This window comes from Crocodylus siamensis, chromosome 7, assembly GCF_052110815.1.
Source record: "Crocodylus siamensis isolate JL-2025a chromosome 7, ASM5211081v1, whole genome shotgun sequence".
Lineage (NCBI taxonomy): Eukaryota > Metazoa > Chordata > Crocodylia > Crocodylidae > Crocodylus > Crocodylus siamensis.
Window position 1 is genome coordinate 47,992,026 of NC_143401.1, and position 1,153,433 is coordinate 49,145,458.

At 44.7% G+C, this 1,153,433-nt stretch overlaps 6 protein-coding genes, 2 long non-coding RNA genes, 1 other non-coding gene and 2 pseudogenes across 23 annotated transcripts; 5 read left to right on the top strand and 6 right to left on the bottom strand.

Moving 5' to 3' along the window:
• Positions 1-143,788: 143,788 nt before the first annotated feature.
• On the bottom strand, positions 143,789-261,329 carry LOC149859765 (uncharacterized). The gene is made up of 3 exons (XR_016443579.1): positions 260,553-261,329; positions 158,158-158,301; positions 143,789-145,817 (listed from the first exon to the last, which is right to left on the bottom strand). It is a non-coding gene; the product is annotated as an uncharacterized LOC149859765 (long non-coding RNA).
• An 18,001-nt stretch (positions 261,330-279,330) lies between these two features.
• ADO (2-aminoethanethiol dioxygenase) lies at positions 279,331-283,786 on the top strand. Its single transcript, XM_090058108.1, has one exon. It carries the CDS (start codon positions 279,991-279,993, stop codon positions 280,717-280,719), a length of 729 nt encoding a protein of 242 aa, XP_089914234.1. The 5' UTR covers positions 279,331-279,990; the 3' UTR covers positions 280,720-283,786.
• A 2,691-nt stretch (positions 283,787-286,477) lies between these two features.
• On the bottom strand, positions 286,478-289,083 carry EGR2 (early growth response 2). The gene is made up of 2 exons (XM_090058294.1): positions 288,541-289,083; positions 286,478-288,156 (listed from the first exon to the last, which is right to left on the bottom strand). Exons 1-2 carry the CDS (start codon positions 288,716-288,718, stop codon positions 287,003-287,005), a joined length of 1,332 nt encoding a protein of 443 aa, XP_089914420.1. The 5' UTR covers positions 288,719-289,083; the 3' UTR covers positions 286,478-287,002.
• Positions 289,084-442,804: 153,721 nt separating this feature from the next.
• Positions 442,805-471,684, top strand: NRBF2 (nuclear receptor binding factor 2). 5 transcript variants are annotated; one of them, XR_016443613.1, is made up of 5 exons: positions 443,299-443,431; positions 455,727-455,811; positions 457,671-457,711; positions 458,815-464,391; positions 471,167-471,684. XR_016443613.1 is itself a non-coding variant. In XM_090058310.1 (4 exons), exons 1-4 carry the CDS (start codon positions 443,188-443,190, stop codon positions 459,532-459,534), a joined length of 876 nt encoding a protein of 291 aa, XP_089914436.1. In that variant the 5' UTR covers positions 442,805-443,187; the 3' UTR covers positions 459,535-471,684. The 5 variants fall into 5 exon arrangements, 3 of the variants coding, with proteins under 3 accessions (XP_089914436.1, XP_089914435.1, XP_089914437.1); XR_016443614.1 differs by having other exon boundaries at positions 458,815-461,703; positions 464,110-471,684; XM_090058310.1 differs by lacking the exon at positions 443,299-443,431 and adding an exon at positions 442,805-443,217 and having other exon boundaries at positions 458,815-471,684.
• On the bottom strand, positions 471,226-727,015 carry JMJD1C (jumonji domain containing 1C). Of its 3 annotated transcripts, XM_090058297.1 has the most exons (26): positions 726,453-726,998; positions 631,627-631,791; positions 559,135-559,248; positions 530,131-530,236; positions 520,411-520,535; positions 518,403-518,546; positions 518,092-518,284; positions 516,311-518,001; positions 512,842-513,014; positions 510,174-512,374; positions 506,216-506,417; positions 503,752-503,966; positions 503,107-503,259; positions 495,826-495,915; positions 492,213-492,340; positions 491,776-491,989; positions 491,070-491,284; positions 490,339-490,617; positions 488,403-488,571; positions 487,869-487,959; positions 487,641-487,771; positions 486,202-486,324; positions 484,523-484,662; positions 481,462-481,638; positions 472,810-472,941; positions 471,226-472,490 (listed from the first exon to the last, which is right to left on the bottom strand). In XM_090058297.1, exons 1-26 carry the CDS (start codon positions 726,606-726,608, stop codon positions 472,401-472,403), a joined length of 7,617 nt encoding a protein of 2,538 aa, XP_089914423.1. In that variant the 5' UTR covers positions 726,609-726,998; the 3' UTR covers positions 471,226-472,400. The 3 variants fall into 3 exon arrangements, with proteins under 3 accessions (XP_089914423.1, XP_089914425.1, XP_089914424.1); XM_090058299.1 differs by lacking the exons at positions 631,627-631,791; positions 726,453-726,998 and adding an exon at positions 566,101-566,620 and having other exon boundaries at positions 471,231-472,490; XM_090058298.1 differs by lacking the exons at positions 471,226-472,490; positions 472,810-472,941; positions 484,523-484,662 and having other exon boundaries at positions 726,453-727,015.
• LOC149859770 (U2 spliceosomal RNA) lies at positions 527,088-527,217 on the bottom strand (annotated as a pseudogene).
• On the bottom strand, positions 618,875-628,205 carry LOC149859771 (uncharacterized). The gene is made up of 2 exons (XR_016443615.1): positions 621,302-628,205; positions 618,875-619,298 (listed from the first exon to the last, which is right to left on the bottom strand). It is a non-coding gene; the product is annotated as an uncharacterized LOC149859771 (long non-coding RNA).
• Positions 727,016-727,187: 172 nt separating the features above from the next.
• On the top strand, positions 727,188-856,949 carry REEP3 (receptor accessory protein 3). Of its 5 annotated transcripts, XM_090058303.1 has the most exons (9): positions 775,808-775,859; positions 776,047-776,178; positions 817,465-817,537; positions 828,800-828,876; positions 829,290-829,410; positions 829,563-829,676; positions 845,848-845,995; positions 849,984-850,135; positions 851,449-856,949. In XM_090058303.1, the coding sequence occupies exons 1-9, from the start codon at positions 775,828-775,830 to the stop codon at positions 851,503-851,505; spliced, it is 906 nt and encodes a 301-aa protein (XP_089914429.1). In that variant the 5' UTR covers positions 775,808-775,827; the 3' UTR covers positions 851,506-856,949. The 5 variants fall into 5 exon arrangements, with proteins under 5 accessions (XP_089914432.1, XP_089914430.1, XP_089914429.1 ...); XM_090058306.1 differs by lacking the exons at positions 775,808-775,859; positions 776,047-776,178 and adding an exon at positions 727,188-727,680; XM_090058304.1 differs by lacking the exon at positions 776,047-776,178 and having other exon boundaries at positions 775,741-775,859.
• A 4,720-nt stretch (positions 856,950-861,669) lies between these two features.
• LOC149859773 (solute carrier family 22 member 15-like) lies at positions 861,670-914,354 on the top strand. 5 transcript variants are annotated; one of them, XR_016443612.1, is made up of 12 exons: positions 861,670-862,183; positions 866,505-866,651; positions 870,680-870,812; positions 873,799-873,963; positions 876,232-876,361; positions 884,148-884,369; positions 890,415-890,555; positions 892,958-893,043; positions 896,173-896,281; positions 898,021-898,177; positions 910,995-911,067; positions 912,293-912,340. XR_016443612.1 is itself a non-coding variant. In XM_090058301.1 (12 exons), the coding sequence occupies exons 1-12, from the start codon at positions 862,100-862,102 to the stop codon at positions 913,647-913,649; spliced, it is 1,458 nt and encodes a 485-aa protein (XP_089914427.1). In that variant the 5' UTR covers positions 861,674-862,099; the 3' UTR covers positions 913,650-914,354. The 5 variants fall into 5 exon arrangements, 3 of the variants coding, with proteins under 3 accessions (XP_089914427.1, XP_089914426.1, XP_089914428.1); XR_016443611.1 differs by lacking the exon at positions 898,021-898,177 and adding an exon at positions 913,646-914,354 and having other exon boundaries at positions 861,672-862,183; positions 912,293-912,518; XM_090058301.1 differs by lacking the exon at positions 898,021-898,177 and adding an exon at positions 913,646-914,354 and having other exon boundaries at positions 861,674-862,183; positions 912,293-912,456.
• TRNAG-UCC (transfer RNA glycine (anticodon UCC)) lies at positions 904,986-905,057 on the top strand. Its single transcript has one exon. It is a non-coding gene; the product is annotated as a tRNA-Gly (tRNA).
• Positions 914,355-1,146,442: 232,088 nt separating the features above from the next.
• Positions 1,146,443-1,151,421, bottom strand: LOC149859775 (uncharacterized; annotated as a pseudogene).
• Positions 1,151,422-1,153,433: the final 2,012 nt, after the last annotated feature.

The window sequence follows — 1,153,433 nt, forward strand, 5'->3', positions numbered from 1 at the left end:
TAAAGCACTGAGGCCAGGCAGAGCAGCCATTTATGGGGCTAGGAGAGTGGATGGGGGATGGAGATTCATGGCAGTGGGAAGAAGCGGGGATTACCCCTTCACCTGACAGGAGCTGGTGAGGGGCTTTTTTTTTTCTTTATTTTTTTCAAAGAGCCAGGCCACTGGGGCCAGGAGCAGCCATTGATGGGACTGGGAGAGCAGGCAGGGGATGGGGCCTGGCAGGGGTCCCCCTGCCCCCTACTACTGGCATGGAGTCAAGGTCCTAATGAATCTCCTAATCTTTCTCTGAATCTTTTCTGAATTGATTCAGGGGCTTGGAACCAATTTGAACCTTTTTATTGGTCTCCCAATTCCATTTGGATTTGAAGATTTGGCTACTGAATTGGGCCAAAACTCTTCCGAATAGAATCAGCACACAAAGCTTCACTTAACCCTACCTGCAGCCAGCTGCAGGACACTGCATTACACAGCAGAGGCCCCAAGTCAGTCACAGCAGCCTGCCCAGGCCCCAGCACTGGTCCTTGGCTCTGTGGGGCTATGTGGCTACCAGACCTGCACTGTCGCACTGTACTGGGTGCTGCAGGTATCCACCAGGCCTGGAAGCACCCAAGGTCACCAATAGCCAGCCTCTGACCACTGGGTCCCACTCCAGCTGGCCCCAGGACAGCCACAGCAGCCACCCAGACCCCATCACTGATACCCAGGACACCCTTGCACCTGCCTGTCTCATGCCATGCCCCTGCACTGAGTGCTCTAGGCACCTGCCCAGGCCTGCCAGCACTAGGCCTGCCATGCAGAGCCCCAGTGATCCATCAACAGAGCCACATTGATGTCTTCCCCAAAGCCACACACCACCTTCTGGTCCTAGGAGGAGACTGTGAACCTCATTGCACTGTGGGACAAGCCTGAACTCCTCACCCAGTTTGTGTGGAGTGGGCACTCCAACACGTACATCTATGAAAGCCTGTCAGGCTGAATATGAGACAACAGGGACAACTGGTTGGCACACCAGTGCTGCATAAAGGTCAAGGCTTTGCAGGCACAATGAGTTATTGTCACCAACCATGACTGCTGACTGCTGTCCTGTATGTGACAACTGGACAACATCCTCATATCCCAGGACTCTACCCTGAGCCATGCTATCTACTCCAGCATGGGCAGCCTGCCCAAGCTTCTGCTGCGGCCTGGCATCTGTGGTGATGCCTCACTGGGGAAGGTCCCCTCAGCTCACTGGGAGCCCATCCTGCTGAGCTCCCTAGCCCTGGCCTCATCCGGCAGCTTTTGGAGCCCAGGTCAGTGCCTGCCCCACCAGCTCCACATGCTCAGCCCTATCCATGAGGCCAGGCTGGCCATGGCACCACTGACTACCAGCAGCTCCAGCTTCTCATCAGAGGGGACCCCTGTCCAGGCAGCTGAACACAGTGCCACTGCACCCCAGGACACCGCCGGGAGCTACACATCCTCACAGCCAGTGGAGTCTGACTCAGGCCACCAGGCATGCCTGCCACACCCACTTTTTAAGCCCCACCCTGGCAGGAGGACCCTCCCTGCACTGGAGGGAGGGCCCTTCCCACCACTGGCCCAGCACCTGCCATGGTCCCAGCCCCTGACCCCCTTTTCTGCCCAGCCTACGTGTGCTTCCCCTGGTCCCCTGAATTCCCCCTGCCACAGCACACAGGGAGGTCTACATACACAGGAACTTGGCACTAAAGTTAGTGCCAAGTCCCTGAAGCCCAGCCATGTTCCCCCAGTTTCATAGCTTCATAGTTCATAGGGTCAGAATGGACCTGAGCAGATCATCAAGTCCAACCCCCTGCCATAGACAGGAAAGAATGCTGGGATCAAAAGATCCCAGCTAGGTGATTATCTAGCCTCCTTTTGAAGACCCCCAGGGTAGGAGCAAGCACCACTTCCCTTGGAAGTTGGTTTCAGATCCTAACTGCCCTGACTGTGAAGTAGTGCTTCCTGATATCTAGCCTGAATCTACTCTCAGTCAACTTATGGCTGTTATTCCTTGTTACTCCCAGTAGTGCTCAGGGGAACAGGGACTCTCACAAAGCCTGCTGGTCCCCCTTGGCCAGTTTATAGATGGCCACCAAATCCCCTCTCAGCCTTCTCTTGTGGAAGCTGAACAGGTTCAGGCTCCACAGCCTTCCCTTGTAGGGTCTGCCTTGCTGCCCCCTAATCATGAAAGTGGCCCTCCTCTGGACCCTCTTGAAGTTGGCCACATCCTTCCTGAAGTGCAGTGCCCAGAACTGGACACAGTACTCCAACTGTGGCCTGACCAGTGTCGCAGAGGGGGAGAATCACCTCCTTGGACCTGCTCGTGAGGTACAGTTAGGCTTCCTGACCTCATCCTCACATTGGCAGCCCATGTTCATCTTGCAGTCAATAATGACTCCAAGATCCTTTTCTGCCTCTGTGCTGATGAGAAGGGAGTTCCCCAGCCTGTAGGCATGCTGTTGGTTCTTCCTCCCCAGGTGCAATACCTTGCACTTGTCCATATTGAAACCCATCCTGTTCTCATCCGCCCACCTCTGTAAACTGTCCAGATGTAGTTGCAGCCTGTCCCTCTCCTCTAACATGCCAACTTTTCCCCACATCTTAGTGTTATCTGCAAATTTGAACAAGATGCTTTTCACCCCCTTGTCTATGTCACTGATGATGTTAAACAGTGTGGGCCCAAGGACCAAGCCCTGGGGAACCCAACTGCCCACATCCCTCCAGGTCAAAAATGACCCATCCACCACCCCTCTCTGGGTGCAGTCCTCCAGCCAATTTGAGACCCATCTGACTGTATTGGCATCAACATCACAGTTGCATAATTTTTTAATGAGAATGGGGCGAGAGACCATGTTGAAGGCCTTCCTGAAGTCCATAAAGACTATGTCCACTGTGATACCTGCATCCAGGAGTTTTGTGACCTGGTCGTAGAAGGCCACCAGGTTGGTCTGACAGCACCTGCCTCTAATGAACCCATGTTGGTTGCCCCTAAGCATAATCTCCCCTGATGGTCCCTTGCAGATGTGCTCCTGGATAATTTTCTCAAAGAGCTTCCCCAGGACTGAGGTAAGACTAATGGGCCTATAGTTTCCTGGGTCCTCCTTCCTCCCTTTTTTGAGACTGGGGACACACTGGCACTTTTCCAGTCCTCTGGCACCTTACCAGAGCACCGTGAGTGCTTGTAAAAGTGTGCCAGAGGTCCCGCAATGACCTCTGCTAATTCCCTTAGCACTGTGGGGTGGAGATCATCAGGGCCTGCTGATTTGAATACAATTAGTCTCACCAGAAATTCCCTGACTAGGTCCTCACTGACCCTAGGCCTGGCTGCACCTCCCCTGGGTCTATCGGGGATCCCAGTGAGGGGGAATGACCTGGTCCCTGCTCAGAAAAATGGAAGCAAAGAAATTGTTAAAGAGGTTAGCTTTGCTATCTGGTGCGACCACCAGATTTCCATGCTTGTACTGCAGAGGCCCATGTTACCCGGTACCTTCTTTTTACCCACTATGTATTTAAAAAAGGACTTCTTGTTATCTCTGATCTGGGTTACTAGTCCCAGGTCCATCTCTACCTTAGCCTTCCTAACAGCTGTCCTATAATGTCAAGCAATGGAGGTATAATCCTCCTTGGTGATGGCCCCTCCCTTCTATTGGGTGTACACCTCCTTTTTAGCTTTGAGATGTTCCTGGATGCTTTTGGTGAGCCATGGGGGTTTTTGATCACTCTTGCCCCCATTGATCCACATTGGGATTGTCACCCTTTGGGCTTGAAGGATCGTTTCCTTAAGGAACGACCACTCTTCCTGGACTCCCAACTCCCCTCTGCTCCGGGATCTCAGTGCCACCCCAACTAGACTCCTTACCTCATTGAAATCCACCCTCCTGAAGTCCAGGGCTGCTGCCTTGCTGCAGGCCTTTGACACCCTGTGCTGGGTAGTGAATTCCAGTAGGAGATGATTACTATCACCTAGGCTGGGCAGACCTGGCACTAAAGTTAGAGACTCATGGGTGACTGGTGCCTTCACAATCTCATATGTTAATCCATTTGCAGGTATCAAATTTAGGTGTGATTAGCCTAATTTCACTCTCGTAATGCTCATTAAATTAAGCTAATGCAGATTAATGTGTCTTGTGTTGGCACACCCTATTGTAGTAATGTTGTACTAATGCTTTTGTATTAAATTGTGTCAGCTCCAAGGTACACATGCATCTTGATCAAACTGTTGCCCATTATATGTGTGCTTTTCTCTTCAAGAACAATGTACTATACATTTTCTTTTGTTTTTCAGCTTTCATTAATTGAAGTTTAGCAATTTTAGCTGCCCCAGTGCAGGTTTGCCATTTGACCAATTATGGTATGGCATGATGTGATGTGGCTAAATTCCTGTTTTCAGGTAAACTGCACAAAGTCTCTGCAAATTAACTGAGGTCCAGTGCCTGAAAATTTGGGATACTGTTCCTGCTGAAAAGTTCCATTGCTTTGTCTTGGATGGTCACTATGGGAATGCCTAACAGGTGGTTTAGTTCCCAGAAGTTTGAATAATAGTCTACAGTAATGAGGTTATGTGTATATTTTGCATCAAAAGGATTTATTCTTACTTTGCTCCTGTTTCTTTTGGGAATAAAAAGTGTTCTTATTACCTCTTTTTTGTCCATAGTCTGATTCCCCCTTTACACAACTGATTACAACTGGCATCTCTGGCTTTCTGGATATGGTTTTTATACTAAAATGGCTCTAGTATATTCCAGAGAGAGTTTCTTTTTTCCAGTAACATAGGTATTCTAATTCTGTTGCCTTATATACAATGTTATATTGTGTGTTCAGTTTGTTTTGACAAATTTAGTACTCTTGAGAGGAAGGTGGGGTTTCTTCCTCAATTTCTGGCTATTCTAGAAGAAAGATGGATGTGAACACTTGTAAATCTTGACTTGTATACACTGTTTGCAAATGATTTTCAGCTCATCCCATGAAATTGACGCATACCTAGCTTGGTTCATGCTTTCCATGTCTTTCAGCAATTTCCATATTTCTGCAAGGTATAGGATCTCCTCTCCTTGTGCAGGGACCATATTGTTATGCTAAGACTCTAGATAAATCAGCTTTGTGCATCTCAGCTCCATTCATGTAGGGTACATCCAAAGCTACAGCACTGCAGTTTCACCAGTCTTCACTAAAGACATTTTGTTGCCATTAGCCATTCCTTTAAAAAGCAGTTTGTAGTAGTTTATGTCCTTTTTCTATGACTGGTTACTCATCCTTGCACATGCTGGATGATTTTTTCCAACATAAACATAATTGAGAGATATTCTTTTTCAGTATGGATGCATATTTATCCTGTTGATGATAACTAATCTCAGTGCAAAAGCTACAGTTTGCCCCTTTCAAACAAGTGATGCCCCAAACTCCTGTTCTTCAAACCCCATGAAAGGTCTCCTCCCAACTGCTGAAGTGTTCCTTCCAGAATCTTAGTGCAGGTTCAGGGCATCAACAGACACAACTGACATAATCTTCACATCTCATTAGCTGCAGGAAAAATGGCAGAAACAACATAAAGCTATACAACCTTCTTTGACCATACAGAAGCCTTCAACATTGTCAACCAAGAAGCTCTATGGAGGATCTTTCTGAGGTACTGATAGCCACAGAAATTCATCACCATTTTTCACCTGCTCCACAACAGTATGTGAGCAGTGGGTCGCAGTAACAGATCTATCACAGATCCCTTTGGCCTCAAGACTGGAGTTAAGTAAGGCTGCATCATCACTCCAACATTCTTTTCAATATTCCTTACTGGGCATTTAAGTGAGCATTTAAGTGTGACTAAATTTCATGGGCATTAAGTTAATGCACAGTAAGTGATTTTTGGCAGGTGTCTACATGAGCAGGGACCTGGGACTAAAGTTAGTCCCAAGTCTCTGGACTTAGCACTAAAGTTAGTCCTGAGTCCCTGTAGCCCTGCCATGTGTCCCTGAGGCCACTGGGGGGGAGCTCCAGCCTTTGGCCACATGACTGCCAGCACTTGGCAGCCATGTTGAAGCCAGAGCCAGCTGCTGGCAACTGGAACTCATCTGGGAAAATCTGATCCCTGGCCAGCCTCTTCCCTGCCCAGGAGCCGTGTCCCCAGCAACAGCTCCCTCCTTACCCACCCTGCCTTGCCACACCAGGGCTGCTCCACACCCAGCTGGCCCCTGCCAACAATGCCCAGAGCCCTGCTGTGCCAACCTGACCCCTGCCAATGATGATAAGCACCTTGTGCTTCTGCTGGCCATGGTGCTGGCCTTGCTGGCCCCAGCTGGCTCCCCCCAACCTAGACACTAGGGCAGCCACACACCCAGCAGCGGGGACCAGGGCACTGGTTGCAGAAGGCCTGCCCAAACCCCTCCTCCTACACTCCCTGCTTCATCCCACATGCCCCAGTGCCCACACACCTTCTACCCCCTGCTGACCCCCAGCACCATTCTCAGGACATGCACATAGGTGAAATGAAAAAACTTCAGTAACCTCGCAACACTCATCCCCATCCCTCTCCCCTCAACAAACAGACCCCTACTCCCCTCCCCCCTCAACCAACAGAGCCCCTCCGCCACCCTCCCCATCCCCAACAATAAAAAACCCGCTTACAAATAGGAAACTATATACAAGAGGAAAACAACTTACAATATTTTGGGTCTTCAAGCCCAAAGTGGAGGGCCATGAGAGGGGGTCTAAGGGGCAGGTCCTCAAGGCAGGTGCCCGGCACCCCAACCCCTGGATGTTCTAGGGGCTGAGCTCAGGCCAGATCCCTGGTGGTAGGGCAGGCCCAGCGCTAAAGTTAGTGCCAGGTTGCATCTGCACATGTGTTAATGCACATTAACTAATTGCGCCTAAATGTGATACCTGCATTTGCAGGTATCAAATTTAGGCATGATTACCCTAAGTTAATGTACATTAAGGGCACACATGTATACATGCACACCCATAATGCACATTAACTTAGGCAAATGCACATTAATGCATCTCATGTAGACACTCCCACTGTGGTGCTACATGTGAACACCAACAAGCTTCCAGTAGGAGTTGAGCTGAACTACTGAATGGATGGTTAAGCTGTTTAATCACAACCAACTCTGAGCCAAAACTAAGAACACCATGTCCTCAGTCATCAATCTCCAATATATTGATGATGCTGTAGTGTGTGCTTACTTGTAAGCAGACCTTCAGGCAACTATCAATGTTTTTACTGAGGCATACAAGAAAATGGGACTGGTGCTTAACATTCAGAAGACTACGGTCCTCCATCAACAAACCCTTAATGAGCAGTCCCCAGCTCCAGCAAATCAGATTCACAATGAGACTTTGGAGAACACTGAGTGTTCCCCATGCCTCAGAAGCCATCTCTTGCAGAAGGCTGACATCAATAAAGAAATCCACTGTTGCCTCAAATGTGCAAGTGCAGCCTTCAGATACCTGAGGAAAAGGGTGTGTGGAGAATAGGGCTGTGCAAAATGTCACCGCCCATTTTGTGTCAACGCTGTTTCAACCTTGAAACAGCAAAGTCAAAACAAAACAGGCAGCCTCGAAACAGGGTTGAAATAAAACAGGGCAGGTTGAATTTCAACTGGGTTTCAACTGGGATGCTGAGACTTGCCTTCAGTGGCTTGCCTGCAGGGAAAGAGAAAGTAAAGTAAGGGGAGGGAGGGGAAGAGGGGGGAAGGTGCGGAGGGAGGAGCTGGCCAGTGACTGTCACCCTTCCCTGAGGTCCCTTCCAACCCCAGTGCTCTGGGGGAGAGACAGAAAAACTTCATAAAAGCCACCATTTTTTGAAATGCTGTGCTTTATGCTCTGGGGTAACTTACTGAGCTGTCTGTTCTACCAGCGCACTGTCAAACTACTACGGCTAGCAGCACTGATTTTCTAAAGGATTCCCCACTTGCTACGCTAACAAGAGAGATTTCAGAATACATTTTTCTGGTAGGTGCTTTTATTTTATTACTACATTCATTGAATTATTCTTTTGAATTTTATACTTACATTGGATAGGATTACTATAGAATGTAATTTATATAGGAATTTACTATATATATATTTGTTTTTATCTTATATATTTTATCTATATATATTTGTTTTTCTTCTTCATGTTCATTCTTTGCACCAAACCTATGCTATTGAATTTACATGCAGAGACAGTTGTCTATCGCTTTCATAAATTTCTTGACTGCACCACACCTACACCTAGATTTCTGAATTTATGTACAAAGGCAGATCTATTTCCATTGCTTTCATAAATGTCTTGACTGTACCACACATATGCCACATACCTGATGCTCAACAGACTGGTGGAGCAACAGATGACCATCCATGAGATGGTCTTCCTCAGGGAGATTGGGATCAATGGCCCCCTGAAGAGAGCTGAGTGGGATACCATCTCCCAGATCCTGGTGGTCCTCAAGCCCTTCCTCAAGGCCACCAAGAGCCTCCTTGTTGTTGATGCCCTCCTTAGCCAGGTGATCCCCATAGTAAGGCAACTTCAAAGCCAAATGGAGAGCTTCCAGGGGATCAGTCTTCCAGGGTGGGGCAGGCCACTGTCACCAGATGTGCAGGCACTGGTGAGGCAGCTGAAGGAAGGCATCAGGAAATGGCTTGATCCCTTGCAGTCCAGTATAGTCCATGTGCTGGCCACTATGTGTGACCCAAGGGTGAAGGACACCGTATGCAGCAGCCAAATGCTGAATCAGTTCACAGAGGCACTGGTAAAGAAAGTCAGGGAGGCAGAATGGTGGAGGTGGGGGGACATGAAACAGGGGGATCCACTGTCTCATGATAGCAAGCTATCCATGAGCCAGTATTGTCCTCCACCACAGGCGCTGCCAATATGGGCCAAGGGCATGGCTTCCATGGTGGGGTCCAGACCCACCAGACCCCAGCATCAGGCAGGTAGCGCTCACACCTTGGTGGCTGCCTATCTTGCCGAGGATGTGGAGCTGCTGCTGTGTGACCCCTTGGCCTACTGGGCAAGCCGCATCCAGGTGTGACCAGATCTAGCCACAGTTGCCCGGGAACACCTGTCCTGTCCACCTACCGGTGTTCTGAGTGACAGGGTGTTCAACATCACTGAGGATGTAGTGACACCCCACCACACCTGCTTGGATGATGGTTTGGTGGAGCAGCTGGTGTTCCTGAAGGTGAACCTCCTGAAGTGGGAACCACTGTTGGGGTTCACCTGAGCTCCAGGTGCAGAGAGACTGAATGCCACCCTCCTCACACTGTCCACATTTATTTTCTTTTTTACTTTTTTAAAAAACCAGGTAATGCCCCACTCTCAGCTGGAGGGGCCACTAACTACATCACCAGCCATCAGGGGAAGAATATGTCCCTCCTGAGCTCATTCTCCTGCTAGGATGAACTCAGGGATATGGACTGAGGCTATGGAGAAGGAGCCACATAACCACTAAAATTGCACCTTGACAGGGTAAGAAGGCCTGGTGAGACTGCTGGCAGTGTGGCAGCCCTGTAAATGCCAGCACCAATGGTCCCCTGGTGAAAGGCGGGTATGAGGCACCATAACCTCCATCTAATGCATGCATGCACATGGTCCTGGCTGGAGAAAGCCCAGACCTGTCACATCTTTGACAGGCCTGACACATGCTGGCTGCAGTGCAGTTGTGAGGCTCCTGGATAGAAGGAATAGTAAAGAAGCCAGAGGCTGGCCTGGCATGCAATGCAGGCAAGAAAGCCAGTCAGTGAAAATGGAAATGGAGGCATCAGGGGGTGAGGGACTGGCTGGGGTGGGGGTGGGTGGGGAAGGCGGATGTAGCAGTGTAGGCAAAAGTGCAGAGGTACTTGGAAAGTGGTGAAAAGTGGTTTGTAATTTGTTCCCTTTCAGGATCAGGCCTGAGAAACTGGAGACAGAGTGGGGGTTTTTTGGTGAGGAATGTGCCTCCACTGGTAGTTGAGTTTTGTTGTCTTTGACAGATTCTGGTGTGCAGTTTGTTGGCATACTGGAGATAGTTGGCAGGTTTTGTGTTTTGAGCTATAGGAAGTTGGCTTCAGTTCTGGTGATGAGGTTAGGTGCTTGCTTGAATGTACAAACCACTTTTCAGAGCTGGGCCTGTGGCAGGCAAGTAGGGGGTGCTCCTGCATTGAGCCACCCACCTCACTGTGCCCGACCATCTTCCAGCCTCCAAGTGCCTCTCTGGGGGTACCTCACGTCTGGCTGGCCCCCTTCCTGGAGCACATCCATTAGCCTGGGGGTAGAGCTGCCACCACCCAGGGACAGGCTTGATTCTGGCTCTGTGCCCCCTGGGAAACACAGACCAGTAGCCCTCAAGACAACTTGATTCACTTCAAGAACTTGGGGTGCTTCCCTCAGTCAGAAGCACAAGTAGTGGGCTCCCTTAGTCAGCAGAACCAAGGGGACCCCAAGATATAATCTAGACCCACTGCCAATAAGTGTTCCACACTAGGTACAAAGGAGAATTGTATTGGTTACAAGGAGAAGGGTTGTACTGGGTACAGAGTAGAGTAGTATCAGAGAAATCCCATAAAGCAAACAAGGTGACTGAAGTAGCCTTTGATCACACATCTGAGTTACTGCAAGCTATATATCTAATTAGATCTCAGGTAGCTTACTCACAAGTATCATCCAGAGGCAGGTGGAGATTTCCTCTGGAGGCAGACAGTTCCTTGCTCATGAGTTTTGAGAGAGAGAACAAGTTTCAGATGGTCCAGCCCTTCTCTCTCTCTGAGTTTCCCTCATGGCTCCTGCCTCCTCCTCCTGGGCAGTCTTAACTTATATAGCCCTTATGACCTCATTTACCTGGTCCAATGGAAGCCAGCACCTGTTGGTTGTCAGCCAGTCCCTTAGGCAGAGGGAGCAGGTCCCCCGCCCAGGAATGTATCTAGCTCAGGTTACCTAAAGAGATAGGGTAACGTGTGTATCCTCTGCTGGGCTCATCCTAACCAAATTGTCACAAAGCAGAATTTTTGGGGAGAAACAGAGGAGGTCTTCTCCCACGGGGCCTATGAACTGCATTTCATCAGCCTCATAGGTAGTAGGTACAGAAACTCATGGACTCAATATACACAGTGGAATTCTGGCACACTGCAACCTGCAAGAAATTTGACTTCCCAGGTACCTCTGCACTTTTACCTGCACTGTTACATTCTCCTTTCCCCACGCCCTCCCCACCCCAGCCTTTCCCTCACCCCCTGATGCCTCTATTTCCATTTTCACTGACTGACTTTCTTACCTGCATTTTATGCCAGGTCAGCCTCTGTCTTCTTTACTATGCCATCCATCCAGGACCAGGAGACACACCAACTGCAGGTAGTTCCTCAGCCTGACAAAGGGTTTTTCAATCTGAAAGCTTCCTAAGATATGTTTCTCTAACTATTCCAATTTTTTTCACAATTAACATATAAACATAAAAACACAAGATAAGCCATCACAGACCCCACAAGTAACATATATCCAACACAACATCTTTACTTCTTGCTGTCAATTCCTTTATAACAAGAAAGGTTCTGTGACAGTTCTGTTTGGCTACCTTTGATGCTGCTGGTACTATTGGTGTTTTCACACCCCCTGTGCCCTAAGACAGATACAGCTGGCAGGCTTCATGCCCACAACAGGGCCTAGCAGCCAGGCCTGCAGTAGTTTCCTCCCTGCCCCCCCCCCCAAGACAGACACAGTTGCACAAGCACCCATGTCATGAGTTTTGCCTGTCAACAGCCAGAGGTGCTTTCACCCTGCTGTGCCTTAATACACACAGTGTCACCCATGTCACAAGTTTTGATTGTCCACAGCTTGAGATGCAGTTTCCCTGAGCTGCCTGCACCTGTCTCCTTGAAACTTGACAGGCTTTGTGGCCTCAGCAGGGGTAGCAGGCCTGCAGTTTTGACCCCACCGTGGCTTAACATATGTAAATGACAGAAGCTTTGCTCTCAAGATTTTGGGGTGCAATGTCCCTGAACTCCCTGCACCTATCTCCTTGAAACTTGGCAGGTTTCATGCCCTCAAAATGGGCTACCTCTCCTGCAATTTGCATCAAAATCAGGCCAGAAATGACAAAGTTATAGCCTGTTTTGACCTTCCCCATTATATCCTATGGGCAAAATGCTGAAACAGGCTTGAGACACGAAACTGTTTCGACGGAACAATATGGAACAGTCGTTTCGACTCGAAACAAAATTCAAAATGGAATGCTGTTCCGTTGAACCATCAAAATCCTGGTTGAAATGGAATGCTTCTGTTTTGCACAGCCCTACTGGAGAAGTATCATCAATACAGCCTGTGGAAGATCCTTTGAATCCAGTGGGAATACAGACACAGCAATATTAGTGTTCTCTTACAAGGAAACACCATAAGCATCAAAGCGATGATTGTCCAACATCAACTTTGCTAATCCGACCATGTCATCTGGATGTCCATCTCCAGACTCCCAAAGCCAGTTTTATTCTCCCAGCTCAGTCAAGGTGTATGCTCAAAAGGAGGGAAGATAAAGTGTTTCAAGGACCTGATCAAGGCCAACTTGAAAAAAACGCAATATCAACATTAACTCGTAGGACCACCCCAAATTGAGGAAGAGTCTGCTGCAAGAATCTCTGTACTTTGAAATATTACAAGGACAACAGGAGATGGAAAAGTGGGACTAGCAAAACAGCGTGTCATAGATTGCACCACTAAATGAGAGCCACCCACTCTGCATGGAAACATGGCCTTGTCAGCCAACTTCAGTCCCACAGATAAATCAATTGTGGAAGACAATCATCCTTGACTATAAGTGGTTGCCAATTATTCTTCTAACATGATGATGTATAGCTGCTGCCTCATTTATTTTTAAGGATGGAAACATTAATCACTAGGCTCCTAGATGCGTGTAATGGCTGTGACTTGTTGAGATAGCCATGCGCATATTGCTGCTTTGCCCAATTGCCATTTCAGGGGAATGCACGTCTGAGAAGCTGCAAACAAAATTTTGTCCAACTGTTTTTAAATCCTAACTGTTCCCAAATTGATTTAACATCTTAGGTTTGGGCATCTGCTACACTGATATTTTCTTTTGGAGGTTAGATCATAGCTGTTGGGAGGTCAGAAAAGGCCCCATGCTATTGATTACTGCAGTCAATTGCAGTTTATTTTCTGCATATCCTGCTGGTATGCCTTGCTGGAGGCATTGATATTCTCCAGCTGCAGGCTTGATCTCAATAGTATTGATGTCAAACATCCATACCCATAATGTAATGAGATAATGTCTTTCTTACCCAGTTACAGGGGTATAGGTTGTAGCTGTGTTGGTCTAAGGACATAGGCAGACAAGGTTCTTTGGGTGAATCTGCTATCTTTTATTAGACCAACTTAAATAATTGGAAAAAAAATATTAAGCAAGCTTTCAGGTTCAAAAACACTTCGTCAGGCTAAGGAAGTTTCAGCAGTTGGTGTGTGCTCTCCCTGGATGGAATGAAAAGTAAAGAAGCCAGATTGGGCTGGTATGCATACAAGACAGGTAGTCAGTGAAAATGTAGACTAAGGAGTCAATGGGTGAGAGACAGGCGGGGGGGTGGGGAAGACAGAAGGGGAATGAATAGTTGAGAGATACCTGTGTCATAAATCCCATGTCTATATTTAGTCCATGATTTTTAATATCCAGGAGGTTGATGAAGTGGAGTTCATCCCTGGGAAGTGTTTTGTAAGTTTCCTTTGAGGATTGGGACTGAGAGATTGGAGAGTGGTTTTCCTGTGAGAAAGAAAAGCACTCACATTATAACCTACCTGACATCTGACTCTCCAGGTATCTCTGCACTATTCATCCCCCTTCTCCCCTCCCCCCACCCCCAGCCTGTCTCTCACCCATTGACTCCTCAATCTACATTTTCACTGACTACCTGTCTTGCATGCATACCAGTCCAGCCTCTGGCTTCTTTACTTTTTATTCCGTCCAGGAAGAGCACACACGAACTGCTAAAACTTGCTTAGCCTGATGATGGGTTTTTGAACCCGAAAGCTTGCTTAATAATTTTTTTCAGACTATTTAAGTTGGTCTAATAAAAGATATCAGATTCACCCAAAGAACCTTGTCTTTCTTACCCAGTAGCATTTTCCAGTATAAGCCTTTGGTGTAAAGCACTGAGAATATTTTTGCTTGGCCAAGTCAGGTAACATTTCTATAACTGTAGGCAATGGACTCACTAAGATGCTTTATTACAACACCTTAGATTTCTGCCACTGTTGAATTTTGATTAATTTTGTTTGGTTACAACTTTGCTTTCTTCTCTTGCATGATGTTGAGGAAACCTGGGGTCCCTTCCAGTCCTGTATTTCTGTAAGTTTTTGTACATTCAGTACTGTTTGGCTGTCTATTTGGTATTCAGATTCTTGTTTGTGTGCTGCTTCTTTGGGTTTTTTTTTTGGTTTCTCTGAGTTTACATACTACACTTTTTTCTCTCTCTTTTTCACTATATTACTTTCAAATCCTTAAAATAACTCATCCTGAGTCAGTGCTTGCTTTCTCGATGGGCTGCATTTTTTTCTTTGCTTTTCCTTGCATGTGCAAACGCTGCAATGATGCTTTCTCTTTCTATAATTATTCTATATGCACCTATATGCAGGGCATTTCCTTGTTTTTCACTACTCCACACACAAGATCTGCCTTTCATTTTGCTTACCTTGTTTTCTTTGTATGTATACAGTTGCTCTTGGTACAAATTTAGGTGTTTTTTCCTTGTATTTTCATACCTTCCCTAAGCTATTTGGTGAGGTACCTGTCTGCTCCACTTATCCTCCACATTTATATGTAGGCTTGTTCACATACTTTACGCATGTCTAGTTGTTGGCAGAGTTAGAGTTCTTTCTCTGAATATTCTAAAGCCTTCACATCTTTCATTCCTATTACTGGTTTACTACATATTAAGATTTAAGATTTGATAGTCACAAGCCAACAATTTTACACTTTGTAAACCTACTGATGGAATGTTTCTTGATTTTTAACTTCACTTGCTGGAGATGAATATGCTTCTAGGCAGTTTCTAGGATTTTTCCACACTCTCATCTACTGGTATGAAAACAATGTAAACTGTGACTTGGCGTGAGAATTATATCTGCCAAGATCCCACTTGTTCTGAAAAATGGATTCCTAGAGTGTGACTTACAGAGACTGGAAGCATTTCACATAGCTTGACAATAATGCTTCCTTGATATAACATGGTATGGTTTTGTATGTAAAGTCAAACACTCCACAGGGCTTCAGGATATTGAAGTATTGATCAGACATAAATGACTCACAGGCATTAGATATATTACATGCTTGAAAAAATTGCCCTTTAATACAAAGCCTTAAGGCTTGCCATTACCATCCGATCAAGCAGGCAACCCTCACTGACCTGTATGCCATACAGTTTTGTGTTTTCTCCAGTGTTGCATTTGATCCTCTCCTTGAATAATACATTTCCTGAAGACACCTTGAACTCTCCATACACTGTCCCTCATTTCCTTTTTTGCTGGTAATGGGAACAAGTATGCTTGCTCTTCTACTTTGTGGTTGCACTATCTGTTCAGCATTCCAACATATTATAAAATTAAAGAACAATAAAATGCAGGACTAGCAAGGACCTCAGCAGGTCATCCAGTCTAGCCCTCTGCTATAAGTAGGATAATGCCTTTCTAAACCAGTCCAGAGAAGTGTCCGTCTCTTAAAAACGTCCAAGGATGGAGATTCTGCAACCTCTCTTGGTAGCCTGTTCTAACACTCAACCACCTCATAGTGAGACGCTTTCTCCTAATATCCAAACTAAATTTCCTTTGTTGCTTTTACTCCCCAGTCCTACCCAGTTCAACTGCAGAGAATAGTTTATCATCATCCTCTTAAATGCTGCTTCTCCATTATTTGAACATTGTTACCCAATGCCCTGTCAATCTTTTCTTTTCTAAACAAAATAATCTCAGTTCTTTCTCCATTCCACATAAGCGAGGTTTCCTAGAGTTCTAATAATGTTTGTTTCATTCCCCTAGACCCTTTCTAATTTGCCCACATCTTTCTTGAACTTTAGAAGCACCCAGTCTCTGTCATTTTGCAGCCTATTCCGTTGCACTGCTTAAAGGCCCAGGACAAGTATTTAGAATGGAATCTCTATATTTATTGGAGTTTTTGTTGCAAGAATAAGCCTTTTATGGAGACCTGTATTTAGAAACTTCTTGCAAGCCAAGATCTCTCTGATGAAACAGGCCAAGGTCTGGCAAAATTCCAGATGCTTTTGAAAATTCTAGAGGCAGAACCACGGAGTGCAAATAGCTTTGGCTAATACTGTTATATTGCACTATAGCTATGGGGAAGAAAAAGACATAAAGAAAAAGGACGAAAATCAATTAATGAAAAATGAATAACAGAATTAATAGAAGTGAAGGTGATCCTAACTGGACTATGTGTTTATAAAACTAAGGAGATCTGTCTGATAGAGACTGGTAAAATTCATGAGCAATGGCTGCCATATCTAACTTGGTAACAGCTATGCTTCCTTAACCTTTTGTTCCTTCTAGCCAAAGGCACTTGCTCAATTATCAGACTACTTTATAACCCACTTCAATATGAAAATAAACTGTGCGAATTCAAATATCTTGATGCTCATATATACAATTATATGATTGGAGGGTATCAAAGAAAACCCAAATACATCTTCTTTGGCTCTTTAGAAAAGAAGTGCTTGTGACTGTATGAAACCTATGATCAAGAGGCTACTAAACTTCTGGTATGCTGCTATCTTACCCATTGCTATTTTTTTCTCATCGCTATATTACAGATGGAAGAATACTTACTGAATTTTTCTCCTTCTGCCACCATATTTTGCTTAGTAGAGGTTTATACAATATCACAAGACAAATTTTCACACAAATTGCTTTGTTCTTTTTAATGCTGAGAGGATTCTGAATTGCATCATGTGAAGGACTTTTTACTTTGGCTTACATATCATATTTTGAAAAGTTTAATAAATGTAACAGATATGGATTTTTTGTTCATTACTGTCCCTGTTTTATACATAGTTTGTCATAAACATAGCTATTAGCTTTTAGCCATTAGTCTCATTTCCAGTAGGAAAAAAAAGAGGGGGGGGCAGGAGAGAGAGATCTCCACTGCTTGCTTTCTAATCCATCTGATTTCAGGTATATGACTAATGAATAATATCCTGTTCCAAAATGCCAAAGAATGCAATAATTTCACATATTAAAGATTAGTGATGCTGTGGGCTGCAGGATTGCTAAGCAGCGATTCAACAGCATCCTATTGAAGTAGAAGCATGATGCTATTCGCTACTGTTTCCGACTCCTACTGATGATGATAACTATCCTCCTACAAGGTGCACCATTAAATGAAATGTTAAAAGAATGCTAAAACAGTACTCTTTGCAATGCAGAGTTTAGTGCCTGCCTACTACTGATCATTCAATAAAGAGGCCATCTGAAAAGGAAAGGGTATGGCTATTATCTTAAACATGTCAGCCTCCAATGATACAACAGTCATCACTAATGGGTTAGATTTTTGAATATATGTATGAAAACTGCATTTGTTTGCCTAACTTTTTTCATTATGTTGTATAGGACTAACTTCCTTTAATCTTAAAACTGTCTATTGGAATCCCTTGGATTTGGAGACAAATCAATTTCCACTTTTTGAGGTAAACCGAACAAAATCACATAATAAAATGTTAAAAATGTTTATTGGCTGCCTCATTTTGGAGTGGCACCTACAATAAATGATATCATCAGCAATAATACTGTTTGGAGTAGCCATGATATACTTCATATTTTAGTCATACCAGATCCTGTTGTAGTATATCTGATGATGTTTGATATACTCATATTTCATTACCCATTTACAACAGCTCAGCCATCCAGTGACTGAGTCAAATCAGCTCTTTTAGAGATTCCAACTGATTGTAAGTTCCCATGTGTAATAACAGACTAAATATCCAGATTTATGGACCATTACAAAGGAGTTACATTAATACGTAAACATAGATTTCATAGATTTCATAGACATTAGGGCTGGAAGGGACCTCAGAAGATCATCGAGTCCAGCCCCCTGCCCCAGGGGCAGGAAGTCAGCTGGGGTCACAGGATCCCAGCAAGATAAACATCCAGATTTCTCTTGAAGGCGTTCAAAGTAGGTGCTTGAACCACCTCCAATGGCAGGCTATTCCAGACCTTGGGGGCTCAGACAGTAAAGAAATTCTTCCTTATGTCCAGCCTGAAACGGTCTTGGAGGAGTTTATAATGTTCAACCTTGCCATCCCTTGGGGTGCTCTGGTGAACAAATGTTCCCCCAGATCCTGGTGAGTACCCCTTATAGACTTATATGTGGCCATCAGATTGCCCCTGAGCCTGCGCTTTTCCAGGCTGAAGAGTCCCATAGCTTTCAGCCTGTCATCATATGGCCTGTTTTCCTGACCTCTGATCATGCGCATGGCTCTTCTCTGGACTCTCTCAAGCTTCTCCACATCCTTTTTGAATTGTGGAGACCAAAACTGGACGCAGTACTCCAACTGCGGCCTCACCAAGGCCGAGTACAAGGGGAGAATGACATCCTGAGATTTGCTTGAGAAGCATCTATGGATGCAAGCCAGCGTTTTGCTCGCTTTATTAGCAGCCGCATCATGTTGAAGGCTCATGTTCATCTTGTGGTCAACCACAACCCCCAAGTCCCTTTCCTCCATAGTGCTGGCCAGTGTAGCACTGCTGAGCCTGTAAGCATGCTGCAGGTTTTTCTTCCCAAGGTGGAGAACCTTGCATTTTTCGGTGTTAAACACTATCAGGTTCTTGTCCGCTTATTTCCTGAGCCTGTCAAGGTCATCCTGGATCACCCCCCTGTCCTCAGGTGTGGATGCTTTACCCCAAAGTTTGGTATCATTGGTGAACTAGACCAGCCCACTTCTGATACAAATGTCTACATTCTTAATGAAGATGTTGATCAAAATACGTCCAAGGACAGAGCCTTGAGGGACCCCACTGGTCATGGAGCACCACATATTTAGGATTGTAATTTCATTATCCAATTTGCTCTATCCTCTCTCAGTTTAAACCTATGCCTTTTCATCCTTTTTCAGTGAAACCCCCAGAAGAAGGAAGTTAATAAATAAATAAATAATGTAAATAATATTCATCTCCAAACTGAGTTAGGTAAAAGTCTCATTACTGTAACTCTGCACTTCCTCCCGTGCTCTAACCATACAGTGAGTGTAACTATTTGTTTACTTCTGCTCCCATCACACCCCATAGAAACTCTCCCCACTAAGTTGCCACAGTTCAGCCTTCAGCTACCGTAGCCTAACTGCAGGAACCAGAAAAGTTATCATGAAGCAACTGAGGTGCAGTGAGTTCCTGGGCCCTGCTCACTTCAGCAACAGCAGACTCTCTCTAGGCCTGAAGAAGGGTGTTTGTGCCTGAAAGCTTTCAAAGAACAATTTTTTCCAACTATTAATTGGTCTAATAAAAGATATCACATTAACCCAAAGAACTTTGTCTGCCTATGTCCTTAGAGTAACATGGCTACAAACAACAAACTGCTCACTTCAAGCACTTTTGCATGCACACATATAAGAGGGAACTGGAACTTATACACCTCAACGACTGGGTAATAATTGTCCCCGTACCTAAGGTTACCTTATCTTACAGCGGGCGCATCTATACATGCAATTAATTCAAAACAAGAAACTCTGGTGTATAATGTGCCAGAGTTTATTGCTCCTGGGTGCTGCATTTGAACAAACATCCAGGAACACAGCATGTTGAGCTATGTCAGAGAAACCCTACCAGGTCAGCCTGCCATCCCAGCACTGCTCCAACATGGCTCAATGTGCTGCGGAGGGGCTGGCTGGGGCACAAGGGGACTCCAGTGCAGGACTAGCCAGTAGGCAGACTCCACACAGAAGCACCCTTGTGCCCCTGCCAGTCCTGTCAGCATCTACACATGTATTGTGGTACACAAAATAATGCTCCCACAGGATACAAAGCATTTATTAGTTTACCATGGTGTAATAGAGCCACCTGTGTAGATGCTGAGACTTTACTGTGGATCTAATTAGTCAGCTTTGTGGTAAATGGCTCACGTAGACATCAGACACAGCTGGTGAATTCAGACTGGTGGAGTGGCACATGGGAATGGGGGGGGGAGCAGGGGCTTGCAGCCAGCCGGGGGGGTTGCAGCCTCCCCACTCCTGGCTGGAGTGCCCAGCCAGCTGCAAACCAGTCCCCTCACCCCGCCCTGCTCCCAGCTGGCTGCAACCCCCCCCATCACCTGCTCCTGAGTGACTCTGCACCTGCCCCATCAGTATGAGTTCACCAGCCACACTCGGTGGACATGACCAGTGAGAGCTAAAGCAGGGAGTTTACCCCTTACTGAAATAGGGCTGAAGTTATCAGCTTAGATTTCAGGGTACCTGAACACAGTTAACTGCCGTTCATGTAAATCAACTCTAGTCCCCCAGATTCCCAAAGTGAAATCCTATCTAAAATACATTTTTTTTCTCTTCCCACTAGCATAACACCAGGTCCTGGAGGCCCCCATAATATCCTGCTCCCATTGGAGGGTTCTGCCTCACATCTGCTCATTTACCTCACTCTGGCTTCTGAGGCAAAAATTTTATTTAGCTTTGTTCATTAGAGGTCCTGAACATGTATTTGGGCATACTGGAAGTAACCACTTAACTTAGAACACTGCAGAAAACACTTCAACAAATAACTGTTCAAACTCCAAAGCAAATCTTGAGTCCACATTATCTGAGCTGCTTCAAACTAGACTCACAAGGCTAACTTGAGTGTTGCAAAGTTCAGCACCCTCTTAGGTATTTACTTTTAGGTGCTCTGTAAACTAATGGAATTCATAACCCAAATGTAAGTGTACAGGGGAAGATAAAGGCTCCAAAATACAGGATTCAGAGACACCTACACCTAAGCAAGCTAATAGGATAGGTTGAAGAGAGTAATACACCTTATGTTCTGCCCCCCTGAGATATAACTTAACTCCTAGCTCTGAGATTCACAGACTTCTAGAGTTAGATACTGTAGTGGGTTGGAAATTGTTCAGCTCAAATAGTCTTTAAAGCTCAGCATAGTTCTTTATTTTCCTCTACCTGAGAAGATCTGAACCCCCATCTTCCACTTTTCAAGAAAAACCCTTAACCAATGGGCTACTGAGTATTCTGGAGTTAGTTGTGGTTTGAGCATATTAGTGGACTTGGCTGTGTGAGTGGTATAGGCAAAGTAATGCCTATTTTGTGAATCTAGTATAAATGTAAGGATGGGATAGGTATCTGGACTTAGGGTGCTTCTACACATGATGCCATTAACATGTACAGGTGATGAAAACGTCACTTTGTGTGACTTAATGGTATCACAATGTACATGCGCAAGATTTTGGGGGGTTTTAAATGACTTTGTAATTTAGTTTGCAATGTTGCAAATTGATGATGTGGCTGTCAGCTCACACCCCAGCCATGGGAGAGGTGGGCAGGGTCCACAGAAAAAAAGGATTGAGTCCCTCACTACTGCCTTCAGCAGGTGCCTGATCCTTGTTGGGTTTGAGCATGGCTGTGCACCCCCTATGAAAAGGCACTGCTGACACTGTTGGTGGTGCCTGAAGGCAATGTTCCTTCTAAAGAGTAGCAGTCTGTGAGCATGCCGCTTCGGTCCATGAGTGCACCTCCTTGGTCCGGCATGGGACACTTACCGAAGGGGGCTGAGGGCTGGGGCCTGGGGGCTGGAGCCAGAGGCTGCTGCTGGAGGCTGGGGCCAGGGCCTGGAGGCTGGGGCGGGCTCTGCCAGCTCTGGGGAACTGCTCCACTCCCCTCGCTTCACCTTGAGGAGAGAGGAGGCACATGGCATCAGGGCAGGGGAGTGGAGCTCTTCCCCTGAGCCAGTGGAACCTGCACCAGTCCCCAGCCTCAGCCTCCATCCCTGCCTTGCCACTGCCATGCCAAAGGAGCCACTGCCTGCCCCAAGTGAGGCTGCACCGGCTTCAGGGAACTGCTCCACTCCCTGGCCCTGATGCCACATGCCTTCTTGCTCCCCGAGGTGATGCGGGGGAGTGGAGCAGTTCCTCAGAGCCAGCAGAGCCCACACCAGGCCCTTGCCCCCGCCCTGCCTTGGAGCTTACCTTAAGCTCCTCTCCTGGTGCGCAGCCTTGCAAAGGCTGTGCACAGCCAGACTTTTAGTTGTGCATGGCCATGCATGCGCATACCTTAGAGGGAACATTGCATGCAGGTGATCGCCACTCACCACCCCCTCCCCACTCGCCGCCAAAGGCAGAAGCAGCGATGGGCCTGATCCTTTTTTTTGTTTGTTTGGTTTTTTGGTGGAGCCTACTCATGGCTTGGGGGTAAGCTGCCAGCAGGCTGAGTTGACCCTGAGCTGCGTGGGTCCCCGGTCCTTCCCTCCACGGTGGCAGCACCCCACGGGGCCACCTGGCAGGCTGCTAGTGGGCCAAGTGCTACCACAGCTCAGAGGCAGCACATGGCTAGATTCAACTGTTTCCTGAGCCCACCTGCCAGAAGCCTGCTGCATGCTGCTTCCAGTAGGATTGGGCTGGGTGCTGCCTCCAAGCTGAGGCAGCACCTAGCCTGATAGCCGCCAACCCCATCATCCCTGGGGGATGCTGCCACTGCAGAGGAAAGGACCAGGGGCCCCTGCAGCTCAGGGGCCACTCAGTCTGCTGGCAGCTCACCATCTCCCTCCTAACCCTCCCCCCCCAAGCCATGGGCAGGCTCTGGCTCTGAAAAAAAAAGGGGGGGGGGAAGGGGAAAAAAGGCCCCTCACTGTAACATGATGGAAAAAATTGAAACAGTTTCATTCTCAGGGTTTTATTTTATGCCCCACCATTTCATCTTATAGTGCATAGAATAAAACCCTGGGGATTAAACCCCCATCATGTGTACAAGTGCCCTTAGTGACTAATGAAGCGTGTAGAAACTCAAGTGCTCCTAGTGAATATACCCCTCCAGAACTTCTTTATAAATAAAAAATTTGTTAGGAAGGCACATGCTCATATTTTTCCTTTGTGGGTCATCTTTATCATATGCCTTTGTTTTATAAATATATAGCCCATTATAGATTGCAAAATTATCTGCAACATGAAAGCTGCTGCATTTACATTTCTATAACTTTATTAAGAAACTGAATGAAATTTAGTAAGTTGATTAAAAAGTTAATTGCATGTAATAGAAATCCATTGACTTCAGTGGGCTTTAGATAAGACTAGTAACCCAGAAAGTATTTTTCTCATATCAAGCATTTTGTTTCAGGTTAAAGAATATCTAAAAACACCATTCTTTTTTTTTCACACTCTACAGTTTCAGTTTACAAGCAGTATTTCAAATACATAACCCCTTACTTCTTTAATGGAGCAAAGCAGATTTTTTTCAGTTCAGTTATAGTATTTTAACTGCAATCGTGACATTTTCAAATCTATCCATTCATTTACACAGGTGATCAGATTATTTTAGTGCCAGACTGAGAAAAAAGTGCATCAAGTCAGCCAACTTCTGCCTGAGTTGTTGTTAATTTAATTTTCTTGAATGTAAAAATACAATGTATTTTTTGCAATGATTCTGTATAATGATTATAGTAGTTTAGCATTTTTTCTAGCTTATGATTCCAGACTATGAATATGTCCATATTTGTCTTAATAATGAAACTATATTTATTTTACCTGTGAATCTATAATATTGTTGTGTATGTAGCAGGGCACTAAGGTGCCTGCTACTTGGAAAGCCGGAGTAGTGACTCAGGTACCGGTTGCAACTGGACAGAGCTAAGGACACTCACTAGGAGCATCCGGGAATGTCTCCTTGCTAAAAGGGAGGCATACACCCAATGGAGGGATGGGGTCATCACCAAGAAGGACTATGTTACAGTCGCCCGAGGATGTAGGGGGGCAGTCAGGAAGGCCAAGGCAGAGATGGAGATAGGACTAGCTTCCCGGATTAAGGACAATAAGAAGTCCTTCTTCAAATACATAGGGGGTAAAAAGAGGGTCCCGGGTAATGTGGGGCCCCTGCAGGACATGATGGGCAACTTAGTCGTCATGCCAGATGACAAAGCTAACATATTTAACGATTTCTTTGCCTCTGTCTTCCTAAGTAGGGACCAGTTCAGCCACCTCCCTGCTGGGCCCCCCTCGGGCCCCGGGAGAGACACGCCTGGGCCAGGGGTTAGCGAGGAGTTAGTTAGGGTACTTCTGGAGAGGCTGGACGTGTTCAAGTCCGCTGGTCCGGACGATCTTCACCCTAGGGTTCTACAGGAACTGGCCGAGGTCATTGCGGGACCCCTGGCGCGGCTCTATGAGCACTCGTGGTGCTCTGGTGAGGTGCCGGAGGACTGGAAGAGGGCCAATGTGGTCCCTATCTTCAAAAAGGGAAAAAAAGAGGACCCGGGAAATTACAGGCCAGTTAGTCTTACCTCAATCCCGGGTAAGCTCTTTGAAAAAATTATCCTGGCACACATCCAGGAGGGCCTTGCGGGGGAATGCATGCTCAGGGGCAACCAACATGGGTTCATCAGTGGCAGGTCTTGTCAGACCAACCTGGTGGCCTTTTACGATCAGGTCACCAAATCATTAGATGCAGGGGTTGCTGTGGATGTAGTCTTTCTGGACTTCCGGAAGGCTTTCGACACTGTCTCTCACCCTATCCTCATCAAAAAGCTGGGAGACTGCGGTGTCGATGCCCACACGGTCAAATGGGTCGCCAACTGGTTAGAGGGCCGCACCCAGAGGGTGGTAGTGGATGGATTCTTCTCGACCTGGAAGGACGTGGGCAGTGGGGTTCCGCAGGGCTCGGTCCTCGGGCCCGCACTGTTCAACATCTTCATCAGTGACTTGGATGACGGGGTAGAAAGCACCCTGTTCAAGTTTGCTGATGACACTAAGATGTGGGGGGATGTGGGTGCACTAGAAGGGTGCAATAGGCTACAAGCTGACCTTGACAGGTTGCAACGGTGGGCGGATGAGAATAGGATGGGGTTTAACACTGATAAGTGCAAGGTGTTGCACATGGGGAGGAAGAACCGGCACCACACTTACAGGTTGGGGAACTCCCCTCTTGCCAGCACGGAGACGGAAAAGGATCTTGGAGTCGTCATTGACTCCACGATGAACATGGGCCGGCAGTGTGGGGAGGCAGTCAAGAAGGCCAACCGTACCCTGTCATGCATCCACAGATGCATCTCGAGCAGGTCCAGGGAGGTGATCCTCCCCCTCTATGCGGCACTAGTCAGGCCGCAGCTGGAGTACTGCGTCCAGTTCTGGGCGCCACACTTCAAGAGGGACGTGGACGATATGGAAAGAGTCCAGAGGAGGGCCACTCGTATGATCAGGGGTCAGCAGGGCAGGCCTTATGAGGAGAGGCTACGGGACCTGAACCTGTTTAGCCTCCACAAGAGAAGGTTAAGGGGGGACCTTGTGGCCTGCTACAAACTGGTCAGGGGGGATCAGCAGGTATTGGGGGAGTCCCTGTTCCCCCGTGTGCTGCCAGGAGTGACCAGGAATAACGGTCACAAGCTGGCGGAGGGTAGGTTTAGATTAGATATTAGGAGGCGCTACTTCACAGTCAGGGCGGCTAGGGCCTAGAACCGGCTTCCAGGGGAAGTGGTGCAGGCTCCTAGCCTGGGGATTTTTAAAAGGAAGTTAGATGAGCACCTTGCCGGGGTCATCTGACCCCGGTGCTCTTTCCTGCCAAGGCAGGGGGTCGGACTAGATGATCTTCCTAGGTCCCTTCCGACTCTAGCTACTATGAAACTATGAAACTATGACACACACCTGTTTGGTCAGCTGAATGAAAGGGGCAGGGTCTGGCTCAGACATAAATCGCAGGTCAATGCCCAGAGAGGGGGAGCAGCCCGTGGCCAAGGAGGAAGAAGCTTGGCCCTGAACGTGCAAAGGGAAAAGGCCTGGATGTGCGAGCAGCTAGTGACATGGGTGAGAGATGGAACACCTGTGATGTGGTTTGGAGGACATTTTAGCCATGAGGCATAGATTTGTGTTATAGCGGAGGGGCTTGTGTTTTGGTTGTTGTTTCACTGGAGGTTCGGGCAAGGCTATAAGGGGATGAAGGAGGCCTCATAGGGGAACCACATTAGAGTGTCGACCCCAGCCCCAGAGAGAGGGGGCAGCACTGCTGAGAAGCCCCAGAGAGAGGGGCAGTGACCATGAAGCCAAAAAGGGTGCAGCAGAGGGAGTGTGCCTCCCAGACTGCCAGAAAGGACAGTGCAGGGAGGGCGTTGACCCAGAGCATCCACCAGGGCTCAGCAGAGGGTGAGGTGTCATCCCCGAGTGCCAAGGCAAGGGTGCAGTATTGGGAGAGGGCTGACCCCGAGTACCCCGGAAGGCAGAACAAACAAGGTCGTGGAGAACCTGAGTGCCAGTGGGGCGCGGGGTGAGTGAGAAGCCCAGAGAGAGAGGGCCAGCAACTGCCGTTGAGCACCATGAGGTACAGAGTGAGGCAGGGCTCTACAGAGCCCAAGCAGGACAAGACTGGGAAGGGACAGAGAGTTGACAGGGCATGGAGCGAGTCAGGTCTGTAGGACACCCAAGTGCCAGGGAGACCAAGGCAGGGCCGGCACCTAGCAGGAAAGCCATAGCCAAGGGAATGAAGGGCAGCCTCCCTACAATAAAATACATATCAAAGACGTGGCGGCTGAGACTCCAAGGGTGCTTAGAGAATGCTTGGTACAGTACAGAAGGTAGTCCCTAGGGGAGTGCACGGTGACCCTAGGGTCCCATCCTGCTACAGTGTAAAAAATATGTTATTTTTAAACTTTCCTTGTTTGTTGTCTGTTCATGTATAGGGGAGAACACTTACAGGTATAACATCACAGAAAAGAACATATACACCATGTCCAGACAACTTTGGCCATGAACACTGTATAGAGATCCCAGGGTCAAAAAACCCAGTGCAGAAAGAAAGCAGGGTGCTGCTGCTACTTGTCCCTGGGGAACCAAACATCTGTGCTTGTCTGGACATGGCCATATAGTCTATTCAATATGGGCCAACTTTTTTGGTATGAGTTCCACAAATTAACCCTGCATCCTCCCCAAGTGCTACCCTGATCTCCTCCCCCAGCCCAATCTGCTGTTTTCTGCTTCCTGCCCAATCCACCACTGTGCTGCCTGCTTGTACATGCCAGTACAACCATTGCATCTTCAAGCTGTGACCTTGGCCATCTCTAGAAACAATCACAAATGCCTCAAAAGCTTCCCCAAAGTCTTTAGGAGCACACAGATGAGTTTGCATGCACATTAGGTGAGAATGTTTTTGAGGAGCACATCCATTGTGACTTGCTTTTTTCTGTGCATTACATTTGAATCATTTGGAAAAATAGAAAGTCTCTGAATTCTAGGTCATGAAGAGTCCATTCCTTCAGTGCTTACTCAAGGAAAACTCACATTTTAGACAATGGACATTTGTTAGAGTAAGGTCACAAGATCAGTACTAAACTAAAGAAAGTAAGAAATAGCAAGCAGCATGCATTTCATGTATCTTTTCATACCATAAGAAACAATAGTTTAACTCTCTTCATGCTTGTATATTTTTCTCCTTCTACGGCATTGTGCCAATTCAAAGTTACTGACTGGATCATCTCCTTCATTTACTGTCTTTTTTCTTCCTGCAAATTTGTAAAGACAACATGTTTAGCAGCACTGTGCTACTTTATAGATCATTTTAAAAAAACTTAGTTTACTTCTTTTTTTATCAGGTACTTGAGCCTTCTTCTCTTTCTAATGAGAACGTTGGAACATTGCACTTTTTGCTTCCCACTTTCTTTATTTTCCTTCCTTCTTGCTGCCTTTATCACAGGCCTTTCTCTACCTCACCACCTTCTCTTTCCCATTTCACACACAACTGTCTGGAATATGAATGCCAAAACAAACATATTAGATACACAAACTTTTCTCAGAACATTACTGTGTTTATTTTAATAGATGACTTATGTATATGTGGTAAAGTTGTGTGGGGGAAATATAAAGAATTTTCACACTTTCAGGAATCTTTATATAATGTTGATATTTCTAGGAATCCAAATGATATGTTTAAGCACACTGCTTTACAGTATAACTTCTACATTTGTTTGAATTTTACTTGTCTGTTTTTCAGTAATAATACCAAAAGCTACTATAAATGTTAGTCACATGGCAGGATGTGAAAAAAAATCCAAAATTCATCTATACAGTACAGTACTCATGAATATGTAAGGGGTTTGTATTTCCACTAATGTAAAGGAAAAGTTTATTGCAGTTGATGTACATGACAAGTTATCGGTTGCAAATTTAAGTTGGCTTAAAAGGTGTTTTGTTCATAGAATACATTATTTGGATACAGTAGCCAAATGAAGAGCCAATGCTGACTACAAAGACAGCATTGCACAGTTAAAGGAGGTAAGTTTACAAGTGTAATTTCAGACAAAGCAATGGCAATAGGGAAGAAAAGGGGGGGAAACAAGCTTTAATTTTGCAAACTATTTTCAGCAGAAAGGATTTCCTTCTATTTTCTGAATAAAATATTACAGATGGAAGAGACATGGCCCGGAAAATATTAATAGAATTGTGATTTGGGCTTGTTATGATACAGCAATATGAACGGATGATTTTCTGAAGCTCAGGCATTCATGTCCACTTGTCAAACTACCATCCCAATTGCATGATCAGTAAATCTAGTTCCTGCCATTTGTAATTACTGTAGTTCAACTGCCAAAACCATAGTTTCTAACGTTCTTTATTTCCAAGGAGCCTTTTATCACCTCCTTCCCCCCATAACACACTAGGTGGCTGAAAACAAGAATATTGCAGCAAAATCATCTGTGCCTTTTGCCACATGAAACCCACAGATGGAGCTCAATTATTCTCAAAAGCAAAAAAGAAAAGAAAGGTCACATCTCTTAAGAATATGAAAAAAGAGAAATCACAGTCAGCATTATCCTGCCCTGTAAAACATATTTGTGGTATGAACTGAAAGGTTTTAATGTCATACCGGTAGGATAGTTTTAAAGGTGGGAGAAATAATTTCTAAAGGTGGGATAATTTTTAGATGTGATATAGGGAATATTTCTATATGCAGATACAGTAGTGGGAAAGGCTAACATTCTACATTTTTTCATGAAGAGAGGTAAGCAAGCAGTACCCTATTTCTAGTACCTCTGAATATATGATGGGCAGCTAGCAGGAAAACAAGAAGAATAGCATCTCTGTCCTGCAAACATTTATACATGGGCTCAACTTTATTTATGCAAGTTTTCCCATTCTTGAATGTGCATAAGTGTTTGCAGAATCAGGGCTCTAGTAATTTTAAAAATCATATCCCAACACAGATCAAAAGCCCCCATGGCTCACCAAAAGCATCCAGGAAGGTCTCCTAGCTAAAAGGGAGGCATACACTGAGGGATGTGGACAACATGGAGAGGGTCCAGAGGAGGGCCACTCGTATGATCAGGGGTCAGCAGGGCAGGCCCTATGAGGAGAGGCTGAGGGACCTGAACCTGTTCAGCCTCCACAAGAGAAGGCTGAGGGGGGATCTAGTGGCCTGTTACAAACTAGTCAGAGGGGACCAGCAGGCACTTGGGGAGTCCCTGTGCCCCCGAGCGCTACCAGGGGTGACTAGAAATAATGGTCACAAGCTGGCAGAGGGTAGATTCAGACTAGACATAAGGAGGCGCTACTTCACTGTTAGGGTGGCTAGGATCTGCAACCAACTTCCAAGAGAAGTGCTGCTGCCTCCTACCCTGGAGGTCTTTAAGACAAGGCTAGATGAACACCTTGCTGGGGTCATTTGACCCCAGTACTTTTTCCTGCCAAGGCAGGGGGTCGGACTTGACCCCCTGGCAAACCCAGGGGGTTTACTGAAAGACCTTTTGAACAAATGGGACCACCCTACTGTGATGGTGGAATTGGCAGGAAAAATACTGAGGGCTACCTTAGACACAGGATGTGCACAGACCCTGGTAAGAGTGGGTTTGCCTTTTTCCTGCCAAGGCAGGGGGTCAGACTTGACTTACTGGGAGTGGCTCTAGATTATGCCTTGCGGTCCCTTTGGTTCTGCTGACTAAGGGAGACCACTATTTGTGCTTCAGACTGAGGGAAGCACCCCAAGTTCTTGGAGTGGGTCGAGTACCCTCAAGGACTACTAGGCCTGTGTTTTCCAGGGTCACAGTGCCAGGATCAGTCCAGACCCTGGGTGGTAGTGGCATTACCCCCAGGCTAGCAGTTGTGCTCCAGAAAGGGGGTCGGCCAGACGTGAGGCGCCCCCAGGGAGGCACTCAGACACTGGAAGGTGGTCAGACACAGTGAGGTGATGGCTTAACACAGAAGCACCCCCTACTGGCCCGCCACAAGGTGTATCAGTGTCCCCATGCAGAAAAATGGTGGTGGGGGCACTTTAACTAAAGGTCATTGAACGAGCTTTAGTTAAAGGACCCCTACTGCCAGGTTTTAGCACAAAGGTGCTGATACATATGATGCTGGAGTCTGCTGAAGCACATAATTACCACACTCCAGCAAACTTGATTGATTGCTGTAATTACCGTGCATCAGAGCAGCCTTGATAAGTATGTATAGGTGCCCTATGTTTGTCTGTTAATCTGGATCTTGATGCATGTATGAGTTATCCCACTAGATCTAAAAGGTCTCTACAATTAATTTTGATTATTACATTTTTGGATATTACAGCTTCTTCAAGTTACTTGACTGTGATCCTTCATCGATCGGAGCTTACTCCGGAGCATTACCACTGACTTTTCAGAGCAAAAAAAAGAGAAGGAAGACAAAAGACTGAGAACACTCCTACAGTTACTGAAAGACCTTTTGAACAAATGGGGACCACCCTACCGTGATGGTGGAATTGGCAGGAAAAACACTGAGGGCTACCTTAAACACAGGATGTGCACAGACCCTAGTAAGAGTGGGTTTGATACCCAAGCACATCATAGAATGGTGTAAACCAGTGTGCATGAGATTTATACACAGAGTGGTGGAGTTTTATTAGAGAGGATATATTACAATGTGGGTTGGCAACCAAAGGGGGAAGTTAAAGGTCGGGTTTGCACTGAACCTTGATGCTGACATGATTATAGGAAGAGATTGGGCCCCATTGGATGAGGTACTCAGAGAGGTTAAAAAGGCAGAGCAAGCCCAAAAGGGGTGGCCCCAAGTTGAGGGCTGGGTAGCTAGCAAGGGTGATACCTCATCATCAGAAGAAGACCCAGAAATACAGGTGAATGCTGAGGCACCTGGACCTTGGTTAAAGTTAGCCTAAGAGGAGGAACAGGAATTTGACAAGGTATGAGAGGGAAAGTTAGCCCAAGTGGATGAGTGGATTACACAGCCAGCATTAATCGTAAGTAACCCACACTTTAAAATGCAGAATGGGTTATTGTACAGGGTCAGTCAAGCCACCAGGAAAAAGGGGTGGACTCACCAATTCTTGGTGCCCCCACATACTGAAAGGCCCTTTGGGACCAGGCGCATGCCTCCCTATGAGTGGATACTTTGGGAGGGACCTAAATATAGTGACCCAAATATCACAATGGTTCTTGGGGCCTGGAATGAAGGAGGAGGTATCTTGATGGTGTGAGGCTTGTGAGGAATGTCAGAAGGCACAGGAGAGAAGGCCCCTAAGGTGCTGTTGCAGAGTATGCCAATTTATTGGTACCCCCTTTGAGAGGGTTACACTAGATGTAGTCAGGCCATTGCCGAAGAGTGGGTTGGGGAATCAATATGTGTTATTATTGATAGATTATGCTACACATTACCTGGATGTGATACCCCTGAGGGCAGTTACAGCCCATCATATTTCAGACGAGTTATTAAAATGGATATCTCAGGTGAGAGTTCCCTGGGAAATCCTAACTGACCAGGGATCTAACTTTATGGCTGGGGTAATGAGAGCCACCTGTCAGGTGCTCAGGGTTAAGCAACTTAGAACCATGATGTATCACTCCCAAGCCAATGGCTTAGTAGAGCACTTGAATGGGACCATCAAATGTATTTTGCATCACTGAACTCAGGTAGAACCAAGAAGGTGGGATCTACTACTTACACCTTTGATGTTTGTGCTGCAGGATACACCGCTAGCATCAACCGGTTTTTCACCTTTTGAATTTGTATTTGGCCACTGCCATGAGGATTGTTACAGAGCTTGAGAGACGAATGGGAAGAAACAGGGGAAAGGAGTGTAAGTGCACCAAAACATAGACAAGACCTAGTTCGCATGTTAGGACAGGCCATGCAAGTGGCACGGGAAAACCTGAAATGAGTACAGGAAAAGCAGAAAACAGAATATGACAAAAAGACCCAAGAACGTAGGTTTCAAGTTGGGGAAAAGGTGCTGATGTTGCTCTTCAGCTCTACCAGTAAGCTGCTTACCAAACGGCAAGGACCCTTCAAGGTTGTATGGCAGGCAGGGCCTGTGGACTATGAAGGCCACTGACCAAGTCACAAGAAAGAAAAGCAAATCTATGATGTGAACCTATTAAGAAAATGGCAAGGTCCTGAAGGGTGGATGTTGAGTCCCAAAGAAAGGCAGGAAGATTTGGGGCCATAAATGGGGGAAGGTCTCAGAGAGGCAGCAAATAAGAGACCCATAAAAGTTGCGGATAATTTAAGTTCAGAACAACAAGCAGACATACAGCAGCTGATAGGGAGGTATCAAGAGGCATTTAGTGAAAAACCTGGCAAGGCCAGAGGTATTGAACATAGGATAGATACGCCAAAGCAGGTGGTGGTAAGAGAGAAGTGGAGGTCCATTTCACACCACCTACAAGATGCAGTTAAACTAGAGGTGGAGAAAATGTGGGAGCAAGGAATTATTGCTCCTTCATGTAGTCTGTGAAGCAGCCCTATAGTGGTGGTACCCAAGAAAGATGGGTCCCTCAGACTCTGTATAGACTTCCTCAAAGTCAACAATACAGCCATTTTTGACACATTCCCCATGCCGCACATTGAGGAGCTCCTGCAGAGAACTGGGCGAATGCAGTTTATCGCCACCATTGATCATGCCAAAGGCTACTGGAAGATCACAATGGCAACAAGAGATCAACCTAAAATGGCCTTTAGAATGCCATGGGGTCTGTTAGAGTTTAAATGCATACCATTTGGGCTTCATGAGGCAGCAGCCACATTTCAACGCCTGACAGATGACCTCCTGGCAACGCATGTGGCCTACGCTGCATCCTATATAGATGATATCATAATAGTCCCACACAGTGGTCTTTGGCAGTGCAATTGTTTACATTTTCTATTAACCAGAGGCCCAATAGGACCAACAAGGTGGCGGAACTTTTTATCTCAGTGTGCATAGCCAGCACAGAGAGATACAAGGAGAACATGGAAAATACCACCACATGGAAACTTTGGCAGGGAGATGTGTGGCAGCAGGGCTCAATTAGCCATGGTCGCAGCCAGGCCAAGGCTCCCTGACGGCAACCCAGAAGTACATCAGGCACATCCAGGGATGCTGGCCCCAGGTCAAGCCCAGCTGATAAGGACCCACCAGAAGTAGGAGTTTTGGTCCCCTAAACAGCATGCATCTCAGGATATGAGATCTATTGACATAAAGGCTCTTTACTCCCTAGTCCTTATCTGACACTCTCCAGCTTGGTTCATGTGAAGTTACTAGCTTAATTCAGGTGAAGTTCCACAGATATTTCTCTGTTTAAGTCCTTGGACACTACAACGGTGAGGTGTAGGACAAATGGCAGAGAGGAAGTGTAGGCCTTATTTAGCATAAGCCATGGGTAAGTTATTGCCAGGCTTAGCCATTTTCAAGAGGTTCAAGCCAAAGCTCTGGAAGTGTAGCTAAAGCAGAAGGCCTCAAAAGCCTGTATCTAAGTGACCATAGTTTGAAACTGCAAATGTAGCAACTAGCTTGGTTAGCAAAGCAAAGGAAACTATGCACATGTTTAATTAAACAGAGCTCAAAGCCTAAAAGAAAAGATTATAAAAAAAAACCATACATCAAATAATCCAAATACTCCATACCATAGCTTATTATTAAATTAATTAAAAATAAAAATGAATGTAACTGTGATGAAGCAGTTTCAGTGCTCCATCACTTTAAGGAAGGGAGCAGTCAGCTGCCAGGTGTCTGACAAAGGTGGCCATTTTGGAGAGCTCTGGTGTAAGAGCAGAGCAGTCTGTGTTGAGCAACCAAGGAGGCAACACTGGGCTGAGCTGCTCCTGGAACACCTCGGACATAAGGGTGAGGCTATGGGGAAGGAGGAGGCCTCACCTGAAACTGTACCCTGCTGGGATAGGGAGGCCTGGTGGTCCTGCCCATGGTGGGGCAGGGCCACTTAAATGTTAGGTTCAAGGACCATCCCAGTATAAGGTGGTTGGGGCACCTTAACCCCTGCCCCCACCTTTGGGTGGGCTTTGAAGGTAGTTCAGGGCCAGGCATACAGAGTAACTGCGCCTGAGCCATGTGGGAAGGTAGACCCTGGAGGTGGGCCAGGCACAGCAGGAGAGTGCTACCTGAGCTTGGAGAGGTGTTTTACCTCGAGCCTTAAGTGAGGCAAGTGGGGTGCCACCTGAGCCTATAGGAGTGGTCAACCCTGAGCCTGAATGATAGGGCAGAGTAGCATTGCCCTGAGAGAGGGTGGAGTAGTGAGGCCCAGAGTTTGGGGCAGTGTTGTGAGAGGCAGCTGAGTTGTGGGGTGCAGTTATGAGACCCCAGAGGTGAGGAGGCAGTTAAGCAGCTTGAGTAGGAGGGGAGAGTTATGAGGGGTACAGTTGTGAGGCCCTGGGGTAGAGGAGGTAGTTGACAAGGCCCAGTGCGAGCCACTTGACTAGGGGCTGGGTGCTAGACTGGATATGGAAGGCTTGCTGTGTACACCAGTAGGGAGACCAGGTGGTAGGCCTGGAAACATTTGCAAGGGCACTGGGACTTTGAACTCTGGTGGGGAGTGAGAGTCCCACGTGAGACTCTGGAGCTGAAGTCCCAGTACTGCTTAGCTGGAGGAAACATCTGCAAGGCATGGGATACATGTAGACGTGGTTGAAACGTATACATCAGGCCCTTGTCATCAGGGAGGATTGAAGGGCAGCCTCCACCTACTAACATCAAAACAATAGGTATCAAGGTGTGGGAGAAGAAAGAGGTGGGCAATTTGCCCAAGGACATAAGAACATCTCTCAACTGGGCCGTGGGTTGTCTCCTTTTGTCACAGTAACCAAATGTATTAAATGTTCTTTTGCTATAATAAATACATTTTTGCCAAAATGCTTAAATAAGCATTAAAACAAAGTAGCCCTATCAGACCATAAACTAAGGTAGTATTAAAACAGTGTTAACAGCATTCCACAATGAGAAGGGAAATAAAATAAGAAAGCTTCCCTTTGTTCCCTTTGCTTTCTCAATATAAATCCCAACTGTAGGGGAAGGAATACAAATAACTAATAACAAATGCTGAGTTAGCAATGCAAGATTACAACTGGAGTCACAAGTCTAAGTGTCCAAACATTGCAAAAGCCAGCTGAACTAGCTCAAGATGGATACAGACAGGTAAGATAGATATCTTGGTGGTTAAAGATTCCCTATTTTATTAGGAAATAGTATACAAAGAGGAACTCTGGACCACAGGATAACCTATGGGTGACCCCACCCAGGAAAGCACCTGTGCAACAGTGAAACCAAGACTATATACATGCATAATGATATGATAACAATAGTTACCACTAATTATAATAGGCAAAACAATAACAAAGGTGGAGCAACGATATTCAGCAAAGGAAATGGTGATTGGCCAAGACATAGGCAAAACAAGGGGAACAAATTAAAATATGTGGCAAGGTATATAGTTTATATGTTACTTCGCACTAAGCTCTGTGCCTGCACCCCTCCTGCCCAGGTCAAGACAGCTGTCCTGGGTATTGGAGGTGATTCTCCTGTACTCTCATTAAAGAGAATGTTTCCATGTGTAAATCCACCTCTGTGTTCTGTGCAGTCGGGACCCCGAACACCAACTAATTAACATCTTTCAGGTCTGCAAGAAATCGGAATCTGCAAGAAATCAGAATCTGGTTTAATCCAGTTTCAAAAGTTTCAGTGAAACAAACAAACAAAAATTAAATAAAACCAATCAAGATCATTCATTAAAATATTTAAACCAGCCGCCTATAAATATTGGGCATAGGCTGAAGGAAAATTTGAACTTCTACACTTATAAACTCTTACTTTTGGGCTTCTAAGTTTGAACTTCTCTGGAGCTCAGCAAACCAACTCAGGTCCCCAGGGGAACCAAAAACCTTGGCCAGGAGATCCTTTTCTTCCCTAAATCCGAAAATACATAAACATTGTCTTTATTTATCCAAATAAGTCTTTGCTATTGCATATCTGAAATTATCCCACTGGTCAATCAATCTCTTCTCACCCACAGAAGTCCAGTTTTGGGGCCCCAACTACAGAAAGGGTGTGGACAGATTGGAGCTGGTCCAGTGGAGGGCAATGAAAATGACTTCTGAAGTGTTAAGTATGCGGGGGCCTGAGGGCCCTGGCTCCCCTCAGGAAGAGGGCTGTTAGGGCCCAAACCTGAGGAAAATTATGTAGTATTTCTATATTGTTTTACATTGTAAAAGATGGATTCAGTTATGTTAAGTGTGTTGGATGTAAGATAACATGCTTAGGAACGATGACTGAGGCCGAGCTTTAGTACCAGGCATCTGGGTTTTCTGTTCACTGGAAAAATGCGTATTTTCTCCTTTAACATAGAAAAATGCAGGAAACCATGGGTTTCTCCTTGCAGGCTGGCAGAATTCCAACCTGCAAGGGGCTGCTTGGGTCTGAAGGGAATGGGGAGGGTGATCAGAGGCAGGGGACACCACGTGCCTGTGCATGCACGCATGCATGTGGCAGTCAAGCAGCTGTGGAGAGCAGCTCCCGCAGCTCCCTCAAGGTAAGTCTATGGGGATATGGGGGAGGGTGCACAGGCAATGCTTCTTGTAGGTAGGGGAAGACAGGCAACACATTGGCATGGGTGGGGGCAGGGAACAGCCGATGCAGTGGGAGAGCCAAAGTGATGTGGCAGGGGAGGCATATACCCCCCAAGATATCTGCATCCCCAGCAGGGCACAGGGCTGCAGCCGGACCTGACCAGCTCTGGACTGGAGATGCCTCCATGGCCCAGTGGTCAGGATGCAGTGCAGGAGGGAGTGCCGTGCTGCCATGGCCACAGAGTTGTGCTCCTGCTGCTGCCAGGTGGGCAGAGGGTGCCTCACTGTGGGCAGCCGTGGTGGCACGGCACTCCCTTCTACATTAAGTCATGCCTCCTGAGCCATGGAGTTGGCTTCTACCTGGAGCTGGTCATGGCACAGAAACCTTGGGGGACATTTGCCCCACACCCCCCTGCCATGTCATCTGTGCCACCTCTCATGTCCCTACACATCTCCTGTGCCCTCATGCCCCCTTCCATACAAACTTACCATATTCCCCACACACTGCTAAAATTGTACTGTTCATTTTGTTCAACCCCATGCTTTTCTGAAAAACATCTGGTGTCGTTGGTAAATACATCTGATGTTGTCAGTAAGGGACAACAAACTGAATGGGTCACCAAAATCAATTTTTCTAAGTGGGTTACTGTTTTTTAAGTCATCCTGGGTTTCAGTTAAACCAAAACCCACAGCAGTTTTCATTTTTATCAAACTTAGAGTAATAATTGTCATCTTTTGCCTGGCTTGACATGTTTAAAAAGTTTTCAGTATCTCTTACTGCCCCTTCAGAGACACCTTCATTTTCACTTAAATAAAAATCCTTAACATTTTCACTTCAATCCAAATCTGAGCATTCATTATTTTTCCACTGCTTGGTTCTGTGTCTCATGATTAGACCTAAACTGTTGTTCTACTGCTGGAGAAATCAATTTATAAAAATTATTTGCAAGTATTTTGTTCTTTTTGTGCTTCCTGCAGCATTTTTCTTTTCACATCCAACTTTTTTTTGGACCCCATGTCAAAAACAAAATTTATTTCCTGTCAGCAATTAAAAATGTAGTAAATCTGCTATACATTTTTAATTTGTTGTGTATCCCAGTGATTTGACAAAATATTTATTTTGCAATATAAAAAATTACAATTTGCTTATCAATAGTAAAATAGCATGAAATGTAATAACTTTAATCAAGCACATGGAACATGTACAGTTATTTGTTAGATAAGTACAATATTGTTTCACTGGCTCTCACAACAACAACAACAACAACTATTAGCTACATCCATGTTAATGGAGTGCCGTCAATATTGAAATGGAAAAAATTGCTACTGAACCTTCAAAATTCTACTTTGCCATTGATCATTAAATTTCACAATAAGCAGCATACAGAAGTAGGTAAGTGTCCTATGCCTCTGTGCAGTGTGGGTGACACTGGACTTTTGGGTTCAGTTTCAGTGTGATGCTGCAGCTAGTAAAGCGAACAAAACACTGGCTTGCATATATAGATGCTTCTTAAGCAGATCCCAGGACATCATTCTCCCGCTGTACTCGGCCTTGGTGACACCCAGTTGGAGTACTGTGTCCAGTTTTGGGCTCCACAATTCAAAAAGGATGTGGAGAAGCTTGAGAGGGTGCAGAGGAGAGCCACGTGCATGATCAGAGGTCAGGAAAACAGACCTTATGATGAGAGGCTGAGAGCAATGGGGCTATTCAGCCTGAAAAAGTGCAGGCTCAGGGGTGATCTGGTCTGTTCACCAGAGCCCCCCAACGGATGACAAGATCGAACGGTCACAAACTCCACTGTGATCAATTCAGGCTGGACATAAGAAAGAACTTCTTCGCTGTCCAAGCCCCCAAGGTTTGGAATAGACTGCCACCGGAAGCAGTTCAAGCACCCACTTTGAATGCCTTCAAGACACATATGGATGCTTATCTTGCTGGGATCCTATGATCCTATGATCCCTGCTGACTTCCTGCCCCTGGGGCAGGGGGCTGGACTCAATTATCCTCCAGGGTCCCTTCCAGCCCAAATGTCTAAAAATGTCTATGAAATAAATGTGAGACAGACATAACACAAAGCAATTCTAAAAGAAATTAGAAAAGTGAACAGAAGTTTGCTTGTCTTTGGACATAGATAATAATAAAACTGCATATAGCCTAACCATTTGAGGAAACTGAATACAGGCAAACTGCAATGCTAAATGAGACAGGAACATCAATTATGTGCAACAGACCTCTTATTATATGGCATTCTGATTACCTTAAATTATATTTTTAACAGACATCCGTTTTTATTTTTGCCTCTAAAACAGGTGAAGTTTCTTTCAAGTATTGACGTCAGTTAGCCTAATCAATTGTTCCTTTAATAGCTCAACTGCCACTACAGCCACAAATGCTATAAAAGCAAAGTACTCAATACATAATGGGGATTCAGTTTTTGTCATTGCTGCAGCATATATGCATGGACTATGTCTCTTATTGAAAGGTAATTAATATTGATTTTGTGCAGTTGAGGTCCCTCCCTCCCATTCACCAGGATTTATTTTAAAAAGGAAGATGAAGACCTTATGATCCACATGGAAAATACATCTTTTTTTCTCTTTTCTAAAATTTGCAGTGAATCCGAGTACTCACAACACGTGCTGGATTAAAAGCTGTGACGCAGACAGCAAAAAAGCAGGCTTCTTCATACTGCCCTGCCATTGCTCCTCGATTATAACTTAAAGGAACCATCCAAAAAAACAAACAAAGTCCTTTAGTTTTAATTTCTATTAGGTCCTCCTTATGCCTACTGAGACTACCAACCATAGTGCCAAGCAGTGCCAGTAGTGGTTCATTATAAACAGCTTCCCACTAGAGACAGGATGGAGGACACCAGCCCATTTATCATAGACCATGTAACAGTCATCATTGCCCCTTAACCACATCAAAATTTTCTCCATTGATTATCCTTTGTTCTATGCACCTTTGTCCTAGCTCTCACAGGAATTCTGGATTCAAGGGCTTTTTAGTTTTAAAAAGTATCCATAACTTGGAGTTTGTGTGGGTGGATGCAAATGTGTATAACTGGTAACAATGTCATGGAAAACCTTGAGTACTGCCAAACTAAACAATCAACTGCATGAGTAACTAATAGAAAGAAAAAAACAAAGAAAGACTTTGACTTTTAAGAAACACTTATTCCAGGGAGGATGACAAATGGGGGGCAGTAGAGATTATGTACAGGTTGGCCCAAAAATCTAAACCACGAGGACAAGGCCTGGGCTCATGCATGCAAGGCCTGCCTGCACACTCTAGACAAAAAAAACCCAAAAAACTCAAAGAACAAAAGTATGTACATATATACATATATATAGTTCTGCCAGGGGGTCCTCAGGTCCTGGCCCCCTTCAGTGGTGGGCAGGTAAAGGGCAGCTCACGGGAGCCAGTGGTGTCCATCCCAGAGGAAGTCTACTAGGAGGCATTGTAGTCTCTTGAGTAGCTCCGGTGCAGGGTCCAGCACAGCACAGAGGTGCCACAGGGTCGCTGCTGCCAGGTTGTGGGTGATGAGGACCCGGCCACAGCTAAAGAAAGATTCCAATACTCTATAACAGGATATATAAGTAATGAAGGACCACAGTAGGAGAAGGCGGGCAAGTGCCAGCGCAGCAGGCAGGACTCCACTCTCTCTGCCAGGTCCTCCCAGTTGCAGGTTGCAAAGGCCGGTGGCCCTAGGAACACTCCCAGGGCTTTGAGGCCCACCGGTACCAGGTGAGGCCCCTGGCAGGTCCAGAAGTGGTTTGCCAGCCCACATCCTCAGCAGGAGTGTATCACTCTTGCTCCAGTTGATGCAGGCTGAGTCAGAGAGCTCGTAGATGCATTGGCAGTCCACCAGGGCCTGCACATCCTCCTGGCTGCCCAGGAAGACTGTCACATCATCCGTGTATGCTGTCAGCTGGATCGGGGGGCCAGTGGTCAGGCCTAGTGCTGGTGGCAAGGCTAAGCCGGTCAGGCGACATCACAGAGTGTGCAGCAGTGGTTCGATGGCCAAGGTGTACAGCACACCCGAGAGGGGCAGCCCTGGCTCATGCCGTGATGCACTGGGAACTGGGAGCACAGCACACTGTTCATCTTGAGCAGGCTGGAGGCATCATGGTACAGGACCCGGAGTGCCATGATGTAAAGAGGCCCAAAGCCGAAAGCCGCGAGGGTGCCAAGCAGGTACTGGTGGTCGATGCGATCAAAGGCCTTCTCCTGGTCTAGAGAGACCAAGCCGATATCCAGGCAAAAACGCTCTGCAGCCATGAGCAAGTCACGCAGCAGAAACAGCAGTCTTGGATGGTCCTGCCTGGCACACAGTAGCTCTGCTCAGGCCCAATGATGGAGGCCATGACAGTGCGGAGACGGTTCACCAGTGCCTTCACCAGGATCTTATAGTCGGCGTACAGAAGGGAGACGGGCCACCAAATCTTAAAGCAGCCAAGGTCCCCCTTCTTGGGCAGCAAGGTGAGCACTGCCCGGAGGCAGCTGGTTGGCAGGGTCCCATTGGCAAGGCTCTCGCAGAAGTCACAGAGGAGGATGGGCCCAAGGAGGGGCCAGAAGACTTTTTAAAATTCCATGGGCAGTCCATCAAGGCCCAGGGCCCTAACCGAGGCAAGGTCCACCACAGCACCCTCAAGCTCTGCCAGGGAGAGATCGCAATCCAGAGCCTTGACCTGCAAAGCGCAGAGGCACAGCAGGCCCTTATGCAGCTGCTGAGCAGCCTCCAGGCAAATGGGGTCAGCTGCAAACAAGTGCTGACAGAAGGCAAAGGCATGCCCCTGTGTAGAAAAAGCAGGGGCGAAAACTGTTTGCTTTTACGCTTAGTCATTCCACAAGAGCATATCTGGAGAAGCATCAGCAACTTGTTTCTCTTACCCTGCCATATCTTAAGATGCATCCACTAACTTGTTTCTCTTACCTCGCCATATCTTAAGAGGCATCCGCTACTTGTTTCTCTCCCGCCCTGCTAACTCACAGTTAGAAAGTCCCAAGTCTCGTAACTATGTTGGCCTAAAGTACGCACGCACTAAAGAAAGATTCCAGTACTCTGTAACAGGATATATAAGTAATGAAGAACCAGCACTAGGGTTCGGCTTTGATCTGAGTCTCATGACTCCAGGCCAACCTGCTTGCAAGCAATAAAGGCTTTATCTCTATGGCTCGTGGTGTGACTCACTTCTGGGGACCAAATTGGAACTTAGCCTCCAGGAGCTCGAACGGCCCCTTGTGCAACAATTCTGGTGAGCCAGGCAGGAGCGCTCTTGGACCCCGGGACCGGACAACAAGACTGCCGTACGTACTCGTGGAGTGCACACCAAGCCATAATTTGGGCTTGCCACAAGGCCAAAAGCGTGAGTCAGGGGCACCCGGGCGGTTAAAGGCACTCCATTTCCATTTGAGTCACCCCAGGTGTGGACTCTGAGGATGAGGTACCTGGGCGTGTTTTGGAGTGAGTATACTAATTCCCTGTCTCATTTTGTTAGTATTGTTATTTGTTGGTCCGTCAGGACATTGGTCTGGGAGTTCTTTGTCCCAGAGTTTGGAAAGAGACATAATGGGTACGGGTCGCTCCCGAGTTGAAAACTCCAGCACCCCATTGGGTTGTATACTGAGAAATTTCGATAAGTTTGTCATGGGGATTATGGGGTAAAAATGATTAAGGGTAAAATTTCAAAGCTCTGCCAATTAGAATGGCCTACCTTTGGGGTAGGCTGGCCTGGAATGGGATCCTTTGATGTTGACCAGGTCACAAGGGTGCATAACGTAGTAGTTCGTGACTGACATTGGGACGAGTTCCCTTACATTGACTGTTGGTTGGGCATGGCCCAGGACCAACCATCTTGGATCAGGAAATGTGCAACAAGTATAACTGTCAGCATATTCTTTTGCATTGTGTCAAGCTGCTGTCTCCTCACCTATTGTGTACAGTGGTGTTTGCAGGCAGACTGTCAGAGTTTGGATTTTCAGGCAGACTGTCATAATTTGGATTTGCTTCTGCTTTTTTTTCTGGCTTGCATGCTTAGGGTGTGTTCAGATGTGCAGGCATGTGGGCTTTGTGGTGTCACAAACTGCACTCATTGAATGTTAAACCATGCTTGGCACTGCTAATTTGCAGTGTGGGATTTTCAGGCAGCACAAATAAACCCCAGGAAAAAAAAAAAAAAGCATGCGAAAATAGCATGTGCTGGGACAAACTTGGAAATGTGGGAGCAGGCAGCATACGGCGGCTTGCTCCCCCATCTCTGCGCCCTTACTCCAGTTTATTGAAAAGGTAGATATGTTCTGTACTTCAGACAGATTTATAGGGTGGTGGGGCAGTGGAAGGGGTGATCTTTTAAAGGTGAAGGTATAGAAACCATTTCATTTGAAGCTGTAATGTTCCAGTTATGCTTAGAATTGGTAATCTGTTTTGGAATAATGCATGCATTTAGTTTGGAGGTATCCTAAGAAGAAAACAGAACTTTTTCCTGAAGTTTTAGTTTTGGAATTTTCAATCCATCTGCATATGCCTGAGTGCCTTGATACCTTATTGACTGGTTTCAAGACTATTGGATTTACTTGGGTATTTGGGGGTTTCGTGTCACAGGGAGCAGGACGTGTCGAGGCGGATACATGTGCCTATTGTAAAAAAAAAAAAGGACATTGGAAATGGGAGTGCCCCCAACTAAGGGAGAAGAGAGGGGAACACTCTAAGGCACAAATGAGAGCTGGGCTCTCCGGAGAAGAGTCCGATTGATGGGGACCGGGATCCAAGACCACCACCCTGCGGGCGGAGTCCCAGAAGGATCCTATGGTAACAATAAGGGTCGGTGGTTACAAAGCACTGGTAGACACCAGGGCTACGTTTTCAATGCTCCTGAGAAACCCGCATCTGGAGAAGGAAATGGAAAATATGTAACCGTAGAGGGAACTGAGGGTAAGCAGAGTAAATTACCCATATGCAGACCTCTCCTCACCACATTCGGCAATAACTTGCTTGACCACTCCTTTGTTTATTCCCCCGCCTGTCTGGTTGCCCTGTTGGGATGAGATATCTTTACTAAACTCCAAGCTGAGATTTTCTTTCGAGGAAACCAGATGGTGGTGCAGTTACCGGTGAAACAAGGATCCAACCATCAGATGGCCCTCCTGAAGGGCAAAAGCTCAGCGGTGGGAATCAAGGGCTTGGAAGACGTACATCCACAGGTATGGGCCGACGGAACCCCCGCAAGGGCCAAGTTCGTGACGGTAAGAGTGCGCCTCAAAGAAGGGGAGGGGCACATTCGCGTAAAGCAATATGCCCTCAACAGACAAACTAGAAGAGGACTAAAACCCCTCATAGAAAAATTCAAAGGATATGGATGGCTAGTAGAGGGTTCATCTCCATTCAATACCCCCATACTCGGAGTACCCAAAGCCGATGGGACTTCATACCGTCTAGTACAAGATTTATGAGCTGTGAACCAGAAGGTCCTAGCAGATTACCCGGTCGTCCCAAACCCTCACACCATCTTAACTCAGGTCCCACCGAATGCAAAAATCTTCTCGGTGCTTGATTTAAAAGACGCCTTCTTTTCCATCCCTCTTCATGAGGATAGCCAGAAGCTTTTTGCCTTTGAATGGGAGGACCCAGACACTCACCATAAGTCTCAGCTTATGTGGACAGTGTTGCCCCAAGGATTTGTATCTGCCCCACATATATTTGGCATCTCTCTCCAAAAAGATTTAGAGGACTGGAAACAGGTACACCCTGATGTTACCCTAATTCAATATGTTGACGACTTCTTGATAGCCAGCTCAAGCCTAACCAAGGGCGCGTGCTGAAGGAGATGGGCGCACAGGTGGTTTTCTCTTCTATCCTGCCAGTGAGTGGACGAGGCAGACGGCAAGAAACGTGCATCGCTGAGACCAACTGGCGGCTACAGGAATGGTGCTTCAAGGAGGGCTTTGGCTTCCTCAGCCACGACTGGCACATCACGACGAGAGACATGCTGGGGTGGGACGGGCTCCACCTTTCCCCTAAAGGTAAGCATGTTTTCTCTTCTAGGTTGGTGGACCTCCTCTGGTGGGCTTTAAACTACGCTCATCAGGGGAAGGGGAAGATGAGGGCGGAGGAAATAGCACACTGCCAGACCAAACAGCACCCACAACTACAGCCCAGCCCAGACCGACGAGAGAAGCAATCAAACACGTAAGAGAGAGGGGCCAGGGTAACGTTGGGACTAGGGGGTCAGTACACACACCCACAGGAGGCCTCAAATGCCTCTACACAAATGCTCATAGTATGGGCAACAAGCAGGAGGAACTCACCCTCCTGCTGGCTGACACCAGCCCGGACATAGTGGGGATTACGGAAATGTGGTGGGAGGAAACGCATGATTGGGCGGTCAATGTCAAGGGCTATAGGCTGTACAGGAGGGACAGGATAGGAAAGAGGAGTGGTGGCGTGGTACTCTATATTAAGGAGGAATACACATCCTCATTAATTAGCAAGGAGCCAGGGGAGGGGCACTCTGAAGTGCTTTGGGTTAGAGTACAAGGCAGTCGAGGGGAAAGGGACTTAATGATGGGAGTCTACTACAGACCTCCCAACCAGGGAGAGGAACTTGACCAGGAATTCTTGGGTCAGCTCACAGAGGTAGTGAAGGCTAAGGATGTGGTTGTCATGGGGGACCTGAATTTCCCGGACATCTGCTGGGAAGAGCAGTCAGCCAGGTCTGAACGCTCACGTAGGTTCTTGGCCAGAGTGCAGGACCTCCATCTAACCCAGGAGGTGCACAGCCCCACCAGGGGGGACGCCTTGTTGGACCTAGTGCTGGCCACGGGTGATGACCTGGTGAGGGGGCTGCGAGTGCTCGACCACCTGGGCGACAGCGATCATCGCCTGCTGGAATTCACCATCCAGCGCAAGGTGGCAAAGGCATGCAGTAAGGCAGCGGCCCTAGATTTTAGGAGGGCTGACTTCAATGAGCTAAGAAGGATAGTTGGAGAAGCGCTGAGGTCCCGGAGGGGAGGGGAGCCAGGTGTCCAAGGAGAGTGGTCGCTCCTTAAGGAGATGATCCTCCAAGCCCAAAGGAAGGTAATTCCACGAGGATCAAAGGGAGCAGGAGAGCACACAAGCCTCTGTGGCTCACCAAAAGAATCCGGGAATGTCTCCTTGCTAAAAAGGAGGCTTATACCCAATGGAAAGAAGGGGTCATCACCAGGGAGGACTATTCTGTAGTTGCTCGGGGATGTAGGGGGGCAGTTAGGAAGGCCAAGGCAGAGATGGAACTGGGACTGGCTTCCCAGATTAAGGACAATAAGAAGTCTTTTTTTAAATATGTAGGGGGTAAAAAGAGGTCCCGGGTAATGTGGGGCCCTTGCAGGACGACATGGGTAACTTGGTCGTCACACCAGACGGCAAAGCTAACATGTTTAACGATTTCTTTGCCTCCGTCTTCCTAAGTAGAGACCAGAACAGCCACCTCCCTGCTGGGCCCCCCTCGGGCCCCGGGGGAGGCACACCTGGGCCACAGGTTAGTGAGGATTTAGTTAGGGAGCTTCTGGAGGGGTTGGACGTATTCAAGTCAGCTGGCCTGGATGATCTCCACCCTAGAGTTCTAAAGGAACTGGCCGAGGTCATTGCAAGTCCCCTGGCACGGCTTTACGAGCACTCATGGTGCTCTGGTGAGGTGCGGACTGGAAGAGGGCCAACGTGGTCCCCATCTTCAAAAAAGGCAGGAAAGAGGACCCAGGAAACTATAGGCCGGTTAGTCTCACCTTGATCCTAGGCAAGCTGTTCAAGAAAATTATGCTAGCACACAGCCAGAAGGGGCCAGCAGGAGACTGCATGCTTAGGGGCAACCAACATGGGTTCATCAGTGGATGGTCCTGTCAGACCCACCTGGTGGCCTTTTACGATCAGATCACCAGATCATTAGACGCAGGGGTAGCAGTGGATATAATCTTCCTGGACTTCCGGAAGGCTTTTGACACTGTCTCTGACCCTGTTCTCATCAAGAAACTGGGGGGCTGTGGTGTAGACACCCACACAGTCAAATGGGTCGCCAACTGGCTGGAGAGCCGCACCCAGAGGGTGGTAGTAGATGGGTCCTTCTCAACCTGGAAGGATGTGGGCAGTGGGGTTCCGCAGGGCTCGGTCCTCGGGCCTGCACTGTTCAACATCTTCATCAGCGATTTGGACGACGGGGTAAAAAGCACCCTGTTCAAATTTGCTGATGACCCTAAGATGTGGGGGGACGTGGGAACATTGGAAGGATGCAACAGGCTACAACCTGACCTAGACAGGTTACAGGGGTGGGCGGACGAGAATAGGAAGGGTTTCAACACAGACAAGTGCAAGGTGATGCACCTGGGGAGGAACAACCGGCGCCATGCCTACAGGTTAGGGAACTCCCCTCTTGTCAGCACGGAGGCAGAAAGGGATCTGGGGGTCATCATTGACTCCAAGATGAACATGGGCCGGCAGTGTGGGGAGGCAGTAAGGAAGGCCAACCGCACCTTGTCATGTATCCACAGATGCATCTCAAGCAGGTCCAAGGAGGTGATCCTCCCCCTCTATGTGGCACTGGTCAGGTCGCAGCTGGAGTATTGCGTCCAATTCTGGGCGCCGCACTTCAAGAGGGATGTCGACAGCATGGAGAGGATCCAGAGGAGGGCCACTCATATGATCAGGGGACAACAGGGCAGGCCCTATGAGGACAGGCTGCGGGACCTGAACCTGTTCAGCCTCCAAAAGAGAAGGCTGAGGGGGGATCTTGTGGCCTGTTATAAACTAGTCAGGGGGGATCAGCAGGGATTGGGGAAGTCACTGTTTCCCCGAGCACCGCCAGGAGTGACCAGGAATAACAGTCACAAGCTGGCAGAGGGTAGGTTTAGGTTAGATATCAGGAGGCGCTACTTCACAGTCAGGGCGGCTAGGGTCTGGAACCAGCTTCCAAGAGAAGTGGTGCAGGCTCCTACCTTGGGGATGTTTAAGAGGAGGTTAGATGGACATCTTGCTGGGGTCATTTGACCCCAGTATTCTTTCCTGACATGGCAGGGGGTCGGACTAGATGATCTGCTCAGGTCCCTTTTGACCCTACAAACTATGAAGGGGAAGGAAGCAACTGAATCACTACTAAACACCCTAGGAGAAAGGGGATATAAGATGTCTCGCGAAAAAGCCCAGATATGCAAGTCCAAAGTAACCTTTCTGGGTTATGAGATATCAAAGGGAGCCCGAGCACTAAGTCATGACCGGATTTTAGCTATTCAAAACATCCCAGCCCCTGCATCACCTAGGGAGCTCCGAGCCTTCCTGGGCCTCACAGGATTCTGCCGATTATGGATACCTGATTATGGAGGGAAGGCTAAAGCCCTGTATGACTCCTTAACCAAGGAGGGCCTGGCAGATTGGAAATGGACAAAAGGGAAGCAACACTCCTTTGAATTGTTAAAAGCCACGTTGGTACAACCCCCGGCCTTAATGATTCCAGATGGCCATAAACCTTATAGACTTTATGTACACGAGAATAAGGGGGTGGCATTGGGGGTCCTAACTCAGCTCGTAGGACCCACCTGGAAGCCAGTAGGCTACTATTCAAAAGTACTAGACCCCGTAGCCCGAGGATGGCCTGCATGCCTGCGAGCAGTGGCTGCTACGGCCAACATAGTAGAGGAAGCCCAAAAGATTGTCATGGGAACTGACATGGAGGTACACACAGATCTTAGGAGGAGAAGGTAGGAAATTCCTTAATCCATCTCGACAGTCCCGGTATGAAATCTTTTTGTTGTCTAACCCTGGGCTCACCTTTAGACATACCACCGCCTTAAACCCAGCCACCCTGCTGCCCGAGCCCAGCTGACCGAATCATGACTGCCTAGAAGTATTAACCCAAGCCATCCTCTTTCAACCTGATTTGACAGACGATCCAATGGAGAACCCAGATGAAGAGCTCTTTGTGGACAGGTCTAGCACCGTGGTAGACGGTAAGAGGCATACTGGTTGTGCAGTAGTCACCCTGGAGGCAGTCGTTTGGAAGGAAACCCTCCCCTCTCACTGGTCTGCACAGGCCGCTGAGTTGGTGGCCCTTACATGGGCTTTGGAACTAGGAGAAGGGAAACAAGTAAACATATATACAGACTCCCGATATGCATTCACCACGGTACGTGCACACGGGGTTTTGTGGAAGGAGAGAGGATTTGTTACTGCTTCTGGTCAAAAGATCGCCAATGAAGTGCAAATCACCCGGCTACTCGAGGCTCTAAAGCTACCTAGGGAGGTAGCAGTGGTCCATGTAAGACCCCATGGTAAGGCTTCCAACGAACAGCAGAGGCGGGGAAATGCAAAAGCCGATGTTGCTGCCAGGGAAGCAGCCCTGATGGGCAGAGAAGCATACACCCAAGCCTTATCCCATCTCACGACACCTTTATTCGAAGACCCGACACCGCACTACTCCTTGGAAGAAGAAAGGATGGCCAAGGATGGATTAGCAACTAAAAACTTGGAGGGATGGTGGATTGTGCCGGGGGGAAAGGTCATCATACCTCGACCCCTACTTCGGGAACTTCTTATGCAACTACATGCCGTGACCCACATGGGGGGCCTGGCTATGGGCGATTTACTCGTATGGCAAATAGTATCCCCCGGACTTTATCTAGAATCTCAACGCGTAGCTTCCCAATGTTTAACCTGCCAAAAAGTAAACCCCAAGCCAGTGGGACCCCCTACCCCAATGGGAGGAAGACAATGGGCTCACTATCCAGGACAGGCTTGGCAAATCGACTTTGCTGAACTCCCCAAGTCTGGACGACATCAATACCTCCTGGTGATGGTAGACCAGTTAACAGGATGGATAGAAGCTTTCCCAACTCGGACAGCGACGGCATCAGTGGTGGCACGCACTTTGCTGAATGAAATCGTGCCCCGATACTCCCTTCCAGAATCCATAGAGTCCGATCAGGGGGGACACTTTGTTGGGAAAGTAACACAGGAGGTAGCTAAGGCCCTAGGAATTTGATGGAAGCTCCATACCCCCTGGAGACCTCAGAGTTCAGGCCAGGTGGAATGCATGAACAGAACCCTAAAAACAATGTTAACAAAGATTTGTATAGAAACCCACCTAAAATGGCCTCAGGCGCTCCCACTGGCCTTAACTCGTATCCGTAAAACACCACAAAGAGGTATTAAATTATTCCCTTATGAGATAATGTTTGGTATGCCACCCCAAGTCCTGCCACCTGGGGTCCAGGAACCGATCACCTTTGAATTAGGTAATGCTGAACTTAGAGCATATGTTATTGCCTTGCAGTCTGTCTTAACCTCTCTCCACAGGTACACTGCCTCCTTCCAGCGACTTCCCCAGTCCATAACTTCCAACCCGGAGACCAGGTGTTGGTGCAGCAGTGGAAGCGAGAGCCACTCTCGGAGAAGTGGGAAGGTCCCTACCAGGTGCTGTTAACCACCCACTCCACGGTAAAGCTTGAAAATCACGACCGGTGGATCCATCACACCAGGATTAAGCGATACTCGGGCAGGGAAGCGAACAGCAGCTCCCCGGGTGAGCCCGCACCGGAAGCTGGGCCGCCCCCGGAACAAGAATCCGACACCTGGACCAGTGAACCAGTAGGGGATCTCACACTTTGGCTCAAACGATCAGCTAAGACCTAGGAGTATGGCAAGGCAGTTGTTCTGTTTGGTTTTTCTCTTACCTCTTTCGGCAACCCCATCTCCCTTTCCCGAAGGAGTATTAACCTCCTCCTACCAGCTTGCTAACCGCACAGCTCATAGCTTAAATCTTTCTGCCTGTTGGCTTTGTGTGTCCCAGCGAAGCTGGGGAACTGCTATCCCAGCCCCACCATCCCTGTGGGGTACTCTACAGGCTAGTAATTCTCAATGGACGGAAATGCACCCTAAATCAGACCAGGGTCAGTCTCTGAGGGGAGGGGAGCAAGCGCTTAAATCAGTATGGAAATTTAGAGATCAGCCCTTTACAGCAAAAAGCCCAGCATCCGGGTCCATATTTGGATATATTACTAATCATGCTGAGAATTTATACCCCATTTGCTTGCAGAGTAATTATACCAGTCATAAAGACTCTGTTTACCTGGGCAGCATAAGGCCCTGGCAGTGTAATGTTACCTTTTCAATCCAACCCCCAAAATTTACTAAAGGAGGTTTCAATTATTCTGTATTCTCCCCCTCACAACTTAAAACTCTTCAAGACCCAGGCAGTACAACTACTCAGACTACACCTGGAGTAGACCCACAAACTCGCACCCAGCTCTGACAAAGGGAAGGCCAAATGCGATCATATTGTATCAATCATTGCAGCCTCAGGGATAGGTCTTTTCTGATAGTAGCCGAGGGTCGATCTTCTTTGGCCCCATGAACGACACCTCCTACAAAGAACCTTCCCTAGATCCTTTGCTTTCAGCTACCAGGGCTGCTCAAGCATTGCAGGCCTTTGTCGCAAAAGAAACTAGGAAAGGAAGGGAGGTCGACCTTAACCCTCAGCACTTATATGCATCCGCCGTCTTCAGCAGCGTCCTATCCCCCGCATCGGGAGCCTACTGGATATGTGGCAATCGGGCCTACTGGGTCTTACCCTCCGGTTGGCAAGGGACCTGCTCCCTAGGGTTCGTATTGCCACAGATCGAGGTAGCCCCCTCTGGAACACCACTCCCCTTCCAACTACAAGCAGTAGGTAAATTAACCAAACAGGCGGCCCCACTGCTACCCCTAATGGCAGTAGTAGCAGCAGTAGCCGGAGCAACCGGAATGGCCACAGGGGGAACTGCACTAGGATTGCAGCAGGAATTATCCCAAGAAACAGCTAAAGCACTCGAGAAAACAGGTGAAACCCTGACCTTGCTTCAACAGCAACTTGACTCACTTGCGGGAGTGGTACTCCAGAATAGGAGGGCCCTGGATCTCCTAACATCAGGACAAGGGGGGACATGTCTATTTCTCCAAGAGGAATGTTGCTTTTATGTAAATCAATCAGGACAGGTACAAGAAAACATAAATGAGATATTACAGCATGCTAGTAACAACAAGTCAGTGGGATGGGGAGGCTGGTCAGGAGGACCGATACAATGGCTACTATCTCTCCTATTACCCCTCATACCAGTCTTAATCATTGGCTTAGTTATCCTAATGTGTGCACCTCACATAATACAGGCATTAAATTGATTTATTTCTGCCAGAATGAAAACTGCCACACAGTTACAGCTTGTAATGCTTCATAAGAGACGAAGTGAGGAATTAAAAAAGAAGGCATCTTGAGGGGGGATAATTGTAGAAAAAGCAGGGGCGAAAACTGTTTGCTTTTACGCTTAGTCATTCCACAAGAGCATATCTGGAGAAGCATCGGCAACTTGTTTCTCTTACCTCGCCATATCTTAAGAGGCATCCGCTACTTGTTTCTCTCCCGCCCTGCTAACTCACAGTTAGAAAGTCCCAAGTCTCGTAACTATGTTGGCCTAAAGTACGCACGCACTAAAGAAAGATTCCAGTACTCTGTAACAGGATATATAAGTAATGAAGAACCAGCACTAGGGTTCGGCTTTGATCTGAGTCTCATGACTCCAGGCCAACCTGCTTGCAAGCAATAAAGGCTTTATCTCTATGGCTCGTGGTGTGACTCACTTCTGGGGACCAAATTGGAACTTAGCCTCCAGGAGCTCGAACGGCCCCTTGTGCAACACCTGTACTTCACCAGGGTCCATGAACAGCTGTCCCTCTGGGGTCCTGAGTTGGCCCAATGCTTTGCCACAGCCCACCACCTCTCCAGGCTGAAGAAGCAGCCGGTTGGGGCATCAGCCTCTGCTAGCTCCTAGCAGCAGGCACGTACCCACACACCCTCTGCCGGCTCCCGCAGGCATTTCTTGCAGGACCAGAGGCTCTCGAGGAGTGCTGAGTTATTGCCCACGTGGAGCAAGGCTGCCTCAAGCTCTGCCATGTCCTCCTCCAGCTCCTGGGTGCGGCAGTGGATCTTGCTTGCCGCCAGCTAGGAAAACTGCTGGCAGGATGCCCTAATCTGGACCTTCCCCATGTCCCACCACAGCCACAAGGACGAGTAGACTGCTTGTGCAGCCTCCCAGCTCCTCCAGAGGTGGGCGAAGCAGTCCCTGAAATGGGTGCTCTGCAGCAGGCTGATGTTGAGGCACCAGTAAGGGGCCCGCGTGTGTGCTCTGCCAGGCAGGCTCAGTTTGCAGCAGACCAGGGCGTGGTCCAAGAGGCCCAATGGGATGCAGCTGCTGCGCAGTAGCGGCAGATGGTGCTGGGCAATGGTGGTTGAGGTTGCCCAGGTGTATTGGCATGCATCAGCATAGAGGACCCGCCAGACATCAAAGAGATCCACCACCTCCAGCACAGTCCGCATCTTGTGGGCCAAAGGCAGGTTTTGCTCCTTTCTCATCCGGCCTCACAGTGCATTGACGGTGCAGTTGAAATCCCCACCCACAAGGAGCAGGTCATAGTTGTCACGGGCATCATGCATCCTTTTGAAGCTCCTTTTTGCCTCTTGCTCTTAGCTTTCTTGGGAGCATTTGCCATCGCCCCCAAAGATGGTTGGGCCAAGCTGCTTGTGGTTCACCACCTCTGGGTCCACCACCTCAGCTGAGACAGGGTTGGAGGGAGGTGGAGGGGAGGTCTCAGTTGCTCCACCCAACGGGGTCCCAGTGCCTAAGACACCAGCCACCCTGGGCAAAACTGGTATAGGGAGGGACTGGATATCCCAGCCCCTCCACCAGGTGAAACCCTCATACTAGGGGGGCAGCCCCATCAGGCAGAGGGGAGCGGGGAGGGAGTCTGAGAGGGAGCCACGCCTGGTTGGGCACTAGTGCTCAGGGCACCAGCTGTCCCATAGGGGACCGGGGCAGGAAGGGGCTGGGAGGACCTCCCAGCCCCTCCACTGGGCAGGGCATCAGCCACGACAGGGGCGGGAGAAACGTGGGAGGACATCCCAGGCCCCCCCCCCCCCCGGGTGGCATGCCAACACCAGAGGGGTCGATCCCCCCGGATGGAGCAGGGGCGGAGGGGGGCTTGGAGGAGCTCCCAACCCCACCCTTTGATGCGCCATCCCCCTGTGCGGGTGCAGCAGCTGGTGCCCTGGCTGACTGCCCCAGTGGGCACTGGGCAGTCAGTTGGGAGCTGCCACCACAGTGACGGCATAAATTCCCTGGGAAAAGTACACCACGTAGGGCCTCCCATCCAACACAAAGGTCATGGAGAGAGGCAGGGTCTGCGTGCCACCCACGAGGAGCATGAAGCCTGCCTCCGAAAGGACAGGACGTGCCTGAGCCTGGGGTCCCTGCTCCCCATGGTCAGCCTATGCCAGGGACTGGTGAGGACACCATAATGCTCGAGCGCTTTGGTGAGGTCTCAGTCTGGCAGGTGAGGGGGGATGTTGGAGGCCAGGGTCTCCAGGGGCATAACCAAGTGCGGACCCCCGAGATCTCCAGCCCCACGGCACGCAGCTCCCTCACCAGGCTGGGAAAGCTCAAATATACGATGGGCACTGAGTTTATCCTGGAGGCGTACCAGACACTTCAGCTTCCCAGCAGGTCCACCAGAGCTCCGGCGCAGTCCTCCACCCTGACGTGGAGAGCGGCGTGCACCCACAGGCCGTGGCTGAGGGGAAGGTCAGCAGAGACATCCCCATGCCATGTGCCCTGGCTGCTGGCAGCCATCCCAGGCAGGAGAGGGTTAACTCTCCCACAGAGGGGAAAAAAACAGAAAAAAAAAAGCCTCAAACTGAAGCTGGGGACTGGGAGGGGGCTGAAACAGCCCCAAAATCAGCCCCATGGGGGGGTGGGCAGAGCAACCCTGCAGAGGCTGTAAGCAAGCCTTAAGGCAGGAGGAGATGGCAGAGACCAAGGTAAGGGGCTCTGCAGGAGGGAGGCAACAGGAATCAAAGGGAGAGCAGAGGCGGAGGTGGGAGAGGGGCACAGGCAAATGAGGCTCCCAGAGCCCAGGGGAAAATGCTCAGAAAGCGGGGGAAAGGGGCAGAGAGGGGGTCCCCAAGCACATGCTGGGGAGAGGCAATGTTGTGGGGGGAGAGGAACGGGGGGGCAGGGAGTGGGGGGAACGCGCAGAAGGGACCTGAACTGGAGGAGCTCAGAAGGTGAAGACCTGTTGGTGGCCATCTTGAAAGAAAGAAAGAAAGAAAAAAGCATCTTTTACAGAGTACTCACAGAAGTCCCTAAAGGGAAATCTGTCACAAATGTTGGAGTTACACTGAAAGCTTCTCTGCTTATTATGAAACAAGTTCAGTTTTGTTTTTTGTTTTCAAGTGCTAAGAATGTTTCTACTAGGATCAGTTTCATTTTCTAGTATTGTAAAAACACTAGAGGCTAGGAATAACCTTGCAGCTAAGAGAATTTCCACCAGGTCATTGTGTCATGTGCTCGCCAATATATTCTACTTTTCCATGAGTTTGTAGGGCTGTGTAAAATAATTCTAAGTTGGGGATAGATGTGGCTGAGTTTTAACCACATTTCTTGACCTGCTGCAGGCACTTTAAATGTGTTCCATTTTTAACAAAACATCTTAAATAGCTCTAGAAATCATGTTATTTTTAACACATTCTAAAAGTTCTATTTATCAGTCAGGATGAGTAAGTTGTATATGCAATGCATATCTGGCTCAACCAAGCAATGGGCAAACAGCAAACTGAACACCTACATCTTATTCAAACATTTCACACACAAGCAGTGGTTTGAAAAATCACATGGAAATGGGCTCTCTCCAGTAAAGTTTGTCTGAGTCTGGGCTACAACTATTACAAGAACAATTCAGTATTTTGATATTTCTATTTACATGACAATTAGGGAGAAGTAAAAAGAAATATGAAATTTAAAACTCATTCAAAAGTCACTTTTTTACCTTTTTAAAATGTCCAAAATCACAAAACCTTCAACTTTAGAGATTTTCGTCTCATTCTGACCAAAGGTTGGCTTTCTGGCTTTCAGTCATGTTCCTGGTCAGAGCATTGACATTCACTTTGATGCTATTTTTAACTGAATCTAAAGCAAATGTTCTAGCATTTGTGCCTATGAAATTGCAATGCCTTTTCACTCTTACGTAATTTTCCTGTACATTTCTGTAACTTCTATGTACACAGTTCTGCACAGCTGCTACACAGGAAACACTTGCTTGACCTTATTCACCCCCATACCATAGGCAGTCATAATACACAAAAGGGTAACGTTAGGATAGAGAGGGTTCTAGTCTGATAGCATTTTACACCCAATATGTTCTGATTACACATTTTTTTTACAACACAAAAGGCAGAATTACATGGAAATGAGGCCCACTGAGTTTTCTTATGACCTGAGTTTGAAATCATGATGATAGTTAACCCTTACCTAAGTCAACTCAATCTTTTGCCTAGACATACCCAAGCTGTTACTCTTTCTTTTTGTTTTCCTTAAACTGAAATAAAAATCACATTTATTTAAAAGCAGGGGTGTCAAACTCATCTCGCCCTGTAGGCCAGACTAGGCCCACACAGAACACCTTCCTACTCTCCACCCTTTCCCCCCCACCATCCATGTGCTTGATCACATGCAAGTAACGTGCACCTGGGCAGGTCCAGGATGTCAGCTTGAGCAGCCCAGGACTGGCCCCAGCAAAAGCCATGGGTGGTGCATATCCCAGGTACTGAACATGGGGATAGTCTGGGGATAGCACCAGGGGCCAGATTCTGGGGCTCTATGGGCTAGATGTGACTCAAGGACCATATGTTTGATACCTCTGATTTAAAGTATATGGAAATATAACCTGGCTTCTAGTAATATTGATGCCATACAGGACACTGGATTTCATGGTGACTTCTTCATAAAATGAAAAAGGTAAGAGAAATTTCATTTCCTCCAAACAAATATTCTACAAGCTGTGTAAACCTTCCTTAGTATAAAAAAAAAATTATAAATAAAGAAGTTAGAGGGTTTTTTCCCTTTGAAATATTTAGACAAAAAATATAAATGTTATTTTGCTTTCTAAGAGTCTTGCCCTACATAGAGTAGATTTTGCTTTTTTTCATTATCTTTAGTAGTACGTTGCATGTAAGGCAGAGTAGTGAGAGAGCCCATCTCACTATTCTGCATTATAAACTCATGCAGCACATAATCCTGAATAAAATAGAAAACATTGATCCCTAGCTCCCAAAAGAATAAGCTAGCTTTCAGGAAAAGTAATGTATCATTGACCAAGTTACATTACTTACATCTGACACAGAAAACAGATTTGAAATGAGGCAGAAAACAGGCATGGTCTTTATTGACCATACAGCCACCTCCTACAACACTGTATGGCACCAAGGCCTCAAAAATAAACCACACTCCATGATACCTGATTGCAACCTATGTGCTTTCATCATGAGCATAATCTCCAGCAGATCATTCAAACTCTCTACCAGCTAAAGAGAAAAAAAACAGTGTGACAGGGGGGCTAACACGCCCTGCCACCAGAACAAAAAAGAGAAACAAAGAGAAACTTACAGGGCAGATCCCAGACAGGGAAGGGAAGCACAACAAACCTGAGCAGGAGAAACGCCAAACCAGCAGCAATTAGCACTATCAGCTGGAGGGGCGGCTAACTGCAAAAAAATGGCTAAGGGTAAAGTGCCATGCAGCTGATCAGCGTGGGGAATTTAAAGGATGCTTACAAGGCGGTTGGTGTCAATCCCAAAGAAAGAAACCCAAGGAGGAGATGGGGAGAGCATGGAGAGTAACCACCAGAGATCAACCCCAGGACTCAGGAAGAGTCCCAGCAGCCTACTAACATGCGGAGATCAGGTAACAAAGTGACAATGATGTCCCAGTCAGTGAGTCCGATCCTGGAGGGAGCGGTGAACCACTCTAGGAACCTAGAAGAAAAGAAAAGCAAAGAAGGCATTATAGTAAATCAGGAAGGAATCTCCAGGCCCAGCCCTAAGAGTCTAGGGTGGGACTCAAACTGGGGAGCAGCTGGCTTGGGATCCATGCGGGGAAGAATGGGGCAAGTGGCGAGGATGAGGGGAGGACGTGTAGAACTAGGACTAGATAACCGGAGAAACAGAGCTCCCAGAGACGAAGACTGCAATCAAAGTCGAGGCAGGAGAGCTCTAAGAGAACACTTGATCCTAGTCTGAGACAATGATTTGACTCCAGGAAAACTCAGCATCAACTCTCACACAGAGTATGAACTCTAAAGAATGGAGTCCCCGCAGGGTCAGTGCTAGCTCTAGCAGCCAAGAGCATGTTGAATATCAAAGCAAGCAACTGCATCCTTTCCCATGAGCATACCTTAACCTACCTAGGAGTGACATTTGACTGAGTTCCCTCAGTTGACACACAGATGTACTCCCTGTACTCTTAAGCTTTAGTCCAAGTGATGTAAGAAAACAGATCCTAGCTGTGGCAGGGCACTGGGATGTGTCTGCCCCTTTAAGTGTACAAGCAGCCAGAGAGGTGGCTTGCAGGTGGCAGAGAGAGATGATTGGAGAGTTGCCTAACTAGTAGAGGGCCGGGCTGGAGCTACATAAGCCCAAGGCCCCAGCTGACCAGGCAGTTCAGCCCTGGGAGCCATGCAATGAGGAGCTCCTGGCAGCAGGAGCTCCTGAACTTGCAGTGAATGGACTAAGCCACTCTGCAATCCTGGGAGCCAGCAAGCTTACCTGGACAGTCAAAGACTGAGTTTTTACAGGTAAGAGGCCTTTATTTTGTTACGCAACTCAGAGAGAGTTGGGGTGTTTGCTATAGTGGTGAAACGCTTTTTAGTGCACTGGTGTTTTAACCTGGAGTCCTGCTGGGGTTGGTTGCAGGCTTACCCTGAGAACTGGTATCCCAGAAGGGGTTGAGAACCTGGCTTAGCAGAGAATGGGGCACAGTAGGAGTCCCATGAGTATACTGAAAGGCTAAGACTTGGACTAGTGGGTTCACAAGCTCAGAGAAGGGCTGATAGTTGGACCATGAGTCAAAGTGGGGCTGCAAGCTAGACCAGAGAATCCAAGAGCCCAGAAGAGGGTTAGAAGTCAGACTATAGGACCCCCAAGACCCCAGAGAGGGCCTGCATGTGGGACCAGGGGTTCTGTGACCCCTGAGAAAGGACTGAGCATAAGACCAGAAAGCCTGAGAGCCCAGGAAGTGACTATGTGTGTGATCAAAGGGTCCTGGAGCCTAGAGACACGTTTTGCAGGTGACGGGGGGATCTGAGAGCCAGAGAGAGGGACTGAAAGTAGTGAGGAGCCCAGAAAAGGAGCTAAGTAGAAGGAACATTAAATGATAACACCTGTGAGGATTGGGGTATGGTGTAGGGGTGGAACAGCCACGCAATTAAGGCTACAGGTGCCCTGCAGGGGCATGGGCAGGTCAAGGAGGCCTATTGAGCTTGAGGGCTGAGTTGAGACAGGTGGGGATCCAAGAGAGACCTGGTGGTGATTTGTACTGATGCTGGCTCATTCTAAGGCCTGTGGGCAGCCTCCTTTAGCTAATCTTTAAATAAGAACAATCATTGCAAGTGAGTGATTAAGGGAGGTTTACCATAAGGACAGAGCTGAGCAGGGACCACATAACCACTGGGGGCATCACGGCCACCCCTGTGGCATGGATCTGTCACGCTAACATCATTACTGGCAATAGAGGCAAGAAATGATGAAAACACCTGTTCCATCAACTTTGCAAACAGATGGAGGCTTAAGAGGCATGAAAGTTGTAAATCATTTATACATAAAGCCCACAAGCTCCTGGAAGAGATTGGGTATGCTGAACCAAACCTATGGGCAGCGACAGAGTGAATTGACCACTGGGAAAGTTCAGACCCATTCCCACATAGTTTTATACCAAAACCAAACGAGTCCCCCATTGGGCTCAAACTTGACAAAGAAGCATAGGTCAAGCTAAACTGACTCAGATCTGGATATGGATGCTTCAAAGCAACACTTCAGAAGATGAACATCATCGACAGCCTCCTGTGTGAATGTGGTATCCAACAAACAGTTCAGCACTTAATTGAAAGCTGCAGTCTTTACAAAAGCCCAAACGAGGCAGATGGAGTCCACACATTGAGTGATAATACCAGACAGTGGCCATAGATTTGGAAGTTGATATCTGACTCCACACATGAGAGAGCAGTACATTTTCTCATGTTCTCAGATACCACTGTTTACATAAATATAAATATACTTGCAAAGAAACAGGCTTGCAAGCTCGGATATTACGATGGAGTCCAGAGTGTCTAAAACAGACTGTCACTAACAGAAAATGATTAACACAACAATTTCCTGTCACAAATAGGCTACTCTTTATGAAACCAATATGTGTGCCCATTACAGTACTGTGATACACTCCCTACTAACACCCATTTTAAACCCTTAACACTAGAGATCAAAATTCAGTTGTAAAATGCACGCAGCTATCCCTTGGCAGACGAGGAAATCTCACCCTAACTTGCATGGATTTGTTTTGTTAAATTTCAAAATAACATTTTGAGTCAAAGAATTGCTGTTGAAAAGCCACACTGTTATCCTTTTAAAGTATTTAATAATGCTGATTAACATTGTCAAAGGTGCCTAATTCTCAGTACATTTCTAAGTCACATAAGGCAATTTTACAAGTGCTCCAGGTTTGGTGAGAGTGGTGCTTTAATTGTGTCTTGTGTATTAGCATCTCCACACTTCAAAATGGTGATGAGCTTTAGTTCAAGCATGCCTGCTGCCATTTTGAAGTGCAGGGATGCTGATACATGAAACATAGGACTTCTGGCGCATGCCAGTTACCCAGGCTCCAGTAGCCTCGATTAACCAGAATTCCAGAACACAAGAGAAGCCTCCACACTCATGTATAGGCACCAATAGGTATTTTGAAAATTTTATCTACTAGTACATCTTTTCCTTCATTGCATTATTTGATAACATTACATTATAAATAGTTTATATCTACGTGGAATAGTGTTGCCATGAACTGGAACCATACTTTTATAATGTATTAATGCCATGCATATTTAAAAAAAAAAAGTCAAATAAATAGCTATTATCCGTACCTCCATTATAAGCCAAGATCTCCATGGTTAAATGCAGTTTATATAATACACACACATACACATATGTACATACACACAGAGAGACATATACATATATGCAAAAGGAGCAGTGGTTTATTCTAAATGACATCATTCAGATTAAGGGACAAAAGAAAAATAATCAATGTTTCTATCAAGTAGTACATTATTTGTTCCTCCCTCTGTAGGCAACTGTATCTTTAAGACCTGCTGCAAGAGCCAGCTGGAACCAGCTGTTTTGCTGTCAGAAAGCTCATATTACATGACCTTGGCTGGTCAGAACTTAAACATTGTGAATGAAGGAGACCTCTGCCAGACCTCTGAGCTCCAAATGCTTACTGAACACCATGTGGTACTAGGAGGAAAACAAACAAAAAAACTGTCCTGAGTGGAAGGATGGATCAGTTAAAAGCTCTTCCAATGCTGACATTTTCCTGAAATTAAGCAGACAAATGGAGAAGGACACAGTCATTTTGTATGTGCAGGCATTGGGTACTAGCAAGAAGGAAGACAGTTGGAAAGTCGCCTTATTTCTCATAATGGCTGGATCTAAAACACTTGATGACTTCAGTAGTTCTCAGTTCCCTCAGCAGTAAAGGCTAACTACTAAACTGTATTACAGAAATTTGAGAAGTACAGCACTGCATGTAAAAATGATGCAAAAAAGCTTTTCAGTATGTTTTTAATACAATACAAAAGGAAGACAAAAGCATAAATTAGTTTGACTGATCTAAGGTTAAAAGGCCAATCATGCAATTTTGGCTCACTAAGGGCCCCTGCTACACATTGCATTTATGCTGCAACTAACATGTTAATCACAGCATAAATGGCAAGGGTGCTATACATGCACCCAATTCGAGGCACTATAAAATGGCAAACCAGCCATTAAAACAGTCCACATATAACATAAACTGTTCCTATGACTGGTTTGAATGGCACTTTAAATTGAATATATGGCATGTCTGGGGAGGCCACAGAGCCAAGTGGTGTCTAACTTTCAATTTGCTTGTGCAAGGGAAAGCCCAGGATCATAAGGCAAGCAAAAAGTGTATGATTTGGATCTGATCCCTGATCCCAGAATTGAGCCTGCCGCTATCTATGCACATGTGACATGGCAGGAGGCACAATTGTTGGAATCGGGCACCCCACAGTGCCTTTAGATGTATATGTGCAGGGGCCCGAGTCCCAAAGAAAAGACCAGAATCAAGACTGCAATCTGAGATAAAACTTTCAGAGAGAAACTACTGGAAGAAACCGTAATACTCGACTACCATCTCACTTCCCTGAAATGGAAGGTACTCCAGCTAAACAGGTGAATATGCATGTCAAAACAATTTTTATTAAGGTAAGATACATATGCCATAGTGATAGACATAGACAAAGATCTAAGAATGGACCATAATTTAATGGGTATGACTTCAAGCAGACTGCAGTGAAGTACATGTTTAGACACACAACTGCAATTCCCATTGGTCCAAACCTAATGGCTTGGAGAAAGACAGTATCAAAATAAAGCATCTACTGAAAAAAGCTGAGGAATAAGACTGATCAATATTTAGAACTGCTGAATTCGAGAATGGCATCAATATATGATATATGATATCAATATCATCACCTACTGATGTTTTATTCAACAGAAAATGGAAAATAAGAATTGAAACAGCTGTCATAGTTGCTGAGACCTTGCAGAGATAAAAATAGACAAAAGACAAAACAAAAAAACTCACGATTCGGAGTCCCACAAGCTGCCAACATTTCATGAAAATGACATTGTGCAAATCTAGGTTGGAAAATAATTGCAGCAAACAGCAGTGGTATCAGAAATCGTATGTAGTCCTACCATTATATGGAGTTGTCTCCCAAGACAGACACAGTGTGAAGGAAATCCAGAGGAAACTGAGCTGGCCATCTTATCTAAAAAGGTCCTAGAGAGGTAACAAGACCAACATGGACTCTGGACCAAAACCAGGATATGACACAACCAGTACTGGTGGACTTATCAGTCCCTCACTTCAAAGACCCACAAATCCACATGATCACACCCAACATCTAAGATTCCAGTGGAACATTATTAATTGCTAGGTTGCTTAAATGTATTTGACATTCTGTAATATGTTACTATTGACTGTAAACTGCTGTTATGCTATACTCAGCTAAGGAAAGGTGCAAGGACTTGCAACTCGAGACCCATGAAATAGCCAGTTGGAACTGACTGTTGTTTAGTGTAATAACTGATATTTCACAATCCTGATCAATTAACCCAGGTACTGAATGAAGTGGATCTATGTCCACCCCTTGGTTGCAAGTAATTACACAGCAACAGAATCTCAGCAACTCTGTCAATCAGCATGAATTCTGTCTACAGTGAGTAGAGGCCTTAGAGATGTAAAAGTGCAATACGGAGAAAATGGGTATGTAGCTGTATACATGACAGATAATCCTACATTTTTTCTATAAATCCTTTCCTCACGTGGCCTTAAAAATTTACTTTGTGTTAAATCACATTGTAAAATCGAAAGAATAAATTAATTTATTTAAGTTTAGGGAACATGGATTTGCCCTTTTACATGTTAACATAACATGATTTTTCATAGTTGTATGAAATATTATCCTTCATTTCATTGTACTGTTTTACTGAAAACTGGAAATAAACTATTACTAATAGTTTATATAAGCAATGAGCATTTGTTTTGGAAAACCATATTTGATAAGCAATCATTCAAACATAACAGGTTTCTAGAATAAAAATGAAAGCTTTTTAAAGAGCTAAGCTATTGCACTTTGACAAAGCACTATTATGTACATATAATATAAAAAGTCAAGTCAAGTAAAATATTGCATGTTCTTATTATTAGAAAGTGATGGTTACTTACTAAGAAAAAAAGAAAAATAACTAAATGCCTTTGAAAATTAAAAAAAGAAAAGAATTTGGGGGCCAGTAAGGAAAAATAAAGTGCATAGATTATCTAAGAGGGAACTGCAGCCCACCTGTGAAGAACTAAGTACATATATTGGCAAAAGGTGACAGAAGACAAGCATGTTAAGGCTGTTGAAAGACTTTCAAATCTCATTCTGAGCTCCAGGTTCTAAGTAACCACAAACCAAAAAAGCAATTGCACCTGAAACCACTGTTTTGCACTGCATCCACATAAAATCAGAAATTTGCATAATTCCCTATTTCATTTAGCTTGCCAAAAGGGTTGTGAATCTCAATATACATGGAATGTTGCTGGTTTGGGGGTGGGGTCTTCTTGGGAAAGTTTTCGTAAACTAAAGTCATCATACATCGACTATACCAGCAGCATTATATTGAAACTTGTGAAATTAGAATTCTCACATTGTGATAACTAAGCACTGTGTGGTGGACTCAGAAGTGGACCAGAAGTACCTATGGTCTACTTCTGGGTCTGCTGCTGAGTGTATGGGGGGAGCCCTCCCCTCCCCGTGTTCCCGAGAGATGCTCCATCCACCCCACCATCTCAGCATTCATGAGCCATGCCTGGTACCTCGAGGTATGTAGAAAAAACATACAAAGCTGTGTCTATGAACAAATCATCAAATCTCTCCGAATCAAATCAGAGGCTTCTGATTTAATTCAGAGAAATTAATGGGTCTCTGAATCGGGCTGAATCTCCTCTGAATCGAATCAGCAACCGAAGCTTCACACAGCCCTAACAGACAGTCAAAAAGGCTGAGGCTGAATCTATTCAGTCTTTGCAGGTTAGTCCAAACTGCGCAGATTAAATTGAAACAGAAGTGAACAGACATTTACCTTTGATTCAGGAAATACAGCCACATGCCTGCAGTGGCTCAGACCAGAGCTGGGGGAAGGGAGAGAGGCACTAGAGCATGGCTCTCTTGCTGTGTGTTCACTTCTTCTTCCTGCTGCTCCCAAGGTCTCTGGGATTTGAAGTCCAGAATTACAGTACCATGACTCTGCAGGGTGCAAATCAGTTAAGTCCTATACTACATTCAACCAGGTTTATCTTAAACCAGTTTCGGCCATTTTGCAACTGGTTTATGTGCACTGAGTTTCTGTTCTGTTAGTTTTAAACCAGTTTCTGATCACTTAAACCAGTTTATGTGTAACTTCTGTCCCTCCCCCAAGAGACACCAGTCATTCTAGACCACAAATTCATCATGTCTGGCGCCAGTGTCTCAAAGATGCTAAGTTGCTCCTTACTGCCTTTGAAATCCACAGTAGGGTAGCCACTTCTGCCCAGCACTGCAGGTGGGTTAATTAACAAGGGGCAGGCTAACTTGCATCAGCACTAAGCCAGGTACAGTAAGTCTGTGGTCTATACACAGCTCCAAGTACCTATTAGAGAGATATCCTTGGCACTTTTGCCACCAGTAGGCTACATGGGAAAGGCAACCTGCTGACTGAAGAAGCTGGGCCCTAATCAGAATTTACAGCTTTCAGCCAAATGGCCAATCCAGGGCTTTAGAAGAAAAAAGAATTGCTACTGGCCAAATGCCAGCATGTATCAAATTGCCTTAAATATTCAATTCCAAATACATATACTGTATGGCACAAAACAAACTATATATATAAGGAAATGAATGAAGTCTATTTTTGAAGGTACTGTTTCAGGTACGTTAAGAAATCTAACATACATGTTACTTAGCTTTTCAGAGTGCTTGTGTTTCAACATCTAGTGTAATTGAATCAGCCTCTTGATTCAAGCCTCTTTCTGGCTTTCCTGCTACTTTAATTTGTTTTCCTCTGCAGTCATATATTTAGGCATCTCTTGTGCTTATGCTGATTGTTGAAATACTGGAAACACATCATACTGAAGTATTTTAGTGAGTCACCAGTGGCTCCTGGTTGCAGCTTTTACTTGCATGGTAAATGCCAAATCAATGTTTAGTACCATTTGTTTTAATGATTTCATGTTTCTAAGCTAGCAATTGCTTAGTACAGAAATAGCAGAAACTGAGAATTTCTGCTGCTAAAAGCAACCATTTGATAGCTTTTCAGAAAACCTCTGACATAGACCTTTGGCACTGAAGATAGCTCACAAAGAAGGCAAAGAAGTGTTGTCTGGAAAATAATACAAGAAACTGAATATAAAACTAGCTGCTAGATAAGAACCAGTGAGTCATTACCAGGAGTGTTGAAACAAAATGGTGAGAGGTATCCCAATGTGATCTGCACTGGGGCAAGAATTATTCTGCCTCTTTATCAGTGGCATTATTTATTCCATATGGGTTATCAGGGAAATATACAAATTGGCAATCATATGTGAATGGCAAGGAGCTAAAAGGTATATCCTACCTATCACACAGAACACATATAAGTAAGGGTGGCTTTTCTAGACCCTCTATATCCTGTCTGAAGTTGGAGGAACTGTCACAAAAAAATAAGAGGCACCATCCACTTAAATGCCTTCAGAGTTCTGAACACCAGCATTGAAAGAGATATTAAAACTTAACTGCTGCCGGGAACTAGTGTGTGTAAAACAGAGGAATAAGATATACCTGCACTGTAGTGTAGTACAGAGAAACCAATGCTAGCTTTCACTGTGCTATCTTGAGTATCAGAAACAGGGCACATCCCCATGAGACATTACTGAGGAGCTGCCTAATTAGCTCTACAGTAAAGCATCTGCACATGCCAACCTATTAGGCCACAGTACATTAATTAACTCCACCGTAGGTTAGTACTTGTAAACACAAGTACTCTCTAATGGCAGTATTCTTCAGTGCACAGCAATGCACATGTAGATGCTGACAGGGCTGACTGGGGCATGAGGGTGCTTCAGTGTGGGGGCTGCCTGCTAGCTAGCCCCACACTGGAGCACCCTCAGCAGCATGTTGAGCCACACTGGAGCAGCTCCAGGATGGCAGACTGACTTCCCCTGGGACCCCGCCAGCTGACGCTGCTCTGACCCAGCTCAATGTACTGCAGTCCCAGGTGCACATGGAAATATGGCTTCCAGGAGCAATACACTCTAGTGTGACATGTGCTGGAGTTTATTGTGTCACATTAATTTCACATGTAGATGCCCCCACAGAATATATAATAGTACAGTTCTGCATGGGATTCTGCATGCTCAGACATTGATGCCAAGCAGGGCACAGAGATCTCAGAGACATCTCTGTCTTTGTTCTAGAGAAAGATAACTGTACAGGGAAGTAACTGCTGGTATGAGAATGACAGTGAGCCAACTGAAGGGGACAAACCTGAAGGTGAACTGGGCAAGCAAGCCATTCAAGCCACTGCAACATGCTGACTCAGAAAAGGGGAATCAAAGCTGCTGAAAGAAGGACTGTGAAAAAGAGGTTAGAAAAAATAAGGAGCTGTCCCTCACACCTCTGTTCTGTTCTAGAAGCAAACATAAACTAAAACTTTTTTAACAGTTCAGGAATGTTGTTATTTTTCATTTGCCTCTAAACATTGGGCTTTTATACACGTGCTCTGGGAGATGAAGGGGCAGTGCTTTAATTAAAGCACCTGGAATATCACATATATCAGCATTCCCACACTGAAAAATGGCAGTGGGAGTGCTTTAACTAAAGCTCATCAAGAGAGCTTTAGTTAAAGCACCCCCACTGTCATTTTCAGTGCGTGGGCCTAAAACACATGATGCTGGAGACTGCTAGAGAGCAGTAATTACCACGCTTCAACAGACTCAGTTAACTGAGTATGATCGGATGCACTGTAATTACAGCATGGTGAAGCAGCCTTGATGCATGTGTATATAGGCTTCCGTTGGGTCCAACTAAAATGTTATCTTGCAGGTGCTATCTGTAATACCACAGATATAGGTCTGAGAACTGGTAAAGTATTTGCTGCAGGGATACTGTAATGGAGGAAATAATTTTGTCGACATTTATAATGGTTTTTTATCCACGGGTCATGGGAGCTGCACAATACTCGGTCTTCACAGTCTGAGAAACCAAATTACTTAATTTTGAGGAAGTAATACCTGAAAACAATAAGCCTTTAACTTTACTCAAGTGAGTAGCTTAAATGATGTCACATGCATTAAATTACACAGACACAAGCTTTTACAAAACTGGGGCCTTAATTTTAACCTCGAAGCATTGCTTTCTTTGTTTTCAACAGTGGCAAGCATAGCACAACTGTAAATATCACTTTAAAACAGCCACTTAGAAAATCACATGAAATAAGTTTTTTAGTGACTTCAAGGAATAGGGAAATACGATAAGCTTGGAGTGCTCTAATTTAAAACATTTGTTTTAATTTTACTTCCAGTAACATACAATAGTTAACCAGAAGTCTGAATACATTTAGTAAAACAGAAGCACATTTTAAAATCTCTTAAGATGCCATGATTTACTGTAAAGTTATAACCATTAAGCTCACTTACATCTGGTTGCTTGTTTCAAGTCTGTTTTCCCAGTTTACAATATCAGGTCAACAGACTCTTAAATGAATGAGTAATATGTCTGGATTTTTTCCTTACAACATTAAACCTTAGAATGGGAGCAGTCAGAAGGACATGCGGATTAGAGGACAGAAGGCCAATTTCAGCTCTACTTTTTTAATCCTTTCCCACAGCCCAGTTTATGCTTTCCCTCCAAAACTTGTGCTTCCCCTTCCCTGATCCAGCAACTACCACAGTTCTCAAACACTACCTCTATTTAAAAGAATGCTTTTTCTTGATGTCCAGCATATTAAAATATTGCTGTGATTCAGATCTCCTTTTCAACAGTGACCTCAACAGTGTTAAGACAAAATTATTTCTCAACTTCATGGAATGTGCATATGAGGTCACTTCTGGGATTTTTTTTTTAAGAGAGTAAGTTGATGAAGTGGGAGTATGTAATGTATTGCTTTTTAGCATATGCTGGAACCGTAAGTAGAACACTGGAGTCTTACTGAGTTGTAGGCAGCATGAAGGTAGAAAGGAATGCACAGAAATGTTTCCCTTATTCTGTGTTTTTCAGGGTTTGGATGAATGGGGCATATAAGCATCCTGCTACTAAGCAAAACATTTTGCATTCTATTTGCCAGCAAAACCTAAGGATAATACAGCAATTAATCAAGCATGAAAAATAAAGCTAGTTCTAAGTATTTTGTATGGTCTTGTTCAATAAAAATAGACAACGACAACCAGAGAAGTATAGCCATTATTAGGATCAGCAGAGTCAAACAAAACTGATTATTTTCTGTCTGAACGGGAGCATCTACACATGTGCCCAACTGTGCAGTTGTTGCATGGTCTCAGCAGTGCATGCGTCATTTCCAACCCTACTGGGCAGTAGCTTGTTGCTACTAAACAGTAGCATTGGCATGATGGTTCATGCCCACCAGTGCTACAGTGATGTAGCATCTTATGTTGACACTCCCAATGTCACACATTGTACCACTATGGAGTACAATATAAATGTCATATGTGGACGTGGAAAGATAATTGGTGAATCATTATGAAAAGCACAGAGAACAGAACTATCTTTTTGTAAATTCTAGATAAGATATTTTTCTTTGTGTTGAACATCTTTGAAATTGCTCCAATGTATATATTTCACATCATAATATCAAGACAAAGCAAATAGCTCCTCAAATGTCTCTTCAGAGATGTACTGATCCCTTTATCCCTCAGGTTTATTACTTGTTTACCTCTTCCAGCACTGCCTCCTCTCCTCTCCCTTCCTTGTCTTTTGTATTCATATCACTAATTGATACACTGCTCTGTGCATGTGTTTTCATAACCTATGATTAGGGATGGGTACAAACATTCAGTTTCTACTGAGAGAATTGCTGTTCTTCCAGTAGAAACCTGAAGAAGGGAGATCTTCAGGCTTCTTCTCCCAGAGAAAAAAATGGCTGTTCCAGGAGAAATTTAACCTGGGAACAAGTGGGGTTAATTTTTTCCCAGGAGAGTTTTTCCTAGAAGACAGAATGTCTGTACTCTTTCCCCCAGCTTAGGTTTTTCTGCAGACCAAGAGAAACCAGAGGGGCTGGGAGCTGGGCATGCAGAGATTTTCCCCTATCTGGCTTGTGGTTGGACTTCCCCTTGCTGCCTGCACCACCCAGGTGGCCTGGAGCAGTGTAGAACAAGGCAGGCTACTGTGCAACAGCAGCAAAGCTCAGGAGCTTTGCTCCCATCATGAAGTGCCCCTGCCTCACCCCACACTGCTATGGGTCAGCCCAGCACAGCAGGGGACAAGACAGACTACTGTGCCCCTGCCACAAGGCTCCTGGAGAATTGTTACAGTGGTTGAATGCTTTCCTCTCCCCCTGCACTTCTCCAGGTCAGCCCAGGGTGCAAAGAATGCTGCTACTCTCCTGCCGGGGAGAACTGGGAGGGTTTCCAGCATAAGATAATACCCCCACTCCTGCCAATCAGCTGATTAGCAGGATGGGCAGGGGAGCATTCTCCCAGGACTGGAGAGAATGCAGAGTACTGTTTTGCTTGTTTAGTTGTTTTTGAACAACTAAATCTTTAATAGTTGTAAATTATGTGTGTGGAAGCAACATGAACTGAAAATTGTATTCCCTCAGGGTTGAATCATTGCAATGTTTCCTATTTGGGATACCCTGGAATCCACCTGGAATCATCAGTTAGAGCAGAATGCATTGGGCCTGTCTGTGATTAAGTCAAGTGAGTCAGCAGAAGGACTACAAATGTGAACAATAGCTTCTTGTATGCTGTCAGCTGCTGTTCATTCTATAGGCTTTCATCTAGAAATCCCTATATGTTGAGCACCTAGATATCTATGATCCCACCTATCTGAATATCTCTATTTAAAAGAAAACCTAAGGACTAAGTCGTCTTTTGAATAAGCCTGGTTGAAAAATTTCAAATGGGAACTTTTCTTTGAAAGTTGTTCAACTAAAGAGAATTGTAGAAAGTCACTACTTCCTGTGGAGACATTCTTTATTTTATTTTTAGAAACTAAGTCAAATGGATTTTTTTGTGATTTTTTTTTTTTTTTTTCTTCTTCTTACGAAGGCAAGTGTCTGTGGAGCAGAACTCCAATTTCTGTTCAGTTGTACTATTGAGATCAATGGAGGGATTTTGTTGGGAACTAAGATCATATGTTTTATTAGATGGTCCCCTGCTATTGAACTCCTCTTGGCTTTTTTACTTTAGCATGAGTTGACTTGTTGTGGACAAGTATTATTTGTAATGAATAGTATGACCAATTCTATGTACAAAGAGAAGGAGAAGGATATGTAGCCTATCACGGGACTCTTGGTCAGAAGGGTATGGAACTGAGGAGCTCTCTACCATGTGCTGTGTCTCTGAAGGGCTGTGATCTGATAGGCAAGTACCTAATGATCATAGAAGAGAACTGAATTTAGGGAAACAATAATGACAGAAGCATTGTTATTCAGAGTAACAGAGATTGACTAAACAATCATTTCCAAGTGCGTCTTCCCCCTAATGAAGCATTTATCTTCATTCAATGGAATGACAAGTACAGGACAACGACAAGGAGTTGGTTTTCTACACATACCCTCTTTTGGCAGACTAGCTACTTGCACGGTCAACCTGTAATATTCCATATATTTGCCTAAAGTTAATACATAGTTATTAACACTCCCAAAAAGAACACACACATGAGAAAAATAAGTTCACAAAACAACTAGAAACATTAATATCCTACCTAGCTGTTGTAATTATTCAGGACGTAACTGATGAGGCTTTTTAAGATTTATCAGTTGAAATAATTGGCAAATTGGTAATGCACCTAATTGTCAGAGTTCACAGTTTTCTGCACAAAGCCAAAAAAAAATGTAGCTATTTTTCCTAGTGGAGCAGATATGACACGTGCACTGGAGTAATTTTCTCAGAGTATATTTATTCCTTACTTCTTCAAAAGCAGATTTGCATCCTATAACTACTTTTTCCTCTAGAGTAAATGCTGTGTATCATACATTTTCTTCCAGAGCAGAGGTATAACAATTGAGTACCCAGGGCAGGGGGAGGCACAGGGGGACAGGATGGAGGTGAGTGGAAGGGAAGGCTTACCTCCCTGAGCTACTGCTTCTGTTGTAAATTCAGTTCCACTCAGGCAGACTCCCTGGGAGCTGACCCTGGTTCCCCATTTGCTCCCTCGACATCCCCTCTCCCCCGGTACAAACATATTGGGTGCAGGGCTGCCCTGTTGTGTCAAAGACTCCCAGGGGGCAATTCTGGCACCCCTCCTTTGCTCCCTCAGTCAGTACCCAGAGCTGATGCCCCACTCATCATGCCCTAGTTACATCGCTGATCCAGAATAAATTGAGATGACTCCATAGAAAGTATCCTGTGTGTCACACCCTTAGGAATAATTTTCTTTATTGATAAAACATTGCTTACTATCCTTTGAGTTGTCAACTGAGGTTGCATGGTTTCAGGAAGTACCCAAACAAGAGACCATGGCTATTTTGCCTTTCCATATAGCTAACCAGGAAGTAGTATTTGTTAGATGGGAAAATGTGCCATGTGCAAAATGTAATGAGGAGAAATCCCAGTGTACAAAAGATTGAAAAAAACTTATCTAATTCATTTTTTGCAAACTAGTAACTCAGAAACAGGCATTTCTTTTTAGGACTAGCATTAATCAGTTCCACTTAGAAGTGTAATAGACCTCCTATTACAGAATATTTCTGGTAATATTCAGCTTTATAAATTAAACCATAAAACAAGTGTTCTCAAATAAATTATTGGCTGATATTATTTAGGAATAGAACAACAGGAATAACATCCTTTCACATATGTCACCTAGCATGTCCTCCCATCGTGTGATCTAACACATGATGTTTTGAACTACCGGGCTTTAAGTAGTCTCAACATTCAGATTTTTACCGTTTCTGCCCCCTCCCCCCCCCCACCAAAAAAATAAATAATCCACAGTCCTTTCCAAACCACTCCGTCAGTATGGAGGCTGTGTCTTCAAGCATGAACTGTCTGCTAGCCTCTGAGTCAGCTATGTCCAAGGAGCCACAGCTGTCTTGGCACCAACCCAGAAACTTTTCCCCTAGGTTTAATTGTACATTGTGATCTAAATAGCCAGCCCAACCTGATGCATTGCCTACAATGGTTTAAGGAAACTGTATTTCTCTCCATGAGATCTTCAGTTAGGGAAACATCTTAAGGTCAGTATCCAAAACCATTCAGACAGTAATACAAATAAACACCAATTGAAAAAAGAGACATGTAGTCAGAAAAAAAACCTTTTTGTGACTAGACTATCACTTTCAGTAGCATCATGCCCTGGAATTTAAAGTTTGACTATATTCTTAAAAAAAAATATGAAAGAGCTAACATATAATCAGAGAATGAATTCTTATTCTTCTTTGTAACATTTTCCTATTACTCAAAGCATTATTTTAACAAAACTGGTGAAAAGCAGATTCAAGTGAAATTGTGAGTTGAGAGACTACACAAGACACTAACTGCACAGTAGTCAAGTAATACTATGCAGTAGTGCATCCCAGCACCAACAATGCTAATATATTACTGCAGGGTATTATTAGGCTACTGAGCAGTAGCATCACTAAAAAGGAGTGCTATTGCAGAGTAACTCCAGTTACTGTGCATTTATCTAGTACTTGATCATACAATTACTAAATAAATGTGCAGCAACATCTTGTGTAGATGCACCCAAGAAGCCTCTTTCTTACATTTAAATGCAGTAAAGTATTTGGAAATCAGCTATATTAATGATAATACAAAGTAACAGTTTAATCCACTGTTTTATTTCTAGTTCATCAAATCAATACAATAATTGTTGTACCTTTTGTTCTTTTCAGGAAAATAACAACCATGGTATGACATATACTATCTATGCAAAAAACTGTACATGTACTGCTCTTCCAAAGAAAAAAGCAAATCTTGAGCACTCTAGCTCTGTAAAGGGAAACAATGTAGTGCAATAATCTGATTTGCAGAACTGTTACTATATTCTTATATTGCAATACAATTGGCAGTATTCACCACATTTTGAAAAAAACAGACAATTACTACATTGTCATCAAAACTGCCAAATATTAAGACTGAGGAAAATTTGGGCAGATGACAAAGATGATAAAATAGCAAGCATATTTACATTTGTCATCCAAAATACTTCCATATGCAAAATGTAAAAAAATGCACTATACTAAACTCTCTTGTTTTACATCTAAAAAAGAATAAAAGACATGGGATGTATCCCATCCTCTGTGTAACATATACAGTTTATGTGATAGATGCTCTGACCTTACAAACCAAAACTGAACACCCATTAGTAAGACACTGTAATATTAGCCTCACACAATGACTTCTGAGGATGCAAATATGATGCTGTCTGTACTAGAATAATGAAGTGAAGCCCTCTCCTATCCTTGTTCTTTCAGTTAAGGGACCAGGGCCCTGACTACATTGCACTATACTGGTTACAGGTTTTTTGCCCTAAGTCTGGAATGATTAGCTCTAGAACGGGGTGGGGTGCAGGGGACAAAATATGGCCAGTGGGCTGGATCCAGCCTGCCAACTGATCATATCCGGCCCATGGGTTGGGAGTCACAAAGTCATAGGATCCAGCCTGTGGGAAGCTGGTGGTTCCAGCTACTGCATTGTTCTGGGCAGGCAGGCACATCCCAACACTGTCCACATCTTACACCAGCTCCCACCCTGCATGCTGGAAACAGCACTGGGCAAGCACTGGCATCAGCTGTGGACACTGCCTGCAGGCTCCCACTGGTGATTGGGGAAACTGCCAAGAACCACAGCTGAGACACTGATGCAGCAACATCACCTGCAGAGCTGGGGGGGTGCCCTGATTCCAGGCAGGAACCTGCAGGCAGCGTCCACAGCTGATGCCAATGCCAACCCAGTGCTGCTTCCAGCGTGTGGGCTGGGAGCTGGTGTAAGCTGCAGGAATGTGCTGTAGGTGTGGGGCAGATGGGGACAAAAAGGAAGAGAGGGATGGGAAGACTGAGAGACAGAAAGAGGTGGCCCTGCCTACGATGAGCAGCAGCAGCCAGTGCTGTGCATCAGGCAAAAGCAGGACACAGAGGTAGGCACACTCACTGCTGTCTGGACCCTTGTGGCTGCAGCTGCCCAGAGCCTATGCTGGGGCTTCTCTGTGGCCCCTTCCTGCTGCCACCACCCTGCAGGCCTGGTGTGACTCAGAAGTGGGATGGTATGGTGGTGGCAGTGAGGAGGAGATACAAGGCAGCCCTGGCACAGGCTCTGTGTGGCTGCTGCCAAAGGGGACCCAGCAGTGGTGAGTGAACCTACTGTCACATCCTGCTTTTGCTTGGCACTCAGCACTGGCTACTGCTGCTCATCATGGTCAGGGCCACCTCTCTGTCTTCCCCTCCCTCTCTTCCTTTCCTCTTCCCCTGCCGAACTGTCCCACACCTATAGCACGTCCCCACAGCTTACACCAGCTCCCAGCGTGGGTGCTGGAAGCATCACTGAGTGGGTGCTGGAATCAGCTGTGGATGCAGCTGGCAGGTTCCTGCTGGGGATCAGGGCATCTGCCTGAGCCTCTTCTTGGTGTAGACGGGAGGGCCAGAGGCTGAACTTGCTGAATATGCCATCCATGCCAGCTGCCAGCTCTTCCCCGCACCCACCCACATATTGAGATTGGGTGAGCTGTTGCGTGGGGGTGCTGACCCAGCCTGTGATGGCTCCCCAAAACTCCCTAAGTGACCCATGGGCCCAAATAATTGCCCACCCCTGCTCTAGGAGGATATCTGGGGTAAAAGAGACTATATCTAGGGTAAAAGCCCTATTGTGGCATTGAGCTGGAATTATATCCCTTATAAAATCCCTCTGATGCCAGAATAAAGAACATGACTGTGTAACATGACTTTGTAATAATCCTTTCACAACTGGCAGCCAACACAATTTAGAGAAGCCTTCAAACTTCCTTTAGGTATACCTTGGCACCATCTCCATACATAGACAGGTGTATATATGTAGGACAGAACCAGTATGCACCATTTCCATGTACTCTCTAGCCATTAACTTATTTCCAGGATCTCCTGACCTGAAAGAGTAGGCAATGTTAAAGTAATGAGACAAGACTATAATGAGAGGAATAATGAGACAAGGCTATTCTGGATCTAAGGATGAAACTCATTCCTGGGGTAGCTTGATTTAGATTATATCAGAGATGAAGAAATTTGACTCTGAGAGCTAAAACCCAGGATTTCTATTTAAACAGTTTTACTACTGCTAAGGAAAAAGAATTAAGATTCAACAGGAAATCAATCTACATGAAGCCTCAAATAAAACAGATTCCACAGCAGGGTGGAGAGCAGGTTTTCAGGCTGGCTGGCCCTCATTTATTTGTTTAAAGACTGTCCTGACAGTAAGGTCTGTGAGAAATCTTTTCCTGTGCAACAGTCTGTTGTTAGGAGACTCTGCCAGATTACAAAGGTGTGCAATAGAGTAGCAAATATTTTCTGTTCGTTTTATCCAAAAATATTTGCGATACATATGTTCACCCAGTAGCAAATGGCAAGATCTTTCATATCTTAAATCGGTAGTTAAAATGGAAGCCCTTTTGTGGGTATAGCTGTAAACAGATTTCCATGCAGGTTGGCAGTAAATGGAAAAGAGACACTTGAAAGATTTCATAGATTTCATAGACATTTGGGCTGGAAGGGACCCCGAAGAATCACTTAGTCCAGCCCCCTGCCCCAGGGGCAGGAAGTCAGCAGGGATCATATGATCCCAGCAAGATAAGCATCCAAATGCGTCTCGAAGGCATTCAAAGTGGGTGCTTGAACCACCTCTGGTGGTAATCTGTTCCAAACCTTGGGGGCTCAGACAGTGAAGAAGTTCTTTTTTATGTCCAGCCTGATTTGGTCACAGGGGAGTTTGTGACCATTCGATCTTGTCATCCCTTGGGGGGCTCTGGTGAACAGATGTTCCCCCAGATCCAGATGAGCACCCCTGATAAACTTATAGGTGGCTACCAGATCACCCCTGAGCCTGAGCTTTTCCAGGCTGAATAGCCCCACTGCTCTCAGCTTCTCATCATAAGGTCTGTTTTCCTGACCTCTGATCATGCATATGGCTCTCCTCTGCACCCTCTCAAGCTTCTCCACATCCTTTTTGAATTGTGGAGCCCAAAACTGGGTGCAGTACTCCAGCTGCGACCTCACCAAGGCTGAGTACAGCAGAAGAATGATGTCCCAGGATCTGCTTGAGAAGCATCTATGGATGCAAGCCAGTGTTTTGCTCGCTGTACTAGCCGCAGCATCACACTGAAGGCTCATGTTCATCTTGTGGTCAACCATGACCTCCAAGACCCTTTCATCTGTAGTGCTAACCAGCTAACCACTATCGAGCCTATAAGCATGGTGCAGGTTTTTCCTCCCAAGGTGGAGAACCTTACATTTTTTGGTGTTGAACACAATCAGGTTCTCATCCACCCGTTTCATGAGTCTGTCCAGATCCACCTGGATCACCCTCCTATCCTCAGGTGTGGATGCTTTACCCCAGAGGTTGGTGTCATCAGCGAACTTAGCCAGTCCACTTCTGACACCAGTGTCCACATCATTGATGAAGATGTTAAACAGTATAGGCCCTAGGACAGAGCCCTGCGGGACCCCACTAGTCACAGCGCACCAAGGTGATTAGCTCCCATCGACCACCAACCTCTGGGTTCTACCATGGAGCCAATTCCCCAGCCAGCAGATTGTGGTGACATCAAGGCTGCAGTTAGCCAGTTTAGCCAAGAGTTGATAGTGGGATACCAGATCAAAGGCTTCTTTAAAGTCGAGGTATACGACGTCGATCTCTTCCCCCTTGTCCAGGTGATAGGTCACCTGGTCATAAAAGGAAATGAGATTGGTCAGGCAAGACCTACCCACAACAAACCCATGCTGGGTATCCCTCAGGATATTGCCTTCAACTAGTCTGTTAAGGGTGGCCTCCTTGATAACCTTTTCCAAGACCTTCCCCAAGATAGAGGTCAGGCTGATGGCCCTGTAGTTTGCTGGATCTACTTTCCTCCCTTTCTTGAAGATAGGCATGACATTGGCCCTCTTCCAATCATTGGGCACTTCACCAGAGCGCCAAGAACTCTCAAAGATCCGTGCCAGGGGCTGAACTATGATGCTTGCCAGCTCCCTGAGTACCCTTGAGTGTAACCCATCAGGGCCGGCTGACTTGAAGGTATCCAGCCTGTCGAGCTGTTCCTTCACAAGGTCAGCTTCAATGGAGGGCAAGGAATCTCCCTCGCCTGGGCCTCCCTGCCCCATAGTGGGCAGGGCCGTCCCATGGAACTGGTGAAAAACTGATGCAAAGTACCCATTTAGCAAGTTTGTTTTTTCCTGGGCATCAGTTATCAGCTACGCCATCTGGTTTAGCAGGGGTCCAATGTTGCCCTTGCCTTTCCTCTGGCTCCTCACATATCTAATAAAGGAGTTTTTATTTTCCTTAATATTTGTATGTATTTATGTAGCTAGCTGGAGTTCCATCACAGCCTTGGCTTTCCTGATTTGCTCTCTGCAAGTCCGGACTAAAGCAGAATATTCCTCCTTCGTGGCAGTTCCAGTCCTCCATCCTTTGTAGGTCTTCCTTTTAAGACGCAGGAGGTCTGCCAGTTCCCTGGAGAGACAAGGGGGCTGCTGTGCCCTTTTGCTGCCTTTCCTCGGAGATAGGATGGACTTTGCTTGCGCATCCAGGATTGCTCCCTTGAGGAGCAACCACTCGTCCTGAACTGCCCTCTCCATTGGGTTGTGGCCTTTTAGGGCCTCACTGACAAGCCTCCTTAGCTTGTCAAAGACAGATTTCCTGAAGTCGAGGACTTCTGTATTACTGACTGACTTGCCAGCTTTATGGCAGATGGTGATGGTGATCAGTTCATGATCACAGTTACCCAGCTTCCCTTTGATTGTTAGGTTGCCAATTAGGTTATCCCTGGTAACCAGTATGAGGTCGAGCAGTCCTTTACCTCTTGTCAGCCTGTAGACTTCTTGCATCAGATAGAGGTCATCCACATGAGAGAAAGCTTTGCAACCACTTGGATTTGGCCGAGCACTCCTCCCATGAGACGTGTGGGTAGTTAAAGTCTCCCATGACAACCATACACCAGGATTGTGCAGCCTCAGCCAATTCCCTAGTGAACCCCTGGTCAAGGTCTTGACTCTGGATAGGGGGTCTGTAGTAGACCCCCACCATAGTATCCCCTGCCCTGTGTTCTCCATGGATTTTAACCCAGAGGGTCTCATGTCATCCACTGTGGGTGCCAATGTCAGTTTGCAGGGACGCGTAGCTTTCCTTAACATAGAGAGCTATGCCCCCACCCCTTTTGTCCACTCCATCCCTCCTGTACAGGGTATAGCCATCTATACCCATGGTCCAGTCATGGGTGGAGTCCTACCAGGTCTCCGTTATCCCAATGACATCGTAGTTATTTTCATTTAGCAGGAGAACAAGTTCCTCCTGTTTATTCCCCAGGCTCCTGGCATTCCTGTATAGACACACACGTGTCCCCTTAGGGGCCTTTGCCTTGCCTACATTTTGTTCCAGGGCTGGGGCTGGGGTGGGATCCCTCATGTGCCTTGGCCTGCTGGCTTTGCAAGGGCCACTCAGTGGGCCAGCAGTAGCAGTAGTCCCCCCATCCCCCGGCAGGCTTAGTTTAAAGCCCAGTGGAGTAGGTCAGCCAGTCTAGCTGAGAAGAGCCTCCTCCCCAGCGGAGAGAGGTGGAGGCCATCCCTTCCCAACAGCTCACTACCTTTCTCTCCAAAGAACAGACTGTGGTCATGGAAGCCAAAGCCTTCTCAATGACACCAGTGCTGCAGTCTTTGATTGACTACCTGGATCCTCCTCTCCCTCCTCAGCCCATAGCCTGAGACTGGGAGGATCAAAGAAAACACCACCTGTGTCCCCAGACCCTTAGTCCCACACCCAAATCCCTGAAGCGCCTCATGACCCGGCTAGGAGCACTCCGAGCCATGTCATTGGTGCCCACATGGATGAGAAGCATGGGATAGTGGTCTGTGGGCTGGAAGAGTTTAGGGATCTTAAGGTCTTGAAGAGAGAGGCTAATTTGCCTTCCCTTAAACTAAAGCAGTTTTGAGTTACAACCACTGGGACAGCCACATGCCTGGTTGTACATTGTTCAAATGTGGTGCGTATTGCAAAAGTAAAAGCTTGAACATGGTAAAAATGAAATACAAAACCTTTATTGTCTCTTTCTCACTAGTCCTGCTGGATCATAGTAAAATAAATGTAAAAGCAGTGAAGAAAGCTTTGAACAGAACTGCCGTGTATTATTGAGGCTCAACATTAAGTCCATAGAAATGAAAGGACACCTGAAGCCTGATGGTAAGGTAGTAAGTATAGTCTTAATTACTACTGCCTACCACAGGGTGTAGCAGAAAACAAAATACGGGTATAAAAAGCCATCAGGTTTCAGGTATCCTTTCATTCCTGTAGACTTAATGTTGAACCTGGATAATACACAGCAGTCCTATTCAAAGTTTTCTTCATTGTTTTTAACTCTTATGGGTGCAAGGTGATTTCTACTGCTTCAGTATAGTCCACTAAGGGTATGTGCAGAGATTACACTTAGATCAAGGGTGGGCAAAATATGGGCCATGGGCTGGATTTTCAGTCCTGACTCGTTCAGGCATGGGGAGCAGCCTGGGCCATGGCGCATGTGGCCAGTCCCACCATCCCCAGGTGCCCAGTACATGGCAGCCGGACTCACTTCCCAACAGCCTCTGCAGTGGCAGTTCCCTCCAGTACTGCTTCCAGTCTCCACCACCACCACTGAACATAGCCCCACTGCCTGGACACCCCAACCCATCTTTGTCCATACTACTCCATGGTCCTTATCCATGTGGGCATAAATGATGTGGTCAGGAGCAGTCTGCACCACATCATGAGTAATTACAGGGCTCTGGGAGCCAGGCTTAGTAAATCGGAGGCATAGGTGGTCTTCCCGTCCATCATTCCGGTCAGCAGTCACCATCAGCATCAAAATGCCTGCATCAGGGAAATCAACTTGCAGCTCTGGACTTGGTGCCATCATGTAGGTTTTAGCTTCTACAACCACGATCCACATTACCATGAGAGAGGCATCCTGGGATGAGATGGTCTTCATCTGTCTTCTAAAGGTACTGTAAGAGTCTGTTCTCTTACAGGTTGGCTGATCTCCTCCAAAGGGCTTTAAAGTAGGTTCACTGGGGGACAGTGAAGCAGAGAATAAGGAGAACCTAGGATCAGCAAGCCACAAACAATACACTGGATCAGTCCAGGTAAGCACTAAGGGGCTCAACAGACATCAGGACAGGGGGGTACCAGTGGCACCCATCAGGGGGCTAAATGTGTCTACACTAATGATAGGAGCATGAGGAACAAGCAGGAAGAACTTGCACTCCTGCTTGCAAGCAACAATTTCAACCTGGTTGGACTAACTGAAATCTAGTGGGACCCTACTCATGATTGGGCAGTAGGCATTGAGGGTTACAGGTTGTACAGATGGGATAGAGTGGGGAAAAAGGGGTGGGGTTGTACTGATGGGATAGAGTGGGGAAAAAGGTGGGGGGTGTTGCTATTTATATTAAGGAACAATATACATCCTCTATACTCAAGATGGGATCAGAGGAGGGCCAAACTGAGGTGTACTTTGAGTCAGGATACATGGGAATCAGGGGGAAAGGGACTTAGTAGTGTTGGTCTACTATAGACTGCCACACCAGGAGGATGAGCTAGACTTGGAATTCTCCATACAGTTCTCAGAGGCCATATGGTCAAGAGATATGGTTGTCATGGGTGACCTAAACTACCCTGACATCTGCTGGGAGAAGTAGTCAGCCAAATCTAACAACTCACATAGGTTCTTAACCTGCATACAGGACCTCCACCTAATGCAGGAGATATATGATCCCACTAGGCAAAACGCCTTGCTGGACTTGGTGTTAGCTACAGGGACTCTGCAGGCACAAGGCAACCTAGGGGATAGTGACCACTGATAGATTGAATTCACTATCCAGTGAATGGTAGGTAAACTAACCAGCAGGGCTGAAGAGCTAGACTTTGGAAAGGCTAACTTCAGTGTGCTCAGAAGATTAGTTAGCAAGACATTAAAGCTCAAGAGCATTGGCGAAATGGGGGTCCAGGAAGAGTGGGTGTTCCTTAAGGCAATGATCCTACGGGTGCAGGAGACAATCCCAATGCACATAAAAGGGGGCAGAGGGGCCAAGAAGCCCTCTTAGTTGAATAGGTAAGTCCAGGAAAGTCTAAGGGCAAAGAAAGAGGTATGCAGGCTGTGGAAACAGGGGGTAGCTACCAAGGAGGAGTATACCTCCCTGGCTTGCATTTGCAGGGAATCAGCAAGGACAAAGCAGGATTAGAACTTAGGCTGGCAACAAAAAATAAGGACAACAAAAAGTCCTCCTTCAGGCATATAGGGGGCAAAAAGAAGGTGCAGGGTAGCATAGGACTCCTACAGGCCAAACTAGAGCAATTGGTGACAGAGAGGGGGACAAAGCTGAGCTCTTCAGTGAGTTCTTTGCATCTGTATTCCTAGACACGGACCAAGACAGATCTTCCAATTGGATCATAGACACAGGAGGAACACCAGCCCACCAACTGTTAGCACAGACTTAGTGAAGGGGCATTTGGAGAGGCTAGATATGATCAAATCAGTGGGCCCAGATGAACTTCATCTAAGGGTGCTGAAGGAATTAGCCAGTGCCAAAGCAGAGCTGTTGGCATGACTGTTTGAGCACTCATGGTACTCCAGTCAGGTCCCAGAGAACTGGAAAAGGGCCAGTGTGGTCCCTATTTTCAAGACAGAGGGGAGGGAGGAACAGGGAAATATAGACCAGTTAGTCTCATCTCTATCCTTGGGAAAACTCTGGAAAAAATCATTAAGGATCACATTTGTGGGAGCCCAGCAGGGAAAATAATGGTGAAAGGAAATCAGCATGGATTCATTGTAGGTAGATACTGGCTGACTAACCTTGTTTCTTTTTATGACCAGGTCACAAAATGCTTAGACACAGGAATTGAGGTAGATGTCACCTACCTAGACTTTAAAAAGGCCTTCGATGAGGTATCGCATTCCGTTCTCATTAATAAACTGACAGGCTGTGATGTAGATGTTTACATAGTCAGGTGGGTGGCAAATCAGCTTAGGGGTTGCTCGCAGACAGCGTGTCCAGACGAGTGCACATGTGTCTCTTGCCCCATCTCAAACCCCTCTGAGATGGGGCAAGAGCCATGTGCGGGAAGGAAAAATGTTCTCCGCACTGCAAACCTGAATATCCAGGGGTCAAAAAAAAGTAGAGTTTAAAAAAGTGGGGCAGGGCACAATCCTGGACCATGCCCTGAGGCAACCAAAGGCTGGGTCCTCCACAGAGATGCTCTGGCGGCCCCTTGCCTTGGTGCTGAAATGAGCGGCCTGCCAGACAGCGTGTTCAGCACCAGGGCTCCAGTGCCTGTAAGTAAGGGGTCAAGGGGGATGGAGGAGGGGGGATGGGACCATGGGAGGGACCTCTGCCAGCCCCACCCACTTCTCCAGCCGGCCTGACCATTGCTCTGCCAGCCCCACCCCCCCACCTGCCCCCCCAACCCTGCCTGGGCCCTCCCCCCTCCTGCCCCATCAATTCCCTGACCAGCCCCAGCTCCTGCCTACCCCCCTGAGGCCCCCAATCACTGCCCTCCCCAGCATCCCCATAGTTTAAAAAAAATAGATAACCCAGCACTTACCAGCAGTCTGGCTGCCATCTGTGTCACTGGGGCCCCTTCCACACAGTGCAGGGCAGAAAGACAGCCAGAGCAGCCCCAGCCTGAGCCCCCCTGCCCGCCACTACCCTGTGCTGCCGGGGGGGGCTCTGCCAGGAGGCTCCAGAGCCCCTCCAGCCCCTACTTCTAGGGTAAGTAGAAGCTTTATTTCCATTTTTTTTCCTTTTTTTTCTTTAAAGTGATAGTGCCTGGAGTTGGGGGAGCAGCCATGAGGCCCTGGGGTGCGAGGGGGGGCTGGGGCTGGGCAGGGCAGCCATTGGGAGGTCTGGGAGAGCAGGGAGTGGGGCTGGGTGGGGCAGCCATCGGGGGGGCTGCAGCAGCTGGTGGGCAATGGCACGAGGTGGGGCAGCAATCGGGCTGGGGTGGGGCATGTGGGCCTATCAGGGGGTGTGGTAGCCCCTGCAGGCCTGTAGGCCCTGTTAAGGGGCCATAACACCTGTGTGGGGGCTGTGACCCCTGTTGAGGGGCCTTAACCCCTGTTGGGGGGCCATATCCCCTGTGTGGGGGCTGACACCCTGTTGGGGGGCTGTAGCCCCTGTGTGGAAGCCATAACCCCTGTTGGGGAGCCGTAGCTCCTGTGTGTGGGCCGTATTCCCTGTTGGGGGGCCATAACCCCTGTGTGGAGACTGAACCCACTGTTGGGGGGCCATAACCTCTGTTGGGGGGCTGTAACCCCTGTTGGGGGGCCATAGCCCTTGTGTGGGGGCTGAATCCCACTGGAAGGCTGTAACCCCTGTGTGGGGGCCATATCCCCTGTGGGAGGGCAGCAAACTGTATATTCATGTATTCATGAAACATTTATTTAGAGTTCACTTTATTGTTATGATTAGAGACATGCTTTACCACTATAGATATATCAATAAAACATTGTCCAACTGATCGCTGTCTCTGTCTTGTTCTCTCACTCTTGTTATAGTGGTCTTTTGTTTTACTTGTGGAGGATTTCTGGGTATTTTACAGAGTGACTTTGGAATTTTTTTATCAGGAATTTTTCATTATTCCAGTAGGGAACACCAGAATTCCTGCTACGGAGGCCAGTGGCAGGACTCTGCCTGCTCAGAGCTGGCACCTTGGACCCAGCTGGCTGTGGCTGACCTCGTGGCCAAGTGGGGCCAGGAGGACATGTTTTGACAGCTCAAAGCAGGCCACCACACCTGGAACATCTTCTAGGTGATAGCTGCCCAGACGGACGGGCGGGAGGCACACGTGGCAGTAGTGCCACACAAAAGGCCAACTCTGCAGCCACAGCCCACTGGCAGCTGGCCCAGAGGGGAAAGATACCTCTACTGGCTGTGCAGTTCCCATCTGGGTGTGTGTGCAGGTGTGCAGCAGGTCACAGCTAGGCAGCAGCCCCCATTGTCAAACTGCTGCAGTGGGTAAAAGGTGCAGGGAACTCTCAGGGCTGCTTCAGCAGTCCAGCTGGCACAAGGAGTAGTGTCCCCAGGTACCAATTGGCTGGGCTGCAAAAGCTCCTGAGAGCTAGTATCTCTGAGCTACTTGCCAGGGCAGCTTTTTATACTGCTGGGGACAGCACAGGTGCTGGCCCTGGGCTCTAGCCCCTCCTGGCTGCAGATCTGGGAGGAGCCAGGCAGGGTTATTTTGCCCCAAGTGGCACAATTTGCTCCTCAACAAAGCACATGTCTGAGCATGTGCACTGAGGCAAAAAGCCCCAGCTCAAGTTTGCACCACTTCTATTTGAGCTGCTGCAAGCGCACGTGCTTGCATGTGTGGACGTGCCCAGACAGTGGTGGTGGATGGGTTGATATCAGCCTGGAAAGATGTGGGCAGTGGAGTCCCACAAGGCTCGGTTCTTGGACCGGTAACATTCAGTGTCTTTATCAGTGACTTGGACGAGGGCATACAGAGCACCCTGTCCAAGTTCACAGATGATACCAAATTATGGGGCAAAGTTAACACACCAGAGGGTAGGGAATGGATCCAGGCAGATCTGGACAGGTTGAAAAAATGGGCAGAATGAAATAGGTGCAGTTCAACAAAGAAAAGTGCAAAGTGCTGCACCTTGGCAAAAAGAACCACCAACACACTTACAGACTAGGGGATGACCTTCTCAGCAGCACAGCAGCAGAAAGGGATCTTGAAGTCATAGTTGACTCAAAGACGGACATTGGTTGTCAATGTGATGAAGTGATCAACAAGGCTAACTGCACTTTATAATGCATTAGCAGATGCATGACAAACAGGTTCAGGGAGGTGATGCTTCCCCTCTGTGCAGCACTGGTCAGTGCAGCTGGAGTACTGCATCCAGTTTTGGGCGCTGCACTTCAAGAGGGATGCAGAGAATCTTGAGAGGGTTCAGAGGAGGACTACTTGTATGGTCAGAGTCCTGCAGGCAAAGCCCTATGAGGAGAGTGAGGGACCTAGATGTCTTCAGCCTTTGCAAAAAAAGGCTGACAAGTGATCTTGTGGCTGCCTATAAATTCACCAGGGGAGGGCAACAGGGAATAGGAGATGCTCTATTTACTAGGGCACCCTCTATTAACTAGGAACAATGGCCACAAATTGACAGAAAGCAGATTTAGATATTGGATATTAGAAAGAACTTCTTCACAGTAAGGGTTGCCACAATCTGGAATGGGCTTCCAAGGTAGGTGGTGATCTCTCCTACTGTCTGGGGGTCTTCAAGAGGAGGCTGGACAAGCACCTAGCTGGGGTCATCTGACCCCAGCACTCTTTCCTGCCCAGGGCAGGGGGTCAGACTCAATGACCTACTGAGGTTCCTTCCAACCCTAACATCTATGAATCTGTGAATCTGTCTACCCCACTCCCATTGCTGGAGATGCCAGATACAACAGGTGGGCAGGGTCTCCCTGGAGACTAGCCCAGGACCCACACAGGCAGGACACACTCAGCCAAGTATGCTCGGCCAGGCAGATAGGATGGGGCTATGGGGGGCAGGCAGGCAGGGCCAGGATCAAGATTGCAGGGTAGTTACAGTGTGGGGCCAGGGCCCGGGTTAGAAGCGCAATCCACTCCCCACATGCCCCAGCTCATAACACTGGTACCCATTGCAGGGGTTTGCAGGGAACAGATTTATTTTCCCTGGCTTAAAAGCCTGGTTTCTTTTCTTTAAAAAGAAATAATGTAAAATATTCTCTGGTGAATCAATCTGTTCCTGTATACTTGAAACGTGTTTTTTCAACATGAAGAGGTAAAAGATATGAGTACTTTTGTAAAAGTACCTTTTGTTTGAGTGCGTGACATGTTTAATGGCAGGGTATAAAAGTAGCCTTTGTCTATGACAATGGATCAAGCTCGCAGCTAGTGTAAATCAGTTCTACTAGTTTATACTACTCAACAATCTGATCAAAGATTTTCAGAGAGAGAAAAAGTAGGTTTATTTTTCTATGGAGTGTTCTCAGTAAATGCAGAAGTAGACTTTTTGTTCTCTCCATCATATTAGAACTGAGTGAAGAGTATTTTGAATTAGTGTGGGATGGGAAAAATTAAGAACCTTTTTGGAATGGCATATCCTGAGTTCCCCAAAGCTGTCTAGGTCAGCCCAAAGTCTAGCCAGATTGTGTGCTCATCCCTAGTATTTACACTGACAGAGGAAGCAGGACTGAAACAGCTGCAAATGATTATGCTTGTGACCCTTTCAGAGTGAAGCTCTGTAATCAAGGATGCTTTAGTTCATGCTGTACAGTGCAATGGGTAATGTTCACTTCTGCTTAAAAACAGCCACATGAAACTTATTTCATTATGACTAATATATATTAAATTAAATTAATTTTAAAAGGGTCCTTGGAAATCTCTCTCCTCTGAATGCTTCCTCTGCCAGAAGGATATGTGTCTTATATGCACAGTGGTTTTCATTTTACCTGATGCACCTATAGTGGATGACATAGGAAAAGGTAGAATCAGTCTGAACACAATGGATGAGGCCCTAGACTTTCCCAGTGTTTCTCCTAAAACTGTAGGGCTGTGTGAAGAAGCTAAGAACCAGCTCTTATGGATTCCCTCGGCCTGAATGAATCCCAGGTGGATGTAGATATGGCTTTATGCCAACCTCATCCAGCAGTGCTGGAGCAAGGGGTATGTTAAGGATGTTTTAGCAACAGAAACGTGAGAGGCCAGAGCACAATTAGCCAGCATTCCCCAGCTGGCACAGCAGAAAGAAGCTAGCCACAGATTTTTTCACTTTCATGCAAACTACTGTATTTTATAGAGATAACAATATGACTGATATTGAAAAAAAGATCAAATTTTATTTCTTTCAATCCTTGGGAATAATGGAAAGAATTAATGGAACAGAATATTGCTGGAGCACAATAGTTTCTGCTGTTTCAATTTTTTTTCTCTCTTTATGGACTTGTTAACATCGTTTAGAGCTAAATCCAGGATCCACAGAACAAAGCTTGGAACAGAAGTGGTTTGTTCTGTGTAAAAAAAGTTTAATAGGTCTGTTACTGAATTCAAGATAAAAGAAGGGTGGACAATGTTCTCATTCCAGACCTTTTTCACCGACTTAGAAGAACAAACACTTAAACAATATCACGTAATTATTACAATATTATGGATATGTACTTTAATAAGGAAAATGGAAATTATACATAAGTTAACTCCAGTTACTCTGATTATTGAAGTTAAAAGTTTTCCTCAAGGGGATTTAATAATTGAGAAAGCAGACTGGTAGAAAATGGCATAAAATATTATAGTACTCTTTGAGAATAGAGTATGTACTATACTGAATAATAAAAAATGGGAAGAGACTTTTTAAAATTTGCCTTTATACGTTTATTAACAGTTATTTAGGTATGCCACAAGAAAAATATAAAGGCAAATAAGTCATAGAGTAAGTGATTTAGAGACCATTTTATTACCAGAGTCTCAGTGGAAAGGTGGAATCTAAAAAACACTTACAGTGTTTGAAAAATTAATAGAATAAATTACAAAAATGAGTTGGGAAAAGCTTTCACCTCCCAAATGGAAAGGGAAGAATAAAATGGAATAATAATGTATATTAGAAAGTTCATCTCCAATTGCTTACAATCTGATGGAAACTCATTATGAATTGATACTTCCCTTCAATATTGAAGCGCACAGAATTACAGGGACTTTCACACTGCTAGTGTAGGTGCTTAGAGCCCCATATCCTGCATAGACTCATATGCCATATCTTTATAGAACATGTATAGTAGGGGTGTGCAAGTGGTCCCTATTCGATTCGGATTCGGCCTGAATCAGGGACAGTGATTCTATTTGTTGATTCGGATCACTGTCCCCGATTCAATTCAGTCAAATCTGAAATGTTGGTGTTGATTCAGAGAATCTGCGATTCAGACACAGACACAGCTTTAAAAGTGTTTTTGACATACCTTGAAGTAGCAGGCATGGCTCATGATTGCTGTGATGCTGGGATACATGGAGTGCAAGGGGCCCCCCGCACCCCTCCAGCTCAGTGATCAGCCCAGAGGGACCCCAGGTGCCCCCCAGACCCAGGAGGCAGCAGTCACTGAGCCAGGGGGACACAAGGGCACCCCCCCAGCACACTCCCTGGTGGACCCAGAAGTAGACTGTCAGTGTTTCTGATCCACTTCTTGGTCTGCTGCCAAGTGCACTGTAGAGCCCCCCATGCTTCTGTGGGATGCTCCATGCACCCCAGCATTGCAGCACCAACAAGCCCCTGCTGCCTAGATGTATGTAGAAAAAACATTTAAGCTGTCTCTATGTCCAAATTTCTGAATATTTCTGAATCTCTCCAAATCGATTCAGAGGGTTCTGATTTGATTCAGAGAGATTAAAGCGTCCTCTGATTCAAGTCAGATTTGGATATTCAACCACCAAATTGGGCCAAATGGCTGCCGTATTGAATCAGCACAGCCCTAATGTATAGCCCTCCTTCATCTTTGCAGGATTGGAGCCATAGTTTGGTATTGTTCAAAAGCAGAGACTATTTGTCCAAATGTTATATATGCTACCAAATTATCAATGAAATGAAGAATGGTATGGCTCCACCAAAGCAGTTCAGAGTATACAGTACCAAAATAGCAGATGCTGAGCCTCAAAAAACTAACAAAATGCCTATTTACCAGTGAAAAGTATTGTCATAGGATTTAGACGTTTCAGTCACCCTCAAGGTTTTTAACACTTAATGCTAGTCTGAAGAGTTACTCACTAATACCAATGGAAGCAGCATCAAACCATAATGACTGGCTATGCAGTATATGGCATGTGGCAGAAATGGAATGTTGGAATTTAGGCATTCTAGTACGCACTGAAAAACTTTAAAGCTGTGCAGAAGACTAGTATAAGTTTCATAGCAAACTCCTCTAACCCTGCAGGAAAAAAGATTATAGTGAAATGGACTGATAAACAATATTAAAAAAAGCTGTATAAATTTAATTTAATCTGTTTAAAAGAATGAGGGTGCATCTACATGTGCAATTAGGGCAAATAAATAAACTCCAGTGCAGTTCACGCTGGAGTTTATTTCTCCTAGGCATAGTATTTAAATGTGCACTCAGCACCTCAGCACATTGAGCCAAGGTAGAGCAGCCCAGGCCTGGCAAGGGAGCCAGGGGGTCAGCCCTGGGCTGCGGGCAGCAGTGTTAGGAGGCAGAGAGGTTGGCTGGGGCAAGCGGGTACTACAGTGCAGGGCAAGCCAGCAGTCAGCTCCTGCATTGTAGCACCCTTGTGCACCAGCTAGTCCCAGTCACTGTCTACATGTGCACTGCAGTGGCATAAATTACTCTGCCATAGGAAAGTACTTGTCCCAGACAGCACCATCCTATGGCAGAGTTAATTAATTTACTGCACCCTAATGTAGTTGCAGGTAGAGACGGTAATGTTTTATTGTGGAGCTAATTAGTCAATTCCACAAAATGCATGCATATAGATGCACCCTGAATGAATGTCACATCTGCAGAATGTTCTTTTAACTGCACATTTGAATCATAGACTATGTAAGCAGTTTGGTGTTGATAATGTTGATTATAGAATTGTTATGTCATTTATTAATGTCTGTGCTGCATCATTTGGAACTGTGGTTGTCTATTTCAGTTCCATTTGGAGAAAACACGAAAGGGCTGTTATTAAAAAAAAAAAAAACCTCTACAAAAATGCACAAGTTGAATTTAACTTGGCAAAGTCATTTGATTTTTTTTGGACAAAAGAAAATGACAAATTATATGCTTTACACAGAGTTGCAGAGCTATGAAATAGGATTACAGACCAAAACAGGCAGACTGTGTATCTTGGCTAGTAAATCCTGCATCTATGCAGGGAGTTGGACTCAATGGCCCCTGAAGTCCTTTTCCAACTCTATGATCCTATGCCTATGACTAGAAGACATCAACAAATAACAAGCAGCAGCTTGTCCCACCTCTTACACAGGGCATCTGATCAATGGATATTCATGGGGTACAGATCCACAACTCAACAGAACTCAGCATACCTATGAGTGCTGTATCCCTTCAATTCCCTGCACAGACCATTTCTGAACATTATAGTAATTATTATCCACACTGATTGTTTTGTTTGCTACCACATTAAACAAATCTATGGAATCTACTTAAACAAGTCTATTGAATCACTGATGTACAGTTACCTTACCATACAGACCCATATATTTCTATTCTTTCCTGGAATGCCCACAATATCAGTACTCTAGTCCTAATCACAATTTCATCCTGTCTGTGTAATCTCCATAATATCCTGGTGTACGACCTGCACCACCAAGTACTAGTTCTTCTGTGTTGCTGCCCAAGCTCCTAGCAATAATATACAAACATCTGAGTTGTTTCTCCCTGACCTCATCCAATTTCTTAGCTTCATTATGTGGATTCCTTTTATTAAGTGTAATGCTTTCATCAGAATTAGTATTTTCTTCTTGTTTTCCATACCTCTGCACTTTGGGGTCCTTTTATCCATCAGCATAACCTTATTTGCCTACTTTTTCCTCTTTCTCTGTATTCAAACAGGCATGGAGATTACACTGAAGATCTTCACGGGGAGTCCATCTATCACACAGAGTCCTATTTCCATGAATGCCTTCTGGGGCGCATCCAGATGAATGCACACATGCAGTATGCAGCACCACAGGCTCATCTCTGGCTCCGCACACTGCACGAGAAGGATTCCCTACACTCTTAATTAGCAGTGCAGGGATTTTTTTTTTTTGACGAAGGGAGATCCTGATGTCAAAAAAACCTGTGCTAGAAAAAAGTAGGGTGGTGCACATGGAGGCAGAATGAGCCATCCAAAACCAGAGCCTGGCCAGCCAGAGCCATGTTCCAGCTGCTGGCCAGGCTCCCTGCTGCCAGATCACCACTGCTAGAGCCCCAGGAGGTCCCCAGTACTCCAGGTAAGCCTGCTGAGGCCAGACCAGGTGCTGGCCCCAGCCACCCCTAACCCACCCAGGGCAACTTGCTGTGTACCAGAGTACGTGTGCACAGGCATTCCCTGGGGACAAGGAGCAGTAGCATAACTATGTGCTACTGGTATTTATCCCCAGAAAAACATACATGCATGTTCATCTGGATGTGCCCCTGGGGGTTAGACATCCTCAAACTTTCCATGGCACCAGTCTCTGAACTATCTGTTGACCTTCTTAGATCATCTTGGGTCAAATATGTGTTGATTTTCTTGTCATGTCTTTGCCTTTCTTCTCCTAGAAATAGAAAAATTGTACTGAAGATCACCTGAGACTTTGTGCCTCAGAATATCTTCCGAACTTGGTACAGTCATTCCTGATTAGTTCTGATGGGGATCTGGCCATGTCATCTATCCTGACATTTCATAGATTTCATAGACATTAGGGCTGGAAGGGACCTCGGGAGATCATCGAGTCCAGCCCCCTGCCCAAAGGGCAGGAAGTCAGCTGGGGTCATAGGATCCCAGCAAGATAAGCATCCAATTTACTCTTGAAGTTGTTCAATGTAGGTGCTTGAACCACCTCCAATGGCAGACTGTTCCAGACCTTGGGGGCTCGGACAGTAAAGAAATTCTTCCTTATGTCCAGCCTGAAACGGTCTTGCAGGAGTTTGTGACCGTTTGACCTCATCATCCCTTGGGGCGCTCTGGTGAACAGATGTTCCCCCAGATCCTGGTGGTCACCCCTGATAAACTTATAGGTGGCCATCAGATCACACCTGAGCCTGCGCTTTTCCAGGCTAAAGAGTCCCATGGCTCTCAGCCTGTCATCATAAGATCTGTTTTCCTGACCTCTGATCATGCGCGTGGCTCTCCTCTGGACTCTCTCAAGCTTCTCCACATCCTTTTTGAATTGTGGAGCCCAAAACTGGACGCAGTACTCCAGCTGCGGCCTCACCAAGGCCGAGTACAAGGGGAGAATGACGTCCCGGGATTTGCTCGAGAAGCATCTATGGATGCACGCCAGCATTTTGGTCGCTTTACTAGCCGCAGCATCGCGTTGGAGGCTCATGTTCATCTTGTGGTCAATGATGACCCCCAAGTCTTTTTCTTCTGTAGTGCTAACCAACGTAGCACTGCCGAGCCTATAAGGGTGCTGCAGGTTTTTCCTCCCAAGGTGGAGAACCTTGCATTTTTCGGTGTTAAACACCATGAGGTTCTCGTCTGCCCATTTGCTGAGCTTGTCCAGGTCAGCCTGGATCACCCGCCTACCTTCTGGCGTGGATGCTTTGCCCCAAAGTTTGGTGTCATCGGCGAACTTGGCCAGTCCACTCCTAACTCCAATGTCCACATCTTTAATGAAGATGTTGAACAGTATGGGTCCCAGGACAGAGCCTTGAGGGACCCCACTGGTCACAGGGCACCACGATGAGTGACTGCCATCAATCACAACCCTCTGGGTCCAACCACGAAGCCAATTTCCTAGCCAGCGGATCGTGGTGGAGCCAAGGCCACAACTGGCCAGTTTGGCCAAGAGGTGATCATGGGATACCAGATCAAAAGCTTTTCTGAAGTCAAGATATATGACATCAATCTCTTCTCCCTTGTCCAGGTGATAGGTCACCTGGTCATAGAAGGAAATGAGATTGGTCAAACAAGACCTACCCGCAACAAACCCATGCTGGCTGTCCCTTAGAATGTTAGCCTGGGCCAGTCCCTCAAGGATGGCCTCCTTAATAAACTTTTCTAAGATCTTCCCCAGGATAGAAGTCAGGCTGATGGGCCTGTAGTTAGCCGGATCCACTCTCCTCCCTTTCTTGAAGATCGGCACCACATTGGCCTTCTTCCAGTCTTCGGGCACTACACCAGAGTGCCAGGAGTTTTCAAAGACCCATGCCAGGGGCTGGGCTATGACGCTCGCCAGCTCCTTGAGTATCCTGGGGTGCAGGTTGTCAGGGCCAGCTGACTTGAAGGTATCCAGCTTCTCAAGGTGTTCCTTCACGAGGTCAGCATTGATGGAGGGTAGGGGATCCCCCTCACCCAGATTTCCCTGTCCCATAGCAGGCATGGGCATCCCGTGTGACTGATGAAAGACTGACGCAAAGTACCTATTTAATAGGTTGGCTTTTTCCTGGGCGTCAGTTGTCAGTTGCCCCATCTGGTTTAGCAGGGGTCCAACATTGCCCTTGCTTTTCCTCTGGCTCCCCACATACCTGAAAAAGGACTTTTTGTTGTCCTTGATGCCTGAAGCTAGTTGGAGTTCAGTTGCAGCCTTGGCTTTCCTGGTTTGCTCCCTGCAGGACCGGACCAGCACGGAGTAATCCTCCTTGGAGGTGAATCCCATCCTCCATCCTTTGTAGGCTTTCCTTTTTAGCCCCAGTAGGTCTGCTAGGTCTCTGGAGAGCCAGGGGGGCTGCTGTGCCTTCTTGCTGCCTTTCCTCCGTGTTGGAGTAGATTTAGCTTGTGCACTGAGGATCGCTTCCTTGAGAAGCAACCACTCTTCTTGAACTCCCATCTCCCTGGGGTCATGGTCCCTGAGGGCCTGACCGACTAGCCTCTTGAGCTTGTCAAAGTCGGCTTTTCTGAAGTCAAGGACTTCTGTGTTGCTGACTGACTTGCCAGCTTTACGGCAGATGGTGAAGGTGATCAGCTCGTGGTCGCTGTCACCCAACTTCCCATCGATCACTAGGTCGCCGATTAGGTCATCCCCCATAGCCAGTACCAGGTCAAGCAGCGCTTTGCCTCTCGTTGGCCCATAGACCTCTTGGGTCAGGTAGAGGTCATCCACGCATGAGAGAAAGCTTTGCGCCCGCTCAGATTTAGCTGAGTGATCTTCCCACGAGATGTCCGGGTAATTGAAGTCACCCATGACAACCAAGGTCCTGGAGCAAGCGGCCTCAGTCAGTTCCCGGGCGAACTCCTGGTCAAGCTCGGGACTTTGAGTGGGAGGTCTGTAGTAGACTCCCACCGTTGTGTCCCCTGTGCCGAATTCCCCACAAATTTTTACCCAGAGGGTCTCTAGCTGTCCATGCCGGTCGCCAACATCAGCTTGCAGGGACATGTAGCTTTCCTTCACATAGAGAGCTACACCCCCGCCCCTTTTGTCAACACGATCCCTCCTGTACAGGGTATAGCCCTCTATACCCGTGGTCCAGTCATGGGTGGAGTCCCACCAGGTCTCCGTTATCCCAATGACGTCATATTTCTTTGCACTGAGCAGGAGGACGAGCTCATCCTGCTTGTTGCCCAGGCTCCTGGCATTAGTGTACAGGCAGGCAAGTGTGCCCTTGGGGGCTCTTGCCTTGCCCACAGATTGTGCCAGGGCTGGGGCAGGGGTGAGCTCCCTTAAGTGCCCCTTTAAGTGCCTTGGTTCACTGGCTTTGCAAGGGCCATTCAGCGGGCCAGCAGGGGCAGTAGTCCCCCCATCCCCCAGCGGGCTTAGTTTAAAGCCCGGTGGAGCAGGTCAGCCAGCCTGGCTGAGAAGAGCCTCCTCCCCATGGGAGAGAGGTGGAGGCCATCTCTTCCCAGCAGCTCGCTGCCTCTCTCTCCAAAGAGCGGGCTGTGGTCATGGAAGCCAAAGCCTTCCTGATAACACCAGCGCCGCAGTCTTTGGTTCACCGCGTGGATCCTCCTCTCCCTCCTCAGCCCATAGCCTGAGACTGGGAGGATCAAGGAAAACACCACCTGAGCTCCCAGACCCCTAAGCCCCGCTCCCAACTCCCTGTAGCGCCTCATGACCTGGCTGGGGGTGCTCCGAGCCATGTCATTGGTGCCCACGTGAATAAGGAGCATGGGGTAATGGTCTGTGGGCTGGAGGAGCTGCGGGATCCTCTCCGCAATGTCTCGGATGCGGGCCCCCGGGAAGCAGCAGACTTCCCGGGCTAAGGGGTCGGGGCGGCAGATTGCCCCCTCAGTGCCCCGCAGGATGGAGTCTCCCACAACAAACACCTTACGCTTTGTCTTGGGGAGAGCGGGGCCAGTAGCTGCGGTCGAGCCTGGGTTGCCTGCGGGAGCTGGCAACTGCGTGGGCTCTGCTGGGGCTGCAAGAGGTGTGAACCTGTTGCTAAGCTCCGGTGGGGCAGCGGCCTTGGTGCGGCGGGCCTTGGGGCCCTTGACCACCTTGGTCCATGCCCCTGACTGGGCAGAGTGGGAGGTCCCAGAGTCCTCCTTAGTCGCGGAGGAAGACGGAGCTCTCCCCTGCGGCTCCCGGGGGAGAAGGGCCTGGCAGTAGGAGTCTATCTCCTGCTCACAGTCCCTGATGGCACGCAGTCTCTGGACTGTGGCCTGGAGCTCCTCCAGCTGGCGCGCCAGAGACCCCAGTAGGGAGCAGACCCCGCAGAGACCCCAGTAGGGAGCAGACATGAAGGACAGTCAACAGAGATTACTACTGCTCACATCAGGATCCTTTTCAACCTAAAGCACACATCTTGTACTTGTAGCCTTACTCTTGACCCATACCTAGGGCCCTACTGGATTAATGGTGGAAGTGGGTTGCTCTGTGGCTCCTTTAACCTTGCAGGTTCCCCCATGCACCCGCTACTACTGACTGGTGGAGGGGCCCCACTTGTGGCTTGCTGTTTTTGCCTCCTTGCCAGTCAGCAGCAAGCAATGGCGAGGATTCACAAACAGTGCCATGTTGAAAATGGTGGTTTTGGCTTCCCTGCCATTCAGAAGGAAACTGCAAGAGACGCCCTTCCACCAGTCAGTAGCAGGGGGGATGTGGGAGAACCTGCAAAATTAAAGGAGCCACAGAGCAGCCACTCCCACCATGAATCTGGTAGGTCCTACACATAGCACACACTTCTGGTGACAAGCTTCTAGCTTTTTTAGTACGGGGTCTCCAAGAATATAGATCTGCCTCTTTTAGTATTGATATAACTCAGGATCTCACTGCCCTCAATTGGCAAATAGCATATGAAAACATTTTTTTTCTGCGTTTCATTTTTCAAGAGCAATATTTTGTGTTCATATGATAGGTACAGGAACCGTTGGGCTACAGAATATTAACATGACGTTGAAAAGAGATCATTTAACTTTCTGAATTAGAAAATAAGAAGTGCCATACTGGGTCAGACCAATGTTTCATTTAGTTCAGTATTCTGTATCTGACAGTGGCAGGAATGGATGTTATCAAGGGAAAGCATTAAAATGCATATCTCTAAAGTGATCTAATCCCCTATCCAATATCTACCCTCACATATATCATTATTGGTTTAGAGATGTCAGAGGCAAAATCTCCAACAATTCTGTTCAATAGCCATTAATAGATTTATCATCCATTAATTTATCCAATCTCTTTTTGAACCTGGCTATGCTATCTGCCTAAACCACCTCCTGTGGCAATGAATTCCACAAGTTAAAAATACGTTGCACAAAAAAGGACTTTTTCTTGTTAGTTTTAAACCTGTCACCTACTAAAATCAGTGTGTGTTCCCTAGTTTTACTATTCTGGGACTTGCCAAAAAACAGTCCCCTGCTCACTTGGCCAGCACCTTTCATTATTTTATAGAACTTGATCAGCCTTCTCCTTTCCAAACTGACAAGTCCTAGCTTTTTTAGTCTCTCCTGATATGGCAACTGCTCCACACTCCTGATCATTTTGGTTGCCCTTCTCTGTACCTTTGCTAACTCTACTACATCCTTTTAGAGATGTGGGGACCAGATCTGTACACAATTACTTTTCATCTGTGCATTAGCACAGAAGCAATGCAGGATAGTCCCAAGAAACGTTGGCCAGAGTTTGTCTGCAAGGATACAAGTTTACGTGATTTTGGGGTTGGGAGTGGTGTGGGAGATTAACAGTTGATAGTTTTCCAAAACTGTCTATTTTTTCAAAGCACAATTATGCGTAACATGCATCTTATTTGTCAGAAGCATGAATACATTCCAGTTTTCATTCATATTTACTTCAGTAACATTTGTTTTATGAATCATTTGCATAATTCCCTTAGTAGAGAGTATCTCTAAGTAACAACAAAAACAGTGATTGTGGTAAATTCATTATCTTGTATTAACTCCATTTACTTTAGTAATCTCCACATTACCCTGGCAATAGTAGAAGCCGAATCACAACCTCTTCTGGTATTGTTATTAACACACTACATTTTTTTTCATAAGCACTTGGTTTTCTGTACAATGAATTCAGAAAATTAAAGCATGTTGAACTATGTCTCTACACCAAGCCTAGGTGAGAGGTGAGCACAAGTTCAAGAACAGTAAACACTTATGGGTCCTTCTGCTTTGCATCCAATTTATGGGTTCTATCCTAGATACATGCCTGCCTTTAAGCTGCTTTATAGCTTCTCAAATGTTCAGTGCACAGGGAAAGACCTCAGATGTCTCTGTGAGCTTGACTCACCAGTACACTATGGTGGCTTTGCACCACTTCAGTAACACAGGCTGGCTTTATACACTGTTAATTCAGATTTACAGCTACTTTGCATCACCAAATAGTTAAAAACAGCCAGAAACTATGGGCAACTCTTGTCCATCTGGTTTGTTAATTTAGCTTGAATCTTCTGTAATAGTTTAGCCTATAGTCCACGTACTCTTGGCTTTACATCTTTATTTTTTAAAAGCACAAATGGCTCTGATTTTAAAAAGCAAAAAAATAATATAATGAAAGCTGCATTAATACAGGAATGAGTTTGCATCTGTACTTGACATTGAATGGATATTGGCATTAATGTTCAGTTTGTGCTAGAATACTATGGTGATGGGCCCAGAAAAATTACTTTAAAATAGATAAAATGCATGCAAGAAGTGATAATAAGCATAGAATGTTTTCTATACTATGAAATACTGCATGAAAGCATTTCATTCAGTGCAGTGTAGGATCTTTAGATTAGTGCAACAAGTCAACCAGTTCTATACAGAATAATTGCAAAGATTAAGAAATTCTGATAAATATATTTTAAAATAGGTAAACTACTAATTGAAAATTAATGGACAACCTGTTCCATGTGAGTAGGCTTGGGAGAATTTGATTTTTATTTTTTAATGTTTGACAGCTAAAAATAATGCTCATTTTTAGGGTTGTTGGTTGTAGCCATGTTGATCTAAGGACATAGGCAGGCCAGGTTCTTTAGGTAGATGTGGGCAGACAAGGTTCTTTGGGTGAATCTGATATCTTTCATTAGACCAACTTAAATAGTTGGAAAAAATGTTCTTTGCAAGCTTTCAGGCACAAATGCCCTTAATCGAGTATAGGAAGACTCTGCTGGTGTTATGTGTTCTTCAAGGTAGAAAAAAAAGCTAATTTCCATCATGCATATCTACACAGAACCAGCAATCGCCCTACACACATCAAAAAAGCTGTAATATACAGCCAAGCTCTCCAATACCACCAAATTTGCATTGAGGAGAATACCTGCAATCATCACCTCACACTGGGCTTTCACCTAAAGGGTTTTCACCCAACAAAGACACTTGTCCAGAGAGATACACTGTACTTTTGAAAGAGTCACCCAGATACTATGTGAAGAATTACTGCAGTACAAAAAGAAAATCTCCATGAATCGCACACCATTATTGCGCATACCATCCTTCCCTGGAACCTATACGTAAAATTCTCAAACATTGCAACCCATACTAAAAGAAGACCCAATTCTTAAAGAGAACTTTCTAGAACCACCCATCCTAGCCTTTAAACAAGCACCAAACCTCGCTAACCTCATCACCAGAAGCAAACTTCCTATGGCACAAACCACACCAAATGGATACAGAGTATGCCAGGACAAGAAATGTAACAACAACAAATCTGCCAACACATCTCCACCAGTCCCACAATAACTACACCCCTGGAGCTTACATCCGCACCTACAGAAATGTAATATATCTCATCCAGTGTACCAAGTGCCCTGATAGAAAATATGTAGAAGTAACCAAACAACTGCATATCAGAATGAATGCACACTGAAAATCCATCAAAGACAAATATCTAATTACCTGTGGGTGCATACTTTTCAAAAGATAATCACTCCCTCTCTGATCTCTCCATTCTGATCTGCAAAGGGAATTTACAAAACACCTTTCATAGATGGGCCTACAAACTTCAGTTCATAAATCTACTGGATATGAAATAATCATGAACTGAATATAGATATTGGATTTATGGCACATTACATCCTGCTTGCCATCTGATAACCTGCCTGCAGCTGACCAGCTACATTCTTTCACACTTCCTTCCTTTCCCCAACCTCCTCTCCTATCTCTACCCATTGTCACCCAAACTACCACTCACATTTTCACAGACCTGCACTTTGAAAATTAGCTTCTTTTCTACCTTGAAGAACACATAACACCAGCAGTCTCCCTATGCCTGAAGAAGGATGTTTGTGCCTGAAAGCTTACAAAGAACATTTTTTTTCAAACTATTTAGTTGGTCTAATAAATTGCATGCTTATTTTAAAGCATTTGTTTAACTTTTTATCAACTTAAATTTTCAGGATTGCACAAAATTAGAGGGTGGGGCAGGTGCATGCATAAGCACACACATATGTGCACATGAGCTCCCTTCCTCTCCTCCCTCCCAGCACACAGCAGGTAAGGGGAAAGTTGCTCTGCTGCTAGGTTGTCAGCTTGCTGCTCAGCCCCTGACTAATTGAGTCTGCTCCAATGTACTGTAATTACAGCATGTCGGAGCCACCTCAATGCACATGTATAGGCACCCCTTGAGTGCATGGTGGAAATCTGTGTAAGTTGTGCAGTCTTTTATGAGTTTTTACACACTGTTAAGTAGTTTCAAGCTTTTTAGCATGACAACTTCTGAAATATATACAAGCACAATATTCTGCTGGGGCATATACCATTGCAAGTGCAGTAGTTCTGAGCACTTTGAAGTTGGCACAATGTGGCAGCTACCCATGCAGGTCATTCTATCTGGCCCACAGGGCCCCTAAAAAATTTTTAAAATTAATATTTAGCTGCCCCTGGCTGCCTGTAAAAGGTGCTAGGACACAGGGGCAATAGGACCCAGGAGAAGCCACCAGCAGGACCAAGCCACTGCAGAAGCAAGGCTGGCCTGACTCTGCACCTCCCCCAGCTCCAGCCCCTACCAACCCCCAGCCAGAAGAGCCTGCCTGACAGAGGCTTTTGACCTGGGGCTGTTCCAGCCTCCCTCTGCTGAGGAAAATTCAGATAAGAATGGGGGAGGGGGGAGGGGAGGGAACAGCAGTGGCAGACATGGGCAGGAAAGCTGAGAAGTGGCTGCAGCAGGTGGGGGGGGGGGGAAGGGGCAAGCAGATGTGTGAAGCACAGCAGCAGCCAGGCAGGAGCACAGGGCCCACACTGATGCACCAGGGCCTGGGCCAGCAGAGGCTGAAAGCATGGTGGCAGGAGTGCAGGGCCCAGGCTGCCCCTCCCTGCTGGTGCAGCCTGGCCCAGCTCCATAGCATCCCTACCGGCCAGTGCCTGTTACTGCACTCCGTGTACCTACTCACATCCTAGACATGCAGCAAGGCTAGGGCAGCTCCACAGTGGGAATACCTTTCTAGGCAACCTAGGATATGCCAGTTCCTTTGCTGCCACTGTTGTCACTGACTCCAGCTCTTCATTACAGGCAGGGACCAGCACATGCACCCCCAAAATCACACATCCCGTGCCAGCTCCAGGCTGCCCATCTGGGCTCAGCAGCAGCAGTGCTGGACAAACTGCTGCTCAGCATGGACGGAAAAGCAGCCCCTCCCACTCCCCCTCACTGGCACTGCCTAATTCAGATGCCCAGAGCCCACACAGGGCCTGCCCTCCATCTCCACCCCCTCTGAGCTGCTTTGTGTGGCAGCAGTGACAGCATGGAGCAGCCACCGGCCAGCCAAGAGGTGGCAGTGATGGAGCTGCACTGCAGCCTGGCATGGGCTCTGGGTAGCCACACCAAAAACTGCCTGGCAGCTGCAAGGGAGTGGAGCTGCTTTTCCCCAAGCTGAACAACAGTTTTTCCCTGGCACCACCACTGGTGCTGCTGCTGCTCAGCCCAGATGGGTGAGCCCAGAGCTAGCAGAGAGTGTGCAGGGTCAGGGCTATGAGCTCTGGTCCCCACTGCTACTGTGGGGTTGGGGGCAGCAGCAGCAACCAGAAGAAGCTGCCCCAGGTCTGCTGCATGCCCAGGGGCAGCAGGACACACCATGGCTGGGCAGCCAAAGTGTAACCAACAGTCATAACTGTGAGTTTTCACTGGTGCAATCACTGCCGTACCCTTTCTCACAGCAACTACCATTGAGCCTTGCTGAAGTTAAGGCTTAGCAGGAACATTAAAACTTCCCCCTAGCAAACCCTGCCCCTAACTCCCTCCCTCTGTCCCTCTCCTCCTGAAGGACCAGAGAAACCAGAGAAATCTGGGCCCAGATCCTTGGATTCCCAGGCATCCCAGCTCCCACAGCAGGGAGATGGAACCCAAGTCCCCATGTCCAGGTATTCCTAGCTGGGAGGTGGAATGCAGGCATTCCATGGCATGGCCACTGCTGGGTTGTGAGCAGCCGTGCAGCTTCTGGCACCAGGCAAGGGAAAGTGTCCAAACAGGGGAGTCACCATAGGTGCCTCGGTGTCTCCCTTATTTGCATACTCTGCAGTTGTGCATGGGAGGCCCAGTCATGGAACCCAAGATCCAGGATGGTCAGCCAGACAACTGCAGGGCTCAGGGGACATGTTTATAGACAACACCAGCAAATGCAGATCAAGTGGGACTCCTCAATGGACAGGTTGGCAAGTGGTTGCCTCCGCACTGCCACAGCACTTGAACAAGGCCCAGCATCCAGGCCCAGCAATGGATTGTGAAGGTCCAAGAATGAGGTCTATAGATGTCCAGCCACACTCTGAGGGAGGACACCCTCATGGCTATAGAGCTGAGTGTTGCATCGCTAAGATAAGAAGTTATTGCAGAGGGTCAAAGACCTATTGGGATCCAGCTATGACACCCCTGAGTGGCATCAGTGCCACCTCCTGTGGGGAGATCATTGCCCTCCCAGGCAGTAGTGGTGGGGCAGACTGGTGTTCACCTCCCCTCTCCCAAAATGGAAAGTCCTGCTCCAGGGAACTCCTCCCTGGGATGACATGCCTGAGAGTCCCAAGTGGGAAGAGTCCTAGATAGCAGCTATGAGGAAATGCTCCACACCACACATTGATTGGTAGATGCTACAGTAGGGGGAGCCCTGGAACAGGAGATTTGCTGCATGGGAGACCCTGTCTCATGGTTCAAGAAGCCAGAAAGGCACCTGGTGTGGCCTACTCCAGGAAGTAGTAGTGCATGAAGGGAGAGGGACTAGGCTGCCTGAGACCCAATGTCAGGGCTGGCATTGATTCTGTCTGCCTTCCAGGACAAATTTGCTACTCCCAGACTCTGGCCAGCCCTGGAAGGATGCAGAATCACTCAGAAGGGCAGGGTGTATACTCCCGGCCTGGAGCTTGCTGTGGAGAACTGTGAAGCCTCTGTGAGGATAGGCAGCCCAGGGCAGCCCCCTGGGCTTGAGTCCAAGGTCTGGAGTGGGCAGTGTTTCAGTTTTCCTTTATCATGCACACAAAAAAGTATGGCAGCTGCAACATTTAATTAAACCAGGGGCATCAGGGACATTGCTCCTATTGTCCCAAGTTTCACATTTAAATTGAGCTCCGATGGTTTTCCACCTTCTCTCCTCCCCACCTCAACATCATAACCACCTGGTGTGGCCAGGGTCTTTTTTCAGTCTCTCAGTGTTACCTGAGAAGATGGTTTCAAGTTCCAGAACAGTCAATGTTCCACAGTTTTGTTTAATAAAGACACTAAAAGTTTGGCAGCTTCAACATTTGATTAAAATGAGGCAAGTACCTCCCTTGGACTGCATTCCCCTGCAGCCTGGTGTGTGCCCCTGACAAGGGCTGGGGAGGGAGAGGAAGGGGGACGGTGCCCAGCCACCCTGGAAGAAGAGCTCAGGGCTGGAGACCCATGGCCTAGTAGCAGGTTGGGGGCACTGGAAGGCCTCATACTCATCTGGGGAAGACTACTCCCGGTCCACATTGTTGAGGAATTAGTTGGCCATGGCTTCATGGATCCTGATAGCCTGCCGCTGTGCACAGCCAGGGCCACCAGCATTGGTTGGGGGAGGGCACAAAAATATAGGCATCCAAGATGTGGACCCAGGCATCCACGATGCACCCCCACACACAGAACTCAGGCATCTGGAACACAGGCACAACCCCCCCACACCCAGACATCCAGGACAGATATACACATACACAGAACCCAGACATCCAGGACACACACAGAGAAGCCAGGTGTCCAGGATGCATGTGTGATTGCACAGACACACACAGAACCCAAAAGTCTGGGGCACATGTGCACACATACACCCTCACACACAGAACCTAGGAGTCCAGGATACACACACACAGACAAACACAAACACTCACAGAACCCAGGCATCTGGGGCCCATGTGCGCACGTGCACACACACACACACATACACAGAACCCAGGCTCAGCTGTTCATCTCTGCTTGAGACAACAGCCTGGGGAGCCTGCAGGGTGCACTGGGAGATGTGCATGAGCCCCCCCACCTGCTGGGCTTGGGCCAATGTTCTGCAATGCAGGCAGTCTCTGAGCCCCCCACAATGCCACAAGGGCTAACGTGTGTTCTCCTTCCTTCTGACCTCACCTTGAGTACTTAGAGTAAATCTTGAAAGCTAGAGCAGTTTTGCCTGAGTCTTCTTGAATGCCTGTACTTACCCACAGTGCCCAGGCTGCCCTACCACCTCTAGCCACTGCTCAGCAGGAGCCCACCCAAGCACTGCAACCTCAGCCTATTCTTACATCCTCTTTCTATAAATGTTGATTGTTAATGATGGAAATGTTTTTTTGCTGGTCCATGAGTGTGAGAAGAACTCAACGTTGAGTCAACATTTACTGATAAAAAACAAATCCTGCCAAGTGAGTGAATGTACTTCAGACGAAGTATAACATTGCCAGAACAGAATGGCCTTTTGCTGCTAAGGCAAAAATACTAAAAGATGCTGAAAGTTTTATAGACATTTATCTACCATATAGCAACTTCCCTCTTGGGACCAATTTTTGTTCCAATAGAAATCAATGCTAATCTGTGGCAGTGCAGAATTGAGCAATTGGTGGTGACAATATGAATCAAATTATCAAATAAAACCCGTTTCTCATGCTAATACAAACAATTCAGTTCCATTGATTCAACTGAACTGTTTCTGCCCATAAAAATAGGTGTATGAAGAGTGTTTGCAGCTCTGAGGTCAGAAGAATGCAGTTTACCACACTCTAAATGACAACTGGTAAACAATCTTACCAGGAGACCACGACAACAAAGGGATATAGAAGGTTCAAAATACAACTGCCACTTGCTGACACATTTAAGGCCCTTCCTACTGAAAAATGTCCACATACATGCAACTTGTTTATAAAATTAATATCCCTGTAGGGCCACTTTGTAACTGTAATGAAATACTCCAACATATGTGTCATTTGGTACACAAACTTCACATTCCAACCAATCACTGTTTTAGGTAACTCACTGTGACACAAGTCTCTGGTTCTTTGTCCACCTGTTGTTCTGGTTAATATTAATCATCTTTAGAGACCAGGGCTAGAGACAAAAGTTACACATAAACTAGTTTAAGTAGTCAGAAACTGGTTTAAAGCTGTAACAGAACAGACACTCAGTGCACATAAAGCAGCTTCAAACTGCCTGAAACTGGTTTAATATAAACCTGGTTGAATGTAGTATCAAACTTAACCGATTTGAATCAAACAGGTTTATGAAATTTCTGTCCCAGAGCCCTTCCTGGTTCAAGTTAAATCACACTCCCCCAGCATCCCAGCATGCTTTGCAGCACTGGGCTGGGCTGTGCTGTCTGCTCCAGAAACTGCTTTCTGCGGCTGGCCCTGCCCCTCTGTTCCCTAGCTGGAGCAGTGAGGGCTGGCTGACAAGGGATGGGGGGGATGCCCAACTGGGAATGCAGCCCAGTCTGCAGGGGAGGGGAGAGGGGGGATTGCCCCCCCAGGCAAACCCTGGCTGGGGTTTGGGGCCATGGAGGAAATTAAACACTGCTGCCCCCACTCAAACTTACTGCAATTGGGGACTACAAATCCAGAGGCACCTGGAAGCAGGAAGAAGTAGTGATGAACAACAATGCAGAGTCCTGCTGTTATAATTCTGGGCTGTAAATCCCAGAGACCTCAAGGGCAGCAGGACTAGGAAGTGAACACACAGCCAGAGAGCACCTTCTGACTGCTGGTCTCTGTCACTGCAGGCATGTGGCTTCATTTCCTGAATCAAAGATAAATGTCTATTCAATTCTGTTTCAATGTAATCTGTGCATCTTAGACTAATCTGCAAGGACTGAATAGATTCAGCTTTGGACTTTCTGACTATCTGTACCTAGCCCATATGTAAGTAGCATACTAAGGTTTCATGCACATATTCACTTCATTCAGGAAAACTCTCTAGGTTTGTTTTCTTAAGAAGAAAACTGACCTGTACAGAAGTTCAAAGAGCCTGCAGCATGGATGCTGGGAAACCAGAGGACCTTAGAGGCACAGACAGAAATTACATTTGTCATGCAATTGGCTCCTTGAAAGTACTCTACAGCCATGCCCTAACAGAAAAGCATTCTTGCAGAGTGCTCTGAGCATGCGGCAAGTTAACCCTCATTATATGAGGGTTCAAATGAAGGCGCTCCAAAGTGGAACACCCTCTTTAACTTCTGTTTGCTTGGGTGGCTGTGCTGATGCACCCCAGCCCTGCCCCCAGTGATGTTTGCACATACACAGGGAGCTGCACATTTATCAGTGCCCTAGAGAATGTGCAGCCCAAAAGAGAATTTACAGGGGGTTTTTTAAGTGACTGTAGGCTGGGATCCTCAGGATCAGGGAAGATGGGACTGGAGTCTGTGCCATGCACAGAAGAGTCCTCCAGTCTTTCCTCCCCCATACTGTGTTCCAACCCAGCTACAGCTGAGCAGGGAGTCTTCTTGTATGATTCCCTGCACCCAAGTGCTGCAGTGTGATTCAGTAAGGGAACAAGCCAGGAGCAGAACCCACCCCCCACCACCTGCTTCAGCACCAGGTTCTTCCAAACCAAAGCATTCAGGGGGCATGCTTTGCTGCCTGTTTGCCTGGGACTAATAAACACTGTCCCTTCTTGGTGGAGAGGAGAACCAGCAAAGCACACTAGGATTTCAGAGCAAGGCTCTGCATCTGCTGCCTGTATAAATGTTCTGTCTTCCAAGATATTTTCTGGGGATCCACTTCACTCATGTTGTTCCCAAGTTATTTTTTCCCCTGAGTGGTCACTTTTATGTTGGGAGAAAAATCAGAAACTTCTGTACACTCGTGGTCTCTCCAGAGAGAGCAGGAACTCCCCCTGAAGAAACTGAACTGCTGTCCACACCCTTACAATAAATCATCTTTGCTAATCCATGACTTTAAAGTCACCTAATCAGGAGTGTGTACTTCAACAATGTGCATCTTTTACAGGAAAAATGATCCTATAAGAAATGAAAAATCTCTTGCTATAACTCAAAATGTGAAATTGTACTTAAGACTGAATTAAAACAAAAGGAATTTCAAGAGCATAGTTACTTAAGCAGAGGTCCTAGGGCCACATGCTGTTCTTTGATGTCCCGTAAGTGGCTCCTGTAGCTTTCACAAGGCTAATCAGAACCCTCAGGCTCTGCCTGATTTCATGAAGATCAAATGGAGCCTCAGTCTCAGGCAGGCATTCTCCCCATATTTCTTGGGGCACAGGAACAATACAAGCAACTGCTTTATAGCTAACAGCATTCCTCTTCAGTTCTTCAAACATCTAGGCATCAGTAGGCATGCTTACATGAGATGTTTAACTGTGCATTAGCATAGTTTACTGTGAAGTGTGCATGTGCATCTACATGTGCACATACTTATTACGCAGTAAACCTCTCTAAACTTGAGTAAATTTGCTACCTACAAAAGCAACTAGCAAATTTACTCAAGATTAGTAATGGCACAGTAGCACTCCTGTAAACACCTAACCGGATGCAAAATCTGCTCCTGGTCAACCATCCACCAGGGGGTGGGAGATAGCTCAGGAGTAGTAAAAAAATCTACCTGCTACAGGCTATGTCTACATGAAATACTTTACTCACAGCATCACTATCTACACATGCAGCCACTTAGTGTGCAGTAAATTAGTCTACTGTTCAGTAAATTTACTACCTGCATGTGAAAGCAGAAAATTTACTGAGCAGTATATAGCACAGTAAAGCCAAATAGCACTAATTGCATGTGTAGACGTACCAACAGAAATCTAGAACCTGAGCCACCAGTCAGGTTCCAAGCTCAAGCTTCAGCTCAGGCATGCTTCATACATCATTTGTTTTGTGAATCCTAACAGCTTGCTGAATGATTATTGAAGGCAGCTCTTCAAGGTTAGATGTCACAGCTCTGGCAGTAAGTCATCTGGAAACCATACATAAACCTGCCTAACACATTCAGCAGAACAGATGTTGAACTTTTTAACAAATGTCTGAGGAAATGATGGCACTAGTGTTTTGAAGCACATCTGGTGGAGGTATGTTCAAAAGTCCAGCAATTTTTGGAATCTCCATGTGTGAGATGATATGAAATATGCAAAGCCTGTTAACTTTTGAGAGCCAATTCAGAAACAGACAAAAATAGTACAGGCTTTTATTTTTATTTGTAACTACATTTTATAACAACATAGAGATCTAGCTGTAAAGTCTATTACTAGGTGACATACAGCAAGTGTACCAGTTCTATCAAACTATATTGAGTTGGTCTTTTGATATTCACAAGAATAGCACGCTTCACTAGAAATTCAACTTGGACTACCAGATCTGTATATCCCATTTATGCTCTAGGAGAACTATAAGGCAATTGGAGCCCTAGCACAAGCAGAATGGTGCCTCTCCTTCAGAAGATCATAAAGAAAGAGAAATCTGCTAAAGATCTGCTGGCTGAGGACTCAGCAGCCCCAGCTCCATCTGTTTATTTGAAAAGATGAAGAAAAGATTACTTCTATTCTGTTTAGAGGTGATTTTCTTCCAAGTTGATCTCTATTTTCTGCCAGTCTCAGACTAGCAGGCTATGAAGAACTGGTACATAAAGCAAAAATTGGCCCTATTGACCAAATGAAGAATATAGTTTGGAAAATTAATACTCCTCAAAACAGAAGAGGGACAGAAGTAGCCTACATTCTTTTTTCTTTTTTTTTTTAGTATGGAGACACCCAGATCATTTTCACACTGCCAGGAAAGTGACCCTTCATTTAATATCTTATCAGCAAGAATCTTGGCTTTGTTTAAAAATCCCAAATTCTCTGATTAAAAAAACAAAAATTCACTATTTAAAAAACCCCAAATCTTTGTTTTTCCATGATTAAAATGAAACACCACTGACTTAAAGGCCTATTATATCTTTAAAGAACTGTTGAAAGACAAGGCAGTCCACCATCTCCCCTGTGTTGGGGTCTGCTGGGATCTGCATAGGTGTGGTATAGTGTTGAACAGCTTACTCCCAAGCTACTGTATTTGGAATTTCTTTAAAGCTAGAGGCAGCCTTAGCTAGCTAGTTTAACCAACTTTACAGCCCCTTCATTTCACTGAAGCTATAGATGGGGCTATACTTGGAACTAAATAAACTATTCAGAAAATAATAATATAATATATTATAAGAAACTTAAGAAATGAAGAAAAGGATAGTGTTTTAGTTTATATTTCATCTGTGAATCTCAACTATAATGAAAGGCTGTATATAATGAAAGTAAACTCTATTATTACTGATCACTTCACTGAACCCTAAAATCTCTCTTTGCAGTTTTATTAAAGTCACTATGTGTAAAAAAATGATACTTGTTAAAATATCTTCCAAAGATTAAATCAAGAGTTTGTCATAATGGATCAGACAACAGATTATCATGCACCAACTTCTGCCTCTGGAATTCAGCCTCTTAAACTGGAATGTACTTGCCATACAGATAACTGAATTTTATTAAAACAAATATTTTATTAAAACAAAAGGTCTGAAGCTCTTTTGTTTTAACAAAGAGCTTCAGACCTTTTGTTTTACAAGCTACGATTTGACTTGAAGGTTCTATATCTGCCCACACTTAATGCAATACAAAGGAATAAGATGGGTTATTTTTCGTGTTCCCTAAATGATCATGCACTGCATAGTGAATCAACAGGAGGATCCAAGAATGGCCTTTTTATGGCTGCAGGCCAGATAGAGACATTCTAGCAGGGCCCATTTCTGCAATATTTCTGTCACAAAATAATTCCTCCTGCCTCTCAGTTGTGACTAGAAGTCACTTTTGTAATGTGCATACTAGTGATCTGGACAACCTGGTTCTGTGCATAATGGATGGAGTTTTATTTTATCTAGTGAACTACTGAAATGCAGCTTACAGCCAACTCTGAGTTACCTGACTACAGAATAGGAGTGATTCTATTACCTGCCCTCTACCCCACCCCGCAAAAGTATGTAAATACCCCTCTTAAGGAATCTGATCACCCTGCAGATATGTGCAGATGTTTCCCTATTCCTATAATGGGGGCACAATTGCAGCTGGCCACCAAACTCCTTCAAGCTCCTCTGAAAATCAGGAGTTACCTCCAATTCTGACTCCTTTTGTAAATCTAGGCTAGTTACTTAAGGCTACATTTTCAGAAGTCAGAGTTCCTGAATGGAGGGATCTAAATTAGTGGGCCCTCTAGCACTCTGCTTCTTCGTGTACAAAAGAAGATAAAACTTACGCTTCCTATTGAGTTGTTGTGAAATTCAGTTAGGAAATAATCCTGCTCCAGCTGAACTTCATGGGAGTTTTGTCACAGGCTTAAATGGGAACAGATTCAAGCTCTGATTGTTTGTAAAGTATATGAAGCTGAAAGGAACAGATATTATTATATTTTTATAGTAGATTATACAAATACAGAGTTCATGGGACAAGTGGACAGACAGAGTAAACAAGATAGCTACTAATAATGACAAGCCTGTTCTATATTTCTAAAGACTGAACAAGGCACCTTTATAGAAAAAAGTCACATCCAGAAAGAACTAAACTGTGTATCATGTCCTTATTTGATCTGGACAGTCTATATCAGTGTAGACTCTAAAATGTATATTACTTAAAATTGCCATTCTGTCGCTTTGGAGTTGGATGGACAATGCTCAAATGAATTACCTGAAGAGACTAGAAAAGAAAAGGAAAGGAAGACCAGCTCTGAAAAGCATTAATAATTGATCTCCTGTCTGTAATCTTTTATTTATTGATTTATTTTTTAAAGGGCAGTAATTTTTATTTAGATTCTATAGGAATAAACACTGCTTATTCCCAGCCTGAATTTACAATTACATTTGTATGCTCCTAGGTAGTTGTTAGTTTTTTAGTTTACCAAAAGAGGGTGCTGTTTCCTTAAATGTTTTACACAGTACAACCTACAGCTTACATTATAGCCCAGGGCTCAGCACAAAGCTTTCTTAAGGGTTGAAGTTCAAACAGAAGGTGCAAGAGCAACAGATTTGTTGAACAACGTTATTAATAAATCATATTTGTCATAAAAGTAACCCACTTGTTTGGTTAAGCATTTGTGGGCAGACTAGCAACAGGAACAAAAGAAATGACCTCTGCCTTCCTGCATATTTAAAATTATCCCTAGAAGCTTCAGTTTCTCATAGTTTTCATGCCTTATGCTTACAATATCTAAAGACTTCTGTGGCCTGAAACAAAGAAGAAATTGTTAACAAACAGTTGTTAACTTTCCTTCTCAATATTGTGATGTTGAGTAAAATCTCATGGACAAAGGGCAGATCTGTTTACAGAGGATCCAAAAAATTCTAAACTTTTAAACCTTCACACAAATTTAACCCTTTATGTCTTCATTGAGCTCAAAAAAGACCTCTAATGTGTGGATCCTTTTCTAAACTTTGCAGTTAGCAGGTAAGTGGATTAGCATGAAATATACTGTTAATGTACTGATCAACTCTTTACCAGCACATGGACACAACTTCATGGCCCTAAGCAATAAGCATATTTATGCATTTAAAATAGAAGCTGCTATAGGCAATCCTGTGAACTATCCTTTGTAAATAGCAAAGGGGCATACTTCAGTCTGTAGCCCAGCCTTCGATGCAACTCAAACAGGACCCTTAACTTCCATCAGATAGTATTAATGACTGTCAGTTCCACGTAAAATGTCTCAGAATTTGTTTTTATTTGCTGGTTAAACAGCATACATTTTATCAATCAAAAAATCAGGAATCCAGAAGTAGCTCCCAAGTATATCAAATCAAAGACTAAGAGGATTCACAACTCACTTCGTTTACTCTTCAACCAGTCACTTGGTTTGCTTCCCTCTCAAATCACATGTGATATCACATTGTGCCATTGTGATATAATATCACTGGAAAGAGAAATTAATAAAAGCAAACCACAGTGTGGGAGGTGGGAACAGAACCAGCAGTCATGTACTTGAATCCAACTTGTTTTCTCCCAGTATAAGAGATGTCTGAGGTCAGGCGTATTTAAGTTTCACATTTCTAAAGCGAAAAATGTAATTTATGTGTGTATGGTTATGTTTACAATATCTAAAGACTTCTGTGGCCTGAAACAAAGAAGTGTGCTGCCTGGAGCCGAGCTGTCTCCCTATAGATGGTAGTGTTTCATCTTTCGAGAAATCTTCTACCACGCCTTTGATGTTATGGGAGATGGATATTGGAACACTCTTGGGGAAACAAAGGGTTAGTGAGGGATCACAGCATCAGCATCAGCAGGTCTCCACCATCCTCATACCCTGCCCTAACTACTCCAGATGTTCCGGGTGCATTGGTACTGGCCTCTGATGTTGGTACTCTAGTCTCGGTCTTAAGAACCGTTGATAGGAATCTCCCTCCTCCTCTGGCTGCTTGGTCCGTTCTTCCCTGCACAGGTCCCAAGCCAGCCACTCTTTCTTCTAGTCCCACCCTTACATTCAGGGTCAGAACAGACTCACTCCTCCTTGGGGAGGAACCTTGTCCATGTCTTCACTCCCTCCAAAGCTCCCAGAGTGGTTAACTTCACCTCCTGGAGCAAGACTCATGGCTGAGCAGCTTCCTCCATTCCTGCACCGCCTGTCCACTGCCGGGCAGACCCTTCGCTGGATCCCTCCAGGTAAGTCAAGGAATAGGGGCTTTCCTTGGAGCTCCGGGGTCAGTCCTCTATCTCAGTCTATCCTGCCTTCTCCCTCTCCTCTTCTTTTCTTCTTTCCTGCCACCCCCAGAATACCTTCTTGGCATCCCTGAAATTTTCCTCTTACTCAGCTGGGTCCACCATGGCAGCCTTCCATTCACTGCCTGCCTGACCTAGCTGTTTTCCCTCTCCTCCCCCAGTGTGGTTTTTCTCTCTCCTTTTTCCTGCATTGCTCTCCCCATCTTGGGCTCGAGCCCCCAGCAGCTGGATTTGCCATGGCAGATTTGATCTGCTGCGGCCCTAGCTGGTTCCTTCAATTGCTTGGGTTGCAGCATTTCTCCCACCTGGGCTCGCCACGCTTTTCACTGCCTCCCTAGGTAAGTTTGTATTTCTCTGTTATTCCCGTGCCAGGGTGACTGAGGCATCCTGTCACAATATGGAAACAGCTAAGGATAGGAAAGTGGACATTTGAGAGTTTTATTCCATTTGTATAAATGTATATTTATACAGGTTTCCTTCGCCTTATACTGTACATGCGTTCCTGGAAAACCGTGCATAACTCACATTTACATAAAGGAAACCCACTTCACAATGTACAAATAGGGATACATTCCAAGACCTGGACTGTACTGACCCCCCAGACCCATTTCTACCACTTTTACAAGACAATTTTGGTACAAGACAGTACACACAAGCACAGGACACTATCATAACAGGGATGGCAACTACAGAAACACGTGTCACAGACAACAAGGGAAGAGCACAGACCCACACAGGAGACTATATTTTGGTTTGTGTCACTCCCACGATGTACCACACAAACCAGCTGACTGCAGACTTCCATCACACTGATCACATAAGAGTGAATTTACCTCGCATATAACGAATTTTGGTATAAGAAAGGTCATCGCATAAGACCAAATTCACACATACAGAACCCACATAAAGTGAGGGAAAACTGCACACAAAAGCATTTTGAAGCTTTGAAGGACACTATTCTCACAGGAAATTGCAAGCATTGTAATTAAAAAACTAAGTAAACATACATGATGCATAGAAAAATGCAGTTTTTATAACTAAATAGATTACAATTTGTTTCCCATTGGTATGGACATACAGGAAATATTTTGGAGAATCTTCTTCCTCATTTGGTTTTTCCAGTTTCCTGGAATTGAAAACTTCTTTGTCTAATTCTGCCTTCCCCCATCTGCTCTCAGTTTCTTCCTTGTACTAGGGAAAACATCAGAAAACAGAGACAAGAGCAGTACCAGGGTGGATCCAGGATTTGGCAAAGTGTGGTAAAAGAGACACAAGCTGCACTCCAGGGGTAACTGTATCCCTACTCCCAGACTCCTTCCCCCAATAACTGGTGTGAACAAGTCACAATATGGGCACATCTATATCAGATGTTACATTGCCATAGCAACGAGTGATGGCAACATAGCATCAGCAGGCATGAACCATGACAATCTACTGCACAGAAGGGTGGGAAATTATCCATGCACTGCTGGGACTGTGCAGTAACAGTGGACAGAACTTGCTAACTGCACAGAAAGCAAGTACTAAATGAATGCGCAGTAACACCTGTGCAGTCAGTCACATGTAGATGTGCCCTATGGGAGCCTCCAGGGACATTTTAAAGTCCCCAAGCACATAAGAATCCCCACTTCCCACTCAGGGTCAAGTCCTGTCTCCAGGACATCAGGGAAAGTAGCAGCAGCAGCTAGGGGAGGAGGGGAAGGAGAGGGGAGGATCTATCACTGAGAACAGAAGAGAAGGGCAAATCTTCACATGTATTGGGGACTTCAAAAAGTTTCCAGAGGCTCCTGCAGTATGGTCCATTATGAAAGGCAGGTGCAGCTGTGCCACTGTCCACTCCTCTCCCCAGATCTGCCCCCAAGTATTGGTGCTGGCATTGGATAATCCAGGAAATCGACTTCTACCTAATACATTGTTTCAGTGCAGTCATTTCCAAACTGTTCTTTTCATATTAGATAACTTTAAGATGAAGAAAAAGGGGAATACTTCAACCTGTTATTCTCCTAGGGAGAATGTCTGGAACCTTCAGCGTTACCTTCCTTTAGAAATGGCCTCTGAACCCACATAACATATTTTGGGATATTATGTTGTTCATGCTTTGCCTTTATTAACCATAGGTGTTCACAGACTACATGAAAGGCAGGCGTGTGCAAAACGGGCCATATTCGATTTGGATTTGGCCTGAAACAGGAACAGTGATTCGAGTAGTTGATTCAGATCACTGTCCCCGATTCAATACAGCCAAATTCAAATCTGAACACTTGATGCTGACTCAGAGAATCAGCGATTCGGCCATAGGCACAGCTTTAAATATTTTTTCTACATACCTCAAGGTACTAGGTGCGGCTCGTGAATGTTGCGATGGTGGGGTGGATGAAGCATCCCACAGGAGTGCAGGGGAGCCCCCCCACCCCCGCATGCTCAGTGGAGAATCCGGAAATGGATCGGGAGTAGTTCTGGTCCACTTCCAGGTCCACCAGGGAGTGCATGGGAGGTCCCCCTTGCCCCCCTGGCTCAGTGATCAGCTGTGAGGGGACCCTAGGTATCCCCCCCCAGACCCAGGAGGCACCAGTTGCTGAGCCGGGGGGGAGGTTATGGGGGGGGGCCCCCTCGGCCAGCTCCCCAGGGGACCCGGAAGTGGACCAGAAGTGCTTCTGGTCCACTTCAAGTCTGCTGCCAAGCACGCTGGAGAGCCCCCCCACACTTCTGTGGGACACTCCATCCACCCCAGCATCACAGCATTCATGAGCCACCTGGTACCTTGAAGTATATATAAAAAAAATTAAAGATGTGTCTATGTCCGAATTGCCAAATCTTTCCAAATCTCTCTGAATCGATTCAGAGGGTTCTGATTCAATTCAGAGAAATTAAAGGGTCTCCTAATTCAATTTGGATTTGGAGATTCAGCCACTAAATTGGGCCAGATCTCCACTGAATTGAATCAGGGACCAAAGCTTTGCACAGCCCTAATGAATGGTTGTCCATTAATAGGCTAGTGACATTTGGATTAATCTGTTTGGTTCAAAGAGATTTCATGGCGGCAAAACACTCTTGCACTTTGAAAATATTTAAACAGGTGCAGTCTTTTTTGGACAGGGACAAATATTATGGCCAGTTTTGCAAGAAGCAATGTTTCTTTGGTAACGTATTTTATTGGAACCACTCTACAATTGGGGGAGAGGTTAGATAAGCTACTGGGCACACAGTATCCTTCTTTGGGTCTAGAAAAACCCCCAATATGGATATTTTTTTCAATACTACATTTTAAAATGAATCCATGAAGAAGATGACAAAAAATTTCAGTATACCTTCATGTAACAGAGCACATGGTGCTCTGTTACTTGCAGGGGATTAAGCAGCAGCAGCAAAACAGTCTGCAGCTGCTTGCAGCTCCATTTAGGCAGGGCTGCCTGATGGGGGATCAGAGCCCAGCTGTAGTATATAAGGGCCAGGCCCTGAACAACAGAGCAGCAGTCTACTGCCAGGAGCAGGAGAGGAACCACTGGCTGAGCTGCTTCTCAGCAGGGCTGTGTGAAGCTTTGCCAGCTGTTTCATTTTGACACTGTTTGAACTCATTTCGAGCTCAAAATAGCAAAATAGAAACAAAACATTAGGCTTTAAAACAGCCTCAAAATGAAATGAGGACAGTCGAAACATTTCGATGTAAAAGAGACACAAACTGCACTTTGAGACTGGAGACAAAGTGTTTTTTTGGTGAGAAATGTGCCTCCACTGGTAATTGGGTATTGTTGTCTTTGATAGAGTCTGGTGTACAGTTTGTGGGGGTACTGGAGATTGTTGGCAGGTTTTGTGTTTTTAGCTGTAGGAAGCTGGCTTCAGTTCTAGTGATGAGGTTAGCTTAACAAGGTTCCGTGCTTGCTGGAATTTACAAATCACTTTTCAGAGCTCGGCCTATGAACTTCACTTCATTGGCCTCCTAGGTAGTAGGCACAGGAACTCATGGGCTCAAAATAGACACTGACAGTGGAATTCTGACACACCACAGCCTGCCAGACATCTGACTCCCCAGGTACCTCTCCACTTTTATCTGTGCTGCTACATCCCCCTCCCTCCACCCCGCCCACTTCAGCCTGTCCCTCATCCTGTGACACCTCCATTTCCATTTTCACTGACTGGCTTTCTTGCCTGCATTGCATGCCGGCCTCTGGCTTCTTTACTATTCCTTCCATCCAGGAACAGCACACAGATGCATCAACTGCAGGTGCTTACTCAGCCTGACAAAGGGTTTTTCAACTCAAAAGCTTGCTAAGATATACTTCTCTAAATATTCAGGTGGGTTTTTTAATAATTAACATATAAGCATAAAAACACAACATAACCCATCACACATCAAAAGTAACACATCATTTATATATCAAACAAAACATCTGTACTTCTTCCATTCAATTCTTTTATAAAAAGAAAGACCCTGTGACAGTTTGATTGACTGAGATGCTGCTGGTGCTACTGTGCTGCTGCTCACTAAGTTATTATTTTACCTGTTGTCATTTAAAGTAGTGGACTGGACTGAGGCTATAGGAGAGGATGAGGCCTCATTGGGGCAAACTACCATGTTGTGTAGATGTCCCAGCGTCAGTGAGGGCACACCTTAACACAGACACAGTGTCACCCACCCATGTCATGAGTCTTACCTGTCAGCAGCCTGAGGTGCAGTTTCCCAAAAACCCCTTCACTTATCTCCTTGAAACTTGGCAGGCTTTGTGGCTGCAGAATGGGCTACCATTCCTGCAAGTTTCATCCAAATAAGGCAAGAAATGTCAAAGTTATAGGCAGTTTTGTGCTTCCCCACTATAGCCTATGGGTGAAACGTCAAAACAGCATTGAAACAGCAAAACAGTTTCAACTAAACGAAACGGAACAGCGGTTTTGAAACAAAATAGAACTCAAAACAAAACACTGTCCCATCAAGACATCAAAATGGAAGTCAAAATGGAACAGTGCCATTTCGCACAGCCCTACTGCTCAGTACAACTCAGAAGTTTGGGAGGAGCTATGGGGGTAGCAGGAGGCTCCTGGTCCTGGGCATGACTGGAAACTGCACCCTGCCAGGAAAGGGTGATCTGCTGTGACTGTCCATGGTGGGACAGCCCCCCAGAAATGCCAGACCAGTTACCTCCCTGGTGAAAGGCAGGTAGAGGCGTCTGATAACCCCAGCCCCCACATCCCTGGTGGGTAGTGCGATCTGGACAAGGGGAGCAGAGGCTCACCGTGAGCACTGAGGCAGGGCCCAAGACGATGTGCAGGGTCCTGTGGCAGCGCCCAGGCTCACAGATGAGCCTGAGATTGCAATGGAGCCGAGAGTAAGGCTCCAGAGGGGTGGGGCCCTGACCCTTGAGGAGCAATGAGGGGAGCTCCCAGGTGAGGGGATAAGGATTTAACTTAGAGAGGAGCCCTAGTCCCATAGTCAGGGGCTTGGAGCCTGGTGCAAGGAGCCTGGGGCCTAGAGAGAGTGGCTTGGAGCCCAAGAATGGGGCTTGGAGCCAGAAAGAGGCTTGGATCCTGGGGATGGGTCTTGGAGCCCCAGCACAGGGTTCAGAGCCTGGAGATGGGGCTAGTAGGCCCAGAAATGGGGTCTGGGACCCAGTGTGGGGCCTGGGGGTCCTGAGTGTGTGTGTATTGAGTTGTGATAAGGCCAGGTGTTAGGCCATGGAACATCTGTGGGGCATGGGACATGATAAGGGGCTGTCAGAGTCATGTACAGGTCTTGTCACCTGGGAAGATAAATGGCAGCCTCCCACCTCAGTAACATCTTTGTAATTATTAACATCAAGGCAGGGCAGATGAAGAGATGGGGCAGTTTGCCCAAAGAGAAGTGGGCAGGCCTACATTTGAGACCAGCCCTGGGATGTCCAATTGTTACACTTAAACACTTCATGTTCATGTTTTTCCTTTCCTGAGGGACTGGAAAGAAAGATATCAGCAGAGGAAGAGTATGGAAACCAATCTGTGTAGAAGGGAAGAACAATATAAAGATGGAAGAGGTGGGAAAGGGAGAAGCTAGGAAATGAATTCAGATAATATTTCAGACACCTGTCACTGTGTTATCTTTGTGGCTAGCAGTATCTGGAGCAGTGGGAAGAAAAGTAGCACTAGCAGCAGAGGGCCCAGGATGTTAGTGTTAGAAAAGAAGGTTTGAGAAAGGGGAGTTGATAGATATGGGGACTGGTTGGAAAGGTAACCACAGAGATGGACTGATTAGCCAAATTCAAGTGGAGCAAGGAGAAGGCTAAATGCAAGGATTGTGTCTGTCACCTAATTCCCTCCACCCACTCACAAAAGCTCCGAGAGACTTGCAGAAAAAGTAACTCTTACTGGTATGAGTGTTCTACTCACTGAGTCATGCAGGAAACTACTGATATTAGTAAACTAACATTAAGTCAGAAACTTTGAGTTCAAACCTCACTACTTGGCAAAAGAACAAATATTCACCTCTGGGGATTCTGTCTGCTGTTATTGTGAAACTTTTTCATTCATACTGTGTGTCTAGCAGCCTTGCCACAAATGTTTTTTGTTTCAAGTGCATTTCAGGTGAATCTCCTATATCCCACTCCTCTCCTTTCAAGACACCTGTGTTTTTGTTGCCTCATTATTGCAGCACAGCCTCCTCCTCGTGTCTAGAGAGAGTTAAATCTCTGCTGGACAATTAACAGACAAAGAGAGTCTAAGTTTTCCTAGGGTGTCAATAGGCATTTGGATTTGGAGCTTGTTCAGCAACTAACAGAAAAGTAGGAACCAGAGAAATACCTGCAAGAACTTAATTCATTGTTTTCAACCTCTCAGTTGTGATTCCAACCAGTCATTCTGGAACCCTGTGCCTCTGGTTCAAAAGTAGTCCAAGTCAGATTCTCTGGTGTAGCAGAGAGCCAGCGGATGAGATTTGAAAAATCCCTTCCAATTCCAGTTCCTACTCAACAATAGAAGGGGAGAAGGAAGAACAGGAGGCATATTTGCCACTTAAGTAAAATGCTATAGAGTGAAGATTGCTTGGCTGAGTCTTGTTCCCAGTGGGCTTCCCAGGCATGTTAGATGCACTCAAGCATCAAAAGTCTAAACTGGCCCAGACTTATTCAAACCAACCTAAACTGGTCCAAACCAGCCCACACCAGAGTTTATCTGATTGGCAAAAGCACTGAGGAAATTTATACACATGCTCTGGGAGTGGAGGGGAGGGGCACTTTATAATTAAGGTGCCCAAATGGTCACGTGCATCAGTGTCCATATACTGAAAAATAATGGTGGAGGCACTTTAACTAAAGCCCATCAAACAAGCTTTCTTTAAAGTGCTCCCGCTGCCATTTTTCAGTGCAGGGATGCACATGATTCTGGAGTCTGCTGGAGCTCGGTAAGTACCACGCACCAGCAGACTCGATTAATCAAATTTGCTTCAACACACTGTAATTATAGCATGTCAGAGTGGAACTCTATGCACATGTATAAGTGCTCTAAATAACCAATTGCCATAGCCTGGGTTCTGGGGCCCTAACACTACCATGTGCAGCAGACTAAAGCAGTATAGACAAAACCAGTTTGGGCCAATTTAGACTGGTTCAATCTAGTCCAAACAGGCTTATCTGGACCAAATTAGTCCAAAGCAGACCAAACTGGAGCTGGCAATGCTTTTCTGATTGGCACAGGCAATAGATGTCCAATTGCCTTAAACCAGGCTTACAGACCCTGTTGCAGCCACATAGGGCAGACCATGTTCAAACTCATCTAATCAGCTCTAAACTGCTTCAAACTAATCTAAACTCAAAACAGTTCAAACCAAGTTGACCATAGGAACTGACTTGTATTTTTGCTTGGTACATGGGGGTCCTAAGATGACTGACATGTGGAAAATGTTATGCATTTCAGGTGACAGCCCTCTTCCCAAGGGGAGCCGGGGCTCTTGAGCCACCACACACTTGGCACCTCTGAGTTAGACCCAGTTCAGCCCAATCTAAACTTCTTCACACTTGTCCAAACTAGATCTGACAATGCTTTTCTGACTGAAATGTGCACTAGATGCCCAATTGACATAATGCAGGTTCTAGGGCCCTGATATCACCCTGTGGGGCAGACCTTGGCAGTTTAGACCAAATTAGTCCAAACCAGTCCACACAGGTCCAAACTGGACTACAACGGTTCACAATGGAACTGACAATACTTTTGTGATTAGATGCCCAATTACCAACCCAACTGCATGATTCTGAAGTAGTGAAATTGGGAAGCTCACCTGAGAGAGAGATATGAGTTCTGGTTTGTGATCTCAAGTCTATGTAGATATTTCACCTGAAACAGTCACTGCAGAAGGGGCATAAACACTTTAATGCTGACACCAGAAGCTCCAACCTCCTCATGCATTTCAGTCTTACTGGGGGGCGGGAAAATTGAAGAGAGTCCAGCAGAGGGCAATGAAAATGGCTAGGGTGCTGGGGCACATGGCTTATGAGAACCAGACTCAGAAGAGTAGACTGAGGGGGTATTTAATAGCAGCCTTCAGCTACCTGAAGTGTGGTTTGAAAGAGGACAGAACAAAACTGTTCTCAGTGGTGGCAGATGACAGAACAAGGGGCAACAAGGGAAGTTTAGGTTAGATATTAGGGCATACACTCTCATGGGGAGGGTAATAAAACACTGGAACAGGTTACCAAAATAAGTTGTGGAATCTCCATCCTTGGAGGTTTTTATGACCCAGCTACAGAAGTCGGGATGATCTAGTTGGGGATGATCCTGCTTTGAGCAGGGGGTTGAACTAGATGACATTCTGAGGTCCCTTCCTTCCCTAATTTTCTGTGATTCTGTGACCCCAGTACCTAGTGATGTGGCAGCAAAATGGGGCAATAGGTAGTGATGCAATTGATTTAAGCTAAATAAGACAGTAATTTAACCTTGCTACAGAAAGCACCAAGCCTGTTTGCTCTCTGTGGTCTGCGCCATGTATCTGCTTAGGAAATAATGCAAACCCATAGTATCTCCATCTCCTCCTGCCCTGGGTCTCACTTGGTTCCCTGCCCCCTCTTCCCCACTCCCCAATCCTAGAGCACCTCGCTTCTGAGCTGCAGCCAGTTCTATGTCCCTGTAGCTGGAGGTAAAGAGACCTCCTGGGACATCAAATCTAGTCCCCTTTATTGGCAGGCAACCATTTACCTAATCCCCAACATTATTTCTTCACACCCTCAAACATGCAAGGCCATGCAGTTCCCGGACCCAGATCTCTGCAATGTCTTAGTAGATGCTCCAAGCTATATAACTCCATGCTATCCCATCTCTGGGCTCCTCACCCCACAGCTGTGTCTAGACATATCTACCAGAGCACTGCTACCACAATAAATGCCACAGTGGGCAAAGAAGAATAAACTCTCATCCAACCTTGTGATTCCAGCTTACTGGGGGTCTGGTTGGTATATACACCTTGCTGATCTCTTCTGCTTACACTTTACTGCTGCATTAGCCTATTGGTCAAACGACTTTCCACCACAGGTCACACTGAACACAAATATAAGCTGCTTTCTATGAGCTCTGAAGGTCTATGTGGTTCAAGTGAATCACAGAAGCATGTTCCCTTCCACTTTTGCTGCTGCTCAGACCAGCATCATTAGACTACAGTTCATCAGAAGGACACATTCTTAAGAACTGTACAACATCTGTAATGCCTGCCAAATCAAGGAAGCTGGTCATACTAAGGAACAACACTTGTGACCCTGTCCCTCTTCCTGAACTAGATAGCCAGGACTTGCATTGTGTACTACATATCAGGAACAAATAAGAACTTCCCTAGTTGTAACCCAGTGATGCCTGGAAGTTTCAAAACTATGAGAATGGAGAACAAATATGCTGCTAATTCTCTAAACTTAAGGTTTAAAAACTGATAGTGATATAAAAATTATGTGCCCTGGGGAAAAATAAACATTGGCAACTAGTGGTGAAAAAAGAACTAAAGAATCATCTTTATTTGATATGCTAAACTCCTTCAGATTTTCATGAAAGATGTTAGGGCTGCTTAATATATTTGCAATAATTAAAAAATTGTGACAAGCCTGTCTTTATGTAAACAAATCAGGCACTATACTCAATGCACTCACTGCAACGTATTCCTGGCTGACTTGCTGAAAACCGTTCCTACAATAGTTTCACAGATTCATAGATGTTAGGGTCAGAAGGGACCTCAATAGATCATCCAGTCCGACCCCCTGCATAGGCAGGAAAGTGTGCTGGGTTCAGATGACCCCAGCCAGATCCTATCTAACCTCCTCTTGAAGACCGCCAGGGTAGGGGAGAACACCACCTCCCTTGGGAGCCCATTCCAGATTTTGGCCACTCTAACTATGAAGAAGTTCTTCCTAATATACAGTCTAAATCTGCTCTCTGCTAACTTATGGCCATTATTTCTTGTAACTCCCAGGGGTTCCTTGGTGAGTTGAGCCTCACCAATTCCCTTCTGTGCACCCATGATGAATTTATAGGCAGCCACAAGGCCACCTTTCAACCTTCTCCTGCGGAAGCTGAAGAGGTCCAGGTGCCCTAGTCTCTCCTCGTAGGGCTTGGCCTGCAAGCCCTTAACCATATGAGTGGCCCTTCTCTGGACCCTCTCCAGGTTATCCACATCTCTTTTCAGTGGTGCCCAAAACTGGATGCAGTATTCCAACTGCGGTCTAACTAGTGCCCAATAGAGGGGAAGTATCACCTCCTTGGTCCTGTTTGTCATGCATCTGCTGAAGCATGATAAAGTGCAGTTAGTTTTGCTGATGACTTCATTACAATGATGACTCATGTTCATCTTGGAGTCCGCTATGACTCCGAGATCCCTTTCCGATCCCATGCTGCCGAGCAGGTCATTTCCTAGGCAGTAGCTGTGCTGGACATTTTTTCTCCTTAAGTGCAGCACTTTGCATTTCTCCTTGTTAAATTGCATTCTATTGTTTTTTGCCCATTTTTCCAACTTGTCCAGGTCTGCCTGTAGTTGTTCCCTGCCCTCCAATGTGTCTACTTCTCCCCACGGTTTTGTATCATCCGCAAACTTGGACAGAGTACACTTCACTCCCTCGTCCAAGTCACTGATGAAGACACTGAAGAGTATCGGTCCAAGGACGGAGCCCTGCGGGACCCCACTGCCCACGTCCTTCCAGGTTGATACCCACCCGTTCACCACCACTCTCTGGGTATGACCCTCTAGCCAATTTGCCACCCACCAGACTGTGTAATCATCCAAGTCACAGCCTCTTAATTTGTTCACCAATATGGGGTGGGATACCATATCGAAGGTCTTCCTGAAGTCTAAGTAAACAACATCTACCCCTACTCCTGCGTCCAGGTGTTTTGTAACTTGGTCATAAAAAGAGACTAGATTACTCAAGCATGATCTACCTCCTACAAACCCGTGCTGGTTTCCCTTCAGCATAATTCTTCCTGCTGGGCTCTCACAAATATGAGCCTTAATAATTTTTTCAAAAAATTACCAAGGATGGAGGTAAGACTGCCTGGCCTGTAGTTGCTTGGATCCTTCTTCCTCTCCTTCTTGAAAATAGGGACCACATTGGCCCTTTTCCAGTCCTCCAGGACCTGGCCCGTGAGCCACGAGGACTCAAATATTCTTGCCAGTGGCTGTGCAATGACATCAGCCAGTGCCTTCAGTACCCTCGGATGGATCAGTATCCAAGAGAAAACTGCTCCCTTCTCTTCCATTAAAAAATAAAGTGATGATCATTTCTAATTCAGAGAGTCCTGCAGGGTATGAAAGATGAGATGGAAGGGGAGGAAGATGGTGATGGTTATTTCTCACTGGAATGCAATGTATGTTTTTCAGCTTCCAGACCAAAACTTGCTGAGGAAAAAAAAAGGGTGAAGAATACAATGATTCACTGTCATCGGGTAGGGACTAACCAACCAAAGTTCTGGATCAGCCAAGAATCTTTGGCAAGGGGAGGATTTTATGACCAGAGATACTGCCTTGTCCCCTGGGTTGATCAATTTTGGAGTTTTCCATCAAGCAAGTACTGCCTGGCTGGACCACAGGCACACACAAACTGAAAACCTGTATACTGCATCCTGTTACTGATTACTGCCAGTAGTAGGTTCATGTAGGCTGGGAAGAAAAGTCTTAAAGAAACCTTAAGCCTCATGTACAGTTAAAATATGTTTTATCAGTCAGTGGTTTGATGAGTTATTTCAAGGTAATGACAAAGGGCAATGAAAATACCGAAAATAGAAGAATGACAAAATTCCTTTACTCAGTTTAAAAATAAAGCAGAAGGGCATTTCAGGAATCACTTCCTTTGAGTACAGGATAACACCATGCTCCTATGGTTCCATACAAGCCAAGAAAAGAAAATACCTGGCCTTTTACTTGCTTAAAACATCATAAAAATCTTTATCTAATAATTAATCTTTGCAATGACCCTGTGAGAGTTGTATTTACTCTATATTAAACACACACACACAAACCCCAACAACACTTGAGCATTCAGATTCCAGAATGATGAGAGAATTATAAAGAGCTTAGGTAGAGAGGTCACTCCACCTTACAATTAGCTAATTGATTTTCCCATGTATATACTGTGAATCAATTGCAAAGCTAGGACATGGGCTGAAGTCACTCAACTCTTCTTCCCAGTCTTAATCCTCTCCACCACATTGTCTGTCAGGTGGTTTTGTTTGGAGAAATTGTTTAGCTAAGCTCATTTAGTCTTCAAGCCAAAAACATGCATAAATCAGTCAATGCCAGATGTATACCAATTTACATTAAGAGAGGTTAAAACAGCTATAATTTCCTGGTAGTTTTGCAAGGAAGACAAAAGCCTATGGGTGTATGAATTTCAAACGTTTTGTTTGAAATGACACTATTCTGGTTTTTCCTCCTTCCAGACTTTTTTTCTTAATCCACTTCAAAATTGTTACTTTCAGGTTTGGGCTGGTGTAGGTCTGCATTTGATCCTTTGCTCCTGCTGACATTCCTGGCACTTGAGTTAAGTAAAGCAATAGGGATAGGAGTGATTTGCCTGGGAGCAGAGAAAAGATCAACATGGGATTGTTCAGAGCCCTTATTAGCCATGTCTACACGTACTGATTTAAGGCACATTAGCCATTTTAATGGCACTTTAAGGGCACAGGTCTACACTGTACATTAAGTTTAGGTGCATGTAAAAGCATGTGTAGATGTGCCTATTGCCTCCATACCAGCTTGACTAGCCTTAAAAATCTGTCAGGCCTGGGCCATGCTTCTACAAGCAACAATGATGATCTATTGCTCTCCACAGGATCTGGGACCTCATTCAAAGCCAACAGTAAACTAAGAACTGTCCAAAGAAGCTGAGAATCTAAACATGAACAGGAATTTGGATACAAAGCACTAAGGATGTTGCCTCATTTAATTTTTTTTAACAGAGGGAAAGGATGACCCTACAATGCTACCCTAAACTTGCTACATTCTGGCTACAATGCTACCCTTAACTCAGTAAACCTGGCTTCAGCTTCTTACTCAGCTCAAACATATCATATGACTGTAGGCAAAGCACCTAATATAATACCGAGATGCAGAGTAAATTGGTCTACTGAGTTCCACACCACTGCCACTAGACTGCTACTGGTACCCAAGCAAGCTCAGGAATCTAATGCAACACTGAAGTCATTATTGTGGCTTCAAAATAGGCATTCCCTTGGTTTAGAGAATCCCTGTGCCTTACGGAAATGCAGTTATCTTCCTTTTATATATGGGGAACTATCTCATCATAAGCATACATTCATTCAAGACTGTGAAATATGCAGGGACCATGTTTTTTTGGGCTAAGAAAGTACTAGAGAAGGAGTCTGTCAATGAATATGGGAAAGAATTTGCACTTTATAATCTTTCAAAATATTTTAACAGTGCCATTATTTTGTGTCTAGTACTTTGACAACTAAATCTGATCAAGGCCACCCAGTCAATCCAGGATCAGTTTTAAATTATATAATGAATGTATTACAATTATGAGAGATCATAACACTTCCTCATCCATCTCTATAGTCATTTCAGCATTTCTTTATGCCTCCAAACTTTTCAAAATTATGGCATCCTAGACATCACTCTCATAGACAACAGATTAAATGATTTTCCATTTCTTTTGTTTCTTTTCTTTTGCTTCTTCCTGAACTGTATGTACTTCACATGCTCTGGGATTTGAATGCCAGGTCTTGACAATGACCAGCAAGATAATATCAACCAAGAGAGCAATGACACATCCTTGCAGTTCCACTTATAAAAGGTCATGATCATATGAGACACTAGTCAATCATATCATCAGATAAAAAACCCCAATGCTGGGACCTGGTGATAAACATTTGTTTCCAAACAATATAGTTTATTACATGACTAATGTTCATGTGATCTCAAAATAAGTAACATAATATTAATAACAACAACAATTTTTATCACAGTATTAGGAATATTGCATTAAGGAGAAAGATGTATACTAAAGTTGCTCACAGCATTTAGACTGCTCTTTCTGTTATATCTAACCAGAAATGGTGTATAAAATAGTAATTTAATTTTTATACACAGGTAATGGATCATTTAAGACAAGTTTATAAAGTGTGCTTTTCCAGTATAAGGGCAAAGCCCATTTCAGGACTATATGCCAACTCCGTAGACAAGCAAGCTGGGATTGTGTAGTTCATCTCATGCTTTTGACATTTTTACTTTATGGAATAGCATAATTTTAAAGGTAAGTGAGCTAACAGTTCAAACTATTTTCACACTGATACTTACAGCTGCAGTGTTGTGAATGTCAGTCTCACCACGATACTGAGATAGAAGTAATGGCACAAATTTTGTTCAAGAAAAAGAAACCAGCCCACTAAGGACTGCAGCCTTGTGACACATAGGATACTTGTTACAAGGCAAAAAGGTAGTCCACACTCAAAAAATGTTGTGTTGTATAAGTATTTTCTAACCTGTCTTCTCTCCACCATACTTAGACTACATAAAAACTGGAGGAGAAAATACAGGCAGGATGATGAATTTTTTTGGTGCATGGCCTGCAACTCAGGAAACTTGGAGCCAGTTCCCAGATTCAGCTGCCACAGACTTCCTGTGTTGCCTTTGTCAAATCTTTCAGTCTCTCTATGCCTCAGTTCCTTATCTGCAAAAATGGGGTAATGACATTTCCTTGCTTCAAAAAGGGGGAAGGGGACAGAGTGAAGTGACTTGACATCTCTGTGAGGCTATAATATGGAGGTTCATAGATTCATAGATGTTAGGGGCTGGAAAGGACCTTACAAGATCATCAGGGTCCAACCCCCTGCACTTGGGCAGGAAAGACTGCTGGGGTCAGAGAACCCCAGGAAGTTGTTCATACCCAGTTAAATGAAATAAATAATTATATATACAGTAGAATAAAGACTATAACAAGTTCATACCCTCCAAACAAGACCATTCACAAAAAGCAGGCATCCGGACACGTTTAAAAGACTGACAGGTCCACAAAGAGGAACACAAGGGCACACCCACTCCTTGGAGATGTTGCATTTAGTTCTTTGATTTAGCTGAAATACATGCACAAATGTATGTGGCTTATTCTATCATTTTGGTAAGTGGAGGGAGAAACAGATTGTGTGAATGATGATCACTCCCCTCCCAGGATATTCTTGGAGACTGGCACTCTGGAGTTCTTTAAAAACATTAAAGGGGAAACCAGCATGACCTATGGAGGCATCAGTCCTGCTTCTCAGAAAGAAGGGAGAAGGTTAATTGGTCACTTCCCAAAATTAGTGCCTAAACTGACTAGGTAACGTACTTTGTTCCCTGAAGATATTAAGACCAGATGGAGAATCTGGTCTCCCCCAAGAGAAAGCCACAATGCTGGAGGGGATAGGTATTCAGAAAAGTGATCCTGGCAGAAAGATGCATTCCTCTGCCCAAAGTCCTGCATGGATTTATCTAAGCTGCTCACCCATGTTAACTGCTTACCCTTAATCGTCTTTAACTACAGTGAACATATTACTCTAAAATTTCATTTCATTCTATTACAAGCTGCAATAGGACTAAAGTCATCCAAAGTACTCCCCTGACTAAGTCTGCCTTGTCTTAGAAGTGTACTCAGTGAAAATACACTGGGATCTGTGGCTTCTAAGGTCCAATGGAAGAACAAGTTCTCAAAACTAAACTCTGTCCCCCCAAAAATAAATGATGGATTGTAGAAAGAAACATGACACACATCTGTCCATCTGTTTGTAGTCCCATTTTGTCATGAGTCCATCTCACTTGGAGCAGCTGCAGCGTTTCTTTACAGCTGGCCCCTTCCATGAAATAAAATGCAGGGGAAAAATATTATATACAAGCCAGTACTATTATGAGAAAGGTTCCAGTCAGTTATGAGAAAGGTTCCAGAAAGGGTCATTTTACCAGTGCTGCAGAATCTATGAACAGATAAAAGTTACATCAGCCCTAAACTGAAGAATACATATAAAAGGAGACCTCCCAGAAAGATGGCAGAAAGCTCAAACTAGAGCAAAAAGAGGAAAGGCAGAAATGGAGACTCAAGCAAATACTGCTTTAAAGCAGAGCTGTTTTCCAGCACATCCTCCATGCTGTATATTTGCCAACATGCCATCTTGGCAACCAAACATCTTGTTTTGTGACACCCTTCACCATCTGGTTTAAAGAACTTCTAAGCCTGATCAGTGACTGGCAACAAGAACCCCAGTGAAGTGTGATATAAAAAAGGATCCTTCCTGAAACATGCGAGCCTCTTCCCTTTCTCATTTTAAATGTGTAAGAGGGAAGGTCTCTGGTTACAAACCTAATTGCAGAAGCATACTGTTTTAAACTGAAGAGGGATTTCTCCACTGAATCAGTCATTTTATTTCTAACTAAAAAATGTTGGCTACTTCAGAAAATGCACAGCAGGAACATTAATGTAGAAACTAACATCACACAATGAAAGTCACACAAAACAAATGCATGTAAAAATGCATGTGCATACGAGGACCATGGGCAAAGGCTATGATTTTGCTGAAATACATGCGTAGTTACAAATTTCTAATTTCAGTTTACTCCATTACTCTGCATAAGAAAAAGAGCAAGATACTTTGTAGGCCGTATAGGCCTGATCACAGTGCAAGAATCACCCATGATGAACTCCTACATTTTGAGGGCCTATACATCTTTTCTCATTGCTTTCATGATGACTTTTGCTCCATCCTGGCAACCCCAGAAGGGTGTTTCTTTGACACAGCACCTACCCAATACACAGAAACAAAGTTTAACAAGTCTCTCCCTGATCACATATACCACATACATTCTCCCTTTCCCCCTCCTGCACCCAAAGCCTCAAGTGTTAGAGGCTGCAAGTCTGCTTTAGCCTCTGGCAAGCCCTCTGAAATGAATATTTTCAGAGAATCCATAAAAAAGCAAAAATGATGAGCTTTGACCAGCCTCTTCAAATATATACATTTGTTTTAGTCATATCCATTAAATACATGTATAATAGAAGATGTAACAACATGATAAGCATTTCCTAGTAAAGTATTTTATAAAATACTGTAAATAAATGCAATTAGAATACTAAAATTATTTTTTCCTATTAGAAATTATCTTAGAGTACATATTCTGTATGCATTTAGTACAGAAATTCTAAAAGCACAGAGGGATTTGGATGTTTACCAGGTTTGTTTACTAGGGAAGTTGCTGCAAAATTATGCTGTAGAACCAAGCTATTATTAAAAGAGGGAGAGGGGAAAAGAGAGCTGCCTGCCCTTATGGTTGCAAACATGTGAACCAAGTATAAATCTGCAGAAAGGAAATAGTTGCGAAGAGATATAAACTAATCTCCTTCATCTTAAATGGAAAAATTTTTGAAAACCAAAGATAAATTTAAACATCAGTTTTTCACTGTTAATTATTTTAAGGGAGACACTTAGTTAATGTGCTTGTTCAGAGCCAATTATTATGAATTCTCCAAGTGAATTCTCAAAGAACTGAACTATTTTTTTTCATCCCCAGAATGGGCATGTGAGACATACAGTGCATTTGTAAAGATTATTCTGTAAAGAATGCTTAATCAAACTCAGCAACAGCAATGAGAAATGCACTTTTTATTATCAACACATAGGATATGCAAAGGCTTCAGGTGATCTATACAGCAAAAAGTATTATTTGAATGTCATAAATAAACATATAAAGCACCCCTAAGTGGTCCTGGCTGTAGTTGGTCTGTTTTGACAACAGAAATAACAAGTCTAGTTGAATGATTGAAGAACCAGTGGTATCATGGATTCACAAGGCCTACCACCTCAGCAGTGCACTGAGATGTTCATTGGAAGCCTCCTGCTTGGTGTCATCTGCAAATTTGCTGAGGGTGCATTCAATGTCATCTTCCAGGTCATTGATGAAAATATTGAACAAAACTGTATCCAGGTCCGACCCCTGGGACCCTCCACTGCCAACTAGACACTGAGCCATTGATTACTACCCTTTGAGCCCAATGCTCCAGCCAGTTTTCTATCCACCTTGCATTCCATTAATCCGGTCCATACTACCTTAACTTGCCTGCAAGAATGTTGTGGGAGACAATATCAAAAGCCTTGCTAAAATCAAGGTATACCACATCCCTCACCATAAAGCCAGTTAACTCATCATAGAAGGCAGTCAGGTTGGTCAGGCATGACTTGTCCTTGGTGAATCCATGCTGACTGTTCCTAATCACCATCTTTATCTCCAAGTGATTAGAAATGGATTCCTCGAGGACCTGCTCCATGATTTTTCTAGGGACTAAGGTGAAGTTGACTGGCCTATAGTTTCCTGGATCCTCCATTTTCCCTTTCCTAAATATGAGCACTATATTTGCCCTTTTCCAAACATCCAGGGGTTCTCCTAATTGCCATGCGTTTTCTAAGATGATGGCCAATGGCTCTGCAATCACATCAGCCAACTCTCTCAGTAACCTTGGGTGTATCCCTAACTGGCCCCATGGACTTGTACATGTCCAACTTTTCTAAATAGTCCCTAACCTGTTCTTTCACCACTGTTGGCTGCTCACCTCCTCCCCAAACTGTGCTGCCAGGTGCAGTAGTCTGGGACCTGACCTTGCCTGTGAAGAGTAAGGTGAAAAAGACATGGAGTACTTCAGCCTTTTCTGCATCCTCTGTAACTAGGTTGCTTCCCCATTCAGTAAGGGACCCACCCTACATGCTGTGTCTTCTTTTCCTGCTTTCTTTACTTGAAAAAGTACCAGAATCTGGCTGTTTGTCTATGCTACAAACAGCATTAGATTACAAAAACAATTTTAAAATGCAAGCCAGGCTATTTATACTGCATGTCCCTCCCCTAAAAGAGATTTAGCCAATTAACATGATAGGGGTGGAGCTATATTATACATTAAGTGTGGGTGTTAGTATTGCACGTAGCCTTATGCAGTCATTCTGTGTAATCTCTTGGGTGCAATGAGTGAGACAGGGTTTAACAGAAATCTGACTCATTCAGTCATCAAGTTCACAGTGAGAGTCAAAGGCTATTAAGGAATACTTCTCATGCACTGTTCACTGACCATTCTGTTTGCTAAATGAGGCAAGGGTCCTCCAAATAGGTTCAAAGTCTTATTTATTTAGATTGCATCATCACTACTATTATTACTAAAGTACCTTGAAGCCCTGTGTTAGGCACTGCACACAAAAATGACAATCCTAGCCCCAAAGAGTTTACAGTCTTAAGATGAAAGGGAACAGTTTAATAGAGACAGCAGGGAAAGTACAAGGAGCAAGTGTGAATGGAGGGGGACTAAGCATATACAGACAACTTTAACTGTGGCTTTGTCATGGCCTGACTTGGGGGTCAGGCTAGATGATCTGTTCAGGTCCCTCCTGACCCTAGCTACTATGAAACTATGACTTCCAAGTGCTTCAGTGTGCATTCTTGATGTTCTTTAACAGTTTCCTGTCCATGGACTAATTCAGTAGCAAGCATGTGAAGTTACGTATGCTGATGGAGGAATAATAAAAAGTACAAAAGTTTGATCTAGTCCAGGGGTGGGCAAAATATGACCCGCAGGAAAGGAGGCGATTCTATCGGCCTGCGGGGCCCCTAAAAAAATGTAGACAAGTAATATTCATCTGCCCTTGGTTCCTGTCAAAAATTACAGGAATCAAAGGCAGTAGGACCCAGGGAAGCCCAGTGGGCTCCCACAACAGCAGAACCCTCCCAGCCCTGCCCCCAGTCAGAAGCCCCTGCTGGGGCTTCTAGCCTGGGAGCACAATGGCTGCCCTGCACCAGAAGCGTGGGGCACTGGGCATGGGGTGGGTAGGGGCTGCTTCCCCCCCCCGGCAGCGCTCAGCACCACCCTGTAACCTGGCCCTGCTGCTAGCCTGGGCTCCGCACTGGCTCCAGGCTCACCCGTTGGGGCTGTGCATGGTGACAGCAGCTGCAGTCCCCCCACTTACCACACTGGGCAGTGTTTGCCACCACCACCTGTGAGCTGCCCAGCATGTGAGCTCCAGGGTATGTTACAAGCTGGTGCTGAGTGCAGGGAAGAGCGGCCCCTCCCTGCCTCAGACCCGGCGTCCCATGCAGCAACCACTCACAGCCCACATGGGGCTGCTCCAGACAGCCCTGTATGGCCTGCAAGCACTGGAGCAGGGAGCACCAGCCATGGGACAGACGAGGTGCCACTTTTCCCCATGCTCAGCCTCAGCTTTTTCCCTGCCAGCAAGCAGGGGATTGGGGAGGGGAGGCACTGGGACTAAGTGGGCAGGAAGCCAGCAGGAGCATGGGGCCCACACCAGTGTCCCAGGGCCAGTGCTGGTGGGGCCCAGAGCAGGGTGGCAGGAGTACAGGGTCTCAGCTGGCAAGGGCTCTGTGGAGCCGGGCCAGCTCCCCCCTCTCCCTGCTGGTGCAGCTCAGCCTGGCTCCACAGACCCCTGCCAGTCTGCACTCTGCTTTGGGCCCCACCAGTGCTGGCCCTGGGACATTGGTCCCAAGATGGTGGCCAGGGGGCAGGGCACCTGTCAAGGGGCAAGGCTACCCATGCAGAGCTCGACACCCTGCCAAAACTGGGTAAGCGGCCCTTTGCCCAAAATACTTGACTGCCCCTAATCTAGTCCCATATGGAATACCTTCTTGAACCGCTTCAGTGTGGAAACAGAGCTCAGGTACATCAGAGAAAAATAGTTTTGCAAAAAACTTCCAGAAGTGTTTTGTTTAAAAAGAGTTCACAGTAGATTCTCTTTGCTTGCTGTTATTTTCTTCAAATATTTGTTTTTATTAAAACACTTTCATTCAATTAAAACTAGGTTTTTGCTTAATGAAAAGTTGCAATACACGATTTTGTTGTTCTGTAGAAATTTTGAAAAAGTCTGTTTAAAAAGCTGATGAAAGTGTGGGAAAGAGGAGCTGGAGGAAATATAGGGCCTTGGTACCTGGAGGGGGAGAAAACATAACGGCCTCTTTCCACATGCAAGAAGATTTGCTTCTTGTTATCTCACTCAACCCAAGTCACCCCAGCTAGGATTTAAACCCAGATCTCCCAGGTGGTAGGCAGGAACACTGCCACACAGCCACCACTGGTAGCACTGCTCCAGCCTGCTGGGGCCCTGACCTTCCTGGAGCCCCAGCCTCACATTGAGCTGCTTAGCCTCTGATTGGAGGAGCTGGAGGCAGGGCTGGGAACCCCTCAGATCCTTCCTGGGGTGGGGAGGAGCCTCTCCTGCTGGCTGCAGCCTCTCCTTGGAGATCCTGGAGCCCAGTGTGGAGCCTCTCCTGCTGGCCCCATGCCACGCTGCTGAGCGTCCAACTGCTGCCTACAGTTCCTGCTCTTTCAGGCTCTTTTGGGGCATGGCTCCTGCCCCGCTGGCTCAGCTCTAACCAGCTCTGTGAAGCTCCTTCCTTGTTGTCCCTCACTGGTCTCTCCTCTGAGTCAGCCCACGCTGCCCCTTTTATCCCCCTCCAGGTGACCCAAGGGACCAATCGGGACATGGGGGGTGAGTCTCTGGGGCCTGATTGGTGAGGAAAAGGAATCCCAAATCCTCCCATTATCTTTTACCCCTTCAAAACCCCTGGGCCAAATCATTACCAGATTGGTGAGGAAAGGGAATCCCAAGTCCTCCAATCATCTTTTGCCCTTTCAGAACCCTTGGGCCAGGTCACTGCCAGCCAGCCCGTCACATCTTGAAAAAAATTCAGCCAGCTCTAGCCTGCTCCACATGAGCAAGAGATGCAGGGGTTTGTGTTTGTTTGTTTTGTTTTTTTCTAAATTCTGAATTGTGCATAAATGCAATGATATTTAACATAGGCTCCTGCAACAGGGCCCTGCCCTATTACTAGGGGTTTGGAGGAGTCTGAACAGCCCCAGACCCCAGGAGCACCTCTGCACACCCACCCCAGACCTGAGAGAACTCACCAGAGGCTGGGGAACCAGGTCCTGGGATGTAGTGAGTCCCTAAGCAAGGGAGCTGACTCAGGTCCAGGGAGTAAGAGAGAATTACCCATGTGAGCCCAGAGTAGGAAGGATAAAAGACCCTGCCCAGCTGCCCCCTGATCATGCGAGTGGCCCTCCTCTGGACATTCTCCATGCTGTCCACATCCCTCCTGAAGTGCGGTGCCCAGAACTGGACGCAGTACTCCAGCTGCGGCCTGACCAGTATCGCATAGAGGGGGAGGATCACCTCCTTGGACCTGCACAAGATGCATCTGTGGATGTATGCCAAGGTACAGTTAGCCTTCCCGACTGCGTCCCCACACTGTTGGCCCATGTTCATTTTGGCATCAATAATGACTCCAAGATCCTTTTCTGGCTCTGCACTGATGAGAGGGAGTTCCCCAGCCTGTAGGTATGCTGCTGGTTCTTCCCTCCCCCCCCCAGGTGCAGCACCTTGGACTTGTCAGTGTTGAAACTCATCCTTGAAACCCAATTTGCTGTACCATGTGTGGAAAAGCATCCTCTAATTGGCTTGCCTACCCTTAGTGCCACTTTAGAGTAGAACAATGAGCCATGGTAGCTGCTGGAGGCAAACAACTCTCTATCCTCTCTTGAGTAACCAGATTCAAATACCACTGGAAAAGTAGGAGAGAAGTAGAAAGAGCCCAGCAGTTCAGACCAGCTTTGCTCTCTCCTCACTTCCTGTGAGCAAATGGATAGCTGCTCCACTCTTTCTCCTTCCCTGAATCACCCTGGGAGGTGGCCTGGGGTATATCCAAGGATGGAAATAGTAGAAGGGGCCCTTCTGCAACTGCCTCTCCAAGACTCAGAGATGGAGAAAAGGTTCAGAAAGAGCAAAAATGATGTTGGCAGGGAGAAAGTATATGACTGGACAGATGTGAGGCTGTATAGACAGAATGGATGGAGTTGATGAAAGCAAAAAGGGCCAAACTTAATTTGTGGGCTCCGGTGGAATTAATTACTTATCAGCAAGGATCCTGTTTTTTTCTGATATAAAAATAAAAAATTCTCTGATATAAAACCCCAAATCTGTAATTACAATTAAGGCCCCCCCCCAACAGCTCCCCTGGTGCTGCTGGTGCCCCTCACTCCCCCCCACAGCTTCCTCAACCCTCCTGATGCCCCTCACTCCCCCAACAGCCCCCCAGCCCTACATACACAGGTACAGACATGCAGACACAGACATGCAGACACACACACATGCACAGTCACTGACATCTACCTCAGCAGGTAAGTTGGGGGGGGGGAGGAGCAGGGCAGGGCATATCAGGAAGGGGGTGGGAAGCATGTTTGTACTCATTCCAAGGAGCAGGGCAGGGGGTGAGGGCATACACGAGGCCATACACTTGCTGCCCAGCCTGACAGGGGGGTTGCACACAACAGCCACCACTGCAACTCTGCCACTGTGCCCCACACTGCTGCTGCTGGCTGCACAGTTTCATGGACAAGTGGCAGGGGACGCAGCAGCAGTGATGCAATGACAGCTGCTGCGTGCAAGCTGTACATGTGCCACCCGGCCAGCTGGCTGAGGGTGAGGGAGGCAGAGGTCGCATGCAGCAGCCGCCACTGCACCACCACTTTTTCTCATAGCTGGCCACATGGCTCAGTGGTGGTGCAGAGTGGTGGCTGTGGCAGTTGTGTGCAAGCTGGGGGCCAGGGAAGGGCTCACACACAGTGGCTGCTACTGCTGCTGCTTGCCTATGAGCTGTGCTTATGTGGACATGGCCATCACGCAAGAGCCCCCTGTCCGCGGGCATGGCTCTGCAGACAAGTGGCAGCAGTGGTGCCAGGTGGTGGCGCCTTCCATTTGCAACCCCCCGCCCCCCGGCCAGCCGGCACATAGCCACCACTACCACCACAATCCTGCACCGCTACTGCAGCTTGTCTAAGGAGCTGTGCCCACAGACGGGGAGGCTTGCAAGTAGTGGCTGTGGCCACCACACCACCATTGCCACCCTATGGCCAGCTGCACAGCTCTGCAGGCACAGCTCCATAGGCAAGAGACAGTGGTGGCAGCCACTACATGCAAGCCCCCCCAGCTGGCACACAGCCACCACAGCCATCACCCCTCATCACTACAGAGCCATGGCCATGGAGCCATGCAGCTGGTTGCAGGGCAGCAGCAGCAAAGCAATAGCAGCCATTGCATGAGAGCCATCCCCCACCCACCAGTCAGCTGGCCAGGTGGCACATGTGCAGCTCTCACACAGCGGCCACCACCACTGCCGTGCCCCATGCTGCTAGTCTGTAGAGCCATGTGGCCAGCTACAAAAAAGCAACATAGGGTGCAATGGTGGCATCTACCATGTGCGAACCCACCCAACCAGTCAGCATGTGTGAGACCTGCAGACGGGCACCCCTGTCCTCACCCCTGGCCCTGTTCCTGGTAGCAGGCTGAGGTGGGGGGCAGGGAAGCACTGTGGTGGGCTGCCTGGGGCCAGCAGTGGCTCCCACTCCCTCAGCCACCTTCCCCCACAGCCCTACCCCACAACCCCCAAGCCCCACTTACCTCCAGGGGCACAGGGTGAGTATGAGCCTGAGCCAAGCCAAGCCTTGGATGACTCAGAGCCTCAGGCCCCACCCTTTCCCTCTCCCTCTCCCTCCAGGCAGAGCTGGGGGTTTCCAACTGTGCCAGCATGCAAGAGCTCTTTGCAAAAGTGGAAAATCCATGGATTTCTTTGCTAAAGGGGGAAATCCATGTTTTCTCCAATTAAAAACAGGGAATCCATGGTTTTCTCCATTTTTCCATGGAAAGTGGAACACCTGGATCCCTGCTTATCAAAGGGACAGGTGGAGGTAGGCAGACCACTTTAGGCATAGCAGGAGATAGATAGGAATAGGAGAGGAGACCAAAGGAAATAGGAGAGTTTGAGATTTAGGTAACAAGTAGATTATTCTGATTTATTCTAAGAGAACTACATGACACACTGAAAAATTCCTTTACCACTGCATATATGCTCTGAATACAGGGTTTAAATTTGAAAATATAACAAGCAGTAGAAGCTTCACTGTTTTGTTACTACTGATTTGAATACCTAGACACCTGTGCTGTTTGGATTTTACTGGTGATAAGGGAATTAGATATTGGTACCAGAAAATCAGAATTCTAAGTCACTTATAAGGACTAGGGAAATAATAATGGAGCCGGCTGAGGACTGAACACCCAATTTATTGAAAGTGTTCAAAATTTCAGTCCTGCTTTTGTTTTGAACTATTTGACTCTCTCATTTTCTGTGATTTTTCTTCCAACTTCAAATTATTGCAATTGCTACTGTAAGGTCACTTACTGAAATGTTGTTCTTTGTTAAATGGGACTTTTATTATTATTTTTATGTGTCAATGAAAATATTGCAAAAATATTAAGTTGCAATTTAGCAAAAAGAATATTATTCAGTAGTATAGACTTAGAAAATTTTTCATGGAAAAAACATTTTTAAGAAAATATTTTCTGACAAGAGAGCCTTAGTTCAGAATATTTTGAACATAGATTCATAGATGTAGGGTTGGAAGGGACCTAAGTAGATCTTCAAGTCTGACCCCCTGCCCTGGGCAAGAGAGAATACTGGGCTTATATGACCCCAGCTAGGTAATTATCAAGCCTCCTCTTAAAGACTCCCAAAGTAGGAGCCTGCACCACTTCCGTTGGAAGTTGGTTCCAGATCCTAGCCGCCTTGACTGTGAAGTAGTGCCTTCTAATGTCCAGCCTGAACCTACTCTGAAACAACTTATGGCCATTATTCCTTGCTACTCCGGGCGGTGCTTGGGGGAACAGGGTCTCTCCCATTCCCTGCTAGCCCCCCCTGCTAAGTTTATAGATGGCCACCAGGTCCGCTCTCAGCCTTCTCTTCTGAAGGCTAAACAGGTTCAGGTGCCATAGCCTCTCCTCGTAGAGTCTGCCCTGCTGTCCCCAGATCATGCAAGTGGCCCTCCTCTGGACCCTCTTGATGCTGGCCACATCCCTCCTAAAGTGTGGTGCCCACAACTGGATGCAGTACTCCAACTGTGGCCTGACCAGTGTTGCATAAAGGGGCAGGATCACCTCCTTGGCCCTGCTTGTGATGCATCTGTGAATGCATGACAAAGTGCTGTTAGCCTTATTGACCTCACATTAGCAGCCCATGTTCATTTTAGAATCAATAATGACTACAAGGTCTCTTTCTGCCACTGTGCTTTCGAGAAGGGAGTTCCTTAGCCTATAGGTATGCTGTTGATTCTTCCTGCCCAAGTGCAGTACCCTGCTTTGTAGGGGGCCACAACTGTCTTGGGAGTAGGAGGGAGGCACATGCACTCTCAGGAGGCCTCAAGTGCCTCTACAGTGTCTACACTAATGCTCATAGTATGAGGAGTAAGCAGGAGGAACCGAGCCTCCTGATTGTGATTAAAAACCCAGATTTAGTAGGGTTCACAGAAACCTGGTGGGACCCTACCTATGACTGGGCAGTGAGCATTCGGGGATATACCCTTTATAGAAGAGACAGGACAGAGAGGATAGGTGCAGGGGTTGTGCTCTATGTCAAAGAGCACCTCACATCATCGAGGATTAGCTTCGAGTTAGAGGAGGGTCGGGCAGAGACGCTGTGGGTCAAACTACAAGGAGGGCATGGCAAAAGGGACCTTATGGTGGGTGTCTACTACAGGCCACCCAACCAGGGGGAAGAGCTGGACCAAGACTTCTCCAATCAGCTTATGGAGGTGATTAGGTCAAGGGATGTTATCGTCATGGGTGACCTAAACTACCCAGACATTTGCTGGAAGGATGAGACAGCCATGTCTGACCGCTCGCGTAGGTTCCTGGCTGTATCACCTTATCCAGAAAGTGCACAGCCCCATTGGGGTAACTCCTTGCTGGACCTGGTCCTGGCCACAGGGGATGACCTGGTGAGGGGACTGCAGGTCCTTGACCACCTGGGCAATAGCAATCATCACCTGCTGGATTTCGCTATCCAACACAGGGTGTCAAGGGCTCACACCAAGGCTAAAGCCCTTGACTTCAGAATGGCCAACTTCAATGAGCTTAGGAGACTAGTGGGGGAGGCACTGAGGGCCCAGAAGGTAGAGGAGATAAGAGTCCACAAGGGATGGTTGTACCTTAAGGGGGCGATCCTCCAGGCCCAAAGGATAACAGTCCCTGAGAGATGCAAGGTGCGTAAGAGTGCTCAGAAACTCCCTTGGCTCAGCAAGGGCATTCAGCAATGCCTGAGGACCAAAGGTGGGGTGTACAACCAGTGGAAGGGGGGAGCTATCACCAAGGAGGAGTACTCCTCCTCGGCCCGTGAGTGTAGGAGGGCTATTAGGAAGGCCAAGGCAGAGATGGAACTCAGGCTGGTGTCCAGGATTAAGGACAACAAAAAGTCCTTTTTCAAGTACATTGGGAGCAAGAAGAGGGCACCAGGCAATGTAGGGCTCCTGCAAGATGCAAACGGTAATCTTGTGGCTACGCCAGACAAGAAAGCTGATATTTTTAACAGTTTCTTTGCCTCTCTGGGATAGCTCTGTCAGGCCTTCAGTTAGTGCAGATGTAGTTAGGGATCTTCTGGAAGGGCTAGACATTTTTAAATCTGCAGGTCCCAATGCCCTCCACCCAAGGGTGTTGAGGGAGCTGGCAGGGGTCATAGCGGAGCCATTGGCCTGACTATATGAGCATTTGTGGTCATCTGGCCAGGTGCCAGGGGATTGGAAACTGGCTAACATGGTCCCAATTTTCAAGAAAGGGAGGAAGGAGGACCCAAGTAACTATAAGCCTGTAAGCCTCACCCCAGTCCTCGGGAAGACCTTGGAGAGAATCAACAAGGAGCACATCTGTGGGGGGCCAGCTGGGGAGATCATGCTCAGGGGCAATAAGCTTGGGTTCATCAAAGGCAGGTCCTGCCTGATCAACCTGATTGCCTTTTATGACAGAGAAACTAAATCCTTGGATGACGGTGTCGCCATGGACGTAGTCTTTCTAGACTTTAAGAAGGCCTTTGACACTGTCTCTCACCCCATCCTCATCAATAAATTAAGTGACTGTAGCATTGATGCCTACACAGTTGGATGGGTAAAAAATTGGCTGAAGGGGCACACCCAGAGAATGGTGGTGGATGGGTTGTACTCAACCTAGTCAGATGTGAGCAGTGGGGTATCCCAGGGCTCAGTCCTCGGGCCTGCACTGTTTAACATCTTCATCAGCGACTTGGACGAGGGGGTGGAAAGCATGCCATCCAAGTTTGCTGATGACACTAAGATGTGGGGCAAGATGGACACACTTGAAGGGAGAGAGTGGCTGCACATAGATTTAGACAGACTACAAAAGTGGGCAGAGGAGACTAGGATGGGGTTCAACGTAGATAAATGCAGGGTGCTGCACTTTGGGAGAAGGAATCCACAGCATACATACAGTCTGTGGAGTTCCCCACTTGAAAGCACAGAGGCAGAATGGGATCTTGGAGTCATTATTGACTCCAAGATGAACATGAACCGCCAATGCCAGATTGCAGCCAGCAAGGCCAGGCATACCGTGTCATGAATCCAAAGATGCATCTCAAGCCAGTCCAGAGAGGTGATACTCCTCCTCTATATAACTTTGGTCAGGCTGCAATTGGAGTACTGCATCCACTATTGGGCACTGAACTTTAAAAAGGATGTGGCCAGCCCGAAGAGGGTTCAGAGGAGGGCCACCCACTTGGTGAGAGGACAGCAGGACCTATGAGGAGAGACTGAGGGACCTGAACCTGTTCAGCCTCAGCAAAAGGAGGCTGAGGGGGGACCTGGTGGCTGCCTATAATCTCATTGGGGAGGTCAACATCAATTAGGTAGAGCCCTTTTCTCCCCAGCACCACCTGGGGTGACAAGGAACAATGGTAATAAGCTGATGGAGAATAGATTTAGGTTAGAGATCAGAAGGCAATATTTTACAGTTAGGGTAGCCAAAATCTGAAACCAACTTCCCAGGGAAGTGGTCCTTGCCCCTACACCTTGGGCAAATTAAGGGGAGAAGGTTGGATGATCACCTGCCTGGGGTCTTGTGAACCCAGCATTCATTCCTGCCTGTGGCAGAGGGTCAGGCTAGATGATCTGTTCAGGTCCCTCCTGACCCTAGCTACTATGAAACACCTACGTCTCTCCCCCCACCCCCCCAAAAAAAAAGCAGGGCAGAGCATGGTCCAGGACCATACCCTGAGGCAACCAGAGGCTCTGATCCTCCAAAGAGATGTTCTGGTAGCCAGCCAGAGGGTGTCTATACCTGCCCCTTGCCCCAAGGCTGCAGCACACTGCCTGCCCGTGCAAGGCAAACAGTGATGCAGGCTTCAGCGACCTGGACCTGGGCTCTGTTCCAGGTAAATAGTGGGTGGGGTGTTGTGAGGGTGCACAGGACCATAGGGGGGCAGTTCAGGAGTAGTGGGTATGTGGGCCCATCACCCCCAGGGCCCACATGCCCCCATGTATGGCCCCAGCCTCCCTGCGTGGCTCACATCTCACCGGCAGCAGCCATCAGGGCACTCAGGGGGCCTCCTGGCACAGTATCCCCCCCCAGCACAGTGCATGATGCTGCCTGTGTCATAATGTGCAGGCCCGGCCCAGCCCAGCTCAGCATGGTACTGTGCACCTTTGGGCAGCTCTGAGCCACTCAGGATGTCACCCGACGCCCCGCACTGATCACAGGAACCACCTGTTGCGCTGGGCCGGGTCCTGCATGCATGGAATTGGCCTGGCCCGATGGCACACAAGGCCCATGCATGTAGAACCCAGCCTGGCACAACAGGCAGTCTCTGCAAGTGGTGTGGGGCCCTGGGTGACAACATCCAAAGCCGTGCTGTGCACACAGGGGACTGTGCCAGGAAGCCCCAAGCACCCCGATGGCACTGCTGATGAGCTGTGGGTTCTGTGGAGAGGCAGGGGACCCATCCCTCCTAAGCAGCCCCCCCCCACACCCAGTCCCCCCACAATCCCTCATACCCACCCACATTGCCCCCACAATCCCTCCACACACCCCATGCCTCCCCACCCCTCCACACTAACCCACATTCCCCCATGCCCCTTCCCACCCACCTCCTGCAAACCCCACATCCCCCCAGCACACAGCCATTCTGCCCAGCTGCCAGACAAGATGAAATCTGCTGGCAGAAGTTGTGGCTGCCAGGTCAACTGTCCCAACATCCTAGTTAGTGAAGGGATCAGGGGAAGCTCTAACTGTTCTATGATAAGAAAACCAAAAGCAAACATCAAAACATACAGATATTTAGAATGTATTTTATTATGGTGATAGAAATGCTGGTAGGCTTCCAAATTGTTTTAATGTTGTAAATATATCAGTAAAACACTGCCCAAAGGATCTCTGTCTCTCACTTTATATATATAAGTGGCCTTTTGTTTTAATTGTGGAAGAACATGGATTTTGGGGTATTTTAAAGAGTGAATTTCGGATTTTTTTTATGAGAGATTTTGCAGTTTTTAAATATGGACCACCAGGATTCCTGTTAATGCGGCAACTGGTATGACCAGGCAAAGAAGCCTGCTCAGAGCTGGCACCCAGGACCCAGCTGGAGGTGGCTGACTTCCTGGCCACCTGGGCCCAGGAAGACATGCTTTGACAGTTCAAAGTAGGTCACCATACTAAGAAGATCTTCTGGGCAATAGCTGCCCAGACGGCAGGGCGGCAGCACATATAGCAGTAGTGCTGCACAAAGGCCAACTGTGCAGCCACAGCCCACTAGCAGCTGGTCCAGAGGTGCAGATGCCTCTGCTGTGGCCATGTAGACCCCATCTGGGTCTGGCAGGCACGCAGCCCTGGGGCCACATGCTGTCACAGGTGGCAACAGGTCATAGCCAGGCAGCAGCCCCCACTGCCAGATCACTGCAGTGGATAGAGGGTGCACAGAATTGTCAGTTAAGGCTGTTTCAGCAGTCCAGATGGCACAAGGGGCTTAGAGTCCAATTTTTTTCCTTGCCTTGAGTTGGTGAAATTGCAGAAACTTCTTTAGCCTAACAAAGGGTTTTTGAATCCAAAAGCTTGCTTAATAATTGTTTTCCAACTATTTCAGTTGGTCTAAAAGATATCAGATTCACCCAAAGAACCTTGTCTGCCTATGTCCTTAGACAAACATGGCTACAACCTACACCCCCATTTGCAACAGTTCATTTTATGCAGATGAGGCTCAGAGAAAAGTTGGAATAGTCTGTTTACCTCAAAGTTGTTTGGTGGCAAGCAGGATGTAGAGTCAAATTTCCTTCTGGTTATGATAGACATTTCTATCATAAAAAATAGAAGTAGTTATTTCCTGGGATCTTCAAAACTGCCTGGATGTGTGACTTCTATTGAAAACATCAGGAGTTAGGTGCCTCAAATGCCTGTCTGCATTTTTAAGAACCTAAATGCTTTTGAAATTCTGGGCCTCAGTCCTTTTAACACAAGCAATAGGTTGTGTCTACAAAGCGCAATGCAGTGCTGGGCAGAAATACCTAAACTAGCTCTGAATGAGTGAACTCAGATACCACCAGTAGCACTATGTGTTGACACTGGAGCTAATTAGTCATGCTGGGAAGCAGGATTGACTAATTAGGGAGCATTGCAGAGGGAGCTAGACTATTTCTAGGGCCTATGCTTGCTAGAAATACTGGTAGGAACTCATGCAGTTTGATCTGGTAGTCCCACTTTAGCTCCTAATCATAATCAAGATGGCCATCACACATGCACAGCCATTCCCATCTCAGTGAACATGTGATGTGTTAATATTTACATTAGGGTCATGCCCAGAGACACTGCTTAGAAGCTGGAACCTGTTATGGGAAGCGATATAAGACACTATCCTGGAGAATATGTAATATAGGAAGATAATGCATGAACTTGGAGGCAAACAAAGATAACTCAGTATGCTATGTGCTTTTCATTTTGTAATTCATAAACGAATATCAGCTTTCCAACTGCCACTCAACCTAGAGGTTAAATGTTGCCTGTTTTCTTGCTAATGCTATTCTTTTATAACAACAAGCTGTTCCCAAAGCCTCATATTTACAGATTAAGATAACCAGAGTACTGTATATGGTTTTCCACAACACTCATTCAGTAATTGCAATTAAAATAGGACAATTCAAACACTTGTGCATTTCCCCACAAAATGACAAAACTGCAGTTGTTACTATTAATATATACAACCTACATGAAAGAGTTAATACAACCACTTTGTTTTCTTCACTGTAGTAAAGTGGTTTTCTTATCCCTTGCTGTAGAGGTCCTGGCAGTTCCAATATTTCTTTCAGATCCTGTTTCTCCAGACACTCACACTCCAATTCATCTGTACAATAAAAATGGAATTCAGTGGGCTCAATTCATTCACTAGGCTTATACCAGGAAGGAAATGATATTGAGATTTAGGGGTTGTTTTTATCAAGTTGTGGGATGGGAAGGATTTGAAACATCTGCAGGAGAATGGATCTCCGTTCTCACAGGTGGTAGTCACATTCCTATTTTTGTTCTAAATAAATACTGTAGTTAGGATATCAACTGAAAACTGGTGCCTTAGTTACTCAATAGTGCCAAGATCTAAATGTTCAATTTAACACAATATCAAAGGTTTAGCACAGCTCTAGCACCTTCTTCACAATTTTATATTTTTACAGGTGTTCTTTAATTATACCCTAATGTTATATCCATTTTGCAAATGAGGAACTATAATATAAAAGAAATGAAACCTCAGATGGTGGAAAGCTGATGTAGGCATCTTACACTCTCTCTTCCTGGACCCCAGCTTGCCTAGAAAGCTGTTGGAGTTGTACCAGAGTTCGGAGCTTGACCAAATACACAGTATTTCCAGTTCTTTCTAACATAATAACACCTTGGAGGACAATGCAACTTAGCACACATTTGAGCAGCCTCAGGGCTGCTTAAGCTTGCATCAAAAGATTGGTTCAAACCTCAGCATGAAAACGATTTAAATGGTGCATAGCCTGCTTCCCCCTGCCCATCTCTCCATTTGCTGCATTAAAAACTGATCAGATCTGAAAAGTTAACCCTTATGACAACAGGCTTCTTTGTCATGTTGTTCAGAAACAAGGTTGAGGATACTACTCAGATCTTCCAATTTTTATTCCTCTGTTTTGACCACTAGAAGCCAGTTTCAGTCAGACATTTCAGTAATTATCTGCTTTCAAATAGAAGTTTTCCCACGTTTAAATGTTATTTCTATCCATATAGGGGTGTAGGTTGTAGCCGTGTTGGTCTAAGGACATAAGCAAACACGGTTCTTTGGGTGAATATGTTAGATTTTATTAGACCAAATTAAATAGTTGGAATTTATGCTTTTAAGCAAGCTTTTTGGGTTTAAAAACCCCTCATCAGGCTGAGGAAGTCTCTGCAGTTGGTATGTACTCTTCCTGGATGGAATGAATAGTAAAGAAGCCAGAGCCTGGGCTGGTATGCATGCAAGACAGGCAGTCAGTGAAGATGAAAACCGAGTCGTTAGTGGGTGAGAGACAGACTGGGTGGGAGGGGAAGGGGGATGAATGTAGCAGGTAAATAGCAGAGCAGGCACCTGGGGAGTCAGATGTCAGGTAGGTTATGTGTCATAAAACCAATGTCTGTATTTAGTCCATGATTTTTTGCATCCAGGAGGTTGATGAAGTGAAGTGAAGTTCATAGGCTCATCTGTGGGTTTTGTAAGCTCCCTTTGAGGATTAGAACCGAGGAACTGGAGAGAAGATCAACCCCCCAAAAACCCTCCAAAATCAGACTGGACACCTCACAGTGGACAAAACTCTAACCTTGACCACACTGACTGCTTCAAGAAAAGCATGAACAATGAAATAATGAACAACACATGCCACCATAACAACCTCTCTCTACCAGAAAGAAAGGTCATAGAATCTCTAAGATCTAACCACCAAGTAGTAATAAAACCAGCAGATAAAGGAGAAGCCATAGTCATCCTAAACCATGAAGATGACATAAAGGAAGCCAACAGACAACTCCCTGACAGCACCTACTACAACGAACTACAAGAAGATCCTACTCCCCTTTTCACCATGAAATTCAAAAATACCATCAAATCATTTCCATCAGAAATGCAAGAAAAACTGGAGACCTTGATTCCCCACTACCCAACCCAGGGACTTTTTACATGCTCCCTAAAATCTACAAACAAGGGAACCCTGGCAGACCTATCATATCCAACCATGGAACCCTAACAGGAAATATCAGGTATCATGAAAACAATCCTAAAACCTCTTGTCACCCAAAGAGCAAGTTTTGTCCAAGACACTACAGACCAACATACATATCTGCACAGAACCAGCAATCACCCTAAACACACCAAGAAAGATGTGCTTATACAACCAAGCCCTCAGATACCACCGAATTTACACAGAGGCTGAATACCCGGGATTGTCACCTCACCAATCTTAAAAAGGCTTGCACTCAACAAGGACACTCCTCCAGAGAGAAAGATCGCACACTGGAAAGAGCCACCCAGATAACACGTGAAGAATTACTTCAGTACAGAAGAAAACCCCCCACAAATTGCACACTTCCGGTTATGACAGGGGTGGGTAAAATGTGGCCCGTGGGCTGGATGCGGCCTGCCAGACCATTCTATCTGGCCCGCAGGACCCCTCAAAAATTTAGAAAATTAATATTTATCTGCCCCTGGCTGCCTGTCATGCAGCCCTTGATAGCTTGCCAAAACTCAGTAAGTGGCTCTCTGCCCAAAATAATTGCCCGCCCCTGGGTTATGACATATCACCCCTCCCTCAAACCCATACGGAAAATCCTCAAACAATTGCAACCCATACTAGAAATAGACCCTATTCTTAAAGAGATCTTCCCAGAGCCACCCATCCTAGCCTTCAAACAAGCACTGAACCTCACTAACCTCATTACCAGAAGCAAACTTCCTAAGGCCCAGAACACACTGAATGGATCCAGACCATGCTATGACAAGAAATGCAAAACCTGCCAATGCCTCTCCACCACCCCCACAATTACTACACCCCACAACAGAGTCATCAGCATTCCTGCATCTTACAGCTGCACCTCCAGAAAAGTTATACATCACATCCAGTGCACCAGATGCCCTGATGGAAAATACATAGGAGAGACCAAACAACAACTGTGCACCATAATGAATGCACACTGGAAATCTATCAAGGACAAATATACCCAATTACCTGTTGGGGCACATTTCTCACAAGAAAACCACTTTCTCGCCACGTTCTCAGTTCTAGTCCTCAAGGGAGCTTACAAAACCCATCTCACAGATGAGCCTATGAACTTCACTTCATCAACCTCCTGGATGCAAAAAATCATGGACTGAATATAGACATTGGTTTTATGACACATTATAACCTGCCTGACTCCCCAGGTGCCTCCTCCACTATTTACTTGCTACATTCATCCCTCTTCTCTCTTCCCCGCCTTCCCTTCCCCCTCCCCCTCCCACCCAGCCTCTCTCTCACCCACTAATGATTCAATTTACATCTTCACTGACTGTCTGTCTTGCATGTATACCAGCTCAGCCTCTGGATTCTTTACTATTCATTCCATCCAGGAAGAGCACATACCAACTGCAGAGGCTTTCTCAGCCTGAAAAAGGGGTTTTAAACCCAAAAGCTTGTTTTAAAAAAACTCCAACTATTTAATTTGGTCTGATAAAAGATATCACTTTCACCCAAAGAAAGTTTTTATTTCTATCCATAACACTTGATGATCATTTGCCTCTGACATAATTTCACTAGTCCAATATCAGCAAAATCGCTGATATTAATCTTTTTAGGCACTTGCACTTTGGGGTCTATAATGCTCCTAAATACATGGGCCTCCCTATAAAGTCAAGATTCTATTATACCAAGAAAGCTAAAAAGTCTAATAATCTTCTTTATCTACTTTGACAGACACCACTAGTTGGTCTCAAACAATCATGAATCAGAAAAATCTTAGGCATTCCTGCATCCGGTGCTTTTCAATACGTTTCCCATCAGCAGCCTGTATATCTTCTACCAATAACACTTAACCAAAAAAAGATACAGGTTTTATAAATTCATTTCTCGTGCTTACTGGTGCTTTATTCTTTTGTTCAGTTTTAGGTATACCATACTGGAGTCTCATTATAAAATAGGATTTGTTATTACCACGGATCCCAGTTTTCTCTGATTAAAAACTGCAAATTCTCTGATTAAAAACCCAAAATCCGTGATAAAAATTAAAGGCCCCCCACAGCTCCTCCCAGTGCTGCTGATGCCCTGCACTCCCCCCTCAACAGTCTGAACTGCCATCCTGATGCCCATCACAACAGCCACCCAGACATGCAGACAGACATTGACACCCACCCCAGCAGGTAAGTGTGTGTGGGGGGAAGAAGCAGGGCAGGGAGGGGGAAAGGGAAGGTGCTGGGGAGTGAGGGCAGCGGTGCTGGGGGGTGAGGGCAGGGGTGCCACTCTGTGGGCCACACATATACCAGCCAGCATGACAGGAGGTTCACACACGGAGGCTGCCACCGCAACTCTGCCACTGCGTCCTGCACTACCATCCCACGGCCACCTAAATGGCTTTGTGGGCAAGTGGTGCAGGGCACGACAGCATCAGTTCGGTGGAAACCATCGTGTACAGGCCACATACGTGCTGCTTGGCTGGGGGGTGAAACAGGGGGGCTTGCATTCAGCAGCATGTCCTGCAACCAGCTGCATGGCTCTGTGGTGCTGTCTGCATGCAGGGTGGGGGGGGCTTTGTGGGCAAGCACTGCCACCAGGGAGCCATGCCCTTCATTCCTAGATCCTAGAGGTAAATGGGGTTTGGGGACTGTGGGGCAGGGCTGGGAAAGATGGTTGGGGGCTGAGGAAGTGGCAGGAGGTTTTGTATGCAGTGGCCGTCACCACTGGCATGGGCAGCCCCACAGGCAAGCAGCACCCATGTCAGTGGTGATTGCCTCTGCCTCCAAAACCTCCTGCTGCCACCGTGGACCCATGCTCGGAGCTGCGTGGCTGGAGGCAGCGGTGCAGCGTGGGGTGGTGGTGGGGATGGCTGTGTGCCGCCCGGTCACCACCATGCTGCCACTGCTGCCCGGCAGCTGGCCGCACAGCTCCAGGCAAGGCTCTACAGTGGCAGCGAGGGGTTTTGGAGGCAGTGGCCATCACCGCCATAACAGGCCTCCAGGTAAGCAGCAGCACCGAGGGCACGCCCAAGCCCCACCCCCGCCCCCATCCCTCACCATGGCTGTAGAGCCAGCCAAAGAGCTGTGCTCTCCCCACATGCCAGCCTCCCTCTCCCCCTCCCCTGGGCAGCCGGCTGGGCAGCATGTGTGCGACCTGCACATGGCGGGCACCACCATACTGCACCCTGCATCGCTCACTCGCAAAGCCTCCTGCAGAGGGGCACCCCTGCCCTCACCCCCTGGCCCTGCTCCCAGCTGCAATGTGCCGCCTGAGACCAGCAGCACCCCCTGCTCCCTCAGCCCCCCAAACCATCTTCCCCAGCCCTGCCCCACAGCCCCACTAACCTCCATGCTCTGGGGAGAGGGCCAGTGTGAGCCTGAGCCTGGCCTTGGCTGCCTCAGAGGCTCAGGCTCTGCCCTCCCCCACCCTCCCTCCCCCTCTGGCCAGGGCTGGGAGTTTCCTGCCCTTTTTGCAATTGGCTCTTGGAGGCTGGATCTGTGACAGCCTGCAAGAGCTCTTTGCAAAAGTGGAGAATCCATGGATTTCTCTGTTGAAAAGAGAAATCCACATTTTCTCCAATAAAAACAGGGAATCCATGGTTTTCTCAAGTTTTCTGTGGGAAATAGAAAACCCGGATCCCTGGTTATTACCTTTCTGTACTATAAATTGTATGCCTGGTTTGTTTCACATAGAATCCTTTCCTGTTTCCTTAACTAGTCATTTTCTTGAAGCAATTTGAAAGACACTGATCTCCTTTGAATGAGTAGTAAATTTCTCGAACTGGCAAAGAATATGAAGTTAACTCCAACCAGCGTGTATGCTAGTCACATGTTTCTCTTTGACTCTGTATTAATGAAGTCCTGTAACCACCACCACCCCCAGACAGGTGCATGTGGGAGCAAGCCCTCTGGTTCAGGGTATGAACGCAATGACAGTCTACAAATGCAGAATGAAAAAGGATTACTGCCCCTGGCCTCTGCAAAAGTAGCAGTGACGATAAGGATGTAGTATACACCACTATTTCTGTACATTAGCAGAAGATTATGCTAAAGAAAGCAGATACCGCACCCTTCATGAAGGCAGACAGTATGCCTATGAAAGACACTACAGCTGTGCTAAGCTTCAGTTGCTGAGTCAATTCAGAGGAGATTTGGCCAGATTCAGCGGCCGAATCTCTGAATCCAAATTGAATCAGGAGACCTATTAATCTCTCCAAATCGAATCCAAAGCCTCCAATTTGATTTGGAGAGATTCAACGATTTGGCCATAGGCACAGCTTTATATGTTTGTTCTACATACCTCAAGGTACCATGCATGAACGCTGAGATGGTGGGGTGGATGGAGTGTCCCATGAGAGCGCTGGAGAGGCAGTCCCCCGTACACTCGGCAGTTGACCCGCATGTGGATCGAAAATACTTCTGGTCCATTTCTGGATCCTCCGTGGAGCATGCGGGGGACCCCTTCTCCCACCCTCCCAGCTCAGCCCCCCCGCCCCCAACGTGCTTGGTGGTGGACCTGGAAGTATTTCCAGTCCACTTCCAGGTCCACCACCAAGTATGCAGAGAGACCCCCTGAGCTCCTGTGGGATGCTCCATCCACCCCACTATCTCAGCATTCAAGAGCTGTGCCTCGTACCTCATGGTATGTAGAAAAAACATATAAAGCTATGAATCACTGTCCCCCAAATCAGGCTGAATTCAAATCCATATCGAATATGGCACGCTACGCCCACCCCTACAAGACACACAGTCTTCCTCATCTCCAATCTTGATATCTCTAAGCTATCCTGACTAGAAACTGTATAGCAATTAGCTCAATACTACTTCCTATGTTTAATTTAGTATTTCACCTTTACTTTGGGTAGGCTTTATTTTCTACCTGTTGCATGGGTAGGTAGCAAACCACCATTTTCGTGACTGACATTCACTTTCTATAACAAGGGAAGGAAGAAGAACTGAAGAGTCCTTGAAGTTCACTAAGAATTTCACTATTCAATTTAACTTACTGAGACAGTAGTCACCATAAAGTGTACTACAATATATACTCTAAGATAAATAAAGTAGTAACAAAATTTCGCCAGCTAGTAAAACAAAACATCTTGAACCAGCTAGTTTTATTTATAATGAATAATGTGACACTTTCCCTCACAAATACAAATTACAAGAGCAGAAAAATAAGAGGTATAAGAGTGAGTGTATGATGACATAGACCTTACAGCTGGGAAGGCAAACATTCAGGTTGCTGAATGAGTTGTGCAAGTTTTGTGGTTTGGTCCTGAAGGCTGTGGCCAGGCCCCTGGTTCCAGTTCCCCACCACAAACTACCAATAACTTCTCATAAGGCAAACAATATTAAATAACATTAAAACAAGGGCTCACAGACAAACACCCAGCCCCAGCATGGTTCTTCAAACAAAGCAGCATATATATGGCAAACAACAGAACCATGGAAGGCTTAAGAGAACAGAGTTCTCTCTAACACCCTTCCCTTCCCATAGCTTGCTCTGTCTCATTATTCTCTTTACTAGGAATACAGTTCAGTTGCCTTCCTGCCCCAAAGATATAGGCTACTTATTAATATTTGAAATACTGTACCATCCAGGAGCCTCATTCTGACTAGAAACCCACTGTGCTCAGTGCTATACAAACAGAGAACAAGAGATGGTCTTTGCTCCAAGTAATTTACAAGCAAATTGTAAAGGTAGACAAATACAGACAGACACATGGGATAATATGAGGAAATATTGAAATAATATTGGCCAGTGCAGTAGGCAGTGATATTAGCATACTGGTCATATTGTCTTTAAAAAACTCTGAGCTACAAAAGGAACTCCTTCATGTCCTAGATGTCCCGGAAGTCTCCTGTCCCAATATCTAAATCGATGCTGTTTCCTTTTGAAAGGGAAACTTGAGCCAGTGTGCTTCATAACTCTAATGCTCCACTTTGGGGCTGTAGCATGTATGACTCACCCATCAACTCCTTAGAGCATAGTCCATTTGGAAAATGGTATCAAGTTACTCCACAAGTAACATTGACTAAGAGTGTACATTCAGGGACTTAGTATGAAGTAGTCAGTGCACCCTCAGTTCACACATTACGCTACTGCACGAGTAACTTTTCCACATGGATAAGACAACAGAATCATTACCATATTCAGTATATACATGGAAGGTGCTGACATCCCTCAACAATCTTGCACTTTGTTTCTACACACAGAAATTCTCTCAAGGTCCTATTTGGCCCAGTACTTCAGCCCGTACTTAAGTGAACAGTCCCACTGAAATCAATGGCTATTCACATCAAAAAGGAGTGATGGATTTAGTTCAATGTTCCATAACTTCTAGAATATGGGGAGATAAATAGGAAGCTTACAACTTTTTCTCTCCATCACTGGCACTCTTAATGCCATGATCAACATATTATCTGGACTCCAACAGACCAAAACATTCTGGCTAGGGATAGACATTCAAGAAGTCTGAGCCTGAATTGATTCAACCTTTGCAGATTAGTCTAACCTGGGTAGGCTGAACTGGTTTCCAACCATCTCTCTGGCCTGAGAAAATTCAGGCACATGCCTGCAGTGGCTCAGGCTAGAAGCTGGGGAATGCTAGAGCAGGCCTGCCTTACCTTCCAGTGGTGAGCTGAGAGAGGCATGGCCAGGGCCCAGCAGGAGGCTCTGATTAGGGAGGGGTAAACCCCCACCCTGCCTGCACCATGGCAGGCTTTTCCCTGCTTCCTGCTCAAGGGGCAGGAGTGTTGCCAGCCTGCAGCACTGGGCTAACACTCTGAGGCAAGAGGGAGGTGCAGTAAGGGAAGGGGGAGATGGGAGGGGGAGGGAGATGGGGGCTGCTCAGACTGAGCTGGAGGTGGGGGCGGGGAGTGGATTGGAGGTCCCCCTCCCAGGCAGAGAGTTCCAATCCATCTACCCCCCTTCCCCTTCCAGGTCAGGCTAAGCAAACCCCATCCCACAGCTCCTTCCCCCTCTGTTCCTACAGACAGCACCAGAGATGGAACGGGGGGGGGAGGGGGCACAGAGGAGAGAGGCTGCAGACAGGCAGCTCCTCCTGAATCAGCTCTAAAGTGGAGCTTGATTCCTCCCCACCCCACAACTCCCCTAACCAAACAGTGAGTGTCAGTACCCTTAAGAACCACGAGAGCCAAAGGAACTGCAGCTACTGAGAAGGTATGCCTACTGCAATCAGTGGCATGCTGGCAGCACATGTGGACATACTCCAACTAGCTTTAATCTACTAAGTTTAGATACCAAGCACTGTAATCAAGGCAGCCTGGACTTCAGCCATTAAAAGCCAGTACTTGGGGTACCAGATCAACTTTTGAAGTCTAGACTGAAGCCCAGCCTCTTGCAAATCACACTGCTGTCAGTGTCTGAACTAGACAGACATACGGATGCGAATTCAGGCTCAGGCTATCCGTAAGCCTGTGACTGCTAGGAACTGGGAGGGCACGACAGGGGATGGATCTCTCTACACATGACATACATATTTACTCTTCCTTAAAAGTTCTGCTACTTGCCTCTATGACAGATAGACTCCTGGGCTAGATGGACCTTTGGTCGGACTCCAGTCCAGCAGACCTTATATACATAGTTTCTAGGGTCGGAAGGGACCTGAGCAGATCATGGAGTCCGACCCCCTGCCATGGCAGGAAAGAGTACTGGGGTCAAATGACCCCAGCAAGGTGTACATCTAGCCTCCTCTTAAAGACCCCCAGGGTAGGAGCCAGCACCACTTCTCTTGGAAGTTGGTTCCAGATCCTAGCTGCCCTGACCGTGAAGTAGCACCTCCTGATATCTAGCCTAAATCTACCCTCTGCCAGCTTGTGACCATTATTCCTGGTCACTCCTGGTAGTGCACAGGGGAACAGGGACTTCCCCAGTGCCTCCTGTCCCCTCTGACTAGTTTGTAACAGGCAACTAGATCCCCCCTCAGCCTTCTCTTGTGGAGGCTGAATAGGTTCAGGTCCCGTAGCCTCTCCTCATAGGGCCTGCCCTGCTGCCCCCTGATCATGCGAGTCGTCCTCCTCTGGACCTTCTCCATGTTGTCCACATCCCTCTTGAAGTGCGGTGCCCAGAACTGGATGCAGTACTCCAGCTGTGGCCTGACCAGTGCCGCATAAAGGGGAAGGATCACCTCCTTGAGATGCATCTGTGGATGCATGACAAGGTACGGTTGGCCTTCCTTATTGAATCCCCACACTGCCGGCCCATGTTCATCATGGAATCAATGACGACTCCAAGATCCTTTTCTGACTCTGTACTGACAAAAAGGGAGTTCCCCAACCTGCAGGTATGGTGCCAGTTGTTCCTCCCCAGGTGCATCACTTTGCACTTGTCGGTGTTGAATCCCATCCTATTCTCATCCACCCACCCCTATAACCTGTCTAGGTCCAATTGCAGCCTATTCCTCCCTTCTAGTGTGCCCACATCCCCCCCACATCTTAGTGTCATCAGCAAATTTGAACAAGGTGCTATTTACCCCCTCGTCCAAGTCACTGATGAAGATGTTGAACAGTGCGGGCCCGAGGACCGAGCCCTGCGGAACCCCACTGCCCACGTCCCTCCAAGTTGAAAATCACCCATCCACTACCACTCTCTGGGTGCAGCCCTCCAGCCAGTTAGCGACCCATTTGACTGTCTGGGTGTCGGCACCACAGTCCCCCAGTTTCTTAATGAGAACGGGGTGAGAGACAGTGTCGAAGGCCTTCCGAAAGTCCAGGAAGACTATGTCCACTGCTATCCCTGCATCTAAGGATTTGGTGATCTGGTCATAGAAGGCCACCAGGTTGGTCTGACAGGACCTGCCGCTAATGAACCCGTGTTGGTTGCCCCTAAGCATAATCTCCCCTGCTGGCCCCTCATGGATATGCGCCAGAATAATTCTCTCAAAAAGCTTGCCCAGGATCGAGGTAAGACTAACTGGCCTATAATTTCCTGGGTCCTCCTTCCTTCCCTTTTTGAAGATGGGAACCACATTAGCCCTCTTCCAGTCCTCTGGCACCACACCAGAGCACCATGAGTACTTGTAAAGCCGTGCCAGGGGTCCCACAATGACCTCAGCCAATTCCCTCAGTACTCTAGGGTGGAGATCATCCGGACCAGCTGATTTGAATACATCCTGTCCCTCCAGAAGTTCCCTAACTAGTTCCTCACTAACCCCTGGCCTAGGTGCACCTCCCCTAGGATCTAAGGGGGGCCCAGAGGAGGGGGGTGACTGTTCTGGTCCCTGTTCAGGAAAATGGAGGCAAAGAAATCGTTAAATATGTTGGCTTTGTCATCTGGTGTGACAACCAAATTTCCTAGCGTGTCCTGCAGAGGCCCCACATTACTGCCCGGAACCTTCTTTTTGCCCCCTATGTATTTTAAAAAGGACTTCTTGTCGTCCTTGATCCGGGAAGCTAGTCCCAGTTCCATCTCTGCCTTGGCCTTCCTGACTGCCCCCCTGCATTCCCAAGCAACTGCAGCATAGTCCTCCCTGGTGATGTCCCCTGCCTTCCATTGGGTGTACGCCTCCCTTTTAGCTAGAAGACATTCCCAGATGCTTTTGGTGAGCCATGGGGGCTTATATGCCCTCCAGCTCCCTTTGATCCGTGTTGGGATTACCTCCCTTTGGACTTGGAGGATCGTCTCCTTAAGGAGCGACCACTTTCCTTGGACACCTGGCTCCCCTCCCCTCCAGGACCTCAGTGCTTCCCCGACGATTCTCCTTAGCTCATTGAAGTTTGCCCTCCTGAAATCTAGGGCTGCTGCCTTGCTGTAGGCCTTTGCCACCTTGCGCTGGATGGTGAATTCCAGCAGGCGATGATCGCTGTCGGCCAGGTGGTCGAGCACCTGCAGCCCCCTCACCAGGTCGTCACTCGTGGCCAGCACCAGGTCCAACAAGGCGTCTCCCCTGGTGGGGCTGTGCACCTCCTGGGTTAGATGGAGGTCCTGCATTCTGGCTAGGAACTTACTTGAGCGGTCAGACCTGGCTGACTGCTCTTCCCAGCAGATGTCTGGAAAGTTCAGGTCCCCCATGATGACCACATCCTTTGACTTAACTACCTCCATGAGCTGACTTAAGAATTCCTGGTCTAGCTCTTCCCCTTGGTTGGGAGGTCTGTAGTAGACCCCCACCGTTAAGTCTCTTTCCCCTCGACTGCCTTGTATTCTAACCCAAAGTGCCCCTCCTCTGATTCTTTGCTAATTGACAAGGATGTGTATTCCTCCTTAATGTAGTGCCACATCCCCACCTTTCCTTCCTATCCTGGCCCTCCTGTACAGCCTATAGCCCTTGACATTCACCGCCCAGTCATGCGTTGGGTCCCACCACGTTTCAGTGATCCCCACTATGTCCAGGTTGGTGTCAGCTAGCAGGAGGGTGAGTTCCTCCTGCTTGTTTCCCATACTACAAACATTTGTGTAGAGGCATTTGAAGCCTTCTGTGGATGTGTGTATTGGCCCCCTAATCACAACATTGCCCTGGCCCCTGTTGCTTACCTGTGTCTATGTTCCGCTCGTTGACCTAGGCTGGGCTGTAGTTGTGGGTGTTGCTTGGTCTGGCAGTCCGATGTTTCCTCCGCCCTTGTCTTCCCCTTCCCCCAACAAGCCTAGTTTAAAGCCCGCCAGAGGAGATCCGCCAACCTAGAAGAGAACACACGCTTACGTTTAGGGGAAAAGGTGGAGCCCGTCCCATCCGAGCATGTCTCTCGTTGTGACGTCCCGGTCATTGTCGAGGAAGCCAAAGCCTGCCCTGAGACACCATTCCCGAAGCCGCCAGTTGGTCTCTGCGATGCACTTTGCATGCCGTCTCCCACATCCATTCACTGGTAGGATAGAAGAGAAAACCACCTGTGCGCCTATCTCCTTTAGCACACACCCCAGAGCATGGTAGTCCACCATCAGGTGATCAGGGCTTTTCCTGGCTGCATTAGTACCCACATGGATTAGGACCATGGGGTAGTAATTGGTGAGCTGGATCACGGCTTGGATCATCCCCTTCACATCCTGAATCTTTCCTCCAGGTAGGCAGTAGACCTCGCATGTTGAGGGGTCCTGGCAACAGATGGGGCCCTCTGTACCTCTCAGGATAGAGTCGCCTATGATGATCACTCGACGCTTTTTCCTCCTTGCCTGCTTAGCTCCTTCGGCCTGCTCAGAAGGTGGAGAGCATGGAGTTGCCTCCTCTCCGGTTTCCTCCTCTCCTTCCTTCTCCTCCAGAGTTGCCAGGGCCTCGTACTTGTATTACATATTACAGCATGTAAACATACACCTATGTGTGGTGCAGTGTAGACATATCCAGAAAGGACAGAGTTGAGACAGCATGAAGTCTAGAGACAGGGAGTTATATACATGCCTGAAATCACTTTAAAGTGCTTTACAAATCAGTTCAATCAGTGTGGGTTACCCTATAGTTCAGAGTAAATTATTAACTTTTCAGAAGGAGTGAAGAAACTACCACTTCACTTTTAAATAATGAAAATGCTAAAAAACCTACACTTAACAGCTCTAAAACTGCAGCAACTCACCCACCAACACCCACTCTTCTTGTCAGCAGGCTTTTTTCAGCTTTGCCTATTATTTGCGTTGAACCAGAGATGTTTAATGTTTGCTAGATTTATCTGTTCAATTGATTCTGTAACTGCTTTAAGAAGCACCATGTGTTACAACATGTACATGTGCCACTGACCTCTTTACCAGCACTATTTTGATCTAAAAAAGGAAGAACACACCTTGGAGATTTCAGACTGCTTTTGTTTCACCACTTCTACATGTATAGCTGTATGTCTGCTTTAAGATTGACATCAGCTTTTATTCATGTCTGAGTCTTCACCATGGCATATGTTTATTTTTCTAAAAATCTAACAGTAAGGTCCAAGTTCTGCAGGAATTTAAGGAGTCAGGGCATAATGCAAGAAAAATATGTTTTCTAAACTGTGCTGCAAACACTTTGGGTGGTGAATTTTTAAAGGGCTGAAGCTAAAACAATCTACTTGTGGGTGCAATTTGTGCTTACAATTTTGCACCCACCGAGTCATGGAGGTGAATTGGACTATTTCTACCTCTTGACTATCAGTTTCGTACCCACAATCAGACTGCTGTAGGTGCAAAAAAAATTGCAAAAGCAAACTTCATGGCTGCAAATTATAGTGGGGGTTCTTTGCAATTCTGCACGAGGAGTTTTGAACCAGCTGTTTTTCCATTTCTTACACAAGAATCTGGTATTTTACAAATACATATTTTAAAATCAGATAATTTATAATAAGCATCAGGTATTTCAATTAATTGTTTTGAAATCAATATGTATGAAAACTCTCCTTTCTGAAATTGGCAAAACAAGGATAGATTTAAGGCCATTTAAAAAAAAATTAACAGAATGAGAAAAGTGTCTTTAAATAGTGCCTTTGCTATCTGTCAGTTAGCACTGTTGCATTGCTGTCAGCTCACACTTCCTTTAGTTCCAGCTTTTCTCCATCCTACATAGATCCATACAAATCAATTGTCTTTTCCAAACATGTGGTAACCACTGAAAAGTGAAATTAATAAAGCACTAGAAAAGCTGATTCATAAAGCTGACACTCCTGTAGCACTCTGGGTTTTCTCCCCTCTAGCTAGTCATTTGAGATGGGAAAGCAGGGTATAAGATTATCTAGTTGCAGCTGTCATTCCTGACAACATGCATCTCAATGCTGAAAGGAATTTTAGGTTTAAACTGAAATGCCACCACAAAGGGTTCCTTGGCTCCTGTCAATATGTGCACCTTGGATGGAAAGCAACCACTGAGGGCAGTGTGTCCAACATGCAGAACCTGCCACAAAATGAAGTCCTTCATAAGAAAACTCATCTCATTCTCAATAACAAGGAGACAAGATGAGACCATCAGTCTCAATTGTGAAGACAGTGTTTTCCTCCCATATTATTCTGTCTGTCATGTATCCTTCAGGTTCCAAAGGAATCCCTGTCTCATACATCATTATTCTCCACAAAGGCTGAAAGCCTTCAGGGGGTTCCTTCCTGCCTAGTGTACTACCCTTGATGTTTGAGTATCTTCAGTGACAGAAGCCACTCCCTGCTACAAGGAGGTTATCTGCATACTAATTAAACCTCCAAGCACTGAAGACTTAAAAAAAAGTCCTGCAAGTAAATATGAGCCAAGTTCTAATTAATGCCTTAAGCCCTGATTCAGCAAAGTACTTAAGTACTGAGTTAACTTTAAGTACAAGGGTAGTTTCACTAAAGCCAAATGTAGCATCTAAAAGGCAAAGTATATTGGCCCAATATAATACTCTTTGAAGTTCGCCATAACATTCACAATCAAAATTGTCCTTAGTTTGCTTCATGCAGTATTTCTCAATTACAAATGATAAAAAAATGTTTACTTGTTCAATCCAGGCTCAGTTCAGCAATGGCCTAAGTACTGTATCTGTGTTCAGTACCAGTCTCAGCACCTCTCGTGACCTCACCACGGCAGGATTGAGCTCACAGAAAAGGGCCACTATACTGAAAAGCTTTCTGTTGACATTACTGCAAGAACTGACACAGAAAGCAGCACCCCTAACTGAACCTCAGACCTACTGCAGCTGCAAAAGGCCCAAATTCTTTCAAAATGGAGATTGACAGGGTAAGGATGTAACTGTGAATGTCTGATAAAGAGCAGTACAGTACTAAACCAACACTTCCTGACTGAGGTTTGCTGTAAAAATTGTCATGTCGGTTCAATAGTGCCAACTACTGAGCATTCTCAACTCCCACTGACTTCATAGAAGTTCTGTGCGCTTAACACCTCCAGAAGTCAGCATATAAAGAAAGAAGTTGGCATATGTTAGCTAATATGAGTCTTCTGGCTAGGATTTGCAAAACAGTAAAACCACATAAAAGTTAGCTGAAGTATCATTAAGGTTGCATATGAAAAGCAAGGAAATTTAGAAAAGGATAAAATCCTAGCTGACAGTACATCTTTATCTTATCCACTATAAATAAGAAACCCCACAAAACAAATGACAGTGCCATGACTGTAAGACTCAGTACCAGATTTCTAGATTAACTCAATGCCCTTGCTTTCATTGGTTTAAGAGGCCGATTGTTGCTCTCATATTTTTCTAATTGTGGATATAAAAAAAATCTTTATCTTTCATAGTCCTTGAAGTCTGTTATATAAATACATAATTATGGCTTCTTTCAACTGGGTATAATTTACTGGATAGTTTATAACAGCTGCACTGGAACTATTAGAGTTTATCATTTAAAACCTAATTAAGGGCTTCTTAATTAGCAGATCCTTCAGTCACTAGATTGTAAAAGATCCTTGGCAGCCACTGCATGATACAAATCTGCATGAAATGTCTCCCTAAAAACAGGATATGTACAAATCAGCTGTCATTCAGAGCCTCCAAAAGTACATTCATTGTCCCCATGGGTAAACCTTTTTGCAATTCCTAGAATTTAAATCTGCAGAATAATTTTTGTATGCATATACAGTCTCCTGAACAAATGCAACCTTCTCTTTGCAAGCATGTCACAGAACTTGCATACATATTTGCAGACCATTTAGCAATTTGGACTTTTGGCCAAACTCAAAAGCAAATGTCAACAGCGGTACAAGTTCCATGTTGAAAGATTCAAGGGGGGCACCCAACAAGGAAGAAGCTATTTGAGATGGAGGGGAGAGAGACACTTTTTTGTGTCAGCCCTTCACTCTGCACGCCACAAACATAATTTGCATTACTCTGGTGCTTAAAAGCTCAGTTCATGAGCCAAGACACCATTGGGCTAGACAAGGTACAAATGCTGAACAAGGAGATAATTAAGTATAAGACAAGAGACAAAAAGATAGATACAGGCATGTGGGGGAACAGAACAGAACAATGAGACAGTACTGATCACCATGACAGGTACTGGTCTCAGTGCATTAACAGCCTAACCACTGGCAATTTTATAGGAATCAGGGCAGAGGGGAGTTTTCAGGAGAATAATGCTGTAGCTCATAGGTGTTTATGAGTTCTTTCTTGCAAACATGAGAGGTATTTTGGGAGAAAATATACAGGTACTTGTTAGAAAACAGTATTTGGGCAAGGGAGAGTGGCATTCTGAGCCAGCAGATGGCAGAAGTAAATATCTTGGTGGTGAATTGAATTGTTGGGGCTTGAGTCTGGAGTGGACACATGTGCCTCCAGCACATGTATGCCCCCTGTACTCACCAGCAGAGGCAGAGGTGGTGGCGGCGGATCCTTGAAAGATAAGTGGGGCAGGGAAGCCAGCAATAGCTGTAGAGGATCCAGAGGGGGAGCCCCCTGCATCCCTCTTAACTGAGCCAGCAGGGAGCCATGCTCCCAAGCTGTGTGCAAACAGAGTGCAATTTGTAAGGGCACGCCGGCATTTGCACTGGCATTCACGCAAGGCAGGCATGCAGCAGTAACCCGGAAGGAGCCTCCAGCAAGAGAAAGAGGAAGACTCACAGCTCCACAGACATGGTAAGGACATGGAGTGCAGCTGCTAGGGGTCCTGCCCCAGTGGCACCACCCACCCTGGGCTTCTCTGAGGCCTCCATCCAGATGGAGCTGATGGGGGGGTCAGCAGCCCTCTGCCCCCATCTGTAGGGGTGGCCTGGTGGGGAGCCGGGGGCCAGTGGTGGGAGAGGGGTCTCATGGCTCCCTCAGCTGCCCCTCCTGTGCCCAACTTCAGGCCCTGGAGAAGCAGATGGGGGAGCTCCGGGCTGAGGTAAGCAGGCTACAGGGGATCAGGGCTATAGAGGATGAGATTGACACCTACTTCCATTCACTGTAGGACCAGTGTTCCTGCCTACAGACCCCCCAGGAGAGATGCACAACAGAGGAGTAGCAGAAGGTGCCCACCAGAATCAGGGCTGCTTGGGCTAGCATGGTGGAGGCTCCCCAGGTACAACTTGGGAACAGATACAAGGCCCTGGCAGCCTTGGAGAAGGATAAAGGTATCTCCAGGGGGGACGGTGCCACTACACGCATGACACAGACTGCACAGAGAAGGAGCACCAGGAGGAAGAAATGCCAAGTCCTTGTCATCTTCCAGACTCCATCCTGAGGGGAACAGAGGGTCCCATCTGCTGACCTGACCCCATGGCACGGGAGATCTGCTACCTGCCTGGGGCTTGGATTCAGGACATCACAGAGAGGATCCTAGCCTTCATTCAACCCTTGGACCAGTACCCCACGGTCCTAATCCACATGGGAACAAATGACACAGCTAGGAGCAATCCAGACCACATTATGAAGGACTACAAGGCCTTGGGGGCCAAGCTCAAGGAGATGGGGGCACAGCTGGTATTCTCCTCTATTTTCCCAGTAAGTAGACACAGATGACAACACGAGGCTTGCAACAGTGAGGTTAACCAGTGGCTTCAGAGTTGGTGCTACCAGGCAGGCCGCCTGGGGTTCCTGGACAACGACCCACATTTTCACGCAGGCAACATGCTCAGGTGGGATGGGCTTCACCAATCCCCTAAAGGCAAGCATGTCTTTTCTTCCAGGTGGGCTGATCTCGTATGGCATGCTTTAAACTAGCTTTGCTGGGGGAAGGGGCCACAGGAGGACACCTCCCAGACAAGACAGGTGACAGGCACAAGAAGTACCCAGGTAAGTGACAAGGGTCCAGATGGTCCTAGGAACCCGGGGGGGGGTTGCACCGATAGGAGGCCTTAAATGCCTTTATACTAATGCTCAAAGTATGGGCAATAAGCAGAAGGAATTTGCCCTCCGGATACCTAGTACAAACCCAGACATAGTAGGGCTCACTGAAACCTGGTGGGATTCAACCCATGATTGGGCAGTAAACATTAGGGGCTACAGAATATACAGGCAGGACAGAATGGAGAGGAAAAGTAGGGGTGTGGTGCTCTACATCAAAGAGCAATACATGCCCTCAACTAACAGGATAGGGTCAGAGGAGGGGCAGACTGAAGTGCTCTGAGTCAAAATACAAGGGGGTCATGGGGAAAGGGACTTAACAGTGGGGGTCTACTACAGACCACCCAACCAGGGGGAAGAGATGGACCGGGAATTCTTGGGTCAGCTCGTGGAGACAGTTAAGTCAAAGGATGTGGCCAACATGGGTGATCTAAACTACCCAGACATTTGCGAGGAGAAGCAGTCAGCCAGGTCTGACTGCTCGTGTAGGTTCCTTGCTGAGATATAAGACTTCCACCTAATGCAGGAGGTGCACAGTTCCACCAGGGGGAATGCCCTTCTGGACCTGGTCCTGGCCACAGGCAACAACCTGGTGAGGGGACTCCAGGTTCTTGACCACCTGGGCAATAGTGATCATTGTCTACTAGAATTCCCTATCCAACGCATGGTGTCAAGGGCCTGCAGCAAGGCAGTAGCCCTTGACTTCAGGATGGCCAGCTTCAATGAGTTGAGCACATTGATAGGACAGGAACTGTGGTCCTGGAGAGTAGGGGGAACTAGGTGTTCAAGATTCCTTAAAGAGACTATCCTCTGAGCCCAAGGTATGATGGTCCCAATGTAAGTCAAAGGGGGCAAGAGTACTCAAAAGCCCCCTTGGCTCACCAAAGGCATCTGGGAACACCTGAGAGCCAAAAAGGAGGTGTGCATCCAGTGGAAGGGAGGGAATATTACCAAAGAGGATTATAACTCCATCACTCGACTCTGTAGGGAGGCTGTTAGGAAGGCTAAAGCAGAGATGGAACTAAGGCTAGCAACAAGGATCAAGGACAACAAAAAATCCTTTTTTTAAATACATAGGGAGTAAAAAGAAAGCACCAGGCAATGTGGGGCCCCTGCAGAATATGCTTGGCAATCTGGTGGTTGCACCAGATGAAAAAGCAGACTTTTAAAACAAATTCTTTACCTCCATTTTTCTGAGCAGAGACCTGGACATCTCCCCCATCAGGATTCAGGACAGACTCAGGAGAGACTCCACCAGGCCTAGGGTCAGGGAGAACCAAGTTAGGGAACTTTTGGAGGGGCTGGATATGTTCAAATCAGCAGGTCCAGATGCTCTCCACCCCAGGGTGCTGACGGAATTGGCAGGGGTCATCGCGGGGCCCCTGGCATGGCTTTACGAGCACTCATCGTGCTCTGGCCAGGTGCCAGAAAACTGGAAGAAGGCCAATGTGGTTCCCATTTTCAAAAAAAGGGAGGGGGGAGGACACAGGCAACTATAGACCCGTTAGTTTTACTTCAGTCCTGGGGAACCTCTTTGAGAAAATTATCCAGGAGCATATCTGTGAGGGACAAGCCGGGGTGATGATGCTCAAGAGGTGATGATGCAGTGTGGGTTCATTAGGGGCAGATCCTGTCAGACCAACCTGATTGCCTTCTACGATTAGGTCACAAAATCCTTGGGTGCAAGTCTCACGGTGGATGCAGTTTTTCTGGACTTCAGGAAGGCCTTTGACACTGTCTCCCACCCCATTCTCATTAAAAAGCTAGGCAACTATGGCATTGATGCCTACACAGTCAGATGGGTCACAAATTGGCTAGGGGGCTGCACCCAGAGAGTGGTGGTGGGCAGGTCATATTCCATCTGGAGGGATGTGGGCAGTGAAGTCCGCCAGGGCTTGGTCCTCAGGTTTAATTTCTTTATTAGCGACTTTGATGAGGGGGGAGAAAAGCACCCTGTTCAAATTTATCGATGACACCAAGATTTGGGGCATGGTGGGCACACTGGAAAGGAGGGACAGGATACAATTGGACAGGTTACAGGGTTGGGCGAACCCTAGGGTGAATGCTAGTAGGATGGGATTCAATACTGACAAGTGCAGGGTACTGAACTTGGGCAGAAAGAACCAGCAGCATACCTATAGGCTGGGGAACTCCCTTCTCGAAAGCACAGTAGCAGAAAGAGATCTTGGAGTCTTTGTTGATTCTAAAATGAACATGGGCTGCCAATGTGAGGATGTGGTCAGTAAGGCTAACCGCACCTTCTCATGTATCCACAGATGCATCACAAGCAGGTCCTAGGAGGTGGTCCTCCCCCTCTATGCAACACTGGTCAGGCCACAGTTGGATTACCGCCTCCGGTTCTTGGTGCTGCACTTCAGGAGGAATGTGGCCAGTGTCAAGAATGTCTAAAGAAGGGCCACTTACATGATCAGGGGATAACAGAGCAGACTCTATAAGGAGAGGCTATGGGACCTGAACCTGTTCAGCCTTCACAAGAAAAGGCTGAGAGGGGATCTAGTGGCCATTCTATAAACTTACCAGGGGGAAACAGAGGGGAATGGGTGAGACCCTGTTCCCCCAAGCAACGCCCAGAGTAACAAGGAATAACGGCCACAAGTTGATTGAGAGTAGGTTCAGGCTAGACATCAGGAGGCACTACTTCATAGTCAGGGCAGCCAGGATCTAGAACCAGTTTCCAAGGGAAGTGGTGCTGGCTCCTAACTTAGGGGTCTTTAAAAGGACACTTGATAATTACCTAGCTGGGATCATATGAGCTTAAACTCACCAGGGATTATATGAACCCAGTATTCATCCCTGCCCAGGGCAGGGGGTCAGGCTTGATGATCTGCTCAGGACCCTTCTGCTCCTACATCTATGAATGAGAGATGGGATATCTCCCAAGGAGGACTGTACAACAGCCCACACTTGTAGGGAGCAGATTAGAAAAGCTGAAGTAGCAAGTGAATTTAAATTAGCAATGGAAATCAAGGACAACAAGAAGTTCTTCTTTAGGTATATAGGGAACAGAAGGAAAACATACAGGAATGTGGGGCCATTAGTCAACAACTCAGGACAGCTGGTTACCAACACTCACAAGAAAACTGAACTCCTGAATGACTACTTTGCTTTGGTATTTCATTGGGCCAAGGGGAAAATCACTCCAGATAGGGCACAGAATAGGCGTGGTGGGAATGATCGCCTTCCTACTACTGATGTTGAACTGGGGCATAATCAATTACAAAAATTAGACATATATAAGTCAGCAGGACCAGACGAAATTCATCCAAGAGTGCTGAAAGAGCTGCCTAAAGTCATCACAGAAATCCTAGTGAAACTTGTCCAAAACTCATGGCACTCCAGGGAGGTCCCTGAGGACTGGAAGACGGCCAATGTTGTGCCTATATTCAAGAATGGGAGGAGACAGGACGTGGGTTACTATAAGCCAATTAGCTTAACTTCTATCCCAGGGAAAATCCTGGAAAAATTCATTAAGGAGTCTATGTATCATAGGCTTGCAGAAGGTAGGATTCTGAATGACATCCAGCATGGCTTTCTTGCAGGCAGGTCTTGCTTTATCAATTTCATTTTCTTCTACAACCAGGTGACTCACCACCTAGATAAGAGAGAGGAGGTTGATACTGTATACCTTAACTTCCAAAAGACATTTGATCTGGTATCCCACAATGATCTCACAGGAAAATTGGAGGATTGCGGGCTTAACTGCATGACAGTTAGATGGGTAGGAACATGGCTGCGGAGTAGGACCCGGAGAGTTCCAATGCACGGATCTGTGTTGTCCTGGCAAGAAGTGGCCGGTGGTTTCCCCCAGGGGTTGGTGCTTGGTCCAGGTCTTTTCAATATCTTCATCAATGATTTGGATGTAGGGGTGACAAGCTCACTGGGCAAGTTCACAGACAACACCAAGTTATGTGGGAGCATGGTCATGCTCGGAGAGGCTGCAGATACAGGACCTAGACAGGCTGGCAAGTTGGACGGATCAGAACCAGATGAAATTCAACAATGAGAAATGCAAAGTGCTCTACCTGGGGACAAACAATCCCCAACATACCTACAGGCTCAGCAGTGCCAAACTGACCAGTACCATAACTGAAAGGGACCTAGGGGTAATAATAGACCACAGTATGAATATGAGCTGTCAGTGCAATGCTGTAGCCAGCAGAGCAAATAATACTCTGACATGCATCAATCGATGCATCTCAAGCAAAACCAAGGAAGTTATTCTTCCGCTTTACTCAGCATTGGTGAGACTGCAGCTGGAGTACTACATCCAGTTCTTGGCACCGCACTTCAGCAAGGATGTGGCAAAGCTTGAGAGAGTCCAGAGAAGGGCCACCCATACGATCAGAGACTTGCACTGCAAGCCATACGATGAAAGGCTGATGGACCTGGGAATCTTCAGCCTAAAAAAGAGAAGGCTGAGAGGGAACTTGGTAGCAGCTTACCTCTACATCAGGGGCTCAGCAAACAACTGTTCACCAGGGCGCCCTCGGGGAAAAACCAGGAGTAATGCCCACAAACTCCTGGAAGACTGTTTTAGGCTTAACAGTAGGAAAAACTTCACCATTAGCATGTCCAGACTGTGAAACAGGCTTCCTCCAGAGGTGATGCAATTACCTACCCTAGAAATCTTCAAGAGGAGACTTGACAGTCACCTTGCTGGGGTCACTTGACCCCCAGTTATCTTTCCTACCTAGTGCAAGTGGGGTTGGACTGAATGATTTTGTGAGGTCCCTTCCAGCCCTTACAATCTATGAGTCTATGCTATGGATAGGCCATAAAGGCCATTGAGAATGAAGATAGAAATGGAGATCCAGTAAAAGGATATAAAGAGAAGAATGATGTGAAAAGGATGGACTACGGCAGTAGTACTGAACTTTTTTAGCCCAAGCTTACTTGAATGGTGCAGGGTTGCTCAGCAGGCTGGATTGGACCAGGACTGGGGCTCCATGACACCTCAACCCAGCCCCATGTACCAGGATCAGGTCCCACATTACCTTCATATCAAATTTAGCATGCAGTGCCACAGTCTGTGGGGATCCCCACAGTCATAGGGAGCTCTGTGGGCTGGAGGAACCAGTGCCAGGGGCCAGATCTGGGCAGCGCAAGCCCAGCACAGGGACAGCATGCAGCAGCACTCTCCTCACTGCCTCTGCCTCCCCATGGTATGGCTGCTCTAGCCCCTGCACCTGGCATAGACGACCAGTGCCCTGGGCTCCTGCTGGCTGCTGCACTGGCCCTGCTGGCCTACTGCACCAACTGCCACCTGGCACACAGCCATCTCACCTCTCCTGGTTCCCTCACACACAGTGACTGCCTGACGCATGCTACCCCAGGACTACTGCTATGCACCTGCCACCTCCACCCCATCTACCTGACCAGACCCACCAGGGATACTGACAATGGGCTCCAAGATGCCACCACCTAAGGCCACCCTCACCTTCCTGGGCCTCAACCCCGCTGCCTCGGGGCCCGCTGAGCCAACCAGTACTAGTGGTGGCACATCATCCAGCATACCTGGGATGATGAGCAGTGGGTAGAGGCCTTCTGAATGACCTGGACCACCTTCTGGGATCTCCTGGAGCAGCTCTGGACCCAACTAAAGCAGCAGAACACCAGCATGCAGCTGCCCCTGCCTGCAGACACCCGCCTGGCCCTCACCCTGCTCAAGGTGGTTACACCTATCAGCTTGCGATATGTCAGCCACCTATTTGGCGTGGGCAAGGCCACTGCCATGAAGGCCATTCTGGAGGTGCTCAGCACCCTCCAGGACATGCTGGAGAACATCATGTTCTGCATGCATGAGTCCCCCACCTCCCCCTCCAGGTAGTGGCAGAGTTCCATGCCCTGGGATTCCCCCAGTGCATTGGGGCCTGGATGCATGCCTCCCTGTCATCTGCCCACTCCATGCAGACCATCCCTACTACAGCCACTTACTACACAGTAAACTATGCTACTGCACAGTTAATTGTCTCATATAGACACGTCCAACATGTGTTCACATTTGCTCCTTTTCCATGCCAGTTCCCAAGAAGTACATTAGCAGATCAGGAGATAGGCAGAGTAACTAGAACATGTGTTTGCAGCCAGGGCAACTGAAGAACCACAGCCCTACAGCTCCTGAATTATTCACATTCATCATCTTAGATTTTCAATATAATTGCTGCCCATAGAGTAGGATTCTAGTGGTTTTACCCCTCATGTCTAGACTAGATGGTGTACAGAGCACTAGAGTAACTGTGCTTAGACAGTGAGGGAGGGAATGCCTTGGATCACTCCCTAGTGTCATCTCTAAGTACAAGGCCAGAGAAACATCTAAGTCAATAGGTTTCTACCTTTTCAAGATTTGAGGCACCCCTCAACATATTGGAGGTACCTCTTGAAAATGCCAGAACTTAGTTTTTACTTGTTTTTTACTACAATTATTTTATTGCAACATACTCAGAAAGACCACAACAGGTCAGGATGTTTAACATAACAGATTCATAGTTGAAATCTCTGGTTTATAGATTTCATAGGCATTAGGGCTGGAAGGGACCTCAGAAGATCGAGTCCAGCCCCCCACCCAAAGGGCAGGAAGTCAGCTGGAGTCATAGGATCCCAGCAAGATAAGCATCCAATTTACTCTTGAAAGTGTTCATTGTAGGTGCTTGAACCACCTCCGCTGGCAGGCTGTTCCAGAACTTAGGGGCTTGGACAGTAAAGAAATTCTTCCTTATGTCCAGCCTGAAACGGTCTTGTAGTAGTTTATTACTGTTCAACCCCATCATCCCTTGGGGCACTCTGGTGAACAAACGTTCCTCCAGATCCTGGTGGTCACCCCTGACAAATTTGTAGGTGGCCATCAGATCACCCCTGAACCTGCGCTTTTCCAGGCTAAAGAACCCCATAGTTCTCAGCCTGTCGTCGTAAGGTCTGTTTTCTTGACCTCTGATCATGCGCATGGCTCTTCTCTGGATTCTCTCAGGCTTCTCCACATCCTTTTTGAATTGTGGAGTCCAAAACTGGATGCAGTACTCCACCAGCGGCCTCACCAAGGCCGAGTACAGGGGGAGAATGACGTCCCAGGATTTGCTCGAGAAGCATCTCTGGATGCAAGCCAGCATTTTGCTCGCTTTACTAGCCGTAGCATCGCATTGCAGGCTTATGCTCATCTTATGGTTAACGATGACCCCCAAGACTCTTTCTTCCGTAGTGCTAGCCAGCGTAGCACTGCTCAGCCTATAAGGATGCTGCAGGTTTTTCTTCCCAAGGTGGAGAGCCTTGCATCAGAAGGTTAAACACCATCAGAAATCACAGAAGTAGAGTTGGAAAGGACCTTGTAGATCTTCAAGTCCGACCCCCTGCCTGGGTGGGAGAAAAACTGGACTCAAATGAGTCCAGCCAGGTAGGCATCAAGCCTCTTCTTAAAGATCCCCAGGGTAGGAGCCAGCACCACTTCCCTAGGAACTTGGTTCCAGCTCCAAGCCGCCCTAACTGTGAAATAGTTCTTGCGAATGTCTAATCTAAATCTACTTTCTAATAATTTGTGTCCATTGTTCCTTGTCATGCCAGGGGGCGCTAGGGGAAACAGTGTTTCCCCTAAACCCTTCTGGTTCCCCCAGTGAGTTTATAGACAGTCACCAGGTCCCCCCTCAGCCTTCTCTTGTGAAGGCTGAACAGGTTTAGGTCCCTCAGTCTTTCAATGTAGGGTCTACCCCGTTGTCCCCGGATCATGCGGGTGGCCCTCCTCTGGACCCTTTCAATGTTGTCCACATCCCTCCTGAAATGGGGCGCACAGAACTGAACGCAGTACTCCAGCTGTGGCCTGACCAGCGTTGCATAGAGGGGGAGGATCACCTCCCTGGCTCTACTTGAGATGCACCTGTGGATGCACAACAAGGTCCGGTTAGCCCTGCCAAACATGACCTCGCATTGTTGGCCCATGTTCATCTTGGAGTCAATAATGACTCCAAGATCCCTTTCTGCCTCCATGCTCTCAAGAAGGGAGTTTCCGATTCTATAAGTGTGCTGCTGGTTTCTACTGCCTAAGTGCAGCACCCTGCACTTGTCAGTACTGAAATGCATCCTGTTTATGTTAGCCAACTTCTGTAACCTATCCAGATCTTGCTGCAGTCTCTCTCTCCCTACTAGCATGCTCACCTCACCCCAAATTTTGGTATCATCGGCAAATTTAAACAGGTTGCATTTCACCCTGTCATCCAAATCGCTGAAGAAGAAATTGAACAGCACAGGCCCAAGGACCAAGCCCTGGGGGACTCCACTGCTCACTTCCCCCCCGCCCCCATGTCGAATATGACCCATCCACCACCAGCCTCTTGAGTACGATCCTTTAGCCAATCTGCAATCCATCTGACTGTGTAGGCATCAATGCCACAGTCGCCTAGTTTTTTAAATGAGGATGGGGTGGGAGACGGTGTCAAAGGCCTTGCTGAAGTCTAGAAAGACTAAGTCCACGGCGACACCTGCATTCAATGCCTTCATGACCTGATCATAAAAGGCAATCACGTTGGTCTGACATGACCTGCCCCTAATGAAACCGTGCTGGTTGCCCTTGAACATCATCCCTGAAGCCGGCCCATCACAGATGTGCTCCTTGAGGATCTTCTCAAAGAGTTTCCCAAGGATAGAGGTAAGACTGACGGGCCTATAATCCCTGGCACGGATCTTTGAAAACTCCTCGCACTCTGGTGTAGTGCCCGAAGACTGGAAGAAGGCCAATGTGGTGCCGATCTTCAAGAAAGGGAGGAGAGTGGATCCGGCTAACTACAGGCCCATTAGCCTGACTTCTATCCTGGGGAAGATCTTAGAAAAGTTTATTAAGGAGGCCATCCTTGATGGACTGGCCCAGGCTAACATTCTAAGGGACAGCCAGCACGGGTTTGTTGCGGGTAGGTCTTGTTTGACCAATCTCATTTCCTTCTATGACCAGGTGACCTATCACCTGGACAAGGGAGAAGAGATTGATGTCATATATCTTGACTTCAGAAAAGCTTTTGATCTGGTATCCCATGATCACCTCTTGGCCAAACTGGCCAGTTGTGGTCTTGGCTCCACCACGATCCGCTGGCTGGGAAATTGGCTTCGTGGTCGGACCCAGAGGGTTATGATTGATGGCAGTCACTCATCATGGTGCCCTGTGACCAGTGGGGTCCCTCAAGGCTCTGTCCTGGGACCCATACTGTTCAACATCTTCATTAATGATGTGGACATTGGAGTCAGGAGTGGACTGGCCAAGTTCGCCGATGACACCAAACTTTGGGGCAAAGCATCCACGCCAGAAGATAGGCGGGTGATCCAGGCTGACCTGGACAAGCTCAGCAAATGGGCAGACGAGAACCTCATGGTGTTTAACACCGATAAATGCAAGGTTCTCCACCTTGGAGGAAAAACCTGCAGCACCCTTATAGGCTCGGCAGTGCTACGTTGGTTAGCACTACAGAAGAAAGAGACTGGGGGGTCATCATTGACCACAAGATGAACATGAGCCTCCAATGCGATGCTGCGGCTAGTAAAGCGACCAAAATGCTGGTGTGCATCCATAGATGCTTCTCGAGCAAATCCCGGGACATCATTCTCCCCTTGTACTCGGCCTTGGTGAGGCCGCAGCTGGAGTACTGCGTCCAGTTTTGGGCTCCACAATTCAAAAAGGATGTGGAGAAGCTTGAGAGAGTCCAGAGGAGAGCCACACGCATGATCAGAGGTCAGGAAAACAGATCTTACGATGATAGGCTGAGAGCCATGGGACTCTTTAGCCTGGAAAAGCGCAGGCTCAGGGGTGATCTGATGGCCACCTATAAGTTTATGAGGGGTGACCACCAGGATCTGGGGGAACGTCTGTTCACCAGAGCACCCCAAGGGATGACGAGGTCGAACGGTCACAAACTCCTGAAAGACCGGTTTCAGGCTGGACATAAGGAAGAATTTCTTTACTGTCTGAGCCCCCAAGGTCTGGAACAGTCTGCCAGCGGAGGTGGTTCAAGCACCTACATTGAACACCTTCAAGAGTAAATTGGATGCTTATCTTGCTGGGATCCTATGACCCCAGCTGACTTCCTGCCCTTTGGGCAGGGGGCTGGACTCGATGATCTCCCGAGGTCCCTTCCAGCCCTAATGTCTATGAAATCTATGAAAAAAATCTATAGTTGCCCGGGTCCTCTCTCTTCCCTTTTTTGAAGATGGGGACCACGTTAGCTATCTTCCAGTCATTCAGCACCTGGCCTGAGCGCCATGAGGGCTCGTAAAGCCGTGCCAAGGGCCCTGCAATAACCCCAGCTAGCTCCCTCAACACCTCAACATCAGGTTCTTGTTCACCCATTTGCCGAGCCTGTCCAGGTCAGCCTGGATCACTCTTCTGGTGTGGATGCTTTGCCCCAAAGTTTGGTATCATCATGCAAATCATTGCTGCACACCTAACAGTGCTAACATTGTGTGGCACCGCATGACACCTTTGAAAAGATTCCAAGACACCCGAGGGTACCAGGTCTCCCTAGATGACAATCCCTAGCCTAAATCTCAGGTTTAAAGATTAACACTTTTTCATTAGATGTTCACCTGATAGCAACTACATTACAACAGGTCAAATTTGGTGCCTGTCAGCCTTGATGGCATTGCTTTAAATATTGTGGTGACAAAATAGTAAGTTTTATTTACTGCAAGACAATATAAATCAGCTATTGAAAACCAGCATCATTAATGCTATTGCTTTCCAGTGGTAGATGGCTGCAATAATGGATTAACCTCGCCATCTCATCCTCCCACTGGAAAACAACATATACAGTGCCGATCAATAATCTGATCCAAGTTACTTATAAGGTGTCAGATGTAAGTAAGTATCTCCTTCTCCAAGAGGTTTAGGGACACGATATTTTGCAAAATTTAGGTCAGACATTTAGTCATCTTATATAAATTAGTATAGTCCAGGGCAGCATAACAAGATCCAGTCACATATACTTATAAGGAATATTTAAATACACAATTAGACAGCCTTCTTCAACACACATCATTTTGCTAGATCATTTGTTTAAAATATTTCATTTATCAAGTACAATTTTCTTTAGAAAAGAAGAAAAAATGGAAAAGGCACGTTTTACCTCATACTTAAAAATGGCCACTAACTGGTACTTCATGCTGAGATCTACTTGCCCAGATGCTACCGAATTATTTTAAATTTCTTATAATCATTTTATGGAAGCCATTTGAACAATTCCATTCCTCTGTTATTTCCCAAGCATCTCAGCCCATCCGGAAGAACAGAAAATGCAAAAGTTAATGGCAATAAAAATCAAAACTAAACGCTACACAAAGAAAAGCAAATTCCTAAATGAAAAATTGATTACTCAGTACCTGTCTACTGCCAACTTCTTCATTGTAAGGAAAATTAGCTCTATCTTTAAGTACTCGGATCAGCCTGTACATAATCAGTTTATAATGCAGCAAGCAAGAAAATTAGTAAGTAAAGAAATAATAAAACCCTGGTGCTGCTGTCAGAGCTGTCTCCTGGGACCAAAACACTTGAGTCAATGAAGTTATGCCAGGGGTTATTTGCTTCCTAATACTTTGTAGCTCTCCCAGAAAATCCTAGCATTATGGCAGGTAATCATCACTGGGGACTAGTCATTTTTTTGTAAAAACTTCTGAGGGATTTAAAACTTGGTCCTTATTATCTGCTTCAAGTTAATACTTGACATAAAAAAATACTCCTGCCCCCCTGCCCCCAAAATCATGGAGCTAAATTTGATTAGAATTGGTTTATTTTTGTATTGTTCAAAGCAGGTGTTTGGCAGGCATTTCAGATGTTTTACTGCATTCTCTTTAGGTCTGTTTATTATTTCAATCTAAATATTGTATAGTATTAGCATACACCAAAGATCAGTGGATGTAGCTAGAAGTTTTGGCACTCTGGGCAGAGATGCCCAAGAACCAGGGGCTGGAAGCAGACCAAGTGCTGGAGAACACCAAAGTATCTGTGACAGGGGGCTTTCCTGGGGCTAGATCTTGAGTTAGCCCACCCACCTGCCTAGGGTGCCCTGACTAGCCTGCTATGACTTGAATGGGCAGTATCCTGCTTAATATGTCATCATGCCTTTCATTGCCCTGATGCCATGGGGCACTATCCATGGCTCTGTACCTCCCATACACCATGGCCCATGCCTCGCAGATGGCATCCAGATTATTACTGCTCCCCAGTCTGAGGCCATAGCAAACTCAGTCCTTTGTTGGCCTTATTCACCCACACTCACTCATGCTGCCCCCCTCTCACAGGAGCTTCTTGCACTCTGCCCAGTACTGGGCCACTCTCTATTGCCCTTGCTCCCTTTGGGTCATCAGGCTTTACTACTCACACTCCGGCACTACCATGCAGCAACTTCAGATCCTGCTAGTTCACCTACTCTACGTGGTGTCACCTTGTACCTCTGTCCCAAGCCCCTCATTGGGCAACTAGTTTCTACTCACACACTTGGGGTTGGCCCATGTACCAGCCTTGAAGCCTGCCCCTTTGGCCCTACTCAGTACGCCCCTGGTACAGCCCTTCAAGCCAGCCTCTGTAGCACTACTCTGTACCCCACTGGCACAGTCCTTCAGGTGCCCCAGTTGCACCCTACTCTGCATGGGCCCACACAAAAAACTACTCGCTCTCAGGCCTCCAAGGTCTTACACCCCTGTTGGGCTCAGGTGCTTCTTCATCAGCATGCCTGCCCCCTACTACAACTCTCTACACTACCCACCAGATGGTGGGGGCCAGGATTAAGGTGTCCCTGCCCACCTTTCACTGGGGGGGTACCTGGTTTGGTATTTCTTGGGGGGTGTCCCACCACAGACAGTCCCACCAGACTCCCCTTCACCAGCAGGCTAGTTTCAGATCATGCAAAGGACCAGGAACCTCCAGCCATCCCCGTAGTTCCTGCCCTTACCTCCAAGTTGTTCCAGGAGCAGTAGCTCAGCCAGCTAATGTACTTCCTCAGCTGCTAGCAGCAGACTGCTGCCCTAGCCTGTGTGTGCTGGGTCCTAAAATGGCTACCCTAATCAAGCACCTGCTGGCTGCCTGCCTCCAGCCCTTAAAGTGGCAAGCACTCAAAGATGCATTGCCACACAATCTTATAGCACATAAGCAACACATTCTGCTGCCACCACAGCACAGACTCCCCAAAGCAACCATTTTGGCACCTTCTTTGTATCAGTGCCCAGGGCTAGTTTCCAACTCGCCTGAATCTAGTTACATTAATGCCAAAGATGACTATGTTATAATAGATTTTAAAAAAATCACTACTATATTATAATAGATAAAAAAATAGATTATATATAAAAGCAAACCAAAAAAAAATCACTACTTTATTATAGGTTATGGTTCCATATGTGGATCTGGATACCTTCACATTCTTGAATAAGTCTCGTGATCTCTATGTTCCATTTTTATCCACTTATAAAAGCAGAAATATTTTATTCATTGGCTATTCGTAGGACCTACTCAGGTGATCAGTTTAGGAGAAAGTCAATTCCAGGGTAGTTTGGAGATAGCAGGTGCTGACACATCTGAGCCCCAACTGAAGACCATTCGGTTTTGGGGTTTTTTTAGAATATTACTTTTTTTAACAATCCATGTGGTGATTTATCAACATTCTCTTAAAATCATTGGGTTAGAATTTTGTTTTTGGATTGGTTTTGTTTTTGGTTTTTTACTGAGTCCCAAATATAACAGATACAGAAAGTCTCAAATAATTTAGAGTATAATCCTGGCTCCAAGAAACTCAAAGCTGCTATTGAGCACACCCCCACAACCATGCACATGCTGTTTGCAGCATCTCAAAGCAGTTTGAGGCACCACAAACCACACACAGAATATATGCACCATTAATTAGCAGCGTGGCTGGGGGGGGGTGGAGTTGACACCAGGAGAGCCCAGTATCAAAAACACCAAAGCACACTGGCTGAAAAAAGTGGTGCAGCATGAGCAGCAGCAGCATGCACCACAGAAAGGGAGCCTGGCTGGCCAGAGCCATGCTCTGGCTGCTGGCCAGGCTCCAAGCAGCTGGACTGCAGCTGGTGCTGCTCCGGGAAGCCCCCAGGACCTCAGGTAAGGCTGCTTGTGCCACCACAGGTGCTGACCCCTGCGGTGGGCCAATAGGGGGTGCTCCTGCATGAGCCACTTACCTCACTGCAACCAACCATCTTCCAGGCTCTGAGTACCTCCCAGGGGGCACCTCATGTCTAGCAAACCCCCTTCCTGGAGCACGCCTGCTAGCCTGGGGGTAGTGCTGCCACCACCCAGGGTTGGGTCTGATCCTGGCATTGTGCCCCCTGGGAAACACAGACCTAGTAGTCTTTGAGGGTGCTCAACCCACTTCAAGAACTTGGGGTGTTTCCCTCAGTCTGAAGCACAAACAATGGTCTCCCTCAATTAGCCGAGCCAAAGGAACCCCAAGGCATAATCTAGACCCACTCCCAATAAGTCTCCCACAATAGGTACAAAGGACAACTTCACTGGCTACAAGGAGTAGGTTTGCAATAAGGTACAGGGTTGAGCAGTATCAGATAAATCCAATAGAGCAAATAGGGTGGCTGAGGTAGCCTTTGATCGCACATCTGAGTTACTGCAAGCTATATATCTAGTTAGATTTCAGGTAGCTTACTCACAAGTATCAGCCAGAGGCAGGTGGAGATTCCCTCTGGAGGCAGGCAGTTCATTGATCATGAGTTTAAAGAGAAAGGAAGTTTCAGATGGTCCATCTCTTATCTCTCTGAGTTTTCATCATGGCTACTCCCCTCTTCCTGGGCAGTGCTGCCCTTTTGACCTCATTTACCTGGTCCAATGGAGGCCAGCACCTGTTGGCTGTCAGCCAACCAATTTGAAATGCATCACCAGTTGCTGGGCAGACTCACAGGGTCTCTAGAACAACAGGGATCCTAAGCCCCTCACCCTGGTATGTGATGTCAGTCATATAGGCAGAGGGAGCAGGTTTCCCCCCTCCCTCAGGAATGTATCCTACTAAGGGTACCTAAAGAGATCAGATGTTTGCCATCTGCAGGGCACATGTTAACTAATTTGTCACAAAGAAGAGTTTTTGGGGAGAGACAGAGGTGGCATTCTGCCACAGCCCCAGCTTCCGCTACCCGACCCGGGACATTTTGCCACATGTGCGGGGGTAACCCCATGCCAACACCACATGCAGGGGCACATGCCACTGCTATTTTTGCCATGGCAACCGCATGCCCTTTCATGTGGGGATGCACTTGCTGACTTCAAAGTAACCAGGATTTTACCTTTGTCATCCTAATGAAAGAGCTTGACATGGTGAAACACTAAAGCCAAAATCTTGTTTCTGTACCTCACAAACTGTACTCCAGAATGGATGTGTTTATTATCCCTCAGGCAGTGAAATCCAATATTCTGCTTCCCACAGTTCACTTTTGTCTTATTGATACAATCAGTTCCTAGACTTTTTACCAAGACATGCCAGTAAAAAACCACCACCACCTCAACACAGACAAACTAAGTCCTGAACTGAAATACCCATACAAAAATATTACAGCTACTTACAACCTTTCAATATATAATAATCACATTATACAATTTTGTATATCTGCCTACTATTGATGAACATTACACCAAACAGACAGATACTCATAGTTTATGTAAGAGCATTTCTCCACAAATCTTAAGCCACCTATTTATGTACATATCCATGTACATTCTAATGATACTATGCTGATATCCATGTAAACATAGACAAATAATATCCAAATACCAAATATATGTTTTAATACACATTACTTTTTTTGCCAACTGTATTTAACTTCATACCATTATTACTCCTTATATGGGTATGCTTCCTTGTATGGCCACCAACATTCTATAGGACATGCTTAAGTATGTATCTGCCTAAACGTACACATTTAGGAACATGCTTAGGTTAAATATTTATAGAGAACATTCATAAAATGTTAAAATATATCATCATTACAGAACTATGCTACATCCCTGCAACACAGACACACCATCAACAATACTAGAACTAGCTGAGGGCAAGAACAACTTGTTCGATGATTCTTTGCCATTTCAGAAAATGCCATGATGGTTCATTGAGTGTTACTCTAAGGAATCAAAACATGGGGAACGCACTCATCCCCATACCAGCAGATCTCTTGCCACGGAAGTGTTATTGGCAGTTTTAAAGAAAACAGCAACCTGTTTATCTCAGCTGATCTGCACACAAGTGTCTTCAGTTATGCCACCATACTGTAATGGTTTGTTCTTTGTCTGGGGTTATGCTGAAATCTATGGCAAAAAAGAAAATTAGTTCTGTCCTTTGAACTTCAGTGCCCATGTTTACATCAAATTACTTCAGTGCAAGAAGGCATTCTTGCACTAAAAACTGCAGTAAATATATATCTAAAATGTCCAGAATAACCACAACCACTTTAATAGAAGGCTGCAAATGTACCTCATACAAATCAAATTCCATATCATCATCACCACCTAACACACAGTGTGCCAGCTCCCCTTCTAAAAATAACACCCTATTAATAATAATTGCATATAACTAGCAGCATAGCAGGGATCTCTATATCTCCCTTTGCTGAAGTGTGCATCACCAGAGCTAGAGATTCAGTGAGACAGCTACATTTCATTTGCAAAGCTTTTACCATGATTCCTCTCCTTTCCTTCCATTTGATGTGTTACCCGGGCGGTACACCAAGATGTACTGCCTCTCCAATTGAAGGGATCAGAGCAGGTAAACTAGCACTGTGGGAGGTGTAGAGACCCTCCTCCCCCTCTAGAGCAGAGCCAGATCACTAATGTGGACTTAACCATATACCTTTTAATGAGAGAACAGTAGTGGAAATATAACAGGTATAAACCAGGGGGTACAAGGAGACACTACAACACCCCAAGGGGACAGGATTCAATAAAGGTTAGACACTTACAATCAGAACAAAATATAAAACACAAACAACAGAACAAACAATACTGGTTGGCGAAATATAAAAGGCACAAAATATAAAACGTCAAATAACAAGAAATCCTCCCTCCACCCACCACAACACTTACCAGCTGGAGGCAGCTGTGCCCAGCATGGTCAAGGACTGCTGCCTATTTAACTCTATGGCCAAATCTCTTCAAATCTATTCAGAGGCTTCTGATTTCATTCAGGCTTTAATGAGTGTCCTGATTCAACTGGAATTTGGAGATTCAGCCACCAAATTGGGCTGAATCTCCTCCAAATTGAATTGGCTACTGAAGCTTTGCACAGCCCTAATCAACACCACTTTAATTTTTGGAAGGCAGTCTGATGATGACTGTCTAGCCTTAGTCACAGATTTCTCAAGGGAAGAATTGCATGTACTTAAGCTGCACTGGACTTGTTGGCTAAGGATGCTTGCTACACAAGATCCTGCAGTCCAGAGCCGGGTCTCAGAGTGGGAGAACTGCAGAATCCATCCTTGTATAGATTAAGGGATGAGACCCAGCACCAGAGGGCTGCTCTCAGAAAGACTGGAGATGGGGCAGAGCTGCAACCACCTCCTGTAACTATGACACTGAGTACCTGCAGTGACAGCTGCAGATGCTCAGAACTACTTAAAGAGTTGGTTTCTAGGAAAATAAATTATTTGGCTTTATCACATCTGTGAGTTTCTTGGTTACAGAATGGGACACGCCCACATCCTGACGGGAGGCTGCTTATAAGGCACCACTGGTATTTGGTAGGGTTGTGCAAAGCTTCAGTCCCTGATTCGATTCCACCTGACTCAGTGGCTGAATCTCTGAATCTCATTCAAATCAAGAGACCCTTTAATCTCTCCAAATTGAACTGGAACCCTCCAAATCGATTTGGAGAGATTCAGAAAGATTCAGCAGTTCAGACATAGACACTGCTTTAAATGTTTTTTCTACATTCTTCAAGGTACCGGACAGCTCATGAATGCTGTAATGCTGGGGCAGATGGAACATCCCACTTCTGGTCCACTTCTGGGTCCACCAAGGAGCATGCTGGGGGGGGCCCCCATACCCTCCTAGCTTGGCAACTGGTGCCTCCTGGGTCTGGGGGGGGCACCCCGAGTTCGCCGACAGCTGATCACTGAGCCGGGGGACCCCCCAGCAACACTCCCCAGTGAACCCAAAAGTAGACTGGAAGTACTTCCAGTTCACTTCCGGGTCACCATGGGCCTACCCCCCCCACACATTCCTGTGGGACTCTCCATCCACCCCATCATAGTATTCACAAACTGCGCCTGGTACTTTGAATATGTAGAAAAAACATTTAAAGCTGTGTCTATGGTCGAATCGCTGATTCTCTGAATCAGCATTGAATCTTCAGATTTGGATTCAGCTGAATCAAATTAGGGACAGTGATCTAAATCAATGAATTAAATCACTGTCCCCGCTTTGGGCCGAATCTGAATTGAATATGGCCCATTTCGCACACCCCTAGTATTTGGGGCTTGTAGGTGCTCCTGTATGAAATATTGTATTTTTAGTGATACACACACACACACAATTAATTATTATTACATTATTATATATCTCACAGGAATAGAAAAACCCAAGGGGCAAGACTGATTTTCAGTGTATTCCCAATATTTTCACAGAACTCATCTGGACTGCCAATTATGGACATTTCTTCCAAGGACCCCTCCAAAGCAGCTTCAGATTAAATACAGAATCCATTGATCTATGGACCAAAGACCCTAACTGGGAAGAGACTCTAGACCATGCAAAATTTAGTCCTTTTCAAAACAAGGAGAGAAGGGGGAAGGGGAGATTACTGAAAGATTGGATAGTCCACAGTTAATCAGAAGAGCATGCTAAATTCAAGTGCTGGAAGCAACAAATGGCAGGAGGACAGTAACTCTTGCAGCTCCAACTTGACACAGCTATGCCTTTTGAAAAAAAAATAGCATGAAACCGCAGAAGCAAGTCTTCTGAGAAGGGATAACAGCCTGTTTTGTCCTCCTGGGCTCAATGGTGCTGGTAGAACATACGAAAGTAGTGCTGGAATGGACATCATAAGGTCATCTAATCCAGCCCCCTGCTCAAGGCAGGATCACCTCTGACTACATCAACCCAGCCAAGCATCTGTCTAACCTGCTTTTGAAAGTTTCCAAACATGGAGAATCAACAGCTTCTCCAAGAAGCCTGTTCCAATGCTTAACTGCCCTCATAGTCAGAAACTTCCTCTTAATTTCTAGTCTAAATTCATCTGCTGCAGCTTGAGGTCATTGTTTCTAGCCCTGTCTGCTGCAGCCACAGAGAAAAACCTATCTCCAACCCATCTACAAATCACACTTCAAGTATTTAAGACTGTGATGTTATTATACTAATGCAGACCAAGTGCAGACAGTGTTGGAGACATTAGAACCACTGCTACATATTGATAACTATCAGGATGCAAGTCTCTGGTATTATACTGATTTGTAAGTAAATAACCTGCTTATGAATTAGATATGACATGATGAAAAGGGTAATTGTATATTCTACAACCAATATTGGTTACTTAGGTGGTGTTTCACACTTACAAGGTTTTTCTGGCCAATTTTAAAACCCATAGCTTTAAGTACTTCCCAAACTGAAAATAATGTGAGCATGCAATGGTAGTAACAGCTGTGGTGATATAGGGCACGCTCTGGAAAATAATGAGCAAATTCAAATAAGAGAGATCTTTCCAGCATTATGGCTGCACAGAGCAGGGACAGAGTCTAGTCTTGAGGTGACTCACCCTCCTTTCCTGATTTAGGCTAACAGGAGCAGCTAGCACATAGTAAAATTACCTATAAAGGCGTGGGCTTGATTAGTGGAACATCAAGACTATTAAAAAGGAAAGACAATCATCAACACCTGTGGTGTGATAAACAACAAGATCATAGGAAAGTAGGGCTAGAAAGGATATCAGAAGGCCATCTAGTCGAGCCCTCTGCTCAAGACAGGATTATCCCTGACTAAACTATCTTAGCCAAGTGTCTGTCCAACTTGCTCTTGAAAACTTCCAAGGATGGAGATTCTACAATTTTTCTAGGCAGCTTGTTCTATTGCTTGATCACTCACATAGCCAGAAAGTTCCTCCTTATTGCCAACTTTAATTTCCTCTGCTGCAGCTTAAGGCCAGTGCTCCTAGTCCCATGGTCTGCAGCCACAGAAAAAGCTCATTTCCATCCTTTCTTAATTGACCTTGAGGTATTTGAAGACTGGTATCAAATCCCCCCTCAGTCTTCTCTCCTCAAGGCTAAATAACCCTAGTTCTTTCAGCCTTTCTTCTTAAGTCATACTTCCCCAAAACATTTTTGTTGCCCTTTCCAAACTGTCCACATCTTTCTTGAAGTGTGGAGCCCAGAACTAGACACAGTATGCCAAGCGAAGCCTCACAAGTGAGGAAGACAGAAGAAGAATCACATTTGTAAGTGGCACTCCTGTTAATACAACCCAATATAGCATTGCCTTTTTTTTTTCTTGGCAAAAGTTGGCCTTTTTTGCAAAATCGATGCCTCATGTTCAGTGTATGGTCCACTGTAAGCCCCTGGTCCTCCTCTGCAGTGCTGCAGTCTAGCCAATTATTCCCGGACTGTATTTGTGCATGCAATTACTCCATCCCAAGTGCAGGACTCTACATTTGAACTTGTTGAATCTCATATGATTGTGGACTGGTTTTTCAGTCAAATTCAGGATGTTCTGGATGCTAGTCTTACCCTTCAAAGCTTGGGTACACCCAACATGGCATCTGTAATGGGTTGCCACCTCAGGGCCTCATCTACCAGACTTTGCTTCCAAAGCTTCTCTCAGAAAGCCTCAATAATAACAAATAAATCCAGTAAACAAACAAAGAAACAAAAAGAGATTATTGTCCCAGACACTGGGAAAGGTCCACTGTGGCTCTAGCCATCCTACAGGCTTGCCCTCCTCACAGCCCAGACATCTATCTTTGGCGCTTCTTCTCCGCACCACACTCCAGTTCCCTCAATAGCTGCTCCCTCTGTAGCTTTCAACAGCTACAGCTCCTCAGCCAAGCTGGTTGTCTCCTCTTAATTACAGTGTCAGCTGAAAGTTTGCTAAACATGCAACTCAATCCCATCATCCAAATCATGTATTGCTTTAGATTCTTAATGAAAATATCATGACAGACCATGTTAAAAGCCTTTGCTAAAGTCCAGGTTTAATGCATCCACTCCCCTCTCCCCATCCACAAAGCCTTGTCATAGAAGGAAATCAGATTGGCCAGGCATGACTTGTTCCTGGTGAAGCCATGGCTGGCTCTTCCTGATCACCTTGTTCTCCTCTATGTGCTTCACAAGAGATTCACTGAGGAACTGCTCTATGATCTTTCCAGATCAGGCTGACTTGTCTGTAATTCCCTGAATCCTCCATTTTTTTCTTTTTTAAATATGGGCACTTTATTTGCCTTCTTCCAAGCATCCAGGACCTCACCAGACTCCCATGAATTCACAAAAAGGATAGTTAATGGCTCTGAAATTACCTCAGTCAATTCCTTCACTTTCCTAGGTGCATTCCATCCAGCCCTGCTGACTTGAAAGCATCTAGTTTCTCTAAGTATTCCCTAAACTGTTCTTCTGCTAACATAAGCTGCTTGTCTCCTTCTCCACCTTTGCCTCCAACTGCATGTGTCACCTGATACCTAATCATATTTGTGAGACTGGAGTAAAAAGGGATTAAGGCTTCTCTGCCTCATTTGTAACTAGATTACCTTCCACACTCCTAAGGGATCTCTGGTTTCTTTGTCTTCTTCCTCTTGAACTTCTTGCAGAATTTTTTTGCCTTTTATGTCCTTTACCAGATGCATCTAAAATTCCTTATTTTTGTCTGTGCATGCCAATACAATACCCTTATGTTCTTCCCTAGTACTATGATCAAGTTTCCAATTTCTGAAGGATTCCCTTTTGAGTTTCAACTGTTTGAAGAGATTGCTGTCTTGCCCAGCTGGCCTTCTGCTGCACTTACCATTCTTCTATTGCATCAACATAATTTACACCTTTAAAAGGGCCTCCTTAAAATACAGCCAGCTATCCTACACTTCTTTTTCCCTTAAATTTGCTTCCAGAAGATCCTGTCCACCAGTGCCCTAAGTTTGTTAATGGGCTATTAAGTCATAGTAATGCTGCTGTACTGTGAAGCAGAAATCAAAGAAGGGTACTTCTATACAGGCAGAAAATCAGCTTCCCTGCTTAATGCAACATTCCCCATTTTTGTGGAGGAAAATATGCACTGTATGTAATAAAATACTAGGGTGGGGCGCTGTGTGCATGCACATACCTACCTCTAGCCCCAAATATAATTTTAGTGATCTGCTCAGTGAATTAAGAAAAGATTAACTGTCCAAAAGGGTCTACGCTCACAAACTACATCATGATCACCAATTAAAGATCGAATCCACACAACCTTTTGTCATTTTTTTTCTTTTTACAAGAGTAATAATACATGCAGAAACGATTGACTGATTTTGTATAAAAAACATCAGCTGCATCATTGGCTATCAACTCCTCATAGGTAGTCATTGATTAATCTCTGGAAAGTCCTCTGCATTTCTTAAAAACATGGGGTTGGACAGGACCTTAAGAGCACATTTAATGCACCAAGATGGGATCATCCACAGTTGACGTTTCTCTAATACATTCTTAAAAACCTCCAACTTCAACAAGAAGAAATGCAAAACTCTAGAACTCTTGGTTCAGAGATGATACGTTTTATTAGACCAACTAAGAAATCACAGAAAAATATAAAAAATTTTTCTGTGATTTCTTAGTTGGTCTAATAAAAGGTATCATGTCTGAACCAAGAGTTCTAGCTTTTTGCATTTCTTTTTGTCTAAGATCAACACAGCTACCAAATACATCCCTCCAATTTCAACAGGAATGCTAAAAGGTCCTGCTCTGCAAAGTACTGAGAGCCTCCTACAAGGAATGCAACCACCCTCTTATCACCCATTAAACTTCTAGAGACTTATGGATGCTCAGTGTCACAGAAGTTCAAAACTCATGGGAATTAAATTTACAACCAATTCTAAGTAAGCATCATTTTGAGTTACGTAAAACAAATGTTTGGCCAGTGTGTACAGAACTTCCAGGAGATGGCAAATCCTGTCTGTCCATCCTGCTTTTTATAACAATTGGATTTCCCTGTCTGTATTGTCTCAGAGCAGAAGGGGTGTTCCAGTTGCTTGCATCACACTGGTTCTTTTTCATCTTCCCTTTTGCCTGCTATTGCAGTAGCAGGCCTTTCACAGAAGTGGTGAGGGGGTACATGTACAAGGTCAATGCTTCAAGAAAGTTTCCTTGTTTGCTGAATATTTATAACTCTCTGAAGCCTCACCAAAATGGACTAAATTATCTGGCAAGCAAGTTACCGGGGGCAGGGGTGGGGGCGGTTCTTTAAAGGAAACTATTTTTTTGGTGGTTAAAGAAGGTGGGTGGATTGTAGGATTCAGAGTACATGCATGACTGCACATTTTGAAGGGAAGAGAAAAAAAGCAATTAGTGCATGTGAGCCATAATCATGAGCACTACTTGCCCATGTACTCTGGAATAAACTGGGATTGAAGTCTGAAGCAAGATTTCTTGATTTCTATGGCGCTCCACAACTGCACACTGAAAATTCTGCAACCATCTTAATTTATTTTCAAATTATCTTCTGATATTTTAGCATTGAATGTGAATATGAAAAACAATTTGCAAAGCAACCTCGATGTTAATCTGTTTGCCATCATATTCAGGCTTGACACTGTCCTCATCTTCTGAGTTCTCTTGTATTTCAAATTTGTATACTGAAAATGCCTACCTGTACTATGAGTCGGGAGGACACAGAGAAAGTTTGGACAGTCAGGCAGGGGGGTAACTGGGGTTTTTGATAAGATGTAAAAAGCTGTTCAAGAACATGGGATAAGAACAATACCTAGCTGTTCTAAAATGAGCAATGGTGAAACAGTTAACATTTTGACAATTGTCATTTTCTCTGCTTCAGGAAGACAACTGCCCTTGTGCAGATGACACCTTTCAAAGCTTTTGTTCCAGCTTGTGTGAAGATTCTGAAAACAACAGTGCCTTGGCTTATATGTAGGCAAGTTCCTTTGGGTAAATCTGATATCTTTTATTAGACCAACTCAAATAGTTGGAAAAAATCTTCTTTGCAAGCTTTCGGGCACAAACATCCTTTTGTCAGGCTGAGGAAGCATCTGCAGCCAACTGTAAATGCTTCCTCAGCCTGATGAAGGGTGTTTGTGCCTCAAAGCTTGCAAAGAAGAATTTTGATTAGAGTTGGTCTAATAAAAGATATCAGATGTAAGAAATAACTTTGTTTGCCTGTCCTCAGACCAACATGGCTAAAACCTATACCTTTGGCTTATATGTAATATTTTTAAGGTTTTCTTTGCAACTGCTGTGGGATTTTTGAGTCTAAACCTTTTTTTTTATTTTAAAAATATTAGCAAGGGGTGAATTCCTGCAAATCCTACAGCTTCAGAATGCATCCATCTCATCTGTCCATGTGAGTATTCAATGCCCCCATCCCCACAGACTCTGCACATCCATCCCAACCTTAATGTTTATAAATGCCATTCTTTCAGCATCCCTCTGTCAATGATAGTAATAAAAAAAAACATTTTTGTGAGAACAAAGGTAAGGACAGGGTTACTAGAGGTCCAGCTTTTGCTATGTTGAACAAAACATAAGGGAATCACCTATGGTAAAATGGGTTTTGCCCACAACCCTAAATATTTTCACCTGATAGCTAATCATGTATTGTATGAGCAGTGAATTAACTAAGATTTTAACCTGGGCAACCAAGAACTAGTGGCAAATTTTTGAACAGAAGAATTTTGTTTGTTAGTGACCACAACTGATAACATAGCTGGTGCTGTGGCCATCCTTTCTAATTTCAGGGACCTTTTAAATAAAGTTCCACTCCAGAAACCAAGCATGAAAGGATGGGAATGAAAAGTCTTTGATAGATAAGATATTACAAGAGACTGTCAGCATCTTGGTAGGAGAATGAAATAACACTCTGGATACTGTCATTGAAAACAATAATGAAAGAGTACACCATTTTCTTTACTGAAGCACTATCAAATCTATGGTACTGCCACACAACATATTTTTTCGTCCAAAGGTGCCAATTTCAAGCTATGACTATTGATCTCTATCTAACACTCAAAATTAACTGCACCACAGAGGAAAAGTGGCACCAAATCGTTTGAGAACATCAAACAGTAAAAATCCAATGGGGTCAAATCAAGGTCAGGGTTTGATGAGTAGGGTGTCATAAATTTAATCCATTTTGTCTAACATAACATATAGAATCGGGATTGGGTTTTTTTCCTAATGCATTTTTTTAAACTAACTTCACTCTAAAGTATTACAAAGCCAGACTTCAACTTTTTCATTAATGTTTTCCCATGACTGGAGAGATTAGTTGAAATGGACTGAAATGCAGATGGCAACTATGTCTGTGTTTATTTCCTACTGAGTCATAGGATTCTTTTTTGCTTTCCTTCACATCATTTTGGAATATAAAACATTTATCTTGAGGGAGGCTTGAGAAACCAAAATTCACTGTTAAAAGCCCCATTCCAGCAATAAACTTAAGCACATACAAATCTTCAATCATGAAAGAAGTCTCATTGACTTAAACTCAAATTCAGTCATGACTGGTAAATCATTACCATGAATTTGTAAATCTGCAGCCTACATGGAATTAGATTTTTCAAAAGCAATTACATGGTGTAGGAGCCTATGTCTCATTTTCAAAAGTGACACATACACTTAGGGTGGGACGCAATAAAAGGCTTAGGTAGAATTGAGCACCTAAATCCAAAATTAGAAAACTAAAAAAAACCCACTCAGCTGCTGGTTAACCCTGACTGTGCCTAAACTCACTAGTCACTCTCCCGTTTGTCTTTAAGCTCCCCAAGTGTAGAGTTCTACTTCTGCACAGCCCCAAAATTGCTCCAGGTCAAGCAACTTGGCCTAACTCACAAAAGAAGCACAATCTGAATGTAAAAACTAGGCATTTCTTGGCCTAAGTTTTCTAAAGGATCTAAGCAAGTAGGATCTGAGCCCAACTACCACATGCTGTGAGGATTAAGTTTCTAACAGAATACAGTTTTGACCACTTTTATTTAAAACCATGAGAAAGAGATAGGGTGTCATGATCATTAAAACAGACTAATGGTTAGAAAACTCATGCAGGAAGTAGGAACGCTAGTTTCAAAGCAGAAGGACTTTATGAGGCTACTCTTGGTCTCAATAGATTGACTATTACTTTGAGAACACCCACAGACCAGGTAAGGTCCTGGGAGAAAACTGGAAAAGGGAAACTATTGTACCTATCTTAAAAAAAAAAAAGAAGAAGAAAACAAGGAAGATCCAAGGAATTACAGACTACTCAGTCTAACTTCAATACCTGAATGAAGCATATCTTAAAACAATAGATTTGTAAGCACTTAGGCCACATCCACACAAGCTAGCACATGTCTTTTGCAGCGTCTCAAAGCAGTTTGAGATGCCACAGGAGGCATGCCATGAATCAAAACAAAATGTTCCCCACACTAGTATTCACAGCATGGATTCTAAGTTTGGTACTGGGGAATCCCAGTATCAAAAGAAAATGTGCTGGCAAAACTGGAGGCTGGGTCCTCCAAAGAGACACTAGCACCCGGCCAGAGCATCTCTATGCTTGCCGCATGCCCCTGCTGCTCCAGCATGCTGCCTTAGAATGCGTGAGAAAATAGAAGTGGGGCATAGCTAGCAGCAGTGGCTCAGAGCTGGCTGGGACGCAGGCTAGGTTGCTCCAGGGCCTCCTTGGCACCCAGGGTCTGCACTGGGCCCAGGCACAGCAGGAGGACCAGGCAGGCTGCCTTGCAGCTATGCAGGGGGGCCAGCTGCACCCATGTCCTGGTGTCCCATTCTCAGCTCCAGACCAGCAGTGGAGTCAGGAGGACCCGGAGGCTACAGCAGGGACCATGGTTGATCCAGGTAAAACGGACATTGGGGTGAGGGACCGTGTGCTGTGTGGGTGGGGAACTGTGTGGGAGGGGTGGGTCCCTGGCCTGCCTACCCAACACCCCCATGGCACACAGTCCCTGCTGCCAGGGGCAGCAATCAACAGCAAGCCCTTGGGGTGCTCATGGCCCACTGCAGGCAGAGTCCCAAGACAAGGCTACACATGGTGCATGGAGCCTGCCTGGCCTGCTGGAACATGCCTTGAAGCAGAACCAGACTGTCTCCTGCCACCACCCGGGGCTCCTGGTATTGCAGGCAAGAGCTGCATGCCACCAAGCCAAGCCAGCTCCTGCCTCCACTTGGTGGGCACATGGAAGCAAAAGCAACCCTGGCCCCATGGCACATGGTTCCTGCCAGAGGCCCCAGGTGACAGCAGGAACTGGCTCAGTCCTGCTTGGATGCATGTGTCAGTGGGCCAGGCCAGCTCCAGGCACCATGTATATGCCTTGGAACTCGAGCAGTGCCACACATCTCTGCCTGCAGTGGGCCATGAGGGCCTCCAGGGCCCACTGCTGGCTGCTGCCACCAGCAGCAGAGCTTGTGCACCATAGGCAGGGGACAGGTGGGTGTGGTGTGGCCCTCCCCACAAACACTCCCAACTTGCCTCCACAGTCTACCCACAAACCCCCCACCCCCCAAAGACTCCTCCCACAAATCCCACATGCACAAATCCTCACACAACCCCCCACACCCCTCCACAAACTCCCACAAACCCCACTCACAGACTCTCCCATGAACCCATCCTCCCCCACAAATCTCACACCCTGCATACCAGCCACCAAATTGGACAGGACCTGCTGACATGTGCCACAGCTGCAGGGGCAACTGCCACACTGCAGTCCTGCCCAATGTCTACACTGATGCTGGGACCCCCCCAGGCCAGGGGGTGCCCCTCATGCCCCTCTACCCCCCGGCCTGGGGGGGAGGATCCTCCTGGTTCCAGGAACCACTGGGGGGGGGGTGATGGGTTAGGGGGAGGGGTGGAGGTGGCAACAGGGGTGGGTGATGGGCAGGGGGGAATTGAGGTGGCAGTAGTGTCTACATGCTTCAAGGCATGTTCCAGCAGGCCAGGCAGGCTCCATGCACCATGTGGCAGCAGGGGTGTTGGAGAAAGAAATGGGGAGGAGTGGGGGAGCACTCTTGGAAGGAAGAGTCACCAGAGCCAGGCTTGGAGCTCCCCTGCCTGCCCCTAGAGCAGCCTGTGCTAGGGGAGGCCAGCCTGGAAGGGAAGAGGCTTACTCAGCCTAGTTCCTGAGCCCCAGTCAAGGGCTTCCCATGAATGATGTAGGGATCACTGGGGCCTCAGCACAGGTACAGGGAGCAGAACAGCAAGGGCTGGCACTACTCAGAGCCACAAAGCAGCAGGTGGGACAGCTGCAGCTGGTATGTCCTGGTTCTAGGAGGGAGCTGCTGCACATCAGGAGTGAGGGGCACTGGCAGGGCTGTGGGTTGGTAGTGAGGAGCAGGGGCAAGCCCCCAGCATATGACTGCTGCTCAGTGCCACAAAGCAACTGTGGGTCTAGTTGCAGCTGTCCCCACATCCTGGTAAGTGAATGGGCAGAGTGACCTCTGATTTTTCTATGATAAAAAAAACCAAAAACAAATGCCAACGTGTGTAGCTATTTAGAATCGGGGGAGGGGGGGAGTATTAATAACGATGCAGGCACTCTTAGGCTTCCAAACTGCTTTAAAATTGTAAATATATCAAGAAAACATTGTTCAACTGATCTCGCTCTCTATATATAGTGGTGTTTCATTTTAATCACGGAAAAACAGATTTGGGGTATTTTCATGAGAGAATTTGGGGGGGGGTTAATCAGAGCATTTGCTATGTTTAAACAGGGAACACCAGGATCCCTGCTGGTGAGACAAGCAGCAGCACTCACGCAGAGGAGCCTGCCCAGAGCTGGCACTGGGGACCCAGCTGAAGGGCAGATGAGGTGGCTGACTTCCTGGCCATTTGGGGTCAGGAGAACACACTTTGACAGTTCAAAGCAAGCCACTGCAATGAGCACATCTTCTGGGTGACAGCTGCCCAGATGGCAGAGCAGGGGCACAGAAAAACATGACAGCAATGCTGCCTGAAGGCCAGCTGTGCAGCCACAGCCCATTGGCAGCTGGCCCAGTGGTGCAGGAGGCTCTACTGTAGTTATAGGCAGAGGAAGAAAATATAATTTGGCGGGACTGAGTGCATGTCTCAGCACAAGAACTACAACTCCCATTGTGCTCTGTGCGGTACAATGCATGCACAGTTAGCCTCTTCTTCAGCTGCGCAGAGCTGAGTGAGCATGGGAAACTGACCTGGCTGCACACTGAGCAGCACCATGGTGCTGTTGCCACAAAATTTGTTTGGGGGGCCTAAACCCACACAAGCCCTGAGCTTCCTCCACCTATAGCTGCAGTGCCCGTACCACAGCCCAAGTGGCCACGCAGTCCCCATCTGGGTCTGGCAGGCATGCAGCCATGGAGCCACAAGTCCAAGGGGACAGACGCTGTCACAGGTGGCAGCAGCCCTCACTACCAAACTGCTCCAGTGGGTAGAGGGTCCAGGGACCACTTTAGGTTAGGGCTGATTCAGCAGTCCAGCTGGCTCCTGTCTATTTGTATCTTCCACAGATTTGGGGCCCTAAGGCCCACCTAGTTAACCAATAGGCCCCACTGTGTGGGGTCAAAGTCTGAAAGATACAACTATTATTTTTTTCTTGTGGGACAACTAAGGAAGAAACAGGATAGGAGGAATGTGGGGGGTCAAAGGTTCAAAAAGTGAAAAGAAGTTCTCTGGAGGGGGACATGGAGCAGAGCCACCCAGGTCACACCCACCAGTCCTCAAAGGCATCCAAGGAGCCACTGGATGCCACCCACTGATGCTACTCCTAGAAACATGCAGTGTCTGGACACCTTCCTGGCCAGACTAAGCTGTCTGTGAAGCTCACCACTTACACACCTGTGATGAGGGCTCCGTGGAGGAGCCACCAGTTGAGGCCCCCAGTGGCTTGTGGGATGAGGGTGGAGTACAGACTCAGCCACTGGGGTGCCCCAGCCACACCCTTGCCGAGCAGGTCCCACCACTTGCTTTATAGGCAGGATGACGGAGGATCGTGTGGCACATGAGCGTATAGAGGTGGTAGCGATGAACAACAGAAAAGCAGACTGGTCTGGTGTCCTCCAACCAGCTCAGCTGGTGGCACAGGGAGTGCTGCAAGGCCAGACAAGTCACTGATCTCACAATAAACTCTGGTGGGCTGGAGGACATTGGGGGGGGGGGGGGGGCAGGCAGGGACCGCCACAGCACAGGACCTGGTCAACAAGAGCAAGGGCATTGAGAGGTACGTCAGATTTCACTTCCTAGACCAGACAGCAGGTTGCATGTGTTGTGGGTAGACCCATGAGCCAGGCCAGCACAGCAGGGTCCACCCATTCCTGCCTATGGTAGTCCAGGAGGTCTCCGACATGTGTGACACTAGCCAGCACCAACCTCTGTCACAATCAGGGCACCTCTGCCACTGGCCGCCCCAGCTGGCAGTTCCAGAGGGGCTCAACAAGCAGGTTAGCACCCTGGGAGAGTGTTGCAGGGGACCTGGAGGTGGAGACCAGCCTCCAGGCCCGGAGGAGGTTCTGGTAGAACTCTGGCAGCCCTCAAAGGTCCTGCAGGAAGAAGCCCCACAGGCCAAGGAGCTGCCAGTCATATTGGAACCCCCAGAAGTGGCTCCATGCCACATGGCTACTGACACCATATAGCAGTTGCTGCAGAGCCCAAAGGCAGAACATCAGGACCTTGCTACACAGGCAAACCAGGCCCTGGCTGCTCTCCTGTAAGGGGAGGCTTAAGATATCTGCAGCAACCCAGTGCCATCCTGTCCAGAAAAACTCTAGCAACAATCTCTGGAGCCCTGCCAGGAACTCAGGGGGCACAGAGCATGGTCAGGACCAGCTGGTTCTGCACCAGCACTCTCCCACACTGGAAGAGACACCTCAGGAGCCCTGCCCATGTCTGGAGCCGTTCCACCACCCTTGCCTCTGGCTGGTGCCAGTTCTCTGATGGGGGTCTACCTGCCCCACCACACACTCCTACCCAAGTACAGCAGTGAGCCCACACTCCAGCTGATCCCATGGAGCCCAGGTGGGAGTTAGCCCACCTGCCACCCATCACACACTGCCAGGCCAAAACTCTTGACCCAGTTGACCCAGGCAAAGGAAGATGCTGATACCACACTTGACAGTCCTCCACCTGCACCAGGTCACCCGAGTCCTGGACCGTGAGGAGTATGTTGAAGTACGCTAACAGGACCAGCCGCACCGCTGGCTCCTGAAGCATCACCTCTGCTACCCGCCTCTGCGGGAGGACAAAGAAGGGTTCCAGGGCCAAGGCATACAGCTGGCCTGACAGTGGGCAGCCTTGAAGCCCATTCCATTCAGGAGAGGGATGCGTCATCAGGGTCCAGTTGAGCTTGATCAAACACTCTGCAGAGATGTACAGCACCTGGAGAGTCTGCACAAAGTGGGAACCAAAGCCAAAGGCCTGCAGCATGCCTGTGAGGTACTCATGATCTACTCTGTCAAATGCCTTCTCCTGGTCCAGAGATAGGAGGGTGAAAGACAGGCCCTCCCAGTGCACTAGCTCCAGGAGGTCCTGAACCAGGTACAGGTTGTTGAAGATGGAACATTCAGACACTGTGTTGTACATCTGGTCAGGATGGATCACATCCATCAGCACGGACCCCAGGCAGAGCGAGACAGCCTTCGCTGCCACCTTGTAGCCTGTGCTACAAGGAGGGACGTGGGACACCAGTTCCTTAGGTCAGGGGGAGCCCCCTTCTTCAGGAAGAGGGTCAGCACAGCCCTCCAGCAGGACAGGGGGAGTTCCCAGCTTCCCTCAGATTCAGCCCAGGCTGTGGCAAAGTGCAGAATGAGGACATCCCAGAAGGCCTGGTAGAACTCCACCTTCTTGCCAGACATCATGCCGAAGGTGACTGAAAACTCAGCCAGGGTGAAAGGATCCTCTAGCCGGTCACGGTCACCTGCGCTTCAGCATCGGTTAGATCCAGGGAGAAAAGCTCTTCATAGAAGGCTCACATGCACTGGCACATCTCACCTGGACCAACAAGGGGGTACTGTCAACCTGCCAGAAGGCAGGCGATGTATTTCTTGGCCCCCCACCTCCTCCCTCCTGGGCACAGAAGAAGTGGGAGCCATGGTCCATCTCTCGAAGGAGCTGGACCAGGACTAGCCCCATTTCAGAACCAGCCCCTGCACTTGGACCTGGAGGTGCAGTCCAAGGTGAGCTGTACATTGCTGGCAGACTGAGTGTACTCACAGTCGAGAAATGCAAGTAGCTTATCCCTGGGGGCCACCAGGAATGAGAGGTCCACAGGTGCCATTGAGCTTGCTGGTTCTCAGACATCCTCCTCCGGGTCCTGGGGCCCAGAAGACTCCTTAGGCACCACCTGAACCCTTAGTCCGCTAAGACCCCAGACTCTGGTTGGGATTGTGAGAGCTCTGCAATCCCTTGGGACAGGGGTGGAGCTCCTTCACAAGATGGTAGGGTACAGCTGGAGCCCAGGGGGCAGTCTGCACAGAGTCCCCAACAAGATTAGGGGACACCACTCTGAGCCCCTCTGGTGCAGAACCATAGGGCAGGCTGGAAGTGAGGTTTTTCTGGGAGTAGAGACCCATCAGGCACAGGGGTGGCTTTGGTGTCTGCTTCAGGGTCCTGGAAAAGGGGATCTCCCTCAGGACTCACCAGGATGAGCCCCAGGGCCCCTTTCTCCCCCAGATAATCAGAGGGGGAGGGCTCCGCTGTCAGACCTTCCTTTGGGTTGGCCAAGGCTTCAGCCTCAGTGCCTGTGGTTTCAGGCAGCAGGCCCCTAGACCTCTTCCATGGGGATCACTTGTTTGACCTTTTCCAAAAGTGGGGTGTCAGGCACAGCTGGGAAGGGCCCTGGAAGCTGCTCCTTCCCCATGGGTTGTGGTCTTTGACATGGAGGACTCCTCCCCAACTCCCAAGGGCTTCAGCTGTGACCAGGCCTTCCTCTTGGCTTTGGACATGGAGGGGACCTGCACCCACTTGACCATGGGGTGGTCCTCAAATGGAAGGTGAAGATTGGGCTGTTACAGCAGGGGCATAACTAGAGGAATGGGGACCCCACTCCCTCTCTCCCCTTGGCTGCTGCTGCTTTCTCCAGGACCCTGCCAAACTTGGGGGCTCGATGATGTGGCCAGGGTGCCAGGGGGGCCTGAGGGGGAAGGGTTACCAGTGGTAGGGGCACCCCTCTCACCAGTGGGACCTGTGGATGCCCTCTCCTCCTGGCCCATGGGACAGTCATGACCCAAAGTGCCCTGCAGCACAGCACTGGAAGCATCGCAGGTCCCCCAGCATATAGAAAACCCTCACCAGGGCCCCCTGAAAAGGAATCATGAGGCATCCCTCAGCCTCCAACTGCGTTCTCCCAGCCAGCTGGATCATAACCTGGAGACAGAAAGAGCGCATATGGCAGAGGCCAAGGTCTTGGCACCCCAGCAAGAGGGCCACCACCAGGGAGATAACTCTCCCCAGGATTTGGGGCTGGGGAGCAGGGCCTAATTAGGGATATAAGGAGAGACAGAGCTGAGGACCACCAGCTCCTGTAGGGGCCCGAGGGGGACATACTAGCCCTCCAGCACGAGCCCCCTCTCCATCACCTTTTGTGCAGCAGCCCCTGAGGCAAGAAAAAAAGACCCCCCTGCCATGAAAGCAGGAAGCTGCCATGATCTTGGGGGCCCGCTCTACCTGAGCCAGGGCCTACACCCAGGTCTCAAGTGCAGATTCTCCCACTTCGGTAGTTGGCAATTCACCCCATGCCTGTGGGTGAGTGCCAGAAAGGGGGCTCTACCACCCAAGCTGGAAGGATCAGTGGTGGAGGGTCCAAGTCCCACACCTTTGGGTCCCTCTGCAGCTGCCTGTGCATACCTGTGGTTCCCCTGCTGGGAGGCCACATTGGTGGGGCCAGCGCTAGGGCTAGGGCCAGGGCCAGGGCCAGGCTGAGTATGCCAACTGACGTAGTGTACTTGGTCCCCCAGGCACCAGTGGTGTAGCTTGGGGGTGGGGCCCTTGCCCTTTCCACCCCAGTTGTGGAGAAGGCTGAAGAGGAGCCCTTCCCACTGCCCTTGGTCCCTGATGGCAGGGGAGGGGACTTGGGAACCCCTTCAGGATGGGTGCCTGGCAAGGAGAGACCACCTGGCCCTGTTCGCTTCCTGCCAGAGTCCCGCCTGCCCCTGCAGTGGAGGTTGCAGGCTTCTCTACCCCTGGAGGTTGGTTGGATTCTGCCTTCGGGGTGGGAGTAGCAGGGGCACGCATTCCCTTGAGAGCTTGGCTGGGATCTGCCCCCATAATGTGGGGCTGCAGGAAGTTCTGTGGGGGCATCTGCCTCCCCAGAAGGTTCCTGCCCTGCCATTGCTTCACATGAGGGAGGAGAAAACAATAAACAAAACCAAAATATACAGTAGGGCTAGCAAATCTAATAGGGGTAGGCTGGGGTTGTAGGGAAAATTGGGCAGGGGATGCTGAAGCTTACTGAGCTACAGCCCCAGAGGAAAAAAGAAACCTGGGAGGGCTATGCTTGGGGAATGTGGCAGAGGGGGAACGCACACAGGCTGGGGAGACTTCAGCTGGCTTACTCAGCCACACAACAGACACAACAGGCAGGGAGAGTGGACCACAAGACTTACCACATACAGGCAAAAACACACATACATGGAAGGCTGCTGAGGCAGATGTAAAAGATGGTTGAAGTGGCAGAGGGGCTTTGTTGAAAATCAGTCCAGAAGCCTCTCATGCCTCCAACCAGGCACTGAGCTGCAGAGCAATAGGCAGGAAAACAAAGCAGGATCAGATGTAGTGAGGTAGCTGTGGAGAAAGGCAGGAGCAATCAGTCAATCAGTCCAGCAGAGGTGTGGTGGTGAGTGATGCAAGGTGGTACAGCAAGGAATCTCCCGCTCTCCTGAAAGGGGGCAGCAGCAGCAGCGGTGGTAGCAGCTGTCCAGTTCAGCCACTCAGGGTGTGCTTCAGGTGAAAGTGGAAGTAAAGGCAGGGGTGGTCTGTCAAGGCAGCTGGGACAGGCAAGATCCCTCTAGGCTCCAGGAGTGATGGTGGGGGAGGGGCCCACAGGCAGTGCAGGCTGCCTTCCCAGTCTGTGCCCTGACCACAGCCTAGTGATGGGCTGGGCAGCATGCTGGAACAAGCATGCAGAAGCTGGTGTGCAGTGCGGCACAATGCAGTGGGCCCCTCCCCGAGCGGAGGGGCAGCAGCAGCCACTGCATTTGCAGCCCAAGGCAGGAAGGGGTGCAGCCAACATACCCTCAAAAGCTCTGAGACCAAGCCAGCAGTTAGCAATAGCCAGAGACAGAAAAGGACCTAGCCATCTTCTCCCCAGAAGCTCTTGAGACCAAGCTTGCAACAACCAGCAGCAGCAACCTGGCACAGGAAGGGGCATAGCCAGCTTCTTCCCAGAGGCTCCTCCCCCAGAAGCTCCTGGGGGCAAGTACCCTTAAGGTGCTTGCCAGGGCAGCTTTTTATGGTGCTGGCCCCACTCTCTAGCTTCCCCAGGCTGAAGATCCAGGAGGAGCTGGGCAGAGTCATTTTGCCCCAAGTGGCATATTTTGCCCCACACCCAAGTACATGTTCAGACACAGGCGCTGAGGCACAAATCTCCAGCACAAATTTGTACTGCTACTACTTGAACTGCTGCAAGTGCATGTGCCTGCACGTATGGATAACAGAGGCTACATAACAGCCAACATGGACTGGTCAAAAACAAATCATGCCTAATCAACCTAATTGATTTTTCTGATGCTCCTTAGGGACAGTCTCCCATTAAATTCTCAGAAGCAAATATGTGAGGAAATACGAGGTAGATGAAAGAACTATAGCTATGATAAACAAGGCTTGTCCATCTGCTCCCACTCCACCAAGAAGCAAGCATGGGAATTAGGCAGGATAGATGCATGGAGGGGATGGGACACAGTCCAGATTGAGCCCCATGTGGCAGGCCAGTAGGGGATGCTCTTCCACTAAGCCACCCACCTCACTGTGCCCAACCACCTTCCAGGCTCTGAGTGCATCCCTGCGGGTACCTCATGTCTGGCTGAGCCCCTACCTAGGGGACACCTACTAGCCTGGGGGTAGAGCTGCCACCACCCAGGGATGGGCTTGATTCTGGCACTGTCCCCTGGGAAATACAGGCCTAGTAGTCCTTGAGGATGCTTCCCTCAGTCAGAAGCACAAGTAGTGGTCTCCCTTAACCAAACCAAGGAGACCCCAAGGCATAGTCTAGACCGGGGGTGGGCAAAATGCAGCATGGGGGCCAGATGCAGCCCACCAGGCCATTTTATCTGGCCTGTGGGGCCTCTAAAAAATTTAGAAAATTAATATTTATCTGCCCCTGGCTGCCTGTCACGTGGCCCTCAATAGCTTGCCAAAACTCAGTAAGTGGCCCTCCGTCCAAAATAATTGCCCACCCCTGATCTAGACCCACTCCCAATAAGTCTCCCATGCTAGGTACAAAGGAGAACTTTATTGGTTACAAGTAGTAGGGTTGGCGTAGGGTACAGGTTGAGTAGTATCAGTGGAATCCCATAAAGCAAACAGGGTGGCTGGAGTAGCCTTTGATCATGCATCTGAGTAACCACAGGCTATATATCTAGTTAGATCTCAGGTAGTTTACTCATAAGTATCATCCAGAGGCAGGTAGAGGTTCCCTCTGGAGGCAGGCAATTCATTGATCATGAGTTTCAAGAGAGAAAGTTTCAGATGGTCCAGTCCTTCTCTCTCTGTCTGTTTTCATCATGGCTGTTGACTCTGCTCCTAGGCAGTCCTTAACTTACATAGCCCTTATGACCTCATTTACCTGGTCCAATGGAAACCAGCACCTGTTGGCTGCCAGCCAATTTGAAATGCATCACCGGTTGCTGGGGAAGGTTTCTAGAACTATAGGGAACCCAAGCCCCTCACCCAGTAAGTGATGCCAGTCACGTAGGTCGAGGGTGCAGGTTTCCCCTGTCCCTCAGGAATGTATCCAGCTCAGGTTACCTAACGAGATAGGGTAAGGTGTGTACACTCTGCAGAGCCCATCCTAACCAAATCATCACAGAGCAGAGTTTTTGGGGCAAAACAGAGGTGGCCTTCTGCAACACCCCACATGCCCAAATCAGACCCTGGGCCCAGCACTGCCTCCTCCCACACTGTGCGCTGAGATTGGGCCCTGGAGGCCAGATGCTGCCCCCTCTCTCTGGGATTGGTCCCTGGAGGCCTGGCACCTCCCCTCCAACCCCAGCACACTGGGATTGGTTCCCAGGGACCTGGTGCCACCCCATCCCAGCTCCCCACCACTGTCCCTACCCAGCCCTACACACTGGGATCAGGAGCCCAATTCAGCATGTAGAGCCTGGAGCTCACCATGGGTCTAGAAATGGGGAAGCAGTGCAGCTGCTCTACTGCCAAATTTCTGAACCCATAGGAAGCCCCACAGGCTTGGTGATGCAGAACCCCATTCTGGATCTTGTCCACAGGCCAGGGGGTTAAGCATCCCTGGTTTAGAGGGTCCTAACCACATATCCAAACATTGTTCTCATGTTCTCTCCCTCAACAGGAAAGCATACAGAATCATATAGTGTATAGTTTGAACCACTTCTCTTGTAGTATAAATCACAGACAGTAGACATTTACAAGGCTGCTAAATGGAGAACCTTGATCTACTGTTGCCTGTACTTTTTAAGCACTAAAAAAAATCAAATTTACCTTTAAAGTAGCAGGAAATTAAAAATGCACAGTATACTAATGGGATGCTAAAGGCTAGATTATAATAAGTACTGTACATGGTGGGAGGCAAAGAAGGAACCTTCCATTTGCATCTTCAAATAGTAACTGATCAAAAGATGCTACAGCTGTAATCCCTGTAGGACAGCAATGCTCAAAGATGGCATTACCAGCAACAGTAGAGGTGGGAGGGGCAGGGCAAAGGCAGTGTATTGTATGTGTGAGGATAGCTGATGATGTGCTTTGGTGGACTGGCCTAAAAAGAGGACATGCTACTGATATAGTCAGTAAAAATAGGCCTTATTTCACCCAAATATTAAAGATCTGGGTGTAGGAGCCAAAGAATTAGGATTTATAAGCCTCATTTACAAGTTGTGCACCATTTGGATAGTAACTGGGTTTATTAGAACAAGATAACATGACTTGTCACCTAAAAATGCATATAAAAACTGTGAAGACCATCTTGGAACCATGAAGATCTTATGTATTCACAAAGAAGTGTCTCCTTTCCATAGACATTTTTGCTTTTCTTTGAAAAACAAAACAGGATTTAATATGAAAAATAACAAATCCTCAGTGCCCAAAGACAGATGTAGTTCAGATGCCTCACTTCCATTATCTTCTATAAGCCCTGATCTCCAACTACTGTGATGCATACCAGCTTACAAAGGAAAACCAAGATTAAATCACAGAAGATGTAGTCTAGCCCTACCTAAAATAATCTGGAAAAAAATGCATTTCTGAATCAAAGTTTTAATTTTTCTTCTGACCTCATCATTCCCCTTCCAATTTGAAACTTTTTACAGGCAGGAAAAATATTCTCATTTGGTTCAACTTAAAAAAGAATTACATTTGTTAAGTGCCACAGCACCAACCTACAGTACAGATCACAATGATTTCAAGGTTACAAAAGAAACATTTTCAGAAGCCAGTAAGCACTTCTTTATTTTTAAGGAAGCCACATTGTAAACCTTAAGTTTCTCCTCTGTTTGTGTGACAAATGTCAGGTGCAGAAGAGTCTTAATGAAACCTTCCAGGAAGAAAACCCTTGTGGTAACAAATTAAAAAATTATCTAGTACGCACAGTAAAATGGATTGGCTTTAGATGCAATTTTAAGCCCGGTGAACAATCAAATAAATAGAACCAGTCATCTGTAAATTAATTAAAAGAGCAACAATTCTTTGATTAGAAAGTAGGTAAATTATTTTATTTATTTTTTAAGCGTTCTAATATGGCTTGTTTGTAAACTCAAAAAATTCTAATGAAACTATAATTAAAAAAAAAAACAAAAAACAAAAAACACACATTAGTTTGTCTTTAGGAACTGTTTTTTTAAAAACAAGAACCCAGAGTTAGGCTCCTAAATTAGTGACCTAATTTTTAAAAGGAGCAAATAAATATACAGCAGCTCCAATTCACTACAGGAAGAGATCGGTCAGGTACTGAACAAATCTGACAGATATGTAAATCTGGCCGCTGGTTTAAGACCCTAACATTACAGTCCAATTTAAAAAAAAAAAAAAAAGCCTGAGTACCTTGTGATATAGGAGATCACTGATTAAACCTAAGAATTTACCACAGAAACAAGAGAACTAGCCTTTGGAATAACAAAGGAAAAATGTGAGTAGCAATTTAAATCACATCATATCCACTAGGGCTGCTCAAGAAGGGTTTCGTTTTCATTCATTTCAAATGAAACATTTTGTTCTTCCTCTCCCCCATCTCCATGGTATAAGTCTTGCAAAGGCCCAAATACCATCAGTTGTATACAAGATGCAAAGGTTTCTACAGAAAGTTACTATAAAATGCTCTGTATTTCAATCATGTCAACTCCTACATTGATTTCCATATCAAGATACTTAGTTCTTGATAAGCAATAGCCTAGCCTATCAGAAAGCTGTAGGCGAACAAGCTACTGGTTTGAGTAAACAATTTAAAGGTCATTTCCGATGTTAGCTTTGACACCAAAAGTTCAATAGCCACCCACAGGTGTCACCATTAAATTCAAGGTAATATACTGTATTCAATTAAAAAAAAAAAAAAAAAAAAAAAGGTATTTCAATGGGTCTAATGGCCATTCCCACAAAGCAATTTATCAGAGGGCATTTGTAGTGGGGCAAGAAAAGTTTCCTGAGGTCCTTCACACAGAGTTTATAGTGCTGTTGGAAGAAGAAGGAAGAGTTAGCAGCAGAAGTAGCAATGACTCTAGCCCGCAAACACTGCAACCTTCCCCTCTGATGTCTGGTCAGATCATGGGAATGCCACTGGACATTAAGTTAATCTACTTTGATTTCCTGTACTTCCCTGAGTGCCTGGGACTGTCCCCTAAAGGGATTTTTCATAGCAGAGAGGGAGAATGCAGAAGGGACCTTGGCCAGATCAGTAACAGATTTTTCCAGCATTGCTATGTAGGCTGAAGTGTGAAAAGGTATATTCCCTGACAGATATAGTTATACCAGCAAAAAACCCTCATATGAATGAACATTGCCAAAAACCCCACTGTATTTTCACAGATATAGCTTGTTCTGCTCCACTGAATTAGCCCCGCTAACCTACTACAAGGTGTGGTCTTGCCAGTATGGTGGTGCCCACACTAGGGGCTCATTGCCAATAAAGCGTACCAATACTCCTGCTCTGGTAAAGCAGCCATGCTGTAGATATAACTCCTACACACTAACTGGGCACATCTACACATGCCACCAATATGTAATAATAAACTCTCGAGCTTATTACCTTGAAGTTTATTGCTCCCAGGAAGCTTTCAAGTACACCATTTACATGTGTGCCTGGACCACAGAACATTGAGCCAGGTCAGAGCAGCCTCAGCTAGCAGGAGCCCCAGAGGGTCAGCCTACCAGCCCAGGACTGTTCCAGCCAGGCTTGATGTGCTGTGGAAGGCCTGGGTGAGGCATGAAGGTGCTTCAATGTTAACTGGCAGGCAGCCCCTTCACTGAAGCACCCTTATGCCCAAGCCAGCCAGGTCAGCATCTACATGTGCACTGCTGCACACAAAATAATTCTGCAGCAGGACAGTACTTGCAAATACACATACTACCTTGCTGCAAAGTTGATTAGTTTCCTCTGCCCTAATAAGAAGTTTATTAGCCAGCTCTGCAAAAACATCTGTGTTGATGCATCCACTGTTCTTCAGGCTGGAGAACAGGGAGCCAGACAAATGCTGGATCAATGTTCTTTTTGCATTTTCTCTTACTGAGACACTTGTCTGTTACCTACAGAGGGTCACTACACCATGGATGCAGCACCTACCTTCCCTACCCCATACTTTCCTGTATCTTATGGAGGAATCCATGAAATCAGGCTTAACTATACTATCATATTGTCACAAAGCTTTTGCATTACTGAATGTTCAAGATCAAACCAGTGAACCTGGGCAGCAAACAGGGCAAGCAGTTTGCAGGCAGTTCACTAGCCATTTTGCAGGTCAGTCTGCCCCCCTCTCCTCCTTTGAGGGGAAAGCTTTTCAGCTTGGTGTGAGGAAGCAGGAAAAAAGGAACCCTTTGGGGCCTAGGAACAGTAAACAGGCCAGCTTTCAGGTGAGTTTGCTACGGAAGGTGTGCTTGGAAGAAGGGCAGTAAGAGAAAAGAGGCAGATCACGAGACCCAGGAAAAGTAACTGAAGAACACTGCAATGCCAGAGCCACTGCCTCTGCTTGCACCAGTGAGGTTTCTGTTTAAGGTAGGACTGCTCACATTGAAGCCTCCATCTAGGTCTAGGTTTGGCGCTGTAGGGACTGCAGATTTCAGGTTCCTTCTGGTGACATCCAGATGGGGGAGTGCCAGCTGTATGAGCAGTGCCTCCTGGTACTGTCTCTCAGGGAACAGGCAAGAGAGCTACAGGAGGAGGTGGTGAGGCTCTGAAGCATCCTCCACCATAAGGAGTTCATCGACTGGATGCTGGAGGAGACCTTCGGGACTGCACAGAAAGAACTGCCAGAGGCAGAGCTAGAGAAGGGAGAGGACATAGACACAAAGTAGAAGCTGGAAGCTTGTGACCCCCGGCAGCAAGCAGAAATCTTCATCTCTACCTAAAGTACCTGGAGAACAGATATGGAGCCTGGGCAAGAGGGCAAGGAGCATGTTCCGCTGGTGGAACGTTCCATAAGCCAAGCCTCCCCAAGGTGGGAAGGATCAAGATCACTGCCACCAAGAGGAAGTGATGGATGGCAGTAGTTAGAGACTCTCTTCTGAGGAGGACAGAGGGAGCCATCTGCTGGCCTGATGTCTCAGGAAGTCTGCTGCTTACCCAGAGCCAAGATATCCCAGAGGGTTTATCAAGCCTTACCCAGCCCTCTATGCTGCTCATCCATGTGGGTACCAATGATACTGCAGGGGAGACTCCGAGAAGATCAAAAGTGACTACAGGGTTCTGGGTGCAAGGCTAAAGGGGATGGGAGGAGGGGAGGGTTGAGGTGGTGTTCCCAATAGGTTGGGGGTTAGGGGCAGGACTTCCAGTCCCAATATGGCAACTGGGGGTAGGGCACCTGTCAAGGGGCAGGCCTACTCATGTGGCCCTTGACATCTCCCCAAAATTCAGTAAGTGTCCCTCCACCCAAAATAATTGGCCACCCCTGCATTAAGGAGATTAAAGAGCAACTTCACACACAGGCTTCCTAACCTAGTGAGAAGGACTTTAAAACTAGGTTTGCTAGGGGACAGAGATCAAAGCCCTGAGGTAAGTGGGGAAGTGGGTGACCTGGAAAGAGAAAGCAGGAGGGGACAACAGGGAAGTTATTCTCATTTTTCCTGAGAAAATCAGGGCAATCAACTGTACACAAATGCACAGAGCCTGGGAAACGAACAGAAAGAATTAGAAGCTCTTGCATAGTTGTGGAACTATGGCATGACTGGAATAACAGACTTGGTGGGATAGCTCCCATGACTGGAGCACTGTCATGCATGGGTACAAACTGTTCAGGAAGGATGGGCAAAGGAAAAGAGAAAGAAGGAGTTGCACCTTATGTAAAAGAGCTATATGATTGCTCAGAGCTCCGGTATGAAACTGGACAAAGGCCTGTTGAGAGTCTCTGGGTTAGGGTCCAACAGGAGAGCAACAAGGGTGATGTTGTAGTGGGGTCTGCTACAGACTGCCAAATGAGGAGGTAGTGGTTTGGCAGTGGATGAGGCTTTCTTCAAACAGCTAGTGGAAGTTTCCCAATCACAGACCCTGGTTCTCATGGGGTATTTCAATCAGCTTGACATTTGCTGGGAGGGCAATACAACCGTGCACAGGCAATCCAGAAAGTTTTTGGAGAGTGTTGGGGACAACTTCCTTGTGCAAGTGCTGGAGAGGCCAACTAAGGGCCATGCTCTTCTTGACCTGCTGCTCACAAACAGGGAAGAACTGGTGTTGAATGTACTAGTAGATGGCAACTTGGGCAGCAGTGACCACAAGATGACTGAGTTCAGGATCCTCAGGAAAGGAAGGATGGAAAGCAGCAGAGTAAGGACTCTGGACTTCAGAAAAGCAGACTTCAGCTAATTCAGATAACTCATGGGCAGGATCCCCTGGGAAGTCAGTCTCGGGGGAAGAAAAGTCCAGGATAGCTGGCTGTACCTTGAAGCAGACTTATTGAGCGCAGGAACAAACCACCCCACTGTGCAGGAAGACTAGCAAGTGTGGGATAAGACCAGCTTGGCTTAGTAGGGAATTCTCCAGTAAATTTAAATCACAAAAAGGAGGCTTATAAGAAGTGTAAACTTGGACAACAAATTAGGGAGAAGTATAAAAGTATTGCTCAGGCATGCAGGGATGAAATCAGGAATGCCAAAGTACAATTGAAGTTGCAGCTAGCAAGGGATGTGAAGAGCAACAAGAAGGGTTTCTACAAGTATGTCAGTAACAAGAGGAAAAAAATCAGGGAAAGTGTGGGTCCTTTACTGAATGGGGGAGGAAAATTAGTGACAGAGGATGCAAAAAAGGCAGAAGTGCTCAATGCCTTTTTCACCTTACTCTTCACAGGCAAGGTCAGCTCCCAGACTACTGCCCCTGGCAGCACAGTTTGGGGAGGAGGTGAGTAGCCAACCGTGGTGACAGAACAGGTTAGGGACTATTTAGAAAAGCTGCACATATACACATCCACGTGGCAGGAGGGGATGCACCCAAGGGTGGTGAGGGAGTTGACCGATGCGATTGCAGAGCCACTGGACATCATCTTTGAAAACTCATGGAGATCAAGAGTGGTCCCAGATGACTGGAAAAGGGCAAACATAATGCTCATATTTAAGAAAGGGAAAAAGGAGGATCCAGGGAACTACAGACTGATCAGCCTCACCTCAGTCCCTGAAAAAATCATGGAGCAGATCCTCAAGAAATCCATTTCTAAGTACTTGGAGAAGGTGATCATGAATGGTCAGCATGGATTCACCAAGGGCAAGTCATACCTGACCAACCTGATTGCTTTCTATGATGAGATGACTGGCTCTGTGGATGCAGGGAGACCAATGGATGCGGTATACCTTGATTTTAACAAGGCTTTTGATACCATCTCCCATAACCTTCTCAGGCAAGCTAAGGAAGTACAGGCTGGATGAATGGACTGTAAAGTAGATAAAAAACTGGCTGAAACATCAGGCTCGGAGGATAATAGTCAATGAGTGGATGCCTCTCTCGCAGCCAGTATCAAGTGGAGTGCCACAGGGGTCAGTCCTGGGGCTGGTTTTTTTCAATATCTTCATCAATGACCTAGAAGATGACAGAGTGCACCCTCAGCAACTTTGCAGATGACACCAAGCTGGGAGGAGTAGTAGATATCCTGGAGGCTAGAGCTAGAATTCAGAGACCTAGACAAATTGGAGGATTGGGCCAAAAGAAATCCCATGAGATTCAACAAGGACAAGTGCAAATTCCTACATTGAGAACAGAACCATCCCATGTACAAGCTAGAGGCTGACTGGCTAAGCAACAGCTCTACAGAATAGGATCTGGGAGTTACAGTGTACAGTAAGCTGAATGAGCCAACAATGTGCTTTTGTTGCCAAGAGGGCTAAACCAATACTGGGCTGCATTGGTAGCAGTGTTGCTAGCAAGTCAAGGAAAGTGATTATTCTCCTCTGTTCAGCAATGGTGAGGCCATATCTGAAATACCATGTTCAGTTTTGGGCTCCCCACTATAAAAAGGTTGTGGACAAATTGGAGACAGTCCAGTGGAAGGCAATGAAAATGGTGAAGGGGCTAGGGCAGATGACTTCTGAAGACAGGCTGAAGGAACTGCGCTTATTTATCATATTTCATGGTGTATAAGTCAACCCCATTTTCTGATCCAAAAAGTTAGGTCAACTTATACAATGGATCTACAAAATTCCTAACTTTTTGGTTCAGAAAAATGTGGTCAATTTATACCAGCCCCTGTGCACCCTTCACTGTGGGCTAGGCACCCAGAGGGTGGACATGTGCTATGACTGGTGTTTGGCTGGCACAGCTGGGCTCGGCACTCAGCAGCACTGCACACAGCAGATGGGACTAGGCTTGGTACTTGGCTGGCACAGCCCAGGCAATGCTGGTTGCAGGGGAGAGGGCCATGCCAGACAAGCACCAAGCCCAGCACCGCTCACACGGGACAGGGATGGGCTCAGTGCTCAGTTGGTGTGGCCCCATCCCCTGCAAGAAGTGCTGCCTAGACCTCACCAGCAGAGCAGCGAGCCCAGCCCCATCCACTGCAAGCAGCACTGCTGTGCATTGAGCCCAATGCACCAGCCAAGCCCAGCACCACTTGCAGGGGACAGGGCTGGGCTTGGCATTTGGCAGCGCCACTCACAGCAGTTAGAGCAAGGCTTGGTGCTAGGCTGGCGTGGCCCTATCCCTTGCGAGCAGCGCCAGGCTTGGTGCTTGGCTGGTGTGGCCCAGGCTGCACCACTTGCAGGGGATGGGGCCACCCCAGCCAAGTCCAGAGCCTAGCCCTATCCCCTGCAAGCAGCACTGCAGCATGTGTCAACCCCCTGGGTGCCCAGCCTTAAGTGAGGGCATGCAGGAGCTGATATAAGTCAAGCACCAAGCCCAGCACTACTCACAGGGGACAATAATATAGCGCATAAGTCGAGGTTGAATTTTAAAGAGTTAAAAATTGTGCTTCAAAGCTGGACTTCTACACCATGAGATATGGTAGCCTAGAGAAGAGAAGACAGAGGAGATTTAATAGCAGCCTTTAACTACCTGAAGGGTGGTTCCAAAGAGGATGGAGCTAGACTGTTCTCAGTGGTGGCAGATGACAGAACAAGGAGCAATGTTCTCAAGTTGCAGCAAGGGAAGTCTAGGTTAGATATTAGGAAGGACTCTCTCACTAGGAGGGTAGTAAAACACTGGAACAGGTTACCCAGAGAGGTTGCGGACTCTCCATCCTCAGAGGTTTTTAAAACCTAGCTAGACAAAGCCTTAGCTGGGATGATCTAGTTGGGGATGGTCCTGCTCTGAGCAGGGGGTTGGACTAGATGACCTCCTAATTTTTTGAATCTATGAAATTCACTACTTGACAAAAGGGTAACTCTAATGAATAAGCAATCATAGACCAAGCAGTGGCAGCACTAGCAGGATGTGGTGAAGTGAGACATGGCAATGCTTTCCCTGCTGAAAAGCCACATATATCCTTTGACGATGCCGTGACATGGTGAATACAGGTTACCACTGAAATAAGCCTGCCCAGCCCCCAGCTGCGGGGCTACAAGTCCTCAGTGGTAGAGCAGGCAGAATATGATGTTAGAATCTCAGTGGCTGCAAAGGCAGATGAAGGCTGCAACGGAACAAGATCCCTAGTTATCTTAGTCTCCTTGCCATTGGATCAAGGTACCACTCTGTCAAGAGCTGTATGGAAGCCGACATACAGCAGCTTCTACAAGATGCAAGAAGTCATGCACAGGCATCTTCAATAAAAACAGCTTTTCCAATCAAGACTGTTGTTGATGAGAGTGTTCTCAACTCCATCCTCAACACCCAGTCAGAGATGATCTTGCAATCCCCTCCAATCCTTGAGGCGGCGAGGAAAGTCATCAAGACAAGGCATCTGGAGCAGATGGAATTCCCACAGAAATCTTCAGTCCGGAGAGAGGAGCTCACATCACAGTTTCATGCCCTCATTTTAAGTATCTGGAATGAGGAGGAAATATCAGATGACCTCAGGGGTACCATGACTGTGACAATCTTCAAAAAAGGAGATAAGTCTGACTGCAGAAAATAGAGAGGGATTGCCTTGCTGTCCACCACAGGAAAGATCATTGCAAGAACCCTCCTGAACTATCTTTGTCTGCTTGCTAAAGGGCTCCTCCCAGAATCTCAGTGTGGGTTTAGGACATCAAGAGGCACAACTGACATGATCTTCATAGCTCACCAGCTGCAGAAGAAATGCCAGAAACAACATAAAAACCTCTCTACATGACCTTCTTTGATCTCATGAAAGTTTTTGACTGTCAGCCAAGAGGTGTTGTTGAGAATCCTTCTGAAGTACAGATGTCCACCAGAAATGGTCACCATTCTCTGCCTGCTCCATGATGACATATGAGAGGTGGTTCTCCAGAATTAATCCATCGTAGATCCCTTTGAGGTTAAAACAGAAAATGAGCAAAGCTGCATCATTGCTCCAACACTTCTCAATAGTCTTTGCCACGATGCAACATCTGACCAACGACAACTTTCAGCCAGAGTGGAGCTAAACTACTGAATGGATGGTAAACTGTTTGATCTCAGCTGACTTCAAGAAAAAACTATGACCACCCCAACCTCAACCACTGAGCTCCAATAAAGGCTGACATCGATTAAGAAAATCAAACTTCACCTCAAAACGTGAAAGTGCAGCCTTTGGATGAGTGAAGAAACAGGTGTTCAAAGATTAGGACATCAGATACAAAACCAAGCTCATAGTTAGTCAAGCAGTTGTTATTCCCACCTTGCTGTACAGAGCTGAGACATGAACAACATACAGAAAATATCTAAAGTTACTAAAGAAGTACCATCAATGCTGCCTGCAGAAAATCTTCCAAATCCAGTGGGAAGACAGATGCCTGCAAGTATCACAAGTATGGAGGCAATGATCATCCAACATCAACTTTGTTGGGCTGGCCATGTCATCTGGATGTCCAACTCCAGACTCCCAAAGCAAGTATTATTCTCCCAACTCAGACAAGGTGTACCTCAAGAGGAGGGCAAAGAAAGAGCTTCTGAGATGTCCTCAAGGCCAACTTAAAAAAAAAAAAAAAAATGCAACAGTGTCAATCCATGGAAGACCACCCCAAATGAAGGAAGAGTCTGCTGCAGGGATCTCAGCATTTTGAAACCTTACAGCAACAGGAGATGGAAAAGCAGGAGCAACAGAAACAGCGCATTGCAGACCAAATCAAGAATCTAGCGCCACCCACCTCACACAGAAAACACATGTCCAAGCTGTAGTAGAGTCTGTCAATCCCAGATAGGCCTCAATCATCTTCAGACACACAGACAAGACAGTCATGGAAGACAATCATCCTTGACTGCGAGGGATTGCCAAATAAGACAATACAAACTATAACAAGATCCCTGGTACAAATCTTTTGAAAAAAATTCTCATAAATAAAAGCCTATTTTCAATAAAAAAAAAAAATAGGTACCTAACTTTAGGCTTATAGCCCATACTTGAGTATGAACATTTCAAAAGCACTTAAGTGACTTAGGAACAAAAGTCCCATTGGAATTCTGTGCACAGACTGATGGCACTTCAAGCCTCAAAGATTCTACATTTACCAAGTTAGCCCTTCATAATATGGAGCAATGTACCAGACAGCAGCTCTAGACACACAACCCACTCTTCAGCAAACAAATGCCATGTTTCTTCTCTCTTGCTTTTGTGAGGTAAGGGAATACCACAGCACTCCCAGGTAATGATAATATTATCATAGATGAGCTTTCATGGTTTTCAAAGGGGTAGTGACATCACAGCCTCCTTCCACAATAGAAAAAGGCAAAGGGATTCCATTCCTCATTATGATTATTTCCTACTGGTCTCAGATGGATCCATGCATATCTGGTTCTAGAGTCATGCAGATAAGTTCCCTCCATTTGCCATTGGAAAAGCAGTAGATCCAGAGCTTAATTTCAGTATTTAAGACCATTTAGTACCAGAATGCTGTTATCCATATTAGAGATGCATCAAATGTTAGTGGGGATTTACTGAGAAGGCAATCAATCTGTTCTCTCTGACCAAACCCAGCGGTTATCAAAGCTAACTACCCTACTCAGCAGGGATTCACTATGCTGAGCATCCATATGAAGATGCCTCTGGTAGACAGTAAGATAACATGAATTCAAGTGTCAGTAAGTAGGACTTTCATCATCATTTCACAGCTATCTGTATGCATCTCTCAAACACCACAGGATCTTGAGGAAGAGCAACTGAGAGAGACTGACAAATAATTACAGGTTTCAAAAGTCCCGTCTTCCCTGTAACAGTACCCTCTGTTGGAAACATTTGCCTACAGTTTCCACATCCTCCTAGACTCCACGTCACTTCAACACAAATAGCACTGCATACAGAAAATTCTCTCTTCTACCTTCACCTTACTGGGTAGGATTCTGAGGTAATTACCATAGTGCATTGACAATCTTCAGTCTATTACACTGAACACAGAAATTAAACCTATGATTTTCAGAAAGCTTTAGTTAATTCAGAATATAGTGACTCATGTAAGCAGTGCAATGAACCACAGAGTCTATCACACTGGTGCTCACCTTCCTTCACAGAAAACAGAGATCACAATCAAAGGTTCAGTCATGATTTCCCAAGTCCTCTGCAGAAGCTGCCACATCTACTAATGAACTACCTCCTTTGATCCTATAAAGATATTTATGTACAGCAGTGATGAAGCACAGTATAAAAATACCTAGATCACCAACTCTCTCCCGCTTGCATTGTGTTTAAAGATATAATCCTCACACTGTTCTAAGTAAAATATATGCAGGTTGGATACAATTCAAAAGTCACTCTTTTTCTGCAGTGGCAATGCTTGGAGGGTGCACGTGTACCCCCTGAGATTGCTGATGCACACCCTGATACCAATGTTCCTCACTGAGGCAATGGGCAGCGGGGGCAGACGAGAGTGCCGGTACCTCCCCCCCATAAGAGCGTCAGCTGGGAAGACGGGGTGTCAAGAGAAGTGATACCTACGATCCCCCTGTGGCCAAATCATACCAGTCCGGGAGTGCCAGCAGCAAGTTCTGCATCAGTGCAGTTGGCCGTGGGGGGATTCCCCTGGGTCGGCATGATCAGCCACAGAGGGATGCCCCCCTCCCCCCCCAACAAAGGAGGCACCAGTCATCCATGCTTTGGCTTTACCACCAGTCATTCATAAAATAATCACAAAACCCAGTATAAGATTTTTCATCAAGTAAGGCCCTTCCTAGGCTTTTTTTTTCTAATAAGCGCCCGTGTCCCACACTCTAGTTCAGATGGTGCCCCAATTGCTCCATTGTATCTACTGGCAGGATTTAAGATCCACCTGCTAGTATGACTCAGTTGTAACTTCATGAATGGATCAGTCTTACAGCTATTACACAGACAGTGGACATTAGGCACAAAATTCCTGCAATCTTACACATGGAATGTAAATAGCCTGGCCAGGACCTGTCTCTAAGTTGGATTCTTACCCTGCTGTATTTTTCTAGTCATCCCAATGCAAGGGAAACATTGACTTTACTTATAAGCAATAAAACTTTGGGGGAATTTCCTAGCAACAAGTATTTGAAGGAATGATTTTTGTATTAATGCCAGCCAGTTAATAATTGCTATGAAACATCTTAAAATGTTCTTTTGTAGTGTACCTTTTAATATGATGCACAATGAAATGCATGCTTTCATATTGCCATGGGTATGATATTGTGTTTACAGATCTAATCATTTCTGGGAGTTAGAGGCCAGCACAGCAACAAAAAGGAGGGCAACATTTATGATAACTGCAAAATGTTTTCTATTCAAAAACTTTTGATTTTACTTGATTTTCTGTAGCTGGTCCTGTAGCTCCTGCTCACATGAACAGGCAATGTGGGTACCTTTAAGAATGTTATTATGTACAAGTTGTTACAATTAGCCCAGGGACTGCAGGATGGAACAGCAGAACTGTAAGCTCTCCATAAAAAGAAAAACAGAATATTCATCCTTCTATAAGCTTAACTCTTTGGTCTTTTGAGAACAACAGAACCAGAAGTGAGATGCAAAGAAAAAAAAAAGCATCTCAGAATTCCAGAGGAGTTAAATGCAGCATAAAACTGGAAGAAATTTAAGCAGAGCTTCACCATATATGATGGCCAGTGGAGCTACAAAGAATAATATAATAGCCTACAACTGTCAGAAGCAGAAAAGAAAAGCTATGGCACAGTAATAAAAGTTTGAGGAATACTGTATACCCAAACAAAATAAAACCTTTGAATAGTATAGGTTTCCACACGAGACAGCAGAAAGAATGAGACACAACAGACGAGTTTGTCAAAGACCTCAGATTAAGCCAGACATCCAACTTTGGAGGCCAAGAGACCATGATCAGAGACCAAATAGTATTGGGTATAAGGGATACAAGCCTGAGGAAAATACTGCTTGAGGATCCTGAGCTTAAGTTGAAACAGGCAGTTAGAATGTTCTAAGAGAGAACAAATACCAGGCTGCAGAAGCTGGAGGAAAAAACAGAACAAACGGAACTAGACTGGATTACAAGACTGCAAAACAGGCAACACACAAACAATACAGAAAAGGAGGACTTCACTATGAAGCAGACAAGCAGAACCCACAGAGAACTGCTTGAAGCAGCAATGGTCAGCTGCAGATGCTATGGGGATTACCGCAAACACATGCAAAGGCCTTCATTTGGTAAGTGCTACAAAAATGCAAAAGATTCAATCACTTTGTAAGAGTCTACAGAAAGGAGCAGGATGAACCACACAAGGGTAATATAGTAAAAATTCAGTTTGTAACAATCATGAAAGCAACCACACAAGAAACAGCAGGTGTATGCTCTATGCAGCAAGGAAAAAAGAAGAATGGCACAATGCAAGAAGTTTACTCTTCTGAGGATTGGACAATCATCCTGGACACCATTGGTACCTTTTAAATTAGATACAGGGGAACATGACTGCAATCAATTATTGGGTTGTGAATGTGTAAAACTCTAGGTTTGATTAAGAGAACAGATGCCACTGAAGGAATAGAATGGATGAACATAGAAGAGTTTCGTGATGTTTCAAGCGTAGGGACACTGTCAACTGAGTGCTAGATAGAACTGAGAACCAAATATTCCCACTATGCATGCTGTAAGAAATGTCTCCCTTGTACTAAGGGAGAAACTGAAAAAGGAATTAGATAAAGTAACATGAGCATAATAGAAAAAATGTAATGCAACCAACTGCTTAGGTTCATTCACTGATCATAATAGGAAAAAAAAAAAGATGGATCCTAAGCAAATGAACAGGTACATCAAAAGGAAGCATTTCCCCATTCTTACCAGGGAAGAGGTTTTTGGCAACTTGGCAGGAGCTAAATATTTCCCCACTTTGGATACCTCTGTAGCAAGTCTATGGCCACAGGGCAGCTATAACCATGTGGCCCCTGCCTGGCTCAGGCTTAGCTACACACCTTCCCTTGAATCTTTCCTGCCATGCCTTGATCTTAGTAAAGATTATAAAAGGGAGGCTGCCTGTGATCTCTACATAAGCCTGAACCCGTGTTGATCCTATTGGCAACACATAGGGGGTGCCATGCCCCCCCCCCCAAGCCTCTGGGGGCACACATCACTGATGGTTGATCCTCATCGGGCTCCCAGAGTCCTCTTAGTAAGTCATGATCCCCAGATCAGCAGGCCCTCTCAGCCTGTATGTGCCCCTGCTGGGCACTAGCACCTTAGGGGAGCCCTGTGTGGCTCCTCAACCTCTCCTATACCATGACCCAAGCCTCATGGGTGTTACCATCTGATATCTGGCCCTTCTGGGCAGTGGGCCTCTGGCCTCCTGTCTGGCCCCTGTGGCCATATACTCAGCTTGACAGCTGCTCAGGCCTTGAGCCTGTAGCTGGCAGGGCTCAGAGGTATTGTGTGTACGGTGGCCATCATAGAGGACAGTCTGGTTGTCCTCTACTGATATGAAACCGGATGCCTTTATGTCCTCTTTTATCTTCAAGAGGTTCTATTTATGTCCTTCAAGAGAAAAAGAGAGGACATAAAGGCATCCAGTTTTGTATCAATACAGGACAGAGTACCAAAAAACCAGAATGTCCTCCATGATTGCCACCCTAATTGTGTGCCCTCTCCCAACCTCCTGGAGGCACTAGTGGTACCTCCTTAACCACAGCAACATAAGCATAAGACCCTGGGCTATAACATAACAATAAGAATGGAAACAGCCCTGTCCCTTTAAGAGGGCAAACCTTTATGCCCTAGTACAACATGCCTTCTAGCCTGGGTACCTTGTGAGCTCCCTGATCCTCACTATTGCTGTAGGCAGCGAAGTTGGTAGTCACACTGCCTGGGTGACACTCTGGGGCAGGAACTCCTTCCCCTATAGCTGCCAGGGAGAGAACCCCACAACTGGCTCAGACTCTAGGCTTATACATCTCCAGCCTGAGATCTCTTCTGGTCATGTGCCTCATTAGTTCTCTTTCCCACCAGCAAACAGCCTCACAGGCTGCAAGCCCCCTTAAAGGAGCAGGCACACCCAGTGCACTGCTACAGCCTCTTCTGTGTTTTGAGAAGTTTCCCTAGAAAAGAATAGCAGTAGCTTATGCACCTTCAATACGCCCTTCGGAAGGTATTGCTTTTGTAGGCTTCCTTTTGGACTCTGTTCTGTATCTGAAGTATTTCATAAAAAGTTGAAAAATTTTTTGAAGGTCTTAGGGACCTATGGTTTATATTGATGATGTATTAGTTTGGGGAAATACTAAGGAAGAACATGACTTGAGATTAAGAAAGCCACTAGAAAGAGCTTGCAGAGGAGGTTTCAAAATGGAACAAACAAAACTGCAAATTCAGGGTCAAAGAAATAACATTTTTGGGATAACATTAATAATGACATGGAAGATGTTGAAAAGGCTTGTACAAATGTGCCTAAAGTACAGATCAGAGCAAAGAAAAAAAGTCCACAATGGTCATGGAAGTGCCCATAGCTCCATGGTATAAAGTTGGCATTGAGTTATTCATACATGCAGAAAAAAAATTATGTATTAGTGCTGATTATTCTCACTCTCCTGAAATTGCATTGCTTGAAAGCATTACAGCAAACTGTCATAACTTGCATCAAATCAATTTTTGCTAGACATGGGATTCTACAAATTGTGAGACTAAAAACTCAAGAGAGTTTAATTGAGGTCCGTTGTGTAAAGAGTTTGCAAACAAATATGGATTCCATCACAACCCTTCAGGTCCTAAATACCCACAATCCAATGGTCTGGGGGAAAATGGAGTACAAATAGTGAAGAAACTATTGAAAAAAAGCTACAAATTCACACACCATTGTTTACCTGTCACTCCTAAATTAGAGGACAACACTCATAAAACATGGATTGTTCCCAGCAGAAACACTGTTTAACAGGAAACTCAAAGCCAGCTGCCAAATCTTGTGGATGATGCTCATCAGAATGAAAAGCAAAACACGAATACATTTTTAAAAATTCTACAAACTGAAAAAAATGGTACTAAGACAGGGGTTCCAAGGAGTTATCATAAATGCGCAACAAAGATATGGTGCTCATTTCATATGGATAAACATGGAAACAAAAAGCACTAGTTCCCCATCAAGTAGTTCCCAGATCCTATAAAGTAGTCACAGCGGAAGGACAGGTGTTAAGAAGGAATAGACAACACTTGCAGCTCGTAAAGTAGAAAAAAAAAGAAACCGCATCATGAGATTCACCAAAGGAAATAGAGCTAACATCAAAGCAACAGAGGAGATTGAAAATGACACAGAAGCAGAGACATCTGAACAAGGAAGCCAACCAAGAACTGAACCAATAAAAGTTTAAAATTCAGAGAAACTGAGACGATCACTTAGAGCTAAAAATCCAACAAGATTAAGGAGACCTGTTAAAATGTGCTTTAACTATAGGCTGAACTAAATTGCTAATGTTAGTATTATGCTACAAGTAGAGGGGGAAGATGTGTGGATACCTTTTAGAAGTGTTATGTACAAGTTGTCACATTTGCTCAGGGATTGCAGGAGGGAACAGCAGAACTGTAGGCAAGGTACCGCTCTCTAAAAAGCCAAAAAACCCACTTTTTTGTTCTATAAGCTTAACTTCTTGGTCTTTTGAGAACAACACAGGCAAAACTTTTTTTGCCATTTCTATTAGGTTTATAACCAGAGATCCTGGTTTCCCCTGATAAAAACCCCCAAATCTGCAATTAAAATAAAAAGCCACTACATATATAGATGTTAGTTGAAAACAATGTTTTCTTGATATATTTACAATTTTAAAGCAATTTGGAAGCCTACCAGTGCCTCAATCACTATAATAAAATACATTCTAAATACCTATACATTTTGGTATTTGATTTTGGATTTATCATGGAAAAAAATCAGTGCTCCACCTGCCCCCTTAGCTCACTAGGATGCAGGCCCAGATCCCTCACTCCCCATCCACAGCCCCCTGGTCCTGCTGGTGCCCCTCATTCCCCCCCTACCCCCGCCCATAACCCCCTGGCCCTGCTGGTGCTACTCACTCCCCACCTCAGCCATCCCAGCCCCGCTGGTAACCCTTACCCCCCCACCCACAGCCCAAAGTCCCCCCTGCCAAAAGGGGGCCCCCAGCTGCCAGAGCTAGGGGGCCAAGGATACAGGTCTTCAGCCTGCTGCAGGCTTGGGTGGGGGTGGGGCTGACTCCCTGGCAACGCATGCATTCCTGGACATCCATGCATGGGATGGGGGCAGGTATGCGCTGCCTGCTATAAAAACTCAGGCTGCCCTCCCTTAGGGCCTCTGTAGCCCAGTAGGTATGACCCAGCATGCCAGGGAACAGCAGAGCTGCATTGGGGAAGCTTGTTGCCACTGCAAGCACCATGTTGCCCTGGCAAAGTGCCCACTGCCTGTGCCTCTGCAGCAAGGGGCAGTGGCTTGGGATTGCGCCCTTTGCTACTGCCACATGGGCATGGGATGCCTTGCTACATAGGCAGGGGAGCAATGAGCTACCTGCATAGCCCTGCTGCTCCCTGCAGTGCCAGGTCACACCCGCTGGGCTGCAGGTCCCTCCTGCCCCCTCCAATACTGTGCGCAACTCCAGGGAGCCAGACCTATTCCTCCCACCCCCTGGATGAGCTGCCTGCAGCCCCATCCCACTCCCAACAGGGGCCCTGTGGCCATGCATTGCAACCCTGGGCCCCCAAAACCCACACCCCTTCTGGCTGGCAGCAGCCCCAGCCCTGCCCAACTTCCTCCCTCCCTCTCTATGGGGGCCTCTTTCCTCCCCCCACTTAGTTGCTGGGGCTGCTCTCCAGGCTGCCTGGTGGCCACATACCTATACATGTACATGGCACCCCTTGTCTGACCACCCTCCTGCCACTCCCCACCAGCCCCTTGCAGGTTGGAACTCTGCCAGCCAGCAGAGAGCTCTTTGCATAACTGTAAAATCTGTGGGTTTCTTCATTAAAGTGATAAATCCATGTTTGCCTCAGGTAAAGGGGGAAATCCACATTTTTCTCTGGTTTTCCATGGGAAATGGAAAACCCAGATCCATTTATAACTACAAAATGCTTTTCTATTAAAAAGCTTTTGATTTGACTTGATTTTCTGTAGTCAGTCCTGTACCTCCTGCCCATAAAACAGGCTATCCAAAATCAATGGGACTACTCATGCAAGTAAAGGCTGTGTGATCACACTGTCCAACGGTGGGCTTTCACCCCAGAAGTCTGGCTCCTATATGTGGTAAAAGCTTGTCTTCATCAATCTAGGTGTCATCAATCCCTGGAGCTCATCACCTGTCTGAGCAGCTTTTAATTTTTCTTCCTTTCTTACTCCATCTTCTACACCGAGACAGCTTTAGCACCTTGGCTAACAAGCCAAAGTCCACCGCAACATCCCTCCTACACATCTGCAATCTCGCCTGCCAAAACTTGTTCTTACAGGAGAAAATAGAATGCCAGGGCATGTGGGTCTTGACGCTTTGGCTCTTGCAATTTGTCTTGGTGTAGCGAGAGCTCCACCAACCCCCACACCCTTGCCCATTCCACCAGGTGGTAATTCAGTTGTCTCCACAATCTACCTTTGAGCAGTACAAAAAAATGCTCCTTGGGTCCCTAGGTCTGGCCAATCAATATCCCCAATGGGCCCGGTTGCACTTCACCCAGCTGGAACCTGGCACAGACCTGCCAGAAATCCTAGCCAGTCTTTTTCCTGGCTTAGTACGTTTACAACTATCAGGACAATATCTGGGGGTGACTTTCTTCTCACCCTAATGAAAAGGAGAAGAAAAAACAAACAAACTGGCAGTCCCAACTTTGCGCTACCCTTTTTTTCAGCCCTGCTATTAGGGTCTTTACAGTACCTTCTAACTGCCTTGCCCTTTCTCTGTGGGCCTTTCCGTCAGGGTTCTCTCTCCTGACAGCTCCCTCCACAGAGTTGCTTACCTTAAGCCCCGTCTCCCTTGCTTCCTCAGTGCCTCCGGCTCTCCCTGCCATCTCACTGCTCGAGTCAGTTACTTTTGGTTTTCTGTGTCCCTCTTTTGCCTGCCCCACATTTCCTTTTATCCTGGAGTTCCGGCTGACTCCCGCTCCCCTCCTGAAACACCGGATGAAGGAGGAGCCATGCAGAGTTCTTTGCAATACAGGTGGGGCCATTTTACTCCTCTGTGGCTCTTCTCTTTCCTCACACATACCATAAAATACATGTAGAAAAGTTAGAGTAACTGACATCAAGAACTTTTCGCATGGAAAACATGCTTTAATCCTGTCAGAAGTCAATAGGCCCACTTCTAACAAAAGTACAGATTTAGAGGCAGACCTCATTCTTCTACCAAGAGTTAAAACACAAGCACAATGATCTTGGATTTTTGACAGCACTTTAGAAAAAGTAGAAATTCCATTTGATGCAGCCCCATTTCTTAAATCCTTATAGGCAAATCTGCCTATAAAAGGTGCCAAGATGCATTTCATATCAAACTTTCAAACTAACTATATTAAAAAAGGCTACTAAGACGAAAATCCAGTTGTTAGAAAGATGGGTGCTATTTATTTAGAGCACCAAATCTAAATATTTTTTTCACATCCAGGCCCAAAATTTATTACTCTAATAAAAATATAGCCTGTGATCCTGCTCCTGTTGAAAACAATAGAAGGAACCCTCATTATCTTCAGTGGATCCATATTTTATCCTTCCAGTTTTACATTAATATGCCCAAAGGAGTAACTATTCAAATCCATAGCATTTGCAGAACTATGTTATAATGAAATCATTAAATTGGCCAGAGTGATTGTTTGTAGACCTTGCTATGCTCTAAAAATTAGGTTCCACTGATTTGATAAATGTATTACACTGCAATGTTGTCCCTCCCAATCACACAGACTGAAAGGTATATTTATGTCAATATAACCTCTTATATTTAAAGTTCAATACTTAATTCAAGCATCATATACATATCTGTACACGCCAACTTGAGTTTTTGAAGTGGGTGGAGAATATACTGCCCACTTCCTGCACTGAAGCTTACAACAGAATTACCCTTTATTTATACTCATAAACATATCTTTAGTACTTCTGCTATACTAAAAAAAAAAATTCACCTCATTGTGCAATGACACCACAGACAAAGACCATGTTTCTCCTACACAATCAAAATGACTCAGACAAAAACTGTACTATATTTAGGGGTCTGATATTCTGTGCATTACGCTGATGTTCACACAAGTACCCCTTAGAATGCCAAACACTCAGTGCCTCTGTACTAGATCTGCCACCAGTACAGAATTATAATAAAGGTGGACTGAGGTAGTGGTGTTTAAATCCTGATCCACTTTGAGTACAGCCAAGTTAGAGACTAAATCACAGTAGAGGTTTATGTTCATCTTCAGAAATATCTAGTGACTTGTTACTGTGATATTTCAATTCCAAACACTAGAAATTTGGTGAGATTAACTGCTCTTGTGCAAGTCCTCAGACCCCTGACATCAATAGGACTATTTAGAAGAGATTTAAAGGTAACACAATCAAGCCCCTTCCATGCTTCTCTGAAGGGAAGAACAGAGGTAAATAAAAAGAAAGGCTACTAGACTAGATTCTTAAATAGATTATCTCCATTAAAGTCAATGACAAATAGAGTTATGACCATCCACATGGGCTGTGGATGAAGTCTGTTACTATCAAACTTTACTCCTTGAAAACAACATATTAGTTTTAATAAATGTTCATATATGCTGGATGGAGTTCTCAAAAGTATTCAGCATTGGTCAAATACTGCTGTCACGAAAGTCAGCGGTCTCACTCCCAATGACTCTTGAGGACAGCAGTTAGGCAATTTTGAGTACTTTTGCAAATCATTCCTTAGTAGAGGCCATTTCTGCTTTTTCCATGTACTCTATGGGAACTTGAAGTAAGGCAGTATCAGTAGAATCAGGCCCAAACTCTTTTTTGGAGCAGCTCAGCTTCTACTGAGGACAGAGTTGTTCCACCAGTGTACTGGAGGGGTGTCATTACTTAGAAGTAATGACTCATTGATCAAATGAACTTTGCTGCTTCTCCCTTTTGCCAGTTGCCTCAGAAAAGGTCATTGTGTTTTTAAAAACATTTTCTTTGCTGAATAATCATCACTAACATAGCTCATGATCTGTTGTCCATTCACAAACATTTCATTACCAACAGAAATGGAAGCTGTTTTCAGTGGTCACATGGCCCGTTTCTGATACTCGCATCATAAGAATAACTCTTAAAAATTAGGTTTCTGTAAATAATGTCCACACATAAGTTCTCTATTCAGTTAAAAGTATTGTACTGGTCTATTTCATCTTATATCCATTTAAATTGTGCATAACTGGAAACACTTAGGCTCAAGTTTTTGCAACAAAAAAGGATGCTTTTTCCAGGTCCACTATCTTGTAGTCATATATTTCTGTCCCAAGGGAAATTCCAAAAGTCAGATATTTGTTTTAGCCCTGAATTGGATCAAAAAATTAAAAAGTTAGTTTTGTCATGGACTGTAAAATTCCTAAAAATATTTTTCAGTCTTATAGCAATAACATCCTGACAGAGACCTCATAAAATTATTTACTTCAACCCTCTGTACCAACACAGGAGCGAATATGCCTTAACAATTCCTATCCGATATTTCTTTAATCTGTTCTGAAAACCCATACTGAAGATTCTATGACTTTTCTACATAGCCAGCACCAGTGCTTCACTACCCTTATAGTTAGAAAGTTCCTTGTGTGACATCCAACCCAAATTTTCTTTGCTGCAAATTAAACTGATTTCTTCTAGTGCTGTTCACACTGGAGAAAAATTGATCACCAGTTCTGTTGCATTCTGGTAAACTGTTGACATGATTTGCCTCAGGCTTCTCTTTTCTGGATTAAACAAACTCAGTTCCTTCAACCTCTCTCATGTCTTCTAAACACCTCATTAATCTTGTTGCTGTCTGCTGGACTTCTCCAGTTTGTTTCCATCTTTTAAAGTGTGGTTCCCAAAACATTGGCCTCTTATTTGGTCTTGACAAATCTACATGGGCTGTTACATATCACTTTATAATTTTGAGACTAAGTAAATCAAATTATTAAATAATCAGTTTGTAAGCACTTGGAGAATAATAAACTGCAATTCCCCAGATTCTTCTTTTTCATCTTTTTATACAATAAGTACCAAGTGCTTCAGCTGAGTTCAGTAGTATCGAACAGTGTGGAATAATAAATCACCTCCATGTCTTTTAACTATTCACATTAAACTACACCAAACACATGCCAGAATAAGAAATTTTTGAGCATCAGCATCACCTTATTGGTCTATATTCAGTTTTTGATCCATTGTAACATCACATCATTTTCTGATATCCTGCTAATTATTCCCAGTTGTATCTGTGTGTTTTATTGCCCTCTCTTTAGCACGTTCTACTAGCATTTGTTGAATTTCATCTGGTTGATTATTGATCAACATGATCACTTCTCCAATTTATCAAGATGATTTTGAATTCTCATCCTATGTTCCAGAGCAACCCCTCACAAATTTATAATCGTGTAAGGATCTTATTTATTCCAAGATCCAAGTTATAAATGAAAACATCGTATAGAATCAAGCCCAGGACAAACTCCTGCAAGACCTACTCAAAATGCCTCCAGTTTGACAGTGAACCACTGAAAACTACTTGCCAAATATGGTTTGCCAACCAGTTGTGTATCCTCCTCCTGGCAATTTCATCTAGGCTGTATCTTCTTGAGTTTTTTTAGTGAGAATGTCATGTGAGGTAACCTTAAAAGCCTTACTTATCACATTTACCGATTCCCTCACATCCACTAGATCAGTTAACCTGTCAAAATAGAAAATTAGATTGGCCTCTTATTATTTGGTCTCGACAAATCCACACGGGTTGTTACATAGCACTTTATTAATCTCCAAGTGCTTACAAATTGATTGTTTAATAATTTGATTTACTCAGTCTCAAAATTATAAACTGCAATTCCCAGATTCTTCTTTTTCATCTTTTTATGCAATAGTACCACATTTGTCCTTTTCCAGTCTTCTGGGATCACTACCATTCTCCACTGAGTTCTCAAAGATGGTGGTAATTGTTCAGAGACTACTCAGACTAGCTCTTTAAGCACTCTAGGATGACTTTCATCTGTTCTCACCAACCCAAATACATCTAACTTATCTCCATATTTTCAATCTGTTCTTTCCTATTCCAGCCTGCAAGCATCTGATCACCAGAACCATTTTTTTGAAGACTCAGTTAGTTGAATACTTCAGGCTTCTGTGTCATGTTTGCCATCCTTTCCTCTTAAGTAATGGTCCAGCACTTTCTTTTGTCTTCCTTTCACTTCTTGTGTAGTTACAGAAAACAATTTTGCTGTCTTCATGTTCTTTGCTAGATGTAACTAATTGATCTAGCCCTTCTGATGTTGCGCTTACATGCTCGTGCTATTCCTTTATATTCCTCTGTTGTAGGTCCTCATTTCCAATTTTCATACAACTCCTTTCTAATTTTCAGGTCCTGTAAGAATTTCAAATGCAGCCATAATCGTCTCTTACTAAACTTCCCATCTTTCCATCGTGCAGTGTTTTTTTTTCAGGTGAACTTTTAACATACTCTTTCCGAAAATACCAGCTTTCTTACACTCTTATCCTCAAGATTTTCTTCCCAAGAGAAACTCTCTACTTTTTTAACACAATAATATTTATTCTGCTGTCTTGCTTTTTCCTTTTATGTGAATAGTGGACTATATAAGTGGATCACTTTCAATCAAATTATGTTTCATAGTCAAATTTTCTATCAGTTTCTCCCTGTTAAGTCCAAATCAAATCTAATAGGCGATTCCCTAGTAACTTCCTCCACCTTCTGAAATACTTGTTCCAGACGCTTTCCAAGAATTTGAAGGACTGTCTGTTCATATTGCTTTTCCAACAGTTATCACGGCAATTGAAGTCCCCATTATGATCTTGCACTGTTCTTTAGTTTAGAGGCTTCCACCGGTTGCTCAAAAACCTTCAACAACCTCTTATTCCTGATTATGTGGTAATAAAAACCCCTACCATGACACCACTTTCCCCATTTCTACCTTCACTCAGGGGCATTCAACAAGCCCAAATCTCTATGAGCTCAATGAAATCAGAGTTGTGTACTAAACTGTGAATATATATTAAGACTTAAAGCTTTTCTGGTGTATTACATCTCAGATGGTCAGCAGGTTAGCTTGTTAGTCTCCTTATGACCCAATAGCAAATCTCCCTTTTTTCTTAGATTCCAGTCCCATAACCAAAAGCATTTTGACAAAAAAGGACTCCCAGGCTTTCATCACTGGCCCACAGGACTGTAGTGTCAGATGTTTGCACTTTGTGCAAAGTTCAATTCCCTACACAGGTTGGATACATAGGAGTATCATATATGGCATGCTCCCTAGCAGCAGGGCAGCCTCCTCTCCACAGAGCTAATTAGCTCAGCTATAGTGAGCATGCTTAGAACATGGACTGGACTTAGACATACTGCATTCAACTCCACAAGCACTAGTTTCTGGACTGGAAACAGCATAAACATTGTTTTGAGTCCGTTTAATAAGACTCTGTCTGCCTATCGTGCATCATGCTGTCATTCTTTCCATTTATAGGCTCCCTGGGCAAAACATGTCTCCCATGGTATACCATAAACATTAGTCCAAGGGACACTGCAATACACCCTAATTGATAGAGCCTTATAAAAAGAGCCTGGAATGAAAGAAGGAAGGCATGACACACTAGAACTACAACACCTGTAAGACACCCTTCCAACTCAAGCACATGCAGTTTTATATCAAACTTCCTTATAAAAGAAAAAAGTCAGTTGAAAATAGTGTTTTTAAATAGAGTAAATTGAACTAGAGCAAAAAAATGAGTTAAATAAAATATATTTTTCCTACAAAATATTTCAATTTTTACAAACTGCTCTTTTTGTCAAAAATACTTTTCAACCCAGAACTTCTAACCAAATCTACAATGAATGAACATCATTCAAATTTAAATTTAATATCCTCTCTTTTTACTATGAATGTATAAGCACAGATCGAGAGAGATGAATATATATATCATAATGGCATCTAGAAAGAACAGTGGTGACAAAAAAATGTTACTCTGTAGTAAAGTGTTTGCTACAAGTATTTTGGTTAACACACATTATTCAAAATGGTTGACAAATTTAGAAATAAAATTAGTCATTGTGACCTACTGCATGAAAAGATCAACATACTGATTCACATGCACTTAAGATATATTGCCTAAGTAATTCAGTTCTTTTATGCCCAATTCATAGAACAAATCACTACACACAAGCACAGTATTTGTCTTCTGGTAGTTCATGGTTTGCACATGACAGGAAGTGATTCTATAATTAGGATCACTGTCAGAACATTCTCTTGAGCCAATTGGATAGCACCTGGTCACAATGACATTAGTCATCTACTCCAGCACCTGAGGAGAAAGAACCAAGACTACTGTGCATCTATTCCTGAGGATATGATAGGAACAGACAGAAGTGTGTACCATTTCCCATTATAATCATCATCATCATACAGAGTGATGCAAACTCCCATTTTCTGTTCTTGTTAAAAGAAAGGAGATGGTTAATTGCTTTGTACAAGCTACCAAAACAGACACAATGTACCAGTGGTATCCTTCAAAATTTTGGTACATCGGTCAAGAGAGGGTACTGCTGAGCCCTTCTCTCTTTGCAGGGGAGCTTCTAGAGCTGCAGCAGTGGCATGAGCTACTGCTGCCTTGATGCGAGCTCTCAGAAGATGGACCACTACACTACAGCAGCACAGTCTGCTGTACCATGTAGAGGGGATATACCCCAGAGTCTGAGCCACAGTGACCAACATATCAATCAAGAATAGCTCCTCCAGCTTTTTTGGTCACTGTTTCCTAAAAAAGGGAATTCCTCAGATTGAAACAGACCCTCCAAACCACCACATTTAAGGCCAGAATAACTGAAGCAAATGCACAGAAATAAGTCTTTGGCTGAAAAAGCAGAACTCCTCAACATAAAAACACTCCTGGTGCAGCTTCAGAGCCTGAGGCAGATATTAATAGGTAAAAATAGTCAGTTTCAATAACCGCTTGTACTGGTATCCTCCTTACTTAATGATACAATTGTTATATCCAACTGTACCCTTAGATAACAATATCCCACACTCTAAAAGAGTAGTTCTCCTGGAACCACCCAAGGCAGCTGAAATTGGAGACTCACCAGGCTGATGAAACAGAATCTCACATATAGAACCTACTCTAAGTACAGGCAAAGTCTGGAGTGGTTGCACCCCGCCCCCCCACATTAGCTTTACTTCTGTAGGCCCCCACAGTGAGGGAGGGAGTGGGGCTGGGGCTGCCCAGCTGGAGTGGAGTGCAGGAGAGATCATAGCTACCTCTCCCTCACAGGGCACTGGTGCAATCAGTCAGGCCATTGGTGGGCTTTCCTTCAAGTGGAGGTGATGGATCAGTCCCACACAGCAAGGTAGATAATAGTGATCTCCGCATAGTGAGGGGTGGCTCACTGGGCAGGGCGAGCTCACCGACAATGGGGCCAATATGGTCAAGGCGGTGCATGATGCCAGACACTTTGATGGCATCTACAGTGTGGCACAAAATTTCCACCTTGGAGTCAGGGACACCTTGGAGAGGGGCGGGGCTGCTGGTGATGGCGCCGTCATGACCGGCCAGCTCATTTCCAGATGCAGGAAGGTGGCAAGCTACTTCCACCAGAGAGAACATCATGGGGGGCAAGATGCTGCAAGACAGACAGAGCTGAGCATCCCACAGCACAAAATCATGCAGGATGTGAAGACTCGGTGGAACTCCACATACTTGATGTTCAACAGGCTGGTAGAGCAACAAAAGGCCATCAATGAGATGGCCTTGCTCAGGGAGACTGGAATCAGCAGCCCCCTTAACAAAGCAAAGTGGGATACCATCTCCCAGATCTTGGTGGTCCTGAAGCCATTCCTCAAGGCCAAGACCCTCAGTGCTGGTGATGCCCTCCTTAGCCAGGTGATCCCTGTAGTGAGGGAGCTTGAGAACCAAATGGAGACATTCCGGGGGGGGAAATCAACGTTCCTGGCTGGTTGCAAGCCACTGTCACTGGTGAAGTGGCTAAAAGAGCACATCAGAAAAATGGCTAGATCTGCTATGGGCCAGCATGGTCTGTGTGCCGGCAGCCACGTGCGATCTGAGGGTGAAGGGGAGCATGTGCCCCAGCAAAACCCTTGGTCACTGGACAGAGGTGCTGGTGAACAGTGTCAAGGAGGCAGAACGAGAGAGGTGGGGGGACGTGGAAGAGGGGGATCCACTTTCCCGCTCCAATACTCCCAGCACCAGCCATTCTCCTCCATTCTAGCTGCTGCCAATGAGAGCCAAGGGCATGGCTTCAAGGTAGGGTCCAGAGGCACCAAACCCTAGCCTTGGGCAGGTAGCACAGAGGCTTTGGTGGCTACCTCTCTCACCAAGGACATGAATCCACTGGACTGTGACCCCTTGGCCTATTGGGCAACCCACTTCTCACAGGCAAGCCTATGAGCTTCACTTCATCAACCTCCTGGATACAAAAACCTCATGGACTCAATATAGACATTCGATTTATGACACACTATAATCTGCCTGACATCCGACTCCCCAGGTACCTCTCCACTTTTACGTGCTACATCCCCCATCATCCCCTACCCCCAAGCCTGTCCCCTCACCCCTGACACCTCAATTTACATTTTCACTGACTGGCTTTCTTGCCTGAATTGCATGCCAACTTCTGGCTTCTTCCCTATTCATTCCATCCAGGAAGAGCACACACACAGCAACTAGATGTTTCCTCAGTCTGATGAAGGATTTTTAAACCTGAAAGTGTGGCAAGAAAAATTTCTCCAACTATTCAGTTGCAGTTAGGTTGTTCTTGACCAATCTTATCTCCTTCTATGACCAGGTGATAAGAGATTGACGTCATACATCGCACTTTAAAAAAGCTTTTGATCTGGTGTCCCATGATCTCCTCATGGAAAAATTGGCCAACTGTGGCCTTGGCTTCAGCACAGTCCGATGGCTAGATAATTGGCTCCAAGGTCGGACCCAGAGAGTGGTGGTCGATGGTAGCGAATCATCATGGCACTCCGCAACCAGTGACACCCCCCATGGCTCTGTCCTTCGACCAGTTCTTTTTAACATCTTTATCAATGATGTGGACATTGGTGTCAGAAGTGCAGTGGCTAAGTTCACTGATGACACTAAACATTGGGGCATAGAGTCCACACTGGAAGACAGGCTAGTGATCCAGGCTGACCTGGATAAAATTAGTAAATGGGCGGATACAAACCTGATTACTTTCAATATAGATAAGTGGTGGGGAGGAAAAAAACCCACAGCATGCTTATAAGGCTCAGCAGTACTACACTTGCTGGCATCAGGGCTGAAAGAGATTTGGGGGTCATGACTGACCACAAGATGACCATGAGCCACCAATGCGATGTTACAGCTGGCAAAGCAAACAATACTCTGGCTTGCATCCATAGATGCTTCTCAGGTAAATCTCAGGATGTCATCCTCCTGCTGTACTCGGCCTTGGTGAGACCACAGCTGGAGTACTGCATCCAATTCTGGGCTCCACAATTCAAGAAGAATGTCAAGAAGCTTGAGAGTCCAGAGGAGAGCCACGCACATAATCAGAGGGCAAGAGAACAGGCCTTATGAAGACAGGCTAAAAGCCATGGGACTCTTCAGCCTGGAAAAGCACAGGCTCAGGGGGGACCTGGTGGCTGCCTATAAGTATATAAGAGGTGTACATCAGGATCTGGGAAGACATCTATCTGTTCACCAGAGCACCCCAAGGAAAAATAAGGACCAACAGGCATAAACGCCTCCAAGACAGTTTTAGACTAGACATGAGGAAAAATTTCTTTACCGTCTGAGCCCCCAAGACACGGAATAGACTCCCTCCAGAGGTGGTACTCTGGACTCATTCAAGAAGCGTTTGGACGCTTATCTTGCTGGGATCCTTCGACCCCAACCAAACTTCCTGCCCCTGGGGCAGGGGGCTGGACTTGATGATCTTCAAGGTCCCTTCCAACCCTAATGTCTATGAAATCTATAATAAAAGATATCAGAGGTACCCTTAACTGGCTTGTGCTGAGGCCAGGATCAGAACCTAAAGGGAGGTCAAAGGGCCACGGGTGCACCACGAGGAATGCCCAGAGACAGAGGCTCAGGATTCCAACTGGCCTGAAGGTGGGACCAGGGCCTAAAAGGGGAGCCAAAGCTCCCAGAGAGGGGACCACAGCTGGAGGGGGTGGAGGATGCAATGTGCAAGGCATGGGCCACAGTGTTAGGGGAGGTACAGAGCTACAAAATGGATGTCATCCCAAGACACCTAAATAAGCAGCCTCCTGCCTGGGAAATATCTGAATCAGTTTTCTATCAAGGCATGGCAGGAAAAGACAGGTAGGCAGCTGACACAGAAACAGGTGGACAGGCAGAGTTCTAACCAGCACCAGAAAGACCCCTGTTACAGGCCACCATCCCTGCTGTTTTCATACCGCTCTGCCTTAACACGCACAGAAAGTCACATGTCACAAGTGTTGCTTTGAACAGTTTGAGGTGCAACTTCCCAGAAACCCCTACACCTATCTCCTAGAAACTCATTGGGCTTCATCCCTGTGGTTTTCATCCAAATCTACCTAAAAATTGACAGTTATAGGTATTTCAGTGATTTCCCATTATAGGCTATGGCTGAATAACCAAATCTCTCTGAATCAGCACCAAATCTTTCTAAGCCAATTTGGCCGAATCGATTTGGGACGGTGACCTGAATCAATAGAATCACAGAATCAAAAATCGCTGTCCTCCGAATCAAATACTTCCCTATTCACACAGGCCTAATAATTATGTAACATTGCAGCGCACCTTACATCATCTCTAGAAAAGGAATTTGAGCTTATTAAATTAAATGACATATATGTAGACATAGATGACTGTCCAGGCACCCCACACACCTCACGGTTCGCCAGTCCTGCTCCAAGCGCCAGCCTGTGCCCTGTGCTCCTGGGGACCCTCGTCCTGATGCTGCATTGCTCCTCAGGATCCCAGTGCCTTGCCTGCTGCTGTCCTGCTTCCCCAGGGAAGGTAAGAGGTTTCCTCAACTCACCAGCCAGCTTCCTGCTCTGGATAAGGTGCTGCCTGCACTCCTGGCCAGTGCTTCTTCTCCGCAGTGGAGTGGGGGAGCCGACTGCCACACCTAGCCTCTGGGATGTCCAGCACACTGCAATGGGGTCTTGGGGCACCAACTCTCTGCCCCAAGCCCTGGCTGCTGCTCCCTCTCTGCTGCAGGGCTGGAGGCACAAACAACTGCGGCTGCCTTCTTCTCCCAGGGCCTTCAAGGCTTTTCAGAGGGGTCTCTCTGCTCCCTCTGCTGGGTCAGCTCACCTCAGCTCTTCTTAGGCCTCCTTCATCGTTCTCTGGAGTCAGTCAGCAGCCCCTTTCCAGTTCGGCTGCTGCTTTTATCAGTTCGGCAGTCCCTCCCTGGCTTGCAAACCAGCCAACCAGGGTTCAGGGTGGTGGGCCCCCCACTCCAGCCATCCCCCTTCCATGCGAATGAGGGGACTGAAAACCCCTTCTTTGGATTGGCTTCTCATTTTCCACAGGGCAGGGCTCCTCTGCTCCACCCTTGGGGTTGCTCAGAGTTCACCAACACTGTTTCTAGCCCAGGGTAAGTATCTCAAGCCAATCTGGTGAGCACACATTGGAAGTCTGTTACATATATAATCAGTTAAAGTATGCCTGAATTTTGATAAATCTGATCATTCAACATATTTGATAGAAGTACAAGGAACAGACTCAAATGGAATAGTAAAGCCCCAGTCAACGATAAGTTCATAAACACTACTCTTCTGTTTACAGTTGAATTGAAGCTAGATTTATTTTCTTCAAAAAAGATGAACATCAGGGAATTGGAGATGGCCTTTCAAATCTTCATTAGAAATAACTTAGCCTAGACAGGACATTACTCAGATCAGATACTTTTATCTTTAGGAGAGGCATTTGTACTAAAGACCCCTTTCATTATTCTGACAGTATAAAGAGGTCTTCAAGTGAAGGTTAATACCACTTTAATTATACAGATAAAATTAAAGCAAGCTAAAACCCTACAGTGAATGCAGGTACACTGATACATAGGTGTTCTATATTGATATGGCTATTCCCAGGCAGAAAGGGGGAACAGATATACCAGTATAAAGCACTTGCATGCTGATACTGCTGCATCCGCGCTTATAAATTATATGGGTATCATTGTTTCAGTAAAAACAAACAAACAGAAAACCTGAAAAAAATCATGCCTGTAGTTACTTAGATGGTAAGGTTTCTTTGGCAAGTACCTTTTCTCACGTGTGTCTGAAGGCTAGCACAAAGGACACATGATTCCCGATTGTGGCTTCCAGACACTATTATAATAATAATCTGACCTAGAAATATCATGGTCACTAAGCTATTAAGTCCAACTTTCATAGCTGGCAGTAGAAGTTGTACATAAAAAAAACTAAGGGTAGACTATGCCCCAATTAATTTTAAGGGGAAAATCACATGTGTGCAGTGGGGGCCATGCATTTCAATTATGCACATTTAGGCGCACACATGCATGGAGTATTGCTGCGATCTAAGCAAGCTGTGAACCACCAGATGCAAGTAATCCAGGTTTTGTATTTCTCCCCCTCATAAAGAGAGGTAGCTTTCTTCATTATTAACATAATGAAGTGTGTACACAACTACCAATGAGAGATGGAACAAAGCTGTCAGCCAATCCTTGAAACTGCTGTTGTTCTCTGGAATGTATACAGGAGATATAGTTCTTAATTTATGGCTGCCTGGTGGATATGTGAATTATTCTCCTTCAGAAAGAATTCTAATTATTCTCTTGAAAATATATTTGGGTTAGATTAAACATGAGCATTTTAAATACTTATTTGTCTTGTGTAATTTACTTTGACTGCACTGAAATACTATTCTTACTAGGCTTGTAACTGTACTGTGGCATGGGTAGAACTGTAAATGTTTATTATGAAGTTGGGAAAAAGTTCAGTTCCAGTCCAAGTTGAGCATTTCAGTCAGTGCTTGGCATTTACCCTGCACCACCATTCTAACGATGTCATCCAAGTTGTAGAAAATGTCATTACTGGTACAGCATTTAAAAGGGAATTAGTTACTTTAAAACTGTGCCACTGAGTGAAACATGCTGGTTATATAATACTAGTGAACTGCCCCTCAAGAATGATGTGGGGGTTGAGGATGGAGGAGGGTGGAGCTTGCTAACCCTAACCATACCCCGCCCCGCCCCACACACACACACACACACACACACTGCTGCCACCTCCCAGCAGTCGGTTGGGGAAGGTGGGAAGCTTGCTCCACCATCGCCCTCTGCCAGCACCTTGCACCAACACCACCTCCAAGGAGCAGGGCCAGGGGAGGGGGGGCCTGGCTAGCAGCACTAGCCTTGCTTCCCCGCTCCATCCCCTCCATCCCTGTTGTCATGGCTGCACTCCACCGCACCAGCACCACTGCCTCCTGTCCATAATGTTTTCGGAACATTTTGACTGCTTGTTTCAGTACCCAGAGTGCTCCAAGAGCGTTACAGACAGACAGACAGACAGATGGACTAAGCTTTTATTATATTCAAATTATTCTAGGTAGAGCTGGTAGTGCCCCCTCTCATTACAGTCGCCTGCCACTTCTGGTTATACCATCTGTTTTCATTTGCTTATAACTTTGCCAAGCTCACTGTTTTGAGTTAGTTTTGTATGCATACAGCACTAGCATCTGAATGCCCCCACCTGGATAAGGGCCCCATTGTGCTAGATGTTGTTAAAACTCACAGTGTCCATTCTGAAAATATCTAAGACAAAAAGCAATATGGGAAGGGTTAAAAAAGTATCCAAAGTATATGCAATGTGTGTGACAGTTCTAGGTACATATAAATGTGTATTTGGCCCAAATTTCTTGCATACCACATGCCCCTAGTGAGACCCCCCCCCAACCTTGTTTTTGGGAAGGCAAAATGTAGAAAAATCTTTTTTCTTGAGTTATGGCTGCATACAGCCAGGGCAGAACCTAATCTTCAGCTCACTCACCCTCCACTTCCTGCTCAGGCAAAAGCTACAGTTTTAACAATTTTCACAGCTGAACTGTCAGAAGATCTTAACTGCTCAACCACAAGCTGAAGCTGCAGCTGCTGCTGAAGACTGGATTACATGGACAGATGGAGGATTTTGAAAAAAAAGGAAAAATAATCTGCAGGCCTGTGAAATAAGAGAAGAGCAACCAGGCATTGCTAAATTGCAAATTCTTTAGCACAATTGCCAAAGAACACAGACTGATTAATGGAAAGTCAGAACCATTAAAAGGGAGACTCAGGCATTAATACCTGTTGAGTGGAAAGCAATTACCAGGAAACAAATAAGTAGATTCTAATGAGCCATGAAATAAGTCGACCCTCCCCCCCTCCCCAACCTAACCACAATGTTCCCCGAATAGAAACACTACTGCTGCTATTCTGGGCAGAAACTCCGTTTCCTTACTTAAAACACACCCCAATTTTAGAAGGTTAATTTTGGGAGAAAGGTGATTGTGGTATGCTAGTAAATATGGTATGACCCTATCAAGTTCCTTTCAGTAGCAGAAAATGCAACATATGAAAGTAAAGCTTAGAATCTGATGTTACCTTTCAAGTCAAAATGTTTCAGTTGATAACCTTCCCCAGCCATCTAAACTGAACCAAACCAAACCATAATACTGAACTGTATTGATATGTATGTGTATACGTATGTATACAAATACAACACACACCAATTTTTTCCACATCCTGTACCATTTATACATAATAAGAAAGGCATGGAAAAGGAACATTAGCATATTTGAGATGCATATTTTTAGATATTGTTAACATGTCAAATTTAACCACACAGCCGGGACTGTGAAGCTAGTTAAATGGCTTTTAATTCCATTTTATATTTTATTTGTTTCTGAACTTAGTAAATAGGGGATTTTTGTTTGTAATAAGAGGAAACCAAGCAAATACAATACTAAAAACTTTCCATAGAACAGAGAAGCATAAAGTTGCCCAAGATACCACAGAACATGTTTAAGCAAAATGTATACTCACTAGTTAAGAAATGGGCAGAAACTAGTTTAAGTTTCTTTAAAAATCAGGTTCTGCAATATCAGGCAATATCCCTCCCCAGTCAACCCAGTTGGAAATAGATACCTTCAGACTAGAGTCAAAAGCAGCTGGACTCATTTGAGTTACATCAGTACTGTATGTACTGTTGGCTGTAGCAACTGGCATGTCTTGATAACATTATCCTCATGGCTTGGGCAGCCATTTTTTTCTTTTTTGCTTATTCAGCAACTTAAAGCTACATTTTGCCTTTATACTGAAGAGCAGCCATGGTAAACAAAGGAGATGTTCAGCAACAACACAATACAGAATTTTCATATCTGTCAATATGACTGAATTCTTACTGTTGTGTACAGAATATTGTATTTTAAGAGTTCTGTTAAATATCCAGGAATTATATATGTAACATTGATTAGCTTACAACCAAGTTTTTTAAAATTGTAACATCTATTAGTACTATTGTTGGCCATATGAAAGAAATCTTAACCCTTCGTATGTGGCTTAGATACATAAATTATCCTGTACAAGCAAGAGGCAAAGCAGGGTGACACCTTAAAGAGTGCCTGTACACATGTGGGATACCTGCTCCAACATGTTCTAAATAGAATGCATTGGAGCAGACTCACTCCAGCAACCTCACTGTCACATGTATTCAGCGTCACTGCAATTCAAAATGGCAACAGAGGTGCTTTGGTTAAAACCACTGTTTTAAAACATGGATGTTGAATACACAAGACACTCCAGGTGCATTAATTGGAGCAGCTCCCGAGAGCTGCTCTACATAAAATGTCCCCCACCCTAGAGCACGTATATACGACACCCTTAGAAACCAAGTGATTAAAAAAAGGGGCATGAGCTTTTGTAGGCAGGAGCCTGCCTTGAATGGACTAATAGAAAAAGTTATATAGAAGGGAAGAAGACAGGGGGAGGGCACACTGCTAACAGAGTGCTCCTGCTTTATCTTGTACAGAAAGAAAAACTAATTCAAAAATAACAGCAATAAATAATAAAAGAAGCCAGCAGGGTAGGGTTCACCCAGGATTTTCTGGATATTCCCTTTGACCACTAGGCTAAAGTCTGCTGTCAAAAAACACATGGGCAATTCTCACTGACTTCTAAAAAAGGAAACAGTAGCAGCAGAGATGCATCGGTATCCTGTTAAGAAAGAGGTAACTAGACAATGTGCTGGATTGACACAGTGGTACTGCTTAACAGAGTGAAGAACCTACCTTATGTCACTGGTAACAAGGCATTTCACTATAAATCTTCCCAGACATTTACTTTAACAAGGATTTTTTTTTTCCTGGTATAAAGAGCTTGAATGGAATTTCACCACTGACAATAGGCCAAAATGAAACCAGATGCAAATGCATGCATCTCTCCACTCTTGTCAGTTGATTCCCCCCTCAGTACAGAAGTAAGCTGAAATGGTTTTACTTCAGCTGGTTCTTTCTGGAGGAAAAAAAAAAAAAGGACCAATGCAGAAAAGTAAATTACTGGGTTTGGTTGGGTGAAGGTATGTTGGGTTTACTGATGCGATGTTTTCCCCAAGGTCCTAAGGCTATATTTCAACTCTGGCTGACCGAACTAAGATAATGGATTAAGACACATTACCTTGTTGATAGACTATTCCAAACTGGTATAGCTGCCTTCCTTAAACTTACCTCAAGGACTTTGAGGATTTGTTTTCTTATAGGTTTTTAGTGGACCTCAGGTGATGAGGATTTGTACTGTTTGCTTTGGTAATCTCTAATGCAGAGATTCTGTTGTTTCCTTTATTAGTTACATGACTAAGTGGGCTAAAGATTGAAGAAAAATTAAATCACACAAAAAGAAAACTAGGAAATAGAATTTCTTCTTTTTCCTGCACAGAATATTACAAAACTGGGTATAAAAAAAAATCCAGTTTTAGAATCAGGCTGGTTCAGAAAATAATTACTGAAACCCCAGTGGTAGAGAGTTCATTTCCTTCTCCTTTCATGTCAAAGAGGAAACTTTCTATGAGTTTACTGTAATGCAGTGTTTGTCTGTAGCAGCAGCAGACTGACCTTATCCAGCCATAAACAGAAATGTAGGCAGCCCACTCAATCACTAGTTCACTATTAGGAAATTACATAGGAGAAAAGACACAACAAAAAATTCAAAGGGAAAAAGAAAGACATCAGAAATGGTGGGAGTGAGTGTGCATGCTTAAATATGAAGCTAGTACAGAAGAACATGCACCCATACCAATGGATATGCAAATTCTCAGCAGGCTTAAGTTAGCATAACTCTCACCTCAACTGGGCCACATCAATTTACATTAATTGAGAACACAAAAGAAGTTAAGACCAATGGTTACAGAAGCATTCACTCATTTTGAATGCCCAGTTTATCTTCAAATATAGTGTGAAGTAGCAGTGAGCTGCCAATTCACACTTAACCTTACTTCACTTTAACATCTCCAAGCAGACAAACTCTAAACAGGCTTCTAAAGGTAAAAGCATCCTAAATGAGACTATTTAAAACCAGTCTCTTCAGAAAATTCTTTCTATGTTGCATGAGTGTGCAAGAAGCACAGGCTGAGCCCATAGGCAATGTTCTGTGGGTATATGTGATCATCTTTCATGATGCTAACTAAATAGTTGGAAAAATTGTTCTTTGCAAGCTTTCAGGCATAAACACCCTTCAGGCTGAGCTCATGGCACCTACTGGGGCTCCCTGCATTCCTCCATTCATTCCATCTAGCTCCCTGTATGCTGCTTTTTTATGTGCCCCCACTACCTTAAGCAAATAAGTGCAACTATGATTTCTCTCCATTTGCTTGTGTTCCCACCTCCTGTATCTTAGTAACTCCCAGGTTTGGAAAAACACATCTCAAGACATTACACTCTGTAGAGACGTTGGGCTGTGTTGGATGGGAAGCAAAGTTAAGCCAGAAGGTGTTCCTAGCAGTGTTGATGTGTAGATGATTCTACACCTGGTCAAAGCTGCTAGGTCTGCTTACCAGATGCAAGGGGCTATTTTTCTCATTCCAGTTTTCCAGTGTTCACCAAACATCAATTGGTACGTGCCCATGCGTGCCGAAATTGTTTCTTAAAATTTGGAAATCTGATTGGCTGTAGTGTTCACAAGTCGGTGCATCATACCAAAGCAAGCAAATGGCACTGGGCAAAGTAAGACATTGCTTCAACACATGGGGGGGGGGGGGGGCAAAGGGGGGCCATGTGCCCTCCCAAGACTGACTACCACCAAAGCCGACTGCCTGCTCATCACCCACCATTTGCCACCCCCTCCCCCACACACACCACCAACGTCACCACGATCACCTGCAGGCAGTCCCCACTCACTGCGGTCATGCCCCCACCGCCAACACCACTGCCTGTGGGTGGCCGCTGTGTGCTCCGCCCCGCCTGAGGAGGCACATCTCCTTCATGCATTGTTTGCTCGGTCAGAAAGGGTTCCTCAGTATATATGAATGGGGCACCCTTCAGTAGGAGGCTGACATTGCATGTACATGCTAAAGGCCTAACCTCACCCTTGGATCCATAGGGAACTTATGGGCACATCAGTTGCAATCAGCAAACTGCAGAAGTATACATTGTGACAGAAGGCCACCTTTGTTTCTCCCCATAAACTCTGCTCTATGACAATTTGGTTAGGATGAGCCCAGCAGAGGATACACACCTTACCCTATCTCTTTAGGTAATCTTAGCTGGATACATTCCTAAGGGAGGGGGGACACCTGCTCCCACTTGCCTACGTGACTGGCATCACATACCTGGGTGAGGGGCTTGCTCCCTGGGGTGCTAGGAACTGCCAGTTTGCCCAGCAACTAGTGATGCATTTCAAATTGGTTGGCTGACAGCCAACAGGTGCTGGCCTCCGTTGGACCAGGTAAATGAGGTCACAAGGGCTACACAAGTTAAGGACTGCCCAGGAGGAGGGGTAGTAGCCATGAGGAAGACTCAGAGAGAGAAGAGCTGGACCATCTGAAACTTGTTCTCACTCTCAAAACTCATGATCAAGGAACTGCCTGCCTCCAGAGGGAATCTCCAATAGCCTCTGGATGATACTTGTAAGATACCCGAGATCGAACTATATATATAGCTCAGATACATGATCAAAAGCTACCCAGCCATGCCAGTTTGCTCTATGGGATTTCTTTGATATTGCTCTAACTTGTACCCCATTCCAACCCTACTCCTTGTAACCAATAAAGTTATCCTTTGTACCTAGCACGGGAGACTTATTGGGTGTGGGTCTAGATTATGCCTTGGGGCCCCCTTGGTTTGGCTGACTAAGGGAGACCACTACTTGTGCTTCTGACTGAGGGAAGCATCCTAAGTTCTTGAAGTGAATCAAGTACCCTCAAGGGCTACTAGGCCTGTGTTTCCCAGGGTGCACATAGCCAGAGTCAAGCCCATCCCTGGGTGGTAACAGCGAAACCCCCAGGCTAGCAGGTGTGCATTAGGAAGGGGGTCGGCCAGACATGAGGCACCCTGAGAGGCACTCAGAGCCTGGAAGGTGGTCGGGTGCAGTGAGGTGGGTGGCTCAATGCAGGAGCACCCCCTACTGGCCTGCCATACACATTATTCCCATTTGGAGCCACAGGAAAGGCTGCAGTTCAGCAAAGCACTTTTAGGTAGTGGAAGCATGCACATGAGCATTCTCTGTCACTTCCATGGGACATACTTAAAAATTCTACCAAATCTGGGATCTTAACTTGCATAGGGCTCCCTCAACCTCCTGAGCAACTCTGCTCTATGCAGAACAGGAAGGCTCAGAGACCCCTGTATCATGAACCACCATGACTTAAGGACAGAATTTCCCACCCCACCCACCCCATGTTTTTTCATTACATGTAACAATCTACCACAGTACTAACTTTTATGTAACTGATTTATGCTAACCTGAACTCCTGTGAACATTGTCTTTAAAATACTTAGACTGTGAAAAGTGGGGAAAAAGAAATCCAGTTCCTCTGCACTTTTAATGAATTAGCTTAAGTCATCTTTCTCCCCTTTCTGTTTACATTATCTACAAACTTTTGTACAGTTGATTGTATCGGCAGGAATATCTGAAGAAAGCAAAACTGAAAGCTGCACACAAGACTTGTCAGAGTTTATGTTTGCTCATGAATGTATGTGCTGGAAGTCTCTGTGCTTTAATCCAAACAGGAAATAGAAACAATACCATATGGTCTATCTGACCACTAAGAACCTTACAAGCTAACCATGTTAATACTGATGGCTTACAGAAGATGGTTCAATCAATCCACAAAATGACTGACTAGTTTTGAATACTAATAGATGTTGGAAAATTGTGATATGTTCACAGATATACCACAAACTTGCTTCATGGGAAAATTTATTCATGGTGAATTATTCACTCAGCTCATATAATTACTCTTTCCTTTTCATCTCACCCTATTGAGAAATGGGAGAGAAAGTTTATATAAAGAAAGAAAGTATGTAACATTGAGCAAGAAGTGTACTAAAGATGCAAGTTTCAGAGATTGATTGTTCAGTTTGAGATTACTCAGAAATCTCTTGAACAGTTTGCAAAAATAAGCAAACATCTCATGTAAGCTGCTGGAGTATGGAGAATTGTACAAAAATCAATGCCCGTATTTTGTAACTACAGAAGTTGGACATGAGATGCGAGAGAGAAAGATATGCCTTTTATATAGCTTATCCTGAATGACTAGAGTAAAATTCTCATTGACAGCAAGGCCCCTTTATACCATCTCTGACAGTATAAAAGGTCCTTATACTTGGTGTAAATGTAATTTTCTTCAGCTAGGTAAGGGGAAATGAGAACTGGATACATACAGTGCATCTGTCCAGGATAATTAGACCCTAGCAAACAAAATTAAGGAAAAAATGCACCCTGGAAAATCTGATCATATAGGACAGTTTGGGAATTTGGCTTTCATTTATCTGAGAAGAGCCTAAGGGTACACAATAAGTTTGGAAAGGACTCATTTTCAAAACACAAATTAAAATAAAAATCAAGTTAGTGCCTAAGTCAAATGTCAGACTGCACCATCCAGGAAAAAAAATAAAAGACAATAAAAATTGGGTGTCAGCTACATTCTGAAGATGTGAAATTCTGAAGTGACCCACATGATCTGTCATCTATATGGACTGTTATCTTACTGAAGTGTCATGACTGCCATCCTACTGTCATCTACATAATGTTTCTTACCTCTACATGTGCAGGTCAAGGTGCAATGGAGTCTAGCATGTGATCCATACAATCATGCCTCCTGACATGCCACATGTTCATGGCAGGAGGAGTGATTGTGTGAATTGCACAGTAGATACCATCACATCATCTTGTCGGTGCAGGGGGAGCCAGATCCCTGCTGTGGAGTGATTGGGGCACCTTGAAGCTGGGAGCCCTGTCAATTGATGCGACTCAGCTGCAGGGTATGCACTACTGCAGCTGAGAGCCAATGTCAGCTGTGAGTTCCCAGGCTCAGACATGCATAGGGCCCCCCACAGCTGGGAACTCTGATCAGTTGACAGGAGACACAGGCCACACATGCAAATTAAGACTGGATAGAAACTAGCTACAAAGTTATTACACATTTTCCAGCAATAACTTTATGGCTTGTTGGGCCTTTTTGAGGTGCCACAGTTAATTTGCATACCTAGCCAGTCTAAATTAATTGTGCCATTAACAAGGTAATTATAGAATACATGTTACATGTACAGGGGACCCGAGTAAACTCTCCTTATTAACTGGAAGATAGCTAACGTGGTCCCCATCTTCAAAAAAGGGAAGAGAGAGGACCCAGGCAACTATAGGCCCATTAGTCTTATCTCTATCCTTGGGAAACTCTTTGAGAAGATCCTCAAGGAGCACATCTGTGATGAGCCGGCTTCAGGGTTGATGCTCAAGGGCAACCAGCACAGTTTCATTAGGGGCAGGTCATGTCAGACCAACCTGATTGCCTTTTATGATCAGGCACAAAGGTAACGGATGCAGGTGTCGCTGTGGACATAGTCTTTCTAGACTTCAGCAAGGCCTTTGACACCGTCTCCCACCCCATCCTCATTAATAAACTAGGCAACTGTGGCATTGATGCCTACACAGTCAGATGGATTGCAGATTGGCTCAAGGGTCGTACTCAGAGGGTGGTGGTGGACGGGTCATATTCAACCGGGGGGGGGAGTGGGCAGCGGAGTCCCCCAGGGCTTGGTCCTTGGGCCAGCACTGTTCAATTTCTTCATCAGCGATTTGGACAATGGGGTGAAATGCAACCTGGTTAAATTCGCTGATGATACCAAAATTTGGGGCGAGGTGAGCACGCTAGTAGGGAGGGAAAGACTGCAGCAAGATCTGGATAGGTTACAGGAGTGGGCTAACATAAACTGGATGCATTTCAGTACTGACAAGTGCAGGGTGCTGCACTTAGGCAGTAGAAACCAGCAGCACACTTATAAAATGGGAAACTCTCTTCTTGAGAGCACGGAGGCAGAAAGGGATCTTGGAGTCATTACTGACTCCAAGATGAACACGGGCCGACAACGCGAGGTCATGGTCGGCAGGGCTAACTGGACCTTGTCGTGCATCCACAGGTGCATGTCAAGTAGAGCCAAGGAGGTGATCCTCCCCCTCTACACGACGCTGGTCAGGCCACAGATGGAGTACTGCGTCCAGTTCTGTGCACCCCATTTCAGGAGGAATGTGGACAACACTGAGAGGGTTCAGAGGAGGGCCACCCACATGATCCAGGGACAACAGGGCAGACCCTACACTGAAAGACTGCGGGACCTAAACCTGTTCAGCCTTCACAAGAGAAGGCTGAGGGGGGACCTGGTGCCTGTCTATAAACTCACTAGGGGGGACCAGAAGGGTTTAGGGAGACACTGTTTCCCCTAGCACCCCCTGGCATGACAAGGAACAATGGATGCAAATTATTGGAGAGTAGGTTTAGATTAGACATCCGCAAGAGCTACTTCACAGTTAGGGTGGCTAGGAGCTGGAACCAATTTCCAAGGGAAGTGGTGCTGGCTCCTGCCCTGGGGATCTTTAAGAAGAGGCTTGATGCCTACCTGGCTGGACTCATTTGAGTCCAGTTTCTTCTCCCGCCCAGGCGGGGGGGGGGGGGGGGTCACACTTGAAGATCTACATGGTCCTTTCCAACCCTACTTCTATGATTCTATGATTCCAAAGACACTGCAATAATAAAAAAAAAAAAAAAAACTCACCAGTGCCTTGTAACAAGGCTGGGGTCCCAGGGATGGCCATGCTGCCCCTGGTGGCTCCATTTCTAGGCCCCACTCTGCCCCTACAGCACCTTCCCATCTCACCTGCCATGCCTTGATGATATTATAATAAATATGATGGCTGCCCACAGATTTTTGCAATGCCTCAGTCCAACTGGACCCCACCAGCCTGCACCTGTTGCCAGGCTCCTCACCAGGCTTCACTAGTCCTTAGGCCCATCACTGGGCCTTACTCCTTAACTGTGCCACTGGAGGGCACCTCAAACCTTAAAAGCTAGTTGTAAGGCTCAAAATCTTCTTGTACACCATGCTCCATGCCTCGCAGGTGTTCCCGTCATCACTGCTGGGGCTTCAGCCTCCACCCCTTTACTTTAGCTCAGTCTTCTAGCCTGGGCACACTGAGGTACTAGCTCCAATTCCTCCTTTCCATTTACTAGGTCCCCAGGCCTCTGTCTGCCAGACCCCTGGCCCCCATGTGCTCATGCCCCTCTCGAGTGTTGGGCCCCAGGCCCCTACTTGCTGGTGCCCCTCTTGGGCACCAGGCCCCCAACCTCCTTTTGCTCTGTGCCTCACACTATGCCAGTTCTGGGCTCAATACTCACTAGGGCCTTGGCATGGCAGACAAGGAAGTCCTGGCAGGGCTAAAGACATGTGTGCCCCTCAGGCACTAATGGGACCTCTGTTTATCTCCCCCCTTACAGTCCCAACCTAAAACCTCCAGTGTAGACACAACATACATGCAAGCCCCCCTCCCCACAGGCTATAACAAATAACAGCAGAAATGGCCCTTTGCCCCTTTAAGAGGGCAAACTTTCTTTCACCCCTTGTGCCAGTGTACCTCCCAGCACAGGCTCCTTGTGAGCTCCACAAACCTCAGTGTTCCTGCAGGCAGCAAGACCTGCCATGTAGTGTCCCTGGGTTGCTGGAGCTCCTGGGCAGGAGCTCCTGACTCTGCCACTGACAGAGCGAAACTGGCTTGCAAACCCAAACCCAAGGTTTGTATACACCCAGGACTCTGCCTGTGTCTGGCCAGCAGGCCATTTGCAGGTGCCTGCTAATCGCCTAGTGGCCTGTTGCCTCAGCAACCTGCAACTACTGTGCTCTATCTAGCCTGCAGCGCTCCCTAGATGGACTGCCTTAATCTTAAAAAGTAACAGGGAGCCCCAGGCTCTCTGTTACTTGTCTCTAGATGCTTTATAGTCAGTTCACAGAGTACAGGGCAACCTGTACACCAACCATAGATTCATTTTCACCTTGCCTCAGGATTCACATAAGATCTGAGCACTCTGCCCTCAGTAAAGTTTAGAAGTGGGAGATGTTCTGAACTTTAAGGACCAGGCACAAGGAAAGACTTAATGGGTATGTCTACATGTGCAAATAATCTGGGAGCAGTTTACTCTTGAGGTAAAACAACTGGACAGTAAACTCTCCCAGGTATGCATCCACATGTGTAGGGATGCAGAAGCAGATTTCCTGCTCCTAGCAACAGACCGCTTCTGCTCCCTGCAATGGGCCCGTCCAGCAGCCAGAGCTCTAGGCTCTTCCTGGGTGCTAGCCCAGGAGACAGCTGTCCCTTGGCAGGGGCTGGAACATTGTCCCTGCCTAGGCTCCAATGGTAGAGCCTGGCCCAGCACCAGGCAGCAATGTCTCCCTGCCCTTGCAGCAGGGAGCTCCCAGCCCCTGCTCCACAACTGTGAGGCCTGAGCTAAGATATCCTCATCTCCCAGAGCCAGCTCTGCAGTTGCAGGACCAGCACTGGGAGATTAGTTTCCCAGCCCTGGGCCAGTAATCAGAGCGGGAGCAGGGAATTCCCTGCTGCTGAGGCAGGAAGACATTGTTCCCTGCCCCCATGAGCTGCTAGCTGCCGGGGCGGGCTCTGCCATTGGAGCCTGGATGGAGACAATCTCCCACCCCTTGCTGCCCAGAAGAACATTAGCTCCCAGTCATACATCTACACATGCACTACTGTGCAGTAAGTAATTTCAAATAAAATCTACTACATGCATTTACAGGTAGCAAATTTACTCACAATTAGAACCAATTACAGTGCAGTAAGTGTCTGCATGTGTAGTTCCAGATGCTTACTGTGTGATAATTAGCTCTACTGCACAGTAAAGCTAATTGTGTAGATGTACCTAGTTCCCTCCAAGTTAGTTATCAGAGTGCCTAACTTTTAGGCAACTGCCCCCTTGCATGGAATCTAAAAAACTCAAAGTTGCACTGGATATTGAGTCTAGATGTGTATCAGAAGAGTTAGGTACCTTAGAAAGAGGATGCAAAAAACCTGCACACTGAGCGGGGGCAACCTAAGCTAACCAACAGAAAAACCTTAAGCACAGTCTGGATATTTTTACACATGCAAGCAGTGTTGAGTGCTTTGAGAAGTGCCCAGTGCTGCATCCCTTGTAGTTGTGTAAGTGACAAAATGCTCATCAGCGCTGAGAAATGGCGGTGGCATTTCACAAAGCACATCAGAGGTGCTTTAGTTCAGTGCACAGAAAATGGCAGCAATGTGCTTTTGATGTGCATTTTGCCACTTACAAAACAGCACACAGCGCAGCACAGTTTGCCACAGCTCATGTGTGGAGCAGACTCAATTAACCAAGTCTGCTCCAAAACAGCAGATTCCAGTGCACCATGGGACAGAAAAGTATGTGTATAAATACCCAGGGAAACTTCACCCCCTTGGGATTTAGAGCTTGGAATCCATTTCTCAGGGCAGATGCCTACACGTATTCTTTCAAAGGGCAGGACTCACTCCTTTTAAAACACAGATGGAGAAAGATGAAGAAAATATGGTGGTGCTACTTGCATCTGCCTTTTAAAGAATAACCTACTAATTAAAAAGTATATATCCAGCAAGGACAAGACTTGGGTTCAGTTCCTTCCTCAGGCTTACAAGATTCAAACTCACATTTCTACTCCCCCTTCCTTCAGCAGAAGTGCCTTAACCACAAGACCCTAGGCTAAGCTGAGTATGTGCAGAGACTACTCCTTTCAAAGCTGAGCCACTGTACAGCAAGGCATGCAAAAATCCTAGGATCCAGCCCCTGCTCCCTGGACTGTTTCTACATTTTATGTCAAACAATCATTAGATAAAGACAGAAATAATCTCAGTTTATGTTTCTGAATCGGTGATTGTGCTTGCTATGCACTGTGCTGAATTCAACACTGTCAGTGCATGTTACACATGCTACATCTACTGGATCAGGTTCCTCAGTGGACATAAGATTCAGAAATTGTTAGGGGCTGGAAGAGACCTTGCAGATAACCAGGTCCAGCCTCCCCACCCCCCAGTTCTAGGCAGGAAGACAACTGGGGTTAAGTGACCCCAGCAAGGTGACTGTTCAGTCTCCTTTAAAAGCCTCCAGGGTAGGTGACTACACCACCTCTGGAGGGAGTTTATTCCACAGTCTGGACACTGACTGTGAAGGAGTTTTTCCTGGTATAAAGCCTGAAGCGGCCTTCCAGGAGTTTGTATCCATTGGTCCTAGTCTTCCCCTGGGGGTGCCCTAGTGAACAGCTGTTCACCAAGCTCCTGGTGCACCCCTCTGATATAGCAGTAAGCTGCTATCAAGCCCCTCTCAACCTTCTGTTCTTTAGGCTAAGAGGCCCAGGTCCATCAGCTTTTCCTCATATGGCTTGCCTTGCAAGTCCCTGATCATACGGGTGGCTCTTTTCTGGACCCTCTCAAGTTTTTCCATGTCCTTATTGAAGTGTGGTGCCCAGAACTGGACACAGTACTCCAACTGCAGTCTTGCCAGTGCCGAGTACAGCGGGAATATCACTTCCTTAGTTTTACACAAGATGCACCAGTTGATGCATGCCAGTGTGTTGTGTGCCCTTCTGACCACTGCCTCACACCAACAGCTCATATTCACGCAATGCTTAATCAATACCAGGAAAAACTCCTTCACAGCCAGGGTGTCCAGACTGTGGAATAGCCTTCCTCCAGTGGTGGTGCAGTCACCTACCCTGGAGGCTTTCAAGAGGAGACTGGACAGTCACCTTGCTGGGGTCACTTAACCTCAGTTGTCTTCCTGCCTAGAGTGGGGGGGAGCTGGACCTGAGAATCTGCAAGGTCCCTTCCCTACGGTCCCTTTCAGCCATGGTGCAAGTCAAGCTGTCACTACTCAGCCTGTATGTATGCTGAGGGTTGTTTGCCCGGATGAAGCACCTTACACTTGGAAGTGTTAAACTTCATCTGGTTCTGGTTTGCCCAACTCTTGAGCCTGTGCAGGTCTGCCTGTATCTGCAACCTATCTTCTGACATGATCACACTGCCCCATAACTTGATGTCATCCGCAAACTTGGCCAGCAAGCCTTTCATTCCACCATCCAAATCATTGATAAAGATGTTGAAAAGCACCAGTCCAAGCACGGACCCCTGAGAGATGCAACTCGCTACTTCGCGCCAGGATGACACAGATCCGTTCATGAGAACTCTGGGTCCTACCCTGTAACACATTTCCCACCCACTTAACCGTCAAGCAGCTGAGCCCACATTCTCCCAGTTTTCCCACAAGGATATCATGGGATACTAGATCAAAAGCTTTTTGGAAGTCTAGGTATATAATGTCTACCTCATCTCCCATGTCCAGGTGGTGAGAGACCTGATCACAGAAGGAGATGAGATTGGCAAGACAAGACCTACCCATGACAAAGCCATGCTAGCTGTCATTCAGAATCTTACCTTCTGGGAGCATATTGCACGTAGATTCTTTAATGAGCTTTTCCAGGATTCTCCCTGGGATAGAAGTGAGGCTGACTGGCCTACAGGTGCCCAGGTCCTCCCTCTTCCCCTCCTTGAAGATGGGCACAACGTTGGCCCTCTTCCAATCTTCAGGGATTTCTCCTGTGTGCCATGAATTCTGAAAGTTTTGCCCGGGGTTCTACGATGACCTCAGCCACCTCGTTCAGCACTCTTGGATGAAGTCCATCCGGTCCTGCTGACTTATAAATGTCTAGCTTTTCTAGTTGGTATTACACCCACTCAGCATCCACAGTGGGGAGGCTGTCATTCCTGACATGCCCCTTATGAGCCTTTCCTCGCTTGTTTTCCCCCTTGGTCCAGTGAAATACTGAAGCAAAGTACACATAGCTGCTGCCCTGCCTATTTTCGGGATCCCAGTGACCAGGACAGTTGTTTGCTTGTGCAGAAGGAAAACTACAGATGTCTATAGAGCTTTCATGTCAAATGTTGCTTTAGTCTGCAGGGTTTCTGGTTTTTCATCTTGGACTTAAGATAGCATTTAGGCAGGCTAAGTGCCTAAGTCCATGTTTGGATCTGGTTGCAAAGAGCTATGGCTGCACCAACTGACTACCAGTGCCTCTACAATTTATGCTGCAGGTCTGTCCTGTAAAAGAAAATATTAGTGATTATGTCATTAAAAAATTATCATAAATCTAGACACAAAATGAGGCTAAACTAATGTTGTATCAACATTGAGGTTTTTTCCTGCTTCGCAACTTCTGAGCAATAAACTTTGCAATCTGAACATTATTAACCCTTTTGTAATGCAATTTATTATATACAATTCATTCCCAGTCAGGCTAATAATTTTGTTTTAAATATCAAACCAAGTATATAGCAAAATACTTAGTTCACTTAGATGTGACTGTTTGGGGGATAGATCCAAGTAAACATTTGGATTCTTTATTGCCAATAGCAGCATTTATGCTTGTAACTTTCAGTGTTGAATAAAACTTAACATTTTTTGACAGGAGCAGACCACAGTAGTGAATCTGAAATAAGGATGATCCTCTTTAACAACTATCCCCTCTGAAAATAATTAAAACAAAAGAGATTAAGCCATAGGAAGATGGTTTTCCCAGTTTCGTCTCTAAAGGGGCCACTCAATCAGAAAGGTGAGCCTGGTCAGCAAGTTGCCTGACAAAACGTTTTGAAATATTAATAATGAGCAAAATCTGGGGCTGCCCCTGCACTCTCAGGCCACGTACACACAAGAGTGGACATTTGGTTCCCTGGGGACAACTAGCAGCAACGCACCTTGTGCCGCTGCTAGTTATCTCCAGGGAATGCCTGTGCCACATGCCCTCTGGTGCGTAGCAGGTTACCCTGGATGTGGTACAGGAGGCTGAGGCCAGCCCTACCTGGGGTCCTGGGAGCACCCTGGAACTGCAGTGGTGATCCTTTTGCTCAAAGCCTGGCTGGAGCGTGGCTTTGGCCAGCCAGGCTCTGGTTTTGAGTAGCATGCACTGCCCCACTTCTTTTTGCACAGGTTATGACCCCTTGCTGCTGCTCCCTTTCAGTGTGGAGAACAGCTGAACGTGCAGTGTCTGCAGCACCACATACTGCATGGCCACACTAGTCTGGATGTGGCCTTAGGGATAAAACATAAGGGGATAGGGATGTGCGAAGGGCCCCATTCAATTCAGATTCATTCCAAACCAGGGACAGTGATTCGATTCATTGATTTAGATTTGGCTGAATCTAATTAGGGACAGTGATCCGAATCTGAAGATTCGATGCAGATTCGGAGAATCAGCAATTCAGACATGTCACAGGCATCTCTCTCTCCAGATGAATGGCCAGGCCGCACCGAAATGGCAGAATGCTAGGCCATAACACGGGCCTCTGGACAGGTGACCCATCACACTCACGAGGCGGGGAAGTCAACAGCATCAAACTGCTAATGAAGCAGGAAGGAAATTGCAACATAACTAGCTAAGCAGAAAACAATGAGGGGACTGCGGTGAGGAAGGGGCTATTGATGAGTAAAAACAGAATGCTGGCAGGAAGGTAACACAATTGGCCAGTAAAGATAAGTAAAAAAGAGTGAGGGTATAAAAAGGTAGAGCCACAAGGCCCTGACAGGGGAAGTTCGAACCGTAACTTCAAGCGCCAAAGGGCCCACGGACTGATCACCCACAGGGTCGCCCCGCCCCCCCAAGCGCCGCCTCGGGTTGTTCTTGAGGCCTCTGCAAAGAGACTAACGTTCCCAGACACGAAGCTGCTCCTTTTGTTTGCTGTAGTGGTAAGCGTGCATGTAAGACTGTAGCCATTTATGTTTGTATTTGTCTGTCTGTCCTGTAAGAGACATGAGCTGTTGACCAAGTCTGGATCTAGGGTCTTGGCTAGCCACATCAAGGTTGTCCGTGATCTTGAAAGCAAGGGGCCTCGACCTGAACTCCGTTACTCAACGGACATAATTTCCCATTTAATTGTTTGTAGTTATTTTGATTGATTATATTTTGATTGTTAAATGACCTTTTAAGAAATATGAGCTGTTGATCAGGTCTGAGACTAGGGCCCTGGCCAGCCGCACCAAAACCACTCATGGTTTTGAAAGCAAGGGGCCTTGACCCGAACCTCGTGACCCAACAGACATCAGCTTTGATTGTTCAATTGTATGTTGTCATAAATTAGTATTATATAGGAAATCATTTGCTTGAGTTGTCAATATTTTATAGGTTAAAGCCAAATAAATATTGCATATTAATCATAAACTGAGTCCTCATTGGCGTCAGCCCACCAACCTAGCCACAACTGGGCATTTTCAACCTAGTGCAACAAGACGTAGACACAGATTTAAAAGTTTTCCTACACACCTTGGAGGTAGCAGGCACAGCTTGTGATCGCTGGAATGCTGTGGTGCATGGAGCACCCCACAAGAGTATAGGGAGGCCCTCCACATGCTCGGTAGCGAACTCGCACCCCCCCAGCTTGACAATCAGCCACAGGTACCCCCCCAAACCCATACCCAGGAAGCACCAGTTGCTGAGCCAGAGGTAGGAAGGGGGGGGGGGGGGACAGTACGCTCCCCAGCAGACCCATAAGTGCCTCTCATCCACTTCTGGGTCTACTGCCGAGCACACTGGGGAGGCCCCCATGCTCCTGTGGGATGCTCCATGGGCCTCAGCATCACAGCACTGACAAGCCCCCGCTATCTAGAGGTATGCCAAAAAAACATTTAAAGCTGTCTCTATGTCTGAATTGATTTGGAGGGTTCCGATTTGACTCAGAGATGAAAGGGTCCTCTGCTTAGATTCAGATTCAGCCATGAATTGAGCTGAATCTCCACCAAATCGAATCAGGGACTGAAGCTTCGCACAGCCCTAATAGGGGGCACCAATATACATGCCCTAAACCTGCTACTTGATTAATCATCTAATTAGCATGCTCTAGCAGCCTTGACATGTCCCCATTCAGTATTCAGTGTCCCCATGTTTCAAAATGGCGGTGGAGGGTGTTTTAGCTAAAGCTCATTGAATAAGCTTCAGTTAAAGTGCCCCCACGCCATTTTGAAACATGGGGTGCTGACTATACAAGATGCTTTGGGTGCTTTAATTAGAGTAAGTCCCAAGAGCAGCTATAATTTAAGCACCGCCACACCAAAGCATGTGTAAAGATGCCCAAGGTAACCATATAAGATAATATAAAGCCTAGGACACTGCCCATCCTCCTGCCTCCACCACTGCTGTAGGGAGTCAATGGCCATTAAGGACCCATTGTTCTTCACTTCTCAGGTGTTAACAATCACCTATGAGTAACAATTAGTATTAACCATCATTCCACTAATCAAACTAACTTATTTTAAGGCAATTTTGCTGTCTGCTAGGGCTTCCTATTTCACAGCTCCTGTCACTCTGCCTCCATGCCCCACCCAGGGTGCTCATTTTAATTTTCACTGGCCAGCAGGGACTGGCCTCCAAAATCCAGGACTGTCCCAACCAAACTTGGACACATGGTCACCCTACCAAAACATCACTAGGAAGCAGAAGGAAGAGTGGAGGAGGGGACTACCAACTTGATTCAGCCAACATAGTGTTCCTTTCAACCAATAAAACAGCTAAGTAACATACAACTCTGATGACCAAGCATAAACACTAAGAAGGGCAGTTAATTCACATTATATATAAAAATAGTCATTTCCACAAAAAGCAATGAATCCACAGAATATGCGACTGAGCATATGGCTCACCTAGGAACAGGGTAATTGGTAGCTTGGTCCCTAAAAAGGTCATCATGGAACATTCAGTCCAGTATAAAATGATAGTATCAGTCAAAAAAGAGTCAGCAGGAAACCTTTTACAACTTTTGTATTCTTTTTTAAGTTGTAACAGTCTGTGAAACATGGGGCACTTTTCTTTGAGTCAGCTAACCAGCTTATTACTGCTGTTTTAAGTAACCACAGAAAGCCATTATACACTTATGTTTCTGTAGGAGGGTAGGAGATGTTGCCCTCAAGTTTGTCAGGGGAGGACTCGTCTGCCACGACTTATGATGGGAGAAAAATAAAATTAATACCTTCCCCAATGAAGAACCCAATACAATGCAGTTAATTTTTGGCCAGTTACAAAGATTCCTTTTTATTGAACAATTCCCTCAGATACATAGACCAAAATAGGTGCCTGTCTTTTTAAGCAGCTCTCTGCCACTTTTCTTGCATCCCGGAGCCAGCTCCTGAACCCTGCTCTTTACTCCTCCACATTTCCTACTCCCACTCCCCCGTCGGTGTCCCAGCAAATACCTTCTCCCCTGTAAGTAAGGATTCCTTTCTCACTATCAGGAGGGGAGGAGGGAATCCAGCTGTGCCTTGCTCACCAGGCCATGTCCTCTTTGCCTGACTGGGCATCCCGTTTTGGTTGTGGCTCATTCTGGGTTGTGCTGCCCAATCCTCCACACAGCCTCTCTTGTCTCCATACCCCTGGGGGCAGCTACTCATTCTGAGAAGTTTCCTTTTATGCCCCCCTCCCCCTCCCCTTGCTTTGCAGGTTTGCCTGTGAAAATTTAAGTAATTAATAGCTGGTGTCAGCTTTTCCTCAGCCACATTATGATTTCTTTTTTCCCCTTCTGTTATTTATAATAAAAGATCTCCTTAAGTTCTACTCTTTGCCTCCCTGGTTTCAAACTATTTATATATATGGACAAAAGATTGTTAGGAATACCTTATCTTATACTGAATTAATCATTATTCTCCCTCTCTCAGGCTTATAACCACATTACCTGAAGACTTTCGCCTCCACCTGTCTTGTATAATCTCCTTCTACCTTGTTGCATCTTCACCTATCCCTTCCAGATCAGTTTTTATGTTATCTTCCCATTGTAGCCTTGGTCTACCTCCAGATTTGATACCCCCCACCTCAGCTTCCAATCTACCTCACATGCTTTCTCTCATCAGTTTTCATGATATGCCCTGCCCATTTTATTCTCTGTGCTCTTATCTTGCTTCAGACACTGGATCTTTTGTAAAAGTCCACAAGCTCTTGACTACGTCTTCTCCATATTCCATTTTCTTGTGCTACACCAAATAATTTTCCTTAGCACTTAGTTTTCATATACTTCCAGTCTTTTTCCATTTGCCTGTGCCTCTCCAAAGACATTCCCACTTTGATTTAATGAAGTGGCTAGCATGTCTCTATAACCCCAAGAGCTAAAGTCAATGATAGCATGGCATAGCTACCAGCCTGGCCTCCCATGCCAAACAGATTGAAGGGTAGAGCCCAAACTAAGAGGAATACCCTAGTCCTCCAGAATGGGGTTTGAGCATGAGGCCAACCACCTCACCCCATTAAAAAACCCCTAAAATTATGAAACCCAAACTAAAGTCTTGGACACTTCTACATCAGATTATTATTGTATTATACAACGATGCCCAACTCTCATAGATCAACTTTCTGCTGACCCTCACTCGTATGATCTCTATAGCTGTTATCAGCAGGCTTGGCACAATTTGATTTTTTAATCAATAAAATAGATAAACTTAGATTTCACACCACACTCACAGACTACTGGAAAAACATTTCTATCAGTAATAATCAACATTTATAAAAAAGGGACTGTAACAGGGAACCCTGGCCCCTGTCACTAGACAATAAAGACAGACAGACAGAGGGATAGAGGGGTTGAAGAGGAAAACAGTGGGTGACCTAATGACTTGTCAATTAAGCAATTAGCTGCTCATTCACAGGTGCTGAAAGCAGCTAGAGATAACAGGCCTGTAGCCTCCCATGTCACTCTTGCTCTTTCTGGCCTTTCAGACACCCCTGGTCCCCTTTCTGGTCAACAGCTTGTCATCCGGGCAAATGCCATGGAGTTCCCCCAGGGTTCTCATCTGCCACATCTTGTTGCTATAGATTATTATTGGGAAGATGTTTTTAAGTCCTGCCTCCTCTGGTTCCCTCCTCCAGTCTTACCATCCAGTTTCCTGTTTTGGGGCTCCACCTCCCCTACACCCCACCTTACGCCAACCACAGATATTAATTCCAGGCCACGACTAAGAAAAAGTCCACTCATCATGGTAAAAGCTTTAGCCCTCTTAGGTTCAGAAGTCCAGTTCAGATTATGTGGGGAGGCACCTCACATTAGCCAAACCTGCAATTTACCCATCCCTGGTTACCTTGCTGCCAGGTACGCTCCCTTCTCTCTCTGGGTTGGACTCACAGTAGACTAAGATTCTTCTTCTCTCTCTCTCTCCCCAGGCTCACTGCTGTTCCACTCCTGGCTGGCTGCGTCCAGGATCCAGGGCTCCGTCCCAGGTAAAGACTTAGGCTCGGCTGAGCCTATGTTGTCTTAGCACGTCCCCTCCTGGGACTGCCACCACACACTTTTGTTGGGGCTATAGATAGATCCTGGCTTCTCTCGGCCTTCCAAAGGGCCAACTTCCAGTGCTCCCCTATCATCTTCCAGTGGAGTTTTCACTCCCCTCCCAGGGGGCTGGCTGGCGAACTGGCATCGGCACGCCACCATAAAGCAGGTCCACACCAGTGCGAGTGCCCACACCGGCTCTCCCACAGCCCACTGTGGCTTTTCTCCTTTTGGTCCTGGCACAGCATGTTCTTTTGCAGCAGCCCTTCTCTCGCCATGTTTCTGGTGCCCAGCGGCATCCCGACAGTTCCACACTTCTCTCAACTCCCATCTCTCAGGTAAGTTTTCACTTGTGGCAATATCCCCACCACAAAGCTACTTCCCAAAGCCCAGACAGAGGATGAGGAAGGAGTATTGGAAGTTCCAGCCTGGTAGCAGCAGGGTCTTGCCTAGGTCAGGCTACGCTGGCTAAGCACAGGGAGACTGAGGGTAGCTACCACCTCTCCCTATGTTTCCAGAGCTCTGGGAGTGCTTCTGCTCTCCTCTTATGGTCCCTAGCCGCCAAGCTTTTTCCTTAGGAATAAACAAAATGATTTAAAGCAGGTATGATTTACTGATTTATGGATATTTACTTCTTATATTTTGACATTTGATTTTATAATGTTTTTAACAGTATATTGTCAATACTAAATTGTCTGCTCCCTGCACACTTAATTTTGTGCAATCCTGAAAATTTAAAAATCAATACAAATCAAAATAAATGCTTAAAAATAAACATTGATTTTTTTTTAATTTTTTACTGTGCCTTCATTACACTACAAACACTAAATCTTCCTGGCTCCATTATAATTACCTACTACAAATCATATATGCTTAACCATTCAACTGCTTCACTCTAGTGGCAGGTATTGCATTGAAAGCTATTCATAACAAACTGAACAAGCAATAATATCTTTATAATCCACATATCTAAATACATCTATAATCCATACACATAAAAGGCCTAGTTTTCTATATGGCTCCAACTTCTAGGATATTCTTTTAAAACTATGATCAGTCATCTGTGGAGTAAACTGTGAACTTGAGAAGCTTGAATTATGCAGCCAAACACCAAAGCATATCCATGTGCTCCTTGATTCAAAAGAAAAATATTGTGAAAACAGCATTTCAAGGACTAGGACATGTTGCATGCTTCTCAATAATCCTGAGACTTTACAACGGGCTGTCACCCTCAATGGGATTGCATAGGCTATATCAGGATAGAATCTGGCGTTAAATGTTCAGTTACGATTACATTTTACCAAATATTAAACCTCTCTTAGGAAGATACAAACACTACATATTTCCAGCCAGCTGAACCAGTTAACCACTTGTTAGACTACTGAAAAAAGCTACTGACCTAAATACAACCAGAAAACCATTTTTCCCTATATTTTAGCTCTGCAAGTACCAACTCTACTTCTTGTATCTGTGAACATGCTACCCCAGAACAGCTGTATGTTCTCAAAACATCACTGAAAACCTTACTTATAGCCACTAGTTTTCAGGCATCCAAATAACCCAGTCATCACCCACTCTGTGCTAGTTAGTACCAACATTGAAACCCTGCTGTTTTTTTCTCTTCATAAATCACAGAGTTGCATAACAGATATTCTTTAAAACAACTCATTACACAGCTCAGGAAAAGCCATATCACTTGCTTTTTCTCTTAGCCAAAGCCAACATCAGACTTTCTTTATACAACTTCCTCTTGCAGCCTTTTTGGCTGTATATTCCTTTAAAGCAATGTTTCTCTACCCATGGGTTGTGACCCAAAAGTGGGTTGCATGAATATATGACAGGGTCAAGAACTTTAAAAATGGATTCTCCTTTAAAGGAAGAATGTGGGGAAACCGTGGGTTTTCCTTTGCAGGCTGGCAGAGTTCCAGCCTGAGAGGGACTGGTTGCTTCCCCTCCCCACATTCCCAAACACACCCCACCCTTCCCCACACACTGGGAGGCTGGAGTCTGGGGGTGGGGAAATCAGTGCGTCAGGACTGGCCATTGATATTGACAAATGGGTATCAACACAAAAAAGATTCAGAACCACTGCTTTAGATTTACACTTCTCTCATCCTAAGTGCTAGGAGCACCTTTAGTATGGACTAAGAAAATATAAGTGCCTTCTGCATTCTAGTCTTTCCATGCCACTGGCTTCTGAGAGGGCTAAACGGTTGCTCTGCTTTAAAGAAAAACATACTGAATCTACCTGATTCAGCACAACCCGAGAGCTCATCTAGGGAGAAGCACTTCTTACCACATACAGGCTGAAAACTGTATATCTAAGACTAAATATCCACTCTGAATCCCCATCAGTCACCACCTTGCCAAAGGGATTACACACACGTGCTACAATCTCTTTTTAATAGAAAGAACTTTCCTTTCAACCCAGTTTGAAAACCAGCTTTAAGTCTCTTATTCTGGGCACCCATACTCTGTGTCACTTTACATTTTGAATATGTAAGCTATTATTTATTGAATTTCTTAATAGTCATTCGGGTCCCCCATCCACATTCTCATCTTTCTTTCTGTTTCTCTTCTCTCTCCACTCTATTGCTTCTTTTTTTTTTTTTCGGTTTACTTAATTTAGCAATTCAAGCCATAAATAAAATTTAAGGCTCACAGTTGCAAAAAAAAAAAAAAAAAAGATACACATGAAGTAAGTTCATTGACTTCTGCAAGTTACTCTGGATTTATACAGGTATGAGAAACACCGGAATTTGGAACTTACAGTTTATTAAAAATAAATAGTTATTTCTGTGTTCAGTAGCAATAAGCTTACTTTTTCTTGTCGGCCTAGCCCAATACCCACAGAAGTCAATGGAATGACTCCCATGAAACACTAGTTTAGTCCCCAAATCTGCTAATCAAGTTCTTCAAGCACTGATACTATTCACGTTACATTTTAAGCTTCATAATTGTATGGCATTCACTATTAACTATATAAGCACCATTTTTACAATCATAGGGTTTTCATTTACACAACATGAAAAAAAAAATACTGGTTTTGTTTTAATGTAATCGAAAGAATCAACTTTAAATACAAGGCCTTTAGAAAGAGACCCACCTTTAAATGCAAAGAACAAATATTTGCATTACCTATTTATACTAAAATATGCAGAAATTTCTAATGTATTCGGCCAACTTATAAAAATTTATGACTTCTTCAAATTGTTAACATTTTTTTAACACACAGCATTATTTCAGCTTTGTGAAGAGCTCAATAACAATCTTTCTGGTCTGGAAAAAGGGAAAGAACATTATAATAAAGAATGCAGAATAAATAAAAACAAAACAGTACAAGCCGTACATCCATGTATACAAAGACAACTTTCATGGTGAGTTATAAACAATTATAACAACACAATGTGCTGCATGTTGATTTCACCAGTGAAAAGAAAAGAATTTCTCTAGTTATTGAAGACTTTCCTGGCAGAGTTTCAGAAAAAAAAAATCTGACATTCTCCCAATCTGACTTCTGTGCAATGCAAGTCATGCACATTTTAAACACCAATGAATAATGCTGCCATTCTTCTATGAACTGTTAACAGCTGTAGAAACTATTATAGCCTGCTTAAAAACATGTCTCTGTAGTCAATACTCTCCAGACACTTAGCAATACTAAAGCTATTCCTGGGGCTGAACTAGAATTACTATGTGAATACAAAGTTTAATTTATGTTGAAATGAAACAACAAAACATCTGATCTTTCCTTTTTTTAAATAGCCATTCATATAAACACAAGCATCAGTGGCATAACTAGAAAGTGATGTACTAAATTTACAGACATTTGACAAAAAGGAGACCACCCACCTTCAAGAAGAAAAGATTTGCCAGGGATTGCAAGATCTCTGGAGAGAATGCCTGGTACTTTCCTGCCTAACTTCCTCCTCAGTCCCATGAGGCAAATGTCTCAAATGTTTCAAGTTCTCTGAAAGACAGAAAAGTGATCATCAATCTAACACTGTATCTTGGCACTGTTCACTGCCAGCTGCTCAAAGATTCAGTGGATTGTCCAATAATTGCTTCAGATTCATCCAATCACATGCATGTTCCCCCACATATTGAAGCATGTGTAGGAACAGGAGAGATGCTGGAGCTTTCTTTGACAACTCTTGAAGGATGACTTGGAAAAGATGGAAAAAAGACATAGGTAAGGCAGGCAGAAAAAGACAAATATGAAAATCCTTGTATGTTCTATACATTTACATACATCATTAAATTTGTGTAGTAGCTTGGCATACTTAGAACCCAGTCATAGCTTGTCATGCAGCTGAGTCCCCCATTGTTCTACCCTCCCTGGTCAACTCCTGAAATTCAAAAAATATAAACAAGTAAATCAGATCTGTAATTCCCATCATATCTGGGGAAAAAAAAAAGATTACTTTGAATAGTAATGATAACTAACAAACCAAACTATATCATTTTCTAAAGGAAAACTGCATACCACACACAAATGTTATTTATCTTGAAGTCTGCTCAGTGCTTTTGTCCATGCAAATGATGTGTGTACCTCACAAGCATCAGCCCAGAATCATTTTAACCAATAGTGTCTGTTAGAACTGTGCATGACACTTACACACCCTTCTGCTCCCTAGAGTGAGGGCATAAAAAAGGTACAGCAGCCATACTTCCTATTCAGTCCCTCTACTCAGATAAGGCCTCCAAAAAAGGATTCCAAATCAGTGTGGAAGGAGGGTGGGTGGTAGATAGGACCCATGTAGACATATGCATCCTGAAGAACGTTGGTTACTATAAGTAACCTCTTTTTCAACCCATTTCCTGTAGATATCCCACTGTAGGTGAGCAACCAGCAGATATGCTTTAAAGAAGCTGAAAATAGGCAGTCTTTGTGTCTAAATAAGAACTGGAAAAGAGGCCTGCTAAATGGCATCTGATATAGAAGCTGTGACAATGTAGCAATGTAAGTTATAAATAAAATAACCCTCTAGAAATAAGCCACAGAATGTGACAAAGACCCAAGAGTAGTGTGTCCTGACATAGAAAAGGCAATTTGTTTATAAAACATGAAAACTTAGCGCATGCACCACTTAAATATTCCAAGGGCGGGCTAGTTTTTAATCAAACTGCAGTTAGGCAATAGGTCCTTCACTGGTAGATGCATCTGAACTAGAACCTCACAGAATTTAGATATTAGTTGAATGACTGGGCAGATGTTATACAGCAGCCAAATTAACTTCAACAGCCCACTTGCTTTAAAGACAGTAGGAACAATAGTGAACACCAAGAGTTGAATACAAGTCTAAACCAACCATAAAGAAAAATACTTCCATAGCATTTGATACGTCCTTCTGATACAGCTCTGTGCAAAAGATTTTGATATGCATCAGAAAGTCCTGTATCCCCCCTGTCCCAGAACTCAGCAAGCTGGTCTCTGAGCTGCTAAATAGATGTAGAGGCTCTGGATCTGGATGTAGCACTAGGCCTCAGTTCTATGCAAGTCATTTTGTAATCTTATAATTCAGAGATGGCTCAATTACTAGGTACATTAGGGTGGCACATCAGAACTGACAGTGATGGCTGATACCATCATTTTCACCTGAGCTTTTTCCTGGCATATCTTCTTAAATGGAATGGAAGAAAAGGGCTTGAACTGGGTTCTCTCTCAAAAAAAATAAAGTGCATATGCTCCAAATAACACATTTATTCCTCTAATTTTCACAATAAACCTTTTAAACTAGGTAATAGCTACAAGGATGTCCAAGGACACCCTGGGCTCTGCCTTGCTGCTATAGATGACAAGAAGGAACTGAGTGGCAGCTGGGACTGTTTTGTCATTTGTGTCTTCATTGTACAGGGTCTGAGGGTGTATAGGCACAGGAGCAGCCCAGTGAATGCTGCTGGCTAAAACATTCTGTGCTCACATGTACATGACACATGCAGCTACATGGACAAATGCTCAAAGGAAAAAACAAATAGTTAAGACTGAGTTTCAATGAGAAATGAACATCTACAGCTCCTTTTGACTGCTCAGTACTGCTGAGCCGAGAAAGAACCAGATCACTGGCAAGTCAATGAATAGGTACTCAGAAGCTCTAGGTTCAGTTCTCAGTGTTGCCCCAATTTGTTTGCAACCTCAACCAACCCATCAAGTCTCCCTCTTTTATAAATGGGCGTAACAATGCCTTTCTTCTACCCATTGTTCATTTATATGGGTCTTTAGATCAAAGCTCTTCAATGTCAGAAATATCTATTACAGTGGGTTTGTGCAGTGCCTACAGAAGGTAGCCCTTGATCTCAGTTGGGTGCAACTGCAATACAAATAGACTGCAATGAAAATTATGAAAATCAGGCTCTTTCATTTACACAAAATTCCTAGCACACTAGGGCACTACAAAATGGTCAGTCCAAATCCTTCTGAAGCAGGGGCTGCAGCCCAGCTTTCTCCTGCCACATTTAGGGTAGCTCCACTTAGCAAAGAAATATAATTTAAAGGTCCCAATTCAGAAATCTGGTTATTCCCTTACTTAAATACATCCCTTGTCAGGAATTGACTTGAACACAGATGCTTTCCTAAAGCAAAGCCATAGTGAGTCTCTATGCGGGACATACAGAGTTCCTGTATTTTAGTTTTAATATTAATACATATCTATATCCATCTATATGAGCAAGAGTGCGAGCAGACCCAAGCAGCTGTATGTTTGTTTATCTTTCAGAATCGAAGGATTGGTCCTTAACATACTCCCAGGCAAAACAGACTGGAAAGAGACTTTTAATGCATCTCATACTACTCAGCAGCTAATTGTTTTTCTTTCAAATGTTCCGTTTTTATTTCAACATTTATGTTGGAATAGTTTCTGAATTAACAGAGGTTATCCACATCTGAGTTTATCATATCTGCGATATCATATCATGATACCAGTAAACAGATTCACAAATCAACAAGCATTATGTATATGTATTTATACATCATTTGTCATTGTAGTAGGAGTTTATTTACAGCTTTTGCCAAAACAATAAATGTAATAAAATAAGATTTATAATTTATATTTTTTGCTAAAAACATACAGTAGGATTATACATTCTACCTGTTTACCGTAAAAAAGAACATCGTTTGTCATTATAGCAGAGGGTTATGCATATCTGCATATATATTTACACATGGCTAACACCACCACTAATACTGTACAGATTGACTAGTAACACCATGTTGCTATCACACTCAGTCTGTCGGTAGCCACTACTTTTTGTAACAAGCTGCAATAATCCTGGTGGCAGTAATCTATGAAGCTCTTACTACATAGATAATGTGACAGTGGCTATCATCTGCAAGAAACAGTCATTATAAAAGTTTGAGCTTTAAAATTATGTTGTAAAATGATATATTAACTAATTTAAATAATAATCATGCATATTTTACAGAAATTCCTTTGAAGACAAGACACGAGGATCAAAACAAAAAAAATCATACAAAACATACAAGAAAGGGGTGTACGAGACATGAAGTACTTGTGTTGTGCTGAAACGGGTATCTCTTTATTCTTGAGAAGGAAAATGAGCTGGAACCTCTGCCAGGATCAGAGTATGCCTCATGCAACTGAGAAAGAGTGGGCAAAGAAATCACTAAGCTTTCTCTGTCATATTGCATCTGTGCTGGCCAGAAGCCACTACAGCCCCTGAGATCATTTAGAGCAGCCTCAGGTTTTTCCTATCCTGCACTATGTTGCCCAGGGCCCCAGGAGATCACATTGGCTCTGGTCATCATCTCTGCATAAAAATATCCTGGTTGCATACTGCCCTTTTCTTCTAGGATAAGAAAAGAGATGTCAGTTCATTACACCATCTTTATGCCCTCTGGGGTCTTCCCCTACATAACAGAAATCCTGAGGAAGCCAGTTCAACCAGCTTGTCTATCCACGGAGAAGTTTCAGCAACTAAGCTGTGAAAGTTTATGGGACAGTGAAAGGTGTATGATACCCTTAACTAATCCTTTTCTTACTACTAAGTGCTTGAGGTTTCTGAGTTGCATGAAAGAACAATCCCTTTATTGTCTCTCTGAAATATTAGCAGGTCCTTAATATGATGATTTTTGGTACTGGAACGTGTATTAAGACCACTGTAGCTAGAATCAGAGCAATATTTCATAAACACCAGAGGTGATGCATCATACCCAGTTAGGAAGTGATGTCACGCAGGGTGAATCTACATAAGAATGGTAGAAGCCATTCTCTCTCTGGAAAGTATCATTTTGTATGTCATTTTCATCTCCAAGAGAAAATATTAGATTACAGATGGTCATTACAAGCTGAAAGGCTGTTTTTCAGTGCAATGGATAAGTGAATTAGACTCAGAGAATCCATGGAAGATCTGATCAGATTGGACGTGTTCATAAGCAGCAGGGGAAGAATCTCAAGATAACCATACAAATCTGAAATAATTCCCAAAAAGTCTGGTACTTATTACAAACATTTCTTCCAGTCAAATTCTTTTTTTTAGTATTTCTATCTCGCTGAACTCAATTCATGATTACTTTTCTATTTTCCTCCAACTACAATCAGCAGTCTCCCATGATCCTATCAATGACACCCATTGTGTATATTGATCTGGGTCTCAGCAATACACACCCTCTCTTTCCCACTGCAACTCTCTCTTCTCCCTCATCTACCATATTGTTTCATCACCCTAAAACAGGTTTTCCAGATATTGTGGGCCATCAGGTTCTTAAACAGAACTGGAAATCTTTGTGGCCTAGGATATCTATTGTATTCATGTGTACTCCAGTGCTTTGCAAATCACCAAAGCACATGGGATTTGTATACTAAAGTTAATATTAAAGATTAAATGAAAGAAGCAAAACATGTGTGCACCCAAGTGTGTAAGAGACAGACACACACAAAGAGATATTAGGTTTCAGCATGAATATCAAATGCTGTCTTCAAGGCCAACATACTGGATAACAGTTTCTTTCCAGTTCTTAAAGCCATATCCAACATTGGATGCTGCCAGTAGTTTTTGCAGTCATCCTAGGTGATATGGTTTTAAAGGTGATGACAGTATGATAAGTATACTGCAGTTTTCCAGGCTTTGTATTTTGCTCTCTGCAAAGAAAACAGCTATAAATTCGCAACTGAATAGCTACTATGCCAACAAAAACAGGCCCACACTGACCAGAGCGACTAAGTTTTTTTTCTGTAATATCTATCCACTCTCCAAAGCTTCTGGGTGTCTACTTCTCTCTCTCTAATCACATATGTTGAGATGCTATGGTAATGGCAAACCTATTATCCTACAGGTTCATTTTACAATACACTGGCTCACAGTTTCCTCAGGAAATCAACTCTTCCATGTATACTTCGATGAGCAATAACCCAAGCTTTCCTCCATGGCCCCTTGTGCCAATTCTAAGGCAGAAAAAATGAGGGAGGGACAGGATTTGGGGTGTCCTCACAACAGGTAAGCATCCTCCCTTGTACCATGGATCTCTGCAAAATCTCCGTGTACTGTTGTGCAGGACTAGGGAGCCAGGCAGAAGCACAGGAGAGGCAGGATAAAAAAACTGGCAAAAACTGCTACATACTTCCACCAGCCACTGCTGTCAAACTCTTGAGGCATAAGCAGCAGAGGCTATTATTGAAGGAAGGCTGCAGCAGGGGATAGACAGCAGCAGTCCCCACTAAACATTCTGGTAAAACAAACCAGTAAGAGAAAGCTCATGACCAGGGACCTAAGGCAGGTTAAAGCCTATCTTTTCACCCCTATTATGAATTGAGCAAGAATCTACACCACTCGATCTTGTATTTGGATTCCCCGAAAGCACTAGGTGATTTAGAATTGCAAAAAGCAGACCAGAAGCTAATCAATACAGAATTGGTACGCAAGTAAGTTTCTCATGTGTCTGAGCATATCACCCGTTGGCAGATTCAGAGAACTGGGATTTCTCATAAGCTCTGTTCATTTAATCTACTTTACCTTGTGACTAAATTTGCTGGACTAGGTGTTGTCTCAGCTTAGCTCATGAATTCTGATCCACAGAACAATCAGTAATTGTAACTATTTAAATTATAGTAGTGCCTGATGACCCAGTTGTGCTGGGTCTGTACAAACAGACAGTAAGAGACAGACTGTTTCCCAAACAGCCTAAAATGTAAAGAGATAAAAGAGATAAAGAGTGGAAGAAAGTGCTATTATCCTCCTACGCTCAGCTGGGGATCTGAGACACAAACTGACTTTCTTGAAGTGATTTCTTCAAAGTCACAGAGGAAAGTTTTTTATGACAGCACCAGGAACTAAGTCATTTCTCTGAAACCAACCTCCAGTATCTTAATCACAGACCATCATTTTCCCTCAACTGGACAAGAACATTATCTTGAACAACATCACTATGAAATCAAGAAGGAACTCAAAGTGGAAAGGGAAATTGCTAAAAGGACATTTCATCCTGATGAAACTACTACCCAGTGGATGCATCTACATGAGATGTTTACTGCTGAGCTGCCTAATTAGCTTGGCAGTAAAATCTCAGAGTCTACACATGTGGCCCTATTAGGCTGCAGTAAACTAATAGACACTGCCATAGGATAGATAGTACTTGTAAACACAAGAACTGTCCTGGGTGGCGTTTAGTGCGCCATAATGCACCTGTAGATGACACTGACAGGGCTGGCTGGGACCAAGGTGCTTCAAATAAGGAGGCTGCCTGCTGGCTAGCCCCACACTAAAGAACCATCATGCCCCAGCTAGCCCCTCTGCAGCACACTGAGATGGTTCAGAGCTACCCTGGGTTGGCAGGCTGATGCCCTGGGGCTCCCTGCCATCCAGGGCTGCTTCAGTCCACCTCAACATGCTACGGTCCTAGGTGCACATACAAACATGGTGCCCAGGAGCAACAGGCTCCAGAGCAAGCTGTGCCAGAGTCTATTGCATCACACTAATATCACATGTAGACTCTCCCAGTATTTCTAAGTTATTCCCAATTTAATATCTAATATGTATTATGCTAGTTTGGTTCGTCTAATGACAACAATTGCATTTGGATTTTTAAAAATCTGCACAAAATGTGGAGGAGGAGGCCTGTGCACTTACCAAGAGTATGCACTTTGTTTAAACAAAGCTCATTATTTAAAACTATATTATTACTGCTGTAGCATAAGCAGCGACAAAGCTGGTTAGCTCTTCTCATTATCAAGGTTTCTAATAGTCATTTTTGAGGCCAAAATGAGAAGCCTTCAGAAAAAAAAAAAAAAGAGGGGAGAGAGTTATTTTCAGAGCTGATACCACACCACTAATGGCACTCGGTATTTAACAAATATTGATTACATTGTCAGCCCAACCCCATTTTCAAGGCTTCTAATAATAACCCTTGACAGCTACTTCCCCTTCACTGTTTCTTGCTTTAAAGGGAGTATACAATTACAAACTAGACCTTTACAGTTACAGAGACTATGCAGTTAACCAAAATACAATTAACTTATAAAGCAGTCAATGAAGCACTTAACCAACAAACATCAATTATCTGTATATCAGTATTCCTCCTGGATAGTTGATACTAACTTTGTTTACTTAGGTAAGTGACTACTTCAGTTCTCCTGTGAAATATGAATTTTCATTTCTACCTAGGAGAACTTTTACAATCTCTACTCTCACCTATGCTTGATGAAGGATGAGCGTGCACAAAAGCTTGCAAAGAAATAAAATAATTTGTTTGCAAATATCTAGTTGGTCTAATAAGAGATATCACCTCTTCCACACATTTTGATTCAGTTACTTTACACACTATGCAACCTAGGTCCCAAAGGAACAGAAATGCAAAAGCCACATTCTACTACTTTAATTCTGTATGTGCAATGATGTCAACAGGACTTCTATTTCTGGCTTTTGGCCAGGATATGCCCTTCAAGACAGGTATTTTACAACATACACTGTTACTCTCAGACTCTTGCTTGTACAAGCAAAACTCTGTATCCATCTACACTAAGAAAATGTGTCTAACTACCAATTTTGTATGGGGGGGCGGGGAAAATGGGATTTGCAAAAGTAAAAACGTGCCTTTGCCAAGTCATGGAAAGAAATTTTAAAGAGTCAAAGCTTTTCTGAAAATTTGGTGTTAAACTGAATTCTTCCATAAATTAACTTCTGTCCTCAAAAGATTTAAAATAAGGAATGAATCTCTCTCCAAGTGTCCACTAAATAGATAAACCATTTTTCTTCTGATGAGTGGCATAATGCTATGCTTCTCATTTTTCATGAGATATTATGTGGCTAAGCTTCTTATGAGTTTTTTAGTTTCTTCCCATAAATTCTAGTCAACTGTATAATTTTAGTGGCATTAAAATATTTTTTTAAATAAATAATCAATTAAAAATTTTTAAAAAATAATAATCAGTTAAATACTCAATTTTTCTCTCTCTCTTTTTTTTTTTTTTTAAAAATCAAATCCATTCTCATTTGCAGTTATAAACCATCCTTTTCCAGTAAAACAACAGGAATTTACACACTGATATTGAAATAAGATAATGGAAATAAAGAGTAACAAATCAAAAATGTTTGATTCATATAAAATAAAATTTAGTGAGTACTAAGTAAGGCAATGGACCAAGGCTGTTCTAACGTACACCAGAAGGTTTGACAGACTGAAGAACTAGTACAAGGGGCTTCCTCACTACCACTGTTCTCCTTAATGACACACCAAGCACAGTTTAGACAGGCTGCAGGATCTGTGCCATATCTATATAATCTATAAAAACAATTAATAACAGATTCACCTTTTGTAAATCATCTGGTGTTATTATACAAACACACATGTGCACACACACCTCCCTCTCATTTCGCATATGTGCATCTTTTCATGATGCCAATAGGGTTTCTGCTTCTGACTTTAGGCCACCGGAAGCTAAGCCAGGGAAGCTTTTTCAATCCCACCCTGTCAGTTTTAGTCTCAAATTTCCAAGCGTCTGTGTAACAAATGATGCATTCTATTGACCTATATAATGGTGCTTCATGACAGCCCCGAATACAGAGGGCACAGTTCTCAGTGGATCAGATTCTGATTTCATTTTTACTGGTGTAAATCTGCAGCGATCCCACTAATGTCAGCAGAGTTGCTCTGGATTCACACCTGCACGACCAAGAACCGAATCTAGCTTGGTAACTATTTCACTGAAGCAAATGGTGTCAGCAGCTATTGGGGCTGTCAATAACAAGCATGGATAGGAGGGTTTGCATGTTGATATGTTGCCAGCTCCACTCACATATATGTTATCACTCTTTTGGTCAAAATGGGAATTTTATTAGGGCTGTGCAAAGCTTCGGTCCCCGATTCGGCAGAGATTCCACCCAATTTGGTGGCTGAATCTCCAAATGAGAATTGAATCAGAGGACACTTTAACCTCTCCAAATAGAATCAGAACCTTCTGAATCAATTCAACAATTCAGACATAGACACAGCTTCAAATGTTTTTTCAACATACCTCTAGGTAGCAGGCGGCTCGTGAATGCTGTGATGCTGGGGCACATGGAGTGTCCCAGAGAAGCGCACAGGGGGCTCCCCAGCACGTTCAGCAGCAGACCCGGAAGCGGACCAGAAGCACTTCCAGTCTACTTCCGGGTCTGCCAGACAGCGCACTAGGCTCCCCTGTTCCCTTCTGGCTCGGCAACTGGTGCCTCCTGGGTCTGAGGGGGGGCTGCTCCTGTGGGATGCTCCTTCTGCCCCAACATTGCAGCGTTCACAAGCCGTGCTGGCACCTCGAGGTACATAGAAAAAACAAACAAACAAACAAACAAACAGACACAGTTTTAAATGTATGTTTATGTCTGAATAGCATCGAATCTTCAGATTTGGATTCGGCTGAACTGAGTCAGGGACAGTGATCCGAATCAAATCACTGTCCTCGATTTGGGCTGAATCCAAATAGAGTAGGACCAGCTTTGCACACCACTAAATTCTATGGTATCCCTCCAATGCCTTCATTTTTAATGGACGTTGTTTCAGAGATGGATCAAAGCAAGTTATTTATCCCTTTTAATTAAGGTACATTCCAGTTTAGCCACAAGTCCCAAATTTTGAAGACTGGTCCTGGCCAGTTGGTGAGAATTAAAACAAGAGTCCCAGAATTGCAAGGCACAGTCCAGCAGGGAAGCAGAGTGGCATGACACATCAGGCAGCTCCATCTACACACTGGAATGTGCCTGCAACCCTGCCTGCCAGCCTTTGCCACTGCCTGCAGCGGCACCACTGACTTGGAGGAGGGCAGTGTCCCAGATTTCCTTATGGTCACCCTACTCTTAATATATTTAATTTATAAGCAACATGCAAAGTGGAGAGCAGCAAGTGAGAGAGAAATTTTTATCAGAAGTTACATATAAAAAAGACTAGCCAGACCAAAAAAAAAAAAAGTTCAAAATGTGCTATATTTTGGCATTAAATAAAACCAGAAGAGCCTTCCTTTCTTTAATTATTCTTATACATGCATACTTGTATCATAAGTAACCCACTGCTTCCAGCAATTATTTAGGTGTCAAAGGTTCTAGACAAGTTCACTCTACAATCATTCGCTCAGCGGACCTCAAAGTAGCTGTGAGATCCACAGTGCTCTATCCCAGTTTACTCGGAGCTCTTCGTGACAAAGCCAAAATGGAACCTTCCAGTCACAGTGACAAACCAACTGACCAAGTTAATTCAACATCAGCTACCTCTCCATTCCAGAATTCATAAAGCAGGTATGACTTCAAACTAGGAGTTTCTATGGAGACTCTTGAAATCACATCTGCAACTAAAGTGTAGTCTTACCCTGTTACGTGACCAAGGTATTGCAATACTGTCTCAGGTCAGATGACCAATGGTAGAAAATGAAGAATCCCTAACCAGCACTCCTAGCTATCACTCAAATAGTATGAACATAATGATCATCAGTTCATTACTGGGCATTCTTGTTACCTTCCAGTGCAACATCTAGCCAATAAAGGTCTCCACAATTTTCAGTGCTCAAGAAAAGAAGGGCTTCATAAGTCCAGAGACCAGATCCAGAAACAAATTGGAGCTGTGCCCAAGAGCTGGAAGGGAAAGGGTCAGAACCGTGTTTTCTATTGCAGCATCAGGATCCAGGGTGCATGAAACACTTAATATCCCTGTTCTGTATTATCCACAATGCCAGGTTAGGAACTAGTGTTTGCATCACTAATTGTATTTATGCCTAATGTACTCATAACTTCTATTTCTGCTACCTCTAATACGCCAGCTCCTAGTTAGGAAGAGAGTGTGATGGTGTGCGAGTATACCAAGAGCTATAACCAGAAAAGCTGAATGTCTGGAGTACCTACAGCACTCACCACCAAGTACCTCATACAACCAATACATTGTTAAAAACTTAGGAGAAGACTGGAGGACTGCAATGCTTGCAGCCACACACTGCATTAGGATTGGATGCAAGTTTCTGATACTTTATGTTCTACTGTCTTGATCTGGTACAAATAAGACTACGGAAAGTGGAAGCAAAACTTTACCACACATTGTACAATGTAAGTTACACATGACTGCACAAATATAAGACAGTGAAGAACTGACACCCTCAAAGCTGTAGAGAAACCAGTTCTAACAAAAAAGTGCTGAATTTAACTAGTCTCCACCGAGTAGTAACTTATTCTGGGAGAAAGACCGGCCATATTCCAATGCAGTGGTTGCTCATGAGAATGCACACCTTTCCTTTTTCCTTATAGAATTTGTGCCTGTATATCCCCAAGAAGGAGATACTCTTTCTGCTATGGGACATATTTTTCAAATAAGCCATGTATCTGTCAGATATTGCATCTTAATAAGAGTCAGGTCTACAGAATAAAAAGGGGCCTGATTCTTTTCTGGTGCAAATCAAAAGTAACTAGACTGAAATATAAATATCTACACTGGTGTACATTTGGCAGAATATAGAAGAGAACCAGATTATTATTTCTAAAGCAAGATATCCTCACCTCAACCAATCGGTAACAAGAGTCCATGATTTAAATATTATGATTTGCATAGAGAAGCCTTGTTTGTATATATAAAATGTTGGCAAGCACTACAAATTTTGAAAAGGGGCATAGGAGTCAGCAAGCATATACCCCTCTCAAATAATGCAACAACACCAAACCTCACTGTTTTTATGTTACCATTTGTACATTCATATAAAAACTTCATACATAGCAAAAATATTATTATTAATAATAATAATAATAATAATAATAATACTATTCCAAAATGTAGAAATGGTGGGGAAACCACAGTCGAATATTACTGTTTGCATTTAGTTTTAACAAGGTAGATATACATACATAAATTAAACATTGAAAAATAATTATATTTAAGGAGACTTTTACATCATACAAATTTAGTTCATGTTCATAGATGTTTCAGGGTTTAGAGTCCTATTTGAATTCTATAATGGTTAAATAGTTTTATTATGTGCATAAAATACAAATAGTTTCAAACCTGCAATGAGCTGCACTGTGACTAGCTATTGAAATCAATAAGGCTCACGGTTTGTGCCCACATGCCAAGTCTGTGCCCATACAGAGCACTCTGCAGGATTGGGTCTGTTTGCTAGAATAAACATGTAAATGAAAGGAGGAGTACATCTATGCCAACTTCTGAGAAAGGAAAACAAGTAGTTTTCCTGCTGGTAAAGCACCAACTCCTGAGAAGGAAAAAAACATCCCTCATCCTATTGTAAAACAAACACACAAAAAATATTCCGTCTAAGAATGAGAGAGAGAAAATCCCTATCATGAGTGGATGTTTGCCATATTTTAACCTGGAGTATCTCTCACACATCCTCTATTACTCATGATTATAAAATCACTCCCCTGGGTCATAAAGAGCTCTTTGGGCAGTCCCAGTCTGGGGAAAAAAAACACATTAAGGAGCTCTTTTGCTACCTTTGCAACAGTCACAACCTAATGGGGTCCATTCTGGGTACCTTGTGGCATAGTCCAGTATAACCAACACGTACTATTATCCCCCACTACTTTTGGGCAAAGACCCCATGATGCCAGCAGTGACTCTCCCAAAAGGTGTTTCAATTAGTGGAAGGGAAACTAGTGGGGCTATCTGGCATGCAGGACACAGTCTACGATAGTCTGCAACCCCATAGCACACTCCAGGTTAAGAGAATCTTTCCAGTAACGTGACCTCTGTTTTATCGCACTGAAGAGGCCCCCCCACATAAGAAGCTCATGGGCTATTCTTAATAGGGCCCTCCTACACAGCCTTGGGACTAGGAGTTGCTAAACTTCAGTCACTCAGACTAGAGCCAGAGCAGGGCCAGGCCCTATCTGCCATGGCTTCAGGCCCTCAGTTTCCACCCCCCTCATCAAGCCCCTGGCCTTCAAAGGGTTAGAAATGAAGTGTGCTCCAGGGCACTCAGCTATATGGCCTCCAAACCACCTCTGTAAGCAATGCCCAGACATCTAGCATCTACAGATTATTAACAGAAAAACAACCCCACTGGGTGAAACAAAACAAACACTAACCAAAACCTTTAACTCATCTGGGTACACACCACCAGGGATAGGCTCCACTACCCCTCCTCTCCTTATGGACCTCAGTGCCTGATATTCCATAGGAGAGATCCTCTCCCTCCAACACTCAGGACAAGAGTACCCATTCACCCTGAAAGCAAGTGTATGTACTAGCCAGCCCCACCCCTGCTGGTTTCCTGATTCTTGCGTCTCAGCCCTAGCACAGGGGTTTCTCATTATCCAATCTATAGCCTCATTTGCCTTTGGACTAATCCACAAGGACTTGAGCAGACTCCTGGGTCAGTTGCTTCTCATTAAGCAGTTTAATCTCTTAGTTTACTCCTGGTCTAGGGCTCAATCTGCAAAGCCTATCTCTAGGCAGCTAATTACCCACAGAAGCAGACAGCCCTGCTCCTCTAGTTTCTGACCGTTTACCGCTGCATGCATTCCTCTTTTCTTCCCTTGCAGCCTCCACTGATCAAAGACTTTTTTCTCTACTGGGCTTTGATGAGGTGGAGCCCCCTGCCCTGCTCTGACGCCAAGCGCAAAACAAGTCCTTTCCCTTCCAGACCTTGTGGATTCTTCCCTCACCCTTCAGCCCTTCCCTCACAGGGAACTGGAGCCCTGTTACAGGGAAGTATCACCTTCTTCAGAGGTACAGGACCTCTGCCCCAACTATAGGTGACAGTTCAGCTGAGGTGCACTAGAAATTCTCCTGTACCTGGGTTTTGTTCATAAACCATGGTCCAACCAATCAAAATGCTAGGGCCAGGAATGATTTTTTTTTCCCCATAAATTAGATTAGCAAGTTCCATTTGAGTTATTTGCAGAAGCCTGCAGCATAGTTCCCTTCTAAGGTCATGTGAACATATTTTAATTTCATTCCATACTATTCTAGTGGCAGGACACTGACTGTGTCCTTGTCTTCCCTCTCCCTTACCTGCAGCACAGTGTTGGGTTTTTGTTTTAGAGGATGCTTTGTGGCTCTGGTATGCAAGAGGGGCCAGAGCAGATGATCTTGTGGACAGGGGGCTAAATTTGATGGGAGTCTAGCAGAGGGCTAGACTTCATGGCCAAAAGACCCCCTTCCAGTCCTGCATTTCAACCTTAAAGGTCATCTAATCTAACATCCTGCAGATATGGCTGCTTCTCCTAAACCATCCAAGTCACCTCTCCAGTCTCTCCTTAAAACCCTCCCAAGGAAGAGACACCACAGCTTCCCTAAGCAGCTCATTTCATTGCCATATTATTCTTACAGTAAATAATTTCTTCCTGACATTTAAACTAAATGTGTACTCCTGAAGTTTGAACTCATAGCCTTGTGTCCTGCCCTCTGGCAATGAGCACAACTTTTCTCTGCCTTCTTCATGGAAGCCTTTCAATACTCTATATTTGTATTTACAGATTTAAAATAAAAGGATGAATCTCTTATTTCACACCAAAGTGGCCAACCTCCAGAATACATGCCACAAGTGGCAAAAGGTAGCCCCTGTATGTGGTACACCACACATGGGGGAGGGAGCAGGAAACACAGTGACAGATACAGCAGGGTATAGAAAGCAGAGCAACAAATCAGACAAAGCAGAGCAGCAGGTCAGGCAGGGAGCACAGGACAGGGGAGCAGAAAGCAGAGCAACAGATTGGGTAATGGAAGGGAGCAGAGCAGCACTGGCAGCTTATTTTGTGACACACCTTCCAAAAAGATTGGCCCCAGTTTTCACACCAAAACATTTTACAGCATTGTTTAGGTACACCAGGCTTGTCCAACATACAGCTCGCAGGCCGCCATGCAACCCGCCAAGTCATTTTCTCTGGCCTGATGCTGCAACGGGAACTCCTTGTCCCTCCTCCAGCCCCTCAGCAGCTTCCTAATGGCTGCTGAAGGGCTAATGAAGGGACAAGGTTCCCACACACACCACGTCAGCTTAACATTGCCAACAGGGTGCAGCTCCTCCCCTCCCCCGCTCATTTCACTGTGTCCCTTCCTTGCCCCACCCCTCCCTTCCTCATTTGCATGCCAGCTCCTCCCCTCTCCCACATTGCAGGTTTCTGTTCCTAGCCCTGCCCCTCCCTTCCTCATTTGCACGCCAGCCCCGCCCTGCACCGGGCCCCACCAGCCCTGTGGGCTGAAGCAGGTCACTGCAGCAGGTGGGCACAGGGGGATGCTGCAGCCGGGCCCACACGAAATACTACTGTGGCTGTCAGGGCAGGAAGCTGGCGCCGCTCCCGCCTCCCCCCGCACCCACAGACATCACGCTGGGGGTGGTGAGTTACAGGCCTTGGGGAGGGAGGGAGACAGGGAGGGACCCCTATCGCTTGGGCTTGGGCTCCCCCAGGAGAGAGGGAGCAGGGAAGTGTCCCTGCACATCCCGCACCCCCCTGTAGAGTCCCCACATGTCCCCCTGGCTGCTAAGCCCAGATGCACAGGTGTGGGAGCATCCTCAAGGCCGCCCAGGTGGCAGGGAGAATACGGGGGGGGGGGGGACTATCCTGAAGATAGATTAACATATCTACTTTTGTAACATACTGTCACCTTATCTGTAAAAAGCACCAACACACCCCTTTTGCACTACTGTTTTTCAGGGACTCAAGCAAGGTAGAACAGAATCTCACTTAGGCACCTAAACCTACCTATATGCCTATAAGCTGGAACAGGATCTGGTCCTTCATGTTCATTATCAAGTTGTACAATAGAATCAGAATGACTTTTTTAAAGTTTGAACAAAAAAGGTGATATTAACACTAGGGGTGCACTGATAAAAACATTTTTGACTGATACCAATGGCTGATTATTAACCAGCCATATTGGCTGATACCAATCAGATAGCTCAGGGGTTTTTAACAGGGGGTATGCATTCCCCTGGGGGTACTTCGTAAGGTCCCAGGAGGTACGTAGTAGCAGCGCAGAGAGAAGTCGGCAGCACTTCTGGTGTTGCTTGTGGCACTCTCAGCTTTGCTGCCGTGCGGGAGACCCTCCACTCGTTGATTGGCTGCCAGGGGACCCCCCTCCCCCCTCACTCACTGACTGGCTGACAGGGGACTCTCCACTTGTCGACCAGCCGCTTGGGGTACCCCCACCAAAAAAGGTTGAAAACCCCTGCAATACCTGATATGCAGCCTGGCAGCTTGGAGAGCAGCATCCGGCCAATAAGTCTGTGATGGGGGAAGGAGCATGGGGTTGGGCAGATTGAGAACTCCACATTGAGGGGCAGGCACTCCCCAGGGTGGAGCAGGGCACAGGACAGAGCCACAGGTGAGTCATCCAGAGAACACGGGATGGTGGTGGGGGCAGCTCCCCGCTGCTGCACGCACCCCAGGAGGGGGCAGGGGGATCATGTGCACCCTGGATTTGTGCGCAAGACAAGGAGGGCTGCCTGCTGTGGGCTCAGGGCTGTGCCAGCCTCTTCCTGGCTTGGGGGCTGGGCCAGAGCTGAGATTGGGGCAGGCAATGGCACTGGAAGGGGGAGCTATGAGGTGGGCTACAGCCACCCCAAAATTAGCTATAGCTACCCCTCCCAGCACTGCCGTTACCCACCCCATCAGGAAGAGGAGAGCGCAGCCCCCAGGAGGCTGCCCATCCCATACAGAAATCCAGGGGGGGAACACATGCCCCCCATGCCTTCTCCAGGGTTGCACATAGCAGCAGGGAAACTGCCCCCCTTCCCTGCCCCCATGGCCAAGCTGCCCGTGGCTCAGTCCCATGTCCCACGCCACCCCAGTTGGGCAGCTCTTGCCCCTGCCCCACTCCTTCCCTCACCATGGGGGCCTTGCTCTGCCCCCCACCTTCCCACTCACAGACATACCAGCCAGATGCTGGTCTCCAAGCACCAAGCTACATTCCTGACCATGTGCATGCTGCGGCTGCATGTCAGTAAATGCTCAAAAGATCCCAGGTAGAGGACCATGCCCCACTACCGGAAGGCAATCAGTGACATTATAGGCTATACTGTCTAAAAAAGCCAACTGCCAACAATGTCAATTTTCCTTTTAACAGTGCTGATTCAATATGGACCGATACACTGGCGCACCTCTAACACAGGAGTTGTCCCTTGTCTGACCAGACAAAATGGGTACAGTAAAATTAGGATTAGTTTTGTATAAGATTATAGGACAATGCCCCTTGTGCTGCACTAGTTTAGGGGTGAGCCAAAAGTCTGCCTCCCTTTCAGCAACACACAGACACTCAAGAAGTCAGCATTTGGAATCCATGTACTTGTTTACTGATTAGCTGCTGTTACAGAGAAGCAAAAAGTTCAGCTAGCATAACACAAGTGTCAGAGACTTTATTAAAGGAAAAGAAAACTAAGTGCTTCATGTACTGAGTAGACAATCCGATACCCTGGTGGGGAGATAAACATGTTAAAAAAGGAAGTAATAAACTACAGTCCTTTTGCTATAAATGTGATAAACTCAGTAAAATAGATGTGATATAACAGGCCATGAGGGAAAAATAACAAGCCATGTATCTTGCACTGTACAGATCCAGGGCCACTTAAAGCTGCCATCCAGAAAGGGCTAAATTAGGAAAAATTGGATGAAGAGGTAGTTCAAGGGGAGTGCTGCCTTCTGAGCCCCTTTCAGCTTTTTCTAGGGTTACAATCACAGACTCAGAGAGAACCAGGGCTGCAACGCTTGAGGTCACTTAATCCAACCCCCAGCCTGAGCTAGGATCATCCCTATCCAAACCATCCTACTCAATCCATAATCTAAACTGTACATAAGTGTCCCATCAACCCTAACACAACACAGACATAACACCCTAACCTGCCAAAGGTAAAGCAGAAGAACCATGGCAGCCAACCTCCTGCTTCTATGAAATGTTGTCAGTAAATGTTCAAAAGATCCCAGGTAGAAGACCACACCCCACTAAAGGAAGGCAAAAACCCCCACAGCCCATACCGATCCAGCCTGGGCCAACTGCCCCAGATATGACTGCGTGGCCATCAGTCTGACCCTGTGGCTTTGGCCCCAGGAGAAGCACTGGCACATTCCAGGCAAAACCCCCCAGCCTTGGCTGCAGTCAATGCCCGCTGTCTCTGAGGGAGTCTTAAGAACACACTGACACCTGTAGCAGAAAAGGGCACGGGATGAAAAGGGCAACCAGCATAGGCTAGAAACACGGGAAATACCAAAGTAGGCAGAGCTGGACCCGAATCATCCCTGGCCAGCGGCTACCCATCGTCTTCTTGAACACCTCATTGGTGGAGGATGCACAGCTTCCCGGGGCGGCCTGCGCCACCCCGCGCTGCTCTCACAGCGCAGCAGCCACTCGGAAAGCCCAAACTAAGCCCGCGAGGATGCAGGGCCCGGCCTGGGTCTGAGCGGCGAGACAGACACACACACAGGTGGCGGTTTCCCTTTCGCCCTTCTTCGCGGCAGCCGGTCGGGACTGTGGAGACTGCGGCCGCGTCGCGCGGAGCAGACACCCGCCTCCAGCTGCCCGCAGCTGGAAGCGAAGAGGACGCAGCCCGCCCCCACACACGAGGTGCCTGCACTCCGCAATGCAAACAGGCCTGGGGCGCCGGCTGCTCCCGCGGCGCAGCCAGAGGGCAAGCCCAGGGGAAAGCGCCCGCGGCACCTCGGGCCTCAGCCACAGCGTGGGAGATGCGACGGGACAGCGCCAACATGTCCGTCCCGGGGCCGCTGGAAGCTGTAGTCCCCCCTCAGCCCCGCCCTGCCCTCCCGCCGCGGTGGGGGCAGAACTACGATCCCCAGGAGGCCGCGCGCACCATGCGCATGCGCAGGGCGGCCGAGCCGAGCCGAGCCGGTAGCGCCGGGGCGCGGCGGAACAGCGGCAGCGGCAATGCCCCGGGACAACATGGCCTCGCTAATCCAGCGAGTGGCGCGGCAGGCCCGCCTCACTTTCCGCGGCCCGGCGCCGGGGCCCGGCTTCGGCGAGAACCTGCACCGGCTGCAGCAGCTGCTGAACGAAGTGCGGGCCGAGGACCTGCGCCTGGCGCCGCGCGGGCCGGCAGCCATGCCGATGCCGGGGGCGGCCGGGGCGGCGGGTACGGCGCCGCCAGTCAGCTACATGCACATCTGCGAGACCGAGAGCTTCAGCATGGGCGTGTTCCTGCTGCGGAGCGGGGCCTGCATCCCGCTGCACGACCACCCGGGCATGAACGGCATGCTGAAGGTACTGTACGGGACCCTGCGCATCGCCTGCCTCGACCCGTTGCCGCCCCCGGCCGCGCCGCCGCCCCCCGGCCCGGCCGGGCCTCGCCGCCGCGCCCTGCTCCGTTCGCGCCAGCTCTACACGCCGGCGTCGCCGCCCTGCCTGCTCACGCCGCACTCCGACAACCTGCACCAGATCGACGCCGTGGACGGGCCTGCTGCCTTCCTCGACATCCTGGCGCCACCCTACGACCCCGAGCACGGCCGGGACTGCCACTACTACCGCCTGCTCGAGGCGCTGCCCCCGGGCGCCGACCCGCCCGCACTGCCTCGCGAGGTGTGGCTGCTGGAGACCCCGCAAGCCGCGGATTTCTGGTGCGGCGGGGAGCCCTACCCCGGGCCCAAGGTCTCCCCTTGAAGCTGGTGCTGCCCCCAGTGTGCGTCTGCTCTGGCTGCCACCCCCCACTCGGGGACCGGGCATCTCTCCTATCCCTCAGCAGCCAGAACAGCAGCAGGAGGCTGGCAGAAGATTCACTGGGGAGGCCTGGCAGAGAATCTGGCTCCTGCCCTGGATCTCTGGCTGTCCGAAAGCCATAGTGACCAGTCCCCATCCGCCTTTGAAGTAATAATAGCCACAAGGCCAGGCCCTGCTCCCAGAGTGCAGAAAGCCACGTCCAGCCCCTACCCCAAGACAGGCCGATGTGTTGGGAGATATGTTTGCATGCGCTTTTCAGTTTCATTTCATCTGTTCAGCTCTCTGGCCCCAAACATGAAGTGTCTGTCAGGTGGGGAGGATGAGCAGCATTTTCAGCCTCTGTGACAAATGCATAATTGCAGCAGAAACAGCTTCCCATACGTGACCCCTGCCCTGGTGGAGTGGAATCACCAAGGCTGGAAATCTCTTTCTTTTTTTCTGCAACTGACACGTGCAGACACATATCAAGGAGAGCAGTTTCTGGGGCAGATTATGGCACCTTTTCCCCAGCTAGGTCATCAGAAGTCTACCAGCGAATCAATGCTCGACTCCGGGAACCAGGATGGATGAGATGCACTACATGATCTCCTGTGCTTGCTCAGGGCCATAAGAGAGACAGTGCTGCTTTGGTGGTAGCTCTGTGTCTCACTCTCCCAGCTAATGAATAAGCGATATCCAGCCAGTACTACCCCTGTGAACAGATTTACACATAGGAGACTCTTTACCTCTGAGCACTTGCCTAGCTTCTGGAGTGGAGGCCAATAAAGTGATCAAGTGTATTTATTTGCTGTTGACAGATGTGGTGATATGGAAGAGGCTCTCTCTAAACTTACACACAACTGAATGTTAAAAAAAAATACCAGTATCCTGTCTCACTACTTAGAGCTACATTTCTGCAGGGGAAAAGGGTCATAAAGTTGCGAGAATAGATGCAATAAGAAACATTTCATTTTTCTATAAGGCATGTTAATAGTAAAGTGCCCTGAAAACTAAGTGATATTTCTGGCCTCTAATATCGCTGACAATATTTTCTCAAACACTGTTTACTCTGTAGGTAGTAACAGGGAGTTTGTGCTGCTGCCTCACCTTATGACACTAATGGGCAAGGGACGGGGGGCAGGGGACTCTTCTGTCCTGGGTCTGTTGGGGATTGTGTCTCTGAAATGAGTTTCAAGAGCTGTATGGAATTGGCAAGAAACGAAACAACCCGAGCCAGGAAATGCTACTAGAACAATAACTAACCATTTCTGGGGTTACAGTTAGTGAAATTAAGGTCTGCCATTCTGCTGAGACATGGCTGGGTTAAGAATTACTTTTAAAAGATTTCTTAACACATTAATCTTTTGCTGTTGAAGCTGAAAATTCCTAAATGTCTTTGCTATTTCTGGTTGCATATCTTTTTTCAGTTTGGATAAAAAGAATAGATTAGTCAGCTTCTAATCAAGTTCATTTTGAAGTTCTCATGCAGCAGTGTTTTGGGTGTAAGCTGTGGGAGAATGTTTTTGTTAATTTTTCATTGCACATATGTCTCATGGAAATTCTTCTGGGATGTTGGGTTCTAAAAAATACACAATCCCTAAATTTGAGGTTTGAATTTGACCGATATCATCTCTTTACGTAAGGCCTGCAGTTTTATACATATGACACCTTAGGCTTTTTAAGCCTTGTGGTTTCCCTCTTTCTACTGTTTATAAAAAATACTTTTTCATAAGTGTTTTAATAAATATAGTATAGAAAAGATGCAGTGAATTTTGCCTTGCTATAGCGTATATAGTCTTAAGGTGTAGTTTGCCCATGGTGTTGGGGATATGACCTTTCTTGCAAGGGAGATATGTTTTCTACTATTGAAATATTCTGTTTATACTGCAAGAAAAGGTTTTGTAATGTGCCTGCATATCTTAATGCACACTGTGTACCAGAGACCCAAATTTGGGTAGCCTTGACTCTTCTGGTTTTGAAGCAGTGACTTGAAGAGAAAAAATATTGACTTACCAACCACATAAATGATGTACCAACCTGATCCAGAAATCTTTCCATCACACTTTTTATTTCTTCTTTGCTTTTTGCATTTGTAAAAGCAGATTTTGTTTTTCCCTGTATAGCTGCTTATACGTGAGAATTTTAAACATCCTGATGCTGCTTTATTCTTCAAGGGTTATTTTCCATTGTCTGCAAAAGATTGGATGTGAAGTAAGCATTATATATGCAAATATTTAATTATTTTTAGAACATAAGGTGAAAATTATTTTATGCGGTTCACACTTATTTTTCTGGCACTTCAAAGTGTCAGATATTTCTACAGCTGCATTGCCTACTTTCCCTGGAATTCCACTGCAGTTTACAGTTGTGCAGTGGGCTCCAGCATTCCTCATTTTATTACTTAACTGTAGTATAGTTCTTTAGCACATTACTGCATGTGATTCAAACTCTCTACTCTTTAATACTAACGAAGACCTTAATGGTTTTTCAGACTTCAATATGTGAAATAGTAGTGCAAGCACCTCTACTGGAAAAACAAACTGCTACAAAAAGCATTTTTATCTAACCCATTTTAACTTCCTAGGTGTCTCAATTATTTGAATTTGAAGCTAGCCAGCATGTTAAATAGGATGTGACTTTAATGCATCTTTAGTATAGAGGACAGCAGCAGTCCCCCATCCTCACAGGATGATGTACGAATGATCACAGCAAAACATTTACTATATCAGGGTTAAAAGGACCAGTATTAAAATAGATCACAGTGCCAGGAAGAAACCAAATACAACCTAAGATGCATTAAAGAAAAGTCTTTTTACAACTTTTTGTCCAAACCTTTGTATATTTAAAAATTAATCATAAATTTGGAAGGGACCTCAAGGGTCAAAACTTATTTCAGATGTTTTTGATATCTGTAAACAGAAGGTTTAAGTCAGCATTATTGTTCTTTCTCTCTGCAGTCTGGTTGTTGTGTTTTCATAACAGCAAAATGATTGTTACTGTTCAGCTATAGAATAAATGCAGGATATCTTGACATTGGCTTATGCTTTTTTGCCTTCACAGTTGTGATAGAGTTGGGAACTCAGTAAGATTAAAAGAATCATTTGCTTTTGTCTATTTTTACACATGGTATAATTGCCTTTTAAAAGTGACCTTTAAGTCAACTTATGCACAATTTGTATATTAGTTTGAGCCTCTCATGTTGGCACCATGAATGCTATGCCAGTATGAAATTGTCCTGCCATGTCCTGGTTTGTAAGATTTTCATGTGGTCCTGTACTCAAGATTCTGTCCAGCCAGATCCAAAACTAAGTCAAATGTGCTTTAAAATTGGTTTGACAGCAGCAGCCTGTAAGATAGTGCACTGATATAGATGCAGTGAGCTGTGTGGTACATTTAAGATGCTCTAACCACTGCTATAGCTGCAGTCATTTAAGGCAAGCTGCCCTGCTCTAGATGCAATCTACTGGACTTTTTGGAACTTAAGTCCATTGAAAAAACAAGATCACTGACAGTTTCTAATACAGTAAGTTATGGATGCGAACAAGGAAACCATGTTTCCTAATCTGCACTATTCTGAGCGTCTATGTTAAATCTGGCATTAAAAGTTCACCTGTGTCTTGGAAACCAAATGTATATGGCATGAGATGACACTGCTGAAGTGCTCTAAGAAATTAAAAATTATGAAAAATTCCTCCTCTGGACATACATCATGGAAGTTACCGTAAATGCAGGTACTTATATTTTCACAGCTCTGTAGCAAAGACTGCCCTAATTGCTGTATAAATTTAGGTAAACATGCAATTACCTTTATTTACAGTAAAATTGACCCAGTATTTCAGGTGAATAACAGGTGCTCCAAAGGAATAGGAGCAGGGTAACATCTAAAAAAAACACACTACCCATTCTAATGAAGCTCTTTAGCCTTTTTGTTTTCTGAGGGGTTGAACAGCCAGAAGCTGCACCCAATAGAAGAGTGCATACAAACAATCTTTCCTTTTAGCAAGGTTTTCTTTTTAAAGAAAGTTGCATCCAGCCTTCCTATTTCACAGCCATGCCCTGAAGCTTTGGCCCCATTTCTGCCTGAATTTTAAAAGCTTTACTAAGCTTTAAGCTAGGAAGGAAAGATTTGTAGACACTGCTTTAACCTGTTCTAAGCCACTTCAGGTCACACTTAACTTTGCAGAACTATTGACAGCTCTGAGTCTACATTCTTTTGCAGCCAGTAAAATACATAACAGCAAAACATTGAATATGAACAGAGATGTAAAATTCCACGTTGCCTTAGTTCACTTGAACCCAGTGAAGGCAGGGTAACCAATTCGACACTATGCATTGAAGCTAAAATAAGGGTTTAGGCAGTGAAAAGTGCCTACTACTTTATGGGGTCAGAGTTTATACTAGCAAGACTTAACTCCTGCTAGGTTGGTACCAAATGGATAGAGGAGACATTTGCATAAATATTTCCTTCAGGGAAATTAAACATGGCTATCAATGGGAGCTGTGGGTTCTCAGTGCTTCTTAGGTTCAGCTTTAAGCAGGTCTGTACAACACAAAAAAAACACCATGACTATTCTTAAATGTGGTTTTTTTTTTCTGCAAAGGTCCAGCTCAAGACTGTTCATTATTTGCAAGAATACTACTGCATAGTGAAGACCTGCTTCCACACTTACTCTGCAACTGTAAACAAAGAGCTCAGGTCTCCCTTGAACAATAAGGGCTTGCTTCATTTAATTAAAACAGGTGCTAGAGAGGTTCTTACCTTCTGGAAAGAAAGTGCATGCACACCAGGACAATATATTATGTGCCATTTCATAAGAGGGGTTTCCACATGCATGTACCAGGTGTTAGGTGTTGCATTTTATAGAAGTGAATGTGCCACAACAGCTCTACATTTTCTGAACAAGCCACAAAGCCATTCCTTAACACAGGAATTAGGTGTATTCCCTGGCTGAAATTAAGTGCAAGTCCAGGGAGACATTTGCTTGCTACAGCTGCTAAAGCACCTGGGCTTTAATATTTTTGTTTTGTTTTGTTTTGAGGCTTCTGATCCTATAAGACTTTGTGCTCTTTGCTTTTATCCAGGTGACTGGGGGGAAGGTCACATTAGGATCTGGAGAGTTAAGGCAAGCAGGTGCTGGAAGGAAAAAGCATGGAATGGGGTGGGCCCTTCCTTGCCTACAGCTGCCCCAACTCCACCGGTGAAGTTGCCAATGCACCAGGGACAGAGGTCTAATGAGTGTCCCCACAGGTGCTAGGCAGACCAGGTTCTTAGGGTAAATCTGATATCTTTTATTAGTCCAACTAAAATAGTTGGAAAAATTCTTTGCAAACTTTAGGGTACAAACACCCTGCCTAAGTCCTTACACAACCAACACCCCACAGGTGCTGGGTTCCAGTGTCGCCTCTGAAAAGCAGCCACTGGAGCCGCCTCTGGCAGAACGGCCTCAGCTCAGCGCTAGGCGATATTCCTGCCTTCAAGGAGGCTCCCCCAGGAAGAACCTGGTGAGGGCTTCACCAGCAGGCATGCCCCTGCCCTGCCCATGCCCTCTCCAGCCACTGTCCCCTCCCTTCCTGCCAGCCCTGGGGCTTCGCCCTCCACAAATCACGGTGTGTCCCAGCCTGGTTGGGAGGCTGCCTGGGGAAATCCCTGCGGCCCAGAGGCTGTTCCTGTGCTGGGCAGCAGTTCTCTCGATGTGCCCTGCCTCCCCGCCCCCACCCCATCCCAGGGATCCCTGTCTCCCAAGCCGCTGTGGCAGACGGGCTGGGAGCGAGCAGAGAAACGCTGCAAGGCCCGGGCCTCCGAGTGAAAAGTGTTTATTTACAGGCTGTGGAGAACAAGCCCGGCCTCCCTCCGCGGGCTCCTGGTCGGGGCGAACGGGCGCGGCGGCCGCCGCCACGTCCCGTCCGTGTTGTCGGGGAGGAGCCCGAGCGCGGTACAAAAATAGAGCGTCTAAAACCCGAGTGTGAACAGCAGGGACGTGCGGGCCGCGCATGTACATGCGGACACGGGCCCGTGGTCCCCAGGGACGTGGACACCAGGCATGCACCGCGTCTATGTACAACCGCGACCCGGCCCGGCCCGGCCCGGCCCTCCCCGCGGGCAAGGCCGGGAGCATCTGCGCTGGACTCAGCGGGCGCCGCCACATGGCGCTGCCCGGGCAAAGCCGTCCTGGCTGGTCTCCGCAGGCCGCGGGGCTATAAAGTGCACAGCGCCTCTTTCCCGGCCCCCGCTCCGCCCGCGGGGCCGTCAGGGAGTCCGGGTCCTGGAGGCGCAGGGGGGCAAGCTGGCCGGGCCGGGCGGCGGGGGTGCGGGGGCCGGCCCGGGGCCCGAGGCGGCCGCCCCCTTCCTCTCCTTCTGGCGCAGGTGGATCTTGGTGTGGCGTTTCCTCTCGTCGCTGCGCGCGAACTTCCTGCCGCAGAAGTCGCAGGCGAAGGGCTTCTCGCCCGTGTGCGTGCGGATGTGCGTGGTGAGGTGGTCGCTGCGGCTGAAGTTGCGCATGCAGATGCGGCACTGGAAGGGCTTGTGGCCCGTGTGGATGCGGATGTGCCGCGTCAGCTCGTCCGAGCGCGAGAAGCGGCGGTCGCAGCCCTCGGCAGGGCACGGATAGGGCCGCTCGTGCACCGGCGTCTTGCTGGGCCGGTTTGGGTACTTGCGGGGCCGCAGGATGGGCCTCAGCGGCAGGTGGTGAGGGCTGTAGGCGCTGGCGGGCAGCCGCGCGCCCTCCCCGCCGCCGCCCGCGCCCGCCGCGCCGCCCTGGGGCGCCCCCATCGTGAAGTTACGGATGGTGGAGAGTGGCGTGAGCGGCGGCGGGACGCGAAGGGAGTCGAGCGGGCAGGGGAAGGGCTTGCGCTCGGGCGCCGCGTGCAGTTCGCGCTGGCACTGCGCGGGCGGGAAGAAGCCCGCGTAGTCCGGCAGCACCGTGAAGAGACCCGCGTCCGCCGCCGCCGCCTTCGGGGACGGGTAGGACGGCGGCGGCGGGAAGGGCAGCGCAGCCGCGGACGAGGCGGGTAGGAAGGCGGACGGGTCCTGCTGGTACAGCTCCCCGCAGGCCGAATAGGGCGGCGGAGGCGGCGAGTAGAGGTGCTCCAAGTCAGCGGGCTGCCCCTGCGCCATGGGGCAGCCGAGGGCGCCGCCGGGCGGCAGCGGGTTGGGCGAGGCCGAGGAGGCGGCGGAGGACGAGGAGGACGAGGGCGCGCTGACCCCCTGCAGGATGCCGGCGCTCACGATGTTGATGATGCCCTCGGGGTAGCAGCCGGCGCCGGGGTACTGTGGGTCGATGGAGAACTTGCCCATGTAAGTGAAAGTTTGATTGCGGGAGGCAGAGACCGTCGGGGCGAAGCTGCTGGCGTAGGGCAGGTCCAGAGCCCGCTTCTCGCTCATGTCCACGTTGATCATGCCATCTGAGGGGGACAGAAAAGTCCGTCAGCGCCCGCCACCCTCCGCTCGACCGGAGCCCCCGAGGGGCCGGGGCTGAGCCCTGCGGGGCCCGGCGCCACATGCCGCCCCGGCCTCGGGGCTCCGCGCTTGATCTGAGCAACTGCTTGGTTCCTTACAGCGTTCCCGGGCAGAGGAGCCTCGGGGCGCCCGCGAGCCACCCGGGCACGGCAGAGCCGGAGGCTGCCTTCTGCCCCCGAGATTTCCCGGGGGCCCGCGCCGCCCCGAGCCAGCGACTTCTCGTCTAGTTCTCGCCTAGTTTTCTGTCCGCTTCACCTAAAGCAGCTCCCGAGCCCCGCGCGACAAGCCCGAGGCGGCACATGCGGAACGGGAAGGGGGCTGGTGCTTACCTCCCGGCGCCCCGCTCATCTGCTCGAACGGTCCTCCCAAGTCCGCATTGGGGAAGATCGTGACCGAGGCTGGCAGGGTGGCGGCCAGGTCATCCACAGGGTAAATGTTTTCGGAGAGCTGATGCACAAACCCACTGAGAGTTACAGGGATTTTGTCTACAGTCTTGGCCGTCATCATTTGCTCAGGAGGCGCGCGCAGAGCAGCTCTCCCTGCCCGTGGTACCAACGCTGCCGGGGTGAGGGCTGCTTTTTCCCTCCACTGGAAAAAAAAACAAAAACCCAAATCGGCTTATGTTACGGAACGGCCGGTGCCGCCGCCGCGGGCACTGCCCTGTGCGGCCCTGGGACGCACTGTGATGTTGTGGGCACAGCCGGGGGCCCGCGTCGCGCTCGTAATCAATTGCAGCCCACGGGAAGCGTGGCGGGAAGTATTTATGGGGCGGCCCTGAATGCCCGGGACGTCACTGCCCATATAAGGACTGAGGAACGGGGCCGGGCGGAATCACTGGGAGGCGCGCGGGGCCCCTCTGCAGGCGGCGCGGGGCTGGGCTGGGCTGGGCTAGGCTGGGCGGCGGCGGCAGCAGCATCGCTTTTATCCAGGGGGTAACAAGCGCAGTCAACGGAACTCGGAAAAGCCCGTGGGAGGTGCCGGCGTGTTCCGGTCGCGGGCCCTGCCCGAATAAGGCGCGGATCCGGCGCGGCGCCCCGCCCCCCGCCTTTTTAGGCCTCGTTCCGGAAAATCAAACTTCGGAAAGAGCCAAGCTGCTCAGCTCAGAGCCGGCTGCCCCAACCGCTTCTTGGCAGCCGCGACCGCAAGGCGGCTGAGCAGAAAATAGCCGCGTTCACGGAATCGCACTTCTGTTTTCTGAATTACGGGTGGAAAGAGGCCGCGGGGCTGCCACTGCTGTTGGAAAGTGTCTGATCTATATATACATATATTATATATGTGTGTGTACGTGTGTGTACACACACGGAGCTGCAGCGAGGGGAAGGAGCGAGGCTGGGCGGACCCCCCTGAGCTGCAGCACCCCGCAGACCCGCGCCCGGGCCCTGTGTGTCTGGGAATGCAGATGCGGGTGCAGGCACCCCCGCACCCTGCCCCCTCCTCACGCTACGCGGGCCAGAAGCCACGTTTCCCAGGCTCGGACGTTTCCGCGGTGACCCGCTGCTGCACTGGTGTTTGGCCAACGGGACCGGCCAGGGCTGCGCCCCTGGGCAGTGCCCGGCGCAGCAGGGAGCCGGGCGCCTTTCCGCTCGCGGGCCGGGCCTCAGGGATCTGTGACCGCCAGAAGACCCGGGCCCAGGCTCCTCGCGAGGCGCCGTTGCGCTGCCACCTGCAACCCGGGTTCGCCTCGAAGCCTCTCCTGCCTCGGCTCCAGCGCCGCGCTGTGGAGACGGCGTCAACTGCGGGGCTGAGCTGGGGCGGCGACCGCTCTCCGCGCGCTGCCCAGCCCGCGGGAGGGACGTACCGGGACCTGGCGCCAGTCCGCGGAGCTCCCTCGTGGGTGGCAAACGCGGCGCGAGGGCGTCGGGCGGGAGCAGGTGCAAAGGCGACGTGGGACTTTGACAGCCGAGTTCCCACCGGGGCGGATCCGGTGTCTGCCTCCTCCCGCCGGGGCTCCTCGTTGCACCCGGGCAGAGCTGTGCGGGGAGAGGCGTCTTCCCAAGCCCGAGCGGCTGCAGGCGTTGCGCCGAGGAAGCGCAGCTCCGGGGGCCAGTAGCTGCCCCCAGGCCCGAGGGCTGCCGCGTGGGACTGGAGGCAAGTCCCTGCTTGCGTCCCGGAGGCGACCGTCCCATTACGCAGAAGCCGCCTGGCGCTGCAGGGCTCCGGTTCCGCCGGTCCAGCCCGCGTACCACAGCCACGGGCTAGCGCGGGAACCCGGAGGGACGGGAGCTGCCGGCGGAAGGCTGGAGGCCGCCGCGAAGTCTTTCCTCACCCCCGGTGACCAGCCGCGGCCACCTCGCCGCTCCGTGCCCTCAGAGCCGCCCCTGGTCAGTGGGCAGAGGCGCCCGCAGGGGCTTGGCGTCCTCTGGCGCGGGGGACTCCGAGGGGCCCGGCCCTGCCGCGGCCCCGGGCGGCCCCTGAGGACTGAAGGACTAAAGGGCTCTCGGTTCCTAAGGCGGAGCAGGGGTGGTGGAGGGCGGGGAGCTTTCCCGCCGCTTTCTCGTCTCAGATCCTTGGCGTTCCCGACCCCGGTTCCGAGCCGGGGCCTGCTGCTGCAGCTGTCACCTCGAGGTGGAAAGAAGAAAGCTAGGCAGGCAGAAGGACACGAGCTCCCGAGGGCTGGGCTCCAACGGCAGGTCTAGGTTCTTCCCCATGCCTGGGAATTTCATACCACAATTAGAAATCCAGGCCCAGGCCTTTGACTACAGCTGGGCAGTTAGAGATTTCCCACTACCCTCATCTCTTCCCCTGGGAAAGGCACCATATTGTCTCTTGCAGCAGTTCTAATTCTTCTACCTGCTTCCCCCCATAGAGTCTTCTAGCTGCTCAGCCCAACATTAACTCTCTCCTCCACCTTGTTCTGGGAGGAGGTTATTCTCAGTGCAACAACACCCCTTCCTCATCTGTCTCTTACACCTCTAACCTCACTGATTAGACCATTTATAGCAGCAGCTTGATCCATGTTTCCCAAGTTCACTCTGGATGCTGTCCAATTCAGTCTTCACTCTCCAACTGAAACTGCTCTGAATCACACTTCTAACAACCGTCTCTGGCTCTCACAGGCCCAACTCTATTTTCACTCTTCAGTGCCTATTGTATGCTTCTTGAGACATCATGCACAGCTTTAACAAATTTTGTCTTTTCCTAGTTTTCACTGATCATTCCTTCAGGATTCACTTAGCTGGGTCCTCTTCTTTCTCCTACACTTTCTTGGGTTAGGGGTCCATTCAGCTTCTCTCTTTTTACCTAGCCCCCCATGCCCTCAGTTCCTTTGGTTTCTTAGGGTCCATTCTCTATCAACTCTTTTACATAAAGGTGATTAAAACTGAGCTTGTTTATATTCCAGTGCTTCTGATTGTACTAAAATAACCTTGCTTGCGGGTTTAGTACCTTATTTTACATTCCAGCTGATCATCCACACATTACTCCCAAGCACTGTGCCAGGCCTTATGTCCTACCTCTACATCCTTCTACAGAGGAGGGTTCAGTATTATATTATTTCTGAGAGTATGTTACCATACTATGGTCTGGGCACTTATGTTACTTTTATCATTTTTTGTTACATGATTCATTTCTTTCTTCTCCTACAAAAGCAACACTTTTGCTAGTCTCTATAGTCTATGAGGCTCTCTAATGTTCTGTATAATAAAACACCGAAAACCAAAACAGGAAAGGATTTATCTACTGGGAGAGGAGAGAGACATCATGAGAGAATAGTCGTCTCTCAAAGTAGCCTTAAAAAACTTAAAGATGGACAAATCACTATCCTACTCCATCTAACTTTTCATTCCTATTTGACTATCACCCAACTTTCAGTGTGCACAGACTTTTACTACATTACCATGTGTATCAAAGTCACTGATTCTACAACTCATGGAACTCAAACTCCTTGTTTCTTGTAGTATCACAAAATGACTCCACTTAACTAACATCCTCATGTCATTAGGACTTTTGTTTCCAAGCCACTTTTTTCCGAAGTTTGATTTTCCAGAACGAGACCTAAAGTTCTTCATGGATAAAGACAGACGAGGTTCTTTGGGTGAATCTGATATCTTTTATTAGACCAACTTAAAGAGTTGGAAAACAATTTTTAAGTAAGCCTGCGGGTTCAAAAACCCTTAGTCAGGCTAAGGAAATTTTAGCAGTCGGTGTGTGCTCTTCCTGGATGGAATGAATAGTAAAGAAGCCAGAGGCTGGGCTGGTATGCATGCAAGAGATATCAGATTCACCCAAAGAACCTCGTCTGCCTAAGTCCTTAGACCAACACAGCTACAACCTACACCCCTGTAACATGGATAAAGATGCTCTCAGAATTTATCAGCTCTCATCTCATTGTGTTACATTTTTAAAGTCAGGATTTTACTACTTTTCCAGTCACTATAGTCTCTAAGCTAGACAAGATTTTAATTAAAAATGTAAATCCATTGTGGCATTTGTTACACAAAGAAAAACAAAGTAGGGTATAATCTGTTTGCAGATCATCTTGAAAGTATGTTTAACAATTTGTCTGTATACATGTAGTGTTCAGTGGGCTTTGAAATAAGTTTAGATTTAACTATCCGTTTTGTAGGGGAAATAACTGATCAGAATTCTGTATGTTTCTTTTCAGCTCTCTCATGTAAAACTGCTTGCCATGTTATGTTTAAAGATTTCAGCTTAGTTTAAAAGCTAAATTGTAACATTTATTTCAGAGATATGTGTTTTTAGAATTTTGAATGAGAAGCAGCCATTTTATACCCTTCTCAGTTAAAAACATATAATAAAATGAACTACAAGTAGAATGATATGCCAATGCTAACTGCCAGATAGAGAAATATATTACTATGTACTGGGTATGCCTAGTATTGTTTGGGAAAAGTCATGTTGAATGAATCTTAAAAATAATAGGTTACTATCTCCTTTGAGTGACATCCACCGTTACTGTCACGTGCCACAAACATACGTCTTAGGTTCCAGTGATACTAAATGTTTCTCTAAAATGTATTTGCATAATTTAATAGAAATGTGTGAACAGTAATAAATTATTATATTGTCAAATTAATTAAACCAAATTATAATGCAAGTTCACAAGGGGGAAAAAAAGGTGACATTCCACATGGAACTTCACTGTTTCCTGATCCCAGCTGGCAAATCAACTTTGTGACTTTAGTATTTTAAAGAGGGTTTTTTGTTCAAAAGATTAACATTATCAAACTGAAACTATCTGGTGTCTAACAACTTACAAAAATGGATATTACTTGACTACAGGTTAATATAAATAGTCATCTTAAAGGGAGTACATTATTTTAGACTTTCAGCCCTTATACAGACAGGTGACTCTCAATGGTAGTTTTGCCTGAAAAGGGAATCCAGGTTCCAACGCAAGGAAAGCTGTGTTCAGGAAGACTTTGATAAATGCATCCCAATAATTATTTCATGCCACTGCCATTCTTGCTGTATACATTTTATACAATGTATTTCAACCTTTTGATCCCTGTTTTGCTAAGTTCTCAGGTGCAGATACTCAGATGGTGTAAATTGCAATAATTCCATTTACATGAAGAGAAGCTCTGCTTCTCCGCAGGGTGATGCATATGCAACAGTATAGTTTGTTTACGGTAGTCTATTACTTTCATGACTCCACTATTGGGTCATTTAACTGCCATATTTTCCTTGCATACAAACACACCTCAGAATATGATGCACACCTTGTGCACAGAATGAAGAAAAACAATATCTTTAATTGGAGTGAGTGAGTGAGAAGCAGCAGCAGCAGCAGCTAAGAAGGCAAGCCAAGCCCTCTCTGTTTCTTTTTTTTTTTTTTGCTTCCTGAGGATTGCTGCAGATTTTACTTGCAAGTTTTATCAGTAAGCATCCAAACCTGCTCTTACCATATTTCTCATATATAATGTGAACTCCAATTACCAAAAATTGGGTTTTTTTGAGGAAAAAGATGCATCATATGTGAGAATACATAGTATGCAAGACCCACAGCCTGATCCCAAACCCACCGAAATCAATTGAGCTGTTCCACTAAATTTAACTGGCCTTCAGGTTAGATCCACAAAGAACAGCAAGCATTCACTTTATTTATTTATATATATCACACACACAGGCCACTCTAGCACTATTAACTTTCCACAATTATGGAAGATTAAAAATCCTTCGTTCTAAGGAAAATCAAGACTAGAAGAGTGCACCACTAAATGAGTGGGCAAAGAATCAGAAAGATTACTACCACCCGTGTATTTATTCTACTTCTATTTCCAATTTCTTTCCCTTTTTTGAAACTGGGCCTTTCAATTGTTCATTTACTACTTCAGGAAAGCACTAATGTTATAGTAGATTTCTTTGTGTAATTCTATAATGTCACAAGTACTTAAGTCAGAAGATATGGAAATTTGATTGTTCTCATCTCCACAACTGTATTTAAGAGCAACTGAAGAAGAAAGGCAATTCATTTTCAGGAAATGGCAGCATTGTTCGGCTAGCTGTGTCTCTCAGAAAACAGATTATTAAAATTGTAGGTGGTAAGTTTATCACACCATTAGGTGGTAAAACACAAGGATTTCTGCTATTAGGGCATTAGATTGGCCTGCTTGTGCTGCTTTAGCAGCACAGGGGCCCCTGAAGCATTGTTCAATCAAAAGGATGTGCCCAAAATCCTCTCTTGGCTTCTTGATATCAAGTAAGCTACACTGTCAACAGAGGCATGTCTGTATGTGCATATTAATATGCTTATAACTCTGGAGTTTATTGATCTTGGGCTCATCTTTATGTGCCCAGGACCACAGCATGTTGAGCCTCAGCTCCGGCTAGCAAGGGGGCTGGGGGACGAGGCGGGGGTCGGGGAGGGGCAGCCAGCATGCTAGTCCAGGGTTGTTGCCCCCCGCTCAATGTGCTGCAGATGAGCTGGCTGGGGCACAAGGGTTCTTTAGTGCAGGGCTAGCCAGGAGGCATCCCCCTGCATTGAAACACCCTTGTAACCCAGCCTGCTGCCTTGGCTTTTACATGTATGTTGCTGTGGAGTTTACTTGTGTGTATGAGTACGATTCTGCTGTGGAGTAAATTAGTTTACTCCACCTTAATAAGGGTGTATGTGTAAACATGTGACATTTACTGCATAGCTGATCAGTCAACTGCACAGTAAATGTCTCCCAGGGAGAACCAGTAAAGCTTGTCATAAGGTTAGACAAGATCCTTTGAATCATTTTCCTTTAGAAAGAAAAGTCTGCCTTTCAGACAAATTTTAGGATTTCACCAAATCAGGGTAGAGGAGAGGTTTGGTATCAACTAACTTAAGGGGGGGAAAAAACAGTTTAGTAGTGCCTCCTGTTTTATGCCTGCCCTCTAAGGACATTCTGGCTGTGATGCCTTGCTTTGATAACTGGTAAAGGAGTAAGCTTCTCAGAGTGGATAACGTGCCCTTCCCTATGCTCCCAATATACGGTTTTAACTTTTTATTTACAGAGCTGAGTATGTGCTGTTGATGCTGTGAATACATAACTTTCAACTGCTTTTAAAGGAAAGAAGGAATTGCTGCTTAGGAGCAGGTATTTGCTCTCAGGATGTAACTGGTACATCTGTCTACTACTGCCCTATAAGTGAAGCAAATCTCTGTAACTTTATCCCTTGATGAAACAGGGTTACCTTTACAACAGTTCTGCTCCACACAGACTACTATAGGACCACGTAGTTGTAACAGTTATATCAGAAGAGCTTATACTGGTCTCATTTGATACCAGTCTAACTGTTAGGTCAGTTTAAGTCCTGATACACCAATACTCATCTAAAGTAGACTTGACATGTATTTGAACCTGAAAAAAATATGATTTAAAAAAACTGTTCACATGCTAAGGGAAATTATATGGTTAAATAATGAAGGGGAGGGTGTCACATTTTACTCTTAATTATGGTACCTTAAAACCGTACTGTGTTTTTCATCTGAAGCTGCATGTTGTCTTAGGATGAATGCCTCTAAATCTGAGGTAAATAAATGACATTATTGTACAAATTTGACTCAGAAGAGTATTAATGGCATCCTGTGGGGTTATTTAAATGTCAATAATCTTTTATAATTCAGGCTATAGAAATTAAACAACCCTTTGTGCAATCAAGAAGTTACTAGTTTAAAGTTGTATAATTATACACAAGTATAATGAAAAGAGAATTCAGTAAAATAAAGGAAATAAAAACATATAACTTGCATTAAATTTAAAGTTTCATTAGACAATACATTCTCTCCTTATTATAACATATAACACTTCCTTGATGTTATAGTACACTATTTCTACCAATAATATTAAATTTGAAAACCATACTTTTTCTTAGCCACAGGAAAATACATTATTCTACGTAATACATGTGGAATATTATCCACTGCAAAGAACTGATTAGTCTGTATGTATACCATTGCCCTCTGCTGGACAGAGTCAGAGCTGTACCATAGAATGGCACAGTCAAAATGTTGTTTGTTCATTAAGAGGATCCCTTTGAGTCTCAAATGAATGGGTTTTTTTTAGAAACTCAAAGGAAGTCTGAAGTTCTGAACAGTTGTTCCATAGGGTTGGAAAGTGCCTTGAGGTTCATTCAGTCCAACTCCCTGGACAAATGCAGGATTCCCACCCCCACTTCCCCTTGATAAGTGTCTATCCAATCTGTTCTTGAAGACCACCAAGGAAGAAGATTCCACAACTTCCCCAGGCAGCTTGTTATAATTTTCTACTCTTCTTACAGTTAAGGAGATTTCCCTGATACTGGATCCAAATCTTTACTGAAGTTTAAATCCATTCACTGCCTCATGTTTTGTCCTCTATGGCAAAAGAAGAACAGTGTTTCTCCTTAAGGAAGCCTTTCACATATTTGAAAACCGCTATTATGACCCTTTTGATTGCCTTTTCTCCAAAAGAAGAGCATCTGATTTACCCAACTTTTCCCAATACAGCTTGCATCTTTTGCCTCTGGATCCTCTCCAGTTCCTCCACATCCTTTTAAAACGAACAAACAAAAAACAAACACAAAGTCCCCAAAACTGGACACAATACTCAAGCTAAGGTCTAGCCAGTAGATATATCCTGTGTTTTATGTATATTACTTCTCTCTCCCTACCCTTCTCCCATCTTCATTTTCCCTACCCCACCTCTTCCTCTCCCTGCAAATCCCTTCTTCCCCCCCAACCCTTATCTTTGCCACTCCTACCAACTATCTATAATTTGGAAGTGTGGGAACAAGCTGTTCCTGTGACTTTTCTTTGAAAAGAAACTCTCTCAGACAGTTTTTCTTCAGCAAGTACACATCAATAAGAAGGTAGACCAGAAAAGCCAAACGGCATTATTCAGGAAATAACCTGTTTTACATGCACCTTATTTTACATCTTCAGTTTATGTTAACCCAGACAAGCCACCACAGGTTGCTGGGTTGTGACATCTCTAAACTGTACCTTTAACTATATTTAGTTGTCAAAATGTTCATTATCAGAAAGTTAGAGCTTTCTTACAAGTATGTATCAAACTGTGCAACTTGCAGCAAATCTCATTACTCTGAATATTTAAACTATAGTGGACAAAAGTGCTAGTAAGTGAACTGGAGGAACCAATTTTACATTGGCAGAAAGGTAGACTAAAGTGAACTACAAGGATTTTCCACCCTTTCTTTCCATGAGTGTATATGATTAACTTTCTCCTTGCAAACCAGCTAAAAATGATCAAAGGGGAAGGATGTCATCATAGCCCTGCACTTTTTTGCACCTGCTAGCAGAAGAACCAAACTTACCTGCCTGGTTGAATGTAAAAAAAAAAAAATCCTATTTCTGTGTGCAATTATTAAATATTGTTTTATTAAAATTATACACAGAAAGATATAGAAGACTTATAGTTGCTATGCCAAAGACAGCATAAAGCAGTGAGACTGTTACAGAAAAATAGTGCTACTATATGGCAAATAGACAATAAGGATCCTAAACAGTGCTGTAACATGGATAACAGCATTCAGTTTTATAAACTAGGTGTCAGAAAGAGCCAACATTCCATTCCTTACCTGTCTCTGCAGCATCTGTCTACATATTGCTCTGCAAAGGCAAAACCTCACATTTGTAAACATAGAAAAAACAAAGTCTTAAAATCAGCAATTCACAAAATTAGGGGTCATGGATTTCACTAACATTCAGTTACCCTGAAGAGGTTCAGAGGAATCACAAAATGCTAAGTAGAGTTGGGATCCAAAACAGTTGGGAGCTGCTGCACTAGAATATCTGCCAAATATTCCTGTGGACTGCTTCCTTTTATTTCTGGGCTCAAGACTGCTGGTGGCAATGTTGTGCATTCTGTAAAAATAAATACATTTACATTTCATAGTGAATTTAATGTGGGAAAATAGATGAACTTATGACTTCATATGCGGCCACTTTAAACCACCACAAAACAAGACTATGACAAAAGACCTATATTTTATTTTGAAGCATCCTTAAATATTGGATAGGCATGTGCAAATCAGGATATTTCCACATGCATGTAAAATACTGATGCACGTGCAGAGCCTTGACTTGTGGTTTGATATCGGAATACTAACTAAAGAGCTTGCAAAGCTGTTGAAAATCTGGGCCAGAACATCAAAGATTCACACAGGCATAAATAAAAGTTCTGAGTTTTTTTTAAGCTTTTTCCCCCCCCATGACTAGTACTTTCTGTGCTCTTTAAACACTCTTAAATGTCTCCTTTTCACTACTAATTTTACTTTTACAGACCTAAACACAAAGACAGTTCAGGGGTCTAACATCTGCTTTATTTACAGATGTGCAAAATTTAGTTATCTAAGCATATAAATTTATACCCTGGGGCATGTACAGAACTTCCCAAAGCTCTCTCACTTAAAGTTCCAGTATGATCAAAAAACTAGGCATTTCCCCTCCTATCTCACAGCAGGACCTGATAAGGTCAGGGGAGACTATAGAGAGGTACTGCAATGGCAAGGTTGCACCCTCCTTTCAGACTGGACCATACCACAGGAACCTCTGGGATGTTATTAAAGCCCCAAAGTACATAAAAATTCCCTCCCTGCTTCACCTCTGTGTTCAGAGGCATCAACTCTCCCCTTCTCTTCTCCCACTATCCCACCTAGCACTGCTGCTTTCCCCACTGTTCCAGGAGGGAAGCTGCAAAGCCTCTCCTGCCGGGTCTAGTTGGGTTGTATAAGAGCAGTGATGGGCGTGGGGGTTCCCCTTCCCTGCACCTGCTTCAGCAGCCTGGGCAGGGTGGGGGAACCGACCACCCCACTTATGGCTGCTGCTGGAGCTGTGCCCAACCCCCACACAGCCCAGCTGGAGCAGGCAGAAGGAGCTTTGAATGTCACCCCACTGGGACAACAAGGAAAGCAGCAGCAGCAGGTGGGGGAGCTGGGAAGGGGAGGGTAGAGGATGTGTCTCTGAGCACAGAGGGGAAGGGCAAGGTGGGTTTCTTACTTGCCTTGGGGACTTTTTAAGTGCCCAGAAGTCCCTATGGTGCAGTCCATCCACAGAGGTGGGTTGGGGCTGAGGAGGAAGGAGGCTGGGAGTAGGGGGTACAGCCAGCCCTACAGCACAGGGGCTGCTCCTGCATCCCACTTCGCCAAAACCTGGATCTGCCCCTGGATAGGGTAGCATGTTATGAGCATGTCTAAGCCCAAATAAAGCAGAGGGCAAAGTGGATCTCTTCTTTAACTCAGTAAGCTGTTGTTGGAGTACTCTCCTGAAGTATGGGTTCAAATATTTTCTCTACAGGTTTGGATTTCATACCAGCTCCCTCACCTTTTAGGGCAGGGATCTAGCAAGTGGGGTACAGTGTGTGTGAGTGAGTGAGTGAGTGAGTGAGTGAGTGAATGAACACACACACACACACACTTGCTATATATCTATGTGAAAAGAAGTAGTTCTTCATTTCTCCTGTAAGTTTTCCAATATATTCTTTGGGCTGGTGAGAGACTCCATAGTCCAGCGCAAGCATATTCACCTCAGATATATGCAAGTCAGTTTCAGATCCCCAATTACTATAAGCAACATTAGTTGAGAATAGTGCCAATGTTAGATTCATTCTGGATGTTCAAGAAAGGACAGTCACTGCCCTGATAACCTCACAGTCAAAGAGCATAGACAAGTAGGTGGAGGTTAGAGAAGGAAGAACAGTACAGGTGGGTTTCATTTAGTATGCTAGAAAAACTATGAGACTAATTGTTGAACATAAATTTATCTTCTGCAGTCTTAAGGACCTTTTTGAAACATTAACTTAAGCAACTGTTGCATCATAGAAATCTGTTGGCTGATTCAAATTAATCAAAATACTGAAGCTTGTACTGTCATATGCTTCTTTTCACCAGTGAAAATGCAGAAGATACAGAATGGCAAGTCAAGTTGACCAGTGTTTAGAAATATCAACTCTTAAAGTGTTTCTGATCAGTACACCCTTTACAATATACTTTAAAGTTGACAACACATTATAAAAAACACTTAATGTTGCAGAACGATTGAAATGCTACTTCCTCCTGCCAGCCTCATTACAGGGTGGAAGCATATAAATGTATGGAGAATAATACTTTAGCATCTAAGGAGTTTTTTCTGGTTTCTAAATCTAGTAAAGAGTCATTGTGTATTTTGACAGAAGAATAAATCAAAATTTAAAAAAAGTGAATGCAAAATTATATTGCTGTCAATAATTTAATTTACACAAAATAGCATTGTGACAAGGTAATTGTTATATATGATGCAGCATTCAGTATAATATTTGGAAATGCATTATAGAAAGTCAACATTTAACTACTAAAATCAACTTATGTAATCAAAGCTGTCAGAGAATTCTTACAGTTTTACTTTAATTTGAATTTAATTTACTATAGAGGTGTCATTCTTACAGCAGCTTACAATAGTTAATCATTACTGCATTCCCATTATAAAATACTATTTTCAAAGATTTAACTTGACCTTAAGAACTCACAGCCCTGAAGCATATTTTGTTTTTATTTAAAACCCTACTTTTTTAACTTTTCTTCTTGTGCAAACAACATAGTTCCTCTTCAGTGCTCATTTTAAGGCATTACTAGTAGGGACCATGTGACTTTAGTGAAAGAATGGACTTTTTTTAGTAAATTCACCATGGTAGCAGGAAACTTCATTTTAGTAAACCGCCAATTTTTATGCCAACTGCACTTATCTCCATTTCCATTTCTATTCTGTTCTCTCTATGTTCTCAGACTATCCCCATCACTGAAGTAACTAAATACATTGCACTACTATGATACGAGTATCTTCTGTCATATGTGGCTTATTTTCACTCAGCCTCTCACCAGGGAGAGAACTCTGCACATAAATGTAGTATTTTGTTTTGGTAGGGTTTTGTTGTGGGTCTTGAAGTTTTCTTTTACTTTATTCAATGTACATGCTGCTCTGCAGTTATGATGGGGAAAGCAAACAATGCTGCCTTGCACAGAGCAAGCGGGGCACCTATACTGCTCCTACGCGTTGTAATTACAGCAGATTGGAGCAGAATCAAGTCCACTGGATTGTGTTAATTACCATGCTCCAGCAGTCTCCAGCATTGTGTATCAGTTTCCCCACGCTTAAAAATGGCAGTGGGAACCTTTTAACTCAAGCTCATATGACAAGTTTTAGGTAAAACACCCCCACCACTATGTTTATCAGCCGCCCTGTGTTTAAAAAAGATGCTCTGGCAGCTTTAATTAGAGCAGCTCTCCAAAAGAGGCAAACCAAAAATTCAAAATTATTCTGGTTAGAAGAAACTTGTGATGGAGGGAAGTGTCTTTGGTGCAATTATTTTATTTATATGAAAGTAAAACTCCTACTTTCCCTGAACACAGGAGGAACCAACCCACCAGGAGACAGTTGCCTTGCTCATAGCCTAACACTCTTCCAGTCAGCTCCTACTCAAAAGGTCATTGTACTGGTCCATCATGACATACACCATGCTTGTTCATACTATTAAGCTTTGTCTCCTCCTCTGTGCTGTTATCTCTTATTTTTAACCCAAGCATGTGTACACTCATTTACTTTCACACACAGAGTTACAGGATGGCCAACTGCTTCATGTTAAGTAAATTTGGTCCACTGTCTTTGAGAGTCTACAACTGCTTCACAGATGGATCTGATTAGGAAGGTGGAATAGCCTCAGATAAATGAATAGAAAAAGAAGCTGCAGACTGGGATAGCTGGGATCTGATTGGAAGTGTCTGGCGAGAGCTGTAGGCATTTCTTGAGGAAAGCTGAAAAGGCAGGAGAGCAGCAGAAGGGTTGCTAATTATAGAATCATAGAAAGGTAGGGCTGGAGGGGACCTACAGAGACCATTTAGTCCAACCTCTTTCTCAAGATAGGAATAATATGCAAGTTGAAGAGGGCTAACAGCAAGGAGAGTATGTACCGATGTTTGCCTAAAGAATTCTTCAAGCTGGGATGGCCTGAAGTCCTGGGGAGAAGTGAGTGGCTTCCCCACTCATCTAAGCCAGGAAGCTCGAGAAGATTAAGCAGGAGTTTCTTACTGCCAGAGGCACAGAACAGTGAAAGAAGAATGATGGATGAACTACTCAATACAGAAACCAGAGACCTCCTGCTGGGAAGAGTAGCAAAGAACTCTAGGAGGAAAGGTTGGGTGGACTGTCAGACAAGAGGGAATGAAGAAGAGCAAAGGAAATGGCAAAAGATGCCAAAACTGGAGAATCCATGACAACAGTTCTTGGGTTTTATACGAACTATGTAGGCTGTGTGGATGAATGTGTTGGGTTTTAAGAGTTGTTATACTGTGTGTGAGAATAAGCTGCCTCAGATACAGGAAATGGTAGGCCCAAGAAAAAGTATCTGATTAAATCCTTGACAGCCAGAGGAAAGAAAACAGATGGCATTCCACTAACATTTCAACTGCCACAAGAAAGAACTTGACAAAGATAGAAGTCACATATTTCACAATTCCCAAAGCTTTTCTGCTTGTATAGTTCAATAGCTCTGTGCAGCTGCTTCCCAGCCCCAGGGGCATTGAGCAGGGGTTTCCCCGCTATCCCCAACCAGGTCCTCTGGGGACTGCGGTGAGATGATGCCCAGAGATTTATCCAGCTGAGTCTGAAAACCATGGGGCTTAGTGTCCAGGCTGCATGGGCCTGGCTGCTGTCACAGCTGTGGCAGGTAGGAGGAGGAAGGATTGGCACAGACTCACATAGGCCTCTGTATTGAGTGGAGATATATGTCTGTGTTTTGGGTTTGTCACTGAAATTACAGCAGTTTCCATAAAACAATCTAATGACTTCTTATAACTCTCAAATGCAGAGCAGCAATTACAAAACATGAGTCTCAGTTGGTTTTGTGCTTCTCGTACTAAGAGCTGCTCTACCAACATTTCTTACTTCAGTCTTCCTTACTCATCCCCCTTCTCATGCTCTTGTCTCACATCTTAGCTCCACATTCTGTCACCCACACACTCTTTCATCTCATCCTCTCCAGCTCCTAGCTTTCACAGAGATCTGGATCCCTTTGTCTGCCCTCTCTTCTGGAGATATCTCCTTCTCCTACGCTTCCCACAGTAGATAAGTCCTTGTTGGGCTTCTCTTGAACATCACTCATCAGCACCCAGGCCTTATCATCTGACTTCGAGATTCCCACTTCATCAACACTGATGGATCTCTCACTGGCTAAATTTTTCCTTCCCTGCCCTTTTTTCTATTCCATGCCCCATTTCATCTTTGAATCTTGAACCCCATTTTTCCTTTCACAAAGTCCCTCCTACTAACCTCAATCCCTACTTCACCCCACTTATCCACTTCCTCTGCTCCTCCTCTTCCCTTGCAGTGATCCTGACAGACATTCTATGAGAAAGCAGACATCCTCTAACAAATCTGTTCTCTCCTCTTTTAGTTCAGCAAGCTTTCTAGCCAAATGACTATTTCTCCAACTTGCTTGAATCTCATGTCCAGAGCCCAAGTCACCTTTCACTGGCTCGGATTCTCTCCTCAACTCTGACTTCTCTCTACACAGGATCTCACCAATTTCTTCAAAGCCAAAAACAGATATAATATGATGTGACTTACCCACTTCTGTGGGTTCACGTTCTCCTCCCTCAATAATTCCCATGTCCCTCATGCCCCCTCTTATGCTATCTCTTAAATTTTCTCCTCACTTTCTTTTGGCTTTTAAAATATGCTGTAGGTCTCAATCATCCGGGGGTGGGGGGGGGGAGGGGAGGCAGAGAGAGGGGAAAACAAACAAACCCCGCAAAACACCTAACGTTCTTGATCCCGCTGTCCTCTCCAGCTACTGTCTCTACTCTCTTTCATCTCTCCACTCACTGAATGTACCGTCTACTGTCACTGTCTGGTGTTCTATTGCCTTCCTAAACCCTCCCTAGTCTGGCTTTTACTTCTTGTACTCAATTGAAATCTGTCTCAAAGTTTCACATGTCCTCTCTGGACAAATCAGTAATCCACTCTTTCACACTGACCTGTCAGTTACCTTTCATGAAGAGCATAGTCCATTATATCAAATCTTGTCCTCCGTTGGCTTCCATTACTATTCTCTCCTAGTTCTCCTCTCTGATCACTTCTTCAGCATGTACTTCAAAAGATCCTCCTTTCCTTCATATAAAACTAGTGAGGAGTTTTGCAGGTCTTGGCACTTTTCTTCTACATGCCTGTACCAGCTAAACTAATCTGGAAACTATCATCTCAGTGGTGACTATTCATAGCTATAAAACATCTACTCCAAATGCATTTCTTCCAGTCCAAACTAAAATCTCCGCTTGTCCCTCTGGATACTAAGCCATGTTGAGTCTAGGACACGTTAGACAAACCAACCCCCAAAAACAAAACACATACCACTCTTAACTACCCACTCACCATGTCTTCGTTGCTTCCCTCTTTTCCTATCACTGTGGCCAATGCCAGTCAGGCCCACAATCTGGGCATCAACCTCAATTTATGCCTCTTGAGGCCTTTACAACCCATTCTTAATCTATCTGGTTCTTTCTGTACAAGTATGAAAGATATGACTCTTCCTATCCATCCACACAGCTAATACTATCGTCCATGCTTTCATCATCTTGCACCTGACTGTAACGTCCTTTTCTTTGGCCTTGACAAATGGAATCTTGCCATTCATAATGATGCTGCAAAAATAAATTTTCTTAGCCCATTGCTTTGACCATGCTCTCTCTCCCTTTGCAAGTTACCACTACCTTCCCCTTCTGAATTACAACAGTTAGTTGTCCTCAAGGCCACTCTCTCTCTTCCAATATCATAAAAATTGACTCATGCCTTAAAACAGTTCATGACACCAGTCACTATCACCCACTTTTAGCATGATTTTGCTGTCTGCTAGCTGCTTCTGGTCTTTTTAATTCAAAGCCTCTTTAGCACAATTTTTTTAGGTATTGAAAATTAAATCCACCCATAGATATCAGTGAAGGAACAGCTAAGGATTCTGCAGAAAAGGGAGGGCAAGTTAGCTGAAGTCAGGTTCTGTCCTTGTTCTTTGCAACCATGTCTCTAGGAAAATCTTTTCCCTTCATTCTGCCTTTCAAAAACAAGGTGCATATTATATTTGGGAGCATGTTGTACGCAAGAAAACTATAGAAATATAAAAATCAATAAACAATGACTAAAGTAATATCCATTTTCAACTGGTAAACGATGAAGTGATCCATCTTTTCCAGTGTCAGTCTTACACTGGATCAAAACAACATGACTTAAATTTTGACTACCTCAGAAGAACAACTCCTAATTCCTTCCTAATAAGTATCTTAGATCATTCTTCTGTTCTTGAGCACAGTGTACCGCACTACATTGAAAAAAATCCAGTAAAGTCTGAAAACTCACCACCCTGTTTCCATCATTTTCCAGACTCACTGGTTCACATTTTGCAGCTGCAGTTACCAGACAAGTAAAGAACCAATCCTGACTTGGACCCATCAGAACTCAGCAACTCAGACTCTTGGCCTCGAAACAGATTTCTAATAATCCCTATATTTATTTTGCTGAAAAGCTACTATGGTATGTAGCTATTATATGACTTTTGTTTCTGCATGCAGGATACTTTGTTCAATGCAAACCAATTACATATAAAAGTATTTATTTAATGGGCCACATCTTTACAGAAAATGTCTATGCCCTGAATATGTAAGGCAACTATGTAGGCAGTGCCAGGAAAAGTATTAGCCATAATGAAATCCAAACCATTTATATACCATGTCACCTTCTCAATTGTCTTGCTCAAATTCCAGGAGCTCAATTTTTCTTATTTTGGACAGATGCACTTTCTTCACTCAGCATGTCCATTTGAAATCATGTAGATGCTTTGGTTTGGGATTTCCTACACTTTAGTCTTTAATGTGCCTGATCCAACAGCTTTCTCTGGTCTAATATCCATTTGAGCCATTCCTACACATTTCAAGATCCTATTATATATCCAATAGCCAAACTCCCATTATAATTGTTTTAGCTCATCCTTGCTTCTCCAAGCTTGGTCCGCTCAGAGTGGTCCTCTTCATTTCCTGCACTGAGAGATATGCCTTCCCTAAACTCTTGTAATGCTCCATCTTAGACAACCTTATATATTTCTAACAGTCCTCCTTTTTATGGCCAGCTTTTTCCAAGCACTTAACCAAACCATTCTATTACTTCTTGCATTATTGCTAATTTCCCTTGTTTTACAGATTTAAAAAAAAAAAAATCACTTTTTCTAGTTGTTCAATAATAATAATATAAAAGAGGGTTCTAATTTGGTATAAGTCATGCTTCTTGGACAGCAAGGTGTGTTTTTGGAAAAATAAGGTTGCCACCTATGATATGAGACTTTTGGAAATAGAAAAGACAAAAAATCTATTTTGAAGGAATCCACAAGGAAGTATAAGGTTCTGATGATACAGTTTATTTAAGAAAAAGTAATTACATGTAGGTCGAATAGAATCTGATGATAGACAGACTCCACAATATCGGATCCATGGCATGGATCGAGACAGACAACATTAAGACGACTTGGCTGAACCTCTGAGGGAATCTTCAGAAGTCTCCTTTTTCCTTCATGAGTGTATTCATCTGAATACAAACAAGACTGATACTTGAATAAGTGGAACATTTAATATACCTTGATCACATGCATCTTTATTATTATTACAGCCACTGTCTTTTTCTTTTCCAAAAACAAAAGTAGACTCCAATATGAAACTTTCAAGCTGTTACTATTTAGCTCATCTGGATAAATTGTGTGCGTAAAAGAGGACAGACAAGTAGAAGATGAAGATATAAAGCCATTCAAAACAAAATTAGATTATGCATATCTTCTATCCATTAGTGATTGTGATGTGTGTCGGGCAACCAACTTTTTAATATTTTCTTTTGTAATGGGAGTCAGTTCTATCACTTTGCCCTTTCGTAGAAAAATCAGTGAAGCCCATTTCTCTCTATGCAATATTTCCTTGCATGTATCTCACCTGACAAGTTTTTCCTTTCACCTAGGTAACTGAATAGTTTTCCTGACTTCACACCCACTTCATTCAACAGCACTCCAAGTGTTACAGTGATGTCAGTGGCTCTCTCTACTGGCTCACAGCCAGCATCCCACACATTTCCTCTGCAGCAAAAATGCCTTAGTTCTTACCCATTGCCTTTCAAGTAGATAGTAAAAGAGTAAGTCACAAAGAGCTTTGTTTTTAAATTTTAATGCCCCTTCAAAAACATTTGAAACAAATAGGAACTCATTTTTAAGGGTCCACTAGTAGCAATGAACAAAGGAGTGAGACCTCATAGTTCTTGGTTCTGTAAAAAAGGGGTGGGGGGGAACTGAAAGCCTTCAGACACGTGCAGTTACATATCCACGAACAGAAATTTTGCATGTGTTATAACCATATAGTAGGTACATCACTATTTCTTCAACTCATTCAGCCAAGCACTTCTAAAGGGGCTCTGCACTTAACTTTCTTTGAATTATTTAATCTGTCACATTTCTAAAGCATTGCATTTTTCAGCAAGCACGTTGAGGCAAAAATCAGGAAGGATGACAAAAAGCAAAACAAAACAACCCCCCCCCTTTTGAATCCTGGATAAAGTTTTTAAAATCTTTAAAACAGCCAAACATAACACCAAAAGCACCATGCAACACTTACTGGTATCTTACTGCTACTTGATATGCAGGTCTGGGCATTCCATCCCCCACATTATGTAAGACTGCAGACTTTGACACCTGATACAGGTATAGGGACTGATTCCACCACCTTAATTTACTAAGCAATAAGCATAAACATTCACACCCTCAAAACCCAAGTGCTGGTAAATTACACAAGTAACAATATATCATACATGACAGAATGGACCAAATCTACCTACTTCATAACTACATCCGACCCTAGAGGAGTTACACCACAAATTAATAATCGTTTATTTGTTAGCGGAACTAAATGGGGGGGCGGGGAGGATAGGGGAAGAGAAGTAAAAGTCATAATGCATAAGGAACCTGGGAGAACAAGAACTAGTATTTGAAATACTAAAGCATTAGGGATCATGGATATGACAGGAGAAAAAGATCTTGATATTAGCGCTTGAAAAGAATCAGGCAGCCATTTATATCAGTATTTCTTCCCCTGGATCAGGGGTGGGCAAAATACAGCCTGTGGGCCAGATCTGACCCACCAGCCCGTTCTGTCTGGCCTGCGTGGCCTCAAAAATTAATTTTCTAAAATTTTTAATTTGCCCCGGCTGCTCAGCCATGAGGAGCAGGACAGGCTTCAGGGAGCAGCACGGCAGCAGGGGAGGCTGTGGGGAGCAGCGCAGGATGTGGTGGCAGCCGAGGTCAGTGACAGGGGCTGTGGGAAGAGGTGGGCAAGCATGCAGGAGGGAATGCAGAGAAACAGCAGCGGCAGGCGGGAACACAGAGCCTATGCAGGTGCCCTGACACCAGCAGGGACCCAGGGTGGGGCAACAGGGGCACAGAGCCTGGGCATGGGGTCTGCCTGGCTACATCACATGAGGCTTGCATACTACAGCCGCATGAAATGGAGCCAGCAATCTGGCCCCTTCTCTCTCCCCCACCCCACCCACCATAACCCCACACCCTCCCATAGCCCCCACCCCAACCACATACCCCACTACACACATTCCCCAAGCACACTCCACCACACACATTCCCCAAGCATACCCCACCAAATACACTTCCTTACTGTTCACACACAACACACAGTAGAACTGTATTTTGAGCCAGTATGTAGTCACCTTTAGATAGACTTTGTAAACACAAATCAGTGCAGAAATAAAATAAAATAATTAAAATAAGTTATAGTAGATGTGGGAGGGGGATTGTATATAATTTGGGTTTTTTTCTGGTTTCAAGATTGCAGCACCCTTCCTCCCAAAAGGAGTACTTCCAGGGTAAGTCAGGGTTGGGGGCAAGACTTCCAGTCCCAATATGGTGACCAGGGACAGGGCAACTGTCAAGGGGTAGGGCTATCCATGCAACCCTCGACAGCTCCCCAAAACTCAGTAAGTGGCCCTCCACCTGAAATTATTGCCCTCTGGTCTAGATGTTGACATTGGTATTAAAGAAGAATGAATCTTCCTCTGAATTAACAAATGAAGGAGACAAAAAAAGAATAATTTCAAAGAGCACAGTGAATAGGTCAAAGAACAGAATTAAGTCCAAGATGCAGAGAAAGGGAAACCCCATAAGTTATTAAAGATCCAGAAAGGTTTCATGTTGAATTTAGAAATAATTGGCAAACCAGCAAAGACCACTGGTGGAAGGAACAGAAGATGGTCTCCTGGTATAGGTGAAGAGATGATCCACTTCAGTTTAAAAAACAGAGACAAAACATAATGTCTTGAAAGTCTAAATGACTATGGTAGTGATATTGAAAACAAAGGGAGAAAATAGCACAGCAAAGAAATCCCACAGAGTAATGGTTAATATTGGACTTGTGCATGTGATTTTTCAGAGAAGGTAGTACATTTGTCTGTTGCATTTTCCAGATTGATAGGAAGTGAAAAGAGAGTGTGGGAACCTGACAACAGAGATAAAAGTGAGATATGGAAGGAGACTGGATGCAACTGACAGTGTTTGGGCTCACTGATCTTATTAATGTTATAAGGAAATCACTACAGAGGCACTGAGTTAAATAGAATAATGAGAATATATAGAAGAGTTTAAGGAAGACATAATATGAATAAAGGCCATAACAGTGAAGAAGCCATAGATTTAGCTTCACAGAAGCAAGACTCAAAATTATTTCAGAGAGGATGGATGAGACAGAGGAGATGCTGGAGCCCATCAACACTAGTGACATCTTTGTCAAATCTTAGTTCCAGATGCAAACCCAGTTTGGGAAAAGGCTGGAAACAGAATTCTCCTGATGCAGAAAAAGGCTTCTCTCTCATCAGTTCCTTGGGGAAGCAGCATTTTTAAAGGAGCTGCCAATCATTGCAAACAAACTAAAAAGCTAGACAATTTTCTAAAACATCCACCTTCCTCAGAGAAAGGTTTAAGTTGGCTGTGTACAATCCAGCTGCTGCTTTTAATCTTTCAGCAATAATAAATGGTTGCTTTATTACTTTGAAAGTCATTTTGAGCCAATGAATAGTACCCATAGTCTTTGTAAAACAGAAGTTTTCTTTTGATCTACAATTTTCTAAAGTTTAGTAATGGCCAAAGGATTTTTCTGGTATATTTGATAATATACTCGCTAGAGTTTAGGCTTAAAGCCAATGTGAAACCAGTGAGCTACTCATTTAGACAAATCTGAGCATTACATTTTGATGGTTATGGGCTGTTAGAGAAAAAAAAAAATCTATTTATAAGGACAAAAACTTGAAACAGAAAATAAAGTGAAAATTTATTCTTAAAAATCACATAAAATAACCTAGAGGTTATATTAGCAATACCACTTTTATATTTTGACACGTATACAATATGAACCATCAAGTAGGAAGTGTGGATGAAGAGATACGTTGTCTGTACTGATGCCTGAACTTTAGATACAAAAAGTACTTCAGAGACAGTTTTTTCAGTAATAAATAAAAACTAAGAAAAAGTTTGACAGGCAGGGAAGAAAATTTTCACATATAAAGGATTGTTTTTCCTTGTTCCACAAATATGGAGTTACTAGTTTTGTTTTCCTCAAACACGGCATGTACTGCAAGATAAAATATACACCTTACAGATGGAAATGAATCTACTCCGCAATATTTTGCATTAGTTGGAACAAATTTTAAAGAGTTTAACTTTACTAGTAATAGCTACCATTTCCACACTTAGCAAGTGGTCCTTACAAACCTCAAAAATGGTTTTCAGGTTATTTTAGGATGAGATTAAGGCGCACTGTCTATATTGTTGCCTTGCTGAACCCAGAACTGCCATTGAGAAACAAGCTCTATCACTCACTCCTTCTCCACATGTACCCAAGTCTGGCAATTAGTCAACTTAGAGGGGTCCTGGCAGGCATAAGAGACCACGTGGGAATAGTGCTGGACCTCTCTAAAACTGTGCTCACTGTCTAGTTTTTAGGCTTGGATACAGTTTTCCAGACCTAGATATCTTCTTCTACTCAGTGGTGATCCGAGACAGGGAAGCGGTATAGACAAAGGCCATTTATTAAAACAAGTAAAATGTATATGTGCAGGCTCATGAGCATATCTAAGGTTTGTTTCCTTAAAACATTTGAAAATTCTAAATAAAAACATAAAAGGTTGGTTTTACTTCTACCATCAGTATCTACAAGTTTCCTGAAAACTTTCCTGGATACCTCTCAGTCACATTTTATGTCCAATATGTCTTGCCTCTTGCAAGTTTACACATACATGACAAACTTTAGAAACGGTATTTTAAGATTAAAACGATATAACAGCAGAGTGCTTTAATTATCTTGCTGTGGTTCTAGGAGTACAAGTTCAGGTCTCACTCCTGATTCACACCAAAGGTCACCCATTAATAGCTGCAAGAAATTGAGTATCTGGTCATTCAAACCAGGATGTCAAAGGTGACTGGATATGATGTTAGCCACATCACTCCCTTGCGAGTGATTAGCTACAGAAACCACTGGAAGCTCAATGAGACATTTAGGCCCAGGCAGAATTTTATAGTTTCATAGTTTCTAGGGTCAGAAGGGACCTGAGCAGATCATCTAGTCCGACCCCCTGCCATGGCAGGAAAGAATACTGGGGGTCAAATGACCCCAGCAAGGTGTTCATCTAGCCTCCTCTTAAAAACACCCAGGGTAGGAGCCTGCAACACTTCTCTTGGAAGTTGGTTCCAAACCCTAGCAGCCCTGACAGTGAACTAGCACCTCCTGATATCTAACCTAAACCTACCCTCTGCCAGCTTGTGACCGTTATTCCTGGTCACTCCTGGCAGTGCTCGGGGGAACAGTGACTCCCCCAATGCCTGCTGATCCCTCCCTGACTAGTTTCTAACAGGCCACAAGATCCCCCCTCAGCCTTCTCTTTTGGAGGCTGAACAGGTTCAGGTCCCATAGCCTCTCCTCATAGGGCCTGCCCTGCTGTCCCCTGATCATATGAGTGGCCCTCCTCTGGACCCTCTCCATGCTGTCCACATCCCTCTTGAAGTGTGGCGCCCAGAACTGGACTCAGTACTCCAACTGCGGCCTGACCAGTGCAGCAGAGGGGGAGGATCACCTCCTTGGACCTGCTCGTGATGCATCTGTGGATGCATGACAAGATACGGTTGGCCTTCCTGACTGCCTCCCCACACTGCTGGCCCATGTTCATCCTGGAGTCAATGATGACCCCAAGGTCCTTTTCCACCTCCGTGCTGACAAGAGGAGAGTTCCCTAACCTGTAGGTATGGTGCCGGTTGTTCCTCCTGAGGTGCATCACCGTGCACTTGTCTGTAAGGTAAAATACCCATTTTTGTTTTACAGGCATACTTACAGCAAAAACAGAAATGTTAAACAACTATCATAAAAGAAATCTCCCATAGCCAAAGAGCTAAAACTGAGCTTGGTATCACTGAGGCAGGTAGGCTGTTATTCACATTTCTCACTCTAGTTTACCATTTCCCCAAGAAAGAAAATAAGAAAATTCAGTTCCTGGAAAACAAAAAACAAAACAAAAATAAAGAATTTCCTGTCCTTCTCCTAGACTTTGGATACCAGATCTCCCTTCTATTGGCATTCTTGTCGTTTAAGTGATAACCCAGAGATTTACATTTCAGTTCCTGCAACTGTTGTCTAATCAAAATCCAGAGCTCTTCTTTATTAGAGCATTGACTACTTAGTACAGGTGTGTGAAACGGGCCATATTCAATTGCAGATTCAGATTCAGCCCAAATCAGAATCAATTAATCGAATCACTATCCCAAATCGATTCAGCAGAATCTGAATCTTAAGAGTTGATGCTGATTCAGAGAATCAGCAATTCAACCATAGACACAGCTTTAAAAGTTTTTTCTACATACCTCGAGGTACCAGGTGTGGGTATGCTGCAATGGTGGGGCAGATGGAGAGTCCCACAGGAGCAGGCCCCCCCCCCCACATGCTCAGCAGCGAACCCAGAAATAGACCAGAAATAGTTCCGGTTCACTTCTGGGTCCACCACTGAGTACATGGGGGACCCCCCTCCCACACCCCCTGACTCGGTAATCAGCTGTGGGGGGACACTGGGTACCTCCCCCAGTCCCAGAAGGCACCAGTTGCTAAGCTGGGGGGCAGAGGAGGGTTCCCCTATTCACTCCCGGACAGATCCGCAAGTGCTTCTGGTCCACCTCTGGGTCTACTGCCAAGCGCACTGGGGACCCCCCTGCGCTCCTGTGGGATGCTCCATCCACCCCAGCATCTCAGCATTCACAAGCTGCTTGGTACCTTGAGGTATGTAGAAAAAACATTTAAAGCTGCATCTGTGTCAACATCATCAAAGCTTTCTAAATCTCTCCGAATCGATTCGGAGGGTTCCGAGTCAATTCAGAGAGATTAAAGGGTCTCCTGATTCGATTCGGATTCAGAGATTCAGCTGCCAAATCTCCTCTGAATCAAATCAGTGACCAAAGCTTTGCATAGCCCTATTATTTAGGTTGTTCCAGTTTTATCAAGTGAAAGAGAGCTTCTCCATTCTTATTACCATCATATTAAGCACCTATTATTCCCAACAATGGTAATAATTACAATTCTCAATAAAGCAAACCCAATAAATATTTCCCTACGTACATATAACTGTAAAAGTGCCTTAGTACAGGAGACAGACATGAGAGGCACATCTACACATGCAGGCAGCAGCTCAAATAGCAGTGGCACAAATTTATCCCAGAGATTTGTGCCTCAGCACGTGTGCTTGAATAGTGACCACACACTTTGGTGTGAGGCAAGTTGTGCCACTTGGGGCAAACTGACCTTTCCCTGCTCCTCCCAGATCTGCTGCCAGGTGAAGCTAGAAGCTGGGGCCAGCACCTATGCTGTCCCCTGCTGTATAAAAGCCTGCCCTGGAGAACAGCTCAAGCCTACTTGCCCTCTGGAGTTTCTGAGGCCCAGCCAGTTAGTATCTGGGGACACTACCCCCTGGACTGCTGAAGCAACCCTAACCTAGAGTGGCCCCTGCACCCTCTACCCACTGAAGCAGTCTGGCAGTGGGGGCTGCTTCCTGCCTGTGACCTGCTGCCACCTGTGACAGTATCTGCTCCCTTGCACTTGCAGCCCCAAAGCTGCATGCCTGCCAGACCCAGGTGGGGACCGCACAGCCACCTGGGCTGTGATATAGGTACTGCAGCAGAGCTTCCTGCACTACTGGGCCAGCTGCCAGTGAACCATGGCTGCACAGTTGGCCTTTGGGTGGCAGTGCTGCCATGTCTTCTGGTGCCCCCATTCTGCCATCTGGACAGCTATTGCCCAGAAGATGTGCTCCTTGCAATGGCCCACTTTGAACTGTCAATGCATGTCCTCCTGGCCCCAAATGGCCAGGAGGTTAGCTACCTCATCAACCCTCCAACTGGTGCTGGCCCTGGGCAGGCTCTTCTGCCTGGGCCCTGCCACTTGCCTCACTAGCAGAGATGCTGGTGTTCCCAGTTTAAAAATTGCAAATTCTTGGCTTAAAAACCCAAGTTCTCTCATTAAAATAATGGAAATCCATGTTCTTTCACAATTAAAATGAAACACCATTATACGTAGCGAGATCAGTTGGGCAATGTTTTATTGACATATTTACAATTTTAAATTAATTTGAAAGCCTACCAGTGCCTCTATCATCATTTTAAAAATCAAATTCCATACATCTTTACACTTTGGCATTTGTTTGGGTTTTTTTTTTTTAATCCTAGAAAAATCAGAGCTGCCCCTACCCCCCTTTGCTCAATAAGATATGAGCAGCACTGATATGCCAGTGCCCTGCCCCTACCCTTGCTCCTCACTCCCAACTCAGAGCCCCGCCAGTGCCCCTCACTCCTGACCCACAGTCCCTGCCTGTCCCCACTTCTGGCCACAGTTCCATCCCAGCACCAGGACATGAGTCCAGTTGCAGCTGCTTTGTGGCTCTGAGTAGTGTCAACCCTTACTGTTCTTCTCCCTGCACCTGGCTTCAGTGATCCCCATGCCATTCTTGAGAAGCACTCAACTGGGGCTCAGGGACTGAGCTGGGCAAGCCCCTCTGCAATGGTGTCATTGTGGAGCCTTTGGCACGGCTGTTCGAGGACTCCTGGTGCTCGGGCCAAGTCCCTGAGGACTGGAAAAGGGCCAATGTGGTCCCTATTTTCAAGAAGGGGAGGAAGGAAGAGCCTGGTAACTACAGGCCGGTCAGCCTTGCTTCTATCCTGGGGAAGGTCTTTGAAAAAATTATCAAGGGCCACATTAGTGAGAGCCCTGCAGGGGAAGTGAGGTTGAGGGGTAACCAGCATGGGTTCGTGCAAGGCCGATCCTGCCTGACTAACCTGGTCCCTTTCTACAACCAGGTAACAAAGAGCTTAGATGGGAAGGAAGAAGTCAATGTCATCTTCTTGAACTTCCAGAAGGTCTTCGATACAGTGTCCCACCCAATTCTGGTAGGCAAGCTGAGGGACTGTGGTATTGACAAATGCACGGTCACATAGGTGGCAAACTGGCTCCAGAGGCAAACCCAGAGAGTGGTGGTGGATGGGTCGAAGTCGACCTGGGAGGGTGTGGGCAGCGGAGTCCCCCAGGGCTCGGTCCTTGGGCCAGTGCTGTTCAACATCTTCATTAGCAACCTGGACAAGGGTGTGGAGAGCACCCTGTTCAAGTTCGCTGATGACACCAAGCTGTGCGGTAAAGTGAATACACCGGCAGGCAGGGACCACATCCAGGCAGACCTGGATAGGTTAGAGAAGTGGGTGGATCTGAACAGGATGCGGTTCAACAAGGACAAGTGCGGGGTGCTGCACCTGGGGAGAGGGAACCAGCATTATGGTTATAGGTTAGGGGCTGACCCTCTCAGCAGCACAGAGGCAGAGAGGGATCTTGGAGTCAGGATTGACTCCAGAATGAATATGAGTTGCCAATGTGATGAAGCAATAGGCAGAGCCAACCGCACCCTGTTATGCATCAACAGGAGCATCACTAACAGGTCCAGAGAGGTCTTGCTCCCCCTCTATGCGGCGCTGGTCAGGCCACAGTTGGAGTACTGTGTCCAGTTCTGGGCGCTGCACTTCAAGAAGGATGTGGAGAACCTGGAGAGGGTCCAGAGGAGGGCCACTTGTATAGTTGGGGACCTCCGTGGCCAGCCCTCTGAGGAGAGGCTGAGGGACCTGAATCTCTTCAGTCTCTACAAGAGGAGACTGGGGGGGGGGGGGGGGGGGGGGGGGAAATCTTGTGGCTGCCTACAACTTTATCAGGGGCCACCAGCAGGGACTCGGGGAAAGTCTGTTCACCAGGGCCCCCCTTGGAGTCACCAGGAACAATGGCCACAAGCTGAGGGAGGATAGGTTTAGGTTAAATATTAGGAAGAACTACTTCATGGTAAGGGTGGCCAGAGCCTGGAATAGGCTTCCCAGAGAGGTGGTGCTCTCACCTTCCCTGGAGATCTTCAAGAGGAGACTGGATAGGTACCTGGCTGGGGTCTTATGACCCCTGCCACCCCCAGTGCTCCTTCCGGCCCATGGTAGGGGGTCAGATTAGATGATCTGTCTAGGTCCCTTCCGGCTCATTAATTCTATGATTCTTCCCTTCCAGGCCAGCCTCCCCCTTCACAAACTGCTCTAAAGGCAGCAGGCAGGCTCAAAGCCCAGCTCTGGTGGTCTTTCCTACCTGAAACACTCCCTCATCCCCGACCCCTCTCTCTCACACACATACACCCCTGCTGCCCTCTCACCATGCTTTCTGGGACCAGGATTGTCCCCAGGCTGGAGCTGCATGTCCGAGCACCAGTGCAGGCACAGGGCAGGACTGCAGTGTGGCAGTTGCCCCTGCAGCCATGGCTCCTGCCAGCAGGTCCCATCCTGTTTGGTGGCTGGGCATGCAGGGTATGAGATTTTGGTGGGCTGTGGGGATGTGGAGGTTTGTGGATGTGGAAGAACTGTATGGTGGGGGGACTGCTTGGGAGGGGTGGGTCCCCAGCTCAACTGCACATGGTGCATAGCCCCCGCCCCCCATAGCAGCAGTGGCTGTCAGGGCACTGTTGGCAGAGACCCCCAGCAGCATGGCGCTGCCTCAGACCCAGAGCTGCACATGGTGCTGGCCCAGCCACCGGCACACACCCTCAAGCAGGACTGGGCCACTCTTGCTGTCACCCATGGCTCCCAGCACCACATGCAGGAGCCACATGCCCTCAGGCCAGGCTGGGTCCTGCCTCCCTGTGACCCATGTGCATGTGGCTCCTGGATGTGGTGCTGGGAGCCACAGGTGACAGCAAGAGTGGCCCAGTCCTGCTTGAGGGTGTGTGCCGGTGGCTGGGCCAGCACCATGTGCAGCTCTGGGTCTGAGGCAGCGTCGTCCTATCAGGGGTCTCTGCTTGCAGTGGGCCATGAGTGCCATGACAGCCATTTCTGCTGTGGGAGGTCTGTGCACCATGCGGAGGATGGATAGGGGACCCATCCCTCCTGAGCAATCCCTCCCACTCCAACGTCCCTGCTTACCTGGGACAGCATCTGGGTTCAAACTACTGCTGCAGCCTTGCCCCATTCCTATTTGCCCCAGTACGCTGAGGCAGTGTGCTGGAGCAGCAGGGGCACAGGGCAGCCAAAGACACTCTGGCCAGGTGCAAGAGCATCTCCTTGGAGGACCCAGCCTCTATGCCACTTTTCTCTGGTGTAATTTTTTTATTTTATTTTATTTTATGTATTGATACCAGGATTTCCTGGTATCAAATTTAGAGTTCACACTGCAAATATACAACACAGAGAACTTTTTTTGTTCCTAGCGTGCCTCTTGTGGCGTCTCAAACTGCTTTGAGATGCCACAACAGGCACATGCTCGCTTGTCTGGACACAGTCGACACGATCAGTCTCCTTACTCAGAATCAAAGAGAAACAGGGCTGGAAGGGACTTCCAGAGGTTATCTGGTCCAGCTCCCTGCCTATTCAAATCATCCCATACAACCATTATCTAAAATCTCTACATAAGATTACCCTCAACCCTGACACAACATAGACCTAACACACTAACCTGCCACAGGTAAAGCAGGAGAACCACGTCATCCAATATCTTGCTTCTATAAAAGGTTGTCAATATAGGCTCAAGAGGTTTTAAAAATCACCATGAAAAAATCATAGCAGTTTCAAGTAATGTATATGCCCAATGTATATGCCCAAACTCTGTAAAAGTAAGATTTCTAGGGAGGTATTTATTCTTCATTTTATGTCTCTCTACAGACAAAGGGTGCTTATAGATGTGCCAGAAGGCTGCTCCAACACACTGCAATTACAGAGCATTTCATATATTATAGAGTCAGAAGGGACCCAATGGATCATCGTGTTCAACCCCTGGGCCTGGCAGAAAAGAGGACCGAGGTCAGATGACCCCATCCAGGTGATTGTCTAGCCTCCCCTTGAAGACTTCTAAGACAGGTGATAGCACCACCTCTCTTGGAAGCCCATTCCAGACTCTGGCCACCCTTACTGTAAAAAATTTCTTCCTAATGTCTAACCTAAATCTCCTCCCACTAGTTTGCACCCATTATGCCTAGTTACTCCCTGGGCTGCGCTAGTAAACAGCACATCCCCAATTCCCTGCTGTCCTCCCCTGATAAATTTATAGGTGGCTACAAGGTCACCCCTCAGCCCTCTTTTGTATAGGCTGAAGAGATCCAGATCTCCCAACTTCTCCTCACAGGGTCTTTCACAGAGACCACTAATCATGCAAGTGGCCCTCCTCTGAATCCTCTCCAGATCCTCCGTGTCCCTCTCGAAGTGCGGCACCCAAAACTGGACACAGTACTCCAACTGTGGCCTAACTAACACCACAGAGAGGGGGAGCAACACCTCCCTTGATCTGCTGGTCATGCATCTGTTAATACACGACAAGGTGCAATTGGTTTTGTTGACAGCCTCATTACACTGCCGGCTCATATTCATCTTGGAGTGAACTATGACTCCAAGATCTCTCTCAGCCTCTGAGTTGCTGAGGAGGAACATCCCTAAACCTATAGGTGTGCTGGGGATTCTTCCTTCCTAGGTGGAGTACCTTACATTTATCTTTGTTGAATTACATCCTATTACGTTCTGCCCATTGATCTAACCTGTCCAGGTCAGCCTGTATCTGGTCCCTGCCCTCTGGTGTATTAACTTTGCCCCATAATTTGGTATCATCCGCAAACTTGGAGAGGGTGCTCACCACACCCTCATCCAAATCGCTGATGAAGATATTAAATAACACCACCCCAAGGACCAAACCCTGCAAGACCCCACTGCACACCTCCTTCCTGGCTGAGAATGACCTGTCAACCACCACTCTCTAGGTGCAGTCCCTAAGCCAGTTTGCCACCCACCTGACAATGTAGGCATCTACTCCACAGCTTGTTAGCTTCCCCATGAGAATAGCATGCAATACTGTGTCGAAGGCCTTCCTAAAATCCAGGTAGATGATATCGGCCTCAGCTCCTGTGTCAAAGCAGTGTGTGACCTGGTCATTTAATAGTTTCATAGTTGGTAGGGTCAGAAAGGACCTGAGCAGATTATCAAGTCCGACCCCCTGCCATGGCAGGAAAGAGTACCGGGGTCAAATAGCAATTGTACCACCTCTGGAGGGAGCTTATTCCAGTCTGGGCACCCTAGTTGTGAAGTAGTTTTTCATAATGTTGAACCTGAAATGGTCTTCCAGGAGTTTGTGACCATTACTCCTAGTTTTCCCTGAGGGTTTCATAGTTGGTAGGGTCAGAAGGGACCTGAGCAGATCATCAAGTCCGACCCCTTGCCATGGGCAGGAAAGAAAGCTGGGGTCAAACAACCCCAGCTAGGTGATTATTCAGCCTCCTCTTAAAGAACCCCAGGGTAAGAGCCAGCACCACTTCTCTTGGAAGTTGGTTCCAGATCCTAGCTGCCCTGACAGTGAAGTAGCACCTCCTGATGTCTAGCCTGAATCCACCCTCTGCCAGCTTGTGACCGTTATTTCTAGTCACTCCTGGTAGTGCTCGGGGGAACACGGACTCCCCCAATGCCTGCTGGTCCCCCCCCGACTACTTTGTAACAGGCCACTAGATCCCCCCTCAGTCTTCTCTCGTGGATGCTGAACAGATTCAGGTCCCTTAGCCTCTCCCCGTAGGGCCTGCCCTGTTGACTCCTGCTCATGCGGGTGGCCTTCCTCTGGAACTTCTCCATGTTGTCCACATCCCTCCTGAAGTGTGGCGCCTAGAACTGGACACAGTACTCCAACTGCGGCCTGACCAGTGTCACACAGATTGGGAGGATCACCTCCTTGGACCTGCTTGAGATGCATCTGTGGATGCATGACAAAGTATGGTTGGACTTCCTGACTGCATCCCCACACTGTCGGCCCATGTTCATTTTGGCATTGATAGTGACTCCAAGATCCTTTTCTGCCTCTGCACTGACAAGAAGGAAGTTCCTCAGCCTGTGGGTATGCTGCTGGTTCTTCCTCCCCAGGTGCAGTACTTTGCACTTGTCAGTGTTGAAACCCATCCCATTCCCATCTGCCCACCCCTGTAACCAGTCTAGGTCTGATTGCAGCCTATTCCTCCCTTTTAGCTTGCTTTCTTCTCCCCACATCTTAGTGTCATCTGCAAATTTGAACAAGGTGTTTTTTTAAACCCCCATCCAAGTCACTGATGAAGATGTTGAACATGCAGGCCTGAGGACCAAGCCCTGCAGAACCCCACTGCCCACATCCCTCCAAGTCGAATAAGACCTGTCCACCACCACTCTCTGGGTGCAGCCTTCCAGCCAACTAGTGACCCATTTGACTGTGTAGGTGTTGACGCCACAGTCTCCTAGTTTTTTTTAATGAGAATGGGTGAAAGAATGTCAAAGGCCTTCTTAAAGTCCAGAAAGACTACGCCCACTGCTACACCTGCGTCTAAGGATTTTGTGACCTGGTCATAGAAGGCCACCAAGTTGGTCCGACAGGATCTGCCTCTAATAAACCTGTGTTGGTTGCCCCTAAGCATAATCTCCCCTGCTGGCCCCTTGTGGACATGTGCCAGGATAATTCTCTCAAAAACCTTACCCAGGATTGAGGTAAGACTGACTGGCCTATATAGTTTCCTGGGTCCTCCTTCCTCCCTCTTTTGAAAATGGGAACCACATTGGCCCTTTTCCAGTCCTCTGGCACCACGCCAGAGCACCACGAGCGCTCATAAAACTATGCCAGGGGTCCCACAATGACCTCAGCTAATTTCCTCAGCACTCTGGGGTGGAGATCATCAGAACCTGCTGATTTAAATACATCCAGTCCCTCCAGAAGTTCCTCACTGACTCTAGGCCTGGGTGCACCTCCCCTGGGTCTTATAGGGGTCCCAGTGGGGGGTTGACCTGGTCCCTGCTCAGAAAAATGGAGGCAAAAAAGTTGTTAAATAGGTTAGCTTTGCTGTCTGGTGCAACGACCAGATTTACTAGCATGTCCTACAGAGGCACCATGTTACCCGGTACCTTCTTTTTACCCTCTATGTATTTAAAAAAGGACTTCTTGTTGTCCTTGATCTGGGTAGCTAGTCCCAGTTCCATCTCCGCCTTGGCCTTCCTGACCGCCCCCCTACAGTGCCGAGCAACCAAGGAATAGTCCTCCCTGGTGATGGCCCCTCCCTTCTATTAAGTGTACGCCTCTTTTTTAGCTAGGAGACTTTCCCATATGCTTTTGGTGAGCCAGGGGGTCTTTTGCATCCTCTTGCCCCCTTTGATCTGTGTTGGGATTACCTCCCTTTGGGCTTGGAGGATCGTCTCCTTAAGGAATGACCACTCTTCTTGGACACCTGACTCCCCTCCGCTCTGGGACCACATTGCCTCCCCAACTATTCTCCTCACCTCATTAACATCCACCCTCCTGAAGTCCAGGGCTGCTGCCTTGCTGCAGGCCTTTGCCACCTTGCACTGGATGGTGAATTCCAGCAGGCAATGATCACTGTCACCTAGGGGGTCGAGCACCTGCAGACCCCTCACCAGGTTGTCGCCCATGGCCAGGACCAGATCTAACAAGGTGTCTCCCCTGGTGGGACTGTGCACCTCTTGGGTTAGATGGAGGTCCTGTATCTTGGCTAGGAACCTACATGAGTCATCAGACCTGACTGACTGTTCTTGCCAGCAGATGTCTGGAAAGTTCAGGTCACCCATGATGACCACGTCCTTTAACCCAACTACTTCCGTGAGCTGACTTCGGGAATTCCCGGTCTAGCTCTTCCCCTTGGTTGGGTGGTCTGTAGTAGACCCCCACCGTTAAGTCCCTTTCCCCCTGACTTCCTTGTATTCTAACCCAGACCACTTCAGTGTGCCCCTCCTCTGACCCAATGCTACTCATTGAGGATGTGTATTTTTCCTTGCCATAGAGCACCACACCCCTACCTTTCCTCCCGGTCCTATCCCTCCTGTATAGCCTACAGCCCTTGATATTCACCACCCAGTCATGCGTTGGGTCTCACCATGTTTCGGTGAGTCCCACTATGTCTGGGTTGGTGTTAGCTAGCAGGAAGGTAAGTTCCTCCTGCTTGTTCCCCATACTACAAGCATTAGTATAGAGGCATTTGGTCTCTTTGGCCAGACCAGGCCTCCACCTGGGTCTTCTGCCCCCTCCCCATGCTTCCCCCTTTAAAAAGGGAGAGCTCCAGTAGATTTCTGATGGTTTATCAGGGCTTCAGTTGTCACAGCATAGGCCCCTTTTCTCTCCAACTGCATCCTCCACCTTGGTCTTCTGATTAAGACCTCAGCTCCCAAGTCTCAGCCCTGCCTTGATGGTAGCCTGTCCCGGGGGTTCAGTCTCACTATGCCAGCCTCTGCCTCTCATCTTAGGACTAACTTCTGGCCCTTACAGCAGGAGTGCACCCCAACACCTGTGTTTGTGGCATCCTCCTCCCCTGTGGCCACAATCCAGTCCTCAAGTCTTAAGTCTTAAAATGCAACAACAATAACAACATAAGCCAACCACTTCTTAACAGAAACAGTTTTCCTCCCTTGGGGTAAGTGTTGCCTATAGGCCCTACTTTCATCAGAGCCTTCTCACCTCCAGCTCCCCTGTACAGCTTGGGTGCCTGCTTGCTCACCACCAGCACTTCCTCTCCTTAATGCAAGCAGGGCCTGCTTCCCTACGTACCCAGAGACTGGGCTTATGCTCCCCAGCCCATCCTACCTTTAGCCATGTGACTGGATCTTCTCCCCACCAGGTGCCACTAACTGCATCAGTCACCACCTGGCCTTTTTAGTGCCTGACTCAGTCCACCTATGTCCCCGCTCTTTTGCTACCCTTCCTGGTAACAGGGGCATGGGCACCCTGTTACAATGGCACTCTGGGAGTTTGAAGCTTGCTATTTAAGACAAATATTGAAAAGTATAGGAGAAAAATCTCTGCGTTTGATGGTAACAACTGAAATCAACAGAATTAAACAGATGTAATATTGGTTTAAGAATGGATTCAGGCTCACTAGTATATAAAAATCTTGGTGCCCTTTTCTCTATACCACCATTATTCTAGCTATTAGTGCTAGTCAAGGCAATGCAGCATATAACCAGTGCCCCTTTTTTAGAGACTCTAAATCCTCTTGTTCACAGCCTTCCCTCCACACCCACAAAATCATAGGATTTCTATGTTCCTGAGGATGAGGAGGAACTCACAACTAACTGCTTTCCCTGGTAACTGCCACAATATTTATAAAGGGAAGGGATGCAGCACCTCAGGAAACTAGGTCATTAATGTCTGCAAGTGTAGACAGAACTCCTTGGATTGTAACCTTGCCAGTTGAAATTCTTTATCTAGACATACTACCTTTGAGCAAACCCTAGCCTTAGGGAGCATAAGCAGGCTTCTGCTAAGAGCAGACATTAGCTTGCATATGATACTGACAAAGAACTCTGAATCCTCACTTGCAAAAATAAAACTGCCATAATATTAGAGTATCTATCTATAGTTATTCCTTATTTCTAAGCCTCCTACTAACATACTTGAAATGTTATAACCAATTGCTAACTAGTAGTAATAAAGGGTCTGTAAAAATTTTGCCTAATTTTCAATCAATAATTCTAAAAGTAAACAGATTTTTGTATGCCTGAAAAACCTCAAAACTAAAAAAATACAACTATTGGGAATAAATGCTAGAAGCCCTTTAGCTAGGGATACATTTTTTGTTAATTAAACTTAATGTTTCTAGGTTGGTTTGATTTTTTTTTTTAAATAATTAAACTGTGAAGATCATTACAAAACTAACATGAAAGCTCGTCTCCTGGAATTTTTAACCTGCAAGTTTGTCACAATTCATTTAAATTTCATGTCACAATATCTTCAGGAAATAAGGCTTTCAAAGACTGAAAAGGGGATTGGACTAGATCACCCCCTGAGGTCTTTTCTAACCTTAACTTCCTACGATTCTATGAGTCCACATCCAGAGTGTGGATTGCAAAAGTAGCCTATATTTAGTATTCTTCTTTTAAAGAAGGAATACCTCAGTAAATAGTCCTTGTGGCCATTGTAATATATGTGTCTGCCAGTACAAGCTCCATTTTTCACACTAATGGTACAAGCTAGAATAAATATTATCTCCATGTGTGTGACAGTCCTTTGACAAAGCAGAATTGGCCTGGTTGATTAGGAATACGTGTCAGACACAGATAATGGGGGAATCCCTTTCAACAATGACACATAACTTTAGCAGCCATAATGAAACCAATTTAATGAGCCTCCTATTTTACAAGTGATATTAATTGCAGTTCTGTCACATAAGGCGTAAAGTCAAGATAAAATAGGTAAGACGTTGGGAAATTGGATTTTGTTCCATTTTTGTCCCCAATTACACATTTGCTTGCAAGATCATGAATCTGCTTATTTCAGCTTTCCATGCTAGCTTAGAAGAATATGTATTGTTATGTAGCCATCTGAACACTAGGAGAATTTCAGTATTTTTACAACTTGACACAGACATTCTGATTTTCATTTTGTGTCACAATACTCTCTCACTAACATTTGGGTTTAGTAAAATGCAAAGAGAACTGCCAAAAAGGTAGACTGCATTCCAATTCATGTTTTCTTCAAATGTACAGTTTCATGAGCTCTTAACCAGTAATGTTATTATTGTACAGTTGTTCATGCAAAATGTTGACTTTATACTGTACTTCACTGGGACTATTTCCACACTTACAGTTAATACTGCTGGCTCCAAATTTGCACAGAAGACTCCTCGGGCAAAGACTGTTCTTTATAATACAGAATATGTTCTTGCTCACTCTTTCACATTTATTTACTAACCCTGCCAGAAAGGATTATTTTCTATCAATTTAAGAATGATAAAATAATTTTGGAAATCATCCTTTTGCGTTTTTTACTATGATCATATAGTAACAAAGTTTACATTAAATGGAAATGAATCTAGTAACCTGCTTCTAGCTTTGATCTTCAGTACAATGGTAGGAGAATTGAAAACAAAGTGGCATTTAGTATGTTCCCCATTTGTCAAGATGCAACAAAAAGTCCTTTTTCAGATATGTTGGGAGCCGGAGGAAAAGCAAGGGCAACGTTGGACCCCTGCTAAACCAGATGGGGCAACTGACAACTGACGCCCAGGAAAAAGCCCACCTATTAAATAGGTACTTTGCGTCAGTCTTTCAGCAGTCACACAGGATGCCCATGCCTGCTATGGGACAGGGAAATCTGGGTGAGGGGGATCCCCTACCCTCCATCAATGTTGACCTCGTGAAGGAACACCTTGAGAAGCTGGATACCTTCAAGTCAGCTGGCCCTGACAATCTGCACCCCAGGGTACTCAAGGAGCTGGCAAGCGTCATAGCCCAGCCCCTGGCACGGATCTTTGAAAACTCCTGGCGCTCTGGTGTAGTGCCCGAAGACTGGAAGAAGGCCAATGTGGTGCCGATCTTCAAGAAAGGGAGGAGAGTGGATCCGGCTAACTACAGGCCCATTAGCCTGACTTCTATCCTGGGGAAGATCTTAGAAAAGTTTAAGGAGGCCATCCTTGAGGGACTGGCCCAGGCTAGCATTCTAAGGGACAGCCAGCACGGGTTTGTTGCGGGTAGGTCTTGTTTGACCAATCTCATTTCCTTCTATGACCAGGTGACCTATCACCTGGACAAGGGAGAAGAGGTTGATGTCATATATCTTGACTTCAAAAAAGCCTTTGATCTGGTATCCCATGATCACCTCTTGGCCAAACTGCCCAGTTGTGGCCTTGGCTCCACCACGATCCGCTGGCTGGGAAATTGGCTTCGTGGTCAGACCCAGAGGGTTGTGATTGATGGCAGTCAATCATCGTGGTGCCCTGTGACCAGTGGGGTCCCTAAGGCTCTGTCCTGGGACCCATACTGTTCAACATCTTCATTAACGATGCGGACATTGGAGTCAGGAGTGGACTGGCCAAGTTCGCCAATGACACCAAACTTTGGGGCAAAGCATCCACGCCAGAAGGTAGGCGGGTGATCCAGGCTGACCTGGACAAGCTCAGCAAATGGGCAGACGAGAACCTCATGGTGTTTAACACCGAAAAATGCAAGGTTCTCCACCTTGGGAGGAAAAACCTGCAGCACCCTTATAGGCTCGGCAGTTCTACGTTGGTTAGCACTACAGAAGAAAAAGACTTGGGGGTCATCATTGACCACAAGATGAACATGAGCCTGCAATGCGATGCTGCGGCTAGTAAAGCAACCCAAATGCTGGCGTGCATCCATAGATGCTTCTCGAGCAAATCCCGGGACGTCATTCTCCCCTTGTACTCGGCCTTGGTGAGGCCGCAGCTGGAGTACTGCGTCCAGTTTTGGGGTCCACAATTCAAAAAGGATGTGGAGAAGCTTGAGAGAGAGTCCAGAGGAGAGCCACACACATGATCAGAGGTCAGGAAAACAGATCTTATGATGACAGGCTGAGAGCCATGGGACTCTTTAGCCTGGAAAAGCACAGGCTCAGGGGTGATCTGATGGCCACCTATAAGTTTATCAGGGGTGACTACCAGGATCTGGGGGAACGTCTGTTCACCAGAGCACCCCAAGGGATGACGAGGTCGAACGGTCACAAACTCCTGCAAGACCGTTTCAGGCTGGACAGAAGGAAGAATTTCTTTACTGTCCGAGCCCCCAAGGTCTGGAACAGTCTGCCAGCGGAGGTGCTTGAACCACCTCCATTGAACACCTTCAAGAGCAAATTGGATGCTTATCTTGCTGGGATCCTATGACTCCAGCTGACTTCCTGCCCTTTGGGCAGGGGGCTGGACTCGATGATCTCCCGAGGTCCCTTCCAGCCCTAATGTCTATGAAATCTATGAAATGGGAGAAATATCCAGTTGAGATAATATTTTTCCTTTCCAGGTTACTGAAAACCAAGAATCCAGCCCTTCACACAAATTTTCATAGCAAACTTTTTTCCTAAGATCCACAGCTAAATGCTACAAGATGCTTCAAACAGTTGGATGCATGTATATTGCTTTCCTAACATATCCAAAGTGCCATGAGATAACATAAAATCAGATATTCTATGAACTTCTCATTTTACTCAGGCTGAGTAATAATTATAATCATCTTGTAAACATTTTAGAATTCTAGGAACAGCATCCTAGAAGCAAGATTCTGTCTACCAAGCAAGGTGGATTAAAAAACAAAAACCAATGCTTTTTTTTTTAAATAAAAAAAAAAAATCTGATTTTTAATTTTTTTTTTTTAAGTACCAATAAAATACTAAATTCCTCTCTCACTTAAAAAATAACAGTTACAATTAAATCTCATACACTTAGTCTCATAAAAATGAATTAATGGCTCTGTCACACTTGCACACAATCATCTACCAATCAAACATGAGCATTCATTTCAGTTTTTCATCTCATGAAAATGGCTCTAGTTTGTCTGCCCAGCCTAACTAGCAGCTCTTGCTTCTTGAAAGTTCTGGACTGTCAGTTGGTTTCTCAGCAGACTAAAAAGACACAGGCTGGATAGGATTGTTGTTGTTCTGTGCTTATGTGGTGGTGGAGCTGGGCCAACCAAGGGAGAGGAGTTAGTTAAGACACTTACTTAAAGACAGAGAGACAGTGTAGGAAAGGACGGAGGCAGGGTAGAAAGGAACAGTGGAGTGGACTGGAAAGAAAAAGGGAAGACATTATTCAATAGTACACACAGCTTCCTATATCCCCTCACACTTTTGCCACAGAAAAACCTGTCATGGCTTCTGGACATAAGAGAGACCGTGTCTAAGAATATTTTAAAGAAATTCCTTCCCCATGTGTCACAGGGAGAAACCAAAGGGGGGCCCCAAAATACTAGGGGGAAGCCCCAGGGTAAGGAACCTTCAGAGGGGCTGGAAAGAGAAAGAAAAGGAGAAAGGAGATATTTACCTGCAGCATGACCAGTGGCAAAGACAGAACCGAGAGAGGAAGCCGCTCGGCTCGTCAGCCGTGCCTTTATACAGTTGCAGCCAGCTGGTGATATCAGCCACAATTGCTGGCTGGTGGAAGTAAAGCAAGCTGCAGGCAAGAAGGAAGAGGGCAGCAGAGTGATACCGGCAGGAACACTGGCAGGAGGTGCCTTCCTGAAGCTCCTGCAGGAGCCATAGGAGCCAGGAGCTGTGTTCCCTGGCTGGAAGGAACACGCTGGCATGCGCTGCGAGCCCAAGGCTGCTGGCAGCGGCGAAAGGAGCCGGGAGCTGAAGGTGGCTCCTCAACACTGGGAACCCGGACAAAAAGGCAGAGGGATGCAGGAAGACCCCAATGTCAGAGACCTCAGCAGAGGAGCTGAAGAGGCCAGTGCAGCTCCTGGCACCAGACCAGGTGGGACCGTTGAGGGCACTGGGAGAGCTGGGAGGAGATGGGGGACAGACATCTGTTGGAGGACCACAGCGTGGCTGATGAAACTGAAGGAGAGGCAACGAGAGCTGAGGCTCAGGGTGCAAGCTGCAAGGTACCCCAGCCATGTATAGGGCCAAACCTAGACCCCTAAGGTCAAGAGGGAGTTGTTAGTAACTCGGCCAAGGGGGCTGACAAAGGGGATAGTTGGGTTCCCCAGAGGATATCAGCAGTTCTTCTGTGTTGTTGTAAAATTTGCGTTTCCCACTTTCAGAGGGGTTGAGGGTTAGAGTTTGGGGAGCCGGTTGGTACATAGGCCACAGGGTGGTTGTTGCCCTTTAGGCCACCCACTGTTTCCATTTGAGGCAGGGTGGCTCACCCTTCCCTGAGAAAGTACTTGGGAGAAGCAGTCGGGAGGCTGGCCAAGAAGACAACAGTGACCTGCCAAGGCTGGGTGTAAGGGTGAAGTAGAAGGGAGGTGGAGCCTCGCAGAGACCACCAGACAGATGTCCCACCACTGAGAGATCCTGAGTGGCTCGACCCTCCACTGAAGTAAGATTCAAAGTCATGGCAGGAGGGACTGGGGAAGACCACACCAGAGGTGAACACCTACTTGGCGGACCACCAGGGACAGTAAAACGGACATCATCGAACATCCGGAATACAGCTGCACGTAACCAGATGTTCAAGGCCAGGTGGGCACATGGTGTAAAAAAGGAAAATGTGTCAAGCGTAAGCAGTGCAAGAAGGAGATGCAGGGCCTAGGTGCAAGAATAAAACATCATAACGAAAACTGCTTATTAGGAGAAAATGATGTGAATGAAAACGTGGATATGTCTGAAGAACCATGTGGATCAACTGGTTAGTAAATTAAACAATTCACTTTGCAATGCATCATTCTTCAAGACTCTCTCTATGCCTTGTAGTACAAGTGTGATTTAACAAGTAAATTCCCAAGCTATTTGCTATGGAACAAACAAACAAACAAACAAACAAACATGGAACAACATCATGGCCCCAGACCATAATGGTGATGCCGTAAGACTATTCCCTATTTTACTTCAGCATAACTCAGCTTTCCCAAGGGAACCCCATCCTATACTTGTTTTCCCAAAAAACAGAAGTGCCGGTGAGTTCAATGGGGCTTGCTCCCAAATTAAGTGCACTGTAAGAGCAGTCAGTCTTAGCTTTTTTGGTAATTTGGAATTGGATCTGCATCCTTGCTGGAAAAAAAAAAATGTAAAATGATTAACTGAATAATAGAGAGTGAGAAGAATTGAGAACAATGACTATTCAAAAATCATTTTTGTTTCAGCATCCCATTTAAACATAAGAGACTTCGACTGTCTATCTGCAACAACTTCAGAGTCATCCGTAGGTACTTTTAGCAGCAGTGCTGCAACTAAATGTATTTCAGACAACAAAGTATCAGTAGCAAGCAGAACATTTCAAACATCCAGTAAAACCACCACCATGGATGGGTTTGTAGTAAGGACCAGCAAGAACCAACAACCACCACAGGTGACAAGATTGCTTTGTTCATTTATGCCACAAATTCTCCTTTTCACATTGTTAACAACAAACACTTCATTGACATGGTTGAGTCCTTACGACCAGGCTGCACTCCATCTGGTAGAGCAGACATTGGTGAAAGGTTGCTAGATACAGTGTATGAGAAATAACTTGAACAGTGTGCGAGCAATACTGAGGGGAAAATTTGCCAGTTTAAGCCTTGATGGGTGGAGCAATGTACACAATGATCCAGTAATATCTACCTGTGTGACAACAGAAGATGGGGTTGCATGTCTTTCAGAAACAATAGATACATTGGGAAATGCCCACACAACAGAATATTTAAAAGAAGTGGCAGTGAAAGCTGTAATAAACTGTGAACAAAAACTCAAGTGTCACGTGCGCTGTTTTGTCACAAACAATGCTGCAAACGTGGCAAAGATGAGAAGATACTTAGAAGAAGAAACGGAAGGATGCTCCTTAATAACATGCGACTGCAGTGCTCATTTAATGTATCTTTTAGCCAATGACTTAAGTACTTCCCCAGGAATAAAAGAAAATGCTGAAGTTGCAAAATACTTTCATAACAACCATTTTGCTTCAGCTTGACTGAAGGGAGCAGGAGGATCTAAACTAATTCTCCCTCAAGATGTTCAATGGAATTCTGTGGTTGAGTGTTTTGAACAATGTATTAAGAACCGGTCTGTTCTCATACAAATTTGTGAAGAAAACCATGATAAAATAGATGGGAGTCTCTCATCCAAAGATACATTGGATTAAAAGAGGAATGTAGAGCATATGTTCAGTATACTGAAGCCTATATACATAGCCTTAAACAACTTCAGAGAGATGGTTGCTGCATTGCTGATGCTGTCAAAATTTGGAAGGCACTTCAAGAGATGTTGAAGAAAGAAATACCTAACCAGAAAGTTAAACTGCAGGCAATAAAGAAGCGACTGGATCAAGCACTAATGCTACCTCATTTTCTTGCGAACACTCTCAACCCCAGATACAAAGGTAGATGCCTAACTTCTGAAGATGATGATGCCGCCATGGCATGGGCAACTCAAAATCACTCCTCAGTTACGCCAGTCATAACAAATTTCAGGGCTGGAGGGGAGCCATTTAAATAGTACATGTTTACTGATGATGTTTTGAACAGAGTCATTCCCCTGAATTGGTAGAAATCATTAGCCAGGTACCTTGAAACAGCGTTCCTTCAGTTGCTAAGTCAATTTTTCACAGCAGTAGCTTCCTCTGCAGGCACAGAGAGAATATTTTCATCATTTGGTATTATTCACTCAAAGCTAAGAAATCAACTGGAGTTGAAAAAAAAAAAAAAAAAAAAAAGGAAACCTTGTATTTCTGTTTCAGTCTATGAATAAAAATGACAATGAGAGTGGGGGAAATGAGATCTAGTTGTAGAAGTTTTAAAGACAGCATACGTTTAGTGTTGTAATGACTTGTCTGTTAGAGTTAATAACATCTGAAAATCAAAAAAAAAAAAGTTTAAAGGACAGATGTTGTAAAATGCTGTATTAAGTTGCAAATTAACGTTTTAGTGATCAGATTTGTGCCATTGTTTAAGAATGTGTATCAGTGGGAAACTGGATTTAAAGCAATTATTTAAATCAGGGTTTTTGCTTGGTGATTTAAATCAAGGTCATTTAAATCACTGATTTAAATCAGTCCATCCTGCTACCAAGAAAGAAATCCATTCTTTAATTTATGAGCCACAAACCTTTTGTAAGTGTCCCAAGTCCATGTTTGGTCCTAATCCATCATTTCTTAGTAAAGTTAATGGTAAATCTGTCTAGGTAAGACTGCAGGACCTTTGCCTTGGATGCAAGATTTTAAATTAGTATAAAAATTGTGCAAAAGATATTGCCAACTACCCCACTGTTAGTTAATCTTGGAGGAATCTGAATGTTATTCCAGATTAAACCAGAATAATTTGTAGTTATGAAATTCAAAATAATGATATAGCACTGTATGTATTGACCTCTCTCATCATCAGTTCATAAACAGCTGTACCAATTCCACAGTGATCTTATGTACTAAATAACAATAGAACATTACAACACTACAAAGACTTGTCCTGTCTATTTAACCAGCATGTCACATAGAAACAAAACATAATACAATCCTGTCAAAGGTCCACCCACAAACTCCATTCATACTATAGAAATAGGCATTTCAGTTCTGTGTGTTCCTGCTTCCAAGCTAGTTCACATGAAAACAACTCAAATATTTCAAAGATTGTTGGATCCAATTCTCTAAGAAGTTACTGTTTAAAATAAACAAAACACTTTCCAACACCAGGATTTTTCATTCTTGTTAGAAATTAATACAAAATTAATACAAAAAGGTGTTCTACTTGGCACAAAACGTAGGTTAATACTAAATAATAAAGACGAATCCCCCTTGAGGACAAAATTATGGGTCTTGAACCTTCCGAATTTTAGAAGTAAATGTAAAACTGAAGCACGTTCATTTCCACAACCACAACAGCTGTTTGTTAATAAACCCCTCAAAGCTTTTGGAATTGTACTTTTGAAGTTTAATACTATCCATCTTCTCAGTTTATCCTTCATGACTGCATTTGTAATGCATGGAGAACACACACACATGCACACTAACCTTAAGAGTTGGCAGGGCATCCATGAAACTTGTGTAAAAGTAGAAGGCAAAATAACAACTAAAATGAATGATAATTTTTATATCATGATCTCTTCAAACCTCTTATTTGAATGAAAATGTTATATTTCTATTTTGGTATATGAAGTGCAAGGCAGGAGCCTTCCAGAAATAGAAAAAAAGGAGGGAGCATTGAGTAATTCTTAAAACTATTAATTTAAGAGGGATTTTTTTTCCCCCCAGACAGAATAAATAAAAAATAGAGGAATAACATTGAGCAAGAAAATGTTCCTGAAACAAAGTCCCACATTATAAATAATTGAATTTTTCCTATTTGGTCTAATTCAAGTTCCAGAAGTCCCAAAATATCTATTTTAAAGTGCTTAATTTAATAATTGAGCTCACTCCACACTGGCAAACATGACAAACTTGGAACAGTTTTCTTAAATAAAAAGAATTTAGTTGACAGCTGAGTTTTTCCAAATCCACTCATCTTTAGCCTGCTTGAGAATTCATAGACAAATTATCACACATTCCTATCTTGGAATTACAAATTCCAATTGAATTAGAACTTAAAAATGGTATCTAGCTACAAAACTGGGGAAAGTAAATTGTTTTAAGATAAAATTATGTACAAATAGTACCTTTAAAAAGGGACTGATCCCGTTATATACTGAACAACTTAAGCCCTCAATTAAGTTAATGGTAACTGTAAGTGCATAGCAGCTCACAGGAGGTCCTATCTGTTTTGTAGGATCAACCTCTAAGAACAGGACCAAGAAGGCTAGTTCTAAAGTCTTTGGGAGTTATGCTTAGATCAATTAGAAGGGAACTAGCTTAAATACATCAATTACAAACAAAAAGCATCAAACATTAATATTTTTCACCACCAGTCTAACAAAAGTTAGCTTGTGCCTGACCCTGCAATCTTTGTTCTAGCCCAGATTCTGTCACCTTTATTAAAAGGTAAAGGTAAGCTTGCTTTCAGAATAAAGGGCCTCTAACTGTACGTAAAGGCACTTGTTCTTTTAGTTCCAAAGTAGTTTTTGCCAGAGTAATGTCTACAGGTCCACAGGTTGTGACCAAACATGTCTATGAGGTTTGACCAAAAGTACCAGCTTTTAGCTATAAAGAAAAGTCACTTTCAGGTTTTTACAACTAAATAACAGTATTTATTTAATGACTACTCTGGGATATCTGTGTGAGCACACTGTGGTCTTTAGAAATACATCCTACAAAACTACTGTTTAAATGCAGGATTTAGAACAGGACCAGAGATTATCTAGTGAGCACAGTCAAACCCTTTCTGCCAACAAAACAGTTAAGAAAACCTGTAATGTTAGATTCAGGTGACTATCCTCTAGTTACAATTATAGACTTACTTAGCAGTACTGAAGAAAGAAGAAAACTTATCCAAAACTTGCTGAAAAAGTAGTACTGAAGCAAGAAAAAAAAGCTTACCCAGAACCTGCTGAAAAGCCAAGGCAAAGGATTTTGATAGTAGCCATAAAATACAATGGTTGTTGCAGATTTACAAACCCTTTTATTAAAAACAAACCCACATCGCAGACAGCACATAGGAATCTTTTTCTCAAGTTTGTATGATCCACAGAGATCAAGAGGGGAGGATAATTCTCTGCATCTATGCTGTTAAGAAACTACCAATAAGATCTCTTCCTTTTTATTATAATGGGTCTTGACATTGACATTGTCATGTTAATCAGCCAAATTCAAGCCTCGTATTTGCTTGAACTGGTTTAGTGAAGAAATGTTAAAATTCAGGACAAGAGAACTCTATCACAGGCAAAAGCTATTCTAAAAAGTAACCAGGGGATAATTCTCTGAATCAGATCAGTTGTGATTGCCACACGTCAATTATTAAAGTATTCCTCCCCATTCAGAAAAAACTAATTATTGGAATTGGTAAAAAATGCAGACAATTTAAATAATGGTACTAGCATTTTCTTTGGAAAAAGGATTTTAAAAGAAATTTGAAAAGAATCACAGGACATGGTAATTTGAAAGATCAAGACCTTCAAAGTTATGAAGGAAGAAATTCAATTATTTGATTACAGCTGCAAAAAGCTGGCCAAGGTTTCAAATATTACAAACAAATCCATCAAAAACAAGGCAGGGCAGAGTGGCACCTTACAGACTAATTCAGAGAGGCATAAGCTTTTGTAAATAACAGCTTGCTTTATCAGATGCTATGAAAGTAAGCTCTTGCTTACAAAAGCTTATGCCTCTGAATTAGTCTATAAAGTACCACTGTGCTCTGCCTATCATAGCATCTAAGCAAGCTGTTGATTACAAAAGCTGGTGTCTGTGAATTGGTCCATAACAACAATTCTCAACCAGGATGCCAGAACACCCTGGGATGCCTTGCGATTCTTTCAAGTATGCTATGGGGTGCCACACAATGTTAGCACTCTAAAGTGTGAAAACATGATTCACAAGATAGCACTTTGGATTCAAGTTTGAAATCTCTCATTTTAAAAACATTCTGTCCTGCTATGGTCTGAGTTCTTTGCAACAGAAGACTTGCTCTATCATTTTTTCTGTAGTCAAAAGAAAACAAACAAACCAGACTGCTGACAGAGGTTCATTCAAAGGTGCAATGGGATCTGAACCCTGATCTCAACAATCACAACTGTATGACAGGACCCACAATTCTGGCATTGGAGATCAGATCCCAGTAGCACCCTACTTGCCTGTGCAGGGTGGGCCTGGGAACATGACCCCAGGCTCCCTCTGCACCAGCAAGTTGAAAGCCAGGTGCACACTGATTATGGCTAGCTCTTGGGCCCTCACTGGAGCTATCTGGAGCCCTGGTGCAATCCTGAAGCCAGCCAACAAACAGCTGATTGATGGCTGACAAAAACCACACCAAGGCCAGTTAGAGCCTTGCAGTGGTCCTGAATCCAGCTCACATCCAGCTGATTACTGGCCAGCAGGGACCAGGCTGGGGCCAGTTGGAGACCCCAGTGCAGTCGTAACCCTGCCACACATACAGTTTCAGGCATGATGGGAACCAGCAATAAAAATATTACACATTTTTGTGTAATATTTTTGTAGCTGGTTTCTCTTTTTTGATCCTATTAATTCCCTGAATGTGTGTAGCTTAATATTTAATGTAACACCTGCCAGAAGCCTAAGAGCTGGCATTTTCTGAGGGATGCCTTTAGTTCAATAAGGTATCTTGAGTTTAAGAAGGTTGAAAACCACCTGTCTATAAAGATGCCACTCCATCCTGATCATCATAGCATCTGACAAAGTAAGTTGCTGCTTATAAAATCTTACAGCACTGAATTATTTAGTCTGTAAGGTGCCACTCTATCCTGTATTCTTCCTTATTTCAGACTAACATAGTTAAATAGATCCCTCAAAGTTTGTAAGGTTCAGTTTGAAAGTCAAACTGTTACCCCTTCCACAGTCCAACTTTTTACAGCTCAAATCGAGCAAAACACCTGAGATAATGCCTTACTTCAAGCATATGAAGATTCTTACTAAAGTCTGGCATGTGTTTAAAGTTATTCATGGGCTAAAGTGCTTGGTGGGCCAGGGACACAAGCATTTGTAAATGGTGTTATGAACATTTGGAATAAAGGCTTTTATATAGAAGCCAACTTGTGCAGATGCTCCTGACGTTGCACATCTCTTACATACAGAGAGATGCATGAAGGTAGATTCTAAGTTGATAAAACAGGGAAACATATGTCAAATCAACGATGAATTAATGAAGAATTATTTCCCTCAAAGAGGCAAGGCCCAGCACTTTTTGAAAATATTGGACCAGACCAAATAGTAGTTAGAGGGCTTTCATTAATCTCTTCACTCTTTTTTATAGTGTCCCCATCATATTAATATGAGCATATCTTAATGTATTCTGAGAAACTACTATGCTCATAATATATCAAGCTAGAGCAGATAGTCACCTCTAAGGCTACATTGTTTACATGATAGCTAGCTGCAATTACAGTATGTTATCTTTGAGCATTTTGGATAGGATGGAATATAAATCTAATAAATAAACAAACAGATTGATTTCAAGATAAACATGCATCTGAAAGCAGACTTGAGCTTCACCAATGCATAGAGAAAATTAAGCATAAAATATAATAGAAGGATATAGACAGACTTTTAGCTTTTGGATTCAAATGCTGGCTTGTGTTAGTCCTTACATTATATTTAATATTGCATGCTGTGCTCTGATGTATATCAGTACAACTCATGATGGTGGCCTTCAACAGGAAACCCTCACTATTCACGGGTTCAGCATTCAGTTTCAAATATTTGCGAATGCTAAACCGGCTTCTTAAATACACTTAAAGGAGCTCCTTTGGAGCTCCATGCTTGCTGCTGCAGCGCTCCTGCCATTCATGAACGCAGTACCTTATTCACAGATTTCACCATTCACAAGGGATATGAGAACATACCCCCCACAAATGACAAGGGTCACCTGTATGACCTACCATATGCCATCAGCAAATCCAGACTGTTTTTTCAGAAATAATTTTGCTTTTCACATCCCTTTCAGAGAGAAGTTACTTCTTCATTATATGTAATTACTAAGTGTGTAAAAGCTAAACAATACACACATTACATATTGTATACAGCATAATTCAAAGCTTAGCTTAATTAAAAGCACCAACTATTAAAAGAAAACAGATGGGAACCAAGTGGCTGAAAAACAGGTTGATGCTAACTAATCCAGTAGAATGTAGCATCACCTGGCTTCTGCATATTTTGACAAATAGATGCCTCTAGAAGGTAACAAATGATATCCCTAGTACTGAAAGCATCATGAACAGCATGACTTAAGTGGAGAAAACCTAAATGTAACCTGTAAAGGGAATGTCACATTTTGTTTATGTCTTACAAGGTCACTGATATGCTACCACAGACCTTAGAGAAATATAATGCTGCACAGCTGATGTAAAAGAGCTCTCTTAATCTCTTCTTTCACATGTATAAGTAACTCACACTGCATGTAAATGTCATATCTCCAGCAAACAGATCATTTAAAATCATTTATGGACAGCACAATGTATTTTAATGGTATTTTTTAAAGGTCAGAAAAAGGAAGGGTAAAGAGGTAAAAAGGAGACCAATAGCTCATCTAAATGGTATTGGTGTATTCAAATAATTTAAAAGTAGCTTAATAACACAACTCAGTTAAAAATTAATGCCTTGCTGGCAAGAAAGGAAACTGTAAGCAATCTGACAAGTATGTCATATTTTGTTTTTTCTCTCAACTTCTTCCCTGGGGCAAAGTGTATACAGGGTAGTCTCACATTTTGGAAGGGTTTTAGGGTTTTTTCCCCTTCAAAATTCTTTTGACTCTGCAAAGAAGTATAACTGTATGATAAATACATTTGTGTTACAATTAATATTAATCACAAAGCATGTCTGTGCTGAGTCTCCCTATCAAGTCTCTTAATATAAAGGGGACCTCTATTTGACACTTTAAGAAGAATCTGGAAGCAACAGTGGAGCAGAAACAGGTGTATCTAAGGCAGGGGTGGGCAATTATTTTGGGCAGAGGGCCCCTTACTGAGTTTTGGGAAGCCATCAAGGGCCACATGACAAGTAGCCCAGGGCAGATAAATATTTATTTTTTAAATATTTTAGGGGACCCACGGGCCAGATAGAATGACCTGGCCAGCCACATCCAGCCCCTGGGCTGCATTTTGCCCACCCCTGATCTAAGGGAATTGTTAGGCCTGTGTGAAGCAGCAAGTATTTGATTCGGATTCGGCTGATTCAAGGGACAGTGATTCAATTCAGTGATTTGAACCACTGTCCTGATTCGATTTGGTGATTCAGCCACCAGATTGGCTCCTGAAGCCGTTCCCAGGGCTGCACCGTGCTCCGCCTGTCCACCCATGCCTACGCTCTGCCTGTCCCCACTCACCCCAGCTCCTGGGCTGCACCTTGCTATGGTGCAGGCAGCTGGTGTCAGCTGTTCCCCGGGCCACTGCAGTAGGGGCTGGGGGAGTGGCAGCAAGCAGAGTCCTGGGTGGCGCGGGATGCAGCGCAGCTTGTCTGCACTCACCCTAGCCTCTGTTGCAGTGGCAGCAGGAGTGACCGGCACCAGCTGCAATGGGAACTGTCAGTGGGTGTGGTGGGGTGCAGAGCGTGCCTTTTGCTGCTCCATGCAGGAGGGCTGTGGGCTGGGGGGCTATGTTGGGCTCTTCTCGGGGATATCTGTCCCCAGATCTGCACGTGGGATGACAGTAGGCTGCTGCTGCAGGATAGGGCCAGTGGCGGCACCAGGCTGATTCTTCCTGGCGCTTGGGGTAGGCGCTCTAAGTGCCAGGAACAGCCCAGTGTCCCTGGATCTGGATGCGAGATGACAGCAGGCTGCCACTGCAGGTTGAGGCTGGTGGCAGCACTGGGCTGTTCCCAGTGCTCACAGTGGGCACACCAAGTGCCAGGAAGAGTCAACCTGGTGCAGCCTGCCTCAGGCTGCAGCGGCAGCCTACTGTCATCCTGTGTCCAAATCCAAGGGTACTGGGCTGTTTCCTATGACTCTTTACAATCTCCCACGGCAATGCATTCTGAGTTAACTATATGCTGTGTATAAGAGTACTTCCTCTTTTTTGCTTTAAACCTGCCTCCTGTTTATTTCAGAGAGTGATCCTAGTTCTTCTATAATGGGACTTGATGAGTAACAGTTCCCTACTCGCTTTATCCCCACCTTATGATTTTATAAATCGCTATCATTGTTGTTAGAGAGCAGGTTTAGATAAGACATCCATAAGAACTACTTCACAGTTAGGGTGGCTAGGATCTGGAACCAGCTTCCAAGGGAAGTGGTGCTGGCTCCTGCCCTGAGGGGTCTTTAAGAGGAGGCTTGATGCCTACCTAGCTGGGATCATTTGAGCCCAGTTTTTTCTCCTGCCTAGGCAGGGGGTCGGACTTGAAGATCTACAAGGTCCCTTCTGACCCTACTTCTATGATTCTATGATCATGTATCCTCCTTCAGCCTTCTCTTTTCCAAACTGAAGAATCCTAGCCTTTCCAGTCTCTCCTGGTATAGCAGCAGCTCCATACTCCCAATCATCTTTGTTACCCATCTATGTAACTTTTCTAATTCCACTAGTGCTAGATCAGAATTCAGTATTGCATACATACAGGATCATAGGAAAGCAGGGTTGAAAGGGACCTCATAGGATCATCTAGTCTAGCATTCTGCTCAAGGCAGGATCATTCCCAACTAAACTGTCCCAGTCAAGTGTCTGTCCACTCTTGAAAATTTCCAAGAATGAAGATTCCATAGTTTCTCTAGGTACCCTGTTCCAATGCTTGAACACTCACATCTCCAACCTAAATTTCCTCTGCTGCAGCTTCAAGCTATTGCTCCTAGTCTTGGTCCCCTACAGTCACAGAGAAAAGTCAATCTTCATTTTCTTTGTAATCATCCTTCAGGTATTTGGAGCTCAGACCTAAACTTAGCCATTGCTGCCTGCCACTGGAAAACATGGTCAAACTGTTGATTTCATATCGTCTGTGAACTTGGCAATGTCACTCTGGACTCCTTATTTCAGATAATTTATGAAAACATTGAACCAACTGGCCACAGCAACAGATCCCTGGGGGACCCTACTGTTGACCTTCCTTTATCCTGGAATATAACCATTTAACTTTACTGTTTGTCTTGTCTTTTATTCAGCTTTCAATCCATAAAAGACCTTTCCTCCAATCCCATGGCAATTCAATTTTTTTCAAGAGCCTTTGGTGAAGATGTTGCCAACAATTTTGAAAATCTAAATACATTACATCAACTATCCCTCTGCCCCTTGATCACATGCTTGCTAACATAGTAAAAAAAATTCCAGCAGATTGCCAAGACAGAATTTCCCATTACAAAAGCCATGTTGACTTTTCTCTGGCATATCATATTTATCTTTATTCTTTTTTTACAGATTCTACCAATTTGCCAGAGAAAGATGTGAAATTCACTGGCCTATAATTCCTGAGATCACCTCTGGAGACTTTACAAAGATGAGTATAATGTTGGCAACCCACTAGTTCTCTAGCACAGAGGCTGTTTGTAATGACAAGTTACGTCCTATTGCCAACTGTTCAACCATTTCACATTTGAGTTCCTTCAAACTCTCAGGTGAATACCATCTCCTAATTACTGGCTACTGTTAAATTTAACAATTTGCTCTCTACTGTTACCTCCATCTGATCTAACTCTTCAGTTTTATCCACTAAGAGGAATTGATTTGGTGTGGGAATCTCCTGAATATTCTCTGTAGTGCAGAGAAATGTGAAGAACTTATTTAGCTTTTCTGCTTAGGCCTTGTCTTCCCTGTGTACACTGTTTATGCCTTCATCATCTAATGGTCTCATCAACTCTTTGGGTTATTATTAATTTCAGTGTCTTTTGCAAGATGCTTCTTAAATTCCTTTCTGGCATACTGTCGCAGAGCACTTAAGCGCCCTGCGCCTAAAATGGAAGCAACCCGTGAGAAGGGGGAGGCTCAGCTGCCAGTCACCAGGATAGCACAGGTGTGGGTTGCTGAGACAACCAGTTTGGGCAGCTGACTGGAAGGGGGCAGGGCCTGGCCTATATAAACAAGCCAGGCTGAGGCTGGAGGTCAGGTCCTCTCGGGCAGTAGAGGAAGGTGGAGCTCGGTTGGAGCAAGCTGAGTAGAGAAGCCTAATGGCCTGAGAATCTTCTGCAGGATGATACAGGGTGGAGGAAACCCTGGTAGGGAGATGAATGAGGGATAGCCAGTCAGCGTGGAATTTATGTTGTAGCCCAGGAGTGGGAGTTTTCTGTTTTGTTGTTGTATAAGACCGGAGGACCGGGTGAGGCTGTAGGGGTTGGAGGAGGCCTCACAGGGGCTCCACAGTAGTGTGGAGATCCAGCGCCGGAGAGGGTGCTGCATTTTGGGGTGTATCGACCCCAGCCCCAGTGTGGGCAGTATCGTGGGGAAAGCTCCAGTGTGGGTGCAGGTGAGAAGCCTCAGTGGGGCACAAGACCCAGAAAGGGGGTCTGGAGGCCAGGCACGGCTGCAGCCACCTGAGCCTTGATTGTGAGGAGCCCAGTGTGGGCACAGGCGAGGAGCCCCAGTGGGGCGCAGGACCTGAGAAAGTGGTCTGGGGGTCAGGCACGGCTATGGCCACCTGAGCCTCGATTGCAGGAATCATGAGGCAAGGCCCCAGTGCAGGTGTGAGCACGGAGACAGGCCCCAGTGCGGGCTATGAGAGCACAGGGAAGAGGCCATAGTGCGGGCTACAAGGGCGCAGAGCCCCGGTGCGGGCAAGAGCCACGAGGGAAGTTGTGGGGGGTGTCCGAGCAGGCACAGGCAGATAGGGACATGAGCCGGAGAGCATCCATGTGGGCACGGGTAACGGAGATGAGGCAGAGGACCCATGAGGGCAAGGATGATTGTAGGACCCATGCGTGGCCCTGAAGCTTTAGTTGCAGCGTTATCGAAGGCAGAGCACCATGCCAAAGAGGGTAAGAAGGCAGCCTCCCTTTAACAATATTTACCATCAAAGGTGTGGTGGGCAAGATGAAGAGGGTGCATTTGGAACCAATTTGGCATGGTGGGGGGGCACTAGGGGAGTTCACAGCACCCCTAGGTCATGCCCTACCACACATACCTTATGATATTTTTACATTTGACATGCCAGAGTTTGTGCACATTCCAAGTTTTATGACCTTCCCCACTAAGGGGTTGATCAGTCCAAAACATTTGCTCTTCTGCACTTGTGACCTTTTCCCAGTTTCTGTCCCTTACAAAGAATAAAATGGTGCAGTAGTATGTTTTTATTGTATATCTGTTGGACTTCCAAACAATGTTGAAAAAGAATATTTCCTTAATCTAATTTGTAGGAAACAATATCTGACATTGGGGTGCACCAATAAAGATTTTGGGGGGCGATACCGATAGCCAATATTTAAGGAGGCATATCAGCTGATACCAATCTGATTTCCGATACAGCTGCGTGCAGCTGGTAAATCTGTTGTGGTGGAAGGGGAGGGGTGGGAGGGAGGAGGGTTGGGGGGCAAATCAATGCCTGCCGCAGGGAGGGGTGGAGCATGGGATGGAGCCACAGCTTGTGTGGTGGCAGCTCCTGCTGCTGCTTGCACCCCAGGAGGGCACAGGTGGGGCGTGTGTCTGGATCTGCATGGGGCAGGGCAGGTGGACTGCAGCTGTGGGCTGCAGCTGGGGTTGCACCAGACTCTTCTCAGTGGGAGCTGGCCTCAGGAAGGGGGCTATAGAGGGGGCTGCAGCCACCCCAAATTTTGCCATAGCCCTGCTCCCAGTGCCACCATGCATCTGGTGTAGCCCTAGCTCTTCCAAGCATGTGGCTGGAGGCAGGGCATTGAGCCAGGGCTGTGCTGGACATGCAGTATCAGTGGTGCCAGGAGTGGGGCTACAGCAAAATTTGGGGTGGCTGCAGCTCCCTCTGCAGCCCCCTTCCCAAGCCCAGTGCAGCCCCATCTCCAGCCCGCATCTGCAGGCCTCCTGCCCACCCCACACAGATCCAGGGGCACACACCCCACCCCATGCCCTCCCAGGGTACAAGCAGCGGCAGGAGGCACACCACCTCTCAACAAGCCACGGCTCCGTCCCATGCCCTGCCACACCCTGGCTGGGCAATGTCTGCCCCTGTCCCCTCCCTCACCATGAGGGTTGTTCTGCCCCCCACACCCCTCTCTTTCCCCCTTCCCCTTCCACCACACCAGACTTACCAGCTGCACTCAGCTCTCCACACTGACCGGCTCTATTTCTCACTGCTTGAGTTCTGTGCTACATGCACGCATGAACATTTATTAGCCAAATTGTTGGCTGCATCAGGCTGGCTTCCGATATAGCCAACTTTCTTTATATCGGTACCAATCTGATATCGGACCAAAGTATCAGTGCGCTTCTATCTGATATACTTTAGAAAAAACTACATACACCACATACATAATCACATATCCCTGATCTTGCAAATGCCTACACACAAGTAACTTTACTTACCTGAGAAGTAACTTTGGACACATCTTTCATGTACACAAAATTACTTATTTGCATGTTTCTGAATCAGGATCATAATAGGGATGAAGATCCTACAAAGATTTACATAGAAACATGGAAAAGTAGAGCTGGAAGAGACCTCCAAAGATCATCTTGTTCAACACCCTACTTAAGGCAGGATCATTCCTATCCAAATCCCAATAAAAGTCTTTGACTAACCTGGGGTGGCCAACCTGTGGCATCACCTGGCCTTGACATGCAAAATATAGAGGCTGAAGCAGGAAGCAGAGCAGCAGATGGGGAGGTTGCAGAAACCAGAATACAAGATCGAGCAAGGGGCACAAAGCAGGGAAAATGAAGCAGAACAGCAGTTCAGCCAGGGAGGAGGACTGGAGCAGAACTTCGGGAAAGTGTAGGGCTTTATTTGTGGCACACTTGCCAAAAAGGTTGGCCTCCACTGGTCTAATCTCTTATTAAAACTACATGATCAACCCCATCACACAGCTAATAGGTAAGTTGTCCAAAGACACTGAAAGCACCCTAACCTGCCACATGTATAGTAAGAGAATGAGGGCCGTCAGTGCCCCAGAACTAAGAAAGTTGTTAAAATACATCTGAGAGTTTCAAAGAAAACGGCCACACTCCCTGCAACAGAGAAAGGCAAAACTTCTCACAGTCTGTACCAATCTGACCATGGGATAAAATTTCTTTCTGATTCCAAATGTGGTAATCAATCTAACTGTGAACAGAGGGGCAAGATCCTCTAGCAACAATCTCTGGGTTTTAGTCCAAACAGGAGCATTGGCACACCCCAGTCAAAATCCCCGGCTTTGGCTGCAGCCAACACTCAGTGCTTCTGAGGAAGGTGAAAAAACCCCAACGTCACCTGTAGCAGCAAATGGGGAAAAAATTCCTTCCTGGCCCCACATAGCAACCAAAAAAACCCCCAGAAGCATGGGGGAAAAACAAAAATACTCCCTTCTGTTCTGCAACTTCGGAAAAGCAAACATAACTCCATATATAACATCCTCTAACTCGACTCCTATAACTCTTCTTTCTGTAACCCCTCCATAAACATCTCAAATGCAATAATCTTTCATCACTAAGCCAATTATGGAGCTGTGCTTCATTCTCCTGCTGTTGAGCATGGTCCTCTCAAATATTCACCTACTCTAGGCTGCAGAACTCTTCTCAATACCTCCCCGTGATCTGGTAGGGGGAGGGGAAGAGAAGACTCCTAGGCTTCCAAAATACACAAGTAATCATGGAGACTACTTGCATGGGTAAGATTTATCATATGCCTAAGTCTTAAAACTAATACAATTATCTTTAAAAAGATCATATAAAATCACAAAAACCTTTTCTTTAGGCCTGTGCAAAGTGGCTAGTATTCACTTTGGATTCGGAGTCAGCCAATTTTGGGGACAGTGATTCCATTCAGTGATTTGAATCACTGTCCCAAATTGATTTGGCCAAATCTGATTTGAAGATTCAGCCACAGCCAAATCAGCCAAATCTCCGAATCGGCCCTATCCCTGACCTGCTCTCAATTGCTGCCCCGCCCGCTCTCCCAGCTCCTAGCTCTTAGAAAAAAAAAGCCCACGCTCACCAGCTGCTGCCAGGTGGGGGGGAGGGGTGATCCCTGCTGCTCCCCCTCGCTGCTCTACGCTGCATGTGGGGCTTTGCCACGAGTCTCCCAACCCTCACCCACTCTCCTAGCCCCCCCCCATTGGCTGCCACACCTGTCCCAGCTCCTGGCCTTTAAAAATAAAGAGCCCCAACTCACCAGCTCCAGTGGGGGGGGGCAATCCCCACTGCCCCACAATGCTGTGCACTGCATGGGGAGCTCTGCCATGAGCCCCCAGAAGCCCCAAGGCCACTACAGCAGCCAGGGGGGGGTTTGTTGTTTTTTTTAAAGGGCCAGGAGCTGGGGTGGGCAGGGCAGCCATGGGGGGGCTGGAAGAGTGGGTGGGGGTCAGGGGTTCATGGCAGAGCCCTCCACACAGCATGGGGAAGCAGGGGGCAGTGGGGATTGCCCCCATGCCTGGAAGCCTAGGTGAGTAAGGGCTTTTCTTTTTTTTAAAGAGCTGGGAGCTGGGGCCAGGCAGGGGTCAGAGCCTGACAGGGGTCCCCCCATGATCCCCTCCCCACTCCTCTAGCCCCGCCCTCCCCTGCCTCCTACTTACCAGCCTGGAGTCTGGGTCCAGCTCCCTGATACAGCCAGCAGGGACTGCCCAAATCACCGAAGCTCTCCAAATATTCCAAATCTATTCAGAGAGCTTCAAATCAATTCAGATCTTTTAATTGGTCTCCTGAATTGATTCAGATTCAGAGATTCGGACACCAAATCTCCTCCAAATTGAATCAGCACCTGAAGCTTCACACAGCCTTAATCTTCATTTGTAGCTTCTTTTATAAATCCTATTTTTTGGTAAGCACTAATATTACAGGTCATTTTTTATCCAAAATGTTATCCAGCCCTACAGTCTTTATACAACTTTCCTTCTTTGTTCTCTCATCTTTCGGAATTAAAAGGAAAAAAAATTAAAACAAAAGCTGATTTGTAAACACACATCGTGAAATATGAAGAACCATGGGACCAACTGACCACTCCAGTGATTATGAAAATTGTAAACTATTTAAAGAGAGTATTTTTCACTGCTCTTCATTAGAGTCTGATTACCTCAGCCATTAACATTTGGCTCTTATTATGATGATTGTGAAATACCATTCACACTAATGGACAAAAAAAGTTGACATGGTTATCTTGATTAACTCATCAATAATCATTTGAAATAATTTTTCTTCATTCACTGAGTGAATCACTCACATGTCCTTTAATAATTCATATTGTGGTATAGTAAATTATCATTAATATTATCTACCTTTGGGAGCTTGAATTTACTTCAGAGCATTGCTCAAAGAGATTTCCAGTATGAACTCTACATATAAAAAGTGATATTAGAAAACAATGACTTCTTTGTAACTCTGTAAAATGCACTATAACAAATAATCTGGACATTATACAAGCAAGCTCAACAATCTTTAAGCCATTTGGTGTTAATGAACATGTAGAACATTGTTCCCAAAATATTTTTTAATTTTCTGCAAGATAAATGCAATGAAATTCTTTTTCTTAAAAAAAAAAAAAAAGATGCAACAAGCAAAGGGAAATTCAGTAAAGAATAAAACCAAATGTATCCCTGTGTGCAAGCTGGACTGAAACAAAACAAATAAAAAAAAAGAAATATCTTTTAAAAAGTTGTTTATGGATCTGATCCTGGGATACCTCATATGAACAAACGGGTCCATAATCATCAAAAGTTAAGTCTTACCTCTATACAGTAAGGCCCCCTCCCGCCCCACCAAAGACAGGCTATGCACCATGCCACCCTGTCTCCACCCTCTTCCTTTGCCATATCACTCCTTGGTCTCTATTGCAGGTCACAGCCTGAAATAGTTTTTTGCAGTCTACTGAGCATTGAATATTTAATAGATTATTTTTCACTAAGGTCTCTCATACAGGCATTTAATTTCTCTTGGGAAATTCACTGTTTTGCCAGGAGAAAGCATGAGTGTATAGATGGTAAGGCTTTTCTCTCCCAGAGTAAAAATGGCTGCTCCAGGAAAAAAATAACCTGAGCATAACCAGGGTTAAATCACTTCCAAGAAAGTTTCTCCTAAGAGAATGGATATCTATATATGCTAACAGCACAGGCTGATCATGAGCATTATGGGTCACCCAATCAGGGCTGTTCTATGCACTGCTGTAATCTATTGCCATGCAGACTAAGGGAGCCTATAGAGCAGAGGCAGGCAAAATATGGCCCATGGGCCACATCTGGCCTGCCAAACAATTTCATCTGGGCTCAGGAGCCCACCAACTAATTGTACCCTGCCCAGCCCACACTCCTCACTCCCACCGTCATGGGAAGAAGGGCCTGGCCCAACCAGCATGCAGCTTCTGGATGGGGCCACCGCCGCCAGTGCGGCAGCTGCTGGGGGACCTACTTAGATTCCCTGGTGTCATGCTTGCTCCAGGCACCAGGTAGGAAAGCAACAAGGCCAGGACTAGCGGGGAGCTGCAACTGGGCAGGAGCATAGCATGGGGCTGAGGCTGAGGCTGGCAGAAGCACAGAGCCTGTGTCCATGGGGGTAGCGGGAGTTTGGAGCTTGGGTGGACGTGTGTGTGTGTGTGTGTGTGTGTGTGTGTGTGTGTGTGTGTGTGTGTGTGTGTGTGTGTGTGTGTGTGTGTGTGTGTGTGTGTGTGTGTGTGAGAGAGAGAGAGAGAGAGAGAGAGAGAGAGAGAGAGAGAGAGAGAGGGTGGGGGGTTGTGAGGACCCCCTCACATGCTCCTCCCCACATGGCACACAGCCTCTGCTATTGGCACCAGCAGCAGCAGAAGATGGGGGTGCTTGGAGCACTTGGGGTCCAAGCCACCCAATGACACACAGCTCCAGCCAGCACTGGACATGGTAGCAAGAAGCACAGCCCAGCCAGCTTGCCTCTATCATGCAGGACTCTGTGCAATGTATATGCAGCTTCTGTACTCACACATGACTGGGGGAAGCCCTGCACTGGAGCCAGCTGCCTTCACCACTTCCTGCTGTGGAGGTCCCAGGACTCCACTGGGAAGCAGAGGGTGGGGCTCTCCTCCACTCCCAGCAGAGTCTCAGGACCTGCACATCAGGAGGTGGCAAAAGCAGCCAGCTCCAGTGCGGGGCTTCCCCTGGTGGCATGCGAGTGCGGGAGCTGCATGTGTGCTGCATGAAGCCCCGCAAGATAGAGATGGGCTAGCCATGCTGCACTCCTTGCCGCCACATGCAGCACTGGCCAGAGCCATGTGCTGCTGGGCTTCAGCACCTGCATTGGCCACAAGTGCCCCTGCCTGCTACTCCTGCCAGCATTGGCAGGGGCTGTGCATCATGGAGGGGAGTGTGGGGCGGTCCTCACCCTCCCCACTCTCCCTCACATCCTACAACTGCCAAACATCCACACCTCACCCCGACAATTCCCCACATATACACACACACCCATATCATATTGCACCCCTACACATGCAGCCACACCTCCTCATGAACCCCCTACATACACCCCACTACACACACACACACACACAACCACACCCCACAACTCCCATACACAATATACAACAGTAAGACTTTATTTTTTAGTTATTATGCAATCACCTCTATACACTACACAAACACAAATCCAGACAAAAATTAAAATATGTTATAGTAGGTGTTTGACTTAGCATATGATTTGGTTTTTTTTCTGGTTCCAAGATGGCAACCCTCCCCTCCCAAGAGGAGTACTTCTGGGAAGCAGGCAGAAGGACTTATGGTGGCAAAAGTCAGATGCTAGGGGTGGGACTTCCAGTACCAATATGGCGACCAGGGGATGGCGCTCCTGTCAAGGGGTGGAGCTACCCTTGTGGTCCTCGATGGCAAACCAAAACTCCTTAAGTGGCCCTCCAGCCAAAATAATTGCCCAACCCTGCTATAGAGCATACTGAGATGCATACCCAGCCCCTACCCTCCTCCAACTGCACAATGTTGGCACTGCAAACTCTCCACTCTTCAGGGACTCCATATTCAAATGTCTGTATATGTGGCTCTGGGTAAGTTTTTCTACCACAAGGACAAACCTGAGAGAATTCTCCCAGATTATTTGAATATGTGTACACAGCCTAAGGCACAGATGCGGGCCTCTGTAGCACACTCCCACAGGTTCTGCTTTCAGCCTTGAAATCAATATCACTACTCCAACCTTACATGACTGTAACAGAGACCCAGGGTGGATTTATTTTAAATCAAATCTATTTAAATCATGATTTAAATCTCTGGTCAGGAAGCTTTGATCAAAAAGTGCCTTCTTACTGTTTTGATATAACCTTAATACATATTATTCAAAACTCAGAGACAGATGTAGGTTTCAGTTTTTAGAAGGAATACCCTACACATTTTAAAGCAATGATTTATTTTTTATACTTCTGCAGTTTAATTTTGCATCTACTTCAGAAAACTGAATTATGACATTAAATCATTTTAATCGTCTAAAACAAGCTTATGTATTTTGGATATTTTTCTTCAACAACAAACACATACAATTATTTTAACAATAGAAGCATATGTATTTTTGAATTTTTAACTATATTAGATATGTGAAATGTGTTTTTAACAAAAAAATCAAATAGATTATTGCAGCCAAGTCAACATGAGAAAATTAAAATACTGTGTTATGCAGCAAACTCAGTCTTTACCTTTCTCTTCCTGTTTATTCATAAACTGGAAAAGAAAGACAAGCTTTCCTGCTTTTTCAGTTCCCAAGCAATTTCTCAGTTTAGAATGAATTAGCCCAAAGGAACAAAATATTATTTCTACACATGCAGAAGAAGCTACTACGGTTAAAAACTGGATTATCACTTCAATAATCTCTGATGAATTCAGGTGCTTAAGTGATTTCTACCAGGTCACTGGTGTGATTTTCTCCTAAAATTATTAGCAAACAACATTTATTGTAGTTGGCCATCCAGCAATCTTCCCTCCATAATACCATGTCATACATAGCCAACTCCTCTTCTTCAGCAGTTAAGGACTGACCCCAGTACTGAGTATTGAGAATACTGGCAAGAAAATGAGCTGGAGGTAGTGCTTGATTCATTTTATTTATTTATTTATTTATTTTTTTAATACCTCTAATTTAACTCTGTGTGACAGGACGCTCTCTAGGAGCGCCGTGACCTCCCCTAGCGCCCCCTTGCTACCGTGCCAAGTTGGGTCTTGAATGCACCCTCTGTCCCACCACGTCTTGTTGGTATATCATTAATGGGAGGCTGCCTTCCTGCCCTCCTTGGCATAGGGTCTTACTGTACCCGAGCTACGCCCTCACAGGTGCCCCCTCATTTCTCCCATGGCCCTCGCCGCACCGGGGCCTATCTCCTGTGTTCTCATAATCCGCGCCAGGGCCTTGCCTTTCTACCGCCGCCCACTCTGGGCCTTGCCTCTATACGCACGCCCCTTCCCAGGGCCTGCTCAATAGGCCCGCGCTTCTCGCGCCCTCCGCCCGCGCTTCTCGCGCCCTCCGCCCGCGCTGGGGCCTTGCTCACGCCTCCCGCGCTTGCCCACACTGGGGACTTGTATGCCTGACTCGGGCTTCCCTGGATTGGGGCTCAGGCGGCCTTAGCTTTACCTGGCCCCCAGACCCACCTCTTTGGGCCTATGCCCCACTGGGGCTTCTGCCTATGCACCAAGCTCTTCCCGAAGCTGCCCACACTGAGCTGGGGTCAGGACACCCCCAAAACACAGCACCCGCTGTGGTGTCAGGAACACCCCCACTTTACTGGGGAGCTCCTAATGAGGCCTCCTCCACCCCTACAGCCTCGCCCGGTCCTCCGGTGTAATAATCACAACAACCAACCAAAACAGAAACACAAAGCCCCTAGGCCATAACACAAATCTTAGGCCAACCTGGCTATCCTTCTCTCATCCCCATCAGGGTCCTCTCCACCCTGTATCCTCACGCTGGTGCCCAACACTGCCCTGCTCACTCTAGCAACACTCTTACTCCTTAGGCTGCCAAGGGAGAACTGCTCTGGCCTCAGCCTTCTCTGTTTATGAAGGCCAGGCCCTGCCCCCTGGCGGTCAGCTGACCCAATTAGTTGCTTTGGCAACTCACAGCTGTGCTGCCCTATTGAGTGGCAGCTAAGCCTATATCACCATTATCAGTAGCAGGCTCCTTAGTGCCCTGCTACACACCATTATCTAGTAGCAGGCACCCTGGTGCCCTGCTACACTCTATCAATGTGTATTTTTCTTTTCAAGGTCTCACTCAGTTCCTTCCAAATATCGAGAGTATCAGCAATAAAACAGCGATTTCCCTGCACTTTGTTCAAGGCTACAGAAATGGGCTTCAGGATAGTCAGCATACATTCTACATTTCTCTTTAATCCAACATTGAGAACTTTGTCTATGATAGTTCCATCTATTTTGTCATGATTTTGTTCACAAATTGTCATTAGATTAGGCCAATTCACTCAATATATTGCTCAAAACAGTCCACTACAGAGTTCCATCACACATCTTGTGGGAGTGTTTGTTTGGCTCCTCTTGCTTTCTTCAGAACAGCTGCTGCAAATGGTTATTACAGAAGTATTTTGCAATTTCAACATTAGCCTTTATTTCTGGAGCACTGAAATCTTTGGCTAAGAGGTGTATCAAATGAGTGCTGCAGCCATATGTTATCAGCTTAGCACTTTTTCTAGATTTCTTCTCATCTTTAATACATTTGCAGCATTGTCTGTGACAGCTGCATATTGGACATTTGAATTTTTTTCACAGTTTGTTATAGCTTTTACTGCTACTTCTTGTACCTATCCTGCTATGTGTGCATTTCCTGATGTATCAATTTCTGTTGTCACACGAGCACATATTACTGACTCATTGTGGACATTACTCCACCCATCAAGACTCAGGTTAACAATTTTCCCCTCTAGACTTTTCACACACTGTTCAATTTCTCTCATACACTTTATCCAGCAATATTGTTTCAAATAGTATATAATTAGAAGTTATAATCCCTATTCCATGATAATATCTTTGAGCTTTAACATATCTTTAATTAAAGCTATCTTTATAAAGGTTTATTTTTAAAGCATCTTAACAAAAAATAAAAGTATGATTAAATAAAAACATCTGATTTAAATTTTTAAAAATCTGATTATTTTAATTTTTTTTAAACCATGATTTTTTTACCCACCCTTCAGACAACCACAGTACATCTGGTCTAGAAATGTCAAACTTGCCTTTTCTTTTTCAAGAAGGACAGCACAGAAATCCAAAATTGGGTCAGTGCTTTGAATTATTTAATTAATGTTTAGATGTATCAAGTATCCTTATTTTTTGTGGGGGTAGATGTGATATTTTTTATTAGGCCAACTAAATAGTTGGAATAATTGTTCTTTGCAAGCTTTCAGGTACAGACACCCTTCTCCAAACATAGGGAGAGTCTGCTGTCTTATATTTTTTTGTAATTTGAGAGTATTCAGGCATGTGTGCTAAAACATTTTAACTCAAATGAATATGATTTAAAATATTGTTGGCACAGTGAATCACCCCAGTGTTAGTTCACTGAGTATACGAGATGAAGCCCAGAGGAAACAAGTGATGTACATACTATTTGGGTTGGTGAGGCCACAGCTGGAGTACTGCGTCCAGTTCTGGGCACCACACTTCAAGAAGGATGTGGACAAGCTTGAAAGGGTGCAGCACAGGGCCACCCGCGTGATCGAAGGCCTGGGGGACAGGCCCTATAAGGAGAGACTTCGGGATTTAGGACTGTTCAGCCTGAGGAAAAGAAGACTGAGGGGCAACTTGATAGCCGCCTACAAATATGTCAAGGGAGAACACCAGGTCCTAGGTGAATATCTTTTCAGAACACCCACCACGGGAAGACACAGAACAATGGACACAAACTAGTCGAGGAAAGTTGCAGCTGGACATAAGGAAAAATTTATTTTCTGTTAAGGGTAACTAGAATCTGGAACACACTCCCAGCAGAGGTGCTACAATCGCCATCTCTGGTGGTCTTTAAGAGGAGGCTAGACAAATACCTAACTTACTAAGCTTGTTTGAGCCCAATTACCTCCTGCCCATGGCAAGGGACTGGACTTGATCTTATAGGTCCCTTCTGGTCCTTCTTTCTATGAATTTTAGCAAGAGTATCCTTGGAGTTTTCCATCTCAGCTCTACATGTGATGTTACCTAATGAAATACTCTATTCTCCTTCCTCCCCCTCTCCTCTCAAAATCTGTCCACCAGTTACTTAACATCAGTCCTTCTGCCCATTCTTTCTGATCAGTTATTTCCACGTCCACCCTTTTCCACCACCTGAAAGGAAGCTCCCTACCTCATACTTATTCCCTCAAACTCCAGGGAGTACAGCGGTTGTGTCTGGGTGGTCTGCAAGGGCACAAAAGTAGTTTTGTGATAAAAAGAAGTTGAGAGAATCCATCCCTCTCCCTCCTCATACACACACCAACAGAATGGCTGATTTCTATCTGGCACCAAAACCATTTTGTCTGTCAACTGTAACAGGGTCCCATCCCAGAGGTGGTCCTGAGACCCCTGGAGCCCTCCCTCCCCCCACCCCCTTATCCCTTATCACCACTACTTTCTTTAGGTAATCTCACCTTCAACTTGCCAGCCACATCTTGATGCAATTATGCCTTTTAGGAAAAGGGAGGTTGCCCCAGGGCTCTCCAAGCAATTATGGACATAGGTATCACTGCTCATCACTTTAAGGTCTAATTACATAGCCTCCTTATCTTCCCTTTTAGCCAAGCCCAAGCCCTGCAGATGTTACTGATCCTTGGATGTTAAGCATCCTTATCCCATCCAGTCAATTTCTCACACATGGGGCTTCAGCCCCAGGGACAACTCCAGTTAGTGCAGGCCCCTAAACCTGGAATGGTCTTCACCACTGTTGGAGCCTCCAGCCCTGATGCCTTTAAGTATCCCAGCCCCTCCTGGGCTTGAGCCTCTGTACATCAGACAATTTCAATCCCTCTTGGGCTTGGGCCTGCATTCTCTGCCTGACCTGGGCTCAGGCCTCATTACCTCCACCAGATTCCACCCTTTGTGGGCTATGGGCTCCTGCTCATACTTGTCCTTGCCCCCTGCAGCCACATGCCCCTGCCCCTACTTGCCTTTGCAGGCTACCCTGGCCCTGCACATTCTCATTACTCTGCACCTGTGGCCCTGCTCCTTGGCCCTGGTCCCTGGCTCCACTCCCCTGGGCCAGCTGAGACCTCCACTGCTCCTATTGTCTCAATCCCTAAACCACCAGTCTTATATACCCTAGCTCAGGTGTCAGCCAGGAGCCTTGCTGCAACTGTTCTGCTCAGGAACTATTCTCTCCATGGCTTCCAGGTCAGGCTGTGCCCAGCTCAGGCCCTGGGCTTATACCAGAGGCAGGCAAAATACAGCCCATGAGTTGGATCCAGCCTGCTAAGTCATTCTATCTGGCCCACAGGGCCCCTAAAAATTTAGAAAATTATTATTTATCTACCTCTGGCTGCCTGGCAAAGATGACAAGGCACAGCAGCAGTAGGACTGAGGGGGACTTGGCAGCAGGACCCAACAGCCACATCAGCAAGGCCTGCCTGGCCCTACCCCAGCTCACCCCCACCCTCCACACTCCCCAGCTTCTGACCTGGGACCCTGGGGCTGTTCCTGCCTCCCTCCACTGAAAAGGGAAATTCAGCTAAGAAAGGTGGAGTGGGGAGGCAGGGGAGGACTGCAGGTGATCACCCCAGTCCTCAGGGCCAGGCTGGGATGGCTCCTGCAGTCCTGCTGCTGTAGCTGGGAACCATGTGGTACCAGAGCAGCACGCCTGGGGGTGAAGTGGAGAGGAACAGCGGTGATGGGCAGGAAAGCAGGGAAATGGCAGAAGTAGACAGCAGGGGTATGACAGCGAGCGGGCATGTGGGAGTGCAGTGACACCTGGATGGGAGCCGGTGCGCCGCGGCAAGCACCGGTGGGGGCCCAAAGTGGGGCAGCAGAAGCATGGGTGCAGGCTGGCAGGGATTCTATGAAACTGAGCTGAGCTGCACCAGCAGGGAGAGGTGGGAGCCAGATTGGCCCCACAGAGTCCTTGCCAGCCCATGCTCCTGCTGCCCCACTCTGGGCCCTCACTGGTGCTGCCATTTCCCTGCTTTCCTGCCCACTGCCTGTGGTCTCGGCTATCCAGCTGTGACATAGTGCCAAAGTGGTGAGGGGATGAGTGGGTGGGGAAGTGGCAGGAGAAGGGCAGTGGTGGCAGATGGCGGGGGGGGGGGGGGGAGTGGCAACAAGTGGGAACACAGGGCCCCAGGGCCAGGAGTGGCAAGAGCACAGAGCCTGGAATTAGAGGCACACTGGTTGGGGCTCTGCCTGCCATGGGCAAACCCTAGCCCTTCACACATTCCACAACCCTTCCCAGCCACCCTTCCCTCACAACTCCTCACAAACCCCATACCCACCCAACCCCACATACACACACATACACACACGCTCACATGCTCCCCCATCCCACATACACACACTCAAACCCCCATGCCTATCCACACCCCCATAAACCCCACACACACACCCTCCCCCTTAAAATGAAAGACTTCATTTTAAGCTATTATACCATTACCTCTAGATACACTACACAAACACATGTAAATCAGGGCAAAAAATATTTTTGCAAATGAAATTAATAAATGTTGTAGTAGATGTTTGAGTCTTAGAATATAATTTGGTATTTTTTTGGTTCCAAGATGGCAAACTCCCTTCCTGAAAGGAGCATTTCCAGGTCGCATAGGGAGGCACTTCTGGTAGCAAAGGTCAGAGGTTAGGGGGTGGGACTTCCAGTCCCAAGATGGCGACCAGGGGTGGGGAATCTGTCAAGGGGTGGGACTACCCTTGTGGCTCTCAACAGCTTGCCAAAACTCAGTAAGCAGCCCTCCACCCAAAATAATTGCCCACTGTCTGGTGGGAAGGGATGGGGGTCAGGAGTGACCCACCCCTATAAGAAAAGCCCTGGAACCAAGGCAAACTCACCAATTTCAGGCCAGGGAGTGCAGGGTGAGCGTCACTAGGAGGAGATGCCTGCGCGGTTCTTAAGCCATGACTATTTCTGGTTGGAGCTGGCTCAGGCGGGTGACATCATTGCAGAATGCCCCCTGGCTGGGATAAAAGCCAGCACTGGGAGAGACAGCAGGAGAGTGGAGGAGATGGCCAGCGGGGAAGGTGCTCTCCATACCAAGCACAGGCAGTGCCGGCGTGCAACTGAGGATCTGGCTTCAAGGGAGAGAGAGAAGTCCTCAGCAGGGGAGAGGACCTGGAGCGGCATAGGGGGACAGCTCAAGCGCCAGGGACTGGGGCTGTGAGGGAGGAGGGGATGCTAGCCTACTCTCTTGGCCTTTTCTTTTTCCCCCTTTTTTTTTTTTTAAGTGCTGGGGTTCCTTTCTTTTTTCCCCTGTTTTTTTCTTTTTCTTTTTGGCCGGGGCATGGGCAACATTCCAGGAAGACAAGAGCAGCCTCAGACCCATGGCAAGCAGCCAGCTGGCTGTGAAGAAGCACCAGGAGGTCAGAGCAATCCATCCACCCCTGGGGCACAGTGACAGGGAAGAGCCAGTTCACATTCCACATGGTATGAAGGGCAAGGATTGATGTGACCAGAGGGCAAGCCTCATGAAGAACAAGTGGCTTATCCTGGAGGCTGGTGTATGGAAGAGGTGTAGGGGAGGCAGAAACCTATGGATGCCCATCAAGAGGCACAACACCGGGCGCACATGCTAAGGTGGCACGCAAGCACATATTTGAGACCAGGTAGGCACACCCACCCCTGGCTTATACCCTTCAAGCCCAACTTCTTTTGGGTCATGTGATTTCCTTGATTTATCTCTCTCACCTGCATCCTACCTTCTCTTAAAGTAGCAGGAGCACCAAGCTCCGTGCTATAGCAACTACTGCATTTACTCTTTTTGTCAAACATTGTTCCTTCAATAATATAATTCTCAGAAGTGGCATATAATATTCTCATTACCAAAAAATACCCCAAACTCTAAGAGTTCCCCAATTCATTAACATATCCATATAAAATATTTAATAGAGGGCATCATTGAGAATATAGAAAGGAAAGAACATTTGGCTGATAGTAAGGATTAATTGTAAAGTAAATGGCAATATGGACACTTGTGGATAAATAAAGAACATAATGAAATATTTGGACATTTTTCTATCTTTGTGTGCAGCAAGTAATCCATGTAAACCCCCACTCATAGGTACTGTAATATATACAACATAAATATTAAATACTATTTTCTAGTTACTGTGGGGAACAAATCTTCCTGCATTTTACAGCTTAAACCATTTATTTACTCTTTTCTCCCTCTTATGGAGCAACTACAAGTATGAAAAATCATGATTACTTAGTGGGGAAGCTGATTTTTTGGCAGGTGGAATAATGGAGCTACAACAGCTCCATTGAGAATGTTCCCACTTGCAGAAGTTACTGATACAAATATTGGAAGTCACCAGTAAAACTCATACCATTCACACTTAATTCATATACCTATCAGATGACAGGACTTGTATTATGCAAGTTTGTCCCATCCACCTTGAGTGATGTCACATGCTGTAGATAAAATGACAATTCTCAAAGCACAGGGAGGATGAAAACAGAAAAAAGGCTTTATATAGTCATCATAGATGTATTTTATAATATGAAGGGACAGCAGCACCCATACTCCAGTACTTCCATGAAGTAGTCTTTATTGATTCATGAAGTTCCCTTGATTAAGGCCAAGGGCACATCCAGAGGGGTGGAATGGTGATGAATAGAAAGTTAGTATTTAGTACCTATATCCTTAGGGTTTCTGCACACCTTACCTTTCTTTATACTGCACAGAGAAGAAAACAGATTTCAACATGAGTTTATAGTTATAGTTATACTATCTGTAATACTAATAAAATGTAAATGTGGGCAAGTCAAGTTTTTGCATTCCTGTGTTGCAGTTCTGATTAATACTGTATTTTTAATAATATCAAGGGCACCCATTAGCTGATCCAAGGCTCACTGAAATACATGGCTGTCTTTTCATTGACTTCAATGGGCTTGATATCATGTCCTTAAAGATACAAAAAGGTGTTCTTTTTCTACCCTTGTATATGTTCTAATAAAACATATTAATTACTATATATTGCTTACATGTAATATTGAAAATATTTTAAACATATTTTTAAAATTCATCCTCTTTTGGCTTTACATTTTAAATGTAATTGGTTGCTAATTATTTTACTTGTTATGTATCCTCTTCTAACCCCTTGTAATGAGCCAGTGCTGAGATAATGAAGCCGCACCCCCTCCATCCTCCTCAGCCACTGCTCAAGCCCCCACTTTGTTGCCCTCTTTGGCCTCTCAGCGTCCCACCTTGTTATCTCATCTGCCACACCTGGATGTTACCAACTGACAGGCAAAAAGTGTTCTGGATGGTAGGCTTTCCCCCCAGCTGTGTCCCACTTTACTCTGGCTGAGTTCCTCAGTCTGGAGTCCACTGTCCCAGGACTGCAAGTTCCTGTGCCCCAGCTCTGACCACACCCTTGCAGTTTTAGGGCCCCTGCTCAGCTCCTCATGGGCTCTGAGCCCCTCAGCCCCTGGTTCATCCTCTGTGGGCTCTCAGCTTGCACCCTCAGTCTCTACTGTGCCTTGCCTCTTGTGGGCTCTGCACTGGTGCCACCAGTCATTGCAGTCTGTCACCAAAGTCCTCCTGCCAACAACAACGCCTAGGATCTAGGGTGTTCCTGGGCACCTTTTTCAATGGCCTTCTCCATCCACCCCAATAGCCACAATCCGTTCCTCTAGTATAAATGAAAACCAAAACATAAGCACCCACTCCAAAACCAAGGGTTCCTTTCCTGAGGTTTATCTTGCCCTGTGGAACCCCTTGCCCAGTGGGCTTGAGGTACTTATCTGTTCCTGGTTCGGGGTGAAAGGTTTCCTCCAGCACCACAACAGCTCAAAGTCACCTGGCCTGACTCTTTTCCTGGAGCTCTGCCCTCTGCAGCTTTTACAGCCAGACTGCCTCCACTGGCTTAGGCCTGAAGCTTATAAGTCTCTTCCTGGGTCATCTGATCTCCCACTTCCTCCCCAGGTCTGCCAGTCACTGCTTACACTTGGGATGGGTGGCCATTTTGCTTCAGGTCTCTCTGCCCATGTTAGCTAGTTCCGGGGGTTGGAGAGGGCCAACCTGGCCCCTGGGCTCCCTCTCACCTTTAGTAATGGGATAGGAGCCCTGTTATACCCCTATCCTTTCTTTCCTAACAAAACATGCTGCAAAATGCAGACGTCTAGAATGTCAGTCAATTACTTTGCAGCAACATCATTTCTGGACCGCAGCATTTTTCAGATGCCTCCATAGACTTAGTCCTTGAACACTGCAAATTCTCCAGACTTTTAAACTAAACTTGCTTCTTTTTTACATTAAGCTCATATGTAAACTTTCTTATTTACAAATTTTATAGGTTTTTATTTTAAATTTTCCCTTTGTCCCTAATAAACTATTACTCTGCATTTAAAAAGCAAAGGACTTACTCTATATCCAGGCCCTCCTTAAAAATTCATGTGTTCTAAAGGAAGTGCTTGATTTTCATGATTATTTTATGTGAAGAACTAGAGAGTACCCTTTCACTCATCACCCAAGAGTAGGTAATGGCACTGATGATCGAGAGTGTGTACAACATTAACTTTTAAGACATAAGACATTTGACCATCAGAATGAACAGAGGCTGCTGATATAGCTCTCCTTCCCTTTTCCATCACACAAGTATGTTCTTGTGTATTGCAAGTAGATGGGAGCTATTTATGTATTGATGAACTGAAGATAATGAGCCAACTTGAGGATTTCAACAGTTACGTTATATGGTCATAAAATGTGCTGGAAGCCATGCTAATAACTACATAAAATAACTACATAAAAAAAGATACAGGACTGGAGTGCATGTAAAAGACATGCATGATACAGGACTGGACTGCATGTAAAAGAGTGCATGTAAAAGACATGTCGCCAGGACCCTTCAGTATGAGAGGTCTACTGCCTGCCTGGAGCTAAGATTTGGGATGTGACGGAGGTAATCCAGGCCAGGATCAAGCCCACCGATTACTACCCCATGGTCCTTGTCCATGTGGGTACTAATGATGCGGCCAGGAGAACCCCCGATCACCTGATGGCGGACTACCAGGCTCTGGGCGGCGTCCTGAGGGAATTCGGTGCACAGGTGGTATTCTCTTCCATCCTACCAGTGAATGGACGCGGCAGATGGCATGAGAACTGCATCCGAGAGACCAACTGGTGGCTTCAGCAGTGGTGTCTCGAGGCAGGCTTCGGCTTCCTGGACAATGACCCACACATTACAATGAGGGACATGCTCAGCTGGGATGGGCTTCACTTGTCCCCCAAAGGTAAGCGTGTGTTTTGTTACAGGTTGGCAGATCTCCTCCAGCGGGCTTTAAACTAGGCTCGTCGGGGGGAGGGGAAGATGAGGGCGGGGGAAGCTGTGGACCACCAAACCAGGTGGCACCAACAAGGACAGCCCAGCCTGAAGAAAGAGAGCTTTGGGAACATGAAAGACAGGGGGTGGACAGCAATACGGCACAGGTAAGGAACGAGAAGGTAAGAGACAAAGAGCCCTTTGGGACTTGGAGCGGGGGGGCAGCAAAGGCACCAGTCGCAGGGCTCAAGTGCCTATATACTAATGCTAGGAGCATGGGGAACAAGCAGGATGAACTAGCGCTCCTGGTTGCACTAAATGCCTATGACTTAGTGGGGCTGACGGAAACCTGGTGGGATTCATCCCATGACTGGGCGGTACATATCGAGGGCTATAGATTGTACAGAAAGGACAGGGTGGGGAAAAAGGGGGGAGGGGTTGCACTCTATGTTAAGGAGCAATATACATCAACCCTCATCAAGACAGAATCAAAGGATGAGGAAGTAGAAGGACTGTGGGTTAGGCTAAATGGGGGGCAAGGAGAAAAGGATTTGGTGGTAGGGGTCTGCTACAGACCCCCACATCAAGGGGAAGAAATAGATTTGGGGCTCCTGAGGCAACTCTCGGAGACCATAAAAGCTAAAGAGGCGATGGTCATGGGGGACCTAAACTACCCGGACATCTGTTGGGAGACACAGACAGCAAAGTCCCACCGCTCACGCAGGTTTCTAACCTGTGTACAGGACCTCCACCTGACACAGGAGGTACATGGTCCCACTAGGGGGAATGCCTTACTGGATCTGGTATTGGCAACGGGGGATGACATAGTAGGGGACCTACAGATCGGTAGCCATCTGGGGGACAGTGATCACCTAAAAATACAATTCAACATAAGGCGTCGTGTGGGTAAGGTAACTAGTAGGGTGAACGTGCTGGACTTTAGGAAAGCTGATTTCAGTGAACTCAGGTGATTAGTGAAGGACGCACTACAGAGTAGTAGTTTTGAAATGATGGGAGCCCAAGAAGGGTGGCTGTGCCTTAAGGAAACTATCCTTCGAGCACAAAGCGAGACGATCCCTGTGAGAGGTAAAAGAGGGAAAGGGGCCAGGAGGCTTCCCTGGCTGACCAGAGAAATCCAGGGCAGACTAAGGGCCAAAAGGGGAGCACATAAAAAGTGGAAACAGGGAGAGATCACCAAAGAGGAATATACCTCTTCTGCTCGTGCTTGTAGGGAGGCAGTTAGACAGGCCAAAGCTACCATGGAGCTGAGGATGGCAACCCAAGTAAAAGACAATAAGAAATTGTTTTTTAGATATATAGGGAGTAAAAGGAAGGCCCAGGGAGGAATAGGACCTCTGCTAAATGGGCAGAAACAATTGGTGATGGACAGAGGGGACAAGGCTGAACTCCTCAACGAGTTCTTCGCCTCAGTGTTCCTAAGCGAGAGGCATGACAAGTCTCTCACTGGGAGTGTAGGGAGGCAGCAGCAAGGCACCAGACTTCCATGCGTGGACCCTGAGGTGGTGCAGGGTCACTTGGAAGAACTGGATGCCTTTAAGTCGGCAGGCCCGGATGAGCTCCATCCAAGGGTACTGAAGGCACTGGCCGACATCATTGCAGAGCCACTGGCGGGAATATTTGAACGCTCGTAGTGCACGGGTCAAGTCCCGGAGGACTGGAAAAGGGCCAATGTGGTTCCCATTTTCAAGAAGGGGAGGAAGGAGGACCCGGGCAACTATAGGCCAGTTAGTCTCACCTCCATCCTTGGCAAAGTCTTTGAAAAAATTATCAAGGCTCACATTTGTGAGAGCCCGGCAGGGCAAGTTATGCTGAGGGGAAACCAGCACGGGTTCGTGGCAGGCAGATCGTGCCTGACCAATCTAGTCTCTTTTTATGACCAGGTTACAAAACGCCTCGACGCAGGAGGAGGGGTGGATGTCGTATACTTGGACTTCAGGAAGGCCTTTGATACGGTATCCCACCCCATACTGGTGAACAAGTTAAGGGGCTGTGACTTGGATGACTGCACAGGCCGGTGGGTGGAGAATTGGCTGGAGGGTCGCACCCAGAGAGTCATGGTGGATGGGTCGGTTTCGACCTGGAAGGGTGTGGGCAGTGGGGTCCCGCAGGGCTCGGTCCTTGGACCGATACTCTTTAATGTCTTCATCAGCGACTTGGATGAGGGAGTGAAATGTACTCTGTCCAAGTTTGCAGATGACACTAAGCTATGGGGCGAAGTGGACACGCCGGAGGGCAGGGAGCAGCTGCAAGCAGACCTGGACAGGTTAGACAAGTGGGCAGAAAACAACAGAATGCAGTTCAACAAGGAGAAATGCAAAGTGCTGCATCTAGGGAGGAAAAATGTCCAGCACACCTACAGCCTAGGAAATGACCTGCTGGGTGGCACGGAAGTGGAAAGGGATCTTGGAGTCCTAGTGGACTCCAAGATGAACATGAGTCGGCAGTGTGACGAAACCATCAGAAAAGCCAATGGCACTTTATCGTGCATCAGCAGATGCATGACAAATAGGTCCAAGGAGGTGATACTTCCCCTCTATCGGGCGCTGGTCAGACCGCAGCTGGAGTACTGCGTGCAATTCTGGGCGCCGCACTTCATGAAGGATGCGGATAATCTGGAGAGGGTCCAGAGAAGGGCCACTCGTATGGTTAAGGGCCTGCAGGCCAAGCCCTACGAGGAGAGACTAGAGAAACTGGACCTTTTCAGCCTCCGCAAGAGAAGGTTGAGAGGCGACCTGGTGGCTGCCTATAAGTTCATCAGGGGGGCACAGAAGGGAATTGGTGAGTATTTATTCACCAAGGCCCCCCTGGGGGTTACAAGAAATAATGGCCACAAGCTAGAAGAGAGCAGATTTAGATTGGATATTAGGAGGAACTTCTTCACAGTTCGAGTGGCCAAGGTCTGGAACGGGCTCCCAAGGGAGGTGGTGCTCTCCCCTACCCTGGGGGTCTTCAAGCGAAGGCTAGATGTGTATCTAGCTGGGGTAATGTAGGCCCAGCACTCTTTCCTGCTTATGCAGAGGGTCGGACTCGATGATCTATTGAGGTCCCTTCCGACCCTAGCATCTATGAATCTATGAATCTATGAATCTATGAATCTATGACTGTAAAAATACTGAGCTATGTAGCTACAATAAATCAGCATAGAACCAATGGAGATAGTGGAGCTATGCTGATTTATGCCATTTGAGGATCCAGTCACCATACAGAACCACATATCATCACTAAACCAATTATTAAAAAAATCCTTCTCCCCAAATTCCCCTGGATGTGCACTCTCTTTCTGGCATCCTCATAATTTGATGTTTAATGTAATCATAGAATCAGAGAACATAGATTTCATAGATTTCATAGACATCAGGGCTGGAAGGGACCTCGAGAGATCATTGAGTCCACCCCCTGCCCAAAGGGCAGGAAGTCAGCTGGGGTCATAGGATCCCAGCAAGATAAGCATCCAATTTACTCTTGAAGGTGCTCAATGTAGGTGCTTGAACCACCTCCGCTGGCAGACTGTTCCAGACCTTGGGGGCTTGGACAGTAAAGAAATTCTTCCTTATGTCCAGCCTGAAGCGGTCTTGCAGGAGTTTGTGACCGTTTGACCTAGTCATCCCTTGGGGCGCTCTGGTGAACAGATGTTCCCCCAGATCCTGGTGGTCACCCCTGATAAACTTATAGGTGGCCATCAGATCACCCCTGAGCCTGCGCTTTTCCAGGCTAAAGAGTCCCATGGCTCTCAGCCTATCATCGTAAGATCTGTTTTCCTGACCTCTGATCATGCGCGTGGCTCTCCTCTGGACTCTCTTAAGCTTCTCCACATCCTTTTTGAATTGTGGAGCCCAAAACTGGATGCAGTACTCCAGCTGCGGCCTCACCAAGGCCGAGTACAAGGGGAGAATGACGTCCCGGGATTTGCTCGAGAAGCATCTATGGATGCACGCCAGCATTTGGGTTGCTTTACTAGCCGCAGCATCGCATTGCAGGCTCATGTTCATCTTGTGGTCAATGATGACCCCCAAGTCTCTTTCTTCTGTAGTGCTATCTAACGTAGCACTGCCGAGCCTATAAGGGTGCTGCAGGTTTTTCCTCCCAAGGTGGAGAACCTTGCATTTTTCGGTGTTAAACACCATGAGGTTCTCGTCTGCCCATTTGCTGAGCTTGTCCAGGTCAGCCTGGATCACCCGCCTATCTTCTGGCGTGGATGCTTTGCCCCAAAGTTTGGTGTCATTGGCGAACTTGGCCAGTCCACTCCTGACTTCAATGTCCACATCATTAATGAAGATGTTGAACAGTATGGGTCCCAGGACAGAGCCTTGAGGGACCCCACTGGTCACAGGGCACCACGATGAGTGACTGCCATCAATTACAGCCCTCTGGGTCCGACCACGAAGCCAATTTCCCAGCCAGCGGATCGTGGTGGAGCCAAGGCCACAACTGGGCAGTTTGGCCAAGAGGTGATCATGGGATACCAGATCAAAGGCTTTTTTGAAGTCAAGATATATGACATCAACCTCTTCTCCCTCGTTCAGGTGATAGGTCACCTGGTCATAGAAGGAAATGAGATTGGTCAAACAAGACCTACCTGCAACAAACCCATGCTGGCTATCCCTTAGAATGTTAGCCTGGGCCAGTCCCTCAAGGATGGCCTCCTTAATAAACTTTTCTAAGTTCTTCCCCAGGATATAAGTCAGGCTAATGGGCCTGTAGTTAGCCGGATCCACTCTCCTCCCTTTCTTGAAGATCGGCACCACATTGGCCTTCTTCCAGTCTTCGGGCACTACACCAGAGCGCCAGGAGTTTTCAAAGATCCGTGCCAGGGGCTGGGCTATGACGCTCGCCAGCTCCTTGAGTACCCTGGGGTGCAGATTGTCAGGGCCGGCTGACTTGAAGGTATCCAGCTTCTCAAGGTGTTCCTTCACGAGGTCAGCATTTATGGAGGGTAGGGGATCCCCAACACCCAGATCTCCCTGTCCCATAGCAGGCATGGGCGTCCCATGTGACTGATGAAAGACTGACGCAAAGTACCTATTTAATAGGTTGGCTTTTTCCTGGGCGTCAGTTGTCAGTTGCCCCATCTGGCTCAGCAGGGGTCCAATGTTGCCCTTGCCTTTCCTCCGGCTCCCCACACATCTGAAAAAGGACTTTTTATTGTCCTTGATGCTTGAAGCTAGTTTGAGTTCAGTTGCAGCCTTGGCTTCCTGGTTTGGTCCCTGCAGGACCGGACCAGCGCGGAGTAATCCTCCTTGGAGGTGAATCCCATCCTCCATCCTTTGTAGGCTTTCCTTTTTAGCCGCAGGAGGTCCGTTAGGTCCCTGGAGAGCCAGGAGGGCTGCTGTGCCTTCTTGCTGCCTTTCCTCCGTGTTGGAATAGATTTGGTTTGTGCATTGAGGATTGCTTCCTTGAGAAGCAACCACTCTTCTTGAACTCCCATCTCCCTGGGGTCATGGTCCCTAAGGGCCTGATTGACAAGCCTCTTGAGCTTGTCAAAGTCGGCTTTTCTGAAGTCAAGGACTTCTGTGTTGCTGACTGACTTGCCAGCTTTATGGCGGATGGTGAAGGTGATCAGCTCGTGGTCACTGTCACCCAGCTTCCCATCGATCACTAGGTCGCCGATTAGGTCGCCCCCCCGTAGCCAGTACCAGGTCGAGCAGCGCTTTGCCTCTCGTTGGCCCATAGACTTCTTGAGTCAGGTAGAGGTCATCCACGCATGAGAGAAAGCTTTGCGACTGCTCGGATTTTGCTGAGTGATCTTCCCACGAGATGTCCGGGTAATTGAAGTCACCCATGACAACCAAGGTCCTGGAGCAAGCGGCCTCAGTCAGTTCCCGGGTGAACTCCTGGTCAAGCTCAGGACTTTGAGTGGGAGGTCTGTAGTAGACTCCCACCGTTGTGTCCCCTGTGCCGAATTCCCCACAAATTTTTACCCAGTGGGTCTCTAGCTGTCCATGCCGGTCGCCAACATCAGCTTGCAGGGACATGTAGCTTTCCTTCACATAGAGAGCTACACCCCCGCCCCTTTTGTCAACACGATCCTTCCTGTACAGGGTATAGGCCTCTATACCTGTGGTCCAGTCATGTGTGGAGTCCCACCAGGTCTCCATTATCCCAATGACGTCATAAATCTTTGCACTGAGCAGAAGGACGAGCTCCTCCTGCTTGTTGCCCAGGCTCCTGGCATTAGTGTACAGGCAGGCAAGTGTGCCCTTGGGGGCTCTTGCCTTGCCCACAGATTGTGCCAGGGCTGGGGCAGGGGTGGGCTCCCTTAAGTGCCTTGGTCTTCTGGCTTTGCAAGGGTTGCTCAGTGAGCCAGCAGTGGCAGTAGTCCCCCCATCCCCCAGCGGGCTTAGTTTAAAGCCCGGTGGAGCAGGTCAGCCAGCCTGGCTGAGAAGAGCCTCCTCCCCAGCAGGGAGAGGTGGAGGCCATCTCTTCCCAGCAGCTCACTGCCTCTCTCACCAAAGAGCAGGCTGTGGTCATGAAAGCCAAAGCCTTCCCAATGACACCAGCTCCGCAGTCTTTGGTTCACCGCATGGATCCTCCTCTCCCTCCTCAGCCCATAACCCGAGACTGGGAGGATTGACGAAAATACCACCTGAGCTCCCAGACCCCTAAGCCCTGCTCCCAATTCCCTGTAGCGCCTCATGACCTGGCTGGGGGTGCTCCGAGCCATGTCATTGGTGCCCACGTGAATAAGGAGCATGGGGTAGTGGTCTGTGGGGCGGAGGAGCTGTGGGATCCTCTCCACAATGTCTCAGATGCGGGCCCCCGGGAAGCAGCAGACTTCCTGGGCTAAGGGGTCAGGCCGGCAGATTGCCCCCTCAGTGCCCTGCACGATGGAGTCTCCCACAACAAACACCTTTCGTTTTGTCTTGGGGAGAGCAGGGGCAGTAGCTGTGGTTGAGCCTGGGTTGCCTGCAGAAGCTGGCAACTGAGCAGGCTCTGCTGGGGCTGCAAGAGGTGCGAACCTGTTGCTAAGCTCCAGCGAGGGAGGGGCCTTAGGGCCCTTGACCACCTTGGTCCATGCCCCTGACTGGGCAGAGCAGGAGGTCCCAGAGTCCTCCTTAGGGATGACCCAAGAAGTCATCAAGTCCATTTCCCTCGTTCAAGGCAGGATCAACTATACATGTGAGAATTAATATTTGTTATATTCTAAATTAATGTTTGGTGCCAATAGTCAACCTGCTCACTCTCCCTTTCTCTGCAGTGTTATTTTAATACAGGGCTGTCCAACTGGCAGCATGCAGCCCGCAAGGGGTTGACATGCAGCCTCCCAGCTTCCACCTAGACACCACACCTGCTGCTGCAGTGGCTAGGGTTTCCAGGCTCTTCCTCCCTATGCTGCTGGGAGGCAAAGCATGGTGGTGGGAGAGGAGCATGAGCAGCCTATGCTGTGTGTAGGGGCAGGGGACAGGGGGTATCTTAGTTGCCTGAGCTGGGGGAGTGGGGGACTAGGCTGGGTGTGTGGCCAGGAGAGGAGCCAGCCTGCCTGGATCTCAATTTTAATTTAAATTGTAATTATTTTAAATATGTAATTACAAAAAACTCCAGACTTATTTTTAACTCTAAGTCTTCCATTGGTGAAATTGGAGTGGGGGCAAATTTAACAGAGTTTAACTCTGAGCATGGGCTTCCAACCCAGGCTGTGCCACCACTGTCTGGAGCTGGAGCCAGAGCTAAAGTGCCACTGCTCTTCCCTGCCACCCTGGTAAGACCCCTGGCTGCAAAAATGCCACCAAAACACTGCAGTAGCCCCCCAGATCCATGGGAAGGATAAAATGGCTATTCATAAACTGCTCATAATTGGTTGTCAACCCCCGCCCTAAATAACACCTGACAGTACAGGAGGGTTTCAGATGCTGATTATCTGGTATAATGACTCCCAAGACATACTAGTTAGACAGATTTTCAGATCCAATCTCCAATTCTGAAAATACAATTGATTTTGCCAATATAAGTAAAAGGTTCCCATTTACATTTGCAAGCAACCACTGTTGCATGTAATTTTAGCAGCTAGAAGCCACGCTCTCATACACATGAGCATATGTGGGGTTTGCACATGCAAGATGCCTGCATGCTGATTTTGGGTACAATTTGTAGTTTGACCAACTTTTGCCATTTTGAATAAAGGTCTTGCACTTTTTGATGTTTTTCCCAATATCAAAGTCATAATTACATGTAAATCCTTTTCATTTTTTAAAGTAGCTGCCTTTATGAGGAATGTTTGAAAAGGGATAGCCAAGAAACTGAAATACCAGAAGGAAAATAAAAAGATTCCCAAGCATCCTACCTCTTGACTTTTAAACCAAATTCCCATTATTTGAAGGGTGGATGTTTGATTTTTGAACAAATGGGATTAGTAATACTTAGCCAGCTGATATTTAAAAAGCTACAGATGGCATTTTTGCCATAAGATGACCTTGCCTCGCCATTTGACATAGACATGACCATAGCCTGCTGCCCTGTCCGATCTTATCACCCATGGAGTATCTAACTTTACATGTCACTTGTAGTCAGTAGGACCAGTAACAGCGAAATATTGGCTTTTGGTGAGCGGATGGGGTAGAACAGAATGTTAGTAGATACTTCAGGGGTGGGCAGAATACAGTCCGTGGGTCAGATCCAGCCCGTGAAGCCATTCTATCTGGCCCACAGGGCCCCTAAAAAATTTAGAAAATTAATATTGATCTGTCCTTGGTTCCTGTCAAAAAAGACAGAAACCAGAGGCAATAGGACCCAAGGGAAGCCTGGCAGGCTCCCGCAACAGCAGGGCATGCCTGGCCCCACCCCCCCCAGCCGGAAGCCCCAGCAGGGGCTTCTCGCCTGGGACCATGTGAGCGCACCATGCCGGAAACTCAGGTAAGAGGAGGGGGACCCCAGGCAGGGAAGGAGCACAGGGAAAAGCAGCCCCTTCCCTGTCCCATGGCCAGCAACCGCTCGCAGCCTACATGAGGCTGCCTGTGCCTGCTCAGGACAGCCCCGCACAGGCTGCAAACGGCTGCAGCAGGGAGCACGGGCCATGGGGTGGGGGAGGGGCTTCTTTTCCCCACACTCAGCACCAAGTTGTTACCTGCCAGTGAGCATGGGGTTGGGGCTGCACGCTGCCTGCCGCCTGTACCACGGGGCTGGGGGGGCACTGGGAGTGAATGCGTGCACAGGGCCCACACTGGTGTCCTGGAGCCAGCACCCACGGGGCCCAGAGCAGAGTGGCAGGAGAACAGGGTCCTGGCCGGCAGGGGTTCTATGGAGCCGGGCAAGATCCCCGCTCTCCCTGCTGGTGCAGGCCAGCCTGGCTCCACAGACCCCTGCCAGCCTGCACCCCACTCTGGGCCCCACCAGTGTTGGCCCTGTGACATTGATCTCAAGACATTGGGACATTGGTCCCAAGATGGTGACCAGGGGGCAAGGTACCTGTCAAGGTGTGGGGCACCTGTCAAGGGGTAGGCTACCCATGTGGCCCTCGACAGCTTGCCAAAACTGGGTAAGCGGACCTCTGCCAGAAATAATTGCCTGCCCCTGAGATATTTTGAATACTGGTTCATTATCATGCGATAGTGCAAAGTCAGCAGATGTCACTGATTCAAGAGGCAGAAAGCATTACTATATAGGCTACTAGTTTACTTTGAAAGTCACAAATGTGCCTTCTCACTTCCCCCAAATACCTCAGTAGTTGCTATTATTATTTTAGTGTAGGTTAAGTACCAAAATAACTCACGTGTCCTGCTAAACTTCTTTTAAGCTATATCACATGCCACATCTATTTTTCTATCCTGGAATGATTGTCTTTCATTGTCATCCCTGTTATGTTTCTGTATGCATGAGGCAGCTGAGAAGGCACATTGGGCCTTGAGAGGGAGAACAGAATAGTGATGGCATGTTTCTTAGTGTAACTGTAGGTAATTATTTATAGAGAATTGTCTTTGAGTACCTAGCACCTCTTCTGTTTTTTTAGGATTTCAGGCAGTCTTGTTGTGTTATCCATCTGGCTATTTTGGTGCCACAATACCCACATCTATATAGGTTTTTCTGTCCTATCTTTATATATATATATATATATAAAGTACATAATAAGCCAGCATGCAATACAAGTGTCTTTCCACAATGTTATTCAGAGTCACTATCTATACAAGAACCTTAGCTGTCACATTTTCAAGTCTGCTTGTCAGGATACAGCTGGTACAAGTCTACGTGAGTGTATTGAGCTTGTCATTTAATGGCTGCTGGGACTGTGAATTGCAAATAATTTAAGTATCACCCTAAAATCATAGCACAGTGACAGCTGTCCTGTGGGAGGGGCTGTAAACCCAGGACAACCCATAGCCACAGTAAACAGCAGGATGTCTGAAGTGACCACTGCTTCATCCTCCCACACATCTTATTCAGCTACCCTTCTTTTGATTACATTAAATACTACTGCAACATAATGAAAAATGTTGATCCAGAAGAGAAATATGACACTCAATATATTATTTAAAGCAAAATAAAGTCCTAAAAAGTTGTTTTTCAAACAACTTTCTAAATGGAAAGAAATATATCTGTTGGTTGTTAGGTACACCGAGAAATCTAGAGAGAGAGAGACAATCTGCAAAATTTCTAAGGTTCTTCATAATATTCAAAGAAGTGTAAACTACCTTATTAGGCAACAAATCTGTTTTATTTCCTTGTTCATCTAGCATCACTTTACCTAATTATATTCAGCAAAGGGAGACACTAAAGCAACTGCATTTAAGTAACACAGCAAATACTATTCCCAATGCTATTGGCTTAGTTTAGAAAAAGGAGTTAAAGGAAACAAACAACCAGATAGCACAGAATTAAATATCAACATTGTGCATCTGGAAGACCTTTGGAAGTGCTGTTGTATGACTTCAGTGGATAATATATACACAGAATTCAGAATCTGAACGCCATTATTTTTTAGGTAACTTTTTTCCAGCTACATGAAAATCAACATCCAGTTAATATTTCTGAATAAACAGAACTCCTGCTGCTAAACTTCAAGCAAAGTCAGTGTATGAATATGTCAGGTTTTTTCCCTTTTATGAAAACACCCCAAAAATCTTTTTAAAAGAGCCGATTCTGCTGTTAGACCCATGTAATTTCACTGACTTCAGTGAGGTTAATTTCTAATTTACATAAGTGTGAGATTGGAATCAGGACCACACTTAAAAATCCAGTTAAATGCTGGAAAGGAAAAAAGCCACTGCAATCTTCAGAAGAAATGCAAACAAAGCCTCAGCAGCAGGCCTTTATTACTTTGACTAATCAGAGAGAAACCACCTGCAGGAATAGCCCTTTTTCTGTTTACTCCCAGCAGAACCTTCCAAATGATGATTAATCACTGAATAAACTGAAGAACTGACAACAACATAATGACAAAGAGAAAACAGAGATGGGTCTAAGCAGTGGGTGCATGTGGTCCAAGCATGGGTGGGTGGAATGGCCAAAGAAGATGGATGACCCTGTAAATGCTTGACACTTAAGTGTCTTATATTTAACAGAAAGATTGCTATACTAGAGCTACTGCCAAATTCAAGCAAATAATGCTACACTTGTCAAGTTGACGCAATTTCTTCAGTTGTCAAAAACAAGGTAGAGGAGAAACATCCTAAGAAACTAACTAATGAGTCTTTTAATTGGAATGCTATGCCCATATGATAGCAGAAATAAAGAATACTGTGAATGACAGGCTAATCCATTAAAGTGGAAGGCATTGTGAATGTTTTACTGATTATAGCCACAGATTATCCTACCTATGTCCCCACTAATTTGAAAAATGATGAATCATAGGGTTCAAACAGGGCTCAGATGAGTCAATTATACTAAGCAGGGATATCAAAAGCTCATATTTTCTACACTAAGGAATCAAGCATGCAACAAACAAAAATGAGCTGCATTACGCATTCTCGGTTGACCAAGTCATTAGCAACGTGGAAGAATATCTCTCCAAGTTTTCAGTATTTTTAGGTTGTTCTTGTCTCCATGGAATCCCTTCTGGTAGATGTTTATTAGCAGGGAAAAAACATTTGTAGGGAATGATATATTGTTTTGCAGCAGTCTGCCGATTTTGGTTCTAATTTTGTCAGTTTAGGGTAACATTAAATGCTTACAATTAATACTAGCAGAACAAGACAATTCTAGCTATTTTCCAAATTTTTCCAAATTTTCATTAAACACTTCTAAATAAACAACAATTCTTCCAAAGGTTTCAGAGAAAAAAGCCAACTCAAATACGAGGAACTGAAATAATAATTTTTTCTTTGTTCAGTGTCTGAGTCTGAATTTCTTATTTTATTTTCTTCCTTTGTTTCCCTGTAACCAGAAACAAAGCAAAACAAAACAAAAACTAAAAATCAAAAAGGAAAGAAGAAATAAAACAACTTTTAATTTAATCCAGTTAGAACATTTTCATTTAGAATGACTTAAAGATAGGCAAATTTCAATTGGCAAAACTGTTTGTGAAAATGTGCATGTTCATAAGGCATTCTTGCGTATGAGGAAAAAAAAATCACAACGATTCTTCAACTAACCTACAATATAGTAAGTTAGACTTAGTCTACTTCCCATGGTGCTGATTGGTATTTTGCCATTGACTACAAAGGTAAAGATCAGGACACTGTAAAGAGGACTATTATACTGGTGCCTTTACGCTTAAAACTGTCAGTACACATATACCATATTTCTACTGCCAATGGTTTATGACTCAGCTGTGACCTATTATTTACTATATTCCTGTGTGTAATAGGTTTTAGCTAGAAAGTACAGTTTATTATTTTTAATATTTGGATTTTCCAGCTTTTTTAAATAAACAGATATAGATGTTTTGTAGCTCAATGTTCTTTTAAAAACCCCAGTTTAACTCTTTGGGATAGGGACAATCAATCATCGTGTTAGACAGGATTTACCAGAATGAAACCCCAAAATTTAAACAAGTGGCCTTCCTCAAGTGTTCTTCTTTAGTCAGCAATGCATTCAACATTTTCTGTGGAAAATACTCCCTTCTCTCCAACCTATATATCAGTTCGATACCTTCCCCACAACATCTATCAAACCTTCAAGTCCTATTTCTCCTTCCCCAACTTTACATGCTGTCTCTATAGTTAACTCTTCTATCTGGCAGATTTTCTTCATGGCAATCATGTTTATAGCAGATTAGTAATCCTGGAGGTTCTTTTGGCAATGGGGTTAAAGATGGGTTAGCCTGAGACCTTGGCTGTGGATGGGGTTTAGGGCCACCTCACAGATATTCCACAGGGAATTAGCCAGCCTCTGGTTCCTGAAAAAAATTTTATGGATTGCTGGTAGTCTCATTTAATTGGTGTAGGGAGAGAAAGTTCAGATGAAGGAAAGAGGGTTGTTGGTTGTAGCTGTGTTGTTCTAAGGACACAGGCAGGCAAGGTTCTTTGGGTAAATGTGACATCTTTTATTAAACCAACTAAATACTTGGAAAATTGTTCTTTGCAAGTTTTCAGGTACAAATGCCCTTCATCAGGCATAGGAGTGGACTTGTCTTGACTGGCATAGCTTCCTAGGAAAGGGCATGGCTTTCTTTTCATTGGTGAAAACAGGACTCCTTCCTAACTCTGGGCTGGATATCACTCATTGCAGTAGCAATAGTTTGGCCCCATCTTCCCTTTATAAATCATCACTTTTAACATATAGTTACTTAGTATATATTGTCAAGTGTTTGGACTAAGGGACTACAGTTGTATTGTATATGTATAAGCCCTCTCTGGAGTTTGACACCAAGCAAGGAGGAGTCTGATTTTGTAGCCTATTGGTCCTGAAACTCAGCTGGGAGAGAGAAAACTGAGGTCTAGCCATGGTTTATCCATTTTACATTAGACAGTTTATTTATTTTACATTAAATATTTATAGGATAAAAAGCAGAAGTAATTCTGAGGATTTGAATTGAAACCCAGGATTTCACATCCAGATGAGTAACCAACACTAAGCTACAAAACTCTTCATTGTTCTCCTTTGGGCCTCAAGACATGAGTTTATTTTGCCCAAGCTTTCACAGTAGGTGCAGAAGGTACTTCTACCCAGACTATTCTATACTATGAGTGTTAGGATATTTTCTTGCAAGGTGGGGATGTCTGAATCTCCTCACAATGAGTAAGGCCAAGAACCCACATGTCTCCCACTTCCTGGAGAAATGCTCCAGCCACTAGACTATTATACAAAATATGGTAGGCAAAGGTGATACCACCACCATGTTTTCACTGGAAATAGGGTATACTTTACTGGTTAGACATCTGCCCTCAGAAGAGGAATCCATGCCCTGGATTCCACATGGACAGAGGGGCCTGATGGACAGTTGTGACTCAGGCACCAAAGCCCTTTAGTACAGACACTTGACAATGCTATGTTTCTGTAGCAGTTCCCTGCTCTCTGAACCACTCTTAAGAGCTCCCTAATATTGGGTGCCATTATTATCTCTTTCCCCGGATATTAGCAATCAGATAATATTTGCTTACTAATTGGTCTCCTCACTAAGGATTGAGGACATTATTCCATTATGGCATCAACTTCTTTATGAATTTGGCCGCTGATAATCTTCTATAAAGAGATACATCTTCTAATATTATACTGCTACCTTCTACATGCTTGTCTTCATCTTCTCCTAAATAGCTCCCACTTACAACTGCACTCTTTAATCTTCTTTTTGACCTCCTTTTCCAATGCTTCCAAATCTGTATTATGTTAAGAATGGCTCTTTTGCACCGCAGAAAAAAACACCAGGAGAAAATCCGTACTACTTCACAGAACTAGAGTTGGGTGGACTAGAGTTCATAACACTAGAGTTTACAAGAAAAATGTTTTTTCCAATTTCTGCTTATATCCCACTTAAAAAAAAGTCTAATGACATCAATTTTTTTTTTAATTTGATTGTTTTGGTTCTATATACTTTCTGGTTCCAAATAGAACAAAGCCTGACATCTAAAGCTTTTCTCCCTCTATTTATTTCTATATTGTTCAGTACCATAGTTTTATAACTGAAAATTTTAAGGAAGTTGTAGTGGCACAGAGAAGTAATTTCATTTTAAACTGATTGGAAATAGAGAGGCAATGCATCTTGTGAGTGGGGTAGACAGAAGGGAGTGTCTTACTGTATTATTACTACCTTCATTTTCTTTGGAAACTCCTTTAAGGACTGTTCTGAAAACAAACATCCCAAGCAGTGAGAAAGTAGAAGCTCAGATGTTGAAAAATACAGACAGTGGATTTTACCTTACGTGTTTAAAACATCTTGCACTGTTTGTTTGTTACAATGGATTGAAGATTGATGTCTTTTTAGGATAATACTTCAAGGAACTACATATACAAAAAATACCAGTTTCTTTTCAGTTACTTCTCTGCGTGTGCCAGGATATTGGTGAAAAATCAGCAAATTTGGAGTGTTAATGTTCAACCAGGTACAGTAAAGGATGTAAAGCACTGGGAGATAGATCAGCTTGACAGTCCCACTCCTCCAGCTTATTTAGCCATGTATGTATGTTCCTTGTAAGTTGCCTTGTCTAATTAGCTGCTGAGGTGTTCCATCTTCAACCCTAGATGTATCACTGCTGATGGTAAGTAGAAGAAATCACTGCTGTGGACTATGACAGAGCAATGCTTGATTGTACTACAAGATGCCCCATGGATGGGGACCAGACAATTTTAACTAATAATTAACTTTCTAGCTCTTAGCATCAGTTCTTCTCTTTCAGTGATGTTAAGACAGAGACTTGGTAAGATCTGAAACTTCATGAAAAAGAAAATGGATTGCCTTGTTTGTTTTAAAAAGGGCTGATTACAGCAGGCACCACCACTAGAGCAACTGTATAACTCAGAAAAATGAATGAAGATGGGATTCCTCTTAACCAGATTTTTAAAAGGCTCAGATTTTTAAAAGGCCATAGCGCACACTTTTTAAAAAATAATTCACAAATAAAGTTTTTCTCAATCAGCAAAATCTATCACTCCATATGCAGCCTAGATTTACAGTTTAATTCATGTACCATAGAGTTACTCATGAAAAGGGCAGCAATGATCCTGTGAAAAAAGAGAGGTAGTGGATGGAACTCACAGAAGACTGCAGAAATAAACCTGAAATATGATGACCATATACTAAACACATATGTCTGGTGTGCTCTCCTCACTGTAAACGACTTGAGTACACTCAATGAGTCCTTGAAATGGTGTCAAAGTTTAATACTCAGATGTGCAATGATTTATTGGAGTTCCACTGCAATTCTGCCATCTTTTTTCTGAATATCTAGAACCCCTCTTAACAGTAACTGCATGTGCCAATTTCATAGTTAAAATTAATAAACTCATTATCTTGACATTAGTTATCTTCTTGATCCTTCCTCTCTTAATTTTCCCTTTGAGAAAATATTATTAAGCAGATCATGGTGAATCTTCTCTGAAGTTCTCAGATTTCCAGAATGTATTTCAGTTTGTTTTTAGACTCATCACTGGTACAGAAAAAGTGCTGGTTTCATTAGTCAGTAATCTGCTTTTACTAATAGACATTGATCAAGGGCCTGACTCAGATCCCATTATGCTGATTTAATACTTCAGTGTGATTGACGTCAATAGAAGTAATTCTGACATATACTAATCAAAGGGAGGTTATAATAGTCTCAAGTATCTATGCTGAAGCCTGTATAGCTATCTTTTTACCACTGACTACTGTCACTAGTATGACTTTTAGATCAGGGAGAAGTAGATGAAGTGTCTCTTGAAGGGTTCCACTCTCTTCTCACAGAGAAATCAAACGGTAGTTCACCCTACCACTCAGGTGGTTTACTTATCCCATGACTCTAGTCTATCAACATCACTGTTCAGAAAGTACTGTTATGAGACCATGGGGCTATTAGTGAAGTAATCTGTGCTGAACTACTATCAATACAATTTTTAACTTTTCATGTCTTTTCATTATTTCTAGACAGGGAAATCTCAATGCTCTCTTGTCTGGAGCTTTGATGAGGAGCAGCTGTCTAAGGGTTAAGCTGGGAAAAATAAAAGTAATTACAGAACAAAAAACTTTGTTAAGAGACCATTATTAAAATTACAAAGCAAAACTTTTCAAAATTAGGAAATGCCAAAATTATTTGCCTGTGCAATTTTAACTCCGCCTTTTTTGCATATTCATTAGGTTACATTTTTTTAGTAATAAGATCACATTTTTTTTCCACAGGTCCCCTGCCTCATTCAGTACATAGAAGAGATACTGCATGGTTAAATAGGAGCTATTCACTACAGTATTTTCTCATCATTATTCAATGTGTAGTCCTTGGCCTTGTTTATTATATACTACTTTAAACCCTCTTCTGAAAACATAATAACTAATTTCCTCATGGCTCATCACAACATTATCAGAGTGCTTCACAAACAATTAAATTTATCTTCAAGTATACAGTGAGGATATTAACCTTCTTCTACAGATACAGATCTGAGACACACAGGGAAATAAAAACATCTGTTAATTTTGGGTGCCCAATTTGAGTTGACCAGGATTGATTTTTCAGCATGTTTAGTTTTATGTAGCACTTCATATGTACAAAGGACTGTTCCAACTTATTGCAATTGCAGTTCTGAGTGCTCTGCACTTCTGCAAATCAAACAAAGGTCTCACCTTGGATACCCAAAAACTAAGGCATACATAATTCACTACCTCCATGAAACGTTTGGTTTAAGCAATTGACATAGTATCATTCAAGAACTCTGTGATAAAGGCAAAGACAGATTCCAGTTCTACCTTAACCATAAAACTATCCTTTCTCTTATTGTCACACCTGGCAAGTTCAGCAACAAATGAAGTAAGGACCTGAGAGAGAACTTTCTTCTTTACTACACAATTCTAATTCACCCCCACAGCCAGTCCACACACACACACACTTATATGTGCAGGTCCATATATATATGTGTGTGCGTGCGCGCGTGCGTGCGTGCGTGTGTGTGTGTGTGTGTGCGCGCGCATGTGTGTGCATGTATATGTATATACATATACAAACTTGCAGCATGGGGAGAAAATTAGACCCCTAAATATCCAGGGGTCTAAAAAAATCGAAGTTTAAAAAAGTGAAGCAGGGCATGGTCCCGGACTGTGCCCTGAGGCAACTGGAGGCTGGCTGCCAGAGTGTCTGTATGGTTGGCCCTCGCCCTGGTGCTGAAACACACAGCAAGCCAAGCCATGTGTTTCAGCACCAGGGCTCCAGTGCTGGTGAGTAAGGGGGCTGGAGGAGGGGGGAGGGGACCATGGGGAGACCCCCAACAGCCCCGTCCACTCCCCAGCCCCCAAACCCTGCTGGGCCTGGCCCCTCCCCCCACCAATCCTCCCAAGGCCCTCAACGCCTACCGGGGCTGGACCCTCCCTCCGCCAGCCCCCTGAGACCCCCAACCCCTACCCTGGCCAGCCCCTCCCCCACGCCAGTGCCCCTGAGCCGCCAACCCCTGCTGGGCCCGGCCCCTCCTCCTGCCAGCCCCTCCGAGACTCCTGACCCCTGCCAGGCCTGGCCCCTCCCCCTGGCAGGCCCCCTCGCCAGGTCCTCGACCCCTGCTCCCAACCCCTGCTGGGCCCGGCCACTCCCCTCACCAGCCCCACTGAGGCCCCCAAACCCTGCCCTGCCTGGCCCCATCCTCCAAGCCCCCCTGATCCCTGCCCCCCCCACCCTACAGCTTAGAAACAAAAACCAAAACCTGGCACTTACGTGCAGTTAAGCTGCCATCTGGCTGACTGGGACCCTGCCCCCACAGTGTGGGGCAGGCTGACAGCCCCAGCAGCCGCAGCCCGGGCCCTGCTGCCCCCACCGCTGCCCTGTACTGCCTCAGGGGGCTCTGCCAGGAGGCCCTGGAACCCCCCCCCCCCCCACTTCAAAGGTAAGCAGAGGCTTTTTTTTTCCATCTTTTTTCTGTTTTTTTTCTGGGTTTTGTGATGATGCCTGAGGTTGTGAGGTTTAGGCATGGGGACTTGGGGGTGCAAGTTGGGGGGTGATGCTGGGTGGGGAAGCCATTGGGGGGTCTGGGGGAGTGGGGGGGTGGGGCTGGGTGGGGCAGCCATTGGGGGGGCTGCAGCAACTGGTGGAGGATGGGGCCAGAAGGCAGCAGTTGGGGGGGCATGTGGGCCTTGCAGCAGGGTGGTAGCCCCTGTGGGGGCCATATGGCCCCTATTGGGGGGTATACCCCTTGTGTGGGGGCTGAATCCCCTCTTAAGGGGCTGAACCCCTTGTTTGGGAGTTGAACCCCCTATTCGGGGGTCAAACACCTTGTTTGGGGGCTGTACCCCTTGTTTGGGGGTTGAACCCTATGTTGGGGGGCTGGACCCTTGTTTGGGGGTTATACCCCTTGTTTGGGGGTTGAACCCCATGTTGGGGCTGAACCCCTTGTTGAGCCAAACCCTTTGTGTGGGGGCCATCTCCTTGTGGGAGTGTAGCAATACATGTATTCATGAATTCATGAAACATGTATTTAGAGTTCACGTTATTATTATGATAAGAGACTTGCTTTACCACTGTAGATATATCAATAAAACACTGTCCAACTGATCACTGTCTCTGTCTTTCTCTCATTATAGTGGCCTTTTGTTCTACTTGTGGAGGAACATGGATTTGGGAGTATTTTACAGAGTGACTTGGATTTTTTTTTATCAGGGATTTTTCAGTTTTCCAATAGGGAACACCAGAATTCCTGCTAGGGAGGCCAGTGGCAGGACTCTGCCTGCTCAGAGCTGGTACCTTGGACCCAGCTGGCTGTGGCTGACCTCCTGGCCAAATGGGGCCAGGAGGACATGCTTTGACAGGTCAAAGCAGGCCACCGCACCCAGAACATCTTCTGGGTGATAGCTACCCAGATGGCTGGGCAGGGGGCACACATGGCAGTAGTGCCGTACAGAGGCTAACCCTGCAACCACAGTTCACTAGCAGCTGATACAGACGGGCAAATGCCTCTACTGCATGTGCACAGCAGGTCATGCTGTCAGACCCCTGCAGTGGGTAGAGGGTGCAGGGAACTCTCAGGGCTGCTCCAGCAGTCCAGCTGGCACAATCCCCAGGTACCAATTGGCTGGGCCCCAGAAGCTCCTGAGAGCTAGTAGCCCTGAGCTACTTGCCAGGGTGGCTTTTTATACTGCTGGAGCCAGGACAGGGTACTGCTGGGGACAGCACAGGTGTTGGGCCCAGGCTCTAGTTCCCCCCCCGGCTGCAGATCCAGGAGGAGCCAGCTAGGGTTATTTTGCCCCAAGTGGCACAATTTGCTTCACACCAAAGTGCATGTCCGAGCATGTGCGCTGAAGCAAAAAGCCCCGGCTCAAATTTGCACCACTTCTGTTTGAGCTGCTGCAAGCGCACATGCTTGCATGTGTGGATGCGCCCTTGGGGTCCAAGGTTACCTTATAAACCATTTATTTCACCCCAACAACTGTTTCAGTTGACACTTCAACTTCTATCAGTTCCCAGATATAAGCATATAAAGAGCAGATGTTGAGACTTCCCAGTGAGGAGAACTTAACCCTGGAACTCACTTCCCATTTTGGTCAGATGAAGCCCAAGTGTATTGATTCTCAATTTACCTATAAAAGTCCATTTATTACACAAGATTTTCATTGTGACAGTGTTTCATAGGAGTTCTTAAGACTTTTTGCCAGGTGGAGTTATTTTTACCTTTTTTCAAATTAATCCTTTAATTGACACTGAGAAAAAGTTGTGGTGTAATTTGCATGTAGATGTGCTTTGTGGGCACTGGAATAGCGATGTATAACTGGATCACTTACTTTTTATTTCCATCATTCCTTTAGACATACATTTCAATTTCAGGAAACTTTCCATTTTAAGAGGTGAAATTCCATCACAGTATACTAGAAAAACCATTAGCTGTCAAAATAAAACAGACTTCATATTCACAGGACAACTAGATCAACCAAATGCAAGAGACATAAGACTGCAGCACATTTTTACTTTTTGGTAGTTAGTGGAGTATTTCTGTATTAAATTTAATAGGGATTCTATAGAGGATGCCAGATATTTTTGGTTTCTGCAGATAAGGTCCCTTCCCATGGGGAAAAAAAACAAATCTAGCATTCCTGTTGCTTGTATAAGGAAATCATTGAGGAACATGACTGAACTGCAGCCCTACACTAGTAATGACTAGGTAGTCATCATTTTTAAAAACAATGCCACAAAAGCTATTTCAACGCTGTCACTCTTAAGAATAATTAGTTTCCATCAAAGCAACAGATTATCTGTTCATGTTGTCCACTGGGTCATTACAATGAGCAACCAATACAGATAAATGGTATCTAATCTTTTCTGCTCTTCTATTGGACTGATTGATGGTTATAACATCTCCAATATTATAAGGCAGAAAAATTATGCTGACATTTAGAAGCAAAAGCACAGAAAGATAAAACTAAGTACAAAGCACGTCCAACACCATATAAAAGAAAGAAAAAAGAAATAGCTGAAGACAAATAGAACAGAAAACAGAATGGCAATTAGGCCCAAGGAGAATTATAGAAGGGAAAAGCTATACCTTGTGGGTGGCAAGCAGTTCAATTAATAATATTACAAGAAGGGAACTCCAGGCATTTCTAGGAGACATTATTAAAAGCCATATTGACATAACTTTCTTTACATGTTATGCTTTAAAACAGGAGTGGGAAAAATATGGCTTGGGGGCCAGATCCTGCCTTCCAGGCCATTCTATCTGGCCCTTGGGGCCTCTAAAAAATTTAGAAAATGTAGTATTTATTTGCTCCTGGCTGCCTGTCAAAGATGACAGGACCAGGGGCAGTAGGACCCAGGGGAAGCTGGCAGCAGGACCCAGCAGCAAGGCCCTCCCACCCCCTCCAACCAGAAGCCCCTGCCTAGCAGAGGCTTCTGGCCTGGGACTGTGGCACTGTTCCTACTACCCTGCAATGGAGAAGGAAATGCGACCCTCGACAGCTTGCCAAAACTTGGTATGTGGTCCTCCACCCAAAATAATTGCCAGTCCCTGCTTTAAAAGAAGACAAAAGGATTTCCATGGTATTGATTTGTTCCTCAATTCAGCTGACTTTCAGACATAAGAAATAACATAATGAGAATTGGCCATGTAGCAAACAAGAAAGAAGGTATTGCAGTTACCAACATTGGTATTTGCTAGCTTCAATATATGATTGTCTTTGGCAGTTCAACATTTGTTCATATTTGTGAATGAGCCTGTCGCCCGCCTGTCTGTTCGGTCCAAGTGTCCGTTCTTTTCTTATAACCAGCCCCTCCTCTGTTCAGTCTGTGCACGCCGTGCTCGCCTGCCACGACTTCGATGTTTTTCCTGGTCCAGTTGGATTTTTGTGCGGCACGTGCAGAAGTGTCCAGAATTGAGACTGGTGGTCCATGGGAATTCTGAGGGCTCCTCCTCCCCTACACCCTCGCCCGGTCCTCTGGGATGAGCGTCCTTATCGCTCTTCTAAGCAATCTCAGTCCTCCCTCACCAGAGGTGTTGAGGGATAATGTCCCCGGTACTTCTGACCTTTGTCTACGAAGTTCCGCCCGTTTCCTCCACCCGGTCTGCTCCTATCCCTTTAGCTCTTCCAGGGCAAGGGTCCCGCGTCCCTCCTCTGCTCTCATATAGCAGGGTCACCACCTGGAGTCCATACGCCCTGGCAGGCGCTGGGGTTCCGTTCCGCCCTTTGCCCACTGGATCCTGCGGCTCCTGCACGCCCCCATCGCCTGACTCACCGCCGGATCCCTGCTTCCTTGCCGGGTGTCCCTGTGTCGCCTTACTGCTGCTCCAGAACGTCCGGGCTCCACGCTGGGCGGCGCGTATCCGCTTCTCCGCTCCCTTGTCGGTGGCTGGTGTCCACGCCGACAGCTCCGGACCCACTGCTCTGCGCTGGGCAGAATGTATCCACCCCTCTGCTCCCTTGCCGGCGGCTGGGGTCCACGCCAGCAGCTCGGGCTCCGCTGCTCTGCGCTGGGCAGAGTGGATCCGCCCCTCTGCTCCCCCGATGCTTCCGGTCCCGCCGCTCCCCGCCCCGGGTCTGATCCCGGGCTGTCTTTTAACCGTCCAGCCTCATCCGGGTACCTGGATTGGGTAAGTGTTCACTCCGCCCCCTGCGTCTGGGCCAAAGGAGCCTTCCGGGGTCCCCTAGTCCGGGTAACTCCCGGACACTTCCCACCCCTCAAGACGTTACTTAGGGGTCTTGTAGCCTGGCCTTCCACCCCAGGCACCCTGTGGCCTTCCTCTCCACACCTGGACAGGAAGTCTGCCACCACATTTAGTTTCCCCGGTTTATAGGCCAGCTGGAAGCGAAAAGGTTGGAGCTCTAGCGCCCACCGCATTATCCAGGCATTGTCTGTTTTGGCTGTGTGAAGCCATTTCAGCGGGGCATGGTCCGTAACCAATTTAAACTCCCTCCCCAGTAAACAGTATTTGAAATAGCCGACCCCCCACCGAATTGCCAGACATTCCCTTTCAGTAGTGGAATACCTGGTTTCTTGTTGATTCAGCTTCCGGCTGGCGTACACCACTGGCCGTTCCAGTCCATCCACCTCTTGCGACAGCACCGCCCCAAGGCATACGCGGATGCATCCGTCTGTAAGGTGAATGGGGCAGCAAAATTGGGCGTATGTAGTACTACCTCTTGGGACAGAGCTTTCTTTATTTCTTCAAATGCCCTCTGTCGTTCTTCGTTCCAGTCGACCATCCCTCTTCGCTGGCCCTTTGTGGCCTCCACCAGTGGCCTGAACAATTCTGCGAACTTGGGAATAAATCGCCTATAATAGCCCGTTAAACCCAGGAACACCCTCATATGCCTCTTGGTGACTGGAGGTTTATAGTTCTTAATAGCTGCGATCTTGTCCACCAGGGGACGCACCCGACCCTGCCCGACCAGGAATACTAAATATTTTGTTTCGCGCCGGGCAAGGGCGCACTTGCCCGGGTTGGCCGTCAGGCCCACTTGCCTTAGTTTCCTCAAAACGGCCCAAAGAGCCTGCAGATGCCACTCCCACGTTTCAGTATAGATCACAATATCATCTATGTATGCGGCCGCATACCCCTGGCGTGGTGCAAGCACCCAGTCCATTAGTCTCTGAAATGTCGCCGCTGCCCCATTAAGTACAAAGGGCATCCTCTTAAATTCAAATAGGCCCCAAGGGGTACCAAAAGCTGTTTTCTGTTGGTCCTGCTGGCGTAGCGGGATTTGCCAGTAACCCTTGGACAAATCCAAAGTCGAAATAAACTGTGCCTGGCCGATGCGCTCCACTAAGTCATTCACTTGTGGCATTGGAAAAGCATCAAACCGCGTGAATGCATTGAGCTTTCTAAAATCTACGCAGAGTCTCAGGGTGCTGTCCGCTTTCTCTACCGGCACTAGAGGGCTGCGCCACAGACTGCGTGAGGGTGTTATAACTCCTTGCTTTAACATTTCTTCCAGCTCCCCCCAATAGGTTGGCATTTGTAATAAGGGATATGCCGCCATCTCTCGCGTACTATCTGACCTTCCCTAGTAACGATCTTATGTTCCACCCCACGCGCCTTCCCCAGCTGTTCTGAGAAAACATCTTGGAATTCTTCCACTAGACCCTCCAGCTGCTGACGCTGGGTCATCTCCAACTGCTCCCCTAACTGTACCCCGCTTTTGTTCCTTTGGCTCTCCGGAAGATCCTCTAGATCAGTATCCCACCCCTCCCCCTCAGGGTCCGGGGACATAAGAAGGCCTTCTAGTTCATGCCATTCCTTCAATAGCTTGACATGGTAAATCTGTTTCTGGCGCCTGGCTCCAGGACGCCCCACCTCATAATCTACGGGTCCCACCCGTCTCGTGATCACAAATGGGCCTTGCCATTGCGTTAGGAACTTGCTCATGGCATCAGGTAGTAGCACGAGTACCTTCTGCCCGGCTACGAATTCCCTCACCTGCATGGATTCATCATACCTCTCTTTCTGCTTAACTTGTGCCTGCTCCAACCTGTCTTGAACTATCCGCTCCACTGCCTGCAGTTGTTCCCTGAGATCACGTACCAACTCATGGGCCCTCTGGCCTGGGCTAGGGTCAGCCTCCCAGCCTTCTCGCGTCAGATCTAATAAGCTTCGGGGGCGGTGTCCAAAGATTAATTCGAAGGGCGAATATCCCGTCGAGGCCTGTGGGACATCCCTCATGGCAAATAAGAGAGGGGGAATCATTGAACTCCATTTTCTGGGTTCTCTCTGGGTACATTTTCTTAGCATGCTCTTTAGAGCGCCATTAAACCTCTCGACTAGACCATTAGTCTGCAGATGATAAACCGCTGTTCTTAAGTGACATATATGAAGTACTCTACACAGCGCCCCCAATACGGCCGACATAAAATTGGACCCCTGATCCGTAATGATCTCCCGGGGAATACCAAACCTAGATACCCACTGCATCAGTACCTCTGCAACCTTGGGGGCTGTAACGGTTCTCAAGGGTACTGCGTCTGGAAACCTGGTCGCATAATCTATTAGAACCAATAGGTACTGGTGGCCTGCCACCCTCTGGGGTAGCAGTCCCACCACATCCAACGCTATTCTCGCAAATGGTTCCCTGATCAAGGGCATAGATATCAGTGGAGCCTTCGGAAGTTTCTGGGTGCTCACCCTTTGACATTCTTTACAGGTTTGGCAATACTTTTCCACATCTTCATATAAATGTGGCCAAAAACACCACCAGGTCAGACGTGCCTCAGTCTTATTCTTACTTAAGTGTCCTGCCAGTGGGTTCTTATGGGCTAACCATAGCAGCTGTTCCCGATAAACCCGGGGAATGATCAACTGCGCCATCTCCTTCCCGTCCGGCCCACCCCACCGGATCCTGTATAACAGGCTGTTTCGGAGTTCTACCCTCGGGGATGTCTTACCTGACCCCTGGGGTCCGCCGCGTCTATCTGCCAAAATGACAGCAGCTCCAGATCTGCCTCTTGTGCGGCCCGGAATTGGCTGGCTGGGGCCATGTCTTCTAGAGCCAGGTGCCCTGGTCCATCGTCCTCGGCGCCCACCAGCCTGTCTCTGATTCCGCCTATTCTCCATTGGGCCCCCAGCAGGTCAAATATCTCTGGCCAGTCCCTGCCTAAGATCATTGGGTACAGGATCTCTTCTTTGAGACCTATGGGTAGGCTCCGCTGGATGTCCTGCACCTGTACTGTCATTAGTCTCCGCTCTACATAACTCTTCCACCTATGCAAACAAATCATGTTTACCCCGGAACATCGGGGCGTATTTTCCCAGTGGATCAGAGAGGGCCTAATCAAAGACTGCGCGCAGCCCGTATCAACTACTGCCTGAACCAGAACCCCCTCCACCCACCTCTGAACCTGTGGTAATGGTTGTACCAGGTCTTGTCCCTGGCCGCCAACCCCACATTCCATGGACTCAACCTCCCGCAGAAGTCCTTGTCCCTGTCGCCCATCTGCCAAAGCTGGCTCATTAGCTAGGCCGAATTGACTCCCTCGCGGGCAGTTCCTGGCTATGTGCCCTTTCTGCCCACAGGTAAAGCAAGCTAGGTTAAGCAGGGTCTTCTTACGACCCATCTTAAAGTCTATATTCTTGTTCACTAGGACCTCCGTCCCTTTGGCAGTTCTCACTTCTCTCCGGCCACCTTGCGCTGTGTCAAACTGCTCAGCTAGCTGCAGAGCCTCTCTCAATGATGTGGGACAGTGGCATTTTACCCACCTTTGAGTATCCTCCTCGAGGTCATTAATAAATTGCTCCAGGAGGATTTGATCATACACTTGCTCTTTGGACAACAGTTCTGGCCTCAGCCACTTATTCAGAAGATCCACCAAGCATTGCCACAGCACGCGGGGGGACTTCCTCTCCCCTGCCTTCTTTGCTCGAAAAGCTTGGTGATGTTTTTCCGGTGTGATTTCCAGCCAGTGTAATATCTCTGCTTTTACTCTATCATAGTCTAGTGCGTCCATCCGTGACATTTCCCTATAGGCCACTTGTGCCGGACCTATCAATAATGTCCCCAGTTGACCTGCCCCCTTGGTTTTCTCAATGCCTGCCGCCAACGCTGCTCTTTCAAATATTTCCAAAAAGGCCTCTGGGTTATCCTCTTTCGTCACTTTGGGCATGCGACATTCACCGAGCCCCTTGTGCACCCGTTAACTGTTTCTGCAACATATGCTCTTGCAGCGTGGTCTGACGCATGGCCTGCTGCTGCTGCTGCTGTAATACCTGTACCAGCAGGCTCATGACCTGTTGCAGAGTTTCCGTACCCGCTAAACTGGTCTGGTGCTCCATTGCCCTCGCCCACTGGCGTCAGGAAGGCCACTGCCAGACAAATAGCCTTTCCCGGCCAATGCACCACTGTGAACAAGCCTATCGCTCGCCTGTCTGTTCGGTCCAAATATCCGTTCTTTTCTTATAACCAGCCCCTCCTCGGTTCAGTCTGCGCGCACCGCGCTCTCCTGCCATGACTTCGATGTTTTTCCTGGTCCAGTTGGATTTTTGTGTGGCACATGCAGAAGTGTCCGGAATTAAGACTGGTGGTCCATGGGAATTCTGAGGGCTCCTCCTCCCTTACACCCTCGCCCAGTCCTCCGGGATGAGCATCCTTATCACTCTTCTAAGCAATCTCAGTCCTCCCTCACCAGAGGTGTTGAGGGATAATGTCCCCGGTACTTCTGACCTTTGTCTACAAAGTTCCACCCATTTCCTCCACCCGGTCTGCTCCTATCCCTGTAGCTCTTCCAGGGCAAGGGTCCCGCGTCCCTCCTCTGCTCTCATATAGCAGGGTCACCACCTGGAGTCCATACGCCCTGGCAGGCACTGGGGTTCCGTTCTGCCCTTTGCCCACTGGATCCTGCGGCTCCTGCACGCCCCCATCGCCTGACTCATCACCAGATCCCTGCTTCCTCGTCGGGTGTCCCTGTGTCGCCTTACTTCTGCTCCAGAACGTCTGGGCTCCACACTGGGCGGCGCGTATCCACTCCTCCGCTCCCTTGTCGGTGGCTGGTGTTCACGCCGACAGCTCCAGACCTGCTGCTCTGCGCTGGGCGGAGTGGATCTGCCCCTCTGCTCCCTTGCCGGCAGCTGGGGTCCACGCCAGCAGCTCAGGCTCCACTGCTCCGCGCTGGGCGGGGTGGATCCGCCCCTCTGCTCCCTTGCCGGCAGTCAGCGTCCACCCCTACGCTTCCGGTCCTGCCACTCCCTGCCCCGGGTCTGATCCCGGGCTGTCTTTTAACTGTCCAGCCTCATCCGGGTACCTGGATTGGGTAAGTGTTCGCTCCGCCCCCTGCGTCCGGGCCAAAGGAGCCTCCCGGGCTCCCCTAGTCCGAGTAACTCCCAGACTATATTGCTTGACAGATATTTTAAACCACAAAATATGTTTTAAACTAGAAATTGTAAGATAATTCATTCATCTACTGCATACAGCTGACCACTGTTACAACATTAGCAACATTAACTAACTTGAACCTCTAAGGCTGCATACAGACATTACACTTAGATTGTTCTAAGTGATCAGAAATCTATCTAAACCTGTAACACTACAGAAGTTTGGCACAAATATTTTGGTCTAAAAATGGCGAAAGTAGTCTAAGATAGACCTTGTTTGAGGTACACTCAAATCAGATTTATCCAGATTAGACTGGTACATCAAACTTCTGTACCAATTCCCTACCATTTCAAGATAAATCCCAGTCTCCTTTGCAGCCCCCATTACCATTTCCTTTCAGGGAGGCATGCTAGCACTTTGCCTGCTCTCTCCTAATCCAGCTGAGAGCCCAGCAGGCACCACCCCTGAACTCTCACAGAACCAAGCCAGAACAGCCCCTCTCCCCAGCCGTGCCTCCTGCCTCTGGCTATCTGTCAGCCACAGGTAGGCAGCAGGGGGAAGGAAGGCATCTCTGTCCCCTACATGAGACCCATGTCTGGGCACCTGAGTCCTCAAGCTGTGCCCCCACCCAATCATCCATGATGTACACACAGACCTGACACTGAGCCCAGGAGAACTCTCATGCTGGTGCACAGCCCACAGGCCCTGATCCTGGCTCCCACACACCCACCTAGAAACCCCTATGCCCCTGTGCTCAGGCATAGCCCCATGGACCCCAACCCTGGTTCCCACACATCACATCTCAGGGGCCATAGCCAGGTACCCTGCCACTCAGACCCCATCATGTACTCCTCCCCAGGCAGGAGCCAGTGCATGCAGCTTGCCTCTGGTGGGTTGGGGTGGCAGGGGTAGAACATCAGGACTGGGCCTGCATGGAGGCAGCTCTATGACATCTGTGGCTCAGCCACTGCTGGTAGGTACTCAGGCCATGTGCACCTGGGGTGCTGCAAAGGTTTTTCATCCCACAGCTACGGGGTCCTGAACTGCTGGGGCCAGGGGAGAGGGGCACTGAGCATCCAAGCTAGGGCAAGCAGGCGGAGGCCCCTGGAAACTTTAGAAGCAGGTGGGGCGTGCCCAGCTGCCTCCATGTTGCAGGTAGAAGACACTGGAAATTTCCAGGCTGGGGCATAGGGCATTGCCAGAATCACAGGCTATCTGCTGGAAGCCCCTTTAAAGTTCGAGATTGTTGGGGTGGCCTGGTCAGTGGTCCCCTGGTTACTCTGGAGCAGGGGCTGCACTCAGCTACAGTGGATGGAGATCCATGTGGTGGAATCTGCATACACGCATGCACCCTCCCATCTACCCTTCTATCCACCCCCTTGCAGCCAGACTCTTATCCACCGATGGATGCTAAGACCCCCACAGGCACTGCCACAGATCATGGATGAGCCTGTCCCATCCTCCTCCAGTACCCAACCCTGGTCACACAACTGAGACTACAGGGAGATAAGGGATCTCATTACCATCTGGGATGAGGAGGAGATCCAGCACTGGAACAAGGATGTCTTCAAGTTCATTGCCCAGCAGATGCAAGAGCGGGCTTAGAACAGGGATTGGGTGCAGTGTCATGCAAAGATAAAATGAATGAAGGTCCAGTATAAGCATATGCATGATGCCAACAAGAAGTCCAAAGCCAGGAAGAAGACCATGCCCTTCTACAAAAAGCTGTCCCACTTGCTTACCGCTGACAGGGGTGTTGAGAACCCATACACATGGCACCACCAGTGGGGGGGAGGAGTCTTCAGGAGGGACCACACCAGAGGAGTAGATGCAGGGAGGTCCCAGGACTAGGGAACAGCTGGGTGCCCAGGAGGTGTAGGGAGCCCCAGGGCAAGAGGTCAGCTGCTGGAGATTGCCCCCAAGGAGTCCACCCCATTGGTGCTGGTCCCTGCATTATCACAGGCTGTGGGAGCTGAGCTCCATTTGCAGCTGGACCTGAGCGCCTTTAACATCTTCTCAGGCATGGTTGAAAGCCTTCCTCTTAATATATAGTGTGTGTGTATATATATATATATATATATATATATATATAGTGTGTGTGTGTATATATATATATATATTATATATATACACACACTATATATATAATATATATTAAGAGGAAGGCTTAACTGTGACCCTGTGGGTCAAACTTCAAGGAGGGCGGGGGGAGAGGGATCTGGTGGTAGGGGTTTACTACAGGCCACCACAACAGTATTATATATATATCAAGCCTTCCTCTTAATATATAGTGTGTGTGTGTATATATATATATTATATATATTCCCAAAACTTCTGGCATTCCCAAAACTGGTCAGTCCCTGCCCACTCCAGGGAAGACTGAGGGAAGACAGCATGTGCCCACCATACAGCCTGGAGAGGGACCCAGGCCCTCCCTTCCCAGCAACCCATCCCAGCACCTCTGCAAGCCCTGCATCCCACCCACAAAACAGCCAGGACCCCAGTCTCCACTGTGCTGAGTGCATAACAGTGGTGTGGCTCCTGGTCTTGGGCTAGGGAAGGGTCCAGACAAGGGACTTACCAGAGCTACCTTGCTGTCTCTGCATGGGTGGCCAGGCAACTGTTGGGAGGGTCGCAGATTTCTGGCCTTATACTTCATTGTATCACCAAAGGTTTCAACCTCACACAAAGGTTCTGTCCCTCCCTTGTCTAATTACAGAGACACCACCTGTGCAAGGGAAGACACTGCCAGGAGATGCAATGCTGGCACAAGGCCAGAGGGGCGCACAGCTGAAGACTGTATGAGAGATGACCATAGGAGGTGTTGCAGAAGCAATGAGGAGATGCTGCAAACCTTGGTTGCCACCTCTGAGCACACAGAGCTGACTCCTGGCACCAGAAACTATGGGACCAATAGGAGGAGAGACTCCAGATGTGGAGGAGGGACATACTCAGGCTAGGGGATGCCTACACCTGGGTGGTCAAGATGCAGGAATGGGAGCTTTCCGTGGCCAGCTGCTGTTTCAAGGAGGCAACCCATGCCTCTGTGGAGCTGGCAGAGTTGCAGTGCCTGGAGAAGGAATTTATGGACATTTATGGCATAGGGGTCCTGGATGCCAGCTGGGGAGGAACAGTTCCCACCACACCTTGACTGAGAGCTACCAGAGTGGGAGGGGGACCTGGACAGGAGAAGTAGTACAAGGAAGCCAGTGACCCATAGTCCAAGGAAGCAGAAAAGCCCCTGGAACTGCATGTACCTTTGGGTCCTCTCCAGCAGGCAGCAGTGGGTGAAGGGAGTGGGGTGCCTGGGCCCCAATGCCAGGGCCATCAGGGGCACCATCCCCCTCTCAGAACTGATCCTCTCATACCCAGCCCTGGCAGTCACCCCATGTATGCAGTTCTCCCAAGTGGGTCTAGGACAGTCCCAAAGGGGTGCCAAAGCATTCAGAAGCAGGGGGAGAGCACAACCCACCATCCTACTGAGCCAAACTGTCTCTGTGACTACATCTGGCAACAGAACCCACCAACCCCAGTTTGTCCACCCACCAGGCAAGGGCCTGTGTGGGGGCACTTCAACACCCTGAGGCCCTGCTCCTGGCCCAAGTTCCACTGCATGGGAAAGGCACCCTTGGCAGGGATAGGAAGCCCCCAGGCTCAGTCCTGCTGCATGCAGGATGTGAGCCCCAGGAATGGCTAAGGGTCACAGGGCTGGGATCCCCAAAGGGGGATACTGGGTTCTAGGGGCAGAGACTGACGGTTCCATAAAGGAGACCCAGGAGTCCATGGCCCCTGCTGTAGTGATGTCTCCTGCCTTGCTGCCTCCTCCCCTCTAGCCCAGCAGCTGCCTCCCCCCTAGCCCCACAGCTGCCTCCCATCCCTCCTCCTGCCCCCACCACACAGCTGTCTCAGACTGACAGTGGGGCCAGGATCACACATCTGTCCAGCTTCTACATAGAAAAGTGCCTGGTCTTCATTCCTTTGTCTGGGAATTAGTATGCCAGGTCTATAGCTCCCTACACTGTGCCTCCCCTCCAAGGTTTTGTTTATTGAGTGCAGCCCCTACAGCATTCTCCTCCCTCCCTGATCCCTACTCACTTTCCTCTTTTCCATACTAACCACCCCTTCCAGGTTATTTCACTCCTTTCATAAACTGTCACTAGCCCCACTCCCACCCCTCGAAAGGTTTGCTGGTTTGTGTCAATGGGAAGAAGGACCAAGTTCTGCCACAGGCAATGTTCAACTGATTTTCTTTATTAACAATAAGAAAAGTTTGGTAACTACAACCTTGTAAACTGAGGCATGTCTTTTCCTTGTGCTACATTTCCCTGCCTCCAAGTATGTACACCTAGGGGGACTGGGAAGGGGAGAGGAGAAGGGGAAGGGGGTCCAGAAAGCCTGGGCTGTGGGCAGTACTGCCTTGGACACAGAGCCAGAGGAGCCCAGGGCAGGAGATCCACAGCCTGTTGCCAGGGCATGGACACTTGAAGGCCTCCAGCCCTACTTGTTTAGGGAGAGCTCCCAGCCCTCAAGGGTGAGACCGTAGTTAGTTGGCCAGGGCTTTGCGGAACCTGGGCTTCATGGAGCCAGTGTCCCCAACATCACTGGGGGGCTTGTTCTCTCCCCCATCCCTGCACTATATATGCATGACCTGCCATGCCCGTTCCACATGTCATGCCTCCTCTTCCCAGACTTCACAGAAGACCTCCCCCCTGGCAGATGTTGTGGAGGACACATGTGACAACAATGAGTCATAGCAGGTTCTCATCCACTTCAATGCACCTGCTGAGACAAGGTGATGACAAGGTGGATGAAGCAGTTAGACAGGACATTCTGAATGATCAGGCATGTTTCCTGGATGGCTTCTCCAGCTGTGGACTTGCCCTCACGAAACCAATTAGTAATGTAGCAGACACTGCTGGGGGTGGCCAGCTGCATGATGGTGATGGCAATCCACTTCTCTGGAGTGAGGAATGGCCATATGCAGACATCCTGACACATGATGGCGGGGGAGGTGGGGCAGGGTCACCTGAGTGACAATGTCCATGAAGGTGGCTTGGTGTATACAAAAGGTCATTGTCTCAGGTGTCCAGAGTGATCCGCTCCTGGGTCTCCCTGCTTGGGCATGGGTGACAGGATGCCATGGCAGGGTGTGGGCAGGCTGGGACACAAAGGTACATATAATTCACAATGGAGGAAGTTCATTCTGGGGGTCCATGATTCCATGTCAGGGGGTTGGGAGCATGCTTGGCCATACCTAGCAACAAATCAGGTGTGGCCTGGATGCTCAGCTGTGCTCAGTAGTCTTCAGCAGTCCAGGGAGCCCATGGGACACACTGAGAGGTGTGCAGGAGTGTCCCCAATCTGCAGGCCTTGGCCAGTGCAGGCAGCCTGCATGCCCCCCCCCCCCCAAGGGCAAACATACTGTTTGCTACCGATCTAAACTAGACCACTTACAGGAAAGATTAATTCCTCCTCAGGCTTTTCGAATGTCAGTATGTAGCCCAAGAGTTTTGTGCAGTGTCAAGTGCTCTCAGCTATTATTGATATCCATGGAAATGGAAGGTATTTTCTATCTTGGAAGAGCAGTTGGTCTAGATCAGCCCTGGAATTGCTCTCCTGCAGCCCCACTGTTAATACAACCAGACGCATAACAGCCAAGGTTTGCACCCTGAGCAGCAGCAGTGGCAGGACCTGGGGCAGCTGCAACAGCTCGGATGGCTGGGGTGGCAGCTGCAGTTCAGGCATTCTCTAAGCAGGCATCCATAGCTAGTGCCCACAGCCACCCATAGCTTGTTATGCTACTGAGCCCAGCTCTAATGCATCCCCTCCATAGATGAGAAGAACAGAACTATCTGCCTAGCAAAAGATCCTCTGGCTCCACCTTGCCCTGATGCTCTTTCCTGAAGGATGTACCATAAGAAGCTCCTATGAAGCTGAGTTTTGTGCTTCCCCCTTCATTGGCCAAATCCCTATGTCTCTTCTCATCCTGTGTACTGTAACAGTATCAGTTCTTCTGTCTGGGGACCCTCCAAAATTCAGGAGGAACTCAAGGGTACAATTCTTCTTACCGTAACACAAGCAGTATAGGTAAACACTAACTACACAAGTCTATTCCAAAAAGAGAAAATTAGCACAACAGTAGGGTTTACTTCAGGCAATCCAAAGTAAAAACATACCACCATTAGTGTTATAGAGGTCTTTTCTACATATGATGTATTACACTAGTCTTGAATTATATACAAGGGAAATTCCTTGTATATTGTGCTGCTGTATTTTAATGTCTCCTCAGAATTGTCCTTCAGGTTATTAAATAACATATTCATAATTTCCAACATTGAGGTACTGAGTATAATAACTGTTCCCCTTAAACGTTCAAATGACAGTTTTGTAGTTTCTTTAATACCTCAGCTACACATGGAAAATCATTTACAAGAATCCACCAGCACCAAAGACAACATTATGCCTTAGACAGAGATGGTCCAAAGAATTCCACATCAGTGGGCTATTTAGAAGTGAATATGTAAATGTCAAGACAAAAAACAACTTCTATTTCTGCTCCATAATTATCAATCTTTAACTTAAAACAAGTCAATCGACCAGTTATAAAGAATCAAACCGAATGACAAACATTTGATTGCTAAATGAAGCTTTAAAGAGTAAATTATGGATGTAATTCTGTCTTTGTTTCTGTCTAAGCTTTTGAAGGAGGGTGAGCAGATTGGTAGCAAGTACATAGGGATTGCTAAAATATTCTACCTATAAAAGGCAGAGTATCAGACCAGCCTACCCAGTAGATTCCTCTGTAGTGTCTCAATTATTATTTGGATTTCTATCACACTCTATCCAGAAAAGCTGTTCCACCCTCAACCAACTGATAGATGTGAGCATGATGTGTGTGCACAAGACTATAGAGCTATTTAGAGTTATTTTTAGAGTTATTTTTATAGGGTTGCCAATCCAAGACAATTTTTACTGCAAACTTTTCATTGATGTATGTTTTTACTGTAACCTTTCTGCCAGCTCCTGAACAAGAGCCAGTTCAAATGTAGGGGTTTAACAGCAACCAGAGTAAGAACATTTGGTTGTCAGTAATAATTTGCAGATTGCCAGTAAAAAAATCTTAAGTTCGCAACTCTGCTTAACTGCAGCAGCAGTTTTACGCCATGCTGCCTGACCTCAGGGATTCCCTACTCATGCCAACAACCTGATATCTGGACCACACCTTGTACCATGCTGCCCCCTAGCCCATCCCTAGCTTTATGCCTGCTGGCCCTGCTCCCCCCATCCTGGCATGGACCCACAAAGAATGACTACTGTCTGCCTACCTGCCACCCATCCCTGTTACATGTAGGAAAACAAATGCAGCAGCAGCACCTGGCTGGGAGAGGAGAGGAGGAGGGAGCTACAGAGACTCTGAGGAGCCACAAAACACTGACAAGAGCTCCCTTCAGGATGCTGTACTACCGCCTAGATACCAGGTGGTGCTGCTTTGCTTTGTCCTTCAGTGCTGCATCCAGCTTTACCGCAATGGAACTTCAATCAAGCTCCAGTAGCCACATTAAAAAAAAACAAAAAACCCGTCCCCACGCCCCCCCCCCCCATTTTTTTTTAAACCCTGACAACTCCATTTCTGTTACAGATTTTATGTACAGGCACTTCTAGTCTTGTTTTTTATGGAGTATCTGTAAATTTACAGACAGTTGGCAACCCTCTTAATGAACATGTTAGTTAGGTTTTACCCTAAGATTTGAGAAAGCTAGATCTACATCCTGCCTGTTATCTAAATTGGTATGTTGGATACGGTAATAAGGTGGGTAGGTTATTTTCGTCATCTCTTCTCTCTACCTGATGGTGCAAAACTGGCAAAATTTTATGTCATGGTTTTATATTAGAATAATTTATGTAGAGCCTGATTCTTTCACATACAACAGCATAACTTAATTGACTAAAGTGGAATCATTCTGGATTTATATCACTGAAGGTCAGAGAGAAATCAGGCCCAGAGTCAGGAGCACTGCAGTTTATTCTGCCTTCAGCTGAATAGTTGTTCAAAAAGGTACAGTGCAGGATGAATTCTGTGAACTGCTATTTAACTATGTGACCAATCCAACTCTCTCAAGATTGCCATTCCTGCCTTCAGAAAGCACTGTGTGTACTGGCATTTGTAAAAGTACCAAATGGATTCACTTGCAATTAATCCCATGAGTAGCTTGATTTCTCCATTTAAAGTCACACTTCAAAGCAGTAATTAAGAACATACTATAAACATAACTCTTGCCATCAAGTTAATTTCATAACTTAAAGAAAAATCAAAGTTCCTTGTTTAAAACCAGATGAGACGTATATTCAAGAGCTCTTCTCTCTTTCTGCCTACGCAGCCCAAAGGAACGTAAGTGTTAACTGCTGAGAATAGCTCAGGGGGGAAAGAATTTTGAAGCTCTGAATTCATGCACACAAAACAAAACTTGACTTTTCAAATAGGAAAGGTATAAATATTTTTAAGAACAGGAAATTATGAGCCTGACTAACAAAGTGACATGAGGCAAAGGCAGCATTAGAACAATCAATTTATTAGTAAAGGGAAACTTAAATCCTCAGAAGGAGCACATAGGATTGTCCACCCCAGGGAAGTTCAGTGAATATGTGCCATATGGCACAGTTTAGCTGATTTCAGTTTAGCTCATTTCAAAGACAAAATGTTTGTTCTTCAGAAATGTCTCTGAGCTAAGAGTAAAAGTTGTTCCTGATAAGATCTAGGGTTTTGAAATGGGGGGGGGGGGGGTGCAGATGGTGTGGCATATCATCACCAGGGATCTGGGTTTTCTGTTTCCTCCAGAAAAACACAGATTTTTCCTTTTAAAGGAGAAAAACATTAATTTTCCCTTGTAAAAGAGAAAAACCTCCATTTTCCTCTTTGAAGCAGGAAACTGCTGCTTTCTCCTTGCAGGCTGGCAGAGCTCCAGCCTGCAATATGCTGCCTGGGGCTAGTGGGAGCAGAGGGAGGGTGAGAGGCAGGGCTGGGCTCTTCTCCTCCTCCAGCCTGGGGCTGGGACTTGGGTGGTGCCTCCTGAGTTCCTTTTGCTTTTGGGCAAGGGGCTTGGAGCTTGGAGCGCTGGGCTTGGGGTGGTGGCAGCATGGGCACCCAGGAGTGGAGAAGCAGCAACATTGACCAGCAGGTATGGGGCACGGCAGGCTGTGTTCCCCATGGGAGCTGCTGCTGCCAGTGATATGCACATATGCACACGTATCCCCCCTGCCCCATGTACCCACCCTCTTCCATGTACCCTCTCACCCCACACATATACACTCCTCTCCACATACCCACCTGGTACAGGAGGGAACTGCTGCTGGGAGAAAGTGAGTGGGGGGCAGGTAGGGGCTACAGGTCAGGAGTGAGGGGCGCTGGCAGGGCAGTGGCTTGGGAGTGAGAGACAACAGCATGGGTAGGGGCAGGGCAATGGCATGTCAGGGTTGCTTCATGCCACAAGGCAGGGGGTGGGGCAACTGCAATCCTGGTGCAGAGGGAGAGCAAGGGGTGGGTAGGAAGGGGCTGTGGCTTGTAAGTGAGTGATACTGGCATACCAGGGCTGTTCAGCACCACAAATCAGGGGGGGCAGCTGCAGTTGGACTCGCATCCTATTGGGGAAAGGGAACAGGGGGAGCTCTGATTTTCCATGATAAAAAAACCCAAAATCAGAACACTGGGAAGCTTCTAAGTTGCTTTAAAATTGTAAATATATCAGTAAAACATTATGTTCAACTGATACCTATATACATAGAAGTCTTTCACTGTAATTGCAGAAAAATGTAAATTTGGGTTTTTTAAATCAGAGAATTTTGGATTTTTTAAACAGAAAAACCAGGGTCCCTGAGCATCATATACAACACAACACATCTTTTTCTCCAGTTAAAGAGAAACTAAAAGCTTTACTAGTATAATAGGGTGATAGCACTATATTATTCAGTTTAAGAGGAAAGTAAAAACAAATGTAACTATTGGAATGTGCACTGATTTATTAGTTATACAGAAAGCTTTTAGAAAAAAACACAGGAAACTAGGCAAAAATAGTTAAAATAGACAAAAGACATTATCATTAGTCTCACAGTCATTATAGTTAAATGTACATCTCAGTCAGATTCGTAAAACAAAATCTAACCTTCTTGAGTATCTTGACAGTGCCTCCAATACTTCAGTGCCATTCCTTTCTACATCTGAGTTAATATTACAACACCTGATTTAAAGATTTTAGATACAACTAAAAACAGTCTTCAGGGCTGTGAAATAAGAGAGAGACATTATCAGGAATGTCTAATAGACAGCTAAATTGCCGAAGAAAGGACTAGTTGAATAGTGAAACAAGACCATTAAAAAGGATAGAGGGTCATTAACACCTGTGGAGTGGAGAAAGATAAATAGGAATCAAGGAAATGATAAGTATGCATGAAATCAGTTGACTCTCTCTGTCCTGCCTGAATAGAAATACTGTTGCCTCTCCCAGGCAGTTGGTTTCAAAGTTTGGGTAGAGCAGGGATCAAAGAAGAATGCAACTGCATCACTACAGCCCTTCCCTCCCCATCTGGCTCTGCTGACAGGACCTAATTAGCATAATCAGACATAGGTACTGCTATGAAGTGTGACTTTAAATGGAGAAATCAAACTATGCATGGGATTAATTGCAAGTGAATCCATTTGGCCATTTTACAGATGCCGGTACCCACAGTGCTTTCTGAAGGCAGGAATAGCAATCTCGAGAGAGTTGGATTGGTCATGTAGTTAAATAACCATTTATTAGAGGCAGGATATTTCTTCTCTTGCCATTAACAAACAAAAGGCAATCCAAGCAGATAAAAGGCAACAGTTGGGACATGTGGCATAGCTCACAAAAGCAGTGGATTTTGAGATTAAGGGAAGGGCACTACAGGACCAAGGAACAATACTTGGGAGGACAAGATGGGATATTTCAGGCCCATCCATAATGGCACTGCAATGTCCCCAGATTATGTGTTTTTAGCTGGAACTAATTCCTGAAAAGCTTGTCTATTCCAAACAGTTCTTGCACACAGAAAATAGGTGGAACAACTTTACACGTTGATGCAGTGTATTTTACAGTGCATGACTTAATCGTCTGCTTAGTTGTAAATAGTATTCCATGGTAAGATCCATGCTTCAGACTGTATAATCCTACCCACAAATAAAGGGCACATACAGACATTTGGGGAGGCTAGGGGGAGGTTAGACAAGTTAAAAATGGTCACCGAACCTAAGGTAAGTCTGGATGGAGGAAACTATCAGGAGGCTTGGGGAGATGGGCATAAGCAGAGTCTGCAGTGGGGGGGATCAAGGGAGTCAAGGGGACGAACAGGGTTCACAGGTGGTTTGGGGGTCTATCAGGGTCTATGGGGGGGAGTTGTTGAGATCAGAGGGGCTAGTATGGTCCACAGGGAGGTTTGGAGGGATGAGGAAATCTTTTTCCCCTCCCCCAAGACCAGGAGCTATTTTTAGTCCTCCAACCCCCTTCCCCACAACCAGTAGAACTAACCCCCTATGCACCCACCCTCCCCCCACTCCCACAACAAAACCAGCACCAGGGGTGGCTTGTGGGATGCGGCGTTTGGCAAGCTCAGGGTCAGGGGCTGGCTGGTCTATGGGGGTGCCTGTCTAGGGGTGGGGCAACTGGAAAAGCACAGGCCCAGAACTGAAGCCAATAACTGGGCTTTCCCAGCCTGGGGGCTGCACTGGGAACTGTATAGACGTTCAGCTTGATCAGTCTTGCTGAACACAATCTAAGTTAGATTACCTTCAAGGTGCAATTAACTTAGATCGGGTCAGCAATTTTTAAACCAATCTAACTGTCCTGAACTTCTGTACAGTTCACACTTTGATTGACCTAACTAGGGATCTAAGTGTAGGATCCTCACCTGGGTGAACTAAGTTAGATCAAGTGGCCATTTCTGATGCAATCTAACCTCCCTGAATGTCTCTATGCATAGGCGACTGGTAGGGGATGCATGGGGGTGCATGTGCCCCCCCGATGGGGCCATTGCCCCCCTGATGGCGACACTGATGCTGTTGGTAGAGCTGGTGCCCTCCCGACAGGGCCTCCACTGTTGGCAGCTTCCGAGGGTGCCTCCAGATTCAGGAGGCACCAGTCACTCATGTCTCTATGGACCCAAAACTTCAGTATGTCAGGATATTGTGTTATACATAAATGTTCTATAACCATATGTTATAATTTTGAATTTATTTTTATAGTGACAATGGTATAAATGAAATCTTGCAGACAAGTCTAGACATGCATGTGTAGGCATGATCAAATCATGTTATAATATGTTCTCACCAAATCACATTCCACTTAAGTAAAATCCAGGCTATAACACATCAGCTAACAAGTTTGAGCTCTAGCTATTTGAAGAAGACCAAGGCCTATTTGAATACATTTGACACACGAGCTGGGATCACACACACAGTAATGTTGTCCTCAAACAATTTGGTGCATCCTAAGGATGTTTTTAAAAGTAGTAGCTAAGGAAGAAAGGCAAAGAAAGGAAGTAGAAGTGTAAACTGACACACAGTGTATTGGTAGGGAAAATGCTACTAAAGAAATTCACAAAGAAACAAAGAAGAGGGGCTGAGATAGCAGAAGGAACATCCTACAACACCTCTTTTATTTCAACCTACAGCACCAGAACTACTGAAAATGTAGTGTTCAAAACTTTACAAATTCTGAAAATCCTGGAAAAATTCATTAAGGAGTCTATGTGCAATAGGCTTGCAGAAGGTAGGTTTCTGAACGACAGCCAGCATGGCTTCTCTTGTCTCACCAAACTCATCTCCATTTTTGGTCAGGTGACTCACCACCTGGATGAGAGAGAGGAGGTTGACATTATATACCTCAACTTCCAAAATGCTTTTGATCTGGTGTCCCATGATGTTCTTGTGAGAAAATTGGAAGACTGTGGGCTTAACTATGAAACAGTCAGGTGGATAGGAAACTGGCTGTGGGGTAAGACCCAGAGAGTTCTAATGAATGGATCTGTGTCTTCTTGGTGGAAAGTGGCCATTGGTGTCCCACAGGGGTCAGTGCTTGGTCCAGTGCTATTCAACATTTTCATCAATAATTTGGATGTAAGGGTGAAGAGCTCACTGGCCAAGTTTGTGGCTAACACCAAGTTATGGGGAAGCATGATCACGCTTGAAGATAGGCTGCAGTTACAAACAGTCCTAGACAGGCTTGCAATTTGGGGAAACTGGAACCACATGAAGTTCAAGAAATGTAAAGTGCTCCACCTGGGGACAAACAATCCTCTGCACACCTACAGGCTTGGTAACGTCAACCTGACCAGTACTACAAATGAAAGGGACCTGGGGGTAACAATAGACCACAGTATGAACAAGAGCCAGTAGTGCAACGCTGTAACAAGCAAGGCTAACAATACCCTGGTATGCATCAATTGATGCATCACCAGAAAAAACAAAGAAGTGATTCTCCCATCTACTTGGCATTGGTGAGACCACAGCTGGAGTACTGCATCCAATTCTGGGTGCCGCACTTTAACAAGGACGTGGTAAAACCTGAGAGAGTCCAGAGATGGGCCATCCATATGATCAGAGTCTTCCGTGGCAAGCCATATGCGGAGAGGCCAAGGGATCTGGGACTCTTCATCTTCAAAAAAGAAGGCTGAGAGGGGACTTTGTAGCAGGTTACTGCTACATTAGAGGTGTACAACCCAGGAGGTTAAGTGCCTTCTGGCATGCTGGGGGATAGCTTCAGAGAAGTCACCCTACACCCCAGCAGCTGTGTCCAGGTTCATTTAATAGATTTCATAGACATTAGGGCTGGAAGGGACCCTGGAGGATCATCAAGTTCAGCCCCCTGCCCCAGGAGCAGGAAGTCAGCAGGGATCATAGGATCCCAGCAAGATAAGCATTCAAATGCACCTTGAAGGCATTCACAGTGGGTGCTTGAACTGCCTCTGGTGGCAGTCTATTCCAGAACTTGGGGGCTTGGACAGTGAAGAAGTTCTTTCTTATGTCCAACCTGAATCAGTTGTGGCGGAGTTTGTGACCGTTCAATCTTGTCATCCCTTGGGGTGCTCTGATGAACAGACATTCCCCCAGATCCTGATGAGCACCCCTGATAAACTCATAGGTGGCCACCAGATCACCCCTGGGCCTGGGCTTTTCCAGGCTGAAGAGCCCCATGGCTCTCAGCCTCTCATCATAAGGTCTGTTTTCCTGACCTCCGATCATGTGCATGGCTCTCCCCTCTACCCTCTCAAGCTTCTCCACATCCTTTTTGAATTGCGGAGCCCAAAACTGGATGCAGTACTCCAGCTGTGGCCTCACCAAGGCCAAGTACAATGGAAGAATGATGTCCCAGGATTTACTTGAGAAGCATCTATGGATGCAAGCCAGTGTTTTGCTCGCTTTACTAGCCACAGCATCACACTGAAGGCTCATGTTCATCTTGTGGTCAATCATGACCCCCAAGTCCCTTTCATCCATAGTGCTAACCAATGGAGAACCTTGCATTTTTCCGTGTTGAACACCATCAGGTTCTCATCCGCCCATTTCCTGAGCCTGTCAAGATCTTCCTGGATCACTCTCCTGTCCTCACGTGTGGATGCTTTACCCCAGAGTTTGGTGTCATCAGCAAACTTGGCCAGTCCACTTCTGACACCAATGTCCACATTACTGATGAAGATGTTAAATAGTATAGGCCCTAGGACAGAGCCTTCCCCCTTGTCTAGGTGATGTCACCTAGTCATAAAAGGAAATGAGATTGATCAGACAAGACCCACCCGCAACAAACCCATGCTGAGTATCCCTCAGGATATTGCCTTTGGCTAGTCTGTTAAAGATTTAATAATCTTTTCCAGGACCTTCCCCAGGATAGAGGTCAGGCTGATGGGCCTGTAGTTAGCCACATCTACTTTCCTCCCTTTCTTGAAAATAGGCATATAGGCCCTCTTCCAATCATCAGGCACTTCACCAGAGCGCCAAGAGCTCTCGAAGATCTGTGCCAGGGGCTGAGCTATGATGCTTACCAGTTCCCTGAGTACCATTGGGTGTAACCCATCAGGGCCAGCTGACTTGAAGGTATCCAGCCTGTCCAGGTGTTCCTTCATGAGGTCAGCTTCGATGGCGGGCAAGGAATCTCCCTCATCTGGGCCTCCCTGACCCATAGTGGGCAGGACTGTCCCATGGGCCTGGAGGTGCACAGTCCCACGAGGGAAAATGCCTTGCTGGACCTGATCCTGGCCATAGGCAATGACCTGGGGAGGGGACTGAAGGTTCTCAACCACTTGGGCGATAGCAATCATCACCTACTGGAATTCACTATCCAGTGCAGGGTGTCAAAGGCCTGCAGCAAAGCAGTAGCCCTTGACTTCAGGAGGCCCGATTTCGATGAGTTAAGATTAGTCGGAGAGGCACTGAGGTCCTGGAGGGTAGGGGAGTTGGGAGTCCAAGATGAGTGGTCATTCCTTAAGGAGACGATCCTCCGAGCCCAAAGGGTGACAGTCCCAACATGAATCAAAGGGGGCAAGAGGGCTCAAAAGCCCCCATGGCTCATGAAAGGCATTCAGGAATGTCTGAAAGCTAAAAAGGAGGCATATACCTGGTGGAAGGGAAGGGCTATCACCAAGAAGGAATATACCTCCATTACTCGAGACTGTAGTGGGGCTGTTAGGAAGGCTAAGGTGGAGACAGAACTAGAACTAGTGACCAGGATCAAAGACAACAAGAAGTCCTTTTTTAAATACATAGGGAGTAAAAAGCAGGCACTGGGTAATGTGGGAACCCTGCAGGACATGCTTGGCAATCTGATGGTTGCACCAGAAAATAAAGGTAACTGCTTTAACAAATTCTTTGCCTCCATTTTTCTGAGCAGAGACCGGGACATCCCCTCCACCGGGATTCCAGATGGATTCAGAAGAGGCACCACCAGGCCTAGGGTCAGAGAGGACCCAGTTAGGGAACTTCTGGTGGGGCTGGACATGTTTAAATCAGCAGGTCCAGATAATCTCTACCCCAGGGTACCGAGGGAACTGGCTGGGGTCACTGTGGGACCCGTGGCACAGCTTTACAAGCACTCATGGTACTTTGGCCAGGTGCCAGAGGACTGGAAAAGGGCCAATGTGGTCCCCATTTTCAAAAAAGAGAGGAAGGAGGACCCAGGTAACTATAAGCCCGTTAGTCTCACCTTGGTCCTGGGGAAGCTCTTTGAGAAAATTATCCAGGAGCACATCTGCAAGGAACCAGCAGGGGAGATTAGGCTTAAGGGTAACCAGCATGGGTTTATTAGAGGCAGGTCCTGTCAGACCAACCTGGTTGCCTTTTACAACCAGGTCACAAAATCCTTGGACGCAGGTGTCACGGTGGACATAGTCTTTCTGGACTTTAGGAAGGCCTTCAACACTGTCTCTCACCCCATTCTCATTAGAAAATTAGGCGACTGTGGTGTTGATGCCTACACAGTCAGAGGAGTGACAAATTGGCTAGAGGGCCACACCCAGAGAGTGGTGGTGAACAGGTCATTTGCAATCTGGAGGGATGTGGGCGGTGGGGTCCCCCAGGGCTTGGTCTTCGGGCCCCCACTGTCAACGTCTTCATCAGTGAGTTGGATGAGGGGGTGAAAAGCACCTGGTTCAAATTCGCAGATGACACTAAGATGTGGGGAGAGGTGGGCACAATAGAAGGGTGGGACAGGCTACAACTAGATCTGGACAGATTAGAGGAGTGGGCAGATGCGAGTAGGATGGAATTCAATACTGACAAGTGCAGGGTAATGCACCTAGGGAGAAAGAACCAGCAGCATACCTACAGGCTGGGGAACTCCCTTCTTGTCAGCACAGAGGCAGAAAAGGATCTTGGAGTCATTATTGATTCCAAAATGAACATGAGCTGCCAATGTGGGGACGCAGTCAGGAAGGCTAACCTCACCTTGTCATGCATCCACAGATGCATCATGAGCAGGTCCAAGGAGGTGATCCTCCCCCTCTATGCAACATTGGTCAGGCCGCAGTTGGAGTACTGCATCCAGTTCTGGGCACTACACTTCAGGAGGGATACGGACAGCATTGAAAGGATCCACAGGAGGGCCACTCGCATGGTCAGAGGGCAGCCCTATGAATAGAGGCTACAGGACCTGAACCTGTTTAGCCTCCAGAAGAGAAGGCTGAGAGGGGATCTGGTGGCTGGGAAACTTACCAGGGGGGGACCTGCTGGGAAAGGGAGAATCCCTGTTCCCCCGAGCATTACCAGGAGTAAGTAGGAATAATGGCCACAAGTTGATTGAGAGTAGGTTCAGGATAGACAACAGGAAGCACTACTTCACAGTCAGGGCAGCTAGGATCTGGAACCAACTTGCAAAGGAAGTGGTGCTCACTCCTACCCTTGGGGTCTTGAAACGGAGGCTAGATAATCACCTAGCTGGGATCTTTTGACCCCAGAATTCTTTCCTCCCCATGGCAGGGGGTCGGACTTGATGATCTGCTCAGGACCCTGCTGACCCTACCAACTATGAAACTATGAAACCCTCGGGGAAAACTAAGAGTAATGATCACAAACTCCTGAAAGACCATTTCAGGTTCAACATTATGAAAAACTACTTCACAACTAGGGTGCCCAGACTGTGGAATAAGCTCCCTCCAGAGGTGGTACAATTGCCTACCCTGGAAATCTTCAAGAGGAGACCGGACGGTACCTTGCTGGGGTCACCTGACCCTTGCTTGTACAGGGGGCTGGACCCGATGATTTTTCGAGGTCCCTTCCAGTCTTACAATCTATGAATCTATCAATCCTGCTATGAGAAACTGTCACTTTCCACTCCATAGCTAAGTACAGACAGTCAAAAAGCCCGGGGCCAACTTGATTCAGTCTTTGCAAGTTACTCTAAATTGCACAGATTAAATTGCAACACAAGTGAACAGCCATTTATCTTTGAATCAAGAAATGCAGCCACATGCTTGCAGTGGCTCAGGCCAGAAGCTGAGGATCACTAGAGCACAGCTCTTTGTCTGTTTGTTCACTTCCTGTTCCTGCTGCCCCCAAGGTCTCTGAGATTTGCAGTGCAGAATTACAGCAGCAGGACTCTGCAGGGTTGTTCATCACTTCCTCTTCTGGCTTCCAGGTACTTCTGGGATTTGCAGTCCACAGTTGCAGGTAGCAGTAAGTTTGAGCAAGGGAATGGGTGTTTAACCCTGCTCCCTGGCCCCAGCCAGGTTTTGTCTGAGTGGGGCAGTCCCCACCCTCTGCAGACTGGGCTGCATCCCTAGCTGGACTGGCCCCACCCCTGTCAGCTAGCCCTCACTCCTCCAGCTAGGGAACAGAGGAGCAGGGCCAACCCTGCTCTCTGGAGCACACAGCACAGCACAGCCCAGCCCAACCCAGGGCTGGAAAGCATGCTGGGGGACTGTGATTTAATTTGAACCAGGAAAGGGTCCAGGACTGAAATTTCATAAACCAGTTTGACTCATATCAGTTAAGTCTGATACTACATTCAACCAGGTTTATCTTAAACCAGTTTCAGCCATTTTGAAACTGGTTTATGTGTACTGACCTTCTGTTCTGTTACAGGTTTAAACCAGTTTCTGATGACTTAAACTGGTTTATGTGTATAACTTCTGTCCCTAGCTCATGTGTTCTGGGATGTAATGACAGGAATTGTCTCCTTCCACATTGATATCACCATTTCTACACCTGTGTTTCACAAATATAGCTTGAAAAGAAAATTAACTGGCCTGGACACCAAATTATCTGAGAATTTAGAGGAGGACTTCAAAAAAGTACTAGGTGCCTAGGACTCAAGAACAAACAGCCTGGGCCTCCGTTCAGGTTATCTATTAGAATTAAATTTAAATGAAATCTATTAGAATAGTGGAAATGACATATAAGTACCTAGTACACAAAAAAGTAAGTACTTATAGAAGAAGTTCTGCAAGAGTTGAACAGACTCAGGGGATCGGGGGGAGGGGGAACAAAACCAAACCTTTTCCTTCAAAATTGAAGAGCTTACCCATCTCCTTTCATACACTGTGAGAGACTACATGAAAATGGCTTCAACTAAGGATATATGATCTTAATCACACAGAGTAGATTTAGGAAAATATACAAGGGAAATTCTGTGCAACTTCTACATGTTTTTTTCTAATATAACCTCCTGAATTCTAACACCATTTTCTTTTAACAGCCTCCACTCCTCCAAAAAAAAATATCCTGCCTAGGCACACGCATCAAAGGTCTGGGTGGCCCTCATGCATACACCATGATCCAGAAGGATTGACAGTTGCCACCATCGTTTTAACTATGAGTACTGAGATAGAATATGAAAAGGTCAACAACAGCTTCTATTGGCAGTTTATACAAATGAATCTTTCTACTATTCCACATAATTACTAAGGAGAAGAAAACCTGCAAACAGTTATAAATATGGCATTTTATTATTTCCTTCTCAGATTACAGTAGATATATACACTAATGCCACTGTTAGCTGCAAAGTAGTTGGCTGCATATTATTTTGCATAAGTGACAGTATTGTTGAAAGATGCATAAGCAAAGGAAGAAATAAGAAAAAATCTTTTTATAGCCAGTTCATTTTTATTGGAAAGTCTAAGAATGTTAAATTATTTTCCATCCAGCTCCTTTAGAACCAGGATCTAGTTTAGGTTGGTAATATATGTCCTAACCCGGAAGGTGTTTCCAGTTTCTATTGAACAAAATGGGAACTGAGTGCACTCAGCAAAACAAAACAAAAAAATGACTCAGAGCATTACAGGAATGAGTTCCAAAGTTGCAACTAACCAGGAGAAGTGGAAAAATCTCTCCAATAGCTACCACCCAAACATTTCAGATCTACCAGTATTTTAAAGAGAGTATTTCTGTTATTTTCAAAATAAAATAGGGTCCAAGAGTAATATCAAAATTAAGAGGACTTTGAAAGACTTTCTTGGTAAAATAAACTCTGTTCTGTGTGATTTCAACTCTGGTCATTGCTCCTAAGCTTAATATTTCCTCTACAGAATGAAGATTTTCAGTGTTTCTCAGAGCTGTCATCTCAGATTCAAGATTCCATACAAAATTACACATATTTTTAAAAGAAAATCAATTGGAAAGAGAGGTAATATATCTGGCGGCAGTATCAGAAGGTACCATATCAATTTATAGCAAAAGATAATTAGGAAATAGAATCTTGTGCTCCTAGGTTATTGGACAAGGTTATTAAATTCAAGTTAAGCTAAATTTAAGTTACTCACTGTGTATGCATTAAAACCCTTGTGAGTACTGGGAATCTAGATATTAGGCTCTTCACTGTAGGTGCAAACGCAACATGTTTTTAAAAGTGGAAAAAATGATTAAAAATAAACAGAGAAAGGATGATGTGAAATAAAACTTTGACTGAAATGTTCCTAAAATGTTTACCAGAGTGGTCTGCTTTGTAAGGGCCTGGAAATCTGGGAACTGTCAGCCCAGTTTAACTATCAGATCTGGGAAAGGGTGTATATTTTCTACAATAAAAAATTGAGAAAGCTCATACTAGATAGTTTTCATAGATTCATAGATTCATAGATGCTAGGGTCGGAAGGGACCTCAATAGATCATCGAGTCCGACCCCCTGCATAAGCAGGAAAGAGTGCTGGGCCTACATTACCCCAGCTAGATACACATCCAACCTTCTCTTGAATACCCCCAGGGTAGGGGAGAGCACCACCTCCCTTGGGAGCCCGTTCCAGACCTTGGCCACTCGAACTGTGAAGAAGTTCCTCCTAATATCTAATCTAAATCTGCTCTCCTCCAGCTTGTGGCCATTATTTCTTGTAACCCCCGGGGGCGCCTTGGTGAATAAATACTCACCAATTCCCTTCTGTGCCCCCCTGACGAACTTATAGGCAGCCACCAGGTCGCCTCTCAACCTTCTCTTGCGGAGGCTGAAAAGGTCCAGTTTCTCTAATCTCTCCTCATAGGGCTTGGCCTGCAGGCCCTTAACCATACGAGTGGCCCTTCTCTGGACCCTCTCCAGGTTATCCGCATCCTTCTTGAAGTGCGGCGCCCAGAATTGCACGCAGTACTCCAGCTGCGGTCTGACCAGCGCCCGATAGAGGGGAAGTATCACCTCCTTGGACCTATTTGTCATGCATCTGCTGATGCACGATAAAGTGCCATTGGCTTTTCTGATGGTTTCGTCACACTGCCGACTCATGTTCATCTTGGAGTCCACTAGGACTCCAAGATCCCTTTCCACTTCCGTGCCACCCAGCAGGTCATTTCCTAGGCTGTAGGTGTGCTGGACATTTTTCCTCCCTAGATGCAGCACTTTGCATTTCTCCTTGTTGAACTGCATTCTGTTGTTTTCTGCCCACTTGTCTAACCTGTCCAGGTCTGCTTGCAGCTGTTCCCTGCCCTCCGGCGTGTCCACTTCGCCCCATAGCTTAGTGTCATCTGCAAACTTGGACAGAGTACATTTCACTCCCTCATCCAAGTCGCTGATGAAGACATTAAAGAGTATCGGTCCAAGCACCGAGCCCTGCGGGACCCCACTGCCCACACTCTTCCAGGTCGAAACCGACCCATCCACCACAACTCTCTGGGTGCTACCCTCCAGCCAATTCTCCACCCACCGGACTGTGCAGTCATCCAAGTCACAGCCCCTTAACTTGTTCACCAGTATGGGGTGGGATACCGTGTCAAAGGCCTTCCTGAAGTCCAAGTATACGACATCCACCCCTCCTCCTGCGTCGAGGCGTTTTGTGACCTGGTCATAAAAAGAGACTAGATTGGTCAGGCACGATCTACCTGCCACGAACCCGTGCTGGTTTCCCCTCAGCATAATTTGTCCTGCTGGGCTCTCACAAATGTGAGCCTTGATAATTTTCTCAAAGATTTTGCCAAGGATGGAGGTGAGACTGACTGGCCTATAGTTACCCGGGTCCTCCTTCCTCCCCTTCTTGAAAATGGGAACCACATTGGCCCTTTTCCAGTCCTCCGGGACTTGACCCGTGCGCCACGAGCGTTCAAATATTCCCGCCAGTGGCTCTGCAATGATGTCGGCCAGTTGTAGGAGGAAAGCTGATATCAATAACTGGCACAGGAACATGGATATAGGGACAGCCCAGCCAGCCAGCCTTTGAGCTTTGAAGTCTGTGGGTGCATCTACACACGCATATTAATACAACACAATAAATTCTGGTGCAGTTTGTCCTGGAGTTCATTGCACCTGGACGCAACGTTTACATGTGCACCCAGGACCACAGCATGTTGAGCTGAGGCAGTGCACCCCAGCTGGCAGGAGGCCCAGAGGTCTGCCTGCCAGCCCGGGACTGCTCCGGCCTGGCTCAACTTGCTGTGGAAGGGCTGGCTGGGACACAAAGGGGCTTCAGCGCAGGTTTAGTCAGAATTTTTCCTAGTACCCTCATGCCCCACCCAGCCCTGTCAGCATCTACATGTAAATAACTGCCTTAGGATAGTACTTGTATCTAGCAGCACTAACCTACAGCGGAGTTAATTTGTTTACTCCAACCTAATAGCTACACATATTGTTTAAGCTACTAGTTTTGTTTTGTGTTAGTATTTGGTTTAATTAGTAAATTGCACCCTGTAGAATGGCCTGAGTCTTTGGTGTGGCATCAGCCTCGCTGGAGGAAAGGCCCGCAGCCCTGCAGTATCCTTTTTTCAAAATTTTTTTTTATGTTTTAGTAGCACAGAGAGGACCCAACTGAAACTGAGGCCCCTTTATGCTAAGTACTGAACAAACACATAGAGACAGTCTCCATGCCATACCAGTATGATCTAAATAGACAAAAGAGACAGGCTAAGGGAAAACAGGAGGCAGAAAGAAGTAAAGTACAATCACAGAAAAATAGGAGTGGAGGTGACATCAGGAGGTTTAGTCCAACCCCCTGTTCCAGAAAGAACTATCCCTGTCTAAAATATCCTAGACAAGTGTTTGTCTAGCCTGTTCTTGAACACTTCTAAGGAAGTGATTTGTTCACATGCCAGTAAGCAGGCCAATAAAACTCACTGTTCTGAATTCCAGAACATTGCCTCATGCCCTATACCATGGTCTTTCTCAAAATATGGTATGGTAGCTTTATGGAAAGAATAAAAATTATTTAGGGCTAAATTCTGGCTTTGGATATGGTATTCTACCAGGATATTATGTTAACTTCAAGAAGCCATAGTGATTAGCTGCCTACACCAAGCCAAACTTTTGCCCAATGCTTTAACCAGCCCCCTTTATGCTTATTTTTCATTCAAGCTTCTTTTATGCTTCCCAATTCCCAAATACCACCCATGTGAGGCTACTTTTGTAACTGGCACCATACCTAAGCAAAATTGAAATAGTGCTAGTTCAAAGGGGAAAACACTTCACTAAATGGAGCAAAAATAATTAAATCTGTTGTAACTCACATCTGAGGTTATTTCAATTCAAGTCTGTGGTGGGCTTTTTTCTTTTTTTTTTCTTGCAATAGGAGTGCCTAATCCCAAATAAATTGATTGTTTTTTAGTCAAAGTTATGTGGAAACAACTTATTTCTTATTCTGAAATAAAACCATCCATACACAACTTGAAAAGGAGAGTTTCAGTTATAACTAATTGAGTTGACTGTGGTTCCACTGACTGTGTAGACAAACCCTTCCAAGATGCTGACCTTTCTCGCTGAGGTTTTTTGCTCTCCAGTCATCAAAGCAGTACAAAGTTCCTCTGCACTTGTGACAGACTCTAGCTATAAAAAAAATTCTGGCCATAGTGATTCAAGCTTCTGTTACCTCCAGATTAGACTATTATTCAGTGCATCTGCAACTGTCAATAGAACCAACTAAGAGACTCTGACATGTGTATGGTGTGATGGCTCTCCTCCTGCATAAAATCAGACAATGACCATTCACCACTCCAACACTTCAGAAGTTCACAGTGCTAATTCAAGGCCTTGGTCTCTATATCTATCTAGTCAATCTAAGTCTAGCTACATCAGAGACAATTAACAGAAACAATTCATATGAGGGAGTCCATCTAATCAATCTAAATTCATCTGTATCAGAGTATTCTTAACATAAATAATTAATATGACAGAGGCCTGCATATATGGCTCTTGACCAGATCACAAACTAGCTTAATGACCAAGTAACTCAGTACCAGAATTTACCATCAACTCTCCAAACTTAAGGCCACATTGATGCAACAGTGTCCAGCCCAAGTAGTTGGGGTATTTAGCAACATAGGGAATGGGAAGGGATCCTTTCTGAAAAAGGTGTGGAGGGATACCATTTTGTCCACTGAAGCTACTCTGCTCCTAACCTGCCTGCCATGCTGCACAGGATTGTTCAGGGAAGATCTGAGTACCAATGTTTTCTCTGATTTATTTGCAGTTAACTTGTATTTGCACTGGTGGGCAAGAAGTCCTGTGGGGGTGGTCATTAGGGCTGTGCAAAGCTTTGGTCACTGATTTGATTTGGGGGAGATTTGGCCCAATTCGCCGGTTGAATCTCTGAATCCAAATCTAATCAGGAGACCCTTTAATCTCTCCAAATTGAATCGGAACCCTCCAAATCGATTCTGAGAGATCCAATGATTTGGACATAGACACAGCTTTAAATGTTTTTTCTACATACCTCCAGGTATAAGGTGGCTTGTGAATGCTGAGATGTTGGGGTTGATGGAGCATCCCACAGCAGTGCAAGGGGATCCCCAGGGTGCTTGGCATTGGACAAACAAGTGGACCAGAAGCACTTCTTGGTCAGCCAGGGAGTGTGCAGGGCTGCCCCCCTACACTGCTCGGCTCAGCAACTGATGCCTCCTGGGTCTGGGGAGCACCCAGGGTCTCCCCACAGCCAATCACTAAGCCCCAGGGACTCTAGAGGGATCTGGAAGTGGCCACTTCCAGGCATGCCACCAAGCATGTTGGGAGTGTTCCCACACTCCTGTGGGATGTTTCATGTGCTTCACTATTGCAACATTCACAAGTCGCGCCTGGTACCTCGAGGTACATAGAAAAAACATTTAAAGCTGTGTCTATGGCCTAATCGCTGCTTCTCCAAATCAGCATCAAATCTTCAGATTTGGATTCAGCCGAATCAAATCAGGGACAGTGATCTGAATCAACGAATCAAATCACTGTCCCTGATTTGGGCCTGTCCCAGGGGTACAAACATGAGTCCTATGCACCCCCAAAAGGAGAAACTCCAAAATCAAAGGATGCTCATCCACTCTAGGAGTCTGGACTCCAGAAGAGCAATGCAGACAGGAGAAAACAGCGCAGTTTGTCAGTCGCGCCTATATACAGCTGAAGCCAGTGGGTGACATCACTGACAATCACTGGCTGGGTAGGATAAAAGCCAGCACCAGCTGGGAGCAGAGGATGGTGGGAAAGGCAGCAGAGGCTGTGGAGGCTCTCCATGCCAGCGGCAGGCAACACTGGAGAAGAGGGGAAGTCCCGATCAGACAGGGACACCTCAGGCAGCAACGGCTGCAACAAGCCTCCACGCTGGTCATGGGCAGTACCGGCTTGTGGGCAGTACCACTGGTCATGGGCAGTACAGATGCTCAGGGAAGAGCAGGGGGAAGCCCTGGAGATGTAAGAAACTCCCTGCACCGGGCACTCAAAGACTGGATCAAGGGCGAAGAGTTGACCCAGAGAGAAGTGGAGGAAGTGCAGCCAAAATAGAAAATGGAACAGCGTTGGAGGAAGCTGCCAAGCACAGGCTCCAGGGCAAGCAGTATACCAAAGCAGTCCAGCCTGATCTCTTTGTTTTTTTCTTTACCAGCCTTTGCATTCCTTCTTGTGTGTCCTTCTGTTCATTGCCTTCTGGCCTGTGCATATTGTTCTTTTGCCATTTACCTTGTTTGCTGGTTTATTTTTCCTTCTTTGATAACCTGATGCTGAGAGGTCCAAGAGACAACTTAATCACAAGGGCCGCCTGCTCACAAGAGCCAACAAACAGCCGGCGTTGAGTGGGAGAGACCTGTATGAGAGAGGAACACCCAACAGACCTGTAGTCCACTAAGGTGGCTGGAGAAGACCCGACACTTGAAAGCGTGCGACGGGTAAGGACCATCACAACTGGAGGGCAAGCCGCATCAAGATCAGGTGGCCTGTCGGAGGCTGGCTTATGGCAGGAATCTAGGGGAGGTGGATTCCCATGAATATCCATCAGGAGGAACAACCAATCTCAAGGGACTGCCAATGGGAGACCCCACCACTGAAGATATTCAAAGTCATGGTAGGCGAGTTCTGGGGTCCTCCCTAGGATGATTGGGGTCCCTGTCTGAGGTTGCACAAAGCCTCCCCACGCCTGTCACCAGGTACACATGCCAAGGTGGTGCGTGAACAAATATTAAAAGCAAGGTGGGCACAGGGCAGAATCTGAATTGAATACAGCCCATTTTGCACACCCCTAGTGGTCATCCCTACATAATCAGTCCAAATATTGCTGCCTCTTCTGCAACCCTTACACAGCACATATAGAACCAGAGAGGGAGAGGGGGCTTCTGCACCCTGAGGGAGGGACAGGTGTCACTCCTTAGTGGAAATTAGTTTTGTGTTGTTTTAGATTATATTTTATTTGCTTATTTCTTTCTAATTTTTCAATTTTAACAGCACTGAAGAGCAGTGGAGCCAGATTTCCTGTCTGCTTCTGTTTACTACAGTAATGTATAATGAGCATTAGTAGGAGACTGGGACAAATCCTGCTTCTGTTGCCACAAAAAATTGTTTGATGGGGAAACCAGTATGGATCCAATGCACAAGGAGGAGTAAGATTCTAGAAGGTGCAGAGTTCAGCTCCCAAGAGAGCCTTCTGTGCAGCTGGAACGAGCTTAGTTAGGGAATATGCCACTGTGAGGTTCCTCCTGTCCACCCATACAATGGAAAGGAGGACAGCAAGGGTTAGAGAGCCTCTACTTATTCTTCTTTGGCTGTATAGCTAAGAAGCAATTGTGTCTTAACTCATTTCTCAAAAGTTTGTGCATGGTAAAATACTTGGATTTATTTTAAAATTATAATGCTCAGATTTAAATAAGGTGCAGATCTACACACATGCATGCACAATATAAAACTGACATGACATTTGTGCTGTCATGTTTTCCTGGAAGATGGCAGGAAACTTTTGTCAGTTTCTTCATTTATATATTGAAAATTACCAACAAGTAACACTGAATTGAACAAGGTCCCAGATATGTGCTACAAACCAATGGAACTTCATCGACTTTCACTAGGCTGAAGTTTAGAACAAAGCAGCATACTCAAATTCAGGCAAAGTTCTTTGAGTAGACGTAATATCTTTTATCAGACCAACTGAGTAGTTGGAAAAAATGTCTTAGCAAGCTTGTGGAAGCAATCACTCTTCTTCAGGTATAAGGAGTCTCTGCTGTTCTGAGACTCCAAGGAATGAGAAAATCTAAAAGTGTGACGAGATGTCAGTGAGAATGTAAATAGGTAGAAATACATTCTCACTGACATCCTGTCACACTTTTAGCTTCTCTCATTCCTTGGAGTCTCAGAACAGTAGAGACTCCCTATGCCTAAAGAAGGGTGATTGCACCCAAAAGCTTGCTAAGAGCTTTTTTCCAACTACTCAGCTGGTCTAATAAAATATATCATGTCTACTCAAAGAACCTTACTTGCCTGTGTCCTTAGACCAACATGGCTACAACCAAAACCCAAGCATGCTTAATTCAGAATTCCCTGTTTTTGTCAACTTAAATCAGACATGTACGACTATTTTCAAGTACGATTTTGTATTTAAAAATCATCCATGCACACACAGGGTAGTACCAAAGCATAGCTTCTTAAAAAATTAGTATCACATTCTCTTTACAGCTGTGAAGCTCTCCCAAATGGAAGGCCAGCATTTTGTTATGAAGTGGACTGACGTTAAGGAAAACTACCTATTGTTTTAAAATAACGTTAACATCAACGAAAGGTAGTTTGTTCAAGTCTCTTTTGCACTCTCTACGTAAAGTGGCATAGCATAGCCTACACCTTCTATTTACAGAGTCAAAAGAGCTTCAGTGTGGGAAAATTGAGATAATAGTGTGTGTGTGTGTGTGTGTGTGTGTGTGTGTGTGTGTGTGTGTGTGTGTGTGTGTGTGTGTGTGTGTGTGTTTATATCTCTCTCCATAAAAGAAACTTCCAGTATTGTCTGGTGTAGATCAAAAAATAATAAAGCCATTATATGATTTTTTTCCACACATTTCAGCCTATATATTGTCTAATATCATTTCACCATTGTCTCATCAAGATTAACATTAAATCAAACTATGAATTATTCATGAGGTATGAATAAATGGGATTAGCCATTCTAGCACTCAGTCTGTAAATCGCATCTACTGGATAAATGCTTTTTTTATGTTTGAACACTAGAAATAATGACCTGGCTTGCAGCACTGCTAGATTAGATCTTGTTAGGGTGATATTTTTAGATGAACGCAGGTCTTATCAACAAACAGGATGTCAGTTCTGCCCTCATTCCTAGCTTCCAATACTTGCCCTCTCCATCCCCAAACTGCTGCTTCATTTCTAGTAGCCATGGTACCTGGAGCTCAAATGATTTGTTGAAATTGACTCATTATCTACAGTGTTGTAACAGCAGTTAGAAACTGAATGACATTCAATTAAAATGATATTAGCAGCTCAGGAGTGATTTTGTTTAATTTACTCCTACTCAGATGTAAAAACATTAGTGACTTTTTTAATTGGACCTCATAATGTCTAACTCCTACTCAAATGCAATGAAATTAAAGACTTTGGTGGCTAAATACCGCTTAATTTACTCCTACCCTTCTATAATGACATTAAAGATGCTTTAGGGTAGATATTGTTTCCAATCATTTTTATTCAACAGAAATCTGAGCTTATAGGTACTATTATTAAGCATATAATAAAATCATACAAGAAATGTATCTATACAGTAGGGGATAGGTGGATACTAGTAATATTAAAAAGTAATCATTCATTTTTAATGCAAGGATATTAAAAAGTCATATATTAAACACAAGAATTTACAAAGTTTTCAGTTGTTCACAATCTGTTCAAGGGGAGGGGTTTTTTATTGTGTGTCTGTTTTTATGTGAAACTTTTTTGATGAAATGTTTCTTTTGCATTGATTTAAAAATCTTTATTTAGTATTTATATGATGCATCTATGCTGACTTTCATTATTATAGAAATACACAGTGAGCATATATGCCAGCAATGCAATTCATTTTGTTTAGTAACGTTGCAGTATAAGTTAAACAGCATAATACACTATTTTGAGGTGGTAGGTACATGATTTTCTGTCACAATTATATCCCATTGTCTTCCTTTTACAGTTGACTCATCTCATAACAAAACTGATGGCTAACTGTTTCCCATTGGTCCAGTTTTGTAATACTGTACTGATGCACAGTAAGTTTTCTGTTGGGTCAAATACTATATACTTCTCGATTTCGCACAAAAGTCCCTTGGTGTTCTACAATATCCTTTTAAAAGTCAAGTTCAATAAAAATTCCTTCCATTCCTAGCAGCACTTTTAATTATTAAAATTGAAAGAATTTTTTAAATCTTGTTTGTACTTTATCATTTAGGTAATTATTTAGGCTATTATTATTTAGGCCAGGGCAAGACAGTAATTGGTGGCTGATGAGCAGGTAAGCAAGTGAATAGCAAAATGAGGTCTCTTTCTCCTGTGCCTTCACACAACAGCTGGCTATAAAGGCCACTAAATCAGCAGGACTTGGTGTAAGTTACAGTTGCAGTTGGTGGTAGCAACCACCCCTTGTGCCTTATACTCTGTCCTACTTCTTCCACAAGCCCCCTTGAGCCATTGTGAAATCTGACCACAGGACTCACATTTCGTTCTCTGACCCTAATCACTAAACAATATGCTGGTTTAGGCTTGCTAATGTTGCAAGCAATTACATTTGTTACTGTAATTTTCTTTTTTTTTTAAATCAAAAGATTTGTCATGATGTTTGTAATCCCCTCCTCCCCCTTTTAAAAATATACCTGGAATTGAATGATTTGACAGGGTCTCCAGAATTACAGAGTACACCTTCACAAGTACTTTATCCAACCAGGTACTTAGTATTCTGATCCTGAACCAGCAAAATATGTAAGCAATTGTTTAGTTTTTTAGCATATGAATGTTCCAGTTGGTACCAATAGAATTACTTGCATACTTTAATTTAAACATGAAGTTCATTGTTTAGCTGGAGCTGGGCCAACATGCTCATATTTTACGCTATCAAGGTATATAGAAAATATACAATAGAAATATAATAACAGTAACTGTTAATATAATGGTACTGTTAGTGTAACTCTCTATAACTAAGCTTGACTTTAGTATATGGGACTTACATAAGTGGTTCTCAACCTTGTTAGACTCAAGATACCACTCAGAAAATCCCAGCTCTCAGCTTTCACTTTTTTCTTGACTTATGGAAAAATAAGAGAGCAATTCTTGCAAAGAAGTCAGACAGACCATAAAAGTTCAAACTGTTTTTGACAGTATTTGAAATCTCTGAGTTTATCCTGTGAATCAGGTGTATCTAATTCCACATCCTACAGTGCTAATATTGAATGTCACCTTATACCACCCTTAAAAGGATCTATTACCCTGGTTGAGAATCAGTGCTTTAAATAGTTTGGGAGCCCTCTAGTGGGCCTCTGTTTTATATTGTATTGCATAAATCACCAGATACCAAAGAGAAACAAAATGTACATGTAGACTGGCCTTGTATATTTGTATATAGTTAGAAAACATGAGTATTCTTGATATTGTACTCAGAACAGTACAGTTACAATCTCTTCATGAGACAGAGCAATTTAGTTGTCAGTAATTTATCCATTAACAGAGTATGAGGGCAATTCTAGCAAATAAATCCTTGCCAAATCCCTAACATATTGGTTGCAGATTTTATTAATATAGAGGGGTTGATAGGAACATAGACCCTAAGGGCACTTTTACACATACTCTGAGGGTGGGGCACTTTAATTAAAGCAGCTCTCGGAATGCTGCAGTGATTCATGTATCAGTGTCCCCATGTTTCAAAATGATGGTGGAGGCACTTGAACTATAGCTCATTCAACTAGTTTTAGTTGAAGTGCCCCAGTTGCTCTTTTGAAGTTCAGGGACACTGAAACATGGGACACGGAGGCTGGCTGGAGTTCAGTAATTACAATGCTCCAGCAGACTTGATTAATTGAGTCTTCTCTGACACGCTGTAATTACAGTGCATTGAAGCAGCCTTGCAGCACATCTACAGGCATTCTAAGCTTTTAAATTCCTGTTGTTCACTGCATACTTGCATTTCCCTTCTTTTATTTCTCTCTCCCTTTAAATCAGTCTCTGGACACACTGTTACCTCACAACATGATGAAATCAGAGCTAGCCCAGCTGCTATAAAATGGTGAGTAGACTAGCAATAGATAATTGTAGAGATAGAGAATGCAAACACTGAGATCTAAAAATGAAAGAGGCAAAAGTGAAATAAAGTACATGGCAAAGAAAAGGAGTAGAAAAGAATGATTTGTCTTTTCACTGGTTCAGACATTCCAGTGCTAGTGTCAGTTAAGGCTGAATTAGAGATACATAAAAATATGTTGGGGACTTTTTATAAGGTTCCACAGTTTGGAAGCCATGTGGACTGTTAACCATATCCAGCTTTGAAACTATTACATATATAATGAAAATAATCAGATACTATCAATATATAGCAAACACTTAAACTTAAATTTGAAGTCAAGTCAGTACCGAGGTCACTGCGACCATGGGGGTGGCACTTTAGATGCTGTAACAACCCTCCGTGGTTAGTTGAGTTGTTTTGTATCATTGGTGATTCTCTGGGCAGAGTGACCTGGTGGCGCCCATCTCCTTTCCAAGTATGGATGGCTGTCGGCTCACAGAGAACTCATCCACCCTTTGACAGGTCTTGTTTTTAGTCCTGCTGGGTGTCCACACCTCTCCTCACCCTGGCTAGCCCAGGTGTCCACACCTCTCCTCACCCTGGCTGTACTGGTTTACATAGTACCAGATAGTAGGCCAAGAGAGACCTGGTCTGACAAGGAAACTTAAATTTACCTTCAAGAATTTGAGAAGTTCCCATTGAAGTCTGTAGTATTTTGGAAGTCAACAGGATTACTCACATGCTTAAATTTAAGCACATCATTAAATGTTTTCCTGAATTAGTACATAGATTGTCTGGAGAGACGATCAAAATATTTCACATGTAAAACAAATTGTAGAACATACACCTCCTCCTGAAAAAGAAAAATGTACAAACAACTGTGTTAAAAGAAAGGCAATTTGAAATGACCAAACTAAACAAGACAGAATTCATTTGGAGGTACTCTCCCACTCCAATGCAAAGTTCATGATCTATTGAAGGGCAAACCAAAATAGTCCTAATCTTGTCTCACTTTACATGATTATCTAAATCCTCTTTCAAACATGGCTGCATTTACAAATTTCATATTTTCCACGGCTACCTTGCACTTTTTCTCGCTTAGCATTTAATATGTCTTTTTATACAAAACATTTGGAGTGTTTTGTTTCAAAAACGGGAAAGCATTATTCTGCAATAGACACAATGGAAATTTTAATAAACAGCACCCTCAAGAGGATTGGAACTCCCTTCCTTTAACATCTGAGCCAATTTTTTAGTTGCTAGGCTACTGAGTCTTTAGTTACAGCCAGAAGTTTCCAAGGATTAAATAATATGATTAACTATACACACATCATGTGCTGCACTAGAAACCAGCTACTGAGGTATTTGTGACAAATATTGGTATTTTGACTCTCAGCTGTATCTAGCACAATATTTTACTGTGCTTATCATCAGAGAACCAGAGGACAGTCACAATTAAAAAGAAAAATAATCCATGTTACTTGAGCATGTGAGGGGAAGGGTTTATTTTGTTCTCTCTTTTATTTGCCGTTTTTAAGAAAGGAATTGTGGGAAAGGTAATGCAGAGAAAAAGATCTTATATTTTGTTCTGAAGGTGGTGAGATACATGGTCATTCTAATAACTTTTGGAGGGACATTCCATAACTGCCAGTCAAGTGCCAAGAAGACCCCAGTCTACACACCTTCAAGTTTCAAAGTGAAGCTATTTTCAGAGTTTCTAAGGAGCTCAGTTGTGATGACTTGGTAAGAAGAGGTAGTTTCTGAGGCCACACAGGTTGCACCAATTAAAAATCCTGAAAAGCAAGATTGAAAACACATATGTACCAATACGTGGAAGTACCAGAAAGGAGATTTATAACTAGGGACCTACTCAAATTGCAATCGCTTAGATTTTTGTACAAATTGTGAAATCAGGCGATCTCTGTAAAACCCATGGGGGGAAAAAAAAACCTGTTCTAAAAATAAAATGCTAGCTCCCCAGTGGGAGCCAGCAGTCCTCCCAGCCAGGCAGCCTGGCACAAAAGGGGCTGCCAGCACAAAGGCAAGCAGGCAAAATGGCTGCCTCCCCACTCCTCACCATTGATTAGCTGACAGGGATGCCTGTGCAGCCCTGCCCCTTTCTACTAATCAGCACCAGGGCCCTTCAGCCAATCAGATGCATGGGGAGGCCCACCATGATAAGCCTATGAAAATGGTGGCTGGCCCCACAATCTGCCCACAAAATCAGCTGCCCACCTCCTTGAGTTGGGTAGACCCCTATTTATAATGTATAGCAGCAGAAAGCATCAAGATCATCTGAAGTGACTATATTCACTGTCCAGCAAATACCCTTGCAACAGCACATAGCTCTTGCTATATCACTGCTGGCATGATTTTCCTGAATGTTAGTCCACTAAAGGAGCAGGATTTATTGATTTATTAGATTTATATGTCACCATCTCCAAAAGAGGCTCAGGACAACTTATAATAAACACTAGATAAATTATACAGACAGATAAAAGTATTAAAATAAAATAATATGCAATAGAACAAACTCCGCAAAAAATGCCTCCAAACTCAAACCACCTGCTGAAAGCCTGCCCAAATGAAAATGCCTTATAATGCTTCTAAGACATACAAAAAACTAAAACTCTTGGTTCCAAAATGATACCTTTTATTAGGCCAACTGGAAAACGGCAAGAAAATTGTCTTTTTCTGCAAGCTTTCGGGATCAAAGTCCCTTCGTCAGGATCTGGGAAAAGTGTAGATGGTATAAGGTAGTAAAAAGTCCCCATAGGTAGGAAATAAAATTCATTTTTGCACAGAGGGAGCTGAAGATGGAAGGCTGTCCCTCTGGGCCCATGAGAGTATCTTTGAGTTGCTCACAAAGACACTCACAAAGTGTCTCACAAAGTGCTCACAAAGTGCTCTTTGTCTCACAAAGACACTCACAAAGTGCTCACAAAGACACTCTTGTAGACCCAGAGGGACAGCTTTCCATCTTCAGCTCCCTCTGTGCAAAAATGAATTTTATTTCCTACCTATGGGGACTTTTTACTACCTTATACCATCTACACTTTTCCCAGAGCCTGACGAAGGGACTTTGATCCCGATAGCTTGCAGAAAAAGACAATTTTCTTGCCATTTGCCAGTTGGCCTAATAAAAGGTATCATTTTGAAACCAAGAGTTTTAGTTTTTTGTATGTCTTTTTGTCTCTGACCAACACAGCTACCAAGTACACCCCTTATAATGCTTCTGGAAGTACCAAGTTCAGGCTCTGATGAACCAGAGAACTGGTCCAGAACTAAGGTGTGACTGCTTGCAACAAACTCACCATACAGACTTGGTACATTGATGGTATGTTTTCAGGAGGTGGTTCTGGGCTGACCCTAGGGATTGTGATGTACCATAAAGGGGAAGGTGGTCACTTAGGTATGTAGGGTCCGGTCAATTCTGGGTTTTATAGGTCAAAACCAACACCGGAAATTGTGCCTGGATTTCTAGGAATAAAATCTCACTAACACAGCAGTGATTATTAATTTATGCAACAGTTATTTACAGAGAGATGGAATATATTACCACTTGAACAGTTTTTCTGTAATGTTTAATGTTTTACCTGGGGAGTGAAAACACTTTAATATTTACTTAAACTATGTTTACACACATTCTTACTACGAAAAAACAGATTACAATAATTAATAATTACACTTATTTTACTGAACTGTTTTTTAAAGGCCTCATCTTGGCCTCTATTTTTGATGGTTTGATTTGCATATCAAGTTAAATTGCATGTGCACACACTGTCATTTTGATTTACTGTTTCTATTATTACAGTATTGTTGTTGTTACTATTATTATTATTAACAGCAGCAACATTCTTCTGTGCTTATCACTATGGTATCTGGGCATCTTGCATAGATTACATGGAGACCCCCAATGTTTCACTGAGAAACCAAACACCATGCTCACTTTCAGCTTCAGCAGTTTCCTAAAACATCAGCCTGATCAGATTTATTTATTTATTAGATTTATATACTGCCCTTCCCAACAAAAGTTCAGGATGGCTTACAATAAGAAGGAAAAATATCTTACAAAAAAGCAGGTAGCATATTAAAATAAGATATAAAACAAAAACTCCACAAATAATTCTGATGGCTAAATGCCTGCCAAATAAGAATAGGTATGCCTAGGCAAAGAAATGCACCTTAAAGCTTTTCCTGAAAGTAGCCGCATTTATATTAAATCTTTTTAGAGGCAGTGAATTCCAGAGGGTACATTCAGGTACAGACATTTCATTGATAGCTTGTGTTAGTGCACTTAATCATCCTGCAGAAATAAAGGCTGATTTTTAAAATGAGATGGCTACCTCAGAGAATGCCTTTATTATAGAGAAATGATGGTCACTGTAACATGTTGGCAAAATCATATCTGGTGGTAAGGTACTTTGCTCCTAATGCTGTACCAAGACGACATATTTAAGGTTTAGGTTCATCCACGTGGAAATATGCAGCAAGCACTAAAATAATAGTACGTTGCTGAATAATGTTCACTCACAATCAAGCTAATTAGAGGCCAAGTTTTACTTACATGCAATCATTTTCAAGATTTTAGCATTAATGGATGTTCTACTAGTGTAGGGGTTGGCAACCCCCAGCACAGGTGTCAAGTATGGCATGCAAGGCCATTTTGCTTGGGACACCACGGCCAGCCACAGCTCTGGTAGCTGCTGCCAGCGACAGAGCCCAGGCTGCTCCCAGCAGGGCTTGCAGTGTCCTAGCTGCCTGCTGGGAGCAGACTGGGCTCCCAGCTGGCAGCAGCTACCAGGAGCTGGGGCCGGCTGGAGCCAGGAGGCTCCAAACAGCTGCACCGGGCTCCAGAGCCCCAGCATCAGCTCTGTACCAGCATGTGCACCCGTGCATCAGAGCAGGCAGTGGGGGAGGGGCCTGAGGCAATGCAGCCCCAGTCTCTCCCCTGCTCCTGGCACAGAGCTGGTGACTGGACTCCGGAGCCTGGCGCAGCTGTTTGTAGCCAGCCTGGGTTCTGGGCAGCTGTAGCAAGCAGCGGGCAGGCTGCAAATACCTGCGATAGGCTCCATAGCTCCAGCATCAGCTCCGTGCTGGTGGCGACTGTGCATACACCTTGGGGTGGGCTGCACTGCCCCGCTGTCCGCTCTGAGATGCGTGTCAGTTGGGAGCCCGGGCTGCTCCCAGCAGGCAGCTGCGATGCTGCAAGCCCTGCTAGGAGCAGCCCAGGCTCCAGCAGCTACCCAGAGCCAGGGTAGCTGCAGACAGCCACAGAGCCTGGCCTGGGGGGCAGGGGCTTTGGGTAGGGGGCACAGAGCAGCAAGGCTGGGGGCAGGGACTTTGGGTGGGAGGCAAGGGGTAGCAGGGCTGGGGGGCAGGAGCTTTAGGTGGGGGCAAGGGACACAAGCAGGACATCCTGCCGTGTACCCCCTGCCCTCATTTTGTTTTTCTGGCATGTGAGCACTCTGGTACCTTCCAAGGTAGGTACTGTGGTGTTTTTCAGTATTCCGGCCAAAAAACATTGCCTGCCCCTGTACTAGTGGATCCCATACACTGATTGACTGATTCACTCACATTACTAAGTCAGTTCCTTCTCTTCTTCAGATTTTTTCCATTTCTTAAAACAAGTCTTTCAAACTGACTCAGATGAACTTACTGTAGAATGGAGATTACCTACTTTGCCATATATACCAATATCTGGCTAATCATGTAAAAATCCAGTATACCAGATGCAGCACATGTGGTCACTACTTCTGCACTTTCATTGCTCTACTCTTTAAGTTAAGGATGAAAAGGAAACTTTAAAGGAAAACTTTCTGCACACTTACAAATTAATATATTTTTTCTACCCTTCATAGAATAATGTCATATTGAAATAGGAACCCATCTTAACCTATACATCACCCTTGACTATATTTATTTTCATACTTTAATTAACAAAAAGGTGTTCATGAATCAGCTGAAAAATCTCATTTCGTAGTTAGATGACGCATTTTCTTCAACTAAACAACAGTCCCCAGTTACAAATGCCAAACAGGAAGAGCACATCTGTGAAAAACAAGCCTCTTACACTGAAAGAATGAATAATGATGATGTGTGGGTTGAGCTTTCTATACAGCAAACTCTGGGAAGACCTTTTTGTGAACAGCTATCTGATAACAATTGAAGAGGCTTTGGTGTTCCTGCTCGCCTCCCACAACCCTTTGTATCAGCCGCTTAGCAAAAAGAGTCTGACAGTATGATTTCCTTTGTCATTTGAAATTTCAGGTACTGTAACTTGCCTCACTGGAGGCAAGTTTCTACCCTATGAGTAAAGCTCATCTGTATAGAAGATATGGATCTTCTCAGTTGCCAGTTTCAGACCATGGCACAAACTCCCACAGGAACTAAAGACCTTCACAAATATCCTCTTGTTTCCAACAAGTTTCTCTTGTAACTCGCATTCAGTGGACATTTATATTCTGACACGTAAAAATATTTTAGGTCCAAATGTAAAGTATGAATATAAGCAAATATTTCTTAGCTGACAGGGCCTTCTCTTCCTGCCATAAACTTTTTTTCCATGTGGATTCATTTTAATGGTCCACTGTAATTATACATGAAGTGTATCCATCATGTTCAGACTGCTAGACAATAGCATTAATACTGGCAAATTCACATCTTCTTTTTCCCCAAATTTAATTATGCCAGCATCAAACCTACACACATGAAGATTCTGCTACATTTGTGTAATGCAGCTACATAGAAATAAAGCAACATTAGTCCTGAACTCTAGGGGGGGAAAAAAATCACAGAAAGCTATGTTTCCAACAATTTTCTCTTGCCAATACTAGTGGTGCTGCCAAGAAGCAAACTTCTGTAGACAAGAGTAGCATCCCTTCCAAGACTGGGGTAAGAGGAAACTTTTCATTCCCAATGAAAAACACAAACATTTCCCAAACCATCAAAACAGATAACCAGGGCTAAGGTCAGTTCTTGGATTTCTCAAACCAAATCTGACCAACTTTTCTACCATCTAAAATCGCAGTCATTAGATGAGTAATCAGTAAGTCCTTCTACAATGTATTTATTCCCCTCAACCTCACTTATATACTTTAAATGGCTGTAGCTTCATGGTATAACTTGCATTTTTCACATCTGAGAAATGAACACACCTCAGCTGAAATGAATACTGCTATAATTGCCATGTGTTTCACCCCTTCCACATAAAAATAATCCAAATTCAGTCCTTCTGTTGACTTGTGTGTGACTTTCCATATTCCTTTTTCACTCAGATTGTCAAGGACAACGCAACACTGCTTTGAACACAAGATCTGAGAAGATTTTTTACATCCAACTTGCTTATATGCTGAGGACAAAATGACGGTTTTACAGAAAACTCTGAATGGGATGATTAAAGCACAGATCTTTGAAGCAAGAAATCAAGATCCTCTTACTGTTCATTGCAATCATGCCATGTGACCCCTGTAAAGGTAGCTGCATGCTGCATTTCAAATCCTGCATCTGTAACATGGGATAAATATCTCCCTCATAGATATTCCAAGATTTAATTAATTGGTATTTGCAAAGTGTTTTGAGCTTCTGAGATATAATTAAAAATGGAGACACAAATGAAGAAAATGTTACGCTTTTGTGGTGCCTTCTAAGACAACTGCAAAAGCTGTTCACCTGCTTTAGCTTCTCTTAAAGTAATTGCTTAAGTAAAGCTACTCTTGCCTGTAACTGCAGAAAAATTAACTACTTCTATCCTCCCACAGGTATTATTTTGCAACAATGCAATATGCTTAGAGCCACAGCAGGATGAGGTATGACTGCAACCCAGCTTCTTTCTAAGCACAAGCCCCTCTCTCACATACATATAGTAATATTGCTGCTCTCCTTCACTGCAGGTTTGGAGATCTAAGCACATTTTACTTCCTTTGGGACTACCTAAAGTAGTATGCAGACCTGTGTGGGGAAAATAAACAACAGGGGCAGGTAAACTCTTTCACAAAGCTCCTGTGTGTATGCTAATATAATTTAAAATAAAGGTAGATTGAAAAGGAAAGGAGATGATAGACTATGTAAACAGAATGGCTTCTAAATAAATGCAAGCCACATACCTGTTACCCCAGTCATGTGTTTTTTTACCATCTTAAGAGAAAAGGCATCAAGTGAAGTGATCTCTGCAGAGTTGTACCTCAGCTGATTCTGCTTCAGCATTCTCCTAGATTCTGATTAGGCTGTTTCTCAGTTTTCTTAAACTGTGTACAGACATTTGCCAAAGTTACGGGGAGGTTAGATCGAGTAAAAAATGGCCACCTGATCTAAGGTAAGTCAGGATGGGGGAGATTAATGGGAGGGGGTTGAGAGGATGGGGAGGCAGGCAGTGTCCACAGGGGAGACTGGGGGGCAAACAGGGTCCATGGGGGGAGAAATCAGGGGGGCAGGCAGGGTCCACAGGAAGGTTGGTGGGGTCTGGGAGGGCTTGACGGGATCAAGGGGGCTCACAGGGTCTGTGGGGGGTGGGGCTTGGGGAATTGGGGAGGGGGCTCTCTTCCCTATTCCCCAAGACTAGGGGCTGTTTTTAGCCTCACAGCTGCCAAACAAATAATGTCCCCATTGTACCTTCCTCTCTACCCCCACCCTCACCCCAACTTACTTGCTTGGCTCCTGGCACTGGCAAATACTGGGAAAACCAGCACTGGGAGAGGCTTGTGGGATGCAGGGGTTTGATGGGCTGGGGGGGAATCCTGAGTTCATCTGAAGAGGAAGAACTGGGGAGCTAAAAATAGCCCAGTGCCATGGATGGGGTAGGAAAAGCGCAGCCCTGTGGCTGGGGCCAGTGGCTAGACTTTCCCAGCCCTGGGGCTGTACTGGAAACTATGGAAATTTAGGGCAGTTAGATTGATCTAAAAATGACAAATCTCATCTAAGTTAGGTGTACTTTGGAGTAGAGTTAACTTAGAACGGGTCAGCCATTTGTAGATTGATTTAACTGTCCTGAACTTCTGCACAATACACACTTAGATCCACTTAGTCTAAGGACCGTACCGTAGCAAATTAAGTTAGATCGGGTGGCCATTTTTAACAGGACCTAACTTCCCCCTAACCTTCCCAAATGTCTAGATGCAGCCTCAATCAACTGCTAAAAAAGGTGTGGGGAGGCAAAGTTTATCCTTATCTACCACTCTGCTGAACATAAGCAGGGGCTAGCAATGTTTTCTGGCAGTTGTTTGAAATGATCTAGCTCACATTTGTGACAAGTACACACTAAGAACTAGTTACCTCCACTGCTTTTCCCTGCTGGCTGGCTACAGCATGGAGCAGGGAGAGGCCCTCTCCGCTTCCAAAGCCCCAGGTGCCTGACTGTCACACAGCGTTGTGTGAGCAGAGACCCCTGGTCAAATGCTGCCAAAGCCCCAGCTCCATAGGCTGGATCTGGCCAATGAGATGTAGGTTGCCCACCCCTGGTTTATAGCAAGCTACCAACTTTAGTCTACTGAAGAAACAGCCCTACAAAATCACCAAAAGAACTAACATCAGGGTCTATCTGTGGTGAGTTAAAGCATAATGTATTTGTACTCCACCTACTCGCTGAACACAACTAAGGCCAGATTCTTAAACTGGTTATGTGTAATGTAACCCCATTGACTTCAATGCTCCCTGAAAAGGGGATTTTCTGCATGGATCCAGCTATAGGATCAGGCTCCTAGGGCCACAAGTCAGTAAAGAACTAAGGCACATGTTAACATGTAGTCTGTTAACCTAAGGTCCCAGTTTGGCAGACCATATACTTTGAGCAAAACACTTGAACATAAGCTTAAGACCCACTGTCTTCAGGGGATCTAAGCATACATGTGAGTACTCTTTTAAGGAGGGGCAGACCTAAGCACTTTGGTGGATGAGGTCTTTTTATTCTAGATTTAAAAAGTGTCGAGAAAATATTGCCTTACATTTATTTTAATATAATTGTTTAATTTGAGGTTTATAGAGCCAAGCACGAAGCATTTATTATTCCACCTATAACAAAAATGATCCATTAACTGTGACAGTATTTTTAGTACATATTTTGTTACAAAAGCATCAAGACATGTTATGAATCATTCTGGCATCATATGAGTTAACAGAAGATTATATATTTTTCAGGATTATTAATATTTAGTGTCTTTCAGTAAATTAAAAAATCAAGTTTAACTAAGGTTAAAAATATCTGATGATACAGTACACAGAAGATTGTAAATGTATATTAATGAAGCTTTGCACAACTGACTTGATATTTTTTCGTTAATCACTCACAGAACCATGCCAAACATATATCAAGACTTCAGCTCCTTTTTCATCCAATCTTCCAACATTTCATTATTATGGTTACCTGATTAATGGATGCAATAATATATGTGGCATGATATGATATGTTCACATTAAATTTTAATCAAATATTACTAAATTCAGAAAACATTAAGTAAATCATGACTGATGAGGCAATATTGCTGTACTGTCATATTGATAGTTAGAAAAACTCACTACAGAGAGTTACAGATTAAGCATGAGAAGTGAATCTTTTGAGGAAAGAGAAGTATCTCAACTTCAACTAGTTGTGTTCTTTTTAAATTGCCTTGCAGCCAAAGGCTGGATGCTAGATCCGTTAAAACTATTCCAGTGTCAGTAACTGGTGTGTGCATTTTCTTCAGTTTGAAATCATCTTGCTCTTGCAAATCTTGCTTCCATACAAGATCCAGTGTAATGGTGTGGTTCTTCTGTGGGTCTTCTGTTCTGGGGAAATTTACTAGAGGTCATCACAAGACTAGGTTATGTGAGAGGGATCTCTAGGAACATAGGGCTTCCCTTATTACATACAACTTTTCCACACAGATGACCTCACCCCAGAACAGAAGACAAATGTAAGGGATGCCAAAATCACTCTAATATTGAAGATGATTTCATGCAGAGTAAATCTTCCATAAGATTAGTAAGGATTTGTAGACCTGTGTGAAGCTTTGGTAGCTGATTTGATTTGAAGGAGATTTTGCCCGATTCAGGGAATTGCCAAGTCCACATCAAATCAGGAGACCAATTAAAATCTCTTAATTGATTCAAAGCATCATCTGGGCAGGAGCAGAGCATTGCTGGGGCAGGAGCAGAGGCAAGCACAGCCAGAGGAGCTGTGGGAATAGCCTCCAAGGCTGCCCTGCCCGGCCGCAGCCCCAGCCCCAGCCCTAGCCCCAGCCCCCTCCTGAAACTTAAAAAAAACAAAAACAAGCCATGCACTCACTGGCTCTGGCAGTGGCAATCAGGGCCTCTGAGGGCTCGTGGCAGAGCCCCCCCACACAGCGCAGGGCAGTGGGGGGCATCAAGAATTGCTCCCCCGCCTGGCACCTGCAAGGCAGCTGCTCCATGCCACAGATGCAGTGCAGCTTGGCAGGGTGCCGAGCACTGTTTGGGAGCTGGGGCAGCTCCACGTGTCAGCCAGAGCCCATCACCACTCAACCCCAGTGGCCCCAGCTGTACCTGCTCCATGGGGCAGTTGCTGCGTAGGTGCCAGGCAGGGGGAGGGGCAATCCCTGCTGCCTCCCACTGCCCCAGGCTGCATAGTGTGGGGGTCTGCCACAAGCACCCAGAGGCCCCAGTTGTTGCCAGTGAGTGCAGGCCCCAATCGCTGCTGCTGCAGCTGGTGAGCGTGATGCTTTTTTTTTTTCAAAGTGTCAGGACTAGGCTGGGGTCAGCGGGGTGGGGTTGGGCAGGGCAGCCATGGGGGCTTCTCCCGTGGCTCCTCCCACCCGGGGAGAGGCAGGCACAGCCAGAGGAGCCATGGGAAAACCTGCAGCTACCCAACTGTGCCTGCTTCTACCTGGCCAATCCAAATCACCGAATCTCTCTGAATCAGTGCCGAATCTTCCGAAGCCAATTTGGCCAAATCAATTCAGGACAATGATCCGAATCTCTGAATCGAATCACTGTCCTCCAAATTGGCTGAATCCGAATCGAATACTTCCGTATTTGCACAGGCCTAAGGCTTTGGCTTGAAATACCAGAGAATCTGGTTCTAACTACTGTAGACAGCTACTTGGCTTGCAGCTTTTGTTTTTCAGTAAGTTGGGAAGAAAACCACCTATTTTAAGTCTGTGTACATTAGTAATAACTTTCATATTATGTTTTGGTTTGTGGGAAAGTGGTGATGTTATTGTGTTTGTATTTTGAAATACAAACAGTTATAATTGTCTACATACATTTCTTTTTTGTTGTTGTTGGTAAAATCTGATCAGAAATCATTTAAATAATCCCAGGTCTGCTTTGCTCCTGCTTCTTTCCCCATACATTCTGTTCTACCTTTACTCCATGAGAGATTCAACATATTAATGGTTTCTTTGGATACTGTTCCTACAAGATTTATAACTGCATTGTTCACTTCAGGAACAAACTCAGTGCCATGAGTTAGGTGACCTGTTACACACCAAGCAGTAAAGGTCAGATATCAAATATGTAAAGCAGTACTAGTTAAAAAGAGATTGTAAACATATATCTTAAACAATAGCATTGGTATTACAATGTTGGACTGCTGTAGCCATGATGGTCCAGGAAATGTTGGAGGCAGGGATTTTTGTGGGTGGTATCTTCTTATTGGACCAACTACATGCTTGGGAGACATTTAGACAAGCTTGCCAAATGTTAATTTGTCATCTTGTCCTGAGACTGGATTGAAAGCAGGAATGTTTCTGCTTAGTCTCAAACAGAAGGAATATAAAGAGAATACAATAATCACTTGAGCATGGATATTCAACTGGTATCTCACACATGCCTAAGTCAAGGCTGTTCCTCGACATGCCTAAGTCAAGACAATTGATGGCCCCTGAGGGGTTATATTGTGACTCCTGGACACCTGCCCAGCTGCTGCTCCCCCCATCAACCTGGCTGCAACAACAGCTGGAGTCTCTGCAATCCCACTCCCTCCTCCAGCTCCTGCTTCCTGCTCCTATTCCAGGATGAAAGGGCAAAGCAGCAGCATGGGGATCTGGGGGGTGAGCCTGGGGTGCACAGTACAACAGGGGGTTGCAGATATGGGATGCAATGTGGGGACTGGGTTGCAGATATGAGGTGCAATGGTGGGGTAAGTATATGAGTGCATGGAGTAGCAGGGAGGGTCATGAATGCACAGTGTAGCTGTTTTGGGAGAGGTCTCAGATGCACAGTGCAGCGGTGAGGGGAGGGTTATGGGCACTTAGTGTACTGTGGGGTGCTGGGCATATGGGAAGGTGTCATGGGCACAAGGTAAAGCAGTTGGGGGGGTGTCTGTAGTGATGTGGCCTGGAGGGGCCATGGCTCACCCTGGTGCAGCCTACAGAGTATGCAGCCCCACTAGTATGGACCTTTTGATGAGGCCCCAGCTGCTTGGAGGTTGGACAGCCCTGTCCTAAGTTAAGGCATACCTGGCATATGTTCATTCACAGATCCCTTTCTTTCTCCCCATCAACTTCCCTTCCTAAATTAATTGTACATAAAAATGATATGCTATATCATTTTTCATTTAAAATCCGATCCAAATCCAATGAAGCCAGGAAAAAGACTCTTCACATAATTAGTTGTAATGGAACTATTACCTTTACTGCTGCATCACAAAATTCTGCTCAAGTCTCTGCATAGTATGTAGACATTCAGTTTTTTAAGCAATAAGAAAATTCTCTTCTTGCATCTGAAACACAAATAAGTAGCCCTATTAATCTTAGAACATCACACTAGTATATAATATTTCCTTTTTTTGCATGAAGGATGACTAATGATAAGATCAGAAGTGATTTGGTTCCCTCTTTTTAGTGAACACACGAAGACATGCAGTGTGGCTACATAGAGTGGTGATGTGTAGAGGGTGCACTGGGGTGCATGTGCACCCCCTGAGAGTGCCGGTGTACCCCTTGGTTGGCCATGCTTGCTGCTTAGGTGATGGGTGGGGGGGCCAGGCGGGAGCACCGGCGCCCCCCCCCGGAAGTATTGCAGCTGGTTGCTGCAGCTGCTCCCGGAAATGGCTGCAGCAAACTTCCCCCAGGCATCAAGATCTACTGTGTGGGACTGACACCTCCCCTCCCCCCCTTGTCAGCGTGATCAGCCACGAGGGATGCCCCCCCAGTCGCTGACTCAAGAGGCACCAGTCACCCAGGGCTACATATACCATGCTTTTTGTTCAATCCTCAGTGCATAAACTATATTACAAAAATATGCATCTAATTTTTTACAACAGAATGTCTTGTACTGATTGTTAGAAAATTATCTTCAGAGGATCCCATTTTTTAAACCTCACTAATTGTGTCCAGAAAATCAAGTAGGTTAAATATTTAAATCCATGATATCTCTGCATCTGAGTACAGGTACAAAATTGTGGAACCGGATGGTAAGGCCATAATGGAACTCCTTTGAAAATAATAAATAGAACTACAAGGTATTCAAGTCGCTACTGTTGTCCTCATGTTAAATACTCTCTGTCTTTTGGCTGTCCTAACCACTGACCTTATGTGATAGTAAGATAGACTACATGACAGTGGGTTGAGAAGCCATGATCCAAATACACTCTAAAGAAGGAAAATGTGATAGCTGAAGATATGTCATTATCTAATAAACTTGGTAATATCTTACCAAAAACATATCCTCCATACCTGCCAAATCCTTCTAAATCTTATCATAATTTTAAATGTTTCTTCATTCCAAATTGTCAAAACATTCCCAACATGCACTGTCTTGCCCACATTTCTGCTACCAAACCAATTTGAAGATACATATCCTCTTTGGGCACAGCACTGAAATCTGGTTACTTTGAAGACCGAAAAAATAAAACCAGACCCATCAGTATGATATCTGTACAAGTGTAGTGAGAAATAAATTGTCAGGCACATCAGTACATTGGGGAATTCCTTTTGTTTAAGAAGTACTTCTTCAAAGGCATAGGCATCCCCATCTCTCTTTGAGGAAGGCACTGTGTGGGAGGCTATGTGGGCTTTTCTACAATGCCACAACTGAGGAGCCTGTCTTTAACTGGTGCTTAACTGAAAATGCACAGTCCAGGCAAAATACAAAGGCACAAAGAGTAAATAAAGAAGTAGTCAATGCTAAGAAAAGTGTGGGCTGAAGAATTCTGCCTCCTAAGGATGTGACAGTCAAATGAAGCTGGCTCATCATGTGTGTCAAAGGCAGCATTAGACAGGTAAATGGCAATTCTACCCAACCCTCCTACTCTAAAATTCCACACTTAAAACACTGAGTATTTCAGGAAGCTTCCTGCTGATAGGCACATCCTGATTAGAATTACATTTGAATATACTCTTGTACCAAAAAAGCATTTAACTGATAATTACATAATCAATGTGATATTTTCTGATACCATTCTTATGACTAAGAAATCTAAAACATGTATACACACACACACCTATATATATTTGCCACACAGGATTAGGCTGACAAAGTTTTAAAAAAAGTTATCACACTATATCTTCCGTTCCACAAAATCATTAAATTATATATGTTATATTTCTGGGAGTTTTGTACTGCAACTTTCAGTCTCCTAGGATTCTACTCTTTATAGGCAGCCTTTTTTGTGCAAATTAGCAAAGGAGATTCTGAGGTGGTGTGGCACTAAAGAGTTGGTTAAGCCAGTAGATGTCCCAAGATGTCCCTCAGAATGAAATCCTGCACTGATGATTTGGCCCAAACTTAGGTTCTGATGTTGCAACTGGCATTATGAAAGAGATTGCCTGTGCCTCCTTGACTATTTATAGTCCACAACAGCTCACGAAACTAACCCCATGAAGTTCCTTCAGGATAAGAACCTAAAGGAATTTTAGTTTCAACAGAGCTAGAAAGTGGGATTTAGCAAGCAGTAGTATTAACAAAATAAAGATTAAACAAGGACCAGTCTTGCTAGCCCCCAGCTTTAAAAAACCATGAGTCAAATGCCAACATCGTGAGATTGATTTAAACATCATGAGATTTTTAAAAATAAGATTGGTGCTCTTTTTATTTGACTTAAGGTTTTCGAGCTGTTAGGCTTCATATTCTCACATTTTTCTTTAAAACCACAAACGCTAGAAATGTATTTATTTTTAAATGTAAGCTGAAAGTCTCACATCATAAGCTGATTTAAGAAAAACACAAGCTATTGCCATATCCATGATATAATTATAAGAGCTGGAGCACAGAAACCCGTGTCAATAAGCTTGTGATCTTCTCTCTGTCTGTACTTAACTCCTTGCAGTCTCTCCCCTTCAGCCTCATTTCTCTGAGGGCGCTGACAGAGGTGCAGCTCCCTGCTGTAACTCATGGCACTTCACAGAAAACACCATGAGTTACAGTGACCCCCCCCAACAGACATTTGCTGTTTGGGGACCGTGGGGGAGGGTGGAAATAGAGATCCATTTTGAAACTGATCCAGCAGAGAGAGGCTATATGTCTGCAGCCTCTTCCTTAGCCATACCACTCCCCACTCCCAGATCTGATGCTGTCTGCAAGATGGGAGGGAGGGTGAGGGAAGTTTGCAGGGGCAGGTGGATTGGAGACCCCCGAGGCAGGGAAATGTGCAGGGACAAAGAGATGTTGATGAAGGTGCTCTGCTTTAGAACACCTTCAGCTGAACCCCATTAAATGCAGATTAATTTGTCACATGATAGGGCACTTTTAAAGTGCTCTGCAGCCATACACTTGTCAGGGCATGGCTGCAGAGCACTTTCAAGGAGCCGATTGCATGACAAATGTCACTTCTATTAGTGCCCTGAGTGGTAACATAACCACTTACTTATTAATGTCTCCAACCTGGCCTACCATGTGTTATCAAGAGCTGACCTGCAAAGATGGCACAGAAAAAACCTCCAAACACAGGGCTTTAAAATGTGGGAGAACTTATGTAATTCTGACCACGCCCCCTACACCCCACAGCTTGCTTTTTCAGAAAAACAATCAAGAAACCAATAAGTATAAGGTGTTAATTGAATTATAACATTTTTCTTCCAAAAGTCTCAAAGAAAATTCTAAAACACTAAATTGTACTGAAAACAGAGGAAAAGGGCTCCTTTGGATTGTTTACATATATAGGTATTAGGACAAGTTTTGCTGTGCAAATCACTACAAAATAAAATATCACACCAGGAGAAAGGCTTAAGGAAGAGAAACCTCCTTCTCTACATAACTTACCTATACTGCAGCAGATCAAGAAACACTCTTTATGGTTCACAGTTAGAAGACACCTGCTCATATGGTTGAATGGGGGCATGGCCAATCCCATGGATGCATATTGCTATTGATAGTTTGTTGGAACTGTAGTATGGAACACTGCAGACTACATGGACACCTAAGCAACGTTATCTTATGGCAGTGAAATTTTATGACATTTTACTCAGCTGATGCAACTTTCCTTTCCCAAAACATTTCTCCCACAATTGCTGAATTTTAGTTTTCGGCTGTAGTTTGGTTGGTCTAAGGACATAGGCAGGCAAGTTTCTTTGGGTAGATGTGATATTTTTTATTAGACTAACCAAATAGCTGGAAAAAAGTTCTTTCAAGCTTTTGACAACAAGCACCCTTCTTCAGGGAGTCTCCAAGGAATTAGGGCACTAATTTATCTGTTTTTATTAAAGATAACATCTTATGAATTGGTATTTATCTTAACTTCTCCTGCGTCTCTTACAAAATGAAATTAAAATTAAATTAATTACTCTTTCTTGACACTTGCTTATAGAAAACATTCCTCAAAACTAATGATTTTATTTCTAGGAAATTGTTCAGCATAACAGTCTATTTTTAGAAGAATTGTGTTAATTATTGAGAGTTGGTAAGCACATAGGAGGCAATAGTTATTCTATCTCCAGTCATAAATCAAACTTTTCGCATAATGTATTGAAAAAACATGTAACGAGGTAAGTTTACATATGAAATTTTTTTTCCAGGTCTGAAACTTAGCAAAGAGAACAGCAGTTAATAAAGTGGACAAAAATGTAAGCAACTTGATAGTATATAGTTTCACTGTCAGTGTAACTGTAGCAAAACCCCCAGTTTTTCTTTTTCTTTTTCTAAAATGCATTCCGCCCCTTCTCCAACCATTTCTGACTTTGTCTCTCCCTCTATTCCCTATAGATAAGAATAAGTGAGCTCAGACATAGGATAAGTTTCAGCATTTTATTTTGGTAACAAGATGTATTTGTTTTGCTTTTTCTCCTTTATATTTGTTTTGTTTTTTCTACTTTATTTTATCCTGTATAATTATTATGTTTATATTGATGTTTACTGTTCTATATTACTGTTTTACTGGTACTATATGATTTAGGCCTACATATGTAACTTAGCATAAGTCATGTCAAGTTTCCATTTTGTTTGTCATGGTTTCCATCCTGTGTCCAGGCCTGGTTGTGTAACCCATGATTCACACCTATCCCTCCTATGTAACTTGGTTACAGAATGAATGGGGATGAATGAGGGTGCTTGAGAGACAATGGCAGTAGGTCTAAAAATAGCTCCCTCTGAATGACCAAACCGTTGACACCAATACGTGGACCAACGACCCAGCCCTCGGAACCACCCTCAGCATTCAAGAAACAAAAGATGAGGCAACCCACCATTGTGCCAAGGCTGCACATACTCAGTAAGAACACCTGGAACCCTCTGGAACAGAACTGACCTTGCCTGAACAGGCCCTCCCCATAGGAGATCAGAGATAATCTGCCCCATTAAAGGGGTAGTTAAGACTGACTCCTTGGGACGCCCTCTCCATCTGGACCAGCACCATGCCACACTACCTATCTACCCAGAGGCCCTGCCAGCAACCCCCTTCTGGACAACACCTACTGGACAAAGATCCCTTTCCTGCCTGGATAGGTAGCTATCACCCCCCAGCCCTCTCTTCAGCCAAGGACTTGGACTCTGCTTCTCTTCCCTTCCTGGACTCCAACCCTTCCACTCAGTCTCTTTCTCCTGCTGCCATTGTGAGTACTTGTGTGTGTGCGTGCGCACGCGTGTGAACTAATAACTTCATGGGGCGGTGTAGTGTGTTGTCTAATAAACCTGTTACTTGGACCCCGAGTTGGGTTTTGCTTTACTATGGTTCAGCCCTTCTCCAATCTCTGCTCCTCACCCCTCTAACTTCTGTCTCATGTCTCCCTTTCCTGCTTCTGGCTCACTGCCACCTCCAACACCTGTCCTGAGCTCCTCTCTGCCTCCAAACCCCATGTTTCTTTGCCACTGTCTTATCCCCACTGCCTTTTCCTTTTCCCCTGAGCAACCAGGTTTCTGCCTCAATTTCTTTCCTGGCTGTCTCCTCCTTGCCACCACTTATCTGCCCTCCCCATCCCCAGCTGTCTGCCTCCATTTCCAGCCCCAAGCTCCCAGGTTTCTGTCTCTCTCTTTTTTCTGGCTGTCTCCTCCTTGCCACCAGGCTTCTTTTCCCCTGCCCCTCTCATGCACCAGTGACCTCAAGTAACCCTGGGGCCACTTGATATCAAGTAAACCCGAGCCTCAGTTCCTCAGTCAGCTTCTCTCTAGCCCACTGGTTCTAATCCTGGTTCTAGCAACTTTCACTCCCTACCCTTTAACTCTCTCTCTCACCTTAACCTTCCCCCAAGTATCCCAGGTACCCCAAAAACACACATACATACTGTACCATCCAAGTTAGGAATTTACCTAGGCGTAGGTGGGTTGTATGTGTGTATGAACTGGTGAGTGTGTGTATATATATATATCATTGTGTGCATGATATACGAATTAGTGATCTGTGTATGTGTACTGAATGTGCGGGTATTGACAATTGATTGTCTAATTTTTAGCGTGTAGTGTGTATATGCTTGAATTGGTGATAGGCATACATGTGCCTAGGCTGATTTGGATGTGTATGTGCCTGAGCTGGTAGTGTGTGTGTGTGTGTGTGTGTGTGTGTGTGTGTATGCACCTAATTGATTTGTGTGTTTGTATATGTGCAATTGTGTCACACCCTTCTAACAGCACAGTATTGAGATCCTGAGAGTTGGCCTGACCCCACAGGGCGACATAACCATAAACTCATCCTACATAATACCTAATTTAGATCCAAGTCTGCAGCTGGAGTAGTACATCTTGGAAAAAGATCATCAATAGATTATGTGGGATCTCAGGTACCAGAACGTGTAGCAGAATCAGTAAAATATACTGGGTCAGTAAAACATGCCACATTTGGAAAACACATCTTAATACTTCACCAACTAAAGGGTTCAGCACTAGACTCTGCAAGGTGTCTCATTGAAAAAGTATCATGGGATCTTACAATTCATTCTTTTCCCAGTAATTTAACAGTGATATTGTAGCCATGATGGATCAGAAATGATGCGTGAGGCAAGGATTTCTTAGGGTGATACCTTTTATTGGACCAACTATGTAGCGGGGATAAAGTTAGACAAGCTTTTGAATACAAGACATAATTCCTCAGGTCTCTGAACATATGATGGAATAGGAAGAAAACATAAGAAGCCAATGGCTTCCTATATTCAGGGACCTGAGGAAGAGTGTCTTGCATTCGAAAGCTTGTCTGATTTTATCCCAGCTACGCAGTTGGTCCAATAAAAGATATCACCCTAAGAAATCCTTATTTCTTGCATAATTGCTGCACCATCATGGCTACAACATCATTATTCCACTACTGTGAAGGGAACGAGTCCTCTAAGACCGTGCTATGCTTCCTTCCTTCCTCAGGTCTCTGAATGCAAGAAGCCAACTTTGGCTTCCTATACTCTTACAGTCAAAAGCTTGTTTAACATAATCCCAACTACACCGTTGGTCCAATAAAAGACATCATTCAGAGAAATGCTTGCCTCTCATTCCTTTCACACAGCTGCAGTGAAGAGTATGGGGTAGTTTGAGGCAAGGGTTAGAAAAGTGGCTTGGAGGAAACAGGATAGTCCAGAGGGTACCTGGGGGTATCCATGTCCTATTGTGAGAAAGGGCTGGGCCGCTTCTGAATACAGCCGCCGCTGGTGTAACATCAGGAGGCAACACTCACCAAGTGGACCCTGGGCCCTCTGGCCCTACCACCAGCACATCCCTGTGCTAATGACAGGGAGACAGAAAGGCCTGACACTGTAGGTAAGTTGGGGCTGAAGGTCCTGCTGGGTTGGCCTGAGTGCAGCAGCAGTTTAGGCCTGCAGATCCTCCACCTTGGCAGGTGTGCCCTGCCACTGCCCTAGACAGCTTGGGTAGCATCAGAGCTGACAGGCCAGAAATGATGGAGGTAGCAAGAGCTGCTCAGGGACTGCCTGTGCAGCTGGGTTGCAGCTTGCCCAGGTTCCAGGCAGCAGGACCGGGGCACAGCAAGTTGAGCCAGGTGCAGGGGAGAGGCTTGGAGCAGGTCCCCCTTGCAAGACACAGACGGGGGCGCTCGGGCAGCCGTTCAACCCAGGGCCCCGGGGGGCCACAGCTGCGCCTGGACTCGAGCTCCCGCCGCGCACTTGCCTAACGCTGACGTCAGAGGTGACGTCAGGAGGCGACACTGGCTACGATCACTCCGCGCCTAGCGAGAGTGAGCGGGGTAGGGTCGGGGCGCGGGAGCTCTCCGCCAACCCGGCGTCACGGGTACTTCTCCCGGCAGAGCAGGACGGGCATCTACAAACTATCCCTCCCCGGCCGCGGCGGCTTCCTTGGCGTCGCTAAGGGAGCAGGAGCCTCTTGCAAGGGCACCGCTTCCCCCCAGGCGAAGGCGGCCCCGAGCGGCAGCGCCGGGGAACGCACCGAAGCCTCCGTAGGCGTGTCCCGCTGCGCCTGCGCACTGCCCGGGGGCAGGATCGCATCCCTCCCCTTGTGCCGACTGTGTCACAGGCGCACGCTGCCCCTAGCTGTCGCCGCCGGGTGGGAAGCGGACCCTGAGGGGGCGGGACTCCGGTCGATCATGTGGAAGTGCTGAACCAATGACAGCCCTGGAGTTGCCACCAGCCAAGGTAACTGGGCTAGCGGGATTTATCCTGTTAGGAGGAGTCTCTCGCGAGACTTCTTCGTGGCTCTTGCGCTTGGTGACGACACTGCGGTGAGCGCCAGGCGGAAGCGTGCCCGTGTTTACAGCGCGGGCCGGGCGGGGGGTGCCGCGGGGCCGGGCCAGCGCCCATGTGCCCGCAGCCGCCGTCCATGGAGGTGATGGACGGGCCCCTCAACCTGGTGAGCGCGGCGGGGCGGCCGCTCCGTCAACTCGCTGGGCCCGCTCTGGCCGAGCCCTGGCGGGGGGACGTGTCCGGCCCGGGGGGGGAGTGGAGCCGGCTGGCGGGGTGTTGGGGCCGTTACACCGGGGTCACGTCGAGAGCCGGTGGCGGCAGCTGCGGGCAGGCGATCCCGGGGAGCGTCTCCTTTGCGGGGCCCAGCCGCAGCCCTCAGGCTGTGCCGCGGGAGCAGGAGCAGCGCCCCTCCCTGCCGGCGGTGCCATTCCACAAACAGCGCCTGGCTCCTTGGGCGGCGCCACGTCTTTCGGGTGGGCAGGGGGCTCCACGGTCTGGGAGCGCCCGGCCCCGGCATCATGGGATGGGGCAGAAGCCTTCAGGGAGGCCCGGAGCCCGGGTAAGCATTTCCCAACCCGTGCTCAGGGGCACTACGCCCTCCAACTGTCCAGCATCATTTACCTCCTGTCCTGCAGCTACTGGCCTTCCTGGCCAGGGAAGCATCCCCTGATTTTTTATTTAATCTTACTGAGCACTTGGCCTCTCCTGTGGCACCAACCACAGCAGATATCACACTCCAGTTAAAACCAATATTCATACATTTTTGCACTGTTTCTTGTCTGCAGGCTGTTAGCATGCAACTCAGCTATTAATCTACTCAGATATTAATACCAGTTATATTCTCCTCTCTAAGCGGTTCAGGGTTTAATTCTGAGACCGTGTCTAGTGACTTAAAGGAGTTAAGGAGACCTGCCAGCTTTCCCACAAGAGGATCCTTGTGTTAGTTCTTGTGCTGCAAGTTGAATGTGAAAAGTTTGCCAGTGGAAGGAGGTAACATGGCTGTACCACACTATGCTTCAGCGATCTCCAAATCGTGCAGCTGCCTCTTGAAACAATGGCCATGTTGGCATACTTCAAAAGAGCATAAGGACCGATGTAATTTATGGCAGGGCTAAAATAGCCTCTCTTGATCTCAGAATTAAGGAGCTATGCTCACATCTGACACTGACTAAAGTATGTAAAGAGAGAAATGAAATTAAGTCTTTGTTCCTGGAGCACCTTCTGAGATAAGGAACTGGGGCAGTTGGAGTTGAATCAAAATGTTCAAGCTGAAATGGTGCTTGTGAGTTATATAAAGGCACTATATTTTCAGTTCCAGTTTTTAAATATCAACACATAGGTTTCTTAACTAGTCCTATACTCTGGCAAAGGCCTTTGCAATTAACATATTACAATTTACAGGTACCTGTTACAATTAACTTGGCAAAGTACCTGAGCTGTACAAAGTGGAGGTGCATTGCTATATTGGTCCATATCATATCAGCACTGATAAAAGGAAAATTGACATTATCAGCAATTGGCTTTTCTTGGCTGGTGTAGCCAACAATGTCACCGATAAATACCGCATGCATGGGTGCAGTGCAGCATGCACGCAGCCAGGAGTGCAGCCTGGCAGCTTGGACAACAGCCTCCTGCCAGTGAGTTTGTGGGGAGGAAAGGGTGTGGGGGGGACAATAAAAAGGGACAGATTGAGGCCCCCTCAATGATGGAGGGGGTGGGGCTGGGGCAGGGACAGGCACTGCTCGGCTGGGCTGGGTTGGGGTGCAGGACAGAGCTTCAAGCAGCTCAGGTGGCAGATACAAGGGGGTGGGAAGGCAGGGGCAGCTCCTGGCTACTGTGCAAAACCCCAGAAAGGCATGGGGGCATTAGCGAGATGTAGGAAGTGCACTTTTGGTTTTGCTGCTGGCTTGGCGATTGGCCGCTGGAGGACCCTCCCCCCAGCCTGCAATCGGCTGCTGGGGGATGACCACCAGATTTCAGAGGCACCAGTCACCCATGCGTTGCAGGTATGTGCCCCCTGCATTTGTGTACAGGGTGAGGGTGGGCTGCCTGCTGGTGTTGCGCTGGCTTCTTCCTGGCAGAGGGGCTAAGCTGGGGTTGCGTTCAGGGCAGGCAGTGGTGGCACTGGAAGGGTGGTACTACAGCAAATTTTGGGTTGGCCAGCTCCCTCTCCCAGCACTGTGGCCACCCACCCCACCCCACCAGGAAGAGGTCAGCACAGCCCTGAGCCGGCAGCAGGCAAGCCGCCTTTGCCCTACGCACAAATATGGGGGGCACATGCCTCCCCCAGGGGTGCATGCAGCAGTGGGGAGCTGCCCTCCTCATCCCTGCACTCCTCAGATGAGCTGTCTGCAGCTCTGTCTCGCATACTGCCCTGGCTGGGCAGAGCCTGCACCTGCCCCAGCCACACTCCCTTCCTCACCATGGGGACCTCAGTCTGCCTCTTCCATGCCCTTTTCCCACCACAGACTTACCACCCGGATGCTCCTTTCCAAACTGTGGGGCTGTATATTGGCAATCAGATTGGCATCAGCTGATATGGCTGGCCAGTAATTGATTGTTGGTATCAGTCAAAATATTTTTTATTAGTGCACCCCTAGTACAAAGGTAATGCTTCCAAATATACATTCTTGCGTGGGTCAGTAGTGCCCCACTTAAGGCACCCATTCATTTATTACTTAGGTACTTTTAGTGGTCTTCAGTTTGCTCTTCAATATTAAACTACTATACATTTCATCTGGTAGTGTGATCACATTTATAAGTACTGGCCTTTGTATTGATCTGTGTCATCTCAGTAGTGGGGTTTGAGGTGAGATTAGTTAAAATCTGCTGCAATGATTTAAATGGGATTTAGGCATCTGAACATCTCTGCAAATCTGGATCTTAATACTTTAGTTGTACCATTTCTGTCTTTAATTGGGAATGCCTTCTGCATCTGTTTGTGTGTTTTAATCTTAAAGAGTTTTTAGTTTTCTTACTTTAGGGTTTTGACTGGCTACTTCGCAAAATCCTGTATTGCTTACAGATGTGTTGAGAATGGCTTCTCCTTTCTTTCACAGAAAACTTAACATTATTGTGTGGTTCACTCACAGGTTGTAAAGAGAACAGTCATGCTTTTGGCTTTTCTACCTTTTCCAGAGAACACCAAAATTTTCCTGGCTCCAGAGTTTCTTTAAAGCCTGAGTTAGTATATTTCTCTAGCCCTGATCTTAATCTTCTTAAGGATACCATGAAGATAACCCTACATATTCGGGAATTGGGTTATATCTTACAATTGGTATCTAGATCGATTCTACTGCTTTGATTCCACTCAGTCTCATTTCCTATGTAATCTTTAGTATAATACTACTAAGTCTCTTCTGTTTACCTCCTGTATGTCAGTGTATACTTTATAAACAAGAAATACTTAAATGCTTCTTGGTCATAATTTTTTTTGCTGTGTTTCTTAACCTGCAAAGAACATTATTGAGGACTTGAAGAGCTTTTCATCTAAACTAGACAAGCAGGACATTAAAGATGAATCACTGTGTGTAGGTCACTATAGTTACCAAGTTCTTTAAAAGTTAGGATTTAGAGAATGCTTAGATTTAAGAGGAGGTGTTAAAAACCCATATAGAAAAAGAAGCTATGGAAATAATATGGCATTCCTGCTTTTACCATATAATGACATGGGTGGAATGGGGAAGCAAAAGGCTATGGGAGAACTCCAGGAGTCATGCTATGCTAATAAAAGCTGTGTGCACTGAGCACTTTGCTTCCAGAGCAGTTTGGAGAGCTTCTCCATAAGTGACAGATTCCTATTCTTCCAGTGAAGGAGAAGCTGCAGAAGCATGCCAAAGGGCTACGCTCTGAATAACCATGGGGTGAGTAACCAGCTTGCTTAGCCACCCTGTGTATGAGAAGCAGCTAAAGCAAAATCGGTGCATCTGCCTGCATAACATAATGCAGGGAGACGCACCATTTTTTGGCACAAGCCAAGCCTGGAAGAAGTAAAGCAGAAGCGGCACACCTACCTGTATAATGTAATGCAGTTGTACAGGCTGCCTTTATGGCAGCTCTTTCTCAGTGGGGCTCCATGTGCCTCCTAAAAACCAAGGTGCATAGGGCAGTTTCACTCTGCAGCAGTGACATCATGGCATCCCTGGCAGGTTCTCATGGCTGTCTCATCCCCGTTGAGAACCACTATTCTAATTCATATGGCTATTAGATTAAGGCAGTGACTGCTTCCTTTCAGTAAGCAAGTGCTGCCGACACAGCTGTGTTTAGATAAACAGGACCTTTCTGAACAAAGGTGCAGGGGGCAGGAAGAGAAGGGAAGTTCAAGTCCTGAAATATCGGATTTGATCCTCACTTGACAGCAGTGATAGAACTGCGCAGTCAGCATATTTTTATCTGTACTTTCTTCAGAAGTTTGAGTCTCATCTTACCGTTTTTTTTATTAGCAAATGGGTGGAGATTCTTTTCAAATGATTCTGGTCAACTGTGATTAGAAATGCTTTAGAAACAGATTTTAAACATCTTTGGAATGCCCCCTATTAGGGACACAAACTTTGATACTTACTGACAAAATTACAATCAAATGACTTCTCTTATTCCTATCCTGTTGTAATAATCCCTATGGAGGACACCTACTACTCTTTTCATATAATTCCCGAGACTGGAGGACATGCTGTTTTCTGATCTTTGCTCAAACATTTAGACAGTAAGTATGTCTTCAGGAATCGAATGCTGAATCTGCCTCGTTGCTTAATAGGATTATTTTTTGGGAAAGGTAAAAAGTCTGAAGTCCCTACTGAGTAAGGAGTGTTAACAAGAGAACATAAATTGCTCTCAGTACTTCTTTAAACTGTTTTTTACAGTTGAGCAAAGCAATCCTACCCAACAGACAGTTCTCCTTGGGAACCTCCACTTTATCTTGGCAGCTTTGTTTTCCTGATTTCATTTGCAACCATCTTAGCAAATAGCACATTGTAATATGTATCTAATTTGTTGCCTTAAAGCATGTGCTGGTTTCCAAACAGTGCCCTTTGGATTGCAAGCCTAACAGACAAAATGGCTCTCTCTCTGGGCTTTAAAAAGTTCTGTTCTAGTGAAGAACTTTTCCACTGTGTTCCAGAAAAACAAAGTATAACTGAAGGAAGAAAAAATTCTGTCACGTTGTTCTGAAGAGTCAGAAAATTTTGACTAGACCAATGCTTATTCTCTCCTCAGCAGCTAGCACTCAAATGGAAAGGCTTGGAGAGGCTGCTTTTTCTCTACCCAGGTTAGGGCCACGTGAGCACTTAATTCTTAAAGCTGTAGTTGTTCATTTCCACAGAAAAAACAAAAAAATCCGTTTCTATCTTTCCATACCCTAAAGGGTGTTGCAAATCTGGCTGTTTTCCCTTCATCTGACTTGAAAGAAATCTTGACTCCTCATAGTCCTTACCAAATTATTTCTAAGTACACAGAATTTCAGTATTGTATTTCCTCCAAGTTGCTTTTTATACCACCTGTGAGGTATCTTAGCTGCAGGCAGAGGTGCCCTGTCACCGCTTCATTATAAGCACACTGGAAACTTGTTTGTTTCTTTAATTTCCTTTGTGTCTGGGTCTGGCAAAGCATCGATTCATTGCTGAACATTTCAAGAGCTCAGGTGTTAGGGTGACTATATCTGGCGCAGCTATTGTCAGAGTAATTGCAGGAGCTGTTTACCTTACCCGTATCCCATTCATGCCTGTTTCCACTTGAGAAATACAAGATTTTCAGCTTACCTGTTTGTCTCATCGCCGATGACAGAGCTAGACACTGCTTTGCACCACAGCTTGCAACCTGGGTTTAGTCACCTTTTGCCCTAGCCCTTTCCAACCACTCAGATGACAGATCACAGAACAGTGTGGCACATGCTGCCCAGAACTGAACACAAGACCAAGCATTTTTGAACGAATCCCCAGTTTGCCATTTTCACAAGTCCTTAACTTTTTTTACAGTGGCTTTTTTGAAAGCAAGAAATGTTTAGGCTGTTGTTTCACCAAGACAAGGACTGTTGTGGGGAGAGAAGTCAGCCATATTTTGTAAGTTCTGTGTGCTGATACATAGGGTCTATTTCTGTGCTATAGCCCATATCAGACTACTGCTGGTGCATAAGGCCTGTGGGAGCTGATGAAGCTGGCTCTGCTCCCAGCATCTCGTAGGCTATACTCTCTAGCGTCCCAGCATTCCCAGGGTCTAGGTTTAGATTGGGGCATAGTCAGGACATTCTTATGCCTGGTCTTTAGCAGCCCTGAAATTAATGAAACAACCTCTCCTTCATTCTGCACCAGCCAGGGGGTGAATCTGGGTGCTGTATCACACTCATTACCTTCTTGCATAAGGTCCTCTGCCACATACATGACACAATATAGGTCTTTCTGACTTCAAAATCTGTTGGCTAACAAGTGGGCGGTCAGACGTATGTATGGTTAGAGATCTAGGAAACATGACTTATGAGAAAAGGTTGAAAGACCTGGAGAAGAGAAGTTTGGAGGATTTGATAATAGGCTTTAAATTCATGAAAGATTTTTATAAAGAGGATGGTGATTGATTATTCTCTGTGGCTGCAGGGGATGAGATGAGAAGTAATGGTCTTAAATTGCAGCTAGGGAAACTTAGGTTGGCATTAGGAAACCTCTCTGTGTGAAGGTGCTTAAAGATTACAACAGATTACCAAGCAGAGGGGTGGAATCTCCATTTTTGGAAGCTTTTAAGAGCAAGTTAGACAAACACTTGGCTGGGATTGTTTAGGGGGAGAGAGTTAGCCATGTTAGTCTGAAGTCAGGCAGAAGGCAGGATAGGTTTGCACCTTTATAGACTAACTAGCCAATTGCCTGTCAAGAATGATGGGTGGGGGGGGAGTGGCCAGGGATAGAGGCCTGTGTTTGGCCCGCCCCCTGCACCTTCAGGGCTCCCTATCCCCCCACCCCCACCTGCTCTGTTCCTGCCGCTTGCAAGGCTGGTCTTGCCCCCCAACACCTCTGTTCGCTGTGTTTTTGTAGCCTGCAGGGAGCAGTGGGGATGGAGCCACCCTCTCCATCCAGAGGTGGGGGCAGGGGTGGGTGGGGACGGAGGCCCGGAGCCAGGTTCACTCCCTTACCCCTACCGCTTCAGGGCTGGGGCTGCTCCCTGTCCCAGGGGGGCCCAGCTGGGCCAGAACCCAGCATCTGTCCCTGCCCCCCTCCCTCCCCCCCATTCAGGCCTAACCACCCCTCCCTGGTGGCTGTTGTTGGGGGTGGGGCCCACTGGCTCAAAGAAGCAGATGGGTGGGGGGAGGTCAGCTCCTGCTCTGTTCCCTCGGTTATGGTGGCACTTTGGTCCCCACCATCATCCCCCTCTGCCTCCAAGGAGCCCCTCAGTCCACCTTGTCATGGCAGTGCTCTGCTGTCTCTCTCTGTGTAGATTACACTGATTGGCTGCTGAGACAGCCAGTTGGAGCACAAATGAAGCATTAGAGACAGGCAAACAAAGACTTTTATAATATTAGAATTAAATCAGAGATGTACAATCTTTCCTAAGCAGAGGGCTTATTTCAGCAAATGCTGTGAAGGGACTGTAGGAAGCAGAGCTGCTGAGTAGAAAGCAGTGGAAGAGAATATGAAGGGCAGAGAAAGGAGGGGACACTGCTGAGGGAGGCTAGGTGGGTAGGAGAGAGAAACGAAGCAATTAACCCATTGAAGAGACGTATGGTTTATAAAACGAATCCAGGTAATGCAGTGGTTTTCGATCTTCTATTATTTTCAGTCCTCTAAATTTTTTTTTTTTTTTTGAATGGAGGTGCAGACCCCTTTGAATTGTAAGTGTGTGTATTCACATAGTTTTGATCATAGTCATCTTTCACAGACCCCTTAGATGTAGTCTATGGACCCCTTGGGGGTCTGCAGACCACAGGCTGGAAATGGAAAATTATATTATTCCACTGAGGTAATGAAATAAGAACCTGTAGTCCGTGTTTAGACCCTGCTTAACATAGGCCTGTCTGTGGTTAACATCTTGTTCTGTCATTTCCCATTCAAATTCATTTTTAAAGTGTTGTTTTCTAAGACCGGGCACTCTGAGGTCAGCAAATGTTCAGGGAGGTTAAAGTGTTCTGTCCCAGTCTTGTCTGTCTTTCTGGTATTGATGTCCCAAGTGTTCAGTCATTCTTGTTTAGCCAGGGAGCTGTAAGCAGAGGGTGGAACTAAGTGACCTCTGGAGGTTCCTTAGCTCTAACTTTCTATGATATCTTACCAATCAGGATTGTGCATAGAGGGATTTGGCACTGAGACTGCACAATAGGTAGTCATAGGCTAGATGAGAGGTGGTACTTGTCATTAAGAGATGCCATTCTAAACATCCAAGTACTTTTGTTAGAGGTGTATCACTTTCTGTTAAGGAGGCAACACCATCCTTTTCTTTGGATCGACAGATTGGTTATGCTGAATATTGTAAGGTCTTCACAAAATTGACTGGTTGGAAAAACACCTGCAAAGTGGAATAAACGAGTAAACTTTTCCCTGACAAACCAAGCAGTAGTAGGAACAGATGAGAAATTTCCCCCTAGTGAAGAACACCTTGTTTTCACAAATAGAGCTATGCAAAACCTGCTGCTCCCCAATAGGAGTTTCCACAACGGAAATTAGTTCCAGTGATGCTTGGAATTTTCCCTACAGTAAAATGAATGGCTGTCCTGGCATCAGTATATCTAAACCTGATATTGGCCAAAGAGTTTTGTCATCGTATCTCTATCTCTGTGTTCTGGATAACAATCTGATTTTTATCAACATACTTCAGTTAATGCCTTCTTAATTGCTAAGTGAAGGTTTTAACTTTATTGGGCTTGCTTAGTTGTTTAACCAGTCTCTCTCTGATGGATAATACTTAATAACTTTCAGGAGGTTTTTTACCTATACTTAACTATCTTAATTAAAACCATAGTCAGATGGTTAAATGACAAAGATTAATTTAAGAACTTGTGAAACTTAATTCTCTACACTGAAGAAAATGATTTCAGGCATTCATAAGTGGAATTGAGGCTCTGGTTGCTGACTTCTTGTGCACAATTAGATTTTTTTCATCTCTCAGGATTTTAGAAAGTTTCCTTCTCCTAGTGTACCTGGACTATGTGGGTCTGGTCCCCCTACCTAGTACGAGGGCTGTTGGTTCCAAGTCGCAGAGAAATGTTACACTGGGCAGTTTTGGCTTGAGTATACTGAGACTTCTACAGTAGTTATTGTGATGTAAAACACCAAACTCAGAATGCCTGGTGATGGCCCACTGCAGATCTTTTTGATGGACGAGTCTTGATTTTTGTATATACCTTCTTATTTTGGTACTATTTTTCTTGGTAGATAGTGTTACCAACCTCCCTTGCCAAAGGCAAATGGCACAAGAAGTGGCTGTATCTGAAACAAGCATTTCTAGATGGGTCAACATTACATGCAAGTTACTCATCTGCTTCTTCCCTAGTAATGTGTGCTCATTTCCTTGGCACAAGATTGTTTGTAGGAGCTCAGGCATGGGGACCAAAATCTTTATATTGGAATGCTAGCCAAAAACCTCCTTCCTCGGTAACCAAACAAATGCAGGGGTGGATGTGTGTGTGAGAGAGAGAGAAATAAGCTAGTGAATTCTTGTCAATACCTTAAGAACCTAGTCTGAGATCAATTTTTTAAACTACTCAATCAATACTGGAAGATTGAAAACAGCCTTCAGGAGACTAATATATAAACTAAATTGATGACTGGCCTCCTGAAAAATGAATAATATATATCATGTTTTCCTACACTACAAAATTATTCTATATTTGCTCTGGATGCAATCTTAATGTGGATAGGAGAGTGACAGTTTCTTGTTGATGTTTGTAGCATTTCCTGTTGCAGGTTGTTTTGCAGTAGGAGCCTTCAAAAATAGCATAGCCTGTAATAGACAGACACTGCAAATTCTTGTTTATCGTAGTAACAATGTTGCATGACCAGCAGTGCAACTATCTGGTCACACCTGAAGGCTAATTACTGCATCAGTTATTTCATTTCTTCATTATCATGTCATCAGTAGAACACAGCCATTTTGAGCAGGGTTCAAAATATTGCTTAATCAAGTTTGAAAAAAGTGTTTATTTTAGTCTGGCTTTTGGTTTGGGTGATCCTTTCTGATACCACCAATCAACAATATTCAGTGGCCCACAAAAGTATGTGTTTGTAGATATTCCCTCAACCATTACGTAACTGAATATTTATTGTTTTCCTCTTTTAATTTTCACTGATGGGAAGGGATGGACTTCAAATAAAGTAATACAAACTTTTAAACCTCCCATTTGGCACCCAACTAGCTTCTCATGCAGTTTTCCTCTAATGGTTCAAAACTGTCCAGCTGTTTCTCAACCAGGCGCTTAAGAACAAAGTAGCACCAAACAACAGGACATTGCATTTATGCGCCTTGGCATAGTTCCTGGGCTTTGTCTAATATGGTCTCTTCCCCCTTATAGTGGACAGATTGGATTGGCACTCTGTGAAGTAAATGATAAAGTGGCTGGTATTAACAGTGCAACTGATAATCACAACTGAGTCTTTCTGATATTTTGTTAAGCATACCAGTTACAAGTGATGCATTTATCATTGACATCTGCAGAGATGGTAGAAGGCTACAACATTTTGCCTATGTAAGCCATGGATTTTTAAATGGATGTTCCTAAACTGCTAAGGTAGATGCAGCCTACAAATCTGTACTTTAAATTTGTAAGGTAATGAGTCTAACTCTTCTTGATACATAAAGATAAAATCTGAATTACTGCATGCAGACAGACCAGCTGATAGGATCTCAGAGTCCTTGGGACTTTTAAGCAAGAGAAATAGGGGGCTAAGAATCAATGTGACGACTTGGTACACCAGAAAAATAGACTTCTTTGAAAAACAAAATGAGTAAAGCAGCCCACCCTCTCATCACCCCTTCCTGGTTTTCTTCCATCAGACAGACTAGTGGACAGTCTTGACCATCACAGCCTGAGATACCATTTAGGTTTTCATCACCTGGAGAGATGTCCAGACCAGGTGAAATCAGGGGACAGGCACCTATCTGTTGCTCCCACCCCACTCCCTCAGGTTTGGCTGTCACCTATGCACCACCTGTGGCTGAAAGACAAGGCAGTTGTTACAGATTATTTCCTGATAGCTCACGAGGTGAAACACTGGCTGGATCCAGACAAGTGTGACGGTGCAGTATGTTGTACTGCAGACCTGTCTATGGTACCACATACTGCCTATTCAGGTGTTTCCTGTACTGCTGCCTTGCAGCACAGGGTTGGGGTTTTTTTGACCCCCCCCCCCCAAGATCCGGGGGTCAAAGAAATCTGCGCAGAAAAAAAGTAAGGCAGCTCACGTGGGGACAGTGTACATCACCCAAACTGAAGCTTGGCTGGCTGGAGCTAGCCTTCAAGCTGCAGGAGCAATGCAGCTGCAGCTTTCCTGGCCCCCAGGACCCCAGGTAAGGCTGCTTGGGTTAGCAGCTGTGTTGGCCTCTGTCTCCCCTACCCCACCCAGGGTAACCTGCCATGCACCAGAGGGCAGGTAGCATGAGCATTCCCTTGGGGGACCAATCTCCATGCTCATCTGGACGTGGCCAGAAGCTGAAAGAGGGGGATACAGGAACTAGCTGCAAAATGACCGGTAGTCCCACAGCTCAACTAAATTTAAAGAGTCAGTCCCCAGAAAGGTATGCTATGGAGGATGGGGGAAATCTCATGACCAGCTAGCCCCACACGTGATGTTTTATCTACCAGCAAGCTGCTCTTTGGTGAAGGACGCACACAAGGTGATGCATATTCCAAACGTGTGCTTGGAACAGTCATAACCGAAGGGTAATAAGTTGCATGAATTACTCTATCCTATTACAGGCCTAGGTCAATTTTAAGCAGGCCAAATCTCATGCAGTAATAGGCAAATCTCCCATACATGTCTGAGGATTTCAGGAAAGTGGGTTAGTACTGATGAGTCTCCTGTTTATTGGTTTGAAACACAGCAAGAAGCTTAGAAATATTCTAAGTCAGTTTTAATTGTTGAAGGCTAATGTAGACTATAAAGTCATAATTCTAATGGAAGGTAGTTCCTCAGAACAGCTGTGCTAAACCAGTTTTTTGACATTTATCAAACATTAACACATATTGTTTACTGATATAAGTATGTACCTGTGTGGCTGTCACTATTATGTGCTCATATACAGTGTTTATAAAAAACTGCACATGGTCACCATGGGCAGGGTCCTTTGCGTTGTCAGATCTGCCCAGAATGCTTGTCCGCACATCCTTACATAGTAAGTCTTGCAGGAGATGCAAATACAGGGGAAATATTTAAGTCTGAGGCTGGAGTGTGAGAGCTGAGACCCTCTTGAGTATCCAAACAGCTGTATGTGCTACTTACTTTAACAACAGTTTTAGCTTCAACTCTAATTATAGTAACACTACTCTTATTTTCAAGGCTCATCAGCAGAGCAGAAAAGCTGACCGGTTGCTGGCAGCAGGAAAATATGAAGAAGCAATTTCTTGTCACCAAAAGGCAGCTGGTGAGTAGGCACCTTTGATGCTCATACCCCAATTTCCAAATGCCTCATCTGAAGTTGGTCAGCCCTAGTAACTAGACATACTGCTTTATGTATCTGGAAAAACTAAAGTTTGGGGCTTCTGCTAGAATGTGTTTATTTTTAATTGTTGGTACTTTTGTTTGACTCTTTAATAACTTTCTTACTTGGAATTACAGGCTTTGTCTGTGCAGTGTGGGAAGTGTGTAACTTGTTTACCAAAAGTTTGTGGCTGACCAGTACTTGGTTATATTAATCTACTTAAGGGATGTGTTGCTGGCACCAGAAAAGCTCTTCTTCTAAGGGGTAACAAGTCTAGCTTCTACAGGTTATATATATCAAATGTCAGGAAACTCTGTAGATCCATCCTTATGATGGATGGACAGTATTTCCTTCTGCACTGGAACCTAGTTTATTTAGCTTCTACCCTAAGCACACGTTTAGATGTTCATATTTAATAGTCCATGAATATGCAGCTGGCAGTAGGGTGCAATTGGTGTCTAGTAGTTGGAGGCATCTGATCTAGAGCGATGGGAGAGAGGAAGAAGGACTTAACTGGCACTACTAGCAGGTTGCAGGTAGCAGTTAGTCACTTATCTGCTGCCTCTATACAAGATCTATTTCAAGTGGTGCAGGCTGGAAAATGGAGCACTTTTAGCAGATTCTGCTAAGTATGACAGTGGCCAGAAGGAGTGTATGAAATGGGCTGTGTTCAACTCGGCCCAAACTGGGGACAGTGATTTGATTTGGATCACTGTTCCCAATTCTATTCGGCTGAATCAGACGATTCGATGCTCGTTCAAAGAATCAGCTTTAAGAAAGAATCAAAGACACAGCTTTAAATGTTTTTTCTATATAGCTCAAAGTAGCAGGCAGCTCATGCATGCTGTGATGCTGGGGTAGATGGAGCATCCCACAGGAGTGTGGGCCCCCCCCGTGTGCTCCCTGGCCGATCCAAAAGTGCTTCTGTTCCACTTCTGGGCCTGCTGCCAAGTATGCTGAGGAGCCCCCCACGCTCCTGTGGGACACTCCATCTACCCTAGCATCATGAGCCACCTGCTTGAGGTAAATAGAAAAAAGTTTAAAGCTGTGTCTATGGCTGAATCTTCGGATCTCTCTGAATCGATTCGGAGAGTTCCAATCCACTTCAGAGAGATTAAAGGGTCTTCTGATTCCATTTGGCCACCAAATCGGGTCGAATCTCCACAGAATTGAATCTGGACCGAAACTTCACACAGCCTTAGAGGCCAGTCCCTAAGAATCGTCACTATATGGGGTGAGGGAGGGGGTTAACAAAATCTGTGAAAGTGAGATTAGTGAAACAAACAAAATATTTACCTGGGCCATTACTTAACCACTCTTCTACTCTTTCCACCCTGCAAGTGTCCTAGGCAGTGACCTGACCACTCTGCAACCTGCTAGTAGTGCCAGTTAACTCCCTCTTCCCCACCATCCCTGTGGAGAAATGTCACACAGACAACATTGTTTTTGTGCTTGAGGGGTTAAGTCCTATTGGAGTCTGGCTGTTTTGTTGCTGAGCTTTCTCTGACAAGCTGAGCAGTTGGGGAAAAATAGAAGTTGGAGAAGAATGCAGACAAGTAGCAGATCTGCACAAGCAGGGATGTCACTTATAGGTCATTCCTTACACACCACCACCTGTAAGACTTTGAGCTCTGTGTAGACGCATGAGAAAATCACCAAGCACCTTCTTAGCACTACGCTTGCGTGCTTCAGCCAGCGGATCATCATGTGCTAAGAAAAGCTTTACCTTTTAGCTTTAGAGAGCATTCTAGCTTTCACAACTCTGCCTAAAGTCTTTCCCAACTTGTCTGTTTTTTGTGCAGCATACCTTACCGAAGCCATGAAGCTGACACAGTCAGAGCAGGTGAGATTCCATTTAGCTTCAATTCTAACTACGGCTGCTGGAAGATGGCCAGGGCACAACTGTGCACCCATAACTCCGTCCCATGGACATGTGCAATCCTGTGTTCCAGTGTCATCAGACCCCTCAATTACTGTACAGTGGATCCTAACTTCGACTTAGATTTCCAAGGCCCAAAAAACTGGTAGAGTAGCCAGGGACAGGAACAATGTAATTCCTCCCCCTCCTTGAAAACAGTTGGGTTCGATAGAACAGAGGCAATATAGAAGCTGAATTGCCTAAAAGGTAGTTGGTTAAGCGGTCTTCCTGGCTGTCATCTTTTACTTCTAAAGAAGCAACAACTGTGGTCAACATCTGTTGGAGCTAGGCCAGGGAAAAAGTTGAATGCAATATCAGAACAAATGTCACTGGACATCTTGATTTTTTTTTTTTGATTTTTTTTTTTTTTCCCCCCTTCAGCAAGGACCATTTCTATAGCAAATGGCCATTTTCACTGCAAGGTACAAAGTTACATTATCATGATAAGGGAGAAGGCAACTTCCCCCTCATCCTCTTGTCCTTGGGATTGAGTGGCAAGTGTCTTCAGGCAGAGATCTAATCTGGACCAGCGGTTCAGTGGCTTAGGAAGTTCTGACCAATTTGTGGTCAGACTGGTTAGTTGGTTACCCTAGCATTAACTGCCACCACCTAACCTAGCACCTGAGCCATGCACTACAACAATAGGATTCTTATTCTAAAAAAACTTCACATTTTTCAATTACTTGTCCACTGAATTAATAAACACATTTCAGCTAACACTTTTCTATTTTTAGATAAGTAGTAGATAATTAGATTCATAGTTGTTCCTCTTATGTGTTCTTAGACTGATTCAGTTTTTGGACTTCTTTTGGTCACACTTAATGATACCATTCCACTAATAAACTGTAGCTCTGTAGAATTCAGTGGTATGTCATCTAATTCTACTGTGCTTGGGAACATTGCATGTTATATAGGTAATACACCAGTGAATGCCCAAAGTTTCCCTTCAGGCAGGTCTGCTAAAATATTCAAGCAGATAAAGTTATATGAGCTTAACTGTTAATTCAGCCAATCTTGTTCTTGCACAGGCTCAACTATCACTGGAATTACAAAGGGATAGTCACATGAAACAGATACTGCTCATCCAGGAGAGGTGGAAAAGAGCAAAGAGGGAAGAAAGGCTAAAAGTCCAACAGAATGTAGACAAGGATATAGCTGCCCATCTTCAGACTTCCTATAAGCCATCATCTCAAGAGTCTGATGACCAAAATGTATTGGTTACTACTACTCAGAAATACAGCCCTTCCTCAGAGAAGCATCTACAGGAAATTCAGGGAGTCTTTGACAGGGACCCAGATACACTCTTGTTTCTCCTTCAGAAAAAAAAGGAGCCATTAGAAATGTGTACTGGAAGCAAAGCTCCAAAAGATGACAAAACAATAATAGAAGAGCAGGCAACCAAAATTGCAGATTTGAAACGGCACGTGGAATTCCTTGTAGCTGAAAATGAACAATTGAGGAGAGAGAACAAGCAGCTGAAAGCAGAACGGGCAAGACTCATCAAATCTCCAGTGGAGAAAGAGCTGGATGTAGATGCTGACTTTGTGGAGAAATCTGAGTTATGGGGTCTTCAGCAGCATTCAGAAACTACTGCTACATCAGCCTCAACTTGGCAGAAGTTTGCAGCCAATGCTGGGAAGGCTAAAGACATTCCAATACCTAATCTCCCTCCTTTGGACATTCCGTCGCCCGAGCTCCCTCTGTTGGAGCTCTCAGAGGATATACTAAAAGGACTCATGGATAGTTAAAGGCCGTGAGAAATGGTTAGTGCAGTTAAGGAAGATGAGAAAAGGGAAGAACCCTGGGACAGTGGTGATCCAAGGGTAGCAATAGCCCTATGATGGGAGAAAAGGCACGGTAGCAACTTTTCCACTGTGAAAGACAGGTTCTAGATAATCTGTTTCACAGAGCTGAAGGGTACTGTAACTGGCTTAAAAAGGAGGGGGAAAAAGCAAGTTCTTCAGTCCTCCTGACATTTCAAACCAAATGAGTGGCATTGGAGAACACTTCAAACAGCACAATCCTTCAGGTTTTTAAGTACACTATATGTAATAGCTATATCTAGAATGCCATGAACAGAACTGTTGCCACTTCATATTGAAAATGGCTCTCTCTCTCTCTCGTGTATATGTATTTTCATATACACACTTATGCACAAGTTTGCTAATTTAGTGCTGGTGCAACTCAGACACCTCCAGATGGATCTACGTGCCACATGCTCTGTGTTCCTGGTACTGTTAACCTCAGATCAGTCAGGAGAGAGTTAATTTTCCACTTTATGAAGGAACCAAGTTTTTAGTTCTGTGAGGATTTTTTTTAATTCTCTGTTTACATAACTAATCAGGGTGCATCAAATCTACTTTGATTTCTGTAAAAAAAAAATTACATTGTCTAAGAAAATATATACTCAAGGAAATCTTGTTTTCTGAGGTGCATGAATGGAAGTAATACTTAGCTGACAGTAATTGATTGAAAAAAATAAAATGGTTTGTTTACATCTACATTAGCTAGGAGGAGGATGAGACTAAGATGTTCTATGCTACGCTAAACACTGCGATAACGATAATAGTCTTTTCAACTGTTGCAGAGTCATCAAAGAAACAAAGCTTCATGCTGCCACTGACATACATAGAGAAACAGTGACTGAACTTCTGTAGCCTCTCCCTCCACTGTCAATGAGTAAAGCAGTGTTAGTGTAAGGTGAGGAATTCTTGGTAGTATGTGAAATGACTCAACTCAGTCTGGTTCTTATGACGTAGATCAGGTGGCTAGCAAAGGAGCAGAGACTGCAGGATGTACTTCACCCCAAATTTGTCTTGAACTGAGCAGACTGTCTCTCTACAGGAGCTTTAGGAATGTGCAGGATTTAAGTTTTTAATGGTGCTACTATAATGTTTTCAACTGAACACTGTTCATACTACAACAGCGGTCAGCAGTCTGTGGACCGTGGGGACTTTGCCTGCATGACACTATAGCCTAGAGGGAGGGAATTTTGTCTGTGCTGGGCCAAGTCATTCCAGCCAGTCATGGGAAAAAGGCTGCTGACTGTTGTATTACATAAACTGTTCCAAGCTAACATGTCTTGGTTTAGTGACTAGCTAAACATATTTGTTTTTTTCTTTTAAACACCTCTTCTTTCCAGAATTGCAGGCTCCTATAGCTTGAGTAGCAGTCTTTTGCTGAAAAAGGGTGAATACCACCATGCTTCTACATTTATCTCATCTGTGCAAAGTTTCTTACTCTGTTGCTTGCTTGTACTTTCTGCTGCTGAAGGAGCGCTAAGGAAAAACCATAGAAAAACAGCCAGGACTTGCCTAAGGAAACCCATTCTTGATTCAGTTGTGCTGCAGTCATAAGCAAACAAGACACATTTTCTACTTCCTGAACAGACTTCTTGGGAGATAGAAAAGGGAGATTTGAAAGCCTTTTGAACAAAACAGTAATTATGTTGGCTTATAAAATGAATGGGAAACCCCCCCCCCACCAAAGTATGCTCCACAGGTAGCTGCTTAAGTAATTTGAACTGCCTGAGGGCAAGTAGCATGGCTGTCTGTGCTCCTGTACCATCCAGAGCTGTTGCAAGGCATTCTCTTGAAGCTCTGCAACAATACGTCACTGACTCAGGAGCAAGACTGCTGAGGAGCTTGTGCGCTGCAGGCATTGTAACCTTGCTCTCCCTGTTAACCTGAAAACTGTATCTAGAAGAATTTCTTTCAGCATGTTCCCTATTCACCACAGTTTGAGGACCACTGAAGAAGCAGGAGAAAGGAAGAAGGCAGTAGCAAGCCTTCAGCTTTATTCATTCTGTTCATAATAAAGATGAATATTCAAACAAGTATCTCCCTGGCCCTTGGAGGAAACTTCCTCACCTCCAAGGAAGTCCTTCAGCACGTGTCAAGCTCTGTGGTGTGCCCACAGTAAGTAGTCCAAAACACACATTTCTACTTTTTCTCTCCACAAACCTCTACAGCAATTAACCAGAACACCTGGAAGCTTCATTGGCTTAATATGATGGTCCGAGTCTGTTTATACCTCGATGAACTCTGCACTGAAGGCAGCGTGGCACAAAGTGAGAATGCAGAGCTGGCTCCATATTGGTCCCACTCATCCTGCATGTTGGGGAAGTAGATTACTTATGTGAACCTCTTCTCACCTCTGTAACAGCAACAACATTAACACACACAGTACTTGGAAATCCTGAAGGAAAAGCAAAGCGCTGAATATGAACATTTCCAGGCTAATTTATTACTTATACGAGAACTCCTGCTGTTTTCCAGCTAAAATCTGTATTCAGCTTGAAATAAGCATGTGGCCCATTAAAAAGCTGCCACACACTAATTGTTATGCAGGGTGCCAGATTTCTCAGTAGATAACCCTGTAGCTAAGTGTTTCTACTGAATCCTTTCTTAAGGCCCATCTGTGGTTAGCTTACACTAATATAGGGTTGGTGGTTAGCTTACACTAATATAGGGTTAACAATATTTTGCAACATTTTGTCACCTGTTGCACTTGCAACCTAGCCCATGCCCTCACTGCTTCATTTGAAGCCTGAGTCACTCCCCCCTTCCTCCAGCACTCGCACAGTGCTGCTGCCACCAAAACACAGCAGAAGCCCTTTGGCTTGTAGGTTGCTGACCCCTGCCGTAATGTTTGTGGATACACTTTCTCCACAAACATCTCATCCTTTTGCGAATCTGGCTAAGCCCATATCTTCAGTGAATTATACAGGCTAAAAGTGAGAGGGTTTTGCTGTTAGCAATTTTGGATGCACTACCTGTTGGTTTGTTTCCCTGTTTCTGTATTAAGAGAGAGCAAGTAGTGGTGTGCCCACATTACTTCCTCTGCTACAGCTAACTCCAGATTACTGTTGTCATATCCATCCTTTAAGAAGTCCCACATTTTTCTTCCTCGCTGTGGCCTGGTTTTTCTTTCCATGCTGTCTCTAGATTTTTTTGTTTTTACCACCTCCTTTGTGAAAAGGATGTTTCAGAACTGAACCCAGCAGGGCAGGTGAGGCGCACTGCTGATTTGTAGAATGATAATTCTTTCAGTTCTGTATTTTCATATAACACTATTTGCTTTTTGACCGTTACCAATGCCTTCATTCCATTTGAACTGAGCTAGTGACACCCAGGTCAAACCTTGCTTCCTTTTCATTGACAGACACTGCCATCTGGTGGACACGCAAAATATTGTGCGTCATAAGGGCTATTTGTTTTAATTTTCTTAAATAGCATATCATTTTCTTTTAAAATGTCCACTCTTAGTCATCAATATTGTTCTGTTAGAGAAACATTACATGCTGTATAAGCAGTTGATATCAGTAGAATCTGTGATTTTTGCTGCTATAGTTTCAACATGATCAGACAGACCTGTTAGTTGGGCCTGATCCAAAGCCTAATGTAGAAACTGATGGGGTTTGAAATCAGATCCAAAAAGGCATTGTACTCAGCATATCTGTAAAACTCCATGGTCCATAATTTCAGAGCGTCTCACCAAGAACCAAATTTAAACATGAGTCCAGACATTGACTTCTATTCCTAGAGCTTACTTCACCACAGAAACCACTGTTTTCTTTGGAAACTAGATATGTTATCCTTGATGAATATAGCCAGCATATGCTTTGTGAAAAGAAATTCTAAATACAGTCTACAAATACATCCCCACAGAGAGAAAAATAAATAGAAATCAGCTGGGAAGTGACATGGAATCAAAGCCTCTCTCAACCATGCAGTTGGTCAGATAAAACATCACCCCCAACAATCCTTGATTGACATATTTTCCATACCATTGTAGCTGCAACATCACTCCAACACTACCAGGAACATCGCATCTGTTTCAAACTTGTTTCATGGCCAGTGAGATGCTCTCTCTTTTTAATGAACTTTTTAGTTTTTATATGAAATCTCCTTTGCTGTGAAATGCTGGATTTATTTTAACAGATTCTGTACCATATAGAAGGAACAGTAATATTTTCAAAAGTACCAAAAATGGTGTCTCTGAGGTCAGCTGGGCGTTCAAGTCCTATCCATGTTTATACTCATGACTTTTTCATGCTTACCCTCCCATTCTAAAAGGGCACAGTAGGGCTGGTGAAATGAAGGAGACAAACCTATTTATTTGAATCAGTGAAGGCTGGTTAAAAGTATTAAACAGGCCAGCAGAGCTCCATGCTAGTTTGCAGGTGAAATTTCTCACTGAAGTGGACTCAGGTTGGTCTAATAAAAGATACTGGATTTTCCCAAAGAATCTTCTCCCCTAACTTGGAGACATTTAAGAGAACCAATTTTTCATTGTGGTTTTTATGCTCTCTTGCTACTCAGGTAAGAAGTAACCCTTCCCTTTGTGGGAATTAGAAAAAAATTGAGCTCTGGGAGACAGCCCAGGACCTGGCTGATGAATCTCTCTGGAATTTACTGTTCAAAAGTGATGAGAATTTTTTTGATGTTGACCAATGAACTAATAAGCCTGGATGGCCACCAAATAATGTGACTTTGGGCTTCCACTTCCCGTGGATTGGAAGAGGCAGGAAGAGTTTTTCCTGGAGACAAGGTGATGGATTTACTTTCTTAACCTCAGAACGCTGGCTGTCTACCCTACTTCAGGTAGGAGTTTGTTCTAATGCCATAATGCTGACCTATCCTTGGGGCTGCAAAAATACAGAATTTCATACCTCAGATCTACTAAAGTATAGCTGTCAGATCTGCTAGGGAAATAGTCTTACACAAAATTATGATAAATGCTAGGTGGAGTAGCAGTCAGTTCCTGAACTGGGAGAAGCAGCACTTGCAAGATGAGCAGATCATGCAGGGGATGACAGGAAAAGGGAGGACACTAACTGTATTTATGTGGTTAGAATATCCCAGTGATGCTCACTTCAGAATATTACAATGAAAACTTGCCTGTCTGACACTTAATCCTGAAAAGATTTAAAAATGCAGCTGTTCACATAAGCCATGTTGGGTAAAGCATCTGTTTCTGATTTGCTCTGGGAGGAGACAACTTTTCTTGCTGGCAGATTAATTTTCTTTTGTGTTTAAGTTACCTCACAAGCTGAGCATCATCTGGCTTTGGACAGTTTCCAAGGCTGCCCTGCTGAGACAGAAAGAGGGGAGGATAGAGAGTTAAAAAAACAGCTTGCAACCACACCAAAAAAGTAAATAAAAGGACTGAAAACAGAACTGCTGAACTTGTTTCACCAAAGACAGAACTTCCGGGACCAAACAAGGGGGAAAGGTTTATTCCCAGTGTCCTGACTGGCAGGGAGGGCACACCTATTTAGTAGGGGTTGAGGCAAGATGTTCCATGATGGGGAAACCGGGGGTTTTGAAATGCCCCTTACTGATCACAGACATGCTAGATCTGATCCTAACTGGGAGACACGTAGTGATGGTGGAGAGAATACTGAAAAGTACCTCCCAGCCATAGGCCTGCAGGGCAGGAAGTAGCATTGCCACTTACAGAGAACTAGGACAGGAGAGGTGTTGGTAGTAAAGACTGTTTTGGCCCCATTGAGCTGGGATGATACAAGTCATCTCAGATGAAGACATGAGCAAAATTCAAGATGCTTTAGGTGTAGATTAGCTGGTGCCTTTCAAGAGAGTTGGTGGCGAGGGGCAATTGAACTCATGCAAGTGTTACCTACGTTGTAGTCGGCATACCGGTAATCTCAACTCCCGTCCTTTACTATTATGATCAGTGGGTTCAGTAAGCATGAAAAGGTGCAAGGCAGTGATTTCAGAGAACCAATAAAGCAAGCCTGGTATGATGTTTTGGTATTGCACAGAGCAGGAATTTTGGCCTTAATGTTTCTATCTTTATAATTGGCTGTCTACTAGCAACATTCACTTTAATAACTTCCTTGTCAAGGAAAACATGCACTCAATGATGCTCCATTTGTGAGTAATGCAGTCAAGTTTATGGCAATAAAAGATTCATAGCTCTGTCTTATCATATACCTTTTGTGCCACTTTACCCCTTTAATTTGTTTTTGGCCTTTTAGTCATTCTCCCCCATCTGTAGTACATTCGTAACTAAAAGGGGAAGAAATGTTACTGTTCCAGGCAGAGTGTGGAGTGACATTCACAAGTGCAATTTAAAGACAATGTTCATAATAGCATGTAAAACGCAGTATTTTTTTAACCAGATGTTATAAACCATTTAACACAAATATTTTTAAGAGCTTTATACTCATTGCAGCTATTGTATAAACACAGCATACTGTATACATATTGAACATACCAAGTCAATTTTCTATTCAGTGAAATTCACTATTACATACCATATAGTCATCCATATACCCATTTGCCATATTTCTGAGCTGATTGTTTTATCTAACCAGTTTGACATTGTACTGAGACAGCATAGAAAAAGTACTTACTCCAACACTTACTCAACATATTTTTCCATCCTCTCCATTTTGCGTTCGCAGAAGGGAGTTGTTTTCCTGAAAGATTATCAGTATCTCAGCCTTTTCCTTTGAAATGCTAGCTCTAATACTCCCTCAATACCACTCAGGTCTGTATTTTTGTCACAGTTCCACAGCAGAGAATTGTGGAACATGATGAAAGAGAAACAAGAAACAAAAAAGTTTAGTGCTGATCTCTGGAAATAAAAAGTTAACTTGAAAATTGAAGGATTCCGTCACCAGGCACTGAGGTAAAAGGCTTAATTTTTTTATGTCCAGCAGACACGTACACTAGGACTATGGCCCAATACAGCTGCCCTGTGAAACAAAGTTCTGTTGGTCACAATTCTGAGTAAATGGGCCAGAAAAGGAGCAAACTAAGGCTCAGATATTCAGAGGTACTTAGGCACTTTACAATCAAAAGTACCTTACCTGTACTGATTTCAATGAGAAGTAGGCACCTAAACATCTGTCAGGAAATTAATTGGCTTAAGGGTCTAGCTAAGAGTGACACTCCTTGTTGGCTAATTATAAAGGAATAAGTGATTTCAGCTAAGGAATCCTGAGCCAGAAAGAAAGGGAACTTGGATCAGTTGGCAGTCCTGTGTCCTACTAACACAGTCCACATTGTTTAAAAGTAAATTTAGTGCCCCCTAAAAACTGCTAGACTTACAGCACTGGAAACTAAAGCTCTCCACCCCCAGAAAACATGCAGCATACAAGTATGTTCAGTCCTGCTGCTCTGTCTTAGGCTAGACTGAGAAGAACCATTTTTAAAAGGCTGGGAAGGAATCTCTTGGCTCCTGCCTATTTAAAATTAAGCTCCTGAGATTGCAGAAGTCAACTTTTTTCATACTTGACCAGCTGCCAGATGGCAGTAACTTTTAATTGATGCTAAATAAGTGGTCAGGGCAAAAAGCTCCAACCTGTATTTTATTGATAATGCTCCAAGACATCTACTCTCTTTAGCCTTCCCTTACATTGTATCTGTAAATGATCTATTAGGTACAGCTGTTTGTCAGATGTTCATATACCAAATTAGAATGGGAGTGGCTTCTATTTAAACTGCTGCCCCATAATGCCTCAGTTTACTCCTAACAGTTCAGTTCGTAATTACTTCTAGGGCACTGTTTACAAATTCTCTCTCAAAGCAGCAGCATATTCCAAGACCTTTCTCAACATGCTGAAATGATTTGACAAAGATAACCTTGAGGGTAGATATAGTTGATAACTTTCCAGAATATGTTGTCTCATGGGCTAGCTGGTACAAATAACAAAATGCAACTATTAATAAAAGTGACCTTGCAACCACATGCTTATACTGTAGATGAGGAAGGTAAATATGAGGGCATCTTTCCTACTAAATCATTTCACAGTCAGTTTTTCTCTTGATGCAAGAGGAAAAAGCATTCATGTTTGAACATTCTACATCAAAGGGGTTAATAGGAAACTGATTCATTTCCCCTAGGAAGGTAGCAGGTAGCATGAGCCAAGCTGCTAAAACAAGAAAACAACAGCTGTTGTAGAACTGAAAGTTACTCTGTATTAAATGCAGAGTAAATTCAAAGCATAAAACTTAATCTACAGCAGGTTCTCACACAAAGTTTTTACCAGCTCTGGCTTCAGCCACTTTCAGATTAAAGTAAAAATAGAAAGGCATCCTTATTCTAGAATGATTGCATCCACACAAGGAACTGTTGTGGAACAGCTATTCTGGATAATTATCCCAAATAGACAAGCTCTTAGACTCTGGAGGTAATGACACAGTCATCCTAATTACCAACTCTGGATGGAATATGGAGCAGTTCTTAAGTAATCAGAGACACTTTTTGTAAAAGAGCTTCTAAGACGGTTTAATTTCATAATCATCAGATCACATGGCATCATGATTGTAAGTTCATCTTGCAGCAATCATGAGTACAAAGGAGCACAGAGCCAACACAAACAAATTGCATCACCATTGGATTTCATCCAGGAATTTCAATGCCTGATCCTGGGAGGTAGGTAGACAAGGCCAGATGGAGTAGAAGTTTTCTGAATGTCACAGATGAAATAGAAGGTGAACTGAATCAACTCTGGTGGCTTTTTAAGACAATTTTTATCACCCCAATTTTAGTTACCATCTGAGAGGACAGTCAGCTCTTTTTGCTGCATAGCCTGGGCAATGGATCATTCTTCAATCCGCACAGTAATATAATGCCATAGCAGAAAAGCAAGGGCTTCTCACAGAAATCATGAAAAGGAAAATAAGTTATATTACAGTTTCACCTGCCAAGATGCAATGAATTATAGACAAACAAAACGGACTAGAAATTAAAAAGAGTATTAGAGTTCTCAACTGCAAAATCAAACAACCAATTTCTTTATCTTCTATGTGGAAGATCAGCTTCAAGCAGATATCGTTCATATCACTCAGGGAGGTGTCACTGAAAACATTACAGGATGAGAGACACAGGCTGCCTACATACAATATAGGATTTTCATTTGTGAAAGGAATTTTTTAAACACTGCCACATCGCTCATTGTATATACTGCAGTTCTCCAGTACTGCAGTCTATGTGCAGCAGTACATACCAATAATACAAATACTGAGGCAGCTTAAAATGAATAGGGGTCTACTTCTGGAATGTCTTCAACTACAGTGCATCTTAAAAATCTTGGGGCAGATGTTTACAGAAATCTTCATCCAAATGCAGATATGTTTCCTGGCAGACTATGTAAATACACAGTAGTCTCAAAATGGCCTTAGAATCTGTTTAACGTGGAAAGACTTGCCACTAAAACTATTTCTGTCCTTTATGGTCACTTGGACTGTCCTAAGCAACCCAGAAAATCTTGGGCACCAAAACTGTTCACATGACTACCTCCCTTCATACCGTCCTGCCTGAGGCTTCAAACAGCATCACATGCTTACCATACATTTTGCCTTCTCTCTACACTACCACATTTGGTTCCTTTTGTTATCTCTGGCAAAAAGGATCCTTACAGGTAATACCTGAAGGAAAAAGAAAAGTTCAAGCTGTTGTAGATGGACATGAAACAGCACATGTATCTAAGTATTTCTATTGTAGGCCTCTGGGCAGAAGTGCAAACAAAAGCACAATGTCCCCACAATCATGCTTCCTGCCATGCCATACGTGCATGGCAAGAGGTGCGATTGTGGGATCCAGCTTCAGATCCCATCACACCATATTGCTGGTGCAGGGGGAGTCTGAAATCACGATCCCAGTTCCAGCAAGTAGCAAGATCCCATGCAAACCACACATTCAGTTAATGGTGTGATAGGAACCAGCCACAAAGCTACCACACAATTTTATGTAATAACTTTGTGGATTATTCCTTGTTTTATCACAATTAATTGCATTAACATATGGCCAGGTAACAACTTAAGACCATGTCTGGTTACTCAAGTCTTAAATGTTATGTGTTGGAGCCTAAGAACCAGCATCAGTTGGAATTGCAATGAAGATAACAAGATAGGAGACTACACTAGCAGTTCTATGCCTTAAATACTAGTAAAAATGACCGTGCACTCTGTGTAGGATTTTGAGAAAATGACATGCATATCATGTTTCTAGGTGACTGTGGTAAACAATTTTTAATATTATTTTTCTTATTTACTTTAGATCAGGTAGGCAGCAACATTATAAATTTGAGAGGCTTCAAAATCTACCCAAAGTTCCTCAGCAAAAAATAAACCACTACCACAAGAAACAATCTTTGTAGGGATAAGAGTAAAAATTAATTAGTATCAAGTATCCTAAGCCTAAATATTAACAACCATTATACTTTATTTGTAATCAGATTCTATTTCTGAAAATGCATTGTATGTATTTTCCGCTTGCTGCATTCTCCAGCTGACAGGTTAGATCTTAAATGCTCTACGTGCAGAATCAAGGAAGTAGAAATACCATATTTTGTCATGTACTACATGCCCCCTGAAAAAGACATGCACTTTGTTTTTGAAAGGCAGGCAGAATGAAAAAAAATATATCTTTCTTTGACAATCCTGGTAAATACAGTAATTTTTCAAAGAAAACACAGGCAACTGCAGGGGGGAGGGAAGCAAAATATCATGGATGCTATATTATAAACCCACTAAACTGCAAGGCACTGCTGGTTGAGCCAAGCTGCCCTCTTCTTAAACTGAAAAGCAGCATCTGCCACGTCCACTTTTTCAAGAAAAGATCCTAGCCAGCCATGCCTGTGGGCTCAGCTGAGAGCCCATATAGCTTGGGGAGTTGAGCAGTTCACCTCCATCAGGATCAGGCCCTGAGCTGACTTGGCAAGTGCCACTGCCTGCCTATCTGGCTCAACTCAAGAAGGGAAGAGGGGTCAAATAGTTCAGCTCAGCCAACAGCGCTTGCTACATCATCCTACTGGAACTGAACTCTTCTCGAGTTAAGTGGGCCCTCAGCTGATTACGCAGGCATAACTTGCCTATCCATCTAGAGAACAGGGGCCAGGTAGCTTGAGGTAGATCTCTCTGCTCCTTAAGACCTGCCCCCTACCCCAATTTCCAGCAGCCAGTTCAGGGAAAAAAGGTATATGTTGTATTCAAGTAAAAGTGTTAAGTGGACAGGAATGTAGGGCACAAGTGACAATGCATAAACAAAGCATTCCAGTAAAGTCCCTTCCAATTTTTCTTACCAGTTTAATAATAAAAGTTTTACTTTTCACCAAAACCCCCCTGAAATTACCTTTGTATATCACCCATCTTAGTAGTACAAGTTAAATGCCACCCTTCTTCAGATCAAAAAAATGCTGACATACTTTGTTACCTACCTTTATTTCAGTTGGCAGTGTGACATTTATAGTTACAATATTGTTGGCTGAATCATAAGGTAGGTAACAATTACCAAAATCTAAAAGTGAGAAAAATAAAGTTGAAAACACTATGTAAAATAATATTTTATAATGAATAGGAGAGTTCCTCACAACTGACCTTGTCTTATTGGTTTTTCTTTTATCAGGTTACTAGGTAAATTAGACAAATACACTCTTCTTTGGTAAAGAAACATTTTACTGGGTTATTTGAATTACAAGGAATCAAGAAGTTCAACTTTTATTCCTCAGAACAAAGGAAACATTTTGTTATTGAAGACAGAACATAAAGCTGAATTCTATTCTGAAGGAGAGAGCTCTCTGTGGCTCTGCCACTTGAACTGTGCTCCAGCACATCTGTTCTGATTTCCGTATTCAACCTGGAGAGGGCAGAATGGTGCATGCTAATTAACACACAGCATCCCAAACTTTTACAGAAAGCAGCATTACAATAGAGACATTTGCAATCACTGTGAATGAATTAATGACTCAGACAAGAGCATCTGTCACAAACGTGCCACAAACACGAAAAACAAACACAGTGAGACAACATTTGATAAAGTCATTTTAATGGAAAATGTAAAACCCCTTTCAACTTCAATGTACAAAGCATGTGTAACACTTGCACTTTTAACAAATTAAAGCAAGCCAATGTTTTAAAAAAATACATCATTGAATGTATATATGTATATATTTACATAGCATATTAAGTTTAATATTTAGCTTTAAAAGTTCACATAAATTTTACCAAAATGAGACTTTTTTTTAAATAAATTACACCTTTGAAAACATTTAATTGTACACTGAATAGCTTCAATAAAATACTGAAGTGTCTGTATTTCATATCTACTTTATATACTTTATATTTTACAAAGTTTACAATTATTTGGCAGTAATTTTCAGATTATGACATGACTGCTGTGCGGACTCAGCAAGATCCCAAATGCAGGCAATAGCTGGTGTTTGTGTCCTACTCTCACAGTAACTGTCTCAATGTAGTGAAAAATATCTGAGTTATTTTAGCAAACTGTACAAGTCACATTTACATTTGATCAACAATATAGCAGAGAATTTTGTGGGCCTTTTTTTCCAAAAATAAATACATCATTTTAAATCTTTGACATTTCACAAACGTCATGTACATTATAATACAAGACAACAGAATGCTGCTTAATTTTTTCATTTCAATATTTCTAATGTAATCACAGTAACTGTGATATATGAAGCTAGACAGCTGCAGTGTCAGTAACAAGTAAATATGATGACTATTATTTTCTTGGCACTGATGGTTTGTGAAGCTTAAATTAGTGTGCATACTGTTCATCATATATTAGAAAAAATAACCTCCATTTGATATTCTAACAAAAAAAAGGCAGAGAGTACTTAATTTTCTTCTGCATCTTCCATTTCACCTTCATGAATTTTCAACGCTTTTACCATTTCTTTAACTGCATGATACAAGATATTTTTGACCTGCAAAAACATTGAAGACATCAGTGAGATCCACATAATAAAACTATTTACTGTTAAAGGATGGGCAATAACTATGTTTAAGATTCAGATTTAGACTCAGCCAACAAGAAAAAAACCTGATACAAAAATATTTGTCCAAAAGGACATTAAAACTGAAATTAAAAAAAGCGACTCAACTGAAGGTGAATTATATTACTGGTGTTCATTGTTATTCTGTGTGAATGGGAACTGGGAAGTTACCCCAGTGTTTCACATTTCAATGAGTGTCTGAGCATGCAATGCTTTCAGAACAGGTTCTAGATGAGAATTCATCCCTTACCTGCAGTTTATCATCATAATTGATTTCTTCCTTTGACAGCCTCAGTTCCTGTGTTAGGTGAAAAGACTGTACAAGATGTTCTGGAGACACAAAGTCTTCAGTTACTTGAATGCAGCTGTGAAAATTTTGTACCTGTTCGGGGTGGGGGGGAGACAGAAAATTAAAACAGGTAAGTTTTTTCTTGGAAAAAGAGGACTGAGTAATAGGCTCCAGAGCTTTCAAATGATGTGATTACTGGAACAAATACCATTTTTCTACTTTTTTTATGAGCAGTAATGAAGTGAACTAAGTGAGCTAACTTAGGAGGTGTAACCTGAATAATGCCAATTAGTATTCGTTTCTGACACTTAGCCCTACGCTAGGGCTGATATTCTTAAAACATCCTAATATCTGCAACCTGGTGACACAGGGCTTGTATCAGATGTGCAGGAGCAGTCAGTTGCTGCAAGGCTAATGTGCACCAGTTCTTAAAATCTTGACAGGCTCTCAAGCTGAAATATCCTGAAGGACACAAGTCAAAAGCCAGGGAACCAAGTTTTAACCTCATACATTTTTCCAGCAATTCAGAAACATGTTTCTGTGAACTGGGACAAAGTCCCAACCCTAGATTTTGCAGAACCTAGATGTTGCAGTATTTGTTTTAGAAACATTCGGATGTGGTGTTTCTGAAATTAAATATGTGCTCCTGGCTCCCCAGCTGCCTGGCAGTCTTAAGCAGAGACAGGTTCCTAGAACTCTGAAAGGGAGTAAATTAACTAATTTCTGTCCGTTCACTGCCACACACGAGGCTACAGCATAATAGGATCTAATGTGTAATTCACACAGTCTTGCCTCCTGCTGTGCCACACAGGCATGGCAGGAGGTGTGACTGTCCCCTTACACCAGCAGGCTCCTGCAGCAGGGAGCCCCACGCACCCCAGGTGAGGTGCCCCCAGCTGCGAGGGTGTCCCATGCATCCCCAGGGCCAGAGGATCGCTGCAGAGGTGATCTCCCCACCCTGGGAGTAGGAAATTCCTGGGGCCAGAGAATCAACACAATCCTCTGGCTCCAGGGGTTCCCAGCACCCTGGATCCCTAGGGACTGTGGGAGCTGATGGGGCTCCCAGCCAAAAGGGGAGACCCTGCTACATGTGTAAATTAAAGCTCAACAGAAACCAGCAGTGAAGTTAGTACACATTTTCGAGGTCTAACTTTACAGCTGGTTGGAGCTTTTTATTGTGCAATAGCTACTTTGCACATGTAGCTGATCTCCAGGTAATTGCACAATTAACCAGGTAACTGTACAGTATCTGTAATGCATAGAAGAGGCCTGTCTAGAAGTGTTGAAACTGGTGACAGTAACAATCAGGCAGCCAGTAACACCATGGAGCCTGGATGCCCCAGGTCTTTGGTAGTTTCCTTAAGGCACTACTGAGTAGCTAGGCTCCACGGCTGCCTAATTCTCCATCTTGCCCAAGAGTCTGGAACCTTAGGGCTTCCTGTCTCCATGTTAATCCAGAGAGAGCTTCTCTAAAAGCCTAGGTCCTCCGATGGACAAGCTGGTACGAACCTGAGATTTCTGTACTGAGAAAAGAGATTCATTGTTCCTTAATAGAGTGCAAATCCCTGGTAAACAGAGAACACGCGTCTTCCTCTTCACAGCCTGCACACAATGCCCCAAGGTACGTGGAACATGGAGAAGCCTTCAGATACCAGACAAGTAGTGTGTGAAAGAGGGCCTATTCAAAATGAGCTCCCTGCACCAGCAGCTCCGCAACTCCTGTCACAGAAAGCACACTACCCTTGCCAGCAACGCACTTCTCAGCCCCGGTGCAGCCAGAGCACAGACTCTAGCATTTAACTGTGTTGGGTCATAAATGTAAAGAAATTCCTTTATCATGTATATTCATCAAATCATCTCAGGGACAGCCCAATATCTATATAGCATGTTGCATTATACTATGTCATTATGTTGGTAAGCCAACATAATATAATCTAATGAACTTGTAAAAAAAAACCCACACAACATAATTACTTGTCCTGCTACAAGCAGGTAATTCAAGTACTGCATTTAGTTTCAAATGACATACTTCAATCAGTAACTCAAGTACTTCCCTCTTATCTTTTAATGATAGCTTTAATTAGGTTTTTAAAAATTCAGAAGGCTTAATTAGCAAACTAAAAATGTTTGATATCTACAATTTTACTATACCTTTATTTGTCTTAGATTTCAGTACAGAAAAGAGCAAAAGCAGTGACCATAACACAGGAGAAAGCCTCTGAGAACCTAACATTTCTTAAATAGTGGGATTTGCAAAATGCAGTTATGACAGTCAGCAGCATGAAATCTACTGGTGGCACATTAATACAGAGTATCACCACACCTTACTTTGATACTCTGACAACTGGAGAAAGAAGTGGAACAAAATTTTTATAGGACCAGAAGTAATGTCTCACACTTAAAATAATTTATGAGATAAGCATAAGTAACTGACAAATGAGCTGAAGGACCTAGGGGTATTTTTTGATCACAGGATGGCTCAACCAGCCAAAATAATGCCATGGCATTTTCCCTATGGAAAAGGGAAGTGAAATCCTAGGATGCATCTGTATTTTCCCAGTAGAGACATGGAAGTATTAATGCTGTTGTACAACAGACTGGTGAGACCTCATCTGGAACATTTCTAGTCACTCAATGTCCAATTAAATGGAGAGCCTCTCTCAAAAGAAGAGACTAAAAAAAAACTTCGCCTAGTTAGCCTGACAAAATGAGTGCTCTCTATAAACACATAGTTGGAGGCAAAGGGGTGAGGGTAAACACCAGGGAGGGAAGAGTTACTTAAGTTAAACACTGGCACATGGACAAACACCTCCAATGAATTTAGTCTGGAAACTGGAAAAATATTTCTAGTTATCAGAGTGAAATGCTGAAAGAGCTAGCAGTAAGCATATAGCATGACTTCCTACAGGGCAAGGGGCTGGGACCAATGACCCAGGAGGCCCCTTTCAGTTCCTGCTTCTAGTTCAGATGAGCATCTAGTGACAAAACAAGTGAAACAAGAAAAACAAAGATAATTTTGATCAGCTGTAGGCTGAACTCTGAGACTATTACATTATGCATGTAAAAATAATACAAGCCTTAAAAATGTGAGATCCCAACATGCCACCCCTGCTTGTTGCAGCTGCTAAATATGTTTTGTGGCACATGAAGGATTCGTGGCACAACTATAAAAATATTTACAGATTGACATATTGCCCACATATCTCAGGGACCTCAGCATTTCCCTTTGTTCTATTTTCAGGAACCTGTCACTACAGAGCATATTTCACTCATCAGGAATTTCAACAAAACTGTGCTATTAACTCCTGACTACCTATCCCACCTCAAAAGAGGCTGGAAATGATGTCAAGGGGTTAAAGGTGAAAACACATCTCCATTTTAGGACAGCATTATGGTGCCAGTGCATTCATGTTATGCACTGCAGGAAGGCTAGTGTGTGCCTTATACCTTATAAACTATTTTGCCCAATGCTACCCAGGGAATCTTGAGGGTTCCTGTTTTCTGTGCTTACAGCTGGACTCCAAGCAACTGCCAACTACAGGGACATTTCTAAGAGCAGCTGCTGATTCTGCCTGTACCCTTACGAAGCTTACTTCAACATGTCCAAATTTATCAGTTTAAAACACTGATGCAACCTAAGAATCCTTTAAATAAACTTTAGGGCTTATGCTGGTTGCCCCTTCGATTTTTCAGCAAACAAAAATGTGAGTCCCTTAAGAGTCTTGAGGCAATTTATTTAAAGAAAAAATAAACTCTGACAAAATGTACTGTGTGGCATAATCATAAAATGTAAGCTGAGCGTGGAGATTACTTTTCTGAGCTGTTCTCCATCTTCCAAGAAGATCAAATCATTTAGGCTCCCCTCATCTTCAGGCTGCTTTAGGAGTTTGATAGTTCATCTTACCTAAGTAACCACCACAAAACTCTTATAACAGACAAACATCAGTGCTGCATCTCAGAGACAGATCTGGGTCAAACCGCACTCTCACTGATTAGGAAGAAAATCTTCTTTGTTTGAATCAGAAACGGAAGAGGAGAAAAAATATTCCATTTGAATAGAAGGATCAGAACTTGAAGGATCCTGAGAGCATCAGGGAGAAGAAGCTGCACTGGTACAGGCAAGCTGTGGTACTATCTTCAGTAGTTTCACAGAGGTTGCAAATAAATCAGATTCAGAAGGGGCTGATACAGCTAATTTCCAAGCACCATAAATTTAAGTGCTAAAGACTCCTGTATCGATAGAATACTGGACTCAGTCAGCACATGGGCTCATATCACCAATGGCCACATAGAGATATTCAGTTTCTACTGGGAGAATTGCCATTCTCCCAGTCAAAACCCAAAGCATGTGGACCTTCAAGCTTTCTATCCCAGAGCAAAAATGACTGCTCCAGGAGAAATTTAATCCAGGAACAATCAAGATTAAACTGTACCAGGAGACTGGATGTCCAGTTTAAACTTCCCCCTGGGGCCAGGAGTAGCGGAGCCTAGGAAAAGGCTGGAGAGGGCATGGGGGGGGAAGAGGGGGCATATGCTCTCCCCATCCCACAGAACAGGGGAGAGGAGGAGCAACCACCAGCTGCTCTCTGCCTGCTTCTCACTCCAGAGTTCCAGGGGGGGCGGAGGGGAGAAAGGGGCATTTTACCATTGTAGCAAGGCTCCCAACCTTTGCAGCTGCAGCACAGCAGCATGCCTTGTGCCACACTGTTCCAGATCAGCTGGGCGGCATAAGAAAGCAGGTGCGTGGAAGCCTGCCTAAGCTGGCCCCTCTGGCTTTTAAATCACTGTCCTTGCCATCTAGTTGAGCAGCAGAGGGAGGCAAGGAGAAGCAGGTAGGCAGGAGGTGCATTTGCAAACCTGACTCTTGGCCACAGTGGCTTTCCCTCACCTCCCCCTGCTGCTCACTTGGGTAGCAGACAGCAGTTTAAAAGCCAGTGAGGCCAGGAGTCCAGCCTGGAGAAAGTGTCCTCAGCCTGGCTCCCAGCCCTCCAAGCCTCTGCTTGCCATCTGCACAGCCCAGATGACCTGGAGAAGGTCAGCCCAGAGCAGAGCATGCCAAGACAATCTTATAATCCCCCCCTGCAAGGCTCATGACCCTTGCCACAATGGTGACATGCACCCAACCTCACCTCAGCCTACAGCATGGAGTAAAGGCAGTCTGCTGTGCTGCTGCCACAAGGTTCATGGAGGCTTGTCATGGCAGCTGAGTGCTGCCCCATCCCAGCACTCCTCTGGGTTAGCTGGAAGAAGTGCAAAAAGCCGGGATATTTTCCTGCAGGGGACACCCAAAAGAACTCCCACTACAGGAAAATGAGCTGACTGATAGGGGCAGGGTACATTCTCTCAGGGCTGGAACCCTCCCCTCTGTCTGTGGCAGCTGCTGCTTTTCAGCAGGTGCCATCTGCCATGTAACAGACTGCCACCTTCCCAGGCAGGGAAGAGGGCAGCCTGTCAAGTTATGAGCCCTCTTGAGGGCAGGGGTGGCCCAGGGAGCAGCAACCCTGTGAAGCTCTCCAGCCATAGGGCTACAAGAATGTCTGCATAGCCCAGCTCCCAGGCTATTGTTCTACCAGAAATTTCTTCTGGCAGAAATGAACATCTGTATTAAGCCAACGTTACTGGCACCTGCTATGGAAATACCAAGAGAGAAAGATCCTTCTACAGTGTCAACTCACATCTGCAGTTCCTACTGCTAGAAGCATAGTCAAAAAAGAACAACATTAGTGCTAGAGGTCAAAGAGTCAGTTTCCTTCTTTTGTACTAAGAAAAGAGGACAGGACAATCTTTTGGCTTTGACTAGAGATCTGTTTCACAGAGGAATGGCCTGAAGCAGACGACTGACAGGACAGCTGAATAATGGTTCACTGCAGAAGTCGGATTTCTAGAAGCCAAAACAGAAAGAGAAGCAGCCAGAGCACTATCTGCATAGGACTGCTGGAGCCCAAGAAATAATTTCCTTCTAGAGTGGGAGGCAGGTTTTATGGACATGTCTACTGGGAAAGGCTTTAGTTGGACATCTCTAGTTATTTGAAAACAAAATAATGGTTCCCAGTCAGTAACACAGGTTGGTAGTAAGTCAAATACATTTAGAGCTGTCCTTGAGGGGAAGAGCTGCCTCAGATAACATGTAATACGTGAAACTCCTGTGGGACTCTCCATCCACCCCAGCATCACAGCATTCACGAGCCATGACTGGTACCTTGAAGCATGTAGAAAAAACATTTAAAGCTGTGTTTATGGCTCAATCGCTGATTCTGTGAATGGAGCATCACCTCTTCAGATTTGGCTGAACTGAATCAAAGACAGTGATCTGAATCAACGAATCAAATCACTGTCTCCGATTCGAGCCAAATCTGAATCAAATACACCCCATTTTGCATGCTCCAACTGGTAAACACCTTGCCAGTGCACAGTGTCTGACCCAGGGGGAAAGAGATGTTTGGAAGTTGTTTTTAGCAGACACTTGATCAGATTATTCTTCCTAGGAAAGGACCAGACTCTTAGTACAAGTAGCACAAAAGCCCAGGAGGACAGTTAACAGATGATCTGCAATCCCTCTTACCCAGTGTGAAAATGCTCTTTGACCCATCAGTACCAATCATCTTGATGGCCATGCAACAGGACATGTAATGCAGCCACACTAGGCTGCCTATTCTGTGTCAATATACTTGGAAGTCCTCAGAGTCCAGCCCTGGCCAAACTTTTTTGCTGAACATTTAGGTTTATTCTGGGATTCCCAGAATAAAGTGGGACTCCCTTTTCTGCATCAGAGGGGGGCTACTGTGGTTTGAGAAGAAAGAAAAGCCATGTTAGAATGACAGTAAGTCTACTGCGCAACCAGCACATTGCTAATAAACACTCTCTTAAGAGCCAACTACCATATTTTTCTTTACAAAGTTGCGAATAAAGCTGCTCATATGTAGGAAAGAACACCAGAGTTTGTGATGTAAAGGAAGGCTTCTGACAGTGCAATCTACAGCTAACACTTGTTTTTCTGGCATGGAGATGCATTTTCTAAGTAAAAACGAATTTGAGAGACCCATTGTTTCAGATGGAGGAAGGATTTCCCAGAGTGTCACCTCACAGATATGTCTCGTTGACTAAACCAAAACTTGCCCAAATATTCTACCATGGTCTAAGACTGAACACGAAAAAGTCTAAATTATTTTTCTTTCAGAGAAGAAGATTAAAAAGGTGGAAGAACAGTAGGTTTATAATGGGAAGGTACAAATGTTACTTAATGTAGGAACTACCATGAGGGTTCTGTAATTTACTAGTCAAAGGTAGTTAACTCATAAGCAGGGATCCAGGTTTTCTATTTGCAATGGAAAAAAAGTGGCAAAACCTGTATTCTCTCATTTTAGGAGGAAAAAACAAGAGAAATGGCGGGTTTCCCCTTGCAGGCTGCAGAGTTCCATCCTGCAAGGTGTTAGGGGGAGCAGAAGGAGGGCGGTCATGCAAGTGGTGCCATGTGCGTGTGCACACTGGCTCCCTGCTGTTGTGCACATTCCTGGGGGGTGGAAGGTAGAGATATGCCCCCCAGATTCATGCATGGGGCAGAGGCAGGCTGCTCGCTGAGGGCTTGGGCTCCCTGCCCCGATGCCCTCCCAGAGCCTCTGCAGCCCAGAGGGTCGGACCCAGCATGGCAGGCCAGAGCAGAGCCAGGAAGCTCAGTGCTACTGCTGCAAGTCCAGCAAGGGGCACAACTCTGTACCACCCCGCCACTGCTGCCGGGCAGGCAGGAGGAACCTTGCTATAGCAGTGTGGGACTCATGGTGCAGCATCGAGCTTCCCTACCCCACCAGGTCCTTCCCACTGGGCTGCAGAGCCTGAGCCTGCCACAGGCAGCCTGCCTCCCCCCTGACCCCTCCCACACATGGGCTCTGCTCTGGAAGCACCACCCATGAGGGAGGGCGAGCCAGGCTCCATGCTCCGCTCCACTGTAGCAGCCAGCACCTCCTACATGCAGCAGCCAAGGCTTGCGTGGTGCTGCTGGGGGCAAGGGGCTATGGACCTGGGTCTCTGGTCCCATAGCCCTGGAAGCTGGGGGCCCCCCCACTGGCAGGGCTGGGCGGCTGTGTCAGGAGTGAGGGGCAATGGCATGAACCAGCATATCAGGGCTGCTCAGCACCACTAAGCAACAGGGAAGACAGTTGGAGCTGGACCCATGTCTTTGTAAGTGAAGGGGGCAGGGGGAGCTCTGATTTTCCATGATAAAGAACCCAAAATCAAATGCCAAAATTTATAGATATTTAGAATATATTTCATTATCATGACTAAGGCCCTGGTAGGCTTCCTCAACTACTTTAACATTCTAAATATATCAATAAAACATTGTTTTCAACTGATAACTATATATACACACGTACATATAAACACACACACACTTCCCCCCCCCCATCTCTAGCTATATCTCTGTCTACACACACACACACAGGCATTTCATTTTAATTGCATAAAAGTATGGATTTTGGGGGTTTTTAATCAGAGAATTTGCTATTTTTAAAACAAAGAAAACCAGGAACCCTGCTTATAAGAATCACTGCTAAAGAAATAAAATCCAATTCAAGCATACTTCCTACACAGTGCTGTCTTTGAACAGAAGGATTTTACCTGATGAAGTGCTCCTGCTGGCAAGATAATAGCATCACCAAGGAACTGAATAACAGTGCAGGTTTTTACTCCATATTCTTCAAGAAGTCTTTGGCGAAGTTTTTTGTTCACATACCAACTCTGGTCACGTATAGGATCATGCTCTGGTAAAACTTCCAGGCCCTGTTCCTTTGCAATCTGTGATACAGGTGAGATACAGGATTAATGTAAAAAAACCCAATAAAACAAAAAAACCAACTGGAAAAACGGACATGTTAAAAAACAATAACTTATCACAGTAGGTGCACAAGAACTTTGGTTAGGATTTAAAAAAAAAAAATCTCTAGGGAATGTGGCACCCAAATGTTATTACAGGATGGGAGACTAAGGAGTGCCACACATAAATAACAGTAGGTATTTTGAAAAATCTCGTAAAACTTCATGTATAAGCAATTTTGACTTACAAAAATGATGGAGGGGAAGGATGCTTACTTGCAAGAAAACAGTAATCTTGATTTCATAGAAGTTCCTCTCCTCCAGATTTCCTATGTAACCCTACTTATGCTATGCATGTTTGACTACAGGCGTGTTCTGGAATGGTAATTTTGTGTTCTCTCTCTGCATACCATACTCAGTATGTATACTTGGAGGTCTGGGTGCTACTCACACCTGTTTTTACTGTTTGTGGGCCTTGGTTTTACTGTTTGGAGTCAAGTGGTGCAATTGTAATTGTGTCCATTGGCCTTCCCTGTTAAAAAGGTGAAGTTTTAAAAGGGTGAAATACTGCTGACGTAAGGGTTGCTGCAAGTTCAGCACTTACTGGGAGCTGTGCAGAGATCTGCAGTAGAGTAGCCCTCGGTTTCAGCACAGAGTTAGTGTTAGGAGCAGAAGAGACTCCAGGCAGAAGTCCCTGCCTGGATAGCCTTGGGGCTCATGAACTCCTTAAGGGAAAATATACTTGTGAGTACAAGTCCCTACAGTGGGTTCAGAGAGAAGCCTGATACTCGCTATAGCTAAGAAAGCTGAAAATCCCTGAACCTGCTGTTGAAACAGGGTAGGGTCTAAAAAGACCTGGGGTTGCACAGGCCACCAGAAGAAGAGCAGTAGTGTGAAGCAGTGATCACGGCCTCTAGCAGCATGGAGAAGTAGCAGTGGCAACCCAAGGTAGCAATCCCCAGCACTGATCCCTAGCAGCAGTCCCCAGCAGCAGAGTGGCAGCAACTCTGTTTGGTGAGTGCTTCCCACTTGCTACTATGGCTGGCATAGCTGGTTGAACCCACAGAGCAGAGTAGCAAACCCTCTGGGTTGGGCCTCTCTACCCAGCATCTGCCACTGCTGGCTGGCACAGGTGGGTAAAGCTGTCCTGGGTTAATTTCAATTCCCAACTTAGTGAGTACTTGGTTTGCCAGGGATTGAGACTGTTAACTGTTTTGGGTTTCAGTTAATGTTTAGCAGTTAAGGTGTTATTTAAGGTTGTGTACTTGTTCTCTTTTCCCGCTGAACGTGAGGGAAGATGGCTCACTTTAGAACAGCCAGCTGCAGTTTGTTTTCCCAGATTTCTGCATGGGGGCTGAAGCTAGTTTTGAAAAGCTGGTGTTAAACCTCTGAATTAGAAGTCAGGTTTTATTACTGCCATCCATCGCTTGGCAGAAGGCCTATACTTACAGTCCAAACTATCCAGTGTCGACACTGTCAAATGTGACATTATAATCTCAAACCGGGAAAAACAGCACAAGTTCATATAAAGCAAAGAAATTAATTGTCTTAAAATATTTCCCTGAGACATCAACAGATTTTAAGCAAAACAATCACCAGTTTTCCTGATGCTAATCTCCTAAGCAGGCAAGCAGAGAGGGTCACTACTGTCTGGATTATTTCTGTTTTCCAACCAAAGATGTAAAGATACCTAAACAGTTCTGAGGGTCAGGGGCCAGAAGGAGCCGCTAGGAATCCCTCTTGCTTCCTCCCAGCATTGTTTGTTTTAGGTGCCACAGAAACTGGCTGGAAAACAGAAATAAAGCTGGCAGGGGAGACATGAAACCAGGACTTCTCTCCCTTTGCAAAAGTGCCCCGACTGCTAAGCTATAAAAGCAGACTCCCTCTTGCTTGTTGTTCTCCTCAGCTACAACAAGAAAAGCACCTAACCTACTGTATTCTAGTGGTTAGGGCTCTGTCTGGGAAAGTGGGAAGATGTGGGTTCAAATCTCCTCAGGTTTTCCACTTCCTTGGCAAGTGCTCTAACCATAGTAGGCTATTGGGCAAAGTCTCAAGATAATGACATGGATTTTGAATCACTTTAATTCAGAAACCCAATACATGGCTCTCCTCAAAATGTGGGTCTAGGCATTGTGAACTGCAAACTGATTTTTTTTCAAAAAGGATGCAGACAGACAGCTGTTGCAGAACTCTGTAAGAGGAGAGCAATAGGTTAGGCTCCAGAGTTTATGCTATTCTTGCTAAGAACAAGTACTCTTCAAGTATTCTGCGATAAGCCTTCTCATGAGATTAGAGTCCAGACAGATTTACTGCGCCTGACCTCTGCCTCTTCTTCTTTTCTTCAAGCTGTTGTCTTGGAGGCAAGGGCATCCATGTAGCTGTGGATCTCCGTTACTCTAATGGGACCAAATCTTGTGAGCAAAGTGGGTTCCTTTATGAAACTTCCTATTACATCCAAACTCCCTGAAAGCCCCTTTCCAAACAAACCTATTCTTACACTTCAGACAGAAACACTAGGCTGTTGGAGACTAGGCTCTGTAAACACTAGGCTGGGATGGAGACTGTCCAGAACTAAAGACTGATATGGCTAGAACCTGTGGTTTGGAGGTGTGCCATAATTAAAAGTCTTATGGTTATGACTCTATTAGCTGGTTGGGAAATATTGTAACCTAACCATTTTGACTGGTAGAAAACATCAAGAAGTTGTTATTTCACTAAGAATACCCTACAGCCCAGCAACAGAAGCTTGGAAATAGCCACTTCAAACACAGTAGGAATTTTCAGAACTACATTTTTTTTCAATATAACTAACAATTTTGAGGAGTTAAGTTATGCAAAGAAAATATCTATTTATTATAAGTCTAACCTTTTGCAGAAACTCCCTTATTTTGTCCACATCTTTGCCAGCATAAATGTGCCACAAAGCACCAGGCAATTCACTTGAATCTTTCAATCTTTTCTTTAAAAGGTCATCCAAATCCTCCTCTTCAAATTTCTTTAATATGCCTAAGAATTGACAAGTATATTAAATACAGGTAGCAGAAAGACTGAAACATTACTCTTTTTTTTAAAAATTTCCTGTGGCTAATTCACAAAGACTTTAAAAATGCAAGTTTTTGTTCTCACAGCTTTCAAAATTAGGAAGTTAAGGGTAAAAATTATATAAGATTCTAAGATAATTTATGTCCACATTTTGAAGCAGTCTGACATTTGTTAAAATCTGATAGAAAGTGTTTCTCTGACTAGAAATAAATATGTTGCTGAATCAGGCAATTTAGAGTGGGAAGACATTTTTGTGAAACCAAAAGAAGTAATTTTGTATTAATTCTACAGCACCCAGTCAAGAACCAACTATGTATTACTAGAGCTATATTTATATTAATAGTAATTACGACTAAAAAAAAAGGAAACTAAAGATACTCATGCATAAGACAGGGCAGGGTGACACCTTACAGACCAACTCACAGGTGCTCAACCCCCAACCCAGATCCAGCCTGCAGAGCTATGTTGTCCAGCCTGCCAGGCTCCGCAGAGTCTGAATATCAGCCTTACCTGCTGCTCCCCTGCTGCCAAATTTCCAGACCTGTGGGGAGCCCCTAACTTGCATACTGGATCAGGTGTGCACAGCTGTGGCAGCACAGGGCCCAATCTAGAAGCATGGGGCTGGGCCAAGGGCCCAATCTGGGTGCAGAAGCTAGGGCAGCACAGGCTCTAGTTTGTGAACCAGTCCCACACCACTCATTTGGCCCATGGGACCAAAATGTTGAGCACCACTGGACTAACTCATTCAGAGAGACATGAGGGTTGACTACAGTCAACTTTGTCAGGTGGCATAAATTTATCTGTAAAGGTGCCAGCCTGCCCTGCCTTCTGCCTAACTACCTCTCTCTAGAGATAGTCAGGTTCAGTCTACATCTGTTAAGCATGATGAATACATCAATGTTTGCTTAGATCCAACTGAGATGCAGGAAAGAATAATGGACAGGGAAAAAAAAACCCTGTTAAGTGTATTATGCACTACAGGATAAGTAGTAAACATTATACCCAGCACTAGCATTCACCACTTCAGGTTCTCTGGTCTAGAATCTATTTCTTTCATACAAAACTTAACACAGAAAATATTGCATCAGGTAGATTCAAAAGTTATCCTAATGGGTTTGGAAATTATATCAGGATGGACTAGAAGAACTTTAAGAGAAAATCCTTCATCCCACTGTTCACTTCTTCTGTCATCATCAGCACTGCTTAGGTACTTTAAGTAGGTAATTGCAGGAAAAAGATGAAAAGGTGAGAGCAGTATGTGACTATTTCTGAGCTGCAACATATTTTACATTAAATAAGTCACTGTATAAAAAACTTATCCAAACCAAAGCACTACTTTCAGCTACTAGCATGTATCTGAAGTCATGCTTTAGTTATACATTTGTTTCATTTCACTTGCGCATTTCAAAAAGGGTCAATTTTAAAACTGCACATTGCATAACATTTAAAAGTTTTAGTTGGCATTGCAATCTCATTTGTCCAATACAAATCATTTTTCTTTACCTGATTTGGAGTGTGCTCCATTTCCTTTTGCTATACCAACATAAACAAGGATGTTCACTACATCAGAAACTTCAATATGGAGATTTGTAGTTCCTACATCATGATCTTTAGTAGCAGCAACACCTATTTTACAAGACACAGAATTTCAGATGGTATTTAGAGTTATTGAACTGTCTTGTCTGGGACAAGCTTGGGACAAGATACAGAAGTGGAAACAAAATGATGCTGGCTTTGTTCCCAGCCCTATTGACTGAGATCTTATGCAAGTCATGATCTCTCCTTTTCTCATTTTTACACAGGCGAACAATAATGCTAATTTGTCTTTCAGATGCACATATGGATCTACAGAAGAAAAACAGTATGTAAGAGGTAAGTAGAATTATTATTACTATTATTTGTTCAATTACAGGTTAGACCAAACTAATTTGTGCATAGAGATACTATGATTTACTTTTAAGATATCCTGTTTTATGAATTCAGAATGGATCGTCTATACACTGGGAAAAAGAAGGATTAAAAAACCAACCAAACAAAAAACAACAACTTAGTCCTGGCAAATATCCCTTAGATCATCTTTCTTTCCTGCCCATAACATGGCTTGAATCCTCCTTACTGAAACTAAAAGACAGGGACATTTTCCTAGTGCAGAAGGTTTAAAAAAAAAAAAAAAGAGTCTCTCTCTAAAAACAGTATTTTAAAAGTATTAATAACCTTAAATATGGGGTCACTAGCGTTTCACCTGTCCTTTCTCCAATACATCTTTAATTGCTATCTTTAATATGTATGTTTCAACAAAGAGGACTCAAAATCCTTCTAAGCCTTCAACCTCTGTGCAGTAATTCATAATTCAGTAATCTATAATTCACTTCTTTTAAGAGTATTTGTAAAACAGACCACAAAAATATATTTGCAAAAGGGAGAGCAGAAGGGGAAAAAAAAGACTGTGGGAAGCAAAGTTTGTTCTAAACAGCCTTTTGAGCTTCACAAAACAATTAATTCAGACAGAAATAGTAAAAGGAAAAAAATTAAAATTGAAATAGATAAAAGTAAAACTATCCCACAGATTTTTAAGGCAGATTAGAACAGAAGCTAACTGCTTGGTTAGAGTAAAAAAACAAACGAACAAAACAACAACAAAAACCCAACCAGACATTTAATATCCAATGAAAATAGCCACAGCTACATTAGGCAGGATTAAAAAAATAAAATGCATAAGTGACGTAAGTTATGATCCAGAATATGTGCTAACCTCTGACTGATGGGTTAAGAAAGAATTTCCCTCCTGGTCTATTTACAACTGCCATTTAAACAATAACTGTACTTTCCCCTGAAGCTTTACCTATTGCACATAGTCAGAAACAGGATCCTGGAATACACAAACCCCTGACCTTTTCAAGTACGTTAATTCCTATACTTCTACAGTACTGATGAGTACTTACCATATCCACTACATAATCTGGGTCCCAAATCTGGACGTACAAAAAATCCCGGCAAGTGGGAAGCCAGGTTTAATTTTCCTTCTGGGCTACAATACTCTGGCAATGGCAAACTTTTTAATAAGTCTTCATACCTGGAGAACAAAAGAAAGAATGTTACGAGGGGTGCACCATTTCTGAGAAACCAACACACCCATCATTTGTGAATAATGTCAGATTTTAAATAAGTACCTTCCTGGCATCATAGCCTTGAAGTCTTCACCAGAGGGCCAGTCTTTCAATTTTAGTACAACTGTTTCTCCATTTTTTATTTTCTGCCGTTCTGCAAACAATATACAAATTATGAAAAACTATATATGCTATAGATGTTTTATCTGAACTCAAATGAAGATACAATGGGAACACTGACTTCTTTATCTTGATACCTGATATTCTGTTCCATATTTTATAAAATGAGTGCATTTGCTAACAACTAATTTTGGAAAATACAATGCAATGTACATGCACTTTGGCAGCAGATATAAAAATGAATGCTTAATTAAGTTTACATTTCACATAACAATACCAAAACTAATATAGATCTACATATCTGGCATCCAGAAAATCCAGAAAATGCAACACTTCACTAGTCTCCTTATATAAATTGGCCTGAGCCTTGTTTAAATTTTATTATTTTTGAAACCTCAAAAGCCATGAAGTTGGCAGTTTTTGGCTATGTAGCTGCTATGTTTGCATTATTCCACTAATTGTACTTAAATAACATACTTGCAACTTCTTCAAAACCATCCCAGAATTCCTTGACATTGGCATTCGAAATAATGCTGTCTTTGCAGTTCAGGATATCAGCCTGCTGGTCTCCAAAATCTAGGCTAATTGATTCTGCCTTCCACAAGCTGATGTTCATTTTCTTGTGTATACCAGACACTAAAACAGGCTTAAAAAAATTAAGGAAACATTAACAGACTAATAACAATTACATTGGAAGGATGTGCTTATTTCAATTAAAGTATGAAATACATTCCACATGTGAGATGAAATCTTGGCCCCAATGAAGTCAACAACAAACCTCACATTTACTTAAGTGGGGCCAAGACTTCATATTCCAAACTTTTCTGATGCCTAATATCCCTTACAATTTTTGAGAAACCTTCTTGTAAGCACAGAAAAGATATTTTTAAATCCATTATCACTACTGAAACTTAAAAAGGCATCTGCACAAGACACTCGGTATGGCCAGAAGTATGTTTCAAAGGGCCATCTGTACAAACATACGAGCCCTTTGAAACATTTCAAAAACAGCCAAATTGCTCCAAAATGATTCCTTGTTAAATGAAGTACTATTTTGAAGTGTTTCATTTTTTGTTACTTGTGTACAGGGACAGGGATGCAGAGCCTGCCAGGTGTTCAGCTACTGGTGCTCCTGGATCTCCACCAGACCCTCCTGTCAGGTGCCCTGCCCCTACCAGGCTTGTCCTCCATCCCCCACCCAAGGTCATTGCCACAGCTGGCTCTTTCAGCCCAAATCCCCCTCTATTTCTTGGCTGAGCAGAGAGGGGGAGAGGAGAGGTTCAGGGGATTTGAGGTGCTCTACCACCTCACCCGTGCTTGCCTCTGGTGGTCCCAGCGCTCTCATCTTCATGGGGGATGGGGAGCGGGGAAGAGGGGAGAAAGGATCTGCTGGTTGCTGCAGCCTCCTCTAGTGCCCCCTTGGTCAGCATTAGAAAAAGTTGCTTTTTGAAACATACCAAGCAAAGGGTGCCACAGGAACTGTATGTATATCCCCCCTGGCTGAAACTCCCTTTTTCGAACATTCCCCAGCATTTCACTTGGAAACCTTTCAGAAGTTACTTCTGCCCACACCCACTTAGTGTATTTCCAGCGATGAAATAAAATCTGTTAAGAATACAGCTTCAAACTTGGTGAAAGAGCCAAAATCTATGATGTGCCCATCCTATTAATAACATTTCTGAGAGTTCACATTTGACATTGAACGGTCAGCTCAAAATAAGAAACAAATTACATAGGGAGAGAGCAGCAGTATAAGACTAATACATTTCTTTAATAAAGGGCTCACTCTGTTTAAAATATACAAGGCTTTTAAAAAAAAAAAAAGAGAGAGTCACACTTCCAAGGTGTCCTCAGCAGACATCACATTTTTTCTGCAACTTACTATTTATATATTGCATCTTTAAAGAAACATATGTTGGTATTAACATACCTAAAAATCTGTTATGGCTACTAGTAAATTCAACAGCAGATACAATTGAAATATCTTGAATAAATGAATTATGGAAAGACAAACATTTCAAAACTTTACAATTTTGAATATTTGACTTACTACCTCCTAAAAACGTGTTTTATATATTCGTAGCATGCAAGTAATGTACATTATACTACAATATCATATGAGCATACAGTACTATCTAGAGCTTATCAAGCTCTGGTACTAAGGAACGGGTTCTATTTTAGCTGCTATACCAACAGCACTCTTAAGTAAGTTCCAATTATAAAAACATTATTGCTGGTGATCCATAAGAAAGCAAGCCCACCCTGACTTGAGATTCAGGTTAAGTATACAGAGCTGAAGGTCTGCACAACCAAAACTTTTTAACTACACCAAATAGAACTGATCTTGAAGTTAGACACACAAGCATGAATTGCTATGTCACATTTCACAACAGACTTGGACTTTGATACATACCTTCCCTTGTTTCCAGCACTCTTTAAAGAGCTTCCAGTTGTTATTGTTCTTATGATCGTTGAGCCACAAAACGTGCTTATCACAGAGCCATGAATGTGGAATATCACTATACAATTTACTGCAATCATCCAGAACAGACTTTTCATCATCATTTGGCTCATCCTTCATTTCAGATTTTACATTCATCTTTGGTGTTCTACTGGGTGGAATCTTATTTTCTACAACTGAAGCAATGATGTCATCAAGAATATTTGGCATAGTCCTTCCACCTTTGCCACTCTGACAGAAGAACAGAAACAACTGCTTACATGCCAATATTTTGATGGGCAACCTAAAATCTATGGCTTTCAGCAGAACGTTTAATATTTAAGTATCAAAGTATAATCTCAAGAAATATGCTGCTCCTGAAGGAAAATGGAAAGACTTTTACACTGAAATAACTATTTGGAAACAAAGAAATGAAGCAAAACAGTAATACATATATCAGAATCTTTCTTTAAAACATTAAGTCAATATTTATCCAATTCAAATGATAATTTTCTTAGGTACTGATTATTAAAATATCAACATCTTGGGGAGGAAGTTTAGTGAGGTTTATTTATATATTGAATTCCAAAATACTATTCAAAGTAATACAGTTATTAGATTGTTCTAGTTAAAATGCACCAAAGCAAACTGCATTAATTTTCTAAGCCCCATTGGAAAACCCATGCACTAGTGTAGACACTCACTGGTGTTCCTGTAGAGTAAACTGGAGCAAAAGCAATACCAGCATCTGTAGAGCCTAGACGCAGCTTGCCTGCTGTTGTTGTTAGTAAGTCTCTTAAGGTTGATCCCTGCTCACTGTTCTGGGACACAGGAAGGGAAGTTTTACAGTTTAGGGACTCTGAGCTGTCCTGGTCTCTTTCTTCTTTTGGATGTTTTCCAGGAGGACATTCTTTATTTTCTAAAATAAAAATGTTTTTTGATACTTTACATTTTGGGATTATGATGCAAAATATGAGCACTGGCATCCTACATTTTACAGTGCTAGTAAGATACTGAAGCACTAGTGCTTATTCACCTGAAAACACACCAGAAGATGGATTAAATCCTTCAAAACACAGTCAAACAGTGTGACCATGAAAAAAGGCCTTCCACCACATCTCAGACATGCAGCTGAGTGTGTACCTGTCACAAATGAGAGATGCTGTAGCTAAGAGAGCCTGGAAACACTGACATATTACACGTGCATGCCACTAATGGTTTTTCTGTAATATTCAACAAGTAATCCACTAGAGGAAGGCACTAAAGTTACATGATTAAGTTCAGAGAATATGACATTTTAATTATGTATGTCACAAATCAAAACCAACATGGAATTTATTTTTCTAGTGCATTCAGTACAGATTTCTGGGACCTCCAAACCATGCACTCAATATTATGATTAATAGTTACCTTTCTTTTCTTCTCTGGCCTTTTGTTCTGCTAAATCAGCTAACCAATGCAGTGGTGACTGGGATTCAGGTGGAGTTAACTTGCTGTCTGTGCTTACATCACTCCCTGGACTTGTATTGCCATTTGTCTCAGACTTTTGAGGGGCACTCTGCTGCTGAGACTCAGGCATGCACAGAGAAATTTTATTACTGTGATTAAGGACATTCTGTAAAACCTAGAGGGCAGAACAATTACATTTTTTTAAACAAAGAACATATATTTTGTTTTAATATATGCAAAAAGCAATACCTAGCTAATATATGAACACAGAATATAGTTATATAAATAGTAAAGAAAAGTTGATTACTGGATTTTATCCTTCAAATGTAAAAAACCCCCCAACCTAACATGTATTGGCATTTCTGAATAAACTAACTTAAAATATGTTTTAAACTCACCTGAGAGACACCATTCACAGCAGGGAGCTTGCCAGCTTGCACACTCTGTTTGTTTGTACATTGACAGGGGGATTTAATTTCAAATTTCTCTTTAAGATTGTGCATTGCATCTAAAAGATCTGTCAGAACTACAAGACAAGCAAGAAAAAAAGGAAATATTTTTTTCATTAAAAAGTGCAAAATTATTTTCTGATCCTCTTTTCAATACAAGTGTTGTAAAATGATAAAACTACTTACAAACCATAGCAAAAGCTATGTGGAACATTCAAGAATCAGGAAACAAAAGCTTGCTTACTTGGCCTTAACACTACCTTAACATTTGCACAGGAGGCAAAGTCTTTAATTATATAGTGATATACTCCCTTTTACAAGATCAATATTCCATGCTATTTATGTGCTGTATGGCACATGGTAAGAGAGCCCATTGTTAATTTTAATAACCACTGGATACATCTAGCCATCGCTGTATGGCGATGTTGCAATGGTGCCGTGCTTTGGTATTTCTTTTCGGAAGTACTAAAGCACAGCACAGCAACTACCCATAGTTATGCAGTGTGCAGTTAGATTTCGCCACTACGTCGCCACAGCATTGCGCTAAAATGGGGGAGTGTGCTGCTCGAGCAACGTAGCTGCCGATCACATGTAGACCCACTGATCGCTACTTTGCCACAACGTCCTACACAGCAGTGTAGTGTGTCACTATGTAATCACAGGGTGACATGTAGATGCGCCCAGTGATCAATGATGTACCCCTGCCTCACTTCACACCTGTGTAATGTGTGATCACGTAATTAAACATGGTTTGTATTTAGATGTGCTAAAGGTGACAGAACTGAGACTGTGTAGTCAGACTAAACTTTGCCATTTTCAGCTTGGTTCTTTACTAAGCAACTGACCTTTAACACAGGCTCTTTTTTAGCGAATTTGTCCCCAAGTGTTAAAAATTTAAATTTATTACAGTACCTGAACAACCTTTATTCTTCCCTGAAGTAACATGAAACAAGCTACAGGGGGTTTCAACCTTTTTAAACGATTGTACCCCCTTCTGGGTACACTTTTGGCGTGGGGGTGGGGGAGGAGGAAATGATGGTGCCGGCGGCTGGACTGCAGAGCAGGGGGGTGGGTGGTCTGGGGGGCTTGCACATTGCAGCAGTGCAGGGTGGTGGATAGCAGTGGCAGCTGCATGCAAACTCCACACCCTGGCCTCACATCTAGCCAGCCAGGTGGTGCCTGCGTGCCCCTGCAGAGTGGAGCTGCTGACCTCGCCCCGCCCCCGGCCGTACTCCTGGGAGGCAGTGGCGTGGGCTGGTGGATGGCAGCGCTCTGTCCCCACCCATCTGTGCATATCCCCTAGCCCTTTTCCAAGTACCCCTGGGAGTATGCATACCTTGACAATGCTCGAGGTATGAAATTTAAATTAACATGCGTTTGCAGCTGCACATAAACATTACTAATTTTATTTGTTTTAAACCACATTAAGTTTTTACATTCTTTTCCACTGTGGATGCTCCTAGAGGGCAAAATTAATGTTGTCCAGAAGTTTTAAGTGTACATTTCCATAACTATCATGTTTGGTCCAAGTTAAATTCAGAATATCTTGAGTTTATATGGGGGGCTGTTACTGAAATATTCACATCATTATTGGATTTTTACTTTATGGAGTTAGTTTGCATAGGCCAACATGGGGCAATAAAGAGCTAGGTTAGTGTTAGGGTGACAATATATGGATCTTGGGGAGCACTGGATTTGCAGCTGAATACAAGGCTATAAACCTGTGGCCTAGCAAAAGCTGCTGACTACAAGGCAGAATAATATATTAAAAGCATCTTGCAAGACACTTACGGCAAGCAAATTTTGCTTATGAATGCTTATGCTAAGCCAGCCATTTGCTTATGCTAAGTAACCATCTTAAATGTGTCAACCATTTTCAAGTAAGTCTGTGCGAGTCTGTGTGCTGTGAATGAAGTGAAGCCGTAGGAATGTGGAAGATGGTACAACCTGGGACTGAAAAACAGACTGGAATGTGGAAGACAGCACTTAATTGGTAACAGACTCTGAGATGAACAAATGCAAAAAAGTGAAAGGTGACTGGTGAAGAAGCTTCCAGGTTTTAGTCAAAGTCTGCCCAGTGATCAAAGAAGTGGGGTGAAGTTCTTAGGCATGCGCCTTTAGCAAAGAGGCATGTAAATGGATGAGTGAATGCATAGGCAATTCCATGCTAATGAAGCAAACAGTAAACAGAGGCAGAGCTTGAGATGGGAGGAGAAATGGGCGGAACAGAAGGAGGGACAGAAGTGGAACAGTCGTTAATATGCATGAACCAAAGTGCATAAATGTGGAAAGAACTATTGTTCGTTGCTGCTCCCCTGGTTTCATGGGCTGTGTGTCTATGAGGGAGCTCGCCCAAAGCCGTCTCCGTTCTGAATAAAGCTGTTGTGAGCAATGTGTGCTGGTTTTTGCTCCCTGCTTGCTCTGGCTAATGAGTAACAGGATCCATGAGCAATTGGATCATCATCTCCCTAGCTGCTGGACGCCACATGGAGTCAGGGTCTAACAGTTTGTACCACAAGAAGTACAGTTAAATTTGCACAGAACTCCACAATGTACAATTAGTATGGGCCTCCATCAGGGTTAAACACAGTTCTACTGAGTTCTGGATCCTTCCGCATTCAGAGCTAGTTCAAGTACCTCTAACACAACAATGAACTGTGCTACACAGACACACCCTAAATTAGTTGCACACGTCCAACTTGATCTGTACCTGAACTACTTTGATCTAAACATTTTGTTTAAAGAAACTTCTACTATTATAAACGCCTTAATCTGTCTGTCTGCGTCAGCCCATAACGCTTTATTTGTGCTCTGAATGGTTGACAAAACAGCCAATCAGATTTCAAAGAACTGTTCAGACAGGAGATGGCAGCACAGTGGAGCACCACCATGATGGCAGGGACACAGGGGACAGAAGGGGTTGGGGGGAAGGCCAGCTGTGCTGGCCAAGCCCCCACTCCTGCAGCTGGCAGCAACAGAGCTGGGGGGGGAGGGGGCAGAGAAGGAGGTGCAAGGCCTCATCTCCCTGCCCTTGCTACTTGGAGGTGGTGGCAGTACAGGGAGGGAGTGGGGTCAGGACACTGTGAAGGTGGCAAGCCCATCAGTGCTGCCCTTGGCCTGCCCTTCCCCCCTTCCATCATCACTGCCTGCAGCGCCAACATGTCCGCAGTGGAGGGAGGAGCAAGCAGGTGTGCTGTGGTGGTGGTGGCGGCGGCGGCGGTGGTGGGGGAAGCTGGCCCACTACAGCGCTGGTGGGGAGCAGCAGGCCCAGCCTAACGTTGTAGCAGCTGGGCTTTATCCCACTCCAGAGCAATGCAAAACTTTGTTATGGCTATCTTCTGTTCCTCCACTAGCATGCTCTTGCAAACCTCTAGCATTTTCTGCTTCCTCCAGAATCCTCTGAACTTCTCCCCTCTCCATTTTTCCCCCATGTGCTTTCCTTGCTGAGGAGACCTACTAGACTAATAGTGACGAGAAGGTGCCACAAATTAAACTTGTAATCTTTGTTCACAGAAAAATAATATTGGAGAATAAACGGTATCCTTCTTGCAGGACTTCTTACCAGAGCCTGGAATAATCTGAGTTGGCATCAGATGCTTGTGATCGTGAGGCTGTCCTTTCACACATTTCATCCAAGCATATAATTCTTTATCTGTAAAACAACATTTCCAGTAATTTATTTTTAAATAGTGGACTTTTTATAACCTGCATATTTCTAACCCATTTTTAGGTATATATTAGTCACTATACCCGTCTTGTATTGCTATCCCATACAGTACACATTGCGTGCACATCAGTTCCACAATAAAGCTATTCAGAGCGGGGTCATGATGACCATGAAAAGCCAAGATAGTAGTAAGTACAATATTCCTCCCTGAGTAAAAATTCAAATCATGCTTGCTTACATTACATTTGGATCTGTTAATTTAGTAAAAATTAAAATCCATCTCAAAATTGCAATGTAGGCAATTAGGGTTATCCTACTGATCAATTCCAGACATTGTATAAACAGATGTTGGTGTTGAAATCTCCATTATTATGATAGCATATAAGGCCAGGACTGACGTTTAGGCCTTTTTGTATTATGCACTAAAAATACATAACAGGAAACAAGGACTTCCTTGAAGACCTCACAGTGTAAAAAGTTAAGATAAAATAAAGGGTGGAAAGGAGGAAGACCTAAGGCAATAAAGTGATTTGTCATCGATTTGTGTGATCTACACTTCTCTCCTGACTCCCAGCCCAGTACCCTATTTATGAGTCCATGCTGCCTCTTTAAAAGAGAATCTTCAAATCTTTGCACCAAATGTCCTTGTTTGTAGCAATGCTTGTTGTATGCTCCCAACAGGTGGGCTAACAAGAATTCATCATTTGTATAGCATACATTTCTTTACAATGAAACATTTATAAAGCACCAAATGCTTTTCTTAACCTGGGTCATGATAGCTCTCAGCATGCATTGTCAAAACTGAAAGAATTCCATAAATTTTCTTTGAGGACAATAAAATGTACAACTGAAAACAATCAAGAAAATGCCATACCAAGAAAAATAAGATCATTGTATAACTAGAACTGTAGACATTTATTCAATACATTTCATCATTAACTTCTTTTGTCTAAATTTTGGAATTAACTTTTCCAAAGTAGCATAAAAATCTAGAAATAGGAAGACTCCCACTATTCCACGCATTTAAATCTAGCAAACTGTGTACTAGCTCCAGTCTCCACCCAGACCCTGCAATGAATTACATGGGTTGCACAGAATTATTTGATTACTACACAACCCACTTTTAAAATTAGTGTGGAGAACTGTAATTTCTAAGATCATTCTGTATTTCGAAATGATTTGTATTTGTAAATATAAATATATATTAAATAATATAAATAAATATATAAATAATTTATATTTGTTTTCTTGTATTTTTAGTTACTGGGAAGTCAGGAACTGCATGCATTATGGACAGTAATCGACCTGTTACTCTCAGAGGTAGTCTCAGCTGCATTTGGTTTGATGTATTGGGGGGGGGGGGGGGGAGAGGAGTAAGTACTCCTGCTGTCCTGTAAACAAGGCTTCACTTACCAGGGCTATGGAGCAAATATGACACGAAAATTATATGCAAATATGCAATTCAGGTAATTTAGTAGTTTGAATAAAATGTCATAAAACTTGGCAAATAAGATTGATGGTGCCAGGAAAAAGCTTGGAAATTTGTGGTTTTTTATTGGTGCAGTGAAGTTAACTGGCTATTTAAACCTCTAACATTCAGGGCGAGGCTGCCAGGAATCAACATATCATTCTCTATTACATTAAAACAACTGCATAAATTGTCTCTGGTTCCAGGAAAAATGGTGTAATATGAAGTGGAATTATATGGAAGAGTGTGTAGTGTTAAATGTTCTACAGTCACAGTCTACAGTTCACATGCAGTATACCATGCATCGCCAGAAAGGAAGCTGTAGAATGAGAAGCTATCACCATAATCCTGTTTTAGCACATGCGACAGGATGATGCGATAAACAGGAACAATTCTCTCTAATAAAAGAAGCCTGTTTCTGTATACTTCCTTCTCAAACATTTCAGACTTTCTACTAAAATTTTCCTGGCTGTGTAGCACGTGTGCTGTAAAAAAACCTCCGACTGCTTGTACATGATTTCCCTCAATGTGTTTCTAAGCATTCACAAATGCCCCAAGCCAAGTAAGGCAGATATACACATACATACAGGGTCCTAGATAACTAAGAGAAGCTGTTAGAAGAGGCAGTATAATAAATGCTTTTAGGCACCAGAAGTAATTCTTTAGACAGAAAGGAAATGTGTCTGAACTTTTTCCTTGCTGCCTAGAAAGACAGTCTTTCAGTGCGCATGCATGCAGAGAATTCTATGAACAAGTAGCCAAAAAAGCTACAAAATTGATTACAGTCATGGGCAAGCACAAGAGCTCCACAAGAAACTGACTTGAAAGCATTAGGAAAAAAATACATAACTTGGTTTACTTAATTCTGGCAGGAATCTCAGATTAGGAAACTAATTAAACAGAAAGATTTGGAACCACAAAAGGTACATGCACATGGGCCACAGAAGATACTGCTGTAAACCTTCTTGGAACACAAGACTAAAACAGCTTCATGGATCTCTGAGCTCAGGCCTCTGCATTTATCCAAGGATTTTCCCCATATTGCCACTTCAGACCCTCACAAATAGAAGACAAAAACCAGAAACCACCAAAAATATACCCCACAACATCCCAGAAGTAAAAGCAGGGGAAATGAGTGTACTGCTACTTGCTTTTCTGCTGCAAGGATGGAGAAACAACTGGTTAATAAAGAGCTGGGTAACTGGGAGCCCATGGATTATGGGAGCTGTATGCGGTTCCCAGGCTCCCACCTACCCCTGCCCCTTCCTTTCTCTTCCTGCTACCTCCTTCTCTGGGCTCACTCCCCCTTCCCCAGCTTCTGCTGCATGCCCCTGACCCAGGGAGCACAACCCACAAGGCTGGGAAAGTCGAGAGCCCAGACTGCCTGTGCAGCAGAGTGCCACAAAGAAGCCCACAGGAAGCTGAAAGTGAGGGGGTGCTGCACCATTCAGGGAAGCACCCAAGCATGCATGCAGAGGTGTGTAGTCCCTGCTGGTGTGGTCTGTGAGGTATGTGATGTGGTGTGTGGCTCAAGACCAAGGGCAGGCAATTATTTTGGGCGCAGGGCCGCTTACCGAGGTTTGGCAAGCCATCGAGGGGCTGCATGACAGGCAGCCCAGGGCAGATAAATATTAATTTTCTAAATTTTTTAGGGGCCTCAGAGGCAAAATAGAATGGCCTGGCAGGCCACATCCAGCCCCTGGGCCGCATTTTGCCCACCCCTGCCCAAGACACTTTGAAGTTGGATACCCCGAGGGTCCTAGGAAGGGGATATTTTCAGTTGATAAAAGAAGGCAAAACTCCCATGGTCCTTGCATATATGGCATCAGCTTGACCCAGAGAATGAGATAGGATCATAGGCAAAATCCAAAACTGAATACAAGCCCTCAGCACATTTTCAAGCAGAATACCGGACCACGTAGATGCACATGCAGAGATAAACAACCTGGCACATAGTTGGACTTGCTTTTTGGCTTTTCAAATTCTTAATAAAGAATTCCTGGTTTAACAAAGAATTATCACTGGCCTCTGAGACCATCCTGGCAGGCAGCATGTGCTCTATGTACACCCCAACTCTAACGCATATCCACTGCAATTTGTTTGAGCCTGGAAGTTTCAGAAATGTTTATGCATTCGGCCTTCCCTTGCTAGTGTGCAGAGTACCCAGTACATTAAATACCCAGGTCTACCTTCCTGAATGACGAATGTTCTGAAGAAATATACCACAAATAAAAGAATATCTAAAGTAACATCGCAGCTATCGGTATATTTGTACTTGAAGTGATATATTTCAAATGGAAGAGTATTAGTTTAGATAGGTAGGCTATTTTGTTTCATGACCTATCTACTGTCTTCCAAACAGGTGTTTTCAGAGGTGCCAAAACTTAACTATAACAGGAAGATTAATCTGTAATAGTCACTACTGCCATTTTACAAATAGCAGTAGTGACACACTTTTTGAAGGAATTGGAAACACCTTATAACCAAGATGGAGGAAGGGGACCTCTTGCCCTGTGCCGAGGGACAGAGAGGGAGTAAAGTTTTTCAGTAGTTTGACATTTTATTTGTACTTATTTTAATGGTAGTCAGATAAATGAAAGTCAATATTCCTGTAACAAAACGTGGAGATATTTCTTCATGCTAATTAATACTATATCTGAATTTGTAGCTAGGATGACATTTTACTTTTCTTCCAGGTCTAGGAGGGAGGCAACTGTGGCATTGATGCCTACACAGTCAGATGGATTTCAGATTGGCTCAAGGGTCGTACTCAAGAGGCTGGTGGTGGACGGGTCATATTCAACCTGGGGGGAAGTGGGCAGCGGAGTCCCCCAGGGCTCAGTCTTTGGGCCTGCACTGTTCAATTTCTTCATCAGCAATTTGGACAACAGGGTAAAAAGCAACCTGTTCAAATTTGCTGATGATACCAAAATTTGGGGTGAGGTGAGCATGCTAGTAGGGAGGGAAAGATTGCAGCAAGATCTGGATAGGTTACAGGAGTAGGCTAACATAAACAGGATGCGTTTCAATACTGACAAGTGCAGAGTGCTGCACTTAGGCAGTACAAACCAGCAGCACACTTATAGAATGGGAAACTCCCTTCTTGAGAGCACAGAGGCAGAGAGGGATCTTGGAGTCATTACTGACTCCAAAATGAACACGGGCCAACAATGCGAGGTCACGATCAGCAGGGCTAACTGGACCTTGTCGTGCATCCACAGGTGCATCTCAAGTAGACCCAGGGAGGTGATCCTCCCCCTCTATGCGACGCTGGTCAGACCACAGCTGGAGTACTGCGTCCAGTTCTGTGCGCCTCATTTCAGGAGGGATGTGGACAACATTGAAAGGGTCCAGAGGAGGGCCACCCGCATGATCCGGGGACTGACTACAGGGCAGACCTTACAACGAAAGACTGCGGGACCTAAACCTGTTCAGCCTTCACAAGAGGAGGCTGAGGGGGGACCTGGTGACTGTCTATAAACTCACTAGGGGGGACCAGAAGGGTTTGGGGGAGACACTGTTTCCCCTAGCACCCCCTGGCATGACAAGGAATAATGGACACAAATTATTGGAGAGCAGGTTTAGCTAAGATATCCATAAGAACTACTTCACAGTTAGGGTGGCTAGGATCTGGAACCAACTTCCAAGGGAAGTGGTGCTGGCTCCTACCCTGGGGATCTTTAAGAAGAGGCTTGATGCCTACCTGGCTGGACTCATTTGAGTCCAGTTTTTCTCCCGCCCAGGCGAGAGGTAGGACTTGAAGATCTACAAGGTCCCTTCTGACCCTACTTCTATGATTCTATGGATGGTAGGAGATGCCTTCTAATTGCTACTTAACAGCCTCCACTTCAGGGTGATTACCAGACAACGGCAGAACTAGCAGCCTTAATGGCTCTTTCCCAATATCCCAGGAAAACCTGTTCCAAGATAGGATCTGGGTGGGTCACAGAAGAATTTTTGCTTTTCAAGAGAACACAGGTTCATAGTTTCATAGTTCATAGTACTACGACACAGAGTTGGTACTGTTATGTTCTTATAATTTAAAAGGAAAGACTAGTTGTAGTGAAATGTAAGATTAGGTTAAATCAAATAGCATGTAGGTTATTTGTTTGTTTTAAAATTCTTTTTCCTCTAATATGTAAAAGCAAATAATAATAATAAGCAATAATAATAAAAATAGCTTAAAAGCAAGTAAAAGAAATAATAATAATAGCTTAAAGCTAATAAGAGCAACAACAACAACTTAAAAAGCAAATAACAATAACAACAACAACAACAACAACAATAATAGTAGTATAGTAGTAATAATACTACTACTTCCTTTTAATAAGGCTATGGATTAAGAAACCTGGTCATGGATTCCAGAGGGGAGGATTTAAGCAAGTGTTTAACTCAAGACAAGCCTTTACAAAACAACAAGAGGTTAGCTTACGTCCCAGCTTAAAAGCAAAAGAACTACAAGATTCCATCTTGAGGCAAGTAATGACAAGAACCTTAAAATCAGAGACCAGAAGGAAGACAGAAGTCTAGCTAGCCCCATAACCATGAAAACTGATTATCTGGGAAGTTTGATTTTAAATATTTACCATATTTACCCAAATACAAGATGAATCTGAATCTAAGATGACCTCCCAATGGTTAGATTCTACACATGGAAAATTATAAATGTATTCTAATCCTTCCATGTATGTAATCTAATTATGGGAGGATCATCTAAATTCACCTCCCTGCCCCCCACTACTGCAAGTGGTAGGGGGAGAGGTGAAGAGGGAGGCAGTAACGGGCAGGCAGTAGGGGCAGACAGTGGGGGATGCAACAGGGAGGCATGTGGTAGGGTAGGCAGGGGCACTAATGAAGCAGGCAGTGGGGAGCGATGGCAGGGGGCAGGCAGTGGGGCAAGCAGACAGAGACAGGCAGCTTGCCCCCTGCTGCCTGTCATCCCCCCCCCCACCATTTACCTCACATTGTGCCTGCTCCCCTTGCAGCCTAAGGCTGCCCCATTCCCCCCATCCCATTCCCCACTCCTTGCTGCTTCTGCCACCTGCAGCCTCAAGTCCCTGCCCCCCCCCCGCCCCCCCCCCCCCCGACCCTTACCTTTGCTCTGAGCTGGCAGGTTCCATCCCTGCTACAGCCCAGGGCCCAGAACATAGTTCTAGGCTGGCCCGGTAGCAACAGCAGTGCAGAGCCAGCACTGCTGTTTTAGCCTGGGCTCTGTAGCAGCAGCACTGGCTCCCTGCCCCAGGTTACAGGAGGGATGGAGCCTGCCAGTGCCGAGCAAAGGTAAGGAGGACAGTACCAGAGGGAGAGAAAGAGAGAGAAAAAAAAAAAAAGAGAGAGGGAGCAACAGAGACAGAGGGGCGAGAACTGGGAGCTTGTGGGAGAGTGGAAGGGCACACAGCACAGGAGAGCAGGCGGAAGCTGCTCTGTCTCCAGGTCCAGCCCCAACCCCAGATTGGGGCTAGAGCCACAGCAGCTGCCTGCATCCCACCCTACTGCTTAACTATAAATGGCAGAAAAAACTTCGCCTTCCAATCAAGCAAATTTGGTAGCATCAAGGAAAATTAATTCCTCAGAAGCAGAAAAAAAAAACTTAGGCTTCACATGTAAAAAATAATATACTTATTAGTTACAAAAAGGCATCTACGGTTCTTGATCAGCAATTTTAAAATATGCAGACTGCTTTAATTCATATAAACTTGAAAACTGACCTCTAGAACTCTTCCTTTCCTTTGCTTTATAACAATCTAAGCAGACCACAAATCCACATTTTTGGCAGACCCAGTGAATGTTAAACAATGTGGCTTCACATGCATCACACATCTCTCGGACTCCTCTCACTGCTCTCTTCCAGGCAATTTTGGCTGAAATACAAAATAAACAGAATAAAAATCACTGACATTTAAAGGTAAATATGTGCAAGCTGTGACAACAATGAGTATTTTCATTTAAAGGGCCAATCACAACTTTCCTCTCAAAAAAGTCTGAAAAAGAAATCACCCTACATATAGTCTTCACTGGATACAACTTCAGCTGCCTTCTGAGTATTACGTAACAAAATTATCCATGTTATATACCACTGTCCTTGATGAAAAAAAAGACAAAAAATAACAAACTTAAGATTTCTGTAGAAAAATACAGGAAGAGTATTCTCTGTTGAAGGATATGTGGCACAATTCTTAAATGAATTCTTTTGTTCCTATTTGGTCAACAATAGTATCAGTGCAAAAAACTAGCATGCAACAACACCAGACAAATGGAGCATACTGAGACATGAACAATTTTAAAGGGGAATAACACTTCATTAAAACTAGCTTTGGAATGGAATTACGGAACAACACTTAAGATTTCCTTACCATCTTTTTTCACCCAGGACATGGCTGTTTTCTCAGATGTTACTAACTGACAAAATTTATCCCCTATGATGTCTAAAATGTATTTAGAAGTTTCTAGGTCCAGTTCATCATCTTCATAATTTTCATGTGTCCATAAACTCATTGCTTCATCATCATACTGGTCAGGAGAAGAGAAACCATCTATCCTAACCACTCCATTCTTACTAAAAGACAACCTAAAAATGAAAACAGAATTTAACTATAAGTCTTATCATACGTTGCACCCTAACCCTTGTTTGCCATTACTAAAAACCACTGACCAGATACACTAAGTTTAGCTTTTGCAGTAGAGAATACATATACCTCTGATGGTTCTCCTCTCCCTCCTCTAAATTTGTAAGAGAATCTGGTGTTACTTCAACTCCTTCCTAAACCAGTACTAACAACTCTGGCTTAGTTCTAATATTCTACAGACCTCCTCCTACACAGTTGTTAATACCCCTGTATTCATGATCTAAAGCAGGGGCGGGCAATTATTTCAGGCGGAGGGCTGCTTACTGAGTTTTGGTAAGCCATCGAAGGCTGCATGACAGGCAGCCTGGGCAGATAAATATTAATTTTCTGAATTTTTTAGGGGCCCTGTGGGCCGGATAGAATGGCCTGGTGGGCCACATCTGGCCCACTGGCCACATTTTGCCCACTCCAATCTAAAGCGTTCTTCTGTTTCAATCCTGGTTTCTTTCTAGACTGGAGACTGATAATGTATGAAACAATGACTATTAAGGTCTAAACAAACTATAACCAGGATGAAACCAAATTTGTATTTGTAACCTATGCCAGATTCCCAGGATACAGGTCCTCCAGAGTGGAAAATAGGCTACCCTTCTACAGAAGTAAAAGGGTTCTTTCCCTCCGGCCACCCCCAATTAACAATTTTCAGTAAGGAGGCAAGTATTTTTTGTGGGTGGTATCTTTTTTTGGACCAACTCATGATTGGGACAGACTTAGGCAAGCTTTCAAATACAGTGATATATTCAGCTGCTATAAAGATTTATTGTAAGAACAAAGAAAATATTCTAAAGCTAAAAATAAGTGGTGAGGTAGATTACATGTTAAGTCTAATTTACTTCAGATTCTCCTTTTATCATTAAATTATAAACAAATGCTAATATAAAGTATTTCTCTTCAATCTGAAAATAAAGTTCCATCTTAAGTTATTTCTCAGACAATTTTCTGTATGTTGCATTGTCCCACTACATACACATCCCTTCCAGCATGAATACTTAGTGTTCTTGGATTGATAAACCAATAAAAGCCAAAAGCCCAAGCAGTACAGCCTTCCTAACATTAACAGAGGGCATCAAAGGATTTTATTTTCTTGTGGTGTAGGTCTTGGTGGATTGTTGTGGATGTTTCATGAGCACCACCGCTGACTGGCTAGAAAAGACACGATGCAAGAATTATCAGTGGTTTCATTCTTCAGCAAAAAAAAAAAAAAAAGGTCTAAATGGAACTTCCCCTCTGCTCCCCCCAATACTGCTGATATTAAAGAATTGATTGTTCTAGTGGTTATTCTGGAACATTGCTCAGCTTGTGTTTTCTATGCTAGATGTGATACTGTGGTCCTTTGTTTGTCTGTATGCACTTCTCAGTCCTTTCCATTCTGCTGCTGCTTTTCCATGTGCTTGATCCCTGCATGGGTATGTACTGAGATAGCTGGAAGTAGTACCCTTTAGCATTCTGTAGTATATTCTAATATAAAACTAGGTATATGTTCTTCACCCAACAGAAATGAAAGTATAGATCTCCTTGAAAGATCAAAAAAAAATGCTACCAAAAAAGGTGGGTACAGATCCAAGAAGCTGCTCACTATGAAAATGGCTCATAATGAGCTTTGTGCAACATACAGTACTATTTATGTAGGTAGTTGTCTTCTAGTCAAGTCAACTCCCAACAGTGGAATGAAGAAATTGAACCAGACAAATCACTGCTTTTGTGCCTGGTGTATCATAGGACAGCAGTGGAACAATTATTTATATCAACTGTTTTACTATGGTTGTGAAAGGTGTCCATACAGACACTTAATTAATCAAACTAACAGATGGAGTCTTATTCCATATGGGCTACCTGCACTAATCAATGGCCATCCCATTGCCAACTGTAAAATGGGGATAGCAGCACTTGCCTACCTCAGCTGTTAAAAATTGATTAGACTATGCGAACTCAAGGACGTACTCCCATTTACTTTAAGAAAGATCAATTGACTGACAGCTCTAACCATGGGTAGGTCTAAGAAAAACTAATGTATCTCAGCGATGGCAGTCGCTTGTTCAGATGTAAATCACTGTAACGCTGCAGTGTTACACAAAACCTACCTCTTCCAAACTATAAGGAGGTCACTACACAAAAGGAACTGTGAAAATGCAAATTAACGTAAAGGATTTTAACCACAAAACGAATACATTTCCAGAAGAATTGTACTTACCTACGAAAGTAGTAAAATCTACAAAATACTGGTGAGTGTGATGGTTCTTCACCTTTCTTACTTCTTATCAGCCTACATTCTCTGCACTTCTGCAAATTGGGCCCTATTTCAGAGCAAGAATCATCCTGCAAAAAGGATTCTCCAGTTTGCTTCAGCTTCTTTACTTTGCGCCAATCTTTTAATACTGAACGTGGTATGCCAGCTGCAAAAGTAACAACCATTTCAGGCAAGAGAAATTTACGAACTGTTTATACTTTGAAGTCCACAAGAACAGCAGATCCTCATTTCTGGAAGTCCAGCTACTTTTATTTTCTTCTACTTACATAAACACTCAAGTTTAAAAAAAAAAAATCTATGACTTTAATGTTACCTAGACAAAATAGTTAACTGTATCTCTACTTATTTACATACTGCACTTCTCCAGTGTATTTATTTGTATTTGTTAAGTATTCCCCAGAAAACTACTGATGCAACACTACTGCTACAAAGCAAAAAAGGATTCAATAACCCAAGAAAGACAGGTTCATTTCTTGTATCAATGATAACACACACACAACAATGCAGCAACCTCCCAAAATTTTCCACTGTGCTGCTTCAACTTTAAGCCACTCAGACCCTCTGTTTGCCAACTGTAAAATGGGGATAAGAGAACCTACCTACCTCAGATGCGTGTGAGGATATTTTGGTATCTGGCTCTGTTTCAAATTGTGATTAAAAAAGAAATCTTGAAATCTTCCAGATATGGTTGCCATGAATGTGCACAAGTATTCCCAGCAGCTTGTCAGGAATCCAAGCAGGATTCCCAGAACCCTGTTTCTCATCATCTGAAAGTTCAAGCCTGAGATGTTTTTAGGTTAAAAAAAAAAAAATCTGAACCTAAATAAGTGTACTATATTTTCTTGCATACACCACTTTAAAAAAAAGCTGCTGCAATTTTCAGTGCACATTATAGGTAACAAATATGGTAAGTGCAGTTTCTGCTCTTACAGGGCAGAAGTGAATGTAGTATCTGCGCAGACTCGCAGGCTATGGACAGAAGTTACACATAAACCAGTTTAAGTGATCAGAAACTGGTTTAAACCTGTAACAGAACAGAAGTTCAGTGCACATAAACTAGTTTCAAAACGGATAAAACTGGTTTAAGATAAACCTGGTTGAATGTAGTATCAGACGTAATTGAAACTGATCAAACCCGTTTATGAAACTTCTGTCCCAGACACCTTCTCTGGCTTAAATTAGAATCAGACACCCCCCTCCCCCAACATGCTTTCCAGCCCTGCTGGGATGTGCTGTCTACTCCATCAGAGAAGGGTTGGGAAGGGGGCGGAGGAGGAAGCAAGGAGTGCCCCCCCCCCCAACCTTGGCAAACCCTGGCTGAGGTCTGGGGCCAAGGAGAGGAGTTAAACCTGCTTCTCCCAAGTACAGAGCTGCCCTGCCCTGCTACACTTACTGAAAGTTACCGCTGGCTGCAACTGTGACTACAAAACCCAGAGGCACCTGGAAGCAGGATGAGGAAGTGATGAGAAACCCTGCAGAGTTCTGCTTCTGTAATTCTGAACTGCAAACCCCCAAGAACTTGGGGGCAGCAGGAAAAGAAAGTGAAAATACAGCCCATGCCGGCTACATGCCAGAGCCATGCTCTAGCTCCCCTGGTTTCTGGCCTGAGCCACTGCAGGCATGTGGCTGCATTTCCTGAATCAAAAGTGAATGCACGTCCAGTTGTTTCTCAGTTTAATCTCTACAGCTTAGACTAACCTGCAAAGACTGAATCGATTCAGCCTCAAGCTTTTTGACTGTCTGCACTTAGCCACAGCAATAGAATAATGAGCAGGTTCAGCTCTACATCTGCTGCTACTCAGTAATTACTACATGTAAATATCTTTTTTTCTTCATTCTGCCATTCAAAAACAAGGTGTATATTTTATTCTGGGGCATGCTGTATGTGAGAAACATCCAAATACCCATTTCAGCAGAAAATTTTAGACCTGCTCTAACTGTAATATAATGGGAGTTATTCCAAGAGGAATGCAAATAAATGGTGAATCATCCAGTGGTGATCAATAATCAGGACCTGGTAACAGGAAAATGGGAAGCAGAAGGGACAGACAGTGCTGGCAGAGAACTGGAGCAACAATAAATTAAAGGACAGTGGCAAAGTATCCCATAGGTGACTCGCACAGTCTACAACAGATGTTAATAGTCACAATTATTACCTATTAGAAAATATCAATAATGAGAAGGATGACAGGAAGGACTGAAGTCCACTAATGCTCATCTTCTCTTTCCTGAAACTTTAGGAAACTGATATTATGGGGTGGGTCCAAATGCTAATCCAAAATATCTACCCAATGCACAAGATAAATCCTGAAGTTCCTACTTATCTGACAAACCTAACACCTTCCAAATAATTCTAGAAGCAACAGTTGAATTACTAGACAAAACAGGGGACGGTCTTTCATTTAAGCCATCTTACTCATGTCTCCGCATTAAGAAAGATATTGTCATTTTCAATGAACCCCTACATATTTTTCATCGCATGAAGATCACTTGATAGTACTGCATGCATACACAAAGTGTAAAGTCCACTTATGAACTGAACTAGTTAAAAAAAAAGCAAACAAAAAATGGACCGTTCTCTTTCATCCTCCCCTTTATAGAAACATAACATTAAAGACAGAAGTATTCTAAGTATTGTACCAATATGGGACACCTTCCAAAAACTGATACTGATAGCATGTTACATAAATTAATCCTACAGAAATTGGACTATTACAGTGTTGGACTATATTAGGCGGTAAAAGGCTATCAAATCAAAATACGGAGATGAAAATTCATCCTCTGTACTAGGGCTGTGTAAAATTTCGCTGCCAGTTTTGTTTTGATGCTGTTTTGAGGTTGAAACAGCAAAATCAAAACAAAACTGATAGCTAAGATAATGAGTTAATGAGCAACGATTAACACCTATGAAACCACAAACTAATGACCCCTGGGGCTGAAAGCTGCCATCAAGAGAGACATCCCACTAGATGAACAACCCCTGGATTGGGTAAGCCCAAGAATTGGGGAGACACCAAAGTCTGCCAGAGAGGGATAAAAGGAGGTGAAGAATGGCCCCCAATGGTGCCCTCTTTGACCTGAACAGCACCCTGCCTGTCCAGCCAGAAGGACAAGCCAGTGACCCCCTTCTGAAGCAACACTGGACTGAAAGAAGCTTCAACTGGTCATCAATAGCCAACTCCATCAATTGAGGATAGATATATCTTGACACCGGTGCTTAGTATTCATAGCTAGCTACTGTGAGTGTGTGTGTGCATGAATGTGCATGCATTTGAGGGGATCAGCCCCAAGGTTTACGATTTGAATTTTGCATCCATCTAATAAACTAGAATTCTATGATGATCCTGCGAGTTGGTTCTTTGTAGCAGCTTGAGATACAGTTTCTCCCAAGCCCCTGCACCTATCTCCTTGAAACTTGGCAGGCATTCTCCATGTCTCATGAAAATTACCTGCAGTCTTTGAGTTGGAGGAAGAATTAAGATATGGACACCTCCTCAAATGAAAGTTTAACAGTAGCACCCCAAAACTTAACGATTCTTTTTTTTTTTTTAAATGATGTGAATTAAGTGTGATCCTCTACACAGTGAGACTAGTTCTCTATAAAAGTATGCTCATACATACTTGGTTTTTATTTAACAGGCATATGTAGATTTTTTAAAATCAAGAAACAATGTGTGAAAATATACACACACACTTATATATAAAAGACACTTTTCTTAGACCAAGGCATCCAGATGGGGCGCGGACAGTAAATTTGTAGAGCTACCCAATTTTGACACTGTCTTTTTAGACTGTTTTCAGTTGCATGCTACCATAATACAAACACTCCTTGAATCAACACAACTGTCCATAATCTTTGTTTTATTTCTCTCTTCTAATTCAGATTAACTGACATACTTACTGCTGTTGCTCTGCAACTTCAACTTGCTTTTTTCTTTGGCACTCCTGCTAAGAACACCATTGGGTTTTACTTCTTCCTCTGGATCACCCCTTCTCTTTTGCAAGTCATTTTGTTTCTTTTTGTAAGTTGGCTTAGGCTGCCGTTTAGTCCTTTGCTCTGATTTGCTCTCACTTGCATCAGAATCTCCACTTTCAGAGCCAGATTCATAAGTTCTTTTTGCTTTTCTCCTTGGGTGTTTATCTTCTTTCAGAAACTTATCTGCTAAGATTTTACTATCTACATTATTTTGTAAATCACTTGATGTAGAAGCTATTAAACTGACAGTACATGGCTTAATAATTTCTGATACATTGTTCCCTGAATTCTCTCTTTTATTAGTGTTTTTATCTTCCTCTGAATGTCTTGTAAGCCAAGCTTTTTTCAGTTTTGTGTGGTAGTTTGGCTGACTTGCCTGAGAAGTTTGCCCACTGCCTACAGAGTTTGCTTTGTTTATTGTATTGTAGATGATAGCACTGTCGAGGGAAATGGAGGCTGGAAGTGTCTGATTTTTCACAGCACTGGACTCAGTCTCACTGGCACTACTACTTTTAAATTGAGCTGCAGCCAATGCTGCCTTGTGCTTTTTCAAATGGATAAAATCAGTTGGACCAGAGAAGCCAGACCTGGACTGAACTGCACTTCCTGACTTGCCACTGGCTGGTGTAACTGAAGCTGCAGTGTTGACTTTGCATTCTTGTGTCTGTGCCACTGCCTGACTTACTGTTGTAGAGGATGTACACTCGAGTGGGGTGCACGTCAAAACTGCATTTGATAAAGAGCAACTCGCATCTGAACTACCCCAAGCTGAAACGCTGGTAGTTGTGCCTGCAGATGTGGTTACATCCATTTTGGTACTACACATCTTAGCTGTCTTCAGTGTGCCAGAACTAGGAATGCTGCCTTGTGAAACCGCTGGAAATTTCTTTTCATACTGTGTGTGAGTAGTGTCTGAGTTCATATTTGGCAGAATGATTCTTCCAGTCTCTCTGGCTTCCGCTGTTTTCAGGCAATCTGTTTGATTTGTCCCTGCTGAAGATCTTTCACTCACTCTATCTTTGGATGAATGCATTACTGGTGCACTCTCATATTTTGTACTAGAAGGAGGACGTACAATGACAGATGCTGTAGCGGATTGCGACTTGCCACTCATTCTCTCAATATGCCATTCAACTTTTTCATTGTTTGGAGCATTATTAGATTTCCATGCATCTGATATATTCTGCTCAGAAGTGCCCTTGTACACTGTTTGCGCTTCTTTAGGTTCAGGTACTAAAGTTGGTGGTTTTTGTAACTCTTGGATTTTGCCACCAGCATTAACTGGCTGGACTGGAGTTAGGGTTGGAGGTGAAAGGCTGCTATAACTGCTTTCCTTCCTCTCTAAGTTCTGATGGACAGGAGGGTGAAATACAGGCGCTCTATGTAATGCAGGCATACTTCGGAGTGTATTTGAAGACGAAACTGATAACTGAGTAGGGCTCCGGCTATCATTTCTAAAAGAATTTATAGAGTGAGATTGCATTGGCTGGGAAAGCTGCTCTGTTAACTTGCTTACTGGACCTTCACCCTCTGGTTGATGCTTAATCAAAGGTGGGGGCTTTGAAAGAGAAGAAATGAAAGAAGGGAGAGACTGGAGATTAGCTGCTGTTGATGGACAACTACTCTGTTTATCAATATACATGCTTGAAACTTCCTTAGATGGGTATGACCTTGGTGGTTCATTCACTATGCTATTAGACAGGGTGGTGAAATAGTTACTCTGTGGCAAACTCTGCGCTACTGAATGTTTCATTTTATAAAGTTCTGACACAGAACGTTCTGCATCCTTGTCATATTTTACTACATGGCTTTTGGGGCTCAAAGATGATAATGGTGTTCCTCTTGAATAATTTTCTCTCTCCCCCTCTAGAGCCTTGGTTTTAGCTGTAAAAGGAGCAACTTCAATACTCTCTTGAAGTATCCGTCTATGTTCTTCTTTGTATTTGTTTAACCGCTCTCCAGTCTCCTGTGGTGGCCTCGGTAACTGGTTCAGCATTGGATCCACAAAGTGTCTGTGCAAATGGCTCTCTTTTGCAGTCTGTGTTCTGCTTTGTTCCAGATCAGTCTTTACTGGCACAGTTGTAACAGAACGTAAAGGTTCAATAAATGCTTTCCTCTCCAATTCTCTGTATAAAAAAAAAAAGATAAAGCACACTTAGATTTAGAAGAAATATACTACAACACGTTAGACCTTTGCTTCATCTTTCCCAAACAATACTCTCTAGCAACACAAAGTAAAGCTGGTACATATCTTCATGCGAGGTATAATTTTTCAAAGTCTCTAAGTGACTTATGAACTTAAATTGCCTTCAAAGTGCAGTTGGCAGAGTCAGTTTTAAAACTAGACTTAAGTGCTTTTCAAAATGTTGTCATCATTTGTTACTATATTTAGGCTTGTTGAGATTTTATATACACACATATACACACATATATATATACACACATATATATATACACATACACATACATGCCAGATGACGCACAGTCACAAATAAACTGGAATGAAAGTAACTGAATATTAAGCCTTATGAATTTCATACTGCAAACAAAAAACTACACATCAGATTATAGATTTAAACAGTGACCATCTTACTCTTTATGATGATCTACTAGATTCTTGGACAACGGTGGACTAGAATGTGTTGTCAATTTGAGCGGCCGATGAGGATCTGCACTGGATGGTCTTACAGGAATGTGACTCAATAACCCAAGACTATCAGCTGAGGTCACAGGGGTGGGCTGGTGCAACCAAGGGCTGGGAGTATTCTGTTAACAGCAACAAAATCAGACTTAAAAAATAACTCCAGAAACAGAAGCACACTAGCATGATACATATTTCTAATTCTTCCAGTGATGTATCTAAATGATATTTCAACACTGCAACTCACATTTTCCTTTTTAAGGTTCTGAGGTATATTTAGAGAGTAGGACTGACCACAGTTCTAACTTGTTTTGCAGCATGTAAAACATGCATTTCTAGTTTAATATGTATTTTGCAGAAGTTTAATTTTCAAATGCCTCTTTTGATAAGTTTGGCTGCTTGCAGATGTTAAAAACAACAACGCCCCTCCCCCCCTCGCTTTACTGGAAGAAGTAGCACGTTACTTTAACCTGACTGTAGTGTCTGTAAAGATCAGGCACTTTGGTGGGTCTTTTTGACACTTTTAGCTAAAGCTGATTCAATTAGCTATTAGATAAAAGCACCAAAAAAGCCCCACTAAAGCACCATATCTATACAGACATTGGGTGAGCTGTGTCCAACTAAGGCACTGCCTCTTCTGGGCATGTGCAGGGCTTGGCGTGGGAACATGCCAAGTTTAAAGCAAAATACCATTTTGTTTTTTTAACGTCTGCAAGCATCTTTTGTTTCTAGAGAATTTCACCTCAAGGCTGTGTTAAAAAAATTGCTTAAAACTAACAAAACACTAATACTTTTGTAGTGTATAATTATAATTATCAGTTAAACAGAATCGGATTTCAATAAAGTACAAAAAATGTTTTCTTTAACAAGTGTAATTCTTAGGTAGATTTATAAAGCAGATCAAAGCATAATTATCTTTTTTTTCCTTTCTACTTTTCCTACCATGCGACAAACAATTAGTTGCATATACACCCAAGTAATCTGTTATAATTTTCCAAATAATTTCACACAAAGGAAAAAGTTTCCATGTTTAAGTACTCAAGGGTCGGGAAACATATGATTTAAATTTGAAACAACTGTAACTTCATCCCCTCACTAACACACATTTGACAACCTTAGATTATGGTATTATATCATATCATTTTTCACATACAGTTGAAAACTTTTGTGAAAATGAATGGTTACAAGTTATCTTTGAAACATTGCAGTGTTGGTCACATGCGAGATATAAAAAAAATTATTGCAAATATGCAGGTGAAACATTAATATTCCTATTTCCTGACTTTTAAACACTTAACTGAAAGACCTTAGATCAGGCATGGGCAAAATGCAGCTTGCAGGCCAGATGCGGCCCACCTGGCCATTCTACCTGGCTTACAGAGGCCCCTAAAAAATTTAGAAAATTAATATTTATCTGCCCGGGCTGCCTGTCATAAGGCCCTCGATGGCTTGCCAAAACTCAGCAAGCAGCCCTCCGCCCAAAATAATTGCCTGCCCCTGCCTTAGATACCATCTTAATGTAGTTTTTACTGTTCGACTAATGTCGTAGGTTTAAAGAAAGTTTCCAGTACTATAACTAGAAGACAACAGTCAGCCGAAGACAATGACTAGCTAATAGTTATAATTAAAAATCTCCATATTTACAGACTAATTTATTACATGTGGTCAGAGAATCTGATGGGAAATAGTCTATGATAATCCCTTAAAACTGGGTTAATATTTTCACATATATTTCATAAGCGAAATGAGCAACGCCTGTATTTAAGACTTCCTTCTGCTTTCTCTTACAAGGCAATTTTTTCTGTTACTTATCACTATCAAACTTCTCACTGAATATTTCCATACCAACTCAAACTTCTTTTCTGGAAGAAGGTTCAACTAAAATGGTTCAGTCATGTTTGTGAATAAGGTTAAGGAAAAATAAAAATTGTTTAATGCATGATAAGAACTCTTTACAACCACTGAGAAGTTCCAGGTTTCAATGTAAAGACAAAATATTCCCAAATTAGGCTGTACTGAAGAATTTTCACCTGCACATACTCAGGAGAAGTCTGACAGAGGTTGGCAGCACTGCTTTCCAAAGATTTTGTCTGCACTAAGAATGCTCCATGCCAGAGCTGAACAAGACTTTTCCTGCAGTGGCTGCCTACAATGGAGTTCCTTCTACTGTGATCTCAACAGAGCTGTAACTAGTAGAGTTTGCACCTAGGACAACAAACTCATACCTGATAGGGTTTGCACCCTGGGGTGCCAGAATAGAGACCAGAGTGGATTGAGGCTCTGGCCATGCAGACTGGTGTAGGATGCTGCTTGCAAGAAGAGGTTTTGCCACCAACAATCAAATTAACCATCTCCTTGTCCAAAACCCCTTAATCTGTCTGCACCTACAGGGTCAAGGAAGGGTTAGGTTGGTTCTTCTAGCAACACCAGGCACCTTCCCTGGCAGGAACGGGGGAGAAGCAGTGTATTCAACAGGGAGAGAGGGATCGTAGCCTGACAAGAGAACTCCTGACCCAGCACAACCAGAGCCTCAAACCCCCTTGTCTCCATTCCAGTGGCTGGAGTTGATGTCCTAGTTGCACACCCTTAGTTGCACTACTGGATCTCAGGGCTTCCTTTTGCCAACATCCAGAAAGCATGGAGAAAAACTGTCAGCCACACTTGAATACAGAGGGGGTAAAGAACAGATGGGGAAGCAGAGATAGGAGATAAAGAATGTGTGCAGAAAGGAACGGAAGGGCATAGAAATCTAACAGGCAGCGCATGGACAGATGCAGAGAAGAACAAGGCAGTGGCAGTTGATGGGGCAAGAAAGGTATAAAATATAAAGGCACACTTCCCAACACAACCCGTAATTGAACCCAAAATTCCTCCAGTCTCAACATTTCTCTGTCACCTAGCAGATACAAAATCCGCTGGCAAATCTGATGTCTTCTAACACTTAACCCCTGTAACAAATTGCTCCCAAAACACTGTTAGCTCAAGTAATCAAGTCCTGTATTGTGGATGTGCAGATTCCGCTGCTGTTACTGACCCAGTATTGTTGCAAATGAAAAACGTTTCAATAATATTTAGTTAAGGTTTTTTAAAAAAACTTAATGTATAAAATAATACTTCTTAAAGATGTCTGAGGTTGTGAAGCCTAGCGAGGAAAAGATAGTAAATGTCAGAATTAAGGTTTCCCATAAAAGCTTAATTTAGTCCTCTGTTCATGTTCACTAAGATACAGTTACGTGATTAGAAATTATACCCATTGTGTGTGTCAGAAAAAAAGTCATGTACAAGCCCAAAGGCATAGCTGCACCATGATCAGCTAATAAATATATTTAGGAGTCACTCAACTGAACATGTAAACCAGTCATCTGGATGATAAAATGCTATCCTTACATAAAACATATCTGAATAAATCAGTATAACTTACCCTTCTTAAGGAAGCCTCAGCATTAACAGGAGTTTCTGGATGGACCCATTTAGAAGAAGGTAGACCAAGTCCTGAGTAAGCATGTGTTCCATTTGGATACTGCCAAATAATTGGATAAAGCCCTAGCTGATTATATGAAGCAGTAGGATGAGCTTGTCCAAGTAGATGTGGCGACTGGTGCTGTAACAATTGCTGCTGTTGCTGGTGTGCTAATGCCAAATGGCTTAGGCTGCTGGCATGAGCAGTCTCTAGTCGTGGATGGCCACCTAGTAAGGAGGCTGTAGGCACTCCAGGTAATACTGCAGGAAGTAGATGAGGGTGATGAACAGAATGGTGAGATGTAGTACCAAGAGGATGAGTGTTAATAGCAGACAACGGAGTTTGGTTTGATGACCCAGCCAATAGATGAGATGCACCAGATAAAGCAGGATGAGGGGGGTTTGGATTTAAACAAGTTCTGTGGGATGAGGAATGAAGAGGATAATTATGTTGATGTAAATAAGGTGAAATGTGATTAGTTCCTGTTTCTTGTCCAATAAGTGTGGGATCCCTGTATACTGTGAAATGTTCATTCTTGTCAATGATAAGAGGACTTTTAGTAGCTTCTAAAGTACTAACTCTAGCTGGAACTGGATGAAAACTAGACCTAGGCAAATCATACTCAGTTTTATTTGCTGACCTTGTTACTCCAGTAACATGACTGTTCTGTGAACTAACCTTAGACTTCACAGTATCAGGAGATTGGGTGAGTTTAGCCTTAACATCAGGTGAAGAATTTGACTTTGATTTGGGATGATCAACTGAAGCACTAGACTTTGACTTCACAGAATCAGGGGCTGGACTTCGTTTACGTAGTTTGCCCTCTTCTGCTAAAGAAACTACATTTAATGAAGACATAAAGGAGCCATACTGAACTTTTTCTTTTTCAGGATTTAGATGTTCATTCACTGATAAAGTTGTTTTTGTAACCCCAGCTGGGATCAAATCCATTTTATTGACAATAGCACTAACCCAACTCTGATCAGTTTCTTGTTTTCTCACTTCTAAAAAATTTGCATTTGTAGACTGGTGTTTTAAATCACTGCTACAAGACTCTATTTTCTGAACTGTTTGCAAAGCAAAGGTACTTGTAGCTTTTTCCTGGCTCTCTGTATCAGAATTGTTTTCATTAGTTATATCAACAACACGTTTTGGTGTAGGAGGCCTGGGCACAAACTGCTCATTTGTCAATTTCATTGCATGCTGCTTCTCAATATTGCACTCTTGAACATGTAGGTCATTGGCATTCTGATCAGAGACTGTCAGCTGCTCTGCTGGATGGGGTGAAGATTTTTCTTGCAGGTCTAAGTCAGTTGACTTTAGTCTTTCTGCCCCCTGATGTTTTTTATCTTCCTGTATTCCATCCCAGGGAGACTGCCGGTCTATTAGTGTCTGTTCCTCTCCACCCTCACTACTTTGGGATTTTCCTTCTTCTCCATTTATCTTTGAGGTGTTCTTGCTTTTCAATTCATTCTCTGAATTTTGCTCCGAGGAAGAATCTGTTAATCTTTTATTTGAGTTTTCCGAGTCACTGCTCTCAGAGTAGTCTGAGATATTGTCTGTCCGCAGTCTTTTCATACTCAGTTTCTTTTCATCCTCTTCAGGTTTTCTTCTTTTGCTAAGAAAGTGTTTATTTTTACTTTTGGGATTTTCTGTAGAGGAGAAAGAAATGCTTGTTATATATTTTTAGTTCCATACAGCTTTAAGAATCTTTTGCCCTCCCATTTCAATAACTGCCCTACCTCCTCGACCTATATAATCATATTTTTCTTCTTTCATTTTTTCTTCATCAGGCATGCTGCTATCTGAGCCTTTCCTTTTATTTGGCCGACTGTTCCGTTGTTGCTGGTGCTGGTGAGAATTCTGTTTTGGTGCTACCGTTTGGGAATTCATTGCTGGTCTGGGACTATTTGCTTGAGCACGGGTATAATGACCCTAAAAGTAATTACATAATTAGTTCATCTACATGATTCTAACTGAGCAGCTTAATCACAGATACTGAACATTTGCTATAAACAATAATACTTTAAGTAAGAAGAGAAAATATATCTACGTGGACTGTGTTGCTGTTCTGGTTGGAACGAGACCTGCGGCGCGATGTGATGCCAATATTTTCACCTTTCAACAAAGAGTGAACAACATCATCTAGAAAGGTCATCTGAACCATAGAAGGATCAACATTCTGTGGTTCTAACACCTAGTTTATTAAAAAGAGAAAAAATCCATAATCAGCAGGTGTTCAGATAAACTCTAACCTGTATTTTCATAGCAAGGTTCACATGTTTACACAAGCTAAATTATATACTTTATTTGTAAGCTAAAAGACTAGCTGAAGGGAAGACACAAGGCAAGGCAGATTTGCACCTTAGACTAACTAAATCAGAGATGAGTCGCACATTCTTTTGTAAGCAGCGGACTTATTTCATCAGAAGTTGGGAAAAGACTGCAAGAGGGAGACCTTCTAAATAGAAAGCAGCGAGTCCCTTTGCAGCATCTGATGAAGTACACCTGCTGCTCACGACAGCTTATACTATACATCTCTGATTTACTAGTCTATAAGCTACAAATCTACCCTGTCTTCTGACTGACTTCAGACTAACAAGGCTAACTACCTTTTTCCATCCAAGTGAAAACCATAGCTGATCTTGATCAGGACCATCAGACTGCAGATTTTTTAAACTGGGAATTGAAGCAGCAGCAAAACCCAAACCTTCTTACTTAATTTGAAGGTTACCATTTCTACTGTAGGCACTATTGTACTGGTTCCAGATAACAGTTTGCTTGATAACACATTGAAAAGCCACTGAATTGTTCTTAGTTGAGAACCATTAACCAACTGTTTTAAAAACAATACACTCTAGCCACAAATAGAAAAACAAAGTAACTGATGGGAGTGAACTTGAAAATGCCAAGACAGAAGGGAGATGGTCACATCTATACAGAAAGCCAGCACTAACAAGATAAATTTACGGAACACTACAAGTGAAGACATTTTTTCAGGTAAGTGAGAGATGAGGCACAAAGAGATCTATGAGCGCTAGACTGAAATAAAACAGATATTTGGGGAAAACAATTAAAAGAAAGGGAAAGAAAGAACTTGAACATACGGTTTATAGTTGTATCTTGACCATGGATTCATTTAGTCCAGGGGTAGGCAATGCTTTTTGGCCAGAGTGCCGGAAAAAAACACAATGTCTGCCTTGGAAGGTGCCGAAGTGCCAACACGCCCGCCGGAGCCTGGAGAAGCTATTTGCAGCCTCTCAGATGCAGCTAGCCCATGGAGCCCAGTCTACTTGCAACAGGGCTTGCAGCCTCCCAGCCACCTGCTGGGAGCAGCCTGGGCTCCGTGGCTGGCAGCAGCTGCTTACAGCCTGGGCTGGTGGTGGTATGCCGAGCAAAATGGCCTTGCATGCCATGCTTAGCACGCGTGCTGGGAGTTGCCGACCCCTGATTTAGTCACTTCAAGGAAGATGGGACATCTGCTATTTCAGAGCTAACCAATATCTCAGGATTCTCTTGGGATGCAATTAATTTTTGCCATGAAAAATAACTAGCAATTTTTTTGGCCAAGAACAATTTCAGATCCATAAGTACTATAACAAATACTTGTACTGTTCAAAGTGAAGGCTTTTAATTGTTCAGGGGAAAAAAAAGTTACTGGAGTTATAAGAAAAAAAATCCACCAGGTGTTCCTGGAGTTATACAGGAAACTTCTATGTTAAAAGAGACTTCCAAATGGTGCTGACAGGAAAGACTAATTCATATTACTAAATTACTTCATTTCTAACACTTCATTAGTCAGATAATGACCATAAGAGAAGCTATAGTCTTAGAATCAAAATTAATTATGCAATGCATTTTGCATAAATGCTCACACTCAGAAAAACCTGACTGATCAGGAGGACTCAAACGCTATTTTACAAGCAAGAAGGATATACTCGTACACATCTGAAGTGAACAGTATAATAAATCTAAGATTTAAGACATTACAAAACCTTTAGAAAATCTCAAGTATTTCTTTGTAACCCAATGCTTTTCCGAGTAGTGGATATAATAATTACCTGGTCATTCATAACAATCATAGTGCGAGTGAAGAGGTCATGATGAGTAATTATACCAGTAAACCACTGGGTGGCAGAATCCTGTCTGTATACTCTCACCCTATAGCCGTTTAAGGAATATGGACCTTTAAAAAGGAAAAATTTACAGAAAGATGCTAAGAAATTCAGAAAAAAAAAGACACATATAATGTTTTTCAACCATTCTCAAGTATAGTGTCATTCACAGGACACAGGGAACAAACCACATGCATTTTTGGCAGAATGGCCCACCTATGCACTTTACTTTCGTTCAGGAAGACATTCTAAAATTCAAGTGGAATCTTTAGGATCATTTGGTTGAACCTAAGGTCAACTGTGCTAATGTTTTCAACACACAATTTCCTTATCTAACTCTATGCATCTGTGATGATAAATAATGGAAAAAATCTTTACTACAAAAGGTAACCATAGCAAAGTAATCTGAAAGGCAAGACAGTGTGTAGCAGCACGTTATACAGAAGCAATTATTCAACTGGCTGGTCACACGCCCGGATGCTTCTGCTGGAGAAACAATTTAGATTGTGGTGTTTGGATTCTGCAGCTGCCAAGTCTTTCCTATAAGTGACCACAAAGTTCGTCTCTGCTTCAGTACTTCAAAAAACGAGTAAAGTAGTCCTACCCCTCCTCCTGGCCTCATAACAAGCTGCAGTTATCTGCACTAGTTAGAACTCTGCTCCAGTTTTGCAAAGGGTACATTCGTTAAGAAATCTTAAACATCACATTCATATAGGTTGCAGACAAAAATGACAATTTTCACCTCATCTGGCCCCAGAAAATGGTCTATAACAGTGTCTAAACAAGCGCATGGCTACACCTCACTTCAAAAATGACCAACAGGATGAAACTCTGAACCTTCACTGCATGAGGGTTCAGATGATGACATTTCAAAACACAGCATCTTCTGTAATTTGTGTGTGTGCTGCCTCCCAGCCGGTCGCTGTTTTCAGAATGGGAGGAAAGAAATGAAGCGGAGGGAGTTTGGTCTGGGGGATTTTCAGCAATGTGGAGGGTGGGAGTACTGGAACCTTCACCTTAGGGGGCTCCAGTACACCCACCCCACCCTCCAATGCCTGCTGGTGAGCCTGTAAAAGGAGCTCCCTCTGCTTCACTTCCCCCCTCCCTTTCTGAAAAAGGGACAGGATGAGAGGGAGGAGGGGCTATCGCTAGGGGAAACCAGCTGCAGTCTGGTATCCAGCAGCTAGATTCCACTCCCTCCTGGAACCAACAGGGAACTTCTGTTTGGTCCAGGCGCTCTCAGCTACAGCAGGGAACTGCACGTTTCCCTTAGTGGCAGAATCTCCCTGTGCCATGAAGGGGTGATGATATATCTATTTTACAGACCAAGATGCAGAGATTAAGGTCTGAAGTTTCCATTAATTTAGGGTGTTCGGTCTGAAAAGACAACAACCATATATACTCCCATTCAAATCTGTTACAACTGTGAAAAGTCATTACTTCTGAGTTTCAAGTCAGGCACCCAGAAAATGAAGAGCACAGACTATTAGCAGCTACTAATAAGAGTTTGGTTGAAATGATTGGCCTAGCATCATATAGTACCTCTGTAGCAGAGGCAGGGATGGAATCTAACTTACTAGGATAGAATTCACTTGCCTTTATACCACAAAACTGTCCTTTCTCTTCCCTGTAGCCCCCTACCTCTTTCACTACATACCTCCTTACTTCTGCAATGAGGCAGGGAATCCTACACTAAAAAAAAAACAAAAAAAAAACTGGATTCACCCCCACAATAGATCCCTCCTATGCTCTGAATGGAACAAGAGACCTCCAGAAACAGATTACATGATCGGAAAATTCAGGGCTGTAGTATTTATGCATATGCGCAAGGAGACAGAATCAAGGTTGTTTAAGCAACTTGAATTCTGACATTTCCGATCTCTGAGCACTTAGCCTTGCAAACTTAATAATGTTCTTTTGTAGTTTTGGTGTGTAATTATCTACATTTAAAACAATCATCAAATATTTAAAAAATCATGTAGCATCACCCTCAATCCCATGAACACTTTACTGGAGTCTAGTCATGAATCATCAATAATGAGCTTTGCCTCTTGAACTAATGGGTTAAACAATGCCTGCAGTACACTTTCCTCCCTTACCTGGAGGCCTGCCTAGAAATGGATAAAACTTACACTTTGCTGTGAGCAAATAGCTGTGAAATCCATTGACAGAGTAATATTGAGACTGGTGCTCTGGTGTAGGCAGTGTACTGTACCAGGTCCAAGTCTTCCCCACCCAGTCTTTTAAGTCTTTTTTCAGCCAGATTTATTCCAAGTTTTTCCCTTACTTTAGACTCATATTCTTCATCCCAAACTATTGCTTTCCTTCCCTCCCAGCCCAGCTTGTGTCCTCCTTTGCATTCTAATGAGACAGTTTCCTCTTCCAAGCTGCCTGACGTTAGTTAGAAGGTCACTAAGAGCAGTTTCAGTTGAGACAGTCACTCTGGCCAAGGGCAGCTGGAAACAACCCCTGCAAAGAAAGTCTGGCTTTGTCCTTTTAGCCCTGGGCTGGAACATGTTCAGCCACTCTTTGAGGAAGGTACATGGGCTGTGAACCACATATAAAAGAGCTTGAAAAGGACAGAACTATTCAGTTGCTCTCAACGCTCTCTCAGGAAATGTGATCAGCCCTAGAAGCTGGCAGGCTAACACATGCTTGGAGGACAGACTCTTCAGAGATCTTTAGCTGCCAAAATTAAAAAAAATATTAAAAATATATATATTTACTGGACACATGTGAAATGATTTTTCAAAGGCTGTCCAAATTTTGGAGTATTTTCACAGCAATGACATAAGGTACATCCCTGGCACACAGGCTATCCTTTGCCGAATTTCAAGCCTCTAATCCAAAGCATGGGGGGTATGACAGTTGTTCACAGATTCTTTTTGACATGGGCAAAAAACGTGTTTCCACATCTGAAGCTAAGGGAAAATAACTGAACATTATTGACTGAAATTTCCAAACATGAAAATTAAATCTTAAAAAGCACTTCAGGCTGAAATTTTCCTTTTGAAGAGTCAGTTCTCAACAAAGTTAAAATCAACTGTAAAATTGGTTTTATAGTAGAAAACTTTAGGCAAAAAACATATTGCACTATCAGACCCTAAAGTATGATCACTGAGATTCTTGTGTAGTTATTTAATGCAAGGAGCTGAGACTTTGATAAAAAAATTCTACAGGATTTGAAAAAAAATTGGGAGTTGGCTATATTGCAGAATACATTTCGAAAATGAATAATTAACTAAACCCACATTTTAAGGCATGAAAAACTTATGTGCAATTTTTAAACCTTCTTTATGCATTTCTGGTTAGCTTCTTTGTAGATGTAGAGCAGAATCTTACTCTGCTACTCGTTTCACTAATTTTATTCAAAATATTGCACAGGAAGGTATTATTCACATGAATAAGCAAAACAGAATGACACTCTGTCATTATGAAAAAAATACGACTTTGATTTTATGTACAAGATATTAGTACTCTATGTGCATTGAACTATTAGTGGATTTATTACCACAGATAGGTTAAAAGTGTTCCAGCATATACACTCCTTAAATATATCACATATCTTGGTTCTAACTTTACAGGGTGTGGTCAAGCTGGTTTTGAATAAGCAGACTAGTTTGTTCAATCTGACCTATTAAGACACAGATCTTTGCCTGAGGAAGAATGAAAAGACAGGTTCACTTAGATCAAGACTCTAAATCTGTTCAGTTCTTATTGTAGTCTTTGAATGTGCGACTCTCAGAATCTCATTATCCCAAGCTGCTTTCAAACAAGAAAAGAACGGAAAATAATGCTAATACAATATTACATATTTAATATAAATGCGCATATAATTTTATTGCAAATAGAAGAAATTCATGGTGCTGGTGTCTATAACATATAGAAGAACAAACTGGAGTTGACCATTTCAGATCTTAAAGTCTTGTCTAGTTTTGTTTCAAAAAATAGGATTTTATTGCAAAGCTGAATCAAAGTGGAGGTCTACAGTGATTCATGATGAACATACTGTGCACTTCTCCATTTCAAATGTCATCATCTATTTCATGCTCATCAGTGAAAGATACTTTCTTAAAGCATATTTTGACAGCTTTTGCTGTTTTGCTTTAAATGTCCAAAGAAAACAGAACTGGGGGAGAAGGGAACAATTGGGGGTGTCTACAACTTTCCTTGGAAGACTGTCACACAATTTAATAAACTAAATTGTAAGGTTGTTACTATTGTTGCATAGCTAACAGCTGACAATATACAAGGTGCCATTACATGGCAATGCCATCTTTTGATGTACCACCTTAAATTACATTCTTCCCTTCCTATAGTTTAAATCAGTGGTTGTCAACCAGGGGTATACGTACCCGTAGGTGTACTTAAAAAGGTCACAGGTGGTCGGGGGGGGCTCCCACTGCTGCACACATCCCAGCAGAGGCCCAGAGGGCACATGCCCCCCCCAGTCTGTGCATGGGGTGGAGGCAGCTGTCTTAATATAAAGTACCCCTTAATATAAAGGGGTACATGAGCGGAAACTCTGAGACAGAAGGGGTACACTTGTTAAAAAAGGTTGAAAACCCCTGGTTTAAATTTTTCAAATATTTGTACATAACCCACCTACCCAATTGTCATTCACATAAATATTAGAAGTCTATTAATATTTTTAATTGGTCCTTTGGCATGTATTTCTTGCTCTTTTCTCAACTTCAGTTTCTGGCATATACAGGCACTGACTCCATGGATGCTCCAGGGCTCAAGCACCCACTGAAAATAAAGTAGAGGTTGCTTAGCAACACAAGCCACAGCTGTTTTGCTTGCAGGTGTTTAAAAAAATGCTTTACTGGAAGCAGCATGTACCTTCAACCTGGCTCTGCAGCATCTGTAAAGATCAGGTGTTTCAGTTGTGCTTTTGGGTGCTTTTAGGTAAAGCCAATTCAATTAGGTATTAGATAGAAGTCCCAAAAAAGCCCCACTAAAGCGCTCCATCTTTATATACAACGCAGAGCCAGGTTAAAGTAATGCACTGCCTCTTCTGAACATGCGTGGGACTCAGTGTGGGAACATGCCAAGTTTAATGTGCCAATTTTGTTTTTTTGTTGGGTTTTTTTACGTTTGCAAACATCCACTGTCAAAAAAAAAAGGCGGCTTTTCAGCAACTGAGAACTGCCACCCAAAAGAGTTTTCCATCTACTGAATCCTCTGTAAAATCCTATGAAATATGAACTTTCATTTCTACCCAGAACTTTCACAGTCTTTTCTCTGATGCCTGATGAAGGGTGTTTGTGCCCGAAAGCTTGCAATTAAAGAATTTTTTTGCAAAAATCTTGTTGGTCTACTAAAAGATATCACCTTTTTATAAGCCCCATGGCAGGGTACATTTGTTAAAAAATGGTTGAAAACCCCTGCCTTAGTGGAAGGCAGCTGGAATAAACCTAAGAGTTTATCACCTAAATTAAGACATCTCAAGTGTAAACAACAGAGATGGGGAATTAACAGCACCAGTGCCCAAAATTCTGGCCCCATGGGTCAGATGTGTGACATGGGGTCAAGTCTGCAGGCTGGATCCCACACAGGGTCAGTTCATGGGCCCAACTCTGCAGTGCCTTGATCCAGCCAGAAATTACCTTAATCTGGCCCCACACAGCTTGCCTACCAGATCCAAATTTACATCATCATGATCCAGCCACATGTGGCCTGTTGTTCTAATCTAGCTGCATGCTACCCCCTCCCCCCGACTGGATCCAGCTGCACACCGGTTGCGATCTGATGTTCAAGACTATGTTAACCAGCAGGGCTCCCCATGGGTCCAGAAAGCTGACAGTAGCAGAGCAGTACCCCACTTCCCCACTGCCAAACTTCCAGACCTTTGGGGAACCCTGTAGGCCAGACAATATGGCTCTGGAGGCCACATCTGGCCTCCAGGCTGGGGGTTGAAAACCTCTGGTTTACAGAGATGAAGAGGGTAACAGAGTAACATGAGGTTACACTGACACAGTAAAATTTCCACATTTAGAGTCTTTTTTTAACAAAAAAGATATAAACAATGTTATTTGTAAATCGCCATTGGCAACCAGCCTAGCTTTTATATGATGGCAACTTATTATAGGCTTCATGCCAGAAGTGAATCTTGAGGGAGGGGGAAGGGGAGCGGAGATCTGAAGGACAGGACAATGGTTTAATAGATTAGTTCACGAAAAGGCATTCCATATGCAAGGGGAAGCATGAATATACTTGGATATCTCTCTCTCTCTCTCTCTCTATATCTATATCGAGAGAGAGAGAGAGAGAGAGAGAGAGAGAGAGAGAGAGAGAGAGAGAGAGAGAGAGAGAGAAATATCTATATATTTCTATATATCTATGTTTTTTATATATATATATATAAAAAAAAAAAAAACACAAGCATGGTTAGTCAAATGGATTACAAAGAACATTAATGGTCCTAAGGGACCACCTTCTCCCTTTGCCCCTTCGCCAAGCCCATAAGGTGAGCTGAGAACAACCTCCTGCAAGTACTACCGTGTTTCCCCGAAAATAAGACACTGTCTTATATTTATTTTTCCTCAAGAAGACACACTATGGCTTATTTTCGGGGGATGTCTTATTTTTAAAACAGCATTTTTTTATTTTTTTTTCTGTTTTTTTGCACCGGTCCTGGAAGCACTGGAATACCAGGTCAATGCATGGAGTGGATGGAGCACGCTCCGGTTCCACCACCCAATACCAAAACTATGTATGATGTTAATCCAAAGCCGCAGCCACAGCTTTATTCTTCCCCCTGAGGACATACAATACCTAAAGCAGAACTTCCTGCTCCTCACTTCACTGAGGAGACTTTTACTTTCACTTTCTATTTCCCCCTCTCCAGTTACCTCCGAGATAGCAGCTATCACGATGGGGCAAATGAGAAGGGCTGCCCGTCTTATTTACCGCTTTGCGCCGGTACGCTTAGCCACGCCTATCACTATGTCTTATTTTCGGGGTATGGCTTATATTGCGCAAATACGTAGAAATCCTGCTACAGCTTATTTTATGGGTATGTCTTATTTTCGGGGAAACACGGTATTAGTAAGCCAAGTCCACTTAGCAAAAAAGCGTGGGAGGTCACTCTCAGCAGTTGCTCCTCAGCTTTGGAACTTCTTCCCTCAAGGCCCAAAGGCCCACCAGAGACTGAACCTGGACATCTTTTGGAAGAGCTGTAAGGCCTTCCTATTTTGGTAGGCATTTAGGAAGCAAAGCTAGGCTGAAATATTATTGGGGGTGGGGGAGGGATCAGTTTTACACTGATATCCTAATTCCTTTTTAAGTTATTTTGTTCTTTTGTTGCAGGCCTGTCTTCTGTCCTCTTAATGTAATTTGCCCTGGGCCTTTGTTACGAAAGGCAGCATATAAATACAGACAGACAGAGCTTCAGTAGCTGATCTGATTCACAGGAGATGCGGCCCAATTTGGCCATAGATTAAACAGGCAGCTGAAAGCTACCTCCAGCTGTTAAGTCTGTTGGGCTTGGGGGAGGAAAGGGGCGTAGGGGAGGGAGGGAAGGACTGGGGCTAGGACAAACTGCCCAGCCACGGCAGAGGGCACATTATTCAGAGAGGGGGGCAGGGGACACGGCATGTGGGCGTGGCAGCGCTGGGAGCAGGGCACCTGCCCAGCTGGGGGGGGAGGGAGAGGAAGGCAGCGGGATGCAGATACAGCTCACTCCAGGCAGAAGGGGGCAACAGGCAGCAGGGAATAGCCCCTGCTCCCAATGCTGCTGCACTGCATCCCACATCCTCCATGCTGGCTGGCAAGCAACAGGGCCAAGCCCCCACTCAGAGTGCTGATGAGGGCACGATAGCACTGGGAGCAGGGGCTATGCCCTGCCGCCGCCCAGAGTGAGTTGCACCTGCCTCACACCCACCCCCACTACCCCCTCCCCAGTGCCAGCTGGGCAAGCAGCAGCAGCAGGCATAGCTCCTGCAGCTCCCCCCACCAGGGCAGAGGTAGGCGCAGCTTGGGGAGCTGTGGGAGAAGCCCCCATGGCTGCCCTGCCTGGTCCCATCCCCCACCTGGCCCAGCCTCCCAGCAATTAAAAAAGAAAAAAAAGCCCCACACTCAACAGCTGCTGTAGCAACAATTGGGACATCTGAGAGCTTGTGGCAGAGCACTCCACACCCCCCAGCACGGGACAGTTGGGGACAGCAGGGATCGCCCCACCCCCCACCTTGGCAGCTGCTCTATGGCACGGGTACAGTGTGGCTCAGCAGGGTACTGCATACTGCCTGGGGGCTGGGGGGGTGCTCCAGCACTCGGCCCCAGTGGCCCCAGCTCCCAGGCAGCGCGTGGCGCCCTGCCAAACCACGCTGCACCTGCGCCATGGGGTAGTTGCCATGGGGAGGTAGGGGCCATCCCTGCTGTCCCTCATTGCTCTGCCACAAGCCCTCAGAGGCCCCAAATAACTGCTCCTACATCCAGTGAGTGTGGGGCTTGTTTTTTGAGGTTTTTTTAAAGCTTCTCAGTCAGCAGCTGCAGCAGCAGCAATTGGGGCCCCTGGGTGCTTGTAGCAGAGCCCCCCCCGCACAGCACAGCACGAATCGTCCCCCCCCACCTGGTACCCATGCAGCAGCTTATGCATCGCATGGGTGCAGTGTGGCTCAGCAGAGTGCCGCACACTGTCTGGGAGCTAGGGTGGCTCAAGCAGTCAGCCAGAGCCTGGCAGTGCTCAGCCCCAGCAGCCCCAGCTTCCAGGCAGTGCCCTGCTGAGCTGCACTGCCACACATCTGGGCAGCTGCTGTGTGGGTACCAGATGGGGGGGGGGGAAACAATCCCCGCTGTCCCCTACTACCCTTTGCTGCAGGGTGGGGGGTGCTACGCTATGAGCACCCAGAGGCCCCAATCACCACTCCCGCAGCTAGTGAGTATGGGGCTTTTTTTTTTTTTTGCTTTTTTTAAGTGCCAGTACTAGGCTGGGGCTGGGGCCAAAGAGGGCAGCTATGGGGGCTTCTCCTGCGGCTCCCCCTGTCCAGGGAGAGGCAGGCTTGCCTCTCCCCAGCCGATCCAAATCACTGAATCTCTCTGAAGCTGATTTGGTCAAATCAATTCAGGACAGCTATTCGAATCTCTGAACTGAATCACTGTCCTCTGAATCGGCCAAATCTGAATCAAATACTTCCCTATTCACAAAGGCCTACTACCTCTTAAAACCACATATAACACTGGCTCAATTGTTGCCACACACTACACATTTCTGCCACCACTTAATACCTTGCTTCTCTCTGTACCCTTTTGTTTTTGATGTAATGGGTTATCTGTAATTATAGGAATTAAGATTAAGTCAGAAAATCTTAATGATCTCTGACCTAACAGTAACCGGTTAGAAAGAAGGACTATCAATGACAGGGCCTTTTTATCAGCGCTGAGCTACTGTAAGGGAATTTTATTTACTTTGGAGTAAAACTCCATCACCCAAGACTGCTTCCTTGTTCTGAATGCGTAAGAGTGTATTGGGAGATGAAAAAGGACACATGGTTATTATCAGTTTATAATAAAGATATCACGTTTCAACATCAAAATCCTAAATAAAATATCCATGAGCTATTATTAAATTACTACTGTAATAACATGTCAAGTTTTTAAATCTATTCAGTCACATTTCTAGCTTCAAAACAGAATAAATACATACATTGCCCAAGTAGTTACCTTGCATAAAAATCTCCTGAACCTTTTGTTCTTTTACCCAGGCTTTTACTTCCTCATGTAGCTGCGGGTTGTCCCTGAGAACTGGGTTTAGACTGTCTACGTCGTCCTACAGATTTAAAAAGCATCATATGTTATGTTTATTCATAACATTTATGAATATTTTCCTAAATATAACCTGGAATACAAATGTGAAGTAACCTGGCCCTAAATGTACTGATTAAATACAAATCTATGTACTATTCTTGGAAAAAATGCAAGATAGAAGAAAGGGTTGCCACATGAACAAAGTATACAATTCCCACATGTGGTCAGACTTATAAGTTATTCATAGGATCAGACATTTATAAATAATGCCTCATTGCAAGCCAGTTCCCCTATAAAGACTTCAGTGTTTATAAGGACACAGCAAAAAAGGATAATAAAATGTGATAAGAATTTAGAAAGTTAGTTCAGTTTTACTTTTTTTTTTAATTAATTGAATATACTGAACACACATACAAGCATACACATGGACAGAAACAATTTAAGTTTATCATTATACATCTGTTAAAAAAAAAAAGACAAACATTTTTACAATTTTAAGGCTGAATAGAATTTTGTTAACAGTATGGGCTCAAAGATCATATTTCAATAATGGTTAAAATGCTCTTAAATATTTAATTTTAAAATGTACATTTTCTTGCCACTGTACTATTTTGAGTTAGCGAGATAGCATCTTGACAGCTAAACAATGTATTCTTGGCGGCACTGTCATCATACCAGGATAGATACAAAACCATTTTTCTTTCCCTAATGCATGGCTCACAGAGACATAGCACATGGTACAATCTGTCGGTTCACCTTGCAAGGCAGATTTCCTACTCCTGCATTCGTGTTCAGTGGCAGAAAAACAATAAAACAGCACTGCTGATTGGTGGCTCTGAGAAGAGCATAGGCAGCTCCTTGAAACTAGTCGATAAAAGGTATGTGTAGCTGTGCTAGAGACTTCCATCTACAATTAAAATAACTGGCGAAATCCTCTGTAATAATTGACCCATTTCCTTTCAATACATCCTGTTATTAAAACGAGTCCATCTCTAACTGCATCTTCTAAGCTTAACAATGGGAGTGAGGGTGCATATAGTATCAAAAGACAGGTCTAAGAGGTAAAACATACTTTGCACAGGAAACTAAAAATCAGCTTGAAAATTATATAAACTTCAACACTTGAATTCCAGGCCTACACACTGTTTGCCATTTGACATAGTATTGCATCTCTGATAAGTACAATATACAGAGTCACAAAAAAGCCATGCACAAACATATGAAAGCTATACAAGATACCACACAGATCCCTTCAGAGATTAACCTAAATATTTCTCACTGTATATATCTACAAAATAAAAGTTACCACATTAAACATGTAACAATGGTAAAATATGCTGAAAGTGAAGCTTCTCACTGAATGTTTTCAGGACACATGGCATAATCACATGCACAGGATGTGTGAGCTGCTAAGTGGTGAGACCTTAAACAGAAGAGCATCACGCCCCCCAGCCTCACCCTGGTCCCCAGGTGAGAGCAAACTGCATCTCAAAAGGATCCCAATACAAGCAACTAACCTTCATTTTTCCTTCCAGTTTGCTGGAGGCTGCAAGTGAGAGGAGCAACGGAAAAATACCTGGCCATACCCAGTTTACTCTCCCTCAGCATCTAGTTCTGCCATCGTGACACAGGAGTTTGGGCAAGATGGACCTATGGCCTGACCCAATAAATTGCAGTTCTTCTGGAAGTTTGGGGTAGGTCCCTTCACAGGAGAGACTAGAAAAAGATGACTTACAAAAGAAAGTGGGGTTGCTTTAACTGGTATATACCCAAGGCATGCTGTCATGGCTGCTATGGCCTCAGCAGGCCCTAAAGCAATTGTGTAGGTTTGTATGTATGGACCTGCCACTGCAACAGTGACATGGCGGGGATGAATTGCCTATGCAGCAGTGGCCATGGAGGACTGGAGCATGCACAGGATCACTCACAAAATGGTGGCAGCAGCAGGGGGCTTGCACTGCTCTTGCAGTGGGGGTCCCAGGCAGTCTATATTACTGCACATAGTCCATGTGGTGTATGGCCCCAGCTGCTCTGAAGCTGGACATGCTTTAATACATGAATCACAAGTTTTAATATGAACAAAAACTCATTACAACTGCAACATTTTACAGAAAAAAAAAAGACTAAGTAGATTTTGCAATCCTTGCAGAGGTCAGCACCACATTAGTCCTCACCATCTGTGGTTTAATTAACTATAGCTTCCTCTGGCTGCTTAGAGATTTTCCAATGATTTATGTCCTGAATTAAATGAAAACGTGAATATAACCAACTTAAAAAATACATTTACACTGAACACATGTAGAAAATAAGTACTGCAATAATTTTTTTTAAATATTAATGTATGGGGTTGTCATTCAAATTCAGGAGAGCCAGAGAAACTCATTCAATTTTGGTATTAATTTCAACTACAATGGAATTATTCTCACTTATATTAGAGGTTAATTTGCTCAGTAATTGTAAGACTACAGACAGACTGGGTATTTCAAAAGCTTAAAGCTTGTCTTCATTCGTCAGATCCATTCTACACACAAGAAATTATTTTATAACCAGTACATAACCAGTAAGGTAGATGTCCACTTACACAATCATCAACTGCTGCACTTAAGATTATTCAGTTTCCAGAACTAAGTTAATGAAGTGATTAGTTTTACAAGATTACCACTTGCCTTTTCCACACACGTATTGCCTCAAAATACACTATGACGAAAACAGACTTTTCTGGCTACAATGCAATTTCTCAAACTCTGATAAACTGTTTATTTGTTATCTCAGTCTATGAAGGACACACAGATTTTTAACAAAAATAAGTTTATTTAAGATCAAATCGGGTAATATATTTATTAATCTCATTTCCAAGGAGAATTATTTTGAAGATACTACAATGGCTACGACTGCACTCCTAACAGAAGATGTCTGTGCAACTGTTGAAGTTGTCCTCAGTTTCAGGAATTTAACAGCTTTATAGCTGCTTCTAGACTTTCAGACAACAACCACCATAAAAATGTCATTTTTAACCTTCAGATTGCCAAATGCTTGCATTATTTCCTCTTGGATGCAAAACCCAACAACAGGTTTACTAGATGGGGCATCAAACAAAAGTTTTTAGAAACAGGCTTCTCCAAACAAACAAACAAAAAAATTAAATGGCACCTTTCTTAACCCTCCTAGACAACCATACCTTTAAATTGCCTTTTCTGGTTTCTTCCTACTCAGCCTCTCTCCCCCAAAATGTTCTATTACATTATTTCTCCATCCTTTACAGCCACCCGTGTCAGCTGTATCTCCTCCCTTTTCTTTTCTCCACTCCCTCTTTTCTTTTCTAGCTATCATCTCTTCTGCTTTGTGAAAAAAAAAAAGAGGGAGGAAACTTATTTTCGTGTAATACTTAGGTCAGCTTTTCTGCTCAATATTATCATGTCTCACTGAAGAAAATCAAATCAGAAGAGGCTCTTAGAAAGGTACAAGCAGATGAAGCAATGAAATATAAGGTAGTATCTGATGAAGTAGACCAGCAGTGCTCAACCTTTTTGCGTCTACAGGCTAGATGAGTGGTGCATGGACTGTCAATAGGCGAGACTGGGCCCCACACCGCCCAAACTAGCACACAGAGCCATACTCTTTGGTCTCCAAGGCTTCCCACAGGTCCAGAAATTTGGCAGCAGGGGACCTGCAATTAGCTGCCACCACTCTCCTGCAGCCAGATTTTTGTACCTATGGGGAGCCCCACAGGCTGGATGACAGCTCCATTGGCCAGATCTGGCCTCAGGGCTGCGGACTGAGCACCTCTAAAGTAAACTATATCCTAACAAAAGCTTACTCCTCTCTGAATGAGTTAGTCTACATAAGGTGCCACACTTCTATGAAAAAAACCAAGGATCCTCAAGAGAGTGTGAAAGGAGCTATTAACTGGAAGTTGCCCACCTGCCTGGCTGCAACCAGGCAGGAAGGGTATATTCTCCTCAAGCCTGAATCTAGGTTAGGCAGAGGAACTGAACTGATAAAGATCCCAGCTTAAAGTAAAAGGATGTGGGTGATCAGCAGCAACTACAGATGAGACACTGACAGTGAAGCAGAAAAAAATAACAGGGGTCGGACTCTCTCTCAGGTCAGGAGTAGGGGTGTCAGGACAAACAGAATTCTCACAACATTTGCACAGAACAAATAGAGTTTAGGTAACCCACAACAGACATTTAGGCCTCCTGTGGTTTCACCCCTTTTCTCTGCCTACAGTATACCACTGCATAATACATACACTGTTGTGGAATGAAGTATACCACAGCCTTCATTCTCATTCACTTCCCCATTTCATTTGGTAGAAGTTAAATAATTAATGATGAATAAAGTACCCCAGAGAGAAGCTGGTATCCATCAATGGACAGCTATACCAGACCTGCACCCCAAGGCCAGGCAGATGTTACACAAATCACTTGAGAATCACACTATAATACAGTTGAGAATAATGCAAACCAAATAAAAAATAAAACTCAAGGACCATGAGCTTTGTCAAATCAGTATACCTACTTCCTCTTTTCCTATGTACAATATGAACATCAAAGTCTAAAAACTATAAGCAGTCTCTCCCATTTCCATCTTCTCCTACTGATGACTCATTCATTTTCTTTCCTACTCCACTAAATCAATCATTCTTCCTCCTCATGCATTTCACACACAACACATTCACCATCATCATTTCAACTAACTCATTCTCCAGTTTTTGTTTTCTCTCTCCGTGTTATTTGTAAGACAGAGAGTGAAAAAAAATGAAGAGCAAACCCTGGAACATTTCTCTTGCCCCAACCAACAGCTCTGAAAGCCACAAGAGACAGGTTATGTCCTTAAGCACCTTTCTGACACCCTAGTGGTGGCACTGAAGGCAATCTCGGGAATGAAGGACACAGACTCTCTTCTCTGCAGGGTGAGTAATTAGAGAAGATCAAAGCGGACCAGCATGATTCAGGAGAATCTTGAACTCTGGTATGGGATTTTAAGCCTAGATACAACCATGTTATTTATGGACTGAGATACCCTTTGAAGGCAAGTAACAGTTCTCCAAGTCATTTCACTAGGGAACAAATCATATAAATATGGCAAGTCTTTACACAAAAAACACTGTCAAAGAGGCATTCTTTTGAATGACAGTTGACAGGGCTGGAGAGTGGCTAGATGGATAATCTGCTACACTCGGAAGTCAGGAAGAGTGACTAAAACTTTCTTGACTGAGAAGCAATCTTTCAATCAAAGAAACTAACGTTAAACAGTACTATAATCTGAGCTAACACTGGGTGTCAGGAATAATAAAAGTTATCTGCAGTACTAGGACCAGTGGAATTGGAAGGCCCATGTACATTAAGTGGTAACAAACTGAATAATAACAATTCGTAAGTCCCATCAAAAAGATTTGTGCTGCAACACTATCTCTTGACAAGTAACATCCATAGGATTTATCACACAGCAAGCTACTACTCTACATGATCAAAGGTCTCAAAATCCAGTTCTATACAAGGAAACTATGAAATGAAACATTATCAAATATTAACAGCAAAGCTCAACCTCAAAAATAACAAAAATAAAACATTCACTAATGTAATTTTAATGAATCGTACTCACATTTATCATTTGTATTACCAGTAACTTGGCTTCCCGGCAATTACAGAATCAGCAGCCTTCCTAGACAGGCATATAGAACCAGTCTAGGAACTTTTCAAGATCTTCAGGAATATGCTGTTCCAATTCCTGTCTCTATAGTCTCTGGAACATGGGCAGAGTATAGATGTCTATCAGACCACAGCCTTGAATGTGGGGTCTGAGCCTGACCAGCACAGCTGGTCATCTTGGTCTGCTATCATACAGTTGATCCCCCAGACTGATCAAAGCCAACCCAAAGCCTGCAGCAGAGCCTAGCTCTCTGCCCACTCTCTGTCACTTGAGTGACCGGCTGAGGTCAGCTGAGCCTCCACTTCCCTTACAAAGGGAGCAGGAAGCATCCTGGCAACCTGACCCAAGACTACTCTGCGACTCCTTAGACTCCACTCTTAGCTTGATCTCCCAACTAGGCTTGTTGGTAGCTTTGCTTTTCCTGTCTGCTCCTCCAGTGCTCTGGACTCAGCTTGCTCATAGATATTGCTCTCAGCTGGATCTTCTGGCTTCCTGACTTCTCATTGGTAATCTTGACCTCTGTCTACTTCTTCAGGGCTCTTGACCTGACATGCTGTCTAACTCCATTCCCAGACTGACTTGGCTCCCTGACCCAGTCTGTCTCGAGGCTGTATTCATCCATCCTGACCCAGTTCAGTGCCCCAGTCCGTGAGCGGCCACAGACCCAGCAGCCACGTCCCAATGTGGCGACCTCTCAACTCTAAATACTCACCAAATCCTCTCAGTTGCAATGCTCATCCCTTAAGAAAAACAAAATATACTGAATGGGTTGCCATAGGTACCTCATTGTTTGCAGCAATAACATGTTTCTGGCACATTAGCTGCCACATATGAAACGTTATTTAAAATCGGCAGGTATTTTTAGGGTTTGGGTTATAAAATGCATTTCTTAGTAGTAGAGTGTGTACCAACCTGCTCCAAATCCTGACAGTGAAGAAGTAGAGTAAACAAATATTCTGCATCTATGTTGCAAAAAAACCTCCTTTATAGTTGTAACTGAAGTTACTGAAGTTATGCAATCTTGTGAAAAGTGTCCTGCACAGAAGGGGAAGGGTCAATAACAAACTGGTTTGTATACACTATTTCCAGTATTAGAGCCCAACAACCTGTAGTTATGGAGGTCCAGGCACTGAGACAATGAAAGAATTGCTTCCTGAAGAAAGACAGCTACAGAAGGTGTTGCTTGTCTGTTAAACTATTCTCAACTGAACAAATCAAAATAATTACTTCAAAAAGGACAGACTTTGATTAGAGGAGCTGCTTGAGGTATATACTGAATGTCTCCTATGGTTTATAGTGTCTCTTGGGAGAAACCAATAGCAGCTTGTAATGGTCTTTTTTTGGGACAGGAGTACACATCAGGCCTGTGAGAATAGGGAAGTATTCAATTCGGATTTGGCTGATTCGGAGGACAGTGATTCAATTTGGGGATTCGGATCATGTCCCAAATGAAATTCAGGGGAATTGGTTTCAGAAGATTTGGCGCCAATTCAGAGAGACTTGGTGATTCAGCCATAGACTATAAAGAGGAATCACTGAAATACCTATAACTGTCATTTTTTGGCAGATTTAAGTGAAAATTGCAGGGATGGTAGCACCTTCTAAGGGCATGAAGCCTGCCAGGTTTCAAGGAGAAAGGTGCAGGGATTTCTGGGAAACTGCACCTCAAACTGTTCAAACCAAATCCCGCAGCATGCGACTTCGTGTGCGTTAAGGTGCTGTGGGATGAAAACAGGGGCTACTATCCCTGCAGTTTTCACCTTCACAACTCCACTGCAACCAGTAAGCCTTAGGCCTCTCAAAGATCTTACAGGTCTGGGTTTTCCCCAGCCAGGACTGTGCGGTGACTGGAAGTTATCAGGTGCCTCCTACCCACCTTCACAGATGGGCCTATGAACTAAATTTCATCAACCTCCTAGATACAGAAACTCACGGACTCAACATAAACATTGGATTTATGACACACTACAACCTGCCTGACATCTGACTCCCCAGCTGATCTGCCTTTGGTACTGCTGGCAGGTACCATACCTGGGATCATCTGCTACCTCAAAATGATCCCACGCTACACTACCCACCCCTCTGCCTCCGCTTCTGGGATGAGGGTGGGGATCCTGTCTTATCCCTCTCCTCAGCGGCAGAGGCACAACAACAGAAGGAGCTGACTCACCTGAGCCACTTGCCTCCACAACCCCAACCTCCTCAAAGGTGCTCTCCAGAGAAGGAGACCTGGCTCTAGGGGAACTCTGAGGGGTGTGGAGCACAAACTCAGATTCCCCCTTGTTCCCCAGAAATTCTTTTGCTAGGGTGCTCAGGTCTCCTGCTTCCAAATCCAGCTCCACTTCTGGCACTGGGAGGTTTACACAGGGAGATGAAACTGGATTGGAGGTGTCATGCTGGTGGCCATTTCTGGTGTTAGGGGATGTGGTGCAGATACTGCTCCCATCTCCTTGCTTCGACTGGCAGCAGAAAACTCATCACTGCCAGGAAAGGGGATGCATTTATGTTTCGGGGGGCGGGGAGAGAACACTAGCAGCTCTCTCCCTACCCCCTTCTCCCTCCCCTGCCAGAAGACCTTGCACCTGCCTTTCCAGCACACTTCGTATTAATCTTTGCTGTTCTGGAAAGTGTGCATGCGTGTGTGTGCATGTTCAATCTATTCTTCTCTCTGTGTAACTAGCTAAACTCTTTTCTGACTACTGTACATGTATGTAATTAATATCTCCTTCTCTGTTGTGTGTGCGCATGTGTGCAACATATGTGCTTTCCTGCACAGTGATGGATCATACTGCCAGGAAAAACACAGCTTTCTTTTTAAAAAGTATGTGTGGGGAAATAAGAACAGATAAGAGGTTTTTGGGGGAAGAGTAAGTTGAAATAAATGGATTGAATGGGGATAAGTAGAGAGATTCTAGACAAGGGTAATAATAAGTAAGCTGCATCCAATCCTTTCCAAAAACAGAGACTAGCAGGAGACTGACTAGGAAGCCAAGCGAGTCCAGTAGTAGCTTTCAGACTCTGTTGCTCAAGCAGAAATAGCTCACAAAAGGGACAGAAAGGCTGCAGACAGAGGCTTATATGCTGTTTTGATGTCCCTCCCCCAGAGCACCGTAATTGGAAGGGGACTTAAAGGAAAGATCAGTCACTGGCCAGCTACAGATGTCAGTCTTTCCTCCCTGCACCCCCTCTCTCTTCTCAGTTTCTGTTCCCCTGAAAGACTGCCTTCCAAATCTCTGAATCTTTTCCAAATCGATTCACCGGCTCCGATTTTTTGACTCCCAATTCGATTCGGATTTGGCGATTCAGCCTCTGAGTCAGGCCAAATCAAATCAGCAACACAAGCTTCATACACCCCTAGTACACATCCTGTGTTTGTGCACCCTAGAGACTATACTAGGTGTCATTTGTTTTGTCAAAGACTGCCTCCTTCAGTATTAAGTCTGTTTATAGTTTGTACCTTCCAAAGGAGGAAATCCAAGCAGAACCCTGCATAGAAATGATAGTAGCCTTTGATCTGAACTGTGGGTCAGTCAGCTCTAGACCACTAAACAATCATCCATACATGCCTTGCAAATTTGTCATATAATTTTTGCAACAAATTCTAAATTTATAAAAGCTTATTTTGTACTAACTGGATAGGATCACTGGAAAGCTAGACATAGAATACAACTTCCTATCAAAAAGATGTCCAACCTTTAGACTCTATTTGTCAATACAGATTTAGATTGTCCTTGTTTCGCCTTTTCATTAGCTGCCTCTATCTATGACAAGGAATTCTCACAGGACGGGAGAAAAAAATAGTTCCAATTCTTATGAGGAGACCTTCTAGAAACATTCTGCCCATTTCAAAATGGGATCAGGGGAGTTAAAGGACTATCACAAGCCTTCTAATCCTAGGTGGCAGCAGGGATCCATGTATATCATGCTCTCATATTGACTGAACTCATATGATTGTCTCTGGTACTCTCATTGCCAGAACTATCAACAATGGTAGTCTTTACAGCTTTGGAGCCAATACCAATGAACTCAGTGCTTATCTTCAGCAGGAGTGTTTTTATGGCACATACCAATCATACCTTTTGGTTCTTTGAGCTAGATTCATACCAATGGGTTGCTAACATACTAAAAGAAAGAACTGCAGAGATTCAAAGGACAACGAGAGTCATAGCTCAAGATTCACAGACTTTTCATGCAGTTATACTTTGGATGAACATACCTGAGAATCTTAAAGCTACTGGAAGTTTACATTATCATCTCTGTACTTTGCATTTTGTGAAACAACTTTTGAAATACCGTGTCTAGTTCTGGCATCCATGATTCAAGTACAATTCAGAGAAGAACCATAAAAGTGATTGTTGTATTGGAAAACAAAGCCTAATAATCAAAGACTCCAAGACTTATATTTGTTCAGATAATGGGTGACACTAGCATAATCCATAAGCGTCTACGTGGGGAACAAAAATTTGATAAGAGAGACCTCTTCCATTTAACAGGCAAAAAATATATGATTCAATAGTTAGAAGTTAAAAGCTAGCCAACATTAGACTGGGAATTAGATATAAAAGTTTAACAGTGTTATAATTCAACAAAATAATTACCTAAAATATCTTATCAAGGGTTATGGTGGATTCTCCGTGGAAATTTTAATTCAAGATTATATATTTTTCTATAAAATATGCTCTGATCCAAAAGGGTATTAATTCACTCAAGTCATCTGGCTTGTTATACGAGAGGCCACACTAGATCAAAATGGTCTTTTCTGGTCTCATAATTTTGATGTATATATTGTATTTTGATATCTGTTATGGCTATTTGCAGCTCTGTTGAAAAAGTGGCTCTATGGATTGCCAAAAAGAAAAGAATTATGGTTTTGTAGAGAAGAACTGGACTGAGATTTGCATATTTGCATAAGAGTATTATGGCTGGTTCTGCCTGGTGTGACCTCAGCAAGTCATTCAATCCCTTCGAGCATCTGTTATCCCATTTACAAAATGGATACAATCCTTTTCTATTCACAAGAGTTGCATGTGGATAACTAATTATCATGTACTCATGAGGTATGCAAGAAATAGGATGCTGAACATCAGTCAATCAATTCAAGAATTAATTTAATCAACTTGCAATAACTATAGCTGAGCACTACATTTTAGTCCCAAATGTTCAGCTCTGCTTTTCAGGAATTGAGGTTCTGGCCGGGGAGGAAGAAAGCCTCTATAATCTTAAAATAATGTATGCAACTTATATTCAAAATTCATCACTTGTCAATGTTAAGTTATAACATAAATTAATATTTGCAAAATCCATCAAAATCAATGTTTCATGCTCTTATTTGCTCTACAAGCACAAGCTAAAGCAATATTCTCAATAATGCTGGCAGGCACACACACAGGATCAAAACAGGAATAGTAATGTTAATTTCAACTCCATTCAACAGACAGGAAATGTTTACTGAATTGAACAGGAAAAAAATCTGTATTTACAAACAATGGTAGTAAAAAAATAATAATTCAGAGCAATATTTAATTAAGTAGTATACTTTTATGAGCAGGAAATATATTGTACTCCAAGTCTCTTACATCAAAACAAAAACTGCATTTCTATTTTGTTAGTAAAGCCATGCCAATGCCAAAGGAAAAAAAAAAAAAACAACTATTGGCTAATCACCCTCGTCTTTATTAAACAAATTTAAAAGTTTGGATAAAAGTTACATGAGTTCCTAAACATATCTGGCTGCCAGAATTCCACATATAGTAGTTCCAGATGAAATGAGGATGTAACTAAATTTTCACTAATTACAATTTGCTGAAGGTCTTGGAGTAGAATTCTTGTAGAGGACTAATCCTGGAGTTAAAATAAATCAATAAATAAATAATCTGTACTTATTTATACTAGGTGTATTTTTTTAAGAAATATATTTAATTGGAAATTACTTCTGCCAATAGCAGTTAATTTTAATACTGTACTGTTTAAAGCTTACACTCATGACATAATTTAAGCCTATGTTACCTGAAAATATCAGATACCCTGATTTTTCTGTAAGTTATTCATCTACACTGCATGAGCAGGAGGCTGTCACCTATACCGAGTCTACCAGCCACCAGTTTCCTCAGATATATATTTTTTAAAGGTATGAGAACTTTTGATGCTTTCTACAAAATTCTCTGAAAACTGCTGTTACAGTACAGCATTCACTCCATGAAAACAATTCCCATTCCTACTCTGTGAACTTACTGTGTTTCACAGCATCATCAGGCATCCCAGGTGGACCACTTCATAAACTGGAAGCAATATAAAGCTATACCCATGTGGCATCACAGGCAGACTGACAGATACTGCCACTCAGAAGCACACAGCAACTCATCCAAAGTACAAAACAGACATGGTTATGCTGGTTCTGGTTTAGGAAGCAACCCATCCAAAGCAGTTTTTGAGGGTCCTGCTCTGGAGCATAGTAAGTTTACTTTGTAGGCTGAGTCAAAGTTATGCTAACTACAGTATGTTTTCCACATTGTTTTGTAGAACATAGCATACCCGCTTCTTACAAAACAGCATTCTATCAAGGGAAAGAACAAAAGCAGACATTCATTTCCATATTTCGTCTAACAAACTCCATCCTGTTGGTGGGACCAAATTTAAGCATTTAAGTTCTGTGAGGAAAAGTCTCTATGGAACTTAAATCTCACAGAATTTCTCCCATGACTTACTTTAAGTTCCAGCTATAACAGATTTTTTGTATATTTTTTTTTATTGTTTCACTTGAATGATTGCAATACTATGTCCCCGATCAAGTTTGAGTTCCTTTACAAAAGTACAGTGAATTTGCTACCAAGTATACAAGAAAATGTAAATTGATTAAAAATCAATTGTGCATCAAAAGGGGTACTGGAAGGAAACACAAAAAGTAAACCAACAACATAACCAGTAAAAAATTACTGTTACTGTTCTGCATGTGTTGTGTCCCACCTCCATTGCCCAATCCAAAAGGTAAGAATGCCAGAGTTACAGAGCCTAGCTGCAAAACTCAAGGTATAAAAGACTCAAACTTACTGCTGGCAGTTTTTGGGTATAGTCCACAATGCATCAGCTAACATAGCAGCTGTCACACAGGAAAGACATTTTAAATTTCCAGTTTCTGTCATCTATTATCATATGTGGAAGGGCACTGTTGGTGCCTGCCACTGTCAGGGCTGAGTCAAGCAGCCAGCAGGTGCTTGATTGCAGCAGCCATTTTAGAACCATGGCCACCTATATAAACAGAACAGTTGGCTGCTGGCAGGCAGAAATATTGCCTGGTTGAACTGCTGAATGGAACATCTGCAGGTAGATTTCATAGACATTAGGGCTGGAAGGGACCTCGGGAGATCATCGAGTCCAGCCCCCTGCCCAAAGGGCAGGAAGTCAGCTGGGGTCATAGGATCCCAGCAACATAAGCATCCAATTTACTCTTGAAGGTGCTCAATGTAGGTGCTTGAACCACCTCTGCTGACAGACTGTTCCAGACCTTGGGGGCTCAGACAGTAAAGAAATTCTTCCTTATGTCCAGCCTGAAACGGTCTTGTAGGAGTTTGTGACCGTTCGACCTCGTCATCCCTCAGGGCGCTCTGGTGAACAGACGTTCCCCCAGATCCTGGTGCTCACCCCTGATAAACTTATAGGTGGCCATCAGATCACCCCTGAGCCTGCGCTTTTCCAGGCTAAGGAGTCCCGTGGCTCTCAGCCTGTCATCGTAAGATCTGTTTTCCTGACCTCTGATCATGCATGTGGCTCTCCTCTGGACTCTCTCAAGCTTCTCCACATCCTTTTTGAATTGTGGAGCCCAAAACTGGACGCAGTACTCCAGCTGCGGCCTCACCAAGGCCGAGTACAAGAGGAGAATGACGTCCCGGGATTTGCTCGAGAAGCATCTATGGATGCACGCCAGCATTTTGGTTGCTTTACTAGCCGCAGCATCGCATTGGAGGCTCATGTTCATCTTGTGGTCAATGATGACCCCCAAGTCTTTTTCTTCTGTAGTGCTAACCAACGTAGCACTGCCGAGCCTATAAGGGTGCTGCAGGTTTTTCCTCCCAAGGTGGAGAACCTTGCATTTTTCAGTGTTAAACACCATGAGGTTCTCGTCTGCCCATTTGCTGAGCTTGTCCAGGTCAGCCTGGATCACCCGCCTATCTTCTGGCGTGGATGCTTTGCCCCAAAGTTTGGTGTCATCGGCGAACTTGGCCAGTCCACTCCTGACTCCAATGTCCACATCATTAATGAAGATGTTGAACAGTATGGGTCCCAGGACAGAGCCTTGAGGGACCCCACTGGTCACAGGGCACCACAATGAGTGACTGCCATCAATCACAACCCTCTGAGTCCGACCACGAAGCCAATTTCCCAGCCAGCGGATCGTGGTGGAGCCAAGGCCACAACTGGGCAGTTTGGCCAAGAGGTGATCATGGGATACCAGATCAAAAGCTTTTTTGAAGTCAAGATATATGGAGCAGGAGGCTCTTGGTCCTGGCCATGACCTAAAACCGCACCCCTGCTGGGACTCCCAGTGGCACGAGAGCCCCTCAGGAAATACCAGGCCAGTTACCATCCCAGGAGAAGATGGGTTGGAGCGCCTCAGTAACCTCTAGCCCCCACATCAGTGTGGGTAAGAGTTAGGGCCAGGCCTGGCTATGGCCACCTGAGCCTCCACCAGGGAGGGAAGCCCTGTAGACACAGTGAGGGGGCAGATCTGCTCCCTCACGGGGGTTCACAAGTGCAGCCCCAGTGAAGGGAGGGAAAACCACAGGGCTGGGAGCCCAGTATGCTCGTGTGGATTTGTGTAGAGCTGCCCCAGGAGGTGCCAGGGCAAGCTTGCCCCAGGTCAGTTAATTGGCTGGCCACTACCCTGGTAGGGGTCACAAAGAAGACCCAAAAGATGGTATGTCTGCCACCCGAGGTGTGTTCTAGATAAAGCCTATGGCCTAAGGGGGCCACTCCAAGAGGGAGCAAGGCGGTATAAGTTATCGATGCTTGAAAGAGACCCCATAAGAAGGGGTGGAGTGTGAGATTACAGTGGTATGACTGTATGTACGAATGAGGCCTGACAATGAGGGCTAAGCTTGGTCTGGCTGTAGGCCAGGAGCACTGTCACCTGGATGCCATCTGTGAGGCTTGGCTATGGTATAGGGGAGGATCAGAGCCACAGAGCGCGCCCCCTGGCATTGGGGCAAGACTGGGCAGCCTCCCACCTAATTAGAACCAATTATGAAACAACAAGGCATGGCAGGAGAGTGTGGCAGGCAGTTAAACCAGGAACAGGTGGGTGGGCTAATGGCAGACTGGCCCGAAGAAGGCCCCATTACACAATATTTACCCGAATTCAAGATGACCCTAATTTAAGACTACTCCCCCAGTAATTAGATTCTATACATGGAAAAGTTGTTATAATTTTCCATGTATAGACTCTAACAGTACAGGGAGCAGGCAACTTGACCCCTGTCTCTCCCCACCACTTATCCCTCCCACCTTGCAACTATCCCTGCCTGACTTATACTACCCACCCCAGTAACCTTGGGTCCATGCTCCCCAGATTCCCCATGCTGCTTTTGCCTCCATGTTGTCCTTCCCCCACCCCCTCTGCTTACCCATGGCTGCAGAGCCCAGAGCAGCACTAAGCCAGTACCGCTGCTATGAGGCAGGACCATTTACGGTTGATGACAATGACAGCTTAAGAAACTGCAATGAAACTTAGCTAGCACCACCAACCATCCAGCTCCACAAGTAGTATTCTAAAAGGTAGAAACTGTTACATTATGGTGCACATAGCTGCATAGATGCTTCCCTCAAGGCAAGAAACTTGTACACTGGTCAATGTACAAGTTTAGAGAAACAACATTTCCACACAAAAAATGCCCTATAATCATCTGCTTGTACATCAAATCTATCAGTTTAAAAACTACTACTGAGATCTAGTAAGAGCAGATACAGAAACCAATGCTGAAAAGGTCAGACCTCATGTTCAAAATTACATTTCTTTTACTACTCTAAATCACCTGATCTATACTTTCTAACATTTAGTTCACATCTGTTTCCACAAGAACTTTAACTAATGCAATCAATAACTTAACTCAGGGGTGGCGAACTTGTGGTGTACTGTGTAGTACACAGCAGGCTGGGGAGGGGACTTGCAGCACAGTGGCAGATGGTGCAGGAAGCAGAAAGCAGAGCAGCAGGTCAGGCAGGGATCACAGGCCACTAAGCAGAAAACAGCAGCAGATTGGGTGGGGGAAGGGGATCAGAGTGGCACTCAGGGTAGGTGCAGGGCTAATGTGTCGCATACCTGCCAAAAAGGCTGGCTCCCACTTACTTAACTGATCACAGTAAGAGGAAAGGCGGGGGGAAAAACCCTGTCAGACTTTTATCCAACCTATTCTGGGTTGAGAACAGACATTAAAATCTCAGGGAAGTCACAGTTCATTTTCTAAGGAAGACATTCATACTGCGTTAGCAGAAATGGTGTAAGCCTGCACAGCTCTGCTCCTTTGGTGATTTAATAAATTGGAAGACATAGAGCAACCCTCATTCCTTTCTTCTTGGTGTCATGATGAACCTGATCCTTCTCTCACAGTGGTAAAAAGAAGATGGATGCAGTCAACTGACCCATTTCTAATGGATTTGGGCTTTTGTCTGCCTTTATGTTGAGAACATACGTTTGAAAGGTGTGGATGGTGTCAGTAGCATGCTGTTCAGTCGTCACTGTTCAAGATGCTGCCAGAGAAGCCAGCTGGACAGCTTTCAGGTCGTCCAGACAACAAATACGGAGAAGAATTGAAACAATTTTTAAAAGAACACCAAGAAGAGTTAAATACCGAGATGCTGTGTGCTGCTTTGTCATCTGTGGAGGAAATGAAACTGGGAGCTGAGCACTTGAAGGTGGCGAATGCCAGCCGGTCTGCACTGAAGTTTCTCAGTCTGTTTCTCTCAACCTTAATGAGTGGGACAAACCAAAAAGCCCCTGAGTTGCTTGATTAGCGGGGGTATAAACTTATGAGAGAAGCTTCATTTCAGTTGCAGTTGTTCTTTCTAAGTCAGTAGTTGACTATATCTCAAAACAGTCCATGCTATATGATTAGAGACTGCTTAAAGTTTCATAAACCACACTTATTTCACTTCCCTTCTCAAGGTTTCAGAGTATACTATTTGTTAAGGTATTTATCCTATAAAAGGATGTGTAACGTGTTTTATCATGCACATGTAAATACTGCCTAAACCATGATACTTGTTTGGCTCTTATAAGCAAACAGGGTAATGAAAAACAAAATATCTAGTTTTCATATGCTTTCTGCCTACTCACAAAAAACAGAAAAGGAGAGTGAAAGGGTTTTATTTTTTTCTTATATATAAAGTGTGTGTGTGTGTGTGTGTGTGTGTGTGTGTGTGTGTGTGTGTGTAAACTTAACACACAGAAACATCCACATCTGGGTTAGCTTTGGGCTGAGTAAAGATTTTAGCAGCAAAGCCCTACAACTGTAGACCAATTTTTTTAATGAGTAAATTGATTTGGGTTTATTTTGGGGCTTTTTTGGGTAAATTTGATCTTTTAGGTGGGTCATAATTGCGAATGCTTAAAACTTGAATGATTTTTAAACTTGAATGTTTAAAAAAAAAGTATGACATGTATTTTAAAAAGAGAATTATCTGAAGTGCTAACTAACCCTTACCTTTCTTCATTTTGCACACAACACCTCTCAGTTCTTAATACCTTATCCTGTCTGGAACTAGGGTAGGTTAGACAAATTGCCTTCTAATTACCCTGATAAAAGTGCTGATACAGCCAAATGCGGCTAAATTCTGGCTGCAGCTTTATCTCCCATATATTCTGGGAGAATTTGAAGAAGCATATTTGGACCAAAAAGAAATTCCAACTCAATGGAAAGCTGGCAAGGCACGTCTTCAAAAGCCCTTGTCTCAGTCATTTGCTGAAAGGACTCATAGAAACAAACTTTTGAAGATGGTCATGTGTATTTCCTGACTTATGTGGTGAAATGCCCCTTGCAGGAAATGTAACTAATTTAAAGGAACAAAATCTGAATTTGTGCTAACCTCCTGACTCATCTGTGCAACCAGCCACTGTTTGTTCCCATGTTGGGTCATGTCCTGTTCAGAAACTCTGAGTAAAATTTAACCTACAGCTGTTAAGATTACAAATCAGCACTTGCAGATCCTCCAATACCAATTCAGCTGCCTTGGGAGCAGCAGGCAAAGTAAAAACTTCCAGCTCTGGTTACTAAGCAACCACAACTGCAGCCTGTGGGTTCACACCCTGCTCTGTTCTACCCAGACAGTAATCAAAGCAGCAATAAAATTGTCTTTGCAGTGCGTATTTTGAGCTTCTTGGGGCCTGATTCTTTATATTTTATAGTACTTAGTGAATTTTGTTGTCTTGTTTTAAAAAGATTTATTTTTGTTGATTATTTGCTTGTCCAAAGCGCAATTCAACAGATCCTAGCAAAAAAGGGAGCCCAGCATCAGTCAGTAATGACACAACAAGTGCTTAAGCAGACCTCTGTCCCTGTGAAAGACCAACGTTGCCAAACATCTTTCAGAAAAAAAACACTATGTTGATCAGACTACACACAACATATATGGTGCTTTAGTTCTTAGCATATTGTCCATTTTTCTTCAGGTAGACTGTACTTTTTAAACAAATGAATATACCAACTCTTCTTTGCTGTAATTGTAGAGCTTTCATTTATAGTGCATACTACAGAAAACAAATCTACAATAATAACATGTAAGCAATTGTGTGTAAACAGATATAAAATTTGAATATTACCCATCAACTGTACAGAGCTGCAGAAACAGTATAGTCTAATTCAGTTTTAATGACTGGCTATACTTATATTTTTGTGTCTCTTACAAGTTCACTAATATTTTAACAAAAAACTTTTTACAACTGTGTTTTGCATATATTTAGTTGCTTTTGACTATCTGTTCAGGCTATTAAAATATAAACAACACATAACCTGAGTATTATATATGGTCTTGGTTCTGCACTTCAGTATTCATACGTAATCTCTGAGGTCAGAATTGATCAGAAAATAACAGAATTAGGTTATTTACATATAGGTTTTTAGTTTGAGCCAGACTAGTATTTCAAAATGGGGGGGGTGGGGGGGAAGGGAGGAAAAGAGGACAGACACCCCCCCCAAAAAAAACAATCCTCAAATATATTCCACCATAATTAAATATTTAAGTTTTCAGATTAAATTACTTCTAATATCTCTTCTTGATCAGTTGTAGAAATAAAAAGGGCATCTTTTAAAGTAGTATTGTTTAAAATTATAAGATTTGGTCTCGGCTATTTAAAAAAAGGTAGTTTTGCTTTGGTTGACAGGGAAATGCACTAATATAAATGGAAAGAGACTACTCTCAAAGTATAATTTGAAGTCAGTGTACTGTTTAGTATTTGATCATATTTTATATATCTTACTGTTATGTTTTAAAACTATAAGGATTTTTCGTGCCCTATGAAACTTGTGATGATATTTAACATGACATTTGGCTACGAGTCAAGAAGTCGGGTATAAATTGTTTCCATGTGGAATATGCAAACTGTAGCAAACTCCTACTTTGTGTAAATTCAAAAACAGCACTGCAATATACTGTAGTAACCATCCTGGATGTATTTAAATCTGATGCAGTTTACATAAATCTCATAATCACCAAAAATATGAGAACTGAACTACAGTTGGGCTATTATTTTTTAACTGAAGCTTATGGGGGTAAGAACTACAGGGTAGTATGCCATTCCAGTGTCTGAAAATAATACGGTTTTTTTTCCCATCCTCAATGAGCTCCAACATAAAATTTGACGGAGTTTGGGCCATTTGAGCACAGACTGCCAAAATGGAAGTAGTAGATCAACACTAAAGGTGAAATTTTAGGTGGATGAAGAAACAATAATTTTGCTTGTACTATTCTTGACTCAATTGCCCACTAGTATTGGTATATTTCCTCAGTGCTTGCAAGTTTTCTGCAAAGCATGTTTTCATGGATTACAGCATTTTAATGGATATAGAGACAATATTAATATATGTATTTTGGATGCAACATACAAAAGATATTGGGGTGTGACTTTATATTTCACATTCCGAATCCATTATTTGCCAATTACAAACACAAAGTATCATTACAATTTTTTAAGCAAGCATTTTAATATCTACCACTTACTGCAAGAAGGTCGTTTTCATGTCATTACTCAACCTGTTTGCATCAGCCCTTTGAATGTCTGTCTTCTCCTCAGCAGTACGGAGACTCTTGCCGCTAACAAGGAAATTTGTTATCAACTGGTCTGACCCTCATATTAATGAATGCGAGTCCCACACAATTTTAATGTAGGAAACAGTAACTCTTATACCATCTCTGTAGCAACCAAGATAAAAACTACAGGTGTGCATCTGGCAGGCAATCAAAAATTATATGGTGACTGCTGCACTGCACATACAAGATCCTGCAGGCACAAATTGTAAGTGGTTGCCAATTATAAAGGAGTGGCTTGACTTCAAAGCAGCACCTATGTATGAATGGGAAAATGGAATTCCATGCAATGAGTTTAGATAGATGTGTGAGCTGGACGAGGTATTCTCCAGGCAACTCTCAGAAGCCATTCAGGCAAGGGAGGCGGTGGTCATGGGGGATATAAATTACCCAGACATCTGCTGAGAGGTGCCAAACAAACCGCTCACGTAGGTTCTTATACTGCATGCAAGACTTCCACCTAACCCAGGTAGTATCCAGTCCCACCAGGGGTAGCGCCTTGCTAGACCTGGTCTTAGCAACAGGGGACGTCCTGAGGAACCTGCGAATACACAGTAACCTAGGAGACTGTGACCATCACTTGGTAGAGTTCACTATCTAGCAAAGGGTGGGAAAATATGCAGTGAGGCCAAAGTGTCAGACTTCAGAAGGGTCAACTTTAGTAAACTTAAAAGGCTAGTTAGTGAGGCGGCAGAACTCAAGAGCATCGAGCAAACAGGGATCCAGGAGGGTTAGAGGTTTCTCAAAGAAGTGATCCTTGGGGCACAAAAGGAGAAAAGGGGGTAAGGGAATAAAAAAGGCCCCTTGGCTGAACAGGGAATTCCAGAAAAGACCGGGGGCAAAGATTTACTGGCAGTGGAAGCGGGGGGCAGTCATCACAGAGGAATACACCATCCTGGCACACTGTTGCAGGGCGTCAGTTAGACAGGCCAAGGCAGGGCTGGAGTTTAGGCTGGCCACAACAAATCAAGGACAATAAAAAGTCCTTCTACAGATGCATACCGAGCTAAAAGAAGGCGCAGAGTAACATAGGGCCCCTGCAGGACCAATCAGGACAGTTGGTGGTTGACGCAAAGAAAAAGGCAGAGCTCTTCAATGGAGTTCTTTGCTTCAGTATTGCTAAGTACTGACCAAAACACTTCCCCCACCTTGAACATAGACAGATATCCAAAAGGCACCAGACCACCAAAGGTTAGTGCTGACTTAGTTATGGAGCACTTGGATGGGTACAAATCAGCCAGCCCAGATGACCTCCATCCACAGGTGCTGAAGGAATTGGCCAGTGTCATACCTGAACCTCTGGCAGGGCTGTCCGAACACTCATGGTGCTCTGGCCAGGTCCCTGAGGATTGGAAAAGGGCCAATGCGGTGCCCATTTTTAAGAAGGGGCGAAGGGATGAGCGGGGTAACTTTAGGCCAGTCAGTCTTATTTCTATCCTTAGGAAAATACTGGAAAAAAAAAATTAAAAAAAATAAAATAAAAATCAAAGAGCACATTTGTGAAGGCCCAGCAGGGGAAACTATAGTTTCATAGTAGCTAGAGTCGGAAGGGACCTAGGTAGATCATCTAGTCCAACCCCCTGCCTTGGCAGGAAAGAGCACCGGGGTCAGATGACCCCGGCAAGGTGCTCATCTAACTTCCTTTTAAAAATCCCCAGGCTAGGAACCTGCACCACTTCCCCTGGAAGCCGGTTCCAGGCCCTAGCCGCCCTGACTGTGAAGTAGCGCCTCCTAATATCTAATCTAAACCTACCCTCCGCCAGCTTGTGACCGTTATTCCTGGTCACTCCTGGCAGCGCACGGGGGAACAGGGACTCCCCCAATACCTGCTGATCCCCCCTGACCAGTTTGTAGCAGGCCACAAGGTCCCCCCTTAACCTTCTCTTGTGGAGGCTAAACAGGTTCAGGTCCCGTAGCCTCTCCTCATAAGGCCTGCCCTGCTGACCCCTGATCATACAAGTGGCCCTCCTCTGAACTCTTTCCATATCGTCCACGTCCCTCTTGAAGTGTGGCGCCCAGAACTGGACGCAGTACTCCAGCTGCGGCCTGACTAGTGCCGCATAGAGGGGGAGGATCACCTCCCTGGACCTGCTCGAGATGCATCTGTGGATGCATGACAGGGTACGGTTGGCCTTTTTGACTGCCTTCCCACACTGCCGGCCCATGTTCATCGTGGAGTCAATGACGACTCCAAGATCCTTTTCCGTCTCCGTGCTGGCAAGAGGGGAGTTCCCCAACCTGTAAGTGTGGTGCCGGTTCTTCCTCCCCATGTGCAACACCTTGCACTTATCAGTGTTAAACCCCATCCTATTCTCATCCGCCCACCGTTGCAACCTGTCAAGGTCAGCTTGTAGCCTATTGCACCCTTCTAGTGCACCCACATCCCCCCACATCTTAGTGTCATCAGCAAACTTGAACAGGGTGCTTTCTACCCCCTCATCCAAGTCACTGATGAAGATGTTGAACAGTGCGGGCCCGAGGACCGAGCCCTGCGGAACCCCACTGCCCACGTCCTTCCAGGTCGAGAAGAACCCATCCACTACCACCCTCTGGGTGCGGCCCTCCAACCAGTTAGCGACCCATTTGACTGTGTGGGCATCGACACCACAGTCTCCCAGCTTTTTGATGAGGACAGGGTGAGAGACACCAGCATGGGTTTGCTGCAGGTAGATCTTGCCTGACAAACCTTATAGCCTTTTATGACCAGGTCATATGCTGCCTTGACACAGAAGCTGAGGCTGATGTCATCTACCTGGACTTTAAGAAGGCCTTCAACACAGTTTCGCATCCTATTCTAATAGGGAAGTTAGCAGACTGCGGGGGTGGATGCTTACAGTCAGGCGGGTGGCCACCTGGCTTAGGGACCGCACCCAGAGAGTGGTGGTCCTGGACAGGTCGTTCTTGGCCTGGAAGGAGGTAGGCAGTGGTGTTATTTAATATCTTCATCAGCAAATTTGGACATGGGTGTGGAGAGACCCTCTCCAAGTTAGCAAACACACCAGAGGGCAGGGAGCAGATACAGGCGGACCCGGACAGGTTGGATCAATGGGCAGAACAAAATAGGATGCAATTCAACAAAAATAAAAATGCAAGGTACTCCACCTTGGGAGGAGGAATCCCCAGCACACCTATAGGCTGAGAGATGACCTCCTCAACAGCTCAGCAGCTAAGAGGGATCTTGGAGTCATAGCTGACTCCAAGATGAACATGAGCTGGCAGTGTAATGATGCCATCAACAAAGCCAATCACACCTTGTCGTGCATTAGCAGATGCATGACCAACAGATTGAGGGAGGTCATGCTCCCCCTCTCTGTGGCATTGGTCAGGCCACAGTTGGAGTACTGTGTCCAGTTTTAGGCACCACACTTCAAGAGAGACAGAGAATCTGGAGAGGGTTCAGAGGAGGGCTACTCTCATGATTAGTGGCCTCCGTGAAAGACCCTACAAGGGGAGGTTGAGGGATCTGGATCTCTTCAGCCTTCACAAGAGACAGCTGAGGGGAGACCTTGTAGCCGCCTATAAGTTTATCAAGGGAGGACAACAGGGAATTGGAGATGCACTATTTACCAGAGCACCTAAAAGAGTAACTAGGAATAATGGGTGCAAACTAGTAGAGAGTAGATTCAGGTTAGACATTAGGAAGGTTTTTTTTGTTTTGTTTTGTTTTTTTTACAGTAAGGGTGGCCAGAATCTGGAATGGGCTTCCAAGAGAGGTGGTGTTATCACCTAACTTGGAGGTCTTCAAGAGAAGTCTTGACAGTCACCTGGCTGGGGTCAACTGATCATGGTCTTCTTTCCTACCAGAGGCAGGGGGTCAGACACAATGATCCTCTGTGGTCCCTTCTTACTCTACAATCTATGAATCTGAAGTTCTAAATTTATTTATCAAGTATGAAGGTGATAAGGAGAAGATAATTCTTGTGATACAGCAAGCATGTCTATTTGGTACCAGTAAAAGGCACTGAATTTACAGCCACTGAAATTAAAGTTATATAGATATACTCTGGGAATCTATGCTCAAGATTCCTCAGAAAGTCCTGCCAAGAGGCCTCTACCTCTTTTTTTTATTTATTTATTTTTGCAGGGGCCATTTTTAATACTTTAATTTCCTTGATTAAGCAGTCTGCATTTTTTTCAGCTAAAACTAAAAAAACTACCAGTTATTCTGTTTCCTCCAGCTTGAGAATTTTGTCTTTGAACTAGGCTAAGACAGCTACCTAATTTCATATAGGTCATATAACTGTTGAGTGAGATGGTAATGTATTTCAGTCAAAACTGATATAGTCAGAGCTCATACAGGAGTTCTACAGAAAAAGAAAGTTATCAGAAACATTGTGTGTCCAATACTGATAGTATGACGAATATGTTTATTATCTTACTGACAGGAAATTTTATTATCATCTTACTAACAAATTCACTTGGAGGAGAAGAAGGTGATCAGGAAAAGTCAATGTGGATTCACCAGGGCCAAGTCATGCCTGACCAACCTGATTGCCTTCTATGATGAGGCTACTGGCTCTGTGAATGTGGGGAGACCAGCGTGGTATACCTTGACTTTAGCAAGGCTTTTGATAGGGTCTCCCACAACATTCTTGCAGGCAAACTAAGTAAGTATGGGCTGGACGAACACACTGTAAGGTGGATAGAAAACTGTTAAGTCTGGATCATTGGGCTCAAAGGATCAATGGCTCTATGTCTAGTTGGCAGCCAGTATCAAAGTGAAGTGCCCCGGGGCCAGTCCTAGGGGAAGTTTTGTTCAATATCTTCACTGATGACCTGGAAAACGGCACAGAGTACACCCTCAGCAAGTTTGCAGATGACACAAAGCTTGGGGGGGGAGGGAGCAGGGGTAGTAGATATGCAGGAGGTAGGATTGGGATTTAGCAAGACCTAGATAAACTGGAGGACTGGACCAAGAGAAGTCTCAGGAGGTTCAATAAAGACAAGTGCCAAGTCCTACACTTAGGACAGAACAATCCCTTGCATGGGTACAGGCTGGGGACTGACTGGCTAGGCAGCAGCTCTGCAGAAAAGGACCTGGGGGTTGCAATGAACTATAACAAGAATACGAGCCAAAAATGTGCCCTTGTTGCCAAGAAGGCTAATGGCATCTGAGCTGCATTGGTAGGAGTGTTGCCAGAAGATTGAGGGAAGTAATTATTCCCCTCTATTCTTCACTGGTGAGGCCACATCTGGAGTACTGTGTTCAGTTTTGGGGCCCCCACCACAGAAAGGATGTGGACAAATCAGAGAGACTCCAGCAGAGGGCAATGAAAATGGTGAGGGGGCTGGGGCACATGACTTCTGAGCACAGCCAAAGGGAACTGGGCTTATTTAGTCGAGAGAAAAGGGGACTTAATAACAGCCTTCCACTACCTGAAGGAGGGTTTGAAAGAGGATGGAGCTAGACTGTTCTCAGTGATGGCAGATGACAGAACAAGGAGCAATGGTCTCAAGTTGCAGCAAGAGTTTAGGTTAGATATTAGAAAAAAACTCTCTCACTACAGGGGTAGTAAGGCACTGGAACAGGTTACCCAGAGAGGGTGTGGAATTTCCATCCTCGGAGGTTTTAAAAACCTGACTAGACAAAGCTTTGGTAGGCATGATATAGCTGGGGAGGGTCCTGCTTTGAGCACAGGGTTGGATTAGATGACCTCCTGAGGTCCCTTCCAACCCTCATTTTCTATGAAATCTATGAAACTCGTGTGTTAGAGCACTGAATCTGAACTTTGTTAGGGTCTTCCCATTTAAACCTTAAACAAAAATTTAAACCTTGCTTGTTTTGGCACTAAAGGATTAAGACTGTAGAGCTCCTACACACATGCAGGAAGCCTGCTCTGATGCACTGGAAATCCAGTGCATCGGAGCAGACTCAATTAAATAGAGTCTGCCGGAACAGGGAAATTGATGCGCTCTGGCAGCCTTGTGTGTCATGTGTATTAGTGTCACCATGCATCTCTGCACTGGCAAAATGGCAACGGCGAGCTTTGAAATAAGACGTATCTGATGAGCATTATTTCAAATTGCCTCACTCTCATTTTTTCAGCATGGGGACATATGGTGATGCTGATACATGTGCCACACAGGCCGTTTTAATTAGCATGGCTCATTAAAGTGCCCAGCGCCATGCTGGAAACCCATGTAAAAAAATGCCCTTAGAACTTAGACTACAACAACGCACGATAAAAAAAAAAATGTAGTTCAACCATGAAGGTTTAAGACATTTAGGGACCTAAAGTATTATACACAGAAAATACTACTGTTAAGGGCCCAAACCAGAAGATTAAATACATTTAGAAAAGGATTAAAGTTGAATGATTTTTGCAAAGTTGTGTTAAGTGCTTTGTGTTCAATGGTATGATAACAGTATTCTGGTTTAAGCCTTTCCAAAAGAGGATAAAAAAATTAAAACTAATTTAGATTTTAAACTGCCTGAAAGAAGGCACATGTGTTTACATGGCAGTAACTTCAATGTTGGTACTCAACACATTAGTAGTTTTTCAAAAGAAAGCATGTTAAGTCACAGATCTTCCAAAAGAGAACACCCAGCATATCAGTAAATAAAGCTGTTTAATATATTATGCACATATAGTTCTACTGATGCATTTTACAGAAGTGTCTTTTAAAGCTGAAGAAATCCTCACAATTTTTATATGCACGTTAGAAACAAAAATGCTTAGTAACAAGGCACTGTGGTCCCCAGAAGTGAAGGTAAAACTATGCCTCTGAATACTGTTTCCAAAATATTTTAGGAACTGCTAACTATTTCAGTTATTTTTTATTAAATATTTGCACAACTGGTCAATGATGGTTAGAATCCTGGCACAGATCTGCATTCAATGTGCAAGTCAGAACCAGTCTTTATTATTCCATCAATACCTAAAAAAAACAAACAAACCCAAACTTTCCTTTTCAATGATCTCCTCATTGGTATAGCACAGAAAACTAATTTAGGTTTCTCTCAAGACCTAGCAATGTAGGATGGTCATACGTTAGTGCTCTAGCACCTAGGTCATCACAAAAGACGTATGGAAAACACATTTACCTCCCACTAACTCAGACTGTCTACTCCATGTCAGAAAGCAGGCCAACTGGAAGCAGAAGCTAGGGAAATCTTACACCAACACCCTCTATGTATTATGAATCATATTGCACCTTTTTGGTGAAGTGACGAATTCTATTCCCCAATATCAAATCTGCCATGAAATTCCATTCATTAAAGTATTAGTATGAATGTAACTATCTTTGAAAGTCCTTAATGCAAGAACATAATGGACTGAAGTATTTTCTAAAACCAATTATGTCAACATTAGCAATTCCAAGGATTCCAATTCTAGTTAAACTAAAAATCTCCAAAATCTAAAGCCAGTCTTTGAAAAATTTAGTGAAGCCTCTTCAACTCTCAAAACACTTTAAAATAGAAATAAATGCAAACATACTATGAAATACTGGAACTTAGATATTCCTTTGTTGTAACTGTGACACAGTGTTAATCAATAAGTATGATGATGTAGTCAGAAGTCATATGGCGTTTTCAAAAATTACTGCATTACTTTCATTTTATTTTCTCTCTTCAGGATAAACTCAGGAGTGAGAGAGTGCAGAGGACAAGCGCGTGGGAGCATAAGAGTAAGCATGTGTGAGAGAGAGAGAGACACACACACACACGTGCAATTTTGTGCGAATGCATGTGTGCGTGCCCAGGCATACACAATTTTTTTGACAATCATCTGCTACACTAAAGGATTCTAAACACTTATTGCATGGGACATATGTAGGTGTCTGCCAATTGGCCAGATGTCAGATGGCTTGACAAAATGCAACATTTCTCCCCCATAAATTCAGTTAGCTTCACTGTAAATTTGCTCAGACTGCTCTGTAGGAATGCAACACAACCTTCTGCCAAAAGAAGGATGATTCCATCTACTGGAATAACATTTCTGGAGAGAAAGAACTTGTGCGTGTCTCATACAAACCACAAGAAAATTAAAGCAGGCATTTTCTCGGTGAATGAACGAGTTAGGAGACTGAAATTGGACTTAGGCAGTACAGGTTTTCAGTTTGTTTAGCATCCTTAAATATTAATGCTACATCACAAAATAACCAAACCATTAAGTAAACTAAAATAATTAAATTCTAGCTATATAGTTCTTATTTTTCCATGTATGTGGCGGAGGGGAGGGGAATTACAGCAATTCTGAGTGTGGGAAAGATATTGTACGGAACTGGATCAGCTGTTAACAAGCTCTCAAACAGTTTCAAAATGCTATCTTTGTATATCCTATAGAATATAATCCCAATCAGAAAAGAATTCATAGAAAGTAAGTAGTGGCAAACCGAAGTGTTTATTCAAACATTCAATTCTTTGTATTTGTCACATAAGAAATCTTTTGCAAACTTTTCCTTACAGAACACAAAATATTCTTGTTCTTAGGTTCTAGTCATCAGATCCTGCACAAACCTTATGTTCTGATCACAAATATAAGCTAACATCAGAACATTTTTCCAATTAATAAAGGCTGCAATTAAGAAATCTTGAATAGTGGACAATGACCTATTTTGTCTACTGTCAGGAAGAAACAGTTTTCTTTCTTTAAAGTGAAAATGGACAGCTACTCCATTTAATGAAGTATTACTGTAACCTGAGGCTCAATAAACCAAAGTACAGCTTCAGAAGGGCAGACCATACACTATTATCTACTTGGTCATTATTGGTACTGGTTAATCTTTATCAAGTAAGCTATTTTACTTATAAAAATTGTATTGATAAGGGGCTGTGTAGTGTTTCTGCACCCCATCATCAGATTCACTACTAAAATCTGGCCATGTGACATGCTAAGCACCACTAGCCCTCAATGAATACCAGGAAATGAGGTGCTGATTATTACATAGTACTTGAACTGTAAAAAGTATGTGGAAAAGAAAATAAGTAGACTTCAATTAAACTAGATGTACACTACCCATGCTTCTTACCTGATAGGGCTGAAAGGCACTATCTTCAGTTACAAAATCCAGTTGTTTGTCCACAAGGAATTCTACTGCAGTGATTGAATTGTACACACTTTTTCCAACCAAGGGCTTGAATGTCTAAAAACAAAATTTAAAAAAAAAAAAAAAAAGGAAGCTGTCAGGGGTCAAAACAAAAAATCCAATTTCCCCACAGTTGCAGCAAACATAAAATGATGACATAACTGGTGTTTTAACAGAAACAACAGCAACACTTCTTTAAATAAAAAACAAGTTAATGCTTAATTATCTCTTAAGAAATCAGAGCAACAAGTACCAATTAAAATGTTTTTTCTTTAAGTTTTGCTTTTTGTTTTTGTACAATGATTGTAAAACCTGGGACAAGAAAAGGGAACTACAACATACATTCTTCCTTTTGCCCACTGTTGGGCAAGAACTTTAACCACAGAAGCTCAAAGTCCCACTTCAGAGCCCAGGATTGTACCATAGGTACATAGCTCACATTGAAATTCCCACTTCCTGTGTGCAGACGATGAGCATAGACGCATCTGCTTAAGAAAGCACATGGAAAGGAACTGCAGATAAGAGTTGCTCCATTCCCTTGCTGAATCTCCTCTTCCATTCTCCCTAGGCAGTTTTCCCTTGTTCTTCACTGCCTCTAAATGTCTCTTCTACTTCCCTCCTCCCTGCTACTCCTCCCCACTGCCAGCTGCTCCTGCAGAGCAGTCTCAGACCTGACAAGCCTCTCTGCTTAAGTTCCCTTCCCCCTCCTCCCTTGGGCATCTGGCAGGAAGCAGGAAACCTCCTCCACAATACAGGCAAGGAAAAGAAGTCCTACTAGTTCCTACATACTCTCCAGGAGAAAATGATGCATTTGGCCCAAGTGGGCAGCAGTAGCTGTAGATTTGTAAACCCTCCCACTTCATGGGACAGAAAAAAATCTTGCACAGAAAATGTGTGGGAAGAGAGTGAAATAGGGGAGGAAGGTTCTCCTGGAGAGATAGCAAAGAATCACTTCCACTGGTACGATTTCCAAATACAGAAGTGGAGCATGGGTGTGACTGGCTGGGGATGCATCAAGAGAAGAATGGTAAAATGAATCCCAGAAAAGTGACTTGAAGGTAAAGGAGAAAGAATGGAATTGAAAAACGGGTAGATAACAGGAAGATGAAGTTATTAAATGAATGAGGTAACAGAAGGAAGGAGGCTATGACTGTTAGCACAGACCATGTGCATAACACAAAGGGAAAAAGCAGGGAAAGAAGAAAATTATTATACAAGATAGAGAAAAAGGAATAAAGGGGAAAAAAAAAATCACAAAAAGATAGAAGGCATACGGTTAGAACACAGGAAAGAACAGAAAGTATACAAAGCTTTGTGAACAGTGTACTATGCAATGCTTCAAGACATAAGGGTGACACCTAGTACTTACACAGGACCCTTTTCAACAACAGAGTTCAGTGCATCTTATAAAGAAAGTTATTATTACCCTCATTTAGAGACAGGAATACTGAGGTATAGCAAAATGAAGCAACTTGCCCAAGATAATTCAGCAGACAAATGGCAAGCCAAGTGACTTGCTCAACATCGCCCAGCAGGCCAGGAGCAGAGGAAAGAAACATTAAGTGTTTCAAGCATTTTGTGAAGTTCTCCCAAGTTTCGGTGTAATGCTCCACTGCCTTGCCCAAACTGACTTTAATGTAGAAGATTGTATGCATGATTATAAGAAAACACGGCATAAAATAGTTGACCTGTGGCTATCAATTTCACCATGGACATCTAAGCAGGGCAGAATCTAGAAACTATGGCATGTAAAATACGTAATGAGAAAATTTGGGGGAGAGCCTATTCCATTAAAAAGTACTACCGTCAGCCCAAGTGTGCAAATATTGCGCAGTCTCACATGCGACTTTTTTCATGTTGAATTCCTCTCCCTTGTTTTTCATTTGTCTCCAAATCTAAAAATTAACACCCAGCTTTATCCAAGTCTAAATATAAGCCCAATACAACATTACCCAAAAGTGTGGTCAATGCATTCACTATAGTAACTCCTCTAACATAATGAAAATGCAAATAATCAGACTCTTAAACTCTCCTAAATAAAGATCTTCAAAAGTCTGAATACTAATTAGAAAAAAGAAACAAACCTCTCATTCATACTAATTTACAAATTAGGAATAGGATTATGTCATCAGAAGGTACTGTTGAGCATATAAGGATGTTCCTTGCTAGTGGTATGAGTAAAAATTCCAGCACTAAATATATCTGGCATTTGTACAAGTGAAAAGGGATACTCCTATTATAGGAGTCCTATATCTTAGTTTATTATAAAAATACTCCATTTAAGATTATTTTGCTATACATTTAATATCCAGATTTAACATGCCAGGCTTCTATATTTAATTTCGTGATTATCTCTTTATATGTGGGGCTAAGTGAAGAGGAAGTATGTGGAAGTATACGGCATAAAGTTTGGAAATTCCGGATTCCAAATGGCTGATAATTACTTAACTTCTACTGCTGAAGGGCCTTTGCTCTAAAGCAGTTTTCACATATTGGGGCCTTGGATAGGTAGCTGTTTGAGTAAGTCAAGGATGTAGTTCATGACATCTATACCTAAACACACAATATAAAACAAAAAAGGGGATTCATCTATTTCAGATTCTGATAGCTATTTAAGTTACGGATTAGCATCTGCACTCTACTTACTCTTCAAATTAATTTTTTTAGTGCTGTCAAATTACTCTTGCAACAAAATTTATTCTTAATATAAATACCTGTATGTAGAAGGTAACTAACTAAACACACACTACAGGCACAATGTTTTCTTTCAGGTTTTGTAGAAAACTACATAGCAAGTTACATGTGAACCACCAGATTGATTCCTGGCACTGCAAAATCTGGTCCCAAACACTATTTTAAAATGTGATTCTCCCCAGAAAATTAATTCTGTTTCTCTTATCCTTTATCAAGCCAATACCTCAAAAAGCTGTGGGAACGCAGCTCCACATGGCAGATAGAAAGAAAATAAAGCAGAACTGTACAATGTTACATAACCTTGTAAAAGATGCAACTGGCCAGCTGAACATGCTTAAGTTGAGATTTCCCCAACTGTAACAGAAAGCATTATTATATGAAACATCTGCAAGGAAAAGGGTATCATTAAATCAGTAACCTGCCATATATAGTGGGATCCAAAAACCCTATATATATATCTATATAGATCTCTACCTATCTATCTATATATATCAGTCAAAATGTTAGCAACTTGAGAAGTTTGTTTTTTCTACTCGGTAGCCTAGATACTGAGAATCCCAACATGCAGTGTTGCACCCCATGCATTATATAGGGCTACAAAAAAAAAAAAAATCATCCAAGCCTCCTCTACCACTAAACAGCATGTAAAACATATGACAACAAGAAAATATAAGGAAAGGCTCAAATGGTCTCTTTATAACGTTCTAGAGAAAAGAATTTCCCCTCTTTCAGTTAACAAGGCAATCAATGAACAAGATAAATCTCTGGAGGTCTGTATTTGCTGGAAACAAGGAAAACCAAACATCTTCAGCCAACTAATTCTTTTACCAGGACATCTCTCATAGTTTTACCATCTCCATCTGTTGCTAAGTCTTAAACCTCTAAAAATCCTAATTAAGCAAAGCACTTAAGCACATGCTTAACTTTAAGTGACACAGGTCTTTTTCTGAACTGGTTCCTTCAATCTTATTCTCTTTGCCTGTATTATGATCCAGACCTTGGCAACAAGAACTTTATGAATACAAATGTTTAAATTTCTGTAATCACCAAGGTCATTATTATACATAGCTCTTACACTGACTCATCCTTCTCATCAGCTTTGTACTGCTTGGCAGGGGCAACTGGGACAGCTTTCAAACTGATGGCAAAAGTCACTTTCAGGCTTTTGAGAGAGAATTGGATGCAGAAATTAAGTGGATTAAAATATTGAAAAAAAAAATCTTGTTACTTCATAACAGTTTCTTAAACGTGTTCATGTTGAATATCATACCTTCAGAGAATAAAATTTTCTTGTGGGTGCCTTTTCCTTGCATGTGAAACCATGCAAACTGCCTTCCCATTTATCATCACAGCATCTGGGTAGCAATTACAAGCACCTCTTCCTTGAAGTACCAACAAAAAGAAAGCATATAATGCAATTTCAGTGCTTACAGTACAAGTAGTAAGCTGCTGGAAACAAGGGAAGCTGATACCATGTGACCAGCCAGTTCTCTGGGGGCCTCCAGCACATGATCAGAGGATTACCAGTGTGGTCTAAGAACCGCAAATTTAAGAACTGCTTACTAAAGAATATAAATTTATGTAAATCACAGTAATTAAACTGGCTAATTTTCATCTCAAAAGACCCATTTTAGAAATGGAAAAACAAAGGTGTGGTTTGTTTGCCAGATTATGTAAATTTATTATTATTATTATTATTCTTGTTTAGGTGGCCCAGCTACTTATAGTGCAATCTTCATTCCAAATAAATATGGTTTACATAGCTTTCTTATGTGCTGATTTACCTTTTTAAACTATTCATTAGCCTAAAGTAACAAACTACACTGAAAATGTACAACTTTGTATAAGTTATTTAATTATATAAATGGATACATTATATACAAAAGCAGGTTTTCAATTAAGAAGTCATAGTATTCAGCACCATTTGCTTCTTTGGCAACATACAGAAGTGATTTTATAAAGTTTTCCATTTAAACTATAATAGCTGAAAAATAAGTGCACACTATTAAGTAAACCTTTTCATATATTGTTTTCTATTCCAGCTGTTTTAATCTACAATAGAACAACATGCTGGCACCTGCTCATCATGCTACTAAATCGTTAGACCTCAAAAAAACTATAGTTTTCTTCCCATGTGTTTGTTGGCATGATGACTCAAAGACAAAACTACCAAGTGAAAAAGTTTAAAAGAGAAAAAAGATAATTAAGTAGTATTTCCAGTCCTATTTTGGTTCATTCCTCCTTGTGCAAGTCTCCTTTACACAAGCAGTATAGGTTGTTTGTATTTCCTGTAGCACAGCTAGCCTATTTCTAAATTGAAAAACACATTATTTAGAACACATGACCCTACACACACCTCCTTCTAAGATGTCAAAGGGTTCTGAGAGTGTAGTTAAACAATCGATAACATGGACTAAAAACGGTAATGATAATCATTAGAACTTAAGCAGCAATCAAGCAAGAGTTTCTACTTTTTTTGGGCCAATCTGTTTGGTGGGGCTTTTCTTTCCATTTCTTTTTTGCTGCATCAGGAAGAAAAATATATGGATAGCTCCAAATATAATTAGAAAAGTTGAAACCTTCCATAGTATTTTCTTGTTCCTCAATATTAAAGGCAGAATTCTGAATCTACCAAAAAAGCTAAGTATTTATATTTGTGGAAATACAGTACTTTGCTTCTGTAAATAAGACACACAAAAGAATTTTAAAACGTATTTTACTCATTATTTTAATACTGTGTGCATCCAAAAAACCCCCACTACCTATATGTATTTCTGACAAATGTTTCAGGAACATAATAAAGGTATTTACTATGCAACTGATGAAAATTGAAATGTATGAAGTTTCAAAATTCAGGCCACATCTATAAGATAAACATACAGCCAGCTTTAAAAGAGACAAATAGTGTATCCATTATGCATGTAAATACTTAAGGAATGTGGAACATAATTATGCGGCGCAGTAAAATGCCAGTATAGCTTCTTTAAATCTGAAAGGGACGAAATATCTATCATTTTTTATAAATATAGCAAATGCTTTAGTATCTGGCTTCTCAAATTAATCTGGAATAAACACTTTATAATACATCCAAGTACACTGGAATGTGAGGAAATGTAAGCAGAATTTATGCATCAGTAATTCAAGACTGCAGATCTATTATTCTGCAAGGTACTGCCACAGCCTTAGGGAAGCTGCCATTTGATGAAAGTCACTGTGGGATAGTTCTGCTAACAGATGGACCATTATTCAATAGGACTACCAAAGACACCATAGTAAAGCAATGCAAAAATAGCTTTTCTAGTCAATATTCAGAGCTGGAAAAAAATATTCAACTACTGGTTACAAAAATGGCACCAACTAACTTATTAATTGACACACGCACTGCATGCTACATATTGCAAACTAAAATAAACCCCCTCTGCTGTGTAGATGTCTGCCTTTCTATTATGGCCTATCACTATATAGGAAGAAATGCTCAGAACAACTGTATCCTGTTTGGAGCTCCATGCTGCACTACATTCCTTTCACATGAGAAAAAGCAGACCAGATCAGCCCTCCCTGAAAGGCATTTTTTAAATAAATCAGCCACAGTCCTTAAAACACAACTCAGCTGCTCAGCACACCCCATGTTAAAAGCACACCATTTAAAATGTAATAGGAAACACATACATCAATTCAAAATGGTGGAAAAATATAAGCTCCTGCTCCACTCCAAGTCCTTCCAAAAGGCAATCTTTTTGTCAAGAGTTTTGCTGGCACATGGGCTCTCCAACACCAAGTCTGCAATTAATAAGTCTGAACAGAACTCAAAAGTGGAGTGGGACTTTTCAAGCTTTGTGCAGCCCAACAACCCCATCGCTGGGTCCTTCAGGGCTCCCAGGAAGGGGCTTGGGAAAACACCAAATACTGCTGGAAACGGGCTCTGCCAGCTGGGGGGAGCAAAAAGATAAGGAACTGAAAAAAACTCCAGAGACATAGATATTTCTATATATGTACAGAGATAGATATATACACACACACACAAGTATTTATGTCTATATCTGCACATATATTATGTATCTCTATCCATCTAGCTCTACGTTCTTTTCTTCTGTCCTAGCAATGAGCTGGGTCCGAGTATACTGTTTAAATCGGACGACTACCGCAGGAAAAGAGACACCCGCAGGGCCCCTCCGCCCCGCCGTGGGCGGCCAAAGCCGCGGAGACGATACAAACCTCAGTGGGCCCAGGCCAGGCGCCGGGAGCCCCGCGGCGCGAGGCGGCCCCGCTCACAAGTCATGGCCGCGGCGCGGCTGGGTGGGCGGGTGGCGGCGCGGCGTGTCCGGGGCTCGCTCCAGCCAGTCCTCGGGCTCCGCAGACCAGAAGAAAATGGTGCTCAAGCCCCGATTTCCGGATTCGGGCACATCGCCGCTCCGGGCGGGGGCGGCCGCGGCGGGGCGGGGCGGGGCGGGGCGGGGCAGGGGGAGCCGCGGGCCCGGACGAGCCCGGGTCGGGGCCAGTCGAGCAAATGAGCGTCTCCGGGGCGGAGGCGAGTCACGACTCGCTCTTTGTCGCCACCGCTGTGGTGTGAACGACTAAGAAATCCTGCGGCGGTAGCGCTCCCGGATCTGGGTCATGATCACTTCTGCGAGGCCACTTGCATAACCGAGCAGGCCGCGCAGGAAGCCCCGGGCCGCACTTCCCTGCGCCCGCCGACAGCCCCGCCGCGAGGAGAGCTGGTGCTAGGGCACTGGGGGAGAGGGGAAGAGGCGGTGCTCTGCAAACTGTAACTAATCCCTCGTCACAGGTGGTGATGGAGTCACTTCCAGCACGAGTCACATTACTGATTACTCATTTGGCTGGCCGGGAAGGGTGGGTCATAAATTTAACTGCAGACAAAGCCAGACTAGTGGTGAGACTGACAGCTCAAATAAACCATCCTCCCCCTCAGCCAATGGAGGTATCAAATTTTTACTTTCCCGATTTACTTGAAAGAGACAGGAGACGCGAAAGCAAGTGATACGTTTCCAGGCTCTCGCCCTCTGCTTCCTGAAGGAAAGCCTCAGTTTTGATTCTAAAACCAAAGCCAAATTGTTACCGATCAATCCTTACTTTCTAGACTGTGGGTACATCAACACGAGTGGTCATTGGCACAAGCTCCCCAATCTAATCTCTTGGTTAGGGAAAATAAGATATTAATAAAATATATTGGCAGATTGCCATTTACAAGAGCTGGGATTAGGATTTTTCCACCAAAAAATCCCCCCCCCTTTTAAATTTTCTTCCAGTTAATTATTTTTACACTGGCAGCAAATTATCCCTAAAACTGTCAATAAATCCCACAGATTATAAAAGGTACAACTTTTCTAGCAGCCCCAAGAGGTCTGCTGGAAGACCAACCACCAATCAGATCAGAGGACAGTACACAGAACAACATTCATAGCCAGAAAATGAAGCAATACCTCTTTTGCTTTCTACAGTCAATGACTTGCAGGGGCTGGCAGTTTTCCTATTTCAAAGCCTTTGGGTGCATTATATCCCACAATGACCAGCAGTTACACAAAGCGAAAGAAAAGGAACGTTTTAACTCTGAATTTTGCTCACTTTCCAAGTACAGCCTGCTAGTTCCCCTCTGCAGGCAACTGGGTATTTAAATAAATACCCATTGTGCTGCTCTACTATTGTCTCTGGTAATAATAATACAGAGACATGTTGCAGATTTTTAATTTTTGATTATTTGCTATACATTATATTTTAATCTACCTTCTTCATGCTTTTATTGTTGTCTGCATCTCATGCAAATGAAGAGCTTTTTATCCACCAAGGAGCTTTCTTCCCTAAATGTGTGATAACCTAACACACAGGACCAGGAAAAGAAACCATATCACCACTTCTGGGGATGGTGTAGCCTGGCTAAAGCTACATAACTGCGAAGACTATACTTTCTTTCAATGGGAAATGCCTCTTGTCCTCAAAAGCAGCTTAAATAGAAGGTTTCTTTTAAGTGCCCCTTGAGGCCTGCCCAATTCAAAATGACAAAATCTGACTGGCTTTGCCTAATTGCCGTATATGGCAATCAGGCTGTCAGAAAAGCCAGGGATGCACTGATCATGCTCAATCTATTCCTGATGTTGGAGGATTCAACAATTGCTCATCTGATTTCAGGCAACTAGGGAATTAATTTAAACTGGCTTCATGTGCCCAAAATTATATCTTTAGGTCCTTTATTGCATTCAACCAGAGAAAGGCGATTTAAAGTGTCAATGGGACAAACCTATCTTTGCACAATCAAAATTAATCAAATGGGTGTGTATAGGTATTTAGAAGACTGTAATCTTTCACCACAAGTGGACATTTTTAAACAATCAATCCATACTCCCTACCACCAGTCAACTGCAAGAGCTCCTCAATTATACCCAAAGATATTAAGATAGATATTTTAGTGACATCAACTCAATTTAAGTCTTCAGAGACTTTTTGGGGAATGTTGCTTCAACTACTTTTACTAACATAAAGCATGAGAAGTGGAGACAACAAGAAACAGCTCTATTTCTTCTTCATGTAAATCAGTTTCGTATGTTTTTCAGCAGCTTATCAATTCTCTACCACTGAGTCAGGGCAATGCAGAAGGTATATAAGAGAATTCAGCTATATGAAAGCTTCCCCCACGCACTTCATTTACAGTAACAAGGGCTCAGAACTTCTGAAAATCAGAACTTTAGTTATTAATATGATCAACTCTTGCAGGGGAAAAAAACACCACTGAATTTTTATATATATGTTGAAAAGAAATACATTTCAAAACAAAATATTGTATTTATTATTCTTATTTCTATAACTGGATTCTAATATGATCTGAAAGTTTATAGAACTTTATAAAAAACATTTTAGTTCATCTTTAAAATGACCCTAATTTTGTATCATTCTAAAGAAAGACATGGCATTGTTTCTTTTACTAACAGCTTCCCCACAATTTTTCTTTACTGAGCCTTTAACATAACAGTTCTGAAGCTCTAATTCATTTCAGTAACTGGAAACAACTGAATTACGTCTACTACAAAGTACACTATATTTTCAATTATTAATATTAAATTATTAATACTATATAGTACATTTTTAACAAAGCAGGCAATCCTTAATACTATCCAAGACGTGCACATGTTAAACCACAAATCACAAGTGGAGGACAAGGAGTTTGTGTGTTTGCATGAAGTTTTATTCCTAGAGTATAACTCAGTAACAAAGAATATGAATATCCAGTGTAGCAGCCTTCATTTATTTACATAAAACCTTTGACAAACATTTTTAAACTAGTACCACAGAGTAGTAACATAAGCCAAATGATGCATGGATTTCCACTATTTGGAGATGTTCTCAGTGAAACTCCACTAAATATGGCAAAGATCTCTTTATCCTGATATAGCTACAACTGGTGCAAATGCTAATATAGGTGTGCTACCCCAATGTAAACCAAGTTTATTCCAGTCTCGCTGACTCCTGGAACCTAAAGTGGTCAAGTCAATCATGAAGAAGTCACATTTTAAAATACTAATACCTGGTGGGTGGTGAATGGCTTGTAACAGATAACTTGGTAACATTTCTGAGACCCATAGACAGGTATTAATGTGCAAGTTTATTTTTGAGACAGGCCAAATTTTGCACTTGAAAAACAAATTACAGTTGCATTATTTTAGCACTAATTTAAATTACCATTTGCTTCATCTCACAACCAGGCATAAACTCTGTGAAATTATTCTTACTGTAAGCTCAAAAAACAGAGCTGTCTTTGTTCCCTGGCACTGCCAGTCAGTCCCCTATGGACTCAAGCAGCACACAGAACTGCACTTAGCAAACAATCCCTGACCTTCAATTACTGTCTTGGCTAACTGCCACAGGATTCATGTATTACTGGTAACACAGTGTGCCCAATCTTACAGATAATCATTCAAACTAACTTTGAATCTGTGAAGAAAATCCAAACATTCCTTCTTTAACAAAAATTTGGTCATGATCTGCACCTTCAGCTACTGCTAAACATTCCTTGGGTATGCTGTAAAAACACATCCAGCTCTTTAGCCTGAAGAAAATGTGACAGAAAGTATTTTCTGGGTTTTATATTTTTAGAACTAAGTTTAAAAATTCTAGGTACAATGTATTAGTAATGCCTTTCAGAATTCATCTGTTTCAGTTGGGGAGAACAAGGATGGGATCAGGCAGTTTTGTAATTCAAGTGATTATTTCTCCAAGGAACCTTTTAAACTTTGGGATGTTTCTTATTCAAAACACACTATTATATACGTTTCATCTTCATTTCATGTTCTATCACGTTTGCTCATTTAGACTGCCAAACATTCTGAACACTATTTTTGAATACTATTTATATAAAACACTACAAAGGGAATACTCCTTACTGGCAATGGCAGGGCCTCATGCAGCTCCTTTGTTGTAGCAGAGGGAGAGGGGGATTCTCAATGGCCAGCTGGAGCTCTTTTATTTATGAACTGGCTGACAGCCAACTCTGAGAATGAGTCATTGGCCTTCTGGTAGGCTAGTGGCATAACATAACCAGAAAAGAGCATGAGCATTGGGAAATTAAACACACACATGTCCACACCACCAGGACTGTTGGGGTTTAACTGTATTTTAGTTACATTACTTGAATGCAGAGTGCAGTAAACAGGTCTTCCTGTAAAATGCAGCCAGTCCCCTATCAATATGTAACTCCAAGAAGCATGTATACAGGACTAAACTTTAGCTAGGAAAGAACACAATTTGATGTCATAGATAGAGTGAAGACATCATAAAACAATATTCAAATTATTTTAAGATAGGAACCTAAAGACAACAAAGTATTTAAAAAAACAGCCCCCCTGAAACAGTGTAAATCTGTTCTGTGATGTGATTACAAATGCCACTTTCCTACATATCTCTGCTTCCTGTGTACATTGATTCCCCTATCCGATTAGCAACAAAAATATTTTTATATTATTAGCATTTCAGTACCACCATGCCATAAGAAAGGGAGCTGAACTATGTTCTGAGTCGCACATCAACAGAAATAAGAATATTTCACCTGGAGGACTAAGTTTTGACTTAAGTTAAACTTATACAATCTATGAGGACAAATGGTGTACTTGAGTGTAAAATATGAAATCAAAGGGTGCAAGAATGTTAAACTCCAGCTGATCTGTCTAAGGCAGCAATACCAGATAGAACAGCCTGATATTCACATCCCAAGCCAGTTAGAAAACCTTCCTACAATTTGGAAATTCTTCCTTTTACTAAGTAAATCTTATGCTGAGATACAGAAATGAGGATAGAACCCCAGCATGCTATTCTTAATAGCATTTCAAACCTAAGTCATGTTTTAGCAGAGAACAACGTGATAACTGAAGCACAAAAATAAAGATCAGTGCATATACTTATGCATAAGTACGAAGTCATTTTATGGCCTTTTTCAGACAGAAATAGTATATTTGCCATTCATTTCTTAAAAGCAGCTTTTAATCTTTGTGTCCACCTTTTATTTTTATGTTTACAATGCTTAAGCTTTTTTCTCTTTCTTTTTTTTTTAATGGATTTTGTCCTTTTCCCTTTGGCAAACATCTGTTCTTCTGCAGTATGAACCAACATGACTCCACAGTTTTCCACCATTACTCTGTCAAAAACCAGATGGATGCCCATCACTGATATCAGCTCAGTTCTGGGAATAAGGTCTATTAGTAAACTTTAGCTCCCTTTGTGGTTAGGATTGGCTGTCCCCACTGTAGCAAACTAATAATGCTGTAAAGACAGACTTTTAAAAAATTGCCATTAAAATAAATTCCAGGTGATAGCAATGGATAGGAGTTATTTATTTGCTACTCAAAATCTGCTAGTAGTTTATAAACAACTTTATGAGATAATCAGATTTATAAATAAATATTTTATAAATAAGTATATTTGAGTGAATGTAGTTGCTCAGGACAGGTACTAGACTAATATACTTCAGTCTCTCTCATATTAAGACTCCATTGCTAATACTACAGGCAAATCTCTCTTACCACATTTCTTTTTCATTTCTAAGCTAACTGGATATGCTATTTACAGTTGCTGTCTGGAGTTCCTACCTCCCCCACTTCCAATTCCATCCTAGGCCCTCTCCAAAGTAGCTGCTCCACTTTGTACTCCAAAGAATCTACCCTTTGAAAAAAACTTCTTAATGAGCCTTTCCATAGTTGACAATGCTCTTCTTGAATTTTGTCCTCCCTTCGGCTTCCACTGTTCTCTCCTGGTACTCCTCTAACTGTTCCTTCAGCAAGTCCTTTGGAGAAGTCTCTTTTCCAAACCACCCTTTCAAATTTCTGTAGACACTTCCAGAAGGGACAACTGTGGCACTGGTCACCTTTTCTTCTCCATCTAGATTATTCAGCTGTAAGATGTAATCTACTACAAATTCATCTACCATTTCTAGGCTGACTATTCACAGATCTAACTCTCTACTCCAGATTATGTCCAAACTAAAAATCAGAACCTCTCTTTCTGACATCTATACATGAATATCTAGCTGTCGCTGAAACCTCAACACAGCTAAACAAGAACCCTTAATCTTCTCTCATGCCACCTCCTTTCACCATCACTGAGGATCATGACACCATCCTATCAGTCAGAACTCTAAACTCTGAATAGGTGCTTCTTCAGCTACAACCTCTCTAATTCCATATATCCAAACTATGTGAAACTCCTGAAGATTCTTTCTCCATAACATCTTTAAGATATGGCCTTTCTTATCCTTCCACACAGCTAAAATACTAGTCTGGGCTCTTATCTTGTATCTCAATTATTGCAACATCCTTTCCTTTGCCCTGGGCAAATGCAATCTGGTCCTGCTCATATCTATGCAGAGTACAGGGGCAAAGCTCACTTTCCTAGCCCATTGCATGAACTATATCAACCTTCTCTCTTCATCCTCTCCACCTACTGCCCCTTCATCAAATAAGCAACCTGTCTTTACTTACCTGGCCTTTCATGGCCTATGTCTATGCTTCCATCTTTCATCCACTATCAAAAATCCCACTTCTGCCTGCAACTGGTTCATAATGTTAGTTTTCCTTGCCCAGTTATTAATTTTTCAAACAAGCACCATTGTGGTCTCTTTCAGACTGTCCCTTACACTTTGAGAAGAGCTCCTATAAACAACACAGCCGTCTCAATTTCTTCCTTTAAATGCCTCCTTTTCCATCATGTCTCTAAAAACCTTGACAAGCGTTTGGCTATTAGCATTCTGAGACCACTGCCTGTCTGCTGAAGAATACAGTCTCATTGTTTCCTTATGTTCCTGCATCTGAGTGCCTCTATTTGTTACTGTCCCCAGTATACAAATTGGGTCACAGACACTTTTATTTTTGTATAGTATGCAGTACAATGGGTCTCTAGCCTATGACAAAAGCTACAATATCACCCCCACCACCAACACTGGGGATAAAGGTTGCTTCTCTGCATTGCTGTCAATATTCCTTAACCTTTTCTTTCTGAAGGTATTATGAAGATCTTGTCTAGTCATTTACCATTCCTTTAGGACTGCCAACATACATACCCCAGTTAATTCTTGGTTTCCTTCTTTGGGGATAGTGATCCTATTCTAGGTCTAACATTCACACCCTTCTTCATCTTTGTTATCCCAGACCACTGATAAACGTTCTGTTAAAGGCATGATGTGGTCTGATTTGTGATCCCAACAATCATACCTCCTGCCATACCACACAGGAGATAATGTATGGCATACATATGGCAGGACATGATCTTGGGATCAGGGATCACACCCTACTTGCCACTACAGGGGGAGCCCAGGATCAAGATATTGAACTCCCTCTGCACCAGCAAAGGTGCCTGACAACCAGCTGATTGTTAGCCAACTCTAGGGATCCACCAGGCCAACTAAAGCCCCTGGAATTGGCTCCTCATCAGCTGATCAGAACCATATGGGGGAAGGAATGGTCTGCCAGCTGCTAATCAGCTTTTTGGTGGCAGCATCAGCACTACACCAGGGCTGGTAAGGGCCCTGGTGGGGTTCCTGCCAACTGCCAATCAGCTGATTAGTTCTTTACCATTTTGTGCCTGACTTACAGCCCTGGTATGGTCCACCCTGTCAGGCATTCAATTTAAGATGCAAAGAAAACCAGCCACAAAATTACTGCACATTTTTGGTGCCGTAATTTTTTGTCCGGTTAATCTTTTTCTCATGCCATTATTTGACTGAATGTGTGACTACTCTTTAAAACACGATTAACTGGTTAATCACATTTTAAGGGTAATGTCTGCCAAAGGTCCTATCTATATTCACCCCTCATACTTAGCCGCTGGCAAAAGGCTGGGCAGGGTGGCACCTTAGAAACTAAATGGGTCAGAGTAGGATCAGATAAATTTCAGACTAACATGGCTAACTTGCTCTCCATAGTTAACTTCTGACAAACTTAAACTGACCTGAAACCTGCAGCTCCTTCCACTCACAGAACTACTGACTTCCTGGATTCAGCACATTTCACTACCTCTTCTTCTCATTTCCCATAAGATGAAGGCCATTATAACAATGATGAGTTCTACTTTTTATGCTCCCACTATTTCCTACCTCATCTCACCTCACATCCCTCATCTTTTACCTCTAGTGTGCATATCGTTTACAGAGTTCTTTCTACATCTCTTGGGCACTTCTCCTTCCCTTTTTAACAAAGTTGAAATAACTGTCTAACTTTTCTTCCCCTCACCTTACCTACACATCACCCACATCTTGGGGTGACATCAGTTTTCAACTTAATGATCCCTCCAATGCTGCTGTGTTTCAATACCTCTTGTTAGCCTCCTCATGGCTCTTGTTTTGGCCTGATTACTCCATTCACCAGCTTAGTCACTTTCCTGGCTCATTTAAACTTGCTGGCTTTTGTTCTCATTGCTCTTTGACTATTTACTCTCCTCTGGCATAACCCAGTGTCCTCTTTATCTGTCACACAGTGGGATGGCTCTTAAAGAAGACTGAATTTAACCCAGTACAGGCAATCCTCAGACTTAGGACACAACTGGCTCCTGAAAAACACGTCTTAAGTCAAAATGTTGCAACTTGGAACCGATTTTCGCATAGGAAACAATATTATAAATAGGGGACTGGTTCCTGAACCGACAGCCTATTTTCACCAAAAATAACCCAAAATTTTGTACTTAATCAATTATAGATGAGTAATATAGCTACATTAATGTATTTATATTGTAAATAGCAATCATATTGATTTGGAAAGACTTCTTTGAGGCGACTTTTCTGGACTTTTTGAAGGGCTCTTTGTTGGACTTTCTGAAGGGTTCTTGACTGGAGTCTTCTCAGGAGTCTTGGCTGTAGGCTTTTCTGCAGTCTTGTCTGCTTTCTTAAAGACAGTGTCCAATGAAGTTTGGACAGATGTTCTCCAGGGAGATGGGCGACACAGAGAACTTGTTCACTGGTGTGGCGTTGCATCAGATCAAGTATTGTAAAGAAAAAAAAATGACATCAGAAAGCTGAAACAGGGTGTCAATTTATAAACGTCGTAAGTGTAAAATGTTGTAATTCAAAACGTTGCGAGTCGAGGGCTGCCTGTATCTTCAAATAAATCTGCCTGCTAGGTGATAGGTTTGAGGCCAAATAGCTATTGACAGCAATGGGTCATTTTTCCCCCCCGAATAAACGGCTCAGGAAGAGAGACATGTAGGGAACAGGGTTCTTGCAAGAGATCAAGAGCAAAAGGAAAGGACCTAGGAAGTCCTGCCTAGAACTACCTATAGCAAAGTATGAAACCCTCAAGAGCAGAAGCCTTAAAAAGAGGCTTAAAGAGAGGCTTGAGGAAGTCTCAGATAGCACGAATATGCTGTGGGAAAGAACTACTCAGTCCAGCAAAAGGCTCTTGTACAGACCATAAAGCAGAGAAAGACTTGCTTTAAGCTGAAATGCCCATGTCATTTTAATAAACAAAACCCAACCAGAAGGGGTGAAATTGGACCTATAAGAACATGAATGTGGAGAGAGGAGAAACCAAAGCAAAGGCTAATATTTTAGCTGCCCTCAGTCCTTTCCTTTCATCAGAGCAGGGCAAGTAATTTGGAAACTTATATATGCATTTAGTTTTTTTTTTCAAATTAAATACACCACAGTATCTATTTGTCTAGACTTGGTGTACTTATAACTCTTCATTCTCATACCATATTTTGTATCCTTAAAATCCATCTCTGCTCATTCATATTTTACTGACTACATATGCCAAATCACACAACTGTGTCAACTTCCTTACGTATAAGATTTACATTCTCATTTTTCAACTCTTCCTTCAACCTTTCAAAACAACCATGTACGTCTACTTTTATGCTACCAACTCCTGACTCATCTTCTGGACCTTGCATGAACCCTTTTTCCACTACTTCCTTCCCTTTCTACCTCCTTGGTGATTTTCTGAACTTCTTGGTAATCGAACTGAAAATGCTCACTGCACACTCTCACCTCATGTCATTCTTTCACACTTCTTTGCTTCTGAGCCTTGAGCCTCTTTTCTTCACCTATTTCTTGTCATTTGATTCCCTAATTCCCTTAAGTTGTCTAAACATTAAGTATTCTTGATCTTTTCCCTCTACCTCCATTGCCACTGCCTACCTCTTCTTTCAACTGATCAAAAAACCCCTTAATTACATTTCAATCTTTTTGTTCCTTTTCCCCCACCCTTCCAAAATCAGAGTTGTACCCATTTTCTTCCTTCCCAGCTATCTTAGCTCCCCTAAGGCTCATTTCAGTCCTTCCCATTCCATCACCACCCCCTCAAAAAGCGAACCAGCAGCTAAATCAGAGGCACCTCTTCTTTTGCCTTCTTGATCTACCTGCTGCCTGGGCCATGGTTATTCAATTTTCACTACTGGCTCCAGTCTGTGTTTCTTTGGGTCTCTTTTCCACCTTACTATTTCTTCAGTGTCTTTCTCAGTGACCTCTTATTCTCCCATCACTTCACCCATTTTTTCTGTGCTCTTTACTTCATCAATTCTTTTTTCTCTCTGCCTTGAAATCCTCTTTGCCTGTTGTATAGCTATCTTCCAGTCATGTCTGCATGACTTCCCTCCTACTCCACCAAAACTTCCCTCTTCCATTCTCAGTTTTTTAGATGGAGGTTTTGGACCTGGGTTTTGGACCCTGCAGACTTCATATCCATCTAGAATGGCTTTCTCCTGAAGTAACAGACACTGTGTTTGGGGGCTGGACCTGATGGTCTCACAAGATCCCTTCCAGCCCTAATGTCTATGAAATATCTGATTCTAGAAAAATCCTTGAAGAGGCACAGCCCTTAAAAGGTTTTTGGGCAGACTGGCCATTGCCAGTACCAAAAAAATAAAGCTCAAGAACACAATAAGGTAAAATAAAATAGAAGATACTCAATTCAAAATCTGGTAAAAGTGCTTACAATGTAATGCCAACTATACAACAATCTGAAAAGCAAACTTCCAGTTTTCCACTTAACTCTTACAAAAAACATAGAGTGAAAGGCAATTAAATTTTGATCTAAGAGCTGGTATATTGTTACTAAGTGGGTTTTTTTTTAATTGCCTAGATGAATTAAGGCATCTAAATCCTATTTTTAAAAATGATATTAGGATTTAGTGAGCTCAAATCACTTTAAAAATGAGATTCAGACCCAAACTTACTTAAGTGTTTTTGAAAATGTTGGTTAGCTTAACCCACTCACTCTCAGCAGAAGGGGTAATCTGATCTATTAGTGATATGACAACTTTATTTAAAAGTATTTACTCTGTTTACAGAGTTATAGGTTTTGTTTTTAAGATTTGGCACCTATGGCTGAACAGGACAGCGCAGATCTGCCCCTGCCATGGCACAGATTCCCTGTGGCAATCCTGACACTCCCTCATAGTCTGTGGCTGGGGCTGGTGCCTTGCTTGCCCCACCCTAGTTATGCTACTGCAAAAACATCTTTTAGGGAGAAGTTCTAGGAGCAGGCTCTCAAAGGGAATGTTCAAACAAAAGTTTATGTATTGCATAATAATGAGGGGAAAAATCCACAGAGGGTAGGATTTGGACAATGATTCACTGTACCAGGTCAATGCTGAATGCAAGGTTGGAACCCCATGTAAGATAGAAAATAATCCAGCTTTTATACTAAGAAGGCTCCCCAATACCATAACATCAGATTTCCTCCCTTCAGGCAGCAATCCCGATGGATTAACATAATTTTTCCTTTTCAGAAAAGCACAGCACAGATGGTGTTGAAATTATTTCTCTGTCAAACAAACATGTTTTCCATTTCTTTTATAAATTCACTCATCTTCAAACTGTGACAGCTGTGAGTTTAACTTAAAAGTCAAAGTGATCCAGATCTTGTTCATCTCCTTTCTCTAGAGACTCTAAAAGGTTACACAAATATGCCTCATTTGCAAGTTTTTCCATTAAATGAAAACGTTTCTCTTTTCTGTATTCAAAAATATTAACATGTCAAACATTTAGCATTTGATGAATACAGGACAACGTGTATATATGATTCTTCTCAAACTTTGCCTTAAGGTTAGATTACATCTATCAGAGGTTCATAGGACCCCTGGTTTCACTTATGCACCTTACTGGAACAAAGACAAAACTGTGAATAAATAAAACCTTATTAACTGCAAATGGAATTACTAGCTACAACAGCATTTAAGGCTGCCTAAAACTTTCCATGAACAGACATTGTTTTCAGGTGATTATGAAATGTTGTCAAATTATTAAAATTTGGAATTAAATTTCCATTGCTGAGCATCTTCCTCAGGCTGAATTTATATATTTTAAAGTTTCAGTTGAAAAGATTCAACGATTTCCAAGACCGGCGCCATCCTGGTAAAAATTGTTTTGCCCATGTGAAAAACTAGAATTGTTTCATTAGGAAGTTTAACACCTTCCTTCTTCATAAGGAACAAAAAATTAGTGAGGGGTTATCCTCATGCCTGGGTTGTCCTTTAGTTAGCACTATGAAAGTCTGCCAAAATATGGCCAAGTTAATAGCCCTGGGGGAAGGGGCAAGCAGCAGGGTGCAAGTTCACAAGTGCTTGGTTGAGACTTATTGAAGAGAAGCAGCAAAATTATCTGAGTATTGTCTGTGCTGAATATACATTATCAACACAGAAAAATGTGGAAATGAGATGCATGTGACAGTAAGGAGAGAAAATGAACAGAGACGAGGGCACAAACTGCATAGGGGAACTACTCTGGCCCCTACCCTGACTGCTGCACATTTCAGAATGGGTACTCTATATATAAACACACTTTAAAGCATCACTTTTGTACCTACTTCTACATAGTACAAACTTTTTTTATCTTAATTTTGTGTCTTAAGCCAAATCAGCCAAATCAGTTCCAAATTCTCTCAACTAAGCAGAGCTCAATTGTTCAAGTCTTTGTGACACTACCACAGGCAACTACCCTACCTCCCAGACTCTTCAGCTCGTGGCTTCAGATATTCCCAAATCTGTAGGCACCCTATGTGCAGGTCCCAAGCCTGGAGGCCTTGGAGTTCAGATGCCCCCCAGTCTTGCTTGCCCCTAGCCAAAAAGGCCTAAGGAGTAAGGTAGAGAGAAAGCCTGAGAGGAATCCCCCATCAGCATAAATTGCATAGCCAAGATTCTCTTGGAGGCATTTGTAGACTCTTGCAAGGGTCAGCCTGTCTGCAGTGCAAGGGACAGGTCTTCACCCTCTAACTACACCAAGTCATTCAAGACCAGGAAGAGGAGCATCTCCCTGCCAGGTAAGTAAAACCACCTGGGCTGAAAATGACTTCATGATGTCTCCCTCTTCATGATATCAGTCCAGATCCAAAAGGCTCATGATTTCTCATATAGTTCACTGGGCTGGGCCCCAGCAGAGTCAACAGCATTTCGAGCCCTGGTGACCCCACAGCTCAGCACTGCTCAGTGTGTGTATATGTACACTCCAGATACGCAGATGAGGCACAAAGCTGCCTGGATCCATCACCACCCCATACAGGGCAGGACCACATACTAATTATACAGGACAGCCTGTGGGAGGGGGCACAACAGAACCTCTCGGCTACAAAGAAGTTTGGTGATTTTTGCCAGATATTTAAGGAACATGAAGAAACCAGGAATCATTAGAAATGGGAAAGAAAGGCACTGCTCAGATATGGGAGTAAACAGGAAGTTGCACTGCATTTGATATAGTGGTTCACCATGACTTGGAAAAGTATTAGCACTGAGTGGGACTGAGTACAATGGGCACTATACTTTTTCAGATCGACTGCGCTTTTGGATAAAATCAAGCATTTTTGGCACCAAGGGGAAGGTGTCAGGGCTGGCTCTGGCCCTCCTGGTGCTGTTCTGGTATTGCAGTACCTCCAGGTCCAGTGCCAGGTCCCCGTGGAGGTAACTAACACCCAGCCATTTTTTTTAATCCCAGTAGTCAAGTTCCAAATTTCAGCTGAGTAGAGCTCAATTGTTCCAGTCTGTGTGTGGTTCTATCATGGGGAAAGTATCCTCCCTCCCAGAGCTATCAGTCTTGGGCGTCAGATACTTTCCAAATCTATGGCAGGTATCCTACCTGCAAGCCCCAAGCCCAGAGGCCTTGGGGTTTAGATGCTCCCTAGTCTCACTTGCTCCTAGCCAAAAAGCTGAGGTGCAAGCCAAGCGGCAAGTGTGAACACAGTCCCCATTGCCACGAAATTGTGCAGTCGAGTTTCCTGCATTCAGGGAAACCTGAAGGGGTCAGCCTGCCTGGAGTGCAATGGACAGGTCTCACTTTGGGAGAATCGCCTTGGGAAAGTTGCAGGTGTTAGCCTGCCCAGAGTGCAAGGGACAGGTTTCACTGTGAGAAAATCACCTTTATGATCATAGTGTCTCCCCTGCCAGGATGATCAGTCAAAAGGCCAAGCTGATAGTAGCCAAAAGGCCAAGAAGTGACCCCAACATAGGTCATGTATTTTATGGACATGTTCAGCAAGAGCTACATCAAATCAACTTCATATTTGAGTTTCCAGGAAGGAGCAAATGCTGCTTCTAGCAGCAGTTTAATGATAGCCAATTCATTTAATGAGGCAGAAGGAAGAGGAGGAGGGTAATAAAAGATACAGGGCTTTTTCCTATGCTGATGGGGGGAAGAGACCTAGTCTTATATTTGAGTAACCATGATATATGACTTGGAGTAGTGGGAAACAATATCGCTTCCTTAACACAGAACTTTATGTTATTATGAAAGTTCAATGATTAAATCAATTCTCTTTAATTTCTAAGAGAATATTACCAACAATCATACCTTCAAAATCTGAAAATCTGAATGATTTTTTCTTCTTGAACTAACATGCTGGACATTGAATATAAATACAAGAAAATGGATCTGATTGAGAATGTCTTAGACTTCCATTATATAAAACCTCTCTCTCTCTCTTAGCCCCTTAAGATTGTATAACGAATTCACTTAAGAAAACCTGTAAAATGTATGACCCATTTTCTAGTCTCGTCTGAATAGAGAGCTACAAGCATCACTCTCTCAAAAGGTAAATCAGGACAGAAAGGAATTGGAAAATTTTCTTGCCAACACAAGATGGGAAAATGTATTAAGACTAATGCTCCTCATTATATATAATGTGCATATAACCTTCATAAATATAGCTTTAATTTTTCTCTCCCAAGAGATGGCCAGAACCATTCTTATTCCCTGCAAAGTATATGCAAATTCACTTCTCACAAAGGGTTAACACTTCACACAAGACAATCACTTCCTCTCCAATCTCTCTGTTCTAATCCTCAAAAAGGAACTTAAAAATGCCATTCATAGACGAGCCTACAAACTTCATGTCATAAATCTACTGGATACATAAAATTGTGAACTCAATATAGACACTGGATTTATGACACATTACAACTTGCCTGACATCTGATTTACCAGATACCTGCCTGACCCCCTTCCTCCCCTTCCTTTCTTGTCTACCCTTTGTTTTCCTAATTTCCAGCTATTTACTTTTTCCACAGACTGACTCCTTTCTACCTTGGAAAACTCAACTACTGTACAGTCTCCCTTATTTACCTTTGGCTTTATTTTCCCCTCCTCCTCTCCCTTCTGTACCCTTTGTTTTCCTAATTTCCACCTTGTCCCAGGGGTACAATCACAGGGGAGCAAAAAACCCTCCCCACAGGGGTACCCGGGACGGGGGCTATGCACTCCCAGAGGAAAGACCCCAAAATCAAAGGCTACTGACCAGCTTTAGGACTCCAGACACAAGACGAACAATGCTGAGGAGAGAAGCTCACGCAGATAATCATCCGCACTTATCTACAGCTGGAGCCAACGGGTGACATCATGAATGATCTCCGGCCAGCTGAGATAAAAGTGGATGCCAACAGGGAGGAAGGGAGAGCGGGACACGTAGCAGAGGCTCTCCACGCCAGCGGCAGGCAGCGTTGGCGTGTGAAGCAAGATCCCGCCTGGGAAGAAATGCCCCAGGCAGCAGCGGCTGCAGAAAAGCTCCATGCCAGTCACAAGCAGCACCGGTATATAGGAGAAGACCCCACTCGGGGAAGAGCGGTGGTAGCACTGGAGATGACTAAGGCTCTCCACACCGGTCACCCACAGCATTGGATTACAGGAGAGGAACTGATGTGGGGAGGAGTGGAAGAAACCCTCAACAGAAGCGGAGAGCGGAGCAGCCTTGGGGAACGCGGTCAGGCACAGTCTTTAGGGTGGGGAGTGAGAAAAGGCTGTTCAACCTGACCTCTCCTTTCCTATCAGCCCTCTTTTCTTTGTGTGTTCCCATTTTGTTTTCTTCTTGCATATTCCTTTGTTCTTTTCTAGTTTGTACTTTTTTTCTATTTTGTTGGTAATACTACATCAAGGGGATCTGGGTGACACCCTAACACAGGGGCTGCTCACAAGAATCAACAGGAAGCAAGCATACAGCAGGAGAGACACACAGGAGAGGTAAACACCCAGCAGACCCATAGTCCGCTAGGAAAACAAAGGATAAGACACGATATCAGAAAGGGCGCAAAGAGTAAGGATCATCAAGACCAGAGGGCAAGGCACATCAAGATCAGGCGGCCCGTTGGAGGCTGGCATATGGAAGGGGCGTAGGGGAGGTGGAGCCCCATGAATATCTGTCAGGAGGAGGAATCAACCCCAAAGGACCTCTAATGGGAAACCCCACGACTGAAGATACACGCCAAGTCGTGGCAAGCGAGTTCTGGGGTCTTCCCAGGGTGATCGAGGCCTCTTTCAGAGGTCGTACAAAGCCTCACCATGCCCATCACCCGGTGCCCGCACCAAGGTGGTACATGAATGGATATTCAAAGCAAGACGGTCACACACCTATTTATATTCTCCCTGACATTCTGTCACACTTTTAGCTTCTTTTATTCCTTGGAGATCTCAGAACAGCAAAGACTCCCTATGCCTGAAGAAGGGTGCTTGTGCCGGAAAGCTCACAAAGAACTTCTTTCCAACTACTCAGTTGGTCTAATAAAAGATATCACATCTACCCAAATAAGCTTGCCTGTCCAAGTTCAACTGGAACTTTTCTTGTTTTGTTTAGTAAGGTCTGTAGATCCTGCTTATCCTGGAAACAGATAAACCAAAATGGAGATGAAAATCGATACTGACTTCATAGTAACACAGCTCACTATTTCTCATTGAAGTATAGTTACCTATCTTCAATTTAGGAAAGCAGACACTGTTATTCTGGCCACAGAAGTTGCTTCAACTGGAAGAAACTCAAAGGGACCCTGTATTCCTCTCTACTGCCAGGGACTGGAAGGTCAGACTTCAAGCAATGATAGTTTTTTTTTCTAAAGAAGAAATGACCACCTTAATTGTCAGTGCAGTGTTTAAACTCGTCTCTCTTTAGAAGACGGCAATGCATTCAGAGAACAGAGAACCAAGAATCACAAGTAAAATCAGCACAAAAGGTTTGAATTTCCATGAACCCCAAGGGAAAAACAAACTTTTACTGTAAAAAAAACAACAGCCTTTAAGTACAACTATGGCACAGGTTTTCTTACTTCCTATGTTCAAGCAAAATTAAAAATGTAACATTCTGTATGTAACATAGAGGCCCCAAGGATAAGTGTATTTTTTAAAATTATTTATAATTAATTGTGTGACTGGTTACAGCGTTAGAGGTTCATGTTACTGAAAATTAAAGCTCCCTCTGCAGAACAGATATAGCATTGACATTAAAATGATTGTCCCAACAATGCAGAGACCAATTTTAAAACTGAAAAACATTTGGTTTCAATTGAGCATTCAAATCTTCATCTCCTTGTTGAGACTGCCAAAAAGGTGAAAAAGGTTCATGTATCCTACAAATCTGATAAGATCTGATCTGAAACCACTGCACTTTCACTGAAATTCTCAATGCAGTCTTAAGCATGGAGTCAATTTTGATACCTCCCTTAGAGTTATACCTCTACAAGGGAGGAAACAAAAGGAGAAAAAACTCCTAATGAAGTACTAAACTTCATTAGGAGTAAAACTGACAAATTCAGGGAAATGTGAAACTAAGGAAAGAAACCTATATACTATAAATACCAAATTCAAATCAAAGCTTGCACTAGCTGACTTAAAAAAAAAAAATCGCACATACTTGCCTGTTTTAATTTATTACTACTTACCAGTAGTGATAGAGGATACTTTGCCTGCCAATAAAGATAGATATTTTCTCTTATTTCAACTTGATCAGCCCTTACCATTTACCACACTTAAGTCATATATGGTCAAAACCTCCCAAACAAAATCAGCTAAGGTATCTTTAATTTTTCAACATCCTTAGGGAAGGATACGATGTTTTTCCACTTCACATTAACTAGTTTTCACCCCCATCCTCCTCATATCCATTACTCTATAGTGACTGGAATGAGCTGTAGGAAGCTGAACTTTTGAAACTGAAAAACAGAATTCTGAAGTGAACAGAAGATTACTCTTACATCACTGTTCCTTTTTACAATACTACTTGTTCACCCTGTCATTACATTATCCCCAGATGGCAACTGTCAAAAATACTCCAGATGATCCTATATCCCCTAAGCTTTTTTTCTTGTATTTTGGATTTAAAGCTTTCAGTAACTTCAGTCTTTTTTCTACATTCATTTCCTCTCCCACTGCTTATATCCACTTCCATTTTAATTACAGGCCAGATATTCTAAAGCAGAAGAAAAAAATCCTGTGGAGCCAGACTGTGGGTTTCTAGAAGTTGGACTATGCAATGAAAGTTGGATATATATCATAATGGGGTTGGAAACTATTTGTTCTACTTCCTAAGCACTGCAAAGACACAAGCTGTTGAGAATTCCTCTTATTGAGAGTTCCTCTTATTAACACCAGGGAACAACTGCATTTCAGATGCTGCAATATTATGGGAATATGTAGAGAGACAGCTTTCAATTATGCAAACAAGTCACAAGACTAGAGGAAAACCAAACCAAAACAATCTCACAGAAGGTAAAAAAAAATCTTAAATAGCCCAGTCCTTAACAGATAATTATGTTATGCGAATGATATTTGATTGTTATTATATTAATATATTCCATTCAAAATATATGCATCTTCCATGTTTTTCTTAATTAGCAGCACAGAGGAGCTCTGAAAAGTTAAGGAAAATTAATGGAAAACTTTGGTGATCATTTTCACTACATCTCTACCTCTTTGCTCATTCATCCTACCATCTAAGGCAGGGGCGGGCAATTATTTTGGGCAGATGGCCGCTTACTGAGTTTCGGAAAGCCATCAAGGGCTGCATGACAGACAGCTCAGGGCAGATTAATATTAATTTTCTACATTTTTTAGGGGCCCCGTGGGCCGTATAGAATGGCCTGGTGGGCCGCATCTGGTCCCTGGGCTGCATTTTGCCCACCCCTGATATAAGGTTTTAGTACTTTTCCTTTAGATAAAAGGTATTTAAAGTCATATAGAATTAGGATTACTTTTAAAAGTTAAAAAAATTCTCACAGAAGGATAAGCATGTTTCCTTACATTCTAGAATATAATACATATTACTCTTTCTAGAATATAATGCATATTGCTCTTTTATTTTTAGGAATATTTTATTGCATACTACATTCTGTCTTTCACACTAGCTTTCCCCACATGAAACCCAAATGAAGGATTAAAATGTGGTTTAAGAGGCTAAGGTGTGAAAACAGGATAAAAAGAGGGAGAGAGGTTATCCTTGCAAGGCAACACTGTTGGTGGAAGGTATTATTCTATATAAATCATAAAGTCTCTTAACACTCATGGGAGTAACAGTGTAATGGAAAGTAAAGGCAAGGCCATGGCCATTTTCTTGGAAGTGTTACTTCTGGAGTAATGTGGTTTAAAGACAACAGTAGTCAGCTTCTTGGGGGGGGGGGGAGTCATCCTTGTTTTCACATAGTCAAATTATTGCACCTTCTTTCAGGATTGTGCATTAAGGGATTAAGGGTATATTTCTGGCATTTCTAATGCACTTTTACAGGGTTACAATTTATTTTTTAAATGGGGGGGGGGGGGGGAAGGAAGCTTTTTTCTCTCTCATTCCCCAATCTTCTAACCTTTGTTTTGTCTTTTTCAAGTGATGGACATTGGGCAATATAAAATTCAGAGGTCTCTAGCTGGTTTCTGGGAAACAGCTCAGAAAGATAATGGTTTTTAAAATTACTTTTTGCTTTTTCAAATGTTAAGCAACACATATAAGAATTCCATGTTGCTCTCCAGTAAGTAATTGAAACATGCTAACTGCAAATCCACGCTACTAGGAAATTCAACACAGTAAATAAGATATCAAATTATCTAAAAGTTGATTAGGCATAAAGCCTTACCCCTGAAATCAGTAGCTCTGAAATGAAATCAGATAAGGGCCACGGCCTGTTTCTTTCTACTACTCAATTTAGTGAGAGAGTCTGAAGAAGTGCTGAGAGTAGACAAATATGAATATGCAGAGACAATAAATTCAGAGCTCCTGTTACTGATACATTTCCTCCTTCATTTTATCAACTGCAGTGAAGAGGTGAGCTCCTCCTTGATGACTGAGCTAATACCACACAGCTGTGTTATTCACAAGTGATTATGGTTGACATTCCCTTGCTATAAGAAGGAATGTTCTGTCAGAGAGTCAAGTAACTCCAAGTTCTGGATATTTATATGTAGCCTGGATTCCTCGAGCTTGAACAAGTTATTAGCAAAACGAACTAGAAGACAACAATTCTGCTTCATGCCAATTTATAAGATTTTGAAATTTCTTTTATTTCCCATATAGCGTGTGCCTTCCTCTCTGTCTCCAACTCTCTGTATCACACCACAGTCTGAATGGGAAACTGGTCTTTGATGTGGAAAACCCTTTTTTGAGTCCCTGATCTGTCTAATTCAGAGAATCACTTTTATTACTAATTTCTCCAATTTGGAATTTGAACCTTACTCTCTCTACAGCTCAGGCCAGTCCTAACCACCCCATGAAGAACTGCCCATAAAAATGCTAATAAAAGGTTAGTGGAAACCAACATATTTTGCAAAAGAATGATCTTGCCAAAAATTAATTATAATGAAAATATTCCGATCAGTCAAAGTTTAAGGTAATCTAAGTGGACTTCTCAACTGGAAACTTTTGTTCCTATTAGGCTATTTTAATTGGCCAGGAGAAAGCTCTCTTACAAATGCTGATTTTTTTTCACCACAGCAGAAAGCCCTGACTGCACAATCCCAAATCTGATTTCTGTGTGTTCTTGAACAGAACCTGGTATTTAACACAGATAAGACAGGCTTTATACCAAGCCTGGCAAAAAACATCTTGTGATACCTGTCTAAAAGTTTGTTTTGACAAGCTGGCACAGTCATATCTGAAATTTTTAATTTCTCCTAAAATTCAAGTTGGCTTCCTACTAGTTTACAAGAATTGGGTAAGTACTCTCCTTCCTTGTCCCCTAAGGGATGTATAAATAAGGGATGAAAGGGTTGTTTCTAAACTGGCTTTTTTCCCTAGCCATTATTACTATGGAAATTTCTGGCCTATAATGCTAAAACTTACTCTGTGCTACCAAGATGCTTGCTTGGATTTTTGTAAGTTTGGAAGGACTCTAGTACAGTGCACCCAAAGATAAATCACTCACTACAAAAATACCTCTACACAACAAATAAGTCTATTCATTCCATCCAGGAAGAGCACACACCAACTGCAGAGACTTCCTCAGCCTGACAAAGGGTTTTTAAACCCAAAAGCTTGCTATACAAATTTTTTTTCCAGCTATTTAAGTTGGTCTAATAAAAGATATCATATTCACCCAAAGAACCTTGTCTAGACAACAAAAGCATTTCAGGTGGAACTGTAAGAAAGCTATTCTAAATTAATCTCAGGCCCTCGGGATGCAATACCCAGAATGTACCCAAAGGTGACAAAACATTCAATGTGGTTTGTTTACTCAACCTGTGCAAGAAGTTTCAAGTAGTTGACTTGCATAATTTGCGAGCAGATTACTTATCGGATGACTTTTCAACCTAGAAGTGGCAATAGCCAGCAGGACTCTGCAATGCAATGTCTAATCTGTTTGGCAAGCATGAATAAAGAAGTCTGAAGTCTTTTAGGATTTTTTTTTCTGCCAAGAAATTCAAAGGAGGGCATGCCATGGATACGTACAAGAGGTGAAGAACAATATATTTCACTTATCCATAACATCCTCAAAGCCGAACCAGTTTCTACAAAGCTGTAAAGTTTATAAAGCTACAAAGTCAAGGTGTGGTAAGATACATCCACTACATTTCTCAGGAAAAACTGCTGAAACGTGGATAAAAATCAGATGACCATAGTAGTGCAAGAACCTGTTTTGATGATCTACATTTTCCTGCCTAAATTTTAGCCAGATTCATTATTAAGTGGCTAAGTGTTTGAAAGTACTCAACCATGATGTAAAAGTCTAACCCATGTTCTTGTTATTTGAGAACATTCAGAGGGGAAATGCTAGTCAGATTGTTAACACATGTCTTTGGGAGGGCATTTCCAGTACTACTTAAATACCCTGTAAAAGCCTTTGCTAAAGAAACTGCTTTGTACTGATAGTGTTACATTATGGCAGTAGATTGAATTTATCATCTTAATGGAAGCTTGAGATAAGGCCCTATGGAAACATGTGCATTTCTGGGATTTCCTATCAAGCTTGCTTTTGATGTAGCACAGTTTCAGCAATTACAGTGACCATGTTGGTTAATGATCCCTTTGTGGTGTCCTTGCTGATTCTTTTATTTTTATCAGTAGTTTCAAAGGCAGCTGATCACATGGTTTTGTTGACATACCAGCTGACACTGAAAGGTCAGACGAAGTAATTCTTGAGTGGCTCAATTTTCTGATCAAGTAGCCCAGAGGTTAGGTCTTGAACAATTGTGCTTTACTCCAAAAATTCTATTTCATCGCACCTCCTCTTCAACCTATATACAAGACCGTTAAGGGAATTAGCAACATCCCCAGGCCTCTTATAATAAACTCAGATGGTGCAACAAATAGGTTTCTTTCCACCTAAAACAAGGACTGAGATTTGTAGTTTACAGTATACTCAATCAAGCAGATTTTTTTTTATGGGGTGAGACAAACAGCCAAAATAACTGGTGGAGGAAATAGCTCAAAATCAAACCAAAAGTTTACTTTTCCAAGTGTTTTCATCCAAACCTTCCTCTAAAATTATGAAAGCCACAAAGTAAGGACTGCTGATTGTTTTGTCTCATACGCAGTAACTTTCCTGGCAGGCTATATTCCTTCTGCTCCTTCATAGAAGACTCTGAGGAAAGTTTGTGTCAGTCGTTCTCAAGGATATGTTATAATTGTAAGTATACCTTTGCCAGTACACAGGAAGTCCTTCAGAGTGATGCCCCTGGCAGTGTATTGAAGTTTGTGCTGTGTAATTAAACCAATGATGGTAGTAAGGAGAGAAAAAAATGTGGAGAAAATTAACTGTCCAGCTATGGAAGCCATCTAGTGTTGAGACAGTAGTAGTAAACATTTAATACCATTAAACATGGTATTATGGAGGACACCGTGAAATATTTATTCCAGGGAATAAATGGGCAAAAAAGACTCAAAGAAGAAATTGAAAAGGTTACAGCAAAAGGGGAACAACATTTCGGTCACCTTGGACTCCGCATTTAGCTCTCTAAACTAAATTAATAAAGATACTGAGAACAAAACACAACTTTTCACAAAGGACATAGCTGAAAAACACAGTCAGGACAGAATCTTAGCAGTAGGAAGAGAAGTTACTCGTAAGTGGAGTTCCTCAAACATCTTTGTCTATGCAAAATCAATTTGATCAAATAACAGCCTTTTTGCAACTATTTAGGTGGTCTAAAAAATAGATCACCTCTACCCAAAGAGTTTGTCTGCCTCTATGCTTAGACCAATATGACTACAGCCCAGATCCTTGTTAGACCTCTCTTTTACTACCTTAAGCCTAAGGGTTACTCTGGCTGTTGACTGACAGCCTAGGCACATTGCATCTGGCCTGGCCTTTCCAGTCTTCACAGCCTCCAGCTGTCCCTTAGATACCTAAATCCTCCAGTCCAGACTCAGGCTCAGCTGTTTCTGTCTTCTCAGCCATAGCCGGACTGTGTCCCCGTTTTTGGTATCCTCCACCCTAACTTGCTCTTACAGCACCCCTCTTCCCTTTTAGTCACATCTGGTCCATCCATTATACAATAAACAAATACATAATAGCACAACTAAAACATGTGCACACTGCCTTCACAAAACTAGCATCCCACAAGCTATGACCCCCAGGGCTAAACCTCTCTCACCTCTATGGGTAGCCTTGTTTCTTTGGGCAGTGCTTCCCCACAGTCAGCTTCCCTGTGGAAGCTCCTTTCCCTGGAGTCTTCAGGGCCTGACTGCCACTTGGGCTCAGGGACAGTGCTTATGTGCCCGAGCCCCGCCTCCTCTTAATCACCTGGCTCTTCTTTCTGGCTAGGGTCACAGTCCTCTCCTGGATGCCATCTGCCAAAACTCCCCCCTGCTGGTGGCCTACTTTGGCACAGCCTCATGGTGTGCTGATGAAGCTTCCTCTCCATTGTGTCTGAGTAACAGGGTTTAGGTCCCCTGTTACAAATATACTTGCACATAAAAGTTACACTTGTCTGCAGGATACTCAAACACTAAAACAGTGAATAAATGAGAATTAAAAAGGAACCACTTTCAACATTAGGCTTACATCAATACAGTTTAAAAAAAAACTTTTATCAGTTAAATATTTGTAAGCAAAATAGGTGTTTGTGTTTCAGCCTATACAAACATGTTTATCAACCTATTCATTCACCTAAAACAATTCCGCTGGTTTTTGTTTGGTTCGGTTTTATTTTACTGTTTTACAATAGTTGTGCTTGAAGTATGCTCTATTGATTTATTGCAGAGCTGACCAACTTCTAAAAGTCCTGGGATGCCCTAGGGGCTATACTAGCAGGAGTTGTATCCACACATGTGGGCACCTCATCCCTGCCCCTTACACCAGTTACTCCCTCTATGCGACCCCAGGAATTGCCCTCAGCTCCCTACACTGCTTCACTACAGAAAAATAACAAAGCAATTCTCCACAGCAGGTAGGGTTTGAATTACACTTTGACTCCTGGTGGCGAGGTCTGTGGCGGTGGCAGCTGGAAGGAGCCGGCGCTGCCGCCACCTGGGCTGCTTAGAAAGGCGCGGAACAGGCTAGAGACTGACCAGGCAATAGTGGGGAGGGGGTTCTCAACTCTTCTGGTGGTGCTCAGCCCCCCCTAAGCTCCCCCATAATTCAAACCCTAACAGCAGGTCAGAATCTGGTCACTACGGCTTTCTGTTTGAAACCTCTGGGTTTATCTTGTGACTCATTCTTGCACTCCTAACAGCAATAACATCGTCTGGTACCCTTGATAGGATCTCAAAGCACCCCAGGTTGCCACAGTACTATTGTTCTATTGTATCTTGCATCAGGCAACCAGAAAATAAGGAATGCGTAATTAATGGTCACCTGTGAAAAGTTTCAGAAAACTGTAGGAGGCAGAGTAGACTTTCACCTTAGCCTGTGGGGAAAAATAACTGTTGCAGCTTTGCAAACGAACCATTGCTGATCCAGGAGTAGAAACCATTTTTCCAAGGTACCATTCAAAACTCTAAAAACATCCTCTTTCTTTCCACAGCCTCATTGTTACTCAAAGTTTTGACCCTGTGGGCCAGATGAGTGGCATAGGGACCATGACCCAGATCAATCCCTGTGCTGCCCCTGCCCAGCTGGGATTGGCCAGATGAATAACACAGGGATTGGGACTGGGCTTCAACACTGGCCAAAAGAATGATGTGGGACAGTCCATGGGCTGGACTGGGTCCTGTGCTGGCCCCTACTCTAACAGTATCAGGCCCTATACTTCCCTGCATGCCCCTACCTAGTAGACAGGACCACAGATCCGTGGGGAGCTTCACAGGTTGGATGAGGCAGCACCAAGGGCCCGATCTGGCCTGGGTGCTGCTGCAGGCCTGGGTCCCTGGCCCTGTAACACCTGGCAACTGGGGGCCCCCTCCAGCAGGGCTGGGTGGGCAGGGAGTCATGGGTGGGAGACAAGGGCACCAGTAGGGCTGGGGGGATGTGGGAGGGGGGAGTGAAGGGCATCAGCAGGGCCAGGGGGGCCTGAAGGTGGGGGAGGAAGGGGGAGTGAGGGGCCTGGACCTGCTGTGTTCTATGAGCTAAGGGGGCAGGGGGAACTCTGTATTTGCATGATAAGAAACCCAAAATCGGAATTTATTTTAGTATAGTGATTGAGGCTCTGGTAGGCTTCCACAATGCTTTAAAATTGTAAATATGCGAGAAAACGTTATGTTCAACTGATACCTATATAGTGGCCTTTCATTTTAATCATGGATTTGGGGGTTTTAAGCAGAGAATTTCAAAGTTGGGGTTTTTTTGGGTTTTTTTTTTTTTTTAAATCAGAGACTCTGCATTTTCTTTTTTTTAAATCAAAGCATTTGCCATTTTTTTTTTAACCGGGGAAAACCAGGATCCCTGCTGATAATTCCGCCTAACCTGGAAAGGTCTAAAATCTGGATTGCAAGGAAAAGGAGGGAGCAATTTCCTCCAGAGGCAAGACTGAACATTTCTTATAGAGAATTCCTGTATTGCAGGAAGTGAATTTTTCTTGGAAAAGTATTCCAGTGCAAAATTCCTGACCGTGTCCACTGCCATCTACACATACCACTCCCTACAGTTAAATGAGACTCACTTGGTAAGTGAGCCTAATAGTTATTCACTAAACAGAAAAATGCTGTGACTGAAATTCCAGGTTCTATTCCAAGTTCTGCAGGGGAATGTATTTTAGTAAACAGAGACAAGTTTCTCTGGGTAAATCTGATATCTTTTATTAGCCCAACTCAATAATAATAAAATAGTAATAAAAGATATCAGATTCACCCAAAGAACCTTGTCTGCCTGTGTCCTTAGACCAACACGGCTACAACTTATACCTCTTTATAGACGGAGGCACTTTTGCCCTATCTATTCTACCATGTCCCCTTTTGTTCTTATTCATTCCCATTAGCCTCTGCTAAGAATGAGTCCAGTACTTATCTTTCCCGCATAGTTTTTCCAATACTAAACTCAACACATAAATTATGTCCTTCTTAACACTTGCTGCGCTGCTCACAGGATTCTAGACTGCCATGGAAGTGACCAGTAACAATGTTTGCTTAATTCTGCAAGCGCAAGCAGTATGGAAGAATGTGCACTAGAAATGTAAGACCTGAGTAAGTACAGGACACAGAAGGATGACACTATATTAATTTGTATTTGAAAAGCTATCTTAGAACAATCACGGGTCGGTTTTTGGTTTTGTTTACAGAAAGCTTAATTAAAGTCTACCGAAATTGTATGGTTAATCCCCATGCTGACTAAAAACATCTTCCCACCCTCAGCCAAGTTTTTCCACCCCCTAACTGCACTTCACAAGAGGCTCTTTTCACATTTAGATCTTTTCTGGCCTCTAAACTTGTAATATCTTCTGAAGTAAAAAATACACTAGAATAAATGTTTCTCAGTTACTTCCCTTTTAATCACAATGCAATTTCAGTATCCAAAAATTAATTTTGTTAAAGCTATGTGCTATCCTGTAGATCAGGAGTCAAACATATGGCCTGCAAGCTGAATCTGGCCCAGAGCTGGGTCACCCAGTCCACAGACTTTGCCCCAACCCCAGCTGTGATGGGGGAATATTACCTGCTTGGTTGCCAAGCACCTGAGTGAAAGCAGTGGTGCTGGAGTCCCAGCAGTGTGGCAGGAAGAAACTTGGTACCACAGCTCAGTTCCCACAGAGTAGCCAAGTGCCCAAGATGTCAGGCTTCTTCTTGCTGAGTCCCCAACCAGCTGGAGATGGTGCCACATGTGCCACCTGTCCTAGAGTGGAGCAGACACTGTATGCATTGGATCCAGCATGCAGGGGAAAGAGGTTTCCACAGGACCAGATGAGTCTGACACTCCTGCTGTAGATTAATAACCAGTGAGGAAATCACTGAAGTGACTCATGCTACCCTCAAGTAACCTTCAGACTTCTCACAGAAGAGGACTACAGTAGAATAGATTAGTTGCTGACCTGAACAGATGAAACAAACGTCTGCATTCCCCTCAGCATGCAGTATTCTTTCTGTACCATTAAATCATATTCATTTGCATCATTCTGCTAGAATCATAAAAGAACAGATCAATATAACACACATTTAGTGTGGTTTTTAACAGTCTATTCTTTTTTAATACAAATGAAGTAAGCTCTGACAACTTAATGTATAGCAACTTGCCTTTCAACCTCAGTAAGTGTTAAAGATTTGTTATCTTTATTTTTTGTACATTCCTACCAGCAATGAGTAATTTTCATGATACTGTAACCCAGCAAAATGTTAATGGTTTGCATTAATTGTTCATTATTAAGAAGAGGCTAATGAAAATTGTGTGCTTGCACTGAACATTTAAAATATTTTTTGTCTTTGCACATTAAGTAAGTAAAATCTAACTTATCTATCTAGCCCCTAGAAATTCAATCAGTTCCTCACAGTATGTAGGTCAAATGTAGCACAAGTAACTGAGAAAGCACATTTGAGCGATTCCTTCAGAGAGTACAACACAAGGCAATTTGAATTTTGACAGTGAAATAAATCGGATAAATCAGAATAGACTTGACTAAGAGCACAACAATTCTGTCAATCCACACTGGACAAACACTGTAGTGCAACTAGGTGTGGCTGAGAGGGGTACCTGCCCCAGGCGCCAAAGAATCATCCCCCACCTCTGCAGAGCCTAAGCTCTGGCAGCATTTCCATCTTGGGAGCTCCAGAAGTGTGAGACATGATAAATTCTAGATCTTACACAGCAACCTAGGTATTTATCGCATTTTTACCTGCTAACCATTTTCTGTAGCTTGGAAAGCCAATGTAGATGCTGACTAGGTCCCTTCCTGAGCTGTAAAACAGGGAAGCAAAGAACTAAACAAAAAGGAATTAGAGAGGTAGCTAGCAGTGTTAATCTGAGGTCAGGCAAAAAGTATCGATAAAGTAGGCTGTTCCCTGAAAAAAGCTGATACCTTTCTGAAAGAACCGAAGAGGATTTCTTGTTGAGGAAGGTGCTTCCCCTCAGTACTGGATGATATAAAAATGTTAAACATAAATCAGGGCTGTCCAAAAGGCAGATCACAGACGATATGTACCCAACGTGGAGAGATCTTGCAGCTTCTGGACTCTTACTTGGCTGCCTCTCTGCCTTCAACCCTGCCATAATAGCAGCTGACGTCTCCTCTTCGAGCTGTCATTTCCCATTATCCCCCCCAGAGGGGCAGGGCAGTGTGGCACATGGCAAAAGGAGATGAGGGTGAGTCTGGGGTTGCACATGTGTGGGAATGGGAACCCATTTGGTGGGGGAGTGGGAGAAGAGGAAGTGGGGAAATCATACCTAATGCAGCAATGGGGCAGATGCCCATGTGGGCACAGTGCATCCTGGGGCAGAGGGGGAAAGCATTGACACAACATATAAACTGGGTGACCATGCCTCACTTAGTGCAGCCCACGTGGTATGTGGCCCCTGGCAGCTTGTAAATTGGACAGCCCTCATTTACATGAAGGAATCATGACAGTGTGCCTTTAAATTACTATTTATAAAATTTATAAAATGTTGCAAATGTTCACATAATAAATAAAAATTGTGTTATATTACGTAAAGTATTTTGTATATGAACTGCACAGCCTGAATATGAATACACTGCTACAAACTCAGTCAGTAGTATGCAGATATTTCAATACAATTTTCATTCAAAACAAATAAACGCTGAATCTATTTATTTGAAAGATACACACACAAAAAATTCCTAATATTTTATACTGTGCTCAACAAAACATTATGTGAATCTGTCTCTCCTCTTTCTAACAGACAGAGGAACAAATAGGCTTAAGTAACTTGTCAGAACTAAAATGGCCAGACCTATGGGTTTGTAGTCCTGTTTCTAGCTATAACTGAAAGTTTTAACCACATACACATACTCTTACACCCTACTAAAATTATCACTGCAATATATTAAAACAACTCCTCAAACACTATTTTAAAAACTGCACAGTACATTGACAATTTGGTGATTATATATTATAATATTATATATTAGCCCAATCAGAGTTTTAAAGGCTTATATATTACCCTGCAATACTGTAATCGTTAGGTTGGACTGCATTATTTCTCCTGGGTTAAGAGGGATCTTGGTGCCTGGGTGTCTGACTGAACAGAAGACTATCAATGGCCATCAACTATTGAATAGCTCTACCCAGAGAGTACAATGAAGGCTACAAGAACAGAGATTAACAGTTAATCTACAGAAGGGTTGGAACATGCCCTTCAGCAGGCCAGGAGGGTTGGAAACCTCAGTTCGACTCAGGGGTTGAATCATGTTAAGTCCCAGTGTAAGGTGTCTCAGACTGATTTTAAAAGAGAAACAGGAACACAAAAACATAAATGCATGCCAGAGAATCCAGTGACAGGAATAAAAGACTGCCTAAGAGAAACACAGGTTCAGGATGGTCATGGATTACCTGAAGGACAACAAAAACCCTGAAGTCTCTCAGGAGTGCAGTAGAAACTCATGGAGACAAAATGAATGTTTATTTGTCTTTTTGCCTACATCTGTAACATTTCTGCTTTTCTTTGAATAATATGTATATGATTTTAGACATGCCTTTGCAAAGTCTATGCAGTACTGGCTTTAATCGTCAGGTAGCCCTCAGAGAGCTAACTACAAAATGTGGACACATCTAGGGGAGGGGAGGTGGAGATGCAGCCACACCCCTTTGGCTGTGCAGCACATGTGCAGTGAGCTCTCTAAGTCACCAGTAGAGCTCCAGAATCCAGAAGGTGGAAACCAAGTCACTTGAAATGGAATATGTCTTGGGGCTTAAGGCTGTTGGACTGCAAAATCATAAAATTATAGGAAAACAAGGCTGGAAGGGACCTCAGAAGGTCATTGAGGCCAGGGGTGTTAAAGATATGGCCCACTGGCCAGATCCAGCCATGGATCCCTATCATCCAGTCCTTGATGCTGCCCCAGGGTCACAGATTGGACCCTCATGCCACTATGGCATGGGCCAGTCCAGGGAAAGCACTGCCAGAGGCACATGGGGCTGGTCAAAGGCTGCTGGTAGTACCATGCTGAACTGACCCTATGTTCAGGCCTTATTTGGCCCAAGGACCAGTCCAGCACTAATCTGGCCCGTGGAGGCTAATGAGTTTGACATCCCTGATCTAGTTCAACTCCCTGCTCAGAGCAGGATCATCGCAGACAAGTCACTACAGACTAGTGTTTATCAAATTTGTTCTTAAAACTTCAAGGAATACATGCATCTACCAGGCATGATACCCAAAATATGAAAAACACTGTAAACTAGTCACAGTTAATGGAGGGGAGCGAGAGAGATGTCAATGCTCTGCCACTGCAAGGACAGGAATTAGCTTGTTCAAATGCTCAAGAGATCCAAGGAAGAGGATCCCTTAACCCCAAAGTGTACCAGACAGGAAGCCTGTACCTCAGGAATATCTCAAGAAGCCAGATGCAGAACAGCATCTGGATGCTGCTGTGCTATAGTAGGCTTGGAAGTATGTAGATTCCAATGGTTGCATCCAATACAGAGGCCTGATGTTTGACCACAGCGGGGAACTCGGGCAGGTTTTTAACATATACATTCTTTCTTATTTTAAAATCATCTTAGCCTTTTAAACTACTAAGAGGGAGTAGCAAGGAAGCATTTTGCTTTTAAACAAATGAAGTAGAAACAACATATATTGTACATCAGATGAAAAATATGCTTTTTCCACCAGGCAAGAAAAAGACATTTACTGTTTAGAACTATGGTCTGGGCAACACTATATCGTTTATTGCAGCAGAACTGCAAGTGTCTGCATTCAGAGCATCCCATGAGAGGAGGATTCTTTCCCTCTGCCAGCCATGTAACTGCATCTACCTAACTCAGAGAATACTCCTGGCATCACCAGTAACAGACACTGATAAACACACCGTTGCCTCCACAGCTGCTGTAGTGGAAATGAGCATCTATGAACAGGCTCTGGTGGCTTCTGTTTGCCAAAAGAAGTTCTGGTGACAGAAGCAGCCTACCATAGACAAGGATGATATATTCACAAGCACACAACAACACAAACACCCAGTTTATGTCAAGCCTCATGAGATTTCAGAATATGTATTTGAGGTAATACAGATGTGCACATATAAGAGAAACATCCATAGGCTTATGTACCGTACGTGATGTAGTTGTCTTTAAAAAGTGGTCAGCTCACTGATATTTATGAGAATTTTTGCTAGATTTTTCCTGAGGCTATTAAACTGCAAATGTACAAAGGCATCTTGAACAGTTTTCTTCATTCTGGCCTTTGTTTCCTGTACATAAATTTACATAGGTCTTAGGTAAAAGGATAATTTCCTTCACAGTCACTGCTGTTCAAGATGTGTTGCACTTCTACAGATTCCATAATAGATCCATGATCATCCAGTGCACGCAAGCAGAACAGACTTAGTAGGAGTACTTCTGGGACAAAGTAAATACTCTGCATGTCTTCCTGCTTTCAGTACAGAATAAAAATAAAGCATCTGTGCCACCTCCCTCAGACTCCTTCATTCTACACAGAGCTACTTAAATCTGCTTAAAAGTTGGAAGCTGTTCTGAAGACATCTGCCAGCTTGATGGGACACTTAGAGACAGCACTTCATGTATTTATTTATTCAATTTATATGCCTCCCTTCCCAACAAGGGGCTCAAGGCAGTTTACAACAAATATGGTCCAGAAAAATGTGTTAATCACCAACCCACTTCTGAAGAGACTTTAAAGATACTAAGTTCAGCCTGTACTGTCCAAGATATCCTAGGACTACCTAAGGAATTGCTTTTCCTTATGCACCATACTATACCTGCTGCGATCATGTAAGTTACTTATGCTGTATTCACTTCTATACAACAAAAGGGGGATTGCTTGAAAAGCACTCACAGTTAAGACACTGGAGTACCAGAATGCTCTTTGTTCTGTTGTAAAACACCCCAGATTTTATGACCTTAGGAACAAGCTATACCACCCATTGGTTTTAAGTTTTGGATGGATATAGGGCAAGGATGAGGTATTGCCTGAGGTACCAAGGTATATTATATTTTGACCTGGTGCTTTGTAGAAGGATGACTAAGATTTGTTTTGATGCTGGAATTTTATACACATCTGCCAGTAACTTAGAAGATATACTTTATTAAAATAAATAATAACATTTCTGTTGAATTCAAGCAGAATTTTTAAAATTCTGTATGCTCTTCCAACTGTTAAATGAATGTTACAGCAATCTAGTGCTGTCTTCCCAATTCTGCAGGGAATTGTAGAGGTTTTGCTGCTATATGGGAAACAGCATAGGAGTGGAATTAACCATGATTCATAATACAATTTACATTTTACAAGCAGTTTAATTGCCTGCTACACATTGATGTTGCTGACGCTTCCTCTAGTCTGGAAGGTCTGTAGTGGAGTTGATGCAGAAAGATGCTTCTAAAACTGCAAGGGTGCAGGAATGGGATATCAGGGCAGAGAACACCTATTTTTCTTAACCTTGTAATAGCTAGACATTGTTGAGTATGGGGAATCCCCAAACATCAAAATATCCCGGAGGTTCTGGAAAAAACAAGGGCCACCTTTCCTTTGAGCAACAACAGGGAAACAGCAATAGACCAAGACAACAGTATTTCTAAAAGTGCTCACGTATCTTTTGGAAGACTGCCTAAGGGTCTTATTGAAATTGGAATTTAGCCAAGAGGAGAAAAAAACCCTCAGTTTTACTTCTATACTTAAAAGAGCATACACATTTACAGAAAAATTCATGTCATCACAAAGCTCTGCTCTAGAAAATTCACTTCGCCACAAAGCTCTGATCTCAGCTTTCGCTAATAATTGTTTCTAGGCCTCATGGTACAGAGATAACCTTAAAAATGTGAATAGGCTGGGGGAAAAAAACAAAACTTTTTCAGATACTTTTATGAAGTATACAAAGTGACTTTGAAGAGTGTGAAATAGGGCTGTGCAAAGCTTCAGTCGCCAATTCGTTTTGGAGGAGATTCAGCCCAATTCGTCAGCCGAATCTCTGAATCCCAATTGAATCAGGAGACCCATTAATCTCTCCAAATCAAATCAGAAGCCTCTGAGTCAATTCAGAAAGATTAGACAGTTCGGCTATAGACACAGCTTTATATGTTTTTTCTACATACCTCAAGGTACCAGGTGCAGCTCATGAACACTGATATGGTAAGATGGATGGATAGAGTGTCTCACGAGAGTGCAGGGGGTTCCACCGCGTGCTCAGTGGCGGACCCGGAAGTGGACCAGAAGTGCTTCCAGTCCACTTCTGGGTCTGCCACCAAGCATGTGGGGGACCCCCCTGCCCTCCCCCAGCTCAGCAATCAGCCACAGGGGGACCCCTGGTGCCCCCAGACCCAGGAGGCACCAGCTGCTAAGCCACGGGGCAGGGGTGTCTGGTCTGCTTCTGGGTCCACCACTGAGCGTGTGGGGGACCCTCCCGTGCTTCTGTGGGACACACCACCGCCCCACCATCTCAGCGTTCACAAACTATGCTTGGTAACTCTAAGTATGTAGAAAAAACATAAAGCTGTGTCTATGTCCGAATTGCTGATTCTCTGAATCAGAATCAAATCTTCAGATTCAGATTTGGACAAATCTAACAGGGACAGCGATCTGAATCAGCAAATCAAATCACTGTCCCCTGAACCGGGCCAAACCCGAATCGAATGCTGCCTGCTTCATACACCCCTAGTGTGAACTGCCCCATTAATCTCAAATCAGAGCTTAGTGAAGTCCTGTGTGTGACTGACTACAGCCTTTCTCCAAGACGCAACAGAATACAGTAGTTTCACTGTAGAATTGGCCACATGTTTGCAGCCAAACAAACTGGTTTTTTTCTGTTTCCCTGGATTATTATGAACTCTCTATAGCTGCCCCTCACACTCAAGTTGTTCCCACCAACTGAATTACAGTGCATTTCTCCTCGCAGTCAGCAGCAGAAGACTGAGGAGGAAGAGAATGGAAAAAGGGTCTGGCATTCCAGGCCACCATACAACATTGTGAGATCTGAAGTCAATACAGAATTATCACTTGGAGTGCATACTGAGAAAACAATAAAAATAACTACAATTAGAATTTTTAACTATTTTTTCCCCATGAGACACAGTTGTACATTTGCCAAGTGCAGTAGGAAGACATGTTCTATATGGATAAAGAATAAATTAACATTTTACACACTTGCTTCACATTTTAAAGGATGCTTGCCACAAAGTTTTTTGCCAATTCATGTTCCAGAGTGTGCACACTGTCCTCCCCCTGCTTATATGCAGGTAAAAATGTAGTACTAACTGTTAAGGATACTGAAGGTTGATCTAGGATACAGTCTTTACCCTATGAACTTAATAAAATAATTATTGGCTCCTAGACAACAGATAGCTGTATTTTATGTATATGAGACGGTCACCTCCTAAGCTTATGAAGCACCGACCAAAAGGTTGCTCCTCTTCCCTACAGAGCAAATCAGGAGGACAAAGGGAGAAAAACAAGTGAGAATCAGTAACCATTTGCGGTTCTCTTAATCTTTAAGCCCCAGCACTGGCACAAGACAAGGCAAGTCCGGAAGCTGTTCTGATTTTTGCCAGTACCCTCCCTAATTTTAGGGTTTTTTTCAATTTTCACCTATATCCACCATTTTTTTTCTTCTGGTACCTAGAACATTTCCAGAAATGTTGATGCTGACTGGAGTCAACACTTAGGCTAGGGACAGACATTCAAAAAGCCTGAGCCTGAATTGATTCAATCTTTGCAGTTCAGTCTAACCTAGGTAGGCTAAATCACTTTGTAACTGCTCAGACATCCCAGAAATGCAGGCACATGCCTGCAGTGGCTCAGGCTGGAAGCTGAGGGGCACAAGAGCAGCTCTCCTTTGCACAGAACTGAGCTGAGGGGGCATGGCCTGGCCTGGCAGGACACTGATTAGGGTGGGGTTCCCCCCCCCCCCGATAATAGAGCATTTATCAGCAACGTTATCAGCAGGGATTCTGGTTATCCATGATAAAAAATGCAAGTTCTTTGATAAAACCCCCAAAATCTGTGATTAAAATTAAAAGGCCCGCCACAGCCCCGCTGGTGCCCTCTCTACCCCCACAACAGCCCTCCAGCCCTTCTTGTGCTCTTTGCTCCTCACCCACAGCCCCTGCCCCCTTGCCTTGCCAGACAGGGGCCCCAGCTGCCAGGGCTATGGGACCAGGGACCCAGGTCCACAGCTCCCTACCCGCAACAGAAGGCAGCTGCAGCAGGAGCACAGAGACGGCTCCCCTGCTGGTGCTGCTGCTGCCGCCTGCAGCTGACTCGGGCAGGGCTGGGACTGGCTCCTGGCAGCCGTGCACGCTTCCAGGGAGCAAGGGGAATCCGCATCCCTAGATCTGTACAGGGGGCAGGCTGTGGGCTTGAGCGCCTTCCTACTTCCCTCCTGCAGCACCAATGTAGCCCTGCAGGCAAAACCCAGCATGGCCGGGAACAGTGGGGCTGTGCTGGGATCTCCTCACCCCCTGCCACGCTTCCTGTGCCTGTCACTGCTCTGAGTGGTGCAGCCCCGCATGCAGGAGGCGCATCACTGGGGCAGTACAGAACAAGCAGCAGCTAGGAGATCCCCACATGGCTCCTCTGTCCCAGCCGTGCCAGGTCATGTGGAGGAGAACAGGGCGGCAGATCCCTGCTGGCAGATCCTTACTGCCCTGCTGCTTCAGTTTCACCTGCCCCCAGCCGGGCACTCTGGCCGCGAGCAGGGAGATGTGGAGCCAGCCGGACACTCCATGCATTTCCTCAACACCTCCTTGCTCACGGCCAGAGTGCCTAGCCAACTCTACATCTCCCCGCTCATAGCTGGAGTGCCTGGCTGGAGGCATGTGAAACCTAAGAGGCTCTAGCAGCCCTTAAGGGAAGCTGGATGTGGAGGCGCCAGGCACTCTGTGCATTTCCCCAACACCTCCCCGCTCCCTCAGCCCCCAATCAGCTTCCACACCAGCCCCACCCCGCAACCCTTCAGCCCCCGAAAGCTCCACTTCCCAGTTCACAGGCTCTGGGAGGAAAGTGAGCCTGACCTAGGCCTTGCAACTGACTAAAAGCTGCAGGCTCCGCCCTTTCCCCTCTGTCTCCCCCCTCCCCCTTCCCCTCTGGGCAGGACTGGGGCATTCCCACCCTTTTTTGCAAACAGCTCTTGAAGGCTGGAACTCAGCCAGCTTGCAGAGTTCTTTGCAAAAGGGGGAAAATCCATGGGTTTCTCTGCTAAAAGAGAAAATCCGTGTTTTCTCTGATAAAACCAGGAAATCCATGGTTTTCTTCATTTTTCCATGGGAAATGGAAAGCCTGGATCCCTGTTTATCAGCATTTAACACCCCATCAGAAAACAAAGTCTCGCTTATTACAAGCTGTAGCTTTTTCCAAAGGAAGGAATGCAGGGACATTAACATCTGAGCTGTTGATTACCTCCAAAAAGCTATAATAGGACAGTGCCCTATCTACCTTGCACAGCATTACACAGCATATTAGTTAGCATACCACATGCTGGTTACAGTCTGTGCTGTGGGAGAGAGGAAGGAATCTCTGCTTAAGCAACAAGTGGTGAGAGGGGCGGGGACTGGGCACAGGGAAGCCAGCAGACCCTCCTGGGCCCACAAGTCTCTGCCAGAGCTGCAGCCAGGGAACAGAAGGTTGAGGCCAGTTCTGCTGTGGAGCAGAGAGCCTCACCCAGCCCAGAGAGCATGCCAGGATGCCGGGGGGAGGGGGGGAATCTGGTTTATCTTAAACCAGTAAGGGGTCTGGGACAGACATTGCATAAACCAGTTTGAATGTAGTATCAGACTTATCTCAAACCTGTTTCAAACTGGTTTATGTGCACTGAACATCTATTCTGTTACAGGTTTAAACCAGTGTCTGATCACTTAAACCGGTTTGTGTGTAATGTCTGTCCCTAGCCTTATAGAGCTACAATGACGTAAACAGACACAAATACAGAAATACCACTGAGTTGAACATTAGACCTTGCTTAATCTGACCGAGAAAGCAGTCTTCTTTTTCTGCATGCTTCACATGAAGTTTGGTGGGATGACACTGGTCATTATGAAGCCCAAATGGACACATGGTCAGATATTTATACACAAATGGCAGAGACCCAATACAAGGTGTGTTGCTTATTCTACTAAATAGGCTGGTATACAATCTTATCTGTGCCAATAATTTCATCTGTGCTGAAGGAACTCCAAGTACTTCTATCATTATAGATTGTGCAAGTACTAAGCCAGCCAAGGATGTTGAAATCAACCTTCTCCAGCCAGGGCAATAATGTGATGGCAACATGCCAAGACATGATTAAACACAGTTCACTGGGTATTTTGATACTGACATGGGGAAACAGGTAGTTGTGGAAAGAGTTTGAGAATGATCAACTAAGAAAACAACTCACTGAGTTCTGTTATGGGAATAATCTAATGCAAGGGTCAGTCGGAGAATGGGGGGCAGGGGAGGAAGGCAGTAGGAGGGCATGTGGAGTTCAGGTATGAGGTTACAAGGCATTAGGATCCAGCTGCTGGCACCACTTCTTCCTGTCAATGAGCTGCAGCATGGCACAGTAAAAGCCCTCCTCTTCCAGAACCCATGCTGCCCCACTCCAGCTCTGACTCCAGTGCAACAAGGGGCTGAGCTCCCCATGCAGTCCATGCAGCAGTGGAGCACGGTGCAGGGAGAGCTCCCCTCTGCTGGAGCCCCAGGTGATTGACTGTGGTATGGCATAGAAAGAGCCTTTCCCCTGCTGCCAAAACCATGGCTCCAGAGGACAGATCCAAAAGCTCTCTCAGACCAGATCCAGCCCATAGGGCAGTTACCAACCTTTGTTTTAATGTATGAGCATTACTGCATCAGTGCCACACAACTAGAACTTACATATAACTATGCTTCTCAAACTATGCTGATCATATGGTTAACTAAATTTTTCATTAAGAAAGAACTGTGACTAACATGCATATATTCTCTTCCTCAATCTAACAAGCTCATTTACCCCAAACTGAGACTATAAATCACCTGATGTAAGATACTGTGTATTTCAACTCAACACAGACTTTCATATTTACATAACTACATAACAAGGAAGATGTTCATAGTGGTCTCCAAAGACCATTCATTATCAATTATATTTTATTCTACATAAGTCAACTGCTGGAGCGCTTTTCCCTGCTCTCAAAAGCCAACTAATAGCATCATCACTCCTATAATTGTACCAGTCCTGCTGCCTTAGTTTGTTGAAGGATGTATGTGACTGGGACCCCCAACTAATTAAAATAAAATAGTGCAGCAAATCTGATGGCCCTCAGTCCCAAATTTCAAGCAAAGTTGGTTCTCTGGGTAATACATGAGGATTGGCATTGCCTCAGGATCTATTTTTTGGAGCTTGCCTGTTAGAAATGTATGAATTATTACCTGACTAGAATACAGCAAACCCTATTTTAAGAGTGACACATGAGCAGCACTTTCATACCTCATAAGTGGGGATCCGGGTCTTCCATTCACCATGGAAAAAAGTAGTAAAACATGGATTTTTTTCCATTTTAAGGAGAAAAATGCAGGAAATGTTAGGTTTTTCCCTGTAGGCTGGCAGAATTCCAGCCTACAAGGGGCTGGGAAGAGTGGGAGGAGGGCAGCCAGGCATGGGGTGCCACATGCATGTATGCATGCACACATGCACGTGGCAGCCAGGCAGCATGAGAGCAGCTCCCATAGCTCCCCACAGGCAAGTCTAGGGGGCGGGGGGGTAGAGGCCTCCATAGTGAGGGAGGGCAGGAGATGGGCAGGGCCAGTGCTGCAGGCACTGCCCAGCCAGCATGGTGTGTGGGTCCTGAGGTTTGGGGCCCAGGGCAGGAATACGCAGCCACAAGACCTGGATGGGAAGCGGGATGGAACCATGGGCAGCTTGTCTGGGGGGCCAGTGCACACATTCCCAGGGGGTGCATGGGGAGGGAAGTGCCTCTCAGACTTGTGCACAGGGCAGGAGCAGATGAGAGCTGGCCACTGCAGGCTCAGGTCTCCTTACCCTGCTGCCCTCCCTCCAGGGCATCTGTAGCCCAGTGGGTAGGATCCAGAATAGCAGGGCAGAGTGGGACAGGGAAGCTCAGTGTTACCCCTGAGAGCAGTGCACCCTGCCTACCTGGCAGCAGTGGGGTGCAGAACTCCACGCTCCCACCCTCACCGCTGCCAGGAGAGCAGGGGACACCTCCCCATGGTGGTGCAGGGCTCCCAGTGGTAGCACCAAGCCCCCCTGTCCTGACCTCCTCTCCCACAGAGTCCCACCCACTGGGTCACAGAGGCCCCAGAGGGAAAGCAGCAGGACAGAGAGCCCCAAGCCCGCAGCAGCCAACCCATATCCCCCCACCCACAAGTTCTGCTCCAGCCATGCCATGGGGAGGGGGAGCCGGGCTTCACATGCTACTCTACTGCAAGTAACTGCCACATCAGGGCCAGGGGGCTGTGGGTCAAGAGTAAGGGGCACCAGCAGGGCTAGGGAGCCATGGGTTGAGAGTGAGGCAATGGCATGACCAGAACACCAGCATATCAAGGTTGCTCAGCACCACACTAAGCAGTGAGGAAGGACAGCTGCAGCTGGACCTACATCCTGATGAGCAAAGGGGGTAAGGGGAGCTCTGATTTTCCATGATAAAAAGCCCAAAAATCAAACGCCAAAATTTACAGGCATTTAGAACTGATTTTATTATAATGACTGATGCATAGCTAGGTTTCTAAATTGCTTTGAAATTGTAAATATATCAATAAAACATTGTGTTCAACTGATACATACATGAATACATAGTGGCCTTTCATTTTAAGAACATAAAAAACCCATGTAGTCTGGGGTTTTTAATCAAAGAATTTGTTAGTTTTTATTAGAGTATCAACAATTTTTAAACCAGAATCCCTGCTCATAAGGACAAAATGAGAGCGTTCACATCAGACTTGCTACATAATGCAGGCAATAATACTTCCTTGAACTACAGTAATTCTGGACGTAATTCTGACATACTAGAGCAGTAGCTCTCAACCTTTTTAGATTCAAGGCATCCCTTAGAAAATGCTAGCTCTTAGTTTTTACTAATTTTTGACTACAGAAAAATAACAGAGCAATTCTTGTGTTTCAAAGAACTAAGAAAGACCACAACAGTTCTGAATGCTTTGGACAGTATGGATTTCTATTTGAAATCTCTAGGTTTATATTGTGAATCAAGTTTGCACATCTAACAGTGATAATATTGCATGGGTCTCTGTGGCACCCTTAAAAGGATTTCAAGGAATTCTAGTTGAAAATCATTGTACTAGAATATATATAATTTTTAAGAAGGGGGAAAAACCATATTCAATCTTGATTTTAAATTTCCAATGACTTAGAATCCACCACAACCACCCTTAAAATTGTTCCAACATTTAATTAGTACAGTGTTGAAAAATTCTGCCTTCTTTGTCATCTGAATTTGTATAGCATCAGCTTCCAGCAATTGATCTGGGACACAGAATTTCTGGCAGCTTTCATTATAAGGTATATTTTCTATTTTATATAAAATTATTGTGCCCCTTGTCTAAACCCTCTCCAGTTTACCATTAACATCCTTGAATTGTGGACAAAAGAACAGAATACAGGCATACCTCGTTTTATTGCGCTTCGCTTTATTGCGCTTCGCAGATATTCAGTTTTTTTACAAATTGAAGGTTTGTGGCAACCCTGCGTCGAGCAAGTCTATCGGCACCATTTTTCCAACACCATTTGCTCACTTTGCCTTTTTTAGCAATAAAGTATTTTTTAATTAAGGTATGTACTTTGGTTTTTTAGACATACTGCTATTGCACACTTAATAGACTACAGTATAGTGTAAACATAACTTTTATATGCACTGGGAAACCAAAAAAATTTGTGCAACTCGCTTTATTGCAATATTCGCTTTATTGCGGTGGTCTGGAACCAAACCCGCAATATCTCCAAGGTATGCCTGTACAGCATTCCAGTAGCACCAACAGCAGTGCCAACATTCAGAGGTAATAAAACATCCCTTCTAGCACTTGGCATTTCTTTGGGCTACAGTAGTGATCCTGGCATCATTAGCTCATGTTCAGCTAATTATCTACCATAACCCAATTTTTTCAGAGTTACTGTTTCCCAGAATAATCCCTGACCCCATAGGTATGGCCTCCATTCTTTGTTCACAGACATTTAACTTTTCCACATGACCGTATTAAGAAACACATTTTGTTTGATTGCAGCTTAGAGTTCAAAGTAGCTTTGTATCAGGGACTTGTGCTGTTTATTACTTGCTATTCCTTGAATCTTTGTCAGCTGCAAATTTTATCAGTAATGATTTTGTTTTCTTCCAGGTCACTGATACGATTGATGGCAAAATACTTTCCATTCCATCATCCCATGTCATGACTAGGTCCTTGAGACAACTGCAATTTTGTGGACTGCGTGAATACCATGAAATTAACCCCACACTATGATTTTTAAGGGCAACGTTCCAGCCTGCAAGGGGAAACCTCAACTCTTGGAGTGTTCCAGCCTGCAACTGGCTGCTGGGGGCATGGCCAGGACACAACCAGGTGAAGGTAAGTGTATAGGGCAGGGACAGGCAATTATTTTGGGCAGGGGGCCGCTTACTGAGTTTTGGCAACCCATCAAGGGCCACATGACAGGCAGCTCAGGGTAGATTAATATTAATTTTCTAAAATTTTTAGGGACCCTGTGGGCCAGGTAGAATGTCCTGGTGGGCCACATCCGGCCCCTGGACTGCATTTTGCCCACCCCTGGTATAGGGAATAGGGAGGGAAGGGGGTTTGGAGGGCCAGAGCTTGGGGACTGTTGCGGGGGGGGGGAGTGGGGGGGGCGGCGGTGTATGTGTGTTTGCCATAGGCAGTGGAAGGCCAGGGCTAACAGGGCTTAGCCCCCCAAAACTTTTCACAGCAGCCAGTGACAGCAGCACCACAGCACTGTCATGACGCAGCACCTGGCAGCACTCAACATGCAGCCGCTCTTTCAGTGCCGTTTACAGCTGCGTGCATACCGGCTCTGCAACAGGCCCATGGGAAGGAGGGGCGAGGGTCAGGCAGGGCTCAGCCCCCCCCCAAATAGTATTTTCCCCTACTGCTAATGCTGCTTGCTGCACATGGAGCATACATGCGGGTAAAGTATCATTTTTCACAGAACATTCAAAGAACTAACAGGACCCATTTGCCAAGGTCAACAGCAGTTCCATAAATATTCTGTGAAAAATGATACTTTACCCACTCACGTGCTGTAAATTTTCTACAAGAAATCTGTGATTTTCTCAAGACTCTAGTCATGACTATAACATCTGGCTTTTTACCCAAACAAAAAACATCTCTCAAATACATTTCTGAGTCTTCTTTCCATTCTATTATTACCACTTTGGTAAATTACTTTTATAGTATGTACTATGTCCTGGTAAGTACAGGCTCTTAGAAGCTGGATATATGAACACAAATTCATCTACAGCACAAGGACAATAAAAGGCTGATGATAGAAGTCACTAAACTAACCTGCAACTGCAGATTAACCAAACAAGTACTTTTGTGTTTCTGCCGTAGTAAAAACTGTGGAGGACTTCAATCTGAAGGCTGAGAATCTGGACCAATCTAAAGAATTTTAATAGGGATTACACTGCCCAAAAATGTAATAAAGGTCTGGCACTGGTACCAATTCTAGAACTTCTACTTCCAGATGTGATCAGGATCACTCCATGAAGCAATTTATTTGGAAAAGAATTTCTGGAGAAGAATTGGGAGAGGGGTAGGATTTCAGCAAATTCTCAAACTGCCTTTTTGATAAGCAACCAGAGCCCAAGTTGAAAGAAAATAAATATCCTGACATTTCCATAATATTGTAAACAGACAGGAGATTAAATAATTAATTCTAGGGCTATAAGCTGTAATAAATCTGTGTTTTCTTACCCATTCATACATTTTCAAGATTTTTTATAACTGAAGACACCAGAACTGGATCAGTGAAAATACTGTGATTGTAGTCTCCCCATACTGGACACAGGGAGCAGCTGAAAGGTGGCTCTTCCACCTCAGCTTTAGAGTGTGTGGTCCCCCGCTCCCTTGGTCCAACATAGCTCAAGTGTGTTGACCTCAGGGCATATTGAAAAGCATATTATTCCAGCTCTTGAGGTAAAAAAGAGACAGCTGTGAGGCAAGTTTAGGGATGGAAATTGTTTCCATTCTTTATTTTGCCCTGCTACAGAACACAAAAAAGGCCAGATGCAGTATCTGGACCCAGCATCTCTCACCCTGATAAACTAAGCTATAGGACTTTTACCTATGAGAAAAGGGTTTCTGAGAAGACTTAGATACCTGCTCTCTTGCAAAGGATCCTGAACCTATTCCAGGGGGGAGGGTTGGAGGGTAATTATTCCAGCTCAATCAGACTCTGCTCCTCCCAAGATTTCACTCCTTTATCCAGAAGAGGAAAAGTTAAGTGCTCCAAATGTTAAGTGGGCACTAGCTTTTTATATAAAAAGCTCAAACTTTAAAACTCATCTAGAATATTAGTATCATATGGGGAAATAATCACAAACTTCAGGCCATTACAACTTGGCACTTGTAAAAGTTGCTTGCACTGATGAATGCTATAAGCTAGCTGCTAAAATCATCCTGCCAGCAACTGCAAGTTTTTGCTTTCACAATATCTGAGTACTAAAATATGATGCTCTTCATTGCCATTTTCACACACATTAGTGGACACTCAGTGATACGTAAAATATTGAAGACAAATTTAAAAACAGCAAAGCAATCTTAAGGCTGTATCTGGTGCAATCTTTTTTCCAATTATTCGAAACTATAAGTAATTATTGTAATTTTACTACTTTTAGGACTAAGCTTAGAGTAGATGCTGCAATACCCAATTCATCTCCATTCAGCTAGCTAGTAAATACAATATTTCATTCAAGTTACAGTGGTATCAAGACAGAATCTAAACCAAACCTATAGCCCGCAGAGCCATACAAGTCTCAAATGCCACGTGTACATATGTACTGCAATGCAGCACCTATGCTAAACAAACTCTGCATGCTGGCTCTGGAGTTGGTCCAGACTGGGCCATGCCAAAGTCAGCATGCAGAGCTGGCCATGGTGGGGAGCTGCATGCAGCATGCATCCTGTGCAAGCTCTCTAAGCTGCATGCAGCATATATCCTGTGCCAGCTCTTTGTACCACATGCAGCACACACCAGCCCCAAGGCTTGTGCTGCACGTACCACATGGGCTTGTCTGAGTGCTGCATGCAACACAGGGGATACAGGGTGCGAGCTACATGTCGCACCCACACCAGCTGGCTCTGTGTGCTGGCTCTAGCACATATGGGCAGCATGGGATCCAGTCTGGACTGGCCCTGGAGCCAGCACACAGGACTGGTCCTACATGGATACTAGGGCTGTGCGAAGCTTCAGTCACTGATTCAATTCAGCAGAGATTCAGCCCGATTCGGTGGCCAAATCTCTGAATCCGAATTGAATCAGGAGACCCTTTAATCTCTCCAAATTTAATCGGAACCCTCTGAATTGATTTGGAAAGATCCAATGGTTTGGACATAGATACAGCTTTAAATGTTTTTTCTACATACCTCTAGGTACCAGGTGGCTTGTGAACACTAAGGTGGATGGAGCATCCCACAGTGTGCTAGGCCGGGAAGTGGATCAGAAGCACTTCAGCCCACTTCCAGGTCTGCTGGGGAGCACACAGGGGGATGCCTTCCAGCTCTGCGACTGGTGCCTCCTGGGTCGGGGGGGGACGGGACACCCAGGGTCTCCCCGCAGCCAATCACTGAGCCAGGGGGCCCCCCCACGTGCTCAGCAGCGGACCCGGAAGTAGACCAAAAGTATTTCCAGTCCACTTCCGGATCTGCTGGGGAGCACACAGGGGAGCCCCCCTGCGCTCCTGTGGAATGCTCCATCTGCTCCACCATTGCAGCGTTCACAAGCCACGCCTGGTATCTTGAGGTACGTAGAAAAAAACATTTAAAACTGCGTCTATGGTCAAATCACTGATTCTCTGAATCAGCATCAACTCTTCAGATTTGGATTCAGCTGAATCCAACTGGGGACAGTGATTCAAATCAATTAATCAAATCACTGTCCCCGATTCGAGCCAAATCCAAATTGAATATGGCCCATTTCTCACACCCCTAAGAGATACATACCATACGCCCCAGACACTCTACTGCATACCAGCCTGCACAGACTCAGCCTTGGGACCAGAGTGGAGTCAGCGCGTGCTGCATGTGGCATGCAGGGTGGACATGGAGCTTTTGCCATAGCACACAGCACAGACAGCCTATTCTGATCCACCCCACACACCCTCCTTCCAGGTTAGACTAATTTGATAACCCTGATCTAAACAGTACACCATCTTCACTGTTAATTGTAGAATATTTGTGCACCATTTTAAGAAACATTTTTTGTAATCATCTTGCAAACAAATTCTATTAATACATTATATAATCTCCACAGAATTCACCGGGTAAGAGTGACACCAACTATGCCTTATGTCTCACAACTCAGGACAAACTTGAAATTCAAATACTGGATCAGAAGTCCTTCATTAGTTCAATTATAAGCTGACCCTGCACAGAAGCAATATGAAATGTTCAGGTTTAATTATTGCAGGGGGTGGAGGGGGGGGGGCAGGGGCAAAATGGGTTTTTCCTTGAATAAGTTGATAACTACTAATGAAGTCTTTGAACTACAACTGCCACTACAAAATCCCACAGGATATTTAAATTTCCAACAAAAGGACGTAAAAGGTAAAATTTACTAAATATACCAGAATACAAATGGCAGTGATAGAAAGTCTGATTTGGTATTTTTTATTAAATGCACCAAATGCTGCAAGTACAAAAAGTCAAGACCGAAGGCACCTGTTTATCAGACTACCCTGTGTATAAGGTGTGTGCAACTGTTGTGGTTCTTTTGGAGGAAAAATAGGGGAGATATGATCAGTGCAATATAACAGTTTTTAGGATACATGCATGATGCACAAAAATGTGCAAGGAAAAGTTACATTTTACAGTTTTACATAGAAATTTAAGTTATAAGTTTTCCATAAAATAGTGACACCCACTTAACTACCTAATGCAGGGGTGGGCAAAATGTGGTCCGTGGGCTACATACAGCCTACCAGGCCATTCTATCCGGCTTGCAGGGCCCCTAAAAAATTTAGAAAATTAATATTTATCTGCCTCTAGCTGCCTGTCACGTGGCCCTCAATGGCTTGCCAAAACTCAGTAAGCAGCCCTCTGCCTGAAATAATTGCCTACCCCTGACCTAAGGGATAGAATATTTCTTTCAGAACAATTAGAAAGGAGGACCACTATGACCAACAGAAGACAAATGCTTCATTCTGCCAACAATGGATGTAAGGTCTCAGACAGAAGGTCCCATAGAAGTGAAAACTCTGCTATTAACTGTGTTAATGATTCACCTGCTTTGTAAACGAAAAGCCAGATTCACCTGAGGTTAGCTCAGGTCAACCACCATTCTCATGGTAAAACATTAAACACTACAGATGAACACTTTTTCACCAAATCCAAATAAGAAGCACCAAATGTTCCAGCTTTAATGTGCAACATCATCATCTGACTCAATTTAATGCTTTACCGTTCAACTCATTTACAAATTTAATAGGTCAATGTGTTTTTCTAATGCTAGCCCAATTTCATGCATCTATTCCCCTAAGATGATGTTGTACAACCTGAAGTTACAGTTCTTACTTTTACTTTCTTTGAGGCAAAATTGAAATATTAAATAATGTTGTAACAAGTAGTGCAAGTTAATAACATTTATATATTTTCTGTTAAAATAAAACTGAACACAAAACAGACTAAAATTTCGAGGAAGGAAAAAAAAATGGAGAAAAATCTCTCCTCTTTCATTGTATATTCATATATAGTCATTTCTCCATTTATATGGGTCTTTCACATAGCAATGAATGAGAGGAAAAGAAAAACCGCAACTGAAAAAACACAACAGTTGGCAGAGGTATTACAGTTCAATACTTGAAACCAAATCTTTTTCTAAAGCTGATCACTTGTTGACTGTCATCAATTTTTGCAAAACACCCTTGAAGAAGGAAACAGACCAACTTCAGTATTACCTTTTGCTTTTAAAAAAGGCATTAAGATCACATTTACAGCTTTTTGTTGCCTACTCAACTTCCTGGTGTAGACACGGGCTGGAAGATTATTGCTTAGATCAGTGATGCTCAACCTCCTGCTTGCAGGGCTCCCTACGAGTCCAGAAATTGTGCAGTGGGAGAGCTGTGGCAACCTTAATTGCCACTGCTTCCAGAGACTGTCCATGGCCAGATCCAGTGCAAAGATCACTTTCAGAGTATTTTCACAGATAAGTATCCAGCTTTGGCCAGACGCATTCTGTGAATTAATATTAAGGTAAATGTAGTTAAGTCTGGATCTAAAAAAAGTCACATATGTTATAAACATAGTCAGGCAGCAGAAAGGGGCCAACAGTGGAGATGATCCCCAAAGAAGAAAAATCCAGCAAGACTTGACGGGGGCACACTTACTGGCACATTTTAAAAAAAAATGCAGCTGAAGACAGCCCCCTATCGCAGGTACGTAAAAAATTCATAGAGTACGCAGAACTGAAGTGGCCGATGAATGGCCCATGTGTGAGGCCTGCTGCTGTACAGCACACAGGTGGCCAAGAGTGCAGCCCAGCAGCATGGAGAGCAGCCAGGTCCAGCTGGTAAGTCTATTGTAAAGGAACAGGTATGGGGAGGCAGATAGAATCTCCAGTGGTAAGAGAGAGGGGGAGTGCTGGGGGGGGGGAGTGCTGGGGCAGAGGGGGAAGAGATGGTTTCCGCTATGTGCACCCCAAGGAGGGCATGGGGGACATGTGTCCCCAGATCTGCACATGGGGCAAGGGTGGGCTGCTACTGCCAGTTGGGGCTGAGGCAGTGCTGGGCTGTTCCTGGTGGGGATGTTGGGCCAAGCTACTATTGGGGCAGGCGGTGGTAGTGTTGGGGGTGGGGGGGAGGGGTATGGCAAATTCTGGAGTGGCTGCAGCCCCTTCTGTAGCCGCCCTCTCAGCACTGCTGCCCATCCCAGGCACAGCCTGGCCCAGCCCCAGCCCCAGCCCCAGCTTCAAAGAGCCCAGCATAGCCTCAGCCTGCAGCAGCAGCCCACCCCACGTGCAGATCCAGGGGCACCCCCTCCCACGGTGCATGCAGCAGCTGGAGCTGCCTCCCACACACAAACTGCTCGCAGCTCCATCCCACGTTCCACCCAAGCTGTGCAGCACCTGCCCCAGCCCCACTCCCTCCCTCAACGTGGGGGCCTCAATCTGGCCCCCCCGCTTAAAAACAAGAAAAAAATATAAAGGGATACATGAGCTGAAACTCTGAGACAGAACGGATACACTTGTTGAAAATCCCTGTACTGGAGGAGCAGATATAACAATACACAGCTTCACGTTAGTTTAAGTCAGTTGACTCTGGGGACATTCACTCCTCAGAAAATGAGTAATAACTGCAAATCACTATAAATTACACTAGCTTACTCTGTGTCTGCTTCCCAATCAACTTTATCTCAAGGTAGAAGTTTGGCCAATGCAGATTGTCCATATCATGATAGGGGCTATTACAGACAGTAAGCTTGATAGAGCTAGTCATATCACTACTCCTTGCCACAGAGCAACTTTACTATGAATTAAAATCGGAGGTAAATAACACCATTGGAATCTAGTTATATGCCCCCCCTCTCCCACCCAACAAGTCAAGATGGGCAACGACTTTCAAAAGAGAAGGTTTATCAGAATGACCTTTGAAACGTGCAAGAGCACTACTAGGAAGGGTTTTACTTTTTCTGTGGATCCTATCAGAAATTAGCACAGAGGACAAAGAGAAAGGTACAAGGAATTATTTATTATCCACACACCCTAAAAACCCACTTGTGAAGCTATGAACATCACTCAGAAAAGGAATGTAGGAGTCCAAGACAGTCTTTTGTTACATTATGTTATCCTATTTTGATTTATATTCTAGCATAACTGAAATCTTGCAACGTCTGCTAGCATAAGTGGTTTCTGCTTGGGGATGGTAAACCTTTAAATCATTCAATTTTAAATACTTTTCCCAAATACAGAACACTGCCCGTACAGAATGACACAACAGGACCAAAGACGTGGTAAAAGAGAAATGATTAATGCTATTCTAGAAATATACAACTGATATGAGTAGCCAAAGACACTTTTCACATCAGCTCATTTCCTTGCTTGGTCCATCAAAGCTAATGCTAATTAACCTAACAGTCACTCCTTTCCAGTGCTTCTGGAGAGGTTCCTTGAATAGTTGCAAGGAAAACAGGAGTAAGTGGGGGAGATTACGGGCATTATGACCAATTGTATTAACTCTTGAAGAGTATCTGGATAAAGGATTTCTTTACCTTTTGCAGAAAACATCTAAAACTATTTTAATTAAGCCTCTTTAAAACTGAAATACATGAGTCCATTTCAGAGACATGGCCTATATGCCAGATCAGTTCACAAGATACCTTCATCCACCTTGCAACTCATTGCAGTCTTTACTAGAATCAGGTCTGCAGCTCCACAATCATCAAAAAAGCCAAAAGGGAGAGACGCGGAGGCTGAGGAGACAAGGGAGCTTATGTTCAACTGCATAGCCAAATTAATACATTTTTCTTGTCCCTCTGGAGTAGCAGCGATTTATGAGCTTCTGTCACCTTATCACTGAGCTCTGTAGCCTAAAGTAGTAGAGCTGCTTTCCAACATCTACTACACAACTCATGAAGACCGACTTCATTCTCTCTTGGATCCCACAGTGCCACAGCTCAGTGGTGTTGAGAGCAGGACTGCAGAGATGAGTTGCCCCATCAACTTACCTTTCTTTCTTGATTTTTACCAGCATCAAACCCCAATGCACCAGGCTTGGAGAACTAGTTATTTCTCTACTCCCATCCCCACCCATCAGCAGCTCAGCCCATGCTGTCACTTCTGTTGCTGAGTTTAGCACCACCCAGGTCAGGAGGAACCAGCTTGTTCATCTCTCTCTTCTGGTATCAACCCCTCTGAAGGAGCACTGCCACTGCAAGATAAAAAATTCTTACAGATAGACTTCCCCCCTCTACCTACAAGTCAAAAAAGTTACTAAGTATGCAGAGGCTATTCAGCATTACCCAATAACACCTAGAGACAGGTTTCAGTCATTGAACGAGGAGTTGACAGTCCACCTGGTTTTGTATCCAGGACTGAGGAAGATGGCTTCCTATCAGAATATACCAGCAGAAAATAGGCTTTGCAGAGGACAACTACTTTGTCTGGGCCCCCCCATGACTAACTTACACTGGCCCAAGCCCAGACACAGCCTGAGAGCTAAAGAGTATGTCAAGGATTGAGCCTAGAAGGGCTAGAAGAGTTCAGATTTTTTCATGTTTATTTTGGACTCTAAATACCCTGTAAGTGATAGAACTTTTATGTGAAGTAGCCTTAGGGTAAAATCACTTCAACCTGGAAGGTGTTGCCTGGAAGATGCATGAATGCCTGAAGCATTTTACCTTAGGGAAAAGGCTGTGGCTGGTATGCATAAAGTTGAATGTAAGCTACTTATGGAACTAATCAGAAGAACCATACAAGGGTAACAATGAGAGAGGTTACAGCACAAACTTTATCTGGAGTAAGTGCATAGTGATCTAATGGGTATCTATGGAGCACTGTCCTGATGTGGAGCTCTATGCACTCGAGGACTTTTCTTTCATTGTGTGGAGGATCAAGCAGCTTCATTCACACACCACCACATTTCAATCTGGGACATGATTGTATTGCAAAACTGGTGTGATCACTAGAAACTGCAAAATTTTAGTATGACATGACAGACTTACACTAGAAAATTCTAGCCTAATCATTAGCATGTACATATAGATTTACAGCAGAATGAATTTCTCAATTTTAAAATGCTTTGAGCAGCATTAAAAGGGTGGTGTATTTATAGCTGGAAATGTACCTTTGTGAAACAAGTTTTTTTTTTTTTGCAAAAATAATCTTTATTGAAAAATAATGCAAATAAAAATTTAAGTAAACAGAACTATTTAAGATTGCTGATATTCACCAACACCATAAAACAAGGGAAGCTTTAGAACAAACAATGCTGTGGTATATATTCTATGGAGAGTTAAAGGGTTAACAGCACATCCATGAGCTGTCATGCTAACAGCTGAGCATGCATCCATTTTTCTTCTTGGCTGTTGTCCCTTGATGTGTTAAATGCCTTGGGGGAAAGCCCTCATTTGGGTTTAGGTAGCCAATAATTGGTTGCCACAATTTGCTCTTCTTGCTTTGCTGGGGCATGTGGGGGCTGGGGGGGGGTGGGAGGTTTGCCATTAGAAGGCTCTGCAGAGAGACCTGTTACTCTCAGTAAACAATGTTCTCCAACTCTGAAATACCAAGGCTGCTGTGCTCTTTGGAAAAGTTCCAGTGGCATGCCCTCCAGAAAAACAATGCGTCACCTCCAAGACTTGCTTCTGCACATATGCATCCTTTTCCATAATATTTTAAAGTCAAATCAGTGATCCAGGTCACTGCAAGGTTCTGTTGAGTCAACTCTGTTTAGCTGCATCTTTCTCCTTTCCTTCCCAAGTCTGGTATTTGGTTGCCTTTGATCTCTTCAGAGGGGCTGGCTGCTCTCTGAACTGTCTTGCTCATCCAGTGTTTCTTTTCCCCACCCCTGAGAACATGGGTGTTAGGCCCTGGATAATGGTTTCACCCAAGAGCCCCAGTGCTTCAGGTGCAGGAACTGTAGGAGTGGAGAAAAATTAACAAGCAGTTATTATTTTTTGTTCAGGCTGTATGGCAGCCACAGCATACTTCTTTAAATCAAATTTGAAATGCCATCCTCACTTCCTTTCCAGTCTTGGGATACCATGAAGATTATAAGCCTTGTTTCATGTTATTTCACCCATGCTTAGAAACTTTGTTACAATTAATGTTATTCTTCTGTGGTCTGAGGAACAGCAAGGTCTAGTGATTTGCTGTTACTCCATGTGATACAGTGGTACTCAGGGAAACAAACAGAAGCAGAAATTCAGGGAAGTGGTTCGGTGCAAGAAGGCTGGTTAGTAATTACAACTCCCTGCAGGTGGTCCTTTATTCGGAAGATGCTATGCTGACCTAGGTACCATATTTTACACTGTATAGGTTGACACAGTGTACAAGTTTCCTCCATATTTGTGTGCAAAAAAGTTAGGATTTTTGTAGATCTATTGTATAAGTCAACCTTGCCTCAGTGTGTGAGGCACTGGAAGCCTGGGCAGGCTTGTGGGAGAGGTGGCATGCTGGTGGGTTCCCAGAACATCAGATCAGGCTCCTGAAGCTCAGGCAGCCCATGGCCTGCTCGTAGCCCACTTGGCTGGTCCTGGGGGTGCCGCCACTGCAGAGGAAAAGACCGTGCCCCCCCCAGTTCAGGGACTGCCCAGGCAGCCAGCAGCTCAGCCCCCGACCACAGGGCAGGCAGGGAGGATTTGCCAAAAGCAGAATCAGGCCCTTGCTACTTCTGCTTTCATCAGGCCCTGCCTGACACCTCTAGCCCCCCCCAGCCCAAACACTCTGTGCTTCCCAGACAGCACCAAATGAACTGCCAGCTGCAGAAGCCTGCTTTCAAGCAGACGTGGCGAAGGGCCCAATCCTTCCCGTTGTGGAGCCTCCCCGCCTGGCCTGGGGCTGGGGGTGGGGTGAGCTACTGGCAAGCTGAGCAGCCCCTGAGCTGCACGGGGGTCTGGTCTTCCCTTTGTGGCAGTGGTACCCCCCAGGGCCAGCCAGGCAGGATGCCAGTGGGCTGGGTACTGCCCCAGCTCACACGGAGCAACCAGGAGTCCAGGCAGCACCACTTGCAAGGGATGCTACATGGTTGAATCTCAGGATTTAAAAATTTGGCTTCAAAACTCAACTTACACACTGTGAAATGCAGTAACTGGGAAGAAAAGAAGGGACTTGTTTAAAAACAAAAAAGCAGAAGGGCAAACTCACATGTTATGTAGTGATATTCATTACTTGAATGTCTCCCAAAGTGCCACAGAACTAGAAGACCTTACAACATATGTAAGAATGAATAAAGTTGCTGGGCCACACAACATGCGTCAAAAACAGAATATCTTTGTTTTAAATTTTAATTGATTTCCCCAGAAGATATACAGAAAGTGCATAACAAAACATAGTTCCAAAATAATTGTTCAGAAACTCTGTGGTCAATGAATTGCTAAAATGTGAAATCTCTCACTATGCTAAAATATCTATAACTACCTATAAAATATCTATAACTAATCTTTAATTCATAAAAAGGCAATTATCAAAGGTGAACTAGTTTTGCTAGGATTTTTTAAATGAAAGTTGCATTTCAAGAAACATTTTTTTTTATAAGCTTTTATTATTTGTGTTTCTATAATGGAAGGAAGTGGGCATTTAAAGAATATGACCAGAGCAGGGGATTTCACATTAGTCACCTGGGACAAGGAAAGAGATGAGAAGAAGAATTTAAAGTAAATGCCGCCTTGGCCAGGGACAGCAAACTCTATTCTTAGGACAGCAATATACTTTACAGACAAATACTACCACCCCCTCCCCTCCCCAGTATGTGGAACCAAATGTTCTCCATGTGGGGCTGGAGGACTACAGAGCTAAAAGCTTGAAGACTCCTAAGTTTATTTCTGACCAAATGGTTGCACAGGTTCTAGAGCATACCCTAACTGCATTTCATAATTTGTATTACAACTAAAACATCAATATAGAATAAAAGATACTTACTAGTTGATGTTTCATCTCCAGGGCTGTACAGATGTTCAGTGGGTGGCTTTAGGGTCTCCGTCTCATATCCTTTTATAAGGAAGAGAGCCTGGTTCCTCAGGTTTCTAGGTGGCCAGAAGGTCCACTGTCTCTTTAATTGCTTCTAGCATGTTCACCATAAATCAGGTTCAAGTGTCCAGGATAAAGTAGCGTCCAGTTCCACTCTTCACCATAAGGAGTGACAGAACATGTTTGATGATCTTTTTGTACTTGGCTTTCTTATATACCTGAGGTCCTTGCTTTTGTTGGAGTACAAGTCACCCTTGTTGGCCATTTGTCTAGTGATGGTTTCACTTGCCCATTTATTGCAGGGATTCCCCTCTCCCCAGAGACCCAGGATCTCTGAATGAGGTGTGGTATAGCATGGCTTTAAAAGTTCTATACTGCTAAGGTCTGCTACTGCAGATGGACTAACTGCAAAGGGACCAAATCTCGCCTGTGCAATACACATAAACAGAAAGTGACATCCAGCAAATGGAATCCTAAAGTAATGAGGGGAGGGGGCACAAGTAAACAGACAGGCTGATTTTGGTGACAGGGTCATGCAAAGCAGCTTGCAATAGAAGCTGGAGGACTGCCACTATTGGTATAAAAATCAGTCCATACTAACTCAATTTGCAATTAACTTAATCCACCTTCAAAGTGAATTAGAAAATTTGTAGATAATTGGCCAATTTAATTTGCAATACAAACTGTATAATGTGGATAGAAGTCATTTTAATTTGGAAAAATGAAAAAAAGTGAAAAAAATTCTCCTTTGAATAAAATTAAACATTCTGTTTGTTTTCTGACTTCAGAATATCTATCCTGACAGAATATTAAGGCCCATGGATTTCTTCTGAACTATGCGAATCAGCTCTTACAGAATGTTCTATATTCTTTATTTCCTGAATACTTGAACTCTAATTCATTTACAGCCAAACCTGAAAAGCAATATTACTTTACTTCTATGTATACTTCCAAGCTCTCAGCATTTCACAAAACAGCATCTAGTAAAAAAAATATTAAACCAACACATTAACATCTAACTAATTCTCCATCCCACATAGTTTAAATGTTCAAAACTGTTACTTCTTTTTAAAAATGCTTCAAGTTCAAAATTATACTAACAGATAACTCAGCACAGAACACATTATATAATTCAATCTTTTGGTGACAAAGAATGGTAGCACTACCTATTACTAAGCTTGTCCAACACTTCCTGTAAGTCCTCATTTTTAATTGCTTACAAGAACTTTGCCAAAAAACTGTTTGGGCATAACTTTTCCTTATTGGATATCTACCTTGAGCTACACAGAAAAAAATTCAGCTATAAGTAGTTTGTCATTTCCAAGAATGAGATCAGAGGAAAAAAATGTATTATGCCCATATTAAATTCTGGCAATCCTTTCTTTTAAAGGCCCCATTTTTTTCTTTAAAGATTTAGCACTACCACACTTTGGAGACATGGAATTTGGTAGGGGTTGGTCTTCCTTGCAGAGTTGTACCTTTTGCAATCTTTTTGAAAATAAAAATAAAACAAAACAAAAATAAAACAACCCCCCTGCCATAAACAAAGTTATAAACCTCTAGAAAAATATAAATCAGATTTGTGCTTACTCAAAGACTTGAAGTTTTGCTGTTAAATTCCCTGTGTGTGTTTATTCTAGACTTGTAATTCTTGAGTCTGGGGCCAAGTAAGACTTCCCTACAACTGAGCTTTTGGGTAGTCATGGGCTGTTTGGTTAGGCACCTGATTGGAAAACTGGGAAACTTCCAAGAAGCACGGAAGAGGCTGCAGATGAGACAACAGCCAAACCACTGCAAGTTGTGGGGGAAGTATGGATTAAGGAGAAGACAGAAAATGGGACTGTCAGCTGGAGGCAGACTGGCTAAGTAACTCCACGAGATAACTGGGGCTGAGAAACAATAGGTAAATGAAAAGATGGAGGTGGAAGTTAAAGTATCTTGGACTGAGATCCAGGAGAAGTGGATCTCACTTGTCAAAGACAGACCCTGATAAGGAGCCAAGCGAGCAAAAGGGAGAAGCATACTAGATGACGAGCCCAGGAAATAAGAACTGAAGGCTTCATCAGGGTAGGTGGGGAGTAGGGGAAAGGAAAAAGAAAAAAAAGCAAAAATAAGTTGGATGAGTAGCTGAGGATTAGGATTGGCTGGGTGAAGAAACAACAACAAGAAATAAAAGGAAAGTAGGATTTAGTGGATAATGTTATCAGGACTGGAATGAGAAGTCTGAGGAATTGAGATGGATGGGGTAAATGACAGTAACAGAAGAGTGACAGATTGAAGTGGATTGGTAGAAGACTGTATCCAGCAGTGCATACTAACCTTCAGACCTGGGAATGGAACCCAAGATTCCCGGAGCTCATCTTTCCTCTGTTGTCAGCAAATACCTGTGAAAAGGCAAAAAATGCCCATCTTCCTCCAGTGTTGGTCTGATCTCTACTAGTGGAACTGGTAAACTTTTTCCACTATGAATTCCTCCTTCAGTTCTGCTATCCTTCCCAACTAAACTACTTCTCCAACTTAGCTGAATTCTTATTGCTCAATCCCAACTACATTTTCACCACATTAAACTCACCCAAAACCCTTTTCTCCTCTTGATGCCACCTCATTCTTTCAGAATCTCACTACTTTCTGCCAAGAGAAATTTGGATTGGGGGATACTGGTGGTGGTGGGGGAGTAATATGAGAGAGGAGGTAAAAATCTCTCTCCCCTTCCCACCTCTAGTCAGAGGCATCAAAAAGCTTGTCTGTTCTCCCCTTCAACCTTTTTAATTTTCCCAGTGACCACAGATCTCTCTCTCTCTTTTTTCCAACTAGTACATTTCTTACTTTCTCTTGGCTCTTTCCTTAGTGCACCTGGAAGTGAAGCTTTGCCCTACCCACCTGAAAAATCACACTTGACCATATTTGGCTTTTGACTTGTAACCACCTTCCATCATTCTTGTATTTCCAAGATAACTATATATTCCATCCACAACAGTTGTCTGAAATTCCTTTCTTCTGTTTTGATTCTAGAGTCTCAATCCAGCTTCCATACCTGGCCTTCTACTAAAACTGTAGTTTAATGACCTCTTCTTAACAGAAACAAAAAACAGTACTCAGTCCTCATTCTGTCAGCCACCATTCAACACAATTAATTATGTTGCTGCTTAAAATCTTGTCCTTCCTAAGCTTCCATGACATTGTTATCTCCTAGTGGTTGCTTGACTTCTCCATTTGATCCATCACAACATCTTCCATATCTCCCCTCCAAATTTCTCTGATGATTCAAGTGCTTTTCTTCCTTTCATTTCCCCACTCCCCCCCACACCTTATATCCAAGTAATTTAATCTGCAAATACAAGTTCAATTACTATTTCTATGCTGACAAACCGTAGCTCTACTTCCTTCTGTTTAACATAAAATCTTAGTCCATCTAACTTCTCACAGATGTCTACTCATCACCTCCAACAAAACACAGCTGTGACCAAACACTTAATTTGTCATCCCTCTCACCCACCCACCTCCCTACCACTCAATACCATCAACTAAGCATCACCTTTAACTCTTACCTCCAATGTCTCCACATCTAAACTGTCTGAAGCTGCAGTCTTTCATCTTAATATCTTTAACATACAATGGTACTTATCAATTCACACACAGCTTCATCTTTCATCTTGCAACTCAATTACCACAACTTCTTTTCCTGCAACCCAGACAAATGCAATCTTCATCATACATATTCACAATATATTGCTAGAGAGAACATTTGCCTAACTTCTAAGACCAGTTCACTCTTTAGAATTCTTCCATTAGCTCTTCATTTCCTATTGCATCGATTATAAGCTGCTTCACTTAACTTCAAGGCCCTTCATAGCCAGCTTCCGTTCTACCTATCCACCTGTATTATACAGTAATCAACTCTTGCCTCCGTCTACCACTTATTACATTTTTGAATATGCACTTTTACACTTGTCACACTCCCCTTCAGAATCTACAGAGTTGCTTCATTATCCTCTTTTTACCTGATACAAAAGACTGGTGTGCTAGCACCATTGCCTGTCATGCTGATCAACACTCTCAATGTTACCATGTGCTTTTCTCATTTGCCTGTCTCCACTGAGGGTCTTTTATATCATACTTAAATTATAAGCTCTCTCATGTAGAGACTTTTTATTTTCTGTTTGCTTATTTAGCACAATGGGTTCCTGGTTCATGTTCAGAACTTAAGTGCTATAGTAACACAAATGATTTAATAGTAATAATTTATTGTTATCAGTTACTGCTGATAACCTTGCCGACAACTCACTGAGTAAGAATGATGCCACATGACAGAATGTATTTTCAATGCTTAAAAAACAAAACAAAAACACACCTTAGGAACCTACACAAAATAATCTCAAAAAAGTTAAGGTTGCAAAGTAAAGCACAAACTGTTTAGAAGTGATAGAATCAAGGCTACTTACATACCCTTTTTTTAAAGTAGTAAAACTATTTATGGGCTAGATGCTGGAAAAAAAACCTCTCACTCCTATGAGCAATTATAGAAAAGGCAACATAAGTACTTGTGCGAATAATGGCTATTTCCCTTTGAAAGTGTTTTCTGATTCTTCCATGCACAGACTGGGCAATATTCTGGGAATCAATGAGGGCTATGTAGTGAATGAAGGAGCCCTGCCTCATTTACTACAAAAGTTGGAAGTTATTTACTGAATGAGATGGTCTTGTGATGAAATATATGAATCCTACCCTGGATAGAGTCTATGCTTACTTTTGCTAAGCGGTCTCCATCCGATAATAGGTTGGCCGCTAAGGGTTCATTCCTCATTTTCTGGGAGCCTGATTTGATCTCCTGCATTTTGATTTACGGAAGCACTGAGCATTCACACCTGCAACTGAAGTTAACAGAACTTGTTTTGAACCTATTAATTACATATCACGTTCTGTATGTTCACAAATGGACTATTAAAAAATAAAAGAAATCATTGACTAAGTATGCTTCAGAGAACCCTCAACTGTGAAATGAAGCTAGAATCCACATTTCTTAGGGGTGTTATGAAAATAAATTCCCTAGTACTTGTAAAATACTCAGATACTACAGTGTGGAGTGTGAGGAAATGAATAATTCCATCTTCAGAGCTAGGGTTCAGTGGTGTGCAGCAAATAAGGAATAAGGCCATACTGATTAAGAGTAAATAAACAAGATGATGAATCTAATACAAATAGGACAGGGTCTTAAAGGAAATGCATACAATGTTTTTAAAGATTATACAATAATGCACAAGCCTGTAGGGAACTAAACTAAAATTGTACAGGAAGTCTTGCTTCTGGTATTTAACATTAGGGTATTTAACTCTGCAGTGTTTTAAATGTATGAGAGAAAGTGACTCAGAAAAAAGCTGCACTTATAACTAATTTGGTCATTCAGACATAGCACTGAATGTAGCAATCCTGATCAGAGTTTTATTTACAGAAGGACTGACATTCCTTTATTTATAAAAATTTCACTCTCATCTTCTCACTGTTTTCCCAATCCTAACTTTACTGTCTTGTCTGCATTAAGATATGGTCAGCAGGCCCTACTTTGGTCTTATGTCAGGCTTCTGTTCTACTGCATAAGGGTGTTGACAAGTTATCAAAAGAGGAAGCTAAGTATATAAGCAAAATGAACATTTTTCTTGACCCAATGTCCACAAACATTCTGCTGGATGTTTCCCTTCTCACTCCTGACTTAAGGCTAGGTGATTACAGGCCACAAGTTCTTTTCCTTCAAAGCTATGCAAGTGACAGACAAAAAGTTTTTGTTTGTAATGGTGGCACTCAATCTAAATTTATAAATTTCTCTAACATTTACAAAGTCCTTCAAATCTGGATTTAAAAAGGGTCTGAATAGAAGATCTGGCCCATTTAGTGAACTCTTTAGAACAGTGCTGACCAACCCACAGCACATGCATCACAAGTGGCCCATACAGCCTCTACGGAATGGGGATTGGAGTGATACTCAAGGAGCAAGTGGGGCTTAGCTTGTGGTATGCATGCCAGAAAGAGTAGCACCCACTGTTTTAGTTCCTTAACCAGAATTATTATTGGAGAGGCACTCTTTCCTAGTATCATGGGTGAAAAGGTGTGCTATGAAGAACAAAAAGTTTGTCCCCTAAACCTCTTCCTTAACTCACCCAGTATCTTAAACATTCTCATTAACATAATTTATATTACTCTTATATCAGCATGCAAGACCATGCTATTGCTGCACCTCACTACAATATAGCAGGGGAGCAGGTAGTAGTAGCCTGCTTAGCTTGAGCAAATGGCAACCTTGGGATAGGCTGCAGACACACTTGCCATTGGTACATAACAACAATGGATTAAAACAAGTCATTATATCACCCACTGCATGAAGCAGTCGCTCCCAACAAGCCTGAGTCTGGGACTGAATTCTAAGCATCTGTTCCCTTCAGGATCAGGTCTGCATACATGATGAAGGAAATCACTATGAATGTTTCCATCTCACCCTCAAATCAAAGGCACAATTCAAAGAGAAATAGCCTTGTAAAGTCCCATAAAAGGACAGGGAAGCTCCTTAAAGTACTTGGGATAGAATGAAAGCAAAATACTCCATTTACTCCAATATTAAGTTGACACCCTGATAATTAGATTCTATATATAAAAATTTATAATTTTTATAATTTTCCAGTATAGAATCCAGTTATTGGAGGGTTTTCTTAAATTTGTGCCCCCACCCCTCACTACTACAACAGGGAAAGTGGGAAGGGAGGGTCATAAGGCTTGTGGAGGGATCAGATGGCCTCCTTGCCCTCTGCCCCCCTACTTCTTCCCCTTGCAGCCTTTCTGTCTGCCCTGCCACTGGCACCCCCTACTCCCTAGCTCCCCATAGCCTCTGCCCCTTCCCCGAAAATTTCTGCCCTTTTCCCCCACACCCCAGTCTTTGCCTCTTCCCCTCCCCACCCCTTGTTGTCAAAAGTTGCTCAGGCTCTGTTCCCTCCTGGAACATAGCACTACAGCATGTAGAAGTGCAGTCCCTGCTGGCCACGCAGCAGTATCAGTGCTGCTGACTGGCCAGGCATGGGACACCACTTCCACAAGCTCCATGGCCCAAGCTGCAGCTAAGGGGCATCTGACAGTAAGGGGGAAGGGGCACAAGCTGCAAAGGGCAAGCGGGGGGGGGGGGGGGCACGAAGAGGGCAGGAGTCTGCTGGAGCTCTGACTCTGGCCCTGAGCCTACATTAGGACTAGAATTGCAGCAGCTACCTTTCCTCCCCTATGTTAGGGGTGGGGGCTAGCCTTAGATTCAAGTAAATACACAGCAAGAAGGATGTGTTCAGAGCTGTGAGGATGCTGAATACAGCAAACTCGAGTTAATATGCCACTATTGCTTAAACTAGCTTTGTTCCGATTCCCCAGCAGCATTACTTCACTCCCATCCCCCTACCCTGCCATTCAATAACATGCCATTATCTGCATTCTCCTTAAAGTGGCAAATCAGCCAGAGTTGACTGTCAATGCAAGCACTCATAGACATATTAAGAAGGTATGTATTCTAACAAAGAAATAGAAACTTGTTTCACCCAAAGAAACATCCAGTTTTACCAAAAAACCTAATGCCTGAAGAAGTACAGGTTCCATTCAATGGCCTGCTTGTTTTGTTGAGAAATAGAATTCTCCCAAAGCTGCTCCAGCAGCAGGACAACCCTGCACTCAGAGCCTCATTGTCATTTTTTTTTTGTAACCTTGAGCCATCTTAGCCTGAACAAAGAACCAGACCAACCAGTCCATCCTGAACAATTCCTGTGCCACTTTCACAAATGACATTTTCCAGAACTTGCTAAGCTGAACACTCTTTTGGTCCACTGAACACTACAGTCAGAAAACTAAATCAAAAAAGACATCTATTGCGGAGAAAAGCACAAGGGGACAAGTCTGAGTGACTAGATATACAAGATTATGGCCAAAACCAGAAAAAAAAGAAAACCATAGCTTTATCAAGACAAGTCAAAACTAAATTTTCAATAGTCAAAAAAACCCTCCAGCTGAAGACACTGAAATCAATCACGACTGAACAAGCATCTACATGACTTCATCACACTGACACATTTGTTGCAGTCCTCCTTTTGTATTTGGCTAGTTGAAGTCTTCTGCAGGAAGAAAGGGATCAAAGTCTATTCCTTTGCAGATGATCCCATCAGAATCTGATAAACTCTGAGGGTCTGTCAGCAAAACTGTAGTTTCCTACTAAACAGGGAGAATATTTCCCTTAGTTTCTCAGCTGCTTCAGCATCTAGGCATCATTCCAGAGGCAGAGGCATGAGGATGAATATAGGCAACCCCAGATTAGTGCTCTTAATTGGTTCCAGAAAAACCGAGTGCTAAGCAAAACCATGCTAAACAAAACTCATTCCCCCATAGAAATGAATGTAAATAGAGATTAATTGGTTACTGCCTGCCACTGCCTCTCCCCACCTGCCAGTGCTCCAGCCCCATGTACCAGCCCAGGCCTGTACTCCAGCTGCCCTGCTCTGGACCCCTGCCAGTCCTGGCCCTGGGCACTGGCATGGGTCCCATGCTCATACCCAGCTCCCCCTTGCTGCTTCTCACTTCTGCCACTTCTCCCCACCCCCTTCACCTGCCTGCCGGCCCCTCTGGCCCCACTAGCCAGCCTGGGCACTGGCACTACTGCCACCCTACTCTGAACACCGGCCCCCGCCGCCAGGCACTGGCGCAGGCCTCATACTTCTTGCCTTTGTCGCCACTGTTTCTCTCAACCCCCCTGCCTGCTCCAGCCCAGGCACCGGTGCTTCTGCCACCCTGATCTGGGTGCGGACTTCCACTGGCCCAGACATGGGCCCCACACCAGCGCAGGCCCCATGATCCTTCCCCCCACCCTGGGTGCAGGCCCCTCACCCCAGCCAGTGGCTTGGGTCCTGCACTCCTCCCTTCTTTTGCAGCCACTTGTCTTCACCCCCGGCCTGCTCTGACACCATGTGCCAGCCTGGGCCCGTGCTTCTGCCATCCCGCCCTGGGCCCTCATGCCTGCCCACCCACTCACCTTCCACTTGCTGCCATCACCGCCACTTTTCCCTGCCTGCCTGCCAAAACACCAATTCCACTGAGCGATACAGTGAAACTGGCTGAGTGCTCAGCGGAATCGGGTATCAATTCTAAATGTGCGCTATAGCAAAATAGCGCTAACTGAAACCGTGTTAAGCGGGGGTTGCCTGTACATTGAAACTTTGCATTCACCATCTCTCTAGACCAGTGGTGACTAGCCGGTTGATCGAGGAGCCCCTGACAGTTGGATCTCAGTCTGTGGGGAACTAACCTCCCCAAGACTGAAATTGATCATCAGAGGCTCCACAACAGTAAGCGGCAGAACACAATCCAGGAGCAGCAGGACACACATAGCTGGGCTGAGCTGCGACCCCTGCTGCTGGAGCTGTGCTGGGTGAGTGGGACAATCCCTCTCCATGCCCCCTACCACCGGGACTCTGGCTGGGCTGAAGGAAGGTCAGAGCCTGGGCAGCTTGTCTAGGCACATTGGGGGGGGGAGGAGGGGGAAGAGGGAGGTTCCCACCACTACATGCACCCCAGCACAGACCAGGGCTGATCTGTGTCCAGGGCTAGGCATCTGCGCGCCAAGCCCAGTGCACAACAGCAACTGCCTTGCCCTGCGCAAAGATCGGGATGGGGCACGTGCCCTCCTGGGTCTCCATCAGGGTGCATGCAGTGGCAGGAGCCCCCCTGCGTGTCTCGACAAGCCGCCTGGGCTCCAACCCTCCCCCAGCCCAGCCTGGGCCCCACTCACTCCCTTACTGCAGAGGCCTCGATCTGCAGGTTAGTCGGGGGGGGGGGGGGGGGGGGGGGGGGGGCAGAGAAGAGTGTAGTAGATTCTGGCTTGCCCTTTACTTCATTCAAAAAATTATCTTCACTTTTCAGAAGTTTGGAGACCAATGCTGTAGACTTTTATGCAAATTCCTAGCTCTGCTGCTACCTTCCTGAGGAAAATGACAGTCTCTCCCAATCCCACTTGGGTCACAAAGTCTGGAGTACAAGTTTTTACCTAAAGAACTCCAATCCTCCATGTAGCACTACAACATGCTGCTAACCCTTTCAACATGGGCTTGATGAACCTCAAAACTGAAAAGAGTTTGGGGGGGGCGGGGAAAAAAAAAAAAATTAACCACCAACTTCAAAGTAACTGAAGTGAAATAAGACAACTTCCTAGTAGCATTCTATGTTATACAGGTTAAAACAGCTTGATAAATGCTACTATTCAAATGTCTTACCAATGCAGGCCATTGAATTTGTTTGATCTTTGATCCCTGAGTCTGGCTTGGGTCCTTTCTTTTTGCCCAGACCAGCTGGTATTCCACCAAGAAGGTTGCAAAATCTTCATACACTTTAACCCACTCGCGTTTTTCCCATTCAAGGTCATCAAATTCCACATATACCTGGAAAAATGAAACAAGACAAAAAAAAATTAATATGTACAGATATAAATATACACAATCACATTTTGAAATAAATAATTTAACTGCAGAATTTATATAAGTTATACAATTTATATTTGGGTACCATGGAATAAATAGATGACACTCCTAGGAACCCCAGGCAGCAGTTAGAAGAAAACTTCTCTGGCATTTAATTTGGCAAAAGAATCAAATATAGCTGTGTTTGACACAAAAAAAAATCCATGACTTAAGAGAAACAAACACCAACCATGAATCAAGCTTACAACATAGTAAATTTGCAATAATTGAAAGAAATTGCCAATTTGTGTACACATACGATTTCTCTCTATCTTTTTATCCATAGAACAATTAATATAACAATCACTGTTTAGACATCAAGCAAAATCATTTGGAACAAAGTGAAAGTGCCTTGCTATTGCACGGAATTAAACTATGGAACCCTTTCATAAACTGATTATGCTCCATCCTAAAGCCAATTGGGTTTCTTGCCATTACTACCCCTATTGTAAGGCTGTTTTATAGCCTCTCTTCTCTAATGATAAGGAAACCTTATTCTAATTTCCAGCTGACATTCATTCACAGCCAGCTTACACCCATTTGTTCTTGTGCCAATGTTGTCCATTAGCTTAAATAGCTTTTCTTCCCAGATTATATTTAGAGAGTGTAATCACACTCCTTCTGTCTTCAGATTGTTAGGCTGAACAAGCTGAGCTTTGAGTAGCTTCTCATAAAATAATCTCTCATTCCCCAAACAAGCTAGCATCTCTCTGAAAAGTGCAAATATTGTATATGGTGTTATGCATTAAAGAGTATGTTTTTAAATATAGTTATAGTTTAAAAATATACCAGTGTAATCAATGCAGTTCACTTTCCTGAATTATGATAAAAGCTTAATTAACTTTTCAAATGCTGCCAGAAAGAGAAAATGTCTGACGTTCTGATTATTTAAGAACAACTCTAATTATACAAACTTTTGAAAGGAAGCGGGCTTTATTTCTTTAGCAGCTCCCATCTCTCAGCCACACCCTGCTAAAGTACAGCGAGTGATTTCTGGAACTAGAATTTCTTCTCACTGCTACTGCAAGCTTAACTGCTCTTTTCTGGCAGAATTTTGTCTCTTTTTTAACTTGAGTTCATTTTATGAGTGTAAAGTTATTTTCTGTCTAGACATTTTGTATTACAGTGTGTCTATGCTGATATTTAAGAACAGACTTTTTACTACCCCCAAGTCAAATCCACCAACTATATGCAGCAAAAGCCTCACATTTGACCCCCGGGGCAAAACAGCCCGACACAGAACTCTTGAACGTCAAGATCTGAGATCAAGCTGGCCTCCCAGTCTCCCTGTTCCTGCAGTGTATTTGGAACTCATCTGGCACTGGAGGCTGCAAACTCAGGAAGCTCGCTAGCAATAATTTCCTGTTCCTGCCTTTCTGCACCTAACCACCTATCTCTGCTGCTCACATTTATAGACAAGCAAAAAAGGAGACAAGACTGGTCTTCAAGAGGAGTCCTAGAAATTAAAAAGCAGACTGCATGCAGATGTGGTGAGAGCTACAACATAACAAATGGGCAGAGAGATTGAGAGCAACACTTAAGGTTGATTATATTGTGTGTGTGTGTGTGTGTGTGTGTGTGTGTGTGTAAAATGTACACACACACACACACTCTCACTCACTCATGTAAGTTAGTAGTTAATAAACATACACTTCTCCCTTCAGTCCTCTGACCGCTTGTATCCCATCTTCTGCATCCTGTTTCTTTTTTTTTTAACCTACAAGAACACAATGTTCTTCTTCAATTCCTACCTTTTCTGTTCTTTGATTTCACCATTACTCCATCCCCTCTTCCTTCCAAAATGTCGGCTCAATCTCAAAAATCACCACAACTAACATTATCCTGTAAGTTACTGAAACCTGAATTCCCTACCTGGACTACCTCCCACAGTTCTTTTTTCTTATTGTAGCCTATCATTGCTGCTTTCCTTCATTATGCATAAACGGAAAGGGAGGGACCCTGGGATATCTTCTTCCATTTGGCCTTCTTCAACATCTTCACCACCCATTCCACTTACTTTTCCTCCTCCTCAAAACTCTTACTACATTCCCTCCCCCTCCATCTTTCTTCTTTCTTTTTTTTAAGATAATTTTTCATGTTCCAAGCCAAATCAACTCCATATCTGTGAGAGTCAGTCAAGAACCATAAGTGGCCCTACTACCAGCAAACATCCTCCACCCCACCTGGGGCTTCAGATGTTTCCAAATCCTTTGGCAGGCATCCTACATCTGTCTCCTATTCACCCTCCCTCATACTGAGGCATCTGGTTAACCTTCCCTTCACAAACTCCCACCTTTACCCACAGCATCTTTATTTCCCAAACTGATGATGGCCCACTGCCCTCTTTGCTTGCCACTTCACTTCCCCTCACCCCTTCTTGTTTGATCTTCAGTCCTGAATCAACACTCTTGCTCATTCCATATTGTCATCACTAATCTTCTCTCTCATCTTATACTCCCCACTTTACCTTCTGCAACACTGTCAACTTCCAGCTCACACTGCCCCCACTTACCCAGCTTGTTCATAAACTTATTTGCTCCACCCTAGAATTCCAGGTCTCCTGGGATGCCACACTTCCTGGACATTTTATGTTCTCAGGACTTACTTTATGTCACACAAAGTTAGGCCCCAGACCTTGAAAGGGCAGGAACAGGATTTGCACTGCTGTTCTGTAAATAACTCTTTACATGAAGCTCTTGCAAATAAAGTATTGTTTCTACACCACAAGCCTCATCAAGATACTACCAGTAACTTACTAACTTGCTGCTTTAGGAACAATCTTCAGAGCTCAGCCAATAGCTATGGCTGTGAGATTGTTAACACAGGACTGCACCCCTTCAGCATGCAAAGCCAGACACAAGCAGCAACCACCTTGCCAGCTGCATGGCAAGCACAGTGCCTCCAGGCTTGCTTCTTTTCCAAAGAGGAAAAAACAGCTTCCTTATTTAAGGCATGCAGCACAATGCTGGGGGGCTGATTTGGTGGAAAAAGGTACGTGTGGTATGCAAATAAATAGAGTACATTAAACTATTCTTGGGCTGGTCACTATAATTTGACCTTGACCAGTCTATACTTGGGGAAGGGGAGGAGAGAAACAAAAAATACCCAAAAAACCCCACATCTACTCTAAGCCTCTACAGCGGGGTTGTCCAACCGATGGCCCATGACACGTTAACATGATGCCCGTGGGCTTTCATCTGGCCACCACTCCTCCCATTCATCCTGCTGCTGTGGTAGCCAGGGGCTCTAGTTCCTACCTTAACTTCTGGGGGCAGTATGGTGGTGAAGGGCAGGGAGGGACCTGTGCTGTTCAGGATCTTCAGGATGGAGCAGAGTCCAAACTGCCTATGGAAAGGATGTGGAACCCCTGAAGCACGTCCCAAATGTCTGCAGCCCACAGGGTGTGCAACCCCCTACTATTACAAATTGGACACCCCTGCTCTACAAAATGTGCAAGATAAAAGAAATGAAAGATCAAAGCTAATACATCTATATGCACTGGGCACAGGAATACATTCATTGGAAAAGAAAGAAAAAGTACCTCAGACTTAAACATTTTGGGATCTATCACCTTAAAGCAGATGGCATTTTCTGGAATAGTAGCCAAGTTACTATTTATGGGTAAACTACATGTCCACTACCTCTAAAGTTTTAAGTGTAAATTCTGCACCACACATGAGCAGAAATCAGATATGGTAGATACAGAGGATTTATCAAGAAGCTGTTTTGACTTCATGATGCTTACAGCTGCTTGACCACAATGTATAACTCTGATCTGCAACGGCACATTTCTAATAACGGAGAACTGCATTTGGTACAAAGCTAATCTGCCACAGCCCTACTCCAAAATATTCCTACTCTAGTATTAATATATTTACCCTATGGCAATGCTTTTGGCAGCTTTCTACCAAACAAATGTTTCCCTGCAGAGTGGCAACTAGCCATGGCTAGCCATTTAAGTCCACTTTGAACTGAAGAGTCAGTACAGCACAGATTTAGCCACAAAGTCAGGACCTCAATGAATTTTCATGGAGCTTTTTGATATCACAGCAACATAGAAAACTATAGCCACATGCTCTTCAAAAGTAATTAAACAAGCTCTCCAGAAACTAACTTCCCATTTTCCTTTGAGGTTGGTCTACCACATCTGAAAGGTCAACTCATCAAGCCAAGGAAGAACAACAAAGCAGAGCTGATGCAGCAAAATAAAACCTAGAGCCAAACCAGGATCTCTATGAAGTGCCAAACTTAGTATTTCTATTCCTTTTTTTTTATTTAATGATTGCACTGTAGCAGGGAACTCTGCAATGCCAGCCTGCTTTATGGACAAAGACAGCCAATTCAGAAGATCTTCAGAATAATGAGATTTCCTTCCTGAACCAGCGATAGAGTTTCATTCTACTTCTTTGCAACAGTCAAGGATGAGGATCCATTACCCTGGATCTGGAAACTTGGATACAAGAGGTTCCCATTAAGAACATTTTATAAACACAGTTAGCTTTAACTTGGTCAATTTTTCAACTTATCACCATATTCATTTCAACAGGAGGTAGACGTCAATTCTTCCCCACACCTGGACAATTAAAGCAAGACTGCAAATAAACTTTTTTTTTTTTTAAATACAGTCAGGAGCAGACTGCTGCCAGGAGCTGCTCCCGCATCCTTGCACATGTAGATGTCTGAGGTGGGTTTACTGTAGTAAACCAACTATTTTCTTCAAAACATGTTTCTAAGCCAGAATATTCCAGGGTGTAGCAATCTTGAGAAAGTTTTCATCAGAGATTTCTGTGATTCATGGGGCTCCCTAGTCACCTCTGCCCTAATAAAGACCCACATAAAAAACCTGACCATTATGTCTGATGACAGAATAGAACAAAACAATATGCTGCAGCCTTTTCAGTTGTCATGAAACAGAACCATTAACCTTCTAGCAACTCTACTTTAAATCCTGGAAAAAATGTAGGCCATTATTACTCACTTTAAAACCGCTGGTCATGGTAGGATGCTGCTCACAACTCATCAGTACTGCAGCAACTATACACCTTTGCTCAGCTACCTGGTTACCTGTTGCAGAAACTGAATTATTAAGAACCTGCTCTGGATTTACTGTGTGTCAATAGTCCCAAGCAACCCAGATACAAACAACAAAAACATTATTTATCATTGTAACAAATTTCAGACAAAATAATCTCTGTTAATAAATAAATGCATTACAAACAAAACAAATACCCCTCAATATAGTCTCTGCATGGGTAACTGATTTGAGATGTTTAGCCAGCACTCAAAACCACTGCACTTGCAATGGTATATGCCCCAGCAGAATACTATGCTCCTGTGTGGTCCAGAAGTTGTTGCACTAAAAAGCTTAATGCTATACTTAACAGTACACTGACACTTATAACAGACTGCGCAGCTTACACACACACACAGATGTACACCCTGTACTCTCAGGCATTTGATCCAAGTGATATAAGAAGACAGACCCTAAGATCATTACTAGGAAAGACAACAAGAGATGACAAAAATCACCTGCTGCATCGACTGTTAACTGAAGACCTGAACAGATGGAGATTTAAGAGGCTTAAAAATTGTAAGCGATTTGTACATGAAGTCCACAAGCTCCTGGAAGAGTGGGGATGCTGAGCCAAATCTATAGGCAGTAATAGAGTAAATCAACTACTGGGAAGGGTCAGATCTATTCCTACAGTATTTTATACCAACACCAAATGAGTCCCCCATTGGACATGACTAACAGAGAAGTGTGCGTCAAGCTTAACGGACTGAGATCTGGATACAGATACTTTAAATAGGGTTACCATACATCCAGGTTTTTCTGGACATGTCCTCTTTTTGGGTCCTCCCATTTACGTCCAAGAGGTTTTTAAAAAAAATATCAACAAATGTCTGGGATTCTGCTCTGCCTCTGCTCAGCACTGAAGTTTTCCTGGCATTTCGCAGGTTGCCCCAGCAAGGAGCTGCTTGGGGCTGCAGAGAGCAGGGGAAGGACAATTAGAAGTCTGGGTATCACGTGCATCTGCTTGCAAGCCCCAGCAGTTGCAGGCACGTAAGGCCAGGGCTTGGGGACTGTGGGGGAAGGGGGCATGCAGGCACATGAATATGCAGGTGAGTGGGGTGGGTGCCTGCTGGCACCAGGGTTGCAGCAGGGCTGGGGGGGGGGGCTGTAGCTTGGGAGTGAGGGGCGTGGGGGCTGTGCCTTGCAAGTGAGGGGCAGAGGCACAGGCATATCACTGCCCCCCCAGTCATATTAGGCCCCCACAGGTGTCCTCTTTTTTAAAACTGGAAATATGGTAACCCTACTTTAAAAGAAGACTTCACTAGATAAACATCTTGGACAGCCGCCTGTGTGAATGCAATGTCCAACAAACAGCACAGCCCTTGACCAAAAGCTGCAATCTTTATAAATGCCCAGACAGGGCAGATAGAATCCACACATTGAATAGTAATTCCAGACAGTGGCTCAGATTTGCAAGATGGTATCTGATGCCATACGAAAGAACTACTAAATATATTTCTGTACCAGATTTACCTACAAGTTTTCTATCACAGTAGTGTAAAATGATTCATCAGTTCAACTGGTTGGCATTTAGAGAATGGTTTTCTTTTCACACCTAAATGAGGAAGCAAAAAGGAAACAAAGGAAGAAGCATTATACTTCTATACTATTTTATTAAATTCCTTCATCTCAAATACAGTTCTCTTCATTTTCCCAATTTAATAAAAACTGAGTAAACCTTGCTTTTGCACAGTAATTGAAACAACATTTGTGTCAGCAGTTAAGCAGATATCAATGTTTTAGAAAGCTGTCCCTTATTAGACACAGTTTACAACAGCTGAACTTAAACACTAAAATCAGCAGGAGATTAAGCCATTGATTTCAAGGATAGTGGGTCATAGTGAGCACCCCCAATTAACCTCAATTTTTTCATCTCATAATTTGTGCTGTTTACAACTATAGTGCATAGTGTTGTATATTTCAAGTGTGTTAAGAACTAACTCAAAACTTTGTAAAAAAAAAAAAAAAAAAAGAAACATACCTGCCAGTTTTGTTTAAAAAAAATCATAAACAAGTACTTGTGTATTTTGTAAAAACAATACTCAAACAACTTCTACATTCTATTAGACTTTTAATAATTTGTTGCTGCATACTGAGATACATATGGATTATACTAGTTACAAAACCTCACATAAACCACATATTAAAAATGCAAGTTATGAGATGATCTGCATTTTACTTGAAAATCTTCTATAGTTTATACACACTTCAATAACAATACCCAAATCTCTTATAAAAACTCAGTCTTGCACACAGTACTGTTGTCTGAGAAAAAAAATACCAATACATTTGCATTTCAGGCTTTAAAACTCAGTTTCATTTACCTGGCAATTCAAAAAATCCATCACAAAAAAGTTAAACACAGATGGTATCTAAAACAGCCAAATGTTTGCTGATTAAAGCTCCATTATGTTCCTTCTTCCCCTCCATCTGACCAACAAACTAATCATCTAAACACTTCAGTTTTGAGCCATACTTACATAACTACTGGACTGTCTGTCTGTTCAACTGTTTTAAAATGAAAGCCTAAACATATTTACTATAGTCAAAACAGGATAACATTTTTAGAAGTCAACTGGCTGGATCACAGCATATACATTTACTGCCCAAGTAAATTATGACAAGGTATTAGAGTTAAGATGCAAGATTACTTCTAGCTCTGTAAACAGGACATTATAATAGCCAAGTTCTGAAATCCAAGTTAAGTAGAGCTAAAAACAAAACACTGGGGTATCCCGTACCTCCCCCTACTGGCCATAAAATGTAAGGAGAGAAATAAAGCTAGGGAACATTACAGAAACTGTCATTTGCAGCAACAGAACTTAAAACTGGTAACAAAACCTCAGTTCTGATGGCTCCATACAAATATTTAATGCAAAGCACCAATAAAAAGATACTGGTGATGCACTACTTTAACTATGTATAACGGTCAAAGTTCAGATGCATGCACACAAGCAGTTATATACACAGTATACACTAGCTACCTCAAGACATTTTGAAAAAGCAACATGGTAAACAAACAGTTAACTGGTACCAATTATAAAGAGCTGTAGTGACACTAGAAATTGTTACTGATGGAAAAGGGTGTTTTGCTAACAAACTGATCTCCTTCTGCTCCCATGATCCCTACCTTCTCATAATTTTACACAGTTTCTCTGACAGGCATGGGCAACTGGTGCCTCTTGAGTCAGGGGGAGCACCTGTCCCCCCAGCAGGCAGTCAGCCAAAGGGAGGGGGGAATCCCCCCCCAGCCAATCCTGCCAAGGGGGGGAGGGGAGGGTGTTCTGGCACTTCCTTGTCAGTGAGATCGGGTGCGGGGGGGAGGGAACCACTTCTCCTGGAGCACTCCCCAGCTGGCAAATCTCAGAGATGGCATCAGTGCTCTTGCCTGCCCCCCCTGCCATCAGGGGGTGCACCAGCCAGCGCGCACACCCATGCACCCCCTACGCATCGCCACTGCTGACAGGAATGGCATTTCTCATCTGCCAGGTCTTTCTAGATATATTTCCAACAGTTCAAAAAGCAACTGTTCAGCTCAGTTGGTTACACCATGTTGCTAATAATGACAAGGTCACATGTCTGATCCCTGAGTTGGCTTAAATGTCCCTTTCAGCCCTACTTCTCTGAGTTTATGAAGTTAAAGTATAAATTGTTGGGGGTGCACCAATAGAGAATTTTGGGCCAATACTGATGGCCTATTTTTAATGAGCCATATCAGCCAATATTAGTCTGATTCTGATATGCAGCCAGGCAGCATGGAGAGCAGTGTCCGGCTGGTAAGTCTGTTGTGGGGGAAGGAGTGGGAGGGGGCATCAAGGAGCAGATCAAGGCCCCAGCAATAAAGGAGGGAGTGGGGCAGGGGCAGAGGCAGGTGCTGCATAACCAGGGTGGGCAGTGGCAGTGCTGGGGGGAGGGAGGGGCTGCAGCCGCAACAAATATTCATCGTAGTCCCTCTCCCAGTGCCACTGCTACCCACCTTGAGTGCAGTTCCAGTCCAGCCCCAACACCAGGAAGAGCCTGGTACAGCCCTGGCCCCAGCCCACAGTGGCAGCCCACCCTCACCCAGCATGCAGCTCTGGGGGAACAGTCCGACCATCCCCCCCCCCCCGCCATCCCAGGGCGTATGCAGCAACGGAAACCATGCTCCCCTGTGCTGTCTGGATGAGGCGCTCACGGCTCCACTGCCCACTCCACCCCAGCTGTGCAGCTCCTGCCCCGGCCCCAGTTCCAACCCCACTCCCTCCCTCACCACTGGGGCCTCGATCTACCCCACCCATGCCCCTTCCCTCGCAAGACTTACCAGCTTTATTTCCTCACCACTGGGGCCTTGATCTACCCCACCCATGCCCCTTCCCTCATAAGGCTTACCAGCTGGACCCAGCTGCTCTCCATGCTGCTGGGCTGTGTTCCTGGAGAGTTGGTGCAGGTGGGTGTGGTGTGTGTGTGTGTGTATGAGGGAGGATGTAGTTGCGGTGTTTGTGGGGAACCTTGGGACACCCCCCCCATGGACATCCTGAGCCAGTCAGCACCCGCACCAACAGCCCAGAGTCTGCATGTGCCATGGCACCTCCCTGCCACCACCACTGCACAGCCCCAGCCCCTGTCCCATGCCTGCTCTGGACTCACCCCCGCTGGAGTGGATCAGCTGGAGCCTGCGCACAGCCCCAAACTGGCCTGCCCCACGCCTGCTCCGCACCACCGACCCATGGTGTGTCTTGTCACACTGTGGGCACAAAGTGGGGCTGGGGCAGCTCCATAGCTAGACTGCCTTTCCACCTACAGCTGCTGGCCCCAGCCCCACAGTACCAGCAGGGAACTACACTGCATAGTCCCAACCCTGTGCACCCCACACCTGCTCCAGGCTCACCCACCCAGACTCAGCAGCAGCAGTGGCGCAGGACAAAAGCTGTTGCTTAGTACAGAGGGAAAGTGGCCCCTCCCCATCCTGCTGCTGGTAGTTCTCTACTGCAGCCACATGGAGCCTGCACTGGGTTATCCTGTGCCTGCTCTGCACTGCTACTGCTACTGTGCGGGGCAGCCCAGAGTCAGAGGTGACAGCAGAAGACATGCAGGGCAGCTGGAAGGAGACACCTTCCACCTGGGCTGCCTAGAAATGCAGTCCAGCTGCAGAGCCACCTCAGCCCCACTGTGTACTAAGGGGGCCGCAGGACATGCCATGGCTGGACTGTACCTGAGCCAGGGGACTAAGGGACCCACTGTGAGCCAGACAAAGACCAGATCTGGTCCGCAGGCTGTATTTTGCCCACCTCTGGTATACATGGCCAATCACATATAATAGATCTCCCCCTCTCTCTCACGAGCTTACACATTTCTTCATTTACAGTCCTCTACCTTAGAGTGAACTCTTCAAGGAACGGCCATCTTTTTTCTTGATAATTAACCTGTATACTTGAAGAAACTATAGACGTTATTCAGGTAAATCTAATGTATAAAGAACAACTGCTGGAAAGATTAATACAAACTGTAGCACCTCCAAAAAAAAAAATAAAACTAATAAGAGAAAGCCAGCATTTATTCTAAAAGTGTAACTTTTAAAAATGATTGCCTAACAAATGTTTGACAAACACATGAACAGTTACATAAAATGGTAAAAATGCACTAAAGGGTTTATAGCAGGCAAAGTTCTTTGGGTAAATCCAATATCTTTTATTAAACCATCCAACATAGTTGGAAAAATTCTTCTTTGCAAGCTTTAAGGTATGAACACCCGAACACCCTTTGTCAGACCTGACAACGAGCGTTCGTACCTGAAAGCTTGCAAAGAAGAAGTTTTCCAACTATGTTACTTGGTCTAATAAGAGATATTGGATTTACTCAAAGAACCTTGCCTGCCTATATCCTAAAAGCCAACATGGCTACAACCTATACCCCCCTAAAGACTTTATAAATTTTCATTTCCTAACTTTCCTAACATCATCTAATGTAGATGATGGTAATAAAAGTGGTCTGGCCTTGCCAGTTAACCTTCTAAATCATTAAGCATAAAGGAAAGGTTTTATTGACAACTGCACTCCTGAAACATTAAAGCATGCATATTCTTACTGTGAATACAGCACTTTTTTTTTTGCCTAATAAAATGTTTTGTATATATCTGTATACGAGAACATAAGACTTTTCACAAAAAAAAAATACTAGTTTTTGTTGCATACTATCTTCCTCCCTCTCTTAAAACTCACGTTTTTAAAGTGCTCTGAGGTCTTTGAGGGTTTTATACTGTTTTTAAGAAGTACCACTGTTTATTGCCGCTAAGAGAAGGACAAATTTCTAATTTAAATGAAACCTGGATGAAAGGTTCTTCCTAAGAAGGTTTATGAAAGGATGAACCTTTCATTCTCTTTGTTCCAATAATGCACTTACATGCCTAGCCGCCCAACTTAGGCCCCTGCCCTCCTCCAAGATCCATACAATGCCAGTGTGATACAATAAATCAGAAGACAGCTAATTTTTATGCAAATTAATTAGGATGCATGAATTGTCACTTTTCTGCCATTCATAGATATCGAGTAATTGTACTGCTTTTCATGAAATGTCAGAATGGCTCTTGTTATTTTCTAGTGTTTTAATAAAACTAAGTATTTACATAGCCTAAAAGTAAAACCAAAATACTTAATGTATTAAACACCCCCTGACACATCTACCACCCCACAGGGTCATAAGCACTCCCCCATATCTAATGGTGGTTATATCTGGCTCGTTTCCTCTCTAGTTTGCCATACCTAAAACAGCAATTGCAAAGTGAAATATACTGAAAAGTTTCTTTATTTCTAAATTTTAAGAAATTTGGGCAAAGTTCAAGAGAAGTAAAACTATGGTAACAGTCTCCCTTCCTCCGCAAAAAAAATATTCTAGTAATTTTTTTTTTTAAATGCGAGAGTAAGATTTCCTTATTTAATGCTGTATTTATAAATACATTAAGAGGACTGGAAAAATGTCTATTTTGATTATCTAGGGAACTTTTCATGCTCAGCTGTCTCTGTCCAAAGAAGAACAAGAGAACTACCCATTTAAGGTTCCTACTACAGTACTTTTAAAGTTTTTTTATGCACAATTCAGTATTTAAAAAAGCAAATCAATGAATATTTTCAATTTCAGGCACTTATACAAAACCTTGCTAGCTTCTAAGTTACCTCTCAAATAGAGGGGCATATTCTACTGAATATTCTCCTGCAGACTACTAACAAATATTAAATAGTAGTAACATTCAGCTACTATCATATGAAGCTGGATTTTTTTCTTGTAAGTTGAAAAGACTCAAATCTCTCAAGACTTAAGGAAGCAATTAATATTGGAGATGGTAAAAAAGCCAGTATGACTAATAATTTTGGATAGAATCTTCAGAGCAAAATGTTACCATCCAAACTAATCTTCACTACTCAACCTGTTGCTTATGTAATATTAATGCTTAAATCAGTGACTGTCAACCAAGGAGTGCCACAAGGGCTAGGGACAGAAGTTACACACAAACTGGCTTAAGTGATCAGACACTGGTTTAAACCTGTAACAAAATGTAAGTTCAGTGCACATAAACCAGTTTCAAAACGTCTGAAAGTAGTTTAAGATAAACCTGGTTGAATGCAGTTTCAGGCTTAACTGATTGAGGTCAAACCAGTTTATGGAACTTCTATCCCAGACCCCTTCGTGGTTTAAGTTAAATCACAGTCCCCCAGCATCCCACCACGCTCTGCAGCCCTGGGCTGGGCTAGGCTGTCTGCTCCAGAAAGCAGGGCTGGACCTGTCCTGTTCCTCCCTAGCTGGAGCTGTGGCTGGCTGAGAAGGAGATGGAGATTGTAAGCACAGTAGCATCTGCCTGGCTTCCTCTGTGCATCTGTGTCTGTCTCCAATTTCACTGGAACAAAGGTAGACAGAACAGTGTCCACTTAGGGCTTTTTTAAACTAATCAGCAGGTCAGCTGGTAATATCCCTCCGTTCTTCCTTACAAATGCCTTGGAAAAAGCTGTTTAAGAAGAGTTTGAACTAATGAGAGAGGCTTTGTTGTATTCATGGCCTGATAAGCTTTATATGTTCTGATAAGCTCCCTGCTGGCTTGCTTACTTCAAAGGCCACAATCAGTCAGTGTTCAAAAGGGGACAGAAAGAGGTGTGAGAAATGACTTAGTTTGGAATGAATGCAGTGCCTGTCAAGTTTGCTGCAGACAGTATGAAGCAGCAGGGACAGGGACAGTGAAAAGCTCAGTATCATGAATAGGTGCATGCACTCCAAACAAGCAGTCCTCCTTCCCCCCACCTCCCCTTTGCCTCAATGTAAGCCCCGCAGCAACACTCCCGCCCCTTGAGCAGTAAGCAGGGAAAAGCCTAGCAATGGCTGTTTCCCCTTCCCCCTTCAGGAACACCCTAGCTGGGGACTGAGTAGGCCAGGATAGGAATTTAAACCCCTCCCTAATCATAGTGTCCTGCCAGGGCCTGGCTACGACCCCCCCATCCTCTCAGCTCAGGGAGCGGATTTGAAATCCACATGCCAGACAGGATCCTTATCTCCTTATTAAAAGGAATGTTGGATCAGGCCAATCAGCACAACATTTTCATGGCGGGGGGGCGGGGAGGAGAAACCCCACACACAATAGACAAAAGAAAGGGAGGGGAGCTGCTTCTCAGCAGCAGAAATAGGCTCAAGGATTTTTCTACATGGGAAAATTTATCAGGGTTACTAGAAACCTAATTGTACCACTATATAGCTATTTTCTGTGGAAGGGAAGGGAGGGTTCACTCTAGCGCCCCCCAGCTTCTAGCCTGAGGCATCATAGCCATATGCCTGCATTTCCTGATTCAAAACTGAATGTCTATCCACTTGCAAATCAGTTTGATCTCTGCAGGCTAGACTAACCTGCAAAGATTATATCAATTCAGGCTTGGGCTTTTTGAATGTCTGCCCCTAGCCAAGGTGTGAGGAATAAGCAGCTGAGAAAATAAGCTCAAGATCAAGCTCAGGCTTCCTGATCACTGCCCTGCCCACACCACACGGAGGTAAGCAATGTAATAAATACATTATTTTTTTAAAAATTGGTTGTGCTCAATTCACAAAAGTTGTGGTGAGATGACATAAGTTAAACAAGGGGTGCCTTAAGCCTAAATAGGTTGAGAACCACTGACTTAAGTGGCATCACTTTGTGAAATCACAAAGACAGGTTTTGCAAATAATGAGCACATTAGTTCTGCATTACAAATAGTTATTCAAATCCTCTGCCCCTGCTTATTTGTAAGACAACCCTTAACTAGATAGTAAAATAGGTACAAAATTACATCCCTTCCAACTTACTGCACAGAAACCCAATTAAAAATTAAACGAATATTTCAAAGAAGATGCGTTTACACACTTTATAAAATGCTACAAACATCTCAGAAGAAATCTGCAGTGCTCCATTTTTCAGGTATTTTATCTGAGAGTGCGTAACTAGAAAAGTATCATCCTTTCAGATATCTACTAAAGATACTTATTCAATTTCTTGTGCAAGCAGTGTTTTACATGTTCTATGTCTCCCCACATGCAAAAATGACCACAATCCCAGAAAAGAAAGTGTTCTTAATGAGTGGATCTGACAAAGATTATAACACGCTCCATGAAATATTTTGGAAAGTAAATCCAAATAGTCCAATATATTTTCTGTTGACATAAGAACATAGACATAGCAGAGAAAATTAGTAGCAATATTTTGAAATTTATGCCTAAAACCACAGAGAAAGTGGTTATATAGATATACATCTGACAGATTCCATTGCCAATTGAATTCAGAATCTGGATAAGAAAACTCCCTTAAATGAGGTACATACTGACAGTAGCAAGTAAATCAACCAAAACACAAATATGATAAGCAAGAGAGAGAAAATGACTTAAAAAAATAAAAACAAGATCTTTAATCGAGTAATAGGGTTAAAGTGTTGCTGTAGCCATGACAAATCAAGACATGTCTGAGGCACAGGGATTTTTTTTGTGATCTCTTATTGGCCAAATACATAGTTAGTTGGGAAGTTGAACAAGTTTTGCAGCATCAAGTAGCCTTCCTCAGACCATAGGAGGCAGAAGGCTGGGGCTAATGGGGCTTATCCCCACAAATGCAGCTCCAGTCACACCACCACCATTCCCTACCACCAGAGCAATACACCCAGTTCCCCCACCAAGGAGTTCCTGCACTCCTTGGCTGCATACGGCAGCAGCACATGCCAGCCCTGCTACAGCTGTGCAGGGGAAGGGAGGTGGGAGTCAGGTGGTGCACTCCACACCATGCCCTGCACCAACCCCAGCCTGCCCCCTCCCCCACTCAAATATTTTCTCCCAATGCATATGCCTCAAACAGAGATCACCAAAAAAACCTTGCCACCCAGATCTCAATTTAAATCACATTTTGATTTAAATTAAATATTTGTCATGACATCAAATTATATATAATCTACTTTTAAAGTCAAAATTTACTATAATCCACAATACACAAAAAACACTTAAATTAAATAGCTCCAGTCTATTACTGCAGTCAAAATCACTGAATGGTGTAAGTCACCTGGAACCATGATTTTATGAAGTGTCAAACAAACTTTTTCCAGCAGTAGCTTCTTGTTCAAGCACAGTGAAGATGTTTTATTTCAGTTTATTTAAGGAGTCCAGTTCAGACATTAATTTCTTTTAAATTACAAAAATGATTGGAAGTCTGAAAGAGGAGGAAAATCATAATTCAAATCAACAATTTACCACTGAAAAAAATATGTAGATAATACTTGAGTAAAAGAAAACTTGTCATGCCATGGATGGAAATCATCATGTGTTTCTCATAAGTACTAGGTTTTACCATTTAAATATACAAGTAGTAAAAGATGGTCTCAAATACTCCTAAATATAGTGAATGCTCCAGAAAGTCAAGACTGCAAAATAATTTTTTTTAATAGTAGTGTATTATAAGTTGAACAAGTGGGGTACATGGCCGAGATGTCACCTAAGGGAAGGAGGCCAGAAGTACCCCAGAGCAACTCGTTGCAGCCTGCCTGCCACTTTACTTCACTCTGTTGGCACATTCTGACTTCAGAAAGCAGCAACCCAGGTGTAGGCACTGGGTAGCAGAGTCTAAGGTGATCTGGGAATCATAGCTTCGTGGAGCAGCAGTGGAATATAATGCTGCTGGGGAAGGGAGGGAGGGAGAACTGACCCCCATATTTTTGCCCCTGGACATAGATAGGCTTTGGCAGAAAAAACACAGCAAACTCCATAGCCAAGCTAAAGAATTCTAATTCCCAAAAAACACCTTTCACACTGTGAAACTGCCCAGTTGAAGGAAGGAGGTGGGGCAGGGGAAGGTCAAGTGGCTGCCAGGGGCTCATTTTTTCCATGCTTCACCTTCAGTTTTTATATCAGTATTTTTATCTCACAAATTGTCTTTTCTATTTTTTTTTCTAACTTGCATGTTGGGGGCAGAGGAGAAACATAAAAAGTTTGAATATCATATACTTAAGATTACTATATTTCCAGTTTCAAAAAACAAGGACACCTGTCGGGGGGGGGGAGGTGGGAGGCAGTGATATGCCTGTGTTCTGCCCCTGCCCCTTACTCCCAAGCCACAGCTCCCCCTTCCCCCCCGCCCCTCACTCTCATAGTTTCATAGATGTTAGGGTCAGAAGGGACCTATTAGATCATTGAGTCCAAACCCCTGCCCTGGGCAGGAACAAGTGCTGGGGTCAGGTGACCCCAGCCAGATGTCTGTCCAATCTCCTTTTAAATACCTCCAAGGAAGGGGACAGCACCACCTCCCTTGGAAGCTTAGTCCATATTTTGGCAACCCGCACAGGAAAAAGTTATTTACAGATGTCCAATCTGAATCTTCTCTCTTCCAGTTTGTGGCCATTATTTCTGGTTACCCCGACAAGCGCCCTGGTAAACACTGTATCCCCTATTCCTTGATGGCCCCCCTTAAAGAGTCTGTAGGTGGCTACAAGACCACCTCTCCAGCCTCCTCTTGAGGAGGCTGAAGAGGTTCAGGTCTCCCAATTGGTCTACATGGGATTTCTTCTGTAGGCCTTTAACCAGATGAGTGGCCCTCCTCTGAACCCTCTCCAGGCCATCCACATCCCTTCTGAAGTGCAGTGCCCAAAACTGGATGCAGTACTCCAGCTGTGGCCTGACCAGTGCTGCACAGGGGGAAAACCCACAGTAACCTGCCCCTCAGACCATGCTGGTGCTACTCACTCCCAACCCACAGTCCCCATGTCCCTGCTGATACCCCTCACTCCCAACCTGCAGGCCCCTGGACCTGCCTGTGCCCCGCGCTCCAGACCCACAGTCAGTCCCTTGTGTCCCTCTGATGTCCCTCACTCTTAAGCCACATCCCCCCAGCCCTACCAGTACCCTGCACTCCTGACCCACAGCTCCTTGCCCCCCCAACCCTGCTGGTGCCCCTCACTCCCAACCTGCAGTCCCCTACCCTCCCTGTCCTGCTGCCCCCCCCAGCTGCTTGCTGCCCCTGAAGAGCCCCCCCCCCCCCACACCCATTTCTCTGCTGGAGGGGCAGACACCTCCCTTGCCTCCCCACCCTGCTGCAGTCCTAGCACCCAAAGATTTCCCCAGTGTTGGCAGGCACCTGGATGCCAAACACCCATGCCCTCCCACCACACACACACGCCCGACAGTCCCCAAGCCATGGCCAATGCCCCTCACAGACTTAGCTGCCTGCAGCTGCTGGGGCACATGTATAGATGCATGATATCCCAGCCTCCAATTGCCCTCCCCTGTTCCTCCCACCCCAAGCAGCTCCTTGCTGGTGCAAGCCGGGATGCTAAGCAGAGGCACAGCAAAATTCTGGATATTTGTTGGGATTTTGAAAAACTGCCTGGACAGAGATGGGAGGACCCAAAAAGAGCACATGTCCAGGAAAACCCAGACATATGGTAACCTGAATATACTATTGGAATAGATAATAAGACCCTATAATGAAAGGCTGCGGGACCTAAACCTGTTCAATGTTCACAAGAGAAGGCTGAGGGGGGACCTGGTGACTGCCTATAAACTCACTGGGGGGACCAGAAGGGTTTAGGGGAGACAGTTTCCCCTAGCACCCCCTGGCATAACAAGGAATAATGGACACAAATTATTGGAGAGCAGGTTTAGATCAGACATCCGCAAAAACCACTTCCCAGTTAGGGTGGCTAGGAGCTGGAACCAGCTTCCAAGGGAAGTGGTGCTGGCTCCTACCCTGGGGGTCTTTAAGAAGAGGCTTGATGCCTAGCTGGCTGGACTCATTTGAGTCCAGTTTTTCTCCTGCCCAGGCAGGGGGTCAGACTTGAAGATCTACAAGGTCCCTTCTGACCCTACTTCTACGATTCTATGAAGTAACAAAGCAAGAACATGTGTCCACCTCACACAATACTCCCACTGAGGGTAATTTTATTGGAAGAAAATAAAATTCCCACAAGGTTCAAGGATTTTGCCTCTGTTTCACTAAAGCAGTAGTGCTTTCTCACCACAAAAATGTATTTACCTTGTCTGCCATTATAAGGTTTAATTACTTAATGTCACTTAAAATATTATGATGAAATACTATTTGCCTTGGTATCTGTGGGTATCTTAAAACTAAGGTAATGGCCAAGAAAATTACTTCTTAGCTTTGACACGTTATACTTAGTGAATCTCCTTTTCCCTCATGAAAAAAGGAGGACTAAAATGTAGAATGGCATATATTAAAAAAGTTAAGTTGCCATTTTGCTGAAATGTAGAAGATTCCAGGGCTTTGCATGTACAATTGCTGAAAGAGAAAAACTGCTGCTATATATTAGTTTGCTCTAAAATAATTTTTAAAAGGTCTTAATTGATGTTTTTGTGACACTGTAGTGACATTTTATAAGGACAGACTTGTCATAATAAAAAGGTGTTAATGGTTGTGTCTGAAAAAATAGGAAGAAGTAAAATAGCTTGTATACTATGGTTGTTTTGCACAACTCCAAAGTAAAACAGCCAAAGCATTTGGTGAATCTTGCATTAAGAAGTTAATATCACGTGTCCCAAGTTCACTACATTTAGTGAACGCTCTTTACGTGTCATGATTAATGTCCATGTAAGGAATACTTATCTATAAAAACCCTAACAATATTTGCAGATAACTTAGAGAGACGTTATGGCTGAGAATACATTAATAATGTAAGTGTAAAAGTATAAAGGGTTGTAATGGTTATCCAAAACTTAAGCATTAGAAAGTTAGAGTTAGGATTAACATTTAAAAGAAGCAAAACAGTAAGATATCTCCTACTAGTAACTGTTTTAGCTAGAGAATCTCCTCTCTAAGCAAAACATGTGCAAGCTGCTGCAGTATTCTTCATAAGGTCATGTCCATTCAGCGTGTAAAAATAATGTAAATGGATATGTGCTGTCAACAAAAAAACCCATAAAAACAAAAAACACAAGAACAAACACTGGCCATTCTTCTACCCATATGCTAGTATGTCAATGTTAAAGTGTGGAAGGCAAGAGGAGAAAGTAGCATGAATACAAAGACAACTCCTAAGTAGTTAGTTACATTTAGTAAAGACTTTCTGTCTAAACAGCAGTGTATATTAAAAGAGAAACAATAAGAATCATTTAACATTTTCCTCCACTTAACTTAGCCAATTTCAATTTATGTTGCGAACTGTAACTGTGACTCCATGAATGGTATATCTGAATTCTTAAGATTATTTTAATAATGGCTGGCTGGCACTGAACAGCCTGATAAAGAGCGACATATTAAAGAATACTATTATTATCTACATAGATAGAAAGCAACTTTGTGAACTAACTAGACCAGGCTCTATTACCAAGAGTGCCAAATAACCTACATATTAGGCAGAGTTTAAATTTTGATCCCAGAGAAGATGATGACAGAATAGAAAAGCTGTTAAAATCCAAACAGACTGTTCCCCATGTCATCTTAAAAAAAAAACAACAACAAAAAATGCTTTAAGATTTTGGTAGACTGGCAAGGGAGACACTGCCGTAGTTCAGCACATACTTTCCCCGAAAAACCTATAGCTGAAGCTGTGAACCACATGGAACTGAACAGAATCAATATGCAGTGGAAACCAAATTTCTAATAATTTAATATTCTAAGTTATTCTTAAGTTTAAAACAAACTCTCAAAATAATTGTCCATACTTCACAGGAAATTTAAAACTTCACCGATGAAGCAATTTGAGTTGTCTATGTTCAAAAACGGTTCCTAATTTTGATACCTAGATACCAATAAGGGTCAAACGGAATTTCAAACATAACAATTGTTTTGTGACTGTATTGAATACACATGGGAAATTTCAGTCCAAGTGCCACTGTTCTCAAAAATGTTTTAAGTGCCAAAAATAATTGGCTATACAACATGTACTTGCCTTTAACTACTGTGTTTCTCTCTTTCTCAGATTAGAAAATAAGAACATTTAGTCCAGTTTTAACATTAAATGATTCAAATTAATACCATGCTAAGTTTAAATCATGCTATCAAAAAGGATAAGTCTGTTAGATTCTAACAAACCTACTTAAAAATTTTATCCATCCTAGAATTTCTTAAATGCAAGAAACTTTTTTCCTGGTTAATCTACTATCTTAATATTTATCACAGGTGCAAAACATTTAAAAACAAAAGCAATATGTACAATTGTCTTTTTAACTTTTCAAAAACTCATGATATCTTAATTGAATAGAATGTGTTTTAAGGAAAGATAAACAATTTCACATAACTTAGTATCTATAGTGAAACTACTATTTAGGCACCTAAATATATCCTATTACATGATTATATGTAGATCATCTCAGTAGCACTAAAAAGGATGAATTATTAAACAGCTGCTGATATCATCTAACAGATTCAGCAAGACTTGCAGCAATAGAGGCAATGGATTTCTCAGATGATCCTATCCAAGATATTTTTAATTACATACGCAACTTACATTTCAACAGTGGATTAAAAAAAATAGCAACTTAAATGGAGATAAGTAATCTAAATGTATCTTAACAGATCTCGACCCTGTGAAAACTGTCTGAATGTCATTCACAACATTCAACAATTAAGATTTTTAGTAAGGATAGGGTTAAAGTTCACTTGATGTGTTGGCAGGAACACAATGCACTATGAGGGTGCACTATGAACAGCTGAAAAAACCATAGTATCAAGGATCAGCTACTTCCATGTTAAATTCCAGATTCAATGTTAAATCACTGTACCTAGTACATCACTACTTATATCTTTTATGTCTCTTCAAAAAAGGAGACATTAAACATCTTTACAGTGTGGAAGGCCTTTTGAAGGTGGTTTTATAACACTTTTAAGATTTAAGGTATTAAACAGTACCCCCTTACTGGTCCCAAGTAGACAAAAAAATGAGGGCAGTTGCAAAAGAGATACAAAGCTTGAAAAACAAAGAAGGTATATTGCATCATCCGTTAAAATATGAGCAAGAGAACCTACAAAACAAAAACCGTTTTTAAGTTTCCTGCAGTATTCCTGTTAGAAATATTATTAAAAATGCATTATCAATAGCAGATTTAGGAAAAAAAAAAAAAAAACACAGCTGCTACCCCTCCTTGTCTCCTTAATGGGAGAGGGAAGGGGGGGGTTGGAAATTGATGGGAAAAACCACCAAAAGCCCTTTGTACTAAGGTATCACTCCCTCTCTGTCCTGCAAATTTACTATCTCTTTGTTACACTAAATCACACTTTCTTTCATGACCCCACATTCCTAAGGCTAAGATAAGAGCAAATGCCATTTTTGCCTTCAGGTTGAACCTTGAGTAACCTTGGGTTCCATCCACGCACGCGTGATAGCCTAATGCATATTAAGCCTACCTGCCCCGCATACTTAAGTAGTTAATTATAATGCACATGGGACGTATGAAGCGACATGTTTACATATATGTTTGTATGAACCGGAAATGAGTTGTAAAAATTCCTCCTTCTACACACGTGGTCAGGAGAGGGGGGATAAAAGCCTGCTAATGATTGTGCTCGGGGGCAGAGGGATTTGATCTTTTGTCTTCTCCCTCTGACCCTATTTGCAAATATATATCTTTTGTGTTGCTAATAGAGTGTGTCTGTGAAGGTTTTTTTCCTCCTCCCGAGAAACGAACCACGATTTTTATATCATTCCTATGCCAACTTGAACAAGTTAGAACTTCTAGAAGACTGAAAACCAAACTCAAACTAACAGACGATGACATAAGCTTATTAGTTTTCAGGTCCCAGGTGACTGGTCTAACAAAACTTAACTGTAACTGTGTAGTATTCAACAATCACTACCAATAACCATCTCAGCAAAGGAGAAGGAAATCAATGGAAACTGCAAAACCCTGAGCTCCCCTACATTTGCCTAGAATATCCAGTAACTGATTAAGACAGCAAAGCAGCCAAATGACAACACTTTCTGGATATCAAAACACTGATCCATCAAACTGCATAGGTCCAAAGTGAAATCCTGTGAGAAACAAAAAGATTTACAAAACTTTGAAACAAAAGTATTAAAAAAATCGAAAGGAATTAAAACATGAGCTCCTCTGAAGAAGAACTGAGGGTCAGCATGCTCAACTGAAGCCGCTCATCAGCACTCACATGGAAAGCCTAACACCACTCCCCTCCCCCTTGAAAGAAAGAGATATGAAGGTTTGGTCAGAAGCACAACATGAGATGAGAGAAAAGCTTTCACCATGAATTCAACTAGAAAATTCTTTAAAATATTTAGTTGATAAATGGATAAATAATACTTTTTCTACCTCTCAAAGGTGTGGCAAACAATAAACTGCAAGTTGCTCAGACACTATGGAAAATGGGGGCTTATCATACCCAGCTATAAAAATCAATTATCTGTTTTGGCCGAAAATCAGTTTTGTCTCATATCTGTAGCAACATACCTGAATAAAAACCAAATGGACTAATATTTCCAAGTAAATTTTAGTTTGTGTTCTAATCCAGGCTGTCCCCTCAAGGGGTTAACCTGCAGATCCCAGGCCCTGGGTACACGTGCTGCTGCCCCCCCACTTTCCCCACCCGATTTCTCTCCTGCTGCTGTCAAAGTCTCCGAGCTCACTCTCCTTCCTCCAGCTTTTGCTGCTTGCCCCTGCCCCTGGGGACAGGGCAGCCCACAAGGCTGAAGGAGCCTGCAGGCATGGAGTCCTAGGGACAAGGAAAACATGGAGGCACTGGCACAGTGCAGTACAGCACAGCAATAGTCACCCAAAGAGCAACGGGGGAGGGAGGCACATGGCATGATGCAAAGGCAATTGTGCAGTGCAATCGGGGGGGGGGGAGGCACCCACAGAAAGGGGCTATTCTTCATGGTCGGACCCAGAGGGTTGTGATTGATGGCAGTCACTCATCATGGTGCCCTGTAACCAGTGGGGTCCCTCAAGGCTCTGTCCTTGGACCCATACTGTTCAACATCTTCATTAATGATGTGGACATTGGAGTTCGGAGTGGACTGGCCAAGTTCGCCGATGACACCAAACTTTGGGGCAAAGCATCCACGCCAGAAGATAGGCGGGTGATCCAGGCTGACCTGGACAAGCTCAGCAAATGGGCAGACGAGAACCTCATGGTGTTTAACACTGAAAAATGCAAGGTTCTCCACCTTGGGAGGAAAAACCTGCAGCACCCTTATAAGCTCGGCAGTGCTACGTTGGTTAGCACTACAGAAGAAAGAGACTTGGAGGTCATCATTGACCACAAGATGAACATAAGCCTCCAATGCGATGCTGCGGCTAGTAAAGCAACCAAAATGCTGGCGTGCATCCATAGATGCTTCTCAAGCAAATCCCGGGACGTCATTCTCCCCCTGTACTCGGCCTTGGTGAGGCCGCAGCTGGAGTACTGCGTCCAGTTTTGGGCTCCACAATTCAAAAAGGATGTGGAGAAGCTTGAGAGAATCCAGAGGAGAGCCACGCGCATGATCAGAGGTCAGGAAAACAGATCTTACGATGACAGGCTGAGAGCCATGGGACTCTTTAGCCTGGAAAAGCGCAGGCTCAGGGGTGATCTGATGGCCACCTATAAGTTTATCAGGGGTGACTACCAGGAACTGGGGGAATGTCTGTTCACCAGAGCGCCCCGAGGGATGACGAGGTCGAACGGTCACAAACTCCTGCAAGACCGTTTCAGGCTGGACATAAGGAAGAATTTCTTTACTGTCCGAGCCCCCAAGGTCTGGAACAGTCTGCCAGCGGAGGTGGTTCAAGCACCTTCAAGAGTAAATTGGATGCTTATCTTGCTAGGATCCTATGACTCCAGCTGACTTCCTGCCCTTTGGGCAGGGGGCTGGACTCGATGATCTCCCGAGGTCCCTTCCAGCCCTAATGTCTATGAAATCTATGCAGTGTGGCCTGTGGCCTTGTGGGGACAGCCTACACAGGCCCTGGCCGCTCAGAAATTAAACAGCCCTGTTTTAATCGATTTTAAAAACAGACCTTGAAAAAAAAATTAAGATTGAGTCATAATTTTTGTGACCTCTACCTTAACATGCAAACTGCAAAAATGTAAAAGGCGTGCAAAACGATTCGGAGTGTGTTGTCAATACTGGGCAAGAGACAGTCTTCTAAGGTGCCATCTTACTCTTTTCAGAGAAACCTGTGTTCTCATAGGCAACAGTCTATTTCATCAGATAATTACCTATGAAAGCTCATGCTTCTCTGAATCAATTAGTCTCTAAGGTGCCATCCTGCCTTGCCTTCTACCTGACATCAGAGCAACACAGATAACCACCTCTTTAACAATACTGTTATTATTAATACCGAGAAAACTAGATTTAGTTGCAACTGAACACTTGCATGCAACAGGTAACTGATGGATGACACTGAGCGCTTTCCCAGAAAGCACCATGAATTAGACCGACCCTTCCGACCCAACAAATGTCCATTGCTAGATCAGGAGACCGGAGGATTGAGCTCCATTTTGGAGCCAACCCAGCTAGAAAGGCTGCGTGTCTGCAGCCCCTTTCTCTAGCTCCACCCTGACTGTCTTAGGATGGGAGGGGGAGAAAGCAGGGAAGGAAGGTCTGTTTTGAGGTTTGCCCAGCCTGTGCTGGAGTAGGAGGACGTATGTGGATTGGAGCCCCCCCACCTTGGCGGCTCCCTCTCCTCTCCTCTCCCCCCCGCCCAACATCCTGAAGACAGCACAAGGGATGGGGCTGCTCCGGCTGCACTTTGGAGTGCCTTTATCTGAACCCTCATGTAACGAGGGTTCATGTGTTGTGTGACTGGGCACTTGTTAAAGCTGTGCGCTTCTGCCAGTGCACAGCTATAGAGCACTTTCAGACTCTCCGCATTTGTCCTGCTTCTTAGAGGAAGATCTTTGACAAAGCAAGCACCAGTTGATCTAGGATTCTGATAAGAAGTGTGAAATAGGGTGGAGCCCTGGGCAGGGCACGGATCTGCCACCACTACAGTTTTATCTGGTGAGCAAAAATCAAAAGCCCTTAATTCAGTGCTGGCTTCAGAGCCAGGAAAAGGTTAGCCTGGGTCTTGGTGGTGACATCCTCTCACAGCAGTGTTTTGCCTCTGTTCCACTTCGCTAGCAGTAGGTGGAATCAGAGGGGTGCAAGAGTACCACTACGCTGCCCCCAAGAGTGGAATCTTCAAAATACCAAACCAGCTCACAAAGTTCTTGATCTGACAAGCACTTTCACAGGCAGCATATTTTTCCAGAATAACTACTGACTGCTGAAGAACCTGTTTTTATTATCACCACCACAAATTAACATTCATTATAACTGAATTACATCAGTTACTTTCCTTCAGCCAGGAGCATTGTTTATTTTCCTGTATAGTAACCTAAAAGAAAACTGTGGTTAAGACAACCAATCAAAAACAGGCAAAGAAAACTTCCCAGGTAAAAGGAACAAAAAACAGGTACAACAGCACTTCCAGCAACCTGTGCCTCAAACCTAAGTGGAAACAAGCACAACCAGTGCTAAAATTCAGTCCGCCGGTTGTGGCGAGTGGGAGTTGGGAGTTCTGAAAGACTTGCATTTCTAATAAGTCAAAGCTACAGCTGTAGTCTCATAAATATGCCTCTAGATAGGGAAATAAAGGTAGATTTTGATACCTTTTCTATTTCATTGCTTTGAAGAAATGTTTTATATGGATCAGTTTCAACTGAAACACAGGTACATGCGCACATAGGAACTGAGAGAACAGAAGGCTTACTTGAACAGAGTGGCAACAAGGAAAAGACAAAGTGGCAGCAGCTGAGTCAGGACAATGAACTACCTTAATGCCAAGTTGGGTTTTTTCAGCTCACAGCTCCAAAAAGTTGCCAACCAATGCTGTATATACATTTAAAAAAGCAACACTCCAACTTGTTAAAATATGAGGAAGAGTCACTGACACAGCAATTTATTTAAATTATTTCAGAAGACGATATTTGGTTTAAGGTAAAGCAGACGTCAAATCTTATGTTAAAATTAAATATGTTGACTTTTTTAAAAAGGGGTTTAATTTAAATAAAATATCCAATACTTATCAAGGTTGATAAGTTGATATTAACAATCAGTCTACTTATTCTGATAGAATACAAATTAGCTTATCAATCAGATAAAACAATTTTTATATACTCAGAGTATGTTTGAAGTCCCAAAGCTAGGACCACCATTAGTTTAATAAAAAAAGTGGAAAAACGGGTCTTAATTTGAAAGAGCCTTTAAAAAAAAAAAAAAAAAAGGCCAACAACAACAGAAAAACCTGGCAGACCCTCCTATAACATGAAACTTCTGCCAACAAAAAAACAAACAAACAAAAAAAAAAACAAAAAAAAAAGGCAATGCTTAGTAGTATTTGAAGATGAACTTAAGACAAAGAACCCTTGCTAGGTTTATGGCCTGTAGGACAAACTAACATTTGCCTATGAAAGGAGAGAGTGTTCTCAACACCTTCCTTTTTTCAAATACATCAAGGACCACACAAAAAACCTTGTATTGTTTTAAATACTATTTAAAAAGAGAATTAAGAGCCTGTGGCTTTAGAAAGAGACTAAAATGTGACTGATGGCCTGAACTTGTAATAAGTACTTCCAGCACTTTCCAACCACCATGCAATTCTAAAGACTACAAGGGGGGGGGAAGGGGGGAGTGGGAGGTGCTTCATATTGGATAGCTTTAGGGCCTCTTTATGTATGGTCATATCTAGTGTTCAAGTTAATTTACTTCGGATTTAAAATGAGCCAAAAGTTTAAAATAGACTTGTGTTCAAAAATGAAATAATAAAAAGGAGTTAAAGATCCCAAACTAGAAATCACCAATTTTTCAATGCTATTTTTCTAGTAAATTAAATATTTTAAAGAAAATACTTGGATAAAAGATGATCATTTCATTGTGGTGGGGAAAGTACTACAATAAGCTCAGAAGAAGTAAGTTCCAACATTGAACATCACAGGGAAATGCTCTGGTTCCAACTATTTCTTAGTGTGTGGGTGTTAACTCATACCACTTAAACTGAAGTTCCCCGAGAATGAACAAGGGCCAGTCCCTATTGTCATGTTCTTCTCGTGCAGCCTCCGTTCAGCCTCATGGGCATGGGTATCCCCTATTTATTGATATGTCAACAATGCTACTTAAGTCTCTGTTGATCCTAAAAAACCCCTCTTGTTTGGTCTTAGAACTTCAGCAGATCTCCTGCTTTGCTCTCTCTAACCCAGAGGCTGGCAACCCCCAGCATGCGTGCCAAGCATGGCATGCAAGCCCATTTTTCTTGGCATGCCACTGCCAGCCTGGGCTCTAGGCAGCTGCTGTTAGCTGGGAGCCCGGGCTGCTCCCAGCAGGCAGCTGGGAGGACAGAAGCCCTGCTGCAATCTTCCCAGCCGGCTGCTGGGAGCAGCCCGGGCTCTGTGGCTATCAGCAGTTACCCAGAACCTGGGCCAGCTACAGCCAGGAGGCTGCAAACACCTGCTGTCTCCCTGCCCCAGCACCAGCCCTGACCTCAGCTGCCTCCCAGCTCCAGACCCAGCCCTGGGCTCCAGTTAGGCTGCAGATGCCGGCGATCAAAGGCAACCCGAGCAGGGCTCAGGGCCAGGGGCAAATCAGCCCATGTGAGGCCCTTCCCTTGCTCCAATCCCACGGGCCCCAGAGCCAAAGAAGTTGCTGCTGCTGTTGGCAGCAGCAGCGGCGGGGGGAGGGTAGTGAGCAGCTAGACACAAGCCGCTGTGCCACCACTGCTCTGCCTGGCTCCACGGCCCCCCCCAAACCGCAGGGCCCAGGGTAGTTGCCCTGATTCCACCCCCCGGGACGGCCCTGACAGAGATGCTTGCCTGTGCCCTGTCATGCCAGGTTCCACACACTGTTCAGCAGAGGCAGCAGAAGAGGACAGCACAGCAGGGAGCGTGAGCCTGCAGCGCACACCCACCCTGCTCCACACCCAGATCTGGGGGACACGGGTCTCCCTTGCCCCCCAGGAATGCATACTGCCACTGGGAGCTGGCCCCACCTGCTGCCTGAGCCCACAGCAAGCAGTAGCAGTGGGGGAGCCAGCTCCTGCTGCAGCAGCCACTGCCTTCCTTCTCTTGGGGGCAGGCAGGGAGCTGCAGACCTGAGTCCCTGACAGCTGGGGGCTGTTATGATGGGACCCACACAAAATAAATACACACGATCAAAGGTAGTATCAGAAGTTTTATTTATTGTCACCAGGTTTATAATTTTTAGAAAATCTGGTATTTACCATAAAAGGGCAACATTTATGATTATTAATTATACTAATATGCAGTGCATCCTGGCATGTACCCCCTGCACTTGTTTTGCTTTTCTGGAATGCCAGCATTCTAGCACCTTCCAAGGTAGACATTGTGGGTTTTTTCGGCACTCTGGCCAAAAAAGATTGCCGACCCCTGCTCTAACCCATTCTTTGCAAAAACTAACTTTACGGGTAAACTGAGGCACGCAACATTATAAAAAAGAACACAACTGGCACAGAAATATTGCAATAAATCCTATAGTCTGTTACATCCCACCAGTCTATTAAAACAGACTTATATTGACTTGGAGATAGAGGGTCATGAAAATAACTCTCTGGATGGAATTCTTCACATACAGATCATTGCTCTGTGTTTCCTTAAGTGTGCTACTTCTACTACTGAGATCTTTAAAAATATCTTTAGTGTTGTGAACATGTCAAAGGACAGAACTCTGTAACGTTAATGGTTCTGATGTACCAAAAACCTTAGGAACTTCTTGTTCGGCAACCTGAAAATAGCCATCTTAAAAGGTGAAAGCATGGCAAACCAATCTTCTGGATCTAGAGAAAGCATTATGGGGCAAGGTGACCATTCTGAACCTTATATGGCAGATAAAGTCCAGAACAGACCAAAATGCTAAAATTGGGGCCCCTATGGATACAACAGTAGCCTTCTTCATTTCAGAAGTAAGCCGATGCTGTTTACCAGTGGTTCTATTCACCATTTTTGCAAGCTGAACAATGAAAGCTATTCCCACTGCTGCTGATTTGACACTATCTTTGTCAATTCTACTCTGCTTAGAACAGGGGTGCTCAGCCTCTGGCCCATGGTCCTACGTCATCCAGGCGACAAGACTCACCACAGGTCCAGAAATTTGGCAATAAGAGAGCAGTGGTACCTCTCCCCCACTGCCAAATTTCTGAACTAGCATGACTGGGAGGGAGTGGCACTGGCCCAACTCATCTGGCCTGTGGGGCCAAAAGGTTAAGCACCAGGGCACATCCCAAACTAGGAGAGAGGGAAAGTCAGGTTCCCTGTAGGAGCTATATAAATAGGCAGGCAGCTTGACCCAGCCTTTAGAACCTGATTTACCTGCCAGGTGGAATTAGAATTCTTCCCTAGGCTCAAAATAAGAAAAATAAGCAAGGGGGTAGAGAAGCGTAATTCACTAGGAAAGCGTCCTCTTCCCGTAACACTATGTTTCAAACTTAGGGAGAAACAGAGCCAGCCAAACTGGCTAATCTGCCACTGGAACTTGACAAACATTTTGCTCAAACTCTGCCCACCAACAGCAAATCAGACTGTTTCTTGTTCTCTTTTCATAGGGCCTGAAAGAAACTTGCTGGCAACAGACTAACAACTTAAATGGATGGAAAGCTGGATTTCCCTCCCAAGAAACCAGCCACAGCATTAGAGGATCAGAACTATACTGGGAAGCCTTACAGAGTATTAGGTTTTTTTTTCTACATGAACAATTCTCCTTTACTTTCCGAGTCTCATATGGCAACCTGACATCGGACTTGAAAAGAGAAATGACAGCGATTAATCTTACAAGGTAGTATTACGAGACTTAAAATCTTCATGTGAAAGCACCACAGTGAAAGCTACTACTTAAAAACCTCTAATAGATGTTCCATTTTATTCAGAAAGAGAAGCTGCTTGCTGCAGAAGCTGATCTCCTCTTCAGACTGGAGTCCCAAACTCATCTGGCCCTGTGGGCTACATGTGGCACCTGCTCCAGCCACACTGTGCTGCCTGCAGTGCCTGTTCAGGTTGCTCCAGGATACACACCGTATACAGCACCCCTGGCAGCTGGTCAGGGATTACATTACACACTATGCCTGTTCCAGCTACGTAGCACTGATCCCAGACCAACAGGAGCAAGCAGGGTAGGGGCATGCATCTAAGAGTGTCTGCAGGGCTGGATTAATACATAGGCAAACTAGGCACATGCCTAGGGCCCTGAGCTGCAGGGGAGGGACCCGGCCCCACCCTCCATGGCAGGAGGACAGGGGGACAGGGATCCATCTGCCTCCCAGTGAGGGGGAGGGGAAGGGAAGGACTTGCTACGATGGTGGCTGCTTCCTAGCAGCAGCTCCAAGCCCCACTCCCCGTGGGCAGCAGCAGCGGGGTGGGGAAGGGGGGGTCTTGACCAGCCTGGGCCCCATGACTTTGTTTGCCTAGGGCCTACTAAAGGGTTAATCCAGCCCTGAATGTCTGGGATGGAGACCACGCATAATCTCCTTCCCAGAACAGCCAAAATGGGCACCACAAAGAGCACATCCTGGGCCCTGCCCAGAGGGCTGGTCCAGATCAACTCAACCCAAGGCAGCATCAGCTGGTGCATAATAGTGCTCCATGGGATGCATGTTTGACACGCCTGCTTTAGATCAGTGATTCTGAATGCCATGAGATCCTTCTAAGAGTACTGCACAATATTAGCACTGTTATGTGTGCTAACTTCTACATGATTCATAAACCCAGATTTCTCAAATTAGGAATCCATGGTATGAAAGCTGAACGCTGGCATTTTTTGAGGGTTGCCTTGAGTTTACCAAGAGTGCCCAGATGTGGGCAGATGACACTGCTCTAGATCCAGCCTTTAGGGCTCCTCCTGACCCAGAAATTTTGGTGGTTGGGATGAGCAGTAACAGCATTAATTGCTGAGGCTCTGGGAGCCATAGCATTTAAATGCTGCCACCAACTGCCAGATTTCTTGGCCCCATGGGGCACCCTGGAGGCTGGATGACAGGCTGCATCTTCAAAACTACCAATAGATGACACTGCCTCTGAATCTGTATTGCCACAACAGCCATTGTCTACTGTTGCACAAAGTACAAAGGTGAATTAAGCAAACCTTTAAGCTAGAAAAATTAAAATTTGTTTTTTCCCCCACTTATGAGGTTTACTTTAATTCCATAAGGAGATTTTTTTTCCCCATATAGAACAGTTTACAACATATTTTATGGGGCAAATTTTAATTAAAAAAATAATTCTCCAAAGGACCATTCTTCAAATTGCATCTTTACCATTTTTATTTTTGTGTGCTACAGAAACTCTGCTTCCCTGCTAATATTTATTCAAGTTTTGTAAGTCTTATAAGTAAAGAAGGACAGACAGGCTCAACAAACACAGAACTGGCAATTCCAGAAATAGAAAACTGAGGGGATCAACAACAAAATAAAGAAACTGATTAAACATAAACAGCTGTGTATGCACAAAGTGAACAGACTTAGTAATAGAAAGCAATTTTTTCAGCAACTTCAGTGAAGACAGCAGCTTGTATTATTCTCTCTAGCTATAAAAGGCAGAGCATTATCAAATAAACAGTATTTCAAAGCTGGCAATGTCCATTAGCATTCAAGTAGAATCAAAAGAAGTTAATTTATATTATTTCTTCTTTTATGCAAGTCTCTTTTACACGTAGTGACTTTTCAAACATGTGTGGCCTAGACCTTGCATGAAGAAATTCTACCCTCCAATGCAAAAGTCTCCAAAAGGGAAGAGAAGAAAAAAGCATTAAGTCAGAACTGTACATAAATTTGCTTATCACCTGTGGAAATTTCCAAAAAAAGCATTGGTTTATGAATGAGACGGTGGTGCACACTAAAAATCATATTTGCAATAGATATATCTACAGCATTGGTTTTGAGGCATTTTTAAAATCCTGCTTAGAATTTAAATATTTTAAACTTAAAGCTTTCCAAATCATGCATGAGCACATCTACAATTACGATCTACATGCATTTGCACTCTAATGGAGTGAGTTTGCTTTTGTAATACATGGAAACTACAGCATACATTTGGAAAAGTTATAGTAGGAGACTTTATTCCATCTATAAGATGTCTAAGTGGAACATGGGTGTTCATGTACAATCCCTTTCCACCCTGCTTGAGCTCCTAAAATAATGTTAATACAAAAAGATGAGCCAATCTTCTTGCTGCTTTATGCAGCTTGTCTACGTTGCTTAACATAAAGGTACATCTGAAAAGTAAGCAATTAATAGTATTTCAGGAACTGGAGTAAGGTGGAATAAAACTGCACATAGGCACCCAATAAGTACCATTTTTTCTAAAATCCACAATAACAATTCATTTTAGTTTAGGAGCTAAAATGAGTGTGAAAATTGAACGTTTAAGAACCTTGGCACGTATGTCAATCTCCCCTTTGTTGCAAATGATCTTAACGTAATTTTCTATACACTTCACTAAATTCTTAAAACTGTTATTTAAAAATGTAGGTTGTATTTACTATGCACCTTGTGTTTCAGTTATATAGAATACAGAAGGGATCAGGTCAACAATTCATGCAATTCTTAATGAATCTATGGTGACATCCAGAGATAACTTTGCCATTCAACACTTCTCTCCACACTGATCTTGAATGCAACAATTCAAATGGTCATAATAAAACAGCAACACAGAGGGTGTTGAACACAGGAGCTACAAGATCTTATATTTATTGGACACGTGATCCTGAGGTACCCTTAATTTTAAACAAGGAGTCTAATCAAGGTATACTTTTGGAAAATGAATTGTATACCAAGACTGCTTGTGTATGGAAGTCAAAACCCAAGAAATGCTACAGTAGTGTGTTGATGTTTGTGGAACCAGAAAAAGAAAATTTGGAGTTATGTGACGAAAGCATGGGTGAATCCTATTTCTACAGTATACTCCATCAGGTGGTGTTTCTAAACCTTCTTGGATTCAAAGTGCCCTTCATTAGGCTCACAGAACCCCTTGGAAATACAAACTTTTAGTTTTCTTTTTTTTTTTTTTGACTATGGAAAAATAATAGAGCCATTTTTTGCTGCAAACCACAACAGGGCAGAACATTTTTTACCCTACGGATTTCTTTTTTAAATCTCTGGGTTTATCTTGTGAAGCATGCCGGCACACCTAGTAGTGCTTATATTGTTTGACTGTATTCCCATAAATGTACTGGGGGTGTAAAATAATGAAATCCTAATATCTTAACTTTAACAGATGTCTTCTAGGGCAGTAGTCTCCAAACTTTTTTGATAGTGCACCCCTATCAGTAAAAATTTTTGAGCAAGCACCCCCAATATATGTATATTTATATAAATATACATAGAAGTTCTAATATTTTCTTCCCGCACCCCAATGGATAGTCTTGTGCACCCCACGCTGGAGACCACTGTTCTAGGGGCTTTATGAATTTCACTTCAGAGACAACTTCAATTTGGCCAGTATTTCTCCTCAATTCATAATTTATAATACACGTCTGTATTCCCTTAGATCTACTGGGGTTGTAAAATAATTAAATCTTATCAATGGGACGTCCCGTATCAGCAGTCAAGATAAAACAAAGAGGGGGGGAGAGAGAAGGAAAGTGATTTTTCTCAGATTATAAACAGGCAGTTTAATAATCAGATCAGCTCTATTCTCCTCCATTATGAAAACACTTAACACAAGTTAAATTTGTTTTAGAAGTGCTCACTCCAATTGCAGTCAATTCTTCTGAGTATTTAATTCTGTTAATTTAGTGCAGTCATAATAAAAAATTAGGAACAGAGCATCATATACATCTAAAGCTCCCAAATGGGCAGCTAGACCAGGGGTGGGCAAAACTGGACCTCCCAGGCATTTTCATCCAGCACACAGCGCTCCCCCAATGAATTGTGTCCCCCCCAGCCCTTCTCTCCCATGAGGCTGGGAGCAAGGCACCCACATGTACACTCCCCACAACATACCCTACTGCAACTCACTCCCACCCTCTTGGGCAGAAGGACCCTGCCCAGCCAGCAGCAGCAGCTTCTGGCTAAGGCTCCTGATGTAGCCTTCCCATGGGAACCTGTTTGGCTTCCTGTAAGTCCAACTCGCTTGGGCCAGCAGCTGGGAAGTGGCAGGGCTGGGGCGGGGGGGGGGGGTGGAGTTGCAGCTGGGTGGAAGTGTAGAGAGTCTGTGCCCAGTGGGGCGGTGAGAGCACAGAACTCGGCTGGGCAGGGTGTGGGTGGGAGGGTGGAGGGACCCTCCACACCCTGCCCCACAGTGTGCAGCTCCCACTGTAGGCAGCAGCAGCAGGCAGGGAGGTCAGGGTACTTGTGCCCAGAACAGGCACCCGGCAGGGCACAGCTCCATCCAGCACTGCTCATGGGGAAGCGGGGTGGGAAATAGGGGAGTGCAGCCTGCCCAGCTACCGATATCACCAGACCTCTATGCTACACACCTTCAGCTCCAGCACTCGCAGCAGGGGAAGCCCTGCTCTGGAGCCGGCTGCCTTCCCCACCCTTGCTACACAGGTCCCTACACTCTGCCAGGAGTGGAAGGAGCCTTGACCCCGGCTTCATCATGGAGTCCAATGCATAGCTTCCCTGCTCTAAGTGTGAGGGCTGCAAGCACACAGCATGGAGCCCCTGTGACAGAGGCAGCCAGTGCTGCACCAGTGGCAAGAAGAGCAGCCTGCCTGGCCACCTCTATTGAAGAAGCTCAGCTGTGTCCCTCCAACCCCCACTTGTTGGTTGTGCCCACACTCCCTTTTCTGCCACACCCTTCACATCCACTTGCTCATACGCTGGATGGGGGGCAGCAGGTCAGGAATGAGGGGCACTAGGAGGCCTAGGGGGCTGTGGGTCACGAGCACCAGCAAGGCCAGGGGACTGCAAGCTTGAGGGGTACCAGCATAGGCAGGAGCATGGAGCTGGCATATTAAGGCTGCTCAGCACCAGAAGCAGGGGGGAAACAGCCACAGGTGGCCCCCCATTCTGGTGAGCAAAAGAGGCAAGGGGAGCTGATTGTCTATGATAGAAAACCTATAGTCAAATGCCAGAATTTATAGGCATGATTGAGACCAGTAGGCTTCCAAATTGCTTTAAATCTGTAAATATATCAATAAAACATTGTGTTCGACTGAGATATCTATATAGTTGTAGAGATATATATATATAGATAGATATAGATACATCTGTGTATCAAACTGCATTTTCATTGCAGAAAAATTGAGATTTGTTGATGTTTTAATCAGAGAATTTGAGCTTTTATCAAAGATTTTGTGATTTTTAAACAGATAAAAAGCAGGATCCCATGTCATACGTAGTGATAGCAAATGGTGTAGCCTATAAAATTCGGTAATCAGTCCCTGGTGTTAAACAAGTTAAGATCTATTACCTTGTTAACTACATCTGTTAACTACTATTCCCCTTCCCACCCCCGAGGCCTACAGCACAATTACAGTTATAACTGTACAGTTTTCAGACCCAACCAAATGAAGAAACTTACCTGATGATTCCTATAACAAGAAAAGTTCTTGAGCATTAAACCAAGCACATCAAGAGAGTATGGGAGTATATTTTTCAAAATTCATGATCAATATTAATAAAAACTGAAGTAGGAAAGTCAGATGCACAAAACCAGGTATACAGGAAAAAATAATCCTAGTTCATTAGTTAGTAATGCAAGAAATTTGGGGAAAATGTACACAAATACTTCAAGAACTGTTGGAACAGGAAGAAAATTCTTTAACTAAACTGGAGCAGTTGAGCATCTCCTCAGAGTATTCTTCTCACACTAAAACCATATTCTTCTTGTGTAATTTTCTACATCCAAGAAATTAAAAATCAAAAAACAAATCTTGACTATGTTATGAACAGAGATGTTCTACTATGTCAGTGGTGCTCAAACTTTTGCCTTGTGGGCCAAACAGGTGGTGCTTGGTCTGTCCATGGGGCCTGACCTGGACCTGCGGAAGGGGATTCAAGTTACAAGTTCCACAGCATCCCAGGATGCTTTGCACCTCCTCTGCAAATCTTTCTCCCCCATCACAGAATGGGTGGGCTAACCTTGGCCCAAGCTGTCTGCTGCAGCCAAGCGGGGAGGTGTACTTTACTGTCCCCTGGCTTCTGGTCTGGGCTACTGCAGGCATTTGGCTACACTTGCAGAATCAAAAGTGAATGTCTGTTCACTTGCTTATCAGTTCAATCCCTGCAGCTTAGATTAACCTGCAAAGATTGAAACGATTCAGCCTTGGGCTGTATGACTGTCTGTACTTAGCCAGGGGGTTTGGCACTTTGGCAGCAGAGGAGGGGGTAGCAGCATTCATTGCTGCTGCTCCCCTGCTGCCAAAATTTCTTGACCCATGAGGAGCCCCATAGACTGTATGCCATGGTTCCACAGGCCAGAGGTTGAACACCCCTGTACCATGCCAATGGATAGATTACTTTAAAGTAAGTTTCTTCAGTGGGAGATTTAACACACACACACACTCTCTCCCTTCATTCTACTATTTCTAACAAAAATAAATAAAATACTTGCTAGTAGATAAAATAAATAAAATACTTGCAACTACACAAAGCCCACAAACCTGAACAAGGGTGGCACATAAAAATACTTGAAAAGAGAGATTCTTACTGTATTCAAGTATTCAGTAAAGTTTCAGGTTTGTAGACAAACCCACAGTCATGCAGTTTTGGATGGACCTGTGAACTACCCACTTTAGTGAAGGACTGAATTGTAAAACTGAAGATATGATAGGTAAAGTAAAAACCTGGTACTCTCTGTATACTCATTTGAGTATTAATAAGAAAAGTATTTTCTGCAACTCAAAACTGCAGCTGAAAAAATGCCTGTTCTGGGAATCCAGGAGCATTAATAGAAACATTTTAAGTGTCTAAAAGTCTTGTTTTACAAAGTAATCTAAATCTACTGCTACTTACTGAACTGGAACAAGAAGACTGCAGTACTAAGAACAGCGATATAAGCCCAGGAAGCCAATGAGGTGCTTATACTATTCATTAGAACTCAGACACTGAAAATACCTAAAAATAAATAAATAAATAGCTCCAGATAGCCCAAAGAAAAGATATGTCCACTGAAAAGACAAACGTAGGAACCCTGATGTATTCAACAGCTTCCTAAAAAAGGCAAGGCTGCATTGTTTTTTCTGCTTTGGGAATTTCCAAAGCTTATCAGATTCTAAGAACTCTATAACTATACAGGTAACTCTTGTAAGATATTGGTATAATATCTTTCATCCACTACTTAAGCAATACCCAAGGCTATCTTTAAATTAACCACTCATGTAAAATGATCCTTGACTCAAAACACTGATATAAAGAAACACACAGCATCTGCAAGTTTCCAAAATGCTCTGGTGGAAAATACTACCCAGCTGCAGAACTAGTGCACTTGACTGACAGAAGATTTACAGTATGGTTTATCCAAGCACTGATGCAATGAACCCTAAATGCCAATCTTTCTTGTGTTCACATATTGAACTTCAGTTCATTCATTGCTTGAAGCACAAGACTAACAGAATCTGACTGACTGTGACAAGAAAGGGTTCCTTAAAATTCACATTGTAGCCAAAAATAATTCTTGCATTCTTCACCACCACAGATAAAAATCTAAACCCAGTGAAGCTGTTAAACATATGGGCTGACTACTGATTGAGATTTCCTGCAATCTAGATGGAAGGTAAATGTGTCAAAGCAACAAGAATCAGATTTCATGACTAATCTTAAATTTGAATTTCCCTTTCTCCTAACATTTGGAAGTTTTTCCATCCTAACCTCACCCTTCTCCCATTAAAACTGCAAATATAATCAAGAAATGTTTTAATAGAATGGTGCACCCATGTATTCAAAGCAAAACTCATTCCTTAATTTCTAAAGCTACCACCCAACCTCAGTATTCCTGCATACGTTTCCTGCATGCAAAATACGTTAAGAAAAGTAGAAGGGTTGTAAGGATGCCAAATACAAGATATTCATTTGTAATTAACCAATTCTTAAATATACAGTCATTCTGTATTTTAATGGTCTGATTTCAAGTCTTTAGATAAGTGGATAAAAAATATTTAAAAACACACTGAAAAGAAATTGAAAACCCCCTAGAAAAAAAAATCAACAACTACAGAAAAAGATTTCATTTCATAACTGCTAGTATTGTCAAGTTACTCATCACATAAATCTCACATTAAGTCCCACTTCTTTCCTGTAGTTCTAACTATTGGAATTTGAGAACAGAGCTTGTGTTCATGCTAAACTCCCACAACTAAGCAACTGAATTTCCTACATCCCTTAAAATACTATTCCTGAAAGCAGATTTCACATGGAGTCGTGCAACATCCTGTTCATAGCAAAATGTTCCAGATGGGAAGTCTTTCATGTGGCTTTTATTTTTTTCCTATTAAGCTTGCTCTGTTTCCTTTGCAAGCATTTACCCCAGGTTGATGCTACAAAACTATGCCAAAAATCAAACAATTTTAGGAATTATCACAGAAACCAAACCTTAAAACAGTCTAAGGTGTGTGAGTGTGTGTGGGGGGGGGGGGAACCCTCACTATTCACAGATTTGCAATTCAGAGTTTTGAAAATTTGTAATGTGCCATGCCATGCTCTCTCTCCACACAGTGTGATGGCACTTTGTTACTGCACTCTGGTGATACTTTTACATTCAGTACATTGCACTATCAGCTAAGGGTTTTAATACAGCAGGCAATAAGCATTATTGGTATTACTGTCTCCAGCCTGTTTATCTTAGCCTATTATTGGTGCAGTACAGTATTCACGGATTTCCCCATTCATGGGGATCTCTAGAGCATATCCCCTGCGAATGGCAAGGGTCTCCCGTACATACAGAGTGTGTATGTATGTACACATACACATACTATTATATATTTGTTAATAATTTCATATTTAACAATCTCAACTTGCATTAACCAAATCATTAAACTACCAAAAACTTAAAATAAGAAAAATTAAGATCTATCTGAATAAGATCCACCATTCAGAAAAAAAGAATCAGCCTTATTTCAGAAAGTTATTATTGAAAGTTTTAACACCGTCTTGGCATGTAACTAGGCTCACGGAGGTTCCTTCTCATAAGAAGAAAAAAACCGTCTAGTCTGCTGATCATACTGAATGTTGGCAATTTCTCAGACATCTGCTAAAGGTCAGATTTCCACTGCATGGAACCAATCAATGGAGCTACACAACTCTCCCAGAATCATAAGAAGCTCTAAACAAAGACCACTGTTTTACATAAGTAAAGAAACTTAACCTATTTTTTTTAACACTGTTTAGCAGTCTTGTCCTACACTGCCACATAACATCCACACACTTGGCAAATACTCTTAAAACTATTTCAATTTGGCTTGTGTACTAGAAGCCAAAAAAGTTACCTTAAATTAAGATTTTTCTTGGTTAATATTCCATTACATTACACAAATTTCATTACAAATAGTTCACTATCTTGCAAAAAACTCCAGCTAGAAGTCACAGTATTCCACAGATCAACCTTAATGAGAAATATTTAATGCAGTCACATTGTAAACTGTCAGCATTTCTACAGTAAGGCAATTTTCAAAGGACTAATAGAACAAGCTTGTTTAGATATTATTTATTCATGCTATATACTAGAAATCTATGTAAAAGAAATAAACACGCACACATATTAGTATTGTCCAGACCTTTCTTTAAATATTGTTTAATATACTGCACAAAAATCAGTCAAATACTGAGTTGTATTTGAATTTTGAGTCATTATTTTATAAAAGGTGAAAATCCTTCTAATTTTAGATATAGAACCCAGCTTAAAAGATTACCTACAACAGTAAAATACGCTAAAAGTATTAAACTTCAGATATGCAATCCTGATGTTAAGGTTCCCCATTCACCACACACGCTGTAGAGAATAACCAATCCCTTCTCAAAGAATAGGCTTGGCCGGATTTGATTTTTTAAATAAAGTTAACATTGATAAATGTTGATTTCACCTCACATTCAGACTGACAAAAAATAATTCCATTGTTAATAATCAAAATTTATAGAAAGGGGACATAATAAAAATAATGGCTGATGGAGTGTGTGATGACAGGGGGAAAAGTCCTACAGAACCATGCTGACTGTAGTGTACACTACAACTCCCAGAAACCCCAGGGGACTGGGAACAAAGGAAGAGGAAGTGACTAAGTAAACAGCTACAGGCAAGCAGAGCCAAGACTGATGGTAGGTCTGTCTGGTGCTCAGCTGGCTGGACCCCTATATTAATTATGTTTGTAGGCAGTTAAACTGTGCAATCCTGAAAATTTAAATGGATAGAAATTGAAATAAATGCTAAAAATAAACATAGATATTATCTGCCAAAATTATAAAAAAAAAAAAAAAAATCAAATTCTGCCAAGCCTACCAAAGAAGCAAGTATGCACTATAGCACTGGTTTTCAAACTTGTTAAAGTCACAGAACCTTCTCATATCACTTCTCCTGCCTTGGAATCGCTACCCCTATCTTAGACTGGCATGTAACCTGGCATGCATCCTAGCCCACTCCGACATTATTTCCAACCTCTTTGCAGAACCTCTGATGACCTATTGCAGAACCAAACGCAGTTTGAAAACCACTGTGCTTTACGAATAGTGACAAAACGGGACTAGAATTTACTCCAGAGACATAAATCATTAGATGATCTTTTATTTTAAAAAAAGAAAAAAAAAAGGAAAACAAAAGCAAAGAAAAGAAAAACAAAAATTTACCACATTATGAAGTATACCAAATGAGACAACACAGCTAAATTACTTGTATAGGCCAGGTTGCATCTATTTGTGCTCTAGCTTATATCAACTACCTAGTACATTCTGGAGGAAAAAAAAAAAAGAAATATGTTTAAGGAAACCTGAAAAAGAGAAGATAAATAACTTCAATTTTCCAAACTACTACAGTATATGCTTTCCAGATTACAAATTTCTATTTTCTGTCTGTATACAGATACTCTTTTAAGATAAACCACCACCACTCCATAGCCAACATGAGAGAAACTGAGAAGAAAAAGGTAAAGGGCCCAATACTAGTTTGCCATATAGGCCTTTAACTGCTACCAACATTTTGCACTCCACTTAAATAAGCAGTTGATACCTCAAAAAACTGTACTGATTCCCATTACAAGCACCCATTACCACCAGCATTATACCTCAACGCCCCCCCCCCCAAAAAAAAACAACCAAAAAACGTACTGATTCCCATCAAGTTTGTTCATTTAAGGGGAGCGGGGGAAGAAGAGGAAAAAAAAAACAACAAAAAACCCCCAAAAGCCGCCACAAGTTCTGATACTATAAAAATTAGAGGGAGGGGAATAAGACTAAAACTATTTGAAGGAAAAAAAATAAATAAAAATTACCAGCAGTAGAAAGACAATACTGGAATTATTTATGTACCTATACAAAGGAACACTTAAGATCAGTGGTTCTCAACCCTTTTTGTACTAGGACCCATACTGCTTCTGCCACTGCCGGGATCCTCACACCAGCCATGCTGCCAGCGGCACAAGAAGCAATGGGCAGGGGGAAGGGGGCTGCACTGCCCTCACCTTCTCCCACTGCCAGCTGCTTGCGCAGCAGGCCACAGCTCTACCCCACCACCATGGCCCAGCCGCCACTCTCCTCAGGCCACAGCTCTATCCTGGAGAGGAAGTGGGGTGACAGGCAGTGTAACCTGTGTCTCCTCACCCCCCTGACCTGTTGTCTATGTCCCCATCACCCCGCACCTACCAAGACTTATTTGCAGGGAGCTGCAGGAGCTGTCCTCCACACTGCTTGGCTGCTACATGCATGCATGTGCATACACATACATGTGGCACCCTCTGCTTGATCACCCTCTTTCCACTCCACCCAGCCCCAAGTAGTCCCTTCCAGGCTGGAACTCTGCCAGCCTGCAAGGGGAAACCCATTTCCCCCATTTTTAAAGTTTGTTGATCCATTTTTTAAAGTTTGTTCATGACCCTTTCATATACTCTTGAAACACTTTTGGGTCGTGACCCACAGGTTGAGAAACATTGCTTAAGATTCGGCGTTAAAGCTAAATAGTAATTTGACAATCCTGCTATTTAAAGAAAGCTATTTCACACATATAAATGAGGGGTAAGGATTTCTTAGGGTGATATCTTTTACTAGACCAACTGCATAGTTGTGATGAAAATCTTGCATTCAAAAAGCCTAACTATATCCCAAATGGACCATCAGGGCCACAACATCACTGTCACGATGCAGGGTTCCAGGGATGGCTGTGATGTCCCTAGGGCTCCACGACCATGCCAATTCTTCCCTGTGGGCATCTTCTCTTCTCTCCTGCCACATCTTGATGGGAAAAATAATACTTAGGGAGGCTGCTCACGAGTTTCGTAGTTGGTAGGGTCAGAAGGGACCCAAGCAGATCATCAAGTCCAACCCCCTGCCACGGACAGGAAAGAATGCTGGGGTCAAATGACACCAGCTAGGTGATTATCTAGCCACCTTCTGAAGACCCCCAGGGTAGGAGCGAGCACCACTTCCCTTGGAAGTTGGTTCCAGCTCCTAACCGCCCTGACTGTGAAGAAGTGCCTCCCGATATCTAGCCTGAATCTATTCTCTGTCAACTTATAGCCGTTATTCCTCATTACTCCCAGTAGTGCTTGGGGGAACAGGGACTCTCCCACTGCCCGCTGATCTCCCTGGGCTAGTTTATAGATGGCCACCAGATTCCCTCTCAGCCTTCTCTTGTGGAGGCTGAACAGGTTCACATCCCATAGTCTCCCCTTGTAGGGCCTGCCCTGCTGCCCCGATCATGTGAGTGGCCCTCTGGACCTTCTCCATGTTGTCCACATCCCTCCTGAAGCGCAGTGCCCAGAACTGGATGCAGTACTCCAGCTGCAGCCTGACCAGTGTCACACAGAGGGGGAGGATCATCTCCTTGGACCTGCTCGTGATGCATTTGTGGATGCATAACAAGGTGCAGTTAACCTTCCTGACTTCGTCCCCACATTGGCAGCTCATGTTCATTTTGGAATCAGTGGCGACTCCAAGATCCTTTTCTGCCTCTGTGCTGAGAAGTGAGTTCACCAGCCTGTAGATATGCTGCTGGTTCTTCCTCCCCCAGGTGCAATACCTTGCACTTGTCCATACTGAAACCCATCCTGTTCTCATCCGCCCACCCCTGTAACCTTGCCAGATAGAGTTGTAGCATGTCCCTCTCCTCCAATGTGCCCACTTCTCCCCACATCTTAGTGTCATCTGCGAATTTGAACAAGATGCTTTTCAACCCCTCGTCCAAGTCGCTGATGAAGATATTGAACAGTGTGGACCCAAGCACCAAGCCCTGGGGGACCCCACTGCCCACAACCCTCCGGGTCGAAAATGACCCGTCCACTACTCTCTGGGTGCAGCCCTCTAGTCAATGTGTGACCCATCTGACTGCGTAGGCATCCACGCAACAGTCGCCTCATTTTTTTAATGAGAATGGGGTGAGAGATGGTGTCAAAGGCCTTCCTAAAGTCCACAAAGACTACGTCTACTGCAACACCCGTGTCCAAGGATTTTGTGGCATGGTCATGGAAGGCCACCAGGTTGGTCTGACAACGACCTGCCTCGAATGAACCCATGATCATGCCCCAAGCATGATCTCCCCTGCTGGTCCCTTGCAGATGTGCTCCTGGATAAATTTTCTCAAAGAGCTTCCCCAGGACCGAAGTAAGACTAATGGGCCTGTAGTTTCCTGGGTCCTCCTTCCTCCCTTTTTTGAAAATGGGGATCACACTGGCCCTTTTCCAGTCCTCTGGCACCTCGCCACAGCATGCTCATTAAAGCTGAGCCAGGGGTCCTGCAATGACCTCTGCTAATTCCCTCAGCACTCTGGGGTGGAGATCATCAGGACCTGCTAATCTAAACATGTCTAGTCCCACCAGAAGTTCCCTGACTAGGTCCTAGCTGACCCTGGGCCTGGCAGTGCCTCCCCTCGGTCTGTTGGGGATCCCAGTGGGAGAGATGCCCTGATCCCTGCTTAGAAAAATGGAGGCAAAGAAATCGTTAAAGAGGTTAGCTTTGTTGTCTAGTGTAACCACCAGATTTCCTAGCGTGTCCTGCAGAGGCAGGCCCTACGTTACCTGGTACCTTCTTTTTACCCTCTATGTATTTAAAAAAGGACTTCTTGTTATCCTTGATTCAGGTTGCTAGCCCCACTTCCATGTCTGCCTTAGCCTTCCTAACAGCCCCCCTACAGTCTTGAGCAATGGAGGTATAATCCTCCTTGGTGATAACCCCTCCCTTCCATTGGGAAAGGTGAGTTTGTGTATGGTCACGGTCCTGTGTGAGACCCCCCTAGACCCTGCAGGTACTTGAAACCACTTGCTGGGTCCTGCTCCCCGTCATTTTTGCACAAGACACCTTTAGCCTTAGGGGCTAGATGCGTGGCTCCAAAACCTTCCCTTTATCACACCCCATGCCTCACAGGTGGTATATAAATATTATCTCCCTAATAAGGTCTTGGCTTAATTCAGTTCCACGTGGTCACTGGGCTCTGCAGCCCCCGAGACTGAGCACCTTGGGCGCTGGGCTCTCTGGCCTCTGTCACTGCACTCCTTTGGTGCTGGGTTCACTGCAGCCCTGTAGTTACACTCTCTCTGGCACTGGTGGTCTACACAGTAGAGCTTTGTTCTCCCCCTATTAGCCTCATCCCCGTCCACCAGTACAGATGACAACATAAACACAGGCCCCTCAGTTACAACATGACAATAACACTGAAGCCACACTCTTCCCCTTTAAGAAGGCAAGCTTCTCCCTCAGTATTGTGTGCCTCCTAGCCCCAGGTACCTTATGAGCTCCTGATGCCCTATCAATCTTGTGGGCAGCAGATCAGACAATCAAACCTCCCCAGGTAGCTCCTTCGCACAGGAGCTGCTTCTTTTGGCGAGTACTAGAGGACTAACCCCTGCCCGTCCTAGCCCTGGGGCTTATGTGCACCCAGGGCCCTGCCTCCTTCTGGTCAGCTGACCGTGTGCAGGTGCCAGCTAATTTCCTCATTAGCCTGCTGCCTGGGCAACCTACAGCTGTAGAGCTTTGTGTCACTCACAGGGCTCTCTAGCCAGGCTACTTCTGCCCTTAAAGAGCAGGCTCGTCTTAGTGCCCTGTGACAATCACTCTTAAGCCTCATTTAACCTCGTTTACACTGTATACAATTATAATGTTTTATTTCTATAAATTTGGAAGTGCCACATCACCAAGTGATGAAGAGGTGTGTGTAGATTTTGGGTATAAGTTACAAAACAGAGGATTATAAATTTTACATTTTGCCCAACATTTTCAGTTTGTTAGGCAAAAAAAAAATGTTCTTTTGATTATAGTTTAGCTATAGCAGATACAAAGAAAAGATTCTCTTCATTTGAACTAGCTCATTCAAAAGTTCAAAAACTCACTGGAAGTTAAAAAAAACCCAAACTCCAGGAAAACTAATTTTCCACTTTCTATTAAGAAATAAACAACAGGTAGAAAAGGGTAACATTATTATTTCCAAAGTAGTAGAATACAGGATACAGTTTTCAAAAACTTTTAGGTGATCAAAAATTATCCAAATCACTATTTATTTGTTTAAATAAACCAATGCTAAACATATTTTTGACAGACATTCACTCTTTGTATATTTAGCAGATTTCAAATAGTTCTACAATATATACTTAATAAATATATATTTTAAATGCTGGTCTTTGGACACTTAATTGAATTAAAATGTTTCTCCAAAATGTAACTTGGCATGAATCTTGAGTATAAAAATCATTGATAAGTAATGCACTATTCACCATGAGTCATAAGAATGTAAATGTTAAGCATCTTAATACATTTAGGTTAAGTTATACTCCAACATAAACCTTCCAAGTAGCAAAAGCTACCAGACCTAGTGCAAATACTCTAGTTACTAAACAGCATATTTTCATAAAAGTGAAAATGGGCATTCTTTAGGTTAACTAAAAAGCACAAAAACATAAAAAATACAAAAAAAAAAGATAAATGATATTTAATCAAGATTTCCTGCTTAATGATTTAAGTTATGGTTGAAACCAGTCTATATTATTTACCTTTAAAGTCAATCAACCTTGATGCATATACATACAAGTGCCACTGACCTAACCACTAATTCAATACTTACATGGAAACAAAGGGATAATATGTTGGCACAACAAGTTTTTCCTTTTTTTTTTATGCTTCTATTGTAACATGACCTCATTATTTATAAATAAACTGTAATAATAATTATTAAACTCAAAGTTTAACTGGTCTGTATTTCACCTGAAACAGGTAGCACTAGTTATGCTTAAGGGTAAGTAAATGCTCACATTCTAAAAGCCTTCTTCCACTTCACTATTTAGTGAAACTATATAATTTAGTTTTTTCCCCAAGCTTGTTCTCAAGGCAGAGATAAAGTGGCAGCCATTTTAACTTAGACTCTGAAAAACTGTCATGTACTGAGATAATAAAAGCACATTTCTTCCACTACAACTAGAATTTTTGCACTTTTTTAAAGCTCCCAGAGTGGTATTAAAGGGAAAATAAAGTATCAAGCAAGTGAAAAAGATAAATCACTAAATCAGAAATGTATATCTTTTAGTCATCAACACAATCTCTTTATTTGCATTTTTCTAAAAGCATTTTTAAATTATTACCTGAAACTGCAATGAAACTGTATCAAATAAGGGCCAGGAGTATTTTCCATCTCAAATGAAGAGACAGACTGAAGAATTACTCTTTCCAAATTTATAATAGCATCAAAGCAGAATATTTTTATTCTAGGTTTAAATAAAAATTATCTAGTGAAACAAGTAAAAACTTAATATAGTAGAAGACTATTAAGGCCTCAAAGAGAAACAAAAGTCTGGAAGTCCCTAATGATCCTTAATTTGGCCAAGTGTGCTTTACACTTTTCATAGTACCTGAACATGTAAGAACACTTTCCCTCTTCAGTACTTTTTCTATAATCAGTACATGTAGTGAGTGCAAACTATGAATGAGGCAAGGCTGTATAAAAAAAAATAAAAAAGTGGCCCTATAAACCAGTCTCTCATCTTGAGACAAATCCTATTTGCAATTCTGATATATACAGTGGTGGTGGTTGTTTTTTCTAATTTGTCTTGGGATTGCAAGACAGACCTGGCCCTTTTGGTGGATAAGACTAAGTCCAAAGGACGTGCTACCTCACTCCTTAAAAGAGTTGGCAGCCTGCACTGAATGAGGCAGAGATCTACTCACTGACCAGTGATGATAAAAGCTTAAATGTTGGCAAGCAAAGAATATCTGGAAAATAAAACACAATCATTAAAGGAAGCACTGCAGTGGCCTCAGTCTCACTGCGAAAAAACCCCAACCAGCTGAGCTGGTGAATATTTTGAAACGGAAAAATACCCCCGTTTCTCAGTAGGACATATGGTTCTGAAAAAAAATGGCTTTGAAGATATTTTGTATCACCTGATCTAGTCAACAAGATGAGTGCAAGGGAGAAGCAAACTGGGGTGTATGTTTATAGGGAAACACAGAAACCAGGAGGAAGGAGCATGACCAGGAATGGAGAGAATATTCTGGATGCAATGTCCTGTTCTAGTAATACAAAACAGATATAAATCTATATTAACTAGGTTAGCAACAGGGCCAACTCAATAATGCCAACTCCATAATTTTGCTGGGTTTTTTACTGACAAATCTGCAAACTTTTTACTGACATATGTTTCACATAACGTAAATGTAGCCCTCCTGCTAGGCTCTGGACAGCAGTAACACAGGCCGGTTCAAATTTAGACATTTCACATCAACCTTCTCAATCTGGCTGGAGCCTCCACCCAGACGCTTGTGAAAACAAATGTTACTGGGCATTCTAAAGTGGAAAAAAAAAACTTTCCCACTTGCAAGTAATGTTCAGCTCAAACAGTTATTACAGTAGAAAATGGGATAAACACACAATGTTAGAGAAAACATCAGACATCTAACTGAAACCGCAACAGTCTCAGTCACTACCAGAACAAACCAGGGAAGCTACTACCCAGCTCAGGCCACAGGGAAGAGAGGCTCACTCAGGGCTGTCATCTAGGGATTTGGCTACCTACACCAGCCAGAAGTCACCACCAAACAGTCCCATGAAAGAGGAAAACAGTAATCCCCAAATTTCTGAACTTCGTATACTAATGAGAATATGCAAAGGAAGAAAGAAACAGTTACCATAATAGCATCTAACCACTGCTGAACCTACATAATATAAGCAGGCTTACATCAAAGAAGTACAAAACACCCCTCCACCCCCTGCTCGACAGCCTCCTTTCCTGTCCTGACAAGTACCTCAGACTCCCTGGAGCCTCATGACCAGGGATCCTGGTTTTCCCTGATAGAATTTGGGATTTTTTTTTTTTCTTTCCCCTGCTTAAAAAAAAATAAATTGCAAATTCTCTGATAGAAACCTCTAGTGCCCCTCACTCCCCGCATACCTCCCTAGTCCTGCTTGTGCCCTTATTCCCCCCATAACAGCCCCACACACACAGGCACAGATGCCCCTTCCTGGAACTCAGCCACCCTGCAAAGCTCTTTGCAAAGAGGGGCAAATCCATGGGTTTCCCTCCTAAAAGGGAAAATCTGTATTTTCTCCGATTAAAATGGGAAATCTGTGGTTTTCTCTGTTTTTCTGTGGGAAATGAAAAATCTGGATCCCTGTTCATGACCCTGCCTACCTTAAAGGGAAGCAAGGGTGATTGGCAAGCAATGGCTAATGGGATGCAGCAGCAGCAGCACATGGCAGGAACGTGGTGCTATGGAGGTTCCCAAGGGCCAGAAAGCCCCAACACTGAGCTTCCTGCAGGGCACCAAACTCTGTTCTTGCTCAGACACAAGATAGTACTGCTCCGCTCTGTCTGTCCATCAATATTTACATCCAGACTCATTCTGACAAATGATCTTCAATCAAGCTCACAGTTTCTTAGTTTAAGGACAGCTCATTTATTTTTTATCGAGTTCACTGAGAAAAAATTTTAGGCTTTTTTTTAGAGACTATCTATAAATATATGGCCAACTGGCCACCCTGGGTAGCAGTCCTCAGCCCTTCTGCAATGTTCTACCAGGTGTAAAGCAGACACTGCAAGCATTAAACATTTTGGAAATAGGTGGATTAATTCTTTGAGTTTTCTGGTCGACTTTTCATGTATGAAAAGCTTTGGCATTGTATAATCTGAATTCTTGTTTAACATGGCTCTTTTCAGGAAAAGCCTTTGTTTAAGAAACAAGATTTTTCAAATTTGCAAGATTAAAATATAGGGTCAAGCAAATCGAATTAAAAAAATATTTAAGTACATTTTTTTACTAAGGTATGAAATCTTGGTAAATGTTAAACAATGTTGGCAGGGTTGAAGAAAAGCCAGAGTTGATGTCACTCTTCCATAGCGGAAGTATTACAGTAATGCTTCCTTACAGTCTTAGGATTGCTTTCAAATTAAAATGTACCCATGAATTCTCTGGGTACCCCTGAATTTGCTCATTTTGGATACATTTACAATACCTTTGTCATTTTTATACTAAATTTCTATTTGCACACCCAAACTTAACTCCTCCTTCCTAATTTTCATCTGTGAATGTAATTAAGGACTTTGCTCTAATACTTTATGAATAAAGTAGCAGCTAAGACGGGGCGGGCAATTATTTTGGGCAAAGGGCCACTTACTGAGTTTTGGCAAGCCATCAAGGGCCACATGACAGGCAGCCCAGGGCAGATTAATATTAATTTTCTAAAATTTTTAGGGGCCCCACGGGCCAGATAGAATGGCCTGGTGGGTCTCATCCGGCCCCCAGGCCACATTTTACCCACCCCTGAGCTAAGATTACCCAAGTTGTCTCAGTATTATCTGTTCTGAATTCTTTACTTTGCAACCCTTACCTTTTAATAGCTTATAAATGCACTGAGCTTCATATTTAGGCCATCCTAATAGAATAAATTATCAGATTCTTAGTACAAGATTTGCAGTCTCACATGTTGCTTGTGAATTCACTTGTTAGACTTGTTCTTCAATAAATAAATAAATGAATGCATCTTTGAAGTTGTTAATTTCTTCTACAATGAATACTTCACCCTAGCTACCTGGAAAATTTATCATTTTATCAGAATCAGGACAAAATTTTAAACAAACAATATGCCACTTTATGCTGAATGTTACTACATTTAGTCCTTAGATTAACATTCAACTGCTTTTCCTAAACAGTCAGGAAACACAATTTTTTCAGGGCATTTTTTACTGATTTATTTTTCAGTATTTAAAGCATTTCACTAAGGGTGTGTACAGCCATTCACATAAACCAGTGAAAGTTCAGCAGTTTCATCTGAGCATTTGGAAACCTACAAGTAGAACGCTATACAAGCATTCAGGAGGTCAGCTGTGTGCTATATAGACAGCCTGCATTGAGTACATCCAGCCAGGTGACCCAGAGCTCACATCCCAGCATGCTTTGTGGGGGTCCCTCATCTATGTGAAGACAGCTGACAAGTCAGGGCTAATTAACTGTCTACCCTGTCACACGCACACCATAATGGTGGCATCGATGCGTGAGGCACCAAGATGGTGAGCCCCGCCCTTCTTCCCCGCAACCATCACAAAAGGGTAAAACAAACGCTGCCATACCACTACTTTCGTTATCAGAGCATCACCAACATAGGTGAGGTCAGCTAGTCTGTAACGCCAAATAAGGCCGGGACACAGAACCCTGAGAGGTGATAGGTGAAAACAGCCAGCTGACCGTTGAGCACGTCACCTGAGTGATATAAGGGAGTGCACAGCCACACCCAAGCGAGGTTGTTCATCACCCGCTTCAATTATCACAGGGATGCTAGCCTGATCACCTAGCTTCCGCCTCCTGTTCTCGATTAGCAACCACTGAATGCCGCTTCATTGCTGGCCCGATATGATTAGCAGTCTACTTCTCTGCATCTCGTTTCTCTCCTCAACGCTCACTGTGAGTAAATAAACCTCTACCTTCAACTACTCTCCGTCTCCGTGACTATCACCTCACCTCCAGTCTCTTCAGGTGACGTGAGCTGGACTCATGTTAACCGTGCCATAGGGAACTAATTGGCCCTTCTAACCCCGCCGTTCCGGTCCCTTGCGCTGTGATTGGACAGCAGCATGACATACCCCATGGGACTACATGCCCTCTCCTCACATCACCTCTTCCCTTCAGTATCAGCTGTTAGGCTTTCACAGGAGACAGAACAGCAGCAGGGCTTTGCTTGTGGTACTGCTGGAGTTGGGGCTGTAGGAACGACATTGGGGCGGCAGGAAACTGGGTGTTACCAATGGGGACTCAAGTGTCTATACACAAATGCTAGGGGTATAGGGAATAAGCAGAAGGAACTGGCACTCCTGCTAGCAAACAGGGAATATGATCTCGTAGGAATAATGGAGACCTGGTGGGACACATTGTCCAACTGGACTGTATGCATAGAGGGCTACAGGCTCCACAGAAGGAATTGGGTAGGGAAGAAGGGAGGAGGTTATAGCTCTCTATGTAAAAGAGCAGTATACCTCCTCAGAGACTCTAACTAGTTTGAGAGAAGGGCAACTCAAGAATCTGCAAGTCAAGATACGAGGGAAGGGGGAACCCAAGGAGAAGGGGACTCGATGGTAAGTGTCTACTACAGACCACCACACTAGGAGGAGAAGCTGGATCTGGAATTTTCCAAAGAACTGATGGAGGTTCAAGGGACACGGTTGTCATGGGTGACCTCAATTACCCTGACATCTGCTGGGAGGAGCACTTGGACAGATCCAACTGGTCACATAGGTTTTTGACCTGTGGGGAAGAACTTTATTTAGTACAGGGGGTGAACAGGCTGACCAGGGGGAAGGCTTTGTTGGATTTAGCTCTAGCCAAAGGGGACAAAACCTGGTGGAAGATCTGAGGATTGAGGGTAATCTGGGAGATAATGATCATGAGACATAAGAATTTGTAATCTGTCTTAGGAAAGGGAAGTCAGCCAGTAAGGCAGAGGTGCTTGACTTCAGGAAGCCTGAATTCAATAAGCTTAGGAAAATAGTGGGAGAGACCCTATGGGAAGGACTGGAGGGGAAGGGAGTTCAGAAAGGGTGGCTGTTCCTCAAAGGTACGATCCTCAGAGTACAGAAAAGTTCCATTCCTGTATGCAGGAAAGGTGGTAAAGGGGTTGGGAAGCCCTCCTGGCTTACCAGAGGAGTCAAGGAGTGCTTAAAGAAAAAAAAGGAGGCTTACAGACAGTGGAAACAAGGGGTATTCACCAAGGAAGAATACACAAATGTAGCCCATATTTGTAGGGAGAGAATAAGGAAGGCAAGGGTGGCAACCAAGATCAGGTTGGTGACTGAAATCAAGAACAAGAAGAAGTCCTTTGTTAGGTATATAGGGAGCAGGAGGAAGACCAAGGGAAATGTGGGGCCCCTGAAGGTTGGGATGAGGCAACTGATAACAGACAGTGAGGAGACAGCTAAACTCTTTAATGAATACAGTGTTCCTGCAGGCAAATGGTGGCCACACACCTGGCCAGATACTGGATGGATGTGTGTGGAGGGGGGCAGGGAGGGAGTGACAGCCAACCAATGGTCAGTGTTGAACTGGTGAGGGAACACTTAGAGCAACTGAATATCTTTGAGTTCACAGGACCAGATGGACTATACCCGAGAATGCTAAGGGAACTGCCTGGAGTTATTGCAGGGCCATTGGCAAAGGCACTTGAAGACTCATGGTGCTTGAGAGAGGTCGTGGAAGACTGGAAATGGGCCAATGTGGTGCCAATCTTTGAGATGGGGAGGAGGGAGGATCCAAGAAATTATAGGCCAGTCAGTTTGACCTCAATACTGGGTAAAATTTTAGAAAAGATTATTAAGTTCATTTGTGAGAGACTGGCAGAAGGCATGATACTGAAGGCTAGCCAACGTGGTTTTGTTGCAGGCAGGTTATGTCTGACCAACCTTGTCTCCTTCTATGATCAATTAAGGAACCCTTTAGATGTGAGACACAGTTGATGTCATATCCTTGGATTTTAAAAAGGCCTATGATATGGCCTCCCATAACGCTCTTATAAAAAACAGAGGGGTGTGGACTGGTAGAGTGTAGTCAGGTCGGTTGGCAACTGGCTAACGGGTCGAACCCAAAGAGTGTTAGTGGACGGGTCTGTGTTGTCTTGGCGGGAGGTGGCCACTGGCATGCACCAGGGTTCGGTTCTTAGCCCTGTGACATTCAACATCTTTATCAACGATTTAGATGAGGGTGTGGAAAGCACACTGGCCTAGTTTGCAGACAATACTAAGTTATGGGGAAAAGCAGTCACACTAGGGGATAGGATGCAGATACAAGCAAACCTGGACAAGATGGAAAGGTGGGCAGAGTGGAACCAGATGCAGTTCAATAAGGATAAATGCAGAGTGCTTCATCTGGGGAGAAGTAAACAGTGACATGAATATAGGTTAGTAGATGTCCCGGCCAGCATGATGGCTGAAAGGGACCTTGGGGTTATGGTTGATCACAGGATGAACATAAGCCGCCAGTGCAATGCTGCAGCCAACAGAGCTAATAGCAAACTGGGATGCATTAGCCGATGCATCATGAGCAGGGCTAAGGAAATGATATTTCATAGATTCACAGATGCTGGGGTCGGAAGGGACCTCAACAGATCGAGTCCAACCCCCAGCCTAGGCAGGAAAGGGTGCTAGGGTCAGATGACTCTAGCCAGATGCCTATCCAGCCTTGTCTTAAAGACTCCCAAGGGGAGAGCACCACCTCCCTTGGAAGCCCATTCCAAATTTTGGCCACCCTTACCATGAAAATGTTTTTCCTGATATCTAACCTAAATCTACTCTCTGTCAATTTGTGATCATTATTCTTTGTTACCCCAAGAGGCGCCCTGGTGAACACAGCATTTCCAACCCCTTCCTGCATCTCCCTAATGAATTTGCAGGCAGCCACAAGATTTCCTCTTTACTCAGTGTTGTTTAGACCCCCATTGGAGTACTGTGTCCAGTTCTGGACTTGAAAAAGAAAGAAAATCTTGAAACGATACAGAGCATGGGCAACTGGTGCCTCCCGAATCTGGGGGGCACCAGATGGCTGATCCGGGGGGGGGGGGGGAGGAGGAGATCCCCCACGACCGATCACCAAGCCTGGAACCACCAATGGCAAAATTGGAAGTGCACTTCCACTGGCACTTCTGGTTTTGCAGCTGGCGTTTTCAGGGTGTGCACAGCCAGCCAATCTCAGGGGGTGCACATGGCGTGCACCTGCGTGCACCTCCTATGCATCACCAATCAACCTTATGAGGAAAGATTAAGGAATCTGGGACTGTTCAACCTGGGGAAGAGAAGACTGAAGGGATACTTAGTGGCCATCTATTAGTATGTAAGGGGTGATTATTGGGAGCTGAGAGGAAAAAAAAAACCTGTTCACTAGGGCACCCCAGGGAAGAACAAAGGCCATCAATTGTTAGAGGCTGGTTTCAGAATGGATGTAAGGAAGAACTTATTTATGGTAAGGGTGACCAGAATCTGGAACAGACTTCCCAAGGACCTGGTACAGTCCCCAACCTTGGAAGTCTTTAAAAGGAGACTGGACAGACACCTGGCTGGGATCATTTGATCTCAGCAGCATTCCTGGCCCAAAGCAGGGGTTTGGACTCAATGATGTTTCAACATCCCTTCTAGCTGTTAATTTCTATGATTCTATGAGGGGAACACCCTGCCATGATAATTCAGAGTTGGCACCCTCAATTTTGAGCATGGGGCTATGGGCCCACAGTTCTCATGCCCTGGAAGTCTGAGGAGAGCAGGAACTTCTCCTCCATGGGGCACATCAAACCAACGTTGTCAGCCGCCCAGAAATGGGAAACAGGAAGCAAAGCTCCCAATCTATTCCCCAGAACAGGCCGTCCCTGGTCTGGGGAAGAGGTGGGAAGCATTACTGCCTGCTCCCCTCCCAAACTGGTCAAAACTACCACCTGAACCTCACATCAGGAACTCTGGTCTTGGGAGTGAGCAGGGACAGCTTGTTGAATCCTGGTTCCCAGCCTCCAGGTTTAAACGTGTCCCCGCTGCCCAGCTGGGGGCAGGGGTAGCATTTAAAGCCCAGGAGCCAGTCAAAGGGTTATCGATAATGGGGCTGGAGTAAGGCTGGGCTTTCCCAGTTCTGAAGCTGACAGTGGGAGGGTTTTGCTCTGTGACTTGGCTAGAGCAGTGGAGTCCAGCCAATTTAGAGGTAAGTAGATAAGCATTCAACTGGCAGAAGCTCTACCAAAGGCAACTTCTCTCTCATCAGGCAAGATAGAAGTTTCCACCAGACCCAACATTTTTGGTCCAGTAGAAACTGCTTGAATGGTTTATACACCTAGGGTGTCTACCAGAACAGCTGTGATTTCACCAGGGAGAAATGTAATGTTTTCATACACCCTAAGTGCAGCACTTTTCAAAGAAGCACTCCATGTTAAATAAAAAAGAACCTGGTACAAATCATTTAGAGAATCATTGTATTAGTTAAACTGCATCTTAGAATTCCTTCCTTACTTAATAATTTAAGTAGACATGTCAGACAGTTTTTCAGCATATTTATCTTTTATCAAGATATTTCTCTTTTTAGCAAGCTTATCCTTCTGCTGCACCCCCCCCAAAAATACAATGAAATCCTGTAATCATTTATACTTCATGCTATGTTTTATGCTACATGGTATTAAAAGAAAACTCTCATATTACATTTTAGATGATACATAGGTGCTAAATAGTTTTTGAAATTCAATTATTCCACAGTTTGAGAACAGCATTCAGTAACAGTACAACCTTCCCCATTACACAAATCTATCAAAGCCTGTTCTAAATGGATCAAAGGAAGTAACTCAGATTACACGTCGATTCAATCCTTTGCATCTTGAAAAAGGAAGTTAGTGCTTGTGATTACAAGGACCGTATCATGGAATTCACATTTCATCAATAACCCTGAAACAGTTTAATTGTCACTAGTTTGAAATGGTAAAATTATATATAAGTATGCAGAAAAGGTTGAAATGATCAACAAATATTTTTGAAAAGCTGAAAAACTAGAAAGTGTTCAGAAAATAACTACAGGAAATAATCAGGAACCAGAAAGCTTGGTAACCATGAGAGGCTTATGTTCAATCTAGCTGATTTATCAAAAGAGGAAAATTATATTGCTGTTGCAAAGACCTGTAAGGCAAAAAAATCAAGGGCTCTAATCTAGTACACACAAGGCAAAGAAAGTTCTGAGAATGACTGAAAGTTGAACCTATATGCATTCCAAAAAATTAAAAATATCCCTTTACAAACAACCAGAGTTTAACTTACCATCAGAACAGCTTACCTAGCAATGTGGTAGATTCATCACTTGCTACCTTTAAATCAAGATTCTATACCTAGCTCAAAAAATACATTCTGTTTTAAGTAGCAGCATGGATTTGCCATGTGGAATTCGATAGCCTCTCCCATGGAGGAGGCTCAACCAATCTCAAATCAATCAATCAATCAGTGAACTGATATTGCACGTGCCACAATATTTTCAAATGCTCTTAATGTTTCCTATTGGAGGAACTCTATTCAGTTTGCTAGGATAGTCAGTAAGGCAAATTTTGCAGGTACACCTCTAACAGACAAGACTCAATCAGATACAAGGAAATATTTCCTTATGGTTTGAGTGTCCAGAGTCTGGAACAGACTCCCCCCAGAGGTGGTACAGTCACCTACCATGGAGATGAGCGAGGTAAGCATGTGTCAGTGGGGCTGAACCTGATGATCTCATGAGATCACTTCCAACCTCTAACTTGGATGAATCTATAAAATGATATGATGTGCTGCCACCAGACTCTCATACTGGTAGGAACACTCCAGCTAGCTGGAATACTACCTCTTCTCTCCATTCAGAAACTTCTTTAGTGGATTGTTCAGCCTGGAAAAGCTGAGGCTGATGCTGGTATCAAAAGCCTGCTCGGCTCTTCTCCAGTCTTATAATGTAAAACATGATATGGACAGCAAGTTTTTTGGTTTTTTTCTTTAAAATCTGTTCTGCAAGTCCCTGTGCAGATTCAATAGTGCTGTAAATCTGAACTCCTACACCTTCACCTCAGCATGCTACCATATGCTGAAGGCCATTCAGCAATAGGAAATGTATGGGATTTCTTGGGTGATGGACAATTCTAGGAACTGGGGGAAGAGGGGGCAAAACATTATATATGCATTCACTGCTGTGAAGCTTCCCATAATATGCATTTAAAAAGTGGAAGGAGAAAGGAAGGCAAGCAACAATCTTTAGATACAGAAATCCTTGGTGGAACAGACACTCATTTTTCTGCAGTTCAGTTTCACACCTTCCACTTGGCTTAACCCCTTGAAAAGCACACTACTTGACTATCAAATCTATTGTTGCAAGTCTTTCTTCTAGTTCCCTTAATAACTATGTTAGTTACGTTTTAAATGGGCTGTCTACTTGCTTACAAGGAAATACACAGCCAGTTTACAAAAAGGTTTAAATGAAGTATCAGAAGACACAAATTAATTTATACAATTTAAACATATGATAACCCATAATTCTCAAGTAGCTCTTCCTGGTATGCAGGTGGAGGCATGGCATTGATCCGAGGCTACGCTAGGCGGCTGACGGCAGCAGTGCTAGGAGCAGAGCAGCAGTGAAGTTTGGGGTGGATGCAGCATCCTCCCAGCACCACTGGTGCCCACTCCGAGCTCAGCCCCTGCCGAGAAGAGCCCCACGCAGCCCTGGCTGCAGCCTACCCGGCCCCATGCAGATCCGGGGGCACATGCCCTTCCAGGGTGCAAGCAGCAGCAGAAGCCACCTCCCCACCACAAGCTGTGGCTCTGGCTCCCCCTCTGCCCCGCCTGGGCAGCACCTGCCCCTGCCCCCTCCCTCACTGCGGGGTGCATTGATCTGTCTCCCCGTGCCCCTTCCCTCCACGCCCCCTTCCACAACACCAGACTTACCAGAATCAGAAATCTGATCAGTATAGGCTGATATGCCTCCTTAAATATCAGTTATCAGTATCAGCCCCCAAAATCTCTATTGGTGCACTCCTACTTGCAAAAGCAATATTTTTCCCAATCAGACAGGCTTACCGCCCTTTGGTGAATCAGAGCACACATCTGCAAACATACAGTCCGTCAAAGACCAAACATCAAGCTTATGCTCCTGTAACTCAAAGGGGGTTGATTTAGCTATTGCTTCAGAATTGGTAGATCATCAGGAAGGACAAGCAGTCTCTCCTGAAAGCTCCAAAATTCTAATAATCTCTAATAAAGGCTCAAACTTCAGTTCTAGACCATACAACCTAATGTTCTCAGAAGTTTTACGCCAAATTTCCAAATCAAGCACAGACAAAAGTTTACTTATCCAGCTTTCCACTACAAGAACGCTAATCCATTTCACTAGACTGCCACTGAGTCAGAAGCAGCAGTGTCCCTCCCTATGCTTCTGACAAACTACTAGAAACCAAAACATTTTCAGACTGCAGCGCTTTAAAGTAGGTGTTATTATAGAAAATAAAACTATCAATGTTTAGACAGGGGCGGGCAATTATTTTGGGTAGAGGGCCGCTTACCAAGTTTCGGCAAGCCATCAAGGGACACATGACAGGCAGCCCAGGGCAGATTAATATTAATTTTCTAAATTTTTTAGGGGCCCTGCAGGCTGGATAGAATGGTCTGACAGGCTGCATCTGGCCTCCGGGCTGCATTTTGCCCACCCCTGGTTTAGCCAGACCTGAGGGGTTTTCTTTAAGAAGTGTGAGAGAATACAATGCGACTCCAGAAACTTCTGGAGACATAATAATCAGAATAAAATTAAATATAAGCATGTATTTTTGCACTGAAGGAGCATAAAATAGCATTTGGAGCAATACACATAAGTCTCTTTTCCAATAGTCTCACTGGGCTCTCATGTCCCAGTGAAAGTAGCTTACCACCTTTCAGATGGGCACAGGTCTTTATTAAATGGATAGCAAAAGTGACCTTGACTAGGGACAGACATTCAAAAAACCAGAGGCTGAATTGGTTTGTGAGTGAGCAGCATTCACTTTTGACTTAGGCAGAGCTGCTGCAAAATGTGTAGGGTGAGCGGCAGCACCAGGACTCAGAGGAGTGACCACAGCTTCCAAAGCCCCGCCTAGTGAGCCACTGCCACACACCCTATACAGTCTGTGGCAACTCTGCCCACCCTGCTCCCACCTGCAAGCATAGCCCCTGTACCAGAAAGAGGCTTACGCTCCTGGGACACCATTACAGGGGCTACTGCCCCATCAGGATCTCTCCTCCCTTGCCACTCCAGCGACAGGGGCTGTGGCACAGCCAGAGGCCAGCCGGCATGGCCCCTTTAAGCAAAGAGGCCAGGGAGGGGGTTTATTTCCCCCTCCCTCCGGCATCTAGCCAAGAGAGCAAGAAGGGGGCTTATTCTGCTGCTTGCCCCATGCAGGGAGTGACTGGCAGAGGCAGCAGTCGGGGCTAGCAAACTCTGGTTGCAGTCCCCTGGGGTAGGAGAGGGAAATAAACCCTCTCTCTTGCCCCCTTTGCCACAGGGGGCCATGCCAGCCAATGCCTAGTCACACCCCCTCCCCCTGCAGCAGCAAGGCAGGAGCAACCAGCAAACCCCACCTCAGGTCTAGGCCAATGGGACAGGGAGGGTGGAATTAAACCCCGTTTCCCCCTCCCTGGCCAGTGCACTTGAGGCTACTGCTGGGCCTGGCCATGCCCCCCACCACTCCAGCAGCTGCGGAATGCCTGACAGGACTGCTCTGCCCCAGCCAGGCAGACCCCAGCTGGGGTCCCAAGGGGAGAGGCAAGGGGGAAATAAAACCCCTCCCTGCCCCCTTCACCTCAGGGGGCCATGCCAGCTGGTATCTGGCTGCCTGTCCCTGCCCCTGTAGCAGTGGGAGGGTGGGGGGGGGGAGGAGAAACAACCCCCCTGTGCTGCTGGGATGGCGGGGGAGAGGGGGGAAGGGAATAAAAGCCCACATCTCCATTTGCTTCACGCTGCTGCTGGGGCTCGCCACACTCCCAACTGCTGGAGCAGTGAGCAGAGAAATGCTTGGCAAGGACTGCTTTCCCCCTGGTTGGCAGACCCCAGCTGGAGTCTGTGCTGGTGGGAAAGGGGAGACAGTAGGGAAATAAAACTCTTCCCTGACCCCTTTGCCTTGGAGGGGCTGGTGTCTGGCCACACCCCTGCTTCTGCTTAGGAGCAGTGGGGATAGGGACAGCCCTGCCCGGCTGGAGCAGAGAACACAGCCCAGCCCAGGGCTCCGGGGCATGCTGGGGTTCTGGGGACTCTGGTTTTAGTTAAACCAGCAAGGGGTCTGGGACAGAAGTTCCATAAACTGGTCTGACCTCAATCAATTAAGTCTAACACTACATACAACCAGGTTTATCACAAACCAGTTTGGGCCGTTTTGAAACTGGTTTATGTGCATTGAACTTATGTTCTGTTACAGGTTTAAACCAGTTTCTGCTCACTTACACCAGTTTACGTGTAACTTCTGTCCCTAACTCTTGTGAAGAATGTGCAGTGTTGAACACACAATTTCTAACTGACAGCTAAATGACATCAGCTGCTTCAGCAGCTCCTAGGCATTGTGCTTTTGTAGCTGCTGTGCTAAAAAAATAAGAAAAAGTAGAGATGTCTCCTTTGCATATTTATGTTTAGGTATTCCAGTATGCTGCCAATTTTTTCCTTTGAAAAGCATTCAAGACAAGGGAAATGGAAATTAAACAGTTATATTTCTAAAAAATTAATTTCATGAGAAAAACGAGAAATATTTCCCTAGTCAAGGGGGGGGGGGGTTCCCTTGTCGAATTTCAAAGGCCTGTTGCAAAAAGGGTTAAACTTAAAATTCTCTTTTTAGTGAAAAATTAAGTAAGCCATTTAATAGGGGTTACTAATAGTTACGTGCACATTTTTCTCTCTCCCCCTCCCACACCCCACGTGTACTTTCTTCTTTTGTAACTCTCATACATCTTACCCCGGAACATACTGAAAATAGATAAAGAATATACTGTCAGAAGTAGCCAGAAAGTCAATTTTGTGAAATGGGGCTGGAGGAGGAAAGTGGGGAAGAGAAGCACAGGGGTGGGGGTAGGGTGGGAAATGGATGGAATAGGAGCATTAACAATACAGCACTGCAGATTTCTAAAAGTGCTGATTATTCTCCATACAACATATTGCATCTTTCTGGTAGAAAAAATCCCCAAAATCTCAAAAGGAAATTGCTAAGGTATCTGCTTAGATAATGAAATAATTTCATACATCTGGCAAGTCAGGACTTGCAGGATAATTCACCACTTTGAGACTGCAAAACAGCATCAGATTTCCCCCATAGATTAAATGAGTTAGACAGAAAAACTACTGATCAAATCAGTTCCAAAGAATGAAAGTACTATTTTAGAACATACGAACATAAGCAAGCACCATACTGGGTCAAACTAATGGTTCATCTAGCCCAGTATCCCATCTCTGACAGTGACCAAAGTGGATGCTTTAGAGGGAGAGCACTGAACTGGCTCTCTCTAGAGCAACCCATACCCTATTCATTACCTCCTTGGTATCTGCCATTAAAGAACCTGGGTTTCACAGGGGAAAACATCCATCACTGGGTTGGCTCAAACACCAATCTTTTGTTTAACAGTCGAATGCGCTAACCAATTGTACCACAGAGACCACCTAGGTAGAGCTCAGCATTTTAAGTTGAGCCTGGTTTTGTGATCTGCAGATGACCTTTTCTACAGGGATGAAAAAGGGTCTGAAAATGAATAAAATCCTGGCTTGTGTCATTCAACACACACCAAAATAAAAATCACAAGCAAGGATATATAGTCAGAAAACCAATGAACACCAATCGGCTATTGGAATGTGGCTTTAAAGAAGGTTTCCAGAACCACATTAGTGCACCCCGAGTCTGAAATGAGGCAGTAATGATTCACAAGTAAAAAAAAAAAAATTAAATTAAAAAAAATAGTGAAATACAACTGTAGCTGAAGGAAACAGGATGCAGGCACACAGAGCTGAAACTGAACCAAAGTATAAACTTCCCATTCTCTGTAGCAGCAGTCTATGGGGATATGAACAGTTGTATACATGGAGAAAAAGAAACAATGTTTTTGCCAGGACCCAGTCATAGGTAGAATTTCTAAATGATTCAATAGATTCAAGTCTGGGAAAAGAGATGGAAGTGTGGAGAGAAGTAGAAAGAGATAGAAAAGGGGTGAGGGGAAATTATAGGGGTTTAGAATTTATGGAGAATAAAGGAAATTCCATTCCGAACTTAGCAAACTTGATTTACAGATTTTTGTGCAACTGGTGAGAATTGGGTAGTATTGAGTCATACCAAGAACTTTTTGCTGGCCAAGTTTGTTCATTGTCAATTTTTCTAAACAAACAGTCTCAATATCAGTGGAAAAGGCAACTAAAAAGCTTTTGGACATAAGAACTACAAACTGCAATTCATTTCATATTTACAGCTATCATACTATTACAGTCTGTGAGCTTTGCAAATGGAATGGAATTTTTGGTAGGAAATCACACCAAGAAATCCACTAGATTAGTAGTCACTAACCAGTCACAATCAACTGGTTGATCACAGAACTTCTGACAGTTGATCTCAGTCTGGGGGGACTGAGCACACACATGCATAGGCCCCCACCCACCCCCCGCCCAGACTGAGATACAGAGCTATAGTTGCTCCGGGAGCAACGCAAAGCCATGCGTGTCCCACTGGTGGGCTGAGCCGCTCACCCTGCTGCAGGGCTGGGCCAGGTGAGTGGGACTATCCCCCTCCATGCCTTGCCGTATCCCCTGCCACCAAGTGAGTGGGGCCCAGCTGGGCCAAGTGGTGAGGGGATTGGAGCCTGGGTGGGTTATCTAGACATGGAGGGGGCTCCCACCACTGTACACACCCTGGGGGAGGCCCAGGGGGCACGTGCGCCCCCGATTTGTGCACAGGGCAGAGGTGGCTGCAGCTGCGTGCTGGGCTTTGCACTCCGAGCCTTGCTGCAGATGCTCTGGGAGCGGTGTGACACATGCATCCTGCCGCTGGGTGGGAAGGAAGTGTGATGCACGTAGCATCGCGCCACTCCCGAGGCAGCTTCAGTGAGGCTCAGGGCACAAAGCCCACTGTGGAGCTGCCAGGGTGCAGTGGCCTCTGCCCCATGCACAGATCAGGGGGGCATATGCCCCTGGGGCCTCTGCCAGAGTGCGTGCAGTGGTGGGAGCCCCCATGCACCTGGACAAGCCACCTGGGCTCCGATCCTCCCTCCACCTGGTCCGGCCAGGCCCCACTCCCCCCAGCCCCTGCCTTACTCCCTCCCTCACCATGGAGACCTCAATCTGCACCCCTTTGCCTTTTCCCTCTCCCACAGACTGACCTGCTGGGTGGGGGGGAGGGAGAGGAGTAGGTGGTGGTATGCAGTAGATCCTGGATTGAACTTCAATTAAAAGTCATCTGGAACTTAAAAAGATTACAGGCCACTGCACTAGACAATCATCAGAAAAGGACCAAATTTCTCACTCATATCTTACTAGCTTTAGCTCTTTTGAAAGAGTGCCCTGTTTAATTTTACACAATTTAAAACAAAATGATTAATACTATCTCCTAATGGGAAAAAATTTAGTAAAAAACTCACAATGAGGAGGTTTTGCCTCAGGCAAGTAGATCATTTTCTCCTTCCTCCCAACCATGTACAGAAATATTATTTAATATCTGACATTCCCTGTGTGGTTTGAGATAAATCCATATAACTTTTAAGGGCTCCTAAAATTCATGTTTTCACCTTGTAACTAGTGGGCTACTATCCAGACTCCTCATTCTAAAAGGCAACCTGCCTTTTGGACTGGCAGGTCAAGTGTCCACTAGGGATTTACCAATGGAACTGTTCCCTTCCAAATGAAAGTGAATGACAACAACAACAAAAGCCACACTGGGAGTAAAACAGGGGTGTCACACATATGCCCCATGGTACTGTTCAATCTAGCCCCTTGGGCTAGGGAAAATGGACACATGGCCTGCCACAGAGCTCAGGACCCCTGTGGACATGGCACTCAGGGACAAGAGGGTGAGCAAGAGCTTTGCTAACACAGTCCCACTCTTCCTGCAGTTGGCCACTGCATTACTGTCACCATTGTCCCAGACCAGCCCTGCCACCATGACCATATGCAGTATCCAGCCCATGAAGAGCCCTGCAGTCCAGATCTGGCCCAGGGTACAGGGACAGTCTGACATCCCTGGAATAAAGACTACCTAAATGGGGTGGGTGTGTTATTCCAGGATACATTACCTATTTGAATCCACACCTTGGGTTATACCCAAGAAAATTTCACACATATTCAAAACCTATGATGGGGTGGCCAACCAGCGAGTGGTAAAAATGCTTCAGGCAGCCTGTGTGTGTGACACCTGGGAGATATGGAAAGGGTCAGGCAGCACAGCAACAGATATGGTGGAAAGCAGAGCAGGAGATGAGGCAGAAGGCACAGAATAAGGAGCAGAAAGCAAAGCAGCAGATCTGCACAAGAAGGGGATTAGAGTAGCACTTGCACAGAGGGGAGGGCTAATCCTTCAGAATCAGAGGGTGGATTCTGAAATCCTCTGAAGTAAGACTACCACTGACCAAAGCTGGGTAGACGCAGTCAAGTAGGAAGATGAATACTGACAGCCATCAAATATAAGTTTTGGTTAAAAGTCTCAGAGTTGCAAAATCAAGTGTCGATGTAACTTAGGGGTGGGCAATTATTTCAGTTAGAGAGCTGCTTAACAAGTTTTGGTGAGCTGTAGAGGGCCACAAGGGTAGCCCTGCCCCTTGACAGGTGCCCTGCCCCCGGTCACCATCTCAGCCCCAGAAGTCCTGTCCTTAGCCCCTGACCTTTGCCCCCAGAAGTCTCTCCCCTTGCTCCCAGAAGTTCTCTTTTTGGGAAGGGGGAGGGAGGGTTGCCATTTTGGAAACAGAAAAAAACCAAGATCATTTACTAAAAGTCAAATATCTACTATATTTTCATTTTATTTTAAAAAAGTATTTGTCATGATTTGTGTTCAGAATATTAGTGTATATAGAGATGATTCATAATAGCTCAAAAATAAAGTCTGCCAGCAATGGTGGTGTGACAGCTAAAAATGTCTGTGTGATAAAGGTGCTTGCTGAAGGCTCTATGAAGATTAGACCAAGTGTTTTTCTGTCATTTGTGTAGATATTAAGCTATATGTTGTTGCTAAGAGCCTAATTAAAGTTTAAGATGTAGTAAGGCCTTGTATAAAGAAAGGCCTAGTAAATTTAACAAAGCCTTGAAGTAGTAAGGCCCTGTGGCGTAGTTAAAATTAACCTTATCAGAAGAATACAAGGCTTGTATTGCTATTGGTCAGTCCAAGGACAGTTGAAGTAAAAAGAAGCTGAATGGCTGTAAGTTATCTGCACAGCTCAGAAATTATAAATTGGCTGGCATATCTGGAAATCATTCAGAAGAAAGATATAGCTCTGTGAAAGAAGTACTGATTTAAGATTAGCTGCTGGCCTGAATCAGTAGGCCCGTGGACCTCGAGGACCCCAAGGACTGAACAACAGGGTCCTTCCTAGTACCCCTCGGACAGCGCTGACCAGGGACACCTGACTTCGCTGAGCTTTGCAGAAGAGAAATTTGTCATACATCAGGCATCAGAAGGAACTGCCGATAAGTTGCTGACACGAATTATTCTTGTCTGTCTGTTGTTTTGTTATCTGTCTTAGTAACACGTAGTTGTGTTTTTGTTAAGTCAATACACCTTTCTTACCTTTCTACCCCCAACCATACTCTCAATCCCGAACCCTCTGCTGGCATCTGGGACAGGTGGCAGCAGCAGCAGGCAGTGGACCCTTGGGGTGCTTGTGGCCCATGCAGGTGCTGCCATGCTGCCTCCCAGCAGCATGCAACTGGTCAGTTCTGGGAGCTGCACATGGTGACAAGGAGTGGAGCCAGGCTAGCCCGCCTCTATTGCATGGGACTCCCCAAGGTGCACTCACGTGCCACCAGGGGGGGATACCCTGCACAATGGAGCCTTCCCCACTTCATCACTATGTGCAGGTCCTAGGACTCCACTGGGAAGCAGGGGGCTATAACTGCTATGATAAACTGTAACTGAATTCCTGATATGTTAACACCTCTGCCAAAAGCATTTAACTAACAGCATCATGCAAGATGATTTGTACACATCGGCTGCTTGCAGATGTTAAAAAAATTAAATTTAAAAAATGGCACTTTATACTTCATGCGTCCCCACACTGAGTCCAAAGCATGCCCAGAAGAAGCATTGTGTTCACTGGACCCAGCCTGCCCAACACCTGTATAGATCAGATGCTTTAATGGCGCTTTTGGGGTAATTCTGTCTAATAGCAGATTGAATCAGCTTTAGATAAAAGGGCCAAAAAGACCCACTGAAGCACCTATACAGATGCTGCAGAACCAGGTCAAAGTAACATCCTGCTTCTTCCAGTATGTCCCAGGAAACAGAACAGTAAAAGGGACTCACCTGCAGCTCCCAAGAGGCACACGAGGCGGAGGGAGGAGCCCGTATGGCTCATTAGCCGCCTTTTTATCAAGTTACCCCCAGCCAGTGATGTCACAGAGGAACGCCGGCCAGAGATAAAAGCAGCAGTACAGCTGCGGAGGAGGTGGATAGCCCCAGCGAGGAGTGATGATTGACCCTGTTGGCGAGGGAAGCGACAGCAAGCAGCACGGCGTCAGGAGGACCGGCAGAGGGTCTGGTGGAGTGAAAACAGATCCCTCAGCTGGAGACTGCTCCGGACGACGAGGGAGCGGAAGGCACGGCTCCAGAGGACACGATGGGTTGAGAGCCGGAAAGCGTGACCCACAGGTGGGGTACCGGGACGACGATGCGCAGAGGCAGCCACACCAGGGAGGACAGACCCCAGGAGAGCCTCCAGGGAGTGCAGTCGGGGTGGGCTTCGCCCCCAAGTCACTGGGGTATTGAGCCAGAGGAGGGACTGGGGGAAACAAGGGCCCAGGGACAGGCCAGAAGGGAACCGAAAAGGGTTCGGAGCAGGCTGCTTAGCAAGTAGCGAGAAGCTAAGTAGTTAGCATTTCTTTTGAGGTTTGTTTTGGTTGGTTAACCCTGGTTGAAAGAGAAAGAGCTAGGGCAGTGTGCCTACAGAGTGAGGCTGAAGGGGGCCTCGGGAAGACCAGAGTCTTCGCTGGAAGTCCTGTCCTTTGAAGGGAGGGGAGTAGGTGAGGTGGGCCATGGGCTGAGCTTGCTGGTGGGCGCCACAACGGGGGTCGTGGCCACTTAGGAGTAGGCCTGTTGGTGTCATTCCACGGCTGGAGAACAAGACCAGTGGAGGAAGGACGCACTGAAGGTGGCGTGAGGCCAGGGTGCAGGGGTGGGGGAGCCCCGTGAAGTGACCGCCGAGGGATCCTGGGCCACGGAGTGTCCCGCGAACCGACCCCTTACACTACGGAACATCAAGTCGTGGTGGGCAAGAACGGAGTCGGGGACACAGGGAAAAAGAGAGCTACTCCAGCACCGACAAGATCTCAACAGGTGTGTGACAGCTACCTGCAAGGCTAGAACCGCCTGAGAGCGGGTAATCGAAGCCCAGCGGTCACACAATAAAATAAGAGCTTTGATTGTTTTTTTGTTTTTGTTTTTTTTAACATCTACAACCAGCCATAGGGCTTGTGCGTGCTCTGCAAGCCATTTAAGAATATTTTCTGCAGCAGGATCATATACACAGCCTAAAAGCACTTACTGTCCCCACTTGTGAGGGCATAAAGGGCAGGGTGATCCCAACCACCACTTAGGTCTATACTAACTACAGCCCAAGATACGTTGAACTGCACAAACAGATTGTAGGATCACATGTACTTTAACCAATGTACTGTATAAAAGTCACTGAAATTTAAATGATTTTTCTTTGAGCATCTGTACATATGGGTTTCATTGAAGCCAAGCAAGCCATTTAGTACTGAAAAAGACAGAAGTTAGGTGTTCATCTAATAATAATTGCAGAACCACTCTCCCTACTTGGACATTTGATCTTAACACTGCCACCAGCACGTAATTGTTAAGCATATGCACTGAAGATCACACAGCATCTCTACAAATCTCTAGTATTAGGACTCTACGAAGTCATGCTGTGAAGGCAACCTGAGCCATGGTTGAATGAGCTCCAGTACATGATGGAGAATTTAATTTGTTTATATTGTGCTGTTCTGATATAGTCTGTAATCCACTTTGATAGTCACTAAATTAAAACTGCCCTCCTCTTGAAATCAGCTGCCAAAAGAAACAAATAGTCTAAGGCAGTGGCGTCCAGGTTATTGGACCCTGTGGGCCAGATGAGTGACATGGAACTATTCCACGGGTCAGATCCAGAATGTGAAACTGTATCATCTGTCCCTCAGAGCTAGAATCTGGTGGTAGCAGCATTAATTGCTGCAGTTCCTGGAGCCACAGCAGCTACTGTTCTGGCCACCACCAAATTTCCAGCCCCATAGGCAGTCCGAAGGGCCAGATGATATGGCTCTGCAGTATATATCTGGCCTGTGGGGCTCCTCACAGGTCCAGAAATTTGGCAGTAGGACAAGTGGCAGCAGCATTAATTGACAGTTCCCAGAGCCACAAGAATTACTGCTGCCACTCATCACACTGACAAGTTTCCAGATCTGCAGGGATCCCCATGAGCTGAATGACACAGCTCCATGGGCTGAATATGACCCACAGACAATATTCCTAGTTACCCCTTATCTAGGAGATTTGCAAACAGCTCTTATTCTTAGAAAAATAAGATTTCTTCACATCCAGGGAAGTTTTACTTCACTCTGGGATAAGTGACATCTTGAAAAATGACCTACAGGTAAGCATATTAATTGATTATCAAACATCCAAGACCACTTTTAAAACCAACCTGGAACGAGACATCTTTATTACTCTGTTAAAGAAGTACCCAGAACGATGGATTTAACAGAACTTGTGCTTTGCTGACTTTGAAAGCTGAACTAAGTGCAACCAAACATTCCATCTTCATTGTTAAATGATAAAATGAAGCTGTGGTTTGGGAGTGAGGAGCACTGGGGAATGGGGTAAGGGGGCAGGGGACCATGGGTCAGGAGTGAGGGGCACCACCAGGGCTGGGGGACCTGTGGCTTGGGAGTGAGGGGCAACGGCATGGGCAAGAGAAGGGCATATCAGGATTGCTCAGCACCACAAAGCAGATGCAAGTTGAGGCACTGGTAGGCTTCCAAACCGCTTTAAAAATTGTAAATATACAATTTACAATAAAGCTTTGTGTTAAATTGACACACAGACACAGACACCCAGGTTGTAGCTGTACTGGTCTAGAGGCAAAAGGAATCAGAACTTGTGGTAGATGTGATCTCTTTTATTATACAAACTAGATTTTTGCAAAAAAAAGAAAGACATTCTTTTTTAAATGAAATCATAATTTTACAGGGAAAAAGCAAGTTGTACCACCTGAAGCCTGAGCCACTGCTCCTGCCTTTGTTTGAAGTAATCTGCATTATCACAGAGTCCAGAAATACCTCACCACATAAGAAATCCCTGTCCAGACAGCATTCCATATATTTGCTCTTCTGTGAAATGTGAAACATTATAACCAGAAGGAAATATGGTTCTACATCTTGCTTGCCACCAAACAACTTTGAGGTAAACAGACCATCCCAACTTTTCCCTGGCCTAATCTGCATAAAATGAACTGTTCCAAACAGGAGATTTTACTACACCTTCAACTCTCTTCATTTCTACCTAGAACGTTTACAATCTTTTCTCCTATGCCTAAAGAAAGGCACTTGTACCCAAAAGTTTCAAAAAAATATTTTTTTTGCAAAAATCTAGTTGGTCTAATAAAAAAAATATCACCTCTACATACATATAATGGCATTTAAATTTAATTGCAGAAAAACAGATTTGGGGGGGGTGTTATTCAGAGAATTTGGGGGTTTTTTGTTTTTTTGTTTTTAAATCAGCGAAGGTATAATTTTTAAACAGAGAAAACCAGGATCCCTGCTAAAGAGAGACAGTTCCTCAGCTTGTCGCAGTCACTACCTTACTTCCTTTTCAGAGCTCTGCCCTGTGCTACCTATTGCCATGCAGCTTGCTCCCTCTACCCCTGTAAACCCCTATCTTCCCCGGCTGCTTACTCCCCTGCAGTTGGTCCTGACCCAGCCACCTGCATTAGCTAAAGCCCAATAGTGCTGCCTAGCCCCCATTACATCCCTAAAAAAAAGGAAGGAAAGAGGACACAGTATGTTGCCTTTAGCAGATTCCTCAGATTCACCAGAAAACTCCTTATTTTGCAAAACTTTTGGATCAGAATGGGTCATTTATACAGATGGGTGCAAACTGGAGGTTCTCTGGCACGAGATGGCCTGCTAGCTTGTTGGTCTCCCCAGGGGATTTAGAACCATAAGATTTATTTGATTTGTGATATACCATTCCGAGAACAGGATTTCTTCCTGACCAACAGTTTAATTTTGGACCCCCTTTTTCTGCTTAGATAACACGCGAGTTAAAACATCCATCAGAATTTAGATTGTTCTTTCCCTCACAAGCAATAGAAAAGATTTACATACCATCATATTACTCTCAGTTCTAGGACGTTTGAGAAATTTGACACTTATTGTTTACCTATCTAGCTATTACAAGGAAACTAAAATACAACCCTGATCTTTTTTTAAAGGATTAGTGACCATAATTTTGGTAGGCACTAGAAGAGTGAAAAGATTCCCAGGCAAATATTTTCTACAGTTATCCACCAACGAAATGACAGGAAATTGATTTCAAGAATCGTTAACAGCTTGTATTTGATTTGAATAACAGCTTTGAACATTTGATTGGTATACTGATTTGAACCACAATATAACAGATTTGTAAATTTAACACCAATATGAACACTGCTCCATGTCCCAGCAGACTAAAGCACTTCCTTATTTTTGACTAATACTGGTTTGTAGCTGTTATTTCAATTAGTAAATTACTGAAGGGAGGCTAGAAGTTAGTTTTATGTTCCTGACTCATCTTCAAGCCTAAGGAAGAACTACCTAGACTGATTTCCCCTGAACAGCTAACAGAATTAACTGCCCTGACCACTATTCATTTTCTAAGCAGAATGGCTTAGTGGCTGAACATACGTACTCTAAGTTGACAACAATTGTGTTCTACTACAAAATGGACATGTTTCCTATGGATTGGATATACTGCCCCATTAAAATAGGCATCTTGAAAGTGAATGCTATTAATCCAGTCCACGGAATCTAATGAGAACAATGACTGATGTTAGCATCAAACGTTCTCACTAGATTGCAAGAACGGATTCAAATGTGATGCAGTTTATACATAAGCTGAGATGCAAGAAATCTAGTATGAAGCACCACCCTCACTTCTCTCAATATTTGAAACTGGAATGGAGCAGGGACAGGGAAGAAGGAGAATAAAAACCTTTTCTACTTAAGTTCTAAGATACGGTTCCTGGGGACCAAGTTCTAGTGGCAAATTCTCTCACCGAATTAGACGTATGCAAAAGTGGTCTCAATTCCCTTCCTCTTCAGAGTACAGAAAAGGAAGTACAGTCTAAAATTAAATAACGTGGTCTTTCTAAATAATCTGCAGACTCATGCCAACTTCTTTTTCTGGAATCTAAATCTCATCTTGCTTCGTGGTCTCCAGTGTGCAAAATGCATCTCTAGAATAGATGACTGTTTATGGAGATCAGAAGATCCTTGGTAAGATTTTTTATTCGAAGCAGAGAAAGAACACTTCTGTTGGAGAAGCAGCTCACAAAGATATTTGCAGAGGAAAGACTTTTGCAATTACCTCTCTCAAAGAAATGTTCATCATTGTTCTCTGAAATTCATGAGTTACAGGAGACTGAAATCAAGGGGTATGCAACAAACAGAATATACTATAACTTGAGTCATCCAACTGTACGGGATAGCTGGTCAGAAAAAAACAGGTTAGACAGCACTGTTTGCCTCTGTCCTGAGATATGCGATACCTATGCAGCTGAAAAACAGCCACATGTTTTAGTGCCTAATGAAGATGTTCAAGGTAAGATCGTACTACAGGTTGATGTGGTACTGAATCAGGTATACTATTTTAATTCTAGTACCAGAGACAGAGGGGTAGCTGATACCAATGACAAGTATACTGGCAGCACAGTAAACAGAACTGTTTTAAACCCATGCCAACTTAGATGTCCCCCTGAAAGGGCCAACTCCTTGTCTTCTTAGCCATCAAGGAGGGGGATAGCTGAGGCACAAGATCCTGAAGATGCTCCTGCCCCCATCGGCAGAACTGCACTCTCACGTACTAAGTCAACGGAACAGAATGAAGCACTGAGCACACATACCCAAATAGCCCTGAAAAAGTTAGGTCAAGGCACCATAAGCCACAGAGCCATACTGAGCAAGACTAATTAGCTCTGCCATAGTAGTGTGGTGATATTGCTTGATACCCAAGCTAGCTCAGATAATACCACATAGCATAAGGCCATGCAGACATACCTACAAGCTCTCAGCAACTTAAAGCCGAGTGATTCTTTTTCAATTCACCAGAGACAGAAGTGATCATCATGGATCACTTGCTATTTGGCTTTTCACTAAAGATACTAAATCTTCTTCTAAGGAACCCTGGCTTAAATGCTGCCCTTCATGGGGTAGATCAAAGCTGTTGCACTACAGAAGGACTAACAGACTGCTGCTTCTCCCACTGCTATTGCTGGGTCTCAGGGCTTCCCCTCCCTCCTCCTCGCTTTTGTTTCCTGACCCAGCAGGGACACAGCAGCAAGGCCCATAGGAGCAAAGAGCCTGCAGCCCACGTGGGAGGCCACTCAGAACTTGGACAGCTCCGAGGCAGTTTTAAAAATGACTCCCTTGCCTCAATATACTCCCTTGTCCAATGCACTTCTTGAACAATTTGCAAGTTACATACCGAATATGATTTTCAGCTAAATGAGAGTCAGTTAACCCTGTATACAATGGACAAGTTATAAAATCAGGATCCACATTCAGCCATTCTGCTTGCGAACGCCAGTGCTGACTGCCTACTATACAATAAAAAAACTTAAGCCAATGGCCTTAAAGGAAATATTCTGGAAAGAAAATAAATATTTTTTATAATAGCTTGTTACTATAAACAGTGTAGCTATCCTACCACAAAACAGCAGTTTGTTCAGACTATCTCCCAATAGCCAACATAAGCATCTGAGTGAGGTTCGAATTGCTCTGCCCTTTATGCTCTGGAACAGAGATGCTCTACTCCCAGCCTGCAGGCCACATCCAGCATCCAGAGGCTCCCCATTGGGTCTGTGGGAAGCTCTGTAGATCATGGTTCTGTATACCAGACTGGACATGCAGCACCCAATCCCAGAACATGGGGCCAGACAGGGGTGACTGCAGCTCTGGCTCCAGCCATGATGCAGGACCAAGGCCTGAGCTACTCCCACCATGTGTTCTGTGCCATCAGCTGGAGCCAGAGCCAAAGCCACCACTCAGGTAAGCAGCTATGGGAAGTGGGAGAGGAAAAGGGCAATTGGTCAGTAGGGCAGGCACCAGATAGAAGTGGGGCAAGTGGCCAAGGGAAAAGGGGAGAGGGAGAAAAACAGAGAATGGGGACATGGGGTAGGGAGGGCAGGGCAGGGCAAGGTGACAAGAGGCAGGCTGCCTGCTCCTAGCTGCTGCTTTCCCCACTGCAGCAATGGGGATGGGGAGCATATTTAAAATGACCCTGCAATTATTAGATTCTATACATGGAAAAATTATAACAAGTTTATTATTTTCCATGTATAGAATCTAATTACTACAGGGTCGTCTTAAATTTCAAGTCATCTTGGATTCGGGTAAATATGGTACATAAAGAGAAAGAAAAAGAAACATGGGCCAAAGCATCCTTATGTTGTTATTCAAACCCACATGATCTTTCTCTGATCAGCAAAGGGACAAAAAATATGCTTGTTAAAAGAATTAAATGTCTGTATAACTTCAAGGTATTCAACAAAAACAGAATTTCTTGTGGTCAATTTTTAAAAAGTCAAGTCGACTGTTTAAGTGAATCACAAAATATTTTCAGTTTTATACTCATGTGAATGTTTGCGTGTTAAAATAGTGAGGGAATCCAAAGGAAAAAACCAAACCAACCCACAACAGCAGAAAAGAAAGGTTACAAATACAGGACCAGCACCCTAGGAGGAAAGAAAAAAAAAAGTTATGCCTTCTTAAAACTGAAGAGATGCAACAAGAAACATCAAAGAAAAACAAGTAATCTTGGAACCCAAATACATCAATTCATCATTCCTAGAAATGAAGATAATGACTCCGAGAAAACTCAAGTTGTTTCGTAATTCAGCAGTACTACCTTTACAGCAATACAAACCAGCAACAGCTTACTGCCTCAGTTTTTCATTCCTTGCATTAGATCCTGAAGAATAAAGAATTCAAGTCATGCTTCAATGATTTTGAAAGCCCTCTGCAGAAAGAGTTACACCTAAATACAACCCATGAAGTCACCACATCTGGCCCACAGGGCTCCTCAGGGTCTAGATAGAAATTTGTCAGCAGGACCATTAATGGAACAGTGGCCATTAATATGCTGCCCTCATCCCTGCCAAACTCTCAAACTGAGCCATGTTTCCTTCCTCCCCACCTCCCATGAGGCATCCACTCTCCCATTAGGCATCCCCACCTCCCATTTGGCATCTTTCCCTCATGGGGCCATGGTGGGACTGGCCTACCCCCTGCTTCCGCTCCCCTCCGCATGGCTGGATGGTGCCTACCTAGTTGCCCCAGGCACCAAGTCAGTATCACCAGCCAGATCCAGCCCATGGATGGACCAGGCACTTCCCATCCAACCCGCCTGGGAGAAACGTTGAGCACCAAATAGTTCTAAAGAAGCCCATTCTTACAAGGACAAGGTCTACCAGCAATATTTTAGTGTAAATACCTCTCAAACTTTGTTCTCCCAGGACTGCAAGATGCAACAAAACTTAATGCTTTCATATTATCTTCCCATACTAGAATTTCCTTTCTTATGCCCTTTAGCCTAAACTATGCTTCCACAATGCTGTATATGTTGGCTCAATAAGAAAAAAACCAAACAAAAACAACTTTCCTACTCCCAAAAAGTCAGACTCCTGAAAATTCAGAATAAAACCAATCTACAGAAGGGCAGCTAAAAGCAAATCAGATTAAATCAGAGAAGTAGAGAAGCATGAGGACCAATCATTTCACCTATTCCAGGAGTGGGCATTTATTTAAGCTGGAGGGCCACTACAGGAGTTTTGTTGAGCTGCTGAGGGCCAGGGGAGGGAGCAAGTGGGAGGCAATTGATCCTATCTAGCCCACTGGCCACTACCAGGAGCCTGAGGAAGGAGGGCTGCACCCTGTGTCAGTCCACTCTGCCATAGCCAGGGCCATGTAGCATGCAGACTCCTCTACCCCACTGCATCCATCTCCCCCCACCACCACTTGGTACCCTATTGGCACTGTCTAATCCTGGCACCACAGCCATCAGGTCTACAAAGGAAGAGGCGTAATGGAGTATATGTCAAGTAGCTGTCCTGCCTAATGTGATGAGCTGCTGCCACTGCTGCACCACACCAGGAAAGTTGGGGGTGGCTGCCATTGGATGAGCCCCACCCAGAGAGCCAGCACAGACTAGCAGTGTCACAGCAGTAGTGGCTCATTGTGGCAGGCAGGTGGGCAGGATGGCTACTCAGCATGCTGCATTGCATTCTGTCCCATGTGGGTCAGGCTGCCAGCAGCTGCAGTGCTAAGACTATGCAGCTGTAATGCTAACACAGAAACTGGCAGGAAGAGGATAGATGGGGGGAGGGAGAAGGGAGGGGGAGAAGAGGGAGCAGAGGAATCTGCATACTGTACAGCTTGGCTGAGGCAGAGCAGAGCAGCCTGGGGTACAGCCCTCCCTCCTTAGGCTCTTGGCAGCTGTCAGCAGGGCAGATGGGTTCAATTGGTGGACCAGATACAGCCCACCTGAAATGTTTTGCCCACTTCTGGCCTCCTCCCACCGGCCAACCAATGGAAAGTTAAGACAGCTTTGCCTCATAGATAATCTCACCCATTTTGTATACATGGACAGAGCACAGCTCTATCACTAGCAAGGGCTCCTTATCCCAAGTTCTTATTTCACTCTCCTCTCTCAGGGGTTAGGGTCTATTACCACTGATCCAATCAAATATTCAACCTGGGAAGAAGCAGTCATACATTTATAAACAAATAATACAGACCATGCCTACAGCACAGTAGATGAGTAGCTGTCCCACTTACTGGTGTAGTGGCAGCAGCACACCACACCACACCAAGGATGTAGGCTAAATTGGAAAGAAACAATCTAACTACCTAAACACATGCAACAAGTACAATACTGTGGCAGAAGCCAATGTACTCTTGTGATGCACCCAGTGGAAGTAGCAAAATTGTTTTAAATTTCAGTGCATGCTCTAAGTGATCCTGGAGTAACATGTCTATTTGTGAAATCCACATTTTAAGAACAACGAATAAAAACTGTAGAGGGTGCACATAACAGAGGCAGGTGAGCAACAGCAGTGTTAATCCCACAGGTGCTGGCATCATGAATACAACAGCAGAGTGAATCCAGAGATAGGTCTTCCATTGACCAGATGCTTGACATCTCTGGTTAGAAGGTTATTTTAAAGACTGATCCCATGAAAAGAGAGACAGAGATAGTCTGTGAATCTCACCTTTTACATTTCCCCTGTACCTCTGACCCAGTTTCACCAGCAGTGCTGCCTCCATGAAGAACGTAGCCAAAGCAGCAATGCTACTAGAAACCTTTCCGTGATATCCAGTCATTAATAACACAGTTAACTACAACCTGAATTAAGTTAAAAGTGAGTAATTTAGAAAATGTCATCTCAGTCTTTTCTTTTTCCTGAATGTTGTTAATATTAAAATAATGCAGGCTACTCTAACTTCTTAGAAAATTCTGACTCCAACTACATTTACTATATTGACAAGGATAGCCTATATTTCTCATACAAAGAGACTGCGCCCTGCCATCATGGGCCTGTTTTTATAAAGCTTTCAAAGCTGATTCAAGCAACTACCTTTTTAGATGCACTCATGAGAGAGACAGGGTGAGCAACAGCAGTGTTAACTCCACAGGTGCTGGCACTATCAACGCAGATCCTTCTGAAATACAGATGCCCACCAAAAATCATTACCATTCTTTGCCTGCTCCCTGATGGTATGAGAGCAGTGGTTCTCAGTAACAGATCTACTGCAGAACCTTTTGAGGTTATGGCTGGAGTTAAGCAAGGATGAGTCATCGCTTCAACACTCTTTTTGATATTCCTTACTGTGGTGCAACATTTTGCACCAACAAGCTTCCAGTAAGAGAGGAGCTAAACTACCGAATGGTTGGTAGGCTGTTTAATCTCAGCTGAATCCAAGTTGAAAACAAAATGACCCAGACCTAAATCATTAAGTTCCAGTATGCTGATGATGCTATAGTACAGGGGTCGGAAACCCCCAGCACATGTACCAAGCATGGCATGTGAGGCCATTTTGCTCAGCATGCCACAGCTAGACCTGGCTCTGGATAGCTGTTGCCAGCGATAGCTGCTCCCAGCAAGGCTTGCAGCGTCCCAGCTGCCTTCTGGGAGCAACCCGGGCTCCCAGCTGGCAGCAGCTACCCAGAGCCAGGGCCGGCTGCAACCAGCTGCCCCGAGGTGCCCATGCAGTCACCGCCAGCATGGAGCTGATGCCGGAGCTGTGGAGCCCCGGCACAGCTGTTTGCAGCCTGCCTGCTGCAGCTGCCCAAAGCCCAGGCTGGCTGCAAACAGTTGCGCTGGGCTCCAGAACCCTGCTATCACCTCTGTCCCAGAAGCAGGGGAGAGACTGGAGCTGTGCTGCCTCGGGCCCCTCTCCCACCACCTGCTCCAACACACGGGTGCACACGCTGGTAAGGAGCTGATGCTGGAGCCCAGCACAGCTGTTTGGGGCCTCCCAGCTGCAGCCAGCCCTGGCTCTGGGTAGCTGCTGCCAGCCACAAGCCCAGGCTGCTCCCAGCAGGCAGCTGGGACACTGCAAGCCCTGCTGGGAGCAGCCCGGGCTCCAGCAGCTACCCAGAGCTGGAATAGCTGCTGGCAGCCACAGAGCCTGGGCAGTGGGGCTAGGGGGCACAGGGCAGCAAAGCATCCTGCCACATACCCCTTGCCCTCATTTTCTTTTTCTGGCATGCCAGCACTCTGGCACTTTCCAAGGAAGGAATTGTGGTGTTTTTCGGCACTCCAGCCAAAAAACGTTGCCTACCCCTGCTATAGAGCATGCTCACTCAGAAGCAGACCTTCAGGCAATCTTTGACTTCTTTACCAAGGCATACAAGAAAATTGGAATGACACTTAACATTCAGAAGACTAAGGTCCTTCATCAACAAGCTTTTAATAAGCAGTCCCTAGCTCTAGTAATTCAGATTCAGGGCAAGACTCTGGAGAATGCTGAGTATTTCTTGTACCTTGGAAGCCATCTCTCACAGAAAGCTGACATCAATGAAGAAATCCAACATCACCTTAAAAGTGCAAGTGCAGCTTACAGACACCTAATGAAATGGGCATTATCCACATCCCTCTTCAAGTTTGGTGCAGTGGATGCAGTACTCCAGCTGAGGTCTTACCAATGCTGCATAGAGGGGAAGCATCACCTCCTATAGACCTGTTAGTGATGTACCCTCTAACGCATGAAAGAGTGTGGTCAGCTTTGCTTATCATTTCATTACATTGACAACTCATGTTCATTTTAGAGTTGACTATGACTCTGAGATCCCTTTTTATGCTGCTGTACTGCTTAGAAAGTCACCTCCCAGTCTGTAGGCATGTTGGTGATTCTCTCTTCCTTGATGCAGCACTTTGCACTTATCTTTGTTAAACTGCATCCTATTCTGATCTGTCCACTTTTCCAATCTGTCCAAATCTGCCCAAATCCACTCCCTGCCTTCCAGTGTTTACCCTGCCCCATAATTTTGTGCCATCCACAAATTTGGATAGAGTTGTTTTCACACCCTCATCCAAGTCACACTGATGAAAATATTGAACAGCACCGGTCCAGGGACCGAACCTTGGGGAACTCCACTGACCACACTTGTCCAGGTTGAAAACGACCTGTCCACCACCACCCTCTGGGTGCGTTCCATAAGTCAGTTCTCCACCCACCTGACCCATGTAATAACCTACAGGGTGGGGAAGGTAGACAGAGGCCTCTGTCCCCACCTCTCCCCCATCATTCTTGATGGGCAATTGGCTAGTTCCTTTGATAACTGATACAATTGTTACATCCCTTTGTTGTCCAAGATACAACCATTTCTATACATCCCAGAACTAAAACTCTCATCTAGGTTCCTCAACTATCAATTAGGACGTTTTTTTTCTGACCTTGACAAATGCAATCTTGCTCCATGCATCTTCTTTCAGAATCCTGCTGCAAAGATCATTTTCCTAGGCAGTCATTTTGACAATGCCATCCTCTCCTGCATTTCTTCAGTAGCTCCACCTTTTCTATTACAAACGTAAGATATTTGTCTTCACAAACACCTGCTTCTAATCAATTAGTTTCTACGCTAGCCTCCATCATCTACGTGTTAACATTTCCAAAAAGCACACTTGCAGTCTCTCCCATGCTACTCCTCTCATTTGAGAAAAGTTTCTTGTAAACATAGTGGCACACACCCCATTATTTTCCTTAAAAACCCTCTTTTATTATGATGCCCACCAACCCTTCCTCCCCATCACTGAAAACAAACACTGCCTTGCCAAACTTGACAGAAATCAGGGTGTTCATGCATGGATACCACTGATTATCATGATGAACAACAGGGATCCTGGTTTTCTCTGGTAAAAAATGGCAAATCCACTGATAAAAATAGCAAGTTCTCTGCTAAAAATGCCAAAATCCATTATTAAAGTTACATACATACATACAATAGTGTTTATGTATCAATTGAACCCAATTTTTATGAATACATTTTCAATTTTAAAGAAATTTAGAAGCCTACCAATTCTAAATAAATTTTAGTATTTGATTTTGGGTTTTTCCATCATAGAAAAATCTAAGCTTCCCCTGCCCCCTTCACCCACCAAGATGCAGGTCCAGGCCCCTCGCTCCCAAGCCGAAGCCCCCCAGACCTGCTGGTACCCCTCACTCCCCACCACCAGCCCGCTGCCTCACCCCCACCAGCCTTATCTGACCGCCCTCCTCCCACTACCCCCAGCCACTTGCAGGCTGTAACTGTCAGCCTGCAGAGAGCCATTGCAAAAGTGGAAAACCCGTGCGTTTCGCCGTTAAAATGAGAAATCCATGTTTTCTATTTTTCCATGAGAAATGGAAAATCCACATCCCTGATGAACAACATGCCTTCATTGTTTCCTTGTGCTACCATCAGTTTTATCTTGTATTATACTGGGATTGAAAAAAAATGTTCTGTATTTGTATAGCACCTGGCACACCTGGGTCCCGATTCATAGTGGGGATCTCAGATGCCACAGAAAAAAATAACAAAAGGTTATGGTTGGCATGGACAGTGCAAACAGAATAAGTTGATTACAGTAATTCCAACAGCAGGCCCAGAAAAAGTTCATTTATACTTTGCAGTCTGTTTACTATTAAAATTCCTAGACTTGCCTTATCTCTTAACTCTCATACAAGACTGGCATGCAGAATAAGCCATATTTGGGATTATCCATCTCCTCCAAAATACAAGAACAATTTTCATGTATAATATGTACTTTCAAATATCCTTCCCATAACATATCTGGTAACAATAGCTAAACTTTAAACTGTATAGATACATATCTAGCCATCATACTTTTAAACATATCTAGAAAACAGAAGCAAGTGAATGGAATGCCGATCCCTTCCAAGTCTGCAAACAGGCACTATTATTTATCTGGAAATAACGGCATCATCTTGGAGAGCTGCTAATATCAAAACCTAATTATTTTTTCTGCTAAAATGATAAGCAGTTTAGCTACCATGTGAGCAAACAACATTCAGAATGTATGTAGAAGTTACCAACCTTGCTTGGAATACGACAACAAAGACAACATTCAAGCTGATTACTTGAATGTGAAGGCCAGCCATACCTTGTCATACATCCAAAGATGCATCTCAAGCCAGTCCAGAGAGGTGATACTCCCCCTCTATGCAATTTCAGTCAAGCCTCAGCTGGAGTACTGCGTCCAGTGCTAGGCACCACACTTCAAAAGGGATGTTGCCAGCACGTAGAGGGTTAAGAGGAGGGCCACCCACTTGGTGAGAGGGCAGCAGGACAGGCCCTACGAAGGAAGACTGAGGGACCAGTTCAGCCTCAGCAAGAGGAGGCTGAGAGGGGACCTGGTGGCTGCCTACAAACTCATCAGGGGAAATCAACAGCAAATAGGTAGAACCCTTTTCTCCACTGCACCACCAGGGGTGACAAGGAACAATGGTAATAAGCTGATGGAGAACAGGTTTAGGTTAGAGATCAGAAGGCAATTTTTTACAATTAGGGTGGTCACATTCTGAAACCAACTTCCCAGGGAAGTGGCCCTGGCCCCTACCTTGGACAAATTCAAGAGGAGGTTGGATGATCATCTGTCTAAGGTCTTGTGAACCCAGCATTCATTCCTGCCTGTGGCAGGGGGTCAAGGCTAGATGATCTGTTCAGGTCCCTCCTGACCCTAGCTACTATGAAACTATGAACAGCACTCAAGTATGCTTGAAGGCCAGAATTTTTTTTTAAATATATCAACACTAAGATAAGAGAATATCCACTGAATGTAAAATAATACTGCCTGCTAACGTTGACAGAGGTGGGAAATGTTACAAGAGGGGATGCATGTATTAATTGAAGAAGAAAACTGAGTAAGTTTCATTTCATCCCTTTCTGCCTAAGCCAGTAATAGTTACAGATGTTAAGAAAATTAACTGTTATCAAATCTAGAGCAAATTATGACATTTATAATGGTCTTTCCTCCCCAGCTGTTAAAAAACATGCCAGTTCTTGCAACAGTGAAATAAGAAACATGTTACAAATCATAATATTGTATGCATACCATAAACTACAACTTCAGAACAAACAGATTCTGGAAGTTAAACTCAATGAATAATACTGTTACAGTAAAATGGCATCTTCATGTGACACTTAATATATTTTGAGGCCACAAAGTACTACCAATTTTCAGTTTGTTAAAAACAAAAAGACAGGAAAATAAGCAGAAGAAATCTTCAGAAGGGAAAAAAACCCTACAAAATGGCAAGTAAAGCATTTAATACAAGTACTCATCATTCTGAGTATTTTATAAGCTTCTCATAAACCTCATACAATTATTACTATACTTTTAACTGAGCAGAATCAAAAAGCAAAAATCCCATTACAGAAGCAAGTGAAGCTTGACTGTGCGTAGAATCAGGGAGGTGTTATTACGTCAAAAATATGTGCATAGTGTTTTTACTACATTTTAAACTATGTATAAAGGGTAATATTGATGGGGATTCAGAAAGATCAGCTATACCAGAAAACAGCTGTTTGAGGCAACAGTTGGTAACAGGAGGGCCCTTGATCAAAGTACCCATTTGTTTAGTTTTTTTCAGTTTTGTTCCCAGCTAAATTATTACTCAAGTTAATAAAATTAAGATTTCAAGTTCTAAAAGAGAGAACATATTAATTCAGAACAAATAATGTTGAAACCACTTTAACATTATGCTACTCAAACAGTGAGAAAACTGTTAATATGGAAACCCAGTGTCATTAATAACCTATAGGATTCTCCTTTTTACTCAATATCCCTACATTGACTTCTAACTCCCTGGGTAAGCTGCAGGGAACTAGCAAAAGAATCCATAACAATTTGGTTACTATAGTATATACAAGTATGAAGCAAGTGGTGGTGGTACGGTGAGAAAGATACCACAGCAGTGATGGTCCAGGAAACATGCAAAGGATGAGGATTTTTTCCCCAGACCTATGGAAAGGTACCTTGTGTCCGACAACTGGTCCAATAAAAGGAGTCACCCAAAAACGATCTTAACTTTTAGCATGAAACACCTCATTTCTTAAAATGTTATTCTAGTCAAAACATTACCATATTAAAACAAAAAGGAGTAAAATAATCCTTTGTTTTTTCACACCTTATTCTTACTGAAGAATCTACGTTTTCATTCATTTACTGGTTTTAGCAGCTGGTGAAAATCAAGTAATATGAAGCTACCATGATTCCCAGAGCACCTACCACAGATTGCACCAATTTACAGTACAGAAATTTAAGTTTGCCAATTTAACAAATCAACGCGAACAAATCAATAAGGAAGATAAATTACACCATTCTATCAACAGCAAATTAGTTCTCCTCTAGGTATTTGAACTCCTGCAGATCTTTCCTCTGCCAAAATAAACTCAAAAGAGAGAGAGAGAAACAGACAATATTTTCCATCATGCACCTTAGGGTATGTTTTCCATCATACTTCTATTATATGGTACCCATTCCTTTCCCAGAGGGATCACTTACACAAGAAAACTACAGGAAGACAGAAACATAACTGAAGTATGTAGTTTTGTTAATAGGCCAGTGATTCTCACCTTGTTAGATTCAAGACAGCCCTCAGAAAATGCCAGTTCTTAGCTTTCATGTTTCTTTACTATGAAAAAATAGTAATTACAGAAACAAATAGGAATATTTCAGGAAACAGGCCTAGACACTCAAACTACACAGGGACACCAGAGAGAGCAGTTAAAAGGGGAAGTATGGCTTGTGGTGGAGCACTGACCCAGAGTGGGGGGAAAGTTTAGTTTGGAGAAGTGGTTTGCTTATATTTGTGTTATGTTTAAGACCAGAGGACCAAGCTGTGGCTACAGGGGTATTATAGATGCTACAGGGGTACCTGAAAGGCACCCAGAATAGAGCTCTGCAAACAATGAACAGCTTAAAGGGCTGAACAGCATGACAGCAGCCCAGCCTACGTCAAAGACCCCAGGAGCCCAAGCAGTCCAAGAAGGGCGAGACCAGGGCCAGAGGCCCAGAAGCCTAAGTCTGAAGCAACAGACCTAGGTTGAGGAGGTATAGCCAGAGAAAAGGGTCCAAAGCCAGGAAGGATGAAGACCCAACAAGGTTTGAGGCCTGAGGGAGCAAAGTGCTGTGTTGGGGGCCCCTCCAAAGTGATACCAAGTAAAATCTGTGAGCCATGGCTGTGGCTACAAGGGAGGATGGAAGCCACTAAAGATGATTTAGTGCCCGAGGGCAAGGCTGGTGCCAGCTGCATAGATGGAGCACATGACAGTCGAGGGACTCAGGTTCACTATACCACCCTGGGGCAGCTTCCTGCAATAATATAAATTCCATCAAGGCCTAGCACGCAAGAAAGAAGTGGGAGGGTACCCTGCGGAGCCAGAGTGGGGCAGGAGTTACTGGGGCTCCAGGGGGCATTAGGGCTGCCCTTGAGGTCAAGATGTTGATACACATAGGCAAATTCTAGGACAAGTTAGCTAGACATCTCTTGTTGTCTGGAAGCTTTTCTCCAATCACTAAACAGTAGTAATCAAGTATTTCCAAATGACAGCTGTCAGAGAAATTTGCTCTGAGTATGCTGCCAAGACAGAAGCTGCCAGGCATGCGCCATGGCGAGGGGCCTTGCAGGTGTCCTTTGCGCGACCTCTTGGCCTGTCAATCAGGGCTGACCTAGTTTTTCTCTGGCGCAGACTCAGTTGCCTCAGACAGCTGGCGGCTGGGCATGCTCAGAGAACAACTGAAGTGAGGTCACCCTTCTAGAAAATTCATTCAGTCAAGCAGCCTGATTGGCCACAGGACTGCTTTAAGAAGTTAGTCAGACCCTCCCTCGGGGGAGACCCGGGAGCTCTGTGGCATAGACTGGCTTGCCAGATACTGTACCAGAGACGACTCACCTAGCTAGAGTCAGTGACTGCTTGTCACAGCACTGTCTTTTAGCTAGACCCTTAGGTCTTTTGGTCTCCTCCTCGATTGCCTCTCGGTTCGTTTCGACTTTGCTTTTCGGTTCTGATCTACTGGCATTCAACCTTCGGCTCATTCAACTCGACTACGATTTCGGACCACCCTTTGAACTCTCATTATACCTCGACTGGCTCTTCGACCTCGGCATCCGTTCATCGATCATCCGATTGTCCATCCTGGACTGGCGTCACGACCGTGTGTTACAGTTTACGTCCGGTTCGTTTTATCCCAGTTTATGAGCTGTTGACCAGCCCTGGGACTAGGTCTTCGGACTGAACCCTGTGGGCCAACAGACCCCCTCTGTTGTATTCGTGTTGTACAACTGTAACTGAAGACATCAATACCTACGCCTTCAAAGCGTAAGTCAATAAATCTACTTTATTTGCAACCGTTACGCCTTCGTGCCTCAGACTCCATCGCACCAAACTCCCACCTGTCCGTGCCAATAGCCACCACTCGGCCGTACCACCACGACCGCAACCCCGAGCTTGGCTTGCCAGCTCTGCTGGGTTATTCGCAACATTAGCCACAATTCTTCTCGTTAAACTACGCTGTAGTTTGTGTTTTCTTTTTTGGCTTTGAAAACTGGAAGGAGGGGTATAAGAAGTGAATTTCTAGATCAATACATAATGTTCTCCAACTTTTTGATAGCTGAACCTTCTACACATGTATTCCCCCTTCCTCTCCCTCCTTCCTGTTTTGACCTCATTATGGTAGTCCTTTACCTAAAACAGACCTTCATTATCCAGCTGTGGTCACAGTCCACATTACAGGTAAATCGAGTATGTATACAACTGCAGCATATTCTGCCCACAACTATGCAAAATAATAAAAACAAACAAACAACATGAACTATCTGGGCGGATCTCTGCAGTTAATATATTTTAAGCCATTCCAGTGATTCTTATTTCTGTAAAACAGCCTGAAATGTCCATAAGACATGCATACAGCCCTCTTTAAAAGAATTTACGTAGTAAGTGTAACATAGGCAAAAGCCACCATCTACCATAGAGAATAAACAAAAACCTTCAACTACAGGAAACCAGCTGGAAATGTATTGTTTAAAAGTAATCCACCTTTGTTAACGGCTCCCCATACATTCATTTCCTACTCTTTCCCCACCACACACACACCCACCACACACTGTACTTAAGGCTTGGAGTGGGCCAGCTGGCAGCAACTCGGCAAGCGGTTCCTTTTCCACAGTGGCTGAAATCTTATGCTGTGGAATTTAAGCTATCCTCATTTACAAAACAGTCTATCCCTGATGGCTGGAAAAAAAGAAGAAATAAAAAGAAAAGCCTTCAGGAAGTCAGCCAAGGTGTACCCAATTCAATGTCTACTTGAGTTTTCACACAATTCTCAGCCAATGTTTATTCTGAACCATGTAAGCAGCATTTTAATTCTGGCAAGTATGTGGAGCTTGTGATGGTGTCACTTTATTCCTGCCCTCTAATCCCAAACAACTCCATAACTATCCTTCCCAAAACAGTACTTTTCTACCACAGTATTACAGGTCAATTAACACTTAGAATTTTCACTTTCCAAATTAAGGAAAATAAATTCTTCTTAAAAATATATGGAAATAACAACACATTTTGATATATGCCACTATTTGCACTGCAGCCCAAAATAATGAAAACAGTCAAATATAGTACAAGTAGGTCTACAATGAAGGGATTGCTATTCACATAGCCATACTGGATCTAACTTGGGTATTGCTAACAGCATAGCTGCCAGAAATATGCCCACTGATACCCTAATTAGTAAATAACAAGGTCCTTTACTCCACTTATTCTTAGGGACAGTAACAGCAGCGGACAGAACCCAAGCAATTAATATCAGCCAAAGAATATTTGAAGAAAAATCGATTGGAAAACCAAAATACTGACATCCCCAAAAGATACTTTCTTATTCTAAACAATCTCAGCTTTCTTTAGGCCACAAGTGAGGCCATATCTACACAGTACACTCAAAATTAAGACAAATCTTTGTACTGACTTCACACCATTAGCTTATTTAGTGTCTCACAAAGGAATGGTCTTAGTCTCCACTTGAACTGTTTGTGGGGAAAATCTTAAGGACATGAAGAGACTACAATTGATGTAATGATACTGTCAGTCTATAGAAAGCCTAAGACAACAACGGAAATTACTAACAGCTCATTCATCTCAATGTACTTCAATCCTGACCACTAATGATTACACTTTAAATCTCAATTATTTTCAGTGTTCATAGAAGCAGTATCATTAGGAAGTGAAAATTCATTTGGTTACTCCAATCGTATGTATTTGTGATGATAATACTATTTTTCCCTAAGTCAAGAAATCTAACAAGACATCAGAGCTTCATTTTAGGCAATCAAACCCCAGAATTCCAGGAGACCCTGGCTTGCAGACAGTCACATTTTAACTTGTCCACAATCTACTGAGAGTAGCATCTCAAATAGGTGGAGCTTATCATGTGGACACGGTTTGGAACATAATTATCAGTTTCCCCTCCTCCTTCCCATTCCAGTATAACCCCTGCAATTCTTACACAAATTAACTAAGACGTACACTTCTGCAGGAAAAAAAAACATATCATCCCTCTGATACTGCACTACTCTCGTCATGAAAAATACTTCGTTTCTTCCATCCCTTATTCTGGGACAAAAAGTTTCAAAAGATTATCAAGGGAATTCTGGAAGGATGGAATTTAAGTAACTGGTCTCACCTTTATTACATCTTGCAAATCTTGGCTACATAAAGTGAAGCAAACTCTTTTTTTGTTTCTGTTTAAAAAGTTTACTCAAATGCCTGAAAAGGCACCTCTGAAATATTAGCTATCTGACCAACTCTTACCAATCCACTTTCTTTCAAATTTTATTTTTTACAAAGTAAAGTTGGAACAATATCACATATATTTGAGGGTAACTGCATTTATTAGACACCTGTAATATAAGGTCTTATTGATAGAGCTGGAAGTGCAACCAACCCTAGATATAACCTAAGAATGTTTCTCAGTACTTTCAACATTCAAAGCATAATCATAGAAGGAAAGAAATGCTTTCCAACCATCCAACTTCAAAGTTTATTTATTGATTCGATATACATTTATTCCTACTGAAGTTCAAAGACTGAACTACTCATATCCTGCTGTGTATTTTGTTAAGAGTATAAGCCTGTTTATGAATGTTTTGTTAAATCACTCTGGTCTATATGTTCCTCTTAATGACTTCAGCAGAAAATAAATGACTTTTTAGTAGTTGTGGTGGCAATGGCAGATAAAACAGGTGACAAAACTCACTCTTCCACCATTACTGTTAAAAAGGGTTAAAGAGGGAGAGGCAAGTTTCTTTCTTTCATTTATGCAGCAATATATTTTATAATTTTTACTTTTATCCACAATGACACTGAAGTTGACAAGATTCTTATCTTCATTTTTTCCAAGAAGAATGTTATACTTATGCGCAAAATGTCCAGATCTTTGTCAGTTTATTGAAGTCCTTTGAGAATTAATAAAAGAGAAGAAAAAAGAATTGCAATCTTTATTCTTGCCTGTTTTTCTCTAATTTCCCATACCTACTAACCAAGGTTCATATGGGAGAGGGAGACGTGTTCCATATCATCCCTTACCAGATCCAAGGACAGCCGTTATAGGGCTCACCACCTCTTCCCATAACTAGTGTGAGAAGCCCATGTCCTTCACAAGAACTTGCTCCTGGATTCATCTCCAAACTGAAAGCAGCTCATCTTTTGCATTGGCCTCTAGTTAATAGGTGTTAAAATATATTTGTTGAGCCTTGTTAACAACCAAATCTAATCTTACCTAGGACATGAAGTTTCTGCTGCCATCTTCCTCACTCAGACTACCTCCTGGGATGCTACACTTCCTAGACACACAATGTTCCCAGGAAGACTTATTCCATGATATCACACAAGCTTAGACTCCAAACCATTGGAAGGGCAGTAGCAAGACCATTTGTTTTTTTACTGTAAGCAGCGCTTTATCTAATTTCCCATAATAAAATGTTGTTTTCATATCATAAGCCTCCTCCAGATATTACTACCAGCTCACTTATTGCTTCAGGCACAAGCTACAGTGCTCAACCTATAGCTATGATTGCGAGTGGGTTAATAAAGGACTGCCATCTTGGCAACCATATAGCATGCACAGTGTCTCCAACCTTGCTACTTTTCCAGCAGAGAAAACCATCTTCCCCACCTAAAACATGCCCCCCAAATTTAAGGTACTGATTTTTTTTGGGGGGGGGTGGAGGGGGAGGTGCAGGAAAGTGCATGTTGTACATGAGAGAATACAGTAGCTGGCCTTTTGCTAGCCTTACCTCGCACAACACATTAAAAGTTTCATCCCCTCCTATGTCCAAGTTTTATATGAAGCTTTTTTCTGCAACTAATACTTTCAGTACATCCTATTTCTCCAACTCCTTTCATACCCCAAAACCCTATAAATTTTTAGAAAGCAAACTTCAAATAGAAATAGAAAAAAAAAAATCAGCTATTCTGATGTGTGAGATGAAATATGCTTAACAAATTTATAAAATCTATTTTTTCTTCTAACACCCCAGATCGCAAAGCAGCTATTAGGAAAGTGAGCAAAAGACTAACAGGTAGAACATGACCTAAAAATCCAACAAGGATTTTACTGCACTAAAATTAACATATGGAAGTGGGGGAGGGACTCTCACTTTTGCAGAATTGTTTTGGATCATAATAATATAATCAAGGTATCTTCCATGAAAAATAGTTTCATTAGATCAAAAAGATTAGATGTGTTACATAAAAAAGAGAAACTAGTAAAAAATACAAGTGATTGGTTTTCAGTGTTGTCAGCTTAGCCACAAGAAACTTAAGTCTATGGAATATTTTGTCTTTATTTTTAATTAACTGTAATTATGATCATCTAATCAAAGCAGTGTATGTCACTTGTCTACATTTTGATTCCACTGCTAGAAATACTGAGGAGGAAAAGTGCAGTTGGAGGAAAGGCACACAAGCTCACTCTTACTACTCCTCACAAGTCATGTTTACAAAAAATACCTTTGGCACAATTCCCAGGTTTCTCATTTGATGATATGTGAATTTAAAATGCAAGAGGTCAGTTTTTTCAAAACTTTTACTATAATTTTGCTCCAATATTACTTCCTGTACATTATTTGGTAAATACCAAGCAAAACAACAGCAGAAAAAAAAACTGCATGATAAAGCAAAATGTTGTGCAAAAGCCCGCAGATGGTTCCTTTACTCCAAAAATTAAGTGTTTCCTTTAACAAGCTAGTTTTTTGTTGTTAAGGTTATGTATGCCTTCCACACAATTAGTAAAGTTTATAACATCTGCTCATCATGAAACACTATTCCTAAGTTTAGCACTGTCATGTAGAAAACAGAATACTAGCAAAATTCACTACAAGTTTATCATGATTTATATATACAATTTTCAATAAAAGTTGTTAAACTTTTTAAATAAGGTACCTTCAATTTAAAAAGCCTATTTCCTAGTTTCTCCTTTTTTTGTATTAAAAGAGAGTTCATAACACTTTTCCTGTTTTGAAAAAAAAATAGGCAGAACTTAGGGGAAGTTTATAGTACCCCAAACAGCTTTTAGCTTATTTCTAAGTTCATCAGATGTCCTTTTAAGAACACATTTTTACAGCAATAGAACCCAGAAAGACAGGTAAGCCGTCTCTCAATTACAATTGTAAGTTTGATCCTAATAATATTGATTTAAACAAGTATTTCACAAACAAGGAGAGCAACTGCTACAGCTGAGTAGAAAGCAAGCAAATCCTGGGCTGACTCCACCTTCTTTTTGCTGGCTGATTCTCCAAGTGTCCAAGCTCATCACCACTAACAGCACATGGAAGTCTTTAAACTCAGTTAGAAATAAAGATACAGTGCTCTCTCACTTGCCTCTAGTGGTAGTCATTCCTAGGAACTTCTCTTAAGGACCAGTGCCATGATCAGAACATAGGGGGAGGTGCATGCATTCATAAATGAGAAGTTAGGTTTGTTAAACTATTACGCTGTGGTTCATATTATAAAAAATGTTTGAGGATCCCCTACATTAAAGGAGTCCAGCCAGACCCTTAAACTATATACAGATTTATTTAACCTTATTTGAGCGTACCATAGAGTAATTAGTTATCGCACACATACGCTCAGTTCCATGGAGCGCCTGGAGTTCACTATGGTGTGAACAAGAATATTTTTGGAATAGCCATGAGTTATGATTCTGGGTCAAGAGGAGGCTTTGTACATGGTAGGAGGTATCGGGTTCATTTTCCAAGACATCAGCCAGTAGGATGGCTATCACTGCCAGTTGATTTGGCCACGCTCCTTGCCACTCGTAAAGTTATAAGATAATGGGGGAAAATAATACTTCCATAACAGAATGGGAAAGGACACTGCAATATTTTTCAGTTTTACTTAGACTCTACTTTAAAGTATTACCATTTACATAGTACTTCTGTTCACATTCTGTACAAATTAGCATATTTTTCATTATTGTAATGTAGCTGGTAATAATTCACATTTACAAGGCAGCAAAGGGGAACTAATCCCATTTTTAGTCTCATTGGATGCGTCTACATGTTGCCCTACAGCAACATAGCGATGTGCTATGTTGCTGTACAGCACACTACAGTGATGTGGGAATACATGTGATCGACAGCTACAGTGAGCTAGTGGTGTGCTCCCCTGGTATAGCGCACCACTACCACAACGTTGTGGTGAAATCTAACCATGCACCATGCGCACAGCGCAGTAACCACCCATACTGTGCCATGCTTTAGTACTTCCTTCTGGAGGTTCCAGTTGACAACTGGAATGCAGAAGGAAGTACTAAAGCATAGTGCCACAGGAAAGTTGCTGTACAATGACGTGTAGACTCACCCATCAACTAAGTTTGATTGGTTGAAAATAGTGGTTGCAATTGGTCGGTGATCAGAGTTGATCATTTTAAAACTGCCTGAACTTTGGTATTTTAGAATTGTTTTGTTGGGTTCGTGTCTGTTTACTATATTGACAAGAAGATCAGTTTTTTATGTCAATTACGCAGGAATATTTCAGGATTTACCTATGAAAAATAACCATTTTCCATGGGATGAAGTGTATATATATAAAAATAAAGCCTTGAAAACCCACTGGCATACTTCCGATGAGCAGGGAACCTAGGCCATCCATATATGAAGCTTGCATTAAAATAATTCTTAGTCCCATACAACTGTAAAGTCTTACAACAAATGAGGCGATTTAGTAGTTGTCTTCCTCAAGCCATCAACAGCCCTTGTGCTTATCCAAAGCTCACAGCTTTCAGATGCCAGGACAATAAAAAAACTGACAAAAATTGCCCCCATCACAATACCATTCAGAGCCCCATGGGTATCAATTCCACTATCAAAAAAACAATATTTCACTCTGCCAATGAGTAGTAAGAGAGAAGACCACCTAAAAGAAAAGCTGTGATAGGATGATAAAAAACAAACATCCCATCCATGGTAGCAGCTAAACAGGCATGGACCCAGGGGAGAAGGGAGAAAAGTTTTTCTTTTTTTACAGGAGGAGTAAAAAGGGGGCTTTCATATGAGTAAGCATTCACTAATCAGATGCCAGTACTGGTCAAACGCAAAGAAAAATTCAATCCACGCAAACAATGCCACGAACTTATTACCATAACTCATAATTCTTTCTTCCAAGTGTCCTGCTCCTCTTTGTTCTTATATTCATTTGAACATTCCCCCTAAGTTGCAGGGAAATATACCATTAATGCTGCATAACCTCTACAGCATCTACCTAGAGAAAGGATGTCCCAGTGGTTCGGCTGCTAATCTGAGACCTGGAAAATCTGGGTTTAATTCCAGGTCCCCCATTGACTGACTGTGAAATTTTGGACAGCTCATTTCAGATACACCTAGAAAACACATTGCAATGCTATGTAAAGATACCCAAACTAACTTGCATACCAAAAGCAGTACAGCCATGTTTATGCAGCGCTATGACCAAGGTTAACACACGGCGCTCATGCAGATCTATTGCTTCCAGAACACAAGCTAAGTTGGGTACCTCTATGCAGTCCTACTCCATGCAATGCAGACAAACCCTTATTCACTTGACGCCTTGTCTCCCCATCTGTAAAACAGAGATGACAGAACTTTCCACACAGTCTTGCAAAATAAATGTACTAAACAGACTGAGAAGAGCTTAATATATTACAGGAATGGCAGACCATACCTACAATTGTGGTATACCTACACCAGGCTATAAACAACATGACAAATATAGTCCTCAAGTCAGAAGGCAGCATCCTTCCAGTCTTCACCACCAGTCCTTCCTGATGCAAACTGATTAATATTAGCTAGCTGGTAAGTGCTGTCAAGTTCTTCAAGCACTGCTGCTAAATACATGTGTCCCCTTGATGGGAGGTGTACTCTACAGTACTACTTAGGAAAAACAAGGGAAGAGGTTTTCTGACAAACCTCACACTGGCGAACACCTATGAGCAGAATTTAGATCAACACAAGGACAGAGGTGAGCCTCTCACCCTGTGCAGCGGTGAGGACACCCAGTTTTGAGTGCTAGCACTTGGACCAGAAAAACACGGAACAGACGCAGGCTCACAACTGCCCCTTCCTAAAATAAAGCAGAAGCCCCGGGATGTCCAAAAGCAAGCACGTCACCCCTATTACATCAGCAGACCCCCCACCCCAGCAGCAGCTCCTGAACAACTCCTGCCAAACACGCTCCGGAGCGGGTGGCACGAGCACCCCGCGCTCCCCGGGCAGGTGACGGCGCCGCGGGAGGCTTCGACCCGCCCCCGGCCCCGCTCAGCCGCGGGAAGACCCTGCTCGTGTTTCCCCCGGCCAGAGCCGCCCCCGCACCCTCGGACCACGAAGCCCAGGGAAGGCAGCGCCGCGATCCCGTCCCGGCCGCGGGCTGCTCCCATCGCACCCCTGCCCGGCTCCATGGCGGCCGCCGCCCGGGGGATGCGCCCGCAGAGCCGCCGCAGCGCCCCCGCGCCCCTCGCACACGGGGCGCCGCACAGACCCCAGGGCCGGGCCGGGCCGGGCCGCTTACCGCCAGCTCGGGGCTGAGCGAGTCGCGCTGGGACACTGCGCGGATGACGCCGGCTCTCCAGCGCCCGCCGTCCCCGCGCTCCGCCGGCTCCTCGCAGCCGCCGACACACAGGAACCGCTTCCCCACCAGCTCCGGCCGCGTCTCCACCACCGCCATGGCCGCTACCGCGCAGGAACCGCACCAGCCGCTCCGCACCGCTACGGGCCGCCCATGGCCGCGCCGCCCGGGGGGAGGGGAGCGCCCCTGCGGCGGGTTGTTGGAGCCGCACGCCCCGGGCGCCGCCGCCGCCAGCCGGACACAAACACTGAGGCGCGGGAGGGGGCGGGGACTGCTCACCACCGAACTGCTGCCCCGACCACTCCGCCCACGCAGCCCACTGCCATGGCGACCGGCACAACGCACCGTCTCCCTCCGCCAGACGGCGCGGGAGGGCGGGGGCGTCGTTCCGGCTCGGCAAAGAGTCCGGGGGCGCGGGCGGCTGCGGGGAGGCCTGGGCAGGCGCTCGGGCAAGATGGGGCTGCCCCCTCCCAGCGCTGCTACACCCCCCAGAGGGGAGCGGTCCTGCCGCCGCCTCCTCGGCCCGGGCCGGCCAGACCCGCCGCGCGGGGTCTTGTTTTCCCCTCAAGTCCCCGCAGAATGACTCATAGCGGCTGAGGTCACCGTCTCGCTCCTGTTGGAGGAGCCCTTCCAGGCGGCGCTACCTCTCCGCGCCAGTGTTTGTCAATGAACATGGCCTTGCCATGGTGACTGCGCGGGGCGGCTGAGCTGGCGCTGCCGCAGCTGCCTGCGGGCACGAAGATGGCGACCGCCACGCGCAGGGGGCAGCTCTGGACTGCGACCTCCCGTCACGCCCGCGCGGCCCGACTACCTGATGTAGTCGGTCTCGAGGATGCCTCCTGCCCGCGGGGAAGCCCTCGTGCTTGCCCTTGGTGCAGTCTGGGGACAGGTCTTGCTTCGTGTGTTTTGAAGAACTAAAGGTTTGTAAGAACAGGGTTTGCAAGTGCCTCGAGGCTGCAGGGAAGGGAGCAAATGATCCATTCAATAATCCAGACCTGGAAGAAGACACAAGAGGAGCCAGCCAGTCCCCGCCAGGAGAAAACTAACCTCCCTGCCTGTGCACCCACTCCAGGGAGCTCTCTCCACGCAAACCGCACCCTGAACGGCTAATCACCTGAAACCAGCTTGAAACGCTTGCCTCTGCCCTGCCGCCAGGGATCTGCATGGAAAGGTTAGGCAAAAAGCACTGAATTTTCCAACTCGGTAGGCAAGCAACAAAAGGTTCGGTTGATCCCCAAAGTCACAGTGTCTTGTCTTCCATCTTTTTTTCATATAACTGGAAAAAGATTGTGATGATAATGGTCAGCTAGCCAACAAACATTCTACTTCACCCGGCACTTGATCAGTTAAAAGCCATTTAGGCCACATCCAGTTGGGTGCGGACTTCAGCGCCACATGCATTGATTGGGGTGTTTGCGCTGCAGGGGAGTAGCGTGGGGGGAGGGGCTGACTCCTGGATATCCAGGGGTCAAAAAAACCAGCAGAAAAAAACCAACAGCACACAGGGGGGCAGCACACACTGCTCAAAACCAGAGCCAGGGTGGCCAAAGCCACACTCCTGACTGCCAGCCAGGCTCTGCATGGCAGGATTGCTGCTGCTGTAGGCCCGGGAGGCTCCCAGGACCCCAGGTAAGGCTGCTGGGGGCAGCCTACCCTACCCCGCCCAGGGTAACATGCCACACACCAGAGCACACATGGCACAGACATTTTCCAGAGACTACTACCAGCAGCACAAGGTGCACTGTCACTACTTGTCCTCAGGGAACCAAACATCCATGCACATGTGGACACTGCCTTAGCATCTTGCATACTCCATTATTTATACTATCCTTTCAGTGACACTGATTCCAAAGGGACTACAATTTTCCTTAATATTTTTCAACTCCCTTTCCCTCATGGTGTACAAATTACTCAGATACAAATTTGTGATGGTTATAAAGAGCTACTTTGTCTTTACTCTGATGTTTAAAATGTAGTAACAGCATCTGCTGTGTGGTAATGGTGCACTAGACTCCAAAAGAGACAAACATTACCCTTGGTAATGGGTAAGTTAACTGCACCACTGCCATGGAAAGCAATATTAACTTTAGGAACTATTATTCCCATTTTACAGCTGTGAAAATTAAGGGGGAAACACAAATTAATTTGCTACTGTGAGATAACAGCAAAGTCAGTATTAATTCTTTTAAAACTCCCAAAAGTAAATACTTGCCTTTAGACCAAAGCATCTTTTTGCAGTAGGCAGGGAACAGCCATAGCCTTCTATTCCAATCATGAATAATCAGGTCTCAAGGTGAGCATCCAGAAAATTAACATTAAGTTAGTAATAGCCATTTGCAAAAAAAAAAAGTTTGTATAAATGATTTACCATTATTGGACTAAAAACACATGGGCAGGCCAGCAAGTTCCTAGTTATGCAGTTAATTTCACTAAAAGGCTATCCCTTCTCTTTCGAGTGTGTCTTGCTTTATTTTCTATATACCAGGGGTTCTCATCCTTTTGACCCCTTGGAAAATGCCAGCTCTTAGTTTTCACTCTTTTTTTTTTACTTCAGAAAAATAATAGAGCAGTTTCTTTGTTGCAAATAACTCAGAAAGATCATAACTATGGATTTCTATTTGAAATTTCTGGCTTTATCTTATTAATCGTGTTTGTAAACCTAACAGTGCTACTAGCATTTTTTCAAAAAATGCACAAATCTAGAACTCTTGTTTCAGAAATGATACCAAGAGTTCTATATTTTTGCATTCCTGTTTGTCTTAGACCAACACAGCTACCAGCATTGTTTCAAGGCACCTCAGGGTGCCATGGCACTCTGGTTGAGAATCTATACACTTTCCAGGTTTTACAGAATTCACATGAACAATAACCTAATCTACTCTGAAAAAAATATGTGAACACCTTCTAAGTTGTGCCTTGAAAGAGACAGGAGTCCTATGGAAGCAGCAGCATGTGATTACAAGTTAAGACCGTCTCATAATGCATATGCACAAGGGGGGTAAATTATTCTTGCTTGGGCAACCTTAATTTTGGCATTTTATACCTTTTGAGTGTTTGGCTTTTCAGCATGAATAACATTTTTTCAGGGTTGTTTTTAAATGTAAATTTCTACTGGTTTTGTATATAGAAAATAAGGCAAACTAAATTCGCATCAGCTCTATAACCCCAGAGCTTTCCTCCTCAATTTAAAACAACAAAATCATTTCAAATTTCTGCAAATTGCACAGGACTTCCTCATTCAAAAGTTTCACTGGAAACCCTTGACATGATGCCTATAGAAAGCTTTATAATGGGTTAGACCAGTAATATGATCTCATGCTGAATTATATTCTAATTAGTTTCTTGCACTTCCCTTTCTCAGCATCCATCTTTTTTATACCTTGCCTTAAACTTGGATTTCAAGCTCTTTGAGATGAGGACTACATTTTGGGGCAAGGAGTTTTAGTACAGTGGTTTAGTACAGTGCGTAGCACAATGGGGTCCTGGTCCATAACTGGTCCTCCTACAAATACAATAAAATACAAATAAAAATGCTAATAACTAAAAACAGCCTAAACACAAAAATAGCCTAAGCACATGGGTCTATGCTGCTTCCGCAAAACAGCAGCAAGTACTTTGACCTTGTCTACAGTTGCTGACTATAGCTATAATTCTCCATGTTACAGCTCCATTAGTTTTAATAATAGTAAAATCTATAAAGAATATTGTTGAATCCCTTTGTGATCTTCTTTTTCAGTGTATTGAATTCACATTCATTTGTGATGCCAGTTGAATGAATAGTCATATAAGCTTCCAAGTTGCAGCTTTCCTGCCCTGCTTGGGTTAAAAATGTCACTAAAAGATATTTAAATAAGCAAAAGGGGCATGGACACATGAGAACCCTGTTAGACACAGAGAATCTATCTTCCTTGTTATTATTCATAATATGGTAGCACCTAGCAGCCTTGACTCAGATGGGAGTGTCATTGTACTAGGCATCATTCAAACGTGGTGAGAAAGAACTCCTGACAAGTTTATAATCGTAATAGGCAAAAGATAGCAGAAGATACAGACATAGTGAAGAAACTTATTTGGGGTCACAATGGTTAATAATACAGCCAGGATTTTTTAAAGTCCAAAGACAACGGAGTAGTTCCAGAGTCACAAATAAAACCCACATCTTCAGCCTCCCTGGACAGTGCCCTGTCACCTAGGTCTTACTTTCTTCCTTTGAGCTCTAAACCATAGTATATCTTCAGTAATACAACACTCTTAAGTTTTTATTAGCACTTACATAAACCCTTTTCACATATTAATGTATCAATATGCCCCACAAATTTGGATAAGTATCCTCAAAAAGACATTGCTTGACCCTGGGGTCCATTTCTATTTCTGTCCTGTCCCCAACCTACCATTTTTGGGGCAAAATAATAAAACAGTAATTCTCTATCTTAAATTAAATATTTTTTTCTATAACAGTAGATGTTACAGATTAAATACAACACTACATTTCTCACATTTCTGCTTGTTCTGATCAGAAGGTTTGATCAAGCTACTCTTGCAACTAATAGAGAGACGTACATTGACTTCAGTGAGATCCCTTTACTCTTCAGGTGACATTGTAAGAGATTTTGATACAAGAAAGATGAGAGAAAACAAATGCATAATTTGATTACACGGTTTAATGGAACCTTCTAAACTAGCTGGACTTCATTCATTGGACAGGACAGAATCTATGCTACATTTTTGTAACTTGCTTAAATATCTCTAATATTTTATTCCTTCAAATGGCAAAGTTCTCCATAGTTTGATTGCTTTTAATTTCAAAATGCTTTTTGTGGTTTCTAACCTAAATATATCTTCTTTATGCCCATTTGAAAAAATGAGAATTATGTCATCTTTATCCAGAATAATTTTCAGTGTAGATGTTTTATAATAATTCTTGTCTATAGAGCAATTTTAACATAGTGGGATTTTTTTTGAGACCAGATTCGAATAACCAAATTCACTAACTTCTATTATTCACTATGCCACCACATAGGCATGCCCTTTAAGGAGACTGGAGTTCAGCTGTAGCTGTGGCTAGTTAGCCACCTAACAAGCGATGTGTTTGAGCTTGTGCAGGTGATCAATGTCATGTAATGGTGATGGGGAAAACAGTCACTGACCATGCTGATACCAGGGTAAAGGTGTAGAAGGGATCTTGAGACACAGTGATTGTTTGTTCTAGAGACGGAATGAGGGGTTTTTAAATATAAATGCTATTTTATGTTAAAAAGCTAATTTAGTAGGGGGAAAGTAAATTAATAACTGGGCATGAATGACATGTGACCCCATGGCTGGGGGGCACGGCAGTGGTAGGAGCGTAGCAGTGGGAGTAGAGCTGCGATAAGTGGTGGAACTCCTGCAGACACTGCCAGCACTGGGGGGGGAGCAGGGCAAGAGCTGACTGTGTGTCGGCAACCACCCGCAGACACCACTGGCAGCATTGGCAGCAGCCAGTGGGGATCACGGACCACCGGCAGTGTCGGCGGCAGGTAGCAAGCAGCAACTACCCACAGGGGGTGTACCGCCACACTTAGGAAGTGCATGTACACCCGTGTGCACCCCCTGCACATCACCCCTGGTCATGGGTGACTTGTGCCTCCTGAGTCTGGGGGGCAGCTGCAGAAGCCAGCAGCGGCAGGGGTAGAGCTGGCAAGCTCCTGCAGTCACTGCCAGTGGTGGTGGCAGCAAAGATGGTCCTGTTGGGGGGGTCATGCCGAGCATCTGTAGACACTGCCAGCGGTAGGAACAGCCCTGTTGGGGGGGCACATGCCCCCCCATGTCTCCCCTACCACTTACCTATGATAACTGTAGTGTTTACCTTGCCCAAGGAAAGGAGAAAATAGAATAGTATATGAGGTAACATCCTGTTACACCCTTACTTCAAAATCATTGCCGTATAAAAAAACACATTTCAGTTACATCTGTACTATGAGTTATTCTTCCCAAAAGATAATCTTATATTTCCTTGCATTAAGTCAACCCTCACTCTGGTATGACCAATGTTCCAATATTCATATTTCTTTTTATTGTAAATATAGCCTTGGTATCTGTTATAGTTCTTGATATATCCAACCTAGATATGTTTGCTACTGAGTTAACTTACCTTGTCTGCATCACTAAGTAATGTATTCACTTAGTTATTCTCTTACCAAACTTCACTTGATACTTCCCATTCATGTGATAACAGAGATAGCCATTTGTTTTTCCATCTGGCATCTAGTTATTTTTTCACCTAGGTTCTACTTTATCAAAGCCAAGGTAAAATCCACTTGCAAACTGTATTTCAGGTAGCTACCCAGTCTGGTTACTATGCCAAGAATGGCTATCATGTTAGTCTTATGCTAACTGTGGTCTACAATTCAGTAACAGCTTTTGTTTAACAATGTTGTCTCTTCCACTAGATAAGAAATAGATTCCTTTATGTCCGATGGCATGTTGTTTGAGATTGAAGATAGTTCTTTACTGTTAATGTATCAGGATCATGATTATTAAGAAATAGATCTGATTCTTTCTTTCTTTTTTTTTGAGGGGAGGGGGTCCTCATCTAAGTTTTTTTTATATATTGACTATTTCTAGTGAGTCAGTAATTCTTTAAATCAAGTTGTTTTGGAAGATTCTGTGGATAGGAATTAACTCTGTCATTTGTTTCATTAAGTAGGGATAAAACCCTATTCCTGAACAAGGAATTAAGTTAGGTTTGCAGAAAAATTACTGTGAACAGACTTAACCGATGAAGGTGAAACTTGAGTAAGGAACTGCTGGTTCTCTGAGAGTTAAAGTAGATGCAGAAAAAATAACATTTCCTGATTGAAGAGGTCACATTCCTTTCCATCAGGTTTCTGGCAAGTAATTTATTTCCTATTAATGCCTTTAAGCAGATAGTTAAATAGACTCTGGGGAATTTATCAACATGCTCAAAGAGAGTGACCCTCCCTGCTCCTCCTTGCATTTTCTCATATCCAGGAAAGGTGACTGAGCAGCCATGCAGATTTCTAAACACAAATGACATCTAGACCCCGATTTTCCCCCTAGTTTTTAGACTAGCATGCCAGCAGTTTTTAGACTAAAGGCATCCCACTGAAAATGCATCCCACTGAAAATGCCAGCTTTTACCTTTCAGGTGGCACCATGGTTGAGAATCATTGTCCTAAACATTAGAGCATATCAAGAGTAACTAATTTTATTTAAGTTACTCTATTGAGATTAATAACATTGCAATAAATTAAGTTGGAACTGGACTGTCAGGGGTCAGTTAACCCAGAGGTTAGATGCGTCTTCATCTCCAGAGACGCATCTTCAGCGATGTGTAGGAAGATCAACTGTATACTGGAGAATATTCTTTTTTAGCAAATTTTGGCTACAGGTCAGTCATTCAGAGTCTGCCAGAAACTACAAATCCTAGTAAGCTAATGAAATAAAATTATCCTAGTTAACATAAGTTGCATACAAGGGACTGATGTGGCTAGCATTTATGTCCAGACAAAAAAAAGCAAGAGTCTTAGGCCAGGTACAGACATTACACTTTTACTGGTATAAATGATTGGAAACAGAACAGAAGTCTGGCACTTACAGACTGGTTTAAAAATTTGCCCCTCCCCCCGGCAAAGGGTGAATGTGCATTTTGTTCACTACGTCACGTACAGAAAACTGCATCCCTTAGATCAGTTCTGCCGCTGGCTTTTTGAAAGTCTGCACCTAGCCTTAAGGAATAACTTACTTTGAGATGTGAAAGTTTGTAACACTCCCAAACCCCCTTTTATTCAAAACTCTGTTGTAAAAGAACTACAGCAAGTTATTTGTGTGCACAGCTCCATTCAGGGTACATTTGTGTGCTTTGGTTACACAAATCTACTCCCAGCCTCACCTGAAGTACTGTATCTAGTTTTGGACCCCACACTTGAAGAAGGATGTGTACAGTTTGGAAAGAGTCCAACACAGGGCAATAAAAATTATTAGAGGCCTTGGAAACATGACATAAGGAAAGTCAGAAATAATTAGGGTTATTTAGTCTGGAGAAAAGACTGAGGGGGATTTGATAACAGTCTTCAAATATCTGAAAGGCAATGATGATGATGGGGATAGGCCAGATTTGGCCAGCAAAGGGACTTTGTCCAGCCTGCACTGGGTCCCTCGGTTCTGTCTGGCCCAGGTGCTATCTGGCCCGTGGTGCACCCCGCCACCCCTGGGCACACAGCGGGGCTGGGGCAGCTCCAGAGCTGGACTCCAGTTCTAGGCAGCCCAGGCAGTGGCCGCTTCTTTTGGCTGCTGCCAGCCCTGGCCCTGGCCCTGGCCCCATGGAGATTGGTGGGGACCCATGTGCACAGCCGTGGCCTACCCCACCCCACTCCGGCTTCACACCTCCCCGACAAGAGCAGACCAGCTCCAGACCAGCTGGGACCTGCACACGGAGCCCCAATCCCAGGTCAGCCTACCTGCCCACTATGAGCAGTAGCAGTGGTGGTGGCTAGGCAGAACCTGCGGCAGCCACCTGGAGCCTGTGCCCAGGCTGTCCTGAAGCTCCTCTCTGCTATGGTCACTACTGCCAGTGGGGCAGCCGCACAGTACAGCAAGGCTGTACCAGGCAGGTACAGCAAGAAGGGCCCAGCAGTAGCAAGAGGAAGGCAGCCAATTTTCCCCCATTCCCAGCAGCAGCTTTTGCTCAGACACTGCCACTGCTCATTGTGGGCAGGTTAGTCCAGGGGCAGCCCAGGGCCAGGGCTGTGGGAGTGGGTCCCGGATCAGGGATGATGCATGGGTGCAACCCCTGCAAAAAGATGCTGCTGACAGTGTCAGCGGTGCCTGTGGGTAGTTGCCGCTCGCCACCCCGCTGCTAACAGTGCCAGCGGCATCTGCGGGCAGTCCCTGATTGCCTCTGGTCGCTGCTGTCAGTGTCTGCGGGTGGTCGCCAACCCCTGGTCAGCACTCACCACCCCTCTCTCCGCCTGCTGCCAACAGTGCCAGCAGCATCTGCAGGAGCTGCCAGCTAAATGTTGCTGGTCTTCCACCACTGCCAACGTAGCCATGCCCCCCAGCTGCCGGTGCATGCTCTGTTCATGTCCCAGATAGTCCAGAGCTGGTCCGCTGCAGCCAGAGTGAGTCCAGGATAAACCAGCGCGAGGGCTGTGCACACAGCTTCTACTGGATGCTGGTGGCAGTGGTGGGGAGGAGCCATACAGCATGTGGGCTCTGGGCTGTTGTGGTTGTGGGGGGGCGGGGAGGTGTTGACCGGCTCACAACAGCTCTCCAAAACTGCCTGTGTGCCCCACAGGCCCAAATAATTGCTCACCCCTGAAACAGGCATTTCTCTGTGGCTGTAGGGGATAGGACTTGAAGCAATGGCCTCAAGCTGCAGCAGGGAAATTTAGGCTGGAGGAATTTTCTGACTATGAGGGTGATCAAGCATTGGAACAGGCTACCTAGAGAAACTGTGTAATTGGCATTCCTGGAGGTTTTCAAAAGCAGGTTAGACATAGACTTGGCTGGGATGGTCAAGTTAGGAAAGAACCTGCCTTAAGCAGGGGGCTGGACTAGATGACCACATGAGGTCCCTTCCCTATGATCCTAATGCATACTACTACTTTTTCACTGGGACAACAATGTGTGTTTTGACGAGCTTGCTAATAATATTTGAATGTTAAATCCAAAAAGCTAATATATGCTGTAGGGATACTGTACCACCATCTTGCATCTATCAGTTCTATTTTTAGATACTGGTCAGTCCTCCAGTGTAATAGGCTAATGTTCCAATTAACATTAATTTTGGAAGCAGTTAGAGGAAAAGTGATGAACAGTCTCAACAGGAGGGAATGAAGAAGACTGCCTATGCCTCAGACCTTTATACCTGCCTTCATATGGACTCCTAGAAAGTGAATGTGGCTAGGAACAGCTACAGCAGCAAACATAAATCCGTACAGCTTGTGTGAGAACCTTGCTCACAAACGGAGTCTGAGACACCCAGTTGTATTCAATATGCACTGATGACTCAAAATGTATAACAAATAACTGAAATGTCTGTATTGGCAATGGTTATAACTTTATATAAGAAAACCTTGAAGTGGACCCTTCCATTGTTTGAACTGCAGGACAGTACATAAGGGAAGAAATGGTATTGTTTAATCAGTGGCAGTTTGAACTGTTTGAGTAAAAAAATAGATGCAGCCCTAATATTTGGGCTGCTGCATTATTAGAATGTTGATGAACAAGAAATCAGGAGCGATTTATTAATTAAACTTTTCTGTGGATTTTGCCTGCTGCTAGGACGGGTCGGCAACCCCTGGCGTGCGCGCCGATCATGGCATGCAAGGCCATTTTCATTGTCATAAATTGGGGCTGGGGCAGGGAGGCAGCAGCTTTTTGCAGCCTCCTGGCTGCAGACAGTCCTGGCTCTGGGTAGCTGCTGCCAGCTAGGAGCCTGGGTTGCTCCCAGCAGGTGTCTGGGAGGCTGCAAACCCTGCTGCAAGCAGCCTGGGCACCATGGCTAGCAGTAGCTACCCCAGAACCTGGGCTGGCTGCAGCCAGGCTACAAACAGCTGCTGCCTCCCCGCCCCGCCCCGCCCCAGCCCCAGCCCCAGCCCCAGCCCCAGGCTTAAGGGAGGCAGCAGATACTGGCAATGTTTCCTGCTGTGCTGCCCTCAGCACCACTTCTGCAGAGCAGTGAGTGGAACCTGGTGCGGCAGGGCTCAGCAGGGGGCACAAAGCTGCCTGCTGCTCTGAGCTCCCTGCTGCCCTGGCCACACTTCCCCTGCAGGCGGGGACAGCAGTGAGGGGCACAACCCTGCATGCTGCCCATGCTGCTCCCATGCACACAGGGGAAGTGTGACCCAGGCAGCGCAGAGCTTGCAGCAGCAGGCAGCTTCCCTGTGTGGCCCCTCTTTGCACTGCCGCTCTGGAGGGCCCAGGGGAGGGCAGCAGGGCAGGGAGCACAGCTGGGTTTAAGGGGCTGGGGGGCAGGGGCTTTGGGTGAGGGGCAAGGGGCAGCAGTGCTGGGGAGCAGGAGCTTTGGGTGGGGGGCAAGGGGCACAAGAGAGCTGGGGGGCTGTTGTGGGGGGACCCACACAAAACAAAGACACAAGATCAAAGGGAGTATCAAGTTTTATTTATCGTCACCAGGTTTACAATTTTTAGACAATCTGGTATCACCATAAAAAAGGGCAACATTTATGATTTTTAACTATACTAATATGCAATGTATCCTGCCATGTGCCCCCTGCCCTCGTTTTGCTTTTCTGGCATGCCTGCATTCCGGCACCTTCCAAGGTAGGCATTGGGGATTTTGGCACTCCGGGCAAAAAACGTTGCCTACCCCTGCACTAGGAGAAAGGCCCAGCCCTCTCTGGGGAAGGTTGGGATCGAGTCAGCAGGGGTCAGTGGAGCTCCTGGTGCCAGATCAACTGTCTGGGCTTGGCTCAGGAGGGTGGACAGCCCTGTCTCCACAAGCAGGGATGGAACCTATGCTCTTGGCTAGTAGCTACTATCCCTACTCCTCAGACCTCTAGCAGCAAGTCAGAGCTGTGCATGTCAGAGATCATATTAACTCTTAATGTGCGACTGCTCAGAGCATGTTCTAACTTTAATACTGCATGGTAATATAGGGACATGACTGAGCACCTAGGGCAAAGTGGAAACCACAATTTCCAATTGTTGCCTGTAACAGGGGCCAGATAACGTTACTGAGAGTAGGACTGGGCAGTAGAATTAGAAGGTTGCAGAGCCTGAGATAATAAGCAGCTGGCACCTACTTAGATACTGTATTTCCTCAAATATAAGATGATCCCCCTAAAATTAGATTTTTTTTACATGGACAATATATAAATTTGTTACAGTTTTTCAGGTAAATAATTTAATTATTGGAAGCTTGCATTAGATTTGTCTGCCTCAATACTACAGTAGGGAAAATAAATCTGGGGGATCAGATAAACCCTTTGATCTCTGCCTCTCCCCAGCTTCCCTGTAGCTGCTTCCCCCTCTTTTTACTGTCAGACCATGTTTTCCCTAAACACATGGAAGTGAGAAAGAAATTTGAAAATGCTGAACTTGAGACTGAACATAACTGTAGTAATTTGCATATAGTATCCATACACTAAACTTATCCAGAATTAATGCATGTTACTTTTGATACTGCTGCAAGTTTTAGCACAAGTTATTCCTGAACACACTTTTAAGTAGCACTTTAGCATCTACTTAGAGAAAATACAAACTTTTTTTATTTGCAATACACACACACACATATGTATGCACATATACACACATACATACGTATTCATACATGTACACCTATATCTTTACTGTCCTGTTTTGTAACCTATACAGTTCAGTTGATAGTTCATAACACACATCTACCGTTTACCATCGTCATCTCCATTACAATAACATTACCTGCTTGTCCATGGCCATCTCCTTTACTCATTACAATCATGCAAAAACTACTCTGTGCCCCCTTTCCCACCCCTCTCCTCTCCTTCCCTCACCCGCCTTACAACATCTCTGTTTCTTTCCCCAGTCCTTTTATGGCTCCACTGCTTCTGAGTCTTTATTGTTGTATTCCTCCTTATAGTCATCATCATTTTCCTTGTCATTGTTTTCTCCTCTCCATTGATCTCATTTTTGCACAGTCTGTGCAATTCTTTCTCTTTCCGTCTTACATTTTACGTCTTCCACGGTTTTCTCCCTATTGTTTCTTTCCATCTTCTAATGCATGGGATGTCAACTTGGGGTACATGTACCCCTGGGGGTACTTGAGAAGGCCCTAAGGGGTATGTGCGGGTGAACGGGGGTGGAGCGCTGCCATGCAACATCCTGCACTGCTGCGCAGGTGTCACCCACCCAGCTGGACACGGGGGTTGGGGGAAGCTTGCATGCGTTGGCTACCGCCACTCTGCATTCAGCCACCCCCCCCAGCCCCATGTGTGCTGGGGCCTGCTGGTGCAGTGCAATGCAGTGTGGCCCCATCATGGGCTGCATGCACCCCACATGTTCAGGCAGGCAACAGGTGCACACAGTGCCGGGGGCCATGAGTGCCAACTGCTCACAGTGGGAAGGGAAGGCAGGGAAAGGGAGAGGGGGCAGGAGCCCAGCCCCCAAGCTCAGCTCACTCTCCTCCTGGGTGGTGGTGCCAGGAGCAGCAGCCATCGCAGCTGCCCTACGCTCACCACCTCCCCCCTCCACATCTGGCTGCTTGCCACCGCCCCTGGGGGTACGCTTATTAAAAAGGGGGCCACCAGGGGTACACTTATTAAAAAAGTTTGAAAACCCCTGTTCTAATAGTACAACTGTAACTTGCTCACCCCCATTCCGACACAGTTTTCAACTGGGAGGACTGTGTGTCTGTACGTGAACAGGTTCCTGATGTTCCACAGGGCATTTCTGAAGCAGGAGATGAACTGCTGTTGAAGTAGGCTGTGGGGGTTCCTTGCTGCTTGGTCAGGTGGCTGAACAGTGCTTGCTTACTCTCTACCACACCTCCCTGGCATATGGGCAGCTCCAAAGAAAGTGGTTGACTGTTTCCTCCTTCCATTAGCAGGTTTGCCTGTGGGAGTTTGGTGGGTCTCCCAGCCCCCGTTTTTTTCAGTGCCTGCACAGGAAGCATAGGCAAAATGTGGGGGCGGGGCAGAGGGGCATGTACCCTCCCAGATTTCTGCACCTATGGAGGGCACAGGGCATGGGGCTGCAGGAGCCAGGGTCTGGCAGCAGCAGGAGTGACAGCAGAGGTGCTGCAATTGTTATGCCAATCATGGGGCATAGGGCTAGCAGTAGTGGGGGCAGCAACAGCATGATGATGTGCTCCCCCACTATCAACACTTATGCATTGTCTATGACAGGAAGCACCCAGTGGGCTACCTGCCAATTCAGATCACTGTGTTCCTTCTGTGGGTTTTTGTGGAAGATTTGCTCCCACACAGCGTTTAAACTGTCACCAGGGAGTATATCCATGGGAGACAGTCTTTCCCTTGCCCTTACCACCTCCTGCATCTTACTGTGGTTTTTCCGGGACCCCACAGTTGAGGACTGTATTAAAGTGGGACTAAGTGAAATGTACTGGTACTACAGGAAGAAGAGGATGATGGGAAAGAAATGGCAGATCTGATTTTGTCAAGAGGAGTCTGGCATAGACTTTTTCAGGTGCAAGCCCTCTGAGGAGGGCAGTGGGTGCGGGTATGGAGATGGGTGCAGGGGTGTGCAGATGCACAGTGCGAACTGCATAATGGGTATTTAGTGTGCTTTGATCTGCCAAACAAACCACAGAGGCCACCTGGCAGAGTGTCAAACAAGATGTAAAGATACACACACACACACACACACACACACACACACAGAGCCAGCGAGAATGATAACAATGACCATGGAGATGACCATGGTGTGTATCTGTGTGTGTTTATAAATATTTTTGCACAAAAACAAAAATAAGCCAATCCAAAAGCCTGCAATAGAACTGAAGGTCATTGCACATAGACCTATTTAAAAATAACAGAACCTGGTCTAAGGCCTGGATCGATGTAGCATCAGATTTAAGAGTTTAGGTTAGACTGGTCTATCAAACTTCTGTCCCAGATCCCCTCCCAAGTCAAATTAGGTTGCAGTCCCCTGACATCCCAGAATGCTTTGTAGCTCCCCTGCTAAACCCCCTTACAGGGCAGGCAGGTTAGTCTTGGCTGGTACTCATCTGCTCTGGGTGAGTGCCAGGCCTACCTCACCCTGAGCTGTCACAGAGCTTAGGCAGCAAAGCCTCTGCTCCCCAGCCCTTCATCCTGCCTCCACCTGCCAGCCAGGCCAGGCAGGGGGGCAGCAGAGGCCCCTGCCTTGGCCCCTCCAATCAGCAGCATAGCTGGGAGGGATATGTAGTGTGGGCTTCTCTCCTCCCCTGCTGACTGGCCCAGCATGGCTTCTTCCCTCAGCCTTGTTTCCCACCAGCTGTTAGGTGGGTATGGGAAGCAGAGGCTCCTGTCCCCAGGCCCACCAGACCCAGCTGAACAGATACTGAGGGGGGGCGGGGGGGAATGAGGCCCCCTCCCGCTGTATAAGCTCAGGGCTGGGTCTGCATGGCTGGGAGCTCTGTTTTCCCTCCCCCAACCCTCCTGACAGCTGCAAGCACAAGCTGTGGTTCGGAGCCCCATGACTCGTGGGCTATGCTAGGAACCAGAGGTTGCTGACAGCAGACGGCTGGTAGGGGGTGCAGCTTGGGAGAGGTGTTGCACTGGCCAATTGGAGTGTCTAGCTAGCTGCTCCACCTTCTCTGGTAGCCTGTTGCAAGTGCCCCAACCTGCTGCCATCAGCCAGTGCAGGCGCCACCTACAAGGGCAAACATGAGTTTTGTTCACTTCTGAACTAATCTAGGGTGCTTAGAAAAAGACATAAAAATTAGTGCAAAACCACCTCAGGCTTTTTGAGCTTCTGTACCCGGCCTTTATTGACATTGCCATATGTTTTATTCAGGTAGGCCATACTAGCCTATTCTTTTGGTAGGTTCCCATCAGCATATTTGCCCAATATGGGCTATGTATTTAATACTCATGCTCAGTGGTGGTTGCATTTAGTTAGCTTCATAGTCAGTTTTCATTACTGAACACATGCTGCTTTTGACAGTGGATTCAGGATAGACAGTGCATTTGGTGAGGTTTCCTTGGAGGCAAATGCAAAAGAAAAGGCTTTTTTCCCCTTTGCTGAGTGGGGAAAAGAATCTCATCTTGTATTTGTGTAGATACTATATGCATGACTGTGTGCATTTGAGTTTTCCCCAGCTAAACCTTCTTCTATCACTTGTTATATACAAGCAGCCCTGGAAAGTCCGAGAGGCTCACTTCATTTGTCAGATGGAAAGATCTACCTGTGATGAGGCATGTAGGGGATAGGAGATCTGGGCAGAATTTTACAAACATAAAATATTTTTGTTCATATTATCCTCTGCTTATGTTAATATTGATAGTTGTGTGAAGAATAATACAGGTCTGTAACCCCAAATAATATTTGTGTTTACAGTTGCTCTCACACGCCGTAGTCCCCACATAAACAAGGAAAGTTTTTCTTGCACCATTTGTGCATTGCTAGCCTTAGATATTCCATAAATAGCCAGTGTACACTCAATTTTATGAGGTGGAAGTGGGGATTGGAAGCTGTTCACAGCAGTTTTAGTGATTAAAAGTGCCAAGTTTCCTTTTTAGAAGTAGGGTAGATATGGGCTCAGTTCCACCATTGCTAAAATTCTTGCAGCTGTTGCTTTTGCCACATATTCAGATAAGCATAACATTTCAAATACCATAACATTTCAGACACCAAACTAAGGACTCTATCCAGGAAAGAAATATTCATTTTTGCTGCTGCAGACTACTGAATGTTTGAGTTCCAGAAGTCAGCTCCTAGGAATGAGAACAAGATAGGATCTAATGGCGCTTTCATGCAATCACACCATCTTGGATGATTATTTACTATCTAGGAAAGGGTTTCAAGTAGGTTAAATTATATTAGCTGCCAACTAGGGAGAATATCAATGATATGACTACTTGGTAAGGTAGTAAGCCCCTTCAAAAAGTGTTTTGCTTAGTAAATCATATATTTATGATGTACTAAAATATAAGATAATGGATTTAAGAATGAATGCAGATCATCCTGACAGAATGATAGGCTATATTCTGGAAAGCAGTAATTGAAACCATCACTTAAGCAGGCACTTTGTCCCATACCACCAGGTCTTAGGCCCCCACACTGCTCTGACTCCCCTTTTTCCTAGGCTCACTACACCAGAACTGGCCTGTGACAGAAGTACCTCTACTGGAGTCTTTCTATTGGTGACTCCACCCTCCTCGCTCTGGGCCAACCTCCTGCCTACTCGCCTGCCATGCCTTGATCTTGATTAATTAATGGATGTTAATTAGCAGGAGGCTACCCATTTTATTTGCCCCGGTGCCAGGGGGCGCTAGCTGCGGCTCCTTTTCCTCCCCTACACTGCAGCCTAAGCCTTGCAGATGATACTGACATGGTTTGATCTGGACCTTGTTGTAATTTGTCCCTTCCCTTCCCTGGGCTTTCCACTGCCCTGTTTCATTCCAAGCCTTCCTGGCGCTCTGCTGCCCACCTCGCTCTGTGGGGCTTCTCACTGCCCCCCTTGCTCTGGGGCTGGGGCCAGTGCACCCCAAAATGCTGTGCCGTCCCTGGCACCAGGGTACCCATGTCACCGGGGATCCCCTGTGAGGCCTTCTCCAACCCCTAATAGCCTCACCCAGTCCTCTGGTCTTATGAAACCACAAATAGAAAACTCAAGCCCCTGGGTTATAACATAAAATCTCATTCAATCCCTACCAGGGAATTCTCCGCCCGTAACAGCAGACTGGAGCTGCTTATGCCGTTGGGCTTCTCCACTCCACTTGCTCCAGCAGAGCTCCTTCTCCCTTGGCTTCCAGTGGAGCACTGCCCTCCTCACCTCACCCCTGGGATTTATGTGTGCCAGGCCCTGCCCCTTCCTGTCAGCTGACTCCCTAGTGGTTGCCCTAGCAACCCACACCTGTGCCTCTGCTCTGAGAGTGGCAGGCACCTTAGTGTCCTGCTACGTACCTTCCCCCCTTAAGACCCTTACTCCCTGGATGGGTCCTTAGGTTTTGTGGGCACTGCTTTGGTCCTGGGCTTCTCTTGGCCTTTCTTCAGTCACCCAGTAACTTAGGAGGCGGAGGTTTTCAGGCACCTCCTACTTGCCTTTTCCCCAAGGTCACACCATGTGGGATTTGTGGGAGTTACCCTGCCACAGGTATCCCCTCCCCATTAGCCAGCCCTGGTAGGGTGCCACTTACGCCTGTCTTCTCTCCATGTTTTAAATGTTCGTGAGGATGGCTCTGGGCATGGCGTACCCTTCTGACTAAGGCGGCAGGCACATTACTGTAGTTGTTGGGAGTCCGTCTCCCTACTGCCCCTCTGTCCTTCTCCAATCGCCATTTGCAAGATCTTGAATTTACTTCTCCTGTCGCCCAACTGGCTGGTCCTGCCGGGGAGGTTCCAGACTTGGAGGGGTCACCCTGCCTCCTAGCAATGAGGTTAGGGTTCCTAGTTACACGCTCCCCCCTCTTCTCTCTTGCCTGGAATCCCTCTGTTTCTCCTAGTCCCTCTTCTTCCTTGTACTGTCTTGAGAAAAAAAATCTGCATTTATATTCTGGGTTCCAGGGCAATGCTTTACCTCAAAACAATATGATTGTAGACTAAGGGCCCATCTCATCAGTCTTGCGTTGTCTGTCTTCATGCTCTGCTACCAGCACAGGGGCACATGATTGGTGATCAGTGTGAACCATCCCCCTAACAAATAATACCAGAGTGTTTCAATAGCCCACTTAATTGCTAAACACTCCTCCTCTACCGTGGCGTAACTCCGTTCCAGTGGGTGTAATTTCCCGCTTATGTAGGCTATAGGGCACTCTTCTCCTTCTCTCTGAACTAATACTGCCCTGATAGCCACATTTGACATGTCAGTCTGCACCAGGAAAGGTTTATTAAAATCCGGTGTATATAAAAGAGTGGTTGGAAGCATAGCGCATCCTTCACCGCTCGGAACGCCGTTTCTGCCTCCAGCGTCCATTTCACTTTGGTTGGAGCCCCTGCTTTTATCATCTCCATCAAAGGTACAACTCAATCCGCAAAGTGAGGTACAAACTTTCTATAATAACTGGTCAGCCCCAAGAAGGCCCTTACTTGTCTTTTAGTATGAGGTACTTGATATTTTCACAATGCCTCCACTTTGCTCAGCAAAGGTCTTACCTTCCCGCCTCCTACTAGGAACCCCAGGTATTGCATCTCCCCTTTTCCTATCGTACACTTCCTTGGATTGGCTGTCAGCCCAGTTCTTCTCAAGTCTTGTACTACTGCCCTCAGCGCGGTGAGGTGTTCAGCCCAGTTCTCAGTATATATAATAATATCATCAATGTACGCCACGGCATAACCCCCATGGGGAGCCGAAACTCTGTCCATTAACCGCTGAAACGTAGCCGCAGCTCCATGCAACCTGAATGGCATGTGTCAGAACTGGAAGAGACCCCACAGGGTAGTGAATGCCGTCTTTTCCTGATCTTCGGGTGCTACTGAGACCTGCCAGTAACACTTTGTCAGGTCTAAAGTGGAAATGTAGCGAGCTTGCCCAATGTTTTCCACTAGTTTGTCCACTCTGGGCATCGGATAGGCGTCAAACTTAACCACTGCATTCACCTTCCAATAATCGATACAGAGACGGATTTTTCCATTGGGCTTGGGTACTGCTACGATGGGCTCCACCAGTCGCTGTGGGATTTGCATATGACACCTTCCTCTAGCATCATTGCAATCTCTGTTTTTATCTGGCTTTGAAGTTGCTGGGGAATTCATCTCCAATTCTCCCGTATCACCTGGCCCGGAGGAGTTTTTATCTGGTGTACCACATCCTGAACTTCTCCAAGGGGTTCCCTGGAACATCTCCATACTCCTTGAATAGCTTGGCAGCCTGTCTTCTCTGTTCTTCTGACAGTTGCGGGGCCAGTTCTGTCACCCGGTCCACTTCCCTCTGTTAATGTGGGTCCCAACTCTAACTCCTCAGGATGGGAGGCTAAGTACATACACTCCTGGTCTTCCCACTTCAACATATTGACATAGTATATTTGCTTCTTTTTCTGCTTATCTATCTGGTACACCTCATACTCTATGGGCCCTGCTTGGCATATGACTTCATGGCGTCCCTGCCACTGGGCAAGTAACTTACTTTCACTGTCCAGCAGTAGAACCAACACGCGGTGCCCCCATGTCAAACTTCCTTTCCTGGGTGCCTCGGTTTTACTGTCTCACTTGTTGTTGCTGGGCTTCTCTGAGGTTTCCTACAACCACATTCCGAGCTGTTTCAAGGTGTTCCCACAGTTGGATCATGTATTGGATGACATTCTGGTCTTTACTCTGCTGTTCTTCCCAACTTTCTTTAATCAGATCCAGGATTGCCCTTGGTTGCCGGCCATACAATAATTCAAAGGGTGAAAACCCAGTTGAGGCCTGGGGTGCCTCTCTTATAGCAAACAACAAAGGGGGTATCATTTTGTCCCAATTCTGAGGGCTCTCAACCACAAACTATTTTAGCATCTGTTTCAAAGTCTGATTAAAATGTTCCACGAGCCCATCCGTTTGGGGATGATACATGGCTATCTTCAGGTGTTTAATCTGCAAAGCTTTACTCACTCCCTTGAACACGCATGATGTAAAGTTCGTCCCCTGATCGGTCAATAGTTCTTTAGGGAGTCCTACTCAGGAGAATATCTTCAAAAGTTTGTTTGCCTCCTTTGGTGCTGACACTGTCCACATTGGCACAGCTTCCAGGTACCGGCTTGCATAATCCAGTAAAACTAGTATGTACTGGTTTCCAGTGCTACTTCAGGGAAGTGGCCCTATGATGTCCACCACCACTGTCTCAAAGGGAACCTTTACCAGAGGCAATGGAATTAAAGGAGCCTTTGGGGGGTGGATTGGGTTCACTTTTTGGCAAATGGGACACGAAGCGCAATATGTTGCTACTTCCCACACCAGTCCTAACCAAAAAAATCTTGCCCGAATGCATGCTTCTGTTTTGTCCTGGCCCAAATGTCCACCCATAGGGAGCTCATAAGCCACCTTCAATAAGGCCCGTCGATATCGCTGAGGTACCAACAACTGTACAAGCTCCCCTCCTTCTGGCTTCCCTTGCTCGATTCGGTATAGGAGGTCATTTCTTTCCTCAAACCTTGGGGTTGTCTTCATCAGCTCTGGTCTCAATACCTCATCATTCCTTTGGGCTAGGCGTTTCTGCAGCGCCCACTAAAAAACCGTCTCCCAACTCTGCTCCAGCTGAAAATGTTCGTCTTCCCACAATGGGTGACATCCACCCCTTGTTCAGCTTCTTCTCCAGGAGGAGATTGTTCAGTTTCACCCATGAATCCCTCAGCGGTCTCCTCACGCCAGCTATCTCTTTTAGCAACTTGGGTCAGTCACAGCCCAGTACTACTGGGTTTGGTGAATGTTCCGCAACACCAACTAGCATCTGGCAGGTCTTATTGCCTACTTGTAGAGTGACTCTGACCCTGTCAAAATCGAGGGAGTCCCCATACCAACAGTGCACCCTTGCGCGATCCGCTCTTCCCCTCTCCCTTGCCAGTAACATGTCGCTCCGCACCATAGTCTGCAATGAGCCCAGGTCCAGTATAGCCATTACCCTTTTCCCCTCTATTGTTACTTCCGCCAAAGGTGCGGGTGGCTTGTCTCCCACCTCAGAGTCACCTCAGGCTCCATAGCTGCACATTCTTACCTGCATTGTTGGTCGGGGGCAGATGTTTCCGATCACGTTGGCTAACAGGGTCTGTTGACTTGTGGCTTGATCCAGTAGGTCTCATACCGTTTGATGTAGCTGACCCAAAACTTGTTCCCATGACTCTGGGTCTGGGATTACCATCTGTTCTCGTTTCGCTCTCCCCATGGACCCAAGGGTTTTCTTCTTCATACAAGCAAACCAGCGTCTTATGATGCATACTGCCGTATAAAACTTTCCTGGACAATGCACCGCTGTGACAGGAGTACCTCTACTGGAGTCTTTCTATCGGTGACTCTGCCCTCCTCACTTGCTGGCCAGCCTCCTGCCTACTCACCTGCCATGCCTTGATCTTGATTAATTAATGGATGTTAATTAGCAGGAGGCTACCCATTTTATTTGCCCTGGTGCCAGGGGGCGCTAGCTGCGGCTCCTTTTCCTCCCCTATACTGCAGCCCAAGCCTCGCAGATGATACTGATGTGGTTTGATCTGGGCCTTATTATAATTTGGCCCTTCCCTTGTCTTCTTTTGATTTTCCGCTGCCCTGTCTCATTCCGTGCCTTCCTGATGCTCTGCCGGCCCCCTTGCTCTGGGGCTTCTTGCTGCCCCCCTCATTCTGGGGCTGGGGCCAGTGCACCCCAAAATGCTGCACCCTCCCTGGCGCCGGGGTTCCCACGTCACTGGGGATCCCCTATGAGGCCTCTTCCAACCCCTAATAGCCTCATCCGGTCCTCCAGTCTTATGAAACCACAAACAGAAAACAAGCCCCTGGGCTATAACATAAAATCTCATTCAATCCCTACCAGGGAATTCTCCACCTGTAATAGCAGACAGGAGCTGCTCATGCCGTCAGGCTTCTCCACTCCACTTGCTCCAGCAGAGCTCCTTCTCCCTTGGCTTCCAGTGGAGCACTGCCCTCCTGGCCTCACCCCTGGGGTTTATATGTGCCAGGCCCTGCCCCTTCTTGTCAGCTGACTCCCTAGCAGTTGCCCTAGCAACCCACACCTGTGCCTCTGCTCTGAGACTAGCAGGCACTTCAGTGTCCTGCTACATGGCTTTAGCCCTTATCTCACCCCCTTGGGCTCTCTAGGGGCCCTCTGGCCCCAATCTCCACCCTTTTCTGGGCTGTGGGTTCTCAATCCCCTGTTTTTGCCCCTCTTGGGCTCATGGGCCCTTTGGCCCCAATCTCCACCCTTTTTGGGGCTGTGGGCCCCAAGCTGCACCCCTCTCTGGGCTATGCGTCAACTCTCGTTTTACCTCTCCCAGGCTTTCATCTTGCTGCAATCAAGCCCCTGCCCTCTGGCAGAACACAGGGCACCATCAGGAACTCCTCTCATCCCTTTCTAGTCCCAGCCAAACTGCTGTTAAACTCAAACCAAACACAAACACACAGGTTGTAACTTGATTCTCTAAGCCTATTGGCTCTCTAGTACAATCATCATTCATACTGGTCCCAATCCCCTGCCAGCCCTACTTGTGGCTTAATAGGCATAGCAGGATCTCATTCAGACCATCCATACTGGTTCCACCCCCTGCCAGCCCTCAGCCCTCTTACTTGCAGTTCCCCAGCATAGCAGAATCTCTCAGCAATAAGCATCCTCCTGCAGAGCTCTTTCCCCTTCACCCTCCACGGCCAAACTGTTTGCTCTGGCTCTGGTATTGGCTTATATGCCCCAGAGCCCTGCCTCCTTCCAGTCATCTGACCCTGGGCCACCTGCAGGATGGCCTTATAGCAGCAGAGCTAGCACTGCATTTGTTCTCTTGCTGCTTCCCCAGAATATTCTCCTATTGTACTACTGCTGTGCTACTACCACAGCAATAGGCATTTCTTATTTAAAGGGCTCTGGATGCCTCTCACTACATCTAGGAGCCCCACCCCCTTGACTGCCTGAGCAGTGATATTTCAACAAAGTTGTTAATTGGTCAAAGTTTGAGAAGTGATTTATTTTCTCTTCATAAAAACATTTATGCATCAATTAACAGGTATTAAAGGGTTCTTTAGCAAGGGAGGACATAACGAGAATGAACAACAAGAAGTTAAAGCCAGACAAATTCAAATTCATGTTTAACTTTTAACTTGCCTAATTTTTTATCTTCTGAAATCCTGAGGAGAAGATGTCTTAAGGAAAGATAGACCCTAGTCTAGTGATTCTCAACCAGGGTACTAGAGCACTCTGGGGTGCCTTGAGATCTTTTCAAGGGTGCTGTGGAATACTGCGAACTTAAATGCAAGAGGCTGTAAGTGGGAGAGGAACAGTGAGGGAAAAAAAAAAAACAACTTTCTTCATACCTGTAACCTCCTGTGGTTCTCCCTGGTATGTTACAGGTAGGGATGCTTCCCAGACTTTGCCGTGGCTTGTTGGGCCGGACGCTCTAGTCAGCGAGTGACTTTGGGGTGGTTCCCCAGGGGGCTTCCCTTGGTCACGTCTTCCCTTGGTCACGTCTTCTGGTCCCTTTCTGTGGGGCTCCACCTCCCTTATACCCCGCCTGCCAACCATAATGTTACCACTCACATCACCAAGGGTGATGTCCCAGGTGGTCTTCAATGCTCCAGGTTGTAGGGTCTGATGGCTGCAATCAATCCGTGGTGTTCCTTCCCCGAGCGTCTTCTGTGGCCCCCTTTTTCCTTTTTAGGCATCGTGTGTGCTTGGCTCTGTCTCGTTCCCCATTGCGTCATCCCTTCCTTGGATGGGGTCCTTACCACCCGCTTGTAGCATTTGTATCAAGTTGTTGTTGGGTCGCCATGGACCCCAGTCTTCAGTGGCACCATTCAGTGCCTACTCTAGGTCTGTGGACATCTCCCCTGGCTCAAGCTGGTTGCAGATCCCTGGGGCTTCCCCCTCCTGGGGTGTCCACCATGTCACCTCCCTGGGACTGCTAGCACACTCCTGCCCCTCCAGGCCAGCTGGGGGCTCCTCTCCCAGCACCCCCTGCTGCTCTTCTGCCAGAGTTTTTATTTTAGCCCCAAGAATCCCACTGGCCAATCGGCCCTCGCAGGCACGTAAAAAACATGCCCACGCTGATGTGGGAGCCGTCCCTGGCTCCTTCTGGAGTGTCCATTTTTTTTTCCTTTGAAGTTGTGCTGCAGTGGCTCTGCCCGTTGCAGTTTCATTTTTCCCACACTTGTCCTCCAGCGCAGCATCCCGCTGCCTCCCAGCTTCGGAGGATAAGTCTTTTCCACAATACCCTGTTCACTCTTTCTTTCAGCATCCTGTCTTTGCCACTATGTAACACAGGATATTGAGCCAGTAAAGGGCCTTTCTTATGTTCTTAGCAAGTGGAGAACAGACAGCCCATGATCAGGCTGGTGCCAGGGTGGAGTCCTTGGGGTCCCAGGACACCAGCCAGAGCCAGGAACATGGGAGCCCAGATGAGTCCCCCCACCCAGCTAGGTCTGGGGAACATGGGGGCATATGCAGCTGAGCCCAGCACGGTCTTTTTAGCTCAGCTAGTACCAGGGCAGCCTCATGCCCAGGCAGTTTGTTAGAAGGAAGTGAAAGCTGGGGTAGCATGGACACCAAGGCATGCGGTTGACTGCCCAGAGGTCAAAAGTTTGAGGCCATAGCCAAAGTGGTCACAGCACGGCCATGTCAGATTCTAACACATCTGCAAATTCTGCCAAATACCTTGTCACAGGAACATAAAAAGTAAAGTGAATCATCTTTTGTGGTTTCTTGAATTCTCTGCAACAGAAAAGTTGCTCTATTATACTGTAAAAAGAAGGTAAATTTTAAAAAAGAGCTGGCATTTTGCAAGTGCTTTGAGTCTAACAAGAGGTACTTCGAGCCAGAAAAGGTTAAGCAGCACTGCCCTAACTAAACAAAAGCTACTGGGCTCAATATAGGGGTAACTGGAAGAAATCTGATACCCTTTTTGTATAGATCAGACTAGAACATATCATGGTTGCTTCTGGCCTTAAAATCTATACCTGTTAGGCAATTATGAAACAAATGCCTTGAAGAAAAAGAATCCAGGAGTCAAGCATATTGAAGGGGGTAGTGCTCAAACAGAAACATAGAAAACAAAATAGCATTTCCACACTCCTTAAACCGTGTGCAGGCTAGAATATTGGAGGCTTGTACTGGATTTGTCCTTTGGGAAAAGCAGTCATCTCACTGACTTCATTAACTGTTGTTGCTGTGCACTGTAATGGCCAAGCAGGATCAGAGCAGCTATCCACTGAGGCACAAAGTAACTTTTATGACAGGTCATACTATGCAAGTGTAAGAAGAACAAATATTAAATGACCTCAGCATAATGCATAGAACTCTCCTCTTTCCAGGCAGCACTTCAGTTGCACTTAGGGATTTCCTTTTACCTTTCATAGCTGCAGGTTGGCTCATTGTATTGTTGGAAGCCATGGCTTTCCATACATTAGCGTCATGTTGAGCTGGGCCCTAGCTACTGCTAAAATGAATATCTGATTTTCATTTTAAATCAAATCTGCCAAGAATTTAAAAAGGTAAGCATTGCACATAGGTAAAATACAGTTGGTGTGTACATGTTTAGTTGGTACCCTATAAAATAGCATGAGCCTTTTTGGTGATCTTAAATGTCAAAAGTTCATAGTTTTATTTGCATTTTTAAAAAATGGCTATAATTCTTAAATGCAATGAATTACAGCTAGGAAAGTATATAACTGAGAGATCATTATCCTTACAGGAGGAAATATAGCAGCATGTACAATTCAAACTACTTATTCTCGCACACACTTAAATACCTGGTACATATATCCTATTTTAAACTGTGGTCCTTTGCAATTAGGGATAGATATATAACTTATTGTAGCATCCAAAGGCACTGCTTTCTAGCAAGTTCTTAGCTTTAGTGTCACTGTGCTCAAGAATAGGAGGCTATGTATTGAGTCATGCTTTTCAGGTGTCATGTTGCAAATGTTACACCGGTACCAATTAAAAGGTTGAGTTTGCTAGCCCTGTGCAGTAGACTTCAAACACGAGCTGAAATTAACCTGCATCCATGTATGTGCATAGGTACTAAATATATGCATGGTTATTGTGAGGGAGTGGGGCCTAGGAGCGGCCATGAACTCCCTAGCACCCCCTACCATCACGTTAGGGTGGACTCAGCCCCCTCGGAATCTCACCCGCCACAACTTTGATGACAAATAAGTTTTATGGGAGGCTGCCTCTGTTCCCCTAGTTGACGGTACCGATGTTCCTGCCCCTACTCCGAAATGGGGTATCTCTATGCGCCCCACCTTAAGGGCTATGCGTGCCTCCAGCCTCCCCTTCAGCACGCCCCAAGCCTCGCAGCTGTTCTGGGGGACATGGTACGGTCCCTTGCCCCCCTGGTGCCCTCTCTCTCTCTCGGGCACCCTGGGCTCCTCGCCTGCCTGGCGCCCCCTTGGGCCGGGCTCCTATCTTCCAGCCCGCTCCCTGTGCCCTGGGCCTGTCTCGCTGGTGTCCGGCTATTGCCGGCGCCCTTGGGCCTGGCTCGCTGCCACCACCCTAATGCCGGCGCCCTTGGGCCTGGCTCGCTGCCACCACCCTAATGCTGGCGCCCTTGCCGGCGTTCCTCGCCTGCTCACCCTCTTTCTCTGCTCCGCTCTAGGGCCTTGCCCTCTCTGGGGCTGACACTGGGCGCCTCGCGCTCTTTCTCTGCCCCGCTCTGGGGCCTTGCCCTCTCTGGGGCCGACACCGCGCTCCACACGCTAGGGGCACAGGCGACCGCCGCCATGCCTGTCCCCTTGACCCTTCTCTGGGTCCGGTTGCCCCACTGGGCAAAACACCGCCCTTATGGGCTGGGGTCTGCAACCCTGCACACCGCGCCTCCCCGGCGCAATACGGTGCCTCTCCGGCACAGACAATAGTGCCCTGCTGGCACTGTGCCCCTACTGGGCACCTGGAACCCCCAAGCTGTTGGGAAGCTCTGCTGAGGCCTCCTCACTCCCCTACAGCCTCACCCAGTCCTCCGGTGCAAACTGTAACATAAGCTCAAGCCACCCGGCCGTAACATAAACCACACAGAGTCTCCCTGCTCCAAACATAAACACAAGCCCCACCAAGGCTCTCAAGCCTACCTCCCTTTAGGGCGTTCTTGTTCCCTGCATCATCGCAGCCTGTTAGTGTGGTAAGGCTGCAACCACTAACTCAGGCCACTCAGCTCAGCCGCAGAGCTCCTGCTCCTGCGGCAGCCAGAAGGGAACTGCTTGGCAGGCTCCAGCCTAAGCTGTTTATAAAGGCCCAGCCCTGCCCCCTTCTGGCCATGTGACCTGCCTGGTCGCCCGGGTAACCGGCACCTGAGCTGCCCGGGTGATTGGCAGCTCTGCCAATCACCCTCACAGTCACGGGGCACTTACGTGACTCCGTGACAGTTATATATAAATAAAACCTATACTAATACAAAACATTACTGTAATAGATGATACGGTGGAGCACTTGTGCTTTATTGTGACTATTTAATGCACTCTCAACAACTGGAGAAGCAAGGTCCTTCCTCCCATTCATGAGGGCTATGTCTTAAATCCAACTGGAAACAATAACACAGTACAGACATAATTCTGTACTGCTGTCATAACTACAAGCCTGAATCTGAGCCAATCTGAACTTTCCCCTTCCTTTCTAGATCATATTTCTTTTAGGAAAGGAATTCTAAGCCCTTTCCTCAATCTCCACATATGGGGAAAGGCACTTAACCCATCAATGAATGAGTCCTCAAAAATCAGCAGAGTGATACATTTGGAAATAGGGACTAAATTGCTAAAATATGCTACACTGTTTAATATTTGCATTTATAATCACAGCCACTTCTGGTTTAGATGCTGCATTGAAAGCCTACAAGTGATGCTCTTGACACTCCATTATGCTGCAATCAAAACAGGTTAGTTCTGGGTTAATGAAAATGTTTCAGTTTCAAAATATAGTTTAATTCCAGATAATAGGGCTGCTGTTGCTTTGGATTTCCTTCAGTGGGATGCCAGTTAACTAGGATAGTTTGAGAAATCAGGAGAGCTTGATTTCTTATTTTATCCACAAAAACCTTAGCGCTAATTCCAGTTCAGAATACCTAGTTCAGTTTACCTCTAGTTCTAGTACTAGAATTCCTCTTCTAGGAATGCTTTCCTAGCACGCTTTTTTACAGTGTAATCAGCAACAGCTCTAAATAAACTTTTTTTTTCCCTAACAGAATAGGCAGTATTGACAATCTTGGGCATTAAAAACTGAGTCAAACCAGCAACTCAATATATTAAACTGAAAATCAGGATTTTAAAAAGTAGCAAACTTCTAAGTCTTCCCTCTCTCATTTTTAAAAACCTTTCCATATAATTATTTTCAGGTGTTTGTCTGCAATGACAGGGGCTAGAAACTGCTTTTTAATGAATGAAAATGGGGTTTTATGGCAAAAAGCTAATTATTTTCAGACTGATACAGTTGTGCTAAATGGTGCAATTTCTGGTTATGGCTCTCTATTTCCTAGTTGGTGACTATTCTTTCCTTTTTGTATTCCTGAAATGGCATATTCTTACAGGTAGGTATCAATTGTTTTCCTAATGGATTATTCTCCTATTGTAGTTCTGTACAATATTATGGGTTCCTAGAGTCCTGGTTATGATGTGCCTGTGCATTCTAAATATAACCAAACTAAAAGGCACAGCCAGGCTAATCACCACTTAGCAGGGTAATTAGCCTGGCCCACTTCTATTATGGGATGTGATATCATGGAAAAAAAAGCAGTAGATCATAGCAAAAAGTGTCACTTGGAAAAACACACCTTTTATAAATGTCTCAGTTGCTGTAATTCAGCAAAGTGTCTACAGAAATACCTTGTGTAAGACCCTGCAAGGGAAAGAGTCCCATTAAGTCAATGAACATATGTCTGCTCAAGGAATGATAAAGATATAAATTTGTCAGTCTCATGGACAAAGGAAAGCACATAAAGGACGTTAAGAATAATATTGTAAAGTTATACAAATGTAAATATTACATAAGATGGCTTGGATCTTACCTGCGATATGAAAAGCAGCACAGTTTAGAATAGTGGTTCTCAGCCTTTTTTGACTCAAGGTACAGTACCCCTTGTTAGACTGAAGATACCCCTCAGAAATGCCAGCTCTTAGTTTTAGGAGTGTAGATTGTAGCTGTGTTGGTTTAAGGACATAGGCAGACAAGGTTCTTTGGGTGAATTTGATATCTTTTATTAGACCACCTTAAGTAGCTGGGAAAAGTTCTCTTAGGAAGTTTTCTAGGAATTTTTTTCCAACTATTTAAGCTGGCGTAATAAAAGATATCAGATTCACTCAAAGAACCTTGTCAGCTCTTAGTTTTCACTCTTTTTTTAATACAGAAAAATAGAGCATTTTTTCTGTTTCAATGAACTCAGAAAGATCACAACAGGTTACACTGTATTTAACACTATGAATTTCTGTTTAAAATCACTGGATTTATTTTGTGAATCATATTTGCACACTTAACAATGCTAATATTGTGCAACACCCTGGAGGCATCCTTGAAAGGATCTCAGGAAACTCTCAACTGTTGTGGCACCCTGGTTGAGAACCACTGGGCTAGAGAACTACAATCCACTAATTCCTAAGCAATCGTTAAACTTTGCCAAAAGCCCAGTATGGTGTTTTCTGTGTGTTTCATAACTACTATGTTCATAGATGCAAAACTGGCACCTGTCTGCCTGAAAAGGATATCAAGGGCAAGTTACCTCTCATTATCAAATTATCAAATTTCAGTTAAAATATCATAATTGACAACTACTTTAAGCATAGAATTAAAGTTTGATATTTTGAGTTTACATAAAATATCATGATATAATGGTCATAGTCAACTTACTTAAAAAAAAATAAAGCAGGGGTTTTTAGTACTATCAAAGCATTTGGAGCTTGTATGTAAAAGGATGTAGTTGTCAACTAATTTTTTCTCTTTTCTAGTAGAAAAACTCTTCTGGTTATCTTTTATGTGAATTAAGGCATTGGGGAATTTTGTATAGCTTCATTACTTTTCTTATGATCTAAACAAATTACTAGTCATCCTGTTAATCTGTGTTGTCTCAAACATTTTAGAAATAAAACATAGTCTTCTTAATAAGAGAAATTATACTTAATTGCCATCTGCCTTTACCTTTTAAAAATGTCTCTTTAAATGTAAATGCAGCTTTCCAATGGGGGCATTGTTTCCATGGCAACAAAGGCAAAAAATAAATCAATACCTTTATAAATAATTCTTTTGTTACAAAACCAGCTTTTCCCCCTCTTATTTTGTATAAAATGTAAGATACAATTTATAGAAATACCAAATGTATTTAGACCTAATGGTAAATAATATAGTAGTAATGATCATGTGGGGGGGAGGGAGTCTTAATGAGATTATAAATGCTTAATTGCTTATACTGTAAACCTTACAGTAAGGAATGATATTGTATATCGGTTTAATGAAGGGGATGTCGATGAAAGCTCCCATCCCGCAAGCTGCTCTAGTGGGTAACTCCAGTAGACTTCAGTGCCGGCAGAGAACTAGAATTGGAGCCTAAAATATGTTTAGTCTTTCTAGTCTTGAAAGTGTCACTGTTTGAGTCAGCATTGTACACTGTGGACATTCCTTATTTGAGGGAGCATAAAGAGCAATTCAGAATTCTGCCTTCTCCACATACATGTTTCTAGAAGAATCCCATTGGGGTAAACCTATTTTAAGAACTGGATTTGCAGGCAGTACTGTATGCGTGAAATGGCAGCCAACAAAATCCTGTCTCCTTTTTTGCACAGGTTACCTCTTGCATTCTGAGTCACCATTTACATTAACCTCTTATTCAGTAAGTGGCTATCTCTTGAGCCTAAAGTCCCCAAACATGGATCTTGACAGTAACAATCATCACAGAGATTGGCAGTGTGGATTTCTCTTATACTGGCTTTCACTCTCCTAAAGTGAAAAATGTTAAGCCTGCCAGGGAAATAAAATGAGAACTTGTAGTATTCAGTTTCTATTAATGCTGAATAGTTTGCATTTCTTTAAATTTCCACTTTCAGATGTACTAACTCTAGACACCTGGACCTGTCTTCATGGATTGTTTTTGAAGGTTGTTCTTATATAGTGGTGAAGCTGGCACTGCTGGGACTGGGAAAAAGGCAGGTACAGCAGTCTGACACTTGCTAGAAAAACAGAAACCATTTTTGTGCTTTTTATAGCAACTTCTGCCATAGCACTTTTCAGTTTCAAGTTAATGCAAGCAGAGCTCCTTCAAAAGGAAGAAATGGAACAGTTTGATGTTAGCAGTTTTACAACCTTAATTTCGTCATACAGGAACTATTCATCTTGAACAGGACTATGTATGTTGTTAACACTTCATATTGCATCCATGTAACAAGTCAGTAGGTCTGTGCGAAGTGGCTAGTATTTGCTTTGGATGATTCAGGGGACACTGATTCGATTTGGTGATTCAAATCACTGTCCTGAATTGATTTGGCCAAATCTGATTTGAAGATTTGGCTGATGCCACTGCACCACCCCATGTTGCATGGGGGGCTCTGCATAAGCTCCCCCAACCCCCACTTGAGCTCCAGCCCTTTAAGAAAAACAAGACAAAACAGGAAAGCCCCCGACTCACCACTCCTGCTGGAGGGGGTGATCTCCACTACCCCCCACCACACAGGGGGCTTTGCATGATCCCCGCTAAGCCCTCAGGCCTCTGCAGGAGTGGTGAGTCCTGGGGCTTCTCTCGGGTTTTTGTTTTGTTTTTTTAAACAGTCAGAGATGGTCTGGGCAGGGCACCTGTGGAGGGGCTGGGGGAGTGAGAGGGGGTTGGGGGACTCATGGCAGAGCCCCCCATACAGAGTGGGGCAGTGGGGGGCAACGGGGATCACCCCCCACCCAGCAGCACCCGGTGAGTACCGGGGCTTTTCTTTAAAGGGCTGGGAGCTGGGATGGGTGGGTCAGCCATGTGGGGGGCTGGGGGAGCAGGCAGGGGTCGGAGGGGCTGGCAGGGGTCCCCCCATGGTCCCCTCTCCCCTCCTCCAGCCCCCCCTCCTAGTACTTACCAGCTCCAAGACTGGCTGCAGCTCCCTGCTGCAGCCACCAGGGACTGCCCAAATCATCAAAGCTCTTCGAATCTTTTCTGAAGGTTCAGAGAGCTTTGAATCAATTTGGACATTTTAATTGGTCCCCTGATTTGATTCAGATTCAGATTCAGCCACTGAATCAGGCTGAATCAAATCACTACCCAAAGCTTCGCACAGACCTACAAGTCAGGGACCCTGGTGGTCACCCTGTTTCTGTTATGTCCTTGGTCCCTTAAGCATTCTCCCCTTCTCTTCACCTGCTGCACCTTGATAGAAATAAATACTTAGAAAAGGGAGGCTGCCTTTGAGATCCCCGAGTGAGATCTCATCCACTACTGAGCCTAGGTTTCATTACTCAGTGCCTTAAGGGCTTATAGGTGCCTCCAACCACTCCTTAAGACATGCCCATGCCTCACAGACTTTATCAATTATGTCCATCATCGGCCCCTCTAGCCATGGGTGACTGGTGCCTCCTGAGGCGGGGGGGGCACTTCCCCCCCCAGTGGCCAGTCAGCAACCAGGGGAGGAGGGGGGAAGCGGTCTCCTGCAGCTAATCATGTTGACCAACCCAGAAGTGCCAGCAGCACGCCCGGAAGGGCCAGGGGTGCTTCTCCTGGCACCCCAACTCCCTGGATGGCGCTCTGAGCAGGGGGCACCAGTGCTCCTGCCTGCCCCCCTTGCCCAACACTTAAACAGGGAACACTGGCTGTGAGGGGGTCCCCCATGCACCCCTACGCATTGCCACTGACTTGGTCCATGACCTCAGTCCCCATGACTGGGCCTCCCTGCACAGGCACTTCACCTAACTCAGCTACTCCTGAGCACAACTTCCAGGGTTGCCTTCTCTCCATGGGTACTTTATTTACAGCTCTGCCTGGGAACTCCATCCTGCCCTCTCAGGCTCCTAGCCCCACTACTTCCAGGCTTCAGACCCCTGGCCCTGATTTTCGGGCTCTCTCACCTTGTCTATGTCCCTCTCAGGGCTACAGGTCTTCTGACTCCTGCCTCCAGCAGTGGTCCCTGACCTTTGGTCACCCTTGACTCTGGTCCCACTCTTAAGCCAGTTAAGACCACGGGCACCCTAGCCCTTCTTGCTTCCCAGTTCTCTGCTTTGTTATCTCGCTCCAGGCTACAGGCTCTCCCTTATCTCCCAGGCCTCTCTCCACCCCATCTGGGTTGTGGGCTCACCAGCCCTTGCTCCCAGGCCTCTCCATTCACAGGCCTATTGGGACCTCCTCCACCCCTTAATCCCATCCACAAACCTCCAGAGTAGCTTATCCCAGCTCAGATGGTACCCAGCAGCCCTACTACCTAAGAGTTCCTTTCTCCATAGCCCTCAGAGCTAGAGTTATCTAACTAACTCAGGTCCTGGGCTTATATGCTTCAAGTCCAGCCCCCTTCTGGTCAGGTGACTCTAGTTGGCTCCTACCACACCTTCAGGCTGCTTCTCATGCAGCATCCACCCCTCTTAAAATGACAGGCATGCTAAGTGCCCTGTCACAATCCAGTAGGCCAGTGCAAAGTAGCTAGTGTTTGCTTCAGATTAGCATTCAACCGATTCAGGGGACAGTGATTTGATTCACTGTCACCGGGGCTTGTGGCACATCCCCACTAACACTGGGGCTCGTGATTCACTGTCACTGAGGATGAGGGCTCGTTGGGGGCTTGGCCATGAGCCCCTATCCCCCACCCACTCTCTCAGCCCCAGCATCCTAGCTCTTAAAAAAAAAAAAAAGCCTCCATTCACCGACTGCTGCCAGGCTGAGGGTAGGGGGAAGGTAATCCCCACTGTCCTACACTGTGGGGGGGAGGGCTCTGCTACGAGCCCCGACTCCTCCCAGTATCCCGCCTCCCTCCCACGGCTGCCCTGCCCGGCCCCAGTGTCCTGGCCCTTTAAAAAAAAAAAAAAAAGTGCAGGGCAGTGAGGGGCAGCGGGGATTGCTCCCTCACCTGGCAGAAGCCAGTAAGTGTGGGGCTTCTTTTTTTTTTCTTTGAAGTGCCAGGACACCAGGGCCAGGTGGGGCAGCCCTTGACCTGGCTGAGAGAGCGGGTAGAGGTTGGGCTAGGGGAGCAGGCAGGGGATGAAACCTGGCTGGGATCCCCCCCATGGTCCCCTCCCACAGCCTGCTCCCACCCCCTTACTTATCAGCACAGAGTCTGGACCCAGCTCCCTGCAGCAGGAAGTGGGGACTGCCTGAATCTCCGAAACACTCCAAATCCTTTCCGAATCAATTCGGAGAGCTTCAAATTGATTTGGACCTTTTTACTGGTCTCCCAATTTGATTCGGAGATTCAGCCGCCAAATTGGGCTGAATTTCCTCCAAATCAAATCAGCACCCGAAACTTCGCACAACCCTACAATCCAGTATGTTTAGATGTGCCAAAGTACAGTCTTTATAGAGTCTTTATCTTCAAGGTGTAAATTGGACATTTGGCTAGTGGTGGGGCTACACTATGCTACTATTTGCCAGCTTCTGACTGATGTCTATGGAACATAATGATAGAATTTATTCAACTTACTTAGAACAGCAGGGTCTATATCAAGCAACAGTATAAGCAAGTTTGTTGTGCTGCATGATCAAAATTGAATGAGCTCTGATGGAAATAAGTTGTCCAGTTACAGAAAGAACTAGGGTTCATTCATGTTTTGGGGAAGTAGCTAATGCTACTGTTGTAGGTGTTGCAACTCTTTTATAGCTAGAGGATTTTAGGCTTATACGGTATGATTGTTTGATTAAACTCTGTGAACCAGAAAACATTCATCCTGGCTTCTGTGGGACTGAGCCAAGGCAACTCTGTTTGCCCAGCAGGCAAAGAAACTCCAAAATGGACAAAATATATTTCCAAACAGACTGTGTCCTGGGGCTTGCCAATAAATTCTTAATGCTTTCTCCCCCTTCTTTGCTGTAAAGCCATTACTGGTTTCTCCTTGCACCCTAACAATGTTAATAGTTTAGCTGCTTGGACGTTACGACCAAATATCTAATACACAGGGCTTTGAGTAGGGGAGACCCTACCCTAAGCACATTATTGTAGAAATTGTATAGAAAAATGATGGTTCTGCCCACTTCAAAAAGGCTGGAATTGGGAGAAAACCAAATATACATAGTAAATGCTATTCTGTAACATCTGCCGAACTTTCATTTTTGAACTGGAAATGGCTGGAAGAAAGAGAATTCAGAATATTAGATATTCTTCCCCATCAATCCACAGGACCTGATTGGTTTAACTGATTCCCACCGACTGTCTTCTATCTATGATGAGTTTCACATGCTCAAGAAAGAGATTTTGTAGCTTTTTTTTCATTCTGAAAAAAGCAAACAGATGAGGCTCAATGGTACATCTGGACGGAAATGATACAATCCTAAATATCCCGGCAAGAAGGAAGCAGAATTATAGTGTTAGCTCTGGGGTTTAATAAGAGGGGAAATTATGGCACATGAGTAGTACTGTGGAATGTTATAAACCTGATTCTAGAGTGTTTTGAGACAGGAAGTCATGACAAATTTCTAAGAGTGCTGTGGCTGATGTGATAGTCTAGTCTATTGGCTAGGGTTAGGGAAGAAAACAGGCCTGTCTGGATGTCAGTGAGCACCTCTGTGGGTGTGGGGAAGGGAGGGAAAACTTGCTAACAAAGGATACTTCTTTCTTAGTCATCAATTATTTGCTGGTTGCATGAGGTCTTCCCCTTCTCTCTCTCTCATATACTACGTGGAAGAAATTAAACTTTGCATTGTATTTGGTATTAGAATTTACAGACTTAGGTTGAGTTTATTGGCAACTATACCATACAATTGTAGGGAGGAAATCTAACAGAACTACCCCCCCTTTACAAGCTAACATACCTTTTTATACTTTATATTGTGAAAACAGATATAATTTAAACAAAGCATTCTTGAAAAGAAAGTCGGGGTAAATCATAACAGTTGCTTGCTTAGCAACACGTTTTGTTTTGAGAACTGTTATCACCTTTTGTTTTTAGGAAAGGAAGAACATTTGTTTGAAAAGAATTGTGCATGGAGTCATAATAAGCAGAAGAGTTTTTCTGATTTTAAAACATTTTAAAATACGAAGCAAGGCCATCTTTTTTTCTTCACTCTTTTCTTAGTCATGTTAGAGGCCTGAATTAATCTACTTCAACAACTACAACAGTGCTTACCAACCAGTCAATCTCAATTGACCAGTTGACAGTGGATCTCAGTCTGTCAGAGGCTCCACAATTGGGATGAACCTGCCAGGGAGGGAGTGATCTTCTTAACCGGTTTTGAAGCATAGTCTGATTTATAAAAATTTTTTTAGCTGGTGTATATTTTAAGTGTATATAAGATGATTCAACTGGAAAAACTGAGAATCACCCAAGTTACGACTAACCAACCCCACTTTGGGAACAAGGAACTAGGTAGAGGCCTTTTTTCTGTCCCAGAGGGCATAGTGGTGTCGTTGGGGCACATCCTCTTTGCTTTATACTGGCAAATCCTTTTTGCCAGTAGGCACTTGGCTCACTACTGTCTTGTGCTTTACTGCTGGCAGGCGCTAGGCTCACTACCAGTCTGTGGAGGCTGATTACAAACTTGAAACGGAGGAGATTCTGGGTCTAACGGGGCTGATGTTTTTTTACTGCGTGAAGTGTGGATTCACGTGGGGAGTCCTTGACAGTTTATTGCAGTATTGGTGGTCAAGAGTACCTGGAATAGGTCTTTTCAGTGAGGTTCCAGTGATGATTTTCGTTGATGGACTTTTATATGGACCCAGTCTCCAGGCAGGATAGAATGGCACGGCTTATCCTTTTTTTTGCGGAGAGCTGCGTGTACCTGTGAATGAAAATTCCTAACACTTTATTAGTGCCTTACAATAGTTCAGAATAAAGGTGGGAGGCAACAGGTGGTGAGGCACGGAGCCTCATGGGCTTTCCATTAAGATTTTATGTGGGCTAAGCCCAGTCTTTCGGTTGGCAGTAGATTTTATACTTATTAGGGCTATGGGAAGTGCATCTGGCCATTTCAGGCGAGTCTTAGCACAAATTTTGGCTAGTTTATTTTTCAGAATGCCATTTTGGAGTTTCACTTGGCCTGAGGTCTGTGGATGGTATGGGCAACGAAAGTTTTGTTGAATCTGCAGGACTTCGTAGACTTATTTTATTATTTGCCCAGTAAAATGAGTTCCTCTATCCGAGTTTATGGAAAAAGGAATACCAAACCTTGGAATAAAATCTCTGAGCAATTTTTTGCTTACAGTGGTGGTGTTGGTTTTTGCACATGGGTAGGCTTCTACCCATCCAGAAAACATACATACAATAACAAGAACATATTTATAAGAGCAACGTTTTTGCATTTGAATAAAATCTATTTGTAAATTTACAAACAGTCCCCTAGGTGGGGAATGCGCTGCCTGTTTTGTCTTTACAGATTTTCCCACATTATGGGCTTGATAAATTGGACAGGCATAATAGTACTGCTGAGCTACAGATGGAAAGGTTGGAGCAAACCAATCAAGCTTAACAGCTTCTATCATCACCCCTTTCCTCACATGTGCTATGCCATGATGCAGGCGAGCGAGGTAGGGAAGGAGGACCATTGGGGCAACCAGACAGCTGTCCGGGGAGCACCAAAAATGGTCAGGGTGTAACAAACACCCAGCCAGTCTCCATGAACATTTTTTTGGTTCTGGAGCCTGATCTTGGAAGAGGGCAATGACATGAAGACTTGCCAATGGAGACTGAGCAGTTGGAATGGACAAAAACACAGGCGTGGCCTGAGGAGTGAAGATAGCCGCAGCTTTGGCAGCTGAGTCTGCCAGAGCATTCCCACATGTAACATTATTAAAAGGTTTCTGGTAGACTTGGCATTTAATAATAGCAATAACAGAAGGCAATTGTAATGCATTTAGCAAGGCTTCTACATATGGACCATTACTGATTTTGGTACCTCCCAACGTGAGGAAGCCTCTTTGCTTTTAAAGTTGACCATAATTATGTACAATACCAAAAGCATAGCGCGAATCAGTAAAAATATTAACAGAGGCATCAGAGGCTAAGGTACAAGCCCTTGTGAGGGCCACAAGCTTGGCAACTTAAGCTGAATGCACATCAGGCAGAGGATGGCTTTCTATGACATTATATTGGGAACATACTACATATTTTGCATCAAGGGAACCTTTTGGGCTTCTGTGATATGATTCATCAACACAGAATACTAGCTCTGGGTTTTGCAGGGAGGGTATCTTTTAGATCAGTGTGGGGCATGGTTAAGTGAGCAGTGACAGTAATGCAATCATGGGGTTTACCATCTGAAGGGGTAGGTAACAAAGAAGCAGGATTTAAAACAGGGCATTTTGTTAGTGTGACATTTTCAGCAGAGAGGAGCAAGATCGCATATTTAGTCAATTTAGAATTTGAAAGGTGTTGGATTTTAGTCTTTTGCAAAAGGGCTGCCACAGTGTGTGGGACAGCAACAGTGAGTGGAGAGCCTAATACAAGGGTACAGGGAAGTTTAACAGTGATAGCCGCTGTGGCTACAGCACGAAGGCAGGGAGTGAAAACCACCGGCAACTGGGTCAAGAGCAGAACTATAATAAGCAATGGGACGATGCTTGTCTCCATGCTTCTGAGTGAGCACAGCAAGTGCAAATCCATCTTTTTCATGACAAAAAAGGGAAAAAAGGCTTAGTGTAATTAGGAGGGCCTAAGGCAGGAGCTTGTGATAAAGCTTAATAGAAACAAAAGCGGCTTCAGCCTCTGAGGTCCAGGGTAAAGGTTCAGGGGTATTAACAAGAGTCAGGTTTTGTAGTGGCTTGACTATAGAAGCATAGCCCAGTATCCACTGACAGCAGTAGCCAGCCATACCTAGAAAGGTACGCATTTGGGGGACAGTGGTTGGCTTAGGGACTTTAAGAATGGCTTTTATTGTGAAGGAAGAAAGCAGTTGTTCTCCAGCAGAAATATTATGACCCAAATAGTGGACACGGGGAAGACAAAGTTGTAGCTTTTTTTTAGATGCCTTATGGCCTTTTAGGGCAAGAGAGGTGAGGAGAGTTAAGGAATCAGATTTACAGGCTTCAAGGGAGGTAAATGCTAAAAGCAAATCATTTACGTACTGCACAAGCGCAGAACCCCCTTTAAATACTATGTTATCTAAGTCTTTCTTTAGTATTTGAGAAAATAGAGAAGGGGATTCGGTATAACCTTGGGGCAATCGAGTCCAGGTATACTGGAGTCCTTGATAGGTAAATGCAAAGAGAAACTGGCTATCAGGGTGTGTAGGGATGGAGAAAAATGCAGAGCACAAATCAATGACAGTGAAATAACATGCGTCAGGAGGGATACAGGACAAGATAATAGCTGGGTTTGGTACAACAGGAAAAGTAGGTAAAACTACAGAATTTACTGCATGAAGATCTTGTACAAAGCGACAGGTATTCTTTCCAGGTTTCCTTACAGGAAGAATAGGCATATTACAAGGGCTTTTAGTTGGAACAATGATACCTTGCTTTAAAAAGGGCAATTATAACAGAGCATATCCCATTTTTGGATTCTGGGCGTAAAGGGTATTGAGCAACCTTAGGTAAAGGTTTAGCTGGGTTTAATTTGATTTTTATAGGCTGGGCAGTATGGATTTGCCCTACTTTATTAGCGTGCTGAGACCAGAGAGACGAAGGGACAGCCTGTATGATTTCTTTTTGCAACACAGAAAGATCAGAAAACTCCTGTGCAGGGGGAGAGTTATTTAAAACAGCAAGCACTGCCAGCTGATTAATACAGGGAACTTTTAGATAAACCGCATTAGGAGAACAGTAAATAGTACAGCCAAGTTTACAAAGCAAATCTCTTTCTAACAAATTAACAGAACAAGGACTTAGGAGAAAGGCATGTTGATCTGAAATAGGACCTAGAGAAACCTGTAGGGGTTGGGACACAGGACGAGGAACTATTTGATTTGAAATTCCTACAGCATTTATAACATCAGAGGATAGGGGAGTTGTAGAAAATTCTTCAGCTTGGCGAGTAGAACGGCTTGCACCTGTGTGTACTAAACATTTGTAGAGATGCCATTTATTACACAGGAAACGAAGGGGTTTTCTTGATTAAGCGAGAGAGGTGGGGCTGTGATGACGTTACTATTCCTCAGGCTGTTCTAACAGGAGGCTCTTTGATTTGGGACATTGAATTGAATGGGAGGAGGTGGTGGCAGGTTAACTGTCACCTCCGGCTGGCCAGGCCGATGAGGACAGTGGGCCTTCCAGTGTCCTGGTTGACTACAATAGTGACAACTGTCATTAATTTGGGACTGAAACCCTCCCTGTCTCATCCCATGACCACGTCCCCTGCCTTTAAATTGTCCCTGAAGGAAGAACCCTCTGCCTCTAAAAGTTTGCATTTGTAATGACATTAACTTAGTTTTTGTGATTTCCTTTTTCTTTTCTTGACAGGCTATACAATGATTAGCAATGGTGACCAATTCTGCCAGCGTCTGTTTGCCAGCCTACAGCAATTGTACGCAGTTGTTCCTGGACTTTAGGAAGGAGTTCTTGAACGAAAGCAGCAGCAGCTGCTTCTGGGGCAGTTTTAGCTGCTTTCTCAATACCTGAATGTCTTTTGAATACTAGCTTTAAGCGATCCATGTAATCCGCTGGGGATTCTCCTTTATTTTGCTTGCAATTATTCATTTTTGCCCAGTCAGTTTTTCTAGGGTAAATCTTAAGTATGGCCTCAAGATGACATTCTTGGGCACTGACTAAGCGACCATCTGTTCCGGGATCTTGAGCAGGCCATTTAGCCTGCTTGGTGAGGTGATCACGAACTTCAGAGGGCAGAATATTTCTTATTAATTGGTTTAAATTTGCCCAGGTCGGCTCATAACAATTGATTACAGTCTCTAATTCATCTTTAAACTTCTGGGGTTCTTCCCAGATGTTGGGGAACTGCTTAACAAGGTTTAGGAGATTTCCCGGAGTCCAGGGGGCATGAACTGTGACTGTACATTCCCCATTTGGACCCTGCCCTGGGAGTTGATGTAAGGGCATCTGAAGAGCCTTTTTAGGTTTTGAAGAAGGGACTGGACCATACTGGGTACCAGACCGTAAATAAGAGGAGGTTGAGGCTTCAGGAACCAGCCCCCCCGGATTCCAGGGGGCAGAAGATGATGATTGGGTGACAGGTTCCTGGGGTGAGCTTTTCTCACCAGAAGAGTCTATTTGGTCACTTTGGATTTCAGTTGTGCCTGGGACTGGTATGTGCCTGGGGTTGGCATGCTAATGAAATCAATTATGTCTTCTAAAGATTCATTCTGTAACGTGGTGGGACTCAACGCATGACTGGGAGGTGAATGTCGAGGGCTGTAGGCTGCAGGCTGTACAGGAGGGCTATAGGCTGTACAGGAGGGACAGGACAGGAAGGAGAGGTGGGGGCGTGGCACTCTATATCAAAGAGGAATACACATCCTTGTCAATTAGCAAGGAGTCAGAGGAAGGGCACTCTGAAGTGCTTTGGGTTAAAGTACAAGGCAGTCGAGGGGAAAGAAACTTCATGGTGGGGGTCTACTACAGACCTCTCAACCAGGGGGAAGAGCTTGACGAGGAATTCTTAGGTCAGCTCACAGAGGTAGTGAAGTCTAAGGATGTGGTAGTCATGGGGGACCTGAACTTCCTGGACATCTGCTGGGAAGAGCAGTCAGCCAGGTCTGACCGCTTACGTAGGTTCTTAGACAGAGTGCAGGACCTCCATCTAACCCAGGAGGTGCACAGCCCCACCACGGGAGACGCCTTGTTGGACCTAGTGCTGGCCACGGGTGATGACCTGATGAGGGGGCTGCACGTGCTGGACCACCTGGGCGACAGTGATCATCGCCTGCTGGAATTCACCATCTAGCGCAAGGTGGCAAAGGCCTGTGGTAAGGCAGCAGCCCTAGATTTCAGGAGGGCAAACTTCAATGAGCTAAGGAGGATAGTTGGGGAAGCGCTGAGATCCCAGAGGGGAGGGGAGCCAGGTGTCCAGGGAGAGTGGTCGCTTCTTAAGGAGACGATCCTCCAAGCCCAAAGAGAGGTAATCCCAATGAAGATCAAAGGGAGCAGGAGGGCACACAAGCCTCCATGGCTCACTAAGAGCATCCGGGAATGTCTCCTTGCTAAAAGGCTGGCATACACCCAATGGAAAGAAGGGGACATCATCAGGGACGACTATACTGCAGTCGCTTGGGGATGTAGCAGGGCAGTCAGGAAGGCCAAGGCTGAGATGGAATTAGGGCTAGCTTCCCAGATTAAGGACAATAAGAAGTCCTTCTTTAAATACATGGGGGTAAAAAGAAGGTTCCAGGTAATGTGGGGCCCCTGCAGGACACGTTGAGAAATTTGGTCGTCCCACCAGATGACAAAGTTAACATGTTTAACGATTTCTTTGCCTCTGTCTTCCTAAGTAGAGACCAGAACAGTCACCTCCCTGCTGGGCCCCCCTCGGGCCCCAGGGGAGGCACACCTGGGCCAAGGGTTAGTGAGGAACTAGTTAGGGAACTTCTGGAGGGACTGGACGTATTCAAGTCAGCTGGTCCGGATGATCTCCACCCTAGAGTTCTAAAGGAATTGGCCGAGGTCATTGCAGGACCCCTGGCACGGCTTTACGAGCACTCGTGGTGCTCTGGTGTGGTGCCGGAGGACTGGAAGAGGGCCAGCGTGGTTCCCATCTTCAAAAAGGGGAAGAAGGAGGACCCGGGAAATTATAGGCCAGTTAGTCTTACCTCAATCCTAGGCAAGCTGTTTGAGAAAATTATGCTGGCACACATCCACAAGAGGACTTCAGGGGACTGCATGCTTAGGGGCAACCAACACGGGTTCATCAGTGGCAGGTCCTGTCAGACCAACCTGGTGGCCTTTTACGATCAGATCACCAAATCATTAGATGCAGGGGTAGCAGTGGACATAGTCTTCCTGGACTTCCGGAAGGCTTTCGACACTGTCTCTCACCCCGTTCTCATCAAGAAAATGGGGGACTGCAGTGTCGACACCCACACAGTCAAATGGGTCGCCAACTGGCTGGAGGGCTGCACCCAGAGGGTGGTACTGGATGGGTCCTTCTCAACCTGGAAGGACGTGGGCTGTGGGGTTCCGCAGGGCTCGGTCCTCGGGCCCGCACTGTTCAACATCTTCATCAGCGACTTGGACAAGGGGGTGAAAAGCACCCTGTTCAAATTTGCTAATGACACTAAGATGTGGGCACGCTAGAAGAAAGCAACAGACTACAATTGGACCTAGACAGGTTACAAGGGTGGGTGGACGAGAATAGGATGGGATTCAACACAGACAAATGCAAAGTGATGCACCTGGGGAGGAACAACCAGCACCATACCTACAGGTTGGGGAACTCCCCTCTTGTTAGCACGGAAGCGGAAAAGGATCTTGGAGTCATCATCGACTCCAAGATGAACATGGGCCGGCAGCGTGGGGAGGCAGTCAGGAAGGCCAACCGTACCCTGTCATGCATCCACAGAAGCATCTCAAGCAGGTCCAAGGAGGTGATCCTCCCCCTCTATGCGGCACTGGTCAGGCCACAGTTGGAGTACTGCGTCCAGTTCTGGGTGCCGCACTTCAAGAGGGATGTGGACAACATGGAGAGGGTCCAGAGGAGGGCCACTCGCATGATCAGGGGACAGCAGGGCAGGCCCTATGAAGAGAGGCTGAGGGACCTGAACCTGTTCAGTCTCCACAAGAGAAGGCTGAGGGGGGATCTAGTGGCCTGCTATAAACTAGTCAGGGGGGACCAGCAGGCATTGGGGGAGTCCCTGTTCCCCCGAGCACTGCCAGGAGTGACCAGGAATAACGGTCACTAGCTGGTGGAGGGTAGATTTAGGCTGGATATCAGGAGGCGCTACTTCACGGTCAGGGTGGCTAGGATCTGGAACCAACTTCCAAGAGAAGTGGTGTAGGCTCCTACCCTGGGGGTTTTTAAGAGGAGGCTAGATGAACACATTGCTGGGGTCGTTTGACCCCAGTACTCTTTCCTGCCATGGCAGGGGGTCGGATTAGATGATCTACTCAGGTCCCTTCCGACCCTAGAAACTATGAAACTATTCTCAGTCAATTGTGGATAAAGCGGTGTTGGTGCTGATGGTGCTGTTGTTATTGATGGGGGATCCCCTGTTAGTGCACTTTTCTGTTTTAATATTTTTATCTGAGATTTCAGTTTGTCTTGGGAGTCCTTAAGGCTCTAAACTTGAGATTTTTGACATCGTTTGGAAGCTTCCTTATACCAATCAAAAATTGAATCCCACTGAATCTGTGGTGTTTTACTGCCTTTTTGACTCAAGGGCTCCACGGAGATGAATGATTTTACTTAAATCAAATGTTCCCTCCAGAGGAAACTGCAAACTAGAGTCATCTTTGGTATACCTATTCCATTTGTTTAAAAACTTACAACTTTTATGGCCATAGTGTGTGTACATGTACAATGCTGGAGTCCCTTTTGGCAGAGCCAGTGCATCTTTAGATCCTCCGCTCCCCATTTCTTTAACTCAATTCACACAGGTTTTTTACACAGGAATGGCTTATTGAGGGTGTCTGGTCAGGTTGTGAAATTTGCTAGTGGCACAGAAATGCTGTGGCTAATGTCCAAAGACAAAAATCCACGGAAATAACGGCACACAATGCAGTTGCTCATGCTTAGACACGGCTCATTTATGAGGGTGGGAGGAAAAGGTAAACCTGTCCACTGGGTCACAGGGTTTCAGTTGGGCCCACTTGCATTTAAAACTGCCCTTCCGGTCAGCCTTGGGGCAGCTGAACCCAGCCTTAGTCCCAGACCTGGTCAGTGGCTCATATTTCTCAATTCATACTCTCAATTCACACAAGGGAATTTCTGTGTTGAGGCATGAGGTTTAAGAGCATTTCTCTAGTCGTAGCTTTGGTCAACGCTTATCATGGAAAACACTCAGACTCTAAGAGTTTCCACCTTGTACCCTTGCTTTTGAAGAGCACACAGAACAAGTCTGGTGTCCTCGGGGCGGCTGCACAAGGTTTTCACTCCTGGCCTTAGAAAGACCCCATAGTTCTTTACAGAACTTAACTCAGTTTACAAGGGGAAATACATTTACTGACAACAGCAACACTTTAACTTTAACTCTACTCACAGTTACTAGTTACAGTTTCTACTTACAGAGTGGGTCTGAAAATTCTGGCAGCAAAAAGGCTGGATAGAGTAAGCCTCAAGCAGTGAATCAGGAAGATACAGAGACAGCCTCTTACTGAAAAGCCCCAATAGAGATTTCAAAAGGTCTCTTACCTTGGTTTGGCACCAGGGCTTCAGTGAAAAGATGTCTGTCCCAAGTGATCACTCTGGTCATCTCTATCTCAGCCACAGCACCATAATTGTGGAAGAAATCAAACTCTGCATTGTGTTTTGCATTAGAATTCACAGACTCAGTCTAAGTTTATTGGTGACTATACCATACGATCGCAGGGAGGAGATCTAACAGAACTCCCCCCCTCTACAAGTTAACATACCTTTTTATACTTTATATTGTGAAAACATACATGATTTAAACAAAGCATCCTTGAAAAGAAAGTCAGGGGTAAATCATAACAGTTGCTTGCTTAGCAACACGTTTTGTTTTGAGAACTGTTATCACCTTTTTGTTTTTAGGAAAGGAAGAACATTTGTTTGAAAAGAACTGTGCATGGAGTCATAATAAGCAGAAGAGTTTTTCTGATTTTAAAACATTTTAAAATACGAAGCAAGACCATCTTTTTTTCTTCACTCTTTTCTTAGTCATGTTAGAGGCCTGAATTAATCTACTTCAACAACTACAACAGTGCTTACCAACCAGTCGATCTCAATTGACCGGTTGACAGTGGATCTCAGTCTGTCAGAGGCTCCACAATTGGGAGCAGCAGGATGCACCTGGGCTAGGCTGGGCTAGTGGGCAGCTTATCTGGGAGGTGGGAGGGAGGTGGGTTAGGGGCCAGGACAGGGAGGGGAGGGTGCTGTAGATTCTGTGGTGCCAAAAAGTGATCTTTACCATAAAAAGGTTGCAGGCACTATAAGCTGCTTGATTTCATTTTCAAGAAAATTCCCTGCTCCCTCCACACAGCTAACTGTGGTGACCAGAATTCAATTGTTTTCTTCTCATTCCTTACATGCATTTGTGGCCTATGTGACATTTAGAGCAGTGGTCTCCAACTTTTTTAAGTAGGAGATCACTTTTTGAATTAAAAAGCAACCCAGGATCTACCCCATGCCCACCCCCACCCCCAGCTGCCCAGCAGGTCAGGCTGTGGGAAGGGGGGGGGCAGGGGAGGGAAGTGCAGATCAGGGTAGTGGGAGAAAAAATGATTTGGGGGCACCCCCCACCAAGTAAGCCTGTGGGGGGAGGGGTGGAAGGAGGGGAAAGGGCTGCTTGGAAGGGCAGATTGAGGCCCCAGCAGTGAGGGAGGGAGGGGGACACAGGCAGGAGCAGGGGCTGGGGTGAGTAGGGCTCCAGCTGGGCCGGGTGGTGGGACAAGTGAAGGCCTGGGGGGCTCCACTCACCTCAGGCCCTGCTCCTGCCTATGCCCCACTCATTTCCTCACTGCTGCTGCCTTGATCTGCCCCACCCATGGTGGTGAGGGAGGGAGTGGGACATGTGATGGAGCCACAAGCAGCTTGTCTGGGGGGTACCCAACAGGCGGCTCCAGCCACTGCACATGCGCCGGGATGGGGGCTGTGTGTCCCAGATCTGTGCGCAGGGAAGGGTGGGCTACTGCTGTGGGCTGAGGTCACTCCAGGCTCTTCCTGGCAGGGGGACTGGGCTGCACTGCGCTCAGGTAGTGGCAGTGCTAGGAGGAAGGTCAGGGAGCTACATCGAATTTTTGGGTGGCCAGAGCCTCCCTCATAGGCCTGCTCCCAGTGCTGCAGCCTGCCCCAAGTGCAACCCTGCCGCTGGGAACTCAGCACCATCCTGTTCCCAGCCTGCAGCAGCAGCCTGCCCTACATGCAGACTGGGGGCACATGCCCCTTCATGCCCTCCCAGGGTAGATTCAGTGGGGTTCAGGGTGCAAAGCCCAGAATGCAGCGGCAGCCGCCTCTGCACTGTGCACAGATCGGGGGGGCACCTCCTAGGCCTCCGCCAGGGTGTGTGCACCGGTGGGAGCTTCCCCCCACCCCCGATGAGTCACCAGGGCTCCTCCCACCACCTGGCCTGGCTGGGGCCCTACCCACCTTAGCCCCTGCTCCTGCCTGTGCCGCACTCCGTCCTTCACCACTGGGGCCTTGATCTGACCCCCACCCTATCCCAACCCTACATACTGACTTGCTGGGCATGCATGCACACATGCGCTTAGCCTCCCCCAGCCTCAGATGGGCTACAAGGAGCTCTGTGATCAAGCAGCCAATCGCAATCGACTGGTTGGTGACCACTGATTTAGAACCTGCTTTGGAGCAAGGATTATTTTAGCCTGGAAATACAGTCCCTACCCAAGTGAGATTGAGGTCTATGGCTGGAACTCCCAAGTGTTACAATAGGAGAAACCAAACAAGAACTGCAGAACTGCAAACCAGAATGAATGCATACTGGAAATCCATCAAAGACAAAAATATCTAATTACCTGCAGGTGCCCACTTCTCACAAGACAACCACTTCCTCTCCAATCTTTCAATTCTAATTCTCAAAGGGAATTTACAAAACAACTTTTGTAGACAAGCTTATGAACTTCACTTGATATATTTACTGGATACAAAAATCATGGCCTTAATATGGATTTATGACACATTACAACCTACCTGAAATGTGACATACCATGTACCTACCTTTAGCTGACCACTTGCATTCCTTCACACTTTTCCTTCCCTTTCCCCCACCTCTTATCTCTACCCTTTGTTTTCCAAACTTCGGCTCATTTGCCTCTTCACAGACTTCTTGGTTACTTTAGCTTATTGGTTCCCAACCTCAGGGTGGACCCAAATCAGGGTCATGGGGGCTCCTCAGTAGTGTTATGAAGGGCCCACACACATACACACACTCACACACATGGCCCAGAAGTGGTGGATGGGCAAGGCGGGGCCACCATACACAAAGAGGGCAATGGCAGTTCCCCCACCCCTCTGCTGCCGTACTCTGCCCTCAGCATCCCCTCTCCCATGGCACTGAGTCAGGATGTCCTGTTGGTGGCCAATTTAGGGTTGCAGTAAAAAAAGGTTGGGAACCACTACTTTAGCTTCTTTTCTACCTTGGAGAACTTTAACAGCAGAGTCTCCCAATGTTTGATGAACGATGTTTGTGTCCAAAAGCTTGTAAAGAGCATTTTTTCCAACTATTTAGTTGATCTAATAAAAGATATCACATCTACCTAAAGAACCTTGCCTACTTCTGTCCTTAGACCAACACAGCTACAACCAACAACCCTACAATAATCCAGACTCCCCCTATGCCTGAAGAAGGGTACTAGTGCCTGAAACCTTGCACAGAACATGTTTTCCAACTATTTAGTTGGTCTAATAAGAGATATCACATCTACCCAAAGAACCTTGCCTGACAATAATCCAAGTGACCCATCCCAGGCCCCCTCTGTTGTTTCAGGTGAAGACTAAAGTGACTCCTGTCACGTTAGTAGCAGGAGACAGGGCAGAAAGGAGCCCCAAGGCTGCCGGCTCCAAGCCTGCAGGGGCTGCTTGTGCCCCCTCCCGGCCAGTCCGCTTGGTTCTGGGACTTGGGCAGGGGCGGCGCAGGAGAACTCCCTCAGCCAGGCACCATGCTTGCTCCTTGCCCCAGGCCCGAGTCAGGCTTCCCGCCGCCACAGGGCGAGAGGCTGGGAACTGAGTGCTGTCAGGGCAGGTGCCAAGCAGTAAGGCCTCAGCCACCCCCAGCAGCTGTTCCCTAACCTAGCCTAGCCCAGCCCAGCAAACGCAAATACACAAAACCAGCTTTTTCCTCCGCCAAGCTTGAGCGGGCCTTCTGCGCCTGCGCGGGCGGAAGCGGCCAATCGGTGAGGGGGGAGCGCGGTGTACGCTCACAACGAGGCTGCGGCGCGGCGGGGTTCCCGGGGCGGTGGCGAGATGGTGTCGTGGGTCATCTCGCGCGTTGTCGTGTAAGTGGGGGAGGGGTGCATGGCGCTCAGGTTCGGAGCGGAGCGGAGCTACCGCAAGTTTCCCTGAGCTCGGCCGGGGCGAGCTGTGCCGCTCGGTTTTCGCCGTCGGGCTGCGGGGGCTGCCGCGCGGTGGGCCTGGGCCGGACTCATTCGGGCCGCAACCTGTGATTCCGCTTGACCCGCTCAGCTCCTGTCTTTCGCTGCGCGGCTTCCTTCAAAAGAGCGGGCGCATCCTGGAGCCGCGGCCGTGCGGAGCGGGCGATGATTCTGCGGCTTGCGGCAGCACCTGGTCGGGGTCTTCCGCACGAGTCGGAAGAAGGTCGGAGCCGCGCCGTCGCTTCAGCCCCTAAGCGCGGAGCCCGCTTGGGTTACTTGTCCTTCCTCCCTCCCTCTGACCCGCCCGTGTGCTGCAAGCCTGCTGAGACTGGACCTGCAGGGCTGGGCGGGTGGCAGGGGATGGGTAGATACGGTGGAGTGCTGTAGCACAAAGTTTGGGCCTTGGGGCCAACCCGTCAGTGGCAGCCCACCCTCACTCCACGCACAGATGCAGAAGCTGCCCTCCCTTATCCCCCCCCCTCCCTGCCCCCCCCCCCAAAAAAAATGCTGCTTACAGCTCCTGGCTGGGCAGCACCTATTGGCACCCAGGGCGGTCTCCTTGCTTGTCCCCTCCCCCCCCTCCTTGCTAGACCACTGGAAGGGTGTATGTGAACAGTGCACAGCCTTGAGTTCATTCATGGCATATGTGAGTGGCACTGAATGGGCTCATCCCCTCCAGGATGAGGCCTCTTCATATTTTCTCACATCCATGTTTCCTCTAATGGTTGTCCTGAGCACAGTCCTTCCCCTCTGAGATGCTGGTGACATTCTGATGCCAACAACTTGGAGCATCAAATATCGAGGTTGTGGGCTTTGCTCTTGGGGAACCCCCTTTCCCCCCACCTCATCAGGCATGTTTCTCTGCTGCAGCTTTGTCCCTCCGTTAGGAGTTTAGGAGTTGTCCCTCCAATTTTAAGTTTTTATTTGCAGAGCATCAGGCTTTCCAGGCTTTTCATTAGATGATCAAGCTGGAGAAGAAAAACCTTTAGTCAGTTGTCTTGCTTGGAGTGAAAGCTGTAGACAGACGTTAGCCACTTACTGCAGTTGTGACAAAAGGGTTTAGGCAGAAGCTTTAGTGTGAAACATGTAATGTTGGTGTGGCACTTGGGATGAGGGTAAAAGATGAGTCGGCCATCTGTGGCAGCCTGTTGTGGTGTTAAAAATGTAAAAGCAAAATCATTGTTGGAGAGCTTCAGTTTCTTATGATCATGTTTATATAAAGAGCTGAGTGTACATTTACTCAAAATGACTGAGTAAATGTGGTAATTAGCACTTCTTATACCTATAAACTTATTCATATAAACTAAGTTTTGCATCACTCTTCTGAAACGAGCAGCTACTTGTCCTGTTTTGCATATCGCTGTTTTAGGAGGAGACAATAAAGTATTAGGGAATAGAACTTAACTTATTCTCCAGTTACTGTATATGAATTGTAACAGTCTCATTTGTACTCTGAAGTATCCTAATTACACCAGAAACATTGAGAGGAGAAGCTGTCAGAGAACTATTTAGAAGTTTTGAAAATGATGGTAGTTAGTCCATTTCTGGGCTGCTAATATCACAGCTTTTACAGTCCTGGGAAGAGAGCTCCCTAAGTACACAGCAGCCTTGATAATGACTATATTAGAAGCTATGAAAAAATGATGAAAGCTAGTCAAATTCAGGGCTAATGGGACCAAATAAACACTGTGTACCTAATTAACCCTGTTTACGTTAAGTTGAGGTGAGAGCATGCTCTGAATGAGTACTGAGCCTTTTCTGTGGCTCCCCAATTCCTCCCCTAAGGTATGCAGTATCCTATAGATAAAATATTGTGCTCCAGCTGCTGGACACCTTGTAACAGGGCTTGAACTGTTTTCAGTAGTTCAAGAAGGAGTGAAAGTCTCTGTTCTCCATTTCTCCCCTTCATCCATCCTATCTTTTGATCTGAATAGCCCTCCATGAAACCTCTTCACTTAGCCATGTAAATGCTTCATTATGCCTGGTATCCATCCGTACAGTATTGATCCAATTTTTATACCTCAGCCTATTGCAGTGATGCTGCACACTGTAAGATGAATGAAAATTCAAATATCTTGGTCTGAATGTAATGATGTGCAAATATTAAGCTGAACTTTTCTGATAATAGTTATAAGCTAAGTCTAGAGCAGAGATCTACTTGTTGTTTTGTAATATTTACAGACTCTACCAATTGTATCCAGCCTTTTGAATCAAAATCTGTTTACTCCTGTAGATACTGTTTTCATATGTCTTTCTTCAGGGGTTTAAAAGACTCTTATGGAAATAAAGAATCACCTCCTTGTTTGTAGAATCGGACCAATTGTGCTTATAACTGTTGAGAACAATAGATTGTTAAAATGTAAATTCTCTCATAGAAAGTGCACAAGCTAGCTGTTAGTCACAGCCTGGTGTGGATGATATCAGACTACTCTGTAGTAATATTTTTGACGTGAACAAAGAAATAGTGTCCTAGATAAACAGAAGTGCATCACATTTTCTTGCTTTTAAAGCAGACTAACAGATTTTAATCTGTTTAAAATTTGTTTTTTCTTTCCTGTTTAAAAAAAAAAAAAAAAAGAGTTAATAGTTAAAGTGTAGATGTTCTCCTGTGTGTAGTGTTTTTTCAATTCCGAAGCACCTCCTCTTCCCTCCCCCCCCCCCCAGTTGCGTAGCTAGGAGGGGAGTGGGGGCAAATGGGACACCAGCCCCAGGTGATGACTTAGAGAGGGTGCCATGGTGGCCCCTTCCCCTCCAGACTGCTCCCACCTCCTGAGGCTTTGCTGCAGGAGGCGCAGGTCTGTGCCCAGAGGCATTTTTATGATGGGAGAGAGAGTGAATGACTGTTCATTGTCTTGTGGTTTTTAGATGTGACATGCAAAGCACCATCTCCTTTCTTGCCCACTAACGCATGCACTTGCTAAGTGTACAATGCCTATAATATCCAAAATGCTCAAGTTTATACTTGATCTAGTTCCCCTGTACTATATGTGGAGTCGCAGGTGATGACTGTAAGAGCCTGTTTTAGTTGCTTAATCTTTTGTTTTTTCATCCACTGAAATGTAGAGCATTCTGGCAAAAAAAAACCCTACCTTGGCCATTTCTGAAAGTGTGTGTGTGTGGGGGGGGGGGCGGGTAGTAGTCCTAATACTATTAAAAAATGCAGTAACCTAAGTTTTTTATGTATAGGAACTCAACATTTGTCAGGGGAAGGGATGAATTTTCACCCACTTTTGCCCAGCTAAGAAGTCTCTGAAACCATTGTTTAAAGTTGTTTTTCCACAAATAACCATTGCAGATTGTTCATTTTATTCTCAAGGTTACAGTGCCTATTTGTTAATGAAGGGGGGTGTCGCAGGGCACCAAGGTACCAGCTCTTTTAAGGGCAAGAGTCTGCCTAGAGAGAGGGCCCTAGGAGCCAGGCAGACATCCCACAGGTGCAGGTTACTATGGCAGCAGGCTAATGAGGGAATTAGCCTGCACCTGCACCCAGTCAGCTGACTGGAAGAAGACAGGGCACTGGGCCTATACCAACCCCAGGGCTGAGGCCAGCAAGGGTTAGATCCCTGGCAGGAGCTAGGGGATGAAGCTCCTGCAGAAAAGAACTGCCCAGAGTTGCTGGGGCCACCTGGTATGCTGCTTACAGGATTAATGGGGCTCCTGGAGCCCACCAGGTACCAGGATTTTGTTTTAAAGTTTTGTTCTTTTTGTTGATTTTTTGCAGACAATTCCAGATTTTGCAGTTTCTGCAAAATCTGTGAAATGGCAAATTTAAGTAGGTCCATCGGTACAAGGTGTTGCTCAGTGGGCTTTAAAGTGTGCAGAATTAATCAGCCAAAGAAGTGTTAATATTTTCTTCCTACTTTCCAGTTTCGTGTGACTTTCCCTAAGTCGCACACTATTTTTCTAGCTGCTGCTGCTTTGTTTTCATTCCTTCCAGAAGCCCACTGGCAAACATAGGGGTGTAGCATGCTCAGTGTTGGTGGCAAGCATGCTTTTGTGATAAACAAACTGGAGGAATGGATGCTAGATCAGCCTCTCAACCCATGGGTCATGTCCCAAAAGTGGGTTGCAAGAATTTGTGAAAAGATTCAAAACAACCGGCTGGCAGAGTTCTAGCTAGGAAGGGGCTGCTTGGGGTCACCCCCGTGCCCCACACACTGGAGAGCTGGGGCCTGGGGATGGGGGGCAGTGGGTTGAGAGTGAGGGTCACTGGGTCAGGACTGGACATGGATGTCTTCAAATGGATTCTGGTCCAAAAAAGGTTGAGAACAGCTGTGCTAGACTGAACCACCACTAGGTAAATGTATTACTGCGAGCACAAAGTAACTTAGTGGTTTGATTGTTAGATTGGCAGGAGGTCTTATATGAGTTTGCGCTGGGCCTTGTGCTAGGTTCAGTGGTATTTAACACTTTTTTTTCAATTGGGGATTTGGGTATCGAAATAGTGAACTGATTACATTTCTAGATGACACAACTAGGAATGAGAGTAAAATTCAACAAAGCCTAAAAGTAAGGTGCCATTCTAAAGGGAGAACAAAAAGTCCAACAAATAACCAGCTTGATAGTATGCTGCTGGGAAGGATCTCAGCGTGAGTCAGTAATGTGAAGTGACAGAGCCACTCTACTAGTTATTGGTTAGGCTAGAGTACAGTATTGGTCCTAGTTTTGGGCACCACCTTGGAGAAACAAGAGGATCTGGAGGAGGGTGGCAAAAGGTGATGAAAGTGGATTGGGAATGGTTCTCTGCATGGGGCCAAGCCTTGCATGCTCCAACCCAGGGCAGCCTCAGCTTCGCTTGTGCCTGCCACCTACTCTGGCCCCAGCCCTGGCCAGTATGCACAGCATGGCCCTAGCCCTGGCAGGGCTGCTCCAGCTGTTGCTTGGCCTCTTCTGCTTCTAGAGGCTCCTCTTTCCCCTCCTGCCCTGCTGTATTGTGAAGAGGCAAGAAAAGCCCTTCTTAAATCCACAGCTGCCGAGGGAAACAGTTCACCTGACCTGCTGGAGCTGGCAACAACAAGAGACTGGAAGCTGCTGTGGGAGCCCTGCTTTATTAGCAGCTGTTCAATTTGGATTGGACTGCCTTGCAGCTGCACTGGTATTTCTGGTCCACCGCTAAGACTGAATGTTGGGCAGGATGGACTCTGGAGGAAAGCCCCAGTGCTGGAGCATCAGGATGCCAGAACACAGACTCTGATAGCCAGGGAAAGGGCTGATTCTTAGCCCAGGAGCTCCAATAGCCTGGGACACAGATGCCAAGCTGGCAGCAGTGAGGAAGGCAAGGAGAGCCAACTGGAAGCCATGCTGGGCGATGAAGTGACCGTGAGAAAGCCAGCAGCACTTTGAACAAGGTTTTTCATTTGCGTTTCCTTTCATGTCCACTTTTAACAGGGCAGCCTATTAGGCTGAGTCTCTGCTACCTGGAAAAGGGAGAGGGAGAAGCCAGCACCAGGCTGGAGCTGTAGAGATGCTGGGACAAAAGCCATGCTCCGTTCCTTGGCAGAAGTATTATAATATTATAAAAACCTAAGCCTGCCTGCCTGCCTGAAACAGCCAATCAGAGTGCTCCAAGCATGGGAGAGTACTGCCATGATTCCGAAGCCGTGCTGGGGGACGGGGTGGGCAATTCCAAACCTGACAGGGTGGGGAAGCTGGCCTTGGTTCCCCCACCCCATTCCCTGCAAGAGGCAGGACAGTGGCAGCATGGGGCATTTGGGTGCTGGCACCCCATCCCAGCCCCCGCCCCCCCCCCCCCCCGGTCACTCTTGACGGGCAGCTGGCTAGTAGTTAATGAAGGGCCAGGAAAAGGCCCATCCCTCAGTGGGAACAGACCTCCATTGAGGAGGCGCTGGGGAACCAATGCTGAAGTGTCTAGGATTGAGATAATTGCCCAAGCTTGAAGGCAAAATTGCCAGGGTTTTTTCTATGTTCTCTTTGATTTAGTTTATTTGATAGGGCTGGGGCTTGGGGAATAGCCTGCCCTCCCTCAGGAACACAGTGTTCTGTAGTGGGAGGTCACCACCAGAGGTCAATTATTGTAGTGGGAGATCACCACCAGAGGTGTGGGCAATTATTTTGGGAGGAGGGCCACATACTGAGTTTTGGCAAACCATCGAGGGCCGCATGACTGGCAGCCCAGGGCAGATAATATTAACTTTTAAAATTTTTTTAGGGGCCCAGGCTGGATAGAATGGCTGGGCGGGCCACATCTGGCCTGCGGGCTGCATTTTACCCACACCTGCCTTAGGGGCTGAGAGACTTACCTGAATTCCAGTTTCCTGCTTTGTTGTGTTCTTTATTTCTCTTCCACTAAATGAGCCTTAACAGAGCAACCATTGGGGGCCAACATAGCTGTCATGTCCTGGAGCCAGGCCCAAGGCAACTGCAGGCCTACAGGTCAAAGAAAAGAAAGAAAATGCCCATTGAGAACCAAGGGCAAGACTAACACATTAACAACTGGGTGGTACTTGAATGGGGTATAGGGGAAGTATGCACCCAAAAGAAGAACTGAGCCCCCAACACACAGCAGAGCAAACCACCTCCCGACAAACAAAGCTTCAACATCAAGATGTAGCAGGCGAGAATCGGGGGGGGGGCGGGAATCTTTGCTGAGTATCTGAACTGGGTTAGTCCTCTTCCTCACGGCCCTGTCCAGCCAGGCTCAGGGCCTCTGGGGCCTGCAGCCCTATCCTGTATTGTACCAACATGGTGCTCTGGGCAGCAGGTAGTATGGAGAAGCAGAAGCAGCTGTGGGGATGTGCACCAGACTCCGTACACCCGGCCAGGCGGGGGAAAGCTGCAGCCATGCAGCTCCTGCCCCAGTGCATAGGGATCCAGCTCCCAGCTGCTTTCTACCTACTCTGCCCACTCGGCATGATAAGCAGCCACCTGTGGGCAGCTGAGTGGGTGGAAGGCAGCTGGAGCGGTGCAGCAGGGACAGGAAGAGGAGTTGCTCGAGGTAGTGGGAGCCAGACAGTACCTGTGAAGCAGCAGAAGCTGCCCTGCCAGGAAGCTCTGGGTGCTGACTGGGGCTGGGGCCATCAGCAAGCTTGGGTAAGTGCAGTGTGGGCTGCCTTGGGTAGGAGTGGGTGGGGTTTGGCCTCATGCAGAGTGCTGTGGGGGCAACTGTGGGCTGGATGGATGTGTAGGGGGAGCAGGGAGGGGGTGGTGGACTGTACCCGTACTTACACTGCGCTGTTCGGGCAAGCTTTGCACATGCCCCTTGCCCTTCCCCCTTCTTACCTCTGTTCATCATGGCTGACCTCCACCACACACACATAGCCCCCCACCCCACCCTACCTACACATGCACTCCCCCCACAACATACAAGACTAAAACTTTAATTTATGCAGGTATGCCCTCGTCTCTATAACACTTCTCCCCAAAAAAATTGGGAGAAAAATATTTTTTAAAAATAAAATTAAAGTATGTTATAGCAGATGTTTGATTTTTAGTATATGCTTTGTTTCTTATCTGTAATTTGTTAAAACGATATCTTCTAAAAGATTTTATGTGCACGGCCCTTGACAGCTCACCAAGACTCATTCAAGCTGCTGGGCTACTTAATAATTCCTCACCTCTGGTTTAGGCTGTAGTAAAGTAGATCTAGATTTTCTTTTAGAAAAAAGATCTTTTTACTTTAAGAACAGTGGGGAAAAACTGCCTAGGAGATTCCACATTTTTTATTCCTTAGAGATTTTTCAAGAGGCTGTGTAGACATCTGTCTGGGATGACCTAGGAGTTAAGGTGTTTGGACAAATGACACTCATTGCCTTCCAACCCTGTAGTTCTCTGAAACACCGCCTAGAGGCACATTGTGGGGGTGGACATTTCAAGATAATGATTTTGGCATGTATTTCATATTACAAAATATGCTTAAGTGTACTTCCGTGTCTCCCTTGTGTCAATGGGAGGAATATGGAGAGCCGTGTAATTTGGCATAAGGGAGTTCCTGGTACAAAACAGCACTGATGCACATTCCACAGTCCAACATTTACTTGATTAGAAAGCACACTTCTATAGCTTGAGGGGAATAACTTAATTCTTCTTGGTTCTTATTTTGTGTTGAATGAACTAACAACATATTTGTACAAATACATTTGAGTAACTTAAAAGACCCTAACTAAATCTGATATTCAAAGAAAAAAGTAAAAATGCTGTGGGTTTGTCTTCAGGAGAGATTTTAATCCTTGAACAATTACATAAACTCAGCTCTAGTATGTCACATTTTTAAAGCAGCTTCCTTTTTAAAACGAGCTTTATTTTTATTATCTGGGCATGCACTTTAATATGACATAGAATCATAGAAGTAGGGTCAGAAGGGACCTTGTAGATCTTCAAGTCTGACCCCCTGCCTGGGCAGGAGAAAAAACTAGGCTCAAATGATTCCAGCTAGGTAGGCATCAAGCCTCCTTTTAAAGACCCCCAGGGTAGGAGCCAGCACCACTTCCCTTGGACATGATAAACTCTGGAAAAGTTTGAGTCAGAGTAAACTGCTCCTAGGCACAGTGTCTATAGATGGGTCCAGGACAAGCAGCAATTTGAGCCAGGGGAGAGCAGGCCCCTGACTGGCTGGTTTGACTGGACACAATTTATGCCCCTGGTCAGCGTCTACATTTGTGTTTCAGTGTAGTGAAGTACTCTGTCATAAGGTAGTTCTGTTCCTGATAGTACTAGTGGATGGTAGAGTTACTTAGTTTACTGTGCTCTAATACAGGTACACACGTAGACTGTGATGCTTTACTGCGGAGCTAATTTGTTTATTCTGCAGCAGTGTGCACATGTAGATGCACCCACTGCCATTTGAATCAAATAACTAAACCATTTTAGAAGGGGAGAAAAGAACATTAACATGAACGAATACAAATGGCTTGCCAGCCTTGCGTTATGAGTCTTAGTGAGTTGTGTTAACTTGGGTTCCAGCAATCCATTTAGTGGGAGTTCCTGGAAGAAAACCTTGATTTATTTTACATGAAGGCATAGGTGTCAGTGCAATAGAATCCTAAAGGAACATGAGAGATTTTTATATGACTTTTTTTGTCATTGAGGTGTTTGAAATATAACCAGGAAAGGCGATGCAGCCTGGTTGATTTAGTGAATGGAACCTTCGGGGAAAATATTTCCCCAAGTGGTAGGGTGTACTGTGCCTTTAGTTGTTCAGAACAACCAAATACAACCAATGGCCAGATAGAATGGCCTGGCAGGCTGCATTTTGCCCACCCCTGCCCTAATCCCTGACCTTTGCCACCAGAACAACCAAATCACCTAACCAATACTAATTCAACGAGAATTGCTTCATAGTTATTAGGGACTGGAAGGGACCTTACAGATCATCGGGTCCAGTCCCCCTGCTTTTGTGCCAGGCCCAAAATCATGCTTTGGGAATCTCCTTGGGGTGCCTACATTCAGCCATCCCCCTTCCTGGAGCATACCCACAAGACTCATGTAGTGCTGCTCCAAGTGGAGTGGGTCTGTCTTCACTACCCCTTTTTATAGGAGCATATCTATGACCCTAGTGGCAGAGGCATGCCCAGGCAAGGGTCAGCCCTGGTGTACTGAACATGTGCACTTCAGGCAACGACGTGCAGTTCCAGGTGTCTGTGTTGCAGTAGTGGGTTAGCTGATTTCTGTAGGGTCTTTGTCTTTCAAATGCTGGATTTCTGGGTGAGTCAATGGAAGGCAGTCATAGAATCATAGAAGTAGGGTCGGAAGGGACCTTGTAGATCTTCAAGTCTGACCCCCTGCCTGGGCGGGAGAAAAAGACTGGACTCAAATGAGTCCAGCCAGGTAGTCATCAAGCCTCTTCTTAAAGATCCCCAGGGTAGGAGCCAGCACCACTTCCCTAGGAAGTTGGTTCCAGCTCCTAGCCGCCCTAAGTGTGAAGTAGTTCTTGCGGATGTCTAATCTAAATCTACTCTCCAATAATTTGTGTCCATTGTTCCTTCCCTCTTCCCTTTTTTGAAGATGGGGACCACATTAGCTATCTTCCAGTCATCTGGCACCTGGCCCAAGCACCACGAGCGCTCATAGAGCCATGCCAAGGGCCCTGCAATAACCCCAGCTAGCTCCCTCAACACCCTGGGGTGGAGAGCATCTGGACCTGCTGACTTGAACAGGTCCAGCCCCTCCAGAAGCTCTCTAACCCAGTCCTCCCCATCCTGCGGTCTGGAGACATCCCCCTCGAGTCCATCTGGCATCACAGCGGGGAAGTCCCGGTCCCTGCACAAGAAAACGGAGGTGAAGAATTGGTTAAAGAGTTCCGCTTTCTCCACTGGCGCAACCACCAGATTGCCCAGCGTACCTTGCAGGGGCCCCACGTTACCCAGTGCCTTCTTCATCCTCCCTATGTATTTGAAAAAGGACTTTTTATTATCCTTGATCTTGGACGCTAGTCCTAGCTCTATGTCCGCCTTAGCTTTCCTGACAGCCCCCCTACAGGCCCGAGCAGAGGAGGTATACTCCTCTTTGGAGATAGCACCCCCTTCCACTGGGTGTACGCCACCTTTTTGGCAAGCAGGCATTCCTGGATGCCCTTGGTGAGCCATGGGGGCTTCCAGGCACTCTTGCCCCGCTTGCTTCTTGTTGGGATGGACTCCCCCTGGGCCCTGAGTATCGTTCCCTTAAGGAACGACCACTCGTCCTGGACTCTAGGTTCCCCTGCCCCCAAGGACCCCAGCGCCTCACCCACTAGTCTCCTCAACTTGTTGAAGTTGGCCCTCCTAGAGTCTAGGGCTACTGTCTTGCTGCAGGCCCTTGACACCCTGTGCTGGATGGTGAATTCCAGCAAGCTATGATTGCTATTGCCCAGGTGGTCAAGAACCTGAAGGCCCCTTACCAGGTCATCGCCTGTGGCCAGGACCAGGTCCAACAGGGCGTTTTCTCTGGTGGAACTGTGCACCTCCTGGATTAAGTGGAGGTCCTGTATCTCAGCTAGGAACCTCCTGGAACGGTCCGTCCTGGCTGACTGTTCCTCCCAGCAGATGTCTGGGTAATTAAAATCGCCCATGACAACTACATCCCTTGCCCTAAGTGCCACTGCAAGTTGGCCTGAAAATTCCCATTCCAGCTCCTCCCCTTGGTTGTGGGGTCTGTAGTAGACCCCCACCGTCAAATCACTCTCTCCACGGTCCCCTTGAATCTTGACCCAGAGCACTTCAGCCTGCCCTTCCTCTGATCCCGTTCTGCTGGCAAAGGATGTGTAGTGCTCCTTGACATAGAGTGCCACACCCCCACCTTTCCTTCCTTCTCTATCCCGCCTGTAAAGCCTATAGCCCCTAATGCCAACTGCCCAGTCATGGGATGAATCCCACCATGTTTCTGTTAGCCCTATGATATCCGGGTTTGAACTAGCTATTCTGAGGGCGAGTTCCTCCTGTTTATTCCCCATACTGTGAGCATTGGTATATAGGCATTTAAGGCCTTGCAAGACTGTGTGCCACCCCCCGTTTATGGAGACTGTCTGGACCCCCGTTTCTTACCTTAGCGCTCCTTGCCTTTGTCACCTGTCCTGCTTGGATGGCGTCTCCTCGTCTTCCTGCAGCCCCCTACCCCGGCAAGGCTAGTTTAAAGCTCGCCGTACGAGATCAGCCAACCTGGAAGAGAAGACACGCTTGCCTTTAGGAGAGAGATGAAGCCCATCCCACCCCAGGAAGTCCCCCGCCTGAAAGCATGAGTCATTATCAAGGAACCCAAAGCCTGCCTGGCGGCACCAGCTGCATAAGCACCGGTTGACCACGCCAATGCAGGCCTCGTGTCACCGTCCCCGCCTACTCACCGGAAGAAGAGAGGAAAATACCACCTGTGCCCCCATCTCCTTCAGCTTGTCTCCCAGAGCCTTGAAATCCTTCATAACGCGGTCAGGGTTGCCCCTGGCTGCGTCATTCGTACCCACATGGACGACAACCATGGGGTACTGGTCTGCAGGTGGGATGTAGGCCGGGATCCTTTCCGTGATGTCCCTGACCCGAGCCCCAGGCATGAAGCAGACCTGTCGTGTCCAGGGGTCGGTCTGGCAGATGGGACCTTCCAGTCCTCATAGGATGGAGTCTCCGATCACCAGGACCTGGCGTTTCTTCCTCCTGGTGTTCGCTCTCTGCCCATTCCCTGTTGTGTGGGGAGTGGCATCATCATCCCTGCCAGAGGCCATTCCACCGTCCTCCTCCGTCACAGCTGCCAGGGCATCAAACCTGTTCCCCAGCTGAACCTGGGGAGCTTCCACCGCTCTAGGCCTAGCAGCTCTGGATTTGGGCACCTTCTTCCACTCCTGTGTTGGATGCGTCTCCTGTGGGGGCTGTACAGTGGGCAACCGAGCCTGCAGAGAATAGAAATAATAGGCATCAATTTTGTCCTCTGCATCCCTGATCCCCCTCAGCCTGCTCACCGCAGCCTGGAGCTCACTTACCCGCTCCTCCAGGGCCGTAAGTCGTGCCCAGGAGGGACAGGCAAGGAGACCTCCAGGCCCCACTGCACCCCAGGACCCCACCGAGCCCCCTCCACAGACAGGGGGGCAAGGGGCCACCGACTCCACCATGAGCTCCATCTGGGTGGAGGCCTCAGAAAAGCCCATGGTAGGCGGCAGCACCCAGGCGGGGCCCCTGGCAGCTGTGCTCCGTGTCTGTATCACCATGCCTGCAGAGGTGTGCCCGCTGCTTTGCTGCACAGAGCTGCACCCCCAGGGAGCTACCTCACACCCGCCTTACGCGAACGCCGGCGCAAATGCTGGCGCACCCTTACAGAGCGCGCCTGTTTGCGCGCAGTGTTCCGCACGTGGCTCAGGAGCACGGCTCCCTGTCGGGCAAGCTAAAGCGGCACCAAAGGGCTTCCCCTCTGGATCTGCCTCAGCTGTGCCGCGCCCTCTGCCCCACTTACCTTAGGGGGAATCAGCTCAGGCATTTTTACAGCCTGGTTGCCTGGTGACCAGGTTGACCAAAACCAGGCAGAGTGAGAATGGGTGTGGGGGCTGGAATGTCTTCTTCCAGGGAGATGGGGGCGGGGGGGGGGGCAGATTTTTTCACACCTAGTAACTATGGAATAATTTGTTCAGGCATGAGCATAGATACACGAGTGGGATTAACTAACAGTGGGTAACTTCTGCACTTGGCATTTGTAATAAGGACTTCAGAAAATAGTGCAAGCCCTGCTGTATTTTACAAATGAATAGAACGGGATGCAAAGGTAAGGGGCTCCCAAGATGGCAAACCTTTGTCTGAGGCTAAGCATTCCGTTATGTCCTGTTGCTTTGTTTCTCCTTGACATCCTTTCCATGCTCCCCAGCCCCCCAGCACGGGTTCTGCTTTGCCTCTGCTGCCTAGTGAGAACAGGGGGGCCATGCTCCGGCCTCGGCAGCTGCTGTTTCTTGCGGGGAGCAGCTGGGGCTCAGGCACTGCTGGCGGGGGGGGGGCCTGCAGGCCCTGGCCCTGGCCCTCGGGCACCTGGGGAGGGTGGGAGGCTATGGTTTGGGAGTGAGGAGCATTAGCAGGGCCAGGGGGCTGTGGTTCGGGGGAGAGGGGCGGGCGGTGGGCTGTGAGTTGGGAGTGATGGGCCATGCTAAGGAAATGGGGTCATAGTGCGGGGCAACAGGGCAGTGGGCGTGGGGCAATGTGTGTGTGTGTGATGGCTGTATGGCACCATTCCTGCTTACCATGGGGGAGATCTGGGTTCAAGTTGCAGCTGAAGTGGCTTGGGGTGAGTGAGCTAACAAGAAGCATGGCAGTGTGCGTGTGTGCGCTGGCACGGGGCAGTGTGTGTGTTTGCTTGTGGAGGCCCTCCCATGTACATACACATGCACTTACGCCTCCCCTTGCACTTCCATGCACAAACCCCATCTGCCCTCCCCCCATGCCCACCCAGAGTCCCCACAAACTTTTATCCACCCCCCACAGTATATAATAATAAGACTTAATTTTAAGCTATTGCACAATCACCTCTGTGTATGCTACACAAATGCATGTGAATTGGGACAAAAATATTTTTTGAAAATATGTGAGAGAAACCATATTAATGAATGTTGTAGATGATCACTTTTTAGAATATAATTTGGTATTTTTCTGGTTCTGAGATGGCATAACCCCTTGCTGAAATGAGTGCTTCTGGGGGCAAGGGGAGGGAATTCTGGTGGCAAAGCGGGTGGCAGGGGTTAGGTCAGGGGTGGGCAAAATGCAGCCCACGAGCAGGATACAGCCCGCCAGGCCAGTCTTTCCTGCCTGCGGGGCCCCTAAAAAATTTAGAAAATTAATATTAATCTGCTTCTGGCTGTCTGTCATATGGCCTTCGATGGCTTGCCAAAACTCAGTAAGCGGTCCTCTGCCTGAAATAACTGCCCGCCTGTGGGCTAGGGGGTGGGACTTCCGGTTACAAGATGGTGAGCAGGGGGTGGGGCACCTGTCAAGGGTCAGGGCTACCCATGCAGCCTTTGACAGTTTGCCAAAACTTGGTAAGCGGTCCTCCGCCAGAAATAATTGCCTGCCCCTGAACTAGAGCCAGGAGAAGTGGCAGCAGTGCAAGCACAACTGGAAGCTGTCTATCCCCAGCACGGTTCATAAACAATGCCCTCTAGTTCACTGACCTAGATCCAGTGTCTCTGCAGGCTGGATCCATATGTTGCTGACCCCTGGGCTATATGATTTCTAGATCAGCATTTCCCAACCTTTTGGTTCCAGCAGCACACTTACACTCTCCTATTCTGTGGCACACCGGCTAAATGCGGGGGAATGAGGGTGGGGTTAGCGGCTGGGCTGGGGGTGTCTGAACACAGCATGCGGATGCAAATCGCTGGCTGGAGCCACGTCCCCCGTCTGTCTGTCTGTTTGCCCATGGCAGCAGCCGGCGGGGGCATGGCTCCGGCTCAAAATTCCATGGCACACCTAGACTTGCCTCACAGGACACCAGTGTGCTGCAGCACACCGGTTGGGAAACGCTGTTGTAGAGAACCTGTTTATATCTATTTTTGAGAGTGGCAAAAATATTTTCACTTGCCTTTTACTTAACTATTACTAGCTTTGTAACTTAATTGTAAAACCAAACATTTCTAGCTGCCTTGATATTCCTCTTCCCTAATTGTCTGTAATGTGATACTATCCAACACAACTGTTTTAAATGGATAAGCAATCATGACTTTGAGTGCAAGGTTGTGGAAGTTGCTTGTTCTTTACATGTACTCGTATCTCAGTTTAAAAAAATAAATTATGAAAGTAATCTTTCTTCCTTTCTGTTTTTGAAGTTATACAGTACAGCTGCAGTTATTCCTGTCATTTTTTTCATTTGTTCTCACAAATGAATTAAGTATGCTGGACTTTTTTTTTGTTGTTATTATTAAGAACATGTGTGAAAACTAGATCCATTTTGTAATTGTTCTATTCCTGATTAACTTCTAACATACAGTAGTACTGTCTGATACCACAGATGGTAGCCATGGTGTCATAAATAGTTATGATTTTCAGCAGTGAATAATCCATAGGAACAGAAGAACTCAGAATAAACCAGTGCTCAGGTATTTGGTGATATGACTTTGCTTTTGTTTGTGAGATGTTTTTTCTCTCTTCAGGAAGATGGAGAAATACAGCAAACGATAAAAACAGGACATAAATGATTTCTGAAAGGCTTTGATTAAATTGTCAGCAACTCAGGAAATATGTGCTTCAGACTGGGGTAAGAACTAGAATATTTGTATGAGTTTTCAGATTTTGTTCTTACTGGACAAGTAGTGTTGTTCTCTGAAGTATGTTTTGGAAAACTAGTGATGTTCTTTATGTTATCTGGAAATGGCGTTGGACATTGAAACAGGATGCAGTCAATTTGGCTGTTTCAAAGGGATAATTATGAGACGGTAAAATAATTGATTAAGAAGTTAGACACAAAAAATAATCATGACTAGACACTTGTTGGTATCTAAACAGGAAGGCATAGAGAGAGAGAGTGCTTTGTTAATTTGAAGGTAGGAAGTTAAACAGGTATTTAATACAAATGAGTTGGTTAATAAGTAGTTGGCATGTAGATGAGTGAGTCTTAAGTTAGAGATTATTATGGTATAGTTTATTAATTTTATTTCCTTGTAGTATCAGAACTGTTGAGTTGGTTTTTTGCTTGGTGCTCAGTTTGGTTGCCTATGTGTTTTGAGTAGCATGTCGCTTAAATTCTGCTTTCCTTAAAGCAGTTAGAATTTTGGCTTGTACTTGTTCAAGTAAAGTTAGGAAATGCAGATTACATTTCTTTTTTAAGGCTTTTCTATGTTCCTACTTGTATCTTGACTGCTTAGATTAACTGTAGGGTCTTCTTTTTGCAAGCTTCAGTAAGTTCAGCATTTTTGAGCTATTTTGATTTTGAAAATGGTTATTTGAAGAATTGGGGAAAGTATTTTAGTACCCAAAGCTGCATATACAGTCTGGATGCAGTATGTAAATGTGAGTTCTCGGTTGGTTGAAATCCTGTACTTGGAGTTACCTTTCCAGTTTGGACAGATCACATTGGGGTCTGCAGAGTTCTCTCCTGTGTGTGGTACTAGAGCTGCCCCCCGCAACTGGCCCTGTGCGCTGGTTTTGGGTGCCTGATCCAGCTCACAGGGCCTGGGGCTCCCCACAGGTCCAGGAATTTGGTGGTGGGGGAGCAGCTCCAGAGTGTGGCGAAATGCCGGGCTAGCGGCTCCGGCACTGCTTAGGGGAGCCGCGGGCTTTGCGGAGTTGTGCGAGTGCGCGGCTTGTGGGGCGGAATTGAGGTAGCTTTTTAGCCGCCCTCGAGGTTCGCCGAGTTGGCACAAGTAGACGACTTAAAGTAAGTTGTTAGTGTCTCTTAATCTATCGGGTGTCCGTTGGTTCACGAGGTTCCAGAGCCAGCCCTTGTGTTCCAACAGTGGAGCTAGTCCAAAGCTAGGTGCGGCTGCCGACTCCTTAAGTCCCAGAACTGGTCAACGGCTCATTGAGATGGAATGTTAGTAGTAAAAGTTACTACAGAGTAGACATAGAGTAAAGTAAAAGATTTTATTCACTCACCTGGCCTCACCCTCTTACGAGTAAGAGGGGAGGCCGGTTGGAACGAAGTTGCAGTAAATACAAGTATAGCGAGCGTAGATATGCTGTCTAAGCTATGATGAGAGGCAGTCGAGAAGTGGAGTCTCCGATGTTTCTTCAGGTACAGTATGCTGGATACTAAAGGGGTCTGTTGGTTCACGGGGTTCCAGAGCCAGCAGCTGCCGACTCCGTAGTCCCAGAACTGGTCAACAACTCATGAATGGGATATTCTGTAGGGTGTCCGTTGGTTCACGAGGTTCCAGAGCCAGCCCTTGCGTTCCAACAGTGGAGCTAGTCCAAAGCTAGGTGCAGCTGCCGGCTCCTTAAGTCCCAGAACTGGTCAACGACTCATGAATGGGAAATACAATGCAATACTGTAACACGGTGAGTCGTTGTCAGTTGTCGGATTTCTGAGGCCTTTGTGTTCGCTGGGATACGCCCAGGTGGGGAGGCTGAGAACCGGTCTGCGGGGTGATCAGGCCCACAGAGTTTTCCAGTTGTCGTCTCTGCTGCTTCCTGTTTTTTTGCCTCTTTTATAGATGTTTGTTGGACTGCCTCTATGACACTAACTAAATAGGATAATTTTCTTTTACATAATTATTGCTAGGCAGATTTTCTACATAAGTTTCATTTTTGCAGAAATGACACTTCTAGATAAGAAATGAAATTTACAGAATGCGCATGTGTAGCTTAATGCCAGTGGAGAAGAGTACAAAGCGTTCATTTTGATTAACAGTCAAGACTTCAAGGTTACATAAATCTGAGAGTGCCGCGCGGCGGTTATACAGAAAAGGAAAAATAATATAAAGTCTTTGCTAAAAACTGTAAGATAGTTACACAGAGATAGGCCTTGGAGTACTGGTCAGAATGGGATTGGATTTCTCCAGATGTCCTGTGCCTTCCCTTGCACAAGGATGGACAGGGCCTAGTTTGTATCGGTAGCCCAGGTGCCCCTGTTCTGCCTTTAGGCCCTGCAGAGGTTTACTGCAGTGGTGGTCGGGTGGTATAGTGTCTAACTCAGGGGTGGGCAAAATATAGCCTGTGGGCTGGATGTGGCCTGCCAGGGCATTTTATCTGACCCACAGGACCACTAAAGAATTTAGAAAATATTTACCTGCTCCTGGCTGCCTGTCAAAGATAACAGGAGCCAGGGTTAGTAGGACTCCAGGGGAGCAGGAGCCCAGCCCTGCCCCACCCGCAGCCATTTCCCTGCCTTTCTGCCCCCACACTGCTCCAGCACTATGTGGCTCCTGGCTGCATTGCCGGATGAAGCACAGGGCTGCGCCTGTACCAGGGTGTGTGCGCGCGCGCTTATAGGGCAAGTCTTACATGCACAGCCCGCCATACAAATACACACGCACCCTGACGTCACACTGCCATATGCACAGACCCCCACACCCTCTCACACAGCCACCCTCCCCCCACACACAGCCTCCCACAAACCCCATACCCACCCACACTCCACATATCCACCCATACACCCACATGCTCACTGACCCATGCCCACCCACCCAACATACCAGCATAAGACTTCATTTTAAGTTAGTATATACAGTCACCTCTATGTACACTACAGAAACACAAAACCTCTACAAAAATATTTTTTGAGATCAAATTAATGTTTTAGATGTTTGCTTCTTAGAATATAATTTGGTATTTTTCTGGTTCTGAGATGGCAAAACCCCATTGCTGAAAAGAGTAGATCTGGAAGCAAGGGGAGGGACTTCTGGTGACAAAGGTCAGGGGTTAGGGGGTGGGACTTCCAGTCCCAAAGATGGCAACCAGGAGGTGGGGCACCTATCAAGGGGCACAGCTACCCATGCAGCCCTTGACAGCTTGCAAAAACTTGGTAAGCGGCCCTCTGCCTGAAATAATTACTCACCCGTGACCTAATTGGACGTGCTTTCTGCCACCTCTGAGAGTGCTGATGTGACTGGCAGCTCTTTTACCTGACAGGTGTCCCCATGTAATCCCTTGGCAAGCTGCTGGATTTCTACCAGGACCCTTAAGGGCCTGGAGGTTAGTCATGTCTTCCAGGTTCTGAGATGAGGTCATCCAGGGTGCAGACCTCCTAGCCAAGCCCCTTTTGAATTGCCCTTAGCTAGTGATGCCAGCAACAGAGGTGCTCTGGATGTGCTGGAGGATGTTCCTGGCCAACATCACTCATACTGGGGACCTTCTGGACTATGCCAGGAAGGAGTGGGTGGATCCCTCTGCCTTAGCCCAGCGCATGGAGCTGTTTACCCTGTGTGCTCCTTGCCACTTACTTCAGTGAGTTGTGGCCATCCTGCCACCCACTTACCTTGCATACATCCAAGAGGTCCTGCACAAGGGTAGTCCTTGCCCACCCATATCCCCCTAGTGCTCTGGACTTAATCATAGGGTCCCTACCTCAAAGTCCCATAGCACTTGTTACCATATAACCTCAGAAGCGTGGTGCTTATAAAACTGGTCTGCTTCTGAACAGCCCACTGCTTTCATAGACTTTCATAGACATTAGGGCTGGAAGGGACCTCGGGAGATCATCGAGTCCAGCCCCCTGCCCAAAGGGCAGGAAGTCAGCTGGGGTCATAGGATCCCAGCAAGATAAGCATCCAATTTACTCTTGAAGGTGTTCAATGTAGGCACTTGAACCACCTCCGCTGGCAGACTGTTCCAGACCTTGGGGGCTCGGACAGTAAAGAAATTCTTCCTTATGTCCAGCCTGAAACGGTCTTGCAGGAGTTTGTGACCGTTCGACCTCGTCATCCCATGGGGCGCTCTGGTGAACAGATGTTCCCCCAGATCCTGGTGGTCACCCTGATAAACTTGTAGGTGGCCATCAGATCACCCCTGAGCCTGCGCTTTTCCAGGCTAAAGAGTCCCATGGCTCTCAGCCTGTCATCGTAAGATCTGTTTTCCTGACCTCTGATCATGCGCGTGGCTCTCCTCTGCACTCTCTCAAGCTTCTCCACATCCTTTTTGAATTGTGGAGCCCAAAACTGGACGCAGTACTCCAGCTGCGGCCTCACCAAGGCCGAGTACAAGGGGAGAATGACGTTCCGGGATTTGCTCGAGAAGCATCTATGGATGCACGCCAGCATTTTGGTTGCTTTACTAGCCGCAGCATCGCATTGGAGGCTCATGTTCATCTTGTGGTCAATGATGACCCCCAAGTCTTTTTCTTCTGTAGTGCTAACCAACGTAGCACTGCCAAGCCTATAAGGGTGCTGCAGGTTTTTCCTCCCAAGGTGGAGAACCTTGCATTTTTCAGTGTTAAACACCATGAGGTTCTTGTCTGCCCGTTTGCTGAGCTTGTCCAGGTCAGCCTGGATCACCCACCTATCTTCTGGCGTGGATGCTGTGCCCCAAAGTTTGGTGTCATCGGCGAACTTGGCCAGTCCACTCCTGACTCCAATGTCCACATCGTTAACGAAGATGTTGAACAGTATGGGTCCCAGGACAGAGCCTTGAGGGACCCCACTGGTCACAGGGCACCACGATGAGTGACTGCCATCAATCACAACCCTCTGGGTCGGACCACGAAGCCAATTTCCTAGCCAGTGGATCATGGTGGAGCCAAAGCCACAACCGGCCAGTTTGGCCAAGAGGTGATCATGGGATACCAGATCAAAAGCTTTTTTGAAGTCAAGATATATGACATCAACCTCTTCTCCGTTGTCCCGGTGATAGGTCACCTGGTCATAGAAGGAAATGAGATTGGTCAAACAAGACCTACCCCAACAAACCCATGCTGGCTGTCCCTTAGAATGTTAGCCTGGGCCAGTCCCTCAAGGATGGCCTCCTTAATAAACTTTTCTAAGATCTTCCCCAGGATAGAAGTCGGGCTAATGGGCCTGTAGTTAGCCGGATCCACTCTCCTCCCTTTCTTGAAGATCGGCACCACATTGGCCTTCTTCCAGTCTTCAGGCACTACACCAGAGCGCCAGGAGTTTTCAAAGACCCGTGCCAGGGGCTGGGCTATGACGCTCGCCAGCTCCTTGAGTACCCTGGGGTGCAGGTTGTCAGGGCCAGCTGACTTGAAGGTATCCAGCTTCTCAAGGTGTTCCTTCACGAGGTCAGCATTGATGGAGGGTAGGGGATCCCCCTCACCCAGATTTCCCTGTCCCATAGCAGGCATGGGCATCCCGTGTGACTGAAAGACTGACGCAAAGTACCTATTTAATAGGTTGGCTTTTTCCTGGGCGTCAGTTGTCAGTTGCCCCATCTGGTTTAGCAGGGGTCCAACATTGCCCTTGCTTTTCCTACGGCTCCCCACACATCTGAAAAAGGACTTTTTGTTGTCCTTGATGCCTGAAGCTAGTTGGAGTTCAGTTGCAGCCTTGGCTTTCCTGGTTTGGTCCCTGCAGGACCGGACCAGCGCGGAGTAATCCTCCTTGGAGGTGAATCCCGTCCTCCATCCTTTGTAGGCTTTCCTTTTTAGCCACAGTAGGTCCGCTAGGTCTCTGGAGAGCCAGGGGGGCTGCTGTGCCTTCTTGCTGCCTTTCCTCCGTGTTGGAATAGATTTAGCTTGTGCACTGAGGATCGCTTCCTTGAGAAGCAACCACTGTTCTTGAACTCCCAACTCCCTGGGGTCATGGTCCCTGAGGGCCTGACTGACTAGCCTCTTGAGCTTGTCAAAGTCGGCTTTTCTGAAGTCAAGGACTTCTGTGTTGCTGACTGACTTGCCAGCTTTACGGCGGATGGTGAAGGTGATCAGCTCGTGGTCGCTGTCACCCAACTTCCCATCAATCACTAGGTCGCCGATTAGGTCGTCCCCCGTAGCCAGTACCAGGTCAAGCAGCGCTTTGCCTCTCGTTGGCCCATAGACTTCTTGAGTCAGGTAGAGGTCATCCACGCATGAGAGAAAGCTTTGTGCCCGCTCAGATTTAGCTGAGTGATCTTCCCACGAGATGTCCGGGTAATTGAAGTCACCCATGACAACCAAGGTCCTGGAGCAAGCGGCCTCAGTCAGTTCCCGGGCGAACTCCTGGTCAAGCTCGGGACTTTGAGTGGGAGGTCTGTAGTAGACTCCCACCGTTGTGTCCCCTGTGCCGAATTCCCCACGAATTTTTACCCAGAGGGTCTCTAGCTGTCCATGCCGGTCGCCAACATCAGCTTGCAGGGACATGTAGCTTTCCTTCACATAGAGAGCTACACCCCCGTCCCTTTTGTCAACACGATCCCTCCTGTACAGGGTATAGCCCTCTATCCCCGTGGTCCAGTCATGGGTGGAGTCCCACCAGGTCTCCGTTATCCCAATGACATCATATTTCTTTGCACTCAGCAGGAGGACGAGCTCCTCCTGCTTGTTGCCCAGGCTCCTGGCATTAGTGTAGAGGCAGGCAAGTGTGCCTTTGGGGGCTCTTGCCTTGCCCACAGATTGTACCAGGGCTGGGGCAGAGGTGGGCTCCCTTAAGTGCCTTGGTCCGCTGGCTTTGCAAGGGCCGTTCAGCGGGCCAGCAGGGGCAGTAGTCCCCCCATCCCCCAGCGGGCTTAGTTTAAAGCCCGGTGGAGCAGGTCAGCCAGCCTGGCTGAGAAGAGCCTCCTCCCCAGGGGAGAGAGGTGGAGGCCATCTCTTCCCAGCAGCTCGCTGCCTCTCTGTCCAAAGAGCGGGCTGTGGTCATGGAAGCCAAAGCCTTCCCAATAACACCAGCGCCACAGTCTTTGGTTCACCGCATGGATCCTCCTCTGCCTCCTCAGCCCATAGCCCGAGACTGGGAGGATCGACGAAAACACCACCTGAGCTCCCAGACCCCTAAGCCCCGCTCCCAACTCCCTGTAGCGCCTCATGACCTGGCTGGGGGTGCTCTGAACCGTGTCATTGGTGCCCACATGAATCAGGAGCATGGGGTAGTGGTCTGTAGGCCGGAGGAGCTGCGGGATCCTCTCCGCAATGTCTCAGATGCGGGCCCCCGGGAAGCAGCAGACTTCCCGGGCTGAGGGGTCGGGGTGGCAGATTGCCCCCTCAGTGCCCCGCAGGATGGAGTCTCCCACAACAAACACCTTTCGCTTTGTCTTGGGGAGAGTGGGGCCAGTAGCTGCGGTCGAGCCTGGGTTGCCTGCGGGAGCTGGCAACTGAGTGGGCTCTGCTGGGGCTGCAAGAGGTGTGAACCTGTTGCTAAGCTCCGGTGGGGCAGGGGCCTTGGTGCGGCGGGCCTTGGGGCCCTTGACCACCTTGGTCCATGCCCCTGACTGGGCAGAGCCGGAGGTCCCAGAGTCCTCCTTAGTCGCGGAGGGAGACGGAGCTCTCCCCTGCGGCTCCCGGGGGAGAAGGGCCTGGCAGTAGGAGTCTATCTCCTGCTCGCAGTCCCTGATGGCACGCAGTCTCTGGACTGTGGCCTGGAGCTCCTCCAGCTGGCGCGCCAGGGACCCCAGTAGGGAGCAGACCCCGCAAGGGGAGGTGGCCATGCTCCCAGGCCCCAGAGCCTGAAAAAGGGACAGGCAGCCCCCGCAGCCAAGAGCTAGGGGCTCCGTCTGCGTGGAGCCTGGAACCATGGGCTCCGTCTGGGTGGCCGTCTCTGAGGCGCCCAATGAGGGGGGCCGCAGAGCCTGAGGGGACCCTCGGGGTGCGGCGCGTGCCCATCCGTGTCATGCCTCTGGTAGGCTGGCTACGGCTGGGGCTCACTACTCTGGGGGGGTCGCAGGCAGGGTCTCGTGCCCTCCCACGCCCTCCCCTGTGCGAACTCCGTGCTAACTCAAGCGCCTGTTTACGCAGCCTGTTCGCGCGGCTCCGGTCGCGCGGCTCCCTGGGGGGCTGGGCCAAGTAGGGGCCTGGGCGGGGGCTTGACCTGGCCCGGCACCAGGCAGCGGCCTCCTCCAAGCAAGTGAGGAGTTAACCCCTTCCCACCACGAGCCCGCTTACCTCTGGCTGTGCTGGGGGTCGGCAGGGGGCTCGGTGGCTGCTGAGGGGGTGTCTGGGGGGCTTCGGGGGAGTGGGGGCGCAGCGGGCTTCACCCGCGCGTCTTTCACCGCTCCAGAGCCTACCTAAGTGTGGTTTTTTTTTTATCCCCCTGTTTGGCGGGCCCTTTTAAACTACGCGCATGCGCAGTGGGCCTGCCGTCAGGGAACGCTGGCTTCTCAGCCCCTGCCCGGGATTTGGGGGGCCCTGCCCTACAGGAGGGGGACTGGTGAGTACCCCCTCCTTCACTCCTCTCTCTCTGGGGGGCTGGGCCAAGTAGGGGCCTGGGCGGGGGCTTGACCCGGCCCGGCACCAGGCAGCGGCCTCCTCTAGCTCTATATGCTCATGCTCCATAACATCCACCATGCTATCTTTGTCCCACCCAGACCCAAAGTGACACCTTTGGGGAGGGTGAGACGTAGGTCTCCTGCACAGAGAAATCTCTGCAGATTTGTATCTGCTTTACTTCACTTACTCCCCCAACACCTGCCTTTTCTGTAAGAGGGAGACCTTGGCACTTACCTAGCTCATATGTCCACTGTCTCCTCAGGAACCTCTCCTGAGGTTCTTGCTGCGTTTCTCCCACACCTTTTATTTTATGCACTTCCTATCTGTGGCTCCACTGAGTCCTGGAATGTCCTAGTCAACCTCTGCCTCAGATTCACCATCTACCAGACCAGGAAGGAAACCTGGTTGTGTGGGAGGAGTCCAGGCCACCTCCTTTTGAAGCTGAAGAGACCTAGCATTTCTAGTCTCTTCTGGTATGCAAGCTTCTCCATGTCCTTGATCACTTTGATTTTCTTTCCCTGGACCTTTTCTAATTCTACTACATCTGTTTTGATATGTGAAAACCAGAACCAGAAGATTTTCCATTCACAGCTGAACTGGTGTTTTGGCTAGAGATGCTTATGAAAAGGTAACATTTCTCTTAGTTTTAGCAAGCTGATCTCAGGTCTAAAGCTAGAAAGAATGAATTGAGATGGATCAGCTGCTTCTGTTCTTGCATAAAATAATGGTGTGTGAAAGAGGTACATAAAGTCAAGGCTGTTAATGTTGTGATAACTCAAGGTTGGATCTTTTCAGTAGAATTCTTACCTGATGCTGTTCTCGGGCTCTATCTAAACAGTGTCCTTGGCCCTCTTGGGGAGGGATGCTGTTATATGTCCTGTTCTTGCCCCTGTGTGCCAAGCCTTGGTATGCATCAGTGAAGCTTCTCTGAAGTTGCTTTCAATGACTGTTCTTTAGTCTCAATCTCTAGCATGCTGAGAGGAGTCCCTCTGGAATAGCTTCATACCTGCAGTTATGGAGGAACACAGTGTAGACATAGTGTGGCCTTTTTTGGTGTTGGAAAGTTATATGAATGTAGAGGCTAAGGGTGACATCTTGCTTGCAGTTTGAGAGGCCTGGTTCTGATGGACCTCAAATGGATTTTCATTTGTAGCCAGCCTTTAAATTGTAATTTTGTATTCCAGGAGGTAGCTGATATGGTGATATTTTGATTTAATGATGCAGCTCAAGGTATGCCCCATGTATAAGGCAATCGTGTTATTCCTGTTACATACCATCTTCCATACCATTCTATTATTATAAAAGCCTCTCTGTCCCTTGGTAACACTTTATATACACTCTGGTTGTCTGAAGCAACCAATCAGAGTGCTCCAAGAGCGTTCTAGACAGGAGGCGGTAGTGACAGAGTCAGGGGGTGGGGAAGAGGGGGAGAGGGCAGCGCCGCCCTGGTCCTACTCCCCTGGAGGTGGCAGTGACGCAGCAGGGGAGCAAGGCCAGTGCTGCTGGCCTCGGTTCCCCCCCGCCCTGCTCCCTGAAGGCAGCAGCAGCACGGGGTGTTGGCTGAAAGGAACGGAGGGAATGGAGGGGTGACCCCCCCCCCAGCTCCTGGGAGGTCCAGCTCTTGCCCTGCCCCCTGCTGTGGCCTCACTGCCATCACTGGGCTCTGACAAAAACCGTCAGAGACACGGAGGTGGCAGGAAGGAGAGGAGGGAAGGCCCAGTGGCAGCTCCCTGAGAACAGTCGGGGGGCGGGGGGGACAGAAGCACGGGGTTCTGGGTGGTGGCTACAGTTACTGCATGCAGGACAGGGAATGATCTTAAGGTAATCTTAACTTTTCATCTGATTTGAAATAATGCTTTAGAGATGATTCTGGCACATACTGTTGTTTATAAAGATTCTTGCTATGATGTTTCTGTGGCATATTCTAATGAATCTTAGTAGTACAATAAGCAACATGACTGATTTTTGTCAAAAAATTAATAACTGGGGAAGAAAACAGCTTTTATTTTTGGGTTCTCAAGATACCTATCAGGTCAGTTTTCTTCATTAGAAGAAATGTGGCAATGTGTGGTTTAAGCTATGAGACTGTCATACTGTCTTGCTCAGGTAAATTTAACACACTAGTTATTAACACAGTAGTTGACTTGAAACTAACTTCAAATGTAGTCCGTAAAAACACAAAATGGTAAGGGAAATTGAAGTGCATAAGGCAGTGTGTCAGTTTTTTCCTAGTTTCAAATGCTGTTCAGGCACAGAAATTAATCATATTTTTAAAGCTGTTAAATGCTTGAAATAAAACTGGAAAAAACAGTTGATCAGTTATAGTTTTTATCTTTATTAACATATTAATAACACAACATGAGCCCCTTTAGTATCCTACATTAAATGTATTATAGGTCTGAGAGTTCTCTACCCTTAATATGGACCTTTATACTTTAGGCAGATATACCCCATCTTGGGGTTTTCTGGGGATCTTTGGCCATTGTCCCAGCCAGAGTATACAGCTGCACTGACCGGAAGGTGAAATCTTCTTGCTTTATGGTTCAGTGACTGTCTTTTCAATAGGCAGGTTTTAGTTGGAGAAGCAGGCTTATGGCCTGAACTAGTAGGCTAGGATAATGTCTAACCAATGGGAATATGGGAAGAAATAAGTTCAATACCCTTACCGATCTGAGCTAAAACTTAAGTTTATTTTTGTCAACCAGGCCTAGTGCTTTTGTGGTTCCCAGCGATGTCTTTGGGTTTAGTTTTTTTCCATGGTATACATTACGAGTCAGTGAGATTCCTTTTTTTGGTAAGCTATAAGGAGACTTTGAATTCATTAGCAGTCACTTTTGGAATGTGTTGTGGCTGGAGGTTAATAGGCTGTTATAGCATTTGAAGTACACTCTCATGAGATAAATTTGAATAGATATATGTATGTGCATATACTTGCACTGTTTCCAATCAATAACTGTATATGTCTTCTGTAAATCCTATTATCTATGTAGATGAAACCTTGGCAGATACTGGTTTTTAAAAATGGAACAGGGCCAACTTATGTTCTTTATTATTAAGACTGAGATCAACCAGCTGGAGTTTACAGTATTGTTCTTCAGATTGCTATGGTAACAAAATATTAGAATAAAATCAAATCTAGTTATTTAGATTGTAACAAAACCTCTTTGCAAGAGAAATCTGTATCTTACAAAAATTTCAGAATTATTCCTGCATGTTCAAGAAAGTTAAAATTTCATTATGTCAGTACCTTGTCTTCCCTGCTGCGATAAGACATGGAAACAGTACAGTAAACATGTTGCTGCCAGATCAAATTGGTTGAGTATCATTTGTGTACTGTTAGTATTTCTACACATTGTCTCACTAGCTTTAACCCCCCCCCCCCACTTAATATAGATATGTAATAGGCCTTGTATGAGCCTAAAAGGCTCTGTTGTTGCAAGAGGAATTGCTCTTAAGGGCAGGGCTTATTGTGCCATCCTCATTTTCTTTGCTGACTAACCCCAATATTTTATTCATTCTTGCAGTTTCTTGAAACAGGACAGGATCCTTTAAGTAGTCATATGCTATGAAGTGATCCAGAATGTTGAGGATTTATGTCCTCTGACTTTTTCATGCTTTTCCTCCAACTGGTCGTATGTGAACCAAAGGACTCTGTGGGGCAGTGATATAGACTAGACGCCTTCATGCCAAAAGCACTCCTTCTTAAAGAACATCAGGGAGAGGTGGTAATACCTCACTGGTTATTTTCAGGCAAAATTCACAGGCTGCACAATTTCTTCTGAAAAGCTGGTTCTGCTCTCTACAGTGCGTGCTTCCAATTAACCAGTGTAGTTGACCAGTGCTCTGCTATACTACTATATATGCTTAGCCTGCTTATGTTATGCTGCAGCACAGTAATGTGACCCTTTATAGGCACTAAAGGTGAATGCGGTGTTTGCATTAAAAATGAAAGTTGCAAGTTACTATCATTGAGAACTGAAGCATGGTACTACACCTCAGGAACAAATAGTCAAAAATACAAAATGGGCAACACCTGGCTGGTTGGCAACACTATGGAGAAGGATCTGGGAGTCTTGGTAAGTCACAGACTCAATATGAGTCTGCAGTGCATTATTTACAAAGGTAAATTATTTGGATATCAGGAAAAATGTCATTGTTAGAACAGTGAGGCAGTGGTGTAGACAGCCTAGGGAAATTGTGGAATCTCCAACATTGGAAGTGTTCAATAAGAAATTGGATAGGCACTGGTCAGGGATGATCTAGGAATAGCTACGCCTATGTTATACTATGGATTTTGCCCATGTTTCTGGGCTTTGCTGATTGCCATGTAGCACTGGGAAGGAATTTTTTTCCCCCTCCTGATGCTACATGTATCAGGATTTGTTTTTTTCCAGAAGTACTGTCTGTTGGCTGCAGCCAAGACTGGGGATTTTGACTGGGGTGTGCCAGAGCTGTTGCTGGGACTTAACACTGAAGGTTCCTGGCTAGAGGGTCAGACCAATTGACATATTTGGGATGAGGAAGGAATTTTACCCCAGGGTCATTTTTGGGGATTTTTGCCTTCCTCTGTAGAGTAGGGTGTGGACATCTTCCTTGGATCTCTCAAGCATATTTTAACAACCTTTGCAGCAGCCAGATGTTGGCCACCATGGTTCCCCCTGGTTTACCTGTGGCAGGTGTTATGTCTTGTGGTTGTATCAGGATTGACTGTGTAGTTTTGCTAATGACTTCTGAGAGTTCCCTTCCAATCATACTTTTCTATGATTCCTTGGAGAGAATGGAAGCTAACCGTGGAAGCTGAGTGAGTTAGTGAACAGTATTCACCATGAGATGGATGGATCCATACTGGTGGGCCTCCAGGTACAACTATAATTGAGTTGGGCATGAAAGTTACCTTGAGTATGGATCACAGATTGTTTCGTCTTTTTAAATCCACCTGTTTACAGCATGCCATCACTTCTATGTTGCCTTGTGATTTATAGTCCCTAGAAGCCTCATCACTCTTGGAGTGGAGCGGGGCTAATGAACTAACTGAAATTTATAAAATTACTTGCATTACCTGGAATACAGAACTCAGAGTGTTCTCTTAGATCGTGAGAGATTTTTTTCCCTTCAAATTTTATGCTTCGGGGGTGGGACTCACTACTCAGCTGTTTCAGGTGACATATGTCATAGATATGTGGGGGGGCAGATCAACGCCCCCTGTGGTGAAGGGGGGGGTAGGGGCAGGCGCTGCTCAGCCAGGGTGGAGCGGGGCACAGGATGGAGCTGCGGCTCATTGGGGAGGTGGGGCTCCAGCTGCTGCTTGCACCTTAGGAGGGTGTGGGGGGGGCCTGTGCAGGGTGGGGTGGGCAGGCTGGAGCCGGGGCTGCACTGGACTTTTCTCGGCGAGGGCTGGGCTTAGGAAGGGGGCTATGGAGGGGGCTGCAGCCACCCCAGATTTTGCCGTAGCCCTGCTCCCAGTGCCACCACCTCTGCGTGCCTGGTGCAGCCCCAGCTCAATGCTCCACCTCTACTCACATGCTGGGAAGAGCTAGAGCTGTGCCTCTGCCCCCTCTCACTGTGGGGGGGTGTTGATCTGCCCCCCACTTCCATTCCCCCTCCCCTTCCACCACAACGGACTTCCCAGCTGCACACAGTTCTCTGCACTGCCAGGCTCTGCTCCTTGGTGCCTGCGTGCTGCACTGCGGTTGCACACATGCATGAGCATTTATCGGCCAAATAATCAGCTGCATCGGGCTGATTTCCAATACAGCCAACTTTCTTTATTTTGGGACTAATCCAATATTGGATTGATGTCTCACTGCACCTCTAATATATACAAGTTATGCTGGTACAGATTTCCTTTATGCTGTACATGCGTTCCTGGAAAACTGTGCATAATTCAAATTTGCATAAAAGGAACCCACTTTACAATGTAACAGACACATGCCAAGACTTTGACTGTCCTGACCCCCAGACCCATTTCTATCACTTTTACAAGACAATTTTGGTACTCTCCAACAGCAGACAGTACACACAAGCACAGGGCACTATCATAATGAGGATGCCAACTACAGAAATATGTGTTGCAGACCATGAGAGAGGAGCACAAATCCATGCAGGAGACTATACTTTGGTACACATCACTCCCACAGCGCACTGCATAAAGCAGCTGGCTGCGGGCTTCCACCACACCTACTGCATAAGAGTTTACCTTGCATATAACGAATTGTTGGTATAAAAAGGGTCCTTGCATAAGAACGAATTCGCACATACGGAACCTGCATTAAAGCAAGGGAAATCTGTAATTAGGAGGGCTGTGTGAAACACAATCATTTTGTTTCGCCATGTGTTTCACCTTTTCAAAGGGACAGTGTTTCATTTCGTTTCAATTTGAAGCACTGTCCTGTTTTGTTTAATTGAAACCATCTCTTTGTTTCAATGTGTTTCATCGTTTCATCCATAGGCTATAATGGGGAATCATGAAAATACCTAAAACTTTTTGTCATTTCTTGCCTGATTTGAATCAAAATTGCAGGTATGGTAGCCCCTTCTGAGGGCATAAAGCCTACCAAGTTTCAAGGAGATGGGTGCAGAGGTTTCTGGGAAACTGCACCTCAAACTCTTCAAAGCACAGCTCCTGACACTTGCCAGCAGTGGTAGTCTCCTCTCGTCTGGTGCACAGATATGGGGGCTTGCATCCCCGTGAGGAGTCTGGCACAGCTTGGCAGCCCTCCCAGGGGTATGAGCTCCTGGATCTGTGTCCCAGATGAGAAAAGGCTGCCTGGGAGAGGCGGCAGCAGCAATTATTTCCGGCCCTGGGCACAGCCCATGCCCAGCGCTGGTCCCAGGCAGACTGCTGTCATCCAGGGCACAGTTCTAAGGGCTCGCATCTCTGGGAGGGCTGCTGGGCTGTGCCGGACTCCTCCTGGGGGTGCAAGCCCCTGGATCTGTGTGCTGGATGAGGGGAGGCTGCAGCTGCTGCCTGGGACAGGCATCAGGAGCAGTTATCTCTGGTGTTGGGTACAGCCTGTGCCCAGTGTTAGTCTCAGGCGTCCTTCTTTCATCTGGGGCACAGATCCGGTGCTTGCACTCCTGGGGGGTGCTGTCAGGCTGTGCTGGACTTCTCCCAGGGGTACAAGCCCCTGGATCTGTGTGCTGGGTGAGGGGAGGCTGCCGCTGCCACCAGGGACTGGCACTGAAGCCAAGTAAGCCCGGTTCCAAGTGCCCTTCTTTTGTTTCAAAACTGTTTCAAATCCTTTGAAATGAAACACCTGGCAAAATTTCACACAGCACTAGTAATTAGGTTATGTGAATGTATTATGCTGTGTGTACATGCAAATAACTTTTCCCCCCTAACTTCCTCTCTTCTTTAGATCTGCATTTCAGCAGTACCCCTAGTATTCATATATAGAAATTTTAAGGAAATATTCATTGCTTTTTAAATGAACAGTTTTAGTTTGGAGTTTGTTGGCTCTGCCGTAGAGCGAATGCTACATTAATTGCTGAATGCAGCTGGAAAGCTGGATTCAGCATGTGTACAACTGGCAGTAAAAACACACTAGTAAGCAGGATTACCCATAAATCTACCAGTGTGGAATGAAGTAAATTAGATTCAGCTGAATCCAGCTTTCATTTGAGAGGCTGGCTTTGTTCCCACCTCCTATGTGAGAGCATTGCACAGCATCTACTATTAAACACAAACAGTCCTCTTAAAAATAACATTTTTAAGTGTTATGTGCACGCAGGTTAGAGTTAGACAAACCTTGAGTAATCTGGTTTGTTCTTAAATTGCCTTGTGTAATTATTGGAATATATTGCACTTGTACCAGGAGAAGAGGCTAGAAAAATATCAGTAGTTAAATTTCTCTCTGACTTCAGAATTTCTTCTTGTTCTTTCTCCATCTGAATTCCAATATAACTTTGGAAGACATTTGTCTAGAACACTGAGCTAAGTGGTTTTATTACACTTGTTTAAAGTGTTGCTGGCTGCTTCAGGATAAAGGCTACCTAGTTGCTTGATTTTATTTATTTATTTATTTATTTATTTATTTTAAAATTCTTCGTTTGATTCATCAGTCCCTTCTTAAAAAAATAAAACGTTTTCTGCATTGAAAGCAACAAATTGTTCAGGTTGAAATTCTTAAACAGTTGACATTTTTCTCAAACATAACATATTGGTAAGTGTTATATTTGTTTACTGCTTAGGATGAATCCTTTTCAGCCTTACCTGCTGAAAACATTGTTCAACATTTAGTATTTTCCTAGCAAGAGTATTCCAGTTACTGCTTTAGATGAGTTTGATTTAGTTAAGCTAGACCAAAACTTTCTGTCAAAGGAGCAGTGACTAATAGTCTGTCTGCTGTGCCACCTAAATCTCAGCTAGCTATGGAATATCTACTTCAATTCAAGACAAGGTTTTCTTCCCCACTTAAAATGGAGGCTTTGAGTAAAATGCTTCATCTTGTATTTGAGTACAAGGCAGGGGGGAAGGCTGCAGCCTGACACCTCTGCCTTGCTGCCTGACACCTCCCTCCCCTGCCAAGGCTGTCCCTACCCATGTCTCTTCCTCCCCTGCCCACATCCTCTGGCCTCAGCTGGGCTCCAACTCAGATTGCTCCAGCCCCAGCCAGGCTGCACAGTAGTTGTGGCAGCAGCAGCTCTTGGCAGGCCCCAGAGGCAGAGCTGGGGCCAGGGTGCCACTTCTGCAACAATTGCTGCATGGTTTGGTTGGGGCCAGAGCAGTCATACTCCATTCCCCAGGATGGAGTGGAGCTGGAGAGTCACCAGTGATTTGACCTGCTAGAATGGCTTGGGAGATGGATTTAAGAAGGCCCTCCAATAATTAGATTTTATACATTGAAAATTATAACAGGTTGGGGATAGGAAGAACTTCTGTGAGGCTGGTCAAACATTGGGACTGGCTATCTCAGAAGCAGGGAAATATGACCCACAGGCCGCATCCAGCCCACCAGGCAATTTTCATCTGGCCTGCAATTGTATCTGGTCCAGCCTGTGGCTGCTCCTGTTGTGCTCCACGTGGGTTTGTGCCCTGCCTGCTCCTGCTGGAGCAGCATATACTGTGTTCAAATCTTTGTGTGCCGCAGGGCCCTGGCCCTCACAAGCACACAGCTTCTGGGTGTTGCTGCTGCTCTTGCCGCAGCAGCTCAGGGAACTACTCAGCTCCCCTGCCCTCCAGTGTCTGCTCCTTCTGTTTCTGCTGCAGTGGGTAGGGAAGCAGGGTCAGGTGGGTGGAAGCTGCAGCTGGGTGGAAGCATGGGGCCTGGAGTGCAGGGCCCATGCCTAGCGGAGGAAAGTCCCTCGTGATGGAGCCAGCAGCCTTCCCTGCTGCCATGTGAAGCTCCTGGGACTCAGCTGGAAGTGGCAGGGAAACCTGTGCAATGGAGTCAGGCTGGCTCAGCCTCACTCCCTGTGTCTGAGTGGAGTCCCCAGAGCTGCACGTGACAGCAAGGAGCAGAGCCAGGTCACTGGCTTCATTGTGTGGGGCTCCCTCCTCTGTGGCATGTGGTTCTGGCTGGGTCCTGGGAGCTGCACGTGAGATGTAGGGAGTCCCATGTGATGAAGGTGGGCTGGCATGGCTCTGCTTCCTGCTGTGACATGCAGCTCCTGGACCTGACTGAAGCCATGCAACACTGGGGATCTCTGCCTGCGCAGGCCATGAGTGTCCTGAGGGCCTGCTACATGTTTCTGTTGCTGGTGGCTTGTGCACCATGGGAAGCAGATATGTGGTGGGGGCCTCACATGCATGCTCCACCATACCCATACCCCCCTACACCCCACACACAAGCTTATACCACCACACACCCATGTTCCCCACACACAAGAGTGAGGTTTATTTTGAGCTATTGTGCAATCACTTCTATATATACTATGCACACATATACAAATTGGGACAAAAATATTTTTTGAAATAAAATTAAAATGTTAGAGTAGATGTTTGATTTTTAGTATATGACTTGGGTTTTTTTTTGGTTCCAAGATGGCAAATCTCTTCCTATGTCCCTGTGGACAAGGGAAAGGACTTCTTGTGGCAGTGGGAAAGGGTGGGGTTAGGGCTGGGACTTCCAGTCCCCAAGTGGCAATCAGGGGGTAGGGTACCTGTCAAGGGGTGGAGCTACCCTTGTGGCCCTCTATAGCTCATCAAAAGTATTAAGTGGCCTTCCAGCTGAAATAATTGCCCACTTCTGGGCTATGTGCAGAAATTGTGGGATCTCCATCAGGTACTTCCATCCTTGGAAATTTTCAGGAGCAGGTTAGACAGACAGCTGGGATGGTTTAATCGGGGATGATCCTGCCTGCATGCAGGTATAGAATCTAATTATTGGGAGGTTATCTTAAATTTAGAGTCATCTTGAATTCAGGTAAATGCACAAAGCAAAAGCCAAATTAATCTGCTATGGTTGGGTGTCAAACACTCATAAATCAATCTTAGTTAAAGTAAACTCTGCCTTGCCAGAATGCTTTACAAAAAGTACCAAATATCTTTTGGATCTGAGAAAGACTTTATCAAGACTTAGGCCTTTTAAGAAGTAATGTCTTAACTGTGCTTCAGGTGGTCTGTCTCAAATTTTGTAACTAACAGTGGGGCTGATGAAAGGAGAAGGGAAATTTGTTTGCCCAAAGACCCTTGTGGTCACTCTAGTGTTTTTTTTGCAGTGGGATATTCTACAGCTTGATATCAAAAGAAGTTGTATTCATTTGGAACAGCAGTGGTCCAGGAGTGTGAATTGGCTTTTGTAGGGAGATAATGGAACTACCATTTTGTCACGCATAGCATACTCTGGAATACAAAACGCACCATGGTTTTTGAAAGGCAAAATAAAGAGCACAGATTTTTTCCACAGTTATGGGTACATAGAGTGGGGGCAGAGACTAATCTTCAGCTGAATCGCCTTCCCTTTCCTATTTAACCAAAGCTAAAATCTGCTGCTGAAGACTGGTTTGCGTGGATAGCTCTTTGATTTTTAATATTATAGTAAAGTAGGACTGGAAGAGACCCCTGGAGGTCCAGCCACATACTCAAGGCAGGATCATCCCTGACTAAACTATCCTCCCCAAGTCCTGAACATTTCCAAGGATGGAGGTTCTACAATATAGCCTGTCCCAAAGTTTGACCAATCTCATACACAGATAATTCCTTCTAATCCCCATTTTGAATTTTCTCTGCTGCAGTTTAAGGCTATCGCTCCTAGTCTTGTCCCTTACAGCCACAGGGAAAAGCCAGTCTCCATCCTCTCTGTAATTACCCTTTAGGCATTTGAAGATTGTTATCAAATCCCCCTCTCAGTCTCTTTTTCTCCAGACTAAACGACTGTCCAGTTCTTTCAACTTTTCCTCATAAGTCTCATCTCCCAAGCCCCTGATCATTTTTGTTGTTCTGTGCTGGACTGTTTCCAGACTATCTACACCCTTCTTGAAGTATGGGTCCCAAAACTGGACATGGTACTTTTGGTGAAGCTTCACCAGTCCTGGACAGTTAGGAAGAATCATTTCTCTTGACACGCCTGTTAATATGACCTAGGATGCTGTTGCCTTTTTTTTTTTTAATTAAACAAGAGCACATTGGTGGCTCATATTCACAGTATGGTATACTGTAACCCCAGGTCCTTCTCTGCACCATTGCAGCCTGGCCTTTCAATCCTGAGTCTGTATCTGTGCATGCAGTTATTTCAGCCCATGTACAGGACTGCACTTGTCTTCATGGAATCTTATCTGACTGATTGTGGACCATTTCTCCAACCTATTCAGGTCATTCTGGATCCTAGTCCTATCCTCTGGAGTATCTGCAACTCCACCCAATTTGGTGTCATCCACAGATGTGCTAAGCATGCACTCAATCCCATCCTCCAAGTCATTGATGAGGATGTTGAACAATACCAGACCCATGGGGCACTCCAGGTGATACCTTCTCTCAACTAGTTATTGAGCCATTGATTATTATATTTTTAAAAGAGCTAGAGTTTCCAAGGCTCTGAATTAAGAAAGGAGAGAGATCAGAAGCAGCGAGCAGACAGTAAAAACTTCCCTAAGAAAAGTTAGCCTGATTAGTGGAATTTTGAGACCATTAAAAAGGAGAGACTATCATTAACAACCGTAGAGTAAGGAACAATCAAGCATTATCAATTGACTTGCTCAGCTTCCTGAATAGTATTGCCACAGCTGCTGGAGGGTAAAGCAGAAATCAAAGAAGGCTGCTTCTGTCTTGGGTAGAAAAACAGTTGCCCAGCTTAGTCTGCCCCCAGAATTGGAGTGTTTGTAATTTGGGGAAAAGGGTTTATGTAGCTTGTGAGAAAATATATGGTACCAGAGGTAAGGGTCTGTATTCTCTAAATAGATACTGCGGCTTAGTGGTTAGAGATTAGTTGGAGCTCTTTGCTTCAGTTTACTCTGAGATCACGTTGGGCTATGAGCCCTGTAAGTGTTCTGAAGATGTGCAATCTGCTCAGCAAGTTTTCCTGAAGTAAGTGCTTGTATGGAGTGGATTTTGTGCCCAAGATGGCTACAAACTGTATGCTTGGGGAACAGCCTGTCTTGCTTTTAATCCACTGGACAGAGAACATTGGATAACTACATCTGCTTTCTGTAAGCTTTTCATTGGAATGTCCCGTTACCTCCTACAGGAGTTCTGAGATTTGCTTCTGTGCTGATGTCTTTAAAAGTGTGCAACTCATTTGAATGCTTCTGGTTCTGTCTTTCTTACTGTCAGATTGCAGGTCCATCTCCCCAAGTCTAGTTCCTACAGCAGCTGACCTGCCGGAGAGATAGATGGTGCAGGCTTCACCCTCAGAGTCTGTATTTTCACTAAAGGATTCTTGTTATAGTTAAAACTGACACTAGTTAATAGCAACTGAAAGGCCAGCTTCCAGCTGCATGACCCCTGGGGAAGGAAGTCAGTGCTTCTTAAACTGCAGAAACAGCAAAAGGAGAAAGAGACAGTTTTGCTTATCTGCTGCTGATATCCAGTACCTGGAACTTCTAGTGGCTTTAGAGCTGCATGCCCCATGGACTGTACCAGGATAAGCTATGGTTAGTGTTCCGCATTCTTGGTTTTTATTTAAAAAAAAAAAAAAGTCTGGGAACTTTTCAGGGTATCGCTTCAAAACATAAAAACTGGGATGAAATCAGGATAAAAGGAAGAAAAAGAAAAAAAATTGGTTTAAATTGGGGAGCAATCGCTGTGGAGGGAGGGAGGAAGTAAGGCTGGGACTAGGGAAGGGGTGGGGGGAGGGGCACAGCACAGCCCATCCACCACTTCCAGGTTTGCAGCAGGGGCAAAGTGGGGGAAGCTGTCAGTGGGTGTGCGGCAAGGGGGCCGTGGCTCTTGCTGCTATGTGGCCCCTGAGCTGGGGGGCTGTGCTGGGCTCTTCCTGAGGGGCGCATGCCTCCAGATCTGTGTGCAGAATGAGAGCAGGTTGCTACCTGCCCCCAGTGTTGGGAACAGCCTGGTGCCACTGGTGGCTCCACCTACAGGGAGTGGGCCTGGGCTCTCCTGGCTGTCCCCCCAGCAGGGCACGCCAGCACCCAGGGCAGGGCCAAAGCTGGAGCTGCCAGGGTGCAGCTCGGACCTGCCTGCTTTGGGAGCGATTCCCACAGCCCGTACCACCCCATCCGGGGTCAGAGCTGGGAGTTCCGTGCCCCCAGGCAGCAGCTTCAGCACCCTCCCTCAGCCCCTGCACAGCCACTGCAACCGCTCCCGGCCTCCGCTCCATATGTGGCTGCCGCTGTTCCCCACTCGTGCTGGTTAACAGGGATTTGAACTGAAAAACGGTTGTAAATCACTAAAAACTGAATGACTTAAAAGTCAGGGAATTGATCAGTGAAAATCGGTAAAAACTGAGAACGCGGAACACTAGCTATGATATTCCAGGCTGCACATCCCATCAATGCTTCCTCTGCCACCCACATTACAACATATGCCCATGGTTTCCACCCCCCATCTGATCTTTGTTTTTGTTTTTTTCTTTTCTCCCCCAACTGCTGCTTTGTATATTCATGACCCACCCCTGCCACTGCTAAACTGTGTGTGGGGACTCCCCTGCTGCACTGTGACCCTCCTGGCCCCTTCTACCTTCTGTTGCAGCATATAGCCTAGAGTCACTCTCAGCTTCCCAAGCTGCTGCACTGCGCTGCCTTGTCCCCTAGAGTGGGAGCAGCAAATAGTAGCTGGAGGAGGGAGCAGAGCCTGGAACTACAGCAGTTTGCTGGGGTGGGGAAACTGTGGCTGGGCAGGAGCCTAGAGGGCCACAGTGTTACTTCTCATGGGCTGTTTATTGGACAGCCCTGCCTTAAAGAATTCCTTATTGGTGCTGCTGTCACTTGGCATGTAGATCTTTTGTTACAAGCATGTAAACAGCTTATGTTTGGTTATTTTAGTGAAAGATTCTTCATGTTAGTTTACAGGTATTGCAAATGTCATTTTTGTACACTAACATCTTGTTTCCTTTTCAGTCTTCTACAAATCATGGGCATGCTCTCTCGTAGCTTTTGCATGACACTTTTTGTAAATTGTCCGATTTGTATTTGGAACTGTCCCTTTTTTCTCCTGAAGGAGTTCTGAGATCAATTTATGTGATGATGTCTGTAAAAAGACTTGCAATTCACCTTGTAGTAGAATGATTTTTTTTTTTCAATCCAGTGCACATACATACGATCCTCCTGTTTGAATGTCCTCTGAGTAGCGGGGGTTTCAGTAGCGAACTGTCTTGCTAGCAAGGATCCTCACCTACATAAACTGCACCAAGAAAGAAGTCAAGTAATTTCTGGTGTTTATTAGATTAAATCATAAGAAAAAGAAACCTTAAACACTTTTTCACTTGCTTGCACATCAGTACAGTTTTAGTTTGAGAGAGACTGCTAGGAAGCTTTTGATGCAGCCATGATGATTCAGGAATTATGGTCAAGGAATTTATCTTAGTTTAATTGAGACTACTTTGGTTGTAGTGTTAAAGATTAGGAAAATGAAGAATAAGGAAGCCTTAATAGGAGGGATGGGTATTTATTTCTTCTGGAAAGCCATTTAAGTTTTGGTGAGCTGTCAAGGACCACACATGCAACATTTTTCTGAAGATATTATTTTAACAAATTATAGATAAAAGAGTGTGTGTGTGTGTGTGTGTGTGTGTGTGTGTGTGTGTAGCTATATCCACACACACACACACACACTAAAAAAACCTGTATTTTAATTGTATTTTAAGAATTATTTTTGTCCTAATTTTACTTTTTTTTTTTTTTTGGAGTGGTGTATATAGAGGCAATTGCATTATAGCTCAAAATAGTATTACTCCTGTATATTTGGGGGGGGGGTTGGGGGGGGGACTACATGTGCACTAGGTCATAGGAGCTGACTGGATGTGGGGTGAGAGGGTGGGGAGCAAGGGACATGTTCAGCACAGCTTGCCTGGGTGGTGCGGTCTGCAGCTGCCCCCATGGCGCCCTACATAGAGCTTAGGCACACCTGCTCCCTCCCACCTGGGGCAGCCCCTGCCTGCTGGCCCTGGCCCTGGCCCTGGCCCCAGCCCTGGCGAGTTTTCCAGAAGGGCTGCTCCTAGGTTACAGGTTTCAGAGCCTGTTTCAACAAAACTTCTGAAGAACAAGAATTTCTCATTGGTTTGTAAAATATTATCTGGAGGGTATTCTGTCTAACTTGTAAGCATGGACTGTAACACCACAGTTTACTGTACTCAGAAAATATAAATATTTTTATGTGCTGTATACCATGTGTATACCTTCTCTTAAAGATATAGTTGTTTAGAAAGAGAGGTGTACTTATTCTGCCTAATTTTGTTGCTAGGATTTGTTCTTGCATAGAATACACACAGCTACAAAGTGCTGATCATTTTCTTATAATATTGTATGAATTAACAACACTGATTCTCTGCTCCAAACCAATTCTAGAATGGAACAGACTCCTCATTAAATTTTCTTGGATGTTGATAGTGAGTGGGTGGCAGAATCTGAACTTGTTTCTATAGCTATATTTTTCCCCAAAGTAGAGGATAGGAGGGTTGGTGCACATTCCCAATAAAAAGAGGTAATTAAAATGGTAATGTAGACAGTAGAACTTCTACAGAGCAGAGCAATGTTGTAGTGGTTATGGTTGGTTAGGTGCAAATCTTATGATGGTTATGTACAAAGTTATGGAGAATCTTGCCTCATTCAGGGACTTTTAATTTACTGCTGGTCATTTGATGCCTTAACCCTGTGATTCTCAGCCAGGGTGCCATGGTACCCTGGGGTGCCCTGATTCTTTCAAGAGTGCCCCAGGGTGCTATGCAATTAGTACTGTTAAGTGTGCAAACCAGATTCACAGAGATTTCAAGTGGGAATTCATTGTGTTAAATACATTCGGACGTGTTGTTAGGGTAGGTCTAAGTGCCAGATGTTCTGGGAAGGTTAGATTGGGCAAAAATGGCTGGCCCAATATAAATTAATTCCCCTGAGGAGGTGAGCTAAGATTGGGAATGGAATAGCCCAATCTAACAGACACTTGTTTATGTTCAGAGTGCAGAGCAAAAGCCCAACTGCTTGCCTCAGCTCTAGGGCTGCATTTTTCCTATCCCACCCTCCCGAAAAAACAAACCAACCCCTGACTAGGCTATTTTTAACCGCTTGACTGTCCCCCTTCCCCTCTTCTTCCACCTTGACTTACTTTGGTTGGGTTCCCAGTGCAGCTCTTGGCACCAGCAAATGTGTGCACACGCTACACCCCATTGTGATCATGCAGCTTAAAGTTATTGTAGATTGGATACCGCAAATGTGTGTACATACCCTAAGTAAATCTTCACTGCTTATAGCAGAAATTGGCTGGCTGAGCAAAAATTCAGTTCTTGTTTTGCATTAGCCTCTTTCAACAATAAGTTCTAAAAATTGTTGGTGTTTGATGAAAATGCAGTTTTAGACTCTTGATAGGAATTCTAGCATCACTTTTAAAATTGTTGATGAGTTGCTGCTTTGTGGGGCTGGGCTGCGGCTTGGGAAATGGCTACCCTCACAGCAAAGCAGTGATGGTTACTAGAAAGTTATATTGGCACTGGCTAGTGTTACATACTAGGTATAGCTTTTTGTTGTAGTACAGTCCTGGTTCAAGAAACATTTCCATTTGTTTAGAGGCAGATCATAAGAAGCTGGCTGATGTCTTCAGGAACATTAAATCAGCCTGAGATAAAGCATTGCCAGTACAAACTGCCTAGTTGCCTCCAAGCTGCCTGTAAAATCAGAGGTTTTTTTCAAGCTATTAGGCACTGCTTTTTCCAGGCTGTTTGCAGCTGTTTAATAGTGTAGTATGTCTGCTTTCTTTAATGTACAGATTGACAAATTAAATACTTTTTAATTTTTTTAATAGGTTGATATTTGGAATGCTGTATCCTGCTTATTATTCATACAAGGCTGTGAAGACAAAAAATGTGAAGGAATATGTAAGTCCCACATGTCTCATCTCTTCAGTTAAACATGGTGCTGTTGAAATGTATGGGAAATTTTACATTACGTTATGCAAAGAATAGTCAGCTGAAAGTTTGACATGGGTTTTAACAGAACTTCAGAAATATTAGGTACAAAAAGAATGTTAATTCATCAGCTATCTTGCATAGTAGGTTTAGAGCTCTGAAACAGTTTCTATAGATTATACTGCTTAACATATGGTATGTGTATGATGAAATGCAGTGTGGTATGTATTTCAGTAAAACAGATGCGTACCAGAGAAAGTTAGGATTGTAATTTCTTCCAGCCCTAATGCTATGTCTACACTGCAGTTCTTATGCTCAGAGCTGCAAAAGTCATCTGAAGCTAGATCAACTTTAGGTGGTTCCGCTGTGCTGAGTTGCATGCTGATGTGGCTGAACTTCTACTGGTAATCAAGCCTGCTAAAGTTAGTGTGGCTTTGGCTGCATGCCCTTAGATAGCTGAGAACTCTGTCTGTGGGTAGTCTTGCTTTTTTCATTCATAGTAGCATGCAAAGTCATTCACATGTGTACATTCTTGTAAGCTTCTGACTGATTTATCTGAGCAGTCTTAATGAAACATTGTTTTCATACCCAACTTGTTGGGGTTTTGGAGGAGGCTGTGGCATGACTTAAAGCATGAATACTTGCCAAATCACTCAAGTAATCTTTCCCTTGTATTCAGTAAACATAGCAGCTTAATCTATGCTTTTGATCGATAGCATTGCAGAGAATGGAATGACAGGAGTTCTGCTCCATTCTATATAATATAGTTAGGTTCCATGCTTGTTTGTACTGTATGAATCTTAAGACATTTAGAGCGTCTCATTAGACTTTTAGAACTATTGCTATTTGAATTATGCACAAAAAAAGAAAGTCCCATGAGTATAGTGGGGGTTTTTTCTTCATTTTCTTTTTTATCCCTACTTGAAGCCTAAGGAAACTATTTATAATATAAACTATGAATAGTTCCTTTTAAACCAAATAATTTTACAAGATCCAAAAAAAATGTAAAAGCTATAGAGAGACCTTCTGCAAATCTTAATGTATCCAGAAGTTTTAGTGGGTTTTTGGCCTTCCAGAAGGTTTAGTATGGGAAGTTGTGAGGTCTTAGGTAGTTTCTAGGCCAGCCTAGTATTTTAGGGATAAAATTAATTATTTAAATCTCACTAGGCAGCAGGAAATGTAGAATATGGATCTAATACTACATTACAGAAACACAGTCTCAATGATGAGAAGTCGTGAATGACAGTAGCAAGGTCTGTATGCAAAGAAATAATTGTATCTTCCTGGTCAAAAAGTTGTATTAAACATTGCTGCTAGTTAAGCTATTAACATTTTGGAGTCTAACAAGACTGGACCAAAAAAACAAGCAAATATTCCTTTATGCTTATGTCTTCCCAACTTGCCGAAGTTCATAGAATCAGAGAAATAGGACTGAAAGGGACATCCATAGGTCTTCTAATCCAGCCCCCTTGAGGCAGAACCATCTCTGTCCAAATCATCCCATACAAATTCAAGTAAAATAAAATATTAGTGACACCACTTTTGAAAACCTCGCGAGTTTTAAAAGCTTCTAGTTTATAAATCTGCCTTCCTCTTAGTTTTGGTGTTCAAAAAAACCACATTCCCTTCTAAAATTTGTTTCCCCCAATTATTGGTGTATGAAAGTCTGCCAAAATAAAGGAGACTATCCAATAGGACACGGTAAATCTGAATGGACAAAGCCTGCTACTACAATGGCTGGCAAAAATCAGGCTGTTTTCAGACGAGGTATGGTGGCATGGTGATGATATTGTTTGCACCTGAGTGATCCAGTTGATGTAAAAAATTGCGGTCCATTTCTTGGAGGCCACTAAAATCACAGACACACACTCATTAGATGGCAGAAAAGGTGTATTTGCAAATAGGGTCAGAGCAGAGTCAAAAACTTAGATTACTCTGAATCCATCAAGGAATTTTTGCAGGCTGTATTTATCTTTTTCCTCCTGGGCACGTGTGCAGAAACAGGAACTCTTACAGCTTATTTCCGTTTCATACAAACATACATGTGGTTACATCACTACATCCATCGCATGTATATTATAATTAACTACTTAAGTATGCAGGGTGGAGAGGTAAATATGCATCAGCTAATTGAGCATGCTCAGAGAGCACTATAGGTCACCAAGAGTTTAACCCCCCCCCCCTTCAAGGACACAGTTAGTTGAATTCCAGCTTCTGTAATCTGCATGAGAAAGGCTAGGGAGAAGCTGGGGGAGAGTCTGCGATTTAGTATAAGAAGAGCTGTGGCAAGGCTGGGCAAGGGAAAAAGTCCTTGGCAGTGTTTCTTCCTTATCAAGTGCAAGATGCAAGCTGTGCATTTCTAACAATACTCCATTTCTAACACAGTTAAGCTTTACCTAAATAACTAAAGATAAAATGATGGATACTTACATACTGTTGCAACTGCTCATTTCCCCCCTGCTTTTCAGTCTTCTGTAAGGCTTCATTAACAAGGGTTGGCCCTCTCACTACGCTTTCTCCCCCAGCATAGAACTAATCTTTTATAAATTATGTTTTTTTTAAAGAATGTTGAAAATTGCAATAAGAGCTGATAATAATTAATACCTAAAATACATAGCTATCTATTCTTCCCTGAGAGTAATTTTTAATTATCACAGAATTAGTTGTACACCTGGTACAGTTTTTCAGTGGTACATAATTGGTACTGTAAGCTGTATTTTAAGATGGTCCCTAAACTGCTGCTGCTACTACAAAAAATTGTGAAATGCTGGCCTAGTTCACTAGTTTGATGTCTGAACATTTTAAATCCAGGGACCACTTGTGAGGTGGTTTGCTATGTATTAATGGCAATGGAATTGTGAAATCCATTAACTAATGGCTTCTAACAGTGTAAATGAATACAGAGGAGAAATAGATGTTTAGTAGATGTTTATTTTGCCTTGAAATTCTTGTGTTTTGGTCTAGATCTCTTTTCTTTTTTATGGCTAGATTCTAAATTAAAGCTACTTTTGGATATGCTCTGAACAGGTAAAAGGAAAGGGATGGCTCAACACTCAAAATACAAAAAATGAGAGAGAAGAAAATAAATTGACTCTACCTACATGGTTATTTTAAAAAATTGCTGGAATGTTTAGGCTTGCTTTTTGCAGGTCACTGTGTACAGATGACAAGTTGGAATCTAATTTAATGTTGAAGGTGCTTTTCGGTAGATAGGCTTTGTGATTCCTTCAGTCACTTTATGGAACAGTACAACTTTAACAAACTATTTATTTTCTTTGCAAACTATGGAAACTAGCATTTTAAACCGAGCACCAGCTTTTTTAGATTTATACGACTACAGGAGAATCAGTTGAAACAACATCTTACTTATTTCAGTCAAACCTATTTTTTTAAGCTTAGGTTACTATGGAAAAGTCATGCAATGCTTTTTTTAAAAAAAATATGCAATATGTTAAAAAATAATGAAAATGCTCAGATGTTTTATATGTATCTAATCATTACAAGACTAGATTGATAGTATATTTTATAGATTTCATAGATATTAGGGTTGGAAGGGACCTCAGCAGATCTTTGAGTCCGACTCATTGCCCTGGGCAGGAAAGAGCGCTGCGATTTAGATGACCCCGGCCAGGTGCTTGTCTAGTCTCCTCTTGAAGACCCCCAAGGTAGGGAGAGCACCACCTCCCTTGGAAGCCCATTCCAGATTCTGGTAACCCTTACTGTGAAGGAGATGTCTAACATGAATCTGTTCTCCTTCAGTTTGTGGCCGTTATTTCTAGTTACTCTAAGGGGTGCCCTGGTAAAGAGCACCTCCTATCCCTTGCAGTCTCCTCCGATTGAATTTGTAGACAGCCACAAGATCACCTCTCAACCTTCTCTTGCAGAGGCTGAAGAGATTCAGGTCCTTCATTCTCTCCTCATAGGGCCTTACCTGGAGGCCCCTAACCATACGAATGGCCCTCCTCTGGACCCTCTCAGGGTTATCCATATTGAAGTATGGCCCCCAAAACGATGCAGTACTCCAACTGCAGCCTGACCAATGCTGCAGAGGGGAAGCATCACCTCCCTGGACCTGTTTGTGATGCACCTGCTGATGCATGATAAAGTGTGATTAGCTTTACTGATCACTTCATCACATTCATGACTTATGTTCGTCTTGGAGCCAAGTATGACTCCAAGACTGCTTTCTGCTACAGGGCTGCTGAGAGGGTCATCCCCCAGCCTGTAAGTGTGGTGGTGATTCCTTCTCCCTAGGTGTAGCACTTTGCATTTGTCCTTGTTGAATTGCATCCTATTCTGTTCTGCCCGCTTCTCCCATATCAACACTACTTCGTGGACTTATCATGTAGTCTATGAAGTCCTGTTAAAAAGAACCTCAGGAAGTCCATAATACATTTGATATGTATTTTACACATTAAGTTTGTCATACTTGTGTTGTGTGAGACCATGAGGTGGGTGACCAGGTCTGGGATGTACTTGGGGATCAAAGTGCTGATGGGGTCAGGAGGTGTGAGCAGACTCCAGGTACAAGCTAGGTCAGTCTAAGTGTGGGGTCTAGAAGCAAGCTGAGTCAGGAAGCTGGGAAATCAAGAGAGCAGAAGTTGGAGGGAATTGCAAACAGTTTGGGTTCAGTTTGAACCTGGTTGCTTGGAGATTTCCTACTCTGGGTCAGAGCTTTGTGGGGGGAGGATTGGCTGATTCTGACCAGCCATGCTGGTGCCATTGAGTTGGAAAAGTGCTGAGTCCTGCTGGAGGACAACCTTTATCAGCCTGGGTAACTAGCTGTAGGTTGGCAGGCTGGGATGAGCAACTATGCTGGTCAGGCTGACACCCTAGGTTCAAGGCCATGACCTGACATCATGCATGTGCATCTGTGTATCATAGAATTATAGAAAATTAGGTTTGGAAGAGACCTCAGGAGGTCATTTAGTTCAGTGTTTCTCAACCTTTTAAGTAGCAAGTACCCCCTAACTTCTGAAAATGTTAATAAGTACCCCAACACTCAATTTTCCAGGGGATTTTATATTTATAGACTAATGTGTGCCATATGTTGGAAGACAGGCTGTGTATATAAGGCCATGATGTGACAGATGTTTAATCTGGTGTGAGTAGGGTTGCTACCTTTTACACCGGGGTGCTCAGGAACATACCTGGACTAGAGGTGATGTTGGCCAAAGCTAGGAGGGCTGAATCCAGTGTTGTGCAAAGCATGGCGTGCCAAATTATTGTTGGGGAATTTAGTGCTGTGCAATCCATGGTGCACCAAATTTTTTGCCATAGTTTTGAGAGGAGGAAGGGGTGAGAGGTGGAGAAAGAGAGCAAGAGAGAGAGACAGACAAGGATATAGAGCGAGAGAGAGACAGCGAGACAGGGAAGGGGGTGTGAAGAGAGAGAGGAGACAGGTAGCAACTGTAATTGTGGTGCAGGCAGGTGGTATTGGCTGCTTCTGAGGCTGCTGCAACAGGGGTTGGGGTGATGGAGAGAAGCAGAGGCCTGCAGCGTGATAAGGTAAGTCTGTAGGGTAGGGGTCAGCAACCCCTGGGTTATGGATGCCCCTGCTACAGTGGCCCCAGAAGCATTTGATGCCACCTGCCTGCACCACAATTACAGTTGATACCTTCCCCACTCTCTCTCCCCCGCTTCCCTCTCTCTCTTCACCTTCCCCCCTCCCTGTCTCGTGCTTTCTTTCTCTCATCCCTTCCTCCTCTCAAAAGTATGGCTAAAAATTTGAACATCCATTTGCAGCAGAACAAAGCTGAGTAGAGTGCAGCAACCAGACAGGCCTATGAGGTCCCGGTGAAAGCCATCCCTGGGGGCCTGGCACAGAACTACTCCGCACAATGTGTTTCCAGGGCTTTGTCCTTTGCAGATAACTCATGTGAGGGCACTGAGGACTTCCCAGAGGAAACTAGCCCACAGTCTACTTGAGATGCAGAGTGTGGCCTCATTTTAGCTCCAGGAGCTTTGCAGGGTTGTGGGGGATGTTGTTCCCAAGCCCACAGCAAAGCCCCAGCTGATCCAGCAGCCCTCCATGCCCAGATCAAGCCTTGAAAATAACCAGGGAATCAGGTTTTCCATCATGCTCATTGTGCCCAGCCTGGCACAAGCCTGGGAAGGGTTTCCAATGTGCTAATTAGACAGTTGTTCACCAAGGCTCCTCAAGGGATAACTAGGTCTAATGGCCACAAACTTCTAGAAGGTCGATTCAGACTCAGTATAAGGAAAAACTTGTTTACAGTCTGAGTGTCCCAAGGTCTGGAACAGACTCCCCCCAGAGGGTGGTGTGAGCACCTACTCTGGACTCATTTTAAAGGCATTTGGCTGTTTATCTTGCTGGGTTTATCTGATTCCTGCAGACTTCCTGCCTCTGGTAGGGGTCATGGACTTGATCTCGCAAGGTCTCTTCCAGCACCTAATGTCTTTGAAATTAATTTTATATATATATATTTATTAGGTTCTGTATCTAGCAGGAGGTGAAACATTTTGCCACCACGGCGATGCTGTTGCTGCCTCTCAGGAGGCAGCACCCTCTTGCCCTTGTTCCTCCTCAGCCTGGCACCAGTGGGAGCATGCCCAATGGGAAGTACCCCTCTTGCTCCAAAGCCCCTGTCCCCACAAAACAGAGGCAGACCACTCTGGAGAGGTGGGGGAAAGCTGAAGACAAAGGGGGTTGCGTTGCAAGGGTGAGTGAGGTCACCTAGAGCACTGGGGAGATGCTTGCTCTGGATGGCCAGCCTTCTCCTTCATTGAGCCGCCTGAACCCTGGACTCTCATAGTGCTTCTGGCCCCATCTTACAAAGTGCCCGCATGCACCACCTTTAGTAGGACGGTGGTGCCCTCCCTGCATGCAGGGAGTACTTGAGGGAGGAGCTTTGCACTTCACCTCAAACATTTGGAGAATCCAGGGTGGTGATCATGCCTATGTCTTCCTCACAGGGCACTGGTGCGATCAGTCAGGCCGTTGGTGGGCTCTTCTCCAAGCCTAGGTGCTGGATGAGTCCCACACGGCAAGGGAGATCATGGGGGCCATGAACCGCATGGTGCAGGGGTGGCTCGTTGGGCAGGGTAAGCTCACCTGTGGGTTCATGGTCACTGACAACAGGGCCAATATGGTCAAGGTGGTCCACAATGCCAACTTTGTTGGCATCCGCTGTGTGGCACACAAGTTCTATCTCCTAGTTAGGGACACCTTGGAGGAAGAGGGGGACAGGGCTGCCGGTGATAGTGCTGTCACTACCACGACCAGACAGCTCATTTTGAAATGCAGGAAGGTGGCAGGCTATTTCCTTTCTTCCTTAGAAGCACTGACACTTCAGGAAACAGTAGTCTTGTCTCTGTGTAGCCCAATCTCCTTCATCAACCAACATGTGGCATGGGCAGCTTGTATACATATAGCATATGATGGGTTGACAAAGGGACAGGCAGAGCAGAAAGCAGAGCAGCAGATCAGGCAGGGGAAGAGGACCATAATGGCACTCTGGGAGTGTGGGGGTGCTAATTAGTGGCCTGTCTTGGCACCCACTGTGCTACATGGTCATCAGTGCAAACATTTGCCAGATTAGCAGTGAAAACTGTTTTCTCTGTTATTTCTTTCCCATTTATCTTACTTTACCATATGAGTTACAATACCACTATTAAAATGCTGTAGCCAGCTTTCAGCCTTATATATACTGTCTTCTGAGTAATGGTGTGGCATAGACATGTTCCTCAGATGAAATAGTTCAAAATCACAATTGAAATAAACATTATGGTATGTCTGAATTACTGTTGTATTAAGAGATGGCATGGTATACACTAGAAGGAGATAAACAACTGATCGGTTGCATTAATTTCTATATATTTTTATTTAAATCTTTTGATAATTGGAATTTACTGCAACTAGAATTTATGAAGAATTGATCTAACACCGTTTGCCTATAAAGCAATAGTGATACTAAAATTATGCATCGCATACATCTAAGATTCCTGTGAATACAAGAAGAGTTGCATTGTTTTGAATTTGGGGAGAAAAATCCATACTGTTTTGTCTCAGTTTATATTGCTGTTATTACCATGACAAAATTAATTATTCTGAAGAGATGTTCTTCTTTAATGCAGTCTTTTAAAGCTTAGTTTGATCTGAGAGGGTTCTTTGAGCATAAGTTATGCTTTTGAAAGAGTAACTAATGGTTTATCTGACCAAATGTGTTTTATACAGCTGCAGTGCATTAATAACCAAATCAAAATATGGTCCATGTCACACTGCACCAGCACCTGAGACAGCATGGCAGCTGCTCCATTTCAGCCAAGCTGGGCCTGTCAGTGAGGGGATGGGGGTGTATCCGGGTTCATCCCGACTCGCAGGAGGGAACCCAGGTATCTGGGGGTCCCAGCCAGAACGTCCAAGTGGCCAAAATAGCCAATAATGTAAATTTCCCTTTTATTGGTGCCGATCTAATATTGGTGCACCTCAAGTAAAGAAGCCTAGAGGCATTGACTAAAAACAAAACTACTGAAGAGCTGTTCAAAATGTGTGGTGGTCAGTTTGTGAGCAGTGATTGAAGCACTGCTGTGCCTGTAAGGAAAACTGGTATGTGTAATAGTATCATTATCAACGTTCACAAGAGGACCAAATTAAGATTGCAACAAGCTTTACTTTGACCATTCCTAAATTTTTAATATTTTGCTTTGCTGCCTCAGTGTTGTGTTGCATTAGCATTTGGTGTCATTGATAATCTTAGTGCACTCATGTACATGTAAACATAACTCTAAATCCCCGTTAGTAGCTTTTTATCTCTTATAATTTGGAGAAAAATTAAATGAACTGCTTGCCTTTTTATGAGTAACACTGGAGTCCTACTCTGACTCTACCTAGCACTAGAATCCCCTGCTGTGAAAATGCTTATTTATGCCTTCCTTCCAAACTGTAGGGTACCGAGTTACTGCATTTTGGCATTACAAAGAAACTTGCTTTGGCATTTACAGCATGACAGACTCTTAACTTTGAGCTTAATTGATTGCATGGTAATTCTAGACTGTTAAAGATGATTTGCAACAGAGAAGAGAGACTTTGTGCTTTTGTGGTTGCTTTGACTATGTGAATGAAATCTGTGTGTAGGTTTTTTTGTTTTGTTGTTGTTGTTACTGTTTTTAAAGAAATGTATGCCTTTAAGTGGTAACTGGAGATCGGTTTTTTGTCAAAAAAGCAAAATGCAATTACAAACCCTTTGCCAGGTCGCATTTAAATGTTGACTAAGAGCTTATCTGATCCTTTCCACACTTTTTGTTGGGCTTCCATATAACTTTTCCTAGCCTGAAAGGTGAGGTGCTTTCCCCCTCAGTATTCACTCAGTAAAACTCTAGTAAACAAATGTATTGTTAGTGTAATATGTCAAATATTCATAATTTTTTTCCCCCTCACTTTTGTCATTAAACAATCTTAAGACTTCTGAGTCTGGATGTAGGCAATGTAAGTTCACAAGGAGGTCAGTAATTTAAACATGTCATGGTCCATCAGTGAACTAACTTTAGCTCTTGTGTACATTCATTTTGGTTTACTCGCTTAGGCTTAAAATATCCTCTAATGCCTTTGAGAGACTGGGGCAAAGGATATTATCACATGACTCTGGATTTCTGTTCAACATGAAATGCTAAGAGGTCTTTGGATCACAAATAGTAACAAATTAAATGTTGGTGCATTAGTATTATGCACTGGCATAAGATAACATCTAACATTACAGTTTGGTGTAGATTAGAGAGACAAGCTGTTTGTTGTATTTTTAAAGGACTTTCCCTTACAGATGCATTTAGGCTTTTGCTCCAAAATATCTTGCAAATTATATCAAATTAACCATGTGAAAAAACAAAACTCATTTTTCACTAGATTTAGTGGATGCTTCTACACGTGTGCTTTACTGTGGAGTTGACTAATTAGCTCTGCAGTAAAGCATTGCTGTCTGCATGTGGGTTAGTATTAGGGCACAGTAAACTCACTAACAGCGCTGTGGAATAGTAGCGGAGACATACTATCTTACAGCAGAGTTAATTAATCATGTGGCAGTGTTTGCAAATTTTAACAGTGCTAATGTTGTGCAGCACCCTTAAAAAGATCTCTCAGTACCCCTGAATCACTGGTCTAAAGAAATAAGTATGGATGTAGAATTTAATCATAAAAGTTAGGATAGAGAAAACCCTAGAGAAATGTATGCCTTTAAGTGGTATCTGGAGACAAAAATGCAATTACAAACCCTTTGCCAGGTCGCATTTAAATGTTGACTAAGAGCTTATCTGATCCTTTCCACACTTTTTGTTGGGCTTCCATATAACTTTGTGTGGTATGTGTACGGTATGTTTTAGTGTCTAACTTTAAGTGCACAAGAGAGATTTTTGATTTATTTAGGAATTTGGTGAAGAAGTGGGTTATGTATCCTTTAGCAGTAAATGGCTGAAACTTAAACTACTACACAATATAGCTAAATTTTAACTAATTTAACTTTACTCCTACTTATGTAGGAGAAGGTATAAAGGGAAAAAAAACCCAGCTGCTTTGTGTGACTTACCTTTGAGGCAGAAGAAAGAAGATTAAATGTACAGTACAATCTTCTGCTTAAAAATAGTCCTGATAGTTTTATATTGGCTTATTCAATGCCTTGCAAATTTCATATTCCACTTAGAACTGCATGTTAAAGCTATGACAGAAGATGAGCCTTAAGGGGAGCCCTAGTTTTGTCTTTTTGGGACTCACTCATTTAGTTAAGATTGCCATTTTGCAGGTAGTTTTGAAACTGATTGTTTTTCAAGTGTAATCATTGGCAGTGGACTGGGAGGTTGGCTTGAAGAGGAGAAAGCCAGATTCCCACTTTAATGATAGTCTTTTGTGAGGAACTTAACAGGCTCCCTGAAAAGGGTTTCTCTGCACTTGTAGTCTCACTGGAGGGGAGAACTGTTGGTGTAGATGGGTAAAATGGGTGCAGCCGCTTAGCCCATTGATATAATGTGGCAGGTGCCACTATGATTTCCATGCAGAGCAGAAGCAAAACAAATCACATGTTCTTACGGTATTTTGTTACTGCCTTATGGTGATGTTATCTTTGTGTTGGGCAGCTTTTAGTTAAACAACAAAAATGCAGCTAATACATAGCTGTATTAGTTATGTTACAGCTAATAAGTATTGTTGCTGACTAAGGAAGTGGTTCTTATATAGTTGAAATTTTAAAACAATTTTAAGAGATTTTTTCGTTCTTTCTTTCCCAGGTTCGATGGATGATGTACTGGATTGTGTTTGCTCTTTATAGCGTTACTGAAACAATAGCAGACCTAATGGTTTCATGGTAAGATTTTGCTTAGTCTAAAACTTGGGCTATAATCATATTTATTTATGATATGTTACCTGCTCTGTGAAATGATACAGTTCATGTAAAAGAAAGCTAGCATCCTATAAAAGAAACAAAACAAAATGAAGTATATGCAGAAAACCACCAATAGCTTTATCTGTATTGCTTTTGATAGCTTTGTCAAATACAAACCAAAGGATAAATTGTGTTTTAAATTTTAATTTATGGAATTGGCTACAAATAGCCCATACTTTTTTAAATCTGAGCATTTTAGGAACTGGAGCCAAAATGTGTTACCAGTTATTTTTGCAAGGCCTTGTACTGTATGCTGAATTTAGCACCTACTTTGTTGTCCCAGTGCTTGAACTCCCAGTTGCTTTTATTTATTTATTTTTAACTCTCATGTGCAGGTTTCCATTGTATTATGAACTGAAGATTGCTTTTGTTGTATGGCTGCTCTCTCCATATACTAGAGGGGCAAGTTTAATCTATAGAAAATTTCTCCATCCTCTTCTTTCTTCCAAAGAGCGGGTATGAAAATTTATAAATATTATATACCTTCCAGAATTAAATCTGTTAAAATGTTCTGACTGATACTCCTAATATCAACATTTTCTTACAAATCTTCATAACTTTGACTCACCTGGATTGTGTGTGTGATAAATCTGTGATTTTGTTTTTAGGAGATTGATGAATACATTGTGCAAGCCAAAGAACGAGGTTATGAGACCATGGTGAATTTTGGGAGGCAAGGTTTAAATTTGGCAGCTACTGCTGCAGTGACTGCTGCAGTAAAGGTAATTTTATACTTGCTGTTCAGTGAAAATATTGTAGACAAAACAGTAGTAGTATTGGGTACTAATCTCTTGTTTAACTGAAAGGATTTCTTCTTAAAGTGATTGCTTTTATACTGTGTATATTATACAATGAGTAATATGTAATTTAGATAGTGGAGATCAGTATAGCATGGGAATTCACAAGATGCACTACAATTGTTTTTGGAAACTATTAATGTAAGATGACCATTCTTTCTTTCTCTGTCTTTGCGCTTTCGTGCTGGTAATCACACTGTTTATAGGATCTCTGGCTTCTTTCCGCTGTTTTCCTTCAATCAAGTTGAGGTAACTGCATTTACAAAATAAGGCATGAAATATTACTACCGCAGATAAAAGTTGAATCTTAACACAATTAATTCCTAGGTGTTTTCAGTTGTGGGGGATTTAGTTATTAATGTACTATATGAGAGCTTGCATCAGCTGTTTTGCATATTTTAATTTTGAGTGGTGTATTTTAATATTAAACACAATAGCATAATAATTAGCAATATCAGTTACTTAGGTATGTGCTTGTCTGCTGTAATTTAACTGAAATTTGAGGGGCACTTCTCCAAAATATTTGATCAAAAAGGTTGGTTTCTAACTGATGAAGCAAATATGAGAACAGTTTGTATGCTTCAAAGATGTTTTGGTTTGCCATAGAGATGGGAGAAGTAGACCTAACCATTTTAGTACTTTTTTTTTTTGCTAAAGTAAAAACACAGAAGAATAATATTAGGAATTTGTCCTTTGTAATTGGCCAACAGCTTTGCTGACATCCTGATATCAGGCCCAGTTGCTTTCCAAGAACAAGCAAAGCTAATATGTTTATATAATAATGGAACTGAAACAGTTTACAAACTAAATAAACTACAAAATAATATATTGAAACAACAAGACGCCAAAATGACAGCACAGCTCATCTGTAAGGTACTGTTGCTTGGAAGCAAACCTGAATATTGGGAAGTTGAATGTGGTGACTGCAAAGCGAGGCTTCTCTTAAAGGGTCTCAGCATTAAATCATTTTAAAGAACTGTCTGTCTTAATCCCTTAGATGGGGGTGCTTTAGGGTCTTTTTTTTTTTTTTTAACAATCTGCCTCATCTGACTTGGTGCCCTTTTTGATAATGCAAGCAGTATCACTGTTGCTGATTTTTATACATTTAGCACACGCTGGCTGCTCTATATGGAATGTACAAGGAATGTGTGAGAGTTTAAGTTAGAATAACTTATTAAATGTTTGTATTGGCCTGATATGTAAAGGTTTATATAATCATTTGTAGTCGCATCAATCTAAATGCTGGGATATCTTTAACCTACATCTAAAGCATGGGGAATTGGTTCAGTGGTCTTTGACATGATGTGATTTAATCAGCTGACTAAAGGAGTGTAATCTTTTGCTGTCCTAACATTCCAAACACCTTTTGTGTTGCTGCCTTTATATCATTTGTTTAAGCAATACCAATTAAAATGGATTAATACAGTTATTGTTTATTTTACAATTGAAGTTAATGAAAAATTCCTTAATTTTTAAAAAGACTTATTTTTCAATTAAATTTTATTAAAAAAAATCTTATTTCAATGGCAATGTGCATCATCAAGAGTGGGATTGTGCAAAAAAATAAGCACTCAAGTGTAGGACTAGAAGAAGTTGCTTTTCAACAAGCATGATTTTTTCCCCTTGAATATTGCTGTTGCTTTTTGGCAGAAAATTCCATTTTTCATTTGGTACAGTATGTGTTTGGAAAGGTAAGGTGACCACCATCAGCAACATAGGGTGCAGACAGAAGTGGCAACTTTCTCCCGTTCTCAAGTGCATGGCTGCAAACAACTTAAAAAATGGTCTATCTGGTGAAAATCTGCCTCGTTGTTCCATGACGTATCAGATACAGACATGTCAAAATATAGTGTCTTGTAACTTGCCTCTGCTGAGCTCCTAGCGTGTTGCTGTTTTCAAAATGGGAGGGAGGAAAGAGAGCCAAGGGAGTTCAGCGTAAGGGTTTTTCAGCTCCCCCCCACCCCCCCAGGGTGGGGTGGGTGTATTGGAACCCCAGCAAGGTGGGTTCCCATACCAAGGTGAGGGCTCCAATTCACCCACCCCACCGTTCAGCACCAGCTGGGGAGCCCCAAGAACAAGCTCCCTCCCCTGCCTTTCCCCCCTCCCATTCTGAAAACAGCGAGCACTGACAGAGAGCCCTGGCTCTTGGTATGGGAACCTTGCTGCAGGCTCCCAACTGCAGCTAGATTCTCCTCCCCCTTGGAACCAGCAGTGAACTTCTGTTTGGTCTGGGGTAGTGTTGTAATCCAGAACACTGCAGAAATCATTCTGAGTTATAGCTGAGAGCTGCACTTCTGTCTGCACTTCGTTGCTTTGTCCGCCAGTGATTGCATTGTATAAATCAGGCTTGTCCAACATACAGCCTGCGGACCGCTGTGTGGCCCTCCAAGCTGTTTTCTGAGGCCTGAGGTGCTGTAACAGGAAACTAAAGTAAATGCTGTACTTTCGTTGTGGGGGTGGGGGGAATGTGATACCGTATCCTGTGAGGTCTTTGAATACGGCTCACCGGTCCACTGAGTGATTAAAAAGTTCATGATCCGGCCCCACGTTCAAAAAGGTTGGACACCCCAATATAAATTCTAACTACTGCTAAAGAAAATTTGTAAGATTTGTAATCTGCAGGTATATTCAGATGTACCCATTTTGCTCTTCCTTAAGGAACAAATACCTTTTGCCTGAATGTCTTGGTTGGTTTGGGATCTTGGTGGTGTTCAGCTGTGATTGACAAGAATCATCATTCTGTTTGTAATTGTTTATGTAGACTTGTGAATATCTGTCAGCAAATGAAGATGATGCATGCTTTCCTTAGTAACTTTTTACTTTGTATATAAAGACCTCACTGACTTTTCCCAGGTCATCTGATCTCTGTCTCCAGCATATGAAACTGAAGGTCATAGCCTGAGTTTCAGAAAATGTTTCCGGGACTGGGACAACCTGTACTACTATGTAACTATCCACAGCTGTGTGCAGGAGGTACAGGAGGCATAGGAGATGGTTGTTGGATCATTGTTTTCTGCCTGGTGGTTTGTCAGATGATAGATTCCACACATTTGCCTCCCATTGGCTACCCAGGAAAATCCACAGAGGACAATGCCAGGACAGGAGTACAAGTAGGGACTGGGGAGTCTTTCTCAAGAGGTGTGCAAAATCATGTGGATACCAACTGCAGTCAAAGGGAATGTTTCCCTTGAAACATGTTACAGAGGCAGTCTGCTGTGAGCTCATTTTGAGTTATTCAGCGGCCTGCCACATGGCATTATAGTGCATTAGGGATGCCCTTTCTTTTAGGTGTGGTAAACAGTTAAATCTGGTTTATATGATGCCCAGATTGACTTGGCAACTTGTTGAGGTTTTTGTGGCAAACTTTTGCTTTCGGGAGTTGGCAAAATTTTAAAAATCTGGAGTTGTGACTTTTAATGTAAGGGGCATTCAGGGTTCTGAGGGAACTGGAATCCTCTCCTGGAGGCGACTGTACTTACCTATCTAATATTTAAAACTGTTCACTTGAAAAAAGGGCAATATAATTTTGTCTACATAGTTGCTTTATTTACTTGAATATAACATGAGGTTCCCCCCCTCCCAATCAGCATGGCGGGGGGGCAGGAGCCTCTTGTCTTACATTCACATACAAGTAAATACCCTGTGAAATACATTGTCTATCATTAAATGGCTGCCAAAAACAGCATGTGCTCAGTAATGGAAATCAACTATAAAGTTGATTTAAATGCAGCCAACACTAAGCATGGCTATAAAACACGTGGGCCACATGGGGCAAACATACTGATGGGAACCTTTCATAAAATAAATAAATAAATAAAAATGCACTTAGCATCCTACACTTACAAAGCTATATATTGTCGCGGGTTGGTGGTGCTGGTGGGTCTTTTCCCCTTGGGTGGGTTTCATAAAGGAGGTGGCTACACATGCATAATGGTTGCAAGATTTTTGTTTTACTTACACGTCAACAGAATGGACACGTAGGCACAAGTCAAAACAGATAACGATTGCGTTGGGAGATTGGGATCAACAGCTGCGGAGACCCTCTCAATACAGGGACGAATGAGGTCTTAACGAGTGCACTGGGAAGGGGTACACCGGGGAATTTCTTAATCAGTGGCAGAGAAGCACGTCAAGGCTGGCCAAGCCTGGGCAGGGAGGAAAAGCTCCTCCTCAATGCGTGGACGAGCGCTGCTTCTGCTAGGCGGAAGCTTGCACATGGGTTTTATAGGCTGAATGATGTTTCTCGCATGATGGGCATGGATTGGTTAATTCTTCGTGCCTGCTTTTGGCGCACGCGGGAACAAAGTAACAGAAAAAAAAGGGATCTCCGAGGGCAGGGAAAACTAGCTGCACGGTTTTGCAGGTTTGTGCTGATGGCACAGTTTTTGCACAAGACGCATATATTGAGCATCCTTGTTTTACCGAGACATCATATCACAGAAACAGCTGCATATCAAAAACATACAGCTACATACATTGAACCCTTAAACAACATACATTAACTTCCCACAAAAAAAAAACCTTTACAGAAAACTTTTTGTCATACAGAACCCCATGGTAAAACTGTTACCTCAGTAACCACCTGAAACTCTGCACCTCCCATCAGTCCTCTCTGGTTTTGTGAAATAAGTGTGTCTAATCCTTTTTCCTCTGCTTTTTCTCTGTCTCTTCCTCTCTCTTCCTTGTAGTATTCAAATCCACCCTGGAATAATTGGCAGTAGCACAGCCTTAAATGCCACCACTTTTCCAGCAAAGGACAATGTCCTTCCTGACCATAACTTAAGTATTTTCCGTATGCTTGCAGTCGCCTTTTCCCATGCTGTGTTACTTTCGTCCTAGCAAAAATGGGATCCCTAGCACTCTGTTTTCTCTTTGTCTTATTTGATAGTCCAACTTCTTCAAGTCCCTCCAGTTCCCCACTCCCATTATGGTGCTTTTCACTCTGTTTAGTTTAGTCCCCATCACTCCCTCATCCTCTGACACATGCTTTAGCACCCTTTCCATTGAAAGTCTATCTCTAATTACCACATTTATATCATTGATGTATAGTGCTCATTTAACTTCCCTTCTTCCTCATAGCTTTACTCTACTTATGACCTTGTCCTTTCTTATTCTTTGAGTTAACGGTTCCATGCTGCACACAAATAGTAGTAGTGGTGACAAGAGGGCATCCTGCTCAATCCTGTATGGTTTTTAAAGGCCCTGCTTAGGTACCCATTAATTTGGACTTGACTCTCTGCTTTTCTATACAATAACCTTATCCACCATATACATTTCTCTGGGAACCCCATTTTTCGTAGCACTACGAATATGTACTCATGATCCACTGTGTCATATGCTTTTTCTAAATCTACAACTGTGTTTGTTTTCCAGTCTTGGATGTGGAACAGTGCGTCTCTGATCGTTTCGGAGGTACTTCTACCTGGTACTGCATGTACTTGATCTTCATGTATTATCTTCTGGAGATTTTTTTTTCATCCTCAAAGCCAGAGTCTTATCTGTTACCTCATAGTCCATATTAAGGAGTGTAATCAGTCTCCAGTTTTTCAGGAATTCTTTCTTCCCTTTCTTGAAGAGTAAGATCACAACGTTTCTTGTAAAATCTTTTTCTGCCTTTCCTGTTTCTGCTATTTCCTTGAAAGCATCCACCATATCTCTCCCTACCCATGCCCAAAACATCCCATAAAATTCCATAGGCAGTCCATCTGCTTCTGGTTGTTTTCCTCTTGAAGGTTTTTAAACAATCCTCCAGTTCCTTTAAGTTTATCTTTTCTTCTGTTTTCTTTGCTTCTTCCTCCTATACTTTGTTTTCAGTATTTTTCAAGAAATCCTTCATCCGTTTCCAGTCTGTTTCCTTCTTCTGGTATAGCTCTTTGTAAAATCTTGTCACCTCCACCACCTTTTCCTGCTTTTTCACCCAGGTACCACCTTCTTTCTGCACTGCTTTAAGCTTTCCTTTTTCTGCTTTCACTTTGGCCAAAAAGTATTGGGACCATTCTTTGTTTTGTCCCACACAGGGTGCTTGTACTAAGAACATTTTTTCTCATCTTTCTTTTAAACCAGGTTTCTAACTATTGCCTTGTTTCTTCTAGCTCTTCCTGTACCTGTCTTCCTTATGTGGTTTTCTTTAGTAGCTCCTGTATCTTTCTTTGCAGCTCTCTTAGTTCTTTTGTTCTTTTCTCTGCACATCTCCAGCCTTTCTTCCTGAAGAATTCTCCCTTCCTCTTCTTCACCATCATCCACCATTCTGTGGCACTCCTGACATATTTCTTCAGTGCTTGCCAACATTCATACTGTCTTGTGTATGCTTGACATCTCCTCATCCTGTAACAGCTGCACATTTAACTTCCACAGCCCTTTCCCTCTCATGGGGCTCTTTCCAATATTCGTTTCCACCTTCAGCATCCAGTGATCACAAAAAGCCATGTGTCTTTCTTCCTTATTCCTGTTTCTTTTGATACAAACAAAGTCAGTTTTTAGTTGTCTTTCCACTGGGGTCTGTTCCAGTGAAAACTTTCTCCCTTGCCCACACATCTCTTAGCGACTCTTCTTTTATTATATTTGTTAACAGTCTGGATGAGCTGTCTAAAGCTCTATTTCCTCCTTCCTCTATTCTGTCACCCATTTTGATTATACAATTAAAATCTCCCACTATTGTGCACTGTCTCCCTGTGACCACATAAACTGCTAGCTTTCTAAGCAGCACATTCCTTCTCTCCATTTCTGATGATGCACATGCATTGAGCATATCTAGTTCTGTTCCCCTGACTGATAGTATCATTCGTAACAATCTGCCACTGATGACTCTTTCTACCTGCTTTGCTTTCAGCTCTGAATTCCTGAATAATATTGCTACCCCTGCTGCTTTGTTTTTATTTGTTCCTAACCAGCAAGATATGGTCCCCATCTCCACTTTTTTGCAAAGTGTTTATAATCCCTCTCTCCTGGTATACCACATTCTGGTAGGCAGATTGTTTGCCCTTCCTTGGTTCAACACTGGTTCAGTCTGTTCCCATATTTTCCTTGTTCAGATACTCCTGATGTTAAGTGAAACTAGTGTCAGTGGCATTTATGCTTGTTTTAAAATGAGTGTGCCCGCCCCTTTAAGGTGCGTCTGTGCTGCTGCTCAGTGCGGTAGACTACTTCTCCTTCTTCAGCTGCATTCCTGTAGCATGTGTAAGCCGCCAGATTGTTTTTCTGTTTAGGAAGGCTTGCATATCCTTGCTGCTTCCTGCCTTCTGGTCTCCACTCCTGGACTGGAGCTCAGAGGCATTAGGTTTCCCTCGTTATCAGGTTTCTTCTTCCTGATCTTCAGCCCTTGTGTTTTCTTTCTTTTCCTGGCCTGTCTCTCTGGTTCTTTCTCTTGCTTCATCTCTGCTTCTGTTGTCCCCACCCCAGCATCTGAGCTGTTTGCTATCACTGCCTTTCTTTCCATTCCAGCTCTTATCTCTTCCTGTGCTGCCTCAGTCGCAGATATTTCACTCTTCTCCTTTTTCCCCCTCCTGAAGGGTTTCTTCCACTGTTTCTGCCTTGGTGTCCAACCCCTCCTCTCCTCTGCAGGGTTTTGCTGTTCCTCAGGGGGTCTGACTACATTTGCAAAGACTTTGGGGCACCTACGATACAAATGTCCCTCTATAAATAGTACATTTTAGGGACTTACTGCTCTACGCTCCATCTCTTCATATCTGTGGCACACCACAAGGGGACAGTGCATGGAAAGGTGTCCAACTTATCTGCAAATGCTGCACCATTTTGGTTGCCCATGGGTGCATTATAAAAACCCTGGTGTGCCCCAGTCTGCATCACTGGAAGGAGCAGCACCCCACTTGGGCTCCACTTGACTGCTTGTAAAACTACTTGTGCCCTTTGAGATCCTTCCCAGATACTGTATCTGTCCCTTACTTCCTCTGCTAACATTACCCTTTGGACATATTTTTCCATCCATCTTTCTATGTCTTCTGCCTCTGTTAAATCTGTGTATATTCAAACTATAATCAGTCTTTCTCTCGACTTTTCCCCTGCTATGAACTTTATCCCTCTTAATTCCTTCATCCCATTTTCCTTTTCATATTTCTTCCAAAACTTCTCATAACCTTCTTCATCCTGGTAAGTCAATTCCCAAGTCTTTTGATTCGAGAAAACAGTCAGGCTGGTGAGATGCTCCTCCAAAATCTCAAACAGTACCCTTTTCCAGGAAATTGTATCTGTTCATCATCGATCCTATCTGCCTCCTACTGCTGGCTAAAGTTGCCTTTATCAGCAGCCCCTTCTATCTAGCTTCTCTTAGTGCCTGTTCTATATTGTCCCACTGTTCCACTCCCAGTAGGTTGGCCTCTTGTCATGCTCCCACCATTCTCTGCTTTTCACCTGTATTTTCTCTTGCTGCTCCCACTCCCCTCTGCTCCTGTCTTCTTTCTAACCTCATAACTCTCATCATTGCTGCCTCTGCCATTGCTCCTGCTGTCACTTCCTTTCTTCCTTTCTTCTCTACCTTCATCCACTTTCCATCTGTCTCTGGATCTTCATTTCCACTCTTTTTAAAACTTTTTCCACCTCATGTTTGCTTGCCCACCACTGCCATTGTTTTTAACTTTGGGTTTCCCTCCTCTATTCATTATACCCCAAAGCTCTATTGATCCCTGTCTCTCTGCCTTTAAGGTTTTCAATGCTGATGGGAACCTCCCTTTTTTCTTAATGAAAATGTTGTGTGTTCCAGGTCAAATTAGCCAGAACAGGACCAAAACTCTTTGAATCATCCAAGAACCATATGTGGCCCTCCCATGAGAATAGGTGCAACCCATCTGAATAAGATATGGTAGTTGCATATTGTGCTTGGTCCTCCTCAGTGCTGACTCTAAGTTATGGTGAGCCATTACATCTAATACATTTTGACTTGCTTGTAATTCCCACAACTGAGCTGCACCTTTCTTTCCCATTTCCAGTGACTCCTGTGTCTTCTCCAGCCTTCAGGTTCCAGTCATGAGTGAGGGTGCTGATTGGTATGTGGATCCTTTGTGGGAGTATTTCTGGAATACACAGCCCTACTAAGTAGTGGTGATCTCTGGGGTCACCATGGCTTGAAATAATACTATTGTCTCTGCTTGGGACCAGCCCGGTGAACTCTAGTGAGCTGCCTGGTCTCATATAGGTGCTGTCTAGCAACCTTTGAGCACATACGCAGTTCCAGCCGCGGGCTGTGTCCCTGGGCCTTGTGCACTGGGTTGCGTTCAACCCCGAGGGAGGCACCAACACACGCCTGCCACGACTTAATCTCCTTTTCAGTGGTGGGGCTCCTGCTCGGGGCTTCTCGCTGACCAGGTGCTACCCTTTGCTGGAGTTTTTGGGGCTCCACCTCCCCTACACCCCAGCCATGCGCCAGCCCTCAGGACCGCCGGATGATGGGTCACCAGCCTGTCCCTTTTTGACGTTCTCATCTGCTCTCTTCTCTCCTTGCCTGTCCCTCAGCGACTTCTCACCTTGGATGACGATGAGGTGGGGGATCATCCTTGTCTCTGTACCTGTTTTCCCTTTTGAGGCTTCTGCTGTGCTGCCTCGGCTCTCTCTCTTGACTCGGGGTCACTTGAGTTCCCTCCCTGCCCCCATCCAAGCTCCGTGCACCCTCCAAAATAAAGTAATAAAAAAAAGAAAAAGAAAAGAATAATCAGGGTATGGGCTTCTGTCCACCCCACTCACGGGTCTGGCATCTGTGATCCACAAGATCCCTCAATGTCGTCTGTCCATGGCCTGGCTGTCCTGCCAAGTCAGGTGTGTAAGTCTTCTAACGTGGTTGAGACCCCTCCTGCGGGTCTTCGTCCATCCTCCTTCCAAGCTGCAAACCCTGTGGAGTTGCAGCCCGGGGAGCAGCTTCTCTCTGGCTTCAGCGTCGCTGCCCCCATCTCCATTTTCCCACCACCAGCTTTTAAATCTGCCAGGCAGCAGTTTTTGCTGATGTTATCTGCCGGCACCATTCCCAGTCAGCAATAAAAGCAGGTGATGAACCACACCGGTGGCCCTTCTTGGCACAGCTCTGCTTCTCCTAGGGACGGTAAGTGTGCCCTCTTTCCAGGTCTTTGTTTCTTTCTTTGGGTAGGTCAGCCCTGCTTTGGGACCTGCCACAGGAGGCTGCTCCAGTGCCTACATTTTTGTCCCCCTGGGACAGATATATATGAGCATTCTGACTTTGGACTAATGTCATGCATAATTTGTACTATATACAAGTAGGTAGAGAAGTGCTGCTTAAAAGTGTGTTTATGAAGTACCTGTGCTAAAACTTGCATGAGTTTGAAAAATGGTAAACGGCATCAGTTCTGGATGAACTGAATCTGTGGGTACCTACAGTGATTTCCCTATATCTTCAGGTTACTGCAGGTATGTTTATTTTTAGGTTAGTGCTTTCAGATTTGCTTCTCATTTCCATGTGCTCAGGGAGAGCAGGGTGTGACAAAGGAAGAGGGGAAGGGGCTGCAAGGGAAAGAAGTTGGGAGGCACCGGGCAAGGGGGCTTCCTGACCCCCACTCCAGATTTATTTTCCCTACTGTAGTAGTGGAAGGGGACATATTCAAGGTAAACCTCTGATAAGTAGAATCTATACCTGGAAAAAATAACAAATTTATAAATTTTCTATATATAGAATGAAATTATTGGGGGTCATCTTTTATATTCAGGTTGTCTTGTATTCAAGTAAATATGGTACATTTCTACCCTAAGCTGTCTGTGAAGGTACATTTTACATGTGTGCTCACAAGTGATATTGTTCATGGTAATTGTTTAAATACTGTTATTTCTATGCACTAGTTATTAGTTTGTATTTTAAAAGATGCTATTTAACTTGTATTAGTTGACAAAATAGAACACTATCTTTACTAAGTTCTGTATGCAGTATGCATTAAAATACTTTTAATTGTGTGAATTTTATCAAAGAGGTAGAGACATACTATAGATCAATATTAATTTATATCAGTCTAGGCTGAATCCTTTTCGCCTAGGTAAACCTGGAGAGAAACCACTGAAATAAGTGGGTTTGGGTTTGTTCTGAAGTTGCGCTGATACAGCCTAAGAACTAATTTGATTTCTTAATGCATACACATCGCAGTATTAGAGCCTGAAACTGGGGATCTCGTAAAAATGCTGAAAACGCAACAGAGCTTGTCATTTTCTACATACATACTACATTTTAATGGACTCGCCATCCCTCCTCTAGAATCTGCTTTTTATGCATCTGCCTCTGTGGATGGGCTGGGCAGCCCAAGGAGCCCATGATGCAAGGGCATTTATGCAGCAGAGAGGCCTTCATGGTGTGACAGGAATGTTCTGCAGTGTGTGTCCCAAGGGCAATGCAGCATGTGTGGCAGAGAGGGGTAGGTATAGAGCCTGTTCAGAAGATAGGCAGTCCTGCCGCATGCTGTGATTGTGTATACTTCCAGTTCTGTGGGAAATACATAAAACAAAGCAGTTTATCAGTAAAATGTAGCTATTCAAGAAAAATATAAAATGGAAGCATCTCATAGATCATTTATCCTGTATGCTTCCCATAGTGATCTACAAGCGCTAGTTGTGGCAGAAGGTCCAAGCTATTTTATCTTAAGACTGAAGGCTACGTTTTTCCTGGACATAGGAATATGTATCATGGAGGGCCTTTTTTGGTTAGGGCAGTATATAAACCTGATAAATTCATAGCTAATATACAGAATGCTTAGCTTTTAAAATGATCCTCTCATCCCAGAACATCATAACATCTTGCAAATTATGTGTGTGTGTCTGTGTTCATGCCTGCAGGCACAATGTATATTAGAGAATATTTTTACAAGAATTGTCCTTGCTTAGTTCAATTTCTAGTGGGTGAAACTTGGTAAATAATGTCTCCTCAATCCCACAATACAGAAAATGGCTGTTAACTAATTGAAACTCCATGTAGAATTTAGAAAGGCAGAACATAACTGACCAATCTTAAAGTTGGCTAGAATTCCCAGGCTTAATTATATTTGTGAAAATTGCTGTGGGATCTTAAATGACTTATTGTGATTATACTTTGTCAGTGTGTGTGTTAGTCTTTTACTCTAGTACTGCATCTCCCTACCACCTTGCTGTGATATTACCTCATTATTGACTCTGAATCACAAATGCTAATTCCCACAGGAGTTGTTTGTTTGAAGGCATCTCATCTAAGAGGAGGCCCAATTATGTTCATCTCATGAATTTTTGAGAAGTTGTAGTTGAAAGTTGTGGCTAGTCATAGTTTTTGTGCTCCTACTTCAGTAATGGCAGATAAGAGCTTTCTACATTTTTCTTTTAAAAATTCAGTTATGTAGCATGGGAGTGGGAGACCCTTTTATACTCAAGTTGTCAAATACTTTTCAATTAAAAAAATAAATCTTACAACTATTTTGAACTTCTTTTAATTGTTTTAGACTTTGAAAATTTCTCAAAGACAATCATTTTTGGTCAAAGACGTGTCTTTTTTTTCTGGCACTATGAAAAAAACCATTCTCACTTGACCAGTTATAAGGTCTTGCAAATAATTGCTTCCCATTTGTGATATACAGCATAGTCTTTTGATCAGTTGTCAAATCCCGTCTTCCATCAGTACTGTGCATGCAGTTCTCAGTGCCCCACCTATGTAGTCCTAAGGCAGCTTGACCCCTGGACAGTACACAGAAAAAATATTTTTTTCTGCTGCTTTCCTACATTGAAAAATAGGCTTTGGCCCATGTGGTGATGCATTGTATTAAGAACCAAGGACATTATACACATACTTTTTTCCAGTGATGTGCCAGAGATCTGCCCCTTGGGAGCAGACTTGATTAATCCAACCCCACCCATTTGCCTTAGGTGCTAGAGTCTCAGGGATAGCTCAGTGAGCAGAGGGAAATTCCTCTGTTTCCTGCATTTGTTTTGCCTCAGGCTCACAGGCAAAGGCAAAACCAGCTGTGGAGGAGCAGGAGAATTTCTTTTCATTCCCTCAAGCTGCCTGAGATTAGCAGGAGTTGAGGCAAGGTTCAGAAGGAGAAGATTCCCCTCAGCTCCTGGAGCTGCCCCAGGCTGGGGGACCCTGAGCTGGGTTGGGGGGGAGCCCCACAGGCCAGGGGCCACCATGATGGGTAGCAGGGGCAGGCGCCTGGCTGGGAGGACTTTCTCCCTTGCTTCTGTGGCAGCCTTTGAAGCAATCAGCAGCTTGGAGGTGGGGAGGAGAGAAGGCTGCCAGGGTCTGAAAAGCCCACACCACAGGGCCTTTCCCTCCCTCCATGTCCTGTGTAGACCCTGGCGAGGGAGGCTGGCGATCTGTTCCTCTTCTCCCCCCCGACCCATTGGCCATCCCTATGGGCTGATAGACGCAGGCAAAAGCAGGCTAAGGAACAGAGGGATGAGGTAGTTCCTGCTCCACTGGGGCAGGCATCCTAGTCCAGGGCTGCAAAGCATGCTGGGATGCTGGGGGACTGTGAATTAACTTGAACCAGAAAGGGATCTGGGACAAGTTCCATAAACTGGTTTGACCTAAATCAGTTAAATCTCATACTACATCCAATCAGATTTATCTTGAAGTGGTTTTGGTCATTTTGAAAGTGGTTTTTGTGCGCTGAATTTCTATTCTGTTACACGTTTAAACCAGTTTCTGATCTTTTAAACCAGTCTATGTGTAAGTTCTGTCCCTAGCCTTAGATTACATGTATTGGATATTAGGGCTTTGTGAAGCTTTGGCCCCTGATTCAATTCGGCAGAGACTTGGCTGAATCTCTGAATCAAAATAGAATTAGGAGACGCTTTTATCTCTCCAAATTGAATTGGAACCCTCCAAATTGATTCGGAGAGATCTGATGATTTGGACATAGACGCAGCTTTAAATATGTTTTCTGCATACCTCAAGGTAGCAGGTGGCTCACGAATGCTGAGATGCCGGGGCACATGAAGGGTCCCATAGAAACACGGGAGGATCCCCAGTGCGCTCAGCATTAGACCCAGAAGTGGACCAGAAGCACTTCTGGGCCTGCTGTGGAGCGTGGTGGGGGTCTCCCCTGCACCTCTGTGGCTCAGCAACTGGTGCCTCCTGGGTCTGGTGGGGGGGCACCCAGGGTCCCCCTGTGGCCGATTGCTAAGCCGGGAGGGCATGGGGTCCCTCCAGCGTGCTCCCTGGCAGACCTGGAAGTGGACCAGAAGTACTTCTGGCCCACTTCCGAGTTTGCCGCCAAGCACGCAGGGGGGCCCCCCGCGTTCCTGTTGGATGCTGTATCTGTCCCAGCATCGCAGCATTTATAAGCCATTCCTGATACCTCAGGGTATGTAGAAAAAACGTTTAAAGCCATGTCTGTGGCCGACTCGCTGATTCTCCGAATTGGCATTGAATCTTAAGATTCAGATTTGGCCGAATTTGAACTGGGGACAGTGTTCTGAATTGATGAATTGAATCACTGTCCCCAATTTGGGCCGAATCCAAATTGAATATGACCTGTTTCACACACCCCTATTGGATATGGACATATACATTTGGAGGCATTTTAAAAGGGCAGCAGCTGTTACAGTCTAATTTATCATTCCTGGCTTGTTCACATGTAACAAATCTAAATCACTCCAACTTTAATGCTGGATGAAGCAGTGTTAAATTTGGGGCAGTTTTGCCACACTTGCCTGGCTTGTCCACATGTAATTAGAACCTACCAGCGTATGCATTTTTTTTTTTAAATGCCTCAAAATGTACACATGTCCATACCCATTAAGAATAGGTTAGCAGTCTTGGATGTAGGACCAACTCTGCTGGAGTCTTCTCTATTCATATTGTTTTCCATTTTGATTCTGACAATCTGTGAAGTTGGGTTACCTTTCTAGGTGTAACCTGCAATTTTGTTTTGTATGAATAATTGTTGATTAGTTCACACATAATAATTTTTTCCTACTCTCAACTAATACTATTAGTTATTTTAGTTGTGTGATTGAGGCCTGTATTAGAGGGCTTCAATTATGAAGATAAAAAAAAAAATCAAATAGCTTCTCTACTCAGTGAATACTGTCCTGCTTGTGCATGAAATCAGTCATAGCTAAAAGCTAATATAAAATGCATAAGAGGGAAGAATTAAAGTTGCACAAGAAAATGAGTGCTTGACTTGGTAACTGAAATCGGAATACTAAGCAACATTATTTTAATTTAGCTTTACTTAATGCATATATCATCTTAATTTTATTAATTTAACTATCTTTTAGTTGCTCATCTTTCTTTCATTTGGCAAAAGTGAACTTTAGCATTAGCTGTTTATTTTCCACATGTATTTTTTCCAAGAGGGGCATTTAATACCTCCTTAAAGTGTCAAATGTACTTGTAAGGTAATATTTGTTCATTAAGATCCCTTAGCTGTGTCAGAGTGCACTGCTACATTTTTAAAGTCATAACAGGTATCTTCATGAGAACTCTGACTAGACTTTTATAACTTCTGGCCACTTTAGGCTGTGCTTTCAAACATCTTTCAATGAGTTGTTCTGTATTGGTACCAGTTCCCGACTGATTTGAGGTCTTTTAATTTTTTTACCACCAATACTGATTAATATTGATGTATAAGGAAAATATGAAATCCTTTGTATTGCTTTTGTTCCTTGCAGAACTCATTTTCAAGTATTTTTTATGCTGTGGAGAAACGAGTATAATTTGGACCTCCATGTAAAATGCTTTATGTAATTTTAATTGAGGGTTCTGAAAACTACAGTTGAAAAGTTGAGAAGTGGAAATGGGTAATATGTATGTATTCATGTATATTTAGCATTCCTGATTAGGCATTTAAAGGCATATCAGGAAGAGGGGAGAATCTTTAATCTGCTTAGAATAAAGAGCAAAAAATTAGAACTAAAACATTAATAATTGTACTGCCACCACACTGCTTTATTGCTATTTTTTTAAATCCTTTTCATGGAATATCCTAATGTTAAGCTTGAGCAAATTCCACTTACATAGGAGGGGAAAATGAATACTTCGTAAAACAAATACCAACCTTTTGCATGCATGTCTTAAGATAAAATTGTAAAATAAGAAAGCATATGTTTAACTTTCTTAAATCAGTATTAAGAGTAAGTAAGCCTTCTCCATTTGTTCTTGAAAGAAACTATTACTGTATTCCAGAGTCAAGGTGCAATAACTGAAAGGCTGAGAAGTTTCAGTATGCATGATTTAACAGCTATTCAAGGAGATGAGCCTATAGGACAGAGACCCTATCAGGCTTTACCAGAAACCAGAAAGAAAACCAAAAGTTCAGTCAGTGAATCTCTGGGTATGTATTATCTTTCTCAGACTTTGCATCCCTTTTGTGCCTTTGAATTCTGATAAATGAAAGAGAAGGAACAAGTACTTTTTTGTCTTTAAATATTTGCAAACTGTCTCCTTATTTAAAAAAATTTGGTATTCATAATAATATTTTTAAACCATGTAACTAAGGTTGTGGATTTGTTTTATCTTGCAGGTTCTTTTCTTTTATAAAAATGAGGGTAAGGTATGAGAACAACTTATTTAAGTAAACTACCTTTGTTGAGCTACTTAAGTTCAAGTTTAGTGAAGTAGAAGACAAATATTTTGGATTCTATTTGTAACTGTTACTAATGGTAGCTGTTCTGAAATTGAGTAAATAAGTATGAAAGGTAAATTTACAGGTTCATAATGTTGGCAAAGTCACTGGTTAAAAGGTGAATTTTCTTGTTTGGCAGTAACAAAGTTAGTCATTAAGTTGTCACAATACAAAAATATTGAAACAATATGTCTTGTATATTTTAGACTGTATTGTATTAATTTTAAATGAAAAAGATATATATTGTAGCCATTGGTGGATCTAGGATTTTGAAAAGGGGATGGAGAAAGGTGGGGTGCATCATCACCAGGGATCCAGGTTTTCTGGTTCCCATGTGAAAACAGAGAAAACCACGTATTTCCCATTTTTATTAGAGAGAAAATGGATCTTACCTTTTAGCAGAGAAATCTGCAGATTTCCTGGTTTTGCAAGGAGCTCTGCAGGCTAGCAGAGTTCCAGCCTGCAAGAGCTAATTGCAAAAAGGGTGGGAAACCTCTAGCCCTGCTTAGAGGGGAAGGGAGAGGGGGAAGGATGGGGTCTGAGGCTTGTACTCACCCTAGGCTTGGATCAGGCTCACTGTTCATTCGTGGAGCCTGTAAGGTAGTGGGGCTTGGGCTTGCAGGGCAGGGTTGGGTGGGAAGCTGGCTGTGAGAAGCTGGCTGGGGTATGATTGAGAATGGAGTGGGGTGCAGAGTGCATCTCTATGTCTGCTCGCAGGAGCAGGGCTGGAGGGGCTGTGGGCAGCAGTGCCCCTCTGTGGGCAACACATGCACCACCCAGCCGGATGGGGGGATGGGGTTTGCACATGGGCGCCACTGCCCCGCATTGTCAGTGCCACATCCCATGCTGCATTGCTGGTGCCAGTTGCCCCATGACTGCTTTGCCCCCTCCCCCCCCTTTGGTGTCCCTCTGTGAGCTGCACACATGCCGCCTGGCCAGCTGGACAGAGTGGGTGGAGGGGGGGACTTGCACAGGGTGGCCGCCACCACCCCATGCCACTGCCACTGCTACGGCTCATACTGCTTTGCCGTGGCTTGTTGTACATGAGGCTCTACAGGCAAGCGACGTGGCAGTGGCAGCATGGGGCGATGGCAGTGGCAGCCACTGTGTATGAGTGCTCCCCCCACTCTCCTCTGTCAGGCCAGCTGGGCAGTGCACGTGCAGCCCGGAGAGGGGTGCCACTGCCATTGCCCCCCCAGCCCTGTTCCTGGGAGCAGGCACAGAGACGCACTCCCCTCCCACCCCATTCTCGATCTAGATTCTCCCAACCCCTTCCCTTTCCCCCACACACACTTACCTGCTAGTTTGTACGTGCCTGTGCCTGCGCCTGCATGTGTGAGGCTGGGGGGGGCTATTGTGGGAGGGGTACCAGTAGGGCTGGGGGGAAGCTGTAGGGAGTCTTTAATTTTAATCATGGATTTTGCGGCTTTTATCAGAGAATTTGCTATTTGTTTGTTTGTTTATAATCATGGAAAACCAGGATCCCTGATCATCACGTAACACAAGTGACTTTTTTTCTGGTTAAAAAGAAACTAGAAGCAAAAAAAACCCCCCAACTTTACTGGAATGTGTGTTAATTTGCTATATAATATATAACGTAAAAACACAAAGTAGGCAAAAATAGTGTGTGTGTGTGTGTGTGTGTGTATGTATAGTTCTGTTGTTAGAATCAACTGTACATCTTTTTCAAATTCATAAAACAAAATTAAGCTTTTCTGAGCATCTTGACAGTGCATCCAATGCATCACTAAAGGTTATTTTCACTCCTGAGTTAAAGTTCACTTGAGTTAATATTTGTAGTCAGGGTTAAAAACAGTCTGCTGAGCTATGAAATGGGAGCTACCGTACCAGGAGCATCTAACAGGCAGCAGAATTGCAGAAGAAAGGATAACCTTATCAGTGGAACCATTAGAGACTATTAAAAACGAGAGAGCGTTGCTAACGCCCATGGAATGAGAAGTTGAAATGAAATGCGGAGTGGAATCAAAGGTGGATATGACTGCATCCCTTACCTGGATTTACCCTTGACTGTAGCAACTAGCAGCAAACACTTAAGATTCTAGGAGGTATCTTGTCTTCCATTATGAACGCATTGTGCTTATGAGTCTCCGTGCCACTTTAAAGAAAAGATTAGAAAAGTTCAGTTGCAAAAGTTCTTTCTTGTACTTTGTGGCTGAAGCCTGACTAAAATATAAATAAGTTACTGTCCCTTGCAAGGGAATAGTTCAGTTTTATTTTATCTAGGTTTTTTTTGTTTAAGTTACAAAATGCCTGGGATAAGGTGTGTTTTCCCATAAAACAGTGCCTGTTAATGGTTATACAGAACTGTTCTGGAGAATAAATAATTGGTAGGGTAGGTGATGATGATTGAAATGGGAAGTGCACTTACCCAGAGGCCCTTCTTGAGAGGATAAATACATTGTGCCAGTGTTTGCTTCACAAGTGATGCAGTTACAGCTGCTGTGTACAGGCCACTTCTCTATGCTTTGTACGTTCTTGAATTGAATTGCTTGAAAGTGCTCAACATTCCAGTCTGCAAAAGAACTATTTTAATACAAAATGCAGTAATTTGTCATAAATTAGCTGTAATGTTATTGTATTTATGCTAATTTTTAACTTAGTAAATTATCTTGACTTTGCATTTTGTATGTATTGTCCACTCCTGGATCCAAATAAGACAGGATGGGCTTGTAGCTAAGCTTTGTTGCTATACAAAGCAGTTTGCACCCTCTAGTGAAAATCTTTGGTAATATACTCAGTTAAATTTAGGGACAGATACAGTCAAGTTTGTACTCAACATGAGCATAACTTCTGGATGAGGTAGTTGTTGTGAGTCTTGAGAAAAGCATTGTTAAAATGAAATTTGGATGAAGAATAATTTAAAAATAAACCCTCCTAAACGCTTCAGAACACTGCAGTTAGGGGATCTTTATATACTTTGCCTTATTTTACTGTTTGTACTTTATATTCCCTTTTAGCACTTCTGTCTTCCATTTTACCTGCTAGAGCTTATGTTCCTTTCTGTTGGATTTATTAGGATTGGATTTCCATTATTTTAAGCATACTTGTCTGGCAGGCTTGAAATAACTTCTGGAACCTTGCTATTTAACTGTAGTATGTTATTGGGTATGTCTTTGTTCTTGAGACATGACACTTAAAGAATTATGTATGTGAAATTTGAAGAGCTCATTTAAGAAAAATGAAAGAGACCAGAGCAAAAAACCTGATTAGTAGCTTCAAACATTATTTTAAATACAGCTCTGAATTTGCTATATGCACACAGTATTTGCCGCTAATCCCCAACTGCAGTAGCACAAAGAACTCTTCCAAGAAAACAGTAAGTTAGAGGAGTGACTAAATTATTAGTGGCAGCTGGACAACTCTAAAAGGATAAATGTGTCATGGCCAAAGACAGACCTAAGAACTGTGTGATCAGGGCAGTAAAATGCTGATGTACTTAATTTTAGAGCACATTGCTGTTTGCAGATGTTTCTTTTCTATTTTGAGACAGCTGATGCACAACTATTTTAGCTAGATAAAGAGTATATGTCAAAGAAAAATTTTTCATCTAGTTTCAGCAAAATTAGTGGATCCTTAACTAACTTGAATCTTCGTTGTTTTATTTTGCCTATACAAATTAAATATTGTGCTACCATTCTCTCTATAACCAAATCTCTACCCTATGGTTTATTCTTAGGTTACAGGATTCAGTTAGAGAGAAATTCTGGAGATGATAAAACTGATGAGGAAATGGATGGGACACATTCAGAAGATGAGATGTTTGTTCAGAGGGGCCTTCGAAGATCTCAGAGCATGAAATCTGTAAAAAGTATTAAAGGCCGCAAAGAGGCAAGTGCATTAGTTCACTAACAATATTCGTTTTTATTGGTAATAAAGTAATTTTGAAAGGTAAAAAGTCCAAGCATGCACACTCTTTTATAATTTTAAAATGTTAGAGTAATTCAGCACTTTTAATTGAAATATAAAACACCAAATGTAGGTATAGTCCAGAATATTTTCCTTCTCCACATAGGTCTGAATTTAGTTCCATTTCTGGCTTCCTAGGAGAAATGAGGGAAGCAACTACTTATTCAACTAAACAACAAACAGGAAAAATATGGGGAACCTATAAGAAAACATTGAATAAATGAATTTGAACAGTGCTTTTTAAATGCATGTTTGTCAGAGTGCTGGAGACCTAACGTCTGGAAACCACTTGGAAGGAGAAAGTAGCCCATGTATTGTAGTGTCTTCATTTAAATATGGATGATAAACCCTGCTGCCCCGTCATAATGCAGAAGACCAAGTTCCTTTTTGTGGCTCTTGTGGATGTATTGAACAAAGAGCACTAAACCTGGTCTACTTGGCTTTGTAACAAAAGTGGGGATAAAGAATCAGCAGTTTCAGTCAAATTACCAACCAAATATCCCACAACATACAAGTACCCTGCTTCATTGCAATTCCTTGGCCCTCAACCAGAGTGAAAAGAGGACCTTCAGCATGCCCTAAAAATGGTCATATTTTGGCTTTGTTTTTAGACAGAAAGGAAGGTGAGAGGGAAAAGAGCACTCCCAAAAGCTGTTTCAAAAGGAATGTCTTGCTGGGACCACTCCCATTTCTATACTGAGTGGGATATATATGTCTATGTCTGTCTATATATATAGATAGATAGATAGATAGATAGACAACAGAATGACAACCAGAAGAAGGTAGCCTAACAAGCACATCTCAGGTGATTTAGGGATATGTAGTATGGTGGTTTGAACACTCCTGGAACACAACAAGTAATGAGTACAGATCCTAGAGAACTAGTGTCAGGTCCTGCCCTTGAGAGATGCCGCCACAATCTTTACCATTTAGTTTGACTAACATCAAATCCCAGGGAAAACACATTGCTATCATCCGGTTTTTGAGGTGACGACAAAAACATGTTCAAAAGAAATGGCTTTTTGGTTTAAGGCAGCAGATGATAAAACAAAACTGTCCTGGTTACTAGTGCTACATGACTGTATACCAATAGCTGAGGGTTCAACAGATATTACGAGGATATGAGCTTTGTGAATGTTAATAACAAATGACCAGTTCACTTTTTTTTATCTTGGCGATTTTTATGCTGTTTGAATAGCAATACTTGATTTCTAAACCCATTTTTTTCTTTTCAGATACGTTATGGCTCATTAAAATATAAAGTGAAGAAGAGACCTGCGGTGTATTTTTAACTGTATTCCACTAATATCTGAAGATAGTTGCTGTATTTTAGTAACTTGATTCCAGCATATCAAATATCCAGGATTTGTATATATGAGAACAGTAAACATGGTTATAGGACTTAGTTTTATCAGTCTAAATAGCTGAATATGCTACTCTCTCAGCTTTTGTTTAATTGCTTATCACTTGGACATGACACTTACATTTGACTAGGTCAGATTCTAAGTTTCCACACTTACTCATTTAATTTCTTACAAAATGTAATGACAAAGTGAAGCCTGACTTTCAAAGGTAGTGAGCTGCTACTACTTCCATTACCATCAGTTGAAGTTTTAGGTATTCAGAACTTAATGAAAATTAAGCCCATTCTGTCCCCTAGTTTACAATGAAAAAGAGATATACTTGAATTAAACTATTTTTCCCAAACTAGGATTTCTGAAAAAGCCTTTATATTGGCATAGAATGTACAGTTCAAGGAACAATGGATAAGGATGCAGGGAGGAAAAAGGGAAAGCCATTTAAACTTGGCATGTCCTCAAAGAACCTTCCGTTATATTTCTGAGCTGTAACATAATTACATTCTAAACATTATTTGATGCAAGCCAGGTGTTCACACAGCACTTTATCTGTACAGATTTGCACAGTTGTTTACTAATTTACAGCTGTACATGTCATATTAGTGATATTTTTTTAAGTTAGATGAGTGGTTGGTTTGTAGTAGGTTTTGTATTTTGTTGTTGTTTTTATTCCAGTAGTTAAATCCTTGTATTGTCATCTGTTTCTTTTGCATCTTCCATATGCTTTAATTAATTGTCACTGTTTGAGAACTTGGCTGGGTGCCTTTTTGCTTTTTAGGAAGTACTTTTCCTCAAGCACATTCAGATATAAAGCAGCTTATTTGTAATAGTTTTCAATTTCAAGTTGTGGTAGGAAAAAGATTATAGCAAGTACTTGGTATTGGAGACCTGAGTTGTGATCTGCAACTCCAATTGACATGAATAGCTTCTCAGAAATGAATTGGAACCCTAAATCGACTAGGTTTGTGTTGGATTATTTATTTGGTGTCCTACATGGGTTATAATTAGTCTTTAGAATTTGATTATATGGTTTTGCTTAATTTCTTTAGTATTCTTCAGTTATTACTAAGGCATGTGCATAATTTTCCAAATCTATTCTCCAGCTAATTCACTACTACAACCAAGTGTCTGATATTGCAGCAATAGTACAGTACAGTACAGCACAGTAGTGACTTTGGATTGTTGCGTGATATGAGACTGATTCTGAAGAAACTTTTTTTACACAGATATCTCTAACCAATACAGACCGGAAAATACTATGTATAGTTGTGAAGTGGTACATGTATCACTATCTTTTAAAAGGCTGCTGTCTTAAGATCATGTCAATATATCTCTCTGCTATATAGATCTACTCCAAATATGATAAATCTAAGCAAAGGCTAGAAGTGCACCGATATATCAGTTGCCTATTGGATCAGCACCAATAAAAGGGGAAATGACATCAGCTATTGGCTTTGTTTTGGTCATTATAGCTGATAATGTTTACTTATCATCATGCCTTCTGGCTAGGGCCCTGGACACGTGTTCCCTCTCCCCCATGAGGCCAGAGCCCCTAAATTCCTCTTTAGCTTCCTGCTCATTTACCATCCTCACATACAAGCTCAACACAGCCTCTAACAGATCCTTTAGGCCTGTCCTAAGATTTTTCCGATTTGAGCTGTTATTACCACCAGAGCAGGTCTACTGGTGGAAGCATCTTCTGGGTCATTAGTATAGCAAGCTGTCCCATCTTGTTTTAATCAGTATCACAAAGATTTTCTCTGTGTAGAGTTGCATGATACAGGGTGCATCTACATGAGACATTTACTGTGGAAAGGACAAATTAGCTCCGCAGTGAAGTCTCAACATGTGTGGCTCTGTTAGGTTGCAGTAAACTAATAAGAACTGCTGTAGGTTAGTACTTGTAAACACAAGTACTATCCTTTGGTGGCATTGTTTAGTGCACAGCAACTTGTGTAATGTTGATGGGTCTGGCTGGGGCATAAGGATGCTTCAGTGAGAGAGGACTTGCCTGCTGGCCAGCCCCACACTGGAGCACCCTTGTGCCCCAGCCAGGCCCTCCACAGTATGTTGAATTGTGTTGGAGGAGCCCTGGGCCAGCAGGCTGACCCCCCAGCTCCTCTGGTAGCTTGGGCTGTTCCAATCTCACTCACTGTGGTGTGGTCTCAGGCACACATGTAAGCACAGCACCTGGGAGCAATGAACTCTGGGGCAAGCTGTGCCAGAGTTTATTGTATCGCACTAATTGTACAAGTACATATGCCCACAGTGGTTAAGTGTGGCTAATTTATATTAGTATTACCTTAAGTAGAGCTGAAATGGTGAGAATTTGGAAGTCTAGTGCAGACACCTAACTGAGTGAATACTAAAGCTGTTGTACAGAACAAGTTTAAAAAAGGCACTACTTTTTAGTTGGTATCTGTAGCATTCCATGAGGGATTAAAAACAACAAAGTTGACATAGCTTCGCTGAAAGATTTCATGAAACAGTTACAAGGAAGCAAAATGTATACACCATATATTATTAGGACTTATTTTTCCAAACATTTTTTACCATTCCCTTCTTTTTCCGTTCTTGTATCAAGCCAGCTGCCATGGTATTTGAGCATTATTGGCAAGGATTTATCCCTTACATCCTGTTAGATTTGAATTGTGCAGCAGAGACCTTAATTTTTACACCTCTGAGATACATGTGACCTGCAGGCTCTGGCTACCACCCCACTCCCTCAGTTGCTTTTGCCATGGTAGCCAGGTTCTTTGGGGTTCCTCTCTCTGTCTTCCAGCTTCTATTTCCTGTCCCTGCTTCTGGGAAGTAGCAGGAGAAGGCTGGAGTTCCCATGTTGTGCATGCACTGAGGAAGGGAGCTGAGTTGTTTGTGCTGCATGCACATGGCAAGAGGATCCAGGCTTCTCGCACACAGTGGGTGGCACACATGGCCAGGAGTGGGGGTGGGTGCAGTGGTAGCAGATGTGCCTATGATGTGAGGGGAGGGAGGAGAAGGGTTGCCTCTGCAACACATAAGGCCAGAAGTGGGTGAGCCAGGCTACCTGTATGATGCAATGGGAGCTCTTGGGGGTGAGGGCTAGCTTGTGGCCCCCAGGCTGCCATTTTTAGCACAGAGATACTGATACACGTGATGCTGGAGTCTGCTGGATCATGGTAATTACCACACTCCAGCAGACACAATTAATTGAGTCTGCTCTGAAGTTCTGTGCAGCCTTGCTGCACGTGTATTAGATGCACTTAGGTTCTTTGTACTTCGGTGCTACCACAGTCAAGTTAGTATAGCTTTCTCTGTTTTGATTTAGGTTTATTAGCCTATGACTGGCACTTAAGAAGGTAGGGGAGATGTAATAAAATTGTTGTCATTAGGAGACATTAACCTGATGAGGAATGGTTCATATTCAGAAACTTTTCTCGAAGTCTACCGCAACCATGCAGTTGGTCCAATAAAAGCACCTGCAATGATCACTGCCTCTTGAGAAATTAACACCTTTTACAGGAGTGGCAGGCCTCACTTTTCAAGGCTGCCGATTTCAAGTTTTCTGCAGCCTCATACACATTTTGAAGAGTCATTCTCTTGAGCATGAAGAGTCATTCTCTTGAGCATAAAGAGTCATAAGAGTCTACAGTCATTTAAATACTACCCATTCTGTTGTATGTCTTTTATATGTAGTGGCAGACTCCTGGTCAGTCTACAACTACTCTGACTTACCAGCTCAATAACTCCAGAGGCCGTATTGATAGCATCTCTTCTATGACGCAGGTTTTTTCTACAAATGTTTAGATTAAGGGCTGAGATTTTTCAAAGCAGTGCAAGGGTTTTAGCTGTACGCCTTCCATTTAAAAGTAGCCTAGTGGCTTGGTTGTATATGTTGGCAGCCAAACATGACATTTTCCATTGCAGATGCAAACCTGGTGGAAGAAGGTATATTAACTCATATCTGTCGTTATCTCTCACTGTCTTTGTCTTGCTCCTCACTCCTCTTTCCCCCACCCCTGCATAATTACCTTTTTTTGTTTTTTACCACTTGAATGCCACATTGCACTCCCAATGAGCCCAGCACCACTGAGGAATGGCTATTTTACAGTTCAGTAGGAAAGAATTTTATGCATGATCTTGGTCAGTTCCATTCCAACATCTTCTTTTTGAGTCTTTCCAACAACCTGATATGTTCTTTGCTAATTCATCCCATACCTTGAATGATGTCTTTGAGTTAGTTGTATCATATCTACCACTCAACCTATTTATTACCTGTTTTCTTGCCATGCTTGACATTTGATTGACCTCTTATCTGAAACATTATATGTTTTCTAACCACATATATATATGTCAAGGGAATTTTCAGAATTTGGGCTAGCAACACTGAACACATAATTTACATAGTTCTAGCCAGCAGATATCCAAGAAAAACATTAAATAAAGGTAGATGTTGACTCCTAAGGTGGTTCCACTTAATTTGGTATGTTTTGGAAATTAAAATATGTAAGCAAAATAGCCAAAATAAATGCAAGAAGGCATTTTTCAGAAAACTCTGGCCCTTTTCTACTGCCTGGCACTATTTATAGTTTCAGCTACTTAAAGATTGCAGTTTATGAAAAGGTTCAAAACATTTAGTCAGAAACAGTGATGGATTTTGTGAACTGTTTTAACTCTGTTGTTAAACAAAATTTCATCTTAAGTGTATGTAAAACTATCAGCTTCTACTTTTTACCAAGAATGTGTTTAACTCTTTCGGTATACTGATGAAGAGGTAAAGATTTATCTTTGCAAATAAATGTAGTTCAGAATTTAAGAGCAAAGTAACTAACACTGCTGACAAAATGGTCACTTTTTTCCCCTACCTCTGAGTGATTAAATATTATCCGAAACCTACCACAAAAGTAATGAATTTAAGTTGATAAGCATTATTGAAAACCTTAAAAATTAGGCATATTGAGTGGTAAATTAATACTAGATCTATTCAACAGTGGTAATATTGTGACGAGATGCATTTTATAGTTTGTTTTTATCAGTTGAGGTGTCAGTATTCCTAAAGTATTTTTTTCTACAAAAGATGCATATTCGTGAAGGTAATATTCATAAAGCTTTGAAGGACTTTGCAGTACTGCAATTCCCCAGATTTAGTCTACGTTCAAACTGAACATAGTAGCTTTAAGAATCATACAATATAAGCTTTAATTTTTCTATTGTGTGATTAACTTGCTGTCAGCTTGTTTACATATTTGTAAAAGAAAAGCCTTTAGGATTATTCATCAATTTATCCTGCTTTTTTCTCTTAATAAAATGCTATTTTTAGCAGGATACAATGGGTATCTTATTACTGTGAGTGTGACTTTTTTAAAACAATGTAAAATAAACAGCAAATTTACTAGAAATTAACTTGTTGGTCTTATTTTTATGCATCCCCAGTCTTGGATTAACATTACTTTATCAGTGTTAGTTAACTCCTACTCAGATGCTCCAAACCCAGAACTTTGCCCCAAAGACATTCCAGTGTCATCCCCAGTAGCTGTTCTTAAGACACCAGTTTCCAGCATGCCTGAGAGCAGCTCCTGGAGATGACCCTGAAGCATCGTTACTGGCATATTTTTGGGTGTGGAAGCAGAAGTGGGTGGATAGGTATGGGGAACTAGGATGTGCTTGCACCGTGCTGTACACATGCCATAAAAGCAAGCTCATGAAGCTACTGGGGGGCAGGGGCGGAAGGAGTGGGGGTGGAAATTCAGGACTGCAAGTTAGTCTGTGTAGTCTAGCCATTAACTTATTTAATTAGAAGTTTTCCATTTAAAAATAATTCTATACACAGTTTTTAGGAAAGTGCTTCTCTTTGGGACGTGTATATGTGTTTATCTGGCAAAGGTAAATTGCTTGGGGAGGGGGGGGGTCTCGTTTTGAATGGGAATTTTTTTTTTATTCACCAGAGTAGAATGCTGCGTGGGTTGCATGTGGTCCTTCACACTTAAACTTTTGGTTTTAAAATCTCACTACTACAGGCTGCCTTCACAGATCAGACCTGAAACTTCACAAACTTTATTAGGCTATGTTGTTAAGCTTCGTTTATAAGTCATAGTATTTTATTGATGGCATATATTGGGTCAATTTTTGTAGCCTGTAGATTTCCACTGTTTAAAGTCACATCCATACATAGACTTTACATAACAAGGATGCAGAAATGTGATTTAAGATGGGATATTCCTTGATGGTATGTATTAAGTACATGTATTTGATCCCCTTAACTGTGACCCCCCAGTCCAAACACATGTTCACTAATGACAAATAGGTCAGGAGGTCGAAAGTTTACTTTTTCCAGGCTTTTCCAAGCCTTGTTTCAACTGTGCATGCTTGAACAGAACATCAGAATGAATAGAAATCTGGGCTCTACATATTGTGTCTAAAAAGGTTGAGAACCACTGTTCTAGATGGACTAAACTACAATGCAGAAAGGTAAGTCCACAGTTGAAAAGATTTATTGTTACTTGAGTCCATTAAAAAGGGCCACTTTTTGTAACAAGTCTAGAAATGACAGATTTCTGTCTGGCATTACAGAGAGAGGTGATCTGTTTTCCAACAAAATGGTTTTTTGTCAGCAAAAATTGATTTGTCAACACTGAAACCTACAGCAAGGATTGGCAACCTGTGACCCAGGGGTCAGATCTAGTCTGCAACAAATTTTACCTTAGCTGACAAAGAAGAATATGGACAGAGAAGTTTATATATCCTGCAGTTGGTCACTTTTTTGTGTGAGAATGCACCATCTAGTGGATCAGCTGTTAGATATTGCCTCCAGCCTGCCTTAACTCAGCTGTGTTCATGGCCTGGGAGAGGTGCCAATTGTGTCCTATGGGAAAGTAAGGACTGTGTCCTATGGGAAAGTAAGGGTTGGGTAATTTTGGGTGGCTCCTGGAGCTCTTAACTCCTGGATTATCTGCACATTAACACCTGAAACTAGTTTTAAGTATTAGTGACTCAGTTCAATATTATTTCGCTCCTGGATAGTATTATCTTTGCTCTGTGTTAGGCAGCTCGTGTTACACTAAGGTGCAGCCATTGTAGGGTACACATTGGTGTAAATACACACACCCCAGCACCCCAGATTTCCCCTGCCCCCACTTGTGGCTGCTTGCAGTGTCTGTCCCAGGGGAACAGGTAGGGGCTAGGATTCTTATATTTCAGGCGTCTGCTGGCCTGGACATGTGACACATTCCAAACTCGAGCTAGCACTAACACCCATCAACATTTGTGCGAATCACAGTGTAAGGTGTAACAAGGACCTAACATAACATACACCTAAGGGGACTCATCATCTGCAATACTCTAGCTAACATACACAGCTCCATATAGGCCACACAACTCTGCAGGAAATGGTTTCCTAGTTTCTTCAACCATCTTCTTCTCCAAACACTCCAAAAGGGGTCAGCTGAAATAAAATGTACTCATTTATGCTACACAATGAAGAAACACTAACCTGGAGACATATCTGACCTCTTAATTCAGCAAGTTCAAACCTACTACCACAAATACCCAAGGACAACCATGTAACACAAGAAGAAAAAGTGGAATCAGCTATTGCAATAAGAGCCACCTCACAGTGCACCAGCAGCAGAGGGAATCAAACCAGCAGCACTCAAAACATTATCAACCTGTTACAACACATGCTATCCCAGTTCTGAGATGATTTTTTGACAGTGTTGGTCCAATAAAAGATGCCACCCTAAGACATCCTCACCTAAGAGAAACTATGCATCAAGTCTGAGAAGAATGGAATCTCTGGTTAAAACTGGTTAAGAACTGCCATTTACTGTGTCAGACCGTAGGTCCATTGTGCCCAGACTCCTGTGTCACACATTGGCCGTGTGTGGAGGGTGAAAGGCAGAGTGAACTGGGCACCACTAAAGTTTTCCCGCTGTTCCTCTCTCACTTGCAGTGTGTACCATTTAAGGCATAGGCAGTGGGTGGCTGGGGAATGTACGTTTGCACACTTCTGTGCTAAAGGTGGGCTACAGGGCTGCAGCTCAACCAGAGCATGGTCTGGGAGCAGCAGGGGTGGAAGTGGCATGACTTATGCACTCACAGTGCGTACCCATTTGCCATGTGCCAAAATATTTTTTGTTTTATTTGTTTTTGGGGTTTTTTCCTCTTAATTTTGGGGCAGCTAAGGTGGTTGAGGCACCGGCACTGAAGAAGGCAGCAGCCCTGCAGGCTTATTTTATATCTCTGGGTTTGAGCATCGTGGTGGCAGGGGAAAAAGGGATGTTTGTAGCTGCGTGTGGTCTCCTTGTGGGACACAGAGCCCACCCTCAAGGATGTGAATTTTGCTGCTGTTGTTATTGGGAGGGTGAATATAGGGATGTATCCAAGTATGGTGCTGGTCTTGGCAGGGAGTTGGGGAAGGTCTGTAGGTGTGTTTTCACTTCTGGTTTGGAGATTTGTATGTAAAGCTTATGGCAAAAAGGTTGAGAGTTCAAGGCTGGGTGTGGGCTCCTGATGGGTCTGAAGAACTTTTGTTTTAACCACAACACATGGTAAGCTGGGATGAGCAGAACCAGTTGGACAAGTGCCAGGGCCCCCCAGGGGCTGAAAGCTGCAGGGCTCTGCAGAGCCCCAGATTTTAGGCTCATACTTTGATCTGAACACTTGGAGTGTCTCTGAGGAAGGGGAACTTGGTGCCGCCAAAATGTATTATTCTTTTTCAGTTCTGGGGCAGCCAAGACTGTTGAGGCCCAAGCAGTGAAGAAGTCAGCATCCCTGGAGGCTTGCATTGTTTCTCTGGGGTTGAGCATCATGCTGGCAGGGAAAAGGGGGGTGTTTGTGGCTGGCTGTGGCCTCTTTTTGTGGGGCACAGGACTCTCCTTGAAGGCTTTTTTGTTGTTGGGGGGGTTTTGGGGTGGTGGTGTGCATAGGGATGTATGCGAGTGGGGTGTTGGTCTAAGCATAGAGTTGGGGAATCCAGATTTGTGTCTTGTCCTCTGGCTTAGGTGTTTTCATGGTGAGCTTGTAGCATAAAATTTGCAAATTTAATCCTGGGTGTGAACTCAAACCTGCTTCTGAGAAGTGGGATCCTAGTGGGCATGAGGACATTTTTTTTTAACCATAACACATGACAAATTGAACTAGTGCCAGGGCTATGGGGCTGAGAGGTGTAGGGCTTGGCATGCTACGCTGATCCCTAGATTTTGGCCTGTGCTTTAATCGGAAGATTCAGACTGTCTGTAAGGAACGGGAACTTGGTGTGGCCACATTTCTTTTTCAATTTTGGGTCAGACAAGAACATTGAGGCACGAGCAATGAAGAATTCAGCAGCCATTGAAGCTTGCCTTGTATCTCTGGCGCTGAGCATCATGCTGGCGGGGGAAAAGGGGGATGTTTGTGGCTGCCTGTAGCCTGTTCTTTTAGGGAATAGGGTCCTCCCTCAAGGCTTTTTTTTTTTTAAATTTATTTATTTTAAATCTAGGGTGGTTATGTGCATAGGCTTGTATGTGAGTGTGGTCCTGGTCTAGGCATGGAGTTGGGTTGCAGGGCTGGAGCCTGGCTAGAACCAGCATCCAGCAGCAGTGAGGGTAGTGGCAGTAGGGTGCAGTTGTGCTCCCCTATCAACACTTGTGCTTCAGCTGTGATTTATTGTCTAGGACAGAGTGCCGAAAACACCTGCAACCTTGATTTGTAAGATGTTGGTGTGGTGGGGTGGATTATGTGGGAGCTGTGAAGCATCCTATCTTTGTGATAGCGTATACCTGACTCCCTTCCCCCTGTCCACGCCGAAGCATGCATGCCAAGCAAAATGCCTTCAGATAGCACACTAGCACCCCTGCTGGGGGTTGCCTATGCCTATGCCTATCCCTATTCCTGGTCTTGAGATTTCAGATTCAGAGGCTGTATCCCTCACTCCCATGCTCAATAGCTATTGACCTGCCTTTCCTTCAAGCACTGATCCACTCCCTTTTGAATCTAGTGCAACTGTCAGCTTCCCCCATCTGTGGTGGGAATGAGTTCTGCACTTGAAGGAGAGGCTGAGGGACAAAACTTCCTCTGAAACGTCCTACCTCCTAGTTTTATTTTGTGACTCCCCAGCCCCGTATCGCACAGAGGCTCAGCAGTGGGCTGGGCTGTTTCGGGCAAGGCCTTTTAGCCTTTTGTGTAAAGCGCAAGTCCCTGCTGGAGCAGGCGCTGGGGCCCTGTCTCTTATCCCAGGTCGCTGCCCTAAGCGCGGGCATGAAACAAGCGGCCTGTGAGGGAGCAGGCGGGTTTGTCCTCAGAAATGCGGCCGGGAGCGTAGCCCGCTCCCATCCTCGGGACAGCCCCAGCCCCGAGTCTCAAGCCGGAAGCGACGCTCCGAGCCGGCCCCGCCGCCTCCGGCCTGCTCGAGCTCCGGGAGCGCTGAGGAAGGCGGAGCGAGGGCGCGAGGCCGGGGCATCGTCGCACCTGCCTGTGTTGGGGGAAAGCCCGGAGCTGCCAACTCAGCGCGGGGCGGGGCGGGGCAGCTTCCCGCCCCTCCGGGCCCTGCGTCAGGGCTGCAGCGAGCCAGGCCATGGAGCTGGATGAGGCTTTCGGGGCCGTCGGGGAGTTCGGCCGCAGCCAGCGGCGCCTCACCGCCTTCCTGGTGCTGCTGCAGGTGGGCGTGGCAAGCGCGGCGGTCCAGCTCCTCGGCAAGGCCCCGGGGCCCAGCGAGGCAGCAGCGGCGCCTGGCACTATTAAGCGTGGTGGGAGGAGAGCCCCGTCCGGCCTCTAGCTAAGCAGCTGCTCTTGGTGGGCACCTCTGCCCTCCTCGCTTGTCCTTAAACGCGGCCTCTTGCCAGCTGGGCCCCTGCTTGCTGCTCCCCTGAACGGGGTGGGAGACCGTGTCCTAGAGTTTTCCCAGCCAACGCAGCGGCTCTCCAGAAGCAGATGGGCCTTCCACGAAGGTTTACTTCAGGGTGCGGAGCAGCAGGGGTGGCCCATGAGGCCTGCACCACTTGTTTTGTGGCTGGAAGGTTGGGGTGTGCGCGTCCAGGATGCTTACTTTGGACAGGTTTGCCTTAGATCCAGGCGGAGGGAGCCCAGGAGGCCTAGCCAGCCAGCCACTTGTGAAGTCAGGTAGTCGTTTCTTGGCAAATGGAGGAGCCATTAGCGTGTATGAGTCACTTGGAAACCCTGGGCAAGGATTTTCCTGGGTGGCATCTTCTGTTGGACCAGCTCGCTGTGTCTTGTTTCCATTCCACAGCAGGTTTTTGCACAGTTCCAACCACTCCGCACGGGGCCTGTGCTACAGCCTGCTGTGGACAGTGTGCTTGGGCACAGCTGGTTTTGTGCCTGTTGTATGCCACAGAGTAAATTCTCCCTTAGCAGTCATGTTGTGTGTCTGTCTGCCAGAATGATCTCCCATTTGTGTTCTTGTTGCACACTGTCATGTCTGTGTTTCCTCTCTTGGGCTGCATCTAAACGAGTGCAGGTGTGCAGTATGCGGTACTGTAGACTTATCTGCAGCACCACACACTGCACATTCAGGTGTTCCCTGTGCTGCTGCCTTGCACCTTGGGGAGGAGTGGGGTTTGACCCCGGGAGAGTGCAGGGCAAAAAAACCCAACCCAACAGAAAAAAAGCAGGGTGGTACAGATGGTGGCAGCATTGCCCAAAACCAGAGCCTAGCCTACCAGAGCCACACTCTGCCAGCTGTAGCTCCCTGAGGGCCCCAGGTTGCCGGCCCCAGAGTCCGCTACCCCACCAGGGAATCTGCCACACGCCAGAGAGTGCATGACATAGGCATTCCCCAGGGACAAGTAGCAGTTGCTGCTTCTTGTCCCCAGGGAAACAAACGTCCATGCTTGTGTAGTCATGGCCTTAGTGTTCTTTCCTGAATGCTCTGAAGTTCATTGTCATTGGGTCCAAAAAGCAATAATTGGGTTTTTTTGGCAGAAAGGCTTGTGGGATAATCTTTGTGAAGTCTATGAAGTCACTTGTGTAGCTGATAATCAGAAGTAATGGGCATCTAGACACTCTTATTGATTTGTCTATTGACTTACAAAACCTAACTCTGAGCAACCATTATTGAAATATGTGGCTATGGGTAATGCACAGTCCATTAAAAAAAACGTGAAATGATACGTATTTTAATTTTTGAGGAAATATTTAAACATTTGCCGTATAGAATATGTCATCAATAATTCTAATATTATAAAAGCCTAAGTCTGTCTGTCCGTCCGTCTGTCCGTAATGCTTTATTTGCGCTCTGATTGGTTGGCAAACAGCCAATCAGAGTGCGAACAAGTGTTGCAACAGGAGCTGGTGGCATGCTGCTATGATGAGAGTGACACAGGATGGGGGGGCCCACTGCGCTGCTCCCTGGAGCCAGGGGCAACTAAGCAGATGGAACAGGGTGGGCAAGGCCAGCAGATACATACGTGGATTACTAATTTATATACCACACCCACACACAATGATATCTATATATGTATATATGTGTATTCACTACTTTACACACATACCACCCAGCTACACATACAGACAAGTGAGTTCCTAAGTTGGGTATTGTGATATGTATGTATGTATGTGCTTGGTGTATTTGGGATACCTGGGGAAAGGTTAAGGTAAGAAAGTAGAAGTGTAGGGAGTTAAAGTTACCAAGACTGGGATTAAACCGGTAGACTACAGGGGCTTGGGCTGAAGAACTGAGGGTAACTTCAGGTTAATTGATCTTAACTGATTAAAAGACAATGCCCAAAGCCTGCAGAACAGGGAAGCAGTGCCAGCACAGCTATGGGGGAGCTGAAAAGGTAGGTAGGGAGAGGGGAAAATGGGACTAAGGGGAAGTGTGGGTCTTAAAGAGGGGATCTGGGTGTGGGGAGTCAGAGGATGGCTCCAGGACAGCTAGAGAAGTTGCAGAGAGCGGCAGTAGGTGCTGGAAGCGGGAGAGAACTCCAGGACAGCTAATAGGAGCTGGGAAGCTGCGGGGGAGCTTGAAAACAGATAGATGGGCAGCAGAAAATCACAGAAGTGGTGCTGGCTCCTACCCTGGGGGTCTTTAAGAGGAAGCTAGATGAACACCTTGCTGCGGTCGTTTGACCCCAGTACTCTTTCCTGCCATGGCAGGGGGTTGGACTGGATGATCTGCTCAGGTCGCTTCCGACCCTACAAACTATGAAATGGGAAAAGCAGCAGGCAGCAGGGACAGCAGGAAAGCAATGAGAGGCTGAGAGGTGGCAGGAAAGGGGAAATGGAATTGGGAGGAGATTGGGAAACTAGCAGAGAGGGTGGGAACTGAAGCTGAGAGAGAGAGAGAGAGAATGAGGCTGGAATTTAAGATAGGGAAGGGACTGGGATTCAGTAAAACATGACCCAACTTGGGGTTGCAAATGACAGTGGTTTTAATGAACAGGGGAGATGGTGACACAATGCCAAATTGGTTCCCTTGCACCCCTTCCCCCCACACACACACACAATGGCAGCAGGGGTTAGAGAGGCTTGGTGCAGGGGCTGAAGTCCACTGAAGTCCAGGAGGAGACAGAGAGAGAGAGAGAGAGAGAGAGAGAGAGAGAGAGTCCAAATTGTATGAGGAGGTATGCAGATAATATCTACCTATCCAGGGTGGAAAGGGGTCCTTATCCAGTAGATGTTGTCCAGAGGAGGGTTGCCAGCAGGGCCTCTGGGTGGATAGGTGGTGTGGCATGGTGCTGATTCAGATGGAGAGGGCGTCCCACTGGGTCTGTCTTCACTGCCCCTTCTTATAGGGGCAGACCTTGTGTGACCCTAGTGACAGGAGGCATGCCATCCCCACCCGTTTCCCTTTCTCCCATCATTCTTGACAGGCAGTTTGCTAGTTCTAATATTATAAAAGCCTCAGACTGTCTGTCTATAACGCTTTATTCACACTCTGGCTGACAAAAGCAGCCAATCTGAGTGCTCCAAGCGTAGGGGAGCATCACCATGATTCCAAAGCTGCACCAAGGACTAGGCAGAGGGTGGTGGAGCTGAGGCCAGTAGCACAGGCCCTCGGCTCCTCCACCCCACTCCCTGCAAGAGGCAGAACAGCAGCAGCACAGGGTGTTAGGTGGTGGCACTCCATCCCAGCCCCCTCCCACGTCATTCTTGTTGGGCAGTTGGCTATTCTTTAATAAAGATCTTTTGTAATTTTGCAATGTAGATGAAGTGGGGCACTGTTGGACTGGTGGGGCAAACCAATTAGAGCTGAGGATCTTCCATGAACAAAACTTTGCATAACATTGGATAAGACCTGAGTGCATATTAGTTTTCAAGAATATTTAAATTAAAAAGTCTAGTGTTTGAAACTGAGAATTGTATTTCTTATATAAAGCATTTAAAATTGTTGTGTACCTCTTGAGTCCTGTAAGGAGGGAAAGTCTTCTTATGAACCTTTCCATGGGAAAAATCCTTTTTTTTGATCATCTAGATTCTCTAGTGTATAGGGTTTGCTTCAGCTTTATCTCTGTAAAGAAAACATTAGAGAATTTTTAAAATGGAAACTCAGATCTGTATTGGTCCTTTAGCTTTGTTGCAAGGGCTCACATTCCATAGTGATTTTTCTAAATAAACTGTTAATAAATTTTGGAATCAGACTTTAGTCAAATTAAATGCTGGTCTTTGGTATTAGATCTCAGCAAGGAATATCTAGTAAAATATTTTTAAATCTTTCTTCTTTCTATGTCTTATGATCTTGTGCCACAGTAACAAGAAACAAAATTGAATAATTTTGGATCTAGGGGAAGGCGACAAAATCATACTTTTAATGGAAACCCACTGACAGTTTTAACTGTGTCGTGTGCTGTCATTCCAGAATGCCTGACAAAAGAGTTCATATCTCTGGCTTAAAACGCATCAGTGTAACTTAAGTGTTTTGATCAAGTATTAAGTAAATTTAATAAGCTTAAATTAGATAAACAAGACAGCAAGCTAGCATGGGGATTATTCAAGATAGATAATCACATGTCTCTTCTTTTAAGGTGTATGTAGCCTGCCAGTCCATGCTCATTGTGCTAGTGGGGGCTGTACCACAGTATCATATCAACCAAGAAGAAATTCCAGCCAGCAGAGATGAGCTTGCCAAGCACATCCAATTTACAGATAACTTCACATCTATAGTAACTGAGGCAAGTGCTTTTTGCTGTGTCATTGCGTAACAATTATTTCTGTATTTCTCATTTCTGTTTGTTAACAATATGGGACTCTTCCTTGTGAAGTTTGAAGAATACTTAATTAAGGAGGTTGCATGCCCAAACTAATTTACCAGCACATTAGGACATAGAAATTGCTGAATGTGAAAGAGTTGCTTGGGTATGGCCTTTCACCTTTAAACTTACTTAGACTTATGGGATTTTTTTTTACTGTTGTTTTCTTTCATTTCTTAAATCCTATAAATATGTTAAGAGCATCTGTGTTCATTAAATAAATTATGTTCTTGGTATATTCTCCAGTTTTAAAAAATAAGCTATCTTCAGTTGTGTGCTTATGCATCAAAAAAGCACTTGGAAACTTAAGTGGTAAAGACACATTTTTCACTTCTTTCTCTAGACTGTGTCAACATTGTTAGAAATATTATTTTAGCCATAATTACAGGGTTACTATCTCAACATTATATGGCAAGTTTTGGTTCTCTTCATTTAAAGTTTTTCACTAAGGCAGTGGTTCCTGTAGTTCTCATCCTTTCTTAGATAAACAAGGAGTCCTATATGCAGTTTTATTTTTTGAATTGATGTTTCACCTGTGTTTCAAGGATGTTGTATGTTTCAAGTCTAAAGCTTCTTAGCCTCAGACTGAAGTATGAGGTCTTGCTGGTAAAATATATTGTTGTTATGAATCTAGCTTGACATTTTATTAGTCACTATAGTAATCAAGGTTAAACCGGTCCGTCCTTATGCAAACCCCTAAATGTATTTAGGAAAAGCATTAACTGGGTAAGATTTACTGTCTTTTGGGTGTGGGCCTAAAACACTTGCAGTCAGTGGGAGGTGAGCTATAAGCATTTTGCATGTTGAAGCTAATTGTATTTTTCACAATAAGACCTAAGTTATATTTCAAGGTCTGAGATTAAATTTACTACAAAGACTTTGTCAGCTAGAAATCAGTAAAACTTATCTATCCTCATGAATACAAATGTTTAGATTCTAAAGGTATTTTTTATGTTCTGATGGTATGATTTTACTATGTAAAGTAAGACATGGTTTTACCATTATTTTGCATATAAATCTGTTTTCCAGTTTCTGAATTGAATAGGTTTTTCCTATTATGTTCTTAAGTTTTTGTCATGATTGGATCATTTCATGAATCTTGTCAGCTCCAGATGGAAGTAGAGTATTACTAAATTATAGTATAAATCAGTTCATGTTTAGATTCTTTTTTGTTCTGCAAAATTCTTGAAATTAATGGTATAGTTAACAGGTGTTAGTAATTTCCCCATTTTACTCTTTTTCATTTAAGTTCATTTATTTACAAGTGACAGTAACTGTGTGTTTCTAAATTACAGGGTGAGGTAATCTGATCTGAACTCTGTATAATCCAGGCCATAGAAGTTTCCTACATGCTTCTTGTTTGAAATAGATATTATCCGGTAGACAAAACTTATTTTGATTTCGTTCCTCTTCTATAATGAGATTTCCAAAAAGGTTGTTAGTTTGCACCAACTGTAGTAATGGTTTAGGTATGTAGACGCCAGTTCATTAAGACCTGGTTTGATTTTACCAATTCACTTCAAGGTTTTCACCTTTTGCCATAGCAGACCAGTGCTAAACTAGGGCCCTTCTCCCATTTAGCAATATGAAAAACAATGTGGTTGCAACCTCCCAGAAATATGACCTCCCTGGAAGTTCCAGTTTTCAGGTTGAAAACGCAGGTCCTGGAGAGCAGGATTCAGTATTCAAACTAATTTTGATCATGGAAATATATGGCAGAGGTAAAGCCACATTCAACACCAAAAAAATTTCTGTGTGTTCTTTTCTGACCTCAACAAAGTTATTCAGAACTTCCAGGTGAAAGCCAATTCATTTCAGAATGGAAGAGGTTTTTGATTCTTGACTTAATTTTTTTATAGCCAAAGCTTCCCTAAGAACTGAAAAATGTTCCCAAATACCTTGGGATGCAATCCTAGTTATGAAGTCACTTACTTTTCTTTTTCTGCCTCTTTTGTGGCATTATTAGTGCAAATATCATGATACTGGAAGCTTTTCCGTGAAATATTCAGTGGAAATATTGAGCTTTGAATTATTTGATGCTTCTGTGTTCGATTTCCCTATGACCCTCTTCCATGTACATGCCCTAGAAGGCTTTTTTAGATTTGACAACAGCTATTCTCATATAATGCAGTAGCTAACGTGTTCTGGTGCATATATTGGTGTGAATTCACCAGAGGGAAAAGCATCCTGAAAATATCAATGAGAGGCGGGGTGGGGATTTCCTGCTTTTTGATTCCATGGAACATTGGAGGGAACATATACTGTAATACCTCCTTTCATGCAAAAATCTGAAGACATGGGCACCTGCTAATAAGTTGCTATAGGGCAAGGTAAAAAACCAAAATGTGGAGTTCCTTGTTAAAATAACATTTGATTCAGTATTTCACAGCAGGTAGAAAAAAGCCAAATTCCACTGCAACAGAATTGCAGAGACTAGAGGGCCTTGAATGAGATAAATGGGGCAGGATAGTACCTTAGGTCATGTCCAGATGAGCATGGCTGTGTAATATGTGATGCAGTAAACACATCTGTGCCACCACATACCGCACATTCAGGTGTTCTCCACAGTGCAAGGTGGCATTGTGGGGAGCGTTTTTAACCTTGGGAGATCCTGGGGTAAAAAAAACCTGTGCCCAAAAAAATAAAGTGGGTTCATGCACGCAGGGACAGTACCGACCGCCCAAAACTAGAGCCTGGCTGACCAGAGCCACATTCCAGCTGCTGGTTAGGCTCTGAGTGGAAAGGTAGCCACTGCTGCAGCCCCAGGAGGACCCCAGGTAAGGCTGCTGGGCAGCCTCCCCTACCCCATCCGGAGTAACCTGCTGCACACCAGGGGGTGCGTGGCACAGGTATTCCTTAGGGACAAGTAGCAGAGGCACAAGGTATGCCACTGCTTCTTGTCCCTGGGATAACAAATGTCCACTGAACATTAAAGACTAACTGGTTCAGAGAGTCATATGCTTTCATAGCTGACAGTCCATTTCATAGCACCTGACAAAGTAAGCTGTAGGCTGTGAAAACTGATGCCTCCGTAAACCAGTTAGTCTGTAAAGCTGTTAACAGATAATCTCATTTGAAGCAATTTTGATTGTCCTAGGTTTTGACCCACATCAAAACAAAAGCAGTACAGCCATTTACATGTGTAGCCCTTCTGAGTTTCATGGCTCTTACTCTCCCACTAGGTGGCCAGTGAGTGGACACAGCTTGACAGGTTTGTCCCTGAAATGAATCACATCCCATGCAATCTCTGAAGCATTAGCACATTTTATTTCACATATTTTGTAGGTAGTTGAAGCAGGGGAATAGACATATCGATCTGTAGGATCCAATGACAAAAGGGACTGGCCTCCCTCTTCCACCCCTGCCCCCAGAAAAGTGCTGTGTTGTCTCCCTGCTCTGCCTGACTTCAGACTAACATGGCTAACCACCTTTCTCTAGTTTACCTCACATTTTCAAGGCCTTGGGATGTAGTTTGAAAAATAGTGGTTGGGGTAATACATTATAAAAGTAAAACATACTATATACTACTTTGTTCCTGGTGAACATTTTTATCATTGATACTGTAAAGGTAATTTGAACAACGTAATAGTTAGTTCCATGTTTCTCAAATGAAGTGTAACGTGAGTCTTGTATTTCCATTTTTTAATGGCTTAGGCTGTGTTGCTTTGAATCAAAGTTTATTAGCCACAGCGACAAAATGTTTTTCTGTATTGTTCAAACCCATTAAGTTGAAACCTAGCAGGAGAACTATATTATGTACTTTCTTGATGAACGTATATATTTGTTTAAAACACTTGGTCTGTAATCTGCCCTCAGGCTTTGCTGGAGACTGTGAATGAATATAGGTAAGATAGCAGTTAAAAACAAAAAAAAATATTTAATTTCTTAAGAAGCAAATGAATTAATGCTACTAGTTTTTTAACTACAAACAGATTCTTGTATTTTGACAGTGGTATTTAATCAAACAAGAAGCTTATAAAGTGAGCCTTGCATCATCCATGTTTTTTGCTGGATTGCTTATTGGAAATATTGCATTTGGCCCATTGTCTGATAAATTGGGCAGGAAGCCAGTGTACCTGTCAGGTAAGATGATGATAAAATTATTTTTTCTTATGAATTATTTTTTCTTATGATGTCATCTCCCCCCGAGAAAATTAAGGTTAGAGCATGAACAATTGTTTTTTTTGCTATTGAAACATATCTACATTCAGTTCCCTGGGGCATACACATACAATTTTATTTTCCATTGATGGTTGTGGGGATATTTTTCAAAGAAATATTGCCTTGTTTATTCCATCTTAATTCATTTTAGAAGATGGTTTTGTTTATTCAAAGTAGATGTGGTTTATAATTTTAATTTCAATCGGTGATCTTCTCAATTACCTTTTCAAGCACATTTCCTGATATAGTGTATTTCCTAGTTTGTGAACTTTTTTGAAATCGGCGATAGTGTGTAGCAGATTAACCTTAAGAGGCTTCTGTACATTTTATATCTCAGCATCGGATTTTGATTTTACTGTTTCTTAGCCAGCTAATGACACCATTTCACTTGAATTGTCCAACCTCCCATTAGTTATTGCATCTAAATCATGGGTGGGCAAACGGCCTGCAAGCTGGATCTGGCCTGTCAGCTGATTGGATCCGGCCCATGAGCTGGGTCTGGCCTGTCAACTGATTGGACCTCACCTGCAGCAGCCCCCTTAGTGGTTTGCATGGGGCCAAGACTCACCTGCTCCCACCTGGGACAGCCCACATCTGCCAGACAGCCCTGCCCTGGCCTTGGCCTGTACCCACATAGCTGGTGAGACTACTGCCACAGTGGCCTGTGTACTGTTCTTCACCCCACCACCTCCAGCAGCAACTTCTCCTCTTCCTGCCATTGCTGTGTCACTCTGGGATGTGCACTGGGTAGCAGATGCCCAGCAAGGCAGAGGGGAACCTGCAGCCAGGTGACTCCTGCCCCAGCAGGAAGGGCTCCAGCTCCTGGCTGTCTTCCATGTCGTGGCATGATGAGCAGCCACCTGTGGGTGGCTGAGTGGGTAGAAGGTGGTTGGGAGTGGAAACTGGAGCCCTGCATGCTGGGGCAGAAACCACCTGGCTGCAGCTGCCCCTTTGCCCAGAACACATCCCCATGCCTTCCCCACATTACCTGCTGCCAAGAATAGCACAGCAGGGGCAGGAGGAGGGGAGCTGAACACTACTTCTGCGGCTGTGGCAGCAGCCCTGCTGGGATGCTGGGTAGGTCTGGGATGGTGCTGTCTGATGGGCATGGGGCAGGTGCAGGCTGCCCCAGGAGGGAGCAGACAGGACTTAACCACATGTGGAGCACCACTGGGACGGCCATGGGTCGGATGGGTAGAGGGGGTGGACCTCACTGCACTGCCCAGGTAAACTCTGCTGCTTGCTCCCCCTCCCCCCCACCCCTTCTTCCCCCATCCCTAGCCAGCTCTCAGGATCTGATGTTCAGGCAGCACCCCCCCACCAACATACATACTCCCACCCCAGCCCCCACAATATACAAGAGTAAGATTTTATTACGCAATTGCCTCTATATACACTACACAAAAAATTTAAATCAGGACAAAAATTATTTTTTGAAATAAAATTAAAATACATTATAGTAGATGTTTGGTTTATAGTATATAATTTGGCTTTTTTCCTATAATTTGTTAAAATATTTCAAAACAATTTTATGTATGTGGTCCTTCACAGCTCATAAAAACTCATAAAGTGATATCCCAGCTGAAATAATTGCCCAGCCCTGGTCTAATTGATGTGCTGTTGGTCAGGTGAACTATAGTAGCACATATGTTTGTAACATATCTCCTGTCCAGCAAAAGATGTGGAATTTGTTCCAGTTTTTTTTTTTTTTAGAATTCACAGTAGAGAGACTTATACATTTCATATTCGTAACGTTAAACGCTTTTCCATCCATACGACAATTTTTTTTCTTTTTTGGCATGCTTTTTCTTATTTTAAAATAACACTGTAATTTCATGGTATTTAGAAGGACAAACATGACATCATCCCTATTCCCATAACCTGGGAATAGGGATGTGGCCTGCCAGGCCACATATTTTCTAGCGTGTCCTTTCTGGTTGCTGGACAATTTTAGTAGAAATGCAGTGCTTTTTATAGGTAGCTAATGATGTATTGTGTAATAATTGAAATGCAGGAGTCAGGAGTACTAGAGTTTGTTTTTGGCTTCACTGATGTACCTTGGGCAACAGTTACATAATCATTTTGCATGTTTTTCGTACCTATAAAGTGTGAATAATAATCATTCACATTGATTGGATTCCAAATGTTTCATCAGAGCAGGCTAATTTCTCACAAACTCAAAACAGCATCTCTTGGGATCTCAAATCACTTTAAGAGTTTTTGACTAGTTAGACTAGAGCAGGGGTGGGCAAAATGCAGCCTGGGGCTGGATGTGGTCTGCCAGGCCATTCTGTCTGGCCTACGGGACCCCTAAAAAAAATTAGAAATTAGCATTAGTCTGCCCTGGGCTGCCTGTCATTCAGCCCTTGATGGCTTGCTGAAATTCAGTAAGTGGCCCTCTGCCCAAAATAATTCCCCGCCCCTGCACTGGAGGACAGTGTAAACAGTGATGATTATTCACTCTTCACAAGCAGGAAAAACGAACTTTAGACTGTATCTGAAGTCAGAACATCTGGATATAAGGAGTTCCTGTTTTTAGGAATGTTATTTCATCTCAACTTAATTTTGATGAGTAATGAATAGCTTATATCATGGCCATTTATTTTTCAGTTGAATTGTTTATTGTTTAATGATAATGTCTGAAGGTAAGGTTTCTTGTATAGATCTCCATATTAGTGATTACACAACTTGGATTTGAGACTTGTACATAAGCTAATAGAGATTAGAAAGTATTTGGAGTTCCTTGGAATTCTCATTTTTAAAGGTGTTAGTAAAATCAAATGTGTAAATTCAGAGAGATACTATCTTTACAATACTAGTAATGGTAAATAATTTAATTCTGTCCCCTTTATCCTTCCCAGATTCAGTCTACTTGATAAGGCTAATATACTCTGTGTATTTTGTTCAGGTCTGTTCTTTGATGTAATTTTTGGGTATGTTGCGGCATTTGCTCCAAGCTATGAAATTTTTGCAACGTCACGCTTTATTGTTGGGATTACAAATGGTGGAATGTCTCTGGTGTCTTTTGTCTTGACGCAAGAATATGTAGGAAAGTCATTCTGGTCTTTTACAGGTAAAATTTAAGAATATTTTTTTAATACTGTATAAAGTATTTGTTTTTTTTAAAAACTCACAAATATATTATGAATTGTAACTTTATAAAGTTAATTTAAGTAAATATTAAATGACCAATTTTTTTCATTCCAAGCTACCACTGAGTTAAATGGGAATTTTGCTTGAATAGGAACCGTACAATTGGGTCCAGTATGATAAACAATGGTAAAACCATGAGATTTCAGGATTTAGCATAGTTCAGTGGTTCTCAGCTCTTCTAGATTCCAGGCACCCACTGAAAAATGCCAGCTCTTAGCTTTCACTCATTTCTTTACTACAGAAAAATAAAATAGCTATTCTTCTGTCCCCAGAAAACTTGGAAAAACCACAACAAATCAGGATGTTTTTGACCTTAGGATTTCTGCCTCACATCTAACAGTGCTATATCGTGTGACACTATAGTACCCTTAAAATGCATCAGTACCCTAGAGTTCTGCAGCACCTTAATTTAGAATCACTGTTTCATACAATTTCTTCATTTGTGGTCTACTTTCCATGAAAAAGATGTTTTTATAGACTCTCCCAGCTTCTAAATTACACTTTATAGTGCCTTGAGAAAATATTTAGAAGATCAAGTACTCTTTTTGTCTTCCCCACCAAAAAATGTATTTAAAGCAACATGTTCTTCTGTCTCATAAAATGAGTTAGCATGTATGTAATGCTTCCCCTCCGCTCCCAAGTGCAGTACTGATATCAAATGTCTGCATCTGACAGTGCCAAATTTTAAAATACAGGTAGAAGAGGTAGAAGTGCATTTTCTTTTTTTCATCACACTGTTGCAAATCTGTAGTATGTCCAACTACTATGGATTTACATTAGAGTAAACTGAGAACAGAATTTGGCCCAACATGCTTAACTGCAGTGGTTATAAGCATATTTACTTTTCGTATTTCCCAAGAAAGGGAAAAAAGCATCATAAGGGCCTGTACAGTAGGCCTCTCCAAATAGGGAAGTATTTGATTCGGACTCACTGATTTGGAGGACAGTGAGTCGATTCAGAGATTCAGATCACTGTCCTGAAAATGCAATATCTCACTTCTTCAGGTTTCTCATCCTATTTTTTTCTTGTTTTTTCTTTTATCATTGTCTTACCCTCTAGGAATAGGGAAAGAGATTGTTTTGTTTTGGGGGGTTTTTTCTGTCTTTTCAGCAACTGGTATTATTCTGACTTCCTTAATAGTCCTCTCCATTTTTCTCTTCTTTTCCAGCTCATGTTCTTTTTATATGTCTTTCTGTCTCTCTCTCTCTCCCCCTTCTTCTTGCCCCTTTTCTATGTCTTTCTTGGCTCTTTCCCGTCTCTTCTTCTGCAGGGATGGCCCCTGATGGGCTGAAGAGATAATCTACTCCCTGCTGCTTGTCATTTCAGGTGCTTTGTGTTTTTAGTACCTCAGGAGGGGACTGTGAAGCAACTGGTCAATGGGTGAATTGGAGAGGGAGATACTGAGCACTGCCTTTAACAGCAGGACTAAAGAAGTGCTTCTGTCAGCTGTGGTCAAGATTCAATGGACCTTACTCTGACAACTTATGGTTTAGTACTAGATCTCACACAAAGAGTTTGCTGCTAGGCTTTTGTGTTTGGTATTGACTCCATATGTTTCTCCAAGACAGACAAGGTTCTTTGGGTAAAACCAATATCTTTTATTAGACCAACTCAGATAAAAGATATTGGATTTACTCAAATAACCTTGTTTAGCCTATGTCCTTAGACCAACATGGCTGCAACCTACACCCTTGAAACATGGAATGTATTTCTCCAATGTTTTTTATCGATATTTATTCTCCAGGAAGGCTTGGTAAATTTTAATAGGTACTGTTTGGTTCTAGCTGTTTTTATACCCAGTACTGTCCTTAGAATTTTATACCTCACTTAAATTTTGTCTACTCTACCACAGTACTGCCACTCCATGTTATCTAAATGCACCTAAATAAATAACCTCAAGTATTTACTGTCTGTGCCCCCAACTTCTATCTAGCATTCCTTCCTTTTCTTGCTTCCTTCAAAAATCCATGATTTAAAAAGAATGAAAATTCTATAAAAGCATATCTGGGTCAGAATCAGATGACTTTATTTCAACAAACTCATTGCATTGTGCTAGCCATTTTGAAGATGTTATAAAGTCCTTTTTGCTGTAGAGTACATACCTAGAAACTGCTTAGAACTTGAAGAATCTGTACATGGGTTTTGACATTGTTTTAAATAGCAGCTTTTTCTTACCTTTATTTACAGGTTCATTAACAAATTTGACCTTTGCAGTTGGCATAGCAGTTTATGCCTTACTGGGTTACTACATAAGGCAATGGCGTTACCTTGCATTTGTATCAAATTGTCCAGGAATTGTCTTTTTTCTCCTTTCTCTGTAAGTAGATCAAACTTATTATGGCTATGAAAACACAATATACAGTACTTTAACAAGAAGTCTTGCTTTTCACTGAAAAACTGTAATGAAGTAAGGCTAACTTTCATGTTTTTTATGCTTGTCTTCCTTGAAGCATAATGCATATATGTGATAATGAGAGAGATTTTGGCTGATATTTTCAATAATAAAAAAAATGCCTTTAGATTTTACCCACTGTTTAAAGAAGATGCCAAAAGAAATTTTTTTCTGTCCTTACCTCTTGGATAGAAATATTGACACCATTGATAGAGATTCCTGAGCAGCTAGAAAACAAAATCTTTGCTTAGTCATGTTCACAATGTCCCCGTTTAATTAGTATTGATGCACAACAGTCTGCTAACCTCTTTTGAACTGTCTGTAAGTGAGCCAGGTATCAATCAGTAGTTTGGGGTAAAAGTGGAGGAGGAAAGGGAAAAGAGCATTGTAGGAGGGTGTAGAGTAGGCCTCTGCAAATAGGGAAGTATTTGATTCAGTCTTGGCCAATTTGGAGGAAAGTGAGTCAGTTTGGAGATTCGGATCACTGTCCTGAATAGATTTGGCTGAATCAGCTTCAGAAGATTTGGCACTAATTCAGAGACATTCGGTGATTCGGATCAGCTGGGGAGAGGCAGGCACAGCTGGGTGGCTGCAGGTTCTCCCGCAGCTCCCCCAGCTGTGCCTGCCTTTCCCCAGGCAGGGGGAGCCATGGGAGAAACCCCCATGGGTGCCTTGCCTGGCCCCAGCCTAGCCCCAGCACTTCACATAAAAAAAAAAGCCCCGTACTCACTGGCTGCAGGAGCAGCAATTGGGGCCTTTGGGCACTTGTGGCAGAGCCCCCACCATGCAGCACGAGCAGTGGGGGGCAGTGGGAATTGTCCCCTCCCCCGCTTGCCACCCACGTGGCAGCAGCCCCATAGCATGGTTGCAGCATGGCTCGGCAGGGCACCACTGGGGCTGAGTGCTGCTGGGCTCCAGCTGACTGCTAGAGCCCCCGTAGCTCCCAGAAAGCGTGTGGCACTTTGCTGAGCCACGCTGCACCCACACGATGCAGCAGCTGCCATGCAGGTGCCAGGTGGGGAGGGGCAATCTGCGTTGCCCCCCACTGCCCCATACTGTGAGGGGAGGCTCTGTCACAAGTTCCAATTGCCATTCGGGCAGCTGGTGAGTGCAGGGTTTTTTATTTTTTTATTTTTTTTAAAGTACTGGGAAGCTGGGCCAGGCAGGGCAGCCATGGGGACTTCTCCCATGGCTCCCCAGGCTGTGCCCGCCTCTGCTGTAGTGGTGGGAACCATGGGGGCTAAGCCCTGCTGCCACTTGCCCAGTCAGCAGGGGAGGAAGAGTGTGATGTAGGAATGGCTTGCTCTGAGCAGCAGCAGTGCATGGCCCCCACTCCCAGTGCTGCTGCGCCTGCATCAGCAGTGGGAGTGGGGGCTCTGCTCTGCTGCTTGCCAGCTGGCACAGCAAGAAGTGGGATGTGGGCATGGCAGCTCTGGGAGCAGGGGCTCTGCCCTGCTGCCACTAGCCGCCTTCTGCTTGGAGCAAGCTGCGCCCTCATCCCACCCCCTTTGCCCCAGCAGGGCAGAGCCCCCGCTCCCAGAGCTGTCTCACTTGCATCCCGCACCCTCCGCATCCCTTCCTGAGCAATGAACCCCCCAACCTTCCAGGGTAGCTTGTCCCAGCCACAACCCCAGTTCCTTACTCCCCCATGCCCTGTCTTCCTCCTCCCCCGTCCCCCAACCCGAATCTCTGAATTGGCCAAATTTTTTCTGAATCTTTTTCTGAATTGATTTGGATGCCTCGAATTGATTTGGAGTTTTTACTTGGTCTCCTGATTCAATTTGAATTCAGAGATTCAGTCTCCTGATTGGGCATGGAGAAGTGAGGATGTTTCACACAGCCCTCCTGTAGAGCTAGAGGAGAATCTGGAACTTCTCAGCTTGATGTGACAGTTGAGATGGCCAGTGATCAAAAGAGCAGTGTTTGCACATAAAAGGCAGTGACAAGTCTGCAGAGAAACATGAGGGCTGCTAGAGGGCACAGGCTATAGAACTAGTCCAAAATATTGGCTCTATGTCATCAAAGGTTTTCTTAACATGGCAGACTGTGGAAGTACCATTAAAGTGTCAGGCAGAATTTTATGGTTACTTTTCATAAGCCAAATGTCTGTAGTGATGTCTTGGTGGGAAATAAATGAAGTTACAAAGCATTTCAAAGTCCATCCACTTGTGGATGCTCTTTCTAGCTTGGCAATGCTTGTGATTGCTTGCTTTGTTTGGAGTGACCCAAAGTCTGGCGATGAGATATGACATATATTTGCTATTTAAACTGTTTGTAAAAATGTGATAATAGGTGGGTTCCCTTAATACATATTGTTATGAGACTAGTTCTTGGATGTATGAATATGTAAAAAAGTTTGTAGCTTAGTCTGCCTAGTCACAATGTAGTTCAGATCTGAGAAGAAGCAACATGCACTGTGCAGCAGGGATCCTGGTTTTCCCTGTTTAAAAAAAACAACCCCCAATTTTCAGATTAAAAAAGTAAGCCAATTGAAATGAAACACCACATGTATGTGTGTGTGTGTGCATGTGTGCGTGTATATATATTAGTAGTGTTTCATTCTGATCATGGAATAATGTGGGTTTTGGGTTATTTTTTTAATCTGAAAATTGGGAATTTTTTTTAATCGGAGAAAACAAGGATCCTCAATTATCAGTAATTAAAACTATAGATGTAAAACTACAAGCACTATCTATTTATAATACTACAAAAGCAAGCTCTAACATACTGTTTAAACATCCGTTATTTCTGTATAGATCAGGTTTTGGAATTAGTTGCTATCCAAAAATAATGTACAAAAAAAATCAATAACCAAGTATCACCTATTTCCCCAGAGTATATATTAAGGGGCTTTTGTACACGCCACATTTTTTGCCCTTTTTTCTTTTGCAACAGCGAGACTGTTTTCATGAGTGGGTTTTCTGGAAGCTTTAAAAGTCTTTCTGGCACAGTAAACTAAAACTCCTCAGATGTAGTTTAGTTTGGCTCACCGGGAATCAGATCGCATCCACGGATTTGTTGTGTGCAAACACAAAGGCATTCAAAGACATATAATGAGCCTCTTTGTCCACCAGATGGTTCTTGGTCCACCAGATGGTTCTCCCGCTGCTACATTTTGTAGTTTACCCCTTCAAATTGCTTTCGCTTTCTAATTGATCCTGCTTTTTTTTCTTGTGTGGTTTGCTGGTGCCCTGCTTCCACAGCTGCATAGCAGGGCACAGGAATGGGGGCAGTGGGAGGCCCTGGGCTGAGGGGGGCGGCATGAAACTGTTCCACTCTCCTACAGAACAAGCCAGGGTCTGAGCTTAATTCGTTTGAAAACCTCGTGTGTGTGAACACAGATGTGACGCTCCAAAGCTAAATTCGTTCCAAGACCTAGTGTGCACAAACACAGATGCAACACTCTAAAATAAACAAGTTTAAATTTTATAAGCCTATTTAATTTAATGAGGATTAAAACCTGTGGTGTGTACAGGCACCCTCTGAAAGCAAAAATGTTACTCTCAAGAGATCTGTATACCACATAATAGACTTTGTCTCACATTAATTAAAGAGTACTGGAGGGACTTTGAAATATGTAGTTTAACCTTGATAGAGCATATTTCCAACTTGTGGTGAAATAATAAATAGAACAAAACAAAGTTCAGCTAAAACATTCTTTGAATTATCTACCCTTTGTCTTTTTAATTATCTAATGACTTTTGGAATGGTATTCTGGGAAATACACTAGCGAAACCTCAAACTTGGAAAAAAGAAATCCTGAGAGAAATAAGTGGGAAGGAAAGCTACTTGTGTCACTTTCATAAGAAAAAATTTAAAATGCCAGTCAATACCCATTTTAATCCAGCAAAAAAAACTTTAGGCAAACAATGAAATGGGGATGGCTCACCACTTTCCATTATTAGAAATAAAAGCAAAAGCCTGGTAAATATTTCCAGGTAGAGAGTGGTAAGTAAATTTTGCAAATGAGCGGAGATACCTTTCATTCACAATTTAGAATTACCAAAAACAAAGAAGCAAACCAACCTTCTAGAAATAAGAGAAAAACAAGTAATAAGACCTCAACAAATATTTTAAAATAATTTTGGTTATTATGCAATAATACACTAACAATTAATTATACATCAGAATTATTTTCCCAATGAAGAAAATAAGGTAATTAATTTTGATTAACATATTATTGAGAGCTTTTCTTTAAAATGTACAGTCTGAAAGGCACAAGCTGGAGTAAAAATGACAGAAAAATGATTTTTGTGAAGAAAAGTACACAAGGCAAAACTAATTACAACAGTGGAATATAATAGAAACATTTTTCTTTTCACTATGAAAAGAATGGAAAAAGAAATTGGTTGGGTGTTTTGGCCCACATGCACTTCATAGCTCCAAATTTACAACATGAGATGATTGGAAATACACTACCATTTATTGTTTGGTATTTTTGGATATTATTCTGTTACGATGTAACCATTCTGTATTATCACAATGTTGGCACAAATTTAAGTCTAATAATAGTGCTGTGTTTGTCAGATTGACCAACTTGGTTCAGCTTTGATTTGCTTGTTTTTGAAATGCATGTAATAATAATGCAGAGATTATTTCCTTGTTCGCCAAATTTAAATTAGAGAATTCGTTACCAATTTTGTATAAAATTGACTTTAAATGAATTGGCAGTGGCAGAGCTACTAAATAAAAATGACCAAGAGATATAATTTGTGTGTATAAAAAATGTGTTTTTATAGAACCTTATTAATCCTGAAAAAATAGTTTAGATTCATTTTATTGGCTTTAGTTATTCTCTGATTTTCAAAGTCTTGTTAGAAGCAGTGTTTTGTCTAGTAGGTTAACAAAAATGGTTCACATGTGGTTATATTAATAGACAACAAAGTATGATTTTCTGCTTTCTTTTTTTTAAACTGTAGATATAGTTTAACACCTCGATATTATTATATTCATGCTAATTTTGACTATTTAGGAATTTAAATTTTTGAATATTTTGATGCTGCTATGGAACAAAGTTTCGATTTTTTTCTGTAAGACTAATTACAAAGTACAGTTGTAGGTAATTCCAAGATGATTTTTTTTCCCCTCAGATGTGAATATTATAAAAATTGGGTTGAGGAGGAAGTTGTCAAAATCTTCTTGCAGACGAGGTTCTTTGGGTGAATCTGATATCTTTTATTAGACCAACTTAAATAATTGGAACATTTTTTTTAACAAAGTTTTGGGTTTAAAAAGCCTTTGTCAGGCTGAGGAAGTCTCTGCAGTTGGTGTGTGCTCTTCCTGAATGGAATGAATAGTAAAGAAGCCAGAGGCTGGGCTGGCATGCATGCAATTCAGGCAGTTAGTGAAGATGTAAATTGAGGAGTCAGTGGGTGAGAGACCAGCATGGTCCAGGGGGACAGAAAAGAGGGATGAATGTAGCAGTTAAATAGTGGAGAGAGACCTGGGGAGTCAGATGTCAGGCAGGTTAAAATGTGCCATAAATCCAACGTCTATATTTAGTCCATGATTTTTTTGTATCCAGGAGGTTGATGAAGTGAAGTTCATAGGCTAATCTCTGAGAAGTGTTTTGTAAGTTCCCTTTGAGGTTTATAACTGAGAGATTGGAGAGAAAGTGGTTTTCTTGTGAGAAATGTGCCCCCACAGGTAATTGGGTATTCTTGTCTTTGGTAGATTTTCCAGTGTGCATTCATTCTGGTGCACACTTTGTTTGGTCTCTCCTACGTATTTTCCATCAGGGCATTTGGTGCTGTCGGGGAACAGCGGCCCCAAGGTCACGGTGGGCCAAGCAGTTTCGGTATGGAACAGGCGGGATTAGTGGTGAGGAGTCTGAGTGGTACGCGGACTCGTGCTTCAGTTTCAAAAGATGGATTTTTATTTTACTTACGCTTCTGGAGCATAGGCAGAGAAGCTTGCTTCAGTTACAGTTAGATAACGAACGTACAAACGACAAAGGGGTCTGTTGGTCCACGAGGTTCTCGAGCTGAGCCCTTGCTTTCTAGCCAGAGCTAGGTGTGGCTGCCCAACTCGATAGTCCCAGGGCTGGTCAACAGCTCATTAATTGGGAAAACAAACGATGAACTGTAACGCAAAGAACAATGTGACGCCAGTCCAAAGTGGACGAAAATGGATGGTCAGTGGTGATGCCAAAGTCGATTGAGAACGATGCTGAGGGGTGTAGTGATGTTGTAGTCAGTGGTCGAGAAGCAGTTCGGGTCAATCAGGATTGTGATCGGTCGATGCCAGAAATCAGTTCAGTAGCCAAAGGAATCAATATGAAACGAAGGGGAATCGAATAGCCAATTCGCAATGAGGAGGAGACTGGTGGGCCTGAAGCCCTCCAGAAGAGCAGTCCCTGCAGCCGCAGCCTCTGCTCTCTGGATCAATCTCTCCCTGTCTCTCAGTCCCTGCCAAGGCAGCCTCTGCTTACAGGTCGAGCACAGTCTCCCCTCACACACCCACCACCCACTGACAGAGAGAACCCCAAAGGTGGGGGCTCACAAGCATGCAACCAAGTGGCCAATCAGGTTGCTTGCTCTGAAGAATTTTCTAGTTCTATGAAGTCATGCTCTTAGCCAAACTGAGCATGCCTCTGATTAGATTCTGTATATGACTGAGCATGCGCATGGTGGAAAAGTAGGTCAGGCTTGATTGACAAGCCAACAGGTCACCCAGGGGGCACATGCTGGGCATACTGTGGAATTTTCCATGAGCTCATCTCTTCTGCGCATGATCAAACTTAACTCTTGTGTTGCCAGCATACATTCAAAATTTGGTTCGGATAGGTGCATTGGATGAGATATATTACGTTTCTGGAGGTGCAGCTGTAAAATGCAGGGATGCTGATGACGCTGTTGTGGGGTGTAGTAATTGTGAAGGTGGTGGAGAAATGTTGGCAGGTTTTGCATTTCTTGTCATGGCACGGTCTGGATCCATTCGGTGTGTTCTGGGCCTGAGGAAGTTTGCTTCTGGTAATGAGGTTAGTGAGGTTTGGTGCTTGTTTGAAGGCTAGGATGGGTGGTTCTGGGAAGATCTCTTTAAGAATAGTGCCTCTTTCTAGTATGAGTTGCAATTGTTTGAGGATTTTCCATATGGGTTTGAGGAAAGGGTGATATGTCATAACCAGCAGTGTGTGGTTCGTTGGGTTTTTTTCTTCTGTTCTGCAGCAATTCTTCATGTGGTGTCTGGGTGGCTCTTTCAAATGTGTGGATGTTCTCCATGTAAATTCGGTGGTATCTGAGGCCTTGGCTGTATATCACAGCTTGTATGTACAGCCAAGGGCTCAGATACCACCATATTTGCACTGAGGAGAACACCTGAGATTGCCACCTCACCAATCTTAAAAAGGCTTTCACTCAACGAGGACACTCCTCCAGAGAGAGAGATCACACGTTTGAACAAAGAACCTTGTCTGCCGATGTCCTTAGACCAACACAACTACAACCTATACCCCTCAAAATCTTCTTGAAATTTAAGAACCAAATTCTGTTCTTGTTTAAATATAGCTTTAAAATGCATTTGAGTGCAATTCCTGAAAAGGAAATTGGAATCTCACATTTCAGTTTTTGCCATTCCTTAAATTAAATATTGGATGTGTATATTTAATACATGTTTACTTCCTAATGTGATGCTTTGACTTGCTGAGAAATAAGGTTGACCTAGTCTGTCATTGATAGAAATGTACTTTCTTTATCTAATTTTTGTCTGGCAGTTTGCTTCCAGAATCACCCAGATGGCTGTATTCCCAGGGGAACACTGTAGAAGCGGAGCGTGTACTACAATACATAGCCCTGGGTAATGGAAAAGAAAGGTTAACCATAAAATTAAAACCATGTGCAGGTACAATGAAAACAGATGAATCTGCACCCAGTGTCCTAAGCCTAGTAAAACACCCAGTCCTTCGGTGGCGAACTGTCATTTTGATGTATATCTGGTAAGTAGTAAAAAGCAAGCTAATGCTGAAGCACTGTGAGTTTGTCAAATATAAGACACTGATTAAGGTGTTTAGCTTCTCCCTTCATTTTTAAATAACATTCTCAAAGCTCAGTTATATTATACTGTTAATTCCAGGTGCTGTTTTTTAAAAACAGTATTGTGTGTTACTTCATGCTAATTGTAATAATCTTTTTATAATTTTGTGTTACTTAGTTACTGGTCCAAAAAATGAATTAGAAAGTACTGGAAAACAACAACAAAAAAGCCAACCCATAAATCCATAAAATTGTTTCTACTTGATATTGGTTGCATGCACACCTGTCATAGTAAATTGTATTATAATATAGGTGTAAAAAGGAGACTACTGAGACTTAAAAGTGGAGTTGTGGGGGAGCAGTAGAGGAAAATATGAGCTTACCATTTGATCATTAGTTTTCACATGTTAGAATACAAAGTACAAAAACTGCAAAACGAAAGAAACCCACTTATCTTTGCAGTGATATCTGCACTTACTGCACTTATCTTTGCTGTGGGAAGTGCTCTAGACTTTGTCTCCTTGGTTGGGTCTAGTATAGTGTAAAGTAGTCCAAATAGGGAGAGGAGTAACTCTTCTGAAAATATAAGTTCTGATTGGAATAGCAAGAGCACATCCCAGGAGTAACTCCAGTGTAGACCTCATGTCATTATCTGACCTGTTTAAGGCAAAGACTGGCAGAGGGTGTGTCCCTGTTAAAGCTAAGCATTAGATTTGAGATTACTTCTAGGAAAGAATTAGAAAAATCAGTTATTTCATATGTAGATTATCAGGGATGAGAGAGGGTAATTGTAGGAGAGACTATAGAATCTTACCAAATAGAAGATCTTCTTGTTCCTATAGCAGCCTTATTTAATACTTAAGCCCTGGAGGGAAAAAACATATACAGCTTGAGATTCCCAGGCAATACTCTGTGCTGTCCTCTGGTTTTCTGCTGATGTTGTCAATCTCTGTGAATTTAACATAATGACTCACTTTCCTGACACTGGTACCACAAAGCTACCTCTATGCAGATGAAGGTAGCTGTAGTGCCTGTGGTGTCCCTGAGTGGTTTTCAAACAAATACATTAACTAGCAACTCTGGGTCTGTTGTAACTTTTAGGGAATGCTGCCCCTTCTCCCCCACCCCAAAAGGTTCCCTTGTGATTCCTGCAAGAGTTTAGAAGAGCTGGTGCTTGTTGTGTAACTTGTACCCCAGAAAGGATTACTTTTATGACTGAAAGTAGAAGTTAAATAGTGGCATAATGTTACAGTGATATATTACAGTAAATATATCCTTAGTTATCATACTATTTGTGTGGTCCAGTGGGTTGTTGCTATCTTACTGAACTTATTGTTCTCTGAAATCAAGGTTAATTATGTTGTCAATTGGAAGCACGTCACAGCAGCTGTGAAGTGTATGTCTTTCTGTCTCTGTCTTAAAGTGAAGGCTTGCTAGAGGCCTAAGGTGTGATGGTAGCTAATCCTCAATCCCAGACAACACTCGCTTAGCACTCTTATTTAGTTCCGGGAAAACTGAGCACTAAGCAAAACAGTGTTAAGTGAAACCCATTTTCCCACTGAGTTTAATGTAAATAAGTATAATTGGTTCCGCACCACGTGCCGGGCTGGGCCTTGTGCTCCTGCTGGCCTTGGCCCTGCTGTTCCTGGCAAGGTACTGAGCAGGCTCTGTCAGGGAAGGCACTGGCTCCTCCCAGCCTCATTGTTCTGCCACTGTGATGGACCCTGCCGGCCCACACCCACTGGCCACCAGCATACCTGTGCATGGGGCCTGAGTTGGGGACCTGCCTGCCCAGGGATTTATGGCAAGAAAGCAGTGGGGCTCTGGCCAGTGCGGAGGAAGCTTGGGATGGTGTCCACGCCCCATGGGTGTGTGCATGACTGGAGCGGAATGGGTCATGGGCTGCAGTCCAGGGCCGGGGGTAGGGGGGAGGCTTCGTGGGCTCAGCCCTGCTATGGCCTGGGGTGGTGGGCACTGCACACATGTCCTTGAGCGCTGTCTTGCACTGGCCCAGGCCCTGCACTCCTGCCGGCCCTGGCCTCAGGCCCTGCACTCCTGCTGCCCTGCCGGCCCTGGCCCTGGCCCAGGCCCTGCACTCAAGCCCCCTGCCTGCTCCTTCTTGCTGCCACCACCATCGCTCCAGCACCATGTGTTGGAGCAGACCCTGGGCGCCTACCACCCCACCGTGGGCTCCGCTGGCTGCCACTCACTGCTTCACTTGATGCTGCCCTTCCTGCCGCCACTGCTTCTCCCCACCCCCTACGCTGAGCGTATAATGAAGTGTGCTGAGTGCTAAGTGAAACCAGGTAGGTATTTTAAATGAGTGCTATCGTGAAACTATGGTAAGCAAAATGGCGTGAAGCAGGGCTTGCCTGTAAACCCCATGTACCACCAGCTGGGTGGCGCACATGATTTTGACAGGTTCTAGCCACATGCTGAATTTATGGCATTATACAAATGCAATGGTATGGTATGCCACTGACTCTTTTATCATGGCTTAAATTGAGTTGTACATATTGCTGGGTGACTATTTAAGGTGCAATTAACCTGTTAGTATCTTAAATGTAATATGTGTTGGGGGCTATATTTAAGGCTATCCATATCAACTCTTCTCTGTATCAGTTAGGACAACTTACAGTACAAACTGTTTGTGCTACAAGAGCCACTTTCCCCTAATGTGTTTCTTTGAAGATTTTAGGCAGGGCACATTTCCTTAGTTAATGTGTTTCTGAAAGGTGCAACTTTTTTCCCTGAGAATCCACTTCCATCTGATGTGTACCTTCTGCTATGGCAAAATACCTTACAGTGTGAATTCTCTCCCTTTTTCCTGAATAATATAAAACGACAAGAAGCAGTGATATTAGTAATCTGAGGTTAGGTTATATGATATTTAGGTTGTTACCTCTCAGCTCCGTGTTCTTGGGGAGCCTTGGCACAGTATGCAGCCTGTCTGATTCACAAAGAACTCTCCCCCTCCCCGCCTCTGCCTGAACAAGAACTGATTAGAGGAAGGACTTACAAAAGGCAAAGATGATGCAGTGGGAGACCTACCTACAGCCCTCCAGACAAGGGTGATAAGAGTGAAGCAACTCCCCGGTCTCATATGCATCCGAGATGGAACAAGATGACAACTCATTTAAATGGGAGATGGAACAGGCATGCACCTTCATTAACATTTAGGGTGGAGAACAGAGATTCCAAGGCAAGGACCACACTGAATTCTGGGATCAGAAAAGCAGGGGAGCACTTCATGATGGGGAATCCTTGCTCCAAATGCTAATCAACCCTCATCTACACACACCCAGCTCAGCATTTATCAGACCAATTCTAGTAATGACTCCTCTATTGGTTTTTCTCAGATGTACTCTTGTTAGCATATGTGTATGTGTGTCTAACTGCATTTATTGTCCTAAATGAGCTGAGTTCAAGGCACATGAGGGTGTCCGCCTATCAATGCTGAGCCTGACTCAGATGTGCTCTATTAACCTGTGTGCTTGTGTCTGACTTCATTTTATTGTTGCCCTGATGAACTGGGTTCAAGGCATATGAGGGTGTTAGCCTGTCAATGCTAAATAACCTGGCCTGGCTCAGGCATCTCCTGTTGATCTGTGTGTGTCTGTGCGTACATGTGTTTGACTGATTTGGTGGCTGGAGGAATCCAGCCCCATTGAAACTGAGTCCTGCAAGATAGCTCCATTGGAGATGAGGACTCGCAGAAGAGAGAGATACAGCTCCATATAGAAATGCAAGTAACACAAGCAGCGCATTGGTAGAATTAAAGAGACTCCCAGAAATGTACCCCTAATAAATGAGCACACCCCAAAGTGATGGGCAAATCTGGTAACAAGGTTTGGTCTTAATATCTCAAAGACCTTCCCATCTTTTCTTTTAGCAAGATAGAAAGTCTTAGCATGGTCTTGCTTTACTGAAGGCTTTAACAAGGGCTATTTTTAAAAGTTAGTTGTTTATGGAAAACTCGCAAATTGTACATTGAAAAAAAGTTTTTTCCCCCATTGCCACAAGAAAAGGAAAATGTATTCAGTTCTGTTCCTTCCTGCTCCTTTTTCTTACCCCCATATACTTCTGGATGACAGAAGTCTCAGTCTAATTACACAATCTAATTTCTCTCTTATGAATAGATTAAAGTCCCTGCTGATAATTACAGAAATGTAATTATGAGCAACAACCCACAGGATCATGCAATGGCAACAATTCACAGAACTACACAAATAGTATGATAACTAAGGGCATAGCTACCTTAACAGTACTAGTACGTTTCCCCCGGTGTTGGAAGAAATGTACTGCTAATCAAATAGAATTTATGGTACAGCAGCTTGTTATCCATATATCAACAAGTCTGAAGTACTCTTCCACAGGAAACTGATAGTAGAGGGGACTGCTACAGATGAAATGCATTTAAAGGAAATGTATTAGGTAATCAGCAAAATCAGCTCTGGTTGACTCTTTTGGCCAGTCCAAGGCAATGTTCTGTTTTATCTTTTCTCTCTGTTTTGTGAGATTCTGAAAATAGGCAGGTAATTGTTTTAAGCTTTGTATGTTGATGTATAAGATCTAGTTTCTGTTGTTATCAGTGATTAATGAGGACCAGGGATCTGGGTTTTCCGTTTGCCACAGAAAATGTGGGTTTCCCCCTTTTAAGGAGAAAAATTCGGGAAATGGTGGGTTTCCCTTTGGAGGCTGGCATAGTTCCAGCCTGCAGGGGGCTGCTTGGGGCTGGGAGCAGCAGGAGTAGAGGGATCAGGGAGGGAGCGTCATGTGCATATGTGCACATGCAAATGCACATGGAAGCCAGGCAGTGTGGAGAGCAGCACCTGCAGCTCCCTCCAGGTAAGTCTGGGGAGGGGAGAAGAGGGGAGGAAGATTGAGGTATGAATGATTGAGGCCCTCACGGTGAGGGAGGAAGGAAGTGGGGCAGGGCTGGGGCTGGAGGTGCTGCCCAGCTGGGGCGGTATATGGAGCTGGAACTAGAAGGCCTGGCTGGGTGAGCAGGGTGGAGCCATGGGTGGCATGCCCGAGGGGCAGCAAGGAGGCCAGCTCCCTGCCACTGGATGCACTCCCAGATTTATGCCTGGGGCAGAGGTGGATGCAGGCTTGGAGATCCCTGCCCTGCTGCACTTCCCCTGAGACCTCTGTGGCCCAGTTGGTGGGACCTGGCATGACAGAGCGGGATGGGGAGGCTTAATGCTGCCTCTGGGAGCCCCATGCCAGCTATGCCACCATGGCGAGGTTCCCCCTGCCTGCCCAGCCGCAATGGGGGCCACAGCTCTGCTGTTGCCACTGCTGCTGGGATTCATGCCACTGCTGCTGTAATCCAAAACACAGATTTGTGATTTTTTTAAATCGGAGAATGTGTGAATTTTTATCAGAGATTTTGTGATTATTTTAAACAGAGAAACCCAGGATCTATGATGAGAATGAACCCTCAACCTTAGCAGCTTTGACCTGAATTTTATTTTTTTTTACATACCATTGGATATTTTTTTACATACCATTCGATATTTGGTTTTCTGGTTAAATTTACCTGATATACAGCAAACTTGGCTCTGTGTGTGTGTGTGTGTGTGTGTGTGTGTGTGTGTGTGCGTGCGTGCACGTGCGCATGTACGTACGCCAGGGTGGATAGATTGCTTTCTTGGAAGAACTGATATGCAGTGTATTATTTGGTGTCCACAAAAACAACATATTTTTTTCTGTTGTACAGGTTTTTATACTATGGATTTATCTATGACAATAACAGATATTAATATTTTTAAAAATACTTAAGAAATATAAAATCTTAAAGATTTTTCTGCATATGTACATTCTTTGGTAAAATATGGTTCCTTTGTGTATTTCAGTAAGACTTCTGTTGTTTTTATCTCTTTTACTTGGAGAATAGTATTTTGTATTGGCAGCTCTCAATATTATATAATTAACATTTAATTTTTCTGATGTTAGTTTTTGATGATGATGATCATAACCAAGCCAGTTTTTATGGGTATTTTCAGGTATGTCTGCAGTCTTGTGTACTATGGCTTAACATTGAATGCTGGTGAATTAGGAGGAAATCTGTACCTAAATGTAGCTCTGTATGGCCTTGTAGAAGTTCCAGCATTTCCACTCTGTATGTTCTTTATTGAGAAACCCTGGTAAGAATACTAACTTTCTAGTTTTCTGACTATACTGTAAGGTTAGCATGATATTATATATGGAAAAGCTTATATTATATTTTATAGTAATATATGGCCTTGCACTCTTGAATTTCTTCTTTTGGAATGCAGTCCCCCATAGGGGTTACTGTTCTTACTCTCTTTCCTTTAGTTGCACTTCACTTTCCTATTCTTTTTTCCCTGAACTTTTCAATGTTTAGTGTGGCTCAATGCTATTTTTTTGACAAATCTGAGTTAACACCATTTGGATGGCTGAGTAGTATGCACCTCCTGTATGTTTTGCCCAGAAACTTTTCCACCCAGATGAGAGAGAGTACAACTCTGAATCATGTTCATTTTTAATGAAACTTAAAAAATCAAACCAGGTTTGTAGAAAAAGGGCCTCAGTATTTAAGGCCTCAAATATTTGAAGTTCATACTTCTTCAGATTTCTACCTGTATTTTTAGTCCCACAGTCACAAAAATATTTGTTAGCTCTAAAGGCTAACTAGTCAATCTGGAGGTCCTGAGTTATACAGGACTGTAGTCCCTCTGCAGGTTGAGAAACTTTAAGTGAAATCCTGGTCTTAGAAGTCAGTGGCAAACACTCTTTAATTTTAGTGGGATTAGGGTTTTATCTTTTTAATTGTCTTGGTAGTTTTCTAAGCTCAGTTAGATTTTTCCAAGTTAAAAATAATATCAAGCACCTATGTTTAAACTGCATGACACGCATTAGTGTAATCTGTTCAAAAGATATATTCCAGTGTTTTAACAACTTTTTTTGCCTGCTATTATGAAGACATAATGATTTAACTCAAAATATAGGTGTAAATAGTTGTACCAGTTTAATAGATATTAATACTAACAAGATAGTTAGCTCAGAGCTTCTGTTATCAGCTTTAAAATACAATCAATATATTAAGAAAATCTAACATTTTTGTTGCAAAGGGTTAACTAAACATGTTTTCAAAGACAAGTATTGTATCTTGATAATAAAAAACTAGAATTGTGACACAGGTAAGAGAGGATACTTAGGCTGCATGCTCACATTCATATCATCTAAAGGAGCTCTCCAGGTTTGTACAGAAGTTCAGACAGAGAAGCAAAGAGCCTGCGGTGTGGATGCTGGGCTGCCAGGTGGTCCCTAGAGCAGGTAGCCCAGAAAGCATTGCAGCCTTTTATTTTTAAATGAATGTAGGTGAGGTTTGGCAGGGAGTATTTCAGGTAGGAAACAAGCCCGCAGCAGAACATGCCCTCTAAGTGCTTCAGTGCTGAGCTTTTCCAGCCCAGAGCACTCAGTGCGGGTGTTCTGTTAACTTCTTGGTTGAGACTGACATACGCTCTCTCTCCTCCTTTCAGAGAGGGGAGAGATGGAAGCAAAGCACACTGGGATTGTGGAGCTCATCTCTTCATGTGCTGCCTGTACAGAAGTTCTGTCTCCCGAGAGAGATTCTGTGGGAAGCCACTTCACTTGGGTTGTTATTTTTCTCACAGAGTGGCCACTTGTACTCTAGGAGAAAAATAACAAAATCCATACACTTGTGGTTTCTCCTGAGAGGACAGGGACTGCCTGGAGAAACTGAACATCTGTACTAGCCGTCAGAAATATTTAAGATTTTACTGCATAAAACTTAAGTAGTAGATATACAGAAATCCAGCAGTTTCTTTTTTTTTTTTAACTGAACCATCAATTATTATTGAAAATAAGATTTATTTATGTATTTGTAATTCTTTCTAAATAATTATCAGTTTTGTACATATTGCAGATCTGGAGCTGATTTGTGATTGTCAGACTTGCTTCCCTTTTATGAAGGGAAGGGTAAAAAAAATGAAGCTGTACATACTCTTATTATCAAGTAAAGAAAAATTGCATATATAGTAGTGTTGCTTTATGTTTTATATCACAAGCAACAATACAAGAATATAAGATTGCAAAGTCAGATATGCAAAGGTTAAAAAAGACAGAATTCAGTTTTCCTGTCTAGCCTTCTTGATATGCCTTGTGATACTGTCTTTTTATTACTTGGGCAAAGAGAGAGCCCCTGCCTCTTTCAGTGTACCAGGTGGATTGTTCTCAGGGAGCAAATCAAGGCTGTGCAGTGAATAAAGCTGCTGCTTGTAAGACTCTTGAATCATTGCCGCAGATATTGTTATATTAACAACAAATTTGCTTCACTTTTTTTTACAGCTTTTGCTAGAAATGTCTTCTGGGAAGACTAACATAATTGCTACTCAATAAAGGAACTAATTGAAGCCACTGCCTGAAAAGCCATACAGTATATAACTGTTAGTGCTGCCATCCTATATTGTGTTTGGCCCTTTATAGACAAATACAAAAAGGCAAACTGCCTGTGTTGAAGAATTAATAGTCTTATCTAACCATCTGCCCATTTTCCTTTTAGGTCTGGAAGACGTAAAACTATGACTTCTTTTCTGATATTTGCAGGGTTTGCCTGTATAATCACCATGCTTTTACCTGAAAATGCTGGTGAGTATATGCTGTTGTCAAAGTAAACTTGAGCTAGTCTCTCTAATTAGCTTAGACTAATTTACAGTTAAACCCAACTAATCCGTTAGGCAATTACGGAGTTTACTAGAGACTGGGTATCTCTTGGAGCTGTTTGTGCAATAAGCGGACATGGCTCAAAGTAGTGAATGTATATTATTATGACAAACAGCATTTCAAAGTTATTACAGGAATTTAAAAAGACCTGTAGAAATTTCAGTTTAGAGGCTCAAGTTGTCTTTTATATATGTTTTATTTCAACTAATGTAGTGATTTTTAACAAGGGTGCCACAAGATGGTTTTACTGACATCATGTAATATTAGCATTTTTAGGTGTGCAAACAGTGAAGTGTATGATTCATGAGTCCAACCCAGGGATTTCAAATAGGAATCCATAGTGTCAAAAACATTCTGAGCTGTTATGGTTTTTTCTGGTCCTTCTGTCTAAGGTATGTTCTCAGGTCTTAAATCTTTTAGCATCAAATTAGCAGTATTCTGTAAGTTATTACAGAATTTTAAACACTGGGTCCAATAGCAGTGACTTAATCACAAGCTATGCACCTACAGTTTGTTGTGCATAACCCCACTTGACCTTTTTCCTTTCTTTCTTTCTTTTCTTTTTTTTCAATGAAAGCAATCTTTTAAAATCTGAGCTTGCATTGCATTGGGGAGTTAAAAAAAAAAAAAAAAGGTTGATTTTTTATTACAGTGAATTTTCAATTATAATTAGATGCTAAATACCTCATATCCCCATATATCAGCCAGATTTCTAAATAGCTTGCCTCATTTATTAACCAAATCACATCTAAACCCTCTCATATGGGGAAAATGAAGTAGGAACAATCTATCCATTAAGGGTGTATTCTGTAATGAAGGGTAAGAAATTTAAATTTGGTCAAGTAAAAACAGGGTTTCCCTTCTTTCTTACTCACTTGGGATTAATAGTATTTAGCAGGGATCCTGGGTTTTTTTAATAAAAATCCCAAATTCACTGATAACCCCTCCAAATTCTCTGATTTAAAAAACAGCAAAATCTGTGTCTTTCCTCAATTAAAATGAAACACTGCTCCCCCTCTCTCTCAGTTTAACACAATGTTTTACAATTTTAAAGCTGCTTGGAAGCCTACCAGTGCCTCAGTCATTATATTAAAATAAATTCTAAATCCTGTCTCCTTTGGTGTTTGCTTTTTGTTTTTATCATAGAAAATCAGCAAGCACTTCCTCTGCCCCATTGGTCACAAGGTTGCATGTCCAACTGTGGCTGTCCACTTCACTCCTTTGTGGCGCTGAGCAGCCCTGATATGCTGGTGTCTTGCCTCTGCCTTTGCCTCTAACTCCCAACCCACAGCCTCTCCAGCACTGCCAGTGCCCCTCACTCCCAATCTGTAGCCCTCTGCCACCTCCCAGCCCTGCCAGAGGGGATGCCAGCTACCAGAACTATGGAACCTGGGGCAGGGCCCGCAGCACCCTGCTGCTCCAGCAGGGCTCAAGCCGTAGCTGCCACATACAGGAGGTGGCAGCTGCTGTGGCCGGAGCTGAGCAGAGTTTGTAGGCATGGGGCAGCATACAGGCTGCCCACCGCAGGGTTTGGGTCTCCCTGCTCTGCTGCCCTGCCCTGGGGGCCTCTGTGGCCCAGTGGGTGGGTTCTGGCACAGGAGGATGGAGCACGATAGGGAGGTGGGCATGGTGAGGTTCCCCTTGCTCTCTTGGAAGCAATGGGGTTAGAAATGTGTAGAGTTATGCCACCCTGCTGCTGCTGGGTGGGCAGGGGATGCCTCACTTTGGTGACATGGCTGGCGCAGGGCTCCCTTCGCCCTTTCCAATGCCCTTCTGTGCCAGGTACCACCCTCTGGGCCATGGAGGCCCCCAGGGGGAGGGAAGTAGGGTGGAAAGCCCAAGCTGTGTGATGGGCAGCTTATATCCTTCCCCATCCCAAGCACTAATCTGGGAGGCACATGCCCTCCCCCCGCTCCTCTCCCTGGGTATGCACACAGCAGTGGGGAGCCAGTGTACACCAGCCCCCTGGACTAGCTGCCATCCTGCACCCCCAGCTGGACCCCAAGGCTGCACATTCCAACCCCAGCCCTGGGCACCATCCTGTCTGGGCAGCACCCCCAGCTACCAACCCTGTCCTACTCTCTTCCTCAGTGTAGCTGCCTCAATCTGCCATTCCCTGCCCTACCATGCGTCACCTATGCCCCACTCCATAGACTTACCTGAAGACAGCTGGGGGAGCTGCTCTCCACCGCTGCCTACCTGTATTGCTGGCCACTTGCATGTGTACGTGTCCACACATGCACATGGCGCTCCCTGTGCCCTGCTTCCCTCAGCCCCAAACATCCCCTTGCAGGCTGAAGCTCTGCCAACCTGCAAAGGGAAACCTGTGGTTTCTCATGTTTTTCTCCTTTAAAGGAGAAAATCCATGTTTTTCCTTGGCAAATGGAGAACCTAGATCCCAGGTACTCAGTAAGAACAAGGTAGCTTAGCCCACTCTTCACTTTCAAAGTCGAATAAGCTCCCTTGCTCAAAAATGGTCTTAGTATACATTAAAAGTGTCCACATAAAGAATTAATGCAGTGTTGAGAGAAATGGTAAGTAAAGTTTTCAGGTGAACTGATGAATCTCTGTTGTCACTAGTACCTGCTTCTTGATTACTTGATCATAAAAAGAAAACCAATGCCCAAATCCTCTACTGACACTAAGCAAAACTTTTAGGAAGACCAGGTCTCTGTATTTGCATCTAGCAATTGCATGCTTGTTGCATTAACCTTAAGCATGACACAGACTGTAACTGTTTTCACATTCCTAGAATTTCTGCATAAATATATTAAACTTACAAAAGAAATTGAAGGTTCATTGTTTCATTTTACATGTTAATGACAGTTATTTCAGTTGAAGACAAAATCTGACTTGATGCAAATTTTGAGCAGTTTTGTGAAGAATGTTTATTTCTTGCTCCTGTAGGTTCTTGGGGTAGTTAGTGCTATAGTATAAGGTCAACGCTACACCTGTGTTTCAATGTCATGAACTAGAAAATACTCATACTTTAAATTTAATGCCATAAATATAATATTTCTTTTCACTTGCACTTTATTTTTTTCTCTTCCAAAGGTTTATTCTTCAGTCCAACTTTGTTAGCATTGTGTGGAAAAATGACAGTCAGTGCTGCCTTCAACATAGTGTATATTTATACTTCAGAACTCTACCCAACAGTATTAAGGTAATTGTTAATTTAATTCTGTGGAGTTCAATATACTAAATGTAACTGCTGGGTTGTGTGAATTTTGTGTTGTTGCATTATCTCTTAATCTTGTTTCACATAAAAACATTTGAGTATCTGAAATGGGTGAAATAAATGTTTGACTGTTACAGCAGTCTTTCAGTATGAGGAGAAGAGTCTTTTAGTAAATAGGGGTGAGTCTGGAGATGGCTGAAGAGGCTGATCTGAGAGTCATGTTCAACTGCAGACATGGCAAATGATTCCAGGAGGAAGAAGGGGTCTTGGTAAAAACAAAACCATTTGATACAGCATATATGCAAATATAAAACAATTGACACAAAGAAAGCTATGTTTTGATGGTTTATGTTAATGATTTTAGCTTTTACTAAAATATTAATGAGAGTTCATACAATAGTCAAGTTTTTACTAAAACTTGAAAAGCACATTTTATATCAGACACCCATACTGTAGTAGTTAACCCTCATAAGATGTTGATCTGGCAACTTTCTCAAGCGCTAAATCCCTTTTAAATATGTGAAAAAAAGGAAACTCCTTCCTTTATTAAAAATAATCTGAGATACAGTATTTTCTTGTTTGTATTACTAATTCTTCTGGAAAAATTGTTATGCATAAAAACAAACTTCTTCTCCAGGCCTGCTTCCTTCTTTTATTGTTCTTTACAACATATAAATATATTTTAAATGTAGGATATGCAAAAAAAAAAAAGGCAGATTATATTTCCCCTGTATAATTAAAATTGCTGGTATAGTTTAGATTCTTATGTTTTGAACAGCAATTAATTGTTCATTTTTTGAATTTGTTGATTTAAATGTTTCTAATGCAATTCATTTAACTATTTATGTATAGTTCTAGCAATTCCATGCTGTGTTTTACAGTGTTTTATATGTGAACAGGTTAACTAAAAATATTATAATCTGAGGTATAGCATGGTAAAAAATGTACCCGGGGCAATTCTCTTTCACCCTTCCCTGCCCTGCACCCCTCATTCCTCTGTACTTCCAGGGAGCAGGAACAAGTAAGGTATGGTGGGAATTTTAGTTCTCTAGTATCAATGGGGTTCGCTGCTGCTGGGGAGAAAGGGGGGGAACTTGCACTCCACTTCTTTGCTGCTGAAGACAATGTCCAGAAGCCAAACAATGTATATTTTGGCCACAAAAATGGGGTTAATTCTCCTCCTTCCCAGTAATGAACTCCACTGTCACTCTACAAAACTGATTCCCAGAATGCCTTGTACTCATTGCTTGTGTTGGCTGCTTCCTGCAGCCAGAAAGCGCAGGCAGAGTGAAGCAGGCAGGATTGAGAGCCTCCCATCCTTCTGGTGTCCCTCCCTTTAGGCATCTCTGGGGGCCTAGGCTCTGTTCAGCCATTCCATGTCACGCTACTGATTGTAACATATCAACTCACAGTGGCTTAACAAAGCTATAGCTGATGTCATCTAGGGTTAGTTAATATCCAGGTTACAGAAATTAAATATATCATAGCCTTCTAGTTCTCCAAATATTTCCCAAGTTGTTATATTATTTTCAGATAGGAGTGCCCAAAAATGCCTCAGAATTTGGGCCTTATTGAGGTAAGTACTATATAACCAAACAGGAAGGCAGTTTAAAAAGGTTAAAAAAAAGGTTGATAGAATGGTACAGCATGCAAAAAAATTACTAGGAATACCAAAGGCACGTAACTTGTTTCCTTTTTCTTTTTCTGCTGTTTTTTTTTTATAGATTGCAGGGCAGGGTATGAGGAAATGGCAGTAGGAATGAATAAATGGAAATGTAAGAGTAGAGAGACAAGGTAAAACCAGAAAAGGATGGAAAGAAAAAGAAGAGGAGACCAGGGCAATGAGAATGAGCCTATAGTGGAGGGAGTCTGAGGATAAGGGTAGGAATGACTTGTGATTATTAACTACCAGATAATAATGTACAAAGTTTAAATTGTAAAAGTATCACATCTAAGAATTCCCTTTGTGCTTTGAGTTGTATAATTCTGCAGTTTTAGCAGATGATTAGGAGGAGTAAATTGCAGAGGCTGACATCCCCCTTAAAAAAAGGGTTGCTGATAGTTTTGGATAATTAGCTTTGGGGGACATAATAGAATATCCCAGATGCTAGTAGGTGTGTTAACATGGAGTTTAGAGCAGGGGTGCTTAGCTTCTGGCCTGCAGGCCAGATGCAGCTCATGGAGCCGTGACATCTGGCCTGCAGAGCTTGCCATGGGTTGGGATATTTTAGCAGTGGGGGAACACTGGCAATACTGCCACTCTCCCCTGACTGCCAGATTCCCAAGCCTCGCTCGCGGCCAGTTTGGAGCTAGGCCACATCCCCCCCTCTCACGTGTGACTGGTTTGGGGCCAGGCCATGCCCCTTCCCTCTGTATGGTTGGGTTGGGGCCAAGCCATGCCCCATGGGATGGAGTTGGGGCCTGGCCATGCCCCCTTCCCCAGGAGGCTTGGGGCTGAGCCATGCTCCCCTGTCCTCCCCCACTAGGCTGGTTGGGGCTGGACCATGCCCTCTTCTCCCCATGTGGTTTGATTGGGTTTCTGCTTCCTTGTGCGCACTCTGGGAGCTACATCAGGATCTGGCACCTGGACAGACCAGGCATTGCCTTCTATGTGAAAAATGTTCATAGAATCATAGAAGTAGGGTCGGAAGGTACCTTGTAGATCTTCAAGTCCGACACCCTGCCTGGGCAGGAGAAAAACTAGGCTCAAATGACTCCGGCCAGGTAGGCATCAAGCCTCTTGTTAAAAACCCCCAGGGTAGGAGCCAGCACCACTTCCCTTGGAAGTTGGTTCCAGATCCTAGCCGCCCTGACTGTGAAGTAGGTCTTACGGATCTCTAATCTAAACCTACTCTCCAACAACTTATGTCCATTATTCCTTGTTATGCCAGGGGGCGCTAGGGGAAACAAGGTCTCTCCCAAACACTTCTGGTCCCCCCTAGTGAGTTTATAGATGGTCACCAGGTACCCCCTCAGCCTTCTCTTGTGAAGGCTGAACAGGTTCAGGTCCCGCAGTCTCTCATTGTAGGGTCTGCCCTGTTGTCTCCGGATCATGCGGCTGGCCCTCCTCTGGACCCTTTCAGTGTTGTCCACATCCCTCCTGAAGTTGGTCGCACAGAACTGGACACATTCCTCCAGCTGTGGCCTGACCAGTGTTGCATAGAGGGGGAGGATCACCTCCTTGGCCCTACTTGAGATGCACCTGTGGATGCACAACAAGGTCCGGTTAGCCCTGCCAACCGTGACCTTGCATTGTCAGCCCATGTTCATCTTGGAGTCAATAATGACTCCAAGACCCCTTCTGCCTCCGTGTTCTCAAGAATGTTGACACCATTTGTTTAGAGTAATTATGGATTGTTGGGATCCAAAAATTCACACGCTTTAAAAGTGATTATCAACACCGTGAATTTCACTGTGTTAGATGTTTATAGTAATTCCCAGCTGATATGACAGAACACAGAATTTTGTGTGAGAATGGAAAAGTTACTTGAAACTAATTCCTGCTTCAGACTAACACAGCTGACTTACTTCTCTTTCCAAACCTGGATAGTGTTAGGTTCCTAACCAAGTCCACCCAAACTGGTTGAATTTGGGTTTCTGCCCCCCCCTCCCCCCCCGCACAGTATTTTACATTTTTAATGTTTCTGTCTCCCTTATGCTTCCTGATTCCAAATTGCATGAGTTAAACCTCAAGTGTTAAGTTTCAATATTTTTGTTTTTGTTTCACAATGTTCAGATAACATTTTTTTTTCTGAGAGTCACAAGGCTGTTGGTGTCAAATATGTGACAACTCATATGTAATGAAAATTATGACAGTGCATTAATGTGTTTGAAATTAGTTACTTGTGATTAGGAAAAAAGTAGTTAATCTGGAAGAGAACTGCTCCCATTTGAACCTGCCGATTTATTCTTAGAACAAAAACAACCAATTTACGTTTGAAAAGCTGGCACTCTTGTGAAGGAAGTTCTCATTCTTTCTCAACTACCTTCATTCTTGTAATGTGTTTAAGTAGGGTTACCATATTTCTAGTTCTAAAAAGGAGGACTCCTGTCACGCAGGGGTTGAGGAGTATATGATTGTAGAAGGGCAGTGATATAGTGGTGCCCTGCCTCTTCCCATTCTGTTGCCCCTCACTCTCAAGCCACAATGCCCCCCCCAGTCCTACTGCTGCTTCTCACTCCTGACACAGAGACCCCAGTCCTGCCAGTGCCCCCTTACTCCCAAACCTCAATGCCCTGCCCCCCTGGGCCATGCTGGTGTCCCTCACTGCCAACCCATAGCCCCCCCCCCATCCCTGTTGGTGTCCCTCACTCCTGACCCACAACTCCCTGGTGCTGCCAGTGCCCTGTCCTCCCAACGCTTAGCCCCCCATCCCCTTGGTGCTCCTCACTCCCAAGCCACAGCCCCCCCAGCCCCGCTGGTGCCCCTTACTCCAGACCTGCAGCCCTCTGCTGCCCCCAGCTGTGCCCCTGCAAGCACAAGCACCTGCCCTGGTGCCACTGAACCAGCAGCGCCCCACCACCCCTGAAGGGCCCCTCTGTCTTCTTCCCTCTTCCCCTGCTGGAGGGGCATGGGCCTCCCCTGCCCTACTGCAGCCCCAGACTTGGTCCCTACACACACCCTCTTGCCCTCACAGATTTACCTGTATCCAGCTGCTGGGCTGCTCCCACCCTTTGCCTGGCTACATGCTGCACACGTGCACCCTGACTCTAGTCACCCTGTCTCCAGCCCCAAGCACCTCCTTGCTAGGAGAAGCCAGGAAGTGCTGGGCAAAACTTTGAAGCTGAGCTGACCAAAATCCTGCAAATTTGATTGCATTTAAAAAAACCTCCTGGACCGAGATTGGAGGATCTAAAAAGAAGACATGTTCCGGCAAATCCGGATGTACAGTAACCCTAGTTTAAGCAGTTTATGTCTAAAAATGTTGCATATTATTTATATATTAATATATATTATTATATTATTGCTCATTCCAATACTAAAAATATTTTTGGTTAACAATTTCGTGAAAGCATTTTTGTTTGTTTTTTGTTTTGGTTGGGGTTTTTTTACTGAATTCCAAATATTTTTGGTACTTTCAGAAAATATCACTGGGACTTCTAGTTGGCATTGGAAGGGAGGGAGCACATAGTTAAATTTAAAGCAAAGCTACAGCACCATCTACTGGTATAACACAACATTGCAATGAGTCTTTGATGTATTTGAAGCTTCACTATTGTCTAACAATTTTTTTCATTCAATAACAAAAATAATTAATTGCACAAAACAGATGCCAGAGATTTCCAGAGATCTTATCTTGCAGTAAGATAAGAGTCAGGAAATACAGACTCAAAAATATAGAAAAAAAAAAAGTGTATTGCTTCCTGGCTCCATAGCGTAGAAGCTAATCCTGTAATGAAAACTTTATAGACTATGTAAACAACAGCAAAAACTGACTATGTACAGGGATATGACTCAATAAAATCAACACAATGTTCTGATATGGACTAACATAATTTATTTTTTTCAAGAAATTGTTCATATGGATTGTACTTTTGGTGTACTTACTTGTGCCCTATGCTTGCAAGATCACATCATTTTGTCCCCCCAGTTTCTGTTGGGGCCTATGTACACCTAAGATGTCCTTGTATTGCATTCCTACCGTGGCGCCCCCAGCTGGCACTCCTCCTGCTCCATGGTCTGGGCCCCCGACTCACCTGCCACAACTTGATGGAATGGTAAAAGGAGGGGTTCAGTGGTGTTCCTTCCCCCTGACCCAAAATTGGAGATACTCCCAGGTTTGCCATGGATGTTCTTGGGGATCCGCCTCCCCTATACCCTGTCCACTTGCCAACCACATGGATCTTCGTGTTACCACACCAATACCAGGAGTGACCAGGAATAATGGTCACAAGCTGGCAGAAACGGCTGGTCGCATTCCCCTATGGCGAAACCCTGGCCACAAGCCTCTCGTGCTCCGGACCACAGTGTGCAACGTTCAGGTGGCTTCTGACTGCTCCCCTTGCCCACTCGCCGTGGGGCAGAGCTGGAGGGCTCATCAGTGCTGGCATCCCAGGCCTCAGCCAGCCCAGCATCTCGCCAGCTGGCTTCCACCCCGCATCCAGCTTCCAGCAGGGTTTTTGAATCTCCCATGGCTGTGGCCTCAGCTGACGTAATCAGCTGCCAGCCAGCTTAATCAATGGCTGCTTGAAGAGCCGGCGCAACGCTGGCTTGTGTGGCTCTTTCTCTGCCTTGGTCTGCCTCCTCAGTAAGTTTGTGGTGGCATTGGGGTCCCTATTCCCCTCTCTGGGAGCATTTGGGTCTGCCTCTGGGGGTGTACCTTGCTGCCACACCTACCCAGGTACGTATGAGGCTGGAGCTACGTTTATTCTTGTCCACGTGGCACAATCTTTGTGACTGATAGGTAGTTGTTTGCTTGGAGGTGGTCTTAGAATCCTACCAGATAGATGGCTGAGTATACTCCCTAAAATTGCGCTACCTTTTTTTTTTTTTTTTTTTGGAAGAGGATCATTCTTCAAGCAAACATCTGAGACTGCCTGAGCTCTAATGGATTCAGCTCAGGTATGTCTAAATGGAGCTCACTTGACTGCTTTTTAATATGTTTTTATCAAGTTGGAGACCTATTTTGATAAACTGTAAAAAAAAAAAAAAAAAAAACTGTCTGGCCCCTCACAGCCTATCAGCATTGGCTACAGACACTTTAGGTACAATCCAAATTATTTTTTCTTATTAAAGTAATATGACAAAACGCTTAATCAAGCATGTGATGTTAACTTCCCTGGGATTGAATAACAGGGAGAAAATCATAAGGAATTGTCACAACTATGTACAAGAATTAAGGATGACACCTGACAATAATCTTGCCTTTATGGAACACTGTATCAAGTGAACCTGACATAAGGATCACCCCTATATTCAAGCTGATGTAGTGCTACTAGAAAGGCAGTCTTTACTAACAACTGATACGGGAAAGAAGCCGCTACAGGGAAGAAACATAAGAAATAAGGTATCTAAGAACCCTTACAAATACTATATTGAGATCCCAAAAAAGAATAGGGACAAAGCATAGATTCATAGACTTTCATAGACATTAGGGCTAGAAGGGACCTCGGAAGATCGAGTCCAGCCCCCTGCCCCGGGGCAGGAAGTTAACTGAAGTTATAGGATCCCAGCAAGATAAGCATCCAAATTTCTCTTGCAGGCATTCAGTGTAGGAGCTTAAACCATCTCCGGTGGCAGGCTATTCCAGACCTTGGGGGCTTGGACAGTGAAGAAATTCTTCCTTATGTCCAGCCTGAAATAGTCTTGCAGGAGTTTATAACTGTTCGACCTTGTCATCCCTTGGGGCACTCTGGTGAACAAGCATTCCCCCAGATAAACTTATAGGTGGCCATCAGATCACCTCTAAGCCTGTGCTTTTACAGGCTAAAGAGTCCCATAGCTCTCAGCCTGTCATCATAAGGTCTGTTTTCCTGACCTCTGACCATGTGCATGGCTCTTCTCTGGACTCTCTCAAGCTTCTCCACATCGTTTTTGAGTTGTGGAGCCCAAAACTGGACACAGCACTCCAGCTGTGGCCTCACCAAGGCCGAGTACAGTGGGTGAATGATATCCTGGAATTTGCTTGAGAAGCATCTATGGATGCAAGCCAGTGTTTTGTTTGCTTTACTAGCCACAGCATCACATTGCAGGCTCATGTTCATCTTGTGGTCAATCAGGACCCCCAAGTCCCTTTCATCTGTAGTGTTAGCTAGCGTAGTACTGCCGAGACTGTAAGGATGCTGCAGATTTTTCCTCCCAAGCCTTGCATTTTTTGGTGTTTAAACACCATCAGGTTCTCATTCACCCATTTCCTGAGCCTGTCAAGATCAGCCTGGATTGCTCTCCTGTCCTCAGGTGTGGATGCTTTACCCCAGAGTTTGGTATCATTGGCAAACTTGGCCAGTCTGCTTCTGACTTCAGTGTCCACATCATTAATGAAGATGTTGAACAATATAGGTCCAAGGACAGAGCCTTGGGGGACCCCACTTGTCACAGGGCACCATGATGAGTGACTGCCATCAATTACTACCCTCTGGGTCCGACCACAGAGCCAATTTCCCAGCCAGTGGATCATGGTGGACCCAAGGCCACGATTGGCCAGTTCTGCCAAGAGGTGATCATGGGATACCAGATCAAAGGCTTTTTTGAAGTCAAGATATATGGTATCAATCTCCTGTCCCTTGTCCAGGTGATAGGTCACCTGGTCATAAAAGGAAATGAGATTGGTCAAGCAAGACCTACCCACAACAAACCCGTGCTGGCTATCCCTCAGGATATTGCTGTCAGCCAGTCTGTTAAGAATGGCTTCTTTAATAATGAATGAGACCCCAAGAACTCTTGTCACTATAGAGTTAGAAAATACAGCATGGCCCTGGAGAGGAAAAATGTGAATCCACTGTTACTAGATGGATGCTTGTAGAACCCTTATGGAACTAATAAAGTCAGTTTGTTAGTTCAATCTGGTATTGAAAATTGTATTTTCAAGGAAGACAGCATGCTGTAATGACGAAAAGAAACCATGTTCCACTTAGCTTCACAAGTCAGTCTGGCAAGACTTCTCTAGTGTGAAGCAGAACATTTTGAATTTCAATTAAAACAAATTATTTTGGTATGTGTTAACAAATAGGTTAATATGCGTTTCTGAAGGGGGATGTAACTCAGTGGTCGAGTGTATGCTTTCCATGTATGAGGTCCTGGGTTCAATCCACAGCATCTCCATTTCTATGATTCTATAGTAAAACACTGGAACAGGTTACCCAGAGAAGTGGTGGAAGCTCCATCCTTGGAGGTTTTCAAAAGCTGGCTAGACAGAGCTTTTGCTGGGATGATCTAGTTGAGCAGGAGGTTGGACGAGATGTCCTCCTGAGGTCCCTTCCAACTCTAACTTTCTATGATTCTCTGATTTTGAATCACATCCAGGTTGCCATAATTAATGATGGTGGATTCACATTTAGGATCTGACCATTGTTGTGCATGCCTGTTAGAAGGAGTTGACTCTTGATTGGGAAGCGTCCTAATATGTTCTTTGCCAGGATTTCATAGATTCATAGATGCTAGGGTTGGAAGGGACCTCAACAGATCATTGAGTCTGACTCCCTGCCTAGGAAGGAAAGAGTGCTAGGGTCAAATGACCCCAGCCCCAGCCTTCTCTTAAAGATTCCCGAGGTGGGCGGGGAGGGAGCACCTCCTCCCTTGGAAGCCCATTCCAAATTTTGGCCACCCTTACTGTGAAGAAGTTTTTTCCTGATATCTAGCCTAAATCTGCTCTCTGTCAGTTTGTGACCGTTGTTTCTTGTTACCCCAAGAGGCACCCGGGTGAACAGATCATCTCCGATCCCTTGCTGCATCCCACTTACGAATTTGTAGGTGGCCACAAGATCACCTCTCAGCCATCTCTTGCAGAGGTTGAAGAGATCCAGGTCCCTCAGTCTCTCATAGGGCTTGTCCTGTAAGCCCCTAACCATATGAGTGTCCCTCCTCTGGACCCTCTCGAGTCTATTAACACCTTTCTTGAAGTACAGTGCCCAAAACTGGACTTAGTATTCCAACTGCAGTCTGACCAGTGCTGCATAGAGGGGAAATATCACCTCCTTGGTTCTATTTGTCATGCATCTGCTGATGCATGATAAAGTGCAGTTACCTTTGCTGATGATTTCATCACACTGATGACTCATGTTCATCTTGGAGTCCACTATGACTCCAAGGTTGCTTTCTGCCTCTGTGCTGCTGAAAGGGTCACTTCCCAGCCAGTAGGTGTGCCGGATATTTTTGTGCCCTAGGTACAGCGCTCTGCATTTGTCCTTGTTGTACTGTATCCTACTGTGTACTGCCCACTTTTCTAACCTGTTCAGGTCTGCCTGCAATTGTTCCCTACCCTCCAGAGTGTGCACTTCACCCCACAATTTAGTATCGTCTGCAAACTTGGACAGAGTATACTTCACACCCGCATCCAAGTCACTGATGAAGATATTGAAGGACCAAATACTGTGGGACCCCACTACACACATCCTTCCAGGTCGATACCAACCTGTCTACTAACACTCTTTGGGCGTGACTGCTAAGCCAATTTGTCACCCACTGGACCTTGTAAACATCTATGTAACAGCCTCTTTATTTATGAGAATGGGATGAGATACTGTATCATCTTGATGCATGATGCAACATATCTGTGTTGTTTGTCAGGATTCACAGTATTATGTGGAGTAGAAAGAAGGTATGCTTTAGTCTGGGATTACAGGGTAAGTGAGATCTGACAGGAAGCCCATACTAAAAAAGAATGTTTGATGCTGCTTTTTCTTGTCTGATGCGAATAAGCCTATTGATGAGTATCTCTGCTTGTAGGGCTTCTTACATACTCAGTGTTTGATTGGTCATGCATAGTTGATTGAGAAGTGTCTATTGAGATGACCTGCTTGTGAAATAATGACTATATGGAAGATCTGGAGGTTAGTGCTGTGTGATGGTGAAAACACACAGTTGAGAGGTGAATGGCTTCCTCCACAAGAGAAGGCTGAGGAGGGATCTAGTGGCCTGTTACAAACTAGTCGGGGGGAACAGCAGGCACTGGGAAAGTCCCTGTTCCCCCAAGCACTACCAGGAGTGACCACGAATAATGGTCAGAAGCTGGCAGAGGGTAGATTTAAGCTAGATATCAGGACACGCTACTTCACGGTCAGGGCAGCTAGGATCTGGAACCAACTTCCAAGAGAAGTGGTGCTGACTCCTTCCCTGGGGGTCTTTAAGAGGAGGCTAGATGTACATCTTCCTGGGGTCGTTTGACCCCAGTACTCTTTCCTGCCATGGCAGGGGTCGGACAAGATGATCTACTCAGGTCCCTTCCGACCCTAGAAACTATGAAACTATGAAGAGGCAGTGATCACATAGTTCCTTGTCCCACATAATGCATTGGTGTGGTGTTGTCTGTCAGCATATAGTTCCCCTCATATAGAGGCTACCACTCCTGAGTGGATGTGTGTCTCAGTAGACAGCCACGATAGTCACAGACATAGATTTCTTGAAGACTTAAAGGTTTTCCTAGCAACATAGCAAGGAGAGAATTTCTTGCAGCCCTGTATTCAAAATGTCCACATATTTTTGCTTGATAGTGATTTCATGGAGTGCTCCAAAAGAAGCAAGTTTGGGTGGATATCACTAGCCCTCCAACAGTGTTGGCCAGGGATGCACCCCTTTCCTAAATGGAAAATGCATCTTAATTGCTCATACCTGAAGGACATAAAAAGTCAGAGGCAGGCATATCTTAATTTCCAGAAATTTAGCTTTTGTCATACCACCTTAAGTTCTGACACAGAGGGGGAAGGCCTCTATATTAACTAGAGTAAGAAAAATGGCAGAAATTCCATTTTGTGAAGGGTTTCAATTTATTTTTTTAAGGATGTAAATAAAACACTAAGCTTTGAACTTCCCTGCAGTGGAAAGTCTTGGAAAAAATCGGGATCATACAACATTCTGATAACAAATTATTGTGTCTGCCCCTTGTATTTTGTAATATTTAACAATACTACATGAATATTTTAAAAGAAAAATATATACCAAATGAAAAAATGAAATGTTTCCTTCCTACATATTGTTTAATTAGTCTTTTTCATCCAAAATAAAATTTTCCGTGAATTTGACAGCATTTTTCAAAGGGCTTCTAATTTCAGTGGAACTGCAGTGGGCTTATAAATACTTCCACATCTTTTTCTGACCATGTACTTCTATGTATGAAAAAATAATGAAAATGTTCATTCTATTATTAAAGCAAATGGCAAGCTGGAAATTAAATCATTATTAACAGGAAGTGTAACTGAGTCACAGTAAAACAGCGAGATGCTGCAAGCATTCTGACTCAGTATCATAAGAAGGGTTTGGATTCCATTATCTACTCTTTTCTGCTCTACTTCTCCTCCTCTCCAATTCTGTATTACTACAGGATGGTTTAGTTGCACCTGTATATTAACGGTTGGACAAAGGCACCTAAGATTTAGGTGCAGGTACAATGGATGCTATTGGCTAGAGTCCAGTGTCATGTAAAGAGTGTTCAGGCAAGCTGAGGGTTTAGGCAAGTTGAGAATAGGATCCATTTGTTGTCTCTTATTATGAATAAGCTTGAACTGGAACTGTCTCAATTTATAATGTAAGGAGGTGCTCATTTCTATGAGGTTCCCATTAACTTTGGAATCATTTCTCAGTCCAGAGTAGCACAAGTTTTATGTATTTATTTTTTTACAACATGTTGCAGAGTACTTCTTAGGCCTTTTGGAAGGACTGGACTGCATTAGAAGAGATGGGTTTTGGAATTAAGATCTATGGGTGGAGTATATTCTATAATACTGGTTATTATACTGGGTGCGTGAAATGCCTGTGTTTCATTTCAGTTTCGGATTTGGTGTTTCGACCGGACAGCAATTTCATTTTGGCATTTCGAATCGCTGTTTTGTTTCATTTCAGCCAAAACTCTTTTGAGTTTTGATGCTGTTTTGACTCTGTTTTGGTGTTTCAGCCATAGGCTATAATGGGGAATGCCTAAAATATCTGTAACTTTTTCATTTCTTGTCTGATTTGATGAAAACTGCAGGAATGGTAGCCCCTGCTGAGGCCATGAAGCCTGCCAAGTTTCAAGGAGATAGGTGCAGGGGTTTCTGGGGAACTGCACTTTCTCACAGATCAGGGTTCCTAGAGGTGGCCATGGTACCCCTAGGGACCTGTGACTGTGCCAGCTCTGGTCTGTGGGCACCATCTCTTCTCGCCTACCGCCACATCTTGTTGGAAAAGTTAATAAGGGAGGCTGCCCTCAAGCTTCAGCTCAGTCACAGTCCTAATGGATGCCACTAAACCCTGTAGGTTCTTGGACCCGTTGCTTAGACCTACTCTAAGTAGGTGGCTCAAGGGGACACCCTAAGCCTTATGGGCTAGATGCGTGGCTCCAAACATCCCTTACCACGCCCCATGCCTCATAGATAGTATATCGGTATTGTCCCTGTAATGAGGTCTTGGTCTCGCTCTACCTTCTATTGTCGGTGGGCTCTCTATGCCCCTGATGCTGTGCCATCACTGGCACTGGGACCTCTCCACAACACAGTAGTGTGCCCCAGTGAGGTCTCCTCCTCCCCTACAGCCTCATCTCAGTCCATCACTTCAAATGACAACACGTAAGCAGCAGAATAGCACTAGCATCTCAGGCAGTCAAACTGTCACAGAGCCTTTTTTTCCTTTCCTACAGAAGCTTCTCCAGCAGCTGCCAGAGAACTCTCCCTGCCAGCCCAGCCCTGGGGCTTAGATGTGCCCAAGGCCCTGCCTCCTTCCAGTCAGCTGACTGGGGACAGGTGCTAAGTTGTAGCTATGTTGGTCTAGGGACATGGCGGACAAGGTTTTTTGGGTCAGTCTGATATCTTTTAGTAGACCAACTGAATAGTTGGCAAAATATATCTTAGAAAGCTTTTGGGTTAAAAACCCTTTGTCAGGCTGAAGAAGCACCTGCAGTTGGTGTGTGCGCTCTTCTTGGCTGGAAGGAGTAGTAAAGAAGCCAGAGGCTGGCATGCAGTGCAGGCAAGAAAGCCAGTCAGTGAAAATGGAAATGGAAGAGTCAGGGGTGAGAGACAGGCTGGGGTCGGGGGAAAGGGAGATGTAGCAGGTAAAAGTGGAGAGGGACCTGGGGAGTCAGAAGTCCAGCAGGTTGTAGTGTGTCAGAATTCCAATGTATATATTGAGTCCATGAGTTTCTGTACCTAGGAGGTTGATGAAGTCAGTTCATAGGCTCATCTAATAAAAGCGGTTTGTAAAGTCAAACAAGCACTGAACCTCGCTAACCTCATCACCAGAAGCCAACTTCCTACAGCCCAAAACACACTGCATGGATCCGGACCATGCCATGACAAGACATGCAAAACCTGCCAACAAGATCTCCAGTATGGAGATATCTTCACAATACGTATCTCCATCAGGGCATCAAATTCCTTAGTAGGAAACACTAAGCAACAGCTGCACACCAGAATGAGCGCGCACTGAAAATCAATCAAAGATGAAAACACCCAGCTACCTGTCTCCAGTCTCAGGTCTGATCCTCAAAGGGAATATACAAACCACTTTTCACGGACAAGCCTTTTTAGATCCCTCCCCCAGAGCACTGGGATTGGAAGGGACTTTACGGCCAGTTAGCAGACAGTGGCCAGCTACAGATGTCAGTCTGTTCTCCCCTCTTCCTCCTACCTCTCCTTACTTTCTCTTTTCTTGCAAGCCCAGCTTTGAAACACCTTTGAAATGCCGAAACGTCTTGGAAATGTTTCAACTTGTTTCATTTTTAACTTTTTGACATTTCTCCCGTTTCATTCAGATTCGGAGTTTCAAGCGTCAAAACGCTTGAAATACTGCTGAAATGAAATGGTGGTCAAAATTTTCACAGCCCTGGTTATGTTTTGTTGGTCTGGGGTGTGGGTGTTGAGAGAACTGCTGGAGTCAAATTAATGCCATTAACTGAATTTTCCCCCCCAAAATATAGTCAGGCTATTTACAGCTAGAAATGAGCTCTTGACATTATTTGTGTAAATTCACTTTTAAAAAGAAAGATGAAGTATAGGTGGTTCTTTATTAGCTAAAGGTGCACTATATTTATATTTATGTTACAGAACTACAGCCACTTTTTCTTGTTTAAAACAGAAATGCTGGCTTGGGTGTCTGTTCAATGACTTGTAGATTTGGTGGTATTTTAGCTCCATTTGTGCCTTCGATGGTAAGTTAACATTTTGTTTTACTGTTGTTAATTACTGATATTTTTTTCTGTAGATAAATATTTTTCAAGGGAAGTTTGTTATCTCTACGTATGTATTTTTATGCCCAGTCTACCTCTATTGATACAATCAAATCCCAGAGTTAACGAAGTTTTTTTAATTTAAAAGTTCATCTTTTGGAAAAGAAGCAAATGAACTTGGTAACTTGTGTGCATATAATTCTCATTGACATCAAACATAGAGTGAAGAACAAAAATTGTAGATCCTGATTTTTTTAATATAGTGTATTTGAAAGATACAGGCAGTCCTCAGACTTACGGCACAATTGGTTCCTTGAAAACCATGTCTTAAGTTGAAACGTCGGAACCAATTTTCTCATAAGAAACAATATTATAAATGGGGGATTGGTTCCTGAACCAAGGCCCAATACCCTATTTTCACCAAAAATACCCCATAATTTTGTACTCGATCAATTATAAATGAGTAATATAGCTACATTAATGTATTTATATTGTAACTAGTAATCATATTGATTTGGACTTCTTTGAGGTGACTTTGCTGGACTTTTTGAAAGGCTCTCAGTTGGTCTTTTTGAAGGTTTCTTGGCTGGAGTCTTCTCAGGAGTCTTGGCTGTAGGTTTTTCTAGAATCTTGTCTGCTTTCTTAAAGAAAGTGTCCAAAGAAGTTTGGACAGATGCTCTCCAGGTAGATAAGCAATGCAGCGAACTTGTTTGCTGGCATAGTGTCACATCGGATCAAGCGTTGTAAAGTCGAAACTGACATCATAAAGTTGAAACAGGGTGTCAATGTTGAAACAGTGTCAATTTATAAATGTTGTAAATGCGAAACATTGCAACTCAAAACATTGTAAATCGAGGACTGCCTGTATATGAAATGATCAAATAATGCTGCAGTAGCTTAGGATATAGTGGCTGCGTCTACAAGAGACACTGACTGTGTAGTTGTTACTGTGCAGTCATGTAATACTTGCAAACACAAGTACTAAATGACTGTGCAGTAACCAGTGTTACTGTGCAGTAGCATTCCTGAACGGCTTTTTGGTGGCACTAACTATGTAGTAGCTCATATTATGCAGAAGCCTCGCATCATGCTTTGTGCCATGTGATGCTGCTGCATAGTAGTAACAAGCTACTGCGCAGTGTCTTGTGTAGATGTGGCCACAAGCATGAATTAAGTTTATGTATTTATTTCTGATTTTCCATTTCAGAAATCTCTTAATCCATCCATGCCATTTGTGGTGTTTGGAATCAGTGGATTATCAGCAGGATTCTTGACTCTTCTTCTTCCAGAAACTGTAAACAAGCCAATTGCAGAGAGCATTGAAGACCTGCAGATGTCCAAATACCAATTGCTAAAAAACAAAAAGGCAGAGTAAAAGCATTTTAATGTAGCTTTTTATTAATTTACACGTATCTTCTGCAGGTCACAATATGGTAACATTTTCCAAATTATTCAATCTGTGCATTATATCTTAAAAATGTGGGTTCTCTTGTTCCATAATGCCCTGACTGTGTTTAAGCAGAATTTAAAACTTTTTTTAAAAAGCCTATTTTGCACTTAGAGAAGAAATCTTTTCAAGAATTGATTATACAGTCATTTTCATCTATACATATAAAACTATACGTAAATCCATGCCATGTTTTTGGTTCGACTCAAACAAAATGTTTAAAAGCAACCTGAAGTAATCATAAATTATTCATTTTACATATACCTTGTGCATCTGCAGTTATTCAGTTAACCTTCACATGTGTCGCATTGTTCCTTTTTTTGTCTTGTTAGGTCTCAGATTGGAATATAACATTAAAAACAATGCATGACATTTGGGGAAATGCTGATCCCTCATTTATTATTCTGTTATGTTAGAAGCTCTTTGGAACATTTTCTTGTTGTATATGTACATCAGATGAAGCTTTTGAAACTGATAAGATAGTTTTTATCTGATTAAGATGGTCAATAATGATAGATTTCAGATTATATAGCTACTGATGTTTAGAAGGAAATGCTGTAGTTTAAATTTTTAGTTTAATTCTATTATTGCAGCTGAAAAGTACAAATTTTTCTTTCTCACAAATCATGTGTTTAAAACTTCATTGTGACATATAAATATACTTGGCTCATGATTTATGCAACATGCTCAATAAGTTTGGATGTGATTTGGTAGGTTAACAGAATTTCTAGTGATAACAATAACTTATTAGCTATATAGAAATACCTTGGAGGTAAATGCATACAAAGTTTCCTGACACATTTAACACATTATTATAAATTGCATTTGTTGTTAAATATTATACTTAAAAATGTATAAGCTTTAGTTAAATTAAGGTTTGTGTCTAATAGTTTAATACCTAATAGTATTCTGTTCAGCCAAAATGAAAAAAACTGAAGTGCACAGATTCCTTTTCCTGAATCTGTTGTTCTTTTCATTTCATTTTTAAATTAAATCTGTGAAGTAAATGTATACAGCACTCCATTCCATCTTTGACATTAGTTTATGAAACTGGATAGGAAAAATAATACATGTAAAATTATTTCAATATTTTATTTTTTATCTATTTCACAGGTAACTCAATTAGAAGAAAACACTTAAACTTTCAGAAACATCTCTGTAGTGAAAAATCAAACATCTTTTGGAAGGATACTTTCATGATTAGTGTGGAACCACTGAGATACCACCGTGGAGGACATACTATATGCCAAAGGATATAAAGCAAAATACCATTGCCAGTATTATGAACAATTCATTTTTATATCAAGGTAAACTAAGAAGATGGAAAAACAGTTGAACAAAAAAATGTGAAAAAAAAATAGCAAATCTGTGCATTAATTTAAGGACTCTGTAAGCTAAACTTTGGATATGGAATATGTAGTTTTTGAACTGATGGAATATTTTACTCCATTTTTTTGATATATCTTACTCCATTTGTAAGATATAATTGTCAGATGCTAACTAAACTACAATGGTGAAATGGAAGTGACGTATTTATGTGTGTGTATATATATCTATATATAAAACTTACAGAATAGGTTGCAGGGCAGCCTTATATATTTAGGCATGCTGTAATTGTTAAAAATAATTACACCATGTATATGCCAATCTCCTTAACTTTTATTTTTATTTTTAAACAAATAATACCTCACAGTATATTTCAAAAAAGAAGACCAATGGTTTTTAAAGTTTGTAATGTGAGCAACATGAGAACCTTGGTCAAATTGATCAACATGTTTCAGAGGGAAGTAGAAGAACTATAATGCTAGGTATGTTTTTTCTAGATCTATTTAAATAGCACAGAAATGTCAAGTTAAAAATGACCATATTGGAAAGAATAGTATGGTGTTTTGTTTGTCTTTTGAAGAAAAGAGTTATATTTCAGTACATGAGTACCGAACATTTAGTCAAAAGTTTATTTAGAGGATTAATTTAGCCAGCAGTAAATGCTGACTTTAGGTATAGCAGCAAAACTAGGAACAAGATTATCAAGCAGTATATATTTATAAACAGCATTATTATTTCCAGTAGGACTTGGAAATATCTGCGGTAGAAATATAAGAGTTTAGTCAACAATATGTGCAATTTGGAGTAGGTATGTTATAGATGTTACTTTTACTTGATGCCCAAAACATTTGTGTAATTAAAAGGAAAATTTTGTAACAAATGTTCTTTCACAGGTATATCTGCCTATGCTGTTATAAGGCTATTTCCAACATTTAGACTCTGGTCCTTTATTTACTGGACTTGGTAGGGAAAGCCACTGCATTTTGACATCAGTTCCATAAGTAGACTACAGTGCTGCAAATCATAACATGTGGACTAACTGCTATGCCTTAATGTAACCTCACTGAAGATAATGGGACTCTAAACGGACACAGCATTCCACATGTGCATTATAAATTGCACAATTAATTCCTTAAACTGTTAAAAGGTAAAACGTAGATAAAGTTGTGATTTTAGATTACGTAAGCATAATTGATCTGTAGTAAAGAAAAGCATAGAATAAAGTACAAGCATTTTTTTTCCTGAGGCTTTTTTTATTTGTAAATAGAAGCTGCCAACAAGTGTGCCTTTCTTCTAGGGGGAAATTTTTGAGAAATTTCTCCCACCAGAAACTGTTCTGTGGGGAGCAGTACAGGCATTTAGCCAGCAACTGTCCTGTCTCCCTTGCTCTCCACACCTTCCCCAGCCCAGTGATCAGTCTGGGGAGGATATGAGGAGCAGGTTGCTCTGTTCCTTCTATCTAGTTCCAGGAGGACTTTGCATGTACCACATTGAGGGAGTTTTTCTTCCATGAGGCACTTCAGTGCTGGCTCCCATAGTTCTCCTGGGGAAGTTCCTGGTCTGGGGAAGTGGTGGGGAGCATTGGCCTGTTTCTCCCCTCCCTTCCCAGACTAGTCCAAGAGGAGAGGAGAGCAGTGGTGTAAAGCCCCCAGACCAGAAGGAGAGTAAACAAGCATTTTTTCTTGAGAGAGTAACTGTCTGGCAAGGGGGATCTTCCAGGTTACTCTTGGAATATCTTTCCCCAGAGGGGGCATGCTTCCTCTCAGAGAAATTGAATGAGCACTTGTACACTTCTTGTTTCTGTTGGGAGAAAAGCAATTCTCCTGGTAGAAATGTAACTCCTGCATGCGGCCGTAGTTTGGTGGTTACTCCCTGCTTGTAGGATTTATAACCACACTGAATAGGCATACGTCTTCAAAGGACAATTAAATCAGCAGAGAAATAGTGAAGATGAACACTTACTACTGTTGACTTAACAGTATGATAGAATACATATTCTATCCTAAAAATTAAATCTTAAAAAAAACTACCTAGAGGTAGAAGTAAGACACTGAAATAGGATCCCCCCCAAAGACATCATTGGTACAGTTAAAAGTCTGTATCCTTCTTCTGCCAGATATTTAATGTATCAGTCTAAAAAATGTTTTCCCTCTTTGTTTTGTACCAGATCCTACAGAAAGCAGGAAATAAATAATCATCTTTATTTTATATGCATTTATCTCATAGTTATTTTTGATGTTGAATGTATCTTGCTCATTATCTACTAAGTATTTTGTATATTTGACAGTTTGATGATCACAAAGGTCTTTTTGTTTTATGCTTGCCTCTGTTGTAAGAAATAAAATTAATGGTACCCTGCACAAGATGGTGTTGTTCTCTGACTGTGGCTTCTTTCTGAGTCACGTACCACAGGTGCACTCTTACCATGATTTGTTCTCATCTGCTTTACTATCTTGCCATGTTTTCCATAAGTAGATAAAAGGGAAGTATCTTTTTAAATTTATCTTTTTAATTTTAGCCATTCCAATGGAGACATCAGATGCAATTTGTTGTTATTTTCTAATGACCAGACATAATTACTAATTTGTCCTGCAAGAGCCTAAAGCTGGGAAATCAACTACTTCAATAATTTAAGCATATTGTGACAGATTAGAAAGAGCACTATTTTGATTAAACGTATTCTAGTTTTTTTTCTTTGTTTTTGTGTTTTTGTTTTTCTTTGGAGTAGATCTTCTCTCTAAGATATGGTAATTTCAGATTGTGGATTCAGAAAAGGTTATTTTGAACTGCTTTTCTCTTATTTTTAGTGAAGTATAGATTGTTTGCGAATGTCCTGAAAAATTATTTACTGGCTGTGAAACTCTCCTACTCTCCTCTTTCTATCACTTTTACCTTATGATACCCTGTTTTCAGTTCTTGTATCTTCACCAAACTTTTAGGGTTGAAATTTTCTAGACCATGTTTCTATTTTGGGCTGGTTTTAGCGGCCCAACACCCTGCTTATAGACAGAGGTGATGTGTTGGTGGGGGTGGGGAGGCAGCAGCATGGTGATGGCAGCATCATTTCTACACTGATGGCAGGGCATGGGGCTGCAGCCCAGCTGGAGCCAGTGTCCAGCAGGAGCAAGGGCAATGGCAGTGTGGAATTGTGTCCCACCCCCCCACCACTGTCAGCACTTATGCATTGTCTATACTTATAGGTATGCATTTCCTAGTTAATTGGCAATCAAATCAAGTGGAAATGTCTAGACGACAGCTTGAAAATGCAGTTTGGCTAGAGAGAGCTTATTGGTGCACTGGAGTGAGGAGTTCCTCTTTTATTTATCCTTGGTCTCACAAGATATGAGGGAGAAAGGGGGTGGAAGAAGAGGAAGAGGCAGGTGTGGCTAAGGGATTTCCAGCATTTGCCAGTGAAAGGGATTTCCTGCCCCAAAGGCAGTAAGTGTTCTGGTTTTGTTTTTAAACGAATAAAAGTACTTTCCCTCTTCCTTGTGGCTGGATGAGGTGGTACATAAGAAGGGCTGTAATTGTAAAAAAGGTATGAAACACAGGACTGCTGTTAAGATGCTTAATTTTACTGTATAATTTGTTTTGGTTTGGATTACTGATAATTAATGTTGTATGCCAGTGTGCCTGCTTGGTCACATATAGACATTCCCTTGCTGCCTTGGAGCATATGCCCAGGGCTGGCTGCAGCATTTGTTTCTGCGGTCTTGGCAAGGGCTCGCATTCTCCCCGAGGGAAACCCCAAAACTTTGCTCCCACAACTTGGGTTTTCTTTTCAGTGGTGAGGCTTCCTCCTGTAGCCCCTCATGGGTCAGTTGCACTTCCTAGTGGGTATTCTTGGGGCTTCACCTCCCCTACACCCCAGCCATATGCCAGCCTTAAAGACAGCCACTTGATGGTAGGTTGACTTGCCCTCCAGTGTCACCTCCTGGACCTCCCTCGTCTGCTAGGTTCCTGATGGTCTCGCCCTGCCCTAGGTGTCTTCGGGATGTTAGACTGTCCCTGCTGCTATGCCAAGTCTTCATTGCAGCACTGCTGCTCACAGTACTGCCCTGGCCCTTCCTATTCCCTGAGCATTGCCCGTGGCCCTGATCCTTGCCTTAGGGCCCCTTGTGGTAATTCATGAAAGGAACAAAATAACAAAGAAAGAAAAGGGCAGTGGGGTCTTAGCCCATTCCCCACTCACAACTCTGGTATCTGCAGCTCTGCAGTCTTTCGACGCTGTCCTTCTCTCTCTAATTGCTCGTGGGACCCTCCGAAGGGGTCTGCCCTTGGGTCCTCTAGTGGCAGCCAGTGCAGTTCTTGGCCAGCTTGGGCAGCACTCCTGCAGGTTGCTCCCTGCAGTGCCTCCCCAGCTTGTTCCCCACTGCTAACTTTTATTTCTGCCAGGCAGTGGTTTCGTCTGACATCATCCACCTGCGCCACTTTTAGCCAGAAATAAAAGTGGCTGACCAACCGTGTGGGTGCCCCATCTCGGCGTGGCTCATCCATCTCTTCTTCTCCTGAAAAAGATAAGTTTGCCCCGTCTTCAGGGCTTTCCCTTTTCTTGTGGGGACGAGCTGTCTCTGCCCTGTGTCCCACCATGGGAGGGGTCTCCTGTTCCCTTGTTTTCACCCCCCTGGGACAGCCAGTAATCAATATCTAATGACTTCAGTAGCCAGTGCTGTTATAGTGACTTTCCCCAAAGGCTGATGATATGCCATGGAATGCAATGAAACAGGACAGTTTGTTTTTAAAATTGGTAAAATGAGGAGTTCTACTGTATGTAAAAGAGCTATATGATTGCTCAGAGCTCCAGTATGAAACTGGAGATAGGTCTATTGAAAGTATCTGGATTAGGGTCAGAGGGGAAAGGAACAAGGGTGATGTCATATTGGGTGTCTGCTATAGACCATCAGACCAGGAGGATGAGGTAAAAGGCTTTCTTCAGACAGCTAGCAGAACTTTCCCAATCACAGGCCCTGGTTCTCATGGGGCACTTCCGTCACCCGAACATCTGCTGGGAGGGCAATACAGCAGTGCACAGACAATCCAGGAAGTTTTTGGAGAGTGCTGGGGACAACTTCCTGCTGCAAGCATTGGAGAGGCCAACTAGGAGCTGTATCCTTCTTGACCTGCTGCTCACAGACAGAGAATTGGTGGCGATGTAGAAGTGGATAGCAACTTGGGCAGCAATGATCATGAGATGATTGAGTTCAGGATCCTGATGAAAGAAAGGAGAGCAGCAGCGTAAGGACCCTGGACTTCAGAAAAGCAGACTTTGACTCCCTCAGGGAATTGATGGGCAGAATCCCCTGGGAGGCCAGTCTGAGAGGGAAAGGAGTCCAGGAGAGCTGGTTGTATTTTACAGAAACCTTACTGAGGGTGCAGGTGTTGCCCTGAGGGGTCAGACCAATGCTCAGGATCTCAATATTGGGCTGTTAGGAGGGCGTGGTATACAATTACACATGCACACACAAAAATCAATTAAGCACACATACACTCACTAGGTGCATACACACTCACACTAGCAACCCAGATACCCACACGTCTAAAATAACCAGTCTAGGTTCATGCACACCTATCACCAGTTTAAGCCCATACACGCTACACACACCAAATTTAGACAGAATCAGTTACCAACACCTGTACATCTAATACACATATGTGGATTACTGATTCATATACCACACACACACAATGATATCTATATATGTGTATATATATAGTGTATTCACTAATTCACACACATACCACCCACCTATACATACACACGGGTGAGTTCCTAAGTTGGGTGTTGTGATGTGTATGTATGTATGTATGTGCTTGGGATACCTGGGGAAAGCTTAAGGTAAGAAAGAAGAAGTGTAGGGAGTGAAAGTTTATAACCAGTAGACTAGAGGGGCCTGGGCTGAAGAACTGAGACTCGGGGGTAATTTCAAGTTAATTGATCTTAATTGATTAAAAGACAATGCCCAAAGCCTGCAGAACGGGAGCAATGCCAGCACAGAGGCTGGGACTGGAGCCAGAGCTACGGGGGAGCTGGAAAGGTAGGTGGAGAGAGGGAAAATGGGACTAAGGGAAAGTGTGGCTGTTAAAGAGGGGCTCTGGGTGTGGGGAGCTAGAGGATGGCTCCGGGACAGCTAGAGAAGCTGCAGGGAGTGGCAGTAGGTGCTGGGAGCTGGAGAAAGGCTCCAGCTGCTGAAGAAAAATGCAGGACAGCCACAAGGAACTGGAAAGCTGCGGGGGAGAGAGGACTATGGAAGGTGCGGGGGAAGCCTGAAAATAGAGATGGACAGCAGAAAAGTGGCAGGAGAGACTGAAAGGCATCAGGGCAGCGGGAAAGCAGAGAAAGGCAGCAGAAAGTCACAGGGAAAAGGCAGGAGCGTGGGGAGCAGGGGGAGAGCAGAAAATCGCAGGAAAAGCGGCAGGAGAGACTGAAAGGCAGCAGGAGCAGTGGGAAAGCAGGGAAAGGCATCAGAAAGTCACATAGATTCATAGATGTTAGGATTGGAAGGGACCTCAATAGATCATCAAGTCCGATCCCCTGCATAGAAAGGAAAGAGTGCTGGGTTCAGATGACCCCAGCCAGATGCCCATCCAACCTCCTCTTGAAGACCCCCAGGGTAGGAGAGAGCACCACCTCCCTTGCGAGCCCATTTCAGACCTTGGCCACTCTAACTGTGAAGAAGTTCCTCCTAATGTCCAGCCTAAATCTGCTCTCTGCTAGCTTATGGCCATTATTTCTTGTGTCCCCCAGGGGCGCTTTGGTGAGTAGAGCCTCACCAATTCCCTTCTGCGCCCCCATGATGAATTTATAGGAAGCCATGAGGTCGCCTCTCAACCTTCTCTTGAAGAGGTCCAGGTGACCTTGTCTCTCCTCATAGGGCTTGGCCTGCAGGCCCTTAACCATAGGAGTGGCCCTTCTCTGGACCCTCTCCAGGTTATCCATATCCCTCTTGAAGTGTGGTGCCCAAAACTGCACGCAGTATTCCAACTGCAGTCTGACCAGTGCCCAATAGAGGGGAAGTATCACCTCCTTGGTTCTGTTTGTCATGCGCCTGCTGATGCATGATAAAGTGCAGTTAGCTTTTCTGATGACTTTTCGTCACACTAACGACTCATGTTCATCTTCAATCTCAGTAGATGGCAAGGAGGCTGATAGGCAGCAGGGAGAGCAGGAAAAGCAAGGAGAGGCTGAAAGGTGGCAGAAAAGGGGAGACGGAATTGGGAGGAGATCAGGAAACTAGCGGAGAGGTGGGGCTGAAGCTGAGAGAGAGAGAGAGAACAAGGCTGGAATTTAAGATAGGGAAGGGACTGGGATTCAGTAAAACATGACCCAACTCAGGGTTGCAAATGACAGTGGTTTTATTGAATGGGGAGACGGTGACACAATGTCTTATTGGTTCCCTTGCACATGCGCGCACACATACACAATGGCAGCAGGGGTTAGAAAGGGTTGGTGCAGGGGCTGAAGTCCACTGAAGTCCTGGAGGGGACAGAGAGAGAGAAAGAGAGTCCAAATTGTAGAAGGAGGTGTGCAGGTAATATCTACCTATCCCAAGCCAGAAGTTGATCCTCGATCACCAGTCGGGGTCTCCTTCAGCTCAGTGTTGTCCAGAGGGGGCCTCTGGGGTGGATACCTGACATGAAGCTGGTCTGATCCAGATGGAAATGGCATTCCCACTAGGTCTGCCTTCACTGCCCTCTTTAATAGGGGCAGACTTTCTATGACCCTAGTGGCAGGGGCATGCCCAGGCAAGGGTCAGCCCCTGGTGTACTGAGCATGTGTGCTGCATGCAGGGATGTGCAGTTTCAGGTGTCTGTAATGGTGCGTACAATGGTAGAGTTGCTGGTTCTGCAGGGACGTTTGTGTTTCAAATGCTGGGTTCTTGTCTCTGTTCCTGGGTGAGGTCCCTGGTTCCTGGATGAATCAATGCAAGGATGATGGCCCAGTCATTACAGGCCATTCAGTAGAGGCCTGCTACCATTGTATTTCAGTCATTCCCAATCATTCTCATTCATCCGGGAACCAATTTACATGGGAGGGGTACATGAATCATACAGTTGCAACACAGGGGATGCCTGGGCAGAGAACACAAGATGGGGACTTGACATACAAAATGGAAACTTGACATTACTTTGGTTCACTTACAAACAAGGCCTAAACCATACAATATCCATATGAAACAATAAATATCAATACGAAAATTATAATAATGCAATATACAACAGTAAAAATCAATACAAACCTAATAATTATACAATATAAAACAGTGGATATCCAAAACCAAAAACTTGCTACCAAAATAAAAATGTTAAGCCTGAGCTCACTTATGTTTATCTATAAGGAACAGAGAGGGAGAAAAAGAAAAGCCAGAAATAATTGGGGAAGGGAAGAGAATGCATATCTATCTCATATATGTATGTATGTATTAGAAAAACTGGGGGTTTTGCTACACAGGAACAAACCATGTCTATGTTCAGGAAGAATGGCAAATATGGCAGGTGACCAGCTTGGCTTAGCCGAGAACTCTTCAGTGAGCTTTAGTACAAAAATGGAGTTTACAAGAAGTGGAAGCTTGGAAAGATGACTGAGGAGGAGTATAAGAATATTGTTTGGGCATGCAGCAATGAAGTCAGGAAGGCCAAGGGCAATTGGAGTTGCAGCCAGCAAGGGATGTGAAGGGTAAAGAGAAGGGTTTCTGCAAATATATCAGCAACAAGAGGAAGGTCAGGAAAAGTGTGGGCCCTTTACTGAATAGGGAGGCAACCCAGTAACAGAAGATGAGGCAAAGGCTGAAGTGCTCAATGCCTTTTTAACCTCAGTCTTGTTGGTGTCACTGGGCATAACCCTGGGTAACTCAGAGGGATGGAAGACCACGAGTGTCGAGGAAGTCCTTCTGCTCTGGGCTCAGACGAGCCAAAACCCCCCCTTGCCCAACCTTTGTAACCCTTTCTATGGCGCCTGCAATCTCCTGTCCTTCTGGAAAGCAGGCAAGCTAAAACTGTTATCTGTGGAATGCAAGGGCACCAGTCGGAGAGAGAAAGGAGGAGGGAAAGGGGAGGAAGAGGGGGGCCAGCTGATGAAAAATCACTGACAGTGAAACTGACCGGGGTATAAAATCCTGCTGTTGCAGGGTTAAGTGCGCAGGATTTGAGACAATACAGTCTCCCTGTGCCTTTTACTTGAGCTCAAATAAACTCTGTCTGCTTCTCCCCCCAGTGTGTTTATTTGGCGTGACGCATACCGGGCAACGAACCCAATTGTTGCCTCCCTTGGGCACCTTGTGCCGGCAACAGACTTCACAGGCAAAGTCAGATTACTGCACTGGGCAGCACAGTTTGGGGAGAAGGTGAGCAGCCCTCAGTGCTGAAAGAATAGGTTAGGTACTGTTTACAAAAGCTGAATATGTGCAAGTCCATGGGGCCGAATGCAATGCCGCTGAGAGTGCTGAGGGAGTTGGTTGATGTGATTGCAGAGCCACTGGCCATTATCTTTGAAAACTTAAGGCAATTGGGGGAGGTCTTGGATGATTGGAAAAGGACAAACATATGGTCCATCTTTAAGAAAGAGAAGAAGTAAGATCCAGGGAGCTATAGACCAGTCAGCCTCACCTCAGTCCCTGGAAAAATCATGGAGCAGGTCCCCAGGAAATCCATTTCTAAATACTTGGAGGGGAAGAAAGTAATCACGAAGAGTCAGCATGGATTCCCCAAGGGCAAGTCATACCTGATCAACCTGATTGCCTTTCATGATGAGATGACTGGCTCTGTGGATGCAGGAAGAGCAATGGATGTGATATACCTTGACTTTAGCAAGGCTTTTGATATTGTCTCCCACAGCATTCTTGCAAGCAAGTTAAGGAAGTATGGGTTGGATGAATGGACTGTAAGGTGGATAGAAAGCTGTCTGGATTATCAGGCTTAATGGGTATTTGATGTGTAGTTGGCAACTGGTATCAAGTGGAGTGCCCCAGTGGTTGGTCCTGAGGCTGGTTAGGTTCAATATCTTCATTTAACAATCTAGAATATGGGATGGATTGTGTCCTCAGCAAGTTCCAGATGACACCAAGGTGGGGGGAGTAGTAGATATGTTGGAAGGGTAGGGCTAGGATTCAGAGTGACCTAGACAAATTGTAGGATTGGGCCAAATAAAATCTCATGAGGTTCAACAAGGAGAAGTGAAAAATCCTGCTCTTAGGATGGAAGAATCTCACACGCTGCCACAGACCTGGGACCAACTGGCTAAGCAGCAGCTCTGCAGAAAAGGACCTGGGTGTGACACTGGACAATAAGCTGAGTATGAGTCAAAAGTGTGCCCTTGTTGCCAAGAAGGTTAGCAGCATACTGGGCTGCATTAGTAGAAACATTGCCAGCAGATCAAGGGGAAAAAACTATTCCCTTCTATTCTGCACAAGTGGGGCCACATCTGGAGTACTGTGTCCAGTTTTGGACCCCCACTGCAGAAAGGAGGTGGACATGTTGGAGAGGGTCCAGCAGAGGGCAATGAAGATGATGAGGGGGCTGGGGCCCATTACTTCTGAGGAGAAGGTAAGGGAACTGAGCTTAGTCTGCAGAAAAGAAGATGAAAGCTGCTATCAAATCCCTCCTCCAACTGCCTAAAGTGGGGTTCCAAAGAGGATAGAGCTAGACTGTTGTTCTCAGTGGTGGCAGATGACAGAACAAGGGACAATGGTTTCAAGTTGCAGCAAGGGAAGTTTAGGTTGGATATTAGGAAGAACTTTCTTACTAGGAGGGTGGTGAAGCACTGGAATGGGTTATTTCAAGAGGTGGTGGATGGGTTTGTAAGGTCCCTTCTATCTCTACTTTCCTATGGTGGTCAATCTCATGTTACTTCAAGGTTCGTTAAAATATATTTGAGAGATCCAAGGAAGAGAGTCACGCTCTCTGCTCTAAGGGGAAGCAAAAAATCCTACAGTCCATACCAATCTGACCTTAGGGTAAAATTCCTTCCTGACCCCAAATGTAGTGATTGGTTTGACCCTGAACAGAACAGCACTGTGCCAGGAATCTCCAGGTTTTAGTAACAGCAGGAGAATTGGCACACTGCAGTCAAAATCCAATGCCTTTAAGGAAAGCAAAACCTACCCTTGTCTCCCTGCCCCCCATCCTCCAGCCCAACGTGTAGCCACAAGAGGAGGAAAAGTGCCTTCCCAGTGCCATGTAGCAACCAGCAAAACCTAGAAGCATAAGAAATACATACAGTATAAAATAAGTATCATCCCTACCAGTGCCTGTCCAATCTCTTCTTGACCACCTCAAATGATGACGATTGCACAACATCTCTAGGCAGTCTATTCCACTGTCTCACTGTTCTAACAGTGGAGTAGATTTTTCCTGATATCCAATCTAAGCTTACTTTAATGCAACTTCAAGCCATTGGTCTGCATAGTGCTCTCTGAAGCTGGAGAGAACAAGTGTTTTCTCTCTTCTTGATGGCATTCCTTCATGTCTTTGAAGATTGCTATCATGTCCCATTATCACTTTTGTCACACACATCTGAACCATCTCTAACTTCTTCATGTGCTTTTTAAAATACAGAGCCTAAAACCATATCCAGAGGACTAACTACTGCTGAGTAGAGGCACTCTCATGTCTTGCACCTAATGATCTTTTTTATGCAGCCCAAAACTACATTTGCCTTTTGTGAGGCTGCATCACACTGCAGACTCATATTGATTCTATGATTCTCCAAGACACTTCCCCAAGATCCCTTTTTGTAGTGCTGCTATCCAGCTAGGTGTCATCCATTTAGCATTTGTTTCTGTTTTGTTTTGTTTTTTAAATTATTCTTTCCAAGGTAGCACCTTGCATTTGTCAGCATTGCATTTCATCGTATTAGTCCTAGCCCAACTTCACAGTCCATCAAGAACCCTCTAAATTGTCCTCTAATGTGTTCTTAATCCTTCCCAATTTCATGTTTTCTGCAAAGTTGCTCAAGAAGCTCTCTATTCCAGCATCCAAATAGGTTGAACATCACTGGGACCAGAACTGACCCTTGTGGGACTTCTTCAAATCCCACTCTTCTATTGTCGTCATACTTATTCTCATGAGTTCCACAAAATAATTGTGAGATGCAAGTATTTTGGTGGGTGATATCTATTTTTTGGACCAGTTGTACAGTTGGGTAACATAATACCCTTCCTCAGGCCTAACTGAACATTGTATGGAGAATTATTTCCTTTTAACATGTTTTACATTTGCTGTCTTTCAGTTTCACTGAGTTATGACAGAAGTGCTAGATCTAAAAATCAATTTTCCAAATTCTGTATCCTGTGCATCTGTACGCTATCTCCCCTGCTTTGTCTCCTCTAAATAGTCCTGACTTTTTCAGTCTATGGATTGAACTGGCATCTGATAAGTCTTTTGTTTGTCTGTCAACATAGATACGTGAAGAGAGGTTACTAATGCTTATCTGGGAAGTTTTTGAAAGAATAATCTGTTTTTCTTAAACTAAGCACTAACTATAAAAGCTACTAATGTTCTTTATGCAGCTTTATGTGGAGCACGAACTGTTCACTTGGACATGCATGAGACTTGTTTTTCAAAACTTAGATGAGTGATTTCCCCCTTGTTTCTATAATTGTTTGCAACCTTTGGTTTTAAAGAACAGGTAACTTCAGTCTTCCTGTAGAATTTTCAATATGAAGAGTACTTTTTGATGCCTGCAAAAAGGGGCCTTTTAGATCTCAGCCAATGCATCTTGAGTAGCTGTATTACATCTGGAGGGGGAAACACTTTATATGATGTGGACCAAACTATATCCTGGTTCTTGTAATTTATAAGGCTGGGAACAAGTTTAGTCCTCAGTTGGGTGGAGTGGGGAATTTAAACCTGCCCACCGGGCCTTCATAGCCAAACCTCTTCTAATATATGTTTGCAATATATTCTTTTTCATTTTAGATGTTTCACTTCTTAAATATATATGGAGTATACTTACATGTCTCTCCTGCCTCCCAATGCTTAACCATTTGTTAGGAAAATTAACATATTTCTCACTCAGTCTTTCCCCTTACGACTTTCTAGTGAAACAACATTCGAAAAAAAATATTGTGAACTCTAGTTTTCAGAGGAGATAATGTCCCACTTACAGAGCCCTTATTTGAACGTCAAAATTAAAAAAAAATTCTTTGGCATACCACATGCACCTTTCCTTCAAAAATTAGTCAAAATTGGGGTGTGCATCTTAAGCAAGGAAGCTGATTTTCTGCCCAAAATCCAAGTGGGGAAGCACCCCACTTTGATTCTTGCTTTGCCCAAAGTTTAAAACTAGTGGCCCAGCAGCAGCAATGGCATTTCTATTCAGGCAACTGAGAGAACCAGTTGCCTTAATGCCTCATTGCTCTTTATTCCACTTGTGTTTTAATGACTCTCTTCTTTTTAATCATCTTGATGTTCTACTAATCAAGTTAACTCTTCTTCCAGCAGTTTTACTGTCTGCTAGCTACTTATGGTCTCTCCTCTCCCATTCTATAGTCTTAGACTTATTCTAAGGTTTTTTCAAATGTATAGATCTGCCCATGGAGTCCAGTCTTCAGCAACTGCTACAGTTACAGCTTTTGGCTGAGCGGGAAAGAGGGTAAGTGAGCTGAATATCAGTCTCTGCTCCTCGCTGTATGCAGTGACAACTCTGGAAAAATCTTTTTATCTCTTCATTCTGCCTTTCCAAACAAGGTGTCTGTCTTATTTGGGGATGTGTGGTATGCAAGAAAATATAGTATTTAATAAGTGTACAGGCATACCTCGTTTTATTGCGCTTTGCTTTATTGCGCTTCGCAGATATTGCGTTTTTTACAAATTGAAGGTTTGTGGCAACCCTGCATCGAGTAAGTCTATCGGCGCCATTTTTCCAACACCATTTGCTCACTTCGCATTTTTTAGCAATAAAGTATTTTTTAATTAAGGTATATACATTTTTTTTTTAGACATAATGCTATTGCATACTTAATAGACTACAGTATAGTGTAAACATAACTTTTATATGCACTGGGAAACCAAAAAATTTGTGTGACTCGCTTTATTGTGATATTTGCTTTATTGCAGTGATCTAGAACCAAACCCGCAATATCTCCGAGGTATGCCTGTAAATAGGCAGTGACCTTTATTTTTGCTGAATTAGTTGTCTATCTATGTTCAGAAAAGCAGAATTTCTTTTTCTTACCCTTGTAGGAGTTTCTTGTTAATTTTGTTGCTTTAGGAACAGTTGGTAGAAAACAAACCATCTTCTGTCATTAAGAAATTTGCAGTATTCCAAAGCTATGTGAAAACGTATCTTGAGGAACTTCTGTTTCATTCCCTATTCTCTTTTTTTCCTGTAGAGTTAAAAAGACCACTTTGGAAATCCAGGGGAACTAACTGGCATCCGCTTTTTTCCAACAGAAGAAATGATGGTCTGAAAGAAACGAGCATTTCTGTCAAACCGTTAACATTTTTGGATGGCTTGTCGGGAGAATGGAATTGGAGGTAGCTTGGCTTATGAAGTTTTTGAGCAAATCACAGCTCTAAACTGGGTCTTTGTTATCTCAACCATAGTGATCAACCAGGGAGGAACAAAAATAATTATTAATGACAGATTTTTATTTAATTTGGTAGTGGTGGAACTAATTACATGTTCCAGGTGTTCTTCATCGCTTTAACAAGACGACAAATGTTTAACAAGACAACAAGTGTTAAATGTTGCAGCTACAATGAGGCTAATTAAACATGATTGAACTGTTGGGTTTACAAACACATAACTAATTACATATAATTGTACTTTCACTGGGTTTATAATGTACAGACTACAAGATATCTACAACTTTACAAAACTGCTTTTCATCAACATTATTACTTTTATGTTTCTACGTGCGTCCCAAGACACAGACTTTACTGTTTTGAGGCTGAAAATGACCTTGTCAAAACTAGCAATATGGAATGAAGAAATAACTTTTATTAGTTCTGATAATATAAAAATGGATGATTTTCTACAAACAATTCAACAAATGCAAGTGAGCTAATTAACTGTGTGATTGTTGCAGGAGAGGTGGAGATCCTTTCTCAAATTAGTAAATAGAACCGAAACACAATCAGAGTTTATTGAAATAATAAGTTCAGTGTATACTGATTATCTTACTAATGTTACTGCTTTTTTAAGAGGTGTGGGTCTTTGAGAGAAGGTCAGGTGGTTTGCAGTGGAAGATTATGAGGGCCAGACAATGGGCTTTTTTACATTTGCAGAAAAAGAGAGCCTTGAAGTTCAGTTCCTGGTTACTGTGGGGATGAGAGAGACAAAATAGCAGTGTCTTTCAAGATGTGTAACGTTTCATTATGCACTTTTCAAACATGAGAATATCAGATTTATGGAAAGGAGACTGTGACAATATCAGTTTTCATCCTTCTTATATATTACCTGGCAAGCATTTAATAAACCAAAACACTTGAAAGGAATATCAGACAGTGTTTTACAACGGTTCTGAAAATTCTCTTTCTTCTGTCTAGCTATATTTCAGTTTCCATCCTGTAGTGAGCAATAACATTTTGTTTCAAATTGGTCCTCAGAATTATAAGGCTGTCTTCTTGAAGAGTTTCCAGTTTGGTCTGGAGTTTCATGATCCCCATATAGAGGTGGAATTCAAGCCGCTGTTTATGTTGCTGCAAGAATGAATAGCTTCTGACTTGGTACTTGACATTTTTGGTAAGTGGGGTAGACTTGAGAATCAAATAACTAGGGAACACATTAAAGAACCTATTTCACATAAGTGTTATAGGCAGAAATTGAACCTATCCTGAAAAATGAAAAGGAGAAGTGTTAAGTGACTGAATGCTATAAGGTAAGGTTCTTTAGGTGAATCTGATATATTTTATTAGACCAACTTAAATAGTTGGAAAATTTTTTTGGCAAGCTTTTGGGTTTAAAAACCCTTTGTCAGGCTGAGGAAGTGTCTGCAGTTGGTGTGTGCTCTTCCTGGATGGAATGGATAGTAAAGAAGCCAGAGGCTGGGCTCGTATGCATGCAAGACAGGTAGTCAGTGAAAATGTAGATTGAGGAGTCAGTGGGTGAGAGACAGGCTGGGGGTGGGTGGGTGTGGGGGGACTATGAACCATGAACTCCACTTCATCAGCCTCCAGGACACTGAAAATCATGGACTAAATATAGATATTGGGTTTATGACACATTATAACCTGCCTGACATCTGACTCCCTAGGTATCTCTCCACTATTCATCCCCCCACCCAGCCTGTCTCTCACCCATTGATTCCTCAATCTACAGCCATCAAAATCCTTCTGAGTCAATCTCACTGATGCACATATTTTCATTTGGGGAGGGAGTAGTAAGCGCCATCCCGTCACTGCATGTGCATATCCAGGAGTTACCTTGAGCTGGCCATGAAAGACTGACTGGCTGAATTCATATTGGCACCCACTGCTTTTTCTTTTAAATGTGAATGTGCCCTTGGGCACATAAACGTTGGGAACCCCTGGCCTATAGGATCAAGAGTTTTCATCAAACAGCCATAGTGGAGCAATATTTGGTAAAATAAGGAATCCATATTGTAACCTGGGCAGTACTCCAAGAGGTACCCCCTCTCCAATTGAAGGGATCAAAGCAGGTGCACAAGCACTGTGGGAGGTGTAGGGACTCTCCTCCCCCTATAAAGCAGAGCCAGACCACCAATGGGGACTTAACCATATACCTTTTAATACTGGGAACATAACCAGCATAAATCAGAAGGTATAGTGGACACTACAATGCCCCAAGGGGGTAGGATTCAACAAAGGTTAGACGCTTACAATCATTGACAAAAAACAGGGTTAACAAAATATAAGACACTAACAGCAGAACAGATAATACGGGTTGGTGAAATATAAAAAGGCACAAAATGCAAAATGTCAAATGACAAGGAAATATAGGGCCTTGGTACCTGGAGGGGGGAAAAGCACAGTGGCTCCTTTCCACTGCAAGAAGATTTACTTCTTGTTAGCTCACTCACCCCAGCTGGGACTTGAACCCAGATCTCCCATGAGGTAGGCAGGACCCCAGCTACACAGCCACCACTGGTGGTACTGCTCCAGCCTGCTAGGGGTCTTGACCATCTCAGAGCCCCAGCCTCCCATCGAGCTGCCTGGCCTCTGATTGAAGGAGTTGGAAGAAGAGCTGGGAACCCCTCAGGTCGCTGCTCAGATCCTTCCTGGAATCGGGGGAGCCTCTCCTGCTGGCTGCAGCCTCTCATAGGGGATCCTGGAGCCCAGTGGGAAGCCTCTCCTACTGGTCACACGCTGCACTGCTGAGGGTCCAACTGCTGCCTGCAGGTCCTGCTTTTTCAGGCTGTCCTGGGGCACTGCTCCTGCCCCACTGGCTCAGCTCTTGCCAGCTCTGTGAAGCTCCTTCCTTGTTGTCCCTTGCTGGTTTCTCCCTGAGTCAGCCCACGCTGCCCCTTTTATCCCCCTCCTGGTGACCCAAGGGCCAATCGGGACATGGGGGGTGAGTCTCTGGGGCCTGATTGGTGCAGAAAAGGAATCCCAAGTCCTACAATCATCTTTTACCCCTTCAAAACCCCTGGGCCAAATCTTTACCAGATTGGTGAGGAAAGGGAATCCCAAGTCCTCCAATCATCTTTTGCCCTTTCAAAACCCCTGAGCTAGGTCACTGCCAGCCAGCCTGTCACACATATTTAACATTACCTCAGTGACCTTGAGAGAGGCTATCACAACTTGGTTCAAGTAATCCTAAAGGCCCTTGTTTCTCTAGGATTCAGAGTTATCGGGGAGAAATTCATGTTGAGTCTGACTTGGAGTATAGCGTTCATATCAGCCCTGTTAGATGCTGGGTCAGCCAGAGTCTACCTATTAAAGCATGAATTACAAACAATAATGAAACCTATTAATCCACTTCAAGCCTAATTTAGAACACCAGGGAGAAACAGGGATGCATTATTTTTCTGAAACCTTAAGCAACCTGTTCCCTATACTGCCCGCTGAGTAGTAGGAAGGGATCTGAGTGCTACGATCAGGTCCCCTGCATAAGATTTTATAAGAACAAGATTATTATTAAGTATTGCCCAAAGTCCCTGACCAAGTTGTCCCTCAATTCCCTATGTAAAGCTCTCCTTTTACCTACCCTTTTTCTGTCCAGACCTTTTATTCCATCACTGGTGAAGTGGAATTTCTGCCCAATCTGATTGTCCAGCAGGTCTGTCTGCATGCCACTTAACTGGCTAAAAGAACCCCATTTAAGACCACCTGTGGTAATTGACCAGCGGCTGGTCAACACTGATGCCTTTGTTGTTGCTCCAATCCCTCTTTTGATCTTGATTTCTGATTCCTGGCGGTTCTTGATTTTGGCTTCTGACTTCTGGTTTTGTCTCAAGGTCTCTGACTGCTGTACCTGTTTTCTGACTTGTTTTTTCTTCCATTCCTAGGCAAGGTTCCCTCTAAGCTGCAGTAACTTTTTAATGCCATGCACAGGGGCTGGTGCGGGACACTTACTGCTCAGCTGCATGGGGGCCACTCTGCTCTGTTCTACTCTTCCTTGTGCTGGCATCCCCATGGGGAGGGAGAGCACAGCCCTGGCCAGAGCAGCCCATGAGGGGCTGGGATGCTGATCAGTGGATAGTCATCGCCACTGCCTCTTCCTCCTTCATGCCTGGCATGGAGCAGGCAGCGGCTCCTCCCCAGGGTGAGGTGAGGATGAGGCTGGGGCAGAACCAGGCACTGTGCGGACTCTGTTGGCTCCAGGGAACTGCTTCACTCCCCAGCTCCTTTGGGCGAGCTTTGTCCCGAGCACCACCAGCTTCACCCTAATCTTAGCTTTCATCCCCGCACTGCAGGCCCCACAGCTCCCACACCAAAGCCTGGCAGTCCTATCAGTCTTCCACGCTCTGCCTGCTCCCTTCCACTGCACCTTGCTGCAGCCTTTGAAAGTGATGCCATGTGCCTTGCTGCCTGGTCCGCCCAGCAGCGGGATGCACATAACGCCATGCTGCTTTCAAAGGCTTCAGCGAAGCATGGAGGTGGGGAGTAGGCAGAGCAGAGTGGGTCCAAGAGACATAGAATCATAGAAGTAGGGTCAGAAGGGACCTTGTAGATCTTCAAATCTGACCCCCTGCCTGGGCAGGAGAAAAAACTGGGCTCAAATGATCCCAGCCAGGTAGGCATCAAGCCTCCTCTTAAAGATCCCCAGGGTAGGAGCCAGCACCATTTCCCTTGGAAGCTGGTTCCAGATCCTAGCCGCTCTAACTGTGAAGTAGTTCTTATGGATGTCTAATCTAACATGATAGGAGGTACACACATTTCATGTAACAAAGGTACTGGAGACAAAGTCAGCTCTTTGGTAACTGAAAACAGAGAACTCAAATGCTTGCCTAATTTTAAGTATTAATTAAGTCTTAATCCTGACCACAGAGACATGATTAAAGGGCAGCATGTGGGTATTACAGCTAGTTTCTTTTATTATTTAAACAATGCAAATTAAAAGCAGAATTGGGCCTTTAAAGAAAAACATCTAACAAGACAATAAATCAACTGAGGCTAGTATTAAAGAATGCATCTGGTACACAGTGTAATATTAAATATTTAAGGGGGAGGCAGGACCAATTCAGGAACGGACCAAAGCAGTGCACTTATGGACCAAAGCGGTGCGCTCATGGATTGTTACACCTTAGAGGGAACATTGGTCCTAGGCTGTAATCACTGGAATGAACCATTTGCTGTCTGTTACAGCTTCACTCTTTCAATATAGTTGTAGATAGATATAGTTGATTGAAGAGACATTCAAGAACATAGCCTATTCATGATTTTTCCTAACAGGATTAAAAGACAACCTATATTAGCACAGATTATAGAAAAGGAAACTTCATAAGAATTTGTGATTTAGTTAGGAAGAATCCTCCTATAAGGAATGAAGCTCATTTCTTCAGTGCTCCATGGACACTTGTATGCATGCTCTGGAGTGGGAGTGGTATTGCAATTAGAGCTACTCTCAGGAGGCACTAATTAAAATGTCTGCAGAGTTTAGTGTATTCAGTGTCCCATGTTTCAAAATGGTGGCAGGGGCACTTTAACTAAAGCTCGTTCTAACCAGAATGCTCCAGCAGACTTGATTAATCAAGCTTGTTCTGACACATTCTAATTGGAATGAGTTAGAGCATGTGTAAAAGTGCCCCCTATATGCTGGCAACCCGAGCAATTTCTTATGGTCTGGGTAAGCTGTAGGACTGTGACTAACTGCTAGTTCTAAAGCTTGCTTAAGATTCAACTGTATGGATATATTATAGTTTCTGGGATATATTGCAATTAAAAGTTACTTGTATTTGGCAGGACATCATATAATATTTAACTTTTCAGTAACTATGATGCTTATTTTAATAGAATCATAGAAAATTAGGGTATGAAGGGACCATAGGAAGTCATCTAGCTGAACCCCTTGCTCAAAGCAGGACCATCCACAGCTATATTATCTCTGCCAAGGCTTTATCTGGCTGGGTCTTAAAAACCTGGGGAGCAGGAGCGGAGGGAGCAGGGTGCACATGTGCCATTCGCATGAGTACCCCCTTACCTTGGTGGTGGAGGTAGCAGCAGCAGCAGCAGCAGCAGAGGAGACAGCTATGGGGGCAGCAACAGCTGATTCCCCCTAAGGTAAGTGGGGCAGAGGGTGCGGCACAGCTGAAGCGGATCCAGAGGGGAAGACCTTCAGTGCCGTCTTAGCTTGCCTGACAGGGAGCCGCGCTCCTGAGCCACACACGGGAAGCGTATGTGAACAGTGCGTGCAAACAGGCACGTTCTGTAAGGGTGCGCCGGCGTTCACGTAGGTAGCTGCACAGAGTGGCACCACCAGGGAGCAAAGCAGCGGGCACACCTCTGCAGGCATGGTGATGCAGATCCGGAGTGCAGCTGCCAGGGGCCCCGCCCTGGTGCTTCTGCCTACCGTGGGCTCTTCTGAGGCCTCTACCCAGACAGAGCTCATGGTGGGGTTGGTGGCCCCTTGCCCCCCTTTCTGTGGAGGGGGCTCGGTGGGGTTCTGGGGTGGGGTGGGGCCTGGAGATTCCTTGCCTGTCCCTCCTGGGCATGACTTAGGGCCCTGGAGGAGCAGGTAAGTGAGCTCCAGGCTGCGGTGAGCAGGCTGAGGGGGATCAGGGATGCAGAGGATGAAATTGATGCCTATTTCTATTCTCTGCAGGTCCAGTTGCCCACTGTACAGCCCCCACAGGAGATGCATCCAACACAGGAGTGGAAGAAGGTGCCCAAATCCAGAGCTGCTAGGCCTAGAACGGTGGAAGCTCCCCAGGTTCAGCTGGGGAACAGGTTTGACACCCTGGCAGCTGTGACTGAAGAGAACAGTGGAATGGCCTCTGGCAGGGACAATGCCACCCCCCCACACAACAGGGAATGGCTAGAGAGCGAACACCAGGAGGAAGAAACTCCGGGTCCTCGTCATCGGAGACTCCATCCTACGAGGACTGGAAGGTCCCATCTGCTGGCCTGACCCCTTGACACAAAAGGTCTTCTTCATGCCTGGGGCTCGGGTCAGGGACATCACGGAAAGGATCCCGGCCTACATCCCACCTGCAGACCAGTACCCCATGGTTGTCGTCCATGTGGATACAAACGACGTGGCCGGGGCAACCCTGACCGCATTATGAAGGATTTCAAGGCTCTGGGAGACAAGTTGAAGGAGACGGGGGCACGGGTGGTATTTTGGTCTCTTCTTCTGGTGAGTAGGCGGGGACGGCGACACGAGGCCTGCATTGGCGTGATCAACCAGCGCTTATGCAGCTGGTGCCGCCAGGCAGGCTTTGGGTTCCTTGATAATGACCCATGCTTTTGGGCGGGGGACTTGCTGGGGTGGGAAGGGCTTCATCTCTCTCCTAAAGGCAAGCGTGTCTTCTCTTCCAGGTTGGCTGATCTCGTATGGCGAGCTTTAAACTAGCCTCGCCGGGGGAGGGGGCCGCAGGAAGACGAGGAGACGCCATCCAAGCAAGACAGGTGACAAAGGAAGGGAGCGCTAAGGTAAGAAACGGGGGTCCAGACAGTCTCCCTAAACAAGGGGTGGTGCACACAGTCTTGCAAGGCCTTAAATGCCTATACACCAATGCTCACAGTATGGGGAATAAACAGGAGGAACTCGCCCTCAGAATAGCTAGTTCAAACCCAGATATCATAGGGCTAAGAGAAACATGGTGGGATTCGTCCCATGACTGGGCAGTTAGCATTAGGGGCTATAGGCTTTACAGGCGGGATAGAGAAGGAAGGAAAGGTGGGGGTGTGGCGCTCTATGTCAAGGAGCACTACACATCCTCTGCCAGCAGAATGGGATCAGAGGAAGGGCAGGCTGAAGTGCTCTGGGTCAAGATTCAAGGGGGCCATGGGGAGAGCGATTTGACTGTGGGGGTCTACTACAGACCCCACAACCAAGGGGAGGAGCTGGACCGGGAATTTTCAGGCCAGCCTGCAGAGGCACTTAAGGCAAGGGATGTAGTTGTCATGGGTGATTTTAATTACCCAGATATCTGCTGGGAGGAACAGTCAGCCAGGACAAACTATTCTAGGAGGTTCCTGGCTGAGATACAGGACCTCCACTTAATCCAGGAGGTGCACGGTCCCACCAGAGGAAACGCCCTGTTGGACCTGGTCCTGGCCACAGGCAATGACCTGGTAAGGGGCCTCCAGGTTCTTGACCACCCGGGCAATAGTGATCATCGCTTGCTGGAATTCACCATCCAGCGCAGGGTGACAAGGGCCTGCAGCAAGACAGTAGCCCTAGACTTTAGGAGGGCCAACTTCAACAAGTTGAGACTAGTGGGTGAAGTGCTGGGGTCCTTGAGGGCAGAGGAACTCAGTGTCCAGGATGAATGGTCGTTCCTTAAGGAAACAATACTCAGGGCCCAAGGGGAGTCCATCCCACAAGAAGCAAGCGGGGCAAGAGTGCCTGAAAGCCCCCTGGCTCACCAAGGGCGTCCGGGAATGCCTGCTTACCAAAAAGGTGGTGTACACCCAGTGGAAGGGGGGTGCTATCTCCAAAGAGGAGTATACCTCCTCTGCTCGGGCCTGTAGGGGGGCTGTCAGGAAAGCTAAGGCGGACATAGAGCTAGGACTAGCGTCCAAGATCAAGGATAATAAAAAGTCCTTTTTCAAATATATAGAGAGGATGAAGAAGGCACTGGGTAATGTGGGGCCCCTGCAAAGTACGTTGTGCCAGTCAGAGGAACTCTTTAACCAATTCTTCACCTCGGTTTTCTTGTGCAGGGACTGGGACTTCCCCGCTGTGATGCCAGATGGACTTGAGGGGATCGCCTCCAGACCTCAGGTTGGGGAGGACCGGGTTAGAGAGCTTCTGGAGGGGCTGGACGTGTTCAAGTCAGCAGATCCAGATGCTCTCCACCTCAGGGTGTTGAGGGAGCTAGCTGGGGTTATTGCAGGGCCCTTGGCATGGCTTTACGAGCACTCGTGGTGCTTGGGCCAGGTGCCAGATGATTGGAAGATAGCGGACATGGTCCCCATCTTCAAAAAAGAGAAGAGGGAGGACCCGGGCAACTATAGGCCCATCAGTCTTACCTCTATCCTTGGGAAACTCTTTGAGAAGATCCTCAAGGAGCACATCTGTGATGGGCCGGCTTCAGGGATGATGCTTAAGGGCAACCAGCATGGTTTCATTAGGGGCAGGTCATGTCAGACCAACCTGATTGCCTTTTATGATCAGGTCGCAAAGGCAATGGATGCAGGTGTCGCTGTGGACGTAGTCTTTCTAGACTTCAGCAAGGCCTTTGACACCATCTCCCACCCCATCCTCATTAATAAACTAGGCAACTGTGGCATTGATGCCTACACAGTCAGATGGATTGCAGATTGGCTCAAGGGTCGTACTCAGAGGGTGGTGGTGGACGGGTCATATTCAACCGGGGGGGGAAGTGGGCAGCGGAGTCCCCCAGGGCTTGGTCCTTGGGCCTGCACTGTTCAATTTCTTCATCAGCGATTTGGACAATGGGGTGAAATGCAACCTGGTTAAATTCGCTGATGATACCAAAATTTGGGGCGAGGTGAGCACGCTAGTAGGGAGGGAAAGACTGCAGCAAGATCTGGATAGGTTACAGGAGTGGGCTAACATAAACTGGATGCGTTTCAATACTGACAAGTGCAGGGTGCTGCACTTAGGCAGTAGAAACCAGCAGCACACTTATAGAATGGGAAACTTTCTTCTTGAGAGCACGGAGGCAGAAAGGGATCTTGGAGTCATTACTGACTCCAAGATGAACATGGGCCAACAATGCGAGGTCATGTTTGGCAGGGCTAACTGGACCTTGTCGTGCATCCACAGGTGCATGTCAAGTAGAGCCAGGGAGGTGATCCTCCCCCTCTATGCGACACTGGTCAGGCCACAGCTGGAGTACTGCGTCCAGTTCTGGGCGCCCCATTTCAGGAGGGATGTGGACAACATTGAGAGGGTCCAGAGGAGGGCCACCCGCATGATCCAGGAACAACAGGGCAAACCCTACATTGAAAGACTGCAGGACCTAAACCTGTTCAGCGTTCACAAGAGAAGGCTGAGGGGGGACTGGGTGACTGTCTATAAACTCACTAGGGGGGACCAGAAGGGTTTGGGGGAGACACTGTTTCCCCTAGCGCCCCCTGGCATGACAAGGAACAATGGACACAATTTATTGGAGAGTAGGTTTAGATTAGACATCCGCAAGAACTACTTCACAGTTAGGGCGGCTTGGAGCTGGAACCAACTTCCAAGGGAAGGGTGCTGGCTCCTACCCTGGGGGTCTTTAAGAAGAGGCTTGATGCCTATCTGGCTGGACTCATTTGAGTCCAGTTATTTTCTCCCGCCTGATTTTCAAGTCTGACCCCCTGCCTGGGTGGGAGAAAAACTGGACTCAAATGAGTCCGGCCAGGTAGGCATCAAGCCTCTTCTTAAAGACCCCCAGGGTAGGAGCCAGCACCACTTCCCTTGGAAGTTGGTTCCAGATCCTAGCCGCCCTAACTGTGAAGTAGTTCTTGCGGATGTCTAATCTAAACCTACTCTCCAACAACTTATGTCCATTATTCCTTGTTATGCCAGGGGATGCTAGGGGAAACAGTGTCTCCCCCAAACCCTTCTGGTCCCCCCTAGTGAGTTTATAGGCAGTCACCAGGTCCCCCCTCAGCCTTCTCTTGTGAAGGCTGGACAGGTTTAGGTCCCGCAGTCTTTCAATGTAGGGTTTGCCCTGTTGTCCCCCAATGTAGGGTCTGCCCTGTTGTCCCTGGATCATGCGGATGGCCCTTCTCTGGACCCTTTCAATGTTGTCCACATCCCTCCTGAAATGGGGCGCCCAGAACTGGACACAGTACTTCAGCTGTGGCCTGACCGGCATCGCATAGAGGGGGAGGATCACCTCCTTGGCTCTACTTGAGATGCATCTGTGGATGCACGACAAGGTCGTGCACGACATCCACGACAAAGGAATAATCTCTTTCTTTGGTCTGCTGGCAAAGCTCCTGCTAATGCAGCTCAATATGCTGTTAATGTTCTTCACAGCACAGGCACACTGTTGACTCATTCAGCTTATTGTCCACTGTAACACCTAGGTCCTTTTCTGCAGAACTGCTGCTTAGCTAGTCAGTCCCCAGCCTGTACTGGTGGTTGGGACTATTCTGTTCTAAGTGCAGGACTTTGCACTTGTCCTTCTTAAACCTCATGAGATTTTTTTTTTTGGTCCAATTCTCCAATTTGTTGAGGTGTCTCTAAATCCTAGCTATATCCTCCAGCATATCTGTTGCTCCCTCTACCTTGGTGTCATCTGCAAACTTGCTGAGGGTGCACTCCATCCCATCTTTCAAAGAAGATATTGAACAAAAATGGCCCCCTGGGGCAATCCACTTGACACTGGCTGCCAACGAGACATCAAGCTATTGACTATTACCATCTGAGCATGACAATCCAGCCAGTTTTCTATCCAGCTTGCACTCCATTCATCTAACCCATACTTTCTTAGCTTGCTTGCGAGAATGTTGTGGGAGACCTTATCAAAAGCCTTGCTAAAGTCAAGGTATATCACATCCATTGCTCTTCCTGCATCCATAGAGTCAGTCATCTCATCACGGAAGGCAATCAGGTTGGTCAGGCATGACTTACCCTTGGTGAATCCATGCTGACTGTTCCTAATCACCATCTTTTCCTCCAAGTGCTTAGAAATGGATTCCTTTGAGGATCTGCTCCATGATTTTTCCAGGGATTGAGGTGAGGCTGAGTGGTCTGTAGTTCCCTGGATCCTCCTTTTTCCTTTTCTTAAAGATGGGCACTATATTTGCCCTTTTCCAATCATCCAGGACTTCTCCCAATCATTGTGAGTTTTGAAAGGTGATGGCCATCAGCTTTGCAATCATTTTCTACTGAGGTGAGTGGTTTTGAATATATCAAGCATGGTTCATTGTCATAATATTTATGTCTGCTACTATTTTAAATTAGTAATGACTTCAACTGTTTAGTGGAGAAAATAGTGGAGAAAATGAAGCATTTGCAAACTTTACATATTTGCTTTTATAATATTTGCAACCCAGTCATCAGTACTACAGTAATGAAGGTTTTATAAAGACCTCTCCTGTCTTTATTTTGGTTTGAAACTTAGTTTTGTAGAGATAATCAGTGCTAAAATAAAATTAAAATTACTATTCATAGTAATAGAACATTGTCCCTCAAAATAATTGCCAGAGGATTGACTGAACTGGTGGAGTTATCTCATGAAGTAAACTCTCCTTATATTTATAGAAATTAACTGATAGTCAACTCAAAATGGCCATTTGGGCTTTAAGAGTATGTCTGCATGGTACAATGCAGTGCCATACAGAGATACGTAAGGTAGGTTCAGGTACTTGGAAGCTGTTATAGCCACATTAATGTGGTCCTCTGCCCTGCAGTATATTATCTTGAGTGAAGTTTACCTATATTCTTTCTGCTATCCAAGCTAGCTTTGGTATGTCTACACAGCACTGTATTGTATCAGGTAAGTGTAGCATAACTGCCACAGTTTTAAAACTGCCCTTCACTTTCTCAGACAGAAAGATATCGTTTGAAGTCAGGCTCCTGTTGGGTTATGAGTGGGGAAATTTTTCCCATCAGATTCATCAGAATTGGCCCCAAGCTTTTAAGCTTTTTATTTCCATTAGCAGCAGCTTACTGCAACCCTTCCTATCAGCAGTTGATCTTTTCAGACAAGGGTTTCCAAGGACCTTATATTAGACACATGAGTGACAAAACAATGGACAGTCTCAGATCCCTTCATGGAAATCTGTTCTATGGAAACCTGAATCTGAAAATTAAACCCATTTAGTCAGCCACTTTCTTGGATTCTCCAGAAAATTCCACATTGCTCCCTTTAAACTACACGTCAGTGAAGATGCTGCCTTCCATTCAGATGCTACAGAGATGGTTAAAGCTCTAATGATTATTATCCATGTCTTGTGATAATGGCTAACTGGATACTTTATCTTAGATTTTCTTTTCACATCAGCAATTTGAATTCATCTAAGAGAAACTGCATTCTTCATGACTCATTCTTCTATTGCTTGTGTCCTATGTACAGCTCTGTTAATAAGAAAGGTCTCTGCTGTTACCAGATTTGCCTGCTACTTTGAGGTGTGCTCATTTATTAGGGCTAGGGTTTTGGTAATTCTATCAATGTGCTGCTTGTGTTACTTGTGTTTCTGTATGGAGCTGTATCTCTCCCTTCTGCAAGCCCTCACCCCCCCAATGGAGCTATCTTGCAGGACTCAGTTCAGTGGGGCTGGGTTCCTCCAGTCCCCAAATCAGTCATACACACAAACACACACAGATTAACGTGGCACGCCTGACCTGGCCAGGTTGATCAGCACGGACAGGCTGACACCCTCATATGCCAAGAATCAGTTCATCAGAGCAACAATAACCACAGTCAGACACAAGCACACAATTAAACAGAATACCTCTGAATCTGGCTGGGTGTCCAGCTGACACCCCCATGGGCCAGCATTCAGTTCATTAGCGCACGTCTAAGCCTGTACAAGCTGATCCCCTTATGTGTTTCAAACTCAGCACGTCCCAATCTTTTAGCCTCTTGATGAGCAGACCCCACAGTATTTCTGGGCTGCACAGGGATCTTTAGCTTAGGTAAGAGGGGCGTTGCTACAGCGCAAGTGGGGAAAGAGAAGTAAAGAAGGAAAAATATACCCAGTTACCACCAGTTTGACTATAAAAGTTATTTATTGCTAAGTAGATGAAATATATATTGACACTAGTAGTGATAGACATGCAAAGGAATAACAAACACAAACAGTCACAGTATACCCTGGTTTCACTAATTATTTGGGGAAACTTAGCTCAAGCTTAACTAATACAGTTCAAGTTCAGAAATCTATGCTTAGAGAGAGAGAAGAGAAAAGAGAGAGAGAGCTGGGATCTCACCAGTCCAAGGCACTTGGGTTGCAAAGCTGACAGGTCAAAGTTCTCAGCATGATCCCTGAAGGGAGATGATCTTCCTCCTGCAGCCTCTCCAGAAGAAAGCGAGTGGTGTCAGCACACACACTGCTGCTTCTTTTACAGATTTTTATGCCCCCAGTTCAGTTTCTTTCAAGCATTCTCAATATTGTAAATCAAGTTGTCTTTTCTATTGACAAGGGATTATCTGGGTGGAACATCTCAGGAACTTGATTGATACTCAGGAAATATCTGCTTGGAGCCAGCTTGACATTCCTGTGGATAGCAGATATACTTGATGGGATATCTCTTGGTGTCTTCAGAAAGAATAGATTGCAGCATCAGGGTTTTTGGATTTTTACTTGCTGTGAACAAGCCTCAGCTTAGCATGACTTTTCCAGATCTTATTATAGTCTTTTAACAGACTTAAGGCAATTATTGGAGTGTTCATAACCTGTTGTGGTGAGGACTTCCACCAGTCGTCTCGGGAAAAGTATGACAACACTTGTGGTCAGGGCTCCAACAGGCTGGACGCTGTGATGGACCCTGTACCATCGTTCAAATGTTGCCCATACCCCCTCTGACTCGGTCTATTGCCTCAACATTCCCTAACCCGGCAGCCGAGTTTTAGCCAATTAAGTTTACACAGGCCTCCCATAGTGGGACTGGGGAATGTACGGCCCGAGATGCCCAATAAACTTACTTTTGCTTAGAGGTGTGGGGTGGGGGGGAAGGAAAAGTCCTTTGTAAACCCAGATTAGAACTGGTCTGATAAATGCTGAGCTGGGTGTGGGGGTTGATTAGCATTTGGAGCACAGCTTCCCCATCATGCAGTGCTCCCCTGCTTTGCTGATCCCAGAATTCACTGCAATCTCTGCTTCAGGTTTTCTGTTCTCCATCTCTCATGTAAATGAATGGTCATCTGTTCCCATCTCAGATGCAAATGAGACCTAGGGCAGTTGTTGCACCTTTGTCACCCTTATCTGGAGGGTTTTAGGTGCGTCTCTCACTGCATCTTAATCAGTTTCTGTTTAGGTGTGGGGGGCACTCTGTGAGTCAGACAGTCTGTGTCCTGTGTCAAGGTTCCCCAAGAACTGACAGGTAACACTGCTCCTTTTTAAAGGCAGTAGAGCTACTGAAGAAAATGATTCTAGGCCAAAACTGCCCTAAGGTATTTGCTTGGGAGGGTCACCTGAGCTGGGGTGAGGAAGCATGCCTGGCTTATTGCTATTGGTCCAACCCAGGATATGAGCTGTGGGACTTCACCTGAAGAAAGGGTGTTTGCCTGAATTAGCAACCAGGTCCCCTGAAGAAGAGTTGGACTTATAGGGTTACCAAGAGTTTTGAAGGAGCTAGACCTCCTGCTTTCTAGTGGGCAATATGACCTGGTAGGGATCACGAAGACCCAGTGGGACTCCTCGCATGATTGGAGCATAGCCATAGAGAGCTACACCTTGCACAGTGTCCCAGAGTTGGTAAACCAAGCTCATGGTGTCACGCTGGGGTGGCCGGGTGGTGGCAATTGGACATGGACAGGTGGGATTAGTGGCGATGGAGTCTGAATGGCACGGGAATCGTGGTGGTTTTTAAAACAGATGAATTTATTTAACTGACGCTTTTTGAGGCATAGGTGAGCTGCTCTTCAGTTACAGTGGAACAAGTGAACAAACTAACAACAAAGGGGTCTGTTGGCCCACAGGGTTCCGGAGTGAGCCCTTGCTATCTACCCCACGAGGGATAGGGGCGGCTGCCCACTCCTTAAGTCCCAGGGTTGGTCAACAGCTCATGCAGGGATAAACAAATAACAGAACAAGAACTGTAACGCATTGAGATGAAAACGAAGATGGTGTTGTGACGCCAGTCCCACAGGACAATCGGATAGTTGAGGGCGATAGCCGAGGTCGAAAACCAGGCAAGTTGAAGATGAAGTCGACGTTGAAGTAGCGAGGGTGATCCGAGAGCGAGGTCAAAATGAGAGCCGAAAACAGTCCAGTAACTGGAGAATCAATACAGTGCGAACAAGGTACGATCGGAATGAAATGCAGCGAGAGCCCACGCTGGAGGACACTGATAGGTCACAGATCCTGACTGAGAGACAGTCCCTGGAGACCAGCCTCTGTCCTCAGTTGAACGGGTCTCCCCCCGAGGGAGGGGCTCACTAACTTTTTATGTGAATTTGGTGGCCAATTGGAACGCTTATCTTGAAGAAATTTCTAGTCAGATTACCTCACTCAGTCATTCACCAGGCATGCGCCAGGACAAGCCCTGTAAAGCAACTGAGCCTGCGCAAGACTGAAAAGTAGGTCAAGGCTGATTGACAGCTCCTGAGGTCACCCAGGGGGCACGTGCTGGGTGCACTATGAAAACTTCACTCAGGGCCGTACCTCAGTCTGCTGCATATAGGAATTTCAATTCTTTCTGCATTGGCAGCACTCAATCTAAAAATTTTCTCTGACACACAGAAGGGACAGAATAGGGAGAAAAGGTGGAGGGGTAGCTCTCTACATCTCTGGAGGCTGACATTGGCTCCAAAGCTAAGCAGCTTGAAACCCTCTGGGTCAAGCTATCGGGGGGGGGGTGAGAAACCTAACTGTAGGCATTTACTACAGACTACCAAACCAAGGGAAGAAGCTGGATCTGGAGTTCTCTTGAGGACTGACAGAGGCCACGCATGCAAGGGACTTGGATGTCATGGGTGACTTCAATTACCTGGACAGAGACTGGGAGGAATACTTGGCTAGGTCACATCATTCATGCAGTTTCCTGATTGTGATCAAGGAGTATTTCCTGACCCAGGAAGTGCAAGGACCAGCCAGAGGTAACGCTTTCCTAGACTTGGTCATGGCAAAGGGAGATGATCTGGTGTGTGGCCTGAACATTGAGGGTAACCTGGGCGACAATGACCATGAAATTATCAGGTTCACTGTCCACCACAAGGTTGACAAATCAAGCAGGGGTGGCTCATCGGGCAAGCCAAGCTCACTTGCGGGTTCACAGTCACCTACAATGGGGCCAATATGGTGAAGGCTGTCCGTGATGCCAACTTTGTTGGTATCTGCTGTGTGGCACAGAGGCTGCACCTAATAGTGAGGAATGACTTGGAGGGGGACAGGCCCAGCTCTGAACAGTGTTTGCATTGCAATTTGTTCCCTCTTAGAATCATGCCTGAGACACTGGAGGTAGACTGTTTTTTTGGTGAGGGCTGTGCCTCCACAGGTAGTTGGGTTTTGTTGTCTTTGATAAATTCTGGTGTGCAGTTTGTGGGGGTACTGGAGATAGCTGTAGGAAGTTGGCTTCAGTTCTGGTAATCTTAGGTGCTTGCTTGAATGTACAAACCACTTTTCAGAGCTGGGCCTATAAACTGCACTTCATCAGCTTCCTAGGTAGTAGGTACAGAAACTCATGGACTCAATATACACAGTGGAATTCTAGCACACTGCGACCTGCTGGACATCTGACACCTCAGGCACCTCTACACTTTTACCTGCGCTGCTACATCCCCCTTTCTCCCCTGCCCCCTACCTCAGCCTGTCCCTCACCCCCGATGCCTCCATTTCCATTTTTAGTGACTGGCTTTCTTGCCTGCATTGCGTGCCAGGCCAGTCGCTGTCTTCTTTACTATTTCTTCCATCCAGGACAAAGCTGCAGGTACTTTCTCAGCCTGAAAAAGTGGTTTTCAACCCTAAAGCTTGCAAAGATACATTTTTTTAAGTACTGCTTTTTTTCATAATACACATATAGACATAAAAACACAAGATAAGCCATCACATGCCATGAGTAACATCATATGTCCAACACAACATCTTTACTTCTTGCTGTCAATTCCTTTATAAAAAGAAAGGCTCTGTGACAGTTCCATTTGGGTACCTTTGCTGCTGCTGCTGCTGCTACTGGTGTTGAGCCAGCTAAGTTATTTTACCTGTTGTCACGTAAAGTGGTGGCCCAAGCATGAGGCTGTAGGGAGGAGGAGACCTCACTGGGGCAGACTGCCATGTTGTGCCAGAGGCCCCAGTGCCAGGAACAGTCATCAAATACTTGAAGGCAGTTATAGACAGGATGGAAATGGGCTTTTTCTTTTTCCTTCTCCTCTCCAAGCTGCAGCAGGGGAAGGTTGAGGTTGGAGAGGAGAAGGAACTTTCTGACTATGAGGGAAGTCAAGTGCTGGACCGGGTTACATAGAGAAATTATGGAATCTCTATCCTTGAAAGTTTTCAAGAGCAGGTTAGACAGACACTTGGGTGAGATGGTTTAGTCAGGGATGATCCTACCTTGAGTAGTGGGTTGGACTAGATGACCTTGTGAGGTTTCTTTCAACCCTACTTTCCGATGATCCTAAAACATTGTCATTCTTTGACACCTCTGATATCCCATTGACTTGCTACCTTTTGGGAGATGGTTGAATATATGGATTACATTTCAATATGGTAGCTTTTGGTAGCATACTGTTTTGGTCTATGATTTTAGCAGTGGAAATAATAACAGTGTTAACATATTTAAACTTTTTCTTTGCAATGTGTTGCTCATAATAAGACAGTGAAATAAAACAGAACAAAATAAAATGTTATATGGTGCTATTTAGGCCTTTTTATGCTTCCTCTTGACAATGAGGATAAAAGAGCAATATAATATTGACTGAATGTCTGTTTTTTCTGTGGGTGCTCTTGAAAGTTAATCAATGCACTCATGCCCAAAACAACATGAGTTCTCAGTTGTGAAGACTTAAAAAAAATCCAACTGGCTTTTCTGGCATTATGAGGTTGGAAGATTTGGAAATGAACTATGATGAGCTCATTTGCTTTTGTCTTGATTGGATTAAGAGTAGATGTTGTGTTGTCATTCTAGATGATGCCTCTTGTATATTTAATTGACCATTCCAGATTGCTTACAGCCCTTTAGCAAATGCATTTATGCTGCAAGAGGTTGATGCTGAGTAGTGATTGTTGTGTTTATTACTGACAACACTTCAGGTTATTTGTGGGAGTTGAAAAAGACGGAAACAAGACAGAAAAGTAGTTTTGGATAGTACTAAAAAATATTACTCTAAGATGAATGTTTCTGTTTAAAAGATTTGGTTTTTAGTGTAAGAGGCAAGGATTTTTGAATATGATATCTTGTATTGGACCTACTGTATAGTTGGGATGGACACTGACAAGCTGTCAGTTACTACAATTCTCTTCTTCAGGTTTCTACATTTTAATAGAACTTTCAAGGAGACTGTCTATGATAAAAATATCCTCACGCATAATTTTGACCTTGATACTCGGAAATGTAAATCACAACAGGATTTAGAATTGTTCAGATGCCATAATCTTCTGCTTGTGCTGCATTTGTTTGTATGGAAGCATGTATAGTTGCACTGATTCTCAACCAGGGTGACTTAGCACCCAGGGCTACCTTCAAATCCTTTCAAGGGTGCCACAACGTTAGCACTGTAGGTTTGCAAACATGAATCTCAAGATAAACTCACAGGACGTTTAGATACGTGCTCTAGCATCTTGTGTATTAGTATCCCTGCACTTCAAAATGCTGGCAGATGTGCTTTATCTAAGCTTGTTGAATGAGCTAGATAAAGTGCCTCCACCATTTTGAAGTGCAGGGGTACTGAAACACGAGACATGGGAGAATTCAGATGTGTGGTAATTACCATGTTCCAGCAGACTCAATTAACTAAACTAAACAAGTATGTGGATTGAGTCTGCTTTGACATACTGGAATTACACCATGTTGGAGCATTGTCCCTTCTCACGTATAGGCACCCAGAGATTTCAAAAAGGAATCCATAGCTGTGGTCTTTCTGACTTCTTTGCAACAGAAAAACTATTCTTATATTTCTGTAGCCAAAAAAACATGAAAACTAAGAGCTGACATTTTCCAAGGGGTTTTGTGAGTCTATCCAGGGGTGCTTTGGTTTTGAAAAGGTTCAGAACCACTGGGACAGTGCTGTATGGTTACTTATACTGAAGAAGATGGAGATCTACCAACTTCTTCTGTTACTATAAGTTCAGGTGACTGGATCTGTGTATCTTTGGTCTTTCTTCTCTCTTCCTTCTATTATACTGACAGTGTGGATAAAAATAAATGATTTAAAAAATAAAAATAATTTTTTTTTTAGATTTAAATCAGATTTTTTTATTTAAAAAATCATCAATAAAATACTAAATTTCTCTTTCATTTAAAAAATAAGTTACAATTAAATCTCATCACAAACATGTTAAACCTACACTCAGTCTCATAAAAATGAATTAATGGCTCTGTCACACTCGCACACAATCACCTACCAATCAAACATGGGTATTCATTTCAGTTTTTCATCTCATGAAAATGGCTCTAGTCTGTCTGTCCAGCCTAACTAGAAGCTCTTGCTTCTTGAAAGTTCTGGCCTTTCAGTTTGTTTCTCAGCAGACTAAAGTTGTAGCAAAACCCCCAGTTTTTCTTTTTTTTTATTTACCTTAAAATGCATTCCCTCCCCTTCCCCAACCATGTCTGACTTTTCTTTCCCTCTCTATTCCCTATAGATAAGTATAAGTGAGCTCAAACTTAGGATAAGCTTTAAACATTTTTATTTTGGTAGCAGGTCTCTTGTTTTGGATATCCACTGTTTTATATTGTATAATTATTAGGTTTGTATTAATTTTTACTAGTGTATATTGTATAATTATCATTTTTGTATTGATTTTTTTTTTATCGTTTCACATGGTTATTGTATGGTTAAGGCCTGTGTTTGTAAGTGAACAAAAGTAATGTCAAGTTTCCATTTTGTATGTCAAGTCCCCATCTTGTGTTCTCTGCCCAGGCATCCCATGTTGCAACAATATGATTCACTGTACCCTGCTCATGTACATTGGTTCCCCGATGAATGAGAATGATTGGGTATGATTGAAATACAATGGTGGTAGGCCTCTACTGAATGGCCTGTGATGACTGGGCCATCACCTCGCACTGATTCATCAAGGAACCATGGACTTCACCCAGGCACAGAGATAAGACTAGCATTTGAAAAACAAAAGACCCTGCAGAACCAGCAACTCTCACCATGACAGACACCTGAAACTGCACATCCCTGCATGCAGCACACATGCTCAGTATGCCAGAGGCTGACCCTTGCCTGGGCATGCCTCCTGTCACTAGGGTCACCCACCATCTGCCCCTATAAAGGGGGCACTGAAGACAGACTCAGTGGGATGCCCTCTCCATCTGGACCAGCACCATGCCACACCACCTATCCACCCAGAGGCCCTGCCGGCAACCCTCCTCTGGACAACATCTACTGGACAAGGACCCCTTTCCAGCCTGGATAGGTAGATATTACCTGCATACTTCCTCCTACAATTTGGACTCTCTCTCTCTCTCTCCTCCTGGACTTCAGTGGACTTCAGCCCCTGCGCCAAGCCTCTCTAAACCCTGCTGCCATTGTGTGTGTGGGGGTGGGTGCAAGGGAACCAATTTGGCATTGTGTCACCATCTCCCCTGTTCAATAAAACCACTGTCATTTGCAACCCTGAGCTGGGTCATGTTTTACTGAATACCAGTCCCTTCCTTATCTTAAATTCCAGCCTCATTTTCTCTCTCTCTCTCTCTCTCTCTCTCTCCCTCTCAACTCCAGTTCCCACCCTCTCTGCTAGTTTCTCCATTTCCTCCCAGTTCCATCTCCCCTTTTCTGCCACCTCTCAGCCTCTCCTTGCTTTCCTGCTGTCCCTGCTGCTTTTCCTGTGATTTTCTTCTGCCCAGTCTCTCTGTTTTCGGGCTTCCCCCGCTGCACCTCCTGTAATCTCCCCCCCACCACTGCAGCTTCCCAGCTCCTGTTAGCTGTCCTGCAGTTCTCTCTAGCTTCCAGCACCTACTGCCACTCTCTGCAACTTCTCTAGCTGCCCCGGAGCCGTCTTCTGGCTATCCACACTTTCCCTTAGTCCCATTTTTCTCTCTCCCTACCTACCTTTTCAACTCCTCCATTGCTGTGCTGGCATTGCTTCCCTGTTCTGCAGGCTTTGGGCGTTGTCTTTTAATCAGTTAAGATCAATTAACTTGAAATTACCCCTAAGCCTCAATTCTTCAGCGCAGGCCCCTGTTGCCTACTGTTTCTAATCCCTGTCCTGGTAACTTTAACTCCCTACACTTCTACTTTCTTACCTTAACCTTTCCCCAGGTATCCCAAGCACATACATACAAGCAAACATATCACAATACCCAACTTAGGAACTCACTTGTGTGTATGTATAGGTGGGTGGTATGTGTGTAAATTAGTGAATACACACACATATATATACATACATATATAGATATCATTGTGTGTGTGTGTGTGGTATATGAATTAGTAATCCACATGTGTATTGAATATGCAGGTGTTGGTAACTGGTAACTGATTTTGTCTAAATTTGCTGTGTGTAGTGTGCGTGAACCTAGACTAATTATTTTGAATGTGTGTGTATCTGAAATGGCATTGTGTGCATGATAGGCAAATTAGTGATCTGTGTCTAACTTTTGGGGTATATAATGTATGTGCCTGAGGTGGTAGTGTGAGTGTGTATGCCTAATATGGGTGTATGCACCTAGTGAGTGTGTGCTTAATTGATTTTTATGTGTGCGTGTGCAGTTGTACACCACGCCTTCCTAACAGTGCAATATTGATATCCTGAGCATTGGCCTGACCCCTCAGGGCAACAAAGTCACAGGTTCAAAGACACAGGCTGGATAGGATTGTTGTTCTGTGCTTATGTGGTGGTGGAGCTGGGCCAACCAAGGCAGAGGCATTAGTTAAGACACTTACTTAAAGACAGAGAAACAATGTAGGAAAGGACAGAGGCAGAGTAGATAGGAACAGTGGAGTGGACTGGAAAGAAAAAGGGAAGACATTATTCAGTAGTACACACACAGCTTCCTATATCCCCTTGCACTTCTGCCACAGAAAAACTGTCATGGCTTCTGGATGTAAGAGGGACCCTATCTAGGAATATTTTGAAGAAATTCCTTCCCTGTGTAAAAAAGGAAAATGTGTCAAGCGTAAGCAGTGCAAGAAGGAGATGCAGGGCTTAGGTGCAAGAATAAAACATCATAACGAAAATTGCTTATTAGGAGAAAATGATGTGAATGAACATGTGGATATGTCTGAAGAACCATGTGGATCAACTGGTTAGTAAATTAAACAATTCACTTTGCAATGCATCATTCTTCAAGACTCTCTCTATGCCTTGTAGTACAAGTGTGATTTAACAAGTAAATTCCCAAGCTATTTGCTATGGAACAAACAAACATGGAACAACATCATGGCCCCAGACCATAATGGTGATGCCGTAAGTCTATTCCCTATTTTACTTCAGCATAACTCAGCTTTCCCAAGGGAACCCCATCCTATATTTGTTTTCCCAAAAAACAGAAGTGCCGGTGAGTTCAATGGGGTTTAATTCCAAATTAAGTGCACTGTAAGTGCAGTCAGTCTTAGCTTTTTTGGTAATTTGGAATTGGATCTGTAGCCTTGCTGAAAAAAATGTAAATGATTAACTGAATAATAGAGTGAGAAGAACTGAGAACAATGACTATTCAAAAATCATTTTTGTTTTAGCATCCCATTTAAACATAAGAGACTTCGACTGTCTATCTGCAACAACTTCAGAGTCATCCGTTGGTACTTTTAGCAGCAGTGCTGCAACTAAATGTATTTCAGACAACAAAGTATCAGTAGCAAGCAAAACATTTCAAACATCCAGTAAAACCACCACCATGGATGGGTTTGTAGTAAGGACCAGCAAGAACCAACAAGACACAACAGGTGACAAGATTGCTTTGTTCATTTATGCCACAAATTCTCCTTTTCACATTGTTAACAACAAACACTTCATTGACATGGTTGAGTCCTTACGACCAGGCTGCAGTCCACCTGGTAGAGCAGACATTGGTGAAAGGCTGCTAGATACAGTGTATGAGAAATAACTTGAACAGTGTGCAAGCAATACTGAGGGGAAATTTGCCAGTTTAAGCCTTGATGGGTGGAGCAATGTACACAATGATCCAGTAATATCTACCTGTGTGACAACAGAAGATGGGGTTGCATGTCTTTCAGAAACAATAGATACATTGGGAAATGCCCACACAACAGAACATTTAAAAGAAATGGCAGTGAAAGCTGTAATAAACTGTGAACAAAAACTCAAGTGTCACGTGCACTGTTTTGTCACAAACAATGCTGCAAACGTGGCAAAGATGAGAAGATACTTAGAAGAAGAAACGGAAGGATGCTCCTTAATAACATGTGGCTGCAGTGCTCATTTAATGCATCTTTTAGCCAATGACTTAAGTACTTCCCCAGGAATAAAAGAAAATGTTGAAGTTGCAAAATACTTTCATAACAACCATTTTGCTTCAGCTTGACTGAAGGGAGAAGGAAGATCTAAACTAATTCTCCCTCAAGATGTTCAATGGAATTCTGTGGTTGAGTGTTTTGAACAATGTATTAAGAACCGGTCTGTTCTCATACAAATTTGTGAAGAAAACCATGATAAAATAGATGGGAGTCTCTCATCCAAAGATACATTGGATTAAAAGAGGAATGTAGAGCATATGTTCAGTATACTGAAGCCTATATACATAGCCTTAAACAACTTCAGAGAGATGGTTGCTGCATTGCTGATGCTGTCAAAATTTGGAAGGCACTTCAAGAGATGTTGAAGAAAGAAATACCTAACCAGAAAGTTAAACTGCAGGCAATAAAGAAGCGACTGGATCAAGCACTAATGCCACCTCATTTTCTTGCGAACACTCTCAACCCCAGATACAAAGGTAGAAATCAACTGGGAGTTGAAAAAGCAGGAAACCTCATATTTCTGTTTCAGTCAATGAATAAAAAGTGGGAATGGGGGAGATGAGATCTAGTTGTAGAAGTTTTAAGGACAGTGTATGTTTAGTGTTGTGATGACTTGTCTGTTAGAGTTAATAAAATTTGAAAATTAAAAAAAAAGTTTAAGGACAGATGTTGTAAAATGCTGTATTGAGTTGTAAATTAACATGTTTTAGTGATCATATTTGTGCCATTGTTTAAGAAATGTGTGAAGAAGTATCAGTGGGAAACGATTTAAATCAGGGGTTTCTCTTGATTTGATAAATCAACGATTTAAATTGCCTTGATTTAAATCGATCCACCCTGTACACTGAGATGAGGCCAGAAAACTGGTAAGTGAAACTTTTGTTGTGATCTGGCAGGTAAATGACAGGTATGAGAAGGTTGTTGGATAATGGTCTAGTACAGTGGTCTCCAAAGTAGGGTGCATGCACCCCAGGAGGTACGCAAGATGATCCATTGGTGTGTGGGAAGAAAATATTAGAACTTCTATTTCAATTTATATATATATAAATATACATATATTGGGGGTGCATGCTGAAAATTTTTTTACTGATGGGGTGCATGACCAAAAAAGTTTGGAGACCACTGGTCTAGTATGGGAAACTTGGGTTATCAGAATGTTAAATATCAAGTGTATGCCCCTGTCAAGATTGTTTTTGTCAGGATTTTGTCTGTAATATTGTTGAATTAAGTCCTCTTTGCATCATTCCTCATCCAGTTATTCTTCTTGGAAAGGATGGGAAAAACTAAATGAGTATGTGGAAATGCTTGGGTTCAGTGGCACTTCATGTTTGTGAGCATAAATCTGTATGGATAGTTTCTATGTTGTTACTATTGATACTGCAGCATGCATAGTGGAAAAACTGGCTTTTTTAAAAGGATGTTTTGTGTTAGCAATTCATATTCTTTCAACTGAAATATGGATAGATGAAATAATATCAATTTTCATCCTAAAATACGTATGTTTCAGTAGCATTAGCCAGCTTTTTCATGTAGGTTATGGTATGGCTTTCATTTGCATTTCTTAAGCATTACAATGAAAAAAAAAATACCAGCTTCCCTGCAGTGAACTAAAATACTTTAAGAGGAGAGAGTCTATCAGTCTATGCAATAGTTTTTTCATTTTGACAGTACATTGGTAGGGTAATGTTGAATAGAGGGACTGGTGCTCAAACAGCTTATTGCTCTTGAGTCTCAAAGCTCATTAGCTCTGTAGCTTCTCTCTCTGTGTTGTGACCCAAATGGTTGAAATCCTGAGCTTTTAAGAATTCTTTTATAACCTCCTTTTCAAAGGCATGCACTGTTGTATTGAGTAAAATCGCCTGGGTGGTGGTGAAATATATTATGTGAAGTTCACATCTTTGTCAGTCTATGGACTGACACAAAGGACAGTACCCATCTCATCCGCACGTTAGTTTTACTGACGTCATTGTATCTGAATTGATTAATCTGTATTTAAACTAAGGAGCTTTGTTTTTATAAATGAGACTATATTTTGTGGAGTATAAAGATCAGTTGTTGTTACCTCATGTTATAGGGATAAATTATATTGGTGGTTTTGTTCTGTGAGTTTTAGCATATCATCAGACATTCTGTTCTTTCGTCTCACTTCACACTGAAATCCTTGCTATTCTTATCTTATTCTAGGCTTATTCACCTGCTAAGTGATGCACAGCTGTAATATCTTGCAGATGTCTTCATGTGGGGCAGCTGGATCTAATTTTGCTTTTGGAAATCAGGTTGTTGGTACCAGCTTAGTAAGGGATTGACTGCATTGAGTTTACAATGGCAACCTATTAAAGGGACAGAAACTTATCTATAGAAGGGAAAAATCAAAATTTATATGGAAATATGTTGAAACTGTTCAAACATGGGAGAATAACTAGCTCACCGACCTCCTGGAACTGAAGATGGGCATTTGAGGTCCCAAAAAACATGTCCCATGCAATCAAATATGTGGTATGTGAGGACAGATTTCTGAAATGTTCTTCATCAACCAATTTTGTAGCAAGTCAAAAGCAGTAAAACTATTTAAAATGAATAAATGGTAAAAAGCCAAACCTTTGTGTGATAAGGTTACTTATTTGGCCAGTTGTGATTATTCCCAATGCATCCAGCTACTTGGAAATGATTTATAAAATTAGGAACCAGAGTGATATTCATTGCAAGTTAAGAGGAACAAGCTACCTTGTCCGATTTTGCTTCTAGTAAAGTCAAATGGGAGTTTTGTCATTGATTTAAATGGGATGTTTGCTTCCCCCCCTTCCCCCCACAAAGTAATGAGCTAACACGTTGTTATAAAATTGCTAAGGCACTTGAAAATTGCTTCTGTGTCTCTCCTCCTTGTTTTGTGTCCTGGTTTTCTTTGTAGCTAAAATGCCCTTGCAGTTATTTAAAAAAATGAATGATGTTCTGAGTAACTTGGTGACATTTCTTATATTAATTTGCAGTCTTTTTCAAAGTATAGGAAAAAATGTAACTGTTTCTTATCAGTTTTTACCAGACACAGACTTAGCATTTTGCTGATTTTTCTTAAAGATTTTCCAGTAGATGGAATATTTTCACATTCTGTTTCTGTTACTGAAACACGGCTGAAAAACATTGTGTGAGTTATCAAAAAGGTCTACTCCTGCTTGTTCTGTAATCTTATCAGATATCAGGTTTGATATTTTGATGTCAGAGATATCAGGTTTGCTATTTACATATCACCTGTAAAATGAACATTTAAAATTACTTTTCAAATCTGCACTTTAGCCAGTGTTTTAAAATAAAGAAGCTTTAAAGTAACAATCTATGGTATCCTGATTAAAAATCACGAGATTTCTGTTAGCTGGAATTCACCATCTGTCAGAGAGAGAAAACTCCTTTCCTTCAGTTTGTACACCACACAGTGCGCATCTTTGTGCACTAGATGGCACTAACTCCCCAAAGAACCCCACTCTTTCCTCTGTGTTCCCTCAACTTGAAAATCTGCTTTCTTGACAGAAATATAATAGAAGTTTCTGCAAATATAACTTCTAGAATTCTAACACTGCCTACACTTTCAGGTCTTACATTTTTCTGTTTTTAAGTCTAGTAATTTGAATTCCAAGTAGTGCCTGTTGGTAGACAAGGCTGAATGAATCTACTCTTATCTTTACTTTTGTTACAGGAGAAAAGACAGTATTCCTGCAAAATGGAAGTAGAAGGCAAAATCCAGAAGAGTCTCTCAGCTGAATTGAAAAAACATTTTAAAAATCTGTTTAGTTCTTCAAAAGTTTCCATTTATTTTCCTAAAGTTAGACATTTTACTTAAAGTCTTTATTGGGGGAAATGGCATAGGATTCTTTTTGGAGATTCTTGGAAGGTGTTGATAAATGAGCTAGTGAAAGTGTTGATAAATAACAAAATTACTTTTCCTGAATTTGATCCACTGGGAAATTCTATACATGGCCTTGACTGCACAAGGTTGGAATTTTTATTTGGTGTAAAAGAAGTCTTAATGACAATCTAAGATACTAAGTCCATTAGCTTCTTAAGCAGCGTACTATGGGGTGCCACCAGATCCTTTGTATGGTGCTAAGAGGTATGAGGAGTTAAGAAAAGGTGGGTAGAAATGAACAGATAATCTTATTTACTTAGCTAAACTCTGGCGTATGCTTGTCCCTGCCTGAACAATTCCCTACCCCCAGCCCCTCTTCAAGGAGATAAACACTATAATATATACATTAGTTTTTTAAATTGGGTGCCACTCAAATCATGAAAGTTATGAATGGGTGCCTCAAGTTCATTGAAGTGGACCTCAAGTCCAAAAAAGTTTGAGAACCAGTGATCCAAGGACTGGAAAATCCCAAATAAAGACATGGTGACATTCTTATCAGAACTCTGTTGAATAGGAAGGGGATAAACATTAGAGGGTCTCTTCAAAGGACTGATCTTTTGGGACTGGAAAAGAGCTGAGATGTACTAGTTGCTAGACTCTTGGGGTCAGAGCGATCTATCTGAAGAACAGGTGAATATGGTCAGAGGAACATCACCCAGCTGCCTAGGAGGTTCCTTTGCCACCAAAGAAGCCTTTACTAATCTATTTTCTGCATTTCTGGGTTGTGGCTTTCTTTGTAATCCCTGCTGAACTCTGTCTGCTCTAATTTACAGTGTCGAGAAGTAGCTTGGTTCCTATCTAATCTGGCATTAGGCAAACACAAAGGTGAACTCTATGCCATTTTTTCACTCCTAAAGAAACACCTATTAGGGCTGTTCGATGCTTCGGACCACAATTCGGATTTGGAAAAGATTTGGTGATTCAGAGTTTCAGAGGCTATCTGTATGGGGAAACAGAAACTTAGAAGAGGAAGGGGGAGCAGGGGGGAGGGGGATCGGGGGGAGAAAGACTGACATGTCTAAGTGGCCAGTGAGCATGATGTCTTTCTGACTGCCTTTCCAATTACAGTGTCTGGCGGAGGGACATAGAAATAGCATAAAAGCCTCTGTGTGCAGGCTTTTTGTGAGCTGGTTCTGTCTGAAGAACAGCGTCAGAAAGGTATTGTGATGCTGCCTGGCTTGCTTCATAGTCAGCAGTTGCAACTTGCCTGCTCGTTTTTGGTGTCAGAAAGGATTGGATAGGATTTAGCTTATCTTATCTTATCTTAGAATCTCTTTACTTAATACTATCCATTTAATTTCTTTCAATTTATATTTGTTCTCCTTTTATTTTGCAAACTTTGAAAAAAGAAAGCTCAGTGTTTTTCCTGCCAGACTGATCCATCACTGTGCAGGGAGGCACACAGATTGCACACACACACACTTATACACACATAGGAAAAGGAAAATCAGATATTCATAGGAGAAGAAGAGAGTCAGATTATATATGTCGCGCCCCTAACGCCGGTGCACCCTTGACCTATGAGCCTGGGTCGGCACGACCGGCTTGGCGCAAGGAGGGGGATTTATGACCGGGCAGGTGGGTGATAACGGTGAGCAGGAGTCAGTATGATTTAAAGACAGAGTATTTGGTTATACAAAAGGTTTATTTTACTTATGCTACTGATGGCTTGCAGCGTAGGCAGAGGAGTTGATTTATTCAGTTACAGCATGCAGATATCATGTTACCCAGCATTTACAGGGTGGGTAAGAGAGTTGCTTGTTACAGATTCCGAGCGATTCACATAAGCCGTTGCAGTCTGCAGATTACCGGGAGCTCTTGATAAGAAAGATAACACCAGAGATAGAGAGAGAGACGAACCGGCAAGACAGGGATACACCAGAAAAAAAAAAAAAAAAAACGTAGGCGGAAGAGATAACATTCATTGTGCACAATCTGTTCTTCTTGAGTGTATACACAGTTCTCCGTTCTCTGCTTTGGGCAGAAATTCTTTCAAAGTTATATTAGGCGAAGGTGACCAATTACTATACACTAATCATAAATAATTAATGAGTTGGCACTTGTGCTCTCTTTGTTTGCTCAGGTTTCAGAAAAAAAGGGAGGTTATTTTTATTTGGGTGGTACTGGTTCTGTTTGGTCACAGGATGGCAACTTGATAGTCCCAGGGCTGGTCAACAGCTCATTTAAATGGAGTAAACGAACAAACAAAACTGTAACACGTTGGGTAGAATGGGGTCGTGACGCCAGTCCAGTAAGGACAACAAAGAGAAGTGGTGGTATCCGAAGCCGAGGTCAAGCCAAGAAGTAGTCAAAGCCAGCAGGGATGATCCGGGTCGTAGTCGATGGTCAATGTCAAGATAGGTCAGAAGCCAGGAAATCAAAACCACAATACAACAACAACAACAAACAACATGAAACGCCGAGTGAGGGAGGAGATCAATAGGCCCCAAAGCCTGACTAAGAGACAGTCCCTGGAATACCAGCCTCTGTCTCCAGCTAGCGCGATCTCCCCCTGAGGGAGGGGCTCACTGAACTTTTATCTGAATTTAGTGGCCAATCAGAATGCTCTCCGCAGAGAAATTTCTAGTCAGATTACCTCATGTCAGGTTCTGACTGAGCATGCTCTCAGTCAGAAGCTGACACAGTCTGAGCATGCGTCTGTGGGGAAAGTAGGTCAGCAATGATTGACAGGCCCGCAGGTCACCAGGGGGCAAGAGCTGGGTGAGCCTTGGAACTTTCCACTCACAGAGTCAAACGCGCATGTCAGTTTCAGCTCTTCTGTGTTGTCAGCATTTAATCAAAAATTTTGCTCTGACAAGGTTTCAGAAAAAAAGGGGGGTAATTTTTCTTGGGTGGTACTGGTTCTGTTTGGTCACAGGATGGCGCGCGTAGCATATTTAATTTTACAACTTTACTAAAGTCAGCTAATCTCATTACTATAGGTACTTTATCTTTCGTGCTGGGCTGTCAAGGTCAGTTTCTCTCTCTCGTATGAGAAGCTCAAATAATTTGAAATGAGGCACAGACAGGGGTGTGTATATGCAGCACTGTTAATACAGAGGGATAAATTACAATTACAGAGTTTGTTGTGTTAGCTTCTGACCTTTTGCCATCTGACCTGTTGCCATCAGCATCTGAAATCAAAGACTTTGATCTTTGACAATATATAGTAGTTATTAGCTATTAATATTATAGTTAGTTTACATAGAGAATGAAGACAACACCGAAGTTGGATTCAGATTGAAACTAACACAGAACTCAGGGTTTTAGAAGAAGGATCATTTTAGGTACACATTACAACACAGAAGAAGAACAAGAAGTGCAGTGGTAGTCACACATTCACATTAATAGAACATCACAGAAGAAGACACAATATATAGTTATTAATAATAAAGAAGAGTCCAGTGCATGCATGCAACACAGAGGGAATAAAACACACAACAGAGTCACACTTCACATTCATAATTCATACTAAATAAATACAGCGGAGAAGAAGACAGACAGCACACATTTTTACATAGTTATGAATACTTATTACTGAATCAATCAAACAATCAAAGAAGAGTCCAGTGGATGCACACAACACAGAGGGAATAAAACATACAACACAAAAGGAGTGATACGTCCCCCCTCTCCCTTTTGCAGCACAGGAAAGATTAATATGAAATGTGCTGGAAAGGCAGGTGCCAGGTCTTCTGGCACGGGAGGCAGAGGGGGTAGGGGGAGAGTTAGAGCTGCATTCTCTTTCCAAGCAGCCATGATGCTTCTGCTGGCAATGGAAGCAAGGAGTGGGAGCAGTGTCTGCACTTGATGTCCCTGCACCTTCACCACCTCCCCTCAGTCCAGATATAGGCACCAGCAGCAAAATCACGGTCTCCTCCACCCCAATGTCATCTCTCAGCATGAGCCAGAGGAGGAGTTTGAGCTAGAACCAGGGGTGCTGAGTGCCCTATTCTGGGTACTGAGGGGGAATCAGAGTTTGTGTTCCACCCTCCTCAAAGTTCCCCTAGACCCAGGTCTCCTTCAAAAAGCAGCACCTCAAAGGAGGTTGAGGTTGTGGAGGCAAGTGACTCAGCTGAGGCAGCTCCTCCTGCTGTTGTGCCTCAGCCTGTTGAGGAGTGGGATAAGGCAGCATTCTCACCGTCAATGCAGAAGCAGGAGAGTAGTGTAGTGTGGGAGCATTTTGAGCTAGCAGATGATCCCAGGTTTGGTATCTGTCAGCATTGCTGAAGGCACATCAGCCGGGGCAAGGACACGAAACACTTTTCCACCATGGCGATGCTGCTGCATCTGAGGAGGCACCACCCCTTTGCCCTTCTTGTTGCTCAGCCTAGCAGAAATGTGAGCATGCCAAAAGGGAAGTCCCCTGCTTGCTCCAAAGCCTCTTCCGCTCAAAACAGAGGCAGGCCACCCTGGACCAGTGGGGGAAAGCGTCAGACAAAATGGGGAGAGTTGCAAAGGCGAGTGAGATCACCCAGACCACTGGGGAGATGCTTGCTTTGGATAGCCAGCCCTTCTCCCTAGTTGGGCGGCCAGAGTTCAGACAGCTCATAGTGCTTCTGGCTCCATCTTACAAAATGCCTGCATGCACCACCTTTAGCAGGATGGTGGTGCCCTCCCTGTATGAGGCATGCAGGGAGTACTTGAGGGAGGAGCTGCACAAGGCAGGGCCACAGGTAGCCTTGCACTTCACCTTTGACATCTGAAGCATCTGATGTGGTGATCATGCCTACCTCTCCCTCACAGGGCACTGGTGAGATCAGTCAGGCCGTTGGTGGACTCTACCGCAAGCCAAGGTGCTGGATGAATCCCACATGGCAAAGGAGATCATGGTGGCCATAAACCACATGGTGCAGGGGTGGCTCATTGGGCAGGCCAAGCTCACCTGCACATTCATAGTCGCCGAGAATGGGGCCAATATGGGGAAGGCTGTCCATGATGCCAACTTTGTTGGTATCTGCTGTGTGACACACAGGCTGCATCTCATAGTCAGGGATGCCTTGGAGGGGGACAGGGCTGCCAGTGATGGCACTGCCACCACTACTGCTACGAGCCAAGTGATTTCAAAATGCAAGAAGGTGGGCAAGATGCTGGAGGAGAAACAGGCAGAGCTGAGCATCTCGCAGCAGAAAATCATGCAGGATGTGGAGACTTGGTGGAACTCCACATACTTGATGCTCGAAAGGCTGGTGGAGCAACAGAAGGCCCTCCATGAGATGGCTTTGCTTGGGGAGATCAGGATCAGCAGACTCCTGAACAGAGCTGAGTGGGGTACCATCTCTCAGATCTTGATGGTCCTCAAGCCCTTCCTCAAGGCTGCCGAGAGCCTCAGCCAGGTGATTCCCATAGTGAGGGAACTTGAGAATCAAATGGAGAAGTTCCAGGGAATCAATGTTCCTGGCTGGAGCAGGCTGCTGTCACCAGATGTGCAGGCACTGGTGAGGCAGCTGAAGGAGGGCATCAGGAAATGGCTGGATCCCTTGCAGTCCAGTACGTTCCACATGATGGTGGGTATGTGTGACCTGAGTCAGAAGGGGAGCATGTGCACTGGTAGCACCAGAACCCTTGATCACTGGACCCCGGTGCTGGTCAACAAAGTCAGAGAGGCTGAAGTGCAGAGGTGAGGGGATGTGGAAGAGGGGGATCCACTTTCTTGTGCCAGCACTCCCAGGACCAGCCATTCTCCTCCACACTTTGGTGGTTACCTATCTCGCTGAGGATGTAGAGCCACTAGATTGCGACCCATTGGCCTACTGGGCAAGCTGCAGCCAGATGTGGCAGGATCTGGCCACAGTTGCCCAGCAACACCTGTCCTGTCCACCAACCAGTATTCCAAGTGAAAAGGCGTTTCAGCATTGCTGGGGATGTTGTGACCCCCCCCCACTGCACTTGCTTGGATCCTGCTTTGGTGGAGCAGCTGGTGTTCTTGAAGGTGAACTTCCTGCTGCTGGGGTTCCCCAAGCTTCACCTGCAGATGGACTGAGTGCCACCCTCATCACTCTGTCTATACCTACTTCCCTTTTCTTTTTAAAAAAACATTTAATTCCTTCCTCTCACAGCTGGATGCAGGACTCACTGTATCACCAGCCAGCAGGGAAAGAACATGTCCCTGCTGAACTCATTCCCTTGCCAGAATGAAGTTGGAGGTGTGGGATTAGGGCTATGGGGAAGGAGGAGGCCCCAGATCCTAGGCGTGACCACTAAAATTCCACCTTGCTAGGGTAGGGAGGACTGGTGTGACTGCTGGCAGTGTGGCAGCCCTGTAAATGCCAGACCAATGATCCCCTGGTGAAAGGCGGGTAGGAGGTGGCATAACCTCCAGATAATGCATGCACGCACACAGTCCTGTCTTGGGAATGCCAAGACCTATCATGTCTTTGACAGGTCTGACGCTTGCTGGTGGCAGTGCAGTTGTGAGGCTCCTGGTGAGCTCAGTTTAGTTGCCCAGGATGCCAGCTTTTGTGTTGAAAACCCCTTTGTCAGGCTGAGGAAGTACCTGCAGTTGGTCTGTCTCCTGGTTCTGGATGGAAGGACTAGTAAAGAAGCCAGAGCCTGACCTGGCACACAATGCAGGCAAGAAAGCCAGTCAGTAAAAATGGAAATAGAGGTATCAGGGGGTAGGAACAGGTTGGGGTGGGGGGAGAAAGGGGGATGTGGCAGCACAGGTAAAAGTGCAGAGGTACCTGGGACAGTGGGGAGTCAGATGTCTCACAGGTTGCAGTGTGTCAGAATTCTGCTGTCTAATCTATGTTGAGTCCATGAGTTTCTGTACCTAGGAGACTGATGAAGTGAAGTTCATAGGCCCAGCTGTGAAAAGTGGTTTGCATTGTAATTTGTTCCCTCTCAGGATCATGCCTTAGAGACTGAGAGGCAGAGTGTTTTTTGGAGAAGAATGTGCCCCTACAGGTAGTTGGGTTTTGTTGTCTATGATAGATTCTGGTGTGTCGTTTGTGGGGGTACTGGAGATAGTTGGCAGGTTTTGTGTTTTGAGCTGTAGGAAGTTGGCTTCAGTTTTGGGAATGAGGTTAGGTGCTTGTTTGAATGTACAAACCACTTTTTCAGAGCTGGGCCTATGAACTGCACTTCATCAGCCTCCTACGTAGTAGGTACAGAAACTCATGGACTCATCAATGTAGATTAGATAGTGGAATTCTGACACACTGCGACCTGCTGGACATCTGACTCCCCAGGTACCATTTCCATTTTTACCTGCGCTGCTACATCCCCCTTTCAGCCCCCACTTCCCATCCCAGCCTGTCCCTTACCCCTGATGCCTCCATTTCCATTTTTACTGACTGGCTTTCTTGCCTGCACTGTATGCCAGGCCAGCCTATGGCTTCTTCACTATTCCTTCCATCCAGGACCAAGTGCAGGTACTTTCTCAGCCTGACAAAGGGTTTTTTTAACCGGAAAGCTTCCTAAGATATATTTTTTAAGTATTCCTTTTTTTCATAATGAACATATAGGCATAAAAACACAAGATAAGCCATCTCACACCATGATTAACATCATATATCCAACACAGCACAACTTTTTTACTTCTTGCTGTCAATTTCTTTATAAAAAGAAAGGCTCTGTGACAGTTCTGTTTGGGTACCTTTGATGCTGCTGCTGCTGCTATTGGTGTTGAGCCAGCCAAGTTATTTTGACCTGCCATCCTTTACAGCAGTGGACCAAGCCGAGGCTGTAGGGGAGGAGAAGACCTCACTGGGGCACACTGCCGTGTTGTGCAGAGGCCCCACCACCAAGAAGGGCGCACCTTAACACACACAGTTTCACCCACCCACGTCATGAGTTTTGCCTGTTAGCAGCCAGAGGTATAGGGCCTCAGAAGCCAGACTCCCCCTGCACCTATCTCTTTGACAGCTGGCAGGCTTTGTGGCCTGGCAAGACCTAGCATCCAGGCCTGCAGTAGTTCTTTTCACCCCCCTTGCACCCTAAGAGACACACAGTCGCACAAGCACCCATGTAATGAGTTTTGCCTGTTAGCAGCCAGAGGTACAGGGCCCTAGAAGCCAGACTCCCCCTGCACCGATATCTTTGACAGCCATCAAGCTTCGTGGCCCAGCAGGGCCTAGCAGGCCTGCAGTAGTGTTTTTCACCCCCCCTGTGGCCTAAGACAGACAGACACAGCTGGCAGGCTTTGTGGCCTCAGCAGCACCTGGCAGGCATACAGTAGTTCTCCACCCCGCACCGAGCCCTAAGAGAGACACAGTTACACAAGCACCCGTAAGAGGCGTCATGAGTTTTACCTGTTAGCAGCCAGAGGTGCAGGGCCCCAGAACCCAGCCTCTCCCTGCACCTATCTCCTGGGCAGCTGGCAGGCTTTGTGGCTGCAGCAGGGCCTAGCAGGCCTGCAGTTTCCAACCCCCTGTGCCTTAACACGCACACAGCGCCACCCATGGCAAGACTTTTGCTTGTCAGCAGCTTGAGGTACAGTTTCCCAGAAACCCCTGTACCTATCTCCTTGAAACATGGCAGGCTTTGTGGCCTCAGCAAGAGCTACCACCCCTGCAGTTTTCACCCCACCGTGGCTTCACACACACGTGTGACATGAGTTTTGCTTGTCAGCAGCCTGAGGTGCAGTTTCCCAGAAACCCCTGTACCTATCTCCTTGAAACTTGGCAGGCTTTGTAGTCTCAGCAAGAGCTACCACCCCTGCAAGTTTCATTTGAATCAGCCAAAAACAAAGTTATAGATATTTCATTGATTCCCCATTATACTCTATGGCTGAATCTCTGAATCAGCTTTGGAGCTGGTTTGGCCAAATCTAAGCGGAAAACCAATTCAGAGCTCCGAATCAAATCACAGGCATCCGAATAGGCCAAATCTGGATTTGAATCAAATAGTTCCCTATTTGCACAGACCTACCATTTATCTAGAATATATATGCTCATTACTGAATTATTATGGAGAATCATTTCTGCTGCCTTGCAGGTTTTGGAAATAAAAACAGGGATGGACAAATACCAATGGGTAATGGTGATTTGGGCCGATTTTCCTACTTTATTTTGAGCATCCTGGAGAACTTTTCAAATACCATATTGACTTAATATGTTGCCAATTCTGGAATTTGAAAAAGCCACTAAACTTTCATGTAAAATGGTGTAAGCATGACATAAATATAACCTAGCCATCAATGACCTCTTTCTTTTTTAGCTCCAGAGGAAAATGTAATGGTATATGAAACGTTAAATGTTTCTCTTTCCAAGCCTATTTTCTGTTTTCCCCTTACAGTTATCTTGTTCCTGTCCCAGAGGGTCAAATGACTAAATGGGCTATTTCCCCACCTCTAAATCCCAAGCTTTTCACATTAACTGTCCAGGCTTTGTCCAAGTCTTTTCTTAAAATTACATCCCCAGTGTAAGATTTCAGTTTATGCATCACCTTCATAGTTTACTTCCAGAAACTGACAGAGAATTCTTGACTTTGAGGATGAGGTGCAATGGGAGTGAAAAAGAGAGATCTCCTTGTCTTTAGAATGTGATATACTCATTTCCTTCTGGGTCTTCAGCCCACTGGTTGAAAAATCCCGCGCTAGACTTATATCTCTATACTTAATCTACAGAGCCGGATAGATCTATAGTTAAGAGTCCTGAAGGACTAGCCAAATAAATCCTGCCTAGAATGCTCCTCACCATAGAGATACAATCTATATTTATCCAAATCAGGATTCATATTTGAAAGGAGAAACAGAGAAGTTCTGGGATGGGAGTTTCTGTACCACATTGGAGACTACATGTTGCTGGTGCCAGATTCAAATCTTGCTGCCAACCCTTGTGAGGGACTGCTAAACTTGCTATGGAACAAATCTGGGGCAAGTTCTTCCAGGGCTCCAGCAGAGAAAGGAACACAGCATTCAGACTGCTTAGTCAGACAGGTCATGTGGCTGAAGAGCAAAATCAAATGCTGCAGTATTTGTTGAAACATGCTGTCAAGTACAGTTCACATGCCTAAGTCCGAGTGTTATCTCTTGCTGTATTACCAGCCTCAAGCATTCAAAATCTGAGTCAAATGTCAAGAATCATAATAGTTTAGAATTGTGAGATTTTGTTTAGAAATAATACATTTTGGGTTTCTTTTATTTGCCTTTGAACTTTTTACATTTGTATTTGAAACCTTTTCTGAATTGAACAGTAGTGAAAAGTCAGTTGTGTGAACTGCTTCTTTATGGAGAAGAGATTGAGGACAGAGTCAGGTGTTTCTTTGGTGCAGTCAATTTACAAAGAATGTGCAAAAAAGGTTTCTTTTCAGGGTCCTTCCAGTCCTTGTTCTCTCCCTCTTTCCCTCCCACCCCCACTTGCCCTCCCAGCTTTTACTGTATTCTCTATGTCTGATTCTGTTGTTTCTTGCTGTTTCTCTCACACACTTGATGTCATGGGCCCCTGCTTTTGATCTGTTAGTACCCAAGGAAACCCCTTGACCATATGGTTCAGCAAGTACCTGAACCTTGCCATGTTGCCTTTGTTTTGGGTAGTGAGCCTATGGCGTGAACTGTCTGGCTACATCCAGACAAGCATGGCCATGCAGTATGTGGTTCCACAAACACGTCTGCAGTGCCACACACTGCACATTCAGATGTTCTTTGTGTTGTAGAGGAGCACTGCCTGTGCGTGTGCTGCTCTGCTTTTTTTTTTCAGTGGTGTTTTTTCACCCCTGGATAATCTGCCACATGCCAAAGCACTTGTGGCACAGGCATTCCCCAGGGACAAGTAGTGGTGCCACAAGGTCCACTGCTGCTACTTGTTCCCGGGAAACCAAACATCCACACTCACGTGGATGCAGTCTCTGGTTTCATAATGGTACTTAGCTGCTGTTTACACTTATTCTGGTTGAAAGGTGGCTGTTATACCCAGAAACTTCAAGAAAGACAGAACCTACCCCTAATAGATGTTAAAAATAATAATAACAAGAAGAAGAAAAAATAAAAGCACAAGAAAGCTCAGATTATCACTCTCAGGAACTAGAGAAAAGTCCATATAAGATAAGACTTGTAACCAGAGACTTGATAAACATTGGTTTTAACAAAAACATTGGGTCTTATTCTGCCCTCATACTGGTATTATACCATAGCATCCTCTTTGACTTCAGTAGTATTACTCCTGATTCATATGACTGTAAATAGGGATACAATATGTCTTCATCATATTACCGGAGGAAAGTGGGTATTAAATAAGATACAATATTTACACTGGAATTGACAGTCCTGACAATAGCCTAGTTTGAGATATTGGTATAATTCTGTGGGGAGTCTTTGACTAGCACATGGTATCTTGGTTTCAGAAAAGGAAATGCTTAAGGAGAGAATGGCAGGTGGCAGCAAGAGCTAAGATGCAGGAAAACATGTATTTAAATCCTTTTCTGCACAATAGCTTGGCATATGGCAAAATTTGAATCTCTGCAAGAACCCCATATTAAACCTCAGATTCCATATTTTTAAAGACTTGGCAACTCCTTCTAGGTGTAATGCAATGTTTCCAATAATTTTAATGACATTCTATTGCTCACTTCTGAAAACACTGTGCTGTGTTTTCTCCTGGGGTTTGTTTTTGGTAGCTGTTTACAGCATTGGCACAATTTTAAAAACTTCACTGACCTCAACTATTTTAGTGCTCTAAGTGGATACAGGGCAGGGTGTTTAAACAATATATTAGTTATATTTAGGACAATCAAAAACATATCCATTTGAAGTTATGAATTGGGTGAATTGGTATAATTAAGATTTTGGCATTTCAATATAGTGTACACTAGTAAAACACTTGAGTTAGATATAAGAATTTGTTTTCACTTGAGTTAGATATAAGAATGCATTTCTATTTTCCTCCACATAATAGTGATTAAAGACTGTCTCACTTAACGGATAGGAAAGAAGAGTTTTGTACTTAGTATTCTGGAGAAATGTCCTAAACAAAGCCTATGAAAATCAGCCTGATCTTGAATGAATCCATCCTTTAAAGGAACCATTTTGAGTACATTTGAACTCATTATATAGGCAGCACCTTTCCTAACTTTGGAATAACTCAAGACAGGCAAGCAATGCTTATTAGAAACTCATCTCAGTATGGAAGTCTAACACCATATAATAAGCAATGTTGTAAGTCTAGCTCTTCATGGTTTGGATTCATGGAAAAGCAGGAAGTGTATCCAGGAAAAATTAAATATCATTCTGTGTAGATGCCTGTGATTGGTATTCATAGAAAATTAAGTGGTCAGACAGAATAAGGGATACTGAGATTTTGGAACAGGCCCAGTTACCAACAGCTGTACAAATAGCACCAGCAAGAAAGTGAACTTACCTTGATCATATCCTGAGAATGGTGGACACCAGCCACTTCAAACAAGCCAACTGATCCAGAGGGACCCTTTTCAGCACATCACAAGACCAAAATGGCAACCTTACAGCATGGACCCAAGCAAATTTAAAAGAATTGACTTGGGACAGGACTGTTGGTTAAAACTGACCACCAGAGCCTTATGCACATGCTGGGGAAAGAAAGAGATGGGAACAGTACAGAAGATGTGGCAATGGATACCTAATCAATTAAGGTACATAGCATAGTATGAGGGTGTTACAGTCAGAATATAGAATGGCATTTGTTTGTTAAATGTGATAGACATTATATGGCACAGGTAAAGCTGGACTAAATTGGGAAGCTTCATGATTAATCAGTGTGTGTGTATGTGTAATTGCTAATAAGCTGCTTAATTAAATTACCTATAATGGCTGAATTTTGTCGGAGAACCCCTCTAGTATAAAGCTACCATTTCTCTCTGTGACATGCAGTAAAATATAAACAAAACCAGTTTAGCAATCTTACTCTTAGTAGTTGCTAGTAAAATTCTATGACAATCACTGTAGTTCCCAAGGGAATTTATTTGGTATGTGTAGGGTCGACTCAAAATCTACAATAAATGTCATTGGTAATGTGTTTTCCAATTAAACAGCAGTAGAGAAGTACTTAAGTATGTTGGCGGGAATTAAGGACTTCTATAAAGCTAATTGCATTTGTTGGTAGTTTTTCAGCTCCATTCCAAAATGACTGCAGATAGTCTGGATTTTTGAAGGGCTAATCAGTGTTTTAAAATTATTCCCTGGAACTGTACATTCAAGAGCTCTAGATTTTTTGCTCAGGTTTCCAATTGAAAGCATAGTGCTACTTTCCAAGGGCAAATACTAATGTGTGTAACAAAGCATAGTATGCATTACAAAGCCAGGCATCAAAGGAAGGGTCGACAGCACACGGCCTGTTGAATGGACCAGGCAGCAGAACTGAAGGGCTTTGCCACCCTGTGCTTGTGCCCATGTTACAGTGGGTAGGGAGAAGCAGTGGCAGAATGGATAATGCTTCCAGCTGCCTGGCCTGAGCTCAGTTCCCCAGTGGCAGTAAGCTGTATTCATTCTTGAAACCAGGGAGCAGGGGACTGAAAGAAGTGACAGCAGCATGAGGGCAATTCCAACTGTCTGACCCCAGCTTGGGTGCCGCGAAAGACCTCTTCCACCAAAGTCACCAACTCTATATCAGACCAGACATGGGTTGTTCCAGCCTGTGGCTTGTAAAGGTTGCTGGACACTGAGTAAGGGTATATAGGAAAGAGAATGTAGTGCCAACTGAAGAAAAAAGAGAGACATTCTAAAAAATGTTCCTGAGTAGTGAGAGATCTCATGCCTATGAATGTGCTATAGTATTGGGATATTAAAGTTGGGAAAATATGATATAAAAAGTTGATATTAATTCAAATTTTTAAAGAGAATTAGCTTCTGTGATGCTCATGCCCCTTTTCTGGTCACTTACTTAAACACTGGAGTAAATATACTCTACTGAACGTTTGAGGAAAGCAATTTCAAAGATACATTATAAACCGCCACTCCCACCATGAGTTATTGTATTGAAGAAGTTGATGAAGTGGAGTTGATAGGCTTGTTTGTGAAAATTGGTTTGTAAATTCAAACAAGCACCAAACCTTGCTAACCTCATCAACAAAAGCAAACTTCCCACAGCTCAAAATATACTGAAAAGATTGAGGCCATGCCATGACAAGAAATACAAGACCTGCCAACATATCTCCGGTACCCCCACAATTACTAGGGAGTACCGGAGATATTTTCAGGGGGCTGCTGGTCCCAATCTCCCCAAGCAAGGCCATTTCATGGAGGGCCTTCTGTTGCTCCACCAGCCTTTCGAGCATCAAGTCTCCACATCCTGCATGATTTTCTGCTGCGAGATGCTCAGCCCTGCCTGATTCTCCTGCAGCATCTTGCCCCCACCAATGCTGCAGTGGAAGTAGCCTGGCACCTTCCTGCATTTTGAAATCACTTGGCTCGTAGCAGTAGTGGTGGCAGTGCCCTCACTGGCAGCCCTGTCCCCCTCCAAGGCATCCCTGACTATGAGATGCAGCCTGTGTGTCACACAGCAGATACCAACAAAGTTGGCATCATGGACAGCCTTCACCATATTGGCCCCATTCTCGGCGACTATGAATGTGCAGGTGAGCTTGGCCTGCCCAATGAGCCACCCCTGCACCATGTGGTTTATGGCCACCATGATCTCCTTTGCCATGTGGGATTCATCCAGCACCTTGGCTTGCGGTAGAGTCCACCAACGGCCTGACTGATCTCACCAGTGCCCTGTGAGGGAGAGGTAGGCATGATCACCACATCAGATGCTTCAGATGTCAGAGGTGAAGTGCAAGGCTACCTGTGGCCCTGCCTTGTGCAGCTCCTCCCTCAAGTACTCCCTGCATGCCTCATACAGGGAGGGCACTACCATCCTGCTAAAGGTGGTGCGTGCGGGCACTTAGTGGAATGGGGCCATGAGTGCCATGAGCCGCCTGAACTCTGGATGCTCAGCAAATGACAAGGGCTGGCTATCCAGAGCAAGCATCTCCCCAATGGGGGACCTTGCTTGCCCTTGAGATTCGCCCCCCTTTGTCTGCAGCTTTCCGCCACCGGTCCAGGGTGGCCTGCCTTTACTTCATGGGGACGGGGGTTTGGAGCAAGAGGGGGACTTCTTTTTGGGCATGCTCCCATTGGTGCCAGGCTGAGCAACAAGAAGGGCAAGGGGGTGCTGCCTCCTGAGATGCAGCAGCATCACTGTGGTGCTGAAATGTTTCACCTCCTTGCCCCAGCTTATCTGCCTTCAGTGCTGGCAGGTAGCATACGTGGGATCATATGCCAACTCAAAATGACCACACACTATACTACCCCCCCACTTCTGAGTTGAGGGTGGGGATCCTGCCTTAACCCCCCTCCTCAGCAGGCAGAGGAACAATAACAGGGAAAACTGAACCACCTGCCCCCACAACCTCTTCCAAGGTGTCCTCCAGAGAAGGAGACCTTCCTCTAGGGGAACACTGGGGGGTGTGGAGCACAAACTCAGATCCCCCTTCTTCTCCAGAATTTCCCTGGCTATGGCACCCAGCTCCCCCGCTTTCATATCCAGCTCCTCCTCTGGCACCAGATGGCTCATGCTGGGAGCTGAAATTGGGGTGGAGGAGACTGGCATGTTGGTGCTGGTGGCTATTTCTGGTGTTAGTGAAGGTGGTGCAGGTGCAGGGACAGGTACTGCTCCCACCAGCAGCAGAAGACTCATCACTGCCAGGAAAGAGGGTGTGTCTACATTTGGGTGGGGGGGAACTTGCAGCTCTCCCCCTACCCCCTCTAGCCCCTCTCCCTACCCTGCCAGAAGACCTGCCACCTGCCTTTCCAGCATGGTTCATAATGTTTTCAGTGCTGGAAAATGTGTGCATGTATGTAAAGTATCTTGTATCAGTTTTGTGTGCGTGTGTGTAGTATATGTGCTTTCCTGAACAGTGATGGATGACACACTGCCAGAGAAAACAGGTTTCTTTTTAAAAAGTGTGTGTGTGTGTATGTGTGGGGGGGGGAATAACAAGAACAAATAAAATGATTTGGGGGGAAAAATAAGTTGAAAGGAATAAATTGGATAGGGATATGTATAGGGATTCTGGGCAAGGATAATTAGTAAGGTGTATCCAATCCTTTCCAAGAAGATTGACTAGTAAGAGACTGATTATGAAGCCAGTACCTTTGACAAACTGTTGCTTCCAGACAGACAGCTAACAAAAGGCAGAGAAAGGCTTCACACAGAGCCTTATATACTGTTTCTACATTCCCTCCCCCAGAGCACTGTGATTGGAAGGGAACTCAGGGAAAGATTACAGTCACTGACAAGCTACAACTGTCAATATCAGAGTAGTCTTTACCCTCCCTCTCTCTTTCCCCCTCCCCTTCTCAGTTCGGTTGCCCTGAAAGACTGCCCTGCAAGACTGTTGCCCTTCAAGACCTTCCCAATCGATTCAAAGCATCTGAATCAATTCAGAGCTTTTAATGAGTCTCCTGATTTGATTCAGATTCAATGATTCTGCTGCTGAATCTTCTCTGAATCAAATCAGCAACTGAAGCTTTGCACAACCATAATTGCAGCAGTTGGGGTCTCCCAGACATGAAGGTGCATGGGACATGATTATGACTAAGAGCCTTGTCAGCAAAGGAGGCTCTCAGCCACAGAAGCCTGCTTCTTGTTGGTGCAGGGGGGAAGTCTGGGCTCGGGTTTCTCCTGCACTGACAATAAGGCATGATGGGATTTAATGTGTAATCCCACAATTTCACCTTCTGCCATGCATGTGTAGCATGGCAGGAGCTGTGATTGTGTATGTGAGGGAGGAAGGGAGCCAGTGGGCTCTGAGTTACCCTGTCCCGGCACCGTCAGGCGAGCCCGTCGGGCGCAGGCCCAACACGCCGGGTGGAAACTCACCTCTTTCAGGTCCCCGGAAGAAAGAAGACCCAGAACGGACGGTGGTGGCATAAAGGAAGTGCCGGAGCTGGATGAAGGGGTGGCGGGACCGGAAGGAGCGCGCAGAGGAGCTGCCGCCGGAGCAAGCTCCCGAACGCGGATGCGAGCCGCCCGCAGGGACTGCAGGACTTTCTGGGGTAAGGATCAACCCCGGCAGAGCTTGGGAACTCGAGCATCCGGTACGGGGAGACAGAGGACGGCCTGAAGCCGCCGGGAGCGGCCGGGCCAGGTACCGTATATTCCCAAGTAGAGGAGCAAGCCCAACTGGGGAATCGGCCATCCTGGCAGGGAGGGGCTGAACGAACTCGGGGAGCCTGAGAGAGGGCTGAAGCACTCGTGGGGAAGTGGGAAGAGGGTCCCAACCCCGAGGCATACAGGAGAAGAGAGGGGAACGGCTGCTGAAGATTGAAGCAGCCCACTGAACCTGTGGAACTCCTGGCCGTAATCTTTTGTGTTGATCCTTTGTTTTCTTCTGTAAATGGATGGGACTGACATCCTGATTGTGTGACCTGCCCAGATAGGCAGTCACATCCTGGTGGAACAGGTGAGGGTGTAGGGGAGGAGGAGCCCTCAGCGACGCGGAACCCCGCACCTGCAGTGAGTCTTGGTCCTGGACTGACACGCGCCGGACAATCGAAACTGAACTGGAGTCATCAAAGTCGTGGCAGGAGAGTCAGAGGCGTGCAAGAGTCCAGGAGCGGCCCACTGCCGGCAGGAGGTGGTCTCCGGGTGGGGGAGAGGTGTCAGAGACACGCAGCGATGCACGCTGCCCCCCGACAGTGTGGATCATGAATTTGATCCTATGGCACCTTTACCTGTATATGTAAAGGGGCCCTTATTTAGTTGGTCTACAAGGCGCATCTCTACCCTACCTTCTGCCTGACTTCAGACAAATATGCCAACTACCTCTCTGCTCATTTGCAAAAACAATCATACCGTGCCTGAAGCACCCTACCATGAACAGAATGAAAGAAAAACAAAAGAGTAAAACTTACTCTGAGGAGCCGGAGAAGCTGCAGCAAGTCCAGAGACATCAAAGGTCTCACTCAAAACAAGTGAAGGAGCCAGCTGGGGCCGCGGCAGATCAAAAGCTGCTGTAGCAAACCCAGTCACCGGGGATTTGAACCTGGGAAGAGAAGAATGGCACAAGAAAAGAAAAAGGAGAAAAAAAAATAGAGACTACACCAAAGAGCAAAGGAGGAACAGCTGGGTCAGATGGGCAGCAAATAGGAAGCTACCACAGTGGACCCAGCTAGAAAAAAGAAGATTTAAGGGATGCCAAGGGAGTGTCCAGGAATTGGAAGAAGAAAGAAAACAGAGAGGAGAAGAAGAGGAGATCGGAAAGCAGGTGAGGGGAGAAGATTGACCCAGGAGCCAAAGTGAAAGCTGTAGCTTTGGGACCTACCTGATAAAACCCAGTTGGAAATTAAATCCGATGGAAAGGCTTGATTGGCTGGTGAATATGATACTGGGGGTGTGAAGAGAACCACTCTGGGGACCGAGGGGAAGAGGAAGAATTACTCTCTGAAGAGGGGGAGAAGATGAGAGAGAGGGCCTCAGTCATGGGAGGGTGACGGGGGCGCCACAAAGGTGTCTTGGGTCCTGTGCAGGGAAGAATCAGGCAAGCACCCACTTAGGCAAAGACCCTAGCCGAGGGTCTTTTGAACAAGGGTAGCAGTCGATCTTAGAGGTAAATAACAATGCTTAGAACATAAGGTGTGGTGATGGCAGGGCGTGGGGAATGTGGAGCCCTGGAAAGAGCTGCCGACACCTTGAGTCCATAGCCATTCTGAGCTGTCTTCCAGAAGTGTCTAAACATAGCTCCCATAACATGGAAGGTGATCTACAATGACAAGACACTACTATTCCAGCCAGGAGGCAATGTGACTCTGGGCGGTGTGACTACCCCCTTACAGTGAGCAGAAAGGTTAAATTAATCAAATTACTAATTTCTTCAGGTCAAGAGCATGTATAAAACTGAAAGAATATGAATACATGTGCCGTATGCATATATATACATTGTGAAATACCAAATATATGTGATACTGATACTCATTCCTATAGTGAAAATAAATATATTTTGGTGATGGGTATGGAGAGCTGACATACCTGGCTTTTAAATGTTAATATGCCTAGAAATCTTTTAGGAAATTATTTAGTAAGGTGAATTCTAGATTGATGTACAGGTAATATGTTTTCTGCTTGCCACAGATTTTGCAGTGAGAAATACAACAAAACATAAAAATGTCCAAGTAAACATGTTATATAGGCTGTGCTGTAATAGTAACTAGGAAAGGGTAAATTCCAAAACACACAGTGATTAATTTCTATGATTATTTCAATAGATTTCAGCTAATTGGGAGGGCAAGCATATGTTTCATAGCTTACCTTTGCTGATGAAGGGTAACATTTTCAAAATTACCTGTAATAATTTAAGACAGGGGTGTCAGACTTAAGTGAGTTGGTGGGCTGGATCTAGATTTGAGGGCTCCTTGTGGGCTGGACCACTCACTTTCAGATTTGGCCTATGGGACTTCTTGCCAGGGCTGCTGGCACTGCTGTGTTAGCAGTGGAAGCCAAGGAATTAGCACTGCTGCCACTAAAACCCTGTGGCTATTGCTGCTGGAGCTCCAGTGTGAGTGTGGCCAGCATCCAGGGGGTGAATGCTGCAGATTTTAGTCACCAGAGGTGACCAAAAATGCTAAATTAATCAGTGGCATTCATACCTGGGTGCTGGAAATGCTGACATTGTTGCTCTGGCAGTCATGGTAACAGGGCTTCAGCTTGCAGTGTTATTAGGTCCTTGGCTGCTGGTAAGATGTTCCTGACTTCTGGCCTTTTGCATTCCAGTTCTTCCCTCCACAGCTCTGTAAGGCAAGATGAAACAGGAAGGACAGGTGAGACTGATTCCTAGAAGAGTTCCACTTTGCTGGTAAATAGCAAATATAGACCAATTTGGTGCGAGCTATGAAGTATAATAGAGAGGGAAAGGTGAGTCATGGTGTATGCTGTTTGAGGGCAACCTCAAGGTTGACTCTTAATGTCAGAGCAGAAATATGTTAAAGGTTTAGCCATACGGTGGCAGCAGTAGGCCCCAAAGAAGATTGGACTGTACCTATTTCTTCTGCTGGTGTCCATTGGCTTGCCCCATGCTTGTCCCTGGTAGAGACTCAAGAGCAGCTTCATTGGCAAACTTTTGGCTCTGACACAAGTCAGTGACTTTGGGTGGGTAGGGAATGCTCAGCTCCTTCCTACCTAGGAGATGTCATTGCTGTCACATAGACACTGTCTTTGAACATTTTATCCCTACTAAGACTGATTTGTGTAATTTGAAGTGTTTGTTTTCCTTATATGTGCCAAGAAATGGGCAATATACACACTTAGGCATCTGCTGGAAATGCAAAATGTAGGGTGCCTATATTATGGTCACAGAGCAGGTAGCCAAAATACACACCTCAGTAGGCTGACATGTAGTTTTCCTAACCTTAGAGACATTCACAAAAGAGTTAGCACATGTTCATTTCTGAGCCTATAATAGTAATGGCAAATTTTAATAACTATAACCATGTCAACCAACAAGTTGTAAAGGAAGACATATGAAATGTGAGTACTGTGACTCTTGGTCTACTATGTTAAGAGTATGCTATATATTTCTGCAGAAAAGTGCTGCGTTCATTACAGGCTGATAGGATGCTTTTACTTCTTTAAAATGTACCAGTCTTGATCTGATACCACCCTGGCATGTGGCAGTAATATAGTGTATTAAGAGACTCCCACAGCAGTATTCAATGGGCTTTATAAAAATAATATAAATATTAGTTAAATACTGTCTGACAATTTTCTCAGCCTCTGTGCTGGCAACTGTTGTATTTTGGAAATTATTTAATAGATTTCATAGATTTCATAGACATTAGGGCTGGAAGGGACCTCAGAAGATCATCGAGTCCAGCCCCCCGCCCAAAAGGCAGGAAGTCAGCTGGGGTCATAGGATTCCAGCAAGATAAGCATCCAATTTGCTCTTGAAGCTGTTTAATGTAGGTGCTTGAACCACCTCCAATGGCAGGCTGTTCCAGACCTTGGGGGCTCGGACATTAAAGACATTTTTCCTTATGTCCAGCCTGAAACGGTCTCACAGTAATTTATGACCCTTCGACCTCATCATCCCTTGGGGCGCTCTGGTGAACAAACGTTCCCCCAGATCCTGGTGGTCACCCCTGATAAACTTATAGGTGGCCATCAGATCACACCTGAGCCTGCACTTTTCCAGGATAAAGAGTCCCATGGCTCTCAGCCTATCATCGTAAGGTCTGTTTTCCTGATCTCTGATCATGTGTGTGGCTCTTCTCTGCACCCTCTCAAGCTTCTCCACATCTTTTTTTAATTGTGGAGCCCAAAACTGGACGCAGTACTCCAGCTGCAGCCTCACCAAGGCCAAGTACAAGGGGAGAATGACGTCCCAGGATTTGCTTGGGAAGCATCTATAGATGCGAGCCAGCATTTTGGTCGCTTTAGTAGCTGCAGCGTCACATTTCAGGCTCATGTTCATCTTGTGGTCAATGATGACCCCCAAGTCTCTTTCTTCCATAGTGCTAGCCAGCGTAGCACTGCTGAGCCTATAAGGATGCTGCAGGTTTTTCTTCCCAAAGTGGAGAACCTTGCATTTTTCAGTGTTAAACACCATCAGGTTCTCATCAGCCCATTTGCTGAGCCTTGTCCAGGTCAGCCTGGATCACTCGCCTGTCTTCTGGCATGGATGCTTTTCCCCAAAGTTTGGTGTCATCAGTGAACTTGGCCAGTCTGCTCCTGACTCCAATGTCCACATCATTAATGAAGATGTTGAACAATATGTGTCCAAGGACAGAGTCTTGGGGGACCCCACTGGTCACAGGACACCATGATGAGTGACTGCCATCAATTACTACCTTCTGGGTCCAACCGCGGAGCCAATTTCCCAGCCAGTGGATCATGGTGGACCCAAGGCCACAATTGGCCAGTTTGGCCAAGAGGTGATCATGGGATACCAGATCGAAGGCTTTTTTGAAGTCAAGATATATGACATCAATCTCTTCACCCTTGTCCAGGTGATAGGTAACCTGGTTGTAGAAGGAAATGAGATTGGTCAAGCAAGACCTACCCGCAACAAACCCGTGCTGACTATCCCTTAGGATGTTGGCGTTGGCCAGTCCATTAAGGATGGCCTCTTTAATAAACTTTTCTAAGAACTTCCCCGGGATAGTAGTCAGTTAGTTAGCCAGATCCACTTTCCTCCCTTTCTTGAAGATAGGCACCACATTGGCTTTCTTCCAGTCTTCAGGCACTTCACCAGAGCGCCAGGAGTTTTCAAAGATCCGTGCCAGGGGCTGGGCTATGATGTTCATCAGCTCTTTTAGTACCCTTGGGTGTAGAGTGTCAGGGCTGGCTGACTTGAATGTATCCAGCTTCTCAAGATGTTCCTTCACGAGATCAGCATTTATGGAGGGCATGGGTGTCCCATGGGACTGATGAAAGACCGACTAAAAGTACCCATTTAATAGGTTGGCTTTTTCCTGGGCGTCGGTTGTCAGTTGCTCCATTTGGTTCTGCAGGGGTCCAACGTTGCCCTTGCTTTTCCTCTGGCTCTCCACATATCTGAAAAAGAACTTTTTTTTGTCGATGATGCTCAAAGCTAGTTGGAGTTCATTTGCAGCCTTGGCTTTCCTGGACCAGTGCAGAATAATTCTCCTTGGAGGTGAATCCCATCCTCCATCCTTTGTAGGCTTTTCGTTTTAGACTTAGGAGGTCTGCTAGGTCCCTGGAGATCCAGGGGGGCTGCTGTGCCCTCTTGCTGCCTTTCCTTGGAGATGGAATAGACTTAGCTTGTGCATTGAGGATCGCTCCCTTGAGAAGCAACCACTCTTCTTGAACTCTTCTCTCCCTGGGGTCATGGTCCCTTAGGGCCTCACTGACAAGCCTCCTGAGCTTGTCAAAGTTGGCTTTCCTGAAGTCAAGGACTTCCGTGTTGCTGACTGACTTGCCAGCTTTATGGCGGATGGTGAAGGTGATCAGCTCGTGGTCGCTGTCACCCAACTTCCCATTGATCACTAGGTCGCCAATTAGGTCATCCTCTGGTAGCCAGTACCAGGTTGAACAGAGCTTTGCCTCTCGTTGGCCCATAGACTTCTTGAGTCAGGTAGAGGTCATCCACGCATGAGAGGAAGCTTTGCAACCGCTCGCATTTTGCTGAGTGGTCCTCCCACGAGATGTCTGGGTAATTGAAGTCACCCATGATAGCCAGTTCCCGGGAGAACTCCTGGTCAAGATCAGGACTTTGGGTGGGGGGTCTGTAGTAGACTCCCACCGTTGTGTCCCCTGTGCCATGTTTCCCACAGATTTTAACCCAGAGGGTCTCCACCCTGGTCACCTATATCAGCTTGCAGGGACATGTAGCTTTCCTTAACATAGAGAGCTACACCCCCACCCCTTTTATCTACACGATCCCTCCTGTACAGGATATAGCCATCTATACCCGAGGTCCAGTCATGGGTGGAGTCCCACTAGGTCTCCATTATCCCTATGACATCGTAATTATTTGCACTGAGCAGGAGGACGAGCTCCTCCTGCTTATTCCCCAAGCTCCTGGCATTTGTGTACAGGCAGGCAAGTGTCCTCTTGGGAGCTCTTGCCTTGCCCACAGATTGTACCAGGGCTGGGGCAAGGGTGGGCTCCCTTAAGTGCCTTGGACTGCTGGCTTTGCAAGGGTTGCTTAGCAGGCCAGCAGTGGAGGTAGTGCCCCTGTCCCCCACTGAGCTTTGTTTAAAGCCCAGTGGACCAGGTCAGCCAGTCTGGCTGAGAAGAGCCTCCTCCCCAGGGGAGAGAGGTGGAGGCTATCTCTTCCCAGCAGCTCGCTGCCTCTCTCGCCAAAGAGTGGGCTGTGGTCATGGAAGCCAAAGCCTTCCCAATGACACCAGTGCCGCAGTCTTTGGTTGACTATGTGGATTCTCCTCTCCCTCCTCAGCCCATAGCCTGAGACTGGGAGGATTGATGAGAACAACACCTGTGCCCCCAGACCCTTTAGCCCTGCTCCCAAATCCCTGTAGCACCTCACGACCCAGCTGGGAGCGCTCTGAGCTGTGTCATTGGTGCCCACATGAATAAGGAGCATGGGATAGTGGTCTGTGGGCTGGAGGAGCTTTGTGATCTTCTCCGCAATGTCCCAGATGCAGAAGCAGCAGACTTCCCGGACTAAGGGGTCAGGGCGGTAGATCACCCCCTCAGCTCCCCTCAGGATGGAGTCTCCTACAACAAACACCTTATGTTTTGTCTTGGGGAGAGCAGGGATGGTAGTTGCAGCTGAGCCGGTGTTGCCTGTGGGCGCTGGTAACTCAGCAGGCTCTGCTGGAGCAGCAGGAGGTGTGTACCTGTTGCTAAGCTCTGGAGGGGCAGGGGCCTTGGTGCGGCAGGCCTTAGGGCCCTTGACCACCTTGGTCCATGCCCCTGGCTGAACTGGACTGGACTGGACAGTCCTGGAGTCTTCCTTTGTCCTGGAGGGAGGCGGCAGTCTACCCTCCAGCTCCCGGGGGAGAAGGGCCTGGAAGTAGGAATCGATCTCCTGCTCATAGTCCCTGATGGCATGCAGTCTCTGGACTGTGGCCTGGAGCTCCTCCAGCTGGCGCGCCAGAGACCCCAAAAGGGAACAGACCCCACACGGGGAGGTGGCCATGCTCCCTGGCCCCAGAGCCTGAAGAAGGGACAGGCAGCCCCCACAGCCAGGAGCCAGAGGCTCCGTCTGCGTGAAGCCTGGAACCATGGGCTCCGTCTGGGTGGTGGTCACTGAGGTGTCTGGGGGAGGGGCCCACAAAGCCCGAGGGGACCTCAGGGTGCGGCGCATGCCCATCCGTGCAATGCCTTTGGTAAGCTGGCTATGGCTGGGACTGTTTACCCTGGGGGGTTCGCAGGGTCTTGGGCCCTCCCACATGCCCTCCTGTGTGAACTCCTCACTAACTCACATGCCAGCAGACAAACGCGCCTGTTTGTGCAGCCTGTTCGTGTGGCTCCCTGGGAGGCTGGGTGAAGTAGGGACCTGGGCTGGGCTTGACCTGGCCTGGCTCCATGCAGCCGCCTCCTCCCCTCTCAGAGAGGGGTTAACCCCTTCCCACCACAGCCCTGCTTGCCTCCAGCTGTGCTGGGGGTTGGCGGGGGGCTCTGTGGCTGCTGGGGGGTGTCTAGGGTGCTTCAGGGGAGCGGGAGACGCGGCAGGCTTTCACCCGTGCATCTCTCGCTGCTCCGGAGCCTAACTGGGGCTTTTTTTGCTGTTTGGCAGGCCCTTTTAAACTGTGCACATGCGCAGTGGGCCTGCCATCGGGGAAAGCTGCTTTTGGGCAAGAGGGGGCCCTGCCCGGGATATGGGGGGCCCTGCCCTACTGGAGGGGGACTGGTGAGTACCCCCTCCTACCTTTCTCTTCCCCCTTCCCACCAGAGCCCTGCTTGCCCCCGCTTTCTTCTGTTATTTCATTTGAGTTAGTATTGATGTTTAGCTTTTCTTATTACTCTTATACTCAGTCACACTTCATCCTAACTCACTCAGGGGCTGGAGACTGATATTTGTATTAAATATTGTCTCAACTGATATGCAGTTTAACCAGATGAGAATTGTTTATTTTTAACTTTCAAGGGCAGAGAGAAGTCAGTAATTTCTTTGTTGGGTTTTCAGATTGAAGCACAAATACAATCTCATAGGAGAAAGGTAAGTACTACTGAAAATTATATTTTGATTATAGACATTGATAGCAAAAGAGTATTTCAGTATTTAAACAATATAAATTCTTAAATCAGGAAACCAATGCCAACAAAGACTAGGAAATAACATGGGAGATTTTCATAATTCAACTTGAAACACAGATAGGAAACTTTTCCAGTTAAAGTTATCATCAGTCTGGTCCTCAGTTTGAACAGCAGTCCTAGGCAGACAAGGTTCCTTAGGTAGATGTGATATCTTTTATTAGACCAACTAAAAAGTTGGAAAAATTGCTCTTTGCAAGCTTTTAGGCACAAACCACCCTTCTTCAGGCACAGAGTGAGTCTGCTGGTGAATTGCATGCTCTCCTGGGTAGAATAGAAGCCAATATGAAAAATGCAGGTGTAGTCCTGAGGGCAAAATGTCTCCTTACAGCCAGGGATTCAGAAAGTCCCATCCACAGGTCATCTTAGGTGGAGTGGAGACCAACCAGAGAACCTTGTCTGCCTATGTCCTTAGACCAATACGGCTACAAAAAACAATCCTAAAAAGTAGTTCTATTCACTTGCATCTTTACTTTCTTCTGATTCTTATGTTAAGGCTAGGTCATCTGACACTAATGTGTATTGCAGGGGAGCAGTCAACGACCTAAAAATCCCTATGCCTTTGCATTGGAGTTCTTGGGTCCAAATTCTGTACAGAGCAGGGACATGAGTGGCTGTTCTTCTTGAAAGTAAATGAGTAGGAAGGTGAAGGAGAAAACGTGGAGCAGTACCATCTGTCCCTTAAAAAGGTGCTGACCAATGGGTTTGAATGCATGCTGGGGTGCACCAGAGGAAGCTGTGTGCTCTGGGAGTAATTGTGATTTTCTAATCCCTTTCTTAGGCTAAGGTGAATGAGACACTGTAGTCCCTGATGCACTATTCTGCACTACATTCTTCTTTTTTCTTATTTTATTGCTGTGTGTAACATAGCCACAACTGGAAGTGTCCTTGCAACAAACCTCTGATAGTGTCTGTAACAGAACTAAAGCCTTTGTAATGGAACTAAAGCTCTGCAAGTCCTGGTTATTAATGTTGTGAATTGTGCTGGTTCAGCAATGTGAGGTCAACTCTAGTCATTCTCGTGACTTCTTTTTCAGAGGGTACATTGTTTCATCATTGGTACAACGACCAGCTTGTCATCTTAGGTAGCAGAAAACTGTTTCATAACTTTAGTTCTCTCCTTCAGTGGACTATGCAGAGCAGAGCTGCTCCTCATCTGCTTTTAGCACAGGGAAGCAATTGAGATGTTGACCTTACACAGAACTCGTTAGTTGGCTATACAGTATGTTGTACAACCTTGAAAACATGCAGGCTGTTGGCTTAAGGATAAAATGACTATGGGGTGAGGAAGATGATGAGAAGAATGCTGCTCAGAGAAACTGAAAGACAAGTTTTATGTACTTCCTTTACCAAATTCCGTTTCATGGCTCCATGCAGAGATATAGGACCTGATTCAAAGCCCATTGAAATGAATAGGAATTCATTAAATTTCACCAAACGTAACTCCAACTGAGCAGCTGCAGTGAGAATACTGTTGCACCCTTTTTGGTGTTTCAAAGAACAAGGAGTAATTACTGTAAGAACTAAGATTGAAGTACAATAGGAATATACAGTTAACATAATTATGCTGAATTAAAATCATTGCATACAACTACATTAAAAACCACATCCTGGAGTTTGCAAAGTAAAGCAGTCAAAAGTTAGGAAAATGGCAGAATGAAGGTTGCCTCTGTGTGTGCCTATACTTTATGAGACACTTAAGTTTAAATAATCATACACTATTGTTTCCACAGGACAGACAGTGCTCACTGAAAAAGCAGCAACTTAATATTTTGTTTTATCCTTGTTCAATCTATTGTCCCAGTCCTTATTTAATACTCACAATTAAACTATTGCTTTTAAGATTAAAAGAAAAGATACTTAATGGGTTTTCTATGATATCTATTATTATAATACAAACTTCAATAACATGTATTGTGAGGTAGGGGGTTGTTATTGCCATTTAGCATATGGGGAACTGCAGGAAAGTAAGGTTAAAATGAATCACTAAAATTAGTCAACCATTTGTGAGCTTCCTGGAATCTGATTTTTCAAAGCACTTGGCATTATGTTGTAGAATGTATGTGCAGAGCACAACTACCTTTGCCTTTACTTCAGCAAATCAGAAGCCAAGGTCTCAAGTCAGATGCCCAGAAAATGAGTATCGTACAATTAGTGAATACTTGTGAAAAATTCAGTTTAACTGACTCACCCAGCATCACAATGAAACACCATGACAGGGGCAGGGGTAGAATCCAATCTTGAATGCAACATCACCCATGAGACTATACTTACTCTATCTTGTTTACTAGACACCTTCCAATGTCTGCAGCAAATGAGGCAATCGTACTAAAGACAATGATCTCCTTTATTATACAAATTTGCTTAACCTGCTGAGCAGGTCCATCTGCGCACTGAATAAGGCAGAGGTCCTGCAGAAAAAATAAAGACCAACAGCCTGACAATTTTAGTTCCCAGCCATTGAATTTAAGCATGTTAGAACATTTATAAAGAAAAAGCTGAAGATGGGCAAAAGCATATTTTTTCCTTAACTTTGTTCACGGGAACTGCTGAACTATTTTGGCTGAAATAATTTTCCATTTGGTCCGAGTCAGACGCTGCATGGAATACGTCAGCCCAAACTGTTAGCTTGGCAAAGTTTAAACAGCTGAAACCAGTCTTATAAAGTACATTGTTGGACAGTATCACAATACAGCCTTCCCAGGGATGGCTGTGACTGTGCCGGTTGGCCGTGACTAGGGCCCCATGACTGTGCCGGTTCTGCTCTATGAACGCCTACTAATCTTACCTGCCATGTCTTGCTGGTTTAGAAAAATGAACAGGAGGCTGCCCTTGAGTTGCTGCTTGGTCACAGTCCTGACAGACTACTTTCAACCCTGTGGTTTGTTGGACCCCTTACTGGGTCCTACACTCAGGAGGTGCCTTACGATACCCGCAAGCCTTATGGGTTAGATGTGTGGCTCCAAAACATTCCCTTTGCCACACCCTATGCCTCACAGGTGGTAATTAAATGTTGTCCCTTTTTATGAGGCCTCCATCTAGCTTGTCCTCCTGTTGTCACTAGGTCCTGGGCCTTTGTTGCTGTGCCCTCTGGCACTGGGCTCTCTGCAGCCCTGTCTGTGTGCCCTCACTGGTGCTCTACACGGTTGATGCTTAAAAGCGGTTCGTTTCTCTGGAGGCCACTAAAATCACAGACACACACTCATTAGATGGCACAAAAGGTGTATTTGCAAATAGGGTCAGAGCAGAGTCAAAAACTCAGGTTACTCTGAACCCACCAAGGAATTTTGCAGGCTGTATTTATCTTTTTTCTCCTGGGCACGTGTGCAGAAACAGGAACTCTTACAGCTCACTTCCGTTTCATACAAGCATACATGTGGTTACATCACTACATATATCGCATGTATATTATAATTAACTACTTAAGTATGCAGGGCAGAGAGGTAAATATACATCAGCTAATTAAGCATGCTCAGAGATTACTATAGGTCACCAAGAGTTTAAACCCCCCCCCTTTCAAGGACACAGTCAGTTGAATTCCAGCTTCTGTAATCTGCATGAGAAAGGCTAGGGAGAAGCTGGGGGAGAGTCTGCGATTTAGTATAAGAAGAGCTGTGGCAAGGCTGGGCAAGGGAAAAAGTCCTTGGCAGTGTTTCTTTCTTATCAGGTGCAAGATGCAAGCTATGCATTTCTAACAATACTCCATTTCTAACACGGTAGTGTGCCCCAATGAGGCCTTCTCCTCCCTAATAGCCTCATCGCAGTCCACCAGAGTACAAGCAACAACCAAAATATGAGCCTGTGAGGAAAGAGAAGAGCCCCAGAGAAGTAAAGTGGCACCACCTGAATTGCAAAGAACTCTGCAGGGCTCCTTCATCCCGTGTTTCAGGACGGGAGGGGGAGTCAGCTGGAACTCCAGGATAAAAGGAGACCCGGGGCATGCAAAAGGGGGACACCCGAAACCAGAAGTGACCGACTCAGGCAACGAGATGGCAGGGAGAGCCGGAGGCACTGAGGAAGCAAGGGAGACCGGGCTTAAGGAAAGCAACTCTGTGGAGGAGCTGCCCAGAGAACCCTGAAGGAAACAGGCAGTTAGAAGGTACTGTAAAGACCCTAATAGCAGGGCTGAAGAAAAAAGGTACAACAAAGTTGGGACTATAAGGGCAGAAGAAGTGCCAGTTTGGTTTTGTTCTCCTTTTTGTTTGGGTGAGAGGGAAGTCACCGCAGATAAACTGTGCATTTGCCACTATCAGGACAATAGGCCAGGAAAAGAACTGGCTAGGAAGAATGGCAGGTCTGTGCCAGGCTCCATCCGGGTGAAGTACAACTGGGTGCACTGGGGCTATTGACTGGCCAGACCTAGAGACCCACAGAGGATTTGTACTGCTCAAAGGCAGATTGCTGAGATGACCGAATTAACACCTGGTGGAATGGATGAGAGTATAAGGGTTGGTGGAGCCCTCTCTACACTAAGACAGATTGCAAGAGTAACAGCGGCAAAACCCACATGTCCTGGCATTCTATTTTCTCCCATAACAAGTCATGGCAGGAGAGATTGTGGACGTGTGGGAGAGCCCAGCAAGACGTTGCGGTGGACTTTGGCCGGCTAGCTGAGGTGCTAAAACTGGCTTGGTGCAGAAGACAGAGAAAAAAAAAAGGAAACAAAAGGAAAAAAAAATGCTCAGACAAGGCGATGAGCACCACAGATTGATGAAACAGAGAATTATTGAGACAAGCCCCTACCCCAGATAAGGGTGGGGTTTTGGGGTGAAGGCCCGCCATTGGACAGAGCCCTGGGGCTATAACATAATACGAACAGTGCAGGATGCACTCTGTTGCTTTAAAAGAGGCAAACTTCCCCCAAGCATTAAGTACCTCACAGCCCAGGGTACCTGCTGGGCTCCTGGAGCCCCATTACTTCTGTGGGCAGAATATTAAGAGGCCATTGCATCTCTGGTCAGTTCTCTGCAGAAGCTGCCTCCCCTGGCAGCTTCCAGAGAACTCACCTCTGCTGGCCTCAGCCCTGGGGCCCAGGGTCCTGACTCCTTCCGGTCACCTGACCAGGTGCAGGTGCAAGCTAATTCCCTCGTTAGTCTGCTGCCATGGCAACCTGCACTGTGGGGGTTCTGTCTGGCTCCTAGAGCCCTCTCTCTAGGCAGTTTCCGCCCTTAAAGGAACAGGCACACCTTAGTGCCCTGCCAAGACTCTCACTCACCAGAGTGGGTCTTCATTCTTTCCTGCACCACGCCCTTCCTGGGCTTCTCTCGACCTTTCCTTTGCCACCTGATCACTCTGGAACTGTGAGGTGGACATTTTCAAGTGCCTCCTGCTTGCCTTTTCCCCAAGGCTGCACCATGCGGGATTTGTCAGGATCTACCCTGCCACAGGTAGTCCCCCCACATTAGCTAAACTTGGTAGGGTGGAGCTTTTGGCCATCCAGCTTTTCTTCCCTCTGGAGGTAATGGAAGCCTCCTACACTACCCTCTCTGGGACTTTCTCCCATGCTAACTCTTCCATGCTGCCCCCTGCAATGTGGAATAGCCAGGTCATCCCATCTTCCTTTGAAAGATCTGTTCTCTCTCTTTTGGAGTCCCTTCTTCCCCTCACCTTGGGCTCATTTATACTTAAGTGATATGGTCCCTGACTCCCCTCTGCTCAGGTCAAGTTGCAGGATTTCTTGCCTCCCTATAGCTCCTTGCTGATCCCTAAGCCTTTCCCAAAGTTTCCACTGCATTCTCAGTGCTGTCTGGGCATATTCTTCACTCCAAAACTATTTTTCCACATCTGGTGGGTCTTCCTGCAACCCCAGTATACACCATCACATAGGCTACTCCCCCAGCTCTAGCTGCAACCAATTTCCTCAAGGTCCACCATTTAACTTGCCCTGGGAGGTTATTAACATATACCTGAGGTGTTCTTCCAGGTCTTTGCCTTCCTTCCTGCCTGGTTATCTTTGGTGCCAAGGAACCTTCTGCTTCCTTAGCTTGGTCTGCAGTCTGGGTCTGGCATGGTGTTTGCTTCTGTGTGGGGCTTGGTAACTTTTCCTCGTGGTTGGATTTGGGACATACTTCTGTTTTCCCTCAAGCTTCCCTGGGTGTTTGGCCTATTTCTCTTCATCTCATGCTCTTTTGCCCACTTTCTGACTAGGGCTTCTGCCACCCTCTCCCCTCCGGACCAGGTATCTGGTTTACCGTATGCTGGGGCTGGGGCCATCTTTGGTGGCTTTTTTGTTTTGGATGTTTCCCCTTCTGAGTGTGGCTATGGCAACTTGGATCACTAGTCCTGGTTCTTGTATTGAACTGCTCACTCTTCTGCGCAGTTGCCATACCCGCCTTATCCACTTCTATCTGCTGGATCCATTCTGGCACAGTTAATATTTGTGTCATGCCTGCCAGCAAGTTCTTTTAGCTTCTCTCTTAGGCGACGCATCTCCTCTGTATACTGGCTTATCCACTGAACCCATTTCCAATCCAGGCCCTCCACAACTGTGGGGAGGATCTCTTTCCATACTGTTGTCAGATCTACCACTCAGGGTCCATCTGTCTATGTATTCTCCTGCTGCACTGTTGCCTTCTTATCCCTGGGGCTTCCAGGCCCCAAATTCCTGGGTAGTTCTTGGTGCCCCTGGAACTTCAGGAATACTAGCTGTGCAGTCTCTGATTTTCAGTCTCTGTTAAGAACACTTTCAAAACCATGAGCTCCTGAAAGTGTTCCTGGAGTTCCACTTTAGGTATGACTACATATTCTGCCAGCTGCATGCTTATTGTCACCAACTTGTCTTCCAGTGGTTGAGTGGTCTGTAATGTTTGCTGCTTCCTCTCTGTCTGCAACACTGCCTCCCTGGATGCGTCTTCTTCTAGAAGGGTTTTTAGGGACTGTATCTCTTCCCCAAGTTGGCCCTTTTCCAACTCCACCCTTTGCAATTGAGTTCGCAGTGCCACACACTCCTCAATTCTGAATTTTACCTCTATTTCAAGGGAGTGCCTCTGGTCCTGCAATGCTTTGTGATTTGCCATGTATCCTCTCACTTTCTCCATTTCTTTTGATATAGCTTTCCCTGTCTCCTCTGACTGGGTATGGCTCTCCATTAATTTTTCTTGCAACTCTTGCACCAGACATTCTAACTGTAAGGATCACTCTTGCCACCTCTCCTGCTCCTCCTGCAGCTCGTCTAATGGGTCCTCTTGGCTCTGTAATTCTTTTCATAGAGTCCCTATAATGCATTTTGATACTTCCAGCCGCTGTAGAGCATCCTTCTATTTTACTGCCTGGGCCATACCACGTTCAGGAGACTTGGTCCTCAATGCAGTCAATCTCCTTCTGCATCTCTTGCAACTTTTCTTCCCATTATTTGCTCTTCTTGGCCTCATTTGCCATGAGCCATTTCAGTGCTCGAGTCTTTTTCGCCTCAACTGCAATCAGGCACTTGATTTCCTTAGACCCTTCTTCTTTCTTTCTGGATTGTGCACACAGCTCTAAAGATGCCACTTTTGCCTTGGTTTGCTCCTTTTAGGACTTCACCATTTCAAATTCTAGACAGGCAACTTTTTCCTCCACCTCATCCACCCGCAACTGCCAGGTGAAGGCTTTTTGTCTCAGACCTTCCAGAGTCTCTGCCTCTGCCATGATTCTGTCCAGCCCTACTTCTTTCCTGGTCTGGACCTTGCTAGGATTCTATACTGGCCCAAAGATTTGCTTCCCTAATTAGGGACACCGGGTTCCTCCCTGTGCACAGTCTCATTCCCAGCCAATGCACCGCTGTCACCGTATGGCCTCCCTGGGATGGCTTTGATATCCCTTGGGCCCTCTGGCTGAGCTAGCTCTGCCCTATGGGCACCTGTTAATCTCGTGTGCCATGTCTTGCTGGTTTAAAAAAAAAAAAGAATCATGAGGCTGCCCTCGAGTTGCTGCTCGGTCCTGACAGACTCCTCTAAACCCTGTGGGTTGTTGGACCCCTTACTAGGTCCCACACTCAGGAGTTGCCTTGCGATACCCCCAAGCCTTATGGGCTAGATGCATGGCTCCAAAACCTCTCTGGAGCCTTGTCTGCACACTCTTGTGCTGGGCTCCCTGCAGCCCTGTCTGCATGTCCATCTAACCTGCTTTTGAAAATTTCCAGGCATGGAGATTCCACTTTCCTAGGTAGCTTCTTTCAATGCCTGACCACCCTTGTAGTCAGAAAGCTCATTCTAATCTCCAGCCTATTTCCTTTGCTGCAGCTTGAGACTATTGCTCTTAGTCCTCTCTCCTATAGCCACAGAGAAAAGCCCATCTCCATCCTCTCTGTAATCATTCTTCAGGAATTTGAAGATTGTTATCAAAAACCCACGCAGTCTTCTCTTCTCCATGCTACATAGTTCTAGTTCTTTCAGCTTTTTGTCATTAGTCTCATCTCTCAGCCCCTCCGATCATTTATGTTGTGCTGTGCTGGATTCTTTCCAAACTGTGTACATCCTTGCCCAAAACTGGACACAGTATTTCAGCACCAAATTGAGCAGAAGTATCTCTTCCTTTGATTTGCAAATGACACTCCTGTTAATACAACTGAGGATGCTGTTGTTTGTTTGGGTTTTTTTGCAACAAGAACAAAGTGTTGGCTTATATGCAGTTGATGGTACATTATAACACCTAGGTCCTACAGTTTAGCCAGTTTTCCCCCAGTTTGTATTTGTGTATGCAGTTGTTCCATTCCAAGTGCAGGACTTTGTACTTGTCCTTGTTAAATTTCATTTAATTGATTGCAGACCATTTTTTACAGTTATCTAGGTCATTCTGGATCCTAGCCCTGCCCTCCAGAGTGCCCACCATTCTGCCCAACTTGGTGTCATCCACAAATTTGTTCCTTTCATTCACATCATTAATGAAGATGTTGAATAGTATTGGATCCAGGACAGAGCCCTGGTTAATACCACTTGATACTTCATCCCAAGTAGACATTGAGCCATTGAAGATTACTCACTGAGCATGATGATTCTACCAGTTATGTATCCACCTTACAGTACTTTTAGTCTATATTTTCTTAGCTTGTTAACGAGAATGCTGTGGGAGACAGTGTCAAAAGCCTTGCTAAAGTCAAGATTCTTTGGGTAAATATGATATCTTTTATTAGACCAACTTAGATAGTTGAAAAGATGCTTCTTAGTAAGCTTTTGGATTAAAATACCCTTCATCAGGGTGAAGAAGCATTTGCAGTTGATGTGTGGTCTTCCTGGATGGAACTACAGATGCTTCCTCAGCCTGATGAAAGATATTTAAACTTGAAAGCTTGCTAAGAAGCATTTTTCAAACTACTTGAGTTGGTCTAATAAAAGATATCAGAACCTTGTCTGTTTATGTTCTTAGACCAACATATCTACAAACTATACCCCTGTTGCTAAAGTCAGGAATCTCATATCCACTCTTCTCCTCTCATCTACAGAGCCTGCCATTTTAGCACAGAAGGAAATCAGATTGGTCAGGCATGACTTGCTCTTGGTTAATCCATGCTGACTGTTCCTGATCACCTTGTTCTCCCCTAGGTGTTTCACAGTGGATTCCATGAGGACCTGCTCTATGATCTTTCTAGGTACTGAGGTGTGGTTGACTGGTCTGCAGTTTCCCAGATCTTCCTTCTTCCCCTTCTTAAAGACTGGCATTATATTTGCCCTTTTCCATTCATTGGGACCTCACCTGATTTCTACAAGTTCTCAAACAGGATAGCCAATGACTCCAATGGCAGTTTGTCTCCTTCCCCATTTCTCAGCCAATTCCTTCAGTACCCTCAGGTGTATGCCACTCTGATCTGTTGACTTGAAAGTATCTAGCTTTTCTAAGTAATACCTAATCTGTTCTGCCATTACTCTAGGTAGTTTGTCTCCTTCCCTATTTCTGCTGCCTACTGCACACATCATCTGGTAGCTGCTCCTGAAAATTGAAGTAAGAAAGGTATTAAATACTTCAACTGTCTCTGCATCAACTGTGACTAGGTTGCCTTATGCATTCCATAAGAGACCTATGGAATCTTTTGTATTTCTCTTACTTTTGACATACTTATAGAATCCCTTTTTATTGCCTTTTATGTTCCTTCCCAGCTGCATCTCAAGTTGTGCCATGGCCTTCCTAATTTTCTCCTTGCTTCCATGTGTGAAACCGTTATACTTTTTCCTAGTACTATGACCAAGTTTCTACTTTTTATTGGATTCCTTTTTGAGTTTCAACACCTTGAAGAGATCATTATGTTGCCAGGCTGGCTTCCTATTGCACTTCCATTCCTCTGTCTCAGTGGGACAGCTTGCTTCTGTGCTCTTAAGAGAGCTTCCTTAAAGTGTTATTTTAAGATTCTATTTTAGCAGGAATAAGGCAAAATGCCACATTTATTGATTACATGAAGCAGATACATGTTTGCACCCGCATTCATACAGACAAACACATATCATCATACACATAACCATGCATAGACATACACACAAAACAATCAATCCATTTAAGAGCTATAGTTACCAGCAGCAGTTCCTCAATGTTAGCACTGGGTGGCCAGCCCAGGCCTATTGAGGAAGAAGCAAAGATAGAAGTTGGAGTGGGGTGGACAGACATGCCTGTGGTCTGAAGAAAGCAGCAGTCAAGAAAGCTCGCCAGCCTTGCCATTTTTCAGATCTCTCTTTTATATGGATTGCTAGTCTTTGTTCAGCACTTTTGGGGGTTTTCCATACTCAGTCTTTGTTTGGAGGTTGCTTCTTATTCATCTTCTGGTTATCTCACCTCAAGGTCGTGTCAGTTGTAAAAGCTGGCATCTCAGCCTTTACATGTCCTCATAGCCCGCAACGCAGGATATGTAGCATTCCTTTTTCTTCATTATCTTCTTTGTGCACCAGACCTCAAACAGATTCTTCAGCCATCCATTAATTAGTTTACTGACTGGTAACTCACACATTGGCACCTTGTTGCCTACACAAACAATTAAATCTTCATCTTCTGCTTACATAAAAAAATTCTCATTCTCTCACCATTCACCCTCTTGCACACATACCTCACGTACACAAGGCATGCAAAGTTCATTCACTTATGTCAAGCAAAGAGGAAGCATGAAATGTAGTCTCAGTTGCTTCTGAAATACAGGGATAGAGCCAATAATAACAGCAAAATTATAGAGGTTTATCAAATATTAATACTATTCATTTAAACATGACCTAGATATTTAATCCAATATGCAAAAATCCATTCTATAAGAGTACAGTAATCTCTCCTGGACTTACTTTCCCTTCAGACTTGCCTCCCAAGGGATCTGGCCCACTTGGTCCCTGAATTTATTAGTTTGCTGTTCTGAAGTTTAGTGTCCCTAGTTTGGCGTTTTCCTTCTTTCCTCTCCTTAGGCTCTTGAGTGCTATCATTTTGTGGCTGTCATCTCCTATGCCTTACATATAATACTTATGCTAATGCAACACAAAATTGTATGCGTTTTTATTTTTATGACAGCATCGCTTTGCTTACTCATGTTGGGTTGTCATGTACTACAACCTCCAGATCCTTGTTCACAGTGGTTCTACTTCATCAGTTCATCCTCATTCTCTGCTTGCGTACTTGGTGTTTTTTCCCCAGGATGAAGGGCCTTTCATTTGTTTTTGCTGAAATAATACTTTCAGACACTTCAGATTTTTGTGGAAAAAGTACCAAGTGGGTATATAGGTATCATGCCAAACTGTGACTATACTGACCTAGTGCAATCATTAGCATCGGATAACATTAAACTATATTGTGCATGTGAAGGCAGTTTGCCACTTGTGACCACCACTCAATCTTAACCATGTTACCGTGGGCTTTCTAGAGAGCACAGAAAGATGACTGTGATTCTCAAAGGGACATGTACATTTACAATTCTTTACAGTCTTTGTCCATGAACTGTTTGAGACCAAGAAAAACTGCGGGGGAGGGTGAGATATACTCTGCTTCTAATAGGGTATTTGCAATGCAATTGCAGAAGATACATAATGTGTAAGACATAGTTAAAAAGAGTATTACTCCATTACCATTGCAAGTATATGTAGACCCCCAAACAACCCCAGGTCATCTAGATTTGCTAAAATAATAGATATATGGCTTTTGCCCAGAATCTGAGCTAAGTTCAAAACTCAGATATAAAAAAAATTCAGAATATTTTTTCATTACTTTTCAGTTTTACTGGCCTTTCTGTTCCCTAGTTCTTTATAGAACTAAAATTGTAAGTACTGAAAATGTTACCAGAGTGGATGTTCTAATAAAATAAGAGCATTCAGGGTCCCACAGGAAGCAGAAAATATGACAATGAAAATCATAGGAGAAAGCTTGATATATAATTCTTTAAGCCTGGTTTCTGGACCATAGACATTTTGTTAAAGTAATGGAATGTGTGGGTGAAACTGAAACAAAATGGAAGTCTCTGAATTATCTGAGTAATTTTTTGTTCTAGTGCTAAAGAAAGAAGAAGTATAAGCCATACCAGGTGCATCTGCTGTAGCCTAATAACACTGCACAGTAGTGTCCTGTCAAAAACCATTTCAATAAGCTACTGCATAGTGTTATTAGGCTACTGCACAGTAACCATTATGAAAAACCTGTTCACTGGTGCTACTGAGCAGTAAATGTAGTTACTGTGCATTTAGTTAGTACTTCATTAAGCAAGTATTAAACTAAATGTGCAGTAACTACTGTGTATTAATGAATGTGTAGACATGCCCATTGTGGCATAAAGCAAGCTGGCCTGAGCTTTCAGTCTTGCTGCTATTGTGGAGACTTACTTGATCTTCATCTGTTTCAGCAAAACACCCTTATCTTCAGGGCTGGGATGGACTCATTCCCTCCTGGGGAGTAATTTCATCTGTATCTCCATCTTCTTCCAGGTTCCCAGAGTGGTTACCTTCACCCCCCAGGACTGGACTCACCAGCCAAGCAGCTTCCTCTGCTCCTGCACTGGTTCTCTGTGTCTGGTCAAACTCTTCGCTGGCTCTCACCAGGTAAGTTGGGGAACTGGAGCTCTTCCTTAAGCTCCAGGGTTGTTCTCTTCCTCTGTTTTTTCACCAGTCTTCTTTTCCCCTCTTTGTCTCTCCATCTGACCTCTGAACACCCTCTCACTGTCCCTTAAATCTCCCTTTTGCCCAGATGGGTCTGCCATGCAAGCTTCCCATTTGCTGCCTGCCTGATGCAGCTGTTTGCTCTTTTCCTACTTGGCACTGCTGCTTTCTTCTTCTCAGGCTTGAACCCTGGCAGCTGGGTTTGCCACAGGAGCCTTTGATCTGCCATGGCCCCAGCTGGTTCCTTTAATTGTTTGAGATGTGGTGCTTTTCCTGCTCAGGCTCACCGTGGTTTCTCTGGGTAAGTTAGCCTTCTCTGGGTAAATTTGCCTTCTTTGTTTCCTCCCTGGCATTCCCCTGGAAGGGTGTTTCAGGTGCCCTGTCACAGAGAGTATTAAATATTCTCAGACTTCTAAGACTGCAACCTCAAGATGACTCTTCTAAAATGACAAAATATGGCTGGATGCTGCTGTTGCTATCAGTGGTTGATACAGTTACAGTTTGGTGTCTTGCCCCTTAAGCATCTACACATATAAGAAAAACAGATTTTGCATTTGACTGAAAAAAATAGTGTTTTTTAGATATAGAATTTTTTGTTCCCACTTGGTTTACTTTAATAACATGTAGCCCAGGTAACTCAGGTATATACTCCCCTTCTCCAATTGAAGGGAATTGTTAGCTGGCAAGTGTGCGGTGGGGGAACTGCAGACTGCTCAGTTTCCTTCCATCTCTATAGAACCAGGCCAGGACAGTCAGGGGACTTAACTATATACAAATTTATTTACATTAACTTATCACAAGGAAAAGAGACATGGATATAAACATATGTACTATACACACACACACACATATGCACACATATATATGATATATAAACAAATAATATAAACAATACCCTCTGGGTAAATGCTATATAACCTTATACCAGTGTTCCAGATACAGGTAAGTATCTGATGCAAAACAGATAAACCCCAAAAGAAACATAGATAGCTAACAGATAAACTATAGATAAGTATGGGTGCACAATAAATAAGCCACAAATAAATACAAATAAACAACAGGTGAAATAATAGCAACATGGGGTTCCAGCAGAACTCTAGGACTCTACTCATCTACTAATTTACAAATATGAGAGTTCACGAAGTATAAGGCATGACATCACACCACTTATGGTACAAGAACCCCAGGGATAAATTTAATCCCAAAGGGAAACCCCAATGCCCTTGGGCTTTTCCCAAGCCCTACAAGGAAGCTGGTAACTTTAGGGGGGCTCTCCCACTGGGACCTCCACTTTCAGGAGCCCTTAACTAACCAGGGTGGACTCCCCCTCCCCTGTGGGAATCTGCTTTTCCCTGCAATTCACAGCTCCCTGGCCTGGAGGGCCCTTGTCTGTGCGCGAAACTGCTTTCTCACCTGTGGTGGGCTTTAGAGGGGTTGCTGTCCCCTGGAACAGGGCTCCACTCTGCAGGGCCTCTGGCTCAACCCTGTCTACTGGCTCAGTAGCCTGAGCACTGTTGGGCTTCTTGGACTCAACCTTTTGCTATGGGTTGGAGGCCTGGGCTGCCTTTTGCTCCTGCATTGAGCTCCCAGCCTTGTTCCGGGGGTTGGAGACTTGAGCCACCCAAGTGATCCAAAGATCCTGCTCCATGCACTAGCCTGTGCACCATGTCTCTGGCCTCACACCAGAGGTTGCAGACCCGAGCCACCTCATGCAGTTCCCAGGGTCTGGACGCTGTGCTGCGCACTGAGAGCCTAGCCACTGGAGCCGTCTGCCATTCCCTGCCAATGGAAGTCTTCAGGGGTGCTTCTAGGCTACTGCTTCACCTTGCTGAGCAGCTCTCCTCAGCTTTTCTAAGCCCCGATCTTCTCTCTTCGCTGTCCAGGATGTGTTCCCCTTATGCTGGGCATGCAGCTCCTTTTATACTCTCCAGGGCTCCACCAATCAAAACAGCAAGATTTCAAGCCTGGGACTCAACCCAAGCTCTAAAAGGCAAGCCTGCTACAAACATATGAATAGCCACTCTCAAACAATTCTTGTCCATTCAATAGAAACATCACTTTTAACATCACCTTTAGAATTTTTTTTGGAAAGTTTGCTGTCTCGAAAGACCTCCTTTTTGCTGGCAGTAGTTTCACTAAGGTTATCTCTTTTTTGGCAGAAAAATTAACACTTATTACTCAGTAGCTAAGAGAGGTCAAAATATATTACTTCTATAGTTCTGCATAAAGCCCATATGCCCAAAGTTTACTAGCTTTTTTCTATATGTAGTAGAATTTCCACAATAGTGCCTGTTACCTTCTTGAGTGGCTGTCCATTTTACTTTTTAGGAAACAAAACAACTGTTGACGCACTGATTTTTTTTTCCCTTCATCCCATTACAACTGAAAAAGGACAAATAGCTGCATGAACTCCAAGTTGATTGGTAATGGCTAACCCTTTGCATTACAGGCCATATAAGTTTGCGCTTTCTGCCAAGGTGGCTTTCTCCAGATTTCTTCAGAAATACTTGAAAAATAAAAGAGAGAATGTTTGCAAACTAATCATAGAATCATTGAATCAATGAGTCGGAATGGACCTAGACAGATCATCTAGTCCGACCCCCTGCCATGGGCAGGAAGGAGCACCGGGGGGGCAGGGGTCATAAGACCCCAGCCAGGTGCCTATCCAGTCTCCTCTTGAAGATTTCCAGGGAAGGTGAGAGCACCACCTCTCTGGGAAGCCTGTTCCAGGCTCTGGCCACCCTTACAGTGAAGCAGTTCTTCCTAATATCTAACCTAAACCCATCCTCCCTCAGCTTGTGGCCATTGTTCCTGGTGACTCCAAAGGGGGCCCTGGTGAACAGACTTTCCCCGAGTCCCTGCTGGTGGCTCCTGATAAAGTTGTAGGCAGCCACAAGATCCTCCCTCAGTCTCCTCTTGCAGAGACTGAAGAGATTCAAGTCTCTCAACCTCTCCTCATAGGGCTGGCCATGGAGGCCCTCAACCATACGAGTGGCCCTCCTCTGGACCCTCTCCAGGTTCTCCATGTCCTTCTTGAAGTGCGGCGTCCAGAACTGGACACAGTACTCCAGCTGGGGCCTGACCAGTGCCGAATAGAGGGGGAGCAAGACCTCTCTGGACCTGTCGGTGATGCCCCTGTTGATGCATGACAGGGTACGGTTGGCTCTGCCTATTGCTTCATCGCATTGGTGACTCATATTCATCCTGGAGTCAATCCTGACTCCAAGATCCCTCTCTGCCTCTGTGCTGCCGAGAGGGTCAGCCCCTAACCTATAACCATAGTGCTGGTTCCCTCTCCCCAGGTGCAGCACTCTGCACTTGAACTTGTTGAACCACATCCTGTTCAGATCCGCCCATTTCTCTAACCTATCCAGGTCTGCCTGGATACGGTCCCTGCCTGCCGCTGTTTTCACTTTACGCCACAGCTTGGTGTCATCAGAGAACTTGAACAGGGTGCTCTCCACACCCTCGTCCAGGTCGCTAATGAAGCTTTACTAAAATAAAATCTCCAGTTCTTGACTTTGCAAATATCACAGCCTGGCGTCTCCTATTGGTTTGTCTTGGTTCTTGTAACACTCCCTACTGATATGAGGCTAACTTAATTTTTTTAAAGAATTTTTCATGTCCTTCCTTCCTCTGCACTTCTTCCTCTTCCATTCAGGCCTTTCTATATATTCCTAAGGCTGAGATCCTCTCTGTTAAGTTTACTGCCATAATCTTAGGTTCTTATCTGTCTCCCCAAGGCCCCAGTTCAAGAAAGAATTTAGGTATGTGAGGACTTCCACTGAATTCAAAGACATAACTCATACTCAAATGATTTGCAGAACTTTGGCTTTAAGAACTTGAATTCTCTCTCATTTTGCCTCTTCCAGGCAAGAAAATATTCATTTCCTTTTCACCTACTCCTCAGGGCCTCTGTCACTACTGCCTTGTTATTCTGTGTGCTGCTTTTGTCTCTAATCCTAAAGAGATAGTACCTCCACTTCTGAAACCAGAGGCATGCACTGTTCATATCTGGAACTGCTGGAAAATCTCAGACAGGTGAGACTGGAAGTGACAAAACTAGCTCACCCAGAGCTTTTGAGTTTATGAATCTGTAACCTTTGTTAGCACCACTGTAATAGTTTAAAAGGAAATACATTTATAATAGGACACAAAACTTCAGAACTTTCAAGTGCCTGGATTAAATTTAAGATGATGAAGTTCCAATTGTTTTGAAATTTACTTAATTGCCTGTAATTCTACCCCCATCAATTATTGGTTGTAAGTTACATATGTGTGTTCTAGAGCTGTGCTGCAGCTGGTCTTCATAGTCATTTTGAGTCAGTTTCTTCATCAAATTGTAAATAAGACAAATGTTACTGTCAAAAGCTCTATCTTATTTAAAGGCTAGATGGATTCTAGATTTTGGGCTTGGTTCTAGAGTTATCATAGAATTAAACTGGCAAACAGAAGAGCCTTTACAAATAATTATTTTGTATATTTTATGTATATTGACTTTCAAAGAAAGCTGCAAATTCCATTCCTTTTTCCAGGCTTTTTGTATTGGAAGAAAGATGAGCCCTAGAGGCTTTTCAGTGTTAATATAATTACATGAGACCTGACAAAAGATGTCTTGCATTCAAAAGCTTATCTATTTTATCCCAACCACATAACTGGTCCAATTAAAGATATCACCCTATGAAATCTTTGCCTCTCACAGAATTTCTGGACCATCATGGCTACAACATCACTGTTACACTACTGGAATTACTATATGAAAGTCTAGCAATTTACACTGTACTTAACCCCAGTTCAACCTAATAAGCAAAGAAACCCCCCCCACAAAGACCAATCTACACTTCAAGTTTTCACAGGGAGACAGAATATTGTGTAGGGGAATGACACCACCTGACATCTATTGATAACTGACTTATAAGGAGAAGATTAAATTTTACATACTTCATAAAAGTGAGTGATAGATGTAGAGAGAAAAAACAGATCAATGTTTAAGTACGGAAATACAGTTCTAAGCTTTAATAATAAACTGGAATAAATCTGTCATACCTGCCAAGTTTGGGAAATACAATGAGTGAGATTTCATCCCTGAGAACTTGATGATTTCTCATTATTGAGAAACAGAAGCATGTCACCTTTTGAAAAACAGAAGCATGTCAGCAGGGATCCAAGTTTTCTGTTTGCTATGGCAAAAGGTGGACTTTCTCCTTTAAAGGGAAAAATGTGGATTTTGTCCTTCAAGGGAAAAATGCTGGAAACCATGTATTTCCTCTTGCAGGCAGGCAGAGTTCCAGTCTGTAAGGGGCTGCTTGGGCCTGGGGAAAGCAGGATACTTAGGGCACTATGTGTATGTGTGTGTGCTCTTCCACACAAGGTGCTATGTTGCTGTAGCAATGAGCTATGGTGACGTAGTGTCCATGGGCACAAACTGTGATGCTGACACTGTCACCATAGCAATGAGCTACATCATTGTAGCTCATCGCTACAGCAATGTAGCACCTAAAAATAACTGTGTACCACCAGGACTGCTCAGTACTAGCTGGGACTCCTCAGTACTGGTGAGGACTGTGCAGTCATTTATTACCGTTAAAGCAGGTACTAAATGATTGTGCAGTACCAAATGTGCAGTCAGGGGCACATGTACTCATGCACACTGATACAGAGGGGTTTTTTTTGCGTTAGACACCTTCAAGGGAAATCTGACTGGTGCAGGATGTGTAGTAACTATGCAACTCCTGAGTTAATTCTGAATGAAAAGTCTTGGATTTTGTAAATGGTAATGAATAAAGACACTACAGTGTTAGCGATATTGGTGGAATTATCAAAATAACTTATGAATTCCACCGTGTAAAAAGATGCCTTTTCATAGTGGTATTCTATATATTGGGGCGGGCAATTATTTTGGGCAGAGGGCTGCAAACCAAGTTTGGCAAGCCATTAAGGACTGCCTGGGTAGCCCTGCCCCTTGACAGATGCCCCGCCCCCTGGTCACCATTTTGGTACTGGAAGTCCCAACCCCTAACCCCTGATCTTTGCCACCAGAAGTCCCTCCCCTTGCCCCCCAGAATTACTCCTTTCAGCAAGGAATGTTGCTATCTCTGAACTAAAAAAACACCAAACTATATTCTAAAATAACTCAAACATGTACTACAACATTCATTAATTTCATTTTAAAAAATATTTTTGTCCTTATTTACATGTGTTTGTGTAGTGTACTTAGTGGTGATAGTATAATAGCTTAAAATGAAAAATTACTGTTGTATATGGTGGGGGGGGTGCGTGGGTGGAAAGGTGGGTATAGGGTGGGTGGATGGGTGGGTGGGGTGTCTGTGTGTGATTTGTGGGGGGTGGATAGGTGTGGGTGTGTGGGATGTGGGTGGGTACGGGTTTTGTGGGGAGCTGGGAGTGTGTGGGGGAGGGTGACTAGGGAGGGTTTGCCCAGAGCCTGCCCCCTCCCCCACCTCCCACACAGCAGGCAGAACCACCACCAGTGCTTCTGCAAGCCTAGGGTCTGCACTTCTAGCTCTGGGGCAATGGTGTGGGCCCCATGCTGCTTGGTGGGGCTTGGCAGCAATGGCCACAGAAGAGGAGGAGGAGGAGGTGTGCTTGGCATGTGCTCCCACTGTACCTGGCTTCCACATTCCACTTCTCTGCATGGCTGCCACTGCTGGGCTTGCACTTGCTCCTGCAGCTGCTGTTGCTGCTGTTTCTGGCCACCACAGGTGCCTCAGCCTGCTGTGGGGATGGGGCCAAGCACAAGCGGCCATGGGGCACAGGGTGCTTGGGTGTGTGGCAGAGGTGTGGTGGCAGCAATGGCAGCTTGGCAGCCACCACAGCAGCAGCCATTTGGGGAGGTGGAGTGCAGCAGCCAGGTACAGTGGGAACACTGTGGCAGCAGTGGCCACTCCTGTGTCTGGCACCATGGGTGAGGTGACAAGTAGAAGGTGGTGGCATGGCCTCATCCTTCTCATCCTCTGTGGCCACCACAGCCACATTGGTGGCTCTGAGGTGCACCACAAGGGGCTCTGTGCCTTGCTACTGCGGCAGTGGGGGGCTGCTGCTGGGCAATGGTGCTGGGCTGCCCTTGCTACTGCTGTGCCTCTGCTGTGAGCCCAAGCACTGCAGCCGCTTTCACTCAGCGCCATCCCCACAGCAGACTCAGGCACCCGTGGTGGCCAGGAACAGCAGTGATGGTGGCTGCAAGTGCATGTGTGGGGCCAGTGGTGGCAACCACATGGTGAGGCAGAGTGCGGCAGCTGGGCATGATGGGAGCATCACGGCGGCAGTGGCCACTCCCATGAGTGGCACCACAAGCACCGGTGTGAGTGCGGCAACAAGGAGAAGGTGGTAGTGGCTGAGCCTGCCTCCTCCTCCTCCTCCTCCGCTATAGCCCCATGATACACAACAAGGGCCTCTCTGCCTCGCACGGCAGGAAGGAGCGGGCAGCCAAGGCACACAACAGCTGGCCCAAGGTTGCCAAGTCATCAGCCAGCTCCCCTGTCTTATTGCTGGTGCAGCCCAGCCCGGCTCTACGGACCCCTGCCAGCTTATGCCTCATGCTCCTGCTGCCCTGCTTGGCACTCTACCAGCACTGGCCCCAGAACACCAGCACAGGCCTCAAGCTCTGCTCACTTCCACTCCCCTTGCTCTCTGCTGCCACTTTCCCCACTTTTCTGCCCACTCACTGGCCACTCTGCACCATGTGGCTCCTGGCTGCATGGCCGAACCATGGGGCTCAGCAAGATCTGACTCAGCCCTGAGGACTGGGACAATCCCCACAGCCCTTCCCTGCTGCCCCATCTCTCTCTCTTACCTGAATTTCTTGTGCTGGCACAGGCACGAACAGGCCTATGGTCCCAGGCCAGAAGACCCTGCTGTGGGGTAGGGGCCAGGCAGGCCCTCCTGTTGCAGGAGCTTGCCTTGGCTTCCCCCAGGTCCTACTGCTCCAGGATCCTGTCATCTTTGTCAGGAGCCACGGGCAGATAAATATTAATTTTCTAAATTTTTTAGGGGCCATGAAGGTCAGATAGAATGGCCTGGTGGGCCAAATCCAGCCTGCGGGCCATATTTTGCCCACCCCTGCTATATATGAAGCATAATGTTTTGGATCTTTTTGAATAAAAGATACAGTATAAATAGAACTAGTTGACTAGTTGTTGCTGCTTATCATTAGCTTTTACCTTAGAATTTTTTATGGTATCATAAACTTCAGAATTGAACTGGTATTCAAAGGTATTCTAACATAAAAAATTAGATAATAATTTAGATCTTATCTATTATTCACAAAAGTTTTCTGATAGTATGTTATATAAAATTGAGAGAGATCAAAACAACAAGAATTAATTTTAATTGCTAGTATATATTGCTAACATCCTCAAAGAACTCCACCAAATTTGTGTTGGTGGGTTGCCAGCATAGCACCTATCTTCAAAAAAGGGCTTCAGAGGTTATCCTGGGAACTACAGGCCAGTGAGTCTCACTTCCATCTCTGGCCAGTTGATAGAATCTATAATAAAAATAAAATCAGCTGCCACATGGACAAATATGATTTTCTGGGGGAAAATCAGTATTTTTTTTTATAAAGGGAAATCCTTCCTCACAAATCTGCTGGAGTTCTTTGAGGATGTTAACGAACACATGGCTAGGGGGCATCTAGTTGACAAAATATATTTGGACTTTCAAAAAGCATTTAATGAGGTCCCTCATGAAGGCTTTAAAAAAACCCGTGTATTGCCACAGGATTGAAGGGAAGGTTCTTTTGTGGACTGAGATAGCTAAAAGAGAGAAAACAAAGGGTAAAGCTCAATGGTCACTTTTCAAGATGGATCAATATGGGGTCATGCAGGGATCTATGCTGGGCCTTATTTTGTTCAGTGTTTTCATCAATGATCTGGAAGTGGGGGTGCACAGTGGAATCTCCAAGTTTGCAGATGATACCAAATTGTTCTGAGTAGTTAAGTCCCAAGCTGACAAAGAGGAGCTGAAGAAAGATCTCACCAAGCTGGCAAAAACGGTGGGCGAAAAACGGTGGAGGAACTTCAGTGTTGACAAGTGCAAGGTCCACACATGCGGGAAAAATAACCTCCACTATATGTACACAGTGCTGTGTGCTGAATTAGCTGTTATGATGCAGGAAAGAGACCTTGGAGTCATTGTAGATAGTTCTCAGAAAACATTGGCTCAAAATGCTGTGACAACCAAAAAAATCCAATAAAATGTTGGGCATAATTAAGAAGGGAATTGAAAACAAAATGGAGAATATCATGCCATTATATAAATCTGTGGTGTACCTACATCTTGAATATTGTGTGCGGTTCTGGTCCACACTTCTAAAAAAGGATGTAGTAGATTAGAAAAGGTACAGAGAAGGGCAACCAAAATGATCAGGGGCATGGAGCAGTTGCCATATCAGGAGAGACTAAAAAGGCTAGGACTCTTCAGTTCAATTAACAAGAGAAATTACTTTTGTATGCAATGCATAGTTAACTTCTGGAATTCATTGCCACAGGAGGTGGTAGAGGCAGATAGCACAGCCAGGTTCAGAAAGGGACTACATAAATAGAGTTATAGCTGGCTATTGAATGAGATGTTTCCTTTGGCATATCTAAACCTACAGTGGTGGATGAACTCTAGAGATATTGAGTTCCATGTTCTCCCTTTATAGCATACACTTTTAGCTCAGTCAGAGACTGGATATTAGGCTAGATGGACTATTGATTTAACCCAGTATAGCACTTCCTAGGTTCTTATGTATAGAATTTACACATATTTCGACAGCTGACTTAGGAGATTTAAGTTTGTCATGTGATGTACCAATGAAAATAGATCTCATTGTAAAATAGGGATGTCAGAATTGAAATAATGCCAGCGTTTTTTTACTTGTTTGACAAATATGCTTGGGGGGGTGTCTTTTTTTCCCTTCATTGTGGGTTCTTCAGTTTCATTAGTAGAGTTTTGCAGCAGAGAAGGAAAATAATTGAATACATTTCAGTCTGCAACAACAATTCCTAGCTCTAATAGTATCTTGTTTTGCAGTTTCCTCTCAGCAGGTTGACAAGATAATAAAAGCATGGTGTGTTCCTTCTTAAATATACTCTTTACTTCCTAAAATAGGTAAATAGCTTAAAAGTGGATTGCACTGAAGACAAGCAATGAAAGGGAAAAGGAAGAGGTATATATAATCTGCCATTTTTGAACAAGGAACTGGTAAAAGAGCAGGAATGAGACTAGAATTCAGTGCTTTGGAGCCTCCCTCTTTTTTCTCCTCAGGCACAAGATGCATCTTGTGCTGCTTGTGCATTGTCTTTGTAGCTTAGGTACATTCAGGGGTGTGCCCGGTCTGCAAGTGGAAGCCATGGGGTGGTCAGGCAAGAGTGCTGTGAGAGGGCCTGCCAGTGGGGAGCAGTTCCCTCTTTTCTCTATAGTGCCAGGCCAGGACAAAGTACTTAACTATATACAAATTTATTGATATACAAAAATGAATATGAATAAGAGACATTAAATATTTACAGTTGAATTGGTATGTGACACCATATTCAATATCTGCAATCAACACATTGTACCGCTTCAAGGGACTGCAAAACATAGAACAGGCAACTAGGAACTCAGTACAGATGATTCACAGCGCAGGCAATAATTAACCCTGCTATACAGATGAACATTAACACCCTGGAATGGGTAAGTCAAGGCATCAACACAGTAAACATTTATAAGCATTAACTCAGATAAACCCAGATAAGTTGAGGTAGCAATGCAATAGATGTACATAGGCAACAATACAGGTAAGTTCTGATAATAGACAGTAAACATATATGGTAATAAAAGCAGGTAAACCAATATAAACCCCCTTAAGGGGTACCCATAACTATATTAACATCAACACTATGAAATAAACATCAATCATAAAATATGAAGTGTGTTCAGCACCTCATGGGGTGTTTCCTGGAGCCCCTCTTCCTTAGGGCCCAGGATATAGACATATTTTCATAATTTCATAGTTAGGGTCGGAAGGGACCTGAGCAGATCATCAAGTCCAACCCCCTGCCATGGCAAGGAAAGAGTACTGGGGTCAAATGACTCCAGCAAGGTGATAGTCTAGCCTTGTCTTAAAGACCCCCAGGGTAGGAGCCAGCACCACTTTGCTTGGAAATTGGTTCCAGATTCTAGCCGCCTTGACAGTGAAGTAGCACCTCCTGATGTCTAATCTGAATTTACCCTCTGCCAGCTTGTGACCGTTATTTCTAGTCACTCCTGGTAGTGCTTGGGGGAACAGGGAGTCCCCCAATGCCTGCTGGTCCCCTCTGACTAGTTTGTAACAGGCCACTAGATTCCCCCTCAACCTTCTCTTCTGGAGGCTGAATAGGTTCAGGTACTGCAGCCTGTCCTTGTAGGGCCTGCCCTGCTGCCCCCTGATCATGAGAGTGGCCCTCCTCTGGACCCTCTCCATGTTGTCCACATCCCTCTTGAAGTGCGGCGCCCAGAACTGGATGCAGTACTCTAGCTGCAGTCCGACCAATGCCGCATAGAGGGGGAATATCACCTCCTTGGACCTGCTTGAGATGCATCTGTGGATGCATGACAAGGTACAGTTGGCCTTCCTGACTGCATTCTCACACTGCTGGCCCATGTTCATCTTGGCATCAGTAATGACTCCAAGATCCTTTTCTGCCTCTGCACTGGTGAGAAAGGAGTTCCCCAGCCTGTAGGTATGCTGCTGGTTCTTCCTCCCCACATGCCTGCCCACAATGGAGGATGGTGGAGGCTCCCAAGCCTACCTCCCCAGAAACTTAAGTTCCTGCTCTGAAGCAGACAAGGCTCATCCGCTGGTGGCCATTCCCACAAGGACCTCTCTCTGGCAGTGCCTCTGGCTCCTCTTGAGGGCCTGGTGCCCCACACTGGGCACCCAGGGAGCTCCTACAGGAGCCGAGCCCTTACTGGCTCCAGTTCCCCAGCCCCATGCCAGTGGTCTTTCCCCTTCCCAGGCCCTCCTCTGGGCACCAGGACACTCAGTTTAATGCTGAGCCATGCTGCAAGGCTCCAGTTACCCAGCCTAGGGCCAGGGCTAACTTGAGCAGGCTCAAGCTGCTCTTCAGGTCGTCCCTCCATGTGCCAACCTGTGCACCGTGTGGGGCCTGAGCAGCCTCAAACTGCTCCCAGGGCTGGGTCTCCATGTGCTGATCCAAAAACCACCCCACCCAGCCACTTGCTGGGTTTGCAGGCTCAAGCCATCTAGAGTGCCTCCCAGAGCCGGAGTGCCGTGTGCCGATTCACACACTGTCGAGGCTCAGGTGAGGTCCCAATGATGGTCTTCTCTGGAGCTCCTCTCGCCTCGCTGTCCCTCACTACATCTGGCCCTAGTGTGCCTAACATGCTTTTCTTTTTCCTGAAGTTCAGCAGACCTGCCATGCTGCAGTCTACAATCTGGTTGGGGAACTCCTCTCCCCCACCCTTCAGGAAAGGGGCGGTGTCCACTTTCCCCAGCTTGTTCCTGATTGGTGGATTGGCTCCACCAATCGGAATTGAGGGCTCTCGAGTCCCTGGACGTGTTGAAGCGCGATCGGGTAAATCTGTCACATCTCTGTGCTGATCCATGCAAGCAGTACTCTCCTCCTCATTCTGACTGGTGTGTGGGGCAAAATTGGTATAATTCAAATTGAACTCCAAACCCCATGGAAAGAATGGGATTATTGGCAGGGCATAAATCTTCAGTGTTCTAATAGTTCAAAGTTGTATTATGCTGCAGGAGGAAGAGGACAGAGATAGAAGTACTGATGGTAGGGAGCAGTGAGGCAGGCAGGAGCCAGGACTGGAGCTTAGGCAGCTTTTCAGGGGACAGAGGCCTTAGGGTGTGTGTGCATGTGTGTGGGGTGTAGTACAGTGCTGTGTTAGCTGAACAGTCCTCGTGCAGGACTTGTTAGTGTGAGAAGGGAGAGGCTGGCATGAGAAAACAAGGGAGAGTCCAGGCAAGAGAGCTGGGAAGGAAAACCTAAGGAAAACAGAAGCAAGACTGCAGGAGAAATGTGTGTACAGACAGAAAAGGAAGAAGAATGAATAGGAAGGAAGGACGAAAAAACATTTTGGCAAAAAATGTCCTTCCTATTACACTCTTCTGGGTAGATAGGAGATGTTGCCTTAGAACAGTGAGGTCTAGAACTTGTGAGAAGCAGGTGGGATGGGGGAGATGGCACTTATTGGCTCTCAGGGCAAAAAAAATCAAAAGAAGAAAGGAAAGAGCATTTGTTTCTTTTTTCTCTTAATTCACCTTCTATCATACACCTTCCCATTTCATAAACCTTTTCTGGGAAAGACAGAAGGATCAGATTGTGATGGCGTGGACCAACTATCTGCTGGTGAGGAAGGTGTTAAAGAGAGCTCCTGGGCTGGATTTGCCCTGCCCTGGCATGTTTTCAACCAATGCTAGGCCTGCAGGAGTGGTATAAATGAGGGGAAGCAGGTTCAGAGAGGGGAGGACCCTCAGTGCTGACTGAGTCTGGCTGTAGGTCAAATGTTTTCTGAGGAGAAGTGCTCTGGATTCCTAGGTCAGCATGGATGCCTGGGTTGATCGCAGCAGATGGTGACTGGGGAGCTGCCCCAGTGCCCCATTACACAAATTAGGAAACCAGGGGCTGTACAGACTTGGGGGCCTGCAAAGGCCACAGCAAAATTCGTCAATGTTTGATGGGAAAAATTAATGGAACTGATCACTTAAATTATGTTATCTGTAGAACTAGAATGTTATGAAAGCAAAAGGAACAGCAATATTTCTTCTCAGCAGGCCCACAGTCATAGCACTTGGGTACATGCAGTAATGCTTGCTTGCTGTTATGAGGTGGCAGTGTCCACTCCATTTACCATCACATTATAAACCTTATTAATATTATACCATGGCCAGGAGAGAGTGGAACTTGAAACAAAGGGGTTCTTGAACCTGCTGGCCTTCAGTAATTAGGTCTTGAGAAGCACAATTGCAAACAATTCTCTCAAGGACTTTTCTGCTTGGACTAAACTGTCTCTAATTCTTATTCCTTAAGGTTGTCAATGAGACCAACTTCTTCCTTGCCATTATCACTGTATCATTGGACTGGAGTAAAGAATGGTATCTGCTATGAGGAATAATTTAATATTGATTAGGCTTCCCCAGCTAAAGGAATCTTCCATGTTTGCTTGTAAAAGCCAACAAAGAAATGATAAAATATTTAATAAAGCAGAAGAAAGAGCCTTTATCTGAGGAGTCAGTAAACAGTAGATTCAATTGCACAATGCACATGGGTTGACCTGATTAATACCTCTATTATCAACCAGTCTCACTCTCTCTGACTCTCTTTGCCCTTTGGATATTATGCTGCCTTTGGGATTGTGTAGTAGTAGATATGCAGGTAAGAATTGTCAGCAAAGATTGTGTAGGAGTAAATATATATTTATTTTAGTTTTGTAGAACAATTATACTTTTCCAGGGGGTTATACAGAGTGCAAGAAATCACCTCAGATCTTTCCCTTTTGTTCATGGATCAGAGAGGATAAAACTAGAATGGTCTGACTTCCACACTTTGTGTATTGCATTATAAAATAACTACTTTAAAATAGCATTAGATCTTGAGTCTTTGGACCATAGTTGTATAGTCCAATGGTCCAACATTGATTGCATTTCCTAAATTCCCTAAAAGCATATGTCCATTGCCTTAAGAACTGTTCACAATCTATGGCTGGATGAACATGTGGATTCTGTTCCCTTCTGGTGCTGACTCTGGCTAGACTTTTCATGGGACTGTAGGTTCGCCATGTTTACAAAATACTTGATTCTGTTTGGAGTATCTGCTTTCTATGGTAATGTAATTCACCTGAAATGCAACAGAAGCCAGGTAGGCTGAAGGGGTAGGATTTACCTTTGGCTTAGGTTCAGGTTTTAGCAATTGTTGTGGCTAATTTGTCATCAGGATTCAACAGTCCCAAAGTTTGGTGAGCTGAATTTGTGACATTCCAGCTACATCCAGCAGTGACCTCACATTCAGCTGAGTTTGTTAGTCCATTCATGTTCCACTGAGGTTCACAGCTCAGGTATGGACAGGCACTGCTGCCCAGCTTTATACTCCATAACAAAACCTGATAAGTGTGCAGCTGTTTTTCCCTGGAGCTGGTTCTAGTGTCACTGGGAAGTGGCTTAGATATTAACAGCTTACAAAGGAGCTGCCACTACACAGTACTTTTTAGTATAAATAACTTCTTGGACTGTGTTTTAGGCTATTGATAGAAAGTTGAATAAATATGCTAGGTCACTCTCACTGCAAATGTTAGAAAGGGGCAAACAACTTCAGTTGTTTGATAGCTAAAAGCCCTTACAGCAGTGTAAATTTACTTCTTCTGTCAGGAGAAAGTCACTCTGAAGAACCATGCTTATCTGAACCATCAGTGCTGAGAAGCTTGTACATGTGGTTCTTACCTTCCCATTTCCAAAATAGTACTTTCTTAGAAAAGAAGACTCATAAAAACCACTATGCCTAAAAATAAACCACATGGATCCAGTCACTGTTGTGCTCTTCATCACTGGCCATCACCTTTCCAAGCTTTAATTTTGTCCCTTTTTTAGAAGTATACTACTAATTTCAAGTAGTCTATTTTGCAAGGCCATGTTCTCATGGTGTCAAGAATGTTATCCTACTTAAAAGTATGGCATAGTCTAGGGCTATGCAGCTGGCAGCCCCTGGGCTCCAGCTTGGCTGTTGTATTCCTCCCATCACTCCCACTGCAATAGCAACTGGAGTCTCCAGGTTCCCCCACCCTCCTCCAACTGTTACTTCCTGCTCTTGCCCTCGGGCAGGGCAGTGAGATGCATTGTGCAGGGAGCAGGGTGGTGGGCTAGGAAGGGGGAATACAGGGTGGGGGGAAATTGGGGCTGCATGGTGCAGTGGTGGGGGGCACCACACACAGCAGTTGGGAGGGCCCATGTGGGCCTGCAGTACAGCAGTGAGGGGCAGGGGTTGTGTGGTGCAGCAGGCATAGGTGGGGGGTGGAGTGTCCACGTGGCATACAGTCCAGTGTCTATCCCTCACCTGGTGCTTCCTGGTGCAGCCCCTGGGGGCTTAGAAGTTGGGTAGCCCTGGGAGAGTCAATGTGGGTCTGATACTGATGCCATTTTGTATTCATGACTATAGTATTTGTTGGCTTGCTTTGTTCCTTTTTGATCCAAGACCTGGGTTTGTTTTTGGCTTTGTCTGAACATCTGTGGGATTTTTCCCCCCCTCCAGATGTTCTTACCTAGTGCATTGATATTTACTGCTGTGGAAGGAATCAAACTTCGCGTTGTGGTTGAATCAGAACTGACAGAGCCAGCTTTTCTTTATTGAGCGCTACACTGTGATCACAGGGAGAATTCCACACAGCAAGGGAATCACTCACTTGTCTGTTCAAAGAAATCCTCCCCCTCCCTAAGTTTCTAAGTATTTTTATACTTAAGACAGATAAAGAAAAAAAAATACGACCTTGAAGAAACTAAAACAAACTTACTTAATTGGACACCTGTGCACAGAGTAATAATGCAGGAATTTTTTTTTTATCTCAAAACATGCAACTGAAATAAGCAGTATTAGCACTTCTGGTAAGTCTGCTTTTTTAAGTCAGAGAGGCCAAAAGCCTTACTAAATTCACTTTAACATTCCCTAATTTTTTTTTCAACAAGTTAGATATTTAAAGCCATTAGCTTTTCAACTTCTGGTTTTTCTTTTTCTTTACTTTCTGCTATTTCAACATACAAATTATATACTTTGTTTCTGGTTGATGGGCTATTCCTCATTTGCTTAACAGCACAGTTTAAGCAACATTGAATTATCATAAACACTAGGCATACTCCATTAAAAACAACAAACAATATCAACAAACTATGAATGACAGTAGAGCCTAACGAACTGAAAATAGAGCTAAACCAAGAATTCAAATTCTAACTATCTGACTCATGCAATTTAGCTGCTTCTTTTCGAATATGTTTACTTAAATTTTGGATTTCTTCTGACTTATCAGGAATATAAGTACAACATTCTTTACTTATTAAAGCACAGGCTTCTCCTTTGCTGGCTAGTATATAATCTAACGCAAGTCGGTTTTGCAATGTCATTTGCCTTATTTCTTTCATTTCTGTATTTATTTTATCAAAACTATCAGCAGTAGCATTAGTAATCTTTTCTAGAGATGCTGTAACTTTCTTTAGCTCAGATATAGCTAAGCCTGCGCCATAGCTGGGGAACATTTTACCCCAAAACCTTTGATTTTCTGTAATTTCGCAAACATTGTGAATTCTTCCTTTAGGTAAGTGAGATTTAATAGTAAAGGCAGGATACCCTGCGGAGACATAGCACATTTCTCTCCAACTGGAGGGAAGGTTTTTGTAGGCCTTATCTCCACGCGCAAAATAGTGACTAGCTAGTGCAGTATATCCACCTGTATTACAGCGTGGGGACATCATCCATTGTGAATAATAGCCTGAAAATTGACCCGCAGGGGAGTAATTAGATATCTAGGAACCATTAGAAAACCAAGCACCATTTATCTTAAATTCTACCTCGCACTTACTGACTCCTACTGCAACACGAGATCCATTACATGTCCAACAGAACTTTCCAGGGGTGGCATAAGCTAACAGTACATAGTCAGACTGGTTGCAACTTACATTCTGCCAAGTTTCATTTCCATGAAAATCTGAATAGTAAGGGGCTAACATCTGAGTTGCTTTCAAGGGTACTGGTATCATGAGTATTCCTCCGGTAGAATAGATAGAGACATGACTACATATCCAACAACGAGAGACATTTAATTCTATCCCAATTTGATTAACTAAAGACAAGAACATATTTTCATGAAATGATCTTCTTTGTCGGTGTGGAAGTGTAGTTTGGTTTACAGAGTTTCTTATAACTGATGAGTCAAGTTCATATAAGATGGCCCAAATAGTGAGAACTACCCAAATCACGACTAACCAACTCCACCTTGGGAATCAGGAACTAGGTAGAGGCCTTTTTCCTGTCCTGAAAGGCATAGTGGTGTTGTTGGGTGTCACGGAGTCACAGAGGTGCCCCGTGATTGTGAGGGTGATTGGCAGAGCTGTCAATCACCCAGGCAGCTCAGGTGCCTGGTTGCCAGGACAACCAGGTGGTCACATGGCCGGAAGAGGGCAGGGCCTGGCCTTTATAACTAGCTGAGGCCGGAGCTGGAAACACAGTTCCCTTCTGGCTGCCGCAGGAGCAGGAGCTCTGCGGCTGAGCTGAGCGGCCTGAGTTAGTGGTCGCAGCCTTGCCACCCTAACCGGCTGCGATGATGCAGGGAACAAGATCACCCTGACTGCAGGTAGGACTGAGAGCCCAGGCAGGGCTTGGAGTTATTGTTGGGCGTGTGGAGCCTCTGTTTATGTTGGAGCCAGAGGGCTTGAGTTTGAGTTACGGTTTACTTCGGAGGACCGGGTGAGGCTGTAGGGGAGCGAGGAGGCCTCAGCGGGGCTCCCCAGCAGTTTGGGGGCTCCGGGTGCCCAGTAGGGGCACAGTGCCAGGGGCGCACAACTGTTTGTGCCGGAGTGGCGCGGAGCCCGGGGTTGGACCCCGGCCCGTAAGGACGGCACTTTGCCCAGTGGGGCAAAAGACCCAGGAAAGGGCCGAGGGGGCCAGGCACGGCTACGGCCACCTGAGCCCCAAGCCCGGAGAGGGCGCAGCGCGGAGAGAGCGGTACACAGGCCCCAAGAGAGGGCGAGGCCCCAAGAGAGGGCGCGGCGCTGAGAGAGCGCGGCGCTGAGAGGGCGCGGTACACAGGCCCCAGAGAGGGCGAGGCCTCAAGAGAGGGCGCGGCGCTGAGAGAGCGCGGTACACAGGCCCCAGAGAGGGTGAGGCCCCAAGAGAGGGCGCGGCGCTGAGAGAGCGCGGTACACAGGCCCCAGAGAGGGCGAGGCCCCAAGAGAGGGCGCGGCGCTGAGAGAGCATGGTATACAGGCCCTAGAGAGGGCAAGGCCCCGGAGTGGGGCAGAGACGAGGGCGCCGAGAGCGCGCCGGCCCGAGGGCGCCGAGAGACGAGGGCGCCGAGAGCGCGCCGGCCCGAGGGCGCCGAGAGACGAGGGCGCCGAGAGCGCGCCGGCCCGAGGGCGCCGAGAGACGAGGGCGCCGAGAGCGCGCCGGCCCGAGGGCGCCGAGAGACGAGGGCGCCGAGAGCGCGCCGGCCCGAGGCAGAGCCGGCGATTAGCCAGGCGCCGGCCAGAACCCGGCCCAGGAGCGCCGGTATCAAGCGACACTAGCTAGTCGGACCCAGGAGGCGCCAGCGAGGTGCTGGGCGCCAGGGAGACAGGCCCAGGGCACGGGGAATGGGCTAGAGATTGGGGCCCGACCCAAGGAGGCGCCAGGTGGGCGAGGGAGCCCCTGGGGCCCGAGAGAGAGGGCAAGGGCACCCGAGGGGTGAGGGACTACACAAGCGTCCCCCAGAACAGCTGTGAGGCTTGGGGCGTGCTGAAGGGGAGGTTTGGAGGCACGCATCGCCCTTAAGGCGGGACGCACATAGATACCCCAGTCTGGAATAGGGACAGGAACACCAAGACCGTCCAATAGGGAAACTGGCAGCCTCCACATCATATATGTCATCAAAGTCGTGGCGGGCGAGGTTCTGAGGGTGCTACGTCACCCTAACGTGACGGTAGGGGGCGCTAGGGAGCTCACGGCCGTCCCTAGCCGCCGCCCCCTCACATTGGGGCATATCCTCTTCGCTCTGTAGTAGCAAATCTTCTTCGCCAGTAGGCGCTTGGCTCACTACTGGTCTTGAGCTCTCCTGCTGACACGCGCTAGACTCACTACCAGTCTGTGGAAGCCGATTACAAGACTGATATGGAGGAGACTCTGGGTCTAACGGGGCTGATGTTTTCTTACTATGTGAAGCGTGGATCCATGTCTGGAGTCCTTGACCGTTTATTGCAGTGTTGGTGGTCAGGAGTACCTGGAATGGGCCTTTCCAGCAAGGTTCCAGCGATGACATTTGTCGATGGACTTTTACATGGACCCAATCTCCAGGCAGGATAGAATGGCACGGCTCGTCATGTTCTTTGGGGAGAGCTGCTTGTACCTGTGAATGAAAAGCCATAACACACTTCATTAGTGCCCTACAATAGTCCAGAATAGTATCATCAAGTGAATGTATATTGCAAAAGTGGGAGGCAACAGGTGGCGAGGCAGGGAGCCTCATGGGTATTTCCATTAGAATTTCACGTGGGCTAAGCCCAGTCTTTCAGTTGGCAGTAGATCTCATACTCATAAGGGCTATGGGAAGTGCATCTGGCCATTTTAGGTGAGTCTCAGCACAAATTTTGGCCAATTTATTCTTCAGAATGCCATTTTGGCGTTCTACTTGCCCCGAGGCCTGTGGATGGTATGGGCAATGAAAGTTCTGTTGGATCTGCAGGACTTTACAGATTTCTTTCATTATCTGTCCAGTAAAATGGGTTCCTCTATCAGAGTTTAGGAATAAAAGAATACCAAACCTTGAAATAAAGTCTCTGAGCAACTTTTTGCTTACAGTGATGGTGTCAGCTTTTGCACATGGGTAGGCTTCTACCCATCCAGAAAACATACATACAATAACAAGAACATATTCTTAAGAACAACATTTCTGCATTTGAATAAAATCTAATTGTAAATTTACAAATGGTCCCCAAGGTGGGGGGTGTGCTGCCTTCTTTGTTTTTACAGGCTTTCCTACATTATGGGCTTGGCAAATAGGACAGGCTTGGCAGTATGGATTTGTCCTACTTCTTTAGCATGCTGGGACCAGAGAAACGGAGGGACAGCTTTTATGATTTCTTCTTGCAACACAGAAAGATCAGGGAACTCAGGCTCAGGAGGTGAGCTAGCTAAAGAGGCAAGTACTGCTATCTCATTATCACAGGGGACATCTAAATAAACACCATTAGGAGAGCAATAGATAGTACAGCTGAGTTTACAAAGCAAATCTCTGCCTAATAAATTAACAGGAGAACAAGGACTAAGGAAAAAGGCACGTTGATCAGAAACAGGACTAAGAGAAACATGTAATGGTTGGGAAACAGGATGAGGAACTATTTGATTTGAAATTCTTACAGCATTTACAACAGCGGAGGAATGGGGAGTTGTGGAAAATTCTTCACCTTGAAGAGTAGAGCGGCTTGCACCGGTATCGAGTAAACATTTTGTAGAGATGCCATTAATCACAAAGGAAATGAAGGGATCATCTTAATTAAGTGGGAGAAGCGGGGCTGTGATGATGTTACTATTCCTCAGGCTGGCCTAACAGGAGGCTCCCTGATTCGGGACAGAGAATTGAGTGAGAGAAGGTGGTGGTGGGTTAAACGTCATCCCCGGCTGGCCAGGCCGGTGAGGACATTGAGCCTTCCAGTGTCCTGGTTGGCCACAATAATGACAGCTGTCATTATTTTGGGACTGAAATCCTCCTCGTTCCATTCCACGACCATGTCCCCTGGCTCTGAACTGTCCTTGATGGAAACCTTGGCTTCTGCCCCTGCCTAAAGTCTATAATTGTAATGACATTAGCTTAGTTTCTGTGGATTCCTTTTTCTTTTCCTGGCAGGTTGTACAATGATTTGCAATGCTGACTAGTTCTGCAAGTGGCTTAGTCTGCCAACCTACAGCAATTGTGCCCAACTGTTCTTGGACTTTAGAAAGAAGTCTGTGGACAAAAGTGGAAGCAACTGCTTCTGGGGCAGTTTCAGCTGCATTTTCAATATCAGAATGTCTTTTAAATACTAGTTTCAAGCGGTCCATGTAGTCTGCTGGGGATTCTCCTTTATTTTGTTTACAGTTACGTATTTTGGCCCAGTCAGTTTTCCTGAGGCAAATTTTAAGCACAGCTTCAAGGAGGCATCTTCGGGTATCTGTTAAGTGATCGCCTATTCTGGGATCTTGAGTAGGCCAAGTAGCCTATGCGATGAGGCTGTTGTGGACCTCAGAGGGCAGAACACTTCTCATTAATTGGTTCAAATCTGCCCATGTTGGATCATAACATTGGATTACAGTATTTAATTTAATCTCTAAATTTTTGGGGTTCCTCTCTGATGTTGGGAAATTGTTTGACAAGGTTTAGGAGATCTCCTGGGGTCCAGGGGACAGGGACCGTGATTGTAGTTTTCCCATTTGGACCTTGCCCTGGAAGTTGGCATAAAGGCATACACTGAGCCTTTTTAGATTTTAAAGAAGGGGCTGGACCATACTGGGTACCAGACCTTAGACAAGACGAGGGGGTTGAGATTTCAGGAGACAGATGCCATGCCTCCGGTAGATGTGGGCATGCCCTGGGTGCAGGTAATGGTTGTTGAGTAATAGTTTTCTGGTGTGGTGGGCTAATCCTGCTGGAAGAGCTTATTTGGTTACTTTGGACTTCCTCAGGTTTAGATTGTGTCTGAGGCTGATATGGGGGTGGCACATTAAAAAAATCAATTATAACTTCTGCAGATTCATTCTCAGTTATTTGTAGATAAAGTTGTGTTGGTGCTGATGGTACTATTGATGGGGGGCCCCCTTTTGGTGCAGTTTTCTGTTTTAATTCTTTTATCTGAGATTTCAGTTTCTCTTGGGAGTCCTTAAGACTCTGAACTTGAGATTCTTGATGTCTTTGTAAGCTTCTTCATACCAATCAAAAAATGTGTCCCACTGAGTCTGTGGTATATTACTACCTCTTAACTCAAGGTCTCTGCGGAGATGAACAATTTTACTTAAATCAAATGTTACTTCCAGGGGAAACTGCTGGCTAAAATCATCTCTGGTGTACCAATTCCATTTGTCTAGAAACTTACAACTTTTATGGCCATAGTGTATGAACATGTACAATGCTGGAGTCCCTGTTGGCGGAGCCGGTATGTCTTTAGACTCTCCGCTCCCCATATCTTTAAACTCAATTCACACAGGTCTTTCATACAGGAATGGCTTATTTAGGGTATCCAGTCAGGTTGTGAGATTTGCTAGTGGCACAGAGATGCTGTGGCTAATTCTAAAGACAAGACTCCACTGCAGTAACGGCACACAATAGAGTTACTCATGGTTAGACACGGCTCATATATGAGGGTGGGGAAAGGGTAAACCTGTCTACTGGGTCATGAGGTTCCAGCTGGGCCCACTTGCATTCAAAATTGCCCTTCTGGACAGCCCTAGGTCGGCTGAACCCAACTTTAGTCTCAGACCTGGTGAGTGGCTCGTATTTCTCAATTCATACTCTCAATTCACACAGGGGAATTTCTGTGTTGAGGCATGAGGTTAAAGAGCATTTCTCTAGTCTCAGCCTTGGTCAACGCTTCTCTAGTCTCAGCATTGGTCAACGCTTATCATGGAAAACACTCACACTCTAAGAGTTTCCACCTTGTACCCTTGCTTTTGAAGAGCACACAGAATAAGTCCAGTGTCCTCGGGGCGGCTGCACAAGGTTTCCGCTCCTGGCCTCAGTCCCCATAGTTCTTTACAGAATTTAACTCAATTCACACGGGGAAATACTTTCATTAACAACAGCAACACAGAGTCTTTAACCTTAACTCTTTCTACTCACAGTTAATACTTACACAGTGGGTCTGACAGTTCTGGCAGCAAAAGTTCAGATAGGGTGAGCCTCAAGTAGTGAATCAGGAAGACACAGAGACAGCCTCTCACTGAAAAGCCCCAATAGAGATTCAAAAGGTCTCTTACCTTGGTTTGGCACCAGGGCTTCAGTGAAGAGATGTCTGTATCCCAAATGATCACTCCAGGCGTCTCTATCCAATCACGGCACCAAATTGTGGAAGAAATCAAACTTCGTGTTGTGGTTGAATCAGAACTGACAGAGCCAGCTTTTCTTTATTGAGCGCTACACTGTGATCACAGGGAGAATTCCATACAGCAAGGGAATCACCCGCTTGTCTGTTCAAAGGAATCCTCCCCCTCCCTAAGTTTCTAAGCATTTTTATACTTAAGACGGATAAAGAGGAAAAAAATACAACCTTGAAGAAACTAAAACAAACTCTGTGCCCAGAGTAATAATGCAGGAATTTTTTATTAATCTCAAAACACATAACTGAAATAAGCAGTATTAGCACTTCTGGTCTCTGTCTGTTTTTTTTAGTCAGAGAGGCCAAAAGCCTGACTAAATTCACTTTGACACTGGTGTCCTGAATTTGGGACAAAGTAATTACTCCTTCGTTCTTCATGGTGTAAAATCCTTGTACGATTGCAGAACTTAGGTTCAGGGCTTGTGTTTTTTCAGAGTGTATGTGATTATGATTTTGGGGATATATATTATTTTCTCAACTACTCTTGTGTAGTTCAGGAAGGATTGTTTCCACAGATTTTTCTTTTCAGGGTGGTCAGATGTTAAATTATGAAACTTTCAGTTTTTCGTGGCAGAATTATGTTTCACTGACTTCTAGGTGGAAGCATGTATGGTACCATCTTCATGGGAATGTAAACTACTTCACTGATTTTTAAATTTCTGAGCATTGTGGTTGAGAAGCTATGAGGGGGTTGAAGGAGTATAAAACTATATGTCACTGCATTTGAAATTGTTCTGGCTATGGCAATTATACATAGTATTTAAGTATCTTATAGTGCTTATTTGTACACCAGCTTAGGAGGCATTTCAGCAGCACAGGAATGTGGAAAAAAAGGAAGTTTCTTTTGGACACAACTGTGTGAGATATAAGTCTGCAATTCTGCCTCCTCCCAGTATAGCTTAGGGAGAGGGGAAGAGGCATGCTCTGTTGTGATATGCCAGTTTTGCGTCAGTGTCAGATCTTTGAATAAGTACTTATAATCAATGATTCAATTTAGATCAGCTCAGCAGCAGCTTGAAATTACCCCAAGGTGAGGGTTGGCTCTGAGAGCTAGACCTAAATTCTTGGCACTTCCTTACTGTCAGGTTTAAATGGAGCTCTGGCATAGGCAAGAATCCTGCATGCTTTTTCTACCCCTCTTCTCTCCCCCATATTCCTAGCTACTCTGCCTCTCTGGGTATTCTCTGGGTTATTAAATATCATCCTGTTATTAAATTACCAGTTCTACCATTAGAAATAGTAAATATAGAGGTTTATTTATTGTTGGTTACTAAATATTCTTAGCTTTTTGAGTTGAATGGTTGGTTCCAGTTGTGGATGAAGAAGCATTGATGTGTCTGTGAACTCATGCAGCTTGGTTTCTAGTTCATTTTTGCTGACCCTGAACATAAAGACCAATTGTAAAAAAAACAACCCGAGAAAAGCATTTTGACAAATTTAAATGTGATAATGGGCTACTGAGATACAATGATATAAGGGAGCATTAAGCTGGTATTTCTTTTGCATGGTTTGCTTAAGGATCAGAAGTGTGCTTCAATGAACATACTTGATTACAACTGCATGGTTGTAGATCAGGGGTGGGCAATTATTTTGGGAAGAGGGCTGCTTACCCAGTTTTGGCAGGCTGTTGAGGGCCACATGGGTAGCCCTGCCCCTTGACAGGTGCCCTGCCCCCTGGGCACCAACTTGGGACCAATGTCTTGGGAGGGGGGAGCTGGCTTGGGTCCATAGAGCCCCTGCCACCCTGCTCTGGGTCCAGGGCACCAGTGTAGGCCCTGTGCTCCCACTGGCTCCCCATCCACTCACTCCCAGTGCCCCCCAGCCCTGCAGTACAGGCGGGGGGCAGCGCACAGTCCTGACCGCCTGCTTGCCAGCAGGAAAGAAGCTGGTGCTGAGCATGGTGAAAAGTGGCCCATCACCTGCCCAATGGCTGGCGCTCCCTGCTGCAGCTGCTCACAGCCCATGCAGAGCAGGCGACTCCATGTGGGCTGTGAGCAGCTGCAGTGCCCCCACACTCAGCATGAGCTTGTAACCCGGCCCTGCTGCCAGCCTGGCAGTGGGGCTGGGTTACAAGGTGGTGCTGAGTGTGTGTGTGGGGGAAACAGCCCCTCATCCACCCCATGCACATTGCCCCATGCTGCAGCCACTTGCAGCCTGTCTGGGATTGCCTGTACATGTTCCAGACAGCTGCGCGTGGGCTGTGAGCACCTGCAGCACGGGGCGCTGGCCATGGGGTGGGTGAGGGACCACTTTTCTCCGTGCAGGGAAGAAGCCTGGGGAAAAACTGAGCGCAAGGGGAAGCGTCCCCTCCTCTGCCCCATGGCTGGCACTTGCAGCCTGCAGGGCTGTCCATAGCGGGCAGAGGCAGGCCCATGTGGGCTGCAAGCAGCTGCAGCATGGGGCACCAGCCACAGGGCAGGCAAGCAGCTGCTTCCCCCCATGCTCCTTCCCTGCCCAGGGTCCCCCCCCGGCCCTTCTCCTCTCCCCACTTACCTGCCGTTCCAGCACAGGACAGCCACATGCTCCCAGCCCAGAAACTGCAACTGGGGCTTCTGGCGGGGGGGGGGGGGGGGGTTAGGGCTGGGCAGGCCTGCTGTTGTTGGAGCCCGCCGGGCTTCCCCTGGGTCCTACTGCCCTTGGTTCGAGTCCTTTTTGACAGGAACCAAGAGCAGAGAAATATTAATTTTCTACATTTTTTAGAGGCCTCCCAGGCCGGATAGAATGGCCTCATGGGCCCTATTTTGCCCACCCCGGTTGTAGATGCTACATGGCTGTGGTATTTCATGGCTTTGATAGCTCAGATCAATCATTTCTTGTTAACTTGAAGTTTAAACTCTGATTTGTGAAATGGGAAATCTGAAAGAGTGGAATCTATAGGAAGCTCGAGATATGAGCAGTGATAGCAGAATGAAACCTTGGCAAGGAAAATGCATATTTACCTTTATGTTCCCTTTTCCTGTATGGCTGGCTCTTTACTCATAAGATGGAATGCTTGACAGTTCTGAATTTTACTGTATTCTATTTTCAGTTGAATATAGTAGCTGATAAAAGATTAGATGTCAAGTATCTTGCCACTGAACTTGTAAGTCATATGCACTGTATTATTAACAAGCAGGTTAGACAACGGCTATTGTTTTGAGACTAGAAATTTGGAGATTTGAATATCTTTAATCTGTGTTTATAGAAATATCTTACTATAATGGGTAACAATCAGTAGGAGGCAGAATTAGAATAAATAATAGTTTTTCTTCCAGCACTATAATTAAATAGGACCAGTTGCAGTACAGGACAATTCTGAGGGATTAATATCAGGCTAGGAGGATTTGATAATGCACATCTCAGATAGTCATTCATTTCTAGACATGCTTAATGTTAAAGTTATTGCTTTTGTAATCTAAAGATGAAAAAATGTATTTCTAGGCATGTAGATTTTTTTTCTTGATGTACAGTGCCACTCATGCCAGTACAATATGTTAAAGGCAGATTACTTATGCTTTAGACATCCATCAGTTAGATCACTTGACTCCTCTTTTAGTATTCTTTTCAGATTATAGTTAACAGTTGTTAAGCAGTTACTTATTTTTTGGTTTTTCATTTTGTTTTGAAGATTGGTTGCCAAGTGCTTAACTCAGCTCTGGAAGGAATTATAAAGTCTGAGCTACCACACTTTAGGTTCTGTCAACTTTTGTTAATTAAACTTGCTATATTATATATAACCTCTTCTTCCCTGCCAAGGGACACATGTATGTCTAAAGAGTTGCTATGTAAATAGATTTAGAATGTGTATGAGTACTCGGGCAGGTTTCTGCTTTTTTTTCTGACTCAAGGGACTCTTGCATTGTTTGGTTTCTTTTCCTTGTATAAAGTTATATCGTTATCACTGACTGCTTTGAAAAGATTCCAAAAATTTCAAAAAAAAAATAACAAGAACATGACTAATTGTGATTTATAAGAGCTGATATTTAAGTAAAATCAGGAGTTTAGTCCTAAGAGGGGCTGAACATCTGGATTGCCTGGGTGCATTTCTCCAGATTGGGTTCTAACTATTCAAACTCCTTTAAATAAATGTGGAGTATTGGTGTGGTGGTGTGAGCCGCTCCCGAGGACCAGAAGCACTTGGGACAAACCCCAATGCTCTGGGAGAGAGATCTGGGGACCCTGGCACTGCAGAAAACTTAACAGTGAAGGAGACCAGTCTGGCAGGTGGGTTGTGCGAGCTGGCGCTGCACTGGCTTTTCAAGCAGCTATCAATCAAGTTTGGCAGTGGCCAGTTGATGACATCAGCCATGGCCACCACCATGGGAGATTTAAAAATGCCAGCGGAAGCTGGCAGAGAGGCAGGAGGCAAGAAGCTGAGCTCACTTTACTGTGACCCGGCTGAGCAATAATTACAAACAACTCTGCCCCAGAGAGCAGGCGAGGGCAGCATCAGGGAGCCAGGAAATGCTTGTCAACCCCAAGCTCCACAAGAGCAAGACTGGGGGTCAGTCACTAATCCCAAGGCATGGGCAAGGTCTAGCCCAATCTGAGGCTGCAGAGGGCACTGTGGTCAAGCATAATCGAGGACCTGGAGTGAGGGGCAGGCTGCAACCATGAGCAGCCATGAGCCTGCACTATGAGCAGAGACCAAAGAGACTGGGTCCTTTGGCTGGAGGAGGGAAGCTGGGACCACAGGCTGGCACAGCAGCACAGCAACTCCAGTGGTTGGCAAGTGGATGGGGTGTAGGAGAGGTGGAGCCCCAGGACCAGCTGCAACAAGGCAGTGAGTAACCTGTCTCTGGGCTCAGTCTTAGAACACCACTGAACCCTTCCTTTTCAGTTATAATTCCATCAAGACGTGGCAGCCAAGTTGGGGGCCCGTCCCAGGGAGTGGAGAGGTACTCACAGTGCCTACCAAGGTTGTGACAATTAAGCATAAAAAATGGAAGGAAAAAGATCTAATCAACTATTGAATGAAGATGTAAGGATAGGCATAATGACAAGGACACTGTTAAGAGTCTATGAAGGCCTCTCACACAGGGTCTGTATGAGAGAACATGGATGTCATTTGCTGACCTCAGCAATTCTGGCATACAGAGAGTACATAAACAATAACTGAGTTCACAGATGAGTATGCACAAACAAGCACACACAAACTTTTTGTCTCATTCCCAGAACTCCAGCAATAAAACTGCTATAAAGGATTATAGTGTGGCTATAATCTGGCAGTCTGCCGTAGTGCCTGAAGACTGGAAGAAGGCCAATGTGGTGCCAATCTTCAAGAAAGGGAGGAAAGTGGATCCAGCTAACTATAGGCCGATCAGCCTGACTTCTATCCTGGGGAAGATCTTAGAAAAGTTTATTAAAGAGGCCATCCTTAATGGACTGGCCAACGCCAACATCCTAAGGGATAGCCAGCATGGGTTTGTTGCAGGTAGGTCTTGCTTGACCAATCTCATTACCCTCTATGACCAGGTGACCTATCACCTGGACAAGGGAGAAGAGATTGATGTCATATATCTTGACTTCAAAAAAGCCTTCGATATGGTATCCCATGATCACCTCTTGATGAAACTGGCCAATTGTGGCCTTGGGTCAACCATGATCCACTGGCTGGAAAATTGGCTCCTTGGTCAGACCCAGAGGGTAGTAATAGATGGAAGTCACTCATCATGGTGTCCTGTGACCAGTGGGGTCCCCCAAGGCTCTGTCCTTGGACCCATATTGTTCAACATCTTCATTAATGATGTGGACATTGGAGTCAGAAGTGGACTGGCCAAGTTTGCCGATGACATCAAACTTTGGGGCAAAGCATCCACACCAGAAGATAGGCGGGTGATCCAGGCTGACCTGGACAGGCTCAGCAAATGGGCGGACAAGAACCTGATGGTGTTTAACACTGAAAAATGCAAGGTTCTCCACCTTGCGTAGAAAAACCTGCAGCGTCCTTATAGGCTTGGCAGTGCTATACTGGCTAGCACTATGGAAGAAAGAGACTTGGGGGTCATGACCACAAGATGAAAATGAGCCTGCAATGCAATGCTGTGGCTAGTAAAGCGACCAAAATGCTGGCTTGCATCCATAGATGCTTCTCAAACACATCCCCTTGTACTCGGCCTTGGTGAGGCCGCAGCTGGAGTACTGTGTCCAGTTTTGTGCTCCTCAATTCAAAAAGGACGTGGAGAAGCTTGAGAGAGTCCAGAGAAGAGCTATGCGCGTGATCAGAGGTCAGGAAAACAGACCTTACGATGATAGGCTGAGAGACATGGGGATCTTTAGCTTAAAAAAGTGCAGGCTCAGGGTGATCTGATGGCCACCTATAAGTTTATCAGGTGTGACCACCAGGATCTGGGGGAACGTTTGTTCACCAGAGCACCCCAAGGAATGATGAGGTCAAATGGTCATAAACTACTACAAGACAGTTTCAGGCTGGACAGAAGGAAGAATTTCTTTACTGTCCGAGCCCCCAAGGTCTGGAACAGCCTGCCATTGGAGGTGGTTCAAGCACCTACATTGAACAACTTCAAGAGCAAATTGGATGCTTATCTTGCTGGGATCCTATGACCCCAGCTAACTTCCTGCCCTTTGGGCGAGGGGCTGGACTTGATGATCTTCCGAGGTCCCTTCCAGCCCTAATGTCTATGAAATCTGTGAAATCATATAAATTATTCTGAGAATAACCAGAACAATAGAAGGGGTTACACTCTTATTCTTTGATAATTTCTGAAACTGCAGTACCTCTTCAAAGTGCCTATGTGGGTAACAGGGAGAAGTATCTCTATTTAATGAGCATCTCTCCCCATGGGTATCCTTGAAGAGACAGTCTTCCTGGAAACCTACTTGAAGGAATGGGGTGTTGGACATTTGTGCAGCTATCTTGCTCAGGTTGGTGTAAGCCATGCTAATTGGCCTATGTGACAAAGCTGAGGCTTCTCAGTGACTTGGAAAGGAACCTTAAGATGCAAATCTGTGACAGGTAGTCCAAAGTAACATGAAGCTTTTATAGGAACATACATGTCTGAAGACTTATGGTGTCTAGTGGAAAATTAAAATATCAGGAAGTGTATCATTACCGTTAGGTGTCAGGTTTGAACTGCAAAGCTCTACCTTGGATCCTTCCTTAAAATATAGTAGTAATGATCAGGGGTTATTGTCTGATGGACATGAGCTGACACATCCTTCACAGTTCACTAGTAAGCCAACTGCATGCAGGACATTGTCAGTAATGAATCTTTGATTCTAGGACTGGTTTTCTGCCCTTGTTCACAAGAGAACAGGCATGGCAATATCTACTCTGAGATACTCCTGCGTAGTGGTTTTTTTGGAGCAAAAATGTAATATAACTGATTTTGGGGGTGGGGAGGCAGGGAGATGACTCTGCATATTGAATTTATTTTAGTCCTGGGAAGGCCTTTGAAAGTTATTGCATTTTAAAAATGTTGTGGTGAGTATTATAAAAGTCTAAAAAAATTCATTTATTAAATGTTAAAGAGACAAGTGAATCATTTAGCATAAGGTGTATCAGAAGGCTAGAAATTCAGTGGCAGACAGCTAAATACCTCATTTACCCTAGAAGTGGCTCTAAATTCCCAAATGATTATGTTTCATACATAGGGTATTGCTTGAAGGTAAAAATGAATGGTGTGTTAAATGCCCCTTGAGTGGTGATGACTTTTTTTGAGGGATGATCAATACTTGTATTGTGCCAGGAGAAGCTTGGACTATATGCACTTGTGTTGTGTCAGGGGTTCAGGAAGGGGGGCCCACTGTGTTAAGCACTCTACATTTCTGGTCTGGGTCATACTTGTGGTTACACGCATGACTTCTTCAATTCAGAATTGCTATCTTTAGTGCTGTCCGTCATAAATAGTAGTTTATACAGTAGGGAAGCAATCAGCTGGGGCCATCCCAAATAATGATCAAGGCATACTGTAAGATTTTCACCCTGAGTGAATATTGCTGATCTTCACTGTTCTTTTTTTGTTTGAACATCCTGTTTCAATGTGCAGAGAGGACTGCTGACAGGGTATGATGTTTGGAAACAACACAGCAACTATCTAAGTGCACTTGAATTACTGATGTCTCTAAAAGGACAGGGGACATGTTTAGAGAAAGACTAGTTTGTTACAAAGCTGTTTTGTGCAGAGAAGCCATATCAGGCCACCCTACAGTATCAAGATATGGTGCTTTTATTAGTGGGAGAGAATGTGTCAGGCGCATCATTATTCCAGGATCCCCTTCCTGATACGTACCACAGTCTAACCACTTTCTTTTACCAACTGGAGGTTAAAGGTGCTGCAGAGTAGTCTCCTGCATCTGGCTGAAAAGCTGAAATAAATCCACAAAAGAAGGATAAGAGAAGGAGAAGTCCAATTTAGATGCTTCCATTGCCATCTGCAGAAAAAAAAAAATAAGGAGCATGAGAGAAGTGAGCCAAGATTAAAAAAAATGTTAACGTCTGTGTCACTGAGTGGGGCCTGTGTGAGGCCATGAGCTTGCTAGCACCCCCTGCCATGTCAATTAAGGTGATCCAGCACCCTCTTCTCACCTGCCACGTCTTTGATCTTATGACTTCAGTAAGGGAGGCTGCCTACTTGCACCCTTGACACCGCGCTGGTATTACCTCTGTTCCAAGTGGGGTGCACCAACACCCCCAGCCTTATGGGTAATGCGTGCCTCCTACCTCCCCTTTAGCACGCCCCAAGCCTCGTAGCTGTTCCTGGACATTACTCTGTCCTTGCCCTCCAGTGCCTTCTCTGGCACCCCTTGGGCTCGTCCTGTCCTGGTGCCCCTCTCTGGCACCCCCAGGCCTGTCACCCACCTGGCGCCCCTGGGGCTCGTCACGCCCCGGCACCTGTCTCCTATCCTCCTGGGCCTATCACACCACTTTACCGGCGCCCCGGGCTGTTCACACACCTGTCGCCCCTTTACCAGCACCTCTGGGCCAGTTAAACAGCCTGCACCCTGTAACTGGCACCTCTGGGCTGTTGCTGCAACCTGTACCCAGCTACCGGCGCCTCTGGGCGTGCCGTGCCCAGGCCTTGCCCCACTGGGCCTGTCTTCCACCTCCCACGACTCTCGCCCCCTCTAGGGCCTTTGCCACGACTCTCGCCCCCTCTAGGGCCTTTGCCGCGCCTCTCGCCCCCTCTAGGGCCTGAGCGCCCTTTCACAGCTGGGGCTACAACCCCCACACACCGAGCGCCTCTCCGGCACTCGTCACGCTGTGCCCACTGTGGCACTGCTCACTGTGCCCCCGCTGGGCACCGGGAACCCCCAAGCTACTGGGGAGCCCCCCGTGAGGCCTCCTTGCACCCCTACAGCCTCATCTGGTCCTCCGGGCTTAATAATCACCACAACCAACTAAAGTCTCCCCCTCTGGAATCACAACAACTTGAAAACCATAACAGAACACGGAGCCTCTCAGCTGTAACATAAACAAGAAGCCTACTGGCTCATAACACAATCATAAGCCCCCGAGCTTATACACCCAGCTCTGCTCTATGCTGGCTCTCTCCCGTACCTCTCTCTACCCTTGCATCATTGCAGCCGGTCAGGGTGGTCAGGCTGCAACCATCAACCCGGGCTGCTCAGCTCGCCCGCAGAGCCCCTGCCCCTGCCAGAGAGGAACTGCTACTCTGGCTCCGACCTGGGCTGTTTATAAAGGCCCGGCCCTGCCCCCTTCTGGTCACCTGACCTGTCTGGTTGCTGCGGCAACCAGCACCTGAGCCGCCCCTGGTGATTGGCAGCTCCTTAACCCTATATTAGTCACAGGACATCTCCTTGATCCTGTGACAGTCTGTAATAGAGAGCAATAAGAATAAGCAATCTGCTCCTCAAAATTGAATGAAAAATATAAATTCAAGCTTAAAAGTTTTGTTTAGGAAAAGTCCTATGGAAATTTCAGTGATGTGGAATTTCCCATATTTGTAACATGCAGATTCAAATGGCAGACAAGTTATCTTCATCTGTGAGGTTTTGCACCAGTATGGAGAAATCAAAGGCAAAAAGCAGTGAGGCAGCAAGTTTTTTTGGCAGTACTGTGGACTTACTTACTAGTTCTGCCTAATTTGTACTACTTTACTTTTTCACTCTAAATCTGTCTAGGTCTCTTTCTTATCGTGTTGTGCCCTACAAAATTACACACTTCAGTTCAACACATAATCTAAGCAGTGTAGAACATTTTTTTCTGCCTTTGGGGAAGAGGGAAGGGTGTATCTTTAAGTACTGCTATAACACTATTACTTCTGGGGAAAAAGAGATAAAGAAGAGTGAGATAAAGAAGAGTGTCCTCCCTATTTAGGGGAATAATTTATCACAGCCAGGCCAGTTATCTAATGTGTGAAGGGAGATGAAAACACATATAGCCATAGTGTGGGTTGTAATCTGGCTCCCTTGGTACCCCCAAAGGCCCATCACACCTTTATTACAGTCGCCTAGTATGGCTTGTGGAGTGTGTGGAGGACCAGGACTCTGATCCCTCCACATTTTCCTTTTTTTACAAGAACAAGATTAGATCACAACACATTATAACTGATTAACAAATAAACGATACATCACAAAACTATTTACACTTCTCTACCAACCAACCAATATATATACCTAAAACTATAAATGGTTGTTTAAAGTTCACATTTCTTAAATTTCTACAGGTTGGGCCATCTTGGGTTATGTTATATTGGTGCCATAGGTAAAGGTGTCCTATGTTGCATTCTCATGAGTAGTTCAGTTGGAGAGAATCCTGATGCCAATGCTGTAGATTGATATGTGAAAAGTGCTAGATTGCTGGATTTATGTAGAAGCTATTTCAGGTTCTGTACTGCTCTCTCAGCTTCTCTATTACTGAAGACAGTGAGGACTGCTAGTACAGTGCTGAAAATCAAAGTTATCTGAAAATTGTAGGCATAACAGAGCCAAACTGAGCCACTGCCCAATACAAGGACCTCAGGAATGCTGTGCCTTGCCAAGTATGCACTTCAGTTTTTGGATGACCTGTGCTGATCAGGTCTGTGTAAGGAAAGTCAATCAATGTATCTGGAGAAATAATCTACTACAATAACATGTGTGTGTCCTTTCCAGAACAATAGATCTGTTGCTACTTGCTGCTAAGAATTATGTAGTATCATTGTAGAAGGTAATGGCTCTGGAGGTAGTCTTTTTTTTTTTCTTTGTTGCATTCGTTACAACCTTCTACTAAAATCTGAATTTGCTTACTGAGCCCAAGCTACCATATCGGTTGTTGTGTTTTTGCTCTGCACTTGTTTGTACCTTGGGGGCCTTCATGGATCTTCAGAAGCATTTCTTTCCTTAATGCCTGAAGGATTACAATGTATTTTCCTTTAAAGGAACAGACCATTGGCTATGTGGAGGTCATTTTGTCTTGCCAACCTGGCTGTGGGTCATTTGGAAGTTGCATCCTGTGGCCCCATCTGTTCTGACAAAAATTAACTAGTTTCTGGCAAGTGTCATCCATCTGTTGATCATTTCTAATTTCTTCAAGTCTAGTAACAGATGGTGGCGATACTATCAGAACCTGTTTTATCTATCTATCTATCGAGATACAAAAGGTGTGTGTGTGTATGTGTATACACACACACTTCTTTTTCCAAGTTTATTTCATTTTCTATTGTTGGCTGCCTAACTGGTGCTTGGGATAGAGTGTCTGCAGGTATGAGCAGTTTTCCTGGTAAATGTTCAATAGTGGAAGAAAATTACATTAGTCATAGTTGAAATCTCTGAATTCTGGTTGGAAGGTTATCCAAGGCTTTGGATCCCAGCAGTACCACCAGGGGTTTGTGATCTGTTTGCATTTTAAAATTCCAGCCAAGTATATAAGAGCTGAGCTGTTCACAGGCCCAAATGACTGCTAAGGCTTCTTTTTCCATTTGAGTATAGTGTTGCTCGATGTCTATAAGACATCTTGATATAGATGCATCAGGCCTATGGTGTTTTTCTGGATGTGTTTGAGTACTGTTCCTAGACCACATGAAGATGTATCTGCTGTAAGTAACATGGGGTAACTGAATACTGAACACCATGCTAAAACAGGAGGTGATTCCAGTAGTTCTTTGGTATTCTGATAGTATTGGATGCCCCATGTTGAGCATTGCTTCTGACCCACATATTCTATCCATTAAGGAGATTTCTTAAGAGTTTGTTAGTTGTGCTAAATTTGGCAAAAAATTTCTAAACTGGTTGGCCATACCCAGCAATCATCTTATGGCAGGAACATCTTGGGGTGTAGGCTTTATTTTGTCTGGGTTTGGCTAAATTCCATTTTTGCTAATGATATGTCCAACAAATGTTATTTGTTCCTTCCCAGACTCATATTTCTTGTTCCAAAGGAGACCAGATTGTTGGAAGCATTGCAAAACTGCATGTAGACATTCATTATGTTCCTGTTTATTTTTGCGTATACTAACCTGTCATCTGCATAGCAAAGGATGCCAGGAAGCCCTGTCACAAACTTGAGAGGTTAATTTTTGGAAATGCCCTGGTGCTGTTGATATGCTAGAAGGAAGTTGATTAAAACAATACTATGAAACTATGAATGGCTTGTGTTCCTTGTATTGTTGGCAATCCCAGTAACGGAAATTTTAACACTTGTACCACGTAGACAGTTTGTGACAATTTTTTTCTTCTTTTTTCCAGTTTCCCCCTGAATTGGTGACACACTTCTAATGCAGTATTACTTGTCCCTCTGAGAATTCTATCTCCATCCCAGAATGGATCATAATCTTTTGCGGGGTGTTAGTAAGTGCACCTCCAGTGTCTATTTTGAATTTAATGATTCAACCATTGCGATCTATTTTAGTATATCAAGTTGTTGATTCTTTTACTGAAAATACATTCTCAGTAGCAAAGGCTTCTTCCTCTTCTTCTTATGGACTATAAGTCCTTTGGACATTCCCCTCTCCTGCTGGTCTCTGTTGCCTTCTGCCGGGTGTCTGTTGCTTCTTATGAGTGGTCCTTGGTGTACGGCTATTGCCCAGACCCCTCCAGGAAGAGTAGCCAGCCAAATAAGAAATATAAAAAAAAATAAAACAGAAGACAACTGAGTAGACACAGGCTAATAGGAAATGAAAGGGAAGAACACAAAGGAAAGAAGAAGCAGGTGTGCGAGATAATTAAAGATCAGACTGGAGTGCTTACTAAACTCGTGCTGCCCTAAAGCCTATGCTTAACTGCATCCCTTGATGCTGCTCCACTCTCTGCCCCCATTAAGAGCTTCCTAGGCTTCTGTCTCTTGGCTAATTCTCCTCCCCCAACCCAGTCTGTACATGCCTAGTGGGGGTAGTGTCCCCTAACTTCTGTGCCTCTTCCTGCTCTTCCTGAAGCGGGATCTCTTCCTACACGCCGGTGCTGCCTGTGACCAGTGTGGGGTTCTTCTGCAGCCATTGCTGCCTGGGTGTCCCTGCCTGATTGGTGATTCCTTTGCCATGCCGGTGCTGCCCACCACTGGTGTGGAAAGCATCCACAGCCTCCGCTGCCTCTCCCATTCTGCCCAGCTCCCAGCTGGTGCTGGCTTTTATCTTGGCTGGCCAGTGCTCATTTGCGATGTCACCTGCTGGCCCCAGCTGTATATAGGTGCGGCTGATGAACCACATGGGTTTTTCTTGTTGGTGTCGCTCTTCTGGAGTCCAGAGCCCTAGTGTAGGTAAATAATGTTTATTTTTGTGGTTTTCGCTCTGGGGTTGTGTACCCCCCATGCTTGTGTCTCTGGGACAAGGAGGAAGCCTCTTGTTCTTGAATTTATGTATGGAAGAATGTTTGTCGGAAAGTTGTCCAGGGCAGCTTGCCAATAGGAGAAACCAGGGTGGGAAAAGCTTATAAAACACTTGTGCAGGAGGGACTAATTGCTTTTTTGCTCTTCCTGTTTAGATCAGAGTACACACTTTAAAATGTATTATAGACATGAAGTTTTCTTGTGAAGGGTGTGAGGAAGGACAGTCTAGAAGAGGACATTTTAGAGGACAGTCTAGAAGAGGACATCTTTACTAGGACACTCAGAACAGCTTTATCCAGCATCATTATGAACAGAGGCTCTCTATTACCTTAAGAGGAGAAGCAGCCCAGCCCAGCTGTAGGCTAGGCAGGGGGGCAGCAGTTGCTGGTTGCTGAGGCAACTGGGATAATGTAGTAATTAGTAGCCAGCCCAGGCAGTCACCTGACTGGATGTAGGCAGGGCCCTGGGTGCATATAAACCTGGGGCTTGAGCAGGCAAGCCAGTCTAGCCCTGCTTGGACCCGTGGGCAGTGAAGGCCTGTGGGCAGCCCCCCTATTTTATTTCCATCAAGGTGTGGCAGGAGAGATGGGGGAGCATCTGATATAAAAAATTGAGTTAGCCTGATTAACTGAGTAGGTCATAGGAATAAGTACATGTAGTTCAAGTATTTTTATATCTGTCTAACAAATTGATTAGTGAGTAATTTGACTTATGGATGAGTAACTAATACTAAATATAATTTTAGGAAACATAAGTAGTAATATAGAAAGAAAACTATTCCGGAGTAGGCTTGACCCAGCTGGAAAAAGGAAGACACCGAGGTCGGCTTGACCCAGCTGGAAAGAGGAACATGCCCTTGTGATGGTTCCCATCGTAAGAGATAATTATAAACTAACAGAAAAATTATGTTATGACTAATCTCATTGCGTGTGCAACTAAGCATATGTAGAAGGAACCATATAAATATGGGAGTTAAAAATTCCTTGGGGTAGCTCTTGGCCCTTAAGACGGGAGTCTACCCTTCTGCAGAAGCAATAAATTTTCTACTGGCACACCTGTGTCTCTTGACTTATATTATCATGGCTAGTGCCCACGACGCAGGACCAGGCTGTCCTTTCCTGTTTGGGCAGCTAACTCGGGTTTTGCTGACACACCCTAGAGGCAGAGAAGGACATGGTTGCAGATTCACCAGGAGGCATCATGGCCACACCTAGGATCCTGATGTGGTATGCAGGGCTCATAAAAATATTACTTTCTATGATTAGTAAAGCTCAGCTAATGTCAAGCAGTGTGCGTTCGGTTTTCATTAAACATGTTGTTATATTGTTTTCATTTGCATCTTGGCTTTCTCAATTGTTAAGATAGTTTTGCATGGGAGTACATTTGCCTCTTTTAGTGAATAACATACAGAGCACAAATTTGAAGAATAATTTAAATATATAATAGGTGTGGAGTTAAATATTTATCTTGTCCCATCACAATTTAGACCATTAGTTCACCACAATTTCAATTTGCTTCTGTCTTTCCTCTCTGTGGAGTGCCTATTGACAACCTTGGAACCTAGGCCTCACGTTACATGGCAGCAGAAATTATTTTTAGGTGTTCAAAGGTAACCCACATGAGCTAAAGGCACAATAGCATTTTGTCTCTGTGCCTTATGCAGAGGCCTTGTGTGGAATATTGAATAGAAATCCAACTTCACTCAGGCTCAATGCACCTATACCTTTTAATCAGAAATGTAAAGAAATGACAGATGTAAAGCAACACTGTGAAATGCTTCTTAGAGTACGCGGATGCCCACACTTGTACTGAGGAGGTAGTAGGCAGGAATTTTAGTAAAAAGAAAACTTGTTTAAAATCTTTGGATACATCTTTTTTAATGCAGATATTCTATCTTTTTCCTTTCCTCCTTTTCATCTGGTGCCTTTCCCCCCCGCCCCTCTTTTTTTTCCTCCATGGTTATCTTGGAGATTTGGTATCAGGGAGTACAGGCAAGGAAAAAACATTTGAAATAACTAATTTTTTAAAAATCATCAGCCATATTTCCTGACAAATTGTTTTTTCTTCTGGTTTACTAATCTTGCTCTCATTTTTAAATAACATTTGTAAATGTAGGAGATTTCTGCCTGTAGGGATAGGTGAGACATTTGTAAGTTGTGGGAGGGTTGGAGAGAGATGTAATTTTCCTAGGGATGGGGCTAGAGTTAGGGGGGATGATATCTGAAAGGAGAAAATGGGATGCAGGAATGGGTAGATGAGCATTATAAAGCAATACAAAGGAAGTTGAAATGTTCTGTAATGTGGAGTCATATATTCTGGGATACAAATCACGTGTGAGTTTCATGATATTTAGGAAGGGTCAGGGTCAGAGAGGGTATTTGTTAAGAATATTGGGAGAACTAGGCAACTTAAGGGTTCATGTCAAGTCTTGTGTTGGCAGAAGTAGTATGGCTTAGCAGGTGTCAGTAGTTTCTGACTATATGGCATGGGAAGTATTAGAGTGCTTCTTGGGCAGGTGGTGGTGGCAATGCAAATGAGGACAGAACTCCTCTGTAGCATATCAGTGTTGGAGCAAATCTGATTTAAAGTACAGGCAAGCCCCACTTAAAGCTGTTTTGCTTAGCAATCATTTTATATTGATATCCAATTCCACTTAGCACTGAGTTTTGCTATAATGCTCATGGGCATCATACAGCTGGCAGCATTTCGCTTAATGATACTCTGCTTAACACTTGGTTTTTCCAGAACCAATTAAGAGCGCTAAGTGGGGGTTGCCTGTAATTTGTTATTCTGTTTTACTCTTAATATTATTGTAGAAGTCTTGCCCATGCACTGATGTATTTTATAGAAGTGTAGCAGCATTTAAAAATGGACCCACCTGAAAGAATGAGAAGGGTGCCCTGCAGAGAGACAAAGTTTGTCCCAGCGGGGACACCGTAGGCTCTGAGGGCAAGTGAAGCTATTTTGGAGGCAGCCCTGTTGGAAGTGGGAGGGGTGACATAACCCCAGCAAAGTTTTGAAATAGAGCCATTAGCAAAAGCCCAGGAAGGGCCCTGGACTGGGATTGGCTGAGAGGGTTGGATAAAAGGGGGGAGCAGTTTTCCCATGGGGAAAAACAAGAGTGAGAGAGAGTGGGGCTGAGGGGCAGGCTGGATACCGGAGAGAGCGTCTCAACACAGCAGTCCCTCGGAGAGCCCCTGGCAGTGCCCTGCAGCAGCAGCAGCAGCAGCAGCAGATGCTGCACCGGGAGTGACACAGTATCCAGTTCCTCTCTCTGGACTGGGAGCACAGCAGCGGCAGGACCGGAGCGGGGGTGCTTGTGTGGAGACTCCGAGCCTGGGCAGAGCTGTCTGCAGCCTGGTGTGGCTGGGTGAGCACAGCGGAGTCAGGGGGAGACTGCAGGAGACTGCTCTGTTTTCCCTGGTAGGTGGGGGCCCCGGGGCATGCAAGACCCAGGGAGGGGCTCCGTTTGCCGGGGCTGTGAGGCTGTGCGGGACAGCAGAGTTGCTACAGCCTGCACCGCAGACACTGCTCCCTGCTGAGCCAGGGAAGGGGGTCAGAGGCAGGGGCAGGCTGTCTTGCTGCCCAGAGACCCCATGTAACAGAGATGGACACCAGCATCAGGGAGCGTGCTCAGGGACACAGACAGTCCCGCTCCCTGAGATACCCTGCCAGGGGCAGTGCACATAGGATCCCCAGTACACCGTGTGCAAGTGAGAGACTGTGTAAATAAGTTCTTGAGGGTTTATTAGTTGGTATATCAGTGTGTTTATTTACTGGTTATTTGTTATGCTGTAAATAATTAAATATTGTAAATAATTTGAGAACTGTCTGCGAGGGTGCTTGATTTGTAAGGGGAGGCTCTCCACTCAGGGACAGGGCAGCAGCCTCCCAGGGGGCTGGGTAGGGCTACCAGGATTCCACTATTCAGGTGAGGGTGTGTGTAGTGTTGTGCACAGGGTTACAGAAGTAATATTTTTGAGTCTATAGTTCACTGAAATATTATTTCTGTAAATGTTTAAAACTACTTCAAAGTTACATGCTAACTCTTCAGCTTGTGAACGCTGTATTGCCCCCCCGGCCAAACAATAATCACATTATTAAACAGGACCCTTGGTACCAACTTATTTCTGTATATTTTTTTTCATCAGTACTTTACTTTTTAAACTGTAACCAATGGATAGACTTGCCCTTTTTTAAACAGCTCTTCACTTGTACCTTCAATGTAGGAAGGCTTTCTTTGAACATGAAGGTAAGTGCTTCAGATAAACTTGGGTTTCAAATGGGGTCCTGAATGACTATAAATGAAAGTGTCACTAAATCTTATTATAGATGTTTATAGTGTTTTTTGCAGAATCAACATTTAGAGCCATTATAAAGTTGCAATTCACATCTTGTGGGGTTCACAAACAGAAAACTGTATTAGTGAAAGATTTTTGGAGCCTCATCTTATTTGAGGAGAGAGAATATGTTATAAGTTGACATCTCCTTTGTCTCATTTCATTTTGTTTTATATGTTGCTGTTTTTAGAAAATATTTCTGAGAAATATCTTTATTCAGAAGAGTACATAGGCATGTGTTAACTTGAAGTCAATGGGGTTTAAATACTCACTGAAAGTTAAGCAGATGTTCAAATGCTTTGTTGAATTGTGGAAGGACATTCTCTAGTACAGCATGAATCAAATATCAGTGCTTGATGAATAGTAATAAAGTGCAGCTTCATTCTAAAAGCTGCTGCTGGAAAAGTGGCATTCTGAAGGACGAAGGTGATTTTTCTCACAATAACTTTCAAGTCAAATGTGCTCACAAATATACATTTGGAATTGAATCACTAACTTTGCAATCTGAAGTTGAGTTGCCCAAGTTGAGTGGTACTACTTATCATTTGACCCATGTCATATGAAGAATGTTGTAGATGCACTGGTAATTGTGCATCCTTAAGGTAAATTTTCTGCAACTGAAACTTCATTAATATTTTGACTGCTTATATGTCCAGAAATGTGTTCACTCTCCAAAGCTGTTTTGGCTAATAGGAATGAGTGAAAAGTTGCCAGTATAAGCCACCAACTGATACCCTGAGGGAGAAGAGGTACCATGCAACAGTGCAGTCATTGATCATTGGGGTATTTGGTGCATGGGACCTGAGCAGTAAGAGTGTTGTGTGAGCCTGCAGCATACCTAGCTTCTACACAAATCTGATGAGGTGCCTTATGGTATTCAATACCATCTCATGATCAAGGGGCATCTGTGTCAATCACAGCATGGGCTATCACCAATATGAAGAGAGCTGCCGGAGAGTCCTGGCTAAAAGCAAGACTGAGTGGACAGATTGAACCTCTTTCACACATGTCACTAATCAACACAGGCTTTTAATAACTGACTTTTTCCCACCCCAGCAAATGCACACCACATGCTAACACATTGTCTAAGAAAGTTTTGGCACCTTACAGCTCTGCACTGAAGTGGTTACCATATGCAGGATCTTACCTCTCTTCCTTATCCTAGCATAGTATTAGAACTTCTCAACCCTTAATACCCTGGCCTAACGTAGACTGCATTAATAACAGTCTGTCGTAGACTGCGTCAATGTATACCACCTATGTATCTATGTAGTTACCATATGTGGGAGTCCTATATTTTCTTCCAAGTGTACAAAGCCATGTAAATATAGGTGTTGGGTAGTCACTGGATAAGGACGCATCCCATTGCATCTGGCTGACATACACTGGCCCTCACTTGCCACGACTTCGATGTTGAAAGGAGTTTTCCTTCCCCCCCCCCGATGTTAACGAAAAGGAGGTGGTGACTACCCCACCTCTACCTTGACTGACCAACGGTTCCCACCCTGGCTCCCGAGACCATGAATGGAGGAGCTGGATAAATGATTAGTCGGAAAAGATTCTTTCCTTTCTCTTTTCTTTCCTTTATTGTAAAGACAACTATTGGATTTTTATTCTCCGAGAATCGGGTCCTGGGATTCCCTCGGACTTATTTTGAACCAATGACCTCAGTGGCAGCTTTTCCCACACTTCCCAGCAGGCTGGGGAGTTCCCTTTTCCCCTCTGGGCTGATTGCGGCCATGCTTGAGTTGGCTGGTGGTGCGTAGCCATTTAATGAACTAAATTACTTAAACAAAATAGAAACATTGAGATATAGGAGGATGCCACCTTCCCCGCTCCCTTCCTTCAGCCAGTTCGGGCTTTCTTTTCCCTCAGGTCCTGAGTTGCGGTACCCTTGGGAAGGCAGGATTTCATTCCCTTCTTTTCTTGAAAGGTTCTCTCGTTATCAGTTTTCTTTGTGCTGCGGCTGTGCCTCCCTTAACTGGTGGCTGGCGGTGCTTAATCAGTGTCCTCGAACAAGCAAGGAGCCAAAGTCGGTGGCTCCAGGGCATCCACCCTCTTTTAACTCTCCCATGATTCTGTCTTCCCCTCCTTTCTTTTTCTTCTTTCCCTTCTTTTTTTGCACCTTTGGCAGGGTTTCTTGGTGCCTCCAAAGCTCAATTGGGTGCTTTCCCAGCTCCCAGGGCATCAGCCTAGTGTCAGGGATTCCCAGCCTTCATCTTGCCTGGGTTCTACTATCTTTGCCTTCTCTCCCTCCCCAGTTCTGCCCCGAGCCACAGATTTGTGCCAATCCACTTCACCTGCTGAAGTGACAAAACACGGATGGGGCACACCAGGAGCTCCCACTGCAGTGTGGAGGTCCTGTTATGGTGGGATCAGTGCTCCTGCCCAGAGAAGCATCCCAGATGAGTCTCCTTCAGCTCCTCACAATAGGGTGACCATATGTTCCAGTTTTGCTGGGACAGTCCCAGATTTCAGAGGCTGGTCCTGGCCAACTGGTGAGAATTTAAACGATCATCCTGGAAAAGCAGGGCAAGGGCTGCAGTCTGGTGGGGAGGCGGAGTGGCACATGGTATGCCAGGCAGGTGGGCCCACCCATCCATCTACCTGGCACGCTATTCTGCTCTGTCCCTGCCTCTGCCTGCAGTGGGGAGGGAGAGGGTGGGGCTGGGGGAGAGGGCAGTGTCTTGGGAGGTCCTGGATTTCCTGATGGTCAACCTGTTGCAAAAATGTTGCGGTTCATTTCTCAGGAGGCGAAGAACTCTCAGACACACACTATTAGCAGAACAAAAGGTGTATTTGCAAATAGGGTCAGAGCAGAGACAGAAAATCTCAGATTACTCTGCCGCCGAGGAAAACTCTTAGCTGGCTTTTATCTCTTTCCTCCTGGGCACATGTGCAGAAACAGGAACTCTTACAACTCATTTCCGGTTCATACAAACATACATGTGATTACGTCACGTCATCTGTCGCATGTGCATTATAATTAACTACTTAAGTATGCGGGGCGGATAGGCATATATGCATCAGCTAATTACGCACGCTCAGAAAGCTCTCTAGGTCACCAAGAGTTGAAATCCACCCCCCTTTCAAGGACACAGTCAGTTGGATTCCAGCTTCTGTAATCTGCATGTGAATTGTCAGGGGGAGAAGAAAAGAGAGTGATTTAGTATAAGAAAGAGATAGTAAATTGGCCAAGGGGGGGGGAATGTCCTTGGTGGTGTTTCTGCTTATCAGGTACGAGATGCAAACTGTGCAGTTCTAACAACACTCTATTCATTATACGTTTCTAATAATATTTCTAACAAACCTATGTAAATAACTATGATTTTTAACATTCATATTTACAGAGAAATACATCAGTAAATATATCTGTACATTTTGTTCAGTACATGACAGGGTAGATTTGCACCTTAAAGACTAAGCAAAGTAAGTATATAGTGCAATCTTTCTTAGGCTGAAGCTCACTTCATCTCCATATGTGTAAGGAATACTTGCAGAATAAGATTCCATTTTATCTAAGCACTGTTCTGACCTTAAATACACATCTTCTGTGTTCTTCAAGCTTGTTTGTTCAATTTTTCCTCTCTTAGTGGAAATAAAAAACTAGAAGTCTGTTGTTAATTATCCTGATTAAGAAGAAAGGACTTACTAGAGGAAATACTAAAAAATGTCTACTGCTGCAAAAACTTCAGAAGTTCATAGTCTGGGGCAGGGTTTTAACTTCTAATTTGCCATACAGTAGTGTAGACCTAGCTGGTTTACCCTGTCACAGTTTAATAGGGGTTTGATGATACTTGAATCCATAGTTTAATTAGGAAAAAAAAAGATTGGTTCAAAATCAGAAGACAAGATTGTTAGCTGTGTTAGCAGATGCTGGTAGTATGGGAGTGGTACAGTACCTATGATGGTCTAGGAAGCAAGGATTGTTGTGGGTGATATATTTTTATTGAACCAACTGCCTGGTTGAGATGGACAAGTTGTTGAATGTGAAGCCTTCTTTATGTGGCCACTAGAAGATGCAGGTTATTAATAGATGCTGTGAGAGAAAATCATGTAAGAGAGAAATATAAGTGGTTAGTATTAAAGTTTAATGTGCAGAAGGAAGCTGAGACAATGTATTGGGTATTAGAAATATCTTGTCATCTTATTGTTTTCTGTAAAATAAACGTTACTAACTTAGCTCAAATGTAAATGTGAAGAATCAGTGGATGAGAAAAAAGCTGAAGAAGGTAAGACATGAAAATAAAGAATGGATCTTGAGGCAATGTAGTAAAATATGAAGCCTTATAACATGTATTTAACATTAGGAAACATTTTTCTAATACCAGATCAAGGATGAATAGAAACTCTTGAGATAAGGTGGAAGTGGATGTGTGCAAAGTGGGCCCTATTTGATTCGGATTCAGGCCAAATCAGGGATAGTGATTCAATTGGTTGATTCGGATCACTGTTCCTGATTTGATTTGGCTGAATCCAAATCTGAAGATTCAGTGCTGATTTAGAGAAATAGTGATTTGGACATAGACGCAGCTTTAAATGTTTTTTCTACATACCTTGAGGTACCAACGTGGCTCATGAATTCTGCGATACTGGAGCGGATGGAGCGTCCCACGGTGGGGAGGCCTCCACGTGCTCAGTGGTGAACCCAGAAGTGGATTTGAAGTACTTCTGGTCCACTTCTGGGTCTGCTGGGGAGCGCGTTGAGGGAGGGGTCCCCCGTGCCGCCTGGCTTGGCAATCGGCCATGGGGGGACTCCGGGTGTTCCCCCCAGATCTAGGAGATAGCAGTCACTGAGCCAAGGGGGGCTGAGGGGGGCGGGGGGAAGCTGCGTGCTCTCCAGTGGACCTGAAAGTGGACCGGAAGTGCTTCTGGTCCACTTCTGTGTCTGCTGCCAAGTGCACTGGGGACTCTCCTGTGCTTCTCTTCCCCAGCATCACAGTGTTCTCGAGCAGCTTGCTATCCAGAGGTATGTAGAAAAAACATTTAAAGCTGTGTCTATGTCCGAATTGCTAAATCTTTCCAAATCGATTTGGAGAGATTAATGGGTCCTCTGCTTCAATCTGGATTTGGAGATTTGGCCACTGAATCAGGCTGAATCTCCACTGAATCGAATCGGGGACTGAAGCTTCGCACATCCCTAATGTTTAACTACTTATTTCTGGCAACTTGTCTTCATGGAAAGCTGAAGCTTGGTTGAAGGCCATTGACTATTGAGTTTTAGAAATAAATTTACTGGACGGTGGACAAAAAGCTAATGTAGTGAAAACAACACAGACATTCAGAGGTTCAGTAAGTTGATTTAGATTTTGTAGCTTTTTGCTTTGGCTAATTTTTCTTAGATACAGACTGACTAATATGGATCCAAAAAAGTCATACTAGTGCTGGTATTACTGGAGCATCTGCAGTAATGAGCCTAATTTTGCTCACTATTACTTGGTGAGAAGAAATGTAATTACTGTACAAGGTTTCAAGGAAAATGCTGAACAGCAGCATAATGTTGCAATAAAACTGACTTTAAAAAAAAACAAACACGTTTCCAGCAGCCACAATAGAGAAATGCTTAAATATATGAACAACATCTATTTTTTTTACTATGCCACCTTCTGCTACTGCTCTAAGACTACTATATGATGGCTTGATTGTCTCCCCAAATCTTATAGTAAGATAAACCAAACAGACATTTTCCAGGTGCATTCCTGTTTTTTTATGGCCAATTATTAAGCTGAATGACCTGAACTACTATCTTATTCCTGGGCTTGGTTTTTTTTGTTTGTTTGTTTTGGTTTGGTTTTTTTTTGCACTGTGCTTTTTTTATACACATGTTGTATGCAGTTGGGCAATCCTAGGAGAGAGAAACTTGAAACAAAACAAATATGACCTTCACATTTTCTCTGCCTCTCTGCCTGTGCCACTCTTGGAAGCACTGGCATATTGATGCAGTTGTGTTGTGAATACATAGTTGTCAGAAGCCATAGCAGAACACTCTTTCTTTCCTGCCCTTGCTCCCCAGCTTCTTGTGCACTTTTCAATCCCAACCTAGCAGAAAATAGAAAGTTGCAGATTGCATACTGTTATTTGGTAGCCAAACTTTATAACAACTAACTTGGGCAGGTTTCCATGAGAGTTGTAGAAGGGGTGGAAATATGCTGTCCTCTTCTGCCTGTTAAGGAAATGCCTTTTTTAGCAATTTGCTGAGGAATTGCTTTTCTCCCAGTCAGTGATGTTTGTGTGACAGAGGTCAGCAGTAAGAAGCTAGCTGAAAGAAGTGGGACTGAAGGAGGAAAAGTGACTACTGGTACATTTGGACAGAGAATGTATTTAAGGTGTAGAGGAAAGCTGAGAAAGACCTGAAGAGCCGGGTCTGAATGGGAAAGGTAGTCAAAGGTGATGAGTGACCTGAGTTCCTATTGGATTTAAGGTAGAGCTGAGTAGAATTAAGCCCCCAAGGAGAAAAAAGACAAAAATAAGCAAAGGGTAGAGTATGATCTGAGGAGCAAACAGAAACAGGTGCCAAGATAAAGGTAGGGGAAGAATTGGAAAAATGAAGGCTGAGAAGGTTGAACCTGATGTGGAAAGATCATGAAAGCATTTAAGGAGCATCAGAAAAAGGGAATGTATTTTAGCTGCACTATTGGATTGGATAGCTTGGAAAAGGGAGTGATTGCAGTCAGCCTCATGCTACAGCCATGGTGTGGACCAGCAGGTTTATCAAGAGGATTCAAGAGGATAGCATATATTTTAAAAATATGTTGGGAGAAGTATCAAAATCTAGAAAAGGTCTGGATTATATGAGGAGGAGCAGACAAAAATATCCCAAAAGATCTTGAATTTGAGAGACCTTGGTTGCTTAGATATATATTTTTTTAAAAGCCCAGCTATTGTTAATTATGTCTAGAATTTTTGCTTGCTTTTTAATGTTAAAATATAGAGAAGCCCCTCAGTTGTTATTCTGATTGTAATGCTGAAATGTATGCTGTAGTATTCTGTTAATTCTTGGATAAGTTTAGCTCCAAAGCAGCAGTAATACTCTTTTTCTAAAGCAATATATCTGCAGCAAGGTATCTAGTCTTAATGGACAGTAGATGCATCAGATTTTGAAACTCATTGATTACAATTTTTGAATAAGCAGAAGCTTAAGTACCATCACCCTTGTTAGTTTCAGAGGGTGGAAGACTCAAGGCCCTATTGAGTTTCTCCTGAGTCATTCTGGGTTTTGTTTCTTGGGAGTAATTGGAATAGACAATAGCTCAGATACTTAGGGCACCTGCCTGCCCAGAGCAGATGATGGTGTGTCTTCAAGTTAGGCTGCAAGGACTTAAAGCATACCTGTGGGACTTAAAGCCTCCTTATTAGGCATTTAATAGGGATGAAGGTATAATGTTGGTCTCATCTTGGGCATTGTCATTGTTCACAGCCATGGAACTCCAATAATGTGCAAGGCCCTTCCGATGATACAGGAAGGGTGGGGGGGTGGCCAGGGGAGGATGATGATGATGGTGTTAGAAGATGATGACTTTATTTTATCCAGGAAAACCCACTGAGGGAACTGGAGGACCTGGAATGATTGTATTTAGGTGGAATTATGTAAATTCCTGTAGGGATGAATATTTCTTGCAAGATTTAATGATGTGATGTTAAGTTCAAGAAGTCGAAAGATAAAAATGACAGGCATTAATGCTTACAGACTTCTCAAAACTACAAATGATCCTGCTCCTGCAGAACATTACTGATGGAATAGCTCTGTTAAAATCAAGGAAGGCAGCTGCTGGGAGAGTAAAAAGTTCTTTCTGGAGAACTTGTATATGTTTTTTCATTGGTTTGAGGTATTATCTTCTGAATAGTATTTCAGAATAACATGTAGATGTTATTAAATAACTGTCTACCACAGGGTTTCTGCCTTTTCATTGAAAGCACCTGTACTGGCCATTAATAGAGAGAGGATACTGGATAAGATGGTCTGTTGTTTTGATTTAGTATGGCAATTCCTAGGTTAGTAAACTAACATAATCCCCTGAGAGTCTGAATAGCAAGATTCAATTGGATTATACTGTGTATAGTGTGAATGCAGTTTCATGCTTTTACTCCTGACAAGAAACAATGTGCTTGTTACTTCTGTGTACATCTCTAAGTACTGTATAAACTGTTGGTTGTATGCTTTAATAAATAAGCAGTGTCCCTATGCAAGCCATGCAGTTTTTGTGTACGTTGTCCTTTTTGAAGTTAGCAGTCTTGACACATTCTTGGGAGGGTGTGTTATGCCTGCTGTACTGCATAATGTCATATAGTAGTATAACCATCTGTGACAAGTTATTCTACCAGCATGTCAGACTTGGAGAATCCAAATGATGTGAGATTTAAATGTGGTTGAAAACACTATGGGATGATAGAAGTACAAAATAGTAAGGTGCACAAGCCATGCTCATCAAATAGTGGCACATGCAAGATGGGATGGCCTTTACATTCCCACTGAAGACTAGAGGAGGGATGTTTTTATCCCAGTTGATTAATATACTCCATATCACTTGATTATATGTTATGTGCCTGTCAGAAATATTTCCAAAATTAAAGGCTTTAAAGACACAATTAAAAAGGCATCTGTTTATGGTGTGAAGTAGGAAATGTTTAAAATAAGTTTCACATTTAATATGTAAAACAATCCAGCTTAAATGATGCACGCATACATGTTTTGAAGAAATTAAATGCTGACCTCTGTCTGTGACAGAATCCATGCTTACCATATTGGCTGTGTATATTCTTGGACTGTGGCCAGCTGCCTAGTGCAGGGGTTGTCAACTGTGGGTACATGTACCCCTGGGGGACTTGGGAAGGCCCAAGGGGGTATGTGTGGGTGGGCAGGTACAGAGCACCACCACCCTGTGCTGTCACCTCCCAAGAGCAGGGCCAGGGGGAGTGGGGTGAGGGCAGCAGTGTGCCTCTGTTGGCTGCACAGGCGCCACTTGGCTGGCCAGATGTGGGGGGGGGGGGAAGCTCGCACATGGCCGCTGCCACCACCACCCACCACCCCATGCTGCTGCCCCTCCACGTTTGGCTGCGTGCCACGTCTCCCCACCCCCCCGGCTCTGCATCCAGCCACTGGGGGTACACTTATTAAAAAAGGTTGAAAACCCCTGGTTTAGTGGTAGGTATAGCCGTTGGACTCGCCTTTTTAACGTTGATTAGCTCGAGAATTCTAGCCATACTGCTCTCATAGCTCTATTAACAGTTAAGTACTGAACCTACAATAGGCATGAGCAGTTACCTTTCTAACATCTTCATCTGTGAAGAACTGCCATGACTGAACCTGTATGTATGCAAGCTTAAATTGTTGCTTTTGTGTTGAGGAAGCGCTTCAGGCTATTTTATTGGGCAGCTGAAGTTTGTAGTTAGTGCAGCCTTACTACAGCTACCTGGATAAATTTCCAGTTGGTTTATTTGTGTTTGCTTGTTTTCAAGTCTGAGCAGTTAATGTATCTGTTAAATTGAGCTTACCTCTTCATTATGCCATTTGTATTCTCCACAAAGCTGAGCTTCCTTGAAGTCGCGTTGAAAAAGTGATTGAAAAGTGTCAGTTTTCTATTTTTATGAACTTGTAACTTTCCAAAAAATGAGCCTTAGAATAAAGAATAAAGAAAATTTTCCCAATTGCTCTCAGCCTAGAGGCAAAATTGATTTATTCTAAAGTTAGATGAAAATCCATTTTTGGATATTGTCTGTTTTTTGAGTTAGTAGTGTGAAGTCAGGAGAGTAGTATCATAAGAAGAGAAACATCTTGTACATTTTAGACACGTGAGTTCCTGTGAATAATTCTGATTGTAGCAGTGCAATTGCTTACATGAGGAAGCGTCCAACCATTATCTCCCTTAGCTTTTCAACCATTGGCGTATTCTAGATATATACTGCATGCTTGTCAAGGAGAAGAAGGCATGCTGAGACAGGGATTTATGGAGTTGAGAATATCCTTATTGTTCAAACCACAGAATTCCAGTGTGACCTTGATCAAGTCAGGTAGGCCCTGTTCCTCAAAGTTATTTAGATGTCTAACTTCTATTTACTCTTACTGACTCTCTGTTCCTTATCTATAATATAGGAATAATAGTATTACACTAACTAATTAGTTAAAGGGTGTTGAAAGTAAATTGCACCTTGTGAGGTAGAGTAGAGAATGATGACTGTGTATGTGCCTTTAATAATTTTCATTCATAAATTGCCATGTGTAGCATACATCTTACTTTCCCCAGCATGGCCCCTTAGATAAGCCAGTTCTGGTCATTCTGCATAGCTGGATAATTCTATAGTTTTGAGGTTACTATGAGGTCATTTAAAACAGCCAAACAGCCTAACCACATGGAAATATAATGAAGAAAACCTAAACTGACTTAGACTTCAAGTGTACAGAACCATGGGTGACTGGTGCCTCTTGATTTGTGGGGGGGGAGGGGGGTGCACTTGCCTCCCCAGTGGCCAGTCATCTACCCGGGGGGAGTCCTCCTGCAGCAGAACCTGATGACCTGCAAGTGGTAGTGGCATGCTGCTGGCATTTCTGGGGATACCACTGACGCTTTCAGGTGAGTGCTGGTACTTCTGGGTGAGCCACCACTCCCTGACTGGTGCTCTCAAGGGGGGCACCAGCACTCTTGCCTGCTCACCCTGCCCAGGAACACTGGCTGACAGGGGGTGCACCAGGGCTCTCGGGGAATGCATGTGCACCCCCTACGCATTGCCACTGCACGGAACAATTTGTTGTTAAAAATTTACTCTAATTTAGTGACACTGCTTTCCTGCATTTCTTATTAGAAATTATTGGTTCTCATCACCATATTAGACTTCATAGATTTCATAGACATTAGGGCTGGAAGGGACCTCGGGAGATCATTGAGTCCAACCCCCTGCCCAAAGGGCAGGAAGTCAGCTGGGGTCATAGGATCCCAGCAAGAGAAGCATCCAATTTACTCTTGAAGGTGTTCAATGTAGGTGCTTGAACCACCTCTGCTGGCAGACTGTTCCAGACCTTGGGGGCTTGGACAGTAAAGAAATTCTTCCTTATGTCCAGCCTGAAACGGTCTTGCAGGAGTTTGTGACCGTTTGACCTAGTCATCCCTTGGGGCACTCTGGTGAACAAACGTTCCCCCCAGATCCTGGTGGTCACCCTTGATAAACTTATAGGTGGCCACCAGATCACCCCTGAGCCTACGCTTTTCCAGGCTAAAGAGTCCCATGTCTCTCAGCCTGTCATCATAAGATCTGTTTTCCTGACCTCTGATCATGTGCGTGGCTCTCCTCTGGACTCTCTCAAGCTTCTCCACATCCTTTTTGAATTGTGGACCCCAAAACTGGACGCAGTACTCCAGCTGCGGCCTCACCAAGGCCGAGTACAAGGGGAGAATGACGTCCCGGGATTTGCTCGAGAAGCATCTATGGATGCAAGCCAGCATTTTGGTCGCTTTATTAGCCGCAACATCGCATTGCAGGCTCATGTTCATCTTGTGGTCAATGATGACCCCCAAGTCTCTTTCTTCTGTAGTGCTAACCAACGTAGCACTGCCGAGCCTATAAGGGTGCTGCAGGTTTTTCCTCCCAAGGTGGAGAACCTTGCATTTTTCAGTGTTAAACACCATGAGGTTCTCGTCTGCCCATTTGCTGAGCTTGTCCAGGTCAGCCTGGATCACCCGCCTATCTTCTGGCGTGGATGCTTTGCCCCAAAGTTTGGTGTCATCGGCAAACTTGGCCAGTCCACTCCTGACTTCAGTGTCCACATCGTTAATGAAGATGTTGAACAGTATGGGTCCCAGGACAGAGCCTTGAGGGACCCCACTGGTCACAGGGCACCACGATGAGTGACTGCCATCAATCACAACCCTCGGGGTCCAACCACAGAGCCAATTTCCCAGCCAGTGGATCGTGGTGGAGCCAAGGCCACAACTGGCCAGTTTGGCCAAAAGGTGATCATGGGATACCAGATCAAAAGCTTTTTTGAAGTCAAGATATATGACCTCAATCTCTTCTCCCTTGTCCAGATGATAGGTCACCTGGTCATAGAAGGAAATGAGATTGGTCAAACAAGACCTACCCGTGCTGGCTGTCCCTTAGAATGTTAGCCTGGGCCAGTCCCTCAAGGATGGCCTCCTTAATAAACTTTTCTAAGATCTTCCCCAGGATAGAAGTCAGGCTAATGGGCCTGTAGTTAGCTGGATCCATTCTCCTCCCTTTCTTGAAGATTGGCACCACATTGGACATGTTAGTTCATTTCAGATTCCTTATCTAACAGCAGATACAACCACAGTCCTCATTTTCTTCAGTGAGTATTCCAGTGTCATGGTCATGAGACAGGGTTTAGGTCTCTCTTGATTTATAGTTTCATAGTTGGTAGGGTTGGAAAGGACCTGAGCAGATCATCAAGTCCGACCCCCTGCCATGGGCAGGGAAGAATGCTGGGGTCAAACGATTATCTAGCCACCTTTTGAAGACCCCCAGGGTAGGAGCAAGCATCACCTCTGTTGGAAGTTGGTTCCAGATCCTAACTGCTCTGACTGTGAAGTAAAACCTCCTGATATCTAGCCTGAATCTACTCTCAGTCAACTTATGGCCATTATTCCTTGTTACTCCCCATAGTGCTGGGGGGAACAGGAACTCTCCCAGTGCCTGCTGGTCCCCATTGGCCAGTTTATAGATGGCCACCAGATCCCCTCTTAGCCTTCTTTTGTGGAAGCTGAACAGGTTCAGGTCCCATAGTCTCTCCTTATAGGGCCTGCCCTGTTGCCCCTGATCATGTGAGTGGCCCTCCTTGACCCTTTTAATGCTGGCCACATCCCTCCTGAAGTGCAGCGCCCAGAACTGGATGCAGTACTCCAACTTTAGCCTGACCAATGTCATCTCCTTGGACCTGCTCGTGACGTATCTGTGGATGCATGACAAGGTGCAGTTAGCCTTCCTGACTGTGTCCTCACATTGGCGGCCCATGTTCATCTTGGAAACAATAATGATTCCAAGATCCTTTTCTGCCTCTGTGCTGATGAGAAGTGAGTTCCCCAGCCTGCAGGTATGCTGCTGGTTCTTCCTCCCCAGGTGCAGTACCTTGCACTTGTCAGTATTGAAACCCATCCTGTTCTCATCCGCCCACTCTTGTAACCTGTCCAGATCTAGTTGTAGTCTGTCCCTCTCCTCCAGTGTGCCCACTTCTCCCCACATCTTAGTGTCATTCACGAATTTGAACAAGGTGCTCTTCACCCCCTTGTCCAAGTCGCTGATGAAGATGTTGAACAGTGCAGGCCTGAGGACTGAGCCCTGAGGAACACTGCTGCCCATGTCCCTCCAGGTTGAAAATGACCCATCTACCACCACTCTCTGGGTGTGGCCCTCTAGCCAATTTGCGACCCATCAGAATGTGTAGGCATTGACACCACAGTTGCCTAATTTTTTAATGAGAATGGGGTGAGAGACAATGTCGAAGGCTTTCCTAAAGTCCAGAAAGGCTATGTCTACCATGACACCTGTGTCCAAGGATTTTGTGACCTGGTCATAGAAGGTCACCAGGTTGGTCTGACAGGACCTGCCTCTAATGAACCCATGTTGGTTGCCCCAAACCATAATCTCCCTCACAGATGTGCTCCTGGATATTTTCTCAAAGAGCTTCCCCAGGACTGAGATAAGACTAACGGGCCTATAGTTTCCTGGGTCCTCCTTCCTCCCTTTTTTGAAAATGGGGACCACATTGGCCCTTTTCCAGTCCTCTGGCACCTTGCCAGAGCACCACGAGTGCTTGTAAAGCTGAGTCAGAGGTCCCGCAATGACCTCTACCAATTCCCTCATCACTCTGGGGTGGGGATCATCAGGACCTGCTAATTTGAACTCGTCTAGTCCCACCAGAAATTCTCTGACTAGGTCCTCACTGACACTAGGCCTGGCTGCGCCTTTTCTGGGTCCATCCTGGATCCTGGTGGGGGGGATGACTTGGTCCCTGCTCAGAAAAATGGAGGCAAATATACCTTGATGTATATTGGTGTGGAAAGTACTCATATTTTTAACACGCATTAATGATACTGGTGTAAATGGAGAAGCCAGCATATGTAAGGATGATATTTTTTCACTGTTATAGAAGGTGAAAAAAATTGAGCCTTCTGCTGAAGGATAGAGGAAGGCAGAGTAATGGATGTTGCAGAGTTCAGCAGGCTGCTGTTACTCCACTGTTCTGAAGATATAGGATGAACACAGCCAGTATCAGATCAGTTCATAAGTTCTGCAGAAATATTTTCAGTGCTTGGTGCCATCTTTAATTTGATATGTATCCATGCTGTTCAATCAGCCCCTGGGCAGCTGATGACTGCACTGAGGTTTGTGATGGTTTTGTCAGAAGTAACAGTATCATCATCACATGAACAAGAATAGCATGAAGTATAGTGGTTATGACTACCTCCTCAGCTACAAAGGCTGTACCATGGATCATTTTCCAGAATAAAGCACAGAGATCTGACTGGAGAACTATTTTAAAAACAAGGGTTCTGGAATATATGCATGTATGTATGAAAATAGTAGCCCTTATTATCCTTGAGGGCACATACCTATGTATATACCCACACAAGATGACATATGGTTAATACGTGCATTTCTACCCCAAACCTGTTCTTAATATAATAGTCTGAGGTATGTTATTTCCTGTGCATGAGTTATTGTTGCTACATTCAGCTCCAGGTTTCACAAGTCTGCTAGGCTTAAAATGCAACCATCAACTCTTACTGATTTTTACTTGTTAAATTCTGCAAGAAATTGTAAGTACAGTTAGAAAAATACAACTAATGGCATACACCATTTATCTGCAATTAATTTATTGTTTCTTTTTAATCAGTCTACTTGTTAGGTCCAAACAGAAACAATTTATAGCAATTTATGTAAAGTACAAAAAATGCACTATGTAGAGGGGCTTTGCTGCTTTTTCCAAGTTGCAGCAGCACAAATTCCAGGTAAATAACTAAATCATCCTCCAACTTTAGTCTAAAATTGGGTTTTTTCAATCGTTTTTTCCTTTCTACACTTTCCATCCTGAAGCTTTCACTCTCTGACAATTTAATAAATCAGTGATATCTCTTTTCCTTTCCAGTGCAATTTATCACATCTCTAGAATGCAGAACTAAGGTGTCTGGTTACAGAGCAGAAAGTTTAGGTTCAATTTGAAAGAAAGGGTTTTTTTTTTTTCCAGCGCAAATCTGCATACCGCCTTTCCCTTACTCTGAGTAAATAAAACAATCATGTAGATAGCCCAAGAACTAAAGATTCAGTGTTAGCAATTTTACATGTACAGTTACTCGTTTTTGTTTAATTCAGGTGCATCAAATCCCATGCGACTCCCAGGATGATAAAATATGTATATTTTTCCTTAAGGGGTAAATGAAATACAATTTTCAGATGCTACTAGCACCTTTTAGAAACAGTTTTCTGAGTTTGATATCTGTGAAGCATACAAGTGAATTTACTCACAGAACGGGCAGAGTGTACTATTTTCTTATAGAAATTAAATGGCTTATTGGAGCACTGAAAATAGCTCCAGTGCACAAAGGCAGTTCACTAAGGCTAGGGACAGATGTTGCATTTTTCCCTGGCTCTCTTATGCCTAGAGCAAAAATATCCTGGGATTAGCATGTACACATGTCACCCTTCTCATCGGGGTTTAGTGAATGACTGAATGCAGTGCTGCTTTTCAGAGATGTAGTGATGGAATGGCAGGATAACTGTACAGATTGACTTTGCAATATCCCAGGATAACTTGTTATGACCTCTTATCTTGGGAAGACTTTTTAGGATTTATCTTGGGACAACATACATGGACATCTGTGTGAGTGTACTTTGTCCCAGGATAAGATGGCTTGTCCTGGGATAAATATTTGCAGCCTAACTTACTTCTAGACCCCCCAGTATAGAAAATATAACATAATACAAGACTAATACTAATAAGCATTAAACATCACTTATAGGTAGAGGCACAGACTTTACAAATCATTACAACTTTCTAGTTTAATAAGATTTTTAAGAACAAACATGTATTATTAATAGGCCCAGGAAGGCAGGTAGAAAAAGAAACCTGAACAGATGGCAGATTACCTGAAGTCCTTTCTCATAGAGTCATTTCTCATAGACGGATCAAAATGATCAGCAATTACCACGCCCATGAACCCCCAGCCAGTCCCATTTATTGAGAGTAAACTGTGTGTTGAAGATTGTAGTGTGCTCAGATTCTGAGGATAAAACAACAATTTTACCTCTGCAGCCAGTCTCCCATTTTGAGCCATAGTGGGTGTGTCTACACGTAACACTATGTGACTGTAGTAATGAACTATGGTGCCGTACTGTTGGTGGGCACAAACCGTGTTGCTGGAGCTACACTGTTGTAGCAAAGCGCTCTCTCGTTATAGCACACAGCTACAGTGACGTAGTGGCTAAAAAATAACTGCACTGCCAGCAAGGTGCATTACAGGCTGTTACTGCGCCATTGTTTAGTACTTCCAAAAGGAAGAACTAAATGATGGTACAGTAATAATGGCACCATATGGGCATGTGTAAAAGTGCCCTGTGGGTATTTCTAAATCCTTTTGCTTGTCCTTCTGGGATTGTTGCTGAGAGTTGGTCACCCAGGTTTACCTTCTCCTGTAATGAGTCTGTGCTGCAGATCTTGACTTTTTTTTTATAGAAGGATGATTATTTTTGTGCTTTTTTTAAAACTCCTGGCTATTTTATCAGTTGTACAGAAATATGTTTGCCTCCTGGATTGTGCACACAATTCTCTTTTCATGGCATGTTGTGTGAGAGTAGGCTCACTTTTAGTTAATTTGTTATTCTGTTTTCTAGAATGCTGTCCTCATGGGTATAAGACCTTGCCAGGCATATGCAGGTGGCTCTGCTGCTTCTTTCTTCCTGAACACCAGATTATGCAGAAGCATGGGTTTGTGGAATCCAAATTTAATCTTCCTAAAGAGAATAATGGGTAGAACTGAGTGCTGGCTGGTGTTATGTGAAAGACAACAAAAGGCCTCTATCTGATTTTTGTTGGTTTTGCTGATTCAGATCCTAAGCATGAAACTAATGGTGCAATTTACTTCCTCCATATCCTTATGACTCACAGGGTGGGCAACACATGTACTGACTTTTGGTTTTCTGGAGTTGTCAGCAAACATCATGTAATGGCTGAGACTCAAATTCTTACCTCTTATCACTACAGATGCAGCTTGATAGACTAGACTGTAATACAGGGGTGGGCAATTATTTTGTGCAGAGGGCCACTTAGTGAGTTTTGGCAATTTGTTGAGGGCCCCTTGGGTAATCCCACCCCTTGACAGGTGCCCCATCCCTGGTTGCCATCTTGGGACTGGAAGTCCCACTCCTGCCCTCTGACTCTTGCCACAGGAAGTCCTTCCCCTTGCACCTGGAAGTACTCCTTTGGAGAAGAGGGTTTGCTATCTTAGAACCAGAAAAAAACCAAATTATATACTAAAAATACCCATAATTTTATATTGAATTCAATTAAAAATATATTTTTGTCCTGATACCTGTGTATTTGTGCTTTATATGTTGAAGTGATTGCATATAGCTCAAAATGTAGTCTTACTTTTGTATAGCGGTGTTGGGGGTGTGGGTGGGTGGATGTAGGGTTTGTGGGGAGCTGTGGATGTATGTGTGTGTGGTATTTGTGGGATGTGTGATTGTGTCTGGAGGAAGGTGTGGCTGTGGGGTTTGCAGGAAGGGTTGCCAGGGGGCAGCCAGCCAGGCCCTTGCTGTCCAAAGCCTCATGGCTGTGTTTTGCACTCTGGCAGCTCCTGCTGCTGCCAGGAGGCAGGGGGCTGCCAGGGAAGGGCCTATCAGGCTTGGGGGCCTCCTGGAGCCACTGGGGGTGGCATGAGTCAGTGGGGATGTGGCCCAGGATGTGGGAAGCCCAAAGAAGTGGTGCAGAACTTACATCACGTGCCTGAGGCTTGGGGCAGCAAAGGCTTGGCTGCCTCCCCCATGGGTAGCCCGGCAGTTGCCACCACCCTGGGGGGATGGCTCAGCCCCCCCCATACCCTGCAGGGGCCCAGCAGCCTGATAGCAGCTTTCTCCCTGGCCCTTGGACAGGTGGGGAGGCTGTGCCAGAAGCCAGAGCAGAGCCACGGCTGCTTTTCTGCTTCAGAAGCTCCTGCAGCTTCCAGGAGGCTGGGGGCCCTGGGGAAGCTCCTGGCTGGCCCTGGAGGCAGTGCAGGGGGCCACCTGAGGCCACTGAGGGCAGCAAATGGCCCGGGACTTGGGAAGTCCATGAATGTAGCACGGAAGGTGCATCCTGCACCTGAGGCTTGAGATGGCAACAGCCTGGCTGCCCACCCTCACAGGTGGCCCTGGTGGGTGCCACCACCCTGTGGGGAAGGCCCAGACCCCCCAGCGGGCTGACAGCAGCTTGAAACCTCAGCCCCAGGATGGGCAGGAGGCTGCATTAGGAGCTGGAGTGGAGCCACAACTCTGAAAGCTCCTGCAGCCTCCCTGAACTTCCTGTGCCCTGGGCCAGGACCCTTCCAGGTTGTATCAATCCCAGCAGCCTCAGGAGGTTGCCCATGTGGCCCCTGGGGCTGGGCAGGAGCTTCCCCAGGGCCCCTGGGCTCCTCACAGCTGCATGAACTTCTGGAATAGAAAAGCAACCATGGATCCGCTTCTGCTCCTGTTGCAGCCTCCCTGCCCATCCTGGGACTGGCGAGCAAGCTGCCACTGGGCCTTTGTGGGATGGAGGGGCTCAGGCCTTCCCCCCGGGGTGGCAGCACCCACCCAACGGAGCCTCCTGTGGGGGGGGGGGGGAGGGCTGGGCTGTTGCTACCCCAAGCCTCAGGCATGGGATGGAATCTCCACGTTGCCTCCCTGTGCCCCGGCCCATGTCTCCACTGGGTTATGCCACCCCTAGAAGCCCCAGGTGACTCCTGTGCTTCCCCCCCAGAGCTAGACAGGGGGGTTGGGAGCCAGCAACAGCCAGGCGGTGCCCTGGGGCCAATGCCAACAGAGCCCAGAGCAGGATGACAGGAGCCTGGGGTGCAGCTGGCTGGGCTCCCACTCCAGCACAGGTGGGAACAGCCTCATAGTCCCTACAGCTGCAGGGGGTGGGGCAAGGCAGGCCCTGCTCTTCCAGGAGCCTGCTGTGGCTTCTGCTGGGTCCTACTGCCCCTGACTCCTGTCACTTTTGACAAGAGCCAGAGACAAATAAATATTAATTTAAAAAAAATTTCTAGGGGCCTTGTGGGCCAGATGGAATGGCCTGGTGGGTTGGATCTGGCCTGCGGGCTGTATTTTGACCACTCCTGCTGTAATACATCATCTTTCAGCAGTGCATCTAAGTTCCTGTATACTTCAGTAGTTCTTCCAAGGCATATATAGAGAAGGAGTCTTATACTACCAGAAAATACTAATTTCCACCGAATGTTTCTGTGAGACTTTCAAGTTGATTGGTAGGAACTCCCAGGCTTAATAAGTTGAAACACTTCATCTAAAGGAATTCTTTATTTCTCTACTAGTTATTTCCTTTCTTAACAGTTATGAAAGGAAAGTACCCAATCTTTATGTCTAACCCCAACATCTGTCAGATACCCAACTCAGAATCTTTCATGCTGTAGGTGGCCTTCAACTTCATTATTGTGAAGACACACCAGTGCTGTTTTTTGTAAGCTTCCTGGCAAGACAGTTTTGTTTCCCTTGTATACCAATAAATTGGTAGCTTGATCAGTCCCATCTGTCATCCAGAAGACGTGACAGAAGCAGAACAAAGCTTTTTCTACTAAAATCCAAGGAGGTTATGTGATGTGTGCAGATTAAATCTACTTGCAATAAAACAGTGTGTAGAAATATCGATTGCCCCAACAAAAGCCTTTTTACTAGGAAAGAATCCTAAATTCAAATAGGAACTGAATTTCTCCTATTGTCTGTGGTGACTGAAGACAATGGGTACCGATTAAGCCTTGCAGTACAACACCTTTAATACTGGGTGTTTTCCATGGATCAGACTTGGTTCAGGTACTGAGTTCAACAGCACTATGATTCTCAAGATGGAAAGTGCCAGGTAGGAGCCATTAGCAACTTCTCTCAATATGGGTTCCCTCTGCATGAGTGATTTAATCTCCATTAGTCTTTTACTCCATGTCACTTGCAAACATCATCTGGTCTGGGACTGGTTCCAAAACAGTTTTTCATCTGTTTTACAGGAGTACACCTATGAATGCCTTGCAGATCTTCTCTAGTAATCATTCTTGATTTGCCTTGTGTAGCATAAAGGAATTACTATTGCTGTGAGAATTAACAGATCATATCTTTTTAGTGAAACCTCAATCTTGGCTTCCACCTCTGCATATGATCTGGCTCATATGTTTATGAATCCGAATTGAATCAGGATACCCTTTAATCTCTCTGAATCGAATTGGAACCCTCCAAATCAATCTGCCATGGATCGTACGGGGTACCCTCCCCACCTCCCAGCTCAGCAACTGGTGCCTCCTGGGTCTGAGGGGCAACCAGGGTCCCCCGCAGCCAATTACTGAGCCAAGGGGGGGGGCATTGCCTGCATGCTTGGTGGTGGACCCAGAAGTGGACCAGAAGTACTTCCAGTCCACTTCTGGGTCTGCCACTGAGCATGCAGACCCTTGCCCTGTGCTCCTGTGGGACACTTCATCTGCCCCTTCACCTTGGCATTCACAACCCACACCTGGTATGTAGAAGGTATGTAGAAAAAACACTTAAAGCTGTGGCTACAGCTAAATTGCTGATTCTCTGAATCAGCATCAACTCTTCAGATTTGGATTTGGCTGAATCGAATCGGGACAGTGATCCAAATCAACAAATCAAATCACTCTCCCCTGAACTGGGGCGAATCTGAATCAAATGTGGCCCACTTCACATACCCCTATTATGTTATCTTCCTCTGTCAGCAGGTTATGATGTTCCTCTGTTAATAAACTGTTCATAAACTGATTTTTCAGGCAGGAATCCCTCATGGTTTGCCCTAGGACATACACTCCTCCCATACTGCCCATTCCAGATTGCTTCTGACCCCAAAAGGGACAATCCCTCTTTACAGTGGTCTGTAAAATCCACTTTGATATGCTGGGAAGCTGCTGGTAAAAAGCTTTGATATCACCATCCAAAAATACCACTAAGTGCTGTGCTGCTTTCTAATCAGCCAGCTCACTTACAGAAATAGCTCAAAGTCTGTCAGGTACTCACAGATCAGTCTTATTGGCATGATCAGTACATTTCTTCTCTAGCAAAAGTGGTTTTCCCATCTTGAAGCTGCTGCCACTGGAATACTCACATTTAGAAATCACATGATTTATTGGAACACTGCAAACAACGAGTCCAGTGCCCACAGGAAGGATTTAACTTGCTTGTAGTCCTCCCCATCAGAGACAACATGGTACCAAAACAAGACAATACCACAACACTAAGATAAAGATGCAGTATCTACATATTGGTAGACACGTTGTCTACACTGATCATAGTAGAAACCAGGGGCCTCTGTGGTTCTCCATATTGTGCCAAACCTGGCTTGGAGATAGTGCTTCTATGGTTGTGAAAACGTAATATGATCCTTAGGTCTATTCAGTCTTTGACCTCTACTAACATTAACATTTAGCACCACTTGAGGGGATGATTTTATAATGTCAGTAAGGGCAACAATGAATCCAGTATGGTTTCCAGAAATAAAATTCTAACTTTCCTTAATTAATGTCACTTTAGTTTTACATCATTGTAAATGTAATCAGAATCTCACACACCTTTACATGACCTTCATCCATGGGTGCTGAGGGAATTGGTTGGTATCATTGTGGAGCCATTGGCATGGCTGTTTGAGGACTCCTGGTGCTCGGGCCAAGTCCCTGAGGACTGGAAAAGGGCCAATGTGGTCCCTATTTTCAAGAAGGGGAGGAAGGAAGAGCCTGGCAGCTACAGGCCAATCAGCCTCACTTCTATCCTGGGGAAGGTCTTTGAAAAAATTATCAAGGGCCACATTATTGAGAGCCCTGCAGGGGAAGTGAGGTTGAGGGGTAACCAGCATGGCTTCGTGCAAGGCTGATCCTGCCTGACTAACCTGGTCTTTTTCTATGACCAGGTAACAAAGAGCTTAGATGGGAAGGAGGAAGTCGATGCCATCTTCTTGGACTTCCAGAAGGCCTTCAACACAGTGTCCCACCCAATTCTGGTGGGCAAGCTGAGGGACTGCAGCACTGACGAATGCACGGTCCCATGGGTGGCAAACTGGCTCCAGGGGTGCAGAGAGTGGTGGTGGATGGGTCAAAGTTGACCTGGGAGGGTGTGGGCAGCGGAGTCCCCCAGGGCTCAGTCCTAGGGCCGGTGCTGTTCAACATCTTCATTAGCAACCTGGATGAGGGTGTGGAGAGTTCGCTGATGACACCAAGCTGTGCGGTAAAGTGAATACACTGGCAGGCAGGGACCGCATCCAGGCAGACCTCGATAGGTTAGAGAAGTGGGTGGCTCTGAACAGGATGCGATTCAACAAGGACAAGTGCAGAGTGCTGTACCTGGGGAGAGGGAACCAGCATTATGGTTATAGATTAGGGGCTGACCCTCTCGGCAGCACAGAGGCAGAGAGGGATCTTGGAGTTAGGATTGACTCCAGGATGAATATGAGTTGCCAATGCGAAGAAGCAATAGGCAGAGCCAACCACACCCTGTCATACATCAACGGGGGCATCACTAACAGGTCCAGAGAGGTCTTGTTCCCCCTCTATGTGGTGCTGATCAGGCCGCAGTTGGAGTACTGTGTCCAGTTCTGGGTGCTGCACTTCAAGAAGGACGTGGAGAACCTGGAGAGGGTCCAGAGGAGGACCACTTGCATGGTTGAGGGCCTCCATGGCCAGCCCTATGAGGAGAAGCTGAGGGACCTGAATCTCTTCAGTCTCTGCAAGAGGAGACTGAGGGGGGATCTTGTGGCTGCCTACAACTTTATCAGGGGCCACCAGCAGGGTCTCGGGGAAAGTCTGTTCACCAGGGCCCCCCTTGGAGTCATCAGGAACAAAGGCCACAAGCTGAGGGAGGATGGGTTTAGGTTAGATATTAGGAAGAACTACTTTACTGTAAGGGTGGCCAGAGCCTGGAATAGGCTTCCCAGAGAGGTGGTGCTTTCACCTTCCCTGGAAATCTTCAAGAGGAGACTGGATAGGCACCTGGCTGGGGTCTTATGACCCCTGCCACCCTCAGTGCTCCTTCCTGCCCATGGCAGGGGGTCGGACTAGATGATATGTCTAGGTCCCTTCCGACTCATTGATTCTATGATTATTTTGAAATGGGTAGGTTCTACCAGTTGACCTGGGTTGTTTTGGTATTTAGAGCTAAAAGGACATTATCATATCCTGAATTATACAGTTTCCTTCTCCTCTTAGGTCTGTTAGGAAAATTTAGCTGGAACATTGATCTCACAATCTCGTTAATGTTCTGTTATAAAAAAATAAAAAGGGCAATGATACAGTAGAAATTATTGCCGAACTGGAACTGACATGACAGACTTAACACCAAGGCTGGAGAACTTTTGTTCAAGAGGTTTTTCTCTTTAAATCCTCCCCTGTTCTTAATGAGTAGACTATTTCCATGTTAGTCAGAAACTGAAGGCTTCCCAGGCATGACAAAGGCAAAGGACTATATACAGTGTAACTTGGCTTATTTCACATTGTGTGAACTGTGCCATTTTTCCATACTGTTATTGCTTTCTGGTGATTTATTTGTGCAATTTCTTGAAGGAAACTGCATGCAGGCTCAGAGTACACGGTATTGTCATATATATGATCAAATACTATTTTAGGGTCTTTCTTTACCAGTGGTGCTACACTGGTGTAAAATTTCTATGAAAAGAAATCAAGACTTGTACTACTACATTGATCTCAACAGTCATCATGCCTTAGAGCAGAATTTGGCTTCTTGCAAATAAGGCAGACTATGCAGCAATGAATAGATTGAGAGAGAAAAGTACATTTTGGGGTGGAAGTTTTTGAACATTAGAATCAGTGAACAGAAAGCTTGGGAGCAGTGTAAATGCAATTTCCCAAATTTCTTGAAATTTGAATGTATTACTTTTATATTCCAATCTACTCTTTATCATATGGTATAAAACATATTTAAACCCTTCAAAATAAATGAGAGGAGGATAATTAATGGCAAATAATATTTTTCATTTGGATTAAGGGAACCTTTACTTTGAGAGCCATTATTGTAATTCAACAGGAGTAATTACTATTCAGAGAATACATAATTTCACCACACTTTAAGGAAATCCAAGACTTCTTGGCTTGTGTTGTTCAAAGGCTTCAAAACATTGGCTTCATTAACTGAATGAATCACTGAAGAATGCAGGCATATCAAGGCAGGGGTTTCTCAGTGATATGGGTATTGAACTCTAGACTTAATTTGGTCGACTGCATACAGTTTTAATGTGCTGCTCTTTTTCAATTTTAACAATGGTATGAAAAATTTCTAGATCCACAAGACATCTAGGAAGGTAAGCCCATTTCAATATGTGAGTTTTGAAATCAATGGGATTGACTTGAGCCCAACTGGACTAATATATATTACGATCTTTAGAAAAAACAAATATGCTAAAAATAAAATTCTAGGTAATGAAATGGGTAGAGGGAAAGATTAATTGACCAAAGGATAATATGAGCACCTTTTTAAAGTTTAATTCTTATATTTCCCAGTTCATGCTCTATGAAAAAGATGGCCTGACATGAGGTAGGCTTTTTTTTTAAGTTTTAAAGGCTATTTGAATTCTGGTTTTCTCTCTTGAAATTTCAGCCATGATATCTGCCCATTGAGCTGTTGCATAGAGGATTAAATGGAACAGTCTTTTTTGGCTAATTAGACCTTTGGAAGCCATTGGACTGTGCCTCATCTTGAGAGCAAAACTGCATTAAACATTCCACAGAAGTGACAGGTGACCTTTCTTCACTGCTATCCCTCTTGTAAGATGGACAATGTAGCCAGAGTGCTTTTTATGGGTGACATACTGTGTTTTGTTTAGTGCAGGAAGCAGGAATATCTATGTCACTGTTGAATAGATTACCTATAGTTATTCCCCTTCCCTATTTATTTTGGTTTGTTTGTTGGTCACAGTATTGTTGCCTCATCTTATCTTATATTGTCTCCATGGTTCTATAAATTTACAAATATTGCCACATTTCATCCTCTCAAAAGCAGGCAGTCCTTTATGTTGTAGAAAACAGATGCTCTCTACTTCTATAACCTTTACTTGCAATACAGACACTGTACTTTCTGCTGAGCTTGAGGGGAAAAAACAGGGGCACACAGAATTCTTTGAATGCTGTATATGTAACTCTTTGACCCAGGCAGTGAATGCAAATTGAAATATTACATTTAGTAAAGGAATTAACTACTGAGGAAGCAGTGTTGAAGCATCATTTAGGGTCACAGTAAAATTGCAGAAAAAGAACACCGAGTAGAACTCTATCACTTAATGTAAAATATCTGGAAAAGGAACTAACTCCAAATACCTTTCAACTAGTTAATATAATTTATGTAGATACTGTATTTTCTTACATACCACATGCCCCAAATAAGACACCTTTGTTTTTGGGAAGGCAGAATGAAGAGAAAAAGATTTTTCCAGAGTTATGGCTGCATAGAACAGGGTCAGAGTCTAATTTTTAGTGTGTTTGCTCTTCCTTCCCTGCTCAACCAGAAGCTGAAACTGTAGCTGCCATGGAAGACTTGTCTCCACGGGTGGATCTAAGAATTTGAAAGGAGCTAAAAAGTCTGCAAGGCTGTAAAATAGGAGAAGAGAGATTATGTGTAGCTAACAGACAACAAAATTGCTGGATAAAAAGGTTAGCTTGATAGTGGAATATTGAGACCATTAAAAACACCAGACAACAAAGCCAACGTATTTAATGATTTCTTTGCCTCCGTCTTCCTAAGCAGGGACTGGAACAGCCACCCCCCACTAGACCCCCCCTCAGGCCCCAGGGGAGGCACACCTAGGCCAAGGGTTAGTGAGGAACTAGTTGGGGAGCTTCTGGGGGGGCTGGACGTATTCAAGTCAGCTAGTCCAGATGATCTCCACCCTAGAGTACTAAAGGAATTGGCTGAGGTCATTGCAGGACCCCTGGCACGGCTTTACAAGCACTTGCGGTGCTCTGGTGTGGTGCCAGAGGACTGGAAGAGGGCCAATGTGGTCCCCATCTTCAAAAAGGGGAAGAAGGAGGACCCAGGAAACTAGAGGCCAGTTAGTCTTACTTTGATCCTAGGCAAGCTTTTTGAGAAAATAATGCTGGCACACATTCATGAGGGGCCAGCAGGGGATTTCATGCTTAGGGGCAACCAACACGGGTTCATCAGTGGCAGGTCCTGTCAGACCAACCTGGTGGCCTTCTATGATCAGATCACCAAATCATTAGATGCAGGGGTAGCAGTGGACATAGTCTTCCTGGACTTTCGGAAGGCCTTTGGGACTGTCTCTCACCCTGTTCTCATTAAGAAACTGGGGGACTGTGGTGTCGACACCCACACAGTCAACTGGGTCACCAACTGGCTGGAGGGCTGCACCCAGAGAGTGGTAGTGGATGGGTCATTTTCAGCCTGGAGGGATGTGGGCAGTGGGGTTCCACAGGGCTCGGTCCTCGGGCCTGCACTGTTCAACATCTTCATCAGCGACTTGGATGAGGGGGTAAAAAGCACCCTGTTCAAACTCACAGATGACACTAAGATGTGGGGGATGTGGGCATGCTAGAAGGGAGCAATAGGCTACAATTGGACCTAGACAGGTTACAAGGGTGGGCGGATGAGAATAGGATGGGATTCAACACAGACAAGTGCAAAGTGATGCACCTGGGGAGGAATAACCGGCACCATACCTACAGGTTGGGGAACTCAATACTTGTCAGTACAGAGGTGGAAAAAGATCTCGGAGTCATCATTGACTCCAAGATGAACGTGGGCCGGCAGTGTGGGGATGCAGTCAGGAAGGCCAACCGTACCTTCTCATGCATCCACAGATGCATCTCGAGCAGGTCCAAGGAGGTGATCCTCCCCCTCTATGCGGCACTGGTCAGGCCGCAGTTGGAGTACTGCATCCAGTTCTGGGCACCGCACTTCAAGAGGGATGTGGACAGCATGGAGGGGGTCCAGAGGAGGGCCAATCACGTGATCAGGGGACAGCAGGGCAGGCCCTATGAGGAGAGGCTAAGGGACCTGAACCTGTTCAGCCTCCAAAAGAGAAGGCTGAGGGGGGATCTAGTGGCCTGTTACAAACTAGTCAGGGGGGACCAGCAGGCATTGGGGGAGTCCCTGTTCCCCCAAGCACTGCCAGGAGTGACCAGGAATAACGGTCACAAGCTGGCAGAGGGTAGATTTAGGCTAGATATCAGGAGGTGCTACTTCACAGTCAGGGCGGCTAGGATCTGGAACCAACTTCCAAGAGAAGTGTGCTGGCTCCTACCCTGCAGTGGCTTGCCCATGTGCACACATAGGTGAACTTTTTTCTCTCATCCAACTCCCTCTCTGAACAATTTAATTTATTGCAGTGAGGCTTCATACTTACTAATGGAGCCAGCACGCAATATGCGTAATAGTATAGATATGTATTATATATATGTATAGTATTAAATGTAATTCTACCATTCAAATGGTTTGCACAGACAACAATTTCATTTTTTTTTTAATTTTTATTTATTTATTTATTTTTGGAGGCCATATTCACATGTAATTTAATCATAATGGCCTTCTGGGTATATATTGTGTGTCTTGATAAACCAAGCATTCTTAAAAAGAGAAAAATATGCCCTTTTTAGCAGACCTCTGTGGCGGAATGCCGGGCTAGCGGCTCCGGCACCGCTTAGGGGAGCCGCGGGCTTTGCGAAGCTGTGCGAGCGCGCGGCTTGTGGGGCGGGATTGGAGGTAGCTTTATAGCTGCCCTCGAGGTTCGCCGAGTTGGCACAAGTAGACGGCTTAGAGTAAGTTGTTAGTTTTCTTTGTAATAAGTCTATAGGATGTCTGTTGGTTCACGAGGTTCCAGAGCCAGCTCTTGGGTTCCAACACTGAAACTAGTCCAATGCTAGGTGTGGCTGCCAACTCCTTAAGTCCCAGAACTGGTCAACGGCTCATTGAGATGGGATGTTAGTAGTAGAAGTTATTACAGAGTAGATATAAGGTAAAGCAAAAAGGTTTTATTCACTCACCTGGCCTCACCCTCTTACAAGTAAGAGGGGAGGCCGGTTGGAACGAAGCTGCAGTAAATACAAATATAGTGAGCGTAGATATGCTGTCTAAGCTACGATGTGAGGCAGTCGAAAAGTGGAGTCTCCGATGTTTCTTCAGTTACAGCATGCTGGATACAAAGGGGGTCTGTTGGCTCACGGGGTTCCGGAGCCAGCCCTTGCATTCCAGCGCTGGAGCTAGTCCAATGCTAGGTGCGGTTGCCAGCTCCTTAAGTCCCAGAACTGGTCAACAGCTCATGAATGGGATGTAGAGTACAAAACTGTAAAACGGTGAGTCGTTGTCAATTGTCGGGTTTTCGAGGCCTTTGTCTTCGCTGGGATACGCCCAGGCGGGGAGGCTGAGAACCGGTCTGCAGGGTGATCGGGCCTACAGAGTTTTCCAGTTGTCGTCTCTGCCACTTCCTGCTTCTTTGCCTCTTTTATAGATGTTGGTGGGACTGCCTCTATGACACTAACTATGATATAAGCTAAGCATACAGGGATAGGATAATTTCTTTTACATAATAGTTACTAGGCAGATTCTCTACATAAGTTTCGTTTCTGCAAAATTGATACTTTTTAGATAAAAAGTAAAAGTTACAGAATACAGGTGTGTGGCTTACTGCCAATAGAGAATAGTACCAGGCACTTGTTTTGATTAACAGTGAAGTCTTCAAGGCAGCAGAAAGTAGTATCAGGCACTTGCTTTGGTTAACAGTGAAGGCTTCAAGGTTAAATAAATGCGATAGTGCCGTGCGGCAGTTATACAGAAAAGAGAAAAGAAAATAATATAAAAAGAAAATAACATAAAACAGTTACAACCTCCTTCAGCAAACAGCCTGTCCCTTACTGTGGGACCCTGCAGAAATGGTGGTATGTCAGCAAGAGTAATGTCATCTAATTTATGAATCATTAATATTTATGGAACAGCTGATCGCTGGCATTTTGAATATGGCAGCTGTAAAGCAGTTAATAAAAATGAGGGAAGGCTGTATATTTACCAGGGGTGCACAAATAATTCATAGTGAATAATTATTTGATGAATTTATTCCCTTGTTCTGTTGACAAATCTTCTGCTAGCAGCTGATGGTTTTGCTGGATTTATTTGTTACTCAGAATGAACTGCTAAATAATTACTACACATCATTCATCTCCTTTATTTCTGTTTATTACAGTGACACCCAGATGTCCAAACTGAGGATGGAGACTCATCGTAGAGATGCTGCACAAATGTATTCACAGATCCATCTACGTGAAGTTCTTGCCCAAAAGAGCTCCCAGTATAAGGCCCTGATCCTGCTAAGACTTTAACTTGTCATGCTATGTGTGAAATCCAGACCTCACTGACATCTGTGGGAATTTGCCAGTGATGTTGGTGGGGACAAGACTTGGAGAACAATGCATGTAGAGAGAAGTGTAGTTACCCCCTGTAACTGAGAACGCTGTGCAGAAAGCATTCTGGGTTACAATGATCCCTTGGAACAAACAGAAGTTCACTATTAGTTCCAGTGAGGAGGGCAATCTAGCTGCTGGAGTCCTCACAGGGGGACTCCAGTACACCCACCCTACCCTCCAGCAGGGGCTGAAACCCCGCCAGACTGAAGTCCCTCTTTTCCCTTTCCTTCCTCCCATTCAGAAAACAATGACAGGCCGGGGGTGGGGAGCTTTGGGGGGTGGGGGTGGGGAGCACAGACAGAAGTTACAGAAAATGCGCTGTTCTGAAACCTCTTCATCTGAACAATCATTCAATAAGGGGTCAGATTTTCATCCAATCTGCCATTTTTGAAGCTGCCTGCAGACCTGCATGTGTGTGTTGGTCATGGCTTTAATACCTATACATGTTCTTGCAGCATAGAGGCATAATTCTTGCTGTGAAGGTTTTTTCTTTGAAAGTAGTCTGCAGGAAGTATTCAAGACTCACTAGCTGGATAATTTTCATTGTGACAGAGACAGCATAGCTATCCTCTTTGTTTCTGTTGGGATAAGCATTACTTTCAAATCAAATCTGATGCTGATATATTTTCTTTCCCTAAATATCTTGCATAAATTACTTGGAATTGGCTGTTTTCAGAAGGTAAATTAATTTTTAAAAATATCTGAGAAAACAAACAGAAAAGAAAGATGAATTTTATTACCATTTTTTTTCTTTTGGGAAATTCACTTGGTAGAATGTTACTCTCCACTGCAGATACTACATTAGTAAACTGATTTCTAGAGGGAGTTGCTACATGTTATATAGAAAGATTGGAAGCCGTATTGTTGAAACTGAGCTCATGGAAAAGGGGCCAACTTTTTGTTTCCATGGGCCAAGGGAGTGGTGAGGGGACAGTCCGTATGCCAGGTGGACCCTGTGTGCCAGGAGTGGGCCCACATCTGGATTGGTTCTTGTGTGGCCTCATTTGGCTCCTGCATGCTGGGTTTGGGCTATGTGCCTTTCCTGGGCACCAGGATTGGGCCCCAGGGTTCTGCTTTGCCCCTGCACAGCCCCATATGCTGGGATTGGGCTCTGAGGCCCCACATCACCTCTCTCAATCTCAGGCTTGGGGATCAGACTCCAGGGCCCCACTCTGTCTCCACTCAGCCTCACAGGCTGGGATTGGGACCTCAGCCCTCCCTGCCTTCGCTCAGCCCTGTGTGCTGGAATTGGGGCCCCAGAGCCATTATCACCTCTTTCCATTCCTGTATGCCAGGGTCAGAGGCCCAGGACTGCACGTTACCTCTGTCTGGCCCTGTACATCAGGATCAGGGTCCCAGAGCCCAAGCTGCTTCAGTCTATCCCTGCCTTCTGGGATTGGGTTCTGGGACCCCACACTGCCTTTGTCTGGCCCCATGCACAAAGATCAGGTCCTGGGGCCTGGTATTGACCCCACCTATACCTGTGTACTTGGATCAGGGCCCCACACTGCCTTCTTCAGGCCCCCTTGGGCCCTGGCTCCACATGCTGGGATTGGCACCTGGGGGCCCATATCACTTCCATCTGGCCCCATGTACTAGAATTGGGCCCCATGCTGCCCTGCATGCTAGATTGGGCATGCAGGGCCATAGCTTGTGGGGCTCATCTTGGACCCACAGGGAGCCCCATGTTCTGGATGATATGGCACTGGTGAATCTACCCCTTGGACTAGGGATTCAGCATGTCTGAGCTAGTGGTTGTAGTTGGCCAGATGCTGTAGCTAAGGACACGTAGCAGTACAATTCTAGTTTGTATAATTAGGATCTTATGTAACGGAGACAATGGGGCCTTTCTACATGGTTCTATCATAAAAAGGGACCAGTTGTGATCACAGTTATTCATTATTTGGTCCCACGTTACCAGTAAATTGTTTACAGAATTGAGGGGACTCAAAGACAATCAGTGGAGCAAGAGGAACTGATTTAGAAGTAAAGATTAAGAGTTTAATATAAGAGGGTTTAATATACCCCTTCCCTTCTGAATTGGCCAGTGAATCAAATGGGAAAATGGGAGTGAAAATTGATCTCCAAGCAAAAGAGCTAAAACAGATGAATGTAGCAAGGGAAGTTAATTAAAAATGGGAATGCAAATTAAAAAAGGCCACCCACTATAACCAGCCTTAGCACATAAATAGGGATGTACTCAAATTGCGAAGTCTGGGGCCAAATTTCATAGGCTTTTCACATCCCCTAGCTCCAGTTTTGTGGGCAGATCATGGCTGCCCCTCACCCCAAGCTTCTGATTGGTTGGGGCAGCTGGCAGACACAAAAGCCGTCATCACCTTACTGCTCCCTGGCCCTGGTCAGCACAAGGGGGAAAATAAGCCCCCCCTTGGTACCTGCATGGGCATTGGTCACTGCTGCCCCACTGCCCCCCTGACTGGGCAATGCTGCCCCATTACCTTACCCCAGCTCTGTTCCTCCTGGGCCATCCCTGATACCTGTTTCCCCTGCTATTCCTGTCTGTTCAGATTGCAGGGCTGAGAGGTTGTGTGAAGGCAATCCTCTCACCCAATCAGAAGCCAAGGGCAGGGGAGAAGATGGGGGAAAGAAAACTGGTTTTTGTTGTAGATTTCTCTGATTTTCACAGAAAATGCAAAACCAGGCATTTTCCATGAAAATTGTGAAATTGCAATTTTCAGTACATCCGTACACATACGTCACATTAATTTAGGGTTCCTCATGCATCAGTGGGATGTAACCATGTTTAAGTGTATGAAGAAAAGAGTCTTATATCACCTTAGAATTACTTAACTGCATGTCAAGTTTCTTTCTGAATTTAAATTTTCAGATGTTTTTCTTGCAGAAATCTCAATGAATCAGGGTTGCCAACCCAAGGCTATTATTATTACTTTATTTTTTACTGACAATCACATTTTTTGACAACCATTGATAACTACAACACCCTGAGAGAATGCTCCCTGGAGAGTGCTATGCTCCTGCTTGGACCCCAGGTGGTGATGCTCTGTTCTGTCTGTTCATCAAACTCCCCATTGTTTAGTTTTTTTTATGGATCCATTTTTTTTTACAGACTTCATGGACAGGCATTTTTAGCTTTGATTTTAATGGTCTGTTTGTAAATTTATGGACAGTTAGCAATCCTGCAATGAATGTAATGGGAATTTTGTCTGAACAAAGGCTACAAGATTAAGTTTCCTATTTTTCCTTCTTTAAGGCACAGAACCAATATAAAAGAAAGAGAATAAACTCCTTATACCTAGTAATGCTAAACTTTCATCATATTAGAGAACCCAAAAGATGCTTTCATTTGTATTTTAAGAGTGTATTTAGATTACAGTTATTTTACACTCCATATGGTCCCTATCTATAACGTGTCAGAGTTTTAAAACATATATAAAGAAAACATAGAAATGCCTTTATTGAAATAGTGGAAGAACATTGCTTTCTCTTGTATTATGGGTGGACTAGCAACATCATAATTAACGTTGAGTTGGGAAAATAACTACATTTTTATTCACAACTGGCATGTTAGCTTCTTAATGCACTGATTTTTCTTATGGAACAGCTATGAAAGATGTTCCATTTTCTTTGTCTCCAAGAGGATGCATTAAACAAAGGCCAGTGCTGTGGTTTTGAGTTATGAGAAATGATGAACATTAATAAACAGGCGGGTCAAGAAACCTCACAGTACAGGGGATTTTGTTATTTTTTCAACATTTGTCACCAGATGCTAGCCCTCAAATAAATCTTGCTTTGAGAAATGGTTTTTAAGACTTGCTTAGATCTGACAGCTGTAAAAGTCCCTGGTGAACTATGAAAAGGCAATCTCAATCCAGCTGCTAGTGTTTAGGGCTCTACAAAATGAAAAGTGCTGTAAATGACAGAATCTTTCTTCTAATAGATTTGACAAATACTAGGGCTGAACCTGTGAATGATGGGAGGTTTTTTATTGACTTGCCAGTTGCAATGGCTTCTTTAACTTGCAGAGATATACACAAGTGGAAATAAACAGCAATGACATGCTATAACGTATAGTAGATGAGTGACCATATTTATTTTCAGAGAGCAGTGAATTCCCCTCAACTAGCCAGTGGATTTATAAGGTTGCAACAGACAAAGAGCAGGTTCAATATGCTACAGTGTAAAATAACCAAATAAATCTGCTGGTGGAAAGCAGCACATCCCTATTGACTCACTCTGTAATTCTTGTCAGATCACTTAACCTATGTTTTTTTCAGTTTTCTTATGTGAAGTAAAGGGATGTTTTCCTTTATGAAGTAAAGTTAGCAATGATTAACAAATTTTGTAAGGTGCCTATAGGTAATTAAATGAATACTTGTCATTGTGTATAACCTTTAGGACCATCCTAATCGTTACTTTGCAATGGGAAGCCAGCATCATTTTCTCACTAAAATATGGTGTCTTTCTACCTTGGTGTGAACAACCTAATCTAAGATTAGTGGTTATTACTGAACTCTAGAAGCATTCATCACCACCAGTTCCTAGACTGAGGATGGCCCAGCCGAGGTCAATCAACCTATCCATCAACTTGATATTAAAGGATGGCTAACAGTGTGATGAGCATGTTTGACTCATTAGGCTAAATATGCAACAGAAAAGCCACATTCTCTGCAATACCATTCATAATTCAGTGGCAGATCCTGGCAGTTTCCCCCACTGTTGCTTCACAAGCCTAGTGGCTTTTCTTGCAGACTGCACTGCTGCTTGAAAGAGGTCAGTATTATCTTTGATCCTCATATCATTGCACTAGTCCCCAGCAGTCAGTTGGTATCCTGCTCTGAACAAAGTAAAACTTAATTATTTTTGCAAAATATTTTATTTTTGGCTCGTCTTTCTTTTGCTGAAAGAGGTAGTTAGCTATATTAGTCTGAAATCAGTCAGAAGGTAGATAGCAGTACACTGCAGTACCTCCTGCACCCCACCTCAGCTTGCTCTCCATGTCCACTCCCAGGGGCAGGGCTGGTGGGCTGAGGGCAGCGATGCCCCTCTGTGGGCTGCACATGTGCTGCTGGCTGTGGGGAGGAGGTCGCTTTGTGTGTGGCAGCTGGCACCACACCGCTGGCACTGATTCCATGCCCCACGCTGCTTTTCTGTGGTTGGTCACGTGTGGCTCTACTGACTGCTGTCTGTACCTTGCACCTTGTGTGCTGCTCGTCAGCAGCCCATGGAGCTGCACGTGTGACTGGCCATGGGAAAGCAGAGTGGGGCTGTGGTGGCCACCGCATATGAGCTCCCTGCTCTGCCCCCCTGGCTGGCCATTTGGGTGGTGCAGGCACGGCCTGCAGATGGCCACTGCTGCCCTTGGTCCCCTGGCCCTGCTCCTGGGAGTGGGAACAGAGACACCCCCCTGCCATTCTCAATATGGCCCCCCTAATCCCTTCCCTCTCCCCCTCTCTGCCCCTTCCCTCACATACACTTACCTGCTGGGTGTGTGTGTGTGTGTCTGTGTCTCCCTCCATCTGTCTATGGGTCTGTTTGCATCTGCGTGTAAGTGTGTGTCTGTGTCTGCATGTGTGTGTCTGTCCCCTGCCCACTTGGCTACAGCAGGCACATGGTGTCACATGGTTTTTGGGGCAACAGGGTACAGAGTCCAGCCTGTATCAGCAGCTGCCTCTGCCCCACACACAGATCTGTGGGGCATGTGCCCCCTGGACCTCCACTGGGGTGTGCGCAGCAACAGGAATTGCTTCCCTGCCCCTGGTACCTCCCTGATGAACTGCCCTCATGGCTCCATTCTGCACTCTGCCCTGGCTGTGCAGTGCGGGCCCCTGCCCCACTCCCTCCCTCACCACAGGGGCTTCTATCTGCCTCCCCTCCCTCCCACTCCTTAAAATCAAGACAAAAATACAAAGGGGTACATGAGCTGAAACTTTGAGGCAGAAGGGGTACACTTGTTAAAAAAGGTTGAAACCCCCTGGCTTAGAGAGTAAAGTTTGTGGTCTAAGATGGTCAGACATTCTGTCTGATGTATCGTGAGCACTGCCATCAGTAATTCTGGAAAAGTAGAATCTCAGGGGGTGTACCCCCAATCTCAGGGTGCGTTCGTGTGCACCCCCTATGTGTCACCAATCCATTGGGTCACAAACCTGATGAGTTGCTCAGTGACATCATAGACGATGTCTCAGATATTACTTAATATTCTATTAAGAGGCTCACCCTTCTTGACTATACCAAGCCAGACGAAGGCAGAGTGCAGCCTTTCACCTAATTGTGTAGAAACTGTTTACTGTTTTTAGTGCTGTGGCATCCTGGTTGAGAATCACTACCTTAGGGTCCTTTAGAGTTGCTATGATTTACATGTTCAGTTCTGAGCCTACAATAATTGTGGCAAATCTTGATAATTGTAACCACGTCAACTTTAGTGATAGTAGTCTCCTAACATACATTTTTCTTAGGTCTCTGATGTTAAGGAAGAATATAGTAGGGGTTTGCAGAACAGTTAATAGTCAGCACTAAGACAAGCATTTTGAAGAAGACTGGTAGGGTCAGGACTGCTTAGGTGAGAGAGGGAGGAAGTAGAAAGTATTAAATACAAAAATGGAATCTATGGTGCATAAACATAGTTTTAAAATTTTGATTTACCAATGGCAATAGTATTAATGGACTTCTGATCTGTATACCTTTAGTTTTCTTGGTGGATTGATTATATTCTAAATTCCTTTACTTTTACTATTTTGGACTCTATATTATTGGGCTTTTTAGAACTAAATAACTGATACTGCTTTGCACATCTTACTAAGAAAACAACGGTGAAATACATTGTGTGGAACAAAAAACCCCTCTCCATACTTGAAGTTGCCAGGTGTGCTGAGTTTGTTTTTTTCAAGACTTCCTTTCTAATCTTGTCTACAGTTTCAGATTGTTCTCTCACTACAACAATGACTAAAGGCCCTTTTGTAGGCCATGTTTTGGCAAAGTTCCTGCTTATTCAGAGTCAGACTGTCACTGACCCTTGTGCAGTTCTCTGAGATAGTTATCTTCTCTATAAATCTCTAGTGATGCACATCATCTCCAGAGGTGTAGGGTGGGCTGTGGTGAAGGGAGTGAGGGACCAGAACCCCAGGCAGTAGACCAGTCTGGATGGATAAAGAGGAGGGAGGGGTCTATATCATCTCAAAGGTTGTTGTACCTTGCTCACTTCTATTCACAGGGGAGCTGAATGAGCAAACTTTGTCTCTGGAGGCACAATCCCTCATTGAACTCTGTAGCGGTGGGCAGGGTGAAGCTTCCTGATATTGAGCAATGCCTGAGTGATGCAATCTAGCCATGGATGGGAGTGGTTCTTGAGTTTATAGCACACACTCTGGGGTAACAGGGAGAGAAGGTACAGTGTACCCTTCAGCTTACCTTTCCTGGTGATTTGTGCTTTGTCAGCTGTAGAAGCAGAGGTATGATGGTGAAGTCCCTGCTGTAAGAAAGTAAAAATGCCTAGGGCAAACTTTCATCTTTCAAAGGCACATGCTCCATCAGAAACCAGAACAAAATCCCTTTTATTCTAGCAAAATTAAAGCATTCCTTAAAAAACAAGAAAACTCTACTCCCCCCCAAAGAAAACAGACCACATTTAAAGACTGGACCTTAATAAGAAACCCCTAGTAAAAAAAAGTCTGTGGCTTGTTCATACATGCTTCTGAGACTAGAACTAGAGCACTAAAAAGATTAAACCTTATAATTCTGCAGGCCTTTAAGTACATTACCTGCCTCCAATAAATTAACATTAGGTCAATGTACCGAAAACAAAACAGCAAAACAAAAGCCTCACAGTGCCCCTATTCTAAAGATACCCATGGCTAGTTATCAGATGAAATGATTTGAACCCCTGATCACTAATGGGCACATGTAATTCAAGCCAAAAACTTAACTGCCTCTCTCATTCCCCAACTGTAATCCCAATAATATACAATGGTAATGAGATTTTGATCTTGATGCAGCAGTTCTCTCTCCAAATCTCAGCATGAAAAGTCTAGGTAACAAACTTAACCTCTTCTCCATCCTTTTTTTTACTCTGCTTATTTTATCTCATATTCTAGGCCTGGGAACAGGAATGGCCCTTAAGAAGACTGGTGGTAATTAATGTAAAGGTTTTACTGTATGATGGTCACTGGATATAAACCTTGCCACAGTCTTCCCGGTTCTGTTGTGTCTAGTGTAACTGAACATTGGCCATGCTGCCTAGCATCACAATGGAGGACTTCTGTAAGTCTTGCTCTGAACTAAGCAATAATAAAAGTTGCTGCTAGCAATATAGGAAAGATCCATGGAAAGGAATATTATGTGTAAAACTCTGCTGTTTGCTATGTACTGAAATGTCCTGAGCCACTAACTCACAGAGGTGAGGCAGATGGTGGCAAGCAAGGGTTGTGACTGTCCATTAGGCACAGGCTAGGAGGCTGCTAGCACATACCCAGCCATCCAGGGGTGACTGGTGCCTCCTGAGTCTGGGGAGAGCACCCACAGAAGGCTCTGGCAGGGCTGGAGCTGGCAAACAACTGTAGACGCTGCCGGTGGGAACAGCCCTGTTGGGGGGACACGTGTCTCCCCCTTGTATTCCCTATGTGTTGCCTATAGTTTCATAGTTTCTAGGGTCGGAAGGGATCTGAGTAGATCATCTAGTCTGACCCCCTGCCATGGCAGGAAAGAATACTGGGGTCAAATGACCCCAGCAAGATGTTCATCTAACCTCCTCTTGAACACCCCCAGGGTAGGAGCCAGCACCACTTCTCTGGAAGTTGGTTCCAGATCCTAGCTGCCCTGACTGTGAAGTAGCACCTCCTGATATCTAGCCTAAATCTACCCGCTGCCAGCTTGTGACCGTTATTCCTGGTCACTCCTGGTAGTGCTTGGGGGAACAGGGACTTCCCCAGTGCCTGCTGATCTCCCCTGACTAGTTTGTAACAGGCCACTAGATTCTCCCTCGGCCTTTTCTTTTGGAGACTGAACAGGTTCAGGTCCCGTAGCCTCTCCTCATAGGGCCTGCCCTGCTGTCCCCTGATCACGCGATTGGCCCTCCTCTGGACCCCTCCATGCTGTCCACATCCCTCTTGAAGTGCGGCGCCCAGAACTGGACGCAGTACTCCAACTGCGGCCTGACCAGTGCCGCATAGAGGGGGAGGATCACCTCCTTGGACCTGCTCGAGATGCATCTGTGGATGCATGAGAAGGTACGGTTGGCCTTCCTGACTGCCTCCCCACACTGCCGGCCCATGTTCATCTTGGAGTCAGTGATGACTCCAAGATCCTTTTCTGCCTCCGTGCTGACAAGAGGGGAGTTCCCTAACCTGTAGGTGTGGTGCCGGTTGTTCCTCCCGAGGTGCATCACCTTGCACTTGTCTGTGTTGAATCTATCCTATTCTCATCCGCCCACCCTTGTAACCTGTCAGGGTCCGATTGTAGCGTGTTGCTTCCTTCTAGTGTACCCACATCCCCCCACATCTTAGTGTCATTGGCAAATTTGAACAGGGTGCTTTTTACCCCCTCGTCCAAGTCACTGATGAAGATGTTGATCAGTGCGGGCCCAAGGACTGAGCCCTGTGGAACCCCACTGCCCACGTCCTTCCAGGTTGAGCAGGACCCATCCACTACCACCCTCTGGGTGTGGCCCTCCAGCCAGTTGGCGACCCAGTTGACTATGTGGGCGTCGACACCACAGCCCCCCAGTTTCTTAATGAGAACGGGGTGAGAGACAGTGTCGAAAGCCTTTCAGAAGCCCAGGAAGACTATGTCCACTGCTACCCCCGCATCTAATGATTTGGTGATCTGATCATAAAAGGCCACCAGGTGGGTCTGACAGGACCTGCCACTGATGAACCCGTGTTGGTTACCCCTAAGCATGCAGTCCCCTGAAGGCCGCTCGTGGATGTGTGCCAGAATAATTTTCTCAAACAGCTTGCCTAGGATCGAGGTAAGACTAACTGGCCTATAGTTTCCCGGGTCCTCCTTTTTTCCCCTTCTTTTTTTTTTATGCAGCCATCCCCTCACATTCGACTTTTACTGTGGGGGTTGGTCCCTAAGTCTATAGCTGCTTTGAGTGTTATGTTGCCACAAACTTGTCCTCTGTATGTTTGAAGTTTTTACCTTCTCCACTGATCCTTGAAACCATGGCAGAAAATCAATGTGTAAATGGAATTTGTTAACTTGTGCTACAATTTTCTTTGTCAGTAATAGTGGGTTCATAAGGGACCATGCTATTTAGCACACTTGCTCTTTGACTCTTTCTCCCTCAACCAGGCCTTGTTTCTCCTTAATGACATGGAGCAGAAAAAAGATATGGCTTTCTTATTGCTACTGCCAAAGTACTGCTGAGAATGAAGGGAGATGGTGCAGTATGGAATGTCTGGTAGGCTCTGATTCCTACCTCTCCGCTAAAGGTCCCAAGACATGTTGTAACACATCTTTATTGCCTCCTTTCACTCACAGTGCAGAAAGGAAGGAACATAAATAGCAGCATCTACAACTTTGTGTATGCAAATTACCTTTTAACAATATATTTATAATTCTCTTTACCCCAAAAGTGTCAATCTGTTTGGAGAAAAGGAACTATATAAGTGCAAAGTATTATTTATTATTAATGCTATTATACACAAAACCTATGTTTGTTGTGAACTAAATTTCTTTGATGTCTCTGAAGCACTGTGATATATGAATAGGTACAACAGAAAAGCCCATGAGGACATTAATAACTGTCTTCTCCAAAGTGTGTAATAAGGTTTGGATGCTGTTTTTACAGCTGGATGCTGTAACTAATGAAGACATTTTAGACTACCTAGTCATACACTATAAATTGGCTCAAGTTATCACGAATTGATTCATTTTAAAAAAATGGAAGCATAAACAAAGCTAGGTCTTTTAATTAAAGTGCTCTCTTTTATAGTGGTGAACTTTGCTGAACTGAAGGAACTATGTAATGAAATCAGCTGTACAGAAGAACTCAAGGAATGGAAGATGGAGGAGGCCTTGGACTAAAACTTTCACAAACTTATCTTGCAAGCAATGGGGAAAAAAATGTAGGAAGATGCTCCAAGCCCAACCCAATGAATAGCCAATTCAAGAATACTAGGAGTAAATTGAAAGCCTAAAAGGAATGGGAAACATGCACTGGAAACAAAGGTAGCAAAATCTTAAAGGTCAAGAACAGTTGGGTTACAGTGGAAATTATCAAAAGCCAAGATGAATTAACACCTAACAAAGGATATTAAAACAAATAGCAAAAGATTCTTCAGCTATATAAAAAGAGAACACGTAAATAAGAATACAATAAGGATGAGTAGAAATTAAGGATGATCTTTGTATAGACCAAAAACTAAATACATCTTTAACCTCAGTTTTCAGTGGGGAGGTGGGTGATGAACGTAAAAGGGGCAGAACAGATAATGGAGTTGAGGGTATGGAAATGGAAATATCCTCAATGAGGGTGGAAGCAGAACTCAAAGAGTTTAATTTACTCAATAGGGGTTTCTCATTGTACGTGAGCATCCAAAAATGTTCTCTGTATGTGAGAGATGACTCCTTCTGTTAGCAATGTACAGTCAAAATGCAGGTGGCTCAACCAGTGAGGGTTATAATCAAGGAGGATAGGGAAGTGAGAGATTAAGGACTGCATTACAGTTAAAGCCCAGTTAGCTGTCATTTTACTAACTGGCATTCTATTAACTAGAATTTCCTTTCAGACCCGGGCGGGGGGAAGCTTGTATGTGGTGCCCACCGCCACCACCCACCACCCTGCGCTGCTATTGCTCCGCACTGGCTGCTGCCACCACCCCTGACTCCTGCTCTGCATGTGCACCCGGCCCCCCCTGCCCTTCCCCCACATCTGGTTGGAAACCCCTGTGCCTCAAGTAACAGGCATTTTTAGATTGCTGGCACCCCCCATTCCCTACTCATGCCAGAAAACAGGGCTTTTACTGTAGTAATGTCATGCTAATTATTCAGTACATATCTGTATCCCTGCAAGACTGTGCTAGAGAACACCACAGTGAATCAAGGCAAGCTTACTTAGCATTCACTGTTCCTGTAATGCGAATGGGCACTATAGGCATACTTTGTGCATGATTTGTTTTGGAGGATAGTGTGTGCAGAGGTGTATGTCATATTTCACTATGATACTCTCTCAAGCAGTATTCAGGTGATGCAGATATGCCCTCAGTAAGGCATATATAGAGTTTAGTGGTTCCATTAAACTAGGTATTCTTTTAAATTTTTTTATTTAAAAGGTTAAGTCTCTTTCTTCAAGGAGAAAAAGCAGGTGTGAGCTATCAGATAGGCTCTGAATAGGAAATGTGACTTGACAAACAAATAGTGAGAGGGATCTCATTTTCAGGGAAGAGGTGGCCTTAATAGTTGGTTATAGTTATCATCTAAATACTCAGTCTATTCAAAATTGCACGAAGATCCCTGACTCCATTCACATAAACCTACTTTCCATAAGATTAGAACAGGTTTTAGTTACTGCAAACTGAGGCTGTGTTCAAGAAGGCAAATTAGAATTTTATTGGTTCTCTATAGGATGGTGTTAAGCCAGCAAATTAGAGTTATATTGATTCTCTATAGGATGGTATCAAGTTGGCTTCTGGAGGTTGGTTGTTTATATAAATGTATAAGCCTAAGTTATTGACCTCAATATTGTCTTCTGGCAATGATTTAAAAACATAGCGCTCTTTCCTTTTATCAGTTAAAATGTGTTGCATATCAGTTTCACTGAATGTTTCCTTGTTTTGTATTATAGGAGGGTTAAGTACTCAATAGGACCTCTGTTTACAAATGCTTGTTTTCTACGGGCATTTTTACACATGCTATGTGGATCAAGGGATGCTTCAGTAAGAGTATCTCTGAGAGCCACTCTAATTAAAGTGTCTGCAGTGTCTTGCGTATCAGTGTCTCCGTGCTTCAAAATGGTGGTGGGGTGCTCTAACTAAATCTCATTTGATACACATGATAATCATATTTCTCTTTTAGAATAATAGAATCAAAGAAAATTAGGGCTGGAAGGGGCCACAGGAGGTCACCTAGTCCAACCTGCTGCTCAAAGCAGGACCAGCCCCGACTAGATCATCCCAGCCACAGCTTTGTCTAACTGGGTCTTAAAAACCTTTAAGGGTGGAGATTCCACCACCTCTCTGGGTAATCTGTTCCAGTGTTTTACTACCCTCCTAGTGAGAAAATTCTTCCTAGTATCTAACTTAAACTTCCCTTGCTGCAACTTGAGACCATTGCTCCTTGTTCTGTCATCTGCCACCACTGAGAACAGTCTACCTCCACCCTCTTTTGAACCTCCCTTCAGGTAGTTGAAGGCTGCTATTAAATCCTGCCTCAGTCTTTTTATTTCTCTAGACTAAATAAGCCCAGTTCCCTCAGCCTGTTCTCATAAGTCATGTACCACAGCCCCGTCACCATTTTTGTTGCCCTCCACTGGACTCTCTCCAATTTTTCCACAACCTTTTTGTAGTGAGGGGCCCAAAACTAAACACAGTACTCCAGATGTGGCCTCACCAGTGCAGAATAGAGGGGAAAAGAATCACTTCCCTTGACCTACTGGCAACGCACCTACCAGTGCAGCCCAATATGCCTCTTGCCATCTTGGCAACAAGGCCACACTGCTGGCTCATATTCAGCTCATTGTCCAGTGTAACCCCCAAGTCACTATCTGCAGAGCTGTTGTCCAGCCAGTCAACCCCCAATCTGTACTGGTGCATGGGATTGTTTTGTCCTAAGTGCAGGACTTTGAACTTGTCCTTGTTGAACCTCATGTGAATGCTTTTGGCCCAATCCTCTAATTTGTCCAAGTTACTCTGAATCCTAGCCCTATCCTCCACTGTATCTACTACTCCCCACAGCTTGGTGTCATCTACAAACTTGCTGAGGGGACACCATCTTTCAGGTCATTGATGAAGACATTGAACAAAACTGGCCTAAGGACCAGAAGGCAATCAGGTTGGTTAGGCATGATTTGCCCTTGGTGACTCCATGCTGACTGTTCCTTATCACATTTTTCTCCTCCAAGTGTTTAGAAATGGATTCCTTGAGGATCTTCTCTATTATTCTTCCAGGGACTGAGGTGAGGCAGACTAGTCTGTAGTGCCCCAGATCCCCCTTGTTCTCTTTCTTAAAGATGCGCACTGTGTTTGCCCATTTCCAATAGTTTCATAGTGCTTAGGATCAGAAGAGACCTAAACAGATCATCAGGTCCAACCCTCTGCCCCAGGCAGGAACGGATGCTGCGGTCATATCATCCCAGCCAAATATCTGTCCTCTTGAAGATTCCCAAGGTAGGAGAGAGCACCACCTCACTTGGGTGCCCATTCCAGAGCTTGGCAGCTCTGACTATAAAGTAATGTCTCCTGATGTCCAGCCTGAACCTTCTTTCTAACAATTTGTGACCATTATTCATAGTAAACCTGAGTAGTGACCGGGGCAACAGAGAGTCCCCCCAATTCTCTCTGGTTCCCCCTGGTGAGTTTGTAAGTGGCTACCAGATCCCCTCTAAGCCTTCTGTTGTGGAGACTGAATAGGTTCAGGCCCTTTAACCTCTCCTCATAAGGCCAGCCCCACTGCCCATTGACCATATGAATGGCCCTCCCCCGGACCCTCTCAATGCTAGCCACACTCCTCTTGAAGTGAGGCACCCAGAACTGGATGTAGTACTCCAACTGCAGCCTGACCAATGCCACATGTAGGGGCATTCCCTGGACCTGCTTGTGATGCATCTGTAGATGCACGACAAGGTGCGGTTAGCCTTACTGACCACTTCCTCACATTGGTGGCTCATGTTCATCCTGGAGTCAACAATGATTCCAAGATCCCTTTGTGCCACCATGTTGACAAAAAGGGTGTTTCCCAGCCTATAGGTGTGTTGCTGCTTCCTTTTCCCTAGATGCAGTACCTCGCACTTGTCTGCATTGAACTCCATCCTATTCTCATCCACCCAGCTCTGCAACCTGTCTAGATCTAGCTGCATTCTGTCCCTTCCCTCCAGTGTGCCCAACTCACCCCTCAACTTGGTGTTGTCAGTGAATTTGGATAGTATGCATTCCACACCCACATTCAGATTGCTGATAAAGAAGTTGAACAGTACAGGCCCCAGGACCAAGCCATGGGGCACTGCCCACATCCCTTCAGGTCAAAAATGACACACCCACCGCTACTCTCTGGGTGCAACTATCTAGCCAATTTGCCACCCATCTGACTGTGTAGGCATCAATGCCAGTCACCTAATTTTTTTAAGAGAATGTGGTGGAAAACCATGTCAAAGGCCTTCTTAAAATCCAGGAAGACAACATCCACCCCGACACCTTCATCCAAGGACTTTATGACCTGGTCATAAAAAGAAACTAGGTTACTCAGGCAGGATCTGCCCTCAGTGAACCCATGTTGGTTGCCCCTGAGCATTACCTCCTGTGCTCTGCCCTTGCAGATGTGCTGCTTGATAATTTTCTCAAAGGTCTTCCCAAGGACTGAGGTAAGACTGACTGGCCTATAATTTCTGGGGTCCTCCTTCCTCCCCTTTTTATAAATGGGGACCACATTGGCCATTTTCCAATCCTCTGGTATCTGGCCAGTGCCCCATGAGTGCTCATAGATCCATGCCAGGGGCCCTGCTATGACCCCCCACCAATTCCCTCCGTACCCTCGGGTGAAGAACATCTGGACCTACTGATTTAAATAGGAGCTAGGGAACTCCAAGAGTTCCCTAACTAGGTCGTCCCTGACCCTAGGCATGGTGGTGGCACCCCTGGGTCTGTCCATAATTCTAGTGTGGGAAATGTTTCAGTCTCTGTTCAGGAATATGGAGGAAAAGAATTCATTAAAGAGGTCAGCTTTTTCATTTGTCACAGCTATCAGATTGCCAAGCCTATCCTGTAGGGGCCCCACATTACCTGGTGCCTTCTTCTTACTCCCTGTATATTTGAAAAGGGACTTTTTATTATCCTTAATTCTGGTTGCTAGCCCTAGCTCCATCTCTACCTTGGGTTTCCTAACTGCCTCCCTGCAGTCCCAAGCAACAGAAGTGTAATCCTCCTCGGTGATAGCCCATTGCTTCCACTGTTTGTACACCTCCTTTTTTGCCCACAGGCATCCCTGGATGCCTTTGCTGAGCCATGGGGGCTTCTTAGCACTTCTGTCCACCTTGGTGTGAATTGGGACTGACTTTCTTTTAGCTCAGAGGATTGTCTCCTTGAGGAACAGCTACCTGTCTTGGACCCCCATCTCATTGAGGCTCTAAGATCCCAATGCCTCTCCTACTAACCTTCTTAGCTTATAGAAGTTGGCCCTCCTGAAGTTGAGGACCTCTGCCTTGATGCTTGCTTTGCCTTGTGCTGGATAGTAAATTCCAGCAGGTGATGATCACTGTTGCCCAGGTGGTCGAGTACCCGCAAACCTCTCACCAGGTCATTGCCTGTGGCAAGGACCAAGTCCAGCAAGGCATTTCCCCTAGTGGGACTATGTCAAGGTTCTGTGACTTTGTGAGGACTTACAATTCTTCCTGCTTGTTTCCTAGTCTCTGTGCATTCATGTACAGGCACCTAAGGTGACTAGTTGATTGCCCTAATTTCTCAGGAAGTATGAGAGCACCTCCCCCATTGCCCCTTCTTGTTTGCTATTCCTCAAGGTCTTCCACTTCCTCACTTACCTCAGGGCTTTGGTGTCCAACCCCTGGCAAACCTAGTGTAAAGCCCTCCTCACTAAGTTAGTGAGCCTGTCTGTGAACACATTCTTCCTACTCTTCATGAGGTGGATCCCATCTCTTTCCAGCAACCCTTCTTCTTGGAAGAACATCCCATGGTCAAAGAAGCCAAAGCCCTGTTGGTGACATCACCTGCACATCCAGGTGTTGATCTGCAGGATGCACCTACTCCTGCTTGGGTCCCTTTGAATGGAAGGATCCATGAGAGCACAACCTGAGCCCCTGACCCCTTACCTTTTCACTCAGAGCCTTGTAGTCACTTTTGATCTGCTCAGGGTCTCTCCTGGCAGTATCATTGGAACATGTTTTTATTTTCCTGTAAAGGTCTATTAAAGTTTCACTTAGAGTTGGAAATGAGGACCTGGGGAGCTGCAGACCAGTTAGCCTAACATTCAGCCTTGGAAAGTGTCAGGGAAAATTCCTGAAGCTGGTGCTGCCATTACAGGGAGTTGAGACAGTCCAACACAGACAAGCCCATAGCATGTGCCCTCTGAGCGACCTGCCAGCTGTCAATCATGGGTGACCTACTTTTTGGTGCTGCGCAGGCTCAGTCAGCTCACAGCTTTCGCTTTCGCGCAAGCTCAGTCAGAACTCCTATGAGGTAATCAGTCTGGAACCTTCTCCCTTGGCAGTTCCCTGATTGGCTCAAGAAGAACTATAAAGGGCCGTGGGCCCTCAGTGTGGTGTGGGCGTTTTAGGAGTTGGTGGGTTATTTTGGAGTGTGAGCGTTATAGAAGTTGGAGGTGTTGTTGATGTGAGGATTGTGAAGGAGAGCTGCTCGATCTCCTAACAGAGGCTGCTCTGAGCAGGGACTGTGAGAGAGCGAGGTCGGGATTTAATACCCCGGCTCTTCTCATAGCTTCACGCTGCGATAAACCCCTCCGATTTCCTTCACCTCGTGTTGATATCTTCGGTTATTGAATTGTTTTGGCCTGGACTTGGACTTTGATTCTGATCATCCCTTCGGCACTCTGACTTCGACATCATTCTACTTACCTGGCTTTCAACCGACCTCGGCTTCGTCTTCTTCATCTTCCTTGATTGCGGACTGTCCTTTGGACTGGTGTCACACTCTCGACTTTGACATCACTTCGTCTTGTCGCGTTACAGTTCCTGTGTTGTTATTTGTTCACCCCTATATAAGCTGTCGACCATCTCTGGGACTAGCCAGCAGGCAGCCGCTCCTAGCCCTCTGGGGTTAGATAGCAAGGGTCTGCTGGTGAACCTCGTGAGCCGACAGTCTCCTTTGTTGTTTGTTCAATACGTACTTAACTGTAACTGAAGAAATCGCATGGGTCTCTGCTGCCAAGCGTGAGTAAAATAAATCATCTTTGTTTTCAACTCGTATGTGTGTCCCATACAGCTCGTACTCCACCACCAAGACTCCTGCCTGTTCGTTCCAATTGCCACCCCAGCCCACCGTGACCTTGGGACCCGATTCATTCAGTTCAGCTTGCCCCAACAGAAAGGTTGTGGAACAAATAATTAAACAATTAGTTTAAAAGCACATAACCAACAATGATGATAGAGACAGATAACAGCTAAGGTTGATTTTTCAAGAATAAATTATGCTAAACCAGTTTGAATTCCTGCCGTGAAAGAATAACTGGCCTAGTGAATATGGCTAAATCAGTAGATATGATGCATTTTGGTACTGGTTCTACATTATAGTCTGTATGCAAAATAGAGATATAAGGTCTCAACCAAATTATCATAAGATGGTACACAGCTGGTTGAAAAATCATCATTGTTTTATGAGGGGATATAGTGTGGGTCCATTTCTGTTTTTTATTTTCAATGCTGACCTGAGGGATGGAATAGAAAGTGCATTTATAACATTTTCAGAAGATAAGAAACTGGAAGGTGTTGGAAATGCTATGGAAGATAGAATTAGAATTCAGAATGATCTTGATAAACTGGAAAAATGTTCCAAAATCAGTAAGATGAGCTTTAATTAAGACAATTGGAAAATTGCTGTTGTTATGAAGGGCAAATCATATGCATACATCCAAAATGAGGTTGTAACAGAGTGGCCTGTCCCCTAAGTAGGAAAAGGAAACAAGCTGTGAGAGAATGATTTTATTTGCCAGGATAGGGCAGGCTGTCATGCTGGGTAATATGAGTAGAAGGTGGAGTTGACAATGGATTTTGGTTTATTTAATTGTTTTCTTAGTGGCTGGTGTTTGTTTGGTAGAATATGAACTGTCTGAGGAACTAAGAGGAGAACTAACAGGACTGCAAAAGAGAACAGGATAAAGGACCTATTTACAGGCAAATATCTAGCTGAACAGCAGTTCATCAAAAAGGATGTGGGAATTCTGGTGGGTTACATTAAGTATGAGTCAACAATGTGTTGCAAAAAATGGTAAATGTTATTCTGGGTTGTATTAAAAGGAACATTGGATGTAAGACATAGGTGACACATAGGGGGGAAGCATGGGGGCTTGTGTCCCCCAGATTTCTGTGCTGATGGCAGGATGTGGGGTGTGGGGCTATAGCAAGGCTGGAGCCAGGGCCTGGCAGCAGCAGGGGTGGCATGATTTCTGTGCTGACAGCAGAGCATGGAGCTGCAGCCTAGCCAGAGCCAGTGCCCAGCAGCAGCTGAGGCGGCAGTGGCAGCGCATAGTTGTGCCCCACCACTGTCAACACTTATGCATTGTCTGATATAAGATATGGCTGGTAATTATTCTGGTCTACTACACAACACAAGTGAGATCTCAGAATGAATTCTTTGTCAAGTTTTGGGCATAATGCAATGAGAAAGTCAAAGTGGAAGGAATCTAGCAGAGAACATGAATGGTAAGTGTGTTGCAAAACTTGAATTATGATGAAGGGTTTTATTCCAGAAAAGTGAAGGCTGAATATATGTGTAAATCGGTTAGGGATAGGACAAGAGGACACCATAATATCATCCAATAAAATTTAAGCTGGAAATTAGGAACACCTTTTTAAATTTAAGGATGTGAATAGATGATCTAAAAAGCTTGTGGAATCTCCTTTGTAGAGGTTTTTAAGAAAATGTAGACAAAACCCTTTAGTTTGGTTGAGATAAACTTCATCTCATTTCAGTGCAGGGATTTGGACTAAATGACCTATTGAGACACCTTGCAGACCTACATTTTTATGAGTTACTTGAGTCTTATTCTTTTGTGGACATGATATTCTTACTTTTTCTTTTGCATAACTTCCTTAAGCAGGCCAACCTCCATGTTTGGTTATATCAAGTCCAAATCAGTTTCTTTCTTCCCATTATTTTTGGGGCATTATTTTTGTATCAGTTTGAGAAATTATCTCATAATTCAACTGGAATCTTAAATTCAGTTGGAATTTTAAACTTTTTTTCCTTTTCAGAAGTACTGAACAGTTAGAACAATTGAACATATAGTGAATGCAAGGACTTGAATAGGATTTATCTGATAGAACAGTTTTGCATATTTTTGCTGGGTCATGTGTTGGATGAAATCTCATTCAAATGGGTGGGTGTAACAGGTACCTTTAATTAAGAAAAATTACCAAAAGCATTTGATCTCTTTTACAGAGCAGGAAGATGAAACAGTAGGAGCTTCCACCCAAAACAAAGCCACAATTCAGTCTGGAGTGGCTATTAGATATGTGGCCCAGAGAGACTTCCATTGTGTTATGAAAACAAGCTCAGGGAAAAGGGATAGATCGTATTAGATCAGTTTGTCCATATCTGAAGCTGCACCTGACATCACAAACTGACACAGAGCAGGAGCAGAAAGCCAAAGAGGTAGCACTGGGATTATGTGCAAAAACCTAGTGAAAGTATATATGGGCTGAATTCTGACTGAAAGAGGCTTGCAACAATGAACAAGGAAGGTGTGTCCCATTTGATTCCTCCTGTATTCACAGAATCAAGATTTATACATTCCTTGTGCACGAACATGGGGCTGGAAGGGCTTCTTAGGCCACTCAGTCCAGTTCACAAGCAACCATTTAGAGTAACAGAAAATTAGGGTTAGAAAGGACCTCAGGAGTTCATCTGGTCTAACACCCTGATGAAAGCAGGGCCATCCCCAACTATATCATCCCAGCCAAGGCTTTGTTTTTCCAGGTCTTAAAAACCACACTTCAAGAGGGATGTGGACAACATGGAGAGGGTCCAGAGGAGGGCCACTTGCATGATCAGGGGCAACAGGGCAGCCCCTACAAGAAAAGGCTACGGAACCTGAATCTGTTCAGCCTCCACAAGAGAAGGCTGAGGGGGGATCTAGTGGCCTGTTACAAACTAGTCAGAGGGGACCAGCAGGCACTGGGGGAGTCCCTGTTCCTCTGAGCACCACTAGGAGTGACTAGAAATAACGATCACAAGCTGGCAGAGGGTAAATTCAGACTAGACATCAGGAGGTGCTACTTCACTGCCAGGGTAGCTAGGATCTGGAACCAACTTCCAAGTGAAGTAGTTTTGGCTCCTACCTTGGGGTTTTTAAGACAAAGCTAGACAATCACCTTGCTGGGGTTGTTTGACCTCAGTACTCTTTTCTTCCATAGCAGGGGGTCGGACTTGCTCAGGTCCCTTCCAACCCTACAAACTATGAAACTATGAAACCTTCAAGGACAGAGATTCCAAAACTTCTCTGGGTAACCTGTTCCAGTCCTTTTCTTCCCTCCTAGTGAGAGAATTTTTCCCAATATCTAACCTAAACTTCCCTTGTTGCAACTTGTGACCATTGTTCCTTGTTTTGTCATCTGCCACCCCTGAGAACAGTCTAACTCCATTCTCTTTGGAACCACCCTTCAGATAGCTGAAGGCTGCTACTAAATCCCCCCTCAGTCTTCTGTTCCCCAGACTAGATAAGTTCAGTACCCTCAGCCTCCTCAGAAGTCATGTGCACCAGCCCCCTAACTGTTTTTGTTGCCTTTCCCTGGACGCTTCAATTTGTCTACATCCTTTCCATAGTAAAGAGCCCAAAACTGGACACAGAACTCCAGATGTGGCCTCAGCAGTGTCAAATAGAGAGGAAGAATTACTTCCTTCAATCTGCTGGCAACACTCCTACTACTGAGTATGCTGTTAGCCTTCTTCACAACAAGGGTACACTTTTGGCTCATATTCAGCTTATTGTCCACTGTAACCCCCAAGGTCCTTTTCTGTGGAGCTGCTGTGTATCCAGTCAGTCCCCAGCCTGTACATGGTGCATGGGATTGTTCCATCCTAAATGCAGGACTTTGCACCTGTCTTTGTTGAACCTCATGAGATTTCTTCTGGTCCTGTCCTCCAATTTGTTGAGGTTTCTCTGAATCCTAGCCCTACTCTTCAGCCTATCAATGGGCAGTGGCTCTGGAATCACATTGGCCAGCCCTACCTTGAGTTCATCATATTCAGCTCTATGGTCTTGTACATGTCCAGCTTTTCTAAACAGTCCCTAACCTGTTCTTTTGCCATTGTTGGCTGCTCACCTACTTCTCAAACTGTGCTGCCAGTCAGCAGCAAGCAGTGGGATACTGGAGCTCCTCAGCCAATCAGGAGCAGGAGGCAAAAAGGGCACCATGTTTAAAACCATGGTTTTGGCCTTTCCATTGATCAGGAATGAGCTGCAAGTGGAGCCCTCCACCAATCAGCTGTGAGGGGAAGGGGGGTGGACCCTGCAAGATTAAAGGAGCTGCAGCACAGTCCACTTCTTCTGTGATTTCAGTAGGACCCTGTTGATGACATTTATCCAAGGAACCTCCAAAATCATTACTTCAAACCTTCTCACATAGGTACAAGGCAGAATATCTGCCACTCCGAGAATATATTATAGCAGTTTTCCTTGACTGTGATGCCATGGTACCAGGCAATATTAGCACTGTGGTATACAAATACCTATATGTATTTCACAAGATAAAGCCAGAGATTTCAAATAGGAATGCATAGTGTCAAAAACATTCTGACCTTTGTGATCTTTCTGAGTTCTTTGCAACGTAAGTGCTTTATTATTTTTCCCTAGTCAAAAAATGAGTGAAAGCAAGAAGCTGGCATTTTCTAATGGGTGTCTTTAGTTTACTAATGGATGCCTTGAGTCTAAGCAGGTTGAGAACCACTGCTGTATAGCATGCAGTGGGTAAAAGCAGGGAAGATGAGGGCACTGCAATTTCTCTGACACTGCACTGACTAGGAAGTAATTATTTACTACATATTCTGAGGATCTTAGAGAAAGGATAATGCCTGTGCTATAGAGGAAACAACCTCCCCCTCCCCCACCCAACCCTACAGTCTTTGCCAGTGTAATCTAGGGGAAAGATTCTTTTCTGATCCCAAATTTGTTGATTGGTATTTTATAAGTGCTGACTGGAGCATCATCACACTCTGGTCAGATGCTTCCAGCCTTAACAGTGTGCCTTTGTTTCAGAGAAAGACATCCCCTCCTCTAGTGATCAGCAAAATCCCTGAAGCATAGGATAGAGTTACTCTATACCGCAGCATGGCAATGTCAAATACCTGATTCTATGTAACTTACATATTTAAATTCCCTGTCTTAAACCATCCCTCCGATAAATGTATCCAGTTCAGTCTTGAAATGTTTCAGGTTCTCCCCCCATCACCACTCTAATACCTGGCTCCATCATTAATTTCTCCATCTAACTAAAACAAACTTCAGGCCCCTTTTAGTTTAAAAGAAATACAATTGGCAGGAACTGAAATTCCTCAGATATGCATCCTTCATACTGAAAGGATGCATTCCACTACTTTTACAAACAGCATAATCTGGACAAGTAAGTGACAAATTGTCCCTCTCTGGTTCCAATTTTAAGGATCTTATACTAGGAGGATAGAGAAGAGCTTGTTTATGAAATTTCTATCTTGAAAAGTTTCCTCTATTCAACTATCTAACAAACAAAGAATTGGGTCATAGACACCATAATTAATTACGGTTTCAGCACCTTAATTAATCAAGTCTAAAGAGTTGTACTGGACAAGTACACAGCTCAGAATGGATTGAAATATTGAAATTAGGTATTGAAATAAGTATTGAAATCTTTGAGGTCCATTGGAAGGCTTTTTATTAAGGCTGTATTTTTTTTTACTTATACCAAATGGTGTAAAATGGAGGAAATGATTATCCAGATGATCAGATTCCAGTTACTTTTTTTGCCACTAATTTTTCTGTATTTAAAATAGTTATTTTTCAGTAGCAGATTTTTAATGCTTTTTTTTTAATGCAGAGCAATTTTAGCTTAAGCACTCTCTCTCTTTCAAGTGCTGTATGAAGGCAGATCAAATTTTAATCTGACCAATCATCCTTTCTTTCATATGAGCCATAATAGTTCTCTTCTTCAGTGAACACTCAAATGTTGTCAGATTTTTTAACCTTGGACATGCCCTTTTTTTGTATGTTTCATGGCAGAAAAAATGGAAAAAAAGGTATTTGAAAAGGGAGTTAAAAAAAAAAAAGAATGACAACCATTCTAAGAGTTGTAGTCATACAAATAATTATTTGCCCCATGTGATCCTTCTAATATCTCATACATTTTTGTCCTGTGGATACTTTTTCTTGGTGAGGTAGAGGGGGATAACATTTTCATTAACGGCAAAGGGTAAATGAGACTAAATATGTTTTCTATGGTAAGGGATCCAAATTGCAGAGCATATCCTTACTTTAGAAAGCTGGTTCACTTTTTCAGGAATAGGTGGTAGGAGTGGGAAAACTTGACCTTTCACCAATGATAAGAGGTTTCTTTCTATAAAATGATATGCAATAATGATATCAAATGCTTTAATATGAATGAAATATGTCAAACACACAATATAATTCAAATATTTAATTAGATATGTATCTATAAATTAAATCAATTATGTGGCATACTGTATCAGAAGACACCAGTAAAAACTGTTAATTTATACGTGTTAAAAAGGTAATAAATGGACCCACCTAAACCCATAACTTTAGAGGTCATCTAGTTCTGTGTTTCCCAAACTTTTCCAGCCCAAGGCACACTTGCATTAGTAAAAATTTTCCACGGCACACCTGTTAAGGCATTCCCTATTCTCATACCTATTGTAGCTCATTGCCATGGCAAAATTCTGCAGCACACCTGTTCATTTCTTATGGCACACTTTGTGCCACAGCACACTGGTTGGGAAACACTGATCTAGTTCAACTCTCTGCCCGAGGCAGGATAATACCTATCCAAGCCGTCCCATACTAATCATAATCTGAACTCTATATAAAACTACTGTCCACCCTGACACAACATAGACTTAATACTCTAACCTGCCACAGGGAAAGCAGGGGAACCCTGGCAGCCAATGTCCTGTTTCTGTGAAATGTTGTCAATATATGCTGAAGAGGTCCCAGATAGAGGGCCAGGCCCCCCACTACAGAGGAAGGTGAAAAGCTCCACAGTCCATACCAATATGACCATGGGTTAATCGTTTTAACTCTGAGTGGAGTGGCAAAACCATCTAGGCAGGAACCTCCAACTTTGGTGCCAGCTGGAGCACTGGTACATCCCAGTCAAAGTCCCCAGCCTTGGCTGTAGTCAACACCCAGTGCCTCTGGGAAGGCTTAAAAACACCATGACATATATAAAAAAAGGCGGGGGAAGAGGGGAAGGTGCAACCAGAAAGGGCCAGAAACATGGGAAATACGCATGGTAAAACATAGGCATATCTATGCCTAGGCCACCCTAACCAGTGGCTGTCCAAACTCTTCCTGAACACATCCAGTGATAGAGACTCTTCCTTAGGCAGTCTATTCCAGTGCCTCACTGTTCTAGCAGTGAAGAAGTTTTTTTGGATATCCAGTCTAAACTTACTTTTCTGCAACTTGAAGTCATTGGTCTGTGTTGTGCAGCAAGAGAAAAGGTGCTTTTCTTCTTCTTTATGGCAGCCCTTCGAGTATTTGAAGACTGCTATCATGTCCCCTCTTAAGTATCTTTTATGCAACCTGAATATGCTTATCTCCTTCAGCCTGTCCTTGTATAACTTGCCTTCCAAGACCTTGATCATCTTTGTTGCCCACATCTGGACCCTCTCTAACTTCTCTATGTCCTTTTAAAAATGTAGAGCCCAAAACTGCATGCAGTACTCTAGATGAGGCTTAACAGTGCTGAGCAGAGAGGCACTATCACTGGCTGTGTCTTGTACCTAAAGCTTCTATTGATGTATCCCAAAACAGCATTTGCCTTTTGTGTGTCTGCATCACACTGCACACTCTTATTGAGTCTGTGATCTACCAAGACTCACAAGTCCTTTTCCATAGTGCTGCCATCCAGCCATTTTATATTTGTGTTTTTGGCTATTTCTCCCAAGGTATAGAACCTTGCATTTATCCACATTAAACTTCATCCTGTTAGTTTTAGCCCAACGTTCCAATCTGTCAAGATTTTTAAAAATTTCGCTCACATCCTCCAACATATTCTCTATCCTTTCCAGTTTCATGTCATCAGCAGACTTGTTTGTAAAGGTTTCCATGTAAGCATCCAATTTGTTAATAAACATATTGAATAGTATTAGACACAGGACAGACCCCTGTGGGATGCCACTTAAAACCTCCTGCCATTCTGACATGGATCCATTAATAATTACCCTTTGCATGAAGCCGTTGAGCCAGTTATCTGTCTACCTTACAGTAGTTTTATCTAGCCCACATTTCTCCAATTTGTTTAGGAAAAGGTCATGTGAGACCTTGTCAAATGCCTTTGTGAAGTCCAGATACACTATATCCACAGCATTCCATCTACCCAGGTAGTTACTTTGTCAAAGAAGGAGATTAGGTTTGTTTGTCATGATTTGGATGAAGTTCATCTGGCCCCGCTGACTTGAATTCATTCAGAACAAATGGAAGCTCTCTGACAATCTCTTTTGTTATCTCTTCCCTCAGTTTGACCCCTTCTTTATTCAGATAGGCCTTATTAAGTGTCTGGGTGAAGCTTAAATTTTTTTGTGAAGACTGAAGCAAAGTCACCTTTAATTTAATAGCCTTGGGTGCCTATACACAAATAGGGAGGTTGCTTCAATGCGCAGGAATTCCAGGGCGTCAGAGCAGACTATATGAATTGAATCTGCTGGAGTATGGCAATTGCTGCACTTCAGCAGCCTCCTGCATCTCATGTATCAGTTTCCCCACACTTAAAAATGGCTTGTTGAATGAGCTTTAGTTTAAGTGCCCCTGCCGCCTTTTTTAAATGCAGGGATGCTGATACACAAGATGTGGCGGCACTTTCATTTTTGGAGCTGCTCTAATTAAAGCATCGCCTCCTGGAGCAAATGTAAAAGTTTTCTTTGGGATGCTTTTCACTTATAAACCAAAACACTTTTATGGAAATGGAGAGAAATGTTAAAACTGCTTGTATCTAGGCCTAGCAGTTGGCACTTAGTATAGTGACAGTAGTCTGCTTAAACGTATCTTAAAACAAGGATACACTTGCATAGGTCTTCACAGATTTTTTTTTAAAAGTATAGTAGTGACTATGAGCGTCTTAATGTTTTGGAAAAGGTGCATATGTTGGGTTTTCTTAATATTTCTTTAGCATTCTAACATTTTGATATATTTTCTGTTTTCATTTATTAGTATTTTTAAGTATTTTAATTCAGCTGCAGATTCAGTTGTCTTGTTTCTGTGTATGTTGAAACACAGGAGATCTGAATCACGTAAAAGAGAAGGTAGGATAATTATATTAGTTGAAGGCAATTTATCGAAGCCTTTTACTGGAAAGTCAGGAAAGCAGAGCAAGTCTGAATAGTAATTTGAATAATACAGCAAACAAATATGACCGAGAGAGGAAAATGCGTACAAGGGATGCATACGTACTCAAGAATATGTATTTAAAAATAATCAAGGGTCATCACTACTTAGTTTCATTATTTATTTTACTAGTTATCTTTTTTGCCATTTCCATATGCTACAGCCTGAAATGTTCACATACAAATTGGGATGGCTGGGTTCTCCTTTAAATGTTTGCTTCAGAAAGCAGATAAAAAATGCAATATTATCTTTGTTGAACTTTCATAATTTTCATAGGGTTTAATTCAATTTGTGAACACTTGATGATGGAAATTATCTGGAAGATATCTACCTTGAAAGAACACTAAAAAAATTATCCATATTATTACAATCCAGATTATTACTTAAGGAGACAGGCATATATAGGCATGACAATAAGCACAACTCAGAAAGTGAGTGTGTTTTATATATCCATATCTATATATAAAATTTATATTGGTTGATGTGAAAATTCTTAGTGACCTAACAGTACGTTACAAGACTTCACTTGGTAGAGTTGTGCTTGTTGTTTCTTCTTCAGTGATGAAGTTCTTGTTCTGGCTTCATTCATAGGAAGACTCTATACAACCTATTTTCTGTCCTTTTTGTTTTTCAACCATTTGACAGCTGCAACGGCCTTCAAAGCTTCAGCTGCATTGGCATTCATGAACAAAAGGTGAGCATTTCACCTTCACAGTTGACCTCCCAAATCTGCATGATGTTGTGCAGCGTATATATAGTTAACCTGTGACAGTAAAATTGTACATGAATATCTCTACTGCTATATTGAATGACAAGATGATTTAATTAATTTAGTGTCTTTATTTTCATTATAGTACAGTACTGATCGGTGTGCAGACAGGTTATCAATAAAATTCAGTAGACCTATATGATAACCCTCTTCAGAACAGTCACTATAGACCAAATGGTCAGGATACTTGGGTCCTGCAATCCTATGTTTCTGCTTGCTAGTAACTTCAGTATGTCAGATGACAGGGGGAATTGTGAGACTTACAGCTGGGATTATCATTGATTTTTAAGAACTGAGTAACTTGGTCTTTGTGCCATTTAATTCAATCTTTAGCTCCCCTATCATGACTGCTAACATGGGTGCCAGTTATTACTGAATTACACTAACTTTTTGTTTTCAATCCATAGACTCTGCTGGGATTTTAAGAGGCAGGGCCTTGATCCGGCATCCTCTGAAGTGAGAGAGAAAAAATTTCCTAACCTACAAGGTGCCGGAGCTTGCCTAACAGCAGAAATTAGAGTTTTAAAAATAGTTCTGCACTTTGTTCTCATACCAGTGTTCTTTCATTGCGAGGCAGTAGCTGGTGTCTAGGGCTTTGCTGATCAGCTTCATAGTAAAGGAAAAATCAGTGACTCTGAATCTGGATATACTTAAATATATGTATATATTTCTTTATACAGATTGGTCCTAGAAAGGAGATGGTCACAAACAACACATTCTTTTTCCCTGTTTCTATAAATCTAAGCCCATAGATCAGTGCCCATTTTCTAGCAAATTTAGTGCCATTGGTTACATCTAAATATAAATAGTGAAGGGGGAACAGATCCCTTGTCATCCACCACAGCTTTCTAAAAGTACCACCAAATAACAATACAACATCTCTTCAAAGACCAAAGACACAATTAAAAAGTAATGAAAAAATAATATAATGAGAGCTATATGAACAATTCATCTTTTTTTTTTCAGTTCACTGGTTGGACCACAGCATCAAAAAAAATTCATTTTGGGTAGAATGAAATGTTTTATTTCAGCCAAATTGAGCATGTTGTTATGTTAAAAACATTTTTTTTTAAAAAAACATGTTTCTAAATATAATGTAATTTTGAAATGAAAAATCTCAATGTTTCAAATCAGAATGAGATATTTTGACTTTTACAAAGTGTCTTTTCAGAGGTTTTTTAACCAAAACAATTTGATACAGTCACCATTTCTTTTGGTTGAGCTAATATACATTTTTCAGGGAGAAAAGGTTTGCATAAAAAATTACCCACAGCTCCATTTTGTGGGACTGTGTGTAACAGAGCTATCCAATGACTATTGTCATAACTAAATTAAAACTATTTCTTCTTATGGTTCAAAGCCTTCATTATCCAGTGACTATTAATTTTTTATCATTGTTTATATAACTTTTGGAATTTTTCTGCTTCATTTTAAGGGAGAGAAAAACTTGGAAGGTGTCTTTTTATCTGTGAAACAACTTGAAAATGTTAAGTACAGGAGCATGTTAGGGTGGAAGCCAATTGGAGCAGAAAGATTTGCGTATTGTTGCAAGGTAACTAAAAAGTGACAATTCAATAACTATTGAAAATTCTGCACTCTGGTTGTATGCCGTTCTTATTAACCAACTGATGAAACTATACAGTGATCATAGAATGATTATGGAAAGCATGGTCCAAGCACCAGGGTACAATAAATTACATAGCTACGGAAGCAAAACCGTAGTTATGCCCTAGTAACTATATAGCATTTCTATGCTCTGCCAGAGACAGTTCTATTTAAACGTAACACTTACATTTTTCATTCACACAGTTATACCTGTATCTCATATGAAGAGGAAAAGGTCCTTGAGGTCAGGGTCATCTTGTTGCATCATGCACAGAGAGCTATGAAAATGGATTAAGGATTTGTACTCAAATTGCAAATGCAGAATTATAAAGTATATTGGAAATGAAAATGGCTTTTTGTTTATATTCTGGTCACTGTAACCATTATAGAATATATTGGTTAAAAAAAATACTACCGGTGAATCATGGTAGATACATAGCTATCATTTCTTATTAACCTTCCTATTACATTATGCATCATTCTAACTGAAGCACAGAATTGCTATTATTAGACTTAACAAGGACATTTTCTTTTACTTTGTGACATTTTTATAAAGATGTGAAAATAAAATTAGTAATGATACCACAAAATGTAGCTATAGTTTTTCATTTTAGTTTCTTGAAGGTAATTTAACTACAAACCCATTCTGACAAAATGCACAGGGAAATATATATATTCAGAGACATTCTTTATAGATTTTTGGAGATGATCAAATATGATTCAGGTGCCATTGTAGGTTCTTTTTTGGTTTTGGAAACATTCTGTTTATTTTTTACTTTCACTGAGACTTGTACAATGACCTGTTTTTGAAGCAATCTAAGGCTGTTTTAGTTTTTAGAGCTCACCAAACAGTATTCAGCAAACCAACAATTTGACAAATAGGCCTCTCATGGTTCGTGAATCATTCACAAGCCATTTTTATTTATGTTTATATATTTAGTATTTGTCAGGGTTTGAATAGTTTGTATATACAATTTTAACTGATTTGATCATTTCCATATTGTGAACATTTGTGAAAACTTTTTTGCATTTTTTATTATTGTTGTGTGATACATGTGCTGCACCCCATGGTATATTTCCTGCTTTCTAACTAGATAGCAATTAGAAAGAATGAATGAGGTATCATAATAATGAATAGTGAATGACATATTTGTTCTATTAACACAGGAAATAGTTGACATTTTCTTGAATATTTACAGTTGAACAAATATTCACAATACATTGATGGCTCTGTTTTACATTAATTGACCCAGCTGTACTCACATTGATTTTTCCCTCCTTCAGTTCTACTTCACTGCTTGCAATTGCTAACATACTGGAATCAGATTTCAGATTGAACCAGAGCTGGCCATTTTAATGAAACGGGAATTGCATTTTTATCAGTTAAAGCATTTGTAGCCACAGGGATAAAAAAGTTTATATTCCTTAAGAAAACTATGCCCATCCTTATAGGACATGTACATAACAACACTAGTTGATCGTCTTAGCTTTTTCCTGCGTCTGAGTTGAGCGCTTGTGAATAGTACTGCATTGACAGTGCTCTACATCTGAGCTATAGGACAGAACTGGAAGCAGGATGCTGGAGCCAAATTGCTCAGCCAGTGTGACAGCCAGTTCTGAAGAGGGTGTGTGCCTCAACCCACCCAGTTCTGCTATGTAAATGTTTTTTCCATTCTGAGAAAGTTTTTTTTATGTTTTTTTTTTCCTGCATTGAGATGTACTAGGATTTTCATGGAAAAGGGCAAAAAGACTTTCATGGAAGAGATAGAAGATGTGGGTAATGTAGGTCCCAGTCCGTGTGTTGCTTGATTCACACCAGAGATTCAAACCTGCTTGGTCTATAACCCTGCCCTGGTAAGTTATTTGCCACTAGGCTATTAGCAGTTCTCTGGGTCAGGTGCTCTTAATATATTCTGCTGAATTTGCTGTTCTTTGTATAAATCATTAAATATTCATTAGAGCAAGGACTTACACTTGGCTCTCCCATGTCCAGTGGTGAGTACCCTAAATATGCCACAGTTACTCGTTTCCTTGTTCTGTGTCTTTCAGTCTGTTCCAATGACTATTTAGTACAAAATAAAAGGGCTCCAAGAGGAGAGATAGAAAGTCTGTCTCTTTTTCAGTCTCAGTGCTTAGTGCGCATCTGATATATAGATTCAAGTACTTGTAGTGTCACTTTTCCATAACCTGAGTACCATAACCCCATTGCTGTTTTTTAGATTTTCTCTCTGACCAGAAAAGCCATTCTAGACATAAAAAATATTTCCTGAGAGAGGGGTTTTTTTGTTTTTGTTTGCTTGCTTGCTTTTCTTTCTTTTAACATTGGTCTTGTAATAGGGTGTTCTGTCCCTTTAAAAGCCAGGAGGCCTGGGGCGGATGAGCTCTGTTTGATTAGCTCTGTCTGCTGCACCTACTGGGTGTTTGACTTAAGAAGCACAGAGCCCAGTAGGCTGGAAAGGGGGACAGATGGGTTTTCTGGAAGAACAAGAGGCCATAAGGTATCTGGAAGATGGAGCTCACTGAGGCTGAGAGGACCTCGAAAGGAGCTTCCCAAGGAAACCAGTTCCAAGGGAGCTGCCTAGACGACTGAGGAGAGTGACTCCCAAATGTGGGATGGACATTCCCTTCAAGAAAGAGGCACACTAGGAAGCAGCCTGAAGAAGGAATGAGGGTCTAACTAAAAGCTTTCTCTGGCTGTATAGGGCAGGGCCTGTAGGTTGGAGCCCAAAGGAGTGGGTGGGCTTGGGTTCTTTTACCACCCTCACCAAAAAGTGGCATGAGTGCCACCATGGCAGGGGAAAGACTGAGAACCAACAAACATCTGGGATTGGGAGTCTGAATGTGACCTTATCTGAGAGCCAAGTGGTGCCCCAGATTCTAGGGAAGCCTAAAGAGAGCAGGGGAGACTGAGAGGCTGCATCCTCCAGGATTTCCAGGAGGAGGTACTTTAAAGCAGGGAGTCTGTTATAGGTCCATTCTGATGAACAGTGTTGGTTTCCTTGAAAAGTTTCTGACTGGCTGTTTAACGAACTGCAGTACAAACCCTGAATTTAAATTTAAAAAAAGTAAACTCAGTACCTCAGTTTGCATCACTTTATTCTAAATGGTGGATATTTTATAAAGTTTGCCAGTGAGAGTGTGAATTGTAATTAATATCAGAGGCTATTTTCACATGTAATTAATTATTTATGGTCAGTTGAGAAAGGAGACCAAAATATTGAGTACAGTAAATACAGAAGTTAGTGATGTCCTTGGAAATGCTTAAATATTTAATGCTAAAATTGTTTTTATGAACAAACTTATGGTCACAGCAGGCATTAGTTAAAATGACTTGGGAAAGGAATGTAAATGTTTTGTTTTTATCTATGAGATCTGTGGATGTGCTTCTCACTTCAAGCAGTGTTAAGCAGTCACAAAAATCTAAGGCATCATGCCCCTCTCACCTCTCCTTTTAGGTGGGGTGTCATTCACCTCTTATCTGTGGTTAAGCCTTGAAGGCAAAGTGTACATCTATCATTTCTTTCTCTGTTTTCAATTTCACACTGCAAACTTCTCAAACATGCTTATTTGGATCTGGATGATTTACTGAGTGCTCACTAATGACTTATGCTTTTAGGTTTGGATGATTGGTAGGAAGAAATCAAATGTACTTTCACCACCAGGGCAGGGAATTGCTATTGGGAAGGGGTGGGGGGAGGGGGAAGAACCCTTCTTTTTGCTGCATGCCTCCCCACCCCAGCTCCTCCCAACAAACCTGTCACAGGTGGATGCTATAGAATCATGGGAAAGTAAGGCTGGAAGGGACCTCTGGACGTCATCTAGTCCAAATCCTGCCTCAGGCAGAAGCATCACTATATTCAAGCCTCCCATACAAATCCTTGTCTAATCTATTATAATGAAAACTTTGCCTTTAAAATAAGTATTCTACATAGAGAAAGAACTAACTAAGAAATAAACATACACCGATAGTGGAGGAAGACACTAGTGGGCCAACTAGAGTAGAATATAGTGAGGCCAGGAAGAGACAAAAACAAAGAAGAGCTATTGGGTGTTTTTACATGTTGTCCCAATGCAGCACCAGGCACTTTTAAATTGGTGATCTGCGCTAATTAAAATCACACATGTGTATCAGCAGTGAAGTGTTCCTCTGCCCTGAGAAAATGGTGGTGGTGTGCTTTGAACTAAACCACATTCAAAAGTGTTTTAGTTTGAAGTGCAATACCACCACTTACTTAGCATGGAGGTGTGGTGTGCTGCTGATACATATGATGCATGAGGCTGCCAGAGCATGTCAGTTTACGTGCTCCAGCAGACTCTATTAATTTTCTCCAATATGCTGGATTTAAATAGTAACCCTATCCTAGGCAAATGAGGAGAAAGCTTTCTGGGAATTCACAATATTCAAGCAGAGCATAGTAGTGCGGTGAGCAGCTTTGGTAGCTGATTTGATTCAGAGGAGATTCGGCCTGATTCAGGGACCAAATCTGAATTGAATTGGGAGACCAAGTAAAAGCTCCAAACCGATTCGAAGCATCTGAATCAATTCAGGAAAAGATTTGGCTAATTCAGATATTTGGCCAAGACTAAACAGGCAGCTGATAGCTGCCTCCATCTGGTAAGTCTGTTGGGGTTGGAGGAAGAGGGATGGAAGGGGACTGGGGGAGGGAGGGATTGGTGTTGGGGCTGAAAAAAACTGCCCAGCTGGGGCGGTGGGTATGTTACCTGGGGAGAGGGCATGTGGGATGTGGGCATGGCAGTGCTGGGAGTGGGGGCTCTGCCCTGCTGCTGCCTGCCCAGATGGGGTGGTGGGGGTGGGCGGGATGTGGGTGCAGCTTGCTCCAGGCGGAAGGTGGCAAGCAGCAGCAGGGTGCAGCCCCCGCTCCTAACACTGCTGTACCTGCATCCTGTACCCTCTGTGCTGGCTGGCAAGGGGTGGCAGGGCAGAGCAACTGCTCCCAGTGCTGATGTAGGCATACCAGGACTGAGAGCTATGCCCTGCTGCTACCTGGAGCAAGCCATGCCTGCATCATGCCCCCCCCACTGCCCTGGCTGGGCCAGCAGCAGAAGGGTGTAGCCCCTGTGGCTCCCTCCACCTGGGCAGAGACAGCCATAGCTGGGGGAGCTGAAGGAGAAATCCCCATGGCTGCCCTGCCTGGCCCCATCCCCTGCCTGGTCCAGCCTCCGAGAACTTAAAAAAGAAAAGAAAAGCTGCACACTCACTGGAAAGCCTTACACTCACTGGCGGCATGAGCAGCAATTGGGACCTTTGGGTGCTCATGGAAGAGTGCCCCCCTGCAGCGTGGGGCAGTGGGATCACTGTCCTCCCACTTGGCACCCACCCCATGGTGCAGGTGCAGAGTGGCTTGGCAGGGTGCTGAGCACTGTCTGGGAGCTGGGGCCACTGGGGCTGAGCACATCTGGGCTCCAACTGACTGCTGGAGCTGCCCCAGCTCCTAGACAGTGTGTGACACCCTGCCGAGCCACGCTGCACCTGCGTAATGCGACAGCTGGTTTGTGGGTGCCAGGTGGGGAGGGGGGGGGATCCCTGCTGCATGGGGGGGGGGTCTGACATGAGTGCCCAGGGGCCCTGATCATCACTCCTGCAGCTGGTAAGTATGGGACTTATTTATTTATTTATTTTTAAAGCTCTACACTCACTGGCTGCAGGAGTGGTGATTAGGGCCCCTGGGTGCTTGTGGCAGAGCTTGCCTGTGCAGCACAGGGCAGTGGGGATCACTCCCCCACTTGGCACTCACAGAGCAGCTGTTGCATTGTGAGGGTGCAACACAGCTCCACAGGGAGCACACTGTCTGGGAGCTGGAGCAGCTCCAGGAGTCAACTGGAGCCCAGCGGTGCTCAATCCCAGCAGCCTTAACTCTCAGGCAGTGTGTGGTGCCCTGGTGAGCCACAATGTACCTGTGTCATGCAGCAGCTGCCAAGCGGGTGCCAAGTTGGGGAGGGAGGGTGATCCCCACTGCCCTCCAGTGCATGGGGGGGGGGCTCTGTCATGAGTTTCCAGAGGCCCCAGTCACTGCTCTGCAGCTGGTGAGTATGTGACTTTTTTTTCTTTCTTTCTTTCTTTTTTTTTTTTTAAGTGACAGAACTAGGCTGGGGCTGGGTGGAGGATGGAGCCAGGCAGGGCAGTCATGAGGGATTCTCCTGTGGCTTCCCCAACCTGGGGAGAGGCAGGCACAGCCAGAGGAGCTGCGGGAGAAGCTGCAGCCACCTGGCTGTGCCTGCCTCTCCCCAGGTGCCCCAAATCACCGAATCTTGCTAAAGCTTCTGAAGCTGATGCGGCTGAACTGATTCAGGACAGTAATCGGAATCTCTTAATCGAATTACTGTCCTTCAAATTGGCCAAATCCCTATCCAAATCGAATACTTCCCCATTTGCACAGGCCTAGAGCATCGCTACAGTCTATTTATAAGACGCTGCTTTCTTTCCTTTGTGTGGTAGATGATGGTGCTTTAGCCCTATCTCCTCTGTGCCTGTTCTAATTGTCGTCTGGGGAGTTGTGTATGTCCAGAGGGGGGAACATGGAAGGAGTAATCTTTGTACTGCCCAGAGACTTGGAACTGCATTACACTTAGTATTTATGTGAGCCACACAAGGGGGTAAAAGGTTTCTCGCATCTTTCCTACATTGTTCTTTTTACCCATATAAAATATAGACACAACATGGCCCATTGCAGAGAATGGTCTAAAAGTAGCAGTCGGCAACATTTTTGGGCAGAGTGCCAAAAACACCTACAACCTTGACTTGTAAGATATTGGTGCACCAACATTTTACGGGACCAGATGGTGGGGGAGCCAGAAGAGGCTCAATCCTTGTTGTGGCAGTGAAGCCTTGGCTCCTTCCCTAGTGTTTGCCCTGAGGTGGGTGTGCCCACCTGGCAGCCTGGGCTGCTTGCAGGTGGCAGGGAGGTTGCAAGGAGCTGCATCGTGGTCCGCAGAGCCCTGGCCTGGCTCATTGCTGGTGGTGGGTGCATACATGCCTTATAGGGGGAGGGGGAGGGGAAGAGGCTGGACTGTATTGCCACAACATGGATCAGGTCCCCTACAGCTCTTCTGTTGTCTGCCCTGAGGCATGCATACTAAGCAAAATGCCTTCATTTGCCATGCTCTGGTATGTGTATCAGGGATTGCCTACCCCTGGTCTAAAGCACAGAATAGAAAGTCAGGAGATCTGGGGTCTATTTCTTACTTCAGCACAAATTTGATTTGTGACCTTGGGTAAGTCAGCTATTACTGAAGCCGGTTATTACTGAAATTGGTTACTAAAACTGTATGTGCTCAGCCCCTTAAAATCAGTTGTAATAGTGACAATCAAAAGTATTAAAAAAATCAAAAGCTCTCCAAATTCTAGGAAGCTGATGCAAAAAAATCAAGAGATTTAAATATTTTTGAAGCTTTATATCCTTATCTTCTGTCAAGCATTTTGGGTTTGGATTTTTTCCCCAATAATGAGGGCTGAAAGCTATTGATTTTAATTTAAAACAAATTCTTGCAAAATTCCAAATACTGCAAGAATCAAGATATTTGTGAGAGCTGGTAATAATGGTGCTATTTGTTTCAGGCAGGAACATCAGAACTGAAGCAATCATAATCAGTGTATATTACTGAAAACATACATCTTAAACATTTTGCTCAAGGCTGTGAGTTGGTATTGGTGGGAGGGACTGAACTTTGATCTTCTGACTCCTACACAATCAGGACAACAGTTTGTTTTTTTTCAAGAGATATTGTGAGTTTGTGGTGGAACGATGTTCCCTGTTAAATATTACCAAAATATGGGCAACAAACATGCTACAGTATTCAGAGATGTTTGAGATTTAGAACTAATTATTTTATGGCATCCCATAAAGATTGACATATAATAGCATACCTTGGAAATATACAAATCTATTGACCAAAATTAAAGCAGTCTGGCTGTCTGCAAAAGAGCAATTTTCCCTTTATTTTAAATCCATTTAAAATAGAAGTGTGAATACATAAGGGACAGTAAGTGGACAGAAATTGCTTGTGAAAGATGGAGAATAAACAAAAAAAAATATTTTCCCCTCCCCACCCTACCCTGTACTCATTTCTGTACTCATTTCAGTAGAGACCAAGTGTGTCAAGCCACCTTCAGGTAAGATTGATGAAGTTCTTGCATTTTTCCTTCAAGTGGGAATGTTGTAGCTTCTTGAAGGGAGCAACAGGGAATAATAACGTTTTTTTGCATGGAACCCAAGGTACTATGGGAAACATATTTCTGTCCCTGTGAGTAGTTACAATCTGTATATTGCTTCTTGGTCCTCTGACAAACCCAGTTTGCTGAAGTGTTATGCTGCTTTCTCATATGCTGTACTCTACCCCACCACAAGTGGTACCCAGTTGCAACAGTCCTGATAATGTAGACATGCTGCTACTCCATCTCTGTAAGTTATGCTAGTTTTCTATCATAGAATTATAGGAAATTAGAAGGGACATGTGAAGCTTAGGTCGCTGATTCGATTTGGAGAAGATATGGCATCATTCAGAGTCCGAATCAACGAATCTGAATTGAATTGGGAGAAAAAAATACAACCTCTGAAACAATTCAGAAGAGATTCAGAGATTCGGAAGGCAGTCTTTCAGGGGAACAGAAACTGAGAACAGGGAGAGGGAGCAGGGGGGAAAGACTGACATCTGTAGCTGGTCAGTGACTGTGATTTTCTGAGTCCCCTTTCAACCACAGTGATCTAGGAGAGGGACGTACATAGCAACAGCATATAAGCCTCTGTCTGAAGCCTTTCTGTCCCTTTTGTGAGCTGCTTCTGCCTGAGCAACAGCATCTGATAGGTACTGGACTAGCTTGGCTTCCTAGCAGTCAGTCTCCTGCTAGTTTCTGTTCTTGGAAAGGATTGGATACAGCTTACTAACTAGAATCCCTTTACTTATCCCTATCCAATCTATTTATTTCAACTTATTCTTTCCCCCAAAACCTCTTATTTATTCTTGGGTTAATTTTCCCCCTCACACTTTTTAAAAAGAAAGTTGTATTTTCCCTGCCAGTGTGATCCATCACTGTGCAGGAAAGCACATACATTACACACAATCACACACATACACAGAGAAGAAAAAGAGATATTAAAATTATTAATTACACACACATACAGTAAAAGCAACACAGAAGAAGTCAACCAAAGACTGCGGCGCTGGTGTCATTGGGAAGGCTTTGGCTTCCATGACCATAGTCTACTTTTTGGAGAGAGAGGCAGCGAGCTGCTGAGAAGGAATGGCCTCCAACTCTCTCCACTGAGAAGGAGGCTCTTCTCAGCCAGACTGGCTGACCTGCTCCACCAGGCTTTAAACTAAGCCCACCAGGGGATGGGGGGACTACTGCCACTGCTGACCCACTGAGCAATCCTTGCAAAGCCAGCAGGCCAAGGCACTTAAGGGAGCCCATCTCAGCCCCAGCCATGGAACAAAATGTAGGCAAGGCAAGGGCCCCTAAGGGGGACACTTGCATGCCTATGACACAAATGCCAGGAGCTTGGGGAATAAACAAGAGGAACTTGTTCTCTTGCTAAACACAAATAACTATGATGTCATTGGGATAATGGAGACCTGGTGGGACTCCACCCATGACCAGGCCACAGGTGTAGATAGTTATATCTTGTACAGGTGGGATTGAGTGGACAAAAGGGGTAGAAGCATAGCTCTTTATGTCAAGGAAAGCTACATGTCCCTGCAAGCCAACATTGGCACCCATGGTGGATGACTTGAGACCCTCTGGGTTAAAATACATGGAGAACACGGCACAGGGGATACTATGGTGGGAGTCTCCTACAGATCCCCTACCCAGGGTCATGACCTTGACCAGAAGTTCACCAGGGAATTGGCTGAGGCCTCACGCTCCTGGTGTATAGTTGTCATGGGAGACTTAAACTACCCAGACATCTCATGGGAGGAGTGCTCAGCCAAATCTGAGTGGTTGCAAAGCTTTGTCTCATGAGTGGATGACCTCTATCTGATGCAGGAAGTCTATGGGCCGATGAGAAGTAAAGCACTGCTTGACCTTGTACTGGCAACTGGGGATGACATAATCAGTGATCTAACGATTGAAGGGAAGCTGGGTGACAGTGACCATCTGCTGTAAAGCTGGCAAATCAGTCAGTAATACAGAAGTCTTTGACTTCAGGAAAGTTGACTTCGACAAGCTAAGGAGGCTTGTCAGAGAGGCCCTAAAGGGCCACAATCCAAAGGAGAGGGGAGTTCATGATAAGTGGATGCGCAAGCAAAGTCCATCATGTCTTGGAGGAAAGGCAGCAAAAGAGCACAGCAGCCCCCTTGGCTCTCCAGGGAACTGGCAGACCTCCTGCGTCTTAAAAGGAAGACCTACAAAGGATGGAGGACTGGAACTGCCACCAAGGAGGAATACTTTGCTCTGGTCCAGACCTGCAGAGAGCAAACCAGGAAAGCCAAGGCTGCGATGGAACTCCAGCTAGCTACAAATATCAAGGACAATAAAAAGTCCTTTTTTAGATATGTGGGGAGCCGGAGGAAAAGCAAGAGCAACACTGGACCCCTGCTAAACCAGATGGGGCAACTGACAACTGACACCCAGGAAAAAGCAAATTTGCTAAATGGGTACTTTGCGTCATAGCAGCTAGGGTCAGGAGGGACCTGAACAGATCATCTAGCCTGACCCCCTGCCACAGGCAGGAATGAATGTTGGGTTCACAAGACCCCAGACAGGTGATCATCCAACCTCCTCTTGAATTTGCCCAAGGTAGGGGCAAGGACCACTTCCCTGGGAATGGCCACCCTAACTGTAAAATATTGCCTTCTGATCTCTAACCTAACCCCATTCTCCATCAGCTTATTACCATTGTTCCTCGTCACCCCAGGTGGTGCTGGGGAGAAAAGAGCTCTACCTATTTGCTGTTGATCTTCCCTGATGAGTTTGTAGCAGCCACCAGGTCCCTCAGCCTCCTCTTGCTGAGGCTGAACAGGTTCAGGTCCCTCAGACTCTCCTCATAGGGCCTGTCCTGCTGCCCTCTCACCAAGCAGGTGGCCCTCCTTTGAACCCTCTCCAGGCTGGCCACATCCCTTTTGAAGTGCAGCGCCCAGTACTGGACACAGTACGCCAACTGCGGCCTCACCAAAGTTGCATAGAGGGGGAGTATCACCTCTCTGGACTGGCTTGAGATGAACCTTTGGATGCATGACAAAGTATGGCTGGCCTTGCTGGCTGTGGTCTGGCATTGGTGGCTCATGTTCATCTTGGAGTCAATAATGACTTCAAGATCCCTTTCTGCCTCTGTGCTTTCAAGAGGGGAACTCCCCAGCCTGTATGTATGCTGTGGATTCCTTCTCTCAAGGTGCAGCACCCTGTATTTGTCTATGATGAATCCCATCCTATTCTTGTCTGTCCACTTTTGTAGTCTGTCTAAATCTATTTGCCGCCTCTTTCTCCCTTCAAGTGTGTCCACCTTGCCCCACATCTTAGTGTCATCAGCAAACTTGGACAGCATGCTTTTCACCCCCTTGTCCAAGTCACTGATGAAGATGTTAAACAGTGCACGCCTGAGGACTGAGCCCTGGGGTACCCCACTGGTCACATCTCACCAGTTTGAGTACAACCCATCCACCACTACTCTCTGGGTGTGCCCCATCAGCCAACTTTTTACCCATCCAACTGTACAGGCATCAATGCCACAGTCACTTAATTTATTGATGAGGATGGGGTGAGAGACAGTGTCAAAGGCCTTCTTAAAGCCTAGAAAGACTACGTCAGTGGTGACACCATCATCCAAGGATTTAGTTACTTGGTCATAAAAGGCAACTAGGCTGGTCAGGCAGGACCTGCCTTTGATGAACCCATGCTGATTGCCCCTGAGCATGATCTCCCCTGCAGGCCCCCCACAGATGTGCTCCTTGATGATTTTTTCCAAGGTCTTCCTGAGCACTGAGGTGAGACTTAGAGTCCTATAGTTCCTTGGGTCCTCCTTCCTCCCGTTCTTGAAAATTGGGACCATGTTAGCCAGTTTCCAATCCCCCGGCACCTGGCCAGATGACCACAAATCTTCACACAGCCAGGCCAAGGGCTCTGCGAGGAGTTTTTCACCAGTCCCACTGTGGGTCAGGGAGGCCTGGGTGAGGGAGATTCCTTGCCCTCCATTGAAGCTGACCTCGTGAAAGAACACCTTGACAGGCTGCATACCTTCAAGTCAGCTGGCGCTGATGGGTTACACCCAGGGGTACTCAGGGAGCTGGCAAGCATCATAGCTCAGCCGCCGGCATGGATCTTTGAGAGCTCTTGGTGCTCTGGTGAAGTGCCGGATGATTGGAAGAATGCCAATGTTGTGCCTATCTTCAAGAAATGGGGGAAAGTAGATCCAGCAAACTACAGGCTCATCAGCCTGACCTCTATCCCGCAGAAGGTCTTGGAAAAGATTATCAAAGAGGCCATCCTTAACAGACTAGCTGAATGTAATATCCTGAGGGGTTTGTTGTGGGTAGGTCTTGCCTGATCAATCTCATTTCCTTTTATGACCAGGTGGCCTATCACCTGGACGAGGAGGAAGAGATTGATGTTGTATATCTTGACTTTAAAAAAGCCTTCAATCTGGTATCCCATGATCACCTCTTAGCCAAACTGGCTAACTGCAGCTGGGGAATTGGCTCTGCGGTAGGATCCAGAGGGTGGTGGTTGACGGAAGCCAATTGTCTTGGTGCATGGTCACTGGTGGGGTCCCTCAAGGCTCTATCTTGGGGCCTATACTATTTAACATCTTCATCAATGAAGTGGTGTCAGAAGTGGCCTGGCCAAGTTTGCCAATGACACCAAACTCTGGGGAAAAGCATCCACACCTGAGGACAGGAGAGTGATCCAGGCAGATCTTGACAGGCTCATGAAATGGGAGGAGGAGAACCTGATGGTGTTCAACGCTGAAAAATGCAAGGTTCTCCACCTTGGGAGGAAAAACCTGCAGCATGCTTATAGGCTTGGCTTATAGGCTGGTTAGCACTACAGATGAAAGGGACTTGAGGGTCATGATTGACCACAATATGAACATTAGCCTTCAACGTGATGCTGCAGCTAGTAAAGCAAGCAAAACATTGGCTTGCATCCATAGATGTTTCTCAAGCAAATCCCAGGACATCATTCTCCCCTTGTACTCAGCCTTGGGGAGGCCACAGCTGGAGTACTGTATTCAGTTTTGGGCTCCACAATTCAAAACGGATGTGGAGAAGCTTGAGAGGGTGCAGAGGAGAGCCACACACATGATCAGAGGTTAGGAAAACAGATCTTATGATGAGAGGCTGAGAGTCTTGGGGCACTTCAGCCTGGAAAAGCTCAGGCTCAGGGGTGATCTGGTGGCCACCTATAAGTTTATCAAGGGTGACCACCAGGATCTGGGGGAATGTCTGTTCACCAGAGTGCCCCAAGGGATGACAAGATCCAATGGTCACAAACTCCACCAGGACTGATTCAGGCTGGACATAAGAAAGAACTTATCTACTGTCCAAGCCCCCAAGGTTTGGAATAGACTGCCGCCGGAGGCGGTTCAAGCAACCACTTTGAATGCCTTCAAGATGCATTTGGATGCTTATTTTGCTGGGACCCTATGATCCCTGCTGATTTCCTGCCCCTGGGGCAGGGGGCTGGACTTGGTGATCGTCCGGGGTCCCTTCCACCCCAAATGTCTATGAAATCTATGAAATCAGACACATATATCAGAGAAGAAGAAGAGATATTATTAGTCAGTTACACACACAGATGCGTTTTCCAGGACAGGAAAGATTAATATGAAATGTGCTGGAAAGGCAGGTGCCAGGTCTTCTGGCAGGGGAGGGAGAGAGGTTAGAGGTGGTAGAGGGAGAGCTAGAGCTGCAAGTCCCCCCTCCCTACCAAACACAGATGCATTCTCCATCTTGGCAACCATGAGTCTTATGCTGCAAGTGGGAGCAAGGAGGTTGGAGCAGTACATATCCCTTCACCTGCACCACCTGCCCTAACAACAGAAATAACCACTAGCAGCAGAATGACAGTCTCCTCCATCCCAATTTCAGCTCCCAGCATGAGCCTCCCATTGGCAGAGGAGAAGCTGGATCTGGAAGCAGGGGTCATGAGCGCCCTAGCTAAATAAATTCTGGGGATCAAGGGGGAATCCAAGTTTGTGCTCTACACCCCTCAAAGTTCTCCTAGAGCCAGGTCTCCTTCTCTGGAAAGCACCTTGGAGGAGGTTGAGGTTGTGGAGGCAAGTGGCTCAGCTGAGTCAGCTCCTCCTGTTGTCATGCCACTGCCTGCTGAGGAGGGGAATAAGGCAGGATTCCCACCCTCAACCCAGAAGCACGGGGGTGGTATAATATGGGATCATTTTGAGGTGGCAGATGATTCTAAGTATGCTATCTGCCAGCACTGCTGACGGCAGATCGGCCAGGGCAAGGAGGTAAAAGACTTCACCACCATGGTGATGCTGCTGCATCTCAGGAGGCAGCACCCCCTTGCCCTTGTTCCTCCTCAGCCTGGCACCAGTGGGAGCATGCCCAAGAAGAAGTCCTGTCCCTCTCTTTCTCCAAAGCCCCCATCTCCATGAAGCAGAGGCAGGCCACCCTGGAGTGATAGGGGAAAACCACAGACAAAGCGGGGCATGTTTTAAGAGTGAGTGAGCTTACTTAGAGCCCTAGGGAGGTGCTTGTTCTGGATGGCCAGCCCTTCTCCTTAGTTGAGTGGCCAGTGTTCAGGCGACTCATGGCGCTTGTGTCCCTGTCCTATCAAGTGCCCACACACGCCACCTTCAGCAGGATGCTAGTGCTCTCCCTGTATGATGCATGCAGGGAGTAATTGAGGGAGAAGCTGCACAAGGTAGGGCCACTTGCACTTCACCTCAGACATCTGGAGAGCTGGGGTGGAGATCATGCCTACCTCTCCCTCACAAGGCACTGGTGCAATCAGTCAGGTCATTGGTGGGCTCTCCTTCAAGCCAAGTTGATGGATGAGTCCTGCATAGCAAGGGAGATCACTGTGGCCATGAACCGCATGGTGCAGGGGTGGCTCATTGGGCAGGGTGAGCTCACCCGCAGATTTATGGGTTTATGGTGAAGGCTGTTCATTGTCAGGGATGCCTTGGATTGGGACAGGGTTGCCTGTGATGGCACTGTCACTACCACCCACATGATTTTAAAGTGCAGGAAGTGGTGGGCTACTTCCACTGCAGCATCAAGGGGGGCAAGATGCTGAGGGAGAGACAGGCAAAGATAAGCATCTCACAGCACAAAATCATGCAGGATGTGGAGACTTGGTGAAACTCCACATACCTGATGCTCAAAAGGCTGGTAGAGCAACAGAAGGCTATCCATGAGATGGCCTTGTTTGGGGAGATTGGGATCAGCCGCCCCCTTAACAGAGCTGAGTGGGCTACCATCTCCCACATCCTGGTGGTTCTCAAGCCGTTATTTGAGGTCACTGAAACCCTCAGTGCTGGTGATGCTCTCCTTATCCAGGTGATCCCCCTAATGAGGGAACTTTAGAACAAAATGGAAGAGTTCCAGGGGATCATTGTTCCTGGCTGGGGCAAGCAGCTGTCGCCAGATACACAGGCACTGGTGAGGCAGCTGAAGGAGGGCATCAAAAAACAGCTGGATTTATTGTGGTCCAGTACGTTCCACATGGTGGTAGGTATGTGTGACCTGAGGGTGAAGGGGAGCATATACACTGGCAGCACCAAAACCCTTGATCACTGGACAGTGGTGCTGGTGAACAGAGTGAAGGAGGCAGAAGGGCAGGGACAAGGGGACTACCTATCTCACCAAGGATGTGAAGCCACTGGAGTGCAACCTCTTGGCCTATTGGAAAATCCACAGCAAAATGTGGCAGTATCTGGCCATGGTTGCCCAGGAACACCTGTTTGGAACATTGGTTGGTGGACAGGATGAGAGGGTGTGTAGCATTGCTGGAGATGTAGTGACACCCCACTGCACCCCCTTGGATCCTGGTTTGGTGGAGCAGCTGGTGTTCCTCAAGGTGAACCACCCACTGCTGGTGTTCCCCAAACTCCACCTGTAGATGGAGTGAGTGCCACTCTCCTCACTCTGTTTATACCTACTTCCCTTTTCTTTTAAAAAACCATTTAATGCCCTTCTCTCACAGCTGGAGGCAGCACTCACAGCATCACCAGCCAGCAGGGCAAGAACATGTCCCTGTTGACAGCCCATGCCAGGACAAACTTGAAGGTATGGACTGGGGCTATGGGGAAGGAGGTGCCCCCAGGTCCTGGGCATGACCACTAAAATTGCACCTCACCAGGTTGGGAGGCCTGGTGAGACTGAGAGCAGCATGGCAGCCCCAGAAAATGCCAGGACTGAGGATCTCCCTGGTGAAAGGCATGTAGGAGGCACCATAACCCCCAGCCACCACATGCATGCACAGTTCAGGCCAGGGAAAACCCAGACCCATCACATCTTTGAAAGGCCTGAGGCTTGCTGGTTGCAGTGGAGTTGTGAGGTGCCAGGTGAGCTCAGCTTAGCTGCCTGGGATGCATAGAATCATAGACGTAGGGTCGGAAGGGACCTTGTAGATCTTCAAGTCTGACCCCCTGCCAGGGCAGGAGAAAAAACTGGGCTCAAATGATCCCAGCTAGGTAGGCATCAAGCCTCCTTTTAAAGACCCCAGGGTAGGAGCCAGCACCACTTCCCTTGGAAGTTGGTTAAAGATCCTAGCCACCGTAACTGTGAAGTAGTTCTTGCGGATGTCTAATCTAAACCTACTCTCCAATAACTTGTGGCCATTATTCCTTGTTATGCCAGGGGGTGCTAGGGCAAACAAGGTCTCTCCCAAACCCTTCTGGTCCCCCCTAGTGAGTTTATAGACAGTCACCAGGTCCCCCCTCAGCCTTCTCTTGTGAAGGCTGAACAGGTTCAGGTCCCGCAGTCTCTCATTGTTGGGTCTGCCCTGTAGTCCCCAGATCATGTGGGTGGCCCTCCTCTGGACCCTCTCAATATTGTCCACATCTCTCCTGAAGTGGGGCGCACAGAACTGGACACATTCCTCCAGCTGTGGCCTGACCAGTGTTGCATAGAGTGGGAAGATCACCTCCTTGCCCCTGCTAGAGATGCACCTGTGGATGCACGACAAGGTGCGGTTAGCCCTTCCAACCGTGACCTTGCATTGTTGGCCCATGTTCATCTTGGAGTCAGATGTGCAAGGCATGGGCTTTTGGGTTTAAAACCATTTCTCAGGCTCTGGAAGCATCTAGTTGGTGTCTGTGTGCTGTTCCTGGATGGAAAAAATAGTAAAGAAACCAGAGGCTGGCATACAATGCAGGCAAGAAAGCCAATCAGTGAAAATGGAAATGGAGGCATCACGAGTGAGAGACTGGTTGGAAAGGGGTGGATGGTGGGGGGATGTATCAGGTAAAAGTGGAGAGGTACCTGGGGAGTCAGTTGTCAGGCAGGTTGTAGTGTATCATAAAACCAATGTTGATACGGAGTCCATGAGTTTCTGTATCTAGGAGGTTGATGAAGTGAAGTTTATAGGCCCATATCTGAAAAGTGGTTTGTAAGTTCCCTTTGATGATTAGAACTGAGAGACTGGAGACAGAGTGGTTTTCTTGTGAGAAATGTGCTCTCACAGGTAAATGGGTATTTTTGTCTTTGATAGATTCTGGTGCGCAGTTTGTGGGGGTACTGGAGATATGTTGGCAGGTTTGCATGTCTTGTCATGGCATGGTCTGGATCCATTTGGTGTGTTTTGGGCTGTAGGAAGTTAGGCGTACAGGCACTTGATAGGATGGGGCTTGGTAGGATTGACTTCTGGTGCTTAGGTTAGTGAGGTTCAGTGCTTGTTTGAATTTACAAACCACTTTTCACACAGGGGCCTATGAACTTCACTTCATAAATCTACTGGATATAAAAACCTTGGACTCAATACAGACATTGGATTTATGATACACTACAACCTGCCTGACAACTGACTCCCCAGGTACCTCTCCACTTTTACCTGATACATCCCCCTTCCCCTACCTCAGCCTTTATCTCTCACTGCCTGACTCCTCCATTTCCATTTTCACTGACTGGCTTTCTTGTCAGCATTGTATGCCAGCCTCTGGCTTCTTTACTTTCACCCAGGAAAGAGCACACCCCCCGCCAACTAGATGCTTCCTCAGCCTGATGAATAGTTTTTAAATCCGACAGCTTGCAAAGAAGAATTTTTCCAACTATTCTGTTGGTCTAATAAAAGATAATCAGATTAACCTTTGTCTGGGCTATGTCCTTAGACCAACATGGCTACAACCTACACCTCTTAACACACACAAGTGACATGAATTTTGCTTTCAGCAGTTTGAGATGCAGTTTCACAGAAACCCCTGCGCCATTCTGCCTGAAACCTCTCAGGCCTCCCTCATGCCCACACAGGGTGTGATATGTGGTAGGACAGGGAAGCCATTTAATGCCTCACTCTTGGAGCTGGAGGCAGCACTCAATGTATCACCAACCAGCAGCGGAAGAACATCTTCCTGCTGGGATCCCATGCCAGGATGAACTTGGAGGTATAAGGGCTGGGGTTGTATGGGGAGGAGGGGGCCCCCACATCATCTTGGGCATGAACTAAAACTGCACTCTTCTAGGGTAGGGAGGCCTGGGTGGGACTGCCAGTGGTGTGGCAGCCTCAGGAAATGTCCGGGCCACAAATCTCCCTGGTGAGAGGCAGGTAGGAGCAGGAGGCACCTGATAACTTCCAGCCACTGCAGAGTCCTGGCTGGGGAAAGCCTAGCTCTGTAAGATCTTTGAGAGGCCTGAGGCTTACTGGTTTCAGTGGAGTTGTGAGGGTGAGAACAGGGGCTATGTCACAGGGCTACCCTACCATGCTTGCAGTTTTCACCCCACTACATCTTAACACACACGCAATTATACATCATGAGTTTTGCTTGTCAGCAGCTTGAGGTGCAGTTTCCCAGAAATCCTTGCACCTATCTCCTTGAACCTTGGCAGGCCTCATGTGCTCAGAAGGGGCAACCATCCCTGCTGCTTTCACCCAAATCTGCCAAAAAATGACAACATTATAGGTATTTCAGTGATTCCCCATTATAGTCTATGGTTGAATCTCTAAATCTCTTGGAATCAGCACCGAATCTTCCGATGCTGATTCAGCCAAATTGATTTGGGACAGTGATCCAAATCAAACCACTGTCCTCTGAATTGGCTGAATCTGAATCAAAATTGAATACTTTGCTATTTGCATAGGCCTAAAAATTAGGGCTGAAAGAGACCTCAGGAGGTCATCTAGTCCAACCCCTGCTCAAAGCAGGATCGTCCCCCAACTATATCAGCCCAGCCCAGGCCTTGTTGAGCTGGGTCTGAAAAACCTTCAAGGATGGAGATTCTACAACCTCTTTGGGTAATCTGTTGCAGTGCTTTACTACCCTCCTTGTGAGAGAGCTTTTCTTAATACCTAATTTAAACTTTCCTTGCTGCAACGTGAGATCATTGCTCCATGTTTTGTCATTTGCCAGCGCTGAGAGTCTAGCTTTCTGTAACCCTGCAGGTAGTTGAATGTTGCTGTTAAATCCCCCCCCTCAGTCTTCTCTTCTCCAGACTAAATAAGCCCAGCTCCCTCAGCCTCATTTCATAAGCAGGGTGACCATGACAGACAATTTGGAACTGGGGACACTTCTTCCCCTGCAGGCTGCAGGGAGTGAATGGCCTGTTAATGACTCATTGGTCTTTAATTCACAGGTGTTAACAGTCATCTGTGAAGTAACAATTAGTGTTAATGGGCAATTCTAATGTTAACTAGGAAGCCCTAGCAGACAACTGATGCTCCTCCTTTCCCTGTGCCCTGCAGCTGGGACACTCATTTTAATTTTCACCTACCTGCTGGAACTGGCCTCTGAAATCCAGGACTATCCCCACCAATCCGGGGTGTATGGTTACCCTACTCATAATTCATGTGCTCCAGTCCCCTAACCATTTGTACAGTCCTCTGCTGGACTCTCTCCAATTTGTCCACAGCCTTTCTGTAGTGGGGGCCCCCAAACTTGACACAGTACTCCAGATGTGGCCTCACCAGTGCTGAAGAGAGGGGAAGAATCACTTCCCTCCATCTGCTGGCAACACTTTTACTAGGGACCTGGCATATGCTTGGTGGAAGTGGGGTACACTATGGCTTCTTTAATCTTGCAGGTTCTGCTGCACCCCCTTCCCCCTGCTGATTGGTGGAGGGGCCCCGCTTGTGGCCCACTCTTGATTTGTAGGGAGGCAAAAACTGTTGTTAAGTATGGCACTATTTTTGCCTCCTGCTGCTGATTGGCTGAGGGGCCCAGGACAGCCCTGCTATTTGCTGCTTGACTGGTAGGGAGGCAAAAAGATTGCCATGTTTAAAAACATGGTTTTAGTTTCCCTGCTGATCAGGAGGCAATGGTGGGGTCCCCTGTGGATCAGCAGCAGGAGGGTGGGAGGCAAAGGACATGGTGCACATGGAGGAACATGCAAGATTAGAAGAGCCACTGTGCACTCTACTTCCACCATGAATTCAGTAGGTCCTTAGCTCTTACTAATGCAACGCAGTATACTGCTAGCCTTCTTTGTAACAGAGGGCACACTGCTGGCTCATCTTCAGCTTATTCTGTACTATAACCTCCAGGTCCTTTTCTGCAGAGCTGCTGCTTAGCCTGTCAGTCCCCAGCCTGTCCCAGTGCATGGGATTTTTCTAAGTGCAGGACACTGCACTTGTCTTTGTTGTACCTCATGGGATTTCTTTTGGTTGAGTTCTCCTATTTGTTGAGGTCTCTCTGAATCCTAGCCCTACCCTCCAGCATATGTACTACTCCCTTAAGGTTGGTGCCATCTGCAAACTCACTGAGGGTGCACTCCATCCTATCTTCCAAGTTGTTGATGAAGATTGAACAAAATTGGCCCCAGGACCAATCTCTGTGGCACTCCATTTGATACCAGCTGCCAACTAGACATCGAGCTATTGATTACTCCCCTTTGAGCCTGATGATCCAGTCAGTTTTCTGTGCACCTTACAGTCCAGTCATTCAACCCATACTTCCTTGGCTTGCTTGTGAAAAAGTTGTAGGAGACCATATCAAAAACTGAAGTCAAGGTATATTATGTTTGCTGCTGTCCCCGCATCCACAGAGCCAGTCATCTCATCATGGAAGGCAATCAGGTTGGTCAGGCATGACTTGCCCCTATTGAATCCATGATGACTGTTCCTAATCACCTTCGTCTTCTCCAAGTGCTCAGAAATAGATTCCTTGAGAATCTGCTCCATGATTTTTTCAGCAACTGAGGTGAGGCTGACAGGTCTGTAGTTCCCCAGATCCTCCTTCTCTTTCTTAAAGCTGGGCCCTATGTTTGTCTTTCCCCACCCTTTTCCTGTTCACCAGGGCCTCCCTTGGAGTCACCAGGAACAATGGCCACAAGCTGAGGGAGGATAGGTTTAGGTTCGATATTAGGAAGAACTATTTCACGGTAAGGGTGGCCAGAGCTGGAATAGGCTTCCCAGAGAGGTGGTGCTCTCACCTTCCCCAGAAATCTTCAAGAGGAGACTGGATAGGCACCTGGCTGGGGTCTTATGACCCGTGCCATCCCCAGTGCTCCTTTCTGCCCATGGTAGGGGGTCAGACTAGATGATCTGTCTTAGGTGCCTTCCGACTCATTGATTCTATGATTCCTGATTTTCCTTTTGTTGATAATACACTTGTAGGAAACATTCTTGTTATCCTTCATGTCCCTTACTAGCTGCAACTCTAATTGTGTGTTGGCCTTCCTGATTTCATCCCCACATGCCCAAGCAATACTCTTATACTCCTCCCTAGTCATTTGTCCAAGTTCCCACTTTTTGTATTTTTGCTCACTGTAGAGTCCCCTACTAAGCCAAGCTGGTTTGCTGCCATACTTGTGAGTCTTTCTGTGCATTGAGATGGTTTGTTCCTGTACCCTCAATAAGGTTTTTTTTAAATACAGCCAGCTCTCCTGGACTCCTCTCCCCCTCAGACTGGCTTCCCAGGGAACTCATAGGCAGGTTCCCCTAAGTGAGTCAAAGTCTGCTTTTCTGAAGTCCAGGGTCCTTACTCTGCCGCTTTCCTTCCTTCCTTTCCTTAGGATCCTGAACTGAACCATCCTGTGGTCACTGCTGCTCAAGTTGCCATCCACATCTACTTTCCTCACCAAATCTTCCCTGTTTGTGAGCAGCAGGTCAAGAAGAGTCAGCTCCTACTTGGCCTCTCCAACATTTGCACTAGTAAGTTGTCCCCACACTCTCCAAAAACATCCTGGATTTCCTGTGTACTGATGTATTGCCCTCCCGGCAGATTTCAGGGTGACTGATGTCCCCCATGAGAACTGGGACCTGTGACTGGGAAACTTACACTACCTGTTTACAGATTCATAAAAGTGTAGGGCTGGAAGGGACCTCATGATATCATCAGGTCGAGGTCCCCTGCTCTGGGCAGGAAAGACTGCTGGCGTCAAATAACCCCAGCAAGTTGTGCATCCAGTCTCCTTTTGAAGATCTCTAGGGTAGGTGCTTGCATAACCCTGTCACAGGGCTCTTAGGTATCCTGCGACTGAGAGGAGAAAAGGCTCAGGAGAGGCCCCTAGCGGCGGAAAAGGGGAAGCACAACTGCCAGTCTCTAAGACTGTGCCAGTGCAGGTTGCTAGGGTGACCGGGGAAGCCTGGAGCCAGGAAGGGGTGGAGCTTAGCCCTTCTTAAGCCCAGGCAGAAGACCAGGAGTTCAGTTCCCCTCCGGCAGCTGCAGGAGCTCTGTGGGTGAGCTGAGCAGCCCGGGGCAATGGCCAGGCTGCAATGATGCAGGGGCAAGGGAACGCTGACGGAGGTAAGGTAGAGCTCATGTGGAGCGGAGCGGGGTTTATGAGCTTGGGTTATAAGCCGGTAGGCTTTTGGCTTATGTTGTAGCTGGTGGGCTGATTCCTTTGTTTGCTTATGGTTATACCGGAGGACTGGGTGAGGCTGTAGGGGTGTGAGGAGGCCTCATGGGAGCTCCCCAGTAATCTGGGGGGTTCCTGGTGCCCAGAGGGCACAACCAATGGTGCCAAAGAGGGCACAGCTTTGTTTGCGGGGCATGTTGGCCCAGCCCCTGAGTTAGGGGGCAGCGGAGAGCCCCAACTAGGGGGCGTGAGGAAACCCAGAGTTAGGGGGCCATGAAGAGCCCCAAAGAGGGGGTGCGAGGAGCCCCTGAATTAAGAGGCAGCGAAGAGCCCCGGCGCTGAGGGGCAGTGAGGAGCCCCTGAGTTAGGGGGCAGCGAAGAACCCCGGCACTGAGGGCAGTGAGGAGCAGAGTGAGGGGGCAGTGAGGGACCCCAGGAGTGAGAAGGGGCATCGAAGAGCCCTGAGGGCAAGCAAAGGGCTGGGACCTAGTACCATGGCCCTAGTGAGAGCATTCCAGTACCATCTGCGAGGCTTGGGCTGCGGTGCAGGGGCAGAAAAGGAGCCGCAGACAGCACCCCCTGCCATCAGGGTGCGTACAAATGGGCAGCTTCCCACTAAGTTTCATCATTCTTCACTTATAAACAAGATCAAGACGTGGCAGGTGAGAATAAGCGGGCGGTGGGCCCATTGCAGGAGTCCGGAGTTGCACGTGCGGAGAGACTCCAAAAACGGGACTCCTGTCACAAACCCCTTCTGGAAGTCTATTCCAGAGTTTGGTAACACAAATCATGAAGAAGTTTTTCATTACATCCAGCCTGAAACCTTCTAGGAGTTTGACTGTTGCTCCTGGTTTTCCCCTGCGGCTCTTTGGTGAATAGTCGTTCACCTAGTCCCTGACGCTTTTCCCTGATATATTTGTAAGCCACCACCAAATCCCCACAAAGTCTTCTCTCTTCTGGCTGAACAGTCCCATGTCTATCAGTCTTTTCTCAGATGATTAGAGGTCAGAAGATCAAGTCATATGAGTGGCTCTTCTCTGGAGTGTATTGAAGAAAGCCTCATTTTCCTGGTCTGGTGGTCTATGGCAGAATCCTACCTTGACATCACCCTTGTTGCTCTCCCCTCTGATCCTAACCCAAAGACTCTCAACAGACCTATCTCCAGCTTCATACTGGAGTTCTGAGCAATCATACAGGTCTTTTACATGAAGTGCAACTCCTTTTCCTTTTCTCCCCCGCTTTTCCTTCTTGAACAATATATAATGATCCATGACAGTCCTTCAGTCATGCAGGCTATCTGGCCAAGTCTCTGTTATTTCAATTATGTGGTGGTTCTGTGACTGCAAAGACTTCGAATTCTTCTTGCTTGTTTCCCAGGCTGTGTGCATTCATGTACAGACACCTGAGACAACTAGCCAATTGCCCTACTTTCTTAGGAAGAATGAGAAGGACTTCTCTGTTGCTGTCTCCTGCTTGTGCTTCCTCTAGGTCACCTATTTCTCCGTTTATGTTAGGCTTTGGTCTCCATCTCCCAGTGAACCTTGTTTAAAGCCTCCTCACTAGGTTAGTGACCCTGTCTGTTAAGATACTCTTTCCTGTCAGGTGGATCCCATCTTTTCCTAGCAATCATTCTTGGAGCAACATTCCATGGTGAAAGAAGCCAAAGGCCTGCTGATGACACCATCTGTGCAACCATGCACTGATCCCCAGGATGCTCCTGCCTCAGTACTTCCCCTTGACTGGAAGGATCAAGGAGAACACCACCTGAGCCCCTGTCCCCTTCACCCTTGCACCCAGAGTCCTGTAGTCACTTGATTGGCTCAGAGTCACCCATGGCAGTATCATTGTTGCCCATATGGATAAGCATTATGCGGTAGTAGTCCAAGAGCCAGATGAGTCTTGATAATCCTTCTGTGACATCTCAGTGGGGCTTTTTCATGCTTTTATCTGATCCAATCAGTATTTAGATAAATGTGCCCAAAAAGCCCCGCTAAATCTATACAGATGTTGGGTGAGCTGGGTCCAACTAATACACTGACTCTTTTGGATGTGTGTTAGGCTTGGCACAGGAGTGCGCCAAGTTTAAATTAAAGAGGTGTTTTTGTTTGCTTGTTTTTTAATATCTGCAAGCAGCTACAGAAATTAAATGTTTTTTCAGAGACTGGATCAGAACCCACATGACTCCTACTCCTGTTCTTTAACTGCACAAGCCCACCGATATAAAAGCAATTGCACAATTTCACAAAACTAATTTCCAAAATTATAACATAGAGACTTTTAAAATGAAGGAGGAGAGATTTGTGGAAAAAAATGGCATAACTTATTTAATTTATCAGAACTAAAGTGCAGCAGGTCTTAAATTAAAAGAAAAAATATTGTTTTCCTCTAAAACTACTTTGCCTTTTAGTGTACATTTTGATAAATGGCTAAAAAATAGCTCTTCATTCTGGTTTTTTGACAAGCAGATTTCATTAATTTTGATAATGTACAAATAAACTGAGATTTGATTAAAAAATGAAAAGTGAATGAGATATACTTCATAATAATAACAACGCTCTTTTAAAAGAATTAGAATCAACCTTAAACAAAACACATTGCTTGAAACAATTAAGTAGTAGTACTAAACTAGATAAACAGGAACTCTATTTTTTCAAATAAATCCTCACATCTTTCATGTTCAGATAAACAGGAGATTTCATTAGATGAAGAAGCTTCTGTCTAAATGAATCATGTCTGGGATTTAACCTAAAATACAATGTATAAATACAATACATCCATTTATATTTTTCATTTATATATAAAGATTGCACAGTTAAATATTCAGTGTTTGAACAAAGAAATGTGAAGGCTTTGAGATAGTGGACTAAAAGACCTTAAGATCTAAAACAGTGGAGGTGGGTTGAGTAGCAGAAAGTCATGGACATTTATTGATTGGTGGTCACAAACAGATCAGGTGGTGTAAATGCTCAGTCTTGGCATAGAGGGAGTGGCCACAGAGAAACTTAGTAAGGGGAAGGTCAAAGATGGAGTAGTGTTTTGAGAAAGAGTGAATCAGTGAATGGCCCTTACAGTGAATGGTAGAGTTGGTCTAGGTTTCAGGGTTATATAAGGAAGTTTAGAGCAAGGAAGCTGGAATCTAAAGGGATGTTCTGGTTACTAGTGTGAAAACAAGTTGATGAAGATGGGGATAAGAAATTATGACAAGTGGAAAAGGGGAGAGCCAGCTGTTAAAACTGGCCAGGAAAAGAGTGGGAAGGGAGGTGGTAATGGATGATGGTATTTAAGTGGATAAGAGAGGAGAATGGGGTTGGATTATGGTAGGTAAGAGCAATACGGAGCGAGAGAGGCTGGAAGTATTAGGAGTGGGAGAGAGATCTTTTTCCCCAGCATTCTCTTGGAGCTGACTTAAAGTATGTGAGAAGGAAACTTCTCTAACAGAGAAGCTGCAACATCAGTGCTGGAAGAGACAATCCATGTTTCAGGGGGTGCTTATAGAAATGGAAGGCAGAAGGTGAAAACTATTTGACTGAGAAGGAGAATGTGAGGGCAGACCTGAGAGCTTGAAAAAGTCAGAGAAGTGGAAGTAGTGTTAGTGAAGTGTACGAGGGACTGAATCTGTGTACTATATTAATGTGTACTATATCCTTGATAGCTCCCAGAAGCCCATGTGACTTGGCAGTTGGAGCGCCTTTCCACATCTTTGGTTGGCACAGTCATTGTGATTAATTATAATGGAGTAGACTTGGCTTCTGTTATCCATAGCTTTCTCACTTTGTGCTTGGATTACTGTAATATGTTTTGTGTTGGGTGATAGTTGATGAATTAGCTGATGCTGATGCAGAATATAAGGGCCTTGAATGTTTAGTTGGAGACATCTTCATTAGCATGCTGGTGGAAGTTCGTTATACTAGTGTTCCAGGCTACATATTGCTGCCTAGTTCTCTTTATTCATTTCTAGTGGAAATTACTGATCAGTTGGGAAAAGGTAAATTTTAGAGGTGTGCAAAGTGGGCTGTATTCAATTCAGATTTGGATTCGGCCCGATTCAGATGACAATAATTCAATTTGCTGATTTGGCTCACTGTTCCAATTCAATTCGGCCAGACTGGAGATAATCCTGCAGAAATCTGCATATTCAATTTTGACTTGGAGATTCAGCAATTCAGTCATAGACACAGCTTTATGTTTTGTACCTTGAGGTACCAAGCATGGCTTGTGAATACTGAGATGGTGGGGTGGATGGAGCAACACACAGGAGGGACCCCCTCTGCACCATCATGGCTCAGCAATCGGCCATGGGAGGACCCCAGGTGCTCTCCCAGACCCTGGAAGCACCAGTCACTGAGCCAGGGGGCAGGGAGGGGGGTTCCCTGCATGCTTCTGGTGCGCTTCTGGGTCTGCCGCCAAGTGCACGGGAGACCCCCCTCCACACTCCCACTCCTGTGGGATGCTCCATCTGCCCCAACATCTCAGCATTCATGAGCTGCACCTGGTACCTTGAGGTATGTAGAAAAAACATAAAGTTGTGTCTATGGCCAAATTGTCGCATCTCTCCATATCAAATCGGAAGCTTCGGATTAGGTTCAGAGAAATTAAATTGGTCTCCTGATTCAATTTGGATGCAGAGATTCGGCCGCCGAATCATGCCACATCTCCCCTGAATCAAATCAGCAACCAAAGTTTCATATAGCCCTAGTAACTTTTTTACCTTAATCAGGCACAAAGCTTGGTTGATAAGGATCAATGAAATCTGTGGACTTTAGTTAAGTGTTACCATCATCTTGAAAGAAAAAGGCATAATTAGCGAGAATGATGACTTGAAATTGGATTTTTGGTGGAGAATGGTATGCTCCTTTCCCTTATAGACAGTTAATGATCTCAGCTTACCCCATGTTTGACTTAAATTAAGCAACCAGGTAGAAATATGAACTGTCTTGTTTGCATGTAGAGTCTCAATGAATGAGGTTGTCTTCCCTGGCTGAGTTGCAGCCACTTGCATTTGACCATTCAAGACACTTACCTTGTGCCTTGGACATGGACATAATTAGTCCTTCCTAAATTTGAAGAAGTTTGTTAGAAAACTCCTCAAACAGAAATATTTAATTATACTTGTTGACAATTTCAGCCTGCATTTGCCAAGCCACCCACAATGTTGTACAATTCTACTCAGCTCCCTTGAGGAGAAAATCCTTTCAACTCCATGACAACCATAACAAGCAATTTAAGTTCTCTTTATGCAGTAGCTGCCATATTGGCTACATTAAGAAGTGCAATTCTTTAGCTGTAATAAGATCACAAAAATCAACTTACATTGCTATACAGTTTCACATATAGCACACACTTTTAACCTCAAATTGGGGTGCAGTTATTTAGCAGGGAAACTGAGGGTCTTACTACACAGTAATTTTAGGCAGTTTCTGGAATCCTTAATTCCTGGATTGGCTGCATATTAATACCTTTTAAGTGGCTTTAAACACATTATTTGGCTAAAAGTTATGCCAGTCAGGGGCAGGATTATCTCCAGTCTGCCTAATTTTGCTCCTGTTCTTTTTAAGATGTGGCAACTCTACACAGCTATTCCACCCAAGTTGAAGTCCTCCAGCATCCCAGGATGCAGTGGCCCTTCCTGGGCTGGGACACTGGGATGCAGCAGAGCTGGGAATGCTCTGCCCTGCTGCTTCTGCCTGGTGAGCCAATGCTACAGCCCTGGAGCTTGCTTACTCTGCTCTGGCCCAACAACCTAGGAACATGCCTGTTGGGAGAGGGCACAAAGCTGGGACTTCCTGATCCTGCCATGCTTGGGAGGCGGCTGTGAGTGGCACAGCATCTCTACCTGCTGTGTGCAGCCTCAGTCCTGATGAGTGCTGTGTTGCACTCCCAGAGCTGCCCAATTGCTACAGTGGGTTCAAGAACTTCAGATGCCTGCTAGCCATAGCCACTCCTGAACAAGACAGGTGAGAGGGAGCCAGTTACTGGACCCTGCACAGCTTGGTGGAGCACAGGGTCAGTAGGAACTGGCTTCGTGCTGCAGCCACTGAGCTCTGCCCTTTGATGGCTTGAAAATGGTATTTAAAGGTTTGCTTTTTGGGAATTGACTTATAGGTATATTGTGACAAGTGGAACTCCCTCTGACCAGTCACAGCGCTGGCCACCCACTGTCTTTGAGCAAGCTGCCTACCTGCCATACCTTGTTAGTAAATAATTACATTGTTAGTCAGGTGGGAGTCTGCCCTTTGACTGCCCTGATGACAAGGGCCAAATGTCTAAGGGGAGGTCAGGCATGTATAAGGGCATATACATATCCCATGCCTCACAGATGGGTCTCGCGGCTGTGCAAGGTCCTGGCCTGAGGCCGGGCCCAACTTGAGTGTTGAGCCCATTGGCAATGCATAGGGGGTGCATGTGCACCCTCTGAGACTGGCAGTGCACCCCCCAAGAGAAGCACCACAAACACTGCCAGCAGTGCCTGTAGGCAGCTGCTGTTCGCCATCCCGCCCCCCACCAACACTGCTGGCAGCATCTGTGGGTGGTTGCCGACTACCAGTCAGCGCTCACCAAACCCTCCACCACTGTGGCCACCTGTGGGAGCTCCCCGGTTGCTGCCACCATGCCCCTGCCACCACCAGTGGACAGTGGCCATGTCCTCCCAGCCTCTGGGGACACGCATCATTCATAGTTGAGCCTCTTCCATTCTGCCTTATTACAGGCCACATACACACCACCCCTCCCTCACTGGGGACACTCCACTGGCTCTCACCTAGTCTCTATCACATAACCCTCTTTGGGGCTACACTCATACTGCCCTACTCATGGAGGTTCTTGGGCTTCATTCTTCAGTCAGCCCTGGCAGAGTGTTTTGGTCCTCTCCCATGGCACTCACTTGAATGGGACTAAGCAATTCACAAAACACTGGCCAACTCTGCCACTTGTCTCATGTGAGATATCACACCCCAGCTGTTCCTCATCAGGGTCCAACAACACCCCCTGTTTACTAGTGGCTCTCACTCTTCTGCTTCTACCAGTCTTAGGCCCACTTATGGCCTCAGGCACCCTAAGACTTACCTGGACCAAGCTGACCCTTCTCCCCAGGGCTACAACACACTCACCCCTCACCGGGGTTTCAATTTACTTGGCCCACCTCCAGGGCCACAGCTCTGTCTGCCTAGTACCCAGCTTCCTGTCTGGAGGTACACACCAGGCCCTCCAACTCTCACTCCTCTTCTCTCCCCTTTCTAAAGCTCACAGGGTCTTTCACCCAATGGGCTCGGGTGCCCCTTGTATGGGCATGCCTGCCTCCTACTACCCTCTTTCTGGGGTCTTACACCCCTAATGGGCTCAGGTGCCCCACATGGGCATGCCTGACCCTACTTCCCTTTGATGTTACTGTAACCCACCCGATGGTGTAGGCAGGGGTTTAGGTGCCCCAACCTGCCTTACACCAGGAAGGTTCTTGGTCCTGGCGTTTAAGTGGCCCTGCCCTGCCACAGGCAGGACCACTAGGCCTCCCTATCCTGGCAGGGTACAGTTTCAGGTCATGTCCAGGACCAATGAAGCCTCCTCCTTTCCCATAGCCTCACCCTTACCTCTGAAGTGTCCCTGAGCAGCAAGAAAGCCAGGTGGTACTGCTCCCTTGATTGCTGAAAGCAGACTGCTCGCTCTTTCTGGCTGACCTTTATTTGAACATGGCTGTCTTCATCAGGTGCTTGCTGGCTGCCTGCCTCAGTCTTTAAAGTGGCAGGCACTGTAGGTGTTCTGCCACCTACCTTCCCCTTTAAACTGGTTCCTGAGGGGGGAGGCTTTTTCCTGCTGCTCGCAGGCAGGCTGACTCAAAGCCTGCAATAGTCCTTAAGTGGTAAGCACCCCACAGTTGCTCTGCCACACACCTCCCCAAAAGCTGGAAAAGCTGGAATCCCAATGTCAGGCCTGGAAAGGGATTGAGCAAGGGGGTTAGCAATGCTAGACAAGATAACCAACACTGGTGTTTGGCAGGGCTGGATTATGTGTCCACCTTAGTCTATTTAGTAGATTGAATTAGGACAAAAGAATAAAGGGTAAAACAAACCAGGATGTATTGATACAGAGCAAAGGAAAAAGAGAAGTGGAGAACAATAACAATACAATGCAAAAATCACAGCACTATCATAGTACAACTGACTTGGATATAGAACTGGGAAAGGTTAGAACAGGTTCAGAGCAATATGTCACTGAGAAACCAGAGACAAATGAGAGGAACACCAAGCCAAGGTAAATAGTTGATTCAATCAAGGTGGAAAAGTCCAATTCAGTCTGAGCACTGGTCTGGGTAAGACACTGGTACTTCATGGGGCCTACACTGTAGCCAGCTTCTCAACTAGAGAGTAGTTGTGATACCTCTGTCTAAGTGTAGGCTAGCTCTCAGGTGAAGCACTCTGCAATTTGGAGCCCCCTGGGAACTCTGTGTTTTCACTGAAGGTGGCAGCAGCTTTCCTTTGTCTGCAGAGGAGCCTCTTTGCCCTGGAGAACCTTTTTCCAGCAATCTTCTCACACACATCTGTCAATCAGACCAATTATACTAAGTCACATCCAAGATTACACCAACTCACACAAATCCACACACACCAAAAACATGCTCAATTGCACACACTGGGGTTCATGGACATCACTTTTATACAGTCCTTCATGACATATCCAGTCATCCAGTGTTGCCACCTATCAATCATACGTTCATCCAATAACCTTAACTGTTATTAAAATAAACAGTTACCATTCAAATGTTATTCAAAGGTATATGTCCACTTCTTCTCATGAGACTTACTTGGATTTCCCACCACTTTTTGCAGTTATCAACATGCATGCTTAATCATTCCAACTAGCTCAACTGGTCAAGAGTTCAATCAATCCAGAGTTCCAGTGAGTTCTTCCAAGAGAACTCTACTGAGCAAATGCAGGCCTCACGAACCAAAACATACTCTACAATAGCAGCTGGCAAGGAGGGAGGGTGAAGGGAAGGGGAAGCTTAGTGTAGAGGGATGGGAGGGGTGCTGGAGTGGGGGTGGGGAGTAGGATTCTTATCTGATTCAGGGACTTAAAAAAAAAAAAGTCCCTAGTTGCTGCTCCCATGGCTTTGTGCACAGCCTAGTGTACACATACAAGCATGTGCACTTGTAGCAAATCAAATAGAAGCAGTACAGATTTGAGCCAGGGCTTTTTGCTTCAGTGCACGTGCTCAGACATGCACTTTGTTGTGGAGCAAATTGTGCCACTTGGGGCAAAATAACCCTGCCTGGCTCTTCCCAGATCTGCAGGCAGGGGGAGCTAGAGCCTGGGCCAGCACCTGTGCCGCCCCCACCAGTATAAAAAACTGCCCTGTTCTGGCCCCATCAGTACAAAAAGCTTCCGTGGCAAGCAGCTCAGGGTTACTAGCTCTCAGGAGCTGCTGGGGGAGGAGCCTCTGGGAGGAAGTTGGCCAACCCCCTTCCCATCCCAGGCTGCTGCTGCAAGCTTGGTCTTAGGAGCTTCTGAGGAGAAGATGGCCAGGCCCTTTCCTGCCTCTGGCTACTATTAGCTGCTGACTTGGTCTCAGAGCTTTTGGAGTAAGTTAGCCTCACCCCTTCCTGCCTTGGGTGGCTGCTGCTGCTGTTTGCTGCCCCCCCTTAAGGGGGGGTCCTCTGCTGCACACTGCTGCACCCCTCAGGAAGGGGCCTATTGCACTGCACCCTAGCACCACACCCCAGCTTCTGTACTCCTGTTCTGGCCTGCTGCCCAGCCAGCCACCAAGTTGTGGTTGGGGGACAGCCTGCGGAGGGAGCCTGTGCTCCCACCATCACTGCTGGATCCAAAAGGAACCTTGCCTGCCTCAGCCCCCCACCTTCACCTCCACTCTTACCAGAAGCACACCCTGAGTGACTGAACTGGATGGCTTCTACCACCCTGGCTGCTGCTGTCATTGTTTCTGTTACTGTCCCCTCTCAGGAAAGAGGGAGATTCCCTGCTGTACCACCTGACACCACACCTGCACTGGATAACTTCCTAATTGATTGCCTGCTCCTACCATCCCTCACAGCTCCCTCACTGCATCTGATCCCAATTTGTCTTCCTACCTACTGCTCTGCTGCTGAGTGACTGGCTGGAGGCCTGAGGGGCTTCTGGACAGATCTTCCACAAACAAAGCCCCTCCAATACTCCAGGCATATTTTACACCTGTCTTGGAAGCCATCCCTGTGTGTTTTTTTTTTTTTGCCCTTGTGTGATAAGTCCTGTGGTCCACTCCCCCTGACCTGGTGTTCATTGTGTGGCTGAGTAAGCCACCTTGAGTTTCCCCAGCCCTTGTGTCTGCGCTCCCCCTCCCCACCACATTCTCAAAGCATAGGCCTCCTGGTTTTTGGTTTTTTTTTTCCTGTAGGGATGTGGCTCAGTGAGCTTCAGCCCCCTTCCTCCCAATTCCCCTTCTGCCCCACAACCCCAGCCTGCCCCCTACTAGATTTACCAGCTCTGCATGATATTTTGTTTTTCTTCATTGTTTCCCCTGCCCTCATGTGAAACAATGCCAGGGAAGGAACCTTCTGGGGTGGGGGGGAAGATGACCTCACAGAGCTTCCTGCAGCCCCCACTATGGGGGTGGATCCCAGCCAAGCCTCCAAGGGGATGCATGCCCCTGCAGCCTATGCCCCAGAGGCAGAGTCCAATCAACCTCCTCCAGAGGTGGAGAAACCTGCGATCTCCACTGCAGAGGAAGGTAGGACTCTGGTAGGGAGCCAACAGGGCCAGGGGGTTACCCCACTGGAGGGGTTCCTAAGCCCCCTCTCCCATAATCAGAGGGCATAGGCAGTGAGAGGCTCCTCTTGAGCCTCCTCCACAGCTGGGCATGGGAAGGGCAAGGGCCCTGTCCCCAAACATAGACCACCAGTGCCTGAGGGAACCAGGTGCACTACACCAGCTAGCACACCCACTCAGCCTGTCCCTGGCCCTACCAACATGACCCCCTGGTGGTGGTGGGGAACTGCAGCTATGAACAGACAGCTGCAGGGAGACCCAAAGCTGGGGGGCCTGGACCCTCCACTGCTGGCCCTTCCAGCTTTGGTGCACAGCCCCCTTTCTGGCACTCATCTGCAGGAATGGGGTGAAGTGCCTACTGCCCAAGTGGGAGAACCTACACTTTAAGACCTGGGTGCAGGCCCTGGCTTGGGTAGTGACAGGCCCCAAGATCGTGGCAGCCTCCTGCTTGCATGGCAAGGAGGTCTTTTTCCTTGCCTCAGAGGCCACTGCACAAAAGGTGGTGGAGAGAGGGCTTGTGGTGGAGGATGAGTACATCCCCCTCAAGCCTCTAGAAGATCTGGGGATGAGGGTGGTCCTCAGCTCCTTCCCTCCCTATATGCCCAATTGGGCCCTACTCCCACAGCTCCAAACTCTGGGGAGACCTCTCCCCAGTGGTGGTCTTCTTGCTGGGGTGCTGAGACCCTGGCCTCCACTGCACGCGCTCTTTCTGTCACCAGGTCATGATCCAACTGGCAGTGGAAGTGTGGCTGGAGGCTGAGGGGTGCCTGATAATTCCTTATATAGGTGAGGATCTTCTATATACTGAGGGACCTGTGGTGCTTCTGGTGCTGCACCCCGGGGGCACTTGCATCATGAGTGCCCCATGGGCCAGGCAGGGAGGGCATCTGCGGGTCCCACCAGAAAAAGAGGGGCCCCTACCACTGGTACCCCACCCCTCTCTCAGGCCCCCATGGCACCCCAGCCACAACTATGAGCCCACCCATGAACTCAAGGGACCCCACCCCCAACCAAGTCTACTGGAGTCCCAGGAAGGGCACCAGCAACCAGAGGGAGAGATGGAGCAGGGCCCCCCTGCCCCTAGTCATACCCCATTGTGGCTTCCCCAACTCTCACCTTCTTTTGCTGGAGCCTGTCCACCTAAGGACCACCCCATGGCTGTCTGGGTGCAGGTCCCCTGAGGGTGTAAAGGGAAGAGGAAGGCCCAGGCCCAGCTGAAGCCCTCTGACATGGAGGACTCCTCCCCACTCCCAAGACCACCACATGGGGGGAAGGAGTGGCCCAGCCTCCAGGGGCCTCCACAGCTGTGCCTGACACCCCACCCCTAGGAAAGATCAAATGAGTGATTCCCCACAGAGGAGGTTTTGGGGCTGCTAGATATTCCTGAACAGGAACCCATGGGGGAAGGCCTTCATTCTGCTGATCAAGGCCTACCCCCTGAAACCACGGGCACCAAGGCTGAGGCCTGCCCAAAGGAAAGTCTGGTGGCTGAGCCTCCTCCCTCTGATCTAGGGGATACAGAGGCCCTGGGGCTCACCCTGGTGAGTTCTGTGGGAGGAGGTCCATTTTCCCAGGACCCTGAGGCAGATGCCAGTGCCAACCTGGTGCCTAGTGGGTCTCTTCCCTCCCCCCTCAGGAAAACCTCACCTGCAGCCTGCCCCACAGTCCCACACCAGAGTGGGTCATGGTAGGGTTCCCTAATCAACAGGCTGATCTTGTTGGGGACCCTGCACAGACCCCCCCAGGACTCCAGCTCTACCTCACCATTTTGTGAAGGAGCCCCACCCCCACTCTTACTCCCATCCCTGTCCCAAGGGGTTGCAGAGCTCTCCCAATCCCAACCAGAGTTCAGGGTCTTAGCAGACTCAGGGGTTCAGATGGTGCTGGAAGAGCCCTCTGAGCTCTAGGACCAGGAGGAGATGCCCAGCGGTCACCAGGGATGAGGTACTTGCATTTCTTGACCATGACTACACCTGCCGGTCTGCCAGCAAGGCATAGCTAGCCTTGGACCGCGGGGGAGACTTTGCCATCATTCTTGCCGCTGCAAGGGCACTGGCAGGGGAAGGAAGGGGCCCAAAAGCTGCAACGCCTGGATCTATAGGCAGGCCCACAGTTTCATAGATGCCATCTATGCATATGGGAAGGTGCTACATGAACCGGTGGGCCTCACTCCAGGTGCTGAGATGCATAAGGCCCCTGCTGAACCATCTACTCCACACCCCCAGCCATGAGGCCATTTAAGATCATGACTGTCAATGTCATTGGCTGCAGGAAGGGTCTCGGGAAGTGCCAGGTGCTCTCCTTCTTTCAGGAGGGGGGGTACCCCATGGTACTCTTGCAGGAGACCTTGATGACTCCAACCAGTGAACCAAATTGGTGGCTAGAAAGGAGAGGCAGGGTCTTCTTTAGTCACCTCTCAGCCATCTCATCTGGGGTGGCCACGCTGTTTTCCCCAGGCCTGCAGCTGTAGGTTTTCCAGGACACTGAGGTGGTGCTGGGATGCCTGCTGGACCTCTGGGTGCAGGTGCGGGGGCGGCTTCTGAACCTTCTGAATGTGTATGCCCCTGTGAGGGACCCAGAGTTGGTGGATTTCTTCTGCCAGGGGGCCACATACATTGGCACCCTCAACCCTCATGAGTGCCAGGTCCTTGGTGAGGACTTTAACATCACTCTAGATGCGCAAGACAGGTCAGGCAAGGAGCAGAACCAGGCCGCTGTGCACGTCCTTGGAGAGATCCTGATGGACTACTCCCTGGTGGATGTCTGGCGTGCCTGTCACCCCACTGAACCTCCTGCCTTCACTTATGTGAGGGTGGGGGAGGAGCAGGCATGCCACTCCTGGTTAGACCAAATTTATATCTCTTTGCTGCACTTTGTCTGGACCCACTCCTCTGGCATCCGGCTGACCCCTTTCAGCAATCACCACCTTGTCTGAGCCCAGGCCATGCTGGGACCTGGGTGTCCAGGGTCAGCCTACCGGCATTTCAATGCCAGCCTGCTGGAGGATGTGGGCTTCAGGGAAGCTTTCCAGGAGTTCTGGCTGGCTTAGCAGGAGCAATGGGCAGGTTTCCCCTTGACTTGGAGGTGGTGGGTTATGGGGAAGGTGTGCATCTGGCTTTTTTGCTGCGGCTACACTTGGGGGCACACCTGACAGAGGGAGGTGGTCCAGGAGAAGCTCAAATGGGAAGTGCTAGAGCTGGAAAGGTGCCTGGACACTGATCCAACCAACCCATCCCTCTGCGGAGAGTGTCAGGAGAGGCGGGAAGAGCTTTGTTCTTTGGATGAATACTGTGCCTGTGGTGCATTTGTCCATTTGTGCATCCAGCTCCTTCAGGAGATGGACTGCAGCTCCCATTTCTTCTATGTCCTGGAGATGAAGTGGGGGGGCCAAGAAGTACATCATCTGCCTTCTGGCTGGTGACAGCACCCCACTCACAGATCCAGGCAAGATGTGCCGGCACGCGCAGGCCTTCTATGAAGAGCTCTTCTCCCTGGATTTGACTGATACCAAGGCCTGTCAGACCCTGTGGGAGGGACTCCCACAGGCCAGTGTGGGTGACCAGGACCAGCTGGAAGCTCCTCTCTCTCTGACAGAATTTTTGGCTGCCCTCCGCCTGGAACAAGGCTCCGGACATTGATGAGCTGACCTCAGAGTTCTGCTGGGCTTTCTGGGATATCCTTGGCCTGGACCTTGTTGTGGTCTGGGCCAAATCCAAGGGAAGTGGGGAGCTCCCCCTGTCATGCCAGAGGCCTCTGCTGACCCTTCTGCCGAAGAAGGGAGATTCCCGTGACCTAAGGAATTGGTGCCCGTCCTCTGCACAGACTACAAAGTGGTAGCGAAGGCCATCTTGCTGCACCTGCGGTCCGTGCTGATGGATGTGATCCATCCTGACCAGATATACACAGTGCCCGGACATTCCATCTTTGACAACCTGTACCTGGTTTGGGACCTCCTGGAGCTAGTGCACTGGGAGGGTCTGTCTTTTGCCCTCCAATCCCTGAACCAGGAGAAGGCATTTGACAGAGTGGATCATGGGTACTTCACAGGCACACTGTGGGCCTTTGGCTTTGGGCCCTATCTTTGTGCGGGCTGTCCAGGTGCTGTACATCTCTGCAGAATGTTTGGTCAAGTTCAACTGGACCCTGATGGAGCCCATCCCATTCAGGAGAGGGGTGCTTCAAGGCTGTCCATTGTCAGGACAGCTGTACAGCTTGTCCCTGGAGCCCTTCCTTGTTCTCCTGTGAAAGTGGGTGGTGGGGTTGATGCTCTGGGAGCTGGCAGTGCAGCTGGTCCAGTCAGCATATGTTGACGATGTACTCCTGGTGCATGGGTCTACCCATGACATGTGCAACCTGCCATCTGGTCTAGGAGGTGAACTCTGCCCTATCTCCTGACCCCCTTGACTTTGTTGACCATCTCCTGTGCAGTGGCTCCCTACTCCACAACCTGAGCCAGCTGGATGACACCAGACCAGTCCACTTTTCCACTGTCCATCGCCATCACCTCTACATGCTCGTGTGCTGCACTGTCCATCATGCCACTCTTGCATCCCAACCAGACACCAAATGGTGGGACCTGCTCAGTAAGGGCATGGCTGGGGCACCCCAGTGGCTAAGTCTGTACTCCACCCTCATCCCACGAGCCATGGGGGACCTCAGCTGGTGGCCCCTCCATGGAGTCATTGCCACAGGTGTGTATATGGTGAGCTTCACAGATACCCCGGTCTCCTGCCCCTTCTGTGGGCAGAGGGAGACCCTGGCACACATGACCCTCAAGTGCGCCAGCCTGCAGCCCCTCCACCTCCACCTCCACCTCCACCTCCAGAGCCTCCTCTTGAGGTTCTGGTTGAATTTTACCCTTCACTTCTTTGTTTTTGGTCACCTCATCCATGGTCCTACCAAGTCCCAGGACCTCCTGGTCAACCTCCTTCTGACCCTGGGCAAGTGGGCCCTGAATTTGACCAGGAAGGAGGCTCTGGCCAGCAAGGTACCCAGACACTGTGGGGTCACTTTCCTTTCACTTGTCCATGCATGTCTGCAGGTGGAGCACCAGTGGGTGACATCCACCGGCTCCTTGGATGCCTTTGAGGACTAGTGGTTGTGGCCCAGGGGGCTCTGCTTGGTGTCCCCCTCAGGCATACTTATCTTCACATTTTGACCCTTTGACCCACACAACATTCCTATCCTGCTTTTTTCATTAGTTGTCCTAAGTATTTTGTTGTGTCATCCATCCATTAGTCCCATACATTAGGAGCTATTAGTTAGCTGCATGGGCCTCAGAGCCCATAATAATTGGGTGATACAAATAGTCAAGAGCTTCTGAGGCCTAGCCAATTGGTATCTGGGGACACTAGCATCTTGTGCCTGCTGGATTGCTGAAGCATCCCTAACCTACAGTTCTCTGTACCCTCTACTCACTAGCAGTGTGGCAGTGGGAACGGTTGCCTGGCTAGCATGTAGTCCCAAAGCTGTGCACCTGCCAGACCTGGACAGAGACTGCTCAGCTGCAGCAGAGGCAGCTGCAGCAGAGGCATCTGCACTTCTGGACCAGCTGCTAGTGGGCTGTGGCTGCACAGTTGGCCTTTGTGCAGCACTGCTGTGATATGTGCCCCACCCTGCCCTCTGGGCAGCTATCTCCCAGAAGATCTTCTCAGAATGGTGGCCTGATTTGAACTGTTAAAACATGTCCTCCTGGCCCCAAATGGCCAGGAGGTCAGTCATCTCATTTGCCCTCCTTTTGGGCCACAAGTGCCAGCCCTGAGCCGGCTCTTCTGCCTTGGTCCTACACTTGCCTCACTAGCAAGAATCCTGGTCTTCCCTATTTAAAAAACTGAAAATTCTCTGATTAAAAAAAATCCCAAATTCACTCTTTAAAATACTCCAAAATCCATGTTCTTGCCAAGTAGCTACTAAAACAAAAGATATCTATCTAATCTATCTAGTGTGAAATTTCTTTCAACTCATTTTGAGCTCAAAACAATGAAATAGAAATGAATTGAAGGGCTTTGAAACAGCCTTGAAATAAAACGAGGGCAGTCGAAATGGGCAAAACTCCTCTCTAAGTCTGAGTCCTCCGCATGGCTGCTGCTCCCTCCTTCTGGGCAGTCTTAACTTATATAGCCCCTGTGACCTCATTCACCTGGTCCAATGGAAGCCAGCACCTGTTGGCTGTCGGCCAACCAATTTGAAATACATCACTAGTTGCTGGGCAGACTCTAGCCCACCAGGTAGATGCCCCTCACCCAGGTAGTCACGTAGGCAGAGGGAGCAGGTTTCCTCCCTCCCTCAGGAATGTAGCCAGCTCAGGTTACCTAAAGAGATAGGGTAAAGGTGTGTCTCCTCAGCTGGGCCCATCCAAATCAAATTGTCACAGCACAGAGATTTTGGGGAGAAACAAAGGTGGCTTCCTGCCACATGGTTAGGGCAGGGTATGGCGGAGCCCTGTGAAGATCAGCCAACCTCCTGAGCCTTTATTTCACAGATTTCATAGACATCAGGGCTGGAAGGGACCTCAGAAGATCATCGAGTCCAGCCCCCCACCCAAAGGGCAGGAAGTCAGCTGGGGTCATAGGATCCCAGCAAGATAAGCATCCAATTTTTTCTTGAAGGTGTTCAATGTAGGTGCTTGAACCACCTCTGATGGCAGGCTGTTCCAAATCTTGGGGGCTTGGACAGTAAAGAAATTCTTCCTTATGTCCAGCCTGAAATGGTCTCACAGTAGTTTATGACTGTTCGACCTTGTCATCCCTTGGGGCACTCTGGTGAACAAACGTTCCCCCAGATCCTGGTGGTCACCCCTGATAAACTTATAGGTGGCCATCAGATCACCCCTGAGCCTGTGCTTTTCCAGGCTAAAGAGCCCCATGGGTCTCAGCCTGTCATCGTAAGGTCTGTTTTCCTGACCTCTGATCATGTGTGTGGCTCTTCTGTGGACTCTCTCAAGCTTCTCCACAGCCTTTTTGAATTGTGGAGCACAAAACTGGATACAGTACTCCAGCTGCGGCCTCACCAAGGCCGAGTACAAGGGGAGAATGAAGTCCCGGGATTTGTTTGAGAAGCATCTATGGATGCAAGCCAGCATTTTGGTCACTTTACTAGCTGCAGCATCGCATTGGAGGCTCATGTTCATCTTGTGGTCAATGATGACCCCCAAGTCTCTTTCTTCCGTAGTGCTAGCCAGTGTAGCACTGCTGAGCTTATAAGGATCTGCAGGTTTTTCTACCCAAGGTGGAGAACCTTGCATTTTTCAGTGTTAAACACCATCAGGTTCTTGTCCGCCCATTTGCTGAGCCTGTCCAGGTCAGCCTGGATCACTCACTTTTCTTCTGGCATGGATGCTTTTCCTCAAATTTTGGTGTCATTGGCGAACTTGGCCAATCCACTCCTGACACCAATGTCCACATCATTAATGAAGATGTTGAACAATATGGGTCCAAGGACAGAGCCTTGGGGGACCCCACTGGTCACAGGACACCATGATGAGTGACTGCCATCAATTACAACCGTCTGGGTCTGACCATGGAGCCAGTTTCCCAGCCAGCGGATCGTGGTGGACCCAAGGCCACAAATGGCCAGTTTGGCCAAGAGGTGATCATGACCAATCCTTTTGCCTCCCAAAAGTGTTTGGCATCTCTCTCTTTAACATTGAGGTATGGCAAGTGATTTTTCAAAGGGCAGAACACTACTATTCCAGCAGAGAGACAACTCGGCTTCAGGCAGCACGTCACTGAACTTTTACAGCTTGCATATAGAATCTGGAACTTTAGGCCTGGTTGCATCAGTTACTGTTCTTCTTCATTTCCTCATAAAACCAGCTTGCTTTATGATAGTTTGAAATGAGAATTTTGATTCTATAAAGCAATTAAATACAATTATATGAAGGAATTCATGTGCAATTCTACAAAGAAAGTTTAGAGATGTGACCAGTGTCATGGGACATACTTCACTCTGTATCTGGTTTATGTTCCTTCTGTTTTCTCTATTGGCAGAGTTACAGTCAATGAAATGTATATAAATACTTCAGAATGTTTAAACTCATTCCCTTCAGAAGATGTAAAATACAAAACTGTATTAGTAAATCCTTTCCCCATGGTTGGGACAAGTCTGCTTTCTTTTCAACAAGTACCAGTGGAAATTGAAATAAGCTGAAGTGAACTGCACTATAAAACATGTATGGACATTGATGGGAGTCTTTGTGCTCTACTCAGTCATGAAGATAATAGAAATGCTTCATAATATAACCTGAAGACTTCTTCTCACCCTTTGCCATTTAGGAATTGCCCAACCTCTGAGGGAAGAGTTCATTTATCTTTCCCATTCCTCTGTTGGTTTTATATTATTCCTTTTTGTACATAACATGTACATTTATGTGTATAATGGAGATTTTTGACAGTTTCATATGTACTGAGATCTTTCCATGGTTTAGTATAATGGGTTTTATGTTGTTAGAATCAAAGTCGAGAATGTACTTTTGATCTACTCTAGCCAGCCTTACAAAGAGAGTTCTTCTCCAAATGTCAAAAACCTTTGCTGTCAGCGCTACATTCTCTTATTTCTTTCATTTTTATCCTGGATTTTTCATTGAAAGGGTGAGCTAAAGGATTATTTTATTTTACAATATTTGTGTGATGGACTGCATTTAAGTTTCTGTAAAGACATTTCAGGACATTTCTAGGAAAGCAGAATAAATAGAGGAAAGAAACTAAGAGAGGATTGAATGTATTATCCTAAGCTATTGTAAACACACATACACTGGCCTGGATTCTGCAGTGCAATGTCTATGCAGAGTTGCATTGACTTCAGTGAGACTCCAGGTATATGTAAAAGCCAAATTTCCCAAGAGTTGCTTTGAGAAACTGCTACATGTCATTAAGTAGGGGAGGAATGAAAATTAGGACTCTGTTGTGCATCCAATGTCAGTATGTCCACAAATGGAGCTGCACATAATGGAGCTTCAGTATGTTGGGCCACTTTTCTGTCAGCTGTGTCTATGCTTGTGGATCACCTTCTGAATCCTGGAAAGGCCTGCAAACTTTTGAATATTTAGCCTTGATGATGTATATGATTATGCCTCAACAAGCCTCATTAATGAATGTGAGTGGTCACTTACCATGGTTGAATAGTAGGGCTGTGCGAAGCTTCAATCACTGATTAGATTCAGCGGAGCTTTGGTCCGATGCAGGAGACCCTTTAATCTCTCTGAATCAAATTGGAACCCTCTGAATCAATTCAGAGAGATTTTGAAAGATTCAATGATTCAGACATAGACACAGCTTTAAATGTTTTTTCTACATACCTCAAGGTACCAGGCAGCTCGTGAATGCTGCAATGCTGTGGCAGATGGAGTGTCCCACAAGAGCATGGGGGCATCCCCTGTGCACTCAGCAGCGGGCCCAGAAGTGGACCAGGAGCACTTCTGGTCCACTTCCAGATCCACTGGGGAGAGTGCTGGGGCCCCCACCCATGCCTCCCAGCTTGGTGACTGGTGCCTCCTAGGTTGGGGGGCACCCAGGGTTCCCCCACGGCCAGTCTCCAAGCCAGGGAGGTGCGGGGGGAGGGCAGCGCACTCCCCAGAGGACCCAGAAGTGTATTGGAAGTACTTCCAGTCCACTTCCAGGTTCACCGCTGAGCATGTGGGGGTCCCTCCTGTGCTCCTGTGGGATGCTCCATCCACCCCACCATTGCAGTGTTCACAAGCTGCACCTGGTACTTCTAGGTATGTAGAAAAAACATTTAAAGCCGTGTCTATGGCCAAATCACTGATTCTACGAATCAGCATTGAATCTTCAGATTCAGCTGAATCGAATCGGGGGCAGTGATCAACAAATTGAATCACTGTCCCCAATTTGGGCCAAATCCAAATCGAATAGGGCCTGTTTCACACACCCCTGTTGAATAGCTCCTGTTGTAGAAAAAGGTGAAAGTATCCATGACTATTTTTGTGGGAATGGATCAAAGGAAGTTGTGCATACTTCCTAATCTGTAAAAGACAAGAATTGTCCAAATGAGGGCAAGGGTTTGGAGAAATGAGGCCTTGACTCCTGTATTATTTTATAAGCAAAGTGGTGTGTTTTACTCTTCTACTGTAGTAATTTGGGCACAAGACAGTTGCTTGTCCTATTTCCCTGCACAATAAAATATCAAAATATGGCAGGATCACAGTAAGTGTTTAGCAGTAGGAAGCTGTACAGCCATGTTAGTGTGAATGCTAGGTTAACATACTGAAAAAAAAAAGAGGAAAATACTATTTAGGAGAAGGGTACATTTGCCTGGGAGGCATGCCAGGGTAAAGTAACTATACCGCTTTCAGGACCTATGCTCACTTGTTTAAAGCCAGCTCAAGTATGGGTAGTATTACCTTTGAACCATCATAAAGACACTTAAAACGTGAACATTCACCTGTAAAGGGTCTTAACCCATGAAAAGTATTGTTGAAGGGCACTTGTACATGTGACAAGGGGTGTATGTACATGTGATGAAAATTGCCCTTTTGTATGGCTTATGGCATCACACTTTACATGTACATGATTTAAATGAGTTGCGTTATTGTAAGCTAATCCCCATCCTGATGTAGTTTAGTTTGCAACAGTGCAACTTGGAATGGTATAGCCATTAATCTGCCATATGTACATAGTAATACACTGAATTATGTGTGGTAAGCCCCTTTGTCCATTGAAGGTCACTACAATTTTGTGTAGTCCACCAAGTGTCATAAATATTTGCAGGTATTTGTGTGTAATGAAGCCTTTAGGACACTGGGGGGGGGGGGGGGGGTGGAGCTCCAGTGAACGGGGCCTGATTCAGCCTGGTGGCAGCATTTCCAATGGCCAGACTTTGCCCAGGCACAACAGGTGGGAGTGGGGAGCCCTGGTGAATGCCACTGAATGTCACTAAAATGTGCAACAGTTGCTGGTGAAAGCTGCTGCCTGGTGTCAAAACTCGCAACAGTGCCAGAGTGTAGCTCTTGTGCCCCCAGCAAAAATCCCCAGACTTTGTCCAGGAACAGCTGTGAGGAATTCTTCTGCTCTCCCCCACCCCTTCTCCACATAGCTTTTCAGCAGGCTGTGGTGTAATTGTCCTCCCAACCTCATTAATTCACTTGCTGGTTTTACGTAAACCCATCAAGCAGAGTTCTGTGAACTTGATCATGAATGTTGAGTGTGCCTGCTTTATGAATAGTGGGCAAGTTCTGTCAGCAAATCATTCCCTCATTGGCTATGTCTGAACTACTCAGCAATTCATACCATGTCCTGTTTGGAACAGTGTCTTGACACATGGGTCACTGGATAGCCTGTGCTATGGCATTTACAGTGATACAGGACCCAGCAGGGCTAAAACATGTCTAGAACAAGCATGCCCATAAGATACATAAAGTTGCCACTGGTACAGTCAGAGTCCCCCTCCCTTTCTTGACCCTGTGTAGTGCCAGCATGTGCCAGGTGAGCATTGCTGACTCGCACCAAAGGTTGTGACAGTAGCAGAGCATGTCTGCTGTCCAAACTGCCCAGACATAACAGGGCCGGGGGGGGGAGAGGGGGGAATGAGCTTTCCTTGGCCCTGTGTCCTCAAGACTTATAAATTGAGTGCACAGCTCCCTGGGGTACCCCTTATTGATCCAAGATGTCTGATGTTATGGGGAGAATGGAGTGGATCGAGGCACATAGTTCTAGGTCAAATTGGAGCTTTGTTGAAACAAAGAACCTGGTGTGGGTGCTGAAGGACCCTGAGATCATGCACCAGTTCACCTGTAGTCTGTGAGGATGCATCTGTTTTGATGTTGCCAGGAGAATGGGTGAGCAGGGGCACAACAGGATGGCGGTCCAGTGCTGTGTCAAGGCAAAGATGCTGTGGGCACCTCACTGTGTGACACAGCCCACTACGGATACCTTCAGCCACTAATGGAAGTACTAGATTGCCATGAATGCACCAGGACAGAGTCCCTTGGGGTGTCCTCAGCTGAAGAAACATCACTGACTACTGCTGTGACTCACAGGAGCTCCAGTGGAGAAGATAGTGGCAGGGTCCCGGTCATGTCACCTGCTGCTTTCTCTGAGGAGGACAGACCATGGAGCTCGATCTCTACACCTGGTATGTGAAGCCCTGGGGACCCTTTAAGTCATCTGTCACCTGAACTGACAGCTGCAATTAGGCTGGGCTGTGAGGTGAAGAGGGGGAAGAGGGTGGTGAAGGACTGTGCTCTAAAGACCATGGGAATTAGTGGGCAGTACAGGGAGGTACAGGGCAATGCACAGCAGGCAGGTGCATTGGTAGTTAAAGTGGGTGGGCACTTGTTTGCAGCCACTCAGGGCCTGCTACTACCCAATGCCAGGCACCCCTTCTCAGTCATTTTGGGTGAACTGCTTCTTATCTACTTGCAAGATTCACTGGGTGCATCTTTTTAGAGCACTGAGTGTCCTTAATTCACTCTATTTCCTGCATCTCTTGATTTCTGCTCCAATTGCAATGCTGCTGCTGAGGACATGCAGGGTAGTGAGGCAGGCTGCTGTTGATGTACACATGGACAGGATCATGAATGCCCTCAGGGACTGTAAGCGTTTGCTCACATTGGTGAGATGGTGAGGCAGATCTGTCTGGTTATGAGCAGATTCATGGCTGTCCAGTGCAAGAGGAATTGGGTTGAGTCCAGGAGGCATTCTCAGACCTGGGAAGACTGGCAAATAATCACTGGGCTCCTTGTAGTGATTCTGTGACTGCTGGTCATCAGCCCTGCTGGCCCCACTTCTGCTCCTGCCTGACAGTGGGATAGGCTGGTATGGATCAACTCTCTGGCACCCACTGGTTGCAGTCAAGCTTGGAAAGTCCACATTAGAGCCAAGGTCCTTTAGTTAAAAATGATGGAACCTTTTTGTGAAGGTCTGAGTTTCCAAAGATGCATAACTATGCAGGTGTGAACTGTGTCTCAGTACCAGCACTCACGGAAATGTACTCATGAAATAGGGGCAGCAAGAGATGGCAATGGCTGGACCTTATTTCCAGCAGGAAATTTATTATCTATTACTGTCTATAAGAACATGATGGGTCGTTCAAAATAAGAATGGATTGTTACTGCTGAGTATGTGAGAAAAGGTAGCTCTTAGGGCTACTCTTTACCTTCTAGAGAATTACTTTCACTTAAAAATGGGATATTTGTGTGACTTGAAGGACATTTACATTTCTTGATTCATCTAAAGGTGAAGTTAGATGTTCCACTTAGATCATACTAAGGGAACCAAAATGTAAGCACCTGCACATTAAAGCTCCTTAACTCATGCAAAGTGCCCTCAGAGTGTTTCAGTGTTATGCCACTTCAGGCAAGGGTTAACTCTGTGCAGTACTACCAGGCTTGGGTTAAGGTAAATTTAATCTGCTCCATGAGCAATCTGCAATCCTCCAGTATCCCAGTATGCACCATTCCCAGTGTTGCGCCCCCCCCCAGAGAAGAGAGAGAGCCTAAGTGTCTTTTCCCCCATGCTTCTGCTTGACAGCTCTCTAGTGGCAAGTCAGAGATGTGCAGTCTAGAAATGGCATTAACCCTTAACATGTGACTCCTCACAGCATGTTCTAACTTTAACACCTCTGAACATTCCACAGATTTGGTATGCTCCAAGTGTAACATGTAACTTCACCATAAGCATTTTACACAAAGGTATTAAGTCTTTGCTGATTTCTTTTGAATGTAAGACGTTGCACATATCACTTGACTGTATTTAAATTATTTTAAAAAGCATTTAAAGCAACAATAAATCTACACCATTCAGGTAATTTTACGACATTGCTTGCACTTTATCTCTGCTTGCAACTGCCTGAACAATAACAGGCTCATTAATATTTTCATTATTTATTTGAACTCTATTGAAGACCCAGTCTCAAGTGTGCCTGCACATACACATAACAAAAAGACTTCCCTTTCCCTACTCAGCTGGAAATCTAAGCTCTGATCTTGCTGCTCTGCATGTAGGTGGCACCCAAATAATGTCTGAGGGATTCTGCTTGGGTGCATGCATCCACCCCTGTGCTAGCAGCTGCAACATCAAGGGGAGAGTCAAAGTAACCTGAGGGAGAACAGGTGAATGCAACAAATGAGTGAAGTTGAAGACAGTAGTGAGATAATTAAAATTACTTTAATAAGAGGATGTTGCATGCCATCCTTTTAACTGTTGTAATAAAAAAAAGGTGATTTTTTCTCTCTCCTCCTTTTTGCTCCTCTACAAAGCTGCCAGTAGGACAGCAAGTATCTCCTGTACCACTTGTGATGAAGTGTATGTGCATATAAGGACCTTAAGGCAAATACTTTTAACTGATGGAGAGACATTTTCTCTTTCAGACCCATTCAGGATCTAAGCTCTGTTATATACATTTAGCAACCTAGGAAAATAATCCTCTTCCCAGAGTGCTGGGTGTGTTATGGCAGGTAAGACAAGACTTTACAGGCAAAAGGACATGAAAAATACTGTCATACTGTTGGAGGATTTTGAATAAAGCTCTGAGAATTTCCTAAAATAGTTTTTCTAAAAAACATGAACTAAACAAAATGTTTGTTTGTACATTATGGTACAAATTGGTATTAGCACTTGCTTGGTATGGCCTACATAACCAATGTTTCTGATGCTTCTAGGAAGAAACATAGACATCTAAAACTCAAGTTAATGAACTCTTTCTAATCCATGCCACCCTCTCTGTAACACTTTGCTCCTGGATTTTTATTTTTCTCACCTTAATTAACATGATAGAGCTCTACCTCTAATTGCAAATACCCATGCATATGTTTAATTCTATGCTGTGGCCAGAGGCTGATTACATGCTTAAATGTTTGCAGGATTGGCACCTTAATTTGTCTATTAGTTTTCAAGCACTTTGACTCCTCCTACCCCAAAATGCGTTAATTGAACAGTTCAGTTAATAAATAACAGCAGCGCAGAGCGGGATTAATGATAAAAAGTGAGAGAGACTTTCAACTGAGATATAAAAGATGATGTACAGCTGATGAGACATATGATGAGGTGCATAAAAGTTGTTTCAGGCATTAAGAACAGCAGAGCGAAGGCCAGATTAGCAGGTCATAAGATCTTTGGAACACTTATGCTTTGGAACATCAAGGAAAGTGCTGAGTGACATAGGGGGAGGGGAGAAATAGAAAGAAGGGGATGTGGATATGAAAGTTGAAATAAAGTGGATAAATACTTGGAGAAAGAAAACCTGAGGAATTTTCAGGAAATAATTTTGAAATATCAGCCATTCAGTGAAGCATGATGTGTTCTGTTCCCCAAGTAAAGAGGTCATTGCCAGAGATAGAAAGGTTCCTAGCCTCAACTATTTTTACTTGGTACAGAAAGAAGAGTAAACTCCATCAGGTGTAAGGAAGCCTCTCCTCTTCTTTATCTTTCCCTCTACTTTTCGTATAGCTATGGTATTAGAATGTAAGCTCTTCTTGTAACCTCTGTTTTTCCTATTGGAAGCTTTACAGTGCAGTTGACATCACTTGTGGCATCATGTATAAATGGTGCTGTACACAAATATTTAACACTTTGGATTTTATTGTATCATGTTGGCATTCAGATACCCAAATATCACCTCCATTCAACATTATCTCAAATATCAGCTCTATGATTCAGTGTAAGGGATAAATTGCCATGGAATCCAGGCCTATGATGATTGTTTCTGGTAAGAAACTTTGAGTGTGTTTATCCTGATACTTAGAGCTGACCTTGAGGTAATCATCAATCAGCCCATGGTACATGAGCTGCTCTTCCACCATCTGTTTTACCTTGAAACTGATACCAAATCCTTTTGCACAGTTTATTTGAGCACAACATTATATTGCATTCCAGGTTCTTCTATGGAGTCTTTCTAGGAACTCATCTGTGAAATACTTATTTCACTTTCTGGGCATGGCATGGCTGTACTTCTTGTAGAAAGGTGCTGAGATGCAGAAGGAAGACAGGAATAGAGAATTATGGGATTGCTGCTGGTCGACTTTTGTGCTCAGTGTGCAGATAAGTCCCAACAACACTGCAAGGAAGGGTGAGCTATGAAGCAAGTGCCAACAGGGTCCACCTCCTACTTGGAAGCTTATTAGAGCTTTCAGGCTCAGTGTGGACAGATGCTGGGAGTTGAGTGAAATGATTTATGCCTTAGATGATTGTCAGGAATGAGCTTGAGGATTATCTCATTGTCTACTTGGGCTATCAGTGTATTCATAGCTTTGGTTGAGGCTCCACTGTGAGTGTTTTCCTTACTCTAATTAAGATGGATTTGGAGTTTGCTTTTGTAAAGCCAAGCTAGGTCAGACAATGTGACCGAAAGACTTGTCAGCTGAACTTGTAACAGTAGAGGACTTCAATTTCAACTTGTCAGCTTTTCATTACTTTTTATGTCACAAAAATTGATCGTACACATTTCAAAATCTCCCACATTTCTGACCTGAATATAATGAGTTCCAACTTGCCATATTACTTGCTTTATTGCTGCCAGAGGACAAAGTCTGCCTTTAACTTCCTATAAAAGAATAAAAACAAATGAAGAGAATAAGATGTACATTTGTGTGGAATGGGAGGAAGAGAATTATGTCATGTGACAATGACAAACAATCACAGAAAAAATTGTCATATTCTTTACTAGAGTTATATTTTCCCTTAGTTTGTTAAAATTTTTATATGGAGTGGAAGGTATTATCCCTAAATGTATTTGGCCTGTCCTGGTTCACTATAGAACTAAGCTCTGCAAGAGCCTTTGTCAACTTTTCATACTGTAGAAACAGCCCTTGAATAAGGATTTATATTTAATACCATATATAATAGTGCCATTGTGAGGAGGGTCACGTCCAGAGACAGATAAAGGGTGGTGTGGTGATACGGTTGCATCCTTCTTCACTGCTGGATCACTGTCAAGAGCTGCAGTCTTGGCTGTCAGATAATGTGCAGTGAGCTCTCTATGGACAGCACACCCCCTTCCTCACTTTTCTGGATCTGCTACTGCTAATGTCTAACTCTCCCCATAGCATTGCCCCCTACATTGCCTATTTTCTTGTTGGCTTCTTTTATGTCATTTATGAAAATGAGAGAATCCTTAATGGCACTAGGTAGCCTGGTATACAATGAAAATTACAAATATCAGATTGTTTGTTAAATGGCCACAAAAGATGGACATCAGAATAAGGGATCTACCTCAGTTGTGTTTGTCTCATTGGTACAATACGTTCTTATAAGCAAACTAGAGATGCATCAGCTTAAGGTGGGTTGCCTCAGTATGTGTCTCTGCCTTGATCCAGGCCATCTGCAAGTGGTAAAGTGACACAATGGCCTTATGCAGACTCTGCACCTGAGTGGAATTCAACAGAGCTTCGTTGACAAGCATGCATCAACACTGTCTTCTCTTTTCCATTTTGATGTGGAAATTGTTTGCCCTTGGGCAGTTCTGTCAATATCTTTAAAAACACATGAAAACTGTCTTTTGTCTTGAAGATGGACACTTCCACTCAGTTCTTCCACAAAGGTCAGTAGAGGACTAAAGGTTAAGGCTAGGAAGTAACTGAGATTTCTGAGCAAATATGTCAATCCTGCCCAGGTTTGGCACATTAAACTACTACTACTTCTTCTTTTTTAACATAAATCTTTAAGTCCACATTTATTCCTTTGTCTTTTGATCTGAAATTTGTCCTTCAAGTTTAGAGTTGCATTTTCTTTCACTATAAAACAGAACCATATCAGATTCCTATACATAACTTGAAATAGTTGTCTTGTGGGGTCAGGCCAACTCTCAGAATCTCAAAATTGTGCTGTTAGATTGGAGGGTATGACACAATTGTGCACATACACACACACACACACACACACAATCAATCAATTAGGCATATATGCACACATGTGCATACGTAACCCCAAGTAATCCCAGCTCCCCTCCAGTCTACTGTTCTAATCCTGGCCCCACCAACTTTCACTCTCCTATTTTCCCCTCTTTTATCAATCCCTCATCCATCTCCCTCCTTTCCCTTCTCCTGGAAATCTTTGACCCTCGACTTCCCCTCCCATAGTCACCAAGCACCCTAAGTAGCCCAAGTACCCCAAGCACACACATACCACACCACCCAAGTTAGGAACTCACCTGTGTGTATGTGTAGGTGTGTGGTATGTGTGTGTGAACCGGCTCACACACACACACATATTTCATTGTGTGCATGATATACAAATTAAGCAGACAAGTTTATTTGGGTGAATGTGATATCTTTTGTTAGACCAACTTAAACAGTCGGAGAACAATTTTTAAGCAAGCTTTCGGGTTCAAAAACCCTTCATCAGACTAAGGAAGTTTCAGCAGTTGGTGTGTGCTCTTCCTGGATGAAATGAAAAGTAAAAAAGCCAGAGGCTGGGATGGTATGCATACAAGACAGGTAGTCAGTGCAAATGAAGACTGGGGAGTCAATGGGCGAGAGACAGGCTGGGTGGGGGAGTAGAGAAGGGGTATGAATAGTGGAGAAGTACCTGGGAAGTCAGATGTCAGGTAGGTTATAATGTCTCATATCTATATTTAGTCCATGATTTTTAGTATCCAGGAGGTTGATGAAGTAGAGTGCATAGGTTCATCTCTGGGAAGTGTTTTGTAAGTTTCCTTTGAGGATCAGGACTGAGAGATTAGAGAGTGGTTTTCTTGTGAGAAATGTGTCTCTACAGGTGTAACCCAGACAGTACTCCAAGAGATACCCCCTCTCCAGCTGAAGGGATCAAAGCAGGTGCACAAGTGCTGTGGGAGGTGTAGGGACTCCTCTTCTATAGAACAGAGCCAGACCACTAATGGGGACCTAACCATATACCTTTTAATGAGAGAACAGTTGCGCCTTTTATATTTCACCAACCAGTATTGTTTGTTCTGCTGTTTGTGTTTTATATTTTGGTTAACCCTGTGTTTTGTCAACTGGATGAATGTGTCTATGATTTTAAGTGTCTAGCCTTTGTTGAATCCTGTCCCCTCAGGGCATTGTAGTGTCCCCTATACCCCCTGGTTTATACTGGTTATGTTCCCAGTTCATACAAGATGACAAGGAATATAGGGTCTGGGTACCTGGAGGAGGAGATAAATGCAATAGCTCCTTTCCACTGCTACAAGAATTTCTTCCTGTTAGCTCACTCTTCCTAAGTCACCCCAGCTGGAACTCAAACCTCAGATCTCCCACATGGTAGGCAGAAATTCTACCACACAGCCAGCAGTGCTAGTACTGCTCCAAGCTGCTAGGGGTCTTGGCCTTCCAGGAGCCCTGGCTTCACGTTGAGCTGCCTGGCCTCTTATTGGAGGAGCTGGAAGCAGAGCTGGGAACCTCTCAGGTCACTGCTCAGATCCTTGCTGGAGCTGGGGAGCCTCTCCTGCTGGCTGCAGCCTCTCATAGGCAATCCTGGAGCCCAGTAGGGAGCCTCTCCTGCCAGCCGCATGCCGCACTGCTGAGGGCCCCAGTGCTGCCTGCAGATCCCACTCCTTTAGGCTCTTCTGGGGCAACTGCTCCTGCTCTGCTGGCCCAGCTCTTTGCCAGCTCTTTGAAACGCCTTCCCTGTCCCTCGCTGGTGTCCCCTGAGTCAGCTGCGCTGCCCCTTTTATCCCCCTCCTGGTGACCCAAGGGGCCAATCAGGGGACATGGAGGGTGAGTCTCTGGGGTCTGATTGGTGAAGAAAGGGAATCCCAAGTCCTTCAATCATTTTTTACCCTTTCAAAACCCCTGGGCTAAGTCAGTAATAGGTAGCCTGTCACACAGGTAATTGGGTATTCCTGTCTCTGATAGATTTCCGGTGTGTGATCATTCTGGTGTGCAGTTGTTGTCTGGTCTCTCCTATGTATTTTCTATCTGGGCATTTGTTGCATGGGATGAGATAGGTTACATTTCTGGAGGTGCAGCTGTAAGATCCGGGAATGCTGATGGCTCTGTTGTGGGGTGTAGTAATTTTAGGGGTGGTGGAGATGTGTTGGCAGGTTTTGCATTTCTTGTCATGGCATGGTCTGGATCCATTCAGTGTGTTCTGGGCCTGAGGAAGTTTGCTTCTGGTAATGAGGTTAGTGAGGTTCGGTGCTTGTTTGAAGGCTAGGATGGGTGGCTCTGGGAAGATCTCTTTAAGAATAGGGTCTTTTTCTAGTATGGGTTGCAATTGTTTGAGGCTTTTCCGTACGGGTTCGAGGGTGGGGTGTTATATCATAACCAGCGATGTGCGATTTGTGGGGGTTTTTCTTCTGTACTGGAGTAGTTCTTCACATGGTATCCAGGTGGCTCTTTCAAACATGCAATCTGTCTCTCTGGAGGAGTGTCCTTGTTGGGTGAAAGCCGTTTTAAGATTGGTGAGGTGGCAAGCCCAGGTGTTCTCTTCAGTGCAAATTTGGTGGTATCTGAGGGCTTGGCTGTATATCACAGCTTTTTGATGTGTTTAGGGTGATTGCTGGTTCTGTGCAGATGTGTATGTTGGTCTGTGGGTTTCTTGTATAATGTGGTCTGTAATTTATCATTCTGGATATTGATCATCATGTCTAAAAAGGAAATCTTGGTGCTGGAGTATTCTAGAGAAAGTCAGATGGAGGGATGGTGATTGTTGAATTTCTGATGGAACTCAATCAGAGATTGCAGGTTTTCAGTCCAAATGATGAAGATGTCATTGATATATCTTAAGTATAGCAAGGGTTTGGTGGTTTGATGGTGCAGTTCTTGAGGAAGTTTTCTTTCAGGTGGCTCATAAAAAGGTTGGCATACTGTGGGGCCATTTTGGTGTCCATAGCTGTTCCCATCGTCTGGAGGAAGTGTTGGTTATTAAAAGTGAAAATGTTGTGTGTGGAGATGAAGTGTATAAGGTCAGTAATATATTTGGGTCTGTATTCTGAGTTGTAATCTTGTTTCTGTAGATATGTAAGGCAGGCTTGGATGCCATCCTGGTGTGGGATGTTGGTATATAGGCTGGTAATGTCCATGGTGACTAGGAGGGTGTTCCTGGGAAGGTGGTCTATGTTTTTAAGTTTCCATAGAAAGTCTGTAGTGTCTTGGACAAAACTTGCTCTGTGGATGATGAGTGGTGTTAGGATTGATTCAATGAAACCTGAGATTTCCTCAGTTAGGGTCCCATGGTTGGATATGATAGGTCTGCCGGGGTTCCCTTGTTTGTGGATTTTAGGGAGCATGTAAAAAGTCCCCAGGTTAGGTAGTGGGGGGATCGAGGTCTGTAGTTTTTCTTGTAGTCCTGTTGGAAATGATTTGATGGTATTATTGGGTTTCTTGGTGAAAAGGGGAGTAGGATCTTCTTGTAGTTCTTCGTAGTAGGTGGTGCCAGAGAGTTGTCTGTTGGCTTCCTTTATGTAGTCTTCATGGTTTAGGATGACTACGGCTCCTCCTTTATCTGCTGGTTTCATTACTATTTGGCGGTTAGATCTTAGAGCTTCTATGACCTTTTCCTCTAGTAGAGAGAGGTTGTTATGGTGGCATGTGTTGTTGATTATTTAATTGTTCATTCTTTCCCTAAAGCAGTCAATGTAGTGGTTGAGGTTAGGGTTTTGTCTAGTGTGCAGTGTCCAATCTGATTTTTTTGGGGTTGATCTTTTCCTGAGTGTTGTCAGAGGATGAACTGTTGTTGGGAGTGGATTCAGTTTGGTTGTGGAAATATTCCTTGAGGCGGAGGCGTCAATAGAATTCTTCTAGTTCTCCACATTGAAGTATTTTATTAGGGTATTTTTCTGGGCAGAAATTTAGGCCTTTAGAAAGGACAGATTTTTCAGTTCTGGTAAGTGTATATGTGGAGAGATTGATGGTATTTGAGGGTTGGTTGCTGTTTTCAGTTTCATCAAGTCTGAGGTTGAAATGTTGTAAGGTGTTGGTGTTGTTCCTCTGATGGTTGTTTTGTGGCTGGGGAGCTTGTTCTTGGAGTAATTTGTTCCATTTCTTCTTTTTATGTAGGATGAATGTTGTAGAAAGTTTTTGGAAGTCTCTTTGTATCCGTTGTATATTATCAGGGAATTGTATATACAAATTAGTAATCCATGTATATGGATTGGGTGTGCTAGTATTGACAACTAATTTTTGGTGTGTATAGTGTGTATGTGCTTAGACTGGTAATCTCAGATGTGTATATGCCTGAGCTGGTAGTGTGTGTGTATGCGCCTGTTGGGAGTGCACGCACCTAGTGGGTGTATGTGTCTGGCATGTGTATATGTGCCTAATTGATTTTTGTGTGTGTATATGTTCAATTGTGTCACACCCTCCCATCCAACAGTGCAAATCTGAGATCATGAGAGCTGGCCTGACCCCACAGGACAACAAAATAATTTACATAGAAATGTCTAGGTAAAGCTTACATAAAGCCGGCTTGGGGATCACATATGATAAACCAAATGCAGCAGCTCAGTACTAAAATATGAGTTTGTGTGTCTAAATAAAGGTTTTATATCTATAATTACTAAAGTCAATGACCTGATTAAGTTAATAGTTTTATTAAATGTTACTTTGCATAGACGGTTTTCTGGGGAGTATGGTGAAAATTAAAGATAATCTTGTAAGCTACCCATTTGACCTGTTGTAAAGGCAAATTAATATTAACAATCTATCTATTTTTCCAAGTAATTAAGCAATAATGATCAAAGCTCAATGATTTTCCTGGAGATTAATGAGGGCTTTGAAAATTGATGGTCTGAGATGAAAGCAAGGACCATTAAGCACAGGCAGTCACTAATATCCTAGAAAACTCACTGAGTTGAGTCATTATCCCTTTTATGTTAAGAGTATTTAAATAGTGCTTTTCCTTTCCCCCCCATTCATTAGAAAACAGATTGGTAAACAAACATGGTGAGAACTCCAAGGAGCTGAAATCCATTTTCATATAAAGCAACAAATATGAGGTGCCTGGAATGCTAGAAAGGGCTATATGCAGGGACCAAGTACTGATTGCACTGGTTTTCCCATCAAGGATACAACAATACTTTGTGCCTCTGTGTCTCCTGGGCCAGGTGCATTCTAGTCTCAAATCTTTAGTGCTCATTCTTATAGTACTACAGATCCCAGGATTTATAGCTAAGGCTTGGTCCTGTAGCCCTTTTGTCACATGAAAAGTCCCACTGATTTCACTGGCTGTCCTTGGAGGACTAAGGGACTTAAAAGCTCAAGTGTTAGCAAGATCATGTCCCTCGAGCTCACATTGTTTTCCTTCTAGTTGCTAATATTTCCTTGTTTTTGACTGAGGAGGCAGGAGAAAAACATCAAAGAAGTTTAAGTGTTGCCAGTGAACAACCAATGACATGTTCAGATCAGGTGGTGGACTAAAGTTTTCCAGCACTGAGGAAGCTTCAATGGGACTTACTAGCCATTTGACAAACTGCTCTGAAGACTTGGGGTGGGCCTGTATGGGTGAAGTTTACAGGTTACACTTGGAGTGTATCAAATTGAACATGCTGTGAGCAGTCAGTCACAGGTTAAGGGTTAATACCGTTTCTCATCTGCACAGGTCTGACTTGCCATTAGAGGGCCCATGAGC

Excerpts from the sequence above, each read along its gene's own strand:
- ADO (XM_090058108.1), top strand. The coding sequence starts at position 279,991 with ATGCCCCGGGACAACATGGCCTCGCTAATCCAGCGAGTGGCGCGGCAG.
- EGR2 (XM_090058294.1), bottom strand. The coding sequence starts at position 288,718 with ATGATGACGGCCAAGACTGTAGACAAAATCCCTGTAACTCTCAGTGGG. Across the intron at positions 288,157-288,540 it reads GATGAGCGGGGCGCCGGGAG|ATGGCATGATCAACGTGGAC; the intron begins GTAAGCACCAGC and ends TGTCCCCCTCAG.
- NRBF2 (XM_090058309.1), top strand. The coding sequence starts at position 443,381 with ATGTGCCCGCAGCCGCCGTCCATGGAGGTGATGGACGGGCCCCTCAAC. Across the intron at positions 455,812-457,670 it reads TTGTCACCAAAAGGCAGCTG|CATACCTTACCGAAGCCATG; the intron begins GTGAGTAGGCAC and ends TTTTTTGTGCAG. Across the intron at positions 457,712-458,814 it reads AGCTGACACAGTCAGAGCAG|GCTCAACTATCACTGGAATT; the intron begins GTGAGATTCCAT and ends GTTCTTGCACAG.
- JMJD1C (XM_090058297.1), bottom strand. The coding sequence starts at position 726,608 with ATGGCGGTGGTGGAGACGCGGCCGGAGCTGGTGGGGAAGCGGTTCCTG. Across the intron at positions 503,260-503,751 it reads GTCCTGGGTGAAAAAAGATG|CCAAAATTGCCTGGAAGAGA; the intron begins GTAAGGAAATCT and ends TTTGTATTTCAG. Across the intron at positions 487,772-487,868 it reads AAGGCTATGATGCCAGGAAG|GTATGAAGACTTATTAAAAA; the intron begins GTACTTATTTAA and ends TTTGTTCTCCAG.
- REEP3 (XM_090058303.1), top strand. The coding sequence starts at position 775,828 with ATGGTGTCGTGGGTCATCTCGCGCGTTGTCGT. Across the intron at positions 775,860-776,046 it reads GTCATCTCGCGCGTTGTCGT|CTCCTGTCTTTCGCTGCGCG; the intron begins GTAAGTGGGGGA and ends TGACCCGCTCAG. Across the intron at positions 817,538-828,799 it reads CAAAAAATGTGAAGGAATAT|GTTCGATGGATGATGTACTG; the intron begins GTAAGTCCCACA and ends TTTCTTTCCCAG.
- LOC149859773 (XM_090058300.1), top strand. The coding sequence starts at position 862,100 with ATGGAGCTGGATGAGGCTTTCGGGGCCGTCGGGGAGTTCGGCCGCAGC. Across the intron at positions 873,964-876,231 it reads GTCATTCTGGTCTTTTACAG|GTTCATTAACAAATTTGACC; the intron begins GTAAAATTTAAG and ends CTTTATTTACAG. Across the intron at positions 912,452-913,645 it reads AATTGCTAAAAAACAAAAAG|GTAACTCAATTAGAAGAAAA; the intron begins GCAGAGTAAAAG and ends TCTATTTCACAG.